The 1,153,433-nt window shown below is 39.5% G+C and overlaps 8 protein-coding genes, 3 long non-coding RNA genes, 3 other non-coding genes and 3 pseudogenes across 27 annotated transcripts; 5 read left to right on the top strand and 12 right to left on the bottom strand.

Moving 5' to 3' along the window:
• Positions 1–3,215: 3,215 nt before the first annotated feature.
• Positions 3,216–142,522, bottom strand: ROCK1 (Rho associated coiled-coil containing protein kinase 1). Its single transcript, XM_045527986.1, has 33 exons — positions 141,485–142,522; positions 105,083–105,164; positions 85,111–85,211; positions 84,413–84,550; positions 81,395–81,570; positions 80,519–80,603; positions 78,828–78,972; positions 78,384–78,522; positions 74,022–74,113; positions 65,515–65,674; positions 64,041–64,101; positions 60,495–60,583; positions 57,207–57,255; positions 48,431–48,566; positions 47,132–47,223; positions 46,779–47,025; positions 37,042–37,148; positions 35,698–35,848; positions 34,024–34,184; positions 31,538–31,722; positions 30,382–30,451; positions 28,449–28,543; positions 21,155–21,320; positions 18,863–18,956; positions 18,346–18,434; positions 17,597–17,785; positions 16,583–16,742; positions 9,937–10,007; positions 9,645–9,733; positions 7,599–7,677; positions 7,169–7,430; positions 5,799–6,006; positions 3,216–4,669 (listed from the first exon to the last, which is right to left on the bottom strand). The coding sequence occupies exons 1-33, from the start codon at positions 141,575–141,577 to the stop codon at positions 4,666–4,668; spliced, it is 4,065 nt and encodes a 1,354-aa protein (XP_045383942.1). The 5' UTR covers positions 141,578–142,522; the 3' UTR covers positions 3,216–4,665.
• Positions 142,523–218,828: 76,306 nt separating this feature from the next.
• Positions 218,829–229,100, bottom strand: LOC123621707 (annotated as a pseudogene).
• A 17,560-nt stretch (positions 229,101–246,660) lies between these two features.
• Positions 246,661–500,493, top strand: GREB1L (GREB1 like retinoic acid receptor coactivator). Of its 5 annotated transcripts, none has more exons than XM_045527987.1 (34): positions 246,661–246,817; positions 366,544–366,654; positions 380,831–380,996; positions 381,544–381,741; positions 392,035–392,211; positions 396,852–397,028; positions 400,404–400,526; positions 426,935–427,063; positions 430,289–430,405; positions 430,942–431,061; positions 432,095–432,232; positions 434,282–434,467; positions 439,001–439,327; positions 440,477–440,605; positions 441,167–441,301; positions 443,798–443,995; positions 458,910–459,090; positions 461,176–461,368; positions 466,788–466,921; positions 469,920–470,259; positions 474,758–474,873; positions 475,825–476,069; positions 479,324–479,895; positions 480,128–480,230; positions 482,538–482,693; positions 482,986–483,125; positions 484,952–485,113; positions 485,225–485,432; positions 490,122–490,287; positions 491,309–491,536; positions 492,489–492,630; positions 493,608–493,808; positions 496,163–496,301; positions 497,797–500,493. In XM_045527987.1, exons 3-34 carry the CDS (start codon positions 380,840–380,842, stop codon positions 497,958–497,960), a joined length of 5,901 nt encoding a protein of 1,966 aa, XP_045383943.1. In that variant the 5' UTR covers positions 246,661–246,817; positions 366,544–366,654; positions 380,831–380,839; the 3' UTR covers positions 497,961–500,493. The 5 variants fall into 5 exon arrangements, with proteins under 5 accessions (XP_045383943.1, XP_045383945.1, XP_045383946.1 ...); XM_045527989.1 differs by having other exon boundaries at positions 485,228–485,432; XM_045527988.1 differs by lacking the exon at positions 246,661–246,817 and adding an exon at positions 277,038–277,080.
• Positions 320,775–321,272, bottom strand: LOC123621909 (annotated as a pseudogene). Its single transcript, XR_006729327.1, has one exon. The product of XR_006729327.1 is annotated as a 60S ribosomal protein L21-like (transcript).
• On the top strand, positions 325,333–325,417 carry LOC123621980. Its single transcript, XR_006729358.1, has one exon. It is a non-coding gene; the product is annotated as a small nucleolar RNA SNORD62 (small nucleolar RNA).
• Positions 500,494–504,068: 3,575 nt separating the features above from the next.
• Positions 504,069–578,279, bottom strand: ESCO1 (establishment of sister chromatid cohesion N-acetyltransferase 1). 4 transcript variants are annotated; one of them, XM_045527993.1, is made up of 12 exons: positions 578,202–578,279; positions 556,415–556,515; positions 551,566–551,668; positions 549,177–551,324; positions 543,550–543,664; positions 542,043–542,103; positions 540,823–540,937; positions 537,105–537,236; positions 515,290–515,379; positions 512,301–512,444; positions 509,587–509,774; positions 504,069–505,250 (listed from the first exon to the last, which is right to left on the bottom strand). In XM_045527993.1, exons 4-12 carry the CDS (start codon positions 550,725–550,727, stop codon positions 505,103–505,105), a joined length of 2,544 nt encoding a protein of 847 aa, XP_045383949.1. In that variant the 5' UTR covers positions 550,728–551,324; positions 551,566–551,668; positions 556,415–556,515; positions 578,202–578,279; the 3' UTR covers positions 504,069–505,102. The 4 variants fall into 4 exon arrangements, 3 of the variants coding, with proteins under 3 accessions (XP_045383949.1, XP_045383950.1, XP_045383951.1); XM_045527994.1 differs by lacking the exon at positions 578,202–578,279 and adding an exon at positions 557,233–557,273; XR_006729328.1 differs by lacking the exons at positions 504,069–505,250; positions 509,587–509,774 and adding an exon at positions 515,939–516,062 and having other exon boundaries at positions 512,357–512,444.
• A 6,255-nt stretch (positions 578,280–584,534) lies between these two features.
• Positions 584,535–597,988, top strand: SNRPD1 (small nuclear ribonucleoprotein D1 polypeptide). 2 transcript variants are annotated; one of them, XM_045527996.1, is made up of 4 exons: positions 584,535–584,705; positions 589,051–589,127; positions 593,303–593,494; positions 597,814–597,988. In XM_045527996.1, the coding sequence occupies exons 1-4, from the start codon at positions 584,692–584,694 to the stop codon at positions 597,888–597,890; spliced, it is 360 nt and encodes a 119-aa protein (XP_045383952.1). In that variant the 5' UTR covers positions 584,535–584,691; the 3' UTR covers positions 597,891–597,988. The 2 variants fall into 2 exon arrangements, with proteins under 2 accessions (XP_045383952.1, XP_045383953.1); XM_045527997.1 differs by having other exon boundaries at positions 584,541–584,705; positions 593,426–593,494.
• Positions 596,919–597,194, bottom strand: LOC123621912 (annotated as a pseudogene).
• An 18,243-nt stretch (positions 597,989–616,231) lies between the features above and the next one.
• On the bottom strand, positions 616,232–660,567 carry ABHD3 (abhydrolase domain containing 3, phospholipase). The gene is made up of 9 exons (XM_045527998.1): positions 660,283–660,567; positions 659,617–659,780; positions 658,377–658,559; positions 644,103–644,148; positions 629,798–629,910; positions 623,288–623,461; positions 621,367–621,415; positions 621,119–621,284; positions 616,232–617,085 (listed from the first exon to the last, which is right to left on the bottom strand). The coding sequence occupies exons 1-9, from the start codon at positions 660,442–660,444 to the stop codon at positions 616,907–616,909; spliced, it is 1,236 nt and encodes a 411-aa protein (XP_045383954.1). The 5' UTR covers positions 660,445–660,567; the 3' UTR covers positions 616,232–616,906.
• Positions 660,568–662,232: 1,665 nt separating this feature from the next.
• LOC123621914 lies at positions 662,233–694,564 on the bottom strand. Of its 4 annotated transcripts, none has more exons than XR_006729329.1 (5): positions 694,475–694,564; positions 694,162–694,260; positions 691,350–691,481; positions 680,206–680,272; positions 662,258–662,270 (listed from the first exon to the last, which is right to left on the bottom strand). It is a non-coding gene; the product is annotated as an uncharacterized LOC123621914 (long non-coding RNA). The 4 variants fall into 4 exon arrangements; XR_006729330.1 differs by lacking the exon at positions 662,258–662,270 and adding an exon at positions 662,388–662,412; XR_006729331.1 differs by lacking the exon at positions 680,206–680,272 and having other exon boundaries at positions 662,233–662,270.
• Positions 694,565–695,298: 734 nt separating this feature from the next.
• On the top strand, positions 695,299–810,697 carry MIB1 (MIB E3 ubiquitin protein ligase 1). Its single transcript, XM_045527999.1, has 21 exons — positions 695,299–695,745; positions 718,242–718,413; positions 720,856–720,985; positions 725,512–725,616; positions 728,361–728,427; positions 729,698–729,902; positions 739,986–740,169; positions 742,474–742,618; positions 744,542–744,675; positions 750,302–750,409; positions 758,799–758,996; positions 762,235–762,386; positions 784,884–785,016; positions 788,655–788,741; positions 790,168–790,329; positions 792,033–792,214; positions 794,300–794,492; positions 798,171–798,249; positions 801,918–802,031; positions 804,022–804,122; positions 809,866–810,697. Exons 1-21 carry the CDS (start codon positions 695,517–695,519, stop codon positions 810,004–810,006), a joined length of 3,021 nt encoding a protein of 1,006 aa, XP_045383955.1. The 5' UTR covers positions 695,299–695,516; the 3' UTR covers positions 810,007–810,697.
• Positions 806,603–807,867, bottom strand: LOC123621917 (glyceraldehyde-3-phosphate dehydrogenase-like). Its single transcript, XM_045528000.1, has one exon. It carries the CDS (start codon positions 807,810–807,812, stop codon positions 806,805–806,807), a length of 1,008 nt encoding a protein of 335 aa, XP_045383956.1. The 5' UTR covers positions 807,813–807,867; the 3' UTR covers positions 806,603–806,804.
• Positions 810,698–891,134: 80,437 nt separating the features above from the next.
• Positions 891,135–891,242, bottom strand: LOC123622031. The gene has a single exon (XR_006729393.1). It is a non-coding gene; the product is annotated as a U6 spliceosomal RNA (small nuclear RNA).
• An 83,674-nt stretch (positions 891,243–974,916) lies between these two features.
• LOC123622025 lies at positions 974,917–975,024 on the bottom strand. The gene has a single exon (XR_006729389.1). It is a non-coding gene; the product is annotated as a U6 spliceosomal RNA (small nuclear RNA).
• Positions 975,025–1,022,439: 47,415 nt separating this feature from the next.
• Positions 1,022,440–1,023,212, bottom strand: LOC123621766. Its single transcript, XR_006729233.1, has 2 exons — positions 1,023,083–1,023,212; positions 1,022,440–1,022,956 (listed from the first exon to the last, which is right to left on the bottom strand). It is a non-coding gene; the product is annotated as an uncharacterized LOC123621766 (long non-coding RNA).
• A 1,741-nt stretch (positions 1,023,213–1,024,953) lies between these two features.
• Positions 1,024,954–1,026,144, bottom strand: LOC123621558. The gene is made up of 2 exons (XR_006729180.1): positions 1,025,813–1,026,144; positions 1,024,954–1,025,343 (listed from the first exon to the last, which is right to left on the bottom strand). It is a non-coding gene; the product is annotated as an uncharacterized LOC123621558 (long non-coding RNA).
• An 886-nt stretch (positions 1,026,145–1,027,030) lies between these two features.
• Positions 1,027,031–1,056,200, top strand: GATA6 (GATA binding protein 6). Of its 2 annotated transcripts, none has more exons than XM_045527381.1 (7): positions 1,027,031–1,027,943; positions 1,028,665–1,029,826; positions 1,034,205–1,034,371; positions 1,038,120–1,038,245; positions 1,039,118–1,039,205; positions 1,039,301–1,039,404; positions 1,054,849–1,056,200. In XM_045527381.1, the coding sequence occupies exons 2-7, from the start codon at positions 1,028,701–1,028,703 to the stop codon at positions 1,055,014–1,055,016; spliced, it is 1,779 nt and encodes a 592-aa protein (XP_045383337.1). In that variant the 5' UTR covers positions 1,027,031–1,027,943; positions 1,028,665–1,028,700; the 3' UTR covers positions 1,055,017–1,056,200. The 2 variants fall into 2 exon arrangements, with proteins under 2 accessions (XP_045383337.1, XP_045383336.1); XM_045527380.1 differs by having other exon boundaries at positions 1,027,031–1,027,286.
• Positions 1,056,201–1,153,433: the final 97,233 nt, after the last annotated feature.

A 1,153,433-nucleotide genomic window follows, 5' to 3' on the forward strand; every position in this document is an offset into this window, starting at 1 on the left:
AATGATATAAATTGTTTCATGATACTCAAAATACAAAAAATATAATTTTTTTCTATATACAGCAACATCTATATAGCCCCCTATTTCTCCTGTTTTCCAATATAGAGAAGACATCCATTACCAATAAGGTGACCATGAGTAACAGTTTATGCTGGTTTTCTTGGTATAATTAACCTGATTTGTCTTCCGAAAGTATCCCACTTTGGATGATACATGTGGTCACTCTAATATATCATTTTTCGGGGCCCCTCCCCATCTCCACTGAATAGTACTGAAGGCAAGGGGCTCAATTCCATCCAGGAAAATGAGAGGGATCTGGAATTTAACCCAAAGTGGTTGTTCCTAATACTGTTAATCCTTCTGTTACCACAGTTTGGATTGAGAACTCCCCTAGAGCCAGGGTTCTCAATGGCCAGTTCTCCTACTCACTCATACATCCCCACCCAAGATCCACATGGGGTCTTGGGCTCTCCCTCCATAGGCTCCCTTTCATTCTCCACCTCTTCCTGCCCAATCTTGGGTTAGTTTAGATCACCTCTGACCTCCCTTAATTTAGAGCACCAATTTCTTTGCTTTGCTTAGAACCATCCAACTGCATTCCCCCCTTAGGGACACAGACCACTCAAAAAAACAAAACAGCCTACTTTGGAAGTAGTGTTCAAGGGGGCCCTGAGACACAAATACCATGCTGCGGGGACATTAATGGCCCAGTAACATACTCTTACATTGTACTAAACTCCCTTATGCATATATATTTTGGTGCAAGGTGTATATAGCTCCAGGGGATCAATCACAGAACCGAAATTCCCTTTCAAAGGCATATATATTTAAAATATTGATAAATACTGCCAAAATAAAATTCTCCCCAAAAATAAATAACCATTTACCCATTTCTTGAAAGTATTGGATACTGTAATAAAAAAAAGAAAAAAAAAATCTATATGTTTAATGGGAAAAAAATTAAGAAATTTTGGTCATCCAATGATACCTTAAGAGTAAAAAAGCAAGAATAGTAGACATAGTGTCATTCACAATCAATTAATTTTTTAAAAGACATTGTCTTTAATTATTCATCCTAATAGCTGCTAATAGTTAACTTTGCTTTCTTTCTAAGCAGAAAGAATTCTAAGTTTCAGAAAATGAAAACAAGCTGGAAAGTCAGACCAGCAACCCAGTAAGAAGGAACAAACTTATGTGATTGGTAAGTTTGGCTATTGCATAATTTCTAGTGATATTAAAAGTAAATGAGAACTTATTTTTATTTATTTTTGAGACAGGTCTTACTCTTGTCGCCAGGCTAGAGTGCCATGGCTTAAGCCTAGCTCACAGCAACCTCAAACTCCTGGGCTCAAGCGATTCTCTTGCCTCAGCATCCAGAGTAGCTGAGATTGTGGGTATGCATCACCATGCCCGGCTAATTTTTCTATTTTTAGTAGAGATGGGGGTCTCACTCTTGCTCAGGCTGGTTTCTAACTCCTGACCTCAAGCGATCCTCCCGCCTTGGGCTTCCAGAGTGCTAGGATTACAGGCGTGAGCCACCGCCCCCAGCCAGACAGGTTATTTTAACTGAAACTTCAAATGATGACTAGTGATCACAGTTGGATTGAGACTGTCAATGAATAATGACAGTGGCTGCTCTTTTTTCTAGCCCACAGTCTGAGTCCCTGGTCTCAGCTGAAGCTTGCAGGTGAGGGTGGAGGGGCTGGCTTAATGTTGAACTTCCTTCCACATTTCTAGCATGTCCTCCTGTAATAAAGTGGAGAGAAAGCTAGAAGCTACGTTCCCCAGACTTTCTTGCAGCTAGGGTTTTGGATGTGGTTTAGTTTTGGCCAAGCAGATGCACCTATAGAAGGCTTAAAGAAATTAAGCAGTTTGCACAAGATCACACAGATGAAGAGGGCTATTGGAATGTAGAAGCTGAGACCTAACACTGATTTGCCTCTTTGCTAATGTCCAAGCGCCTTAAAATCTTCTTAAACTCATCCCTGTTCTTCATTCCCTGCTGTCAGTAAACAAGCCTGTGAGATGCAGGCTGTGCTAAGGCCAGCAAGCAGGGTCATGAATGTGATTTTTCTGAGGCAGTATGCACATATGAGGTTCATAAGTGGAAACAGGAATGGTACAAAGCATCTAGCTGGGTGTGGATTGTAGCAAGTGTGCCAAGTGTTGCAGAGAGCTAGCAGTGACAGTGTGGCTTCCTGATCATGGCACTCTTCAGATCCCCACAATGTTGGTGTACTTTGGGAGTGGGTGGCTTCCTGAACTTAGAAGCAGCAGCAGCTGTCTTGGTTGTGCAACGTGGCACTGAGAGTCATTCTTCAAAGCTCTCTCCGTTCTCAAAAAATTCTAAACTCATATTAATATTTCATTAAAAAAAAAGTCCTCTCTTGCTTAAACTAGGATTAACTCTGTTCTTTGCCACTGGGCCTTAATACATTAGGCAGCAGTGATGGTTCTGAGAAGGCTGTAAGCACGCTGTCAGGAACTACGACGCGTCTGAGATTTTACCCTATTTGCAAGCTACAAGTTAGCCTGTCAGTTTCATGGATCCTAATAGAAGACAAGAGACTCCGGGGTCAGAGTCAAATGACTTTGTTACTCATAGCACAGCAAGTAGCATGAGCTTCATGTTCCCGTCAGTTTCCCTTCCCCCCAAGTCCCATGTGGGCAATGGAGAGTGCCCCAAGTGAGTGCTGAGCACACAGTGGGTTTATATCTCAGGTGAGGACACTCAAGTTCAGGGAACCCAAATCTTTTATAATCTTTTTACCTGGAGGGAGACATTATCTTTATTATACTGGATCGTAAACAAACCTGCCTTCCTCTCAAGGGAGACACTATCTCCCAAGGCTGTTCACTATACAAATATACTAGGAAAAGATTGTCCAGAACAAAAGCTGACAGAGCCTCTGCTCACAGGATGTGTAGACAAAGGCAAGAGACCCATAGAGAATCGTTTCCTAATAGACATCAGCCAACTTTTCATTTAAACTATAGTCACTCTTGCTTTAGAGCCCAAGACCAGGTTTTATCTTTTAAAAATATACTTTAATCTAGTCATTGGAATTTAACAAACATCTGTATACAATTAGAGACTAATTTTTAGTATGCTTTCTATTCATTTCAGCCATGAGAAAACATCATAGCAATCATTATTAAAGATATCCATCCATAAATTACTTTTATTTCTCATTAAATGAGCACAGAGTCATTAGCATATTAATAACAGATATGTTTATTATTACATATCCATCAGTGCGGCTTTTAATACCACTTGAAACATGCATATCATCCTAGAGACGATCAGTTTTCCAGTGCTTCTTATTTGATACACATTACTGCAAAGCCATTATAAATTACTGAGGAGGTATTTGGTTAAAAAAAAAAACAATAAATCATACTGCCATATGAATCAACTCTTGTTATTGAACAAGAGTTTAACAGTATTTATCTGATAATTCCTATGTTAACTGGAAAACATCACGAATGTGTTGCCATAATTTTCTTTTTATATTGGTGCAACCTTCTACATTTTTTGTTGATAGTTTTATAAAGTCATTATAGCAGGTAGTTTGATGTAAAGATTGTACTCAATTTATGAAAGTCCAACAAACTTCTAAATATTTTAAATTAAACCAATTATCAATGAAAACCCACTGACACACATAATTTTTTGAAAATATGTTTTTAGAAATTTCTATACTTACTCATGGCAGTAAAATAATTCTCTCAAATTAAGGCACTAAAAGGGCAATGCAACTCCCATTGAAAGTGTTCTAAGAATAATTTACATTTCAAACAGTGCATACATTTCTTATATGTTTGTTAACTTAATGTCTTTATCACTTAAAACCACAAAGAAATACATTATACAATTACAGAAATGATGTACCCCACAAAATGCTTTTAAACTTGGTTCTTTTGTACAGTTAGTTCCTAATGACTCTAGTAGTAACATAACTCAATATGGCTTGGCAAAAATGCATAGATTAAATGTAATTTTTTTTGTCTTCTCCCCCTCCCCCAACTTGCTGAAACATATACAGTATTTTGTAAAGCATAATGTAAGATATTTAATTTCTCCATCAAGTCCACCATGGGCAATCAACAGTAAGGCTTTTTAATTCTACAGTGAGGGCACTGAAGTTCAAGTGATGTCACTGCTTTCCTAAAATAATTTTGTATAGTCTTGCAAGAGCACAAAAACTTAAGTCATTTAAAAAAACACTTTTTGTCTCATTTTGAGATATTTTCATTACTCCTTCCATGAGCTGATCTTGATAGTGATGGCCATTCCACTTGAAAGTGAAAGTCCCTTCCTCTCACTCATATGAGGAAAACTCTGTTCTATCACGATTGACAGGCATTTTCTTAGAAATTCAAAAAGGCAACACCTTTTTAAAAAAATATATCTACCTAAGCTTCCCCCCAATTGTACTTGCATTACATAGTAATAATTAATCTAATCTACCTGTAGGCAAACCCGCAATTAAAAAAAAAACCCTCAGTGTGTTGTGCCAAAGCAAGGACAGAATAACAGCAATCTTAACCCTGAAGCCTGTGATATTTGTGTCAAAGAAATAGCCTGTCTGCTCTGCATGGTTAAAGAAGCCTGGTTTTTCAGGTAGCGTCCCACACGATTCCACAAGGCACTAGGTCGCATGGTTAACTGTTGGGAGAAGAAAAAGAGAAAAAAACTGTTAATTCAAGAAATGCACTCAGTTAAAAAATATAAGAAACAAAAATGGAAAGGAAAGGTAAATACATGTTACCTTTATATACAATAATTAAAAATTACACAAAATTTATTAAACAGGGAAAAGGAAAAATATACTTAGTATTATCTCTTCTTTGTTTCTACTCTTTTTCAAACACATTTTCTTATTCAGCTATTATCCAATGTTAATTCATTTTAGATCCAGCTTATACCCTACGCCCAGGGGAAGGCTGATACAGCATTCTACACAATTAAATGAGGAGTGAGGTGATAATACACTGGAGTAGTATGGTGGCTGAGGAATACAGAAGAAGGAAAGGATAGGAGTCATTTCCAACAATTAGACTTGGTTACTGACAATAGGGAATGAAAAAAAGGGATAAGTTTAAGATGGTTTTAAGGTGCTTGAAAGATGTGGGTGACGTTAGCAAAGAGGCAAAGTAGTGTTAGGTCTCAGCTTCCACATTCCAATAGCCCCCTTAATCTGTGTGACCCTGTGCAAACTGCTTAATTTCTCTGAGCCTCATTTAATCACATGTAAAATGAGAATTTAATGAGATTTTATAAATTCTCTCCAAGAAAGGGTTTAATTATAATTATGTATCACAGCATATATTTTTGGAAAAAATTCCATCAAAAAGTTAACCCCTCCCCCCAAAAGTAGGACTTAACTAGGCAGTTTATTTGTAATCATATAGTCATTGATAATATAAATAATTTTTGATTTTTCTAGAAAAACTATGCTAACATAGTTAAAGATCAAAGTTAAAAATAAAGTTTTATGAATCTATTTGGATTAAAAAAGATTAACTAAAAGTTGGTTAAAACATTACCAGCTAAATATATGGCATTTATACCAACTTATGACAATAAAATTCAACATTGAACTAAATCAATGTTATATTTATTAGTATTATTAATTTCTAATGGGAATCATTTAAACTGATTTATGAAGTCACATATAAAAACCTAGCTATAAATGATGTCCTCTTTGGTGAAAAGAACAATTAGATTTCTGATTTTAGTAGATGTTATCCAATCATTTTCACATTGTTAATAGGGTTAACAACTCAATCCTTACCTAGTTTTTCCAGATGTATTTTTGACCACTTTCCGGAAAGACTGATTTGCAGTGGATCTTGTAGAAAGAGTTCGAGGGGAGGCACGAACAAAACCAGATGGTGGATTCTTAGGGATTTTCTTTACTAAATGAGTTACCCATTTTTTTTGTTCATCCTGAGAACATGCTAATAGCAGCATATCTCTTGCCGATGTTACATCATAACTTACTATGTTAAGGAAAAAAAAGAGCACAATTTAAGTCATGTAATATTTTAAAAAACTCTATCAAATGTACAATTTTTCAAGTTCTTAAAGTTATAAAAGTTTTATTATGCTTAATTAAGCTTGGATAGTATCTCTTTCCCCTTAACTTAATTAAGGCTGAAATTTAAAAAGAAAACATTAGTCATAAACTAAAAAGAGAAATAAAGAAAAATCAGAAATACAAAAAAATGCACAAGACAGATAAATGTATTTAAAGAACATAAATTTCTTATCCTAAAATAGTACAGTGTGTTCTTCCCTTCAAGTTACCTCTATAAACTAGCAGACATTTTGTCTATGATACAGCATGCTAGTCCAGTTAATGAAAGCAAAAGAAAACGAAAACAGGCAGGAGGTAAAAATTCAAGGGGGGAATATTCTAGAGCTCACCTATAGCTCTTCTCTCCAACTTAGAATAATTTCTTAGTGGCATTTTTTTTTTTTTTTTACAAAGGGATGACTCTCTTTAAAAACATTATGTTCTAAGCTAAATCTGCAGTTGTGAAATAACAGATGCATATTGCTCCACCAAAATAGTGTCAAAATATTACTTCTTTACTTTTTGTTTTTTTTTTAATGAGTAACGGTCTCACTTTGTTGCCCACGCTAGAGTGTAATGGCGTGATCATAGATCACTGTAACCTTAAACTCCTGACCTCAAGTGGTCCTCCCACCTCAGCCTCCCAAATCACTGGGATTACAAGCGAAAGCCACTGCGATGGCCCAAAATATATATGTATTTTTTGAGACAGAGTCTCACTCTGTTGCCTGGGCTAGAGTGCCGTGGCATCAGCCTAGCTCACCTCAAACTCCTGGACTCAAGGATCCTCCTGCCTCAGCCTCCCAAGAACCTGGGACTATAGGCACACACCACCATGCCTGTCTAATTTTTTCTATTTTTAGTACAGATGGGGTCTCACTCTTTCTCAGGCTGGTCTCAAACTCCTGACCTCGAGCAATCCTCCCGCCTCAGCCTCCCAGAGTACTAGGATTACAGCATGAGCCACAGCACCCAGCCCCAAAATATTATTTCTTATAACCTGTTTTCAACTTGGTATAGATGATTACACTTGAAATTATTTCACTGGGACTTAAAACTAAGTTGTAAAAATAATCATTTCTTACCTTTACATGGAGAAATTAAGTCTTCTTTCTTATCTAAGTGATCTCTGTGGCACTTAACATGGCATCTTCGACATTCTAGGGCTGGCGGTGGCTTAAAAACATGCCAGAGAGGTTTGGCACAGGCCTCACAATTGGCGGGAAAGTGGTAAAGGGTAGGGATGAATTCATGGCCTTTGTGATTTTGGAAATTAGTTTTCTCAGCTTGTTGTACTGGTTCCATCTCTGCATCTTTTCTACATTCACCTTCATTTGCATATAGTATCTACATTCAGGAATAGTGAAAGGAAGATAAAAAAGATCTTAAATCTGTATATAAAAATTTCAAATATGAAAAAATTCCAAATATATAAAAGCATTGGTATAGTTTACATTTACTTCACAAAAGCACTTAGTGCTCAGTAAAAAGATCATTTGAAATTATGATTTTTACCTGGAATATTTTAGGAATTTCTTCAGTTTCAGCTCTATACACATCTCCTTGGGTTACAGGTCGAACATGAAACAATTTACTAAAATGAAAATAAGTACAGGCCATTAAGAAAACTCACTTATACCAAAAGATAGACACTTTACTGAAGAGGACATACAGATGGCAAATAGACACAAAAAGATGTTTAATAACACTGACCATTAGAGAAATACAAATCAAAACCACAAGGAGTACTACCATACATCTATCAGATTTAAAAAGTAAAAGTAATAATAACATCAAATGCTGGTGAGGATGCAGAGAAACTAATTCACACATACACTGCTGATGGAAATATAAAATTGCAGAGCCACTCTAGAAAAGAGTATGGTAATTTCTTACAAAACTAAACACACGCTTACCACATGACTCAGCAATTGCATTCTTGGGCTTTTATTCCAAAAAACAAAAATTTACATAAAACTTTATACCTATATAAAAACTTCTACATAAATGTTCATAGCAGCTTTATTCATAATAGCCCAAAACTGGAAATCACCCAAATGAATGGTTAAACAAAGTGTGATTCATCTATAACACAGAATATTACCCCAAAATAAAAATAAATAAATCACAACTTGGATCAATCTCAAGGGAATTTATGTTGAGTAAAAAAAAAAAAAAAGTGATGATCAGCTGGGTGTGGTAGCTCACACCTGTAATCCTAGCTGAGGCTGGAGGATAGCTTGAACTCTCGAGTTCAAGACCAGCCTGGCAACACAGTGAGAACCCATCTCTACAAAAAATACAAAACTTAGCCAGGCATCGTGGTGTGTGCCTGTAGGCCCAGCTACTCGGGAGGCTGAGGCAGGAGGATTCTTTGAGCCCAGGAGTTGGTGGTTACTGTGATGCCGCCACCACTGTACCCTAGCCTGGGTGACAGAGTGAGATTCTGTCTCAAGAAAAAAAAAAAAGCTGATTGCAAAAGATTACACACCAAGTCCATTTATATCATATCTTTGAAATGACAAAATTATAGAAATGGAGAGAGGATTAATGTTGCCACAGATCAGGAAGGAGTGGAAGGAAGGAAGCTGCCTGTGGCTACAAAACGGTAGCACAGGGATCTGTGTGACGAAATTGTTGTGTATTCTGACTGTGGTGGTGGTCATATGAATTTACATATGTGGAAAAAGGCATACATATTGGAAAGAAAGAAGTAACATTATCATCATTTGGCGATGACATTATATACTGTTATGCCTCCGTATCTGTGGGGATTGATTCCAGGAAGCCTAAGGATACCAAAATGCTCAAGTCCCTGACATAAAATGGAACAGTATTTGCATATAACCTGCACACATCCTCCCATATAATTTAAATTGTCTCTAGATTACTTATAATATTTAATACAATGTAAATGCTATGTAAATAGTTGTTATACTATATTGTTTAGGGAATAATGACAAGGAAAAAAAAGTTCCTACATGTTCAGTACAGAGGCAATCATCACAGGCCTAACTACATTTTTTCTTAATAGAGACAGGATCTCTAGCTATTGTCCAGGCAAGAGTACAGTGGTGCAACCGTAGCTGACTGTAACCTTGAATTTGGGGACTCAAGTGATCCTCCCTCAGCAGCCTCCCAAGAACTAGGACTATAGGTACATGCCACTGCTAACAGCTAATTTCTTTATTTTGGTAGAGACAGTGGTCTCACTATGTTGCCCAGGCTAGTCTTGAACTCAGTCCCAAGCCATCCTCTGGCCTTGGCCTTAAGTTAATATTTAAGTTTAAGAAAAACAAAAAAAGCACAGGAGGCTGAGGCAGATCACTTGAGCCCAGGAGTTTGAGGTTGCAGTGAGCTATGATGCTGCCACTGCACCCTAGCCTGGGTGACAGAGTGAGACTCTGTTTCAAAAAAAAAAAAAAAAAAAAAAAAGAAAGAAAAACAGAAAAGTATGTAATGTTATTTAAATAACACAAAATATAAACTAAATTGTAAGTCTAAAAATAATTATCAAAGTTAACACTCAACTACCTTAAAATTGAATCAAAGGCAACTTACTCTATGTCCAACACCATAGACGGATTAGATTGCTCCTTATCTTGTTCATCATTATAGAACAAAATTTTTTTGCTGCTTACCACAACATACTGAAATGAGAAAAAAGGGGAAAGAGGTACAAAAGCACCATTAACTTGGTTTGAAGTGATAAGCATAACATTTGCCATTTATGTTTAGATTATGCTGTATTAAACTAAAATCAATGCTCATAAAAAAGCTGTTAATAATCTATATGTTTTGAAGTAAAATGTATAACAAAATATCAGTTAGAAAAAAATTAGGCATGTGGTACCTGCTTTTTCCAGCCATATCGTTTGATATTTCCTCTATTTGGTACAGAAAGCCAACCTTCAATTCTTGACTCTAGCAGAAAAAGAATTATATAATAGTTAGTTTTAAATTGTAACAACAGGAAAAACTATTACAAGTTGTCTGACAGCATGCAGCAACAAGCAATTGAACACAAATGAAAAAGTGCTATAATTTGCTCTTCCATGCTTCAATCACACAAATAAACTTTATGGCCATACAAATATTGCAGAAAAAAACTCCAAGCCACTTCTCCCATAAAATTAACATTTAGTACTCAATTACGAAAGTACGAAGTAACAATACCCTTAAGAGCCAGGCAAGACTGGAATGGATTGCAGCTTAAATGGGATATGTATGACACAGAGGACTTTAAATATCATTTAACATTCATATAAAAATATTCAGCAAAAAGAAAAGAAAAAAATTATGCAGCAAGTGGAACAAATCAGAGCCATGATTTACACAAGAAAGAGCAAGCAAAAGTACAGAAGTGTCCTATTACTCACAGAAGACAAGAATAGAAGATAAATAAATAAGGAATGCAGGCAGAATCAACTAGATATAAAGAATAAGAGACAAGCATTTTATTTGTTTTCTCAGTACAACATTCTGATCAACTTTTTGGTAAAATAGCCATAACAATTTTAATAAAGTTGTCCAAATTTAGTTAGGGGGGGGCACTTAATTCTAGTGGTTAGTCCAATTACAATTCTTCTCAAACTGAAGGGCAATAAAGCCTTTTAAGTTTATGATACCTTAATTTAATAAACAGTAAAAGAACACAGAAGTCAGCTGGTCAACTGGTAATATCTCAACTAGTTTGTGCATACCAGAAATTCCTTGACTATTTTGATCAAGACATTTTATAATAATTATCATTACTATTTAAATATAACTAATGTTTATTAGAAACTTTAGGGGATAAAGATGACTGCATTAGAAATGGTTATTATATATTAGGTTGGAGATAAGAAAATTCATTCAATTTAAGTGTTTTCTATATCTTATTATATTTGAAACAAAAGAATAGAAGAGTAACTAATTTTAAAGGATGATGCTATAATGTGACAGATTATACTATGGTTCAAATCATGATTTAATGGGAATATGTATTGTTCCTCTTTACATAATTTAAAAGCTATAGAGCTTAGTCTTACAGTAATAGTAACAGGTAATGTTTAGTGAACATTTATTATTTGCCAACTGCTTTACATGTCATATCTCATATTTAACCTATGTATAATCCCACTAATATAGCATATTATATCCCTAGGAATATAGGATAGGTTCTATTATGAAGAGACGGAGGCACAGAAAAGTGAACTAACTTGTGCAAAGGCTACTCTATCTGTGAAAGCTCCAGAATTCAAAGTCAGGTATTCTAATTTCTAAGCTTATGCTTCTATAGCTAAACACTGTTCTGTCCCCAAACAAGCTTTGCAGTTAATTGAATTGGGATATTATTCACTTTTTTTCTATTTCTACCATGTACTTAAACTCTCCACACCTTTGCTTATGTTATTCCTCATCATATAAATTGTAGCTGTTAAAAGAGAGGAAATAATGAGGTAACTTCAGTCCAAAATGACCCTTTTCTTCTCTCAACTTTTTTCTTAATTGCTGCTATTTAGTTCATGACATAATTATTTTGGTTCCTTAGGCAGTTCTTTGGTAAGTTTTGTTAGAGCAGGGATCATATTCTAACACTTGTTTTATATATCTGATGGCAACTGACACACAGATGAGTTACTTGATAGATATGTGGATTATTTTGCAATTCAGGCAGATTTGTATTAAATAACATGCAGAAGGCTGTTGATCATATATTCATCATTCAAATATTTTATCTTAGAAAAGCAAAAAAGTTATTGCTAGGAAATTTCCCCATTATTGTGGCAGAAACTGCAGCTCTTGTTTTAAAGTGTGGTTTGGTTTGGAAAACATAAAGATGAACAATATTTACAATAAATATTATTCGATATCTGATGATACAAGGCTATTTAATATCAGTAATTCCTCACTGAAAACAAAAGATATGACCGGGCAAGGTGGCTCACGCCATAATCCTAGCACTCTGGGAGGCGGAGGCGGGAGGATGGCTCAAGGCCAGGAGTTCAAGACTAGCCTGAGCAAGAGCAAGACCCCGTCTCTACTAAAAATAGAAAGAAATGATTTGGGCAGCCAAAAAGTCTATATAGAAAAAATTAGCCGGGCATGGTGGCACATGCCTATAGTCCCAGCTACTTGGGAGGCTGAGGCAGGAGGATTGCTTGAGCCCAGGAGTTTGAGGTTGCTGTGAGCTAGGCTGACGCCACGGCACTCTAGCCCAGGCAATAGAGTGAGACTCTGTCTCAAAAAAAAAAAAGATAAAAAAGGATATGAAAGCCTTTGAAATCCTGACATTTATACAAAATTGTGTATGCTAAAATACTCCACCTCCATACTTATTTTTTTGTCAGAATGACAAAAACATTCATGTTTTCTGGCTCTAGGTTTGGGTTAACCTGCCACTGTTTTCTAATTTTCAGTAAATTATTACATGTTATGACTTTATCTGTTATTTCAATGCTCCTTTAGAAATTTTATATATCAAGGGCATTTTATGATTCAAATAAGCCCAACTTTTATATTTGCTCATATTTAAATTAAATGAAGAAATACAGAACTGAAATAAAGGTATTGAGGTTAAGGTTTTTGCCAATTTAAAACTATAATGTTATGGGAAAGAATCTTAGTTTTTCCTTCTGTTGAATTCCCTCAGAAAAGCAAGTGAACTAAGCTCAGTGATAACAAATTAAAAAATACATACTAGCTTCTCCTCTGTTTCCTTACTCCTTCCTTAGATACAAGTTAATATACTTACAGTTTTTTAAACATAAAGACCGCTTCTAAAACCAGGACTACTTGTGACTTAAGTGGCGATCTGAAGGTATAACAGCGTAAATTCCATCTTTCACAGTGCAAACAGAGAAATCAGCTTCTCCAAATAAGTAAATGAAACTCATGCCGAGAACTTCTAAGTCTAGATTATCATTAATATGATAAAGAAGTACAAAAACTTGGCTCCAAATTTTATACAACATATTTGTAAGGCAATTTGAACTTACAAAAAATTAGATGTATATTATTGCAATATTAGCAATTGATTCTTTTACTCAAATTAAGAGTCAGACAGCCTAATTATAGTAAATCAATATTCAATACAGCTAGTTTAAACATCAAAGCTAACCTCTGAGGACTACTGAAGTTTACCTGCATAAACCACATACTGCTTAAGAGGTAGGGAACCATTTCAAAATATTTTAATTAACTTCAAAAGTGATATAAAAAAGAAAGTGAAACCAATCAATACTCAAGAATTTAGATGTGTTATCTTCAAATCACTGGTTAGATTTGAGCAAAGTTAGAAACCCTCATATACTCAAATATTTGGAAACACACCATGAAATCTACCATTTTCAGGTTTAATTTGCAAAGCCTGAGACCAAGCTGGATGGAAAAGAGAATGGTGCAGATAATTCGTAAGAGATAATGAATACTAATGAAGTGGTAATACCAAGTCTTTCCCTAATGCTTCATCTACTTCTACATTCTCTCCAGATATCTAGGGTCAACAGTTCCAAAAGAAGGAAATAGGAAGAATGAAGAAAAACTACGGTTATCACGTTAAAGATTTTTGTCATCTAGGCAATAAGCAGTGCATAATCCTAAGAGTAATTGCTAAATTTATACAGTGTGCTAGGCCATAACCTGCCACAGAACCAAAGGGAGGATAAAGACATAAAAGAATTAAGAGAAAGAAAGTGACTTTACGAATGGTAAGTCAGAGAAGGAGTAACTTTTATAAGTAAGATTTTTAGAATTGGGAAATTTAAAGGAGAGACTTAATCTAGTTAATGACATGAGATTTATAGAAGCAGAATTCTAGATGTGTGAGATAATTAAATTAGAAATTTTATACTAACTGATGAAGTCTAACAGAAATATTAAAAGTCACAATATCCATTCATCCAACTACTTAAAAAAATCATTTCATTAAACTAAAAATGACCATATTTCAAAATTCATTTTTTTAACTGTTGAGTGAACTTAATCTATTCCAAGTCCTCCCCTTTTTTAGTCTGTAAATTCATTTACTATTTTTCTAACCTTAAGTAAAAATTAATCACTAATCATTACCTTCAAGAAATCTTTCAGACACTTGAAAGACAGATATATAACTCTCTAATACTGAGTATTAAAATTCTTCAACAATTCCTCCTTGATATAGCTACAAAACCTTAACTTTATTTGCCAGGGACCATTTTTGAGCATCTATTCAATGGTAGCTGTAGTACAGATTTTCAATTTACTAGCAAAAGATCTGACAGAGAGAGGTAAATAATACTGATAAAGATTATACATTAATTTTTACTTACAATATGAAAGTCAAGGTTCAGCACTGTCAAGATTTTGTAAAGTTTTAAGATTGAGAACACAGTAATAGGAAAAGAGATACCTAACTGGCCTCAGTGTATGGGAATGGCCATCTGTACTTTTTTTCTTCTTTCTCATTTGGTTTGGACTTTAAAACCTTAAAAATAAAATCTCTGAAAGTATACTACTCTAAGTAATATACTCAGAATGGTGCCAGTAGAAATATTTTTAAATGTCTTTGCTGAATGATTCCTAAGTCAATTTATTAGGTCAGGATTCTGAAATCTAAATGGATTCCTAATCTAAGTCTGCCAATCAAACCATCTGATGATCCTATGAGTTTAGCCTTCCTGAGTAAGCCAGGATGGCTTATTCTTCATCACCTTCTTCTTTGTTAGAGGTCCCACCAACTCATTTTTCAATTCTTCTAAATAATATTCACCAGTAATGTATCAGTCTCTGAAATGTTTAACCCAATGCAAAGAAAAGCAACATTACGCCGGGAGCGGTGGCTCACGCCTGTAATCCTAGCACTCTGGGAGGCCGAGGCGGGCGGATTGTTTGAGCTCAGGAGTTCGAGACCAGCCTGAGCAAGAGCGAGACCCCGTCTCTACTAAAAATAGAAAGAAATTATATGGACAGCTAAAAATATATATAGAAAAAATTAGCCGGGCATGGTGGCACATGCCTGTAGTCCCAGCTACTTAGGAGGCTTGAGGCAGAAGGATTGCTTGAGTCCAGGAGTTTGAGGTTGCTGTGAGCTAGGCTGATGCCATGGCACTCACTCTAGCCCGGGCAACAAAGTGAGACTCGGTCTCAAAAAAAAAAAAACCCAGGTCAACATTTTTAAGTAACACTAAATATAGTAAAAAAAAATCCCTTTACTAAACAACTCCAGAAGTATCTTGGGGCTAAAGAAGTGGGAATCTAAACTACAATTTCAGTTCAACAATTGAAAGAATGTAGCCAAACACCTCTAAAAGTCCCACTCTTAATACTGATTAAGTCTAACTTTAGAAAGATGTTTAAACAACAGCTGAAGCTAGAGGTTCTTGTTAAATCCAAAGTGATCCTCCAATAATGAATGAATCATGTGTGTACCTATAAGCTTCTCAAGAGGCAGGCAGTCTCAGACAGTCAAAAACAGGAAAACAGAAAGAATTCCTTGGCAGTTAGGATAGGGAATATTCCTTCCCTGTCCTTCCTTTCCCAGATACCTGATTTTGGGCTAGCAAAGCCACAGAAGAATGAGGGCAGGGATCACATGGTATACAAATAAGAGTTGAATTCATTTCCCACTTTGAATTCTACTTTTTTTTTTTTTACCCTCATCCTCTATGTAATGGTGGAGTTCCACTTTCTTGACCAACAAATATAGCATAAAATTTTGTAAGTGGTTTATCAAGTTTCTTATATTAAAATTCTCAAAAATAAGTACCATCTATTAAACCCTGAACTAAGAATGTACAGTACATATAAATGCAAGTTTTAATAATTATAACCTATTTACTTTATTTCTGAATTGAACTTATATATATGTATTTCTTATCTCTGTTAAGACAACACAAATGTACTACAGCTTACACTATGATTAAGGCAAGAATGAGGCTGTGTTTATTTTTTAATTGATTCTCTTACTGTGAAAAAGAAGACATATTAAACTATCTGAAATCCTAGCCACTCACTTTTCCCTTTATTTGATCCCCCGTCCTCTCACTGCATTAACCAACCCCTTTTACCTATTTCTCCAAACTTAACATAAAGCCCAATTAAACCTTATCACTACTCCATTAGACAGGCTTCTGCACACAGCTGCTGTGGTTCTGATTATGAAGTACCATTCTTAGTTTTAGCACAATAATACATAAAACTTTAAACAGCTGCTACTCACAAAAACATAATTTTCTTTAAATAGTGAGAGGTGTAACAGCAGCTTCAACCTTCACCATGGAGTTAGGTTGCTCAAAATAAATTAATAAACCTCTTTAGGTTCCTATTCAGGTAGAGCTTCTCAGGTCTATTTTAATAGCCTAAGATTGCTTATAATACTGCTTTTATTCTATAAAATGCAGTAAGTATACAATCATCATCAGGCCTTGGCTATCAGAAACAAGAATTACTTCTTAAAAATCCATGGACAAAATGACAGAAAAATACACTAATTTTTATGTCATTTTAAACAAATTTGAAAGACATAATAGAATTCTTACCTGGAAGGTTTCCATCAGTTTCATCAGCACTAGGAAAACTAGCAACACTTGTAGAATCCGAAAGGTCCAAAAGTTTAGCACGCAATTGCTCAATATCACTCTCTTTGCTAGCCAACTGCATCTGAAGTTCATTCCTGTGTGTACATTCTTCTACCAATTGCTATTTTTGAAAAATATCAAGATAATATAAATAATCAAGCTCAAATGTTTTCCAACATTAAGCACTAATTGAAATATAAATAAGTAATCTAAATTGCTAATACTAAAAGTTTACTGTAAACTTGGTGAATATTCACCACCACAGATTTTGATACACTATAGAATATAAGTTCTTTCTCAGTAATACATTGCTTAGATAAGCTGCTTTTCTCCTTGCTTTAAAAGAGTTTTTGTTCTTAAACTTAAGGCATCAAAAAAAAAAAAAACAAGTTAAAACCACAGGAAATGCTTTTCTTTCTTCAAATGAAATAGTTGAAAAGGTATAGAAAACTTCTTAGGATGGTAAAACTATAAATGATGGAGTCAAACCTTGGATCTAAGTCTGTTTAATACCAGACACCAGGCTCTCAATTTTGTGCTATTAATAAGCCAGAACGTATCAAAAAATTAGGCTTGATATTTTGATTTCAGAAAATGAGTCTTGACCAGAAAAAATAATCTAGAATACCTCAAAACCTCTACCCGAATTATAATCAATATTATAACAGCCATATCCCAATTTCAGTCTGAAACCAAAGAGACAAAACCTTGGTTGTCTCTGTCAAAGTAGAGCCTCTAATGGCAGCAGCTGCTAATGGGTAAAAATTACTCAAGATATAATAGGTAATAGAACATCTTTTCAGTTTTTACAAGATCATGGTTCACAGTAGAGTAATAATGATCATATTGTGAAGAGTATAAACTAAAATATACATTTTTATACAAGAAAATACAATCTAAACAAGACAGATAACGGGTATATACAGTAATAACAATTTAAGAAAATAATCCTACATGCACATACAAAAATCTTACCGCTTGCATGTCATTCAGTTCCTTCTGATGTTTCACTACCATCTGATTGAATTTTTCTCTTTCTTGGTTGAGTTCCAGTTGCAGCTTTCGATTTTCCTTTTCTTTCTTTCTCAAATCTTGTGTATTAGCTTTCTTTCTATCAATTTTAAAATCTTTTCGGTTCATTATTTCTGCCAGCTTGTTAACAGCCTATTCAAATATTAAAATATTATTAATAAGGATCTATATGGTAATCATCCAATTTAAATCTCTATTAAAAACGTATTTTTTCCTTCAAAATCAGGAAGCAGGACTTTCTGTGTATGTGAAAATTAGGACAACCTAATGAAGGCTGAGATATGATAACTGGTAGCAAAAGTAACTAACATTTATCTTACAATTCAAATATAAGACCTAGGAGCCTCTATTTGGTTAACTTTGCAACCCAGTACCAAATCAGGAGTATGCTAGTCCCACTCTGATGTTAGGTTCTAGTATTAGCAAATAAGGTTTCTATGCCTTGGCCCCACGCCCTTCTTATCTTGTACAACTATACAATATTACCACACAAGTTAGCTTTCTTAATTGAAATTCTATTTCACAAATACATTTTCTATAGTTAATCGAGAAAGAATTTACATTTGTTCTAATAACAAGCTTGAACCTATAAATCTTGGTTTTAGGAAAATGTGCACAAAGAGCAATTATTAACTTTTTGAATATATGATACTCAAGTACAAAAACATGGAAAAGGCTGAAAGCATGTATACCTGTGTTTTAAGGGTTCGTTCGGTATTGATATTCTTTTCAAAGGCAGCCTTAAGAATACTGATCTCCTCTTCCTTCTCCAATTTATATTCTGTCAACAAATTACATAAAATGTTATTTTACGGCTCAGGGGTGGGGAACCTGTGGCCTTGGGGCCCCACGTGGTCTTCTGGATCCTTGAATGCAGCCTTTTGACTGAATCCAAATTTTACACAACAAATCTTCTTAAGAAAGGGATTTGTTCTGTGAAGTTTGGATTCAGTCAAGGGGCCACACTTGGTGATCTGCAGGGCCACATGTGGCCTTAAGGCCACGGGTTCCAATTTCTGCATTCCAAAATAACAATGTCCTTAATTATTCAAATTAGTATATACTACATAGTAACTTTCAGTAACCTCATAGTAATTCTTAAAGCTATTTAACACATGAAAACAGACATTTCAAAAACCTTACAATGTAAATAGCTAAAGATTAATCACCAAATTTGTTTTAACATGATTTTTTTAAAAACCCACATACCTTCCTCTGCCTTCCTCATTTTCTCAGTTAGCTCTTCATTTTCTTTTCTTAATAATTCAACATCCTTGCTTAGCATGCTATTTGTTTCTTCAAGCTAAACAAAGCACACAAAGATTTAAGCTACAGCCTTTTTGCTACCCTCATATTTAAAGCAATAACCTTTAAAATAATACTTCACATTTTCCACAGATGAAGACAGGTAAGAACAGGTAAGACATTGCTGAAAACTATAGAAAATGCCTGGTTTCCAGTTTAAAATATGTGGATATAATTAAGTCCAAAATATTTTAAAAATAATAGCTTCCAGGCCAGGCATGGTGGCTCACACCTGTAATCCTAGCACTCTGGGAGGCCGAGGCAGGAGGATTGCTGGAGGTCAGGAGTTCGAGACCAGCCTGAGCAAGAGCGAGACTCTGTCTCTACTAAAAATAGAAAGAAATTAGCTGGACAACTGAAAATATATATAAAAAAATAGCCAGGCATGGTGGCGCATGCCTGTGGTCCCAGCTACTCAGGAGGCTGAGGCAGAAGGATTGTTTAAGCCCAGGAGTTTGAGGTTGCTGTGAGCTAGGCTGACCCCACGGCGCTCTACCCTGGGGAACAGAGTGAGACTCTGTCTCAAAAAAAAAAAAAAAAATAATAATAATAGCTTCCAAAAACTTTTTCAGTATATACATATACATATATATATGTGATATGTATGAATCAAAGGGGAAAAAGAACTAGACTGGAAACTAGGAAATTTGTATTTAGTTCTAGCTCTGCAATTAACCTACTATATGACTTGAGCAAGTCATAATCCTTCCATCCTCAGTTTCATCATCAGAATAATGATGATGCAAATGACAATAAGATATTTATTGATCAATTACTTTTAGCAATGTATTTATTTATTTATGTTTTTTATTTTTTTTTGAGACAGAGTCTTACTCTGTTGCCCGGGCTAGAGTGAGTGCCATGGCGTCAGCCTCGCTCACAGCAACCTCAAACTCCTGGGCTCAAGCAATCCTACTGCCTCAGCCTCCCGAGTAGCTGGGACTACAGGCATGTGCCGCCATGCCCAGCTAACTTTTTCTATATATATTTTTAGTTGGCCAAATAATTTGTTTCTATTTTTTAGTAGAGACGGGGTCTCGCTCTTGCTCAGGCTGGTCTCGAACTCCTGACCTTGAGCGATCCACCCGCTTCAGCCTCCCAGAGTGCTAGGATTACAGGCGTGAGCCATCGTGCCCAGCCAGCAATGTATTTATTAATCATCCTATCTATATTATTTTATTTAATCCTCATAACAATCATGTGGAATAGATATTATTATTTCTATTTTATAAATATATGTATTTTTTCTTTGTTCTTGAGACAGAGTCTTGCTCTGTTGCCTGGGCTAGAGTGCTGTGGTGTCAGCTTAGCTCACAGCAACCTGAACCTCCTGGGCTCAAGCAATCCTCCTGTCTCAGCCTCCCAAAGTAGCTGGGACTGTAGGCATGTGCCACCATGCCCGGGTAATTTTTTTTTTTTTAATTTTCTTTATTTTTAGTTGCCCGGATAATTTCTTTCTATTTTTAGTAGAGACAGGGTCTCACTCTTGCTCAGGTTGGTCTTGAACTCCTGAGCTCAAGCGATCCTCCCACCTCGGCCTCCCAGAATGCTAGAATTACAGGCGTGAACCACCGCATCCAGCCTTTCTATTAGATGAGAAATCTGAGGCTTAGAAAAGCTGAAGGAACTTTGCCAGGACTATATAACTTCTTAGGGGCAACACTAGCATTTGAACCCAAGCCTGCCTATATAAGAGTACTTGATGGTGGCTTCAAAAGAAAAGTCTCTCTAACTCCGCTTTTTATCCCATGATTCTATATAGACTACAGTATAAACCTCAGATTGGGTAATCATTTGGAGTATTGGTTTTCTTATAATGGATTTGTAGATTATCCAAAGAATTTCTCATCCCAAAATAGTTCCTCTGAATTTCACAGAATTCTGGCCCACAAAATCCATTTCAATGTATTAAGAGAATAAATGAATTTAAGTTAAGCATTTCTTCACATGAAATATTAATATAACTAATACGATTTATAGCCAGAAAGGAAAAAAAGCTCAATGTATTGAATAAGAATTTTAATCATTAAAAATTGTTTTGGATTATATAAACTATTTTATACATGAATACAGAATGACCACTACGTATAAAGCAGAAGTACACACACAGGCACACACACCCTAATACATTAAGATGTGATTTATTTTGATTTAAATCAATTTTAGTTATATAACTTACCTGACCATCACACTTACCCGACTAACAGCGTGATCTTTATCTGTAATCTCTTGTCTATTTCTTGAAGCAGCTTTCTTGCTTTCTTGCGTCAATTCAAAATACTGTTCTTCCAGAAGCCCTCGAGCCAACTGCTCAGACTCGGCTTTTGTTTCTGCAAGATCCAACTGAGTTGCAAGAGTTTCTCTGTAATAGATTTTTAAAAGAAATGGATATAATTTCAGTTCATTCTTCCATATTAATCATATACTTAAAAACACAACTATCTTTAAACGATAAAAAGAACTAGGTATTTTATTGCTTAAACTTTGAATCCATTACCAACTTTCTATAAAAGCAATAAATTTAACGTCTCACACTTTGAAAAATTATATAAATGTAAAAAATTATTTACTCTTCTATATGCTATTGTGCTTAACTAAGAAAAAGTAATAAAGCAATAGCAAACAGTCTATTTTTGAAATGAATTTGTTGTGAATTTGGAATGGAAGGCAGCATGGCACAGTGGAAAAGTCACTGGCTGGTAAATCAGGAGGCCAAAGCTAGACCTTTATCTCTGTTATACCATTAGCTAATTGCCAAGGGACACTGGGCAAGTTCCCAATTTAATCAAATCTGTAAAATGAGAGGGTTAAACTGAATTATCTGTGAGGTCCCTTCTAGCTCTGAAATTCAATGAGATGATGAAAACTTATAAAGAGATTTGCAAACCACTATGAACTATTCTGGGAATGCTCCTTGGAAATTGCGCTTTAAAACTTCTCAGAATTGACTTTCAGACCAGAACAAAATCACTCCAGTCTGCCTGGCTGCCCATAAAGCCTCTTTTGGATAAGCTATCTTATCCAACGGTCACCACTGTATCCCCTGTATACAGTAGGTGCTCAACAAATGTTATGAGTAAGTAACTTCCATCATCTATTTTCTAGTAAGGGAGTATTACAAATAAACTTTTCTTCCTCAAGCCTAAAGAGGGAGACATACAGTTACCACAAGAAGAGAATATTCACTCATTTACCCAACAATTATTTATTTGAATGTTTACTATGTGCCAAACACTGTTCTAGGAATTAAGGAATAGGAAGGCTGTCCGGAAACTATCCAGCTATGTAACTGTTCTTGTTATATTAACAATGGCTGGATATTTTCCCAGCAGTCCTCATAAAACAGTAACAAAGTTCCTGCTCTCAGGGAGCACATATCAGTTGGGCCATATAGACAATTTAAAAAGTGAACAAGTAATATAGAGCATGCCATAGAATAATAAAAGATGAAAGGTGGAAAAAGCCATAAACGTGTGTTTTATTACAGGGTGATCAAGGAGGCCTCTCTGCTAAGATGACATTAGAGAAGAGATATGAAAGAAGTGAGCAATGCAGGTATCTGGGAATACAGTCTTTCAGGCAGACAGAACATCAAATAACAAATGCCCCAAGGACATTCTGAATAAAGCTAATGTGAGTATAGTGAGGGATGGGGGAAAGTTGTAAGAGATGTTTTAAGAAAAGTGAGGAGAGAGAACAACAGACATTGTAAGGCTTTCTAAGACAATACAGGGACTTTGGCTTTTATTCTGGTACTCTGATGTTTAAAAAAGATCATTCTGGCTACTGTACTAAGATCAGACAGCAGGAGGACACTGGCAGAAGCAGGGGCACCGTAGCAGGCTACTGTAATGATAGATTGGAGAGGACGGCAGTTTGGACCAGGTCAGTAAATGGTACAAGTGGTAAGAAGTGATCAGATTCTACATATAATTTTTAGTTAGAGTTGGGAAAATTTGTTGATAGATTGCATGTAAAGTTTTTTTTTTTTTAAAAAGAAGAATCTAAGATGACTCTAAATTTTTTAGTTAAACAACTGGGAATAACAGAATTTCTAATTACTGAAATGGGGAAGACAGGGAAAAGCAAGCTGGCACAGTGAGGGAATTAGGACTTTTTTCCAGACTTGTTAAGTATGAGATACTTATTAAATACTCAAGCAGAGATGTTAAATAGACAGCTGGACACACAAGCCTGGAATTCACGGGAGTATGTACTTGTACTCTGATGCTATTTAAAGCCATGAGGCTGGATGAGAACAAGGAGGGAGTAATCCCTTGGGTCCTCCAAACTCTAAAGGTCTCAGAAATGAGAAGGGAAAAGGAGCAAAGGAGCTTGAGAGAGAGTAGCCAATTCAATAAAAGAAAAATAGTGTTCGGTGTCACAGAAGCCAAGTGAAGAAATTTTGTCAAGAGAGAGTAATCAACTATGTCAAATGCTGCTGTTAAGTAAGGTGAGGACTTAAAACTTCCTATTGTCTTTAATTATTAGGAAAACCACAGTGACCTTGAGAAGAGTTGTTCTGTTACAGCGATGAATGCAAAAGTCTGACTGGAGTAAGCTCAAGAGAGAATGGGAAAAGAGGACACAAGAGACCTGATATGTCACTTTTCAAGTAAGTGTTACACAAAAGGAAGCAGAAAAACAGGATAGTGGCTGGAAGAGGATAGTGTAGTTAAAAGAGGGTTATTTTTTAAGGAGATATCTAACTTTATGTTTATGTAACAATGAGAATGACTACAGAAAAGGAAAAATGATTTAATAAAACAGAGAATTGCTGGAGTCATATTCTTAAGTAGACAAAAAAGGAGGGGGATCAAGAGGCTAGCATTAGATAAGAGCACATTTTGTTCATTTATATCATCAGAAGGAAGAAGGCAGGGTTTATAGGTACAGATGCAGATAGGCTAGTAGCTATGGTGGTGGGAGAGAACAGATATTCTCTTCTGACTTCTAGGAGACAAGGCCATTATGCATATGAGAAGGAGGGAAAGACAGAGATTTGAGTAGAGAGGAGACGTGAAATAGTTGTCTTAGAAGGGCAGAGTTAGTATATTAGGAAAAGATAGGCAATACCACCAATGTGAAGTCTATGATGCTAGGAGTGGTGCTGCTAGCTATTATAATACAGGGCTTCAGATCATGACATTGTTCTTGTCTGGGTTACTGCTTTTCATCAAATTCAGATAAAAGTATCTAAGTTATACTTTGAAATACCAGAAAACCTTTTTATCCCACAATACATTTCTATCCCTGCTTATGCAATTGTGTAAGAGAAAACAAGAAAGAATGAGAAGGATCATTCATTCAAACTTCCTTCACAACTCTCCATAATGAAAGACTTGTCTTTACTAATATTTAAGGCCAATCTCTCACCTTTATTCTCCAATCTCATCAAAGAATTAAAATTATTAATAATTCCATATTCTTATGGAATTGAAATTGTGGTTCTTATAGACTAGAAATTGTGGTTTTGTTCTTGTTCACTGCTAAAATTTTCTGGCCCATAGAAAGTGCTCAGAAATTCTATTTATTTGAATGAATGAATGAACAGATGTGCAACTCTTTCCATTCTGATTTCCTTCCCATGCCCCATTTAAATATGTTCTAGTTTATACTATCATTAAAAATAAAAGGCTCTCCTTCACATTCTCTTCCAGCTACTGTTATATCTCCTTGCCATAACAGCCAAGTCTTTTGAATTTTTAAATTTAACAAATATTTGCAGAGCAACACAATGCTGAAGGTACAATTCTAGGTACCAAGTGTGTAGAAATGAATTAGAGCCAAGAACAAAACATTTGAAAATTCCTTCTGCCATAAAGCTTAAGTTCTAGTGGAAAGACAAAAACAATAAATAAAACAAGTAAGCAAATTCTGTAACATATTAGGAAGAGATAAATAAAACTAAAACATCGAAGGATATATGAACTGGGTAGCAAGACAGTGGAATGGGGTGAGGATGTTTACAATTTTAGAAAGGGTATTCAGGGAAGGCTTCTCTAAGATGATGTTTAGACCTAGACCTACAGAGGGTGAAGGAACAAGCCATGTAGATATTTAGAGGAAAATATTCCAGGCAGAAGGAAGACCAAGTCCAAAGGCCTTGAGGTAGGAAAGTAAGTGAATGGTTTGTGGAACTGTAAGAATGCCAGGAGGCTGTTGGATATCTGTCTCTAGTTCCACCCTTCTCATTCATGTCTCAGTCCTCATTAATCTGGTATTCTCATCTCTACTTAGGAACTATTCTCACGAAGATAATGAACAAGCTTAAATATAAATATGATGGGCAACTTATTTTTTACTTGGCCTTTCTGAATATTTGGTACTTTAAATCATTTTCTTTTCTGAAATATCTACTCCTGTAGCTTTTGTGATACCCTGCTCTGATTTTCTCTTTTATTATTGGTGACTTCTTACTTTCCCTTTCTGTTCCCCTTCCTTAAAAGTACAGGAGCTAGTGGTCTTTCTTCAGTCCTTTTGTCTTCTGATCCTACAGTAGGGGTTACAACTTGCTGCTGGGGAAGACCAAATGAGTCCACAGGTGTCCCCCCACCTCCTGCCAAATATACACACACATTTCAAATAGTTTTGGGTCAACATCTTACAACAATATAGTATGGAGTATATTGGGTGCCTCCTCACAGTGAATTGCACAAACCAGGGATTGTATATTACTCTGTGAATACTACACAAATGGTAGGCAACAGACTATGACTACTGTCACAGAGAATAACCAGGCAAGGTAGCTTTGTGTCTATTTTAGATTCCAATTAAGTATGTTATCTAGCTCTGAAACTTGGTCACCAAATTAATATGTTGATATCTGTTGTGATGCTAAAATTTAAGGTACTATACAGCCCCAAAATAAACTATTGTCAATTTTGTACCTTAAATATTTCCTTTTTATTTGTTTGGTTTTTTTCTGAGATGGGGTCTCACAATGCTGCCCAGGCTGGTCTCGAACTCCTGGGATCAAGCAATCCTTCCCACCTCAGCCTCCAAAAGTGCTGAGATTATAAGTGCAACCCACTGCACCCAGGTGTTTCTTTTTTTAGAGACAAGGTCTCACTCTGTTGCCCAGGCTAGAATGCCTTGGCATCAGCCTAGCTCACGGCAACCTGAACCTCCTGGGCTCAAGCAATCCTCCTACCTCAGCTTCCTGGGACTACAGGCGCTTGCCACCACACCCAGCTAAGTTTTTGTTTCTATTTTTGGTTGCTGGGCTATTTTTTTCTATTTTTAGTAGAGACAGGGTCTCGCTCTTGCTTAGGTTGGTCTCGAACTCCTGACCTCAAGTGATCCTCCCCACCCTCGGCCTCCCAGAATGCTAGGATTATAGGTGTGAGCCACTGTGCCTGGCCTCCCAGGTGTTCCTTAAATATTTTAATCAACTTAATCAATCTGATAAAAGCAATTTAATAACAAAAGAAATGCAATTAATACCAAGGTATTATCATACTTAATTTTTAATCAAGTCAACAAAGTTAAACAGTGAAAAGTCTAACCTAAATTTACTTATAAAACTGTTAAAAATGAATTTAAGGCTGGGCGCAGTGGCTCACACTTATAATCCCAGAACTTTGGGAGGCCGAGGCAGGAGGATTGATTGAGTTCAGGAGTTCAAGACCAGCCTGGGCAACACTGCAAGACCCTGTCTCTACAAAAACTAAAAATTAGCTGGGCGTATGCCTGTAGTTCTAGGAGGCTGAGGTGAAATGATAACTTGTGCTTAGGAGTTCAAGGCTGCAGTGAACTATGATTGCACTACTGCACTCCAGCCTGAGTGACAGAATGAAACCCCGTCTCTTAAAAAAAAAATTTTAAATAAAATTTTTATTTTCCAACAAAAAATGAAGAAAGAACAATAAAAGTGAAATATCTCCATTTTGCCACACCTTATGTATTAAGGATCTGACATTGAGTGTCAATGGCTGTTAACAACTCAAAGAAGCAACCAGACATTACAAGATTATATATGAAGTAGTTTTTTCACTTCTACAAATGAGATTTGAATCTGATTAAGCCACTAGATCAGGAATGTCGAATAAAACTTTCTACGATGATAGAAATGTTCTGTATCTGTGCTATCCAATACGGTAGACACTAACCACATATGACTATTGAGCACCTGAAATATGACTAGTGCATCTAAGGAATTGAAATTTTAATTTTATGTAAATTAATTTAAATTTAAATTCAAATGACTACATGAGGCCAGTGGCTACCATATGGGACAGAGCAACTCTCAATTTAACTACTGATCTGCAGAAAACAGAAGGGGGAAATGTTCAACTAACTATGGAAATGAGATCAGCAAAATCACACCTGAGGGACTCTCTACAGGACAAAAGATCTAGTTCTTCAACAAATAAATGTCAAGACAATGATTACTCTTATGGTGAAGAGGAAAGAAGGCATAATTAGGAAGTGGGATACAGTGGGCTTCTGAAATGCAAAGCAAGGTTCTTCCTTGTTCATGGGTGGTGGTTATAATGATAGCTGTTATATAATTCATAAAACTGTGTTTATTTTCCTCTTTTCTGTATTTGCATCAATAGTTAAAATTTTAAAATTTCTTTCAAAAGTGGTAAAATGAAAAGATCATATAACAATGTCAGAAAACTAATTCCAGTGCCTGTTCTAACACTATGTAGCCCAGCTGTATCAATCTTTGTGGGCCTGGCAGCTCAACTCTAACATGAGGTTGTTAAATTTTTTTTTTTTTTTGAGACAGAGTCTTACTCTGTTGCCCAGGCTAGAGTGTCATGGCGTCAGCCTCACTCACAGCAAGCTCAAACTCCTGGGATCAAGCAATCCTCCTGCCTCAGCCTCCCAAGTAGCTAGGACTATAGGCATACACCACCATGCCCGGCTAATTTTTTCTCTATATATTTTTAGTTGTTCATATAATTTCTTTCTATTTTCAGTATAGACGGAGTCTCACTCTTGCTCAGGCTGGTCTCGAACTCCTGGGCTCAAACAATCCACCCGCCTTGGCCTCCCAGACTGCTAGGATTACAGGCGTGAGCCACCGTGCCCGGCCGAGGTTGTTAAATTTAAATAGCTTTATAAGGTTTTCTCCTTCAAATACCCTAAACACATTTAATGAAAATTAACCAACATGATAATACTAAGAGGAAGACCTTATATACCTTTATCTAATTTAGAAATAATGATTTGTGAATACAACACAAATTACTTATATACAAATTATTTACATACAAATTGATGATTGAAAGACCCTTGAAAACAATTGTCAAACAATTTTTTGACACAGTTTAATAAATCTGTGCCATTGCTAGTGTTGATTTATTGCATTGTTTCTTCACCATAAAGGTAAATATCAGCCTAGTCTTATTTGTTCTGAATTAGCCCAATAAATTGTGCTATATACCATTCCCACCAGAAAAATGGCATGCCTACTCACTATTTTAAACTTAAGAATGCCTGTTGTATTGGTTCCTGTTCTAAAGTAAAATGGACATACTTTTCATTTTGCAGTTCCTGTATTTTCTTTAAATTTTCTCTGTTTTTTTCTTCAATTTCTTCTTTAAGTTCCTTTACCTGGGTTTTATAAAGTGTCTGCAAAACAAATGATAAGAAATAACTGTTTATCATGGGTTAAAAAATGGTTTGGCAGTTTCTTATAAAGTTAAGCAATTAACATATGACCTAACACTTCCACTCCCAAGTATTTACCCATGACAGATGTAAATGTATGTCCACACAGAGTCTTGTATGTGAATTTTCATTATGGCATTATTCACAGCAGGTCCAAATTATAAACAACCCAGATATCCATCAACACATGAGTTAAAAAGCTGTGGTATATCCACACTACTTAGCAATAAAAAGGAATGAACTACTGATAAATACAGCATGATAAATCTAAAAAAATATTATGCTGAGTCAAAGAAACCAGATGCTAAAGAAAAAGTACATACTGTGTGATTCCATGTATATGAAATTCTATAACAAGTGAAAATAATCAATAGTGACAGAAAGCCTATTAGTCACTGTTGGGGACAGAGGGGAGTGGGTAAGATTGACTTCAAAAGGGCACAAGGGAACTTTCTGTGGTGAAGGAAATGTTTTACATGTTGATTGCAGTGGTGGTCACACAGGTGTACACATTTATAAAAACTTACTGACTTTAAAATAGGTACCAATATAATTTATTATATAGAAATTATACCTTAATAAAACATATTATAAATTATATTATTTGGGAAAATATTATAAAGAAACTTGGCAATACTACTAATTTAAAAGTTAGATCAATTCTTGAAATGAACAATGTTAGAAAAATCACTTCCCTTTTGGTAACTGGGATAGAGCAGGTGGTTTAGAGACAGAAGAAATATACACAAGATTTATCAAATATTCTGTTAACATATCAATAATATATACTTATTACAGAACAATGTTTCTTACAAGATTCACTAAGTTTTTGCCAACTCTGTCAACAAATATTTAACAGGTCAGACTAATATTATATTAGCTGCCGAAGTTGTAAACTTTCAGTTCTGATGTCTATTACTTTGTCTTTTTAAACTACTCTTTTTAGTTTAAAAGATAATAATGAAAAAAATAGGAAGGGGCAGCAAATAGCTGTGGAGAACTACTTTTATACTGTACACTTAATCATTTCTCTAAGATACAGCACTTCTCTAGGTGAAAAATAAATTCTGTAGAAATGCAAATGAAGAAAGAGTAAAGACTTGCTCCAGTTTAAGTATTTATAATTTCTACAATTAAATAATCCATTTTGCCTTTAGGACCCAGGTTCTCATCTCTTCTCTTTCACTTCAAATACTGAAATTTATGTAAGTAATCAATGAAGGAATAAAAAGAAAAATAATCTGATATGAAAACTCAGATTAAAGACAAATCTCACATTTGGTTCTCTCACATTTGGTTCTTAACAGCTTATCAAATTAAACACTACGTAACCAAATCCGCACAAGCAATCAACAATCAACTAAGAGGTCAGGTTTTATACAGTATTATTTTCTAGAGGCAAATCAAGAATCCATAGGAACCATCACAAGCATCTGACATCCATCCAAACACCTTGAGGCACTGGATGATTACTTTGTGGAAGCATATGGACAGTAAGTGTATAGGATACTACAGACCACTCTGCAGAAGTTATTAGTATGCACTTTGAATAGTTAAGTGTTAATATACACTCAGGGAAAGATTTTTCAGCTATACCAAAATTTTTTTTAAAATTTAAAAACATATATAAATGATGGCCTAATAAGCCAAGAAAGAAAACAGACAAAAAATAGAAAGTCACCGTGTTTATTAGAAGATGAACAGAGTCATTTGAAAAAGAATCACAGTAGGCATTAAGGGATCTAAATACTTTTAGTCAGGTTTTGAAAGTCTATATGTTAAAAATGATTCTCACTTACCGAGAAATATTGCTCAGCTTCAAGTTGATCTTGTAGTTCTCGCATCTGTCCTTCATTTCCTCTATATTGTCTGCAGATAAAAGGAAAAATAGCAAACCAATGTTCCTGTTTATATTAGACTTCATATTATTCTTAGTTTGTTAAAGTTGCTAAAATAAAAAAGGTTTACTAAAATAATGTTTCTTTTTAAAAAACATACTTCAATAAGAAGGGAAAGCAAGAATAATAAATTAACAAAGGAAGAGGACTGTAAAGAGACATACATAAATATGTATCTAATACACATGTAAACACAACTCACAGAAGAACAAACTCAAAAAGACAGAGAAACACAATGCAACCCAAAGACACAGACTTTCAAGGACTAGTAATTTATCTGCAGCCACTAGGTTTTCAAATTAGATAGTAGTAGCTTTGTATTTTCAGTAACTAAAAAGGCATGTCAAAAAAAAGAGCATGTGGTTGATATAAAGTAGATAACAAACGTCCACTGAATGACGAGTAAGTTATTTTGGGAAAAGAAAAATATAAAAAACATTACTTGGTGAAAATGGTAGCTCTAAAAGGGGAAAAGAATTTCACCAAATATGAATCCAACTTAATCAAAACTAACAATTTTATCCAAGAATCGCTGTTGTAAATGAAGCTGGCAAGTGAAGGTATTAAAAAACAAATTTGGAGGAAATAAAAACCCATCTTTTACATTAAGTTTTTGAAACATGTCCTTGTACAAATTCTGAAAGCAATACTGACACCTTGCTTTGTATTTGTTTCATGTAAGCAGGCATATCACATCTCAAGAGTAATAGAAAAATAAAAAACACACTTTACATTCTGAGATGAACCAAAGAAACAAAACACGGTGTCATCATGTTTTATTTTAGTCTCTTAAAAACAAAACACATCAGGAGCCTTGATAATCTCCTTTTTGTCTCCCTTTAAATATTTGTATTTTTTATTTAGTGAGCTGGTCTTTCCAAAGCCCAAATTCCCTTGCAAACCTTCTTTGCAAGCAAATTCTTTTATGTCTAAATTCTTTTTTCTTTCTTTCACAAACTCTAAGTACATAAATCTGTACACACACAAAATATCATACACATAAGCCACTGCCGAACACAAAAAAGAAAGAAATCACAATGTTATTTTCAAGACTTACTTTGTAAGCTGAGCTAATTCAAATTCTAATAACCTCTTTGCTTCCAATAAAGTATTTATTTCCTGTTTCATCTGCTTTTCTAAACCCTTTAAATTGTCTGCCTCAAATGCTTGAGTCTTCAATTCATTTTGTAACAACAGTCGCTTATTTGATTCCTGCTCCAGTTGCAGGGTTAGATTCTTAACCTATGAATGACAAAAATAATTGGGATCTTAAATCTCTTTAATAATTTATTAGACATTATTTGAAAGAATACTCTTCAAATCACAAGTACATTATAATTCATTATACTAATAGAAAACATTAGTGTTCTAAAGAGTATCTATTATTCTATGTGTTTATTACTGAAGATTTACTATTGAGTCAAATTAATTACCAAATTTCAGACATGAAATCACTTAGGAAAAAAAAAAATCTTGTTTCTTTCTACTCCAACTAGCACGGAAATTTTGGAGTTCATACAAAGTAATCATAAAATCTACTTTTAGCTGGGTGCAGTAGCTTGTGCCTTTTAGTCCCAGCTACTCAGAAGGCTGAGGTGGGAGGATCCCTTGAGGCCAGGAGTTTAAAGCCGCAGTGAGCTATGATCATGCCTATGAATAGCCACTGCATTCCAGGCCTGGGCAACATAGCAAGACTCCATCTCTACGTTAAAAAAAAAAAAAAAAAACAACAACAAAAAACCAGGCACAGTGGCTCATGCCTGTAATCCTAGCACTCCAGGAGGCCGAGGTGGGAGGATCACTTCAGGTCAGGAGTTTGAGACCAGCCTGAGCAAGACGCCCGACCCCTGTCTCTACTAAAAAATAGAAAAAAATTAGCTGGTGGCACTCGCCTGAAGTCCCAGTTACTTGGGAGGCTGGGGCAGGGGGGATCACCCCAGCCCAGGAGTTTCAGGTTGCAATGTGCCACTGCACTCTAGCCCTGGTGACTCTGTCTCAAACAACAAAAAAGAAAAACCAAGAGCCACTTTTTTGGGGAGACACTCCAAAGGGATATTTAAATTTATTTGTTCATTTATAAATGTTTATGTGCTCTAGTCTACAACCCTCCAAAGCTTACATAACAAATTGAATGTATATTTAACTCAATTCAACAAATATTTATCAACAAATATTTATCAAAAGTGTATCAGGATCAACGAACTCAAAGTTCTTATAATGGTTTACAATGCCCTTCATGATCTGCTTTAATCCTGTCATTGTCCATTCTCTAGAATTTGATCATATTCTTCAGATTCTAAATGCAATAAACTCTCCATCACTTCACAGTTCTTGCACAAGCTGTTCCTTCTGTTTTTACCTCTTTATCTATTCATTCTTTAGCTCTTAACTTAAATGTCATACCCTTAGCAAAGCCTTTCCTAACTCCTCCCCAAAGTGATTAGTCATACCCTCCTATAGCATTCTATACTTCCTTTTAATTATTTGTCATGCTTGTAATTATTATTTTATCTTTCTCTCTTGGCTGTCAGTTCCAATAAAGTCAAGACCATACCTATATCTTATTCACTTTAGTAACCCTAACTAGCACAGAGCCAGGCAAATCACAGATAGTCAAAAATTTTGTTTTTAAAATGACCAAATATTATCTTTCAAATTTTCAACATACATTGAAAACTGCATGCTGCTTCTAATAGGTATCTCCAAACTCTCTTCTTTCTAGTACATTCTATATACCACTATCAGACTAATTTCCCTAAAACAATGTTTTCACCTATAGTTCCCATGCAAGTTTTAAAAAGTATCCATACTTTGACCCCTAAGTTTCTGTCTTGACTATTCAACATGTCTCTTCTCTGGTCAGATTAAGTTCTTTTTTGTCCCTTACTTGCCTATCTTCTTACCCACTTAATACCCACTCTTACCCATACCTTTGCTGATAATATTCCCTCTACCAAGATAAGCTCTGAGTCTCAAACTATCACCTTTTGAGGTCTTACTCAACCTTTAAAATCTAGGTAACATCTTACCACCCCTCCTTATGAAGCCTTCTCTACATTCAATCTTAGAAATAATTTTAAAAATACATATAGTAACTACCAAGATATAATGGCATTTTATCTTTTTATTAACTGTTTTATAAATGTGTACCCTATGCTTTCTATCAATCTAAGTCAGTAAACATTGCAGTTTAACACTTTTTTTAAAATCTAAGAGCAATACTCTTTCTCTGGGATTATAGGGCACCTTACAATAAAGAGTTGTTTTTTTTAAAGTAGACGTTCAGTTTCCTCAGGGGAGGAACTATGACACTTCAATACAATTGTACTGTCACAGTGCAAGATAGCATAGACCCTACAGGGTGTTTAATAACTACTGGAAGATGAAAATTCTAGGTGTTAAGATGATCATATAGTAGTGAACATGGATACAAGTGGGTTATTTCAAATCTCCTCCATGGTGTTTAAATTATAAATAACTTCATTCATAAGTTATAATTGTTTCTCTTTTAAAGATAAACAAATTCAGTACTATTTTTCTTACTTCATCCTCCATCCTTTCTTTATTTTCAGTCAAATGCTCTAGCTTCTGCTGAGATTGTTTCAGATCAACATCTAGCATGGAACACTGTTTCTCAATCTGAACAACCCTATTTTCAGCCTTCTCTCGAGCTTCTCTCTCTTCCTTCAGCTTTTTTTCCATCTCTGTGAAAGCAAAAAGTTAGAAAGATACATTTAAAGAAAGACCACTTTAATATATTTCAGTTTACATGGGCTGTAAATTGGTTTCAAATGTCGCTATTGTTTTTATCCTGGGACTCTAACAGAGCTATTAATTATAGAAGTTCTCACATTATTTGAATTATTTGCGTAGTAGGAATTTCTAAAGTAGGGAGTTATAAAATAAAATCTTCTAAATCCAGCCTTTCCCAATGATATAAAGAGATTATTCAGTACATTTTCAGACCAGAAGGTGAAGTGTATAGCTGGAAAGACAGTGGAGTAACAAAGGAGAAAAATGGAGGTAGGTCAGGCAAAAGCAGAAAAATAAGCTTGTGATTATTACACTATAATTTGCATTGTTCCAGAAATTTCAAGAGGCTTCAGGCTATAGTAGAAACTCTAAGCAACTCAGATGAACAGGCTTCCACAGTAGTAGACCTTTTTTAATTATTACCAGGAGGTATTAGTCTACACTGAGGTTCCTTTTCTGAGACACGATAATGAAGGTTCTGAGAGGCTAACTTTTCAGGTGACACATTCAGATTGTAGTAGGTTAAGAGTGAGTAGAAGGTGAAAAAAAGAAAGACTTTTTTTTTTCTTTTTACAAGTTTGGCTATTTTAAAGGGCTGGAATAAAACAGTGGTAATTAGTAAGGATCATAGGTTGCTGCAAGGGTTTGTCTATTTGTTTTTAAGATGGATGAGACCTGTATATGTTTCCAACAAGAAAGAAGACAGTGGAGGAGAAAAGGTTGCAGATAAAGAGGCGAAAGAGAAGTAAGTTAGGGTGAGATAAGAGAATGATTCTGAGTACAGCTAGGATATATTAGCTACGACAGGAAAAGGATCACCCTCCTGTAAGATGACAGGAAAGAAGGGTAAAGATTAGACTGACAAAAGAACTAGATTTTGAGGAGTTCACACCTATGTTTTTATTATTTCTTTGTGAAAAAGTTCACCTAAAACTGGAGAGATAAAGAAATGGCATAGGAAGCTTGAGAAGATAAATAAAAGCCTGGGAGAAGAAACTGATGACATATAAAAAATTTGACAGCCCAACTGAGGTTGGAAATAATGCACCCATCTATTTGAAGTGAAGAAAGTGGCTGGTTGGTCTGAAATAGGGTTGTGTTTTGAGATGTAATATAGTAGAAATACAAAGGAATGAAGAAATTGAGGGTACAAAGCAAGAAAGCAGATGAATTAACAGTGAGGTCTGGAATGGATCAGGGAGAAGAATCAAGGAAAGGGCTGAAAAACTGGGAGAAAACAGATTCTACAAACTTTTATAGGGAATAAAGGGTAGCAGAGTAAGGGAACTAGAAGGTGAAACTGTGATTTAAAACAATAGAAGGCATTAAAAAAAGGCATCTTTTTCCTAGATTGTAATTTCTATGTGCTATATTCCTATAAAATGAAGTTTTGATTAAAAAGAAATTTTTTGTAGTCATTATTTAAAACCAATCTTGTAAAAAAATATTAAATCCAACACTCACCACACATTGCAACAGACTTTGCCTCTTCAATAGATTGATGTTTGTCAGTTAAACGAGCTTTGGTTACTTTGTGCTCATTTACCTCTTGTTCTAACCGTTGTTGTAATGATTTAAGTTTGTAGTTTAAATCTATCTCTAAATTATTCTTTTCCTGTGAAATGGGAATGAGAGTTATGTAATAAACTGCGCAAAAGGCATGTTATTAAATCTTACATGTAATAACCCATGAGAAATAAATGTCCTACTTTTAAAATCATAATTAACACATATAACTCAAAGCAAACTATCACTTTAACTTTACCGCCTTCCCTTCTCATTTGAATCATTAACCAGGGGTTGATGGCAGAGCAAGGTTGTACTGGTGGTTATGTTCAGGACAGTTCACTGGTAGGGTCAGAAATGCACAGGACAATTTTTCAGTTTATTTTATTTTTGCCACAACTTTAAAAAATATTCAACTATTTTTATCCACATTTGCATCTATACCTGCATTTAGTTTGACAAAAAAAACAAAAACAAAAAAAACCAACAAACAAACCCACAAAGCATCCCATGGCAAGTCACTGAGATGGGAGGGAGAACAAGTCAAAATATATTCCATTTCTGTTTGGGTACCTCTTCTATTCTTTCTTCTTTTATCCTATGTCTACGTTTACTCCAGTGAGGCCATCACAAACTATTCTAATTGTCCCAAAACATGTCCAAAGGACAAAATAAGTGGTGGCTTTTTTCATAATTTATCTGCGGTTTTAGTGAACTGCTGACATTTCAGGGAGGCACTGAAAAAGTGAGAGTTAGATCTGTATATTATCTGTTTAGTCCTTTTCCTTAGTAAGGGATGTAACAGAGACCAACCAATGAAATTTTTGCTTGTTAATAAAATTCTAAAAGTAAACGCCAGTCACTTTATGCACTTTTCTATTTTGTAAACTCTTACCAACAAAATAGAACAAGTAGGCATGGTCTACTATATATTGATCCCTTGTTTTCCTTTTCCATAACACCTTATAGTAAGGATCAGCACCTTCATCTTACCCATGTACAAAGAAAATGGAAAAAAAATTCTTTTTGGAAAGGTATTTCCAAAACCAAAGCAATTTGTGACAACCCGTTAACATCAAACATCTAATGCTCTCTAGGGTAAAAACAAACAAAAATAACACAAAACCAAAACCCTAAATAAGATACACATATATCTCCACACACCAACCAACCAAACATAAAAACTTTTAGAAATGTAACTACATAAACATTAAGAATGAATGCTATTTTATAAAACCACCTTGTCATCTTTGGTAACTCAGTAAATATTATCTCATAATTAGTACATGTTAAATCATTTACCTTTTCTGAATGATTAAGCATGTCTTGAGCATCTTTTCTTTCTCCTTCCACTCTTTCAAGATTATGTTTGAGATGCTTCACCTCCTCTTGCAAAGATGTAATTCGAGCTACCAAACAAGAAAAAAGTTAGACTATACAGTCACTGAAAGAAGTCTTTTTGTTTAGTGTGACCATTTAGTTTTTTAAAAAATGTGTTAAATTTCCTGATAAGATAAAATTTATTAAGTGTTTTCTTGGTAGTTTACATAATAAACACAATATGCAGTAATAAAAATGTTAATGCTAATTGTATATCATCTACTGCATGTTTCTTATTTTACAAGTGGCCAAACAGATAAAGTCTCAGCTTGAGCTACAAACCAGATCCAAGTCCTTATTGAGTGCTCTTTCCTACCATGTTAAAGGTGAGACACTTTAATCAATTAAGGCAGGTATTTATTAAGTGCCATGTATGTGCCAGATACTCTGCAAAGTGTTTAATAAAATTACATTTAAACTTAATGGAGCCAAACTCCATTTTTATAGAAAACTAAGTTTTAGTAATTCAAGTCTCTAACAAAGCTCAGTTTTAACTTAAACTGAGGCTCATGCCATGCAACGGCAGCAACTCATATATTTAGTAACTGCCTCCTCATTAAAACATGCATTAACCTTGTAGGTTTTAAACGCATAATTAACAAACATACCAATTCAATACATGTATAATCCAACTTAAATGAATATATTAACAATTATATTGTCTAGCTCAAACTTAAGTCTCTATTTTCATACTTTGTGATCCAAAGTGGCCTAGGATTTTACAGAAAATTGGAGGAAGCACACTGAAAGACCACGAAAAATTCTGTACTACTCAAAGTACAGTTTAACTTATTGTACTTGCCCCAGTCTCAAATGTACTCTACTAACCTCCCACATTTTAGTGTTTCTAAAGCAGTTGTTTAATAAACAAATGAATATTATATCTTTGGCACCTGATAATGCTTATCTGCTAGACCAGTTCTAAAATATAGAGAACAATAAAATAATTTTATTTACACATGACAATGTTATTTTTGTGTTAGAATATGTTCATGTAGGAGAAAGAAACACTTGCCAGTTTCTTTCAAATGAACAAAAATAAAAAGTATGTGTGTGTTTGTATGGAGGGAGATAAAGCAAACGTGCCAAAATGTTTAAATGTTGAAGTGCTATTTAAAAAATTGTTCCTCCTGTATTTATGGTAACAGGTTTTGAAAATCTGTACAAAGACAGTAAATTCAGATTAAGCTTTGAATTTTTCATGTAGAAGAAGCTTAGTATAAACCAACTCCTAAGAAGACAAGGTAATAAAAATACATGTGTTGAATACATTACAGAATCCTAACAACCATATGAAAGACACATTAAGTGTATTTTTCTCATTCATTCTATATCTAAAAAGATATACTGGGAATAAACCATAACTTGTCTATGCAATACATGAAAAAAGAGAAGTTTAATACACAAAAAAATAGAAAAACATAGTGGAAGACATAAGAACCAAAACATGAGGTATCATAACCTAAGTGGATTAAAACAACAAAGCTTCTAAAAGCTAACAGAGAATAATAACTTTGTAATCGAGTCCAAAATTTCAATAGGGCACACTAGACACAGAACTAACAATTAAAGAAAAACCAGGCCACGTCAAATATAGGAAATTAAGACCTCCCATTTATCCAAATCAGCATTAAAGTGTGAAAACGGTTCCACTACACAGTAGGGTGACTACAGTCAGTAACATATTGTATATTTCAAAACAGAGGATTTTGAATGTTCTCTCCACAAAGAAATGGTAAATGTTTGAGGTGATGGATATGCTGATTGTCCTAATTTGATCCTTACATCTTATATACATGTATAAAAACATCACACTATACCTCATAAGTATGTACAATCACTATGTAAAGGAGAAATGTCTAGGATTAGCATAAAAATCTCATATGGACCAATAATAAAAAAGGGAAACTCAATTAAAAAAATGGGCAAAAGACTTGAGGAGCACATTACAAGTAGCCAACAAACAAATAAAAAGTTGCTCAATCTTAGATGTCAGGGAAATGCATATTAATCCACAAGGAAATACTATTACATACCACCAGATTGGCTACATTAAGACTGACAATACTTAGTAAGGATGAATATTATCTTTGATGAGGATGTGGAGCAACTAGAGCTCTCATATGGCTAGTGAATGTAAATTTGTGCAGCTATACCTTGAAATACCTGGAAGTATTTACTAAAGGTAAATACATATATGCCCTATGACCCTGCCACTCCTGGGTACTGGGTATAGACCCAATAGGAAGCACATGTAGGATTATCAAAAAATATGTATAACAAAGTTCATATCAGCAATATTCTAAATAGCCCCCAAATGGAAATAATCAGAATCTCTATTCCCACAGAATGATTGGTAAGTAAATTGCAGTGATTATATACAGTAAATGGAATACTATAAGCAAGGAGAAAGAACTACTGCCATATACAACAATATAGAAGACCCTTGCAAATATGTTGAATGAAATAAGCCAGATACAAAAGAGTGGTTATTACATGATTCCATTTATAAAAAGCTCAGAAACACACAGAACTAATTTATGGTGTAAGAAGTCAGAACAGTGAATATTTAGGAGGGAGAAAAAGGTTAGTGACTGAAAGGAACCCCAGGGGACTTCTGGCTTGCTGGCAATGTTCAGTTTCATGATCTGGATTCTTATTAATATGGTTGTGTTCATGCTGTGAAAATTCCTCCAGACATGTATTTTTGATTTGCTGTATTTTAATATGTGCATATATGTTAAGTTTCAGCAAAAAAAGACAAAAAAAAAAACCCAAAACCAAAAACAATTCACTTAAATCTACGTATGGGCCAGGCACAGTGGCTCACACCTATAATCCTAGCACTTTGGGAAGCTGAGGCTGGAGGAATGCTTGAAGCCAGGAGTTTGAGACCAGCCTGGGCAATAGTAAGACCTTGTCTCTACAAAAAATAAAAAAAAATTAGCCAGGCCTGGTGGTGCATGACTGTAGTCCTAGCTACTCAGGAGGCTGAGGTGGGAGAATCGCATGAGCCCAGAGTTTGAGGTTGCAGTGAACTATGATGATGCCACTGCACTCCAGCCTGGGCAAGAGAGAGATACTGTCTCCAAAAGGAAAAAAAAAAAAAAAATCCAAATATGTTAAAATACCCAAATAAAATAAGAAATCTACAAAAAATCTATAAAAAAGCATAAATGTGAGAACCAACAACAACATATAAACATGAAAAATAAGTTAATGGGCAAGATATAACAAGAAAATGCATATTAAGAAAAAAAATGGCCTGGTACGGTGGCTCACACCTGTAATCCTAGCACTCTGGGAGGCCGAGGCGGGAGGATTGCTTGAGCTCAGGAGTTCAAGACCAGCCTGAGCAAGAGTAAGACCCCGTCTCTACTAAAAATAGAAAGAAATTAGCCCAATGACTAAAAATAGAAAAAATCAGCCGGGCATGGTGGTGTGTGCATATAGTCCCAGCTACTCAGGAGGCTGAGGCAGTAGGATTGCTTGAGTCCAGGAGTTTGAGGTTGCTGTGAGCTAGGCTGATGCCACAGCACTCTAGCCCAGGCAACAGAGTGAGACTGTGTCTCAAAAAAAAAAAAAAAGAGAGAAAAACCTCAAGGTCAAATACATTTAATCACTTACAATGCAAATTCTCATCCGCCAAAAAGATACAGAAGTCATAAAACTTTACCCACCAAAAAACACTGTATTGAAAATATTGAAAAGCCGAGTATTTATGAAATATCACAACCAACATCATACTCAATGAACAATGTGAAAAGAAAATTAAGAAAATTTCATATACAAGAACATCCAAAGAATAAAATATTATCTAGGAAGAAATTTAACCAAGGAGGTATAAGACTTGTATACTGAAAACTACAAAATATTACTGAAATAAATTTTAAGCCTCTAAGTATATCCTGTGTTCACGGATTAGAAGCCTTAATATTGTTAAGATGGCAATACTACCCAAAGCAATCTACAGATTCAACGCAATTGCTACCAAAATTCCAAAGATCTTTTTTGCAGAAATGGAAAATCCAATCCTCAAATTCATATGGAACTGCAAAAGGCCTTGAATAGCTACAACAATAATGAACAACAACAACAAAGTTGGAGGACTCAAACTGCCTGATTTCAAAATTTGCGACAAAGCTATAGTGATCAAAACAATGTGGTATGTACTGACAAACAGACCAAACGAACAGAACTGAAATTGAATCCAGAAATAAATCCACACATCTATAGTCAACTGATTTTCAACAAGGATGCCAAGACCATTTAAAGAGGAAGAATAGTCTCTTCAATAAATGGTGGTAGGACAACTGATTATCAAGCTCAACATCATTAGTCATTAGGAAAATGAAAATTAAAACCACAGTAAGATACCGCTACACACCCGCCAGAGGGGCTATAACCATAAAAAGGAAAATATCAAGTGTTAGCAGAGATCTGAAGAAACCAGAATCCTTGTGCAATGCCGGTAGGAATGTAAAATGGTGAAACCACTGCAGAAAGCAGTTTGGAAGTTTCTCAGAAGTTAAACATAGAATTACCATGTGACCCAGAAATTCCACTTCTAAATATATATCCCAAAGAATTGAAAACAGGTACGCCAACAAATACTTGTACACAAATGTTCAAGCAGCGCTATTCGCAATAGTTGAAAGGTAGAAACAACCTAAACATCCATCAATAGATAAATGCTAAACAATGTGCAGTATCTACATTCAAAAGAATACTGTTCAGTCATAAATGAATGAAGTACTGATACATGCTACAATATGGATGAACCTTAAAAACATTCTGCTAAATGAAAGAAGCCTAATAGAAAAGGTCACATATTGTAAGACACCATTATATATGAAATATCCAGAACAGATAAATTCAGAGACAGAAAGGAGACTGGTGTTTGCCAGGGGCTAGGTAGAGAGGGAAATGGGAAGGAACAGCTTAATGGATACAGGGTTTTCTTTTGTGGTAGTGAATATGTTCTGGGACTAGAGGAGGTAGCTGTACAGCATTTTGAATGTACTAAATGCCACTGAATTGTATACCTTTTTTTTTTTTTGAGACAGGATCTCACTCTGTCAGCCAGGCTGGATTTGCATGGTGCGATCATAGCTCATTGCAGCCTTGAACTCCGGGGCTTAAGCAATCCTCCTACCCCAGCCTCCAAAGTAGCTGGGACCTACAGGCACGTGCCACCACACCAACTAAGTTTTTTATTTTTGTAAAGATGACATCTTGCTTTGTTGCCCAGGCTGGTCTCAAACTCCAGGCCTCAAGCAATCCTTGCACCTTGGCCTTCCAAAGTGCTGGGATTACAGCCATGAGCCACTGCACTCGGCTTGTATCGTACACTTTCAAATGGTTAATTTTTCGTTATATCAATTTCACCTCAATAAAAAAATATAGAAAGGAAAAGCTGGTAGAAATATAAAGGGGGCTATGAGAAAAAAAAACCCACAATCATAATGGGAACTTTAAAAACACACGTTTTAAAATTTGACAGATTAAAAGAGACAAAGAATTACATTAGAAAATTGATCAACTGTTTTTCTTCCAAAAATCCAAAAAGATGTTAAATAAAAAAACCTACACAATTTTCAAATGCCCATGTAACAGTAAAAACAAAATAAAAATGGATTATGAACTAAGCCAGGAAAAAATCATTAAAAAATCCAAAAAGCAGAAATCTTATAATAGTTTCTGATCACAATATAATACAAAATTAGTAATCATGACAAAAAATAATCATTTCCTACCTCTGTCCATTAAAATGATCTACAAACATCGACCGACCCAATAGTAGTGAGTACTGACAGCACCCAGGTTTTAGTCCCTAAATGTCATATACCACAAAAAGGAACTGGGGTTCCTTGGAAAATGGGTGATTGCAGGTATGGGATAAAAATGATCCTGTAAAACCTATGCATACCAAAAAGCAAGGATGCCATCCAAGACTACTATAATAGGGTAGTGCCTAAACTTGAATAGCTTCCTACTAGCCTCAAGTGAGCATCAATAAGAATAGAGCAATGGAATAACACATATTAAATATGTTAAAATTCATGAGTTCATAAATATATTTAAAATATTCACTAGTCACCTTTGGAAGATGCTGGGTAAATAACTCACTGTTCTGAAAATTGATAAAGAATTAAGTATTCAACCTTTCTTTTATAAGCTATACCTCAAGGAAATTATATAATTGATGAGAAAAAGTTTCTCTCTACAGTAGCAGTCTAGTTAACTAATGAAGGAGTAATGATAAAAATAGATGATCACCACTGCAAACTCCTAAAGAAGCAAAAGATCTAGGCAACCATCACCAGTGGCTGCTAACATCACAAAAAGAGACAGCGAGACTCTCTATGCCTGCTGGTGTCTAAACAATATTACTGACAAATACTCTTGCAAAAGTCCTACCTGAAACAGATCAAGCCTCCAGATCTAACTTTCAGTTTTAAGTACTACAAAGGACAGAGCAACATGGTAAACGACATCAGCAGATGAAATCAGCAAAATTCAGAATGGGAAATACTCAAAGGGCAAAACACTTGGTTTCTTCAATCACAAACAAACGTAACAACAAATTACAAAGAACAAAAAAGGGAAGAGGAATATATAGATTAAAAGAAACTTAAGGAACATACTAATGCAATGCAACTTGCATATTTTGGATTCTAATTCACGCAAAATAAATGCAATAACAACAATAAATTATGAGACTACTGGAGGAATTTGAGCACTGACTAGACATTTTACAATATTAAATAACTGTCAACTTTTTTCCATCTTTAATAATGATACTGTGATTATGTTAAAAAGAGTCCTTACCTTTAAGAGATACCAAAATATTTACAAATTATTGCTGTGATGCCTGAGATTTGCTTCAAAATAACTCAATGTCAGAGGACTGGGGAGGGGAGGAGGGAGTATAAAATAAAACAGGACTAGCTATCATCAGATTAAGATTTTTGAAGCTGGATACATAGGAGTCATTGTAGTATGGGTTGAACATTCTTAATCCAAAAATCTAAAATCTGAAATGCTCCAAAATCTGAAACTTTTTGAGCACTGATGTGACACTCAAGAGGAAATGCTCATTGGAGCATTTCAGATTTGAGATACTCAACTAATAAGTATATATAATACAAATATTCCAAAATCCAAAATGTGAAATGCTTCTGGTCCCAAACATTTTGGATCACGGATACTCAACCTATATTCTACTTTGGTATATATCTGAAATTTTCCAAAATAAAATCTTAAAGAAAACCAACAAAACAATAAATAATTTTTTTAAAAAGACTTTTAAAAATGGTTAAATTATAAAATGTGTTCTTTTGCATTTCAATCTGAAGAATCAACAGATAAACTTTCTAGATGAAAAGCTTATCACTTCAGTTAAAATTTTCATTCCTCCATGACATTTTGATCATTTTTGTTAAGCCTCTATGGCCTGAACTTTTGGAAGCTTTCTCTGTAATTGTAGCCTTATTGATACCTAGTCTGGGTGTTGGCAAACTTCAGGCCTGCAGCCTGTTTCTATACAGACCTAAAGCTAAGAATGGTTATTTTCATTGTAAAGGGTTATAAAAAGTAAAAGACTATGCAACAGAGATTATATGTGGCCCATATGTGGCCCAAAATATTTACTACTATTCGATTATGTTTGGAAAGTCATTTCTCATACATATGAAGAAGCTTCTGTCCACTAGTGTACACACAGGATATTCAATTAGGGAGTAACAGTCATGACTCTGTCAGAAGCCCAGCATCCCAAACTAAAAGAAATTTATACTCAAGGGACCTGAAAGTTCTTAAAGACCAGAAAAGATTAATGTAAAAATTATAATTCTTTTTTTTACCACAACATGCCTTTATATGTATGCTGAAGCTCACATAAGTTGTTTGCATTATGTTAGTGCACATGAGCTTTGATTTACATTTAAGTTCAAAACTAAATAAAGGAAGCATTGAAAAGATCAACTGATTAGTAAGAAACCATGCTATAAATTTTCCTTAACTTTCACTGATACCTAAAAATAGATTCAGCTAAGAACCATTGTTGATAAGTACATGGACGATGGTCTCTGCCTTGGAAGCAAGCAGTTTAAACCTTAATCATACACAGAAGATCACAAATTTAAAAGAATTTTAGAACTGGAAAGATTTACAGAAGTAATCTAATCTCCTTGCTCTACAGATAAAGAAGGAAGATGAAGAGACTTTTACACAGCTAATGAGCTGCTTAAACAGGCTTAGAAAAACAATTTAAAGAAATCAAGTATGAGGCTTTCCTGCTTCATATAAAGAGGTTACTTTCTTGGTTATACTAAGATCTATTTTAAGCCTGGTCCCTGAGAAATAAGATTGTGCAACACTCCTCAGCTAAGAACCAACAGGAGATCCTAATTTCTGTTTCCTTAGTCACAAAAACTGACCCTGACCTCTCTCCACAGAATTACAGCTAATCATCAAGCCCCATGGGGCCCAAACTATGTTCCCATCTGTGACTAAGGTTAAAATGGACTCCCCCACTCACCCCCGCCCAATTTTTCCTGAGATATCTGGCGACTTCCATGCATATCTATTTTGATTAGGTAGTATGGATGCTGCTGCTAATAGAAACAGAAAATAGAAAAATATGTGAGAAGTGGGTAAAGCCTGGCATCTTTTTGAAAACAAACTAAATTTTATTATCATTTGAAAATTGCTCCTTTATTCACTGTTATACTCAATCTTCTACCTTTCAGATTCACAAAGACTGTCAATATCTCTAGTCCTAACCTTCGCACATACCTAATTTTTAATTTGTAATGGGATTCTATTTCTGCAACCGAGCTTCTATTTCTCCCAACAATGCATGAGGAATTCCTAGGTTTTAATAGTGATAATCCTCTTTGCCTGGATTAGTCTCACACTTTGAGTAAGACCTTTATGAATTAGGCAAGTTTTTAAATTAAGTTTTCAGTTAATTTAGCTGTAAAATCGAAAGAATATCCACATTACCTACCTCACAGGGATGCCTGTGAGAGTGAAGAATTACAATGTGCTACAAATGTAGGCATTATCCTGAAAGAGAAAGAATGCTAACCATTTCTGGTTTCATCAAAGTCATTTATGAAGGCAATGTGATCAAAAATATATTAACTTATACTTAAAAATAATTAAGATGGTAAATTTTATGTCATTTGGGTTTTTTAACCACAATTAAAAATTAAATTAGAAAAATTACTTTCCATTGACAGATGAGTGGATAAACAAAATGTGGTATACACATACAATGAAACATTGAGCCTTAAAAAGGAAGAAGATTCTGACATATGCTACAACAACATGGATGAACCTTGAAGACATTATGCTAAGTGAAGCAAGTCAGACACAAAAGGACAAACATTGTATGATTTCACTTATATGAGGAACCTAGAGCATTAAGTTCATAGAGGAAGTACAATGGTGGTTATCCAGGACCAGGGGGAGGGGAGAATGAAGAGTTATTGTTTTCAGTTTGGGATGATGAAAAAGTTCCATAGATGGATAGTGGTATGGTTGCATAACAAAGTGAATGTATGTAATGCCACTGAACTATACACTTAAAAATGGTTACAACAGTGAATTTCAAGTGATGTACATTTTACCACAATAAGAAAAAATATTACCTTGAAGGTCTCCAATCATCTCAGAATCATGACCCCTGTCTCTTCGTTCAGCTTCTAATATAGCTTGCAGCTGGTAATAATCCTTGTCCGTTTGTGACTTGGAATTCTCTAAAATTCTATTTCTCTCCTGCAATTCTCTGTTCAGGGACTCTAGCTGACTAATTGACTTGCTCATCTCTGTGTGACTCTTCCTTAATCTTACTGCTGTGTCCGATTCTGTCCTAAGTAAGTCATTGGCTTCTTCTAGCTATTTAAAAAAGAAAGCAAGACAATAGGTTTCTGACCAAGGTACAACCAAACTTGTTTTAATTAACCATAATTTTTAAAAAAGGAACCTCCTTTGGAAAACTTACCTGCTTTTGTAATTGTGCCAGCTTCTCATTAGCAAGCTGTGAATTCTGACTTACTTTCTTTAAGTCTTCCAACTGATCCTTTAATGTAGAAACTAGAAAATGAAATAATAATATGTAGAAATCACAAAGTTTTGTTAGGGGAAATATAAATTCCTTTTAAAAAGTGACATTTGGTGATATATATTAGGTCATTAAAGTCAGCCACATTAGGTCCACTCCCGCAGCCAAATCCCATCTTGGAAGTACTTATATTTTAAATTCATCAAAAAATAGAGCTTCATTTTATAATATGGAGTGCAAAACCAGATTTGTTCTCACTGTTGTTAATACTGTAAATTCTTTTATTCCCTTTATATAAATCTATTAGTGTTGTACTGTAAAGCTACTTTTACTATTATTGATTTTTGAATAGAATTACTTGAATAGTTCAATTTTTTAATCATGATATATAATTTAAAAGGTTCCAAACTGTAGACAGTAGAGAATGAGTCTTCCTCCCTTCATTTTGTCTTCTGGTCCTTCTGTGTCTCCTGCTTAACTAACTCTCCTCCTCACATATATATTTAATTTAAGCATATATAAACAATCACTCTTGTTTTAAACACAAATGATCTGTATTTTGTTTCTGTCATTTAAAGATAACTCTTAGAGATTCTTTTATAACAGTATATAAGGAGATGCTTTATTCTTCTATAAGCCACACAATATTCTACCATCTAGATGTACCAAAATTTATATGATTAATTACATTTATGTTGTTTACACTTTTTGCCATTTAAACAAGGCTACAATGAACAGGCTTGTGTATACATCAGTTTGTATGTATCCAAGTATATATGTAAAATAAACTCCTATAAATGAAATCACTGGATCAAAGGGTGTAGAAAGCTATTTTAAATGTCTTTCTAACACCAGTATTAAAACACATGAAACTCTAGCTTAGTAGTTCTCAAATGTCTCTTCTTAGAAGTGCCTAGGGGGCTTGTAGAAAATACTGATGCCCAGGCCACCCATCTAGACCAATTAAATTAGAATTTGTGGAGTATTCTTTAAAGCTTCCTAGGAGATTCCAATATGCAAACAATGATGACAAGCCCTATTCTAGTTAAACACTACTTACTACTGACTTTAATATGTTATAAATTTAACTTGGGATCTGGGTTATTTAGCTCATAAAGTGTCTTAGAATTGTGGCTTCATACATATATCATGGGCACTACATTTAAGAAAACCTCATAATAAAGAACTCAAGAATAGTGTTAGAAATACCAGCATTTTTCAAAAGAAGTAACAATTTACCTTCATTTTCTACATTTCTCCTCTTCTCATTTTCCTGTTCAGCTTTTCTTTGGTACTCATTAATTCTATGCTGTAGCAACATTTTCTCCTTCTCTATTTGAGACACTGTAGATTCTAGATTTCTTCTTTGATTTCCCTGAAATTATAATGTTAACACCATTGCAATTAATACTCTTGTCATTTATTCAAGGGAGTACTTAGTTCTTAAAAACAAAATCAACAACAAAAAAAAACAGACAAAAACCTAAGATGGATTTTATTTATTTATTTTTTTTGCAAAACTAGACAGTACCTTCTAATAATGACAACTTTCTTTTTTTTATTTTTTTAAGAGATGGGGTCTCACTCTTTCACCCAGGCTGGAGTGTAATGGTACAGTCATAGCTCACTGCAACCTCCTACTCATGTACTTGAATGATCTTCCCACCTCAGCCTCCTGAGTAGTGCACAGCTAATTTAAAAAAATTTTTTGTGGAGACAGGACCTCACGCTGGTTTCTAACTCCTGGCTTCAAGGAAGCTTTGGCCTCCCAAAGTGCTGAGATTATAGGCGTGAGCCACCACGCCTAGCCAACAACTTTTTAATAACAGAAGTTGCTTGCCTTATAAGAGATAGTCAGAATCTCCTTATTTGAACTAGCTATGTAGAATTTTCAGAGCCTTTTGAATCTATGAATTTAAAGTACAACCTATGAAACTTACTTTTTCAAATTAAAAGTTGTTTTCTTAGTTTAAGACAATCATATTGCATTATATTGCCAATACTTTGGTTTATTAACAATCCTAAATTTAAGGTATAAAATATGAAAGGAAGTGATGCAAAGCTCAAGTGGTACCAAATGGTACTGGGTGTGCAGTGAATTTACCAGTTCCTCTGTCTCCCTCAATCCTCTCCCTGTCTCAACAACTTGCTAATCTTTTCTAAGATGTTCTATATATTAATATCTACCCACTAACGTGAATTAAAAAGTAATCAAGGAAATATTTATTTTAGAAAAAGAAACCACAACGGAGAGGAGGGTTAAAATACTCAAATTTTCACAACTTAAAAAAACCTTATCTTCTGTTTCTGTGCTACTACCACCAGCATATCTTGTTTCTGATGCTTCACTTTTATCTTTAAGACTTTACATTGGGAAAACCTTTTTTACAGTGTTTTTTTCTGGGCTCTCCCATCTTTAAACAAAAATTTTGCATGTATCATTCAAGGTATTTCCAATCCTAAGGTTTTATTCTTTTAGCTCATTTTAAAATTTTTACATAATTGTGTATTCACAAAAAGTTGCAAAGATAGTACAAAGAGGTCCTATGTACCCTTCCACTGAGTTTCCAATAGTTACATTATATGTATTAATAATAATAGTATACTAACAAAATCAACAAATTGACATTGGCATGAAGTGTGTATAAGTTGTCATTTTACCACTTGTGTAGATTCACGTAAGCACCGCTACAATCAAGATACAGTACTGTTTCATCACCACAATGATTTCCTTCTAGTCATTACTTATAGCCACTCACCCCTGTTCTCTCACCCATACTCCTGGCAAACAATGGTCCTCCATGTCTAAAATTTGTCTTTTTAAGAATGTTATATAAATGGAACCATACAATATGACTGACTGACCGACTTATTTGTTTGTTCTGGATCTGGGGACTCTTCTATAGATTTTTTTTTTTTTTTTTAAATAGAGACAGGGTCTCACTCTGTTGCCCAGGCTAGAGTACAGCAGCGCAATCATAGTTCACTGCAGCCTCAAACTTCTGTGTCCAAGGGATCCTCCTGCCTCAGCTTCCTGAGTAGCTGGGACTATAGTCGTGCTCTACCATGCCTGGTTAATTTTTCTTATTCTTTTATTTTTTATTTTTTTGTAGAGATGGGGTCTTGCTATTAATATGTTGCCCAGGCTAGTCTCAAACTACTGGCCTCAAGTGATCCTCCTGCCTTGATGTCCCAAAGTGCTGGAATTATAGGAGTGAGCTACTACCCATGGCCCAATTATGACTTTTTTGAGATTGGCTTTTTAAAATTCAGCATAAAGCCCTTAAAATCCATCCAAACTGTTGTATGTATCTATAGTTCATTCCTTCTTGTGGCTGAGTAGTACTCCATGGTACAAATATAGCAAAATTGGTTCAACCATTCACCTATAGTAGGACATTTTGGTTGTTTTCAGTTTTTGCCTGTTACAAATAAAGCTGCTACGAATGATAGTATACAGGTTTTTGTGAGGATATAAGTTTTCATTTTTCTGGGTAAAGACCCAAGAGTGCAATTGCTGAGTAACATGGTGGTTGCATGGTTAGTTTTTCAGAAAATGGCCAAATGGTTTTCCAGAATGTCTACTCCATTTTATGTTTCCATGTGCAATGTACAACTGACCCAGTTTTTCCACATCTTTGACAGTTTTAGTATTGACACAATTTTAAATTTTACTTGTTCTAATGGTTATAGAGTGACATTTCATGGTAGTTCTAATCTGCATTTTCCAAATGGCTAATACTATAAATATCTTTTCACATGCTTGCCATCCATATTCTTTTGGTGAAATCTACGTACATTCACGTCTTTTGTGAATTTTCAAACTGGATTATTTACTGTTGAGCTTTGAGAGTTCTTTAAGTATTCTACATAAGAGTCCTTTGTGAGATGCATAGTTTGCAAATTCCCCCCCACCCATAGCTTGTCATTTCCTCCTCTTAACACGGTCTTTCACAGAGTAACTGTGGTTACTTCTGATTAAGTCAAATTTATTCAATTTTCCTTCATTTCATGGTGTCACGTCTAAGAACTCTTTACCAAGCTGTAGGTCCTAAAGATTTTCCTATTTTTTCTAAAAGTTTTATACTTTTATATTTACATTTTAATCTATGAACCATTTGAATTTTGGCTTAAGGTGTGAGACTTATATTGAGGTTCATATTTTGTCCAATAGATATGTAATTGCTCCAGTACCATTTGCTGGAAGGACTGTCCTTCCTCTACTGAATTACTTTTGCACCTCTGTCAAAAATAAACTGACTGTAAGTGGATGGAGCTATTTCTGTGTTTTCTATTCTGTTCCATTTATCTATATGTCTATCCTTCAGTCAGGATCATGCAGTCTTGATTACTGCAGTTACATAATTTTTCTACTTAAGCCATCATGTCATCTGAACAAAATATCTGGACAGTTTTATTTCTTCTAATCTGTATGCTTTTTATTACTTTCTCTTGCCTTATTGTCCTGGCTACAACTTCTAGTGCTGGTTGAAGAATAGTGGTGAGAGTGGACATCTTTCTTTTGTGACAGGAAAGCATTCACTCTTTCACTGTTAAGTATGAAGAGAGCTGTAGGTTTCGTGTACATACTTTTTATCAAGTTGAGCTTTCTGAGAATTTTAACCATGCGTGCATGTTAAATTTTGTCCAATGCCTTCTCTGCATCAATTGATAGGATGACATGATCTTTCTTAAGCCTGTTAATATGGTGAATCATACTGACTGATTTTCAAGTATTAAATGAGCCTTGCATCTCTGGAATAAACCACAGTTGGGTACAGTATCTTTTTACATATTGCTGAATTCTATTTTGTCAACATTTCATCAAGGATTTTTGTGTTTATATTCATGAGAGATACTGGTCTATAGTTTCCTTTGTAATACTGTCTTTGATTTTGGTATCAGGGTAATATTGGCCTCATAAAACGAACAGGGGAGTTTTCTTGCTTACATTTTCTGGAAGAGATAGTGCAGATTTGGTGTTAGTTTTTCTTAAAAATTACACTTAATAGAATTCTCTAGTGAAACCATCTGTTTGTGGAGATTACATTTTTTGAAGAGTTATACAACTATTGATTCACTTTCCTTAATAGTCACATGGGGCTATTGAAATGATCTATTTCACATTGTGTGAGACGTGGTAGGTTATATTAATATTTTTTGAAGAATCAGTCTATTTCATCTAAATTTCTCAATTGTGTTTAGAATTGTTTGTAATATTCCCTTATGATCCTTTTGATATCTATAGAGTCTGTAGTGATGTGCCCTGTTTCATTCCTGATTTGGTACTTTGTGTCCTTTTTCCTTTGTCAGTCTTGTTAGAGGTTTATCAATCTTGTTTATCTTGTTTCAAACAGCTAGCTTTTTGTTTCACTGATTTTCTCTACAGTTTTTCTGTTTTCTATTTCATTGATCTCTGCTCTTACCTTTACTTTTCCTTCCTTCTGCTTGCTTTGGGTTTATTTTGCTCTTATTTTTCTAGTTTCTTGAGGTAGAAACTTAAAATTATTGATTTCAGATTTTTCTGCTTTTCTAAACAAGCATTTAGTGCTATAAATTTCCCTTTCAGCATGATGTGATAAGTTGCACCTCACAAATTTTGATTAAATCTTTTCAAAGATGAAAGGTCATAACCATTTTAAGATAACAGCTTTAGGAGACATAATTAACATTCCAATGTATTTTTTCATTCTCTTGAGACTTCTTTTATCTACGGATTATTCAGAAGTGTGTTGTTTGGTTTCCACATGTTGCATATTATTTTTTGTTATCTTTCTGTTATACATTCTCTAGTTTGATTACATTTTGGTCAGAAAACACTATGATTTTAATGCTTTTAAATTTGTTTGCTGTATGGTTTAGGATGTGGTCTATCTTGGTATTTGTTCCTTAAGCACTTGAAAAGAATGTGTATTCTACTGTTGTTAAGTGGAGGGTTCTATAAATGTTGAATAGATTCTATTGGTTGATGGAATGGTTGAGTTCTCCTATATGTTTGCTAATTCTCTGCATAGAGAGGGGTGTTAAAAGTCTCCAATGATAATTGTAGATTTGTGCTTTGGCTTCACATATTTTGTAGCTCTGTTGTTTGATGTATACACATTTAGAATTACTATTAGTATTTCTTCTTGGTAGATTGACCCATTTATTATTGTGCAAATGTTCCTTTCTGCCCTTGGTAATTTTCTTTGCTCTGAAGTGTACTTTATTTGGTATTATTAGTACTATTGCCACTGCTGCATTCTTTTCATTACTGGTTATATGCTATCTTTTCCATCCTTTTACTTGCAATTTGGTTATATTATTATATTTGAAGAGTTTCTTGTAGCAGCATAAAGTACAGTATTTTTAAAACATCCATTTTTACAACCTCATTTGATTGGTGTTCCATTTAATTTCCACTTAATGTAATTATTGGTATGTTACGGTTACATCTGCCATTTTTTGGTCTGATCTCTGTTGTTTCTCCATTTTCTTTTTCCTGCCTTTCTGTGGGTTACTTGAACATTTTTAAGAATTCCTTTTTATCTACCTGTGCTGTTTTTGAGTGTATCTCCCTGTATTACTTTACAGTGGCTGCTCTAGGTATTATGTATATACATAGCACATCACAGTCTACTGGTGTTGGCATCTTGCCAGTTTGGGTAAAGTGTAAAAAGCCTTACCTTTCTTTATGACCTATTACCCTATTGTTTGTAACTGTCTTAAATATTTACTCTACATACATGGAGAACCATAACAGACAGTGTTATAAATTCTGCTTCAACTGTCAAATATAAAAAATTCAAGAGAAGGAAAGTGTACTGTCTGTACCCATATTTTACTGTGTTCCTTCTTTTTTCCTGATAATGCAAGATTCCTTCTTTTACCACTTTCGTTCTATTTAGAGAAATAGAACATGCTCTTAGTTTTCCCTCATCTGAGAATGTCATGATTTTCTTTTTAGTTAGGAAGGATGTTTTCACTGAATATAGAATTCTGGATTGATATTTTTGGAGTTTATTTACCACCTGAAAAATGTGCAGCTTCCTTCTGGCCTCCATAGTTTCTGATAAGAAATTTGCTGTCATTTGCAAAGTTCTTTCCCTCAGGTAAGGTTAAGATTTATGTATTTTAAGATTTCTTCTTTGTCATTAGTTTTCAGAAGTCTGACAACTGTGTCTTGGTGTAGATATCTTTGGGTTTATTCTTTTCGTGGTCCACTAAGCTTGTTGGAGGTTTGTGTCTTTTGTCAAACTTGTGGAATTTTCAGTCATCATTTCTTCCCACCCCCCTTTCTTTTCTCCTTCAGCAATTCCTATGACATAATGTTAGAACTTTATTGTTATAGTTCCACAGGTCCCTGAAGCACTGTCATTTTTTTTCTAACCATTTTCTTCCTGTAGTTCAGACTGGGTAATTTCTATGGTTCTATCTTCAAGTTCTCTGATTTTTTTTTCCTCTGCATTGTTCACTCTGCTGCTGAGACCATCCACTGAGATTTTTTTTTTAATTATTGTAATTTTTGGTTGATTCTACGTTATATCATCTACGACTCTGCTAAAACTTTCTATTTCTTTGCTGAGACTTTCTATTTTTTCACTTGTCTCAAATATACTTGTAGTTGTTCACTGAAACATATTTATAATAGTTCCTTTAAATACTTGTCAGATAATTCTCACATCTGTGTTATCTCAGTGTTTGTATCTGTTTATTGTCTTTCCTCATTCTAGTTGAGATTTTCCTAGTAACCTTCTATTCAAATGTGAGTATTCTGCATATTATCTAATATTCTGGATCTTATTTAAATCCTATTTTACCAGGTCTCCTCTGACACTGTTCTGGTGGAACTAAGGGGGTGCTCCCTCATTTCTGCCAGGTAGAGGTAGAAATTCACGTTTTCCACTTAGCCTCTTCAACACCTGAGGTTGGGGGAAGCAGACCCTCATTACTGCTAGGTGGAAGTGGGAGTTCTGGTATCCCACTAGGCCTCCACTGATTATACCAGGGCTGGGGGAGGGGGAGAAGGTACCTTATTACTGCTCCTTATGTGGTCTCAATATATACTGTGTTATGGAGGGGGGCTTGTATTTTCAGTGGTAAAAGTTCTGACTCCTTCCTATGCCTCGTCTGACACCACCCCAGCAGGCAGATTGAGGGGCGCCTCATTACTGTCAGGTGGAAGTGGAAGTCTAGACTCCCTACATGGCCTCTGCTATCCTGTCTGGGGAGAGGGGAGATGTTTGTTACTACCCTAAGGAAATGAAAATCCCTTTACTGGGCCTTCTCTGACACCACCCTGATTGGGGGTTGGGGTGTGTTACAGCATGGCAGAAGAGAAAGCCTAGGCTTTCCACTCAGCTTTTGCTGGTGGGATTGGGCTACATTTTTCCTTCCTTGGTCCTTAGACTACAGAAAGTGGCTTTTCTTGGGGCTTTTGGTGTTTCCAGGTTACAGGCCTCCTCCAACACCCATATATCTCATTTATCTTGGATATATGCAGGGAAAAAAACAAACCAACCCTGAAACCCTTGAGCATTCATTTCTGTGTTGTTTCTCAGGACCCAAGTGCCCTAGCCTGGTCTGCCTTCTTTTGTTCACCTTTCAGAATCTGTTTGTTTTATATTTAATGTCTAGGGTTTTTAGCTGCACTTAGTGGGAAGAATAGGAAAAGTACTTTTACTCTATCTTTCCAGAGGTGGGACCATTCTAATTTTATCACTAAGATCTCTCTCTTTAATTTGAATTTGGAAAGATGAATAAATGAAATCTAGCACACTTGAATTTTATCTGTGTTTTAGAAATGAAATAAAAAGTGTCAGACATGCAAAAAGAATTCCTTCAACACTTAGAGTCAAATATATAGTGCTATGGTTAAGTACATACTGACAAATGGCAAGGTGATAAAACGCTATCTAAATCTTCATGGATGACTATATGCATATCCAAAGCTACAAATGAAAGAAAGCAAACCACTGATGGTACCATTCTTTCAGGGGAAAAAAAAACTAAGACAGCATAAAAACTATCACAGAGATTAAATCTAAAAGGACAAAAGAAGTAATACATTAGAGGAAGACTATAGAGAGTGAGTGTATTTCTTTTCACGGGACTCTTCATACACATGGTAGAAAGATATTTATCTAAGAGGAATGAAAATGTACTTCATGTTTGTAAACATCCATATGAATCATGAAATGTTTACACTATGTTTCCCTGATAATAAAAAATTTGTTAAGATCGGGCACAGTGGCTCACATCTATAATCCTAGCACTCTGGGAGGCCGAGGCAGGAGGATCGCTCAAGGTCAGGAGTTCGAGACCAGCCTGAGCAAGAGCGAGACCCCGTCTCTACTAAAAATAGAAAGAAATTAGCTGGACAACTGAAAATATATAGAAAAAGTTAGCCGGGCATGGTGGCACATGCCTGTAGTCCCAGCTACTCAGGAAGCTGAGGCAGAAGGATTGCCTGAGCCCAAGAGTTTGAGGTTGCTGTGAGCTAGGCTGACGCCACGGCACTCTAGCCTGGGCAACAGAGTGAGACTCTGTCTCAAAAAAAAAAAAAAAAAATGTGTTAAGTAACCATAGAACATATGAATAGTTCTAAAATCAGTATGTTTTCCATTTGATCATGAGATTATGTCAGTGTCAGTCCTTTTAAAATATTTTAAATTGTATTTCCCCCCTTCCCTATTTGTCTGTCAGCTCTTTCCGATATAGTCCCAGATTCAGTTTCTGATCTCTTGCTTCTCTTGTTTCTTTTTCACTTTTCAACTATCAAGAACCACTGAACTGAAGATTATGTACTAAGATTTGAACATGGTTGTAGAATAAAATTATACAAAGGAAACTAAAGTATAAGCTAATCTGCAACACCTGAACCTGCAGCTCCAATGTGAGGCTTTCATCATAATTCGCTGGTTCTGTTTTGTGTTTCAACATATAGAGTTCAAATGCAATTTTCTCAGGAAATAAAATAATTGGAAAGGGGGAAAATCTCAAAAGGGAAAACTTCTGATTAGGAAACAAAAAGTACCTCTTCATCCAATTCTTTCATTATCTTGTCTAGTTTTATGTTTGAAGTTCTGTAAAAACAAAAGTAAGATAGATTAGAAATACGTTTATTTCCTATTGCCCAGAGATGAACACTTACATTCCTTACTTTTTCATTTAACCACTGTTTATTAACCTTTTTGTGTGCCATGGAGCTCTTTGGCAGTCTGGTGAAACCTATGGCCTCTTTTCAGATACTATTTTTAAAAACATAAAAAGATACATATGATTAAAAGAAGCCAATTATATTGAGATACAGTAATAAACTTTTAAAAATATGTATGATTCAGTAAATTTTTTTATTAATATATTAAATCACAAGATCTAGTGGCAGTAATTTCAAAGTAGTGATGAGCATAAATGAGAGAGATAACTAACAACTGTAATATAAGAAAATATCTGTAATTTCTACTGGTAATAAAAAACTCATAACAATTGTTATTAATTATGGGTTGCTGCCTATGCTCAGAATTGAAGGAAATGCTAAATTTCAGTTATAAGTTAGAGAAAATATTTACTTTTTCTCATTCAAGTATAAGGACCTTAAATTCTATCTGTAGACCCTTTGGGGGAGTTTAGGGGTCTCAAGTTAAGGATCCCTAAACTTCCTCATGCAATACTTGCTACAACACAAAAATTAGCCATTTAACCTTAAGTAAGTGAAGGGAAAGGTGGCATACATCAAATCAGTAAATGTACCATTTGGCAACCTGGGCAAAAATTTGAGATGAACTAAAAGTGTATTATCTCCATTACAATTTGTTTTTCTTTGGCCCAAAACATAATTCTGAGCCCCAACCATATATATGCAAAGTCTTCACATGGACATCTCATCAAATACTTCATTCAGCATCTCCAGAAATGAACTTACTCCCTCTGCTCCACAATCCTACCCCCAAGACAAATATGCTTCTTCTCTAGTAAATGACATCACCTAGGAAACATCCTTGACTCATCTTCCTCCTTCACCTCTATTTAGCTGAACAACTGCCAAGTGCTATTAATTTACCAGGAAGTTCTTTTTAAACAGCATATTTTGATAATTTCTTAGCTTGCCCAAAAAAGTCCTCCAAGATCTAGACTCTGTGACCTTCCCAGCCACAATGTGGGCTTTTCTTTCCCTTGCATATTACTGGCCAGTCAAGCTCTTACCTCAAGGCTTTCACAGATACCCACTCCCAGGACCCTAACACTTCCTCCTACTCTTCCCGTAATAATTCTCATTGACCTTCCTGGTTCTAGCTTTTTCTGATCTCTGACAATGTAGTATAGGCATCTCCTGATATATTCCTGTATCATTTTATTCTTCTCTCCAGCTTAATACATACCACACTTAATGACGATTACTTATTTGTCTTTCTCACCAAATTACAAGGTCCATGTGGATAGGGGCTATGTTTCATTTTGTACTATATTGCTGGCAAGAATATTATCTGACACATTAACTGAAATTTTTGTTGAATAAATGAATGTACCTAAAATGATTTGAATACAAAGAATTAGACTAGAATCAGTCCTAACTCAATCTGTATGTGGTGGTGGTGGTGGTGATGAACTTCTACACAAAAATTTGTTTTTAGCCTGCCCACTTATTCCAACCAAATTCTTCCAGCTCTTGCTTGAGGAAGAGGCTACAGGTAGGACAAGGAAAGCCAAATTTTAAAAAACAGAGAGCTCAATTTTCATGGAATAAAGCATCCAAAGTAAGTTCTAGTGCATACGTGAGATATACATTTAAAAAGAATGCGTCAAACATTTGAACTTTCACAAGAAAATAAATGCAAACAAATTAAATAACACTCCACAATCCCTAGCACTAAATTTTTTATTTAAAAACACAATTCACCAATTCAATATACAATTTTAAAAAGTCTCATCTCATTTTATTTCCTTCAGGTTATATATTTTCATATGATTAATAGCCACTTTAGCAATTCTTATTTCTTCCTCAAATTGATCCCCATCACCACCATACCACTAGTTTGTCATCTGCCTTTTAATTTTGTTTAAAATACTTTTTAGATGTAGAAACTTTTCAATATTTATATAATAGTCTCTACTCAGTTCCTCCCTTTATTTCTGTATTTTATACTTAGAAATTCCTTCCAAATCCTAGAATAAGTTAATTATTTGCTTATATTCAAGTTTTTTTAAGTTCGTATTATACACTTAACTATATAATCTATCAGTAATAGTATAAAGTGAGAATTTTTTTTTTTTTTTTTTTTTTTTTTGAGACAGAGTCTCACTTTGTTGCCCGGGCTAGAGTGAGTGCCGTGGCATCAGCCTAGCTCACAGCAACCTCAGACTCCTGGGCTTAAGCGATCCTACTGCCTCAGCCTCCCTAGTAGCTGGGACTACAGGCATGAGCCACCATGCCCGGCTAATTTTTTTGTATATATATTTTTAGTTGGCCAGATAATTTCTTTCTATTTTTAGTAGAGACGGGGTCTCACTCTTGCTCAGGCTGGTCTCGAACTCCTGACCTCGAGCGATCCACCCGCCTCGGCCTCCCAGAGCTAGGATTACAGGCGTGAGCCACCGCGCCCGGCCTAAAGTGAGAATTTTATTTGTTTCCGACCACCCTCTCGACCTGCCCTAGTCACAAAATAACCAGTTTTCCCAGTTCTATTTGTTCAATACTTAATCTCTGTGTTACCTTTGCATTTCAATTATTCAATTCTGTTCACTAAGAATATAATTATAAAAATTAATTGTTTATCATTATGCTAGATTATTTAAAATAATCTTGATTACCTTATATTTCATAAATAAGTATGCTGTTATTGGAATTAGACCCATAAGAAAACTACTGTGAGTTATTGCTCTAGAAAGTCACAGTGGAAATTAGAATGGCTGCAACAAAAATTTAGCAAATTTTAATTTTCGACAACATTTTACATTTCAGAAAGCACCTTATTTAATGTGAAAGAATTTGCCTTTTCAGTTACATAATTAAATGAGGAGAGAAAAAGCAATGAATCAGGCAACTAAGTGAATTAGTGCTATAGTTGTTTTTTTTTTTTTAAGAATAATGACTGCCAAGAGCAAATGTACTTTAAATATTCTGAGGAAAATCTGTCTATGATTAATAACAACATAAATATTACTTGTCAACTCTAGCCAAGATACTCTTCATGAATGTACATTGGTAGTAACCTTTATGTCCTCATCTTCCATCTACTTTCAAGTGTTTGCAGAGTATAAGCTTTAAAATAAGTATTTGCTATATATAACTTTTAATACGAAAAACATGTAATTATAGTCTCACCTGCACTTCTGTTCCATTTCATCTTTTAACTGCATTTCATTATGTAGCTGTTCTTCCAGCTTGTAGATTGTTTTTTGCAAACTTTCCTGCTTTAATTAAAAAAAAAAAAAACAACTCATTCTACTAAGAATATTTGCAGAGAAATTAAAAATAGCAAATTTATGTTACCATCTATACCTTTTTGGAAAATAATTATTTAGTTTAACCTTACCCTTTTCTTTTCTATTTGAAAATTTTAATTATTGATTGAATAAGCATTTTCTGAACATCTACTAATACATCAGGGACTGGGCTAAGCACTAGCAATAAAAAATGAAAAAGATTTTGTCCCTGTTCTCACGAAGCAAACAGTTAAACAGAGGGGGGAAAGGGAAATGGGAGGGTGAAAAGAACCTATAATGTCCCAAAGACATATACACAAAATATTAGAATATAATGTGATAAATGATAATAAAATTATATGGGGTGTTCTGAAGGACAGAAGGGGTCACTTTTAATTCTGCCAAGAATATATAAATGCTTGAGGTGAGACCTACAAGATAAGATAAATTTACCAAGCAGAGAAGGAGGTAGAAGGAAGACATTTTAGCTAGAATGAACGAGTCCAAAAGTAGAGAGATAGAAGAAAATATTAACATAATATATTGGGAAATGGGAAAAAATCAAGTACTACAGCAGAGTATAGAATATAATAGGGAAAACAATTCACATTAAACCTAAAAAAGTAAGTGAAACCATAATCCTTGTAGGCAAAAATAGGAGTTAGGGACTTTAAACTGTAAGCATTTTAAACAGGGAAATGATACAATATTGGCATCTCAGAAACATCACTCCAATAATAATAATGTGACTAGATTAGAGAACAGTGAAATTCTAGGAAAAGCAACCAATTAAAAAGCTATTGAAACAGTTCAGGCAAGAGAGAATATGGATCTGATATAAGGCAGAACTTTGGGAAACAATGAGCAGAAAAAGATCCTGCAAAGAGGACTGAAAAAAAATAAATAAAATTTCTAAAGGAAGAAAGGAAAAAAGAAAGGAAATAATGGGAACATAGAAGAGTTATAACAGCTTAAAGTTCCAAAGAAGAAGAAGTAATCAGCAAAGAAGGAAAATAAGATATGGACTGACAATTATTCATTGTATTTGGCAATTGTAAAGTTGTTATTAGCATCTTTGCTGAAAGGTTTTCAAGGAAGAGTTGAAAATTAAATTAGGTGATTTTTGTACTTAATTCTATGTAAATATAAATACTATACATAATACTAAATATAAATAAATAGTATTTATCCTCCCGTGATCTTATCAGAGCAAAGATAAAATGTAGCTGACAGTGACAGAAACTTATGTCAATCACCACTGAACAAAATCAGTCCAAAGAAAACACAAATTTTTTGAATATTTTTAAAGTCCTAATACACCTCTAATCCTACAGACAATTAATACAGTGAGAGCTGTTACCTTCCATAGGTCAAAGATGCTTTACTTTTAAAGATTTCTGAGCCTTTTTTAGCTATGTAACTTGCCAAACAACTCCACTGGGATGAAAATTTAAAAGAGAAAGATGACCATAACAGCTAAAAGGTACTCAACATAGCTCTTTCCCTCTTTTCTCACTTTTCCTTTCCATCACATGTTCTCTTACATTTAATGGTAAATATATCAAGGAGAAAGAAAGGAATTATATTAGCTTTTAAAAAATGGTTGCTACCTCCTCCTCTCCTCTGTTAAAAATATGTAGTCTATTAGCACACAAACAGTTCAAAGAATCCTCTAAGAATGGACAGATAATTATTCCTGATATTTTTCAGAAAAGTCCTGGTTAGGCCAGGTGCGGTGGCTCATGCCTGTAATCCTAGCACTCTGGGAGGCCGAGGCAGGAGGATTGCTTGAGCTCAGGAGTTCGAGACCAGCCTGAGCAAGAGCAAGACCCCATCTCTACTAAAAATAGAAAGAAATTAGCCAAACAACTAAAAATAGAAAAAATTAGCCGGGCATGGTGGCGTGTGCCTGTAGTCCCAGCTACCCGGGAGGCTAAGGCAGGAGGATCACTTGAGCCCAGGAGTTTGAGGTTGCTGTGAGCTAGGCTGACGCCACTGTACTCTAGTGTAGGCAAGAGAATGAGACTTTGTCTCAAAAAAAAAAAAAAAAAAAAGTCAAGTCCTGGTTAACCCAAAGGATCCTCTCAAACGTTAGCAAGTAAGATTTTTTTTTCGTCTCAAGAACATGAGCTATATAAACAACAGAAAGAACTCACAACTAAAATTTATTTCCTAGAGTAATTTACTTCTCAGTGGACAAATTAGATGATGCTCACTGTAATGCTTATTATCCATTTCCCCACTCCCTTCCAGCCTTGGAGATCCACCCTCTGTTCTTTGCCTTAAAACCTACAGACTGCATTACCTGGGCTCTGTTGCCCTATGATTTTAAGGTTGGTTCCGGTCCACAGGAGATGACAACAGGAAATCGGAAGGTAGAGAAAAGAAATATTCACTCTCCCCACACCCTGCTTGCTTTACTGTGGTTCTGGCAGCGTTCCCTTCACCACTGCACCAAACTGCCTCTACTGTGGTTCTGGAAATGTTCTATGTCCTATGTTCCTTTTCTATGATGCCAGGCCTTCTCTGAGCTACAAGATTTTCCCTCCTTGCCCCTTCAGTATAGGGGCAGTGGCTTCCTACTGTTGTTAAATCAATGGGTGCTTTAGCACCCTTTATTGTTCCCCTTTACTGATGTTTACAATATGCTAATCATCTCCTTATTAAACTCTTTTCATTTAACAAATGCATAAACAAATTGTGGTATGTATGTCCAATGAAGTATTATTCACCCTTAAAAAGAAATGAAATTCTCACACATATTGTAACATGGATGAACCTTGAAGACATGCTAAATGAAATAAGCCAACCACATAGGGACAAACATTATATGATTCCATTTATATGAGGTGCCTAGAATAGTCAAATTCATTGAGACAAAAAGTGAAATAGAATAGTGGCTACCAGGACCTTGGCAGGGATGGTGGTGAAATGAGGAGCTGTTGTTTAATGGGCACAGATTTTTAGTGTGAGATAATGAAAAAGTTCTAGAGATGGATGTCAGTGATGGCTGTATAACTATGTGAAGGTGTTTGAGGGCACTGAACTGTACACTTAAAAATGATTAAAATGGTAAATTTCATGTTATATATACTTTACCAAACACACAGAACTCTTTTCATTTAAATCTTTTAAATGTTATCTGTTTTCCTGTTAAGACTCTTAATGATACATTGATTTACCATATATTCCTAATTACAAAGATTAAAAAGACGACCACTGTCAATCTGTACAGCAATTTAGTTTACCAACTGCCTCCACATATACTATTCCATTTGATATTCAAGCAAAAAATCAGACCGAAGAGGAGACAGTATATAAAAGTGCCATAAAAATCTAAGTTCATTGTCTACACTTTCACAAGCATTACATAAGTTTACTCAATATCATGTATACAAATACATTATCTACAAAACGATTTTTAAAAAACTAAGAAAACACCTACCAAACTTTTATCCACATTGGAACTAGTTCTGTTATCATTAGGATTTGCTGAAGGTAAGTATCTAGAGCAAAGAAAAGTTTAAAAAGAAAACAATCAAAAAACTCTTTAATTATCAATAATAACCAATAACAAATATTACATGCCTATTATACGTTCAGTATTATAGTAGCTCTATTTGTTAAAAATTAAATACAGGTTCATAATTATTTTAGAAACATAATTCAGAGGTTTAAATGAAACCCTCAGTTAGGTTTGAAGCAGCTGCCTATAATCACACTACTTAGTATTCCCACAGCAAAACATATGAATATTCACATCAAATAGGATAAATAAAAGCCACAAATAGTTTCAACATTAGCTACAATAACCTCAAATTTAATAATACTCCAGCAAATTAATTATCTAATACCACTTCAATGGAGTATAGTTTGATTAGAAGTACATATTTTTGAGGTAATTCAAAAATAATAAGTAGATTTACACATCCAATAAGTGTTGCCATATCATTCACTGTATATCGGTCTAGCAATTTCTTTAGATTTCTACTATGTAATACTTACCAACCTATATTGCATAACTTATCCATTTCCTCACTAGGATGTGAGCATCTCAAGAGAAGGTACTATATCTTATTCATCCTTCTCCATGCACCTTGGTGCTTAGTATATACCCGACAAACAGTAAGTTATCAAATATATCTCTTGAATGAATGAATGCTCAGCACACTAAAATAGTTAAATGTTTAACACATCTCAAGTACATTTGAAAAGACTAAACCTAACATTACCTCATAAAGGTAACAATAGCTAACACTGAGTGCTTACTCCATGCAAAGCACTGTTCTAAGTGCTTTACTGTGTTTTGATTTACTTAATTTCACAATAACCCTATGAGGCAAGTATTATTATTATCATCATCCCCATTCCTAGTTGTGAAGAAATGGAGGCATAAAAGGTTAAATTTATTTGTTCAATGTCACAGTATAGGTAACATTACATTTTATAACACATGGTGAATTCATTAAATGGGTTTTGGGAGGAATCATTTAATTCTTCAAGAGCTAAAAATTATAGGACTTTGATGGCATAAATATAATGATGATATAGTGCTACCAAAGTTTATATGTTGTTCCAAAATGTATTATAAACTGTAACTCTTTAGATAACAATATTAACTGAAGTATCAATATTAATAGCATCTTTTGAGCTATTAATTGTTATAACTTGAGGATATATAGTATATAATTTAGCAAAGAATTTTTGAAAAACAATAACCTGAACATGGGTGAATCTGAAAAAAATGAAATATGAAATACTAGAAATATCACACATCACTGAAAAATGGCATTGCCATAAGATATATCTTTATATGCCATTAAACCTACTTTTAAACGATTTTTAGATATCTCTAAGAAAATAATATGAATCCAACAAAATCGGCACCTACTCCTAAAATCACCATTTAGCATACTTACCTACGATTGCTATAATATGTAAATCCTACAAATGGTAGCTGATTGCCAACAAAAGCTTTAGGAATAGGGAATGTTTCTTCATCTCCTTTATCTTCTTCCAAGTCATCAAAATTACTAGTATCAATGTCACTACTTAAATCAGGTACAACTGGTGCTACAGCTAAAAACAGAAACAAAACTAGATTCATTTCAAATTCAATATACAAATAAAATGAAGCAAAAATTCCATACCAACTACTGATGGCTTCTCTCTTACAAATAGCTTGCAAACCACAAATTCCACAGGGGTTGAATCCTATTACACTAAGCTTTACTAGGATTAAAACTTGATTGATATTGATCATTATGTAACTCCAGAAAACAATTATCTTTAAAATCACCTACAATTATCTATACCTCAAGTTTAACTTGTATATTACAGATCAAGTATTATTAAGGTTTGTTTTAGAATGCACAAAAGTATAAAATAAACAAAAGCATTTGGGACTACAGAAAATGACTTTTCAGAAACTACACCATAACAAACTATACTTTAAAAAAGTTGGTTAGTTTCAAATATATTAACAGTATAAAGGCAGTCCCCAGGTTGCCAAGCAGACATGTTTCTGAGAACATCTTTAGGTCAGATTTATATGTAACTAATTTATATGTAACCTGATGAACAGTGTATATATGGCAATGACAATAATAACAATACTATAATGGTTCATATAGTAAGAATAATATGGTATAATACTATAGTAATAATAATACCCCTGTACTGTAATAGTAAGTTACAAAAACTATTGTATTCTTCCTTTAGTTTGAACAAACAGAACATAAAAACAAACTCATACAAAAATTTTAGACAGGAGATAGGAAAAACTTAAAAAAAGAATATTAAAGGTTAACACTCAATGTTACATCAATGCTAGGCTAGTAAGAATGTTATATTTTCATCTTCTAACCAATAATAACCTTTCCATTTCAGTAATTAATCCATTATGCTGCTTAGTTAATAACTGATGCTTTCATTGGAGCACTGCCTTTCACATGTTCCATTATTTCACTTTATCTATTACAACTGCTCTGATACTCCAGCTACTGAAGGCTAATGCTTTCTCAATGAATGATGGCATCTGGCCTTTCTCTGAATGCTTAATTATTTCTACTTTTGTTTCCATTGTAATCACTCACCTAGATTTACAGTGGACTTTCGCTCTGGAGTCATGGTCATAAGAGTAAAGGGTAAACACCAACTCACAAAATCAAATTAAAAAGTTAAGACAAAAGTGATGCTGCACGTAAGTGACCATATAAACAATGAGACTAGCTGCTAGCATAAAGATGCTGTGCCAACGAAACACTTATACCATGCAGGTTTGGTCACATGCGTGGAAGAAACTAGTTTCCAAATTATTAATTTAATTATTTATCATCCTTATGGGGAGCCTTGGGAACCTGTATTGTAAGTACAGAATGTCGTTAAGTTGGGTCACCCATAAGCTGGGGACTGCCTATGGTTTTTTTGTTTGTTAATCTGCTCTACAGCAAGCCAGAAATCAAGGTTACTTCTTAGTTTCCTGGATATAGTAATTTGGTACTGAAATACTTTACTCACTTAGAATGATCAATACTCCTCCCTGCCCCACTTCAACATTCAACATCTCCATAAGATTAAGCCACAAGGAGCAAAGGATTTTGAATTATATTTTCAGACTAGCTACCTCCAAAATCAAGTGATTAGGGATCAATTCAGTGAGGCATTTATGATACAGTTGTTAGGAAAAAAGGGCAGGGATAAAAAACATGGACATAGCATCTTCAAGAATTATAATCTTGATGCAGAAAAAGTCTTATAAATCCTTAATAATATGTGAGAATGCTTAAATATTCATAATACAGGAGAAAATACAATATGATACTAATACTACTAATATCTTCTTTTCGGAGCTTGAATGTGTTACAAGGAGTACATCTAAAATAAATTTTAAGAGAAATGTCTTTATGGAATCTCAAGGGATCCCAAATACTCAAACGATTTTGAAAAAAACGTTTGTTGGAAGACTCAACATTTGTTGATTTCAAAACTTACTACAAAGCTACAGTTATCATAATAGTGTGGTACCGGCATAAGGACAAACATATATATATCAACAGAGAGCCCAGAAATAAACTCTCACATATATGGTCAAATGATTTTCAACACAAGGAGCCAACACCATTCAATGGGGGAAAGGACAGTCTTTTCAACACATGGTGCTCAGAAAACTGGATATCCACATACAAAAGAATGAAATTGGACCCCTACTATATACCACATACAAAAATTAACTCACAATGGGTCAAAGACCTAAATAAATATAATAGCTAAATCTATAAAATTCTTAGAAAAAAACATATGGGAAAAGGCCAAGAAACATATGAAAAATGCTCAACATCTCTAATCATCAGGGAAATGCAGATCAAAACCACAATGAGATATCACTTAACTCCAGTGAGAATGGCTTTCATCAAAAAGTCCCAAAACAAATGTTGGCAAGGATGCGGAGAGATAGGTAACACCCATACACTGCTGGTGGGACTGCAAACTAGTACAACTTCTATGGAAAGTAATACGGAGATACCTCAAAGAACTAAAAGTAGAACTATCATTTGATCCAGCAATCCCACCACTGGGTATTTACCCAAAGGAAAAAAACACCTTCTATAATAAAGACATCTGCACTTGAATGTCCATAGCCACACAATTCACAACTGCAAAGATGTGGAAACAACCCAAGTGTCCATCAATTCATGAGTGGATTAATAAAATGTGGTATATGTATACCATGGAGTACTACTCAGCCATAAAAAATGATGGAACTAATACCTCTTATATTATCTTGGATGGAGCTGGAGCCCATTCTTCTAAGTGAAGTATTCACAAGAATGGAAAAACAAACACCACATGTACTCACCATTAAATTGGTACTAATTGATCAACACTTGTGTGCATATATAGAAGTAACATTCATAGGGTATTGGGCAGGTGGGAGGGCAAAATGGGTAATTTCATATCTAATGGGTGTGGTATGTGATGTCTGGGGGTTGGGCACGCTTATAGCTCTGACTCAGGTGGTACAAAGGCAATATATGTAACCAAAGTGTTTGTACCCCTGTAATATTCTTTAAAAAAAAGAAAGAAAGAAAGAAAGAAAACATAGGGGAAAAGCTTCATGACAATAGATTTGCCAATGATTTCTTGACTATGACACCAAAAGCACAGGCAACAAAAGAAAAAATAAACTGTACTTCATCAAAATTAAAAACTTTTGTGCATCAAAATACTATTAACAGAGTGAAAAGATAAGCCAAAAAATGGAAGAAAATATTTGCAAACCATAAATCTGATAGGAGATTAATACCAGAATATATAAGGAAAGCCTACAACTCAACAACAAAAAACCCAAACAATCCAATTCAAAAATGGTCAAAGGACTTGAATAGAAATTTCTCAAAAGACATACATATGGCCAATAAGCACACAAAAAGATGTTTGGCATCCCCAGTCATTAAGGAAATGCAAATCAACTTCACATCCATTAGGATGGCTAATATATATAAAAAAAAGAAAAAACACAGAAAAGAACAAGTCTTGGGAGAAGATTTGGAGAAATTGGATTCATGTGCATTGCTGGTGGGAATATAAAATGGTGCAGCCACTCTGGATAACAGTATGGTGTCTCTTCCAAAAAATTAAACATAGAATAATCACATGATTCAACAATTCCACTTCTAGGTATATACTCAAATGAATGGAAAATAAGGATATTTATGGAACTATGCCTATATAATATTCATATGGATATAAATATCCATAATATAATTTGGAAAGCAGATATTTGCACAGTAATGTTCATAGAAGCATTATTCACAATAGCTAAAAGATAGAGCTAAGTGTCTAGCAATGGATAAATGGATAAATAAAAATATGTATATACACACAATCGAATAATATTCAGACTTAGAAAGGAGTGAAATTATGATACATGCTACAACATGAATGAACCTTGAATACATTACACTAGGTGATATAAACCAGTTGCAAAAAAGACAAATATGATAGTGCTCTACTTAAATGAGATACCCTGAGTAGTCAAATTCATAGAGATGAAAAGCAAAATAGTGGTTGGTGAGGGCCAGGGGGAGAGGGGAATGAAGAGTTATTATTTCATGTTATCACTTAAAAAAAGTGTTTAAGTTAGGGATGACGAAAAAGTTAGGCATATAGTAGTGGTAATGGTTGTGAAACAACGTGAATATACTTAATGCCATGGAATTGTAAGTTTAAAATGGAAATTTTACGTTATGCATACTTTATTTACCACAACAAAGAGATCATATTTTTAAGTTTATTTAAAAAAAAAAAAGAATCCATTATAATGATGAAAAAGTCTAAACTCCTAAGTTAAAGCATCCTGAAACTTGCTAGGCCTAAATTATTTTTTTATTTTATTTTATTTTATCTTATTTTTGAGACAGGGTCTTGCTCTGTTGCCCAGGCTAGAGTGTAGTGGCATCATCATAGCTCACTGCAACCTCAAACTCCTAGGCTCCAGTAATTCTCTTGCCTCAGCCTCCTGAGTAGCTGGGACTACAGGCGTGCACCAACATGCCAGACTGAGCCCTAAATTCTTTATTCATAAAGCTCACATTGATAATCTCTCCCGTATGAATGTAAAATTTAAAAAGAGAGGGTAGCAGTTGATTAAGCTACAGAACCCAGAAAAATGTATATGTGTATTCAGACAAATGAGTTTTGTTTTTTTGTTTGTTTGTTTATTTTTTTGAGACAGTCTCACTCTGTCACCCAGGCTAGAGTGTCATGGCGTCAGCCTAGCTCACAGCAACCTCAAACTCCTGGGCTTAAGCAATCTTTCTGCCTCAGCTTCCCGAGTAGCTGGGACTACAGGCATATGCCACCATGCCAGGCTAATTTTTTTTGCTATATATTTTTAGTTGTCCAGATCATTTCTTTCTATTTTTAGCAGAGACAGGGGTCTCGCTCTTGCTCAAGCTGGTCTCGAACTCCTGACCTCGAGTGAGCCTCCCACCTCGGCCTCCCAGAGTGCTAGGATTACAGGCGTGAGCCACTGTGCCCGGCCTGAGTTTTGTTTTTAATTATAATTAACTGAAAACTGTATGAGCTGACAGAAGTGTTATCACTGTTAGCATCTTGCCCACAAGCAATAGGTGGATTAAGTAATGCCAATATCTTACTTCAAATGAGATAATAAATGGCAAAGTGTTTTGCAAGTCACTACATTAAACACAATATTACTAATAATGTAGTAAATATGCAATAAATATGTAATAAATGTCATAATTTTCTTTCCCTCCCAAATTTAACTGCCAACAAGAGTCAATTCCTTACATTTCTGATCTGTATAATATTGAACAGGTGAAAATCTTTAAACAGTACACAGTATTCCAAAGATCAAAGGCTTTGGAGTCAAAACAGACTTAGATATGAATCCTGACATAGCCGTTTGCTCACAGTTATGACCTGTAATAAGTTATTTGGGTCTTTTCATTTCTTTTGTCTGCTATCTTTAATCTTACTCATGTCACTCCTTCAATTTTATCTCAAATGAGTGAAGAAGTAATTTTACTATCTTAATATTTTGTGCCTTTAAATTAGGGTGAACAAGAACACGAAGCTCATAGAAATTCTGTCAAAAATCAAGCTATTTTGTATCCTGCTTCCATATTACCAAGGAACATAAGGTGAACATTAATGGCCACTGTAACTTGGAAACATTTAAGTGGTGAAACTACCAAAAAAACTATTGTTTGCATAAGAAAGCAATTTTGCCAAAGAAAATGGAATGTCAAAAAAATTAAAAGGAATTATAACTGTTATATAATTTTTAAAAATTTAGCAGGTCTGAGAGGTCAGTTCTGAATAAAAGAATTCTTGGTATTTTAGGGGTGGGAAGTGAAGAAGGGGTAGGAAGAGGGAAAGAAAAGAACAATAAGTTCTAAGACTTCAATTTTTTTTATTTTTTTTCAATAATCACAAAGCAGAACTATTAGAATTAGGAAAACCCATCAAAATGTTTCTAAGTATGCTAAATCTAAATATACTATAATAAAACCACAGATAACAATGTTAAGAAGATACAGAAATGATAATACTAATAAAATTACATAAGGATGCTCATAGAAAATCCTTAAAATATAAATAAAATTTGTTTGATTTAAATCAATGAAGTAATTCATTTGTTTTTTCCACAAATAAGAGTAGTTACATCAAGGAGGTATGGCAATATAATAAAATGCCATTGATATGGACTCCCCAATTCCTTGAGACTATGAGCTCTTATTATAAGGGTGAAAACTTTTGTTTGATCACTGCTGTTTTCCCAGTGCCTGAAACAGCAAAATGTTCAGCACACAATAGGTGTTCAATAAATATTTGTTACCTCCTCTCCTAATTAATCAGTTTTTCAATGTATTAAAGAAAATATATCCTCTCTACTTTTCAAGGTGATTTACGGTGTGGTTATTCTATGTAATTTATGCATTACCTAGCTTTGTTTGAAAAAGAATTTAAAGCAATACAAAATATACTTTGTATTTTCTTCAATCTCCTTTAAAATTTTTGACATATTTATAATCATATTTGTATGTTTTCAGCCTTCTTAAACTTTACTAAGAATGTACCTTGAATAAAAACACAAAGCTTTTCCACGTAACCTTTTTTTTTTTTTTTGACACAGAGTATCACTCTGTTGCCAGGCTAGAGTGCCGTGGCGTCAGCCTAGCTCACAGCAACCTCAAACTCCTAGGCTCAAGCAATCCTCCTGCCTCAGCCTCCTGAGTAGCTGAGTCTACAGGCGCACTCCACCGCGCCCAGCTAATTAACCATGTAAGCATTTGTCTCACTCCCTGTTCATCTCTTTGTCTTACAATAATTTCTCTTGCAGCATGAAGACAATAATCATGTCACATTTACTTCTGAAGAGGAAGAAGTTCCTTATTTCCTAGTATATAACTGTTAATAAATTCTCCCAAGATCAAGCTGCTCGTCAGACAGTTGGTCATTCAATGACATTCTTTGTTGTGGTATAATTTCTTAATTTCCAGAAGAATTTATTATCCCCTTTCCCTTCTTAGACAATTTATAGCTTAGCACAATGTATGTACTGTACTTGAAGGCAATATAACTGTTCTTTTAAAATATTTGATAACTAGAATGCTTCACCAATTCTAGCAAATCTACATAATCTATTTCACCAGAATTAATAAGACTTTTTCTTTCACAAAAGAAATGTCCGTCACTATCAACTAGATAGTCAGTCCTTAAGACAAATAACTAATTTATAACAGTTTCTAACTTCACAGCTGAGTTCATTTCCATTATTACTGTTCATTGCTATTGCTATGGCAGCAAATTAGGGGCTGGTATACATTATTCTTTTTCTGTCAATTTAACAGGGAAAAAATTCCCGAGACTTCGAGGAGGAAAAGATGAATTTCTTATCTCCTAAGTCCACAAAGATGATGGGGATCTTTGGTGCTATTATAATTTTGATTCAGCTATGTTGTACAAGGTTTTCTATGAATCATCTTGTAATTTTAATTTTTTTAAAAAAATTAGTGTTCTAAACTGACTGCAAATTTACAGTACCTTACAGTATCTTACATACTATTTTTATTTCTGAATTGTATGTTCCAAAAGCCTGATGGAATTGTATACTACAATTTCCTATATCCTCACAAATAGAATTAAATTGAATTTTGGCATTTATTAATAATAGAAGCTCTTCATATTTTAGGTTTTAATAAAAACAACATAATAACCTCTTTTCACAACAAAAATTTTAATTTCATTACTCATTATTTATTGACTCCTCAATAATGAGATAACTAAAGTCTCAAAAAAAAGCAATTCAACAAAGATCAAAAATCAAATTATGACTGCTAAGCCTAAATCCATTACATTTATATTTCATCTTGATATCTTTTTTTTTTTTAGACAGGGTCTTGCTCTGACTTCCAAGCTAGATAGAGCGCAGTGGTGTCGTCACAGCTCACTGCAATCTCAAACTCCTGGTTTCAAGTGATCCTCCCTCCTCAGCCTCCTGAGAAGCAGGGATTATAGGCTTGCGCCACCACGCCTGGCTGATTTTTCTATTTTTTTAGTAGAAACAAGGTCTCGTTCTTGGTCAGCCTAGTCTTGAACTCCTGGCCTTAAGCAATCCTCCTGCCTCGTCCTCTCAGAGCACTAAAATTTCAGATGTGAGCCACCATGCCCGGCCCATCTTGGTATCTTGATTGGGATATAACAGTAGCAGCAGTACATTTTCCCAATATTATCAAATAGTCTCTCTTTAACTAAGTTAGGACAATTCCCATTCAGTATCTGTGTGCTTCCGATTTTCATCAGATATACACAAATATTTAGCAAGGTAATTTCAACAGACTATTTACCACAACTACTTTCAAATATTCACTATAATGTGCAAGAAAAAATAACTTACTGTCTCGAAGTGTTTCCCAAGCCCATTGGTCATTTTTGAAGAAGAGATGTCGTTTGATTTCTTCTACTCCATTTCTCCCTAATCTCACTTCTCTGAATAGAAAGAGAAGGAGAAAAGTAATTAATCATTTAAGATTTTATTATAACTTGTCCAAGGTTTATTTGCAAGCAGAATGCTAAATCTGTACAGGATGACAAATACAGTTCTAAGTCACCTTGAAATTATATTTGTTGTTAGCATTATTTTCAGCTCAAATAGAAAATAAGTTGAAGAGAACATTAAAGAATTTTTTTAAAGAATACTAAAGAAAAAATATATAAAACCATAGATCTGTTGATATGCCATGACTTTTCTATTAACAACGAAAATCCATATGAATCATCACCTTGCTTTACAAGCATAATGAATAAAGTACAAAGTATTTTCTTGACTGTTTTTTTTTTCACAGTGGTAAAGTTATACTTCTTTTTTTTTCCCAATTAATAATTTTACTTTGGTAGCAACACCAGATGTTACCAGAAACTCCAAAAACACATTTTACATTTTAAATTTCCATTTTATAATCTATTAAATATTTCTGACCAATCAAAAACCAGTGACAACTAATTCTTGACATTGCTACAAAATTCAGAGCTTTCTCTGGACAAGTTACTGATCATGGGCCTCTTTTTGGTGAGCACAGAGATAAAGTTTTTAAAAATGTGACTTTAGCTGAATTGGAAAGAGGAACTTTCCTTTTATTCACTAGCAGTGTTTATAAATAATGAGAATACTCTGAATTCTAAATTATTTTTGTAAGTAAAAAGATAAGTTGGTTTAGACAGGTGATACTTTCACTAAGAAGCTTTCATGAACTTTCCCAGACTGGATTAGAAAACCTCTCCATGGTTGTCTGACACACAGTACTTATCTCATGGTAATTATTAGGTCATTAAATATGAAATGTCCAATTTTAAACCAAAAGTTTAGTTTATTATATCTCAAACAAGAAGCAGTACAATTAATCAAAGTATGTACCCAAACTATTGACACAGTTTAGCCATCTTAAGAGTAGCTTGCTAATGCCAGCAGCAAAGAAGCCTGGAGAGCAAGTGGCGATGAAATCACAAAAGGCATTTTCCATAGCTTTTTGAGAACTGAGTATTTTTCTTTGCAAGAAGTGGTCCAAAGCCTGGAAGATGTGGTAGTCAGCTGGGACAAGGTCTGGTGAATACAGTGGATGACAGAGAGTTTCCAAGTCCAGCTTCTGTAAGTTTGTTGTTAAGCAGCGTTGTTTTTGTGACATGTGTTCTTGCAAGAAGATTGGCCTGTCTCTATTGACCAATCTCGGCTGCTTAATTGCAAACATCCTCATCATTTTGTCCAAATGGTTACAGCAGACTGCAGGGAGTTAGCTATGTTTTCCGCAAGAGGTTCGGGTCCCTCAGGCAGGGATCGTCGCAAAGGATGAAAAAATAGTAGGAAACAGAAATAAAAATAATACACAGAACCAAAGATATAGTTTATAAAGATTTATGAAGATAGACAAAGGAGGGTGCCTGGATGGTCACATCTCTTCTTGCAGAAATGTAACAAAGACTGAAGTTTTATATAGGTACTTATAGGGCAGATACAGGTTCTTGGTTGCCAAGGGCAACAGAATTTACATAATGACAGGTTTTTTGGTTTAGGGTCAAAAGTCTTCTAAAAGGCTACTACAGATCCTTTAACTAACTCTATCTAGGTGAACAATGAGTTATAAAATCTTCTTAGGGCAAACTTCTAAGTTTTATGATAAGGCTATTACTTTAGCAAAAACAGAGACATCGTGGCTCTGGTTACTGTGTATTAGAACAGAGATTTTAGAAGTCAACATGAGCTGTGCCTTATGTTATTTACTTTAACCACACGGTTCCATCTGGGCCCCATATCTTATGATCAGCTTTCATCTCTAGAGGCCTGTCTTTGTTGATCAGCTCTGGCATCCCGTGGCTCTAGGCAAGACCTGCTTTGTCTTTTAAAACAGGTGAGAACCATAGACCCAGACTGTAGCCTCGCCTTGGAATGTAGCTGCTACTGACCATTGAGACGCCCTCCTGAGGCGAGGCAGCTTTTGATATGTGAACTAACACGTTTACATTTTCCTTTAAGGCAAAGCCTTGCTTGACGTCTAAAATTATATCTGTCTCTAAAAATATGAGAGACACTTCTATAAATCAACAATTCTTAAGCTCAACAGCAGACATCCACTGTAATCGACTGACTAGATTTCATGAAGCTGTAGTGGATAATACAAGTGCTGGACCACCAAACAGATACCGTTAGCTTTTTTTAATGAATCTTTGGTTTTGGACTGTTTTGGCACTTCATCTTTATCCAACCATTGTGCCGACCTGTGATTGTCAAAAAGAATCCATTTCTCACCACACATGACAATATGTGCAGAACTGGTTCACCTTTATGTCGTGACAGCAAAGAAAGGCAAGTTTTGAACAATTTCTCTTTTGATGCTTGTTTAATTCATGCAGAACCCATCTATCCAGCTTCTTTACCTTGCCCATTTGTTTCCAATGCTCCAAAATTGTTGGAATAGTAACGTCAAACCTTGCTGCTAATTCACACATAGGTTGAGATGAATTTGCTTCCACTATAGCTTTCAGCTCATGATTATCCACCTTGGTTTCAGGTCACCCACATGGCTCATTTTCAAATGAAAATCACTGGAACAGAACTTCTCAAATCATCGATGTCCTGTGCATTCATTATCCACATCCTTCCCAAACACTTCATTGATATCTTAAGCTGTCTGCACTGCATTGGTTCCATAACAGAACTCATATTCAAAAATAACATGAATTTTTGACCATGTTTTCACAAAACTTGCTCAAAAAAAAAATGTGAAAGATAATCACAAGCCAAAATGTGTGCTTGAAAGAATGAGGATGTACTTTCACAATAAAAAAAAAAAAATGAGATGTGTCAAAGTGAAATGTCAGTGGTATCAACTGTCAAACTTAGTACTTGAGGAAATTGGACATTCCATACTTAATAACCTAAATGGTTTTCTGTACTACAAATATCTGATTTGCTTCTCCAGTTGCCCCAAAGAGCTATGAGGTCCTTCAGAAAAGGGGCTGTGTATCTTACTGACTTCTATATTCCTAGCACTAATACACAGCATAGTACAGCTCTGTATATTAAAATGGGAAAGTTTGAAAAATTATACTTCCTTGCAAGCTCTAAACGATATAATGAAGGAAGATAAAGTTAATTTTAATTAAAGTGAATCTCAAATTGAAACATATTTAAAAGTACTAATTAAACAATATATAATCATAAACATTAAATATACTCTTACAAATTCACTAGTTCAGTTTTTAAATTTCAAAAGTAAACCACAAGGGTATACATAATATGCCATTTTTTATTTCAAAAATATATACATGTACATACATTTATAAAAATGCTTGCTGAATCTGGAAGATATAACACCAATGACTATGTCTAGAAGAAAGGAAGTGGGAAATACATACTTTCTTATAGCTTTATACTATTTATTTTAACAAATATACACTGTATATCATCAAATCTAAAATTGCATAAATTAGAAGATGTATCATCATTTTTGTATCACTAAGGAAAAAAAGCTCTCCATTAAATTAATACATACCATTGATTGTGAGATGCACTCTGATTTCAGAGATGTTAACATATTAAAAAAATTTTTTAGGCCGGGCGCAGTGGCTCACACCTGTACTCCTAGCACTCTGGGAAGCCGAGGCGGGCAGATCATTTGAGCTCAGGAGTTCAAGACCAGCCTGAGCAAGAGCAAGACCCCGTCTCTACTAAAAATAGAAAGAAATGATCTGGACAGCTAAAAATACATATATAGAAAAAAATTAGCCAGGCATGGTGACACATGCCTGTAGTCCCAGCTACTCGGGAGGCTGAGGCAGAAGGATTGCTTAAACCCAGGAGTTTGAGGTTGCTGTGAGCTTGACGCCACGGCACTTTAGCCCAGGCAACAGAGCAAGACTCTGTCTTAAAAAAAAAAAAAAAAAATTTTTAGACTTCATGAAATATATTATCATTTTTATAATTAGCCAGGTTAAAAATTTAACAACAAAAGAAAAAAATTATCTGGTTTGACCATCAGCCAGGACTATATATTTGTCCCAATTTCTTTGGTATAATAAGCAAGTCAAGATCCAGAAAAGACATCCAGAATAACACAAAATTATATCAGGTTTAACTGTCATGAATGATTTCTGGAATTATTACATTCTAGTAATTCACATGTAGCTCAGATATGGACCTTAAAAACTGAATGACAAGATGAGAAGTTCTTAGAATTAACAGAAATTCAATGTTAAAATTATTTACCTGTCAGTAAGGAAGGCACAAATAAGATTTTTTGCTTCTTTTGATATGTCATTATCATCAGGGAAGGTAAGTGAATTTTTATGGTTCATAATCTTACTGTAAGTCCCAACCAGAGAATCTGCATAAAAAGGTGTATCACCTGAAAATTTGATAGGGAAAACAAAAGCAAAATAAAATGCATTTGAAAAAAAGCTGTTTCAAAGAAAGTCAAAGATTAAGTATGTGTTAAACTAAAAACATACACTTAACATAAAAAAAGAACACATCACAAAGTTGCTCTAAGCCTCTAAAAAGCTTTTAAAAATACATACAAAGCAGGTTTAAATCATGTTTATTGCCTAAAAAATCAACATTGCTTAATGTAATAAGCATTATATTAGAAGAAGCCAACTAGTGAGTTTTGAGAACAACTATATTAGAGAAATAAAATCCTCCTTTACTCACCTACAAGCATTTCATATAAAAATACCCCAACTGACCACCAGTCACATTCTCTTCCATAATAACCATCACCACCTTGGGATTTTAATACTTCTGGGGAAATATAATCAGGTGTTCCAACTGCTGTATCACATCGTACCATACCTTCCTAAAAAGAGTGGCAGGTCAAGTTCTGAATTAGGATATAAAGTCTCAATTATTTAAAATTTCTTTCTTCTTAATATAATCTGTAGAACTTCAAATCTTTGGGCTATAAATATCACATCATATCAAACCTTAATGGAAACTTGACAAAAGCTAACACAGCTTAATCATATATACATACTATTATACAATATATTCATAATATATACATATATACTATATAATGAGGATCAGTGACTTTTATTTTGTAATAACGGTCACTAGAAAGACATATTGCCACCATTTATTATTCCCCCAGTTGTGTCAATATTATGATCTCATTTTAACTGCAGAAAACCAGTACATAAGCCAAGGCAAATAGATTGAGGGGCTGATAGGATGGGGCATTTTATAACTTATTAATATAAATGTTGACTTCATCTTTTACTAAAATAGCTGTTTGTGAAGAAAACATACAAAAGTTAACTGTACAAAACATAAAATGGGGAAACATGTATGGGAAAAGAACATACTAGTGTTCACACTGAATATCTGTCTGATAACTATTTTATTTTTTAAATTTAGAGACAGGGTCTTGCTCCGTTGCCCAGGTTGGAGTGTAGTAGCATGATAATGGCTCACCACAGCTTCAAACTCCTGGGTTCAAGTGATCCTCCCACCTCAGCCTCCCGAGTAGCTGGGACAACAGGCATGTACCACCATGCCCGGCTAACTTTTTTTTGTAGAGACGGGGTCTTACTATGTTGCTCAGGCTGGTCTCAAACTCCTAGCCTCAAGCAATCCCCCCACCCTGGCCTCCCAAAGTACTGGGATTACAACCACTGTGCCGATCTGATAATGCATTTTAAACCACCTCCTCCCCCTCCAAAATATTTACTTGTTACCTATTTTAGCTGGTATTAATGTAACAGAATTATAATTAAATGTTCACACAAAAGTTCTCATGCAGTACTTCCTTCTAATCAACAAATTTCCTTTTAAAATAATAAATACAGCTTCCTCACTATTGTTCTGTGATAAGTTTCAAAGAATATAAACTGTTTCAACTGAACATAAAGCAACATACTTGCTCCTTCAGCTGTGTATATAAGTTATTATATAAATAGTAAGGACGGGTATCTTTTAAGATTGAATCCTAAAACAAGCAGTAAAATCATTTACATGTTAACAGAAGGTAAGTAAAACACTAAAAAACACACACACGTTACTGAAATTTTCATCCAATTTTTATGAAAGTCTAATTTTAACAGTGGCGTAAGTATTTAGTGACATTTAAGCTAATTCCATTCCTAGTTACCAGTAGTATATATTACAGAGTTGTTATGAAGGATTTAGTAAATCTGGCAATCCACATTTACCCTAAATAGAGAGGAAAAAATAAATCACTAACAAGTTACTAATACAACATTGAAACCATGGCATCTAGTTCAACAAATAAGGTCACATCAATTCTGGACAAGTCCAGATATGGTTAGTAAATTCTTACAGCATTTCTAGAGAAGCATTTATCTTGAATTAACAAAAACTAAATTTGAATCTAATTAATTAACCTTATTCATCTTCATACAAGTACCAAAATCTGCTAACTTCAAATGTCCAGATTTATCCAGCAGCATGTTATCAGGCTTCACATCTCTAAGGGGAAAAAAAAACAGTAGAGTATTTCTGAAACAGATCAGACACTATGAAGATTATGAATCAGTTATTTTATGTATTCTCACCCCATCTAGATATGGCCGCCATTCATCTATACATGCTCTCTCTCTGTATCTATAAATTCAATTTCGTCAAGGAAACTCTTTTGTATGTTAATGCCTCAGAAGAAGACATATATATTTCCTTTTAAGTAGAGTTTGATTCTTCCAGAGGGAAAATCAAATCATTTGAGAGAGAATAACCATCAAATATATAACCCTCAGACATAAAAGGTAATTGAAACATATAAGATAGATAAGTATATAAATAACCCCAGGACATGGTCAAAGTCACTTTCAGTTTGATCCCTGACACGCAGGCACAGCAACTGCATGTAGGATTTAAGCAGTATGTGCAGAACAAATGAAACTATTCTAGTGAATAAATATGACTTACCCACTAATTAAAAGCAAAGTAATCTGTATATGGAAAATTAGAATCAAAGTTTTAACACTCTGGCACATATCTTAGAAAACTATCTTACAACCTTTACTTTTCAGAATACCATATAAAATATATATAATCTGATAAGCAATATTAAAGAATACATTTATATCAACATTAAACTGAAATGCTAAAACTATGAACTTCAAAGTTTTAAATTCTAAAATGATACCATGTCATAGGGGAGGAAAATGGGTACATTTAGAGTGGGAAATGTTAATCAAATAAAGTTATTTTCAGCTGCTCCCTTCAACAAATGAGACAATTTAAAGCATTTTTATTTTTACCTATGAATAAAACCCATGGAATGAATTGCATCCAATGCAAGAACTACTTCTGCAGTATAGAATCGTGCCCATTTTTCGGGTACATCATAGTTGCTCATTAAGTTTACAAGATCTCCACCAGGCATGTATTCCATCACCATATAGAGATAACGATCATCTTGGAATGCATAAAAAAGCTATACAAATACAAAAAACAAACAAATTCATTAAGATTAAATAAAACTGATTCATTTAAAAAGTGGCAAAAATACTAATAAGATTTAAGCAAAATAATCAAATTGCAGAACAGTAGTATTAAGTACATTTTTTTAAAAAAAGGCAAACACAAATGCCATAGAGACACTTATATATGCAAAAGAACCTTAAGCTGGTTATTCTGAAGAGTTAGATGAGGATGTGTTTTTCTTCATCTTTTTATACTATTTGATTTTTTTACACTGAGAATTTTTTTTTTAATTGTAACATCTGCAATAAAGAACATATTGGTTTTTTGTTTTTGCTTTACTGATACAGGGTCTCACTTTGTCATCCAGGCTAGAGTGCAGTGGCATCATCATACCACATTGCAACCTAAAACTGCTGGGCTCAAGTGATCCTCCTGCCTCAGCCTCCTGAGTAGCTGGGATTACAGGCGCATGCCACCACACCCGGCTAATTTTTCTATTTTTTGTAGAGACAGAGTCTGGCTCTTGCTCAGGCTGATCTCGAACTCATGAGGATTACAGGTGTGAGCCACCACACCACCCAGCCAAAATATTGTACTTCTGATTTAACTTGTGCATTAGTGGAGTCTACTCTTAAATTTACATCAACACCACAATTCTCAAGCAGTCTATGATAAATTTTCAGTTGTTCCTTATTAGCTGTGTGATTTTGGCAATTTGCTTAACCTCTCCATGTCCCTGTGACTATAATCGTTTCTAGAAGAGTGTAAGGGACTATACCTTGTTTAACTTTCATACCTGCTAATCAGTCAAGCATACAGATGCCTGGCAGTTAGCAAGTGCTTAATAAATGTTTAAAGAAAAAAATCATGAATTAATCTACAATGTGGAGGTGTATCTAACAGGAATTAACTATCTTTCAGGGTTGTTGAAGATTCTCCAATACAGAAAGCACTTAAAGCAATAGATGCTCAATAAATGACAGCGGCTGGGAGGAGGAGCAGTAACAGCTAACAAGGAAGCAGGAAGAGGGCAGTGGCTAGAGTCCAAGTAGGAAGGGTGAAATCCACTAATATGAAATTGGCAAGAATCTCAGGCATGAATATATTATGTGACCAAGACTGAAGTAAAAACAAGAGAAAATTTACAAAGGAACATTTTAAGTAAATACAAGATGTTTAAAATTAAATTAAGCCCTAGAGAAAATGAATCTATTGCTTGTCTTAAAATCTTCAAGTTCCATTTTTTCAATAGTGTTTAATAATTTTAGTTACAGACTTAGTTACTTTAAATTTAAAAAATATATTTTGAGGGAAGGGGGAAGGATAAGAAACTAAGCAGCATTTCACGACTATCCCAGATTAAAGTGGACAATTTGTCATTTGGGTTCCATAATTAAAAAAACATCGTTAATTTGGTGGCAGTTTACCCTATTAATAGACAATGTATCCAGAGAAACAAAGCTCTGAGTACCTAAATTGTAAATGTTACCTGAAAGTAACAATTATGTCATATATCTTTTAACTATTTAACACTGCACATTCATATTATCAGTGGTTGTTAACCAGAGGTGATACTGTTCCCGGACCGCTACCCCTACCAAAGGACATTGAACGACATCTGAACACACTTTTGGTTGTTAGAACTGGTTTGTGGCGGAGTAGGGAAAGTTGCTAATAGCATCTCCTGGGTAGAGGCCAGGAATGCTACCAAACATCCTAAATAAGCATAACAGTAACTGGAATTATGCATAGGATCCCCTTGACAACAAAGAATTATCTAGCCCCAAATGTTAGTAACACCAAACCTGAGAAACCCTGATGTACACAGTTGATAAAAACAGAGCAAACATTTCAAGTCTAAAAAGTGTTAATACATAAATCTTCAACATTTTCCATATCCTTTTTATTCCAATTACTAGTATGCTTCTTTAGAATAGTCTTCATTATATAATATAAATAAATAAATCACAAAATACATGTTAGAAAATTAGAAATGATCTAGTCAAGTTTACTTCCCCTATATGAAATCTTACATTCAGGACCCCAATATATAAGACAGATAAAAACATGGAGCTGCTCTTGCTAAAGCAGAGGTAGAAAACCCAGAATTATTAATATAATCTACCAAAAATGCTGCTTGACCCCGTGACTTCGCCCAAGGTACCTCCACAATTGAAAATAATCAATCAAAGACAACTTTCACATTTATGAGTGAGCAAACTGTGACCCACAGATGTTAAATAACTTGGCCACAGCTTCATAGATAGGCCCATAACAATCAAGACTAGGACCTACAGCTACTGACTTTCAGTGTATTTTTCTTTCTACTGAAAACCTAAAGCCAACATAGTATTATTTGAAGACCTAGCTTAACTCAATCTCTTCTCACTTTCCCTTCATTTCCTCCACTCCTTCCTCTCCACAAAACAAGAGAGACAAATAGATGAATAGACAAGTAACAGAATCTCATGTTTAGAAAAAACTTAACATTTTAATAAAAATAAAAGTATCTATTTAAAGGTAAAAGTATAATATGTCTTCCCGCAAATCAAAGTTGATTATTTAAATTTTCTATATCTTCTGTATTTAAAATATAGAATTGTAAATTCTATATTTAAATTACATTTTCTATATTTAAATTCTACAGAAACACAATTATTTTGCTTTGGACTTTCTTTCTAGAGATGATTCAATAAAATTAAATTTTATGATTTTAAAAATAATGATATATTAGGCAATTTTGTAATTGCCAATAAATTCTCTATTACTACTCAAAAACAAAAACTAAAGCTTCTCAGATATACTTAGTTACAAACTAATACAGCAATAATGAAATAGCAGCAAAATCATACCTGAACAACCCAAGGACTGTTAGCAAAAGCCATGATGTCTCTTTCTTCCCAGAAAAAAGCAGAATCAGATCTCTTAATCATTTCAAATTTGCTAAGAAGCTTCATAGCATATACCTTCCTGGTGGATTTATGCCTTACCTTTAAAATTGAAAATGGAAAATAATGAACCTTTTGTTAACATTTACAGCTCAATGTTTCACAGAACAATTTACTAAATGATTCTAACACTTGTTAAATAATTTAACATTATTGCTTTAGTTATTTTTATTTCTTATCTTCTGTTAAATTGTTCCAATTAGCTACTGTCAAGGCTTTAATTACTAGAAATAAGTAACATTAGAAAAAAACCTTTTTATTCCCTATATGATAGCATACTTCCCCCCTCCACTCTGCTAGGTATGCTGCTTCCTCTTTATAAAGCCTACTATTCCACAGCATTTTACAAAGTCTAATATTAGGAGTAAAGATTTCTTTTCTGATGCTTGAGACTTCCCATGAATGCCTGGGGAAAACACTTCCCACTATTGCTGGATTTGACCCTAGGCTTTCATACACTTAGGCAAGAATGTCTAGAGCAATTAATTTAAAGTAAGAATTCTATAAAAACAACACTTTCCCAAATAACATGTAAAACACACAAGTAGATTTTTTTTAATTTAATAAAGTTCTTCTTTTTAAATCTCATTAAAATAACCTACCAATTGAACTTCTCCAAATGCACCTCTACCAATCACCTTCACTACTTCATAATCTTCAGCTTTCATTCGTAAATCTCTAATTTTATTTATTGTGTCTTTATCTGTATGAAAAGAAAAGTTTATAATTTTAAATCACTAAAGCATTATAACTAACACTACTTATTTTACATTCAAGTTCTTGAGAAACACAACAAAAAACTTCATTAAGGATTATCTGATATATAGTGAAACCTGAAGTTATAAAATAGAGAAATGTTCAATGTGCTGAGAATTTTTTAAAAGTAAATTCTGGAATGATTTCACTATAGCTAATAAAAGCTTTTATTAAAATCTGACTTAACAGAATACTTTAAAAACAAATATTAGACTATAAACAAAAACTGAGAATAATTAGCTAATTAGTTTTCCTGATATTTTAAGTACACATCAAATCTGAAATTAGGAAACATGGTAGATACTTTAGATTAATAGAATAAAATTTTCTTTTTATCCCATCAGTTTTGATGAACCTTTTAAAAAGATCTAATTAATTTAAGATATCAAAGGCAAATATGCTAAAGAATCACAGTAAATTTTCCAACTGGCAATCCTTTAGTATTTTTATCATTATATTTCTCTATTTGAACCTAGATTTTAAAATGCACAGTGAAAATCACTGCAATTATTTATATAAACCTGTCAAGCTACAAACTACAGTAATTTAAAAATCCCCACTGGATAGATATTCTAATTCCTAATTTGGTCATAGATTAAAATAGGGCTATTTTAATCCACATGGGTCAACATTGGCATGAGATTACATGGAAAAGCTTCACATTTCAGAGTTGCATAAAATACAGAACAGCTATTAAACTTAAGTTCTAGTTCCTAATGAAAGCTGCATTAACATTCTTGTCTCTCTTTTTAAAAACGTACATTTAAACTCCAGTGTTTGTGTACATTTGTGACCAATAAACACATGCAACAGAGAGCAAATTTCCACAAGGGATAACAAAAGTACATTTAACTTTAGTTACATATTCACTGCAAGATGCACCAGAGATATAGACAATAATAAATTAATTCGCTGCACAAATATTTGTGTCTACCACACATCAAGCTATACAGTAATCACTGGAGATACATATAAAGATAACTTTACAACATTGTTTCTGCTCTTAAGTAGTTCAAACTCTAGGAAATCAAACAAAAACAAACAGTGAAAAAAATAATTTAAAAAAATGTAATAAGGGAGATAAGCACAGAGTTTTTGGAGTACTAAGGAGGACACCTAACCCAAGCCTGCCTAGGTGGGAGATGGCTAGAAAGGCTTTCTGGGTATGATAACACCTGAAAAAGTCTAACATGAAGAGTAGCAGTTAGCCAGAGAGAGAATGAAAGAAAAAACATTACAGGCAAATAAATGGACAACATAAAGCACAGTGGAACTATATACAAAAGGTTCTGTACTGCTGGAGTATCAGGTTTGTAGTAAAGATTGGTGAAAGAGGCTGGAGAGCCCCAAACTAGTTAAGGAGCTTGAACTTCACCTGCAGCCCAGAAGTATAAATTATTATTTATCAAAAATCTTTTCACATGAAAGTTTAAAGTAGCTCAATGCGTAAAATAGATCAAAGAAACTGCTCTGCTCTTAAGGGAGGAAGGGGTGGTGCCAAAGGTGTCGGAGAGGGGCTAGAGCCTCATCTACTTTATGGTCTTCCATGATACAGTCCCTGAGAAGCACAATTTGAAAACTACTGCTATGGGCAGGAAGCTATGAAAAGAAATTAAGGCAGATAAAACAACACAGTCAAACTTACATTTTAGCTAAACTACTGTGGGGAACATGTAAATGATGAATTCAACATGGGCAAGACTGGAAGTGGGGAAAATTTTAAGAGTACTGTAATATTCTAGATGAGAGATAAGAAAGTCTGAACCGGGATAATGTGTTGTTATAATAGCTTGTGGGGCTTAGAAAGGATCCTTAGCTCTAGTTATACGAAGTTTAGAGTCATAAATAGGCTGTAAAACCTTGAGGAAGACTGCAGACAAGTCATGTGAAACCCAAAAGATCTTTCTGTGTTCTGCCGCTTTGGATTTAGCTTGCCCTAATATAGGTTTACACACCAGTAAGTGTTAAGTGCCTCTTGTTTTACGCTTTCAGTCAAATTCAGAGTTTCTATGTCTCTAGTTTTCCTAGCTCATCTCACCAAGGGTCCAATCTAGAACTAACCAAGAACTTAACAGTAAAAAGTTTAACCAGTAGACTTTAGTTTAGTTTCCTAAACACACAGGAATATTTATTCATATCCACCCTAATATTAGGATCTTAAAGCTGAAGCTTATTTATTGTAAAGTAGTAATGGAGCAAATCCACTCCTTGGGTATACTATTATAGCCTGATCTTCATAGGCTTATGGCTCCTTTGAGATAGAAAATAATGAATATGGTCAGGCGTGGTGGTTCATGCCTGTAATCCTAGCACTTTGGAAGGTCAAAATGGGAGGACTGCTTGAGGCCAGGAATTCAAGATCAGACTGAGAAACACCGCAAGACTCCCATCTCTACAAAAAATAACAAAAATTAGCTGAGTGGCTTGGTACACACCTGTAGTCCCAGTTACTCAGGAGGCTGAGGCAGGAAGATTGCTTGAGCCCAGCAGTTTGAGGCTGCAGTGAGCTATGATCGGGCCACTGCACACTAGCCTGAGTGACAGAGTGAGACCCTTTCTCAAAACAAAACAAAACAAACAAACAAAAAACCAAGAAAGAAAATGATACACACACTAGATGTTCTCAAATCTATCTTAGATGATTGGATATTACCAGATCTCCATACTCCATATATTGGAAATGTGGACTGGTTCTTAACTGGAATCTCTGGGACAGTCAAGAATATCCATAATAACAGTTCCACTTCCTTTATTTGGCATATGGCCTTCCTAACCTCAGTTCTGTGTTTTATGACATAATTGGTGACAATCCCAGATTAGTCAATTCCTTCCTCATCCCGTAAAGTAATTTCCTACTCCTCCTTCAAATCTGAACAATCTCTGGGACCTCTTATACACATTTAGGCAGTATAGGGCATTCTAAGACATGGTTATGCAATGGTTACTCATTGTTTCATTTTTCATAACCACAATATGCTCAGATTTACAATTAAAATTAATTGTAAATATAAATATTTTATAATCCCAATTAATGTCAAAACTCCAAGACAGGACATAAATAATAAAAGCAATAAGCATTAAGGACAGGAAGATGAGTGATAGCTGTTTTCCAAAATCATTTCCTAGAGGCACTAAGAAAAAAGGAGAGGAAAGGACAAATTTTGGGGGGAAAAACTTAAAAAACAAAAAAAAACTTGTTGAGTGACCATATGTAAGGAAGAAATCAGAATCAAGGATGACATATTTAAAACAAATATCCATTTGGAACCCATTATGTGACAGACAATATTCTGAAAATTGGGGACAAACAGGATCTCTGGTCTTATGGAGATCATATTCTACAGGGAAGAGAAATAATAACTAAATACAAAAATACGTTAATTTCATGCTACGATACACATTCTAAAGAAAATAAGGCCAAGCTTTCCCGAGTCTGTAAGAGACTCAGGAAAGACTATACACAAGCTAACTCTTTAGTCACTTCAAACTGCATTGATTTCACAAATAAACAAGAATCAAGGAAAACAACTCAATATTGTCTTGTTTTATAATTGACTGCTGATGTTGCTCCCAATGTCCTCAATTCTTCGAGCAGTGGTTGTTGCCCAAAGGCTAATAGTCTTAAGCAAGTTTTTATCTCTACACATTTGTTTGGCTGCTGCAATCACATGCCACCAGTGACCAGCTTTCTCTGCTTGGCTAACAAATAAGCCACTCATAAACTTACAGAATATCGCAGCCTCGTTTTCCTTTATTTTTGTGGAGAAATTCTACTGGGATGAGATATTCCATTTTAAATTTTCTATTTTTACAACTGTTGCTATACTGTGAGTTGGGAAGACTATGATGAATGCTTGGTCTGGTAATGTCCAACGTATACTGTACTCTTTTAGTATAGCTATACTGTCAATGCTAACAAAAGCAATGCTGTGCCATCTAACTTCATAAAATAACCCACATTCCACTGTGCCTCAAAAGGACATTTGAAATATACATTTCTTCTCTCATTTTGACACAATGGGTATGCACTGATAATTTAAAAAATAAATGTGTTATGGTGATACACATGGCGCTCAAAACTGTCGAGCTGTAACTGCATCACTGTGATCTATACTGTGCTGAGCAGCAGTGTGAAACAAGAGCAGGTATGATCTCTATTGCAGCTACTCAACTCAGCTGTTGCGGCACAAAAGGCAGCCATAGACAATACATTTTTAAAAGTGTGGCAATGTCCCAATAAAACTTTATGGTGTTGCAATCTGTATGTCATATAATTTCACACGACGTATTATTTTTATTTTGACTTTTTTTTAATCATTAAAAAAATATAAAAACTATTCTTAGCTCATAAAGCCATACAGAAACAGGTAGTGGGGTCAGAATTGGCCTGTGGGCTATAGTTTGCCAACTCCTGCTCTAATAAAACCCAGCTCCCCTCTGAAGACACTGCTTTGCCTGCAGCACTCAAGTGGTGGCCTGGTCTCCCATAGGCCTTAGACTACTGGCCCTGAAAGTGGGATAGGGGTAAACTCCACTGCCATCTCCACATCCACACACGTACATCTGTCAGCTTTGATTTTCACTGTATTAGGTTATATCTCCCACTACCTCTTGTTGTTGCTATAATCTACTGACCCTCAAGTTACCACATCTCACAGCTAGACAATTTTAGTTCCTGGTTTAATGAACTTCTCTCCAATGTTCTCCTGTCTTAATTCTTTTGAGGCAAAGTCTCGCTCTTGTTGCCCGGCTAGAGTGAGTGCCGTGGCGTCAGCCTAGCTCACAGCAACCTCAAACTCCTGGGCTTAAGCGATCCTACTGCCTCAGCCTCCCGAGTAGCTGGGACTACAGGCATGTGCCACCATGCCCAGCTAATTTTTTTTATATATATTTTTTAGTTGGCCAGATAATTTCTTTCTATTTTTAGTAGAGACAGGGTCTCGCTCAGGCTGGTCTCAAACTCCTGACCTCGAGTGATCCACCCGCCTCAGCCTCCCAGAGTGCTAGGATTACAGGCGTGAGCCACCGCGCCCGGTCTTAATTCTTAATAATTTTAATATACACAAAGATAATATTTCCAATACCCCAGCCTCTCCATACCTATACTTCTCTCCTTCAATGATCTTGTCCTCCACCTTATCTCGGCCACTCATTTCCACGGTCACATACTAGACCTTGTTATTACCAGTTATTATAATCTTCCCATAATTTCAATTTCAAACCTTATACCCTGTAAGTACTCCCTTAGCCTTCCTGCTTAGTCTCTCTAATAGCTTAACTCCAACAATCAATCCCCAACCCCACCAGGACCTCCAATCCATTGATCCTACCACATTCATACTGTCCCTCATTGCACCGATAGCCTCTCTTTCCTAACTACTCAGTTTAAATTATACTGTCAATTATTACAATCACTCCCTTGCCTGTATCTTAAATGCCTTGAGCTCTCTTCTGCTTCACTTGAGTTTGACAAAACCACAATGCTAGTTAAATCCAGCACCCATGCAACTGAATATCCCTGAATAAATACATAAAATCGCATTAACCCTATTTTAAATTCATAATCACAAACATCAACCTCGCCCTTAATTCTACTTGGCAATCATATATTTCTAGCCTATTCACTCTCCCACTCTCTTGAAGATCATATTTTACATTTTCTTCTCTCTTCTCATACCTCCCACACTGATCCTCATTTGCAGCTAATGATCTTTTTGGTTATTACACTGAAAGAAATGAAATAATCAGAAGAAAACTGCCACTGACTTATATCACATATACACTCAACTTCCAGCATGTGCATTCATATATTTGGTCTTTTCACCTTTTCTTATAGGAGAATACTCTTAAGTCATTCCCTCCACCTGTGTACTAGATGTCATCCTTTTTCATTACTGTATTTCAAGGATACTGCTGCTCTTGTAATTCTTCCCTCTTTCTCCTATATCACTAAGTTTTCCCTTGCCTAACTGGATCCCATCATGCTGTTTTCTTTCCCATCTTAAACAAAAAAATCTTTTGATCCCATTTCTCTCACTAGCTATTGCCCCATTACTCAACTCCCCACTGCAGCAAAATTCCTCAAAAATTCTCTATACTCTTTGTTCCGACATATTTCCCCCCATTTGCTCTTAAACCCATTTCAGGTGGGCTTTGGTCCATACCTTTCTATAAAAACTACTTGTAAAAGTCACAAATAAGCACCATGTTGCTAAATCCATGACCAATTCTCAGTCTTCATCTTGACATATCAGCAGCTTTGACATAGTTTGATCACTCTCTCCTGGTATACATTCTTTACTTGACTTCCGAGACACCACATTCTTTCAACAATACTGAGGTGTTTTATTTTTTCTCAACTTCAATAGTTATTTCTTAGTTGCCTTTGCTAGTTCCTCCTCTTCTCTCATATTTCTCAACATCGGAGCATCCGAAGGTTCAGTACTTGATGGTGTTTTCTTCTCTATCTACACTTACTTTTTTTTTTTTTTTAAAGAGACAGGGACTTGCTCTATCACCCAGGCTGGAATGCAATGGCGCCATCATTGCTCACTCAAAACTCCTCAAACTCCTGGGCTCAAGCAATCCTCCCACGTCAGCCTCCTGAATAGGTAGGAATGTAGGCACACGCCACCATGTCTAGCTATTTTTTTTTTTTTTAAGAGATGGGACTTGCTATGGTGCCTGGGCTGGACTTGAACTCCTGGCCTCAAGCAATCCTCCTACCTCAGCTTCCCAAAGTGCTGGGATTACAGGCATGAGCCACAGCACCTGGCCAACAATCACATCTTTGGTGGGCTTTAAATATGATCTACACATCAACTCCCAAATTTTTACGTCTAGTCCAGATGTCTCTCTTAAACTGCAGACTTACATACTCAATTGCTTTCAAAATATATCCTCTTGGGTAACAGACATCTCAAACTTAATGTGCCCAAAACTGAAGAGATAGTTTCACCCAAAACCTATACTTATGACTCTCACATTTCAGCTGATGGCTCAATCTTGCTCAGGGCAATAACCTAGGGGGCATTCTTGACTCCCTTTTCTCTTACAATCTACATCCAATCTTTCAGGAAAATATGTTGGCTCCCTCTTTGAAATATACCTGGAATCTGATAACTTCTCACTGGCTACACTACTACCATGCATCTCTTCCTTGGATTACTGAAATAGCCTCTTAACTGATTTCCCTGTGTCTATCTCCTTGGCTCTCTATAGTCTATTATCAACACAGGATGACATTCTCAAAACACAAGTCAGATCATGTCACTTCTCTGCTCAAAAAACTCTCTAATGTTTTGCCTTCTCACCCAGAGCAAAAGCCCAGGATTTTACAATGGCCTACAAGACTCTACATGACCTAGCCTCCCTATTTCTTACCTCTCTGATATCATCCTACAATTCTCTCCCTGGCTTAATCTTCTCCAGCCACACTGGCTTCCTTGCTACCACTCAAACAGGCCAGGTACACTGGCTGCTCCTCTGTATGCCACTCTCTTCCCTCAAACATCGACATGGCTAACTCCCTCAGCTACTTTGACTCTTTTCTCAAATGTCACCTTTAATGAGGCCTACCCTAGCCACCCTGTCTAAAACTGCAAACTTCTCAGAACTTCCAATCTTTCTTATAGTATTCTATCTTTTCCCATAGCAAATATCAACCTCTTTGTTATTCAGAGAATTACTGTTTCATGCAAAATAGTACTTGCAAAATTATAAATTTGAAGCCCTCATTCATTCTAAAACCTCTAAATAGGACTGTATGGCCATCTGGACCCTTTTACCAATTTTCGAATCATCAACTATGTTGAGACAGGTGATGCCCGCAGAAAGCTAAGATTCAGAGAAGTGAGCCATTACTATAAAACATATTAAGCAAGAAATGAAATGAGCAAAATTGAGTCATAAGTAGGCACTATAAGTCTTGACAACCACTAATTAGCTGACCAGTCTTTAAATACTCACAAGTTATCAAAAGGGGCAGTGCTAAAATGCTAAGAATTTATAGTTTCCAGATTACTAAAAATTCAATGATTTATCATACGCGTCTTTTTAAAATTATACTTTATACCTACTAAATTTTACTTTTAGGAATTTTTCCTAAGGAAATTATTATAGATACAATGTGGGACCAAGATTTCTACAATAACATGTTTAAGATTTTAAAGAGTAAATAATTTCATACATATGATGGTATATTAGGCAACATTTAAAATTGTGTTGTTGATTAATTACATAGAATGATGTTCAGCACACAATCTTGAGCAAAGAAATAAGATGCACATAGCATATGAACTCAATTTTCTAAAAACATAAATATATACTGATGTATAGATATGGATAGGCAAAAAGACCACAAGGAAATATGCCAAAAGAATAAATGCAGTCATCTTTGAGTGTGATAGATTTATAGATTATTTTGTCACATTTTCTGTATATTTGAAGTTTTCTACAATGATCGTGTTGCTTTTCTAATGAAAAAAAGATATATTTTGCCCAGCCTAATATCCTACATTATATTAATAAAATGCACCATTATTCTGTGTACCACTATAGAACTGTAAGACACATTCCAATTTCAGAAATGTTAAGAAGAGTTTTTTAAAAAATGTCTTAATAGGCTGGGCATGATGGACCATTCCTGTAATCCCAGCACTCTGGGAGGGCAAGGTGGCAGGATCGCTTAGCCCAGGAGTTCAAGACCAGCCTGGGCAACATAGCAAAATTCTGTCTCTACAAAAAAATAAAAAATTTAGCCAGGAGTGCTGGCACGCACCTGTAATCCCAGCTACTTACAAGGCTGAGGCAGGAGGATCACTGGAGCCTGGAAGTGGGAGGTTATAGTGAGTTATGATCATGTCACTGTACTCCAGCCTGGGCAACAGGGCAGGATCCTGACTCTTAATAAAAAAAAAGTCAGAATAGATAAAATATGGCCAGGTGTGGTGGCTCACACCTGTAATCCTAGCACTCTGAGAGGCCAAGGCGGGAGGATTGCTCAAGGTCAGGAGTTCGAGACCAACCTGAGCAAGAGTGAAACCTTGTCTCTACTAAAAATAAGAAGAAATTATCTGGACAACTAAAACTACGTATAGAAAAAATTAGCTGGGCATGGTGGCACATGCCTGTAGTCCCAGCTACTTGGGAGGCTGAGGCAGAAGGATTGCTTGAGCCCAGGAGTTTGAGGTTGTTGTGAGCTAGGCTGATGCCACGGCACGCTAGCCCGGGCAACAGAGCAAGACTCTGTCTCAAAAAAAAAAAAAAAAGAATAGATAAAATATGGTAATAAAAGTTATGCACCATATACTATTTGATGAAAATACTGCTACTGTGCTTAAAGAAGCCCAGAATACCAAGCATACCATCAGAGTAGTCAAAGCAGCCCTAACAAGCTCTAAAATTATCTAAACTTATCTGAAAAGTTCACAAGAATGTTAATATGATTGTTTTAATGTAAAAAGTTATTTTCTACCCAAATCTTCAAATAAAATCAAGCTCCAGGAAAGGGTGCCATGTTCTGATGGTGCATGGGCATGCACATGCACCTACTCACACACATACACAGAGTAATCCAGTTTGATAAAAAAAACACATCAGCAAAAAAAAAAAAAAGATCCAGAATCCTAAATTCAAATTCCTCAGCATGGCATCAAAGAGCATCTTGATCTTGTTAGTGACTCTTCAATCTTACATTTTTAGTTATTCCTTCCAACAATGCTCTAGCAATGCCTACTTAATTATGATTGCCCACTTAAGTCATACTGTTTCACATCTCTGTGCCTATGCAGATGTTGATCACCAGCGTAAAATGACTTCCTCCACTACCTTATTTGACCAAGTTACTATGAAACAAGATCTAATCTTGCATCTCCTCAGCCATTCCTGATCACCTCAGTAGAGGTAATAACTTCCTCTTCTGGGGGCGCCACTATTTCCCTACATTTCACCTATTGATCTGAACTGGAATTGTTTCTAATATAGGTCTGTTTCTTCTATTAGATTGTACGCCCCCATACTCCTTAAGTATAGAGACTATGAGACTATATTTATACTCAGTGATGCTCCTGAAACATTAAAAACACTTAATGATATTATTTACAAATGGAGACAAACACTTATATGCAGCTCTTATCTATTCAGGAACAAAAGAAAAGCCACATATATTTACTCCAAAGTAATAAAAGTATATATTTAAAAATGAATCTTGAGTGTCTCAAAACATTAAATGTAGAATTACCGTATTATCCAGCAATTCCACTTATAGGTATCTATGTAAGAAAAATGAAAACGTATGTCCACAAAAACACTTCTACACAAATTTTCATAACAGCATTATTCATAACAGCCAAAAAATAGAAACAATTCAAATGTCTATCAACTGATGAGTGGATAAACAAAATGTGGTATATTCATACAATGGAATATTATTAACAATTAAAAAGAATGAAATGCTGGTATATGCTACAACACTGATGAACACTGAACACATTACTCTCAAAGACAAGTCACAAAAGACCATCTATTACATGATTTCATCAATAGGAAATGTCCATATTGGCAAATCGATAGAGACAGAAGATAGATTAGTGGTTGCCTAGGGCTGGGAGTTTGGGGATAAATGGAGACTGACCGTTAATGGGCATGAGCTTACTTTATGAGGTGATGAAAATGTTCTAAAAGTACGCTAACAAGGATTGCACTCTGTAAATATACCCCCCCCCAAAAGCTCACTGAATTGTACACTTTAAATGGATGAATTTGATAGTATGTAAACTTAACAAAGCTGTTTTAAAAAAATCAGTCTTGGGTTTGGCAATGATTCATACATATAACACCAAAAGCACAAATCCATACAGAAATAATTGATAAATTAGACTCTATCAAAATTAAAACTTTTGTTCAGTAAAAAAACACTATTAAGAGAATGAAAACTGACAATAGCAAATGCGGGCAAAGGATGCAGAACAGAAATTCTCATTCATTCTTAGTGGGAATGCAAAATGGAATAGCTACTATGGAAAACAGTTTGTCAGTTTCTTAATAAGTTAAATCTATACTTAGCAAACAACCTAGTAATCCCACTTCTGGGTATTTAGGTATTTACTCAAATGAGTTGAAAACTATGTTCATGCAAAAACCTGTACATAAGTATTTATAGCAGATTTATTCATAATTGCAAAAAACTGGAAATAATGAGTATGTTCCTCAACAGATGAATGGACACACCAAGATATATCCATATAACAGAATACTGCTTTGCAATTACAAAGAAAAGGAACAAGCTACTAATTTGCGAAGTGAAAGACAGACTCAAAAGGCTACGTATCATATGATTCCATTTTATGACATTCTGGAAAGGCAAAACTATAGGGGCAGAAAAACAGATCAGTGTTTCCCAGGAATGAGGGGTTAAGGAACTATTCTGTATGATATTAAAGTGTTGGATACAAAACCATGTATTAATATTTGTTAAGACCCATAGAATTGTTTATACTTTAGAGTATGCAAATAAAAAAATCAGTCAATATGCTGGGGGAACCCAGGATAGAACCCAGACTCTAACAAACGAATCTAACTGAATGACAATATGGCATACCCTCACTGAAGATGGTGGCTAAAAAACAAACTGACCTAAGTAATTTTGGAAAACAGTATTTTGGGTGGAAATTGAAAGGCTAAAGACAAAAAATAATGTTACAAAGACATTGTACTCCAGTTAGTAAATCTATTTCTCACAGGGGGTATGAGTTATTTCATGTGTATGTTACTTAATATATTACAGATAACCTAGGTTTTTCACCATCACCAAGTTACAAATAAGCAAGGGGGAAGGCTAGAATGAACCTGTGATGCTAGATTAGAGCTGGTGATATCAGTATAAACACATTTACTTTAACATGTATATAGATACAGAAATAATTAAAGATATGTACATATATACATGGGTTTAGTACACAGACATATATTTCCTCTGTCAGCTGAGAGGGCCTTGAAGCAGTGAGACCCCAGTAGCAATGAGCATACCCAGCACCAAGATCTTGGTTTCTAAATATCATTCTCCAATAAAAGGGACCAGGGCTCCTCAGAAAAATGGCTGATTTTAGGGCCAGGAAGGAAAATATTAGTACAAGATGAGCTTGGAGTATATTGTAATGTCAAAAAGTAAAGAAGTGCTCTCTCTCTTTTTTTTTTTGAAATGAGGACATGTCAAAAGAACACAGGAGCACAAGGTTCAACCTGAAAGAGCTCCCAAATGGGCAAAACGGAAACAATTTAACCAACAAAATAAATAATGCACTATTAGATTACGACTCAAAGTATAAAATAAGTATATGTAGTCTGTACTGATATAAATCAATGATTGAGTTAATAAATAAGTGGGGGAAAGGGGTCAAATCTTCCATATAGAATTCCAAATGATATACGTAATTAATTCCCCTTCCAGGAAGATAGAGCTTATCTATCGAGCCTGGGCTGGACTAGTAACTTGCTTCCAATAAATAAAATATGGGAAGGGAAAATAGTAACTTTCCAGTAGACAAACCTGGCAGACACAACCTTAAACCAAATGATAAAACTTTACAGCACCAGTGATGTTCCTCAATGTAGGATGGTGTCACATTCTAAAAAACTCATCATAAAGTTGAAAAATTTTAGTCAAACCATCTGAGACCATCTGTACTTTTTAGATCTCTAACATGTCAGCATTTAACCTCTAATACATTTAACAAACATTTATTGAGTACCTAATATGTTGTCAGGTTTGGCAGTAAAAATATAAATGCCCCTACTCTCATGGCATTTAAAATCTACTGACAGGGGAAGAAGGAGAAGAGGAGAAGAGGAATGGATATTGTTTTAGTCTGATTTTCTGCTGCTGTAACAGAATACCACAGATTGGGAAATTTATAAAGAAAAGTTTATTTGGCTCATGGTTTCGGAGGTTGGGAAGTCCAAGAACATGGTGCCGGGGCATCTGGCAAGGGTCATCAAGTGGTGAACAGGAAGAAGGGCAAGAGCATACATGCAAGAGAGATCTTGCTTTTCTAAGTAACCCACTCTGGGCTAATAGCATTAATTCACTCATGAGGATGGAGCCCCATGACCTAATTACTTCTTAAAGGCCCACATCGTAATACATCGGTGATTAAACTTCAAAATCAGTTTTGGTGGGGACATTTAAATCATAGCAGACACTAATCAAATCATCATATAATCTGTGATAAACATACAAGATGCCATGAAAGTACACACTCAGGGAATCAGATCTATGATACCTAGATAACCGAAGAGTTGGGAAAGGAAAGTGAAGGCTTATGTGAAATTTAAAGGGTGACTCCTTCAAGTTGGGTGAGGTTGGAAGGAATTCCAGAAAGAGGAAAACAACATCTAAAAAGTCTTATAGAAAGGATATCATGGTACATAAATGTGAGCTGTGTTCCCAATGTATAAGGAAACAAGGAGGAGAGGCATACAGTTAAGAATGTAACCGGAAAGTACACACAGCACTAACTTTAAAAAATCCACTGAAAGGCGGGGAATAGGGTTTGACTTAAATTTGCAATTAAAAAAGAATCTTTTGGGAGAGGCTTGGTGGCTCATGCCCATAAACCTAGCACTCTGGGGGGCCGAGGCAGGAGGATGGCTTGAGCTCAGGACATCCTTCACTTGGAAGCAGTATTAATAGGACGTATCTTTTCTATAAATTTGATTAAATTTCCTAAGCTTGGAACACATGTCTAACTGTGCCCAGCATTCCTTTTCTTCATTTACATAAATTCCTAGCAATGTGTACAGATATTTTTGGTTGCCATACTTGGGGATAGTGGGTTGAGGTATACTACCACGATTATAAAGAAAGAGGCCAGGGATGCTGCTAAACATCCTACAATGCAAAGAATACCTTCTCAACAAAGTCAAAAGTACAACTCTTGAGCAACGCTGGTCTAAAGTGAACTGAATGCTTCGCCTTGAGGTCTTTGTCACATCCAAATGCTAACCAATTCAGCCTTTTTGATCACAATTAAATCCTGAAAAGTAATTACTCTCATTACTTTCTCAATAAATAATTATATTATTGCCAAAGCAAAAACAAAACAAAACAAAACAAAAAAACCCAACTGTTCTATATGCTTGTATAAGCAGACAGCTGCTGCACCATCACTGCCATACCTATTATGCTACTTCTGTAATCTAAACCATCATAAAATATTTCTGGCTTTATTTTTTTAATTCCAAACAAATGCTCTCTATTGTATTTATACTCTCAGGTTCATGAATTTTCTTCATTCATTCTTCTTCCATTACCTTCTTTTAGACTGTTAAGATTTGTTTGATAAGCATGCTTTTTTATTAACATATTGTAATTATGAATCTTATAGCCCAAAGTTTGTGACATCCATAATGCTTTATAAGCATATACAATCATAATCACTGTATTAAAATTCCCCCTCTCCTCTTTCCAATGCTTCCACTCCCAACATGTTTCTTCAAAACTATGACTAACTCTCACCATGATAGCTTCATTTTATCTGGGTATCTCTCTAACCTCTACTCAAAGTTCACCTTAAAAATGTTTTTATCAGGTATGTAGGGCTGATAAACATTTTCTTTGTAGTCCTCATTATTCAGGTATCATACACAAGAGTTTAGAAAAGCAAATCTTTATATTCAACTATTCAGTCAAATGGTCACAGATTTGCCTTTCCTTTTTAGTTTCCACACAATCCTCAACACAAAGATGAAATTTAACAGGCCAAAATACAGTTAGGCCTAATGATTTAAAATGATATGTGAAGCTTACTTTAGTAAGACTTAAGCTGAATTCTTTTTTTTTTTTTTTTGTGAGACAGTCTTGCTTTGTTGCGCGGGCTAGAGTGAGTGCCGTGGTGTCAGCCTAGCTTACAGCAACCTCAAACTCCTGGGCTTAAGCGATCCTACTGCCTCAGCCTCCCAAGTAGCTGGGACTACAAGCATGCACCACCAGGCCCGGCTAATTTTTTCTATATAGATTTTTAGCTGTCCAAATCATTTCTTTCTATTTTTGGTAGAGACGGGGGTCTCACTCTTGCTCAGGCTGGTCTTGAACTCCTGACCTCGAGCGATCCACCCGTCTTGGCCTCCCAGAGTGCTAGGATTACAGGCGTGAGCCACCGTGCCCGGCCTTAAGCTGAATTCTTTAAAGAGAAAGGATTCAGCCTATATTCCAGGTGCATTCTTAGATTAATATGTCTGATATATGTCAGCAAAAAGTAATTTGAAACAAAACGTTTATCTTTAATAATTTTAATGTACTCACTGATGAAAGCTATGAATATTCATATAAAAGAATTTCAGTAGTATATAAAATACTAATCTTTGAAAATCTATTATTACATAAACATAATATCAGGAAATAAAAGAGAATATTATATTAGAAAAATAAATTTATTTACATTTATAATTCACCTTGATTTTGTTCAAGTTTTCTTATTTTATTATGATTTCATGGTTGATATATATGTAGTCTTCCTTTAAAAGTTTACTTACATAGAACTGGGTTATTTTTTCTCAAAATAACACATTGCTTTAGAATTATGCTGATTACTAAATGAGCATTAAACTTCACGTTTTTTTTAAAGTTCAGTTTATTAACGTACAATTAACAGAGAGCAAATGATCCTTTTTATATGCAGGTTTCAATGAGTTTTGACCAACACATACACTTGTGTAATTACCACCACAAAGAAGTTACAGAATCCCCAAATTTCTTCATGCCCTGTTCTATGCCCTGCACTCTTACCCTAGATGCTGGCAACCTCTTACATGATTTTTATCTCAAAAGTTTTGCATTTCAGAATGTCCTATAAACAGAATCATACAGTATGTAGCCTTCTGTATCTGGCTTCACTTGACAGAATGCTTTTGAGGTTTACTGAAGTTGTTGCACATATTAGTAATTTATTCCTTTTTATTACTGAGTAGCATCCTATTATGTGGCTATACCACAATTCGTTATCCATTGACCAGTTGATGGGCACTTGAGTTGCTTCTAGTTTTCAGCAATTATAAATAAAGCTGCCTTTAACATTTTAATACAGGTCTTTGTGTGGACATACTCTCATTTCTTTTCAATAAATACCTAGGAGTGGGATTTCTGGGTCATATGGTTAAGTGTACGTCTAACTATAAGAAATTGCCAAACTGTTTTCCAAAGAGCCTCACCATTTATTAATATAAACCAACCAGCAATGTATCAGAGTTCCAGCTATTCCACATTTCCATAAATATTTTATATTGTCAGTTTTTAAAATTTTAATCATTCTAATAAAAGTGTAGCAGTATCTTATTTTGGCCATAATTTGCAACTTCCTGATGACTAATCATGTTGAGCAGTTTTTCATGTGCTTATTGGCCATTTCTACATCTTCTTTGGAGAAATGTCTATTCAAATCCTTTACTCGTTTTTAAATTGAGTTGTCTTTTTGAGTTGTAGGACTTCTTTATATATTCTAGATACAACTCCTTTATCAGATATGTGATTTACTAATGTGTTCTCCCATTTTGTGGATTGTCTTTTTATTCTCGATAATGTCCTTTGAAGCACAAATAAGTTTTACATTTTGATGATGTCTAATTTATCTATTTTTCTTTTGTTGCTTGTGTTTTTGGTATTACATCTAAGAAACAATTACCTAATCCAAAGTTACGAAAAGTAAGAGTTTTACAGTTTTAACTCTTACATTCTGAGTTAATTTTTGTATAAATATGAGGTAGGAGTCCACATTCATTCTTTTGCATATGGATATCCAGTTGTCTGAGCACCATGTATTGAAAACACTATTTTTTTCTTTTCACATGCTTTGCAACTATTTTCCCCACCCTATAAGCTTATCTTTTCATTTTCATAAGAGTGTCTTCTGAAGAGGAAAAGTTTTTAATGTTGATGAAATCTAATTCATCATTAAAAAAATTAGTTTGTATTGTGTCCCATCTAAGAAATCCTTGCCTAACCAAATATTTTCTATGTTTTCTTCTGGAAGTGTTATTGTTTTAGCACTTACATTTTAAGTTAATTTTTGTATATAGTGCAAAGTAAGGCTTACATTGAATTACTTTGTCACCTTTGTTGCAAATCAAATTGACCACATACATGCACGTATGGGTCTATCTAGACTCTTTTTTCTGTTCCACTGATTTATGTATTTATTCTTTTTTATTTTGGAAACAGAGTCTTGCTCTTTTGCCCTGGCTAGAGTGCCGTGGCATCAGCCTAGCTCACAGCAACCTCAAACTCCTGGGCTCAAGCAATCCTTCTGCCTCAGCCTCCCAAGTAGCTGGGACTACAGGCATGTGCCACCATGCCCAGCTAACTTTTTCTATATATTTTTAGCTGTCCAGCTAATTTCTTTCTATTTTTAGTAGAGACAGGGTCTCACTCTTGCTCAGGCTGGTCCTGAACTCCTGACCTTGAGCGATCCTCCCGCCTCGACCTCCCAGAGTGCTAGGATTACAGGCGTGAGCCACCACGCATGGCCTATGTATTTATTCTTTCATCAAGACTATACTGTCTTGAATTTGACCTTAGTGCTCCAATTTTGCTCTTATTTTTCAAAATTGATTTGGCTGTTTCAGGACCTTCACATTCCCATACGCATTTGAGAAGTGGTCGCTTCATACAAAAATGCCTGCTAAGGGTTTTGAGAACACAGGAACTCTACATAACAATTAATGTAGGGAATCTTGACAATTAAATATTGAATAGCCCAATCCATGAACATTAAATCTCTTTTGTTTTTAGATCTTCTTTAATTTCTGCCTGCAACACTGTACAGTTTTTAGTATACAGGTCTTACACATATTTTGTCAAATTTAACCCTGAATTTTTCATGCTTTTATTGGTATTGTAAATGGTCCTGTATTTGTTATAATGTCAATTTCTAATTGCTTGTTGGATATTAATTTTCTAACTTGTAACCACGTTGAATGTACTTATTAGTTCTTGCAGCTTTTTTGTAGAAACCTGAGGATTTTTTTATACGGAAAAACATGCTGTCTCAATTAAGAAAGTTTTACTTCTTCTATTTCAATCTATATGGCTTTTTCTTATTTACCATAATACACTGGCTTGAACTTCTAGGACAATGTTGAATAAAAGTGGTGAGAGAGGACAGATTTGCCTTTTCCAATTTTAGAGGAAAAGCATTTAGTTTTACACAATTAAATACAATCTGAACTGTAGGTTTCTTGTAGATTCCCTTTATCAGGGTAAGGAAGTTTCCTTCAGTTTCTAGTTTGAACAAAGATATTTTTAAATTATGACTGGATATTGAATGTTATCAAATGTTTTTTTTGCATCTAAGATACTATGAATTTCCTTTTCTAATATATTAATATGGTAAATTAAACTAATTGATTTTTGAACCTTATACTAACTTTATAATCCTGGCATAAACCCTCCGTGGTCATGATTTTTACCTATTGCTACATTTGATTTGCTAAAATGTTGTTATAATAGTCTCTTTATTTTTCTCCAATTTAAAACTTAAACTACACAAGTTTACAAGTTAAAAGTGTACTTTAGATTTATACTTCCATTTTATTTTATTTATTTCTACTGAAGCTGTCAATGTTCCTATTTACAAAATGTGATATACAGGTGTAGATAATATTAGGAAACCAAAAAAGGGCATAGCAAAAAGAATAATACATTAAAGAAGCATGTGTTTCAATTTTTGCTATCCTACTTTACAAAATCTCTATCTCATGCGCACAAACACACACACACCCAGGTTCCCCTGCCCACCACCCCCGCCAGCCTTTGCACTAATGAGCATTTACCCTTCATCAAAAGAGAAATAGCCAAGTCTCTTCATTTTTTTAGTTCTTTCACTATACTGTCAAGTAGGAAGGCAAGCGAATGTAAACACTAATAAAATTCTGTTGCTATTTCAGTAGGATGTGAGAAATTAACTTTTATACTTAAAAGGTTCTCAATTCTGAATCTGGTGCCATATTCCAAAATAAAATGAAGACTGAATAATTATTTTTTTAAAAAAGAAAAAAACTAAAAGAACATAAAATTGACAAGTAAAATTCTGAGGTAAGATTTCAAAGTGTAGAAAAGATAAAAACAAATTACAAAGTAAAAAGATATGACTTTTAGAAAAACAAAACCTTTCTAATAACATATATGTAACCAAAACTGAAAAATAACACCAAAATCAACCCAATTTAAATGTATCAATATTTATGGTTTAGGAACAGATATAAGTAAAGGGGGTATGGAGGATTTTATAATCTAAATCTTAGTATCAATGCTTTAAGATTAAAAGTGTAAAACTATTTTAATATGTTATTTAATTAAATTTTAGACTATCAGAATCCAAAGAGGAGTTTTTTAAAAAGAACATCTATAAAACTTAAGACAGCTTTCATGGAGAAAAATTCCCATATCTCAGCAGTAGGAAGGCTTTGCATATGCAATCTATTCTTATTTGCTGGTTTCAAAATATAATAGTCAATTCATTTATAAAAGAAAAATAGAAGACAAATACAACAGTATTGAAACTCAACATGCACGTGTATATATGCATATTTTGTGTTAGCTATTTATTTTTCAGCCCTTTCTCTTCAAAATATTTTGTAGATTCTCCTGATAGACATCCAAACTGGCTAATAAAGTTTCTTTCACATTTCCTACTAATTCTATGTAGGAATTACTGATGAAATAACCAAAAAGTAAACAGGGGGGGAAAAAAAGGAAGGGTTTGAAGGATCTAAGTTAAGAGGTAGTCATATGTAGTCTGTTACGAACCTCCATAAAAAATTACTTACATCTGCTTAAAAAGTTGTCAATATTTTTGTTTTTTCTTAAGGCAGGAAAATCCAAATCATATACCAAAGCATCCAATCCATCCTAAAGAAACAAACAGACATAGTTAGTTTTTTCGCTCACATTATGATCACTTTACTTTTTTATGAGTAAAGAATAAAACATGCTTTAATATTTAATTTCCCCTCTCTAACACATCTTATGTACAGTTAACACTTCTCCAAGGTTACCACAGTGGGGAGAGAAGAGTTGTTTTTATTTCATACATAGATTTTTTTAGTTTCTAAATCTTCCAGGCACAGGAGCAGGAAAATTACCACAGATTGGTCAAAAGTGATTTCAATTCACGCACTTTCCCATCATAAAAGCATGAAATTTTATTTCTCATTTCCCCTTACTACTGCATTTATCTTCATTTCACAGATACTCATCCAGAAACTTAGATTTGTGTCTACAGATATTTTACAAGGTAACAGCTAAATAATCGTTAATAAACACGAAGTTTAATATAAAATAAATTCTCCACAGTCACAAATGTTAAGTCATGTACATTTTTAATTATAAAAATGTATTGGTTTTTCATAGGGGTCCTCTTTCTTTCTTTGAGATACTTTCTAGGGCAACCAGTAGTAGTAAAGGATAAACATGAGCTTTTTTGCTTTTAAGTAGATATTTATTATCCCAACAAGTTCAGGGCAATGTCAAGATGTACCAATCAGTGTTGAAGTGGGAAGGCATCTATTCAGACTGTATTTTGCCATATGACAAGAGCAAGAGGAACATTCATGTAATACTAAGCAATCTTCATTACTAAGTGTCACTCTTTTGTAAATACTGTTTCTATCACTGAACAGCACTGCACTATGAAGAAGAATGATTTTTGAGTCATGCTTGATAATATAATAAATTCCAGATGGGTCAAAAGAGTCAACCATGGAAAAAAATCAAGGAAAAGCATTTTTTAAAATAATATATTTACATGTTACTGTCGAGAGGACAAGTCACATAACCTAAGCTTCAGTTTTCTTTTTTGTAAAATGAGGGTAACGACTACCCAGCTATAACTCATAACAGATTTGTGACTATAAAATAAGTTAAGTATGTGAAGGGTTTGGTCCTTAATAGTCCCACTTCCCTCTCTTTCTTATATTTCTGTCACTGACATTTGAAAGCTCTACAAGGTAGTCTCCATATTGATAGGAACAACATAAACAGAAAATAGACATCTTAGTCATGTGGGCATAAAACCGTAAGAGCAATTCTCAGGTAACGATGTTAAACCCTTTCCCAATGCAGGAGTCCCAAGTACATTTTTTTTTTTTTAACATAATGGGCATCTGACTTTTGCATAACTACAGTACTCAATCATGCATTGTGGGCCAAGCACAGTGGTTCACACCTGCAATCCCAATGCTTTGGGACATGGAGGCAGAGAATTGCTTGAGGCCAGGAGTTCAAGACCCCATCTCCACAAAAAATTAAAAAATTAGCTGGGTAGGGTGGCACACGCCTCTGGTCCCAGCTACTCGAGAGGCTGCAGTGGGAGGATCCCTTGAGTACAGGAGTTCAAGGTTATAGTGAGCTATGATAACAACATTGCACTCCAGCCTGGGGGACAGAGGAGACCCCATTTCAAAAAAAAAAAAAAAATTCATTTGTTAATGAAAAACTAGCTGCCTACACTAATTGCATATGGCCACTAGGTGTTTGGACCTGTCAGAATACCCTTTAATTTTACAGTAGCATAGGATGGTGTTTTGCTTTTCAACATCACTTATGAGCCAAAATTGTGTGCCTTTATCAGAGTAATAAAATTGGCAAGAAGGTTACTCTTCTAGCATAATCTAAATTCTAAAGCATATACCAACTGAAGCTAAGGGGAGTCAAGACACTGGGTAGGGGAGAGGGATGCAGGCTTTCATTTTCATTCAGTGGAGAAACTGCACAATGCAAGGAATATGTATATCTAACCATAAACTGGGACAAAGAATTCTGACTTTTATTCCACACTCCAAAGTTCTGCAGAATAATACAGAATAAGGCCTCCTCATTTCCTAAAGCCCATATTCTAGCACTAGGACTCAGAACCTTAATAGAAATTAACATTCCTACGACATGTACTCATCATCAAATTGGTACTAACTGATTAACACTTAGGTGCTCACGTGGAAGTAATATTCATTGGCTGCCAGGCAGGTGGGAGGGCAGTGGAGGGGATCAGTAAATTCATAACTAATGGGTGTGAAGAGCATTGTCTGGGTTTGGGCACGCTTGTAGCTCTGGCTTGGGGGATGAAAAGGCAATATATGTAACCAAAATGTTTGTACCCCCATAATATTCTGAAATTTAAAAACTAAATAAATAAATAAAAGAAATTAACATTCCTCCACGGACAAAAACATTTCACGAGGAATGAACGTCGAAGCATAAAGTCCTACTGTTCCTTCACTTCATTTTATGAGTTATGCATGAAGCAAAGCAACCTTCTACTTTCACATGTCCGTGATATAGCTTAATCATCAATTTAAGAATGTAGAGGAGAGGATATATAAGACAGGGGCCAACTGATGTAAAAAAAAATTACAACAATAAAATTTTTTGCTACTAATAGTTGGAAACTGGTAGACCAGTTGTAGTAGTTATATTTTTAAAGAAGCTAGTCACATTAAGATAAGTATTTTCACATATACACCCAAAGGCAGACATAATTAATTACAAGTGTTAACATTTTATAATAATCTCTAAAGCATGAAAATTTTACATTTCCTGAGAAACACTGATATGGGGGGGGGCAGTTGTGTTACCTCACAAGAGAGGTAAGGCAAAAGAAGTGGAAAAAATTATTCAGCTGAACACTGCTGCAAACTTTAGTTTTCTGGATAGTTCTGAATTACAAAACTAAGAGTTTCATGTAAAACACCACTTAGGATTAAGTCCATTAGTAAGAACACATGTGTTATAAGGTATGAGAATGTAATGGCACTAGGAAAGATGGTACACTATCATAAGAAACATTCATCTTTAGGCAAATTTTCAAAATCTTAAATGGTTACTATTCAAAACCTAATAGAAATATTTTTGGAGAAACTACCAAAAAAAAAAAAATCCATTAAACTGGCAGCAAAACCAGAGCTTCTGAAAACCAAACTACATCTAAAATAGGCTGACCACTGATACTACAAGAATACTGCCAAATTTTGGTAACAGAAGATGTACCATTTAAATAAAATATTTTTAGTATAAGTATCAGAATGTTGTTTTAAATAAATTCCTTCACTAAATAAAGAAGTAAGGAATTTCTCAAAATTAAGCGCTGATATGAAAATGAAAATAGAATTTCCTTAGGGAATTTTAACAACCTAATATTAAATACAATTTAAATCTGCTTAACCAGTGTGAGACCCATGTCAATGCTCCCCAGAACAATTCTAGTCAAAAAATAAATAATGCTCCCCAGAACAATTATAGTCAAAAATTAAATAAACAGGCTGCACGCAGTGGCTTACACCTGTAATGCCACCACTTTGGGAGGCCAAGGTGGGAAGATTGCTTGAGGCCAGCAGTTCAAGACCAGCCTGGGCAACACAGCGAGACCCTGTCCCTACAAAATATAGAAAAATTAGCCAGGAGTGGTGGCACATGCCTGTAGTCCCATCTACTTGGGAGGATGAGGTAGGAGGATCCCTTGAGCCCTGGAGTTCAAGGTTACAGTAAACTATGATCCCACCACTGCACTCCAGCCTTGGCAACAGAACAAAACCCCATTTATGTGTGTATACACATACACATACACACACACACACACACACACACACACACACACACACACACAGTGTTCTAAATAATTTAGTACAACAAACAATAGCTCTTCCCAATCAGTCTCCAAACATACCTTTCCAGCCTCATTTTCTCTACATACATATAGCTAGGCTTGAACCACAGAGTGCTACCAGTCATTTCCCAAATAAGCCATGCTTACTCTACCCCACTGTCTTTATACCTGCTCTATTCTCCAGCTGGAATGTGAACATTTTGATATTCAGACCACCTCAAACGTCCCTTTGTGCTGCCTCGCCCAACCTCCTGAGAGAATGTTAATAGTGACATCCTTTGTGCTTCCCATTATAGAAATCATTGTATTTAATTGCTACATTATAATTACTTATTTATAAATCTCTCTCCTCCTCTGTAAGGGAAAAAAATACTTTCTGTCTCTGGAAGTTCAGAGGTTAATCGATAGAAAAAGTAAATACAAGATACCAAGAGTTATACGTAGGCACTACATAAACAGAGAAAGGACTATTTGGGGCTTCATAGAGGAGATGAAATTTGAGCTGAACCTTAAAGAATAGAATTTAAAAGGAATACAATGGAGACAGGGAAGGCAATCTAGACAGAAAAGCAAGGGGAATTCAGAGAATCAGAACAGAATGCTCCAGACTGGGAAGGGTAAGAAAAAGGAGATACAGGAGACAAAGTTGCAAAGACAGGTTAGGGAACGTTAAAGATATCTTCTGATACCCATTTGGAACCATAGGAATTTGGGGGAGGAAGGAGAATGGCATGACTGGCTTTTATTTTACTGGCCACGATAAAGACAATGAATCAAAAGCAGAAGAGACAGGTGAAAAAGAGAGCAATTAGGAGGATGTATTACTGTGGTAATACAAGCAAAAGAGGATAAAAGACCGAACTAAACAGAGGAAACAAGAATGAGCATTAGAAGCAAAAGGATCTGATGAATAACTGAAAGAGGGCAAGGAAGGGTTAAGAATGATTATATATTCTCTAGTTTATGTGAATAGATAGTAACTTCCAAGGCAGAGAATATACTTTGGAGAGAGAAGATAAATGTTTTAGACATTGTAAATTTGAAGTTCCCGTGGGACATCATTTTATGAATAACTAGATGGCAGCTGAACATACGAGTACAACATAGACTGGGACTGTGATGTAGATCTGGGAGTCATGAGAGCACACTTAAATCCATGAGAACAAATGCAATTACCCAACAAGAAATGAACATAGGGAGAATACAAAAAAAGTAAAGAATAGGACTCTGGGAAACACTGACATTCAAGAGGTAAATAGAGCAAAAATGGTTGATAAGAACACAGAGAAGAGCATCATGAAAGCTGAAGTCACTCTCAGAAGGAACTTAAGAGCATTAATGCCTTAGAAAAAACTTTAAATGCCACAAAGAGGTCATATAGAATGAAGTATGCAAAAGAAGTTAAATCATTTGTAATCAAAACATCATTGATGATGGTTGCACAGCAATGTAATGACTTAATGACTGTGTATGTGAATGATCGAACTGTATGTTTAGAAATAAATGGTAAGTTTTATGTTTTTATATATATGTGTATATATATATATACATTGCCATAATTTTTTTTAAAAGTCACTATCAGATGTCAGCAAACTGGTGGATTAGGAAGCTCCAAGTTCTCCTTCACCCACAGAAACATCAAAAACAATACCAACAACAAGAAGCTATCTAAACAAACTTTGTAGAAGTTCTGAAAAACTAAGGTTTACAGCAAACAAGCAAATGTTCCAATCAAGTGAAAGCCACCTCAAATGGGAGGAAAGTTTTGTAGAAGTTTACTTGCTCTTCTCCCACCCTTCCCCCCAAGGTAAGGACAGTCTTGAGTAGGCAGTGGACTGGTTCCCACTCTCCCACACCTTGAACCCAAGGGAACAGAGTAAGACCATATTGTGTATGTCTATTCTAAACTATCTGGGAGATACCTGAAGGACTAAGGCAAGAACCTTGTCTCTATTTCACATAACTTGGAATACAAGCAGGAAAAGTAGTGGGCACTACTCATAAAAGCTACAACAAAGTTTACAAGATCTACTGACACCTGAGACAAGAGATTAGGGAGGTGAGGGGCTTATAGACACAACACATACAAGAGACCATCCAGGCCCAGAGGAGAAGCTGAGGGGGACTCTTTGGGAAACTAGATCATTCAAAAGCAGCCGTGTATACAGTGAAATTTAAAAGCTACATACAACCCCAGGCCAAAAAACGTGCTAAGAAAAATCCTGAGAAGACCCTAGGCTTTCTTCTCAGACTGATTCTAAAATAAGCCTAGCGAAAGTGGCAAAAGAGTGCCCCAGTACACAGCAAATCTGTTTGAGGAGTTTTTAATGTGTGTGTGAGCATCTGACATTCAATGAAATTGCTGTCCAAACAAACATTAGCTGAACACAAGCTAGAACTGAGACACCAGTAATCACCCACAAAAAGGAACAATCTTTGCAAAAATAATTTGGAAAATCCTCAAAACAAATCAACTACTACAGCCATTAACAAAAAAACAAACAGAAAACCCAGCAAACCCTGGAGAATAGAAAAACCTGATTTCCAAAGTTACCACTCTGTAACAATTAAATGGCCAATTTTCAATAAAGAAATCACAAGATATACAAAGGAACAGAAAAACATGGCTCATTCAGAGGAATAAAACAATGAACAGAAACCATTCCCAAGGAAGCCTAGACACTGGATTTACTAGACAAAGACATTAAAAATTGTCTTAAATATGTTCAAAGAGCTAAAAGAAAACACAGAAAATGAACTACAGGAAACCAGGAAAATCATGTATGAGCAAAGTTAGAATATTAACAAAGAGAAAGAAATTATAGAAAGGAACCAAACAAATTCTGGAGTTAAAATGACTTTAAATATAAATGTATTAAACTCTCCAATCAAAAGACAGAGATTGACAAAATGGATTTTTTCTTTTTAAATCACAGGAAACAACTACATGAAACTATAAGACAACTATAAGAGACTCATTTCAGGCCTAAAGACACAATAGGTTAAAAGTAAAGGGATGGAAAAAAATATTCCATGCAAATAATAAACAAAAAAAACCCCTGAGGTATGTAAACTATTCAGACAAAATAGACTTTAAAACAAAATGGTTAAAAGAGACAAAAAAGGACATTATGTATTGACAAAAGAATTCACCAAGAAGATATAATAATTACAAATGTATACAAATCAAACATATAAGTTTGATATATAAATATATAGGAGCCCCAAGATATGAAGCAAACATTGACAGAATTGGAGAGGGAAATACACAGTTCTACAAATAGTAAGGACTTCAATAACCCACTTTCAATAATGAATAGAACCAGAAAGAAGATTAAAGACGAAACAGGACGTGAAGAACACTATAAACCAACTGGACCTAACAGATATATACAGAAGACTCCACCCAGTAACAGAATACACATTTTTATCAAGGGTGCATGGAACATTCCCTAGAATAGACCATATATTAGACCACAAAACACGTCTTAATAACTTTTAAAAAACTGAAATCAAAGTATCTTTTCCAATCACAATGGAATGAAAGCATTATTCCACAGGATGCAGCAGAATCAGTACTAAGAGGGATATTTACAGCTGTAAATATTTACATTAAAAAAAGAAAAAAAGATGTCAAAATCAATAAAAATAACCTAACTTTACACTATAAGGAACTAGAAAAAGAAAAGCCAACTAAACCCAAAGCTAGAAAAAGGAAAGAATAAAGATTAGAGTGAAGACAAAATAAAATAGTGAATACAAAAACAACAGAGAAAACCAGTGAAACCAAAAGTTGGTCTTTTGAAAATATCAACCACATTGACCTACCTTTAGCTGACTAAGGAAAAAAGAGAGAAGACTCAAATTTCTAATTTCAGAAATGAAAATGATTATACTATTACCAGTTCTACAGGAATTATAAAGAAGACTATTAACATCTGTATACGAAAAAATTGGATAACTTAAATAAAATGGACAAATTCCTAGAAGCAAACAATCTGCCAAAACCTAATCATGAAGAAACAGGAAATCTGAATACATCAATAACTAGCAAGAGGACTGAACTGGTAATGATAAATCTCCTAACAAAGACAATTCCTGAGCCAGATGAATTCTACCAAACATTTAAAGAAGAATTATCACTAGTCCTTTTCAAACTTTTCCAAAAAACTGAAGAAGAGTAATACTTCCTAACTCATTTTATGATGCCAGCAATGTCCTGATATCAAAACCAAAAATATCACAAAAAATTACATATTATAAATTATGAAACATGAATATAGACAATAAAAATGTACCACAAAATACTACCAAACAGAATATAGCTGCATATAAAAAGAATTATACACTAGGAACCAAGTGGATTTATACCAGGATTGCAAGGTTGATTTAATATACAAAGATCTATATGTCTGATAGCGGTTATTACCTAGCATATGTAAAGAGCTCCTAAAACTCACAACAAATAAACAAATAACCCAATTAAAAACCAGGCAAAAACCTGAAGAGACATTTCTCCAAAGATAGAGATGGCTGATAAGCACGTGAAAAGCTGCTCAGTATCATGAATCAGTAGGGAAATGCAAATCAACACCATAATGAAACATCACTTCACACCAAGATAGCTATTATTAAACCAGAAAAGAACAAGTGCTGGAGAAGATGTGGAGAAATTGGAACCCTTGTGCACTGCTGGTGGGAATGTAAAATGGTATAGTTGCTATGGAAAACGGTATTGTCAGTTTCTCAAAACACTAAACAAAGGATTACCACATGATCCAGCAATTCCATTTCTGGGTATGTAACCAAAAGAATGGAAAGCAGGGATTTGAACAGATATTTGTACACCAATGTTCATAGCAGCATTATTCAAAACAGCCAACAGATGGGAACAATGCAAATGGCCACTAACTGATAAATAAACAAAAGGTGATATATACATACAATGGAATATCATTCAGTTTTGTATTTTTTTTTTTTTTTGGTGGAGACAGGGCCTCACTATGTTGCCCAGGCTGTGTCAAACACCGGGTCTCACGCAATCCTCCCGCCTTAAGCCCCCAAAGTGCTAGGAATGCAGGTGTGAGCCACTGCACCAACCTCAGCCTCAAAAAAAGAAATGCTAATACATGCCACAACATAGATGAACCTTGAAAATGTTATGTTAAATGAAATAAGCCAGATACAGAAGAACAAATACTGTATGATTGTACTTATGCACAGTACCTAGAAATGGCAAATTTATAGAAACAGTAAAACAGAGGCTGGGCTGGAGGGACAGGGAATAGGGTGTTACTGTTTAACAGATACACAGTTTGGGATGATGATAAGATCTATGAAAGGACTGTGATGATGATAACACAACACTGCAAATGTACTTAACACTACTTAATTGTACATTTACGAAGGGTTAAAATGGAGCCAGATGTGGTAGCAGGCACCTGTGATTCCAGCTACTTGGGAGGTTGAGGGCGGGAGGACTGCTTGAGCCCATGAGTTCATGACCAGCTTGGGCAACGTATTAATAGCAAAACCTCATCTCAAAAAAAAAAAAAGTTTAGAGTGGCAAATTTCATCAGAGTACAAAGGGCATACACCAGCTTACAGTGGGTAGGAAAGTAAATGGAAAATGAAGAAATAAGAAAAATGCCAAAAGAAACAAGGAAGATTAGAAGCTTTTGTGAATTACAATCTAAACTCAATGAAATATTTTTAGGTAGGAAAAATATTTTTATAGAAGGTAAATGATTGAACAAAATCCCAAAAGATATAAGGGAGAACAAGATCAAGGTACCAAGTTGAGACATTAACCTTGTAAAATGGAAGAATACTTCTGCGTAAATGGTATCCTGTCTCATAATCCAAGCTAGAATACTTAATAGTCATGCGACTTTGAACAAGTTATGTAATCTATCACCACCTCAGTGTTCTCTTTTGTAAAAACAAGGATAATAACAGTAACTATCACATAGAGCTGTTGTAAATAAAAAAATGGCATTCTAATGAGTCATAAAAACATATTCAAAGAGGATTTCCCTCCTATTGCCTTAAAAGTTTACAGGTATAGGTGAACTCAAGCTAGGTTTTCTCCCGGCATGAATAACTCAAGAAGTTCAGATTCTGTTTGGGAAGAGAGTTTGCTGTTTCTCAAATTATTCTTTTAAGTATCTAATTCATTTCTTTGGAGAAAAATAAATAGATGTCATATATTCTTTAGTTTTTAATAGTAGTAGTATAAAAGCAAATTTTAAAAACCCATCTGTTACCTTTTTTAATTTTTTAAAAAATTTTTAGCCTCCTCTCTGCCCCCTCTAATTGTTACCTTCTTAAGATTCTTATACAAATTTTCATATGATCAGATCTTGATCATAGGGGAAAAAATGAAGAGAAGCAGGGACCTCTGGAATCCTAACAAAAGATTTTACATTTCTATCATTGAATGCCCAGAAAACAAATGAGAAAGATAAAGAAAATGTGGCTAAAAAGGACTAAAATAAATAATGGCTAAAAATTTACCAAATTTGGCAAAAGACACAAACCTACAGATTAAAGAAGCTGACATCAAACAGGACATACCCATAGAAATTCATGCCAACAAAAAAACTGTCAAACCAGAATTCTATATCTACTGAAAAAAAATCAAGACATTCTCAGATGATGGAAAACTAAGAGATCTGTTACCAGGAGACCTATCCTAAAATAATGGTTAAAAGAAATTTTCTACACAGAGAGAAAATGATGAAAGAAAGAAACCTGGTATATCAGAAAGGAAGAATAAAGAGAGTAAAAATAGGGAGAAACACATTTTTCTTCTCTTGAAAGTTAAAGCAAAAACCGTAATATTACCCAAATGTTTCTCAAGGCACATATGGAGATATTAAAGATAAATATATAATGAACAAGAAGGGTAAAGTGACATAAAGGTGGTAAAATTTCTACTCTTCACTTCAACTAGTAAAATGTCAACACCAATATAATGTGATGGTTTGTATGTCTAATTTAATATCTACAATAACCCATAAAAAAGCTACACAAAGATATACACACAAAAACACTATATGGATAAATTGAAGTGGAATTATAATAAGTGTTCAGGTATCCCACAGGAAGGTTAAAAAAGGGACACAAATAAAAAACAGACAGGAAAAAACAGAAAACAAAAAATAAAACAGCTTATTTAAACCCTGACATAAAAATAATTACATTAAATGTAAACAATCTAAACAACAATTCAAATTATTAATAAAAGACAGACTGGTGCCAGGTACATTGGCTTGCACCTGTAGTCCCAACTACTCGGAAGACTGAGGCAGGAGGATCACTTGAGCCCAAAAGTTTGATGCTGCAGTGAGCTATGACCATGCCACTGCACTTCAGCCTGGGCAACCAAATGAGACCCCACATCTACCAAAAAAAAAAAAGAGAGAGAGAGAGAGAGGCAGGCAGACAGACAGACAGACAGACAGAATGACCCACCCACAGATAAGAAATTCACATCAAATGTAACAATATAGGTAGGTTGAAAGTAAAAGGATGGGAAATGATATACCATGCAAACATTTTATTTTATTACTATTTTTTAAAGAGACAGGGTTTCCTTCTGTCACCCAGTATGGAGTGTATTGGTGCGATCATAGCTCACTGCAACCTGGAAGTACTGGGATCAAGAAACTTCCCACCTCAGCATCCCAAGTAGCTGAGACTATAGGCATACCACGTCTGGCTAATTTTTAAATTTTTTATAGAGATGGGCTTTCACTATGTTCCCCAAGCTGACCTCAAACTTCTGGCCTCAAGAAATCCCCTCATTTTGGCCTCCCAAAGTGCTGGGATTACAGGAGTGAACCACTGCACCCAGCCCCTATGCAAATACTAATCAAAAGAAAGTTGGAGTAGCTATAGGATCAGACAAAGCAAACTTTAGAGCAAAGAAAACTGTCAGGGACAGAATGGAAAATCACATGATGATAAAATAGTCAATCCACCAAGAAGACACAGCAGTCTTGAATGGGTATGTTTTGAACAACACAACTACCAAACAAGTGAAGCAAAACCTGATGGAAATGAAAAGGGAAATAGACAAATCCACAATTTTAGTTGGCAACTTGAACACTCCTCTCAACAACTGATAGAACTAAGCGAAAAATCAGCAGAGAAGAACTCAACACCATTAATCAACAGGATCTAACCGACATTTATAGAACATTCTACCCAACAATAACAGAATACATGTTCTTTACAAGTGCTCATGGAACAATTACCAAGATAGATCGTACCCTGTGCCATAACTCAAACCTCAGCAAATTTAAAAGAATTAAAAGCATGGACTGTGTTCACTGATCAAACAACATACAAATAACAATAAATAACAGAAAGATAGTAGAGAAATCTCCAAACACTTGGAAACTAAAGAATAATCCATGATTCAAAGAGAAAGTCTCAAGGGAAATAAAAATATACATTGAACTAAATGAATACAACATATCAAAATCTGTGGAATAAAGCTAAATCAGTGCTGAAAGGAAAATGTATAGCAATAAATACTTGTTATTAGAAGAGAGTAATGATTTTGAATCAATAATCTAAATTCCCTTCTCAAGAAACTAGGAAAAAAAACAGTAAAATAAATTTAAAGCAAACATGAGGGGAAACAATAAAGAACAAAAATCAATAAAATTTAACAGGGAAAAAAAGTAACAAAACTCAATGAAGCAAAAGCTGGTCCTTTGACAATATCAATCAAATTGACAAACTTCTAGCAAGATTAACAAAGAAAAAGAGATGACACAAATTACTAATATCAAAAATGAAACAGGTATTATCACTAAAGATCCTGAAAATATACAAACGGTAATAAGAGAATATCATGACAACCTCTACACACAAATTTGATAACTTCAATGAAATAGACAATTCCTTAAAAATTACAAACTAACCCAACTAACCCAACATGAATAAGATAATTTCAACAGTACTATTAATTAATAATGTAAACCCTACCAAAAAAGAAATCTCCAGGGCCAGATGGTTTCTCTAGAGAATTCTACCAAATGTTTAAAGAAGAATTAACACCAATTCTATACAATGTCTACCAGAATATAGAAAGGGCGAAACACGTTTCCAACTCATTTTATGCTGCCAATAATACCCTGATACCAAAGCCAGATAAATTCAGTATAAGAGAAGAAAACTACATACCAGTATCTTTCACGAATATACACAACAAAGCTTCTTAACAAAATATTAGCAAACACAATTCAGCAAAGTATAAAAAGAATTATACACCATAACCAAGTAGGGTTTATTCCAAAGATACAAGATTTTTTCAACATTCAAAAAAATCAACCAACATAATTCACTATATGAACAGGCTAAAGAAGAAAAATCACATGGTCTTATACAGAGAACAGAAAAAGTATTTGACAAAATCCAACACCTATTCATGAGAAAAACTTTCAGAAAACTAGAAGTAAAGGGAAACTTCTTCAACTTCATAAAGAACATCTACAAAAAAATCTATAACAAACTCACTTAAAGATTGAAAGTTTTCCCTCAAAAATCAAGAACAAGGCAAAGATGTCCTTTCTGATTCTTATTCAATACAGTATTGAAACCTATAACCAACTCAGTAAAACAAATAAAATAAAAGGCATACAGATTAGAAAGGAAAAACAAAATTGTCCATATTTGTAGATGATATGACTGTGTAGAAAAATCCCAAAGAAGTTACAAAAACCAAAAACAAACACCTGGAACTATTCAGTGAGTTCAGCAAGATTGTAACATCATAAGATCAACACGCAAAAATCAACTGTATTTCTAAACATTAACAATGAATATGAAGAAATAAAAATTAAAAATACAATGCCATTCACCTTTGCTCAAATAAAAAGGGACTACTTAGGTATAAATTTAACAAAATATATATAGGACTTATGCTGAAAACCACAAAACACTGATGACAGAAATATAAAAGATCTAAATAAGCAAGAGAATAAATATGGTGTTCATGGTTTAGAATACTAAACACACAGTAAATATGTCAATTCTCCCAAAATTGACATATAGGTTTAATGCAGTTCCTATCAAATCCCAGCAAGAGTTTTGCAGAGACAGGAAAGATTATTCTGAAATTCACATGGAAGGCAAAGGAACTCAAATACCAAAAATAAATTTGAAAAATACGAATTACGTGGGAGAAATCACTTTACGCAATTTTAAGACTTATTAAATAGCTATAATAACCAAGTGTGGTATTTATTCATGGAGGGACAGACATATAGATCTACAGAACAGAACAGAGACCAAAAAATAAACCAAAGCAAGTATAGCAGCCAGCCAAACAAATTTTTTTTCAGACAGGGTTTTGTTCTGTCACCCAGGCTGCAGTGCAATATCGTGGTCATAGCTCACTGCAGCTTTGAAGTCTTGGGCTCAAGCGATCCTCCTGCCTCAGCCTTCCAAGTAGCTAGGAATACAGGTGTTGCGCTACCACGCCCAGCTAATTTTTAATTTTTTTTTGTTAGAGATGGGGTCTCACTATGTTGCCCAGGCTGATCTTGAACTCCTGGGCTTGAGGGATCCTCCCGCCTTGGCTTCTCAAAGTGCTGAGATTATAGGCATAAGCCACCATTCCCAGCCATGACAAAAGCAGAAAAGCAATTCAATGGAGGAATGTAGTCTTTTCAACAAATGGTACTGGATCAATTAGATATCCATAGAAATAAAATGAACCCCAATCTAAACCTCATATCTCATACAAACATTAACTCAAAATGGATCATTGATTTAAATGTTAAACATAAAACCTTTATTTAAAAAAACAGAATAAAGGCCAGTCACGTGATGGCTTATGCCTGTAATCCTAGCACTGTGGGAGGCCAAGGCAGGAGGATTACATGAGGTCAGGAGTTCAAGACGAGCATGAGCAAGAGCAAGACCTCATCTTTACTAAAAATAGAAAAAATTAGCCAGGCATAGTGGTGTACACCTGTAGTCCCAGCTACTCAGGAGGCTGAGGCAGGAGGATCACTTGAGCCCAGGAGTTTGAGGTTGCTGTGAGCTAGGCTGATGCCACAGCCCTCTAGCGTGGGCCACAGAACAAGACTCTGTCTCAAAAATAAATAAATAAAAAATAAAATAAAAAATAGAGTAAAATCTTTGAGACTCACAGGTTAGCAAAGACTTCTTAGACATAACACAAAAAGTGTGATCCATAAAAAAAATTGATAAATTGAACTTTATCAAAATAAACTTTGGCTCTGCGAAAGATCCAGTTAAGAGGCTAAAAAGGCAACCCAAATACTATGAAAAAATATTTGCAAACCAAACATGAAGACTCTCAAAACTCAACAATAAAACAAAACCAGATTAGAAGATGGGCAAAAGACATAAACACACGTTTCACCAAAGAGGATAGATTGATGGCAAATAAGCACATAAAAAGATATTCAATGTCTTAGTCATTACAAAAATGCAAACTAAAATCATTATGAGATACCGCTACACACCCATTAGAATACCTAATATGAAAAATAGTTACAATACCAATGCTGATTCCAAAAAGCTGAATCTTTCATACATTACAGGCAGGCATGTAAAATGATCGGGCCAATCTGGAAAATAGTTTTGCAGCAACTAACATAAAAGAAACCTAGCACTGCACTCATAGGCATTTATCTCAGAGAAATAAAAACATTGTCCGTGCAAAATCCTATACATGAATGTTCATAGCAGCTTTATCTGTAAAAGCAAAAAACTGGAAAAACACAAAAATGACCTTCAATAGGGGAATGGCTAGACAAACTGTGATACATCCATACTATGGAATACTCTGAAATAAAAAGAAACAAGCTACTGATACATGCAACAACTTGGATGTATCTCAGGGCTTTATGAGTGAAAAAAGCCAATTTTGAAAGGTCGCATATGGTATGATTTCATTTTAGTAACATTCTTCAAATGACAAAATTATGGAGATGAACAGACTAGTGGTTGCCTGGGGTTAGGGCATGTGGGGGTAGAGTATGACTATATAAGGATAAAATGAGGGAGATCTTTGTGGTAATGAAACAGTTCTGTATCTTGATTTTAGTGGTGGTTATAGGAATTTACACATTAAAAAATGGTACAGAATGATACACACACATTTAATCAAGTGCAACTTGCTGGTTTTGATATTATACAATAATTACATAAGATACAACCACTAGACCTCTGTGCAATACATTTACAACCTTCTGTGAGTCTGCAATTATTTCCAAACAAAGTTAAAAAAAAAACAAACCAACAAAGAACAGATGCCAGTGCCAAAATGATACATGGACTGGAAATATCTGATGAAGATTTTAAAGCAGATATTATTACAATGCTCCAAAGAGTAAGAGCAAACACTCTTGCAATGTATGAAAAGACAGTCTAGGCAATAAATATAAGAACCAAATGGAAAATTTAGAATAGAAAAAGTACAATAACCAAAATACACAGTTGAAAAGCTCAATAGCAGTATGGAGATGAAAGAGAAAAGAGAATACTTGAGGATACAACAATAGAAATTACCCAGTCTTAACAACAAAGAGGAAAAAAAATTTCTTTTAATGAACAGAGCCCCAGGGATGTATGGGAAGATACCAAAAAGGGGAATATTTGTGTTATAAAAGTCTCAGAAGAAAAGGAGAAAGAATATGGTGCTGGAAAAATATTTTTAAAATAAAGGTTGAAAACTTCCTATATTTGTTTAAACACATAAACCTATCGATTAAAGGTACGTTTGGTCTTGGTCTTCCCAGGCTCCAGAACTGTGAGAAAGTAAATTTCTGTTCTTTATAAATTACCCAGTCTCAGGTATTCTGTTACAGCAGCTCAAACAAACTAGGGCAGGGTATTTTTTAAATATTCCCATTACGAGTTGAGGTAGTTGGTACTGATTAAAGAAGCTCAACAAACCCCAAGAGGATAAACCCAAAGAAATCCACCCCTAAACACATCATAATAAAACTGCTAACTAAAGACAAAGAAAATATCTTGAGGACATCCAGAGAGAAATGACATATTACTTACAGATGAAGACTAAATTGAATAACTGCAGATTTCTCATCAGAAACCATGCAAAACTTCTGAAAGACGTGGGATAACATTTTTAAAATGTCAAAAGGAAAAAACTGTCAATCTAGAATTCTATATCTATTAAAAGCAGCAATCCTCAACCTTTTTGGCACCAGGGACCAGCTTCATGGAAGACAATTTTTCCACAGACCTGGGGTGGGGATTTGGGGGGGAGGAATGGTTTCGGGATGATTCAAGCACATTATATTTATTGTACAGTCAAACCCCTCTGCTAATGATAATCTGCATTTGCAGCTGCTCCCCAGTGCTAGCATCGCCCTCTCAGCGCCACCTCAGATCATCAGGCATTAGATTCTCCTAAGGAGCATGCAACCTAGATCCCTTGCATGCACAGTTTACAGTAGGGTTCGCACTCCAATGAGAATCTAGTGCTGCTGCTGATCTGACAGGAGCCAGAGCTTATGGGGTGATGCCAGCCATGGGGAGCAGCTGTAAATACAGAGGAAGCTTCCCTGGCTAGCCTGCTGCTCACCTCCTGCTGTGCGGCCCGGTTCCTAACAGGCCACGGGTATACGGGTATGCAGCCTGGGGATTGGGGACCACAGATCAAAAGTATCCTTCAGGAATGAAGATGAAATAAAAACATTCTAAGATAAAGGAAAACTAAGGATTCATAGGCAGCTGACCTGCTGTAAAAGAACTCCTAAAGGAAGTTCTGTAGACACCAGAGAAATGATAAAAGGAAACTTGGAACATAGGGCAAGAAAGAAGAGCAACAGTATCTGTTCCTTCATTGAGTTATTTAAAATAAGTTTGAAGGTTAAAAGCAAAAATTGTAACATTTTCTGATGGGAAAAAATTTTCGGTATGTGGATGTAATATACAAGACAACTATAACATAAAGGGGAGAATAAAGGGACCCATATAGTGGTAAGGTTACTGAATCTAAGTAGACTGTGAAAAGTACATATATTGAAATCCCTAAAGCAATAGCCGCTAAAACACTACACAAAAGATAGAGTCAAAAACACATTAGATAAATTAAAATGGAACACTAAAAAGTATACAAATATTCAAAAGTAGGAAAGAAGAACCAAGAACAAAAACAAAGGAAAGAAGTACAAAACAAATAAAATAGGAGGCTTAAATCCCAACATATCAATAATTACATTAAATGTGAGTAGTCTTAACATACTGATTAAAAGATCATCAGATTGATTTGCTATGTATGGGTCTGAATGTGTCCCCAAAATTCATGTGTTGGAAACTAAATCCCCATGCAACAGTTTTGGAAGGTGGGGCCTTTTTGAGAGGTATTTAGAGGTCATGAGGGTTCTGCCCTCCTGAATAGATTAAAGCCACTATAAATGGGTTTGATAAGGTCCTTTTTTGCCCTTCCACCTTCTCTCCATGTGAGGACACACCATTCCTCTCCTCTGGAGGATGCAGCTTTGATGCCATTTTGGAAGCAGAGATTGGACTCTCATTAGAGAACCAAATCTGGCGGCACCTTGATCTTGGTCTTCCCAGCCTCCAGAACTGTAAGAAAGTAAATTTCTGTTCTTTATAAATTACCTAGTCTCAGGTATTCTGTTACAGCAGCACAAACAAACTAGGGCAGGGTATTTTTAAAATATTCCCATTATGAGTTGATATTTTTTATCAAAACTTTAACTGGTAAGAAGAATGGCATTACCTTACATTTTTACAAATCTTTTTGGTGTCTAGCTTAATAGACGATGGACTCTCATGTCTACTTCTGCATTTAATCTGTTGCAATATATTATCTTCATTGAAGTATGAAAATACAACTTCACATATGCAATGAATGTACAGATGCTCCAACTTATAATGGGGGAGGTTATGTCCTGATAAATCCATTGTAAGTTGAAAATATTATTAAATTGAAAATGCATTTACTACACCTAATCTACCAAACATCATAGCTTAGCCTAGCCTCTCTCAAATGTGTTGAGAACACTTACATTAGCCTACAGTTGGGCAAAATTATCTATTCTAACACAAAGCCTATTTTATAATAAAGTGTTAAGTATCTCATATAGTTTATTGAATACTGTACTGAAAGTGAAAAACAGAATGGTTTTACTCAAAGTACAGTTTCCACTGTTTATCACTTTCATACCATCATAAAGTTGAGAAATCATAAGGTGAACCATTGTAAGTCTGGGATCATCTATATAGTTGGAAAAGAGAAGAGTATTTTAACAGTCTTTATAAGTAATTGTGGAAATTCTTTGTTACTATACCAAACTTGACAAGTGGTGTTTCTTAAAGGTTAGCTGCAATGTGGAATCTGAAACCATATCAATGAACTTTTGTACTCAGTTTGCAACATTAAAATTTATTGGTCTAGCTTTTCTTTACAGATGATTTTATATCATATAAATTTATATAAAGTAAGATTCAACCTTTTTAGGTTTACAATTCTATGAATTTTTATAAACATATACAGTTGTGTAATCACCACAACAACCCAGGCACAGAATACTTCCATCACCCCAAAAGTTCCCTTATACCTCTTTGTAGTCAATCTCCTCTCCCATTCCTAGATCCTGATAAATGTTCAGTTCTGTTATAGAACAATGAACTCTTCACCAAATACAGGAATATTATTTTAATATCTTACCAAAGTCATCCCATATCTTACCTCATACCAATTGTTACTACTGTCCACTGTTTAAGGATGTGCATGATGCTGCCATTAACATCACCATCCTAACTATTCATTACTATTCTACTTCAGGTCACCATGCTTCATGGCTTAGATTGCTAACCAACACTCACTTTCCAGACATGTCAAATCCAAGAAAGATAGGTTTTAATAGGCAGCTGTTAGAACCTTGCAATACATGGCAGGTTCAGTCACAGATCTGGCTCCCATCCTTTACCTGGACGAGTTCTAGACCACTGCCTCTAAGATAAAATATTACAGGACTTAATTTCCCCCTCCATACTCTGGTTACTAGTATTGCAAAAATAGAAAAAGAAAAAATAATTTCCCCCTCCAACTCAGGCAATAAATATTTATTAAGATCTTTCTCCTACTACTTCATATCTCATCTTCCATACTGCATTCTTTACCAATCCCCATTCTTTTTAGTCAATTTAAATATTCATTTAGTGCATTCCATGTATAAAATACTCTGCTAAGTGCTATGTAAACACGTCACTTTGTGGTGTTATTTACAACTTTGATGCTCTTTCCACCATATTACAGCCTAAAGATAAGAAAGTCTGCCATTTAATGGTTATATGCCTTTAGGCAATTCATTTATCTTTTCGGAGGTTTAATTTTATTTATAAAGTGGGAATAATATCTATCTCACCTAGTCCACAAGATTGTTGAAATAACAAAAATAATAAATGTACAAAGTCTTATAAAAAGGAACATTATTGGCTTTTGGCACTTCATCCAAAATTCAGAGTTATCAGGGGAGGAAAAAAACACCTATAGCTTCACACAGACCTCTTATAGTTTTAAAATGTTATCCCCCAGATACATACAGTTTAGATTTAAACAAATTACTAACTGAACCGTATCTCCTAACATGATGTCAACCATTTCTAGCTTTTGTCACAGAACAAGCAAAAGACATTTTCTAGTAATTCAACAACAACAAATAAATATTTACTGAAAACTTAATGCACCAGGCACTGTACCAAGAACTAGTGATACATCAGTGAACGAGACAATCAGATACCAGTTCTCATGAAGCTTATGTGTAGAACACCAGTATCTCAAAATACAGAAGCCCAAGAGCTATATAAGAAAAATTTGTTTCCATTTAAAAAAATTTTTTAAATCTCATAGGAATAGTAAAATTCCAATCTTTTTAGAATTTGTGGAAACGTTTTTCTATATATAGTTGAGCCTTCAACAAGTTTGAACTGCACAGATCCACTTATAAACGTAGATTTTTTCCAATAAAAATTACACTGAGTGTGCTTGCCTCTCCTGCCTCCCCTTCCGCTTCCTCTACCTCTTCTGCCTCTGCCTCCCTGAGACAACAAAACCAATCCTTCCTCTTCCTCCTTAGCCCACTCAATGTGAAGATGACAAACATGAAGACCTTTATGAGATCACTTCCACTTATCGAAGAGTAAATATATTTTCTCTTCCTTAGGATTTGCTTAACATTTTTTCTCTAGCTTACTTTATTGTAAGAATACAGTATCTTATACATATAACATACAAAATATCTGTTAATTAACTGGGTTTTTTTTCTTTCTTTCTTTCTTTTTTTGAGACAGGGTCTCGCTCTGTTGTCCTGGATAGAGCGCAGTGGCATGATCGTAGCTCACTGCAACATCACCCTCTTGAGATTAAGCGATCCCCCTGTCTCAGCCTCCCAAGAAGCTGGGACTACAGGCGCACACCACCTTGCCCAGCTAACTTTTTATTTTTGGTAGAGACAGGAGTCTCACTCTTGCTTAGGCTGGTCTTAAACTCTTGACCTCAAGTGATCCTCCCGCCTTGGCCTCCTAGAGTGCCAGGATTACAGGTGTGAGCCATTGCACCCAGCCTATCGACTGTTTATCAGTAAGGAAGGCTTCCAATAAACAGTAGGCTACCAGTAGTTAAGTTTTGGGGGAGTCAAAACTTATATGCAGATTTTTGACTGTGAGAGGGGCACCTCTAACCCCTGCCCTGTTCATGAGTCAATCATAATAAATGATTCTTTTATAGCCCCTTCACATTAAAACAATCTTTCTTGATGTTACTAAAGAAAACATCAAGTTCTATTTTTTTGGCAGGTGAAGGAACAACATATTGGAGAGTTACAGCAATGATTGAGGGAATCACTTTATTTACATCTGTTCCCCCTTCCCCTCTAAAAAAATGAGATCAACCAAACAAAATCAGCTTTTTCAGCAAATGTCAGAAAATGCTCATCTTCTTTCAAACAGTCTGGTGTTTTTTTAACCACATTTTTAAAAAGAGAAAAGAATTTCGTAAATGGGAGGCAAGACTTTTTCCATCCACTCCTACTTCAACTTATTTTGTTTTCCCCACAGCGGCTTTGCAAAAAACGAATGCAAGAGGCATAGTGTTTAACTATAAATACCTGGTAACTATACACTCCTTCCCAAACCTGGCTGTGCAATCATCTAAGCCCTGTTAAGAATATAAATTCCAGTATACTACACCTCCCAGCTCCAATTCACATATGGCTGCTGTGGTGAAACACAAAAATCTGCATTTGGTTCTGATATGGTTGATCCATGAACAGGTATTTGGAAATCCTCACTGCATCACCCAAAGACATATCCATCAAAGTAAAGCAGCATACAAGCATCCTTCCTTTAAAGCAGTAGTCCCCAACCTTTTTTGGCACCAGGGACCAGTTTCATGGAAGATAATTTTTACATGGATGGCTGAGGGGGTGGGATGGAGGGCACAGGCTGTGGCCTGGGAGTTGGGGACCGCAGGTTACACCAGTTGGTGCAGCCTATGTTGGCAGTCTTTGGCAAATGGCTGGCAGTATTTATTCTAATGTCAGATAACTTAAAAATGTAGTAAAAAAAGGTCATTTCCAAAAAATAAAGAATAAACTACCATTATTTGGGTTTCTCTTAATGATTAGTCTCCACTTTAGTAGATATTTGTTGTTTGGGACTACCCAGAATGTCATTTCCTTTTCTCTTGGTAAAGGAACTTCAGTTTCTACCTCTCCTTCATGCAACCATAAATCTTGGTATAAGCTGGCTAATCTCCAATTCTGAGATAGGAGCACATGATGGAGGCCTAAACTCGTCAGCACACCATTCTTTTGACCACCATGATTGGTTCCGATATGGGCACATGATCTGAGTTGGTCAAATCAATTAGAAACTCTAATTAAAGGTTAAAAGACTTTTTTCCACTGTACCTGAACAAGTAGTCTTGGAAGCTACTGGCAATCATCTTGCAGCTACAAAGAGCTGTCTATCTGAGAAGGGAAACAATATCAAAGAAGCAGATCTGGAAAACCAGCTGTCAGTCACATCATTTAAAAACTTTTAAGGCCAGGCCAGAAAAACACAGGGCATATTGGTGAAAGGAACCGAGGTGCAGCCACTTATCATCAAGTTACAGTATTGTTTTTGTGAGGTTTCAAATACTGCTTTCTAGATTATCTCATTTAATCTTCATCACTACCTTATGAAGTAGATTATTATTAACTCCATTTTACAGATTGAGGAAACTGTAGTTTAGGAGAGTTTAAGTGACTTACCTAAAGTCAAAGAAAAGAGGAAAAGGCAGTATAATGTACATCTACGGCACTGTCCACCCTGCCCCACTGCCCTCCTTTTCCTGGGAACTGCCTTCTCATTCTCATGGTTCTCATATAACCCTACTCTCCTTATCACAATTGTTTAGTCAAGGAGTGGGCACCGACCTAAGTATACCCAATGAATCTCTTCCTCCAGAGCTCCAGACTTGAGACTCAAAGAATCTGAAGTCAGTGGTTGAGACGGAAGCTATAAAATACAAAGCTCCAGTGCTCTGGGCAGTCAGACTTTCCCTATATGACTAAAAATCAGTCTAACAATCAGAAAGAATGATGCCAACATTAAGGAAAAATAAGAGAATACATAGAGACAGAGCCTTGCCTGCACTTGAGCCCAAGTTCCAGTTCTTACTTAAGTAACCTATAGTGGAACCTTCATTAAGTCTATACCACAAAAAGGTAAAGCAAGGAAAAGAGTAACCATTAACACTTGTATGTAACCATGACACTGCATATAAATTACTTCATTTAATCCTCATAATTAAAACCTATGAAGTATTATCATCATTCTCATTTTGCAGATTAAATATATTTAGGCTTTAAAAGGTTAGGTAGCTTGTTTGAGATCACACAACTAAATAAAAAGCTGGCCTGCAGAGCAGGGAGGTAGATAATAATCCACTTGGTCAGGACAAACCTCATTTCTCCTTATGGCAAATCATGAAGATATACGATGATGACAATGAAGATGATAAAGACAGCTAATGCCTGGAACTCTGCGAAGCACTGACATGCTTTATCACACTTAATATTCCTAACAGCTCTATAAAGGTCTATAATTAATCTTATTTGAAGATGATATGTTTGAGTTTTTAAAAAGTTAAGAACTTTGCCCAAAGTCACAGGGCTAATAAGTGGCTGACCTGGATGGGAATCAAGGATAAGATGAATAAATACCTTTAGGGTGGATGATAAAAATCAGAGAAACATTTTCTTTGTCCTTCTGTTACAGAAGTAGTAAAAGTCAATCAAACATTCAAAGAACAGAAGCATATATCTAAAACAGAATTTCTTGATAAGGTCAAGAATTTAAATAAATTCATATTTAAGGACAAATTTGGAGATGGTTTTGATTAGTGAATTTTGTATTATGCTCCTAAATAAAACCAAGTTTCTTAGAGAGGATATCATCTGTCCAAGGCAATACAATTTTTCAATTTACAGTTTAGAGAGTCAAGAGTAGAATTCAGGGCTTCAGATTCCTAGTTCAGTTTTTCTTTCACTATACCATACCCATACTCCTGGAAGTCAGTGCATACATAATATTAACTATCTATTAGGTTGACAAGTACTTGACAAGGCAGTTCTGCTTAAGTCATTTAATCCTTATAACAACAGTATATAAGGTAGGTATCATGATCCCATTTCAGAGATGGGATAACTGGATATCACTGTGCTTTTAGCAAATTGTCCAAGGACCAAGGGCTAGTAAATACCAATGCCAAGATTGGAAGCTAATTATCCCTGACCAAAACATCCCATGCTCTTCAATGTGACAGTATATGTGCATGGGAGGGTAAGGGTGAAGAATGGCCCTGCTAGATAGTAAAAGCTGAAAAGGTATTATAAAGCCTCTATAATTGACACAGTACATTATTAGCACATGAACAAGCAAGAGAGACCAATGGAACAGAACGGAAAGTTTAGAAATAATCCCATGTACATATGGAAATTTAATATATGAAGAAAGTGGCATCCCAATAAAGATAGGCATTTTAAAATAAATGCTGTGGAGAAACCAGATAGCCATTTGGATAAAGATTAAATTGGAGGTGGGCCCTGTAATCCTAGCACTCTGGAGGTAAAGGTGGAAAGATTGCTTGAGTTCGAGACCGGCCTGAGCGACAGCTAAACCCCATCTCTACTAAAAATAGAAAAATTAGCCATATGGGCATCATGGCACCAGCCTGTAGTCCCAGCTACTTGGGAGGCTGGGGCAGGAGAATCGCTTGAGCCCAGGAGTTTTAGGTTGTAGTGAGCTATGATGACACCAATGCACTTTACACAGGGTGACAGAGTGAGACTCTGTCTCCAAAAAAAAACTTTTTTTTAAACATCTCAAAATATATCATACCATGATAAATTCCAAATGGATCTCAATGTAAAAATTGAAACAACAGAAACATATTAGAGAAAATATGAATGAATCCCTTTATAACCTAGACAATGGGAAAACCTATGACTCAAAATCTTGATACAACAAAAGACTAATAACATGAATATATTTTTCAAAATTTGCATGGCAAAAAAACAAAATGCAGAAGCAAAGTCTAAAACAAATGACAGTCAGGGCATGGTGGCTCATGCCTGTAATCCCAGCACTCTGGGTGACCGGCCAAGGCGGGAGGATCGCTTGAGGTCAGGAGTTCGAGACTAGCCTGAGTAAGAGTGAGACCTTGTCTCTACTAAAAAGAGAAAAATTAGACAAGTGTAGTGGTGTACACCTGTATTCCCAGCTACTCGGAAGGCTGAGGCAGGAAGATTGCTTGGAGCCCAGGAGTTTGAGGTTGCTGTGAGCTAGGCTGACGTCACGGCACTCTAGCCAGGGCGACAGAGCAAGACTCTGTCTCAAAAAAATTAAAAATAAATAAATAAATAAATAAATAAATAAGACAAATGACAAATTACAAAAAGTTTGCATTTTACCACAGAAAAAAGGGCTAAGATCCCTATTGTATAGCTTCTAAAAATTGAGAAGGAAAAAATAGAAAATGGGCAAAAATACAGACAGGCAGTTAGCAGAACAAATTCAAATGGTACTTAAAATATGAAAAGATGCTCAACTTTACTCACAAGAAAAACAGAAATTAAAATTACTCTGAGATACTACTTCTCACCTATTGGACAAAGATTCAAGAGTCTTACAGCATATTGTTGGTGAGAGCAATAGACAAATCTCAAATATTACTAATGGAAATATGAAACAGCACAACTCCTAGGAGAGGGACAATATTGCACAGCAAGCAAAATTATATATATGCATGTATCTTTAACCTAGCAGTCTCATTTCTAGAAATCTACTCCAAAGACATATTGGTAAAAATATGAAATGAGTTATACACAATGTTGCTCACTAATACCAAAAGATTATAAATAATTCAAATGTTCATCCATAGAAGACTGAATAATGTTAGCATCTACAAAATGGAACACTCTGCAGCTGCAAAAAGGAATGATCATACATCAATATAGGCATGATATATGCTATTTTTTGTGTCAGAAAGGGGTGGAAATATGAATATAAACATATATATGCATATATATGTTTGTTTATATTTATAAGAAGAAACACTGGAATATTAAATAAAAAAACAAAACGGGAAAGGGAAAAGAACAGGGTAGAGAAATTATGGATGGAAGTGAGAATCTTCTGAATATATCTTGTAGAGTTTTCACATTTAAGCCATGTAAATGTTTTACATATGCAAAAAGTAGAATTAAATTAAATCAAAAAAGAAAGCAATTCTTAAGTATTAAAACCTGAAATGAAAGAGCCTAATTGATGTCAAGTTGGTGAAATAATCAGTATAAAGTACTTTGTCTTCTTTTCAAAAATAAAATATCATAGCTCTATTCACTAAAAAAGGACAAGAAATAATTTCAACCCAATAGCAACGAGTATTCAGAATATCATTCCCACTAAAAGGAAAGAGTTTCCATAAGGAATGGCTGACTTCCAAGTATGAGGTAAGAACGTACAAGATGAACCTGGGCATCTTATTGTAGCAAAAAACAAGAAAGCTCAATCAAATATTATTAGGGTAATATACAAATAACATGGAGTCAACCTGAAGAGACTTCCATTACCAAAAGATAGGACAAAGACAGTATCAGCAAGGATGACATAAATTGACTGAAACACACCAAAAATAGTTTTTAAATGTTTCCATAATGGTGCCAAAAATAAAAAACAAAAAATAAATACATATATGCTGGCTATATCTTGTTTGCTAACCTTTATGGACTGTATCAACAGACTCTTCTGCATATTAGCTTTTCAAGCAATGGGAGCCCTAGTAGGAGACTATGGGGGGGAGGGAATAAGGGTGGGGCATGTATTGCTTTGGCTCCCTTAATGCCAGATCAGCATGCTCCTCTCTACTTAAAACTATACCCTCTGTCAGATAGCCCTCTCCCAAAGAGCTACCTTCCCCAGCTGCTCTCTTCCCTTGAACCTTCAGGCCTAGAAGTAGTAGCAGCTTCCTTCCTCACTGCTACTGGTCCTAGGGTACTGGACCACCCATCCTTGTTTCCTTAAATATTGTCTATACCTCCATAAATAATCCTTTTCTTAAACTTCCCTCAAATTACCCTGTTTGTACCATGTCTATCATAGTAAGGCTCCAAAATACTCTGTAAAGTGCCAATGAAAGAGAAAGACTGAAGCATTCAATATGTATTTCACACACTGTATTACATGGTCAACAGCCCTAGATGATAAGTGCAAGTTCTACTCTTAACAGAGAAGATTTACAGTTAATAAAAGGAATGATAGAATTAGAAAATCATTATTTTGCTATCCCTAATGAAATAACTGATTCAGCTAAAGATCATCAATGTATGACAGAACCATTGGATGAAAGGTTAATGAGGGATTTTACAAAGGAAGTTATCATGGGCTATTGCCACCTGAACAGAATGGTCAATCTCAGCATCACTAAGGGCCAGACCTTATGTACCTCTTGATGTGATACAAAAGAAAATACACACAATCTATTAAGTACCCACGATTAAAGATCTGAAACAACTACATCAAGCTTTTAGATCTAACTATCCTTTTATAGGAAATATGGAGGATACAAGAAGAAGTTATACATCACAAGCAAACAAAAATAGAAAAATCCAGAATGTGAAGTAAGGGCCTATGTAGCACCACTGACCTAGTTTCTTCAACAAGACATGAAGAGAGAGAAGTTGGGGAAATGGGACATCTCTATATTAAAAAGAGATTTGAAAGATTCTCAAAGGACCTAACAAAATAAAAAAAGCAACATGTGGATTTTGTCTGGTTCCAGATTCTAATAGAATGACTATAAAAAAGACATTATTTTAGATAATCAGGGAAACCTGAATATAAACTAGAAATTAATGATGCCAAAGAGCTTTTCATTTTGTTAAGCATGATAATGGCCATTGTAGTTACGTAAGAAAATGTCCTTTGTGTTTTGTTTCCCCCAGAAATGCTTATTCAATTATGTAAGGGTGAAATGTCAATATCTGGAATTTACTTTAAAATATTTTGGTAAGAAAAAAGATGGCTGATGAATCAAGTAGGACAAAATTTTGAAAATTACAGAATCTGGGTAATAGGGGGTTGCTATCTTATTTTCCCTACTTCTGTGTATATTTGAAATTTATCATTATTAAATTACCAAACAAAACAAAAAATCCATGTTCTTTCCACTATAACTACAGTTTTCAAACTTGAGTATGTCTAAGAATTCACATCTCATGCAGAATCCTAGGACTCATCCCAAAAAATTCTGATTTTGTTTGTCTGGGCATGGGCCCAGATTCTATTTTTAACAAGTTCCTCAAGTGAATCTGATACAGACAATCTACAGACTCATCTGAAAATTATACACTTAGATTGCTTTACTACAAGTAAAGCAAACATTAAAGGAAAGTCATGATCATATCTCTTATCCCTTCAAGCCTTACCCCACACCTGTCTTAGTAGATAGACATTATATTAATCTCTTTCCTGAGACTATAAATTCCATGAAAGCAGGGCCCATGTTTGTTTTTGCTCACCACAGTGTCCCCACTGCATATCAGAGTTCCTAGCAAACAGTACACACCAAATAAACATTAGTTGAATGAATGAATAACAGCAAAGAGAAAAAAGAAGAGTTAAGTGTGGTCCACTGTTTCAATATTAGTCCCAGACAAGAATCTGAGAAAAATTTCAATTTATTGCCAAAAGTCTGGTATAGGAAGTATGGATAAATAATGAAGGGTGTAGGTTAGGTTGCTTTTTAAGATTAATACAAGTGGCCGGCCGTGGTGGCTCACGCCTGTAATCTCAGCACTCTGGGAGGCCAAGGAGGGAGGACTGCTTGAGCTCAGGAGTTCGAGACCAGTCTGAGCAAAAAGTAAGACCCTGTCTCTACTAAAAATAGAAAAAAATAGCCAAGTGTGGCGGCGAGCACCTATAATTCCCAGCTACTTGGGAGGCTGAGGCAGGAGGATCGCTTGAGCCCAAGAGTTTGAGGTTGCTGTGAGCGAGGCTGATGCCATGGCACTCTAGCCCAGACAACAGAGCAAGACTCTGTCTCAAAAAATTAATTAGTTAATTAAGTATAAGATAACCTCTTGCCTCTCTTGAGAAATCAGATTTTGGACATTAATTTGAACATCTGCTTCCTATTAATTGTTTAGGAACTATAATAAAAATGTACTTCATATTTCATAATCCCAAACAGGAAGAGTAGATAGAAAAGTAAACTATACGTATACATTTTAATGGATATACAAATGTGTAATTACCACTTTCTCTGTTCAAAAAGTACAAACCCCTACAGTTATTAACATAAGTCACAAATTCAAAAAATAGTAAGTGTCAAATATAACAATTAAAATTAGTTTAGGAACTAGTTCCAAAAACAACACTTACCAAACATGGTTCCTATTCTTATACTTCTACCCCAACATCACTGAACTGTTTAAATTTTATTTCTTAAATAATAAATCAGTAACAATTTTCTGAAGTTTTTATATAAACTTGAAGTTTATATTTGAAGTATAATAAAAGCAAGTCTCATAGCACTTCTAGAGACACAAAAGACATCAGCAACTACCTGGTCCAAATCTTTGTTGTACAAATAAGGAAAGTGAAGCCCAAATAAGAAAAAGATTTACTTGGATACACAGAGATTTAATAGCAAAACAAGACTATGTCAATGCTCTCAATTTCTAGTCCAGTGTTCTTTTCACTACACCATGTTAACAGCATTATGTTAAAAAATAAATATTTTCCATTGTGAATTGAAATACTATCTGTTAATCTTCTTGTACATATGTGCATGATATCCAACAGCTATGCTATGAACTTCAACTAAATGGATATACTCAATTTTTAGTGGGGATGGGAAGTACAGCTATTAGATTATCTTTAGCAACATATGTAATATTTCCTAATATATGGGTTTTTTGTCATATGTCATAATAGAATCTGTAGTTTTCACCATATATTCATAATACCAAAACTTCATGAAGTAAATCTAAATGAAGTAATCATGAAGTAAAACTAAAGTGTAAAGTTATGCAAAGTCTATTTAAAACTAAGAATTTACTCTTTGTTCAATATAAAATTTTGCATGTGGTTCCTTCTTCTGGATTAGAAATATTTCTGACTCAAGATTAATGAATGACCCAATTCATGTCTCAGCTGTTACTCTGAGCCACCTCTCTATACACCCACAGGCTGAATGTAGTGCAAGAGGCCCTACTTACAGAACATACTGAAAGTATAAAAGATACACACAGAAAGAAACAAGATTACAACTAAATCTCCACAAACTGGCTCCCAATTGCCTTTCCTATCAATCTAAACTCTTGGCACAAAGTAGGTACCATGATGCATTAATAAATCATTACAAAGTGAACAAAGAGTCTTCAAAAGTCTCTCCCCTGTTCTGTTGAATCCACTTTCAGTTATGACTCGCTTGGATGCTTCAATAATGCACAGCTAGATTATGAATTTATGAGCAGCTTGAGGTGCCAAATAAATTACTCTGGAGATAGAGAAGACAATAAATATCAACTTCCAGTCTAAGCACAGTGACTAGCATATAACAGGAATATTATAAATATGACAATAATAAGATACCAATTATCAAATGCTTACTAAATGCCAAAAACTGTAATCATTGCTTTGCCTATATTATTTAATCCTTGCAACAATGTAGTCACTGTTATCCCCACCTATTTTCCAGAAGATGAAACAGGCATTGAGAGGTTAAAATAATTCACCCAAAATCCTTCAGCAAGGACACAGCAGAGCCTAGATTTGAATCCAAGTTAGACCCTGCACAAAGATTTGCTAAATGAATGAATGAATTAGGAGAGTAATTTGTTTTTTTGTTTTTTTTTTTTAAAGTTCCTGCAACATACTAACAGCAAAACAGTCTGGTCCAAACTAACCAGATATGCAACTGATATTGGTAATAGCTATTAACTCACAAATTATGAACACCGGCATAGATATAACTTTAAGGTCCAAAGATTTAATGACCTCAGGTCTCTTCATTCCACCACAGTTAAAAGCTCAAAAGTGATCCATTCAACTGGCAAGGCATACAGAGAGATTATACAGCAATAATCTAGATTCTGAAATGCTACCCAAAATCTGTTGTAATAACCCAATGTGTGGACGGACTAGGACTGTCAAAAAAGTTTGCAACAAAAATTCCAGTTTAGTGACAGGGACGGTAGTGGAGTCAATGACAAAACAGTTAAGTTTATGGGAGGAAAGCCTGTTTTGGGATATGAGGAATTTGAGGGATAAGATGACATCTGATTAGAAATGCCTATAAGGCAGTCAGATATTTAAGATTTGGAAGAAGATAAAAGACTAAAAATAAAGATTTGGGTACCATAAGCATAGAAAAGACAGTAGTTGGAAGCTTTAAGAATGGATAAGTTTTCCAACGGTGTGAAGAGACAGATAAGTATTACAGGCCAAAGATTGAGGTAAGAGAAAAAGAAGTCAGCAATGAAGATAAAAAAGCACTAGGTCAAAGAAGCTGAGGGAAAGAGAATTTAAATTAAGAAAAACTGAAAGACTAACACCAGAAACTTCATTTACATTTGCCTTCCACATTCTGAAAACCTGCCTAATGGAAATGGTAGTAACAAATGTGTCACAAAGTGGAAGCACAGTGTTAGAACTCAGCATGCACTAGTCCATCTTAATACTGGTTCCCTTCCTTCCCTCCCACCCACCGGTTGCTACACCTCCACCAGCTAGAAGAAAAGTGGAAAGAAAGGTCAAGCTCTCAACTGGCATCCTGCAGCAGTGTGCTAATAAACATGCTACAGGCAGGATAGCTGTATTTTCTTTAAATGTATGTCAAACTTCACAACAAATGTATCCTTAACCCACCTACCCACTTTTGTTTTTCTTTATAAATTTACAAATCTTAAGCATTTTTTCCCCTACAAAGATTTAACAGATTTAATTAAACACTATCCCTACTCAAAATCACTGAGAAATTGTTACAAGCCCTAGATAAAATAATTCTAGGGTAAACAAGTCAGAAAAAGGAAAATAGCTCCCGATAATCATTATAGACTGTAACACTGTCAGTAAGAAAGAGAATCATAAAGACACTGAAAAGAATCTGCCTTACAGAAAACCAAGGCTGAGGAACTCGAATGACCTAGGAAACAAGTGAATAGTTATCATAATATACCTACGTATTTCCACACTACCTTAGCATTTATGTTTATAATATGAAAAACTAACTTATTTAGTTCTTGAAATAAATCACAGGTGTTCAAGAAAAGGTTGGATAGCCACTTATCAGGGTTCTTCCAGCTACATTATTTTATAGCCAGTATCCCTTATCTGAAATGCCTGGGACCAGAAGTACTTCAGATTTTGGATTTTTTCAGATTTTAAAATATTTGCATATATATAGAGATATGTTGGGGATAGGACCCAAATCTAAACACAAAATTCATTTATGTTTCATATATACCTTATACCCATAGCCTGAAGGTAATTTTACACAATATTTTTTAATAATTTTGTGCTTGAAACACAGATGTGGAATTTTCCACTTGTGGCATCAAGTCAGCATTCAAAAAGTTACAGATTTTGTAGAATTTCAGATTTCAGATATTCAGATTAGGTTTGCTCAATCTGTAATACTCATCACTAGTGTCTCATCAAAAAAGCTACTTTGTGAGTAAGGTGGTTTAAAAAGACATTTGCCAGCAAACTGTTCAGAAACCAAAAGGTTTGGGAACTTCCATTTCTGAGAGTGAATCTAGTAAAGGAAGTGGAAAATAAATAAGTGACAATCTTATTTTTTGAGATTACAAAAACAATCTAGAACTAGAGTAGTGCATATGGCACATAATACATACTCAATAAGTATCAGTTAAATAAATCAACAAAGGTCAAAATAATAGAGAAAAGCAACCAAGTAAAACAAGTATTGACCCTACAATATATGAGAGGTCCAAAGCCCAGGTCCAGATAGGGGAGAATAAGAACAGGCTCACTTGTTCATTGTAACATTGTTTAAAATATTTTGCATATATATACATATACAATACATATATAAAAGAACAGACTCACTGAAAAAGGTGAAGTCACCTGGAAGGTCATTCTGGACAGTAAAATGAATGAATGAATGAATGCTCAATGATAAACATAAAATATTACACAAAGAAGATGCATGCTAGATACTACAAAACAGGAAAAAGGATTTTTGTCCCCAAAGAAAAATTCCATCTTTACCAAGTTCAGATTGATATGGTAATAAAAAAATTTCAATAGCTATCAATAAATAGCTGTGGAAGTAAACAGAAAAAATGGCCACGATTGTAAGATTACAAGGGGAAAAAATAACCAAATCTGTCTGTTGACTACTCTCTTTTCCAAAATGTTCTTTTAAAAGTCTTGGGCTCCATGATACCTGGCTGTCCTAACTCTCAAGGCCTTGATTGTTTACTTCCTTCACTCTTCCTCTTTGTTCAATCTTCATCTTTCACCCTCAGTTCTCTCTCTACTGTGTCTTCCTTTATGATTTTATCAATTTCAACTTTCACCTTTGTGCAAATCATTTCCAAATCATTATCTGTAATTATGAGCTCAGTGCTATATCTCCAACAGTCTACAGGTCTTTTCTTCACTGTTATCTCACTATTCCCTCAAACACAACAAATCTAAAATTGAATTCATCTGTAGGCCTATTCTTTCCAAGCAATTTCCAAACCTGACTTTGCTATTTTCACCATTCTCCCTATAATCCAGGCTCAACATTTTTTAGAGTCATCTGACTACTGCCTCTCTCTTTGGTTCCCCCTTCTCCTCCCCAAGCCAAGTTCCATCAATTCTTCCTTCCTCATTCTCACACCCCAATTTTGGGCTTCAAACATTTCTGGATCATTACAATCTTAAAAAACTCAACAAAACAAAAACCCTTCTCAAACTCACTCATCCTACCTCCACTCTTTTACTATTTTGCACACAACTACAAGATTCATCTTCTTCATTCACCTTGGCACAGTCTTATTTATAAATATTTCATGGCCACAACACACTAAAGACAATCTAAAGTCCTTTTTAGCCTAGCAAATCAAATTGTCCACAGTCTAACCCCAATCTATCCTTCCAACTTTATCTTCCTCCGTGTTTCCCTAAACATGTCATAGTCCATCATGTCTCCATCCTCTATTCATGTTATCCTTTACTGCCCCTCTGAGTACCCTCCATCTAAATCCTATCCATCCACCTTAAGGTACTTTAGCCCTCTCAACGCACAGTGATTTCGTCCTCTCAATTTCCAAGAGCGTTTATTACCTAAACAATCATTTGGAATTTATAACATTTTCTCAATCTGTCAAGTGTTTTGCTTTGTTTCTGTGTATGTATGTGATTATGTCTTATCTTCCAATAGACTAGACTGTTAAGGAAAGAGTTCATTACTTACATTTCCTTGGACCCTCCACATCTTAATAAATATCTGTTGAGGTTCCCACCAAATGAAGCTACAGTAAGAGGCCAGAAGACAACTAAAGAAAAAAATAAAAGCTACTAAACCCTGCCAGTAACATAACTTCATGGAATAAGGAGATCAAAAAGCAAAATAAAATCAGATATATGGAAACTGTATAAATATTAAAAGATGAATTAGATCTCTTAGAAGTTACAGAAATCCTTACTAAAAAGATGTGTTCTAATTCCTTCCATTAATCTCATTTAATAAAAAGTTTTAAAATGCATTAAGCATCAACTTTCTTTACTGTTTCCCAACATGAGGAGCATCCATAATGTGGGTGAGACATTTCAAACAACCCACAGTACTCTTACTTCATAGCTGGATGCTTAATTTTGAAAGTTTTGGGGAGAGACCTTCCTGTAAAACCCACACATACTGAAAAATGTAAGCAGGTATTTAGAGTTAACTAAAATGCATGTTAATTTTAAACAATCTACATAATTTTCCTCTGACTCAAGATGGGATTTTTGAATGATATTTCTTTGAAGGGCATTATTTTGTTTCCTTAATATTAATCCCCAAAATTGTGTATATCTAACATTACTTCACTGAACACACTGTAAAACCCTATACACATAAATACTCCCTGAAACCTGAAACTTTCAGAGATTATATAGTTTTGTTTGAACTAAAATAGAAATATAACTTTTAGTTGTTCATAAACTGGTTTACAGTTTGCAACCATCAGTGTTAGGGGAAACTGATCAAACTCAAGAACCCCAATTATTTACAGATAATTGTAGACGCTATCAACCACTGAACAATTTTTAAAATAGGACTATAGCTTCTCAAATCATAAAAACCTCTTTAGAATGTTTTAAAAGTGACAATGTTAAGTACAACACCACCAAAAAAGACAGTTATGATATCTGTATGATATTTCTGTAACCAACAATATTGTAAAAGGAGTTAACATTCTGATGACCTATGATCAGTTATCTTGGATTTATACACTAAATAGTTCAGCAAAAAGTTCCTTCAGACTCAAGCCACCTATGACATTTTGGTTCAAAAATCTCTTCCTCAATATCGATTCTCCATTGTCACTTCCAAGTCTAAAAACTAACCCCCTAGGAGCTAAATCGCAGAAAATGCAAAGTAGTCTTTCCAATATTACTGCCAAACCAATCAGGAAGATTAATATTACTACGATCGCCATTCAACAAACTATTTACATAGTAATAACTGTGGCGCGATAACTCATGATGCCTGCAATAGCAGTTTATAAGTATCTTTCGTGTACTGATGAACTGAGTAAGAACTAAGTTCAGAGAGTAGTTAGTACAGAGCCAGTGAAACGGTAAATAATTTGCCCGTGCCATGAGATCTTAAGGGTACGCTAAGATTCTCGGCGAACAGAAACCTGGTGTTTTCCAAGAAGAATATGCACACCTGAGACTTTTCTTCGCAGCTAACTAGGCTGAAAGCAAGAGGAAGGCAATACGTGCAGAACCCCAGACAAGCAAAAGTGCTACTCACCAGCAAACAATCCGAATTCACTTCCGACTTGGGATCCCGCAGCAGGTTGTCGATTTTTTCAAATCGAGTCTCAAAACTGTCCCCAGTCGACATGTTGCTGCTACTGTGACAATACCCTTGTACCAGCACCAGCCCGGAAAGCAATTTTCAACCAACTTCCTCCGCGGTGGGTTCGCAGCCGCGGGGCTGAGGAGCCGGAACCTCAGGGTCGCCAGGTGCGCCCGGTTCCCCCTCCTCCCCCTCACTGAGGGGACCTCCGCTCTCCAGACCCCGGGCCGGGGGCAACAGCGACCCACAGCCGCTCGGACGCCCAAAGTCGCATCCCACCCGGCAGCCCCTCACGATGGCCGACAGCGCCGTCGCCGCTAGCCTCGTCGCTCCGGCGAGGTGCTTCAGCCTAGCGGGCCCCCGCCGCCGTCGCCAAGGAGGGGTCCCCGTCCCGAGATGGGCAGCAGGGGGGAGAGAAGGAGAAGCAGGGTGGAGACTCCCTCGGGGCAGCCGGGGAGGGAGAAGAGGAAAGGCGAAAGCGAAGGGCGGGTGAGGAGCTGTGCCAGCTGCAGCCGCCGCTCGGGCCACGGGCCCGGCCCGCTCCGCTCAGAGGCGCTGGGGGCGGTCTAGCCCCGCATCCCCGGCTCCACTTGGCCCGGCCCGACGCACCGATCCGTCTCGGCCAAGAGCTGGTACCCGCGGGGCAGTCTCACTCTCTCATTTTGTCCCGTCGCTGCTGGGGCTGCTGCTACGGTGTCCGGCGGGGCAGGGCGAGGTCGGTGCCCGATGGAGACTTAGGAGAGGACAGGCTGGAGAGCCGGCGGTGAGGAAGACGACAGCCGGGTCCCGGCGGCTGCTGATGGGGGAGCTTCTGGGAGGGGCAGCGGTCGCGGCTGGGGAAAGGGCGAGTCGCGGCGGCGAATGCCTGGGGGGGGGGTGGGGCGAGGGGGGCCGAGAGAGACTAATATGTCCGCCTTCCTGTTCAAACAAACGGAGACCGCCGGCGCGGACTGCGCATGCGGGGCGCGGACGGTCGGAAGGGGAACCAGCCGGCCCCGCGCGCGCGCACTCTGGCGCCTCCGCAGGGCGGGGTGGGGTCGGGCCGCGCCGGGAGGGGCGGGGCGCGCGGGCTGAGAGGGCCGGCGGCGGGGAGGAGCCAACGGGGTGTGGCGGAGCGCTCGGTCTCGAAGCGGTTTTGGAAATCGGGTCCGAGGCGGAGCTGGGGCTGCTTCTTTCTGCTCCCTGTCCTGGCTGCAGCCCCAGCTCTCTTTCCTCTAGGCTGCAGCCAGTCGGGAGGCTTCTGGCAAGGAAAGAGTGCTTGTTATTCTTGTTATTGTTATTATGGAGATAGGTTCGTTCTTGGCAAAATGCCTTTTCGTCGGCAAGTGCCAGCATTTTAGCACAGTGGAGTTGGGTTTTCAGTGGTGCTCCATCCTCAGCCCTCCGTGAACTCCGCAGCGTTTAACCCGTTTACTATTCAGTGGGAAAATGACGAAGCACTGCAGTACTCAACCCTCCCAAGCCGAGCGTGTGTGTCAGGGGAGCATTAAAACATTGACTTTGGAAGAGAGAGTCAGTAGAAGTCAAGCTCAATTTAATTTTTTTGAAAAAGGAAAATAATCTCCTAAAATTCTTTTTAAGTCATTCCTACTAGTTCTTTCACATCAGTAACACCCTCCCTGCACTTCTCTCCTAGATGCGTAATGCTGCCGTTTCAACTTCAAACATTCAGTGAAACTTAGAATTGTGACTTTATCAGAACTAATGTAGGACATGAGAATAATGGGCATTTCCTCCTAGTTCAGTTGCTTCATTGACTGTGGTGTGAGAGGAGGTGAAAGACTTGTTACTCAACCTGCTGATAAAGTAATGTTCTTCACTGCTTTCGGCAGGAAATCTACCTTAATTTATTTCTAATCAATCTTTATTTTTGCTCAGAGGTCAAATTAAGGATCTCTAGAAATAGAAAACGTGGATATTTTACCCCACACTGGAAAATGCTATAGATGAACCAATTGTCTTTCTATATAAAAAGCATCGTACAATATCTCAGTCCACCAACCTTATGTGAGTCAGAGTTAGGAAAATATTATATTGTTTGAAAAATGTCTATTTCCATTTTATTAGATACAAGAAATATTTAGATATAAAATCCACCATATAAATCAAGATAGGAAGTAAGTCTTCACAAAAATTGTAGCTTAGACAACTAGACAAACTTCAGGTATTTCAATAAATGCCTTTGCAGTGACTTTTCTTGGCTCCAGTATTTTAAGTCATGTGAATTAGATTTATTTTTAAGCATAGGGCTTAAAATAAGTCTGGCAGTTGCTCTAAAATACATTTCCTAAACCCTGCTTGTCCTTTTTTTTATTACCATTTTTAGGTATCCTTAGGAATTTTGTTGTTTCTCAGAGAACTGTGAACATTATGTTGCTTTTAATTTGGACATACATGAAAAAGTACAGGTAGCTAAGACAATACATGAGTGGCATTGATAAATTTACGTGGAAGTGATAACCAACCCCACAGAGCTATTGGAAATACATGTAGGGTCTATATATTTTACTTATCTACAAGACTATTCTGATGATTGTAACTCACCAATAGTTGTCTTTTACGGTAAGATAGATGGAATCTATATCAATTTTTTTTTAAATAAAAAGGTCCTCATCTGTAATAGGGTGGAATCATATAACATTAAAGTTCTCTTCCAGCTTTAAAATTCTATTGTCTAATTGTGACTAACTCTTCGAAAACATTGTGAATATTTGAAATCACTCTTAAAGTATGTTAACATTTTTTTTTTTGAGATGGGGTCTTGATTTGTTGTCCAAGCTGGAGTGCGGGGACAAGATCATAACTCATTGCAACCGCAATCCCCTGGGTTCAAAGTATCCTCCTGCCTCAGCCTCCCAAGTAGCTGAGACTGTAGGTACATGCCACTACACCTGGCTAATTTTTTTATTTTTTATAGAAATGAGGTCTTGCTATGTTGCCCAGGTGAGTCTCAAACTCCTGGGCTCAAGCATTCCTCCCACCTCACCCTCCCCAAGTGCTGGGATTACAGGCATGAGCCACTGCAGCTGGCCAAGAACATAATATTAATTTTACAAAGTGCTTATTACCATATGCTAGGTCCCACTCCATACACTTTGTACATAATATCTCTTTAAAACTACACCATAGATGGGGAAACCGAGGTGCAGAGAGACTACATTACTTGCTCAAGGTCCTGAAAGACACAGATTGGAACAGACTCATAACTACATCACTACTGACTGTACAAACGCTATCTAATCCTAATTCAGTGAAAAGTATTTAACAATTGTATTTTTTGCATTCACACAGATTTAAATGATTCTGTGTAAAAGAGTTATAGAATTTGCAGTGTGATCAGTATGATTACAGCCACTAGGAAAAGATGTGAAATGATTTTAGCAGGTCAGAGTAAAAAGGGCCTGACAATGCTCAGTAACACTGGATTGACTAGAGTTTCTCAAACACTGGGTCCTGGAACCAGTGGCAATCCTTGGTGGGATTTTCATGACTTGCAGCAAAATGAGAGGAATGAAGACATAAGTTTTCATAAAGTAACCAGATCTAATTTAAGACTGTCCTTAAGTCTGCAGTTCTCTTTCCTACTGTTTTAAAAAATTAAACATATTTCCTTTGAGAAGCAAGAGTAATAGAAGATGGCACATTTTTAAGCTTAGTCTGCAGTTAAAAAAATTACAAAGTTGATTCCATGCAAATATATAGACTAAATTAGTTATATCTTAATATTTCTGAATTTTGGAATTCAAACATCTGGAAACATTTAGTTTAGATGAGACTAATGCTAAAATCTAATGAGGAGACTGCAGTGCTGAAAGAATTTGAATGAGGCATATTTGGGAAAGATCATGGAAAAATCAGAAAGATTTGGGTGTAGACTTCTGTATAGTAAAATTGTAAAAGACAATTAAGTTGAACATTCCTTTGCTTTTGGTTATTTGATAGGAAATAGACTCAGTTTAGTGTTTATGGAATTTCTTTCATAAACATTGACTTGGTAACTAGCTTCCAAAGATGGCCCCCAATGAACCATGTCTCCTGGAATTCACACCCTTGTGGAGTTCCCTCCCACGCTGAATCTGGGCTGAGAACTTGTGACCTGCTTTAACCAGTACAGTGCTACAAAAGCGGCACTGTGCCAATGTGAGGTCTAAGCTTTGAGAGTGCCTGGCAATTAACAGTTTTGTGCTCTGGAAAGTCAAATTAAACTGAGTTCACCACAGTGTGAGGAAACCCAAGGTAACTAACCATATGAAGAGACCACATGGGGGACAACTGAGGAATCCAGCAGATCTTGAGAACAGAGACCCCAGACTTATGGCCCATTCCAGCAGCCCCCAGCCTTTGATAGCACATGGGGTAAAAACAGCTTGTCCCTCCAAGCACTGACCATACAGCAGAATCAGGAGCAAAGTATAAAAAGGTTGTTGCTTTGAGCCACTAAGTTTTGGGGTAATTTCTCAGCAATAGATAACAAAAAAGATGGATTTCAGGAAAAGAATTATTCACAAGTAATTATGTAGAGATATAGATTGGGAACACCTTTTATACTTTTTTATGTTACCCATTATACAAGGAAGCTGTCCACAATAGAGCATTGTATTATAAAGGAATGATATGTTAATGTCTTTACTTCAACAGAACTTCTGTCCAAAAGAAATATAAACACTTTTTAAACAAATTAAGGAATATTTTCAGCTTTTAAAAATTATTATGAAGTTATCATATTCTCACATAAACACATTTTACCTATATTTTTATATTTCCTCAGTTTAGAGCATAATCATGTCTATTCGGTCTCAAAAACACAGCAAAAATGCAGGTACAATTGCACATCAATTGTAATTTGGTGCCATAAATTGCATGTTATTTGAAAAATGCATACCACAAATGTGTTAAGAATGTGATATGGCTAAGTTCCTATAGAAATCTTTGCTAACATTTCTAAGAAAGTATGATACTTATTATGTTTAATATAACTTTCCAAAGGGCATTACATTTTTTTAACATAAGGCAACTTCACTTGATTCTGAACAACTTTAGTGAACAGAAAGTTGTGCAAATTTAGGCTCGGTTCTTTTAACAGGTTGGTTTTATATGACTAATGTTTACCCATAAGTAGTTTATATGTACATATTTTTCTAGATCTGAGAAGTGAATAAAGACCATGTTCCTTTACCTAAGAGTACTCCTTCTGAGATCAACCAAGCTTGTCTTTTCTTTTTTTTTTCTTTCCCCCACAGGACATGCAGGCTTGGGAGTAAAATGTATTTTGACATTTTTAGAACTACTACAGCCTTGGTGTTTCCTAGGTAGAGTTAGGGATGCAGGCATCTATCAAGATTGCAGCAAGGAAAAGTGTAGGGCAAGCTGTGAGCAGAGAGTACCCTTACGGCTTCTCCTGACTCACCCTGGAATGCCTTCCTCTAACATCTGTTTTTTATTTCTTAGAAGCTGCTATTCCATTCAACTGCAAAAATACTTGCATTGACCCTAGAAACAGAATGGAGAAATAGAGGGAAACAGATTTTTGTAAAACCATTATTTCTCTGCTTTATGTCATTGCCATCATGGGGACCCTATGGTTACCTCACTCACAAACCCAAGCATGCAAAAAGCTGGGTGTTACAATTTATTCCAGGGGTGGGCTGTTATGTTTGTGGAACCCCTGAGAAGAGATGGTGGGTGTGTGATCATAATAAGAGAAGGAAGCCCAGATCAAGGAGATAATAACAGATACACATAGCTGGTTCCATATCCTTTCTCATTTTTTACAATAGCTTTTTATTCAAAATTCTCCCTCCTTCCCACTGAGTTCCAGGGCCAAGTGTGCTTTCTGACACATTGCTTTTTAGGTTCTTACATCTTCCTCTTTAAGGCTCTTAAATTGGTGAATTGTCTTTTTTGGCAATGACAGTCTCTTCACCCAGTATCTACTTCTGTTTTTTATTTGTCACAATTTTTATCACTCATCTCAGTCCCAACTTTAAGACTTCCATACAAACACTTGGAAACAGAAAAATGTTTCTGACATTTCACCATTTTCCCCTCCCTTCCATCATTCAAATATCCCCTGAAATATAACATCCTCCCTAAAATCTCTATAACTGGAAGAGAGGCACTCATTCCTCATACCCACCCATCCGTATATAAATGTTACCCATATACACTGTATATATTCTTTCTTAATAACCATGATACCTTATGCCCTTTACCCTTTTTTATTTGCAGACAGTGTAAATACTCTGCTAGTTTAATTTATACATTTGTTTTTATTTATGTGTTCCTGTCATTGCTGCCTCATACATTCCCTAGGGCATTGGCTAGGACTTTAAAAGCAATAATCATGTTTTTCTTTTCATTATAAAAATAGCACATGCTTATTTTAAAATTTTTGGAAAATATGGAAAAGTAAGCAGAGAACAAAAATCACCCATATTCCCACCACACAATTACAATCACTGTTGATGTTTTTGGAGTTTTTCTTTTAATCTTTTTTTTTTTTGCCCTCTGCAAACATTTGTTTGTTTTACATGCTATATGTATAATTCCTGTGTACAGTTTTTTTCCTAGGTTACATAATCTTATAAGTATATTTGCCCTAAATGAAACTTTTAAAAACATGCATAATGTTCCATTCCATAAACTTACATTACTTTGTTCATCTGTAAGTAATGTTACTATAAACATCTTTGTGTATAAAGGTTTTTTAAAATTTTAAATTTCCTTAGAAGTGATTCTCAGCTGTGAGTCAAAGCACTTTAAATACTTTTGATATATTTTGCCAATTTTTTTTTCAAAATGGTAATATGAGTTTACACTGCCACTATTAATGTTTGTGTGCCTTTTTATCATCTTTTCCCCAGCACTAGGTGTGTCATTTACGTCTGAGCTCACTGTTGTATTAATTTGCATATCTTTGCTTGTTATGAGGCTGAATAATTTTTATGTTTTTCAACTAGTTGTTTTCTTCTTCTAATGCATTAATTTATGTTCTGTGCCTATTCATTGATTGAATTAGAATTTTTCTTATATATGATACTAACTTTTCTTTTATTAATTGCAAATTTTTACCAATTTTTGATTTACGTTAAAATTTTGTATGTATTTTTGACAACCAAAATGTTTACTTTTTAAACTTCTGTCAAATCTGTTTGCCATTTTTATGTTTAGAAAGTCATTCTACTTTCCAAAAGTTTGAAATATATTTCCTTCTATTTTCTTTTGTCCCCTGCCCCACACCCTCCTTCTATGGCTTGGTTTTCCATATTTTGTTTTCATTATAATTGAAATGATTTTGATATATTGAATAAGATGAGAGTCTCATTGTACTTTTTCAAACCACTGAACAATTCTATTAACACCATCTATTCCTTTTCCTCTTTTTTTTTTTTTTTTTGAGACAGAGTCTTGCTCTGTTGCCTGGGCTAGAGTGAGTGCCATGGCGTCAGCCTAGCTCACAGCAACCTCAAACTCCTGGGCTTCAGTGATCCTCCTGCCTCAGCCTCCCGAGTAGCTGGGACTACAGGCATGCGCCACCATGCCCGGCTAATTTTTTCTATATATATTTTAGTTGGCCAGATAATTTCTTTCTATTTTTAGTAGAGACGGGGTCTCACTATTGCTCAGGCTGGTCTCAAATTCCTGACCTCGAGTGATCCACCCGCCTCAGCCTCCCAGAGTGCTAGGATTACAGGCGTGAGCCACTGCGCCCAGCCTTTTTTTTTTTTAAAAAAAAAGACAAAATCCCACTCTGTCGCCAATGCTGGAGTGCAGTGGCATGATCATAGCTCACTGCAGCTTTGAAATCCAGGGCTAAGCAATCCTCCTGCCTTAGCCTCCCTGTAGCTAGGACTATGAGTGCATGCCACCAAACCCAGCAATTTAAAAAACTATTTTGTACTAATGAGGTCTCACTATGTTACCCAGGCTGCTGGTCACAAAACCAGTTATATGCTTTTTAGAAAAACTTTTCAAGTACCTCCTTACTCTACCTTCATTCCATTGCCATTTTAACTGAAAATGTTTTAAATTTATAACTTAATTTGGAAAGAAATATGTATGGTATTACATCTTCCTAATCTGCAACAAATAACTCTTATTCAAAAATTTAAAAAATATTTCTTAATCAAATTTTATGGATTTTTATCACCTACGCCACACATATTTCTCACTGAGATTGTTTCTGGATATGCTAAGAATTGTGTTGCCATTCCAAATAGCATCTTTTTTTTTTTATTATTTCATGATTATGGATACAAAGGAGTATTATTGATTATGATATATTTAGCATCTTTTACCCAGCCATTTAAAGCCAAACTCCTATTGTATCTATAAAATTCTGTTAAATATTTTGAAATTCTTGCATATATTTAATAACTACCATATTTTATTGAATGTAAGACACCATCAATTGTAAGATACACAATTATTTTGTATACCACCAAAGGAAAAGACACTAACAAACTATGACAAACTATTGATTTTGAGATGTATCTCAATTTCGGAGTTTAAAATATGGAAAAGGGCTAATCTTAGATTTGACAAAATATCATATATATCTAAATAATGATCTGATTTCTTTCTTACCAGTAATCATACCTCACATCTATTTCAGGTCTCAGTGTCTTAGCTAGAGCAATAGAAGTAGACAACAGGTATCCTTGGCTTTTGCCAGTTCTCCTTAGAAATAATTCTAATTTCTTAGAAATAATTAGAAATTATTTCCTTAGAAATAATAAGCATATGTTAACTTTTGATTTAAAATAAGTAATCTTGGCCAGGCACAGTGGCTCACGGCTGTAATCCCAGCACTTTGAGAGGCTGAGGCAGGAGCATCACTTAAGGCCAGGAGTTTAAGACCACCCTAAGGAAGAGTGAGACCCCACTCTACAAAAAATAGAAAAATTAGCCAGACGTGGTGGCACACACCTATAGCCCCAGCTACTTGGGAGGCTGGGGCAGGAGGATTGCTTGAGCCCAGGAGTTTGAGGTGGCAATGAGCTATGATGACACCACTGCACTCTAGCCCAGGCAACAGACTGAGACCCTATATTAAATAATCATCATCATCATCTTTATCATGTCAAGATAGTGTCTTTCTATTCACTGATGTATTGACATCAGTCAAATACTAAAATCGTATCTACTATTAATACATGTGCTTTTATTTCTTTACCATTTTCCCTCAATTTTTAGTGTCATTTTTTAGACTTAAATTTAGTTAAAAAGGAAACTTTATACTATTATGGAAGATGGAAAAACAGAATCACTTTCCATAAATGGAAGGCAACCATAAAAATAAATAACATAAAACAATGTTGTAAAATTCTGTTATTTACTATTACTTGCTTAAGGCCCTGAGCCTAATGGCAACTTTTTGGAGGGGAAAAAAAAGGACATTAGCAGGTGTTAAATATTAGAGCACTATGGCATGCACCTGTAGTCCCACCTACATGAGAGGCTATGGTGGGAGGATCATTGGAGCCCAGGACTTCAAATCCAGCCTGGGCAACATAGTGAGATCCCATCTCTTAAAAATAAATTAATAAATAATAACATTAAATTAAAAAGTAATATTGTAACAGGGTTATCCAAAGCAAAGCAGAAAATTGCATTGGTAACATCAGCCCATGAACAGGACCAAAACCTCCAAGTATCAGAATCAGAAAAGTTGAGATAAATAAAACATTTTTAAAAAATGAAGTATTGAAAATATATATATAGTGTACCAAACTCAAACTTTCTTCTGGTTGTAATTAGACTACAGAAAGAATTGAAATAGAATAATGTTCTCACTATAATTAAAACTCTACTGGGTCTTGTCTAAAATCATCTATCCAATTTGTTTTTGAAACTTTGTTAAGGATGTGTTTAATATTTTATCAATTGCTTATTTTGTATATGTTCAAGTTATTGTATTGCTTTTGTTTTACTTAAGCTAATGACTGATACATGCATCATATAAATAAAATTTCTAATATTATTCCTAATATGTTACCCTTGTAGTTCTAGAGATACACACATGTTCATTCTAATATACAGTTGAATTCTACTTTCTAATAGTTTATTTAGGATTTTCGTATTTGTATTTATAATTGTATTACCAGGTTTTAGGGATTTTGTTGTGTTGTTGCAGGAAACAGAAACCAACTTAAGCCAATTTAAGCAAGAGCAGAAAGTATCGCTGGGCATTATGAGTGATTAAAGCCAGCCACTAAGGATGAACCAAGGATGCTCTGTCAGTCTTTTCAGGCCTAAATCATTCTCACCTTTGCTTCTTGTGAGTCTACTTTATTCTTTTCCCTATGTCCATAAACCAACTTATGCTACTTTTCTCTGCACATAAGCCAAATATAGCAACTTCAGTATGATACACATATAGTGTATTTTAAGTACTAATGGAGGTTTAGAAGTATTTTGTTCCAATCCATATTTTGTAATTTTTTTTCTTTGAAACACGGTCTTGCTCTATCTCCCCAGCTAGCATGCAGATATTTTTTCTTTAGACCTCACCTTTTCCCCCCTATCTTCTCAACTTTGAATTGGAAGAAAAATATCTAGGCCCAGAGTTTAAAACCGGTAAGGTACAGAGTTTTGCTATTTGGTTCCTTCACCATCTAACTTAGGTACTGGTGGACTCTTCTCTAATATTCTGTGATTGGATATGCAGAGACTCTATCCCAGTTTTTGCAGCTTAACAGGCATTTATCTTGTGTAGGTTTTTATAAATGAAAAAACTAACTTCCTGATTCTCTATTAGAAAGAGGACATTTAACCTAGAGAATATCATTGTATTCATCCTTTAATGACATTGAGTGGGGAAAGAAAGCCCTATCCTTTCCCCAGCCTGTACCACCTTTATTGTTCCTCTACCTTTGCCTCACCTGAAATTCTTTACCTTTGAGAGGACTGCATGTCCCAAGATCTCCATTCTCTTTAGCCTAGCCTCATTATGCACTGGGAATTGTAGGAACTGAATTGGCTAAAAGGGGCTGTTAATAACAGGGCTGTTTCTGACCACTCAGAAATCCGTTTTCACACAGTGGAAGCCATGGCCGTCTAGCTTTCTGGTTAACGAAGCTCTGTCTTCCCTAACTATGAGCAGTCAGTAAGGGGAATGATATGACAGGGAATTCTTTCTACTTATTTTCCAGCTGTGTTTTCCTGATCCGAAAGGTGCTGTACACATCAGATATCACTTCTGTTTCTGAATTTGGCACTAGTGAGAGTTTAGTAATAGAAATACTTCCAGGAATCTCCTCTGTGTTTGACTTTTATCCTTTTTTCAGGGGTTGTCGTGCATTTTCATTTTTTCATACTACTTCATGAATATTTATCAAAGGTTGGGAGAAGAATTATTAGGTGTGATTATTACTTAGCCACTCTCCTAACCCTAAAGTGCAGGTCCAAGACTGTTTAACATATTTTATGTAATCTGTGTGTTATAAACTACTCAAGGAAGAGCCTCTTCTACCACTAGCCTAATGCCTTAAATCTAATATTAAAATAATTTCTTTGTATTTAATATTTGCCATTCTCTGGAGCCTCTTATAAAAAGCAAATATTTTCCAAAGGGGTAAAATAAGTCAGTATCATCTTGGCTTGTTAATTTTAGGTCATCAGGCAAAACTGGTTTACTCTGGCAGTGAGGGAGTGAAGCATAAAAGCTGATGGCAGCTAATTTTGCATTTTCTACTATTCAGACAAGCACTTTAAATGCCAGGGAGCAGGAACTCTTTGAGTGCTCCGAAATGTCCCTAGTGTCCCAGGCAATCCCTGAAGAGTCATCACTGCTTCTTATTTTGTGTGTCAGCTGTTTTACAAGCATCAGAGGAGAAGAATTGGAAAATGCAATCACATATTGCTACTGCTGATCTATCCAAGGCCCTTTACTGTAAACTGGTGGCTTTCTTAGATTTGTTTTGTTTTGTTTTGTTTACCAATGTAAACCTTAGTTGTTAATCTTAGTTGAATCGTCTAGTCCAATATGAAAAACAGATAAAAGTGGGCTGCTCTAACTGAAGCAGGGTCTAATAACACAAGTCCACCCATACCCCACTACTGGACTGCCTATAGTTCTGAGTAACATAATTTCTAAATTATGATCCTAGACATCACTGAAGGATGTTTGTGCAAGGCTACTCACTGAAGAAGAGGTTGAGAAAAGATATCAAGACATCTCAACATAACTAGAATGCTTGAGTTCTTACTTTGGTCAGTTATTTTAAGAATACACTTGATTAGTATTGTCTATACCTAGCACTCTTACCCTCTTCCTACCCCAGGCAACCACTGAGAGAGTTCCATTGCATTGTGTGATCTCCAAGACCTCATCCTTCCATCATATTAATTTTTCATATCCTTACAAATATCCTCAAAAAATTTTTTTCTTACATCAAATCTCAAGATGTGACTGACAGTTCTGATCAAGATGGAGTATATCTACCATGGCCTGTCTTTCCTGCTGATTACAAATAAAAACTCTGGACAAAATACAAAAAAAAAAAAAATTACCTGAGGACTCTTAAAAGTTAAAAAAAAAAACCAGGAAAATTGTAGAGTGGAGTCAAAACTTGAAGCAACATATATGAGGATGAGTCTTCTTTTTTTCCCTTTCCCCTGTGGCTTTGCCCCAAGGGCATGCCTCAAGTGCAGAACTTCTCAGCAACAAGGATCCAGGCAGTTAAAACTCTCAAAAGAAACCTCATCTTTCTGCACAGAAGAGCTGGAGAAGGAGGCTTCTGTGTGACAGAGAGTACAAGGAATTCTGAAGAGAAGTGAGTTGGAGAAGTTGATGCCTTAATAATATGTAAGAAACTACACAATATGGAAGAAACTACACAAGTCCTAAGTTTATCCTTGACCTGCATATCCATGGGGCACACCCAAAACAACATAGCAAAGGCTTTGAGAACGGAACTAAGACTTAAAGCACCACTCCAGTCTCGTACTAACTTCTTAGAGAGATATATGTTGAACAGGCCCAAAGCAACTTTGATTAGGCTTTGAAAACTGTACTGAGATTGGAATTACTGCCCATAGAAAGTGATTTTTAAAAATTTGTATTTTGAAGCTGAGTTGATTGCCTGTTAAAATAATAAGATAAAACAAAATAAAGTAATAATAATAATAAAGAATAATGTCCCTTAGAGGATTTTAACAGGACTCATATCCACACAACTTAATATTCAAAAAGTCCAAAGTACAATTCAAAATTACTTGATAAACAAAGAACCAGGAAAGTCTGACTGATTCTCAAGGGAACAGACAATTAATAATGGCCAATTCCAAAGTGACACAGATGGTGAAATTATTAGTCAAAGACTTTAAAGTAGACATAATAACTAAGCTCCCTGAGCTAAAGGTAAACACATGTTAAATAAAATAAATGGAAAGATATAATTTCTCAGCAAAGAAATGAAATTATTAAAAAGGAATAAAATAGAAAATTTAGTATTAAAACATACAATCTCTGAAATTTAAAATTTACTGGATAGGTTCAATAGCAGAATGAAGATGACAGAAGAAATAGTCAGTGGATTTGATAGATGAATAGAAATTATCCAATTTGAAGAATGAAGAGAAAAAAGATTGAAAAAAAACTGAACAAAACTTCAAGGAGTCATACAACTACATCAACTAACATTTGTAACATTGGAGTCCTGTAAAGATGTTGGTACAGGCCAGGTATGGTGGCTCACACCTGTAATCCCAGCACTTTGGGAGGCCAAGGTGGGAGGACCTCTTGAGACCAGGAGTTCCAGACCATCCTGGGCAACATAGCCAGAACCCATCTCTATAAGAAAAATAAAAAAATTAAATGGGTATGGTGGTACATGCCTGTAGTCCCAGCTACTCAGGAGGCTGAGCTGGAAGGATTGCTTGAGCCCAGGAGTTCAAGGTGAGCTATGGTCATACCACTGCATTCCGCCCTGGGCTACAGAGCAAGATCCTGTCTCTAAAAAGAGAGACACAGAGAGAGAGAGAGAGATTGGTACAGAAAAAACATTTGGAGATAATGGCTGAAAACTTCCCAAATTTGACAAAAGACATTAACTTGCAGGTTCAAGAAGTTCAGAGAACCTGAAATTGAATAAACTAAAAGAAAAGCACACTCAAATACATTATAATCAAACTACTGAAAACTAAATGTAAAGAAAAATTTCTTATAAGCAGCTAAGGAAAAATGACACATTACATATAGGAGGAAAATGATGTTAATGATGTTGGATTTCTCATCAGAAACCATGCAGGCCACAGGACAGTGGAACAGCATCTTTAAAATGATGAAAGAACCATCAAACTACCATTCTATATCTAGCAAAAATATCCTTCAAGAATGAATGAGAGGTATAATCAGAGCATAAACTCCAAATCTTGATAAAATTAGTAGCCCTGTTGAGTTTCTAAAAAAAAAAAAAAAAAAAAAGAATGAAGGAGAAACAAAGATAGTCTCAGATGAAGAAAACTAAGAAAACTGATAGCTAACTAAAAGAAATGCTATGGGGAGTTCTTCAGACTGAAGGAAAATAATACTAAGTGAAACCTGGAACTTCAGGAATGAATGAAGAACAACAAAAATAGTAAATTCTGGGTAAGTATAGAAGCCTGTTTGCCTTTTTCTTTCTTTTTGGTTCTTTAAAATTGCTGAAATAAAAACTTTAACATTGATAAAATTTGTAATGCATGTAGATTTAATACATATGACAACCATAACACAAAGGGAGGAGGTTGAGGGACCTATATGGTTGTAAGACATCTACATATTACTTAAATAGTAAAACATTAATCTAAGTAGACCCTGAAATGCTAAGCATTTCATTGTACTACCTACAACAGTTGTTCTTAACTGGGGAGGGAGACATTTTTCACTGCCATAACTGAAGGGAGGGGTGTGACTGGCATCTACCAGGTAGAGGTCAGGAATGTCACTAAACATTGTACATTGCACAACACAAAACAAAGAATGATCTGGTCCAAAACAATCATCTGGCTCAAATTATCACTAGTGTTAAGACTGAGAAACCCTGCCCTAGAACAAGCAGACAGGGGAAGTGGGAGAGAGAACCAAAAAGCAATAGATAAAATAGGGTGAAGTACTAAAGGTATTCAAACAGTCCAAAAGAAGGCAGAAAGGGGAAGGGATAATAGGGAAACAAAAAAGCAGACAAGACAAATAGAAACTACATAATAAAATGATTGACCTAAATCTAGCCACACCAATAATTACATTGAATGTAAATGGTCTAAACATACCAATGAAGAGATCACAATTATTCTATTGGCTTTAAAGAAAGATCTACATGCTGGCCTCAAGAAAGCCTGTTTAATTACAAACACTTAGATAGGTTAAAATTAAAAAGATAGAAAAAGATGTACCATGCAAACAATAATAAAAAAAAATTTGGAGAAGACAGAAACAGTCCTAAATGGACACACACCAAACAACAAAGTTTTGGCTGGATGCAGTGGCTCACGCCCATAATCCTAGGACTCTGGGAGGCCGAGGCAGGAGGATTGCTTGAGCTCAGGAGTTTGAGAACAACCTGAGCAAGAGTGAGACCCTGTCTCTACTAAAAATTGAAAAATTAGGCGGGAGTTACAGCACAGGCCTGTAGTCCCAGATACTTGGGAGGCTGAGGCAGGAGGATTCCTTGAGCCCAGGAGTTTGAGGTTGCAGTGAGCCACGGCGACACCACTGCACTCTACTCAGGGCAACAGAGCAAGACTCTTGTCTCAACAACAACAAAAAAAGGAAAACCAAACAACAAAGTTCTAAAATACATGAAGCACAAAAAACAAATCTTGACTAATTTAAATAAGTTGAAATCATACAAAATACTTTAACTGACCATAATAAAATTATATTAGCAACAAACAACAGAAAGTAGTTCTTTTTTGTTTTTGCATATGGATGTCAAACTGATTGCTAGTTGCTGAAAACTGTCCTTTCAACCTTTAATTTCTCTGGCACCTTTGTTGAAAATCAATTGACCAATTTTATGTAAGTTTATTTCTAGACTCTCTAATCGATTGATCTGTATGTTTGTCTTTTACCAATAGTATGCTGTCTTGATTACTCTTGCCTTATAAAATTTTTGAAATAAAGTAGTATGGTTACTCCAGCTTTGTTTTTGTTTTTGTTTTTCAAAATTGTCTTGGCTATTATAAGTCCTTTGTTTATCCACATTTTATTTTATTTTTTTAATTATTTTTAGAGATGGGGTCTCTCTTTGTTGCCTTGGCTGGAGAGCAGTGACTATTCACAGGTATGGTCATAGCACACTATAGCCTCAAACTTCTGGGTTCAAGCAATCCTCCCACCTCAGCCTCCCAAGTAACTGGACTAAAGACATGTGCCACTGTGCCTGGCCATGTAAATTTTAAAACCATCTTGCTGATTTCTGCAAAATACCCTGATGAGATTTTGATTGAGATTACATTAAATCTATAGATCAATTTGGGAGAATTGACATCCTAATATTATAATATTGAATCTTCTAATCCATGAATACAGTATGTTCTCTATTTATTTAGATCTTCTTTTATTTCTTACATCAATAATTCAGGATTTTTTGCACATATTTTATTATATTATACCTAAATATTTCATATTTTTATACTATTGTAAATAGTAATCTTTTCAAATTTCAATTTCTAATAATTGTTGCTAGTTTATAGAAGTACAATTAATGTTTGTATATTGACCTTAAATCTTGTGACTTTCCTAAATTCACCTATTAGTTCCACTAAATGTTTTATACATTCTTTGGGGTTTTCTATTTAGATGATCATGTTGTCAGCCAGTAGAGACAGAATTATTTATTTATTTATGTATTTTCAATCTGTATTCATTTTATTTCTTTTTCTTGTTTTATTGCACTGGCTCAGCTCTCTAGTACAGTGTTAAATAGAAACGATGACAGTGGACGTCCTTCCCTGCTCCTTGGGCAAAGCATTCAGTCCTTCATCATTATGTTAGCTATATGGTCCTCTATTAAAATGGGGAATTTCCTTCTATTCTTGGTTTAATAAACATTTTAGAAATTCAAGTGTGGATGTTTTTTCTGAATCTATTGATATGATCATATATTTTTTAAAATTCTGTTGATATGGTAAATTATACTGATTTTTAAATGTTGGTTTAAACCAACATTCCATTCCTTGGATAAACCTCCAACTTGTTATGATGAAGTATTATCATTTTTATAAATTGCTGGATTCAATTTGCTAATTTTTTTTTGAGACAAAGTCTCACTCTGTTGCCCCAGGTAGAATGCAATGACATCATTGTAGCTCACTGCTACCTCAAATTCCTGGGCTCAAGCAATCTCCTGCCTCAGCCTCCTGAGTAGCTGGGACTACAGTTCATGCCACCACACCCAGCTAATTTTTCTATTTTTAGTAGAGATGGGGTCTTGCTCTTGCTTAGACTGGTCTTGAACTCCTGACCTCAAGCAATCGTCTCACCTCAGCCTCCAGGAGTCCTAGGATTACAGGCATGAGCCACCCCATCCAGCCCAATTTGCCAATATTTTTAAAAGTTTTTGGTGTCTATGTTCATATTCTCTCTCTCTCTCTCTCTCTCTCTCTCTCTCTCTCTCTCTCTCTCTCTCTCTCTCTCCACCCTCCCCTCCTTTTTTCTTTCCCTTGTCCTTTGGTTTGTTTCACTATCACAGCATTGCTATCCTCATACAATGACTTGGGAGATGTTCCCTCCTCTACTATTCTGGTAGAGTTTGTGTAGAATTGTTATGATATCTTTAAATGTTTGGTATAACTTATTAGTGGAACCTGGAATTTTCTTTTTTGGAATTTTTAAAACATAAATTCATTTTCTTTAATAGATACAGAGTTTTTCGGGTTATCCCTTTCTTCTTGAGGGAGCATTGTTAGTTTGTATTTTTCAAGAAATTGTCTATTTCATCTAAGTTATTGTATTTCTGGGAATAAATTTTTTCATCATATTTACCTATCGTCCATATACTGTCTGAAGTGTCTCCAGTGATGGCCCCTCTTTCATTCCTAATATTGGTAATTTGTCTTACATCTCTCTCGACTTGGTCAGTTTGGCTAAAGGTTATAAACTTTACTAGAGCTTGTCAATGAATCGACTTTTGGTTTCATTGTTTTCTCTATTACTTTCTTTGTTTTCAGTTTCCACTATTCTCTTTATTATTATTTCCTTCCTTCTACTTGTTTTGCATTTATTTGCTCCCCTTTTTCTAGACTCATAAGCTGAAAGCTTAGGCTATTAATTTTATACCTTTGTTTCTTTCTAATATGAACATTCAATTCTGTAAATTTTCCTGTAAATACTGGCCACAATCCACAAATTTTGATATGTTGTGTTTTCATTTTCAGTCAATTGAAAATATTTTCTAATTTCCCTTGAAATTTTTTTTTTGGTACATGGCTTATTTAGAAGTGTGTTGTTTAATTTCCAAATATTTGAGGATTTTCTTGATATATTTCTATTATTTTCTTGTTTAATCCTATTCTGGTCAGATAATATTAGTATATTGTGTATATGCTTTTTTTCCCCGAGTGATTTTGTTTTTTACTTTGGCAAACTATCCATAACATAAAATTTACCATCTTAACCATTTTTAAGTTTACAATTCAGAGGCTTTAAGAGCATTCATAATGTTGTATAACCATCATCACTATCTATTTCCAGAACTTTTTCATCATTCTGAACAGAAGCCCTGTCCCCACTAAACAAGAACTTACCGCTCCCCCCAGCCTCTTGTAACCTCCAGTCTATTTTCTGCCTCTGTGAAATTGCTATTCTGTGCATGCTTTCAATTCCTTAAACTTGTTAATATTTGTTTTATGGCCCACACTGTGGTCTATCTTGGTAAAAGTCCCATGTGCATTTGAAAAGATTGCATGCTCTGTTGATGTTGGGCAGAATATTCTACAAAAGTTAATATGGTCAAGTCAGTTGATAGTATTGTTCTTTTAGGCCCCACTAATTTTTAATTAAATTGTTCTATTGATTTCTGAGAAAGAAATGTTGATGTCTCCATGTATAAATGTGGGTTTCTCTATTTTTCCTTTAGTTCTATAGTTTTTGTTTCATATATTTTGAAGCCCTATTGTGAGGTGTATACATATTTAGGATTCTTAAATCTTTTGGTGAATTACCCATTTATAATTATGTAATGTCACACTTTATACATAATAAAGTTTGAGCATCCCAAGGCCAGGTGCGGTGGCTCACGCCTGTAATCCTAACACTTTGGGAGGCCGGGGGCAGGTGGATCACTTGACCCCAAAAGTTTCAGACTGGCCTGGGCAATAGCGAGACCCTCTCTCTACAAAAAGTTTTTAGAAAGTAGGTGAGTTTGGTGGCGCATGCCTGTTGTTCCACCCACTCGGGAGGCTGAGGCAGGAAGATCACTTGAGCCCAGGAGTTTGAGGTTGGAGTGAGCTATCATGATGCCACTGTACTCTAGCCTGGGTGACAGAGTGAGACCATGTTTCAAAAAAAAGAAAGAAAAAAGCAAGGTTGAGCATCCCTAATCTGACAACCAAAATTCAAAATACTTCAAAATTTGAAATTTGGTGAGTGGTGACCTGATGCTACAAGTGAGAAATTCCACACTTGACTTCATGTGATGGGTTGTAGTCAAAACGTAGTGCACAGCACACATTTATTCAGGATGCCTCCTCATCCCTAGAGGACACACTTCCTGGTCCCTCAACTGCTTATGATGTTTCTTCTCACCTATAAAAATAAAATGCAGTGTACAGTAACCTTTTAGTCAAAACATAGCATCGCAGGTTGAGACTGAAAACCTGCTGTTGTTTCTTGCTGCTGCTGTTTAGCTGCAGATACAGGTATCCTGGTGATGCTACTGTTCTGCTTAGTTACCCTAAACACATTATTTTCCGCTGTGTCAATGTTATGTCATATTTTTTACTATTAGGTACTTATGTGTGAATAAGTGGAAGTAAATGATTGTTTATAGGTAGCATATAAATTCAGAGTCAGGAATGGTGGTCATGTCAAACAACCACACATTGTCTACATGGGTGGCTGGGATAGTGACACCTTTTTCTGATGGTTCAATGTATTTAAATTTTGTTTCATGCACAAAATTACTAAAATTATGTATATAATTGCTTTCAGGCTATGTATATGAGGTGTATATGGAACATAAATGAATTTCATGTTTGGACCTAGGTCCCATGCCCAAAATATCTCATTATGTATATGCAAATATTCCAAATTTTGGATAAAGGGTACTCAACCCGTACTTCTTTTTCCAAAACTCCTACAGTAGGAGATTTAGAAGTACTCCATCTAACATTCCCCAGTCACCTATCTTAATCTAATTTACTCAGAAACTATAGTAGTTTACATGGTTCAAAAAACAAAACTGTTAGACTTACAGAACAACTTAAGAGCTGTGTAGTGACTGAAACATCTAACCTCCAAATACAAGGCAATCTCATATTAGCAAAAGAGAAAAGTTTTAGAAAGTGTTCTATAGTGGCTAGTGGAAATAGTTAATTGAATGAAGTTTGAAATCTTGTATGGAACCCTCTGCTGTGTTTTCCCTTACATTTTGGAACCTCTAGTCTGTTTCCTTGTCTTATATTCCATCGAAACTAATGTTCTCCCAGCCAACATCAGTGGGACTGAGCCTCAGTGTGACCCTAATGCCAGAGCGTACACACTCCCACTCCCTAAATGCCAACCTAAATTCCTGAGGGAGCCAGGATCGACTTGATATCTATTTCTGGATCTCAGAATAGTGGAGAGTTTTGTTAGGTTGTTTTTAGTCCTAACAACGCAGCATAAGCCAGCATAGCTTGCAGTGTAATTGCTGGAGGAAATAGTATCCCTCGCTACCTATTCATGGCTGTTATTTCCCTGGCGTGGGCCTTAAAAAAAAATGCTACAAACCAGACAACACCCTTACTGCTAAAGAAAGGGAACCCTATCTTTGGTGAGATTTGGCAGAAGAGTTACATAATGAAAATGGGGTGTATACTTTCTAAATCCCAAATTTCTCTTCTAGTATATGTGGATTATGATAATGCCTCAGAGGGTTGTTGTGAGCAACAAATAACTGATAAGAAAGAATTTAATAAGCTTTAAAACTCTAAGTAAATGTTAGTTATTAATTTGCTTTTTATATGCTCCAATGTGATTTATCACCTTAATAATTTAGTTTTAATTGGAAAAGTTGATACTTTAGTTTGTATTTCTTTCAAATTCCTTATTTACTTTATGAGAAGAGGCAGATGGTATTTCAGCAAATTATTTTTAAAAGTCCTTTATCCTTTATATTTACTTCTCTGCTTTCTATTTTCAACAAGATGATCAAATCCATCCACGTTATTTTCTATGAAGCCATTTTCATTTGCAAGTATTTTAAGTATACAAAATATTTCCATGAATGTACATAGTACCTCTTATCTTTTAAAGACTAAATTTGAAAAGCTAAAAATCTTTCCTCTGCTATTTCTGAAATATACTGCCCCTGGATACCAATCTTCAAGTTCTCAGAATTCATATCCAATCATCACTACAGCTCAAGATATATATATATATCTTCTGTTGCAGACAAGGCCACTTGCAGATATAGCCTCACTGTTTAATGAGCTCATTAGTCTATGCAAAGCATAGTTTTAAAGTCTGCACACAAGGTATATGTTTTTTTTGAAGTATGTGAGGTTGACAAAAATAATTAAAATATAATAAGTTATATTTTAAATTAATTTCCTTAGCACAAATTATACTGAAATTTTTTTGCATTATTTAGAATAATTTAAAGATTTTAGTATGCTTTAGCATCATCTCTTCAAACATCATGTATCTATATAAACATGACCATTGATAGAAGCTGTATGAAATACTACTGAAAGCACATCCAGCAAAATTTTTTTTTTTTTTTTTTTTTTTTGAGACAAAGTGTCACTTTGTTGCCGGGCTAGAGTGAGTGCCGTGGCGTCAGCCTAGCTCACAGCAACCTCAAACTCCTGGGCTTAAGCGATCCTACTGCCTCAGCCTCCCAAGTAACTGGGACTACAGGCATGTGCCACCATGCCCGGCTAATTTTTTGTATATATATTTTTAGTTGTCCAGATAATTTATTTCTATTTTTAGTAGAGACGGGGTCTCGCCCAGGCTGGTCTCTAACTCCTGACCTCGAGCGATCCACCCGCCTCGGGCTCCCAGAGTGCTAGGATTACAGGCATGAGCCACCGCGCCCGGCCCAGCAAAATTTTTTTTTAAAAAAGTTTTCCAAGTCAGGTTGCCTATTTGGGGTTCATTTTTATCAAAATTTTCTTTGCAAATACGAAATGTAGAAAAGTTTCAGTTTTTGATGGTCTCAGTTGCTTGCGCTCTAAATAAACAGGAGTGTTATGTATTTTGCACTAACCAGGCAATTGGGAGAGGAGGAAATACATTCACAGTGACTAAGAATTGGCACTTGTGAAAGACAAAAACACAGATAAACATTTATAAGTATATGAATTATTCATATTTATAAATATGAGAATTCATATTTCAGTTTCTGAACGAATACGAATATTCATTATTCACTTTCTCACTATTAAAAACTAATGACCAGATGTTTAAATTGAAGCACTCCAAAAGATCAAGAAGTACTAAAAGTACATTTTGTATTTTTTTCATAGTTAAGAGAAAAATACAGGTATTTCACTAAGATATTTATTTTAGACTTCACAACTTAAATGGAATAAAACATCAGAGTGGGCATTGGATGAGCATAATAATGATTAATATTTATAATTTTAATGAGTACGTATTACTCTCATCAATATTTATTAAGCCCTATGTGCCTGTCCAGTTCTGCATTTTGTCTGATTAGCTCATTTTACTCATCATAACCCACTGACATGTCTCCATTCTACAGATAAAGACATTGAGCCTCAGACTATGAATTGATTTGTGACATGTCAGGCCACTAGTATGGGACAGAATGTAATTTTAACCAAGGTCTGTGAATTTGCATGTGTTTATGTGTATTATGCTTGTGTGTGTTAATATACCAGTAAGGACTGTGCTATTTTCCCTTGTATTAGAAGAGGAAGCTAGAAAAATTTCCTTTTCTACTGTCAGGTATAAGGAACTAAAGATTTATATAATTTTTAAGGATTTTCAAAAACATATGGTGTATGTATTCACATTGTGTATCTCATGAGTGTATCCATGGCTTTTTTTTTTTTGCCTCCTTGAGAGAATATGGTTATCTTCTATTTTGATAGAAGTGTGTTATCCTTCTACATGTATCCTTCTATAGTAACTATCATACTACATGATGGAAGTATGAAAAAATTTTGAAAAATCCAAAGCATCTCTGAGTGGCTAAGAAAGCAAGTTTAGACATGCTATAAAACATCCTAAATAACTCACAAAGAGCAGTTTTAAACTTATTTTTGACACTTTAATATTTTATTTTATTTTTTAAAATTTATTTTTAGAGATGGGTCTTGCTGTGTTGCCCAGGCTGGCATGCAGTGGCTGTTCACACGCAGGCGCGATCATCACAGGCTGCAGCCTCAAACTCCTGGCCTTAAGTAATTCATCCTCCTGCCTCAGCATCCAGAGTAGCTGGGACTATAGGCATGCAATACCACATTTGTTAATACTTTATTTTTTATTGAAACTATACATTTACCTGATTTTTAATGTCAAATAGTTTTGCAGGGCTTATAATAAAAAATAGTGGCCTTTAGATCTCTCCTAGTAAGGCCATGAGAGTGTGGCTTTCAGGGATCGTAACTGACAGCCAGCTGTGGGCTCTGAAATCTACTGCTGCATGGACCCTGGGGCCATGCTTCCCACAGGCTGCACCTAACCAACAACTGAGTACCACAGGCAAACTAAGAAAGCCTCATTCCTGGAAGACAGGGCTCCTCTGGCCGGCAGCTTTTGTTCCAGAATTCTGTAGTGGGCTTGCTGAACTTTCCTTAGAATTGCACTGCAGACTATGAATTTTCCCTCCTGCTTTCAGAGAGATTTGCATGGAGGTCTGATGGTTCTCCAAGCCCTACCCAGCTCCCTCTCCATGTTCTCTCACATCTACTCCCTTCTTGGCATCTGCTTCTTAAAGGACCTAGATTAATATACATCCCACGCATAATTTTTGGTTAGAGCAATATATATTATTTTAACTGTGTTAAGTATTACATCTAATTCATATAGCATATTATGATTGCATTTTTCATAATTTTTGTTTATCTCCTAGTTAATTATTGCCTTATTTATTTGTTTAATTTTTTTTTTGTATTCCTATACCATTTCTTACCCAATAAATTCACACACATTGGCTTATTCATCAATTTCAACTTTTTCTTGGAGACATCCCTCTTAAAGTCGGCCATGCTCCTGCTTCTTTTTGGGCTAATTTTCCATTATGCCTGGTGAACTCTAATCAACATCAGCCTGGTGATTTTCTTTGTCTTTTTTTTTATGAGACTTGTACAACCAAAAACGTCTTTATTCTTCCACTTGACTGTTGGTTTGGGTGGGTATAAAATTTGAGTTTAGAAATAATTCTCCCTTAGATTTTTGAGGGCATTGCTCCTTTGTCTTCCAGCATCCAGGGTTACTGTTGAGAGGTCCAGTGCTGTTCTGATCCTTGATCCTTTTGTTTTTTGGATCTCTGAAAGGTTTTAGGATTTCTTATCTTTGTCCTCAGTATTCTAAAATTTAATGATGATATCCCTTGATCTGGATGTTTTGCTTCCCACTGGCCTACTTACATTTTATTTTGCTTCTTGCTTTTTTAATAGACTTTATTTTTTTAAAGCAGTTTTAGGTTTACAAAAAAACTGAGCAGAAAGTACAGAGAGTCCCCATAAATCTCTCCCCTCACCAACACACACAGCCTCCCCCATTGTCAACATCCCACACCACAGTGGCACATTTGTTGCAATCAATCAACACACATTTACACATCGTCACCAAAAGTCCATAGTGTACATATTAGGGCTCACTCTTAATGTTTTATGTTCTATGGGATTTGAAAAATGTATAATGACACATAGCCACCATTATAGTATCATACAGAATAGTTTCACTGCCCTATAAATCCTGCCTGCTCTGCCTGTTCATCCTTCCTTCCCCTCAGACCCTTGGCAATCGCTGATGTTTTTTACTGTCTCCATAGTTCCGTCTTTTCCAGAATGTCATATAATTGGAATCAAACACTATGTAGCCTTTTCAGATTGGCTTCTTTCACTTAGAAATATATATTTAAGTTTCCTTCAAGTCTTTTTTTTGGCTTGATAGTTCATTTCTTTTTATCACTGAGTAATATTCCATTGTCTGGATGTACCACAGTTCATCCATTCACCTACTGAAGGACCTCTTGGTTGCCTCCAGTTTTTGACAATTATAAATAAAGCTGCAATGAACAGCTGTGTGCAAGCTCTGGTGTAGACATAAGTTTTCAGCCCATTTGAGTGAATACCAAGGAGCACAATTACTGGATTGTATGGTAAGACTTTATCTAGTTTTACAAGACACTGCTAAACTTTCTTCCCAACCAGCTGTCCAATTTTGCCTTCCCACCAGCACTGAAGGAGAATTTCTATGCTCCATATTCTCATGAGCATTTAGTGTTGTAAGTGTCTTGGATTTTTGCCCTCTAATAGGTATATAGTGGTTCCTCACTATTGTTCAAAGTTTCAATTCTCTAATGATGTTGAGCACCTTTTAATATATTTATTTGTCATCTGAATACTATTTTTTTGGTGACGTATCCAGGTCTTTTTCACATTTTTTAAAATTGTTTGAAATTTATTTTGTTTTATTAGTTTTAGAGACAAGGTCTCACTTTGTCGCCCAGGCTGGAGTGCAGAGGCATGATCATAGCTCACTGCAGCCTCGAATTCCTAGGCTCAAGTGATTCTCTTGCCTCAGCCTTCCAACTAGATAGGTCTACAAGCACAAACCACCACACCTGGCTAATGTTTAAATTTTTTGCAAAAATGGGGTCTCAAGAGTGGCCGTAGTAGCTCATGCCTATAATCCTAGCACTCTGGGAGGCTGAGGCAGGAGGATCACTTGAGGTTAGGAGTTTGAGACCAGCCTGAGCAAGAGTGAGACCCCATCTCTACCAAAAACAGAAAAAATTAGCCGGGCATGGTAGTGCTCACGTGTAGTCCCAGCTACTCAGGGGGCTGAGGTGAGAGGATCACTGCTTTTGGTATATCTAAGAATCATCATATCAAAGGTCATCTAGATTTTTCCCCTGTTACCTTCTAAGAGTTTTATAATTTTAGTCTTTTACATTTAGGTCTTTGATCCATTTTTAGTTAAGTTTGTGAAAGATGTAGGCTATCCTTTTTTTCCTTCATATGTGGATATTCAGTTTTTTTCAGCACCATTTGTTGAAAAGATTATTCTTTCTTTATTGAATTGCTTTTGCTTCTTTGTCAAAGATAAGCTGAATATATTTATGTGGATTATTTCTAGGCTCTCTATTCTGTTCTGTTGATCTATTTATCTATTCCTTTACCAATACCAAACTGTCCTGATTATTATAGCTCTATGGTAAGTCTTCACTGGTATTTTAGTCCATTTACATTTAATATAATTATTGCTACTTTAGTACTTAAGTTTGCCATTTTATTTTTTGTTGTTTCTTATCTCTGATTTTTGTTTCTCGGTTTTCTTTTTCCTGCTTTCCTATCAGTTACTTGAACATTTTTTACAATTTCATTTTTATTTATTTTTGATGTGTTTGAGTATATTTGGCTTAGGGTGAAGGAAGAGCTTTTTTAAAAAATTAATTAATTTTTTATTGATGCATAATTGTTCATATTTATGAGATACATGTGATATTTTGATATATACATAAAATGTGTAATGGTCAAATCAGGGTATTTAGTATATCTATCACCTCAAACATTTGTCATTTCTTGGGTTGTTTTGTTTGTTTGTTTTTTTAGAGACAGGTTCTTGCTCTGTCACCCATGCTGGAACTCCTGGGCTCAAGCAATCCTCCTGCCTCAGGCTCCTGAGTAGCTAGGACTTCAGGAATGTGCCACCATGACTGGATATTTTTAAATTTTTTTTGGTAGAGATGAGGTCTTGCTATGTTGCCCAGGCTGGTCTCAAACTTCTGACCTCAAAGCAGTCCTTCTGTCTTGGCCTCTCAAAGTGCTGGTATTATAAGTGTGAACTACCTCACCCAGCCTAAATTATCATTAACTAGAGTCACCCTACTGTGTTATTGAACACTAGGACTTACTCTTTCTATATAACTGTATATTTGTACCCATGAATCAACCTCTATTAATTCACCCCTCCACTCTTCCCAGCCTCTAATAATTATCATTCTACTCTCTATCTTCATGAGATCAACATTTTTTTTTAGCTCCCACATATGAGGGAGAACATGCAATATTGTCTTTCTTTTTTCTTTTTTTATTTATTCAGGATATTATGGGGGTATAAACATTTTGGTTTCTGCTCCTGGCTTATTTCACTTAACATAATGACCTCTAGTCCCATCCAAGTTGCTGCAAATTACAGAATTTCATTCTTTTTTATAGCTGAATATTATTCCATTGTGAATATACACCACATTTTCTTTATCTATTCATCCACTGATGGACACTTAGGTTGATTCCATATTTTGGCTATTGTGAACAGTGCTGCAGTAAACATGGGACTCCAGGTGTTCCTTGTATATACTGATTTCCTTTCCTTTGGATAAATGCCCAGTAGTGGGATTGCTGGATCTTATGGTAGTTCTATTTTTAATTTTTTGAGAAAACTTCATAGTGTTTTTCATAATGTTCATTAGCTGTGCTAATTTACATTCCCTTTTCTCTGCATCCTTGCCAGCATTTGTTATTTTTTTGTCTTATTGATAATAGCCATTTTAACTGGGATGAGATGATATTTCATTGTGGTTTTGATTTGCATTTCCTGATGATTAGTTATGTTGAACATTTTTTCATATTCACCTGATGGCCATTTGTATGTCTTCTTTTGAGAAATGTCTATTCATATCCATTGCTCACTTTTTAATCAAATTATTAAATATTTGTTTACTTGCTGTTGAGTTGTTTGACTTTCCTGTATACTCTGGATATTTGTCCCTTGTTAGATAAATAGTTTGCAAATATTTTCTACAGTCAGATAAGTAGTTTGCAAATATTTTCTACTCTTCACTCTGCTGATTGTTCCTTGGCTGTCCAGAAACTTTTATAATAGTTTAATATAGTCTCATTAGTCTATTTTGAAGTGGTTCCCCTATGTTTTCTTCTAGTAGTTTTATAGTTTCGAATTGTAAGCTTAAGTCTTTAATCTATTTAGATTTCTTTAATCCATTTAGATTTGATTTTTTTATATGGTGAGAGTTAGAGGTGTAGTTTCATTTTTCTGCACATGGATATCCAGTTTTTTCAGCACCAGTTTTTTTTTTCTTTTTTGTTGAGAAATGGGGTCTCATTCTGTCACTCAGGCTGGAGTGCAGAGGTGTAATAATAGCTAACTACAGGCTCAGATTCCTTTGCTCAAGCAGTCCTCCCACCTCAGCCTCCTAAGCAGCTGGAACTAAAGGTGTACACCACCGTGCCCAGCTAATTTTTCTTATTTTTTGTAGAGATGAGGTCTTGCCGTGTTACTCAGGCTGGTCTTGAACTCCTGGCCTCAAGTGATCCTCCAGCCTCTCAAAGCACTGGGATTACAGGTGTGAGGCACCACGCCTGGCCAGCCCAGCCCCATTTGTTAAAGAGAGTGTCCTTTCCCCACTGAACATAATTGGCACCTATGTCAAAAATCAGTTGGCTGTAAATGTGTGGCTTTCTTCCTCTGTTGTGTAGTCTGTTATATTGGTCTATATGTCTATTTTTATGTCAGCACCATGCTGATTTGGTTACTATAGCCTTGTAGTATATTTTGAAGTCAGGTAATGTGATGCCTCCAGCTTTTTTCTTTATTTTCTTTCTTTCTTTATGTATTTTTTGAGACAGAGTCTTGCTCTGTTGTACCGAGTACAGTGCAGTGGTGTCATCATAGCTCACTGCAACCTCAAACTCCTGGGCTCAAGTGATCCTCCTGCCTCAGCGTTGGGAAGTAGCTGGGACTACAGGCACATGCCAGGATGCCCACCTAATTTTTCTATTTTTAGTAGAGAGCTAAATTTTTCTATTTAGCTCTTGCTCAGGCTAGTCTTAAACTCCTGAGCTCAAGCAATCCTCCTGCCTCAGCCTCCCAGAGTGTTAGGATTACAGGGATTAGCCCCTGTGCCTGGCCCAGCTGTGTTCTTTTTGCTCAGTATTGCTTGGGATATTCAGGGTATTTTGTGGTTCCATGTGAATTTTAGGATTTTTTTTCTATTTCTATGAAGAATGTCATTGGTATTTTGATAGAGATTGCATTAAACTTGTAGATTGCTTTGGGTAGTATGGTAATTTTAACAATATTAAATCTTCTGATCCATGAGCATGGGATATCTTTCCATTTGTTCGTTTCCTCTTCAACTTCTTCCATCAGTATTTTGTAGTTTTCATTGTAGAGGTCTTTCACCTCCTTGGTTAAGTTTATTCCTAAGTATTTTATTTTTACTGTAGCTATTGTAAATGGGATTGCTTTTTTGTTTTTTTTTTTTTTTGTAGCTAGGTCATTATTGGTGTATAGAAATGCTACTGATTTTTGTATGTTGATTTTGGTTTTTTTTTGTTTTTTTTTGAGACAGAGTCTTGCTCTGTTGCCCGGGTTGGAGTGAGTGCTGTGGCGTCAGCCTAGCTCACAGCAACCTCAAACTCCTGGGCTTAAGCGATCCTACTGCCTCAGCCTCCCAAGTAGCTGGGACTATAGGCATGCGCCACCATGCCCGGCTAATTTTTTTCTATTTATATTTTTAGTTGGCCAGATCATCTCTTTCTATTTTTTTAGTAGAGATGGGGTCTCACTCTTGCTCAGGCTGGTCTCGAACTCCTGACCTCGAGTGATCCACCCGCCTCGGTCTCCCAGAGTGCTAGGATTACAGGCATGAGCCACCGCGCCTGGCCTTGTATGTTGATTTTGTATTCTGAACTTTACTGATTTTTTTTTATCACTTCTAAGAGTTTTTTTAGTGGAGTCTTTAGGTTTTGTTTTGTGTTTGTTTGTTTGTTTGTTTGAGACTGTGTCTTGCTCTGTCACCCGGGCTAGAGTGCCGTGGTGTCAGCCTACCTTGCAGAAACCTCAAATTCCTGGGTTCAAGCAATCCTCCTGCCTCAGCCTCCTGAGTAGCTGGCACTACAGGTGTACACCACCACACCTGGCTAATGTTTTCTATTTTTAATAGAGACTGGGTCTTGGTCTTGTTCAGGCTGGTCTTGAACTCCTGACCTCAAGTGATCCTCCCACCTCGGCCTCCCAGAATGCTAGGATTACAGATGTGAGCCACTGAGCCTGGCCAGGTTTTTCTATATATAACATCATGTCACCTGCAAAGAGGGACAGTTTGACTTCCTCTTTTCTAATTTGGATGTCTTTTATTTCTTTCTCTTGTTTGACTGCTCTCGCTAGGACTTCCAATACTATGTTGAATTAGAGTGGTAAAAGTAAGCATCCTTGTCTTGTTCCAGGTCTTAAAGGAAAGGCTTTCAGCTTTTCTCCATTCAGTATGATTTTAGCTATGGGTTTGTCACATGTGGCCTTTATGTTTAAGTGTGTTCTTTTTATGCCTAATTTATTGAAAGTTTTTATCATGAAGCGATGTTGAATTTTATCAAATGCTTTTCTGTGTCTATCGAGATGATTGTATGGTTTTTGTCCTTTATTCTGTTGATGTGATGTATCACATTTATTGACTTGCATATATTGAATCATGTTTGTATCCCTGGGATAAATCCAAGTTGATCATGGTATATTACCTTTGTGATGTGTTGTTGGATTTGGTTTCTAGTATTTCATTGAGGATTTTTGCATCTATGTTCATCAGGAATATTGGCCTGTAGTTTTCATTTTTTTGTTTTGCCCTTGTCTGGTTTTGGTATCCAGGTAATGCTGGCCTGATTCTTAGGAAGAATTTCTTCCTCTTCAATTTTTTGGGATAGCTTGAGAAAAATTGGTGTTAGTTCTTTATGCCATCTGATCCTAGGTTTTTCTTTGTTGGAAGACTATTTATTTCAATTTCATTACTAATTATTGTTCTGTTCAGGATTTCTATTTCTTCCTGGTTCAATCTTGGTAGGCTGTATATGTCTAGGAATTAATCCATTTCCTCTAGGTTTTCCAATTTATAGCATATAGTTCTTCATGATAGTCTCTAATGATCCTTTCTATTTCTGTGGTATCAGTTATAACATCTCATTTTTCATCTTTTCTTTTATTTATTTGGGTCTTGATATGGTTTGGATGTTTATCCCCTCCAAATCTCATGTTGAAATTTGATCCCCAGTGTTGGAGGTGGGGCCTGGTGGGAGATGTCTGGGTTTGGGGTGGATCCCTCAAGAATGGCTTCGTGCCCTCCCTGCAGTAATAAGTTCTCATTCTATTAGTTTACACAAAAGCTGATTGTTTAAATGAGACTGGCAACTCCTTCTCTCTCTCTTTCTCCCTCTCTTGCCATGTGACACATATACTACCCCTTCGCCTTTAGCCTTGATTGGAAGCTCCCTGAAGCCCTCACCAGAAGCAGATGCAGGTGTCATGCTTCTTGTATAGAACCATTAGCCAAATAAACCTCTTTCTTTATAAATCACCCAGCCTCAGGTATTTCCTTTGTAACATCATGAAATGACTAAGACTAGTCTTCTCTCTTTTTAAAATTTTTTCTTGGTTAATCTAGCAAAAATTTTAGTGATTTTTGCTTATCTTTTCAAAAAAACAAACTTTTCATTTCATTGGTTCTTTCTATTGTTTTTTAGTCTCCAGTTTATTTAGTTCTGCTCTGATCTTTATTATTTATTTCCTTCTACTAATTTTGGGTTTGGTTTGTTCTTGCTATTCTAGTTCCTTGAGGAACATCATTAGGTTGTTTATGTGAAATCTTTCTCCTTTTTTCAAGTAGGGATTTATTGTTATAATTTCCCTCTTAACACTGCTTTTTTTGTATCACATAGGCTTTGATGTGTTATGTTTCCATTTTCATTTGCTTCAGGAAATTTTCTTATTTCCTTCTTAATTTCTTCATTGACCCAATGGTCATTCAGGAGTATGTTGTTTAGTTTCCATGCATTTTTACGGTTTCCAAAGTTACTCTTATCTATTTCCAGTTTTATTCCATTGTAGTCTGAAAAGATACTTGATATAATTTTAATTTTTTAAAATTTGTTGAGACTTGTCTTGTGGCCTAACATATGATCTATTCTGAAAATGTTCCATATGTTGATGAGAAAAATGCATATTCTTTTTTTTTTTTTTTTTTTTGAGACAGAGTCTCTATTGCCCAGGCTAGAGTGCTGTGGCATCAGCCCAGCTCACAGCAACCTCAATCTCCTGGGCTCAAGCAATCCTTCTGCCTCAGCCTCCTGAGTAGCTGGGACTACAGGCATGTGCCACCATGCCCGGCTAATTTTTTCTATATATATTTTTAGCTGTCCATATAATTTCTTCCTATTTTTAGTAGAAACAGGGTATTGCTCTTGCTCAGGCTGGTAAGAATGTATACTCTGAAGCTATTGGATGAAATGTCTTACAAATGTCATTTGGTCCATTGGTCTAAAGTGCAGTTTTAGTCCAATGTTTGTTTGTTGACTTTCTATGTAGATGACCTGTCCAATGCTAAGAATGGGGTGTTGAAGTCCTCAACTGTTATAGTATTGGTATAGTATTGGAGTCTATTTATCTCTTTAGATATAATAATATTTGCTTTATATATCTGACTATGCTGGTGTGGTGTGCATATATATTTAGAATTGTCATAGCCTCTTTCTGAATTGATCACTTTATCATTGCATAATGACCTTATTTGCCTCTTTTTATAGTTTTTGACTTAAAACCTGTTTTTATCTGTTATATGTATACACACACACACACACACACACACACATACATATATATATATAGTTATTCCTGAAGCTTTTGGTTTCTGTTTCTGCATGGAGTACCTTTTTCCATCCCCTCACTTTCAGTCTATATGTGTCTTCATAGGTGAAGTGAGTTTTTTGGAGGCAGCATACGGTTGGGTCACTTTTTAAAACCACTCAGCCAGTCTATATCTTTTAAGTAGGGAATTTAATCCATTTACATTCAAAGTTATTATTAATAGGTAAGGACTTCTACCTGTTAATTTTGTTCATTGTTTTCTGGTTGTTTTGTATACCATTTGAGCCTTTCTTTCTCTTTTATTATTTATCATTGTGGTTTGATAGTTTTCTGTAGTAATAATGTTTGTTTGACTCATTTCTACTTTTCATTTGTGTATCTACTCTACCAATGAGTTTTATACTTGCTTGTGTTTTCATGATGACAGATATCATTCTTTCACTTTCAAATGTAGGACTCCTTTAAACATTTCTTGTAGGGCCAATCTAGAGGTGATGAATTCCCTCAGTTTTTGCTTATCTGAGAAAGACTATATTTCTCCTTCATTTTTGAAAAATAGTTTTTTCTAGATGTAGTATTGTTGGCTGACAGGTTTTTTTCTTTCAGCAATTTGAATATATCATCCCATTCTCTCCTGGCCTGTACGGTTTCTGCTGGGAAATCCACTGTTAGCCTGGTAAGGATTCCCTTCTATATGATTTGCTGCTTTTCTCTTGCTATTTTTGGAATTCTCTCCTTGTCTTTGACTTTTGACAGTTTAAATATAATGTACCTTGGAGAAGACCTTTTGGGACTGAATGTATTTGGAGATCTTTAAGTTTTCTATGCCTGGATGTCTATATCTCTTGAAAGACTTGGGAAGTTTTCAGGTGTTATTTTGTTATTAATAAATAGGTTTTCTCAACCTCTGCCTGTCTCTCTTTTTTTTTTCTGAGACTGCAAAATTCAAATATTTGCTTGCTTTATGGTGTCCCATATGTCGTGTACGCTTTCTTTGCTCTTTTTCATTCTTTATTGTTTTTGATTTTGGGAGGGGTTTTTTGTTTGTTTTTTGTTTTTGGTCTGACTGGTTATTTCAATAGACCTGTCTTCAAATTCAGAAATTCAGTTTTCTGCATGATCTAGTCTGTTGTTGAAGCTCTTGATTGTATTGCTAATTTCAGTCATTGAATTCTTCTATTCCAGGATTTCTGTTTGGTTCTTTTTCATGATATCTATATCCTATACTAGTCTCAGGGCCCAGGAGGGCCAAGGGAATTTCCTGTGGCTAGGATAGTAGGGGTCCATGGTGGGAATTTGGACCACTGGGGATCTCTTGCTTACATTTTTCCCACAATGGAGAGCTCTGAGCCTATTCCAGCTGGGCCAGCTGCTTTGTTTCTCTCTCTTTCCATGGCTCAGAGTTTCCCTGTCACTTCCCTGCTGAATCCCAGTGTTCTCTCTTAGAAGCTCTATTCAATGTGTGGTTATCTGCTCACTGTTTTGGAGGAGGCAAGTGCAAAGCACTGCTAGTTAGCCATCTTGAAACCCCTCACCAGGAATGGCTTTTTAGTGATTACTCTAGGTATTATATTTTATATATGTGCAACTTATCAGTTTACTGGTGTTGACAATTTACTAGTTCAAATAAAGTATAGAAACCATGCTTTCCTCTATCTCTTTAACATCTCTTATTTTAAATGTAATTGTCTTAAGTATTTACTCTACATACATTTAGAAGCATATTAGGCAGTGAGATATCATCCTAGGTGGGCCTGACAAAAACAGAGAGACTTTACGACAAGGTGAAGCATTAGAGAAACCATGTTCTTCATCTGTTGCCTGTGGGGACCCTCTAAGAGCTGAAAGTGGTCCCAGATCAATAGCCAGCAAAAAAACAGGACTTCCATTTCACAACTGCAAGAAAGTTAATGCTGTAAAGTATTCAATAATCTTCGTAGAGGACCCTGAGCCTCAGATGAGAATCATAACCCTGCCCACACCCTGATTTTAACTTGGTGAGGCCCTGAGCAGAGGAACCAAATAACCCATACCCAGACTCCTGACCCACAGGAACTGTGAGATAAATTTTGTGTTGTTTTATGCTGCTAAATTTGTTGCACAGCAATAGAAGACTAATATGTGGTTCTTGCTTTAGAGCTGCGGTCCCCAACCCCCAGGCCGTAGACCGGTACCACTCTGTGGCCTGTTAGGAACTGGGCCTCACAGCAGGAGGTGAGCAGCTGCTCCCCATTGCTTGACATCCCCCTACCCCCACCCTGGTCCGTGGAAAATCTGTCTTCCTTGAAACCGGTCCCTGGTGTCCAAAAGATTGGGGACTGCTGCTTTAGAGCTTTGCTAGATGAGACTAGAGCAGCTTTGAGTCTAGGGCTAATTTCGCCCCACTACTGAAGCAAAATCTTTCTACCCAATACTCTGTAAATCATGAAGTTTTTCACTCTGGCTATGGGAACAGAAACTATTTCCACCAATGTATTTGCTCCAGGGATTATTCCCTCTAATCCTTTTCATTTTTCTTTCCCCAGCCTCAGATGGTTTCTTTACATGCATGTGTTGATCAGCACTCAGCTGAAGACTCCATGGAGAATCTCTTCCGGTCTCTGGAGTTCTTTCTCTTTGTATCCCCAGTACTTTTCCTTGTAGACTCTAGCAACCCTGGCCTCCTCCAGTTCTCAGATCAGGGAGTCTCCTCCACTCAGGGAGACCAATGAGCTGTGCCTGAGTTCTTTCACCTGAGCCCTGGCCTAGAAATTCTCTCTAGGTATGTTGGGACAATCACAGGGCTCATTTACTTGTTTCCCATCTCACACCCATCACTGTCCTTTGTTACCCATGTCTACTATCTTGAAACCATTGTTCCATTTATTTTGTCTGTTTTTTCAGTTGTTTCAGGTGGGAGGATAAATCCAGTTCCTGTTACTCCATCTTGGCTAGAAGCAAAATTCAAATGCTATAGTAGGTACTTTTTTTTTTTTTTTTTAGAGATAGGGTCTTGCTCTGTTACCCAAGCTGGAGTGCAGTGGCCTGATCACTGTTCACTGCAACCTTGAATGCCTGGACTCAGGCAATCCTCCTGCCTCAGCCTCCTGAGTAGCTGAGGCTACAGGCACACACCACCAAGCCTGGCTAATTTTTTAATGTTTTGTAGGGACCTGGTCTCGCTGTGTTGCCCAGGCTGGTCTTGAACTGCTGGCCTTAAACGATCCTCCCACCTCAGCCTCCCGAAGTGCTGGGGTTACAAGTATGAGCCACCATGCCCAGCCTATAGTAGATACATTTAAATCTTCTTGTCTTTGCTCATACTATTCTCTCTTCTAAATTATCCACTTGGTTAACTATTTCTCATGTCCCAAGGCCAGGTCAAATGTTACCCCCTCTATACAGTCTAATCCTAGTCTCCAGGAAAAAACACCCATTCCTTCTTTGTGCTTCCATGGAATTTATTGTATCATGTTTCTACTATAATATGCATCACATTCTATCCAAGTTGTTTGATTAGATGTCTGACTTTCCGGTTGGAATGTGAAAGTAAATGGGTTTTGACTCCATTAACATTTTATAAATTTCAAACCAGACCCATTCTAAGATAGGGGCTATAATGTTGAAAAGATATGTTTTCTATTGTATTAGTCAGGGTTCTTTAAAGAAAGAAAGCTAGTAGGATATGTCTGTATGTGTGTGTCTATATATATCTGTGTGTGTGCATATAAAGAAATTTACTATAAAATATTAGCTCACATGATTATTGGGGCTAAGAAGTCCCAATACCTGCCATTTTCCAGCTGGAGACCCAGGAAAGCCAATGGTATAGTTTAAAGATCCTGAGAGCCAAAGAGCTGGTGGTATATATTCCAGTTCAGGTTTGAAGCCCTGAGAACCAGGAGTGCTAAGAGCAGGAGAAGATCAATGAATGACCTGCTCAATCAGGCAGAGAGCAAATTCGACCTTCCCCTGCCTTTTTGTCCTATTTGGGTCTTCAACAGATTGGGTAATGCCCACTCAAAGGGCCACCTGCTTTACTCACTCCACTTACTCAAATGCTAATCTCCTCCGGATATACCCTCACACACACCCCAAAATAATGTTTAACCAGGTATCTGGGCATCCCATGGCCCAGTCAAGTTGACACAAAATTAACCATCACACCTACATTAAAGGAATTCATAGCCTAGGGAGGGGGCATCCTTTTAGGCCAATAAGCAATCACAATGCCATAAGAGAGCAGTCTGTACAGGATACTGTATGCTTTGTGTAGGAAGAAACATAACGAAATAGAGCAGTCTGCCAAAGTGCCACAGAAGTGTTAGCATTCCATCTGAAACATGAGAGCTAAGCAGGAATCTATAGGCAAAAGCCTAGTTAAAAGAAATTTTACTTGAGTAAACAAAGGGTGGAAATATAGGGAGGTATAGAGAACATGGTATGTCTGGGTAAAGGCAAATAGTTTTAGCCTGGCTGTTTCAATGCTGTTTTTTTTTTACTCATTTTCATTCGTAAATGTTCAGAAAAAGCCACTTCATCCCTCAATATTTGCTGAATGCCTACTCTATGCCATGCTGTGCTAGACTCTTGGGCTGCAATAAAAAGAGGTCCAGTTCTGTTCCTATGTAAATAATTGATGGCCTACATCAATTGTTGAAGGCCTAATATAGATCATACATGTAGAATAAAATAGCATCCAATTATCTTATCAAGGTAGGCCAAGTAAGTTCTTCTGATGCAAGCACATGAGGCAGAAATTCCAGGTGGCATTTTTTTAGCACACTATTAGTCCACTTCTCATCATGAGTGGCTTAGGCATCTGCTCTTTGCTCAGGGAATGCAAACTAATGCTAATATTAGCTTCGTCAACACATAGGAATGAAGGGCAGAAGGAAGGAAGAAAAAGAGGAAGGAAGGCAAAACTGCTGCCCCCAAAGACAATTCAAAATATTTTTGTTCTACCTCCTGTTTTTGTATTACCCATGCTACTCTTGTTATTAGTCCATTATATTTAGCAAAGTTAAATACTAGCCTACAGTCATAGTGAACAGGCAATGTTTACAGGACTCACTTTCTCTTCTATCTTGGACCTGTATTCAAAGAAGAGGGGTTTCTTTTAGGAAATTATTTGCAATTTTGAAAAGCAATCTAATAGCTAAGTCAACCTAAAATAAACACATTTAGAAGAATAAGGGGGGGCGTATATTGGACCCTGCTACTAAATAATTACTGTTCTCTGAGCATTGCCTGTGTATTTCAAATAGCTTTCAGGAGTTTGCCTAGCATTTTTTTATTTTTTTTTATTTATTTATTTATTTTTTTTTTTTTTTGAGACAGAGTCTCACTTTGTTGCCCGGGCTAGAGTGAGTGCCGTGGCATCAGCCTAGCTCACAGCAACCTCAGACTCCTGGGCTTAAGCGATCCTACTGCCTCAGCCTCCCTAGTAGCTGGGACTACAGGCATGAGCCACCATGCCCGGCTAATTTTTTTGTATATATATATTTTTTAGTTGGCCAGATAATTTCTTTCTATTTTTAGTAGAGACGGGGTCTCACTCTTGCTCAGGCTGGTCTCGAACTCCTGACCTCGAGCGATCCACCGCCTCGGCCTCCCAGAGCTAGGATTACAGGCGTGAGCCACCGCGCCCGGCCTGCCTAGCATTTTTTTAAAGGAGAAGAGGGAGAAGAGTTTGAGTCTAACTTTCTGTCCTGATCTCATTTCATTGAGATGCCTTTTTTTTTTTTTTTGCCTAACGTATTCTTCCTCAAAAGGGCAGAATCCGAGCCTGATGCAGTGTGAGAGAAGGGGTTAGTCTGTTCTACAAACTGTTAGAGAGATTTAAAAAATAGGCAATCTAATTGACTCATGCATGGCTCACAGCCATACAAATGCTTGCAAAATTGCTTCCTGCGCAGGAGTAGTGACCACAGAGAAGCAGAAGTAAAATGGAAGCAAGTGAGATGAGAGCTCTTAAAAAATCTTTAGCAGGACTTAAAACTTTTGTTGAACCTTCTGTTTAACCTTGTGGAGAGCTGTCCTTTGGAAAATTAAATGCATTTTCAATAAGCATACCACAAATCAAAATTCACATAATTTGTCTACAAAATAAGACCTCTTTGGTATTAAACTTCATTTCTAGAAATATATTGTCTTTCAGAATCAAATGCTGAAGAAAAACAATTTTTTTTTTCCAAAAAGGACTGTGGCTGCATTGTTACTAGGAGATTTGTAATCGGCTTTAAACATGTTGCTAAAATAGAAGTTGACATAACTACTGAGTTTGCTGTTTACATTTAATTAAAGGCATTGCTTAAAATATATTTGGGAGTTTGAGCTATCAACAATATACACATGTATAACTTTCTTCATATTCCGTTTTAACAAAACCTTTCTTTTGCTATCTTCTTCAAGATTCTGCCTTTGTGTGGATTGGCTCTGTGATCATTTCCTCGTTTCTCCTTGTGCTGTGCCGAAACATGCATCATACAACCACTCAGCATCACTTTTTCCTTCCTTGTCAATCATGCTTGAAAAAAGTCTCCCATCTGTGCTTTTCTTTTACTAATTAATTAAAGTAGTCAGCTGAAGTAGAATACAATTCATTTACAGTTTTGATCTCCAAATTGGTTGGTTGGTCACCAACTTGGAGGTAGGAAATAATTCTCTTCTGTGTAAGACTTCATTCTGAAAGCCTGAGTTGTACACACATCCATAGCAGGAGGAAAAAAATTCATTCTCAATGTACTCTATTCCCTATTTTGAAGATAGATTCTCTTTTAAGGAAATCTCTTTTAGAATAAATTTTATTGAGAATGCATGGAAAAGTTATAGTCTCCCAAATGGCAACACTGAAATTCCCAATATCTAGGCCGGGCACGGTGGCTCACTCCTGTAATCCTAGCACTCTGGGAGGCTGAGACAGGAGGATCACTTGAGGTCAGGAGTTCAAGTTCGAGACGAGACCAATATTGCTAGCTCTCTGAGGACATATCTGATCCAATATTGAACTTATCACCTCTGAATTGAAATTTAGCATTTGCTTACAGGTATCTACTATTTTTGTACATCTCTAGAATTGTAGGGAAACAATAGTGATTGACTATCCTTAAAATAATTTCTAGCATATATTAATGTAGAAAAAATAAGGAAAGGGAAACACAGAGAGAGAAAGGTGTTTATTTATTATTTATTTTTAGAGACAGGGTCTTGGTCTGTTGCCCAGGCTGGAATGCAGTGATGCAATCATAGATCACTGCAGCCTTGAACTCCTGGGTTTAAGCAATCCTCCTGCCTCAGCCTCTGAAGTAGCTGGGACTACAGGCACGTGCCACCACACGTGGCTAATTTTTTAAATTTTTTGTAGAGATAAGGTCTTGCTATGTTGCCCAGGCTGTTCTCAAACTCCTGGGCTTAAGCCATCCTCCTGCCTCAGGCTCCCAAAGTGCTGGGATTACAGGCATGAGCCAACATGGCCAGCCAGGAAGGTGGGTTTTTTTTCTTATTTTTTTAATTAAAGGCAGGGTATTTTCTTCTTTCTTTCTTCTTCTTCTTTTCTACCTCTTCTTCTTCTTCTTTTCTTCTTCCTCTTCTCCTTCTCCTTCTCCTTCTCCTTCTTCTTCTTCTTCTTCCTTTTTTTTTTTTATAGAGACGGGATCTCGCCCTTGCTCAGGCTGGTCTCAAACTCCTGAGCTCAAGTGATCCTCCTGCCTCGGCCTCCCAGAGTGCTAGGATTATTGGTGTGAGCCACAATGCCTGGCCCAGAAAATTTTCTGTATATGCTATGCCATAGTGCAAGATGCTTGCTATTCCAAACTGGGTTCCAATAATTTGAGATTTCCTATGGGTCTCATGAGATATTTTGAACATTTTCCAGATCAAAAATATTCTCAATCATTCTCATATAGAATTTAGGGATTATAATTAAAATATGTGGGCCGGGCAAGGTGGCTCATGCCTGTAATCCTAGCACTCTGGGAGGCTGAGGCAGGAGGATCACATGAGCTCAGGAGTTCCAGACCAGCCTGAGCAAGAGTGAGACCCCATCTCTACCAAAAAGAAAAAAAAAAACCAAAAACATAAAACAACAAAACCCAGCTGGATGTTGTGGCACGTGCCTGTAGTTCCAGCTACCGGAGAAGCTGAGGCAGGATGGGTTACAGCGCAGGAGTTGGAGCTTGTGGTAAGCTACAATGACAGCACTGCACTCTACCCACACAGTGACACTCTGTCTCAACAACAGCAAAAATAAATAAATAAAATAAAATAAGTGGAAGCAGGGAAACTATAACCTTCAAATTACTACCAGGCCGAGGTGGGTGGATCACTCGAGGTCAGGAGTTTGATACCAGCCTGAGCAAGAGCGAAACCCCATCTCTACTAAAAATAGAAAGACATTAGCGGGCTAGCTAAAAATATATAGAAAAAATTAGCCGGGCATGGTGGCTCATGCCTGTAGTCCCAGCTACTCGGGAGGCTGAGGCAGGAGTATCACTTTAGCCCAGGAGTTTGAGGTTGCTGTGAGCGAGGCTGATGCCATGGCACTCTAGCCCGGGCAACAGAGTGAGACTCTGTCTCAAAAAAAAAAAAAAAATTAATTAAAAAAAAATTACAACCAAGATATGTCCAGCCCTTTTCCTTACAGTCTCTGTGGCTTAAAACAAGGGCAAAGGTCAAGTGAAGTTTTGGGAAAATACTGCACTTCTTAACCCAAAGGAGGCAGGGGACGCAGAGCCATAGGTCATGGTATTAGCCACTGCCACTGAATTTTTGATCCTTCCATTAGAAGAGCCAACAAATACAGAAAGAGACCTATTTCTAGCATATCTAGATGAAGAGTAGACGAGTAAATTTAACTCCTACATTGCTATCCTTTGGCTCCCAAATCACTGGCTCCTTGGCAGACTAATTTACCTTTTCTGCTTCCAGATTTACACACGTGAGTGTAGCTTTACTCTGGAGCAGAAAGACTGACACTCAAGTTTTGTGGGTAAACCCTTTACCTGTGTTGACAGAACTCTACAAGGCAGGCCAAATGAATGGCTTGTTGCTAGGACACCAGGCTGTTTCCATGGCAGCCACTGCTATTTGCTACTCTCTTGACTACTAGCACATACACCTGTTTCATAAAAAATATGTTTGTTTTCCTTCATGATAAGGCAAATACTTAGTAGAAAATAACACAACTACATGGCTGCAACTTCTCTGTAGTTTTCCAGGAGAAATATAATACGTCAAATACAATTTGATATGTGGAAAGGAAATTCACATATCCATGAGACACCTAAGTCTTCATATGTAATCAAATATTTTATATGATTGACCAATTCATTGTTACTTTTATAGCCCACCATGCGTTACATAGGATTTGAATCAACAAAGGTATATTGTTCCCGAGGTCATCCTAACATTTGTCCTACATAGGGCCCATGGGGTGACTGTCTTTTCTTGAGTTTTTCAAAGACCTCACGTGATGACTTCCTACGGAACTCACCTTTTTTTTTTTTCTCTCCTACTAGCATCTAGCTATCACCAAAATTGCCACCACTACTGACTATGACTGCTAGCCAGGACCAGGACTAGGGGGGCCTAGGTGCAAAATTTAAGGAGGCCCTCACGTTCAGGGTCATGTCAATGTACTGCTGCCAACATCTACCCAAAGGTAGTAAATACTTGAGCTGAGGGTGCCCTGTCACTAATGAAATCACTAATTCCTAGGGTTCTTAATCTCTCAACTCAGTTGTAACTCACTCTTTTATTGTCTCCCCGGTACCCTAAGACTCAAGCATAAGTGTGTGGGAACTGGGCTGGAGAACAATTTAACCGATGGCCATTGCCATATTCAGAACTATCCCTCATCCCTAATATTGACAGTCCAGGCAGGATCCTTTGACCTCCATGTAAGCAAATTTCTATGGCCCATACATTTTGTTCCTTGAAACATGCCCATATATTCAACTTGGGTTCTAAGGTGAACAAGGTTCAAGTTAAAGACAAGACTTCAACAGCTCATAGTTTCCACCTCATAGTTTACGCCTTCACTTGATTCAGTAGCTACCTAATACGGCATTAAAAGCTGTTCATTATTAGAATATCTAGTGGACAACAGAGAAAGAGATTATATAATCTCTTGTTTTACAAAAAAACAAAAACAAAAATAAAAATCGTACTCAATTATTATTATTATATTTTGAATTTCATCAATAAAAATTTATAAAAATTTGTTTTCTCTCATCATATAAGTACTTACATCATATCCTTGATTTTGTCTCTTGGCCTGCAATGCCTAAAATATTTGCTATTTGCCTCGTTACAGAAAAATTTGTTGACCTCTGCCCAAGCACGTTCAGAATAAACGTCAAGCGCGTTAGCCTGGGTTCCAGAACTTGCCTCCCCTCCCCTCAGCCTCTTTACAGCCTCCCCCTGGACTCCCAACCTTGCCTTTCACTGACCTGTTTATTCCCCATTTTCCTCTGCGATCTGTTGCTGTTCTCTTTTCCCAGAATGTCCTTCCTCTCCCACCTCTTGAGACCGAAGTCCTTCCTTTTCTATAAGGTTTTCCAAGATGTCTGCATCAGATTCAGTATTCCCCTCATCTGTTCTATTGTGCGATGTACCTCAAGTTCTCAGCTACTTAGGACGATAAGACTACACACGAGTGGGGGTGGGGATAATGCAGACTGTCCCAGTCAAACCATGGTTCGAAGTGGACTCCATGTAAGCTTAGTTGGCCGCGATTGCATCCAGCGTACACAGAGCACATTTATTCCTCACCTTTCCAGCAGCCACCCACCCATCTCCTCACTGCAGCTCTGATTTCCATTCTCAGGCCGTGATCCGGTAGGAGCTCTACCCTCAGTGTAAAGTGAGGTACGTGACCTTGGCCTAAGCCAATCAGTGCATTGCATTTCCTTTGCCAAAGTGATCAGCGGTGGACATATGACCTAGGCTGGCCCTGAGTGAATCTTGGAGCCTCTGCTTGGAATACTTTGAAATATAAAGTGGAAATATGCAGCTCCAGGCAGCATCTTTGCACCAGGATGGAGAAACTGTCTAAGAAAGGAGTCAAAATAAAGGCTCCCTTTGCCAGATTGGAAAGAGAAAAATAGAAACATGATAACATCTTTTGGCCTCTATATCCAGCCACGTCTGAAACTAGACCTAACCATAGGCTTTAAGTTTAGTTAGCAATTTAATTCCCATTTTTGTTTAACTAGTTTGGATAGAGGTTTTTGTCACTAGGAACCATAAAATCCTGATAAAAGAACACATTGGTCATTCTATAAGTGTCATTCAAAAGTATGAGAAAAATACAAATACGATGGTCTGTATCATGTAGGATGTTGGCTGTGCTACTCAGCACTTCCTCTGTTCTTTTGCTGCCATTCTCCTCCTCTCTACTAAGCAAACTTGCAATGTCATGCAAGTGGTTACAAAATAAATTTATTTATTTAAAAACGTTTTTTAGTCTTTTGTTGTTGTTTTTAAGGAATGGGGTCTTACTGTGTTGCACAGGCTGAAGTGCAGTGACTATTCACAGGTGCAATCACAGAGCACTACAGCCTTGAACTCCTGGGCTCAAGTGATCCTTCCACCTCAGCATTGTAAGTAACTGGGACTACAGACCTGGTGTGTACTTCCATGCCAGGCCAAATTCATTAATTTTTTAGTTTAAAAACTAATGAATCATCTGATACCCCTACATTCCATGTAAAATCCAAGATAACACTTATCTACATAAGACCAGAAAGGGATAGTTGTTTGTTTGTTTGTTTTTGAGACAAGGTCTCTGTCACCTAGGCTAGAATGCAATTGTGTTATCATAGCTCACTGCAACCTCAAACTCCTGGGTTCAAGTGATCCTCCTGCCTCAGCCTCCCAAAGTGCTAGGATTACAGGTGTGAACCATTGTGCCAGGAGGCACAGTAGCCTCCTGTTACTAGATTGACATAACATGGCAAGCATTGTAGGTCATAGCAATCTATTGAGATTTCACTGATTTATCATCATTTTTATCCATTTTAAATATAGATATACACATAGATCTACATTTACAATGTTTGATTTGACAACTAGTTTAATCCACCACTGAGTTAGTAAGAAGCAATTATATAGAACTGGCCATAGTAGGTGGGACATGAGAATAATAGGAAAATACTTTCAAAACTAGAATTTCTACTTCTAGTCTTAATGGAATAACAGAGATGGGATTTACTCTCCCATCTTAAACAGCTAGAAAACTGGATAAAACATACAAAACAATGGTTTTTAGACACTGGACAGTAGGCAATATGGGACAGTGACCCCTGAGATAAAGGAACAAAAGAGGTGAGAGCCCCAAGATGAATCCAGCCCACAGGCCACAACGCAAGCAAAGCCCAAGAGTCTCCTGGGTTGAGGAGAAAGGGGTGGGAGTTTGGGGAGGCCAAAGCAACTAAAATTTACAGGGCAAAGTATGGGAGAAGAGAGAGCTGCACAGAGGGAGAGTCGCTCTCAGAAGCCCTCTTGCAGAGAGGCCCGCTTCAGTTTTAGGCTGAATGCAAGGAAACTACTAATATTGAGGGGAAAAAAAACACTGGAAAGGAGCAGGAGGAAAGTCCCTAGAGTGTTACTCCCCCAGGCTGGCAATACCGGAGTTCATGTTCCCACCAGCATCGCTAGAGCCCTTGGAAGAGGACTGTCTCAGTAGTGAGATCGAAGTGGCTCTAGACTCAAGGCTGTTCTGTCAAAGCAGATCAATGGCTGCCTGAGGCTCAGACAAGAAGCAGGGGATTTACTGCAAATGGGCACACAAGCGGATTTTTTGTAGTGATGGAAATGTTATAGAACTGGATTGTGGTAATGATTGCACAATTGTATACATTTGCTAAAAATAACTCACATGTATAAGTCCAGTGGTTGTATTTTATCACATATAAATTATATTTCAATAGAGCTGTTAACAAATGACTAACCTTATATCACTAAAGTAATTTTCAAATATCTTGTATACTTTGTGCTGTGATTTGGCTATGCGACTGTATCTCTTTCATCTAACTGTTAAGTTCATCAAAGGTAAGACCTGCATTCTACACACCTTTGTAACTTCTCCAGTGATCAGCTGGGTTCCCTGCACATAAAAAATGTTCCATAAATATTTTTTGAGTGTTTTTTGACATATTTCTTGTTTCCTGGATTTCTAGCTTTGGCTCTTCTTTGCTAGCCAAACTTTGTTGTATCCCATATTCGATCATCACAAATGCTGGAAATATAAAGCATATTATTATTTGCCTATGTATACATCTTTTTTTTACACTGCTCTACTGTAAAGGCCTGCTAGAGATTATTAGGAGGTAAGGTCTGAAGAGGCAGATAAATTGAGTAAGAAAGAAAGTGTGATTTGTACGTCCCATTGCATCAAAAATAATGTAGTGCAAAAGGGGAGGGGAGAAGAGGATGGTGGCATTTAAAGTTTGCTGTGTTTACTCACACTATTCCTTCCCTTTTTCCATAGACTATTTTCACTCAAAAAGGAGAAAAATGTAAGAGGACCTATTCAAACAAGTGATTTATGACATAGAAAAGAAAAAAAATAGTCTTTCCAGAAACCAGAAAATCTACAAATGGCCACACCTTGTTCCAATGTGACATCAAAACAAACATAGAGAAACTCATAAAAACCACTTGAAATATAATATTGCTCTGACCTTAGATTCTCAGGGAAAAATAAAAGCAAGAAAATGATTGTTATATGTAAACTAAATAAAAATGGGGCATAATGGTAGGCAAAAGTCTTTTGAAACAAATAAAATTAGTTCTGCCACCAAAAACAAACAAATGAATTACTCAGTAGATGACTCACATATGCTAACATTGAAATTTACATGGAATATCAATCACCTACCTTGATATCATAATCATGAATTCTTTGGCAATCATCTTTCTCTTTTGTTTGAACTTGGAACAACTTCTAATAAATAACTCTCTGTGTTCTTCCCTTCCTCCTTTTTCCCATCCAAGGATAAACCTGCCTTATTAAAGGCAGAACTTTAAGAATGTTTGTCATCTAATAAAGGTGGAGAGAAGAAATACAAGGAAGGTTGATTAAAAATCTTGGAAGATCCAATTTATGGAAGTTCACCCCAATATATTAATCCTTAGCAATGCTACCCATTGGGACTCATATGTGCCAGGAATCATACTCCCAATACCTCTGTACTCCTGTCTCTGGTATTCAGACTCAGCACACATTTATTACCAATCCCTTACCCTCTGGCAGAATAAACGCAGCTAACATCAGACTCTTTTGCTTTATTTTAGTGCTTGGGTTTCTGGTCTCTTTTGTCCTTACTTTTTTTAAGGAGGGAATTCATAGTAAAATTAGTAAAGTTTTACCAGGATCAAGATTGAAATTAGGAAAAGAATGGCGTGGTTGGGCCTATTCTAGCCCATTTTAATAAAGTTAGTTTGAATTGTATTTTCATTATTTTACTTCTTAGTATTTAATCAACTTTCCCATTTCTATACCAGTACTTAATTATACTGTGAACTGTGACTTAAAATAACGAGGTAAGGAATATGCTATAATTCACTTTCACACCAGTTTGCCTTTACCCCATCTTTCTTGTTGTCTCTCTTGTGCCATAGAATTATTAAGTAAACAAAGTTTTGCTATAAATTTTGCATAACATACATATAAAAAGATTGGAAACAGCTAAAGGGTATCAGTTTCTTTAAAAAATATATTGAATGCAATTTTAAAATAAAAACTATTTTAATGTTGCTCTGCTGATCCCAATGTATGTAGCAACTTAGGCTCTTTGTTCCTGTATATATCTTGATGTCTCACGTCAATTATTCAATGAACTATAATCATGGAATTCTTTGACACATCCCTCATCAGACTGTATCCACATCAGACCATACAGGCAAGAATGCTCTTATGTACAGGTAGGTGATCGTTACTTCATGGTATATATATGGGATTCCAGCAAGTTTAGCCCTTCTTGAGTATGTTTCCTATGTGCTGGCTGGTGCCTGAAATTCCACTTTGGAAATGTAAAGCCGTATCTATCAGTTGGCATGACTTCGTCAATGATGAAGTTCATTTTTGTTTTAACTTTACAGTATCCACTCTGAAAAAATATAAACAACCCTTAGGACAGGAGAGGTAGAATTTGGTCAGCCCAACATTAGATCGATAGTTTCACATTACCAGTATCAGTGATAGATTATTATCATGGATAAAATTCTGCATCAGCAAGAATTTTTGTTTCACATATCAGAAGGCAAACTCCAAGCTTTAATTCGTGAGTGTTGGTTTGAACACTTTAGTTCCTATTCCTTCAGGATTTTGTGCACAAAGCCATCTGTTGGCATGTTCTTGCGGGATTGCTATCTTGCTAGATCCTGTGATAGCCAGTTTACTTATTCTTCAAGATCCAGCTCAGAGAAAAGATGTAAGTAGAAGAATTCTCCTCATGATATTACCTAGCATAACAGAAATTTGGAAATCAACCTATTAATAAATATTCTGCGGTAGAGGATTAATTACATGAGAGATGGCATTTTCTTATTCTGCAATACTATGCAGCCATCTTTTTTGTTTTTGATAGTTAACAATTTGAGAGAAGAGGATTGACTGAAAAGAATATAAAATAAAAATGTATATACAATATGAACTCAGTTCTCACATATATACAAAGAAAGTACTATGGAATGTTAATAGCGGTTTTCACTGGGTGGTGGGGTATTAAGTAATTTTTATTTTTTTAAGAGACTCTTCTGTATTTGTAGAGTTGTCCACAATGAATTTGTTACTTTCACAATGAAAAAGAAAGCCAATAAATTATTTTATAACTTTTAAAAGCTCAAATATTTTCTTTCTGAAGCCTTCACTAACAGGTCCATGTTTACATAACATTCAGTATATATCACCCCTTATTATTCTCCACTGTGAGCCAGAATGATCTTCCTAAAAAGTAAATCTTATGACCCACCAATTTCACTCCTAGGTATATATGCAAGAGAAATGAAAACATATGTCCATCTGAAAACTTGTGCACAAATATTCATAGCAGTATTACAGTATTATTCATAATAGCCAAAAAGTGGACACAACTCAAATATCTATCAACTGATAAATGGATAAATTAAATATGGTGTATCCTTACAATGGGTGGTAGGCAAATCACTGTGTGTCTACATCCTAATCATCAAAATTGTGAATATGATATTACATGGCAAAGGGGCATTAAAGTAGCAGATGGAAGTAAGATTGCTAATCAATTGACCTTAAATTAGGGAGATCATCCTGGATTATCCATATGGCCCCAGTATAATTACAATGGTCCTTAAAAAGTGGAAGAGGGAGGCAGAAGAGAACATTAGAGTGATGCAATGTGAAAAGGACTCAGCCTACTGTTGGCCTGACGGTGGAGGAAGGTGGCTACTAGCCAAGGAATGCAGGCAACCTCTAGAAGATGAAAAAGGTGAGGAAATGGATTCTCTTCTAGAGCTTCCAGAAGGAATGCATCCCTGACAACATCGTGATTTTAGCCCAGTCAGACTGACACCAGATTTCTGACTTACAGAACCGTAAGATAACAAATTTGCATTGCTTTAAGCCACTAAGTTTGCATTAATTTGTTATAGTAGCAATAGAAAACTAATATTATTTGGCAATCAAAAGGAACGAGTGCTGATACATGACACAACATGGATAAACTTTGACAACTTTATGCTAAGTGAATGAATCCAGTCCCAAAAGCCCACATACCATATAATTCCATGTATATGAAATGTCCGGAATAGGCAAATCTGTAGAGATAGAAAGATTAGTGGTTGCCTATGGCTGGAGGTGGAGTGGGGTATGACCTTTAATGGGTACAGAGTTTCTTTCTGGGGTGATGAAATGTTCTAAAATTGATTATGGTGATGGTAGCACAACTCAGTGAATATATTAAAAAACACATGGCATATTAATTATATCTCAATAAAGTATATATGGACACATACACACATTTATGAATATATGTACCTGTATGTGGTTGTATATTCTCTGCTGAAAAACCTTCAATGGTTTGGATAAAGTCCAAACCCTTAGGACTCCACACAAAGCCCTTCGTTATCCAACTTCTATTCATCCCAGCTGCATCTCTTGCCGTTTTCCAACATGTGCCCTAGGATCTGGACATACCAAATGATTTGCAGTTTTCTTCATCTTTATACCTTTGCAAAAGTTGCTTTTCTGCCTAGAACATCCTTATTCCTCTTAGGCCTCTTACTCCCTGTTAGTTTTTCAAAACTTAGTTTAAATTTCACCCATGGGAAGCCTTTCCTGCACCATCCCACAATTTCTTCTGTGTGTCTCTTTTTTCAAACTATAAGCTCTTAAAAGTCTCATGTCTTACTCTTCATAGCTAATATAGGGTTTGGCAATACTGTTCTAAGTTCATTCAAAAAATTTTAATGATTTAATAGCTCAATTATAGTACCCCTTTCATTGTCTTAGAAATTGTTTGTTGATGTCTTTATCTCTTGAATAGATTGAGAGCTCCTCACGCTTATTCATTTCTGTATTCTTCAGGCAACACAATTCCAAGTATATAGTAGATGTTTTACCTCAAACTCCTGGCTTCAAGCAATCCTCCCGCCTCAGCCTCCCAAAGTGCTAGGATTACAGGCGTGAGCCACCGCACCCAGCTCTGATAGATATTTTATAACAGAATGGGTGGACATGATTATGCATAGTCATTTTCAGGCCCCTTAACAAATTTATTGGATGAGACTATGCAGAAAACAGTTAAACTGTGATAATGGCACATTTTTGTATTTATAGGGCACTGACATTTTAATGGCTTTCTAAAACCCCCAAAATGTGTTTTTAAGGAATGACAGTATTTCCTTCAAGTGTGATTTAAATATATAGATATATATCAATAATTTGGTTTATCTAATTCATAAAAAACATTTCATTCTACAGAGAAATATGACCTCAATAATATGCTCAAGTTGTTAAAACTCACACATAGTTAAAGTAATGTAACAATTGAACATCTTTCCTCAACAGACACTAATTCAAAACAATGTTTCTTTGTTTGTAGGATGTGATTGAATCCCCAGCAGCAAATAGAATTCACTGGTCCATTATACCAACACAAAGGCTGTTAGAATGTGCATGCCTAGTGTGTATTAAGCACTGACATTCAGGGGTCAGGTGGAATAGTGTTCTATAAACTCAATCAGTCTTTATTACAGAAGCAATAACAAATACTTTCACAGAAATAATCTCCATGCTCATGATATCACAGAGGGTTTATATAATTTAAATCTGAATAGCTATACTTGAATGATCAAATGTATTTTCTATATAAGATGTAATAAAATCTTAATTTTAAAAGCATTGTAAGATACAGCTGATTCGGGAAGACTTACTAGAAATAATAATGTTATATACCCATCTACAGATGGGGAAACCAGGGCACAGAAGTGCTAAGTTACTTCCTCAAGGTCACATTGGTAAAGAGTGTCAAAGTCCAAGCTAGTATCAATGTGTTCTGACTTTAAATCTAGGATTCTTCCACATGGTATCAAGCTACCTGCATCTTTTCAAAACATGCACTGAATTAGTGAGATTATAAAAAAGGAGGCCAAGGCGGTGGCTCGCACCTATAATCATAGCACTCTAGGAGGCCCAAGTAGGAGGATCACTTGAGCTCAGGGGTTCGAGACCAGCCCGAGCAAGAGTAAGACCCCATTTCTCCTAAAAATATTAAAATAGAAAAATTATCCAGGCATCATGGAGCCCACTTGTAGTCCCAGCTACTTAGGAGGGTGAGGCAGGAGGATGGCTTGAGCCCAGGAGTTTGAGGTTGCAGTGAACTACTATGACACCACTGCACTCTACCCAGGGTGACAGAATGAGATTCTGTCTCAAAAAAATAAAAAATAAAAAAGGAAATGTGGAACTCTGCCCCATTCCTCACCCCACGTCTGTTGATTTAGAGACCAGTTACCATCTAACTTAATCATGTTAGGTGCCAGAGCAAATGAGCATTCCCCATATTTGGGTTTTACAGACATTTCCTCCTGGCCCCATGGACTGAATCAGGCCTGTTTTCCTCCTTGATTGGCAACGGCCCTGCTCCCAGACACTCAGAAGTGAGCAATAGGACTTTAAAGGGAAGTGAGTTAGTCTTGAAAAAAGTTGTTCCTCCTGACTTTTCAAACTGCCTAGATTCATACCAGCTTTCATGGACCATATACTAATTTATTAAGTACTTACTATGGCAAGTCAGTGCACTGTTTTACACATTTTATAATATCTTGTTTCATTTTATCCCCACAATAACTCCCTGAAACACATACCATTCTTATCATCTCATTTTACAGATGATGAAACAACATAAGGGAGGTTAAGTAATTTGCTTACGATCATGAGGTAGCAAGAGTTGGATGTAGCATTCATTCCCAGGGAGGAAGACTCCAGAGCCCAGGCTATTACTCTCTTGCCTTTGAACATAAAAATAATTGAGGCCATTCTGTGTTGAACTCCCATGCCTTTAATCATCAAGCCCCAGCAGTTAAGACCTCCTCAAAGGTTCTGTGTGGTTTAAGACTAATAGGCTACAAAAAAAATACCAGAAGTAAAACATCCACTTTGGACTAAAAAAATAGTCTCTAAGATTTAAAGTGTTCATGGATTGGATTAGAAGACTGAATATTATTCTAAATTCTCCCCACATGGGTCCTCCATGGATTCAATGCAATCCAATCAAAATTCTAGTAGACATTTTTGTAGGTATTGAAAAGCTGATTCTAAAATTGCCTATGATTTATAATGTCCAAAACAATTTTTTAAAAAGTTGGAGCATTCACACAACATGATTTCAACACTAAGTCTAAAGCTATAGTAACGAAGACAGTATGGAATTGATGAAAAAATAGACATATAGATAAATGGAACAGAATAGAGAATATAGAAATAGACCCACAAATAGATAGTCAATTTATTTTTGACAAAGGAGTAAAAGCATTTAGTGAAGAAAGGATAGTCTTTTCAACAAATGTAGCCAAAACAATTGGACATCCATATGCATAAAAAATGAAACTTAATCCACATCTTACAAGATATAAAAAAATTAAATTAAGATGGATCATAGACCTAAATGTAAAATCTAAAACTATAAAGTTTCTGGAAGAAGAAAACAGGGGAAAATGTGATCTTGGGTTAGGCAAAGATTTTTTAGATAAGACACACAAAAATATGAACCACAAAAGAAAAAAAATGATTAATTGGATGTAATAAAATTTAAAAAACCCTTTTGCTCTTTGAAAGACACTGTTAGGAAGTTAAAAGACAATCACCTACTGGATACAATATTTACAAATCATGTATTTGATAAAGGCCTTGTGTCCAGAGTATATAAAGAACTCTCATCCATCAATAATAAGAAAACAAGCAATCCAGTTAATAGGGAAAATATTTGAAAGGACTCTTCACCAAAGAAGATATACGAATGAGAAATAAGCTCATGAAAAGTTGTTCAACAGCATTAGGCATTAAGGAAACACAAATTAAAACCATAATGAGATACCCCACTACCTACCTATTATAATGGTAAAAAGCAACAAAAACTCTAACAATACCAAAGGCTCCCAAGGATGCAGAGCAACTGGAACTCATGCAATGCTGGTGGGAATGACAAATGTACAGCCATTTTGGAAAACAATTTGGTGTTTTCTTATAAAGTTAAACATATATTTACCCTGTGACCCATCAATCCCAATTCTTAGGTATGTACCCAAGGGAAATCAAGACGTGTCCACACAAAGATCTGTATACAAATCTGAAATGAAATGTTTATTTTTGAGACAGAGTCTCACTCTTTTTGCCCTGGCTAGAGTGACATGGCATCAGCCTAGCTCACAGCAACCTCAAACTCCTGGGCTCAAGCAATCCTTCTGCCTCAGCCTCCAAGTAGCTGGGACTACAGGCATGTGCCACCATACCCGGCTAATTTTTTTTATATATATTTTTAGTTGGCCAGATAATTTCTTTCTATTTTTCAGTAAAGAGGGGGTCTCACTCTTGCTCAGTCTGGTCTCAAACTCCTGACCTTGAGCGATCCTCCTGCCTGGGCCTCCCAGAGTGCTAGGATTACAGATGTGAGCCACCACGCCCAGCCTGTATACAAATCTTTATGGTAGCTTTATTCATAATCAACAATAGCTGGAAATACCCAATCTGTCTTTCAACAAGTGAATGGGTAAATACACCATGGTGCATCCATATAATAGAAAATCACACAGCAATAAAAAGGGATGAACTACTTATATGAATGCAAAAAATATGAATGAATCTGAAAAGCATTATGCTAAGTAAAAGAAACCAGATTCAGAAGGCTGTATATATACTGTATGATTCTGTTTACATGACATTCTGGAAAATATCAAACCATAGGACCAAAGCACATCAGTGGTTACTAGGGGCTAGTTATAAAAAAAGAGGTTAACTACAAAACAGCACAAGGCAACTTTTGGAGATGAAAATATTCTGTGTGCATTTGTCAAAATTCTTATGATGTGCACCTAAAAAGGATGAATTTACTGTGCATAAATTATAACTTATGAAATCTGACTATGAAAAAATAAATGAATAAATAGAGTCTCCAAAGTAAGTATTTCTCAAATCGGTGAGATGTAATCCATCAGTGAGCTGTGAACACAATTTAGCAGGTTGTGACTAGCAGTTTTAAAAAGTGAAATAGAATAAAATAGCAAATATCGGAATCATTGCACACAGTAAGAGGAATATTATTAGTGAAACACTTATTTCAGTTTGTATACAAGCATATTGTACTATATTAATGCATTGCAAAAACAGAAACCACCATCACTGTGTTTTCAACAGAAGGAATTTAATACAGGAAACTGGTTACACAAACGATGAAAAGGCTGAGAAGCCCAACAGGGGAAGGTGAGGCAACCAGGGATTAGCAATGGCAGAAACCACTAATACCTTTAGACCTGAGGGACGAAGAGAGGTGGCAGTGTTGCTGAGTCTCAGAGCCGGGGTCAGCTAACAAAGCTGAAGTCACACAAAGCTGGAGCTGGGGCTGGAGAAGAGATTCAGCCACTGTCAGAGATGCACCTCAGGCAGAGACAAACGGGGAGAATCATCCCAGCTTCTCCATTCTTCCCACCCTCCAGTGTTGTGCAGGGCCTCGTATAGTGCAGATCCAGCCAGAAGTCAGTTAACAACCTGGGAGCCTCAGAAATGCAGCCTGTCAGGATCAGCGTCCGTGTGACATAGCAGCAGCAGAGCAAGGAACGGATCTGACAGCAAATAGGTCAGGGGCAGGCACAGCTGTGAAGTAAAACATATTTATGATTAAGGGTCAGATTCTAAAAGGTTAAAGGTCATTACCTTAGAGGGAAGCTACCCTCTCTATATACAGAAAGAATAATATCACACCTTTGATCATTACAGGATGCCAACTTTTGCCCTTTTGATGTGCTCAGATTGGGAGACTAATCCACATCTCTCATTATTTTTGGGGTAGTCTTACAAAGGTCTCCTAAGAGAGAAGATAAAACTATTAGCAGATGTAGGTGAAATTTAGGCTAGAAACAAGTGTAGGAAAGACATATACAAGCAGCAAATCTGTAAGCAAGGAAACCAAATGTTTTTCTCTTTGATAGTGTACAAGGAAAATAACAGTACGTGGTTAAAAATTGGTGAGCTGGCTACCAAATTGCTTCTGTCAGCAGCTGTATGTGTGAGAGTTCTATAAAATCCCCTGGATCCACAAGGAAGCCTGCAGCCAAGATTCATCTACAGCACCCGATCCCTGACTGATCGCTCTCTGTTCCTCCGCTTCCAAAACTTTGATCTTCAATTATTTGGAGTGTGTGATCCCACCCCGGTAAATGGTTCTCAAGTTTCCTTCATTCAATCATCTGCTAGCTCTTCTCCACTTCCCTGATTTGAGACCAAACCTAATGCTGATCCCTCGTGCTTGAAAACATCCTAGCACCCACTTTTGGATGTCTCCACCTATATCGAAGGTGTGGGAACAATGTGTTAATACTTAAATCTGTTTCTTTTCTCTCTGGTCTCCCTTAGTTATCTTCATTTTACTTTATTTATTTATTTATTTATTTATTTATTTATTTATTTATTTATTTATTTATTTATTTATTTATTTTTTGAGACAGAGTCTCACTCTTGCCCGGGCTAGAGTGCCGTGGTGTCAGCTTGGCTCACAGCAACCTCAAACTCCTGGGCTCAAGCGATCCTCCTGCCTCAGTCTCCCAAGTAGCTGGGACTACAGGCATGAGCAACCATGCCCAGCTCATTAATTTCTTTCTATTTTTAGTAGAGATGGGGTCTCGCTCTTGCTCAGGCTGGTCTCGAACTCTTGACCTCGAGCAATCTTCCCACCTCGGCCTCCCAGAGTGCTAGGAGTACAGGTGTGAGCCACCGCGCCTGGCCAGCCCTTAGTTATCTTTAAATATGGTTCTGGTAATATTGTTTTAAACTTAACTGTAAAATTATCAAGAGTTCTTTTTAAAGGCAATGAATATATTTGTTGGATGCATGGATGGATGAAGGCGATGTGAGTCTCAGTTCTAAATTTCAGCCAGGCTAATGGAGAGTCCTCAAGCCAATGTCCTGGCTTTTAGCTGAAAGACCACCAGAATGCCACTGCACTGCCATCTGGTGGTAGCATAACCTACCTGTAGGAAAAGTATTGATACTTGCAAAAAACAAGCTTGAATGCAAAATGAAAGTGAATATTACAATATTTTTTTCAGGTTCTAGCTGCTTAGGATCACCTCTCCTCATTTGGCTATCTTTGATAGCAATCGCATTTCCCCTTGATTGTTTAACACGTGTACAAAGAACACTGGCAGGCAGGATTATGTAAGTAGATGTCACTTGCTCATATGGTGGAACCATACGGTGGAACCATATGGTGGAGTAGGTGGTCCTTAGTGCAATAAGGCCAAAGATCTGTGTGTGTTTTGAGACAGTCGATGGGCCCATGTTTTTTAAAGTGTGATAACCAGCTGTTTTCAAGAGAAAACATGATAACAATTTTATTGCTTCCGTATTTGAGTTTTAATTTGATGACTTCCTCTAAAGAACATATTTGTTTTTCTATACAAACACTGCAGTCTTCATTGGTAAAAACTATTTATCTTATAATCATATAAAAATAAAATAAAGAACTGCAAAGTTTAGGAAACCAGAAGTATAAAATAAAGACTCCGTGTAATGATAAACTGTATCGTATAATAAAGTTCTCTTGGCTGCAGGGAGTTGAGGTTGAGCCAGGCTAGCCCGAGAGATTAGGAAACACCTCCTTTAAGGATCTTATGTTTGCTTTAAGTGGAATGTTTGGGGTCTGTTAAACAAATGCCCGGGCTCAAGAGTCCTGTGGAAAGGGAATTGAACTCTCTTCTCACCTGGACAGGTCTCATAGACTCAGGTGTGGGTGGAGGGGGAACATGACAGGACCCAGATCACGAAGAAGGCAAAAGCCCCCAGGGGCATCGGCATGGGTGCAGAAGAGTCTGGTTGGGGGGTCCAGACTGGGCATCAGTCTGAGTGTTTGGGAACAGTGATTCCAAGTGTGAGGCTATTCTTGAAGCACCTAGAGCATCTGTGGTAGAGACGAAAGAACTGAATAAATAGACCAAGAGACCTGAGGGGGGTCCTCTTCTATAAAAGACAGGGTCACGAGAAGTGGGTTATTGACAATAATACCTGTGACGTCAATAACTCTGAGCTTCCATTGCAGAGTCCTCCTTCCCCTTTTTTGATGAGAATCCCTTAGGTGAATTCCAAATACACTTTAGATCCCACTGTTTAAAATAAGATCTCTTTCTAGTCTGTTTCTAGAGCTTAATAAAACCTGTATTTCAAAACACAATCATTAAAAATAAAATGAAATATTTGAAGAGGTCAGGAAACCAGAAGCGTAAAATGAGTCTGTTAGGTCGGACACGCTGATAAGCTGACACCAGGCAGGTGATATTAGAGGTGCAAGAGATTGATTAGGAGAAACACACACGAAAGGCGAGGGGAGGAAGTGGGTGTAGGCAGGAAGTGCCCGCAGACTGCGGTGCTGGTCTCAGACTGTGGTGCTGTGAGCGCGCAGGGGGAAGGAAGGAAGGTTGAGTAAAAAAGGGCCCAGTTTCAAGAAACTTTTGCCAGGCAGATGGGGAACTCTTAAGCCAAAGTTACGTATTAGAGGAGCATCCTGCAGGAATGAACCTGACTGACCGCGTGCAGTCCTCGGCTGGAGGGCAGCCTGTGGCAATGATGGTGCAACCTGGAAGGGGGTTAGGGAGCAGCAGCTGGGTTCCCTGCCAGCTATCTTGCCCGTATTAGGAATCCAGACAGCACATTTCATGCCCTCTGCACCACCCCACCTCCACCCCCCACCCCGGCCACTGAGAGTCCACGAAATAATATCCTGTAATATATAATAAATTTATCTTGGCTAAATGGAGCTGAGCTGAGGTTCAGCAGGTCATTTGCTAACTGGCCTCCCCTCTTCTGGTAATTCTCTAGAAAGGTGGAGCAAGGAGTGTCTTAAATATAATCGGAGCTGCTGCCTGCGTCTCGGTAGTCACTTTGCTTCATGGCCCACTAACCTTGGCCCTGTTGATCTTTGCCTGCTTCAGGAACTACCTTTCAATCTCTTCAGGACTGTTCTCGGTGCTGCCCGCATGCCACTGCCCACATATTGCCCATTGCATCCTGGGAGTCCAGTCCACAAAGCACGAGGTACTTCTGCCTCTGCCCACCTCCGGATTTCAGCTGCTCGCTTGTCCCTCTTTCTGGGCTATCTCCTTATCAGGGGTACCCATTTTTCTCAGTGTCTTGGTGTCCTTCCATTATACATATGGCATTAATCTATATCTATTTTTTCTTTTTCTACACAAATAATAGTGACTATACCTACTGTTCTGCACCTTTTTTCATTTAACTATTAATACATACTTTGGCAATCTTTCTGTCATTTCATAAAGAGCCTTTTTTTTTATTTCAGCTTATTATGGGGGTACGAAAGTTCAGGTTATATATATTGCCCATGAGCCTCCCATCCCCCCAAGTCAGAGCTTCAAGCGTGTCCATTCCCCAGACAGTGTGCATCACACTCATCATGAAGAGCCTTATTTTTTATGGTCAAATAGTAGTGTTTGCATAGATGTACTATACATTATTGATGGACTCTTACCAATCAAAAGTTGTTACCAATCTGTGACTATTACAAACAATGCTATAATGAAATACCTTGTATGTATGTCATTTCCAACATGTGTGCATTGCTAAAGATAATCAAAGACAGATATTAGTTAAAGTGGTGCAAACGCTTTATTCAGTAGTGAAAGCTGATTTGTGCAAAGGTAACTGGGCTTTTAAAAGGAGAATAAGGGAGAAGGGAAGGGGAGAGAGTGGGTGCTTAAGCAGTCAGGGAAGTGACAAGTTACCGAAAGCAGGTAGAAAGTCGGTCAGTGTAAACATGATTAGGCCAGCCGTGTCTGCCACCTGGCAGTTATTGAAGTTAGGATTCTATTCTCCTACAGAGACTAGAGACAGGTCCTATCCTTCCTAATGGTTATATTTCAAAGGAATGGCTTTCAGGCCTTTGAGAAAACTATTACTAGGTTGTAGGAGATACCTACATACACAGTAAATATCCTCGGGGCATTGGTTCCAGGACCCCCTAGGACACCAAAATGCCCAGATACTCAAGTCCCTGATATAAAATGGTGTGGTATCTGCATATCACCTACATACATCCTCCTGTATCCTTTAAATAATCTCTAGGTTACTTATAATATCCAATATAATATATAGCTATGTTTATAATTGTTGTACTATACTGTTTAGGAAATAATGACAAGAAAAAAGGTCTGGACATGTTTAGTACAGACAATTTATTTTCTGAATATTTTCGATCCTTGGTTGGTTGAATTCACAGATGTGGAGCCCATAGATAAAGAGGGCTGGCCGTATAACTCAAAGGGTTGGAGGAAGGATTTACAACTATAAGCTTTTTAAAACTAAATTCTCTAAGAAAGAGGGGGTCAAAGGCCTATTGTTGGGCGTTGGCTTGAACAAACTGAGCTGGAGCTTTTTCAGACAGGAACTCAAAGGGGAGCTGGGTTGTCCCAGGGGTGCAGCTTTAGGTTGCCAGAAGCCATGCTAGGGTTGGCTAAGTGTGTTAGAGCAGCGTGGTTTTTTTTTTTTTTTTTCTTCCCAGAAGTCCCCAAACATTTGGCAGGAAAGAGGTTTGGATGAGGTCATTATGTGCCAAGAGTTCTTTCGCAGTTCTCAGAATGCAGCTGCAAGATAAATTTTAGAAGTGCAATCACTGGGTCAAATTGTTCTTCTTAGAAATAACGCCAATTTATGCTCCTACCCAGAATACATAAAAATACCTGTTTCTTCACTTTTCCTCATTCCCAGCCAACATCAAATGTTATTTTTTTTTATCATGGTGAATATAATAGGTAAACTATCATATTTCATTATAGTTTCAATTTCACTTATGTAATGAGAGTGAACATCTTTTCATATGATTATTTGTAGTATATTTTCTGTGAACTTCTGATCATATCCTGTGCCTAATTTGAGATTCCATTGTTGATATTTTTTCTTATGATATTTAGTAGTTCTTCATATATTAAGAAAATTATCTCTTTCTTTGTAATATACACATTTTCTAGTTTAAAATTAGTATTTTAGCTTTGTTTATAGTGTTTTCCAGTTACGATAACATTTTATTTTTATGTAACCAAATTTGTCAGTCTTGTTTTTCTTTCTTTTTTGGGAGGGTTGAGTGAGAGAGAGAGAGAGTAGTCTTTGTTTTTGTTTTTGTATCATGGATTTTATGTCACCCTTAAAAAAACATTCTTCATTCTGACATTTTTTTAAATCTCCAGTGGTTTTTATCTAGTGCTTTGATGGCTTAAATTTTTGATTCTTTAGGAATTTGTCCTGATGTAAGATGTAAACTATGAATCTAATTTATTCTTTTTCTAAATAGCCAACCATTTCTCTCATCACCATTATCTATCTATCTATCTATCTATTTATTTTTGAGACAGGGTCTTGCTCTGTCTCCCAGACTGCAGTGGCGTCATCATAGCTCACTGCAACCTCACACTCCTGGGCGCAAGTGATCCTCCTGCCTCAGCCTCCCAAGTAGCTGAGACTACAGGTGTGTGCCTGGCTAATTAAAAAAAAAAATTTTTTTTTCCTAGGGTTGGGTCTCACTATATTGCCCAGACTGGTCTCAAACTCCTGGACTCAAGTGATCTTCCTCCCTCAGCCTCCCAAAGTGCTAGGCTTGCAGCCTGTTTTCTATTTCTTGAAATCCTATTATTAAGATTTTTAGACTCTCTAGTGGACTTTGAACATTCCTGTCTGCTTTTCCCTGAGATGACTGGTACTCCTTGGTTGTTCTCACACCTTCAAGAGTAGGGAACTAAAATGCTGCTTGCAGGCTCTGAGTGGGAAGGGGAGAGGGGGCACTTGTTGAATGTGACCTTCATACTGGGGTGATCTGGCCAGATTGCTTAGTTGGGAAACTCCACTGTCAGTATGTTTAAATCTGTTTTATTGGGCTGGTCGAATTCTTCAAAGAAAACTTTGCATCTCTTTTCTTAAGGAGAGGGTCCTGGGTGCCAGCCTCTAGTCACTGACTAGGGAAAGATGCCCGGGGGGTCTCAGGGTCCAGATGTAAGTTTCCTAACGTCTGCTTTCAGTACTATACGCCCCACTTTCATTCATGCCTTGTGTCCTCCAATCCAGAGTCCTCTGTTTCACTTTCCCCAGAGAATAAACCTCCATGGTCTCACCAGGGTTAGGGAGGGCTAGTGGCCCCGCTGCAGAGTGGGGGAGGAGACCTGGTGTTCCGATTATTTTGAAAGTAGACTTTCAATCAATTGTTCTGTTTTTATCTTCTTCCACTTTGCACCAGTTCCACAAGCACCACCATCTGAGCCTTTTGAAGATCCCGCAGTGTAAACTGGAATAGGTCTCAGCCTTTTCTGCTGCTGACTTAATAAGATTGTGGGGTTTGGGGTGAGTGTGCTCAGCCATTTCTGGTCCTATCTGTTTAATAGCTTTGAAATCTTGCTTCTGTTGCCTCCTTCCCCTTTTCTCTCCATCTGTGTGAGTTTATGCCTTTATGACAAGCACGTCACTGTTGTTCTAGTGCAGTTTTGAGGAGGAACAAACACAGATGCCTGGTGTGTAATCCACTATCTTTGTGCCTTCTGTGAAATCCTAAAAAATAATTCAAGAAATATCTTTTTTTTTTTTTTGAGACAGAGTCTCACTCTGTTGCCCTGGCTAGAGTGAGTGCCATGGCGTCAGCCTAGCTCACAGCAACCTCCAACTCCTGGGCTCAAGCAATCCTCCTGCCTCAGCCTCCTGAGTAGCTGGGACTACAGGCATGCGCCACCATGCCTGGCTAATTTTTTCTATATATATTTTTAGCTGTCCATATAATTTCTTTCTATTTTTAGTAGAGACAGTGTCTTGTTCTTGCTCAGGCTGGTCTCGAACTCCTGAGCTCAAACGATCCACCCGCCTCAGCCTCCCAGAGTGCTAGGATTACAGGCGTGAGCCACTGCGCCCGGCTCAAGAAATATCTTTAAAAAATAATTTCCAGGAATGGTGGATAATGGAGAAAAAAGAAAAAAATAATTTTTATTTATCAAGTTTTAAAAACGTCTTTAAATATTTTTGAAGTACAGAAGTTTAGAGATTTTTTTTTTTGTAGTCAAACACAGTTAACTTCGTGGGTATGATTTTTTACATTGTTTCCAAAGTTAAGAAGTCTTTTTCCTATGTTAAGATTAGATAAATATTTAAACTATCCTGTGCTAAGTAACATTGCCAAATAGGCATGACTTTTTTGGCAACAGCTCTCAGTCTTCTATTGGAGATGTCCACTCCCTCGATGCCATACTATCTCTCCTTCTAGAGTGTCCCTTGTGCCTGCAGAATCCCTATAGTGGCACCTGCTCTCAAATGTCCTCAGGCAAGGCCTTTTCTTTTCCTCCATGGTCGCTCTCTATGCTTCAGACCTTTCCTAAACCCTTTCTTCATAACAAAACTTGCCTTATTTCATGGCACTCTGCTCTTTCTTAGCTAATAAAAGGTACTGAGTCTGTTTCTTTTCTTTGTTTGTTTGTTTTTAATGCTATCCTTCAGAAACAACCAAGGACTGTTTCAAAGGAACTTTACCTTCATTATTGATTTAACCTTTAAACAACATGGTGTGATGGATATAATTAGTCTCTTTACATAGAAGAACAAATTGAGGCTCAATGAGATTAAGCTGCTCTCGTCCAAGATCGCAAGGCCAGTTTGTCGTAGGTACAAAGCACAACATGCTTGTAACCAGTGCAAGCACAGTCTCTTTGTACCAGATGATGTTTACTGCGCTGTCTCACAGAGTAAGGCTTTAAAAATGCTTAGTAGCTACTGAGAGAACACTTTACCCCAAACGGTGAGTCTCATATTGAAATTTTCAAACACAACAAAGGTTTTAGGCAGCTGGACCTTTCATTGCCATTTCGAATTACTTCTCTTCTCTCATCCACCCCCACAGAATGCAGCATCCACTTGGCATTTTATAACATTGTGGTCAGTGATGAAAGAAATAAAGCCATCTATGATCATGTATAGCACTGTGGGAGCTACATTATAATCTATAGCAGTCAGCTGAGAAAGAGGAGCTTTAAGCAGTGTATTTAGATATGTTGGCATGTTATCAGACACATGCTTGAGCCCATTCTCCAATTCACCCTGGTTTTTTTCAATTTAAAGACGGATTTTTATTCTTCATGGAAAATCACAAGGCATTTTCTCTGATTATTTCCATGCAAGGTTATACAAACACATAGTAGTTATGATTTAATACACAGTTCTTATTCTTATTGGGCTCTTAAGTTGGTTTGCAAGAAAGAATAGCCTTTCATGAAAGCCTTTCATGTCGAATCCACTCCTAGTGTTTGCTCTGAGGGGCACTTGCATAACGCAAGTGAAATCAGGAGTGGCTGGACGAAGCAGGCAGTGAGATGACGATCTGGGATTGTCACCTGGCAGGCAAATGGAATACTCTTCTGTTGGCAGGTGGAGCAGACAGAGTCCCTGGGAAAAGGCAGCAGCTCAGTTGCTGCATATTTCACTGATGGTAACCAAGAAAATGTATCAGTAGAGATCAATGTTGTGAAGGGTAAGTTAATATAGACATTTGAAAAATATGGGGGAACATTGCCTACAAAGGCAGTGGAGATGGCTGATTGTTGTGAAACAGTGTCGATGTTCTGCAGAAGGATCATGAAAGACTGAAGACTATTAAAAAATGAGTGACTAAGGGGAGAAGCCATAGATCCTCAGTGACAGCTTACAAAGAAGCCCTTACTTCTGCAGTGGAAGGACGGGCACGGTTGAGTGGCAGGCTGAAGACCTAATTGTTAAAGTTGCAGAACTCCGAAGACATGGGAATGCTCAGCCAAAGCAGGTCTGTTATGTGAAGGTCAGAGGACTGGGGAGGGGGGGAAATCCACGATCTTGAAATACGGGATGGGGAGAGCAGGAGTACAAACTATGGCCCTGAGGACGACTGCAGCAACAGGGGCTAGAGTTTATCACACTAACTTCCTTTTTCTGAGGTTCCCCTCAGGAAGAAAGGCCCACAGGAACCACAAAGGAGCTTCCCCTCAAACCTGTGTGGAAAAGTGACTTTGGGGAGTAAACGTGACAGATGGCAGGAGCCGTGGGAACGGCCTCTCAGATCTCCAGCTTCGGGAAGTATAATTGCTCAAAGGCCACTGGCTACTCTGCTCTGAGACCTATTGCTGCATTTGTATCCGGGGTACGCTTGACACAAGTGAGGGTGGCAGGGAACCAAGGCGAACCTGCTCCTGCTGTTAGACAGGCATCAAATCTGCAGGTGGTGGGCATAGGCCAGGAGGGTGGTTCCTAGGGGCAGAGAAGCTGGGGACCAATCAGGAGAAGGGACTTCAGGAAAACACATAGTTAACGAAAAACCAGGAATCTGAGCTTTTGAGGTTTACACACCTGTGGAGCATAAACGAAGCGAATAATAACACCTGATAATCATTTGGTAATATCTCACACCTCCTGTAAGCCCGCCCCTGACCAGGCCAATAAAAGGCAAACGTCTGGGCATCCTCAATGTCTTTCTCCTCTTATGGAGATTGATCCATTCCTCTCTCTGGAACGTATTTTCACTTTGGGTTAGCTTCCTTCTTTACTTTCACTTTGTATGGTTTCTTTCTTTTCTGCAATAAACCGTTTGGGTGGGATTGCTTTGTATTGATGATCACTCCGTCATCGGCTCAACTCAGTACCAGTACTCACTCTTGCACTGGGAACCGAGGACCAGGGAACATCCAGACAGACCTAACACTGGGAGACGCTGGACTCCCCTGATGACGGACTCTGTCTCAGCGCCTCCTCAGGGCCTTTCCAAACCTCTCTCCTTCCCTTGGGCTCAGACTTGCGTCACACTCGGGTGGCTCACCCAGCCCTCGCCAGCTCCCTCCCCGTCTTCTTGCAAGTGTTTCCACTAATACAATCCTTGCATGTTTCATCCCTTCTTGGTGTCTACTTCTCAGAAGACCCGGATTAACACACTGATCCCGTCTGCTATCATCAGTGATTGTTAAGCCCACCCAGTGAGTGTTTTTATTTCAGCAATTGTACTTTTCAGTTATGAATATATGTTTGGCTCTTTTTTATAGTTTCCATTTCTCTGTTAACATTCCCCATCTATTATTCAGTCATTATTCTAGTACTTTTCATCAGTTCTCTAGTGGAAGAAAAAGCCCAATTTATCATCGAGACAAGCAAGCTTCTCATCTAAAATACAACTGGAAAGGGGCAAATATGTCAAACGTCCTTGACTTTAAGAACCTCAAGATTTAAATTTTTTTTAATTCTAAGGAAATATTATTGTGGTTTTGGGGTTTTTGTTTTGTTTTGTTTTTTAGAGACAGGGTCTCACTTTGTCATGCAGGCTGGAGTACAGCTCGCTGCAACCTCCAACTCCTGAGCTCAGGTGATCCTCCTGCCTCAGCCTCCTGAGTAGCTGGGACTACAGGCATGCGCCACTGTGCCTGGCCCATTATACTGTATACCTTATTTTTTATACCTTATTTTATACTATGTACCTTTCTTGGGGGATGTTAGTCACTCTCATTGTTTCAGCAACCACTTCTATGCTAATGAAAGTAAATTCCTATCTCCTGCTTAGCCCTTGCCTCAAAGCTTCAAGAACTAGATGTTCAGTTGCCTGTTAGCATTGACACATCATTATTTCCCATGCACCTCAAGATTATAACTTGTCAAAACGGAATGAATCATCTTTCCCACTAACTTTAACCTTTTCACTGTAATTTAAAAATATTAATTGATGCAAATATGATCTACCTGAACTCTAAAAGAAGGTAACATCCAGCCATCAGGCCTAATCATTGATTTTGTCTTCCAATTATTTATTAAAGCCATCTTCTTTTCTCCCCATTACTACCCTCATCTACTATAATAATATCCCATTTAGTCTCTAACTCCCCACCCCAAAATGTCCCCCGCATGCTGCGGGGCCTGTATCTGAATTGAAAGCTGTGTCTTTAGTGGTTTCCTTCCCATCATGTAGAAAGTACAAACCCTACTTCATCTCAGCTTTGCCTCCCTCTCCAGCCTCCCTTCCAGACACTCTCTGTCCTCTGCTTCACACTCAAGCAGTTACACTTGTCCCACAATATCATGCTGTCCCTTGATTTCCCACCTTGGCGCATGCTGCTGTCTCCTTTAACAGCAGTGCTCTTCCTGCCCTCGTCTATCACCTGAGACTTTTCCTCCTCCTTTACCAGCTCAGGGGGTTGCTGCTTCAGGATGCCACGCTTTAATTTCTGAGTCCAGATCAGGGGCCCCTCTGAACACTCAGAAATTATGTGCCTATTTTGGATTGCTGTGGCTGCCACAATGGTATTTGTCATTCGTCTTCTCTTAATTGTTTTTATGCTGCATTCAGTATCTTGTAGGTAGGGTAAATTGATGAAAATAGTAGTCAAAGTTACGCTAGTGAACACTAGGTGTCACTCTTATCTTTTGTTTGAGCAAATTAGTTGTCACTAATTCTACCTCAGCTTTTAAAATTGTCCTTTTTATCTGGTTAAATCTTGGGGTTTTTTTTTTTTTTTTTTTTTTTAAAAAGCATTCTTGTCCTGAAGTTTGTGTTTGTCTGTTTGTTTTTTTTTAAGCAACCTTTTTTTTTGAGACATGATTTCTCTCTGTCACCCAGGCTAGAGTACAGTGATGTCATCATAGCTCATTGCAACCTCAATTTCCTGTGCTCAAGGGATCCTCCTGTCTCAGCCTCCTGAGGAGCTACGACTACAGGTGTGCACCACCACACCCAGCTAATTTTCTATTTTTTGTAAAGGTGGGATCTTGCTGTGCCCAGCTGAAACCAAATTTTTATATCTACACAAGTTAAACAAGGAATGGTTCAATACCAAAGCAAAAACTACTCTGTTGCTCGGGTGATAGGTACACTAAAAGCCCTGATTTCACCACTATACAATTCATCTATATATCAAAAAACCACTTGTACACCCTAAATCTATTGAAATAAAAAAATATATATATATTTTTTGAGACAGAGTCTCACTCTGTCACCCAGGCTAGAGTGCCGTGGCATCAGCCTAGCTCACAGCAACCTCAAACTCCTGGGCTCAAGCAATCCTCCTGCCTCAGCCTCCCAAGTAGTTGGGACTACAGGCCTGCACCACCACACCTGGCTGATTTTTTCTATTTTTAGTAGAGATAGGGGTCTCGCTCTTGCTGATGCTGGTCTTGAACTTCTGACCTCAAGCAATCCTCCCGCCTCAGCCTCCCAGAGTGCTAGGATTACAGGTGTGAGCCACCTGTAATATATATATCAAAATATATATATATATATATATTTTTTTTTTAAAACTACTCTGTGGTATAAGTTGGCTTAGCACTGCCAGCCCAACTAGTATTTGCTGAGTACCAAATCAAATTTATTGATTTTAAAAAGCATATAATTAATTCTTTGTTTTTGGTGATGGAACTTGGAGAAAGGGCTGAAAATTGTCTTTTAAAACTTTTTCTATGCCTGATATTTGAGTGAAGGAGAGCAAAAAAAGACTTTTTCTAATCCTTATAAAAGATAAAGTCTTACTCTTTGGGCTGGGCGAGGTGGCTCACGCCTGTAATCCTAGCACTCTGGGAGGCCGAGGCAGGAGGATCACTCAATGTCAGGAGTTTGAGACCAGCCTGAGCAAGAGCGAGACCCCGTCTCTACTAAAAAATAGAAAGAAATTATCTGGACAACTAAAAATATATAGAAAAAATTAGCCAGGCATGGTGGCGCATGCCTGTAGTCCCAGCAACTGGGGAGGCTGAGGCAGAAGGATTGCTTTAAGCCCAGGAATTTGAGGTTGCTGTGAGCTAGGCTGATGCCATGGCACTCAAGGCTGGGCAAAAGAGTGAGACTCTGTCTCCAAAAAAAAAAAAAAAAAAAAGTCTTACTGTTTGGAATAAGTGTGAGTAGTAAATATTTTATGATCTATTATGATTATCTGTAGTACTATGAAGTGTTAAATAGTTTAAAAGGGGTCTAAAGGATACACCAAAAAAAAAAAAAACCCAAAGAAAAAATTTAGAACATGTTTTCAAAAGCAAAGGCTTGATAGTGTTTAATTTTTTTTAAAAAAGAGTGTTTTTTGAGCCAGGCACAGTGGCACATGCCTGTAATCCCAGGGACTCAGGAAGCTTAGGCAGGAGGATCACTTGAGCCCAGGAATTCGAGGCTGCAGTGAGCTATGATTGCACCACTGCCCTCCATCATGGGCAACAGAGCAAGATCCCATCTCTTAAAAAAAAGTGTTGTTTATATTTCTTATACATAGAAAGATTCATATTCACTTTTATTTTTCTTCTTGAACCTAATAATCTTCTGGTTTACTAGCATGGCTTCACTCCATTGAATTATTTTAGCTTAAAACTTTGTGGTCATCCTTGATTTTTCCTTTCCCCTCATCTGCTATATCCAAATCATAAGCAAAATTTATTGGTTCTGCCTCCAAAATGTATCTCTAATGTGTCCATTACTTTTACCTCCCTTGCCCTGGCCCGAGCCACTGCCTCTCACCAACTCCAAAAGTTTTCTGACTGGTCCCCCTGCCCAAGCTGCCCACGCCACTGTGAACTCTTAATTCTATGGGAAAATAAAAGAGGCCAACTCCATTCTAAATCTATGCTACTTAGAATTCTTAAGAAGGAACCTCTCGGATATTCCAGGGCTTTGAGCAGGAAGGGAGCCGGGGGAAAAACAACCTCAAGTAGAAACTCCTCTGAAATTTGAACTAATCTAGGAAAGCTCAGGTACTGAAAAGAACCATGAAACACTTCAAGGTGACTAATCCTGGGAACATTGCGTGGCCATCTCAGCCCCAGTCTTCAAGAACAGAGGATTCGATATTGCTGTCCTTCTATTACAGCAGATGGTACTGACAATGTTTTTTGTTGGATTCTAAAGGATCAGAACTGCCAAAATGGGGTTATTTGTATTAGTGAAAGAACACTGAGTCTTCTGAGGCTTGAAAGTGTTTCTCTTGTGGCAATAATGCTTTTTGTTATAAAGTGAATCCAGCTTCTGCAAATAATAGAGAACTTCTTGTTATTTTAATCAAACAGTCCAGCCTCCTTGCAATTCATTTTGCTGGAGAACGTTTATTTGACAAGCCTTCACTTCCAAGGTAATTTCTGATTAAATTAGAAACAGAGCAACACTTTATTCCTTTTGTTAAAGAGGGGTAATTTCTCCCATAAAACTTACTGGTACAGTATAGGGCAGGCCAATCTATTAAATTTTCCTGGAAATTTATTTTAAACTCCATTCTGCAGATCAACCTCTAGCCTGAGACTAAACAATATGTGTGTTTCATCACCTGATATAACAGAAACTGAGAATCATATTTTAAGGGATTGGAATGAAGTGCTCCTATCATCTTCCAAATTTTTTCTCTCAGGGTCGTCTGATTCTAGTTATTTTTCACCTTTTTTTTTTTTTTTTTGAGACAAAGTCTCACTCTGTTGCCCTGGCTAGAGTGCTGTGGCATCAGCCTAGCTCACAGCAACCTCAAACTCCTGGGCTCAAGCAATCCTTCTGCCTCCACCTCCTGAGTAGCTGGGACTACAGGCATGCACAGACCACCATGCCTGGCTAATTTTTCTATATATATTTTTAGCTGTCCATATAATTTCTTTCTATTTTTAGTAGAGACGGGGTCTCGCTCTTCCTCAGGCTGGTCTCGAACTCCTGACCTTGAGCGATCCTCCCGCCTTGGCCTCTCAGAGTGCTAAGATTACAGGCGTGAGCCACCGCGCCCGGCCTTCACCATGTTTTTTGATTCAATATTTTCCTTCATCCTCAGTTTAGCACAGAGAAGGAAAATGTCTAAAATGCAATCACACATGAAGGACTTAATCTGAACCAAGAGGACAATTTGAGAAAGCACTTGGAAGATTGTTCTTTAAAATTGTATCTTTGGCTGGTGTGGTGGCTCACACCTGTAACCCTAGCACTCTGGGAGGCTGAGGCAGGAGGATCGCTTGAGTTCAGGAGTTCGAGACCAGCCTGAGCAACAGCGAGACCCAGTCTCTAACTAAAAATAGGAAAAAAAATTAGCCAGGTGTGGTGGTGCACACCTGTAGTCCCAGCTACTTGGGAGGCTGAGGCAGGAGGATTGCTTGAGCCCAGGAATTTGAGGTAGCTGTGAGCTAGGCTGATGCCACGGCACTCTAGCCCAGGCAACAGAGTAAGACTCTGGCTCAAAAAAAAAAAAAAAAAAATGCATACTTAGACTTGCAAAACATTTTCCAAAATTAAATTTTTGAGAAATTTGGTACCCCTTTTAGTAATAAAAAAGTCCATGCTATTATCTGTATTCCATATATAATCTATATCTATTATCCATAGCCTATGCCCATGATAGTTGATATAAAAGCCACAATCTTGTAGGGCATTTGATTTTCGTTATAAAGTAGGTAAGAGTCCCATAGATCAATAAGAGCCTAAACAACTCTCAAGTGCTGTTAGTCCTCCACTCAAACTACCAGGGAAAATAATGAAAGTTTAGGCCGATGAATATGCTTTAGGAGCAGCATCTCAAGACACCAACACAGGCTAAATGCTAAAGGACAGACGACCACAAGTGAAGTCAGTGGATCATCTGTTAAGGCCCAGAGAGGTGCTACACTGATTTATGATCAGGTCAGTTTATGACTGTAGCTGTTACCTTAAAAAAAAGGGGGGGGGAAACATAAACATAAATGTAACTAGCAATAGTTAACTTACCATTTTATTCACAGGACTTTCCTCATAATTACTGTTATTCTCTAGGAGGTTTGCTTTATTTATTTAATAAATGTTGGCTATTAGATGAAAATTTCACTGAAGACTGAAAATATTGTCTATTTAAACTATGGTCAGAATTATAGACATGTATAATTTATTTTTCATCCTGTTTTACCCCTGGAAAAATGTTAAAATTAAATTTAGGTTTGATCACCAAATATATCTTTTCTTCCTCGCTACATTTTGGTCCTGAAATAAACTGTAATATTTAGTTATAACAGAAAAAAAAAAGAATTGGAAACTAGGCACCACACAAATTAAAGGCAAATTATAATATTTTGTTCTTATTATAAAAGAACTTAAATTTAGAATATTAAAGTATGCATTCTAAAGGCAAGATCTAAAGAATTTCAATACATATTTAGCACTTCTACTGATAGCAAATTTTAAAAACTTTAAAACCATCTAAGAAAGAAAGAAGTTAGAGAATTTTAAAAGGGAAAATGTATAGGTTTAGAAATAATAGCTGAAACATTAGTAGAGCTGTTGAATGAGGATTTAGGTTTCTCTTCCTCCGCACCCAAGCACAGCAGTGCTATTAAGGGAAGTAACACCTATTTAAAGGATGTTAAGAAAATAAAATTTTGTTTTGTTTCACACCACTAGCCTAACATTGTAGCATGAGGTTGGTCAGATGACACCTTTTGTAATTACGGTGGCAGATGCTGGTCTGTATAGAGTCCCAGGAGAATTCCAGGCTCTGGGCTTAAAATCCTGGTTTCTCTTTGATATGGAGGACTAGAGAGTCCCCCATCTTTCCTAAACACCCTAACCTCACCATTCCTCTTCAAAACTTCAGGTTTAGCAAAAACCCATCAATTTTTTGTTTATTCTCTCCTTTAATCAATGTCTTTCAATCTCACGTTTCTTTATTTTTTCTTCTTTTATAATGTTAGTCTTCTTAACCCATTTTCTCTTTTAGCTTTCTGTTTCCCAGTAATTTTTAGCCAAATTTTAATTGTTTAGTAGTTACAGAATACAAGTTTCGTTTAAAAGAGAACAAGCCATTTCTCATGTATATTACTTTTTAAAAATCAGGTAATAGCTATGTCATCATACCCTATTAAACTTTATCTACAGCTCATTCTTAATCACTAACCACTTTTAAACCTTATTTGCACAGCGCTTAGGTAATTGTTAAAAGTCATTTTACTCCTTTTTTTTTAATGTCTTTCTATATTGCTTTCTCAATGTGTATGGTCTTTTTTAATGTTAAAGTTTATTGATTAAAATTTGTTGTTGTCGCTGTTTTATTTGAAAACAGTTTCAACACACATTTAATTTTCCCAAATGGCAGCCAGCAGGAGCTCTGAACGTGCAGAGAAGATACATCACAGTAACACTTTAAAAAGAGAAAAAGGAACAAGGAAAACAAACCTAAGTACTTAAAGCCACCTGAAGAGGCTTTGATTTGTGGAGATTGAGTGTACATTCAGTTGATTTGAATTTGAAAATGAATCATTCTTTGAACCTGACCCAAGCCTCACAGCCCATCATGCCTTCATACTTGTACAGGGCTTGCTATTCTGGAAGCCTTGGCAGCACAACACCAAGTCTAAGGTACTGACTGGCAATTTCTAGGGTTCCATATGCTGCTAGGACATTTTATTCGGCTATCAACAGTCACTTAGGGAGATAGGTATGGTTATCATGATCTCTCCTTTTCTAGAAATTACAGGTTGTTTATAGAATTCTGTTACAGAATCACTTCATAATTTCTGAGTGGGCGTATGTCCTCGTGAGTTGAGTCCTAGAGACTTTCTTCCATTCATTCCACAAATGTGTCCTGGGATACAGGCACACATAATACAGATGTGAACCAGACGCCACGATCCCTGATTTTACAAAAGCATTTATGGCTGACCCTCTACCCCTGTGACATCCACGAGGGACCCTGCTACTACTGCTACTTTGCTCAAGAATCCAGCCAGACTCATCTTGATTTATGCTTACAAATGTACTGTCAAGTTTTTTTTTTGTTTTTTTTTTTTGAGACAGAGTCTCGCTGTGTTGCCCAGGCTAGAGTGAGTGCCGTGGCATCAGCCTAGCTCACAGCAACCTCAAACTCCTGGGCTCAAGCGATCCTACTGCCTCAGCCTCCCAAGTAGCTGGGACTATAGGCATGTGCTACTATGCCCGGCTAATTTTTTATGTATATATTTTTAGTTGTCCATATAATTTCTTTCTATTTTTAGTAGAGACAGGGTCTCGCTCTTGCTCAGCCTGATCTTGAACTCCTGAGCTCAAATGATCCACCTGCCTCGGCCTCCCAGAGTACTAGGATTACAGGCGTGAGCCACCGTGCCCGGCCCTGTCAAGTTTTTTGACTCTTTGAACCCATTCAGTTCGCTTCTAATCCTGCTTCCACAAACCAAAGACATTTAGATGGTTCACCTTTTCCTTCAAAGAACCTAAAAAATTAATAATAATAGTAATAAAATAAAATAGCTGATAATTAGCACTAACTATATTCCAGGTTATTATACTAAATATTTCACATGCATTTTCTCATTTAATCTTTATAACAACCAACGAGGTATATACACTGTTGTTATTCTCATTTTACTCATAGGGAAACTGAGGCTTGGAGAGAATGTAAAACTTTGCCAAGGTCATGCCTAGTTAAAGTGGTGGAAAATTGAATGTGGATCTCTCTGACTTCAAAGTTTCAATTTTTCTCCTTCTTTTCCTATCCCCCAATTCTCCTTTTTAGCTCAATTTAATTAAAAATGAACACAGATACTTTTTTCATCAGGTAGATCTTTAACAAAATTATTTAATCTGGGATTTTAAAAAATATACTCCCGAGGGATATCACTTTCATTTCTAGCTCTATTCATGCCAAATTGACATAAATTTGTGAATTGGTTTTAATAAACACCTTCAGTTGTTTATCTACCCCACAAATGTGTTGGAAGCATGTAGTGTGCCCTTTTGGTCACAACGCAGCAAATCATATTGCTTCTGTGTTCTGGTGAAATATAATTTGGGTGCTTTTTTCCCTATATTTTTCTCTTGAGATAAGTTATGAATACATGCAAATTGAACTTTTGATTCTAGGTTCTCCCTAGTTAATAAGACAGTTCTCAACAAATTGACATCCGATTTGTTGATGACTTATTTGTACAACTGTGTGTATTTTACTACTCACAGACACCAGGTTCTCTCCACCATTAATCTCCCAGACTTTTCTCATGGTGACAGCCACCTAAGTTACTGTCCAGCTTGGGTCTAGTTTTCTGAGGTGGGGTGGGGACAAGGATTCTAACATCTGAAGAGGAAAGAAATAAAATATTGTTTGCTGCTATAATGGTGAGTAAACAGTAAAGCTAAATCATTGAGTTTTTAAAACCATGGTCATTATAAGTTATTACCAAAGTTGTTTTCTATTTTGAACATTCAACAATGTGAATGTCTTTATTCATGAGATTCTTCAGTGTCTAACAGCACAGGAAACAAGAACAAAATGCTTGATTTAGTTAAGATGCTTTATACCACATGAATCAGTCCTTTTCAAATCTACCTCAAAGACTGAGGAAAATTAATTTGGTAATACTATTGTACTGTAAGTTATGCTTGACATGACTTCCAGTGTTTACATAAGGAGAATAAAAAGATAGCTCTCCACTCTTTGAGATGCCACATTTTGCCCACACATGGTTTTACCATAGTGCTTCAAAAATAAATAGATACAATGTAATAGCACAGGAAAGTGTATCTTATTTAAGTATTTGAAAGAGATTCTATCATGTTCTAAATTAATGGGAGCTAGAACATGTATGGCAGGCATCCACTATTTTTGCCTGCCCAGAATAATCTCCTCTTTGGGCAACAATGTCTGGATTTTTCTTTGGAAAATCATCCCCACACCATTCTTCATCTACATTCTTCCTGTTCAAGGCTTGATCATGTGACCCAGATCTAATTAAGCAGAGCTTCTGTGATTGGTTGAGCAATGAGCATGGGACCCTGTCCTGGTCAATCAGAGTTGGCCATGGGTCTTTTTCTGGAACCATGGAGAAATATATGCATTCTTTCTGCTGAGTTTACTAAACTGTTCATATTTAAGTTGTGAGTTGCTACTGACTACCTTTGCTAATATTTGGGAAGAGTCTGTCTGAGCTCATTCTCTCAGAGGAAAGCAGAGATGGAAAAAGACGATTTGTCATGACAATGTTTAAGCACCCTAGGTTCAAACATGCTTCTATAGCCTCTTCTACCCATTTATTTACATTAGGTAAAATAATCCCCTTTTTGATTAAGGGAATTTGAATTAGGGTTCTGTCACTTGCAATCAAAATAGTCCTAACTAATGCAGAGAGTGAAGGCAGAGGGGGTGAGGGGAAGTACATGATACAGTCAACCTGTTCTCAAGGAAACAGTCTGCTTGGAAAGGAGACACAGCCAACACATATATATAAAAAAAAAAGCAGCTAATTAAATGCCAGCTTATCTGGTCCAGACTCTAAATGCTATATAACTTTGGCAGATGCAGAGATCAACTTTCTTTGAAGTACCCTGGAGAGGAGATAATGGAGAAGGTAGACTCTGAGTCAGTCTTAAAAGGCAAGGAAGAATTTGAATTAGGTAAAGGTTAGGGGGGGCAATTCCTGGTAGGGGAAACCTGAAAGCAAAACACTGAGGTGCAAATGTGCAAGTTGAATGTAGGAAATAATAAAGAGATCAGCCAGACTGGAATGAAGGTGTGGTGTTAGAGGTCACTGAAGGTAAAGTTGCACAGGTGAATGGGACCTTGTCTTGGAGGCCTTGAATGTCAAGCAGAAAATTCGGGGTTTTGCAAGAGCAGGCAATAGGGAATCATTATATAGATTTGAGCGATGATTAAATATTAAACAGGAACATTAATCTGACAATTTTATGAATGATTGGTAGATTGGGAATATGGGAAATATAGTGTGAATAGTGTGTCTAGCTACTTAGCCACTGTGGTGGTTAAACATAATCAATTTAGCCAATTTATGATTTCTTAATTTACTTTAAAATAATTTGGCTCACAAGAATCATGAGATGATGAAAAGTAAAACATAGTTCTTTTTGGTTTTTTTAAAATAACAAATTGTATTACTATTTACTTAGACGTTCAGAATGTCACCAAAACAGCTGCAACTTTTTTTTGCAATTACACAGTGTAATTGCAAAAAAACAACAATTATTTAATATAAGCTGCATCAGAGACAACTGACAGTGAAAAAACTACCATACCACATATAAGTAATTTGTGCTGTGCACCAACAAGAGCCTGCTTTAAATTTCCGTGTCAATTGTACCAGGCAAGGCTAGTGGCTATTGAAAATACCACCAGGACGAGGCTATCTAAAAACACATTTGGTAGTGTGTTAGCAACTATCCAAAAAAAAAAAGACACTGTGCAGCTTAAAAGCAAATCTTTATTTATTTATTTATTTATTTATTTATTTTTTGAGACAGAGTCTCACTCTGTTGCCCGGGCTAGTGTGCTATGGCGTCAGCCTAGCTCACAGCAACCTCAAACTCCTAGGTTTAAGCAATCCTCCTGCCTCAGCCTCCCGAGTAGCTGGGACTACAGGCATGCGCCACCATGCCCGGCTAATTTTTTCTATATATTTTTAGTTGTCCAGTTAATTTCTTTCTATGTTTTTTTTAGTAGAGACGGAGTCTCGCTCTTGTTCAGGCCGGTCTCGAACTCCTGACCTCAAGCGATCCTCCCGCCTCGGCCTCCCAGAGTGCTAGGATTACAGGCGTGAGCCACTGTGCCCAGCCTAAAAACAAATCTTACACAGCCTTACATTCAATTTTTCTCTTTAAAAGGAGTGAGTTGTGTACAGGGGGGTTAAATACTTTATAGACAAGGAAAAAAAAACTGCGGTAGAACCAATTTATTCATCATCATTTCATCTTCCTCATCTTCCTCCTCTTCCTTCTTTTTCTTGCTTTTTTTCAGCTTTGACGAATCCCTTTTTTGCTGCATCAGGTTTCCTTTAGCTCCTTATGCAGCAATATCATTTTCATATTTTGCCTTCAGCTTTGCAGCCTTCTTTTCATATGGCACTTGTCGCCTGCAGCAGTGTCATTGCACATCTCTCCGGGTTTCCTTGCAACATCACCAATGGATAGGCCGGGATGTTCTCCTTTGACTTTAGGGCGATACTCAGAACAGAACAAAAAAACGCCACAAGGAGGCCTCTTGAGTGCATTGGGATCCTTGAACTTCTTTTTGGTTTCCCCTTTAGGAGGGACATAGGTTTTCATTTCTCTTTCATAATGGGCTTTGTTGGCCTTTGCCATGTCTCAGAACTTTCCTTTCTCTTTAGCAGACATGGTCTCCCACCTCTCTGAGCAGTTCTTAGGAAACTCTGAGAAGCTGACTGAAGCATCTGGGTGCTTCTTCTTGTGCTCCTCCCGGCAAGTTTGCACAAAGAATGCGTACGATGACATTTTGCCCCCTGGCTTCTTAGTATCTCGTTTGCCAACGTTTAGTTGTTTTTCCTCAGTGAGGCACAGAGTCACCCAGTGCCCGTCTGACTCTCATTTGCCCTGGTGCCATCTCTATGGAGCTCAATGTACTGCCACACAGTTCTTTTTGAAGTCCCTAGTCAACAATATAGCAACTGACTGAAATGAAATATAATGTTCGCAAATATGAGCACATCGAGCATTTGTACCAAGATCAGAATGTTCTAAGCCTTATTAACTAGTTGGCTTTTTTAAATAGCTACAAATCAGTGTGGTTTACTTGGCTCCTAGCCTCGTTACATCAGCCAATAAAGCCATGGTCCCCATCAAGAATTTCCAACAGAAGAAAAGCAAAAACAAAAATAAATTATTAAAAGCAGGTTTAACTGTTGTCTATGAAATATCTTCTATCCATCCCTTCCTTTCAGTTTCCACCAACCCTGTTCAAGTTCAGACACTCATACCTCTGCTGTGGGTGAACATTTTTTTGGTTTTTTGGGTGAGACAGGGTCTTGCTCTGTCACCCAGGCTGGAGTACAGTGGCCCAGCCATAGCTCACTGTAACCTTGAATTCCTGGGCTCAAATGATCTTCCTGCCTCAGCCTTCTGAATAGCTAGGACTACAGGAACATGCCACCACACCCAGCTAATTGTTTTTATTTTTTGTAAAAATGGGGTCTTGCTATGTTGCCCAGGTTGGTCTTAGACTCCTGACCTCAAGTGATCCTCCACCTTGGCTTCCCAGTGCTTGGATTACTTGGACTGAGCCACCACCCTAGGCCTTGATGTGGGTTATTGAGTTAGATTCTTTCTTATTTCCTTGCTTTCTTTTTTTCTCTATCCTATCCAAGTCATCTATTGCTGCCAGATAATCTTCCTAAATTACGGCTCAGATGCTATCAATTCCCTGTTCCAAAAACCTAACAATATCCCATTGCCTTCCAAAGGCTTTAATGTGGTATTCAAGGTCATTCAAAGGTCTGTTCTCAACCTCCCTCCCCAGCCTTATTTCTCAGTACATCCTGCTTTCACTTCATACTCCAACAAATCAGACCGTGCTTTTCTCTGAGGCAAGAGAAATATTTTTATCTCTAAAGCCTGTGACATCTCTCTCCTCAAGGTTCCCACAGCTTTCTGTTTCAACCTCATAGAGCAGACGTCACACCCACCCTCACCCACCATAGCTGAGTCTCTTTCTTCCCCGATTTGACAAGAAGCAGTCTTAGGGACTGGATCGTGTTCATTTTTTTATTCTCCACAGCTCCAGCATAAACCTCTTTACTTTCACTTTTGTCAAAATTATGCATGCCTATATTTGAAAGAGCCAAATAGTTCCCAAGGCTTATTGGGGAAAATAGCTATCCTCTATCACTTCTCTTATCTAATAACTTTGTTTTGTTTCATTTTATTTATTTATTTATTTTTGGAGATGGGTCTCACTCTGACACCCAGGCGAGAGTGCAGTGGTATCTAACAATTTTGGTATTTACCTCTATCTATCTAAATAACACATTTATACTGCTGTTTTATGGTTTGTCAGTTTTAAACATTATGAATGCAACTCCATTATGGAACACAAAGATCTAGATCTTTTTCATCCTCTCCCACATATTCCCACACATACTTGCATCCTGCCCATGCCCCCTCCTCCCAATACAGTTATATTGTAATTTTTGTCAGATCTGTATTATTTGTGTAGTACGATGGACATAACAAAGATAACTATTATTTATTGTATATTGCTTCTTTTTCTTTTCTTTTCTTTCCTTTCTTTCTTTTTTTTTTTTTTCTTTTTTTTTGTGATGAGGTCTCACTATGTTGCCCAGGATGGACTTGAACCTTTACGTTCAAGGGATCCTCCCACCTCAGCCCCCAAGTAGCTGGGACTGTAGGTGTGTGCCACCGCACCTGGCTTATTACATATTATACAAATAACATGGATCTAACAAAAATTATATATCTCTCTCTATATCTCAAGATACTAGTAAATACTATTCACAGCTGAGCCATGTAGGAAACTATGTGGCTTTTCTGTATGACTCTTTACTTTCTTTAGGAATATCCTACAGTTTCTTTTGTTTCCTTTGTTTTCTGTATATTTTCACTAATTCAACCTCAGAAGCCTCTGGTAATTGTCTAAATCTCTTAACACGTTCACATGCACCAGGTATTTCATCAATTTAATCTTCTTAAGAAGCCTTCCCCATGCTTGCTGGCTTGTTCCAATCTGGACCGATTGGCCTCTATCCCTAGTAGATAGGCAGGATATTTTTTCACCATCATTCTGGGATTCTGTTGGCTTTTCTATTGAGTCCTTTGTTTACTGTATCCCATATCTTGGTTGTTTGTTTACCTCTTTGCTTTAATGAAGCACATTCTCTAGTAGTTTCCTGAGAAAGAATGAATGAAAGATAAAGCTTTGAGACCTTGCATGAGTGAAAATGTCTTTATTTGCCTTTCCTATATGATTGATAGTTTAGCTGGGTCTAGAATTATCACTTGGAAATAATTTTCTTTAAAAATTTGAAGGTATTTCTTCATTGTCTTCTAGATTTCAGTGATCCTTATGAGAAGTGTAAAACTATTCTGATTCTTGATCTTTGCATATAACCTGCTGTTTCACTCTGCTATATCACTTTGCATATAACCTGCTGTTTCACCCTGCTTTGGGATGAGTCTATTTTTATTCACAGTGATGGGTTTTTTCAATTAAAAAATGTGTACCCTTCATTTCTAGAAATTATTCTAGAGTTATTTTTTTGATGATTTCCTTCCTTCCTTCTATTTCTCTGTTTTCCTTTCTGGAACTCCTATTAGTTGTACCTTCCTAGGACTGGTACTCTAATTTTGCTAACTCTTCTATCCAGTTTTCAATTTCTATATTTTTGTTCTATGTTCTAGAAGAGTTTCTCAATTTTATTTTCAAGTTTTTTTAATTTAGATTTTCATTTATCCTATTACATTTTTAATTTTCAAGAGCTCTCATTACATCATCATGTTTTTGTTTTTGTTGTTGAGACAGAGTCTTGCTCTGTTGCCCCGGGTAGAGTACAGTGGCATCATGGTGGCTCACTGCAACCTCCAACTCCTGGGCTCAAACAATCCTCTTGCCTCAGCCTCCTGAGTAGCTGGAACTATAGGCACATGCCACGACACCTGGCTAATTTTTCTGTTTTTAGTAGAGATGGAGTGTTGATCCTACTCAAGCTGGTCTCAAACTCCTGAGCTCAAGCAATCCTCCTGCCTCAGCCTCCCAAAATGCTAGGATTACAGTTGTGAGCCACCGTGCCTGGCCCATCTTGTTCTTTCATATATTTAATATCTTTTTTATTTCTCTAAAGATATTAATTAATTGACATTTTCATCTCTATGCATAGCTTTTTCCAGTTTGTTTTGGTTTTTATCTTCCACGCCAGTGACTTTTCTCCAATATGTGATGATGCTTGGTTATGAGTTCACATTTAAGAGAATAACACTAAAAAGCTGACAGGAGGCCTCCCACCTTGGACTCCCAGAGTGCTAGGATTACAGGCATGAGCCCAGCCATCTTTTTTCTTAGTCTAGCCAAAGATTTGTTGATTTTGTTTATTTTTTAAAAAACTTTTTGTTTCATTGATCTTCTGTATTTTTTTGTCTTAATTTTATTTATTTCTGCTTTGATCTTTCTTGTTTCTTTCCTGCTAATTTTGGGTTTGTTTGTTCTTGCTTTTGTACTTCCTTGAGGTACATTGTTAGGTTGTTTATTTCAAGTCTTTTTACTTTTTTGATATAACCATTTATTGCTATAAACTTCCCTCTTAGTACTGCTTTTTCTGTATCCCATACATTTTTGTATGTTGTAATTTCATTTTTATTTGTTTCAAGACAAATTTTCCTTCCTTAATTTCTTCATTGACCCATTGGTCATTCAGGAGTATGTTGATTATATTTCCATGTGTTTGTGACGTTTCCAAGGTTGCTGTTATTATTGATTTTTAGTTTTATTCCAATGTTGTCAGAAAAGATACTTGAAATGATTTCTACTTTTAAATATGTGTTCAGACTTGTTTTGTGGGCCTAGATATGGTCTATTCTGGAGAATGTTCCATGTGCTGATGAAGGGAATGTATATCCTGCAGCAGTTGGGTGAAGTGTTCTATAAATATAAATTAAGGCCTATGAGGTCTAGTGTGTATTGCAGTCTATCTCTTCCTTTAGATCTATTAACGTTTGCTTTATATACTTGGGAGATCCAGTATTGGGTACATAGATATTTATAATTGTTATATCTTCTTGCTGAATTGACCCATTTGTCATTATATAGTGACCTTCTTTGTCTCTTTTTTCAGTCTTTGATTTATGGTCTATTTTATCTGATATAAATAGAGCTAATTCTGCTCCATTTTTGGTTTCTAGTTACATATAGTATCTTTTTCTACCCCTTCACTTTCAGCCTACAGGTATCTTTATAGGTGAGGTAAGTTTCTTGTAAGCAGCATGTAGGTTGGTCTTGTTTCCTTCTTTATTCAGCCACTGTATGCCTTTTAATTAGAGGATTGAGTACATTTACATTTAGCATTATTATTGATAAGTAAGGACTTACAACTGCCATCTTGTTGCTTGTTTTCTGATTGTTTTGTAACTCCTCTCTTTTCTTCCTTTCTTATTGTCTTTCTTTGTGGCTAAGTGATTTTCTCTGGTAGTACGTTTTAATCAGTTGCCTTTTATTTTCAGCAAATCTATTATATGTTTTTGTGTTGTGGTTACCATGAGGGTTACAAAACCCATCTTATAGATAACATGTTATCTTAAAGAGATGAGAACTTATCACAGATCACAAAGAAAAAAATAGAAACAAAGAAAAAAAGAAAACTTCTACACTTTAACTTCATCCCCCTACATTTTGATTTTTAGTTGTCTCAATTTACACATTTTATATTACCTATATTTTAACATGTTACTGTAGCAATTATTGTTTTTGATAAATTTGTCTTTTGTCCTTCATACTAGAGTTATGAGTAGATTGCACACCACACTTATAGTATTAGAGTATGCTGGGTTTGTCTGTGTACTTATTTTTACCAGTGGTTTTTATATCTTCCAATATTTTTCTCTTCACCTCCCCCCCCCCTTTGGCATGTTAGTGTTTTTTTCTTTTAGGTTGAAGAATTGAAGAGCTCCCTTTAGCATTTCTTGTAAAACTAGTCTGGTAGTGGATAATTCTCTCAGCCTTTGTTTGTCTAGGAAAGACTTTATTTCTCCTTCATATTTGAAGGATAGTTTGGTGAATACAATGTTCTTGGATGGCAGTTTTGTTTTTTCCAGCACTTTGAAAATGTAATTCTACTCTCCTCTGACTTGTATTGGTATCTGTTGAGAAGTCTGGTGTCAGACAAATTGCAGCTCCTTTATATATTACTTGATTCTTTTCTCTTGCTGCTCTTAGGATTCTCTCTTTGTCCTTCATGTTTCAGAGTTTGATTATTATATTCTTTGGGGTAGTCTTATTTGGGTCAAATCTGTTTGGTGTTCTCTGACCTTTCTGTATTTGGATATTTATATTTCTCAAGTTTTGAAAAAATTTCTGTTATTATTTCCCTAAATAAGCTATCTACCACTTGCTCTTGCTCAACTCCGTCTTGAACACAAAGAATTCTCAGATTTGGTCTTTTGAGATAATTTTCTGTATCTTGTAGGTGATCTTTGTTCCTTTTCATTCTTTTTTCTTTTTTCCTCTGTGTATTTTAAATAGCTTGTCTTCCAGCTCACTGATCCTTTCCTCTGCTTGATCCATTCTGCTATTGAGAGCCTCTAATAAATTTTCAATTTTAATTTTAATTTTTTAATTTTTATTTATTTTTTTGAGGTAGGGTCTTGCTCTGTTGCCAGGGCTAGAGTGCAGTGGCATCATCATAGCTCACTGGAGCATCAAACTCCTGGGCCCAAGCGATCCTCCTGCCTCAGTCTCCTGATTAGCTGGGACTATAGGTGCATGCTGCCTTGCCTGTGTAATTTTTCTAATTTTTGTAGAGATGGGGTTTCACCATGTTGCCTAGGCTGATCTCAAACTTCTGGTCTCAAGTGGTCCTCCTGCCTCAATCTTCCAAAGTGCTGGGATTACAGACATGAGCCACCACACCTGGCCCTCTAATAAATTTTTTAGTTCATCAAATGTATTTCTCGGTTCCAGTATTTTTAAAAAATGATTTCAATATTTGAATTAAATTTCTCTGATAAGTTTCTAAATTATTTTTCTGCATTATCTTGATCGCTGAATTTCCTTAAAACTACTATTTTGATCTCTTGGTCAGAGAGCTCACATATTGCTGTCCCATTAGGGTTAGTTATTGCTTCCTTGCTTTGTCTGTTTGAGGATATCATGGCTCCTTATTTGATGTTGTTTCTTGTGGATATACATCTATGTCTTTGCATGGAAGGATTATTTATTCTAGTTTTCTCTGTCTGGCTTGTTTTGGTTTTTATTAGATATACTTGCTGAGAGGTTCTTTACCGCTAGGTCACTGCCTCTTTTTGAGCTCTAGGTGGTGCCTTAAGCCCAGGTTCACCTCTGCTCTGGCAAAGGATGAGTGCTGCTCTTCCTAAATCAGGGGGGTCCCAAAGGGGGTACCCCAGCAGTGTGGGAAGGCTGGCTAAGTGTTCATGCCCAGGGGACCTGTGGGACAAACCTCCTACAGTGTGGTGCTGCTGAAGAGCCACTCTGATTTGGCGTCTCCTTTGGCTGAGTTACCAACCAGAGTTCCCAGGGCTGGAGATGATAGTTTCACCTCTCCCCTTCATCTCTGCCTATTCTAAGGGATATTTTTCCCTTCAGGCACTCATGATGCTTCCCATGGGTTAATAAAGGGACAGGTCTCCTGCCACGGAACCCAAGATGGTGGAGAAGCTGGTTGTCCACCTAAGTTTCACTTTTTCCACTGTAGAAATAGTGAGTTGGGGAGAAATTGTGCTTGGAGTTTTTTCACTTGTCTGTGGCCCTGGGAACTGTCTCATCTTCATATTTGAGTTCTGGGTTATTTCTAGTGATTATCTAGGCACTGTGTGTTTGTTTTTGGTATTTTGTGGTGGAGGGGAGTGAAGTCAGGTTGCTTCTACACAACCATTTTTTCTCTCTTTCACTTTTGAAGGATAATTTTGCAGGGTAACAAATTCCAGGTTGGTGTTTTTTTCCTCTCAACACTCCACTCTTTTCTTCCTTGCATGATTTCTAAGAAGTCAGGTGTAATTCTTTTATTTGCTTCCTGTAAGTGCTATGGTTTGAATGTCTCCTCCAAAACTCACATTGAAACGTAATCCCCAATGGGTCTGTATTAAGAGGTGGGATCTTTAAGAGGTGATTGGATCATGAGGGCTCTACCATTATAAACGGTTTAATCCATTCATGGATTAATGGATTAATGGGTTATCATGGGAGGTGAACTGGTGGCTTTATAAGAAGATGAGAGATCTGAGCTAGCATGTTGGCATGCTCAGCCCCGTTGGCATGTGATACCATGCACCACCTCAGGACCCTTCAGAGAGTCCTCACCAGCAAGAAGGGCCCTACCAGATGCAGCCTCTCAACCTTGGACTTCTCAGCCTCCATAACTGTAAGAAATAAATTTCTTTTTCTTTATAAATTACCCAGTTTCAAGTATTCTGTTATAAGCAACAAAAACAGACTAAAACAATAGATAAGGTATTTTTTTCCTTTGGCTTCTTTCAGAATTTTTTTTCTTTATCTTTGATTATCTGTAGTTTGAAAATGATATGCCTAGGTGCAGTTTTTTGTTTTGTTTTGTTTTTGTTCTTGTCATTTAGTTTGCTTGGTGTTCTCTGAACTTCTTGCATCTGTGGTTTGGCATCTAATATTAGTTTGGGGAAATTCTCAGTCATTATTTTTTCAAATATTTCTTCTGTTCCTTTCTCTCTTTCTTTTCCTTCTAGTATCCTCATTACACATTATGTCACATCTTTTGTAGTTATTCCACAGTTCTTGAATATTCTCCTCTGTTTTTTATGGTCTCCATTCTCTTTGCTTTTCAGTTTTGGAGGTTTCCATTGATACATCCTCAGAGGTCCTTTCCTCAGCCATGTCCAGACTACCAGGAAGCCCATCAAAGGCATTCTTTATTTCTGTTACAGTTATTTAGCATTTCTTTTTGGTTCTTTCTAAGGATTTCCATCTCTCTGCTTACAATACCCACCTGTTCTTGTATCTTGTCTACTTTATCTATTAGAACCCTTAGCATATTAATCATGGTTGTTTTAAATTCCCAATCTAACATTCCTGCAATGTCTAGTTCTGATGTTTATTCTGTCTCTTCACACTGTGTTTTTTGTCTTTTAGTATGCCTTCTTATTTTTTCTTGATAGCCATATATGAAGTACCATGTAAAAGGGATTGCTGTAAATAAGCTTTTAGTAATGTGGTGGTAAGCTGTCAGAGAAGGGGAAGCAGTCTACAGTCCTATGAGTAGGTCACAGTCTTACATTCTAGTGGATAACATTTATGTAGCACTAATTATAGGTCAGGCACCATTCCAGTCCTTTAAACATAGTGTTTTATTTAATCTACCCCTCATTTAAAAAATAGCTGTACTAAAATATAATTTACATACCACACATTTCACCCATTTAAAGTGTACAATTCAATGGCTTTTAATATAGTTACGGAGTTGTGAAGTTCTCATCACAATAAATTTTAGAACATTTTCATCACTCCATTAAAAAACCTGTATTCGTTAGCTGTTACCTCCTAGTCTTCCTATTCCCCTCAGCCCTAGGCAACCAACCATCAATCTACTTTCTGTCTCTATAGGTTTACCTATTCTGGACATTTCATATAAATAAAACCATATAGTATATAGTCCTTTGTGACTGGCTCCTTTCACTTAGCATATTGTTTTCAAAGATCATATATGTTGTAGCACATATCAGTACTTCATTCTTTTTTATTGCCAAATAATATTCCATTGTTTGAATATACCTCATTTTGTTTATCCATTCACCAGTTGATGGATATTTTGGTTGTTTCTACATTTTGGCTATGATTAATAATGCTGCCATGAATGTCAATGTACAGGTTTTTATGTAGATGTATGATTTCATTTCTCTTGAGTATATAGCTAGGAGTGGAATTGCTGGATTATGTGGTAACTCTATGTTTAAGTCTCTTAATCCATTCTGTGTTGCTATAAAGGAAATACCAGAGGCTGGGTAATTTATAAAGAAAAGAAGTTTATTTGAATCACAGTTCTGCAGGCTGTACAAGAAGCATGGCACCAGCATCTGCCTTTGGTGAGGGCCTCAGGAGGGTTGCAATCATGGCAGAAGGCAAAGGGGGAGCAGTTATATCACACAGCAAGAGAAGCAGAAGGGCAAGGAGGAGGGGTGCTGTGCTCTTTTAAATAACCAGCTCTCATGTGAACTAATAGAGGGAAAGCTCACTCATTACTGTGGGGAGGGCAAGAAGCCATTCATGAGGGATCCACCCCCGTGACCAAAACACCTCCCACTAGGCCCTGCTTCCAACATCAGAGAATCAAATTTTAACATGAGATTTAGAAGGGACAAATATCCAAACCATATCAATGTCTAAAGAACTATCAGACTGTTTTCCAAAGCGGTTGCACACTTTTATATTCCCAGCAGCAGTGTACGAGGGTTCCAATTTCTCCATATCCTCACCAACACTTATTATTGTCCATCTTTTTTTATTGTAGGCATATTAGTTGATATGAATTGGCATCTTATTGTAGTTTTAATTTACATTTCCATGATGGCTAATGACGTTGAACATCTTTTCATGTGCTTATTGGCTATGTGCATATCTTCTTTGGAGAAATGTCTGCTCAGATCATTTTTCCATTTTTCAATGGGTTATTTATCTTTTTATTATTGAGTTATAATAATTTTTTAATATATTCTGGATCCAAGTCCCTTATAAGATATTTGATTTGCAAATATTTTCTCCCATTCTGTGGATTTTCTTCACTTTCTTTATTTTGTCTTTTGAAGCACCAAAGTATTTTTGTTGTTATTTTTATTTTGTTTGTTTATTTTTATGTTTTTTCCTTTTTTTCTTTTCTTTTTTTCTTTTTCTTTTCTTTTCTTTTTTTTGAGGCAGAGTCTCGCTTTGTTGCCCAGGCTAGAGTGAGTGCTGTGGCGTCAGCCTAGCTCGCAGCAACCTCAAAGTCCTGGGCTCAAGTGATCCTCCTGCCTCAGCCTCCCGAGTAGCTGGGACTACAGGCATGTGCCACCATGCCTGGCTAATATTTTCTATATATATTTTTAGTTGTCCAGCTAATTTCTTTCTATTTTTAGTAGAGATGGGGTCTCGCTCTTGCTCAGGCTGGTCTCGAACTCCTGACCTCGAGTGATCCTCCAGCCTCGGCCTCCCAGAGTGCTAGGATTACAGGCGTGAGCCACTGCACCTGGCCTGTTTTTGTGTTTTTTAAAAAATGAATTCTCACTATGTTGCCCAGGCTGATATTGAGCTCCTGGGCTCAAGCAATCCTCCTGCCTCAAACTCTTGAGTAGCTGGGACTATAGACATAAGCCAATGCACCCAGCCACCACAGTTTTCAATTTTGATAAATTCCAATTTATCTTTTTTTTCCTTTGTTGCTTGCACCTTGAATATAATCTATCCCCATTTTAAAGGTAGGAAAATTGAGGCTCAAATTTACCTACCTAGTTTAAATTTAGCTGGAATTCAAACCCAGGAAGTCTGGTTCTAAAATTCCATGCACTTAACTACTTCACTATGTTGCCTCTTGGGGGACTTATTTCTCTATTTCATAATTTTAGAGGTAACTATTTTAGCTGGAATTTTAAAGTTCTATTTGTGTCTTGTATATATCTACTGTGTGAAAGGAAGCATAGAAGGAAATAACAAGGCATTTTTGTTTTAAGTTCATCTTCTCAAACTGCTTTTATCATAAGAGAAATTTGATTCTCATTGTAGTTTGTGATAAAAGGATAAAAATTAAATGCCACCACTGCTGAATATTTCAGCTTGGTATAATTTATAATTTATTTATAATATATATTTATAGTATAGATAAATATGACCCGGCTCTACTTATTTGTCTAGGCTTTTCTCATTTTACCTTCCAAGAACACGAACTGTCTTTCTGTTACTAGAATACTCTATTTCTGTCTCCCCTACCTCTTACTCCTATATACTTCCAGTTTCAGCCTAAATTATCAATTTCTCAAGAAATTTTTCACTGCCTTTCCAATCTAAATTCGACTTCCCTGATTTATGCTTTCATAGTTCTATTTTTCTTTGATGACACATACCACATACTATAATTATAATCATGGTGTTCTTCATCTGTCTGTCTCTATCATCACATTTAAACTTAACAGGCATCTTGATTAGTTAGGTACCATTTTATCCCCAGCAGCTAACACAGGGCCTAGCACACTGTAAGCACTTTGTTTTTATTTGCAAATCAGTTTATCCATGTAATTAATAACTCTAAAGCTAATAAGTCAAATTATTGGCCTGACCATACCAAATAGGTAATGGAAAATTGAGTGAATTTATTTATTGGTCACCAAAATAACTATACATTAAAGGTAATTTTTAAAAAGTAATAGCTCAGTTCACTTGGCAAGTGGCCTGCAGTAAAAAAACAGTTTAACAAATATAATATCCCAGTGATTGAAAATGCATTTGTTTATATACCTTCTGCCTTGTAGCAATCAAGAATTGGGGCATCTCAAAGAATTGACAAAATGTTGCCTGAAACTGGAAAGGACAACCTGTCTCCTTTGCCTCAAACCCTGCTCCTCTTTCAGTGTTCAACTCTATTGTATTTTCTTCATGAAGTCTTCTTTTACAACTGAAACACCCAATGGCTTTCCCCTTTCACTAAATTTCTGTTGCAGTGAAAAGTCCAAGGCCCCCAAGTCAGCACTGGATCATGTACACCACTGTTCACAGTTGTTTTCAACAGTAGTCTTATCTAACCTTATTAGATTGCAAATGCCTCAAAGGGAGGAACCAATACCTTTATACATCTCAACCCCACGGTGCCTAAAGCAGTGCTGAGAATGTAGTGCCCACACAGTCAGCACTTAGTGACTTGTTTGTAGGCAAAACAATTAATTAATCTGACAATATTGGTCCATATCTATCGAAGGTGTACATGTAACAACAGCTGTAATTCCTGGGAACAGTGGAACTCACTTTGTGGGTGGTGGGTTTGTTTAAACCTTTTCGGTACAGAGCTTGTTCTCCAACCACATCAGCAATGAGGAGGGACAGGGAGTCTCCTTTCTTCCTCTTCAACTTCTCTAGGGTCTTGTCATGAAAAAAGTAAAACAATAATTAGAACTGTTCCTATTCTGAGATTAGGTTCTCTTTGAGGAGACAGTTTAACTCGGTGTCAAAAAAGCAGCTGCTTTGTACTTTTAGGGAATGTACCTAATTAATCAGAGGCCAAACAAGTAGAAATAAAACCAGGCTTCCATTTTATTATTGAGTAAAGCCTATTGGAGCTCCAAAAAGATTTTGGGCATGACATGTACTTGCCCCGCTGATTTAATGAGCTTCTCACGGACTCACTGGAATTTTGGCAGGATCAGGCAGCATCCCTTGAACAATGGCACCCTACTCTACCATGGACCCCTAGACAAAAGTGCCAAGAGGGTGTTGCCAGACATCCAATCTGAGAGGGAGGGAGAGTTCTGTACTGAAGGTAGAAAGAAATTCTTCATGCTGACCATTTCTCCCTATTTCATTCAATCGGTCATTTGTGAGCCTTTCAAAAGTATTTCTTCAGAATCTACTATGTGTCTAGGATGACTCAAAGGAAAAGTAAGAATTAGTGCTAGCTTTCTAGGAGCTTGCAATCTGCTTCAGAAGATTAGGTACACACACAAGGCAGGTAAGTAACAATAGAAGACAGAATTCGATTACATTTTGATCAGAGAAAAGCAAAATCATTATGAATGGGAGTTATCAGAGAATATTTTCTAGGGTAGTGGAAACTCTACAGAACCTGGAAAGGGTTATTTATAATGATATTTTCATAGCTAGGTCATTAATAGGCAATTTACTCCCCCCAAAATGGTTTAATTTACATCAGATGCTGAGTTATTTGATTTACATAATCCTATTTAAGAGTCATGGAAGACTAGAATATGTACTATTTTTCACCAAAAGTCTAGCTGCAGAAAATAAGGCAAGTCTAGATTGTTTTTGCCTATGATTACTGACAATTTGAAGCAAAGTTTCAATAGGAAGAAAATAATTTTAGTTGATTTTAAAAATACATTTCAGTTTATTTACCTAGGAGTTTCTCTAAGTAAATAAAGGACTATTTCTTTAAACAAATCACTTTATCTCTGTGTCCTCTCTTTCTATAAATATCAGGACATTGGCCTAGAGCAGTGTTTCCCAGAGGTTCTACAAAATATTAATAGATATTATGCAAAAAGGGGGCCTTATGGTCATGCATATTTCACAAACTTTGGGTTAAACAAAGTTATACTGGGTACTTATTGTAGAATTTCTTCTAGCCTTTAATATGATTATTTGAATTGTGGATTTTCAAGATGAGGGTAAAGTATGTGCCATTTTCAAAACTTATTTGATTATAGAATACTGTTTTTGGTAGAGAGAGGGTCTGAATATGTTGCCCAGGCTGGTCTGGAACTCCTGGCCTCAAGTGATCCTCTCACCTCCGCTTCCCAAAATGCTGAGATTACAGATGTGAATGAGCCACTGTGCCTTGCCTAGAATATTTTTTTAATGAAGCATCATGTTGAACTGTGTTCTAATAACTCAACTTGGGTAATATGAATGCATTTTGGGGTTTAAAAATGTTGTGATTCTGCATTTGTACCTTAAATGTATATTTGTAGATCTATGTGAAACCTAATTATTTTGCTAGTGCTGATTTTACTTAGAACTTATAAGAAATATATGATTTTTATACATTCCAAACTTAGAGAATACGTTCATTTTTTTCTTTTAAGTATCCCAAACCAAGTTGCAGTTACAGGTAAATCTGTATTACACTAAAACACTGAAATGGTTCCAAGTACGTAACTGAAACTTAATTCTTTCTTTGGTATTAATTTTATAGTCTTTTGATTCTCTGGTGTTTTCTCCAAAGATACTGCCTTTAGAGACAACTTTTTGTGCTTAAAATTTGCCCATTAAAGGGGGCTCTGTTTGATATAGGGTAGAAAATTACCTAACTGAAACAATAGTTAAGCCTAAAAAAGTTACCTTGTTATTAAACAAGGCCTGGTGCTTTATTTAATTATGATTTTATCACCTAGTAACAGCTGGAGAGCTTTTTCTTTTTTTAAAAAACAGATACTCCTCCTGTCGCTTACCCACAAAAAGATGCCAGGTCACATTTGTTTGTTTGTTTCAAGAATCCGCAAACACTTACTTTTACATTTAAAAAAACCTTACTCTGCATTGAAATGCCAGCCTCTGGGGTTTTATAAGACCCCTGCTGATTGACCCTACCCTTGACCTTAGCTCCAAAGCCCAACTCTTTTCTGGCATGCCCGAGTAGAGAATTTATTTACTTTAACAGTAGGGAGTCTGAATTCCAGGAATATGCTTTTAAAAAGCCTCCAGATACTCAACGCCTGTAATCCTAGCACTCTGGGAGGCCAAGGCGGGCGGATCATTTGAGCTCAGGAGTTCAAGACCAGCCCGAGCAAGAGCGAGACCCCGTCTCTGCTAAAAAATAGAAAGAAATTATATGGACAGCTAAAAAATACATATATAGAAAAATTAGCCGGGCATGGTGGTGCATGCTGTAGTTCCAGCTACTCAGGAGGCTGAGGCAGTTGGATTGCTTGAGCCCAGGAGTTTGAGGTTGTTGTGAGCTAGGCTGATGCCACAGCACTCTAGCCGGGGCAACACAGTGAGACTCTGTCTCAAAAAAAAAAAAAAAAAAAGCCTCCAGATATATTTACCCAATCATCAACTCCACAAACATGGGAGGCTCTACTAACACACACAGTGGATAATAGTGGTTGGTCGCTGTCAAGGGTTCTGCGGAGATGGCTCAGCTCTAAGCAACGGTACCTAGAGGGCTATAAACAGAGTTCCACTAGAAGTGGCCTTTTTGATCATCAAGAAAAAAATAAAAATGATAGTCCTATGGGTACCTCAAAGCAGGGAGGCAGTCTTGGGGCCAATTCTCCATTTTCCCTGCCTGCCTGTGTGCATTGATTCCTATTCACTCTCACATTTCCTGCTAACATTACTATAGGGTTGTAAAGTGCAATACCATGTGCATTTTTTGAAGTCTTTTTTTATTTGAATTGGATAACATGCCCATTAAATATTTATAAAATGCTAAAAAGTACAAAAGGAAAAAAATTACTCATAGCTACTATTACATAGCTATTATTAATAATTTATTAATAGTAAATTTCCTCTAGTTTTGGGGGGGAGCAGAGTCTCTTTTTACACATTTGTAATAATTTTTATATACAATTTTCTCATGCTTTTACAACATATTGCACTCAACAGGCATCTAGGGTGCAAAATTTAGGAAGGCCTTCACTCTCAGGGTTGTGAAAATGCAGGGTTGGCACCTGAGAGGGAGTGTCTCCTTACGTTTTGCTCCCTGTGTGCCTTGCTTGCAACACTTATTAGTGTTTGATTGAATAACTGGATACTGTAACCTAGCTAAATTGACGTAAACTAACCCTCACAGTCACAACCCCAAACTACAATTATGAAACATGCTTGCAAAATGTTGTGAAAACCAGAGGCCAAGGGAAAGAGGGTATTAAGAGTTCACCAGGAGCCTCTTCATACCCTAGGTGAGAATGTCAGTGGCTTGAAAACAAATTCAGATTCCTTTATCACAGTGTGGACTGGTCTCAGTAAAAGCAGAGACTGTTCCTACAGAGACCAAATTGTATACCGGAGTCCCCCATTATCCACGGTTTCGCTTTCTGGGGTTTCAGTTATCCCCAGTCAACTGTGGTCCGAAAATATTAAATGGAAAATTTCAGAAATAAACAATGTGTATGTTTTAAATTGCATGCTCTTCTCAGTAGTGTGATGAAATGTCGTGCTGTCCCACTCTGTCCCACCAAGGGAGATGAATCATCCTTTTGTGCCAGAGTCCATGCTGTACAGGCACACCTCGGAGATACTGTACGTTCAGTTCCAGACCACTGCAATGAGATGAATACCACAGTAAAAGCAAGTCACACAAAGTTTTTGGTTTCCCAGTGCATATAAAAGTTATGTTTACACTATACTGTAGTCAAAGTGTGCAATAGTGTTTTGTCTAAAAAATGTATATGTCTTAATTAAAAAATACTTTATTGCTAAAACATGCTAACGATAATCTGAGCCTTTGGTGACTTGTAATCTTTTTGCTGGTGGAGGGTCTTGCCTTGATGTTGATGGTTGCTGACTGATCAGGGTGGTGGTTGCTAAAAGTTACGGTGGCAATTTCTTTTTTGTTTTATTTTTTAAAATTTTTAAGCTTTTTTTTTTTTTTTTTGAGATGGAGTCTCACTCTGTCACCTGGGCTAAAGTGTTGTGGTGTCAGCCTAGCTTACAGCAACCTCAAACTCCTGGGCTCAAGCAATCCTCCTGCCTCAGCCTCCCGAGTACCTGGGACTACAGGCACATGCCACCACGCCCGGCTAATTTTTCTATTTTTAGTAGAGACGAGGGTCTCACTCTTGCTCATGTTGGTCTCAAACTCCTGAGCTCAAGGGATCCTCCAGCCTTGGCTTCCCAGAGTGCTAGGATTACAGGTGCAAGCCACCGCACCCGGCCAGCAATTTCTTAAAATAAGACAACAATGAAGTTTGCCTCATTGATTCACTCTTCCTTTCACAAAAGATTTCTCTGTAGAATGTGATGTTGTTTGATAGCATTTTACCCACACTTGAATTTGTTTCAAAGTTGAAGGCCATCCTTTCAAACCCTGCTCCTTTATCAATTAAGTTTATGAAATATTCTAGGTCCTTTGTTGTCATCTCAACAATATTCACAGCGCTTCACCAGGAGTAGATTCCATCTCAAGAAACCACTTTCTTTGATCATCCAAAAGAAGCAACTCCTCATCTGTTCAAGTTTTATCATGAGATTGCAGCAATTCAGTCACATCTTCAGGCACCACTCTTAATTCTAGCTCTCTTGCTATTTCCACATCTGCGGTTACTTTCTAGACTGAAGTCTTGAACCCCTCAAAGTCACCCATGAGGGTCAGAATCAGCTTCTTCCAAACTCTTCTTAATGTTGATACTTTGACCTCCTCCCATGAATCATAAATGTTCTTTAATGGCATCTGGAATGCTGAATCTTTTCCAGAGGTTTTCATTTCAATTCACTTTGCCTAGATTCATCAGAGGAATCACTATTTATGTCAGCTATAGCCTTACAAAATGTATTTCTTCAATAATAAGCCTTGAAAGTTGGAATTACTCCTTGATCCACAGGCTGCAGAATGGATGTTGTGTCAGCAGGCATGAAAACAACATTTATCTCCTTGCCATCTCCATCAGAGCTTTTGGGTGATCAGGTGCATTGTCAATGAGCAGTAATATTTTGAAAAGAATCTTTTTTTCTGAGCAGTAGGTCTCAACAGTGGACTTAAAATATTCAGTAAACCATACTATAAACAGATGTGCTGTCATCTAGGCTCTGTTGTTCCATTAATAGAGCACAGGCAGAATAGATTTAACATAATTCTTAAGGGCCTCAGGATTTTCAGAATGGCAAATAAGCATTAGTTTCAACTTAAAGTCACCAGCTGCATTAGCCCCTAATAAGAGAGTTAGCCTTTTAAAGCTTTGAAGCCAGGCATTGATTTCTCCTCTCCAGCTATGAAAGTCCTACAAAGCATCTTCTTGCAATATCAAGCTGTTTTGTCTATTGTTTACATTGAAAATCTGTTGTTTAGTGTAGCCACCTTCATCAGTGATCTTACCTAGATCTGGATATCTTGCTGCAGCTTCCACATCAGCATTTGCTGCTTCACCTTGTACTTTTATGTTATGGAGATGGCTTCCTCCCTTAAACCTCATGAACCTAACTCTGCTAGCTTCCAACTTTTCTTCTGCAGCTTCCTCACCTCTCTGAGCCTTCACAGAATTGGAGAGAGTTAGTCCCTTGCTTTGGATTAGGTTTTGGCTTAAGGGAATATTGTGGCTGATTTGATCTTCTATCCTGACCACTCAAACTTTCTCCATATCAGCAATAAGGCTATTTTACTGTCCTATCATTTGTGTGCTCACTGGAGTAGCATTTTTAATTTTCCTTAAGAACTTTTATTTCCTTTTTTTGCATTCACAACTTGGCTAAGTCCTTGGCACAAGAAGCCTAGCTTTCTGCCTATCTTGGCTTCATAGTGGAGGGTCTCCACCAGCCTTCCTCACTAAGCTTAATCGTTTCTAGCTTTTGATTGAAAGTGAGAGACATGGAAATTTTTCTTTTTACTTGAACACTTAGAGGACATTATAGGGTTATTAACTGGCCTAATTTCAATATTGTTGTGTCTCAGGAAATACGGTTGTCTGAGGAGAGGGAAAGAGACAGGGGAATGGCCAGTAAGTAGAGCAGTCAGAGCTTACACATTTATGGATGAAGTTCACTGTCTTTTATGGGCATAGTTTGTGACACCCCCAAAACAATTACAACAGTAAATTGAAGATCGCTGATCACAAATCATAATAACAGATATAGTAACAATGGAACAGTTTGAAATATTTCAAGAATTACCAAAATGTGACATAGAGACAGGAAGTAAGCACATGCTGCTGGAAAAATGGTGCTGATAGACTTGCTCCATGCAGGGTTTCCACAAACCTTCAATTTGTAAAAAACAAAATATGTGTGAGGTGAATAAAGTGAAGCATAATAAAATGAGATGTGCTCATCTATGCTACTGCCCATTAGTTACTCAGTAGTGGTCTTGGTTATCAGATCAAAAAAAAAGTACAGTATATATAGGGTTTGGTACTACCTGTGGTTTCAGGCATCCACTGGGGGTCTTAGAACTTATCCCCTGTGGATGAGGGAGGGACTACTGCATCACAGAACATCCCAGGGAATTGATAGGAATTGCATAACCATGTCATTTTTATCATTAATAACCCAGCCTCTAGGCCAATGGAGACCGTCAAAAGTAACAAGGAAGGAGGGGAGGCAGTGATTACCAGATCACAGGGAAGAGATGTAGACGCTTTACTGTGTATAACACTGTCTTTTTAAATGTCAAAAACTAAAAGAACACATGTGTATGGGGAAAGAACATATCAAACTTGATGAGGGTGCATTAATGATCAAAAAATGCAAATCATAGCTGGGACTGCCTCAATTTCTTTCTTTTTCTTTTCTCTTCTTCCTTTTTCTCTTTTAACCTTTCCCAATCCCTCCACCCTACACTATTCTTTAGCAGTCAGTTCCAAACAAAGGTAAGCAATTATAATAAGAGAATATCAGCAGGAATGTGTGTAAAAAGTGGAAAAGTAATAAATAAACAAAAAATAGGAAAGAAACATAAGCAAAAAGGTAAAAGAAAAACCCAACTTCTCAGAAGAACTATCCCAGGAAACAGATAAAAAATTCCAGCAGGGCATAATGGCTCACACCTGTAATCCTAGCACTTTGGGAGGCTAAGACAGGAGGATCACTTGAGCTCTGGAGTTTGAGGTTGCAGTGAGCTATGATGATGCCACTGCACTCTAACTCAGGCAACAGAGCAAGACCTTATCTCAAAAAAAAAAAAAAAGAAAGAAAGAAAGAAAAAAAAAAGAAAAAAGAAAGAAAAGAAAAGAAAAAAAGAAATTCCAACAACTAGTTGAGTATAGTCTCAGAGAAATCAGATATTATGACCTCTCTATTAAAAGTATTTACAAAGAGATGCAAGCATTTAAAGAGGAAATTATAACGTCTAGATTTTAAAAGCAAGGTGGCATAATGCCCCTAAGTTTCAACCATCTTGTAGCATGTGTCAGAATTTTCTTCCTTTTTAAAGCTGAATAATTCCCTTGTATGTATTTATCACATTTTATTTATTGATTCATCTGTTGGTGGACACTTGGGTTAATTCTCCTTATTGATGATTGCAAATAATGCTGCTACTCACATGGGTGTACAAATATTACCGGAGACCCTGCTTTCAATTCTTTGGAGTATATACTCCAAAGATTGCTGGATCTTATGGTAGTTCTATTTTTAATTTTTTGAGGAACTGCCATACTGTTTTCCACAGCAGCTGCACCATTTTACATTCCCACCAACAGTGCATAAAGGTTCCAATTTTCCCACATCCTCGCCAACATTTGTTTTTCCTTCCTTCCTTCCTTCATTCCTTTTACCTGCTTACCCATAGTCTTTATTTAACAAAAGACACCACCATCCATTCAGTTGCTAAGACCAAAACTGTACTGCCTGCCTTGATTCTTCATGTTTTTTCACACTCAGCATCAAATCCTTCAGCAAATCCTGTTGAGTCTATCTTCAGAACATATCACTCATCCAATATTTCTCATTTCCCCTACCATTCCCCTCTTAGTCCAAGCCACTATCACTGTCTGACATGAATTCTGTAATAATCACCCAACTCATATCTTCACCTCCACTCTCGCTCCTCACACTCACTGCCCATTCTCAACATCGTAGCCAGAGGGATATTTTTAAATGAAACAAAGCGTTTCACTCTCCTGCTCTCAATCCCTTCAGTGGTTTCCCATGTTCTTACTATAGTAAGAACAAAGTCCAAAATCATTTTCATGCCTGCGTAGTCCTTTACTATGTAGTCTCTGGCTACCTCTTCAGCTTCATTTTTTACACCTTTCCTCTCATTTATTGCACTATTTCAAGCTTTTCTCCTTACTCTTCCTAGAACTTCCTACTCACAGTCTCATTTCAGGAACTTTGCTCTTGCTCTTCCATCTGTCTGGAATTTTTTGCCAGATATTCACATGACTTGCTCCCTCATTTTATTCAGTTTTTGCTCAAACTAGTGTTTTGCCAACACTTATTTTTTGCCTTTTTTTTTTTAAATAGTGGCTATCCTGCTAGGTGTGAGGTGGTATCTCATTGTGATTTTGATTTGCATTTCCCTAGTGATTAGTGATGTTGAGCATCTTTTCATCTGCTTCTTGGACATTTACATATATTCTCTGGAAAAGTTCAAGTTCTTTGCCCATTTTTTGATCTGGTTGGGTTTTGTTGTTGTTGAGTTGCAGGAGTTTTTTTATATATTCTGGATATTAACCCCTTATCAGATATATGATTTGAAAATGTTTTCTGTCATCCTGTAGGTTGCCTTTTCTCTCTGTTGATTGTGTCCTTTGATGCACAGAAATTTTTCATTTTGATGTATTCTGTTTGATCTATTTCTGTTGTCTGTGCTTTTGGTATCATCTTCAGAAATCATTGGGCCAGACAGGGTGGCTCACACCTGTAATCCCAGCACTTTGGGAGGGTGAGGCAGGAGAATGACTTGAGGCCAGGAGTTTGAGACCAGGCTGGGAAACATAGCAAGACCCAGTCTCTACCAAAAAAAATAAAATTAAATTAACCAGGTGTGGTGGCCCGCATCTGTAGTCCTAGCTACTCTAGAGGCAGAGGGTTGACCCCAGGAGTTGGAGGTTACAGTGAGCTATGATTGCACCACTGCACTCCAGCCTGGGTGACAGAGTGAAACCTTGTCTCAAAAAAAAAAAAAGAAAAAAAAGAGAGAAATTGCCAAATATCCAGTGTCATGAACCCCTACGTTTTTAATAAATGTGTGCTCACTGTTCATAATTTTTAACTAATCTATGCTTGCAGCTAATTCTTATTTTTATTTAGAAAAAATTTTAAAAATCATCAAGAAGACTTTAGTTATCTTTTAATAATTAATTTATAGCTTTCTTATGTTAGGGTCAAAAACTATGCCTTAGGCCCTAGATTTCCATTCTTGAAAATTTGATAAGATTTTCTTTGTGTCTTAGAACATTTCCGTGTTTGTTAATACTCTTGGACTTTAGAAAGGAATGCAATTGCATATCCTATGGTTTTAGAGCTCAGAGTTATCTATATGTATTACGTATGTGTTTTGTTCATTATCCAAATCCTCTCTTTTCTATTTATTTTTGGTCCATGTGATCTGTCAAATTCTTAGAGAAATGGGTTAAAAATTTTAAAATAAATTATTTTATTCCCATTAGTTATTTATTTAAATATTTTGGTGCTATGTGTTTGCACTTTAAAATTAGCATATCAGGGTTTGAGTTCCAAGTCCATCTATCACTGTGACACTGAGAACATGGCCTAATCTCCCTAATGCCTAGTTCCTCATCTGCAAAATGAAAGCGTTAACCACAGTCATTCCATAGAGTTTTAAGGATTATTTGAGAAAATGTGTGTAAAGCACACAACTAACTGCCCGGCATGTAGTGAGTGTTCACTATTCTTTTTATTGTACCTTTTGCTAAAGTAAATTGGCCTTGTTGTTCTACCTAATGCTTACTTTTTAATTATGAATTTCTTTTTTTTTTTTTTTTTTTTTTTTTTTTTTTGAGACAGAGTCTCACTTTGTTACCCGGGCTAGAGTGAGTGCCGTGGCATCAGCCTAGCTCACAGCAACCTCAAACTCCTGGGCTTAAGCGATCCTACTGCCTCAGCCTCCCGAGTAGCTGGGACTACAGGCATGAGCCACCATGCCCGGCTAATTTTTTTGTATATATATTTTTAGTTGGCCAGATAATTTCTTTCTATTTTTAGTAGAGACGGGGTCTCACTCTTGCTCAGGCTGGTCTCGAACTCCTGACCTCGAGCGATCCACCCGCCTCGGCCTCCCAGAGCTAGGATTACAGGCGTGAGCCACCGCGCCCGGCCTTAATTATGAATTTCACTTTGATCTTATATTGGTCCTTTTTCTTCTTTTTTCATCCACTTGCTTGTAATTTTGTTGACCATTCATTTATTTTCAATCTTTCTGTGTCATTTTATTTCAGATACTATTCAGGAGAATACAGTTGTATTTTCTTTTGTTTTTTCACTCTGAGGGATTTTTGTCTTTCAATAGGGAAATTTAACTCACTTGATTTATTGTTGTTAATGCCAAGAATGTATTCATACATCTTAAATTATGTTTTCTCTTTATTATGCTTTGTTTTTCCATCTTTTCCTGACTTTTGTGGTATTGGTAGTTTTCTTTGTGTTTTTTTCCCCACATTATTTGAAAGTTCTACAACCAACTGTGGTTACTATCTTTAAATTAAAAAAATTGAACTGATAAATGCTTATAAATATCAAGACAAAAAGGGTATCTATTCCTGATTCCCCATTCTCTCCCCAAACATAATGAGACTTTTAACAGTTAAAATTCTCTCTCTAAGAGCCTATACCTCCCACATTTGTTGAAATAAACTGGAATTTTAATTTTAGATTTTTAATATTTTAATTTTTGCTTTTTCTACGATGTGAATCCTGTCTTAACATTTACATTAGATTGTATAAAAACATCCATAATTATTTAGTTTTTACTAGGTGGTATTTTTTGTATATTTTATTTTCCTCTTTACTGAGTTTTTCAATTAATTGCAAGTAACATCAAACACATTACAGAGAAGCTTAATAGTAAGTAGAATTTGTGCGTGTTTAACTGAGATAGTTCTGAGACAAGTTTCAAGTACAGTTCGATGAGGGCTCCAACTCTTATCTCCAGAACTGTTTTGTTTGTTTTGTGTTTTGATAATAACCATTGTAATGGGTGTGAAGTGGTATCTCATTGTGGTTTTAATTTGCATTTCCCTAGTGGCTAATGATTTGAGCACTTTTTCCATGTGCTTATTGGCCATTTGTGTATCTTCTCTGGAGAAATATCTATTAAACTTATTTGTCCATTTTTCATTTGTATTGTCTCTTTATTGTTAAGTTGTGAATGTTCTTTATATATTCTGGCTAATAGATTTTTTTTTTACCAGATATGCGATTTGCGAATATTTTCTCTCATATCGTGGGTTGTTTTTCCACTTTCCTGATACTATCCTTTGATGTACAAAAGTTTTTAATTTTATGAATCAATTTATCTAGTTTTGCCTTTGTTGCTCATGCCAGAGTGTGGAGCCAAGGGCAAAAGGGTGTTCATGAGAGCACAACCAGGATGCAATCATAGAAATTTCCCCGTTGCTAAAGCAAAGGATAATAAAAAAAGCATCACAATAAACATTCAGAAGGATTCTATCATTTATGTGGGCTCTGGTATGAGTCTCACATTTTTCACTGCACTTGGGGTTTTAATACAGCATATCTACATATAAGCATTTGGGAATCGTTGTTATGGGGCTGAGTGGATGGATTTACAGAAAATAATAATAGTTAACGTGTAATAGTGTTCCAGGCACTAATGCATCCTTTCAATCCACATACTCACTCCCTGAAGTATATATTATTATGATGGAGTCAAGTAGCTTGGTCAAGTTTACACAATAGATTAAGTCTTAGAGCCAGGGTTTAGAATTACGGGGTCTACCTTCAGAGTGTTCACTTTTAACCGTATCATGTTTTATAATCACGGAAGTCTGATGAGGGATATACAAATACCAAAGGAGGAACAAGGCATATACACAAATTCAGGGCAAGAGGGTAATTGATAAAGGTGATATTGAACTATTTCAACCTACCAGAATGTCGACAGATTACTCTCACTAACTTTTAACTTTGTTAGGGACTCGCCTTTTTTTTTTTTTTTTTTTGAGACAGAGTCTCACTCTGTTGCCCGGGCTAGAGTGCCGTGGCATCAGCCTAGCTCACAGCAACCTCAAACTCCTGGGCTTAAGCTGATCCTACTGCCTCAGCCTCCCGAGTAGCTGGGACTACAGGCATGCGCCACCATGCTCGGCTAATTTTTTTCTATGTATATTTTCAGTTGGCCAGATAATTCCTTTCTATCTTTAGTAGAGACAGGTCTCGCTCTTGCTGAGGCCGGTCTCGAACTCCTGACCTCGAGCGATCCACCCGCCTCGGCCTCCCAGAGTGCTAGGATTACAGGCGTGAGCCACCGCGCCCGGCCGGGACTTGCCTTGTTTACTGATGAATCACCAATAACACAGATGCTCTTATGCTATCTGATTCACAGTGGGTGCTTAATAAATGTTTATTGAATGGATGAAGAATGAATACCACAGTCCTGTAATATTACACTAAGGTCCTTGAGTGACTGTGCCATGTTTGCCTTCACATCTCTAGAGTCAGTCTAGTGTGCTCGGCACCCAGCAAATGGTCCTTGAACTAAACTGAGAGAAAGCTGCACTGTGATTTTACCTTAAGGCTGCTCAGTGTTTGCAGTGTCCTTATCTTTAAAATGGAAGGTGTTCCTCCTGTCTCTCCCCAACCCCCCAACTCTACAGACCTCACGAAGAATTGGGTTTTTCAAAAGATTCTCACCTGCTTTAACTTATGAGCTTAGTTTATATTCATCAGGTGAACCTGAAATCTCAGGTTTCTAAAGTACGTAGCGTCTTTTCCGCATATGTGGCCAGTTCTCATGATGAGTTTCCTGAGTGACATTGGATTCCTTTTAGCTACACTGCTAATCATCCGCACCTTTCTATGTTGTAGTTATTTAAAAAAATACTGATTTTATTTACTAAGCCCATGTTGCATGCATGACCCAGGAACTGTGGGAGTACGGCAGTGATTGAGAAAGTAATGTTTTCCAAGTTCAGGCCACTTAAAAATGTTCCTATGTGTTTTTAAAGGCCCAACAATAGGAATTTAATTGTAAAACAACAAAAACATTTCAGCTCCTTAACCCCACAAGGAGCAAAACATGATTAAAAAAAATAAAAATGCGAGTTGAGTATGTCCTCCCAGTGGAGGAGGGAGAGAAGACAAACTGAATGAACCTCTCACTTTTGCTAGTCACAACTGAACTATGCCTTGAGTTATTTTCTGGTGATTCGAGATTTCCAGTTAATTCCCTCTGCATCGACCAAAAGAGAAAAGAAAGAAAAATGTATTTCGCTTCCGGAAAAAAAAAAAAGAGAGAGAGAAGAAGAAGAAAGCAGGAGAAACAAAAATACTGACAGCATCTGAGATCCAGTTTAATTGATACTGTCTTTAAATTACAATTTGCAATTATACGGTAACACTTGACAATGAGTCCAATCCACCCGGGACTGGGCGCCGCTAGCATCCCCCACTCCCACGAAGATGCTGAGCTCTCTGGGGCTACGCTGCCCCCAAAGGCACTAAAAATAGATCACCTTTTCTCTACCTAGATTCTTCCACCACATCCAGCGATCCAGCGTGGAGCTTTTTTCCAAAAGGTGTAGTTACGTATCTGTGGCAACAATTTACAGTTTCAAGAAATGGAGGAGCTACACTTTTAATAACTACAGCCGCCAGCTGTGAAAAGTGGAGCTAAATCTGTCACTATCGGGCCGCAGCATCTCCGGAGAACACTGGCCCCGCAGCAGCCGTCAAGGCCCAGGGCAGGCAGGACGTGGCTGCCCCTGGGGCGGAGCTTCCCCTGCGGTCCCGGGAGGCTCCCGACGAGCCCTGCCGAGCCGGCGGCGTCCCTGAGCCGCTGGCCTGAGCCCCGGGCCGGGGGCCTTGCTCATCTGGGAGGTGCAAAAGTCTGCTCTGGCTCGGTGCTCTGGGGCTTGTTTGGTTTTGTCCGCGGCCTGCCCCTGCCCCTGCCCTACCCCCTTCATGCAAAAGGCCAAGGGTTTTTGACCCACCATTGCCCAGGCCGAGTTCATGCTTAGGGCTCTTTAGCCGCCGTCCAGTGAGCAGAGAAAGCAATCGCGCAATGAGGCGAGAGCACTCTGTGAATGAACGCGGGCTCGGCGGGAAAACAATTTTTCTTCTTGGCCGCCCGCGTCAGCGGCCCTAGGGGGCAATCCTCCTTCCCAGAAGACCCCCTGCACACCCGGGCCTCCGCACCTCACGGTGGCCACATACATGTTTGGCGGAGTTTGGAAATGGAGGCGTGAGGACAGTGCACTGAGGGCTCCACAGTGTGGAGCCGTCTTTGGAAGGGGCGGGTAGGGAAGCGGGCGCCCACTACGCTCGCGGAGGGCCAAGAGCCCTAAAGGCCACTCGCGGGCGCGGAGGCAGCAGGAGGGCGAGAGGCGGGGCAGGGGGAGGAGGCGCGGGAGTCCCCGCCGCGGAGCTTCTGGGCAGGCGGGAGGGGCAGCACCTGAGGAATCCGCCTCCGGCCGCGGCGGCCGCCGCCTCGCTCCGCCCCGGGGAACTGAGCGCGCGGCCCGCGAGCCTGCCACAGAGACGGCAGCCGGCGGCGGCGCTAGCACCTCGGAGGAGGGCGGCCGGAGCGAGCGGAGCGCAGCGCTGGGAACTGGACTGGGGGTGGGGAGACGAGCCCGGCCGAGGCGAGGGCCACCCCGTGGTCCTCTGCCCTCGCGCCCCGCCAGGGCCAGGTGAGCGGCTGCGGGGACGCCAGGGCGCGGGCGTGGGGAGGTGAGAGGTCGCCAGCCGGGCGCGAGCGCACGCCTCTGCTGGGCAGGCGCTGCCCTTTGGCGGGCTGGACACCCTGCCTGCGCCGGGAAGCGCAGCGGCAGACTTTCGGGAGAAATAGGAAGGCGGAGTGGGGGTGTGAGCTCGAGTGCGTTTGTGTGGCGAGGGCAGGCGCCTGTGCCAGCCTGGGGTCCGAAGCCGCTCCCTTCCCGCCGCCTCGCGTCGCCCGCCGAAGGGACCCAGCCGGTGCTCTCCACGCCCAGAGGCCAAAGGCCTGTCACCCCGGGTTCTACTCGCTGCCTTTGTGGCGGGAGCGAGGCAGCCCGAGCGTGGGATGAGGGAGGCTGCGGCGCGCGGCAGCGCAGGGAGCGCAGGGGCAGAGGCGACGAGGGGGCGCGCCCCGACCGGCCTCCCGGAGCCCCAGGGGCGTGAGGGTGTCCCTGGGGCTGGCTGACGGCGGGTACGGAGACGCGGAGGGGACGGGGAGAGGATGGATAGAGCTCCGCTTGGTAAAGTTGAGAGCGTTCAGACGTGGCTGAGCGTTCGCTCAGCGTCCCTGGGTTTCTTTCCTCCACACCAAATGTCACTTCGTCACGAGCGGGCGCTCGTGTCTTCGGCCATCATTTCCATTTTTCTGTGAGTGGCCGAGGACCATTTTTATGCAGAATGAGACACAAAGGGTTGTGTTGACAGCTGACCCTGACACGAGTAGAAAGCGAGGTGAGGTGTGCCTTGGACGGCGGAGGGTGATGATGAGGCGGTTTGTTAAAGTGAATCGATTCCCCCAGCCCCTCTTCCGAGCTCCATTCAGAGGAAATTGTCTGTGGAGATTCGGTGCGTGGGGTTTCGCGGTTACACCGAGCCCAAGGAACGTCCCAGAACACGATTCATCTGCACGGGAGCAGCTGCTGCCTCTAACCGAGGCAGACGGATCCCGGAGAAACTCCCCAGTCTTGCCCCTTTCTTCTTTCTGTGGCCGTGACTGTTCCGAGGTCCTTATCCGACCCACTCTGACCCTCTGTCGCCGGCTGAGAAGATAGAAACCAAATTTTAAATTCTACTTTCACACCAAAAGGTACCCCTCTCCCCCTTGAGACGAGAAGCTCTGTTCAAATCCCATTTTTTAAACCTAGCCATTTAAAGATGGGGGTGAGCTTTTCCTCAAAAGGTGTTTGAACTGAATGCTCCCTTTAAGAACCTCTCGTTCCTCTGTATGTGTTCTTTTTAATTAATTAATTAATTAATTATTGTGTACATGTTCTTATACTTTAAATCCTCGAATTCTGCTTTGAGATTTGTGACTGGGTTGGTTCTTTCGGCAAATTTCTATCGGATTTTACAAATTGCAATACTGAAAACTTGTCTAAAAGGGAAAGAAATTAAGATAATTGTTTCATTGAAAATATTTAGTAATGAAATTACGTGCATATAGGTATGTATTTAAAAGGACAATTTTAATTAATGAATATTGAAAAATAATGTGATAGGGTAAAAATTTCAAATAACAGTGAAGAGTATAGAGTCTTAAGTCCCCTCTCCCCAATTCCATCCTCCCGTGTCCTGTCCTTCTCCCCAGAAGCAACCACTGTTGTAAATTTCCTGTATATCCTACCATAAATCTCCTATTAAAATGAAATTACACTATAGAAATAGAGGATGAAATGAATATAAGACTGAACCATATATTAGTGGTGATGACAGTAATTTGATATCCACTCATGATGACATTAGAATCTTTTATTTGGCCTAAGGTGGACAATTATTACCTTGAAGATTAGTTAGAGTGGTAAAAATCTTAAAACAAGCATTCAGTGGAAAGCAGAACTATTAAACTATTATCCCCTCCCACACACATACCAGTTTCTCCACACCGGTTTTTTATAACATTTGTTGATTTTTTCCTCCATTTTGGAACTCTACGAAGAAGAGAATGAGTACTATAGTTTACTTTGTCTACTGCAGTGTGTGTCTGAAAACACTGAAAGGACATATGTATGCTCCCATTGACATGACATAATATAAAAATGTTTGCATTAAGGGAGAAATATGGAGGCCAGGTTTAAGAGATTTGGTTGCGTCTCTTAGTTTCAGGCCTAGATTTGCCAGAAAGTAGCCACACGAAGTAACTTTCTTGGAAGAGCTTGTATTTCCCCCTCAGTTAAATAAAGAAATTGAACTACATGGTTCTTAAGGGTCCTCCTAACTCCAGAATTCTATGATTAAAATAGTAGTTTTGTAGGTGTTCTAAGACTGGCTAAGAATAATCCAGTTGAATATTAGACAGTGAGGTGACAAAAAAAGATTCCTGAATGGCAGATTCATAAAGAGGAGTTTAGAGATGTTTAAACTATATTCCTGCTCTTATGGGTTTGATACCATTGGAGAACAGCTACTTTAACTTTCCCGTAAAATGTCTGTTTATGTTGCTGAGAGAAGCCAAACCCTAGGCTGAATGGGCCTCTTCGTGTCACCTTGTGTGGCTAAAGAGTGAATTCTCTTCACAGCTCACACTGCCATTTTTAGGGAAACTACTCTTACTAAATCCTTACTTTTTGGTAAAGTGGAAATAAAGTTCATTTGCTTACTTCAAAGAGACTTGACATACTTTAATTAGTAATTCTCAAAAGCATTTAGACTATGAATATATTCCCTACAGTTAAGATATTTTAGTTACCTTTTAAGTATTCACTTAGAGATCATGCTCTTAGGAAACTAATCTCCAAAACACCTACAATCTTTAGGCTAATGATTCCTGGGTGGACACTGGAGTTGAGTGATTGCAAAGTTATGAAAGTAAAAAGAATTAGCTAATTTTAGTTATGTATGATCTAAATTAAGGGATTTCACAAATACACTGTGTATCATAATTGTAAAAATTGTTGATGTTAAGGTATGGATCTCATACTGGAAGCTTCTGAAACACTGAAAAATATTATGTAATTATTTTGAATAAATCTGTGATATAAATAAATTATAGTAAAGATTTAGAAATTATTTGATTGGGATGAACTAGCATAATAGATTTGTAAGGTTGCTTAGAGTAATCTTGATTGACTGAAAAAACTGATAAAAAAAATTAAGTACCCATAGTGAAATTCTTCAAAATGGCAATAGTTTCTGTTTTTTTCCAACTCTCTTCCCAGTCTTGCTATATGAATGTATATTTTTGCTGATGTCTTATCATATTGTAGGTACATTTTTTACTGATTTTTTATAAACATTTTTCTATAGTTTACTATTACGTATAGTAATTTTATAATTGTTTATGCAATGGATGTCTCATCATTTACTTAACCTTCCTATTTTGAGTTTTCCAGTATTTAAAAAAACATATAATGCCCATCTTCGTGAATGTAACTTTATTCTTTTCTTTTTTGACTTCCTTAGGAGAGGCAGTATAGTGTAGTTGCAAATAGGTCAGCTTTAAAATGAGAGGTTCTAGGTTCAAACCTAGCTTCATCACTTATTGGCAATTATTGGGCAAGTAACTTATTTTTTCAGAACTTTAATTTACTAATCTGTAGAATGGCTATAGTAATAGCTTTCTATGAAGTTGTTAAGATAAAAAGCAATAACATGAAACACATATTGACTGTAGCTATTATTTTTATTAGGAAATTTCCAGATTTCTGATAATTTCTAAATTGCTTTCTAAAAGGATTATGTAAATTTATACTGTCATTAGCAATCTATGTGTGTGCTTATGTTATTTTAAAACATTTATATTATTGTTACTAATTTGATGAGTGTGAAATTGTATCCCTTTGTTTTGATTTGGATATGTTTGGTCTTGTACAAAGTGAGGGATAGTTTTTTCAGCAGTATTCTACAGTTTTCTAAATGAAGTGGTGGAAGTTTCATTGCCTTAGTCATTTTGAGCTGGACTATAAGATGGACGTAAGACAGAGGTCAGCTAATGGAGATGGAACCCAATTTTCCAATAGGCTTTTTTAAAATTAATTGTAGTTATATTGTATTTTCAGCCTATAGTAATATTTTTTAGCTCTTACTATTATTTTAAACCTTAGAAAAGTAGCTGTTAAAATTAATAACTAATATCATATGTAAATCCTATTTAAGTAAAAATACCATCTTCTTTTCCTTGAAGGGCTGATTTATAAATAGGAGTACTGTCATCACAATTTGATGGATTTTTACTAGGACTGCTTCTCAAAACTTGAGGAAAAATTGGAGAGAGAAAATTTATGATCTTGAATCATGTTATCTTTTGGCTACAAATGGATAATGAAGCTATGCTCTCTGACTGGAGTTCTTACAGAGTCAAGGTAATTTAGACTACGCAAAAGTAAGTTCTGGAGTTCCAGCAGCCCTGATATTTCTGGCAAACACACACCCAACATGGATAACAGCAGCTCTTTGTGCTTTTGAGCCCCAGGAGGGCTCCCTATTGTGTACTCTTTCTTCCCTCCCATTCTTGACTGACTGGTGATAGCAACTCCCTCAAGTCCAGATGTGAAGTCCCACAGTGACTCCTCTCTTTTGCCCAACTCTGTGTTTACCCCTACCACCCATCCCTTCAGCATGTTTGCTTTTGTTCTGTCTGTGATATAGAGAATTCACTATCTTCAAGGTTGTGGTTTCAGGTTTTATTTTTATTTTACCCTGTGCTCTAGGAGTATCTTCAACAATCCCTATGGTAGAGACTCCAGCCATGATTAGCATAGATTAACACATAATCAGCACTTGATAAATGCTTGTTGCTATGAACCATATCTTGTATTGTCTTCTCTGTCCCTGGTCATGGTTCTATTTTTATGGTATCAGTCTGCAGAAGCAAGTTCAGTTGTGTCCTGTATTACTGTGTTTGCCTATATTACCAAGGTTAGGAGTTGGGAAACCTGCTTGTTCTGGCTCATCTCACTGCTTGTGTGCTTAGGGGAGTTTCTTAATTCCTGTGCCTTACTTCTGTAAAATGGGCTTAACAATTGTTACCCTAATTACCAACCTTCTGCATAGGATTGTGAAGATAAAATGAAATAATGAGTGTAGACATATTTTAGAAAGAAGGTTTTATAAATTCATGTTATGTTGTCAAAGTTACATATTGTCATTAGCCTTCTCAGAGTGTCCATATCTTTGAGAAAACCTCATGTCAGTGTGGACTTGCACTTGGAACTTGGAGTTAAATGCAAATTCTTGGGGCCCACCCTAACCTGTTGAATCAGAAACTCTGGGGATGAGGCCTACCAATCTGCATTTTAACAACCCTTTCAGTGTTCAGATTATAAAGATTCAATAGATTGATAAAATCTAGTGTTGGCAATTGGCTAAAGAAATGGTTATTTTCGGCCGGGCGTGGTGGCTCATGCCTGTAATCCTAGCACTCTGGGAGGCTGAGGCAGGTGGATCGCTCGAGGTCAGGAGTTCGAGACCAGCCTGAGCAAGAGTGAGACCTCGTCTCTACTAAAAAATAGAAACAAATTATCTGGCTGACTAAAAATATATACAGAAAAAATTAGCCAGGCATGGTGGCACATGTCTGTAGTCCCAGCTACTGGGGAGCCTGAGGCAGTAGGATCGCTTAAGCCCAGGAGTTTGAGGTTGCTGTGAGCAAGGCTGACACCACGGCACTCGCTTTAGTCCGGGCAACAGAGCAAGACTCTGTCTCAAAAAAAAAAAAAAAGAAAGAAATGGTTATTCTCATATTAAGAGTGATGGCGAATAATTACAAATTTTCTGGAGAGTAATTTGGCATTATGTATCAAGACTTTAAATACCTGTCCTGTCCAATATGGTAGCTCCTAGCCACATGTAGCTATTTAAATGTAAATTAATTAACAGTATATACAACCAAAGATTCAGTTTCTTAGTTGCTCTGGTCACATTTCAGGTGCTCAGTAGCTGCATGTGGCTGGTGGCTACCATGCGGGTTGTGTAGATATAGAACATTTCCATCACTGGAGAAAGTTCTCTTGGAGAATTCTGGTCTAAACTCTTTGACTCAGAAATTTCTAGGAATTTGTTAAAAAGAAAATTAGATGCACAAAAGCATATAACAGAAATATCACATGAAATGTTATTTATAAGAGTAAAATTTTAGAAACAAACACCATATTAAAAATTGAGTTATAGTAAATACCTATGAAAATAATGTTAAATGTGTTGTGAAAGTATTTCTATTATAGAATGATTTTACTTATTTGGGTAGATAGCTTAGGTACAAGAGGTTTGGGGATCAGTTTTTCTCTTCTGAAAAATGCACATGGGTATGACAGAGCTTTCCCTTCTCAGCCTACAGCTCTTCTCACAGTAGAATAGGATGACTTTCATTTAAAAAAATGAGCAGAGGCACTTGACAGCTCTCTAAATTGCATCAGTATCAGCTGGGTTCTTGTTAGAAATTCACAATCTCAAGCCCCTACCCAAGTCTACTGAATCAGAATGTCTGGCAGGGCCCAGGAATCAGTGTATTAACAACCTGTCCACTTACTAGCTGTATCTGCCTCCTATCACTGAATCACTGAAGTGTCATTTGTTTTATCTTAGCCAAGTTAAATCTCTCTGAACTCTGTCCAGGCACTGTTCTAGGTACTGGAGATGCCGCAGTGAAGAAAAGTGACAAATATCTCTGTCCTCTTGGGAATCAAACAATAAACAAAAGAAAACAGTAAAACATTTTGTTTTAGATAGTGAGAAGTGCTAGAGAGTAAAATAAAGCAGAAAGGGAAGTTAGAAAGGGAGATGGGGTTGTGATTTTTTTGCACTGAGAAGTGACACCTGAGAGAAGACTTGAAAGTGACAAGAGAGTGAGCCATTGCAAAGTTTAGGGGAAAGGGTTCTCGCCTGTTGTTACAGGGGTAACTAGGAGACCAGTGGCCTAAAGAGGAGAGGCAAGTGAGGGAGTGAGTGGGGGATTAGGTCAGAGGGGTAATCTATTAATAGATCTTTTTACTTCAAATTCTTTGTTCTCTCTAGTGTACCACACTCCTCGAATTCTTTACTTAATCAGTTTGTAAAGAGATCAAACATCCTGAAATTTACTGTTTTTCAGCGTGATCTGTCAACTCCTGCCACATTTGCTTGGGGTGCTTGTTAAGTACAGATTATTGGTCACTAGAGCTACTAATAAGAATTTCTGGGGTGGAACCCTCGAATGTGCATTTTAACAATCTTTCCAGGTGATTTTTATGGACACAAAAGTCTTAGAACCACTCTTCAAATTTATCATTTAGTTTTTATAGAGCAGATGCACCTAAAGTTGTCACCTCTGCCTGTATAGGTTGCAATGTGAAGAGAAGATGTAATTGGTATGTCTCATTTACTTTCTGTACTTGTAAACCCAATTAAATGGACAGTACTTATAGTAAGATTATATATATACATATATATATCTCTTTATGGGGGTATTTGGGAAACTGTAAGACTATTATCATAAGTTGTACCCACATCAGAGGATGGGGGAATATTTTTACTGGAGAGTTCTGCCACTCGCCCCCCATATAGTCTGTTCTGTTTTTTGGAAAGGGTAAATTTAAATCTATTTGATTTTTTTCTCATGTTTTCTTTTTCCTTTCTTCTTCCTCTTCCCTTCTTCCTGAAATCTAACCATTCTGAGTCAAACATCATTAATATTTTGGTGGCCATTCTTTTATGCATCTCTATGCATATTTGTGTATATTCACCAACATAAATAATTTTACATAAGTGGGATTATATTATGTTTTTTTAAAAACTGTAGTCACTTTTAAAAAATCAGGGGTGTATTTTTTCCCCTTTACCCTTTATTTTCATGCCAACAATGTCACTAATCTGCCATTTGTGTTGTTACAACTTTTTCCATGATCATGTAACCTTATAAATATTGCATATTTTTCAGTATCTTATATATACTATTTTATTTTATATATATGCACATATATAAAAAATCATCTTTGTTTTTCACTTAATACTTAATAAAATACAAAGGCTATAACTCTAAGTTAACTGGTATATCTTGTATTTATTCTTTTTAATTCCTACATAGTATTCTATGAAAATATTAGACAGTTAAACAGCCATTACTTCATTGCAGGGCGTTTATTTAAGCTAAGCAGGAAACCAGAACTACATAGTAAAAGATAGACATATCTGATTACACAATTCTAAAACATTTTTGTAAACCAAAAAAGAACCATAAATACCATAGACAAATGACAAAGATTGGGGAAAAAAAAGTCTCTACATATACAGATAAAAGATTACCATATGTGGCACGTAAGGAACTCTTACAAAATGATAATAAAATATTTTGTAAAACATAATTTTAAAATATTTTGCAAACACTAGGACTAGCCATTCACAGAATCACTATTCCAAATGGTCAATAAATATGAAAAATGCTTAGCTGTTTGGAAATATAAGTTACAAATAATAATAAGCTATCACTGGATACCTACTTGATATTAACATAGAACTTTAATCTACATTAAAATTTCCAGAACTACTTTGTTTATTCATTAAAAAATCTATATAGAAACTTTTGTTATGTAAGTTATATTAAAGCTCTAAAAGATAATTATTTCCCAGGGCTTCTGATTTGCTCAGAGAATCTGAGGGAGATTGACTTACTTTCTTTCACACTCAGCTCAAAATATATTCTGTTTTAAAACAGAAGATTATTGGATTTTAGGGGCATAGATCAATCTACCCTGAGAAGAAAATAATGTTGCAGGGTTTACTTGACTTGGGCAAGTACTTACTTGGGCAAGTCAAGTAAGATTACCCAGCTAGTCCTGCATGTTTTCTCATTTACCAGATTATTTCACAGTGTCTTCTCATACCTTTAATTGCAACTAATGCAGAGAAGTCATATTTTAGGAATTTTTTCATTTGCAAAAGATATTGAATATGCTATATTTAGAGAAATTATACTTTAATATGTTCAGATTTTAAGTAGAAATAATTGCATATGAGAACAATATAAAAAATCAGAAAAGAAACATTCCAAACAATCCTACCATCCTTACAAAATGAGCTGTTGCTGCAGTTCTGCTTCAAATATTTATCTATATGCATTAATGATTTTACATACTAATAATAGTTCTCTAATATTTCTAAAATCTTTTGGTAACTTTGACTTTCAGGCTTTTTAAGATGGTCTGCTTGACTCTGCCTTATTTTTCTTTCAATCTGTTTTTCATGGATGCCAGTTTTAAACCTTGAACGTTGTTTCATATCATCCAAATGATCAAATGCCTTCAATAGCGATCAGTTTCCTCCTTTAGCATTTCCCAAAGGCTGTCACCCTAATCGTTAGCACCCCAGTCTAATGCTGTCAGCTGCATGTAACAAAACAAAAAAACTAAAGGTGTTAAACAATGATGAGTTCTTTACATCACCAAAATGCCTAGGGAGAAGAAGGAGAAAGGCAATTCCTGGGTTAATTCATGTGCTTAACCACATCATCATGGACCAAGTTCTTTTGTTCTTTCTCTGCCATCCTTAGCTTGTTGATGTTTGTCTTCCAGCTTGTCTCTGCATCATCCCAAGATATTATCAGCACCCCTAAAACTCACATCCTTACACAGGTTTGACTGGACTCAGAAAAAGGCTGTTTTTCTTCAGGCTAAATGCTTTTTAAAGAGTTTACCTACATACATAGATGTTCCAAATCCCCTTGGCCAAAATTCAGCACATGCTCATGCATAAGTCAGTCAGCAACAAGGAAAATGGAATTACCAGGCGGACGTAGAATATTCAAGATTTACCTCAGAGCCTGGGGAAGGGGTTCATTCTTTGAGGTCAGCATGCACAAACTCTGGGGTTATTAATATTGAAGAAGATCAGGAAATAGCTTGATCAGGCAACCAGCAGTGTATGCCATGAAGTTGAATTTCCTCAGTTCCCTTCAAGGCTCTTCATAGTCTGACCCCATGATAATTTAATACAAAACCTGTATTCTAGATAAGCCAATTAGTTGTCTCTCCTGCCTATATATATCTTGCTAATGTGCTTCCCTACGAATGACTTGACTTAAGCTGTTTCTCTTTCTTAGAAAGTTCTCCCTATTCTCTAGAGCTGATGTGGCTATTTCAATTTAAATGAAGTAAAATTTAAAATTTAGTTCCTTAAGCACACTAGTCACATTTCAGGAGCCTAATGGCCACATGTGGCTAGTGGCTACTTTACTGGATCACAGAAAGTTCTGATGGACAGCCCAGCTTTAGAGATTCTTACAGATTGTATCTATTATTTAACACAGTGTTGCCAAACTAAGGACCGCCCATATGAGAATCAATCGGAGGTGCTGTTTAAATGTAGATTCCGAGCTCTAGGAGTAGGCGCTCGGGCCACTTTCATGCCTAATGAAGATGAAGAACACTGCTTTGAAATGTAGTTTAGTTTATTTCTTTTATAGAAATGTACTGAATTTTGGAGTTTTCCTTAATTTTCTCCTACTGTAAACTTCTATAGCATTCATAGTTTGTATGTCAAGTTTTAGCATTTCATTATAGACATTAATATTTTCTAATTGTTTCAGAAAGTACTTTTTCCTGAATATTATAAGCCCCATAAGAGGAGGTACTATGGCATATTATTGCCTGTGTTTTCCAAAATGTCTACTATAATGTTGGGTATATAATAAATATAAGTATTGACTGATGAATTATATTATATAGAACTGACAGTCTACAGTGTATTTAATTGGCAGTTTTTTGAAAAATCATAATACTGTCTACCATATTGAAGATAGAAGATGGATGATAGTAGGAATCTCTTCTTATTGTTTTTCCTCAATTTCATTTGTTGGAAATAAAGCTGAAAATCTTGGTTATATTTCTAACAAGTAGTATATGAGGGTGTTCCCTATAAGGCTTAAATTTTCAGCATTTAAAAAGTGCTCTGATCCCTTGATTCTCTTATAGAACATAAAATAGTCAAACCTCTGGATCCATAGTTGATAAAGAAACTTTCTGTTGCAAATGAACTTCCCACGTGGACCAGGGTTCCTCTCCTGATTAACTAGAGAATCCCAGGTACCTGTTCTGGCTGTTCTGCTTTGATGATTTAATAATGGCCTGAGAATTACTGGAGCAGGAGATTAAAGTCTTGGGAATATTAGAGAATAGCTACTTTTACATCTTTACAAGTTGGAGCACAGTGAATGATCAAGGTAGAATACTAACACTGTGGTCATGAGCAGTGGCATCTCACTTAGGACTAATGTGAGGAATGTTTCTCTTTGTGTATAATTTCACAGATTGCATCATTCCAGGAGATGATGTGAAAAAAAATGAATACATTTCTGTGGTAGGCTCATTACCTTATAATACAACATCAATCTAATCTATCACTCTGTTGCCCGGGCTAGAGTGCCGTGGCGTCAGCCTAGCTTACCGCAACCTCAAACTCCTAGGCTCAAGCAATCCTATTGCCTCAGCCTCCTGAGTAGTTGGGACTACAGGCATGCACCACAACACCTGGCTAATTTTTTCTATATATTTTGAGTTGTCCAGCTAATTTCTTTCTATTTTTTTAGTAGAGACGGGGTCTTGCTCTTGCTCAGGCTGGTCTCAAACTCCTGAGCTCAAACAATCCTCCTGCCTCGGCCTCCCAGAGTGCCAGGATTACAGGCGTGAGCCACCGCGCCCGGCCTAACCTATCACTTAAGAAATAAAATCTGTATTGAACAAGTAACTATTTTTCTCTGAGACTCTTGATATTTTGGACTCAAAGGCAGTTGACACATAATTTAATTACCAAATAGTCACATTTCTGAGATGTGGATCAATGGATCAATGCACCAAGCACAACACTTAGTACAAAATAAACCCTCAGAAAATGCTAGTTCGTTTTCCTCATTAGTCTTGTTGAATTGAATGATAGGTCTCAGACTTTATCAGAGAGTAGCAATTAGTTTTAAGTGTTTTGCCTCCCAATTAAAAATGTTACCAAGTTATTTTCTGGAAAAATTAGATTGTGTAAAAATCTTTCTCCTCCTTCTTCTTATAAATAGAGGAATCAAATACTAGGTGTGGTATTTTTACAATATTTTTGGTCAAAAGTTGTACAGGAGTTGTTTGATTGATAGGTATTAAATGGACCATTTGCATAATCTTCTAAAGCTCTATTGGAGTCTGGAAGTGTATGTCTGGGTTATGGTATTTCAGATATTTGAAATGTTTGAGGTTTTATGCTATCATAAAGGCCCCTGAGCCAGTAGAATGCCTTATCTCAAATTCTGCCTCCAGAAGGGGAACTGTGATGGAACACTGGCATATTTACATATCTGGAATTTCAAAGAGATTGTATGTTAGAGTGTGTGTGTATGCACAGAACATAGCCTTTAATTAAAAAAAAAAAAGCCCCAAAGGTCTTTGTGACCCATTTACTCTTCTTTTAGTCCTCTCCTACTATTTAATAGTTTAATTTATAGCAGGAATTAATAATTTAGTTTAAAAATTTAATTAATAAAAATTAACATACAGTACATCACACATTGTACACACATCATTTCTAATTCTCACAACAGCCCTGTAAAGTAGGCATCATTATTCTTACTTTTATAACTAAGAAAAGTAAGGCCCAGAAGGGTTTAGGTAAATTTCACTAGAGCCCTTGGGTAGTAAGTATAAAGTTAGAATTCAGTTAAGGCTGGCTGATTTCAACACCTTTGTTCTTTCTTCTATGTCATACTCTTGGGTACATGTTTTGTAACTCAACTAGGTTGTAAGATCTGGATGTCTGGAATTGTATCTTAAAATGTTTTATATTATCCAGAAAGTTAACTTATGGCAAATATTGCTGCTCTTGCTCAAGGTGGGGTAGCTAGATGCTAAGAGACATATTATTAATAGCTCTTTTAGACCCCACTAGGGGACCATTTAGTGCCATGTTTTTGGGAAACAGACTGTACAAGGAGGTATTGTGGTTGGTAAGGAATGGTGCCAGAGGGAGTCAAGTCTTGGCTTTACTCACCAAACTTGAATGAAAGCTCCAAGACTGCAAGTGCTTTGTCCCCTTCACTCACAGCTCTATCTCCAGCCCTAGGACAAGCTCGTAGTTGCCTCTCAGTAAACATATGTTGATAAATGAATGAATGACCTCTGTAGGGACCTGTTAGCTTTCTTCCATGGCTGTGTATTCCATCCTTAACCTGTGCCAAACTTCTTTCTGCTTTAAGCCACTGACTCCAAGGGAGGTGGGAAAAGGGAGGGTAGATGGAATAACATAAGCTCTTCACCGCTACTGGAAATACTAAGACAAAGCCCATGCCCTTTGGAAGCTGGCTCAATAGCATTACCTTTTGAATAAAGCATGGTAACAAGGAAAAAGAAATTCAAAACAAATCTGTGGCAAAGGTGAATGGAGATTCATTTAATTTTTCTCTTTGAATTTTATAGAATGATGATGTCTTTGTAATCCTTCATGCATGTTCAATTTATCATCAAATTTACTTATGTAATTTAGGTAATATGGACCTTACACTTGCCAATAAATATCCTAGTTAATAAAAAATAATTGAAGACAAGCAGGGAGCAAGATGGCCAAACAGAAACCTCTGGTGATTGCCTCTCTGCACAAACACCTAATTCAACAACTAGCCACACAAGCAAGAACCTTCAGAAGAACCAAAACTCAGACCATAACGGAGTTTGGAACTATACTGAGAACACCTGAGGAGGCCCCTGCAGCACAGGATCAAGGCCAATGGAAAAGGAGAGAAGTTCTAGTGGATTCCTACAGGGAAGTCCAGGCTATGAACCCAGAAACCAGTCACAATCAATGTCCAGGTTTAAAGGGTGCATGTGTGGAAGCATATGTGAGTTGTTTTTTTCTTGCATGACAGTCTCCTTCTGTCATGCCGAAGCCTTCACTTAACTTTTGTTAAATGCTACATCCTAATCTTGGCTGTGCTGTAATTGGAGAGTCCTGGGGCAGAGAGAAGCAGAGAAAGAGGCATGAGCCCCAGGAAAGCCAGATAAAACATGGCAAGACAGGGTCTCACTCATGATAGTATCATGGTCTGGATGGAGGTTGGATGATGACAAACCCAAGCACAGATTTGTGAAACAAGTGTAGCATTGCCTCAGGATGCTCAGAGGATTTGGGGAGAAGAATCTAAAAAGAAGTGCAGATCTACTTGGGGAAAACTAGAACTATTGTTATTTAGACATTGACAAGAAGAGCAAATAGGTGTTCACACATGTAAAATAACATATAAAGAAGAACATCCACTACCTATGTTTGAAATAAAAATGGATTGAGACAATCTATATATGAATTAAGAGTGAACTTGCTAAATAAGTTCTGGAGTAACCATACAGACTGTAAAGAACAGATGTAAAAACAATGGAACACTCTCTCGGTAGTTAAGGGCAATGTAGAAGCTGAGTCGATGGAAAGCAGGACTGGTAACAAGACTTCCCGTAGATTTTTGTTTAATCATATTTAATATTATGTATTTGAAACATTGAATTAAATGTTTGTTTAAAGTAGGCTAGAAGAAGTTGGGTAACCTGGGCCTCACATCACAGGTATTTTTGCCACATAAATTTAGCAGGCTTACATTAAGTGAATGTAAATTCAAATTATCACCTCATAGACTACCTGTAAATTACAAATAAAAAAGGTACTTTTACAATGGGAAAAAAATCAGTGGACACCCCTTAACCCAGAAATGAAACTGAGCTTCACCAAAGACAAGACAAACTAATGTGATAGGCTCCCAAGTTGCCACAGAAGGAGGTACACAGGCTCATGCATGGAAGTTCTTGCCAAAACAGATAACCTGAATCTAACCATAAGAAAACAACCAGATAATTCTAAATTGTGGGACATTCTACAAGATAATCGGCCTAGACTCTTCAAAAATGCCAGTGTCGGGCTGGGCGTGGTGGCTCATGCCTGTAATCCTAGCACTCTGGGAGACCGAGGCTCAGGAGTTCGAGACTAGCCTGAGCAAGAGTGAGACCCCGTCTCTACTAAAAATAGAAAGAAATTATATGGACAGCTAAAAATATATCTGTAGAAAAATTAGCCAGTCATGGTGGCACATGCCTGAAGTCCCAGGTACTTGGGAGGCTGAGGCAGGAGGATCGCTTGAGCCCAGGAGTTTGAGGTTGCTGTGAGCTAGGCTGATGCCATGGCACTCTAATCCAGGCAAAAGAGTGAGACTCTGTCTCAAAAAAAAAAAAAAAAAAAAATGCCAATGTCATGAAAGTAAAAAAACAAACCTCAGAGGGCCTATTCTAGATAAAAGAAGACCAAAGAGACATGACACCCAGTGCAGTGTGTGGACCTTGACTGGCTAGCAGATTTAATGGGAGGGAAGAGCTACAAAGGACATTTTTAGGAAAACTAGAGAAATTCTAATTTTGGAAAAACCTAGAATTGGATTGCATATGAGATGATTTTAATGTACAACATTAAATTTGGGGGGCATGATAATTTATAGATATGGAGGAGAATGTCCTTTCTCTTAGGAAATGCAGGTTACAGTATTTGAGGTGAAATCATGATGTCTAAATTTATTTTCAAATGACTCAGCAAAAAAAATATGTAAATAGAGTGATAAAGAAGCAAATTTCACAAAATATTAATAATTGGTTAATATCTGAAAAGAAAAATAATCGAAGCCATATGGTATTTCCAGGATAATACTGCAAAGTGGAATAGAACCGTGAAATTTATAGTCTGGAAAAAAGTGTTTTGAAAAATGTGACAAATTTCTTGTACTGTATAAATGTTAAAATTCATATTGCTTATTAGATTTTTAAATTGATAAGACTTCCAAAATAGTATGAGTTTATTTTAGATACTGTTGCATGGGAGGTTACCAAACATCTATATGGTGTTTACCCTTGGGAAGCTAAAGTTCATGTATTGCAAACAGATACCCTAATTCTATCTTAGATTAAGGTTTGTTTAACTGTACTAATTTTTTTAAGGGTTTGAAGTAATAATTGACAATAGTAATTATAATATCAAACTGTCTTTCAGTTTTCATTTGGATGAAAGGTAATGACTTCATCAAATACACTTGTCACTTTCTTAAAAATAATTTTTTTCTTCATAATTTTCCTACTGAGCAAGAGGTTTATATCCAGTAGGGATAATAGAATTCTCCATTGGACAGAAAATTAACAATAAGGATAAGTTAATAAGTCTTTATTAAGCACCTATAATTGGAATGGATGCTGTGGAGAGAAAGAAAGGAAAATAAAGAGCTGTCCCTGCCCTTGGGGAAACCTACAATCTAGTTAAAACACAACACTGTGGTTTGTGGTTTTGTAGATTCAGATCTAATTTTATTCAAACCATGTTCCTCAAACCATTACTAATGTAGTAAAAGATTTATATAACATAATATGTAAAGGTGTTATTTGTTCTGTTCTCCAGTATCAAAATTATAAAAGAATTCAATTGAACGGATATCTAATGAATTTTAATGTTCATTTTTTTAAAACTAGAAATTTTTAACTTGTTCATGAGACAGTGAATGTAAAATTTAAAACAGTGCTGGTGATGTTAAGAAAATCATGGTATGATTCTTAAGTTTTTAGTGATGCTTCACGGATGTTATATACTTTTATAAATAACACCAAAAGTGTGACATGGACTTCTTTTGGTGGGCGGTGGGGTTATGAATTTGACCACTATTCAACTCATATCTTTTTTTTTTTTAGTCTTATAAAGCAGAAACCAATTTAAGTATATATACTCCTTTTGATATGTTCTTTATATAGTTAATAAAGAAATGGTCATTTATAAAGAAAATGAATGAAAGCTCACTTTGACCTTCAGACTATGTTTAAAGCACATTTACAGTTAAGATTATGTAATTAGTATATTACTATTCTGATGCATGTAGATTATACTGAGAAATAATATTCAAAGCATGGATCTTAAAGCATTTTCTTATAAATATAATTCACTTTTAAGAAATTTGGATTTTCTGCAATTTTTCATCAGTGAAAGCTGTGTGTACTCTAATTTGACCCTTGATATGTCTCCCATTAGGTACAATATTAAAAAAATAATAAGATGAAATCAATACCATATTTATGTCATATGTTATCTTTTTAGAAATTTTCTTTTAATTGAATGAAACTAAATTTTCTACCTGATTTGTGGACCACCAGAGAAAGGAAGATAATATTAAAGAAAGAAAAAAAAAAAAAAAAAGAAAAGACTTAAAGGATAATTGGAACTCAATACTTACATAATAATATTTTAGCTTTAAACTCTGTTAGTCCTTTATATTAGGATCCACTAAAGATTATAAGTTATTCTGCTAAATTGTAGCTCATTACATTTATGTAGTCATTTATTTTTGCTGATATTGTTTTATTTATGAAAAAGCTTATGTGCATGGGAAATCTGTTTTGAGTTGGACTTTTGTTAGTAGAATTCTATTTTGACTTAACTGCTTAGAGATACTTTTCCCTTAACTCTTATATTAAGTGAAAGTATTAGCATATAAATCCATTTGAAATGATATATCAAGTTGACTGATTAAAAATAGTTGTGCAGACACAATTTTCTTTCCCCTAAGAATTAGACAGAGATTTAAATCTCTGAAAACATTAGTGTGTGTGGGTGGTTATGATGGTCCAGCTGCCATTGTGTGTGTTTCATTTAAATGTAAATTTATCTTAGGTCTCTAAGATGAGCTCAGAAGGTAGAGAATTTTAATTTGAATAGTCATTTTCTTCTTTTTTTCCCATGAATCCTGAAATCCCTGTTTTACACTAAAGAAAAAAACTTATTAAACAGCCAATACTCAATTATCTTGTTTTAAAGATTCTTAGTGGATTGTCAGTTTTCTCTCATAACAGTTTTTCTATGATTATGTAGTTCTATTAAAATTAATTTATATGTTGTAAAAGCACATATAACAAATAATTCCATTTCCAGTATGATCCTGAGTATTACTTTGTAGTTCTGTGTAAAGGAAAACAGTAGTGTTTTAAAAAGAAATCATGTTGTAGAAATAAATTTCAAATATTTAAATCTGAGATGTGAAAAAAATCTATGGAAGTTAGAAGCACACTGACATATGTGTGACACACATCATATATACTATGTATATGTTTAGACTATCTTCTTAACCACTGATTAAAACATAGTCTGATACTGTAATTATAAATAAATTTCCAAGAACAATTTTTGAGGACAAGTTTTTAAAGAAGTTCCCATTTATCACTATTCTCTTTAAGACAGAAAGTCAACAACATTCGAAGTTCTGTACTTCTTTAAAATTTTATAGTCATGATGTATACATTGTGTCAGCTACCATGAATGTTCTCTTAAGCAAGGTTACCTTCTATTGCCTTTAGCAGCCTTTTCTAGTACTTCCCTACAATAAAACAGGCCATTTGTGTGAGTTACTGTTGATTGCATATTTTGAAGTTATTTTTGTCTTTAGTCATTGCATTACCAGCCTGTGATTACCTTGTGTTAAAAAAACAAACAAGTAGACAAAAAACCTCTTTGATCTACTCTAACCTTTCTATATGTAAATTTTGGAAAAGTGACACTGTGGCATACCAATAAAATGTACTCCTGAATTGACATTTCCAAAGTAATTATAAAAAGGATTATAAAGTTTACTAAAGGAATTGCTATTTGTTGGTTGGCAAAATTTACTTAAGCCACATAAATGTAAATATTTCCTAAGCAACCCCTATAGAGTCAAAGGTTCCCGTCAAAGAAAAGACCTTTGTTTGTTCTAAATATCTTTATTTTGTACAGTTAGGAAAAGTAAAGGAATGTGTTCTGAACATTTTTGAGAGGTATTGAATTTTTATTTATGTCACTGTTAAATATATATATGTTTCCGTAGAGTGCTTGTAAATTTAAGACATAATTCTGCATGTTTTGCTTTAATTAATAGTTACTGTTTAGAATTTAAAACTGAGTTTTACAGTAACCAGTAGGGGTGTGAAATGTGTATTTACAGCAGTACCCTAATTTACAGATTCTATGACATGAAGTCAGACATAGTGGTTTATAATAAAAATCAGTGATTATTTTTCTCCTGTTTTCTCTGTGATTCTAATAGAATATGTGGGGGTGTTTTCCTTGAGAACAAAAATGTTAGTACCATTGTTAGGAGCAATAGCTGTACTCCTCCCCTTAAACAAATCTTTTTTGCTCCTTCTTTAACTTCTAGCCCATTCCTCTAAACTCTAGAGGCTTGGAGAAAGTGAACTCAAAAAACCAGAGTCTTTCTGTATTTTGAATGACAGACCTTGTAGAGGCACTTGTGTGGCTAAGTTTCTCTCATCCCAGATGAAGTAAGTAAATACTTTGTAAAATTCTACACAGTGGTTGCACCTTTACTTTCCCAAATAGTTGCTTCTATTTTTAGACAAATAAAGCTATGTTCTATTTCATTATGTGGATCAAAGCTCCAGTTTAAGACACATATTTTGTAACAAAAATTTTATGTTTCTTAACACCATATAGAAATTAGTATTACTATTTATTAGTTAGTTTTGTTGGTAACTTGTCATTGGTAATTGTAAAAAAAAATATATTTCTAGGTTACAAACCTTTGCAAAGTGGTGGCCCAATGATATCAATGTGTAGAAAAGGACTATGATAAACCAGTTTTCTCTGGGCTCATTTATATTTTGTGTCATGGTATGAAAAAAACAATAGATGAGAGCAAATTAATATGAATATTTTTAATCATTCCACCTGGTAAAACTTAAAGCCATGCCTAAAAAATTGTGGGTTTTCAGAGGTATTTGCCTTTCAATAATTGCTGCACAGCAACTTCCCCACTTTTTATAAAGATTTTCTGTTTTAATAAATTAGATGGTGTTGAGGTGGGGGAATATAGGTAATTCTAAAAGGTTTGTACCCCACAGTAAGGTTATTACCTGGTAACCAAAAATGCTGTCTCAATCTATTTTTAGAGTGCCAGAGAGGGTGGGGGATGGGAAGAATGAAACTTGAATCGGTGACCATCTGGCCCAGATTTGGCTGATTTCCTGTGCACTGCCCTTTGTTTCAGCTAGACAATGGATTGTTCCTTTTAAAGATAAGAACTCTGTTGATGACTTTGTGCTGAATCAGCAGGTTTGGTTTGGGATTGCAAGCATGGAATCATATTGAGGGGTTTTCTGTTGTTCTGAGATAACTATCCTTGTCTTCATCTATTACAAAAATATTCTTAAGGTTCTTTTCTGTAGTTCCATGGAGTGATGGGATTACAGACAAATTGAATAAAATAATTGGGAATGTGGCTTTTTAGATTGGTATTACCTATCTTAAACATTGAGATTTTCCTTGTCTTTAGTTTCCAAAATTAGTATCTCCCTGATTGTGATTTTTGACAAATCTTTATGTAGAATTTTCTCTTATGTCTGAACTTGAATTTTCCATTTGAATCTCTAATGATTTAAATTTAATGTTGTCCTCAATCTGAGTTAGGCTTTTATGATGTGGCTATGTAAATGGTACATTTTCTGTGACATCTGTTGCCATACATCTGCAAATTACATTTCAGGATGTTAGAGCTATTTTCCTTACTTTAAATGCTACCTAATCATGGTGACACTGTTAAAAAATGGTTATTGATTAGAAGTAGGGATCTCTGTCACCTAGCATTCTAAGTCAACCATCAATTTTTGTTGGTTACCTTAAAGAGATCAGAGTGTTGTTAAGTGCTATTTTTCAAAAGACAAGAGCAAACTTCCCTGCTACCATCTTGCTGTGTGGCCAAGATATATAAAAATAATCAGTTTTACTTCTGAAGTTATAGGAGGATTGTTGGCAGATTTTAAGTCAACCTTTTAGTTGACTCACAGTCGAATGGCCATCTAACTCTGTAGTACAGAATTTTCTCTAAAAGACTTTTTCTGAAAGCACTTACAACTTTAAAATCATGCATCTGAACAAAATGGACTGCTTTGAGAGCTAATCTATAATTCTTTTATGTAGATAAAGGTATGTTGTTTAGGTAGAATCAAAGGGCCTAATCGTAAGAAAAAAGCTTAATAGTTAGTTCCTTGGGGATCTAATTATGTAGCAGATGGGACCACACGGCACAGTTCACTGTCATTTGGTGTAATTAATTTTGGGTCCACATCCAGCAAACGTGAATGACAACAAATGACACAAAGTGTCATTAGTTTGCATCCGTATGGGACACTGTCCATTCATATACTGTTCTTCCCCTTCTCTTTGGGATCTCTTTAATCCACTACTTGCTCTATTTGATGGTAATAAGGTCTCAGAATTGTTTGTTTGCTTTAAATGCATGAGTGGTTTTGATATATGGATGTTATGGATGTAATGGATGTTAATTGGAATAGAATATTCAGATTTAGAACATGGGTTAGTTTAATGATAAAATATGGCACAGTTAAAAGCTACAACACCACCACCATCAAGACCAGTTCTATTTTATCCCCCACTAACGCACTTTAATCAGGGACTAGTTCGGGAACTAGTTCGAGGTGGAAGGGAAGGTCTTATCCTTTTCTCCCCCTCCCCCCTCCTGGTCACCCTTCACCCCCCAAACCTCTGACTCTCCTTCAGATCTCACTGAGGAATTATAGTCTCTACAGAGACTTGGTTGCAGATGCCTGGAAAGTTTACACTGCAGAGAGTTGTTTTGTTTGGCATAGCTAATCAGGAGCCAGGCTGGAATTGCTCATAGCTGTCATTCAGGTTTTGTTTCAAAGTCCAAGGACCTGCTGGGAAAAACAAAAAGCTAATGAAAGCTGACTGTATTTAGGCCTCAAATCTGTGGAATCTGAAATGATGTCCTGACAGTGTATTCTTATTCTTCCACATTCTTGCCGTTACTAAGGTAACAGATTTTTAGAGGCTTTCCATCTTCATTGTCAAGTATTTGCTACACTTATTGTTGTTTTTCAGATTAGAGCAATTCAGATTATCTCCTTTTGAGATGAAGGAAAAAGAGAAAATAATGGAAAAAAATGTCTGAATCAATTACCATGAATCAATTACCCTGAATGCTAGTAAGATCATTTTTTTATTAAAAATTCTTAGATTCATAATTCATATTAAAATTTAAGACGAGATCAATTTCCCCAAATTTATGAGTGCTGTATGAAATTCCCATTCTTGTAATGTGAAATAGTATTCATATAGTCACTAAACAATACATCTTATGGGGAAAAGGTATATAGTGAAATACCTTGTATTTATGATCTTCCTTCTTGAATGAAAAACCAAACTATATGAAAAACTGATGTGCTTGAATTCTTATCTGGAAATATTAAAATCAAAGTAGCATGAAAAAATGGACTGTGACAAACTTATTTACTGAAAAAAAAATGGTCTTTTGATATTTGTTTTCACAGGATGGTTTGCGTTGGTAGATTAGCACTCACATATATTAAAATATTATTGTTTTTACAGTCCATTTGGGGCACATATCAAACCTGTGGTTTGATAAGTGATAAACAAAAGATAATTTTGTGGAGACAAGGTATTCTTTAGGGGTTGGCTTTAGATTTGAGAATCCCCAGGATGTTCCTCAATGGTCTTATAACTTTTATGAAACATGTTGGCAAGACGTTGACTCATTGGAAGATGACACAGTTTTTTTTTTTTACACATTTATCAAACATGTTCATCAAATACTCTTTCCCCTGTGGCATTGACTATACTATTGAAATGACCCAGTTTTAGTACTGATCAGATCACATTGCTAATTTGGTCCCAACACAATGAAAGCCTACATTCATTGAGATAAAATCTGGCTTAATTTTCTTCCGAGAAGTAAGTAAGACAGTGGGCAGCTAAGTGGAAAAAAAAAAAAGCCCCTAAAGGTCTGGAGGAAAAGTGCTCAAAATGTATTAGGAGGCCCTTGTTTTAATTTCTGTATCTTTGTTCATGCTAGTTTCCCAGTCTGGAATTTTATCTTCTCTCTTCTCCACCTATCTAAATCCTACGCTTCTCAAGGTCTGGCTCAGGTCCTTCTTTATTCCCTAAGCCCTCTTCAACTGCTGGTGTCCAGATAGTAAGAGAGGCTGCATCCTCAGCTGGTCACAGTATCTAAAGAACTGTGTTCAAATAGGGTTTCAGCATTTTTAGGAGGAGAATGATTAGGATGAGGGAGATATAAAGGGAAAATAACCAAGGGAATAATTTAAAATGGGCAAGTTTAATGCAGAAACAATTTAGAGAGAGACATGATAGCTGTCTCCAAGGACTGGCATGTGCAGCTGGAATTAGATTTCCTCTAATTACCTTTAAAGCAGTGGTTTTCAAATTGAGCTCCACAGAGCTGCAGGGATTTTGTGGTGAGCCTTGGGCTGTGGGGGTGGAAGGGTAGGGGGTAGAGAAGAACCAGGGACTAGGGGACATGCTGAGTGCCCCCTGCAGCTGCCAACAGAAGAGTTCCACTTTTAACTGCTTTATATACTGGGTTTGTGCCTAATATTTCCTTTAAAGACATGCTGTACTGCTTAAAAAATAAAGTTTTAAAAATCACCACTGTATAGAATAATAGATAAAAGTTTTGGTTCAAATTGAGATGTAATGTTCTAGCAATAAGAGACTTTGACTGCTTTGTGAGATGGGAGTTCCACATTAAACCAGAAGGTTAATGACCCTGGCAAGGATGTTGGAAGATATCTGCTTTAAAGGAAAGATTAGGTTGGATACCTCTTAGATTTCCTACAGTTCTAAATTGTTTAGTTGATTTCTTCTCTTGTTGTCAATATCAGATAATTTGGTACTTAGCTGTTCTTAATTGGGTTTTTGGGTAAACCTCACCTCTCCATTAAATCATGAAGTTCCAGAGAGTAGGAACAATGTCTTCACTGCTTTTGGATTTTTTGGATCCCAGCACAGATGTAAGGGCTCAGTAAATGCCTGTTGATACCGAGAAATGGCTGCAAGAAGCATTTGCTTGATTGCCTTATGACCCCATCCAATCATAAATGGTGATAAGGGAAGGTATTTGCAGGATTTTTTTCTCCCATTGCTTTCTGCCCTTCAGGAATAGTAGAAATGAGAAAGGAGATTTAAGATAGACACCCCACCCTACCCCCACAAGCTTATTTTTTTTTTTTTGCCAAGAGGCTAGGCTACTACTGTGTCTAACAAAGGAACATGGAAATCACAAGTCTCCATACAAATTGAGAAAGTGAGGCACAATAGAAGGATGAAGTGAGGAGATTTTCAGGTATTCTGAGAGCAGATAGAAGAATACATTGAAAGAGGATCACATTGGCAGCCTGGACTTCAGGGTCTTTTGCCCTATGATTCAGTTGGTTCTGATTTTATTGAGAACTAGGACTAAAGGGTATGAATTATAGGAAAGTTTTCCAGATGCAAGATTGGAATCTAGTAACTATGGTAGAATTGATGGGACAGGCAGGTGCTTGACGAGCACAGTGGAACCAGAAGCAGCCCTTTCACTCATAGGCCTTTTATATTTTTTGCTTTTGTGCTGTGTGGAAAAGGCCAGAGTGTTTGCCCCAGCTGCTGGCACATTGCCTTCTAGTAGACACTAAAGAAATCCTTATGGAATTCAGCTGAATTTTATTAATGGGACCTTCAGAACCTATTCCCAATTGCAATGTACTGTATGTGGTGATCATAGTCATTCCTGCTTAAAGTCCCCTATACCTCTGCAAACTCGGGTGAGTTTAGTTAACAACAAGTTTCATGATGTCAATATCTTAGAGTTCAAATAGGGTTCACATTCAAAAACACAAATACGCTTGTGAAGATCTCTGTATAAGTTCTTCATTGGTGTTAAATGATAAGAGGACTGTCTGGAGCCCATTATTCCACCATTTAAAAAAAGCCTTGTCAGCTGGGCGTGGTGGCTCACGCCTGTAATCCTAGCACTCTGGGAGGCCGAGGCGGGAGGATCACTTGAGGTTGGGAGTTCGAGACCAGCCTGAGCAAGAGTGAGACCCCCGTCTCTACTAAAAATAGAAAGAAATTAGCTGGACAACTAAAAATATATAGAAAAAATTAGCCGGGCATGGTGGCACATGCCTGTAGTCCCATCTACTCGGGAGGCTGAGGCAGAAGGATTGCTTGAGCCCAGGAGTCTGAGGTTGCTGTGAGCAAGGCTGACGCCATGGCACTCTAGCCTGGGCAACAGATTGAGACTCTGTCTCAAAAAAAAAAAAAAAAAAAAGGCTTGTCATACCCTCAGGAAAAGGGATACTTTTCATAAGGTGAGTAATTATAAACCATAACTATGTATACTGTAATGCTTGAGTACCTTTTCGGGTGAAGATGTCATAAACAGAAAGCTAGACTGGAAAGGGCTCTTAAAATTAATCTAAGACCCATGCCTATTGGGGGCCTAGAGATACTTAAAGAGACAAGATTAGAGCATAGGTTGATTCCCAATATAAATGCCTATTCATAATGGTGAGGGAGGATATCTTTATTTATTCTGTAAAATTTTCATAATATTTAGGAATGGCCTTTCTTCTCAAGGCAGTTTTGTAATTTGGGGATTATGCATAATTTTGGAAATTGCTTATGTATCCTTAAAGCTACTAGCATGTCTTAGGGCTTTATGCAATAAGAGGGCACTTCAGGTGTCAGGAACATCACAAAACTGCTCATATAGTAGACAAGATAACACCATAATGCCTTAGGCAACAAGTGTCTTATGTAAGTAGGAAGAAAATATAAGGTCTGTGGAAAAAAGTTTAAGACAAGTAAGACAACTGATTTGGAAATTATGTATCTGTAAAAGAAGAAAAGAGGATTAAGCATATTAAAGCAAATTATTGGAACAAATTTTTAATTCATTTAAAAGAATATACCTTTAAGGGCTTTAAAAAACCTCAGTTGTATATGTATATTATATGATTCTTAGCGACAGGTTCTTAAAATGTCTATCAATCAGTATATTTGAGTTATTGTAGACAGCTCTAGAGATCAGAAATATGATCAGGATAAAAGTTTCACAGAGAAAGATTTAAGCATATAACAAGAAAGAACTTAAAACATATTTTACTTTCTTATTAAATATGTCATAGAGTCTAATAGTGAAAATTAGGTCATCTTCTACCCCTGCCTTCCAGCTACCCAGATCCCCTAACCAAAGATAACTCCAGCTTCTGGGATATCCTTCCTGAGATGTTCTGTGCATGTACATGCTCGTAGGGAAACATAGCAAACATGTTGTTTGGTACTCTGCATTTTCACTTAGCTGTATTTTGGAGATTGACAAAAACCTTTCTGTGAACTAGTTCTCTTCAGCAGTGCAACAGGCTGACTTGTGATGTAGCTGAGAAGTGGCACTAGAGTGTTCAACAGAGGCTGGAGGATGGGATTCCCATTCTAGGTGAAAGTTGGGAATTGAAGACATTGAAGGTTCCCCTCTCAAATGTTGTGATATATTTAAGTGCCTACTGGGTGCTAAGCCCTGTGGGCACAAAAAAGAAACATAAGGAACTTACATTTTAGTTCAGAAGATAAGATATATGCTTACATGCAAACCATCAGAGTAAATGCAAAAAGATCCATAAGACAAAATTAGTGATATCACAAAGCTGTGTACAAATAGTTGTTGAATGAGCCAGGTAGATGGCAGTAAGTACTATGAGTTAAGCAAAGGGTAGGAAAGTCTACGAAAACATTGCTTAGGAGGTAGGACCATACCTGAGCCTTGAAGAAATGAATTAGGATTAATAGGGAAGAGGTAAGGAGGGCAGTTTATTGTTGTGGAACACTGAAAGTGAATACAGAGACAGTGGGTAGAACAGGATGAAAGTGGAGGAAATAAGAGGTTGATTGGGAGCGAAGCTGTTAGGTTAAGATCATGTAAGAGAATCAGCCAATTCCAGGCTCTGAAGTGCAACTCACATAAAATGAATAACAAATACAATACTTAACACTTAAGGAGCTTGAAATTTAGTGAACTAGTTTGTACCCTGTGGCATATTTTACATACTTCTGATTTAGTGATTTTTTTTTTTGTTTTGGCAAGCAAAAAAATTATTTGCTGATGACAATGTAATGTCCAATATTGAATGATTAGATGTTTCACTGAATGATTGGTCTATATAATTGCTGAGACCGATATGTACAGAAAGAGTGGGGAGCTTTATTTCTTGTTCTCTCCTCCTTGGCCTGGGGTCTCTCCTCAGGGCGCTTTCCTGCTTCTTCAGTCTCAGACCTGCAGTTCTCAGGTCTCAGGAGCTTCTTGTGGGCCGTGTCTGCCAGCAGCTTATGGATGTGTTCCATGAGAATCTTTTACCTTCCAGTAGCAGCTATGATGCATGTGGTGGTCAGTACTCTTAGATTCACAGTAACTTCTGAGCAGCTGGTGCAGAATTCCCATATTTCTCATCCAGGTTACCTTCTCGGCATTTGCACACAGGCAGCTTATTGATGCCTACATGCCTGCCCTTCTGGCAGGCTGAGGTGCTTTTCTGTTAGCCCGGCAATGGACAGTTACAGGCTTAGGGGGACAATCAGCCTATCTATCTTTGATCGTGTTCCAGGTCTGCTGGTGAGAGTTGGCACTGGTGATTCTGTTGGTCTCACTGAGATCCAGCCAGACCTACCCTTTGCCACAGTGGAAGATCTTGGAAATTAGCCTCTTCTAAAGCCGACCATACTCATGGCGGGGGCCTCAGTGCCTAAAGCTGTTTTAACAGTTTTGATGCTGAAATGTAATTATCTGAAGTCTCTATAATATCCCAAGTGAGAAATTATGTAATATTAATACTTTAAGATGAGGAATAAGTTTTATTTGTCCTGAGGAGCTGTTGTGTAACCTCTTCTCTGTTGATAAGACAGCATTGCGTTCCCCTTCTAGCCCTTGTTCTCTAGGAAGGTTAGAGCTAAATTTAATGCTGAACTCTGTATTTACTGGTGAGTATATTTGATTTTCTCTATCTCCTGGACTTGAACTTCCTTTTACTATTCTATTACCTGGTGCATATTTCTTTTCTTTTCTTTCTTTTTCTTTTCTTTTCTTTTTTTTTTTTTGCAACAGAGTCTCGCTCTGTTGCCCGGGTTAGAGTGCTGTGGCATCAGCCTAGCTCACAGCAACCTCAAACTCCTGGGCTCAAGCAATCCTCCTGCCTCAGCCTCCCAAGTAGCTGGGACTACAGGTGTGTGCGACGATGCCTAGATAATTTTTTTTCTTCTATTTTTAGTTGGCCGGCTAATTTTTTAGTAGAGATGGGGTCTCGCTCTTGCTGAGGCTGGTCTTGAACTCTTGACCTCAAGCAATCCTCCCACCTAAGTCTCCCAGAGTGCTAGGATTACAGGCATGAGCCACCATGCCCGTTCACAGTGTATATTTCTTATTGTAAGCCAGGACACATCTTGTTGGGGAAGGCAAAAGGTACAAATGAATTCAATTTATGATAGCCTTTAAACCATTCCTAAAGAGTCAAGAACATGTCCTCTCAGCACATAGAATTAATTCCAACATCATAGTAGGTACTCTAAAAATGTTTTGGAATGGATGAAGTTCAACAGAAGTTCAGAAAAGTCTGAGAGACTATTTGAGTGGGAAAACTAAAAGTGCTATCTTGAAAGAGGAGGCATTTATACTCAACTTTGAGAAATGAATAGGGTTTGACAGGTAGAGATCAGCTGATAGGTTTTTTAGGGAAGGGAATTGCATAAGGAAAAGATGTAGAGGCATAAAGATATGGGTCTTATCCTTGTAAGGTGAATAATCATCTTGGAGAATCATGGGGAAGGTGGATGGAGTGGTAGGAGGGAAACCTGGCCCTCTATGCTCTTAGGATTATCATCTGTGGCTATTACTTGGCTCCTGTCTCCTTATCATCTTGTCTGGAATGAGGCCCCAGAGTCCACAGCCCAGGGCATAAGAGTTCACAGGGACAGGAGAGGGCACACACCCCACTCTCCGAGCGTCCTTTCTCATCTCGCCCTTGACTCTTAGTCATTGACTCTAATCCTTTACTTAAAACAACTTAGCTGTGATGTTATTTTAACCCTGCCTAAAACCCAAGCAGTCCAAAGGCTGTCAGGCAACCTTAATTATTCTTTAGTTTACTCACCAGGAGGCCCTGCGTATAAAGCGCACTTACACATATAGGAAGCAAGGACCCTCTCACAGACAACGGATTGTATCACTACTTGAAGCTGTATGGCTGAAATTTGGAGGTAATAAAAATAAAAGCTTATATTTATCAAGCATTATGTGCCAAGCACTCTACTAAGTACTTTATCTTGATTGTGCCATTTCATCCTCATCACTGTCCTTAGTAATGAGAAAAATGGGCACAAGTTTAGTACCATTTAAGTTTACACAGTAAGTGCCAGAGCTGGGATTTGAATCCAGGCAGTTTGTCTGACTCTAAACCCTGAAATCTTAGCCAGTACATTGTACTGATTTAAAGAAAGCACACTAAGAAAGTGTGAGAGATAAACATATCATTCTGTATTCAATAAATGATGACAAACAATTAAAGGTTAGTGTTAAATTAACAGGCATTTCTATTTCAGATTTCACAAACTGAGCGGCCTTGGGCTCATTGAGGCCTTTGTTTTGTCATTTCAATACCTGAATTAAAAATTATCTTTGAATGCCTTTAGATAGACATTCATTCTTCTTTTCATGCAAGTCCCCTATTAGTCCACAAATTTATGACATTGGTGCACATATGATCAGAATGCATTTATTATGTTTGTTCAGAATGCAGCCTCCACTCATGCAGGTCCCTGTTTAAGGCAAGAAGAGGGAGGAAGGGATGATGGCAGCCATGAAGGCCTCCTTTATTAGGGAAGGAAAAACCTTTCCCAGAAATTCCTGCAGTAGACTTCCCAGTAGGTCTTAGCTGGAACTGGTCAGCATGACCATCCCTCACTGCAGGGGAGGCTAGAAAGGTGAGGAATAGAATGTTTATGATGAGATTAGATCAATCAAAATCCTTCACCTGGAGCTGTGCTCACTGGCATCCCAAACAAAATTGGGGTCCTGTTAGCAAAAAAAAAGGGATGGGTATTTAAAAAGAGACTAAGAATATCTGTCATTATTGTGTTCTTTAAAATTCTGATTGACTGCATACTACCTCACAATGGAATGATTTGTTAGGATAAGCTAACTCCTGTGACAAACATCCTTAAAATTTCAGTTGCTTAATTAATTATTTGCTCACATTGTGATGTGACCTAGTGAGGCTGTTCTCCTTGCTGTTGCTCAGGGATCCAGGGTCCTTTCATCTTGTTCTGCTGCCATCTTCCAATTCTGGACTCCAGGATTGCTGTGGAAGGAAGAGAGAGTATACGGAAGGCAAGCAGCTCTTAAATGTCTCAGCCAACACTTCAGGTACATTCCATTGTGAAGAATAGAAAATGTTTGGCCATGTCTCTAGGGAGAGGAAGTAGGTTTGGTGAGTGTCTAGCCAGCCTCTGCTACACTGTAGTTGAGTGAAATCTAGTTGTCATTGAAGATGATCAGACAAAATGGATAAAGGTGTTCTTTACAAATGTGAAAAGTGACTTTCACAAGAAATTATAAATAAATGGGATAACTATTTTTTAATATTTACTGAAAATATTTCACTTAATATTTCTCTTTATACACAGTTAAAATATGAAGCATATTAAAAATATAAAATGTGCTGCTCTTTAGCTGTAATAACTGGTTGGCTTAAAACTCTCAGAGGGCAAAGACTATGTACAATTTATCTTTCAATCACCAGGGCTTAATGCTGAGAAGATAATCAATAAAGACATAATTAATGACCAAATAGATAAATGCATGAATGAATGTATTGACAATAGTAAAACTTCAATTCAGACTTACAGGATAAAAGACTAGTTTTGAATTCGTGAGAATTTCAATTTATAGAATTTTTATTAAAATGCTTTTCTCTGTAGCAGAAGTGATAATTTGAATTAGGTGCTCACAAATAATTAACTTATGTAGTATTATAATATTTGATAGCATCTAGTTGAATTCAAGTGATTATGAGGTAGGCCGGGTGCGGTGGCTCACGCCTGTAATCCTAGCATTCTGGGAGGCCTAGGTGGGAGGATCGCTCGAGATCAGGAGTTTGAGACCAGCCTGAGCAAGAGCAAGACCCTGTCTCTACTGAAAAAATGGAAAGAAATTATCTGGACAACTAAAAATATATATATGGAAAAAAATTAGCCGGGCATGGTGGCACATGCCTGTAGTCCCAGCTACTCGGGAGGCTGAGGCAGAAGGTTCGCTTGAGCCCAGGAGTTTGAGGTTGCTGTGAGCTAGGCTGACGCCATGGCACTCTAACCGGGGCAATAGAACGAGACTCTGTCTCAAAAAAAAAAAAAAAAAAGTGATTATGAGGTAAAGATCTTGAAATTTTTTCATAAAGAGATTAAACATGCAGTTCAGTTCGAGTTCAAATTTCATATCTGTGGTGAATAAGTTAGTGAAATTTTTATTTCATTAGTAATATTTGTCATACTTACTGTTTTAATTTTCTGTTCATTTAATTCTACCATTCAGTGAGTTCCTTCTCAAACGGAAGACACTAATAAACACACTAGTCTATAATTATTAATATATAACTAGATGATTTTATAATTGGAAAGAGGGCTAGAAAGGGGGAAAAGTAACCAGGAGTATATAATTTACTTTGGAGATTTAAAGAGGTTTTTGAAGAAATGCTGTCTGCGTTGAGATGAAAAGGAAAAGTGAGACAAAGCCAGATGGAGAATTGGGGAAAAGAGCACTTCAGAATGTTTGAAGGTGCTGAGGGGAAGTTCTTGACGGGCGGGAGGAACTGAGAAAGGAGGTCAGGAGAGGTGAGAGGCAGGCACTGGCCAGATCTCATGGGCCTCCTAGGCCATGTTAAGGCATTGGAAATTTGCTTTAATGCACTAGCTCATGTGACATAAAAAAGGAAAAAAGAAGAACTTACTGTTTTAGATGACAACATATAATAAACCTTTTAGCCATCATAAAACATTTTGGAATAAAATACGTAAATACTGTCTTAGTCTGTTTGGGTTGCTATAACAAAATACCATGAACTGGGGGCTTATAAACAACAAACATTTATTTCTCATACTTCTGGAGGCTTGGAAGTCCAAGATTGAAGAGTTGGCAGATTCAGTGTCTGGTGGGGGCCTGTTTCCTGGTTCATAGATGGTGCTTTCTGGCTGTGTCCTCACATGGTGGAAGGGGCATGAGGGAGCTCTCTGGGGTCTCTTTTATAAGGGCACTAATTTCATTCTTGAGGTCTCTACCGTCATGACCTAATTACCTCCCAGAGGCCCCATTCATAAAACCATCACCTTGGGGGTTAGGATTTTAATATGAATTTTGGGGTGACAGACATTCAGACCATAGCAAATACCAATATATAAATATAATAAATACAATTTTTATTTTTAAATTAAACCAACCAGGTATGGTGGCTCACCCCTGTAATCCTAGTACTCTGGGAGGCTGAGGTAGGAGGATTGCTTGAGGTCAGGAGTTTAAGACCAGTCTGAGCAAGAGTGAGACCCCGTCTCTGCAAAAAATAGAAAATTTAGCTGGGCATGGTGGTGCACACCTGTAGTCCCAGCTACTTGGGAGACTGAGGCAGGAGGATTGCTTGAGTCCAAGAGTTTGCAGTTGCATGCACTGTGATGACACCATTGCACTCTAGCCTGGGTGACAGAGTAAGACCTTGTCTCAAAAAAAACAAAAACAAAAACACCCCACACTTGTAGCAGCAATTAAAAAAAGTGAAAATATTGGTTACATTTCATAAAGGAAAGAAAGAAAGCTAAACTACATTGAGAGAAATATGGTGGGAGATATATGTAAATAAGGGGAGAAAATAGAGTTTGATTTCAACCTCACTTTTTAAATCAGAATAATTTCTACGTGAATTAAAGTTACCAACATAATAACTTTTATTTAACTTGTACTATGTGTCAAGCCTAGATTTAAACACTTTGTATCATATTGTCCATATTTTACTCATTTAATCCTTGGAGCAGCCCTATAAATGAGGGGTTATTTTTCTCTCATTTTATAGTTAAGGCAGCAAGGCTTAGAGAGATAATGGGTAGTGCTGCAGGCACTATAAATCTTGGCAGTTTGGCTCCAAAGTCTGTGTTTTTATCTGCCGCACACATACTATCTCAAAGTTCTAGGAAAAAAAGTAAGCGAATATTTGTGTAATATTGGTATGGGGAAGATCATGTTAATTATGATTATAAAGCCAAAGACAAGGGGAAAGGATTGATAGATTTGACTACATGCACATATGTTTATTTTTACACTTTTACATTTTCCCCAAATATCCAAAACAAAAATATAAACAAAAAGAAAAAAGTCTTGGCAGTGTATATAATAGACAAAGTATTAATATTCTCTGTATATAAAGCATTCTTATATTTAAAAAAGAACAAATACCTCAAAAGAAAATGGTCTGGGGCAGAGGTCAACAAAATCATCTTGGACCAAATCTAGTCCACTGTCTTATTTTGAAAATGAGGTTTTATAGGAGTGTGGTCATGCTTATCCATTTGCATTTTGTCTGTGGCTACTTTTGAGCTATGGCAGAGTTGAATGTGACATCCAAGCCAACAATGTTTAATATCTGGCCCCTTACAGGAAAAGTTCCCTGACCTCTGATACAGAGGAGTATCAGCTTTTGGTGGTCTTGAAAGACAATAGAGAATCTCTTCTCTTTGGAGTGGCTTGCAGTGGTCCTGTTGAACAGCAGAATGGACCAGCTGGGCTCTTGAGGTTCCTTCCTCACTTTCATCCTGTTTTATCTTGAACTCATCTTGGGTTGAGTTATTACATATGAATGCCTGTAGGCACCTGTTGTCTCTTATGTCTTTATTCCCACTGGGTCAGTCCTCCTACTAACCTGTCTTTCTACACTTACCTTCTTCTATGGCACTACCTCTTTCATGGTAAACAAACCTCATAGTCCTCAGTGTTTCCAAGATACATTCTTTGACTTTCATCAATACCTGACTCTCCAACCGTCTACCCTTTTCTGCCTTTGCACCTAGGTTGTTGACTTTTGCTGGAGAAATTCACACAACCAGGGCAATTGATGGTACAACTATATTCATGATCTCTAACCTGGTCTGGGAATCCTGTCCTGAAATCTTGCATGATCCCAAATCAGCTGAGAATTACCTCTAAAGGCTGGCCAACCTAACCTTTATTCTCTCACTTTAGCCCTCTTGTCCTACCACTCCCTTCCAGCTCTCTGACGATGAACTCACCTACTTCACAGAGAAAATGGAGGCCTTCATGCAGTAAGTACTGGACCCTAACCTCTTCTCATTCCTCAGAGTCAGGAATCCCTTTGTGATACCTTCTTCCTGCTTTATAATCAACATTTTGCCTCTAAAATGTTTTTTTTTCTATAGCTTATAAACTAGTTCATCTCTAGTCTTTCTATAAAAATGGAAGGAAGAGAAAGAGAAAGAGGGAGACGGGGTGGGGATAAAGAAGGAAAGAAAGCAAAGGAAGAAAGGAAGTTTGTTTGTTTGTTTGTTTGTTTGTTTTGAAACAGAGTCTTGTTCTGTTGTCCTTACTAGAGTGCAGTGGCGTCATCATAGCTCACAGCAACCTCAAACTCCTGGGCTCACATAATCCTCCTGCCTCAGCCTCCTAAGTAGTTGGAACTATAGGTGCATGCCACCACGCCTGGCTAAGTTTTCTATTTTTTGTAGAGACGGGGTCTTGCTCTTGCTCAGGCTGGTCTTGAATTCCTGACCTCAAGTGATCCTCCTGCCTCGGCCTCCCAGAGTGCTAGGATTACAGGCGTGAGCCACCGCACCCAGCCAGGAAGCTCTTTTGATATTTCTTTGGATCCTATACTCCTCATCAGCTGTCCTGCATACCTCTCCTTACCTTCAGCTCAGCGTTTTGATCACAGGCTCTCCACTTGTCACTGGCTCCTCACACAGTGTCATAAGGTTTAGCCTCCTGTGAGGCTTGTGCAGGTGCCCTGGCCAAAGTTGTCATGATAGGTGTGCCCTTCTGTCCCTGTCTTCTTGGACTCATTTGAGCTTGTGATACAGTTGACCGTTGGCTCCTTCTTAAAATTTGCTTCATTTTCTTTGTGGATACCATTCTCTCCTGGTTTTTCTCTTTTATTTTTCCTCAAGTGCTTCGTGTGCTGTTACTCATTTTCCCACCTCTTTAGTAGAATTCCACCCTTAGTCCTCTTTTCTCTCTCTCTTCCTAGACAATCTCATGACTTCTGTACTAATGACTCACAAATGTATTTGCGTCCTAGACCTTTTTGAAGAGTCAGTCCTCCATCAAGTGCCTACTAGGTGAGCCCCATGTCTGGATGTCCTAATTTCGTCTCAAACTGAAAATAGCCAAAATTCAACTCCTCGTCATCCCTGTCATGCCATCTACACCATGCTATGCTGTACCCTGTCATACTGCATGAACCACCAGACCATAATGCTTTGTGACTTATCTGCCTAATTCCCTTTTGAGCTTCTTGAGGGCAGGGACCACATGTTTCATTCCTGTATTTCAGTGTCCAGTACATTGACTTTGCTCAAGAAATCTCTGAGAAGACTGGTCATGGTGTCTCACACCTGTACTCCCAGCATTTTGGAAGGCTGTGGTGGGAGGATCACTTGAGGCCAGGAATTGGAGAGTAGCCTTGGCAACATAGGGAGACCCTGTCTCTACCAAAAAAAAGAAAAAAAATTAGGCACCCATGGTGGTGTGCACCTGTAGGTAGTCCCAGCTACTTGGGAGGCTGAAGGGGGAGGATAGCTTGAGCACAGGAGTTAAAAGCTGCGGTGAACTATGATCATGCTGCTGCATTCCAACTTGGGTGACAGAGCAGGACCCCATCCCTAAAATAAATGAATGAATGAATGAGATAATTGAAGTAAGGAAGAAGAATGAAAGCAAGAAAGGATGAAAATTATTTTGGATTCAAGTGTTACCAGCAGAAATAATGGAAAATCAATCAGTAGATTGTCCTCTGGGATGAACTGATTCTGGGAAATTGGCTGAATGATGAAGTGCCAAAAATATTCTCCTTACTCTAGGACCTGTTGATAAAACACAACAAAAACTCATGAGGCCTTTTGAAATCAGTGTGGCTATGACAAATGACTTTTTATTTAGTGTTGAAACCATCTGGATTGTAGATTGTAGGATAGTAAAGCTACAACAACATCTTCCTTAAAACATGAAGTTTAGTAGTAAGTGTTGAAAATTTTACATTTAGCACTTAGTGCACTTTCACTTAGTACTGGAATGTTTGGTACTTTGTGGACTGAGAACACTCAGTGTAAAAAAATGTTCTGGGTGTAAAACGTTCTGGTATCAAGTGTACTTAGAACATTAAAATCAAAATACTAATCCTCAAACAATTCATAACACCAACTAAAAAATATGCAACAAGGAAAGCAGCAGTCACATTGTATTAGAAAGTGGAAATATTATGGTTCTCAGAGCCCAGATTTAAATTAATAAAGTAGCAATCAGAAATCATAAGGAAACATGTATGCCAAACTCTGCAGAAACCAATTGATTATCTATTTTTAAAATTCAGTTGTCTTGATGTCAATTATAATGTTTCATTTTAAAAAGTCAACTTAAGACTTGGAAATTTGAAATTAATAAACATAAGAATAGTCTAGTAGTTATGAAAAATAGTAACAGTTCCTATATACCTGAACACATGTGCTGTAAAGTAATGTTATCTACAGCTAAGACCGTGTTTCTCTAATTTTCCTGACAAATATATTATTGTAAAAATAAGCATTCAAGGTTTAAATCTTTCATAGGGTAAAAAAATGTCATTAAGATATCCCAAGTCCAATATTTATATTGAAGTCATTCTAAAAATGCAATTTTCCTCATCACTTCAAACTCCTTCCCTGTTTAAAGAAAATATGATAACATTTTGGAGAGTTTGGGAAATAGAGGAAAAGGGCATCTATAATTCTACCAATTTCACACCACTTTTTACAGAAATTTTTTTTCATAATTGTAATTATATAATTTTGTATTCTTTTAAAGTTAGTATTTTTCTCATGAATATTTTTATGTGATATTACTAAATAATTATAAGTTTTTATAGCAGCCTAATTCCATCTGATGATATATTGTAACTTATTTGATCATTTACCCACTGGATAATTTAACTCATTAACTGCCATGTGAGTTGTACTTAACTCATGCTAATTTTGAGCCCAGGGCCTTGTGAAGCATAGGTAACTGCATTTGGTTCATGAAAATCTTACTTGTTGATATTCTTATTGTTACAATTAATATTGACAATTTAGTTGCATATAAATCACAAAAAACAATAAAAAATAACAAATTTTTCATTAAATTAGAAAGGATCATTTTGTTTTCCAGGTTTTTATTGTATTTTCATAATAAAACACTGTGCCCCAAGGAAAAACAATTTTTTTCTAGGGTGACAATCAATGTGTTAAATGAGATCCAATTTTTTACTTGGTACCTACGGATCTCTCCCCACCATACTTTGTATTTTTTTCCTAGGGTAGATTTCCAAAAGTAAAATTGCTCAGTTGAAAGTTATACTTTTAGATATATAGTATATTAATGATTTCCTGAAAGATTCTTCCAATTTACAGTTCCCCTAGAATCTAAGAGTACCAATTTCACTACAAATTTAACAGGGTTGGTTTTTTTTTTTTAAGCAATAGAGATGGGGTCTCATTGCATTTCCCAGGCTAGAGTACAGTGGCTATTTATAGGTACAATCATAGCACAATACAGCTTCGAACTCCTGGACTCAGCCTTGCGAGTAACTGGGACTATGGGTGCACACCACCATGCCCGGCCTAATTAAGCAGGGTTGTTTTTTTTTTTTAATTTCAATTGATTTAGGGGGTACAGGTGGTTTTTTGTTACATGGATAAATTGTGTAGTGGCGAAGGCAGGACTTTTAGTGCACCAAATAGTATATATTATGCCCATGGGTGGTTTGTGGATACCCCATCCCACTGCCACCCTCCCCAGTTCTGAGTCTCAAAAATCCATTATACCACTCTGTATGATCGTGTATACCCATCATTTAGCTTCCTCTGTCAATGAGTACATGCAGTATTTGTTTTTCCATTCCTGAGAGATACTTCTCTTAGGATAATGGCTTCCAATTCCATCCAAGTTGCTGCAAAAGACATTATTTCATCCTTTATGACTCAGTAATATTTCTCTTTATCCACTTATCAGTTGATGGGCACTTAAGTTGATTCCATATCTTTGCAGTTGTGAATTGTGCTGCAATAAACATATGAATGCAGGTGCCTTTTTGATATAATGGATTCTTGTCTTTTGAGGAGATACCCAGTAGTGGGACTGCTGGATTGAATGGTAGGTCTACTTTTAGTTCTTTGAGGAATCTCCATACTATTTTCCATAGAAGTTGTACTAATTTACATTCCCATCAACAGTATATAAATATTTCCTTTTCACCTTATCTGGGCCAACATCTGTTGTTTTTTGACTTTTTAATAATGGCCATTTTGATAGAGGTGAGGTGGTTTCTCACTGTGGTTTTAATTTGCATTTCCCTGATGATTAGTGATGTTGAGCAGTTTTTCGTATGTTTCTTGGCCATTTCCTCTTTTTTTTTATTTTCTTTTTTTGCTTCATTCTCTGGACTGAAAATTTCTACATCTTCTTTTGAAAAATGTCTGTTTATGCCTCTTGCTCACGTTTTTTTTTTTTTTTTTTTTTTTGAGACAGGGTCTCACTCTGTTGCCCAGGGCAGAGTGCAGTGGCATGATGATAGCTCACTCCATCCTTGCACTCTTGGGCTCGAGTGCTCCTCCTGCCTCAGCTGCCCTAGTAGCTGGGACTACAGGCATGCACCATCATGCCCTTGCCTGCTTTTTGATGGGGTTATTTGTTTTTTTTTATTGCTGATTTGAGTTCCTTGTAGATTCTAGGTATTAGTCCTTTGTTGGATGTATAGTTTGGGAATATTTTCTCCTATTCAGTAGGTTGTCTATTTACTTTGTTGATTATTTCTTTTGCTGTGTAGAAATGTTTTCATTTAATTAAGTCTCATTTATTTTTGTTTTTGTTGTATTTGCTTTTAGGGTCTTAGTCATAAATTCTTTTCCTAGGCCAATGTCCAGAAGAGTTTTTCCTAAGTTTTCTTCTAGAATTTTTATGATGTCAGGTCTTACATTTGAGTCTTCAATCCATCTTGAGTTAATTTTTGTATATGATGAAATATAGGCATCCAGTTTTATTCATCTGCATGTGGCTCTCTAATTTTCCAAGCACCATTTATTGAATAGGGCATCCTTTCCCCATTGTATGTTTTTGTCTGCATTGTCAAAGATCAGTTGCTTGTAGATGTATGGTTTTATTTCTGGGTTCTCTATTCTGCTTCATTAATCTATGTGTTTGCTTTCATACCAGTACTATGCTGTTTTGGTTACTATAGCCTTGTAGTATAATTTGAAGTTGGTTAATGTGGTGCTTCCAGATTTGTTCTTTTTGCTTAGGATTACTTTGGCTATTTGGGCTCTTTTTTGATTCCACATGAAATGTAGGATTTTTTTTTTAATTCTGTGAAAGATGATGGTGGTATTTTGATGAGAATTGCATTAAATCTGTAAATCACTTTGGGCAGTATGGACATTTTAACTATTGATTCTTCCAAAGAGTACTTCTCTCATTGTTTTTTGTTTTGATTTGTTTTACGCAATACACTTATTTTTTAGATCAGTTTTAGGTTTACAGAAAAATGAAGCAGGAATTACAGAGGCTCCCATATGCCTCCTTTTGCACACTACAACCTTAGTTTCCCCTATTATTAACATCTTGCATTAATGTGGTACGTTTGTTACAATTGATGAATGAATATTGATACATATTATTAACTAAAGTTCATAGTTTATATTAGGGTTCACTCTTTGTGTTACACATTCTGTGGGTTTTTACAAATGTATAATATCATCTATCTGCCATCTCCATATCATACAGAATAGTTTCACTGCCCTAAAAATCTCTTGTGCTCCACCAGTTCATTACTCTCTCCTACCCTCCAAGTCCTGGATGACCACGTGTCTTTTTACTGTCTCCCTAGTCCTGCCTTTCCCCAGAATGTCATATAGTTGGAATCACACAGTAGGTAGGCTTTTCAGATTGGCTTTTTTCACTAGCAATAGCAATATGATGAGCTATCAAGCCATCATGTCTCTTTGTGGCTTGATAGCTCATTTCTTTTTATCACTGAATAAAAAGATAATATTCCATTGTGTGGATGTCCCGCAGTTTACCCATTCACCTACTGAAGGACATCTTGATTGCTTCTAGTCTGGGTAATTATGAATAAAGCTGCTAAAAACATTTATGTGCAGGTTTTCTTTTTTGTGTGTGTAGACATAGTTTTCAATTCAGTTGAGTAAAGTATATGTTTTTATATTACTTGTTATTTTATGCATGCATTATCTTCTCTCAATATATTAATAGAGTAAATGTTTAAATGATTTTTTCTCCCTGAAAAGCCTGTTTTCTCCAGGTTCCTTTTTGTTTATTGTTTTGAGCTCTATTTTCTGTCTGAGATATTTCTCAGTTGTCTGGTAATCCTGGTTGTCTGCTCTTATTTAAGAGCAGTGCCCCATAAAGCTGATAAGAAGCTCTGATCGCATGATGAGTCTTGCCACCTGTGGGCCATTTCACTGAGAAATGCCCACTGTTGGTATAAGTCCTTCTTCTCAGACCGGCTAGATCCTACAGAGAAAAATTTAACCTCCTGCCTTGATGGTATAGGACTGGTTACCATCTTTCTGGGAGCTGAGATGGAGAAGAGGTCTGGAGATGGGTGGACTTGGCTTTCAATATATACAATATTCATCTAATCCCCCTGTTTGCAGAATGATATTCCCACCCTCAACTGTTCCTGTCCAGCTTTCTGTAGAATGGGGGAGGTGTGGTTGCCTGCTTGGAATTAGGGAAAGGATCTGGGGATTTAACTGATTTTTAAAAGAGAATTTCAATTAATCCTTCTGTTTCCAACCTCACCTTTATTCCTATACCTGGAATCTAACCTAGTACTGCCTTAGGGCTGGGGGAGGGGGGGTGTGGTTTACTGTGTAAGGCTGGTTGTTCCTAAACTTCCCCCATTACTGAGTTGCGATGCAACTTTCTCATTTCTGCAAAGTCAATTTTTACTTGTCCATCTGCTTTTAAATTTACAGATTTTGTTACTGTTTCATTTGCTTCTGTCCTCTTTTGTCCTTTTGATTTCATGCCTTTAAAAAACCCTTTACTTTAAGTTGGGTTTTGCTAGGAAGAGAAAGTAAATACATTAGTGCAATCTGCCATATTTATGTGGAATTTTCATATATCCTTTTTTTAAAGGAAAGTAAAATAAATTTTCTCTATAGGGAAGAGAAGCTAATTGGCTAAGAACTTCAGAAAAATTTTTAAAAATTCAAATTAATATTTTCTATAAATGGACAACTGCATACAATTTTGGTACATGTCCATTCCAACTTTTCTATGTGAGTATGTAAATGTGATTTATTTTAATTTTTTGGGGCACACTTATAACTTTGACTCAAATGGTACAAAAGCAATTTATGTAACCAAAACTTTTGTACCCCCGTAATATTCTGAAATTAAAAAAAAGAAAAAGAAAAAACTGCAATTATGTATATGGAGATAGAAAGTAGATGGGGATTAGCTGCAGACAGGCATGATGGATATTTTGGGGGTGATAAAGATATCCTAAAACTGAATTATGGCGATAGTTGCATAACTGTAAATTTTCATAAAACTATTGAAATATATACCTATAATGGGTATGTTTTATGGTGCATAAATTATAACTCAATAAAATTGTTTTTAAAATTTCCCACTAAACAGCAAAAAACCAATCATTATATCATGCCCATATATCATAAATCTTTGTCCACTTAAAAATTTATTATGAACACATTTCATGAAATGTGTTTAGACCTCTACCTTATAGATCTAAACAAATTTAGACCTATAAAGTAGAAAGCAGTGCTTAATTAACACATTGTATTTTCCCTGACTCTTTTCCCCTCCCCCTACAAAATATATGAAATCTCACTTTCATAATACCTTTTTCTGTTTGCATCTTTTCATTCTCGTTCATGTGCTTACATATTGATGCATAGTTTAAATTATTGTGTATAATTTAGCGTTGTAATTATAAAAATCGCATCCTGTTTTTCCGTATGCTACTTAAGTATTGTTGACAGTTATATAATACTCCACAGAGTACATGTGTCATATATTAATTACCTATGTCTCTGTTTGAGCATTTAGGCTATTTCAAAATTTCTACTGTTAAAAATGATGTATAACTTTATGCATTTAGCTTTTTCTTCTTTTTTGGATTATTTACTCAGAATAAATTCCAAGAAAGCTTCTACTGCTCTTAAACATGAATGAATTCAGAGTAAAACAAACTGGCTTTTATATATTAAATAATTCCTTTTTAATATTCTCCAGAAAATTCCATGTATGTAGAACCTATCTATCATTTGTTGCTACTACCTTTTAAGTTGTACTGCATTATGGCTTCTGATATTTTCCTGAATATTTTTTTTTATCAGATATACTCATTTGAAGAAGTGAAGAAAGGTAGGCATCCTGTGGAAAAACCCTAGATAATGTTTTTTCTTGCTGAAAGGCAGCAGCAACCTCACAGTGTTTTACTCTACTTAAAAATCCCAAATAGAGGGGTGCATAACCCACTTTAGGTAGGACAACCTCAGATTTCTACTGTTTGTTCACTCTATATAATTGTCTGTATTGGGGTATCTCATCACTGATTTGTGGCTGTGCTGTAATGGACACGTGCCAGGAAGCTTTCTTTTTTTTGAGACTGAGTTTCACTCTGTCGCCCAGGCCAAAGTGCAGTGGCGTCATCTTAGCTCTCTGCAATCTCAAACTCCTGAGCTCGAGAGATCCTCTTGCCTAAGTCTCCTGAGTAGCTGGGACTACAGCTGTGCGCCACCATTCCTGGCTAATTTTTCTATTTTTTGTAGAGGTGGGGTCTCGCTCTTGCTCAGGCTGGTCTCCAACTCCTGGCCCCAAACGATCCTCCCACCTTGGCCTCCCAGAGTGCTGGGATTACAAGTGTGAGCCACTGTGCCCAGCCCTAAGAAGCTTTCTTTTAAACCAAAAACTTAGTTTAAAAAATTTTCAATTAGCATGAATGAATCATTACTTGGACAAGTGGGGAAGTGACTGGGCATTCTGGAGAAGGCTCCAGGAGTTCTCAGCATCTAGGAAATCATACACCTTGCCTCTTAAATGAGCAGGTACTCAACTTACTGGAATCAAGGAGTCTGGGGCTTTTGTCCTTCTGAAATGACCAGCCACTTGAAGTCTGTTTTAACCATCTTTAGGATATGAGCACCATGTTCAATGTATAAGTTAGATGGTAAGGGCTCAGGAAGCCCGGGATCAAGTTGATTCCTAAGGAAAAACCTGTGCTTTCCTACAATCTTTCCTGCACTTTCTTCTTCTTCTTTTTTATTTTTTTAACTCGGAAGATGTTGTTGGGTTTTATTTTCCCTACACAGAGTGCAATGACAGCCATATTGTTCAGTTTGGGAATAATTTCTAGGGATTTAATTTTTCAGCTCTATTTGTTGCACTTTACCTACACTTTCTTCTGTGCTAGACCAGGGCATGACAACTGGAGCCTTTTTACCAACAATTTTAAAAGATAATTTTTAAAGGTTGTGCACATTTTAAAGCCAGCTCTCTCCTTGGCAAATACTCCCCTTCTCGATGCTCTTCAGTAACTAGGCAGTCAGGAAACCCAATGTCGGGGGCAGGAAGTGCTCCATTCCACCCTCTTTGTGTGTATGGTACCTGTCAGCCTTTCACATACTCCTACTTCATCCCCCAGTTGATTCAAGGACCTGTTTTTTTTTTTTTTGTTTGTTTGTTTTTTAAAGCTCTATTGAGATATAATTCACACACCATAAAATTCACCTATTTAAAGTATACAATCCAGTGGTTTTTAGTATATTCACAGAGTTGTACAACCATTACCATGATCAATTTTGGAACATTTTCATCACCTAAAAAAAGAAACCCATACCTATTAGCAGTCACCTCCGTTTCCCCTAAAATCCCCCAGCCTTAGGCAATTCCTAATCTTTCTATCTCTATAGATTTGCCTATTCTAGACATTTAATACAAATGGAATCGTATACAATGTGGGCTTTTGTGACTGGCTTCTTTCACTAAGTGTAAATAGTGTTTTCAAGGTTCATCCATGTAGCAATATGTATCAGTACTTCATTTCTTTTTATTACCAGATACTATTCCATTGTATCATTATACCACATTTTGTTTCTTCATCAATTGACAGACATTTGGGCTGTTTCTACCTTTTTTTTTTTTTTGGCTATTGTAAATAGTACTTGATGCTGCTCTGAACATCAACTGCAAATTTCTGTGTGAAGGTATGTTCGTATCTTTTGGGTAGAGTACTGGATTTTCTGGGTCATATGGTAACAGTATGTTTAACATTTTGAAGAACTGCCAAATTGTTGTTCAAAGTGACTGTACGGGTTTATGTTCCCATCAGCAATGTGTGAGGGTTGCACTTTCTCCATATCCTTACCAATGCTTGGTTATGCCTGTCTTTTTTCTTTTAACTGTCCTAGTGGACATGAAGTCATAATAGTATCTCATTGTGGTTTTGATTTGCATGGCTAATGATGTTGAGCACCTTTTCATGTGCTTATTGGCCATTTGTATGTCTGTCTTCGAGAAATATTTTTGTGAAATCCTTTGCCCAGGTTTTGATTGTGTTATTTGCCTTTTTATTGTTGAGTTGTAAGAATTCTTTACATATTCTGAATGCAAGGCGTACATCAGATATAGGATTTACAGTGTTTTCTCTCATTCTGTGGATTGTCTGTTCTTTTTCTTGATCATATCTTTTGAAGCACAAAAGTTTTTAATTTTGATAATATCTAGTTTATCTGTTTTTTGTTTTGTCACGTGTGTTTTGGGGGGTCTTGTCTAAGAAACCATTGCCTAAGCCAGAGTCATAGAGATTTATACCTACGTTTTCTTCTAAGAGTTCTACAGTTTCAGCTCTTACATTTAGGTTTATGATTTGAGTGAATTTTTATACTTTTTCATGTAAAGTATAAGGAAGGGGCCTAACTTCATTCTTTATATGTGGATATCCAGTTGTTTTAGCCCCATTTGTCCAAAATATCTTTTCCCAGTTGAATTATCCTGGTACCCTTATCAAAAATCAGTTGACCATAAGGGTAAGGTTTTTTCTCAGCTCTCAATTACATTCATTCTATTGATCTGAATGTCTGTTTTTATGCCAAGTAATACACAGTCTTGATTACTGTAGCTTTGGATTAAGTTTTGAAATTAGAGGTCTGAGTCCTCTAGCTTTATTCTTCTTTTTGAAGATTGTTTTGGCTATTTTTGGTTTCTTGCATTTCTGAATGAATTTTAGAATGAGCATATCAATTTCTGCTAAAGCCAGCTGGGATTTTGATAGGGATATACTAATTTGTAGATCTCAGGGGCTTGTTTCGTGTGGTTGCCTTGGGTGCCAAAATGGCACCTTATGACTCTGCCTCTCTTGTTCTTCTCCCAGAACACAGAGTTATCAGTGGCCTTAGTACTGAAAGAAAAGGAAGAAAACTATTCATCTAAATGTTAGCAATTGTGTTTTTCCCTTTTCTCAGTTTCCTCTTATGTGAAATGAGGTTAATATGTCATAAGGATATTGTGCAGATTAAATTAGAGAATCTATGTAAAGCATCCAGTAAGCACTCAATAAATGTTATCCATAATCTTTGTATCTTATCTAGAATCTTTGTATCTAGATTGATTCTCCAACTTCTTCCTGTACTGGCCTCATCTCCCACTGCTCTCCCAAATATGACCTGTACTTCAGGAAAACCTACATTTATCTGATTCTCAAAAGCCCATGTTCATTGACAAATGTTTGGTATATTAAAATGTAGAAAAATAAGAACAATATTTGTGATATGTAGCAAAAAGGATATTTTCCATTAAGAAAACCTTAATTGAAAAAGTGTAATTTTTAATTTTTTTTTCTTTTTCAATATTTTTTCTTTTCTTTTTTTTTTCTTTTTCTGAGACAGAGTCTCACTCTGTTGCCCGGGCTAGAGTGCCATGGCATCATCCTAGCTCACAGCAACCTCAAACTCCTGGGCCCAAGCAATCCTTCTGTCTCAGCCTCCCGAGTAGCTGGGACTACAGGCATGCGCCACCATGCCTGGCTAATTTTTTCTGTATATTTTTAGTTGTCCGGCTAAGTTCTATTTTTTTTTTTTTCTTCAGTAGAGACGGGGTCTCACTCTTGCTCAGGCTGATCTTGAACTCCTGACCTTGAGTGATCCACCCTCCTTGTCCTCCCAGAGTTCTAGGATTACAGGCGTGAGCCACCGCACCCGGCCAAAAAAGTGTAATTTTTAAGCTCCAAGGGAATAGAGCGTAAAGAAAGAGCTGTTGGAATATATATTTTTTAAATCCTTAAAAAATTCTCGTTCCTAGTCTTGGTAGTTTCTCTTGACTGGGATGCTCATGCTCTGAAGCCAGTCAGGAGCTAACAAATGAAGGAGAACCTGGGCAGTGTGGGGGGGGGGGGCGGTTCCTCCAAGATTAAGTGTCAGATAGAGGGGATTTTGTGTGTAGGTTTACCTGAATGGCCACATGTTCTCCAGCCTGTAAGGAGAGTCCCCTCTGTTTAATACCCAACTAAGTCTGTGCCCTGGTCCAGGCACCTCCCCAAGTACCTGAGAATTCCTAGGTAATATTTACATACTTAGCATCAGAAATATTTCTGGCTTGTTGCCTCTCGCTCTGTTATGGCTTGTTAACTTCTCACTCTTGAACATAGCTCTGAGCTTCGGCACCTCTGGTCAACCTAGAGAAGTTGATATTAGTAGTTTATGACTAAACAACTTTATTAACATTATAATGTTAATATAATATTATCTTATAAACTGGAGATTTCTTTGCATGTATTGTCCTTTTCCTTACTTTGGAAATCTGGTTTCTTACATTCACATTTTGAATTAACAACCATAAAATACAATACAATCCAGTGGTGAGGGAATAGATTTCCTTAGTGGTTTATAACTTTCACAAATGACACAATATTTTTTGGTACAATAGCCACAGAGTTTAAAGAGGATATTTATGGGCAATAAACTAATGAGTTTGTGTTTGTGTGTGTATAACCTTATGCTCATTTCTTTATTCTCTGTGTAATACTGTTAGCTGTTGATGTCTTATCCATTTTCTTAGCTTCCCTCAAATGTACTTTATTCCATAAAACCTATCCAGACCCTCCCAACTAGATGTCAGATTATCTTCTTTGAACTTCTCCATAAATAGAAGTTTATAAATCTATCACAGTACCTGCTGGATGCTACTTTGTATAGTAGTTATTTGTATATTTGTATCATTTTTCTACTAGGGTAGCTCCAGGCACTATATGTTGTTAATGGTGGTCTACCCTTACCTCCTAGTATGATTCTTTTTACATAGTGAGTGTTTACTAATGTTTGCTAAATTAAACTTCTCACTAAAGATGGAAGGGAATTGGCCAGCCACCCACCCATATGGGTGGCCATTTTCTTGCTCTTGACTAGGGTTAGCTCATCAGGAACCTCCTACAGAAGTTTGCTGTACCTGGCTCTATAATGGGAGCACTGAGGTTTATAATTCATGTAGAAGGCACTGTTAACGTCCTTGTACAAATAAGAAGATAATGTTGATGAATCTACACTACTGATTAAAGAACAAATCAACTAGAACTTCCTCATAATGTTGACCTTGGGGTTCATGCCATGGGAGCACATATTTAAATATTTTTGTTTAAAGCTAATTTCTGACCAAAGCAACCTATTAAAATAGTGAACAAAAACTTACAGACTGCTTGGAAGGAGCCCAAAATGAACCAACACTGTATCAAATTCCATGCCATAGTAAGTTGTTATCTAGCAAAATTCCAGTGAGCAGAATTACATACATGCAGGTAAGTAGATGACTATGTTTGTTCCTGAGGTAGAGTAGGTTCTGTATAGTTTAGTATTGTCTTCAGTGTTCAGATTACTTGGAACCCACCATTTTTATTTTATTTTATTTTATTTGCTTACTTATCGAGACAGAATCTCACTCTGTCGCCCTGGCTATGTAGAATGCAAATGGCATCATCGTAGCTTACTGCAGCCTCAAACTCCTGGGCTCAAGGAATTCTCCTGCCTCAGCCCTCCGAGTAGCTGGGACTACAGGCACACACCGTGATGCCTGGCTGGAACCCACCATTTTAATAGGGGAGACCAGCTGTGCTCTAGGAGCTAAGGGAGATAGCGTTTAATAGAGCAGGGCAGTATGTTAGAGCAGTGCTTCTCAAATTGTCTATGATGAAGACCAGTTTATTTTCTTTGCAATTTGGAGTAGAACAATAATTTTGTAAAATACAATAAACATAAAAACTAGAAAAATGAAATTTAAAAAGACATACAAAGTACAACTCCCAATTTTTCGATATTAGATTCAACAGTTACATTTCTGTTCTGTACTTGTCTGATCAGGGACCATCTCTGGTCAAAGGACCACACTTTGAGTAATACTGGTTTAGAGGATGAACTGTCCTGATAAACTCATTCGGGGGCTTGGATTACTGTACATGGAGTCAATTAGGAGATCTCTTTGACTAGAATGAACTCTCAGGAGTAATAGGAGAAGATGCTGCATCTTTCAAGGGGTCAGGCAAAAAATTAGCTATTCTTCATTCTGCAGGGCGAAAATATTTGAATAGGAAGGAGGAGGATGTAATATGGTGGAAGTGGCACCTTTGGAAATAATTTTCATGTTTAAGATTGATTTTAGGGAGAAAAATGAAACACAGTGAGACTTTCAAAAAACAAATCATGAGGTTCAGGCAAAAGACAAACAGTAAATACAGCCTTGCAGGGGTGGAAAAGCTTTATTAAAAGGATTTGTTCTGTAAAATTTGGATTTGGCTAAAAGACAGCACTCAGTGATCCAGAAGGCCACATGTGGCCCCAAGGCCACAGGTTCCCCACCACCTCAAATCTGTGGCTGAAGAAGTAAAAATGGAGCAGCAGCAGAGATATTTATTGAGTCTCTCTTATGTGCTAATGCTTTGAAGCCAGTCAGGACTTTACCTAATACTTTCTCAATTAATCTTCATAACAACCCCACATGGTAGTATTATAACCTCGTTTTTCAAATGAGGAAATAGGCTCCAAGAAATTGAGTAACTTGCCCCAAGGTCACATCACTTTCAGATGGGTAGAGTATGTTAACCCCAAACTCAGATTTATTAGGTTCTGAAATGAGTGTCTAAATAAAGTGATTTTGGCAAATCTTGCTTAGCATTTGGGCCATGGACTTGAGTGTTATCACTATCCTTTAATACCAAATAGCCTGTTAATTGTTTTTTGTCTTAAGTTTTTAGAGATTTGGCCTTGAATAGAAGAGGTGGAACGGCATAGCAGGCGATAATTCTGAGGGTTGTAGTCATGGCATGAGCAACATAACCCTGTATGGTGAAAATCTAACCTAGGGCCTAGGATGTTAACCTAAGGTAGATGTTTAATATGTAAGTGGCATTTTATAATCTTCTACTTTTTTTTTTTTTTTTGAGACAGAGTCTCACTCCATTGCCCTGAGTAGAGTGCCATGGCATCAGTCTAGATCACAGCAACCTCAAACCCCTGGGCTTAAGTGATCCTCCTGCCTCATCCCTCCTGATATAATCTACTTGTAATCATGTAGTTTCTCTGAACTGCATGTTTAGATTTTTAAAATCATATGTCCCCATTGCATATGATAAAGTGTTTCATCTAGCCTACTTTAAGTCCTATTGGTGCCATGCTTTTCAAAATGAGCTGACCCTCTAATAGATTAATTATATGGAATTTTTTTTTTTGGTGTGAGTTTTTGGTTTGTTTTTTAAAAAAATAGAAAAGAACTAGAAGAGAACATGTAATTAGTCATACATGCTATTTTTTCCCGATACCAAGACTTACACCATGAACTTGTACTCATTGTTCTAAAAAACTGCACACTCTACCACACTATTGGCACTCTGTAAATCATAAATAATAACTCCTTGGAGAGGAGGAAAGGTCTTTTGTTAAAATGGAGTACAACATTCATTGTCCTAATACATTGAGATACATATGCCCTAATAAATAGCCCAAACATTTGCAGTTGTCTGTTATCATACATTCATATTAAACCCTGTCATCTGCTCTTCATTGAAATTATCTATTTTTCTTACATGCTACTGAAACTCAATTTTAATTTAAAACATTTACCCAATATTTTTGTTCCCTGCAGTGGCTGAGTATCTTATGACTCACTCCTACGTGAACAAGAGAAACACTGCCCTTGAATATATTTTTATACCAAGAATGAGAGTTAAAAGTTACCATTTTTTTATTTGGGTAGAGTTGTTGCTCTAGTGAAGTGAAGGGAGTATCTTTAACAGGTGTTTATTTCTTTGTCTGTTTGTTTGAAGAGACAGGATCTCGCTCTGTTGCCCAGGCTGGAGTGCAGTGATGTCATCATAGCTCACTGTAGCTTCAGTCTATTGGGCTCAAGAGATCCTCCTGCTTCAGCCTCCTGAGTAGCTGACTAGAGGCATGTACCACTATGCCCAACTAATTTTTTTCATTTTTTTATAGAGACAGGGTCTCACTATGTTGCCCAGTCTGGTCTGGAACTCCTGAGCTCAAGCAGTCCTACTGCCTTGGACTCCCAAAGTGCTAGTATTAGAGGCATGAGCCACTGTGTCTGGCCTGTAGTAGGTTTTAGCAGCCTTATAATAAGAGGAAAAGAATATCAACATCAACTTAAACCTATCAGCATGAAATAATTTAAAAAATCATTTTTAAACTTATTAAAAGTCAGTTTAATATTATTGCCCTTTCCCCCTCTTTCTTTATTTTGGTGGTAATGGGATGCATAAAACATTTTGGGCTGTGTTAGCTGAAAATAGTCCAAAAAGCTTTTTTACCCAGATGAGCAAGAAGACAACCCAGGAAAAAAAAGGGCTGTGATCTTTCTTCCACTTGGGGAAATGGGTATGTGTCTGTCTGTGCAAGGAGAGGTGCTAGTCCCTCATTTCTGGTGTGAGCACATTTGTGCCACTGCAGGGCTGCAGCCAGATTGCCGCTTTTGGACCAAGGACCATGCCTCTGAGCTGACCCGTCCTCACCAAGTACTAATGAATGATGGTGAAGCTGAGCTTTGAAAAATGCCAAGAGGGTTATTTCTTTTCAACAGTAAATAGAAATGAAAAGGCTATACTTCCGATTAGTTGGATGTTATTGTTTTTGTAGTATGTCTCTTGAGCATACATCCAGGAGATTTTTGAGAGCTGATCTAAAAATATCTGTTTTATATGATAAGCCTAATAACTTTTGTGCAGCTTCAATTTTTAGATAAATTCTGGGGATATGTGAGAAGTTATGATATTTATGAAAAGTAGGGAATTGAAACAGGTGACACAGAACTTGTAAGACCACCATGCTTTCTTTCCCTTTCTTGATCACCCTCCTGACAGCTGAGGACAAGAAGATAAACTCTCTTTCATTAGAGATGGAGCTACCTGACTGTACATTCAAGGGACTCTGATTTGATGAAAGGAAACTAACAGCCATCTCTCTTTCCATCTGTTTCCCAGAACTATAATAATAAAGACTCACTAGAGAGGATCTTCAGTAAAATATGGTTTTTAGTCTTGTCCTTAATATATGTACCTATTTGAATAGAATGTAAATTATCATTTTACTGATATTGGCTTAAATAATTCTTTTGTGTAGGTTGATTCCAGTTTACTTTACATTCAGCCTTGCCCTTGGTTTAGAATAGAAAGGGGAACAATCCATGTTTGTTTGGATGATAAAAGTCCGGTTTCTGTGACAACTTGGATTGTTTTCTGCTTTATCAAGGCAGTTAAATCAGAATTGTCCATGGGTGATATTTGGTGGTGGTATGCCATTACCATAGCAACAGACTGCATTCTTGGTTGCTACTAATTGCCTCCAGAATTAAGAGGACGTGGAGGTTTTTTCTGTTGACAAGACATAGCATTTGTAGCAAAGGCAAAAAGGTCTCTATTAGAGCTACTTTATTCAGAACGAACAGCCTTACTGACTGAAATAGATGGGACTGTTGGAGTTTACCAGTGACTTACTGTGCTGTCTTTGTGACAAATACTATGCTGCTACCTGGCTTCTGGAAGATAGAAAAGGTAAAGTGGACTTTAACCTTGAAATGTTTCTGTGGAAAATGTAATAGCGTGAACACCTGGCTTCCTATCCTATTTTGTCATGCAACTACCAAATGAATCGTTTTAATTACCTTCCAGATGTAGCCAAAACAAGACAATGAGGGGCTTCAATGAATGTTAATGGTAGTACCATATTCCTTTCAATGATAATATAAGTTTTCGAGCCTTTATTTTTCAGGCAGGCTTGCGGTATTTTGTGTGAAATGGATGAGTCATCTTTTGATATCACTGTTTTATTTTGATATCACAATACACTAATATAAATGTTGTGACTTAAAACATACATCTTATATAAATGCTTATCTAATCCTCAACTACTGGGCAGATGGCTCCATTTCACTTTTCTAAATCATGGTTTGGGTATTTTCCCCAAAAAACAAAAAAAGTTCATTTAAGATAGATCATCTCAAGTTTATGGTGAACTTTACTGTAGACTCAAGGCATGTAACACTTAGCCCACCTGTACCAGCTGACATTATTAGCTGTCATTTATATAGTGAGTCTTTCCCTTTTGAAAGTACTTTATAATGAACAACATTTGTATGATTTTTGTCCAGTCAGGCAATTTATTCTCTAAACATAGTTCTATATTCATTCCACTGAAGTCATCAACTAAAAATGGTTTGTAGGCCAATATTCTATCATATTCTTGAGCCAGTTGGTCACACATCATAATCTGGCCCTGTTTCATCTCCTCTCCTCTTGCCCCCAGGCTGTACCCTGGCAACACTGAAGACTTGCCCTATTGTTCCTTAAACCCATGCATTCTCACATCTCAGCGACTTTGTACACACTGTTCCCTCTGCTCACCTGGAATTCTCGCTCTGCCCTTGCTCTGCCCAAACCTGTTTGCCTGAAGAAAGCATGGCTCAGTTCAGCTCCAGAGTTACCTCTTTGGTGAAGCCTTCCATGACTCATTGTCCACCCTCCGTGTTAGAGACACCTGGGGCTTTTCCATGTTGGGCACACATGTCTATTTCATCACTACAGAGTGAGTGCTTTTGCTCCCAACACCTAGTACAGTACTTGGTACTCAATATATGTTAGTTAAATGAATAGAGAGACAGCCCATTCATTTTTTTTTATTCCTTTATACTGCTAAAAGAAGGAGGAAGGGAGGAACCCACATTATTTGAAAATACTGTGAACATGATGGCTGTGTATTAAGCAACATGCTGAAATTGTGAATCCATGCCAACCTTAGACAAAATTGTGAAGTAGGTGGTTTCCAAGGCTTCCCTTATAAGGGTCAATTCATGCATCTTACTGGCCACTAAAACCTTAAAGAAAGAGAAATGGATTGTGGAATTTCTGGGGGCCCTGAAACCGCTACCGCACCCTATATATGCAGGTATCTCTCTGTAATGACACCAAAGACTGAAAAATTTGTTAATAACAAAACCCACCTTGTAGAGTAAGAACTACTAGTCTACATAGTTTACTCTGAATATTTAATAATATGAACTATAAAGCATACAGGATGAGTTTGGATGTTATTTTCAGTTTCTGCCTCTCTGAAAAGCTGGTAATAGCTCTTACTGAGTAGCTAGTGAGCGTTCTCCTTCGTGATCTGCATTGTACTGTCTTCTTTGCATCCCAGAGTGCTGACTTGCAAAGCTTTGGAAAGACCTCAGGAATGCTACTGTAGATAGAGTTAGGTTTATTAACTTGATGAAGCAAAGGAGAGAGCACAGCAGGGGAACTGTGAGGCATCTCAGCAACATAGAGGTCTTTTTGTAGGGTTTGGTCTTGTGCTGACTGATTCTAAGAGGGACAGGTAAGAGAGGATGGATGCTGGATTGGGTGGCATCATGAAGCAGGGCAGTTTAGTAATTGGATATCTTAACAGTCTTTGTTCAGGATGAGAGAGGAGCAAAGGGGCTGGGGAAGTCATTGGCAAGAAAGCAGCAATCACAAAGGGAGTGATTTTGCAGCTCTAGTACAGCCTTGGGAGTAATGCCTTCTGTTTGCTGTGCCGCTGGCCTTGTCTGTGTCTGTAACAGACTTTGCAGAACCGATGTTCTCGCTCTCATGAGGTTACACTGTGAGATTTACAATCTGGTTCTAAGATTAAGGATCAAGTAGACTTGGCAAGACTAGGCAAGTGAAACACAACCAAACTACTAAATAGTACTGACCATTCACTGATTGACGGGGTATCCCTTAGCATAAAAATCTCTTTAATGGTCTCCTGGCAGAGTATGAATTGTAAATTATCAGAAGGTAAGGAGTAGGACTTCTTAAACAACTCATATGATTCAGCAACCTTTATTCATCACTTGCTATGTGGTGACCTTCATGCTAGGTGTTTTGTGTATGTTGTATATATTTTCTCTTGTGGGTTTAAACACTTAATGAATAATCACTTTTCGTGCAGCCAAAAGAGTATGCGTAAACATACCTGTTTGTCAATATAGTCATTCATTTGCAAACTCACTCTAGCTAGAGTTAGGCTCTGGGAAAGAATAAGACATGGTTCCTGCCCAATAGAGTGTAATAGTGCTGTTCAATAGAACATTCTGTGGTAATGGAAATGTTCTGTTCTGCATGGTCCAATATGGTAGTCCTAGCCACATGTGGCTCTTGAACACTTGAAATGTGGCTCATGTGACTGAGAAACTGAATTTTAATTTTAATTTATTTTTAATTTAAATATTAATAGTGGCATGTGGCTAGTGGCTATCATATTAGACAGCACAGCTCTAGAAACTCACAAATGATAGAAACACAGGTGCTCATAATTTAGGGTGTGATGTACACTCCAATACAAGTTCCTATAAAGTACTTTAGAAGCTCAAGAGACAGCCTCTGCTGGTGAAGGGGACAGGAAAAACATCCAGAGGAGAGGAGACAGCATGGAAGTGAGACTTAAAAACAAATTAATAATAATAACAGAAAAGTAAGAGAGGGAGTGGAGAAGGTTCATTCCAGGCAAAAAGCATAGTGTGCAGAACCACTGAGGCATTAAAAACATGTATGCAGGCTCAATATGGTGGCTCATGCCTGTGATCCCAGCACTTTGGGATGCTGAGGTGGGAGGATTGTTTAAGGGCAGGAGTTTGAGTCCAGCCTGAGCAACATAGTGAGACCCCTTCTCTACAAAACATAGAAAAATTATCCAAGCATGGTGGCTCATGCCTGTAGTCCAGCTACTCGGGAGGCTGAAGGTCACTTGAGCCCAGGAGTTCGAGGCTGCAGTGAGCTGTGATCGTGCCACTGCACTCTGGCATGGACAGCCCATCCAGACTCTTTAAAAAACAAAATTAAAAAAAAAAAAGTATGCAAGTTCAGGAAAAGGCATCTGGCTTGGTAGGATCAAAGTGTAGGTTATTGTATTATAACCACTGTACAAAATAACCTTTATGGTAAAGGCTTATTTGTACAGATTAAAAACAAATTTAACACATTTAGCATGTATTGTATAGTACAGTATACATTTAGAAGAACTGCCATACTTATCATTTAAAATAGATGAATAAGTTGTCATTATGATCCTCATTTTGCGGAGAGAAAATTGAGGCCTACAAAGTTAAAGAAGTTTGCCCAAGGATACACAATGAGTAGAGAGAGTCAGGATTTCAGTCCAGACATGTTTGACTTTAGAGATCGATCTCTTCATCAATATATCTTCCAATTTAAATTTTTTCTCAGTTTAGAATTGTGATGAGTTTCCCTGGGTATGTTTTCCTGATTCTTTTCTGACCACTAGAAGTCTTCTATTACTTTTTTGTCTCTGATTTCATATTGAAAATGTTTTCTGGCTAAGAGATAGGTATTATATTAATAAGATAGTCTATTAACAAAGCATTTCATGAACTCAGGTTTTGGAAATAGCTCTATTAACAATGTCCGTTCTTTTTCTGTATATTTATGGCACTAGGAGCCTTTTATATCCTAAAATGGAGTAGTTAAGGAATTAGCTAAATTGGAGGACCCAGTCCATTCATTTCCAAATTTGAATGGGCTCCTGTGGCCACCATGCCCAGAGCATTCTTGCTTCCTGGAGGTAGGGAATGGCTTGTTATTTGAGCCTCTCCACATCTTAACCTAAAGGTCATGACCCTGGGCTCCAACTTCTTTTTTGCTTTTTACCCTTTCCTGAGAGCAAATCTTAGTGGCTGGGTAGAGGATTTGCTTTTCTTAACTGAGAGGAACTGGATCTCTGCACCTGTCTGGCAGGCACGGTCAAGTCCTGAAAGTATCCCTTCCTGGCTGGGAAAGTACTTGTGCTCTGTGAGGACTTTGCATTTTTGTTTTTTTATTTTCAGATGTGAAAGAACTCACTTGCTGTTATTAATATTTGCTGATTTTTTCCTCAAAGTCCATCTCAAAGTCATAGTAAGGTACAGATAACATTTGTACTTGCCAGGCCTGGAGAGTATGGAGAAGTGTAATAAACAACACCTGCTTCAAGGAGCACACACTCCACTGCCAATGCAAGACAGAGATTAAAGAGTGGTACAAGCAGTCCTGGAGGTCTTACAAGGAGAGCAGGACTTAGCTGAGGAGAGAAAGGGCAGTCTATGAATGGAACACATGTGTGGGCAAAGGCATAGGGTAAAGGGAACCAGTAGAATGGTTTGGCTGAAGTAGAAAACGTAGCTTTGGCTGCACATTAGAATCGCCTCTGCAGCTTTGAAAACAACTCCCCTAATGATTTTGGTTTAATTGATCTGGGCATCAGGATGTTAGAGTTTTGCAGGTGATTTTAATGTGCAGCCAAGGTTGGGGACCATTGCTGGAGTCTCTACCCAGGGTGTGGTCCACAGACCAGCAGAGCTGGCCTCACCTGGACGTGTGTTGGAAATGCAGAATCTCAGGCCCAGACCTAGGGAAGCAGCGTTTGCATTTTCACAAGGTCCCAAGTGACCCCTATGCACATTAAAGTTTGAGAACCACTGCTGTAGAGAAAAGATGAGAAATATGGTTCAAGAGGGCCCAATTACCTAACCAGATTTTCTGAGCTCTTGTGCAGGGCTGGGAATGAGTTACAGGTGTGCAGTGATAATGCTTCCCGCTCCAGCCATTAGGGATGCTTGTACTTCTTGTCACTAAGAAGTCTCATGTTAGCTGTGTGTGCTCCACAAATAGTATTGCATTTTCTTTGGGCACCTTGGGGGAAAAAGGCAGGGGTGTACCAGCTACAGCGTCAGACCTGTCAGGGGTAGAGATCCCCTGAAGATTTTTCATCCAAGGATGCTATGTTGTGATGTAGGAAGATTCTCCTGACAGACGTATAGAATGAGGTAGGTGGGGGCTGTTCTGGGGTCTGGAAGACATGTTAGGGAAGAGTTGCAATAATTCACACACAAGGTGAGCAAGGCCAAGACTAAGGAGCATTGTGTTGCTTAGGAACCTGAATAGCACTGAAATACCCATTCCCAAATCTTTAGGGCAAAGCGTGGAAGGAATTAGAACAGAGTCCCTTATATCTTTTTAGAGACACCTTGTAATGTTTTGTTTTGTTTTCATTTATCCTTGTGTGGAGAGTTCTGATGATTAAAATCTGCTTGAGGTAAATAAAGCCATAAACATTTGGCTCTCACTTGGCATCATCTTCTAGTTCTTGGTGGGTGGGATCATCTGACTTGAGGGTTATTGGTGATTTCAAAGGAGAAAGGAAAACAGTGATGGTCATCATTTGGTGATTGGGCAGTGAGGAGGAGTTTCAGGAAATGGAGAGGTTAAAAGTCCAAGTATGAAAGGCTCGCTATCGAGGGGGACTCAGGATGATATTTCTAGTAGGGGCAGCACTCACAGGGAGCCCATACGTTTCAGGAGATTATTTTGTTTGGGACAAAAAACGTTGAAATTATTAGTATGCTAAATTGATTTATCCTTCAAGGCCAAACTAAATTTGTACGTCTTCTGTGAATTCTTTCTTTCCTAGTCATCCCAGTTCCCAGCGCTCCTGGGCTCACTCAAGTGCCTGTGCAGACTCTTTCTTATTTTTTTTCTCTCTCTCACTTCCTAAAATTCTCTTTGATAATTCAACAAGTATTTTTTTAGTCCTAATATTTAAAAGGACGGTGGTACCCTACTTATTTTGTAATAGCTCACTTAGGGTTTATTTAATTTTCTTATTTATGATTGTATCCTATCTCCCAAAATAGTTGGTAAGTACCTCAAGGATGTGGACCATGTCTTATTCTTTATCTCTTCAGGGCTTTGCCTTTTGGTAAATGTGTACAAATAACGATGATTTTCTAAGATGAGTCATTTTGTTGAGGCATTTGTGACTTTATAAAATAGCTGTTTTCAGGGGTACTCAGTTAAAAATAATTTGAGATACACTTTTTCATTTTTCAAGTTTGTTGCTCTTTCTAATGAAAAGAAATGGAGGGGTGGGGAGGGAAGTCTAAAGAATCTTTAAAAATACAGTAAAAAATACAATGTGCATTTAAAACTACATAGTTTAAAAGTAAGCCGAAACAATACTATCAGAATAAATACTGGGATCTTTTTGTGCTCTCAACAGCTTATTTCAAAACAAGTTTTTAAAAATTATAAAAGTATAAAATCTTAGTACAAATCTCTTTTTTCCTAATCTTTTTGTATGGTTCTTATTTTCCTTAGTTGCTTTTCTCATGTTGCCATTTGGGTTTCTTTTACTTTCTTTTTTTCCCCTCCTGTTTGGAAGTGTTACCATTTGTTGTAAGAAGGTAACTCCTGGCCATGTTTGTAGTGAGGAGTGTTACTAGTCATCTGGATGTGACCCGCAAAGACATTTAAACTGTTAAATTGTATTTTTATGGGCAACATATTGAACTTAAATGCTTTAACAATTTTACTTAGTTTCAAATCATGACCTGCTATTTTCATGCCTTTTCTTGGAATTAGGAAACCTAGGAAATATATATGCCAAAATTCAAAAGACATATATATTTTGAAATTTGGGACACTAAAAATTGTCAGTGTCATCTAAATTTTGAAGGGGAAATTATTTTAATTGTAGTCTGCTGTCATATTAGACATTATGGTAGAAGAAATGTATATTACACATGGAATACCAGCTAGAACTTGACCAGAAAGAGTGAAACTACTTTATCAAGATTAAATCAACAACAACAAAAAGGCCTAAGCTGGGGAAAACCTTTTTAAAGAATTCCTTAATGAATCAATCAGTAGTTTATATCCTTAAAGAATTTTTTATGGTAGAGTAATGAACATTTATAACAACAAAAATAAGCCATTTCCTAACATTAGCCTCTCTGCCTACGGAGGTCATAAAAATTGTTAATGCAGATGAGGTTGCCTTCTGTTGTGTGATGCTAATAGGAAATGGATCATTGCGGTTTATGGGGTCCTTAGCCATTTTGGTTCATGATAAATGGCTGACTTCAAGTGACATTCCTTCACGGATTTCCCACTATTCATCACCTGAAAGAATGGAACCCAAACATGAAGTTGATTTTGAAGTTGTCAGGAGTTTCACTGTGGTGTAAATCCATCATAATGCAATGTTTTAATTGATTTAGGAAGAAATCGTATGAGCGAAAACACTCGTAAATGTTTTATGCTCTTATTTTCTTTTGTTCAAAAGCCAGTTTTGTGACTCTCTTATCCTGCTCTAACTTCTGCTGCCTCTTCCCTTCCCCTCCCCCTCTCCAAACATTCTCTTTTGAAAACTCCCTTGATTTTATCTTTGCAGATGCTTTGATGTAATTAAGTTGTTTTGCTCTATAAAAGCCCAAAATAAGCAGAGGGAATGAAACATATTTTCAACTTGTATGTTCATCTATATGACAGGCATTAAACAAAGTAGTATCGAAAACTTCTTCCACTGCTGTGTTCTTGCTATTATCCTGTTTTCTCCCCTTTTTCATTATCTTTTCTTGAAATATTCCCTCCTTACCACCCTTCAACAGGACACACATCATCCCTGAGTGGGGTGGAGGGACTACTGGAATAAGGTCACATTATCTATAGACTCTTGCTCTTACAAAATTATTCCCCAGCTGATTTTCAGGGAAGCCTTGCTGATACTGTTAGACTTATCCAAGATCTAGTCATGCCTGACATATGCCTAAAGGAAGTTCGAGTCTTTCCTGTGTTATCTCTGTGTGGAATGTTTATCTCTGAGGCAGAGCCTGTGTTTAATTCAGTAGCACGATGCTTTCCATGTTACTGGCATTTGAAGAGTGTTCAATATCTGGCAGGATGCTATTGAGAAAAGAAAAAGTAAATGTTCCCACAGAATGTCTTAGAATCATTTAGTGTAATTGAGATAATTTGCCATTTATTTCCTTGCTTCTTAAAGAGATATTTTTTCCCTAACTCCACCTGAACCTGACAGTACTTAAAGGGATTTGAGCCCCCTTATCTATATTCATTGTTGGAGTGAGGGTGACAGTAGGCTATTTTGGTTGCTTTGTAGAACTTAACAGGAGGAAGCCATCCCTTGGCTTTTCTTGAGGTACTGGTATGTTGGAAAGGAAGCTAGCCAAACTCTCCCTCCCAGAGGCTGTCTTTTGACACAGAATATTTTAGTTCCTAGCAGATTCCCCTGAGAGGCTTTCATGGAGCTATTCAGACTGTTGAAACATAGCCATAATTTAATTTTTGGTCTGCATTTGCATGGTACGGCCATTGGTGGCATTGAGGCTGGGGCTGGGAGGAAGTTGCTAAGGGAAAAAAAAGGAGTGAGAGAAGGAGAAAAGGAGGAAACCACAAAAAGAGACTGCGGGCATAGATACCCTGGTTAGACCACACACTTTAACAGCATTTACCATTTTTTAACTCTGGTATAGTAAAGTGAACATTGATGGCCTTTTACTTCCTTCCTTTTTCTGTTTCTTCTTCTCTGCCTTTCCCCATAGATGGGTGTAAATATGTTGAAACTAAGGAAAGGCAGACTGAAATCTAAGGTATGTAAGTTTTTCTGGGAGGGAGGGTGGAAGATTGAAAGAAACACACCTCACCACCCAAAGAATGCCTTCAGAGTGAACAGTAAATAGAATTATGCTTTTTTGGAGGAGGTGGGGGGGGGGGGTTCCGTTTCATAGGGTTTTAATTACTACTGTCAAAATACAAAATTACAACAAATTTAGTTTTGGATAGAATTGGCTTTTATTTGTGATTCATGAATTGGGGCAGCCTCCATTCTACAAAATAGAATGAGAGCTCCCACCGGGCAGTGGCAGAACAGTGGGTTTTGTAAGGTGAAAACAAGGAAACAGAACAATAGGAAAAAAACTGATTAACATCAGGTCACTTCAAGTTACTTTTTCTGTAAGGGTTGAAGCAGAGGGGACTTCCTTATTATGCTGACTCAGGTAGACTGGAATCTCCTGTTTTCAGAAAAAAAAACTGGTCTGTTTTAGGATCTGTTTCCTTAAAGCTTCAGTTTGATTATGTGGCATTTAACATGGGTGACTCCATTTTGGTTTTGTCTGGTCTGTTGGGGCCTCATTGTTGGCTTAGTCTGAACAATGGCGTCCCATACCATCCATCGACATTGCCACACCTTTTGAATGCACTGTGTTCTTGAAGTCTAGGTCTTCACATGAACACTTTTAAGGTGAATCTTGAAGTGTTTCGCATTCATTCTCACTCCCTGGGTGCAAGTTACTGTCATCTGTTAGACTTGCACAGAAACTGCCAAATAATCCCTCAGAATTAAACTAAAAGTTAGGGGGAAAAAAGTCCGTAAGTGGAAAATTATTGTTCTTTTGGAGGTTTTTAAATTCTGAAATTTATTGGAAATAAATTTTTAGAAGAACTAAACTTAATATTAAGCATAAATATAACGTTTTCCTGGGACTTTCTAATTGGTTTTGGAAATTCTCACTAAAGAATTGGTTAGCTGTTAATGATTTTCTCTCTTCACTTACTGATTCAAAGGTGTGATGTTAGTTTTACCCCGTAGGCTGTTACTTTGCTTCTTTGCACTTCAAAAAGATCTAAGGTCCCTCACTGATTATGACTTTGCCACTTCCTGCCCTATTGTCCTCACAAAGGGGTTTGGTGAGTTTAGACCTCACTGTAAAGAAATCAGCCCAAGTAAAAATTCTTGATATTTGCATGTCTATTAAACTCAACACATGTGCTTTTCATTTGAACCTGTTTAACTGTATAATTTATAAGGCAATACTTACTGGGACTTGAGAGTCCTCTTGTGAAAGTTGAAATGCCTTTCACTTACTTCCTTTCATGAGGAATCCTGCAATAAAATAAGAGAGCCAGTCAACTAGAAGCAAAGACTGTGGGGAACAACCAGGTCAGGAGATGTTTACATTTCCATGAAATTCTGTGGACCTACAATCAAAATTTAAAAAGCATTAATGTATTATTAACACCTTTTAGTCAAATGCCCCTCGTAGAATTTGCTCATCTTTTGATGTAGCAGTACTGATAAACCTTTCTGCAATAGTCATGCCTTTTCCTAGATATCATCTGGGAGTGACCATTGTGTTCAGGCTTGAACTAGCAGAGCAATGCATCTGGTTCTGAATCAGGAGAGTATTGCCTTGACTTGCTTTCGAATCTTCATTAGCTAAGCCCATGTTATTTTTCTCCTGGTTGTGGTCATTCTCTGCTACAAGTAATTGTCAGTCATGTGGTTTTTGGTGGGGGAATACTTGAACTAAGTTGGCAAGGGCATCAAGCAAACAAAGATATTTCAGTTTTTGGTTTTATGATTACAACTTTACATCATCCTGTGTTTTTTCAGCACTTTACTATGTGAAGCACAACAGCCTACAGAGTAAATTTAAAGACACAGTCTCCACCTCTCTCGAGCATGTTTCTAATAGTATCTTTCATTTGGATTGTTAAAAAACAGAATATATCTGACCTTTCCACAGAACTCCAGATTCATACATACAACTGCCTACTCTACATCTCCACTTGGATATTAATAGGTATCTAAGGTATAATATGTACAAAATGCAACCCTTGATTCCCCTACATAACCATTCTACCTACCTCAAACCTATTTTTCTCCAATTTCTTCCCCTTTGCAGTTATTGACAATACCTAGCGGCCCAGGTCAAAAACCTAGGAGTTATTTTTTATTTTTTCTCCCCCTACGTATATATCCTGGATTCAATCTGCCCGCAGGCCTATCTCCAGAATAGGTTCCCAGTCTGTCCACTTCTTCCCATGTCTATTTTCCCACTGTAGTTCCAGCCACCATCACCTCTTACTTGAATGACTACAGTGGCCTTTTCTTCCCTACAACCTTTTCTCCATGCAGAGCCAGAGTGATCCTTTTAAATCAGAGGTCAGATCCTCTCTAGCTCAAAACCCTACAGCAACTTCCCATCACTCTTGGAACAAAATCCAAATTCCTTGCCCTGCAAGGGTCTGCATGGTCTGGTATCTCCTTAACTCTACTGTCTTATCTCCTATCATTTTCCTTTCACTTACTGGCCTTCTTACTATTCCTCAAACCTACTCAGCTCATTCCCACCTCAAGGTTTTTATCTTAGCTGATCTTTGTCCTGGAATGCTCTTTCCCCAGATCATCTCATGGCTGACTTCTTGCTGTTCAAGTCTTACCTAAAATGCCAACTCCTCAGAGGGGCTTTCCCTGAGCATCTCATGTAGATTACATCTCTTCTTCCCCTGGTAATCTTCATCCCATTACCTTACTTTATTCCTAGCAAAGATCACTATCTAAAGTTCTTATTTATTTAGGCTACCTATTGTAATTCACCATCCCTCTCCTCTGAATGTATGCTTCTTGAGGGGGTGGGACTTTGTCTTGTTCACAGAGGTATCCCCAGTGCTTATAACACTGCCTGGTATGTACAGTTTGTGCTTAATAAATGTTTACAGTCAAATTAGTCAATGAGAATATTTAGGACTGGGTGCAGTGGCTCACACCTGTAATCCTAGCACTCTGGGAGGCTGAGGCGGGAGGATCGCTTGAGGTCAGGAGTTTGAGACCAGCCTGAGTAACAGTGAGACCCTGTCTCTGCTAAAAATAGAAAAAATTAGCCAGGTGTGGTGGTGCATGCCTATAGTCCCAGCTACTTGGGAGGCCAAAGTGGGAGGATCACTTGAGCCCAGAAATTTGAGGTTACAATGAGCTATGTTGACACCACTGCATTCTAGCCAGGGGGACAGAGTGAGACTCTGCCTAAAACAAACAAACAAAAAACAAAATTAGGCCCATGAGGAATATAAACTGCTGAATCAGTAAAAGTAAGTACAGATTATATTTTAGTGAGAATACTTCTGCCAGATTTTCATGATAAGTAGTTCATAGGCAAAGAAATTCTGGTTATTCTATCAACTTGTGACAAGGAAAAAGAGACTGGCAATCATAGTTACCTTTTTCTCTTGTAGTATCTGTTCATGTAAACTGGTCATCATTTGTCAGTTCACATATCTTTTATTTGCAACTTGATGTGAGTGTTATATGCTTGAACAACAGTACAAAGTGTACTCCTTGCAGATAAGAGTCTGAAATTGTCAGTACTCATTATGATGAGAACAGCTTGCACAGAACACTCGGCCACGCATATGTCTTTCTCAAGAAAGAAAACATCAAATTGCAGACTGAGTGTGGTAAACAACAGTTCATTTAACTGTAAAGTTTCTGAATATATAATGATTTTCCAAGAATTGATGAATATATAGGTAATGAAAACTTACTATTTATTTTGTGATTATAAATCTTTGCAAATCAAGTATAATAAATTGGGTATATGCCTTTGATTAAAGCAGAAAAGTGAAGAAAACGGAAAGATATTTTTCTTTTCCTTGCTGTGGTTTGCTAACAAATGTTCGTAGGCTACAGGTTGCAGACTCATCAAGATTAAAAGATGATAATGATATTTTGTTTTCATCTCTTTTATTTCTGAGACCACTCCAGAATTCTTAGACTCTTCCCAGTATTCCATTGTGTTATTTTCTGTCATTTGAGTGATAATATTTTCCCTCTGCTTTCTTTTTTTTTTAATTTCAGCATATTATGGGGGCACAAATGTTTAGGTTACATACATTGCCTTTGCCCTACCTGAGTCAGAGCTTCAAGCATGTCCATCCCCCAGACGGTGCACACTGTATCCATTAGGTGTGTATATGCCCATCCCCTCCTCCCCTCTCCCTTCTGCTTTCTTAGGAAAAGTAGCAGGCTTTGAAGTTAAGAACTTTTCCCAGTGACACTCTTCATAAATTTCCCAGCCTCAGCTGTCTTTTCTGTGTTCTACTGCCTGGGAGCAGTGTTTGCCTTAGAAGTTTTGGGCACCTTTCCTTCCCCCTATTCCATTGGCAAATCCCCAAATCTGAGTTCTGCTGTATGTTCTCATGCTAAAACTTTTAGTTATATGCAGCAGTCACCATTAATCCTTTGATTGGTTCCCCCACCAGGATTGGTAGATCTGTGGCTCACTGATTCAGGTCAGGCTGAATTAAATCTCACAATTTCTCTGTTCTTTGAATGTAACTTTCTAAATTGGGATGTGATTTTTGTTCTAGATGAAATCCTACTTTTAAATGAAAAGGGCAGTCCTAACAGTCAGGTTTTGACCATCGATACAGAATAAGAGTTTAAAAGTGATTCTTTCTCATTGGACTGTGGGTAGATTGATCATGAATTGGCATCTTGAAGATTTCTAAACATCACTGGTTCAGGGATGGAAATCACCTCTTGTTAAAGATACCTTCCTTTGCCCCTTCTGACTGCCTTTCTGCCCTTGTCAGCTCTGGCTCTCCCTAGCCAGGAGGCTGTCTGTGAGGACTACAGCAACGTGCTGTGCAGGAGACCCAGGGCAGGGAGGAGTGAGGTCAGGCTAATTACTCTTCTGCTCCCTCCTAGTGCGGTTGCCTTGGGCTGCCCGTGCCCCTCGACCTAAGGTCATGGTTCTTTGCTATAAGACTTTCTCCTTTTGGGTTTCTGCAATCAATTCTCCTTCTCATCTCTTTTCCGCCATGAGTGGTAACAGTTCTCCTTGTTGCTGATGCCAGATTATAGCAGTATCCCTTGTAGTACCCCTACACCATGTCCATATCTTTGCAAATTGTCCCTTTCAAATACATTTCCACAAATTATTCTAATTTGAATGTGCCTTTGCCATCTGTTTCCTGTTGAGATCCTGTCTGATACAAATGACTCTTATTGTTTCTTGGATTTTGGATGCTATCAACTATTTTTGACTAAGTAGCTACTATATAGATATCACCTTAACAGAGTCTATGGAGTGGACACAAAATAGTCGCTGCCTTCTTGAGGATCTATCATGTGAGATAGACAGCTTCTCCTTTACCTTTTTCAGTATTCAATCAATGTTCACTGAATAGCTACTGTAAACCAAATGTGGAGTATGGATCTCAGGCAAATAGAAAGCCTAGCACTATTTGGTCTCTGCCGTTATAAATTGTTACCTGTATATTTACAGATCAGTCTAGGTGTTCAGATAATTATAATTCACAGTCCTGAACCAGGCAGACATAAAGTCCCTCCATCCCAGCCTCACACATTTTTCAGGATTGAACAATGGCTAAGAGTATCATCACCACTATCATTGTCATCCTCATCACTGGCCCATAAGAAGCTGATTGGGAGCACATGGAGGGCATGGGCTTTGACTTATTCATCTTTAGAGCTTTAGCACCACACCAGTGCCTTGCCTGAGCCTGCAGAGGTCTTTAACCCTGTGATTTATTTTGTTGGGTCATACCATCAGTTTTGGAAACCTCTCTAATGTCCAGTTTCTGAACTTCTGTCAGTGATTTTTGTGGCTCTGGACTAAGGAGGGAGGTATCAACCTGATTTCTGAGTCCTTACAGCCCAGAGTGCTATAGACCCTCATTAGTCTTCAGTAGTCTCCTGCCTTGAGAGCTTGATAAGAAAGCAGAAAATCATCAGCCTGTCTAGTTGTGCCTGATGCCTGGTCTTGGCCTGGTCTGTTCTTAATCTCCAGCTCTTAGTTCTATACAGAGACCTCTGCAATTCTCAAGTGTGACCATTTCCTGAGCTCTTAACAGGACCTCTTTTGTGCCGTCATCTCTTTGGATGGAAATCTTGCAGAGTGTCAAGGAAACCCTTCTGGGCAGATGGAAGATTTCAGTTGAGGACAAGTCTTCTTTTCTTTATGTTAGCACTGTGTAAAACATATGCCATGTCTATATTTCATAAAAAGGGGCCTATGGTGAAATAGATCTGAGCAATTGTCTTTAAAAAGTTTCTTCACTGTAGGATATCTCTTAAGGCTGTTGGCCACATTTTAGGAAAACCTGCTTTGTATAGTGGAGTTGTATCCTCTAGAATCTCAGGCTGTAGTGACTTTCCTTACACAGCTTTCAATACCTGCTAACCCAGAAGAGCTACTAGAGTCAGAAGATATATTAATAGTATTAGGCAGGTCGGGAAAGATTTGACACTCCCTGTTCTGTGCTAGGGGGAGCAATGTGTGTGAGTGGACCAGCCCAGAGGGTAAGGCCTCATGTTCATCTTTAGCATCGTGATGTGAGGATGTTTTGGCAGCCTTGTACTTCACATTCTCAACAGTAGGCATCATCAATCTACACTACAGCCCAAACTCTCCCTGACAGGTGTGGGGGTGGAGCAGGGGCAGCGTACCTCACCATGACCCTGTTTGCATGATCTAAAGGCCATGGGGGCAGCCAGAATAAAATCTGCTGCACTTTACTGAATGACTAGGACCTGTTATGAAAAAGTAAAAGTTACCCTCTGGCCTCTTTTCCCTACTCTATCTCTTGTAACTGGCTTCAAGTCTCTCTCTCCTCTTTTCTTTCATGACTCATCTTGCCCGTTCTCTGTGAGTGAGCAAAACACAATTCTATAGCTATATGGTTTCATCTACATCAGGGTCTGGCAGTGTCTGAAGACACTTTCAGTTGTCACATGGGGGGAGTGCTACTCGAATCCAGTGGGTAGAGGACAAGGATGCTGCTAAACATCCTACAATACACAATACGCCCTCCCCCTCCACTATGAAGACTTATCCGGCCCAAAATATTAATAGCTCTAAGGTTGAGAAACCCTAATGTATACCTTAATCTGCCCAGTAGAACTTTCTGTGATGATGAAAGTGTTCTATACAGTAATTACTAGTGGTGATGGAGCACTTGAAATGTAGCTAGTGCAACTGAGGAACTGAATTTTTAATTTAATTTTTGTTTAAACGGCCACACTATGGCTAGAAGCTACCATACTAGACAGTGCAAATCTAGACCATGGGTCCTGTCCAAATACCTTGGTTTACAAATGCTTGGCAGAAATGGCTGGTACCTGAGAGATGGGAAGATTGGTGAGAGAATTTAGAGGAAGCTGCAAGGGTAGTGAGTCTTTAAGAAGCTGTGAGACTGAAGGCAGGGTGGTCTCCTATGGAGAAGACAGGAGGTTTTTGTTTTTGTAAGCAACAGACATTTCATTATCGTCAGATTCTGTGGGTTAGAAATTCAAACTGTGCAGAGCAGTGATGACTTTGTCTCTGCCCTACAATATCTGGGGCCTCAGCTGGGGGCGGGAGGGCTAGAATGATTTAAAGTTCTCTCTTAGGGATGACTTGAAGCCTGGGTTCAAATACAGCTGTCAGTGTGGCTTGGGCTTCCTCACAGCATGAAGGTTATTTGGACTTCTTACATGGTGGGACAGGGCTTTAAGAGTAAGTAGACCTAGGAATAAGGTGGAAGCTTCATGGCCTTTTATGATCTAGCCTCTGAAGTCATATTGTATCACTTCTGCCATATTTTATTAGGTTAAGTCATTACAAGCCTGCCATAAATCAGTGGGGCAATACATAGACCTGACCCCTCATCAGAATAAAAAGCAAAGAATCTTTCGCCATATTTTAAAACCATTACCCATTTACCTGAGCCTTTTTTAAAATTTATTTTTTAATTGACAAAGTAAAAATTGTATATATTTATCATGTTCAATGCATTGTTTTGAAATATGTATACATTGTAAAATGGCTAAGTCAAGCTAAATAACAAGTGCCTTACCTCCCATACTTACCATTTTTGTGGTAACACTTAAAATCTACTCTCTTAGCAATTTTCATGAATACAATACATTGCTATTAACTATAGGCACCATGTTGTACAATAGCTCTCTTGAACTTATTCCTCCTGTTTAACTGCAATTTTGTATCCTTTGACCAACTTCTCCCCAATCTCCTCCTCACCCCATTCCTACTCCCTGATAACCACCACTCTCTCTACTTCTGTAAGTTCAACTTTTTTTATACTCCATGGTATTTAGAAGATAGAAGGTTTGGAGGAGCCTTGTCATCAGGAAGTTTATATGAGAGAGCTCAGAAAGCCACCTGGTACCTTATGTTGAAAGTTGAAACTATATATAGTCATACATCACTTAAGGATGGGGATATGTTGTTAGGTGAGAAATGTGTTGTTAGGTGATTTAGTCATTGTGTAAGCATCTTAGAGTGAACTTAACACAAATCTAGCTGGTATAACCTACGACATACCTAGGCTGTGTGGTATAGCCTACTGCTCCTAGGTTGCAAACCTGTACAGCATGTTGCTGTACTGAGTACTGTACACAATTGTAACAGAATGGTAAGTATTTCTGTATCTACACACATCATAGAAAAGGTACAGTAAAAATACACTCTTATGCTCTTATAAGGCCACATTCATATATGCAGTCTGTTGATGACCAGAACATTGTTACGCAGCACATGACTATTTATTTTAGAATGAACAGAGAATCAGATAAACTGTTCAGGAAAAGAGAAAGCTTAAGTTAGTGAACTAAACGCAATGGATATAGAGGGAAGAAATGATGGTGGATTAAGTAATGAGGAAGGTCGATAAAGAAATGTGGAAGGAGAAAAAGGTAACATGATGAGAGAGGGGCTGGAAGAAGAGTGTGGCCAAGACAGGTGGAGGGCTTGCTTCATGGAGGAAAATTAGTTGTCAGCTCTTCTCCTCCTTCTTTCTTCTACTTAGTGTCACTGGGCATTTCTTTTTTTCTGTACCCATGTCTATCAGTCAGGGTCCCAGCAGGGCACACATGACACACTCAAACTGGGATGATTTGGGGAGAATTTTATAAAGCAACTGTTTACAAAGTTGTAGGTAGAACATAGAGCAGCACGTGGGACAGTGCAGGTTCTGTCCTTGCAATGCAGAGGACTCTGAGGAAAAAGCTATCTGGTAGGGGCTGTGACCTTCAGGGGAGGATTCAGGCAGCTGTAGCAGATCTGGCTGGAGGAAAATACTCTGAATTCATTCTCCTCCTTGCTTACAATCTCCCTCCCTTCAGGGTTCCCATAGGTCCACCCCAACTGGAAGCCAGAGCACAGGTACCCTGGGTGGCTGTGATGCACACAGGCCAGCCTCCTGGTGTAGAGCAGGGTCTATCCAACACATCATGACTACTCTTTTTGCTTTCAACCTTCTCCTTCCCCTCTGAATAGCCCTACGTGTAACTTTTTTCTTCCACTGTTAGTCAGCCTTTGTCCTTTACAGTTAAGACTATTTTGACTCCAGCAAGTACATGTATAGTACTGGTATTATAACCCTTTGGGATGATTTCTCAGCATCTGTGCTCTGCCTCTCTAGCAACAGAGACTCTTAGGTGCTCTAACTTCTTAGCTTCCTTTAAAAAAAAAATACCTGGTATTCCAGCTCTCTCATGGACCAACGCCTGCTAATTTGCCTGGCCTGAGGTCACTTTTCTGTGCTGGAAGCAGCCCTTCACCTGTACCCAGGGAGACAGTGAATGACCATATAGCCTTCTCCAAAAGAATTTCCCAAGTATGTTGTATTTACCTGCCAGCAGGAGGCATTAGAAGTCATAAGGGTGTTAAAAGGTGTTGGTTTTCATATCACTGAGAAATTAAACTTGTTGACATCCCTTTGCCCTGATTTAATCATCCAGGGCTAAAGTAAGAAGGGCTAAACTAGGTTGGAAATGGATGGGTGAGATACAAAGGATGTTTCAGAGGTGGAATGTATAGGTCCGAGCATCTAGTTAGACATAGGAGAAATGGAAAAGGAGCAAAAGGTAAAATCACTTCAATAGTCCAACTCTGAGTAATTGGGAGAACTGTGGTATCATTAACCCAGGAAAAGACAACAGAGTGAGCAGCATATTTGCTTGGGAAGTTGAGTTATGTCTGGGGCATGTTGAGCTTGAAATGGTGGTAAGGTAGTCTGTGGAGATGTTGTAGAGGCATTTAAAGATGCATGTCTGGAGCTTAAGGGAGTGATTGAGGCTAGAAACAAAGAAGAGGTGTTTAAGGATGTACAAATGGGTGGGATCCCCAAAGGGGAGAGGATTAGAGGCTTCTCAAAATTAAGATCATCATAAGAGTCACTACTTGATATTAAAAAGTTGACTACACCACCTCTTCCAAAGACTTGCACCTTCAGTAGGTTTGGGCTGATACAGTTGTCCTAGGAATATTCATTTTTAATAAGCACCCCTAAGTGATTCAGATGTACTTTGAGAAGCACTATATTTTAACAGAAGTTTCAGAGACTAAATTAAGGAGGACCAGTGCTCTGTTAGGTTACAGAGAAAGAGGAGAAGTGAAGAATGAGGATTAGATGAGTGGAAGAGGTTTCTGAGTTGTGCTGTGTGAGCCAAGCCATGGACAGGCAGAGCTGGGACATGAAGAGCTGGTAGAGGAGTGGATGGAGTATCGAGAATATAGCAATTAACAGTGTTAAATGCTGCAGAGCAGAGGTTCGCAAATTTTTTGGTCTTAGGAACACTTTACATTCTTAAAAATTATGGAGGATCCCAAGGAACTTTTGTTAAGTGAGTTATATCCAGTGGTGTGCTGGTAAACCAATTCTCCAAAACAAAAGCTCTGATTTGTGGTGTTTTCTGATTTCCATTGTATGAACTCCCACCTACCCATCTCAAACTATGAATAGCTTTCTTGCAAACTGAGGCAAGCCAGCTCCAACACACCACTGGGTAATCTATTGATATTTACCATAATAATATTTACAACTAGGATTTAAAAAGATTTAAAAATAAAAATAATCATTCACTACATGTTAACATTAACACATTCTTAGGAAAAATAACTTTTCTAAAACAAGAAGAAATACAAGGGCAACATTGTTTTATATTTTTTGCAAGTCTCTTTAATATCTGCTTAATAGAAATATAAATGGCTCCTCATCTCTACTTCTGTGTTCAGTATATTGCAATATTATATGTCATATAGCCTCTGGAAAAGTATATTTAGGAGAGAACGAATGGAAAAGATGAATTCCATCTTAGTATTATTATGAAAATAGTTTTGACTTTGCAGATACCCTGAAAGGATCTCAGATACCCCCCGGGTCCTTATACCACACTTTGAGAACTACTACTATACAGAAAGGGGGGTCACAAAATTTTATTGATTTCATATGCTATTAGTAAGAGTTTGAGTAATCATTTCCCCTACTGTATCAATATGCTAAACACATTGTAAAAAAAATACAAAATAAAAAATTTTAAGGTTGAAATTAAAAACATTAGCAAGAGTTTAAGGTTTTTTTTTCTTGTACATCAAGTATTGTCTTGCACAGTACACAGCTCCTTAGAGACCCATGGTTGTAAAGAATGAAGCCTTTGAACATAAGGCCTTTGAGTTTGGTGAGTAGAGGGCCCATATTGTCAACCTTTGAGAAAACAGTATCCGTAAAGTGGTTAATACAGTAGTAATGTGTACAAAGAGTAGAGGGGGTGATAGAGGAGAAGAAGTCGAGATAAACTGCTCTTACGCTTGGTGAGGGACAGAAAGACAATAATTTTCTTGGCCAGGCAAGGACTAGGTACATTTGAATGGAGACACTTTGAAAGAAGCCAAATATCACTGTAAGCATTAGTTATCTTTAACTTCTCTCGCAAGAGCAAAATTAAAAAAATGATAAAATCCTTGGTGGATACTTTGGAGATATTCTGAGAATGATGTTTTTATAACAGAGTCAAGCAATATAGCTAATAGTTGCATGGAGGTTTGTTTATTCTAAGTAGGTCAGAACAAGTCATTCTAATGCTTTTGAACTGGCATCATCAGGCAGGACTGACCTCTCATTTTGCAAATAGGTACTCCTCTTCACAAATAAACATATTTTCACAAATGGGCTACTGGAGTCCTCTGAAAAATGATAAATTATGCCCAAAGTGTCACCATTCACCTCCCTGCTCAATATATCTTTCCCTCCTCTAGGCACATGTACTGTTCAACATGGGAACTTTATTCTAAAGATATTATGCTTTGCTAGATACCACCTAACCCCAGAAAGGGTTCAGTTGTAGTATGTTAAGATGTCAAGCATGCAGAGGTACATGCATTTTTGCTAGCCACTCTCGGTGGCAGGGGATTTCAATAGCCAAAAGAAAATATCTCTGGTAGTAGAATTTTTTTTTTTTTTTTTTTTTGAAACAGAGTCTCACTCTGTTGCCCGGGCTAGAGTGCTGTGGCATCAGCCTAGCTCACAGCAACCTCAAACTCCTGGGCTCGAGCAATCCTACTGTCTCAGCCTCCCAAGTACCTGAGACTATATAGGCATATGCCACCATGCCTGGCTAATTTTTTCTATATATTTTGAGTTGTCCAGCTAATTTCTTTCTTTCTTTCTTTCTTTTTTTTTTTAGAGTCTAGCGGCTTTTATTAGGTTTGTCTCCTATGCCATGAACTCACAGGGGATAGGTTCCAACAAGGCTCAAGGTCCTTTTCTTATGCTTCTTACAAAGTGTGCTATGCACGGATCCGGTCCCAGCACCTCAGGCTCCTCTCCACTGCTTCTCACAAAGTGTGAGACACCTATTATGCCATGAATTCATAGGGAATAGGTTCCAGCAGCTCGGGCTCCTTTCCATTGGTTCTCACAAAGTGTGCTTCTCTGGGTGGAGCAGGCTGGTGCTTCAGTTGAACCCAGGTACCTTTCTCTTTGGCTTCCTTCTTTTTCTGATCATTTTCCTTCACACATTTCAGGAAGCTATCTCGGCTCTTAGAGTGCTTAATGTGCTCAATACCCACATTAATCCTCTTGGCAAGAATCTTGCCCTTAACTTGTTTGTTTACAACAATTCCAACAGCATGCTAGGTAACATTGTAGACTCTTCCAGTTTTACCGTGGTAACACTTGTGGGGCATGCCTTTTTGAACAGTACCCATTCCCTTGATGTCTACAATATCACCTTTCTTGTAGATTTGCATGTATGTGGCCAAAGGAACAACTCCATGTTTTCTAAAAGGCCTAGAGAACATGTATTGGGTACCTCTCCTCTTTCCCTTTGTGTTCGTCATTTTGGCGAATTATTGGAAGAATTCTATTTTTTTAGTAGAGACGGGGTCTTGCGCTTGCTCAGGCTGGTCTTGAACTCCTGAGCTCAACGATCCGCCCACCTCGGCCTCCCAGAGTGCTAGGATGACAGGCGTGAGCCATCGTGCCTGGCCTCTGGTAGTAGAATTTTAATGAGTGTGAAAGAAAAATAGGAGGCAGGAAGGTAATTGCCAAACGAATCCACAGAGGCAACTGTCTCCTCCACCAGCTCTGAAAAATCCATTTTGGGGGCTTTAATACATATTGTACATTATGAAGACAACAAAAATGTATTTTATTCAGTCCTTACTAAATACCAATAACTGTTATGAGCTAACTCATGTTACCTCATTTAAATCCTCAAGACAGCCCAGCAAGGCAAGTGGTATTATCAACATTTTGCAGAAGACAAGGTTCTGAAAGGTGAGGAAACTTACACAAGGTTGCCCAGCTGATGAGAGGCAAAGAAGGAGTGCAAATCCACTGATACAAGACTCCTCTCTTTTACCCCTGTGCTCTGAGATAGCCATAGCAGCAGTGATCCAAAACAACAGAGTGTTCAAGACGTTTGTTTTTGGTTTGTAGTTTTCTAATGTAATTTCATAACAGACTAATCATGCCAACAAAAAGTGAGAAAGTATATGGGTTTTAAATACTTTCTCCCCATGTTTATCTTTCCACTAAAACTCAAAAAAAAAATAAAAAAAAACCCCACTTTCCTCGAACTTGGATCCAAACAACATTTCTTAGAATCCTCTGAAATACTTGGCTCAGATTTATGTCCTCTCCAAAGCCAAATGACTCTGTTATTTCCCCGTCTTTATGAAGAATAAAACAATAGTGACTTCTTTTATTTCTCTTTACTCACCATGTTTGTATGGGCTTTTTTCCTCCTCAACATGAATTTTAATTTTTTAAGTAAACAAAATAATCATTTACCAATCTCTTGCTTATCCTGGTGTCAAAAAGTGGGCAATTCTTTTCTCTGACTGGCTACAGCAGAAACAATAAGGGAATTTCTGCAGAAGGGATTACTTAGTACATAGGAATTGTTTGTCTCACCTGTTTGCCTGCTCTTCCTAAGTCTGCTATCAGTGATTTTTCACCGAGGTAGCATAATTACCAAGTTGCTATGGTAAAGGTGCTTCTATTCTTTGCCACAGTTTCTTTGTAATACTTGCTGTTTACACAACCCATTCTTAGACTCTCAGAGGTGATGGGAGAAAGTCTAGAAAGATTAGAAAGATCCAATTGGCTTTGTGAAAGCTTGGAAACAGACACTTGGAAAACTAGTAAACTCCTCAAGGCCAAAAATGATTAATGATTCTTCTATAAGCCCTTAGCACTTGGAACAAGGTCTGCTTGACACGTAGTAGGCACTAGATAAATGTTTGTTAAACAGGAAATGACGGCAGCTTTAAGATGTCAGTAGGAACACCAAAACAACAAGGTCAGGGCATCTGATTTGTGAAATGGGAAAGATTTATGACTTAAAGATTTATGACGCAGTATTTCCTAATTTTCTATTTCATGGTTTGTGTTTTGTGGATAATTTTAGACCAGTGGTTGGCAAACTTTTTCTCTAAAGGGCCAAATAGTAAATATTTTAGGCTTTGTAAGCCAGCAATGTATGTTCTCTGTTGCAGTTACTCAACTCTGCCCTTGGAATGTGAAAGCAGCTCTAGACAATATGAAAATGAATGAGCATGGCTGTGTTCCAGAAATATTTTATTTATGAAAATAGGCTGCAGGCTGGATTTGGTGGGAGGGTCATGGTTTATCCATTCTTGATTTTAAGGGTTGAAATTTAATGGACTTTGTATTGAAAGATACTTTGTGAGTCAGTTTCCTATCTTAAAACAAAATGACCATATGTAAAAGTCTTTGAATAGGCTTGGGCTTTGTAACCATTAATGTAGGTCAATGGATTTGGCATGTAGGTAGAGGGTAGAGAGGTAGGGATTATATTCATTGAGATCCCCTGTTAATCTCTAACTGTTAAAGATGTTGGTCATTAAGAGTTTATACCTTGGCCGGGTGCAGTGGCTCACGCCTGTAATCCTAGCACTCTGGGAGGCCGAGGCGGGAGGATCACTCGAGGTCTGGAGTTCGAGACCACCCTGAGCAAGAGTGAGACCCCGTCTCTACTAAAAAATAGAAAGAAATTAACCAGACAACTAAAAATATATAATCGGGCATGGTGGCACATGTCTGTAGTCCCAGTTACTCAGGAGGCTGAGGCAGTAGATTGCTTGAGCCCAAGAGTTTGAGGTTGCTGTGAGCTAGGCTGACACCACGGCACTCTAGCCCAGGCAACAGAGTGAGACTCTGTCTAAAAAAAAAAAAAGAAGAAAGTTTATACCTTTTGGCCCAGTAATTTTTCTTCTCAGAGTATGTCATAAAAAATAATCAGCAATGAAGGCAAATATTTATATTATGTTCAACTTATATCATTTTAAATAAAAATTTAGGAACCATTCAAATATTCAACCTTAGAAGAATGGTTAGGTCTATTATGATATATCCATATAAAAATATATATCTGTTACCAGTCTCCCCCCCCAACATTTTTGGGGCCCAAAGCAAGAGGACACAGGGAGGCCCATATAATATGTCTAAATATTTTAAAGTTATAAATCAAGCTAACAGACTGCTAAAGTATGTTCCATCCTCCTACTTTGACAAATATACCTTCTTCTTGATCACCTGGAAGGTCAGCTTTAAATTTAGAATTCTCAAACTCTTTGGAATTCCATGTTGGAATGTGGTGGCTTGGGGAGAAGCAGCCAGTCTCCTACTCCTCTTGGCGCTGTTTCAGCCCTGCAGCAAAAGGGGCCTTACACAACCCTCACATCCGAAATCCATCAATACCCTCTGACCCCTGGCCCCCCAACCTTGGGCCTGGGTGTACACAGTGCTGTGCAGTCTGCCCTCAGGGCATAGGCCTATGGAGGAGAGTCTAAACAGGACCTTTTGGTTATATTTCAGGATTCCCCATACCATGAGAATGAGAAGGATGAGAATGTTCTAGAAGGATGGCTCAAACTCTGTGTGGATATATCATCCTTTTTCTGTGGACCCCTCATCTCCTGGCATGGTATATAACCAGAGAATGGCCAGAGAAGGGTTACTGTAAAATACAGAGTCCAAGGCTCGGGAGCATTTGCTTAGTTTAAGAACACTACTGCCCATTACAATGGTTAGCAAAAGGTTTTAATAACATGAGAAACATTTTCAATATGATTTTATGTGAAAGAGGCTTAGAAGTAAATATGCAGACTGATCTCAATCATGTGAAGGAAAATTACATACAAAAAGAACTGGAAGGAATAAAGCAGAACTCAAAGGAAACATGCCAAAATGTTAAATGCAGTTGCCTCTGAGTGCTGAGATTAGAGTGAGTTTTTTAAGATAATTTAACTTTTTCTTTACTTGCCATATCTGCTATAGTGAGCATGTTTTGCATTGATAATTAGAAGAAAAATAACTTAAAAAACACTTCCTAAAATATTGGCCATGAGTGTTAATAAATGCAGCATGGTCCTAGAATGATTGCTTTTCTTTATCAGAGTTTTCAGGAGGCCTTTTACTCTTCTTTTTGACCTTTAAAATAGCATTTATTGTCTTTTTATTGTAAAAGTCTTAAAATTAAGGATGTTTTGAAAATGTGTAGAGGAAGGCAGTGTGGGACAGTAGGAAGAGAGGGTATATCTTGGTTTGGATCTCATCCCGACTATTTACTAGCTGTGTAACGTTGGGGAAACCTTCCAACTTCTCTAGACTTCAAATTCTTGCTCTGTCACCCAGTTTAGAGTGCAGTGGTATCATCATAGCTCACAGCAACCTCAAACTCCTGGGCTCAAGCGATCCTAATACCTCAGCCACCATGCCCAGCTAATTTTCCTATTTTTTGTAGAGATGGGGTTTCACTCTGGCTCAGGCTGGTCTCAAACTCCTGGTCTCAAGCAATCCTCCCGCTTCTGCCTTGGCCTCCCAGAGGCCAGGATTACAGGCCTGAGCCACCCTGCCGGGCCATCAAATTCCTTTTTTGGTCTCAGTGATATACTTCCAATAGATCCTTCTGACCTCTACTGTGGACTCAATAGCAGGGAGATGAAAAGGACAGGGCCTGGGAGACTGAGGCAGCCCTCAGTTAAAGTAAAATGTCCCCCCCTGAGTGTCTGGGGCAATTGGTGCGTAGTTAGGTGGGAAAGGTAGGCCGGAGCCTGCCTCCCTCCTCCTGGGCCTGGTGCCACCGCCTCCCTGGTTCCCTGTGGTGTGTCCCAGGTGTGTTGTGAGTGGGGCGTGTGGTACAGAAGCTCGAGGAACCAAGCAGCCCCTGCACACATACACCTTCACCCCCACTGAGTCCCCTGGGGAGTGTAGATGTGCAGAATGGCTCCCTAAAGGGACATTCAGAAATAGTGAGACTTAAAAAAAAAAATCATTTTTTGGAAAATGGGGATAATAATGGCTACACCATAAGATGTTTATGGGAAGTCATTATAATTGCATATAAAGACAGCTTGGTACACAATGGGCCATCAGTGTTGCTTTCCTATCTCTATTCTATGACTTGTGAGCTAGGAGTGAGAATGGAGGTGTTCCCTGCCTCTCAGGATGGCTGTAAGTTAATGGGAAAAAATAACACATAAAACACATAATAATCAACTAGAGAGCAAACAAAACATAAGTATAACGAAGATGGGGGTGATTGCTTGTTGTGGGGACCATTGGCAGCTCATTTTTTCTGGGTCTGGTGAGAGTTTCACCCAAATAGGTGAAGTTTATGCATGTATGTTAAAATAACTCAAACCAGATTTAAACCCAGAACTCCCCAGATGCTATGACTGGCGTTCTCATGATCTTAGATATATTTGTTAACTGGATTGAAGGGCAAAAACAATAATCTCTTCAAATTAGAGGCTGGGTGGAGGATGTAGCTATTAATTTTATTGTAGAGTAGTGAGTTCCTAGCTATAGTCTGCTTATTACAGTAAACAAAGGAAACGTGTTTGTGACAAGCAAAAATCAAATCGGCCACTTTAATGCTAGTGTTATTTAAGATATCAGCAAAACTAGGGCATGAGCAATTTCTTTTTGTTCCAGTCTTTGTCTAAGTGGTGGAAGAGAGAGTCTGGCTCAAATTATAGAAAACCAGAAAAGGTGCAATATTATGTTAGAACACTCTTAAGATTACAGCTGAAATTTGTCTCCCAGATCTTTTTGTCTCTACCAAATGGCCATGAGTCATTTTGAAGGTGGCTGAAGGGATGAAGCTAGGATTAATGGGAAGAACATCAGGCACAGAGATTATTATTACTGTTTTATCCACATGTTTTTGTGTTCTTGGGACTTTCGAGAATGCTTTGCATGTTCCCTGGCAGTAAAAACCACCTCCTTGCTACTGGGCTGTTACAAAAGACAGTAGGTAATATTTCCAGAAATTGTTTTAAGTTGTTGAAAAGAAATATCTATATAAATACAAAGTTACACTGCCAGTAATGTTACCATCATTTATTTTACTATGACTTTAAAGAAAATTGACTTTATCATTACTGTTTCTTAGCAATTAGATGTAAGTTTATTGAAATAAGCATCTTCTTTTCTAATATATTTTTTAAAAATCCCTACCCAAGCCAGGTGTGGTGTTGTTGGTGCATACCTGTAGTCCCTGTCACCAGGGAGGCTGAAGCAGGAGGATCACTTAAGCCCACTTGATCAAGACCAGCTTGGGCAACGTGGCAAGACCCTGTCTCAAAAAAGAAAAAATCCCTACCCAAAGTTACATAATGGTTAAAAAAACTGCAAACTCATTATAGAATAATTTTGTAATTGTAAACAAATATTAGTTTATCAAATGTCTTTCATGACTAAGAAGTACGATCTGTTTATGTTCCTCCCAGCTATGAAGTAAAGTCAGTGAGCTAAACTGCAGTCAGTTTGGGCTCTGCTGCTTACATCTGGGTAACCTTGGTTAAGTCCCCAACCCTGCTGATGTGTTTCCTCAGATAGAAAATGGGGCTAAGTCATATCCCTCAGGATTGGTATAAGGGTTAAATGAGATGATACTATGAAAATAGCCATTTCAAATTGTAGTATTTAGTAAATATTCAATACATGTCTAGAGAATCTAAATTTGTTTGATCATACCACAGCAAAAAAAAAAAAGAAGTTAAGGGTAAAAACAGCAAGTAACAGTGTACTAATCCATAAATTCAGATAAGACCCCATAGTCCACAGGGTATCTTAGAGTTGCTTTTGTTTTTTTCCCCCAAGTAGGCATAGACAGCATACTAACTTTAAAGGCTCTACTTTGTCCTTTCTAAGTTCTTTTAATTATGTGCTTCTTAAAAAATTACTGCAGATTCTTCCAAAGAACCAGTGTGACCTTGACAACAAGGCCCATATCAATGGGTCAACACCCAGTCATAACTGGGTTTTGTCTACCTTCCAAGACCTGAATTTTGAAAACTCAAAATAATAATATATATCCAGTAAGTATAAAAGTATAAAACTCAGATACTTTTTCACACATATTCTGTTTTCTACTTTCACGAAGAGGAAGTAAATCATACATAAACATGCCAATGTCAAAAATATATTCCAAAAACAATTTGTGGGATGTGGTCAGATTTGGATTATAATGACAGCTCTTTTGACCTTGTAGAAGTAACCAGGGCTCTCTCTTCCATATGTCAAACATACTCACCAGATGACAGCTGAATGATCCTGGCTATCAGGCTAAAATCTAGTAGTGCAAGCATTTCTCCTTCCAGGAGTTACTTGTGTTTGTTGCTAAATATGTATTTGCCAGTTGTTATTGTAAATGCATATGTTAATTAGACATCAAACAAGCAATGAAATATAAATTATAAAAAAAAGATAGTTATTTTTTCTGTGAAAACTAGATTGAATGATTTGGAAAGACTTGATAAAGGTGAGTTGCCAAAACAATTCCTGTTGAAATAGGTGTGGTAAAAGTGCTGTAAAAGATGTTGACAGGGAGAATCATAAAAATCTAAAAGTATTCTCAACTTATATTGTTTCATAAGCATATTTAAATTCTTATTTCACTCAAAACAAACAGAAACTGGAAATTAGAGATAACACATTATGGATGTGGTTACTCACAGTGACTTCCAAATAGCCAGCTCATACCCAAATCAAAGGCTCTTGTCCTTCATTCAGATTGGCCAATGAATTTATACTTATATGTTTTCTCTCTCTTTTTTTTTTTAGAGTGCCATGGCATCAGCCTTGCTCACAGCAACCTCAAACTCCTGGGCTCCAGAGATCCTTCTGCCTCAGCCTCCCAAATAGCTGGGATTACAGGCATGCGCTACCATGCCTGGCTAATTTTTTCTGTATATACTTTTAGTTGTCCAGCTAATTTCTTTCTATTTTTTAGTAAAGATGAGTTCTCGTTCTTGCTCAGGCTGGTCTCGAACTCCTGAGCTCAAACAATCCGCCCACCTCAGCCTCCCAGAGTGCTAGGATTACAGGCGTGAGCCACCGCGCCTGGCCTATGTTTTAAGTTAAATGAATAAACGGATCTTTTTGTATGTGTGAGTACCCACTTTATCAGTCAGAGTTCAATCAGGGAACAGAGCCACTATAACTATTGTAAGAATAAAGTGGCCAGGCACAGTGGCTCATGGCTGTAATCCTAGCACTGGAGGATTGCTTGAGGCCAGGGGTTCAAGACCAGACTAAGTAAGAGTGAGATACCCCATCTCTGCCAAAAAAATAGAAAAAATTAGCTGGGCATGGTGGTGCATGCCTGTAGTCCCAGCCGCTGGGGAGGCTGAGGCAGGAGGATCACCTGAGCCCAGGAGTTTGAGGTTGCAGTGAGCTATGATGGTGCCACTGCACTCTAGCCAGGGATACAGAGTGAGACCTTGTCAACGACAACAACAACAAAAACCTCATGATGAGAATCAACTAAAAAGCTATTATAAACAATAAGAGAATTCAGAAAGTGGCTGGATATATAATTTAAATGTGAAAATAAGTAGTGTTACGTATACAAACAACTAGCTAGAAGGCATACCAGGGGAAAAGATCCCCTTTAGTTTAACAAGGAAAGGGAAAAAAATTCAAAACAACAAAACACCTGGTATTAAACAGAAGTATGCATGATCTAGATTAGTGGTTTTCAACTCGGGATGGTTTTGCCCCCCAAGGAATATCTGGCAATATCTAGAGACATTTTTGATTGTCCAGTATCAATAGTGCTGAGGTTGTGAAACCCTGATCTAGGTGAAGAGCACTATAAAATGTGACTTAGGACCCCAGGAGAGGGCTAATCTATGTTCTTGGATAAGAATCTCCTAACTGGTAAAATACATAAATTTTTCCTAAAGTAGTATATAAACTCAGTGAGATCTCAGTAAAAAGAAAATGAACCAGAAAAGCTGATTCTAAAGTTCATGTGTAAAATTAAGGAAGAAATTCTAGCAAAATTCTGAATAAGAATAGTAGTGGTATGAAAGACAATCCCTATCAGATATTACAACAAATCATCTAAAACTATGATAAATATAACATTAAATGCATTATAATAGACCCAAATACACACTGGAATTTAGCATGAAATTAAGAAGACCTTTCAGATCAGAAGGAGAAAGATGCATTATTCAGTAAATGGGCTTGTGTTAATTGGATGCAATCTGGAAAAAAATAAAATTAGATCCATGTTCCATATTTTATACCAAAGCAAATAACAAATTAATTAAATATTTAAGTATAAAATTATAGTAAACATGGGATTTTTTTCTTAATCTGAGGATGAACTTTTTAAGTTTGAAAATAAAAGATTGACAAGTTCAATACATAGAAATAAATGTTGTATAACAATATAACTTAAAGTCAGAAGATGAATAATGAGCTGGAATAATACTTATAACTCATATCACAAAAGGCTAAATTCCTTAATTTGTGAAGAGTGCTTTTACATCAACCAACGAAAAATGGGTAAAAAATATGAATAGACATTTCATAGAAAGGCTATAAATGGCTCTTTAACTTGAGAAGATACTTAACCTCACTCAAGAGGAATACAAATTAAAACTTCAGTGAGTTACTGCTTTTGTTCAATTAAATAATCAAAGTTCTAAGCTTGTACATTAGTGTGTATCTGGAGTCCCAGCTACTTAGGAGGTTGAGGCAGGAGGGTCACCTGAGCCCCAGGAGTTAGAGGCTGTAGTGTGCTCTGATCATACCTGTGAATAGCCACTATACTCCAGCCTGGGCAACATAGCAAGGCTCAACCTCTAAAAGAAAAAAAAAAGTGCTAAAAGTTATAATAACATTCCATGGGTAAAAGTATCGTGAAGCAGGCATTCTCATATGTTGTTGGTGGGAGCAGCAGTCCCCAACCTTTTTGGCACTAGGGACCGGTTTCATGGAAGACAATTTTTACACAGACAGGTATGGGGAAGCAGAGCTCAGGTGGTGATGCCACCAATGAGGAGCGTCTGCTGAAATGAAAGCTGGCCCACTGCTCACCTCCTGCTGTGAGCCCTCCCCCGCCCACTCCGTTCCTAAATTTCATACAAGACAGTTTTTCCAGGGATGGGGGTGGGGGGTGGGAGGAGGCGGAGCTCTGTAGCCTGGTCCCTAACAGGCCACTGACCAGTACCAGTCCATGGCCTGGGAACTGGAGACCACAGGGTGGGTGTATAAATTAATATAATTTCTGTAGAGAGCAATTTAGCAATATCTATCAAGATTTTAGATACACATACCCAGCAATTTCATTTGTAGGAATTTATCCTACTGAAGTACACATTTCAAATGGTTGTGATACAGTTTATCATTGCAGCATTCTTAGTAATAGCTGAAGATCAGATACTCACTAGTGAACTGGTTAAATCAATCATGGAATACTAAACAGCCATAAAAAACAATGTGGATACTATAGTCCGATATGTAAAAATCTCCTAGATCTATTATAAAGTGAAAAATGTAAAAAACAGAAGTATGTATAGTATACTACCATTTGTGTTAATATATACATAGATACATATATACACACATATTTATATTATAATTCTATTCCATCTTCCCTCAGACAAATAAACAAAACTGGTTACAATGGTTGTCCCTAGGGAGAGAGATTGAGTGGGAGAAGAGTAATTTTTCATGCTGTTTATGTGTGTGTGTGTGTGTATGTGTATATATGCACATATATACTATGGGTGTATACTGCCTATTAAAATATTAATTTAAAATGTTTTTAAGAGAAATATTATATAGATAGCCCACATCATTGGGGAATAAAGAGTTCCTAATTTTTCCAGAGAATCATAATCTTGAATGTATAGAATTTCTAAGTTGTAAAGGATCTTTAGAACTTATTCTCTTACTCAGATTTTAAAAAGTAATGATTTTATAGAAGTCTTTTAAAACATTATTATAGGTTATTAATTGCTTAATAAGTATACCTCTATCTCGATTATTTAGGTTATATTCAGCAGCTTAGTTTTGGGCCAGGCTGTAGACTAGAGTCATGTACCCTAAACTGAAAGGCTCCAGCTCATTATATATTTTAAGTTCTTTCTCCTTTTAAAAATTATTTTTCCTATCTTCACTCTCAGTGTCAAATTAGAAGCTTTACTGTATATATAGTCATTGTCCTTGCTGCTAGCATGCCACTCCTTTTGATCTGCCAAAAGCTAGGGGTAATATAAGCAAATTTCTTAAAACTATGTCTAAAATGAAAGTAAGTAAGTTTGGGATAGTGCCTGATGGCTTCCCCTGAGTGAAGTGCAAATACCTTTAGAATGTGAACTTTGTGCTATCTGTTGTATCTGTTTATATACTTATTTGCCTACTTTTAGACATTGTTTCCAGTAGTTGAGAATTCTGGGTCAATGACTCATAGAAAACTTGTTACAATATTTGAATTGTTGGAAAAGTTGAGCATGTACTTACTTATGCTTCTTAACTAATAATATTTAATGAAATATCTATGCGTGCTTAGTACATAGATGTCCAATTCATGTTTACTAAACCTAACTGAGGAAGCACTTTATGTCCTGTCATTCTGGAGAAGAATAAAAGCTGAATTTGTAGGAGGTTGATATAGTTGTATCCCTATTTCTATGGTATCATTTGGCTCTTGCGGAAAAGATAAATCTTGATTACATATGAAAGGCAATATTCATAAAATAAAAGGAAATTCTAGGTAACTGGTAATTTCAAAATCAACCAGAAAACAATTTTTGTTTTAATCCTTATTACTGAAAATGTTTCTAAGGAGAATACTCTACTTTTCTGCTCTAGAAGGAGACTGTATAGGCATAAGTTAATTGCTGCGTATGAGGATCCTTACTGGGTTCTAGAGTCACAGTCCTCAGTAGCTGTTCCATAATGGTGTAGTTGTAAATTCTGGTAACTTAATACACAGGACTGACTTCATTGCTGTCAGGACACTCACTGGAATTTCAGAAAGGTTTTAAATAAAATAAGAGTTTGTTTTATTAATCTTTTATTTTATGTCAAGTTTAGACATAATTTTATAGTTTTTGAGCTTCTAAATTATACCAAAGTCTCTTTAGTAGAGAAATCCTACTAAGTCTTAACTATTTCTGTCCAATTAGGCTAGGGAAGTTGCCAGAGAACAATAGTGTTTTTGTGGGAGTAAACTTTGTAGTCTGGAGCCTTTTGCTAAAATGTTAGTTATAATAAGTTTATACAGATTGGCAGCATTACCTATTCTTCTCCGTCTTTGGTGAACAAATAACCAAATATCTGCTAGGTTCCTTCTTATACCTCTCTTCTATGCTCAAATCCAACAGAAATTAAATTGAATGAAATAGTGGCCAGACTGCTCAATACTGTATGACAAAGAATATTTATCATGCTGGCTTGTTGTGAAGGTACAGCTATATAATTTTTGTCCCTGATGTTAGCTAGAAATTATATAAATTGAGGAAGTCCACTGATAAGTAAAATTACTTACTAAATGTCCCCAAACAGGGAATTGGTTGTATAAATGACGGTACATTCATATTGTAGAATTCTAAGAAAGTCTTAAAGATTGTGTCATTGTTTTTTTAGCATAGGAAAATATCATAAATTGATAAATGAAAAGAGCAGTGTACAATATGATACTTTTTTGTGAGAGAAATTACGCATACAGATAAACTAAACTAAAAAGCTAAGATAATATAGGAAAAATGTTAAAAGGAGTTGATTTTTGTCAGGATTAGGTTTGGCAATGTGAACAAAGAGCTAAGAAATCATGGCTTAAATAAAATAGAATTTATTTCTCTCTCACTTTTATGAAGTCCTAAGGGAGACAATCTAGGCCTGAGATGGTGACTCGAGCTGTCAGAGACCCGGAGACCTTTTCCATCTTTGGCTCCATCCTATTCCCACAGATGCCCATGGACCAAGATAGCTGGCTGCTTGAGCTCCAAACATCTTGTCCACAATCCTCCCCCACTCTCAGTAGTAATTTTACATTCTTTTTATAAAAGCGAATGTGATGAATAATCATGCAGTTTAGTAAATAAACAAAGTTGCTTTTCATTAAAATGTCATATTAATTTTGTTTATATTTGTAACACTTTATTGTTAATACAAATCACCTTTTAATCTGATGTAACAGATACATGTAAAACAATAACATAAGAATGAGACTGCTACTACCTTCTAAAAAGGTCTCTTTGACCTGGACCTTCATATATTGAAACCCATCATAAAAGAAGTTCTTTCCATTTAGAAACTTCCTGAGTAGTGAAATAGAGGTATTAACCAGCCTGTTGTTCCTTGCTCTTTCTCTAAACTTGCTCTCATTTCCCATTTGGCATCCCTTTTGGTAGATGTCTGCCCTTTTTTTTTTTTTTTCCATCTGGCTGTCTCAGACTTAAAGACTGGTCTAGCCACAAAATCCATTGAGCCATTCAGTTTATGAAATAAACCGTGAAACTTTGAATTTCTGGGGCAACTTTAAAAATCAGAATTAATAGTGGGTGTCGTAGGATTCCTTTGGAAAAGAAGCAGAAGTAAGAGAATAGCTTGTTAAAAACAAATTGGAAAATGTTATTTTCCTAAGGTTTCAATCTAAGGTTTCTTAAATTCCCTCCTGGAGAGTCCAGGTGTTGGTAATACAGGGGAAACAAGAGGCCCTTACAGGATCACACCGCCACACAGGGCAACACTTCTTTTACTACCTACCCCATCCAAATTAATGGCATGACATTTACTGAAGTGCTCAAACTAGAAAATTCCCAGTTATTCCAGACTTCCCCATCCCTGCTCACATCCCATGTCTAGGGGGTCACTAAACCCTATCGATTCAGCATCCCATGTAAGTCTCAAATAAATGGCATCTCATCTCCACTGTCCTTGCTAGTCTCACTGTCTCTTGTCTAGACCACTTTAGTCATCTCCTTAGGCAAGCGCTCTCTTTTTTGACTATTCCTTATTCTGTTCTTACTCCAGACTGTCTTCCATTTGGTCCCATGAGTTATCTTTTTGGAAAACAAATTTTCTCATGTCACTCTTTTGTCTTTTGCCTACAATTTTCAAGGACTCCCCTTTAATTTGTAAAAGAAAGAAAGAAAGATAGAGAAGAAAAGAAAAAAGAAAAACCCAGTTGCCTTTCTTAACCGAACTCCACTCTCTAGCCTAACTTTTCAGACATACTCAGAAAGCAACACGGACTTCTTTTGCACCTTTGTTCCTTCATATGGAATGTTTTCAACGTCACACTTTCTCTGTCGTGTGAACTCCTGCTCATCTTGGAAGTCTTGACTCTGTGCTACCCTCAGGCCCAGGATTTTTAAGCACTATGTGTGTTCCTCTGTGAGAGCACTAATTACACTGTATGGAATTGTCTGAGCTGTGAACTTCTGGATGGTACAGTCTTATTCACATACATGTTCTCAGCCTCTGTCTCAGTGCTTGGCACCTACAGGAACAAAATAAATATTCATTGAATTGAGTGAGATAAAAGCAAGTACAGAATTTGCTTGGTGTATCCTAGTAAGATCCCAGCCTGAAAATAGTGCCCAGGCAACCAGGAAGCAGGGTGGGGAAGCTGAGCCGTGTGAAGCAGAATGAGGCACACACAGTCTGCAGTCGTTCAAATGTAGTCCTGAGAAATTGTCTGTTTCCAGCCCTCGAATCACTGTGGCCTCCCCTGATCCTCTTTGCTTGCTCTGCCTAACAACTTCATTCTTTTCTCTCAGTTGCTCAGAAAGGTTCATTTGGCTCAATCTGTTGGGCTTGCTCCTTTCTCAGCACCAAAGGCTGCTGTATCTATTATATGTACTTGTGTGTATGTGTCTCAAGATAAACTCCCAGAAATAGAACTGGATGTGCCCACTTAGAGGATTGCATGAATGAGGGGGGATGGGGGGAATAGGGAATGAATAATAATCAGTTGTTATGGACTGAGTGTTTGCCAAATGATAGGGTTTGTATTTAATCCTTATGACCACCCTGTGAAGTGTGTGTGCCATTATTATTATCCCTACTTTACAGCTGTGTTAACTGAGGCAAAGGGAGACTGAATCCCCTTGGGAAGTGGGGATCCAGTCAATGTGTGTCTTAATCCAAAAATCAGTGCTGTAAACACAATTAGTTTCAAAATATTGTAATGTAATGGACCACATTATAGCTGACCCTTGTCTTACAAAGACATCTGTGAAGAGCAAAAGAATGAAATGTTTTTCCCTGAGTTTTTTTGAGCCCTGGTAAGTTTTTCTCATGAAGGACTTACAAAGATCACTATAGACAAGAAGATATTCCTTTTCAACTTGAACATAATCTCAAGGACTTCCAGAGTGTCCAGGAAGATTTGCCTGTCCTTTTCCTGGGTCTTATATACCTGGCCTTAAGAAACACTAATAGCCTGTTGCTCAAGTTCCATTATAACCAGTCAGTAAGTGTTTATTGATATCCTTCTTGACAAGATGCTGTGTGATGCATAATAAGCAAACAAAACCAATGAGGATTGGTTCTTCCCCTCCCCCCCCCCAAGAAACCTACTCCTCACAATCCTGTTGATTTCTGGTCCTTTGCTGGCGAAGGAACACTTCAGAGTCCCCCTTAGGTCTTTATCCTGGATGTAACTCTTTTTTACTAAGTCTTCAAAAGGGTCATCCCTCCTGAATTTAACTTCACAATTTCAGAGAAACCATAACCAAGCCACTCATTGCAGAATAAGTGGATCCTGGCTTTGGGCTAGCTGTCGATTATTCCCCTTAGCTGAAAAAGGCAGGCCAGCTGAAGAAGAAGCCCCACAGTGGCTCAGGCAGTGGCCGTCTGTCCTTCTAACCATACCACAGGGAGCACCAATGAGTGGGGGCCCTGGCCTGAAAGGGCTGGCCTCACTGTTTGGGCATTGGAAGAATAAACAAATATTTTCACAGGGTGCGTCCAGGACTGAGTAGTCAGGGTCACTATGGTGCAAACAGAACTCATGGTGTCAATGTGTCCTGGTGTCTGGGCTCAAGTGCCTTTCTTGGAAGCATCTGTAAAGAACACAGAGCATGCTGTAACCTCTGCTGTTGATACTGGGTGTGCTCTTACCCCAGCTTAGACATCTCTAGATCTGTTTCCATTTTGTGTTGATTGCTTTCAAAGTGGAGCCAGGCTTGCGTTTTCCGTGGATTGGACTTTTGCCCAGTGTGCTTTGCTCCTCCACTTGAAATTGACCTATTTGCTCTGATTTGTTAGTCCCACCCCAGGAAGTAGCAGGTACTCCGAGGAATATGGAATGGCCTTCAATTTTCTTTCACAGATGGGGGTGAGAACATACAGGCATATCTAAATCTCCCTTTGAAAAAACTTTACTGTGATAAGTCTGAAGAAATGTGGGTTTTTTCTTTCTTTCTCTCTTTCTTTCTTTTTTTTTTTTTGAAACAGGATCTTCTTCTGTTTCCCAGGCTAGAGTGCAGTGGCATGATCATTGCTCACTGAAGCTTCAAACTCCTAGGCTCAAACAATTCTCTTGCCTCAGCCTCCCGAGTAGCTGGGACTATAGGCGTGTGCTACCATGCCCAGTGAATTTTTCTTTTTTCTTTTTTTTGTAGAGACAGAGTCTTGCTATGCTGTCCAGGCTGGTCTTGAACTCCTGGTCTTAAGCTATCCTCCTGCCTTGGCCTCCCAAAGTGCTGGAATTACAGGTGTGAAACGACTGTGCCCACTCCGAAAAAAAAATTTTTGAGGGAGTGTCAGTAGTATTTTCTTCTTTGACTCATCTGATTTTTTTTTGGTTGGTAACATATCTAGTCCCTCCCCACCCACCCAGATAGCCACGATGTAGGTAAGAAGTATTGTATGACTGTTCAGATAACAAAGAAAATCACAATATTATACAAGTATTAGACTTTTCTTGTTTTTTAATAGGAAATGTCCATCTACATAACAGTGTAGTATATAACACTTTCTAATATACATGTACTGTTCCATAGCTTTGAGAATTTTCTTTTTTGTAAGCAGACATTGGGCTAATTTATCTGCAGAGTTTTTATCTAGCTTCAAAATCAGTGCCTTGTCATTAGCAAACTTCAGTTACTAGTTTTAGTCAAGTCTGAGCTGCACAATGGTTGAATTGGTGACTATTATATTTGTTTAACTGCTGTAAAGTAAGTTTGCAACAATAGATGCTTGCACTTAAATAGGCCTGCAGAGTGTTAGAGCCCTATCAATCATGCAGAGATTTCCCTCCTGCTGTCTCCTCTGATGGACAATTCTGCTGATGTGGATATTCAAAAAGAAGGGATCAGGAAGAACAGATGATGGATAAAGACAATCTTCTGTCTTGAGAGGAAATCGGAGAAATCCTTTTAAGGAATTTCTTTGTCATGGTGTCAGAAGATTAATTATGCTCGTGTGAGAACAGCTTTCTCATTGGGTGAAAAGAGACATTATCCTTCTGACTTGTGACAGAAGATTTTCAAAGACAGAGAGTTAAAGATTTCAGCTACTCTGAAATCTTCTTATTCTGTTGTCTTCTAAGAATCCTCCAAGACCCTTGGATTACATCCATGACCTTGTGATGTTCAAGGAATAATTAATGAATTGGGAATTTTTGTTTCAAGCAACTCCTCCTCCTGTTCCTCATGCAGCTCTTTAGAAGCCTTAATACCTGAGTTTGTACATCTGCTTTTAAAATAACATAATAATAGTAGAGATGATAACTTATTACAAGCCAAGAGTGGTTTCTTGTTGTAGTGGTATGGCAGAAGAGACATCACAGTACGACAGAAACTTGTACAACAGATCAGTAAACACAATTTTAATACAGCATATAACTCTATAACCAGAAAAGGTATTGTTAAGAAAGTTCAACTCTTAATTGTATGATTTAATCTAGTTATAAGTAGTGATAATATTTAAGATATTAACATTGTTTGCAACCACTCTGAGCAATGAATCAGTATTCAAAAAACCTTTGAAAGTTAAAGACTGGATACATTTTATGAAACATAAGAATAATAAAGTTGTTTCAAATAACTTTATTTTCCAGATGACTAAAACCTTAAAACTCTTTGAAAAAATTATTTCAGTGAAAAATCTTCCTCGTAGACATTAGTTAATACTCTGCCTTTTAAATAATGCACATGAACTGACCTGAGGTCATAAATATAAACGTCTGCTATTGTGCTGTGCTGGAAAACAATGATGTCTTCAGGGACCATTGGGGTATTTAGTGTAGGGTTATTTGCCTCTGCATTGACTGGTTTGAACAGCCATGTTTCTGTTTTACTGTTGCTTTTTATAGAAAGGGAGTCTCTTCCCTTCAGGTGGTTATCGCTCCTTCCTGGAATCTGTGTGTCATGTTGCTCGTAAACTGCTATTTTGCGTTTTACCTGAGGGTGAGCCTATGCCTACATTACAAATAAATTCTATTTCTTTTTTTATTCACTATAAAAATTCATTTTTCTGTTATTTCTGGGTATTTCACTGGTAGGCAGTTGGGTTTCCAGAAGTCTGTTGTCTGGAAGGAGGTATTACTATGCACACACATACACATACACACATGTACATATAACTGGGTTCATTTATTAATTGTATTAAATATTTACACTATGTATAGTATATTATTTTAGTGACTCTATGACTATGGATCACCAGGGCACACTTTTACATTGAAGCCTAAAGAATAGATTTCCAGAGCTGGGCTCAGTGACTCACACCTATGATCCCAGCAGCTCGGGAGGCTGAGGTGGGAGGATCACTTGAGCCCAGGAAATCTAGGCTGCAGTGAGCTATGATCATGCCACTGAGCTCCAGCCTGGGCAACAGAGTGAGATCCCATTCCTTTCTTTTTTTTTTTTTTTTTTTTTGAGACAGAATCTCACTCTGTTTCCTAGGCTAGAGTGCCGTGGCGTCAGCCTAGCTCACAACAACCTCAAACTCCTGGGCTCAAGCAATCCTCCTGCCTCAGCCTCCCTGGTAGCTGGGACTACAGGCATGTGCCACCATGCCTGGCTAATTTTTTCTATATATTTTGAGTTGCCCAGCTAATTTCTTTCTATTTTTTTAGTAGAGACGGGGTCTCGCTCTTGCTCAGGCTGGTCTCGAACTCCTGAGCTCAAATGATCCGCCTGCCTCGGCCTCTCAGAGTGCTAGGATTACAGGTGTGAGCCCAGATCCCATTTCTTAAAAAAAAAAAAAAAAATTAGCTTACCAGTGACTGTATCACTTTAGACATGTCTTCCCTGCCTTTCCTGGGGCCCCAACACTGCTGTTGTGAAGTGGTGGCTACACCTTGGTTTTAAATAAAGATTAACTATTAGATTCTACAGTAAAAATCGTTAAAATGGGCATTAAGTATTACTGATATTAGTAATTGTAAGTTTTACAGTAACTGTAGTAATTGTAGGGTCAGATTTAGATTTTTGTGAGAGTTTGTAGCCAAAACCAGTGAATAAGTCAGTCTTATTTTAATTTACACTTGATAGTGATACTTGGATGAATAGATTAAGTTCAAAATTTAGAATTCTTGAGTTTTAAGCAGGATCTAAACTTCAGTATATTACCAGTTCCATTTCCAGTTTGAGTTTTTAAAGATGATAAACCAAACTGATGATTTTTGTAAAACACACAAAGTGTTTAGGAAACAATTCCAGGAAAATGAACATCCAAAATGGTAAAACCATCCCTTTTCTCCTTCCTTTATGAAGAGGGACCTGATGATTCTGCTGCATTTTATCTTGCTGGATGAAAAAGCATCCCATTATGCTCCTCTTGCATTCTCTTTTAGCAGAATGAGTTAACTTTTGAGAGGGCTTTAATTAAAACTGGAGGTAATTCATCTCGATGACATAGAACTTTTGAGGGAAAAACAGTTTACCAGTTAGTAAAAAATATAGCTAGTTATAGATAATGTTTTTCTCTTTGTTTTTCTGAGCTGGCCATTAAAGGAAAACAATCAATTTATCACCTACTAGCTTCATGAATTCAATGGAAAAGAACTTTGGGGTTTTTCCTTCCTAAACCCTTGCTGAGTTGTTCTGGCAGTACATAAAAGTGGGTCATTTGTACCTAAAATACTTTACCGATGCTCCATTAATCTTAGTGATGGTGTTCTCTCTTTCCCTGTCATAAGCAGGAACAAGGGGTTGTTGTGGGGAAAGAAGAGAAGGTAAGCATGTTTTAAATGGATGTATAAATGTATAGTAGGGGAAGGTCACTTAATATTTTGTAGCCTGGCCTTTCTGATAATGAATACATGATCAAGACACCCATGATAATTTTGTGGTATATTTTATATTACTTAGTAGTAGCATTATCATACCTTCAGCATTAAGAGGAATGCTTCAACAATTTTTGAAAAAGATCATGTGTGTCTTTGGGTATACCAAGGTCTTCATTCTAAAAACAAATGGTTTCTTAGACCAAAATAATGTGAAAAGATAGATGAATCAAGGACAAAGATGTTTTTCTTTGGTTATTTTGTTTTAAATGTAAAAGCTCTATCACTCTGCTTCTAATACACAATGATTAGAAAGGAAAATAACCTGAGAGTTTCTCAGCTGTTGGATGTTTAAACGAACCTTATGAAGACCTTGATTATAGCCTTTGTAATGCGTTTTGCTTTTCTTAAAATAATTCCCTTATTATTCTCCATTCTTTCAGTGAGAGAATACCAGACAAGCAAGGCTGCAGTGACCTTCTCTCTTGGTCTCCTCTGTTATTGGCAGGTTTCAAAGGTTAAACTAGCTACAGATGAAATGTAATTATTAGTGACTTGGTGCCTTTCCAGATCTCTCTGGAAAAACTGTAATAGCCAACTTTGTTCATTGGGAAAGAAAGAAAGAAAAGTCATTCCCTGAGTAGTTTGGAGTGGGAAGAAGCTGCCTTCTTTCTCACTTAAATAAACAAACGAAATGGGAAAACAAACTGCTTCTTCACATCTGGTAGAAAGCTTCCTCTTTTGTTGAAGGTTCACATGTTCCCATTGCTGTGCCTGGTTGTGTGAGAATCGGGTGTCTCCCTTCCTTCTGTAACGTGACTCGTGCAGCTACCGTGAGAGAAGACTGACTGCTTTACCTGTAGTCCAGCAGCATCACTATACAGAAGAAAGAAGCAAAAGAAATCCCTTAGCATTGGAAACAAAATCAGATGACATTCAACTCAGCCTCCCACATACCTGTTAATAGTAAAGCAACAGGACCTTATGAGAATAATGCAGTGATAAAATTTGAATAAGCAAACAAATTCTGCTGGGTCCCTGTAATAGGGAGTCAGATTGTATTTGTTCCTGTGTGTGCACTCTACTTAATGTGACTAATTTTTCAGTTTATACAGTGATTTATTTCCTTCATGACATAAACACGAACTTTGGCAACCAGAGCAAGATGTTACAGGCAGCAGTGCCATGATTTCTGAGGTCCATGGCCATTACTTACCACCAGGGTACTGCTAGTAGTCAAAACATATCATTGCAGATTCCCGGTGTATCTTTCTACCCTCACTTTCACCCTTTATGCCCTTGGACCACTTTATCAGAACTCCCCTCCCCACTGGCATTCCTTCTTTGGTGAAATAACTTTTGTAATTGGTATTCAATAATGTTGTGGTTTTTCTGCTTAGCTTTTCCATGAAACAGCATTGTCAAATATCATTTGCAGCCTCTTTACCTCAGAATTCCACAGACGTGATGCCCCTCATTACATAGTTGAACATTCCATAATGTTCTTTGGTAACACACAACCTTCATGTAATGCAGGAGCAAGTGAATCCTTATGAAAGCTTGGTTAGAAGCCATTTGTGGGGGAAAAGTGGAATACAAAACTTAGAGGAATCTTTTTTCCTTGGGATCCTAAGCATAATGTTTCATCCCAATGATTTTGTGAGGTTTTATGAGGACAATAGTTCTCATGAAGCTGTTGGGATTCTTTTGCTGTTTATTTTTAGTGTTTTGATTTTTTTTAAGTTTTATACTTAAAAACTTAGCTGATAAACAATGTTTAATTATTTTTAATGCTCGTGTTCCCTGCTAGGGGTAGCCTGAGAGGAAAAGGTAAAGGTCATATGCCACAGGCAGAGGGTGGACGTGATGCTCATCCCAGGACCAAGTTGCTGTTGTCATGGCAAAATGGTCTTTCATAACTCTCTGGTGCTCTTAGGCACCTCCTTTGAGGAATTCTGAGCACTTCGTTAACAGAACCGCAGAATGGCAAGGGGCTTAGTGGGCAATGTAACTGATTTATTTCCATTTTCCAAAGGAGGAGATTAAAGCACAAAGCAGTCAGCTCTCCAGTCCTAAAGTCAGACAGTGAGGGGTTTTCTCTATCTTTTTTCCTTTTTTTCTCCTTTCTCTGTAATGTGTTTGGCTAATCTTTACAAATAAGCACCCCATTTACCAAGCGTACACAATTTTGATCTCTCTTTTTTTAAACCAAATAAGTAGTTTTCAAACTAATGTCATAGAATCATCTGAGGTTAGGGCTGCCTATTTGCTAGATGCCCTTTCTGGGACCTTCAAAATACAAATTCTTCAGTCTTTCCCTAGACCCACCGACTCATAAATCTCTGACAGAGAGGAGAAGGAATCTACAGGGTAAAAGTGTTCTTCAGGAGATTTTGAGCCTCTCCCTGAGCTGGCTTTGTGAGAAACACTGCTCTAAATGACTGGATTTAAAGGGTGTCTCACTGGCCATGCTGGCCTCATCAGGAAAAATCAATAGTAATTCCTACCAGGTTTTCTATTTTGCTATATTCAGGTCAAATATAGACCATGCTATAGCAGTTGCTGAAACAAATGGGAACATCCATTCTATTCTTCCTGCAATGGCTCCTGATCTATCATTCAGCACTTTCTACCACCACCATCGCCATCGGACCAGCCGAATGACTTCCAGAGCACGTCTCTGCACCAGGTGTCAAGGCTGACCACCCCACCTCCCTTGCCTATTGATTGTCTCATCCACAGCCGTGATGACTTGTTTCTCCATGCTGTTTCTCCCTAGGATTCTCCTGCATTTCTTCACTTTTTACCCAAAAATAAAAATAAGTTGTCTTCCTACTTAAGCCATCAGCACCTATACCTTTAGGAGGTTCCTTATATTTTGCTTCTCAACAAAGACTTTCCCAGGGCAGGTAATAAAATGAAAGGTAATAAGGGAGAGTGAAGATCATATTCTTGGATGAAAAATTGTCATTCTGGGCTAAATTTTAAATTTATCTTATTGGAAAATTTGAAGTTTGAAAAAGGCACATAGTAAGGTAAGATTTTTTTTCATTGAATAGAATCTTATAAAAGTAGGGTAGAAATTCCATATGCTTTTAGTCTGAATTCTCTAGTAGACCAGGAATAACTTTAAAATTTTTTTTTCAATTCTTTTTTATTTAGATTGACTGTCAGTCTGACCTCAGAAATCTCTAATTAGGGATTTTCACAATTTGTGTAAGTAAACTGATGTTTAACCTACATTCATCAGTTCTCCCTTGAGTTTTACTTAACAAGTTTGATTACAGTTTGCACCATTTCACATACTCTTTTCTGTGACTAGACAGAACACAGTGTGACTTAGATTGAAGAGCACAAGATACGGAGTTTAACGGATGTAAGTTTACATCTCAGCACTGCTAACTTTCTTGAACAAGTCACTCAATCTTTTAGATTCTGTTTTCTCGTGTAGTGAATGCAAAGATATCTATCTCAGAATGTTGTTATAAGGATTAAATGAAGCAACACGTATCAAAGATGCCAGGGTAGTTCTAAGGTTTTATGCAGAAAATTTTGGTTAATTTTGACATTGGTTACATCTAATAATGATTAGGAAACCTCTCTCAACCTTAGACTGAGATATTATCTTAGTAGGTCTGTTATTTTCATAAGTTTTTCTTTGACCAACCAAAAATAATCACATTCTTATAAAGATCTAGAACCTAGGACATTGTAATTGTTTTCACTTTTATTTTCATTGCCTTTTACAGTGGACACTTTACTGATGGACCTCAAGTACAGCTTACCTCTCTAGCAGTTACCCTACTAAGTGGCATGGGTTTGTTTATGTATCTATTTTTTGCTTTATTTGTTTGCTTCTAAGATCCCTTCCAGGTCAGGCCATGTTCCCTGCCCCCACTCACAGGACCTGATGATATGGGAATATAACTGTGGTCCCCACCACTACAACCCCTCACATAGCAACACAATAGAAAAAATATTGGTTCTGGAGTCGGGGGGCATGCATTTGAGTACCAGTTTGGCTACTTATGAGTGTGGTAATCTTATAAAGATTAACTGAGATTAATATATGTGAAAGGACTCTATAAAAGCATGTTCTTCCTATGGTTAGGGATTTATATGAGAAAGGATATTAATATTTATTGCATGCCTAACATGTGCCAGGAGCTCTACATACATTATCTTGTCTACTATAACACTATGAGGTAGGAGATATTATTCCCATTTTACAGATAACTGGTCTCAAACCATGTGATTATAAAGTAGTGAAGCATTGATTCACCACACTGCCTGTCTTCATTGCTTTAGGAGCCACCCAGGTCAGGCCATTCCTGGCTACCTTGAAGAGAAGAAAGGTAGATGAGAAAATGGAAGGAGACACTCTGTGTTGCAGTCAGCAGATAAGGAGTTATCTGAGAAAATACACTAGTCACTGACTGGATAGGATGGATACCTGCCGCTTGTGTATGGAACAACTGAAAGGACCAGAGAGGCCACGGCACTGGCGAGGGTTTCTTCAGTTGAGAGTCTATGGTGGAGGTCGTGCCCCTTGTCTGCAACCATCTTGAACTATGGCTCAGCCATAAGTCCCTTGATCGCTGTACTTCCCTGTCCTCTGTCAGATAAATGTGGTTGGCTTATTATTTTTAAACCTCAAGGGGTGAAACACTCTGGTAAAGGGGTCTAGGGAAAGACTCAGGAATCTGCATTTTGAATACCTGAGAAAGGGTTTCCAGATGTAGCAAATAGGCAGCTCTAACCTCAGATGATTCTATGACATTAGAGTTTGAAAACTACTTATTTGAATGAGAAAAAAAGAGAAAAGATAAAAAATGTGTGGGATTATTAAATGGGATGTTTGCTTGTAAGGATTAGCATTGTAGAGTTCACATTCACTGAACTTTTCCAATGTTTTTCCACTTGAACACAAATGAAGTCAAAGTTTTCACCTGGCCCGAAAGCCCCAGGTGACATCAACCTATTAGGTGTAAATGGTTTCCTTCTGTGTCAGTGCAGCTTTGCTCCTGGCCCTATGAGCGTTTGACAAAACAGTGGGAGTACCTTTCAAAGGGAAGATGGGAGCTGAACTACTTTTGTTGGTGGCGAGGGCTGATGATCATAATCAAACAGAACTGGGGAGGTATGACGAGAAATTGATTTTCTGAAAACAGAAATTACAGGGAAACGTTCTCATTATTATACCTCAACTTTGGCTTTAGGCTTTAAGGACTAGTATTTAAATTATCAGAACCATTTTTGCCTATGTGTTTATGGGGCCTCTAAATAACACTTGTAAAATTTCAGGCTGATTGATGGTCTGTACATCTGAAAATGTTGAGTGGGTGACCATTTGATCTAATATTACACATCTTATAATCACTTACAGTTCAGGAGGTTTGGATTTTTCAGGTTTGTATTTAAAGTAGCACTCTGGAGTAGAATGGGTAAAATTGAAATGATGTGTGCAACAGATTTTAAAGTCATTATAGACCTTTAAAATGTTAGGAAGAGGCCTTCTCTTCCCAGTTCTTCCCGGAGTTGGGAAAAGCTGGGTTGAGAGGGTGAAAAAAAAAAAAAAGTTAGGAAGATTAAAAGAGAAAAAGGCCATCGTGTCTGGATGATGAATTTTGTTCATGAACACGTTATATTAAAGAACCATCCTTAGGTCCTTGTTCTTGTAGGCTTCAGTGCCTCAAGCACAACTTAGGTGGAATTTTTAGTTCTTAATAATTACACTTAAGCACCTGATGATCTAATGAAGACAATTTCTTAATGTGTCAAAATGAGTTCTTCGTATCTTATTTGAATTTTTTTTTTTTTTTTCTTTAAGCTAATCTGCTTTAGGGTTCTCAAATCCAAGCATTTTACAATGCAGACTCTAGCAATGGCATTCATCTGGAATGCTGCCTTTTGTTTACTAGCTTTACCAGACGCTTACTGCTTCCTTTGGTCATCTGGTGTCTTCACTAATGTGATTTGTACTCCTAGGCTCTGCAGGTAGTCATGAGCCTTTATAAGTGGATTTACAATGGGACTCACCACCCTGGCTGCTAATGAAGGCAGCCCCAGGGATTTTGTTTTGTTTTTTCATCTGTCACCCAAAAGAGTGGAGGAAAACTGTGCTCTGCATTTTCTAATTATCCTTGTTTTACATTTACTTTAACTTTTACAATGGATTTATTTATTAACTATGGTGCAAAATATATAAATATTTTTGTTTAGGAGTCAGAATGTTTCATCTGCCAGCCCTTCACGCTAATCACTGGAATTGTTTATTATTGAACCTGGAGAGAACAAAGTAAAGTCTCTGTTTAAACTCAACCAGTTGGCATTTTACCTTCAAGTGTTTCTGTCTTTCAGGAGATTTTTCACCAATTTGGTTGTTTAAAAAAGTACATGGCTGGGAGCCTTGGATTCTGGTACCAGCCTTGCCATTTAGTACTTCTGTAATCTTGAGTAAGTCACAGAAACTCTTTTGGTTTCTCATCTAAAAAAAGGAGTGTGTTAACAAGGTACGTAAGAGATCCAAGATGATGTTTCATATTCTTCCACCTTGCTTCTCTTTTTACTACCAAAGTGAACTAAGGTGTGCCTTCATTGGATTTTTGGGTAAACTTACCACTGAAAAACAAATTTGCATCTAATAAAATATATTAACTAGCAGTCAAAGCAATAATTAAATATAAAATGTTAATACCTTCATTTTAGAAGTGATACACTTTGTAGATTATAACCCAGTTATATAGAGAAAGGGATTTGCCCATTTCCAACAGGGAAACACAGAACACATGTTTTATTATAATTGTGCTTCATAAGGCAATGGATCTCAGGTGTGGTTTAAAGGTCTTCCAAGGGTCATGGAATCTTTGGATTGTAGAACAAGAAGGGACATCAGCCATCATTGGGTCCAAGTTTTACTAATGAGTATTTAGGAGGCCCAGAAATGCTTACTAGCTTGTCTGATTCACAGAATTTATGGAGCTGCCAATAGAGCCTGAACTCCAAAGACAAAATGGGAACATACCAGGGAAGAGGTGTCCTCAGTACCTCTTAATGAAAAACAGAGAGCAAGAGGTTGAGAGGAGGGACTGTTAATTCCAAGTCTGAAATCACTGCTTGATAGTGTTAGTTTCTCCATTGCTGGCTGCCAGATTAAAGTCAATCGAATCCCACAAATGTTTAACGAGACGTTGCTCCTGCAAAGGTGATTAAGCCAGTTTCTCCCTTCTGGGAGGTTACAGTCTTACCTGGAGATAAAACAAGTATGTAAGTAGTTCTGTGCAAGTTGCTGGGAATAAAAATGACAAAAAACCACAAACGGTGACTCTGAGGATTTCAAAGTCCAAAGGGAAGATGGGTTTAAATAAAACATCATAGGCCAAGTGTTTAATAGCAAGTTAAAGGTAAATTCAGGGTGCTCTGGGAACTCACATGCAAGGTCTTAAATCAGACTGAGAAAAGTGAAAGGAAGTAATAAGATAATAAAATGCTGGCAATTGTTCTTATTCTTGAGTTGGTGATTGCTACTGGAGAAAACCCCTCATCCTTGCAGATTGATATCACTATAAACTCATTGTCCCTAATCCTAAATGCTACTTAATTATATCTTTGACTGCTCTTGACTGAGTTCCTCTCCCTTTTTATCTACATCACTTAATGTCAAATCTATTCCACTCTGTTCAAGCCTGTACCCAACTGCCCCTTTCTCAGCAGGCGGCTCCTCTCACTTCTAGGAACCCCTGAAGAGTCCCAGTAATTGCCTTGACTTTAGCTGACCCTAAGTACTAGTGATACCAAGTGCTTTATCTCCAACCCTGGCTTCCCCTTGAACTTCAGACTCATCTATCAAATTACTGCTGTATATCTCCATTTGGATGTTTTATAGCCATCTCAAAACTAATATGTCTAAGAACTGAATGCATCACCTTCCATCCAAAACTTCACCTATTTCCTCAAAGTGCCCTGAATCAGAAAAGGTACTGTCATCCACCTCGATTTGCATTTTTAAAAAACTACTCTGGCTGGACCATCCCACATGCAGAAAGTATGTCCAGGTAGCAGGCTATCATAATACAAGCACTGTATTCCTTGTCATAGTATTTCATACATTGTATGTATCTCATAATTGCATGAAAGAGAGCATCGTCAAGTGATTTAAAACATGGCTTTGGCCGGGTGTGGTGGCTCACACCTGTAATCCTAGCTCTCTGGGAGGCTGAGGCAGGAGGATCGTTTGAGCTCATGAGTTTGAGACCAGCCTGAGCAAGAGCGAGACCATGTCTCTACTAGAAAAAAAAAAAAAGAAAGAAAGAAATTAGCTGCACAACTAAGTGTGTGTATATATATATATATATATATATATAAAATTAGCTGGGCATGGTGGTGCATGCCTGTAGTCGCAGCTACTTGGGAGGCTGAGGCAGTAGGATTGCTTGAGCCCAGGAGTTTGAGGTTGCTGTAAGCTAGGCTGACACCATGGTACTCTAGCCTGGGCAACAGAGTAAGACTCTGTCTCAAAAAAAAAAAAAAAAAAAAACAACAACATGACTTTGCAGTAAGATGGATCTGTGTTGATTCCTGGCACCACCACTTACCAGTTAGCTGTGTGACCCTGGACAAATTATTAAACTTTCTAAGACTGGGTTACTTCATCTGAAAAATGGAGACAATAATAATACTTATACGATGTTCTGGGGATTAGAGATATCACATATGAAGCATTCATCACTGGTGTCCCTAACTAAGATCCATAGGGCAGAGATCATTTCTGACTTGCTCACCTTTGCAGGACCTGACATGAGAAAGGCACTCAATAAATATTTGTTGGATGAATAAATGAGGAGGTGGCATGCCTGGATTAAGCTACTAACAGTGGGCATGGAGAAAAGCAATACAAGGTGGAGACCTAGGCTTCTTCCTGAATTACTTGTTCATGTCATCAGTCACTAATTCCTACCAATTTAATTCCCAAGTATTTCCCAGGCCCATGCCCTCCTCTGAAACCCTACCATAACAGCACCCATACAGGCTATCACGATCTCTCACCAGGACTACAGTAGAAGTTTCTAAACACTCCCCCTGCATCCTGTCCCATTTTACCTCCTTGTGGGCCCCTTCCACACTGCCACTAGGGGAATCTACTGAAAGCTGAAATGGGAACATGTCATTCCTTTGCTTGACACCTTTTCACAGCTACTTTTTGTCTACAGGATCCAGTCGCAGCTCCTCAGACCTGGGCTTCATTTCCATGTTTCTTAGTTACTTCCTTTCTCACAGTTGGGAGTCTAGTAATGCCAGATTGGTCTTGGTCTTGTCTTCTGGACATACTGTGCTATTTCATGTCTTCACACTTTTGAGAGCTTCTTGCTTATTCTTATTCCTCCAACATCCTTCTCTCCTGTGTCAATTAGGTTTACATTTGTTTGCAAATGAAGGAAACCCTAAACAGCAGGTTAGAAGTTTCTTTCTTTCCCTCATAAAGTTTGCAGGTAGCAGTCCAAGGCTGATAAAGCATTTACTATCACCAGGTATGAAGGCTCCTGCACAGTGGCTGTCATCAGCATGTGGCTTCCATCCTTGTTACTCTCTTCTCTACCTGCTCCAGGTCCTTATTCCATTAGTCATCTCCTCTTTTCTGTGTCATCACCTCTCCCTTTCCTTTGAGGGAAGAACTGCCTCTTGTAAGCATCCGTCCTTCTAATGGGTCCTTCCTGCTATTTCCCCTTTGCTACCATTTCCAACCTGTTTCCACCCTACTTCACCATACTTAATTCTTGAAAGAGTAATCATATGCCAGGGCACATTTTCATTCCTGATTCTATGTATTTGACTTCTCCTACCTGTCAAAACTGTCTTGTCCCTTGGCTTTCACACCGTCGTCTGCTCCTGGCTCCCTTCCTACTTCTTTTATTGCTCCTCCATCTGCTCTGCTGATTTGCCTCTTCGTTTGCTTGCCCTTCAAAGGACAGCATTTCTCACGGTTTGCCCCCACCCCCTACCCTGCCCCTCGACCCTCTCTCACTCCACATACTTTCTCTACCTACGCAATCGCTAGGTAACCTCTCCAGTACCCCATCAGCTATCTGTGTGCCTGCTGTCTGTCTCCAGGGCCTGTTTGTTCAGTCCCCACGTCCTGAATTTCTAACTTCCTACTGAAAGAGCTCCTCTTCGCTGTTCCTTCCACGCCTGATTCTGTGCATGCCCCATCACCTCTTCCTAGACTCTTACAAAAACTTTTTACCTGGTCTCTAATCCAATTTTTACACTCCTACCAGAGTTACCTTTTATTTTTTTAAAAAAATCTGGTTAAGTTCTTTTTTTTTTTTTTTTTTGAGACAGAGTCTCACTTTGTTGCCCGGGCTAGAGTGAGTGCCGTGGCATCAGCCTAGCTCACAGCAACCTCAAACTCCTGGGCTTAAGCGATCCTACTGCCTCAGCCTCCCGAGTAGCTGGGATTACAAGCATGCGCCACCATGCCCGGCTAATTTTTTCTATATATATTTTAGTTGGCCAGATAATTTATTTCTATTTTTAGTAGAGACGGGGGTCTCGCTCAGGCTGGTCTCGAACTCCTGACCTCGAGCGATCCACCCGCCTCGGCCTCCCAGAGGGCTAGGATTACAGGCGTGAGCCACCGCGCCCGGCCTGGTTAAGTTCTCTTTTCGAAAACTTCCATTGGCTTTCTCCTGCTTCCAGGATTAAATTCAAATTCCTAATTTGGCATTTAAGGTCCCTTAGAGACTGGCCCCAACCTACTTTTTTATTTTCTTCTCTTGCCACTCAATCTCTCCCACCACCAAGCATGAGTCCAACAATTAACTTTCAGTATTTCTAAAACACCCCATGCCTTTTGACAGTCTGTTCTGTTAACCTGTGAGGTCCTCCTAATCTGTTTGATGAATTCCCACTTTATTCTTTAAAGCCACCCTTAAAAGTCACCTCTTCTCTGATGTTGTCTCCATTTCTACAGAGTTGCTGCATTCTCCAAGCTTTTATAGTACTTTGTTCCTACTTCTAATGAACATTTGTACATTTACAGATCTGTCTTCACCTCTAGATTGGGATCACTTGTAGATTAGGGACTGCCTTTATCATCATTCCTAGCACAGTTCACAATCGTTTCTAGGGGAATAAATGAATAAAATAATAAAATCAGGAAATCAGAATAGATTGTACTTTAATAATAATGTGTTCTGCTTGGGACATTAATTTTGGATATGTTGAATTGACCTACTGAGGTTGGGGGATAGCAGAACACAAAGGTGATATTCGATAGATTTTCCTAATTCGGGAACAGCAACTCAGAAAAGCCTTTGTAGCCAATGATGTAGATGTTGGGAGTTACTAACAAACCTGATAAGAAACAACTGATTGGATCCCATGTTTTTCAGGAATGAACTAAAGAAAACTAGAAGATCTATGAGAAGTAGGGAAAGGGTTGGTAGTGGGATTTGGGGTATGGAAAGAGAAAACCCATATTTGACACTTTTGCCTGGGATCCTGTCCCTCCACACCCCCTACCCTGTACTCCTGATGGCTTCCTCAAACCCATCTTGTCCATTGCCTTTCTCCTCTTCTGCTGTTTGGAGGGTCGTGGCTGGCAGGGGTGAGTTTGGGTTTCTGCCCCTTTTGCAGTAGCAAGAGAGAATGGTTAAGGTAGAAATATGTGTTTTGTTCCCCTCACAAAATAATCAATAAACTGAAAAAGTTTAAGAATTTCTTCTTTAAAATGGAAAAATAGCATTTATTCAGACAGATTTTTTTTTCTTTCTTATATCTTTCCTCCTCTGTTCTACTCCTTTGCTTTCTTAGAGCCTCTAGGAAATAAGACACTGGCTTATACAGATTATTTCATTAAACAGGTAAAGTGAGTTCTGTGTTTCATACAGCTGCTTAATATTTAAAAAAATTGGTTAATTCAATTATATAAAAATTAAAACTGTCTACTTGGAAAAATAGCAATAAACACCATAAGCAAAGTCAAAATGGCAAACTAGGGGAAAATGTCACAACTCACATCATACCCAAAGGACAAAATTCCTTAATATATAAAGAACTTTTATAAATCAAAAATAAAACCAACCAGAAAAAATGGATAAAGATTGGACATTTCAGAGAGGAAAATTCAAGGGCTTTTAATTATTTGAAAAGATAATCTCATTCATAAAAGAGAAATGGAGATTAAAACTACATTGAGTTTCAACATGAGACATTAAATACAAAGAAAAAAAGAAAGCAAAACTACATTGAGATATTGTTTTTCATCTGTCACAGTATTTTACAGTGATCAAGGTATGAGGATGGATAAATTTCTAATGGGAGTATAAATTGGTTCAGCATTTATGAAGGGCAATTTGGCAATTTTTTTTATAGATTTAAAAATTTTCTTTAAAATTTAATTCAGCTTAGTGGTTTCTTGGTATCTTCTAATAATTTGGCAATTTTTAACAAAATTAAAACTGCATATGTCCTTTGACCAACAATTACTTTTAGAAATTTATCCAACAAGTGCAAAATTAGTGTGTACTAATGCTGGCTTGAGTATTACAGTATCTTTGGCTTGAGTAATAACAAAGATTGGAAACTAAGTGTCCATTATTAAGGGACTACTTTAAAATAATTATGGTATATACATGTCAGGGAATTCTCTGAAGCCACAAAAAAAAAATGAGGAAGATTTTTATGTGCTTATATAAAAAGATCTCAAAAATATCTCATAACTTAAAAAAGCAAGGTGCAAAAGAGTATATTTATTTTGTCTTTAGTTATACATGCATTTTAAAAAATATGAAGTATATATATATATATGTATATATATATATTTTTTTTGAGACAGTCTTGCTCTGTTGCCTGGGCTAGAGTGCCATGGCGTCAGCCTAGCTCACAGCAACCTCAAAGTCCTGGGCTCAAGCAATCCTGCTGCCTCAACCTCCCAAGTAGCTGGGACTACAGGCATGCACCACCATGCCCGGCTAATTTTTTTTATATATATATATTTTTAGCTGTCCAGATCATTTCTTTGTATTTTTAGTAGAGACAGGGTCTCGCTCTTGCTCAGGCTGGTCTTGAACTCCTGACCTCCAGCGATCCACCCACCTCGGCCTCTCAGAGTGCTAGGATTACAGGCGTGAGCCACCGCGCCCGGCCTGAAGTATATATTTTTAAAAAACCAATCCAAGTAGTTTCCTGTGAGGGGAGACTGTGGGACAAGAGTTGAAGGGACACGTTTTACTATCTTTTCTATTTCTAGATTTTTAATCACATAAATATATTTTCTATTCAAAAAGTTTAAAAGATTTTTTTAAAATTCTTAAAAGAGAAATATTCTATTTTAAACACTGACAGTGGCACTATTTCCATACTAATTCAATATAGGTAGGTTTTGTTTTGAAAATATTTTAATGATATCTTTTCTTAAGTGTCCATATGCCCTAGAACCATGGTAGGTGATATGGGGGTTAAAAGGAGAAAGATAAATGTGAGCAAAGTAAGACTGGCTGAAGAATTGAGTGAGGGAGTAAGATGGACAAGTTGAACAAAGGCACAGAGGTGGATGTGGGTTTGTTATTTGTGGGAAACAGCAATGAAATCAAATTGATAGGAACAGATATTGTGTACTAGGGTATGATGGGTGATAAGTTTGAATAGGTGCAGGAAGATAATTAACAAAAGTTTTCAAACACTTGGTTGTGAAATTTGTGTTTCATCCTAGGGGTTATGAATTTTGGACTACTTCATATATGATCATGGAAAGTTTTTGCAAAGCTCCATATAAGCAAGCTATTATAAATAAATTTAACAAATGTACTGGCTTATAATAAAAACAATATATGAAGGGGTCTTAAAAAACAAATTGTAGTTACAGTCTTTACGAACATTCATAAATGGTATTTGTCACAGTACTTTTGCCTATAATAAACCTACTCATGTGAAAAGGTATTACTCATCAAATGAGGAAGTCAATGTTTTGCAGTATCAAATGTTCAAAGTCAATAAAGATAGTAATAATGATAATCATAAAAGATACAGGACTTAATTAAGCTTACAATGTGCTTAAAATTTTAAAGTACAAAATTTACTGTAGGAAATTACAAAATGTAAGCATAAAGGGAAAAAATTATATTCTAGAATCACATCACCCATTGTAATGTGATTTATATCACACTGTTTGGACTTATATCTTTATCTTAGCAGGTTACACATGCATTTTTTTCCTTGTAGAAGCATAACATATTTTTCTGTTTTATATACTATATTTCTATATCAAAAATATATTTCTCATAGTATTCCACTTATAGATGGATTTATAAGTGTTAGACAGTGTATGTGAGGTACATGGTAGGTATTCAATAAATGGTAGCAGTTGTTACTGTTACTATAATGTGCTTAACCATTTCTCTATTGATGGAATATTAGTTTATTCTCAGGGGTAGAGGTATTAATGTTTTACATTATCATGTGGATAATAGACTTTACCTCTTTTCATTAGAAACATTTTTTAGCTGGTTGCTTTTTCATTTTATTTGTTTAATATGCAGCAGTTTTATATTAATATTTTCACTAGTCACATCTGTCAGTCTTTCCTTTGTGATCTCTAGGTTTAGAAGGCTAAATTTTCACTATGATACCATATTAAATATTGGTAATGTAGGTGATAAATATCAGTATAATAAATAATTCTGTTTCCTCTTAGTTTTTTTTTTTTTTTTGAGACAGAGTCTCACTCTCTTGCCTGGGCTAGAGTGAGTGCCATGGCATCAGCCTAGCTCACAGCAACCTCAAACTCCTGGGCTCAAGTGATCCTACTGCCTCAGCCTTTCGAGTAGCTGGGACATCAGGCATGCGCCACCATGCCCAGTTAATTTTTCTATATATATATTTTTTTTTTAGTTGGCCAGATAATTTCTTTCTATTTTTAGTAGAGACGGGGGTCTCGCTCTTGCTCAGGCTGGTCTCAAACTCCTGACCTCGAGCAATCCACCCACCTCGGCCTCCCAGAGTGCTAGGATTACAGGAGTGAGCCACCGCGCCTGGCTCCTCTTAGTTTTTATATGGTTTGGTGTGGATGGTCATATAAATGGATTTATGTATAAACGTTTAAATTTAATCTTTTATTCTCTCTGGGTTTTATTTTTAGTGTCTCATGTAAGTTGTTTCTTTACTATTACTTTGTAAATTGTCAATCATTATTTCAGGATCATTGAATGAATAATTTGTCCTTCCCTCTATTATTTTATAATGTCTCAATTATTATATAATAATCTTAGAGATAAGAAAGTCTTTTTGGACCATCACCAGTGAGCTTCTCATTCTTGTTCCAGCCCTGCATATTAAATTATTCAAAAAATATTTTTGAGTGCCCACTATGTTGAAGAGTACTATAGTAGGTGCTGTGATTTCAATAATAGGCAAAAACAGAAAAACAGTTTTGCTTTCATGGAGCTTAGAATATAATAGGGAAGACAGCATTAATTAATCATACAGATTATTACATAGCTCAAAAGTGAGTTACTTGTTAGAAAGGAGATAAGCAAGGTTCTATGAGAGCTTGTAGGAAAGAAGAGTCAGGGATGGCTTCCTTTAGGAGCCATGTTCAAGCTGAAATCTAAAGGATGAAAGGAATTTAAATAGGCAAAAGTAAAAGATAGAGGTAGGTGGTAATACAGGTAGAGGGAATCTGTCTTTAAAGGTTGATCATTGTTGCTGGAGCACAGCGTTGAGGAAGAGAGCAGTGTAAGATAAGGCTGGAGAGATGGGCAGGGCTACTTAGGAAATTGGTTTTTATCCTGAGAGCAATGTAAAACCTTGAAGGCTTTTAGCAAAGAGTTGACATGATACTTGCACTGTAATGCAGATAAGTGATTAGCAGGTGCCAGAGAGGAGGCAAGGAGAACAATTAGGCAAATTGGTACAGGCTTTTGGGAAGAGTGCCTACCCATGAGGGCCGTTCCACAGAGCTGCTTGAGCTTCCTTAAAGCATGGTGACTGCCTTCCCTCACAGCACGTGATCCAAGAGATCAAGGCAGAAGCTGCAGTATCTTTTATGACCTTGGAAATCACACACTGTCTGTTAGTCAATATTTTATTGATCATACAAGTCATCCCTGATTCAATGTGGGAAGGTATTATATAGGAGGTGAGACTCCCTTGGGTCCGTCTTGGAAGATGGCTACCACAGACTAAGCTCTGTGCAATGCCAACATTTAGGAAATTGAGAAGCAGCATATGGATGTAGGAAAACTAGAAAAGCAGTGAGATGAAATCCAGCAGAATGTAAGAAAGTTTGAGAAGTCTACTGAAGGGGCATTTTAGATGAGAATTGAAAAATGTTCATTGGATTTGTGACATGGATTTAATGACCAAAAGCTTTTGTTGTAGTATGGTTTTATGTGGTTCAGACTCGCCTCCCCTTATAACCTTTTTGAAAAGATTTTTTCTTGTCTTTTCCTTAATAATCATCCTTATTAATTTATGGATGTTTCTGTAAAGTTTCACAAAAATTCTACTGATACATTAATTAGAATTGTGTTGTTTATTATTTTGTCTGAGAAATACATATTTTTACAATGATTAGACTTCTCTTAAAGAACCTACTATATTTCTCTGTGTGTAAATTTTCACTTAAATCACCTAATAGTTTGATAATTAAAAAATAACATTATCACCTATCTGTCATTAAGATGGTTCCTAGGCATTATTTTTCACGTTGCTATTGAGAATGGGATCTTTTCCCTGCCCACCCCCAATTAAAAAAAAGTTTTTAATTGACAAATAAAAATTGTATATACATTTATAGTGTACAACATGATGTCTTGAAATATGTATACATTGTGGAATGGCTAAATCAAGCTAACTAACATATCTGTTACCTCATTTATAATTTTTTTGTGGTAAGAACCCTTCAAATCTACTCTCTTAGCAATTTTCAAGTACATATTATTAACTGTAGTCACCACGTTGTACAATAGATCTCTTGTACTTATTCCTTCTATCTAACTAAAATTTTGTGTTCTTTGACCAACATCTACTTCCCTCTCCATCCCAACCCCTGATAACAACCATTCTACTCTCTGCTTCAATGAGTGTGACTTTTGAAATTCCACACATATAATTGAGATCATGCAGTATATGTCTTTCTGTGACTGGCTTATTTCACTTAACATAATGTCCTCTAGGTTCGTCCATGTTGTTCCAAATGACAGGATTTTGTTCATTTTAAAGGCCAAATAATTTTCGATTGTGTATATACACCACATTTTCGTTATGCATTTATCTATGAGGAATACTTAGGTTGATTCCATATCTTGGCTATTATGAATAGTGCTACAATGAACATGGAGGTACAGAAATTTCTTCAGGATGCTGATTTCATTTCCTTTGGATATATACCCAGCGGTGGGAGTGCTGGATCATCTGGTAGTTCTATTTTTAATTTTTTAAGGACCCTTCATACTCTTTTCTATAGTGGCTGTACTAATTTACATTCCCACCAAGAGCATGCAAGCATTCCCTTTTTTCTACATCCTCTCCAACTCTTATCTTTCATCTTTTTGATAGTAGCCATTGTAATAGGTGTGAGGTGATATCTCATTGTGGTTTTAGTTTGCATTCCCCTGGTGATTAGAGGAGTTGAGCATTTTTCGTATACTGTTGGCTGTTTGTAGGTCTTCTTTTGAAAAATGTCTACTCAGGTCCTGTGCCCATTTTTTAAATTGGGGTTTTTTGTTTTCTTGCTATTGAGTTATTCGAGTTACTTACATAGTTTAGATTTTAACCCCTTATTCGATGATGGTTTGCGAATATTTTCATTCATTCTGTAGGTTGTCATGTCACTCTGTTGATTGTTTCCTTGGCTATGCAGATGCTTTTTAATTTGATGTAATCCCATTTGTTTATTTTTGCTTTTGTTGCCTGTGCTTCTGGAGTCATAGCCAAAAAATCATTGCCCAGACCAATGTCATGGAGTTTTTCCCTTTTGTTTTTCTTCTAGTAGTTTTATAGTTTCAGGCATTAATTACATTTAGGTCTTTAATCCATTTTGAGTTGATTTTTATGTATGGTGTGAGATAAGGGTCTAATTTCATTCTTTTGCGCGTAGATATCCAGTTTTCTCAGCACCATTTACTGAAGAGATTACCCTTTACCCACATGTTTTTTTGCCATCTTTGTTAAAAATCAATTGACTGTAAATGCATAGATTTATTTGTGGGCTCTCTATTCTATTCTGTTGATCTATTTTTATGCCAGTGTGTCTGTTTTTACATCTATACCATGCTGTTTTGATAACTAAAGCTTTGTAGTAGATACTGAAATCAGGTAGTGTGATGCCTCCAGCTATGTTCTTTTTGCTCAAGATTGCTTTGGCCTTTTGGGATCTTTTGTGGTTCCATACAAGTTTTAGGATTGTTTTTTCTATTTCTGTGAAAAATATCATCAGAATTTTGATAGGTATTGCATTGAATCTGTAGATTGCTTTGGGAAGTATGGGCATTTTAACAATATTAATTTTTCTAATCCATGAAAACAGGATATCTCTCCATTTACTTGTGTCTTCAATTTCTTTCATCAGTGTTTTATAGTTTTCAGTACATAGATCTTTTACTTCCTTGGTTAAATTTATTTCTAAATATCTTATTTCTAAATATTTTATTTCATTTTGTAGCTATTGTAAATGGGATTTTTTTTTCCATTTCTTTTTTGAATAATTTGTTGTTAGTGTGTAGAAATGCTGATTTTGTATGTTTTGTATCACTTTACTAAATTCGTTTATTAGTTGTACCAGTTTTTTAGTAGAGTCTTAGGTTTTTCTATATATAAGATCATGTCATCTGCAAATATATACAACCGCAGTGTTTTCAATCTAGAAGTGTATTACTTTATCCCCCATTTTATGGATAAGGAGATTGAGGCCCAGAGAAGATAGGTGTCTTGGCCATAGTTACTGAGGGGCAGAGTTGGGAACTGTGCGTTTTGAACATCCAGATTTTATTGTGCTGTATTAATAAGAACTCAAGTTGCATGCCCAAACCTTGTTGGAGCTAATACTCCTTAAGTATCACTTTCTTTGGTATCAGATTTCAGAGTAGTAATATACATTTTACAGTACATTTTCAGTTTTTAGCATTGTCATTTTGAAGTATAGGGCCATGACTTGAGGAAGTGCCTCTTATCTCCATTCAATTCTCCTAAGACATGATTCCTACCAGACAGGAACTATTTCTTCTTTGAGGTCTAAATAGCACCTAACAATCTATTGCACTGAATAAATATTTAATGAAGATTGAATATTTCCTCTGTGGTGCATCAATTACTCTTGTTGATTCTCTGAGGAAAGCTTTTCTTTTTTAATGTCATGTAGTAGGTTAAGAAATTTGTTTTCCTGAATATTGTTATTAATGCCAGTTTGAATTCTTATGTCATCTCAAATATAAATCTGAGACTCAGTGATCTGATAGTATGCAATAAAGTCATTTACTAGGAGAGTTGGTTTTTCTGGAATTTGTGGTATTTAGGACTCTGAAAATGAAATATATTTGCCAATGAGGTATAAGAACATTTTTGGTACGTTTTTTAATTGAAGAAATGTAATTTTTGTTAATAAATACCTCCAAAAACATGAATAATTTTTTCCTTTCAATTGACAAAAATTTCTACTGCTTGTATTTTTAACAGCCATATATTTGCCTTTCTTATTTTTAAGCTTTTCTTAACTGATATTATTAGGTTTAAATGAAATACATTCATCTTTGCCTGTGGAGTCTCCAAATTTATGAAGTGAATGAAATAGCTTGAACATTTTCAACTTGTAAAATTGGATCACTGTAATTGAATCATTTGGTGCAAGTTGTTAATGTGGCATTCAGATGGAATTTATCAGAATCAATTAGAAAAACCAACTCCTCTTATTTAAATAAAACAGAAAAAAATGAATAGGTAGGGGAAAAGATGTATACACTTTTTATTCTCTTTCTACTCTAGAAAGCAAGTGAACAACATTATGAAATAGATCAGTCAGGCCTAGTGACAAAATATCCTCTATTTCTTTTTTTTTTTTTTTTTTTTTTTTTTTTTTTTTTTTTTTTTGAGACAGAGTGTCACTTTGTTGCCCGGGCTAGAGTGAGTGCCGTGGCATCAGCCTAGCTCACAGCAACCTCAGACTCCTGGGCTTAAGCGATCCTACTGCCTCAGCCTCCCGAGTAGCTGGGACTACAGGCATGAGCCACCATGCCCGGCTAATTTTTTTTTTGTATATATATTTTTAGTTGGCCAGATAATTTCTTTCTATTTTTAGTAGAGACGGGGTCTCACTCTTGCTCAGGCTGGTCTCGAACTCCTGACCTCGAGCGATCCACCCGCCTCGGCCTCCCAGAGCTAGGATTACAGGCGTGAGCCACCGCGCCCGGCCAATATCCTCTATTTCTAAGGAATTAACTTCACTGTGTTTCACATTTGATGATTTGGGGGGACATATATTTCAATGTAAATAACTGTTGACATTGTTTGTGTTTATTTTACTAGAGGAAAATTGTGTGTGTGTGATAACAGTTATGGTATATATTTGATAGCAAGGGTAGGATAAATCAGTTGAGTCATAGTGGTCCGATATCTGCTATTAGGTCTTTTTGACCCAGAAGTCTGTGACCTCTGAAATCTTTACTTTTTTGGCTTTGTTAAGACATTTTACAATGTAAGGATTTAACTTTAGATGAACACCGCACTCCAGGAAGTTAGCTAATGTGGTCCAGAACAAAGAATACCAAGATATAATTTGGGAAAAGTTTAAGAAGTTCTGATAACAATTAACATTATGGGAGAAAAAAAGAGGCTACAGTTAAGGAAGTTTCTTTTCTTCCCCAACTTACAACAAAGAGAACCTGAAATTTAACCTGATATTTGCAATGCTCTGATTACTCAGGAGCATTCCATTTTCTGAAATCATTGCCAAGAAAATGTACCCAAATCTTGAGTTACACACTGTTCTTGCATCTGATTGGAAGGGGCATGTTTGTTAGATATTGCAGATCCAAGGCTGCACAGATGAAGGTGGGGACTTGGGGGAGGGTTTCAGTCAGGGAAGGGAAGCTTCCTAGACATTACAGCTCTGTCCAGAGGCCAAATGGGAGATAAATCACTACTGGTCACCTCTCTTATTATTGAAATGGTTCAGCCCTGGGGTTTAACTGAAGGACTAACAGGGTTTTGAAGTGCAAATAGGATGGTGAAGGGTAAACCCTTTTAGGGTTTCATTTTGATGGATTTTTTTCCTGTGTGGATTTCTGGTACTGACTGTGATCTGGAAGAGGCCCTTAAAAAAAAAAAAGTTTTGTTTTGTTTTTGATCAATCAGGCAATAAGAACTTTCCACAGGGGTGTACTTTTCTTGCATGCATATTGATCCTATTGTGTTTAAAAGTAGGTCATTTAATTGGGTTTTTTTTTTTTTTTGCGACTTCTGCAATGGAGCTGTCATTTCAAGGTCACTTCTCTCTTGGTATTAATGCCAAAGTTTGAGAGTGTTGAATGATGTGGTACTTTTGGATTAATGGGTTGTAGGGCATTACTTAAGGCCAGTGTGTGTAAGGCTTTGTTTACAAAGTTTTCTAGATAAAGATCCAGTCCATATTAGAATAAGTCTTTTATATAATGATGAGCATTCCATAATTAATCTTTACTATGTTATGTAATTGTACATATGCATTTTATTATTTTGTATGCATTCTGTTTTGTCAGCCTTAAAAATAAAACCTAAAAATTCTGAGATTGTGGAATACTGTACTTGTTATTTGTAAAGATATACTGAAATGTTTGAGGAAATAAGGGAGACATAAAAATGTTTAAATAAGAGATATGTTGATTTATCAAGTTGAAAAATTTTCTTTACTCCCCACCCCCAAATAATTCAAACACAGGAGATAAAATGAAATATCTTTTAAAATTTATATTACCTTGGAAAATGGGGATGTGAGGAGTCATTTGTGACTCCAAAGAAAAATGACTGTAGCGTAACTTAAAGGCTCTCTGCGCAAAGGTTTTAAGAAATATTAAAATTTTTTCCTAAAGAAATGTCATTATAAATGCTTGCATTTCTTCTTAGAAGTATTGTTGATGGAACTTTCTTTAGCATTTTGGAGCTTTACTTTAGATACAAACTCTTTACTTCAGATACTTTAGATATAAACATAAATATTTGTATGATTTGGCCTTTTTGAGACTAATAATGTATTTAGCTGCAACAGAGGTTTTCCCTTGTGTTGCTTGATATCTATTATAAAAACGGTTGTTAATCTCTGTAATTGACATTGATCACACAAGGTTCTTAATTGACCTCCAGGTTGGTTTTTGTTTTATGCGCTTCAAAAATTTCACTTCATTGTATATATCTAAATATTAGAGATATATTTACTTACTATTGCTGTATGATGATTTTAAATAACATGCTTTAAATAACAACAACACCAATAACAAAACCCCAAAACCCTGGATGGCATCAGGCGGAGTCTCCTGCGTCTGTAGCTTCCCTGTCATTAGTTTGTTGCTGGGAGATGTTAATATGACCTTTCCTTTGTTAGAAAAAGAGATCTGCAGCCTTTCCCAGAATTCTCTGTTAACTGTCTTTTTAACCCAAGTTGGAGGTTGTCTAATGAATCAATGGTGAGCTTTTTTTTTTATGAGCTGCACATATTGTTGACATTGTCACATGTTGCTTTTTAATTTCTAATGTGTTTTTAATTTGCAAAGCATGCATGTGCCTTTCACAGCAGTAGAACTGAGTCAGCATTTCTGAGTTTGCCTTATGCAAACAAGAAGGGTCAGGCTTAAGAATGCGTATCTAGTCTTAGATTTCCTGAAACACACATGTGAATGAATTTCACTTTGAATATTGTTGAATAAAAGAAGATACTTGAGAGAGGCTTTTTCCCCCCAAGAACTTCTCTTGCCTGTTGGTGAGTGAATTGCCCCAATATAAAAGCATTGGGGAGGGGGGGGAAAGTGAGTTACAGAGTGAAAAGGCAATCCACAAATAATCACTCTTTTCTGCCTTTGATTGTGTCAGATTTTTTTGTGTGTGTGGCAATTGTTTTCTTTTTCGCTTAGAAGAGGTTTATGGTCCAATGTCTGTCAAGTCAGCCCCTGTCTTAAGGTTGCAGTTGTATTTCTCTCTGGAGTTCCTGGGGGTGATGTTATCTTTTGTTCACTCAGCAGTGTGGTCGTTCCTGAGAGCATCTGTCACTTTAGGCATTACAAGATGGATGGGTCTCCAGTGAACTGCTGGTTGAAGCAAATGGTGAAAATAAGAAAAGACAAGGGGTTTCAGGGTCTGCAGAGGGGACAGACAACAAGGAAACACTGTTAGAAATCAAGAGTAAGCTGAGCAATAGAGGAAGAGAGAGCAAAGATGGATCAGATGTCATTTTATAAACATCTTGGAAATCAGAATCTTTGGGAGGCTATCATGATCTGAGGGAGACATCTACATCATGGTAAACAATTCTGTGCTTTGGGTTTGCAAAATGTTTTTGAATTATTTAAAAAATCTGTGAAAACTGTTGGGAAATAATAATGACATCAAATATATTATGTGAGGATTTTGCGTTTGGAGAATTAGTAGTCTTATAAAATGTTTTAAAGATTAAATTTAAAATCCAACCTTTAAATTTTTCTTTTTATTTTATTTTCACTTTTTTCTCTCCTCCCTCTGTGTTTTTTTCTTTTTCAGTAAGCAACTGAGCAAGCATAGATATTAAAATGTGTGGAAAGTTTTGGCCACATAACTAACATCCTTATTGTTTACTGAATGCTTTTTGGCATTTTCATAGGGGAATCCTGAAAATTCTATGCTCATGCTAAAGGGAGGCTGGGTGCAGATTTTAAGTTATTTTCAGGAACCTCCAACTTAAGTTGGCTCTTTGATCAAAGAAAGAAATATAATTGTTAATGATCTGTCAGAACAAGTTGGAGATTTGTATTGTATTTAGAAATTCATTTTGTTGGTGAAGGTCAAAATTTGTAAATCCTGGCTAATACAAAGTCCCTCCCATGAAAGACAAGGAACAGCAAGGAGGTTGACCAAAGAAGTGGGGCAGAGTGGAATGCGATTGAAAAAAATGATTTTGTCAAACTTTTTGGCATTTGTCTATGAAGAAGACCATAGGTTGAAAGGCAAAGAAATTAAGATGATTAGAAGCTTTAAGCTATACAAATGGTTGAGTATCTTCCTTCTCTATGGGTGTAAATAATAGATGAAAGAGTAAGAGTGACAACAAAGGATCAGGTCATTTAGGAGAATGTGTGCAGCCTGAATAGGGGTCTGTGGCCCAGGGCCAAAGGTCTTAGCTTTGAGTGTAATTAGAAGAAAATACAAAAATGTCATTACTAACAGGTGAAGTGTGCAGCACGTGGCCAAAAATTAGCAATTTTAGACTCTGAAGCTATTGGAATTGGATTACTGACCTTTTTTTTAAATCATTAAGGTCCTTGTGGAGTAATATAGTTTCATTGGCAGTAATGCAGTTTGACCTTGTTGACCATATGGGGTAATCTTGGTTTGGGATGTAGGTAGCAAGGCTCCTCCTGACTTAGAAAAAGATGTCTATTTGTGTGTGGGTGAGATGCAAAATATGTGAGTTTGAAAATCTGGGTCTTGCATTTTGAATTACTCTTTTGCCTGAGGACATTCTTCTGACAGTTAAGAGAGGTAAGATATTTTTATTTTAAAGTCTAAAATGGTTCTTTCCTCTCTATATAGTTGGCATAAAAGAAAAGCAAAATGAAAAAAAAAACATTTTTTAGACAACCTAAGTTAATTTTACTTCAAATATTTTAGCGCTATAAATATTTATATTGACATTAGTACATTTGTAGGAAAATCCTCGTTTTCTCTTTAGACACACTAACAAAGGGCTAGATGCTTCTAATTTATGTATCAATGATAGTTTTATTTCACTTTATGCTTTACCACTATATTTCCTATTTTTGCATGAAATAGTTTATATTGATCATAATCTAGTAAGCAGAAAGAATAATAGCACACTATAATTTTCAACCAATTATATGTAATTATAATTAGTTTAATATTTTCTAGAAATACACCACTCAAAAGTGTAGGAAACAGTAGCTTTTTTTCTTTTTGCAAGCCTCTTGGAATTTATTCAATCAATGTTAGTTGTGTTTTACATTGTTGATAGTTTTTTGAGTAAATTTTGGCCAACTATCAGGGATTATTATTCTTAAAATCCTTAGAGTAAGAAAATTACCTTACACTAATTTCATTGCTAAAAATAGTCTATGGGCTTTGGCATTATGGTAACACCTGTCATAAATGCAGACTTCACAGACTTAATTCAACTTACATTTAGTGGGTGGAAATTATTTTTGAGTATAAATAATTAGGAGTATTATTTTGGGAGTATTTAGGAAGGGAGAATTTCCATATATTTACCCATTATGATGTATATGGAGTTGTATAAGACTTTGATAATTAATTTCTACTTGTGATTTTTGTGGAATTGTAAATATTTAGATTATTGTATTGTAGAATATAATGCATTTGGAAATTAACTTATGTCTTTATGTACATATTTTTATTTTTTATGTTTTTGCAGGTGCCAAAAAAAGCTTTAAACAAGTTAAAATCTAGGCAACAGACTCCCTGAAGTGTTGACTGCCCAACCTAATCATGAACGTGATTCAAAAATGTTAATAAATAAACCAAGGTATTGTACAATTATATATGCCCCCCTCTACAACTTTCAAGATCAAATTTGTTTTAGGAAGTTGTATTTAGAATTTAAATAAAGCCACTATACATTGTCCTTAAAGTGATTAAGCAATATTCCTTCTCCTTCTATTTCCTCCCCTCCCTGCTTTCCTCTCCCCTTGCCCATCTTCTCTCTCCTCCCCAACAAAACTTATTCTGCAATAAGTTTTTTTCCCTATAACAGCCTGTATACCTAAATTTTTCCTATGTAAATATTTCTTATATACTTAAATTAAGAAAATAAGAATTTAGTTTTTGATTCCCCTTTGTTGATTGAAATTTTATCTTTCAAATTGTCTAATAAAAGGGACTAGATTATTGGCTTCTGCAGAAAAACCCAAACTATATCCAGTGGCCACATATATTTAAAATTTATATCATATAACACTATCCTGAGATGTATGTTATAAAGGTTTTATGAAAGTTTTTTTTTCTATTTTTAGAATGCTTTTAATTTAAAAAAGGAAAAAGAAGATAAAGCCTTTTTTCCCCCTCCCATGTCAAAGAAAATCAAAAGCTGGCTTAGAATTGAAAATTTAGGGCTACTGTTTTAGGTTAACTCTTGTCTATCAGGGAAGGGGTATATCCTAAGACTGTCTCCTTTTAGAATTACAATGTGCTTAATGTGCTTAAATAGCCTGGTATTTCCAAAAGAGGCCAAAGATCTTTTCCTCTTTTATGACCCGTTGTATCCTTTTGAGGCCAAAAAGAACAAGAGGGTCATTGCCACTTCAGCCTGGTCCTGGTTTGTGCCTTCATGGTGACCACGCAGATACTGAAACCCAGTATTAGCTTAACATTTGGGCCTCGAACATCTGGAAAATGGTCAGAGATAGAGTGGAGGAGGCAGAAGAAAGAGGGAGAACTGTTGCATTTTGTTTCACCAGGTGCTAGGAGGAAGCAACATTAGCCTTTTTGATATGGGAGGCACATTCTGTGGACCCTGGAGTTAGACTTCAACAATTGAGGAGGTCAAAGGACAGCTGAGTGGGGTCAGTGAGACACCATGGGGTGTATTTTGTTACTTAGTAAAAGGAGCAGCCTCCTAAAACCTTAAAGGATTCTCTTGAAAATCTGTGTTGTGAAAAGGTTTTATGAGTCTCATGGCAAAAACTCCTGATTTATCTAAGGAATGCTTGCTTTTGTCTAATGGAAGGATAATCCTTACCAAATGTTGGCAACTACTATAAGAGTCAATATAGGTCTGAAAGAACAGTTAGGGTTTAAAGTGTACTTTGCTGTCCAAAATGTTTATCATTTTAAGGTTTCTCTCTCAGTGAAGAATTCTTCACTGTTGAGATATCACCTTTTTCTTTCCACGGAGCAGAAAATGGGGGAAGGGGGTTGGGGATGGAGAGAGAGAGAGAGGTAGGAGTGAACCTACATTAATTTAAAAATTATTCTACAAGCTTTTGACCTTAGCCATAAACAGTATATTATTATTAAACCTTTAAAAATACCAAAACTTGTTAACTCTAAAAAGTTATCTTTGAATTTATTTTTAACTTATAAGGGAAATAGGTGGCACATGAAGTGTAACATTTCTGGATTACAGATTTTTTTAATTTAGTTGTTAGTAGTTGATAGAAGGGGCTATCAGTTGATGAATAACCTTAAACTTTGTGCTTCTCCCTGGACACGTCAAGATGAAAATCAATGTCAGAGTTGAGGATAGAGAATAAGAAAAACGATATAATAGGGAATTTTCTCTTTGAAGGGAAATGGAGAAGGGGGGCAAAATCTACATGTTGTAAAAGCTCTCTTTAGCACAGCCCATGACCTCAAGAGACCACTTGTATGACTGTGGATACCTTTGAGAGGTATTAGCCACCTGGCAGATAGGTTGTGAAAGGGAACTGTTAGAGGAATCTGATAGTATTTTGATATTCCAATTTATACACTATATATTCTAATCTATACATATATATAGAAAGAAAGCATATATGACAATGTATATGGTAAGAGAAAGAAGATAAAATGATGAGAAGTATATAATAGGCCTTGTTAATTTATACATTTACAGTATTTATTACTTGTGTGCGTGATTTTTAAAATCCTTTTCAATAATTAGTCGTGTTAGAGGAACATAGACATAAATCTAAGGCTTAGCATGCAGTGTGCTTTTTTTCTATTTTCTCAAGGTTAAAGCACCTTTCAACAACTAATTTAGAAACCTAAGTGTAGTGACTGATAATTGCTAGAGAAAACCCACAGCTGTTTAAGTAGCATTGAAATTGTGGCAAAACTGACAAATACAATTAGCAATGTTAATAAGACGATGGAAAGACGGGGCAGATGACAGGGGAAAGATGAAGGTAGCAGGAGTAAGAAATGCATAAAAGAACAAAATGAAAAGGTTTTAAAAAAAGAAAAAGAACAGAATGTTTACAGTTGCTTTGAATTTCCAGTGCTTTTTCTTTTAAGCTAAGTCTTCCTCTTTTATTACTTACTCCTCAAGTTAGCAGCAGAACATGTGTTTTCCAGGTTAAATAATTCAAATGCATTTCTTGATCCCCTAACTCACATCTGATTTTGGCAGAAGACAGCTATTTGGCAGTCGTATTTAAGAAACACAATCAAATTTTGCTGATTCTAAGGCACATTTTGATTTGCAGTGCTATTTTAAAGTCAGTTTTAAATACACTTCTGTTTTACTGTAATTACTGTGAGTGGGAATTTCTTTACCCCTCTTTGCACCTTTATAATGCTTAGTAATCCAAGTACATTACAAAGGAGACTCTGTTTCTAGATTTAGTGACCCACCATTATCAAAAACAAAACAAAACCCAAAAAACCTGTAGAAGTCTTTAATGTGTTATTACTAATTATGTTTATCTGGTTAATGTTCATAGCCCACTTTCCAAATAACTTCTTAGGAATATCCAATGGGGCTAGGTAAATAAGAGAAATTAGGTGAGTGTATGTGAAAAATATTTAGTTATTTCCCACTATACTTTTAAAGGATCAGATGAAATTTGGAAAATTACTGTAGTACCTTTTGAAATTCTGTGCATTGGGGAAATTGGCTTTTGCCTCTGGTGTTTTATATAGATTTTAATGATTGTTGTGATATGTCCCCAGAAGTTTGTTCTCTGAAACCATAGAGACTCTGAACTCTGAGTGTGGCAGAGTTGATGGATGTGGTGAGCCACACTTTGGAAGCATTTCTTGTTATTTAATGTTTTCTGTTCTGGATTATTGACTATTCTCCCTGTTGAAAAATTGGTCTCTGGTGACATGGTAGAGGTCACACGTTGCCTATTATTGTTTGTTTCTTTGATCTTACACAGGGATTGCCTCTGGTAATTATACTAGTTTCAGAGAGTCTTGACAGGAGGTGTTTATTTTACAGAAGAATTTCTGGCATTTCAAGGAAGAAAGTAAAGATTTCCAGTAGTAATGTGTACCTCTTTGTTACAAAGGAAAAATAGCATTGTACTTTATCTTGTAATTATGACAGTTTTTAGTCATTATCATAAAATTAGTTGGTATATTACAGTAATTATTTCTATAAGAATTTAATACATATTGCATATCTTGTAAATATATTGCTAAAATGGTAAATTTTAGAATTAACTTACTAGGGCTGGGTTTTTGTTTCAGTATCTAAAATACTTTTGGCTTCAGAAAGTATCAAAAGAGATTCATCCGAATTTAAATGTACAGAAGTATTAAAAGAGGTTGAAAATTTTGTCTTTTAATCTGTTTGCATTTTCTAAAGATTCTCAGCAAGTGGGATGAATAAAAATGAATTAGAACACTTTTGAATGCATGGTTAGCTTTCTGCTTTTTTGGAATGTGCTTGGGAAGAGATGATATCTCTTTAGACCTGTTTAATGTATAACTGGATATGACACAAAAGTGCAATCTATTCTTTTTTTTTAAAACTCCATTCCAGCTTTAAACAAAATATTTGCCCCCCAAAACTCACAATCTATTGGTAAAGTTAAACAAACCCTAGACCCAACTAACTGTAATTGCGAGTGACAAATATCAATTTAAAAGAATAAATCAGCCGGGTGCGGTGGCTCACGCCTTCAATCCTAGCACTCTGGGAGGCCGAGGCGGGCAGATTGTTTGAGCTCAGGAGTTTCAGACCAGCCTGAGCAAGAGCGAGACCCCATCTCTACTAAAAATAGAAAAGAAATTATACGGACAGTTAAAAACATATATATGTAGAAAAAATTAGCCGGGCATGGTGGTACATGCCTGTAGTCCCAGCTACTCAGGAGGTTGAGGCAGGAGGATTGCTCAAGCCCAGGAGTTTGAGGTTGCTGTGAGCTAGGCTGACGCCACGGCACTCACTCTAGCACGGGCAACAGAGTGAGACTCTGTCTCAAAGAAAAAAAAAAAAAAGAATAAATAAAATGCTAAAAAAGCACAAAAGAAAGAGAACTTATATGCTTGTTTTTAATTTTGCATTCTAGACTCTATGAGCACTTGAAAGAATTATGGTTTATTTGTCTAGGAGTTGTACATTATTGCTCTCATCAGTGAATATTTTTAATAGAGAAAGCATGTAAGCAGTAATATAACAAATGATTTTCATATACAAAGTTGAAGAATTTTATCGCTGTTAAGGGACAATCATAATCTACTCTATGCACTCACCTTACAGATGCAGAAACTGAGCTTGAGAGGGGTTAAGTGACTTGTTCAAGGTCACATCACTAGGGACACAGCCAGTCCCCTTAGAACTTCAGAAATCTTTTATCCCTCAGTCATTATGCATACTCTAGAGCAGCAGTCCCCAACATTTTTTTTTTTTTTTTGAGACAGAGTCTCGCTTTGTTGCCTGGGCTAGAGTGAGTGCGGTGGCATCAGCCTAGCTCACAGCAACCTCAAACTCCTGGGCTTAAGCGATCCTACTGCTTCAGCCTCCTGAGTAGCTGGGACTACAGGCTTGCACCACCATGTCCAGCTAATTTTTTCTATATATATTTTAGTTGGCCAGATAATTTCTTTCTATTTTTTAGTAGAGACGGGGTCTCGCTCTTGCTCAGGTTGGTCTCGAACTCCTGAGCTCAGAAGATCCACCTGCCTCGGCCTCCCAGAGTGCTAGGATTACAGGCGTGAGCCACCATGCCCGGCCCCCAACATTTTTGACACCAGGGACTGGTTTCGTGGAAGACAGCTTGTCCATGGACGAGTGTGGGGGGGATTAGGGAGGAGGGGGTCTTGCAGCCTCTCGTGGGGAGCATGCAACCTGGATCCCTTCCATGTGCAGTTTTCAGTGGGGTTCGAGCTCCTATGAGGGTCTGATGCCACAGCTGATCTGACTGGGGCTCCTCAGGCAGTGATGGGAACAGCTGTGGGTGCAGGTGGGGCTTCCCTAGCTCACTAGCTGCTATGCAGCCAGGTGCCTGACATACAGCTGCCTGGGGGTTGAGGACCGCAGCTCTGGGGTTGCACTGTCTAATATGATACCTACTGACCACATGTAGCTATTTAAGTTAATTACAATAAAAAAAATTGACATTTTAGTTCCTCAGTCACACTGGCCACATTTCAAGTGCCAAACTGCCACGTATACCTCATAACTACCCTATTGGACATTGTAGAATGTGAACATTTCCATCATCTCAGAAAATTCTATTGGACAGCACTGCTCTTGGTGTCAGAAGTCATCTCTCATGATTTGTATGTGTGATTGTAAAAAATAGCGTATAGTGACAAATAGAAGCTTTTGGAACTTTTACATTAATGGTCATTGGTCATTTATTCCTAAAACAATGCCCCAGAATCTAATGTAGTGCTCAACTCATACAAGGGAAAAATGCATCTTAATTTTCTTAGTATGCACAGTGCTAAAAAAAAAAAAAAAAAAACAGTCCAAGTGCAGTGGCTCATATCTGAAACCCTAGCACTTTGGGAGGCCAAAGTGGGAGGATCACTTGAGGCCAGGTGTTTGAGACCAGCCTGAGCAACATAGTTAGATCCCATCTCTCCAAAAATAGAAAAATTTAGCCAGGCACGGTGGTATACAACTGTGGTCCCAGCTACTTGGAAGGCTGAGGCAGGAGGACTGCTTGAGCCTAGGAGTTTGAGATTGCAGTGAGCTATGATAACACCACAACATTCTAGCCCAGACAACAGAGCAAGACCCTGTCTACAAAAAACAAACAAACCGCCTACTGTTACTACTGACATTTTCTGCATTCTTATTCTGTGCCAGGCACTGTTCTAAAAACTTTATATACTATATGTAAAATTTCATGTACTCTCACAAAAACCTATGAGTTTGGTAGTATTATCCCCATTTGACAGATGAGAGTTGAAGTAACTTGTCCAGTGTCATACAGGAATTCTGTATGTGAATACAGGATTTGAATTAAGATCATCTTATTCCAGAGCCAATGTAAGGAACTACTTGATAATAGGATTTCTATAAATGCTGGCTGGCCGGGTGAATGATTGTTAAAGTTTAAAAAGTGAGTGACAACATCTGTCAACAAAAAGGTAACAGAAAACTAGGAAGTTACACGAAGTTGTCTTTTTAGTACTGTGCCTGGCACACAGTCAATAAGTTGTGCTTTAAAAAATATTAATCTCAAACCAAAAATAACGCCCCCCCACACACACACACATACACGCCCCACAAACAGGGTGTATCACCTTCCCTCCCACCTTTGTTTCTGTTTCAAACAGCATGTTTTAGTGGGAAAAGCATGGGCTTTTGAGTTTACATTTAAATCCTAGGTCCAACATTTACAAACTTGATGACCTTGGCTTGTTGCAGAAACTAGGTCAGTTGCCCTATAGATCTGTCCCTCATTCTGAATCTGCTTGTTTCCTCGTGGTTTCATTTAACTTGCTCCTTGATTCTATAAATGGAAGTTGCTCTAGAGGGTTGACTAGATTCATTATACCCTTTGGCAGGAATACTTCCTGGGTGGTGTGAGTCTTCATATCAACACTGTGTGCTGGGAAGGCACACAGCGTCTCACTGCCTCACTTTTAATGATGCTCAGCTTGATCACTGTGTTCAGGAGGTGATAGCTTCATCTCTCTTGTTATAAAGTTCCCCATCAACCTTCTGTCTCATGGTTTCACTTATTATCATTGCCTGCATGAATTTTTCATTAGAGGTTGCAAAGTGGTAATTTTATAGTCATCATTCTTTGCACATTTTTTAGCTGGAATTCTTTAAAAAAAAAACAAACTCAATAACCAAGACTATTTGGTTACTTTGAAGTACTGAAAGAGCAGAATAAATGCTTCCCTCTTTTCTTTTCCTCCTAATAGTGTTCAATTAGGTGGTTTGTTTTTGTTTTCTTCTAAGAGGAGCTTTCTCGTTTCCCCTTGAGTAGCAAAATTAATTTGTGAGTTTTTCTGTTTTAAATATGCTTCAGTCATTTGCATTTATTCTGTTTTATGTTCAGTTTCTCTAATCTTTAGCCAATGGGAGCCCTTCAGGTGGTTTCATATGTCTTTTGACATGACCCATTAGTTCTTGATACCTTCTTTACTTTCCAGCTCAGGATGTTTGAGGCTCATCTTCCCTATTTCCTGCCCCAGACTGGGAACTGGTCATTCTTTCAAGGACTCTTGATTCCTTTCAGTGGGGAAGGTATTATGAAACTGCAATCAGGGTACTAGGAAGTGCTTATTAATAGTTAATGAATATTGCTTTTCAGACTTCTCAGTAGACAAAGTTTGGAAATACATGTTTTAAAACTTAAAAAATGAGTTATTACCTAGAATATGTATTTTCCCATCTACCTGTTTCATAGCTTAACTTGCCATTAAAACCAGGCAACCCCAAAGTACTGTCTTAAATACAGTTCTTTTTCTCTTAGCATGTATGTGATTTTTTTTTAAAAAATCAGTGTTTTTCTTATTTTTCCTTGTCACTTCCTTTTTAAATGCTTTTTAAAATTAATGTTTATGGCCGGGCATGGTGGCTCACGCATGTAATCCTAGCACTCTGGGAGGCCGAGGCGGGTGGATCGCTCGAGATCAGGAGTTCGAGACCAGCCTGAGCAAGAGCGAGACCCCGTCTCTACTAAAAATAGAAAGAAATTATCTGGCCAACTAGAATATATATAGAAAAAAATTAGCTGGGCATGGTGGCACATGCCTGTAGTCCCAGCTACTCGGGAGGCTGAGGCAGTAGGATCGCTTAAGCCCAGGAGTCTGAGGTTGCTGTGAGCTAGGCTGATGCCACCGCACTCACTCTAGCCCAGGCAACAAAGTGAGACTCTGTCTCAAAAAAAAAAAAAAAAATTAATGTTTCTATTTCTTCAGATAGTTGGTATTAAAAGACAACTTTTATTAAATGCCAGCTGTAGTACTTGAAAATATTTATACTTAGTCAAAAGAGGAACTTGTTGTGGGAGTATGGTTGGATCAGTACAAATGTATGATCGTACCTGGAGGAAAATAGTTTGGAGTGATTATGCTAGAAGGCAGTAGCAGAAACTCCAGCTCTTAGGGAGAGCTTCACAGCTTAAGCACTGCAGTGAATTTCATTGTCCTTGGAAACTTGAAACACCAGCAAAGGGTGGAGGGAGGTTCACTTTGCAAATTCAGTTGTTCTTACCATATTTTTGAGTAGTAAAATTATTTTTTAAACTACTTTTTCAAGGATAGTCAGAGAGTTGGGATAAGCTCATTGCTATATGATATTTTCCTTTTCATTTATTGTATTATTCTGCAATACTCTTCATTACTTTAAAAATTGGAAGTTACCAATAAAAAAAAGAAAGATAATAATCTGTAAACAATCTGACCATCAATAGATAAACATTATTAACAAGCTATTGTATTACTACTTCCTGGCTTTTTTTCTGCTTACATCAATACTATCTTCACAGGGAAAATTGTGTTTATAAAATTTCTAACAAATTCATATCATATTATTAATATAACAATTTTTTCTTATGACTCCTACCTACCCAAATTAAGTGTTCTGCCAGGAATGGGGAAGGAAATTTAAATTATGTTCACTTTTTTAAGGTAAAGATTGGGCAACATCTCAAATCTAGTATTTCTTTTTAATCTGATGTGAGAAGAAAAATACACTCTCAAATTAATTGCTCTTTATTATTTGAGCTCCAGAAAACTTTCTCTTTTCCTTATAAAATAGAAAATAAAACCTTATTTAGAGAGGAGAAAGATTGAAGGAAAGTATTTTAGGAAGTTGATAAGAATATTTTTAATTTCTAGATTTGCCACAGCAAAGGAAACATGACTGACTCTTCCAAAGTCAGAAGCAATGGGGAGCAAAAGGGTACAGGCAAGAGAATTCCCAAAATCAGCTGGTCGCGCTGCCAATTGGTCTGATGCTTTGAAGTCTAAGGCCAGGCCTGTGCCTCCTTCCCCTGTATGTGTGCATGTAGTTGTTCTTTGTTAGATATTTTACCCTCTGTTCCTCTTTTTCTTTTATCTAATACTTACAGTGAGGAGTTTTTTAACGGAGGGTTACTTTATTTTGTTTTGTTTCTTAAAATTGTTGTTTGGCTTTGTCCCTATTAGCCCATATCTTAAGTTAAAACTCCCTTTTCAGCCTTGTCTTGCAGCTGTGATATGTAGAGATGAGGACACATCAGCAAACAAAAATTTTCTTCCTTGATTTTTTTTTTTTTTTTGGTAGTTGGCAATGTAGTAGTATTTTACAGAGTATCCATTTACGTAACTGGGTCATTTTAGTAGGTGTTTTAATAACTGAATGGCATAAGTGAAAAAGCTAACGTAAGAGAGCTTCCTCTGTAGCCAAACTGATGAAGTTCTGCTCTGTCTTTGTCATTTCCTTGAAGTGTGATCTTGGGCAGGTTCCTTAACTTCCCTAGGCCTCAATTCTCTTAAAAATGTGGGCAGTAATAGTACTTGCCCAGCACTTAGTTAGCACTCCATGTTACTATTATAACTGTCCAAAGAAAAATGCTTCTTTTCACGTTTCTTAACAATGATAACCACCACCACTACCACCATCATCACCACCACCATTATCAGTACTAGTAATAATAATAACAGCAGCTACTATTCTGTCAACTGCCAACAACACCAACAGTGCCTACTGTTGTGATACATGCTTTGCATATAAATTTAAATTAACTTTTTAAAAATATAATCTAATTTGATGCTTTAACTGTAAAAAGTCTTTGAGAGTAAAAGAAGATTTAATCACTGAGGATAATTTTTCTACCCCTCTGCTATGTATTTAATAATTACTGTATAAGTATAATATTAATAACAGTAATTATTAACCATGAAATTTTTAACAAAAAGGAAATAAAAACATTATAGATCAAGGAGTACTCTCTCTGAAAGTGCATTGCTTATCCTTTCCATTTTCAAGAGAAAAAGGAGAATTGAGGAGAGGCTATGGAAGCATTAGCAGGTGCCTCCTTCTCAAACTACCCATTTTTTTCACTTCTGCAGTCCTCCTTCCTGAAGCCACCAGATATAGAAGCTGCCTGTCTACCTCCACCTCCACCCCCCTTCTTTAATAATTGTTTCTGTGGAAAAAGGGAAAAGGCTAGAGCAGAAAGGCCCCAAATCACAATGTCATGGTGGTTTATAGTTGATCCCATCTATATTTTGAGCAATTAGTGATTCAGAAAGAGCCCATATTGTTTACTATCCTTTTCTTAAACATTTCCTTATATCAGTGTCTATTAGTATCTCCATATCAGTGTCTTGTTAGTATCTCAGAGGTCTATAGTGCTATAACAAAATATTTAATAGAGTTTATCCTTTTGTAATTTTACAATAAAAAAAGAAAACATGGAAAAGCAACGTAATGCAGCCTCATAAACTTGATGTCAACCAGATACATAAAATATCTAAGTCCATAAGGAATATCACACATTGGCTTTCCTGTTACCATTTGATTTAATGTGATATTGGGCGTATATTACACAGGCTTCCTCTGAACCACACCTTTCTGTGGCTAGTGTTGGACAATTAAGGCCAGAAGTCCACAGTTACCCTAAAGAAGTGTAGGGTCAGTTCTGTAATCCTTTACATTATCGTTAGCCTTTTTAAAATGTCCAGTTATGTTTTTATTTGGAATAGAGTCAGCTGATTCCTCTTACTTCACCAAGTCTGAATGGGGAATGGATACATCTCCTTGTCTTTATCAGAGTATTGCTAATGCTCTCGTAGGATTATGATATCTTCTGTGATGATGAAATGCCATTGCCCATTTTTATGTTGATTTAATATTTTTATTCAGCACAGTATTTATTGCCTTGTTTATAGGTATCTGTCCTTATGCTCCTTAAACTATAAGGGGAGAGGATTGAGATTATGCGATCTTCCATGTATAATTTGGCACTTCTTTATTAAACTAAAAAGATCTCTTGGAGAATGTAGATTTTCAAGATTTTCCATGATGAAAGGAAGATAACTTGTTGGAGTGGTACTAGATTAAGAAGAGGCAAGATTTCCAGTCATTTGGTGCTCTGGAGAAAGGCTAAAGGTCTACCTTTGAAGTAATTCCATTGTTCACGGATAAGAAATCCCATTATTAACTCTGCTAGTTCCTGGTGGTGTTCTCCTTTTAGCAAAGACGAAAGGTGAAATGGTTGTTGGATTTTGACTTAGATGCTAGTGAAACAGCATATTTATCTTCCAACCCCTGCTTTGATCATGTGTGGTACTGTTGAAAAATAAATTGCTTTTGAGCTTTAGAAATTTTTAATGCTTACCATTGTAGTGGTGGGGAGTCTTAGTTCTTGGCCAAAAACTTGATGTTTCAGGAAAATTTCATTTGACAGACTTTGTTGATTTTCTTCCATTTCAACTTTTAATTGGATATCATATATATATGTATATACTCAACTTTTAATTGGATGTGGTACATTTGGGGTATATACTTTTTGTAAGAAAGGAATGTAGTAATTTAAATCCAAAGCATTTAGTTTTTTCTTACCTATTATGAGAAATGATGCCAAAATAGGATCCTGGCTTTTCCTCCAAATCATAGGAATCTCTAATAAAGTTTTGACAAACCTAGCCACTCTTATGGAAATCACTGTATACTACTTCTACCAGAAATCACATAAGAAGCTTCCTTTGCTACATACAAGTAGCTCAGAGGCACCAAAATCTCCTATGGAGCTCCTGGGCAGAAGTCTGGGAAACTTGAGAGTAGGATATGAATGTGCTATGCCTGGCCCCTTCTCTGCCCATGAGTCGGCAGGCAGGACCATGGCCCCCTTCCTGAGGAGCCAGATGCATACTCAGGGTCCTTCTCAGCCAGTCCTCCCGGGATTCCCTCCAGGAAGTCAGTCAGAGTTGGCATTCCAGATGAAATGCAATATCTATCCCTCTCTTTGATAGGAGAAGTGGGACTAAGATAGTCTCAAAATTACCTGTTTTGAAATGAGATTTACCCAAGTTGAGCCTACACAGTAGAAGTGCAGGCTGTGTCATCCCTTGGCTAGATACTGAGTTCTGGCTCCACCCCTTACAGCTAATTGATAGTGGGCAAGTCACTTAGCTTCTTCAAGCTTCAGTTTTTTGTTTTGTTTTTTAAACTGTGAAGTGGGAAGAAGTCATACCTACTTCAGAATACTGAGGATTAAATGAGATAACCTTTATAAAGTCCTTAGCATACTGTCTAGTCTAACAGTTCTCAACCTGTTTGTCTCAGAACCCTTTTATATACTCTTAAAATTATTGAGGACAGGGCCAGGCGTGGTGGCTCACGCCTGTAATCCTAGCACTCTGGGAGGCCGAGGCAGGTGGATCGCTTGAGGTCAGGAGTTCGAGACCAGCCTGAGCAAGAGCGAGACCTCGTCTCTACTAAATAGAAAGAAATTATCTGGCCAACTAAAAATATATATAGAAAAAATTAGCCGGGCATGGTGGCGCATGCCTGTAGTCCCAGCTACTCGGGAGGCTGAGGCAGTAGGATCGCTTGAGCCCAGGAGTTTGAGATTGCTGTGAGCTAGGCTGACGCCACGGCACTCACTCTAGCCCGGGCAACAAAGCGAGACTCTGTCTCAGAAAAAAAAAAAAAAAAATTATTGAGGACCCTATAGAGTTTTTGTTTATGTAGGCTATATTTATTAAAAATTAAAACTAAGAAACTTATGAAATATTTATTATTTTTTAAAATTAATAATAAACCTACTACATATTAACATAAATAACATATTTTATGAAAAATAACTACATTTTCCAAAGAAAAGTTAGTGAAAAGAGTAGCCTCTCTGCTTCTGCAATCTGTTGTAATGTCACATATCACATAGACTCTGGAAAATTCCACTGTACACATATGAGAGAATGAGAGTGAAAAAGGCAAATAATATTCTAGTAATCATTTGAAAATAGTTTTGACTTCATGGACCACCAAAAGGGTCTTGGGGCCCCTGGACAATACTTTAAGAATCATTGATCTAGCCAATAATTAGCACCCAATAAATTATAGTTATTATGGTTTTACATAGAAGTTTTTGTAACTGGCAAGTACTATATATTAATAAATGCTAGTGATGAGAAGTAAAGGTCATGGCTTCAAAACTTTTTGCTATATAGTTTCTTGAAAAGTCCCAAATAAGATTGTACTTTAGATGAGGCAAAAAAAACAACAGTGTTTCTCAAATAAATACTAATAATACATAAACGAGTTCTTTGAGTTTAAGAAGCTCAAATCCTTTCAGGAATTTGTTAATTAAATATATTATTATAAAGCTTTCATTTTTTTCCAGAGGAGAGCCTTTTTTCCCCCCCTCTAGAGTAATAGATCTTAGTAAAGAGAGAAGTAATTAGATATTTACTCTGAAATCTGTGACAGAGTTGGTGTGGGGTTATGGTTGCCCACCAATTTTAAGGAGGTAGCATGGCCCCATTTTTAACCAGGCTGGGCTTCACAATTGACAGGTCAATCTTGATTTACTGGTTGGAGAGCCTCAACTTAAAGCATTTATTACTATTTGATTCTTAGATACAGAATCCTTTAAAGGGGCTTTTTGAGATGGGGTTGAACTGTAAAGACAAAAAGCAGAAATGATATGATAACAACTTACACAAGTTATCTTAACAAGACATATAGGTAGTTTATATAGTTGACATCTTCAGATATACTGATATAATTTATATTAGCTGTATGTGTACTTTGAGACATACAACCTCTAATTATATCAATTTTCTCCTTTCTTCTTTTTCTTTGGGGTGGGCAGGTGTAGACCATGGGGAATTCATATGCTGGGCAACTGAAATCTGCTCGATTTGAGGAAGCTCTCCACAACTCCATAGAAGCCTCTCTCAGATGTAGTAGTGTAGTACCACGGCCCATTTTTTCCCAACTGTACTTGGATCCTGATCAGCATCCCTTCTCATCTGCAGGTAAGGTTCTCAGTCACACACATTTCTAGACTCCTTTTTAAGTTTTATCATTATTATTATTATTTTGCAGAAGGTGGTGAGGACAGGGGGATAGACTCCTTTTAAAAGAAGTGGAAGGCCGAGGAGGGAGGATCACTTGAGGCCAGGAATTCAAGACCAGCCTGAGCAACATAGCAAGACCTTGTCTCTACGAAACATAGAAAAATTAGGCAGGTGTGGTGATGTGTGCCTGTAGTCCCACCTACTTGGGAGGCTGAGACAGGAGGATTGCTTGAGCCCAGGAGTTTCAAGTTGCAGTGAGCTATGATGACACCACTGCACTCCAGCCTGGGCAACAAGAGAGAGACCCTGTCTCAAAATAAATAAATAAATGAAATATAAATATAAAATAAAATAAGTGGGGATTCCAAATCTTGAGACCTCTGAAATAAATTAGCTAAAAGATAGAAAGTGCTAATCTTCCTTTCTACAAATATGTCTTTCAGAACTAGGAATTTTTCTTAAGTATCTTTTTATTAAATTTGCTATGATTTATTTGCTTACCCAGATGTCAAACCCAAGGTGGAGGATCTGGATAAAGATTTGGTACACCGGTACACACAAAATGGAAGTCTGGATTTTTCTAACAATCTAACAGTTACTGAAATGGAAGATGATGAAGATGATGAAGAAATGTCTGATTCAAACAGCCCACCAATTCCCTATTCACAAAAACCTGCCCCAGAAGGATCTTGCACTACAGATGGTGGGTTTCAGTTTTGCTTCCCTTTTGCTATTTTCCCTCTAATATTTCTAGCCTATTTCCAATCATTACATATGGTGCTCAAGGCTGGAAACCAGTAATTATGGAAAGGAATGAGGAATGATTATGGTCTTATGTTATCTCGTATGACTTCACAGCAGGTGTCTTTAAGAAAGACAGGTCTTATCATCCCATCTTAGAGATGAAGAAGAGACAGATTCACAGTTGAATAACTTCTCTCAGATGGTCTGTGGCAAAGGCAAGTCTAAACCCAGGTCAAGGCTTTTCCAGTATTCCTTGCACTTCCTGCTACTATTTTAAGAACTTTTTTAGTGTTCTTTCTTCTTAACTTTCTATTCTACTTCCCACAAACAATCAGAAAAATATCAGATGTTTCATATTTACCTTTTACATTTATTTTGAACACTCATCCAGTATAGATGATAAAAATGTAATATTAAATGTAATATATAATTATTAAATGTAATATTTCATAAATATTACAAATGTAAAAATTTATCTATAGAGGATAAAAATGTAAATATTTTGATAATCCCATTTTATTTATGAGGGTGAAGCTCCTCTTCCACCAAGGCTTTAACCACACTTTTAATAAGAAAATCTTGGTGTAAAGCATTTTCAGTATTTCATGGTTTTGGTGATATCATAGCTTAAATTACACTTTCTTTCCTCCATTTAGTTGTTTACTGTGCTATTTCATGACGATCCCAGCCTGATTAGTTTATAATACTTTATCCAGGTTAGACAGAATACAATTTTTATACCTAGACTGTCTTGAACCTGGGATGATTTCAGTGCATGCAAATCTTGTGGGGTGGGGTTAGGAGAGGGAAAGAAAAATAATGAAATCTCAGGACATGCCCCTTACAAAGCTTGAAGTGCAAATAATTGGAATAAACTAGAAATTCAAATATGGAAATTCACCAGATAGCACTATTTGGGAGTTTTATTTTCTCTTGACTTTTTCTTTCTTTCTTCTTTCTTTTTTTTCCAATCTGATAAACAGTAAAGGGGTCAAAATCCCCTACTGAGGAGATGAGGAGACCTGAATAATTCTTTAAGTAGCCTATCTGCCTGATTGACTACAGGTGGCCTCTAGCAGTTTTGCCACTGCTCTGAGTGAGGCCTGCCCCTAATCTAGCACATCATTTGTATTTGCTTCCACTTATGATTGTTTTTTTTGCCCAGACTTAATATATGGTGATTTAGTCATTATAGATGTAATACAGGCCTTTAAACCTGTGGAAGTGTGGGAAGTGACTAGCATTATGCTGCTTCTTACTTGTTTTATATCCATCTTCATGTCTTTTATTTAATTCAGCAGTCAACTCATTTATCAGTTAACAAAGTGAAAGTTGAAATCATGTTTAAAATATCGTTGGTTTCCCATTGAGAATCTTGTTATATGTGAGAGTTACATAGAACTAGAATAGAAGCTTTACAGGACATTTTGAAATATCACATTTTATACCAAAAAATAAGGAGAATTCCCCTGTTTTTCCTGTGCCCTAGGTGTGCTTTTAGTTTGCATTGTGGGGAACCCAGCACTGGTGTATTATTTATAACTAAATATGGAGAGCTGTTTAGTACTCACCAAGATATAAAGTCAGTGATCTAGAGTTAGCCAGTATTTCTCAACCTTTAAGACACGAGATTATGAGTACATGGGAAGGGTAATAGTCATTTTAAAGATAAAGGAGGTACAGTTTTTCTGAGAACAAAGAACTACCTCACCCACATTTAAGATTCAAACCCCAAAACACTAAGTCCTCCATTTAGATTTCTACATCAGATACTTTAGGTTCTTACAATTAATGTCCATTATTCATTTTCCCATTTTAATTCACCTGGGGGTGGGCATTTAAAACAAAAAGTTTATAATTTGGTAGTTTACAGTTTACATGTAGCCCTTTCAATATGTCTCATTCTAAGATAGTTCTAAGAATTTGCTTACTCAAAGGGACAACAGCCCTGAAGTTTTCCTTATAAATATGGCAGTGAAATAGGGCAGTATACACCCTGGGCTTGTTTCAGTATACCACCTTCCCTTCATGGGAAATCTTTTATTTACTTAAGGCTGAAAGGAAGGTAAAGCTATTTTTAGAGGCAATTTAGATAAGCAGATACTTAACACCTGGTGGGCTGCTGGGGGTTACCATTCAGATGTAAATTTTGGTTGCTAATTTCTTATGTAAATTATTGGCATAGTGTAGGTTCCCACCCTGCTGGGAGGCAGTTGATTGTCTAAAGGGGTAAAGGGCAACCAAATTTTAGGCCTCCCAATACTGCTTTGATTACTTTAGTTTGTGTTTACAGCTGTTTCAGTAAACTTCCCCTCCCCCTTTAGCTTACTCTGTAACCTTCAAGTTGAAGATAATTGGAGAATGCAAATCTGTTTCTGTGAAGTGAAAACCTTGGCTATTTTCTTAGGGAAATGCAGATGAAGTTTATAAAGAAGGGCCTTCTACCATCATATCTTTTTTTTTAATTAAAATCATTTGCTCTGCAAGAGCCTTGGTTTTAGGGCAACATTTCGGTATTGCTCTCAGAAAATGAAATTATTTCGGGAGGCAAGTTTGTCAAATAAATTATTTGTATGCCCATGTCAGTAACTTACTTCTCTTTCCTTGTGTACAGTAAACAGGCTTAGATCCTTCTTTAGAATACTCTTAACCTGATCTTTCTGTAGCCTCTAGGAGAAAGTTCACATCAGTCTTTTGGAATTATTTCAGATGTAATTCAGAATTACCTTCCGGGAGTACTAAGGTTTCTTTTCATTTAGTTTGAGGTTTTAATTGAGTTTTAATATTTGATCTTTATTAGATTAATAATTTGATATATTTCTGATAGTGGGAAAAAGAACTACCCTGCCACATCGGATATTTGGATTCTATAGATCTTGAAATACAATCACATTTCATAGATTCTTTAGCTCTCCACTGTGTCTTACAGACACACACAGCTTATTTCCTATCTTTAAAAAATTAAATTAAATATTGCTGTTTGTATAATTTTTCTTTCTTGGGGCTCCTTGATGATAATTTTGTGTATAATTAGGTGATCTGAATCCCAACAATGAGGATTTGGAGGAAACAGTCAGAAAAGAGTTATTTACTTTACAACAAAAGGCTGGACCCTTGGCAGGTGAACTTATTTTCAGAGTAACTACAGACTGAATCTAGGAACTTTTCCTTGACTTTACATTGTTGGCCTTGAATTGATTTCTTCCTAACCACATTAGTTAGACTCGGCTCTGCCTTCCCTTTCTCTCCTATTCTCTCTTCTCAGTTAAATTGCCTGTGTGGTTTGTGTTGGCAAGTAACTAGAAGGTAACAAGATAAAATACAGCTATTTTATTTTATAAAATAGACTTTATTTTTTAAGAACAGCTTTAAATTTTTGGAAAAATTGAGAAAAATAGTATGGTTTCCATATATTCTTGCACAGTTTTCCCTGTTACTAACATCTTAGTATAGGGCATTTGTTGCAATTAATGAGTCAGTATTGACACATTTTTACTAATTTTAACAATTAAAGTCCATAGTTTATTTGAGTTCCTTAGTTTTTACTTAATGTCTTTTTTTCTGTTCCAGGATCCCATCCAGGATATGACATTAGATTTAATTGTTATGACTCCTTAGGCTCCTGACAGTTTCTCAGACTTTCCTTGTTTTTGATGACCCTGACAGTTTTAGGAGTACTGGTCAGGTATATTGTAGGAAACCCCTAGTGGAATTTGTCTGATGTTTTTCTCCTGATTAGCCTGGGGTTTTGGGATTTGGGGAGGAAGATCACGGAGGTTAAGTGCCATTTTCATCATATTATATCGGGGGTATATACTATCAACATGATTTATGACTGTTGATGTTGACCTTGGTCACCTAGCTGAGGCAGTGTTATCTCCTCTCCTCCTCCTCCCCATCCTGTGGAAGGAATGCCAGCTCACACCTAAGGAGTGGGGAGTCAGCTCAGCTTCCTTGAGGGCAGAGCATTTACAAACATTATTCAATGTTTTATTTATTTATTTATTTTTTAAAGAGAGGAGTCTCGCTCTGTCTCTGAGGCTGGAATGCAGTAGTGAGATCATAGCTCATTGCAGCCTTAAACTCCTGGGCTCAAGCAATCCTTCCCTGTCTGCCTCCCAAAGTGTGGGATTACAGGTGTGGGCTGCCAGCCCTGCCTTCATAAATTATTTGAAATTCTACTGCATGGGAAGTTTCCTCTTTTCCCACATGCATTGATTTTTTTCAGTCATTTATTTATATCATTATGGACATAAAATAAATATGGATATTTATAATCTAATTTATTTATTGTTGCTCAAATTGTTCCAGTTTTGGACATTGGGAGTTCTCTCAGTGGGTTCTTTTGCCAGTTTTACAAACACTCATCATTGCAGAGTTTTTGGTTTTTTTTGGCAAAAACTAGTACATTTTTTTTTTCATTCGCACAGGTACCTTTTGAAATACTTTTTAAAGAGGAGGTTAGAAAACATGCTTCTCATGGAATCCAACTGTTTGATAATTTTTTACTTTTGACCTCTAGATGTCCTCATATTATCATATGTGAGAAAACCCTAAACTATTTGTGCCTCTTCTTTTGAGTGAACTGTGTAGTTCTCATTTTGCCGTGTAAGTTGCTCCGAAATGACCTCCCTTCCCTAGAAAATGCTGCTTTCTCCAGGCATTCCCCACACTAGCTGTGCCTTCTGGACTCTATCCCTCTTTAGCCCAGAACCAAAATTGTACTTTCCCCCTCCATTGTCCTTTTGCTGCAATGTAGTGTTTGAGAAATCTTATCAGAAATGTCACTCTCTAAGCATGGATTACATTTGTGCCTTGCAAAAACTTGAATTTTAAGGATTCATCAGCAAGGATGAGAGAGGCGGATGCTGACATGGTCCAAGGCTGACAGGGGCTGGTGAATCAAATGACACTCAGAATTAAATCTGAAAAGGGACAGGGAAGTCAGGTGATAGGACCTAGCAAAAACAGGCAAGGAGAGTATCCTACATCACACTAGGGGAAGGTGGAACTTTACACAGGCATGTGCCTCATAACGACAGTTCGGTCAGTGACTGCATATATGACGGAGCTGAAAAACGCCTATCACCTGGTGATGTTGTGGCGTCGTAATGTCGCAGTGCAACGCGTCACTCACGTGTTTGTGGTGATGCTGGTGTAAGCAGACCTACTACTGCCAGTCGTATAAAAATCTGGCACATACAGTTATGTACAATACATGATACTTGATAATAAATGACTGTTATTGGCTTATGTATTTATTATACTATTTATAATTATTTTAGAGTGTACTCCTTCTACTTATTAAAAGAAAGAAAAAGTTAAATGTAAAACACTCTCAAGTCCTTCAGGAGATGTTCCAGAAGAGAGCATCGTTATCATAGATGACAACTCCATGTATGTTATTGCCCCTGAAGACCTTCCAGCGGGCAAGATGTGGAGGTGGGAGATAGTGATATTGATGATCCTGACCCTGTGAAGGCCTGGGCGAATGTGTGTGTTTGTGTCTTTGTTTTTAACAAAAAAGTTTAAAAAGTAAAAAAAAAAAATAAATTTTAATAGAAAAATCTTATAGAACAAGAGTCAAAAAGTTTTAAAAAATTAAAAACTTTATAAAGTAAAAAAGTGACAGTAAGCTAAGGTTAATTTATTATTGAAGAAAGAAAACATTTTTTAATAAATTTGGTGAAGGCTGAGTGTACAGTATGTATAATGTCTATAGATAGTAGTGGACAGTAATTAGGCCTTCACATTCACTCACACTCACTGACTCACCTAGAGCAACTTCCCGGCCTGCAAGCTCCATGGTAAGTACCCTATAGAGGTGTGTCACTTTTTATCTTTTATACTGTATTTTTACTGTACCTTTTCTATGGTTAGATTTGTTTAGCTATACAAATACTTACCATTGTGTTACAGTTGCCTGCAGTGTTCAGTACAGTAACATGCTGTACAGGTTTCTAGCCTAGGAGCCATAGGCTATGCCATATAGCCTAGGTGTGCAGTAGACTATACCGTCTAGATTTGTGCAGATCCACTCTAGGATATTCACACAATGGCAAAGTTGCCTCTCAGAACTGTCCCATAGTTAAGGGAGGCATGACTGTGTATGATTCAGAGAGGTGTTAATTAGGTGAAAGGATCAGCTAATTTGGAGTTAAGAGGCCTGGGTTCTGGTCCCACCATTGCTGGTTGCCTGGTGTTTGACCTTGGGCCATTTTCTTAGCCTTTTTGGGCCCTTTCTTCATTTACATATTAAAGAGATTAAAACAGATTAGTTAGTGTTCCTCAATCTTTGACTCACCAGTCTCTCTTATAGTAATGTATAATCTTTTGAAGTCCTCAGGCATTAAAAAACTAATTTTGTCATTACATAGCATGTGATAAAGACTTGATTTTAAGTAGAAAGTATGTATTTTAGATCAGTATATTAATATATTCTTTGATATTCATGTTATATAAGAACAATTATCTACATTGTACCATTCAATAATTACTATTTAATTTACTTTAAATTGGTATGTAGGAAAAAAAAGTGTTAACAAATTCAAAAATAAAATATTGTACTTCCTTTGGGGGAGAGGAGAGAAGCCAAATGTTTTTAAATGTTTTCTAGCATTAAAAAAAAGTTTTAATACCTAAATTTTGAAATTTCTACATTTTAGTATTGAAAGGATATACTAGTTTATTGTTATAATTTTTGCACTTTTGCTCTATGTGATGAGAAAATTTTAGGCTGTTTGCAAGAAATTGTCTATAAGTAACATGCTGTTGAAAGAGAGAGTGTTTTCCCTGTCATATATGAAAAGCCAAGTTGAATTATAATCACTAAATTTTTACCTTTTTAACATTTGATTTTTGGTATTCTAGAAACATATTGGTGCATTTTACGTAATCTTATAATTTGATGAGTGAGGGTGGGGAATGAATTTTACTTTTGTATCTAGCAAAGAGCATATTTAGGTGCATTTGTAAAATTACTCTTTTTCTGTTTATTAACACAGTATTCCCTGAGCTTCCCATCTTTAACCAACAACCCATTATGTATATGAATTAAGCAACCTATCGATATGTGTGACTGAAAAGAAAAACAAGTAGAAATTGTATAGTCAAAACCACGTAATGATATAGAGTTTGAGTAATGAGTTTACTCAACTGGTTTCCACTAACACTACATGTGTTGGGTGGAAAACTCTCCTAACATTCTGTTTTAAAAATAGGATATTAGGGAGTGGGTAAGGAAAGAATGAAAGAAGGATATTAGAATAGTTGTTTGAAATCAGTAACTATTATCTATTTAAATTTCACTTATAATTCCCAAGTATCTTGGGACATCTGGAAATTTAATAACCACTTATTGAGAAATGCTGTGTTAAATAATCTTGAGTTTCCATATAACATAATTTGCAAATTGGTTCAGACTTGTGGTTCTATCTAGTCCACTCTTTCTAATAGAGAATGAGTCACAGTTGTAGCAAGGGTGCATTGCCATTATTCTTATCAGTGACAGAGAGCGCTCCCCAAGCATCTTGCTTTCCATTAACAGATAATCATGAACTCCTCCCCTCTGAATTTATCTATGCCTTTGGGAAGACATTTTACATGTTCTGCCTTTTTAGAGAAAGTTGTACTTTTAATAAAGGTGCTACTTTTTAGGGGAAATATGTTTCCAGGTTTACTGTCTATGTGCAAATTAGTAATTCTTTGATTAAAAATAAATTAGTGCTCCTTTTAGCAATTTGATGAAAAAGTCTGTGTTAACCCCTCATACTTAGATTATAAAAGTTCTTAGCTTTTCTTTTGCCAAGTTGAATACTGTGCTTTTTGTCTGTTCTTATTATGGCAGACTTCGCTTGTTGTACATCACTGAATATTACTGAACTCATTGTGTAATCCTGGACATGTTCCCTAATCTTTCTGAGCCTCAATATCTCCATCTATGAAAAGGAGAAGGTAGTACCTACTAGAGTTGTTGAAAAAATTAAATAAGATAATCTATACAATGTTTAACATTGTATCTGGATTATGGTAAATGCTTCATAAATTCTAGCTGCCATTATCATCATCAATTCCCAATTTCCAAACCTGTGATCCCTGTCCCTTAGAGGGTGTAGGAACAGCAGATTTTTTTTCAAGGGGTCCCATGTATCCACAGTCTCAAAAAAATGTTTGTAAACTGAATAAGTAATATGACTTACATATGTAAATGACTTTTTAAAATAAATTTAGATGATATTATGAACAATAAAATGTAGATTCATTTAAAATTGTTAAAGATTTCATAGTAACTTTTTAATATTTTTCTTAATTCATGAACTCTAAAAGTTAAATTGACTTTTTTAATGTTAAAGGACAATCCACAAGCTTGTAATGGTTGAGCCCTATTGTCTTTATCTATCTATCTATATATTAATTAGCAACAGGGTCTTTCTCAGTCACCCAGGCTAGAGTGTGGTGATATGATCATAGCTCACTGCAGCTTCGTGTTCCTGGGCTCAAGCAATCCTCCTGCCTCAGCCTCCTAAGTAACTGGGACTACAGGTGCATGCCACTACCCCTGGCTAATTTTTTATTTTTTGTAGGTATGGTCAGGAGTCTCACCATGTTGTCCAGGCTGGTCTTGAACTCCTGGCCTTAAGCTATCCTCCTCCGGTGTTGGCTTCCCAAAGTACTGGGATTACAGGCATTAGCCACTGTGCTTGGCCCATCTTTACCATTTTAGTCTTTCTTCTGTGGACTTCTTCCAATTTTGTTATGTTTGCTTTTGAGGTTTGATGATCCAAATCATATGGTAGATTTAAAATACACCACAACTTCATCCAATGTTTTGATAATATTTTCTTTTTTACTTCTCATATACTAAGTGATGGTATTAAATTATTTGTTGGCATTTGGTTAAAATCATAATATGAACTGATGCTAGAAGCATCTGGCATGGTTTTTCCCTACTTTGTACTGGGCAATGATGATGGTGCTCCTCACTAGATTTGTGTGTGGAGAGGTAGGCGTCTGTCCTCTATGCTTCCAAAATTCCCTGAAATAGCATATGTTATACTTTTATTCAGCTTCTCTTGGTTGCAAGTGACAGAAACCCAACTGAAATTAACTTAGGTAAAATGAAAATATTATTGTAAGAATTTCAAAGCAAAGGGTTTCATGGCCAAACCATGGCAAAGGCAGATACAGCTGGGCTTCAGGGATCCAGACACTGTGGAACAATCTCCCTCAGCCTCCTGTCTCTGCGTACAGACCTTCCTCACAGGTTGAGGAACAGGGCTGCCCCAGAGTAAACCAAGCCATGCTTTCCCCAGAACTGTATACAGAGCTAGGGGAAAAGTTTTGATTGGAAAAGACCTAGGGGAAAAGCTTTGTTTAGGTCAGGTGTCCACCCCTGGATCAATCAACTATGGCCAGAAAGGTGGGATATCAAAGTGGCCCAGCTTGGGTCAGGTACCAGCTGCACATTAATCTGGAGTATCACAACTGTCCAGGGGAATCACATGATTAGAGTACAGAGAGGATCATATCCTAGAAGATGTGCAGCAGAACAGTAGTTGTCCTCTATAATATTGTCTCTGTGATTCTTGGTTCCTTGTACATTCTTCCAATTGACTACCATGTTCTTAGAGGAAGATATCTGTTACAAATGTTTAATAAATTAAGAACTAATGAATTAATATAATACATTATGATATACAAAGTGATTATGTAAGATTTTGTCATGTCAGGTCATATCTAGTGAAGTGACCCAACAGCTCTGCATTCTAGTTCTGGCCTGTTCATTTATGAGTCACCAAACTCTGAGCTTCAGTCTTTTCTCCTGTGAAATGGAGAGTATCTGTATTCTGACAGTCCCCATTTAGAGAAGTGAGGTTGCACTGGAAGTAAAAATTACTAGATTATATGCATGTAAAAATTACTAGATTATATGCACATAAAAATTATGTGCATTTTTCAAGGTTTGCTGTGTATTTATCATTGCCTTACTTGTGGATCAGAAAATACAAGGTTATTTTGGCCAAAGCAGATGGAAATATCTCATTTCAGTGTCTGTTCAACTCTGTTCAGAGGGGGACATACAATAGATTTATCTTCTGGTTGGAGGATATGAACCTTAATTTTAGTATAAAAACATTTTAGTCCTTGACAGTGATTCCCACAGATTAATCTCCTCTCCAAATGGTTGATAAGGAGGTAAAATCTCACTAAACATTTCATTGTGTCCCTTTTTTTCTTTATTACCGGTTTTTAGGTTTTTGTCAAGCAGGCAAGGATTTGCGTTTGGTATCACTGTGTATGGAACAAATCGACATCCCAGCGGGATTCCTCCTGGTGGGGGCCAAGTCTCCCAATCTTCCTGAACACATCCTAGTTTGTGCTGTAGACAAGCGATTTCTACCAGATGATCATGGAAAAAATGCACTTTTAGGTAAGTATTTCATGCCTATAGAATTCCTTTCATGATGAGGGAGTTAAAATACATGTTTATTTAAAATTATCACATAATTTTTAAAAACATATCACAGAATTATTTGGGGATTGTATAGTTTAGTATAATTATGAACAATTTTTTCTTTTAGTAACTTCTTAAAATTTATTTTTTATTCATTCTCAAAACACTTGCCTTAATTAAAAGACTTTTTTGATGAGACATTAAGATAGCATGCAATTTGTCAAAAATTAATATTTTATAAAATAAAATAGAATTTGCTCTCTGTAGAGTCATTGATTTAGATCTGATGTCAACGCTCAATTATTCATCTGTGGATTATCTACTTTGTAACTAATTTGTCATTTTTCCATACCACCCATTATTCCTATCTGTACTTGTTTGATGTGATTTTTATTTTATTTTTAACATTAGTTCACTCAAAATAACTAGGAATAAATACATATGTATACATATATTATGATATAAAATGTATAACTTTATCTCAGAATTGCTTTACTTTCTGGTATTAGAATTTGGGCTTTTTCACAGCATAGCTTCCCTATATTCTGGGAAATAACAAAAAATGGATTTATTTTTGATTATTTTAAATAATTAAAAAGATAAGAGGGGACTTGAGATTTGTTGCTTTTTTTACTGCTATGTTTCTCTACAGTTATTTTATTTATTTATGTACTTTTGGAGACAGTCTCACTCTGTTGCCCAGGCTGGAGTGCAGTGGCATCATCATAGCTCACTGTAACCTCAACACCTGGACTTGAGCAATGCTTCTGCCTCAACCTCGTAAGTAGCTGGGAATACAGGCAAGCACCACCATGCCCAGCTAATTTTTCTATTTTTTTGTAGAGGCTGAGTCTTGCTCTTGCTCAGGTTGAGATCAAACTCCTGGCCTCAAGTGATCCTCCTGCCTTGGCCTCCCAAAGTGCTGAAATTACAGGCGTGAGCCATGACCCCTCAGCCTTGGAGTTGTTTTCATTTCTCAGAATTTTTCTTAGTATAGATGGAATCAGATAGATGTTTTAGGCACAAATATCAGGGAAAAGGAAAGAGAAGAGGGCAAAGAATTCAAATATTGTATTGATCATGAGGTGTATTTGTTTGTTTAGTTTGACACAGTCTTCCCAGTTACAGAGTGTCATCAGAAAGGCTAGAAATACATCGATCGATACTTTGAGTCAGAAAGTGACCCTGCATATGCTTTATAAAGGTTCCTTAAATTATAGTTCAAAGACTTCTCTTGGTTCATAGGAAAAGAAGTGATAATTTTCATTTTTCTTAAGGCTCTCATAAAGAAAAGAATATGTTCATTTTATTTTCTGAATGAAATTTAACAGATGGTTTGATATAGAAGTTTAATAATAAATCTTATATATTGGACTAAATTAGCAAAGAAGTTCTAATTATTCATTTCATTTATTCACGCATTAGTATTTATTCAAAATATACTGTATGATAGAAATCAAGGTAGGCTATAAGGGCAAAAAATTTAGAAGTCTCAGTCCTTTTCCTCACAGAACATACAACCTAGTAGCCTGCAGCAGAATGACTTTAGAAAACCTTTTAGCATTTTAAAAGCTTTGTAATCTCATCTAATGAAATAGTTCAAATGTGGCTCTGACTACAGACATTGAAAATCTCTCATAATGCCTTTTTTTGCTCAATGATTCTTTGTGACTAGAGAATCTTCTGAGACTATGTCATGGAAACGACACAAAAAACACCATCAGAGTAACAGATCTCACAATCCTTTGAAATCAGAAACATGAAACCAAAGACCATAGGCTTTGGAATCAGAACTGGTTTTCAATCCCAGATTTGCTGCTTAGTACTTTAAGAATTTGGGCAAGTGTTTTAAGAACTTGAAATCTCAGAATCTTCATGTGTATGATGGGGCCAATAATGCCTATCTTGCAGTGTTGTAAAGATCAAATGAGATGATGTTTATAAAGCACCCATCCAACACAGTGCCTGGGACATCGTATTTTCACTTCAAATGATAGTTATTTTGCTGTAATACTTAGTAGATACTCTTATAGACTTGGAACTTTGCTTACTTTCTCTAGCCTTGCAAATGGACATAATTTTTCAACAGCCATTGCTCATGTAAAAATATAGTACAGCAACAAAATGGTAGAAGTTTTTTCTTAGATAAGCTCAGTTGAGATTTTTACATGTTCAGTACTCTATTGTCCAAATGCTAATATTCATCCAACATTTCTTACTTATGGTGGATGATTTTAATATGCATTAAGATATAGTGGGAAAATTTTTAAGCTTCAGCTATTTTAGAATCCCTGTGGACTCCAATATCAATCTGTCTAAATTTTTATATAAATTATACAGATTCCAAAGACTGTGGGGGAGTTGATTAAAAAATATATTGATCCAGTTGGCAGTGCATATACCCCAAATCTACCATGCAATTGGAAGACTTGATTGCCAGAAAAACTAGAAAGGTAATTGGGCTGTAAGAGGTGTTATTTTTTGTGTTCAATAATAGCAAGAACTTTGAGCAGATAAATCTCCCTTGAACCAAGGCTAATGTTGAAATCATATGGAGTTTTAAAAATGGACTGTAGGATTCTAACACTTTCATATTGTTAACTTATCATTAGTGTGAAGGTTCTCTTCTTTGCAGATTATCTAGACCCCATTATCTTTTCTTCTTCTTCACATTCTTGCTTTTTACCCCAGAGAACAGACAGAGGAAAAGATTAAAAACTCAGCCTTGGTAGTTTGTTAATTCTAATTTTCACACTAATTTTTTCTGAACTACTTGGGCCTATCAGTTAAGCCTCATTTTTTGGCACTGTTCTTAATTATTTTGGCTGAAAGTTTCTTAAAAGCTTTTAACTGTGTTTTGGGTATGGTATACCTGCCTCACAGGTCAGGCAATTTTTCATCAAGGCATGGTGATCACACCAGAATGTAATTTCCACGAAGGTGGGGGCTTTGTCTCCTTTGTTTAGTGCTAAAAACCTGGTACTTGAAATGGTGCCTAGCACATAGTAGAATACAAGTATTTGTTGGATGGGTGGATAGACAGATGGATGGATGATGACTTCAGCAACTTGATGAATTAGGCAGCCATTGACAACCTATTTTGTTTTGTTTTGTTTTTTTTTTGGCCTAGAACTTTAAGGTATTGGACAAATGTCCAAACGCTCTCAACTACAATCCATCTCTGAATGTATTTAAGTCATTTATAAGATTATAGTAATGTTTACATTTTCTATAAAGTGACAGTAATAAACTATTAATTCTATGTGATTGACCAGAGGTTATGACTATCTTTTCTTCACATTGTTTCTCCAGTGTTTAGCAAAATGCCTGGATATAGGTAGGTGCTCAGTAAATAATTGTTGATTGAATAACAATAAATTGGACTGCCCACTTCTAAATGCTTTGAATTGATTGTTAGCATTTTGAGATTGGGATATTGTGTGAGATATTGTCTTTAATCCTTCTGGCCTTTTTCTTCTTTCCTTATATATCTTTGTTAATTATATAATAGGTTTGTTTAGGGGTTTGGAAAGAGTGTGTCACTTTATCAGTGCATTTATTATATGGAATGCCCTTTATATGCAACTTTTTTGTCCTGTTTATCTCTGTGACAGTGAATGTGTTATGTCCTCGTCAGATATAACCAGAGGAACTCACTTTCTTATTGTCTGCCTTTTACTCTGTGTACCAAGGGGGACTGAAAGGTTGATTTTCAATGAAGCAAGGCATGGCTTCTCATTCTCCCAGCCTTCTCCATTTCTTCTTTCCATGTCCCCTGCTCTAACCAGGTCACTCAACTTTTATTTTGTTTGATTCATCTAAATGAGGACTTGTTTGGGTGTTAGATCTAAAGGAATAATATACTAGTTTGAATAAAGAAGTGTTAAAAGAGGACATGGAAATCTCATGGAACCCGTGTCAGAAAGTATATGTAGATACCACAGAAATGGAAGATGATGAAGCCCTGAATTTGTATATCCTGGCCCATGCTCTGCTCTCCTCTCTGCAGACCAGCTTCCTCTTCACAGTTGTTTCCACACCTTACCGTACATGTGGCTGACATAGCCCCAATTCAAATTCCAATGTTACAAAACCTTATAAATCCAGGGTCCAATACCATCTGATTGACTTTTTGTGTTTATTTCAAAATTCCAAGAGAAAGACTCTGATTGTCCCAGATTAGGTCAGATAATGGTCCACAGCCTCATCACCTGTGGCCATAGAAGCAAGTTCATGTGGTGGGCAGGAAAGAGAACCCGGGCTAGGACCCACAGGTTCTCTAAGAAGGGAATACGTGGGGAAGAAATAATGGACATCTCTAGAATCAAACTTTTTCTTATATCATATATACTATATAAATCCTATTATATGGTACTATCTATTCTATTTCCTTAACCATTATCCTTTTAGAGCAGCATTTAAATTATTTCTAGTCTTTCACTATTATAAAATAACTCTGCTAAAAAACATTTTGGTGCCTGTTTTTTTTTCCCCTTGAATTCCTTGGAATTGAGACATTATTGCATCAAAGAATGTGACGTTTCTATGCCTTTTATATGTAAAAGTATTGTATCAACTTACAAGGCCACCAGTAATGTTAGTTTTCCTGATTTCAGGGTTTTCTGGAAACTGTATTGGCTGTGGAGAAAGAGGATTTCGGTATTTCACGGAATTTTCCAACCACATTAACTTGAAGCTCACCACCCAGCCAAAGAAGCAGAAGCACTTAAAGTACTACCTAGTCAGAAGCTCCCAGGGTGTACTGTCGAAGGGACCTCTCATCTGCTGGAAAGGTAGTCAACTTCAGGAGGGAAAGGGGAGGAAATGAAGATTTTACAATGGTGACAAGTTATCCATATGGGGTTCAGAGTTCAGGTATAATACAGACAAGTATCTCAAGTTCAGAAGGCTATCCAAAAATTTAAAGCCTTCTGATAGGTTATTTGACTTGCTCTGTACTGTTTTTAATGGGGACTATTCCCATATAGGAAAGTTTATGTCTCTGTATTTGTTTCTTGGGAAAGGGGTCCAGCTCTCAGGGAAAAAATGGACTCTCTAGTTATTCCATGATTTAGAGAGGACCGTAGAGTGTCAGTTCCTTTGTCAGATGCTCTTTTTACTCTGTTTAATTTCTTTGGTAATTCTCAAGTAAGCATGTTTAGAATAAACAGTGCTTTCTTCATAATACCTGGGCAAATGCACCATTAAGTTGGCAAAGTTTTGTTTCTTTTACATTAGAAACAACTTATTTGTAGAAATGAATCCAGTTGAAACTTAACATCTTCATGTGTTTGATAGGAATGGCCACAAGTTGTATTCATTGTTCTAATGCAGAGGAGAATCTAATTCCCATTGATCCGTTTCTTAGACGCTGAGATTTTTTTCTCCATATAATAACTATCTTTACTGTTTCTATTTGTTGTCCATACAAAATTTTTTCTTATGAAAAATAGCATAATAAACCCAACTTAGAACCACAGATTTGTCTTTGAGTCCTTTGCCTTAATTTCTCTTGGTTGCATTTGAAGTGGCACAATGTAAAACCTTAAGAAATGGCTACATGTTCCAAGACAGGTATCATCAGAACTTCAAACTTGTGACCACTGAATCATAAGCTGGTGAATTGTAGATAACTGTTTGTCTTAAGAAAGGAGTTTCCTCTAGAAAAATCATTCTGAATGTTATGAATCCTAATAAAAGGGTAAATATAGAATAGATTACCTCCCTACATTTTAACTTCCTTCGTTAGCTTTTGCTTTGGTTGCATAGAATATTTTTGACTTCTCATTTAGTGCTCAATGACAATTCATCTTTCTAATAGAGAATAACATTTGTGAAAGATGCCTCATGTTTATAGCAGTTGCTATTTTGGAATTGGAATTATATATATTTATATATAAAAAATATATATATACACACACACACCTATATGCACACATATCATACACATAATATGGAGATATGCTTTTAGGCCAAAATACAGCAGCTCTTCACAGAAGGTCGTAGCATAGAAGGTTATAGAAAACTGCCTCCAGCCCTTGTATGTACCTGATAAACTTGGAAACTCTCCAAAAGGCCCTCTATAATTAACTTTGTCATATGCAACCATTTATATTCTTTTTTTACATGCTACTTTTTGAGACTAATATAGTGTAATTTAGTTGGAAATTACAGTCTCACAGACTATCATAGTATTCACTATCTTCCTGAATCAGTACAAAGTACTGTTAAAATATTGTACCAGAACCCCATTAATATTGGCTTATTTAGACTGGTGCAAAAGTAATTGCAGTTTTGGACTGTGAATTTTTAAATCATTATAACTAGACTCAAACACATCTTTATTAATCAAAATAGGAACCATCACAATCAACACATTTTTGCCAACGAGAAATAAGTTTGTTTGTTCCTGTAGCGTAAAAATCCATGCTTCGGGACTCAGTGAACTCTTGGAAAGCATTTTCTGCATCCTGCTGATTGTGGAAGTGTTTTCCCTGAAAAAAGTTGTCAAGATGCTTGAAGAAGTGGTAGTTGGTTGGTGAGAGATCAGGTGAATATGGTAGATGAGGCAAAACTTCGTAGCCCAATTTGTTCAACTTTTGAAGCGTTGGTTGTACGCAGTGCGGTCGAGCGTTGTGGAGAATTGGGCCCTTTCTGTTGACCAGTGCTGGCTATAGGCATTGCAGTTTTCAGTGTATCTCAGCATCTCATCATTTGCTGAGCATACTTCTCAGATGGAATGGTTTCCCTGGAATTCAGAAGCTGTAGTGGATCAGACCGGCAGCAGACCACCAAACAGTGACCATGGCCTTTTTTTGATGCAAGTTTGGCTTTGGGAAGTGCTTTGGAGCTTTTTCTCAGTCTAACCACTGAGCTGGTCATCGCCAGTTGTTGTATAAAGTCCACTTTTCATTGCACATCACACTCAGATTGAGAAATTGTTCATTGTTGCATATAATAAGAGAAGATGACACTTTAAAACAACGATTTTTTTTATTTTTGGTCAGCTCACGAGGCACACACTTATTAAGCTTTTTCACTTTTCCAATTTGCTTCAAATGCTGAAGAACCAAAAAATGGTCGACACTGAGTTCTTCGGCAAGTTCTCGTGTAGTTGTAAGAGGATCAGCTTTGATGATTGCTCTCAATTAGTCGTTGTCAACTTCCAATGGCCAGCCACTGTGCTCCTCATCTTCAAGGCTCTCATCTCCTTTGCAAAACTTCCTGAACCATCACTGCACTGTATGTTCGTTAGCAGTTCCTGGGCCAAATGCGCTGTTAATGTTGCGAGTTGTCTCCACTTTTTTATGACCCATTTTGAACTCAAATAAGAAAAACGCTGGAATTTGCTTTTTGTCTAACATCATTTCCATAGTCTAAAATAAATATAAAATAGACAGCAAGTAATAAGTCATTAGCAAAAAAAAGTGAGAAATGTTCATTAAAATGATGTATAACATAACCACATTTTTTAAAGAATATATTCCAATATCAAATGGCAAATTTCAACAATGCTAAAACTGCAATTACTTTTGCACCAACCTAATAAAATGAGCTTGGTATTGCATGATCAGTAATCATGTTGAATATTGTTTATTTATCTCTTTTAACAAAAACTAGGCATGATATTAATTTGAGCATTTCTAATTTTTCTCTACTGCTTATATGTTTTTCTTTGCTTCTGTTTTTGGACATAAATTAAGGTTGAGAAGAGAAGTTTGAAGGCAGCCTAGACAGACCCTACATTACTGCTCTCTACACTTAAGTCAGTCCTGGATAGGAGGTTAACTGGTGTATGGAGAGCTTTTTGGGGTTTTATATATTATTAATATTTTAGCTTCTGTCTTACCCATAAAACTAACATGACTGTGTTGGTTATGAGTATTTCCCCCCTGGAAACTAGTCTGTGGGGAACCAAGGTCTGATCACTCTTTGTAATCCTTTGCATTCCAAACACGACATCTGGCCTTAGGAGAAAGAACTGTGTTCACCAGCCTGGACATTCTGTTGCAGTCAGGATTAGAGGAAGGGGATCTCTGATTAGAAAAGTGGCTGTCACTTAAGGGGAAGCAATCTATTTTAGAAATTGTATGGATCATGTCTCCATCACTTGTTTTGACAAAATATTGGTCTCTTCATATAATGTGATTTTTCTTACTTCTTTCCAGAATGTAGAAGCCGACAATCCTCTGCTTCTTGCCACTCTGTTAAACCAAACTCTTCGGTGTCATCAACTGTGACCCCAGAAAATGGGACAACTAATGGATACAAATCAGGATTCACTCAGACAGGTACGGGGTATTTTCTTTTGGATATTTCAAGCAGCAGATGTATATTTAATAAGGCATTTTTAAGCTTACTGTTGGCTGGTTTGAATAGAGATATTTTAAAATAAAGATATTACTTGAGTTACTGTTAGAATTAGAACTCAGCATTGAGATGGCTTAGTCTGTGGGTGCCCAGGACCCAAGTCTCAACAGTCCTGCCAGCATTAGGCAGGGGATGGAGAAAGGAACTGAAAATTGGTAGGGAATTTAGCTCAAATATAGGATCTGATTCTAGGGGAGACTGACTGACAGCAGGCAATAAGTAGAAATCCATACATGAGGGACATCTACATCGTAGCTATCAGGTGGGGCTGGTATTGGGGACACCGTCATGAAGACTGGAGTCCAGGGTAGGGCTTTAAGCCCACAGAACATTATAGGGGGTCGTGTACCATCTGGGATACAAAGTAAGGTCCAAGGTAGGATTGTGGATCAAAACAGATGAATCCAAGATAGGGTACAAGATAGGGGCTTGGTTACAAATAACCAGATAAAATCTTAGTGCCTGAAACTAGGTTGCAATATCAGGGCAGGATCCACACAATGGCCGACCTGATACTGAGCAGATAAACTACTAGGCTAAGGCTTCTAAAAATTCCTGCAGTAGACAGCACTGGCGCAGGCCCTAAGGTCAGGATGAGACTCCAGGTGGGACCTAATGGTTCCAGGTGGCTGAAGGGCTGGAGGGCTGTAACTGAAAAGATCACTGCAGATAATATTTGAGAAAATTACTCAGAACCAGTCTCAGTTATATCTTAGGCAAGAAGGAAAGTATTTTAAAAGGATTGTTTTCCAGTTCACTTGTTTTTGAGAAGTACCATTTTACCTGTCTGATATGCAAACTGCATAGCATATGTGCTTTCCCAGTGTCCACTCAACCACAAGTTGAAAAGAAGGTCTGCATAGCAGACCTCTTTCAGATTTATGTGCAATTCTCATGAGCTAGTAAATTGTTTCTATTTTTTTCAAGATGGAAGTGATTATTAGAGTATGTTAGCAACAATAGAGATGATAATAAGGCTAAATTTATTTAGGGGCACTTCTTGCCATGTGCCCATACCCAGGTAAGTCCACCTCATCCTGGATAAGAAAAAAGTCTAACTTGTCCAGAAGATTTAGAGAGAGGCTGTGACCTAAGAAGAGACACCATTTCTCTTTAGAATAAATGAGAGATAATCATGTCACTAGGTATTCAAGAAAGAAAAAAGTTGGCAATTTGCTCCTGGCATTGAAAGATTAGCCCTTATTACATTAATGACAAAACTGCATATCTCTCCTAAGATATTATTTTAGTAATTTGATCTATTCCATATTTCTGCCATTAGATCTTGAGACTATGAAATATGATTTTTCAAACTACATTATTAAATATATACTTCATTCTAATAAAAATTTATCAAATGTATTATGTTCTAAGAATTTTGTCAGATGCTATAAGACAGGGTTCCAATGACTGATGACTGCAATATATTAAAAACCACTCATCTAAGGGATTAAAGAATAATAAAATGGTTCCCTTACCTAAAAGGGAGAAGTGGATATATAAATAACCAGTTGTACCTGAAAATAACAAAAAGATACTAAAATGTTAATAAGCAGTAATACAATTTTAATTATGCCAGAAAATGTACTGTGAAAACAAATTTCGCTCTGAAAAAGGAAATCAAGATTCAGGCTTTAGCAAAGGTGCCCAGTTACCATCATGAGACACAGGCAACAGAGGGAGAGGTGCTGACCGATACACAGGGAACACAAGTGATCAAGTGTTATGCCAGTGTTCTTGTGTGTGTCCCTTATGGAAGTGTAAGTGGTAATCTGACCATGAAATTACTTATTAACAAGTTTAGGTGCAATCCAGAGGCTTTGTGTATAAAACTTTCATATTGATGAATTATGTTTACAGATTCTTCCACAATAATTTCTTTCTTCTGACACATATTGAAAGTAATAGGCTGTAAGAATTTCATGTTAGCATTATGATATCATTGCAAACATTAGAGTATGTAGCATCTCCTTAACTGATGGAGATGTGCCTTTCTCTAGATTGCCTTCCGCTTAATCTTAATCTGCAGTTAGTGACTGCCTGTAATCAACATTTCTTAGCCTGAAATGTGGGTACACACATTGCATAATATTTGAAGAAGGGATTAATTTATAATTTACAGAGCTTTGTCTTTTTTTTTTTTTTGAGACAGAGTCTCACTCTGTTGCCATGGGTAGAGTGCAGTGGCATCATCGTACCTCACTGTAACCTCAGACTCCTGGGCTCAAGAGATCTTCCTACCTCAGCCTACCAAGTAGCTGGGACTACTGGCACTAATTTTTCTATTTTTAGTAGAGCTGAGATTTCACCCTTGCTCAGGCTGGTTTCGAACTCCTGACCTGAAGCAACCCTCCTGCCTCGGCCTCCCAGAATGCTAGGATTACAGGCGTGAGCCACTGCTCCCAGCCAACACAGCTTTTTCTTGAATACCACCTGCCAAGCTCTGGATGTTCTGCTCTGGCTGGCTTGCCACTTATCCCTTGCATATTTTCTCTTAACATTTTTATGTCATTAATAATTCACATTTTAGTCACTAATCTCAGTGAAATATTTTATCATTTTTACTGAAGGTGGGTATATCTTTACCTACATTACACACACGGTCTCCCCCACTCCACACATGTATGTATTGTGTTTAATCAGGGCAGGAATTAAAAAATAGATGAAAAAGAAATCTTTGCCTAACCCAAGATCTTGAAAATTTACCTGTTTTCTTCTAAAGGCTTTATTGTTTTAACTCTTGCAATTAAGTTTATGAGCCACTTTGAGTTAATTTTTGTGTATAGTGTGAAATGAGAGTCTAAGTTCATCTTTTTGCATGTGGATATTCAGTTTTCCCAGCACCATTTATTGAACAGACTATCTTCTTGTCAGTGAATTGCATTTCTCAAAAATCAACCAGCTTAAATATAAGGATTTATTTCTGTAAAAACTGATAAAATGAACCTCTAAATCTATAAAATCTAAAACTTTTGTACTTCAAAAGACACCATTAAGGATAAAAATCAGCCGGGTGCGGTGGCTCGCACCTATAATCCTAGCACTCTGGGAGGCAGAGGCAGGTGGATTGTTTGAGCTCAGGAGTTCGAGACCAGCAAGAGTGAGACCCCATCTCTACTAAAAAAGTAGAAGGAAATTAGCTAGACAACTAAAAATATATATAGAAAAAATTAGCCGGGCATGGTGGCGCATGCCTATAGTCCGAGCTACTTGGGAGGCTGAGGCAGTAGGATTACTCGAGCCCAGGAGTTTGAGGTTGCTGTGAGCTAGGCTGATGCCACGGCACTCTAGCCCAGGCAACAGAGTGAGACTCTATCTCAAAAAAAAAAAAAAGAAAAAAAGAAAGAAACTGTAGTATACACAATGGAATACTATTCAGCCATGAAAAAGAATGAAATCCTCTCATTTGCAGAAACATGGATGGAACTGGAAGTCATTATGTTAAGTGAAATATGCCAGGTATATAAAGATAAATATTGTGTGTTCTCAATTATTTGTGAGAGCTAAAAAAAGTTCCTTTCATGGAGGTAGAGTAGAATGATAGTTACCAGAGGTTCAGGGTGGCAAGGTGGTGAAAAGAGATTGGTTAATGGGTATAAACATACAGTTAGATAGAAAGAATAAGTTCTAGTGTTAGCACAGTGTGACCAGAGTTAACAATAATTTATTGTATATTTCAAAATAGCTACCAGAGATTTGAATTATCCCAACACAAAGAAATGATAAATGTTTGAGGTGATGGAATCCAAATTACCCTGATTTGATTATTACACATTGTATGCATGTATCAAAATATCACATGTACCCCATAAATATGTACCAATTATGTATTATTATGCATCAATTTAAAAAGACACATTAACAAAATAAAAAGACAAATAACAGACTATGAAAAAATATTTGCAAAGCACAAATCTAATAAAGAATTAGTATCAGAATTTACAAAAAAACTCTTACAACTCAATAATAAGATGACGAACAACCCAATCAAAACATGGGCAAAGGATTTGGAACAGACATTTTTTCAAAGAATATATACAAATGGCTAACAAGCGCATGAAAAGATGTTCAACATCATTAGTCATTAGGAAAATACAAATCAGAACCATAATGAGATACCACTTTATACCCTCTAGGTAACAACTATTTGTGGATGTAGAGAAATTGTAACCTTTGTACACTGCTGATAGGAATGTGCTGGTAAAATGTGGCAGCCACTTTGGAATACAGTTTGGCAGTTTCTCAAAAAGTTAAACATAAAACTACCATACAACCCAGCAATTCCATTCCCAGGTATCCACCCAAGAGAAGTGAAAACATATGTCCTTACAAAAACTTGCATGCAAATGTTCATAGCAGCATTATTCATTATAGCCAAACACTGGAAAAAACCTAAATGCCAATCAACTTGTGAATGAATAGACAAAAATGTAGTGAATCCATACAATGGAATACCATTCAGCACGAAGAAGGAACAAACTATTGACACATGCTGTATCATGGGTGAATCTTAACACTATGTTAAGTGGAAGAAACCAGACAAAAGAGACCACATATTGTATGATTCCATTAATATGACATGTGCAGAAAAGGCAAATTTCTAGAGACAGGTGGTAGATTAGTGCTTGCCTAGAGCAGGGGGTGGGAATGGAAATTAACAGAAAATGGGCATGAGGGTTCCTATTGGAAGGATGAAAATGTTCTAAAACTGATTTATGGCAATGGTTGCACAACTTGATAAAGTCACTAAAAATCATTGAATTGTATATTGAAATGGGTAAATTTATGATATGTAAAGTATACCTCAGTTAAGCTATAAAAATAGATTAAAAAGCTGCTCTGAGAAAATTGTAATCCTTTGGGGTGGCAGTGTTTCTCTTTCAGTTCAATACAGTCTAATTATTGAATATCTCCTATGTGGTGAGCACTATTTCAGAGCAGAAGGTATATGGCACAGGGCTTGGAATCAGAGTCCCGATATTCAATTACTGCACCTGATTATACTGGCTGAGGATTAGATAAGCTACTCAATTTTTCTACATCTTGGTTTCCTCATTTGTAAAAACTAAAATTAACACCTGTTTTGCAACCTTGTGACAACTGACTTAGCCTTGCTACCATGCTTCTACTTGTGTGACTTTGTTCCTGATTACAATTATTCATTAACCATCTGTATTCTCTATATGCTGGGAGCTTTATGTTCATTTTGTTTATCTCTGTATCTCCTAGTACCTGGAAAATGCCTGGAAATAAATGATATTTGAATTCCAATTTTTTTTTTTTTTGAGACAGGGTCTTACTTCTGTCGCCCAGGCTAGAGTGCTGTTGGTGTCGTGATCATAGCTCACCGTAACCTCAAACTCATGGGCTCATCCTCCCACCTCAGCCTCCCAAAGTGCCAAGATTACAGGCATGAGGGCCGGGTGTGATGGCTCATGCCTGTAATCTTAGCTCTCTGGGAGGCTGAGGCAGGAGAATAGCTTGAGCTCAGGGGTTCAACATCAGCCTGAGCAACAGTAAGACCCTGTCTCTACCAAAGAGAGAGGAAAAACAAAAAGACCAAAAGAAAAAAATAAAAAGTACAGACATGAGCCACCACACCCATCCTGAATTCCATTTTTATTTAAATTTGGAATTAGCATTTGGAGGATTATTAATTTCCTGGTATATACTATTTTTCCAACTGAAGGTGATATGCTCATCCACCATTAGGAGGACACATGTTTTTATCCTCGAGCTTGTAGGGAAGGACCAGGATGAACCACCAAGCTCTGCCCCTGTAACTAATAGTGTAACTTTTAAGAAGACTCTATCATTCAGGGCCACTTTATGACCTTTTTGGGCTCTAGGTACGTTTGCCTATGTGGGCCCTTCCTCCATAGAAAAATATTTAAAATTATTTTTTATGACTATGTTAGTATAAAGATGAATATATTAATATTATATAGGCTGGGCACTGTGGCTCACGCCTGTAATCCTAGCACTTTGGGAGGCCAAGGTGGGAAGATCACTTGAGGCCAGGAGTTTGAGATCACCCTGAGCAAGAGCAAGACCCTGTCTTTGCAAAAATATAGAAAAAAAATTAGCTGAGCATGGTGGTGCATGCCTGTAGTCCTAGCTACTTGGGAGGCTGGGGCAGGAAGAGTGCTCAAGCCTAGGAGTTTGAGGTTGTAGCAAGCTATGATGATGCCACTGCACTCTATCCCAGGCAATAGGGTGAGACCCTGTTTCAAAAAAAAAAAAGAAAAAAGTATATGTTAAAATACTTCCTTTGACCTAAAGTTCATTTTTTTTATTTTAAAATAAATCAAAACATTGTTATGAGCCTCTAAAAGTGTCATAGACCCTATATACTGTGCTTTCTGTGCCTGATGGAGGAGTTGGCCCTGTTATTGAAGATATTGTCCATGAAATGGGATTTTCCTCCTTGTGAACTACAGCAGGCTCAAAGTAACGTAAACTTCTTACTATCTTAGCCTTGTGTTGTAAAGAGGTAAGCACAATAACAAATGAGAGGGCTTTCATCAAGCTCATAAAGCTTTACTAAGAGAGACAGGGTAGAGATGGCACAGAAATAGACAGCAACAGAACAGAGTAGGAAGTCCAAAAGTAGATTCACATAACATATGTATATTTCATACTTAACAGGAGTGACTTGCAGGTCAGTGGGACCTGTAAATAACAACAACAAAAACCATTCATCCAGTTTTAACACCCTCACAGTTGTTCAATGGCAAGGGATCATTACTGAAAATCCATACTACCATGAAAAGGAAGTTGGGAACCAAATTTGTAAGCTCAAAATTGTAGCCATTAATCTAGTAAGCATTCTTAATCCCCTAAACAAATGTTTTTGAGTTTAATTTTCTAACAAAGCCATTCTTATAAATATATTTTATATTTAGTGAAACTAATATCTTAAATATATATTAATAAGAAAAGGAAGAAAAAAGGATAAATAGGTAAAAACAATGAGTATTACAAATTCTATCTCATTGAACAGAAAATTACTATCTGTTTCTATGTCTATCCTAATGCCATACCTTACCTGAGGTACAGTGAATGAGTCATCCTTCATTCCAAGGGTAAGATGGATTGCATCTGCATTTACAGCTGCACAATGAATTGGTTCTTCCATGTTACACCTTGCTATTTATGCATGATCTACTAGGTTCCCTATCCTATAAAATTTAATTTAAAAAAATTAAAAAAGAAGTCACCATAGAGTAAAAAACCAGGCCATAAATTGGGAGATGATATGTGTAATACATGAAACTAACAAAGGGCTAGTATCAAGAACATATGAAAAGTGCCTATAAATTAATAAGAAAAAGACACATCAATGGAAAAAAAATGAGCAAAGACTTCCACAGGCATTTCATAAAAGAAGAAATCCAAGTGTCCAATAAATTCAGGAAAAAGATGATTAACCACTTTGGTAATTACAGAAATTACATTAAAAATACAAGATACCATATACACATACCAGATTGGTACTATTAATAATTTGAAGTATGACAGCAGTAAATGTTGGCAAGGATTTCAAGCAACAGGAAATAATATATACTGACTGCTGGTAGGAGTGTTAATTGTTGCTAGCTCTTTGCAAGTAATTTGCAATACATAGTAAAGTAAAAACTTTGCATATCCTATGGTCTAGCTATTCTGTTCCCTAAAGAAACTTCTATATTTGTGCCTGAAGAGATATGTACAATACTGTTCATAGCAGTGTTTTTCACAATTGTCTTCAAAAATAGAATGGATAGGCTGAGCATAGTGGCTCATGCCTGAAATCTCAGCACTTTGGGAAGCTGAAGTAGGAGAATTGCTTGAAGCCAGGAGTTTGAGACCAGCCTGGGCAACATATTGAGACCCCATTTCTACAAAACATAAGAAAAATTAGCTGGGTATGGGGGCACACGACTGTAGTCTCAGCTACTGGGAAGGCTGAGGTGAGAGGACTGCTTGAGCCCATGAGTTTGAGGTTACAGTGAGCTATAATCATGCCACTGTACTCTAATCTGGGTGACAGAGCAAGACCAAGTCTCTTAAAAAAAAAAAAATATGTTAGGAGTGGTGGCTCACACGTGTAATCCTAGCACTTTAGGAAGCTGAGGCAGGAGGATTGCTTGAGGCCAGCTGTCATGACACCACTGCACTCTAATCCAGGCAAAAGGGAGACCCAGCCTTTCCCTGAAAAAAAGAAAAGAAAAAAGAAATCGGTTTTTATGAAACTACATCATTTAACTGTCCCTAAAAGGTAGCTGTGCTTGTCCTGTTCTTCTTTAGATCTGACCTCCTTTGAGTGCTAAGCTTCCTTCCCTCTCCAGGTACATCCTTGAGGCCAGGGTAATCAAAAGTTCCTCCAGCAAGTTTTTCCAAACTCAGTTCCTCATGAAGATTCAATGCTTCACCAAAACAGTCTCCTTTTTCCAAATATGGTGGGAACCCTTTGGCTACTTCTAACCGATAGTGAGAATGTGTAGGCTTTTCCTTTACACTGCAAACTCCCTGACGGCAGGGATTGTATCTTTGTCTTCCCCTACTGTATCCCCAGAGCTTAGCATAATACCTGGCATACTGAAGAGGCTCAATAAATGAATGGATAAATGGATGGGAGGGAGAAAGAAGAAAGCCAATGATTTCCCCCTCTCTGAGACAGGAAAGGAGGCTGAAGGCCATGGATGTGCTTCTGAGACTTCTCCTGCAAAAGAGAAAATGTAGTGATTCAGCAAGCATGAGAAAGAATGGCACACTTTGTAGAAATGAAGAGACACAATAAAAAGCCATTTTACATTAGCCAGAATATTTAAGTGACAGAATATAGTGCTGGTAAAACTGACACTCTCAGCCAGGCTAGTGAAGGTGAACAGTCTATGACCTTTTAAGAAAGCAATTTGGCAATATGTAAAAAGCACCTTAAAAATATTTATATTCTTTGCACTAATAATCTCACTTCAGAAGGCTTAGCCAAGAAAATAACCCAAAAGAAGAGTCAAGAGGTTCACTGTCCATTTATATTAACTTAAAAGGAGAAGCAACCTTAGTATAGAAACAATTCAGTAAATCATGGCATGCACACATAATGAAGATGCTAAAAAAGATAATCATGAACACTGTGCAGCCACATAGGAAATAATTCTGCTAAGTAAGAAACATAAAATTAAAACTCTAGGGGATTTTTTTGTTACATCACATAGAAAGATAATGTGGATAAAACTTAGAAGGGCATGTACTAAAAGAAAAAAAAATAGTATGAGGAAGAAGTGAGATTTTAGCATGTTTGTTTCTATTTCTGAATTTTCTTTTATGTTATATAGTTAAACACTTAAACATTCTCAGAATTGGCTGGGTGCGGTGGCTCACGTGTGTAATTCTAGCACTCTGGGAGGCCGAGGTGGGAGGATTGCTCGAGGTCAGGAGTTCGAGACCAGCCTGAACAAGAGAGAGACCCCTTCTCTACTAAAAAATAATAGAAATTATAGGGACAGCTAAAAATATGTATAGAAAAAAAATTAGCTGGGCATGGTGGCGCATGCCTGTAGTCCCAGCTACTTGGGAGGCTGAGGCAGGAGGATTGCTTGAACCCAGGAGTTTGAGGTTGCTGTGAGCTAGGCTGACGCCACGGCACTCTAGCCCGGGAAACAGAGCGAGATTCTGTCTCAAAAAAAAAAAAAAAAAAAAAATTCTCAGAATTAAGCTAAATGTATAGGTCAGTGGAAATGTCTACTTTTTACTGATCTGTCTGCAGCATTCTTTGCATGTGTGGAAATAAGGGTTAATACCTAACATAGATAAGTCCAAGATACAGTTAGAAGTTAGAAGGTAACAAAACCGGAATTCAAACTCTCTCTGCTCACTACTGAACAATTAATATATAGGGCAATTTCTGGGTACGAGGAGATGAGGATACAAAGATGATATTGATCTCTAGCTAGAATTTTGTAAAAATGCTGATGTGTCTCAGATTTCAAGAGCAGAGGGGTGGGAGGAACAGGAAAACAAGGAGGGAGCACCAGCATTAAAGAATCAATAGCGTATCAGCTCAACATCTGCTCCTGGCCAAAATGGAGAAAAGGGACTGAATTTACCATCCCAACAACAACAAAAATACCAGACAAAAATATATGAAAAACAATTTTTAATACACTACACATCAAGCAACAAAGAACAGTGATCCCTAAGAAATGGGGAACAATCAATGTGAGTCTTACGTGCCCTAACCTGCTGCCTTCAGAGGCTTCCCAGACCATGATACAGGGAGGGGGAACTGTGATGAAGCCCAGCAGACTCCTTGAGTTGAGTAGAAGGAACTGAGAGTCGGGGGAGACCAAAGCAGCTAGAATTCAGAGTCAAGTACCAGAGAGGAGAGCTGCACCAATAAAGAGAAACCCAAAGATGCTCAGAGGGTCCTCTCAAATATTCAGCATAGTATATTAATTGGTACCTGCACATAAACAAACTATTCAAGGCTGATAAAAAGTACCATCCAAAAGGATTACAGGAAACTGCACAGCATTCACATAGGGCCAAGAACAGTGACTGTTCTGAGCAGCCAGACAGGAAAACCACATAATACATCAGACATTGGATAGAGTGCTAAGGAAGGTCTTCTTCTCTCAGTAATGAAGAATACTTAGCCCTAGACTGAGCACTGCTCCAGTTCTTGCCTAAAAGTATCATAAAAGCAAAACCCCAAAGGATCCCATTATTTAACTGCATACCAGAACAAATCCAAATAATTTAACTGCATACCAAAACAAAGCTCAAGGATATTTACAGAAATGCAAAAATATCCAACACCCAACATAGTAAAATTAACAATGCCTGACATCCATTGAAAGATTATCAGGCATGCAAAGAGGCAGGAAGATACAACTAATATCAAGGAGACTAATCAATCAAAACCCACATAGAAGTGACACAGATGTCAGAATCAGCAAAGAAGGCCATCAAAACAATTGTTATAACTACATTTCATTTGTTCAAAAAGTTAAGACATGAAAGATATTAAAAAAGACCCAAATTAAACCTCTACATATAAAAACTAGAATGTTTAAGATGAAAAATACACTGGATGGGATTAACAAAAGATTAGTCATTGCAGAAGAAAAGATGAGTGACTTCAAAGCATAGTAATAGAAACCACCCTCAATGAAACACAGAGAGAAAAGAAAAAGAAAATTAAAAGAGCATCAGTGAGCTGTGGGACAACTACAAGCAGCCTAATATACTGGTAACTGGAGGGCCTGAAGGGGTGAGAGTGGAGGAGACAGAAATTATATGTGAAGAAATAATAGCCAAAAACTTCCCAAACAATGAAAATTATAAACCCACAGATCAAAAACATTCAATGATCCCAAGCCCCGGAAACATGAAGAAAACATCACAAAAGCACATCATTATAAAATTGCTCAAAACCAACAATAAAAAGAAAATCTTAAAAGCAGCCAGAGTAAAAAGACATGTTATTTACAGGAATAAAAATAAGCATAGCATCAGATTTCTCGTGGGAAGCAATATAAATAAGGAGAGAGTGGAGCAACATCTTTAAAGTGTTGAAAGCAAAGGACAGTCAACCTAGAATTTTTTATTCAGCAAAAATATCTTTCAAAAATAAAGGTGAAACAAAGACACTTTCAGACATACAAAATATGAAAGAGTTCACCGCCAGCAGATTCACACTACAAGAAATGAGAAAGGAAGTCATTCAGATAGGTAATGATACCAGATGAAAATCTGAATCGAACAAAGCATTGAAAACTACTGAAAATAGTTAACTACATGGGTAAATATAAATATAATTTTTTCTTACTTAAATATATTTAAAAGATAATTGACTCTTATACCAATATAATACATTGTTTTATAGTTTATAATTTATAAAAATAAATATATAATAATATATAGTTATATATATAAAATAAATTGCATGACTATAGTATATAGGCCAGGAGAGGAGATATGAAAATTTGCTACTGTAAAGTTCTTATACATGAAGTCTTGCAACATCACTTAGGTTTTACTGTGATAAGTTGAGATATACAGTCATCCCTCAGTATCCACGGGGGGATTGGTTTCAAGATACAACAGAATTTTTTTTCCAGATATAAAATTTGCAGAAGCTCAAGTCCCTTATATAAAATGGCATGGTATTTGCGTATATCTTATGCACATCCTCCCATATACTTTAAATCATCTCTAGATTACCTAAAATACCTAATACAATGTAAATGTTATGTAAATAGTTGCTGTACTGTATTGGTTTTTTTATTTGTATTTTTTATTGTTGCATTGTTATTTTTTATTGGGTTTTTTTTAAAGAATATTTTTGATATGTGGTTGGTTGAACCCACAGATGCAGAACCTGTGGATATGGAGTGGTGGCTGTATACTATAAACTCTAAAGCAACTACTAAAATTACCAAGAGTTTTACTTAGTAAGCAACAAAAGTGATAAAATGGAATAAAAAAAATTTGGTTAATCCAAAAGGAGCCTGAAAGGGTAAACAGGGGACAAAGAATAGATGGGACAACTAGAAAGCAAATAGCAAGATGATAGACCTAACCACATCAAGAATCACATTAAGGCCAGGTGCAGTGGCTCATGGCTGTAATCCCAGCACTTTGGGAGGCTGAGGCGGGAGGATTGTTTGAGGCCAGGAGTTCAAAACCAGCCTGGGCAACGTAGTGAGATCCAGTATCTATAAAAATAAAAAAAAATGAACCAGGCGTGGTGACGCACATCTGTTGTCCCAGCTCCTCAGGAGGCTGAGGGAGGAGGATCGCTTGAGCCCAGGGGTTCAAGGCTGCAGTGAGCTATGATTGCACCATTGTATTCCAGTCTAGGCAACAGAGTGACATTGTCTCAAAAAAAAAAAAGAGAAGAAAAGAAAAGAAGAAGAATCACATTAATTGTAAACAATCTAAATTCCCAATTCAAAGGCACAGATTATCAGACTGGATAAAAAAGTAACACCCAACTCTGTGCTGCCTGCTTAAAATATAATTAAAATATAAAGACACAAATGAGTTAATGATAAAAGTATAAAACACAAGTACAATACTAATGCTATTCAAAATAAAGCTTGAGTGGCTGTCTTAATATCAGGCAAAATACATTTCACAGCAAAAGATACTACTAGAGGTTAAAGAAGTTATTTCAAAATGATAAAGAGGTTAAACAATCAAGAGGACATAAAATCCTACACATTTATGTACCTAATAATAGTGCTTCAAAATACATAAAGCAAACTCTGATAAAATTATTTTGAGAAATATATAAATCCACAGTTATAGTCAGGCATTTCAATACCACTCTCTCAATAATTGATAGAACAGGTAGATAGAAAATCAGTAAGGATATAGAATATTTGAATAACACCATCAACCAACTTGATCTGACTGATTTTTATAGAACACCCAACCCCACAACAGCAGAATACACAATATCCTCAAGTTCACATAGAACATTTACCTAGCGAGGGAAAAAGATATATTATGCACAAACAAAAATAAGCATGACATCATACTTATAGGCCATAAAACAAGTCTTAATACATTTTAAGGGTTCAAATCACATCATACAAAGTATATTCTTTGCCCAAAATGGCATCAAGTTAGAAATCAATAACAAAAAGATCTCTGGAAAAATCCTCAAATATTTGGAAACTAAATAACACACTCCTAAGTAATCTGTAGATGAAGAGAGAAATTTAAAGGAAAATTAGAAATATTTTTAATTGAACAGAAATGAAAAAATAACCTATCAGAATTTGTGGGATGCCACTAAAACAGTATTTAGAGGGACATTTATAACACTAAAACCTATATTAGAAAAGAAAGGTCTCAAATCAATGAATTCAGCTTTCACTAAGAAACTAGGAAAAAAGGTCGGTGCATAATGAGAGGTTGCTGGGTGGGTACAATGTAGCTTCAGTGATGCATGCACTGAAGGCCCTGACTTTACCACAATGCAATATATCAATGTAACAAAATTACACTTAGACTCCATGAATATATACAAATAAAAAATAAATAGAAAAACAAGAAACTAGGAAAAAGAACAAATTAAACCCAAAGTAAGCAAAAAGAAAGGAAATAATAAAGATCAAAGTGGCAATCAGTGAAACAGAAAACAGAAAAATAATAGAAAAAAGATTAATAAAATCAGAAACTGGTTCTTTGAGAAAAATCAATAAAATTGACAAACCAAAAAAAAGAAGATACAAATTGCCAATATTGGGAATAAGAGGGGTGACATCACTACAGATTCTTATGATACTACAAGAATAATAAGGGAATGTTAGGAATAAATTTATGTCAAAAAATTTCATAACTTAGATGAAATGGACAAATTCCTTGAAAGACACAAATTACAAAAGCTTATACAATAAGAAATAGATAACCTGAATAGTCCTATAATCTATTAAATACATTGAAAATGTGTTTAAAAATCTTTCCTCAAAGGAAACTTCAGCCCCAGAAAACTTCATTGATAAATTCCATCAAACATTTACGGAAGAAATGATACCAATTCAAAACAAACTCTTCCAAAAAAATCAAAGGAAATGGATTATCTCCTAACTTACTCTACGAGACCAGCATTACCTTTATAATAAAATCAGACAAAGACATTACAAGAGAAGAAAAATTCAAACTAATATCCCCTATGAAATAAATACAAAATTTCTTTGTTAATAAAATTTTTATATTTTGAATCCAATAATATGTTAAAATGATAATACATCATGACTAAGTGGGGTTTATCCCAGGGATGCATGGAGAATTTAACATTTGAATATTAATCAACATAATTTACCATGTTAACAAACAAAAGGTAAAAACCATATAATTATCACAATAGATGCAGAAAAAAGCATTTGACAAAATCCGACATTTTTTTCCTGATAAAAACTCTTAACAAACTAGGAGAAGAAGGAAACTTCCTCAAACTGATAAAGGGCATCTACAAAAAAACCCACATCTGATTGTACTTAGTGATAAAAGACTGAATACTTTCTCCCTAAGATTGAGAAAAAGACAGGCATGTCCACTCTTACCACTTCCATACTGGAGGTTCTAGCCAGTGCAATAGGCTAGAAAATGAAATAAAAGGTGTGTCCCTATTAGAATAGAAGAAGTACAGTCATATTTCACATAAATGATATTGTCAATGACAGCATACCCAATTATGGTCCCATAAGATTGTACCATATTTTTACTATACATTTTCTATATTTAGATATGTTTTGATATACAAATACTTATCATTGCCTGTAGTATTCAGTACAGTAACATGCTGTACAGGTTTGTAGCCTAGGAGCAGTAGGTTATACCCTGTAGTCTAGATATGTAGTAGGTTTCTAGTTTTGTATAAGTGCACTCTATGATATTCAAGCAAGGACAAAACAACTCACCATACATTTCTCAGAACATATCCCTGTTGTTAAGTGACACATGACTATAAAACTGTCTTTATTCACAGACCACATGATTGTCTTTGTAGAAAATCCAATAAAATCTATTAAAAAGCTGATAGAACTAATAAGTGAGTTTAGCAACATTATAGGATACAAGAACAATAAATATCAATTGTATTTCTATATGCCAGCAATCAACTATCAGAAATTAAAATGTAAAAATAATAGCATTTATAATAGCATAAAAATATGAAATATTTAGGTATAAATCTGAGAAAAGGTATGAAAGAACTCTACCCTGAAAACCAGAAAGCATTGCTGAGAGAAAGTAAAGAAGGCCTAAATAAGAGAGCTCCCTCTTGTTTATGGGTTGGAAGGCTCAATATTGTTAAGATGTCAGTTCACTCCACCTTGACCTGTAGATTGAACACAATCCCATTCAAAATCCCAGAAGCTTTTCTTTGTAGAAATTGACAAGCTAATTCTAAAATTCAAATGGAAATGTAAAGGACTTAAAATAACCAAAACAACTCTGAAAAAGAAAAAAATTGGAAAGCTAACATTATCTCATTTCAAGAATTATGAAGCAACAATAATCAAAATGGCATTGTATTGGTCTAAATATACATAAATAGATCAATGGAGCACAATAGAAAGTCTAGAAATAAACCTATACATGTATGTACAACTGGCTTTTTAACAAAGGCACAAAGACAATGCAGTGAAGAAAGGATGACCTTTTCAACAAATAGTGCTGGAACAACTGGATATCCATATGCAAAAACATGACCTTTGATCTATATCCCACACCACATACAAAAATTAACTCAAATGGGTCATAGATCTAAATGGTAAACCTAAAACTATAAAACTGCTAGAAGAAAACATGAGGAAAATACTTGTGACCTGGGTTAGACAATGATTTCTTAGTTACAACTAACTTTGACCAAAAGTACAATCCATGAAAGAACAAATTGATAAATTAGACTTCATTAAATTAAAATTTTATGCTCCTCAGAGACACTGTTAAGAGAATGAAAAGACAAGCTGCAGCCTGGGAGAAAATCTTTGCAAAGCATATAAAGGAATTGTGTCCAGAATAAAGACCTTCAGGCTGGGTTACATTGGCCTATAATCCTAGTACTTTTCTTTTTTTTTATTTTTGAGACAATATCTCACTCTATTGCCCGGACTACAGTGTGGTGGTATCATCGTATCATCATAGTTCACTGCAACCTCAACCTCCTGGGCTCAAGCCATGCTCCTGCCTCAGCCTCCTAAGTAGCTGGGACTATAGGTATGGGCCACCATGCCTGGCTAATTGTTTTTTAAGTTTTTTAATGTTTTTGTAGAGATGGGAGTATCACTGTGTTGCTCAGGCTGGTCTCAAACTCCTGGCCTCAAGCAATCCTCCCACCTCAGCCTCCCAAAGTGCTAGGATTGCAAGTGTGAGCCACCGTACCTGGCCCCACCTTTAACATGGGAAAAGATATATGGATGGTGATTAAGTACCATGAAAAGATGCTCAACGCCATTAATCATTAGGAAAATGCAAATTTAATAATAATGAGATACCACTACATGCTTAATAGAATGGCTAAAATTGAGACTATACCAAGCATTGGTGAAGATGTTGAGGAAGTAGAACTCTAATACACAACTGAGAACATAAAATAATAAAACTACTTTGGGAAAGAGTTTGGCAGTTTCTTAAAAAGTTAAACGTATATCTACCATGTGGTCTAGCCATTTCATTTCTAGGTATTTACCCAAGAGAAAAGAAAATATATTTCCATACAAACACTTGTACACCAATGTTCATAGCAGCTTTCTTTGTAATAGCCAAAAATTGGAAACAACCCAAATGTCTATAACAGATGAATGGATAAATAAATTGTTATATCCATACAATGTAATACCATTCATCAATACACAGTAATGAGCAATTAATACTCATAACAATGTGAATAAATCACAAAATAAATCTGGTGAGTGAAAGGTGCCAGACCCCCCCCCCAAGTAATACTATATGATTCTATTTATACAAAACTCTAGAAAATGCAAAGTAATCTATAGTGACAGAAAGTAGATCAGTGATTCCTGGGGGTAGGGGAGGAAGGGAGGCACAGGAGGGAGGAATTACAAAGAGGCTCAAGGAAATTTGGGGATGATAAATATGTTCATTATTTTGATTGTGGTGGTGGTTTCATGGGTATGTACATATGTCAAAACTTACCAAACTGTGGACTTTAATATGTGCGGTTTATTGTCAATTATACCTCGGTAAATCTTTTTTAAAAATCAACAGCATAAGAACAGGTTAGGAAGATATATGATTTAACATTAATTTTAGAGGAGAAATGTGTTCATATTTTATGATAATTAAATGCTAGTTAAGTTGAATCAAAAGTAAAATATAGCTGACATAAATAAGTAATGCAGGCTCAGAGTGCAGTGATAGGAATACGATGTCTACATGGGAAAGACATTATTCTAATTGCAGTTTGAATGTGAAACGAGGTCCAGTGTACTTTATTCAGGAAAGAAGCACATTATAGAGTCTACATTTTCGTACAGATGTCAAGGGCAAAAAGAGACTGAAGGCCTTGGTCATCTGGAAAACCCCTAAGATTTAGCAAAACATTTATTGATTATCTACTATGTTCTAGGCACTGTGCTAAATATGTTCGTTGTTACTGTGAGGTTTTTAGCACCATTTTGCAGATTATGAAACAGAGTCTAGGGAGCGTTAGTATTTACTGAAATAAGAGCCTAGTGAGTGGTAAAATCAAGATTGAAACACTTTCTACTCGCTACTTAATTGTCTCCCTTCATTTAGAAAGGTCCCCCCCACCCACCAGTGATTTTGGGCTAACAGTTATTGAACCATTGTATAAAAAGGATGAGGAGATTATTTTGGCATTTTTTTCATTTTATTTCTTTAGCCATGATGTGACAGTCATTGTACCAGGAGCTGGGAATGCCCTCACGGAGCTCATGACCTAGTGGGAGAAACAAGAAGTTACAGAAGTTACTACCACAACATAGAGAGCAGAGCTGTGACTTGCTCAAGGAACTTTCCAAGTTTGTCAATCCTCCAGTGCTTACAAGTTCCTCCTTAAGTGGATATGAAATCACTAGTAGAGAGAATGAGGCCTTGGTGAGATGCAGATGCTGAGCGATCAGCTACTCACTATCTAAGCACCAGGTTCTGCACAGTAGCCTCACAGCCCCGTGGTTCAAATTCGTGTCAGAGCAAGATGACAGGGCATAGCATTTTGGACATTTGGGGCTGCTCCCAAATAATCAAAACCACTAGTGTTAAATGCTAAATATGCAAATGCCACCATGCATGATAAATTCAAGAATTGAAGCATGTGCAAGGTGGCAAAAAGATTAGGGAATGACACAATAGGATTTACATTTTGGAAAGTTCACTGTGATTTTTATCTAACGCTTGTCTATGCTTTCTGATTTTTTCTAATTTATATGTTAATGCAATAGGAAAAATATAGAAATAAATTTTTAAAAATTAAAAATAAAACCATGGAGTCCAATCAGATTGTTTTAAGATAAGTAAAATGGTTTGAAGAACCCCAATACTTTACTTGACAGGAAAGTTTCTACAAGGATAGAACTTGTCTTGTTTACATTTTACTCATAGCTCCTAGCAAGGTTCTTGACACATGGTAAGTGCTCAAAATCTAATTATTGAATAAATAAGTAGATGCAACAGTGGGATTCGGTATGATAAGCACTGAAAAATATTTATTGGATTTGAGATAACTTTGTAGAAGCATTTCCATTGGAATGGAATTACTGTATAAAATCACTATGTGTAATCTAATACTGAAGTAAATGCTCACTTTGTATATTTAAGAAGTATTTCTGACTAGTACAGTGGCTCACGCCAGTAAGCCTAGCACTTTGAGAGGCCAAGGCAGGAGGATCACTTGAGGTCAGCAGTTTAAGACCAGCCTGAGCAAAATAGTGAGACCTCATCTCTACAAAAAATACGAAAAGTTAGCCAGGTGCAGTGGTGCACACCTGTAGTGCCAGCTACTTGGGAGGCTGAGGCAGGATGATCGCTTGAGCCCAGGAGTTTGAGGTTGCTGTGAGCTACGATGATACCACTGCACTCTATCCTGGGCAACAGAGGGAGACCCTGTCTCAAAAAAAAAAAAAAAAAAAAAAAGTACTTCTGATGCCAGTGCCAGTTGTGAATCTAAATGTAACCATATTCTATCCTTTTAAAAAAAATAATTTATTTCCCTGTTGTGAAACATTTACATTTTTCAAAAATACCTATGTGCATTTGTCTATATGTACAGTAAAAAGTTTCTCTTCCATCCACTTCATTTCTACAGGAACTCACCCCTCCAAACAGGTAACCACTGTAATTATTTTCCTATGTCTTTCTAGATTTTTTAGTGTCTATTCAAGCAGGCACAAATTCTTACTTTATACCTTGTTACTCCAGAGGCAGCATTGTATATGCACTTTTCTATACCTCACTTTTTCATATTGTTGTGTCTTAAAGACCTTTCCAAATCAATGGAGAGCTTCCTCATTAATTTTTTACTGCTGCATACTATTATACTATCTGGATATGCCATCATTTACTTACCCTGTCCCCTATTGATGGGCATTTATATTTTTTCCAAAAAATACAGGAATAAATAACCTCAATGATTTATATCATTTCTCACATGCATATTAATGTCCAGGAATTGTTCATTTGTAATTCCCATACATGACATCAAATTACTCTCCAAAAAGGTTATACCCATGCATGCATAGGTATATTTCCACAGAGGCTCACCAACAGAGTTCATTATTGAACTTTTTTAGATTGTCAATCTGATGGGTGAAAAGTAAAATCTGAGTGTCATTTTAATTTGCATTTCCCTTATTGACATTGACCATTTTTGTATTTGTTTAAAAGCTATTTGCATTTTCTTTTCTGTAAACGCTAAGTTGATGTCCTTTACCCTTTAGTTATTGAGTTGCTGTCATAGTTTGGGTTCTGCTAGAATCAAAGCCTAAGGGTAGGACTTGGGTACAGGTTGTTTATGATCCCTGGAAGCAGGAGTAAGCCAACATAAGGGTGTGCTTTCTACATAATTGCTATAAACCAGGAAGACTTGAGTCCACTAGGTCCTCTAAGAAGCATGCAGAATGCCTCAAAGAATTATCCTTCTAAAGAAGAGGAGGCTAGGACATTTATTCTCATGTCCCCCATTGATTGAGGATTGCTCCAGGAGCATTCTACTTCCTTGCACTTCTGGACTATACACAGGGCTGAAAGAGCTTGGTGGCCCTGGAGAAGACCCTGAGACAAATGGCTAAAAGAAGCCAGATGTGAGCTTGAGGTAGGATGCTGTCCCCAGGAGTCTGAGCTCACACTGAACTTTCCGGTGGAGCTCCTGCTGAAATCAAAGGTGGACCAAAAGGACATGAAACAGCATCAAAGTGTCTGATTCAGTAGTCTTCTTTCTTATCGGCTTCTATTGACAGGAGTGCAGTGTAATTATCTATGATATTCATTATAATTTTCCCTGGTTTATAATTTTGTTTATGGTATTTTTAAATAACCACTTTATTAAGATATAATTCATCTGCCATACAATTCACCCATTTAAAATGTACAAGTCAATGGATTTTAGTTTATTTGCAGAATTGTACAATCATTACCACAATAAATTTCAGAATTTTCATCACTCTAAGAAGAAACCCATACCCATTAATAGCCACTGCCTGTTTCACTCCTCTCCTCAATCCCTGACAACCACAAATCTATTTCCTATTTCTATGGATTTGTCTATGCTGGACATTTCATATAAATGTTACATATGGCCTTTTGTGACCAGCTTCTTTCATTTGGCAGAATGTTTTCAAGATCTATCTATATTGTAGCATGTATCAGTGCTTCATTCCTTTTTATTACTGAATAATATCCTATTATATGGATAAACTACAGTTTGTTTATCCATTCATCAGTTGATGAGCATTTGGGTTATTTCCACTTTGGGGCTATTATAAATAATCCTGCTATGAATATTTGTGTACAGGTTTTTGGGTGGATGTGTGTTTTCACTTCTCTCCCATTTTATACCTAGAAGTGGACTTGCTTGGTCAAATGGTAACTCTATGTATAACCATTTGAGGAACTGTTTTCCAAAGTCGCTACACCATTTACATTTCTACCAGAAATGTGTGAGGATTCCAATTTCTCCATATCCTGGTCAACACTTGTTAGTACCTGTCTTTTTTACTATAGCCACCCTAGTGCATATGCCATAGGATCTCATGGTTTGGATTTGCATTTCTGTAGTGGCTAAGATGTTGAGCATCTTTTCATGTGCTTATTGGCCATTTGCATATTTTCTTTGAAGAAGTATCTTTACAAATCAATTCTCAGTTGCCCATCTTTCAGTTGGGTTATTTTTCTTTTTATTACTGATTTATATGAGTTTTTAATGTAAAGTTTATCAGATATATGATTTGCAAAGATTTTCTCCTACTCTGTGGGTTATTTTTTTCACTCTCTTGATCATGTCTTATGAAACAAAATTTCTTCTATTTTGAGGAAGTCCAATCATCTGTAATTTCTTTTGTTGTTTGTGTTTTTGTGTCACATCTAAGAAACTATTGCCTAATCCAAGGTCATGGAAATTGCTCCTGTGTTTTTCTCCTAAGAGTGTTATAGTTTTAGCTATTACATTTAGATGAATAATCCATAGGTTAATTTTTGTATGTGGTATGAGGAAAGAGTTCCAAATTCATTTTTTTGCCTGTGGATATCCAGTTGTTCCTAAACCATTTGTTAAAAAGAATATTTTTTTTAACCCATTGAATTTTCTTGGCACTCTTGTTGAAATTCAATTGCCCATAAAATGCAAAGGTTTGTTTCTGGACTCCTAGTGCTATTCCATTGTTCTATATGTCTACCTGTTTGCCAAAACCATACTGCATAATTATGGTAGCTTTGTATGAAGTTTTGAAATGGGGAAATGTAAGTCCTTTAGCTTTGCTTTTCTTTTTCAAGATTGTTTTGGCTCTTCTGGGTCCCTTGTATTACCATATGAATTTTAGGATTAGCCTGTCAATTTCTGTGAAGAAGCCAGCTGGAATTTTGATGGGGCTTGCCGTGAATCTTTACGACAACTTGAGTAGTGTTGCCAGCTTAGCAATAGTAAGCCTTCTGATTCATGAGCATGAGATATCTTTCCATTTATTTAGGTATTCTTTAGTTCCTTCGACAATGTTTTGTAATTTTCATAGTAAAAGTTTTGTACTTCTTTTGTTCAGTTTATTCCCAAGTATTATTTCGGATGCTATCATAAATGGAAGTATTTTCTTAATTTTATTTTTTGATTTTTTATTGCAATTACATGGAAATACAGTTGATTTTTGTATATTGATCTTCTATCCTAGAACCTTGGTGAACTCATTTATTAGCTCTATTAGTTTTGTAGTGGACTTCCTATATACAAGATCATGTCATCTGTGAAAAGATATGGTTTTACTTCTTCTTTCCAACCTGGATACATTTTATTTTATCTTCCCTCCTAATTACCCTAGATAAAACCTCCTGTACAATGTTAAATAGAAGTGGCAAGAGTGGAAATCCTTATCTTGGTCCAGATCATAATTTGATCTTAGAGAAAAGCATTTAGTTTTTTACCACTAAGTGTGATGATAGCAGTGAGTTTTTCAAAGACGCCCTTTAGCAAGTTGAGGAAGGTTCCTTCTGTTTCCAGTATGTTGAGTATTTTTATCATGAAAATGTGTTGTCAAATGCTTTATCTGTATCTATTGAGATGAGCATGTGGTTTTTGTTCCTTATTCTATTATTAATAATATGATATACAGTATTACATTGATAGATTTTTGCATTAACCAAACCTTGCATTTCTACTATAAGTCTCAATTAGTCATAGTATATGTTTTTTTATATGTTACTAGATTCTACTTGCTAGTATTTTTTTGAGCATTTTTTTTGCCTGTATTCATACATTTCATAAAATATGCTCTGTAGCCAGCTTTTCTTTTGATATCTTTGTCTGATTTTGATATCAGGGTAATATTGGCCTTATAAGATGAGTTGGGAAATGTTTCCTCCTCTTCTATTTTTTGAATGTCTAATTTTTTATATCAACGTTACATCAATTTGCCTGATTAAAATATTCAAATTCTAATAATATCTAAACCTGTTAGTATTTTCCTAGGATCACATTAAATTTATAAATTAACTTAGGTTGATTGGTATCTTTTTGACAATGAATATTCCTGCTCAGAAATATGGTATATCTTCACATTTGTTCAGATCTATTTTCATGATCCTTCTTAAGTATTCTTTTAATTTTTAAAAATATTTAATATAAAATTTTCAAACATATATAAAAATACAGAGATTAGTATAGTAAACTGGCCAGGCATGGTAGCTCACACTTGTAATCCTAACACTCTGGGAGGCTGAGGTAGAAGGATTGCTTGAGATCAGGAATTCAAGACCAAGCTGAGTAAGGATGAGACCCCATTTCTAATAAAAATAGAAAAATGATAGAAAAATTAGCTGGGCATGGTGGTGTATGCCTATAGTCCCAGCTACTCAGGAGGTTGAAGCAGGTTGAAGGATCGCTTGAGCCCAGGAGTTCGAGGTGGCACTGAGGTATGATGATGCCATTTCACTCTACCCAGGGTGACAGAGTAAGACTCTGTCTCAAAAAAAAAAAAAAAAAAAAATCACCACTATGGGCCTGTCAGCCAGGTTTAGTAATTATCAACACATGGTGATTATCATTTAGTCTTCCTCCCTCAATATTTTAAGATAAATCCCAGACATTATGTTTAGAAATATTATAAAGTTTTTTTTATATAGTTGTGATATTTCTTATTGATCTTATTTCTAGGTATTTTATCTAACTATGGGTTGTTTATTCATATGAAGATTTATTTCTATACATTAATTTTGTACCCTTTTATTGTTTTCAAAACACTATAACTATTCTCTACTAATCTGAATTCATTGGTTTGAAAATATAAGATGAATTACCGCCCGTTATCATAGGGATATGCTAAAGTTGTAAGTATAAACTAGTGTAGTAAGTCACTAATCTTGTTCCAAACAATATGATAGTGTCCTGAAACATAATGACCAACCTGTGGAATGGCACAGCAAACTTACCTGGGATCCCTGTCCTGGTAGCTCTCTGTTAAGATGTGAAAAACATGGGCCATCTTCAGTTTCCTGAAACTTTATAATATAGTTGTTTTCATTTTTTTGATCACAGAGTCTCACTGTCGCCTGGTCTAGAGTGCAGTGGTGTCATCATAGCTCATTGCAACCCCAAATGCCTGGGCTCAACTGATCCTCCTGCCTCAACCTCCCTAGTAGCTGGAACTATAGGTGTGTGACACTACGCCCAGCTAATTTTTTCTATTTTTGGTAGAGACGGGCTCTCGCTCTTGCTCAGGCTGGTCTACAAACTCCTGAGCTCAAGCGCTCCTCCTGCCTCAGCCTCCCAGAGTGTTAGGATTACAGGTATGAGCCACCATGCCTGGCCAACTCTGTAATACCGTATGTGCACTTGCTAGCCTGTTATTCCAGTTGACCTTAAAATCACTCGCTGGGCAGGGTATGGTGCCTCACTCCTTTAATCCTAGTTTGAGACCAGCCTGAGCAAGAGCAAGACCCTGTCTCTACCAAAAATAGAAAAAATTAGCCAGGTGTGGTGGTGTGCACCTATAGTCCCAGCTACTTGGGAGGCTGAGGCAGGAGGACCAGTTGAGCCCAGGAGTTTGAAGTTACAGTGAGCTACGATGACGTCACTGCATTCTACCCAGGGTGACAGAGTAAGATTCACTCTCAAAAAATGAATGAATGAATGAATGAATGAATGACTCACTGGCAGTAAGGCAGGCCCTTAGAGGCCCTCAGAGAGACACATTAACTCTTCCAAGCCAGTAGGGGACCATTTCATTCTTTTGAGTTCATATGAGAAACGCTGATTAGATGAATCAGGAATCATGTTGTGATATAATTATTTAGGTAATTTCAAATGTAGCAGTGTCAGTATCCTGTTATTTATAGTACCTTGTTTTTCAGACTCACAGAGAGTTTTAACCATCTTTTTCACACTTTCCTGTGTTAACTGATCTTGCTGTTCTGCCAGAGTAGTAGGGGATTTAGGGTCTCTACTCATTTCAGAAATCTCTGATTGGCTTGAGTCTTTATCTCTCCCATGGTCTGTCTCTGAAACAGCATGTAGTTTTTCTGGGATGAATTATTTTCTGAATCCAAATAGAAGCTTTCATTTGGAGGTACCTGGTATTGTAGTAAATTAATTCTATTTTATTCAAAAAATTACAGCAACTTACTTTCAGGGAAAAGTGCTTTCTCCTAGATTGCAATGAGTTAGTTTCCATGACACTTTAAAAACAAAACTCATCTAGATAGAGAAAAATATATTCTATTAAAATATGGCTTTGAGGGTAACTGTGAAGACCATATTTTTATGAAGCATGATTATATCCTTGATGCCAGGTCATCTGACTTTGACTAAGTTAAATGACTACTACTATAATATTTAAGAAAATAATACTTACCTCACAGGGTCATTATAGGGATTAACTGAATTAATATATTTGAAGTACGTAAAATAGAACCCAGCACATAGTAACTTCTAGTGAGTATTTGTCATATAAATAAAAAATAATCAAACCTAAATACATAGAAATTGACTTTCTTTTTTTTTTTTAGAAATTGACTTTATTAAATGTCAGAATAATTCAAGAAAAGAACTGAAATTCTATAATCTGCATTTTCTCAACTCTTATTGAATTAACTTCCTTGCTGCATATATAAATAGTTGCTAATTTAAACAACCTCTTTCATTTTAAAGATTCGCCGATTCTCAGCCCAGCTAATTCTGCAATCAATTTAAGTGGAGCTCAGGACCTGACCCGGAATAAGAATGTTGTGAAACCACTGGCTTTATCTTTGCAGGTTGTAGGGAAGACTTTTGCTGCAGGTGATGTTTTCCTCACTTATATTTCTTTGGTAAATACATAGTCTATAAAAGACTTGTGTGAAATTTAATGGAAAAATTGATAGAAGAAAACAGAATCTGCTTCTACCTGCCAGTGAAAGACAGATGTGGGGCTGTGGACACCTGGATGGATCATGGTACAAAGCTTTGTGTTCTCTATGTTCCGACCAAAAGAGTCCGGGAATGACATTTGGCACACAGAGGAGACACAGTGGTTCGATTCCATTCAACAAACAGTGATTGGGCACCTGCTATGACTAGGAACTGGGGATAGAAAGAAAAATAAAGCTTAGTTCCTGACCCCTAATGTCCTTGTAATCTAGTGAGAGAGATAGACCCCTGACAAGATATTTTCAGTGTATCACAGCAAATATGACAATATGCTCAGGGAGTATGGAGCAGGGGCTTTAGCCCAACATTTTAGGGAGTAATCAAGAATGAGTTCTTGGAGGAGCTTGGTCTTCCACAATGAGGAGATATTTGCTGTACAGGGGAGTGAAAGGAAAGGCACTTCAGATTCAAGGAACAGCAGGAACAAAGGTTAAAAGGAAAAGAAGAGGAAGGAAAGGGGAAAAGCAGCACAATGTACACAAGAACTTCCAGCAGTTCAGACTTGTTAGAACCATAAAACGTAACTCAGGGAGTAGTGGGACATGAGCAAGTGGTGGTCAAGGAAAAGTCATGGGAGGCCAGGCCAAGAAGCATGAATTTTACTCTGTAACTTAGCAGAGAAATGACATGGTCTGATTTGAACTTGAGCTAGATTATTTTGGCAGTAATGCTTAAGAAGATGACCAGAGGTAGGAAAACTAGTTGGAGGTCATTGTAATAGTCTGGGTGAGACGTGATGAAGTCCTTGGCCAGAGTGATAATAGGCTGAAGAGGAGGGTGCAGATTAGAGGAGTGCTCAGGAAGGAAGATCAGCAGAACTTCAATGATTAATGGGAGCATCAGAGAAAAGGAGTCTCCACTGACTTCCATCGTTCTGGGATGGTGGTGCCATCACCTGAGACAGGGAACACAAAAGGAGGAACAGGTTCTCCAGCAGCAGGAGACTGTGAGCTTGGTTTGGAACATGCCGAGTTTGAGATACCCATAAGACATCCATATGGAGCTATTCAACATTTAATTTATCATGGGGGAGGTCAGAACTCATGGTCTAGAGTTGAGCCACCAACATATGGTTGAAACGATCAGGGTAAATAGGATCAGCCAAGGAAAGATGTAGAGTGAGGCAAGGTTAGAATCCTAGAAAAGTCCGGTGTTTAAGGAGAAGAAATGGTAAGAGAGATGGAAGAAGAATGAGGAGAAAGAGAGCCTATCATTGTTGGAAACTCTTCAACAGTTACACATCATAATTTATGCAGCCCACATTTGTTCTCACTCTAGTCCAACAATTCTTACAGGATCTAACTTCTGGTTAGATTATAGACTTGAACAAACAGAATCAAGTTTTTTACAGCATTAAAAAATAAATCAGGCCAGGTGCAGTGGCTCATGACTAATCCTAGCACTCTGGGAAGCCGAGGCTGGAGGATCACTTGAGGTCAGGAGTTTGAGACCAGCCTGAGCAAGAGCAAGATCCTGTCTTTACTAAAAATAGAAAAAAATAGCCAGGCATGGCGGTGCACCTGTAGTCTCAGCTACTGGGGAGGCTGAAGCAGGAGGATCACTTGAGCCCAGGAGTTTGAGGTTGCTGTGAGCTAGGCTGATGCCACGGCACTCTAGCCCAGGCAACAGAGCAAGACTCTGTCTCAAAAAAATAAATAAATCAATGAAGTAATGGATTAATAATCATGGTTATGAGACCATCAGATGAAAGGATAAATGATTTTATAATGCTAAGGATTAGGCTGACAACTCTCAAACCTGCTAATCAACCCTAACATCACAAGAAGAGAGAAAACTGGCCTTTATTTGCCTCTTGATGGAAGTACTGTACTTAGGATATACTCTTGCCAAAACAAAAAAATTGAACCTGAATTTGACCAAGTATCTATGTCTGACAAGTAGTTTATTAGAAATACAGGGGACAAGGGAATGCTCAATGTCATCATGGGTATCCAATCAGTGAAATCCAGAAAATGGAAAATTCTGCCAGGTTTTCAACAAATTAATTGTCAGAAGAAAAAAGAAAGGAGGAATCCTATAGACTGAAAGAGGGGAGGTATGAGGGACATATCAACTAAATTCAATGTGTGGATCTTTTTTGAATCCTGATTTTAACAAGCCAACTGTAAAAAATCATTTCTGAGATAATCAGGAGAAATTTGAATACTGATGGGATATTTGATGGTATTAAGAAATTATTAATCATTGTTGATTTTAAGTATAATGATGATATTACAATTATTTATTTTAAAGAGTCTTTTTTCTTTTAGAAACATATACAGAAGTATTTATGGATGACATGGTATGATAAATGGGTTTGCTTCAAAATAACCCAGAGCATGTACGTGTGTATGTGGAGAGGAAAGAGGTGTGAGGTATAGATGAAGCAAGATGGGCTATGTGTTGATAAATGTGGAAGCTGGGTGGTGGGTACATAGACGTTTATTGTACTATTCTCTCTCCTTTTGTATATGTTTGCAAGTTTCCATGGTACCACATTAAAAAAAAAAAAAAAAGAATTTTTTTCCCTTCCTTCCACCCACCATCTCCAAAGACTTCATTGACAGTAATTCTAAAAGATCTCTTGGGGGTCCTAGGAAATCATGTTTAGGTGACATTTAATTTTAATGAAGGTACTCCTCTGATAGTTGTAGCTGGTTTTATATAACTGGATTGAGTCCCATCTGTGAGGTGTCTTTGAATTTTAGAGTGTGAGGTTGGCTGGGTGTGGTGGCTCACACCTGTAATCCTAGCATTTTGGGAGGCCAAGACGGGAGGATTGCTTGAGGCTAGGAGTTCAAGACCAGCCTGAGCACGAGTGAGACCTCGTCTCTATGACTGGGCATGGTGGCATGTGCCTGTAGTCCCAGCTGCTCAGGAAGCTGAGGCAGGAGGATCGCTGGAGCCCAGGCATTTGAAGTTGCAGTGAGCTGTGATGATGCCACTGTACTCTAGCCTGGGCAACAGAGCAAGACCCTATCTCAATAAATAGGTAGGTAGGTAGAGTATGAGGTCTATCGGATGGTTGCAGCATCACAGAAAGCAGTATCCTGTTCAGCCTCTGTTCTGAGCGGCTCCTCTCCTCACATTCTACAGATGCTGCTAATGGAAACAGTAGCCATGGAGGGAAGAGCAGTGCATCCAGCTCCACTCCAGCCCGCCCAGGGAACTACTCTTTGTCACCAAGACCTAGCTGTGCAGCAGGAGACCAAGGTACAAACCCATCTTAGAGTTTTGAAATAATGCATTTAGTTAGGTGGAAGTATTATAGATTTTGGAATGACAAATTATCTGACAGCACACTCTGGAGTTTTTCCTTAGCTTTTCATACAGTGTTTTGAAAGTTTATGATTGTTGTGAACAGTATTGATTAAATATCTTGGGATTGTACACAGATGAGACTAACTGGGAAATCATGTTGAAACAGATGTATAAGGAAATGTCTTGAAAACCCACGGGTTCTGCTGACCAGAGTACAGGATTCAAAGTTCTTCTCTGTTATGTGATCCTGGGCAAATCTGAGCCTCTTTTTGTTTATCTACAAAATGAGTGTAACAATAATACTTGTCCTACAACTCCATAAGGTTGTTGATAGAATCAAATGAAATAATCTGAACTTTGTTTTTACCTCCAGCAGAATGGTTTAGACTTTCTGAGAAATAATCAAATTAAAGGTTTTATGTTACTTTGGCATTCTTTCCTTTCTTCCACATGACTGAGGACAAGGCTGTCTTTCTTTTTGTCTTCAGCTACCATGTTCACTTCTGGGCCACCAAAGAAACGACACCGGGGGTGGTATCCCGGGTCACCTGTCCCCCAACCTGGTTTAGTTGTACCTGTTCCCACAGTTCGCCCTCTTTCAAGAACTGGTAAGATTTTAACAGAAGATGGATTTTAAGGTGTTTTTTTTTTTTTCAGTTAGTAGAGATATCTTCTACTCCTGTTCTTTCCCTGAGCCCTTGAAGATAAATTTCCTTAACCAACCATTGTGTTCAACATTATGTGAGGATATTGACGGTAGCTAATATTTTGTCCCCATCACATCTGCCTTTCCTACAAGCACATGTATCATCACAAATGATCTGAATTCAACCTTTGGCTTAGTTGTAGCCTGTGGAATTGACAAGCCATTCATTATCTAGGACACGATGCCACCAACCACCATCACAGGGCACAAATGGACTTGCTGTGCCAGTAGTAGTGTTAGATTTGCCCTCCTGTGATCGATTCCTGTGTGACCCATGCTTGTTATTTCTGGCCTAGACTATTTAATCCATGGCTAGAAACCCAAAAAACCAACTAGTTCTCCTTCTTAATACCCAAACTGTGGCCATTTGGTACCTACAGTTAAATGTTCAAACATCTATCTGCCTTGCTATACAAACACAGACAACTGGAAACACACCAAATCTAAGGCATAGATGGGGTTCGTTAAATGTTTAAGCTTTCTCGAATAAATAGTTTTGAAGACTACATAAAGATCTTATATACCTAAAATATTATCCCAATATGTCACTGTGGTTGCCTCTAGGTAGTACTGACTAATGAGGAGTTTATCCTTCTTCATACTTTTCTGTGCTTTTCAAAATTTATATAATGGTTGGTGGGGGTCTGGGGGAGATAAAATACAAAACAGAATCCAAAAGATTGCATGTGGAAAAAAACTGAAAGGAAAACTACCAAAATGCTAAATAGTAGTTATCTCTAGATGATATGATTATGCTTGTTTTTTTCTTCCTTTTGTTTTTCTCCTAATTTTGTATAATATACACAAATTAATGAAAAAATACCACAAGCCATTAGACTTCTAAAACTTCTATACTAAAACTTCATTGCTTTCCATTGTATATCATTTAGACTTCATGTCTAATCCTTCCTGTCAAACAACTTTTTTTTTTCCAGAGCCCCTCTTATCTGCCCCAGTTCCACAGACCCCATTAACTGGAATTTTACAGCCTCGGCCCATTCCTGCAGGGGAAACTGTAATTGTTCCTGAAAACCTGCTGAGTAACTCAGGAGTTAGACCAGTCATTCTGATAGGTAAGGCAAAGGAATTCCGAGTCACCTGTGCCTTCTGGAATCTCAGACTGTTTTTATTGTTTGTGTGTTTATTCCTGTATTCAAGAAGGGATTCATTTATCCACCTATTGATTCTTTCAGCTTTTATTGGTCAGCTCCTTCATGCTATATTAAACATAGGATTAGAAGTTGAGAATTAGGCAAAGTCTTTTTGCCCTCAGGGAGTACTGTTCAGTGGGGGAGTCTGACCTCGTGGTATCGCTGGGGTTAGTAAATAACTATTACAACACACTGTGATAACCATTACAACACACTGTGATGTGTGAGCAGGTAGAGGTTCATAGCCAAGAGCAACAAGAGCTCAGGGGAGAGAGGGCCTACCTTTGCGGGGGGGTGCGGGGGGTGGTTCTGAGAAGACTTCTGAGAAATGATGTTGAAGCTGCATCCTGGAGGGTTGGTTAGAGTGGACAAGGTGGAGGAGGAGACATTCCAGTCAATAGGAGCCAAAGCACAGGGAAAAGAAACAAGCTAAACCAGCTAACAGACCTTACTCAGGAGAACCAAAAGGCCCCACAGTTGCAGGTCTGAACTGTGGGCAGCATCTGTCAATCAGTATCTTTAAGGAGGCTGAGACCTTCTAGGTGGTCTATTAATGGAGGTTTAGACGTGTAGGGGTCCATAGATTCCTGGACTGACTTAATGCTTTTCATGCCCACATCAAGAGTCCTCTCGGTGTTGGGGCTAGCCTAAGCCAGAAGGAGACTGCCTGCTTTACCTCTAGGACAAGACAGACAGGGGCGGATGGGTGTTCCATTTCCACGGCTCTTTAGTCTGTGTTTGTGTGAGGTGTTATCTGCTTCTTGCATCGGTCTGAGCCCACCTACTTGGATGGTTTTGCTTGGAGCCCTGCCCTTTCCCAGGCTGCGCTGTCCACTGATCCTAGATCTGTAGGCATTGGGGGAATCTCAGTTGTTTAAATTCCATATGGTTTAGGAAGTTCTTTTTTGAACAACAGCATGGTGCAACTAAGCCTTGGAAACATACGTAGTACATGGGGACCCTTTGGTTCTTTGGTGCCTGCCTTTAGAAAGTCTCACAGAGAGATTGTCCTCTCCACCACTACCAAAACAGAGAATATTTTCCACATATTTTTATCCTATCTGCTTCTAAGATAATTTGGGACTATTTACGGACATTTAGGAAGAAAACTTAATAAAAATAGCTAAAATAGAAAAAGGAGTAGGAATCTCCAAGCACCTGCAACTGGTACAATGTTGCTGTTGATCAATGACTTTAGCTTTTTTTTTTTTTTTTTTAGAAAATCTCGGTAAGTGAAACATATATTGTAGTTTGTTCATTTTCTCATTTCTTATCTGGAAAGAAACTTGGTCAGGAACTTTATTGGAAAATATCATTGAAGTTTTACAAAGGATATAGAGGTGTTTTGCAAACTCCTCTAGTCTTCTATGGCAGTGATACAATGTTAACATGTCTCTTCTGTGGGAAACAGAGATAATTAATTTGAGTACAGTCATCCCTTAGTATCCATGGGGTATTGGTTCCAGGCCCCTCCCATACCAAAACCTGTGTATTCTCAAGTCCCCGATATATAAATGACATAGTATTTGCATAGAATCTGCATGCATCCTCCCATGTACTTTAAATCATTTCTAGATTACTTATAATACCTAATACAATGCCTGCACATCCCTTCATTCATGTGGATTCAGTGTAGTACTTGGCAGGTAGCAAAGTCAAGTTTTACTTCTTGGAACTTTGTGGGATTTTTTTCCCCATGAATATTTTCCATCTGCATTTGGTTGAATCCACAAATGTAGATACGAAGGGCCAGCTGTATTTTGCTTCCTGTTTATCTGATTTAATATAAAGATAAAATTTGAAGCATCCAAGTGAATTTCATAGGAATGATATATTTCATCGATTTGGTTGGTAGCCCTCTCACAGGGCAGGGAATTTTATTAAACATCTTTGATCCTAGTTGAGCAAGTGTACCTGGTTGGACCTCAAAAAGAAATGTTGAACTGTATTGACCTGCTTCTATTGGGGCAGGCTATGGCACTTTACCCTATTTCTATGGAAATGTTGGTGACATTGTTGTGAGTCCTCTGCTGGTGAATTGCTACAAGATTCCACAGTTGGAAAACAAAGATTTGGAACAATTAGGGTTGACTGGCAGCCAACTTCTGAGCGTGGAAAACATGATCCTTCTAACGATACAGTATCTTGTGCGGCTGGGTAAGTTATTTTCCATACTCATTCCCTGGTCACTGTTTTTATTCTTTTTTTGTAATGCACTTTTTCTTTTCTTTCTCACATTCATCCACCTGTCTCTTATTTTTCTTCTTTCACTTCTAACATTCTTTTCCTTCCACCTCATTCTCCATGACTTTTCTCTTTCTCTCCTCCTTTTTTGTTTTCTATCCCTTTCCTCTTGGCTTCTTTGGATCCTAGAAGAGATGAATTGCCCCACCTAGTGTCCAGTCTCATGATACTCCAAAGGGCTCCAAATTAGCAATGTGGGCAGAACTGTTAAGGGTTGTGCCATGGGCACCCCTCACCCCCTCCACCCCCAGGAGTCTGGCCAGGCCACCTTTCTGAAAATACAACTACCATCTGGAATACAAACATAGCCACTGTCTTAAACAGTTTTTTCCAGTTTTCCATTTAGCCTTTTTATCTTACTTATCCACTGCCCTATACCAATTTTTTTTCTTCTCCAGCTACACTCCTTTGATGGAGTCCTGTTGTGCTTTCTTTCATTGAGGTAGTAACTGTGGACCTCCCTGGAAGGCTCTCTAGGCTTTAGGGTAAGGAGGATACATAGGTCATGAACCCTTCACTTCCTCTATTTGGTATATCCTCCTGAGCCCCCACAGTGGGAGTATGCAGGTGCCCTGACAAAGCTATAGTGGTTCAGCAGCATTTACATTGAAATGTCCTTTATTTTGCAAACTGCAGTAGGCCATTTAATATGCAGCCTAATTATACACTCACTCCAGGACTTCAAGCCACTGATTTAGGTAGAAGAATGTTTGAGATATAAAATTTTTATATTAATCATAAAAAATTTTGTATGCTCCCAAAGATTGTGGTTTTGTTGCCTTGTAGGAAATTAGTCAGTACTGTATCTGACAACTCTTATTTCAGCATGCCTTTTTCCACTGACCATATAAACCAGATTTCTCATACTCTTGTGGAACTGGCTTTGTCTTTCTGCTAATTCCTGAATGAATGGGTTGAATAAACCTTTGAAATGTGAAAAAAAATAATTTTGTACACATTCATGAATTTTTTTAATATTAGAAAATACTGCAGTGTTAAGAAATAATAAAAACACCGGGCCAAATAGTTTAAAAACCAAAAGCTTCATCTGCCCAGGTTCAGCCTTTGGGGCATCAGTTAGCAACCTGGCCTAGAACTCTTAGTGCCCTGAGGCTGCTTTGACATGGGCTCTGCTTTGACATGGGCTTTTGAAACTTGCAATACTTCAGATTTCCCATGAGAGCTGCTTTCATGATAAACCTAGGACTTACTTAATCATGCTTATCGGTAGGTAATAAAATTATAAAAATTGCCTGAGTCTCCAGCTCATTTGATGTTGTAATTTTAATTGCTACATACTGACATTGGGCTCTGGACTGTGTTCTAAGACCTAAAACCATCTCTAGATGCACCCAGAATCAGTAAAACAAGGCTTCATAGAGCAATGATATTATCACCAATCACTAGAGCATTTTTTTCAATCATAATAACAATTTAAAAAGTCATGAATGACCACATTAATTAAACAAACCAAATGGTCAAAATAAAATGTCTTCCATTAAATTACTAAGAGCTCTTATCTTAAAAAAAATAGAACAATCTCAATTTAATTTTACACAGACTCTTCTCTGCCCCGCAAGATCAATTCTCTCCAGAGTTTTACTTTCAATCAATCAATTAGGTCTCTCGATGTACAGCATGAATAATTATTCCTTTTTTTTAAATCTAAGCTTTCTACATTGGGACTTCTCTGCCCCTAAACAACTGTTCTGGAGTCCTTAAAAAAATTTTTTTGCCTCTGGAGGTTTTGAGAAGGCAGCAAGAATATTTTCACATATGCCACAGAGTATAGACATTTAAAGAAATAAATCCAAACTTCTAAAAGGACAGTTTTAATACTTTGGTAGCTCAGTTACTTGGAGGTAACAGAGAGGAAGAAAAGCAAGATTCTTCAGAAGGAACAGACCTTTCCACTACAGTCACTTTAAAAAAAAAAATCTCAGTTATTTCACAATCTGAAAATCTTTTGAAGTAGATAATGAAATCAGCAAATCCAGAGATTCTTGGAAGGCTCTGACTCTGGTGGAACCTTGTCTTTTCCTATTAAGGTAGCTCTATCCAAAAAGCCCTTAGAACTGATGCCTGGGCTGAACTGAGTTACCGGAGATCAGCACTTGAAGGAAAAAGTTACTATTATCAAGTTTGCAAAAAGTGGAAAAAAGGCTCCTCTGCTTTAACTATAAAGGCTGAGGATGAAAAAGTGAGAGTTGATGCTTGGACACAAGGCATTTCACTGTAAGAAGTCTCTTACCTCATTTAAACTTTAACATTTTTTTCCCCATTTCTCAATTCCTAACAAGAATTCAGTCAAAACACTATAAAAGTATGTTTTAAGACAATAGAGAATGTTGTGAACGTGTTTGATAATTTTGTTTGCCCAGAATACCTTTATATTTGAAGTTAATTATGCTTCCTGATGGAACATGTTACTCAATCCTGTTTCGGAGTAGGTCTTATGGCCACAACTATTAACCAGGCATCTGAGCCTTCAGGTCATCAATAAGGGACAGTAGGGAATTGGAGAGCACCAGGGCCACCTGCTTTGAAGCTGTCACATGTTCTGGTAGAAGAAAACTTTAAGTAGACAACCACCTTCCCTTCATTTGTGACAGTTAGTACAAATCTATCTGCTTTAAGCTCACTGTTAAGTATGTACCTAGCGACCATGACCATGATGCTAATTTGATAAAGCTGAATGAAGATCAGAAGTCTTGGTGGCTCCCAGGTGATTAAAACAACAACAACAAAAGCTGTCATCATAGCACTCTGGGAGCCTGAGGCAGGAGGATCACTTGAGTTCAGGAGTTTGAGACCAGTCTGAGCGAGACTCCATCGCTACAAATAATAGAAAAATTAGCTGGGCATGGTGGCCCACACCTGTAGTCCCAGACTACTTGGGAGGCTGGGGCAGGAGGATCACTTGAGCCCAGGAGTTTGAGGTTGTAGTGAGCTACAATGATGCCACTGCACTCTAGCCCAGGGTGACAGAGTGAGACTCTGTCTCAAAAAATAAAAAAAACCTCCCCCTACCAAGTGATTGGGAAGGACATAAGAAACATAATGTAATCATTACAATGTTCTTGTCCTATTTCCACGTATAAAAGAGAAAAATCTGTCTATGATGTTTCCACTCTCCTACGTTTCCCTGACCCCTAGCCAATCCTGGAAAAACTGTGTTCTCCAATTAAAATAGTTTATTTTTTAAATGTATAATATTGTATTTAATCTTCCTTGTCTGAAAAACATTACTAAAGCCCTCATTTTCTTACTTTCCCAGAAAAGATGGGCAGGGCCAGGGAGGTCACTTAAATTCCTGTTAGACTTGAGCCTAGAAGTTGGGGGCTGTGGTGTGCCGTGATCATGCACTGCACTCCAGCCTGGGCAACAGGAAGGAAGGATTCCTGGCTCACTCGAGGGGCCTCCTTCGCACACAGAAGTCTAGTCTCTCACCCTGTGTTCTTTTATACAGGGGTTTTATCCCTGGGGTCTGGGGCTATTGCTTGGTCTCAGTTCACAGATGCTGAAGTATGTGTTTACTGGAGCCTGAGTTTCAAATCTTGGGTTCACATAGCAAAAGAAATTACTGAATACAAGGAGTGATTATATTCTCACTGGTTTCAATTTAAACTAAATATAGAAATCTTAGTTCATTTGTGTCACTTGGATACCAAACATTGACTTGCTTATTTTGTTCTAAAGACTGGTTGAGTTTCTAAAGAGAATGAGAAACAAAGTCCCCCTAATTCCAGAGGCCACAGGTCAGCAGTATGAGCTTAGCCTTAAGCACGGCTGGGGAAGAGGGCCAAATGCTGTATTTAACAATCCCGAACACTGGGCAGTAACTAGATGATGAAAGCATTCTCTATCTGGGGAAAGTGTGAGGCTGCCTAAAATATAACTTGGGAGTGAAAAATAATTAAACTTAATTTTCCTGTGGATGTTTTTCTCAAAATTAGCTATAGAGGCAATATGTTAAAAATGGTTTTCAAAGTATCTATGAATAAAATGAGAAATGAATGAAACCTAAAACCGATTGTACACCAGCAGATTGGGTTCTTATTTCATTAGTCAGTAACAATTTCCATAATGCCAAGCTTAATAGGTCAAGAAATAAGCCATCTGTGATGACCATCTCCCGAGGCATACAGCAGAACTGATAGTCTCTCTCAGTTCATCCTCTCTTAAAGAGACCAGGGTTAAAATAAAGGAGAACAGAAGCCTGATTAAAAAAAAAAAAAAAAAAAATAGAGGCAAAGAGGAAAAAAGAGAAGGTAATGTCACAACAGGAAGTGGTTAGTATGGGCTCTGTACGTGGGACCACCACAGGAAAAACAGTCTGGTTCCCAGCTGGAGTATGGCAGGCCTAGGAGGACAGCAGGATGGTGTGTGTTCCTCTCTCCTACCTGTAATTTTTTAAAATTCCAGCTGTAATTCTCTTCATTATAGGTCCCGATCAGATACCTCTCAGGGAAGAATTTGAGCAAATCATGCTGAAAGCTATGCAGGAATTTACTCTGAGAGAGAGAGCGCTGCAGATAGGTGCTCAGTGTGTACCTGTGTCGCCAGGACAGCTCCCCTGGCTTGCAAGATTAATTGCCAGCGTATCTCAAGACTTGGTTCATGTGATTGTGACCCAGAACTCTTTGGCAGAGGGCATTTCAGAGACACTGAGGACTCTCAGTGAAATGAGACACTATCAAAGGCTACCAGATTATGTTGTGGCAATTTGTGCATCGAAAATCAGAGGAAATGAATTTTGTGTGGTAGTGTTAGGTGAGTAATTTTGTTTGTTTTTTGTTTATTTAATCCATTCATTCAATCATCTGTCCATTTGAAAAGTATCTGTCGGGTACTTCGGGCATCCATGTCGTCAGTCTCTGATGAATTGCTCCAATTCGAGTTCTTCCTTCTAATTTTAACTTTTCCTTTCCTGCTCAGGTCAGGTTTGTGTAGCCCTCAGTTTGGCTGGTGCCCCTGTCAGCTGGTTGTGGGGCATTATTTCAAAGCTCTCCCTGGTTACAGATACCCTTGTCTCATGTAACTGCTGTCCTTAAAAGGTTCTGGAAATGTTACCACTCTAGCATGTGATAAAGCCAGCACCACAAGTGGCCTAAGCCAGTTAGTCAAATTTGCCAGAAACTTAGCTCATATGTTCTCCTTCTCACTGAAGAGTCTATTTAATATTGTAATGTTGATGCTAAAGAAAAGATTCAGAAAGTTGGCACATTGTCTGCTTGTTTGTTTTTCACTATGTTGTTGTTTTTTTTTTTTAATCAGGCACCATCGTGAATAGCTATTTGGACTAAAGTTTATTTCTCTCCTCTCTGTACTAAATGGCTCTCACCTCTTCCTAGCAAAGAGGTGAAGTCGCCTGACTTTGGCAAAACCTGTCTGCACATCTTTCTGTGCTATGTATATTTTCAGAAAGCTTCCTCAGACAATGTGATACATTAATTTTTATTTGTAAAAGCAACTTAAGTTTATATTTTTAAGGCAAATATTCATAATAACCTTGCATACACAATTTTTATAAGTTTTTTTCATATTCTTTGCTAGTCTTTTTTTCTGCTTATGTCCACTGTCCCTGGGCACTCATTGGCCTCAATGGCCCAGACTGGGGGCAGCCATGGTGTCACGGGGACCTTCCCTGGTCTTTAAACACATGGATGTGTATGTTTTCACAGTTACAATCATAAGGAACATCATTTTTTGACTTCACCTAGCATTATGTTATAAATGTTTTCTGCTTCTGTCTGTAGTCTTCAAATTGACATGCCAAATCTTTTAATGGGCCCTGATTGTCTTAACCCAAGTCCCTGTAGTAACACCCTTTGGTTGTTTCCAGTTGTTGCTATTACAAATAATGTTCCCGTGAACGTTTGTTCTATTGAGGAGTCATCTCTTCTCCCCTCTGTTCTGCAGGCCAGCATCAGTCCCGAGCGCTGGCAGAGAGCATGCTCACCACAAGTGAGTTTTTGAAAGAAATTAGTTATGAGCTCATCACAGGAAAGGTCAGTTTCCTGGCATCACATTTCAAAACCACGTCATTAGGTGAGTGGTTGTAAGATCCAGCAACATTGCCAGCCCCTAGCTGCATGATTTTCTGAATTTAAATCTTAGCCTGTGAGGAGAGGAGTGTGGAGCATAAGCTTGCCAGCAGATATATCATGTAGAGCGGTTTATCCTACATATTTTGTTACTAACATCATAGGAAGCAGCAGGAGGTCTGGGTCGGTACTAGGATCAGAAGCCTCAGCTCAGCCATGACTTTGTTGCGTGACCTTGGGCTGGTCTCTCTCTCCCTGGATCTCAGTTTTCTAAATATGTCAAATGGGGGTAGAATATCCCATTCTGCCAGCTTTTGAATATTACAGAGGTCAAGAGAGAGAACAGCGTGCGAAAGCATGTAAACTGTAAGCACAATACCAGTGAGGGTAGCTCTTGTGATAGAGACGCCCCAGTAGAGATGGCCAAGCTTAAACACCGATGTGAATCACTGGCCAGCCAACAGATCTTGATAAGAACCCAGCCTAATGGCTGAGCTTGGACACTGATAAAAACGATACAAACATATCCTTCCTATAACCTTATTTCCACTTTATTTTGTAATAGGCGATGACCTGGACAAGCTGCTAGAAAAAATGCAACAAAGAAGAGGAGACAGTGTGGTTACCCCCTTCAATGGAGACCTTAACGAATGTGTGTCACCCCAGGAGGCTGCTGCTATGATACCCACGCAAAACCTGGGTAATGTCACCTCAGACCAAGAGGAGGAAATCAGTCCTTGGGACAGACATTATAGAAACTAAGTCATTCTGAGGGTTTTGAGGACTCTTCTTGAAGTCATAGACCACGGCAGCCTTTTCTTCATTGTCTATGTGATAAATGTGGTTCAAATTAAAAATGCCTTACCATTAAAAGTTTTAAAACGCCTTGTTCCTAGTAAAAGTCTCCTACAATGAGAATCAAAGACTGTATCTTAAGTACTCTCTCTTGTTTTCCCTGAAAGATTCTGGGGACCTTGGTGCATTTTCCTTAGCTCTACCAGTTGTGCCCAGAGAGTTGTGCTTGCTGAGGGCTTCAAAGAACTGCTTGAAAGAAAGTCTGGACTATAGGCCTGCAGGGTCCCCCTCGTGCTCCTTCACTTACACTCTGACTCTGATGTCACCTCAGAGTGATAGCAAGGCCTACCTGGCAGATACAGCAGCCCTGCCAACAAGTCATCTGCCCTGCAACAAGCTTCAGGGCTTAGAGGGAGACCGGGGGCCAGAGATGAGGAGTTCTGTCCTTAGACTGGATTCCTTTGGGTTCAGATTCCTGCCCCAATTCTCTGATTGACAGGGACAACAGAGGAGAGGATAGGAAAAAGAGCAGGCGAAAGGATAGATGGGAAACAGACCCACATAAGCTGCTGCTGACAGCCACTTGGCCACCGCTTGATGGGAATGCATCATTTATATATTAGCATTGCCTCAGGCAGTAAAAGCAGTGTGGCTTGGCATCAGCTCAGTTGTGAAAACACATGCAAATACAGGCAATAAACTGTTTTGACTTCTGGATGGTATTTGGTAATAAAGTGATCATCCAGATGATCTAAAATGTGTTTCTATTAACTATTTTGAATTAACACATTTAGAATACATATCCTTGGTTCCCTGTTTAAAAAAACATTGCTTAAAGATATTTGTATGTTTCCTCAAACTTCAAACCTTGCTAAGTTAAATTCTACACATTTATGGATGTGTTTAGTCCCCACCAATCCAACCTGTGAAATGAAGGAACAGCCTAACTATATCAAAAAGACAGACTTATTTTGATCAGTAGTCTTTGTGGTGCAAAAACTATTTGGACTACTATTAAAAGTTGTAGCTTTGGGGCCGGGCGCAATGGCTCATACCTGTAATCACTCTGGGAGGCTGAGACGGGAGGATTGCTTGAGCTCAGGAGTTCAAGACCAGCCTGAGCAAGAGCAAGACCCTGTCTCTACCAAAAATAGAAAAGTCAGTCATGCATTGTGGCAGGCACCTGTAGCCCAGCTACTTGGGAGGCTGAGGCAGGAGGATCACTTGAGCCCAGGAGTTTGAGGTTGCTGTGAGCTACGATGATGCCACTGCACTCTATCCCAGGACAACAGAGCAAGACTCTGTCTCAAAAAAAAAAAAAAAAAATTGCAGCTTTGGGCTTTTCTAGTGGGTTCTCTCAGCCAGTAGGGAGACCACCCATAAAAATCTCCACTCACTATCAGTGTCTGTTGTAGCTGAAGTACTGTGACTGTTGTCTTTGCCTGGACTGCGTTGCAGTTTAATTAGCACAGGTTACTTAGGCTCTTGTGATTCTGTTTTAGTCAAACTGTCACATGTGTTCCTGATAAAAAGCAGATCTTTAAAGGATGGGACGTTGCCTGCTCAGGTGTTTAGCTAACTAAACTTGTTTCTTTCATTGCTTGTGTGTGTGGATATGCACGCACATATAAGAGAGATTGATTGCTTGGTTAAACTTGCAATAAAAAGCTACTGACATGCTTAGAGTATCTGGGCAATGTTTTTGTAATACGTCACCTGCTGAGTGGCCAGCTGGCTATGTCATGAGTCAGGTCTCTTCAGATAGTCCAGGCGTCAGCACTGGAGTTGACCACAACCACCTAGACCTGCCAGGTCACAAACACTGGCAAAGTGGAGCAGAGTGGGAAGAAAGGTGAAGGTCAGGTCTCCATGACCTACGTTATGTAGTCACTGGGAGGGGAATTTCAAACCATGTTGCAGCTGACTTACTGAACAGGAAATGTTTACTGTAGTGCCATCCAGAAAAGCTCAAAGGAACTCAGCATCATTATAGTGACAGCATCACCTCCTTCCCTGAACTGGGTCTGGGCTCGAGCACTGGCCGGTGCTGATATTCCTAAAGAAAACTGGAAACTTTCCCTTTTCCAGAGATGAGTCCTGGCTCCAGCTGCAAGGGTGTAGTCTGTCTCCATGTTTCTGGCTTGGGGTAGGGGGCGTTAAACTAGGCATTTATGAAACAATCAATCGATTTTAATACATTTGTAAAACCACATCCACTCCTGAGCATATCCTCTCAGCCAAGTTTCCAGGGAAAATAGGCAAATCTATTAAAACTCAATAGAGAGTAAGACTAGCATGTGAGAATTCCTTACCGTGTGTGTTATATGTCCTCATATGAATTTATAGTGACCATTGTGGAAGTAAATTAATCTTGTTCTTATGACTTTTTTTTAAATTTTAGATTTAGATAATGAAACCTTCCAAATTTATCAACCGCAGCTTACAGTGGCCAGAAAACTCTTATCCCAGGTGTGTGCTATAGCAGACAGTGGCAGCCAGAGCCTGGACCTCGGTCACTTCAGCAAAGTGGACTTCATCATCATTGTCCCAAGGTCGGAGGTGTTGGTCCAGCAAACTCTTCAACGGATTCGACAATCAGGTAAGAGTGAACTTTTGAAGAGGAGCCTACCTAGATCCAGCTTTAGCTCTCCTCTGCCTCTTTTCTTTTGCTTAATCCAAATGTTTATAGGATACTGAAAACTTTTTTCAGCAATAAAAATCATAAAGGCACTTTAAATGTTTTTTTGAATTTGTAAGTTTTCCCTCAGAGTACTCTGCCCTTTTTCCCTCCAAAGTCAAGGGTAAATTACTTGCATGTTTCCCAGATACTATTAAGTCCATGGCATAATCTGTGGGACTCGAATGTGGTCATTCATTGACGAAGAGAAATTTTCCCCAGACAAGGACAGCTCTGTGTAGGATGATGGAGTCTGTGCCCCCGAACTCCTTCCCTGCTCCGATAGGTCACATTGTCATAGGTGGATTCTTGGACATTTAGCACATCACCAGGACACCTGCAACCTAGAAACCAGAACACCATCCTGCCACATCAGCAATGAGATTGAGATATAAAAACGCAAGGTTAGAATTATTCCTAATAACTTTAAGAGAATGAGTATAGAGGAAGAAATATTTTTCCCACATAATGTTAAAAAGTAGAGAGCAAAACTTTTACAAGTCTTAAAAAAAGGAGCCACTTTAAAGTCTGTGGTAAATAATAACCCTTTTCAAAAATAAAATTTGCTTAGAATTACAAGAAGCCATAAGGAATTTAGAAAATTGAGACAGCTGAAAAGCACTTGCCTTTGTAAACTAGGTTTGAAAAGGAAATTATAAATGTCGAGTTGCTTCTGATTACCTTAGCTGGGGAAAGACACATGCACAAACATGTGCGCACATGCACACACGTGCGCATTTTAGCTGGAGGATGAATCTTTTTGCCACAGTAAATAATCTTATTTTCAATATATTCAAAAACAAGTAGGAAGGAGAAAAATTCAGAAGTGCTTAAAACGTGGTCTGTATGTTCCATATCTATCATACAGTGCCCCTGTTAAAATGCAAATTTCCCTTCAGTGAGTCTGGGGGTTGCTCCAGAGTCTGCATTTCTAACAAGCTTCCAGGAGATGCCAGTGCTGCTGGTCTGAAGACCACACTTTAAATAGCAGGACTCTATAAGAAATCTTGTGGTGTTAGGTCCACGGGCCAAATGAATGGACTAAAAATACATTTTCCCCTCTCTCTTTAACCTCTTCTCGTGGCTGTGACTGATGCAGGTAAAGTCTTGTCCACATCTGGAGGCCCAGGTGCCTGGTCAATAGCGTAGTCTTCTTTTTAGCCTCTCAGTTTCTGAATGACACATTACAAAATGACCTGTTGGAAATATCACCTTGTAGATGATGAGCTGGAGAAGGTAAAATGCCATCTCCCCCAGAAACCAGAGTAAGTTCTATGCTCTCTCAGCTACTGGCCATTTCTGCATTTTTTTTCTTCCCTCTCCTCATTGTGGGAAGTGGACAGGTTTCAGTCACACCAAGCAGTAACTAGATTTTTTGTTATTTCTTATGAATTTTCTGCTTTTATAACATGGATGAAGTGCCTTCTCTTTTGGGTATTTTACTTGTACCAATTGGTATCTGTGGCCTCCCTGAGTTTGTGATCTGATATCCCAAGTTGTGCTTGAGCAAACACAGCATAGCACCTGTGTGAAGTGATAAAGTTGTCTGCAGAAACTTCCTAAAATAACCCCTCGGTGACCTGTACTTTCACCTTTCCCAGTGAATGCAATCCCTGAAGAAAGTGTGTAGATCTTTCCTTTTCCCTTCTCAGTTCCCTCGGATTTTCCCAGAGTATTTTAAGATTGCCACCCCTCAGAAAGGTACCAGAATTTGACTAGTTATATAAGCTTAGAATCTAGAAAAAAAATGTTATAGACAGATTTGGAAAACCCAGAGCAAAGCATATTTTAAAAATTATTCACATCTGGCTTTGGCATACACACTGAAGTTTTTGTTGCAAAAATGATCACTTCTGTATATTTAAAAATAACTTTATTCATTTTTATTATAGAAAAACTTGATTATGGTGTTTTTTAGTTTGAAAAATAAAAGAAAGTAAAAAAATTAAAACATTTATAATCCCACCATTCAAGGATAACTACTGTTAAAGTCTTGGCACTAACTCTTCCCCACCTGTGTCTGTTTTTCATTTGGCATTACAGTGTGCATGCTTTTCCATGTCATGAAAAGCTTTCGTAAGCATCATTCTTATTGCATGTATAGCATTTCATATCATAACTATACCAACATGTATTTGCTTTGATATTTAAATACTTTCACATTCTTGGAGCACATACCAATTGATGGAAGAGAAAAGACGAGTAGCACATTAAAGTGTAAGGAGAAATTGTTCAGGGCAGAGTAAATAGCAGGAGATCATCTAATCAAATAACTCTTAAAAATAATAGCTATTAAAACAGAAAACGTTCTCAAGAAATCATCTGACTCCCTTTCCTCACATTTCTTCATGAGCTTAGTTTGCCTGAGGCCACGGAGGGCAATACCTTGGGAGAAAGGACACTGGAGCCTCTTTTAATGCCCTTCTCAGGCCCGGCCCCAGCAGGTGCTCACTGATGTTTGAATGGAGGGAGGGAAGGGATGGGCAGCAGGAGAAATAACATCCACAGCCTCCACTTCCTGGTCCCAGCTGCCTCCTTTCCTAAGGAAAGATGTCAGCAGCCAGCCTGCCAGGAAAAGCACCAGGCAGGGAGACATGCCAGCCTGTGCAGAAAGGGCACATCCTTGGCAGTGCGTGTGTGGCTGAAAGTAGAAAGATGAAAATAGAAACCATCACGTTGTTGCAGACCCAGCACTAAAGTGAAACATTTGATACCTCAACTCACATTCTGATTAAGAAATGAAGGAAAGACAGGAGGGAGGGGGGGAAAAGAAAACAAATAAAATGTTATGGAAATAATTTGAAGGTTAAAAAAAGAAATGAAATGGGTTAAACATCTTTAAGTTTGCCTGAAGTAGATTTGTCACTGCTGGGGCGATCAGTGGAGAAGGAGCATTTTTAGACTGTAGGCAATGCTGTTGTTTTAGTGTCGTTTTTTTTTTTTTTTTTAATTTGAAGTTCTAACATAATTCTTCGAATTCAGAAGATCCCATATTCTATAAATGAGAATACTAGGGTATTGGGGCAATCAAAATGCAAGCCGCTTTCAATGCAAGGTGGGTGGGATGAACACGGAAGTGTTAGTGCCTGTCTAGATGTTTCCTCTCCCTGCTTTTAGGATGGTGTAGGTGAGAGCCCCAGCACGTAGGAGCCGGTATGGGAGTATCAGTTAAGGAAATGTCATCATGCTTAGGGGAATGACACAAATTTGATGCTTCAACACACGCACAATTATAAAAAAGCCAAAGAGATATATTTGCCTGCTGATATTATATAGGTAGATTACAATAGATGCAAGGAAGTTTTAAGGAAGTGGTAGAGATTGGGAGCAGAACTGAAGAGAGAGTGGAAGGCATTCTCACTTTCTAAAACATGTTTTCTTGGTCTCATCAACTTTATGCCGCCTTGTTTGTTACCAGAACTTTCAACATTAAAAAGACAGTATTTATTGGGCAGAGACAAAGGTGGCAGGGAACAGGATCCTGAGGAAGAAAGTCCTGGGAAACTGCTCTGTCCTGAGGTGGAAGAGAGAAGGACCAGTGACTCCTCTGTGCAGCCTAACTGAGCATATCTGCTCACATCCCAGCGGCCCGGCCCAGCCCCCAGCTCTCAGCACCCTCAGGTCCACATCCTCAAACCCTGTTGCTTCCTGGTATATCCTAGACCTGCTAGATCCTGGAATCATCCATTCAGATGTTCCCAACTTCATACCACAATCTCTTCTTTGCTGCATACTGGACACCGTGTTGGATACTGGGTGGGGGGCGGAGAATCAGGCTTTCCAGTTGATGCCATAATAAATTCTTTTCTTTGTTCCTTAGTTGGTTCTCTCTCTATTCTGCACAGTGGCTATCGCAGACTCCACTTCACTCACCAAACTTCAGACCTCATCCCTCTCTCTTAGTAAATGACCATGCTACCTATTTCTCCCCTTTCCTCCACCCAAAGGAAAACAAAAGCCCAAAACTTCAGATAAAAACTTCTTGCTTTCAAATCTAGAAACCTGACTGTGTGTGCCTCTGTCTTTCCTCTCCCCTCCTTATTGGTGGAGGAGCTGCCCTGCTCTGGTTAAGCCTGACTCTCCCACCTCACCCTAGATACCATCCCAGCCTCATTCTCAGAGACCTTGCACTGCTGATTTTTTCTCACATTGCTTCAACTTCTTTCTCTCCGGGAGCTCATTCCATCAGTTTCAACCCACCGCACTCTCTCAAAGACAACACAAGCCTCTGTTAATCCTACCTGGTCCTGTCTTCCCACCACTGCCAAACCAAGACAGTTGTCCAGAACACGTTGGGCCAGGCACAGTGGCTCATGCCTGTAATCCCAACACTTTGGGAGAAAGAGGTGGGAGGATCACTTGAGCCCAGGAGTCTGAGACCAGCCTGGACAATATAGCAAGACCCTATCTCTACAAAAAATAAGAAAAATTAGCTAGGCATGGTGACGCTACTTGGGAAGCTGAGGCAGGAGGATTGCTTGAGCCCAGGAATTGGAGGCTGCAGTGAGCTGTGATCATACCACTGCTCTCCAGACTGGACAACACAGTGAGACCCTGTCTCCCAAGAGAGTTGTCCAGTGCCACCTCTATCTCCCCATCTCCCAGTCACTCCCCAACACCCTGCAAGCTAGCTCCCACCCGCATAGCACTTTCACCAATATCAACAGTGACCTTATCAGTTCTTATCCTACCTGAGCTTTTGGCAACATTGGGGACCTCCATTCTTTCCAGTTCCTCTGGCTTCCAGGGCACACCCCTTCCCAGCTTTCCTCCCACTGCACGTGCGTGGTGCTCACTCACACCCTGTAGTTCTCTGGTCGTGGCCCTCAGCACACTCTGTGTTATAGTTGCATGTTGATTAAGGATCTCTCTCTTCAGCCAGAAAGCAAAATATTTAGGGAACATATTTGTCTTGCCTACGGCACAGCAGGATTGAATTTTAACTTCAAATCTATTTTGACAGGAAGATGTAGAAGTAATATTTAAGATCTGGTAGACCTCTGGCAAAAACAAATTTGGTTATTAAAACCATGTTCCAGAAATCTACTTTGGCCATGAGTAGAGACATGAATTAATTAATGTGTAGGCGGTAGGCGTGTCTGTCAGTCACGCAGGGCTCTGGAGTTGTGTGCTTAGAATGCTGTTCTCACGCAGGTCTAGTACCGCTTCCTTCCTAGACGCAAACCTAGAGCACAGTGACATACCTGCACAAAGTCTCACCAAACCCAGATTAAAGAATTCTCTCCCAGTGGGAGGACAGAAGGGAGCCAGCTGGGCCACCAGGAGACAAAGGGACTGCTAATTCAATGGGCTCTGAAAGCAATTAGGAGGATTTTACCCAGCTATTTCAATGCCCAGGTTATTTGCTGAAAAGAAATTGCAAGGGTGCAGGAATGCCCATTGTTAAAGTAATGCTTTAAAACTCAGCATGCTCTAATGATTTAGTATTATCTTGATTTTCATATCCTTTTAAGCATTAGAATGGTTTTTTTGTTTTTGTTTTTTTACATACCAAAACTTTAGGAAAATTAATTCAGTCCGTACAGAAGATGAACTACAAAACTGAAAGTAGTTTAATCTTTTTTTGGGACATCTTCATAAGAAGAGCTAGAAATAAAAAAATTTAGAAATCAAATTCTTTATTTAAAAAAATTCAAGGGATAAGAACGTACAAGTGAGAATACATTGTTCACTCCAAATAAACAGGCAGTATGAGGGGGCATTGAGATGAGTACTGGATCAGCTTTAATGATGCTTGGACATTTTGATACTGATCAGTTCCCTGACCAGTATCAGTTTTGCTTGATATTCAGACTGATTAGCTCCTTCCATTAATGGGTTCTGGCCACTCAGATTTTTCACCGTTGTGGCCTTTGACACTGGTACTCACAAGGTATCGTAGACATGGTGCATATGTTCTCGGTTTTATTCCTCTTCAAGGCCCCCGGATAGTAGAAAAATTGCTGCTTCTCCTTTAAAGTTTTTAGAGGAATGGCCTCAGAGAAACATTATGTTGTTTTTCTCTTGAATCCCATGAAGAAGAATACAGATTAGCTCAAGTTTTCCTCAAACACATCTGGATTCTATGACCTTCAGTAAGACTCTAGTCTGGCTGCTTGGAGCCCTTGGCCCTTCAAGAAGCCTCCTCTCTGGGGCCTTTAGTGTTGGGTATTTCTGAGGAGGATGTTTGTGACTGGGATCCCACCCTAATGGCAGCTCCCCAAGGTTCAGACTAATAACCTTTGGGAACATGGTGATTCCCAACCAACACTGGCTCTGTTCTAGAGCTTGATGAGTTGTAAAATGCCATTGAACAAGAATTACTGGTGCCTCTTAAGTTCCGACTTATGTCAAAAGTAAGATTTCGCCTTTAGATAGACATGGCCTTGAATCTCTTAATACCTCCATCAGTAAGTACCCCAGGTGGGCCCTGCTGATATCCATTTTTTATTATGGGATTGGAAAATATGATAAATTTTCTCATACTTTACTGGAAAATAAACTTTTATTTAATCCTATAGAACTGTGAAAAAGCAAGTTCAATTATTAAGAAAACAGAACAAAAGTGACCTTTCTTAGACCAGCCATTTCTCAGCACTTCTGACATTTTTAGATTCTATGCCTCTGTGCTTAGTTTTGAAAAACAACACAAAGCGTGAAGGCTAAGTCAGAAACTAATGAAAAAGTTTATCTATGTGGGGTAGAAGAGATAGGTATAGGATGAGTATAGCTTTTTATATAGTTTTGACTTTTGATCCTTGAAAATGATTTACATATTCAAAAATTAAATTAAAATGATGGGGAAAAGCAAACTTAAAATTGAATACAAACAGAAATAAATGAGCCTAACTGCATATCACCTTGATAACATAACCACACAGCAAAAATAATTAATTCAAGTAATCTTTGAACACATTTTCTTACTGTACACTCTCAGGGTGATATATCCTAAGAGCAAAAAGGTTTCAAAGAAATCTTGAGTATAATTAGTATGCTTGTGGGGAGTGTTACTGATAATTTAAAAACTATTTTGCATTATCATAGGAGAGAGCAGATAGGTAAATATTTTAATGTTTTTGAGAACCAGGGTTCTCCCAGGAGAGAAAGGAATCTCAAATGGGAATAGGAAATAAGAAATTTTTTTATATTTAAATTGGAGATATAAGTATGAATTCATAATTTGAAAAAAATTAAAAATATTCTCTAGCTCTGTCCACTGAAAGGTCTTAAAAACAGTGACATCCTAGTATCAGCAAGCACACTGAGCATCTAGATCTTGGCTTCTAAACGCTACTCCTACTGTCCCAGCCGTGAGGTGGGAAGAGTCTGGAATATTTCGTTGTGCCAGAGAGTGAGAAAGTACTCAAAGATTGATGGGGACATGTCAAAAGGACATAGCAGTGTACTTGAAGAGGATTTTATTGGCCAAATTTGGAAATTTTGAGCATCAAAAGAAAGGATAGCAATGGATTGTAAGCTACTGAAATTTTTTAAAAAACCCCTAAGTCCAGGGTAATACTAAAAAATAAAAGGGCCAGGAGAAGTGAGAGATGGGAAGAAAGCCCTTCTCTACAGAAGAATACCAGTTCATAAATGTAGGAAAAATTATAGAATTAGAAAATCGGTATTTTATACTACCAATAAAATTATTGGTTCTGACAAAGATCATCAATGGTTACTAAAATCACTGGGTAAAATGTCAGATAGTCACAGTCTCAAATTATCATTCCATAGATTAAAAGTTACAAAGAGGAAAAAGTATCTCTGCAAGGGAGAGATCTGGCAGCAGACACTGCCACAACCAAGTAATCAAACTTTGGCATCTCCAGTTATGGGACAAATTGATACTATGTGCAAAGGGAAGTACGTGATGTCACCTATGGGGTATAATTGCCAAAAAGGTTTAACCTGAGTCTAATTACAAGGAAGCTTCCAGACAAATCCACATGGTGTGGCAGTCAACAAAACAATTAGCCTGAAGTTTTAAAAATAGCAATGTCATGAAAGACCACAAAGAAAAAAAAAAAGAGAAAAAGCAGGGAGGCTGATTTGCTCTTTTGTTTTAATTGTGGAGAATAAAAAAAAATGACAACCCAGTGTAATGCTTAACTCTTTCTATTATTTATTTTTAAATTGACAAATAATTATATTTTGATATACAACATGATGTTTCTCTATAGGTAAACATTGTGGAATGGGCTAAATCAAGCTAATGTTAATTTAAAATCTACTCTCAGCAATTTTCAAGCATGAAACACATTGTTATTAACTATAGTCACCATGTTGTACAATAGGTCCCCTGAACTTACTCCTCCTGTCTAGCTGAAATTTTGTGTCCTTTAACAAGCATCTCCCCAATCTCCCCAGCTCCCAAGCCCCACCTTAATCCTTGATTGGATTCGCAACCTAAAAATAAAACATAAAAAACACAGTTTTGAGACAATTACTGAAATTTATTGACGGTGTTTTAGAGAGTATTATACTGATATTAGGTTAATTCCTCAGCTGTAACAATGATATTGTAGTTATGTAGGAGAACGCCTTTATTCTTGGGAAATACATAATGAAGGATTTAGGGGTAAATATTATCATATATGCTACTTATTTCCAAATAAGTTAGCAAAAACAACAGCAAAAAGAGTAATTTTAAAAAAAGCAAATGAAGCAAAATATTACCAGATGGTTAATCTCAATGAAGGGTACACAGGTATTTATTGCACTAATCTTTCAATTTCTGTAATATTCAAAATAGGAAGTGAAGGGAAACTAGTTGCTGTTCATTGCTGATATATCTATCCATCAGACAGAATTTAGTATAGTTATTATTGTCTTCAAATAGGTTTTAAATCATGGATAGATATTTGCATTCTTTTTTAAGAAATTTTAAATTAATTATTGAATAGATCAAATTTATACAATTTGTAAAAGGTATTAAAAGTTCACAATAGAATGAACATTCACTACTCACCAAACTAAAGAACACTGAAGACTCTGGTGTGCCTCCTTGATGCCAATGTGCCTCCCCTTTCACAGTTACCATTATCCCACTTTTGTGGTTATCATTCCCTTGTTGGGTTTTTTTGTGGTTTTTTTTGAGACAGAGTCTCATTCTGTCTCCTGGGATAGAGTGCCGTGGCATCAGCCTAGCTCACTACAACCTCAAACTCCTAGGCTCAAGCAATCCTCCTGCCTCAGTCTCCTGAGTAGCTAGGACTATAGGTACACACCACCATGCCTGGGTAATTTTTTCTATTTTTCGTAGAGACAGGGTCTCACTCTTGCTCAGGCTGGTCTTGAACTCCTGACCTCAAGTGATCCTCCTGCCTCAGCCTCCCAGAGTGCTAGGTTTACAGGCATGAGCTGCAGCACCCGGCCCCCTTGCCTTTATTTATAGTTTATCATAATGCCTTACCTCCTAAACAGTATACTGCTTAATTTCACATACTTTAAACCTTTCTGTGAGTGGAACCACATTCTGTATTCTCCTGTGATTTACTTTTTATCCTCAACATTATATCCTGAAATTGACCCTATTGTGTGTAGCTGTAATTCATTCATTTTGCTGCTTTTTAGTATTCTTTTATATGAATATATCACACATTTTTAAAAAATCGATTCTACCACTGATGGACATTTGAAATGTTTCCAGTTTTTTAACTCTTTAAAACAGTGCTGGTACACATGTATAAAAGTTTCTCTGAGAATAGAATTATTGGGGCACAGATTATGTACATTTTGAACTTTGCCAAATAATGCTAAATTTTTTTCTAACATGGTTATATTTACACTCCCACCTGCAATGTATGTGCTTCAGTTGCAAATATTTGATATGGTCATGCCTCTTTTAAAATCTTTTATTTTAAAATAATTTTAGACACACAGAAAAGCCGCAAAACTAGTATAAGGGATCCAAAAATGAAATTAAGAAAACAATTATATTTACAATAGCATCAAAAACAATAAAATACATAGGAATAAATCTGACAGAAGTACAAAGCTTATACTCTGAAACTATTAATATAAAACATTGCTGAAAGAAATTAAAGGAGACCTAAATAAGTGAAATGACATCCATGTTCATGAATTAGAAGATGTTAATATTTTTAAGAGAGCAATATTCCCCCAAATTGATCTACAGATGCAATGCATTCCCTACCAAAATCTCAGCTGGCTTCTTTGAAGACATTGACAAGCTGATCCTAAAATTCATATGGAAATTTGAGGGACCCAGCATACCCAAACAGGTTTTCAAAAGAACAAAGTTGGAGGACTCTCACTTCCCCCTTTTAAGTAACAGAAGCTACATAGGCTACAGTAATCAACACAGTGTGGTACTGACATAGGACAGACATATAGATCAACAAGATAGAATTGAAAGTCCAGAAATAACCTTTCTATTCACAGTCAATTGAATTTTGACCAAGGTGCCAAGATAATTTAATGAAGAAAAAATACTCTTCAACAAATGGTGCTGGGACTATTGGATATCCACATGCAAAAGAATGAAGTTGGACCCTTACCCTCACATACAAAAAATAAAATGTATCAAAGACCTAAATGTGAGAGCTAAAACTATAAACTTCTTAGGTGAAAACATGTGTACATCTTTGTGATCTTGGATTAATCATTAATTATTTTTTAGATATGACACCAAAAGCACAAACTTTTATAAATAGATAAACTGGACATCATCAAAATTAAAAATATTTGTGCTTTAAAGAACACCATCAAGAAAGTGAAAAGACAATCCACAGAATGGGAGAAACTGGAAATTATATGTCTGATAAAAGACTATATTGACAATATTTAAAGACCTATGACAGCTCAATAATAAAAACAAATAAATAGGGGTGAAGGATCTGAATAGGCATTTATCCAAAGGATATATATGAATAGCCAATAAACACATGAAAAGATGTGCAACAACATTAGCCATTGGAGAAATGCAAATCAAAACCACAAGGAGATACTGCTACACAGCCTACTAGGATGGCTATAATCAAAAGGACAGGTAATAACAATTGTCGAATATGTAGAGAAATTGGAACTTCATACACTGGTGGTGGGAATATAAAATGCTGCAGCGACTTCAGAAAACAGTTTGGCAGTTGCTCAAATGATTAAACATGGAGTTACCATATGATCCAGCAATTTCACTCCAAGGTATGAAATGAGAGAGAAGTGAAAACGTGTGCACACAAAAACCTGTATGCAGATGTTCATAGGAGCATTATTCATAATAGCCCAAAAGTGGCATAACCCAAATGCCCATCAGCTGATGAATGGATAAGTAAATTCTGGTATATCTATACAATGAAATATTAGCAATAAAAAGAAATGAAGAATTGATACATGCTACAACATGGATGACACCTGAAAACATTATTCCAAGTGAAAGAAGCCAATCACACAAGACTGCATATTGTATGATTCTACTTATATGAAATGTCCAGAATAAGCAAATTTATGGAGACAGAAAGTAGATTGTGATTAACTAGGAATGAGAGGCAGAGGGGAGACTGAGGGGTGATGGTTAAAGGGTATGGAGTTTCATTTGGAAGTGATGAAAATGTTCTAAAATTGATTATGCTGGTTGTTGTCCAACGCTGTGACTATACTAAAAGCTATTGAATTGTACACTATAAATGGTTGACTTATATGTGAGCACATACATTTCTCAATAAAGCTGTTAAAAAAATAGTAGAGAGTTCACTATACCTGTCACCCAGCTTCTCTGAAAGTTAACAACTTATATAACCATAGTGTAATTATCAGAGCAGGAAATCAGTGCTGGAAGGATACTTTCAACTAACAGCAGACCTCACCAGTCTTTCTCTTAATGTCCATTTCCTGTTCCAGGTTCCAATCCAGGATCCCCCATTGCATTCAGTTATGTCTTCTTCAGCTCCTCCAATCTGTGACATTTCTTCCGTCCTTGTTGTTCATGTCCTTAAGTGAATACTAGTCAGTTGTTTTAAATAACGCTTCTCAATTTGGGAATGTTTGATGTTTTCTCACAATTAGATTGAGGTTTTGTATTTTGGGCAAGAAAACTACAAAAATGATATTGTGTCCCCAGTTCATCGTGTCAGGAAGTACATGATGCTGGTATGTGTTATTATGGGTGATGTTAACCTTGAATATCTGATTAAGGTGTATCTGCAGGTTTCTCCACTGTAAAGTTACTGTTTTCCTCTTTGTAGCTGATAAAAAAAATCTTGTGAAAATATTTTGAGCTTTGCTAATATCCTGTTTCTCCTCAAACTTTCAAGCACTAATTTTAGCATCCATCAGCAGATCTTGCCTGCAATTTATTGTGGTATTTGCAAAATGGTGATTTTGTATTTCTGTCATTTTTACTACCAGTAGGAGTTTATTAATTGAATTTTGTAGGGAAAAGCTGCTACTTATGTGTATATGCATTTATTTATTTATAAATACAGCTTATGGATTCTTATTTTATTCTATGAGTTATTTCCAACACTATGATTATTTATCTTTCTGCTCAAACTTTCCAGCTTTGGCCATTGGATACTCCTTAGGCAGCCTCATGTTTTTTAACATATCATCCTTTTTCACATACTACTTCCTTACTTTCTGGAACTATAAGACATTCTAGGATTATTTTTTATTTCCCTGCCTCAACCCTGGGATTAACCTCTTTTTCAAGAAAACCTAATTCCTTTTATTGAAAAATGGTATTTAAAGTACCTAGGAATATATTTAACTAAGGAGGTAAAAACCCTCTACAGGGAGAACTATGAAACACTGAGGAAGGAAATTGCAGACCATGTAAACAGGTGGAAAAGCATACCATGCTCATGGATCAGAAGAATCAACATTATTAAAATGTCTATTCTACCCAAAGTGATCTAGAGATTCAATGCAATCCCTATTAAATTACCAACATCATTTTTCACAGATATAGAAAAAACAAGTTTACGCTTTGTATGGAACCAGAGAAGACCCCTTTTAGGAAAAGCAATTTTATGCAACAAGAATAAAATGGGAGGTATTACTTTACCAGACTTTATACTACAAGGCTGTGGTTATTAAATCAGCTTGGTATTGGCATAAGAACAGGGACACAGACCAGTGGAATAGAACTGAGAATCCAGATATAAAACCATCTTCATATAGCCATCTAATCTTTGACAAAGCAGACAAAAACATACACTGGGGAAAAGAATCCTTATTCAATAAATGGTGCTGGAAAAACTGGATAGCCACATGCAGAAGACTGAAACAGGACCCACACCTTTCTCCTCTCACCTCTCACAAAAATCAAATCACGGTGGATAATAGACTTAAGGTGCAAAACTATTAGAATTCTAGAAGAAAATGTGGGAAAAAACTCTTATAGACATTGGCCTAGGCAAAGAATTTATGAAGAAGACCCCAAAGGCAATCACAGCAACAACAAAAATAAATGGGACCTGATTAAATTAAAAGGCTTCTGCACAGCCAGAGAAACTGTCACGAGAGCAAACAGACAACCTACAGAATGGGAAAAAATTTTCGCAGGCTACACATCTGATAAAGGACTGATAACTAGAATCTATTTAGAACTCAGGAAAATCAGCAAGAAAAAAATCAAACAACCCTATCAAAAAGTGGGCAAAGGACATGAATAGAAATTTTTCAAAAGAAGACAGAAGAATGGCCAACAAATATATGAAAAAATGCTCAACATCTCTAATCATCAAGGAAATGCAAATCAAAACCACAATGAGATATCACTTAACTCCAGTGAAAATGGCCTTTATCAAAAAGCCCCAAAACAATAAATGTTGGTGTGGATGTGGAGAGACAGGAACACTCATACACTGCTGGTGGGACTGCAAACTAGTGCAACCTCTGTGGAAAGCAATATGGAGATACCTTAAACAGTTACAAGTAGACCTACCACTTTACAGGCAATCCACTTTCCAAAACATCACAATACTGCCAAATTAAATGTTTAATTCATTGTTCTTAGAAATATTCACAACAAAATTTGACTACATTTGGGTGAAAATTGAAAACAACCTCTGTGTAAAGGCCCCTAATTAAAAGTGTTGAAGGCAAAATTACCTTTGTGTCCACCTTTTCTGGTACAAAGAATTTTTCATATGGTAAAACATTTTTCCTTTTTTCTTTTATGTCTGTATGTAGAAACAATTTTATTATAGACAGAGATAACAGTACTAAAGTTCCACAGTTTCTAACATTTTGAGACTATAGCCATCATAAATAATTCACTTTATTAATTTTGTACATAAATCCAACATTCATTGAGGATTTCCCATACTCTAGATACTGTGCAGTACTGTCACTGTATAAAGATGACTAAAACACTACCTTAAAAAGCTCACAATCTAATGTGGTATCTTTGGACATCATATTATATTTTTTTTCTTAAATATGTTTTCTTATATGCATTTTGTTGCTAAACTTGGGGTAAGGAAGGCTTGTGCTTATATTAATTTGGTCCAGAGCTGTAGCCCAAAGCTTAATTTTTTTCTAAGTGGCCTGTAAAAGCTATTAGCAGCAGCACTTTACATGCAAATAGAATTTAATTAAACAGATGTCTCATACATTCAACTGCTTTTACTTCATGTATCAGAAAGTTCCCAGTTGTTATTTGTGTCAGGTATGGGAAGTGGGTGGGGTGTTATAAAGAAAAGGATATCTGCTATATATGAAAAGGAAAAAATAACTGCTCTATAAATCTCTTTATACAGTTAGTACCCAGTATCAGCTGACAATGAACTTAAGTTTATCTCGTGTGTGCGTGTGTGTGTGTGTGTGTGTGTGTAAAGTGTGTAAAAAGTGATCTCTTTTTTCTTCTTGGCAGGTGTCCTTGTTGACTTGGGTCTGGAGGAGAATGGGACTGCTCATCAGAGAGCGGAGAAATATGTCGTTCGCCTGGACAATGAGATTCAAACCAAGTTTGAAGTTTTTATGAGGAGGGTAAAACAGAACCCATACACGCTGTTTGTGCTAGTTCATGACAACTCCCATGTGGAACTAACGAGGTGATTGCTTCAGAGTGAGCAAATACAGTATTTCTTCTACTGAAGTAGTCATTACATAATGAAATGTTTTAAAGGTGATGATATGATGCCCTAACATTTGGCGTCTTCTTACTGGTAACTTTTTCTTTCCCTTTTCTTGCTTCCTCACCTTTTCTTAATGATGTAATGTTGGTTTCATTCAGCTGTACTGTGGATGACTTTAGAAATTCCTGCTAAAAAATACTGTCTTAAGAGCAATGTGGACCCCAGCTGCTTCAGAAAAAGGAAGTTGAGATGAATGAGCTCCCAAAAGAGAGGCCGGCTTCCCCCTCCACCTCCTCCCCACTTTTCCTGTTTCCTTTGCTTCTCTTCCTTTCTTTCTTGCCATTTCTCCTCCTCCTTGCCTTTCTCTCTTCCTTCTCACCTTTAAAAGCAGTAGAGATGCCATTTCAGTGATCCAAGAGGAGATCTGAAACCTTCCCCAGTTTCCCAGTTTAAACAAGAGAGTATCATGTTTCTTGGGTGAACTTACGAAAGAACAGTAAACGTGGAATGATAGAACCCCTTTTGCTTGCAGATCAAATTATAGGAATTATCTGGTAGGGGGTATCTTTGCTCCTATGGACTAAAAAAGGCAAATAGTTTAAAGAGGGGGGAGGGGATGGTCATGGAATATTATATATCATGGTGTTTGTCTTCACCATGTAGGTGGGAGAGAAATTTCAGGTATCATCAAGCATTTATAGACTTTCTTCTCTCCAGGAGACACTGAACTTGGGAATCTGGAAGTTTTTTGGTTTGTGGTAGAAATGTCAGAATTACAAAAGCACTTGTTCACAAGCCAGCATGTGTCTGATATTTGACAATCTGAAATCTAGAGCCATACACAGGTGTAGATGAGATCATGCATAACTTGTTAGATTTCGAAGGAGGAGGAAAGGGAGAAAGGGAGGGAGAGAAAAGAAATTTTTCCTACATCTGTTCAGTTATTGCTAGTGTTCTATGAGCAGAAATAGCTCACTGACCTTAGACAACTTGTCTTTGAAAGCTTGGGGTACTATTTCTCAGGATACATGTTGGATCTCTCTGTATTTCATTCTCCAGTGCAACAAGATTATTTCCTTGACAAAAAAAATGTACATATATGTGGTTTTGAGGCTGCATGGCAACCTGGTACATCCCAATTGAACAGAACTGAGAAAGGTTCAGAGGTGGAAGTCTTGGTCAGGGAGTGGTGTGGGAGGCCTCCTCAGCCCTCCTCACAGCCTGGCAGGCAGAGGAAAGGAGGAGAGTAGTGTAACACAGAGCGGAGACCTTGCCTCTCTGCATCGCTGCAAGGTTTAAAAACATCATGTTCTCATGGAGAAGCTCCTTCATTCAGGTGATTTTCAAAGTATAGTCATGTGCTGCTTAATGTCTGGGTTAACAACGGACCACATATATGACAGTGGTCCCTTAAGATTATAATACCATAAAAGAATAAAAAGATTATTAATATATTACCGTATTTTTACTGTACCCTTTTTATATTTAGATATGTTTTGATACACAAATACTTACCATTGTGTTACAATTTCCTGAAGTATTCAGGACAATAACATGCTGTATAGGTTTGCAGCCTAGGAGCAGTAGGCTACGCCGTCTAGGTTTGTGTGCGTGTACTCTGTGATGTTCCCACAATGACAAAATCACCTCAGGATGTATTTCTCAGAATGTTTCCTTGTCTTTAAGTGACGTCTGATTGTAAAGTGATCCATCTCAACTACAGATTTAGATATCCTTGGCCTGGATAACTGAGTTTCCACTTTGAGGTATTAGAGAAAAACTGAAAAGGGGAAAAAAAGTGTATATATATATATCATATATACACATACCTGAAATCTGTTTGAATAGAAGGAGCATGATTCTTTTCATGTCTAAATCAAATTTTGGTTGTTTCTACTCCTGCTTCCAACTTACAAGAGCTAGAAAAATAAGGACCAAGACATCCTAACTTAAAAGGACTAAAAAACTAAGAACTAAGACATTATCCCCAAGTTGGTGTCTGATTCTGCATCTAATTATCTAAATAAGGAGGTATTAACATGACTTTCCATATTTCCACAGTGTCATTTCAGGCTCTTTGTCACATGGTGAACCCAGTCATGGATTGGCTGATAGAGTCATTAATTGCAGAGAAGTTCTAGAAGCTTTCAACCTCCTGGTGCTCCAGGTTAGCTCCTTCCCATACACACTACAGACCCAACAGTCCAGAATCAGCTCAGGCAACGAGGTTCACTGGATACAGCTGGACACTCTGGTGAGTCTCTCGCCTGCTCTCTGACACAAGAGTTCTACATCTATCCTGAAAAATATTTTCTACAGCCTACAAAATGTATGCTAAATATGCTACAAAAAAAAAAGGAAAAAAAAGTTTCATAAAAATAATAAAAGATTAGCCATTAAGCAAAGGCTCCTTCATTTAAAAATACTGAACACATTGGCTATTTAAAAATATGGCCGGGCACAGTGGCTCATGCCTGTAATACTAACACTCTGGGAGGCTGAGGTGGGATGATTGCCTGAGGCCAGGAGTTCAAGACCAGCCTGAGCAAGAGTAAGACCCTATCTCTACAAAACATAGAAAAATTAGCCAGGCATGGTGGTGTGCACCTGTAGTCCCAGGTACTTGGAATGCTGAGGCAGGAGGATCACATGAGCACAGGAATCTGAGGTTGCAGTGAGCTATGATGACACCACTGTACTCTAGCCTGGGCAACAGGTGAGACCCTGTCATAAAATAATAAAATTAAGATAAAATAAAATAAAATAAAAATAAAACACATTGGGCTAGACACAATAGCTCATGCCTATAATCCCAACACTTTGGGAGGAAGTGGTGGGAGGATCACTGGAGCCTAGGAGTTGGAGACCAGCCTGGACAACATAGCAAGATTCTATCTCAAAAAAAAAAAAAAAAAGAATAGACAAATTAGCTAAGCATGGTGACCTGTGCCTGTAGTCCCAGCTACTTGGGAGGCTAAGACAGGAGGATTGCTTAAGCCCAGGAATTGGAGGCTGCAGTGAGCTGTGATCAAACCACTACACTCCAGACTGGACAACACAGTGAGACCCTGTCCCAAAAATAAATAAAAATAAACATGTTTAAATTAAAAATACCAGAAATGTCTTACATAAGACTAACATTTATTTATCAACCCAGTGCATTTCATTCTGTCATGAATTAGGTAAGTTTCCCCTTACTTTGAGCTCTTATCTTCAAGCACGGGTTTGTTCTTTGCAGTCAGCAAGCTAAGGTCCTTGCATGGTGTTGGTATCAACAATCCCTCTCTTATGAGAACTATCTCAGTGCATTCACTATCACTAGAGATTACTCTGAGCTTTTGCTTTCTTGGTATCTTCCCCATGCCAGCTCCATCCATTCATTGGGAGGTCAAATTCGGGGTGAGATAACAGCTGCCCCAGTTCCTTTGACACTAAAGTACAAGGTGAGTCTGTGGGCTGCCCAAGTAGCTGCTGGGTTGCTCTGACACAGAATGGGATTGCCAATAGAACAAATGGAAAGAATAATAATTTTTTTAATCCAACAGATAGTTTTCCATTAAATGTTATTAAATGTTAAGTTTCACTATACTATTGAGGTGGAGGGAGAACTATCCTAATTTGTCCAGTTTTTTGTAGAAGGGATCACACTCCAGTGATAGGAAGAATTACTAATAACTTTTGCCCTTTATTTTCTCCTGACATGAAATAATAGAGAAACAGGCTTCAAACAATTTTCCTTAAAAGTCATTCCATGATTATGAATAAGTTTTTAGGTTTAATAATGGTATTGCGGTTATATTTCTAAAAAGATTCTTATCTTAGAGATATCTAGTGAAGTGCTCATGGATTAAAGATACGTTACCAGGGATTTATCCAAAATAACTGAGGGATGGGGAAATATTATACTCTCCCATAGTTAAAGGTTTTTAAAAATCATCCCTACAAAATTGAGATCAACATAGAGAAAAGTAAAAAAATGCTACACCTGATTTACAACAACAACTTTCTATGAGTAGGGGAGAAGCTCCTAACAATTAGTCTCCTTTAGTTATCCTGAAGCCAATGTCCTTCAAGAGGAATAATTGGAAAAAGCAAAGTAATTCAATTAAAAAAAATTACTGAGCACTTGTGGGCTTGTGTTGGATCTTTCAAAGAACATACAGAAAACTGATGGTTTAGAGGAGAAAGCAAAGTACATACCTAATTCACTATTATCCAAAGTAGAATAAGACAATTTCAGAAAATCAAAATGCTCTGGGGTTGAAATGAGGGAGAAGTCACATCCATTTGAGAGGACCAGGAAAAGCTACCTGGAGAGGGCAGCACTGAGGATGATGGTGGACAGAGAAGAAGATGGGGCAGAGACTGGGGGTGGAGGCAGGTGCTCCTGGCAGCAGACAGCATGGGCGAGGGCACAGTGGAGGAAACAGTGGGCATTTTGTAGAGAATACGTAGTAGGATGCAAAAGAAACCTGGTAATATACATCGTATGGAGGCTTTGAGTGCCAGGCTGGCAAAGTTTACACTTATTACACAGGCATTAAGGATTTTGTAGCAAGGGTATAGTAGTATTAGAATATACATATTTCTTTTTTTTTTTTAATATTAACAATGTAAATGCACAGCTGGATAAATTTTCACAAATGGAACACACCCATGGGACCAGCACTGAAAGAAACAGAATATTGCCACCACCTCAGAAGTCCTGTGTGTCTTCCAGGCACCCCTCCTGGCCCCAAGGGTAACACTGTTCTGGCCTCCTATACCCTGGGTTGGTTGTGCTAGCCAGTTTTGACCCTATGTAAATGGAATCATGCAATATGCACTCTGTTGTATCTGGCTTTCTATGCTCCACAGTATGTTTGTGAGATTTGTCTATATTTTGCATGAGTCATAAAACATTCATTCTTATTGCTCTGTATGTGTGTGTCTAAAACATTGTGTGACTCCACCATCATTCATTTGTCCTTCCTATTTCATTTATTTCAAACAGTGAAGCTGTAACATTCTGGCATAGCCCTTGGTAAATGTGTATGTGTTTCTGTTGGGTCTGTATCTGGGACTGAAATTTCTGGGTCATCGGGTGCGCATATGTTCAGCTTTAGTAACTACTGAGGCTGCATTTTAAGGCAGTTTATTCAATCTAGAGGCTAAGTCCAAGCAATTAGAAGGAGGAGATCAGTCACTGTGTTTTCTGATAATTCAAGTTAGAATTAACAAATACCTGAATCAGAATGGTGGTCCTGGCAACACAAAAGATGGAAGACATGGTCAATTTTCTAGGACTTGTTTATTCAGGGAGAGGGAAGAGTCAGAAATATTTTTGAGGTGATGCCTTTAGTTGGGAAAAAAGCTTGAGAGGAAGCGTGATTTGTGGAGGGCAGATGAGACTGACTGAGTTAGGACCGAGGTGAGCGCACCATTGTAAATGCAAAACTGGAGTTCACATCAGGGCTTTACAATGTAGATCTGCAATACTTTTTTACAAACAGTGATTATAGAAGCAGCTGGTGTGGATAAAATTATGGAAGAAAATAATGCAGAGAATTGTTGAGAGGGTGGTGAGGCTAAGGACTGACAAGTCACCACCGCTGGAGTTGGCCTCAGGAGTCCTTGGTGACCTTCCAGGGAACAACGTCAGGGGAACAGAGAGTTTGGCTGGAGCAAAGGGAGAGACGGCAGCCAAAGCACAGGGAGAGTTGCAGGTGCAGGGTCACTGAGAGGCCAGGCCTTCCGGAAGGGAGACGGTTGTTTTTGTTTTTTGTTTTTTAATGAGAAGGGACTTTTTCCCCCAAAGAAATAGTGATTCAATAAGACATATGATTTATGATATTTATAATATATCTTTTTTTCTAACCACTAGATGATATGGGAACAATGTGTAATAGATCTTTACAGTGAAATCATTCAGTTTCATATGTATTTTAAAGGATGGTGCCATTCACTTCCATTATAACTTTTGTAACACTTAAAAACTATAGTTACAGTTTAATGCAAACATAACAGACTGGGGAGATAATTCACTTCTAGTTCTAATTTTTAGTAACTCTGGCTCTCAAAACCCACAGTGGCTCCAATTGATTCCAGGCATCTATTTAACAACCCGCCCTATAATTTTACTAAGAAAAAAGGGAGAGAAATAAAAAATGAGGACAGGTGGATGCATCCTATCCAGCAAATTATAATGATGCGTCAGGAAAGGGAGCAGGCTTGGAATAGGATTTTATTTTCCAGAAGAAACAAGAGCCAAGGGTGAGAGGAAATGTGAAGACCAAATACAAGATAAAGGTTTTCCAAATGACTGTGTGCCTGCGGCCCAGATGGGGAAGGAAATGTAGATAAATGACTTTTTCTTCCCCCCCCCGAAATTACTTATTTGACACAGCTATCCAGAACATGGCTAAACCCAGAAGGAAACAAGCAAAGGCTTCTAAGCCTCTGAAGTAGATGTCGTTCAGTCTGTACTCTAATTTTCTAGTATCTATAAGAACATACTATGGTCCTCTCATAAAGTCTATTTGCTCTCCAATAAAAACCCTGTTCCAATAAGCAGATTTAACTGGTTTTGGGGGGGGCCTCAAAAAAATTAAAAGCTGCCAATTAGATAGTGCTTTATTTTGATCTCATTGACCTTGTATCATGCAATTGCTTCTCCCTTTAGATGGGTTACTGAAAAGCTGAGAACCAAACTTGCAGCCCACGTCTAACAAAGTGTGCAAAAACTTCTGGCATGCATTTTGGGGAGTACTAACTTTGTCCCTGACCCAATCTTATTTCTCTTACCCTTGCTTTTTTTTTTTTTCCTCTGATAGCCTAATTTCCTTTTATCTTAATAGACTTTTTCAAGTAGCCTGTTTCCTTTATGAGTTGGAGAGTGTTTAAAGAAAAATGTCGATACATAATAAATAGCAAATAAAAGTGAGACTACAACATGACAGCAAGAAGAAATTACTGTAAAAAATTAATGTAGAAAAGAGGCCCCAAAAAATCATAAAAAAAAAACAGGTCCATGAACTCAAAAGTCTCTCGTAATAATCTGGGGCTTCTTAGTTTAAGGACAAGCAGCTTGTCCTCTGAGGGCATCCTTGTGTCTCATCCTAAAACAATTACTCATTTTCATAGTGATAACCGAGTCATCAAAAAGGGAGATAGATTAAATGCTGTGTATGCTGTTTAAGAAGGCAGAAAAGTATATATTCCATTTTAAAAATAAATTTTGTTTGTAAAAGGATAAGCTTTTATGAGTTACCATTATTAAATGATGTCCAAAAAAGTTGTTTTCTGTAACAGAGGAGCTGAGTTCTGTGGGTAGCGTGTGTATCAGTATTAGAGAGCTGCTTCCAGCAGGGAGAGAATAGGAATTGAAGCTATCTGACCTTGTGTATCTGAACAAAAGAAAAAGAAAGCAAACCACTGATGTAAAGTTACTATCTGCCTTAGGGAAGTGTGTCAACATTCCACTAATAACATATTAAGTTCATTTGAAGTGAAAGGTTAGAGCTTCAGACAGAGATGATTACAGAGTTGGTGTCAGCTTGCCTAACGAAACACAATTTTTTTTTCCTTACCTGCCAGAAATAACCTCTTACAGGAATTCTTCCAACCCCTGCCCTTGAGAATGGGACACAGTGTATCTTGTCCTCACTGGGTTTTTGCTCTGTCTTTTGAATCAGGAGGACGTGGGCTGCGAGGAGAAGCTGTACTTCGGCTTAAATGAGTACAGCAAGTCTCTGCAGTGGGGGATCACAAGCCCACTTCTGAGATGTGACGAGACTTTTGAAAAAATGGTGAACACACTCTTGGAGAGGTAAATAAGGACTTCTGTCCCTTTCCTCTAGCTGTCCTTGCAGATCTAAAATAGCCAAAAGCCTTTTGTGTCAGTGCCACAGAGAGTTTGATGGAGCCCTTGAAGATGACATGCAAAGGCTGAATTAAAACAGCCTTTCCCAAGATGACCTTCTATTCCTGTGGGTCTTATGATCATCCAAGACCGGTAAAGAAAAGTAGTGACCCAAGCGGAACATAGCACCCACTCTCCATGCTGAGTCATCTCCCAATCATGCTTCATCGCTACCACCAGGAGGTTAAAAGGGCACAGAGGGATTTACTTATTAAAGACCAAGCTACGATCATGCCACTGCACTCTAGCCTGAGTGACAGAGCAAGACCCCATCTCTTACAAATAACAACAACAAAACAACCATTCCTCTGAGCTCGGGCCTCCCTGACCCTACACATCAGACTTTTACATTTTTCCCTCTTTTCTCTTCTTCCACCACAGGCAAATACCCTCAAATGACTTGGCAAAAACTAAACTTTACTAAGAGATTTGGAGTATACACTGGAAAAAAATGAAAGCTCAGATAATTTAAGTGTGTGCAGTTCTAAGGATGCCTCCTCCAGTCCCTGACCTTAGGGATTAAGATCACGACTCTTCTTTTTTCATTCCCCAGTTCCAGATCAAATTCTGGAAGAGTTTTTTCCTCTCTGACCTTAAATCATAGACTCAAAGAGTAGGTAGAGGCATTAGAATTTATCTAACCGAATAGAGGTCCCTCTCTGCCCTCCGCCACAATACTTTGTTTGATCATCCACCAATGGGGGAACGGGGCTGTATTTTGTGAGGCAGATTCTAATTTTTGGAAGCTCTAGTTCTTAAAACTGGCTCCAAATGATCACAAACCATCTGTTTAACAGCTTGCCCTATGATTTTGCTAAGAAAAAAGAAAGAGAAATAAAAATGAGGACATGTGGTCCAATGTATCCTGTACGGCAAGGTATAATGCCACATTGGGAAAGGGAGCAGGCTTGGAGTAGGATTTGATATTTTCACAGCTGTTGGATTTGAGAAGTCTTAGCTGACACTGTGACAGTAATCCTTTCACAGCACATGTGATCTTAAATTTCTAAAATCATCCCCTGAGTCTCTCCCCTGTGTTTCCCACCCGCCCATTTCATCCACCAGCTTGACATGTCTTTTTCCCAGTAACATCAGTCACAGCTTTATAATTTGCATTTTAAAGGATGATCCCATCAACTTCTATTACAACTTATGTGACACTTAGAAAACTATAATTATTTTAATGCAGACATAATAGATTGAGGAAACTATTCACTTCTAACTTCAGAATTACTTCAGAATGTGAAATTTAAATGCCTATATATCAAAGTTACCATTTGTTCTAATTTTGGCTTTCCTACATGGCCCATCAAAAAAACATTAAGCTTTACACCTACTCATTTATGCTTATTTCCTCTAACTCAGTCACCCCAGGCTAGTAACAGATATGACTTATTGAACACCTGAAGGGACCAGCCCAGGATTGCTTGAACTGAAGGATTTCTTCATTTTTCCCCAACCTGCTACATCCTTGCAGTGTGTGAAGACATTGTTAAAGGCCTGATTAAAATCCAGACTCAGCTCTGTCTCTGACTAGCTGTATGACCTGGGACAAGTAGCTGAATTTCTCTCCGCCCCTTAACTCATTTTCTTTCTACGTAAAGGCAGAGTGGTTAGAATATAGGGCATCTATGGCCCTTTCCAGCTCTGAAATACCTCAAAAGTATGCACATATTATTCATTTGATGACCCTAATTGGTATTTGACCCTAGGCTTTTCTGTGCAAGACCGGTGGACCACTGGTTGTATTTTAAATAGAATTAAGAAGTGGAACAAAGGTGAAATCCCCCCTTAGCCCACCCAGCTGTGAGGCGGATGCATGTGCTACCAGCTGGCAGCTAGAAAGAGAGGTAGACTCCGCCCCACTGTGCCAGGCTCCACGAGAGCCTTGGCCAAGCTTGGCCCCGGCCTTGCTTTGCCAGCACTTACTTTCCGGACTAGCACCTCTTCATGCCTGCAAATGGATCCTCTTTGCCCATTTGTCCTCATTTTGTGATCAGGCCTGGCTTTCTGAGGAATAGCACCAAAACGAGAGATTTCTTTTCTGCCTGCTCTGTAATTGTAAGAACTGCCTATTTGAACAAAGTGAGTGTCTCACCTGGCAGTCCAGGCCGTGGGGAGAAAGGGCTGTTGCTCCCAGGCTCAGCTTTGCTCGGCTGCCTGGACTGAGCAGGGTCTCAGGTGATATGAGGCCTCACCACTAGGGGGTGCTATGTCTCCAGTCAGCTCCAAGTTTTCTCCGGCACCAAGGAACAGTTTATGGCAAGATAGTTACTGGGGCTGTGACGATGACTTCAAATTGGTAATAATTACCCTTTTTATGGATGATACTCAACAGATTATTAATGTCTCAGTTTCCTTCACTGTAATTTTAAGTATCAGAGAAGTACACACTGACAACGCTGCCATTCTAAACCCAATGCTGCCAGCAAGAGGTGAGGCTCAAGGATGATCCACTGTGACTGTCAACAGTTTAACCCGACTAGACCAGTGTGTCTCAAAATCTGATGTGCATACAAATCACCTGGAGGTCTTGTTAGCTGCACGTTTTGATTCAGTAAGTCTGGGTGGGGCACGCTGGCATTTCTAACAAGCCGCCAGGTGCCGCTGTGGCCCCTGGATGATGCTGTTGGTCCACAGACCACACTTTGAGGAGTGAAGGTCACTATACCATCTCCAAACCTCTTTAATGTGCTACACTTGTCCCAACAGGTTATGACTCACATGCTTTGGACGCTCAACTTTTCCTGCCAGTGATGTGGGATCCAAGGTCACTCTAGAGCTAAAAGCCCACCAGTGATCAGTAACCCCTTCCTCACCATGCTCGATCACACTCACTGCGCAGGCCTTGCTGTTCCCAGCTGGTCCTGCTGCCTGAGTGCCAGTGCCCTGTGTTCTGTTGAAGGTACCCCAGACTGCACAGCATGGTCGTCCGCTGCTACCTTCTCATCCAGCAGTACTCGGAGGCTCTGATGGCTCTCACCACCATGGCGTCACTGCGAGACCACAGCACACCAGAAACGCTCAGCATTATGGATGACCTCATCAGCTCCCCAGGAAAAAACAAAAGTGGGAGGGGACACATGCTCATTATCAGGGTGCCCTCAGTGCAGCTGGCGATGTTAGCCAAGGAGCGGCTGCAGGAGGTGCGCGACAAGCTGGGTCTGCAGTATCGGTTTGAGATCGTCCTTGGGAACCCGGCCTCTGAACTCAATGTGGCAACGCACTTTGTGGCGCGATTAAAGGTTAGCAATGGACAGACATTTCTCCTTCAAAACACCATTTGTTTCTGTTTTCTAGGGGTTCCACATAGGTGGCTCAGGAGCCTGAGTTTAATAGATGTTTGCACATGTGTGAATTTGATCTTCGTAACAATGTTAAGGCTAAGCTAGGGAACATATTCACTTTCTTAACCGGAGCTAGTGTATAAAGATTCTGTCAAGGCCATTTTTAGCATGTGCATGCAGTTGGTCTTCCATGCTCTCCAACTGCAGGTGCAAAAAATGAGATGACTCAATTTGGCCCCATGTTTATTGACCTTGTTCAAGATGCCTCTAGCCCACGGCCATCTGTTTTCTCAGAAAAAAAGGTAAGTTGTCCTCTTAGACCCCTGTGGGGTAACCCTTTAAGTATCCTCAACTCACTGATTCTCTTCTGTTCATCCAGCCTGTCAGCTCATGTCTAGAGTCGGTAAAGTATCCTGCTTCGTCTTCAGTATTCACAGAGAACTACTTCTAGGCCTCTTGCATGTGGATTCCTCAAAAATTTGTTCTTTGTACTTGCTTTGACCCGCAGCCCCAAGGCTTTGGCTGGACTGTGACTTAGCCAGGTGTCCCCAAGAGGAGTTTCATGCATGACTGAGGCCCTCCCTGCTCCCTCTGCACGGCCAGTGCCTGACTGCTTGTCCCCTACCCCTCCTGTCAGGCATGAGGATGGGGGGAATAGAATTCTCAATCAACTAACCTAACTCCCTACCTTATGCCTGGCTCAGTTTTTTTCTGGGGACTTTTACGATCCAATATGGCTTAGCTATTACAGAGCATTTAGTCAAATACCCACATACATATAGGTATGGAGCTGAGCTAGGCACTGTACGTCCAAGTTAGACCAACATGGTATCTGTACACTAAATACTAAACTATATTGGGTTAAGAAAGATGTAGTTTGGCACAAATTTTAAGGGGGGAAAAAGCACATTGTCTTGGGGAATTTGCATTTTCACCTTGGGCTGCAGTCTCCCATCTGCAAAATGAAAGAGCTGGGCTGTATGATCTCTAAGAACTCTCATTTGGGGGTAATTATTTAGTGTTCAAAAGTCATTCTGCAAATGGAAACCTCTTTATTCTATTAGCTAACCTAAATTGAATAATCCAAAATGCAAACAAAATATCTTAGTTTGATAAGCAACGAGAATAAATAAAATTGTCCAAAAATACAAACTCCTATATTTAGTAGAAGTTGTAACATTTATATTTCATATGTAGACATATATTCACAATTTTAAATTATACTCATAGACTTCATTACAGCAGAATTGCTAGGATGAATGAAACACTTCTTAGAGTATAACTAATTCACTGAGACAAGCGCTTGAGGCCATATTGAATAATGATAACGATGAGGAATTTGGAAAGGCACTGGGATCAGCAACTCTATGCAGATCTCACACACCGACTGCCAGAGAGGATCTAAATGGATGTGAGGCTGCAGGGTCTTCTCTGGGTCCCCACTGACGCTGATTATGTGTAGCTCCTTACAGAGTCTTCGGTCATTGGTTCAGAAGAGCCAGTTACTATGTCAGTATAAATCAGTGGGTCCTAAATAATTTGCCCCTCTGGGCCATTGTTTGAAAACCACAATCAAGGCCTGAGTTTCTTCCCATGGCTGCTAGCTCATCAGAATCACCTGCAGGGATTTTCAAGGAGCCATTGGTCTGTGCAGCCAGGGTTGAGGACCGCTGTGCCATAAACGAAGGAGTTCTCAAGTAGTTACTTCTCAAAGCAGCAATATCTCTCTCAGTTGGTGTGAGTAGCTGCCAGGCACCAACTACACGTAAGAGTCCCATGTTCTCAAAACCACTGGATCACATCAACCCATTCTTTTGATACTCTTTAATTGGGAGAAAAAATATAGATCCTGTTTGGATGGTCACATCCTAAGCAAAACTTCCTTTTGTCAGGTAGATTTTGGTTCACCTATTTCTAAGTTACCAACCCCCTTTACTATTTTCAGGATGGCATGGGTGTGCCTTTTATCTCAAGTCTTAGGTAAAATCCAACACTTTTTCCATTTTGTGATCTCATTTTTGTGCTTAGCCCTAATTATCCTGTTATGTATTGTGGTTAACTTATAAGTGATGATGAGCCCTTTGGAAGGATACAAGGTTTAAATCTAAATAAATCGGTTCCATTGCTTGAGGCCAGGAGTTAGAGACTGGCCTGAGCAACAATATAGTTAAGACCCCATCTCTACAAAAAAATTTTTAAAAATTAGCCAGGCATGTGGTGCATGCCGGTAGTCCCAGCTACTCAGGAGGCTGAGGCAAGAGGATCACTTGAGCCCAGGAGTTTGAGGTTGCAGTGAGCTATGATTGTGCCACTGCACTGTAGCCTGGGCAACAGAGCAAGACCCTGTCAATCAATCAATCAATTTCTCCAGAAGGCATGTAAAGCTTTCATTAGATGTCCTTGGCCTTAAGCCCTGTATTATCCTTAAACTCAATGATTATGTAGTTTTTTGTGTTAAGTTCCTCTGCAGTAAATCCATCTGGGGGGCATGGTCAATCCATGGAAGATCTGCAGCCATCATTCATCAGAAGTAGCAGTGTGATGGAAGAGCATCTTATAGTGGGTTTGGTCTGATTGCTCTGATTGATCAAAAGTGAGATTTGTTTAATAATCTTCTGAAAACAAATCTTCTCATGTATAAGAGTAAGACATTATATCTGTTATCCCATCATTATAACCCAACCTCGTTATTCCTGGTGGAACCATGATCCATAGATAGTTTCTGGGAGACAAAACACATTCACGGAGAATCCCAGTGTCAGGGATATCATGAGTCCCATGTGAAGACTATAAGTAAAATTATTCCTATTCCAGAATAGTTTGCTTTAAATCAGGTAATGTTATGGTTCCCTTTGACATAAAATAGTATGGAAAATTGACTTTTTGTGGAGAATATTTTTTCTATGATTTTAAAAAATCTTTTTGCCAGATTGATTTTTTTTTGAAGACATAGAAAGTCTCTCAAACTTGTAAACAGTTATGTAGATCCACTGATTTCCCGTTGGTATGCGTATATATAAAGTAAAATATTGGGCAACAAGTAAAAGCACAAGAATGGTTAAGGTTCTTCCAGTTTTACAAATTATGGCAATTTCATTTGAAGTAATTTCGAGTATGTTTATTTCTAAAGACTGGTTTTCCTTTATTGAGCCTTTTCTTGACATCAAATCATTAATCAAACCGTATTATATTATCTCTTGCCTGGTGGATTTCTTTTTATCCCATTTTATGCTTAGTAAAGGAAGTACCAGTCTATTTTAAAATAAAATTGTATGCATTACTTAACACCTCACTTCTTAGTCTTTGTTCCCTAAAACATTATCAGTTCATTCTTATAACTCCTCCTAGAAAGCTAATAAAAAGCAGTCAGATGCTACATACTTAAAGTATGTAGCAGAAACCACCTCATCTACTTAAGAGATGGTCTATTTTCTTTCTGTTCTAAAATAGAAAAATATATAAGATCTTTTCACTTTTGAGTATCTTTCAATTTAGAATTTTTTTCAATGATATAGTTCTGTCTTCAAGATTGATGCTCCATGTATTAAAGACATATGTGTGTATACGTATATAGTGTTAATATAGATGAGAAATTGGTGACTAGATTCTTTGGGAAATTATGAGCAAAATGCATTACTCTTCCAAGGAGTAAAATTACTCTTCCAATTTTAAAAAAAGATTTTTTTTTAAATCCTAGAAAAATATTCTCTACAAAAATTCAGTTTTCCATACTATTTCATGTCAAAGGGAACCATAACATTACCTGATTTAAAGCAAACAATTCTGGAATAGAAATAATTTTACTTATAGCCTTCACATTGGACTCCTGGGGCAGGTTTTATTTTTTTTTTTCCTTAATCCAGATCTGGTTATATTTTTAACCTTTTGATGAGAGACTCTTTGGAGTCCCTAAGCCAATAACTGCCAGTTATTTTAAAAATCAATAAAGTAAGAAAGAGGAAGAAAAAACATCAGAAGTGGTTCATTATTTTCTTGGTGAAAATGTCTGTTTTGATGGAGTTCTGAGATTCTTTTGTGAGTCATTCACAACTGAAACTGTCTTCTTTAGTCAACCAATCCCAAGAGTTTGTCCATTATTTGAAGAAAGTATATTTAAGTACCTTGAATCAGGTAGATTAGCCAGGATTTCTATAAGGTTTGCATCACTAGTGGGATTTTTCACATTGTATGTTTTTTTTTTTTTTGGCCTGTGTGGCTAATGCATAAGGTATACCAAGATCTCCCATTTTATCCTGTTGAGATAAAAACTGCAGGCCTCACTCTTATGGATGTGTTTTATGTCTGCTTCTTAGCAGCAATTAAAAGGTGAATATATACACACACACTTAATGGAAATCATTTGGAAGCACAATGTGTTTAAAATCTGTATAGAAAGCTGTAAAAAAGGGGAAACCTAAATGAGTTTTAATTTTGTCATATGCATGTCTTCCCACAGACTTGGAGAGGAAATGAACTAGAAGAGTGGATCCCTCGGACGTACCAAGATTTAGAAGGTCTGCCTTGTATAGTGATATTAACTGGCAAAGATCCTCTTGGAGAAACCTTTCCCAGGTACAGTTTCAATAATTAATTCTACTTTTCATTAGTTGTCCAGCTGAACTGATTATTAAAACTTGGCTGATGCACCGTGACTCCATTTGTTTGGCAGGTAATGAGAAGCGGATTGTTTTATGCAGGGATATAGGAAATATAGTCTTATTTTCTCTTTCAACTTTCCAGAGATACCCAGCATTTCTGGGAATGGGAGAGAGACACATCTGAGAAATGTCTGTGCATCCAAGCAGGGCAAGCAGGGAGGAAAAGCAGGATTTTTTTTTTTCTCTGAGACAGGGTTTCATCCTGTCACCCAAGCTAGAGTGTAGTGTCATGATCATAGCTCCCTGTAGCCTCAAACTCCTGGGCTCAAGCGATCCTCCCGACTCATCCTCCCTAGCAGCTGGGATTATAGGCCCATGCCACCACCCGCCTGATAATTTTTCTGTTTTTTGTAGAGACAGGGATTTCACCCCTGCTCAGGCTGGTCTTGAACTCCTGGCCTCAAGCAATCCTCCTGCCTATGCAAAAAATTGTCCCCAAAGTGGTAGGATTACAGGTGTGAGCCACCATACCTGGCAAGGATTGTTTTTTTTAAGTACTTTTTCTTTGTTATTCTGCTGTTCCCACCCCACCTCAAGGATCTGGGCTCCGTAGCTTGGAAGGCAACAATAACAATAATAAAAGCAATAACTGAATGCTTACGCTGGGTGGCAGGCCATTCATTCCTTACAATAACCATAGGAGCCCAGCACTGTTATTAGCTCTATTTTATACTTGAAGACAGTGAAGCACAAAGCAGTTAAGGTCAGTACAGCTGGGAGGTGGCAGAACTGAGGTTTAAATCAAGGCTCGTCTTACACTGAAACCCGTGCTTTTAACTGCTCCCTGTTGTGTTCAGATCTCCAGGCATATGTAAACACTATGTGTTGGCCAGATGGACTCACCAACATAATTACTTTTGTTCAGGTCTTTGAAGTACTGTGACCTCCGGTTAATTGACTCAAGCTATTTAACTCGCACGGCCTTGGAGCAGGAGGTGGGTCTGGCATGCTGCTATGTCTCAAAAGAGGTGATCCGGGGACCCACTGTTGCCCTGGACCTCAGTGGGAAGGAGCAGGAGAGAGCTGCTGTCAGCGAGAATGACTCCGACGAACTGCTGATCGACCTGGAGCGGCCCCAGAGCAACAGTAGCGCTGTCACCGGAACTTCGGGTCAGTGCTTTCCTTTCTCTTTCCCAGATATGAGGGATGGGAGGGAGGAGGTGGGTAGGAGTGTGGAAGGTAGAGGCTTTTACTGACAACCCCCAAGGCTTCAGAGGAGCCCTTGGTGACTCTGGCATCCTCTCCAGACCTCAGCGATACTTGGAAAACATGACTGTTGAACAGCCACAAAATACTTCTCTGGGTAAACTTTTAATGAAGAGCTTCGTAATAGCCTAAATATAATAAATTTTATCAACCCCAGGCTGAACCATCTTCCCTAGTCTTTCCCACCCTCAATCTTCTCACAGTTATTATACATCTCATGCTTGCACAAGGGCCCTATTTTTCTTCTAGGTCTTAAAGCTGTAAGTTTGTGCTAAGTGGCTTAGTACCTGGCACAAAATATTTGTTTGAATGACTGACTGACTTTTCTAAATACGTAATGGCAAGTGTTTGTATACTGAAGGCTACTCTGGGGCCACTGGTCGATTGTGAAGATCCTCCATGCAGCATGCATGAAAGAGAGGCCCCTCTCTTACGGAATTACTGTATGTCTCATGGCAGCGCCTTGTGTGAATTTTCTTCTGATAAATTGTATTACAGGAAATCCAACATTATTTCAATTTTTTTCTGATTATGAAAGTAATAAAGGCCGGGCACGGTGGCTCATGCCTGTAATCCTAGCACTCTGGGAGGCCGAGGCGGGTGGATCGCTTGAGGTCAGGAGTTCGAGACCAGCCTGAGCAAGAGTGAGACCTCATCTCTACTAAAAATAGAAAGAAATTATCTGGCCAACTAAAAATATATATAGAAAACTTAGCCGGGCATGGTGGCGCATGCCTGTAGTCCCAGCTACTCAGCAGGCTGAGGCAGTAGGATCACTTAAGCCCAGGAGTTTGAGGTTGCTGTGAGCTAGGCTGACGCCACGACACTCCCTCTAGCCCAGGCAACAAAGCAAGACTCTGTCTCAAAAAAAAAAAAAAAAAGAAAGTAATAAAGCTTGGCCAAACATGGCGAGACCCCCATCTTTACAAAAAATTTAAAAATTAGCCAGGTGTAGTGGCATGCACCTGTAGTCCCAGCTACTTAGGAGGCTGAGGCAGGAGGACTGCTTGAGGCAAGGAGTTGGAGATTGCAGTGAGCTATGATTGCACCACTGCACTCCAGCCTGGGCAACAGAGAGAGACCCTGTCTCTTAAAAAATAAAAAAAGTAATAAAGCTTAATGCAGAAAATGGGGAGAATGTAACAAAGTACAAAGAAGAAATTAAAAATGAAACATAATCCCACTACCAGAGGTAACCACCAACAATGTTGGGTCACATGTCCCTCCTTCTTTTCCTTTTTTAAACTATCATTGAGATCATTCTGGATCACGTGGATGACATATACATGCAAACACACACACATTGTTTTCTTTTTTTGAGACAGAGTCTCACTCTGTTGCCCAGGCTAGAGTGCCGTGGCGTCAGCCTAGCTCACAGCAACCTCAAACTCCTGGGCTCAAGCGATCCTACTGCCTCAGCCTCCCAAGTAGCTGGGACTACAGGCACGCGCCACCATGCCTAGCTAATTTTTTTCTATATATTTTTAGTTGTCCAGCTAATTTCTTTCTATTTTTAGTGGAGACAGGGTCTCACTCTTGCTGAGGCTGGTCTCGAACTCCTGAGTTCAAACAATCCACCCACCTCGGCCTCCCAGAGTACTAGGGTTACAGGTGTGAGCCACTGCACCCGGCCAAGACACACACAATTTTGTGTCCAAAAGCACTAGTCTTCCTGTTCATTCTGTCAGCAGCTGTTGGACGGCTCTGTGGGGGCGCTAAAGAGGCAGGGATCTGTGGGGGCTTCTGCCTGTAATGACCCTCAGCCCCAGGAGCCTGAGGACTGCCCTTCCCCTGAATATGCCCAGCTGCTCCCCTCAGCCAAGGGTTGGGGCTACTGTGGTTACCACTCCTCTACCTCCCTCAACCCCACCTCTGCAGGTGCACAGTTTTCTCTCTGAGACTTAAGAGAGATTTCTGAATAGTCAAGAGGCTCAGAGGGTAGTACAGGGTAACGGAAGGGAAGGGGAGCCATCACACCTAGAACCTTTTGCATTCCAGCACCAGGAAGGAACGGTGTGTGTGGGGGGGGGAGTCTGTCTTCCTTCCCGTGGTCCTTTAGTCACACGCCTTCCTCTCCCTTCACTCACAGAGCTGCCCCACAGTTTTCTTGTCCTTGCTCCAATTAACTCGGACACAGGTAATGGTTTGCCTTTGGCTGTGTAGTTTCCCTCCCCACAGGCCACCCAGGGCTGAGGGGAAGGGCAAGGTCTCCTGTAAGAAGGAAAGACACAAAAGCTGGATGAACAGGTGGAGTGACTTGGTTTTAATGACCTCCAGTCAATGGCCATTCATTCAGGATTTCCCAAGGTTGGGATTTGACCTACATGCCTGGACAGCACCAATCTGAGCTCAGAGAGGGCCGTTAGTCCTGAATGTAATGAGCTTCTGTTTGTCCTCAAACCAAAGAGTGGCCGATCTCTTTGAGGAAAAAACATATTTGAAGTTCATCGTCAAATATGCAGGGATACTGTGGGGCAGAGCAACCCCTCATTTGGAGATGTCGCCTTCGCATGGGGACATCCCCAGCCCTGGTTTGGAAGTGGCTACAGCCTCGGATTTTATCCACAGCCAGAGGTGTGAGGCCCTCAGCTTGCAGAAGGAAGCCACTGGAGTAGGACCTGAATATGCAGCCTGTGCTGGGCAGGGTCCCAGAAGGAATCAGACGGCAGATTCAAGTGAGGTCATTTGAGGAGAGTTTAATAAAGTGACTATTACAAAGATAAGGGCTTAGAAAAGGAGCAAGCAGTGGAGTTGAACTGGGGTCTAGTTAATCCCAGGGAGCCCTGCCCACCACTGGGCCTGAAGTGAGGGAAGGGAACAGTTATTGGGAACTGAGCTGAAGCCCTCGGTAGAGAAAGGCGGCCAACCCAGGGTGATCATGCAGGGGGAAGCGGGGAAGAAATAGCCAACTTCCTGCTGGTGTTTCCTATTGGCCAAACCCACCGAGAAGCCAGGGCAAGGGAGCGGGATGGGCCAGGGTGGACAGTGAGGCAAGGGACGATTTTGAGCACAGGATCTGTAGCCGCAGAGCTGAGCGAGGTGTCAGCTGCTTTCCTGGCCTTTGCCTCCCTCCCAGAGGTGCCAGGCGCATGGGAGGAGCACACCTTAGCATCAGTAACAGGGTGGGCACGGGGTGGCTTCTGTCCTTCCTCTTTCAGGTTCCATCATGGAGAACGGGGTGAGCTCTTCCAGCACGGCCGACAAGTCCCTGAAGCAGTCCCTGACCCCCAGCTTCCAGAGCCCAGCCCCCAGTGTAGGGCTGGATGAAGGGGTCTCCACCGGCATAGCCGGAGCTGGGGAGGCCCTAAAGCAGGAGTGCGATTCCCTGGGCCCCCAGCTGGCGAGCAGCACCACCTCCAAGCCTTCCTCATCCTCCTCGGGACCCAGGACCCTTCCGTGGCCAGGACAGCCTATCAGAGGCTGTAGGGGCCTGCATGCAGCCCTGCCGCCGATCGTGATCTTATCCAAAGCAGCCTACAGCCTTCTGGGCTCCCAGAAGGGTGGCAAGCTGCCCTCTTCCTCGTCCCTGCTGCCCCATGCCGATGTGGCCTGGGTGAGCTCCCTGCGGCCTTTCCTGCACAAGGACATGAGCAGCGAGGAGCAGTCCCTCTACTACAGGCAGTGGACCTCTGCCCGGCAGCACCACGCTGACTACAGCAACCAGCCGGACCCGGCCTCTGGCACCCGGACCTTCCACCCCCGGCGGCTGCTGCTGACTGGGCCCCCCCAGGTAGGGACGGGCCAGGCTGGGCCCTGTCGTAGGCTACGGTTGGTGCATCTTCCCCAGGAAGAAAGAAGCCAGGGAACCTCTTGGGGGGTGGGGAGTGGGTGTGCAGAGCAATGAGGACCTCATTCAGGCCTCTGAGAGGCAGAAAGAGACACTGAAGAGCCAAGGTGTGAAATCTCTTTTCTTTTTTCTTCCCCTCCTCCAACCCCTCCCCAATGAAAAATATTTCCATCAGGTGGGAAAGACTGGCTCCTATTTACAGTTCCTTAGGATCCTCTTCCGCATGCTCATCAGGCTCCTGGAGGTGGACGTGTACGACGAGGAGGAGATCAACGCTGGTGAGTTCTGAGCCAGACCCTTGGGGGGCGGTTGAGGGGCAAGATGTGAAGACATCAAACACCAAATCCTGGAGTCTGCTTCTGCCTGCTGGATTTCCACAATACCTAACTTGCAGTGTTATTGTGAGGTTAAAGAAAATATGCCCAGCAAATAGTTCTAAGTAAACTGTGGCCTTTTTTTTTTCCCAGCTCCTTGAGGTCAGGGGTGGAGTATTCTACTTCTGGCCTCCCTCTCTCCACAACATCCAGCAAGGTGCTGGGCACAGAGGCATTTTATAAAGCCCTGTTAGGCAGATTAATTGCCTCGATGGTCACACTGTTATAAAATTCAATGTGTAGTATTCAACTGCTTAAGCATCCAGGGCATATTTATATTCCAGATATTAGTCCTGGGTTGGTTAGCAGGAGTATATCCTGTATTTTAACCACAGGCTCTGAGTGAAGGCATAGGATTACTGTAATGAAATGAAAATGTCTATGCATAGAACCGAATGCTGGCACCACAAACGAAATCCCCTCCCGTGTGCAGTAAGATACAGGGGGAGCCAGTGTGCAGAGCAGGATCCTTCCAGCCATCTGACGCTAGGGAGACACTTCCATTCTGTGGCTAAGAACAGTGGCCTCAAAACTATGGCTTCACACCTGAGAACCACGGCTGGAGGGGAACTGCGGGGAGGCAGCAAGGCTACCAGGTAGAAGTTCTCCTCAGGCCCCTCAAAGATGAGTCCAGAGTAGGGAAAGCCCTCAGCATCACCTGTCGCGTTAGCTCTTGGAGATCTCACCACACTTGTTTTACCTAAATAGTTGGACCTGTTCCCTTAACAGCCCAAGGGACTAGTTTAAATGCAGGCCAAGAGTAAGTAAAATCAGACATATTTAATCATTTTATCATGGCTTCAGCACTGTTTCCATTCGTCATCAATTCCCACCCATGATTTTAGAGACACACACACACACGTGCGCGTGATCTTGTCTTACCACCCGTGTCTCCTTGTGTCCCTAGCTGAGCTGCAGCAACTCCCCAGGTCCCCCCCAGAGGAGAACCAGAGCTCCAGGTTGGCCTCAGAACACCCCAGACCCCTGGAAGGGGGCGGGGCCCAGAAGGGCAGAGGCAGAGCCGAGCAGACCTGGAGTCGGGCCTGGCATTCCTGCCAGCTTTCCCACCAGGCTCCTTGGCACCACGACAGAGTGATGCCTTTGGTTTTATCCTCAGATTATGCTACAGTGACCTTGAATCTCACCCTGTGTCTGTGAGCTGGGAGTCTATTACAGCTCACTGGACAGGAGAACCTGGCCTTTGTAGTGAGACACTATCAGTCTGGCTTTCTTCCTTCGCCCTCATTTCAGTGCAGGTTAATGCAACAGTGTTCTTGAGAGGCACAATGACACCTTTTTAAAAAAACTTGAAACTTTAAATAAAGCACAAACTTTAGCTCAGGGATATAAAAATAAATGGTATTATTCGTGTTAAAAGATAATAGCTGTACTTCCAGGCTTTAGACTTTTTATGAAAGTTTATTTCCTTTATCCCTTTGAAAGTTATCTTAAGCTACTTTTTGATCCTGTAAATTTTCATTATTATTAACAATAATCATCTATTGGATACCTGCCTGTGTGCCTGCCACTGTCTCGGTGCTGTAAATACACCATATCTTATATTAGCAGAATCCAGGGATGCTGAGGGGGAGAGGTGCTGCCTAGGGTGTGGGTGGGAAGGGGCAGGGCCTGCATTCACAGCCCGGTCCCTGGCCTTCAGCCTTGACTGCATGTTGGAACGCACTAAGGAGTCTTAAACAGTATGACGGGTCCTGGGTAGTAGAAGAGAATGATTTAACTGTTCTGGGGTATGTGGCTTGAATGTGGGGAGTCTTACAAGCTCCTGAGGTGATTCTACAACAATAATGTGTGAGAAACATTGGGAATCTTGATCAGTGCATTCTAAAATCTCTTGGATGTCAACATCTTAACACCCCACAGCTAAAATTGTAAAACAATTTAGATCATCAAAATTAATCAAGCTTTTAAGGATATTTGGGGTAGGTGGAAGACTCGGTTGATCTTACAGATGTGGGAGTTTATAAACTGGGTCTGCAGAGACCAATGCTGGGGGGCCAGGGAGGACAAACATTCCTTTCAGCTTGGGTCTGAAGAATTCTGGCTCCTTCTACCCTGGGACAGAGAAGCTCATTTTTCAAAAATGCCTTTGTCCACCCATCTAGGCTTTATGTTTCATAAAACCTCACTCCCTGATGCTTGGGAGGGAGGAAGGTCAGTCTGCCTGCTCTGTGCACTGTCTTCTTGTCCTAGATCACAGTGAAAGCAGCGAAGTGAGCCAGTCAGAGGGAGAGCCCTGGCCTGACATCGAGAGCTTCAGTAAAATGCCTTTCGACGTCAGTGTGCATGATCCCAAGTACAGTCTGATGAGCCTGGTGTATACTGAGAAGCTGGCGGAGGTCAAACAAGGTCAGTGCAACTGGAGCCAAACCCACCTCCTCTGAAGGTCATGGAGAACCTAACTCAGGGCAGGCAGCCTGGGGCAGTTAAATCTTTGAGGGCAGCTTAAATCTGTTTTTCTCTTTTTCTCCCTTACACACAGGCATATCATCTTTTAATTTTCATAGCTGCTTCTCAGAGCATAAATTATCGAATCCTTGGAAAAGTCCTTTTGGGGAGTAGGGGACTTTTTTCCCCAGGCATAGGGGAGACATGTTATCATAAGATTTTTTTATTTTTATTTTTGCCCCTTTATACACAGAAGTAATAAAGGAATCCAAAGTTGAGGAGCCCAGGAAACGAGACACTGTGTCCATGATGCTGACCAAATACGCTGCCTACAACACTTTCCACCACTGCGAGCAGTGCCACCAGTACATGGACTTCACCTCGGCCTCCCAGGTGCAGCTCCCACCTTTGCCCTTGGACCTGTTGCCCAATATGGCTTTTGTATGAAAGGGTCGGGGGTGGAGGGATGACATTTTAGGCCCTAGGTAAAGGATAGCTTATGACAAGGAGCCACTCATTGGTGAGAAAATGCATGAAGCAATGATTAAATCAAATTTGGGCTTATTGAGGTTATTAGGGAGGGGAAGCAGCTTAGTTTTAGTGTCTTAAATTGCTTCACCAAAATGATTACAGGTGTCATGTTTAGGTTAGAAAGTAGTTGAGATGTTTATCTGTGACCCATATATTATGGTATATTTGGTAAAAGGGTCTTCCACACCCCCCATTTGGATCACTGACTGAAATGGCACTGTATCTAACAAATCCATAGGGTGTGCTCTCTGGGCTGTGATTCCAACATGTCTGTTGATTTGCACCAACTCCTGCTTGGAATAGCTTTGTCCAGTGGAGTCAATGTCTGTTTTATGCAGTGTAAACTGAGAGAGATGAACACAGGATGTGAGCCAGTACCCCACAGTATTTGGCTTCTTTTTGGCTAGTACAACTTTAAGATGGGAAAGGCAACAACCGATAGTAGTATCCAGAGCCTGCTTTCCCCTAATTTATCTTCTTGATTTTTATGACTTGGCTCTGAACACCTAGAAACAACTCTTGCTTCTTCCAGGCCATGCTGACGGGAGACGGGACTCCCCCAGACCTGCTTCTGTTCGTCATGACCAGGTCTCCACCCTCTTCCCATATCTCATCCTGAAATACAAATGGGTACTAGAAGGGATGTGCTTAAAACTGATTGAATCATTCTGCCCTTCTAATGCAAGTTACCTTTTATATCCCATTTGTTTTCTTGGTGTTACTGAAAACTTTTGGAGGTCTACTCTGAAATCAGTTCACAAGAATATAAAGAATATAAAAGACCCAAGTCCCTTAGTGTATAGATCATAGGTTTTTTAAAAAGAATCTTTATTAAAACCCCTCTATTCATAGTTTCTGTGTCATTACAATATTAAGTAGTATATTCCCACATTTGTGAAGCAGAATAAACTAGAATTTAAGGAAAGAAGTACAATATTTTTCTATGAAATGTAGTATTTTGGTTAAAAACCATTAAGAAACCCACCTGAATTCTAGTTGCTAATGAAAATTGATGTTATCCTTTCACTAAGCAAAGTATCATCTGCATTGTAAAGCACATAAAAAGACCTATTATATAATTATCCACTGAGATGGGTTACTGAGAGCATGTGAACTTCCCAGCAACTTTAAAAATAGGTTAGATTTATATCTGGCTTCAATGAGTCAAATGGTCGTTCCCTGAAGCCAGAGTTCTGAGCTAAATGACTGTTCAAACCTCTTCAGCTTCCACTGTGAAGAGGGGCCACGGAGGCATTTCAGTGATGTCAGTCCTTATATTCTATTTAGAGAGCTGATATTCAACTCATCTGACCTGACCCACACATGGGTGTTTTCCCCCCATAACCAGGGACCTTTGGGAACACGTCCATAGCAGGACATCCCACAGGTGTATCTGACCTCTGCGTGAGACCGAGCAGTCGTGGCCCTAGGAGCATGAGGAATGCAAAGACAGTGCCAAGCAATGAGTGCTTCTCCTCCCATGGAGAGGCAAGATGCCTGGTTCTCATGTCAGTGGCAGCTACTAAACAATGAAGTGTTTGCCTTCCCAACACTTTAAATGTTGCCAGAAAGTCTGGTGGCATTTATAAGTTCACGTCAGTTCGCCTCTCTTAATAACCTAATGGAGAGGGGTAGAAGTTTAGAAACCATGAGCTTACACTGCCTCCCTTTCTTCTTTGCAAATGTAGATGTCTGACTCCACCCTTCATGCCTTCACATTCTCTTCCTCCATGCTGGGAGAAGAGGTTCAGCTCTATTTCATCATTCCCAAATCCAAAGAGAGTCATTTCGTCTTCAGCAAGCAGGGCAAACACCTGGAGAGCATGCGGCTGCCCCTGGTTTCAGACAAGGTGGGTGAAAGCAACGGGACACAAGGACTGCCAGGCACTAGATCAGGGTCTCTACGCTTCTTATATCTAAGGGCTTTAATTTCCCTTTTTGGTCTGTTTTTATCCTTTCAGCAGAATTTGAATGCAGTCAAGAGCCCTATTTTCACTCCTTCCAGTGGTCGCCATGAGCATGGACTCCTAAACCTTTTCCACGCTATGGAGGGCATCAGCCACCTTCACCTTCTGGTGGTCAAAGAATATGAGATGCCGCTGTACCGCAAGTACTGGCCCAACCACATCATGCTGGTGCTTCCCGGCATGTTCAATAATGCAGGCGTGGGTAAGGGGCCCCCCTGGGATGGGGAGACGGTCTGAGAAGACAAACTGAGTTCCATTTCCCTGGCATGAAACTTTCAAAGGTTCCCCTGCCTCTGGAGAGGCCTGCCCTCCTAACCAAAGGTCTTTTGACTCCTCTTTGAATATGAGTTTTCTTTTCCCCCATATCTGCAGTTTTGTGGCATTTCTGAGGACTAGTACGGAGATGATACATGGAGCACCCTGGGAAGGATTTGGGGTTGCAGGCTGCAAATGTTCCTGGGTTGAGCACTGTGGGGCAGGAATGTAACAGTGAGAAAACAGATGGTCTAAGAGAGGGAGGGAGGGAGAGGAGAGCAAGTGGTTCACCCAGATGGGGGGGGTGGTCCCTGAGTTATCTCATCCTAAAGACACATGGAAAGTTCCCAGGGGGCTGCTGTATAGCCAGGGAATTGTAAGCATCTTTACTGCCTAAGATACAGCGAAAGTGCCTGGAAGAAGTCTTTCCTGCTTTTCCCCATGGGGTTTTAAGAGCAATGAACCGATTTCTCAAATGGGGCTCACAGTTGCTGAATGTATGGCAGCGCTGTGGGGAGGCACTGGAGATGTCTAGAACCTTTTCGTTTTCCTTACTCAGACAGGAAACCTCCACCTAAACCTACAGAGTTTTAGAGCTGTGCTCTTCTGGGCACTTCTTGTACTGTAGTTTGAAACAGTTTTTCCCATCAGATTTTGGAGGTGTCTAACTCAATGCTGAGTAGCAGAAGGATTTGGGATCAAGAGCTGCTAATTCCTATGTTAAAGGGAAGTATTAACACCCAGCTTAGAGCTAGAGTGGAAGGCAGACGAGACCCGAGTAGTTTTCTTGAACCTCCAAGTTTCTTCTCCCCAGAGTCTCCTGCTTTGCCCACGTAGCTTCTGTCTCCTCTGTGCCTGTGCGTCCATCTCCTTCCTGCCTTTATAGGCCTCTTCCCTTCTTGTTCCTTTTCTGCTCCCTTTCATGTCCTTCAGCTTCAAATAGCCTTAATAAGGGACTAAAATATTTTCAAAAGTAGTTTTGTTTTCAATAAAATTTTATTTTCTACATTTATCACTTTTGATATAAAGTGAATTAAGATTTTTATATACTTCTGGTCCATCATCCCCCCCACAAACCACCTATCCTCAAACTAACTTAAGTATTTTTATACGAATATAATAACCCTCTTTTGTACCTAACTGAACCTTAAGAGAAAAAGTTTCCTCATTCCAGATTTGGCTGAATTGTATAGTACCAATTTTGCCATTTTTGCAATAATTTGGGGATAAGGCCAACATATGTGCAAATAAATACAAACGTAAACTATTATTTTTTAATTTGGGCAAAAACACATAAAACTTACCATGTTAACCATTTCCAAGTGTACAGTTCAGAAGTGTTAAGTACATTCACATTGTTGTGAAACACATCCCCAAAACTCTTTTTATCTTGCAGAACTAAAACTATACCAGTTAAACAACTCCCCATGCCCTCCCCTCAGCCTCTGGCAATCATCATTCTAACTTTTTCTAAGTGTCTCATATAAGTGGAATTATACAGTGTCTGTCCTTTTGTGATAGCTTGGCATAATGTCCTCAAGATTCATCCATGTTGCAGCATGTGTCAAAATGTCCTTCCCTTTTAAAGGCTGAGTAATATTCCATCGTATGTATACACCACGTTTTGTTTATCCACTCATCTGTTGATGGACACTTGGGCTTCTTCTACTTTTTGGCTACTGTGAACAATGTTGCTATGAACACAGGTGTACAAATATGTTTTTAAGAACCTTCTAATTCCTTTGGGTATATACACAGAAGTGGAATTTCTGGATCACATGGTAATTCTATTTTTTTGAAGAATCACCGACCATATTGTTTTCTGTAGTGGCTACACCATTTTACATTCCCACCAACAGAGCACAAGGGTTCCAATTTCTCCACATCCTCACCAACACTTTTTTTTTCCTTGAGGTGGTATCTCATTTGTGATTTTGATTTGCATTCCCCTAATGATTAATGATGTTGAGCATCTTTTCACATGCTTCTTAGCCATCTGCATATCATCTGTGGAGAAATGTTTCCAAAGTCCTTTGCTCATTTCTCAGTTGAATTAGGTTTTATCATTGTTGAGTTGTAAGAGTTCTTATAAGGGAGTATACCCTCTGGATATTAACTGCTTATCAGGTATTTATATATATTTCCTCCCATTCCATGGATTTTCTTTTCACTTTATTTGATGAAATCTTGTTTGTCTATTTTTTCTTTTGTTGCCTTTGTTTTTGGTATCACATGCAAGAAATCATTGCCAAATTCAATGTCATGAAGAAGTCTTCCCCCATGTTTTCTTCTAAATGTTTTACAGTTCTAGCTTTTAGGTTTAGGTCCTTGATCCATTTTGGGTTAATTTCTATATGGCCTAAGATAACAGTCCAACCTCATTCTTTGCATGTGGATATCCAGTTTCCCAATACCATTTATTGAAGAGACCTTCTGTTCCCCATTGAAAGCCCTTGGCACCCTTGTCAAAAGTGACTTGACCATATATGAGGGGATTTATTTCTGGGCTTTCTATATGTCTTTCTTCATGCTACTACCACAGTTTTGATTACTATAGCTTTGTGGTAAGTTTTGAAATCAGGTTGTGAGACCTCCAACTTTAGCTTCTTTTTCAAGATTGCACTGGCCACTTGGGGTCCCCTGAGATTCCATATGTGTTTAAGGATGGATTTTTCTATTTCTGCAGTCTTTCAGATTTTGATAGGGACTGCAATCACTTTCGGTAGTACTGACATCTAACAACGTTAAATCTTCTAATTCATGAATGTGGGGTGTCCTTCTGTTTACTAGTGTCTTTAATTTATTTTGGCAGTATTTTGTACTTTTCACTATACAAGTCTTTTGCATCCTTGGTTAAGTTTACTCCTAAGTATTTTATTCTTTTTGATGCTACTGTAAATGGAACTGTTTTCTTTTCTTTTCTTTTCTTTTTTTTTTTTGAGACAGAGTCTCACTTTGTTGCCCGGGCTAGAGTGAGTGCCATGGCGTCAGCCTAGCTCACAGCAACCTCAAACTCCTGGGCTTAAGCGATCCTACTGTCTCAGCCTCCTAAGTCACTGGGACTACAGGCATGCGCCACCATGCCCAGCTGATTTTTTCTATATATATTTTTTAGTTGTCCAGATAATTTATTTCTATTTTTAGTAGAGACGAGGTCTCGCTCAAGCTAGTCTCGAACTCCTGACCTCAAGCAATCCACCCACCTCGGCCTCCCAGAGGGCTAGGATTACAGGCGTGAGCTACCGCGCCCGGCCAATGGAACTGTTTTCTTAATTTCCTTTTTTAGATTACTCAGTGTTGGAATATAGAAATGAAACTGATTTTTGGTGTTGATTTTGCATCTGCAACTCTATTAGTTCTAACGGGTTTTTTTGGCGGGAAACTTTTAGAGTTTTTTTACATATGTTGTCTAGGAACAGAGATAGTTTTATTTTTTCCAATTTGGATGCCTTTTATTTCATTTCTTTTTCTTGCCTAATTTCTTTGGCTAAGACTTCCAGTATTGTATTAATCAGAAGTGGTGAAAGCAGCCATCCTTGTCTTGGTCCTGATCTCAGAGGAAAAGCTTTCCGTCTTTCACCACTAGCTATGATGTTCGCTGTGGGCTTTCACATACAGCCCTTATTATGGTGTTGAGAATGCGGGCTCTTACACACATATTCTTGGAAGATAGATTTTCCTATATCCTGTTTTTACCCCTTAATCCATTCAAACTTCTTTGGGTTCCTCCACAGATTTAATAGTTTGAGCCTCATGATTTCATTATCATCTACATTTTGTTTCATTTTAGGGTGGCCACTCATAAAATTTGGCTAATTCCTGATGCTGATCATCTTAATAATTGCCGACACTCACTGAGTACATACCGTGAGCGAGGCTCTATCCTGAGCACCATACAGTCTATGAGATAGACATTATTGTCTCCTCCTTACCAGTGGAGAAGGCAAGGAACAATGTAGTTAAACCTGTCCAAGGTAACATGGTCAGAAAGTGGTAGAATCGGGATGAAAAATCAGGCAGGTTGGCTCCAGTCTATTCTCTTACTACACCACATTGCCTCTTGCAATAAGCAGATCAAGGGAAGGGGTGCCAGTTTCCATAATCTTCTTCAGAGAAGATGCTGTTGCCAATTTCCTAAAAGTACCTAAAAGCAGGGGACCCATCAGTGGAAGTGGCATACCCACCCACTGCAGCTGTGGTGAACTCTAGGGAGTTCACTAGGGTGCAGGACATGTGAGTAGCTGCTTCCAAGACTGAGTGGGCACACTTAAAAGTAATAGCATTTACTATATGTGGTATCCTCTGACGAACCGGGGAAACTGGATTCTTGCAGTACTCCAAAAGTGTGGTTCATAGATCATCTGCATCATCAAAGGTATCTCTGGTTTCTGGGGCTTCGCCAGACCTACTCAAGTAAATCTCTGGTGATGGGCTCCAGGAATCTACACTTTCAAGTGATTCTCCAGTCACTCTTACATAAACTAGTTTGGGAGCCACTGCTCTGAACACTGGGCTGGCTCCCGCCTGAGTGGTTGCCGCGTGAACGGGCTTGCCTGTGGAGAGACTGTGAGCTGCCTGCTGGCCTTCAGCCAAGCCTGACTGGAAAATGTGTAGATGTGATCATGTTGCCTTCCAGGTGCTGCCAGGTTCCTCATTAAGGAGCTGTCGTATCACAACCTAGAACTGGAGAGGAACCGCCTGGAGGAGCTGGGAGTTAAACGCCAGTGTGTCTGGCCTTTCATTGTTGTGATGGATGACTCGTGTGTCCTGTGGAACATTCACAGTATTCAGGAGCAGACCAGGTAGTGATGCTTCCAAGCAGTTCTGGGAGAGTATGGCACAATGCTATAGGGAAGATACTTTTTTTGGCTGCGGTTACACATGGAAGTATGTAAGACAGAGACAGCTTTCCAGAGCAAAATGGTCAACCACGGTCTACCCTCACTAGCACATTTTGTGATGACTTAAGAATTTTTCATGTAGACATTCACTATGTCATTAAATTCCTGGACCATTTTGACATCATGGTGTTGGTTACCTATAAAAGTCTGTTGAGACACTGATTTATCTGTTGATGTCTGAATCAGGAGCCCTGGTCTGTAGTCCCAGCTCTGCTTCTTGACTATCTGTATGAAAAGGGAAAGTCATTTTACCTCTCTGTATCTCAAGTCCATCACCTGTAAAATTATGGCTGGGCTAAAATCAGTGATTCTCTTCCTGGGGCAGTGCTGCTCTCCTAGGGAGCATTTGGGGATGTCACAATGCCAGGGGGTGGTCCTCAGGGGGGTTGTGAAGACCAGGGAATGCTGAACATTTTAAAGTACTATGCAATAAACAGCCCCTCAAATTCAGTAGTACTCCCCCCTTAAACACTGTGCCAGAGAATCTCTATGCCCCTTCCAGCTTAACTATTGTGATTTTATGTCCTTGTTTCTACTATGGACTTAAAGCCAGTCAAATTTTCAAATGTTTCTTTATTATACATAGTTACCAGAACTGGGAGGTATATTTCTATGTTTCCGACCTCTGGCTACCTCTCTTTGGTAACTCTCTACTCATTATTCACTTTGAAACATGGGCTGGATTTCTTTCTCTGCCCTAAAGTGATAAGCCTCACCCCCAAAGGGCAGTTTATTTAAGTTAACAGTGACAGGCAGTGTGAAAACTGGGCTTGACATTCTCTTCCATTCCAGGCTAATACAAAGTCAATCGGCTGATTACATCCATTATTACTAGGGTATAGTAGTATAGGCCCTTCACAAATGATCCTCTCTTCAGTAATATTTATTGACATCTTACATAAACTAACTTCATATTTCATAGCCAGCCCATGGAAGGAGGAATTTCCAGTAAGAATGTGTCCTTGAAGAGTGTCTTGCAGCATATTGAAGCCACACCAAAAATTGTCCACTACGCACTCTTGGGCATACAGAAATGGAGCAGCAAGCTGACCTGTCAGAGCCTAAAGGCCCCATTTTCTAGGTGCCACGTGCACGATTTCATTCTCCTCAACATAGACTTGACTCAGAATGTGCAGTATGATTTCAACAGGTAAGTTAGGCCTCACAGAACAAGTAAGTAATCCTGGCACCTACTGATTATTTCTGCCCAGCTCTAGCCTCTGTAATGCTTTTATTCCTCTGTCTCTGTGACTTTAACTGAGAAGCTGAGAAACTCTTTATATGGACAAGGAGAAAGGGGATCACAAGTCCTAACATGTGTCCTTTGATCACCCTTCAAACTGACCTAGACCCTTAATAACAGCTGTTACAACATGAAATGCTTAGAAAACACACTTCAGCCATCTGATTGTTCAGTAAGAACTAAAACAGGCACAGAAGCTACTGACTCAATACAAGGCAGTGTGTGGACCCACAGACACGTAAGACGAAACCCTCATTCACCCTTAGCACTCAAAGGAAATCACTTTCCCCAAGTGTTAGTAAGACACAGAGATCTGGATCCCTAGGGAAAGGCAGCAGACAGGGATAAACACACTAGCCCTGGTCTTACCTCCTGAATAAATTACATTCACATTCCTGAAAAATCTGAGAGGACCAAGGAAGAAAGGCAGGGACCATAAAGTCCCTATTATGCCAGCCCTGGACCCTGTGGCTATCAGAATAGCTGCTGCTTTCACTTCTGTGTTTTAACTTTGGCAGATACTTCATCCTGTTAATAGCCAGAATGTTAAAACTAGAAGCACCTCTGCACTGCTGTTCTGCCCAAGTACGCAGAGTAGGAATACAGTCCCGGTTTTGCACAGGGATATCTAAAATCCCGTGGCGTATCTGGGACAAAAATCACCTTACTTCCTCCTTCCTTTGATGCCCAAATCAGGGTTTTACAGAGGCCAGTGTCATGAGGGTGAGCTCCACCATGAAAGCAAGGTTGATTATTTTAGGATCTCTCCCAACATCTGCCATACATATCTCTATGTATAGTTTCATGGTTGAGATGTGACAGGCAGTCAAAGAAACCTATTGTTGTGGTTATGATTTAGGTATTTCTGTGAAGATGTTGACTTTAACCTGAGAACAAACAGTAGTGGCCTGCTCATCTGCCGCTTTAATAACTTCAGTCTCATGAAGAAACATATTCAGGTTGGCGGGCAAAGGGACTTTATCATTAAACCAAAGATCATGGTAAGTTTTACAAGCCTGATTTGAGTGTTGAAAATAAACACAATGCTATCTTATGAATATCTGTGTTATTAGATACTTGCATTAAGCACCTTCCACTTGATTGGAAAGTGAAGTGATAAAGGGAGTTCTTACTGTCAAATCTGCAGTCTCATTTCTGTTACTGAGGACTCCTGTAGCACCAAAACTTAAGTTTTGACAATTCAATGAAATTACTTTAGATTTAAGCCTTAACAATTCCATCAAAGCTTTAGTTTCAAGATGACAAATGTTACATTTTTACATCCTTTATGTCTGCCGTCCCCAACCCCAGGCTGCAGACCAGTACCGGTCCGTGGCCTGTTAGGACCAGCCCGCACAGCAGGAGGTGAGTGGTGGGCAAGCGAGAGAGCGAAGCTTCATCTGTATTTATAGCCGCTCCCCATTGCTCGCCATCTCCTCCCACCGCCCCCCACCCCGTCCATGGAAAAATTGTCTTCCACAAACTGATCCCTGATGCCAAAAAGGTTGGGGACTGCTGCTTTATGTGATACACCAGAGAAATGTGAATCAAGATACTATTCTCGTCTTTTGCCAGAATTTTTTTTTTTTACAGATAGTAATACAGATCAAAACCTGTGAAGAGTGAATTCCAGGGTCTACTCTTTTCTGAGAGATTTACTGGTATCTAATAATTTGCAGCATGTGGAAGCACCACTGTAAAAGGCTGCCTATTAGATCTCACGGTGTACTTGTTAAATGTAGTTAACTTTCAAAAGAGCCTACTTTCCACCTTCTACTGCCCTTGCTGTGTGCAACTTATGTTAAATCCTATTGTACTATTATTCCCAAGAGGAAAAAAAATTTCAGGACCCAAGAACCTACCATCTGTCACTGTGCTACTACTATTATTCTGGGACGGTGAGGATATCATCGTTTTCCTTGCCAGTTTCATCCAGGGACAGACACATTTCCCATGATCATCTTGGCTCTGATTTCAGGTGTCAGAGAGCTTAGCACCCATCTTGCCCCTTCAGTACATCTGTGCTCCTGACAGTGAACACACGCTACTGGCAGCCCCTGCACAGTTTCTCCTGGAGAAATTCCTTCAGCACGCTTCATATAAACTCTTCCCCAAAGCCATCCGTAACTTCAAGAGTCCTGTGCTGGCCATTGACTGCTACCTAAACATTGGACCGGAGGTAAATGGGGTGGTGGTGGTGGTGGTGGTTAGTACTCTGCTTATCCACATCCACCTATTTTTTTCCCATTTTAGCCTTTCAAAACTTAAGTAGACACCAAAAAAAGCCTGAGACATATTCACACATGCAAAGGCGCACACAAGATGTGATGACAACTCTCCCTCCTGCTACCTATTTCATCTCTACGAAACCAGCCAGTGAACACTCATAGCTTAGCTCAGATGTTAGCTCTTCCTAGAAGCCTACCTTGATGACTTAGGGCAGAAGTAGCTGCTTACTCCCACCTGCCTTAACATTTATCAGATTATATTGTAATTATGTGGATTTTCTCCACAAGATTGTCAGTTTTTCAAGGGCACATAGTGTCTCAGCCACTATTTTAGGTGATTACATATATACCACCTGAGACCTTTATGGCTGGTGTTTCTCCACTTCCCACCCTAGACTTCTTTCTCAAGTTCTTTGCACGTTTTAGTTTTTTCAAAAATTGCCATTTGCATCTCCAGGCTCCTGCCACTAAGCTTTCCCTTAGGATTATTCTATTCTAGTCATTAATGTCATATATCCTCCTTGTAAAGAATTTTTTTTAAATACAGGTATAAAGAAGAAAATAAAAGTACCTGTTACAGGAACATAACATTTTGGTATGCTACATTTCCTTCTGGGCTTTTTCTTTGTATGTATTGACAAAAAACACATATACCTATTACACACATTCTTTTAACACTCAAGTCCATCTGTGTTGGAAACTAATTTTTTAAATTTAACAGAGTAAACATTTTACATTCTCATTTTTATGATGTTTCAATAATCTACACTGTGGATTGAGCCACAGATGGTAGAATTTTAGAGAGAGAAGAAACTTTACAAATCATTAGATGTAATAAAACCTTCTGTGGTATCTATTTAAGTTACGTGTCTAACCCACATATCCCAATTCCTCTGCCCTAGAATTCAGGGTCCTACGTATTAGAAAACACAATCTCACTACTACTGATAGCAGCTAACATTTACCCAATACTTACTAAGTGGTTTACATACATTATTTAATTCACCCAACAGTCCTATGAAACAGGTACTATCTCCACAGATGAGGAAACTGAGGTATAGTAAAATGAAGGAGACTGTTCATTCTCACAAGGCTAATAAATGGAGCAATCAGTATTTGAACCCAAGCAGACTGGCCCATGCATTTAACCATTCCACTATTCTAACTCCTAACTATCTTATTGAATTCCCCATAATTTTTGTGAAGTTACCTTTTATGTTCATGGAAGCCAGACAGAGGCAAAAATTTTAATTCATGAACTGTTTTAAGCATCAGTTGAAAATTTAAGTAAATTTAAATGAAAAGCTGATTAAAAATTTATTCTCATCAATAAGGTAATCTAAACATTTAATCTTTCCTAAGTATGCCTTTTGTGGAAGGTAATTTTCTTTTTCTTTTTTTTTTTTTTTTTGAGACAGAGTCTCACTCTGTTGCCGGAGCTAGAGTGCCGTGGCGTCAGCCCAGCTCACAGCAACCTCAAACTCCTGAGCTCAAGCAATCCTTCTGCCTCAGCTTCCCGAGTAGCTGGGACTACAGGCATGTGCCACCATGGCTGGCTAATTTTTTTCTATGTAGATTTTTAGCTGTCCAAATTATTTCTTTCTATTTTTAGTAGAGACGGGGTCTCGCTCTTGCTCAGGCTGGTCTCGAACTCCTGACCTCGAGCGATCCTCCCAGAGTGCTAGGATTACAGGCGTGAACCACCGCGCCTGGCCTCTTTTTCTTTATTTTTTGAGACAGAGTCTTGCTCTGTCACCTGGGCTAGTGCTATGGCATCAGCCTAGCTCACAGGAACCTCTGATTCTTGGGCTCAAGTGATCCTCCTGCCTCAGCCTCCCGAGTAGCTGGGACTATAGGTGCACAGCAGCACATCCAGCTAATTTTTTTCTATTTTTAGTAGGGACAGGGTCTCACTCCTGCTCGGCTGGTCTTGAACACCTGAGCTCAAGAGATTCTCCCACCTCAGCCTCCCAGAGTGCTAGCATTACAGGGGTGAGCCACCACACCTGGCCCTAATTTTTTAATTTTATAAAGACTCTTATTTGGAGGGGCTTGTTTTGTTTCTTACTACTAACTTCTCTCATAACAGTCCTTTATTATGAGAAATAAACGAGAAGCTTTTTGAACAGGTTAAAACTTGACACACTAAATAAAAAAGGTACAAAGCTTAACCTACCCATTGAAGTTAACACTGGAAAAAACTCATCTCCTTTACCTTAGCCTGAAGTAGATAAAGATTCAACTAAACTGCAGACGTTTTGCTTGCTCTTGAAATGCCCACACTCTTTCTGCTTGATGATTTCAGGTGGCCATATGCTACATCAGCTCCAGACCCCACTCCAACAATGTCAATTGTGAAGGGGTGTTTTTCAGTGGACTCCTCTTGTACCTCTGTGACTCTTTTGTAGGTGCTGATCTTCTTAAGAAATTTAAGTTTCTAAAAGGTAAATCAAATTTAGTATCCTGATTATAAATGCTATTGGTTCCCACTGGATGAAATACAGAGGTGAAAGACATATTTTAAAGAAACACTTTTTAACACTGATTTTTGCCAATAATTTCAATATCTTGCTTGTAAACCAGGGCCACTGATTTCCTTAAATGGGGGGGGGGGATCAAGTTATTGACTAAGACTAATGCAGATAAATAGCCAAGTTTATGACCATATTAGATTTTTCAGCATTAATTTAGAAAGGAATGATGTAACGTAAGAATATATACTACTTCTCGGCCGGGCGCGGTGGCTCACGCCTGTAATCCTAGCTCTGGGAGGCCGAGGCGGGTGGATCGCTCAAGGTCAGGAGTTCGAGACCAGCCTGAGCAAGAGTGAGACCCCGTCTCTACTAAAAATAGAAAGAAATTATCTGGCCAACTAAAAAAAAATATGTACAAAAAAATTAGCCGGGCATGGTGGCTCATGCCTGTAGTCCCAGCTACTCGGGAGGCTGAGGCAGTAGGATCGCTTAAGCCCAGGAGTTTGAGGTTGCTGTGAGCTAGGCTGATGCCACGGCACTCACTCTAGCCCGGGTAACAAAGTGAGACTCTGTCTCAAAAAAAAAAAAAAAAAAAAAGAATATATACTACTTCTCATCGAGTTTTAGTAGAAATCAGGTTAATAAGTCTATGTATATAACTATACACATTCTATAGTAATTTGAATATAACATTGCTGGGTCAATATAACATTGCAGGAATCAACTGCAACAAATTTGTTTAACTATAGCCCCAGATATAAATCCCCTTAGTTATGACTCTGATACAGAAACTATAGTTGATTCAATGGGTATAAACCATAGAAAGAGTTAGACTGGCCTAAGAACAAACTACAGATTAAACATCATAAATAATCTTGACAAGATGACCTTTGAGGTCAGTGAAAACAGTGAGGTTCAGAACATTGTGTAGTATGAGAACAGGAGGGAACTGTGCATTTATTTGTATAAAGTACTTCTGGAGTAGTGGTTTCTCATGGGGAGAGGGGCGGCAATTTTGCCCCCCCAGGAGACATTTCACAATGTTTAGAGACATTTTTGGTTGTCACACTGGGGGTTGCTGCTGGCAATATAGTGGACAGAAGCCAAGGATGCTGCTAAACATCCTACAAGACAGAAATCCTCCCCCCCCAAACAAAGAATTACCCAGTCCAGTAGTGCTGAGTTGAAAAACCCCAATCTAGAGGAACACGAGAAACAACGTTGGTTATCACAGGGAAGGGAGACCGTGGTTGGGAGATTTCTCACTTTATAGTCTTTTAAACTACTGAATTTGTAAAACTACTTTTTCGAAACAAATAAAATTAAAAGGAACAATTGATAGGTTACTTACCTATATGTTGGTTCTCAAATGTGTTAGCTTAGGAAGCATAATCAGAGAAATGGTAAGGTTCTTTATAAATTCAATCCCTGAGCCTAAGACACATTTCTGCCTTTTCTCCTGAAGGTGCTACCCTGTGTGTCATCTGCCAAGACAGAAGCTCCTTACGCCAAACAATTGTCCGCTTAGAGCTAGAGGATGAATGGCAGTTCCGCCTCCGGGATGAGTTTCAAACTGCTAACAGCAGTGATGACAAGCCTCTCTACTTTCTTACTGGACGCCATGTATGAGCTTTTGACAGGACCAAAAATAGCAAGCGGATGCCTAGCTGGGGTGGGACAGAAACAATTCTTTGGGATTTTTTTTTTTCCTTTAAAGTACAATCACTGTGGAGCAAAGTGCAACATATTTGTCTATTCTCCAAAGAACTCCCCGAATCTGACCCAGGTCTTTGGGGATATCACTTTCCTTCAGTTCCAGTTACAGGACCTTAAGTTCAGGTAAACTCCACCCTAGGCAGTTATGCAATTACTTAAGATATGATCTGCCCATGGGATCCTAAGGAAGATATACGTATACTTTGGAGAATGAACATGGAGTTTGCATTGTTTTGTCTACTACGCCATGTTAGGAGGAAACCAACTTTCAGCATTAGCTAGTCTGAATGTGTTACATGAGACTCACACCATTGGTGTGGAATTAATTGAAGATTAACATTTGAGGCCTGAACCCTCAGTTTCTCTTCAGATCTGTACTTTGGTACAGTATTACTCAGGGGTCTGAAATGATAGAATGTAGAAGATATTGGTATTTAAAAAAGAAGTAGCTTTGTCTTTCTCTGTGCAGTGTTAGTTTAAGATTTATAATCTTCTATGTATTGAAACTTTTGGCAAAATTTCCACAGGAGTTAAAAGTTTACTATTTAAACTGAACAAACAAACATCAGTAAATGCAGGGCAGGCATTGTGTGCATTTATGCAGCTTCTCCTAGCTTAATTCCTTTGCTTTTCCCATTCTTCAGAAAGGTTTCCAGTCTTTAAGCACATCATGTCCATGAGAATATGGAACAGTAATTAATCCTGTGCAAGAACTGATAAAGTAGTTGAGCCAATTAAAAAGGCAGTTAACCTGCACCCGCCCCATTTGGCTGGAACAGCAAACCTAAATGTCAGGCTGAGGTTCTGTTGTGGATGGAACTAGTTCATTTCCTTTCAGGGACTCAAGCAAAGCTGCCTTTAAAAGACACACTGAATATTAGCCACCTTACACTGACAACAAAACAAATTGCTGAAAAGGGAAATAGAGCCATAGAGAGAAATGTTTTACTTAATCTTACCAGTGACTTCTTTTGTGAGGAGTAAGGAAAATTCTATAAATTTCTACAGATTTCCCACCAATTATTTTAATCAAAAACATTTTTAGAAAATGTTCTAGAACAAACCAAGTCTACGGGAAGTTTACTCTTAAATTACTCCAATTCTCATCATTGAACAATCTCTTGAGATTTTTTTCATTAGCCCATATATACCACTCTAACCCCACTTAAAATGGCCATTTTTACTTGAATCGATCTTGTTTGAGACCTGGAACTACTGAGGGGTCTACTAAGCCTGCATTTACTTAGAACAAATAGTGTTAATTGACCAGCTTTATTATCTTGTGATAACAAGGAGTTTACAGCTAGTGAAATGATGGAATGTATTAGACCGAAAATGGTTTGCAGATCTCTTGTTTTTAATATAGCTACTTATGATGCTTTAAATGTATTTTGAAATGAACAATTCCTTTTAACCCCATTTTTAATTGTCCTTCAAAGACCTGCCTTATATATGCTTTAAAAATACTCCTTAATTTTAGTATAGCAGAATTTTTGGCAAAGAGGTATGTTTTGAAGGAGTTTGGTTTAGATGTGAATGTATTTCACGTGTTCCTGTTTGGCTGACAGGGCCTAATGCAGACACTATCAAGAAACCCACTGTCTGTGCAATATTCCAATACCATTTACTATGTCGGGCAGATGAAATACTTGAAATAGTTCTAAAACAATTATACCTGGGACAGTTGGCCTCTTAGGGTTTCTTCTGGCTTTATGACTTCATGCTTTAAAGAATGTTTTTTTAAAGTAGTTACATCAGATGCAGGTACTCCATGTTAGTTAGGGCTGCACTCTGAAAATTCAAATGATTTTGAGCTCTTAAATACTATTTAAGTCTTTGGAGGAAAAATGCCAGAATAAAGCCAAAAGACCATCACCCCCAATGAGGGAGAAACTGACCTGCCTATTCTTTTCAAAGCCTATCTTACTATGGTTTGGAGCTTTTAAAATCATCAGTATAATTCTTTACAGAATGTTAGGTCCTTCTTTAAGGATAAAATTGCACAAGCACAGGACACCATGATTTGCTAATATGTATCTTGGTGTGTTCAGCTTTAAGCTTTGCTATCCCTTAGAACATTGATGTGGGGTAAACGGATTTGCTAGGCCCACACAGTAACTCACCTATAGACCTGCTGAACCTCGGCATGTATGACAGTTCACACAGGTTAATACTGAATGTAAACTAAAAATTAGAATTGTTGTAGTCAATTTTTTTGGCTGTAATTTATGCAATTGCTTTTTGTGATTTTTAGAAAAGGGGGCACCTGTGTTACTTTATTACTGTAAAATTTTTCTCAACCAAAATTTGGTGAATTTCACTAGTCAGTCTACCTCACATTTTGTTTATGATTCTAAATTGTCTTAAGTTGTGTCTACTGTATGTTCTTGTCCTTTCATTTAATCTGATGAATGTATTAAAATTCTCTCCCACCCCCCTCCAAAAAGTTTTTCTTCTTTAAACCAATTTTTCAGTATGTTAAAAAAATGGAACAAGTTCCCTGACTGTGCCAATGTCCAAGAAAGGTTGGAAGTCCCCATATTATAGGTTGGATGACTCTAAGATTCTAATATTCTGGCATAACAGTGCAAAAAAAAAGTGCTAAATACTTGCTGAATGAAAATCTGTAGCTTTTACAAAGCAGAGATACACAAAATATCTATAGATCATGCCCATTTGAAGATTTCTATATAATTATAGGCAACAGATTTACAAATGACTAAAGAGATGTTAGAAATATTCATAGTACATCTACAATCTTTTATTTTACTGATAGCAATTAGATATGCACTTGGATGTCTTTCTTAGAAACAGAACTTTGGGTTGCTAGAACTGTGTAGTATGAGACAAGGTGTTACTGTTCAATCTCTAATTTATTTCCAAATTCTACCTAAATGTTACTAGCTTTTGAAAAGAAGTAACTTTGTTGGCCCCTCAAAATGGCTTTCAACCCTATTATGTAAAGAGTAGTAAAATAACAGAATTTGACAAAGAACCCATGAAAACACCTCTTCTAGGCCAAAAGCCCCTCGCCATTAACCTCAGGAGAGGCAATAAATATTTGTAAGTATGATAACATGACAGATTTCAGGGAAAAGCAGAGCTTGCCAGTGTTCCACTATGTATTCTAAAGCAAGTGCCTTGAAAAGACTTAATTTTCTGCTGCACTTTCACATTCAACTACCTAGACATGGAACAATATCCAGGGAACAAACATTCATCAGGCTTCTCTATAGACATACAAACTGCCCCTTAAGCTTCCTTGGTGTCTAGGAGACTACTGCTATAACATTCAAACCCTAGCTTCACTGAAAAAAACCATCACCAAAGATGCCTTCAGGAATGGCCTCTAAGGCCAAAGAAAAAGTCATTCAATAATAAATTCCCTGGGCTCCCAAATGTGAAGTACTGAGCTAAAGCATTTAAGTCAGTTACTATGACACAGATGATGTAAGAAAAAAAAAAAAAAGCAACACCAGTAAGTTGTTTTCTCACCACTTCACGCCATGTATTTTTACTAGGAGGGTGGGGGTGGGGGTGGCTACCATAAAATAGAACCTCTCTTTCTCTGCCAAAAAGCTCAGGAGCCATGAAAAAGATAGATGTATGTCTGTAGTCACTACCCCAGGAATCAACTCAGTAATCTTTTTTTTTTTTTTTTTGAGACAGAGTCTTGCTCTGTTGCCCTGGCTAGAGTGAGTGCCGTGGCGTCAGCCTAGCTCACAGCAACCTCACACTCCTGGGCTTAAGCGATCCTACTGCCTCAACCTCCCGAGTAGCTGGGACTACAGGCATGTGCCACCATGCCCGGCTAATTTTTTCTATATATATTTTAGTTGGTCAGATAATTTCTTTCTATTTTTAGTAGAGACGGGGTCTCGCTGTTGCTCAGGCTGGTCTTGAACTCCTGAGCTCAAACGATCCGCCCGCCTCGGCCTCCCAGAGTGCTAGGATTACAGGCGTGAGCCACCGCGCCTGGCCCAACTCAGTAATCCTAACCCCGGGTGAGATGGGGATGGGCAGGCATACAGCTGTGTTCCTATCCAGAGGGATTAGACTCCCTAGCTGGGCAGCCATGCAAAGCAAGCAAGAACATTTAAAATATCACCGCAGGTCTGCTATACTCACTGACTGTCGTCCTTAACAACAGTCATGCTTTTAGTAGAGACACCAGGTTCACTCTTGCATATTATGAATTAGTAAAATATTGCTATGCATAACTCTTGCCAAATAAAACTCATGCATCCAAGCAGATAAGGGCATCATCTATAAAATCTGCCCATATTTGTGGCTCCTATAATGTCTATATGCTAGACATTTTTATAAAGGACCAACAACTATCTAAGGGCTACCAACAAAAAATTAATAGGCACCTTTATATAATCAGCAATTACAGAATCACCCTCTTTTGACGTCTGTGATCATTAGTGTATACTCACTGTGTCCACTGCTGCCTCCACCACTCCACAGAGACTGCTCTTTTTTTAACGTTACTTGGACTGTCTTCAGTCTTCAATTGTGGTATGATAGCATTGACCATCCTTTGATTCTTCAAATTCTTTGTTTGGTTTCTACCACTCTCTTCTGGCTCTTTTACCTTGCTCATGCCTTCCCAGGTTCTCTTTTTTGAGACTCTTAAATGATGGTATTCCTCACAATCTCTCCTACCTTCTCAGTTGACAGACCCCAGGGTGATACCTTTTAAACCTTCAAATAACTAAACTCATAAATTTATTCATTCAGTCCAAACCTCTCTCCAACTCCAGATCCACCTGTCCAATTATATACTAGATAGATATCTCCATTTGGAGACTCTACAACCACCTTAAAATCTTGACCAAAACTGAGCTTATCCTTCCCCATCCAATCCTCCAAGCTAATTAACCTGTATTCCCATCTCAATCAATCCATCTACTCAATTACCCAACCCAAAATTTCCACTTACCCTAGATTCTTTGCCATGCTCTTTTTCTGGTCAGTTATAAACTCCTATCAATTCTTCAATTATATCTTTTCAATATGTATCTGTCTCTCCGTCTTCATCCCCACATCATAGCTATAGTTCAGTGTTTCAACATTTTTCACACAAACTGCTCTTAATTATCTTTTAAGTTCCAGATTCCTCACTTATTTATAAACCCTACCTCCTAGGGTTGTCATGATGATTGCATAAAATAATGTAGCATTAAGCACAGGATCTAACACATAGCAAACATGCAAATGTTAGGTATCACTAATACTATTCTTAGAGAAATACATAAACTGTAACATTTATTTGAGAGGCCATATCTTCAACATAAACATGAAAATAAACTGTTTTCCCAGTAATGGTAACATTTAGTCCACTCAATATAGCCTCTCTACCCCCAGGTCTCCTTGAAACCAAGTCAAAAGTAGTCAAAGTAGTATACTAATGGCTTCTACGAAAACTAGACCTATATTATGAGGTTAACAGTGACTAGAGAGTCTACACTATACCCCAAAATTTCATTCTGTTTTTTAAAAAACCCTAGTACCTCTCAGGCCAGGGTTAATTAGAACAGTCTCAAATCCAAAGGGAAATGATAGTGTCAAAAGCCAAACCATCACGGTGAGTCAGAGGAAATATTTACACTGCCTTACCATTCTACCCATATAAATAGTATAGAATCTTAAACAATTCTATATATTTAAAAAGCACAAATCTATAGGGGAATAAAATGTACACCTAACTGTTAAGACCCTAAATTTTAGCCAGTTTTCAGTGATAAAATGATCATTCAGCTTACAAAACTAATCTTAAGTTGAACCATAGTGGTACTTTATTCTTGGGCTATGGCCCTTTATTTCTTTGAAAGATCAGAAAAGTACCATGTTACTAAAATAATCTTTTGGAAATAAAGTTCAGCTGATTCACTTCTGACCTAATGATCCTGTGGCAAACCGGTGAAAACTACCTTTAGGAAGCCAGTGTTTTAATATTTCAAGGTATCAAACCAAAGAAACTCCCTGAAAAAGCACAAATGACAACACACCATGATCTTAGTACATCTGTCACTTAGAAAAGCTATCAAGTATTTTATTATTTTATTCTACATTATATACAGGTCATAAAAGGCCACAGCAGTTTTTCAACATATAAACCCTTTAAAAGTAGAGGGCACTATGAAGGATAGACAAGTATCAAAATGAAGTCCAGTAATGAGGGCATATACTCAGTGCAGTATTTCTGAGGAATAACAAAGCAGATACCAAGTCATCCATATTCAGTTTGCAACTATTCCATAGCTTTTTATGAACCTCTCTGAGATGTGTTAACAGCCCATGTGTGCCAAGTTGCCATTTATTAAAAAAAGTGAAACCAGAATGAAAGAATAATGAACTTAGAGGGTACTCTTCCTAATTCTAGTCAAGCTTTCCAAGAGGAAAAGCCTCAATTCTCCACTTCTTCCTGCCATTAAAGATAAGAAGGAAAAAAAATGGAAAAGCTCAATATTCCAATTTTTCCTGCTCATTTGGAGCTTTCTTTTTCTGTATGTGTTTCTTCAAAGCATACTTCAGGCCTTTTAAAAATTAGCTTCAAATTCCTAAACCCCTAATATTGCACCCTCCTTGGATAATAACTCAAAAACATTGGTTTCCACTCTGAAAATACAGTCTTTAAACCTATAACTGGTATCAGCAGATCAATATAAAAAATACAGTACCAAGCTACACTGGTATATTTCCATATTAAGAACTTCAAAATATACTTATCACTGAGACCATAGTCCTTGCATTAGTTTTCAGTCCACTATGAACAATTATCTGCTGCATGTAAACATGTCTAAATAACTATAGATAAAATACATCAATCATAAATTTCTGTAAAAGATAATAAAATATCTTCTTTAAAAAACAAAACAATAATAAGCTATTACTGCATTGTTTCCAATTTTATGAAAATGGAACAACCATATGGTTGTTGCCAGTCCTGAGTTCATTGTAACAAAAATGGCCCTAGTTCCTGATTAAAGTCAGCAACCAATCCATTCTCTTCAACAGATGTCTTCTAGTACTGTAGGCAAGAATTTGTTTTAGGTGCTATTCTGTCCATTAATAAAATTATATACCAGAAACTGACCGGTGCCACAGTACTGTGTCGCAAACAGTTTTCCATCAGGCGTAGGATCTGAGAAAGCAATTTCTTCTTTACTCAAATATGAGCCATATATAAAGTTACTCCTATTAAAAAAAGGGGGGAGGGAGAGTGTGGAAGGTTAAATAAAATTAGTATTATTTCTAATCACTAAAACTGGAACAATCTGTCAAATACAATTTCTCCAGAAAGACTTTTTAGGTAATGTATATGCTCAAATTTGTTGAAAATAATTCATCTAAAATATTATCAATAATTTGAGGTTAAAATTTTCTCAATAAAAGCAACAATGTAAAAAACATTTACCCAGCATCACTGCCTCATAAAAACACTCAACAACTAAGAATAGGGCCGGGCATGGTGGCTCACGCCTGTAATCCTAGCACTCTGGGAGGCCGAGGCGGGTGGATCGCTCGAGGTCAGGAGTTCGAGACCAGCCTGACCGAGACCCTGTCTCTACTAAAAATAGAAATAAATTATCTGGACATGGTGGTGCATGCCTGTAGTCCCAGCCACTCGGGAGGCTGAGGCAGTAGGATCACTTAAGCCCAGGAGTTTGAGGTTGCTGTGAGCTAGGCTGATGCCACGGCACTCACTCTAGCCTGGGCAACAAAGTGAGACTCTGTCTCAAAAAAATAAAAAAAAAACCAACTAAGAATAGAAAGAACTTCAATGTGTCCAAGGGGATCAAGGAACTTCAGAGTTAATGGTGAAAGACTGAAAAGTGTTCCTCAAAGATCAGGAACAAGATAAAGCTGCTCTTGCCTCTTCTATTCAACACTGTACTGGAGGTTCTAGCCAAAACAATTAGATGAGGGAAACAAATAAAAAGCATCTAGGTTGGAAAGAAAGAAGTAAAACTATCTATTTCACAGATGATATGACGTACATAGAAAATCCTAAGGAATTCACAACAAAACTTACAAGATTTAATAAATGAGTCTGGCAAGGCTGCATATTCAAGAGTGATATTCAAAAATCAATTGTATTTCTATGCATTTGCAATGAACAATCCAAAAATGAAATTTAGAAAAAATTCCATTTGCAGTAACATTAAAAAATAAAATACTTATGCATAAATTTAACAAAAGTAGTGTAAGATTTGCAAACTGAAAACTATAAAACATTGATGTAAGAAATTAAAGACCTAATAAATAGAAAGATAGTCAATGTTTGTGTATCAGAAGACTTAATATTGTTAAAATGGCATCACTCCACACATTGATCTACAGCTGGGTTCTTTGTAGAAACTGATAAGCTGATTCTGAAATTTACAGGGAAATACAACTGCTGCTGAACAGCCAAAAACAATCTTAAAAAAGAAGAAACAATGTTGGAGGACTCACAATTCCTTATTTCAAAACATACTACAAAGCTACAGTATTCAAAACAGTGTAGTACTGCCATTAAGGACAGACATACAGACCGATGGAAGAGACCGGACATAAACCCTCATATTTATGGGCAATGATTTTTGACAAGCCAAGACCATTCAATGGGAAGGAATAGTCCTTTTAACAAATAGTACTGAGAGAATCAGATATCCACATGTGATACCTACCTTACATCACATATAAAAAATAACTCAAAATGGATCAAAGACTAAGTGTAAGAAGTATAAGAACTAAAACTATAAACTCTTAGAAGAAAACAAGTGTGAATCTTTGTGGCCTTTAGATGAGTAATAGCTTCTTAAATGTAATACCAAAAGCAGAAGTGACAAAAGAAAAAAGAAAAAATATATAGCACTCTGGGAGGCCGAGGTGGGCGGATTGTTTGAGCTCAGGAGTTCGAGACCAGCCTGAGCAAGAGCAAGACCCTATCTCTACTAAAAATAGAAAGAAATTGTATGAACAGCTAAAAATATATATAGAAAAATTAGCCGGGCATGGTGGCACATGCCTGTAGTCCCAGCTACTCAGGAAGCTGAGGCAGTAGGATTGCTTGAGCCCAGGAGTTTGAGGTTGCTGTGAGCTAGGCTGACGCCATGGCACTCTAGCCCGGGCGTCATAGTGAGACTCTGTCTCGGGAAAAAAAAAAAAAAAAAAAAACAGGCCGGGCGCGGTGGCTCACGCCTGTAATCCTAGCACTCTGGGAGGCCGAGGCGGGTGGATCACTCGAGGTCAGGAGTTCGAGACCAGCCTGAGCGAGACCCCGTCTCTACTAAAAAAAAATAGAAATAAACTATCTGGACAACTAAAAATATATATAGAAAAAATTAGCCGGGCATGGTGGCGCATGCCTGTAGTCCCAGCTACTCGGGAGGCTGACGCAGTAGGATCCCTTAACCCCAGGAGTTTGAGGTTGCTGTGAGCAAGGCTGACGCCACGGCACTCACTCTAGCCTGGGCAACAAAGTGACACTCTGTCTCAAAAAAAAAAAAAAAAAAAAAGAAAAACTTTTGTGCTTCAAAGGACAGCATCAAAGAAGATGAAAAGACAACCATGAAATAGTAGGAAATATCTGCAAATCATATGATAAGGGACTTGTTCCAGAATACTTGAAGAGCAACTCAACAAGGAAAAGATGAATAAATCAATTAAAAAATGGGCACAGGATTTGAAGATATTTCTCTAAAGAAGATATATAAATGGCCAATAAACACATGAAAAGATGTTCAACATCATTAGCCATTAGAAGTGCAAATGAAAACCACAGTGAATTATTACTTCACATCCACAAGGATGGCTAAAATAAAAAAAGACAATAACAAGTGTTGGTGATGATGTGGAGAAATCAGAACCCTTATACATGGCCGGTGGGATTGTAAAATAGTGCAGCCATTGTGGGAAACAGTTTGGCAATTCCTCAGAATGTTAAACACACAGCTACCACATGGTCTAGCAATTCTATTCCTAGGTACACACCCAGGAGAAATAAAACTATGTAGTTACACAAAAATTTGTACATGAATGTTCACAACATTACTTATAATAGCCAAAAAGTGGAAGCAACCCAAATGTGCACTAATGAATGGATAGACAAAATGTGCTACCTAGTGTTATACGATTTAGCAGTAAAAAAAAAAAAAAAGGAAACACACTAATACGTGCTACATGGACGATCCTTGAACACATTATGCTAAATGAAAGAAACCAGTCACAAAAAGTCATTATGTTGTAGGATTCCATTTATATGAAATGCTCAGAATAGGCAAATCCATTGAAACAGAAAGTAGATGGGTGGTTTCCAGGGGCTGGGGACAGGGGGACATAGGAGTCACTGTGAATGAGGCTGGGGTTTTTACGGGGAGGTGATGGAAATGTCCTGAAATCAGATATTGATGATGGTTGCACAACCTTCTGAATATACTAAAACTCACTGAACTGCAAACTTTAAAAAGACGAGTTTTATGGTGTATAACTATATATCAGTAAAGCTGTTTTTTTAAAAATGTTTTTAAGCATTTAGCCAGGATATAGCCTACCACATAGAATTTTCATACTGTAATCTTAACAAGGAATTTTGGACACTAGTAATAGAAGATCCATATAAGAAGGAATAATAAATGAAAAAAGTAGAAATTATATGTTTTAACAGGAAGCTTATGGTGGCAATTTTACTACCACACAAAATACAAATTCTATACCGTTTATTTTTTTATAAACTAGACCCATCTTATGGTTGCCACAACATTGAAAGAAGGGGCAATACCTTCCTTTAGGAGTAAAAACAGACCTGCCTCTTGTCATGAAAAGCGTAGATAGATCTGAGCCCTTCTAGATCATTACTCATTAATAAAATAAGGGGAATAGACCAAATACACATTAAGGCTGTAAGATCTTAGAGTTTTAGGATCTCACTTACAATAATAATGGATTATTTTGAAACCTATACCCACAGATAACTGTAGACAAGAATTCTATGAATAAACAAATACAACAGGCTGACCTAAAAGCCTCTTTTGAATGATTATGATTAATTTAACCTTCTCAATTAATCCTTTATCAATGGTACTTCATAGAACAAAAACCAAAACATACAATTTGAGTGTCCCCTCAATACCTCTGATAAACAATGAAGTGATAAAGGAAGAAAAACTAGTAAGAGAGTTTATAAATAATATTCTTAAATTAAGAAAAATTTCCCTAAAAGCTGAACTCCCAAGAAACTTTCCACATTTCTTTGGTTATGTTTAAAATTCTCCAATATGGAACACACCTTGGAATAAGAGGTTATTCTGGTATAATATCATAGTTACAAATAAGTCAAAATGACTTAATAATATTTAACCTATGATATCTTCCTCCTCAGATTAACTTCATATAAAAGTACTTAAAGAGCCAATACACTGATAGTGTTATGCAAAATTTATAATATAAAGGTTATAGACTTATGATTAATTAAATGTCAATCTTTAATTAAAACTCTGCTTAAATCCTAAACTACTGAAAATGATTTGAAGAATTACATTCAAGTTACCTTAGGCATTCAATCATGCGAGAAGCAATTTTCTTCCGACGCATCATGCTGAATACCCATATTCGACTGATTCCACAGATTGCAGGCTCAGGCAATGTTGAGCAGCACCAGGCTTTTTGCCTTTCAAATCTGACTTTTTCTTCCTCTGACCTAATAGCTGGAAGTTTCTCTTCTATAACTCTGTAGCCCTACAGGTATCAAAATTGGAGGGAAAATTTTAGAGTGAGACTATTAATTAACAACTGTCTAGTATTGATCTTCTTTGGAAGATTACCCCATTTGTCTGGCTTCTTAACAAATTATGGGGACCACTTATGCTTTCACTCTCATTTTTAGGAAACAGACAAACCTGGATCTACATTCTGTCCTAATTCACTTATTAGTCAGCCATGATTAGAGAAAATCACTCAGTTTCTCTAAGCTTTGGGTTCTTCACTTATAAATTAGGGATAAGCATCATCTCTCATTTTGAGAGATTAAATAAGGCAGTACACAAAAAGCACCTTGCCATCAGGAGTGGCCCATAATGGCAGCTAAATGTTAGTTCTCCCCACCTCCTGCATTCTAAGGACCAGCAAAAGTACATGTTAAGAACTCAGCAGTAGCCGGGCGAGGTGGCTCATGCCTGTGATCCTAGCACTCTGGGAGGCCAAGGCGGGAGGATGGCTTGAGGTCAGGAGTTCAAGACCAGCCTGGGCAAGAGCGAGACCCTGTCTCTACTAAAAAAAAAAAAAAATTGAAAAAGTTAGCTGGGCAACCAAAAATATAAACAAAAGGCCGGGCGCGGTGGCTCATGCCTGTAATCCTAGCACTCTGGGAGGCCGAGGCAGGTGGATCGCTCAAGGTCAGGAGTTCGAGACCAGCATGAGTGAGACCCCATCTCTACTAAAAATAGAAATAAAAATTGTCTGGCCAACTAAAAATCTATATAAAAAAAATTAGCCGGGCATGGTGGTGAGTGCCTATAGTCCCAGCTACTCGGGATGCTGAGGCAGGAGGATTGCTTGAGCCCAGGAGTTTGAGGTTGCTGTGAGCTAGGCTGATGCCACAGCACTGCAGCAAGACTCTCTCTCCAAAAAAAAAAAAAAAACAACACAATACCACACAAGAAAAACCAAAAAAAAAAAAAAAAACCTCAGCAGTAATAATAGCTATTTCTGATTGCCACCATAGTTCTAGAGTTCATAGTTATGCAAGAACTAGGAATAGGGATGGCAGAGAAATCAAAAATTGAAAAACGCCTTTTAACCATACTCTAATCTTTAAAAAAAGAAAAAAAAATACATCTCCTCTGCCAGTCCAGCTGCCAAACCTGTGACTAGCCTTGTGATGGGACAAGGTACAAAACTTAAAAGCAATTAGGCAACACAGTTAAGAGTTAGCAAAAACAATGCAAACAAACATTACATAGCTATCTTCTAGTCTAAATACTGCTACAAGTATTTTGAACCAGATGGAACAGAAATTAAAAAAACACAATGGTTTGCCCTATGTAAAATTAACTGATTCTCAGTATAGCAAACTTCCATGAGTTAGTCATTTTATATCAAATAAATATCCCCAAACTACCTTATTGGCTATTTATTTAGATCAGTCTTGTTATTATTAATAAGATTCAAAAGAACTATAGAGTTTCAAGTTGACTTTTTATTCATTTATTTTTTAAGAGATGAGATCTCACTATATTGCCCAGGCTGGAGTGCAGTGGCTGTTCACAGGCACAAACATAGTGCACTAAAGCCTTGAACTACTCAGCTCAAGCGATCCTCCTGCCTCAGCTTCCCAGTAGGCCCAGTAGTTGGGACCACAAGTGTGGGGCACCTGGCTGAATTTTTAAAACATGCAGTTTAACATATAGAAACAAATTCATGCAGACTTGCTTTGACTTTTTACTTTATTAGAAAATTTTATGATGAAGCATACATTTGCAGGCAGCTATTAATATACTAAAAGATACCAAATAAACAGTGGTCACATACAATGTATACTGAATTCATAAGCAAGAACTTGGCTGAAAGAGACAGAACTTAGGTATGCCTCAAAGTGATCATGATTAGAGTCTAGAAGCTTCTGTTCTCTTAGGTTGCTCTCAGTTGCTACATAATACTTGTAATGTAAACATATCCCTTACTATGATTCTATTGTTTCTGTATAATTTGGCTTCTGAACACAAGCCAACTACTCATCTACAGTTCCAAAGTAGTCAATTCCAGGTGTGAGCCTTCCTATAAAGGCATAGATAGCGTTGCAGCTCACCTGGTCTCTGTTGCAACTATTCAACTCTGCCTTTCTAGTAGGAAAGGAACCATAAACAAGTATGTGCGCAAATGGGCATGGCTGTGTTATAGTAAAATTTTATTTATAAAAACAGGCCATATTTCGCCCACTCCAGTTTGTCCACCCTTGATTTATTTCAATGCTAGTGGGACTAACCAGGAAAGACATTACATTATTATCCAACATGGAAACTTCCTAAATAAACTTTAACAGTTCTTCTGATTCTATAGAATTTTTACCTTAACTAACTTGAGAAATTAATTCTCATGTAAGATACAATTCCACTGTTGTAAAGAATCACACACAGGAATTTTTGCATTCACACTCTTCCTTACAGAAAATGTAGACAAATTTATCAGGTTTATGTTATTCAAGATTACACAGTAAACTCATTAAACATCAAACTACTTAAGAGCACTCTTTAAAAAATCACTTACCCATTGGATATGTTCTGCAATTAAGCAGCCAACTACTTTTTTGTCATTAGAAATAAAGAGAAGTGTTTTAGTTCTGGAATAGCACATTAGCGGAGCCTGTTGAAAACCTAAATCATTATCAACCATCTCTCTAATCTCGTCAACCTGCCAAATAAAGAACAATTTTTTAACAAGGAAAACACTGCATATATATAAAAACATACTATTTCAGTTCAATAAGCTGAGTAAATTATTCCAAGCAGGACATCCTCTAAAGAGTTCTTTTGAATGACTGTGTTGATCAATAACTGCTTTTTAAACCTTGTGGGCCACTTTGTAAAATGAAGGAAGAACTGGAGACTAATGCCAAGCCCAGTAGACTAGGGAACAAGAGGGGTGAAAACCATTACAATAGGTTAAAAAGAACATTAAGGCTTCGTATTAGAAGCATTCAATTTGTGGAGTGGAGAGAATTTCACTGGAATCTTAGCCAGGCAAGCCACTTTTCTTTACAAGCCTTAATTAGTGCTGTCATCAGTAAAACAGAAGTTAGCATAAAGAAACTCATGTTTATTTCCTATCAACCATTTATGGGCCAGACATTATACAAAGCACTTTATGAATATCATCTGATTTAAATCCCACATTTCTTGGAGGTTTATGGTTCACCTTACATATGGAAGATAAAACTCAAAGGTTAATAATTTTCCCATGTCAGATATTACACATCTAGAAAAATCCAGGAGCAGGGATTTAAACCCAAAATGTTACCAAGGCATCAAACTGTGCTTCCAGTTTATCTCCTAGAACTGATCAAGGTCAAACATGTAAGTTCAAACTTTTACAGTTAAGACCTTTGTAGGCATTCAAACATTAGTCCCTTCCCTAATTAAAAAATACTGCAAATATTCAGTCTAATAAACATTCATTTGTTACAGAGTTTAAAATGCAAATAGCCCCTAAGAGGGTGAGGTATTCATACCTCTGGCATGCAAAACACCACATAGCACACCCCTTATTGAGTGATGAAAACTCGAGTCCTCCTATTCCTGAGACAGTATCCCTAGAACTCCTGATTCAGTTCCTAAAGGCAAATGATTTACAATTCCCTAGATCTTAATTTTTAACCTATAATGGTTTACTAAGTGTAATACACTGAATTATAGATTACCAAAATTTTGCTCTGAGAAACTAAAATGAGAAAATTAGCATTTACTGAGGATTCTTAGTAAGAAAAGCCTGGCTGCCACATATGGTAGTATACCAAAGTTCCCACTGTGCATTTCTGAATAATAATAGCTGAAATCCAAAAATTCCATAGTTTAATTTTCATTTAAGTTGATCTTTGAAAAACACAGGTTTGAACTATGTGGTTCCGCTTATATACAGTTTTTTTCAATACATTGGAAATCTTTTTGGAGATTTGCAGCAATTTGAAAAAACTCGCAGATGAACCATGTAGCCTAGAAATATCAAAAAAAAAATTTTTTAAAGTTAGGTACACCATGAATGCATAAAATATAGGGAGATACTAGTCTATTCATGTGTTAATCAACTGTTTCTATTGTTGTTAAGGCTTCCAATCAACAGAAGGCTATTGGGAAAGTATTTTGGGAGTCAAAGTTATATGCAGATTTGGCCAGGCACAGTGACTCACACCTGTGATCTAGTACTTTGGGAGGCCAAACTGGGAGGAACACTTGATGCCAGGAGTTTAAGACTAGCCTGGGCAACGTAGTGAGACCCCATCTCTACAAAAAAAAATAAATAATTTTTTGAAAAGTTATATGCAGAATTTTGACTTGGGGGGCCAGTACCCCTAACCCCAGCATTGTTCCCAGGCCAACTGTAGTCAATCACTAAGCAACATTAATTCAACACATATTTATTTTTGTGCAAGGATCAATGTTTCAAACACAAGTCAGGCTGGGCATGTTTACATGTCTCTAAAGTCTATAGTATACTACTAGGCAGGGCTTGTTTGGGTATCTAAGACTGTGCTTTCAGATATACATGGTATCTGAAAAGTCAGGAGCCACAAGACAAACTTGTATTTTAAATAGAATGTTGGCTACATTTTCAAATGATAGGTACAAAGTATTTTCCTTCAACCTCATTTTCAGTGAAATATTTCTAAGTTTAAAGAGGTTTCTTTGTTAACCTAAAAAATGTACAGTAAATCAACTATTTTCCTTGTGTTTCAGATATTTTGGACATACTCTAATGTAATTATTCAAGTTTTCCAGACAAACAATTGGAGCCATTGTTCAAATTATGAGGTACTTCTGAAAAAGCAACCAGAGGTTGAAGGAAAATATACTGAATATATTATTGAAAATGTAATTAACATTTTAGTTAAAAGTAAGTTTATCTATGGTTCCTGATGCTTGAGACACCCTAGATGACAAAATGATTCCAGGCTTCATTATCTCTCTGGTTCATTTCTCAACACGGTAAATTCTCTGAATCTTCAAAGTATGGAATGCTAAGCTGGACTAAGATCTGGCTCACACTAGGAAAGATTAACATTTCCTTAAGTTTTCTACATTGTATTTATAAATCGAAATATATCTCTTCATCTCTTAACAATATTATACACATTTAAGTTTAGGTTTACTATGACCTAGTGCTAAATCCCCTTCTTTTATTTAGAAATTTACTCTTAGAATGAAACTTTACATTTTACTTTTAATTTTACAAATTATTATAATTCAACTTTTAATTTTAATTCTGATTCTTGAAATCACTTACCTGGCATTATTCATTAACTAGCATGCCTTCCATTTTATCACTCAAATTACTAATAATATTGGATAGTAATCAATTCATTTAAAATTCATATTCTGGACACACCACAAAGTTTAGAATAAACAATTGGGTTGTGGTCTTTAAATGCTTATTTTTTGTTTTCAGAATTGGTGTTCAAATGTGCTATGCCAGCAAGGTCTTATCCTCTTAAAATTAGCTGCAAAATATTATCCATTTATATGAAATTTCACTGCCAATTTACCTTTTTCAGGGCATACTTTGGGTCTTCAGGAAGAACCATTATTATCCTGCCATCAGGGTATTCAGCCAGAATTCTTTCTTTTTTCCAGCCCTACATATATATTAAAAAAAAAAAGGATAAATTTTATACATATTTTATTCATCATATCCATGTACAAGATAAAAAGTGTATCAACTTGTCTAAAAGTTACAAACATGAAAAAATATATGCTCATGAATGCTTAATAAAGCATGATAAATCAGCTATTTTGTTAAGTATACAATAGGCACAATGCAAGCTAATTTCTCTCTACTACTTATTCAGAGATATATATGTAATACCACAAGAATATTTCTTATCATTTCCCATTTTAAATTAATTTTGAAAACCACACACCAAAAGCAAGCCCCTTAAAGTCAGTGATTCCCAGAACCTAAAGGGTAACTCTCCTGGATTCTTGATAAAAGAATTAAACTCTTAAATTTCCTCGGAACATGGTTACCTCCACAAACACACACTCATAGTTTTATGTCTGGCATGCCAAAGACCTCCAGGAGGTTTTAAATGAACTGATTTGCATGCAGTAGCCCAGTATGAAAGGAATAGTGTTTATGCTTATTGATCAAAACTATGAAAGCCACAAGAAGGAGACTATAAAAAATATAACTACCTTCTAAGAATCTAATAGGGAAGGAGAGGCTACGTTGTGTGTATCTGAAGTTAAACATACTCAAAAAAAGAGAGGTAATAAACTCTTCTTCAGATCCACACTCGTGGTGATTAATGAGCAGAACCTGCATGAAAAAAACAAAACAAAACAAAAGCCACTTAAATCTAGTAAGATGGGACTGAACCAGAGGTTTGAAGTTCAAAATAAGTACAGAAGGAATGAGCTTATAGTTGTTCCAGTTGTCTTACCCAATCAACTTTATTTTAAAAGGCCTTTCCAGAAGCAATTTGTACTTCTAGTAAGCAAAACCATCATCCTTTTTGCTGATATGTGTTTCTTCTAAGAACATGAAAGCTTGATGAAACCAAGAAAATGGCAACTAGATTTTTCTAATATAATATACTATGGCAAGTCTGAAAGGGGGTTAGTTTTCCTTGAACAATGTAGAAAGTTTTTTTTGGAGGGGGCCAGGATCTTAGTTGGGGACAAAAATTCTAGTAACAAGCTTGGTATATATAACAATTTTAATTAAAATATTTGAAATCCAAATTTGTTTACAAAATAGACCATCCAACAGAAAAGTAAAATTCAGATGATTAAAATTAATTACGATTGGTAAAATGTTCTCAAGATTTGAAAACGAGCAGAAATAGTCATAAAAGACCTTTTTTCAAATAAAAAGCTAAATCTGAATCATGTACAGATCTGAATATAGGTAAACAATTTTAAAAGGCATATAAAAGATATCACTTCTTTAAAAACAAATTTATACTAAGTAATGTTACTTTTAGAAAAAGCTTTCAAATGAGTATTTTCCATAAAATGAAAATGGAGACTTTTCACTTTGAAAAATCTAACTACAAATTCAATGAAGAACTAGAAATTTAAGAAATCTCAAGTTATAAGAAAGCCGTACTTCCTGAACTAAATTATCTAAAGATAATTCCATAAACTATTTTCTTATTAATTGCTTTTAATCAGCAATGCTGGTCTCATGTCATTATATTGTACCACAGGCATTACACAAACTATTTTGCTTTACTAACTTTTTAGTACAAAACTTTGTCTTGAAACAACATGAGACTTGCATGTTCATGTGGAAAATTTTACCAAAACTGTATATAATTTACGTGATATAATTTTATGTTTTAAATACTATTCTGTTTTTTCACATACTAAATAAAAGACTTTTACATCTAAGACGCAGGAACTATGAAAGGCAGAATTACTACTGCTTAGGTTTCTTTTTTTTTTTGGAGACAGGGTCTCAATTCTGTTGCCCAAGCTGGAACGCAGTAGCGTTATCATAGCTCACTGCAGCCTAGAATTCCTGGGCTCAAGTGCTCCCCCCACCTCAGCCTCCGACCACAGGTATGCAGCACCACACTAATTTTTTTATTTTTTGTACAGATGGGGTCTCGTCATTATGTTGCTCTGACTGGTCTCCAACTCCTGGCCTCATGTGATCCTCCTGCCTCCCAAAAGTGCTAGGATTACAGGCATGCGTCACTGAGCCCAGCCCTACTGCTTAGATTTCTAACTTTCATGAAGACTGCATATTTTAGTGAAAACTTGTTCATAATTCTAGACTAAAAGTTCAGGTTTAGTTCCAGTCTTGGTAGTTACTAGATGTACGGCCTTAGGAAAACCTGATTCTGTTTCCTGATCTAAGCCATCTATAAAACAGCTACCATCACCTCCAACAATTTAAGAGGGCTGTATTTAAGATGACTGTTCACAGAGTAGCCACTCAGTAACTCTCAGTAACTTCCGTTTTCCCTTCCTAATGGTATCAAACTAAGATCAATATGCACTAGTCTAAAAACACAGTCAACGAATAAAATGTTTCAAAAGTTAAACATAACAATAAATTCAAATCACGGACAAAGCAAAATGAAAGGACAAAGTTGACTAATGTCTGTCAAATAACATACTCAAGACATATATATGCCTTGATTACACTCGACACTTTGCTGGTCTCAATAATCACGTGACTCTCCCAACTTTAGGGAACTTAGAGGATGTGAAGTCCACCTGCTGCTTAAAATTGATCTGGTAGCAGAACAGGATAGGAAAAAAATTTTTAAATAAATTGAGAGGCAGAGATTGAGGGTTCAGGGAAGGGTGCATACAATTTAAAGGTTCTTCAGGTATCTCTATTTTCCCCCTTGCAATATTTGTTGATTTTTTTAAAAATATGGTTGCCAGTTTTATTTCTCCAGGTGTTTTTTCAAATGTGTATTCTCATTCAACCTTTCCCAAAAGCGATTAGTATGATTCTAAAATTGGAGTATAATTTACATACAATTAAATGCACGGATCTGAAGTGTTTGGTTGATGAGTTTTGACAGTTGTATCCATCAGTGTATCCACTACCCAACGCATTTTGTTTTCAACTGTGATTTTTTTTTTGAAAGAAAAGGAGGAGAAATCCCTTTGATTCTTTAGCCTCTAAAGTTTAGAGTAACTACAATAGGAAGAGGAGAAAAGAATGCTCATTGCTTGTTATTAGAAATATAAATTAGGAATATAAAGCTTTCTGCTTTTCAGTAGCCAGATGGATGAATTAAGAAAAAATTGGGTTTCGGAAAATACTGCTTGCTAGCTGAGGGATATGCATAACATATTAGAGTTATATGTGCATGTGTATTACAAGTATGTGTATGTGTGTGCACAGTAATACCTCCTTCCAGACATCACTTCTGGAAACCCCAACTACCTACCAGTGAAATACCCAGAAATAAGAGAAAAATGAATTTTTATAGTGAATAACAAAAGAAATACAATTGGGTTGTAATGCAGGCATAGGGAAACTTCAAATCCTGGTAGAAAATTTGATATTAAGAAAATTGTTTCTTAAAGGTGTGGTTATTTTCTTTAAAGCATTTTTATGTTTTAAAAAAAGTAATCTTCATCTTTAAGATATAGATATTTAGAAATATTGGCTGGGCACGGTGGCTCACACCTGTAATCCTAGCATTTTAGGATGCTGGGGCAGGAGGTTCGCTCGAGCCCAGGAGTTCAAGGTTACAGTGAACTAAGGTCATGCCACTGCACTTTAGCCTTGGTGACAGAGTGAGATCTCATCTCTTAAAAAAAAAAAAAAGAGAGAGAGAAAGAAAGAAAAAGAAATATCTACCAAAGTAATAACATGATGCCTGAGTTTACTTCAAAATAATTGAGAAGGTTAGATGACTGTCCACGAATTGATAATTTTTTCGGGGGTAGGGGTCTGATAATTGTTGACTATGGGTGATAGGTACATGGAGGTCTTCATTACTGTGTATGTGTGTGTGGTTTGTATTAAACTTTTTATTTTGGAAAATTAAAATCACCTATCAAAAAAAATGGCCCAAGGCTTGCTCAAGTACCATTTATTTAGAAGCAAAAAATAAATGCAAAACAAATCTAGTCAGCATAGCAGTTAGACCTGAAGTGGGGAAAAGTAGTAACTGCAACAGGAGCACAAAGGAGCTCTGGGGGTGCCAGTAATGTTGCTTCTAATTACACAGGTGTGTTCACTAGGTGAAAATACATCATTAAGCTGTGTATTCATTATTACTGTACTTTTCTTTACATGTTATATTTCAATAAAAATTTTACTAAAGGAATTTAAAAATAGACATTTTATTTCACTGGCAATTTTACCTGTTATATTGAAATATATTTTAAACACCATCTATTTTTAAAATATTAAGGCTTCAGAAATGAAAGATTAAAATTAACTCATTCTAAATTCAGTGACATGGCTCTATTTAACAATACCCTAGAAAGAAAACATAAAAAACTGTAGAAAAACTGCATAAGAGAAATAAATTATAAACTCTTGAAATAAATAATTTGTTGAAATGGATTTTAAATGTAAATATTTACTTATGCATATTTTAAATCACCAAAATATAAACAGGGGTTATCTGAGTAATGGCATAGTGATTTAAATTTTTTCCCTTTAGCTTATCTGTATTTCCTATTTTTTCTATTTTAATAAAATGGGATAATAAAAATGTTAATATACTTAACTATCCTAAGCAGCTAGTTTTAATTACATTTTTTGGACACTTCTTAGTGAAAGTATTAACAATACTAAAATGATGCGTGTCTAGTCATTATGACCTTACTAAACATTAATGTATTTAAGAAGTCACAGATGGCTGGGCGCGGTGGCTCACGCCTGTAATCCTAGCACTCTGGGAGGCCGAGGCGGGTGGATCGCTCGAGGTCAGGAGTTTGAGGTTGCTGTGAGCTAGGCAGACGCCACGGCACTCACTCTAGCCCGGGCAACAGAGTGAGACTCTGTCTCAAAAAAAAAAAAAAAAGAAGTCACAGATGTTACTATTAGCCTGAAAGTGACAAATGTATGGAAAAATTCAGTCAATTCAAGAAACATGTATTGACCACTTACTATGTGTGCAAACCACTGATCTTGTCAGTACAGAATAGTGGTAAAGAGGGCTTTAAAAATCAGAAAGACCTAGATTCAAATCCAAACTCTGCCACTTGCAAGCTGCATTGCTTTAGGCAAACTGCTTAACCTCTCTAAACCTTGGTTTTCCTCACCTACAAAATGGATGTGAAAACTACAACACAAAACTACCAAGAAGCTAAATGAGAAAACACTATAAAATGTTCATCACAGCACCTAGCACAATAATATGCACTCAATTAAATAAATAACAGCTCCCATTATCACTACAGAACTATGCACTTTTTTGCAGATTGTAAAATTTTCAATACCTGCATGCCTACAAGATCATTCATGATCTGGTCTCCCAGCTACCTCTTCCAGCATCATCTCCTACAGCTTTTCCAATACATGACACAGTCATAAGCCGTAATGAAAGATTTAACATTTTCCAAACCTTTCACATACTGTTCCCCTGGCCTGAGATGCCTTTGTTCCATACCATTTTGAACTCCAGGGCCTCCTTATCCTTTCAGAATCTACTCAGGTATTAACCTAAATGTTCTAATCTTTGTCAGATGTCCTTGCTCTATGCTCATACAGTATCCTATATATATTAAAATGCTAATATACCACTACTATTTGTCATACTATTTAAACGTATTTACTTATCTGTCCCTCACACTGATCTGTGAACCTACATGAAGGAAAGAACTGTATCTTTTGAATAACAATAATTTTTTCTATTTTTTTATTTTATTTTTTGGGGGGGGACAGAGTCTCACTCTGTTGCCCAGGCTAGAGTGCAGTGGCGTCAGCCTAGCTCACAGCAACCTCAAACTCCTGGGCTCAAGCAATCCTTCTGCCTCAGCCTCCCGAGTAGCTGGGACTACAGACATGCACCACCATGCCTGGCTAATTTTTCTATATGTATTTTAGCTGTCCATATAATTTCTTTCTAGTTTTAGTAGAGACGGGGTCTCACTCTTGCTCAGGCTGGTCTTGAACTCCTGAGCTCAAGCGATCCTCCCGCCTCAGCCTCCCAGAGTGCTAGGATTATAGGCATGAGCTACCACACCCAGCCAACAATAATTTTTTAAAAAGAAACCTATAGTCCTGGAACATAGTAAGCAGTTAATAAAAGTTTGAAGAAATAACCCTAGAAAAAACTACCCCATAAGATATTATTGTTTTCATCGCTTACAGATTTAAAAAAAAATTAAAGTTAAAAGAGGTTAATTTAGTATGGTCATATAACTAGTAAGTGGCTAAATAGAAAATCATTTCTTTCTAGTTTAAGCTCATATTCTTTTCTAGTATGCCATACTGACCTCAAGAATCTTACAAATCTAATAAGAGAAACAAATAGTATACAAATGTCTGTAACAAAAGGTGTAATAAAGTGTATGCTTGAAAGGAAGTTTTCCTTGATTCAAACTAAGTCTTTTTTATACTTCAATGTTTCTGAATCCAGAATTAGTCTTACAATCAATGTGTATATTTACTTAATGTAGTTCTTAATTCTCAGAAAGACAGTTATCAGATTTAAGCAGGAACCCAGAATAGAAGGCAAAATAATATAAGCAAAGTATTACAATGGTTTTAAGAGGAGAGGAAAAACCCTTACTGGGTAAGAGAGGAATCAAAAAAATGTTCACAAAAAGACGTTATTTCTCTGGCTTTGAAAGGTGGAGATGAGAACGGGAAGGCATTCCTAATGGTGGGAATGTTATGAACTAAAAAACAGTGGTAGTTTACATTTTGGGATGGGTGGGGAAGAAAAAAAAAAGGCAGAAAATTATAAGCCATGCACAAGACAAAGAGAGCAGTTCAATTTGGCTTAGAAAGAAGATAATTTGTTTTAAAAATTGTGAGAAATACACTTAGAAGAACCATAATGCAGAGGGCCATGAACACCTGGGTGAAATAAGGAGCCATCAAGGAAGGTTTTGACATAACCAAATGACAGTTAAACTTAATGAAGATTAATTTGGCAGCTGTATTTAGATCAGATGTACAATGGCAAAAAAGGCTATAACAAGGTTTTAATTTCCAATCACAAATGTAATAATATTCTAAAACATGCCAAGTGTCACTCAAAACTTATATTGTTAAAAATTGAAAAGAGTACTTAAGAAGACTGTCTGAGAGGGCTTTCGTTTAAAAGTGACTAGGGTCAATTTATTTACATGAGCTAAATCATATTGCATAAACAATATACTTTGCTGAAATTCAAATAAAATAGCAACATCTAATCTATTACTCAAGGCCTCTAGAGCCAACTCCTTTTAGTAGCTAGCTATATGACTTTGGACAAAATACATATGCTTCTTTCTGCCCGTTTCCTCATTTATAAATTAATTGTACCTCTTGTGATTTGCTGAAAGAATTAAAGGCATTTAATAGAGGAAATATGGTTAGGTCAGCCCCTGGTACACAGGAAGTCCTCAATTAATGTCAGCTATTATTATTATTTCCCCTAGATATAAAATAAATGAATTACGAAATTATTTAACATGTGCATGTACCAAAAAAAAAAAAAAACCCTATTCTGCTGGGAATTTAAAAACTATGAATATATTTTATATGTTGATTCATGTTCAGTCAACAAGGCATGATTATCAATCAGCCTATTTAAGCATAATTAAGTACAATGCTATCTACAGTTAACTATCCAATCTGTGAGATATACTTATTATCACTAGAATATTTCTAGATTATAGTTTCCTAATTTGAATGACAACCACTAAAAATGAAACTACTTATTTAATTTTTCATGGTTAAAAAGAATCTATTCAGAAAAAAGTCCTATGGCACAGTGCTTTTTCACTCACTAAGTAAGTGAATTAGGAATCAAAGAACATACAGGATTTTAAGTTTATCTTAGGAGAAAACCTGACTGAATTCTAAAGGTGCTATATGGGCATTTAGGTTTTTAGGTATGCTATGACAGCTGGATCTCCTCCAGAAGCACTCCTTCTGGTTCTCTGCAATATTTAAACTGAATGAACTAAAGCTGTAACTTCCAAAAAACTTCTATTCCTCCAGTAAAACTATCTACTTTGGTAAATCTTGTATGTTAGGACCAATTTTCTTTGAACCAAGGACTATAAATAGCTATAAGGATCTGCAGCTGTAGGATGACTCGGCTGGGTCTAAACTAAACCTAAACTAGGTCTAAAATGAGATATGTTATAGAGACCATAACCTCCAAAAGGACTAAGACTTAATTCAACAGACCACTATATCCCAAGCACATAGTACAGAGCCTGGGGAAAATTAAGTATCCGATAAATACTTACTTTTTAAAGGCTAAAGCGTGCTTGAGGGATCAAAGCCTCTATTTATGAAACCAAGAACTTAACCTCTCTATGCCTTAGTTTCACAATCCATGAAAGTGGAATGAAAACTATTTCACTGGGTTATAGAAGGTTAAATAAGTCAATACAGACAGAACACTTATAACACTTAGTTACAGCTGACAGAAATTAGAAGAGAGTACAAGCATTGATTGGAGAGTCAAATGTCATTTATAAATATTAAAGACAACCAAAAAAACAAAGCGTAAAAAGTAATGAAAACCGGAAAAAAGATTTTATACATATATACACATTTATATATAGCTTGAGATATATATGCTATACATACACAGCTTGATTTACTTAGTTATGTTGGAAACATTAAAACAGACAAAAGTGCTTACCCACTGGAGAAGAGGACTGGAGATATGGTAGGGGGAAAGGAGTCTTTTACTTTTCAATTTTACACAATACTGGTTAAAATTTCATTAACAGATACATACACTGCTTTTATAAATTTTAAAAAGACTTCAGTTGATAAATCAAAACACTGAAGGCCACCCTGTAATACGGCGGTCCCCAACCCGGTACCGGGCCGCAGCCTGTTAGGAAACAGGCCAGGCATCACCACCTCAGCTCCTCACCGCCACCACCACCAGCCCCAGTCCATGGAAAAACTATCTTCCATGAAACTGGTCCCTGGTGCCAAAAAAGGTTGGGGTCTGCTGCTTTCATATAACTAAATTAAAATCTTTTTAAAGAAAGTAATGTTAAAAAAAATTTCTCCGTAAGTTTGAAGAACAAAGGCACTTAAAAAAACATGTTAAAAGAGAAAAATTTCAGTGCTCTCTCTTGCAGGTAACACAAGGGTAATATATAATAAAAACTTTTCAGTAATGCTTTTTCATGATTAAAGACCAAATGATACGGAAATGCAATTTTTAAAAAATTACTTTGGAAGGAACTCAACAATTTAGAGAGCAATGTCTATTTTTTAACAGTTATTTTCCATCCCTCAAACCTGCTGACACGTATGTAGATGTGTGTGTATATACGTATACAAACACACGTATGTATAATTTTTTATGGTAGTTTCCACCGTTCCCTAAGAAAAATCTGAGTCCTGGAGAAATAGCTTCTCATGAGAGGTGCTTAGTATGTTCTGAACAGCAGAACATTTTCATGAATAAAATGGCAGATTCTGATCAAGAGAAGCAAAAATCCAAAAGAAAGTGATAAAACCATGTTTTTATTAAAATAACCCAATTTATTATTAAGAGAAAAAGTCTAGAAATCATTTTGCACTATTAGATATTTTAATATATAGCAATAACTCTCTTAAATGATATCCACATAATTCACTTGCTGGATTAACCAAAGCTCACTTTTCCCTGGGTAAAACACAGAAACTGATGCCTGGAGCACACAAACCAACTCATGACCAGTAAGTTACTTTGGCACTGCACAAATAAGTGACATGATTGTTCATCTGTTTGTTCCTAAACTTGTTGATGCCAATCTACCTATTAATTTAACTATAAAACGCAATCAGATATTATCTAAACTGACAAAACTAGAGGGCAAAATAGTTGTTTTAGGCCAGGCGAGGTGGCTCTCTCCTATAATCCAAGTGCTTTGGGAGGCCAGGTGATCACTTGAGCCCAAGAGTTTGAGACCAGCCTGGGAAACATAGTGAGACCCCTGTCTCTACAAAAATAAAAAATTATCTGGGCACAGTGGCATGCACTTGTAGTCCTAGCTACTCCTAGTTACTCCTGAGCCTTAGGTGGGAGGATTGCTTGAGCCCAGGAGTTCAAGGTTGCAGTGAGCTACGACCAGGCCATTGCACCCGCCCCCCCACCAGGTGACAGAGCAAGACCCTGTCTCTTAAAAAAAAGGGGGGGGGGATTGTTTTAGTGAAAACTAGGTTTACTCCAGAAAAAAATCAAAATATGCCAAGTCTCTAAAAAGTCAGAAATATAACCAAGATTCTGTACCCAGATTCTCAGATTGCTTTGCAATGTCAGTTCTTATATTACTTTTCATGACAGAAAAATAAAACAAGAAATGTCAAAGTGAAATGTCAGAGATACCAGCTGTCAAACTTAGTACTTAAGGAAACCAGACATTTTATACGTAATCACTTAATATATGAACATTTCTTATAAGATATACTTGCATCAGACCTAATGAAAAATCAGATTGGAGGAATTATGAGATTCTTTTCTCCTCTGTCATCTTCAAGTACTAAGCAATACTAAACATCTCTTTATTAGGATTCATAAATTAAGTAAGCACTTTTCAATTGGTAGCAACAATTTCTCAGTACATAAGAAATACTTTATTTGATGTAAATCTCATCTCAAAGGTCATTTGGTATTTAGTGAGCAAACCTATTGAGTTCATCTGTGTTGCTCACAGTTTTAAAAGACTCATAGTCCAAACTCTACTCCACCTCTACACCCAAAATTAAATGCAGCCTCCAAATCTATTACTGAGAAATGTCCTCACAATGTACATCTTTGGGAGTTCTGCTCCCAGTTAGGATAAAGAAGGTCACAAAAGATCACTATCCCTGTTGTACAAAGAAAACATCTAATAAACTAAAAATTAGCACTTTTTTACAAAAGGTATCAAAGCGCTGAAATGTCTAAATGAACCAATTTCCACAAATGAACCAGCCCTTCCCAGCTGAGCAGAGGTGAGCAGCTATTTTCATCCCTAAGATATTAACCAAGTCTGGAAGCATGGGCGATAGAAGCAAGCCTGTAACAGGCAGAGGACAAGAAGAGTCTCCTGCTGGGACAAGGAGAAATCAACTGAAAGTTTAATGGCCATTAAGTGGGCTGGCCTGGCAGTTTAAAATCTGGAGGAGCTCTCAACACAAAGATAATTCTCCACCAATCCTCTGTCACAAGACATCTGCCGAGTTGAGCTGGAAGGTATAGAGAGATCTTGTGTCCTATGGGGCTTAGATTTCCAATCTCTGCTAGAGAGGAACCTAATATAGAAAACAGAAAACTAAAATTTCAACCCAACTCTAACCTGACCCAGCTCAATTCCTAGTTAGATCTAAGAGATCAGCCTCTCATCATAGCTAACTAACAGAAGGGAAAGCTCTGGCAGACAAAGGAAGAGATATTAGCTACTTCAACCTCTATTGTTCTTTCATACACAATGTCCAATGTACAATAAAATCTTAAAAAAACCAAATAGGAAGACTCAATATTGTCAAGAGGTTAGTTCTTCCCGACTTTATCTATAGATTTATTGGAATCCCAATAAAAATCCCAGCAAGTTATTTTGATACTGACAAACTGATTCTAAAGTTGATACGGAGACAGAAAAGACTTTGAATACCCAATATAATATTGAAGGAGAAGAACAAAGTCAGAAGACTAACACTATCCAACTTCAAGACTTACTATAAAGCTACAGTAATCAACACAGTGTGTGGTACTGGTGAAAAAATAAGATAAACAGATCAATGAAAAGGAACAGAAAATCCAAAACTAGACCCACATAAATACAGTCAACTGATCTTTGATACAGGAGCAAAGACAATACAATGGCCAAAAGACAACCTTTCAATAAATGGTGCTGCACTGGACATCTGCAAAAAAAAAAAAAAAAAAAAAAACACCAGAATCTAGATACAGGTCTTATACCTTCCACAAAAATTAACTCAATGGCCAGGCACAGTGGCTCAGACCTGTAATCCCAGCACTTTGGGAGACTGATGTGCAAGGACTGCTCAAGACCAGGAGTTTAAGAAGAACCTGGACAACACAATGATACCCCATCTCTACAAAAACTTAAAAAAACAGCCAGGCATGGTGGCACACACCTATAGTCCTAGCTACTTGGGAGGCTGAGCCAGGAAGATTGCTTGAGCCCAGGATAGCTATGATCGTGCTACTGCACTCCGAGATGGACAATGAAACAAAATTCTGTCTCTAAAAAAAAAATGTTACTCAAAATGGTTCTAAATGTAAAACGCAAAACTATAAAACTCACAGAAGTTTGAACAGAGGAGAGGCCAGGCTCGGTGCCTCATACCTGTGATCCTAACACCTTGGGAGGCTGAGGTGGGAGGACTGCTTGAGCCCAGGAGTTCGAAGACCAGCCTGAGCAAGAGCGAGACCCCACCTCTACTAAAAACAGAAAAACTACCAGTCGTGGTGGCGCATGCCTGTAGCCCCAACTACTAGGCAGGCTCAGGCAGAAGGATCACTTGCACCCAGGAGTTTGAGGTTGCAGTGAGCTATGATGATGCCATTGCACTCTACCTGGGGCAACAGAGAAAGACTCTGTCTCAAAAAAAAAAAAAAAAAAATACATAACATAAGAGAAAATCTAGATGACCTTGGGTATGGCAATAACTTTTTAAGGAAGAACATCAAAGGCACAATCCATAAAAGAAATAACCGATAAGCTGGATAACATTAAAATTTAAAACTTTTGCTGGGCAAAAATTACTGTCAAGAGAATTAGAACACAAGCCACAGAGTGGGAGAAAATATTTACAACAGATACATCTGAAAAAGGACTGTCACCCAAAATATATAAATAACTCTTAAGTTTCAATAAGAAATTAACAACTGGATATAGAAAGGACCTGAACAGAAACCTCACCAAAGACGACATACAAATAGCAAATAAACACATGAAAAGGTGTTGCACATCTTATGTCATTGGGGAAATGCAAATTAATACAATAAGATACCACTACACACCTATTAGAATGGCCAAAATCCAGAACACTGATGACAGTAAATGCTGGCAAGGATGTGGAGCAAGACAGACTCTCATTGGAGAGAATGCAAAATGATGCAGTAACTTTGGAAGACGGTCTAGCAGTTTCTTTCTTTCCTTTTTTTTTTTGAGACAGAGTCTTGCTCTGTCGCCTGGGCTAGAGTGCCGTGGTGTCAGCCTAGCTCACAGCAACCTCAAACTCCTGATTCAAGCAATCCTCTTGCCTCAGCCTCCCCAGCAGCTGGGACTACAGGTGAGCACCACTATGCCCTGCTATTTTTTTCTGTTTTTAGTAGTTCCCAGCTAATTATTTCTATTTTTAGTAGAGACAGGGTCTGGCTCTTGCTTGGGCTGGTCTTGAACTCCTGACCTCAAGCGATCCCCCCACCTCGGCCTCCCAGAGTGCTAGGATTACAGGCGTGAGCCACTGGGCCCGGCCTGGCAGTTTCCTATAAAACTAAACATAATCTGACCATATGACTCAGCAATCGGATTCCTTGGTATTTAACCAAAGAAGTTGAAAACTTTATGTTCACACAAAATACCTATACACAGATGTTTATAGCAGCTTTATTCATAATTGGCAAATTTGGAAGCAACCAAGATGTCCTTCAGTAGGTAAATGGATAAACTGTAATATATACAGACAATGGAATATCATGCAGCACTAAAAAGAAAAGTTATCAAGACATAAAAAGACATGGGGGAAGTTTAAATGCATATTACTAAGTGAAAGAAGCCAATCTGAAAGGCTATATACTGTATGATTCCAATTCTATGACATTCTGGAAAAGGTAAAACTATGGAGATAGTAAAAAGATCAGTGGTTGCCAGAGGTTAAGGGGGAAGGGAGGAATGAATAGGCAGAGCACAGACGATCTAGCACAGTGAAACTACCCTGTACAATACTATAAGGGTAAATATATGTCATTATACATTTGTCAAAACACATAAAATAAACAGCACCTCCAAGAGTGAACTCTAACATAAGATCTGGGTGATGATGTCAATGCAGGTTCATCAACTGTAATCAAAGTACTACTTTGGTGGGGGATTGATAGTGGGGGAGGCTAAACGTGTGGAGTCAGGGAGTACATGGGAACTCTGTACTTTCTGTTCCATTCTGCTACACACTAAAACAGCTCTAAAAAATAAAGTCCACTTAAAACAACAACAACAAAATTTAATGAGACCACACACAGAAATGGGAAATTACAACCACAGATCAGGAAGAAAAAAAGTCAACAAAAAAAGGCCTAGAGATAACCTAGATGTTTGAATTAGCAGAAAAGAACTTTAAAATTGCCATTATTAAGTTTGTTAAAAATTTTAAAGGAAAAGATGGACAAATGATGTGAGAAAAATTTCAGCAAGGAAATTTGAAACTCTAAAAGATGTACATCCTGATACAGGATTATTTTCATATATAGAATAAAATATCTGGCTGGAGGCAGTGGCTCACACATGTAATCCCAGCACTTTGGGAGGCAGAGGCAGGAGCATTGCTTGAGGCCAAGAATTCAAGACCAGCCTGGGCAAAATAGTGAGACCATGTCTCTACAAAAAATTTTAAAAATTCGCCAAGTGTGGTGCCAAGCACCCACCTATAGTCCCAGCTACTCAGGAGGCTGAGGCCAGAGGATCGCTTGAGCCCAGGAGTTCGAGGTTGCAGTGAGCTACTGCACTCTAGCCTGAGCGAGAGAGCAAGACCCAGTCTCTTAAAAAGGAAAAAAAAAAAAAAACCAAAGATATTTATGAGTATATATATATTTTTTATAGGAATTCTTTTTTTTTTTTTTTTTTTTTGAAACAGAGTCTCGCTCTATTGCCCGGGCTAGAGTGAGTGCCGTGGCATCAGCCTAGCTCACAGCAACCTCAGACTCCTGGGCTCAAGCGATCCTACTGCCTCAGCCTCCCTAGTAGCTGGGACTACAGGCATGCGCCACCATGCCCGGCTAATTTTTTGTATATATATATTTTAGTTGGCCAGATAATTTCTTTCTATTTTTTTAGTAGAGACGGGGTCTCACTCTTGCTCAGGCTGGTCTCGAACTCCTGACCTCGAGTGATCCACCCGCCTCGGCCTCCCAGAGCTAGGATTACAGGCGTGAGCCACCGCGCCCGGCCTAGGAATTCTTAAATATAAACTGAACCAAAACCACTGGTATAATGACTTTTTTTTTTTTTGAGACAGAGTCTCGCTTTGTTGCCCAGGCTAGAATGAGTGCCGTGGCGTCAGCCTAGCTCACAGTACCTCAGACTCCTCGGCTTAAGCGATCCTCCTGCCTCAGCCTCCCGAGTAGCTGGGACTACAGGCATGCGCCACTATGCCCGACTAATTTTTTCTATATAGATTTTTAGTTGGCCATATAATTTCTTTCTATTTTTAGTAGAGATGGGGTCTTGTTCTTGCTCAGGCTGGTCTCAAACTCCTGACCTTGAGCGATCCACCCGCCTCGGCCTCCCAGAGTGCTAGGATTACAGGCATGAGCCACAGCGCCCGGCCTAATGACTTCTTACATCTTAATTTTTTAAAAGTTAAATTACTCTATCTTTCTAAATGAAGAACAAATCACTTCAGCCCCTAAATTCAATCATCTGTATAATTTTGTGTGCAAATCTAGTTGATAAACCTCTAACTGCCACAATGAATTCAAATTTGGATTGCTTTAAATATTTTAAGCTATATTACTAATAATTTTATTTTGCCTACTTTGTATCAAATACACATAATTGGTTCCCTGCTCCCCCACCCAAATATTTATACCATCAATTTCCAATGATTTAAAATCAACAAATACTAGAGCTACCGAGGCCCAGAGCAATTTTCTGGTTTGATCTCATTTTTACAAGAAATGACTGAGACTCTCCTCTCATGTTCAGGGGCAAAACAAAGTTTGTTCTTTAATTCAATGTTATCTGTTGAGCCTCTACAGCTCATTGGCAGGCACTCTTTAGCATAATAAACAGACTACCAAGGTCTCTTCTGTGACAAAAATCCTACTCCAGCAGGGGACACACACACAACAAACTTTCAGAGCATGGTAAGTGATCTAAGGAAAATAAAGCCAATATAGAAGAGCTATTTTGTACTGGGTGGTCAGGAGGGCATCCTAAGAGGATGACATATGCTGTAAGACCTGGGCAAATTGTCAGAATTAAAATGGAATCACTCGTGTTAAAAATAAAACAAAATTCAAAACTCTGACAAATAGAGCCAGGATAGGCCATGAGGGAAGGGTTCTCATGCACAAATGCCTGATAACAAGGACTATCACAAAAGACTGCAAAAACCACAACTTTGCACAAAAGTCACTGCAAACTTACACAAAAAATAGTTCTGCAAGGACATCTTCCCCAACAACTGCCTGTCCAACCTCAAACTGATGGCACCTTGTCATTGATCCTTGTAGCCAAGGATAATTATCTCAAAAGAACTATGTAATCCTCTTCAGTTTTTCCTTTAAAAACCTTTTGTCTTCCTTTATCTCCCTGAATATGCACATTGTTTACTATGGCACACATATTCCCACTGCAATGCGGTCTCCTCAAATAAATAGCCTTTTCTTTTGAGAGACCCTATTTGTTATTTAGTTTGACAAACCTAAATGAAAAGAGCCAGTGTGTAAAGATCTGAGACAAGAATAATCTAGGAAAAAATATGTAAGTACAAATACACTAAGAATAGAAAGTGCTTGGACTGTTCTAGGAATAGAAAGAAGAGCTATGAGTGGAGGATAGCAAGTAATGGAAAGAGTGTTAGATGAGATCAGAGAAGGTGGAGTATCTGAGGCCTTGATGCTGTAGTAAGTAGCCTGGATGTTATTCTGAGTGTAATGAGAATTCACTGGAGAATTTTAAATAGAGGAAGACATAATTAATTTAAGATTTTAAATGACCACTGTGGACACCATGGAGAATGGACTCTAGGAAAACAACAATGGAAGCTGTGAGACCAATTAGGAAAGCATCAGTCCAGGGAAGAAATAATGGCAGCTTGGTTTAGAATGGTAGCAATGGAAATGACAGAAGTGGGAGGATTTGGCACCTATTTTGAAGGTGAGATTTATTAACAGATAGAGCATAAGGAGTGCAATAAAAAGAAAACTGAAAGATTATTCCTAAGTTTTCAGTTTGAGGATATAAAGTACATGGTAGAATCATTTCTGGAACAGTGAAAAATAGAAAAGAACAGGTTGGAAAGATTTTTACTTGCCAGTAGATAAATTACAGTTTCTCCTTCCCCTAACCCCAGAGTTTGTGAACTTTTTTTTTTTGAGACAGAATCTTACTTTGTTGCCCTGGCTAGAGTGCTGTGGCGTCAGCCTAGCTAACAGCAACCTCAAACTCCTGGGCTCAAGCAATCCTTCTGCCTCAGCCTCCCAAGTAGCTGGGACTACAGGCATGCGCCACTATGCCCGACTAATTTTTTCTATACATATTTTTAGTTGTCCACATAATTTCTTTCTATTTTTTTTAGTAGAGACGGGGTCTCACTTTTGCTCAGGCTAGTAGGAATAGTATTTTTAATTTCAGCTGGCTTAGTGGCTACTGTATGAGACAGCACAGCTCTGTAGCCAATATGAGATCTGCCAACTCTTTCTTCAAAGTTTGTCTTATCACCAATTTTTTTCCTACTTCCACCATTGTCACAATAATTTAGCACCACACACATTTCACACATGTACTCTATATATGCCACTGAGACATTTCTCTCCCTACACTTCACCAAACTATTATTTTAATGTTATTTAAGTTTATATCATTCACAATGCTCAACACCTAAAAGAAAAAGAATAAAGTTCAAATAGTATCCAAAATCAAAGTATCACCATCTGACTTGACTGTTGTGTTTTTATAGTCTCACCCACAAAAATCCTTATTCAGTCAAAAGGATCTATTCATTATTCCCCACAAAGATGTTAAGCTTTCTCTTGTTTTAGTTGTACCATGTTACCAATAACAGATGATTTATGTCCATTTGTACAAATCAGGTCTTAATTCTTTTCTGTCTAGGAAAACAGACCCCTTCTGATCACTGCTCTATTAAAGTAATAATCACTTCTAAATTGCAAAGCTAATTTATAATTTATTATTATTTAATTAAATACTTTTAAATATTTAAATTTAATTAAATGATTTATTGCTTTAATGGTTACTTAAATCTTTTATTGTTAATTTTTCATTTCTTTGACTTTGTTCCTAAACTTGAAGACAAGGGCATATCATGTAGCCCTAAGAGTAGTGCCCTTCACACTAGCATTTAGTCAGAAGTGAATTAAGTCAAGGAAGAGTAGGAAGGATGATACAGAAAAAAGGGATTAAGTTAGGAGCTTCTCTGAAAAAATTATTCCTCTTCTGCAATACTGAAAGCTCAAAATATAGCTGAATTCCTGGCAGGTTCCTGGCCTGGCTACATAGCTCAATGAACCAGGGGAGAACTGCTGCTTTCTCTTCACACCTTTAAAGAACAGTACTTTTAGTTCCTGAAGGAAACTGAAGTAATTCCTAAGTCTAAACCAGACTCCAGGCTCCCCCTGAAGCAGTGAGAGGCTCCTTCCTAAATAATTTCCAGTAAGTCAGATGAAATTCATGTCCCTGAATGGTGTCAGTGAGGCACATGGGGTAAAATGAAGGAATAAAGAAATTGCCTACTCCCCACTACCCAAACCAAAGAAGAAATAAAAGAGAAGGTAAAGAAATAGCAAGTATTTCTGTCAACAAAAAAATAGGATCTGTGGGCATCAATTTCCACTATGACTATATAATTTAAATATTAGTTTAACCTTTTTAAAAATAGGGCTTTAGCCATTTCTAACCATCATAAAATTATTAGCAGCTTGTCTGGGAAAGATTTTTGCGCTTTGGTGTCTTGTGAAAATCCTGGGACGGTACAGGAAGACTGCCCCCCAAACAGAAGGAACGGAGAGACCAAAGAATGATTAAAAGAAGACCAGCTTGATCAGTTTATTAGAGGTTACTTACTAGGGTGCTTGCTACTGGGGGGACAGGAATTTCTTCCACAGGAGCTTTCTTCCATGCACATCCACATCTGCCCAACTGTGGTGTTGCCTTAAATCCCCTCCCAATGAGTAATACAAAGTTTTTACATTGTGTCTTTGCTTTTTCACAGTGAAGCATATCATGCAGGCGCAGTACCACCAGCATCTGCTGTCATGTAACCCATGTCCCCTTAATGATACTACAATTGTCCACTAGCTGGGGATTTCAGTATTGCAATTTGCTAAAGCGCACACTACAGGACAGCCAAAGCAGCTCTAAAGCACTAAGGGCCAGTTTGAGGTGGCCACTTAAAGATAAGGAAGTGCTGGGTACTTTTCCCTGGCCCAGTAGTTATCTTCCTACTTGCTTAATCTATTTTGTAACAATTTTGTGGAACACTCCAGGCTAGCACAATGTTTCTGTCATGTGGTAGGGAACTTGAATTTTTCCCTAAATACAAAATGTACTCACATTCTAAAGAATGATTAAAATTTAAAAAGTAAAACTCATTGTTTCTAATTTATTCTATTTTTACAGTCTTAAGTAGAAAAAGCTTTATTTATACTTCCTGAACATTGTCCACTTAACATGAATTAAAGCCAGAGCACCAAATGACTTCTATGTTTTTCTCACTAAGAAACAAACATAAAATTGGCATTAAATAAAATTAGATGTTTTCTGCAGCACTTACAAGTGCTTAATGTCCACGCAAGGCACAAAACAAGGGGCTTCCAGGCACTGGGGAGTGCGCAGAGATCTTGGAACCCGTGCAAAGAAACGTTCCCCACCCCCCTCCCCGCAAAAAAACAAAGAAACAAAAAAACAAAAAAGAGGAGCCCAATAAAGGTTTTTAATGTCACAAGTCAAAACATAGAGCTATGATCACAGTAGAACATCTTTAAAATAGGTATGTTTTTATTCTCTTTCACAATATAAAACCACACTATGTTTTGGAGGAGTCTAAACCTTAGACTGTACGTATGCCTATATTTGAAAATAACAAAAGATAAGAATATTGACCTTGATGTTAGCAAACGATGGCCAACTACTAAACTCAATTCCTTCTCTTCACTTTATTTCAAAAATAAATAAAATAACCCATGGCTCTGTCCCATCAAGGAGGGTTGGCTGGAGCAGGAACTAATGTTCCCTACACTGCTATATGTGCTTTGCAAGGTAGTGAGAATTTGTTTATAAGGTGATGACTCTACCTTGTTCCATAAATCCACTTCCCTTGGTATCTTAGAAGAGCAGAGCACATATTTCCTAATTTATTTCTTTATTGTTCCTCTCAGAAATTAAGAATTTTCCTTAAAATGAAGAATTAAGCCTATTAAACCTAAGGTTTTTTATAATTTTATGAAACTAAATGATCACCAAAATTAAATACTGTAAACTGAGTAGAAATAACTTGAACTAACTTCTGCCAGGTTCATGTATGTAAAATAAACTGAAATATTTTTGTCCCAGAAGTATTTAGGTACCTAATAGAACTATTTTATTTCACGATGCAAGGATATTAATATAGTCAAATTGAAAAGGTACAAACTTCAAATGATAAAAACAATATCTAGCTGTATATATTCTACGTCCACACACTTTATATTTTATTTAGTGAAGTGGTAAGAGGGAGTATGTATGGAAAAGGCAGATGAAATAAGGAATATAAAGGATGACCACAGTAGAAAACCAAAAAAGGAAAATCTCACCTATCCTGGGTAGAAATAATTGGATGAATGAAACAATGAATACAAACCCTTCAATAAAAGGTAAGTACAGGTATATGAATCTTAACTGAGGCCAATAAAGACCTTTAAATAATCCAATATCTGGTGCCTATATACAAAGGCCTATATGAAATGAATTGGTGGTCTCAGTTCAGATATCCTGGAGGTCTTATCATGTGAGTGTACAGTACTGAAGGTAACATGTATAAAATAAAAACAGATTCCATTTCAGATACGGGTAGACAGCAATTACATTAAATTACTATTTTCACAAGATATCTGAAATGGTTCAAAATTGCTAAAAATTTTGCTATTTCCAGAAACAAATATTAAATAACACCCATTATGCCTAAAATACACTTATATTAAAAAAACATTTTATACTAAACCATATTTACTTTGTGGGATTTTTTTTTTCCTTTTAGTATACTATAAATCTGAGGTCTTAACCTTCTAGAATTTTTCTTTTTTAATTTTATAAAGAGATACCCTCATGATAGCAAAGGGAAGGTAAAGGAAATTTCTAAACTGCCTACTTCGTATAACATATGTCATTATCAATCCCCAAATACAAAATTGTTATATTCAAATTATATGAATATTAAACAGGTTTATCAACAGTAAATAATTATTAAAACCAAAGGGAATGTTTAAAAAATATACTCCAGGTGAATAGCATTACTTCTTAGAAGTATAGTAACTACTTTAGAAAAATCCAATTTTTTTTTATTTTTTAAGAATCCTGCTACTTGAAGAAAAATACAATTTAAATTAAAAATCCCACAACATAACCCCAACTAAATTAGCTGGTTTGTATGTTTGGCTTTGTTTTAAAATAAGCCAACATACATAATACGTGTGCTTTGTATATTATTCTTTCTTAAAAACAAAAATTTTTCAATTATTTGGTAACTCATTTCACTAAGATCCTGACCTAATTATCTGAGTTTTGCATTTTAGAACTCACAAATTCCACTTACCACATATTTTACAGCACTTATAAACTGGTTGTGGAAAAGCAGATGCTGTGTTTCATCTTCTGGATTTGAAGCTGTGTAAAGCATTCCACAAACATTACAGGAAACCGCTCCAAATCTTTTTTGTCCTGCATCCTATTCATAAAAAATAAACAAAAGGTTTTTTCCTCCCAAAAGAATTATTCCAGAATATCAGCCTCTAAGGATATAATATGAAGATAAAGTGAGAACTGTTTATAACGAATAACATTCAGCATTGATTACAAAAACTAAGATATTAACCTCTGCAATCTGTGTGTAATTTTAAGAAACGTTTTCATTTTAGTAACCTGATGATTTGCTCCACAGCAATTTAAAGGAACTGAGAAATATCTGTAACATCACATACTTAATCCTAAAGCCCCAAATAGTGAATACTCTACAAGTCAGAATATATATTTCACATTTGCATTAATTATACTGATAGAGTCTAGAGAAAATAGTTTTTACAGTCTCCATTTAATACCTTAAAAGTGTTCTCTTAATAATTTTCTGCATAGTTATAGATATTAAAAAGAATATTTTGATGTTACCAGAAACTCTTAAGAAAAGGTGAAATTAATATTTTCTATTATTTTTATTTTAAATAAGCACCAGAAACTGACTACAATCACCTACACTGGAGTAATTCACACTTGTGCCATAGAATAATTGTTTTCCCATGTGTGCATGTGTGTTCTATTCCTGTCCTTATTCAACAAGAAAATTTCAGCAATATGAACTTTAAGATTAATAAGCTAAAAAAAAAAAACATAATCCCTTTACTCTCTCTGCTTTATAACTGTGCAATTTGAACAATTATAAAGCTAACTGCCTACCACTCTGGTAGGCCAAGGCGGGAGGGCTGCTTGAGCTCCGGAGTTCAAGACCAGCCTGAGCAGGAGCAAAAATAGAAAAATTAGCCAGCCATCATGGCGCACACCTGTAGTCCCAGATACTCAGGAGGATGAGGCAAGAGGATCGCTTGAGCCGAGTCTGAGATTGCAGCGGGCTACCATGAGGCCACTGCACTCTACAACCAGGGCGATGAGAGAGAGAGAGAGAGAGAGGAGAGAGAGAGAGAGAGAAAGAGAGAGAGAGAGGAGAGAGAGAGAGAGAGAGAGAGAGAGACTCTATCTCAAAAAAAAAAAAAAAGAAAGAAAAAAGAAAAGAAAGCTAATTGCAGAAAAGAACAGGATTAAGATAACAGTATCTCAAACAGCAAAGAGAAATCAAATGGTATATAAAAGATTATGTATAAAACTAAAGACAAATGCATTCTAAAGGATTCAAATTATTGACAAAATATTACACAAAATTTCAAGCTGTTTTCTAAAAAAGAAAAAACTCGTAACTGTGGTAAAATATACATAATACAAAACTTGCCATCTTGACCATTATTTTTAAGTGCATAGTACAATAGTATTAAGTACATTCACGCTATTTTGCAACCAATCTCCAGTACTCTTCATTTTGCAGAATTGAAACTCAACCCATTAAACAACTCTCGATTCTCCCCTTCCCCCTAGCCTTTGGCAACCACCATTCTACTTTCTGTCTCTGAGTTTGACTACTCTAGGTACCTCATATAAGTGGAGTCATATAGTATAAGACTTTCTGTGACTAGCTTATTTCACTTAGCATAATGTCTTCAAGTTTCATCCATGTTGCAGCATGTGTCAGAATTTCCTTCCTTTTTAAGGCTGAGTAATATTCCATTGTATGTATACTATATTTTGTCTTTCCATTCATCTGTCAATGGACACTTGGCTTGTTTCCACCTTTTGGCAATTATGAATAATGAACATGGGTGTACAAATATCTCTTTGAACAGGCAGTTTTCATAGTAATGAGAAAGCATTTCTGCCTTAGTTTCCTCACAATACATGGAAAATAACAGTAGTACCTGTTTCATACTTTCCTATAAGCCTTAACTTAGTTTTAACATGAGTACAGATCATATAATAATGCTTTCAAAAAGAATTAGCTGCTATCATCATTAACATCATCATCATTGTCTTGACCAGCACTAGCCAATAAAAATGTAATCTACAAATGTAATTTTAAATTTTCTATTAGTCATGTTAAAGAATGCAACAGGTGAAATTAACTAATTTTAATAACATTTTACTTAAACCTATTCCAAATATTTTAATTTCAACATGTATTCAATATAAAAAAAACCTATTAGATACTTTACAGCATATTTCAATTCCAACGAGCCACATTTCAAGTGCTCAACAGCCACCTGTGGCTACCATATTGGACAGTACAGCTCTAGATTCTATTTGCTTAATCCTGATTCAATATCACACTGATTTGACACCAGAAACATTACTAAACAAAATAAAACAAGTTCTCCTCTCACTATTCCTTCGAAAAATTTCTAGACAATTCTTGCAAAGTTATTCTCTGATATTAAAGTTAGAATCCATTGGGAGGCCGAGGTGGGAGGAATGCTTTGGGCCAGGAGTTCAAAACCAGCCTGAGCAAGAGCAAAATCCTATCTCTACAAAAAAAACAGAAAAATTAGCCAGGCAATGGTGGTGCACACCTGTAGTCCCAGCTACTCAGCAGGCTGAGGCAGGAGGATCACTTGAGCTGGATGATGCCACTGCACTCTAGCCTGGGAGACAGAGCAAGACCCTGGATCAAAAAAAAAAAAAAAAATCCATTGCCCAGTCTCAAAAAAGCCTATTGACTGGAACAACATTAAATGTCCCTATTATATTGGTTACCTTGATTTTTTAATTACCTTCACTTATTCAAATTATATTTTTAATCAAAGTATTAATATCGCCCTCTCTTTTCCATTTTGCTACCAAACTGGAGAGTATTCATGCACCATTTCAAATTTACTATTGGTTTTGCATAAACTGTAATTTTAAAATTGTAATATATACAATACAGATACATAAAATCCTTTTATGTATTAAGCTCATGCCATTTTAATATTTAAACCAACTGCTGAAAGAAGGCAGTGATCAAATGACGTATCTAACAAAGTAACAGATGTGAAATAAAGTATCACAACTAGAAATATGAAAACTGAATTATTATTTATTACAGGATGGACTCACTATTTGAGTAGGGGGATCTATAATAACACCAGGAATATTTTCCATAATGAAAATTTATGATGTCAAAAAGTCTCTAGGAATAAATTTATTCTTTAACACTGTGCATAAATGGGACACTGCTATGATTTTGATATGGTTTGGTTTGTCCCCACCAAAACCCATGTTGAAATAAGATCTCCAATGTGGCAGTGTTAGGAGGTGGGGCCTAGTGGGAGATGTTTGGGGTATGGGGACAGATCCTTCACAAACAAGATTAATGCCCTCTAAAGCTCTGCTCTCCCACTGAAGTAAGTGAGTTCTCTCAGGAAAGGATTACTTCCCAGGACAGCAAGTGTTAAAAACAATCTGGCTTCCTTGGTTTCTCTCTCGCTTCCTCCAAAAGAGAAATAGGCTTGTGGTTTCTTCCTACATGAGTTTGCTCTCCACCTTGTTTTCATCCATGAGTCGAAGGGGCCTGAGGTCCTCACCAGTGCAGATGCAAATCCCAGCCTTCAGAACTGTGAGCTAAATAAACTTCTTTTCTATATAAATTACCCAGTCTCAGATATTCTGTTATAGCAACACAAAACAGACTAAGATGCTTTTAACAACACTTCACCAAAAAAGTCATACTGTGTACTTACTATGATCAACTGTTTTTCATCACCTTTCTCTGCTTCTTTTAGTTTCAAGTCCTTTGGAATTGTTATCTCCAAATGGGAATTACACTTAGGCCAAGAATGATTTGGTGGTGTCTCCCTTTAAAAAAAACAAACAAACCAACAAACCACAAACCACACACATAAAAAACCTATTAAATTATTACAGATCTGTACCATTACAAATCACTGTAGGGAAAAAATAACTTATTTGTGACACAACACTGACAAATTCCAATTTCAAGGGGTAAAAAAAACCAGTAAAAATATTAACTTACAATAAACAAAAAATTGCAACACCTACTATAGTCTCAGTATAAGTTTCAAAGTTTTAGCCATCTGAGTCACTCCAGTTTGTCCTAAATATTATTTGTTGGTAATCCTAACAGCAAAATAAGTCAGATTTATCTAATTCTGACATTAGAAAGAAAATAGGCCAGGTGCAGTGGCTCATGCCTGTAATCCCAGGACTTTGGGAGCCCGAGGTGGGAGGATAGCTTGAAATCAGGAGTTCAAGACCAGCCTGGCCAGTACAGCAAGAGTCCATCTCTACAAAGAATAGAAAAATTAGCCAGCTACTTGGAAGGCTAAGGCAGGAAGACTGCTCGAGTCCAGGAGTTTGAGACTTGCAGTGAGCTATGATGACACCACTGCACTCTACCTGGGGTGACAGAGACCCTGTCTCAAAAACAAAAAGGGGGGGGGGAGAAAAAAAGAAAACAAAAAGGTTTTAATCTATTTGGAACACTCTTACATGTTGGTAATACCCCCACAGTATTTCTAGGAGTGTGGGGGAAAAAGCATTCTCAACATGGTTGCTGGGAGTAGAAACAGGCACAAATACTTTGGAGGGAAAGCTATGAATTTATCCTTGAAATACAGTCACACAAGTGGGCAAAGATATATGTGTTTATTGCAGGACTTCCTTTGGGTTTTTTGGAGGGACAGAAATAAACTAGAAACCTCCAAAATGTTCATAAAGTGGAGAACAGTTAAATAAACCACAGAACAGGCACACAATGAAATCTAATACAGAATTTAAAAAATGAGGTAAGAAGGTAAAAAAAGATGGCCACAGTACATTAATGAAAAAAGCTATTAAACACTACGTATAGGCATAAAAATAGTGTAATAAAAAGAGAATTTGTAAGTTCAAACTTGTAAGTATAAAATCCTTAAGTACTTAAATTTAACTAATATCTTACCTGTTATCACTGCTCTTAAATGTTTGGTTATTGAGTATACTGTGCTGTTTGGGAGCTGAACCTGTAATTTAATCAAGATGGGTTATGTATTAAGTTTTGTACTAGCTCTCCATCTAATGGATGAAATCATTATAAATAAAGAAAAAAACTTTCCATGCACTAAATGCTTTATTTGTTAGCAAAGATAATTTGATAAAATTAGAGCCCCCTACCTAGATATTACTCTTCAGAGAAGAGGCAGAAAGGCTGTCCCACCCTTGAACTCAAGAGTTGCAAAGAGATCTCATGGTAGATTAAGTTCACCTCTAATTTCACAAACAATTACTAACACTGAATAATAAAGAAAATTGTTTCAACGCCTGCATAATTATATAATCTCTAAATTGAAATTAATGAAAGCATTTCCTTGTTAAAAAATTACGGTCTCTTGGGCCAGGTGCAGTGGCTCACGCCTATAATCCTAGCACTCTCAGAAGCTAACTAAGGTGAGGGGAGGATCACTTGAGCTCAGGAATTCCAGACCAGCCTGAGCAAGAATGAAACCCTGACTCTACTAAAAAATAGAAAATATTAGCTGGGTGTGGTGGCTCGCTCCTGTAGTCCCAGCTACTCGGGAGGCTGAAGCAGGAGAATCACTTGAGCCCCGGAGTTGTACGTGGCAGCAAGCTATCCATGATGACGACACCACTGCACTCAAGCCAGGGTGACAGAGACCTCTCTCTTTAAAAAAAAGGGGGGGCGGGGTCTCTGGAATTCTAATCACATTAATACACAAATGAAATAATAGATCCATTTTATTTTCTAATGAATAAATGCATTTCTCATATTATATTACATTTCCCCTCCCCCCACTAAGAGAAAAAGTTAAATAAATAAGTAATGGCGATTATCTGACCTCAATATTTTGCTCTGAGTTTAATTTTCTTCTAGCAGAGAGAAACAATAAGGAATCAGAAATTTCTTTTCTATATCCTCTGGTACCCCATCTGATATAGGTGAGCAAATCCCCATACAACAGTTCAAATAATATATTGTAAAAAAATATTCACAAGGTTACAAAAATAAATCTTTTCCATGGTATAGTGGAGAATTTGCAGCATTTATTAAATCCTTAATTCAGACATAGAATCATTGAGATGTCGAACTGAGTGATTAAAGATAACAACCTGAAGTAGTAAAGTACAAATAATAAAGTACTTGACAAATAAGCTGCTACCATTACCTTAAGCAGTTCATTAAGGAATACTTCTCCAGAGAGTCACAAACAAAATGAAAGATTTGAAAACAAAAGAACTTTAAATAGTGAAAAGGCATTACACTTAGATACCTTAAACAAACCAATCAACAGGAGCAATTCTGAAAGAATGGGTGACATTCATGATAATCACACATTTCAAAAACAGCAATGGTTAATTTAGCAGGCCTATTTGGCATATGATAGTGTTTTCTGTAATACTGACAAAAATGTCACTGAACACTGTGAAATCCAGTATTTTCAAAGTATTACCTGGAAATTTACTCTCTTCTGTATCAATTTTTGCCTGACGGAGCAGAGTTGAAACAGAACTAGTATTTTCCACTGGATGGCTTCCCAGCTTGGATTCCAAACACAGGCTGAAATTCTGAACACATATCAATCAAAATTTTCATATCAACTTTGGGTCTTTACCAAATACATTTTGAGTAAATTTTAGCATATATATGAAAGTTAAGATACTTTATATTTGGAGTAATTCACCCAGACATGCATTAAATAAATCTCTCCGTGATCTTGCCACAAGCTACCCCCTCAGCATTAGTGCCCATTATTCCCCTTCAAGCTAAATTTAAAAACAAGCTGGGTACAATGGCTTGCACCTGTAGTCCCACCTACTCAGGAGACAGGTGGGAGAGGATTGCTTGAGCCTAGAAGATCAAAGCCAGCTTGGGCAACATAGCGACACCCTGGCTCAAAAAAAATAAAATGAAATAAATACCTCTCCCATGGGCATATGCTATAGCTGCCTGGCTCTATACCTTTTATCATAAGAGTTCTATCTACCTCTTTAAATTGTACCATCCAACATGGTAGTCACTGCAACATCTGACGCATCTGACTAGTGAACATTTAAAATGTGGTATGATTTGAGATGTGCTGTAAGCATAAATCACACACCAGATTTTGAAAACCTAAGCACACACAAAAAAGAGAGTAAAATATGTCATTAATAATTTTTAGGCCAGGCACAGTAGCTCATGCCTATAATCCTAGCACTTTGGGAGGCAGGGGGATTACTTGTGGTCAGGAGTTTGAGATAAGCCTGAACAAGAGCAAGATCTTTGTCTCTACAAAAAAAAAAAAAAATAGAAAAATTAGCCAGGCATGGTGGCATGGTGCCTGTAGTCACAGCTACTTGGGAGGCTGAGGCAGGGGGACTGCTCAAGTCCAGGAGTTTGAGGTTGTAGTGAACTATGACAACACACTGCACTCTAGCCAGGGCAACAGAGCAAGACCTTGTCTCAAAAAAATAAATAAAACAATTTTAAAAACTGATTACATGTTGATAGTACTTTTATATGACAAGTTAAAATAAAATTTATTTATTTTTATTTTTTTTTATTTTTTTTTTTTTGAGACAGAGTCTCACTTTGTTGCCTGGGCTAGAGTGAGTGCCGTGGCGTCTGCCTAGCTCACAGCAACCTCAAACTCCTGGGCTTAAATGATCCTACTGCCTCAGCCTCCCGAGTAGCTGGGACTACAGGCATGCGCCACCATGCCTGGCTAACTTTTTGTATATATATTTTTAGTTGGCCAGATAATTTATTTCTATTTTTAGTAGAGATGGGGTCTCGCTCAGGCTGGTCTCAAACTCCTGACCTTGAGCAATCCACCCGCCTCGGCCTCCCAGAGGGCTAGGATTACAGGCGTGAGCCACCGCGCCTGGCCAAATTTATTAAAATTAATTTTACCAATTTCTTTTTACTCCATTAATGTGGCTACCAGATAATTTAAAATTATATATGTGGCTGACATTGTACTTCTACTGGATAGTGCTGATCTAGAATACCTTTCCCCCTGTATAAATTCAACTTACTACTCAAATATTAACTTCCTCCATAAAGCCTTCCCCAATCTTCCATAATTATCCTTCATCTACTTTGTCTATACGTCTTTCACGTCCTTCTCATTTCCTACTCTGAATCAGCTATTTGTGTCTGACTTACCTATAAATCTTAAGAGCAAGAACCATGTTATACTTACCTTTTTATTCCCAAAAACCCTTAATTCAGAACCTTGCCAAAGCAGATACTCAATTAGTAACTAACAAAAGAAAATACTTCAAACTCCATAAACAGTGGCTATCACAGGGAAATAGAAATGACGAAGGAAACAATTAATTTTGTGTATCTGTAATGTGACTGTTACAATGAACATGTGACTGTCATATTTTTGAAAAAACTAAACATTTTTGTCATGAAAAACAAAGCAGAAAAATTAAAGAGAAGAGTAACATGTTACTAATTATTCTAATCACCACCAACCAGAAGTTAGTAAGTTTTGTGGGTTTTTATTTTTATTTTTTTCGACACAGAGTCTAGCTCTGTTGCCCAGAGTAGAGTGCTGTGGCGTCAGGCTAGGTCACCGCAGCCTCAAACTCCTGGGCTCAAGTAACCCTCTTGCCTCAGCCTCCTGAGTAGCTGGGACTACAGGCAAGCACCACCACACCCAGCTAATTTTTCTGTTTTTTTGGATAGACAGGGGTCTCGCTCTTGTTCAGGTTGTACTCAAACTCCTGACCTCAAAGGATCCTCCCACCTCAGCCTCCCAGAGTGCTAGGATTACAGGCATGAGCCATCTTGTCTGGCCCAGAATTTAGTTAAGTTATTGGTTTAAAAAACAAATCATAAAATAATTGAGCTTTAAAATTTGTAAAGTCAGAATAATTTAAATTCACCACCAAAGAATTCAGAGAAGTTCTAGATGATTAGTTTTATCAACCACCATCTTTTCTCAGTAGTGCTGAGGCTGACACCATATAATCAAAAGAGCAAAATTATAGTGGCTATAGGAAAAGTTTTCAATGATATAAAAGTTGTAGTTACAGGGAGAGGGTTTTTTTGCTTTTGTTTTTTGCATTCTGTTACCTCCCCTCAGGTATAACTCTGGCTGAGCTTTAAAGCTAGCCAATCTCAGTTTAAATTGTGGCTCCATCACTTAACTGTCACTCAGGTAAGTTACTTTAATATCTAAACCTCACTTTCCTCTCCTGTAATATGTGGATAATAATGGAACTTACAGTGTTGACTGCAGTTAATTATATTAAGTTCTCCTTTACCAAAGAGTCAGTGTTCATCAAACAAAAGCTATTATGATTGTTAAACTAAGCTACCCTCATTTAGTATTTATGGAGTAAAGAAAAATCTCTGACTACTGCAACGTAAATTACTTAAAGGCAGGAAACATATCTTCTGTAACCCTAGCACAGTACCATGAACACAGCAGGCACTCAAATATGTCTTGAACTGATATGGTCACCACCACATTTTCTGATCACTCTGTGATAGTGATCACATTGTTGATGTTGGTGATAAAAACTGGAAATCACCTGAAAGTCTCTGATAGAGGAAAGATAAACTTCTGATATATTCCTTTACAGTTATTAAAATGCCCATGTATCAATAAGAATCAAATATAATGTTGATTGCACAAAACCAAGCTATAGAAAATTTATGTTATCATTTACGTAAAAATTTAAAACATTAACAATATTAAGTATTCTTTATGAATTTATATACACATAACACATAAAATCATAAAAATAAAAAAGATTCACACCAACTCCAGGAGCACATTTAACCCTGGGGAGAAGGGTAGTGAATGGAATGGAGGGGTAGAAGGGTAGTGAATGGAATTAAGAGGGAGGTACAGTCTTCAACAATTTTCGCAATGTACTTTTCTTATTTTAAAGGACCTGAAATAATTCAACAAAATGTTAATTTTTGTCAAATCTTAGTGGCTGATACATGAGGGTAATATTAATCTCTGCTATACTCTAAATGTTTGAAATAGTCAAGAATTTCAAAACATAAATAAAATTCTTAACACAGCAACAAGTTTCACAGGACTGTTTCTTAGAACATTCCACTAAACAGAAGGGCTACATAAATCCAAAGCACCTTTCTGTAAAAGCAATGTTATAAAAGATAGAGATTATATGTTGTAAATAAACATCTCTATTCTAGCATAGTTTAGTCCAAAAGAATGAATTAGATTTCATATCCTTCAATATATTCTCCCTAAACTGTCTGCCTTTTGAATTTTGGCATGCACTTATAAAGCAAGGAATTAGAAGATACACTCCCCAGCTACATGTGGAGAAACAATCCTGAATAAAAAGTCACCCACCCCATCTCTGCAAGAGGCCACAACTTATTACTTGAACTACCACTCCCTACTTACTTCTAATTACTACCACCGACTATTTGGTAAAATCTCTCTGAATAATTATCTTTCAACTGATGCTTTCATTCCTATTTATATAGAAAATAAAATGTTGGCGACTTCTCAGGCCCCTCTCCTCTGGGACCGGAGAACCTCACCCGGGTCCCTCTTTTGGGACTCATAAAAAAAAAAAGAAAAGAAAATGTAAGAGTACCATATGGTGTGTCTGTTCCATTTAAGTTCACTTTGATTTTCAGCCCAGAAGAATAGACACTGATCTACTTTCACAGCTTCTGGAATAAAGCCCAGGCTCTTAACTCATTCAAATTTGCTCCTAGACCAACCGTTTCTAAAGAGAACTTTAAATCACTCTCAAAACTCAACTTTCCTCTCCATTCTTTTTTTTTTTTTTTTTTTGAGACAGAGTCTTGCTTTGTTGCCCGGGCTAGAGTGAGTGCCGTGGCGTCAGCTTAGCTCACAGCAACCTCAGACTCCTGGGCTTAAGTGATCCTCCTGCCTCAGCCTCCCGAGTAGCTGGGACTACAGGCATGCGCCACCATGCCCAGCTAATTTTTTCTATATAGATTTTTAGCTGTCCAAATAATTTCTTTCTATTTTTGGTAGAGACGAGGTCTCACTCTTGCTCAGGCTGGTCTCGAACTCCTGACCTCGAGCGATCCACCTGCCTCAGCCTCCCAGAGTGCTAGGATTACAGGCCTGAGCCACCGCGCCCAGCCTCTTCTCTATTCTTGATACCTTTTTTGCTCAAATGATTTTCTAATGTTCAGAGTATGTTGTAAAAAGAATCTGGGCTAAGAATTAGAACAACTAAATTCTAATCCTATTTGTGCCACCAAACATGAGACCTAAGTCATATTTTGCTCTCAGTTTTCTCATTATACAATTAAATAATACAAATTAATAAGTTTTACCTGTATTAGAGTTCCAGGGTTCTATGCATACAAAATTTCTGCTTATTGGTGTTATACGTTGACATTCTATATACGGGGTTCAGCTGCTTTTTTAAAGTATTAAACTACTTTTTCAGATAATCATTAAAGTTTCTTCCAGACATAAGAGTCTGGTTTTCAATTTACTTTTCCATTTCAAAAACTCTTGGCCACTACAACTTTATTCTTAGACTGAAGACGTAATTATTTATACCTCTCAGATATTTTATTTGCCAACTATTCAAAATGGCCACACAAGTCATCCCCCCTTTAAATATGTTTAACTTTTCAACTTTATTAAATGAAAAAAAAAAAGGTTGGTTAGGCCAGCTGAAATTAATTTAATATCTTGGTCAGAACTAGGCCCAAGTTTAAGTTCTAGATTTTAATCACTAAGAAACATATTTTCTGTTGTTATAATTAATAGAAAAAAAATCAGTACATTAAATTTAAAAGAAAAGTTGGAATTCAACAGGTTTATGCTGTTTTATGTTTAATGTTTATACATTTAAAAAAAATGAACAGTGAAAATGAAGAAACAATGAGAAGCATCTAAGTAAATGTGAGCCATCTAAAGGTGTCACTAAATTTTATCACTACAAGACTGGGTTAATAAAATTCTTCCTAACAGCATAACAGGGTGTCTTACAAATGACTCTTCAACCTCTTATGACTTAATTCTTCAACTAAAGTAGGTTGTAAACACATTTCTTATTAGAAAGTACTTGGGCACCACTACTGTACATAATAAAAATGGATTACCTTATCTGGAGCTGCTGATTCAAAAGAATGTTTCATCTGATTATCCAATGGTGGGTCAGGAGAAGGTTTTATCTGATTATCCAAATGACAATTTTCAGGAGTCCTTTCTGTAGTTTTATTAATTTCAACTGTAATATCATTAATTTTAACTTCTGTAGAATTTATTTCTTTCAGTTTTTCCTGCTGGCATTCTATATTTCTATCATGTGGTTTTATCCCTAAAAATGTACTTTGTGTCACTGGATGATGCATTTCTAAAGCTGGTGGTGAAAAACTGGTTCGTAACAAGCCCAATTTAGGGGAACCTTGAGAATCCAATTTATTTTGCTGCACAGAGTTAAATTTTGACAGTTTAATTTTAGTCCAGTTGGAGTTCTTCTTAGTTGAGCTGTTTATTCCATTTAGTACACACTTCACAGGCTTTGTTTTTCTACTGGGGAAGAAACGATTACATTGCACATCCTGATTCGTTTCCTTCTGATGAAGTATTTGTCTCTCAACATTGGTCTCTTCCAATTTTATTTCTATAGGCTTCTCCTCCTTTATACTCTCCATTTGTAAAGATTCCTTTTTTACCTCTACAGTATCTGACTCAATTTCACCAGCAATTTCTTCACAGAGCTGGAGAATACTACCTCGTTTGCTCTTTCCTTCTTGCTCCAGCTCATTATCTACACTTTTTTCAGGCACTGATGGCTGTGGACTTTTTTGGGATTTTGCGCTAGTATTCACTTGTGTATGAACTGATTTCTTCATCTCACTCTTTTTTGACACCCCTGAAATAGCCACTTTTGATCTTTTTATCTCAGAAGTTATAGGCACAGGTTTTATTTCCTCTTTTCTAGTAGTCTTCTGAAGACACTTTTCAGATCCTTGTATGCACTGAGAACTACAAGTATAAGCTGTCTGATGTTCTACTTTGCGTTTTTTCCCTTTGGGGGAATTTATTACTTCATTAATTACAAGATTTTCATCCTCTTTAGAGTCAGGCTTTATTTCCAGTACTTTTCTTTTCACATGTTTTTGACTTGTTTTAACCATATTACATTTACTTTGAGTATTGCTACAGTGCTCTTTTCTCGTTGGTGGCAAACTCTGTTTAAGTGCTTGAACTTGACCCTGAATTTCTCTACTGCGCAAAGACCTCGAAACCTCTGTTAATTGTTGCAGTCTTTGTGATCTCCGGTTAAGCTGTTCGTTTGCTTTAATTGTTTCATGCACTAATTTTTTCTGAGATAATTTCTCCTTTTTTGTAGATTCTTGTTGTGCATGTTCCTTCACAGTCACCGTATTTTTATTAATGGACAGAGTGGCTTTATTATGGGATGATGCCTTTGCTGACCTTGTAGTCATGCGTATTCCCAATTCAGGCTGATTTATTTTACTTTCACTACTAGAAAATTTAACCAATGATTTTACAGTTTCCTTTGGACCTGATTTTTTTGCTAGATTCTTTTGAGAACCTTGAATTTCTGTTTCTAAAGTCTTATCTTCACTTTTTTTAGTAACTTTGGAGGAATTTTCTTTTGATTTCTCCTGAATGGACATCATTCCTGAGTAACGTCTTCCTTTTCTGAAGAGTTTTTGAGAGGACTTTCGTGTCCTGATAGGTGTGAATGCTGAATAGCTAGTATTCCTAATGAGGAGCAGGTCTTAAAAAATCAACTTTAACTGATGCTGATAAACATTTTCAACAAAAATACTACTTTGCTTCAAGCAAGGTTTCTGTCATTCCTAGGACATGAGAAAAGCTGTCATGAATGCTTAAAGATACTTGCTTTACTTTGGACAAGGCAATAGAAACTTGAGGAAAAATTAATACTAATTCAGTATTTTCAAAAGTTTTTTTACGAAAAGAAATTTAATTCAGATTCAATCTGTTTTGTTAATTTTTAAATTAATTTTGGTTTCAGGCCTAGCCCTATTACTGGAGAAGTTACTTATCACTGACCTGTCTGTTTTGGTAAAATTTTTGAAAACATTTTTCTTCTGAAGTCCACAGTTACTGGATTTTGATTCATTTGAAACATGTCTTATGGCTAACACGTTTCTTTCCTTGTTTGCTGAGTCTGTTGGTTTGCAGTTATCTAGCTTCCTTCGTTTAATAAAATACTCTATTAATATAGGTTTCCTTTTGTGCTGCCATTTCTGAAAAATTAAAAAATAAAAATTAAATTTTGTACAATCCATGAAACATGGCAATGCTAATACTACACAGAAATAACCTTGATTTAAATAAAATCAAACTCCACCTTTTGAAATATTTAGTCAGTACACTTAAGGCTAACAGAATGAATTATCCCAAGTACATTCCTATGAATTATTAATAACTTGTCTTATACAAGCATAGAAATCATTGAAATCCGTTTATGCCAGGAGGTTTACTTACAGTTCTTTTCCCCCAAGACAGAACTGATGTTTCAGCCACCATAACTCATGAAAATTTGACAAAACCATTCCTTATAATATGCTCTTAACTCATTATACAGCACCTAAAAGAAAAAGTTTTTAAATGTTTAAAAGGACAAAGGAAAGACGTAATCATCCATTCACCTCTCATCAAATATAACACTCCAAAATTTTATCCTGTCCTACCATTAATTATTTCTTCAGAGCTCACTTTACACAGAGCACGTAATGGTATTTCTAACTTGCAGTAAACTATGGTACAAGCATCCAATGGGCCAGTATGCACCCATTTTATATTGTAGAAAAAAGTTTTAAAATACAAAAAATGGTTCATAGTATAAGCAAACAATAGGTTAAGCTGGTAAAGTAAAATCCTATTTTGGGGAAAAAATAGTGCACACAGATATGTACACAGAAAAGGAGTGACATACAGTTAGAGAAGGCAGACTTAAGCACGTACATTTACCTCTATTACCATTCAAATCCTACTGAAAAAAAAAAGCAACAGAGGGATTAAAACCAAGCAAGATAAAACCATAAACCCAAAGGATAAATAACAAGAGAGTAATAGGCCAGGCACAGTGGCTCATGCCTGTAATCTCAGCACAAGGCTGAGGCAGGAGAATCACCTGAGCCCAGGAGTTTAAGACCAGCCTGAGCAACATAGACAGACCCCCTCTCTACAAAAAAATAAAAAATAAAAATTAGCTGGGCCTGGTAGCATGCACCTGTAGTCCCAGCTACACAGGAGGCTCAGGCAGGAGGATAGCTTAAGCCCAGGAGTTCAAGGTTACAGTGAGCTATGATGACATCGCTGCACTCTAGCCTGGGTGACAGAGGGAGACCCTGTCTCAAAAAATAAAAAAAAGGCCGGGTGAGGTGGCTCACGCCTGTAATCCTAGCACTCTGGGAGGCCGAGGCGAGTGGATTGCTTGAGCTCAGGAGTTCGAGACCAGCCTGAGCAAGAGCGAGACCCTGTCTCTACCAAAAATAGAAAGAAATTATCTGGCCAACTAAAAAATATATATAGAAAAAATTAGCCGGGCATGGTGGCGCATGCCTGTAGTCCCACCTACTCGGGAGGCTGAGGCAGTAGGATCGTTTAAGCCCAGGAGTTTGAGGTTGCTGTGAGCTAGGCTGACGCCATGGCACTCATTCTAGCCCGGGCAACAAAGCGAGACTCTGTCTCAAAAATAAATAAATAAATAAATAAATAAATAATAAAAAAAATAAAATAAAATAAAAAAAAGACTAAGATGGCAAATAGGAGGAAAAAAGATAAGAAAATTAGAGGACCATCCATGGAGCACCCACAGGCCAATAACTAGAATTTTAGAGAATAGAGGAAAAGCACTGGGAAAAAAAAATATCAAGAAATTTTCCTCAAACTGAAAGACATGAGTTTCTAGATTAAAAGGATCAAGAGCATCTAGCACAATAGAAGAAGATTTTTAAAAGTATATGGTGAAGATAAAAAGATGAGCCTCAAACTTCTAGAGGGGAAAAAGTCTCGACCACATACAGATAATTAAGAATCAGAATTACAACAAATCTCTCAAGAGCAACACTATAAGCAAGATAACAGGCAAATCCTTCAAAATGCTGAAGAAAAGTTATGTCCCAAGTAGAATAAAATGCCCAAACAATTAGGTGTGGAGTCTAGAGTCACTTTATTTTCAGGTATTTAGGGTGTCAAAATTTTACCTCCCACACCTATCTTCCACTAGGAGCCAGTAGAGAACATGTACCACAAAATAAGTGTGTTAAATTGAATTAGGGTCTTCAAAGAGAAGGGAGTGCAGAAGCCAAACAAAAACCAAGAAAGACTGTACATGTATAGCCTTCCTGAGATTAATATGAATAAATATAAGTATAAAGATAACTTAAAAACTTTTTTTAAAGAATTGCTACTGATAATATAGACAGTCACTCTTGATTCTCTAGTCATTCCAATAAAAGGAATGAGCTGACAGTTAAAGCATTGAGGATATTTTCAAATATATCTTAGTATCATCAGCTCTTGCAGCATACAAACCAAAAGCAAGTATCATGCTTTATGGAGTAGCACAAGAAGTCTTCAGTTAAATTCAGCAAGTAAAGCTTTAACAATATAAACAATGAGTCAAAATACATAATAGAAGAAAAATACCACATACCATTTGTAGTAACACACACATGCACAGGTATGTGGACACACACAGATCAACTAAAAAGTAACAGGGTAAAAAAGAAAAAATAATAAAAAACAAAACAAGTAATAGAGTAGACCTGTACTTGCTAATATTAAAACGCATTTAGCTGCGATTATTAACAATTTAGTTTCAACAAATCAATTAACAGAGATTAATGGAACAAAACAGAGACCAAAAATAGGCCTAATGCATGAGGGGACTTAGTACAAATAAAGGTGGTATTAATTTCAAATTAATGAAGAAAGATTACTCAACAATTGGTATTAGGACAACTGGGTAACCATCTGGGTAACCTATTACATGAGTAAGACAATGTCCAGAAAAAAAAATTAATCATTAAAAATAACATAAAATACAGATTAAAGTATGGAAGAATTTTAATATTTATTTCCAGAGTGGAAAAGGCCTTTCAAGCCTTATCCCAAAATTCAGAAGCCAAGTTTGAAGGACAAAACTGGGGAAAAAATACTGACAATAAATAGTAAAAGCTAATCACCATAACAGATTTACAAAGAAAAAAACTATAAATGGCTGGTGTGATAAAAACAGAATTAATATAAATTATAACCAAAACAAATATAATTTTTCACCTATCAGACTGGCCAAGGATCGAGAAGTTTAACAATACAATCTTGGCAAAGGTTTGTACTAAGTACTCTCACATTACTGTAGGTGATTCAATGTCTATGTAGGACACTTTGGAAATATCTATCAAAATTATATATGGTAATTGTCAAACAATTCCATTTCCAGGACTTTATATTACAGCTATACCTGCACAACTGCACAAACATATGTACCTATAAAATTCATTGCAACAATGTATCAATAAAGATTGCATCCCCCCTAACAAACAACCATCACTGTGACCCTATTCATATAATTGATGATACATTGATATAAAAGAATACCATGCCATCATGTCAAAGTAGAGATGAGAGTCAACTCAATTTCAGGCAAAATTCCCACAGGTTTTTGGCTGGGCTAGGTGGCTCACACCTGTAATCCCAGTACTTTGGGAGGCCAAGGCAAGAAGATTTTGAGGCCAGGAGTTCAAGACCAGCCTGGGCAACATAGCAAGACCTCATCTCTACAAAAGATAAAAAAATCAGCCAGGCCCGGTGGCATGCACCTGTAGTCCTAGCTACTCAGAAAGCTGGAAGGCTGAGGCAGAGGATCCCTTGAGCCCAGGAGTTTGAGGTTATAGTAAGCTATGATCATGCCACTGCACTCCAGCCTAGATAACAGAGCAAGAGCCTATCCCTTTAAAAACAAAAAAACAAAACAAAACAAAAAAACCCACAGGCTTTGTATACATAAATTCAGAAACTGAAAGCCCGATTTTAAAACTTATATGGAAATGCAAATGATGTATAATAAATAGCCAAGGCCGGGTGCGGTGGCTCACGCCTGTAATCCTAGCACTCTGGGAGGCCGAGGCGAGTGGATTGCTTGAGGTCAGGAGTTCGAGACCAGCCTGAGCAAGAGCAAGACCCCGTCTCTACTAAAAATAGAAAGAAATTATATGGCCAACTAAAAATCTACATAGAAAAAATTAGCCAGGCATAGTGGCGCACGCCTGTAGTCCTAGCTACTCGGGAGGCTGAGGCAGTAGGATCGCTTAAGCCGAGGAGTCTGAGGTTCTATGAGCTAGGCTGATGCCACGGCACTCATTCTAGCCTGGGCAACAAAGCGAGACTCTGTCTCAAAAAATAAATAAATAAATAGCCAAAATATTTTTTTAAAAAAAGTAAAGTTGAAAAACTGACACTATCTGATTGCAGGACTTATTATAAAAGCTACCGCAATCAAGACAGTGTAATACTGACAATGGGACATAGAGATCTGTGGAATAGAATAGAGAATCCAGAAATAGACACACATTTATGGTCAATTAATTTTTAACAAAAGTGCCAGGCAAGTCAACACAGGAAGAAAGTCTTTTCAACAAATGGTGCTAGAACTACTAGATATCCAAATAGACAAAAAAAAGAACAACAACCCTTACACTTCAGACCACCCACAAAAATAACTTGAGATTAATCACAGACTAAATGTAAAATTATGAAACTTCTAGAAGACAACAAAAGTGAAAATCTTTGAGACAGACAACGTTTTCTAAGGCAGGAATTACAGTCACTGCACACATGTCCATATGAAGACTTACTCTAAATCTTCAAAGCAGCTTTATGCACCATAACCAAAATGTGATAACAATCCAAATGCAGGTAAATGGATAAACAAAATGTAGTGTATCAATACAACAGAAAACCACTCAACAATCAAAAGGAAAAAACTGCTAACACAATATGGACAAACCTCACAAACATCATGCTGAGTGAAAAAGCTAGACACAAGAGTATATACTGTATGATTCCACTTTTTATGAAATTCTAGAAGAAGCAAACTAATTTACAGTAATAATTTCTAGGAAAGCAAACTATAGGACCAAGTGCTAACAGTGTAAGAAACGCTTACTTTTCACTATATACCCACTTAAATGTTTTATTATGTAGACATATAACCTTGTCAAAAATAAAAATGTAAGTTACATTTCCCTGAAAATAAGAAGCATTTTTGGCACAATGACTAAATCATCTTGGAAGATATTAAATTATAAAAGTATAACCCATTTACCTTAGGGAAATGGAAATCATATATCACCTTTTTCTTTAAGTTGACTGATGCTGCTTATAAGGACTGATGCTTCTAATTATTTCCTGTAAGTGTAGGCTAACCTTAAAAACAAACAAAAGAATTCTATAGTTAAAGTAAAACATTGAGGAAAAAATATAAGAATACAAACACAGCATTGTCTATTTACCAATACAGTAAAATAACATAAGCAAAGCTAGACTAAACAATGGCCTAATGATTTTCCACTATACTATTATACATAAAACATTACACAACCACAATATGGTCATCATCTCAACCTTATACCATATAATCAATTTGATTTTTCTTCAAAAATAATTACTACCTCCTACCCCAACCCCTACCTTCATGGAAAAGGTACACTTTCCTTCCCAAAAGATGCTGGGTTTGGCTACATGCCTTATTTTGGCCTCGTGGCGGACAAGGTATACATACTTCCCTGACCCCATAGCCTTGGTCACCTGACTTGATTTGGTCAACGGGATGTTAGCATGTGGATATCCAGTTGTCCCAGCACTTCTTGTTTAAAAAGACTATTCTTTACCCATAGAATTGTCTTGGCACCCTCACTGAAAATAAATTGCCAATAATAGGCTTATTTCTGGGCTGGGCGCAGTGGCTCACACCTATAATCCTAGCACTCTGGGAGGTGGAGGTGGGAGGATCACTAGAGGTCAGGAGTTCGAGACCAACCTGAGCAAGAGTGAGACCCCCCGTCTCTACTAAAAATAGAAAGAAATTATCTGGACAACCAAAAATATATATAGAAAAAATCAGCCAGGCATGGTGGCACATACCTGCAGTCCCAGCTAGTTGGGAGGCTGAAGCAGAAGGATTGCTTGAGCCCGGGAGTTTGAGGTTGCTGTGAGCTAAGCTGACGCCACGGCACTCTAGCCTGGGCAACAGAGTGAGACTCAGTCTCAAAAAAAAAAAAAAAAAAAAGATACATATATCAAATGAATTTCTATAACCTATAATAGCAAGAAAAATTGGAAATCAAAATTTTAAAAAATAACAACTTATAAGAGCAACAAAAACATTAAATACTGGCTGGGCGTGGTGGCTCACGCCTGTAATCTTAGCACTTGGGAGGCCAAGGTGGGTGGATCGTTTGAGCTCAGGAGTTCAAGACCAGCCTGAGCAAGAGCGAGACCCTATCTCTACTAAAAATAGAAAGAAATTGGCCGGGCGCAGTGGCTCATGCCTGTAATCCTAGCACTCTGGGAGGCCGAGGCGGGTGGACTGTTTGAGCTCAGGACTTTGAGACCAGCCTGAGCAAAAGCGAGACCCTGTCTCTACTAAAAATAGAAAGAAATTATATGGACAACTAAAAAAAAAATATATATATAGAAAAAATTAGCCGGGCATGGTGGCGCATGCCTGTAGTCCCAGCTACTCAGGAGGCTGAGGCAGGAAGATTGCTTGAGTCTGGAAGTCTGAGGTTGCTGTGAGCTAGGATGATGCCATGGCACTCACTCTAGCCCAGGCAAGAGAGTGAGACTCTGTCTCACAAAAAAAAAAAAAAAGAAAGAAAGAAAGAAATTATCTGGCCAACTAAAAATATATAGAAAAAATTAGCCGGGCATGGTGGCGCATGCCTGTAGTCCCAGCTACTCGGGAGGCTGAGGCAGTAGGATTGCTCGAGCCCAGGAGTCTGAGGTTGCTGTGAGCTAGGAGAACGCCACGGCACTCTAGCCCAGGCAACAGAGCGAGAGGAACTCTGCCTCAAAAAAAAAAACATTAAATACTTAACATGCACAATATCTCTACACCAAAAACTATAAAAACGTTATTATGAGAAATTAAACACATTCTAAATGAATGGAGAGATATACCATGTTGGGACACTCAATATTCTTAAAATATCCACCCCCCCAAACTATATGGCTCCCCTTGACCTATATATTTAATATATTTCCAATCAAAATTCCAGCAGACTTTGTGGAAGAAATAAAAAACATGAGTCTAAAATTTATATAGAAATGTAAAAGACCTGATAAAAAATCAATTTTGAAATAGAATGACAAAATTGGAAGCTATAATAATTAAAACAGTGTAATATTTGAGAAAGGATTGACAAATCAATGGAATAGAAATAGAGTCCAAAAATAGACACTTTTTATTTTTTTTGAGACAGGGTCTCACTTTGTTGCCCAGGCTCACTGCAGCCTAGAAACTCCTGGGCTCAAGTGAGCCTCCTGTCTCAGCTTCCCGAGTAGCTGGACTACAGGAACAGGCCACATCACCTGGCTAATTTTTCTATCTTTTTTTTGTAGAGATGTGGTCTCACTATGTTGCCCAGGCTGGTCTCCAACTCCTGGCCTCAAATGATCATCCTGCCTCTGCCTCCCAAAATGCTGGATCATAGGTGTGAGCCACCATACCCAGCCCCCAAAATAAACACATTTAGATAAACAATCAAATTTTAAAATGGGCAAAAGACTTGAACACACGCTTCAGAAAAGTTAACTTACAAATGGCCAATAAAGACCCAAGAAAGTGCTCAACATCATTAGTCATCATAAAAATACAAATCAAAAACACAAGATACCACTATAAACCAACCAAAATGGTTACACTTAAAAGACGACAATATTCAGTATTTAATGAGGAAGTGGAAAATGGAACTCATATAACATTGCTGGTGGGATGAAATTAAACAAACACTTTGAAAGTTTGGCAGTTTCTTAAAAGTTAAACATACACCTAACCTGTGGCCCAGAAATTTCACTCTTAATTATTTACCCAAGAAAATAAAAGCATGACCACAAAAAGATGTGTACAAAAATGTCTGTTAGTTTTAAACATAATAGTCAAAACATGGATGCAACTCACAAAACCAAAATGTAGTCTTTTCATGCAATGAAATACTACCCGGGGGAAAAAAACCTATAAACATGTTGTTTATGCAATAATATCAAAGAAATTCAAAACTATTAGGTGAAAGAATTCACACACAAAATAGTACATACTGTATAATTCCATTTACATGTAGTCCTGGAACAGGCAAAACTAATCTATAGCAAAAGAAAACACAACAGTGATTGCCTGGAATGGGGTTAAGAACAGACTTGAATAGGTTTTGAGGGACTTTTGGGGGTGACAGAAATGTCCTTGATTGGAGCGGTAGTTCCATGATCTTTATACATGCCAAAGATCATCAGACTATACAGTGTTAATCTGTGCATGAAATACAAAATACATCTCAAAAAATAATTTTGCAAAAACAATTTGTATAAGTCTTGCAGGGTTAGAGAGATCTCTTTTTCAGAAGTTACAAGCATTAAATTTGGTAAGGCACTCATGGTTTTTAAATATAAATTACTAATAAATAACAAGTTTTTCTCCTCACAAAATGCGAGAAACAACATCTAGCAAGTACAAGCATTTTCACACTAAATATGGTTGTTTCTTTTTTTTTTTTAAATCACACCAGAGGCTGGGCACAGTGGCTCATGCCTGTAATCCCAGCACTTTAGGAGGCTGAAGAGGGAGGATCCCTTTATGCCAAGAGTCTGAGGTCAGCCCAGGCAACAAAGCGAGACCCTGTCTCTACAAAAAATTTTTAAAAGTTAGCAGGCTGTAGTGGCTTGTGCCTGTAGGCCCAGCTACTCAGGAGGAGGCTGAGGCAGGCGAATCACTTGAGCCCAGGAGATGGAGACTGCAGCAAGCTATGATTACATCACTGCACTCAAACCTGGGCAACAGAGCAAGATCCCATCTCAAATAAATAAATCAAACCAGATATGTAAATGTTATCTCCTCAGAAAAGTCATACCAAATTCCTCCAGTGAGAGTTAATAGTGCCTTCTTTTTGTGCTCTCAATAACACTTTATTAATTGTACAAATAATGCCCCCCTAATATAGGACTTAGCAGTTATATAGGAAGTATCTGTTTAAATAACAAATATTCTCCACTATAAATTTCAAATTATCTTTGTACCCCAGTTATCAAACAGTATTTGCCAACTGACAAATGACAGACATGACTACATATAGAACTATGGTATCTTAGAGTTGGCGAGCACCTATTATCTCCTGGCATTAGAATTCTGAAAACCCCAAAAATGCCTCAGGAATGCTCACCCCAAAATCTGTAAAGTGAGCTCAACTCTGAGCCCAGATATGGACATGCTTCCTTGCTTCATCTAAAGTAGAGATGGTAATTTTATAAACATTTTAGCCTTGGAAGCTTATGCAAAATTTAAAAATATAATATCATGTGAAAAAGAAGGAGAAATGAAAGGGAGCAGAAGGAGAGGAGAGAGGAGGATGAGCTGCTGTTGTAACTTTGGCTAAGGTATAGAAGAACACCTGGAGCACCACTTGCTTAAATATACTCCCCACCAAACTCACATACCCGAGTCAACATCTGCCCACTGGAGCAGAGGCCCCTAAGGCTATTCTGCAGAGTTTGAGAAAGAGCGGATTTAGAGCTGTACTGTCCAATGTGATATCCATTAACCACATGTACGTAGTGAGCACTTGAAATGTGGCTAGTCCAAACTGAGATACACTGTGAGCATAAAACACACACCAGATTTCTAAAACCACGAAAAAAAGAATGTAAACTATCTCTTTAACAATTTGTATATTGATTACATGATGACATATTTTTCTTCAGTTAAATGACACTAAAATTAATATCAGTTGTTCCTTTTTATTTCTTAGTGTGGCTACTAAAAAATTTTAAGTTACATATATGGCTCACATTTGTGGCTTGTGTTATATATTTACTGGACAAGCAATGCTAGTGCTGATCCCAGAGAACTAAAACAAAGAAAGTTAGCATTAGTTTAGGTCTGTATCTTCTAGAAAAGATATAACCACCATGGAATTCAGAGGAAAAGACTGAATATGAAATGGATTTATTATAGGAAATAAAAGAAACATGACTGCTCCAGATAATTATTTCCTTTTCCATACTTCTTTTCTCTCTTAAATTTTCTACAATGGATACACACTCTCAGAGATCCATTACCCACACTTCACCCTGCCAACCTACAAAGTGCATGCACTCTGGCTTGTGGATGGATTCCATCTGGGCAACTGGAGGCAGTGGCAGAAGATCAGAGGCTGGGAGCACAGTGGGATAAGAATATTTATTCAGCAGGTTCCCACCCTGCTGGCTTCTACAGGTGGGCTCCTGTTTTTTTGTGACAAGGTGTGTAAGTAAGTGGGAACTGAAGACAAAGGTGCAAGACATTTGGGCAGACACAGAGGAAGCTAAGAATTCTGAATTCCCAAAACCCCTGAATCTTCCTGGCCTGGAAATAAACCCCACACCCAACCAGCTTTCTGCTGTGGAAAAAGCCTTTTAGTTGTACAAATGGGGCAGGTGCCTCAAAACAAAATACCAGTTCTCCTCAGGTATATGAGAATTGTTAATAGATCCCAACACAGTCCAGAGAAATAAGAAACCAGTTCTAGGAAGAAACAGCCTCTGTACTAATCATAGGCAGGAGTATGGGGGAAAAGAGCAGGTTCTGAAGGTAGCAGAACAAGGGAGGTGGAATACAACATTTGATCAGACCAAATGTATTGTCATAAATGGACTCACCTGGTATTCACTTGCTATGAAGGGCCAGATAGTAAATATCTTAGGATTTGTGGGCCAAATACAGCCTCTCACGTGTTCTTTTTTCCTATTTGTTTTTTACAACACTTAAAAAATATAAAAACTGGCCAGGGGTGGTGGTTCACACCTATAATCCCAACACTTTGGGAGGCTGAGGCAGAAGGATCGCTTGAAGCCAGGAACTCAAGATCAGCCTGCGCAACATAGTGAGACTCTGTCTCTACAAAATATTTTTAAACTTAGCTGGGCATGGTGACATGCACCTATAGTCCTAGCTACTTGGGAGGCTGAGGAAGGTGGATCACTTGAGCCTAGGCGTTCGAGGTTACAGTGAGCTGTGATCCTGCCACTGTACTCCAGCCTGGGTGACAGAGCAAGAACCTGTTTCAAAGAAAAAAAAAAAAAACATACACACACGCGCGCGCACACACACACACACACACACACACACACACATATAAAAACCATTTTTAGCTCAAGGAACGGAGGCAGTGGGAATGGGGGAGGGGAGATTGGCCAAATTTGGCCCAAAGGACAAAGTTTACCAACTCCTGCTCTAGAGCATGAGGGAGCTGTATTAAATAGTCTGCTAGGTTGACTAACTGAAGCCTAAACAGTGGCCTAGTCAATGAAGTTGAAATGCCCATACTTCCCAGGTATCTGAAGAAGGAGTTCAAAAGGTTAGGGAAAGTGGATTGTTAGACGGAATCTATAGTACTATATTTGCTCTGTTCAGTCATACCTTAACTCATATTCCTGGGCAGGTTTACAAACACCATTATGGCTCTGACAACTGGATACTGAGACTTTGCCCTGTTCTCTCAAGGTACACTGTGCCAAAAGACAGTGAAGGTGATAGATTCCCAGGCTCCTGATACACAATGAGAGCAAGGACTGTGTCTGGGGCTCAGAGGATTCACTGGAGCACCTCTTATAACTCCATTGTCCAGTACCTTGGTCAATGGACAACAAATACAAGACCACCGGACACTCAGATCCCACAGAATGAATAATCACCAAGTTAAAAACAGTAACTCATCCAGCCCAGTGCTGGCATAAACTAACATGAAATAGCCAGATAAAGAAGGTAACCATTACTATTAATTTAGCTTCATGACCATCAGCATAAGAGAGAACCATAGCTAGCAGTTGTTTTATGTGAATTGTTTCTTTTCTCCCCTCTTCCTCCACTATGCATGAAGGGCGAAGGTGATAAATAATGCTTTAAGTTGCAGATGAAAGCATGACTGAATGGTAGCATTCCCCAATGATATGATGTTTCACACAAAACAATCCAAAGAGAAAAATGAACACAGGACAGTACAAAATGAACAAAAAATAAGACAGATTTAACCCCAAATATATCATAAATTATATGTCCATGGGTTAAAGCCCGTAGGAAAGCAGGACACTGAAACATACTTAGAAAAGGCTACAAAAAGGTGTAAAGGGACTAGAAAGAAATATATAAAAACACTAACCAATAACAACCAAATATACAAACACTAACCAAAAGACAGCTGGTTTAGCTACATTAATAATAAAACAAGAAATTTAAGACAAAAAGCAATATTAGAGATTAAGAGGGTCATATCATAATGGTAAAAGGTTCAATCAACAGGAAGATATAACTTCAAATTGCACACATCTAAAAATACATCATTCCCTAACTGACATACATAATCCCCTGACAGAAATACAAGAAAAAAATATACAAATCCAAAATCGTAATTAGGAACTTTGGACAAACCCCTCTAAGCAACTGATACAAACACAGTAAATATATACAACATAATTAATTTTAAACTTGACCTAATGGAGTTATAAATTTGTACACACACATACACACCCCACCAATTGCAAAACACACTCTTTTTTTTTTTTTTTTTGAGACAGAGTCTCGCTTTGTCGCCCAGGCTAGAGTGAGTGCCGTGGCATCAGCCTAGCTCACAGCAACCTCAAATTCCTGGGCTTAAGCGATCCTACTGCCTCAGCCTCCCGAGTAGCTGGGACTACAGGCATGAGCCACCATGCCCGGCTAATTTTTTCTATATAGATTTTTAGCTGTCCAAATCATTTCTTTCTATTTTTGGTAGAGACGGGGTCTCACTCTTGCTCAGGCTGGTCTCGAACTCCTGACCTCGAGCGATCCACCCGCCTCGGCCTCCCAGAGTGCTAGGATTACAGGCGTGAGCCACCGTGCCCGGCCCAAAACACACTCTTTTAAAGCACATATAGAACATTTCAAAAATGCCCCCAAATATAGGGCCTAAAGCAAGTCTCTACAAACATTCAAGGAATGATATCATGAAATACGTTCTCTGATTACAATGCAATTATACTAAAACTGAATAACCCCAAAACTCTTAAGTGGAAATGTCCAGATGTTTGGAAATTAAGAAAATCTTTCCCATATAAACCATCAGAAATCACACTTAAAAAATGACACGGTGACATCAGGGCCAGTGGCATGTGTCAGCAATCTCAGCTATTCAGGAGGCTCAGGCAGGAGAGCCCAGAAGTTCAAGGCTGTAGTGTGCTATATTGTGCCTGTGAATACATTCCAGCCTGGCCAATGTAGCAAGACCCTATCTCAAAAAAAAAAAAAACAAACCCACAATGTAAGTGGATTTGTCCTACAAAATATCAAGACTTAAGGGTGCTGGTATTTTGAGACAGGAGTCTGCCAACCTTCTCCTTTGCCAGCAAATTAATAAACTTCTCTTTCCACTTGTCCTTGTTCTTCTGATGTGGCCTGGGGAACAAGTGCTGAACTTTCAGTAACAATGCTGATTTCTGGTTTTTTTTCTTCTGTTAGAAAAGCTCTGCTACAGTACTAGCTCCTGGAGTGGGACCTAGCTGTCTAATTAAACTGATTTATTCACAGAACGAAAAAATCTGACTAAAGAAGGTATAGGACGATATGTTTAAATTTTATGGGCTTTTTTAAATTGTTTTTTTTTTTTTGCTTATTATCCCATATTTTTTTTCTCTTTTGTCTATCTCTAAAAACCTCTAACCCAAATTTCTTAAACTATCAGTTTGGCTTTTAGCATGTAAATCTTTTAGTTTAAAACAGACTAAAGAGATTAAAGTGTTCTGCCCCAAGGTGTATTTTTTTAACATATTTTAAAATGACTGCAGCAAAACTGTCTTTTATGAATAAAAAATTAAGACTTTCCACCTTTAAAGGTCTGAGAAGAAACAGACTGTAACCCATAAGGCTTTATTTGCATAGCAAAACCACCTTTTGCTAACTAGTCAAGCCTTTACCCCTCTCTGTCTCTCTCAAAACCTGTCTTCCTGCTTTTCAAGCCTTTGATTTCCTGTTGTCTTCCACTTATGGGAAACACATGAGGCTTTCTGTATGTAAAGGGCTCGGGCATGTATTTATAATATATATATATTTTTTTTTTTTTTTTACTTGTTCCATTCTCAATGACAGACTTATGTGGTTAGTTCTGAGCCTCTAAATTCTGGTATCTGGATAGGTATTCACGATGAAGCCTGGAGACATGTTCTCAGTGCCTAGACCAACAGCTATTAAGATACGATCAAGCCTTATATGGCCCCCTTCTTCCCTCCCCCAGCTTTGCCTATTCTAGGAGGGGTTTAAAAAAAACAAGACATCAAGACTTAAAAGCTTAAAAGCACAATAATGTGTGGTATTGGTTTAAGGAATAGACATATAGACCAATGAAACAGACCAGTGACACAAAATAGAGAGACCAGAATCAGACCACATACATATGATCATTTGGTTTATGATATATAGTACTGTAGCCAGGAAAACAGACTTCTTAAAAAAAATATATTGCTGGGATAACTGGATATCACATGGGGGAAAAAGTGAAATTGGATCCCTAGCTCATACCATATACTAAAGTCAATACCAAATAGATTGACTATAGACATAAAATGTGAAAGGTGAAACACAACTTACAAAGGATTAGTATGCACAGATTATACTATATATGTATGCATCCAACAAATCAATAAAACAGCCAACTGAAGAGAAAAATGAGCAAGAAATTTGAACAAGAGAAAGAAAGAAAGAGGGGGGAAGGGAGGGAGGGAGGAAAGAAAGGAAGAAAGGAAGGAAGGAAGGAAGGAAGGAAGGAAGGAAGGAAGGAAGGGAGAAAAGAAAAAAAGAAAGAGAGAAAAGAAAAAAAGAAAAAGAAAAATCCAAAAGGGCAATGGACATCCACCTAAATTTTAATTTTACCTAAAATTTAAAAAGTTGGAGAATACCAGATGTTAAGTTTCAGGTGACGCTGGTGGGAGTACTAATTGTACCAACACTTTGGAGAATAGGCCAAAAGAACAACCAGTCCACAATGAAATAGGTCAAGGATCCCAAAAGGAACCTTGAGGCTAATGAAGGTGGGATAGGGAAGTGACTGGACCTGATGTTTGAATATATTCATAATATATTTTTGATGTTTGAGTATGAGAAGTATTACCACCAGGCATGTGACATCTGAGGGAAAATACTGGCCTAGCATCTTGAAAAATTAGGCAAATGAAAAGTGAGGCAGATTTTCGGAGGCCAAAAGCGAGTATAAGGCAAACAACATGTTGGCGGTGCTGGCGCCGAGGACATGGCCAGTGGCCCTACTGTGTCCTTCTCCAGCTACAGCTCTTGCCATCAGATATGCATCCAAGAACACAGGCAGCAGCTCTAAAAACCTCGGCACAAAGTCATCAAGGAGACACTATGGTATTAAGAAAATGGAAGGTCACTATGTTCATGCTGGCAACACCCTTGGGACTCAGTGCCAGTTCCGCTGGCACCCAGGTGCCCATGTGGGGCCAGGGAAGAGGAAGTGCTGGTATGCCGTGGAAAAGGGGATAGTCCACTACACTAAGGAGGCCTATGTGCCCAATCCCAGCAACTCGGAAGCTGTGGATCTGGTTACCAGGATACCCAAGGGTGTTGTGCTCTACAAGACTTTTGTCCACCTGGTTCCTGCCAAGCCTCAGGGCACCTTCAAACTTGTGGCTATGCTTTGAGGCCACTGGACAGAGACTGAAGTCCAGGTGACAGAAGTCAAGGGTTGAGGTGATGATAACGCCTCCTGAAGGAAGAGGTCTCTGCAGCAGACTCTATGAAGTGACTGCTGAGAAACCCTTTGGGAGATCGGACCTGGGGCCAAAAGTGAAGTTAGCTGCAGTCATGAGCCTATGCTACCTAGGGACAAAAAAAATTAAAAAAAAAAAAAAAAAAAAAAAAAAACCAGTGAGGAAAATAACTCAAAGAAAAAAGGAGGGATATAGTTTAAGAAGAATACTTAGCTCAGCAGTAAATAGTATTTAATAGTTATAACACCCATTACTGCTTTAACCACTAATTGAAATAAAGTTCTGTTAAGAGGATATGAGGAAGGGAGTAGGAAAGCTAAATTCTCAACTACCAAGGCAGAAAGTCAGTAACATCTGAAATTGACAAGTCAAAATACTTAGCAGTTATTGCACACTACCAAAAATATGAATCTAGATACTAAGGGAAACAGCTAGAAAAGTGAAAGTGAATGCTCTGGAGAAAGGTACTGTGGGACAAGGAAAGGTGAGGAGTGGAATATTTGTCACTGAAAAGCTTTTAGTTCAATTTGACTTTAATAACAATGCATATGTATTACTTTGAAAATTTTGAGAAAGTTCTCCATTTTTACTGCATTTGTGTCAATCTGTCCCAGCATTCATCAAGTCTGCTTTATTGGCATATATATTAACCACTTTTTAAAAACTTAGAGTGCACATATGGTATATTTTAAAATCTTATCAAAATGTAAGTTCTGAAAATAATTACCCCACTGATTCAATAAGTCAAAGAAAATGAGAACAGATAAAATAATCTAGAAATGCAAAGGAATATAATTTATAATAAAGAAAAATTTAAACTCTTAGGAATACTATGCAGGAAGAGATATGCAGGTGCTAATAAGCACCTCAAACTTTAACATGCCCATATGTAAATTCCTAATGTTTCCTCCTAAACCTAATGCTTCCAAAAGATTTTCCCCATCTCAGCAAACTACAATTCATCCTTAAAAATTGTTGAGACACCCTACAGATCAATAAAACAGCCATCCCTGTTGCTGGAATCACCCCTGACCCTTCTTCTTCTTCTTCTTTTTTTCCCTGACTCTTCTCTTGAACTTTATAACCCAAATCAACCCACCCATTTGACAAGTTTTATCTTCAAAATATATCCAGAATCTGACCACCAACATCTCTACCACTACCATCCTGGTCCAAGCCACCATCATCTCTCACTTGAATTTTTACAATAGCTTCCTAAATCATAACCTTGCCTTTCAGCCCTGGTCCCTACTTCAGTTTCTTCTCAACACAGCAGCCAAGACAATACCTTTTTTTTTTTCCCCCCAGACAAGGTCTTGCTCTGTCACCCAGGCTAGAGTGCAGTGGTGTCATCATAGCATACTGCAACCTCAAATTCCTAGGCTCAAGCAATCCTCCTGCTACACCCTCTCCAGTAGCTGGGACTATAGGCATATGTCACCACACTCAGCTAATTTTTTTTACTTTTGTAGAGACAGGGTCTCATTATGTTGCTCAGGCCAGTCTTGAACTCCTGACCTCAAACAGTCCTACCTTGGCCTCCCAAAGTGCTAGGATTATAGGCGTGGGACTCCATGCCTGGCCTCCAAGACAATACTTCTAAATTTTAAGGCTCTGTTTATGTCTCTGCTCAAAACCCTCCCTCCAGTGACTTCTCAGGTAAGAGTAAAAAAGCAAAGGTTTAATGTCAACTTATTTAACTACAGTACTTTCTAATCATTCCCTTGCTCCAATGTCATGCTGGGCCCCCTTGATCTTTCTTGAATACATTAAGCACATTACAACTTGAGATTCATTAAGTGTTCCAGGCAGAGGAAGCAGCTACTACTTTTAAAGAACTGGTAATTTTTCATTCTAGAATGCAGCAAAAGACAAATTATCCAAAATAACATAAAATTACTTTTAATACCAAAATTGGCACATACACAAACACACACCCCTAGTCTTATACAAAAGCAGATATAAAAAGCCTAAAGTAAAATTAGCAAAAACATTTTTAACAGAACATCAGCACAGCCAAATGATCTACCACTACCAAGTAGAATAAATAGAATACAGAGATGATTCAATTTTAGGAATTTCATTAATAGATGACACCAACAAGTCAAATAAAAACAATTACCCTATCACCTCAAAGTAACTACTCTTCCCCTCCAAATCGCTTCTTTAAATTAAGCAGTCTTTTTCTTACACAACCACAGGACTATTTTACCCAACCTCCTCTTGATGTTTCAATCACTGGAATCTTCTAGCCATCTCGAGGTGCAGTTAATTTCATCAGAAAATTTATTGCAGAATCCAGCTCAGTATACCTCTCAATCTCAACATAATTTACTGAAGGAGTTTTTCCTCAAGCCACTACAAAAGCCTCTTCAGTTCCATAAAACACTGGTGCAAATTCAGAAAGCCATCTAAACGGGCGGGAAAATTTCTCTTCTGAGACAACAGAATAACATAACTTCTCAGCAATACTTAGCTTCAACATGGCACAAAGCAAAGACTACAAGGTCTACCAAGAGCATCAAACCTCTCCATACTTAAGGCCTTCAATTTGCCCAGATCCATTCCCAACAAATGCAAATTCCCCCATTAGTTACCTTTTCCCTCATTACTTTTCTCCTAACTCTCCTTCCACTGCCCATCTCCCTCTCAACCTTTTCCACAGGGTCCACATGAACCCTTTTCCTATGCAAATAAGCTTCCTACCTTCCTTCCCTTCACAGAATACAAATTCTACTTTCCAGTCTTAACTGAAAATTGTGTCTTTCCAAATTACCCCCTTTCTCTAAAGCTCTCCAGTAGTGTGCTGAATGGTGCCCCCCCCCCCAAAAAAAAATCCATCTATGTCATAACCCTGTAATGTGATCTTATTTGCAGGGAAAAGGTCTTTGCAGACATAATTAAGGATCTTGAGATGAGATCACCCTGGATTATCAAGGTGTATCCTAAATCCAATAACAAATATCACTGGGAGAGAGTGACACAGAAGGAAACAGACACAGAAAAGAGAAAATAATGTGAAAACCGATGCGGAGGTTAGAGTAATGCGGTCACAGGCCCAGGAATGCCAGAGCAGCCACCAGAAGATGGAAGAGGCAAGGAGCAAATACTCCTGTAGAGCCTTTGTTAACAGTGTGGCCATGCTGACACCTTGATTTCAGACTTCTGGCCTCCAGAACTGTGAGAGAATAAATTTCCTCTGTTTTAAGCCAGTAAGTTTCTGATAATTTGTTACAGCAGACACAGGAAACTAATACCTCTCCTAAGCAGGCTATTTCACATCGAGGGGCCTACAGTTTTTCCAGCACAGCCATTTTGCACAGCCATTTTCCACTTTTCTTTTAAGGCTTACGCCATTCTGCTTTCACACTTTCTTCATTGTTGTAATCCTACTGACCACCAGAAATTCTTCACAGTGTTCTTCTCCAACAAAATAGTTACTACCATCATCAGCTACAAAGTTCACAGGGAGAACCACAAATCCTTAACATCCTTAATGCGAATAACCTACCAATTCTTATTCTATTTAAACTATACAACCTTTTTGCTATGTCAAAGGGACAGGAGAGTCTGAGTCTGGTGGTGGTTTGTCTAGTTTATAACTCCTTTATCTGAAAAACTTACCATGCCCACAGGCACTTGCTTTAAAAAGCCTTAGGCAATTCAAAAATAGTTATATTCTGAACCTCCTGACCCTGCTATGCTCACCATAGCTGACTAGATAAAGGGTGGGTTCCTGACCTAAGAGCTGCCACCATCTAGCCACTATAATGCAGGGTTTTCCAACCTCACCACTATTAACATTTTGAGCCAGATAAAGTCTTTGTTGTGGGGGGCTGTCTTGTGCATGTTTAGCAGCAGCACCATTGGTCCCTATCCACCAGATGCCAGTAGCACCCATTCCCCTAGTCCTGACAATCAAAATATCACCAGACACTTCAAAATGTTCCCAGACAGGCAAAACTCACCCCGAGTTGAGACCTACTGCTGTAATGGCAGACAATTAGATTAGGAATTACAGGATACCTGCTGCTAGAGGAATTAAGACAAGGTAGGACAATTGCTAGAGCTGTACTATTCTCACTAACCTTCTGAGTCCTGAACTACGTTCAGGTTTCTGTGAGGCCCAGTGTGTTATTTTTCAGCAAAGCCTAGTGTTCAGTGATTCATGTTCTTTTCTACTACAAGATCTAGCTCTGTAAATACTCTTCCTTATTTTTCTATGTATCCTTCAGATGAACTTTCAGTATTTAAGGTAATCCAAGTATTTCTCACATCTAAAATACCTGATAGAGATTGGAAATCATTTTAAGGAACATAAAGTTTAAACTAATCACTACTAATTAAAAACATATAAAATGTCTCAACTAAGGCAACAAGAGAACATTAACAGAAAATGCAACAGAAAACACACTCAAACTCACACACGCCCCAAAATAACACAAGGTACTACCCATAATAAATTTTTCCAAACATTCAAAGAATAAATCTGTTACACAAATGGCTCCAAAACATAAGTTGATGGTGTGCTCATCAACTCACATTATGCGGCAATTATGGTTGGGAATCTGGAACTTAATAAGAACAAAACTAAAAAGAAAACTATAAGCCCCAAATTAGTAAGATTTTATCCTGAGGAGTTTATACTGAGAAGCAGAAATATCACTGTAAAAAATAATATACTGGTAGGAAAAATAAATCAAAATTCATATAACATTCTCAGTACACTGATCATAGATATCCAGTAAAACTCAACATTATTAATTAAAACCCTAAAAAAGCTAGACATAGGCCATTTCTTTTTTTTTTTCTTTTTTTTGAGACAGACTCTTGCTCTGTCACCCCAGGTAGAGTGCGGTGTTATCATCATAGCTCACTGCAACCTCAAACTCCTGGGCTCAAGTGCTCCTCCTGCCTCAGCCTCCCAAGTAGCTGGGACTACAGGTGCACATCAATGCACTAGGCTAATTTTTTTTCTATTTTTTTGTAGAGAGGGGGTCTCACTCCTGCTCAGGCTAGTTTCAAACTCCTGACCTCAAGCATTCCTCCCACCTCGGCTTTCCAGAGTGCTAGGATTACAGGAGTGTGCCAATGTGTCTGGTGTAATTTCTTTAATATAATTTTTAAACTCCCTTCATCTACCTGTGTCTTATAAATTAGCATTTCCCAAGGTTTTATCCTCTCCTCATAAAACTCACCAGACCATTTCATCTATACCCATATTTTCAATTACTATCTAAACCCATTAACATACAGATGAATATCCCCAACACTGATATCCACCCCTAGTGCTGCTCAGATGCCCAACATCCTACTGGTCATCTCCATTCTGATGTCTTAAAGGCACCTTAAACTCTGTCAGTCAACTCATGCTGCTAATGTCCTCCTCCACAACTTATTACACTACCATCCACCCATATCAAGAAAATAAAGCCCCCCAAAATTTATATAATGACAGCAATGACAACAGCAGCAGCAAAAATATCCAAACAGCTCAAATGCCCAAAAGAGAAACAATAAAATGCAAAGATACAATTTTGACAGTCATTAGAATAACAGGTACATGAATTGCATAAATATAATTTTGTAAGACAGATATAAACTAACACATCATGTAGGTGTACACAACACAAAGAAAATACACTGAAAGAATACACACTAAAACACTGGGAAGATAAAAGATGGAGAAAGATGAAAGGTATACAAAGAATGAAGGAATATCTCCACATTTTATGCTTCTGCATTGTTTGAAACTTTCACATCAAAAATGAATAATTTAGTTGTGAAATATAAAACAGAATGTATATATATACTATTCATATCTATGTAATATATGAGGAAAGCTCGAAAGTGAATTTGGATATGTCTACACAATAATTTATACACAAATGCTCACAGCGTATTCAATGGACACAACACAAATGTCCATCAACTGATGAATAAACAAAATGTACTATATCCATATGATGGACTATTATATTCAGCCATAAAAAGGAATGAAGTACTGACACATGCTACAGCATGAAACTTATAAACATCATACTAAGTGAAAGAAGCCAGTCACTAAAGGCCAAATATGCTATGATTACATTTATACAAAATGAACAGAATAGACAAATCTATAAAGACAGAAAGTACATACAGAGTTTCTTTTTGGGTGATGAAAACATCCTAAAATTAGACACTGGGCATGGCTGCAAAACTGAATAAACTAAAAACCACTAAGTTATATATTTTAAAGGTGGATTATATTGAAGCTATTACCAAAAAAGTGAATCTGGAAAAAAAGACAAAAAGTGAGTCTGAAATGATACAGATTTTAATATGCATTAGATTTTTAAAAATATAAGTCTAAATTTGTATTCTGAAAATTATCATCTATTTTTGTTTTTGAAGAAATATTTCACCTAGCAACTTGTGGTAACAACAAACTTTCAAATACCAGTTTAACAATTCTATCTCTTGCTACAAAAAGGAAAAAAAAAAAACAAATACTAGTTTAACAAAATAAAACAATAAGTTTCCAATTTCCATGTTGACAAAATTATCTTCTTAAAAACTACTAGTATTTTATTTAATAACTCAATTTTCTGATGGACTAAAATAGTCTAAAACTACAGTGTATATTTCAAACATACAGCGACAGATGTTGAGGATAGGCATACTCCCTATCCTCAGATAGCTTTTAAAGAAATTATCTAGCTGGTATATATCTTCTAAAATTGAACTGTATCTGTGTTATAAAAACTAATACCTGTCAGAAAAACTGTATCATCTGTAGAAGAAAAAAATAAATTATAATACCTTTTAACCATCTCTAAAGATACAACAGAAACTTTTCCTAAAGTCCTTAGAACAACTCCTGACATAAATACTTATTATTAGCTATAATAATATTACTGATATAATTTTTTCGTGAAAAGAGAGGATAAACAGAAAATATTTGCTTACCTACTCCTGGTTCCACTTAACTAGTTGCCAACTCCATTTCCATAGTATCATTATCCCTTTCAGTTTCAATAACCTCACTAATTCTAAACATCCAATTATTTACCGTAAACCAGCAGTGCTCAAGTGTCGTAATGGGGACCCTCAGGATCCCAGAGGTCCTTTCAAGGGATTCCAGAGGTCAAAATCCTACAAGGGTAAAAGTTCAATTAAAAGTACAAAACAGGCTGGGAATGGTGGCTCAGGCCTGTAATCCTAGCACTCCTGGAGGCCAAGACTTGAGGATTGCTTGAGCTCAGGGGTTCCGAGACCTGCCTGAGCAAGTGAGACCCTGTCTCTACTAAAAACAGAAAAATTAGCCAGGTGTCCCTAGTGCATGCCTGTAGTTCCAGCTATTCAGGAGGCTGAGGCAGGAGGGGCACTTGAGCCCAGGAGTTTGAGGTTGCAGTGAGCTATGATGACCCCACTGCTCTCTAGCCAGGGAGACAGAGCAAGACTCTGTCTCAAAGAAAAGTACAAAACAGACCAATGAATTTTAATGCAACAAAGTACAAAAAGTATATAGATATGGTTTCAGATTCCACATTGCAACTAACCTTTAAGAAATCACCACTTGTTGAGTTTTGTTGCAGAATCACAATTATCATAATTATCACAATTATCAAAAAAAGTTATTAAACTACTCCTCCCAGTGTGGTGGCATAAAGCTAGATTTTACTCATATACTTCAACCAGAACACAGAAGCTGATGGAAGAACCCAGCTGTCTTCTATTAGGCCAAATATTAAGAAGACTTACAAAAATGTAATACAGTTGCTATTCTTTGACTAATTATCTTGTTTTGGAATGTAGTTGTTTGCATAAAAATGTTATTTACATTAACCTGGGTGAGTGACTTCCTTCCTGAGGCACGAACATTGCCAGCCTGGGCAACATAGTGAAACTTGGTCTTTGAAACAATTTTTAAAAATTAAAATGTCATTTATATTAAGCTATAATTGTTTTATTAGTTATCCCAACGAATTAATAAATGTATATTAAATTAATTTATTTTTCTTTTTTGGAGACAGCATCTCACCCTGCTGCCTGGGCTAAAGCACTGTGGTGTCACCGTAGCTCCTGCGACCTCAAACTCCAAGACTCAAGCCATCCTCCTTCCTCAGCCTCCAGAGTAGCTGGGACTACAGGCACGTCACCATGCCTGGCTAAGTTTTCTATTTTTTGTAGAGATGAAGTCTCACTATATTGCCCAGGCTGGTCTCCAACTCCTAGCCCCGAGCACTCCTCCCACCTTGGCCTTCCAAAGTGCTGGGATCAAATGCGTAAGCCACCAGCCCAGCCTAAATTAATTTCTAATACCGTAGCTATCAACAGATATAATCCATATAAACAAAAGCTACTTGGAATCCTACATCATTTTTAAGAGTGTAAGGGGATCCTGAAACCAAAAACTTTGAGAACCATTAAAGTAATACTTAATTCCTTTTTATTTACTTTCTGAGTTTTTATCTCTGTAAATCTTACATACGGCGCCATAAATGTTTAAAAGAAGCTGAGAGCATAAGATATAAAAATCTTCCTTTCTTCAAAAGTATTATAATACAATGAAGCAAAAGATATTCTCCCCCCCTGAAAAAAGACAAGATGGCTGGGTTAACAGAATGTTGTATTTGCCAAAGATAACTACAGTAGTATAAGAAAGCTGTAATACAGAACTTATGCAGAAACAGAGCCAAAGAATTTTCACTGAATGATGCACAGAAAAATACAAAAGTTTGGGTTTGAGAAGAATTAACATAGTTCTTAAGTGAATTACTTATTCACTTTTATCCAGTTTTTATTTTACTGTAGTTGGTTTCTAACTATCATTTAAACTTACCACTTTCATTAAAGAATATTCAAAGAATTCTACGTGGAACATAAATCTGATAATAAAAGTCATGAAAAAATACTTAACTATAACAAAAACAATCCATTGTTTTGAATTATGCAACATTGGTCACCATCATTATTAGAATAAATACAATGGGCTCTGCACTATAATGAATTACCAAGCTAAAAAAGGCCATCCAGCTAAGGGAGTTAATAGCATTCATTAATAAGGTTTCTTTTTTAGTTCCTCCGTGAAACATAATTTATCAATTTAAATGCCAGCACAAAACCTTGTATGACGTAGATGTTAAAAAATTACTTGGGCCAGGCGAGGTGGCTCATGCCTGTAATCCTAGCACTCTGGGAGGCCGAGGCGGGAGGATCACTCAAGGTCAGGAGTTAGAGACCAGCCTGAGCAAGAGTGAGACCCTGTCTCTACTAAAAAAAAATAGAAAGAAATGATCTGGACAGCTAAAAATATACACAGAAAAAAAAATTAGCCGGGCATGGTGGCAACACGCCTGTAGTCCCAGCTACTCAGGAGGCTGAGGCAGAAGGATCGCTTAAGCCCAGGAATTTGAGGTTGCTGTGAGCTCGACGCCAGGGCACTCTAGCCAGGGCAACAGAGCGACACTGTCTCAAAAAAAAAAAAAAAAATTACTTGTTCTTACAATGATTGAGCAAGGTGAAATGACAGCATATTTTCCTCAATCGGGAATGATTAAGGTGGGTGCAGAAGCTCATAAGCCAGGGCAAATTTCGTTCCAAGAACTGTGCTTCCAAAGTCACACATCTGACCTAAGAGGCATATTCTGCATTCTGCCTAAAAGGGAAAAGTGGCTCTATTACAGGCCTAGTTTCCTCATTTCCTCACATGCTCTAGACCTGAATTCGCAGCTTCCAAATTAAGCACTTGTAAAGCACTTCTCATCCTACTCTGATATATAATTCCACTGATATCTAGGTGGTGAGAATTTTCGTTTTTCAAAAAAAATTCCATGAGTATTGGTGCTCTCTGTAAACCCGAACCTAAAGACCTGATCAGAAGAGAGAGTGAATATAGCACAGTTCACTGGAATCTGGATGTTCTCAACTGAAATCCGTGTTTTAATCAGTTTTTTAAAAATTAATGTTCAGGTGGGAGGAAAAATCCACCCACATCCTATTTCACTAAGTAGCGCTTTTGTTCTCTGCAAAGGCTATTGAGATATCATTTTGTAATACTAGATACTATGTGCTGCAATTATTCCCTGCTGAAAGAATCCCATTTTCCGTTATCTGTGACTACAGAAAACATGGTTCATAGTACTTCTCAAATCTCAACGCCTAAACTCCTACCTCCTGCTCCTCCTCTTGCCCGAGGCGTCCCCACCCCCCGCGCCCCCGGAAAATACTGCCCGCACCGAGTTTTCAGACGCATCATTTAGGCGGAGGGGGAGGCGCTAATTTTTGGACTTGTTATCCTATTCTGCCTGTGCAAAATAAACCTGTTGTAAAATAATCTCAGGAACAGAGATGAAAATAGAGGACCCAATTCCCTTTTGCTCACATCCGTCTAGCGTTGTAAACTTCCCTACAGCCCTCAATGCACCCATTTCTACTCCAGAGCAGCCCCACCTGTGCCCAGACTTCAATCTCCAACCCGAATCACTCCATGACCTTGGGCCCGGGCCACTGCTCCCTTCCCAAGATATCGACTGCAAAACCCGGATCCCCACACCCCGCCCCGCAGACAGCAGAGGCCTCCGGGTTCAGGCCGGGTCAGCGGGCTGCGGCGGGGGCAAGCGAGCAAACCGCAGGAACCGCAGCTCCGCGACGGCTGGAAAGGCTGGCTCCGGGGCAACGCCGGGAAAAAAGGACGCCAGGGGTGGGGACAGGGCCCGGGGCTACCTGCCGGGCCGGTGCCGACGCAGCCCAGTAGCCGCAATGGCTGCACGCCACCCCGGGGCTCTGGAAGCCCTCGCGGCCGTCTCCGAACTCCGGCCCGGACCCGTTTGCGGTCATGGCCCCTCGTTAACTCTGACCGCCCAGCAAGCAGCGGCAGGTGATGCGGCGACCGGGCAGCCGAGCGTGCGGCTTAGTTGCCTACCTCAGGCGACGGCGTCTCGGAGCCTCCTACCTCCCTCCCGGGGCGCGAGGAGCCGCGAGAGAGTAGGAAGAGGCTTGCGAGGCAACACGCCACAGAGGGTGGGACAGGAAGAAGGGAAATCGTCCGCTCTTCAGAGGAGCTGGCAAAAGGGAGGTGAGAACGCGGGCGGCGGGGACCGTCAGGGACGCTCACGTACCTTCCTTTTTGCCTAGCGGAGGGTCCGGCTGGAGCCAGCAGATCGCCCCACATCCGGGTATCGGGAGACACTCAGCTGCTTCTGCTGCGCCCGCCGCGTCCCCCGCGGCGCAAACACCAAACTTCCGGCGACGACGGCGACGCCTCGCCCGTCAGATGGGAGTTACCTGTGACCGTCTTGGGTGCGCTTGCGCAACGCTCCTCTTCAGCCCTAATGGGCTCAGCTGACGTGCCCAGAAGACGAAGATGGCCGCCACGCTCTCTGCGTGTCACGCAATTTTTCACCCCGACCCGGACGGCTGGGCGTCGGGGAAAGGCAAGCCAGCGTCCATCCTCTGCGCAGGCGCGATGGGAGGCCTCGCGTGCGCGCCTCCGCGGGTGGGTGCCTAGCGGGGAGCCGGCGGCGCCCCCTAGCGGCGGGCGCTTGTCCTTCCTGGGGTCATCTCTTGGAATAAAACCACCCAGGCCCCCAGCGGTGGTGGTTTACCTTACAAATTGGTCGCAAATGGGTCCCCTGTAGGTTTCGGGTACTCCTATGTGAGCCGATGTAAGGGGTGGGGGGATGAATTGATCCTTTTCTCCCTTTCCCCTGCACTGCCCTCCAACGCCTCTAAAAAATGCAAGGCTTCACCCTCTCCTTGCACGTTTTCCTCCTTGTGCATCAGAGTACAAAAACCTATAAGAAACGGTATAGAATGTTCCGCTAGATATAGTCAGGGCAGGAGTTCAGACAAAGCTTTGGCTCTTCCAAGCATCTAAAGATAGAATCCAGGATTCTACCACTAGGATCCGTGGTCCCCACGCTGCTTTTGCACATGCTTTCTGTGCTCTTCCTTCCTTATTTGAAGAACCGTGAGGATGGATAAATTGGTACTTGTGCCTTTCAAAATGGGGAGAGGTGATCTAGGTGAATTCTCCCCTTCCTGCCCTCCTTGTTTGAAGCCAAGTACAACCAAAATGTTTGTCAAGCCTGACATTTTTCCGACAATTCGTTTTCCACAAAACTTTAGGGTCAGTTTGGTCGGGGAGATTTTACGGCTTACAAACCAAAACAAGAGGTGTTGGTGGGAAGTCCGTTCCCCCACAGGTTGTGTTACTTGGCAAAGACTTACCCACTACTGCCCCCTCTCCCAGTCCCCATGTATACTTTTTTTTTGAGACAGAGTCTCACTCTGTTGCCCAGGCTAGAGTGCCATGGCGTCAGCCTAGCTCACAGCAACCTCAAACTCCTGGGCTCAAGCCATCCTCCTGCCTCAGCCTCCCGAGTAGCTGGGACTACAGGCATGCGCCACCATGCCCGGCTAATTTTTTCTAAGTATTTTTAGTTGTCCAGCTAATTTCTTTCTATTTTTTTTTAGTGTGGGGGTGGGGATGGGGGTCTCGCTCTTGCTCAGGCTGGTCTCGAACTCCTGAGCTCAAAGGATCCGCCTGCCTCGCCCTCCCAGAGTGCTAGGATTACAGGCGTGAGCCACCGCGCCTGGCCACCATATATACTTTTACTGACATATGCCAAACGCTCAAATTGGGGAAAAACCTAGGAGTAAACTGCCAACCTGGTTAAAGTTGATTATTTACCAGGGGTGCTGACCCGTGTTCGCTTTAATCTTTAGATTGTCAACAACTGGTGAGATTTCTTTTAGTTGAGTAAACCACTTTGTGTTTAGTAACTCAAATTCTGGCATACCCACAAAGAAACCATTACAAGCTTTCATTCTCACAAAATAGGCCTCTACTTCTGCGTGAATCTCTATTTGTTGTATTGGCCTTGATCAGGAGCATAAGAATCCTCACAAATGTCAGACCATGAGAAATAATATGTACTTTTTTTGGTACTTAGTATTTTCATGTATAATTCATGTCTGCAATTTGTTCTGTATTTCTTTTCTAAAACTATATATAGTCAGTTTCTTAAGCATACTGTGAATGAATAAAAACACTTTGCGTTTATGGGAAAAATAAACTTTCTTGGGTATTATTCCTTATCATTTTAAAGAATATTTTTCACTTATAATTCATTAATACCAATAGTCTCAATTTGTAGTCTGATTAAGTCTTAGTTACTCTGTAATATCATATTTGTTTTCCCTTCCATCAATAGTTTTCTTTTAGAGCAATCTATGTGCTGCTTTGAAATTTGGTTCACTTAATGTGATTGTCCACTAAAAAATAATCATGGTCAATTCTCTTGACTGAGCTTTCAGTCTTTTCCAGGAAAGAATAAAGATTTTGGATTTCACAAATAATGGTCAATGGGAAGCCTAGCATTGAACTGGTGGTGGAGGAGTATAGATCACAATTGAAACAAAGAAAAACAAGTTTTAGTTCAAAAGGGGTCTGTGACTAGCAAGAAAATGTTTTCTCAGATAACTATAGGAAGACATTCAACTTAGAAAAAGAAAGAGGTGTTTCACAATCCAAACAAAATATTAGTTAAGTCTCTTTAGTTTGAAAATGACTGAAATCAAGCTTAAACTAATATAAGCAACAGTTTTTAAAAAGGACTTTATGCTACCATAACTGGGAGCTGTAGGGGAGCAGCTGACCTCAGGCCATCCTGAAATCTGAGGCTCAGATTATGTCAGCAGGACACTCTACAATGCTCAGCTATTCTTTCATCTGTATTAGCTTCATTCTTAAATATGCTCTCCCGACAACTCAGCAAAGATTATGTAAGCTCACAGCAAACTGATTCCAGTAAAAAGAGAGGCCCGGTTCCTGAGAGCTCCTAAGAAAGTCCTGGGGAGGAAAGCTCTGATTCATTCAGCTTTGCCATGTGCCCATGCCAGAAACAAATGCTATTGCCCAGATGACACATCTTGGTTCTCAACATTATGGCTCTATAAATGGTGAAGGTCTTTTTCATACCTCCTACAGCAAGAATTGCAAGACCCTACTCTATGTTCTTTTGCTAAACTGAAAACTGTGAATATAATCTCCTGGACTTGTTTAAATGGCTTGTTTTCCTTACTGACTCCAAACTGCAGAAGGTACTTTTCTGCACTGGCTTATCATTAGGACATCTACTTCTAAAAACTGATAACGGAATAGTTGCATTGTCCCACACATTACATTCTCATTTCCTTGTTCCTTTTCTTTCTTATGACCAATCTATATGCCTGCAACATGTAAAACCTCTGCTAAATCATAGAGGACAAGACAATCTCACTTTCACTGATCCTTCTGCTAGCAGCAAATAAAGGCCTTTATTTTGTTGCTCCACTTTTGTTGACTTTATTTCAGGACTTTTGACAGTTTTAAACTAAGAAAGTAAAAATCCTAAAAAATTTCAAGCTAGAAAACAAAGACAAAGAAAATTATAGCAATTTGATATAAAGCAACTGACAATGACATTTCAATTTGCCATCTGGGAGACTCAACACACACAAGTAATAAGGCTGGCCCCACATGCTTGAGAGGAGATGAGTGATGTTAGCCAGATTAAAGAACTGCATATACAAAAGGCTGGAGAGGAAAGTGAACTTGGTGAGTTGCAAGAACTCAAGTATCCCGGCCGGGCGCAGTGGCTCACGCCTGTAATCCTAGCACTCTGGGAGGCTGAGGCGGGAGGATCGCTCAAGGTCAGGAGTTCGAGACCAGCCTGAGCAAGAGTGAGACCCCGTCTCTACTAAAAATAGAAAGAAATTATCTGGCCAACTAAAATATATATAGAAAAAATTAGCCGGGCATGGTGGCGCATGCCTGTAGTCCCACCTACTTGGGAGGCTGAAGCAGTAGGATCGCTTAAGCCCAGGAGTGTGAGGTTGCCGTGAGCTAGGCTGATGCCACGGCACTCACTCTAGCCCGGGCAACACAGCGAGACTCTGTCTCAAAAAAAAAAAAAAAAAAAAAGTATCCCTACACTATTGAGGGGAAAGGGCATGGATTAAGAAGTAGGCAGAGCCCAAAGTAGGAAGGGCCTTAAGCATAATAGGGAAGAATACCCTGTGCTCAGTACTGGGGATATTGCGGTGAACAATACACATAAGGTTTCCTTCCTCACGGAGCATACATTCTAATGGGGGAGACATTCAGTTATTTCACAAATATTTATTGATGGCACATTACATGCAAGGCACTATTCTAGATCCGGCGATGCTGCAGTGAACAGAACAGACAAAATTCCCGGCTTTCAGACAGTTTACATTCTCCTGTCAGACAATAAATAATTAAATGCTAAGAAGGAAACATGGTAATAAATAAAGCAGCACTATCCAATCAAATTTTCCATGATGATAAAAACATCCTATATCTGCATTATTCAAAAGGGTAGCCATAGCCACACATGAGTACTTGAAATGTGGTTATTGCAACTGAGGAACAGAATTTTTAGTTTTATTTAATGTTAATTTTTTTAAGAAATTGGGTCTCTTGATAGACAACGTTTGCTGTAAAACAAAATAAAGGAGATGAGTTTTGCCCTGTCACCCAGGCTGAAGTGCCGTGGCACTGTCATAGCTCACTGCAGCCTCAAACTCCTGGGCTCAAGTAATCCTCCTGCCTCAGCCTCACAAGTAGCCAGGACTGCAGGTGTGTGCCACCAAGCCCAGCTAATTAAAAAAAAATTTTTTTTAAAGACAGGTCTGACTATGTTGTCCATGCTGGTCTCAAACTTCTGGCCTTAAGCAATGCTCCCTTCTCAGCCTCGCAAAGCACTGGGATTATAGCCACCACACCCAGCTAGTTAATTTTTATTTAAATAGCCACATCCAGGCATTCTTTTTTATCTAGGGGCTCATTTATATCCCATGGGTTTGCGTTTTTTAAAAACTGTTTCCAGGCCAGGCGAGGTGGCTCATGCCTGTAATCCTAGCACTCTGGGAGACCGAGGTGGGCGGATTGTTTGAGCTCAGGAGTTTGACACCAGCCTGAGCAAGAGCAAGACCCTGTCTCTACTAAAAAATAGAAAGAAATTAGCTGGACAAATAAAAATATATAGAAAAAATTAGCCGGGCATGGTGGCGCATGCCTGTAGTCCCAGCTACTTGAGAGGCTGAAGCAGAAGGTTTGCTTGAGCCCAGGAGTTTGAGGTTGCTGTGAGCTAGGCTGATGCCATGGCACTGGAGCCAGAGTGACACAGCGGGACTCTGCTTCAAAAAAAAAAAAAAAAGCTCTGTGCGGAGATTGGTTCTTCTCCCTGTTATAAAGAAGTTCCCAATAGCTCCAGGGACTACTACTTCTCTCTTCAATCCAAAATGAAAGAGCATTCCCTGTAAAGGTCTGATTGGATCAGTTTAGACCCCAAGCCCATTGTGAACAAGTAATGGAATATAATCATTATAAAGGGTAGAGTCAGCTTCCTTCAGACCACAAGGATAACCAGAAGAGTATCAGTAACTGTTGGAAAGATAGGGGGATAGATGCTGAGAAGGCAGCACACAAATGTCCATTGCAGCCTTGCTACTCAAATTGTGTTCTGTAGAGTAGAGGCATCTTCATCAACTGAAGCCTTGTTAGCAATGCAGAATTTCAGGCCCCACAACTCAATCAGAATTTTCATTTTAAAGTTTCCCCAGGTGACAAATAAAAAAACTAAAAATAATTTTAAAAAATAATAAAAAATGTTAAAAAAAAAAAAGAAAAGAAAAGAAAAAGTTTCCCCAGGTGAGTCCTATGCACATTAAACTTTGATGAGTATTGCCTTACAACATCCAAGAGTTCTGGTGATTAGGGATGAAGTCTACACAAGAGATGGAAATTAAAGCCATGTTTTTGGAGATTACCCAGGCTAAAGGAAAAAGGATTCATAAAGAGATTACAGCCAAAGCCCCAAAACACTGCAGCGTGTATTGGCTCTATAGAGAAGGATGAGCCTGCAAGGAGACCCAGAAAGAGTAGTTAATGGGATAGGAAGAAAACCAGGTGTGCTTGGCATTCTGGAAGCCAAGAGAGAAAGTGTTTCAAAAGGGGGATGTCGTGTTAAATTTTGCTGAGATGTTGAGTAAGATGAAAATAGAAAAGTTTGTCCTGGAGATCAGAGTTTAGGTAAAAATAATCAGCTAAATTGTGTGATTTTCTTCAGGCATATTGAGTAATGCTAAGGTTCTTGGTGTTGGGACAGAATTAGCATCATCTTTTAGGTTTCTCTCAGAACTTTTCTTTGTTCACTGAGGAAGTCAGTTGTATCTGGTGTTTCATCAGGCACGGTGCCCTGCTGTGCGGAAGCACAATGGCGACGGTATTACTAATCGGATTTAGCCTCTTCAAATCTCCCTCTTGCAGGAAATTTCCTCCTAGACCAGCCCCCGACGCCCTCCGCAGGCGCACGGCAACCTCCAGCCGCCAGGGGCCGCAGTCGCGCTCTTTGCGGCCGGAAGGGAGCGCGGCCCAGCGCGGCCTCGGCGTTTCCGCCGTGCGTCTGTAGGGCTCCGCGCGCTCTTTACGTCCGGAGCCCCCGCCATAGGCGTTTCCGGCCATTCATACTTCCAGTCGGTCTGTCCTCGGTTGTTGGATTCTGTTGGCTCTCGGACCCGAAGGGTGACGGCGCCGCTAGGATGAAGCTTGTGAGGTGAGGAGGTGACCATGCGGGGTGATGGCTGTGAAGGGAGCTTTTGGACCGAGTCGGGAGGCGAGGCTGCCCCAGTTCCTGGAGGCGGGAAAGCCGCGTGCGCGCGGCCTGCTACCGGCCTCCGGCGCCCGCCGCTTCTGCGCCCATCTTGGCCTCGCCGCGGGTGCTCGAGCCCGGGGTTCAAATGGGGTCGTGCGGGGATCGCGCGTGTCTTCCCAGAGATGAATGTAAGGACCGAGCCGTTTGTTCCCACCTAGTGGCTTAGAGGCCTTCAAAGTGCAGCGCATGGGACGCAGCTCCCTCTTTCGGTTAGTTACCGGTTTTCATTTTGAGTGGAACTCTGGTCGCTCAAGAGTACTTGGAAGCTTCATGAATTTGCATGGAAATAATGAAATCGTTTGCAAAATGAGAAGGGGACTTCTGGCTTCATAAGTTTTGTTTTTTAAGTTCATTTTTGATACTCCCTAGATTTAGAATTGTTTATTCGACCTGTATTTCCCGTTAAGGTAGGCTTTTGATTAGGAAAATCTCCCAATATGGGGCAGAAGTCATCATTTTCCGTAATTGTGGCTGATTATAGGTATTTCTCTTGTTTTATTTCTGTAGATTAGTTGAATCTACTGAAGACTTGTTTAGTGATTTGAATAATCCTGAACTACCTAGAAAGAGATTTGGTTTTGGTGTTTTTCCTTGAGGTTGAGCCTGGAACATAGCAAAGGTTTCCAATAACTAAGCCAGCAACTATAAATATTTAGCTAGTTTCTTTCCTGTTGAGTCAAGGATTGTCAATGTCAACCAGTTACTGGGCGCCTGTTACCTACGTGCGCTGGTAATAGAATTTTTTAAAAGGCGGAGTCCCTGCCTGGTTGGAGCTTTTCTGTTTAGTAGTGAAGACAGACAAGTAGATAACTTCTAATATGTTTGAAATAATACATAAAACTCTAAATATTATATTGAAGTTTAGGCTTTTTTTTTTCCTTTTTTAATTTAAAATTTTATCTTCATTTTGCTTAGTGCTACTTGTCACTGACTTGAATCCTTGTTCCTTTTTATTACTGGATAGTAATCCATTGTATATTTAAAAGTTACATATTTTGTTTAAAACTACTTTAAACTTTGTTGTACAGGTCTTTTGTGGACATAAGCTTTCATTTCTCTTGGGTAAATGCTTACAGTGGAGTTGGTGGACCATAGCATAGATATGTGCTTAGCTTCATAAGAAACTGCCAGACCATTTTCCAAAGTGGTTGTGTCATTTTACACTCCCACTAACGATATGTTAGAATTCCAATCATGCTTGCTCCACATCCTTACCAACATTTGTTGTTTGGTCACTCTTTAATTTTGGTCATTTTAATGTGTGTGTAGTGATATCATTATCTTGTTAGGGTTTTTTGGGTTTTGGATTTTTTTTTTTTTTTTAAAGAGACGAAGCCCCTGTAGCCGAGACTGGAGTTGCAGTGGCACAGCGATAGCTCACTGCAGCCTCTTGAGTAGACTATGACTGATGATGTTGAGTATTTTTCACCTGCTTATTGGCCGTTCATGTATATTCTTTTGTAAAGTGTCTTTTCAGATTGTTTGCTTACTTTGTGTCTTTTCTTTTTATTACTGAGTTGTAGGAATTGTTTCTATTCCTGGATACCAGTTCTTTGTCAGATACATTTTCTCTTAGTTTGTGGTTTGCTTGTTCATTTCCTTAATAGTGTCTCTTAATGAGCATAAGTTTATTTTGAGAAAGTCTTAATTTATTTTTTATGATTCTGGCTCTTTGTTTACTGTTAAAGAAACTTTAGTCTACCTTCAAACCATGAAGATATTCTCCTATGTTTTCTTCTAAATGCTTCATAATTTTAACTTTTATGTTTTGGTCCACGATCTAGCTTGAATTAATTTTGGGAAATGGTGTGAGTTAGTGGTCCAGGTTGATTTTTTTCTATAGGGATTTCCAGTTATTCCAACATCATTTGTTGAAAAGGCTTTCCTTTGCCCATTGGACTTCTTTGGCTCTTTTGCAGAAAATAAACCACATAAACGTGGGTCTATTTTTGGTGCTCAGTATTCTGTTTCGTTGACCTATTTGTTGTTCCTATATCTTTTTGTTGTTGTTGTTGAGACAGTCTCATTCTGTTGCCCAGGCTAGAGTGCCATGGCGTCAGCCTAGTTCACAGCAATCTCAAACTCCTGACCTCAAGCAATCCTCCCGCCTTGGCCTCCCAGAGTGCTAGGATTACAGGCGTGAGCCACTGTGCCCGACCTCTTCTATCCTGATTCTTGTAGTTTTAACCTGTGTATATATCTGTGTATATATTTCTTTAGTCACCTAATTTGTCTTTCTGGAGATTGTATTTTTGTCTCTTGTGTCTAAAATCTTTCTGAATATCTGCCCTAGGTTCTCAAAATATGACTGTGACCCTGGCACACAACTTCATTGATGAAAACCCTTCAGTAGCTCTCTTAGCAGAATTGTTTAACAAAGTGTAGGGCTTTTCCATGAAAGGAACCTAATACTTCCCTACTCACATTTTTGAGCTTAATATTACATCAGTAGTATCTATAATTATTCCGTGCTTTTTGCTGTTTCTTACCACTATGCCTTTACTTTTGCTTCTTTTTGCTACATATTTCCACCTTTTCAAACTTCTTATTAGAAGTCTACTAAGATCCGACTTGCTTCTCCCCATTCTACATTATATTAGTGGGAAAACCTGTCTGTATCTCTGTTGCATTCTACAATTTAGTTATTTTTACATACATTTTTATGTATCTGAGCTTCCTACTAGACTTTGAGCCCTTTGCAATCTTAGTCTTGTTCATATTTAATCTTCATTACCTAGACAAGGACTACCACATAATAGCTAATGATGAATACTATTTATCAAAGAAATATCCTTAGACTTGCTAGAATGTATTTTTAGAGGCCTCTTTGGTTAATTTCTGGTTTTCCTTTTACTTCCATACAGCAGATTACCTGATTACTAAAGTATTTTATTTTTACTTTAATCCTGCCTGCTTCTAAAAATGATTTGTAGAACTTTTATAGTAAAAGTTATTACTGACTGGGACAATCACAATAAAAGATAAAAATAAAAACAAAAACTTTATGGTGGAAGAAAACCATTGGTTCAAAATTCTAGGCACATATAGTTATAATTGATAAATTTAGAGCTGAATTAGATAATTCCTGTTTGGTGAAGTAAAGCAATACTGACTGAAAGAAATTTTTTCTTGACATCATATATGAAAAGAGATTCATGACATGAATCCTTTTAAAGTCTGGGGCTTATTCTATCAAACCCCAAGTAATTTCCCCTTTTGTGATAGCTGTCTGTACCAGTAAAACAAGTGATGTTTTAAGATTGGTTTTCCTTTAATCATTGAAACATTTCAGCCAACATTATGCAATAATCCAGGATTAAATGTAGAGGTCATCCGTGGTTCATACCTGTAATCCTAGCATTTTGGGAGGCCAAGGCAGAAGGATCCCTTAATGCCAGGAGTTCAAAACCAGGCTGGACAATAGCGAGGCCTTGTGTCTACAAAAATTTTTAAAAAATTAGCCAGGCTTGGTGGTGTACACCTGTGATCCCAGCTACTCAGGACACAGACTGGAGGATCGCTTGAGCCCAGGAGTTGGAGGCTGCAGTGAGCTATGATGATGCCACTGTACTCTAGCCCAGTGCAACAGAACGAGACTTTGTCTCAAAAAAAAAAAAAAAAAAGTGATCTAGAAGAATATTCCCACACATGTAAGGGGTTAGAAAGGGAGATTTTTACTTTATTAATACACATTTAATAAGCATGTAGTCTTTCACTACTAACTGTAATTCTTGATTTCTTTTTCATGGCTGATAATAACCCTAAGATCTTATGTGTCTGGTGTTGAGGTTAAGCTACATAATGGTTTAGAAAATCAAAAATGTCCGGGCCGGGCATGATGGCTCACACGTGTAATTCCAGTACTTTGGGAGGCCAAGACGGGGATAACTTAAGGCCAAGAGTTTAAGACCAGCCTGGGCTATTTGGTGAGACCTGTCTCTACAAAAAAAAATTTTTAATTGGCTGGTTATTGGTGGCGTGCACCTATACCCCTGGCTACTCTGGAGGCTGAGGGAGGAGGATCGCTTGAGCTCAGAAATTCAGGGTTACAGTGAGGTATGATTATGCCACTGCATTCCAGCCTGGGTGATAGAGTGGGACCCTGTCTCTTAAAAAATAAAAAGTTCAAATGACAGTTTGTTAGTGTTATTATGTTCCTTCATAAATATTGAGAGAAAGCTGAAATTGTTATGCAGAGTGTTAAAGGTGAAAATTCATAGTTTTATTCTTTTTTTCCTTTTTGTAGATTTTTGATGAAGTTGAGTCATGAAACTGTAACCATTGAATTGAAGAATGGAACACAAGTCCATGGAACAATCACAGGTATGGAGGTTGGACTTCTTTTAAAACACTTTTGGTTTTTTAAATTCTCTCCCACCTGCAAACCAGAATTTTTTTTTGATTGCTTAATGAATTTTTTTGTTTTTTTATGTGTGTTTTTTTGAGACAGAGGCTCACCCTGTTGCCCGGGTTAGAGTGAGTGCCAAGGCGTCAGCCTAGCTCACAGCAACCTCAAACTCCTGGACTCAAGCAATCCTTCTGCCTCAGCCTCCTGAGTAGCTGGGACTACAGGCATGCGCCACCATGCCCGGCTAAGTTTTTCTATATATATTTTTAGTTGTCCATATAATTTCTTTCTATTTTTAGTAGAGATGGGGTCTTGCTCTTGCTCAGGCTGGTCTCGAACTCCTGACCTCAAGCGATTCACCTGCCTCGGCCTCCCAGAGTGCTAGGATTACAGGCATGAGCCACCGCGCCCGGCCTTGATTGCTTAATGAATATTAATTGTATAGATCCTGACTTTTTTTTTGTTGGAATTATTTAATTGATCTTATGTAAGCCGCACCTTAAGTATCTGTGCTACAACCAAACTGAATTCCCCAGGTTATCTTGTTTTACAGCTTTTATGCCTTTGCTTGTGTGTGTTCCTCTGCCTGGCATGTTGCTTCTTCTAAAATACATTTTAAACTTTTTCTTCTATTAAGATTTTATGTTTCCTGTTAGATTGAGGTTAGAGGGTAGAATTTTCATTTCTGATTATCTTGGGTAAAAAATATGGGAAAGGGAGGAGTGGTTCAGGGAACCATAATTTTACTTCACTAAGGCAATCATTGTTTTGTTGTTTTATCATAGCTTCTTTTATTTCTTCTTGATTACCTGGGGATTGGTTTCATTTTTGTTTGTTTTGGTTTTTATGGCAATCACTGTTAGCATAACATTTTGGAGTATTTTCTTAATTTTTAAATCTTTACTTTGATGATATTGTGTATTTAATATTTAAAGTCCACTGCTATTTCCTCATAGTAGGTATTACCAAAAATTGCAAAATTTCAAAAGAATTGATGAGCCAAATGAAAAAAAAAATGGTATCTTAGCATATATTCCCACTGTGAAATATTTAAATTATAAATTTATAAAACAATTTTTTAACATGTAAATCTAATATCTGTGTAAGCAAAGAGAAATGTAAAGTATTAAACATACTATTGGTGGGCATGCTAGGACTTTGCAATACCAGTTGCTGTGGAAGGAAATCAGTACAGTATAAGGTCATGATATAGTCTGTGACCATATCTGAGGAAGTATAATTGCTGTCCTGTTAAAAATTCCATAAACAGTGATTTAGTCTGCTCTCTCCAGAGCACTATTAGATGTGTGGAGGAGCCAGAGTATTGTTCTTGACTTTTAAGAACTCAAAATCTAGTGATGGAAGACACAAACACAAATAATGTAAGCCATGGTTTGCCTAACATATAGAAAGCACTTAATAAATGGATGTCCCAGGAGAAAAGTTGGCAGTAAATTGAGGGAGCAAAATCTAGTGAAAATCCAATTCCCTCCTGTTGAAATAGAAAAACTCAAACTGTTTCCTCTGCTCTCACAACACCACCACCAGCAACCAACACAGCAGGCTTCTGGGACTGAATGTGGGGGTGATTCTCCCCACCACCAAGCAAGCCATCCGTTCTTTTTGAGACAGTCTCACTCTGTCAATCTTGGTAGAGTGCAAGTGGCATCATCATGGCTCACTGCAACCTCAAACTCCTGGGCTCAAGCGATCCTCCTGCCTCAGCCTCCCAAGTAGATGGGACTACAGGCCCACACCACCACACCAGGCTAATTTTTTCTATTTTTGGTAGAGATAGGGTCTCTCAGTCTGGTCTCAAACACCTGAGCTCAAGCAGTCTCCCACCTTGGCCTCCCAGAGTGCTAGGATTACAGGCATGGGCCACTGTGCCAGCCAGACCATCCGTTCTACACTGAACACTAACTGGGTGTCTTTCGATTCAATTCTGACACCGTCCATCTGGAGATAGCATCAGATCCCACAGGTTAAGGGCTCAGTCCCCAAGATTCACTCCCACCCCCACCCTCACACACACCAGTTGCAATTCTGGGCCTCTTACTTCTGACTCACTGGCTTCAAGTTGGGGTTTCATGACCCCTTCTTCGAGTTCGATGAATTTACTAGAGTCGTTTATAGAACTCAGGGAAACATGTTTACTGGCTTATTATAAAGGATGTTACAAAGGATACAGATGAAAAGATGCGTAAGGCAAGGTATGTGGGAAAGGGTGAGGAGCTTCCATGCCCTCCCAGGGCATACCACCCTCCAGGAATCTCCCTCCATGTGTTCAGCTGTCCAGAAGCTCTCTGAACCCCATCCTCTTTGGCATTTTACAAAGACTTCATTGGATAGGGATGATTAACAACCATGTAGAAATGCGATTGGACCAAAAGGGTATGATCTAATACTAATAGATTGGGGAAACCCAGCAAGGCCTATCTGTTCAGTTTCTTCTTGGCTTCTCTGTGCAGCATTCCTTTCTCCAGGGTATGGGGCGAGACCCCCTCTGAATTTGAGGGTCTTATGACCCACAATCAGAAAGGTGAGAGGCCGGGCGCGATGGCTCATGCCTATAATCCTAGCACTCTGGGAGGCTGAGGCAGGTGGATTGTTTGAGCTCAGGAGTTTGAGACCAGCCTGAGCAAGAGCAAGACCGTGTTTCTACTAAAAATAGAAAGAAGTTATATGGACAGCTAAAAGTATATATATAGAAAAAATTAGCCAGGCATGGTGGCACATGCCTGTAGTCCCAGTTACTTGGGAGGCTGAGGCAGGAGGATTGCTTGAGCCCAGGAGTTTGAGATTGGTGTGAGCTAGGCTGACGCCACAGCACTCTACCCTGGGCAACAGAGTGAGACTCTGTCTCAAAAAAAAAAAGGGGGTGGGGGGGAGATCAGAGTCTTGCCTGGGACTGGTGAAAAGAGAACAGGGAAAGGTTAGAGGGAGATTCTGTTTTCTGAGGCCTAAAGTGTCCCAACATTATAACAAAGACTGTGGGAGTTAGGAGCCAGGAAACGTGGATGAAAACTAATCGATGTAAATATATATATATGTGTATATATATCGTAACATCACACCTCCCCACTGACAACCACTATTGCAAATTTCTCCCTTCTTATGTGAATATATAGTATACAAATATGTGAATACATATTCTTTTAGTCTTCACAATGAGGATAATCATACTATCTACCATAGGGATATTGAGGATTAAATTAAAATGACTTAGCATTGATGTTCCTGGAACAGAGAAAGTTCATAAATCTTTCTCTCTCCCTTCATGGATCAAGGTCCCCAAATTAATTTTAGGAAAGAAGAACTCTTTAACTGGGAGGAAGGAGGAAAGGATTAGTAATATGGAAAAATTTGAGATGGATTTTGGAAAAGTTGAGAGAATTCATGTTTTCTGGCCTTAACTTTCAAATGAAAGAAATTAACTAAGTCTTTAGTTATTCCATTTGTTTAAGTATAATTTGGTAAAGGCTTCAATAATCAGGTGTTTCTGTTATAATGCCTTATATTCACCCTGAAAACCTCTGCTTTGTGTTTTGTAAAATCTCATACTAAAAATAATATTTTAATGGGAAAAGCAAGTTATGGCAGACCACTCAAAACCTGTGCAACTTTGAAATCAAAGTAGTAACAAAGATATAAAGCACAATTAAGAAGACATCTTTAATTCCTTGTTATAAGGAAAAATACTGCAGTACATGTAGCGGCTGTACTTTAAGAGCAAAGGTAAGGATAACTTGCTGGAATAGGGGGTGTAAGGAAGTTACAGAGACAGTGGGAGAACCACGCAACACACACCTGCCAAACCTGAGGTAGGAGGAGGAAGGATACAGGACAGTGGGCATAAAACCTGTATACCAATCATGTTCCTCCCTGGCTTGCTGTATTCACTTCTGTAAGCATACCTAACTGTACCTAACATTAGTGTATTAGGAAAAATCTACAGGAAGGAAAGACTGCTGCTGGTTTATACTGACATATTCCCCCCATTTCCCGATTGTATATGTGCTAAATTGTGTTATGGATATTAATTCTGTAGAAAGACGGTATTCTTTTATAAATAAAGTATTTCCTGTGGCTCAGTAATTAGTTGCCTTCCTTATCATGCTAACAGTTGCCCAATTTTTTTCCTCTTTAGGTGTGGATGTCAGCATGAATACACATCTTAAAGCTGTGAAAATGACCCTGAAGAACAGAGAACCTGTACAGCTAGAAACACTGAGTATTCGAGGAAATAACATTCGATATTTTATTCTACCAGACAGTTTACCTCTGGATACACTACTCGTGGATGTTGAACCTAAGGTGAAATCTAAGAAAAGGGAAGCTGGTAAGTTTGAAACATTAGAAACATTTTTGCAAATGGTATATTTATACCCTACTCCACTATTCAAAATATAAACATTTGAGAACAACACAGGTTGGTTTGTTTGAAATTTCCTATAATTGCCATGAGTACATATGGTATTTATTATAGTTCCTGGTGTTGTTATTAAAAAGACTGATGCCTGGCCGGGCGCGGTGGCTCACACCTGTAATCCTAGAACTCTGGGAGGCCGAGGCGGGAGAATAGTTCGAGGTCAGGAATTCGAGACCAGCCTGAGCAAGAGCAAAGACTGGTGCCTGTCCTGTCCAAAGGATTGATTGTTTCCTATACTGTTGTGCACAGCCTTGTCATCCACCCTCCCCACTTTGGAAGATTTGGAGATGGACACTTTATTCCTGATAGTCTGAAATTCCTTAATGACTTGGCATTGGGTACCTCTGCCTCCCATTTTGTAATAATTTCTTCCCTTTTGCTTGCTCCATTCTTCCTGGAATTCTTAATAATTGGGCCTTCTGCTTATCTAATTCTTATCTTTTCTCTCATTTTTCTGTTTGCCTTTTTCTTCTATTTTCTGAGAAATTTTCTTGACCTTCTTCCAGTCGAGCACATACTTAGTTTTCAAGCCTCCTTGTTCTCTGATCATTTTTCATAGAATTCTGTTCTTGTTTTATGGATATAATGTTTTTTTCTTGTCACTGGTAGGATATTTTGCTGTTTGAAGTTTTATTCTGTACTTGGCATTGTTTTCTATGGTTTCTTTTTTTATTTGATCTCTTTATTTGGTCTTTTACATTAAAGGCTATACTTAAGTATCTTGAGACCTTTAGCCATCTATTATTATTTAACAATGACCCTAAAAAGGGAATTTCTGGGGAAGGAATCTGGACTTATTATCTAGGGGGGGCGACTGTAAGGCTGTTCAGAAATGAGTCGGTCTCCTCACTGAGGAGACCCAAAATTTCAGGATCTGGAAGTCTTTTTCTAGAGCTGGTTTTCTCATGAAAAGATTCGCCTACCTTAGGAGACATATATCTGATGGCCAGGAACAGGGCAGGAGAAAAGGTCTGGGTGTTTTGTAGAAGTTCATTTAATATAGTGAGTTTGGAATTTTTTTGCCCTGTACCCACAAGAAATATACTTTGCGTCACGACCACACATACATATAACTGAAAGTCTCAGGAAGAATTGGTGTTAATACATACAAATGCCCTTAAATTTCCTATTCTGTTCTATCTCAGTTAAAAAAAAAAATCTGGCCTTTTTTTATGCCCTTCCTTTTGCTTTCCCTTTACTGCGACAATGGGTCCAGTCCTCATCTGTGGCATATGTATCATGCTCTGTAAACCTATATCTTGCTTTTGCCCTATAATCCTATTTTTGTCTCCTCAGTAAAGCTCATTTTTGTGTTTGCCTTTAAAAAAATCTGGTTGCAACCCATAGGTTAAAAACATTAATATAACCCCTCTCTCCCTTCCCATCAGCCCTGTGCCTTACACTGTTCTCTGCTTTGCTAGTACAGTCCACCCTTGATATCTGCAGGGGATTGGTTCCAGGACCTCCTGCAGATACCAAAATGTACATATGCCCAATTTCCTTTTGTAAGATGGTGTAGAATTTGTACCTCATATAGTGTAAATGCTGTGTAAATAATTGTTTGGGGAATAATATTAATAACAAGGGGAAAAGTCTGTACATGTTCAATATAGGTACAGCCATCCTTCTTCCCCCCTACCCTCCACATATTTTTGATCTGTGGTTGGTTGAAGCCACAGAGACAGAACCCATGTATATGACAGCCTTTCTGCTTCAATGTTTTTAGGTTTACAGTGCCTTTTTTTTTTTTCTTTAAACAGAGTCTTGCTCTGTTGCCCTGGGTAGAGTGCAGTGGTGTCATAATAGCTCACTGCAGCCTCAAACTCCTGGACTTAAACGATCCTCCTGCCTCAGCCTACAAAGTAGCTGGGACTACAGGCACACACCACCATGCCTGGCTAATTTTTTCTGTTTTTAGTAGAGACAGGGTCTCACTCTTGCTCAGGCTTGTCTCGAACTCCTGAGCTCAAGAGATCCTCCAGCCTTGGCCTCCCAGAGTGCTAGGATTACAGGCATGAGCCACAGCGCTCACGCCCTTTTTCTTTCCTCTCTGCCTGTCAGGGAAATAATGATAGGGAGAAGTGGCCGATCTGATCTACACAGGAATTATGAACCATTTTTTCTGTTTTTAGCCACCTGCCTCATATCATCTCCTTGCATCTAAGGTCCTAAATTTTTCAGAAGTTATTCTTCTCCCCCTGCCTTTTTTTTAAAAAAGAAAAGAGATAGGGTTCTTCCTCTCACCAAGGCTGGAGTGCAGTGGCACATTCGTAGCTCCCTGTAACCTCGAACTCCCAGGCTCCAGGGATCCTTCTGCCTCAACCTCTCCCGAATAGCTAGGACTACAGGTGCCTGCCACTATGTCCAGCTGATTTTTCTTTTTCTTTCCTTTCCATTTCCTTTCTTTCTCTCTCTCTCTCTCTCTCTTTCTTTCTGTCTCTCTTTCTTTCTTTCTCTTTTTTTCCTTTCTTTTCTTTCTTCTCCCCTCCCCTCCCCTTTCCTTCTTAAGTGAAGCAATGGGAGTGGAGAAGGAACAAATGAATCTGTAATTGGTTGTGATCAATCAGGCTGTACTCCGCCTAGCCTGATTTTTTGTATTTTTTGTAGAGACAGGGTCTTGCTCTTGCTCAGGCTGGTCTCTGACTCCTGGCCTCAAGCATTCCTCCCACCTTGGCTTCTCAGAGTGCTGGGATTATAGGCATGAGTCACCCTGCCTGGCCCACATGTTGCATTTATAACAGTTGTTATATCTCCTTAGTTTCCTTTAATCTGTGGCAGCTTGCTTCTCAGTCTTTTGTGTTTCACGATCTCGGCACTTTTGAAAAGTACTGACCAGTTATTTTGTGGAATGTCCCTCAATTTGGGTTTTAGGTATACTCTTTATTGCTTTGAATGGTAAGACTAGAATCAATGTGTATAAATTTAGAATGTGACTGACTTCAGTGCCATGTCAGGCTACACTAATATTCATGGCCATCCAAAGCTGACATAAGTTCATTTGGGTGTGATGTTGAGCTAGAGTTAGGATGACCAGGTAACAAGGATATTGATTATGATTCGGTCAAATGACTTTTAAAGGAATGGATTTTGAGAGAAAAAGACATGGGGCAGAATTACGGAGTAGAAACTAAATACAAATGTAAACTGTTTTGCTAATTATTTTATAACCACAGTACATTATTACTACAGAGAATGACCTGTATAAAACACAATAAAGGTTCAAACATTCAGGTGTTCCCTTAGCAAGGCTGAAAATTCAGTGTCTGCTATTTGGAATTTGGGCTGCAGTCCTTGTTTTTGGATGGATCACAAGGTGTGTGCACAGTCCATGCTTTTAACCAGATTTGAGCAGAAGAATTGCCACTTGGCCCAAGTAGAAGTAGATGAAGTGTTTGGTTTCATGTGTCATGTAACTATCAGTGTTCCTCCCCATAATGCAGTGCCAGGTGAGATTGTACTTCTTGTCAAACTCCTTCTAGATATGGGCTGCATTGTCCTTTTCTGTGTTATATTAATGTTTCTCCAGTGCCTGAGCAGCACACTCCACAGAGTTCTGTTGCATCTCTTCTAATATGTCTGCACTTTTGATTGTGGCCTTTCAGTGGCACATGGTTACCATGGAGAAGGGGCTGGTTGACTGCAAGGGTCTCCTGGGTGAGGTGCTAGCACAGCTCAAGTCCGTGAGAGCTGGGGTAGCTACCGACCATTGGCACATCTCCAAATGACCTTTAAGGTTCTGAAGACTTACGAGATTGTTATTTGGTGTAATGTATTTAAACTTTCTTGGTTTTGAAGTAATTGCTTGGATTCTGTTCAGTAACCAAAAATCTGGCACAAGGTGTTTATGTTCTATTCTTATTGATAGATCTCTTCCATCTTGTGAGCGGTTCAAGTCATTTGTGATTCATTTTGTGGTGAATTTGAAACATGATAAAAAGGAAAAATATTTTAAAACTTGACAAATTTCTCACTAAATAAATTTAAATGAAACAAATATGTAATAAAGAATCTCCCTAGGCCAACAGTTCTGGTTCTGCATGATGATGAGTTGGGGGCTGGAGGGAAGCTGAGGTCTAAGATTTGAGGGAAGTTAGTTAAACTTGACTGAAGCTGCTAATGAAGAGCGATAAAGCGGTGGGGGAAGGTGTGTGTGTCAGTGCTGTTTGTACTGGCCAGGTAACATTAGTGCAGGAGAGAATTTAACTTGCTTTATTTTTCTCTTCCCTCAGTTGCAGGAAGAGGCCGAGGTCGAGGCAGAGGAAGAGGACGTGGCCGTGGCAGAGGAAGGGGGGGTCCTAGGCGATAATGTCCGTCAAGATTACTGTTTCAAAGTGATAAGTGATTGGGATATTTTTTGTACAGGTTTTGTTTGTTTGTCAATTTTTAATAAACATAAATGTGGGACAGAGTTGTCTTTTGATTATGTCAAAGTTTGAGTAGCTTCCTGTACATTGATGAAGTTACCACAGTGAGAGCTAAGAATTTCTGCTAGATCTAAGAACATCATTCTTAGATGATCAGGGTTTAATTTTTTTTTTTTTTTTTTTTGAGACAGAGTCTCTGTTGCCCAGGTTGGAGTGAGTGCCATGGCGTCAGCTTAGCTCACAGCAACCTCAAACTCCTGGGCTTAAGCGATCCTACTGCCTCAGCCTCCCAAGTAGCTGGGACTACAGGCATGTGCCACCATGCCTGGCTAATTTTGTCTATATATATTTTTAGTTGGCCAGATCATTTCTTTCTATTTTTAGTAGAGACGGGGTCTCACTCTTGCTCAGGCTGGTCTCGAACTTCTGACCTCGAGCCATCTACCGGACTCGGCCTCCCAGAGTGCTAGGATTACAGGCATGAGCTCCCGCGCCCGGCCAGGGTTTAATTTTTTGAACTAAAATTTTTTTGACTATATATAGAATATAAACCCTTTAACTTGTCATACACTGAGTATTCATTTTTATTGCTTTACTCTGACTTTACTCTGAAACCTATCTACAGGTAAAGTAAGAACTTGGTATTTCAGAAACTAAAATGCTTTTGGAATGGGGTCTAAAATTGATTCTCCTTTTCTGAGTTTTACTCTCTGGAGACTTAGGTTCTTGGTAAAAGATGATAGTCATCTTCTAAATCAGGGGTTATTGTTTTGGAGGATTTTTTGTCTTAATGGAGACAGGGTCTCACTTTGTCACCCAGGCTGGAGTGCAGTGGCATGATCATGATCATGATCATAGCTCACTGCAGCCTCAAACTCCTGGGCCCAAGTGATCCTCCTGCCTCAGCCTCCCAAGTAGATGGGACTACAGGTGCATGTCACCATGCCTGGCTAATTTTTGAAATTATTTTTTTTTTGGCGAAGATAGGGGTCTCTGCCAGTGGAAACCAGGCTGGTCTCAAACTCCTGGTCTCAAGCAATCTTGCCTTGGCCTCCCAAAGTGTTGGGATTACAGGTGTGAGTCACTGTGCCCAGCTCTTTGGCTTTTTTTTGTTTGTTTGTTTGTTTGTATTTTGAGACAGAGTCTTGCTCTGTTGCCTGGTAGAATGCCATGGCATCAGCTTAGCTCACAGCAACCTCAAACTCCTGGGCTGAAGTGATCCTCTTGCCTCAGCCTCCCAACTAGCTGGGACTACAGGCACGCACCACTGCACCCGGCTACTTTTTTTAATATTTTTAGTTGCCCAGCCAAATTTCTTTCTATTTTTAGTAGAGATGGTGTCTTACTCTTGCTCAGGCTGGTCTTGAACTCCTGAGCTCAAACAGTCCTTCCACTTCTGCCTTCCAGAGTGCTAGGATTACAGGCCTGAGCCACCACACCCGGCCCACTTTGGCTTTTTAATAGGTTCTCAATAGAATATAGTTTTTTCTCTTGAGTTGAAACTACAGATAATGTTCACTGGATTATCAGTACGAGCAGTGTTGAAACCTGTTAATGTGGAACGTACCTGTCAGTGGCTCTTTCATCAAGCACTTTTATAAGGGGTCTTTTAAGAACAAAAGGAAAAAGACCTACTTTATTTGACAGAAAAACTATTCTTTCCAATTGTTAGTGAGGATTTTAAAAAATTGTTTTAATTCGTTAAGCTTTAGAGAAAAATACTCTGAGTGCATACAATTCCTCATAAAAGCTTACTACCGTTTGTATGCTAAGGTAAAAAACCTAACTTTGAGGATGTGGAGGGCCTAAATCTATATTTTCACTTCATTATGCATGTAGGTTTTTGTTTGTTTTTTAAATAAGAAGGAAATTTTCTGCAAAGATGGTTAACTTTAAAAAAAAATTAGGTCCTGTAAGAGGGTTGTATAATTTGAGAGATAGCAAGAGGGTGGGAGTGGAGGGTGTGTTTTAAAGAAGTTACTATAAAATTTCTGAACATGTATTTCTAAGTTTCTTTGTCTCATCAAGTAAATTCAAATACTTTTTGATTTTTCCACAATTGATATGTTTCTTCTGTTGCTCATAAGTCATTGAAGTTATCAAGTAGTAATTAGCTAGTTTTTCACAAATTATCCAGCAGTGGTTAAACGGTTTTATCACAAATTCTATGATCCAAAAGGGAGCATGCGTGAAATTCATGATGATTAAAACCTTATATCAGCCTCTTTGCTGTCTTCACAACCACATGAGAGGACCTAGAGGGAATTTCTAATGACTCAGACCCCTTAGGAAACTCAGAAAAAGTCACCACTCATCCCCTTTTTGTGGGGTCTTCTGTTTTCCTCATGATGTCTAAAGAGTCATTCCTCTCAGGTGCAGAGCAGAGATGAGACAAGATCAATCATTCTCCCTACCCTGGGACATCTACGTATTTGATTCTTCCTTAACTCCCTTTTTCTCTTCAAACATTCACCTTAAGTAAAATGTTGATTTTTCTGGGCACTACCTGTTGTCTCACAAGATTGTAACCATTGGCCTCACTGCACACCCCATTCTTCCTTTCTTTCTGTATGCCCTGTCCTCTTCAATACTGAGTTCTCAAATCCCTCTTCAGTGAGCACAGGTCACAGATGCTTCTGTTTTTGCTTTTTCTGGGAGCGTCCTCCGACTTTAGCTTAATAAACCTCCGTGGATTGGGGGGAAAAAAAGCTATGAATATTCTTTGATAATAAATACATTAAAAATTGAGCTGGCATTACAAGATAACAACCAATATGTAATTTTTCTCCATACTTTTTGTAAGTTAAGCTGGGAAATATTTGGATTTCATTCTTTTCCGTATTCTGATCTGTTGGAACTGCTGTTGGTAGGAGCACCAACAGATCAGAATATGCCAAGCAGAAGACAAAAGGACCCCTGTAGTGCAGTGCAGCAAGATAGGAGATTCAGAGAAGACCCTGCATGAGTAGTGAATAAACATGATTTGCTTCTGCCCTCATGGAGCTTATAGACTAAAATGGAAGCAGATACTACGTAAAAATTGGAGCCGGGTACCATTGCACACTTATAGTCCCAGCTACTTGGGAGTATCACTTGGAACCCAGGAGTTCAAGGCTATAGCGTTCTATGATTGCACCTATAGCCCTCCGGCCTGTGTAACATAGTGAGACCTCTCTCTTAAAAAAGCAAATAAAATTTTGGGCCAGGTTCGGAGGTGAACATGCATAATCCCAGCTACTTGTGAGTCTGAGATGGGAGGATTGCATGAGCCCAGGAGTTTTGAGCAGCCTGGGCAACATATTGAGCAGCCTGGGCAGCCCTGTCTCAAAAAATATATAAATAAAATTAAATGAAAATGCCATATAACAAGATTTTTTGTTAATAATAATTTACATTAGTTTATATAAAACAAACTATGTTTTATTTTGAGAGTTTTCATGTCTAGGATGTTTGCAGTGTGAAACCAATCTGGTGACAGTTTAAATATGGGAATAAACCACAGTGGTTACTAGATTGAATTTATTCCACTAGAAGTCATCAATTTTTACATGAAAGGGCTTTATGTGAGCAAAATGCTATTTGAACTAACTGCTATCATTAGCTATAAGGGAAGCAGTGCAGTATGAATAGAAAACAGGTTAGACTTTAATATGCTGCTTTTGACACCCCACCAAAGGCATACAGAATCTTAGCACTGCTGCATTTTGCACACAACTGTTAACATTTAAAGATTGAGATTTAAAAAAAGTTACTATGAGTATAGCTAGAACACCCTAAAGTGAAATAATAGAAAATCAAATTTTACAGTATCTTTTAATCTAGCATAATTATGTTGGGTTATGTAAAGATGTCTTAGTATTTTGAAATGTGTTAATATAGTCAGCAATCAAACAAAATTGTGTATTGCCTATGATAAATGCTACGTAACATTTAGTAACAGCACTTGTTCCTGAAGACCTAACCTAGAAGATACCTCCATATAACATGAAGAATGTCTGTCATAAACCAGTAGTGGACATTTTCTAGAGACATTAAAAGTATGTCTGATATTGGTCTTTATTATTTAATATGAAATTCTTGTGGCTCTACAGAATAAATACTTTTGAAAAGGAAGAGAAATTTTGCAACATTGAGATCTTTTTGTGTGAGAACATGATAGTGCTGTCTTTATCTGAACCAGCTTAGTACAGTTTTAAAGCTTTGTGTATGTATTTCACATATTTTGAGGAAGGTTAGTATATAATGAGTTTCTGTTTACAAAGAAAAGAATAGTGGCAAAGTCTCTAGATGTCCCATGTAATCAATTCTCGCTATTCACAGTAGTTATCTCATGTAAAGTTGCTGTGAATACTGAACCATTGCTCCCAAGCCTTTGGTCACAACATTCTCATCAACCGATCAATACGTAACCTTGTTTTATGTGTTTTTCTGTTTGCATGAACAAAGCTTATCTAGTACGCTTATTTTATCCAAAAGGTACATCACAGCCTTCTTGAATTTAGGAACAGTAGATTGCAGTAAACCTTGGGACCATTTTAAACAATGAACTCTCCAACAAAAATGCAAAAATGTGGCTCTAAATAGACCATGGAAAGGACATTTGTTTACAGCATGAGAACTGAAACCAGAAGGCAGAACACTTCGTCCAGTGTCAGCTGGGAATGTGCATATCCACACATGACTGAAAGTGCTGCAAGTATTGATTTTGGTTGGTGTTACAAATAAATTTTAGCAAGTGGGCAACTCCCAAATACAGAATCCATGAATAATTAGGATCTGCCATATTTAACATAAATTTTGATAAGATTATACGTAAGTATTTTATGTGTTTTGTTACTATTTACACCATTCTGCTTGAATTCTAACTATATTTCATTTATTCTAAGATGGACTTTAATTTAAAAATTTTTCATATCTCTGACATTGGGATGCATCTTAAATAGCATAAATTCAGATTTGGCATTTAAATTAGCAGGCATTTTTTCTTTGTTAGTACATAAAATAACCATGTATCTGAAAATCGATGTCTTAGATTTGATGAACTATGGAAATTCTAGTCTGGTTCATTTAGTCTTAAGTAGAGGTTACTATTATACAACCACTTTGTGCTGAAAGTTTAATATGCATTGTGAATTCGCAAAGAGAGTAAGATTTTCCATGTCTCTAGAACTCTGTAATTTTCCTATCTTGTGGAACAGTGATAAAAATCAGTTTTAGCCTTTTTTAAAAAAAATTCCTGAGTCATAAAACCAAGAACAGTACCATATTCCAGGGTATAGAAGACTGAACAGTATAAAGATACTAGTTCTTTCTATTACTCGATTTTATGTAATTATCCTGGTGAATTTTTAAATAATTTATTGATAGTGTGCAAACTGATGTACTTAATGCTTATTCTATGCTAGGTTTTTTCCATTAATTTGTAGATTATTAATACAGTTGCCATAAAGGGATTTCTTTTAAATTGATAATATTAAATACTCTTATCATTTGACAAATACAGTTGTTTCTCGATACCAGTGAGGGGTTGGTTCCAGGATCCCCTGTAGATACCAAAATCTGTGAATGTTCAGCTGGGCGTGGTGGCTCACACCTGTAATCCCAGCACTTTGGGAGGCCCAGACAGGAGGATCGCTTGAACCTAAGAGTCCAAGACCACCCTGGGCAACATAGCAAGACCCCAACTATATAAAAAATTTTTTTAAATTAGCTGGGCATGATGGCACAAACCTGTAGTACTAGCTACTTGGAGGCTGAGGCAGGAGGATTGCTTGAGCCCAGGAGTTCGAGGATGTAGTGTGCAATGATTGCGCCTGTCAGTAGCCACTGCACTCCAGCCTAGGCGACATAGCAAGACCCCATCTCTGAAAAAGAATCGAAAGATATGCATGAGAATGACTGATGAATTCAGGAAAGCAGTTACCTCTGAGGGATGGAACAAGGAGGGGAATTGTAATAGAAAGGACACTACTGAGTTTTGAGCTAGGTAATGTTCTGTTTCTTAAACTGGATGATGGGCCGTAAGAAATTGCTGATATGTGATTGGCCTATAAAAACAGTTTCATATGGTTCAGCTTACTATTTCTGTGCATTTTATATCTACAATATTACACAATTTTCAAAGCTGTGCTTGAAAATTTGGTTGAAGGACAATAAATAAACAGAGTCTGAGTACTCTCACCCTAGCAATTTTATCCTGGAAAATGACATTGGGAAGTGTGGGCATCAGACATTTGCCATATTTATGTTTGATGAATAAAACTAAAGGTGTTAGGAAAGTTTCAGAGGCCTAGGTATTATTAGCCTGTGGTGCACTAGTAAATATTAATATTTAACAGTTTGTAGCCTTTGCTGACTTTCATACCGTGGTGATTTCAAACTACCAAGATGAAATTTTGAAATTTGGCTCTTGCACGCTGGTATCTGACACTGTGACTATCTCCCGACATTCATAAACGAAACAAACAAGCTGTTTTCTCTCTGTTCTTAATTGAATGATAAACAGCTCATTGTTAAGCTGCAGAATTGGAGGTAGGTTTGGTGTAGTTGGTTGATGCAGGTCCTGGCAGTTAAGAGTGATACATATGAAATCCAATAAAACCCTCTGCTTTGAGTGGTTCACAGGGTCCCCATTTGTAGGCCTTTCTGGCCAATTCTCAACTTTTGACTTTCCTGGACCAAATTGCCTCAAGATTGACTATCTTGGGACAACCTAAATTCTCATCCCCTTAATTCCTCTACAGCTCAGATTTTACTGGCTCTGCTACCTCTGGCTGCCTGTTTTAGCAACAGAAACAAAAGGTGATACCTTTTATTTAACTTTAAGTTAAGTAGACTAAGGTCTGTAATAACATGTCTGTTGAAGCATAGAAAGGCAAGAAAATTTTCCTGTTGATATGTAGATAAACTCGTCATTCATTTAAGAATAGGTCCTATAGATCCAAGAGTGAATGACAATCTTAATAAACACCCATAGGATACAAACCATTAAGTTGTATTTCTTTCTGGTGAATACTCAAGATAAACTTCTTGCAACTGGCATAACTAAATTAGTTTGACTTGGTATAGAGAATATTATTTATGTCAGTCATTGGAAGATACTGTGTAGTTCAAGTTAGTATAACAGAAGAGCTGATTCTAAGTTATTAGAAGTTAGTAAATTTTTCCCCTCTAGATTTAAGCTTTATTTTTTTCTTTTTAATTTACAGAAATTTATTTGGCTCACAATTCTTGAGGTTGGGAAGTCTAAGCCTTATTTTCTATAATTTACTTTTAAATCTTTATGTTTGAATTTTTACTGCCATTTATTTTCTTTTTTTTAACAGCTTTATTGAGATACAATTTACATACCATACAGTTTAGCCATTTTTTTTTTTTCTTTTTTTGAGACAGGGTCTCACTTTGTTGCCTGGGCTAGAGTGAGTGCCGTGGCATCAGCCTAGTTCACAGCAACCTCAAACTCCTGGGCTTAAGCGATCCTACTGCCTCAGCCTCCCGAGTAGCTGGGACTACAGGCATGCGCCACCATGCCCAGCTAATTTTTTCTATATATATTTTTAGTTGTCCAGATAATTTTTATTTCTATTTTTAGTAGAGACGGGGTCTCGCTCAGGCTGGTCTTGAACTCCTGACCTCGAGTGATTCACCTGCCTTGGCCTCCCAGAGTGCTAGGATTACAGGCGTGAGCCACCACGCCCGGCTAGTTTAGCCATTTTTAAAGGGTACATTTCATTTATTCATTCATCAGTTGATAGACTTTTGGGTTATTTCTATACTTTGGCTATTATGGATAATATTCCTGTGAATATTCATGTGCAAGTTTCTGTTGACATATGCTTTCAGTTCTCTTGGGTATACACTTAAGAATGGAATTGCTAGATCATATACTAACTCTATGTTTAATACTTTGAGGGACTGATGAACTATTTTCCAAAGTGGGTGCACCATTTTACATTTCCAACATTAATACATGGGATTTCCCATTTCCACATCCTCACCAACACTTTTTATTATCTGACATTTGAATATTATCCTTTTTTGCTGTACAACAGCAAATGCAATATCCATATTGTGCCAACTTATTGCTTAAAGAGACCAAATAACTTCTGGGTTTGAATAGCAATTTTTTTCTCCAAGATATTGTTGCTTTATAAAACATGATAATCTTACATTAAAACCACTGTAATGAAGATCACATTTCCATCTGTATAAAGTCATGCTCAGGAAAATCAAACACCAATTAGATTTTTACCTGATTCTTCCCTAGGACTTCTAGTAAGGAACACACCATACGAGGTCAGCCTGTCGGGAGAGGAGGTAGGAAACAATCCCATATCTCTTGACTGAAATAGGCTTCCAATAAGCTATGTGCTCTGGAAACAAAATATGTCTATCAGCTCTTGTTCCAAATCACTGCCATATCTCATAATAATTGGCCCTTGTCTACTGGCTGCAGGGGAGCAATAAGTCCTGGAGGAGTGGAACTGCAAGGCAGCTAAGGCCACGATTGTCCTGTGTTCACTAACAAACAGCCTTCATAGTGACAGAGCCGGCCATTTGAGGACACAGCTGGCCCTGAGCCTTTCGCTCTGGGGATTTCTCAGGGATTATTTTGATGCATCTGGAGGGGGAAAAAAATCAACCTTTCAATTCTAGAAGCCAAATAAAATACGGAAAGCAAACTGACAAAAACTAATAAGACTAGAGCTTCAATTTCCTTTGTCTTAATCCATAGTTCATCGAATAGCCATTCAACAGCTACTTTTTTCCAGTAAGAGCCTTCTAAATCAGGGATGAGATTTTGCAATTTCAGTGACAATAAAGGTGCCAGCAGATGTTTCCAATTAAACAAGAGTCACTTCCACATGTGCTCCATTTCACATGCTGATCTACATCAATCACTTCACAGTCTGAACCTGAATTCTATTCTGAAATGTTAAGATTTGAGTCAGGGGCCTGGCATTTGTTTTTATTGGGTACTTCCCCACTGCAGAATTAAAGTATTTGATAATTATTTTTTGTTCTTGCTGGAAATAGTGTACATCATCTGAGGGATTTGGCTACTATGGATTTGAATACACTGGTTGCTGCTATAGTTTGGGTGTTTGTCCTTCCAAATCGCATGTTGAAATTTGATCCCCAGTGTAGGGGGGCGGCTAATGGGAGATTTTTGGGTCTTGGGGATGGATCTCTCACAAGTAGATTAATGTCTCCTTCAAAGGTGAGTTCTCACTCTATTAGTTCCTACGAGCACTGGTTGCTAAAAGGAGCCTGGCACCGCACACTCTGGCTCTTTTGCTTCCTCTTGCCATGTGGTCTCTGCACATACTGGGTTCCCTTCAATTTCTGCCATCAGTGGAAGCAGCTTGTGGCCCTCACCAGAGGCAGGTACTCAGTCTTGAACTTTTCCAGCCTTCAGAATCATTAGCCAAATAAACCTTTTTTTTTTTTTTTTAAGTGACCCAGCCTCAGGTATTCCTTTATAGCAATGCAAACAGACTGGTAGGTAAAAGGAAACCAATAAACTCTTTGGGGGAACTGTATTAGGATTCTCCAGAGGAACAGAACCAATAGGCGATATATAGAAAGAGATTTATTATAAGGAATTGGTTCGTGTGATTATAGAGGCTGAGAGGTCCCATGATCAGCCATCTGCAAGTTAGAGACCGAGGAAAGTGGGTAGTGTGCCCCCGAGATAGTTTTGGGCAGGAAACCAAGGCCTGCCCACCATCACCCCCCCCAACCCCCCTCCCCCGGCCCCCTCCCCCAGACCCTCAGGAACACCTTGAGGCTGTAAAACAAATTCTGAAAGCAGTTTCTGGCAAATGTAAAGAGGAAGATTTACATTTCCTTTCTGTTTCTGTCTTCCAGCTCTTTTTAGATGTTTGTGACAAAGGAACCCTGCAGGGTGCCTGCCAGCCTGGGAGAGAAACAGCAGAGAGCAGGGAGAGCTCATGATTGATCTTCAGGTGTTAGGAAATTGCAGGATTAGATATTTTCCTGTTATTCAGCAAGGCTGCTCTTTCGGCGGAGCGGCTTATTTCTCCCCCCCCCCCCCCCCCCCCCCGCTTCCCTGGCAGTCAGTGGGTTCCCAAGCTGCTGGAGAGCTCGTCTGCCCGCACAAGCCCCAAAGCTGCTGCCACCACCGGTGAACTGGGAGCTTTGTGAGGACGAAGCACTGGGCAGCTGGTGCCCTCGGGGTCACTTCCCGTCGCTGCACTCCAGAGCCCAGATGGCAGGCGCCATATTGTTTCTCCACCCAGCTTGCAGCCTTGTCCTCCCCAGGGAGCCTCAGCCCCTCAGTTTTCTCCTCGCTTGTTCCCACACAAACATTTCCCAACTCCAGCCCAGACCATGGGAGCCACAGGGGGCCGGTGGGTCCCAGGGGATCTGCAGGACCCCAGCGTCTGGACATGCTGGGTGGGCTGCCTTCTGGAGAGAGGGACAGAGAGGACCAGAGTGCTGTCTGTCTTCCACTCCGACTGTTTTCTTCCCCTTGTAGGGGGAGATAACCTTGATCTTTCCTGCCAGAGTGTCAGGAAGTCACACACCTCCGCATACCTTACTGCGCCTAACTTTAAACATTTACTGCACCTACAGCCCCCTACCCTCTCTTCCCTTGCGTCTTAACACCACCCCTTAGCCAGCGGGTGAGAACAAGCCCGGGCGGCGGAAATGGGGCCAGTGGGATGCGACGGAGCCGCAGGTCTGCGTTGGGGATGAAAGGTGAGAAAGCCCCTGCAGCGCGCGCCGGCTGGCTGCCCCCTCCTCATCAGAAGTAAAGGTTTGGCCTTGCCGAGACAATCTGCAGTGTCTGACTACTTTCTTAATGACACCGCGGGTCGTTTCCAACACCCTTCCCCTGCCCTGCCCGTGGCTGCTCAGAGACATTGATCTGGGGCTCACCGGAACTGCTTCTCCTCTCTGTTGGTGCATTTACCACACCCGGCCTTCCAGACAGCGCGGCTCAAACCTTTCCAGAATCTTTTTCTCCCCTTCACCTCTCCCACCTGTGGCTGCCAAGAGAGGCAATAGAGCCAATAGAGCCAATAGAGCCACCACGCCAAGGCTTCCACAGAGAATGGGGCTGAGACCTTTCCTACAGCAGACTGAGGCGTGCTGGGACTATGAGCTCCCTGCCCGCTGGCCGTCCCTGGTGCTGCTTGCCAGGGGACTCCATCAGTGCGGGGCATGCCCTGAGGTGCAGGAATATCCAGCCTGCTTGGGCACCCAGTGGGCAACTTGGGTCCAGCGTGCTTCTCCCTGGCATGGTCAGGGATAGATCTTTGGGGACCCAGGGACAGGCCCACAGGTGAGATCCTCTATCCTCAGGTCTCATCAAATTGCTCAGGGGCAAGGAGGGGAGATTTGTGATTGAGTGAGGCCACCATAGCCCCTTCCTGGCAGCTTTGCCCTGAAGCTGGGAGCAGATCTTTGACCCTTGCTAAAACAGATCCCTTGGGAGCTTTGGTGGAGCCTGGGGACACGCTCACCAACCCAGCCCCACCCAGTTGCACTCCCCGACCTGCCTTTTCTGTGGCAGAGAATAAGGACTCACCTGAAGTTCCAGGGCCCCACCCACCACCTGGGGCAATCAAGTGCTTCTGTGGAGGGACTAGAGCCAGTCACAGGACCCCGAAACAATACTGCAGCTTGTTCCTTCTGGCAGGCTCCACCTACTGACAGGGAGGTCAATTTGCACGCCCTTTATAGCATTTACTGATTCAATCATACAGGGTGTAGTTGAGTCTCAACCACAAGCACCACCTGTCTCCAAGATTAAACTGGGCATGCCATTATCTAATCAAAAGAAAATCCAAAAATAAGAAGCAAAAGCTGCTCCAGATGAGAAGAAATCAGTGAAAGATCTCTGCATACTTGAAAAACATAAGACAATAACACTGTACCAAAGGAAACCAACCAAAATGAGAATATTGAAATGACTCACAAAGAATTTTGAATATAGATTATAAGGAAGCTTAATGAAATACAAGAGAAAATACAAACCTAAGGCATGAAACTATAAGAATTCTAGAAGAAAATGTTCAAAAACTCTTATAGACATGGGCCTAGGGGTAAAATGCACACTATCTGGGTGATGGGCATACTTATAACTTTGACTCAAACTTTATAAAAGCAATTTATGTAATCAAAACGTTTGTACCCCCATAACGCTCTGAAATAAAATTAAAATAAAACAAAAACAAAACTAAAAAACCTGGAAAATTACTTGGGTGCGGTGGTGTGTGCCTGTAGTCCCAGCTACTTGGGAGGCTGAGGATCATTTGAGTCCGAGTTTGAGGTTGCCGTGAGCTATGATGACTCCACTGCACTCTAGCTGGGGTGACAAAGTGAGACTCTGTCTCCAAAAACAAAAAAAGAATGTGGTATTTTTGATTAAAAAAAGGCTTTAATTCCCCCTGTTCAAATTATTGATTAACTTTATTAAGCAAAACATTACATGTGGGCTTTTGTTTCCTAAACTGAGAATCATTTCTCCCTCTGTCAAAATGAGATTGGGCATAATGGGTCTCTAAGAACTTCCAACCCCGAAGGTGAATAGGGGCACTATCTACTATAAGGAAAACATGCTACCCTATAAATTCTCCCAATTTAAGTAGAAGGGGATTAGATTTAAAACCTGCAATTGGGGAGTTTGAAACCCCCATTTGAACCTTTGCTTTTTCTGAGGGAGAGGGTATTTAGTCAAGGTAGGGTGGAGGACTGACGGTGTAGCACCAGTGTGCACAAGGGCTCTAGTGTCTTCTGCATTTATGGATATTTCTATTTCCCCTAAAGCATTTGTTGGAAGTCCCCTCTCTATTCTCTTGGAGCATCTCTATTCTGATTTTAAAGTTCTTTTGGTGACTTTCTATGGGGCCTTCAGCCCCTTTGTGCAAGCACCCATTTAAGTTTCTTGCAATCCTCTTTAAGATGGCCTTTCTTTTTGTAATAGTGGCAAACTGATTCCTCTTTGGCTTGTTGTGATCTTTGGGGGGGAATGAAACCCTTGTGACCTTCCAACTTGGTTACTAAGTTGCTTTAGTTGTAAACTCATAATCTTAGAGGCTGTTTCCTTTTCTTTCTTAATAATCATTTGTGACAATTATTCAGCTATGGGCAGAGAAGCCCAAGCCACATTATTTCTTTTTATCAAGGTCACTAAGTCATCATCTAAGCCTTGTATAAATCCAGAATTTAGCAAAATGTCACTTTTACCATGCTCAAAGTTCTCAGGAGGTATCCCTGAATGTTATTTGAATGCTTTTTCAAACCCAGTGTAAAAATCAGGCATGGTTTCATTTGGGTGTATTTAACATTGTTGTACCTTTGTCCAGTCTTTAACTTTGGGGAATATCTGTAGTAATTCTCACAGAGGTGGTTGCAAAGTTCCCTGCATTTTTTTCCCCCATTTGCATCTATTTTGTCAAAATCATCTAAAGGCTGCTTCCAATCAGCTACCCTAAACCATTCTTCCACTTGGTTTTTGAGGACCAGTAACTCAATTAGCTGATGTATATCAGAAAACCCTGAATCATAGGTCTTAAGTGTTAATTGGAATTCCTTGGCAAACCCAAGGGGGTCTTGACTGGGTCAGGGAATCCAGATACCAGGGCCCTTAACTGTGATTTGGTCTAGGGTGTACACAATATGTTAGGATCCCCTCTTCCGGTGGGTTTTAGTCTAAAAGAAGCAACTACTCTTTCATCTTCTCCTCTAGCTATTTCTGATCCTTTTGCAGTTTAAGGTAAGGGAATAGGGGAAGGAAGAGGAGGAAAAATGAAATCATCTGGACAGGAAAGTTCAGAGAGCAGAGGGTTGGGGGAGCAGAAGGAGAGATGGTTTCTGGTGCCTTCCTGATTTCAGTAGTGGCTTCTGCTAGTTTCTTTAATTCCAAGACAGTCTCATTAACTTCCTGGAAGGAGGCAAGTTCATCATTCCCTCTTCTGGATGATTTCAGGTGCCAGCTATAGTATGACCCCCACTGATTTTCCTTGATTTGGGAGCCTAATTTCTCTAATTTAATGCACAAGAAAACCAATTTGGGAATATCAAAAGTTCTCCATTTTGGAAACCATAGACCTAGGTTATCCTTAGTAAGATTTTCCTATTTACACAAATACTTGCAAGTAGAGGTGCTGTAATTATTAAACATAAAACCAGCTGGGGTGCTCCAGGGGGGCCATTCTCCTTGCCTTCCCTCATTTTGGGAGGATTTGTTTCCCATTTTTCTTTAGAAGAAGGAACTGGACTGTGGCCTGGGGTTATTGTAGTGGATCACAGTGTGCTGATTGTGGGCGGGACTCCACAGTGTTTAACCACTGAATCGTTCCTGCCCTCTTCCATGTCTCAGTTTCTCTTTGGAGGTCTACTACCTCTGAGAGGACTCAAAACACTGAGTGATCAGCTCTTATATGAGTTTCCTAAATGAGCCTTCTTTTAATTAATTTTGTTGGGGGGTTCCCTGTCGGGCCACTTCATGTCTCAAAGAGTCATCCCAGACATTCCCCAGGGGCACCTTTCAGCTGGGAGGAATTAAACCACCCTTTCTCTTTGGAACTGAGGAGCTTAGTTTCCCATTTATCTACCAAAATGACAGTCTGGTCCCTTGCGCAAATGTACAGACAAGCCAATTGAGATTAATTTTGAGATTAATTTTGAGATTAATTAAGAGAAATCTCTTTAGAATGCACCTCCAAATAGAGGTAATAGAAACCCAAACAACAACTTCCTAGGAAAAAAAATGGCAGCTCAGAATAAACCAGGACTGTCAATCTGTGCAGCAGTCCCCAGCCTTTTTGGCACCAGGAACCATTTTCAAGGAAGACAGTTTTTCCATGGAAGTGGGAGGGGGGAGGATGGTTTCAGGATGATTCAGGTGCATTACATTTATTGTGCACTTTATTTCTATTATTATTACATTGTAATATATGATGAAATAATTATACAGCTCACGATAGATTGGGGACCCCTTCATGTAGTGGGAGGTCCAGGGCTCAGGAGAATTTACCAGGTTCTGTCTGAGGAGAGGATTGAAGTGGGGGTGTAGGGCATCAACAGGCCTGTGCTGGTATCTTAGCTCTGGGTTGGGGTGACTCTTTCAGCAGGGGGAGGGGCGGGGGGGTGCAGGATGTGTGTCTTGAGTCTTCTCTGAGCACCACGTTGGAAACCAGGAATTGTGGATGGAAAAACCCAAACTCTAAAGCAATATAAATAGGTTTATTCTGAGCTGAATGTGTGTGACAGTAGCCTGAGGGACATGTTCTCAAGGGGTCTTGAGAAAATGAGCCTGAGGTGGCTGGATTAGTTTGGTTTTATACATTCTTGGGGGCAGGAATTACAGGTAAAATCATAAATCAATACATGGAAGGTATTCAATGGTTGGGCCAGAAAAGGCAGGACATCTCAAAGCAGGGGCTTCCAAGTCACAGGTGGGTTTCAGGGATTCTTTAGTTGGCAATTGGTGCAGGCTTTGTCTGCAGACCTAGAGTCAGTGGAAAGGAATGCCTGAGTTAAGACAGGAGTCAGTTAGGATGCCTAAGTTAAGATCAGGCGGTCGTCTATTTCTCCTGTGATGATGCTATATCAGAATCAAGTTGGAAAGTAAACCACATTATACTGGGTTAATAAAATTCTTTTGGCAAGATTTAGTTCTGTATAGGCATGACTCATCAAGCTTCTTGGGAATCTGGGCAAAAGAAAAAAGGTAAGAGTTCAGATCTTTCTTTCTCTTACAGCTTCAACATCACACTGGTTAGTCCTCATGAGTCTGGAGGGATTAAAAAAGAAAAAGAAAAGAAAAAACTGGTTAGGAAAGCCCAGGGGAGGCATGAGGAAGGGGTAGGCAATTCTTCTGAATGAATGGATTTTTTGTTGTTTTTGCATGCTTAATATAGAAGTGCCTCTTGTTCCTTGGGAGAGCGTGGTCTTTGAATACACATACAACCTTTGAATTGTGCCTACTAATTTATAGCAGGGGACCCTGGCACTCAAAGAATTCTGACTTTCTGGGATTATAATAGAAATTCTCAGCCATACTCTGGACTTTATTTTGCTAACCATAGTGAAGCAACTGTAAATTACTACTGTATTAATTGTTTTAAAGCACTGAGATGGTCCAATTCTAACTTGTAATTATGTTATCTGTTTGAAATAAATTTGTGTCTGAACAGCTAATGAAACTGTCAAATTGTACAGTTAATATTCTTGCCAGCTTTGTACTGTGGAATGTGCTTAATAAAAAAGTTTGACCAAAAAAAAAAAAAAAACCAAAACTGAAAAACTGATGTGTGGTACACATGAACTTAAAACATTATGCTAAGTGAAAGAAGCCAGTCACAAAAGATCGTACATTATATGATTCCATTTACATAAAAAGCCCATAATAGGCAGATCTATAGAAACAGACATTAGTGGTTGCCTAGGGCTGAGGGAGTGGCCGGGCAAGAGGAATGACTATGAACGGGTTGGGGGGTGCGGTCTCTTTTTGAGGTGATGAAATGCTCTAAACTTAGGTTGTAGTGACTGATGGCTGCACAGCTCTGTAAACAAACACCATTGAATTGTGCACTGTAAATGGGTGAATCTTATTATATGTGAATATCTCAGTAAAGAAGTTAAAAATATGATTCAGGCCAGCAAAGTATCCACATATGCCTTTTTTTTTTTTTTTAATGAGACAGAGTCTCGCTCTGTTGCCCGGGCTAGAGTGAGTGCTGTGGCGTCAGCCTAGCTCACAGCAACCTCAAACTCCTGGGCTCAAGAGATCTTCCTGCCTCAGCCTCCTGAGAAGCTGGGATTACAGGCGTGTGGCCACCACACCTGGCTAATTTTTTCTATTTTTTTTTTTAGCAGAGATGGGGTCTTACTCTCACTCAGGCTGGTCTCGAACTCCTGACCTCTAGGGATCCTTCCGCCTCGGCCTCCCAGGGTGCTAGGATTACAGGTGTGAGCCACAGTGCCCGGCCGTATTTTTTTTTCCATATATACCTTAAAATCCAAAATTTTAGCTAGCTATTTACAAAGCATTATGAAAATGTGTTGGGGCATAAAATATGTGAGATGCAGACCCTCTCCTTCAAGGGCTCACAAGAGATCTTTCTCATCTAGTCATAATTTACTCACATACTTCACTCCTAAATGTAGTGGCCAGGACTCTGAGGTGGGACTGAAAGCAGATCAACTAAAAGTGAAAAAAGAAATTTCTTACCTCTTACAACGGGGAAGATCAAGGGTTTTTGACTTGACTAGAAACAGAAGTTGAAATAAAGGCTTTAGGATTCTTCTTTCCTTTTGGCTCCTTGCACATCAGGTGTCCATGGTCTTTACGGTTTTTAATCCCAGAAAAAGACTGTCCTTCACGATAGTCTCCGAAAAAGTCTAGAAGAAAACTCTGAAAAGCAGGATCAGCGCCCCCCTCCCCCCCCATCCATAGACTGAATGTAATTATTACGACCGAATCAGAATACCTGTACAGATGAAAAAGCACCGGTGCTATCAGCGCTATCATCTTAGACACAGTATTGAGAGAGTCTACAAGTACACTATCAGGAATCCCTCAAAAGGTGGCATTTTTTGTAAATAATTTTGTGTTAATGTTTTATACATAGTTTTCTCAACGTGATACCTGAGGCAAAAATATATGTATTTTTTAAATAGATTGAAATAGTAAAAGAGGTGGGAAAAGATGTTGAATGATATGGAAGATATCACTATTGGCTGGTTAGCCCAACAACTGCCAACCCCCTCTCCCTTGCCTACCTCCACTATCATTGGAAAAGTTTGCTTTCCCAGTCTCACTCAATTTGGGTGGCCATGTGACACAGTTCTGGCCAACGGATATAGGTACAAGTGTTCTGGGAAACCTTTCACTTTCCCAAAAGGGCAGACGTGTCTGATCCCCAGGCCTTACCCTTTTTCTTTCTCTGAACACAAATGTGATGTCTGGAATTGCAGCAGCCACCCTGTGTCTAGGAGATAACTGCTAAGGACAGGGTGAAAACAGAGCCTGGGTCTTTGATAACATCAGGTAAGCCACCAGCCCTGGGCCTGCCTGACAGGAGATTTCTTGTGATGCAAGATAATTAAGTGTCATTATTCCTTAAGGCACTGTTAGGTTTCCTGCAGCTGAAAGTATTCACAAATGATGTGAGCCTGATATTCTGGAAACAGTGAAGCAAAACAGTTGTAATGTTTCTTACTAATGCATTCATGAAATTATCATAAATTCCTTTCTAGGGATTACTTTCTGGGCCCCTTCTGGAGATAAAAACTCACAAAGAAACAATTTAAAATGAAAGAATTTATTTTAATATAATGATATATATGTGTGCACATATACTATTTTAAAAATAAGCATGTAAATTATAATCATTATAAAACAAAAACCAGCCCTAATTTATTATCATCAGAGTAAAAGAGCACAAACAGAGGTCAGTCTAACATTGTTGCATTTGCTTTTTAAAGTTAGAACACATAAAATATCGCATTTTATTTTATCTAATTTCGGCTTTCATGTTATCATCAAGTATAAATACCCTTAGGAATGTACCACCTTATAACTTACATTCACATAATCAGTCTCTTAATAGTTATTAAAGTACCATTAAATCACCTAAAATGAGTAATCTAAAAAAATACTAGCCTAAATTAAAACCCTGAGGAATTAAAATTTTTTTACACAATAGTTTTGGTTAAGTGCAATTTCATGTATGTACTACTTTGTTTAAGGTCATACTTGGTAAGGCATAGTAAAAATAAAATCTACATAAATAACAATCTAATATTATTTAATGTCTTGCTACAAAGTTTTGTTTCCCTAAAAAGTAGTTTTTGCATATCATTCTGGACCTCTTCACCCATTTTGCTGGCTTATTTGCTTTACATACAATAGTTAAAATTTGTGCACTAAGCTGAGCTGCCTTTACAATGGTGGTTCACACAAAATGCACCTGAAGAACTACATGTTGGAGAGTTCATGTCCATGCTCAACCATGGCTTGCACAAACTGCTTGAAGACTCGATCCATGTAAGTAGATTGCCTTGGCCAGATTCCCTCCAGAAAACCAATATGGCCTCCATGAGAAGTAAGGACCAAAGCAACATTAGGGTTTTGCTTAGCTGTTTCTATCGGAATAGCTTGAGGAGAAAAAGGAATAGCGGTAAGAGAGAGAAAAATAATCATTAGTTTTCTGTTAGGAAAAGTGTATCCCTTTATCATTTCTAATCAATATAAATAAAAACACCATAAAATAATATTTGTAGAGGATGGCTAAATGGGATGAGTCTGACTGACTTATTTATTTATTTATTTATTTTGAGACAGAGTCTCACTCTGTTGCCTGGGCTAGAGTGCCGTGGTGTCAGCCTAGCTCACAGCAACCTCAAACTCCTGGGCTTAAGCAATTCTTCTGCCTCAGCCTCCTGAGTTGCTGGGACTACAGGCATGTGCCACCCTGCCCGGCTAATTTTTTTCTATTTTTAGTTGTTTGGCTAATTCTTTCTATTTTTAGTAGAGATGGGGTCTCATTCTTGCTCAGGCTGGTTTCGAACTCCTGAGCTCAAACGATCCGCCCACCTCGGCCTCCCAGAGTGCTAGGATTAGAGGCGTGAGCCACTGCACCCAGCCTAGTCTGACTAACTTATATCAAGCATCTATATTCTTATAACAGTTCATATACTGGACCTTTATTTTTGGAAAAATTAAATCTTAATCCGAGATTTAATCATAACAAAAATATAGGCCAAGTCTTGCTTTGAGAAATTAAAGTAAGATAATTCAAGGAATGGTGAATCCTAACATTATGTTCTAAGTTTCCAACTTAGGTGTTGCACCAGGGAAAAAAACTAATTTTAGCACCTTTGTGAGAGTCATAAATTCATTATATATGATGTTGATTAACTTTATATGACATTAGACTCTTAAAGCCAATCAGTGGTTATATTAAGTTTTGAAAGTTATAAATATGATTTATATAGAAAAAACATATATAGATAGCAAACAAAACAAAAAAACGAATAAAATTCTCCCAAACGGTGACAGTGTTTATCTTTGAGTGCTAAAACATGGGATGAATTTTCCTTTTTGTTCCTTCTCTGAATTTTTTATTTGTAGTCAAGAGAAAGGAAAACTTTATTTTGCAAACATAGTTGTGTATTTACTATAATTCACCAGTAATGACTGTCTTTTCATATGCTCTGCAAAATCCACCCTGAGTATAAACTTTAAAGGCTATGAATTAAAGTGTTTTTTTCTTCCTTCCTTGAGTTCAGACAGTGATAATGTTCTGATTTAAGGTCTATAATGGATTGAAACCTGGCATGAGAAGTGTTTTGATTTCAGATACTGCTAAATCTTATCTCCCTAATTAAGATGACGTGGCTGATGCAATAATTAGACCTTCACAACTTGGGCTGAGTTTTAGGGGTAAATGAGTTAATTAAAGGGAAGATCTCCCTACCCCACACCCCTCTAAGGAGACAAAGGAAGCAGACACACTATGAGAGAACGGGGCCCCTTCCCGGATGGTGCTGCTCTCTACAAAAATTGCCTATTTAGACGATGATCTAAAGTTGACCCCTGACAACACTCTGAAGAATAAACTGAGAGACCCTACAGCAAAAGCTCAACAAGCCAAGTTCGCATCCAAAAGGGGTCTTGAACTCACATCTTTAGCTAGCTGCATCCATCTCAAGACAGAATATTTAAAAGTGAACATCTATCTTGGGATCATGTGTGGCAATTTAGGAGGGTAGGGAAAGACTGATACTATTTTTGCTTTACTTTCTTCACCATACATTTAGAGTGCTTCCTTTGCTCTAATGGAATTATTAAGAGCCCCAATTTCACACTCTGGATACACTCAAAAATTTCTAACACTGACCGTTACAGTCATACCAGAAGAACAAAAGGCTGTGCCACATTCGAGTCATGTGAAAGATGCTGGCTGCCTGCTCTCTCAGACTGCAGACAATTGTCCACTATTTCAGTGTGGCAAGACTATTTTAAGGGCTTGGGAAAGAATAGAAGTAATGAGCTTAAACTTCACCCAAGTGGGTCAGGTTAAAATGTTGGGAATTTTTTGTTGGTAGAAAGGTCACTGAAACATAAAAATGGATAGAGAAATACTACTAGACGTCTTTAATTCAACAAAAATACACTAAAAAATCACCATGTAATTCAACTGATATTAAAGTTCAGTTTCATTTTCTGATTTGTGGTCAAAGGCCAAAAGTTCCAGCTACCTAAAATTACTTGTGATTAATCATAAACCACACAATAAAATGGGATCTCTTACAGAAATGACAGGTACTTTAAAAAATATATATATGTGAGGATCTTCTGAAATTTCCATAATACATATGTGTTATATTTGTAGTCAGAATAATTTCTTAAATGAAATACTTGGGTAAAATAGTTTTATTTTTATTTTTATTTTATTTTATTTTGTTTTTTGAGACAGAGTCTCACTCTGTTGCCCGGGCTAGTGTGCCATGGTGTTAGCCTAGCTCACAGCAACCTCAGACTCCTGGGCTTAAGCGATCCTCCTGCCTCAGCCTCCTGAGTAGCTGGGACTACAGGCATGCGCCACCATGCCCGGCTAATTTTTCTATATATATATTTTTTAGCTGTCCATATAATTTCTTTCTATTTTTAGTAGAGACAGGGTCTCGCTCTTGCTCAGGCTGGTCTCAAACTCCTGAGCTCAAACAATCCACCCGCCTCGGCCTCCCAGAGTGCTAGGATTACAGGCGTGAGGCACTGCGCCCAGCATAGATAGTTTTAAAGTATAATATTTAGGGGGAAGTAAGGAGAAAAAGTTTTATAAAATACTTTGAGAAATTTCATTAGAAAAAAATTATAATAGAGGTCAAGTTTATTGATTCTTAAGCTAGTATGATTACTTCTAATCATCTTATATTGCTTCAATATATGAACACATGCATACATAACTTTGTTACCAAATTTCACATTTCTCAATTAAGAAAACAAGAAAGTTAATTTTGGAATAATTTTCTTTTATACGGTATCCAGGGGGAAAACAAAGACTGTTTCTCTTCAAATATGACCTCCTAGTCCAAATATGCTCCACTCATTGAGATTTTCAAGGGCACTGTGTTTGTAAAGTCTCAAGTTCTCTTTCAGGTTAAAAGGGAAGAAAAACTTCAATTTCTTCTGTATAGCAACCTCAGGAAGAATAGGAAGGTGATGACAGTGCTCTCTCTCTCTCTTTTTTTTTTTTTTTGAGAGAGAGTCTCACTCTGTTGCCCGAGCTAGAGTGCCGTGGCGTCAGCCTAGCTCACAGCAACCTCAAACTCTGGGCTCAAAAAATCCTCCTGCCTCAGCCTCCCGAGCAGCTGGGACTACAGGCATGTGCCACCATGCCCGGCTAATTTTTTCTATATATATTTTTAGCTGTCCATATGATTTCTTTCTATTTTTAGTAGAGACGGGGTCTCGCTCTTGCTCAGGCTGGTCTCGAACTCCTGACCTCGAGCGATCCTCCTGCCTTGGCCTCCCAGAATGTTAGGATTACAGGCGTGAGCCACCGAGCCCAGCCTGACAGTGCTCTCTTGAGGCAAAGATACTGTAACATAATCTCCAAAAACCAGTGTATGTGATAAGAAGGAAAGTTATAAAAATGAGAACAAGCAAAATATTGAGTCATGTTTGTTCTGAAGCTCTTACAATGGACCAGATAAGGGTCGGAGAAAATGTTTTAAGAATTGATCTGAAACATTTAGATACTAAGTTATGAATATGCAGGTATTTTTCATTTATCACAGTGGAAAATATTTTATTTATTACTACATTGTCTTAAAAAGAACAATATTGTATTTGTTGGACACAGAGTCTCTCGCTGTTGCCCAGGCTGGAGTGCAGTGGCATGATCACAGATTACTGCAGCCTCGAACTCCTGGGCTCAAGGGATCCTCCCGCTTCAGCCTCCTGAGTAGCTAGGACTATACGCACGTGCTACCACATCTAGTTAATTTACTTTTATTTTTTTGCTCACTATGATGCCCAGGCTGGTCTTGAACTAATTCCTGGCCTCAAGTGATCCTCTCGCTTCAGCCTGTGCTGATTACAGTCGTGAACCACCATGCCTGGCCTAAGAATACTTTTAAAAGTTAATTCATGTCAAAATAGATACAAAAATGTTAATTTTACCATGACTAGGTGAGAAAACATCATCCACAGAATTCAGACACAACACTGGAATTGCTACCGACTTCAGTCTACGATTTGGACTGGCATCGGTATAATAATCATCGATTGTTGGGTATCCAAACATGACTGAAGTGAATCGTTTATCAAACTCTCTGATGGATTTAGCCTGAAAAACAAAACCAAAATTATATCTATTCTTGGAACAAAAAGAAGAAATAAAAGTATTACATAAAGTTTCTCTCTCCTACCTTCATGACATGATCCATATCAATTTGTTTTACAAACATATGCCGGTGCCTGGAACAAAAGAATTTCAGAAGTAAAACTTAAGGTCATTCCTACCTTAATCATACCTAAAATATATATATACAATAGGAGTAGTACATTGATGTTGGTGCTCAAGTTATTTTTTTAAAGGACTTTTATCTTTTTAGAGATAGGGTCTTGCTCTGTGGCCTGGGCTGGAGTACAGTGGCATCGTCATAGCTCCTACAGCCTCAAACTCCTGGGCTCAAGCAACCCTTTTACTTAGTCTTGGGAGTAGCTAGGACTACAGGTGGGTGTCAACATGCCTAATTTTTTTGAGAAATATTTTGTAGAGATGGGGTCTCGCTATTGCCCAGGCTGATCTTGAACTCCTGGCCTGAAGCAATACTCCCGCCTCAGCCTCCCAAAGTGCTAGGATAACAGGCATGAGTCACCATGCCTGGCCAAAAGTACTTTTTTTTGATTGAGGAAGAATGAGCCAATACTGTAATAATAAAAATAAAAATAAGTGTTGTTTCATAACAAATTGTACATACACACTGCTACTAATAAAGCAATTTTGCCAAAAATGCCTTAAGCCAGAATCTTCTAGTTGGATAAATTACCTAATGATATTATTTTAAAAACTGCTATATTAAAAACTAGAATATTTTTGAGTACTTATTTTTTAAATGTTGGTCATTTTTCTTGTACAACTGATATTTTAATTCAAATCACTCTTCACTGTTCTTGCTACTGTCCCCCATTTCAGTGAGCACTTGAATAATTAATGATATGATGATTCTTTGGTATTTTTTAGCAATATTTATAATCGATATCTGTAATATAACAAACAGGTTAAGTTTAATCCAATGTTTAATGTCAACTCAAAAGATAACTATGGTTTTCAATAAGTCGTGTACAAATTATACTTTTTGAGTTTGATTTTTAAGTTTATCAATTCACTTAAAAATTTAAGGTAACATATAATAAAAAATAAATAGAAACATCTCCATGTTCTTTGCTACCATGCCAGTTTAACTGTCAGAAGACACACAGACAATTCCAGAAGAACTAATGCAAAGACAGTATTTTGGTAATAAAAGAACCTTGAAGGCCGGACATCATGGCTCATGCCTGTAATCCTAGCACTTTGGGAGGCCCAGGTGGGAGGATTGCTTGAGGCCAGGAGTTTAAGACCAGCCTACGCAACATAGAGAGACCCCATCTCTAAAAAAATAGAAAAATTAGCTGGGCATGGTAGCACGTGCTTGAGAAGCTGAGGCAGGAGGATCGCTTGAGCCCAGGAGTTTGAGGTTACAGTGAGCTAGCCCAGGCAACACAATGAGACCCTGTCTCAAAAACAAAACAAAACAAAAAAACTTGAAACTGTGAGAACTGAGAATGTCTAAGTGAGCTGCATTCTCCTAGTCTCTCAAACATTCCATGCCCACATGCTTAAGGAGCCATATTATTCAGCACTGAACTCACTTAATACATTACTTACTACCTAGGTAAGAATTAGGTACTGAGAAGATTAGCAACAAGTAGAAAGTCCAAGGAAATAGCTCATAACATTACTTAACTCATTTTATGCTAATGATTTTACTCTTCTAGAATTGAGAGTGATTAGAATAGAGATCTTCAAAGTGGGGCACATACCTTAGGGGTTGTACAAGACAATCAATCCACTGGGATTCAGAAAGAAAACATCACAACTTTTATCTATATTTTTAACTTATACGTATGTTTTTTAATTTCTGTATGCATTTACAACATAGAGAATATTTTGGTACAGTAGTAAATGCACACAATGTATAAATAAATATACGTGTGTCAGTAGTATTATGCTTTACAACTTTTTTACTGTTAGGCCATGTAATCTAAAATATTTGGAGGCAACAAGTTTTAAAGATAACTCACTTATTAACTGAAGACTGGAGACAGGTTGTCAAATAGTAATTAAAAAGCAGCCAGTTCAGGGGTTTCTCCAATGACTCTGAGCAAGCAAAAGTATTCCAGCCAACTGAAAAAGTTGCAGCTGCCATCAAAGGAGTTTTGGGCCCAGTTTTGCCCAGGTAATTTAGCAGCAGCATTCTAAAATGAGGAGAAACAGGAAATTCAGTGATTAATTTGTTATATTTCTCAAACATCCTATTTCTAACTATAGACTTCACATGAACTATGGAGAAGAAAAATATAAACCAGTATTTAAGTCCTCTATCTTGGAAGAGCATGCAAATATCTTCCTTCTTTCTTTACATTCATGTATGTATTTATCTTGCAGTCAGCCATACTGTGAATGGGACAAATCATAGTTATTCCTTACATATGTATCTTATGAAATTAAACATGAGAGAAATCTACCCTAAGAGTGGTTTTCAAGCGTGGTTGCATGCTGGAATCACCTAGGGAGTTTTTAAAACTACTGTTGGTATCTGGGTTTCACCCCCAGAGATTCTGAGTTAATTGGTCCAGGTGGCCATCCTAGTCACCAAGGATCCTTGCACCTCGTATCAACTTTCTAAAGGGCTCTCTAGCCTAGAGTCAGACTTTCTGAGTTGTGGTAGAACAGTTGGCCCCTAAAGTATTTAGTTTATTAAATATGACATGTCTGATTTCAAATCAAAAGATGTAGTTTATTTTATCTCAAACAAGAAGCAGTACAATTGACCAAAGTATGTGCCTATCGATACAGTTTTGCCATCTTAACGGTAGCTTGTTTATGCCAGCAGTGAAGAAGGCTGGAGAGCTAGTGGCAATGCAATTGCAAAAGGCATTTTCCACAGTGTGTTAAGAATTTAATATTTTTTCTTGCAAGAAGTGGTCCAAAGCCTGGAAGAAGTGGTAGTCAGTTGATATAAGGTCTAGTGAATATGGTGGATGACAGTTTCCAAGTCCAGCTGCTGTAGTTTAGGCAGCATATGGTCAAGCGTTGTCTTGCAAGAGGATTGGCCTGTCTCTATTGATCAATCTTGGCTGCTTAATCGCAAGCATCCTCATCATTTCTTCCAACTGGTTGCAGTGGACATCTGCTGCAATCAATTGACCAGGTTTCATGAAGCTGTAGTGGATAATACCAGTGCTGGACCACCAAACAGACACCATTAGCTTTATTTGATGAATATTTGGTTTGGACTGTGTTTCGGCACTTCATCTTTATCCAACCATTGTGCCAAACATTTGCAATTGTCAAAATATAATCCATTTTTCATCACATATAACAATATGTAGAAATGGTTTGTCTTTATTTTGTGACAGCAAAAAAGGCAAGCTTCCAGATGATTTCTCTTTTGATACTGGTTTAATTCATGCAGAATCTGTTTATCCAGTTTTTTTTTACCTTGCCCATTTGTTTCAAATGGTCCAATATTGTTAGAATAGTAATGTCAAACCTTGCTGCTAATTCTTGCATAGGTTGAGATGGATTCGCTTCCACTGCAGCTTTCAGCTCATCATTATCTCCTTGGTCTCAAGTCGCTCATATGGCTCATTTTCAAGATTTTCTTTTTTTTTTTTTGAGACAGAGTCGCACTCTGTTGTCCAGGCTAAAGTGCTGTGGCATCAGCCTAGCTCACAGCAATCTCAAACTCCTGGGCTCAAGCAATCCTCCTGCTCAGCCTCCCGAGTAGCTAGGACTACAGGCATGTGCCACCAGGCCCGGCTAATTTTTTCTATATATTTTTAGTTGTCCACCTAATTTCTTTCTATTTTTTTAGTAGAGATGGGGTCTTGCTCTTGCTCAGGCTGGGCTCGAACTCCTGAGCACAAACGATCTGCCCGCCTCGGCCTCCCAAGTGCTAGGATTACAGGTGTGAGCCACTGTGCCCAGCCATTTTCAAGATTTTTTAAATTTTTGTTTTGTTTTGTTTTGTTTTTTGAGGCAAAGTCTCGCTCTGACACCTGGACTAGAGTGTTGTGGCATCATCCTAGCTCACAGCAACCTCAAACTCCTGAGCTCAAGTGATTCCCCTGCCTCAGCCTCCCGAGTAGCTAGGACTACAGGTGCATGCCACCACACCTGGCTAATTTTTCTATTTTTAGTAGAGACGTGGTCTTGCTCTTGCTCAGGGTGGTCTTGAACTCCTGACCTCAAGTGATCTTCCTGCCTTGGCCTCCCAGAGTGCTAGGATTATAGGCATGGGCCACCGTGCCTGGCCTCATTTCAAGATTAAAATCACTAGAAGAGAATTTCTCAAACCATCAATGTACTGTGTGTTCATTAGCCACATCCTTCCCAAACACTTCATTGATATTTTGAGCTGTCTGCACTGCATTGATTCCACAACGGAACTCAAAATTGAAAATAACACAAATTTGTGACATCCATGGTTTCACAAAAATTGTTCTAAAAAAAATGTGAAAGATAATCACAAGCCAAAAAGTGTGTTTGAAAGGCTGAGGATGTACCTTCACAATAAACATAAGTGTCAAAGTGAAATGTCAGAGGTATCGACTGTCAAACTTAGTACTTAAGGAAATTGGACATTTCATACTTAATGATCTAATAGCTTGTTTTCTCTTCCTATTCCTTCCTGTTATTTGTCTTTATCTCCCATCACATATTTTCTACTTTTCTTTTTGTTCTATTAACTTTCTTAATTCTGTCCTAGTTCTATTTTGGTGAGAGGGACCATAATTGAGTTTAATCTAACAACAGTGTCAAAAATCTGAGTTTAACAGTCCCAACTAAGAGAAAGGATGATATCCTAATTCCATTTCTCAGTAAACTTTCGGTACTTGATTTCTTTAATCGCTCAGGTTCTGACATAGAAGAAACAGGTAAAAATTCTCCTTCATTCTTTTTTCCAATCCAAATGACTTGCAGGGTGACTGTGACAGCAGTTTCAGATCAGCTGCACTGCTTGTATACCCCAGTACTGTGGCTCGCCAGGCCATTAAAGGATAATGCTGACTCCCGCGAAGGATTCATTCCAGGGTCCTAGTTTTGGTGACCCTACTCTTTAGCGGAGGTCAGTAATTGCTAGGAGGGGGGTAAAATGCACAAACTGGAAGGGCTGAAAGGGAAACTCAGGAGTAGGAAGATCCAGGAGTAGACACGACCAAGTAGGTAAGAATAGTTCTTGGTTATTACTTAAGAGCAAAATAATCCCAAGATGTTACACCAAAACAGGGTGTTTTTTTCTTTGACAGGAAAAGGACCCCCTTTTCTCACCAAAATAATAAAAAAAATAAACTACAAGGAAACAGACAGAGATAGAGGAAGAACCCCTGGATTAAGAGACTTAAGAGACATTCCAATTCTAATGCATAGAGCTTATCTAGCTTCTGATTCAAATAAATGTGAAACCAAACAAATGGTCAACTGGGGAAATGTGAACACTGACTGAATATGTGATGACAGTTAAGAATTTTTAATTTTGTTCAGATGTAACAATGGTATCATGGTTTGGGTTTGTTTCTTTGTTTTTTAAGAGAGACTCCACCTTTTAGAGACACCAGTTGGGCCAGGCACAGTGGCTCATGCCCATAATCCTAACATTTTGGGAGGCCGAGGCAGGAGGATCACTTGAGGTCAGGAGTTCAAGACCAGCCTGAGCAAGAGTGAGACCATGTCTCTACTAAAAATAGAAAAAAAGTTAGCTGGGCACGGTGGTGTGCACGTATAGTCTGAGCTACTCGGGAGGCTGAGGCAGGAGGATCACTTGAGCCCAGAGTTTGAGGTTGCTGTGAGCTAGGCTGACGCCACAACACTCTAGCCTGGGTGACAAAGCGAGACTGTCTCAAAAAATAAAAATAAAAAAAAAATAAAGTTAGCCAGGTGTGATGGTATGAGCCTGTGGTCCCAGCTACTTGCAAGGCTGAAGCAGAATGATCGCTTGTGCCCAGAAGTTTGAGAGGTTACAGTGAGCTCTGATCATGCCACAGTACTCTAGCTAGCCTGGGTGACAGAGCAAGACCCTGCTTCAAAAAACAAACAAACAAACAAAATCAATGATATCTGAGATTTGGTTCACAATAATCATGAAACTGACCTTTACAGAATGAATAAAAGGCCACATGGTGGGAACTGTGGTAGGGCCTGAACTCTGTATAGTTGAATATATATATAACCAGCCATTGTTCCCTAGCTTGCTCTCCTATTATTGCTTACTACTCAGGAGTCCTATAGCTGATGGTCATAAAGATTCTTAGCTTTCTTTCTTTTTTTTTCCTGGTCAAGTGAAACAGTGGGAGTGGAGAAGGAACAAAGGAATCTGTAACTGGTTGTGGTCAATTAGTTGTAAACACCACCGCACTTGGACCAACCTCTTAGCTTTCTTCATTGCTCCCATAGATAACATCACCTTGTGAAACCTAAGGCTTGTTTTAGAGATATCTTGTAGGCACTGCATCCCCAGAGGACTGGCTGCCCCACCTGGACCAGTGGTCCATACCAAGGAACTGACTCAACTGGTCTTTCGACCCCCAACGAGGAACTAGCTCAGCACAAGACAGTTTCTACCGTCCCTATGGTTCCACCTGGAACCCAGCCAATCAGCAGACCCAACTGCCTCGCCCTTTGCCTGCCAAACTTCCTTTAAAAATCCTTTCTCCCAAATTCTCGGGGAGACAGATGTGAGAATTTCCTCCCTTCTCCTCGCATGGTGCCTGCGATATCAAACTCTTTCCCCGTGGCAACACCTGTCTCAGGGTATTGGTTTCCTCTTGAGCAGCGGGCAATGAAACTGGATGGGCCATGACAGTCAGAGTTGGGAGATTTGATAATTATTAAGGCTGAATGATGAGTTTATGGGGATACTTCTGTTTTTACTTTTATACATTTTAGAATTTTCTATACATTTTTGAAGCTTATTTACCAGCTTATTAGGAGACTGGGATCTGACTGGGTCTAGAGTGGCGTGGGTTCCTTGACTAGACTCAGTTCTGGCTCAAAGCCCACCCTTGGCCTCAGGCATCACAGGTGTGGGGATCACAGGGGCACTGGGCATAAGGATCTTCACAGACTGCCTTTGTCAGTTGCATCTCCATAAGAAAAAAATGTGTCAAGCTGTAAAACACATCCCCAAGTGGTAAGCCCACTTGGGGCCGTGTTACAGTGCTAGGCAACTAGAAAGGGTGCTTCCTTCAAACAATTTACAAGACATTAATATTCAACCAGTTGTAAAGGCTAATGGTCAAGTTCTGCCTCCAGGCACTGAGGGCTCAAGGCAGCCTGAATAGACATTTCCCAGGAGCTTCTGAATAGAGAATCTGGGCCTGTTTATGTAAGGTCTGGCCTTTTAAAAAGTCAAGAATTTGTATGATTAAGAGAAAAAAGTTCAGCCCTTACCCTGTTCTTTAAGGTCACATTATGGGGCAAAAGAAACAGAAGCTAAATTCTGTCCGTTAAGCACAATTCAGAGATTCTGCCTGGGTTTTTCTGCATTGATTTAGATTTCTTCCTTTAGTAGGTCAAGTCAGAGCTTCCATGCTAATGTAAGAAATGTATTCTTTTCTCTTAGTTTTATGTTTATCAGAAACTAAAAAGCTGTAGTTAAAGCTTATTTTTCAGAGCATATCATTTGTAAAGGCTGCTCATTTTCAAATAAATAAACTATTTTGAAAACTGAAATGACAAATAAATCAATTATTAAATTAAGAAAAAAATACCATTTTCTATTTCAAGTGTTTCCTGATGTTAAAAAGTAGTTTTGGACAATGGTTTAGGGAATCTAAAGCATGGTAACACGCCAGATAATAAAAATTTTGGATTTCCTTAAGCTCACTGCCACTAGAACACCAACCAACAACAATTAGTAGTAGAAATAAGCCTTTATCTAAACATGGCAAATAAAAGTTCCAAATAAGGCCTAAAGTAATGGCAAGCAGCGCAAATTATAATATTCACGTGCTTAAAATAGCAGCTGGAGTAGGGGGTGAACAACCAAATTTCAGTGTCTAGGAGAGCACTCCATAGTAGATCCATTTGCCCAGCAACTGTAAAACAAAACAAAACAAAATACCACCTGGGGAAAAATAATTTTGAAGGCCACTGCAGTTGGAAAGAGCAATAGGTGATTATTTCTGTGACAGGAGGAATGAAAGTCGTGCTACCAGCTCAGCTTCCCAACCAGTGAGAGGGGTGGCTGGGGTGGCTGGGGTGTGTCAGGGAGTCAGGTCAGTGTGGCAACCACTGAGTGATGTGAACCAACCTCATGGGCTTCAGCTGAGCCTCCAAGCTCACAAAACCCAGAGTACTTATGTCCTTTTCACTGCAGTGACTGGTAGTTAGTGGTCCATTAAAATTGTTAAAATTCACCTGAAATTAATTCTTTCCTTCCTTCATTCAACCACATGTGATAAAATATGATAAAAATAATCAGATATTTATTTTAAAATGTCTTTGCAGCTAGCTTATAGTCCTCTGAAAGAGATAGCCAACAAGACTGCTTCCCTCTCAGATAGTATTTTGGAAAAGGAAGATCTTACCCTCCCATTGAAACCCCAGCTGCCAGAAAAGGAGCAGAGGGGAACAGGCTGTGCACATGGTGGATAACTGTCTCCAGGTCTTCAGTGTTAGCACAACAGTAAGTCCTTGGCGTCTGGAAGTAATGACAAGTAAAGCACAAAAATTAAAATGTGAAGTTAATGATTTACATAATGCAGAAATGTTAAATAAGAGCAAGACGTCATAAATATGAGAAAACCACCTTTGCACATACTACAGTAATAATGATTTATCATTTTCATATCTTGCAGTGCACATATATGCCATTTAAAGCCAACACGATTTGAGTTGGCACTAACAAAAAGCCTGTGAACATGCAAGGAAGGCTTGATGCAAACAGGGCACGACCAATACAAATACCTTAAATGAAACAGATACGAAATACCGTATGCAAATGTGTCTCCAACTTAACAAGAGCAGTCGACTTAGGAAGAAAAAGTGGAGAATTATGGTTTTTTTTGTAGAAATAAAACAATCTAAGCCTGAGAAAGCCAAAATAATTCTTTATTAAAAAACAAGCAAGCCAGCAAAAATGGCTTTCCAACTGTGCCGCAAAAATTTTAAATTGTAGCTAATTTCTAACTAGGAAACTGTCTTCTCCACTTTGAGTGCTGTTAGTGAAGGAGTGTGGTTTCCTCGTGCTGCCTTTGCTCTAGATCAAGCAAAATAATTCTGATTTACTAATCAAATGTTTTCTTTTACAACAGTATATATGCATGCACATAGTCCCAGCTGTGTTACACTGCAAAAGACACTTAAAATGTTAAAATATGTAAAGCTGATTATGCCTCAATACATAATGCATTTAAACAAATGGTTTTCATGTGAATTTCATCGATAAGGTTTTGTTTGTAGCTGAAAAGCATCACAGATGTTTCATTTGAGATCTGGAAGGAGGAGGCAATCCTCTCTGTAGAATATATGTGAACATGTATGTATGAATAAAGTATACGTGAGAAAAATAACCAGAAAGTTAATAACAGGGAGATAAATCTGTTAACATCACTCTATTAAAAATATGGACACTAGTCACCTGCACCACCCAATTTTATTATTCCAACAAACCATGATCACTAAGAAGGTTATGTATCACTCGCCGTTCAATCTCTAATAAATAGTCTGAGAAAATTACAGTTTTCAGCAATCCCTCCAATTAAACTCATTCCTGAAACACGGCCTATTGCAACTGTCATTTTTTTTTGAAATCTGCAAATATGTAACTCTCCAAAAGACAAACGTTAACCTGACAGTATTTACAATGGCTCACATTTATAGAATCATTATATTTGTGTCCACAAAACCCTGAGGAAGATCCTGTCATTATATCTATTTTATAAATGAGGAAACTGAATTTAGAGATGTTAAATAACTCCTATTAATATAACATCTTAACAGATAATAAGTGACTATCCTGAGATACTTAAAAAGTACTTTGCAATTAAACGCCCTTGAGGGGCACAAGTTCAATGTAAAATCTACACTAGAACAGTGTCTTCTACCATGCTTATCATACTGACTTCAGAATTTGTCATGAGAATTTAGGTGAAGAAATCCTTACTCAGCATTTTTATTACATTCAAATCTATTCACACTACACAGCTTTAAAATTTCTGAATTATTTATGAATAGTCCTCAACATGTCCTCCTGTTATACAGGCTTTAAGTCAGTGGTCCCCAACCTTTTTGGCACCAGGGATGGGTTTCATGGAACACAATTTTTCCACATACAGATTGGGAGTGGGGGGCAGTGATTTTGGGATGATTCAAGCACATTTATTGTACAGTCGAACCTCTCTGCTAATGATAATCTGTATTTGCAGCTGCTCCCCAGTACTAGCATTGCCCTCTCAGCGCCACCTCAGATCATCAGGCATTAGATTCTCCTACGGAGCATGCAACCTAGATCCCTGGCATGTGCAGTTTACAGTAGGCTTCGAGCTCCTATGAGAATCTAATGGTGCTGCTGACCTAACAGGAGGCAGAGCTTATGCAGTGATACCAGCAATGGGGAGCAGCTGTAAACACAGATGAAGCTTCGCTTGCTCACCTGCCGCTCACCTCCTGCTGTGCAGCCCGGTTCCTAACAGGCCACTGACTGGGCGTTGGGGACCGCAGCGTTAAGTGATGTATGTGTGTATATGTAGGGGCACATGCATACGTACACACTGACACATAGACACACACAGAGTTAGGGCATGAAAAAAATAGCCTATGGAAAATTACTAGGCTCATAGAATTTTAGTGTCAGGAAAAACTACAGAGGTTACCTGGTCCCTTATTTACACACAAGGAAATTAAGGCCCAGTAATACTGAGTAGTTTGCCGAAGATCACAAAGTAGCAGAGCCTGGATTATATGTTCATAGTAAGTGAACTAACTCTTGTTGAGCGCCAGGGTTCCATGAGGTAAATAGTAAATAAATCAATTATCTGGTGCCCTCAGATATAAGGTCTGATTTTTCTCTAAATGTTTTTCTCCAAACAGATTACATTAAGATCAAAACTCATAACATTTCCAGTAAAGGAGTGTTTTTTTGTGGCACTGCCTTCACTCTAGATAAAGCAATATACAGTCTGATATATTAATTAAATATCCTGGTTCTCCCCATGCTGCTAGCTTTCCATTTCTTACCCAGTCTCTGTCATTTTCCCCCCAACCTGAAATGTGGGTACTCATTCCCAAAAATTTTATCTTAGGCTTGTACCTGCTCATTCTCTGGTCAATATCCAATTCCCGAAGGTCTTTTTCACCCCTATATCTTCATCAATTTCTTCTACTCTGTGACCAAACCTAAATACACCCCTATGCTCTTACTTTCATCCTGAGCTCCAGACCCAAATTTCCAAGTTCTAGAAGGCAGCTTCCCTGTAATGTTCTAACAGTACTTCAAACTCAAAATTCCCAAAAGTAAACCCTTTTTTCCTCTTAATCAAAGCTCCTCATAGGCTCCTAACTTCCTATTTTTCTATCAATGGCACCTCTGTTTCCTTAGTTACAGCTGCAGGTGACATTGCCTTCTCTCTCTCCCTTAACCGCACAGCCAATAAACTGCCAAGTCCTGCAGCTTCTTTCTCCTCAGCATCTCTTCAGGAAACACGGAAAACCCTTTCTTTCCACTCTAGTAAAGGCCTGGTCAGTTGGATTTTTCTGAAGAGGGCCCTGAGGTGAGGATGTTGAGGGCAGGCAGTCCATTTGGAAGGTGATGCAAGGAAGCACCAGATTCCCAGCAAGACAAGTCAAGAAAGGTAAGAAGTCAATAAAGAAAATGTTACCAAGCAGTTATGGCAATGGGCAAGTAAGACTCAATCCCCTTGGGGTCCTCCGGGAGACCTTGTTGAACAAAGCTTAAAACTATCCCAGCTGAGTCGCAAGTGAGCCCAGTTATTTATCTGCAAATTCCCTTCAGCCACTGGTGGAAGGCTACCCCTGGAGGACATTAATTCTCTAGCACTTGCAGGTGGCCCTTCAGTGGCTAGGGAAGGCCCCCAGTCAAAGAGATGTAGGTGCTTGCGGTTGACACGCTTGGGCAGGCATGCGTGGGAATGGTGTGTGCCCAGCAGGTGAGGCTCTGAAATCAACTGTCTCTACTCCCAGGCCTTTTTCCTCTCAGTTGGACTGCTGCAATAACCTCTTCGCTGGCTGACTCCCAGTTTTCCTCATAATCGTCTATAATCCTACATCCAATGCACTGTCAGATTTAATCTTCCTAAAGAACACTTCCAGCTCTAAGCATGACAGTCTTTCTGCTTAAAATTCTTCATTATCCTTCCATTGCTTGAATTAAGTACAAATTTCTCTGCCAAGTGTTCAAGGCCCTCTACAATATGATGCCAAGTAACCTTTCCAGCTCTGTATCTTATTATTTCTCCATATGTACAGATTCAGGCCAAGGGGAGACTGCTGTTCTGTTCTTTTTTTTTTTTGAGACAGGGTCTTGCTTTGTCACCCTGGCTAGAGTGCAGTGGCATCATCATAACTCTGTTTTTTTTTGGTTTTTTTTTTTGAGACAGGGTCTTGGTCTGTCACCCTGGCTAGAGTGCAGTGGCATCATCATAACTCATTGCAACCTCAAACTCCTGGGCTCAAGCAATCCTCCTGCCTCAGCCTCCTGAGTAGCTGGGACTACAGGTGTGCAACAACATGCCCAGCTAATTTTTTCTATTTTTCGTAGGGCTCTCAGTCTTCCTCAGGCTGGTTTCGAAATCCTGACCTTGAGCAATACTCCCGCCTTGGCCTCCCACAGTGCTTAGGATTACACATGTGAGCCACCTCATCCGGCCTGCTAGACTGCTTAATATCCTTGCCACCTGAATAAACTTTACCTGCCTGGTGTCCTTTACTGTCAATACTGCCTGTTGACATTGTGTCTTGGATAAATGTCACAGCAGGGAAGACTTGGCCCTGTCCTCTAGGACCTCTCAGCCTTCCCCAATTCTACCCTTAACTGCCCTGTCGAGACTGCTCCCTGCCTCGCTACCCCATGCGAGTCTCTCTCTGTTACTCTCTGACAGTCAGCAACACTTGTCAAATTGACCTGAGACACACAGAACTGAAAGTGAGAAGACCCGGTTAATAAATTCTGATATGCCAAATTATGTGGTTATATCACACAACCTATTGCTATTCGATGGGCTCCAACAGGAAACATCACACGTCTTCTTTCCTCACAGGATCTAAAGTTAGAAACAAGCAGAGCCTACAGAACGTGGGACCCATTGAAGGAAAGATTCACCCACAATACATAGCAAAGACACTTAGGGGGCAAAACACCAAATTGGTAAGGTTTGCAAAAATTGTCTTCAGGCCTGCAGATACAACTAGAAGCTATCTATCAATTTATGAGGTGGGGGTCTCACTCTGTCACCCACACTGGAGTGCAGTGGTGTGATCCACAGCTCACTGCAACCTCGAACTCCTGGGCTCAAGCGATCCTCCCACTCAGCCTCTTTAAAAGATTTGTTGTAGCGACAGAATTTTGCTATGTTGCATACGCTGGTTTCAAACTCCTCTCCTCAAGAGATTCTCCTGCCTGTGCCTCCCAAAGTGCTGGGATTACAGGCTGAAGCCACTGAGCCTGGCTGAGTAGCTTTTTATTTATTATTTATTTTTTACATGATTCCCCAATATTCTGAAACTGAGAACCTTTTTAGACAAAAGACTTCAGTTAATTCTCAGCTACTAGGGCTACTAATACAACCAACAACTATTCTATTGCAGTAATTCCTGTCTTTGTCTATGTTTCCACGACAGAAGTAGGTGAAACCACCTCATCAGAAAAGGGATGAAGGAAGACCTGGCATGGTTCAGCTGTGTGGTTAAAACTCCCAGGTGAGATGAGATGGAAAAAGTATTCTGGAAAAGTGCAGAAAATCGAAAAGATACATAACCTTCCAACAGATGTTTGGACATAATTTGACAATAATTATAAACCAAGATTGCTTAAATTTTTCAACTACAGCTCTGGGCCGGGCGCGGTGGCACACGCCTGTAATCCTAGCACTCTGGGAGGCCAAGGCGGGTGGATTGTTTGAACTCAGGAGTTCGAGAACAGCCTGAGCAAGAGTGAGACCCCGTCTCTACTAAAAATAGAAAGAAATTATATGGACAGGTAAAAATATATATAGAAAACTTAGCCGGGCATGGTGGCGCATGCCTGTAGTCCCAGCTACTCGGGAGGCTGAGGCAGTAGGATCGCTTAAGCCCAGGAGTTTGAGGTTGCTGTGAGCTAGGCTGACGCCACGGCACTCTAGCTCGGGTGACAGAGTGAGACTCTGTCTCAAAAAAAAAAAAAACAAAAAAACTACAGCTATGGTCAGAGAGTAAACAATAGTACTCTGTTTAATGGCTGTTAAAGGTTATTTTTTAAAAAATGTATTGAAGAGAATAATGAAATATAATTAATTCCTAATTATTCATATATAATAGGAAAAGAATAAAGTATATATCTTATATTTATGAACTACATCTAATTTATCCTCCTTAATCAACTAAGGGCTTCTGAAAAGTAGACAAACTGATTTCTCCCTAACCTGAAAGATAATTTTCTTGTCCTGGGTTTAGAATATCTGTTTTAGAATTAAATTTTTAAAAATTTTCATTAAAAATTTTTTTTGATCTAGAAAGAAATTTTAAAATTCACCCTGTTAATCAGGTAGCCTGACTCTCTCTAGCTATTCTTGGAGGAGATTAATTTGCTAATCTGCAGTAGAGAGCAGGACTCAGAATCCCTCTCTCTCAGGGGTGGGGTTACCACACATCCAATACTGAACCAGGCTGCCTAGGATTTTAGTTTTCTGCCTGGCAAAATGAAAACTGAAAAGACACATAAACGTCTTTTTAAAAAATCATTTAAATTTCACATCTACTTTATTGTTAATGTCTGATAAACATTGGGAACTTAGAATATTTTATCAGGAAGCTAGAATGTTTTATTTTACAGTCTTCATCTCTCAAGTATTTCACTATCTGCACTCAAATATTGATAAGATGCTATTACATGAGCTCTGTGATTCTTGTGTGGATGTGGGCTCCATCAAAAGGAATAATCCTTCTCTAATAGAGGACTAATTATGTGCTTAATTGATCTCTACAGGGTGGTTTGTTTTCATCCCACCCATCCCCTGTCCAGTATCTAGTGAACTGCCCAAACTGTCTCTAGGAAAATTCATCTTATTTTTGGAATGAGTTCATTAAGTAAGAAGTCAGAGAAAAGAAAAGTATTCCACATACATAAAACCAGCAATTTAATGAACAATCATTTCACCTAGTCATCCACAGACATAGAAAATGACCAAGTGTCTAAATTTGCCTGGGAGTTTGCTAATTTTTAAAAATAACTAACCACAAAACAAAGGGCCCCAGGAAATTTCCTGGCCAACTCTGAGGCCAAGCTGGCCTCTGTGCGACATTCCTGCTAATGCTCCAGATGGCCGCGGTACATGCTCGTGCAGTCATGCTTACAAGACCAGCCAGCTACACCAATAAATGAGCAGTTTTGCTAGCGGCTTACAGAAGGTCAGCCAGGCAGACAGGAGTTATTTTCAGTCCAGGCTCCTAAGAAGCAAATCTCATGCTCTACCCTGGCTGGGTTTGGAGCCAGACGTGGCTCATCTGGGTCAGGGAGGCTGCTGCATGTAGGACCACTCACCACCTGGCAGGGGTTCACACATTAAACTCACGGAGGAGTGCTGAAAAAAATGACAGACACCTGGACTCCAAATGAATCAAAATCTCTGGGGCATGGGGTTCAGGGATCAGTATTTTTCAAGGCTTCCCAGAGAATTCTAGTGCACAGCCACAGAGGATTCTATGCTCAGAGAATAAAAGAAATGGGGTAAGAGCTAAGCCGAGAGAGGAGGATGCTGACAAGAATGATAAAACCTACCTAGAGTGACTTGGGAGAAGGGACATCTAGTTCTATGGGGGTCCCAATCCCTTGGATTCCTTGCAGCACATGGGGAAGTACTCCCAAACATCTCACACCTTATAGGATCACCTGCTACATATTAAGCATTCAATAAATGGTAGCTAGCTATTAAATTATTATGATGATTTCTAAAACTCTTTAATTATTTAATACTCTTTTTATTTTGAAAAGAATTTTAAATATAGAAAACTGTACAATCAGTTGTGTGCCCACCACTTATAACAGTTGATATTACTGGCCTGGACTCATCAAAGTTAGGAGAAAATTCTCAAGGATTAAGTGTGTTCACACCCACATTCTGGCTGAGACCAACCTTCCCAAGTTGCAAGGTTATGATGTAGGTGAAGGGAAGAGGAAGACGTTATTTTTGGAGCAGTTGGGAAAGGGCTGACTTGGGTGGGACAAAGTGTAGAGCAGGGAGGTATTGAATGTGGGAAAGAGAGTGCCTGAAGGTGCAAGTGTGACAAGGGAATAGTGCCCTGGCTGGCCCTGCCCTCTAAATCCCTCCTTCCTTAGGACATACGGGGAGGTTGGTCCCCTAACCCTCTCTGAACGCCTGCCTCAGAAAACAGCTCAGGAAGGGAAAGAGCTCTAAGTCCCTCCAACCCTATTAGCTTCCATGGAAAAGCTTACTAAGAAACAAGAGCAGATTTTTCTAGATCTGAATCCTTAACCAAGCAAAGAATCTGGGGTTGAGGAGAGAATCCTCTCACAGAAAACACTGCTTCCCTCTACCCTCAGATTTTCAGTCTGACTTGACCGGAAGCCAGTATTGAAAGGTCAAGCCACTGGACTAGACAGGCTGAGTTCCTGCCCTAAGGCCACTAACCAGCTTTATGACTTCACGTCAGTCACCCTACTTCTCCAGGTGTCCTCAGCTGTGGAAGGTTTCTAGCATTTGAGATCCTCTTAAGCAGAGCCACCCGGAGTGCCAGTCCAGGAAGACATAAGCTGTGGCATCAGAATGCGAGTTAGCGAGTTGTTTCTTCATCAGCGAGTTGTTTCTTCATTAAGAAAGGACTGCTGGCCGGGGGCGGTGACTCACACCTGTAATCCTAGCACTCTGGGAGGCCGAGGCAGGTGGATCACTCGAGGTCAGGAGTTCGAGACCAGCCTGAGCAAGAGCAAGACCTCATCTCTATTAAAATAGAAAGAAATTATCTGACCAACTAAAAATATATATAGAAAAATTAGCCGGGCATGGTGGCGCATGCCTGTAGTCCCAGCTACTTGGGAGGCTGAGGCAGGAGGATTGCTTGAGCCCAGGAGTTTGAGGTTGCTGTGAGCTAGACTGACGCCCCGGCACTCACTCTAGCCCGGGCAACAGAGTGAGACTCTGTCTCAAAGAAAAAAAGAAAAGAAAGGACTGCTAAGGGGGGAAGGGAGAGGCAGCTTATCTAAACAGTGTGAGGGGGAACCGAAGTTGGTTTATTCTTTTTTGGGGGGAGGGAGGGAGATATTAACCATTCTTTTTAAAAAATTAATTTCGTTTTTTAAATTGACAAAAATTGTATATATTTATTGTGTACAATATGATGTACTGAAATACGTATACATTGTGGAATGGCCAAATCAAGCTAATTAACATATGCATTAACTCACACAATATTTTTTTTGTGGTGAGAACACTTAAAATATGCTATCAGTGATTTTCTACCCTCTGCTTCTATAATTCATAAACTGGCTTACGTTCTGTCGGAGCCCCTCAGCTTGCCAGGGGCTGCTGTTTGACGGTTTGAGGAGCAGAGGTTGGTCCACAGGCCATACTTTGTGAACAGCACTGCTTTAAAGTGTCTTCCGACTTTCACTTGACCTTGTTGGCTCTCCCTTACCTGCTGAGCTGGCTCTAACTTGAAGTGGAAAGCACCTGAAGGTGGCTTTTCTTTTTATAGCTTTATGAGATATAACTCACACACTATCCAATTTACTCATTTAAAAGTATAAGTCAGCAGGCCAGGCGCAGTGGCTCACGCCTATAATCCTAGCACTCTGGGAGGCTGAGGCGGAAGGATCGCTCAAGGTCAGGAGTTCGAGACCAGCCTGAGCAAGAGTGAGACCCTGTCTCTACTAAAAATAGAAAGAAATTAGCTGAACAACTAAAAATAGAAAAAAATTATCCGGGCATGGTGGCGCATGTCTGTAGTCCCAGCTACCCGGGAGGCTGAGGCAGGAGGATTGCTTGAGCCCAGGAGTTTGAGATTGCTGTGAGCTAGGCTGATGACACGGCACTCAGCCCAGGTAAGAGAGTGAGACTCTGTTGCAAAAAAAAAAAACCAAAAAACCAAAAAAACAAAAAGGCCCATATGTAGCTTTCAACTCAAATGTGGCTAAGTTCTTTGTAAATTATCATCCCTAAAGTACATGAAGTAACATTAGGGAGATTGTGGCTAACTCAGATTCCTGGATTCCCATCCTTGAAAACCAATCTTAGAGAAGAAAAGGTCTCATTTACTCCGAGGGCTCCCAGAACCCTGAAGGAATGTCTGAGGCTCAGCTGTTTCCCACAGTGAACAGCCCCAGAGAGGCAAGGTACAAGCTTCTAATTCCTAGTGATAAAGGTCTTTGGCTTTCCCTCAATCTTGCAATGACTAATGGAAAATGAGGACAATATGGTGGTAGAAATTTCTAGTTCCAGCCAGTTCTCCTCCACAGGGAGAACAAGCCTCTGCTCTGTCTGTGGAGTAGATTTTCTATACTTTCTAAATAAAACTTGCTTTCACTTTAAAAAAGAAAAAAAGAAAATTTCTAGTTCCTAATTCTCCTTTGCAGGAGCCATAGTAATCTCTATAAATTCTAAGTGTATCTCTAACATATTACAGCAAACACTTTACTTTCACAATTGTTCCACTCCCAGGAGAACTGCTACCCTAAATTCCACTTCACCTCTGCTAGTTCCTGTGGGTTAATTTCAGATAGAGACAGTTTCTTTCTGTTTGATCTTTGCTGATTCATCTTTTGTGTTTTTTTTTTTTTTTTTTTTTTTGAGACAGAGTGTCACTTTGTTGCCCGGGCTAGAGTGAGTGCCGTGGCATCAGCCTAGCTCACAGCAACCTCAGACTCCTGGGCTTAAGCGATCCTACTGCCTCAGCCTCCCGAGTAGCTGGGACTACAGGCATGAGCCACCATGCCCGGCTAATTTTTTTGTATATATATTTTTAGTTGGCCAGATAATTTCTTTCTATTTTTAGTAGAGACGGGGTCTCACTCTTGCTCAGGCTGGTCTCGAACTCCTGACCTCGAGCGATCCACCCGCCTCGGCCTCCCAGAGCTAGGATTACAGGCGTGAGCCACCGCGCCCGGCCTTTTGTGTTTTTTTAAGCCTACTCTAAGGTCTTTCTTACTCTGGGTCTGAGCCACACTAAATTCTTTCTGGAACAAAGAGAAGTATAAACAAACATTAAATAAATAAAATAAACAAACATAAGAGTTCCCCTAGTATGAAACAGTAACTGTTCATAGCTCTAGAACAGAAAGGATTATCAAGGGATCTAAATATCAAATTTAGCCCTTACCTGATAATATTGGCATCTTGTTTTTGTGATCCAACTTAAGAAAGAATAAGAATGTAGAATGACCAGAATGTAATTATAATTATATCCTTTTAGAACTACTTTAAAAAAGAAATGTAAGGGAGTGAATTATAATTAAATATATACTTTTTGTGCCCTAATGACCTAAGAGCAGTAGCAATTATGCCTTACATAAAAAAGCTTTGTTTTACAAGATATTTTCATATTCATTATTCCATGTGAACTTCAAACATCCTTGTGAGTTGGCAAGTGCATATTATTATATTATCATTTTCAGATAATGATAAAAAAAAGAGATACAGAAATGACTTTTTCTCTATTGCTTAGGTGGATAGTTGTGAGAACAGAACTTTAACTTGGGGCTTCTTACTGAGTCCAAGGTACTTTCTGCTACACACACCCAAGCTGCTTGCCAGAGGGTAGCTCTAACACCTTAGTTTGCATTCTCCATTTTGACACAGATATCTGCTGCAGTTAGCTCATCAGAATTTAACCCACACACTTTTTAAGACCCCAGAAACCAAGCTACTCCTATCCGCTGGCTTAGAACTCTGTGAATTCTTTAAATATTTTTTTAAAAGTGTATATACTATCCCTTTGTGAGAACTCAAAGTATTGTTAGAGATTTTTCAAAAGTCTAATTAAAGTTTATGGGTGAAAGTTACTGGGTTGCTACGTTCTTTCAATGTAAATTCCTAATTCAGTAAATTCCTTTCAGTAAATTCCTAATTAACTTTAAATGCTAAGGATACAATGTTTTTGAAGCCTCCTCCTCCTCTTTTCTCTACTCTTTCTTATTTATTGTTTTCTAAGATCCCACCCATAGACCTCTCCCCTTTTGCTCTACTCACTATTCCTAAGAAATCTCAACCACTCCTGGGATCCAGCTCCTCCCTGTGCACTGACAACCCTCGTCTCTCTTGCTCACACATCTCTCCTGAGGACCAGTTCAGTATATCCAACTGTTCACTAGAAATTTTACCTGGATGATCTAAAAGCACCCTAAACATCTAAAGCAGAACTTATTATCTTTATTACACCACAATCTTGTACATTTTGCTAAATTTTGTATTTTAGCAAATATCAGCGCCTTTGACGCCTCTCTCTTTACTTCCCACAATACAATTAATACTATTCTTTCTGCCCCATGAATACCACTCATTTTTGTTCTCTCCTCTTCATCCCTCCTACATCTGCTTTCAAGCTCCACATTATGAGTAGGTCTGTAGTTAACTGCTTTCCACCTGTCTCCCAGCCGCCAGCTTCCTCCCCTCTTCACCTCTTTCCTACACATCCCTGACATAGTTCTCCTCCTAAAACTGGAACATGATCACATTATGCCCCCACTTCAAAATGTCAGTGGTTCCATACTAGGTCTCTTAAGATCCTATACATGGTTCTTCACAATCTGGCCTGACCCTTGTAGAAGAATTCCTGTCACTTCCTCAATAGTAAGAGGGAGTAGAGCATAATGGTCAAGAAGGAAGGACATAGTCTGATCCCTTGGGTCTGAATCCTGGCTCTGCCATTTATTGGCAGGGAAAGTTCCTGACCTGCCTGTGTCTCATTTTCCTCATCTGGAAAATGGGGATGATGGCGGCTGTACTTACCCAAATCACTGGGTTTGTTTCTATTGCTGAACATTAAGTATGAAAAGACATGACTGATACATTCCAAAGACTCAACAAATATTAGATAAAAAGACGATGATGATCATTCAGCGACAAGAAAGTAGTTACTATTCCATGCTCTTTAAATGCCTTGTTCTTTAAACTAAGAGAGTCTCTATTCCTCTTCTGGCGGCTTCAAGATCCAACTCAAAATGTTACCTCTAATAGGAAGTTTTCCCACGTCCCTAGGCACATCGTTTTCCTTCCCTCTGTGCTCTGTAGCCTTAATATCTTCCTGTGGTTACAATGAGCACTGCGTTGTGTGTATTTTTATGTACCTGACTCTCTCCCATAACCAAAGTTTGAGCTCCTAAGGATTAGGGTTGTCTCATTAACATACATACTCCTCACCTTATTGTCTTGCACAGTGCCTGATCTAATAGGTACACACCGAAGCTCTGCCAAATGAGTAAATCTTTGTCCCTCACTTTATAGAGACCTAACAGGCTCTGCAGCATATTATTTCCATGAGAGCCTCAGACCATTTCCTCCCCCTTTGTGTCATGGAAGCGCCTAGAGGAACACACAGCAGACAGGAGCTGTTCAAAATGATTTGCTTGGGCCACAGCCACAGTGACAAATTCAAGTCTTTCCCTTTACAGTACCATCTGTCTACAAGATTCCTAAAAGGCTGGACCGAATGAGGGAATGTGAACGTTCACATCTAACTATTTGTTATGAGGCACTTGAGTCAGACCATAAACACTTTATAACTTTTTGCTTTTGAAATCACAGGGATCTTGACTCCCTCCAGAGCCTAAGTCACTTGTAAAGCAAAGTACAAGAGCTCTTTCCAGCACGACTTATTTATAGTCTTAATGTCATTCTCTATAGATGACTCAAAAAAAAGTTTCTTTCAATTCTGGAAGAATTGCCTTTGATGGTTGAGCTGGTAAGGGGCTAAAAGGTAAAAAGCTGCAAGAAAATTTCAGAGAGTGTAATATTATCTTATTGCAACTCACAGATTTAAACAGCGGATAGAGCCGATGATATTCTAAGAGTTGAAAGAAATTCTATCCTAGCAAAAATTCAACATTAGAGGGGGGAAAAAAAAAAGACTTGATTTAAATTGAAAAAGTTTACATAACATTTCTGCTACATGAACTTCATCCAGCAAAAAGACATAACATGAAGTCAGGCCGTTTCATGACAAAAGTAAATTTCACAGGTTAAAAAAAAACTATCACTGTACTAGTTTGTTTTGTACCAGTTAATTTTTAAAGGAAATGTGCTGTGCATTATAAATGATATGGATGAATATCTACTGATGTCAAATTATAGTAAGTACAAAATTTTAGTTATAAAGTAAAATCTTTTTTTTCCCAACCCTCCATAAAATAAAATCTTTAAGTCACAATAGTATCTACGGACATAAAAAAGTAAAATAAAAACATACAATCTTAATTTCTATAAAAGTATATTACATATATTTTATTTATATATAAGATCCGAATGAACATAGACTAAGGGGATTTCCTTGGTTGTATAATTACGGGTCTTACAGATTTCCTTTTTTTGGCTTATCTGTATTTTTCTACAATGAACTTGTATTGCTTACATAAACAAATAGTTATTTTAAATAGAAAGAATATGCTTTTTGTTACGAAACTGGAAATGATTCTTTTAAAAATTAAGACTGTTCTCATTTAAGTTTACTTACCAAGAGATTCTCTCCCGCCATTCCTCTGTTGTTAAAAACCACACATCTAAAAATCAGGAAAGTAATTTTTGTTATTTCTACACATGATATATAATATTAAAATCATCTTACTGATGCTGATTTAGAGCACAATAAGATTTTAAAACTCTGTTCTACAGACATGATAATGTTTGACCATTTCATCTAAATGCACTTAAATAAAATTCCAGTTCTCTAAATTCAACCTGTGGGTTCAAATTAGAAACTGTACATTGAAGTCATGTTAATTTTTCCTACCAAATGAGCAGAATTTTTATACCTTCTTCCTATGCATATATGTGAGCCTCCAATAAGTGTTATTAAAACGATTCTAAACACAAGTCAAATTTAAATGTGTTTGTTTCAAAGAAAAAACATATGTCCTCCACCCATTGTGTCCTCCACCCATTTGTAACATTAATAGGTATCTATTTATATCCTAAGAAATAGCCTTGTTTCCTCAAGGCTCAGCAAACATGGAAGCTGGAATTGTACACAAGGGTAGAGCTGCAAGGAGCCTGGCGCCTGAGACAGTAGGGTGGGCCGGCACTGTGCTACTACATGGGGTTTAGTTGACCTAGGGGAGGAAAGATTATCTTGTGTTTCCTCTGATCCTGCTTGTATCTCCTGGGTAAACGAGTCACATAAATGGCTTAGATCAGTGTTGGCTCAAGGCAAGCATTCACAGAAAGCTAGCTACTAGTAGCATGCTAGCTTTAAAGTTACCTAGGCTGGAGGTGGTGGCTCATGCCTGTAATCCCAGTACTCTGGGATGCCAAGGTGGCAGGATCTCTTGAGGTCAGGAGTTTGAGACCACCCTGAGCAAGAGTGTGACGCTGTCTCTACTAAAAATAGAAAAATTAGCTGGGTGTGGTGGCACATGCCTGTAGTCCCAGCTACTTGAGAGGCTGAGGCAGGAGAATCGCTTGAGCTCAGGAGTTTGAGTTTGCAGTGAGCTAGGCTGACGCCACAGCACTCTAGCCCAGGTGACAGAGACTCCATCTCAAAAAAAAAAAGTAAATAAATTCATTTTGTTTTTTGTCGCTTTACTTATCCAATCAATCAAGGCCATTTAAGATTCAAATTCTCTTCCTTCAGGGTGCTGCTGGCCATTGTACAAGCTCTGTACACAGACCCTGATGAACTGACTGCCCTACAGAACACACACAACTCTGACTCTCTTCTGGCACACCACCTTCATTCAATGTGGTATTCAGGATGTTTTTGCAAAGGAATTCACTCTAGCATCTGAAAAGTCACATAGAGAATTTTATTAGGTCCAGCTGAAAGAAACCTTAGAAATCTGATATGAGGAAAAGCTAGAAATATCACATTTTATTGACTCATTTAAGACAAGCCTCAAATATACTACAAATATATGCATAAAAGATGGAGCAGGCTCAGTTACTTTTTTCTTGCTAAAAAGAATGACAAGACAGACTAGATATAAATAAAATTTAAGTTGGCCACTTGTATTTACTTGCATAAGCACCTTAGTCATACAGGAATCAGTGCTACAGTTAATTGTGACCTTGAACCTTGAAGCTCCTAGCCATTCAGAAAAGAACACTTTCAGAGTGCAAACGTTAAATAAGGATTAAAATGGCTTCTAGGGCAAGATGTCATCATGTGATGCCACTGAGAGGAGGCAATGGAACCAGTGAGGGGAAAGAAAAGGATGATCTATCTGCAAACTCAGGAAAAAACTGCATATACATCTGGGATTTTCTTCCAAACTGCAGACTGGGATATTTGCACTTTCCTTCAGGCAACTTTGGAAAGTGGATCATAACTCTGGCATCTCTTGCTAGAGGCGAAATTGTACTGACCTCTCTCCATAAGCCTTTGTTCCTGACAATGTTTAATCAATTGGCCGCAGTCATCATTGTATACTTCTAGTCTTGGTCATGAGGCAGAGGGGGGAGCAAAGCAGCAATTTTGCCCCTTTCTCCCACTCCAGCTGGTGATAAGCAACCAGCTTCTTTTATTTAACCCATCTTCCACCCTGACAGTTATCAGGGAACACTGTACATATAGAGCTAAAAGAGCTGATTGTGAAACTATTGTTCCTAAGGCACTGATAAGCCTGTTAACTTCTGTAACAATTTCTTTTTAATTATTATGGATACATAATAGTTGTACATATTTATGGGGTACATGTGATATTTTGATAAGGCATACAATGCCTGATGGTTACATCAGGGTAATTGGTGTATCCATCACCTCAAGCAAACAACTTTTACAGTTTATCCCAAACAATTTTAAAGGGTTTGCATATGAGGGAAATTGTTCTGCAAAAGTTATTTTTCTTACATATTTTAACTATTTAAATTTTCTTCCCAAAACAAAAAAAAATTATAAAGAGAAGAAATATCAAATAAAGAATAAATCTGGTATGAAGAACTTTCTGTAACAACAGAATCTATTAACCAGGGAAGCAGCTGAGTTTCCTTTTAACAATGAACGTTAAATAAAAGACAGAGACCACCTATAATACAGAGCTTCTCAATCTTTAGCACTAGGTACATTTCAGACTGAATAATTCTTTGAAGTAGTTCTGTCCTGTACATTATAGGATGCTCAATAGCATCTGTTTTCTACTGTCCAGATGCTAGTAGAAACTAACCTCAATATAACAATCAAAAATGTCTCCAGACATTGCCAAATGTTCCCTGGGGGCAAAAGTGTCCCTTGGTTGAGAACCACTGTTATTGTGAGATGGACCAGAGAGAGCCTTGAATCTGTTCAAGGCCAGGGATCTACCAGAACACATGTTGTGGTCTTAAATACTACATGAGTAGGAGCAGATTCTGAGCTTGGGAACATAAGAAAAGCACTAAGAAGTGCTTGCTTGGGAACAGAGTACCTTTCTAGGCCTACTTTCCAAATCTGCATGATAAAGAGATTTTTATCAGACAGCCTTAAATATTTTTTAGTTCTAAGATTCCCCAAGTCTTTGAGTCTGAGAATAGCAATAATAATCAGCAAAGGGTGGAGTGAGAGGAACATTCAGGGATTAGCTAATCATTCTATACTGATTTCAGGTAATAATAATATAATAACAAGGCCAGGTGAGGTGGCTCACGCCTGTAATCCTAGCACTCCGGGAGGCTGAGGTGGGAGGATCACTTGAGGTCAGGAGTTTGAGATCAGCCTGAACAAGAGTGAGACCCCATCGCTATTAAAAACAGAAAAAATTAGCCAGGTGTGGTGGCATGAGCCTATAGTCCCAGCTACTTGGGAAGCTAAGGCAGGAGAATCACTTGAGCCCAGGAGTTTGAGTCCAGCCTGGGCAATATAGTGAGAACTCCATCTCTAAAAATAAAATAATATAAAAAAATAAGGCCGGACGTGGTGGCTCATGCCTGTAATCCTAGCATTCTGGGAGGCCAAGGCAAGAGAATTGCTGAGCTCAGGAGTTCGAGAACAGCCTGTGCAAGAGTGAGACTCCATCTCTACTAAAAATAGAAAATATCAGCCAGGCATAGTTAGTTGTATGCGCCTGTAGTCCTACCTACTTGGGCATGGTTGTATGCACCTGTAGTCCTAGCTACTCGGGAGGCTTATGTGGGAGGATCACTTGAGCCCAGGAGTTTTAGACTGTAGCGAGCTATGATCATGCCACTGAACTCTAGCCAGGGGCAACAGAGCGAGACTCTGTCTCAAAAAACAAAAAAATAAAAAATAATAAAAATTGTATACCTTAAAGTCACCATAATTGATAATTACATTAAATGTAAATGGACCAAAAATCTCAGTTTAAAGATGGAGATTGTCAGACTGCATAAAAAAGCAAGATCTAGGCCGGGCGCAGTGGCTCCCGCCTGTAATCCTAGCACTCTGGGAGGCCGAGGAGGGTGGATTGCTTGAGATCAGGAGTTCGAGACCAGCCTGAACAAGAGCGAGACCCCATCGCTATTCAAAAAAGAAAAAATTAGCCAGGTGTGGTGGCATGAGCCTATAGTCCCAGCTACTTGGGAGGCTAAGCCAGGAGAATCACTTAAGCCCAGGAGTTTGAGGTTGCTGTGAGCTAGGCTGATGCCACAGCACTCACTCTAGCCCGGGCAACAGATAGAGACTCTGTCTCAACAAAAAAAAAAAAAAAAAAAAAGGCAAGATCTAACTACATGCTATCTACAAGCAATACATTTTAAATATAATGACATAGATACTTTGAAAGTTAAAGTATTAATAAAGATATATCATGCAAACAGTAAACAAAACAAGGCTGAACTGGCTATAATAATATCAGATAAAGTAGACTTCATGACCAGAGATTAAGAAGAACATTTCATAATGATAAAGAGTTAATTCATAGGAAGACTAACAATCATAAGTGTGTATGTAGCTAATAACAGAGCTTCCATATACATGAAAGAAAAAATTAATATAATTAAATGGAGAAATAGAAAATCTAAAATCATATTGGGCTGGGCGTGGTGGCTCAAGCCTGTAATCCTAGCACTCTAGGTGGCCGAGGCGGGAGGATCGCTTGAGCTCAGGAGTTCAAGACCAGCCTGAGCAAGAGCGAGATCCCGTCTCTACTAAAAATAAAAAAAATTAGCCCAGCAACTAAAAATAGAAAGAAAAGATTAGCCAGGCATGGTGGAGAGCGCCTGTAGTCCCAGTTATTTTGGAAGCTAAGGAAGGAGGATCACTTGAGCCCAGGAGTTTGAGGTTGCTGTGAGCTAGGCTGACGCCATGGCACTCTAGCCCAGGCAACAAAGTAAGACTCTGTCTCAAAAAAAAAAAAAAAATCATATTGATTTCAGCACTCTTCCATCAATGAAACAAAAAAATCAGTAAAGATGTAAATAGTCTGAATAACACTATCAACTATATTAATTGAATTTACATTTATGAACACTACATCCAACAGAATACACATTTTTTTAAGAAATGATAATATCTAAACATTTCCAAGCTTACTAAGGTCATAAGAAAGTAAAACAAATGAACATAAGTCATGTATCTTTTTCTAAAATGTACAGCTTCAGAAATCAAACACAATAATTAACAAGAGTATATTATTGACTGTATTACATACCCAACTCATGATTATCATATAGTAATGGAGAACAAAGTCAATTCATAATTCAGGAACCTCATTATCTCTTGTTTCAACTCTTTCCCTACAAAATCTATTCCCTGAGTTGGAAACATGACTTGTTGGTCTGTCATGTCTTGAATTTCTCTGATAAAACAGAATCCTGATAATATCACAGGTATACATTATCCTGGTAGGCAACGATCATGGGATTTGAGGAGCTCGTTGGTCCCAAACTAAGACCCTGAGACATCCAGGGGTGTAAACGGTAGTTAAAAAAAAAGGGTTGGCCGGGTGCAGTGGCTCACGCCTGTAATCCTAGCACTCTGGGAGGCCGAGCCAGGTGGATCGCTTGCTCGAGGTCAGGAGTTCCGAGACCAGCAAGAGCGATACCCCGTCTCTACTAAAAATAGAAAGAAATTATCTGGCCAACTAAAATATATATAGAAAAAAAATTAGCTGGGCATGGTGGCACGTGCCTGTAGTCCCAGCTACTTGGGAGGCTGAGGCAGTAGGATCGCTTAAGCCCAGGAGTTTGAAGTTGCTGTGAGCTAGGCTGACGCCACGGCACTCACTCTAGCCTGGGCAACAAAGCGAGACTCTGTCTCAAAAAAAAAAAAAAAAAAAAAGGGTCTTCAAAAACTATCAGCATTTTAAAAAGCCTAACAGAAATCATACATTTATCTGTAGCAAGACTGTCACACAGTAGCTGTCTAAATTTGATCAAATTACTAACACTGTAATTCTGTTTTATGGTTGGTAAAATGTGGTTAATAATACGTATCTTGGAACTGGGTACATATTAAATAAGATAATCTATACGTAGCACCTAGTATACAGCCTATCGTGTGGCAGGCACTTAGCAAAGCTAAATTTAATTGTAGCAAACCAAAGTGGCAATTCTGATTCTCTTGCTGATCGTAAAGTTCTAAGTGGTTCTATAAGTTAAAAAGAAAAAAAAAAAGACCAGCAAGTTAATATTTAACGCAGTTTATTTTTTAGGTATAATATTTCAAAACCAGTGGTCACAAGGGGAAAAAAGTCAAAGATATCTTTTTTTTTTTTTTTTTTAGAGACAGAGTCTCACTGTCACCCAAGCTGGAGTGCAGTGGCATGATCACAACTCACTGCAAACTGGAAATCCTGGGCTCACGAGATCCTCCTGCCTCAGTCTCCCAAGCAGCTGGGACTACAGGTGTAAGCCACCATGCTCAGCTAATTTTTAAATTTTTTTGTGGAGACAGAGTCTTGCTACATAGCCCAGGCTGGTCTTGAACTTCTGGCTTCAAGAGATCCTCCCACCTCAGCCTCCCAAAGTGTTGCAATTACAGGCTTGAGCCATCACATCCAGCTAAGAAAAGGTATCTTTAATGTGAGAAAGCCAAAAATCTTATGATAAAGCGAGCATAAAAAATTCTCTTTCAGCTAGGCATGGTGGTGGTGTGTCTATAGTCCCAGTTATTTGGGAGGCTGAGGCAGGAGGATCACTTGAGCCCAGGAGTTCAAGTCCAGCCTGGGCAACATAGTGAGACCTGTCTTGAAAAAAAAAAAAAAAGAATTCTCCTTCACAGCCTAGTGGTTAGCATAAAAATTTAAAAAACAGAACAAAAAAAATTCTGTTTCAATGATCTCTTATGCTATTTTATTGGAATCTTCCCCCCGCCCAATAGCTCTGATACTAAAATTTACTCAGCTGCTTCTCATCTTTTATCTTACTCATATGAATTCTAGCTGGTCTCTAATATTTTTGTAGATTTTGTCAACTAAACACCTAGTTTAAGTAGCCAACAGAAAACCCTACTGGGGACAGGTGCAGTGGCTCACGCCTGTAATCCCAGCATTTTGGGAGGCCAAAGAGAGAAGATCACTTGAGGCCAGGAGTTTGAGACCAGCCTGGGTAACATAGTGAGACCCTGTCTTTACAAAAAATACAAAAATTAGCAGGCTGTGGTGGTGCGTGCCTGTAGTCCCAGCTACTCAGGAGGCTGAGACAAGAGGATTGCTTGAGCTCTGGAGTTCGAGCTATGACTGTACTGCTGTACTTTAGCCTACCTAGGCCACAGATTACGATCCTATCTATAAGGAAAAAAAAAAGAGAGAAAACCCTATTTAATAACAAAAGTACTCTACATTCACAGTGCTCAGAACTAACAGGAATTGTTATTCCAGTGTCACAAGTTATTGCTGGAAACCTGATCACATAAAACAGAGTCAGAGCCATGTATTACAGGATAATGTAGATTACAGCAGCCACTCCACCTTGGCAAGGCATTTTCTTCCTTCTCCCCATACAACCCCTAGTCTGGCCAGGCCCACTGCTGCCTCTGGGCCTCCCTGTAATAGTTTCTTCTTGGTACTAGGGCCTATAGACAGTAAATACCTCATTTCCATCTGACCAGACTAGAAGAGTGAGGCTCTTCCCTAAGCTACACAATGGCTCTAATTCACACCTTAAAAGTTTCATAGCTATTACTTTTTAAATGTTTGTTATGGGCCAGGTACTAGTTAATGTTCTTTATTTACATTACATGCAATCCGCACAACCCTACGAGACGTAGGTATTGTTACAGATAAAAAGAACAGAGGTGCAGAGAGATTAAATAATTTGTCCATGGACGGACAGGTAGCATATGACAGAGCTGGGTTCTGGACCCAGGCAGATCTGACTCAAGAATCCACTTAACCACCTCACTAGGCTGCTCAGCATTATCTAAGCTAGTAACATTCAAGTCTTTTTCCAAAGAAGACGGGTGCTCTGAACACAGAGTACCCTTTGAGGGCACGCCAACTCTGATAAAAAGAGCTTTGTCCCTGAAAGTTTGTTAATTGAGGTGCCATTTTATAGCGGAATAGCTAACAATTAGTTCCCTAGAGAATGGGACCACTTGTCAGTATCCAACATAACTTTTTCTAGAATACCATTAAATAAACTAAATTCTTCAGTGATTTCTAATTTGCATTACTCAATCTAGCTAGTCTCATGAATAATCAGTTAACTGCCTTATTCTCAAAATTATAAAAACATTAAGAACAAAAAATGAATTACAAAATATTCTGGTGTGAATTTAAAATGATTTCTTTTCTAAGATACTGCTTTTAGATCAAGGGGAGGTAATCAGAACTCACCCTTTTGTTTCACTGCCTCATTTTCCTTAGTTAGTCCTCCTCCATCCTCCCTCCCTCAGGAAGAGTCTACAGATGACCCCTAAGGCACCTCTAATGATGCAGGAAAAGCTAAATTTCATCTAAAGCTCCTCTAGCTTTAGATTACCAGCTACTTCCCTAGATAAAAAATTCTCAGGCCCAAATCCCAAAGTTGAAAGTAAAGGAACATTTAAAAGCAGTCAAACTTTTTTTTTGAGACAGAGTCTCACTCAGTTGGGCCTGGCTAGAGTGCCGTGGCATCAGCCTCACTCACAGCAACCTCAAACTCCTGGGCTCAAGGGATCCTCCTGCCTCAGCCTTCCTAGTAGCTGGGACTATAGGCGTGCAGGTGTGAGCCACTGTGCCTGGTTGAAAGCAGTCAAATTTTACCTACTTTCAGCATCATCTCCCACTTTGAGTCTCTCTCAAAAATATAAACGATGAATAATTGCATCCTTGCTACCAACAGGTAGACTCTGCAATGTAGAATAAAAGATCTTGATCCTGTTAAACCATACAAAAAAAAAAATCAATGCTTTAAGTAGTCAAAAAAAAAAAAAAGGTGACAAGAATAAGAAATGCCTTGAAACACAAATCTACGCTCTTTTTTTTTTTTGAGACAGAGTCTCACTTTGTTGCCCAGGCTAGAGTGAGTGCCGTGGCGTCAGCCTAGCTCACAGCAACCTCACACTCCTGGGCTTAAGCGATCCTACTGCCTCAGCCTCCCGAGTAGCTGGGACTACAGGCATGTGCCACCATGCCCGGCTAATTTTTTTTGCTATATATATTTTTAGTTGGCCAGATAATTTCTTTCTATTTTTAGTAGAGACGGGGTCTCACTCAGGCTGGTCTCGAACTCCTGACCTCGAGCGATCCACCCGCCTCGGCCTCCCAGAGTGCTAGGATTACAGGCGTGAGCCACCGCGCCCGGCCCAAATCTACACTCTTGAAAAAATCCTTCCCTTTTGCCCTCTTCTAACAACCCTTCTGTTTCTCTCCTTTCTCTGTCAAACTTATCAAATGTGTGATCCACTCCTGCTCTCGTCTCCTGAGGTCATCTTAAACCCCAGCAGTCTGGCTTCCTTCCTCATCACTCCTCTGAGATCTTCTCAAGTTTTGCTTTAATCGTTCTGGTTCTCCTTGCCCTTTCAGTTGCATCCGACACCACTGACCTACTCCTTCCCTCCATAAAATGTCCTTCTTGGTTCTTCTGATATTCCTGAATCTCAGCGCTTCCATCTCTGACCACTCAGTGGCATGGGCCACTAGTCATCTCCTAATAGCCATCCTCTCCTCTTCCTTGGTAACAGAGGCCTCAATTTTAGTTGGTACATGGCTGCCCGAAATAAAGAAGCAACATGATAAAAGAAGCTTATGTTCCTGCCACTATAGAGCATCATATAAGTGGTGATTCACCTTCTTGGATTTTTACATGACAGAAATAAGCTTGTATCTTGTTTAAATCACTACTGTTTTGAGTTTTTTGTCACTTGCAGCCAATTCTAGTTATTTTTTATTTTTTTTGACACAAGGTCTTGCTCTGTTGCCCAGTCCAGAGTACAGTGACATCATCATAGCTCACTGCAGCCTCAAGCTCCTGGGCTCAAGTGATTCTCCTATTGCCTCAGCCTCCCATGCAGCTGGGACTACAGGCATGTGCCACCACACCTAGCTAATTTTCTATTTTTTGTAGAGATAGGGTCTTGCTCTTGTTCAGGCTGGTCTTGAACCCCTGGCCTCAAGCAATCCTCCAACCTTAGCTTCCATGAGTGCTAGGATTACAGGCATGAGCGACTGCACCTGGCTCAATCCTAGTCCTTTTCAATGTTTACTTCCCTACTGCTGTGCACTCTTTGGCACTTCAACTAGACTGTACGTTCCTTGGGAATATAGGTTCTGACATTGTACTGTACAGTACAAAAATACTTAATGACTGACCTAGTTTTCAATAAACTTATTATTATGTAATTCTGGATGGGTCACTTTTTAATATTCATTTAGGGTGGAATATAATGGTAAATGAAGGCTCTCAATTAAAAAAGGTCAAGGTAAAACATGATTCAAGGGCCAGGTGTGGTGGCTCATGCCTGTAATCCCAGCACTCTGGGAGGCCAAGGCAGGAGGATTGCTTGAGCTCAGTAGTTCCAGACCAGCCTGAGCAAGAGCAAGACCTCACCTCTACTAAAAATAAAAAAATTATCTGGGTGTGGTAGCATGAGCCTGTAGTCCCAGCTACTAGAGAGGCTGAGGCAGGAGGATCGCTTGAGCCCGGGAATTGGAGGTTGTAGTAAGCTATGATGATGCCATTGTACTCTATCCAGGGTGACAGAGTGAGACTCTGTCTCAAAAAAAAAAAAAAAGATAATTCATATGTTGTCAAAGTTACTGGTTTTTTTTCCTTGTTTTTGTTGTAGTACTAGAAATTAATTCAGAGAATGAGAAAAAGATTTAAGAAAACAGGATATTATTCAGGTATACAAAATAATACCTATTAGGCTATGGTACTGAACAGAGATTTTTTTTTTTAAGCAATCTTGAATGAATGGATAAGATTTCTAACTACTTTATCAATCATATAGGTGTAAATTAATAGAGGGAACTACCTTTTTCTCCAGTCCTCTGGTTTCCATGCAGGCTTCTCTCTAAACAGACTCCTAGCCTTTCTTACTTTACTCACCCTCCAGGAGGCAGAGGACATAATTGATTGATAAAATTTGGAAGAATTTGCCTGGCTCAGCAATTTTCTTCTCTAGGGTCAGATCTACCCAAGACAGTATATACTGCAATCCACCAATGAACGTGGAGAGGCTATCCTCATATAGGCAGATCACACAGTCCCATCTAGTTCTATTTATCTTTGACTTACTTAGTAAAGCCTTTGCTCACAATTATCTTAAACTTTAGCCTAGTTTTCATCCCACCCATCATTAATTTTGAATTAGTGGACCTTAAAAGTATTGTGTTTTTGTTAGTTTTCAGGTAAAAGAAAAAAATTAACATCAACAATAAACCATTATGTTTCATTTGTCCACATGCTGGGAGTTAGGTTCCCTCTAATGTCTAAATCATAACCCACCAGTAAATTATTGACAGTTCCCTGGTGACCTGACAGAATTTGGGACCTTCCCTAAGCACTTAACGTGTACACAAGATAGTAACTGGGGCAGGGTGGCAAGTAGGGATGTTCATACTGAACACACTGAAACTGTCTTGTAAATAGATGTTTATATTGTATTTCCCAAGAGGTAGGTTTGTTTGTACTTGCTCATCTAAATCATAAAGCATTTTCTACTCTGATCAGGGACTAGAAGATGAGAGAAGGAAGACATAATCATTTTCTAAAGTCTCACTTTGTGCAGGGCACTAAACCATGCACTTTATACATTCTAACCAAACCCCCTGAAATCGGTGAGAAAACTGTGATGGGGAAAGTCAAATTAATTGCCCAGGGTCACTCAGTACTACTTACTGACATTCACAGGCCTGATTCCAAAGCCCACGTACATTCCCTGATATTATATAGCTTTCCACGAGCCCTGCTACCTGCTAGATCCCATGCTATAGTACCAATGACTTAGATCACTTTGCTACCTAAGGACTCAAGCTAGCCTTGTGCCAAACTTCCGGATCTATTTTTTTTACTTCAGTGGTCTTTGAAACTACCTGGCTGTCTGTGGTAGATTGCAAAAATATTTTACAGCTTTTTCTATCAAGAGTTAGAGTCTATTTTCCTGCCCTTTGACTCTGGGATGACCATATGACTTGCTTTGACTAGTAGAATGTGCCAGAATCAACACTGCAGGAGTTCTTGGCCTGGGCTTTAAGAGGCCTTGCAGGTTCTACTTTTGTACTCTTGGAACTCTGCCACCAAATGAACGAGCTCAGGGTGAGCCTGATGGTGGATCAGAGATCACATAGAGCTGAGATGATTACTCTTAGCTCAGGCTCCTTAACCATGTAGCTTTCCTGGACCACAAATGCACAAATGATCTCAGCCAAGACCAGAAGAACCACTCAGCTGAACTCTGCCCAAATTGCCAACCCACAGAATTGTGAGCAGAATGGTGGTTGTTATAAGCCACTAAGTTTTGGGGTGGTCTGTGACACACAAAAAAGCTACCTGATATAGCCTCTCTGACCTAGATCCAGAAACTCTTTACACTTAAAAATAAATGGGGGTAATGCCAGGTACTGTGGCTCATGCCTCTAATCCCAGCACTTTGGGAGGCTGAGTCAGGAGGATCACTGAGGCCAGGAGTTTGAGACCAGCCTGGGCAACATAGTGAGATTCTGTCTCTACAAAAAAATGTTTAAAAATTAGCTGGGCATGGTGGGATGTGCCTGTAGTCCCAGCTACTCGGGAGGCTGAGGCAGAAGGATCACTTGAGCCCAGGAGTGCTAAGTGGGCTAAGCACTTAGCTACAGTAAGCTAAGATCACACGCTACTGCACTCCAGCCTGGGCAACAGAGCAAGACCCCAACTCTTATTTATAACATAACATAAAATAAAAATAAAATAGAATAAAATGGTATAGGCCTAATGCCTAAAACCCATTGAAAAATTACTGATTTATTCATCCATTCTGCTTCCTACAAGACTAGTTTGATTCAATGTCAAAGCTCCCTAAACCCAAACAGGCTGGGTCTTCAAGCAGGTAACAATGAACTGGCTCAGCTTGCTCCTCTCATATGCTGTTGAGGCAAGAACAACTTCTCACAGCTCTTTGTATCTCCTCATAGTACCTAGCACAAAGCCTTCCTTTTATCAGGCATCCTCAATAAAATTTCTGAAACAAGAGAGACAATTTTAACCCCCAGTGAACCTAGAACCTTCCAAGCATACTTTAATGATAGCCTTGGTAATAAAATTTGGCAACTTTTACAAGCGATGGACAAAGCTACATGTGCTGGCAACTCCATAGTTTATGAGACTCAGTCCTTGAGTTTTAACCACATTGTTTTTAAAAGCAGTTTCTAAGTCTTGGGAAATAGCTCAGGCCAAATCTAGAATCAGCAATTTAAAGATGTACAAAAGGCTTTATGATCTTCTGTACTTTCTGAGCATGACTAAGTTTTAGCAAAAAACTTGGAAGCAAGTCTCACATCTAACTGGATGGTGCTTAAACATGGAATGTCACTTTGTGGACAAAATAGGCTATATCTGTAAAAGATCACAGTTAATTTGCTAGAACTGAATTAGCTATTATGGAATTTTTCCCTTTATATCAAAATGTTTTTCTTAAAATAAACTCAACATCAGCTTTTCAAACAAACAAGTATTATAAGTTTAACAAAAGATGTAACTTTAAATACAACTCACAGAGTGTTCTGTTACAATAATTACTATCAGCTAAAAAAAGACTACAGCACAAAAAAGCAGTACCTTTTACAATGACTGTAAGTAAGATTCTAGAGCTGAACCTGAAACTTAAAGTTGCTAAGTCATTTGTAAAAAATTAAATTGTATCTGGTGACTGAGTTGAATAATGGTTACTCAAAAATGCTGTGGCATCATTAACTGGGCACTAGCCATGTACACCTGCAAATTCAGGTGGCCAGAAGAGGCACAGATCACCTTTGGAAAAATAAGGATGACCTACAAGCTGATTCTGAATATTTTTTACACCTGGGATCTGAGCCAGGGAGATAAGATTAGTGAATCCAGGGCCCAAATACAGAGTGTGACATGAAGGCCACGGCGTACTGTCTCAGTTTGTAATTGCTGTTCTCCATAGCACTCCCTCCAATGGGGTCTATTCCTTCTTAGACCTGGGGGTGGGGGGTGGGGGTGGGCAGCTTCTATCAACGCTCAGGTGATTCTAATTTCATTCATTCATTCAACCTACATCCACTGAGTGCCTACTATGCTAAGTGCCACTTCCTGTGAGACGATTCAGCTATGCATCTTCCTGAAAAAGAGGGAAAAGAGGAAGCAGATAAAAATAATAATGGGACTGCTTAATCCATGCAAGAAATACTAAGATTTCTGAAACAAACATGTAGATCTATTTCTACTTCATTTAGAATGAATTAAGTAAAAAATGGAAAAAAAATTTTACTGGTACCTGTATCCTAATTCTTCACTGAGATGGATCATATGAAGGATATATGATTCCTTGCTTGTTCCAGTGAGGCCAGGCAACAATAAAATAGTAGGTCTGGTGCTAGCATCCATGTAACACATACTATTATTGTTATCAAACCAGTCCAGTGAAATCTGTCCTCCATCTGCAGTTTTAATAAGTTCACTGAAAGGAATAATTCAAAAGACATTACTCGTTAAGTGTTTCAAATCATGTCTTAATTTTAATGTTTTAATTCTATAAATATATGACATTATTTGATCATCTCAAAATAACCTTTTTTCAACATTCAATAACACACATATCTGTATCTATATATCACCTTCCTTCAGTATGAGGCTGTTATAAAGATTAGTACCATAAAGTTTTTCCAGCAACCTTACTAAAAGGTAGTATATAAAAATGAACTCCAAAGCACTTCAAACATTTATCTTAATCATTTTCTCATTACTCTAAAATACCCAACATTTAACCCTTATTTGATTGAGGTCACTCAAATAACAGGGAATTACGAATAAGTAAAACGCTGATCTGATCGCTGTTCTAGCTCTTTGCACTCAATAATGCAGTCTCCCAACAGAGTATGTTAGAAAATTTACTTCTTAAATAATTTAAAGTACTTCTCACATAGTATCTATGAACTTACAGAATTTTCCCAAATAGTGCAAGTTCTAGGCAGCAAAAGGAACTCCAGAAGGAGTAGATGACTCAGGGAAATTAATAACAGGCACCATTTTAATCTCCTAGTCACTGACAAATTCTGGACCTTATCTTTAACATCTCAAGGACCATCATCATCAAGAACCCATTTGCTTGCCAAGATGAAGTCATTTGCCAGGAGTCGATCCCCCCAAACCCAAATTAACTGGCATCCTCCCCAGGCCCCTCCAATTCCCAGGATCTGCTACACACCAATGAATTGGTGCACATCGCCAGAGGAGCTAGGTCCTTGGGACAGATGCATGACCAGCTGGAAAGCAGTAACCCCCAGACACTTCTCTCATCCTAGAAATAAACCATTTCCATCGGGGCGGGGAGCTCAGGGAAAGGGAAAGGCAAAGGCTGAGCGGCAGCTGGGTCGGAGCAGGGGACACACCGTCCATTTTCATGCCTTCGTTCTGTTCTACACGCTTCCTAAAGCAGAGATGCTATGAACCAAGAACTGGGAGGCTGCAAAAAACTGTGATTTTGAAGAAATGACTGAAAATGGAAATTTACTTACTTTCTGTATCGCACAAGAGGCTTGACAGTGATGAAAGGTCTCAGCAGCGTCTGTCCTCGACTCTCCCAGCACCAGACCGTCGGGTAGTACGTTTCTGTCACCACCGGACAGTGGTCCCGGAGGAAGCGGCTGAAACTCTCACCCCCCGACACTAACTGCGGTTTCTGAAGGGAAAGCCGTATCAGGGAAGGGTCCAGAACAGAGGAAAGTTTCTGCCAACCGTAAACAGAAACCAGCACAGACTTGTCCCTCACGCGTGCATTTCCTCCGATACCATCTCTGGAAGGCTGACGCAAGTAACTTGACAACCGCCACGGACTGAAACAGTGGTTTGTGAAATCCCTCGAGGGGGAGGCGGGAGTTGAGATAAGGGGAGTCTTTCTCAAAATTGCTACGGCACTGCCGAGTGCGCCGCTGGGTCTAGGGACGGCGACAGGGCAGCGCCGCCGCGCCGAGGTCAGCGGAGTCCGGGCTGCGGTCCGAGGACCGGGCCGGCACCCGCCAGGCAGGCGGCAGCGGCGCGCGCTCAGGGGTCCCCCTCGGGAGCCTCACGCGCGCCGCCCCCCGCGCCTGCCAGCGCCAGCCTCGCGCGTCGCCGGCGCCCTCGCTCCCGGCCAAGCCACCCGCGGGCCTGCGCCTGGGCGCCCACGCCGCCCCCCGGCTCACCTTGGCAATGCTGCTCAGGTAGTAGCAGGCGTACGCGACGCTGAAGCCCAGGATCAGGGATAAGCCCATCCCCGAGCCGAAGAACCCAACCCGGACTTGGTGCTCCAGGTAGACGGAGAGCTCCCGGGAGAGCATCCGCAGGTCCATGGCTAAGGACTGCATGGCCCGGGAGCGCGGCGCGCCGGTCCTGCGGCCGGAGGCGGGGCAGCGGGCACAGTGGGGACAGCGGGCGCGGCGCCGCCGCCCCCCACCAGCGCGCCTCCCGCGGAGCCGAGCGGAGCGCAGCTTCCGCCAACGGGCGCGGCCGAGCGGCCCGGGAGGCGCAGCCCGGCCCCCCGCACGCCGCGGCCCCGCCCCGGCCTCCCGGCGCCGCCCCCGCCGCCAGCCACTCAGGAACCTTCCAGAGGCGCGGTTCCGAGCCCCGCCACCTGGCCGGCGGGTTGGGGTCTCCCGGCCCGGTCGCAGTCGCCTGGGGGGAGCCCCAGGAGTGGGAGAGAGCGTGAGCCGACTTCGGAGAAGGAAACGGGCCTGGCCGCGCTGGTTCAGGGCTTGCGGGCAGGCACCTGCTCCAGTGACCTTGAATGATTCTGCTCAGCCGGCGCGGGTCTCCGTCAACTAGCAGTTTAGGGTGCCCGGGGAATGTGCCTTGGATTAGAGGATTTGGGGAGTTAATGCCAAAGATATGTTAGGTATATTTTGGCACTGTGTGGTGAAAGAATCCTACATCCTCCAGGAGTTTGTGTTGTCCCCTAAGACTATCAAAAGAAAAAACATATTTTCATTCAACAGTGAGGACGTTTATACTCGACTTTAAATCGCTTTGTGAATCTTTTTAGTAGCTAAGTGTGACTTAGAAGGTCAAGAATAGGAACTGGGATTCAATAACCTTGTCTATTTGCGGTTCATTAATGCTCTGAATTTATAGACTTAAGGAAATTCACACCAATTACCTAAGGCACAGACAAGAAACCATTTATGAAGTAGGTTCTCCCAGGCTTATTTATGGCAATGTGACAAAAGTCAGAAGATACTTATAAGCATCTGAAAGGGTTAGAAGATTTAACAATCTGTCATTATGAACTCCTCCCCCCTCCCCAGAGGTACCAAGAGTGGCAAGACTTAAACAGAAAGAAGGCAAAAGAAAGAAGGTAAGGGCCTGCTAGACTGAAAAATCCACAGGATTGCAAATTAATGATTTAATTTAGTGATGGGGAAATGGGATTGGTTGAAAGTGACCAATTTATTTGGCTTTAATTTGGTCATTGCTACTTGATGTTTGCCAGTGCCCAGAATAATTCAATTACCTTCACTGAGCCTATTTTTCAGTCCTTTAAAGAAAGATCTGTAGAAACAGCATGGTGGCTCACACCTGTAATCACAGCACTGTAGGAGGCTTAGGCAGGAGGATTGCTTGAGGTCAGGAGTTTCAGACCAGCCTGGGCAACATAGTGAGACCCCTCTCTCTCCAAAAAATAAATAAAAATAACAAAAAAAAACTTGTAGAATAATAATTTATACTTTATAGAGTTTCTGAGAGTACTAAATGAAATAATGTATGTATTAGAGTTCTCCTGGGCATAAATAATTCTCACTCTTTCACACCTGAGCACACACAGCAAACACAATGCACATGCTGTTTGCCATACTGGACACCTTACATGTGATGTTCTTTATAATGCTGGCACCTGCCTTCTGCTCTGCCTACAAATGAATGCACGTATATTCATTTTGCTTAAGTTTAAAGTGAAAATGTTATAAGATAAAATATTTGCCTTAGCTTGGGCTGCTATAACACAATACCATAGACTGGGTAGCTTAAACAGACATTTATTAGCCAGGTGTGGTGGAGCATGCTTGTAGTTACAGCTACTCGGGAGGCTGAGGTGAGAGGACTGCTGGGGCCAGGGGTTTGAGGTTATAGTGTGCTATCATGGTGCCTGTGAATAGCCATGGCACTCCAGCATGGGCAACATAGTGAGACTCCAACTCTAAAAACAAAAACAAAAAAGCAGACATTTATTTCTCATAGTTCTGGAGATTGAAAGTCCAAGATCAAGGTGCCAGCATGGCTAGGTTTTGGTAAGGGCCCTCTTCTGGCCTTGCAGACGGCTTTCTTCTGGCTGTATCCTCCTGTGGAGAGAGGAGGCGCTGGTATCTCTTACTCTTCTTACTCAGTTACTAATGCCATCACAGGGCCACCACCTCAGGATCTCACCTAAACCTAATCACTTCCTGAGGGCTCCACCTCCTAGTACCTAACTCCTAATTAGGGATTAGGGTTTCAAAATATGAATTGAAGGGGACATAAACATTGAGTCTATAACAATATTTCATAGATGTCAGAGTGTGTAGAATGTGTATTGACTTGGGAGTCCAGAAAAGTTCCATCCCTGCTTGTCTAGTGATTAGAAAAGCAAACAAACAAAAAACCTCCAAACTCATCCACCAAACTTAGGCAAATCATTTACTCTTTCCAGGCCTTCTTTATAAAATAAGATAGCTGGGATGGAAGATAACCAGGTTTCTCTTTCCTGTTAGGAAAATATTCATGATCTTCCTTAAGAACTGTTACTCCCAATATATAGATAAGGAAATGAGAGTTTCGTTCATTCATTCAACCAATTTCTTCTTGGGCGCTTACCAGGTACTGAGGATCCAGTGATAAACAAGACAGATCAAGGACTTTATGGCCTAGCATGGTGACAGAGGAGTAAGCAATGAAATTACAGTAAGTGTGGTGATTGGGGGAGGATGCAGTAGTAACACAGGGTCCTTAGTAGCAAGCAGCAGAAAACCAGTCTGAGTTTATAGTAAACAGAAAGGAAATTTATTACAATGGCATTTGGTAGCTGCTAAAATCTCCAGAAGAGCCAGAGAACCAGGGTTGGAAGTTATATAGGTACTAATCCCATCATAGGGGCTCATGCCTTTAAAAGTTGTAGAGCTGGTTCTATGATGATGACACTTCTGCCCCCTCTGGGCTATACTTGGTGGTTTTTGGCATCCACACCTGCCACCCTGGGCACTGGGCTCTGCTCTGAACCCCTGGCACTGTTGCCTCTGAAAACAGGGTGCTACCACCTCTGACCCCTTGCTGCAGTGAATTTCCCTGTGATCCCTGCTCCATAGCTTCACTGTCTCCTTATTTATTAGAATTTTGTTGTGTAACTAACTAGTGCAGTCAAGGTTCTGTCTCAGCTCCCTCCCTGCTGTAAAGGTAGGAAAACAAGTATCTGGCACATTCAGCCTGTGGTGAAAGATGAATCACCTCCTTGATATGGTGAAGCTCCCCAAACACCAACTAGGGTTCAGAAGCTGAAAAGCCAGTAAGAATGCAAATGTCTACTTTATGCACACAATGAGACAACTGAACAGATGCAACCAACTCTCCAAAATCAGAGGAGACTTCCTGAAAGAGATGTGAGTTAAAGACCTAGGGCAGAAGAGATGAAGGTAAAGAGTTTATATAGGAGGAGAGAACTGCATGTGCAAGGGGCTGAAGATGGAAGGGAATAGGAAGTGAAATAAGTTTCCATAGCAAATGAGTGGGTAGAGTGGGGTTTGAACCCAAAACTGGGTGCCTCCAAAACCTGTTTTGGAAATTACAATACTACACTACAAAATCTTGCTAGCAGGCCAGTGCCGTGGCTTGCGCCTGTAATCCTAGCACTCTGGGTGGCCAAGATGGGAGGATTGCTTGAGCTCAGGGGTTTGAGACCAACTTGAGCAAGAGCGAGACCCAGTCTCTACTAAAAATAGAGAAATTATTTAATAGCTGGGCATGGTGGCACATGCCTGTAGTCCCAGCTACTTGGGAGGCTGAGGCAGGAGAATCACTTGAGCCCAGGAGTTTGAGGTTGCAGTGAGCTATGGTGACACCACTGCACTCTACCCAGTGTGACAGAGTGAGACTCTGTCTCAAAAAAAAAAAAAAAAAATTAAAATCCTGTTAGCTTTGTGATGAAAAAACAGAAAAAGGAAATAGTTCAAAATTTTTCTAGCTGACACATATGCATTGAGAAAGATACAACTATTGGAAAAAAATTTTTTTCAACACATTTGCTGTCTTAGGATGTGTTGATTAAGCCTGTACTTGAAACAACAGACCTGAAGTAATGAAGTCAGCCTTTACAGTTTGGTATAAAATGCTTGTGAGCCCTTTGCCATTTTCCCCCTAATTCCTTTGTTTTTATTTCAAGGGGAAATCAGAATTGAATAGAGAATGTGTGGTGACAGACCATGACGTGACCCCAGTAATCTCTGCTTCCTGGTGTCCTTCCCCTTGAGTGCAGGTAGGACCTGTGACTCCCTTCTAACCAACAGAGCATAGCAAAGGTGATTGGACGTCACCACTCCTTATACTGTCATATAAGACTCCTTCTTAGCAGACAGAGCTAGAGACTATGCTGCCAGCCTTGAGGAAGCCCACAGCCATGGGAACTGCCCTGGAGAGAGACACATAGCAGGCCTCTAGGACCCGTGGGCGGCTTCCAGATGACTACCAGCGAAAAGCTGGTGACCTTAGTCCCACAACTGCAAGGAAGTGAAGTCTGCCAACAACCTGAATGAGCTTGGAAGCAGATTCTTTCCCAGTTTAGTCTCCAGATGATAAACAAAAAGGAAAAAAAGTCTCCAGATGAAAATACAGCCTGGCTAACACCTTAACTTCAGCCTTGTGAGACCCTCAGCAGAGAACCCCTGACCCATGGATACTGTTAGATAATAAATATGGTTTTTTTGTTTGTTTTTAGAGAGGAGGTCTCACTATGTCTCTGAGGCTAGCCTGGAATTCCTGGGCTCAAGTGATTCTCCCATCTCAGCTTCTCAAGTAGATGGAACTACCCAGCTAAGGTGTTGTTTTAAGCTGCTGCTTTTGTGGTACTTTGTTATGCAACAACAGAAAACTAATAGTATAAAAACATCTTACAAAACCATTGAAAGAGTAGTAAATATTAATGACTCATTTTTGCCTACCAATCTATTTATTATACGAACATATTTTTTATATTATTTTATTTCAGAGCCAGGGTCTCGCTCTGAGCCCAGGTTAGAGTGCAGTGGTATCATTATATCTCACTGCAGCCTCAAACTCCTGGGCTCAATCTATCCTCCTACCTCATCCTCCTGAGTAGCTGGGACTACAGGCAAGTGCCACCACACTTGGCTAATTTTTAAATTTTTTGTAGAGACGAGGTCTCACTGTGTTGCCCAGGATGATCTCAAACTCCTGGCCTCAAGCAATCCTCCTGCCTCAGCCTCTCAAAGTGCTGGGATTACAGGCATGAGCCACCATACCTGGCCCATTTATTACTTTTTTAAACAGTAAAAAAGTGATTTAAAAAAAAAAAAACAACACAAAACTGGCCAGGCAAGGTGGCTCATGCCTTAAGCCTAACATTCTGGGAGCCTGAGGTGGGAGGACTGCTTGAACTCGGGAGTTCAAGACCAGCCAGAGCAAGAGCGAGACCCCAACTCCACTAAAAATAGAAAAAATTAGCCGAGTATGGTAGCACACGCCTTTAGTCCCAGCTACTCTGGAGGCTGAGGCAGGAGGATCGCTTGAGCCCAGGAGTTTGGGGTTGCAGTAATCTATGATGACACCACTACATTCTAGCCAGGGTGGCAGAGTGAAACTCTGTCTCCAAAAAGAAACAAAACAAAACAAAACAATCCACAAAACTAATTGTAATGGCATAAATCACATGGAAAGATATATAGTTAAAGGTAAAAAAAGGCCAAAACATTCTAAGATGTAATGGAAGATGAGTTTTAAATAGGAACACATCTCTACAAATTTTGTGTAATAGACCATATTTCATTGAAGTATGTTATATTAAAATGCAGAAAATCTACTGTAAAAAATATGATTAGCTCCCGTAAAATGCAAAAGAAACTGAAACTAATGGTTGCCTCCAGAAAGTGCAAACAGGTTGCTGGATATGAAAAGTAGGAGGAGAATTTACTTTTCAATAAATATCCTTTTGTACCTTTTAAATTTTGTATCATGTTTTTAATATCTTTTAAATTTTGTGTCAAGCTAATATTAATATAGTATCATGCCAAAAAAAAAAGGTAAAAGAACTTTATTAGTTACTGTTGTTTCAGGATAGAAAGCTAGACCACAAAAACAATTTTAGCTTTTATCTTATAAACCTCTGGGGAATATGTCAATTCACTGTGTAGGAGCTGCAACAAGATCCGTGGCAGTAATGGGACATTAGCGGAATTCTCAGGAGCACCCTGTATAAAATATGTTGTGAATAGAATATTGATGAAGTTCCACTGCGGGCCCACCTGTGTGACTTTGCTAATCATCTCACAAGCATCATTTTTTTTCAACATACAGGAAATTCATTAAGTCACATGTCTTACAGGATGGAATTTGGAGGAAATATTTAATGGGAACAAAACCAGAGCTATTATGCAGCTGTGGCCTTGCCTAGAGTAATAGGATGTTGAGTAATGCTTTCCCTCTTGCTCCAAAATTGGTGAATACGTTCCACATCCATGTCAGGTACCAAAAGTTGGGAATCTACACAGATCTCCAGGGTTTAGTAAGAAATGTCTGAGCTGGCCAAATCATCCAAAGCCACCACCCTTGGGACCTCTTCTTCCTCCTAGCCCATATAAACAGAGTAGAGAGGGGGAGATTAGCAGAGTTTTGAATTGTTGGCTTGGGAGTTTCATTGAAAATGTCCTCTTTGTGGAAGGTGCACAATGCTGGCTGCCTTACAGGGGAGTGTATGAGTTTCATACTGGCAGGAGGGGAGAGTGTGGGGGATGGGTAGTGTGGACTAGGTGGGTCTGCCGACCACCCACTGCATAGTTTCTGAAAGACCCACTCTTGCTCAATATCTTCTAATTAGCCCCCTCAGCTCTGTCTCCACAGCTGCTTATTTCTCCAGGAGTCCCCTTGCATAGGGGCCATGGTGGGTAGTTTCCATGTTGGCCTTCAAGTGCACCACAGCTTGGTGGTACTCACACTCTTTTTTTTTTTTTTTAATTTTGAGGCACGGTCTCTCTCTTTTACCCAGCTAGAGTGCAGTGGCATCATCATAGCTCACTGCAACCTCAAACTCCTGGGCTCAAGTGATCCTCCTGCTTCAGCCTCCCAAGTAGCTGGGACTACAGGTACATGCCACCAAGCCCTGCTAATTTTTTCTATTTTTAGTAGAGATGGGATCTCACTCTTGCTTAGGCTGGTCTCGAACTCCTGCCCTCACGTCTTGGCCTCCCAAAGTACTAGGATTACTGGTGTGAGCCACTGTGCCTGGCCCAGTTTTCACACTGTGTTAGTTTCCTCCCATGTTAATCTGGGTTAGGTCTTGTGACCTGCTTTATCACTAAAAGCAGTTGGAAATGCCACTGTGATTTCTGAGGATGAATCATAAAAAGCTTTGCTGTTTCTAAGTTGGCCTTTTGAAGCATGCAGTCTAGGGAGGCCAGCTGCCCTGTAAGAAGTCCTGCTACTTTGTGACCATGCTGTGAGGAAGCCCAAGCCAGCTACGTGGAGAGGCTGCTTATATTGAATTAGCTGATTAGCCCCCAGCTGTTCCTGCCAACCCAGCCGAAGTGCCAGACGTTGAGTAGAGAAGACTTCCTGGATGCTCAGCCTAGTCAAACCTGTAGATGACTCCAGCTCCAGATGTCATCAGACTGTAATCACACAAGAGACACTAAGCAAGAACTGCCCACCTGAGCCCGGTTAACCTACAGAACTCCAAAAGATAATTATACATTGTCATTTAAGTAAGTTTTGGCTGGTTTCTCAGCAGCAATAGTTAATTCAAACTGTGGCCATCTGTCTTGGCTGAGATATGGCAAGACAGTTCAAGTCCAGCCACCTTCCTGGTGTTGGTTAACACAGGACCATGTGGAATCATATAAGTCAGTAATTAATTTTTGTTGTATTTTATAAATACTGGTCCTCAATGGATTGAAAGTATTAATATTTAAAACCTCAAAAATAGACTATTTAATACGGATAGTCTGAGAAGCACTAACTTAAAAATTTCTCATTTCTAATAGGTCTTGGGCCGGGCGCGGTGGTTCACGCCTGTAATCCTAGCACTCTGGGAGGCTGAGACGGGAGGATCGTTTGAGCTCAGGAGTTCAAGACCAGCCTGAGCAAGAGTGAGACCCCGTCTCTACTAAAAAAATTAGAAAGCAATGAGCTGGATAACTAAAAATATATAGAAAAAATTAGCCGGGCATGGTGGCACATGCCTGTAGTCCCAGCTACTTTGGAGGCCGAGGCAGGAGGATTGCTCGAGCCCAGGAGTTTGAGGTTGCTGTGAGCTAGGCTGATGCCATGGCACTCTAGCCTGGGCAACAGAGTGAGACCCGGTCTCAAAAATAAATAAATAAATAAAATAAAATAAAAAATAAAAATTAAAAAAAAAAGCTAATGGGGAAATTTACAGTGGATGGACCTGACAATTCCCCTAATCAACCTAAACATCAAAAACACATAGTCATTCAAAATTAAGTGCATCCTGAAGGGATAAAATAGGAAGTATACAACCTATGAAATACTCTTGCCAAAAGATTAAATTTGATCAAGCCTCTAGATCTAACTACTATTTTATAGAAATACCAGAGGCAGAGGAATATTTTAAACAACACCTCAGGATGTAATCAGAAAATCCCAGAATATGGGAAGTTCTATAGACCAAACAATCTGGTTTATTCAATAAATCATTTTCAAAGGATTTTAAAAAAAGAGGGAAAGAGAAGTGGTGGATTGAGAGATCAGTCAATGCAATGTGTGACTCATATTTGGATCTTGAGTCAAACAAATGAACCTTACAAGAATTACATGAGACAACAAGGAAAATAAGGGAAATTTGAATACATACTGGATATTTGGAGAAATTAAAGAGTTACTGCTATGATAATACTATGTAATAGTATTGTGGTTATTTTTTTTTAAAGAGTACGTATCTTTTAAAGATACTACTAAAAGTATTTACTGATAAAATGATGTCTGAGATATGCTTCAAAATAATCTAGTGAAAAGTGGGTGTAAATTGAGATGAATGAAGATTGTTGAGGAGCTGGGTGCACCTGTAGTCCCAGTTACTTGGGAGGCCAAGACGGGAGGATCACTGGAGCCCAGGAGTTCAAGAACAGCCTGAGCAATAGAGTGAGACTCTGTCTCAAAAAAAAAAAAAAAAAAAGACTGTTGTACCTGAGTGATGGGTACATGGATATTCATTGTACTAGGCTCTCTACACTTGTATATGTTAGAAATTTTATGTAATATAAAGCTTAAAAATGGGTGCGGTGCGATGGTTTGGGGTATGGACATTGCTTGTAGCTCTGACTCTGGAGGGGCAAAGGCAATATATGTAACCTAAATATTTGTACCCCCGTAATATTCTGAAAAAAAAAAACAAAAAAAACTTAAAAGTGATTTTAGCTTAATACTTTGTGACTGTGATAGTAACTGATAGAATTTTGGGGGAAGGAGGAGAGACGTCTGCTAAGGAAATTTCCTTGGGGAAAATATCCAATTGTGAGGGGAGAAATTCAGGAATCTGTGAGAAACAATTATGTATGTATGGCATTATTCATTGTCAAGAGGACTTTGTAATGAAACTATAGGTTGGGGGTAGGGTGGAAAATGCTCTTTCAGAGTATTTTTTTAAAAATATATTTTAAATACATTTTTATCTCAGAATAATTTCACATTTACACAAAAGTTGCTAAGACAGTACAGAGAGTTCCCATATACCTCTCACCTAGTTATCTCCACTGTTAACATCTTATATTACTGTGGTACATTTGTCAAAACTAAGAAACTAACATTGGCACATTACTGTGAACCACACTGCAGACTCGTTTGGATTTCACTAATTTTTTCATTAATGTTCTAAGATGTAATCCAGTGTCTATCATTGTGCTTCGTTGTCTCCTCTTTTTCTTGTTTGTGTGACCTTGAGACTCCCGAAGAAAACTGGTCAGGTATCCTGTAGAAACTCCTGGGCTCAAACACCCCTCCTTCCTTGGCCTCCCAAAGTGCTGGGATTACAGGCGTAAGCCACCACGCCTGGCCTGTCTGATGTTTTTCCTTATGATTAGAGTGGTTATGGATTTTTGGAAGGAATACCTCAAAGGTGAAGTTATCTTGTTATTGCATCCTGTCAGGGGTATATAAAAGCCACATGACATCATTGGGGATATTCACCTTCACTTGGCTAAAGCAGTGTTTGCCAGACTTCTCCACTGTATAGTTACTATTTGGAAGAGAATCACAAGTCTAGCCCACTCTGAAAAGGGCTCTACCTCCTGGAGGAGAGAGTACCTAAATACATTATTTGGAATTCTTCTCTGAGGAATATTTGTCTCTTTTTCCCATTTATTTATTTATTCAATCTTTTATTTATATCAGTATAGGCTCATAAATATTTATTTTATACTTGGATTATAATCCAAAACTATGTTATTTTGTTTTTCAAATTCTTCCAGCCTGGGCCATTAGATGCTCTTTTATGTTGGTTCCTATGTCCCTTGTCCCTTTGGCATGCCCCCATCCTTTTGGTGATTTTTTTTTTTTTTTTTAGCAATTCCTTACTTTCTGGAACTGCAAGATGCTCCAGGCTCATTTTGTATTTTCCCTGTGTCAGGCCTAGAATCAGCCATGTCTCCAAGGAGCCCTGGTTCCTTTTACTGAGGAATGGTATTTAGAAAACAAGTTGTGGGCCAGGTGTGGTGGCTCATGCCTGTAATCCTAGCATTCTGGGAGGCCGAGGCAGGTGGATTGTTTGAGCTTAGGAGTTCGAGACCAGCCTGAGCAAGAGTGAGACCCCGTCTCTACTAAAAATAGAAAGAAATTAGCTGGACAACTAAAAATATATATAGAAAAAATTAGCCAGGCTTGGTGGCACATGTCTCTAGTTCCAGCTACTTGGGAGGCTGAGGCAGGAGGATTGCTTGAGCCCAGGAGTTTGAAGTTGCTGTGAGCTAGGCTGACGCCACGGCACTCTAGCCTGGGCAACAGAGTGAGACTCTGACTCAAAAAAAAAAAAAAACAAAAACAAGTTGTGGGTACTGGATATGCTCATTGCTACTGTGTATCACTGCTTTTAGGCCCTTTCAGTCAATAGAGGTAGGTAATATATGTATGTATAGTAACCGACATATATATATACGTATCTGTAATTGTTTCTCTGTTCATCCATCTCTGTATAGATAGAAGCTAAATGTGAATTCAGAGTATAAATCTTTTATATCAACTCCATCAGAGGTTTTAGTAGGAATTAAACCTCTAGCAATGTTTCTGGGTGTTTTATTTTCATTAATTTTTGGATGAAGCAAAATTCTATCTGTGGCTGGTCTGAGTGCAGTGGTGTTTACAACTAACTGATCACAACTAGTGACAGATTTCCTTGTTCCTTTTTTATTCCCATTGCTTCACTTGACTAGCATTAAAAAAAATTCTATATGTAATAAGATACATCCTATAATCTTACCCTCCTCAAATCTATGTCAAATCAGCAACAGAAATCAGGCAGAATACAGAGTGCTTTACACTTACAGAGAATGCCAAAACTGAAAATCATAAGATATACACTTAATAAGAAAATATTTTAGGTTACATTCAATTAAAAAATATGTTGTACTTCTATATGGATAGTTATAAGAAATTATAAATGTCATCAAATTATTTATTAATAAACCACTGTGACCCCAGCCTTGGTTCTAATACTTATTGCACTAATCAGATCCCTAACTTTAGCACTAACAATCTGATTTCCAATTGACTGATTTCTTTTGGAGGAACTGAGGCTGGAGACTTCAAGATGAGAGGAGTTAAAATATGGAAGGCAAAAAGGCATGTTGGAAAGGAAGAATATATTAATACATGTAGGACCCCCTGTGGAGGCCTAGAGAAGAAACATGTTGAATTTCTTGAAGGCTTAAGAAGTGATCAAGGGAGCAGATGAGTTTGTGGTTCCCATCCCCAACTCCCAGTCTGTACTGTTTAGACTTTTTTTTCTTTCTTTTTTTTTCTTCCTTGACACAAGAAAACAATGTTTAAACTTATCATAGGAGTCTTGAGTAAAAATCTGCCTAAAGCTTCCATGAGCATCAATTTTTGTTTATTAGATTCAGGATATGGCAGTCAAGTTGTAACCATAATAGGGAGAAAAATGATACCTGCTTCCTCCAAGGTAACTAGCTGGAGTCCTTTGAGAATATCTTCCTGCGGAGGGGATTAATTTAAAGACTAACCCAGCTGGAGGAACATAAAGTTAATGCTTCTCCTTCCTCCTTCCCTAGGGGAAAGTCAAAGACAAACTTTGTGTAAGACAGAAAGACATACAGGAATAAAGAGAGAAACAAGAAAGAAAGAAAAGAAAGAAAGAGAGAGAGAAAGGAAGGAAGGAGAGGAAGGAAGAAAAAGAAAAAGAAAAGGAAGGAAGGAAGGAAGGAAGGGAAGAGAAAGAAAAGAAAGGAAGGAAGGAAATAAATATCACATAGGTTCTAACTGTAATGACTGAGATAAAAATTATCTTAATAGAACTTCAACATGATTCCCCTCCCTCTTTCCTCTTCATGCAAAGATGCAGCTTTCTGATCATATGTAGTTGGAAAGAGAAATATTTTTGGCTACCTCGACAACTGTGAAAACACCCTGTCCTGTTAATTCTCAAACAGCTTGTTTACAAGTAAATGTACCCATAATAAATAAGTGCGGAATGGTCACGTGAAACACTTCAAGGATGTGCTAAAATCCGTTCTTAAGCAAGGCAACTCATTTAAGTTGAAAGAAAAAGTGGAAAAGAGAATAGTATGTTCCTGGTTGTATACCTCCAAACTTACACCTTGTGCGACTGGTAGGATATGGTCCTTGAGGAGGTAGGAGGGAATGAGACCCAAAACGCAGGTGAAGACAATGTCCTTTCCTGCCTCTTCAAAGATCACAGCCTGTGGTAGGTAGAATTCCCAGATGCTTCCCACCCCCCATAAGTTTCATCCCCCTGATGTACACAACTTTGTAAAATCCCTTCTCGTTGAGTGTGGGTAGGATGTGTGAACATGACATAATATTGCTCCTATGATGATATTACATTATATGGCAAAGTTGAGGGGATTTTGGAAATGTAATTAAGGTCCCTAATCAGTTGCCTTTGAGTTAATCAAAAAGGAGATTACCCTGGTTAGACTTGATCTAAGCAGGTGAGTCCTTTAAAAGAGTGTCAAGTTCAGAGCAGTGGCTCAGGCCTGTAATCCTAGCACTCTGGGAGGTCGAAGAGGGAGGATCGCTTGAGGTCAGGAGTTTGAGACCAGCCTGAGCAAGAGCCAGAACCCATCTCTACTAAAAATAGAAAAAAATAGCTAGGCGTGGTGGTGCATGCCTGTAGTTCCAGCTACTCAGGAGGCTGAGGTGGGAGGATTGCTTGAGCCCAGGAGTTTGAGGTTGAAAAAAGAGAGCCCAGATGTCAGAGATGGAAGAAATTAGAGACCCTTTTGTTTCCTGGCCTTGAAGAAGCAAGCTCCCATGAGTTCTTGAGATGGAACAGGGACCTCTCTTAGGGGCCTATGAGCCTCCGCAACCACAAACGTGGAAATAAAGAAAAAATCTTGAGTCTTTTCAAGGGAAATTCTAGGAACATAGCTAATCTTGAGAAATAAATGAGCAACCCAATATGCAAGAAGATGGTAATAACTTAAACAATAGTCTCCCAGGCAAGTCAGAGTCACAAGGTGTTTTGGTTCCCTATAGAAACTAAAAAATAACATCTTAACATATGTTCTTGAGTTACTTTTCAGAAACCCGGACCCCTACCAGATAGAAAATGCCTGCTGCTGCCATGTAGACCTCAGATAAGAGGGAACTGAGGATTGGACTCTAACGGCTGTTCTAAATTTCTGGAGACAGTCACACCCACAGGCCAAACTTTAACATTCCTTTCTGATCACCCCAAGTTTTAGACAAAGCCTTGCTTCCTTAACCAACTGTAAAACAAAGAATCTCTGAATCAAACTATGACCTGTAAGCCCCCACTTCAAGATATCCCACCTCGAGGATCGCTTAAGTCTAGGAATTTGAGATCAGCCTGAGAAACATAGCCAGACCTTGTCTCTACAAAAAATAGAAAAATTAGCCAGACATGGTGGGGCACACTTGTAGACCCAGCTACTTAGGAGGCTGAGGAAAAAGGACTGCTTGAGTCCAGGAGTTTGAGGTTGCAGCGAGCTATGACGATGTCATTGTACTCTAGCTGGGGCAGCAGAGCAAGACCTTGTCTCAAAATAAAAATAAAAATATAAAATAAAAAAAGGTAACCTCTTTTTTGGGCCAAACCAATGTATAACCTCCATGTATTGACTTATTTACAATGTTGCCTGTAACTTTGGCTTTTCTGAAATGTACCCCTGCCTTTGAAAACCCTTGCATGTAAGCCATCAGGAAGTTCAAGTCTTAACCATTAACTGCCCGTTTTCCTTGCTTGGTGCCATACAATAAACACCTCACTTTCTCTCATTGCAAATCTCAATGTCAGTGTTTGGCTTTTTCTGTGCACCAGGTGAGTTTTGGCTCAATTTGGTAACATTCTGCGCCTGCAGAAAATGAATTCTGCAAACAGCCACACGAGCTTGGAAGAGGATTCTGAACCTCAGATTAGAGCACAGCCATGGCCAACCCCTTGCTTGCAGCCTTGTGAGACCCTGAGCAGAGACTCAGCTAAGCTGTGTTTGGAGTCCTGAGCCACAGAAAAATCAAGAGATAATAAACAAGTGGAGTAATAAGCCACTAAATTTGTGGTAATTTGTTGGGCAGCAATAGAAAACTGATATACAGGTCATTAGCCATTCCCATTCTCTGGTGCCTTCGACTTTCTTCTCTCTCTTGCCCTCCCCCAGCTCTTATTTATCAGCAATTAAACAAGTTCAAGTCTTTTCCATCTCACAAAGCTATCCCTAATTCCTTGTCTTCCTGCACTAACTGGTCTCTACCTGTCCTCCATATCATAGCCAAGTATTTTGAAAGAGTGATGTGTCAGAGAGAAATAGTTTCCAACTATTACAAATGAACGTTTGTATTCAAAGCTTTGTATGGACATATGAGTATATTTCCTTTCCTTTTGGGTAAATACTGAAGAGTAGAATGGCTGGATCATATGGTAGCGTATGGCTGTGTGATTATAAGGAACTGCCATTCTCTTTTCCAGTGTGGTTGTATAATTTTACATTATCACCAACAGTGTATGAAGGTTTCAATTACTCTACATCTTGACCAACACTTGGTAGGGTTAGTAGTCTTTATAACTATTCTAGTAGGTGGGTAGTGGTATCTCATTGTAATTTGATTTATGTTGGGGCTCAGCAAACACTGTCCCAAAATGAAGGCTTCAGAAGCAAAAGTCTTATTCTGATCTTCTCCTGCCCTCCTGTCTCTCGGTTCCATTCTACCCAAAGGATAGCCATAGAAACTAGAATCCTTATTCCCCAAGGTGGGTCATAAAAAACAAAACCCCTTTCTTCGAAAGCCAGCCATAAAACCTAATAATATTCCATGTAAAATCTGGCCATAAAAAAATTATCTGGGTTGGGTGCAATGGCTCATGCCTGTAATCCCAGCACTTTGGGAGGCTGAGGCAGGAGGGTCACTTGAACCCAGGAGTTTGAGACCAGCCTGGACAATAGCCAGGTCCATCTCTACAAAAAATAGAAAAATTAGCTGGCCATAGTGGTGCACACATGTAGTCTCAACTACTCAGGAGGTTGAGGTAGGAGGATCGCTAGAGCCCACGCATTCGAGGCTGCAGTGAGCTATGATCACATCACTGCACTCTACCTGGGGCAACAGAGCGAAAACCCTGTCTCAAAAAAAGAAAGAAAATTATCTGACTTGCCTTGTTTGACTATAGGTCGTAAGACAAGACAGCTGGCTGGGGAGAGGAACTTTGGGGAGGACTGAGCAGTTTAATGAGAAATTTTACTAACATACCTGTTATGTTGTATAAGTGGGACTTATGTAGTAAAATCAAAAACCAACTTTGTTCTTTTCCCCAGTTGCAGGTTCAAATGTACCAACTATATGGACCGTTGTTTTCTTGCCTGTAGATGAAATTTTCAGCAGACTCCATGACTTGTCTGGCTTCTCTCAAGTAATAAAATGTCTTCTGGTCACTTTTTTATTGAAATATAATTCATGTACCATAAAATTAATTCTGGTCATTTTCAATCAAAAAATATTTTCAATTCAGAGTTCAATGCAAATATTTTTTTGAAAATTTCAAATTTGGTTTAAAGTTAAAATTTCTTCTCGCCTGCAAGCTTTCACTTGTTAGTTAGAAGCCCTGTAGCAGAAGAGAGGGTTTATAGTTCTTGATTTCCTACTTAGTGCTTCTATTCCATGTCCACCATTCACCAGGCCACCTTTGGCTCCTCCTGGGTTGAAATGCGGGAAGAGGAGAGATAAGGGGGAGCAAGGATCTTGTACTGGCCCTTATCTCGCTTGATTTATTTTACCAGTGGTGTGTTTAAAGCTGACTGTCTCATGGGCACTTCCTAGAATTTTTCAGAGACTCTGCCTTCTACCAATATTACATTGATGCAGGCAAATGCATATCCTTTCCTGGTCACTTAAAATTTCCTCTTTGATCCCTAGTTATTTCCAGGATGTTTCTAGTGAGGAATTCTTCTTGCTCCCCCAAGCAGCTGTCTTGGGTGAGATCTAAGACAATGCCCTTCTCCTCCTCCTCTTCCTCCTCCTTCTCCTCTTCCTTCCCCCACCCATTTTGCCATCTGTTTCATAGCAACCTTGAATCATATACCTGCGTTTAGTGAAAGAAAATAAGTCACTTCCTACACCTAGTACTACTCTGTTGCCATAGGCTGCTTCAGTCAGTTTAGTGCCCCTTAGATATCTTAGGTGTATGATCAATCCACTTGGTCCCCTAAACTGTGGGGGTCCATATATTTGATCTCTAAGCTCTTCAAGTGATCTGTCACTAACCCTGAGATCAGGGGAAGTCATCCCCACCTCTTCCTCCCTCCCCTTCCTCATGGGAATTTGGTGTGACTAACAGCAGATCTCTTTCCAAAGAAATCTTCTAATTTCTCTCTTGTTCTCTCAACCTCTTAGCTGTAGGTCAGCCAAGGGTCACAAAACATATTCTTGCCCACCTCCTTTACAAATCCTGCTACAGTAGTTTCATATTCACTTTGGACTGTGGGAGTGGTATTCTTGTCTTGGTGCCTTAGCTGACGTAAAACGTAAATCATTCTCTTATAATAAGTTTTGTGATGTGCATCTTCTTCTCCATTTTCATGAAATTTCAGTGAAATAGCCACTTTTTGCCATGGACTTCCATCTCTTTTGAGAGATAGGATGATACACTGAGTGTGGTCTTTTTTTTTTTTTTTCTTTTTTTTTTTTTGTCACCAGAGCTAGAGTGCAGTGGCATCATCATAGCTCACTGTGACCTCAAACTCCTGGGCTCAAGAGATCTTTTTGCCTCAACCTCCCAAGTAGCTGGAACTACAGGCATGCACCAAGATACCTGGCTAATTTTTCTACTTTTTGTAAAGATGGAGTCTTGCTATGTTGCCCAGACTGGTTTTGAACTCCTGGCCTCAAGCAGTGCTTCTGCCTTGGCCTCCCAAAGTTCTAGGATTATAGGTGTAAGCCACCACACCTGGCCTTGAGTGTGGTCTTCATGTGTGGGTCAAATTATAGTTAGACTATCCTATTTGGGTAATATTTGGTGCAGTGATGACCAGAATATTTAAACTAACATGTAGTATCTGGTAATAACTTGGATCAAATACCACCTTATAAATGAGCCCAAAATGCACTCTTACAATGATGTCAAACTGCAGGATTTGTGTCATAGGGAGTGGGCATTGAGCTGGCGTGAGCTGTGATGGCTCTTGGAATATTTCTGAAGCAAACTGGAAGCTTAGTGAAGATCAGCATTAGAGTTTGGTGAGGGTGCAGTGGGGTGGGGAGAAATGCATGTTCTAGAATGGATATTTCAGATGGAAATCCAGGCATGGTATATGGGAGAAAATCTTTAGACACAACCTCTTATGAAGTTCCATCCTGGGTGAGTTTAACCCAGCCTAAAGGATGCAACTTCTTTAGAAAATATAGTCTTTCATGGCTGGGTGTGGTGGCTCACACCTGTAATCCTAGCATTTTGGGAGACCAAGGCAGGGAGGTCACTTAAGCCCAGGAGTTTGAGGTTACAGTGAGCTATGAGTGTGCCATTTTATTCCAGCCTGGGTGACAGAACAAGACCTTGTCTCTAAAAAAAAAAAAAAAAAGAAAGAAAAAAAAGTCTTTTCTAGGAAGAGAGAGGAGGAAGGATGTGGCAGCCCCTACTACAACTGCTGTGAGAAGATTCCCTAAAGGGTGAATGGCTGTTATAGGCTGGGCAATCAAGCTGGGGGTATGACTACCTGTCAGTGTCACATGCTGCCAGAAACCAGAGACATCTGTGGGGAGTACAGAGCCAGGGATGGGAAAGTAAGAAAGACTTTGAGCTGGGCACCATGGCGTGCACCTGTACTCCCAGCTACTGGGAAGGCTGAGGAGAGAGGATCGATTAAGTCCAGGAGTTGAAGGTTGTAGTGCACTGTGATCACACCTGTGAATAGTCACTGCACTCTTGCCTGAGCAACATAGCAAAACTCTGCCAGAAAGAAAGAAAGAGAGACAGAGAGGAAAGAAAGGAAGAAAGAAAGATTGAATTTGAGCTGTATTAAAATATTCCAGTGAAATGTTATAAGAATGGTAGATCTCAGAGGTAGAGAAATACTAATAACAGAGACAAAGAGAAAGTTTGTGCAGTTTGGCACTAGGAATGTTAATTGCACCCACTGCCAACCCACACCTTTTCTATGAGGCAATGCCTGAGAGCACTCAAAAGGGTACAAGGTAATCTGAGGAGATCCTGGAACTTATGTGTTGAGTATCTGACCACATGCCAACAGGAAGGGAAAAATTGCTCTGTAGAGTCTTCCTGGGGGAAAAAAACAAGACAAAACAAATCTAAGATTTCACTAGCCTTTTTGCATAACTCAAGTTCTCACTGTTGGTGAATCTGTCTAAATACTATTTGCTGGTTGGGACCTGAGGTGCTGGTACAAATTTGTGGGCATGATGCAAGAATGCCACAGCTCCCAAAGACAGATCTTGACCAGCAAGGGGTGGTGGGGGAGGAGGGGGGCAGGGTGCAGTGATATTGTCTCTACTTCTCAGCAGAGTGCCTCCAAGAGCCAATCCAGCACACAGGTCGGAGGTTATCAGATGTTCCCTAATATGCTTTCATTTCTGACAAGTTTGGCCACAGACATGTTTGCTGTGACTCCTCAGGCATGAACCCTTGGCGCTTCTCAAGCCTAAGCATGTTAAGGTAGATGCAAAAATGAACCAAGAACCATTATATGTATAAATATTATTACTATCTTTGTCTTATGTGTGAGGCAACTGGGGACCAGAGAAGTCAGGTGACTTGCTGAAGGTCACAGAGCTAGCAGGCCTGAGCTCTGAGCTAGAATCAAAGTCTCTTGACTTCAGCATTCAGCATTCATTCAACCACATTGCTTCTGTTCAGATGGGTGACACAATCTAAAATGTCAGCTTTCCTCTAAATCTGTTTCAGAATTCAAATAATTTCAGTTTAGGCATTTCGTAATGTGTTTTAACATAAGCATTCATATTCATCTTCCAAAACATTTTTTTCTTAAGTATTTATTCTGTTTTCTTTGGCACTGGTATCCTTGCTTCTACTCTTAGACCAAGTGCTTTAGGTAGAGTTGACATCACACCCAACTTAAAAGTGGACATGAAAGCCAGGCCTATCCTGATCACAGAGTTTAGCTCAAGGATAGGTACAGGACTCATTCAAAGTCATTGTGGCACAATGAGATTTTGACTGGGATTATCAGGAAAAAGGGTACCTTTTTTTCTGCCAGAACTTCTAGCAGTAAGGATGAATGCAACCAGGAACTCGAGGCCACTTGGTGACTACAAAGGAAGCCAAGAAAGTAGAAGGCAGAAATGAGAACTGGAGAAATAATGAATCCTAGAGATGTTTGAGCTCCTAAATCAACACAAACTTTCATCTTCTATTTTTTACAGTTATATGATCCAGTAGATTTCCCTTTTTGGTTAAGCCAATTTGGGTTTCATTTTCTGTCCTTTTTAATTTTATTTTATTTTAATTATTTTATTTTATTTTATTTTATTTTTGAGACAGAGTTTCACTCTGTTGCCCGGGCTAGACTGCCGTGGCGTCAGCCCAGCTCACAGCAACCTCAAACTCCTGGGCTCAAGCAATCCCTCTGCCTCAGCCTCCCGAGTAGCTGGGACTACAGGCATGCACTACTATGCCTGGCTAATTTTTTCTATGTATATTTTTAGCTGTCCAAATCATTTCTTTCTATTTTTAAGTAGAGACGGGGTCTCGCTCTTGCTCAGGCTGGTCTCGAACTCCTGACCTCGAGCAATCCTCCTGCCTCAGCCTCCCAGAGTGCTAGGATTACAGGCGTGAGCCACCGCACCCGGCCTTTCTGTCCTTTTGAAATAAAAAATTCCAACTAATACAATATTGTTTTGATTGTTTAGATATACTAAACAATATACTTTTAGAAAGGAAGAGAATAGAAATCACTAGAGAATAAATTTGTCAAGTAATATATTAACATATCTAATTATGAGTCAATGATTTGAATTAGGATTGTTTTCAGCTTCAAGTTACAAAATACCCATCTATAAACAACTTACACAAGGATAATTATTAGCTCATATTAAAGAAGTCTAGAAGAAGGAAAGCAGGGAAGTACCAGGGTTGGTTAACCCATTAGTACAATAATATCACTGAGGACTCAGAATCTCTTCCATCTAAGAGTTGGGGCAGGCCAGGCGTGGTGGCTCATGACTGTAATCCTAGCATTCTGGGAGGCCAAGGTGGGATGATTGCTTGAGCTCAGGAGTTTCAGACCAGCCTGAGAGCAAGAGTGAGTCCCTGTCTCTACTAAAAATAGAAAAATTAGCTGGGCATCATGTCACACACCTGTAGTCCCAGCCACTTGGTAGGCTAAGGCAGGAGGATCACGGGCCCAGTAGTTTGAGGCTGTAGTGAGGTATGATGATGCCACTGCACTCCAGCCTGGGCAACAGAGTGAGAGTCTGTCTCAAAAAAAAAAAAAAAAAAAAAGAAAGAAAAAAAGAAAGAAAGAAAGAAAGAAAGAAAGAAAGAAAGAAAGAAAGAAAGAAAGAAAGAAAGAAAGAAGGAAAGAAAGAAAGAAAGAAAGAACAAAAGTGAATTCCCTTCTTCACTGACCCCCTTCAAAAAAATATTAAAAGTTGGGGCATTTATTGGGAAAAGGTGGGACCCTGCGACTTAGAAGACTTAGAATAAAGACATCTGACAGACTCAGACAAATCTGAGAAACTTGAATCCCCAAGTCCCCAAAGAGTATTTCTTTCTCTTCCTTTCCTTCTTCTTCATTTAACTAACTTCTTTTTTTTTTTTCCTGGAGACAGAGTCTCACTAGACTAGAGTGCCATGGTGTCAGCCTAGCTCACAGCAACCTTAAACTCCTGGGCTCAAGTGATCCTCCTGCCTCAGCCTTCCCAGTAGCTGGGACTATAGGTGCGTACCACCATGCCCAGCTAATTTTTTTCTATTTTTAGTTGCCCAGCTATTTTTTTTTTCTATTTTTAATAGAGACAGGGTCTGGCTCTTCCTCAGGCTGGTCTCGAAATCCTGACCTCAAGGTATCCTCCCACCTCGGCCTCCCAGAGTGCTAGGATTACAGGCATGGGCCACTGCATGCAGCCCTTAACTAACTTCCTATTTTAAAATAGTTAAGACTCACAGTAAGTTGCAAAAATAGTACAGAGTTCCATGTACCTTTTGCCCAGTTTCTTCCAATGAGGAAACACAGTACCAAAGTACCTTGTAAAAACTAGAAAACTAACCTTGGTACAATATTATTAACTCAGGTACAGACCTTATTCAGATTTTGCTAGTTTTTACATGCACACCTTTTTTTTTTTTTTTTTTGGTGTACAGTTCTATGAAATTTTATGATACCTGTGGATTCAAGTAACTCTTACCACAATCAAGATACAGAACTGTTCAACCTCCACAAAGAAACTTCCTGTGTCACCCCCTAATAGTCATTCTTTCCCCAACTCTAACCCCTGGTGGCCGGGCGCAGTGGCTCACGCCTATAATCCTAGCATTTTGGAAGGCTGAGGAGGGAGGATTGCTTGAGCTCAGGAGTTTGAGACCAGCCTGAGCAAGAGTGAGACCTTGTCTCTACTAAAAATAGAAAAAAAAAAAATTAGCTGGGCAACTAAAAATAGAAAAAATTAGCTGGGCATAGTCGCACATGCCTGAAGTCTCAGCTACTTGGGAGGCTGGGGCAGAAGGATTGCTTGAGCCCAGGAGTTTGAGGTTGCTATGAGCTAGGCTGACACCACAGCACTCTAGCCTGGGCAAAAGAGCAAGACTCTGTCTCAAACAAACAAACAAACAAAAAAACCCCCAAACAACTCTAACCCCTGGCAACCACTGATCCATTCTCTATCACTATAGATTTCTCACTTTAAGAATGTTATATAAATGGAATCATACAACGCGTAACCTTTTGAGTTTATGCCCTTGAAATCTATCCAAAGTGTTTCATGCATTAATACTTTGTTCTTTTTAATTGTAGATTCCATTCCCCTGAGCTTTCTTTTCCAACCCAAAACACTCCTTTTTTCCAATGTCTGAGGAAACTGGCCTGCCTTTGTTTGAAAATCCTGTGCTGAATTCATCTGAAGCAGTTTCTTGTCTGACCTGGGAGAGAACAGATTATAAACCCCTGCCTCCCAAAATGTAGAATTTTGCAAATTTATATTGTCAGAGCCCTGAGAATATGTGTGAGAATGGGTTCTAGAAGGGCTTGACAAAAAATAATAGAACTTAACAGTGGACTGAGCTGAATTGATCAACCAATGTAGGAGCATTTACCAAAGTTTTCAGATACAATATGTAGCTCAAGTAGCAGGTTGGTTGACTGAAAACTGGACTTAAATGCTGGTTTACTTTCAGTAGGTTGAGATGCCAAAACTTCCCTGGTATAATTTCAAGGAAGGAACTCAAAAGCTTAGGGAGCAGGAAAAGTTGTCCCAGAGGACACTCTTCTAAGCAAGACACTGCGAAATACATTGGTGAAGGGAGGGCCAAGTTTTCAAAAGGCTGATTGATGGCTGCAGGCCAGGGATGATGGTGGGTGAGTTCCCCACTGAGATGGGTTCCTTGATTTCAATCCAGAGTAACAGCGGCCAGGTACCAGTGCTTAACCACCAGAGACAAGGTGAATGCAGTTCCTAAAACAGGCAAAAGGGTCAGGGTGGCAATCAGAATGTTTTACCTCAGATAGATCTTTGGTGGTGGCTATTAATTACATAGAATTAAATAGATGGGCACCTAACATAAGTAATTTTTGATCTGTACAATTAGAAAAACTCTAGCTCTGGCAAGCAGAGACCTGACTTGAGTCACCACTGTGGAGAGTCGCTTTTCATCTGGTGTATGGATGTAAGCCATTCCACAGGTCCTTGAATGGAGGGAAGGATGGTCCTCATGAGCAAGGACCCTGTGACACAGCTAAAAATTTATACTACAATTCTTCCTCTTCTTTTCTTTCTCCGAAAAAGGGATCAGGAGCCACTTTCCAGAGTGAATAAGCCCTAAAGAAAGGGAAATTTCTCCTTTTTGGAATTCCTATATACTGGCCCTGACTATGCCAATCCCTGTGGAGCCAAGAATCCCCTGGAGTCCATTGGTCAGAGTGGTAGCTTATGGAAGTCACGTGGTTAATCCAGTTTGGGCTCCAGTACATTACCGTGATTCCAGGTAACTAACTGTGGTTATTTCTCCAGTTTCTGAAAGCATACTTGGAATAGTCATATGGCAAATGGAAGAATATACCTATTAGCTCCCTGACCTGTAGAGTGAGATATTATAGTAAGAGAGTTTAAACAGAAGCCTTATAATTGTCCTTTCCTTCTAAAAGAGCAAATCAAAAGCAATACCACATCCCTGGGGTTATTGCAGAGAGCGCCAACATCAGAGACTTGAAAGATTTAGGGATAATTCCTATCACCTCCCTATTTAACTTGCCTGTTTAGCCTACTAAGAAAGTTGAGTCCTGTGTACTATTATAAACTTAATCATATGGTGATTCAATTGCAGCTGCTGTTCTAGATGTGGCTTATTTTTTTTTAAGTGTACAGCTCTATAATTTTTTTTTAATTTTTATTTCAGGATGTTATGAGAGTACAAGCATTTTGGTTACATTTTATGTCTTTGCCTCACCCAAGCGAGGATTAGAGGCATGCCCTTCCCCTCTACAATGCTCACTGCGTCCATTAGTTGTGAATGTACCCCCGCCCCAACCCCCTAATCCCTGGAGAATATTACTACCGTGTGAGCACCATAGTGTGCCAATTTGATGGTGAGTACATGTAGACTCTATTCTTCCATTCTTGTGATACCTCACTTCGGAGAATGGGCTCAAGCATTATCCAGGAAAATATGAGTTGCTAGATCACTGTCATTTCTTATAATTGAGTAATATTCCATTGTATACATACACCAAATTTTAATAATCCACTCATGAATCGACAGGCACTTGGGTTGTTTCCACATCCTTGCAATAGTGAATTGTGCTGCCTAGATGTGGCTTCTGTACTGAAGCAAATCAATATGCAGCTCCAGCTATTACAGCTGTTGATGTGGCAAATGAGTTTTTCTTAGTATCACTTGACAAGTATCATCCCAAGCATGTTGCTTTCACCTAGCAGGGGCAGCAGCATACCTTCAATGTGTTCCCTCAGGGCTACGCCAAGTCTACTGCTCTCTGTCATAATCTAATTTGCAGAGGATCTGACTTTTCACCATCTCAGAAGACATCATGCTGGTCCATTACAGTGAAGACATCATATTGATTTGATTTTGTGAGCAAGAGTATCAAGAACCCTAGATGCTGGCTGGGCATGGTGGTTCATGCCTGTAATCCTAGCATTCTTGGAGGCTGACGCAGAAGGATTGCTTGAGCTCAGGAGTTCGAGATCAGCCTGAGCAAGAGCAAGACCCTGTCTCAACCAAAAATAGAAAAGATTAGCCAGGAGTGATGGCACATGCCTGTAGTCCCAGCTACTTGGGAGGCTGAGGCAGGAGGATTGCTTGAGGCCAGGACTTTGAGGCTGCAGTGAGCTACTATGACGCTACTATACTCTACCCAGGGCAGCAGAGTCAGACTCAGTCTCAAAAAAAAAAAAAAAAAAAGAACCCTAAATGCCTTAATAAGACAGATGCATGCCAGAGGATGAGAGACAAACTCCAAGCAAATTTAGGTCTTATCACCTTGGTGAAGTTCCTGAGAGTCCAGTGGTATGGGGCATATCAGAATATCCCCTCTACAATAAAAGGCAAGTTGCTGCACATCATGCCCTTAGCTGCTAAGAAAGAGGTAAAACATTTGGGGCTCTTTGGATTTTACAAGCAAGGTACATTACATTTGTATTGCTCTGTCTTATAAACCAGTTTTGAGTAGGTCCCAAAGCAAGAGAAGACTCTGTTGCTGGCCCAGGCTGCAGAGCATTCTTTTGTGCCATGTGAGCTGAGCCATATCATCTAGCACAGCAAATGCTGTTGAAGTATCTAGTGACAGATGGAGATACTATATGGATCCTCTGGGAAATGCTGACAGTAGAATCCCAGCACAAACCTCTAGGGTTTTAGGGCACAGTTATATCATTTTCTGTCAATAAATATTTTCCCTTTGAGAATTAGCTCTTGTTTACTGCTGAGTTGTAGTTGCAACTCAATACCTGACCATGGAACACCAAGTGATGTATATGCTTTGAGCAGGTGACCAATATATGAAACTGTCATAGTCAGAAAAGATAGGTTCATAAATTAAGGGGTTAACATGGCTCTTTTCCCTATTACGTTATTTATTTATTGATTGATTGATTGATAGAGACAGGGTCTCTGTCACCCAGGCTGCAGTGCAGCGGCATGATCATAGTTCATTGCAGCCTCAAACTCCTGGGCTCAAGTGATCCTCCTGTCTCAGCCTCCCAAGTAGCTTGGACTGCAGGTGCACACCACCACACCAAGCTAATTGTTTTTTTTTTTTGTAGAGGCAGGGTCTTGCTATGTTGCCCAGGCTGATCTCAAACTGCTGCCTCAAGCAATCCTCCCACCTTGGCCTCCCAAAGTGCTGAGAATATAGGCATGAGCCACCATGCCCGACCCCTTTTACACTATTATATAATGACCTTGGGAAAATTTTGGTTGCCATTTCCATAATTTTGCTTTTACTGGTTCAAAGGACTTATTTCCTAAGTGGGGAATTTTTCCACCAAGGGATACCATAATATTTCCACTGAATTACAAGTTGGGACTGTCACTTGAACATTTTGGGTTCCTCATGCCACTGAACCAGCAGGCAAAGAAGAGAGTTATTGTATTGGCTGGGTGATTGATCCAAATTATTAGGTGGAAATGTGTTTCTTGCTACAAAAAAGGTTAAGAATGTACTATGTATGGAATCTGGAGATTTTTGGGAGCACATTTTAGTACTGTTAATCTATGGTCTAATAAAAGTTAATGGTAGACTACATGTATTAGGGTTTTCCAGAGAAATAAACCAGTAAGAGGTATATATGCATATACCTCTTACGTATGTATACGTATGTATATGTATTTACAATGTATACATATATAAATAAATGCATATGTATAAATAAATATACATAATAAAGAAATTTATTATAAGGAATTGGCTTATATGATTGTGGAGGCTGAGAGATCCCAAGATCCACATTTGGCAAGCTGGAGACACAGTAGAGCCAAAGTATAGTTCCAGTCTGAGTCCAAAAGCCTGAGAACCAGGAGAGCTGATGGTGTAATTTTTAGCTTAAAAGTAGGTTTGAGACCTAAGAAAAGCCAATGTTTTGAGTCTAAAGGTTAGAAAAGACCAATGTCCCAGCTCAAGCAGTCAGGCAGGAGAAGTTCTTCTTACTCAGCTGTTTTATTCTATTCATGTCTTCAACTGATTAGATTAGGCCCACCCACCTTGGGGAGGGCAATCTGCTTTACTCAGTCTACAGATTCCAATGTTAATCTCATGCAAAACCACGCTCACACACACACCCTTAATTATGACCAGTTGCATGGGCACCCCATGGCTCAGTCAAGTTGGCACATAAAATTAACCCCCACACTACAACAACCCACTAAGGACTGAGAAGGAAATACTTCAGGAATAAAGATTCAGATCCCCTGCTAGCTATGGGACTCTGATCAATTGATGTGCTAGCTGAGGAAAAAGGGGGTATGGTTTGGATAATGGAAGGAGGGCGGTAGAAATATCAGCTATGGCTCTGTAAGCAGGAACAGAAAGGAGGACAGTAATAGCTATGTTTATCTCTTCTCGTATTCATTTCCTAGGACACTAGGAACAACAAATCGCCACCAACATATAACGCTCCCATAGTCAGAAGAGACAGGTTCAGGAATTAAGGGCTGATGGTAGATTAAAACAACAGAAATTTATTTTATGTTATTTTATTTTATTTTTTGAGACAGAGTCTCACTCTGTTGCCTGGGCTTGAGTGCCATGGTGTCAGCCTAGCTCACAGCAACCTCAAACTCCTGGGCTTAAGCAATCCTTTTGCCTTAGCCTCCCGAATAGCTGGGACTACAGGCATGCACCACCATGCCTGACTAATTTTTTCTATATATTTTTAGTTGTCTGGCTAATTTCTTTCTATTTTTAGTAGAGACAGGGTCTTGCTCTTGCTCAGGCTGGTCTTGAACTCCTGAGCTCAAACGATCTTCCTGCCTCGGCCTCCCAGAGTGCTAGGATTACAGGTGTGAGCCACTGCACCTGGCCAACAGAAATTTATTCTTTCACAGTTCTGGAGGCTAGAAACCTGAAATCATGGTGTCAGCAGGGCCATGCTCTTTTTTTGATGGCTCTAGGGAAGAATCTTCCCTTGCCTCTTCCTGGCTTCTGCTGGTTGCTGGCAATCCTTGGCACTTCTTGTCTTAAAGTTGCATTACTCCAGTCTCTGCCTGTGTCATCACATGGCTTTCTTGGTGTGTCTGTGTGTCCAAATCTTCCTCTCCCTTTTCTTATAAGGACACCAGACATTGGATTTAGGGTCCACTCTATTCCAGTATGACCTCATCTTAATGTGATTACATCTGCAAAAGCCCTCTTTCCAAATAAGGTCACATTCACTGGTACCGGGACTTCAGCACATCTTTTTGGGGCACGTGATTTAATCCAAAACACTTGTTATGTATTAAGACCAATTATTTTCCTCCTTTCCCTTTCCTCTTATTTTATATAAGGAATGTTGGTGGTTATTTGAGACTTCTCTTTTTTCTTGGTCAGTCTAGCAAAAGGTCTGTCAGTTTCGTTGGTAGTTTTTAATTTTATAATGTAGGTTACAGAATATCCAGGTGGGATTGTGGCTGAACTAGAAGTGGAATTTTGTCAAAGGGGAAGGTGGAAAAAAAGAAAAAAAAAAAAGACTAAAAAAAAAAAAAAGATAAGAAAAAAAAATAGAAGTGGAATTAATATGTCTCAGATATGAATATGGTAATGGATATGACTTTATGCCTTCTCTTTTTTGGGGAGAGAGAAGGTGAAGGCATCTTCATTTTAAGTGGAATATTTGCATCTTGTTAGGCAAATACATGGTGTTGTTATTCCCTTTTTATATGTTAAGTATGGCAGAATGGTAAAATCGTGCTAAATACCTGAAAGGTGAGAAATGAAAAATAGCTCAGAGCTGTCTGAGCTATTTGAGGTATGCAAAATTTATCAGGCCCAGACAGGAGTATGGGACTTCAGTCACACCCCACACCCACGCCTGGGGGCAATTGTTTAAACGCATTTTGTTCCTGACTTGCTGCCTCACCCTTTATCTTCTTGTTCCTAGAATTTGTGATACAAAGCCAATTAATTGTGATAGCCAATTAATAGCTTGTATTATTTTAATGTAAATTATTAGTAAACAACTTAGGAACTGCCTCTTCTTTTTTTGGTTAAGAATCCACTTGTAACTGCTGTGAATTGGGGTGTATATTCAGGGCAACTCTTGAATCTAGGCTCCCAGGTGGCCATCCACAACCTTTGCACTTGAATAAACTCTCTTTAAACTAAACTCGGATCTTTTTGATTATTTCAGGTTGACAAAGGGCAGGCTATTCTAGTTACTTGTGGGAGACTGATGGGAAACCTACTGAAGAGAGGAGAAACCATTTATTCTTTACTGCTTCTGATGGGGCTTCTGGCAGCTTCTGGGTTCCTACACAGGTAGGACAGTTCAAGAAGGTGCAGGATCAGGGTATGCCCTGCACTCATGGAGCTCTGACTTTGGCATTGGTAGTGACAGTGGTAGGCGACTTTGGGCTCCTAGTGTCCAGTGGCTTCAGTGTGAGTATGTGGGCTCCTTCCTTACTGCAAAACAGCAGCAGTTCAACATCAGTAGAAGTTGCTCCCACCACCTCAATGGCACAGTGATCATGGGTCCTAGGTAACACTGTTTTCTCTTTTGTGCCTCTGGTCCTGGGTGGTAGTGTTTTCCAGTAGTCACTGATCTCTGTAGCCCTTCCAACACTTTTGCAAACAATGTGTTGTATTAAATTTCTTCTGTTTGAATACTTAGAGTGATTTATGTTCTCCTAAGTGGACACTAACTGATATACTTTTCTTCATGGGTACTCAGACTACATTTCTCCTCCCTTTCAAATAGATGTGGCTGAATTCTAGGTGATAAAATGCTATGGAATGATATATGCCATTTTGGGGCCAGGACTTTTGAGGAATTTAGCCCCCTCTACATTACCCCAACCCCTATTTATTTCAGCTAGACACAGATAACCCCTGGGGATGGTGAAACAACAGCATGAGTCCCTGAATCACCATGTGGAGGGAAGTGTTAGGTTATTTTATAATTGGGAAATAAAACTCAATTGTATCTGAGCCTTTATATGTTCTGGGGTCTGTTTGTTACAGTAGATAGTGTTATTCTAACTAGTAAAGTTTCTGTCCAAATATTATACATTTTTGTAGCGTATAAGGCAGCCAGAAATTCATTCATAGTAGAAGAGTAGGTGAATAGCAAAACAACTTCATTTCTGGGGCAAGCATTTATTTTGTCTTACCTATGATTGGAATAAAATTTTATAAGTTTTGAGTAACCCTAAATGATTCTGAACAAATAAACAAATATGTGCACAATCACTGGGTTCTAAACATGACAGACACATGTATGCCACAGTGGTCTCCAAAGTGGGGTTTGTCGATTTTGAAGAATACCAATTTAAACATTGAGGGATACAAGAGATGATCTATGGGAGTAAGGGGAGAAAGTATGGAAACTTTTCTATAAATTTTGTATTTTATAGCCAGGCGCAGTAGCTCATGCCTATAATCCGATCAACAAGGGAGGCTGAGGTAGGTGGATTGCTTGAGGCCAGGAGTTTGAGACTAGCCTGGGTAACACAGTGAGACCCTGTCTCTAAAAACATTATGAAAAAACTAGCCGGGCATGGTGGCATGTGCCTGTGGTCTTAGTGACTGGGGAGGCCGAGGCAGGAGGATCACTTGAGCCCAAGAGTTGGAGGCTGCAGTGAGTTATGATTTATGCCGGTGCACTCCAGCCTAGGCAACAAACAGAATGAGACCCTGTCTCCTAAAAAAAAAAAAAAAAGTATCTTATCCTCTTATAATGTCTACTTTTGAATTTGTTTTATAACATGTATAACATGATAATATATATAAAGTTTATAAATAAGTACATGTCAAAAATTTTGTACTGAAAGGAAGTATGATCAAAACCATTTGGAGACCAATGGCAAACTATTCATTTAAAGGCCTTGAAATAATCTTAGCAATATGGTAGTGTTATATATTCATAATGTGTTTAACAGGGGGATGGATGGATAAGAGAGTATTTATATACAGACAAACAAACCCAATATTAGATGGGTTATAGTCTTAGCACTATCTCTTACCTTCTTCTGTAGTCCTGGACAAGTTACTTAATCAGTCCTGGCCTGATTTTCTTCATGTCAAATATGGAGATTGGGCTAATTTGAGGTTTTCATACTTGTGCTCAGTGGTACTCCAGAGTTTCCCTTGAGTCTCTGCAAAGGTAGGAGGAAGGGGAGACTACAGGTGGGCTCCAGCCTTACTATATTTGCTTCTCGACTTATAACAGGGTTACATCCCAATAAACTCATTGTAAGCTGAAAATATTATAAGTCGAAAATGCATTTTATATGCCTAACCTACAAACATCATAGCTTAGTCTAGCTTACTGTAAATGTGCTCAGAACACTTACATTAACCTATAGTTCATCAAAATCATCTAATACCAAACCTATTTTATAATAAAGTGAATATCTTATGTAATTTATTGATATTACAGTATTATCTTCCTGTACAGTATTATCTTCCTGATTGCTGCCACTGCCCAGCATCACTAGAAAAGTATTGTTCCGCATACCTCTAGCTCTAGAAAAGATCAAAATTCAAAATTTGGCCAGGTTTGGTAGCTCAAGCCTATAATCCTAGTACTTTTGGAAGCCAAGGTAGGAGGATCACTTGAGGCCAGGTGTTAGAGAACAGTCTGGGCAATATAGCAAGACCTCTTCCCTACAAAAGAAATTTAAAAATTAGCCAGGGTTGGTGACATCCACCTGTAGTCTCAGCTACTCGGGAGGCTGAGGTAGGAGGATCACTTGAGCCCGGGAATTAAGGTTACAGTTAGCTATGATGGTACCACTGTACTCCAGCATGGGCAATAGAATGAGACCCTGTCTCTAAAAAAAATTTTAAAAACATTCAGTTCAAAATTCAAAGTACAGTTTCTACTGACGACATATGACTTTTGCATCATCATAAGTTGTAAGTCAAATCATCATAAATCAGGGATCTTCTGTATATAGCTTCATCTATAGTACCTAGCTGCTGGTATAGATCAAATATATAAGGTAGGAACTAAGAGGTTTAGGGGGAGGGGAGGACCATAGAAGAAAAAAGAAAAGTAAAGAAAGCCACTGGGTTAGATCACCTTTTAAGATCCCTTCCCAGTTTAAGGAAGTATAAGTCTTCATTTAAAGGGAAAATAAAATTCTGGCATTAAAAATCTCTGGTATTAAAAACAACAGCTATTTTTTTTTTTTAGACAGGGTCTCACTCTGTTGCCCAGGCTGGAGTGCACTGGTACCATCATAACTACTGAAGCCTGGAAGCCTGGAACTCCTGGGCTCCAGGGATCCTCCTGCCTCAGCCTCCCAAGTAGCTGGCGAGAGCCAATGCACCCAGCTCAACAGCCCATTTTAACAAGACTATGTAAATATAAATATAGTCAATATAAAATTCCTGGGTGAGCCAAATGTTATTGATGTATCTGATGTAAAATGTAAGGCTACACTATTAAGGATCTAACATCTCAGCTGGCTTTTACTTGAATTAAATTTTGTCAATCGCAGGTATAACTCTGTTAACAGTGACTATTTTATTCGAAATATTTTTTTTTTTTTTGAGACAGAGTCTCACTCCGTTGCCCAGGCTAGAGTGAGTGCCATGGCGTCAGCCTTGCTCACAGCAACCTCAAACTCCTGGGCTCAAGCAATCCTTCTGCCTCAGCCCCCCAAGTAGCTGGGACTACAGGCATGAGCCACCATGCCTGGCTAATTTTTTTTTTTTTTTTTTTTGAGACAGAGTGTCACTTTGTTGCCCTGGCTAGAGTGAGTGCCAGCATCAGCCTAGCTCACAGCAACCTCAAACTCCTGGGCTTAAGCGATCCTACTGGCTCAGCCTCCCAAGTAGCTGGGACTACAGGCATGCGCCACCATGCCCGGCTAATTTTTTCTATATATGTTTTAGTTGGCCAGATAATTTCTTTCTATTTTTAGTAGAGACGGGGTGGGGGGGGGTGGGGGAGTGGGGTCTCACTCTTGCTCAGGCTGGTCTCGAACTCCTGACCTCGAGTGATCCACCCGCCTTGGCCTCCCAGAGTGCTAGGATTACAGGCGTGAGCCACCGCGCCTGGCCTGGCTAATTTTTTCTATATATATTTTTAGCTGTCCAAATAATTTCTTTCTATTTTCAGTAGAGACGCGGTCTCGCTCGTGCTCAGGGTGGTCTCGAACTCCTGAGCTCAAACGATCCACCCGCCTCGGCCTCCCATAGTGCTGGGATTACAGGCGTGAGCCACCGTGCCTGGCCGAAATTTTTTTTTTTTCTTTATCCATTTACTAATTCATGTGAGCAGTTTAACTAACTAGTTAACAGAAGGAAACCAGAAAAGATCCCAAAGAGAGCAGGAAGAATTGGTAGAACAGTAAAACTTCACAGTGCCCCTAACTGAATGGTTGCAGTTGAGCAGTTCTGGTAATAACACATTTAAAATTTCCAGTGTGAAATATTTTGAAATACAAATTAGAAATTTGGCTGCCCTATTCTCAGCAAATACTGAAATTCTGTTTAGTCTCTAAAATTAGCTGTATTCGGCCTTTGGGATTCTGTAATTGGTATTTTCTTGTTAGTTGTATTTACATAAAAAATTAAGAACATCTTATTTATTTCACTACATAATAATTCATTGGGTACATTTTACACCGCCTTTCTTGTCTTTCCACTTTATTATTCACTCTGCTGGATTTTCCCTCCTCCCTTGACTTTCCTCAGAAAAGCAACAGCTTATGCTAACAATGCATGCATGCATGCTGGGCTGTGGAAACAATGGTTTTAAACTCTATAAACCATAATGTCATTTAAGTAATGGCAACCAGAAACCACTCTGGTTTCTTCTCTTACCTTCTTCAAGGCTGTATTTTGCAATTAGGTCCTGAATTATGTCGTGAGCGGAGACAGGTATTCATGAGTAAAGTTTGGAGCCTTGCTACCACCCCGACTCTGCATAAAGGAAAGACACACCTTCCAAAAGGCTTTACCGTCGCTCGCAACACTCAATACCATTCTGTTCAGCTTAAAAACCCATCCCTCATCACCCACTCTGGCTTGAAATGTTTTCAGTTTACACGTACAAAGATTCAGGTCACCCTTAATCTGTTTTATTCCTGCCTCCATTAAAAAAGAAGACTAAAACAATATGGAATCCCAAATTCACCTTAGTACACCTAGGAACACTAGAATTGAACGAAAGACTGGCCTCCTCACCGTTCCACAGTTTCAGCCGCCCGGGTCGCATCCCCCTTCTCACTTCCTCCAGCCCCACCTCCAGACAGGCTCCGCCCCTTCCTCACAGCCAATGAGGCGCGCCACACCACAGGGAGACCACTCCAGGGACCCGCCCCTTCATCTCCCTAGGCTGGGGCGGGCCTTCTTCCCCTCTTTTTTTTTTTTGGGGGGGCGCATGCGCACTCTCATTGGGCCCTAGAGAGACGCTTAGGGATCGGTTTTCTCTTCTTTCTTTCCGCGATGGTGCGACTCTCCGAAACCCTTCCCACCCTATTATTGCTGAGGACCCCCGCTCCTAGTCACTGAGAAGGCGCTGCTCCGGCCTTGGGTGCGGCAGTACCCGGATGTGGAGCCGCTCTCGCCCGGCGGGGACTCTGTGGCGGGGCGGAGCGCGGCGGCGTGCGCGGGGGCAGAGAGAAGGGGGCCTGTGGGCCCGGGCGCTCGCCGGACGCCGGGAGGTACCACCGCTGCCCACGGGGGAGGAGGCGGCGCCGGCACTTGGGCGCCCACCCCGGAGCGAGGGGCCGGGGGAGCATAAAGGCCGGCACTTAAGCTTGCTCCCCGCCACCCTCGCCGTCCCCCCCGGGCTGGCCTCCCCTGGCCCCCTGCGCTCCTCGCGCTCCCGGCCGGGGGAGAGCGTGGTTTCCTGGCGGCCGACGCTGTAGCCTGGCCGGGGAGCCCGGAGGAAGCGGGGCAGTCCCCGCCCACGGCCCCCTCCGCTCTGCTCGCTCGACGCCGCCGCCTTCCAGCCGCCGCGAGCCGGGCTCCAGTCCGAGCGGGGGGCGCGGCGGCGACGGCTGGGCAGTGACCGTGGGCTCCGCGCGGACCCTGCAGCCGCCCCCGTGAGTTATTCCCACGTCCCCCGGGGCTCGCTGCCGCCCCCGCCGGCGCCGAGAGTCCGGCCCGGGCCCAACTCCCTCACGGGCCCCCCGGCGGCGGCGGCAGCAGCGGAGCCCACCGCCCGGGGCCCAATGAGTAACTCCCGGAATAACCGGGTGATGGTGGAGGGGGTCGGAGCCCGGGTAGTGCGTGGCCCGGACTGGAAGTGGGGGAAGCAGGACGGCGGCGAGGGCCATGTGGGCACAGTCCGGAGCTTCGAGAGCCCCGAGGAGGTGGTGGTGGTGTGGGACAACGGCACTGCTGCAAACTACCGCTGCTCCGGGGCCTACGACCTGCGTATCCTGGACAGCGCACCCACGGGTAAGCTGTGGCCCCCTGGTCCGGGGCCTGCGCGTGGGGGGCAGGGGCGAGACTGCGGTGGGCTTCGGGGCCGCCTGGCAGAGAGGCCCTCGCTGGGACACCTCGCCCGCTGCGCCCGCCTGCAGGGAGCCTGCAGGGAGCGGAGAGGGGTAAGGGCCAAAGGGAATTTTAGGTTCAGTACGAGTAAACAAAAACTTTGAGAAAAGACCCCCTGCCCTCAAGGGAAACGATGGCAGTACCATCACTAGGGTGCTTTCAAGCCTGGAAGACACAAAGCACCGGGAATACAACCGACACTGTTCCCCTCCTCCTTCTCTAGGGAAGGGGTTGGAGAGGCCTGTCTAATAAACCATTGACATTAATCAGCCACCAAGTGATAACTGTCTGAAGGGAGGCTTGTCTGGCCATATGGTGCCTAGTTGACCGGTTACAATTGCTGAGGGGCAGCTGGTACCTCGGATCTGAGATACCTTTTTTTTCTTGCCTCCCGTAACACAGAATGACTTGGAGCTCAGTAGTGGAATGCTACTTGGGGACCCTGTGGAATGATTTTTCCTCTAAATTGTTTAATTTTATGTCTTAATATGAATAGAGCGAAAACAGCCTGAGCTCTTGAAGCATTTCTTTGTGTTAAATACTTTTTCCAAGTGGCAGATAGGCATGTTCTTTTTTTGTTAACATCCCGTCTCAGTACGGTGATGTCAGAGTCTTACCCATTCACCCAGCAATGAGTCAGTGTCCTCCTTGATTCACTAAATTTTAGGGGTCTGTTTGTTATTGACTCTAGAGTTTTTAAATATGATTAACTGAAGGCTTGCTTTCACAAAGTAAATATCTATTTTAATTCATTTTTGCATAGATATATCCTTGATATTTTTCCTTGATTCAGTAGAAAAATAGTTCAAAGTTAAAACTGGATGCTTTCCAGAATTCCTAAATGAACAGCTTCTAAAACATTATGGTTTGAGTTTGTTAAAGCCTAACAAATCTTGAAATGGGCGTATAGTCGATAGCAGCAATAAAAAGGAAAGTAACTCAAGCCAGCTCAGTTTTTGAACAGATATTTGATAAAATTGTGTCTCTTAGCTAGCTTTTTAAACATTGAAAAGGATGCAAAAAAAAAAAATAATAAAAAGATTCAACAGTACAGAAAGGGGCAACTGTTATCAGTTTCTTGTGTATTCTTAAAGAATACTCTCTGAGGCTGGGCGCGGTGGCTCACGCCTGTAGTCCTAGCACTCTGGGAGGCCGAGGCGGGTGGATCGCTTGAGCTCAGGAGTTCGAGACCAGCCTGAGCAAAAGCGAGACCCTGTCTCTACCAAAAATAGAAAGAAATTATCTGGCCAACTAAAATATATATAGAAAAAATTAGCTGGGCATGGTGGCGCATGCCTGTAGTCCCAGCTACTCGGGAGGCTGAGGCAGTAGGATCGCTTGAGCCCAGGAGTTTGAGGTTGCTGTGAGCTAGGCTGACGCCACGGCACTCACTCTAGCCTGGGCAACAAAGCAAGACTCTGTCTCAAAAAAAAAAAAAAAAAAAAAGAATACTCTCTGCATTGCAAGCATATATGTGAATATACTGTAAATCTACTCTGCTTTTAAAGTACAAGTGATAATAAACTATATTCACTTTTGTGCATTTTTGTTTCTTTCACTTAATAATTCATATTGATGATTGTTCCATTCTTTCATGGCTGCATAGTATTCCAGTGACTGGATGCAGTGATTTATTTAACCAGTACTTTATTGACAAGCATTTGTATTGTTTTAGGTCTTTTTATTTACAGTGATGCAGTGAATAAATCCTTGTACACATATCTTTGTGCATATGTGTTGAGTACTTCTGAAAAAGTGGAATTGCATTAAAGTGTGCACATTTTTAACATTTTAATAAATGTTGACTAATTGCTCTTTTATAATAAAAATGATTAAAAAAAATTTTAAGAGACAATGTCTTGCTGTCACTTAGGCTGTCACTTAGGCACTGGTCCAGCTGTAGCTCACTGTTACCTTAAATTCCTGGGTTCAAGGAATCCTCCTGCCTCAGCCTCCTGAGTAGCTGGGACTATAGGCGCACACCACCACACCTGGCTAACTTTTCTATTTTTTGTAGAGATGGGGTCTCCCTGTGTTGCTCAGGATAGTCTTGAACTCCGGGCCTTAAGCAATCCTTCTGCCTGGGCCTCCCAGCGTGCTGGAATTACAGGCAGGAGCCACTGTGCCCAGCAGACTAATCGCACTCTGAAGACATTTTACCAATTGACACTCCCTGCAACACTGTATGAGGCCTATGCCTGTTTCTGCATACTCTGTTAAAGTTTTGTTACCATGCTAGCTCAAGCTAAAGCCTGACCACAACTCTTGGAGGAGTTCTTGGGATCAGTAATTGTAGGTTTATGGGGAAATTTAAATATCTTTCTAGGCTAAGGAAAAGTATAACAAGTCCTGCACTATAGTGATTTTTTTTTTTTTTTTGAGACAGAATCTCACTCTGTTGCTGGGCTAGAGTGCCGTGGTGTCAGCCTAGCTCACAGCAACCTCAAACTCCTGGGCTCAAGCCATCCTGCTTCAGCCTCCCGAGTAGCTGGGACTACAGGCATGAGCCACCATGCCTGGCTAATTTTTTTTTTCTCTATATATTTTTAGTTGTCCAGTTAATTTCTTTCTATTTTTTAGTAGAGACGGGGTCTCGCTCTTGCTGAGGCTGGTCTCAAACTCCTGACCTCAAACGATCTTCCTGCCTCAGCCTCCCAGAGTGCTAGGATTACAGGTGTGAGCCACCGCGCCAGGCCCACTGTGGTGATTTTTGAAGGGCTTTTATGTCTATATGTTTTGTAGTATGGAGTGTATCCTTCATATTAATAGTTTTATTATCTTAATACAAAAACAGGTTTTTTTTTTTCAGAGAACTGTTTTAGAATCTTAGTTTAATTTAGAAGATAATTTTATGCAGTATTATGTGTAATGGTTCATCTTGTTCATCTGATTCTTTTAATAAACATTTTAAATGCAGGATAGATGCAGGATAGCCAGCCTTTGTGTGGAATGCTTATTGAAATGTATTTTAATTTCTTTAGACATTTTTTAAAAAAGGATTGCATAAATCATGAACTCTTAGATCTTGTTTTGCCCCAAGACTATATACTACTACTTTCAGTGTTTTCTTTTGTCTTCAAAATATTTAATAATTGGTATCCATTAACATTTTGTTATATTCTGATAGATTTATTCAGTATTTATTATATTCAGTACTTTACATAATAGTTAAAATTGAAAAATTTAAGTTTTCATTTTGAAATAATTTCAGGCTTATAAAAAAACTACAAAACTAGTAAGTTCCCATTTACCCTTTACGTGTCTTCTTCAGGTGTTAACATCTTACCAAGTACAGTTATTGAAACCAGAAAATTAGCACTAGTACAATAGTACTGCATTAACTAATCTGTAGGCCTTATTCAGATTTTACCAGTTGTCCTGCAAATGTTTTTTTTTTTTAATCTAACGTCACAGTGCTTTTAGTAGTGTCTTCCAATCTGGGCTAGTTCCTGGGTCTTTGTCTTTCGTGACCTTGACACTGACCAGTAGTCTTGTGCACTGGCCTTCAAATTGAATTTGTCTGCTACCTCCTTATGATTAAAATCAGATTATATATTTCGGGCATGAAAATCATAGAAATGATGTTTTGACCCACATATTAGGAGGTATGTGATATCCATATGTTTCATTAATGATGGTGTTAATGTGGCTAAGTCACCAGCAGTTCTACCCACTATTGCTTTTGCACCATCAGTGCAGTGCTGGCGTGAAAAAGGTAAATAATATGTTACTTACTATTATGAAAATACTTTTGATCTCATGAATCCCCTAGAGGGGTCTTGAGGATTTCCGTAGGGGTTTGAGAACGACACTTTGAAAATCACTGCCTTAGACAGAATTTCTTATTGAGCACATAGAGGATTGTATAAGAGTATTCACAGCAACGTTGTATGTAAAAGCAAAAAATTTGGAAAAAACTTAAATGTGCATCATCAGGAGAATGGATGGATAAATGAACTGTGTGAATTTGTACAGTATAATACTGTATAGAAAAGAAAGTTAATGTTGAGCAAATACATTTGCAAAAGAAAACCTATGGTATGTTGAAGTGCAAAACAACACTGTTTTTTAGGTAGAGTTTCTCAGCCTTGGCATTATTGATATTTTGAACTGGATAGGATAATTCTTTGTTGTAGGGGTGTCCTATGCATTGTAGGCCAGCATCCCTGGTCTCTACCCATTAGATGCAGGCCTCCTACTGGAGGGGATTGCCTCCTTTGAGACTCATTAATTTAGGGATATGTACATGTGTGTTAAATGTATGCCAAAAAGGTAATGATAAATACTGAATTCAAGGGAGTGGATATCTTTATGGTGAAGGGAATGGAGTGCAGTTGGTGGAAGTACACCAGGGGCTTTTTTACTATTTTGGTAATGTTTTATGTCTTAAATTGGGTGGTTGGTGCATAGATATTTGTTATTTTAATCTTTTTGTGTGTTTGACAAATTTCATAGTTAATTGATAAAAAGACAGCCTATGATATCTACCAGAAGGAGAACTGAGGTTGCCCTTTATTGTTCATTCTTTGTTTCCTACTTATAACCACATTGTATGAACAGAAAATTTATTGCAGTATGTTTGGGAATTAAAAAATGGGTAACCTTCAACATAAAATTCTTTGAAACTTTTCAGAGATTTAAGGATTCAGTAGTGGTTGGGTCAGTGTGAATCTTTCTGATATTCCCTCACCACATGTTGGAGATTTTGTCTGGGAGTTGTATGTGGGTCTGTATGCCATATAAGCTTTATTTTTTTCTTTCAGGAGACACATGATATATTTGAATTTATGGTCTAGGATAGTTAAGCCTTGCAAAGAGGAGCATTTAGTATATATTTGAATGATATAACTCCTATCTTGTGTCCACATATTATTTGGCTAATTTGTAGTAAGCAAGAAGATTGTGGAAATACATGGGTTATTATTTAATTCATTTGGAGTTAATTTTATGAAGTCTGTAGTCAAGTAGGTATAGTTGACTTTTTATCGTTTAGGCATTAATTTTATAGGATTTAGGGAGAAATGTGTTTTTAATTATGCTTGTTTTGTGGTCACTTGACTGTAGTGTTGTACTGTTACCAGAGAGAATGGAGAAAATGAATTTGGATTTCCTGTTTAGGTTCTTTCTATCATTCTTGGTATGGATCAAAAAAATTAAGAGGTACAGAAAATCAGCTTTATTCAAAACTGGCTTCTGTCGTAGTTAGTTCAAGCTGTTTTAGGGGTAGTTCAGGCAGTTCTTTGCCCTTTTCTTCCACCCCTAGCAAAGGATGCTTCTTGGGTCACGGGGGAAAAACTCCTCAGATATTTTGTATTCAGTTGAAGGTTTAAAAGTGCTGACCCTGGATTAAAAAACTGAAATGGATTAATAATCCTCAGGTTTTCCTTTTCTGAGGTCCCCTATTCTGATCTGTTTCTAGAACTACAGTAGAAAAGGTTATTGTCAGGGGACAGAGCCTTGGAAAAAAAGTAGGACTTGGGAGAACAGGGTTTTGGGAGTAGGATGCCAGACCTGGAAAGCATGAAATATTATTGCATTATGTTTTTTACTAATATTATCTGCAAGGAAAACTTTATTTTCTTATAGATCCTACCTAAAGACTTCTGTAAAATGTCTTTCTTATTTTATCTCCATCTGCTAAAAGATGTTTTAAATAATGAAAGTGTGTCCAGTTCTTTCTTAATACTCCCTGTGGACTGCAGCTTGGTAGAATCGAGGACTTCAAGAAATCAATTAATAGACTCCTATGTCAGTACTTCTCAACTTTAAGCAGACAGATCATCTGGGGACCTTTAAAAATACAGATTCTGGGCTGGTCCGAAGACAGTGAGTTTTCTCAATTGTTCAGTCAGTTACAGATTGAACTCCTTGTTGTACTCATTCCCACTTCTCACTATTGCATTTGACTAGTCTTAAAAAAAATGCATCTTTGCAATTGTGAATTGTGCTGCTATAAACATTCAGGTGCAGGTGTCTGTTTTATAGAATGACTTTTGTTCTTCTGGGTAGATGCCAAATAATGGGATTGCTGGATCAAATGGTAGGTCTACTTGAATCTGTTTAAGGTATCTCCATATTGTTTTCCATAGGGGTTGCACTAGTTTACAGTCCCACCAGCAGTGTATGAGTGTTCCTGTCTCTCCGCATCCATGTCAACATGTATTGTTTTGGGACTTTTTGATAAAGGCCATTCTCACTGGAGTTAAGTGATATCTCATTGTGGTTTTGATTTGCATTTCCCTGATGATTAGATGTTGAACATTTTTTCACATGTTAGCCATTTTTATATCTTCTTCTGAAAAATTTCTATTCATGTCCTTTGCCCACTTTTTGAAACAACCCAAATGCCCATCAATTCATGAATGGATTAGCAAAATGTGGTATATGTATACCATGGAATATTACTCAGTTATAAGAAATAACGGTGATATGGCATCTCTTTGGTTCTCCTGAAGAGAGTTGGAACCCATTCTATTAAGTGAAGTATCCCAAAAATGGAAAAATAAGCACCGCATGTACTCACCAGCAAACTGGTTTCCCTGATCATCACCTAAGTGCACATTTGGGAATAACAGGAATTGGGTATCGGACAGAGGTGGGGGCTGGGGGGAAGGGATGGGTGTATACCTACTTGATGAGTGCGATGCTCACTGTCTGGGGAATGGACACACTTGAAGTTCTGACTGGGGGGATGGGGGGAGGGGATGGGTGCATACCTACGTGATGAGTGCGATGAGCACTGTCTAGGGAATGGACGCGCTTGAAGCTCAGACTTGGGGGGATGGGTGGGTATGGGCAATGTATATAACCTGAACTTTTGTATCCCCATAATGAGCTGAAATAAAAAAAAATGCAAATTCTGATTCAGTAGGTCTGGGATTCTGTGAGTATTTTATTAGAAATGAAAGCTCCTAGGTGTTGCAGATGTTGCTGGCTCATGGATGCACTTTGAATAGCAGGGTACTAAGTGACTATTTGTCTACCTGAGATGCCCAGGCCCTGTTTTCTTCTCTTCCCCTCAGCAGAGTCCAAGCCTTGGTTGGTTGTTAGTCATACAGTATGTTACCAAAAGTGCGGTACTTTGTCCCTGAAGCAGACTCAGTGAGAAAGAAGAATGAGGACAGGTGATTTGAGGAAAAGGAAAGAGAAGTTTATTAATTTGCCAGCAAATCAGGAGAGTGGCAGACTATCCTCTCGAAAAACCATTTTCTTGCCTTTAAGCAGAAATACAGGGCTTTTTAAAGGGGAATTTTCAGAGGTTGGACTCAGGTCTGTGTGACCAGTGTCACCTGTGGTGGCCTTAGGCTATTGTTTAATTCTAGTTAGTGGTTTTGGTCGACCTTATCTCAGTGAAGATGATCCCATGAGCTCTGGACAGTTCTGTTGAGCCATCTCTCTGGTTTAAGATATTAGAAAACAAAGAACATTTTTTCTGCCCCTTTAATTACTGGCCTCAGGCAGGAAGGAAGGTTTTAATTCCCAAAAAGGGTATGGGGTTTTAAAGAGACAAATTGTAAAACATTTGGCTCTCTTTTAGACCATTACCTTTATTATAATACATGTCTTTAAAACAACATTGATATTATTAGTTGGGGAAAAGGGAAGTGTGTATATAACTTAAATAAAGGAACATGTAATAACACCTTTGAGGCTAGGCATGGTGGCTCATGTCGTGTAATCCTGGTAGTTTGGGAGGTCGAGGAGGGAGGCTCTCTTGAGGCCAGGGGTTCGAGACCAGCCTGAGCACATAGTGAGACCTGTCTCTACAAAAAAAAAAAAAAAAAGAAAGAAAGAAAAATTAGCTGGGTATAGTGGTGTGTGCCTGTAGTCCCAGCTACTCGGGAGGCTGAGGCAGGAGGATCACTTGAGCCCAGGAGTTTGAGGTTGCAGTGAGTGACTTATGACAATGCTGCTGCACTGTAGCCCACGTGACACAGCAGAGAGACCCTGCCTTCAAAAAAATAAATAAATAAATAACTCTTTTTCCGATTTTTGTTTCCTTTTAATGATTTTAGCTGATTGAACTGTTTTTTGTTTGTTTGTTTGTTTTGAGACAGAGTCTCGCTCTGTTGCCTGGGCTAGAATGCTGTGCTGTCTGCCTAGCTCACAGCTACCTCAAACTCCTGGGCTCAAGCAATCCTTCTGCCTCAGCCTCCTGAGTAGCTGGGACTACAAGCATGCACCATCATGCCTTGCTAATTTTTGCTATATATTTTTACTTGTCCAGCTAATTTCTTTCTATTTTTAGTAGAGCCGGGGTCTTGATCTTGCTCAGGCTGGTCTTGAACTCCTGAGCTCAAACAATCCTCCCGCCTCGGTCTCCCAGAGTGCTCAGATTACAGGTGTGAGCCACCATGCCCGGCCTGATTGAACTGTTTTGAAATGTGTTTCTATAATACATATGTTCATGCTAATTTTAAAAAATTTGGAGGTTGTCTGGGAAAGGGGGGAAATTTGAAAGTAACTAAAGAACAAAAAAAGTTTCCTGTAATTATGCTGCCCAGAGACAACTATTTTGATGTATTTTTTTCAGTTTCTTTCCAAAACATTTTTTGCACAGCAGAGGTTTTACTACTACATATAGTTTTGTTTTCATGCTTTTTTCTACTTGACATATATCTTTGTTGTCATTATAAATAATCTAGTATGGTAAAATAAGGTAACATATTTTTATGCCTTAAACTTACTCATAGAGAAGTGTATATGTATTCCTATCTCTCCCTTGTCAAAAGTATACCATATGCACTGTTACTCAGCTTTCTTTTTTCATGTATTTTTGTCATGGACATCTTGCAGTGTCAACACATAAGACTCTGTCTTACTCTTTTTATTAATAGCAGGTACATAGTATTTAATAGTTAAAAATATTTTACTTAACTATTTCTTGATGGACATTTATAGTGTTTCCTTTCTTTGTCATTTGAAACAATGCCACAAGCAAACTTGTATCTATGTATCTTTGTGTACTAATTTTTTAGCTTTTATGCTACTTTGTTATAGGAATTTCTCTTGTAAGTGACATGGGTAAATGTTGTCTTCACTGACTTTGAGAATCTCTTTTTTAAATAGAGGAATTTAACTTGTTTGTATTTATTGTGATAGCTGATACATTTTCAGTGATTACTATTACCATTTTTTATTTTTATGTTTTCTTGTGTATTTTTTCCTGATGAGCTAGAAATTTTATCACCTGTTTTCTTTTTCTTTTCTTTTCTTGCTTTTCTTTTCCTCTTCTTCTTCTTCTTTTTTTTTTTTTTTTTTGAGGCAGTCTCTCTCTGTCTCCCTGGCTAGAGTGCAGTGGTGCCATCATAGCTCACTGAAACCTCAAACTCCTGGGCTCAAGCAATCCTCCTGCCTCAGCCTCCTGAGTAGCTGGGACTATAGGCATGTGCCACCACACCCAGCTATGTTTTCTGTTTTTTACAGAGATGGGTCTCACTCTTGCTTGGGCTGGTCTCAAACTCCTGATCTCAAGTGATCCTCCTGCCTTGACTTCCCAGAGTGCTAGGAATACAGGCGTGAGCCACTGCCTCTGGCCCTATCACCTTTTTTTCTATTCTGCTAGTGGTTACCCTTTAATATTTAACAAACTGATTGAAAAATTAGTTTTCTATATGTGTAGAAAATTAAACAATCTCTTTAATTTCCCCTTCCTCACACTTCTTATCCTTTCTGTCATCCTGGTTTTATGGAAATTATCAGGAAAATTAGTCCCAAATTGTTGTTCACATTGTCCTTGTTCCTTCCACTCTGCTGTACTCTTGTAAATGTATCATTCTTTTTATGTTTTAGAATTTGCTCTTTTTTTTTTTTGAGACAGAGTCTCGCTCTTTTGCCCTGGCTAGAGTGCCGTGGCGTCAGCGTCAGCCTAGCTCACAGCAACCTCAAATTCCTGGGCTTAAGCAATCCTCTTGCTTCAGCCTCCCGAGTAGCTGGGACTACAGGCTTGCGCCACCATGCCTGGCTAATTTTTTTCTATATATTTTTAGTTGTCCAGATAATTTCTTTCTATTTTTTAGTAGAGACGAGATCTCATTCTTGCTCAGGCTGGTCTCAAACTCCTGACCTGGAACGATCCTCCCACCTCGGCCTCCCAGAGTGCTAGGATTACAGGCGTGAGCCACTGTGCCCTGCCAAAGATTTGCTCTTAAAATTGCATTAAGCCAAGTGTGGGAGCATGACCCTGTAATCCCAGCCACTCAGGAGGTGGAAGTGGGAGGATCTCTTGAGCCCAGGAGTTTGAGGCCAGCCTGGGCAACATAGCAAGACCTAGTCTCTTAAAAAAATTTGCATTAAGCTTCACAGTTATATTATTAAGAATTAATTGGGTTTAAAATTTTAGTGCTTTCTTATACTGTATCTCATGTCTTTGTCTTTCTTCACTTCTAATTTTTTGGGGGAAAAAGTCCTTTTTTTTTCTTTTTGACATAGGGTTTTGCTCTGTTGCCCAGGCTAGAGTGCAGTGCAACCTTACTCACAGGTGGTTTCTTGTAATTATACAAATTTAATTATATAGTTATATTTAGCTTCCAGTAAGAAACACATCCATCTTGTAAAAGAGTTTTTGCTGTTAAAGCAAGTAATTGAGCTGCATATGAAGCTGTCAGATTCTCTAGGTTGAGCTGGTTAGCCTTTACTATTATGATAGTACAGGGTCCTTAATCTTTTACATTTTCTTTGTTTGAAACACATCAGCTCAAAGCCACAGTCATCGTATACTCTTGAAGCCAGTCTCTGTCTTTGGCAGATGTGAAATTATGATAATAGTATTCAGTAGTATTCAAAGTACTGAAACCTCACCACTGTTATAAAGTTTGGTGGTTTTTTTTTGTTTTTTTTGCTTTATGAGAAAATTGGCCTATTAATATTTATGTTTGTATGTTTGTGGTCAGGGCAACATAGATAATTACATTATCTGGAATGGGAAAAAGTTTTCAATTAGCAGTTAGAATTGGTTGACTTTTTCCTTTAGCTGTGAAATAAATAGATTAGATAAATTTAAGTATAAATTTTCTCCTAGCTTTGAAAATTTCATTTGCTGTTAATAATAAAGAGCTAATAACTATTCACACAGTTAACTCACAGCTAACCCCCAAAATACAAATTAAACAAAAGATATCTTTTCACCCCAATAAGACTGACAAAAATTAAAAATCAACCGTGGAAGTCAACCATGCCTTGTTCATAGTGCTTGGGACCAAATTTATAAACTTTTAGATTTTAGAACCATTATATAGAATATTTGCCACATAATATGAAGCATGTACTTTGAGGTCCACAACAGTGTTCTGTAATCAAATACATTAATATTTTTGCAGGAAAGCATGTGAATAATTCTTAAGGGGTTAAATGAAGGCTATATGTTGTATATATACAGCCTCTTGTTCAGATGAGGGTTTATCCCTAGGTGAAAACTTTTTTGGATTTGGGTTTTGGCATTTTTTGAAGTTTGCAATTACAGATAGAGAATTGTGGACCGATAAGGGATTTTCTCTTACTCCTGAAAGGATCATCTATATCTCTTGGGTCATACATCTCACTTTGGAAACCATTGTTCTAAGTCACCAAGCAGGAGCTTATACATTTTAAGTATACCTGTAGAAAAATGGCTTTTTTAGAGCATTCCCCCTGATTCTCCTAAACTCATCTTTCTACTCATGTACTTTCATATGTCTTCACAACACTCAGCTTGCCTTTCTTATTTGTCTGAGGATGTGGTGACAGCACTTGAACTGTTTCCTGAGATGGAACTAGAAACATAGCAACAATTTTTATCTTTGTACACCCGTAGATTAGCTCTGTGTAGTATAAACAGGTTCTTGGGAAATAGTCTGGTACCTAAGTTATCTTTAACATTTTTTTTATGATGGAAAATGGGTTCTAAATTCTCAATAGCTGGCTTATAAATGAACTTGTGGGACACAGTTAAGATAAGTAGGATTTAAATTAGTGGATGAGATAATGTCATAAATAATAGAAAACAGCAGATTGTCCAAACGTTCATTTTTGGCTTTGGAATACTTCTTTATACACACACACACACACACACACACACACACACACACACACACACACACACACATATTTTAAGTAGATTTACTTTTGTTGATATTTGTTTGGGGTAGAATTAGTTTATATTCTTAGAAGCATACTTATGAGTATTTGATTTTCTTGAGGAGTGGACTTATCTTTTATTTTTTGTTTTTAAACATTTTTATTTTTTTAACAGACAGGGTCTTCTTGCTCTGTCTCCCAGGCTGGAGTACAGTGTGGTTCACTGCATTTTTGAACTTCTGGGTTCACTGCAGCTTTGAACTTCTGGGTTTAAGAGATCTTCCCACCTTAGCCTGCTGAGTAGCTAAGACTACAAGCATGGGCCACCATACCTCGATAATTTTTATTGTTTGTAGAGATAGGGTCTCACTATGTTGCTCAGGCTGGTCTCAAACTTCAGGCCTCAAGTGGTCCTACAGCCTCAGCCTCCCAAAGCACTGGGATTGTAGGTGGAAGAGTGGATTTATCTTCTTGATGATAATTCTGTTCCTAAAAAAAAGCAGGAAATGGGGTGGAAACTTTTCATAGCAAAAGGAATCATTATTTGATTTCTGTGAGTTTTGCAGGGCTAGTGATAATAAATCATGAGAGCTTGAAATCATAATATTTTACATTATGAATCCTTGCTCATCCCTCTTCCTCTAGTCTCTCTTCAGGTTGTAGTGGAAAATGCAATAGCTTAGGAATCAAGTAATCAAGGTATTTATTCATTCTCCATTTTACCAAGTGAGCCTGTTAACTAGGGGAATGGGTTACCATTTACTGGGCTCCAGTCATGTGTCAGACATTGCTAAGTGTTTCACATATTTTATCTCATTTAATCCTAATAATAATGTTGTTTGGTAGGCTTCATTTTACTGATGAGAAAATAGGCCATGAGAAATGAACTAACTTGCCCAAGACTTCACAAGTAGTAAGTTGATGGTAGAGATACAAAATTCCAGGTCTGTTCTTCCTTTTTTCCACTTTGCCCTTAATTCAACATTTATAAAATGAAATTGGAGTAGGTCAGGGTACACAGGTGTTTTGCTCCTAAAATCAAATGAGTTTTTACCGGTTAGTACGGTTACTTAAAGGAAATAAAATTCTTAAGTTTATGTTTCACCTCATTAATTTTCTACCCCTATGTAACAGATGCTGAAAGTATTAAATACAAGCAAATTGCTGAAATTGCTAATCGTACACCTAGTTTGACAACTTGTTTCTTTCTTTTGGACAGTGTGTGGCATGGTTGTAATTTTATTAGGCATGCTTGTAACAACTGTGAGTAGCAGAGGCTGCAAAAATAGAGGAGAGAATTATTTGTCCAACAGAGTAGATATGAGGGAGTGGTAGATTTTGGGTGAGACACCTTCAAAGACATTTCTTAACACATAATAAGAGTTGGAAGTAGATGGTATGTCATTCTATTGCACTATTGAAATTAACTTGAAAAAAGATAATCTTTTTAATTTTTAAAATGTATCTTTTTGGGATTTATTTGAATATTACAGTAGGATTTAATCACTTATATTTTAAGTCCAGCAGATTGAATGGGGGAACATGATGCCCTAGACATGTAATTATTCTTCAGATAAGATCAGTCCGAAGTGAGGCGGGGAGAAAAACCCCTTTGTAATCAGACCCACATGGGTTTGAATTTGAGCCTGCCACTTACTAATGTTGTGTGACTGAAGACAAGTTACTTCTCTGAGACTCAGTTTCTTCATCTATAAAATGGGGGATAATGATGCTTACTTTTTAAGATTGTTGGGAAGGTTAAGTAAAGCGTGTGTAAAGAGTTGAGCTTGGTACTAATAAATAGTGGCTGGTATTGTTTATAACAACAATTCTATTTTCATTAATCTAGTATTTCTCAAGAGTGAGGAATGTGGATTATGCCAACCAGCTGGCAGGTCACGAAGGTCTTGCCCTCATTAGGAATTTTAATTACAGTTGAGACAATTTCTAAACTAGTTAAGTATTTTGATGGTTCAGGGAAAATAGGATGGATACTTTAGTTGGTTAACCCTCCTTAATCTCTGTACTACTTTTTGTCACATTGATTTGGGCTTAAAGACGAGTGGATCCATAAATTGGAAGTAGAATTTCTTAGTTGGTTGAATGACATCAACTGTTATGACACAGTAAGTAATTATGTTTGAATAATGGTTACTGATATGTATATTCTTTTTTAATGTTAGATGAAATCTTTTAATTTGGGCAAAAATTTAAAGTATTAGCGAGGCACCCTGTCAGTCTACCAGGGTTTTTTTTTCTGTTTTAATAAAGTTTTAAAAATTATTATATAATATTTAAGATATCCAAGTGGATTAATCAGTATTACAGAAATAATCGGATATCCAACTATTCTGGGTAAAAAAGCATTACTAATTAATATATTTGAATACCCTGTGTACTTCTTCTCAGTTACATTCCATTTTTTCCTTTCCTAAAGTAACCAACTATCAGAAATTATTTTTATCATTCCCATGAGTTTCTGTATATTTATGACACATTTTCCTGTGTCTGTAAATAATATATAGTACTTTATTTGCAACACTTTGTTTTCTGTAATTTTTTTAAAAAAATTCAGTATTGTGATCGAAGGATATGTACATGTTGAATTCTGTGGCTGTTGAACCTTCATTTTAGGTATTTCATCGTATATCTAATTAATATATGTATCCATTCTTTTGTTAATGAACAATTATTTACTTTTTTATTTTGCTATTATACAAAGTGATAATTTAGATATTCTTGTTCCATGTTGAAGTACTTCATACATAACTAATTACAGTGAGAACTCTAGTTTGTCATCTTTTCTACCTAGAAGTTTAACATTTTTCTTAAATAGATCAGTGTTTTGTGAATTTGAGCTGTTTTTATTCATTTTCCAAAGAACTTGTGGTTATTGATCTTGAGTAGTATATTTCACTGTTTTTATAGCATTTTCTAACAAAAAGACTTCAGCTATGTAAATTCTCTAAGTTATTGAACTTAGCTGGGATGCCATTAAAACTTAGAGCAGATGGTCATTTGAGTATTAGTAGAATGAGTCAAAAGCTATCATCAGGTGGTTCATTTAATGGTGGCAGATGTCTTCGTAAAGCTTAGCAAAGGAAAAGAGCATTAGCTCTCTAGGGTAATATGGTATTCTATAGCAAGGAGAAAAAGCACTTAATGGGTTTAGTTAGGGAATTAAGTTTTACGAAATAAAAATTTTAAGGAATAACTTGCCAGGGCTAATAGTTTTAGGTGAGATGAATTGGGTGGATATAATAAGGGGAAACAAAAAAGCTACCACGGTACAGTAAAAGATCAGTAAAATGTTGGCCTTGTTTATTTAATACCCTTTCTCTTGCTTTATGTTTTCTTTAAATATCAACTTTCATTTTAAAGTCAACTAATTCTCATTAAAAATTCTGTAGTGCTCATTTTGGTAGTGGAATGGGCTGCTTTGTTTACTTTTTCCAATTCTTAGTGCTAGTCTGTTTCACAGCTGTTCAGTAGCTTTGTTGGCATTTGGACTGTGGGAACCAAGAAAGAGTTTGGATGTGCTTTTTTGTGCATTAATGGTTTTCCTGAAGTATGGGGTTTTTTTTTTAACCATTGGTCATTGTGTGTAATAGTTCCTTTTAAAGAAAGCCTGACACAGATTATGAGCTCATGACTGCTATCATTATACTTTGTGGAAAATGAAAATAGAGATGAAAAATATGTAAATAGGGCAGTAGTTGCAAGCTGGACCTTTTTTTTTCCTGGTGGAGTGGGAAAATCGGAGTACATTTTTCCTGTCTTTCATCAACCAACTCACATTTGAAGAGCTACACAGTTAGTTCAGGATAAATCTCTAAGTGTCCAGTGGATACTGATTTGTTTAGTGCATTTTACTTTTTTGTGATGATGGAACTAAATCAGAGACCTATTTTAGACCTTGTTCAGAAATTTAACTATTGTGTGAACATTTACTGTTACTGGTATTTGATATTCTGATGTTTTTGGTCAGCTTTCTTGTGCTAAGACAGATATAGTTTTTAGACTCTAACTATAAGCATGTGGCCCTGAGGAGTATATTTAGGTAAGTATGTTTTCTTTTCATAATCATGATATAACCCAGTATAAGGATTAAAAGAAATAAAAATGTTTAAGTGGCAGTTATATACCTTATTATTATACTAAAGTAATTCAAATATTTGCTTAGGATCCCTCATGTTTTTGTTTTTAGTTTTAATTTTAAGTGAAATGACATGACATCTCTGATGCTTATACTTCATATTAAATGCTCCTCTTCACCCAGCTGCTTTCTAGAGTTAATACACATTCAGTGTAAAAAACTTGGAAAACCACAAAGCGTAATACTATCAGTACATTTTAGGAATTGTCTTTCTGGTTTTTCTATGCACATGTATTATATATGTATTATGGAATATATTTGTCAAAATATACTTAGTTTCTTGCAAACTACTTTATATAATGATAATATATTTTACCATGTTGGTAATATTTCTTCTATAACATGGTTTAATAACTGCATAGACTTTCCCTTTATGGATTATCATAGTTTACACACGAGTAGCCCCATATTTTCAACATTGGTTATGTTAAATTTTTGTCTTTATCTACTATAAACAATTAAGTATGTTTGGATTTACCTTTTAAGAAATTCCAGGGCAGGATCAAAGTCTTTTAAGAGATTTGAAACATTTTGCAACACTCTATACCACACTTCCGTAGTTTTTCTTTTCCCCTTAGCAGTATCTGACTGGCTTTCTTGGCACATCTTAATGCAGTGGGATAGTATTTTTAAATTTGTGCCAATTTGAGAGGATAAAATTGATATCTCTTGTTTTTTGTTTTCTTTTTAGAATTATAAAATTAATAACATGCTTAAAATAACATGTTAAACAATTTGAAGGCATATTGAACAAAATGTGAAAGTGTGTCTCCCCAACCTGTGCACCCTCAGCTATTGTTAGCAGTTTGGTGTGGGTTTTCAGATTTTTCTGTAGCCACACACTTGTGTATATGTGTGGTCACATGTGTGTGACTTCTGAGGTTTGTTTCATGCTTAGAAAGACTTTCCTCAAATTCGTGAAATATATTGTTCAACTTTTAAGTGGCACTTTTACGGTTTTCTTTTTATCACACTTAGCTCTTTATTTTATCTTGAATTTATTTTGGGGTTGATTGTACAGTAGGGAGCTATGACAAAGTTATTAAATATTTTCAGCTCATTTTGTTCTAATTACTATGGTTATATAACAGATTACCCTAAAATTGAGTGGTGAAAAGTACTTTATATGCTCATGGCTCTTCTGGATCAGAAATTTGGAAATGGCACGGTGAGGAATGGCTTGTATCTGCTCTGCAATGTTTGGGGCCTCAGCTGGGAGAGTCAAATAGCCGTGGGGCTGGGACAGCCAGAGTTCCGTAGGCACTTTTTTATACTTCTCTGTGTTCTCTCCGTGTGGTCTCTCCACTGTGGTGGCTTCAAGATAGCTGGCTCAGAACTCCCGGTGCATGTAAGGTGTGAATCCTGAGGTGGGGAGAGAGTGACAGACAGACATGGACAGACAAGTACCATCTGCCTTGGATTTTATGGCCTAACCTCAGAAGTCACATAGTGTCAATTCTTGTGTACTCTATTGATCATGACAGTTACAAATGTCTAAAGCGGTCCAGTGGGGAGGGAAGTAGACCCCCACCTCTTGATGGTGAATTGTCAGTGTCTCCTAAGAAGAGCACGTGGGATGAAAGGTGGATTGATGTGGACATCTTTGGAAAATACCATCGGGCGCACCTCTCCTCCGTTTTAAATATACATTCAGTTTTCAAGGAATATAACTAGTATATAATGCCTATTTAAAGCAGATATACCTCTATTTCAGTATTAAAATCTGTGAATTAAAATAATCCTCATGTTAAATGTATTGTTATTCTTGACATTTCTCTTTAACAATGGCAGTTGTGTGAAAATTTAAAATTCAGTTTAATAGCCCAGCATCAGACAATTATGACAGTTCTTCAAAATCTTTTTTCTGTTGATAGGTTTCAGAATTTACCTAAGAAATTTATGTTTTGTATGAGCTAGAATAATATTTTACCTAACCTTGTCAACTTTTGGCATTTTTGTTGGAAGTAATATTTAAAAAAATGAGAGAGAGAGAAAGTGCATGCCTGGGCATGGTTCCTCACACCTGTAATCCCAGCACTTTGGGAGGCTGAGGAGAGAGGCTCACTTGAGAACAGGAGTTTGAGACCAACCTGGGCAATGTAGTGAGACCCTGTCTCGAAAAAAAGAAATAATCACAGAATTATTTTTCCAAGATAGACATTAATATAGAATTGACTACATATTAATTTAAAGCAAAAATAGCAAATTCTTACTAACTCCTGGGATGATTAACCAGTTTATGGATTATTTGGGTACCTTGATTGTTTTTTTTTATGCTTTAGGATTTAAGAAAAAAAGCACTTTTCTGTATATTCGCTGTACACAGAAAGGAAGAATAGATGACGGTTGCATTCGGCTCTTTGATGTATATTCTAAAAGACTGAAGCATATAATACTAGTGAATGTTGGTAGTTGAGTTGTGTAAGTATAATTTTGTGGTTTTTTAATTTTAGAATTTTAGTTTACATTCCATTTAGACTAGAGTATAATTTCTTTCTTTTCTTTTCGTTTCTCTCTCTCTCTCTCTCTTTTTTTTTTTTTTTCACTTTGTTGCCTGGACATGAGGGCAGTGGTGTATGATCATAGCTCACTGCAGCCTCAAACCCTTGGGCTGAAGCAATCTTCCTGCCTCAGCCTCCTGAGTAGCTGGGACTGCAGGTGCATACCACCATGCCTGGCTAATTTTTCTTTCTTTCTTTTTTTTTTTGTAGTAGAGATGGGATCTCACTATGTTGCTCAGGCTGATCTTGAACTCTTGATCCTCCTGCCTTGGCCTCCCAAGGTGCTCAGATTACAGGCATGAGCTACCACGCCCGGCCAACTAGACTATAATTTCTTTTGTGCCTGTGGCCAGTGATAAGTTTCATGATTGATGCAGTCAGACTTAATTAGCCATTGGATAGAAAAACATCATTGTTAACTGATGAAAGTGGCAGGTCATCTACTGTCATGTAGTGCTGTCATGGCAATTGTATCCTCTGATGGTGTTCTGGAGTGAAAATTGAAAGGAATTTGGAAGATAGGTACAATCCCTGGGAAGCTATAAGTTTAGGGGAAAAACCTGAGACACAATAGTAATAAGAGAATGGGCATGGAGAAGGTGGGTGATTTGCTAAAATGGGATTAATTCACACATACATGAATAATTGAATATTCTATATATATATGTAATCTCTGAAAATTGAAAACCTTATAAAGCTTTTTGATTTCTGTATAAGTATTGTAGAATTTACCTGAGATATGTGATGATTTTGATTATTAAGTTATTTAAATAGATGACTAATGCATGTAATGATCTATATTAAAATTAAGTGTAGTATAATTCTTTATATTCACATTTTGTTTTAAAACTTTTCAAATGTGTTCACCTATTACTTTAGCCTGACAATGTTTCTTTCCATATGAAAGAGTTTTCTTAATTTATAGATGAGAGTATTGGTCCTAGAGTAGTTTAAGTTGATTTTGAATATTAAGTAGGTAGTAAGTTATAGAACTCGGTTCCCAAATCACATATCCTTGTTTTTACCATTTAATGTAGCAATTTAAATATTGTATCCGGGTTAAAAATCATACCTGATCTTGCCAATTCCTAACTTAACTGTGTAATTTATCTTCAAGTCTCTGACTGTATTTCATGTTCCTGCTAAACAGAGCTGCTCCTGGTTCATTGAACACACACTCTGTACTCTTCTGCCATTTCTTCCTTTCTTTGAAAGGTCTCCTCATCTGTGGTTTCTGTGAAACTTTTCCCAGTTCTTTTTCTGAGTTAGTTTTTTAGATGAGTTTGTATCAATGGAGACATAGGGTTGTATTTTTTAATTAGCATGTTCTTATTTACTTTTTGTTGGTGGCTCTCCTTGTTTTTAAGCAGAACGGTTCTAGATTTCAGTTTATTGTGCTGTTTAATTGCTAAATATTTCCAATACTGTTCTGTCTTGAATAATCTCATTTATACTTTCTTGTTTATACCTCCTACATCTTTTGTCTTCTAACTCACAGCTACCAGGTCCTAAATTTTTCTTGACTCTCTCTCTCTCCGCTTCTACTGTCACACCCTAATTTAAACTATCATGATCTTAACCTGGATTGCTATGAACTTCTTACAACTTGACTCCCTTTCTCTAGCCACTTTTACATTTGTTCTCCATTCTGCCGCAAGAATGATATTTGAAAGCAGCAGAGAGCCTGTCCACAATAGAAATGAAGAAATAGTTCTGAATTAATCAGTAGACATTCATGTCCACTGTCTTCTCTATCCCCATTGTCAAGCATTTGTGTGGTATGAGACTACAGGATTGCATAAAACATATTTGATGTTGGGGTATCATGTTCTTTTGTAGTCCACCCAGCTTCTTTCTAGTATTTGTTTCTTTCTTTCTCTTTCCCTGCTTCCCCCTTTCCTTCTGCCCTACCCTCCCCGCTTTTCTGTAACCTTCTGAGCTCAAACACAGGCTTATACTCAAGTCTGGCCCTTTGTTTTAAATCTTGTTGCTTTGATATAGAAAATCCATATGTTTTTCTCCCCCTTCGTATCTGGAAATAGCAATAGTGTGTTACTTCTTGTAGAATTCAGTAATATTATTACTATTGTACTCTAGTTTATGCACATATAGCACATTCTTATAGAATTTTTAGAACGTACTGTCTCACCTTTAAAGGCTATATTACCTTCTTCAAAGGGGACTGAAGTTCTGAGAAAAAGGGCTCCTTTCTTTAATTATGGACAATTTCTAAACTTAAAATAGAGAATAATGTAATGAACCCCCATGTACCCATTACCCAACTTTGACTAATCTTGTTTTATTTAAATTTCACCTTACTTCTCCTCCGTGGCACCCCCCAGCCCCATTATTTTGAAATAAACACCATTATTTTGTATGTAAATACTGTAGTAAAAATGACCTTTACAAGGACACAAAAATAGCTATTGACAGAGTCAGAACTTGAATTCAGGAGAGAGTCACTAATACACTTATAGCCCTTGCTCGTTCGATATTGAACTGCCACACAAGCCACACATTGTTGAGAAAAAAATCCTAGTTTTAGTTTATTGAACAAGTGACAATATTATAGGATAGTAAAGGAACATTACCTCCAGTTCTATTACCCTAAAATGAAAGTAATTTTTATTACTTTATATTGGTACTTTTTATAGTTCTAATGTCTGTCTCATCTATACCTGTGATTATTTTTAGTGGAGGTAATTTTACCAAGTGCTTGTTTTTTTTTCTTCTAGAGTTTATTACTTCTTGTTCCTTAAGGGGAAAGGACCCTACCACAATGTATTATTTTCCTTTATTTTTTTTATTTTTTATTTTTTTTTTTGTGACAGAGTCTCGCTCTGTTGCCCAGGCTAGAGTGCCGTGGTGTCAGCCTAGTTCACAGCAACCTCAAACTCCTGGGCATAAGTGATCCTCCTGCCTCAGCCTCCTAAGTAGCTGGAACTACAGGCATGAGCCACCATGCCCGGCTAATTTTTTCTATATATGTTTTTAGTTGTCCAGCTAATTTCTTTCTGTTTTTAGTAGAGACGGGGTCTCGCTCTTGCTCGGGCTGGTCTCGAACTCCTGACCTCGAGCGATCCTCTTGCCTCGGCCTCGCCTCCCAGAGTGCTAGGATTATACGTGTGAGCCACCACACCCGGCCCTTATTTTCCTTTAAATAGGGAAACTGTCTTGCAATTATTTTCTAAAGTTTATTGTTAATGGGAAAAAATTATCAATACCTAGGAGTAAATTCTTAATTGATAGTTTGTTTCCATGATATCATAAGGATAAAATTGTCTTTTGTTTTGGAGTATTGTTTAACTAGAGAATAGGTTAAAATTCTTCCAAAGATTTCTGAGGTTTTGTAGTTCAGAACATCTACTTGGTGGTAAAGGATTCTTCTGTTTTTCTCTGCATTGAACCTAAGTTTCAGTTTGTGGATGAGAGCAAAGAAAGAGCTACTCTGAGATACATTCTTGCTTATGAAAAAGGGAGGAGAGAGAAAATGTTTAGTTTATAACTGTACTGATTAAAATATTTGAGATCTATTATCTTGAAGCTGTATGTGGTATATTTGAAATGTTATTTCTTTCCCAGTTTATTAAAATAACCTCTAAAATGCACTGTTCTTATTTCCCCCAGAGAATAATATTTAAATAAATTATATTTGTAATTAACATAAGTATGTATCTTTATTTTAATAGGCATCAAGCATGATGGAACCATGTGTGATACCTGCCGCCAGCAACCAATCATTGGCATTCGATGGAAATGTGCAGAGTGTACAAATTATGATTTGTGCACAGTGTGTTATCATGGAGATAAACATCATTTAAGACATCGCTTTTACAGAATTACCACACCAGGAAGTGAGCGGTAAGGGAAATAATTTTTTTCTTCAGTTGTGATTCCTTGTTTGTATTTGTTTTATACTACTGAGCCTTAAAAATAGGATGAGCAAATAGCTTTTTTTTTTTTTTGAGACAGAGTCTCGCTTTGTTGCCTGGGCTAGAATGAGTGCCGTGGCGTCAGCCTAGCTCACAGCAACCTCAAACTCCTGGGCTCAAGCAATCCTCCTGCCTCAGCCTCCCGAGTAGCTGGGACTACAGGCATGCGCCACCATGCCCAGCTAATTTTTTCTATATATATTTTTAGTTGGCCAGATAATTTCTATTTTTTTTTTTTTTTTTTAGTAGAGACGAGGTCTCACTCTTGCTCAGGCTGGTCTCGAACTCCTGACCTCGAGCGATCCACCCGCCTCAGCCTCCCAGAGTGCTAGGATTACAGGCGTGAGCCACCGCGCCTGGCCTAGCAAATAGCTTTTGACAATTAGTTTAGTATCGGAAGGTAGCAGATAGCAGAGTAGAAGTAGACCAAGCCTGCTGAAGGTGGAACTGTATGTATTTTTCCAGGGTGATCTGGGATATTCTTTCTCTAGCTTAGAAACTTAGCACTACTCTATGTTCCGAAATGCAAAGGCAGCCCAATTATTTTCTTCTCATTATGCTTGCTATTCTGTTAATTGCTACCAGATGAATACTAGGGCCCATTGATTGAGTCGATAGGCATTTATTAAGACTACATGGCAGCTGCTATGTTTGTGGACATTTTTTTTCCCTCTCCCTCCCCCCATAATAGCCTTAAGGTGTTTAAAAGTTAAGGGAAATAATGGATCAGTGATTATCATGTGATGTTTTGGACTGTGGTAGAGATATGTATTAAGTGTCTTAGGAGCAATGAGAGAGTATTCATTATTAATGGGTGCAGAGTTTTAGGTGATGGAATCTTTTCATGTAGATATGGATAATGCATAGGAGCAAGAATCTAGCCAGTCTTAGGGAGACAGCTAGGAGTAGTAGTATTAGCAGATAAATATATTTTAGAGTTAGACTGTATTGGTGAAAATCATGGTCCTGCCATTTATTAACTGAGTAGTTTTGAACAAGTTGCTTATTTTGTCTTTTGCTTATACTTAAAGTTAGGGAATAATAAAGACATTCTGAAAATGAATAGATGAACAATGAGATGAAATTAGAAAAACAAAACCCCCTCAACTTTTCTGATTATATGAATGAGAAGGATATAGAAGAGCAAGCGATAGATGGCGTTGGAGAACCAAACTGGCCCAGATAGTTGAGTGCGGAATATTTTTCAAGGTTCATAATCTTCGGTCAGTATGCAATATTTTGGAGACAGTTTAGTGTAGGTCAAATTCTGGCCACAGATGTATTTTACTAGCATACAGATTACTCTAAATTTTTGAATAATTGTTAACCTTTTAAAATCAAGTGATTTCACACAAAAGTCTAAGTTTATGGATTTTTAAACTCCTGCCAGAAGGCACTCGACACTGGACTTAACGTTCTTTTTTTTTTTTTGAGACAGGGTCTCGCTCTGTTGCCCTGGCTGGAATGCAGTGGCATCATCATAGCTCACTGCAACCTCAAACTCCTGGGCCCAAGCGATCCTCCTGCCTCAGCCTCCCCAGTAGCTGGGACTGCAGGCATAAGCCACTATATATACCCAGCTAATTTTTCTGTTTTTTGTAGAGTGGGGTCTTGCTCTTGATTAGGCTGGTCTTGAACTCCTGACCTCAAGCAATCCTCCCATCCTGGCTTCCCAACATGCTTAGGATTATAGGTGTGAGCCCCCATGCCTGGCCTACATTTGTTCTTAGCAGCAGTTGGCTGAAGCAGAGGAGCAAGCACCTGCGTCCTTTAAAACAGATCATGCTCTTGAGTTGACCTAAGTTCTTGTCACCTCCTATTGTCTTCCTAAGTGTGAGGTCAAGTGCCATCTGCCATTTGTCATTGTAGTACTATTTTTCTTAGGCCCTCATTTATATTACTTGCCTCCAGCTTTAGGAATTTGAGTTTACCACCTCTAAAATAGTAAAAAGTATAGTGATACTCTGAAATGCTTAGACTGGGTTCATATATTGACTCTGTTACTTTTTAACTTTTGTGACTTTGGGCATATTACTTCTGTGAGACTCAGTTTCCTTATTTGTAGAATGGTTAAAATATCAGTACCTTTCTGTTAAGTGTAACACTTTACACTGATATAAGTGCTTTTACGTATATAGTAAAAGCTCTGTAAGTGTTAACTCTTCTATTATTAATGCAACTACTACTGTTGTCATCATCATCTGTGGAATGTACAAGGTATTTCTGTATCATGCTACTAATATTATGGTAATAACCAGAACACTGAAGAATCTCTTCTACTTTCAAAATAACCTTTTTATAATTTTGTTTTAAAAAATAAATTAGTTACCCATTTTCATATAAATTTGAAAATAAATAATTTTATTTTTAGGGTTCTGTTAGAGTCTCGAAGAAAATCTAAGAAGATTACAGCCAGAGGAATCTTTGCAGGTGCCAGAGTGGTACGAGGAGTGGACTGGCAGTGGGAAGATCAGGATGGTGGAAATGGACGTAGGGGAAAGGTACAGTGTTTTTCTTAGTTCGTCATGTATTCTAGAGTACTATACATTCAGAAGATTTTTATTAGTACCACAAATGAATTTCTTGGCCCATTTTTGTCTATGCCAATGACAGTTTTAAAAAATTTTGTTTCTTTTTTTATTTTTCTGGAAGAAAAATGGTGTTCCTGCTCTTTTGTATGCATTGGTGTTTTCCTTGAGAAGGTTGTTAGGTAGGTTTTACCTTTCCACCGTCAGGCTTTTTTTTATATTGTCATTTTTTTTGCCCAGATTGCCTTTCTGAACACCCCGTTTGGGCCATTCATCCCTAAGCAGTATCTCACATTCTTGACTTTCTTACTATTAAAAGTTCATTTGAATTGACTTGTTTTATATTCCATTGCCTTAAAGGCCTGTTTCTGAGGGACAATGAGCACCTATTCTGTTGTTGCCATTCTCAGTTAGTGTGCAGAGCTCAAGAGTTTTATAAGTAGGTCAAAGCAGAATATTTTGTAGGGTGAGATGAGAGACCTCAGCTGATCCAGGTGGCAGGGAATGGGGGGGCAGAAGGGAGAGTGAGTGTCGTCATTACATAGTCCAAATAAGCCAAGTACACTAAGGACGTGAGTCAGGCTCGCTTCAGCAGTATGTCCTCAGATCAATAAAAATGTTACAATGGCAGTGAGGATCTTAGTGATAAGAGTCTTCAACTTGTCTGGCACATGAATCAATGGTTGCAATCTAGATGGGTCACCCTCCATGCCTGGTGCTCAGCAGTTAGCCCGAAAGCTCCCTTTATGTCCTACGATGGATGCCTTTGCCTCTTTCCTGGCTGGATCTCATGTTTTCTGTATTCTTTTTTTTTCCTTTGAGACAGAGTTTTGCTCTGTTGCCTGGGCTAGAGTGCTATGGCATCAGCCTAGCTGACAGTAACCTCAAACTCCTGGGCTCCAAGCAATCCTCCTGTCTCAGCCTCCCAAGTAGCTGGGACTATAGGTGTGCGCCACTACGCCCGGCTAAATTTTTTTTTTTTGTATTTTTTAGTTGCCTGGCTAATTTCTTTCTATTTTTAGTAGAGATGGGGTCTCATTCTTGCTGAGGCTGGTGTTGAACTCCTGAGCTCCTTGGCCTCCCAGTGTGCTAGGATGCAGGCGTGAGCCACCAGACCTGGCCATGTTTTCTATATTCTGTTAATGTCATCTTACTTAACTTACTCTCTCTTTTGGTAGAGCACACATTCTAGTAAGTTCTTTTGAAAGAGTACCTGGGAAGTAAGTTTTAAATACTTTCACTTTGAAAAATGACTTTTTATTTTTCTCCACAATTAATTATATGGTCAGAGGGTTGCAAGTTATTCTTCCATCAGCTTTTAGAGGCAGTTACTGTTAAAGTTTGAAGCCACTTAAATGGAACTTTCTGGGTTTTTGCTATATTGGCACTTTTTGGGGGATAAAAGTAGGCGTTCTTGAGACTTTGAGTCATCTGTATTACATTTTTGGTTTGTTACGATTTAACACATCTTGCATTTTAAGAACATAATGAGGAAAAATAAATGAAGCCATCTTGCACATGTGACTCTGAGTGAGGGAACTTCATATAGTAAATCTTTAGGGTAACATTGTTAAGTACGTGTTTAAGACCAAATGTAATTTTTATTGTCTGACTTACTTTTTTCTGTGTATGTGAATGAAGAACATTAATATCCTCCCTTTCCATTCAATGTTGGCTGCTCTATTCTACTTTTCCACATTAATTGGGTGTAGTATAGTCTTAGAGAGCTTCTTTTTTTTTTTTTTGAGACAGAGTCTTGCTCTGTTGCCCGGGCTAGAGTGAGTGCCGTGGCGTCAGCCTAGCTCACAGCAACCTCAAACTCCTGGGCTCAAGCGATCCTCCTGCCTCAGCCTCCCAAGTAGCTGGGACTACAGGCATGTGCCACCATGCCCGGCTAATTTTTTCTATTATATATTTTTAGTTGGCCAGATAATTTCTTTCTATTTTTTTTTTAGTAGAGACAGGGTCTTGCTCTTGCTCAGGCTGGTCTCGAACTCCGAACTCCTGACCTCGAGCTATCCACCCGCCTCGGCCTCCCAGAGTGCTAGGATTACAGGTGTGAGCCACTGCGCCCGGCCTGAGAGCTTCTTAAGTACTACTACCCATGTTAGTATTTTAAGGCTGTTTTTGTTTCACAAGTACTTCTGAATACATGTGAATTGGGGGTTTCATATAGGTATGCTAGATCATATTTGTTTTTTGTTTTTTTTAAAGTTTTTCTTTATGGAATATTTCAAACATATACCAGAGTAGAAAGAATAGCATAACAAATACCTGTGTACCCATCATTCAACTTCAACAGTCATCAAGTTTTTTTTTTTTTTTTTTGAGACAGGGTCTCCCTCTGTTACCTGGGCTAGAGTGCACTGGAGTATCACAGCTCACTGCAACCTCAAACTCCTGGGCTCCAGCAATCCTCCTAGCTCAGCCTCCCAAGTAGCTGGGACTACAGGCACACGCCACCATGCCTGGCTTATTTTTCTGTTTTTTGTAGAGATGGGGTCTTGCTCTTGCTCAGGCTGGTCTTGAACTCCTGGCCATAAGCAGTCCTCCTGCCTTAGCCTCCCAAAGTTCTAGGATTACAGGCTTAAGGCTTAAGCCACCACACCTGGCCATATTTTACCTTTTGAGTGTTAGAAACTATTTTTTTGTAAGGTTATATGGTGGTTAATTGAGCAGAAATCATAAAGCAAAGCAAAGCAAGGCAATGATGGTCTCAAATTGAGGGTGATGGATACCTCTGTTGGAAGGCAGGAAAATGGGATTGATGAGATGTCTACAGGGGACTTGAAAAGTATGGGTAATATTTGTTTTCCTTAGGTTGGGTAACAGTTACATGGATATTCATTTCATTTTTTTATTTAATTTTTACATATGCTATATTTTTGTAATGTATAGTGTATTTCAAAATTTAAAAGAATAAATGGCCTCATTTATTAACAATTTAAAATATTTCTGAAATGGTTCATTAGATCTTATATATAAAACTCTTTTATTTCCACAAAAGCACCATAATATACGTAGCTTATGAACTATTTCTTTAGTACAAGATAAAAGGGAAATATCACTATCTTTTTTTTTTTTTTTTTAAGAAACAGGATCTTACTGTCGACCAGGCTGGAGTGCAGTGGCGTGATCATAGCTCACTGCAGTCCTGAATTCCTGGGCTCAGGTGATCCTCCCACCTTAGTCTCCTGAGTAGCTAAGACAACAAACACATGCCACACTCAGCTAATTTTTAAATTTTTTATAGAGACGGAGTCTTGCCATGTTTTCCAGGCTGGTGTCAAACTCCTGGGCTTAAGTGATCTTTTTGCCTCGGCCTCCCAAAGTGCTGGGATTACAGGTGTGAGTCACAATGCTCGGCCTCATTTTATATTTTATTTAATGTAATAGTATGTTTTTAAGTCTGTGCCTTAAAAATTATACTTAACATCAGCCTGTCATTCTAAGTCACTATGAAGGGTGGCTGATTTTAAGTGTCAAGATGGAGAAAAGTAATCTGAATTCCATGTGTACAGTTTCCCACTCTTAGCTATAGATTGGTTTACTTGAGAATGCCGAAGTTTAGTGCTCACTGTTTTGTCATTTTTGTGTCCAGCTTGAACATCTCAAATCAGAAAATCTGAAATCTGAAGTGCTCCAAAATCTGAAACTTCTTGAGCACTGACCTTACACTCATAGGAGATGCTTATTGAAGCCTTTTAGATTTCAGATTTTTTGATTTAGGATGCTCTAAGTATAATGCAAATATTCCAGCATCTGAAAATGTCCCAAATCCCAAACTCTGGTCCTGGGCATTTTGAATAAGGAATACTCATCCTGTACTTAATTCTCGGCCCTTAAGCAATAGCAATCCCAGTGCTTTTTTTTTTTTTCAATCCAGTGAATTAAAGAATAAGTCTAGTTGGATATGGGGCCTAGAGATTGTGCTGCGTTTCCATTGTATCCATGCTGTTTTAGCTTAGGTGGTCTGCTTATTTGGGGACAAATGTGGGACCTGCTGGAGGAACAAAAGCAACTCATGTCATCTTTGAGTGTTGCCACCAAGGCTCTTGAAGAACATTGTGCTTCTCAATTTTTAGGTGACTAGAGAGTAGTTTTATCTTGAATAATTTTGGATATTTGGGCAAAGCTTTAAAATTTTGCATTGAGTAATGGTTTAAAAAAATATGCTGTTCTTAAACTCTTTAAGAATACAAAGATTTTAAATTTTGTATCAAATTGTTTATTTTCTGATATTTTATTAGTATAGTCCAATAACCTCCAAATTTAAAATTTCTACAACAGTTTTGGAAAATACCTTATAATTCTGGGAAAATATAGCTCTAACGATAATTTCATTATATGTTAGAAGTGACATATATTTGGCAAGTAAGTATTTTTCATGATCCTGTTACACAGGTTGATAGGTGAAATGATTTTTAAGATATGAAAGTAATAATTAAAAGAACCTTCCTTCTCTTTTAAAAACTTCTTTTCTTAAAAACTTCTATCAGGTAACAGAAATCCAGGACTGGAGTGCCTCAAGCCCACACAGTGCAGCGTATGTTCTCTGGGATAATGGTGCTAAGAACCTTTACAGAGTTGGCTTTGAGGGCATGGTAAGTAGTGAAGAACCACACAGATGAAATGTTGGATGGCTGAATAGCCCTTGTGCTCTTTTATTTTTTTTACCTTTTGCTGTTTCCCTTTGTCAGAATATAGCCATCTGAATTATGAATATGCAACAGGAAGGAAATCTGTAAAGTGTGAATTTAATAAATTTGTGAGACCTTTACATTTTTACTATGTTTGTCTAAATTATTTAATAGTAAATATGATTTTGCCCTCAGTTAATGTTTGGGCACCTTACTATATATTGATTGTGTAGAGCTGATCCATTATGAATGTAAGTCTGGGGGATTTATTTACTAAAATCTATCAAAAAGGATTTAAAGTCGTCTGTAAGACCATTCCTGTAAAACCATGGACCTGGAGGTATTACAATGAGGTTTTATGGTATATTTGTATTCTTTTTTTTTTTTTTTTGAGACAGAGTCTCGCTCTGTTGCCCAGGCTAGAGTGAGTGCCGTGGCATCAGCCTGGCTCACAGCAACCTCAAACTCCTGGGCTTAAGCGATCCTACTGCCTCAGCCTCCCAAGTAGCTGGGACTACAGGCATGCGCCACCATGCCCGGCTAATTTTTTCTATATATATTTTTAGTTGGCCAGATCATTTCTTTCTGTTTTTAGTAGAGACGGGGTCTCACTCTTGCTCAGGCTGGTCTCGAACTCCTGACCTTGAGCGATCCACCCGCCCCGGCCTCCCGGAGTGCTAGGATTACAGGCGTGAGCCACCGCGCCCGGCCGGTATATTTGTATTCTGTGCTCCAGTAGGTGATAAAAGTATAAATTATAATAGGTATTAAAATTATTTTTAAGGAAATTTTTTTCCCCTGTAAGTTTTGAAGTGTAGTGTTGATAATTGAAAATGATTGACCTAGAGACACCTCGAGTTACTTAAGGGTTTAGAAGAATAATGGAGGCTTACTCAATGGATTGCCCTATGATTCTGCATTTTATGCACCATTATTCAGACAGTGATCTTGATATTTATAGAGCATAATGAATGCCAAAATATTAATGCTTTTCATGTCCTTTCCATCTTTAATATGTTCCCCATTCAAAGAATTGTTTCATTTTTGTTTTTTTCCAACTATCTTGTGTCCCTCATTAGGAAGGGAGAAAATATCCCACTGTCCCCTTAATTTATTCCATTTATATATAAAAGCCAACCATGTGAATTTAAACAAATACATTATGTGCCAATTTTTATTATATATAGCATCAGTTACCAGTTTTTCATTATTATCTTCATGCCTCTGCTTGTTTTTAACTTGAATTTTTGTAGGATTCTGAGTGATTATAAATTTCTTTCATATGAATGCTATATGCTATATGTAATTAGGTATTTAATGAGTAGTATATATAGATTGATGGCTGAGTAGTACTGCTTTCTATGGTTACACCATTATTTATTTAATGAGATGTCTGTCAGTGGATATCTGGATTGGGTTTTGTTCCCTCCACCACTGCTGTAGGCAGTGTGTCAGTAAGCATCTTGTTCATATCTTTTTGCACATTATGGGTATATTTCCTTAGGATAGATTCTGGGTTAAAGTATTACTTTAAAACAATTCAACCCCTGTGTCTCTTTGGTCAGAATTGAATGACAGCAAAAGAGGCTTGTAAGAGTTGGGTTCTGTGTGCACCTGTGTGTATGAATGCATGCATGCCTGTGCATAAAGGAGCTCCTTTCCTCAATAAAGAATTAGAAATACTGATCACCTACTATGTATGCTAGGTACTATTAAGCACTTTTTTTTTTTTGAGATAGCATCTTGCTCTGTTGCCCCAGCTAGAGAGAGTGCAGTGGTGTCATCATAGCTTACTGCAACCTCAAATTCCCTGCCTCAAGTGATCCTCCCACCTTAGCCTGCTAAGTAGCTGGGACTATAGGCACTCATCACTACACCTGGCTAATTTTTTTTTATTTTTTGTAGAGATGAGGGTCTCACTATTTCACTGAGACTTGTCTTGTGCTCCTTACCTTAAGCTATCCTCCCTCCTTGGCCTAAGAAAGTGCTAGGATTATAGGTGTGAGCCACTGTGCCTAGCCATATATTAGGCACTTTTACTTAAGTAAATCCACTACTGAATTTTCACAGTACAAGGTTGTTCTAAGTCCACATTTTCTGTAGGTTTTATTATACCACAGCTACCTCCCCATTCAAAGCTCTTTATAATTTGTTTTATTATAAAAGATAAAGGATAAGGAACTTTCGTCAACCAAGTTATGGTGAAATAAGAACTAAAGTTGATGTAAATAGGAAAATTAACTGGACAAGGAATCAAAAGACTGGATTTGGTTCCATCTTTTTCCACTTTGTACTGGCTGTTTAGTCTTGGACAATTTTTAGTTTTTTTCTTTTTTGGTAAAAATAGCTTTCAAATTGAATGTGCTATGCACATTTCAATTACTAGATATTTGTTGTCCTTTTTTAATGTGGTTTTAAAAATATTGTAATTAATATTTATTATAAATATTATAACATCATCTAATAAGATTCAGGCATTTTAATTATGAGCTTTAAAAGAAAGCTAAAATAAATCAAGCATGATCTATATGAAGATTAGGTTTCTAGTTTTTGACAAGGACTTTTGAAAACAATATTTAATGTGTTTGTTAACCCAGAGCTACTTCTGTTGTGGGTATGTTCTGAATGAATATTTGTTCTTATTTCAGGTATTGAGCCACATTTGAAGTTTTCATGTGTGATTTTTTTCTGGTTTCTTTTCTTCTTAGTCTGATCTGAAGTGTGTCCAGGATGCCAAAGGAGGTTCTTTCTACAGAGATCACTGCCCTGTGCTAGGTGAGTTAACAGATTAGAGAAGATTACTAAATAATGGGTCAGAGTTCATGGACTCGGTAAAATGTTTAAATTGGACTTTATAAAAATTAATTACCATTAAAGTTATTTAGAGAAATACTTTTTTGGTTTTAAAGCATTTGTTCCTTTACTAAAATTTATTTAGACTCAAAAGAGTTGTCATGCCTGGAGAATTGATATGCCATTTATGTCATAATATATATTTAAAACTTTAATCTTTTAACTATAAACTTATATCATCGAAAAATTTTGCATTAGATTACATCATTGTTGTATATCATACACTATTGAGAGTAGAATTTGACAAGTTAGTGCTTATAAATTCATTAGAATTTCTATAAAATTGTCTTCTTAATACAAGAGTAGCTCTAAGATTAAGGTAATATAATAAATATGATTTTATGTATCACCACAATAAAAAAGAGGACTAGAAACCAAAACTATCTTTATTTTATGGATTTACTGTTGTAAGGATGAACACTTGTTACTCTCTCCTGATCAAATCTTTAGTCTCTGAATGTTTTCATTTCTCATGTGAACTGTGTGTTCGTCTTTCCAAATCACAGGACTTGCCTTTTTAGCACATATTGCTTTCTTGCAGCATACCTTAATTTTTTTTAAAAAGGAGAATGTAGCAAAAATACCTGTGTTTTGATGAGCTCATCCATTTTTCTTGCTTTCAGAAACTTTCTTACTTTGTATCTTGGTTTCATAGGAAAAATGCAGAGTCAACATGCATTTTGGTTCTCTCGCATAGTTTTTTATGATCATGAATCTTTTATCTCACAGCTAGCTTTGAAAATAATTTAGGGAATAGGCTTTAAAATATTTAAAAATGCTCTTTAGGGCAAAAATCACAAGAACCATTTGTTAAAAAATAGTACTAAGCACTTCAGAGAAAAAAAATAATTCCAGTTTTCTTTCATATTCTCTAGTTATTCATAAAAGTGAATATTTTCAGCACCCAGAACTTTGTGTTCTGACATAAGGTTGGATTTTGTAGATTCTAGCCTTGTTTAGTCTTTGTTGTAAATCATCACATTATTTCAATTATTGAGTGTGATTTTTTTACTTTCTTTAAAGCTAATTCTAGAATTTCATACTTACAGTGAAATCTCCAAGTATTTTAAGATTAGATAGCACCTAAAACTAATATATCTTGCTATTAATTCTTGTTTAAAAATAATGAAGTTGCATGTTGTTGCTGTAATTTTTTTTCCTTTTCTTTTTTCAACTGTGTCTGAATTTGCAGGTGAGCAGAATGGCAACAGGAATCCTGGTGGATTACAGATTGGTGACCTGGTAAATATAGATCTTGACCTAGAAATTGTACAGTCTTTGCAGCATGGTCATGGAGGATGGACTGATGGAATGTTTGAGACTTTAACTACAACTGGAACTGTTTGTGGCATTGATGAAGATCATGACATTGTAGTACAGTATCCAAGTGGCAATAGGTAGGTGATATTTCTCAACTTTTGATGATGGCAAATGAAATTGTTATATAGAGAACTTTAAAGAAAGCAAAAGAAACCAAAGACTCATTAAAGCTAGCTCTTAGATGGTAGATAAAAATTTTGTGTGTGTATGTTTTGCGTATATGTGAATTTATATGACTAGATTTGTGATACAATGTTCTATACACTATTCATTTTTCCTTCTGGAGTAGAATACATTATATCAATATTAGGTCTAAGTGGCTAAAAACTTCTCTGTTGCTGGGTCTGGCACACGCCTGTAATCCCAGCCACTCTGGAGGTTGAGGTTGGAGAATTGCTTGAGCCCAGCAGTTTGAGTCCACTTTGTCTGCCTGTCTCTCTCTCTCTCTCTTTTTTTGAGACAGAGTCTCACTCTGTCTCCCGGGCTAGAGTGCAGTGTGGTGTGATCATAGCTCACTGCAACCTCGAATTCCTAGGCTCAAGTGATGATCTGCCTGTCTCAGCCCTCTGAGTACCTGGGACTATAGGCATGCACCACCATACTCAGCTAATTTTTACATTTTTTATAGAGATGGGGTCTCACATTGCCCAGGCTGGCTGCAAGTTATCCTCCTGCCTTGGCCTCCCAAAGTGGCTAGTATTATAGGTGTTAGCCACCATGCCTAGCCAGCCTCTCTCTTTAAAAAAAAAAAAAAAAAAAGTTCTGTGTTCATAATGGACCATGTCAATCTACCCTGATTGAGAAGGGTTATGTTAAAACTCTTGTGACCCATATCTCCAGGGTCATCTCTCTCTCTCTCTCTCTCTCTCTCTTTTTATTGATACACAATAGTTGTACATATTTTGGGGGTACATATGATATTTTGATATATGCATATAATGTGTACCAATCAAACCAGAGCACTTGGGATATCCATCACCCCAAACATTTACCCCTCTCTATGGTGGGAATGTTTCAATTCGTTTCCTCTACCTATTTTGACCTGTAGAACAAATTATTACTAGCTATAGTCGTCCTACTATACTATCGAACATTAGATCTTATTCCTTCTAACTATAATTTTGTACCCATTAACCAACACTCTTTATCCTGTCCTCGGCTCTCTCCTTTCCTTCCCAGCTTCTGGTAAACACCAGTCAACTCTCTACCTTCATGAAATCCACTTTTTTATTTCCTTCATGAGTGAGAACATTGGGTATTCATCTTTCTGTGCCGGGCTTATTTCACTTAACATAATAACCTCCAGTTCCATCCATGTTGCTGCAGATGACAGAATTTCATTCTTTTTTGTGGCTGAATAATATCCATTGTGTATATATACCACATATTTTTAATCCACATCCACTGATGGATACTTAGGTTGATTCCATATCTTGGCTGTTGTGTATAATGCTGCAATAAACACAGGAACGCAGATATCTCTTCAATATACTGATTTCCTTTCTTTTGAATATATACCCAGCACTGAGATTAGGGAATCATTTGATAGTTCTATTTTTAGTTTTTTGAGGAACCTCCATACTGTTTTCAGTAGTGGCTGTACTAATTTATATTCCCACCAACAGTGTATGAGCATTCTCCTTTCCTCATATCTTCACCAGCATCTGTTATATTTTGTCTTTTTAGTAAAAGCCATTTTAACTAGGGTTAGATGACATCTCATTGTGGTTTTGATTTGCATTTCTTGATGATTACTGATGTTGAGTATTTTTTTCACGTACCTGTTTGCCATGTGTATGACTTATTTTGAGAAATGTCTATTCAGATCTTTTGTTCATTTTTTATTGCATTATTATTTTGTTATTGAGTTGAGTTCTTTATATATTCTGGTTATTAATCCATTGTTGGATGGATAGTTTGCAAATATTTTCTCTCATTCTGTGGGTTGCTTCTTCACTTTTGATTGTTTCCTTTGCTGTGAAGGAGCTTTTTAGCTTGGGCAATTGCATATGTCTATTTTTGCTTTTGTTGCCTGTGTTTTGAGGCAACCTTCGTCCAGATCAATGTCCTGAAGCATTTCCTCAATGTTTTCTTCTAGTAGTTTTATAGTTTTAAGTCTAACATTTGAGTCTTTAATCCATTTTGATTTGATTTTTGTTTGTGGTGAAAGACAGGGGTCTAGTTTCATTCTTCTGCATATGGTTGTCCAGTTTTCCTTGCACCATTTATTGAAGAGACTGTATTTTCCCTGGTGTAATGTTCTTGACACTTTTGTCGAATGTGAGTTGGCTATACGTGCGTGCATTTATTTCTGGGTTCTTTATTCTGTTCCATTGATCTATACGTCTATTTTTATACCAATACCGTGCCATTTTGGTTCTTGAATTCAGATAGTGTGATGCTTCCAGTTTGTTCTTATTGCTGAGGAGTGCTTTGCTTATTTGGGGTCTTGTGCATGGTTCCATTTGCATTTTAAGCTTGTTTTTTCTATTTCTGTGAAGAATATCCTTGGTATTTTGATAGGGATTGCATTGAATATGTAGATTGCTTTGGGTAGTATTAGCATTTTAACGATATTAATTCTTCCAGTTGTTCCATTTATTTGTGTCTTCTTCAGTGTCTTTTATGAGTGTTTTATTGTTTTTCCTTGTAGAGATGTTTCACTTCTTTGGTTAGATTTATTCCTAGGTATTTTATATTTTTGTAGCTATTGTAAATGGGATTGCTTTCTTTATTTCTTTCTCAGATTGGTCACTGTTGACACATATAAATGCTACTGATTTTTTATGTTGATTTTATATTCTGCAACTTTACTGAATGTGTTTATCAGTACTAACAGTTTTTTTTTTTTTGTGGAGTCTTTAGGTTTTACTAAGTATAATATGTCATCTGTGAACAAGGATAATTTGACCTCTTCTTTTGCAATTTGGATGCTCTTTGTTACTCTTGCCTAATTGCTCTGGTTAGGACTTCCAGTACTATGCTGAATATAAGTAGTAAAAATGGACAAACTTGTTTTGTTCCAGATTTGAGAGGAAAGGCTTTCAATTTTTCCGTATTCAGTATGATGTTAGCTGTGGGTTTGCCATTTTGGGCTTTCTTGTGTTGAGGTATTTTCCTTTAATACCCAGTTTGGTGAGAATTTTTATCATAAAGGGATATTGAATTTTGTTGAATACTTATTCAGCATCTCTTGAAAGGATCATATTTTTTTGTTTTGTGTTTTTAGAGACAGGGTCTCACTCTGTTGCTCAGGCTGGAATACAGTGGCATGATCACTACAACCTTGAACTCCTGGGCTCAAGTGATCCTTCTGCCTCAGCCTCTTGAGTAGCTGACACTACAGGCACATGCCACCATGTCTCACTAATTTTAATATTTTTTGTAGAGATGGGTCTTGCTATATTGCCCAGGCTGGTCTCAAACTTCTGGCCTCAAGTAGTCCTCCCACCTGGGCCTCTCAAAGCTGAGATTACAGAGGCATGAGCCACTGTGCCTTGTCTTGATCATATGGTTTTTGTTTTCAGTTGTGTTATGTGATGTGTCACATTTATTGGTTTGTGTATGTTGAAACATCCTTGTATCCCTGGGAAGAATCCCACTTGATCATGGTGAGTGATCTTTTAATGTGGTGTTGTATTTGGTTTGCTAGATTTTTTTGTTGTTGTTGAGACAGAGTCTTGTTCTTTTGCCCAGGCCAGAGTGCAGTGGCATCATCATAGCTCACTGTAACCTCAAATTCCTGGGCTGAAGTGATTCTCCTGTCTCAGCCTCCTGAGCAGCAAGGACTATAGGTGTACCACCATGCCCTGCTAATTTTTCTATTTTTTGTAGAGATTTTGCTTTTGTTCAGGCTAATCTTGAACTGCTGGCCTCAAGCAATGTTCTTGCCTTTTCACTCCCAGAGTGCTAGGAGCCACCGTGCCCGACCTGGTTTGCTAGTATTTTGTTGAAGATTTTTGTAGCTGGAACTACAGATGCATGCCACCATGCCTGGCTGGTCAATTGACTTTTTGAAAAGGGTCCAAGACGCTTTAGTGGGGAAAGAATAGTCTTTTCAACAAATGGTGCTAGGACAGTTGAATATCAAGAAACAAAAGAATGAGGTTGGACCCCTACCATACACCATATGCAAATATTAATGTAACAGCTAAAATTATAAAACTCCTAGAACAAAATACAGGTGTAAATCTTCATGACCTTGTATAAGACATAGGTTTTATAGATATGATCCCCAAAGCAGAAGCATCCAAAGAAGTGGAGACTTTATCAAAATTAAAAACTTTTGTGTTTCAAAGGAAACTATCAAGAAAGTGAAAAGGCAACCCTTGGATGGGAGAAAAAATTTGCAAATTATATGATTAATAAGAGACTTGTATCTAGAACCTATAAAGAACTCTCAAAATTTAACAGTAAAAGACAACCCAGTTGAAAAATGGGTAAAGAATTTGAATAGGATATTTTTTCCAAAGAAGCTATAGAAATAGCTACTAACCCCAGTGTATTATTCGGCTAGGGCTACTGTAACAAAATACCACACACTGCTTGGCTTAAACAACAGAAATTCATTTTCTCACACTTTGGAGGCTAGAAGTTCAAGATTAAATTGTTACCAGGGTTAGTTTCTGGTGAGGCCTTTCTTCCTGGCTTGTAGATGGCCATCTTCTCTCTGTGTACACTCATATGGCCTTTCTTCTATGCACAATTGGAGAGGGAAGAGAGATCTCTGGTGGTGTCTCTTCCTCTTATAAGGACACTATCCTATCAGATTAGGGCCCCCGCTGTATTACCTTATGTAACCTTAATTACGTTAGTAAAGATCCTATCTGTAAATATAGTTACATTACAGGTTAGGGCTTCAACATATGAATTCTAGAGGACATAGATCAGTCCGTAACAGTCATGAAAAGATGCTCGATGTTGTTAGTTATTAGGGAAATGCAAAGCAAAACCACAATGACATATCACTTCACGCACTAGATGGCTGGAATCAAAAAACCAGATGATAACAAGCATTGGTGAGGATGTAGAGAAACTCCAACCTTTGTATATTGCTGGTGGCATTGTAAAATGGTAGAGTTGCTTTAAAAAACAGTGTGGTAGTTCCTCAAAATGTTAAACATAGAGTTACAATATTACCCAACATTTCTACTCCTTAGGTATATACTCAAGAGAATTAAAATGTATGTTCACACGAAAACCTGTACATGAATGTTTATAGAAGCATTATTCATAAGAGCCCCCAAGTAGCATCAATCAAAATGCCCTTCAGCCGATGAATAAACAAAATGTGTTATGTCCATACAGTGGTATATTATTCGTCTACAAAGTGGGATAGAGTACTGACACATACTGCAACACGTATGGATTTTGAATACATTATGCTAAGAGAAAGAAGTCACAAAAGGTCATACATTGTGTGATTTTATTTCTATAAAGTGTTCAAAATAAGCAGATCCATAGAAACAGAAAGTATATTCCTGGTCATTTAGGGACTGGGGAGAGGGCTAAATTTGGAGTGACTAATAATAGTTATGGGGTATCTACTAATAGTTAGGAGATGATAAAAATGAAATTCGAGGCCGGGCGTGGTGGCTCATGCCTGTAATCCTAGCACTCTGGGAGGCGGAGACAGGAGGATTGTTTGAGCTCAGGAGTTCAAGACCAGCCTGAGCAAGAGCGAGACCCCATCTCTACTAAAAATAGAAAGAAATTATATGGACAGCTAAAAATGTATATAGAAAAAATTAGCCGGGCATGGTGGCACATGCCTACAGTCCCTGCTACTCGGGAGACTGAGGCAGAAGGATCGCTTGAGCCCAGGAGTTTGAGGTTGCTGTGAACTAGGCTGATGCCATGGCACTGTAGCTTGGGCAACAGAGCGAGACTCTGTCTCAAAAAAAAAAAAAAAAAAAAAAAGAAATTAGATAGTGGTGATGGTTGTACAACTCTGTCAGTATACTAAAAACCACTGATTGCACACTTTGAATAGGTGAATTGTATGGTATGTGAATTACATCTTAAAATAAGGTTGTTATCAAAAAAAGTAAAAAATGTCCAGCTATCATATATCACAAAAACATTAAAGAAGGAAAAAGGAAAAAAATCTTAAAGATGCAACTTAAGTTCTTTTTTTTTTTTTTTTTTTTTTTTGAGACAGAGTCTCACTCTGTTGCCCAGGCTAGACTGCTGTGGTGTCAGCCTAGCTCACAGCAACCTCAAACTCCTGGGCTCAAGCAATCCTCCTGCCTCAGCCTCCCAGGTAGCTGGGACTACAGGCATGCGCCACCATACCCGGCTCATTTTTTCTATATATGTATTTTTAGCTGTCCAGCTAATTTCTTTCTATTTTTAGTAGAGACGGGGTCTCACTCTCGCTCAGGCTGGTCTCAAACTCCTGAGCTCAAATGATCCACCCACCTTGGCCTCCCAGAGTGCTAGGATTACAGGCGTGAGCCACTGCGCCCGGCCTTAAGTTCTAACTAGTGTGTACTAACATGTTTTGTGTTAAATATTCTCTTGTTTGGGAATGGTAGATTAGCACAAATTAGGATTATTACTTGCAGAATTCTTTCTTGTTCAGAATTCTTTCTTGGGCAGTAGAGTGTTAACAGTAATATGACAGAGTTCTGGAAAATAATCTTTTTTTTGGTTTTTTATTCAAGAACATTTGTTATGCACTTATCTGTATTAGGCTCTAAGATCAGGAGTAGAATTTCAAAGGCAAGACATGGTCTCTTGCTTTGAATGGGTTTGTTAACCCTTTTAGTTTGCATAAACAAAATGGAAAATAACTTTAACAAAATGTTATAAAGGTAATACGATAGGTAAGTATTCAGAGTTTTCTGAGAGCTCAGGAGAACAGTGGTGATTTCTACAGGGCAAATCAGAGAAAACTTCAGAGAGGTATATAATTATACCTGGAGTAAGTCTAAACGATTAGGTTTTACCAGGATGGGGAAGCACTCTAAGCACAGGGAACAACTTTAGTAAATACTGCTGTGTTCAGGCTCTATTGTAAGTGTAGTAAATTTTGGGGTATTGGGAACGAGGTAAAGGGCACTGTTGTTGATAAGACTGAGAAGAAAACTTTGAGTATCTGATTTTTATCCTGAACTGTTCAGAGGCCTTTCTTTCTCTTTGAGGGTTACTTTAGAAAGAAAAGTTTACTTGTGCTGGGCATGGTGGCATGTTCCTGTAGTCCCAGCTACTTAGGAGGCTGAGGCCGGAGGATCACCTGAGCCCAGGAGTTTGAGTCCAGCCTGGGCAACACAGTGAGACCCTTGTCTCTAAAAGGAAAAAACAAAAAAAGAAAAGTTTGCTTTCATGGTTATAGGAGCTTAGTAAATAGGTTTTTATATGATGTGACCACTTAGAATCTTTCATATGCTAATAACAATTTGAATTAAGGAGAAGAGGATATAATATGGCCATAATGTAGAAACTTATTTTATGAGGGAACTTTTTTCCTTGGAGTTCAATGCGGGATTAGGGGAATTATATTATACATTGTGGTACATCTGTTTGATGGAATATTAAGTAGTCATTAAAATGACAGTTCTGAAGATGATAACAGCATGGAAAAATGCTTATATATAATAAAGAAGTCAGTATCCAAATTTGTTTTGATAGAGTGATTACAATTATGTTAAATACCCATGCATGGCAAATTAAAACTAGATACTGTTTTTTGATCCTTGAGATTGGCAATGATAGGGAGAAATGGTATACTCTTTGTAGAGCAGTTTGGCTCTAACTATCAGAATTGTAAGCAAATGTATACTTTCCTAAGGTGGGAGGATGGCTTGAGCCCAGGAGTTAGAGACCAGCCTGGGCAACAAGCAAGATCCTGTCTCTTAAAAAAGTGAATCTGTAGTGAAATACTGACCTCATGTGCACAAAGATATAATTACAGGGATTTTCTTTATGGTATTGTACATAATAGTGAAAATTTGGAAGTATTTTAAATGATAGTCAATAGGAGAGTAGTTAAGTACATTATTGTATATTCAAGGTATGGAATACTCTGTAGCAATTGAATTAAGTAGATCTATATCTGTGACATTGAAAAATCTTCAAAGATGTGTTCTCTGAGAAGAGAAGAAGTGACAGAATAATATATATTATATATCACATTTATGGAAAAGAAAACAATTCTGTACATTATAAATTTTATCAGCATACATATTTTAGATCATTCAATATGAAATGTCTGATTTTGAATCAAAAGTTTCGTTTATCTCAAACAAGAAACAGTACAGTTAATCAAAGTGTGCGCCTAAACTATTGACACAGGTTGCCATCTTAACAGTAGCTTGTTTCTGCCAGCATTGAAGAAGCTTGGAGAGTGAGTGGCAATGAAATTGCAAAAGGTGTTTTCCACAGCTTGTTGAAATTAAATATTTTTCCTTTCAAGAAAATGTCCAAAGCCTGGAAGAAGTGGTAGTCAGTTGGTGCAAAGTCTGGTGAATACAGTGGATGACAGAGAGTTTCCAAGTCCAGCCTCTTTAGTTTGAGCAGTGTTGTTTGTGCAACAAGTTGTCAAGCTTTGTCTTGCAAGAGGATTGGCCTGTCGCTATTGACCAGTCTTGGCTGCTTAATCACAAGCATCCTCATCATTTTGTCCAACTGAATGTAGTAGACATGTGCTGTAATGGATTGACCAGGTTTCATGAAACTGTAGTGGATAGTACCAGTGCTGGACCACCAAACCAACACCATTAGCTTTTCTTAATGAATATTTGGTTTTGGACTGACTGTGTTTTGGCATTTCATCTTTATCCAACCATTGTGTGGAATGCTTGCAATTATCAAAAAGAATCTGTTTTTCATCACATATAACAACATGGAGTAGAAATGTTCACCTTTATGTCATGACAGCAAAGAAAGGCAAGCTTTGAGACAGTTGCTCTTGTGACGCTCGTTTAATTCACACAGTCCTCATCTATCCAGCTTCTTTACCTTGCTGACTTGTTTCAAATGGTCCAATATTATTGGAATAGCAACATCAAACTTTGCTGCTAATTCATGCATAGGTTGAGATGGATTCGCTTCCACTACAGCTTTCAGCTCATCCATATCCAGCTTGGTCTCAGGTCACCGACGTGACTCATTTTCAAGATTAAAATCACCAGAATGGAACTTCTCAAACCATTGACATACTGTGCATTCATTAGCCACATCCTTCCCAAACACTTTGTTGATATTTTGAGCTGTTTGTGCTGTATTGGTTCTATGCAGAACTTGTATTCAAAAATAAGATGAATTTTTGACTTATCTGTGGTTTCACAAAAATTGCTCTAAGAAAATTTGGCAGATAATCACAAGCCAAACCATGCATTTGAAAGAATGAGGTTTTACCTTCACAATAAAAATAAAACAAGAAGTGTCAAAGTGAAATGTCAGAGATATCAACTGTCTAAAACTTAGTACTTCAGGAAATCAGACATTTCATACTTAATAACCTATATTAATAGAAGATGTGTAAGGATACATAATAGTGCAGTAATAGTAGTTTCTAGTGTGATAGGAATGGTGATCTGGGTGTGTTTATGTGAAATGGAACTTTGAATTTTATTTTACATGTTTCTGAAATGCTTGAATTTTTTTTTTCATTATAACAAATCTTCAGTTTATTTGAAGCAATTCAGTTTCAAAAACTTTAAGTTACAGCAGTCACAGAAAAAACAAGAAACAGAAACAATAAAAGAATAATCAAAAGTACTGCATTTTTTTGTTTGTTTTTAACACTGTCATGGCTTTATTCAAAACACAGTTGCACAAAAGTATTAACTTCAAAGTTTTTAAGAAGAGATTCTTAAGGAACTTAACACACTATATGCATACTGCCATACAAAGAGCATGAAATGCTTGAATTTTTAACAATGATTGTGTGTTCATTTTTATAAAAATTTTTTTAAAACATGCAGGAGAGAATAAATCTAGTCAAAAGTATACTAAAATGTTAATAGTTGTATTAGAGTGGTGTGATTGTAGAAGACTCTTTTCCCAAATTTGTGTAATAAAAATTATGAAAAGGAAATACAAATTATTCAGGATGTAATTGCAAAGGATTGCCTTGCTGTTTTGATCTGCTTTAAGAATGTTTTGTGAAAATTAAATAAACCTACCCATTTTGAGTTTTAGCTTTGCTGTTGTAGGTGGACCTTCAATCCTGCTGTTCTCACTAAAGCAAACATTGTCCGAAGTGGGGATGCTGCTCAAGGTGCGGAAGGAGGCGCCTCCCAGTTTCAAGTGGGTGATCTTGTACAAGTTTGTTATGATCTGGAAAGAATTAAACTTCTACAAAGAGGACATGGCGAATGGGCTGAAGCGATGCTTCCAGTAAGTATGTATAGAATAGTTTTAAGGCTAGGAATTACAATATGCTTATTTAGTTTTTGATAGTAAATGAATGTTAGAAACTAAATTGGCATAAGCCTTCCTAGAACTGTAGCCTCCATTGACAGCTAGGCATGCTTGTGCCTTTTGTGTTCTGATGTATTCCAGTTAAATTAGCCTGGGAAGGTATGGAAGAGTAAGTTATATGATTAGAATTATTGGTAATTTGGGGTGAGTTGACAATAAATATTATTGTAGCTATGTTTAAAGAAAGATATTGTTTAGAGGTACATACTGAAATAATACAGGAGGGGAGAATGGGTAGGGGAATAAATGAAACAAGATTGGCCCCAAGCTGTTGATGCAGCTGTATGATGGGTACATATTAAACAACTGTTTGATGGATTCCATATACTATTGTCTACTTTTGGATGTGTTGGAAATTCCTATAGTAAAAAATTAAGGGGGAAAAATACAGAATGTAGCCTTATAGAGTTTGAGATGATGGTAGAAAATTCCAAGTGGAAATGTCTAATGAGAAGTTAAAAATTAGAATTGGTGTGGGTGGGTGAGTGGGGTGAGGGTAATTTTGGCGCTTTTAGGAAAAAGGTAGTAATTGTCAAAGTAGATTGAATTTTTAAGAAAGAAGAGTTAAAACCTAAGGAATAACATTCTGGGAAAATGAACAGATTTAGGGATCTGAGGAAGAAAAAGGAGCTGGTCAGCAGAGAAAGGGAAGGACCTGGCAGAAAGATTAGACTGTCATCCGGAGAATATCTTCAAGAAGTTGGGGTTAAATGCTATAGAGAAGGGAAAAAACATTCCAGGGCTATCAATCTCTCTTCTGTGCTAGGAAGTAGTCAGGTATCATTATTCTTCACCAGTTTTCCAGTATTGTTATTTGCTATTGTATTGTGCTTAAGAGAATGAGTTTTAGACCTGGGTTTGAAATGGGGCTGATAATAGCATTTGTATTTCAGGATTTTATGTATTAGGTGCGTCAATGTTTATTAAGCTGTTAGAACAATATCTTCCACATGATAAGAGCTGCTGCTGATTGTGATCTGCATCTGACTTCCTTTCTCATTCTGTATATTTAAAACACTTGTTATTTCTACACCCATTTCTCTTTTGGAATCAGGGGTGATTCCAAAAAGGATTTAAACATAGATGTAAGCTTGAGCCCTTTTGGGCTCAGGTAGTATTTTGTGTTTTTTTTTAGTTCAGATTTTCTTTTTTCAGGCTGTATTGGTGATGGATTTGGGGCTACTTGAGTTGTAAGTTCTCAAGATATATCTCATGGGATTAAAAAAGGAGGCTTGAATATCACAAAATTTATATGAACTTCTATGAATAAAATAGACTTCTTTTATATTCTTGTGGAAGTATAGTAGTTTTATTTATTAAGATTATTTTAAAAGATACTCTTTAAATTTTGTAACTGTAATAGATAACTTTTTTTTTTTTTTTTTTTTTGGAGACAGAGTCTCGCTCTGTTGCCCTGGCTAGAGTGCTCTGTTGCTTGGGCTAGAGTGCCGTGGCATCAGCCTTGCTCACTACAACCTCAAATTCCTGGGCCCAAGCAATCCTCCTGCCTCAGCCTCCCAAGTAGCTGGGACTATAGGCATGGGCCATCATGCCCGGCTAATTTTTGCTATATATTTTTACTTGTCTGGCTAATTTCTTTCTATTTTTAGTAGAGATGGGGGTCTCTCTTGCTCAGGCTGGTCTGGAACTCCTGACCTTGAGCGATCCTCCCGCCTCAGCCTTGCAGAGTGCTAGGATTACAGGCATGAGCCACTGTGCCCGGCCATAAATAACCCATTTGAAAATGGTTATTCTTTCTTTTTTTTTTTTTCAGACAGTGTCTCGCTCTGTTGCCCAGGCTAGTGTGCCGTGGCATCAGCCTTGCTCACTACAACTTCAAATTCCTGGGTTCAAGCAGTCCTCCTGCCTCAGCCTCCTGTAGCTGGAACTATAGGCATGCACTACCATGTCCGGCTAATTTTTGTATTTTTAGTTGCCCAGCTAATTTTTTTTCCTTTTTTTTTTTTAGTATAAGTGAGGTCTTGCTCTTGCTCAGGCTGGCCTCCAACTCCTGAGTTCCAAAGATTCCTGCTGACTTGACTTCCCAGAGTGCTAGGATCACAGGTGTGAGCCACCAAGCCCGGCCTGAAAATGGTTATTCTTTAAAAGTGTTTTCATTAGGAACAAGTAGAATTGATACTTTAAACATACTAAAAACCAGTGATTGATTTTATGGTATATTCTTAGACTTGGAAACATGAATTTAACATTTTTTTCAAGACTTTAGGTAAAGTTGGTCGAGTACAACAGATATATTCAGACAGTGATTTAAAGGTGGAAGTTTGTGGAACATCTTGGACATATAATCCAGCAGCAGTTTCCAAGGTGGCATCTGCAGGATCAGCCATTAGCAATGCATCTGGTGGTATGTTTTGTACTGTGTTTCTTTAAAGGTAATATGGTTTACATTAAAACCTTTGCTAACTCCCCAGTTCTCATATGCAGATAATATTGTACGTGTGCTTGTTGGCTTTCTCCCAGATTACATAGCCTCACTTGAATGTTGACCATCTTTTAAACATTCACTAAAGGTTCGTATTTTTTTATGTGATGAACAGCTTTTTTCTGGCTGAAGTATCCCCTGGAAAAAGTCCCATGAATATGTGTTTTTTCTTGGGTATATCAAGCAATTCTCCACATCAAATCTGAGATACCTGAAATTAACATTCTGCTCTTTAAAACTTTTGTCCATCGCTTTCTTAGACTGCTTTGTTTTTGCTTTATTGCCAACATTGTTGCTAGTAGATGGCTTTCTTCCTGGATATTTTTACATATCAGATATATCTTTTTTTCTTACCATTTAATAAGAATTATTATAGGCCGGGCGTGGTGGCTCATGCCTGTAATCCTAGCACTCTGGGAGGCCGAGGTGGGTGGATCGTTTGAGCTCAGGAGTTCGAGACCAGCCTGAGCAAGAGCGAGACCTCATCTCTACTAAAAAATAGAAAGAAATTAACTGGACAACTAAAAATATATAGAAAAAATTAGCTGGGCATGGTTGCACATGCCTGTAGTCCCAGCTACTCGGGAGACTGAGGCAGGAGGATTGCTTGAGCCCAGGAGTTTGAGGTTGCTGTGAGCTAGGCTGACGCCGTGGCACTCTAGCCTGGGCAACAGAGTGACACTCTGTCTCAAAAAAAAAAAAAGAATTATTATTTATGTCACAATGAGTAGAAAGCCATGTTAAAATGTGAATATGCTGGATGCTTATGTAGACTCATCCCCAAAGCCTTTCCTTGTTATGCTCCAGCTTTACATACACAGACTCAGTTCATTCTACATGTTACATGTTACTGTATGTAAATTGTTATCATCCAGAAAAGAAGGTGGAACTATACTGTAAATGGTAAGAAACAAAAGGAAAACATTAGGTCACCTCCAGTTTTATTTTTGTACTACTTTCTACTTCCTCTGTTTTTTTGTCTCTTCTGCTTTAATTTGCTAGTGTGTTTAAAGTTTAAGTCAGGTGTTTAGTTTTACCTCAAGGTTAGATGGCATCACAATAAGCTGACTACCTACAAAGTAAAAGAGTGATGAATGGTTAATATTATACTCTAAAATAATGGGGACTTGGCCCACTTTGTGATTTTTCCCTTGCCCTAACTTTGTGATTTTTCTGCTTTCCAATAAGTACCCCAAGAATTAAGGAATAGAACTTGATAGCTTCTATATTGATTGATAACTATTTAGAAAAAGATATCTTATGTTTATCCCTGGTTCATTCTTGTTTTTGTCAAAATCAATCAGTTGACACTTATTAAAGGTATGTTATTGAAACTTAGATGTCCATTTTGAACTGAAAGGATATTAGTTTGTCCCTAAAATATGTCCCCAGATATTACAGAGATTAGTTACTTTTGAATCATAATCATTGATCTGTTGAATTATTCTAAGGTTTGTGGTATTGAGCTCTGAGAATTACTGTGGTATGCTTAAAACTTGAAGTTTGTATCATCGTGGTACTCCCATAGTAGTGTGTTTATTCACAATTTCTTTGGTATGACTTCTAAATTTTGAATTATTAGTATGTAACTCACCACTTTTTCTAAAATTCTAACTTGACATACGTGAATTGGAGAAAACTTAGAGTATTTATGGGCTTGAATTTAATGTAGCTTGATATAGTAGTGTTTATAATTTGCATGGATAGTTATCTGTAGCATAATAGAAAAAACATGAGAGAAATAATAAAAAGGAAAAGATTATAGGAATATGGATGATATCTGTTTTTTAGTAGTTAAGGGGTTGAGATCCTTCTATATTAGCAGCTTTATTTGATGCTTTACAGAAAGACTCTCACAACTCCTGAAGAAATTATTTGAAACTCAAGAATCTGGTGACCTCAATGAAGAATTAGTTAAGGCTGCTGCTAATGGAGATGTTGCTAAAGTGGAAGATTTGCTAAAAAGACCAGATGTGGATGTGAGCATTTTAAAAATTATTTTGAATCATATGGAAAAATAAAATAGTATAATGAACCTTATACCCAACAATTATTTAAGATTTTGCTACACGTGCTTCATTTATTCCTTCTTTCTTGGTTTTCTGAGGTATTTTAAAGCAAACACCAGATATTCCTTAGTGTGCACTTCTAAGAAATAGTGACATTTTCTTATTTAATACTATAACTTTTTTATTTTATGATTGACAAAACTTTAAAATTTAGGTTTTTAAGTGGTTAGGTTTTTTTTGGAAATTCAGTGATTTTTTTTCTCATGTAAATGTCATTTTATGACATCTTTCAAATATATTTTATTAAATTTCATTAGCAGTTGTCTATCTTTTCAAAACATTTAATCTACACCTTTTCTCCAGCCTTCCATGACAGTTTACTGTTTCACAGTTTATAAGGCAAGTGAATTAGAGGTCACGTATTCATATTTTATAACCCTTTCTAGGTTATGCTGTAGTTTTGCCATTCACACAAGCCATATTTTAAGTGGACAATTTTGATTCTAGCTTAGTTGTTGTATTTTGCATTTGTCATTGGTGTCATGCTGGCACCAATATTATGATCAGTGCCAGTCAAGAGATGGTAGTTGGAGTGGCAATTTGAATTATCCTGTGTTGTAAGGGCTTTTGTTGCCTACCTTTGTATGTTTGTTTTTAAGTATGCTATCAGTAGACACTTTGAAGAAGATCAGATTTATAATTATAAGGTATTAATGTCTTATTTCTCCTGTAATCTCCTGTGACATTTTAGCTTCATTAAAGATATCTGCTGCAGCAACACAACACAGCACCTTGATTGGTTGTGAGATATGGTACAAATAATTTGTTTGATATTGAAGTACCAAATATTTTTTCTGTTTGAAAGATAGAATCAAATTTCCTAAATCAGTCAAGCAGATTTAGATCTTATTAGATGTAATATTTTCCTTCATTTAATTACTAACTTATTTTAAAGTTATTTTTAACAGTGTCATACATACTAAAAATTTAAAGGGGAAAATAGTTTGTAAGGTTTATTATGAAAAATAATATCTCTTCCTTCTCACCCCTATTTTCCCATTTTTCAGAGGCAACTTTTCTTGGCTCTTTTAGCTGATGTTCTTCCTATTAACCTGAACACCCTCCGGTAGTATACCTCTGTTGTTGTGTCTCAATTTTTTTTCTTTTTCTTTTTTTAAGGAGTTATCTTTTGGTACCCGTTAGAAGGTGAGGATTCAGCTTTCTTTTACCACCTGCATCCCAGACACATACATACTCTTTCCAGCTTCTTCATGTGGTTATATTATATTGTGATTTTGTTTAGATCAGAATTACTTGTGCATGTTGTATAAATGACATTCATAGTTTAGCTGTGGAGTGTACTAGATTGTATTTTACTACAGAACTTTTTATTTTCATTGGCGTTCATAATTGTCCTTTTTCAAAAATTGAGATATATAATTTTCATACAGTGAAATAAGTGGATTAGCCAGTTTTGACAAGTGAACATGCCCATGTAGTCCACACCTCTGTTAAGATTTAGAACATTGCCTGGCTAAGTAAGAAGTTTGTACCTTTTTATGCTAGTATTAGCATAAGATGCTGTACCATTTACAGATTTTAAATAAGGATGAATATAGTTTTAGAAAGAACAGTAAGAGGTAGTATTGAAAGGTAATAGACTGCAAACACTAATCTTGCATAGTTGTTTAGTATCATACTTCTCTAGATTTAATGTGCATACAAATCACTTTAGGAAACTTGTCAAAATTCAGGTTTTATTCAGGAGATTTGAGGTAGAGCCTGAGATTTTGAATTTCTGAAGAGCTCTCAGGTAATGATAATGCTGCTGGTCTGGGAATTACATATTGGGTAACAAAAATGAAAGTCAGCACAAATAGAAATATAATGCAACCCATATATCTAATTTTATTTTTTTACAAGTCATGTTCAAAAGAAGTAAAAAGAAACCATTGAAATTAATATTAAAAGTAGATTTTATCTAACCCAATATATTTTAAATGTTATTTCAACATGTTACCAATTAAAAGATGATTGATATTAAAAAAAAAAAGATTTAGAACATTTCTTGCATTCCTAAAAGTTGACTTGTGGTCAGTTTTTGGTCTTTCCTAGTCCCTGTTCACCCTATACATAATTTTTAAATTTTTTCATTTGTTAGTAATCTGTATTTTTATAATTAATTTCTTTCTTTCTACATTCCTCTCTAATTGTCTAATCTTGCAAGACATTTAGGCACACCAGGTGTGTATTCATTTCATCTTCTGATAGAAACTTCTCAGGTTGTCCAGTGTGCTCCATCTGGACAGGTTGCCCTCTACACTTGATGCCCATTTGGAATGTCTCCTCACCCATCATCCTGAGGATTTCCTTCTCCTCTCCCCTGTGTTGGATTTCTTGTTTCCTGTATCCCCTGTCTTTCTGTTTCCACATTCGCTCTCTCTTTGGTGAAATACAGTTTTTCATAGTTTCTGAGAAAGGATGTATTAAGTTTTAGATGGGAATAGAATTCTAGGTTAGAAATATTTTCCTTTAGAATAATTCCATAATTGCTGTTGAAAGGACATATATTTTAATTCCTAATCCTACAAGTGAACTGTTTTTTCCCTCAAGCATGAGGATCTTTTATTTTGGTCAATATTCTGAACTTGCACAATGATGTGCCCTGCTGTGGATCTGTTGCTTTAGATGTTTGACCTTTTCAATCTGGAAATCATGTCTTTCATATCTAGAAGTTTTCTATAATTCTTTTAGCAGTGATTTCCTTTCTTCTAATGTCTCTAATTCTGGACTGTTCCTTGAATGTTCTTATTTTTTTTCCTCTATTTTTTTTCTTCTCTACCTCCTTTCTAAGAGGTCTCTTAACTTACTCTTTTAATCCTTTCAAGGTTTTCATTCCATCAGTTTTGAATTTCAGGTTTGTTTTTGGTTCTTTTCACATTCCTTTTTACAGTATCATGTTGGTATTTAAAGAGGCTGCAATATCATCTTTTTCCTTACTGAGTAAGTAGTCTTTTTTCTTATCTTTGCTTAAGTTTTTGTGTCCTCTAAGTTACACTTTTCTGTTTGTTTTGATCTCTGTTTTTCATGTCAAAGGCCATTCCTCAGATGCCTGGTGCTCCTTGGTTGTCTGTTCATCTATAATAATAGATAGTAAAAAGGCTTGCTGGGAACCTCTTGTGTCTGTGAGTGCATTTGTCAACTGTGGACTTTGTGGGGTGATCTGGTTGGATGTTTCTTTGGGTCACTCTTGGCATTAGCCATTAGGTCTTTTCTCTTGGGCTGGTGTGACTCCCCAGAGAGGTTTCTTGATTCTTCTGCTTATGGGGTATAAACCTGGCTGCCAGCCTTTGAATACTAAAGGAAGAGGGCTGGGTTCTTGGTATTCAGCATGTAAAGTTTACATTAAACTTTTCTTTTTGGTATTGTACCTCACCCTTAACAGTGCCTGGTTTCTATAGGCTAGAGACTGTACCATTTCCAGAGAATAAACTTTCAGGTTTCTGTTAATGTATGGGTAGACCACGGATCCAGGGATCTGAATGCTTTTTAGACAGACTTTCAACCAGTGCTTTTGTGTTTAGCACCCACCATCATATTTATCTCCGTATCCAGTCATCAGTTCTGAGCCTTGTGGTGTTCATTGGCAAAAAGATTGCTTCTCGGTTTTTCTTGTGGCAAGCCAAGGTCTGCTAAGTCAGTTCTTGTTTGTCTGCTTTCCAGCTTCCAGTGTGTATGCATGTGTGTGTGTGTGTTCTGTTTTCCTTCTAGCTCCAATTATCTTTGTGAGTTGAGGCATAAAAGAAAAATAACTTTAGTAAGATGTCAAGAGGTAATGAAAATGGATGCAACCTATCCTTTAATTTAAAAATACTGATATAAGAAGGATATGCCTTAAAAAGTCTTATTCTCATAATACCAAAAAACACTGGTTTCTTGACTCATATCTACCCATCTTCCACCTCTTATAATGGAAAATTTTTCACCTTTAGTTTTTCTATTTTTCCTATTATCTTCCTCTGATTTCTACTTTTTAGTCTTTTTTTTTTTTTTTTTTTTTGAGACAAGGTCTCACTCTGTTGCCTGGGCTAGAGTGCAGTGGTGTCATAGCTCTCTCCAACATCAAACTCCTGGACTCAGGAGATCCTCCTGCCTCTGTATCCCCAGTAGCTGGTACTATAGGTACACGCCACCACACCTGGCTAATTTTTAAATTTTTTGTAGAGACAAAGTCTCGCTATGTTGTTTAGGCTGTTCTCAAACTTGTGGCCTCGAGTAATCCTCCTACCTTGGTCTCCCAAAGTGCTAGGATTACAGGCGTGAGCCCCTGTGCCCAGCCTATTTTGTCTTTTTTTGTGTTTGAAGCCTTCCTCAAATCTCTGATCTTTGGTTGTTCATTCATATCTGAATGAGACATCAGAAGCTGATTGGTAGCTCTCTTTACCTGGACAGGACTTATTGACTAATCTTGAATCATGGAGATTGGGTGTATAGAACTTTTGGGGATCTTGAAATGCCATTATGTAGGAATGTGTTCTCCACAGCTGTTCAGCTGTTCAGGACAAAAACCATCCTTTTTCCTGTCCAGGGATGAGATGCAGGCAGCTAGTGCCCTGTCCTTGAGTTTGAGGAGTGGCCTAGAGTGCGGCCATTGCACTTGCACATCAGACTTATACCTGGGGCCCTTCTTGTTAGCCCTGTGATGCGCTTGTGTTTGTAGTTTGTAGGCTTTGTGTTTGTCTGGGGTTCTCTCTGTTCTTTACACGTTGGCTTCCTGTTCCCTGTAAAGTCAATTAACACTTTTCCATCTGTTTTCTCTCTTTCACAAATGTTATTTTTTCTTGTTTTCACGTGTTCTCCCTTTCTCTTTGTCTTCATGGATTTTTATGTTTTACATTATTTTACTATCATTTTAATGTTACTTCAGGTAGATAAAATATAAACGTGTGGCTAGGCTGCCATCTTTTATGGTTTTATGGATGGGAATGAAAGAGGTGGAAATAAAGATTGGAGATGTCCATGGGTAAGTTATGCATGTAGACAACATCTGAAGTGAAGGAAAGGTTGGAAATTACTGCTTTATTGTATATAGCCATCTTGCTAACTCATTTATGTGTTCTTCATGGTAGTTTGCCTATTGTTGGTATCTGGTATATTTGTTGAGTTGCATTTATTTGTGCTTTAACAGCCAGTATCTCTTCAAGTTTTCCATTCACCTCAGTGCTTTTTTCATTGGACTGTGGGCTCCGAGATAATAATAATAATCCCAAAAGAAGTATATATACCCAAAACTAACTTACTTCCTTTCCTCTCTCCCTTCTTTCCCTTCCTTTCTTCTTTCGACTTTGCAGATTGGCTAAACAGTTCTTTTATAGCTCTTCAAACAACGGAACTTTTATTTTTTACAAAAATTCTTGCCTCTTTTCTCTAAAGAGTCTCTAGTTGTCTGTACTGATACATGGAACACCAACCTAAATTATTCTCGTAGAATCATACAGTGTATTAGATTTAAATCTACACTATATATATATCTCCTATATGTCTTGGCTCTTTTGATTTGAGGTGTTCATTCTTTTTTTCTTTTTTTTTTTTTTAGGTAAATGGGCAATGTGCTGGCCATACAGCCATGCAAGCTGCTAGTCAGAATGGACATGTTGACATTTTGAAGTTACTTTTGAAGCAAAACGTGGATGTAGAAGCAGAGGTAACTAAACTTGAAAAATATTTTAAGTGAAAATTAATGTCTTAGAAATAATTTCTATACTACAAGATGGATTTTTTCATTATTTAAATTTAATATTTACCTAAGGCTTTTCTGATTGAAAATAAAAATTTGACAGGGACAGCTTGAAGTATTTCTTGTTTTCGTGTAAATCCCTCAATATTCTAGGCATAGTGCTTAGTGAAGATAGGAGTTGAGTTTCCTGCTGCTGTGGTGGAGCCACCATGTTGTTGGGAGCCAAGTTGGGTTTACCCAGGAATCATCCTAGGGAAGTTGAGGGAAGAGGAATATAGATCTGCTAGGTCTAGGTTTTTCCTGATATGTGTGACATTCAAGAGACCTTTTTTGATTGTTGTTTTGTAGTAACCGAATTAGCATTTTTTTTAAGTCTTACTTTTTGCTTTTTCTTTCACTCTGAGAGACTGAGGAAAAAAAGTCTCATTGTTTTTTGACCTTAATGTGGATCTTTGAAGAGCTTACAGTTCATGTTTATCACTATGCGTGTGTATATATGTTTAATTTAATTAAGGACATATTCTTATATAAGGGAAATAAACATCACTTAGTGTTTGATGGTGTCTCAGTTGGGAATTTATACATGTGATGTGAAGGATGGCTTAGTTTGTCTTAGTTAACTATAAATTCATTACTAAAAATATATTAGAATCATGTTTGTTTTAGTTTAGTTCAGGATTGTTTAGGATAAGTAAAATTCTATCAAGTTTAAATTAGGCAGAATGTTTTAATTTTGTCCAAAAGATACTCCCATCTGTGGGTGATCAATAAGAATCTGAATTTCTGAGGCGTAAATTGATGGATCAGGATGATCTCAAACTCCTGGGCTCAAGTGATCCTACTCCCTCAGCTTCCTGGGGAAGCGAGCCACTATGCCCTGTTTAATAAGTCATCTTTGATGTTGAAGTTTTCTCTTGCCTAGAATGAACTTGAATTTTAAATTAGCATATTAAATATCTGTGAACTATATCATAGTTTTCTTACTGTGATGTCTTTGTGAATGAGATTTATATAATTTGATTTTGTTTTTGCAGTAGTAATTTTTAAGTTGCATCTTTCTTGGTTATGATTTTAGGATCCCAGTTTGTGTTTATAAAGTTTTTTCAGTAATGAAAGAAAGACTTAATTTTAGTATTTTGTAAACGGAAAGTAAAGTAATTATTTTGTTATTGTAGTTTGATTTGGGATAATGGAGTGAAATTCCCTGAGTTGAATGTCTCATTTTTTATTTCATTAATCCAGTTATGACAATGGAAATGACATTGAAAAACCACAGCCCTTCTCCTTATAGCTAATAAGGCAAGAGGCTGAAAAACCAAATTCTTTTTTGCCTAATTTTAATTTTTATTATTTTTTAAAATTTCCATAGATTTAGCAAGTACAAGTGGAATTTTGTTACATAGATGTGTTGTATAGTAGTGAAGTCTGGGCTTTAGGTGTACCCATCACCTGAATAGTGTATTTTGGACCAAATAGGTAATTTTTTATCCCTGATCCTCTCCCAATCTCTTGGTCTCCTCAGCCTCCCAAAGTGCTAGGATTACAGACATGAGCCCCAACACCCAGCCTTCTTTCTTTTCTTTTTTATGGCTGAGTAGTATTCCATGGCGTGTCTGTTGTGTGTGTATATATGCACATCACATTTTCTTTATTTAGTCCTCGATTGTTGGGCACTTAAGTTGAAACCATATCTTTGTGATTGTGAATTGTGTTGTGATAAACAGACAAGTTTAGGCATCTTTTTAGTATAATGATTTCTCTTCCTTTGGATAGATACCCAGTAGTAGGATTGCTGGATTGAATGGTAGGTCTACTTTTAGTTCTTTGAGAAATCTCTGTGCTGATTTCCATAGAGGTTGTACTAATTTACATTCCCACCAACAGTGTATAAGCATTCCCTTTTCACCACATCCCATGCCAACATTTATTGTTTTTTGACTTTTTAATAATGGGCATTCTGACAGGGGTAAGGTGGTATCTCATTGTGGTTTTATTTTGCATTTGTTTGATTAGTGATTTTGAATATTTTTTCATATGTCTGTTGGCCATTTGTATATTTGCTTTTGAAAAATGTCTGTTCATGTTATTTACCCACTTTTTAATGGGATTGTTTGTTTTTTTCTTGCTGTTTGAGTTCCTTGTAGATTCTGGATATTAGTCCTTTGTGAGATGCATAGCTTGTGAACATTTTCTCCATTTCTGTAAGCTGTCTGTTCTGTTGATTATTTCTTTAGCTGTGCAGAAGCTTTTAAGTTTAATTAAATCCCATTTGTTATTTTTGTTTTTGTTATATTTGCTTTTGGAGTCTTAATCATAAATTCTGTGCCTAAGCCAATGCTCAGAAGAGTTTTTCCTAGGTTTTCTTCTAGTATTTTTATAGTTACTTCTTACATTGAAGTCTTTTATCTATCTTGAATTAACTTTTATATGTGGTGAAAGATAGGGAATCCAGTTTCATTCTTCTGCATATGGCCCATTTCCCCAGCACCATTTATTTAGTGGAGTGTCGTTTCCCCAGTGTGTAAGTTTTGTCTGCTTTGTTGAAGATCAGTTGGTTGTAGGCATGTAGTTTTCTTTTTGAGTTCTTTATTTGGTTCTATTGATCCATGTGTCTACTTTTACGCCAGTACCATGCTGTTTTGGTTACAATAGCTTTATAGTAGAATTTGAAGTCAGGCTAGGTTAGGTGATGGCTCCATTTTTGTTCTTTTTGCTTAGAATTGCTTTGGCTATTTGGGCTCATTTTTGGTTCCATATGAATTTTAGGATTGTTTTTTCTAATTCTGTGAAAAATGATATTGGTATTTTGATAGGAATTTTACTGAATCTGTAGATTGCTTTGGGCATTATGATCATTTTGACAATATTGATTTCCAATCCACGAACATGGGATATTTTCCCATTTGTTTGTGTCATCTTTGATTTCTTTAATGAGTGTTTTGTTGTTTTCCTGTTAGAGATCTTTCACCTCTTTGGTTAAATATATTCCTAGGTATTTTATTTTGTTTTTGCCAGTATCATAAATGGGATTGAGTTTTGCTTTGGTTCTCATCTTGGTTGTTATTGGTATATAGAAATGCTATTGATTTGTTTACATTGATTTTTATAACCTTAGACTTTACTGAATTCATTTATCAAATCTAGGAGTCTTTTGGAGGAGTCTTTAGGGTTTTCCAGGTATAAGATCATATTGTCAGCAAACAGATAATTTGATTCCCTTTTTTCCGGTTTGGATATCCTTTGTTTCTTTCTCTTGCTTAAGTATTCTAGCTAGGTCTTCAGTACTCTGTTGACTAGAAATGGTGACAGTGGGCATCCTTGTCTTGTTCCAGTTCTTAGGGGGAATTCTTCAAACTTTTCCCTGTTCAGTATGATGTTTGCTGTGGGTTTGTCATATATGGCTCTTACTATTTTGAGGTATATTCCTTCTATCCCTAGTTTGTTGCCAGTTTTTATCATGAAAGGATGCTGGATTTTATCGAATGCTTTTTCTGCATCTATTGAGATGATCGTATGGTTTTTGTTTTTAATTCTGTTTATGTGATGAATCACATTTATTGACTTGCATATCTAAAGATTGTTGTTCACATGAGAGGCTCTGCAGAATGGGAGTGCAGCTCTGAACTTAGGAATGAAGTTAACACTGTTTTTCAAGAGTAGATTTTCTTTTCTTTTTTCTTAATTGAACTTGAATATAAAACAAATGGTTTGTTTATACCATAAACATAGTAAGATTTGAGTGAGGCTCAGTAGGTTAGGTATTTACAAATAATTTATCTTTCAGTTTGCAATATACCTGTTAACTACAGCAGAGAGTTACATAAGACTTCTACCATAGTTCTCATTTGGATTTACATTCTGTGCATTTTCTGTTTTAAAAACCATTATAGGTAGATGTATTTTGTGGAAGTGTGAAAAAAGAGATATTTACACATCAGGTTAAATTAATAACACAGTTTCCCAATTGGTAAAGGAAAAATTACACTTAAAAATTGGGTTAAAATATAAATACAACTTATGGCCTAAGACTGAAACAAAAATTTTATAATCAAAGTCTCATTTTTCTGGGATATAGGAATTAACACTGTCTCTTAAACAGCAGTATAGTCTGTTTAAAACAGTGGTTCTCAACTGGGGGCATTTTTGTCCCGTGGGGGACATTTGGAAATGTCTGGAGACATTTTTAATTGTTATAACTGGGCGGTGGTGGGGGGTACTACTGATGTGTGTAGGGAGTAGAAGCTAAGAATGCTACTAAACATCCTACAGCACTTAGGACAGTTCTCATGACAGAGAATGATCTGGACTTAATAGTGCTGAAGCTAAGAAAACAGTTAATTTTGCAAATGCACTCATATTTGTTATTCATCATTTGCCAGCTTGTTTATAAAGTGATTTGTTTTTATTAATTTTTTTATTATTGGAAATTTTAAACATTTACAAAAGTAGAATAGTATGAATCCCACATACCCATCACCTCACTTCAATTATTGTTCATGGCCAGTTTTGTTTTATCTGTACCTCTTACCTCCTATTCCCTCCACTGAGTTATTTTAAAGCAGATCCACATATCATATTATTTAATCAGCATTTTAATATGTATCCTAAAAAATAAGGACTTTTAGGAAAACTTTATCATACCTGTATGGTAATAATTAATTAAATTAAAGACATCGGATTTTTAAAAATCTAATTTTCTTAAAGGTTTTGAAGTTTGCTAAAGATTAAAGAGAAATGTATTTTATTCTCTAGTTATCTCATTTGGTAACCTTTCATTTTTACCATTTGCATCAGGAAATGGACTCAAGATATTATCGATCAGGGGTCTGCAAACTATAGCACTGCGGCCAAATCCAGCCCTCCATCTGTATTGTAATGTATTATTGGAACAAAGTGCACCCATTCATTTATGTATTGTTTGTGGCTACTTGTGTGTGACAGCTGCAGAATTAAGTAACTGTGCAGTTTCAACAAGAGGCCATATGGGCTGCAAAAACTAAAATATTTAAATATTTACTTTTTGGCCCTTCACAGAAAAGTTTACTGGCCCCTGGTATAGATGGTTATTGCAGATTTTTTAGTTTATTTACACTGTTAACAAACAAGATTATTTGGTACATATCATACCTTTGGAATATGTAATAAGATTACATTTTTTTCCTCTATTTCTTTTTCTTGGGGAAAACTCAAAGAGCTATTTTGGAAAGTTGGTTTTCTCCATGTATGACCTACTAAATACAATAGGATTGCATTCTCTTTCCTCCTTAATGTATAGGTAAAGGCATCGAAGACTGTGTTAGATCATAGGTTTGTTTATATACATGAGCTAATTTTGGATCTGCCAGGGATTCAGTGTTTTCCCCCCCCACTGATGAAGGTTAGGAAGAACCAAGATTGTTTTAGATTCACTTTGAGGCCCCTTCATAAATTCTTTGAGATAACCTTGTAGAAGTCAGCTTGTTCCTTAAAATTCTCACTTGATACAAGTAACAGAGACAGACTAATGAGCTATGTTTTAGGTTTATTTGGAGTACTTAAGATGGATTCAGAGAAGATAAACAAAACTTGTAAGTTGAGGTGTAGGTGCAACTATCATTTTCTAATGTAGAGGAAAAACTTGAAAATGAATCTAATTGTGATTTTCTAGTCTGTGTATTTTCCATAATCTTTATATTGTTCTTATGTATTTCCTTTTGATGAACATATATGTCAGGGTTTTTAATTTTTCAGTGTTTGTCTTTATGTATATTATTGACAGAACCTGCATAAAAGTGTTACAGTAGTGGTTTTCTAACAACCATTAGTATATGATGTACTTCATAAATAGTTCTTGTTTTTATTTAGTGAGTGTTAGCGGATTGATGCCTCCTATTTTAATGGTAGGTGAACCACAAGATATGGCTAAAAATTGTAACAGAAAAAAATCGAGATTGGAGGTTAGAAAGATCTTTTTAATGCGAAGATTCTGAAATATTTATGTGTGTTACTAGAGAGATTAATTTATATATACATGCATATGTCTCTAGTTTTGTTCTGTTTCTGTAAAACAGAACAAATGTTTCTCTGGGTTGCTTACATATAGTGCTGCTAAGAGGTACAAGAGTAGTTTACTAGTTTCTTTATTCTCAAGATTGATAGGTAGGTAACAAAAACTAATCCGATTCAGCTGAAAATATTAGTAAGGTAAAAGTTTCCAGGCTGGGCGCAGTGGCTCACGCCTGTAATCCTAACACTCTGGGAGGCCAAGGCAGGAGGATGGTTTCAGCTCAGGAGTTCGAGACCAGCCTGAGCAAGAGCCAGACACCATCTCTACTAAAAATAGAAAGAAATTAGCTGGACATCTAAAAATACATATAGAAAAAATTAGCCAGGCATGATGGCACATGCCTGTAGTCCCAGCTACTCAGGAGGCTGAGGCAGGAGGATCGCTTGAGCCCAGGAGTTTGAGGTTGCTGTGAGCTAGGGTGACGTCACGGCACTCTAGCCCAGGCAACAGAGTAAGACTCTGTCTCAAAAAAAAAAAAAAAAAAAAGTAAAAGTTTCCCTGCATTGTAGTTTCCTACCTTTTCAACGATGGTTGTCAAACTGCTGTGGATTTCTACATGAATGATTTTACCTTTGATATAAGTTTGAGAAAATATGCAAAGGCCAAAAACTACTTTGAATTCTGTAACTGTTTTGAATGGGCTATTTATTTTAAATGTATTTGGTCACAATAGTATTTATCTGTGTTACCTTTGAAAAGTAGTTTAAATAATCCTAGGTGCCATATGGATTTTCAAACCCCTTGCAAATACCAGGGAGTCTTAGAACATGCTTACTGGTGCATGTCAAATTTTGGGATATAGTATTGGAATAAAGACAGTACACTAATAGGTAATACCCCTCTCTATCTGCATCTGGCAAGGTAATTAACTGCTTTTCATACTTTTTATTATGAGCTATGTATATTATATTTATGATATAGTTTAGGCATTTTTTCCCCTTTATAAAATAGTTTCTTAAGTTTAAAAAAGTTTAAGCAATTGAATCTTTCCTGTTCTCTCATCTCTTCAGAAATATGTCTGTTATAGGAGGTGAGGCGAATCTATTTGATTCTTCTGAAATAGTTTTGGAATTTTTTGGTGGTTTATGCTTCATTTTTATCTTTTAATGGTGTTACTTAATTTTTTTTCTGTTCTCAAATATATAGAAAAGTATATGCTCACCACTTAGAGATAACCAGTGTTAACATGTTGATATATTTCTTCTTAAAGCTAATTGAGATCACACTGGCATGCTTTTTTTTTAAATCATGCAGTTAACAATAGTGTAATTTTTATGTCATTAAAAAGTCTTTGTAAAATTTTTTTCTTTTTTTTTTTGAGACAGAGTCTCACTCTGTTGCCCAGGCTAGAGTGCCATGGCGTCAGCCTAGCTCACAGCAACCTCAAACTCCTGGGCTCAAGCAATCTTCCTACCTTAGCCTCCCGAGTTGCTGGGACTACAGGCTTGCACCACCATGCCCAGCTAACTTTTTTCTATATATTTTTAGTTGTCCAGTTAATTTCATTCTATTTTTTAGTAGAGACGGGCTCTCACTCTTGCTCAGGCTGATCTTGAACTCCTGACCTCAAGCGATCCTCCCGCCTCGGCCTCCCAGAGTGCTAGGATTACAGGCGTGAGCCACTGTGCCTGGCCATGTAAAATTTTTTAAATGGCAAAAAAATTTATGTAATTGTATAATTTAACATTTTCCTGATATTGGCTTAGCATCATGACCAATAATTGAGGAGCACTGAAGGATTGATGATATAACTATTGGACTGTTGCATATGTATAATATAATGTATTGATCTAAGTCTATCTTTATGTTATGTTATTTTTTGAGACAGAGTCTCACTCTGTTGCCCAGGCTAGAATGCCGTGGCATCAGCCTAGCTCACAGCTACCTCAAACTCCTGGGCTCAAGCAATCCTCCTGCCTCAGCATCCCGAGTAGCTGGGACTACAGGCATGCGCCGCTATGCCTGGCTAATTTTTTCTATATATTTTTAGTTTTCCAGCTAATTTCTTTCTTTCTTTTAGTAGAGATGGGGTCTTGCTCTTGCTCAGTCTGGTCTCGAACTCCTGAGCTCAAATGATCCACCTGCCTCGGCCTCCCAGAGTGTTAGGATTACAGGCGTGAGCCACCGCGCCCGGCCTAGGTCTATCTTTAGAGTTAATCACCGCACTAGTCAGTTTTTAGTTATTTTGTTGGCTCCACCCTGTGTTTCCTTTTCTCAAATTAATCTGGTTCTTGGTGCATTATTATAGCTTTAAGTTTTATTTTTCTTTGTAACATATTCACTAATTCAGATTTAAATGCTGATGTTTAGGATAAAGATGGTGATAGAGCAGTTCACCATGCAGCTTTTGGAGATGAAGGTGCTGTTATAGAAGTACTACACCGAGGCAGTGCTGATTTGAATGCACGCAACAAGCGCCGACAGACGCCACTTCATATTGCTGTCAATAAAGGTCATCTTCAAGTCGTGAAGACTTTATTGGACTTTGGCTGTCATCCCAGTCTCCAGGTAAAACCTTTAAAGAAATATATTCTGCAGGTATTGCTAGGATCCTATTAAAGGGAAGCATTAGGTTCTATGGTATGCATTCCTTTATCAATTCTTTTATTTATTTCAGTATTATTATTTTTTTAGAGACACTCTGTCACTCAGGTTGGAGTGCAGTGGCATGATCATAGCTCATTTCAGCCTCGAATTTCTGGACTCAAGTGATCATTCTACTTCAGCCTCCTGAATAGCTGGGACCATAGGTGCACACCACCATGCCCAGCCAATTTTGTAAAAAAAATTTCTTTTATAAAGACAGGGTCTCATTATGTTGCTCAGGCTGGTGGTCTGCAACTCCTGGCCTCAAGAGATCCTACTGCCTTGGCCTCTCAAAGTGCTGGGATTGCAGGTGTGAGCCACTGCACCCAGCCTCTCAATTCTTTTTTGTACAAATGGTCATATTAAATGATACCAAAGGTATAGAATGTTATAAAATTGGCAGCTATTCCTTCTTTAAAAAGCCCTTTTTAAGAAAATGTCAATAGATTGGGTTTAGATTGAGGAGTGGGAGTGAGGACTATCTTGCAAAAATATCAGCTTATGAATTGATTTAAATTTATTAATCATGACAGTGAGCTTCAGCAGCTTAAAGAGGTATAATAGACTGTATTTCATAATAATTACTTCATAAATATCTAAATTATTTTAATTGTAGCTTAATTTATCTTAGAGTCTTGGAATACTCATTAGTCTAGTGTTGAAAGATTTTCTGTTTTGGAATATATATAGGATTTTAGAGTTGATTTACAGTAGGACCTTATTTTTGAAGCAAGGTGGCCCAAGAAATGATTCTTCCCATCTACAGTTTTAGGAATCAGATGAATTAAACCATGTATGTAAGGGAAATGTAGTGTGTGTCCATTACCTACTTAGTCTGGTTACTAAGTAACCTGCCTTTTATGTACCTGTCATATTAAAATTTGGTATGAATACCTGATAATTTCATAGCAAAATAAAATAGTACATAAACATAATTTGCTAACTTTTGGGTTCCTTAACAGAATAGGCTTAAACTAGCATATTATTATTACTATTATTTTCTAACAACCTATACTGCCTGCAGAAAATAATGTTATTTTTAAATAAAACTGGTCCCTAAAACACTTTGAATATGTAAAACATACTTTGTTTATCTTTCTTTTCTTTTCTTTTTTTTTTTTAGTAGAGACGGGGTCTCGCTCTTGCTCAGGCTGGTCTTGAACTCCTGACCTTGAGCGATCCACCCGCCTCGGCCTCCCAGAGTGCTGGGATTACAGGCGTGAGCCACCACACCCGGCCTATACTTTGTTTAAATCAAAGACTCAATAATGATTTTTAAAAAGGGGAGGGAAGTTTAGAATCTTAAGCTGCTTGTAGTTTAGATAATTCACGCATCCAGGAATTGCTTGCTGGGTTGAATAGATCTCAGAGAAGTAATAAAGAAGAACAGAAGTAGTAGGAGTGGGGCCTTGAGGTGAACTGAAAGAATAGGGAGATTTCGTTCTGCTAGATGGTTATTAGAAAGTAATGTTTCTAAAGTGCAGCCATTTTGGAACTGATGGTGACTAGAATGTGGCCCTATAATAGGAGGGGCGGGATTGGAGGATGAGGGAGGAATTGGGGGTAGTGTTAATCTGTTGAAGGAGAGGGAATTTATACTTGCTGACATTTTTTGGTCTGAAATGGGAGGCAAGGTCATCTGTTGTATGTGTAAGTGGGATGGGGTAGCGGGGTAGGAAAGGGTAATTGAGAAGAAGAATAAAAGTTTGGAATGGCTACTGTGGGGACCAGAAGGCAGAACAGACCAGGGATCTGTAGAAGGGTATTCCAATCATGTGAAGCCCTATTCAAGTTGTGGACTATGAGTTTTTAGTGCCACCAGATATAGGACGATAGAAAGTGAATGGTTGAGTTGAGCTTGTGTTAGGAATTTCTCAGGTAGGTGAATATTCCAGGGATTAGCAAACATTTTCTGTAAAGGGCACAGATAATAGTGTAGGCTTGCATATGGTTTCTATTACAACTATTCAACTCTGTCATTGCAGAATGAAAGCAGCCATAGATATTATAGTAAATAAATGAATGGGTGTGGCCATGTTCAAATAAAACTTAATTTACAAAAACAGGTGGCAAGCTGGATTTGACAACTCTAATATGCGCCATAGGGTAGGCTGTATATGACTTCACTGAGAATAGCATCTATGAAACTATGAAATGAATGAGGTCGAAATTACGTATGTATACAGATGATTGATAATGAATAACAACTTATACCTAAATCAGTTGATTAATGTAAATAGTAAGTCAGCTTGAATAAAAGGTAGACTGAGACTGCTAAATTTTTATTTATAGTTGCTTTTACCTTGAGCTAACTGGCCATTTTCCTACCCTTTGAAAACACTTAGGTTAAGGGTTCTTACTTGTGACTGCACAATATATTCAGCTGGGGAGTTTGAAAAATTACTAATGCTTGGCTGTCACCCCCAGAGATTTAGTGGGGTCACAGGTGAGCAGCCTGGGCCTCAGGTTTTCTAAGAGCTCTCCAGCAGATTCTAATGAGCAGCTAAGGTTGAAAACCTCTTTTTCTTTTTCTTTATAAAGCTTCAGCATGTTTATTGTGTTTTCATCTATGTTTGGGTATGACTTTATTTACTATAATGTGGCTAATGTTTCTTGCGTGCATTTTATTTTTTTTTATTTTATTTAATTTATTTATTTGAGACAGAGTCTCACTCTGTTGCCCGGGCTAGAGTGCCATGGTGTCAGCTTAGCTCACAGCAACCTCAAACTCCTGGGCTCAAGCAATCCTTCTGCCTCAGCCTCCCCAATAGCTGGGACTACAGGCATGCGCCACCATGCCTGGCTAATTTTTCTATATATTTTTAGTTGTCCAGATAATTTCTTTCTTTCTTTTTTTTTTTTTTTTTAGTAGAGACGGAGTCTTGCGCTTGTTCAGGCTGGTCTTGAACTCCTGAGCTCAAACGATCTGCCTGTCTCGGCCTCCCAGAGTGCTAGGATTACTTACAGGCGTGAGCCACCGCCCCCGGCCTTGCCTGCATTTTATATTTAACACACAGCATGCTCTTTTATTGATGTTTGTTGGATATGGCCTTTGTTTCTTTTTGTTTGTTTGGTAGTTCAGTATAAATATTACTATTATATATGATGATTGATTGAAGAAGAACTAATGAAAGTCTCTTTAAACTTTTTAAAAAAAAAGGATTCTGAAGGTGATACCCCTCTTCATGATGCAATAAGTAAGAAACGTGATGATATCCTGGCAGTTCTTTTGGAAGCTGGAGCAGATGTTACCATCACAAACAATAATGGATTTAATGCTCTACATCATGCTGCACTAAGGGGAAATCCCAGGTAAAGATGTCACCCTTTACAATTTTAGGTGCAATTTAAAATATTTTCCTATTGCTGGTTTTCTTTTTCTGATACTGATGAAGAAATAATTTTGGCTTATTTTAGTATTTTAAATCATTTAAAAAATCTATGGGAAATTACACCCTCATTCAATAGATGAGTGTTGTATGATTAATTTGGTTGTGAAACCAATACAAATACTATGAAATGATTATTTAAATATATATTAAATGTGGATATAAAATATCAGGAATACTGGCTTTATCTAAAGTTTAATTAAAATGGATTCCATTTTGAGATTTATGTTTCTTCAAAATAATTCTCAGGATGTCCTCTAATCCATGTTATTTGCATGATAATTATTTTTTTAAATTTGTGGCTAAATAAAGTGTTTTTCCTGGTTAAAGTTTGAAAAGGGCTGCTTTTAGAGAGTCACATTATTTGTAAAGAATCTGCAGAGTCCCACAGAACAGGAAAATGCTTAGCTTTGTTTAACTTAGAAAGTTCTATGAACTCATTTTTTAGAATAACTTTTCTTTGCATTTTAGAAAATTCTGCATTAGATGTCTTCTGTTGCTTGTTGAATCAAACCTATATATCTGGACTATGGAAAATGTTCACTTTGATGTTTATTTTGATAATTTCATCTATTCTGAACCCTTATTCTTGATTCCTTATTGTATTTTTATATGTATGTGGTTTTTTTTTTTTGCCAATGTTTAGCTTCTTAGTATCACCACTAGAGGGTGATCACAGAAAACACAAGAATTTTATTGTTATTGCTTATTGGTACCCATAACAGTGGCTGTATAACACAGGTTGAAATGAAAGACTGTATTTTAGATTATGTCTTGATTTTTCCCCCAAATTGCAAATATTCAAATGGCATTGGGAAGGAGACAGAATATGTTCCCTGCCTTTCAAACAGAAGATGAGGATAGCACTTAACACATGCCAGACCTCTGCTAAGTGTTTTATGTGCATTATCTCACTTAATGCTTTTCAACATTAAGGTTTTTGAGGCAGGTGTCAATATCCTCATTTTATAGATGAAGAATATGAGGCTTACAGAGATGAATTTACTTATTCAGGATCATGTAGCTGATGACTGAAGTAGCTGAAACTTGAGCAAGGTCTGTGTGACTTTAGAATCATAGCTCTTATACCACTTTATATTACTTTTTCTGTATTATGATTTATATATATAAAAAGGCAAGAATGAAACACATCGGCAGTGAGTGATTTAACTAAGAATGTTTCAACACATTGTTCCCTGTGTTACCTCATTGCTTAGGATTGTCTTTGTCTCACTGATTCTCAGCTTCCAATGAGTTCTGAAATTTTATTTATTCTACCAGTCTTTCCTACCTGTTCCATTCTTTCTATTCTCATTGTTGCTGACCTAATTAAGTACTCAACCACATTTACCTAGACTATTACAGTATCTTTGTAATTGTTCTAATTTCAGTCTTATCCCTGATTTAATTTTCATACAATTTCCAAATTATCATTGTAAAAGCATAGATCTAAAAATGGCTCTCCTCTCCTATTCCCAGACTTACATTTGTTTTCTATGTGTACATAGAATAAAATGTATAGCACCTCCTCTTGGCATTCAGACCCATATCTGGTGTGTCCTGAGCCTTTCAACTTTATCTCACACTAATTAAAATCCCTCTGTGTGCCTTACCCTCTAGCTACATTACACTCCTCTCCTTTCCTGAAATATGCTCTCCTCTTTCTTCTTCCATTTTTTTGAGCATTTTCTTTCATCAGAATGCCCTATCCCCCTTCTTCTTTATCTTAATCATCTGTCCCCCAGAGCCTTCTGTTATCTCATTATTGAAATTATTTTCTGTTTGCTCTGTACTTCCTTGTTCTGTATTCTTGTTTAATTGTATTCACTGTATTCTGCTTATTGCTGTCTTTTACTATGTACATTTCTGTGTTTCTTTCTGTTAAAACTGTGGGCGCTCATATTCATCTGTACGTCCTCCACAATGGTCTGACTATAATAGGCACTCAATAAATGTTGGTTTTAATTTGACAGTGAGGACATTGTTAGATATCACAAGATATTATATGATGAATTACAGAATGAATTGTGTAGAGAAACTGTTAGGAGTTCGAACAGCAATTAACTTTAGATTAGAATAGTCGAAAGATTTTATTGAGGGAATTACCTTACAATATTAAGTCATAAAGGTTAATATAAACTGGAAATTGAAGTGTTTAGGAAACAAGTATCTTTTAAATATTGTGAATGGTTTCTTTTTTTCTTGGGAGTAGCCATAGTATATTCAATAATGATCCCATACAAGGAGGAGAAAATTTACTTCTAATTCTTCAACTCTTGCATAAATCTTGAGAATTCCCTTGAAAATTTATGGCAGCAACTTCTCCAACCAGATAATTAGTGTCAGGTGATATTTTTTAAAAGAAAGAAAAAATGCTTTTGCTCTTCACGAAAGTGGTGTTTCAGTTAAAGCTACATGACTTCTTTTTTTTTTTTTTTTTGAGACAGAGTCTCACTTTGTTGCCTCGGCTAGAGTGAGTGCCGTGGCGTCAGCCTAGCTCACAGCAACCTCAAACTCCTGGGCTTAAGCGATCCTATTGCCTCCGCCTCCCGAGTAGCTGGGACTATAGGCATGCGCCACCATGCCCGGCTAATTTTTTCTATATATATTTTTAGTTGTCCAGATAATTTCTTTCTATTTTTAGTAGAGACTGGGGTCTCGCTCAGGCTGGTCTCGAACTCCTGACTTCGAGAGATCCACCCACCTCTGCCTCCCAGAGTGCTAGGATTACAGGCGTGAGCCACCGCGCCCGGCCTACATGACTTCTTTATTCCTACTTTCTTAAGACATTTTAGGTAGTTGTGACTGTGGATTGCCAGATAGAATGTGATTTTAATTGGACGCAGAAGAGTATCAGAAGATGATGTAACTTACATATCAGTTGTAATTACAAGTTGGGATGTTTTGAGTTCTTTTTTCATATTAAATTTCTTATTCTTTAAGATAGTTTTTTCTTTCCCGTACTGATCAAGTGATATCAGAAGACAGAAGGAACTATTTTTAATGTACTTGGAATTTAAAAAATACAAATAAAACTCTTTGGCCTTCAAACTTACTTTAGAAAACCAGATATAACACATTATTTCCAGAACCTGATGAACTTAGCATTTTTGAATGAATTATCTATGATTAACAAATGTGCTAACATTTCCCACTTTCTTGTATGAATTTTATAGTTTGTATAACTTAAAGAATCTATTATTTTGGATTGTAGCATTTCAATTTGTTCTTTGTGATCTTTGTTTTATCCGGTGATTACTTCTTTAGTGTACTTGGCTGAACTGTTGGCTTTCACATACAGTCCATTTTAATTGTAATTCATTGCACTTTAGTTAGTATAATTCTTAGCTAATTTGAGATTTTTTCTTTTATTAGAATGTGTGTGTGTGTGGGTATACACACACACAATTAGAGAGACCTCGTCTCTATAAAAAATTTAAAATCTTAGGCATGGTGATGTGTTATGATTCTAAAGTCACTTAGGCCTTGCTCAAGTTCCAGCTACTTCAGTAATCAGCTGCGTAATCCTGAATAAGTAAATTCATCTCTGTAAGCCTCATATTCGTCACATGAAAACACACACGCGCACGCGCGCACACACACACACACACACACACACACAGTGTATCCCAAAAGTTGACATACATAGAGAAAATGGAAAATTGTAGCTAAATATACCCTTATTTAAGAAATACTCATTACAAAATTCTAAAATTTTAGAATTTTAGAATTTTGTAATAAGACTACAAAGCGTACTCTGGGTGCTCTGTCACCCAGACTGGAGTGCAGTGGTGTGATCACAGTTCACTGTAGCCTCCAGCTCCCAGGCTCATGTGATCCTCCTGGCTTAGCTTCTGAAGTAGCTAGGACTACAGGTGCACACCACCATGATTGACTAATTTTTGTTTGTTTGTTTGTTTTGAGACAGAGTCTCGCTCTGTTGCCCAGGGTAGAGTGCCATGGCGTCAGCCTCGGTCACAGCAACCTCAAACTCCTGGGCTCAAGCAATCCTCCTGCCTCACCCTCCCAAGTGCTGGGACTACAGGCATGTACCACCATGCCCGGCTAATTTTTCTATATATATTTTTAGCTGTCCATATAATTTCTTTCTGTTTTTAGTAGAGACGGAATCTCTCTCTTGCTCGGGCTGGTCTCAAACTCCTGAGCTCAAACCATCCTCCCGCCTCGGCCTCCCAGAGGGCTAGGATTACAGGCGTGAGCCACCGCGCCCGGCCTGATTGACTAATTTTTTAAAATTTTTTGTGGAGATAAGGTCTCACTATGTTGCCCAGGCTGGTCTCGAACTCCTGGCCTCAAGTAATCCTCCTGTCTTGGCCTTCCAAAGTGCTGGAATTACAGGGGTGAGCCACTGTGCCCAGCCATAGAATGTATATATATATTTTTAGAGTGAAGTATTTACATCATTGTGAATATAATCTAATGCCAACACAAATATTTACTTATAAGTATTTCTATTAAGGTTAAAACTATAGAAAAGTTCCCAAAATTTGCATGTGCGTGTGTATACAGGTGGAGTTCAAGTACCTTTTTGTTCCCTGGTTTTGCTTTTGGTTGGTAGTGATGATTTTTCAGCAATGAATCAGTAACGTAATAGAGTTAATAATTATTGGATGTGCTTTTCTAAAAGAAAAAATCATTTTCCTGGTCTTCTATTGTCTAGATGTCTTATTTTTGAAATGTGTCCTTTGAAATATAGATTTCAAAGGTCTAGATCAGTGTAGATTCTAGATTTCAAAGCTGATCTTGATGTTTTCTCATAGTATGACAGTAAATGAAATAAAGATATTAAGAGAAAAAGTTATAAAACCATTTGTGTCTTAGAACTGTGGAAGAGAATATAAGTTTTCACTGTGAGACACAGTACTTTGTCATGCTTTATAAAATTTGGGGTATTGAATAACAGTTACAACATGTTTTAATATTTTAGTTTTGTTTTTTTTTTAAGAAATCTTAATTAAGAACAATGCTACTTGTGTATTCTGATATTTTATATTTGTAGGCATGTTTTCCCCTGGAGTTCAGCCATATCATCTTCTCTTGGTATACAGTAAAATTTCAGATTTAAATCAAGAGCAGAAATTATTTCTGCTGATAAAAATGAAAACTAAATTTCTCTGGATAAGTCATTAATCAGCATGTTATTTAGGTACTTTCTGTTGGAATGCTACATTTTTAACTGCCTTTAAGTTTTTAGATCTCTCTCACAGGCATGAAAATAAATTAGTCAGCAGTATTTATCTGTAGAGCTGGCAAAAACAGTTGATATTATTTTGGGATACTGATAACAATATAATAAAGTTACTTTTATAATGTTATTTATAAAATTTTCTTTAATAGAAATTGAATGTGAAAAGTTACAGTAAAATATGAGTAAACCACCTGGTGTGATATACTCGTTATGCTTTCATGTTAGTACTAAGATAACTTCACAAGTAAAAAGACACATGCTAAATCTTACTGAATATGTGAGCAGCTGATAATCTTCCCTCTATAACATTATGATATCTTTATTTGACTTCTTAAATTCCAAAATATGGTCTGTAAACAAGACTATGTTGAATATAGGAAGGTTTGATAATTTGTACCATATTTTGGTATTTAATGTTTTCCTTTCCTTATAATTCTGAACATGCTGAGTGCTATATACAAAAAATAGCCAAGAGTCTGTTAAATGATAATATACTTACAGTGTGTCCATTTTCTGTAATACATGCTCATGTATCTACTCTCAAACACTGTGTGCCTTGTAATACATCAGTGTATTTACTGTGACTGAAATGAGCAAGAATGTGAATGAAGTGATAAGATTTTCATATCTCTGTCTGTCTGTCTGTCTATGTATCTCTTATTTTGCCCACATTCTTTTAGGGGATGACTTTCACTTTGAAATAGAGGAGTGGTCAGGAATTGAGGATTTCATGAACATCTGGGTTTTTGAATTACTGCTTGCCTTCAGTAACCTTCATTAATTGCTGAAATGTTTCTTTCTGTTAAAGAACATTAAATTATCTATAGTGTTATTGCAGTCATTGAGGAAATTAGGTGGATGTTGGATCACTTGTCATTCTCCCTTGTCTTCAGTTTCTTCCCACGGAGAGAGACTTGTGTGTGTATTTTTGTAAAGGACAAAGACAGTGGAGACAGTCATAGCCTGTTATTAGAAGAGTTCCTTTTACAGCTGAGGAAACAAGTATGGAGAGGTGATATATTTCATGAGTAAAAAGTAGTGATGCTTAGCATTTCCTTTCTTTTTTGAAGATTAAAAACCTTTGGTTCAGGGTCAGAAGTGGATACTTAATGGTTTAAGTCTCTCCACAAGATATCCTACAGTGTCATCTTTTTCACCTTACCTGCTAACATTCAGGTGAACAGTGATCAAATTAAAGGCTAAGTCCATGGAAGATAGTGACTAAACCTTTCTAGAGTGTTATTTTATATAATGTTACAGTTTTCTTTAATTTAAAATATACACATGTCCATGTGAACCACACTGTAGCATTCCCATTATGTTTTCAGGTGGATTTTAGGTAACCTTCCTAGATATTTTCTTCCTTTGAAGGAAGTTTATTTTTTTGTTATTATGAAACAGAGTCTTCATTTTATTACCGTTTCTTTTCTGAAGAGTAAGAAATGTAATACCAAGAGACCATAAGCAAAATTATTTTATTGGAACTCCTTAAGTCATCCACACATTTTTCATAAAGCTTTTTATAAACATCTTTAACCACTATAGCTCTTCCAAGTAGAATTAGCAGTAACAAATTATTTTAACCACAGTCTGAATAATTTAAATAAGTTGAAATTAGTTGACATGTGAGTAATATTCAAAAGTGAAAACGTTGGCTGTCCTGTAGTAATCAATGCATAGCTACAGCTGGTTGAAGGGGACCAAATCCATTGAAGAGGCGATTTGGTTCCATTTTACCAGCTCTAGCAAAGCATTGTAGTGCTGCTAGTTGGGGATCCAAAACAGTTAAATGCTTTTCATTTATAAAATTACAGTCACAGACCTTCTACAAGTGTTAGAAATTCTCATATCAGTGTTTCAGTCACTGAGTTTAAAATTTTCTATTTTGAAGGCAATTTTCTTACTTTTTCCAACTTTGACAGTTTAGAAGTCTTTTCCTTTTGACACAGTGCATTAAGGAATTATCAGTGTATACCTTTGTTTTTAACATTTTAATTCTTAAATGTAGACAGTAAACTGTTTTAAAACCAGTGGCATTTAAAGGAACAAATAGACCTTGATGTGTTTCAGAGTAGTATTTTCTATTATCTCTAGGCAGTAAACCAAATTACTTAAGTAGTTAAGCTAATAGGTTTGGGAAGAGTACTGTTAGTCACGCCTTTCTATCACCATTGCTTATTTATTTATTTATTTATTTTGTATTATAGTTGAGGACTAATAACAAATTGTTGACAAGGGGGTGGAGGAATATGAGTGGACCTAAGAAAGTACCTCTGCCCTTTGGTTTATAAATAGATCACACGTGTATTCAGTGTATTGCTTGGACTTGTGTTGAAAGGAGCTACCATGCATGCCAGCTTTTCTTTGCTTTTTGCTTATGTAGTGTTACTAATCACAGATTAGTAATTTAACCCTTTTAAAAGTCTATTTCCTTGACTAAATTTTCTGTCATTTTGAGTAGAGATTGCCTATTACTTCTCATTATTGACTTAATAATGCATTGACTTGTGGTGGTTAGCTGCAATCCATGAATTTGAGTATTAAAATCTACCATGCAAGCATAATAATACTTTAAAAAATTATCAATAAATTTTTGTTATGTGGTTTCACTAGTGATTTAATATCAGGAGAGGGATGTCTTCTGAAATATACACTTGCATAAAATAAAAGTTTGATAAATTACAGTTTGCCTATAAGGTATGTGCTCAGTGAAATATAGAGTTAAGACATATTCTTTACAGTTATTGTTTTAAAGTACACTGTGAGGTGAACACTAATTCAGGCAATATGCAAACAATTCTTACATTAAGTATATTCTGCATCTGTTGGTTGGTAAGGGTCATACTGCTGGTGAAATTAATGTAACTACAATTCTTTCCATAATGTATTCTAATAGAAGTGAAACAGGTGTTAAACTGCCTGAACTTAAGTGCTGAAGATAGCAATAACACTGACTTCTATTTTTACTGGTTATATGGGAGCTGTTTAGCAGATCCAGTTGCTCAAGTGTGCTTTTGGATGGCAGTTCAGTTTCATATACTGGCCATATCGGGGCAAGGAGAGGCCATGGGAGAAAAATAGTACAGCATTTGATAATGTCAGCATCTGTTATCCCTGTCAGGGAGACAGTTGAAATGTTTGAGTTACACCAGTGTCAGCAGATGCCCAGAGTTTAACGTGTACTCAGTTAAAAATGAACAGCTGATCTAAGTGATGAATGTGACATTTTATAGTGATTGAAAATACTCATAGATGTGTTAAGTTAAACTTGTAAGCACCAGAATCAGTATATAATTTTACTTTTTTAAATGAATGGCCTATCATTTTATTTTCTAAGGATTATATATTAATATTATAGCAAAGAGATTCTTAGTTATTGGGATGCTTAAGAAAAATTATTTTAAAAACTTCTACTTATAATAACCAATATAATTGTTCATTATAAAACATGAATAGAGTAGTACCCTTTGAGTAGTTTTATAGAAGAACCTCTACTTTTGAGGTCTATATTTTCAGTTTTTGATATTAAGGACATGGACAGGTAAACTTAGCAAATGGAACATGAAGCATTGCCGTTCTGTTTTGTGGTTGATCAAAAGGGCTATGCTTAAGTGAGTTAAGCTTTGAACTGAATTATTCTTTGAAATTTAGAATTTTAAAATCTTGTGCTCTTTATACTTTCCAATAAACATGCAGTAACATATATGCTACCATATTAAAGTCATTCTCTCATTCTTTATAATCTACTGATAAAATGAAAATCATCTGTTAACTAGTTATCTTATTAAACAGAGAAAATTAACCATAGTTAAACTTATAGTTATTTCTATTTAATTTCTGATACAAAAAATTTTAAAGTATTACACTTTCTATACATTTGTAAATATTTCAGTTGAAATAAAACTTTTAGTAAGAAATGATTAGAATATATGAATATTAGTATTTTTTCTAACTTTGTCATATAGTAGCTTAAAATATGTACTGTTTATAAATTGTTGCTAAGAGCTATTTGTAATCTTTTATAAAAATACAAAACAAACTGCATAAAATAAGAAAGCATTTTGATATCTCTAACATGCTATAAACAGTGGATCTATCGTGTTTATAAAAATTGAATTGTAATTGCATAGTACCAATAAAAACTGTGTAAAGTCTATCTTTATAAATTGGTTCTTGACTCTAGTGTTTTCATTTTACGTACACTCTTTGGAGAAAGTAAATTCAAAGATAATACAGATAATAAATTAATTTTTTTTAAATATTTGGCAGTCTGTTACCAATATACCTTGTTGACTTACAGCTATGACCCAGAATTTTGTTACTTCTCATGCTTAAATCTTACGTTTTAATTAATTTTAAGTACTAACTTCACATATAAAGTGGAGATTGGGACCTGGTTAACTTGAGAACGACAAGCTCCACTTTCTTTTTAACAGTAGAATTTTACTTAAAAGATAGTATTTTAGAATTTCTAACTACGTCTGTAGCTGTCAGAAAAAGAAAACCTAAAACAACAAAACTTTTGGTTCAGAAATGCCTCTAATATTAATAGATTGTAAATTTACGAAAATATGAAAGTAGTTATAATGTGAATGAAGTTAGCTTTTATTTTTCTTAACAAATCAGTCGGCTCTACTAATATGATTTACTTAAGATCAATTTGTGGAGACATAAAATAGGTTATATGTATCCCTCATTCTTTTGAGCCAGTAATACTGTTTTCCCTTTTGTACTCAAATTTTCATCATGTAGTAAGAGTACTTAATTTAAAAAGTAAGTGTAGTGTGTTTTAAACTTAAATGATTTAAAAGGAGTTGCAGGATAATTTGAAATCTCCTTCTGTAGAACTTCTTTTCCTTCACAAAATAAAAACCTTAGGGATATTTAGTTTCCATCTATAAGTAGTAAGTACATTTTTTTTGGTGTTAATATTGCCAAAGGTCATCTATTTCTTACTAGGTTAATTTACCATGTGAAGGTCATTCATGTAGAAAGAAGCAAGGGCTTCTTTTAGCTGCAGTTTAGTTCTCTCTTGGAGGTTTATTGCCTACCAAAAATACATACTTCTTTACATTCCATAGCATTGTATGTTCATATGGGTACATAAAGAAGTATGTACTCTGAGTAGGTATTACTAAATTATTAGCTGTAAAAACATGAAATATTTTATTTTCCCATTTGTTAGTAAAACATTCAGCTTACTAACGTAGAGCAATAGTAGATCATTTGCAGAGACTATTTTGTCACTGACTACAGTTTATAACAAGTTTACCTGAAACATGGCATTGATGCCATTTGTGGTTCCTTGTTCTTGGTGGACATAGATATTTCTAAACATTTGACCAGTTTATCTGTTGAGCTTTGTCCAGGTTTGGTTCTTTTTGCGAGAGATTCATAGAATCAGTGGAGTTTTACAGTGTATTTCAGAAACTGATGATCAGCCGAGTGTTTCTTCATTGTCTTTAGAGCGAATTTCTTCTTTTTTATAGCTTGCTTCTAGATCCTACAAGTAGATATAGTAATTAATCAGTTCAAATTTTTTTTTTACAAACTAGATATCTTACTCAAAACTTCACTAATTAACCGATTAGTACTTCTGATATTGACTCTAAAGTTGAAACAAGGAGAAAAACCAGGATGATTGTGAATGAAGTGAATCTTTAAAGATGATGAATTTTTATTAGTTTTTAATAAGGTCACAGATAAGAACTCATGATCATTTGAGAATTTATTTGTTGTTTCTTTGTCTTTATTGGTTCCTTACTTGAATCTTGCACTTTGCTGCTTCTGTTTAGGTTGAATACAAATTCAGATAGATGTGGAAATATTTAATTTTGGTAAGTTTAATTGTTTTGATTTATTAATCTTTTTAGTATAAAGGGTAACTACCAGAAAAGTCAACTTTTTAAAAGTATCACTTACAAGGACTGAAAGGTTTTAGCCTGTGAGCACCTGGGTTTTAGCTTGATCATTTACATGAAAAATAGTTGGTGGGTAGCCTTGAATTATTATGGTATTAAAAGGTTTATTTTAAAGAAAACTACAAGAAATTTTCAGATTTGGCAAAGGAAAAAAATAGAGTAGGGATAGTAGAATTTCTGCAGTCTGTGACAAGAAGCTAGTGCAGCTCATAGAGAGCAAATCAGAATGTAGCAGTAGATAGACCAGTACTACAGCAGTTTCAGCAATACAGCATTAGAATTACACCATGCACATTCTGGTTTATTTTTGTGGCCAATTAATAGTAAGCATTAAAAAGTATTTAATGATCTACCAAGTTTCTTGGTTGACTAGACCTTGAAGGAGACAGTTAACCGTTTTTAAAAGGTAGCATACTTTGGGAGCAGGATGTGATTTACCAGGGGTGCAAAAATCATCATTTAATCTGAAACAATAACAATTAAATCTTTAATAATGTAAATCATAGTAATGTATTTTTACATTTTTGAGATCAAGAGTTATCTGCCATATTTGAACAGCATTCCTTTTTATACTACACAAGCTCTCAACTTGAATTGTGAAATCAGGCTATGTCCAGAAAGAATTTAACAATAAGAACATATATTGAGTCAATAATAGGTAAGCATGCAGAAAGTCATAAGCATCCTTAAAAGTACAGGCTGTGTGGTGCTCTGTTACCTGTAAGGTTAGTGTTATGCAGCATTTGCAGGAGGAAGGAAGGTAATGACCTAGAGAATCACAGCAGCAGCAGCCATCTCATCTTGATTGTTCGCTCAGTCTATTCGCTGATTCAGCACTTCTTTCTTGAGCCAGTGAAGTAAGGGGGATGTATCAGTGAACACAGAACCTCACCTTTTAAGATAAATTTGAAAAACAAACAGAACAAACAAAAAACAAATAAGCTTACTTTTCCCTCTCCCTCCCCTTTTCCTTTAAAAAAAAAAACCCTACAATAAAATTGAATCAATGTTGGCCATTTTATTTGGAATGTCATATATACCAGTATTGCACAGATATGTAGGAAAAGTTAAGCAACCAGGGAAGGTTGCTACAACAACCAAGAAATGAACCTAGCTCATTTGCCAGATGAAATGCTTCAGAAGGGGGGGGGGGGAGTTGCAGAGTAAGTTAATTTTATAATCCAAAAAAAGACAAAAAAAACAAAACCCGAAACACTTTACTGCCCCCCAAGTAACTGTAAACATTCAACCTGCTTTTCTTTGCCCACCAGAATACATTGGGTCTTCTGACTTCTCAGGAAATACTCTGCATCTTTCTTGCTTTGAGATTTTTTTGGTTTTTAGTTTCCAGGATTAGATGGTGAAGCTACCTTGTCATATCCAGAGGTCAAGTCTGCAAGCGAGGTCAGCACTTCCACATGGTCACTACAGAGGCTAACTTATATTCTTCCCTCAGTGACCACAGGCTAAACTGTTACAGCTTTATAGGCGGCTAAGCATTTGAAACATGCACTCCCAGGCAAACAGGCTCTCTTGTGCCTCTCTCTTCCCTGACCATATTTAGTCAACCATAGCAAAAAATAGTCTCTCAGCTGTCGATTGTCGATCCCAAAGCTGAGGAAGCCTCAATCTTGCTTTCTGCCTATTGATTGTTCATCCTGTGGTCCAAACACTGCTTTGCCATTTGTCCTGCCCTTTTTTTTTTTTTTTTGTTAAGCACTGCCAAATAAAGCGCTCTCTCATGTTTCCACTTACATTTCCCAGATTTTCACTGAGCTTGCGCTGAGACTAGGAAAGCCTGATGCGCTGTCACTATACTTAGAAGCACTGCAGAGAAAAAAGGAAAGAGGAAAAAAATTACCTTGGCTAGTAGCAAGACAATCTTTAGGCAGATAATGGAACAAGTAAATTACCTCTCCTGCCAAAATACAATTTATAAGCTGATTTTTTTGTTGGTAAAAAATCTTATGGATGGTGCTAAAGGCCCGAAGGGGTTTTGTAGGGTTATCTTTAGAGCTAGTTGTGGCTATACATGCTTTTTAAATTTATTGAGTAGTATTTGAATGGAAAATACATAGAAATGGTAAGTGTAACCTATATATTGATGGTGGAGAAAGATCATTGAGGAAGAAGAGAGTAGTATGTAAATGAAACTGTGGAAATGCTACTTAAAACTTTTAGTTCAGTGTCAGTTTTAATTTTTTATAGTGCTTAGGTGATAAACAGGGTCCAGTATGCTTTTGAGTAATTATGTGCTTTTATAGTGAAACTGTACATGTAGGAAGTATTAAGGTGAATTTTATTATTAATTAAATTCTACTTTATATTCAAATGCATAGTCTTTTTTCTTCCCTTCTATGTTGCCCTGGCTCTGTAATGTTTTGAAATAACCTTTAGGTCTGATCATTACACACTTTACCATAGACTGAAATAGTCATTGACATGTCTGTAATTTTGCTGCAGAGGGTATGTCTCAGGAAAACACTTTTGTTCTAAATTTTAATAGCACATTCCCAATACATTTTGATATTGAAATTTATTTTTCTAACAAAGGGGGAAAAATATTAAAACATCAAATCCAGCAAACCTGTGGAGATACAATTTAAGATCTCACAAACCTAAAAATGCCCAAGAGAAACCAGCTATACCTTGTTCTTAATTTAACTATATCCTCTTAAGTATTGATTCAAGAAAAACCATTGTCAGTTTTGTAAGTTCGTTCTCCCACAGGGGAAATTTATCCTTGACATTCTTTTTGTCTTTAGTGTTTAATATCATAGCAGTTTAATTATTTTTAATGGCTAGATATTTGGCAATTTTAAAGAGCCAGCTTTCCTAGGTAATAAAATGATTTTACACATATTATGAGAAAATGACATATCTCAGAGTGCAAAACAGGTTAATTTTCAGTTTTCTAAATTAGCCCATTTTTGTTAACCATTTTGTAGCAGTGAAAGTATTTATTTATTTTTTAGCAGACCCTTATATGTATGTGCTTGGCATTCTTCTAAACCCTTTATAAATATTAACTCATTTAATTTTCATAACAACTCTGAAGTAGGATTTGTGATTCTTCTCCCATTTCGCAGATGGGGAAACTAAGGCATAGAAGTTAAGTAATCCGCCCAAGTCACTAGCTGTTCTGGCTAGAGCTAGAATTTGAACTCAGATAATTTGACTTCAAAGAAGGAGCTCTTTTCCACAATGCCATGCTGCTGCTCTGGTTTGTATAATAATAATGAGATGAGTTAGGGAATTACTACTCTTGGAGCTCAGCAGTATACCAAAAATATATGTTGCTAATGCCCTTGCCTCACTAGGTTCAGAAAGATGATTGTTCATTTGATTGTTTCTTCTTTTCATTCAACAAAACTTTGAGCTCCATGTACTAGGTATACAAAATATTACATATCTTTTTGAACAAAATGTGTCCCAGTTGTGTAGTAACCTGCTTTTAGCATGCCCAAAAGAACTTCTATTTTCGATTTATCGACTTTCTTAACAAGTTCCTTTATGAGTGCTGACCAATCTGCTTTACCTATTATTTGAGAGATTGTTCATTAATTTAGCAAGCATTTATTGAACGTCTAATATGTGTTAGAGTGCTGTTCTAATGTCTTTTTAGGTAATAATAATGTGTAAGGTCTCCAACAGTTTAGCTACTAGGGTTTGTTTGGGAAAATATTGCCTGCCTCTTAAGAAAGATTGCAAAGCATGGCAGGCCCTAAATATTGACCCAGTGCCATTTGAATACTACATACCAAAGTAGACAGCTGCTTGTCCCCTCTGCTTCTTAGAACTCATTTGTTCATCATTCAGCAAACGTTTGAGTACTATCATGTGCCAGGGATTATGCTAGGCACCATTATTAGTTGTTCTGGAACTTAATGCTGCTTTGGCAGTATTCACAAATGCCTGCTTAACTGGTAGTAAGATCTTATCTTTAAAACATCCATGTCCTTAACCTTTTGGAAAACAACCAGATTGAGAAATAAAGAAGAGTGTTTGAGCATTAGGAACGCTGTCTCCAAATCTCATATACTGTGCTCCATAGGTGAGACTATTGCCTTGGTAAAATTATTGATTTACTGAGCCAGTAACACCCTTATCCCAGTAACTTTGTTAACCTCAGTGCCTGCAGTTGCAGCCTAACAGTCTGCTCAATTAACTAATGTGCTGAAGGGAACAGCCTGCAGCTGGCCTTTGTGGTTGTATTTTGTGTTCCTAAGCTGGCCTGCCCCATGGAAGGAAATGAGATAGGCTGCTCTGGGCTGTTGACACGAGGGTGAGGGGACTTGGGACTCTTTTGCTTAACTTTCCCTTAGCTCACCTTGCAGGCAAGGCCAAAAGATGGACTCTTTTCTTGAGGCCTTGTGTTATTTGTTTTTATTTTTTTGAGGGGACTGGCAATTTCTAATTAAGATGAGAGGGTTATAGGTCTCTGTTAAAACTAATCCACTCCACATCTTCAGTTAGGAGAATTCCAAATAATTTGTGTAAACACTTCCCCCTCAAGGAGGTGGAGTGTAACTGCTCACTCCTTAAATGTGGGCTATGCATAGTGACTGCCTTCCAAAGAGCATAGTTTAGAAATAGGGGGAAAAAGGATAACTTTACAGCGGAGTAAACCTGACAAAATACTGCTTCAGCGAGGTGATTAACATGTAAACTGATAAGGCATGTTGATAGGTTTATACTCTTGGTATGATGAGGTGAAATGGAACTTTTATGAGAAAAACATCAGACAAATTCCTACTTAGGAGCATCCTACAAAATATCCAATTGGTATTCCTCAAAACTGTCAGACTCATCAAAAACAAGGTAAGTCTAGGAAACTGTCACAGCCAAAGGGAGCCTAAGGAGACATGACAACTAAAGGTAATGTGGTATTCTGGAACAGAGAAAGAACATTAAATAAAACTAAGGAAATCTCAGTGAAGTGCGGACTTTAGTTAATAATAATGTGTCCATGTTGGTTTATCAATTGTAACAAATATCCCATGCTAATATAAACTTAATAATAGAGATGTGGGGGCTGGGCACGGTGGCTCATGCCTGTAACTTTAGCAATTTGGAAGGCCGAAGTGGGAGGATTGCTTGAGGCCAGGAGTTTGAGACCAGCCTGGGCAACATAGTGAGACCGCATCTCTACAAAAAATACAAAAATTAGCATGGTGGCGTGCTCCTGTATTCCCAGCTACTTGGGAGGCTGAGGAAGGAGGATTGCTTGAACCCAGGCATCTGAGGTTGCAGTGAGCTGTGATGATGCCACAATTGAGTGAGACCCTGTCTCAAAAAAAAGAAAAGGTGGGATTGTGAAGTATATGGGAACTCTGTACTATCTTTGCAATTTTCTATAAATCTAAAATTATTCTAAAATAACAAGTTTATTTAAAAGCAACAACCAAAAAATTAATCTACCCACTCCTGGCTAGTCGACAGTTGACTCTTACATTAATTTTGACTTGGGACTATCTGCAGTGTTTCTCCACAACGTAAGAGTTGGTTTTGCCATAATTGATTTCGACAAAATATTAATTTGAGTCTTATGTTCTTTTAAAAGCACATTAAAATAGGAAAATATATTTTAGAATAATTTTTGTTGAGACCAGTCTTATATTTTAAAGATTTACTTAAAGGGGAGGCTTTTTAAGGTGAATGTTGATAATTTTGAATTTGCAAAAATTGTTTGTGTGGGGGTGGTCTAGGGGATAGGTTTGGAAGGGTTGCTATTGTAAATGTTCAGAGAAAAGATAATGAAGCCTTATCTGTAGAATCCTGGAGGCCATGGAGAAGAATAGTTGGAGTTTCAAAAGGGAGAATCAAGAGGACAAATTGAATGTGGGAGTAAGAAGACAGGAAAGAGTCTAGAATGATTCTCGGTTTCTGAGTAGGATGGTTGATTAAATGATAATAAGGGTAACCAAGATCAAGAATATAGGAGGAGCATGAGAACGAGAAGGGGGAAAAGGATTTGTACGATGTTGGTTATAGTACATTGTTAGAGTTGTCTTAATAGTACATTGATGAGTTTCAGACCCTGTACTAAAACATTTTTACGTTATCTCATTTAATTCTTACAGCAGCCTTATGGTATTTTTATAAGAGATATCTATAGAAATTTTGGTATTAGATATGAATCATGACCATTGTCGCAGTTAGAGATATTAGCTAGAGATGTTATGGGTAAGAATGCATAGTTAGGGTTCACAGGTCCAGGTTTAGGTATCAGCTTTGTAGGTGATTGGACTTGGAATTGGACTTGGAATTACATTAATTAAACTTGTAAGAGATTGGTGTGTAAGTCAAAATGCTAAATTAGTGTTTACAGAAAAATATTGCTAAGTGAGTTACAGTACTCAAAACAGCTGATCTGTAAATTTTTTTTTCCCCTACTGGGGGAGAAAACAAATCTGTGGAAAGCTGAATTACAATTGGAAATTGATTGGTGAGCAAGAACAATTCGTTGGTTGATCTTAACCAACAGTGTCATTAACCGGTGATAATTTTCCATGTAATGATGTACTGATAATGGTAAAAGCATTCTACTGGAGGGCAAATTAGATAACTGTGGTTGTCTTTCAGGAGACTTTCTCTGTGAGTAATTCTGAGGATACTCTGACAAATACTTTTTCTTACAGTCTTCACATAAACCATTTCTCTCTTTTTAAACTAATTGCTATTTTCCAGACACAGATACATAATTTTCATCTTTTAATTGTAATTTCATACCATTGATTTAAATTTTAGCCCAGCTGGGCTTCTGGATTTCCTCTGCTACAAATCTTTTTCTCTAGTTGTTTCCTGTATGTTTTATTTGCTTACTTAACTGTTGTTTGATGTATTCCCCTCATTTGCCAATTTAACACTGTTTATATGGAAAGTCAGAAATTACCATTTTATTTAAAATACCTTGCTAGTATTGTGATAATGTACTTAATCAGTTTAAAATGAGGCATTTGGATTAAATGATGCCATGCTTCTTTAAATTTTAATTTTTATGGTATATTTAGTATTCTCTCAGTATTACGAGAGGAACAAAGATGGTATTTTAATTATGATTATTTTATAGTATCATTTATGACATTAAGTAGGATTAATTAAAAGAATAGATTTGTTCTGAAAGGAAAACAAGTTCCTTGAAAATCTGAACTGCATTTTAATATTAGGATTTGATTTGCTTTGTAGAAGGTGATTTAGAAGGGACTACGTTTTGTCACTTCCACTCATAGCCTAGAATTACTATCTTTCCCTTGTTTGGACAGTTCAGTTATATGTATCCTACTGAGAGAGGAAAAAGCAGAAAGACACAAAGTAAGAACAGAGTAAAGAGGCAACAGACTTTCAGTAATACCCATCTATTTCTGTTTAAGTGGCTTAATACTTTCTGAGCCATTGGCACTTCTTTCTAGTGACTTCAGCTTTCCCTAGCCTGTTCACTTACGAAATGCAAGACCAGAAGATCCAGTAAATGATGGCTCCATCTCAGCAGACAGCTTATGCCCAGAAGAAGAATTGCTCCCTTTTCGCTTTCCTTTCTTTGAGCTATTGGCAGTGTAATGTGGGAATGTATTTCTGACACTAGAGTGGAAGACAGGGGGACACATGATTCCATAAACCAGCTTCTCAGAAATATCTCTTCAGTTAATCTGACTTTAAAAAATAACTTGATGGGCCAGGTGTGGTGGCTAACACCTGTAATCCCAGCACTTTGGGAGGCCGAGGGAGGATGATCGCTTGAAGCCAAGAGTTCAAGATGAGCCTGGAAAACATAGTGAGACCCTGTCTCTACAAAAAATAAAAAAAATTAGCCTGATGTAGCCCCCACTACTCAGGAGGCTAAGGCAGGAGGATTGCTTGATCCTGGGTATTGGAGTTTACAGTTAGCTACGATTGTGCCACTGTACTCCAATCTGAGCAACAGAGACCTTGTCTCTGAAAAAATGAAATTTAAGCCAGGCTTAGTGGCTCCCGCCTGTAATCCTAGCACTCTGGGAGGCCAAGGTGAGATTACTGCTTGAGGTCATGAGTTGGAGACCAGCCTGAGCAAGAGCAAGACCACGTCTCTACAAAAAATAGAAAAACCTAGCTGGGTGTAGTGGCATGCACCTATAGTCCCAGCTACTTGGGAGGCTGAGGCAGAAGAATTGCTTGAGCCCAGGAGTTTTAGGTTGCTGTGAGCTGTGATGATGCCACTACGTTCTAGCTGGGGTGACAGAGCGAGACTCTCCCTCTAAATAAATAAATAAATAATTTTTTTTTTAAAGCAACTTGATAAAGTCAGCATGAGCCATACCATATTATTTAAAACTTATTATTACATTGGTATATCTTGGCTAAAAGGAATAAGGTGCAAATTAAAAAGATTTTAATGTAGTAAGCCCAAATACTATTTTAGTGTTTTGATTTAAAAAATGTTTTTAATCAAACTAATATATGTAGTTAAGTCAGATACTACTAAAAAGCTTATAATGAAAGATAACTGTCTTTTGCTTCCTCCCTCCTTACCCCTTGTCCCCCAATAACTTATAGCTTATCCTGCAATTTCTTAATTTATCAATTATGGGACATTATCTAGTGATTTCATGTTATGGAAAGTGAAGATTTAAAACTAACATGCTCTATTACTACCAGTCCTTTCAACATAGTTGTGTCACAGTTTTTGTTTAAATCAATAACAAGTATTTACACTGTTATTTTAAAATATTACATTTTGTTTTTAATAAAACCTTTTCACATGATTTAATATTTGTATCTTTTAAACTTTCAAAAGAACTGTAAAACCCCTGTAAATTCTGTTTCTTGCATGGTCAAATATGTAGGGTAATAAACAACATATGGCATTGGCATCAGTATTATCCAGACATTCAGTAGTATAATGTGATACCAGTACATTTCCCCATTAAGAATCTGAGTTACAGTTTACATAATACCTAGTATTTTATTTTAATCCACTGAATGAGGAGGATTAGAATCCTTAATAATGACTGAAAACTAGGTGTGGTAGTGCCTGCCTATAGGCCCAGCTACATGTAAAGCTGAGTCAGGAGGATCATTTGAGCCCAGGAGTTTCAGACCATCCTGGGCAATATAGCAAGACCTTGACTCTAAAAATAAAAGAAAAAATAAAAAAAAAAAGAACTTAAACTAAAGCAGAAAACCTTAGTCTTGTGAGAGGTCCATGGATGAGATTTAGGGGTTTGTAGACTCACCCAAAATTGTAGGTAAAGCTTTTGACATGCATTTCTCCATAGCTTTCCATAGTTTTCCAAAGAATTCTGTCATCTTCAAATAGTGATTGTAACTCAGTAACAACCACTGAATGGGGTCTTTAAGCTGTGATTCTCAGTGTACTTGAGGTCATAAACCTGTTTAAAAGTCTGATAAAAGTAAATTTCCCAATTTGAGTACAATTTTAGAGGTTCTTGGATCCTTCAAAACCTATTCTCAGACTTTTTGAACTTTCTATGTAGGATTCAAATAGAACACTGCTGATAAATACATTGAGTCATGTTAGGCCTTAGGCTCATTATTTCAGAAGTTTATAGTTGCATTTATACACATTCTTTTTTTTTTTTTTTTTTTTTGAGACAGAGTCTCACTCTGTTGCCCGGGCTAGAGTGCCATGGGGTCAGCCTAGCTCACAACAACCTCAAACTCCTGGGCTCAAGCAATCCTCCTGCCTCAGCCTCCCGAGTAGCTAGGACTACAGGCATGCACCACCATGCCTGGCTAATTTTTTCTATATATTTTTAGTTGTCCAGTTAATTTCTTTCTATTTTTTAGTAGAGATGGAGTCTCGCTCTTGCTCAGGCTGGTCTTGAACTCCTGACCCCGAGTGATCCTCCCACCTTGGCCTCCCAGAATGCTAGGATTACAGGCGTGAGCCACTGCACCTGGCCTATACATTCTTATGCTACATCTTCACCCTGTTTCTCTATTTCAATTTTTATCTTTATATATATATATATATATATATATGTATACACACACAATGTATGTATGTATGTGTGTGTGTGTATATATATATATATATATATATATATAAAATCTCCTTAGGAAAAACTATCCCAACATGTATCTTAACTATTATTTCTTACTCTTTTATACTCTATTGGCACAATTTTCAAAGTTTTTTCCTGTTTTTTTTTTTTAAGGAATGAATGCAAATTAAAAAATATATATAACTATATATATAGCTTTTTAGTTCAGTGCTCTAATACATATATCAGTGCTGTATGTGCCAAGTTCAGTCAGTGCTCTTTTGACATGAGTAGTTATCTTAGGCCTTAGTCTTAGAAAAACCAAAACAATTATGTGCCTGTAGTCCCAGCTACTTGGGAGGCTGAGTCGGGAGGATCACTTGAGCCTAGGAGTTCCCCGGGTTGCAGTGAGCTATGATTGTGCCACTGCACAGGTGACAGAGCAAGACCCTTTCTCTTTAAAAAAAAAAAAAAAGAAGGAAAAGGAAAAAAAAAACTGGATAAATATATTAAGGGCATTTTACATTATGAGTTTTCCACATAAAATCTTTCTGTTAAGAAAAGTTACCAGTGTGTTGTAAGAAAAGTTGCCTCTAAGTTTGGGGGGTGGACTAACTTTTTCTATGAGAAGCATTCATGTCTCGATAATTCTTCTCTTTTATGCTTGGAGTTTTAAATGTGTGATGCTCTTTAGGATAACTTTGTCATTTTTGCTTTGGAAATATTTTGTTACCAATTCTTAAATTTTAAATATTAAATTATAATTGCTATTTTGTGTGTTTTGATCTAAACTGGTTTTAGCACTACTAAATGGCATATATCGGATTTTAAGTCTGCAGTTCATGATAATCTGCCAGTTGTGTATGTCTACATACATAGTATCTTAATTATCACAATTTTAGTACTTTTTGGTGTGTGTGGTTGTTGTTACCTGGCTGTCCTTCATTAACTTTTTCATTAATAAATACTATTGAAATTGAACTTGAGAGATTCCACAAAGCCAAAATGATGTCCTCATTAGGGTATATTTCTTTTCTCTTTGGTTTCTTCCTCTTATAATGTTTCCCCTTTGTAGTGCTTCCATTCTGTTTTGATTCTATTCTAAACAGTGATAGTTATTCACCTCTCAAAATGTCAAAAAGCTGCACATTTGAGATTTAGAAAAACTGAATTTGTTTATCTCTAAGAGCATGATTTTTTTAAAAAAGGAATATCTTCATTTGATTTCAGAAGTTTCTTTTGAATATATTTTTCTAAAGAAAATATCAAATCATGTAAAGTAAAAGTAATGTGAATTTAACTTTCAGTGCAATGCGTGTTTTACTATCTAAATTACCACGACCATGGATTGTGGATGAGAAGAAAGATGATGGTTATACTGCCTTGCATCTGGCTGCACTTAATAATCATGTAGAAGTGGCTGAACTGTTGGTACATCAGGTAGGAAAAGCAGTTCAATAATTGTTTTTAACAATTTGAGAACATTACCATTCATTTCTTTATTACTTCATCAACTGCCTACTAGCTTACAGTAAAAACCCCATGATAATAAAAATTCGGTTATAATGCATATATTGTCTTCTGCCTAACATTCGTTCTTAAATGAAGAGGAGTGATGTGTGTGTATGAGAGTGGATCCCTCATTTCCAAGTATTTCCTCTACACTGTCTTCCTTGATTGGTCTGATGAAATAGGCATCAACTAACAGGGATTCCCCGGAATTGGAAATAGCATCAACCACAGCACCAAGAACCATCCATGTTAATGGTATAGCCAAGCCAGGCATAGTGGCATGTGCCTGCAGATTGCTTTTGGCCAGGAGTTCAAGACTAGCCTGAGCAACACAGTGAGACCCCCATCTCTTTAAAAACAAAAACAAACAAACAAAAAACTGGTGTGGCCAGTTGCCATCAGACTGCAGACTGAAGCCAGGATGAAGGGATTGATTCATAACTACTGCTGGACCCCTGGAATTTGTGGCTGGATAGCAGCACAGGCTCACCTTAGTTATTTCATTTGTCTCAGAAGTAAGATGACTCTACATTTTTATGAGATTGGATTTTGGGGGGAACATATTTATTGCAGTTTTATGATGTTTTAGTATATTCAGCAAAATTTTAAAATGCTTCAATAAAGCATGTGCCATATAAATGCACTGAAGTTGCCAAAGAATTATCTGTGAGTCCTGACTTCAAGGAAGTTAAGAAGATGAAACAGAAGAAAAATTTAGCAAATAGTACATTATATGTAAATAGGTACCAGATTATAAGATATACACTCCCCAAACCACAGAAATTTAAAGAAATAGATCAAAAGTTAAACCACATATTCATTCTTAAGTACCTTTTTTGGGATGTTATTATAAATTGTATTGTTTTTCTGTTTCCAATTTCCAATTCTATATTGCTAGTATGTATAAATAAAATTGCTTTTTGTATATTGCCCATGTATCCTATGACCTTGATTAAACTTATTTATTAATTCTAGTAGCTTTTTTGTAGATTGGTTGGTGTTTTCTATGTGTTGATAAGACAGATCAAAAGAATAGAAAATGTCTCAACCAGAAAGTCTGCGTGTGAGAAAAAGCAAAAAAAAAAAAAAAAGAGAGGAAAAAAAAAAGAATAGAAAATGTAGAAGTAGAACCACATATGTATGGTCAATTAATTTTTGATAAGAGGTGCCAAAATAATTTACTGTGGGAAAGTATAGTTTCTCAAAAATAGGACTAGAACAAATAGATATCCATACACCAAAAAAAAAAAAAAGAAAAAGAAAAAAAAGAAACCCAAATCTCCAAAACAAAAAACCTTGACCTTTACGTCACACCTTATATAAAAATTAAATGAGTCATAGATCTGAACATAAAGCTTAAACTATAATGCTTTAGACAGGGAAGAAACAAAAACAAAAAGAACCAAAAAAACATAGAAGTATATCTTCCGATTTAGAGGTACCCAAAGATTTTTAGCAGACAGAAAGTTATAGTCATAAAAGAACAAAAACCTAATAAATTGGACTTCATAAAAAATTAAACTTCTATTCATTAAAAGACATAATTAAGAAAATGAATTGGAAAGGCACACTAGGGAAAACATATTTGACAAAGTACTAGTATCCCAGACATATATATAAAGAACTTTTACAGCTTAATAATAAAAGGACAAATAGCCTTTTTAAAATAGGCAAAAAATTTAAACATCCACTTTACCAAAGGAATTATATAGTTAACAAATAAGCAAGTGGTCGTTAGGGAAACAGACATTACAGCTGCAATTAGATACTACCAATCACCCATTAAAATGGCTAAAATTAGACAAACAAAACCAAGTATTGGTTAGGATGTAGAGCAATTAGAATTCATATACATTGCTGGTGTTTTTTAAAGCAGGCACTTTGAAAATCAATTTTGGTGGTTTCTTACAAAGTTAGACGTGTATTCACTGTATGACCCAGCTGTCCCATTTCTAGGTATGTATCTGAGAACTTCAGACCCATTTCTATGCAAATACAGGTACTAAATGTTCATAGCAGCTTTACTTATAATAGCCTGACACTGGAAGGAAGCCCACTAGTTCATCAGCTAGTGCCTGGATAAACAAATTGTGGTACACCCATACAATGAATAATACTTAGCAAATTCTAAATGATAGAGAAGAGCAGGAAACTTAAAAAGAAAATCCCCCACTGTTCATATTTATATGAGAACAGACATGATAAAAAAAAATTAGCTGAGATCAGGTACTTCATGACCACATTAAAAGAAACATAAACAATAAAAACAAACCGAAAACTCCCATCTTGCAGAATACAGCATAGCATTACTGTAGTTTTAGCTTTACCCAATACCCCAAGCAAGGGCATAGGTGGGTATCAAAGTTGTAATCAGGAGGTGTGAATGGTTTTAAGAACTAAGCAAAATGATAAAAGTTATCTTTCAAATCTTTAGCTTTTTTCCTAATTTCATTTTTTTTTTGTAATTATACCAGACATTGTCCTAGGCAGTTTTACATGTTATTTTTCTTAATCCTAACCTTAGCCCTGTGAAATAGGTTATACTGTTATCATTTTGGAGCTGGGGAAACAGGCATGTGTAATGCTTGCTTAAGTTCATGTAGCCTATAAATGAAAGAGCTTGAATGTAGGTCCTCTAACTTCAAGTGCACTTGTTTTACTCCTCAGTCCCTTTCCCCATTAGGCATCAGCTATTCTCAAAGAGTCCTTTGGCTATCCCAGGACACTGGGTAGGACTTTCTGCTTCCTTTAATAAATATTTTTATGTACTAATTAAGCACTGCCTTCTTCTGACCTCAAGCAAAGTTTCTTCTCACTGAATGAGAAAGAGCTCAAATATATAGCAAGGGGAAGTGAATTTCTCAGGTTATTAAAATAAATCTAAATCCAATATGAAGACTTGTTAACACAACTTTTTGTTTTTTTGAGACAGAGTTTTACTCTGTTGGCCTGGGTGAAGTGCAGTGTGGTCATCGTAGCTCACTGCAACCTCAAACTTCTGGGCTCAAATGATCCTCTTGCCTCAGCCTCCTGAGTAGCTGGGACTAAAGGCATGCGCCACAACGTCCGGCTAATTTTTCTATTTTTTGTAGAAGACAGGGTCTCGCTCTTGCTCGGGCTTATCTCGAACTCCTGAGCTCAAGTGATCCTCCCACCTCGGCCTCCCAGAGGGCTAGGATTACTGTGTGAGCCACAGTGCCTGGCCATTAATACAACTTTTAGGAAATATTTACAGCTCAAAGGAGTCGATTATCTCTATTGCTATATGATGGATATTGAAAGAGAGGTGTGTTTGAACTCCATTCTGTGCTTTGTCCTTTAACTATTCTTAGATGGAATCGCCATAATAAAAATAATTTTTTAAAATGTGCTGTTCTACTTCAGAAAGTTTGCTGCCCTGTCCATTTTTCTTTCTTCAGCAGCAACTATGAGAATAGTGTCACAGCAGCTGAAGAAGAAAGTGGTAACAGAGTTCAGTGTTATTTATTCCTTATGAATTGTTACAGTGTTAGCATTCTTCACTGTTGTCAAATTTTAACCATTTAAAATTTGTTCTTTTTATTCAGGGTAATGCAAACCTGGATATCCAGAATGTGAACCAACAAACTGCCTTACACCTTGCTGTTGAACGACAACATACCCAAATTGTTAGGGTACAGTAAAATTCACATAAATTTTAGCTTACAGTTATTTTAACCAGACAGATTTTTAAGAATCTCTTGCAGACTGAAGTGATACAGTGTTAGATGTCTCAAAAAGCCATAGTAAATGTACAACGTGTGATTTTAGGCTAATATTTTGCATGAGTTAGGTAAAGAGTTTTAATATCTAATAGCAAAAATCTTTAAATTCTGATATTCAAAGTCTTTATAATTTTGTTGCTAGATTTGTGAATTCTCAATATTAAATGAGAAAATTTCAAAGTGACATGAATTCGTTTTAAAAACTATATTCCTTCTTAATTTATGTAATTGAGAGTAAACTACAAATTAAAAGCTTTGGCTGCACAATTGCTGCTGCAAATTCCAAAAAGCCCGAAATATATTTTTTTAGTTTACTAATCTTATGACCCAAACAAAAATATGTGAGAGTATCAGTTTGCATATTTTTATAGAGCAGTGATTCTTAAAGTTTGGAGGCTGAACCAGCAGCATTGGCATCACCTGGGAACTTGGTAAAAAATTCATTCTTGGGCCCTATCTCAGACCAACCAAATCAGAACTTGTAGAGGTGGGAACCAACAATCCTTGGTTTAATGAGCCCTCCGGGTAATTCTGATGGATATCTAAATTTGAGAAATACTACCCTAGAGTGACATTTTATGTAACCTTTTTGGGACAAAGGGGGGGAAAATGCAATTTGCCAAAACAGAGAAGAGATAGAGATTGGTTTCTACAGATGGTATAAAGAGCTTTTCTAAAGTTCTTTGCTAGTATTTGTAGAAGGGATTAGGAAAATTATTAAAGCACGACAAACAAGTCTTAAACTTATTTTTACTGCTTAAGTAATCTATTGAAATATGTCTATTATGCATTTTATCTAAGAGGTTGTAGATTAGCAAACGCTGTTCACATTTATTGTTATTTGCAATTCCTCTCTTGCTCAAAATTCTTCATTTATCCTCCATGACTTTCCTCTTAACCATACATTCAGAGAAAATTGACCAAAAGAGAACGTAATCAATAACTTTGCTTGTTTGTTTAAATAATAGAAGAATTTGAACATTACGATTTGGTCCTGGTGGAAGTGCTTAAAATATCTCAAGTCAAGTTTCTAAAATTAAAAGGAGAAAAAAAGTACAAATTTGCCCCAGTTCCCATCATCTTCGAGTAGGTGAATTAAGCAACATACTGATTCTCATTTCTATTTTCTCTAATTCAGTATATTTGAATAACCAGAGCATATCACTTTCTGTAAGGAGCCACAGGGGTGGAGAATATTAGAAAGCAACGAGATAAAAATTATTAGCTTTAATGGTATCTCCTGTTGGGCCAGGGTGCTCTCACTGTTGCTTTAGATATGTTGTCGTTTCTTATGGATGTGGATACTTTACCAAAATAAAATGTTTTTCTCTTTTAGCTTCTGGTCCGTGCAGGCGCCAAATTAGATATTCAGGATAAGGATGGGGATACTCCTTTGCATGAAGCTCTGAGGCATCATACTTTGTCTCAGCTGCGTCAGCTACAAGATATGCAAGATGTAGGGAAGGTGGATGCTGCTTGGGAGCCATCCAAAAACACAGTGAGTAAAGATAATCTTTCATTCAGTACTAGTGGAAGCATTTTTTAATGCAAGATCTTATATTTGCTGCTAATATAATCTATATCAGATAAAATATTTTATCAGCTACATACTTAGAAATTTAGCTTATGTTCTAAATACTAAGTCAATACTAACTATATTTCTTAACATTTTTACTTAAAAATGTTCAGTTCTTTTTCAATTTAGCCATTCAAATAGGTAGTGATATCTTGTGGTTTTAATTTGCATATCCCTAATGATTACTGATACTGTCTTTTTATTTTCTTGTCACCACATATATTTGATGAAGTGTCTGCTCAAATCTTTTGTTCATTATTTTGTTGAGTCTTTTGTTTTCTTATTGGGTTTTGAGAGTTGTTTATATAATCTGAATATGAATTCTTTATCAGACATGTGATATGTACATATTTTCTCTTTGTGGCTTGTCTTCATTCTTTTAACATTGTTTTTGGAAGAAAAATTGATTTTTTCTTTCATCCTCTGTTTTTTGTGGTCTAAGAAATCTTTGCCAAATGCAAGGTCACTAAGGTTTTCTCTGTTACGTTTTGTACTAGAAGTTTGTAAAATTTTAACTGTTACATTTAGGTCTATGATTCATTTTGAGTTAATTTTTATAAATAGTATGATATATGGATCCAAGTTCATTTTCTTACTTGTGAATATCCAGTTGTTCTGGCACCAATTGTCGAAAAGCCCATCTTTTTCTACTGAACTGCCTGTGTACTTTTATCCAAAATCAGTTAACCGTATATGTGAAAGTCTCTTTCTGGATCCTGTATTCTGTTCTATTGGTCTTTGTTTTTAGTGATGTGATACCAACCCCACTCTCTTACTTACTGTAGTTGTATAATAAGTGTTAAAGTCAGGTAGTGTAAGTCCTCCAGTATTCTTACTGTTTTTTCAAAGTTGTTTGTTTATTCTAAGTCCTTCACATTTCCTTATGTCTCATTTTAAAATAGGGGGAGGGGAGTACCTACCTTCATAAGGTTATTGTAAAGATTATGGAAAGTGCTTAAAGTAATACTTGGTTCTATGAGAAGGGAGAATTGCATTAAAAAAGAAGAAAAATAATACCTGGTCCATTTTAGACGCTCAATAAATGTTAACAGTTATTGTGACTATTTTTGGATACAATGTTTGAATCAGTAGCTCAGATGGTATTATCAGAACCTGATTTGTCTCATTCCCCATTTCTTGGCTCAATTCCTAGGTATTGGTTGTATTCTCAGTTGTCTCTCCTGTCATTATTTCAAGTTAATTGCTAGCAGCTCCAGAGCCAAATTGATTAGAAAAGACTGCTATTTCTTTAATCTCTCAATCTGAAGTCCTGCTCTTGAGTTTTATTGGCCTAAATTGACTTGACTTGGGTTATATGTCCCTCCCTGAACTAGTCATATAGGTCAGATAGATACCTGGTTGGTCTGGGCTATGTTTGGTCCACTTCTGCAACTGGAAAATGGGTCCCTCCTCAGTATAGATCAGAGAAAATTGAGAGTGGGGAGAAAAGGGGGAGGGGACATTAGGACTGAAACTCATAAGCATTCAGCGCACGCACGCACGCACGCACGCACACACGCACACACACGCACACGCACACGCACACACACACACACACACACACGGTGGAAAGAATTGATAGCAGATTCCTAAAGGGAAAATTGACTCTTTTCATTTGATTTCAGTTAATAATGGGACTTGGTACCCAGGGGGCAGAGAAGAAGAGTGCAGCATCTATTGCCTGTTTCTTGGCAGCCAATGGCGCTGACCTTAGCATTCGAAATAAGAAGGGTCAATCGCCACTTGATCTCTGTCCTGATCCAAGTCTCTGCAAAGCACTGGCAAAGTGTCATAAGGAAAAAGTCAGGTTTGTATTATTTATTATCATAAAACTTAATATTCTGTACAGAAAGCATCATGCAGTTTCATAATGGAGGACTTGACTACTTGAAAATGTCTTTGTCTTTGCTCTTTCTGTATCTTTGTGTTGACCCTTTATTCCCTGAAAGTTTTCCTGCAGGCAGCATATCTCTTATTTTATGTTGTGTTCTTCACATTATTAAGTGCAGTGCTTTATGCTTAATAAGTTCCAAGAAACTTTTCTAAACTAGTCTATTCTCCTAGTACTGCTGCGTGTTAGAGAGGAATTTATAAGAAAAAGTCTGACAGTAAAAATACTGTGATTAATGTTATATATATTTAAATTTTTACTTGTTTTTTATTTTATTTATTTAATTTTTTTAGAGATGAATCTTGCTGTGGTGGCCCAGGCTGGACTCAAACTCTTGGGCTTAAGCAATCCTCCCATCTCAGCCTCCCAAGTAGCTGGGACTACATGTGTGTGTGTCACTGCACTCAGCTCTGTATTTAAAGTTTTAATAGAATCTTCCTAAGAGAGGCAGTTTATACTCCATGAACAGGGTATATCTCACACAAATTCTGTAATAATTCTAGCACCCTGCACAGTACCTGACATGCTCAATAAGTATCAACGAAGGATTGACAGAATGAACAAATGAATGAACCAATTCCTGGTGGTGTTTTTTTAAAAAATGATCATTTCACATTTGTCTCTTTTTCTGATAATAAACATGTTAATGATTTAATTATTATTTAAGACATAACTGATTTCCTTATTATGCGGTATTATAGACATACCAACAGGTACGCATCTCATTACTTTTTTGTCTGAGCAGTGCTGTGCAATTATTACTGCCCTTATTACCTGGTTCTTGTCACTGAACGTTTTGGTACCTGTTCCTTGACCTTTGTGTTCTCTTGCCTCTCTTATAATTTATGTGTAGTTTTGGAATTTGTGCATAGAGTTGTATTATAGATGAAATTAATATAATGAGGTATGTACATTTCGTTAAGTGTATCCTTAAAGAGGATAAAATTCTATTACAGGAAACATACAAAAAAGAAAAAGACAATGCATTTATAAAGATACAGATACAGGGCACTATGATTACTGCAAATAACTTTTAACAATGGAGTATAACAGCAGTCCTCAGCCTTTTTGGTACCAGGGACCAGTTTCATGGAAGACAGTTTTTCCACGGCGGGGGTGGGGGGGCGGTGATGAGGAGGAGCTCAGGCCACGATATGAGCAATGTGAGGGAAGTGGCTGTAAATACAGATGAAGCTTTGCTGCTCACCTCTTGCTCTGTACCCCCCAATTTTCCCACTGATGGAGACAGAGAGTGGGGCAGAGCTCTGTGGTCTGGTCCCTAACAGATGGTGGACTGAGGGTGGGGGACTGCAGGGATATAAGATGGAGCCTCTGTGTGTGTGTGTTTGTGTGTTCATGAGTTTCTGAGGATTGTGGTAGAAACTGTATCTTTTTTCTGAAGCTGTAGTTTGGTCGTATGAGCCTTATAGCTATGTATTTATAGATTCATTCTCTTTTTCTATAATAGAACTTTTTATGCTTCTTAAGGACACACTCAAAGAAATGTCAAAACAGCAGCTGAAGTGTCGTATTTTCCAAAGTGCTTTACCTGTTGTGAACTCTGATGATGCCTTTGTTCTATCTTTAGTTAGAATACCTAACATGATTGCAAGTTAGGATTTTTGTTTTATTCCTATGCCTTTCTTTGTCTACTGGTTCTATGTAGCTAGAACAGGTTCTGAGTTAAATTTTGATTATGTTAAATTATTTTTTATGACTGTTTTTGATTTCTTTGTTAAAAGATTCACTCTTTTCCACTGGGTGACGGGTTTTTTCAATTTGAAGTTTGAATTGGGCTAGAAGTACATTAAAGATGCAGAGGTGTATATAAGTAGAAAAATATAGTATACAATGTTTCATACACAGTTGTTAAAGCTTAATTTTTTAACATAAGTAAAATTATTTTTTGTATACTAATGATATTCTAGATGTATTTTAAAACAATGAATTTTTAGTAGAAATACTTTGATAGATTTGATATGAAATATTTTCTTTTATTAGTGGTCAAGTGGGTTCTCGAAGTCCTTCTATGATTAGTAATGATTCTGAAACCTTAGAAGAGTGTATGGTGTGCTCAGATATGAAGAGAGATACTCTTTTTGGCCCATGTGGACATATTGCTACCTGTTCTTTATGTTCTCCACGAGTCAAGAAATGCCTCATCTGTAAAGAACAGGTTCAATCCAGGACAAAGGTAATATGCTTTTAACATAGTATTTTATTATTTTATGAAGTTTTTTGAGACTATAATGAATGATAAATAAGCTTATATGACATCATAAGTCTGTTTAATTTTGTTCTTCCAACCAATGATTTAAATATAGGAATATATAATTTATACATTTATTAAGAGATCAATTCAGAATTTCTGAATTTGTTGCTGGTTTACAGTCTTATTAATGTATTTATTTGCCAAGTTCATTATTATCTGTATTCAATATTACTATTACTTGAAGGAATGTTTTTTTCTAGCCCTTATGTGTTTCCTTCTAAAGTATAATAGCTAAAAATAAAAGTTACCTGTTGTTTTGCTTTCAAAGCCTGCTATAACCGTAGGTACATTTAATTCTATTTTGTATTGTAGTTACTTGTATATCATACTTTTTTTGAGTTTTGTATTCATTTTTGTAAAAACACTAGTTCTTTTTTTTTGTAGAATATCATACATTCTAGATTTGTTTGATTGTTTTATCATAGTGTTCAACTTGTTTCTCTACTCTCACTGTTTCCTATAAACTGGAAGTGTGGTGTAATGGCTTGGTTAGGGTCAGCTTAACATTTTTTGGCAAGAAAACTTTACAGATGGTGCATTGGTACTTCATATTATGTCTCACCTGGAGGCAAATAAAGTTTTGTCCTCCTGTAATTAGTGATGACCAAATTCTTTATCCGCTCTGAACTGTTTATCTCTTCCTGAATCCTTTTGCTTTTTGAGAAGTATTATTCTTTTCTGGGTTTCTGGTTTTATTCTTTTGCAATGTATCTTAGTGCTTTATTATAGCTGTACCATTTTACTCATTTTGGTTTACTGAAATAATTGATTTTTTTTTTTTTAGTTTTTCCTTACTTGTGTGTGTGTGTGTGTGTGTGTGTGTGTGCACGCGTGTGTATAAGTAACATGAGGTTTGATTCTCTTACAAGTGTTTTTCTCAAGGTGAGTAGTTTAAACCGAAGAAATATGTTGAAGTATAAACTTATGAAGTATGTACACTTTTTCCATTCCCTTTTTATTCTCTTCATTTTTCTCTTGGCATTTCATTAGCCATCGTTAATTAGAAAAGAGCTGGTGCTAATTCTCATAATAAATTAGCTGGCAGTGACTTAAAAGGTGTTATCTTGCCCGTGCTTTGTACACTTTCAACCTTCTAAGCCTGGATGGTTTTTATGATCCACATGAATATACCTTTGGTAAAAATTTGGCATAGGAAAAAGCACAAGGAAATTATTTTTGGTAGGAGACACTGGAGTGCTAGTATGTGTGCAGTTAGTTACTTAATTTATAAAGGTAAGGAGGGTGAGCTAACAGCACTTACTTTATGCCAGGCACTATGTTGATATTTCATATGTATTAAAATTGGTATCAGTCCTGCTTAGTAAATTAATGTGGATTAGTCTACTTGGTATTTATAATTTTCTTTAGGTACCTGCTTACAATAAAGTGACAGTTTGGGAAAGAATATGAGAGAATAAAAATTTAAGTCATTCTCTTGTTTTTAGATCGGTCTGTGTTTTCTCCTGTTGTGCTCAAAACTTTTTGTTAGATTAAACCCTATTTCAGCAAACCTTTATTGAGTACCTGTTTCCTAGTCAAGACAAAGATGTATATGATAATTAACTGCTAAAATTTATAATCTGTTGGCAAGCTATGACGTAATTTAAAAGCTACTTTGCTATATAGGATGTTATAGGTGCTTTAAAAGATGTAAACTGAATAGTTCAGCGCCCAGGTTGTCAAAAGCAGAGTCTCAGATATGAAATGGCCCTTATATAAGCTAAAGCTCAAAGAAGTACACTGACAGCTGGTTCTTGAACGCAGGTCTCTAAATTCTTAAGCCCTTGTTCTTTTCTCACTGTGTTGTGATGCACAGATAAAATTAAGAACAATGTCTACAAGGGAGGGTTGATGGAACAGGGAGGTAGAGAGGAAAGAATATGCTGTCATTCTTTTTCAGACCTTCTGAATACAGTTATTCCAAGAATTAATTGGCTTGCAATTTATTTTTTAAATTATGAAAATTTCAAACCTTTAGAAAAGTACAAAAATTAACATACCCACCCACCCAACAGATTTGCCAGGTTGCTTGCTGAGCTTTTGACTATAAAGAAATAGTGACCCCAAGTGGTTAAAGGGTAATGAACGTCTTCATTGAAGAAAAAAAATACAGTATTTGGAGGGTGGGAGAATAAACAAGCTTAGTCTCTTTAGCAATTAGAGAAATACAAATAAAAAATTACATATTAAGATGAACTATTCCTGTCAGATTAGTAAAGGTAAATTTAAAAAAAAAATGCTAGCGAGGAAATTAGGAAACGGGCTTTCCAAACACTGCTGGAAGCTCGGAGACTATCCTGACTATATATATACACACCATTACCACAACGTGACTTGATTTAGTAATTCTACTCCTGGCAGTATCACCTGAGGAGATAATCCAGAAGGAGGAGAACAGTCATGGCCACAAAGTTTTTTTTAATAATAGAGGAATGAATAAGTAGATGATTGTTAGATCAATTTGCTACATTATTTTAACTTCTTTGAAAACAATTCAGGTGCACAAACAAATGCATTGGGAATCATTTAAAAAACCAGCACAACTTGATGCATAATATCTGATTTACTCTTAATCACCCTGTGAAGAATTTTTCTTAGTCATTCAGATAAAAAAACAAACAAACAGTGTCTCAACAATGTTAGATAATTTGTTAGTTTTGGACGTATATTTTGAATCTAGAAACACTAGTCTTGACCAACCATGTTTTACCGCTTTCCACTGTTGCTACGATTATGCAAATTCTATGTACATACTGAAGTATAAGTTGGGGAAGTCCATAGAGAGAGAGCATGCAATATTTGGTTGTTTAGGTGGCATTATAGGTGAGTGGTTGTTGTCATTTTTGGACAGTAATATTACATGATATGAGAGGGCTAAATGTGATTGTGTGTTAGGAGGGGGGAGAACAGGTGAAAGACAGCTGTGAAGCCAAGGGCAAGAGCCAAGATTAATAGTTACATGCTTAAAACTCAGATTAAGTGGAGATGTAGAGGAGGTAAAATTGAGGGAAAATTATGCACAGGTCGTAGAAGACTTGTGGCTTTAGAGTTTAGGGAGAAAGAACAGCCCAAATCTTATGGCTTCAGGCAGCATGGGAATTGACCAGGTACTGAAAAAAGGTGCTTCTATTAATAGGTAGAGTTCTTTAAATGTGTGTAAACAGAAAAATCCCTCTTGGACTTTAGTAATCTGGCTAGATTTTTATTAATATTAGAAATCTGTCTTCTCTTGGTCATTTGAGTTTTCTAACTTTTTTATTTGTTCATTGTCTTTTTAATTCCTTCTCAAAAGTAGTTTTTGGAAAAAAAACTTGAAGTCTAACCTGGTTTCCATGACCTCAGAGGAAATTGAGTTTTTCTGTACTGTTCTTTTAGGACAGGTAGGGAGATTGACGTGGAAATAGTGCCTGTTGTGCTAGGATATATAAAGATGTGAAAATGAGTAACCAGGAGGGTAGAAGACAAGGGAAAAGGGTGCATTAAATTTCTCTGTGCTTAAAGTGTTTCCTTATAGAGCAAATACATTGGATATAAAATCTGTTATACTGACTAGATTTGTAGATGTTCACTCTGTGCTGTAACCTCTTTTACTGTACGTAGATTGAAGAATGTGTGGTATGCTCTGACAAGAAAGCAGCTGTTCTTTTTCAACCCTGCGGACACATGTGTGCTTGTGAGAGTAAGTAGTTTATACAAAACTTCCTGGGTATTATTATAAAAATGGAAACAAAATGAAAGTTATTATCTTTTAGGTTTTGTGTTTGTATTTTTGCTTTTTGGATAATTTACAAACAAAAAAGTTGGTGGGCTCTCTAGTACCTTCCGTTTCTTTCTCTGTACTAGAATGTCAGCTGTTTCCCTTTATGAGCTGAGCATTACAGAAGACTGAATATGCTGTGTTCTGCCACCTTGGATTTTGACTTTAGTTATGTTAGCACAAAATGATCTCTCTTTGCACACAATAGAAATTTATTTCCAAAAATGAATATTTAAACATTTAGTGTAGTCTTTTTTCATATATAAAATTAGCACATCTTCATTAGTCTTCACCTTAATATTGCCTCTCTTGCGTACTTTCCCCACTATGAAGAATCCATGGCAAACATTTAGGGCTGTAAATTCTGGCCTTCCATTAGCCTTTATGTCAAGAGAGCTTATAGAAATCTTTTCTTTATGAGGACATTATTAAAATTTAAGAGATGTTTTAAAATTTCTCTTAAACATATTCTCTTGAAGGCCTTTGCTTTCTATATTTCTCTTGTTCAAGTTCATACACTGTTTAGTATTCTCTTCCCTTTGCTTTTTTTCATTTTGTTGATGAAAGATTTTAAACAAGTTTAACAACTTACACATTTTTTTAAAATGGGCCCAATGTAAAGCACGGTGTTTCCTGTTATTAGATAGTTCAGTCAGTAAGTATTGATCTTTTTTTTTTGTTTTTTTTTTTGAGACAGAGTCTCACTCTGTCCCTCGGACTAGAGTGCCGTGGCATTAGCCTAGCTCACAGCAGCCTCAAACTCCTGGGCTCAAGCAATTGCTTGCCTCAGCTTCCCTAGTAGCTGTGACTACAGGTGCACGCCACCAGGCCTGGCTAATTTTTTCTATTTTTAGTAGAGATGGGGTCTTGCTCTGGCTCAGGCTGGTCTCGAACTCCTCACCTAAAGCAATCCTCCTGCCTTGGCCTCCCAGAGTGCTAGGATTACAGGCATGAGCCATCGTGCCTGGGCTGGTATTAACTTTTAATATATTATCTGGGCCGGGCGCGGTGGCTCACGCCTGTAATCCTAGCACTCTGGGAGGCCGAGGCGGGTGGATCGCTTGAGGTCAGGAGTTTGAGACCAGCCTGAGCAAGAGCGAGACCCCATCTCTACTAAAAATAGAAAGAAATTATCTGGCCAACTAAAATATGCATAGAAAAAAAATTAGCCGGGCATGGTGGCGCATGCCTGTAGTCCCAGCTACTCGGGAGGTTGAGGTAGCAGGATCGCGTAAGCCCAGGAGTTTGAGGTTGCTGTGAGCTAGGCTGACGCCACAGCACTCACTCTAGCCGGGGCAACACAGTGAGACTCTGTCTCAAAAAAAAATAATAATAAAAATAAAAAAAAATATATATATATTATCTGACTAGAATAACATACAAATGATATATGATCATTTAATCTCATTGGCATAGATTTGCTTATAGCTGGTCAGCTAAAGAAAGGGTCAAGATTTTCTGCTGTAGCATTCTGCCCCAAGTAACTATTTTTGTTTAGCTAAGACTGATAAAGTGGCTATTACCAACTATCAAAAGGACACATAGAGAATTCTCTCTGTCTTAGGTAAAAAGGGCTTAGGAACCTTAAGTTTTCATAGGCCAGAGGTTGACAGACTTTCTTAAAAGGTCAAATAGTAAATATTTTTGGTTTTGTAGGCCACATGGTTTCTGTAGTACCCACTTAACTCTTTAACTACTCAACTTGGACACTGTAGTACAAAACCAACCATGGAAAATATGTAAATGAGTGGGCATGACTCTGTTCAAATGAAACCTTATTTATGAAAACAGACTATAGGTCAGATTTGGCCCACAGATGATAGTTTGTTGACCACTATCACTGACCAAAGTGATACCAACATGAGACTTGAAAGATGATTATATTTGCTAGTTGATGATACAGATTTTAAAGCCTTAATGCAATATTTTCCCCAGGAGCTTTCAAAGTTTTTTACACATTTTTTGCCTTAAAATGTAACAAGAGCAATGGCTGACTCTTTTTGAGCTCTTAACACTCCGTACCAGACATTTTAATCTCTTTTTGAATATTTCCTCATTTATCTTCAGGACAATCCTAAGAAGTAGATGGTTTTCTCCATTTTATAGATGTTTCTTAAACATTTATTTGCTGGGGAAGATGAAATTGAAATGGAAAATGTTCCTTTCCCAAGGAGTATACAGAGAGTAGTAGTTAGTCTAGTATCCACATCACAGTAATGTCAGGCAGAATGTTGGAACCTTGAAGAGTTTAAAGTGCCTTGATAGGTCAAAGGAAAGAGAGATTATATTCCTTTTGGAAGAGCTGAAGAAATATTTTATAGAAATAATATGATAACTAAATTTAACAATTATAAGAATTTTAGATAATTGTAGTTATATATTATGTATTTAGGCAATTAAATTAATCCTTTAAATTTAAGAAGAAATCTGCCCTCACATTGAAGACAAATTCTGAACCAGATTTCTGCTAGCATTAGCTCCTACCTAGTGCATCTTACATAACCAAGCATCAGACCCATTTATGTTTATTTAGGCTTTGGCATGAGGTTGGCCTTGATAACCATTCTGTGCTTTGTTAAAGTTTAGCATTTTGTCATAAGTTACCCCTGATATTGTGCCATGGGTTTTCATTATTTTTTCTGTTTTTGAAATGAGCCAAAAAGTGAAAGACTCTTGGTGCATAAGCTAAGGTATTAAGTAGACTTTCATAATAAATGTTAATGTGAAAGGCTATGTTGAATTATTGTGTTATTTTATAATTAATTAACAAGTTTATTTGTAAGGTGGTAGTATTAACAATCCACAAATACAATTGTGCCTAGATATTTCTTTTTGGCATGAGAAAGCACTGTACTGAAATGTTACTGATAGTCTTTTCAAATTAACTGTTAGGTAGTCCATTATGAAAAATTTTAAATATTTTTTCCTGAACTGCTACATTAAAAAAGTAATCACTAAACAATTTCCTTGCATCAGTTACACTGCATCAGTGTGATAGAAGGAGAGGGAAAAGAATTGTTCACCACAGTTGGTCTGAGCGCAGTGGTGTTTACAACTAATTGATCACAACCAGTTACAGATTCCTTTGTTTCTTCTCCACTCCCACTGCTCCACTTGACCAGCCTTTTAAAAAATAAATAGTTAAAAAAAAAAAAAGAATTGTTCACCATATTTTAGGAATTTGAGAGATAAACCATTTACAATAGAAAATATTTTTAGAAAATTATCATTTAAGCAAGCAATTCTAGTATTAGTTGAAATTTGTCAAGCGTTTCTCCCTCCTTTATTCTCAAGCCTTAAGATGTTGAAATATTTATTATGTTACTTATTAAAAAAAAAACAAATTTCACTATTTATTCAACTGCATTAGAAAATGTCATTATTTTCATAATGATGTGCTCTGTGTTCCAGAGGCTACTGATGGAGAACACTCAGGTTGATGACATTTTAAGGAATTTGAATTGTATATTGATATAACTGGTTTAATGTTTATTTCTGTACGAAGTTTAAATCCTAAAATTTAGCAGAGAAAGGCAACACTCTTATTCATGTTCTTTCTTGTAAGAAGTGTATGTGTTACTATTTTGCAGACTGTGCTAGCCTGATGAAAAAGTGTGTGCAATGTCGGGCAGTAGTTGAACGAAGAGTACCTTTCATTATGTGCTGTGGAGGGAAAAGTTCGGAAGATGCCACTGATGATATCTGTAAGTGAATTTTCTTAAGCATTTTCTTTCTTTGCTTTCTTGTTGGGACTTTCATGAACATCTCTTCTTATTTGTAATACACTGTTGCCTTATAAAACTGAGTTGGATGCAGAGACATATGCAACAGGTATGGTTTTTTGGTGCTCTTTTTACCTTACAAGCACCTGAAATATTTTTTCTAGTGTGTGATATGATTATAGAACTTTAAACATTAGTCTTTTGAGAAACCTTTATGTATAGTATAAAGAATATATGTTCTTGGCTGGGTGCGTATGGTGGCTCACGCCTGTAATCCTAGCACTCTGGGAGGCTGAGACAGGAGGATCACTTGCGAGACCAGCCTGAGCAAGAGCGAGACTCCATCTCTACTAAAAATAGAAAGAAATTATCTGGACAGCTAAAAATATATATAGAAAAAAATTAGCCGGGCATGGTGGCATATGCCTGTAGTCCCAGCTACTCGGGAGGCTGAGGCAGAAGGATTGCTTAAGCCCAGGAGTTTGAGGTTGCTGTGAGCTAGGCTGATGCCACGGCACACTAGCCAGGGCAAAAAGAGCGAGACTCTGTCTCAAAAAAAAAAAAAAAAAAAAGAATATATGTTCTGAAAGAAAATTTGCTTTCTCTTTTTAAGATGAGATTTAGTGTATTTTGGGGGGACATCATATTGCTAAATATATTTCAGTTTACAAAAGTATTAACCTTTATGTAGCATGTTTACCTGTTTCATTTAAGTATTTTATGGTATAGTAATTATTTGTGACAGAGTAACTGTAGGTAAACAGAAGTGTAACCCAGTAAGTAAGTGGAAAGATGAAAAATATTTACTTTAAACTTTTTCAGTAGTACAGCTGTTTCAAAATTTTTTTGTCTTTGCAGTAGATATTTCTTTGCACTAGATGGTATCTTTGATTTCTTTGTTTTATGAACATTTTATGAACAGATGAGAAAGAATGTTAGTGTAGCAGCTTCTGCCCAAGGCTTTTGTCTTTGTCACAAGTAGAGCAGAATAAAAATCTCAGGGACAGATTAACTAGAACAAAAATAAAAGACCAAGAATCTAGAGAGTAGGATAAATAAAATAAAAGGTATCTGTCCATTTTTGCAGACTACTGATCATGGCCTTTCTTTTTTTTTTTTTTTTTTTTTTTTTTTTTTTGAGACAGAGTCTCACTTTGTTGCCCAGGCTAGAGTGAGTGCCGTGGCATCAGCCTAGCTCACAGCAACCTCAAACTCCTGGGCTTAAGTGATCCTACTGCCTCAACCTCCCGAGTAGCTGGGACTACAGGCATGCGCCACCATGCCCGGCTAATTTTTTCTATATATATTTTTAGCTGTCCAAATCATTCCTTTCTATTTTTAGTAGAGACGGGGTCTCGCTCAGGCTGGTCTCGAACTCCTGACCTTGAGCGATCCACCCGCCTCGGCCTCCCAGAGTGCTAGGATTACAGGCGTGAGCCACCGCGCCCGGCCTCATGGCCTTTCTTGAGTTCCTCATCTCGGATCAGTAACAACAAGGAAATTTGGGCATAAAGGAAGGAGGCTAGTTTTTTTGTGTGTCCTCAAAAAAATCTTCTTAGAGGCTTTAAGATAATTATTGCTGCCCAAACTGGCCAGAACCCTGCTGGCTACATTTTTGGGTATGTATGACACAGGAGCAGAGAAAACAAGCATAAAATGTATTTGTGAGCTTTCCAAAGGAAGCAAGTGGAACCTTGCAAAACCCAAAAGTCTGTGTGTGAATTATGCTCTAGCTGAGTTCAAGTATAATTAGAAATTAACATGCAAACGTATTTCTTTTTGAGGATTATAGATGAAAGAGTATACCATGAATGTCACTACTATATCTGTTGTTGTCCAAGTGTGAAAAACTGTTTTGACGAGGATTCTGATAATAGTTTTGTGTTTTTAATAAAAGAGTAATAATTTTAGAAATAAAAAGTCATTATGTCAAAACTGTAATAACGGAAAAATTTTTTTTCTATGATTATAGCTAGTGGGAATATTCCAGTCTTACAAAAAGACAAGGATAATACCAATGTCAATGCAGATGTGCAGAAGTTACAGCAGCAGTTACAAGACATTAAAGAGCAGGTAATAATGATTTCATGTTAAACGTTGATTGCACTCAATATTTTTCTGTGAAACTACTATTTTTCTAGAAAACACTATTAGTGGGCCGGGCGAGGGGGCTCATGCCTGTAATCCTAGCACTCTGGGAGGCCGAAGCAGGTGGATTGTTGGAGCTCAGGAGTTCGAGACCAGCCTGAGCAAGAATGAGACCCTGTCTCTACTAAAAATAGAAAGAAATTATATGGACACCTAAAAATATATATAGAAAAAATTAGCTGGGCATGATGGCACATGCCTGTAGTCCCAGCTACTCGGGAGGCTGAGGCAGGAGGATTGCTTGAGCCCAGGAGTTTGAGGTTGCTGTGAGCTAGGCTGACGCCACGGCACTCTAGCCTGGGCAATAGAGTGAGACTCTGTCTCAAAAAACAAACAAACAAAAAAAACACTATTAGTGTTTTCTGTATCAAGTGTGGTTTATCTTAATGTATCACTTATATTACTTGAATATTTGCAATGACTAATATCTGATTAGAAGGTTTAATCAAGTACTTTCCAAAATAGGTAACACACATGACCAGTAAATAGGAGAAAAATGCTCAGCCATATTAGTGATCAGGACATGAAAATTGAAACCACAATGAAGTGCCTTTTCAAACCTACTAGATTGAGGAAAATGTTAAAGACTGTTGGTATCAAGTATTAGGCAAAATATTTAGCAGCCATAACTCATACACTGCTGATGGTAAATATATATTAGTAAAAACACTTTGGAAAATAGTTTGCTATTATCTAATAAAACTAAAGCAGGATATTGCTTGGGAACACAAACTTAGAAAAATACCATAGAGATGGTGTTAAGAGTCAAAGATAGAGGTATTCTTGACAGGGATGGCTGGAAAGAGAGACAAAGAAGTTTCTAGAGTGTTAATGCTCCATTTCTTGATATGAGGACCAGTTACATGAGTTTGATCAGTTTGTGAACTTTTATTAAACTGTATACTTATGATTTGTGCATATTTCTATATATGTGTGGCACTTTAATAGAAAGGAAAAATCTGTGTGACACCCCCCCCATATAAAGCAAGAGAAAGATAATGCAAAATTCGCAATAGTGATTATCAGTGGGGGCTAGGGAGAAGGGCTTGGGGAGGATTTACTTAACGGGCTTCAAAAATAAGAGTAGCATTCCATACTTTAAACTGGGTATTGGTTATGTTCTTTACATCCTATGTCAAAAAAAGTAATCCTTTCTATCTACTCAATATTTGATAAAAGCAACAAGATAAATTAGATAAACTTGTAGGTATTAATATATGTTAAATAAGAAAGCGAGTCTTAGCTGGGTGCAGGTGGCTCATGCCTGTAATCCTAGCACTCTGGGAGGCTGATGGGGGAGGATGGCTTGAGGTCAGGAGTTCAAGACCAGCCTGAGCAAGAGCAAGACCCTGTCTCTACTAAAAATAGAAAAACTAGCCGGGCATGGTAGTGTACGCCTGTAGTCCCAGCTATTTGGGAGTCTGAGAGAGGAGGATTGCTTGAGCCTGGGAGTTTGAGGTTGCTGTGAGCTAGGCCGACCCCATGGCACTCTAACCCGGGCAAGAGTGAGCCTCTGTCTCAAAAAAAAAAAAAAAGAATTTTTTTTTTTTGCCATACCTTACCACTTTGACCCTGTGACTAAATCTGATTCAAAGGTCTCAGCAGTAGGGGTGTCATTTCTTTAGCTTGACAATCACATCAGTAAAAGAGTTATCACTCCTGTGTTTTCTATCTGAATTTATAAGAAAATAACATAGCCAATAGATAGTGACCCAGGGTAACTAATAACCCCTGTGATAACTAATTTCGAATTGAATATATGTGTATGTATTTGTTAGGCATTTAAATACCCATCTGAAAAGATGGAGACTCCATGATTAGGCCAGTTTTTCTTTTTTTTTTCCCCCTCCCTCTTAGGCCAGTTTTTCTTTTGAAATCTAGCACCTAGCAATATGTGTTACAGAGTGAATAAGTAAATATGAATTTAAAGGTTCTTAATGTAGCTGGGAACATTTTGGGCTCATTCTAATATAAAATAAAATGTTTTTAAAATTTTGAAGCTCTTAGCATTTTGGTTCCTTTCCCATAAGACAATTATAGAAAGATAAATCTGATTTTTTAACATATCTTTTGTGAAAAGCATTTTATCTCCTAATTATAAATTTAAATTGTTCTTATAATAAATGATGACACTTATTGGACCCTATTATAGGTCCTAAAAGAATAATTCAGCTCTATTATAGCCAAAGTTTAGCATTCCAGAAAAGTTTATTCTTCCTTAAATAACCCTCATCACCGTATTCTATCACTAAAAAGTCATTTTCCGAGGTATGATGGGATTTCTTGTAGGGACCTCCTTCAAGGTTATCAAGAAAACCAGAGAAAACATCTGAATAACTCTCTTCATTTAAATCTCCAATCTGTTACCACAATGTTTCTTTCTTTTTTTTTTTTTTTTTTTTGCCGAGTACAGGGAACTTTATTGATGGTACATGACAAGGTGGGGCTCCCTAGGCCCCTCCCATGCTTCAGGGGCTCTGGCGTGGAAGCTGTGTCTTGAGGAGGGGAGATTCTCAGTGAGGTGGGGACTGAGCAGGCAGGGACACCCCAGCAGCTGAGGCCTCTCTCTTCCTCTGTGCTCTGGCTGGGGCTGGTGATCCAGGGCTCTTACTCCTTGGTGGCCATGTGGGCCATGAGGTCCACCACCCTGTTGCTGTAGCCAAATTCATTGTCATACCAAGCAATGAGCTTTACAAAGTGGTCGTTGAGGGCGATGCCAGCCCCAGCATCAAAGGTGGAAGAGTGGGTGTCACTGTTGAAGTCGGAGGAGACAACCTGGTGCTCAGTGTAGCCCAGGATGCCCTTGAGGGGGCCATCCGCCGCCTGCTTCACCACCTTCTTGATGTCGTCATACCTGGCTGGCTTCTCCGGACGGCAGGTCAGGTCCACCACCGACACGTTGGCAGTGGGGATGCAGAAGGCCATGCCAGTGAGCTTCCCGTTCAGCTCAGGGATGACCTTGCCCACAGCCATGGCCGCACCAGTCAACGCAGGGATGATGTTCTGGAGAGCCCCACGGCCATCACACCACATTTTCCCAGAGGGGCCATCCGCGGTCTTCTGGGTGGCGGTGACGGCATGGACTGTGGTCATAAGTCCCTCCACTATGCCAGAGTTGTCATGGATGACCTTGGCCAGGGGAGCTAAGCAGTTGGTGGTGCAGGAGGCATTGCTGACGATGGTGAGGTTGTTTTGGTACTTGTCCTGGTTCACGCCCATCACAAACATGGGGGCGTCAGCAGAGGGGGCAGAGATGATGACCCTTTTGGCACCCCCATCTAGGTGAGCCCCGGCCTTCTCCAGGGTGGTGAAGACGCCAGTGGACTCCACAATGTAATCAGCACCCGCTTCACCCCATTTGATTTTGGTGGGATCTCGCTCCTGGAAGATGGTTATGGGATGGCCATTGATGACAAGCTTCCCGTTCTCTGCCTTGACCATGCCATGGAACTTGCCGTGGGTGGAGTCGTACTGGAACATGTAGACCATGTAGTTGAGGTCAATGAAGGGGTCATTGATGGCGACAATATCCACTTTGCCAGAGTTCAAAGCAGCCCTGGTGACCAGGCGCCCAATACGGCCAAAGCCGTTTATTCCGGCCTTCACTTTTACCATGGTGTTTCGGAGACGGTGCTGGCGCTGCGCAAGATGTGGCTGTCTGTAGAGCGGGAGGACCAGAGAGCACCACAATGTTTCTTTAACAAATTAATTTCATTTGCTAATTAGGATTTATTAATCTCAAAGTAATTTAACACAGAGTGCACAGATGTGTTTACTTTTTGAAATAAGAGTTATTAATTACATGGACATTGAAAATGTATTAAAAACAAAGGTATTTTAATGGCACTAAAAAGCTGGTTTGGCTTTTTTTCTTTTTTTTTTGAGACAGAATCTTGCTCTGTTGCCCGGGCTAGAGTGCCGTGGCATCAGCCTAGCTCACAGCAACCTCCAACTCCTGGGCTCAAGCAATCCTCCTGCCTCAGCCTCCCGAGCAGCTGGGACTACAGGCATGCACCACCATGCCCGGCTAATTTTTTCTATATATAATTTTAGTTGTCCAGCTAATTTTCTTTTTATTTTTAGTAGAGACGGGGTCTTGCTCTTGCTCAGGCTGGTCTCGAACTGAGCTCCAGCAATCCGCCCGCCTCGGCCTCCCAGAGTGCTAGGATTACAGGCGTGAGGCACCGCGCCCGGCCTGGCTTTTTAAAAATCCAAAAAGGCATGATTTTCTACAGCTTTGCTTCTCAAAACTTTAAGATATATAAATATGACAGTTCACTCTGGAGGAGTGAGGTTAACAATTTAGAACACAATTTCTTTTTTTTTTAAACAATGATCTCTGGTATTGTCAAGGTCAGTAACTACATTGTCAAATAAGCTTCAGGCCTAGTTTATTAATCTAGACATTCCTGTTTATTCCATCTTATTTGGGAAAGATATAATTCAGATGAAGTATTATGATGTATTAAGGCAAAATATGTTTTTATAAAATGTGTTTTGTGAAGAAATATGATTTCCTAGGGTGTTTCCACAGAAGTACACCTAACATATTTCTAAATTCTTCTGAGTTCATGAAATTTACATTTATTAATGCGTAACAGAAGCTAATTGGTTTTAACTCAGGAAATCTACATTGATATTGATGCAGTGTATCACAATGTCTAAGAGAAGAGGTCTGGGGCCACACAACCCAAGTTCTCAGTATGGCTTGCCTTGAGGAAGGTTTTAAACCCCACTAAGCCTCGGTTTCCTCATTTTCCAAGTGGGAATGATAATAGGACTGAGACTGTATCATATCAGGCATAGTGCCTGGCATGTGTTCTTAACTACATCTCTGCACTGCTCCCCCACCCCCAATATGCTGATACATCATGTTCTTTTCATACAAGAACATCCGTGGCTGGGCGAGGTGGCTCATGCCTGTAATCCTAGCACTCTGGGAGGCTGAGGCTGAGGTGGGGGCGGGGGGTGGGGTGGGGTGGATCACTCGAGCTCAGGAGTTCGAGGCCAGCCTGATTGAGAGTGAGACCCCGTCTCTACTAAAAATAGAAAGAGATTATATGGACAGCTAAAAATATATATATAGAAAAAATTATCTGGGCATGGTGGCACATGCCTGTAGTCCCAGCTACTCGGGAGGCTGAGGCAGGAGGATTACTTGAGCCCAGGAGTTGGAGATTGCTGTGAGCTTGGCTGACACCACGGCACTCTACCCTGGGCAACAGAGCGAGACTCTGTCTCAAAAAAACAAAAAGAACAGTGAATACCTAAAGAATCTGAATCAACTGAATGGGGCTATTTTTATCCATTTCCTATTATGTTTTGGTGTTTTTATCTTTGGTTTTATATAGCTTTTTTTATTTAGTACCTTTCCTACTATCCTGACAGTACCAGTATTTCTATTTTATAGAGATGGCATTTTACTTATTTAAACATTTTTAAAAATTATTTTCAAAAGCATCAAAATAAATGGCTTTGCATTTAGCTTATTTTCTAGATTCAAAAGAAAACTTGTTTAACTTGAATCAAATTGCCAGTTTCTGATTTGTACACATCAATTGACTAAGACAACAGAAGAAAAATAATGATATAACAGAATCATCAGGTTATGTCACTTTCAAAATATAAAGTGCCTGAGCATTTATCACTTTGTTATCTCACATTACAGACAATGTGCCCTGTGTGTTTGGATCGTCTGAAGAATATGATTTTCCTCTGTGGCCACGGAACATGCCAGCTTTGTGGAGACCGCATGAGCGAATGTCCTATTTGTCGCAAGGCTATTGAACGAAGGATTCTTTTGTATTAACTAGGAAACACAGTGTGTTTTGTTAGCTAAAATATCTAGTCATGAGATCTTAGTAAGCTTTTCAGCTAGTTGGAAGTTCTAATGAATTAATTTCTAATATGATAGTTTCTTTACTAGAATGTAATTAGACTGTAAATGTACTAGAACAAAAACTCTACAGAAATGTTTGAAATTGTGTTTTTTGGGGTTTTCTTTTTTCTTTTAAATTTAGAAAATCAAATCTGTGTAATTCATATGTAATTTACTTTTAGCTTCTAAGGGAAACCATTAAGGATCTCCTGATTATTTTTGTTTTTATTGTATTTTCTCTTACAGTTTATAAATTTGTAGGACCTCAAAAGAGACACACTTGCCTATGATCAGTTATCCTTCAGTTTATCATGGTCTTACACAGTGAGTCGATGCAGGTACTCTGAAAAGTCATGCATCAAATGAAAGGGGCAAGTCAAACCTTATGTCATACATGGTAAACAATAATGCTACTACTCACTCTGCATAGTTTAAGGGAATATCGAAGGGAAGATTCTCGTTTTGAGATAACAGAAAGTTATCCACATGATTGTTTCTCAATTTTTAGAGTAAATGGATGCATAAAGTAAGAGTATAATGGCTTTGCATTTAGCTTATTTTCTAGATTCAAAAGGAAACTTGTTTAACTTGAATCAAATTACCAGTTTCTGATTTGTACACATCAATTTTAAAAGAAAAATAAATTACCAGTTTCAAAATTACTGATAGACATGAAAAGGGAAAATAAGCAATCGTGGGCAACTGAAGGGAAAAAGAAAACAATAAAAGAGTACCTGTTAACTGACCATGTAACTGTTAATGGTCAGTGATATTAATATTAACTGATAACTGTTTTGTTCAGCCAGCATTTTAAAAAGTATCTGTGAAAAGTGTTCACTTTTCCCTGTGATTACTTACCTAGGCTTGATCTCACCAGTGAAATGACCTTACTCTGCTTGGACCTCTGAGATTCTATTTAGCTTTTCTAGTGTGCTGATCTGCAAAGGATAATGCATTGTCCAAAGACAGCGATCTTTTTTTCTCTGTATCAATTAATTCTGACAGTGTTACTGATTCTGCCTTCATTATAGGCCTTACTTCCACTTTTTCTCAGATAGTAAGTCTTACTATAAAGAAAACAGTCTCTCTTTATACCTAGAGATGAGGATATTATTTAAACTGCCAACAGTACCCAAGACATAGTAATTAACCTCATAATATAGAAAGTGTGACCAGGACATGCACAGAAATATGTCTGATTACCTGTAGATTTTTTTTTTTTTTGACACCAACTTTAGAATACCTAATCATTTTCTCTCCTCTGAATGAGTAATCTTGTTGCCTCTGGGGTAAATATACACATAAATAAGTGTTTTGCTGCTAGATTATAAAAATATCAGCTGTTTATAATAGCATCTACTATATACTGTTTATAAACTTACTAGTAAAAATAGTTATCTTCTTTTGTAGTTTTTTTCTCCTTTAAATCTGGTTAGCTTTTCTTATTTCAGTTTTTCTACTATAATACAACAACTAAATTTAAGGTAACAGTGTCTTCAGCCCTTATAACAAACACTGTGTTCTTTCTGGCTGCTTAATTGCTGCTGCCTTTGGAAGTCCTGCTTAAAGCCATGGGGAGTTTTGCTGGCTGATTTTGTCATCTTGACAATTCCATATCAGTGTTTAGCTGAGTAACTTACCATTTAGAACAGAAATTTTTTTATAAATTTCAAATTTGAAAATTTATATTAACTCTATTCAGTTATCTAATGAGGGGCCACTGAGGCTATATTTTTAAAACTATTTTAAAGTTGTAAAAAGGCAGAACCATCTGATAGATGATGTTCACATAAAGACACAAACAAGACTATCTTCTTGCAGATTTGAAAACAGCGCAAGTCAGGTTTTCCCTTTTCTTCCATGCCATAGGCCACCCATCTCTTTTCCACTAGATCCCCTGGTGAGGAGGGAGCCACCTGGCTGACTCTCGCGGAGTTTGGCCAATCAGAGTATTGTGTAGTCTACAGCTCTACTTTAAACAAATGCTTTTCATTTATCTTCTGAGCCGCAGTGCTAAAACTCATAACCCTAATTGGTAATATCATCTTCTAGACTAGTTTTATTATTTCCTTCATAATAGAAGTATAATAACATAAAATTCTATTATAGAAATCATAAAGTCACTATAATTTTAGTGCTAAACACTTGTGGATTTCCTGTATTTGTATCACTTTAAAATTTGTTTCATGAATAGAAAATACTTCTCTATTCATGTTTCCAAGTACCTAAAAGTTATTTTACATTTATTTTAGGTTTGTGAGAGAGAATAAATTAAGAACTTAATCATTTAAGTGACTTTCCTCCAACTCTCTGAATGCTACCTCTTAATATATGTCTCTTAGCAGTACTTTTCCAATTAGGTGTGTTTCTTCCTCATTATCTAAACCTCTTTATCCTGTGCCTCAAAAGAGCTTTTACTATTCCTAGAATCATTAAAAAACTGACATGCATGTATTTATTGGGCTGCAGGGGCGAGATACACAACACTGAAAAAAATAGTCAAAGCCAAGTGTGGTAGCTCATTCCTGTAATCCCAGCACTTTGAGAGGCTGAGGCAGGAGGATTGCTTGAGACCAGCCTGGGCAAGATAGTGAGACCCTGTCTCTGCAAAAAAGAAAAGAAAAAACATCTTGGCACACTCAAAATTTATTGTGAAGCAGCATGAATTTAAAGTAATCTATAGTCAAAAGGAAGGGATTCAAAGGTACAAAACATTTCCTAATGTTTCAGAAGAATTGTCATTGAGTTGCATTTGGATTCCCTCTCTCTACCCCCTCACCTTACCACATTTTTATTATTCTAAGATTGTTAGCTTTGTTATGCAAAACACACACAACTTACCAGATGGTGCTATTCTAATAGTGTTTGTCCACATAATTTAACATTCTTACTGCTTATACTATATACATATTTAATTTTGTTGGGAGCAAGAAGGTTTTCAAGAGAAGATAATTTTGTATTAGTATAGGAATATTACATTATACAAGTGTTTAGTTTAGCTGGCCAAAATATGCTTAAAATATTTGTAACTTTAAACATTGCAAATTGACCAGCTAACTACTAAGGCATAAATTTAATTGATAAAGTTGGAAATAACTTTCTTAAATTTATATTTTTGATGGCTTTAGCCTGTAAGAGCATTTTAGCATATTGAAATGCATGCTGCTTAAGGTTTGTCCAGTTCAAATTTCAAAGTTTGCTGGGTCATTTTCACATGGTAGAAACATACTGCCAAGTTATGTGTTGGCCAGTTGCCTTTCTTTGATTATTCTGAACTCTGGACCCTTTTTGGAGTAGAAAGAATTGTTAAATTTATGAACTAAGAGAATTAGGGAGGAGGTTAGATAGGGTCAGGACAGTGAGGTTGTTTCAGATAGGAAAGATAAAGATCATGTAGATTCCATTAAAGCATTAGTGGAGAGAATATATTTAATTAAGTAATAAAAAGGGTCTTTCAGCCAATCATTTCTTAGTGTAGTTTAATAATTGCTTTGTAAATTATAGGCTTTAATGCAGCTTGCTTTTTTTTAATCCAAAAGGAAAAACACTTATCCTCTCTGAGTGTCTGAAATGTTTTACAGTAGAAATTTGTGTAAAAATTGAATTTGAGGATAGACATTTTTTGCATTTTTATTATGGTAGAAAACACATAACATAAAATTTACCATCTTAACTGTTTCTCAGTGTACAGTTCAGTAGTGTTAAGTACTTTCACATGGTTGTGAAACAGATCCCCAGAACTTGTTCATCTTACAAATCTGAAACTCTATACCCAATACCCCTTTTCCTCCTCCCCCAGTGGAATAGAATTTTTGACTGTGTGTAAATCAGGAAACACCTGAATATTTAGTAGGTTCTTTGTGTTTGCAAGATCTAAAATCACGGTAAACATCAAGTTCTTAGAGTTTAGGGGAGGGGCAGCATTTCTCTCTCTCTTCTTCCAATTGTTAACAATCATAATTGAGTAGGTTTAAAATGTCTGTTAATTGGAAGAGTTTGTTATTTGGAACCAGAGAAGAGAGATACATTTTAAGTATTAGAATTAGGTTAGCTTTGAATTTGTACTAAATTGGAAAGGTAATAGATTTTCACAAATTATGTGTGCCTTGTTGAAAATGTCATTTGTCTTTACATCTACTTGTAAAAGTTTCAAAATATGTTTTTCTCTCCAAAAGGCAACCTAATTTCATTTGCCTGAATATTATGATAGGAATGCTTACTGATATTACTTGATAATCATATAGCCTTGGAACTTTAACATATATATATATATAACTATAGCAGTATTAATAATTATAGTTGTATTTCTTTATAACATTAAATTTGAGGAAATTTTAATGCTGTCTCATGTGTACATTGCTTTACTACAGTGAGGGGGCAAATCCTTTATATTGAGCTCGATTTAGTGATATGTAGTAGTGAGTGAAACTACAGTATAAAAATAGGAACTAGATAGTGGAGCTGATGAATTAAAACTGTAAGTTGCTACATTGGCATTTTCTACCTCCTTTTCTGTCAGAGTATTACTTTTTCCAGCATTTATTCCTATTTGTGAGTAAAGAGGAAATGGGAACCTGAGGTTAAAATTGAGATTTTTTTGTTGTTGAGAATTTAAGCAGTACGTACAGAAGGGATTTGTCATATTAATTTGGTGCCTAAATCCGTAACTACAAGTTATAATTGACATGTACAAATTGTCTAAGAAAAATAATATTGCTGAATATTTTACTTTTCATGTATAGTCCACTTGATTTTGTTTCATAAACATGACTTCTTCCCTCCAAAAAGCAAAATGGTCTTGTAATTTTTTTTTTATAAAATAAACAAACATGTGCCATTATGTCTGAGATCTATAATTTCAGGAAGCTATTGAAAGTTCTGACTCAGGGCTTTTTAACAGTCTAAGCAATTGTTAATTATATTTTGGAAACTCCATCTACATAATTCTTCAGTGCCTTGAAAGAATTATTAACTTGGCAACACTATTAAAACTTTTTAGAAGGTGGTCTTTAGTGCACGTGTATCATTATACACACGGTTTTATGTCATATTGCTTAGCTTATGTAATAGCGATACTGCATGTGTGCTGGGTTTGGGTAATTCTTTAAAGGAAGTTTTCTAGATTTGCACTTGTTTGTTTTTAAGAAACTGATTATTTATGACCATGACACTGTTACCAGAAAAATAATTCCATGTTAAGTCATTATGCAAAGTCATCTATAAGTAGCATCTGAAAAGAGGAGATAGAGCTCACACAGTTTGCTATTTTAGTATGAAAGGAGGATCTGTTTGGGAAATACAGATTGTCTTCCAGTCAAATGAGGGGGGGAAGACCTTTTGTTGCAATGATTCAATTAAAAAAATTTTTTGAAGGAAGTCATGAATTGCATGTCATTCTTAATGCTAGTCTTACAGACTAAATCCATAAAATTGTGGGTTTTTTTTTTTTTTGTTAAATTCAGTGCTTGTGTCATTCTCATGCAATATATTCAATGAAAGAAAGCAATTTAATTGACTCAGCAGTGTTTTGCTTTGTATTTTTTCTAGTTTTTTAGCTTTCAGTGTTGGTTTAAATTTAAAGTCCTGTTTGTGAATATAGTTTATGGCAAATGATTCTTATTAGCTTGTGTTAAAAATGCTTAGTAAGAGTTAAGCTTTTAAAAATAAATGGAAACATTTACCATTAATAAAATCTATGGTGTAATATCATAATATGCTTTTCTCTGATCTTTTGAAAACTATTCCTTAGAGTAGTATACATGAATTTTGATTTTCAAGGCATTTAAAAACAAATCTCAGTACATCAAAAAACCTATTATTGTTTATTGTTGGAAAGGAAGTTACCATGTCTTTTAGAAACAAGGACTTAACATCTCCAATGCAGTATAAGAAATAAGCATCCACATCTAGAAGGCTCTCATTGCGATTGTTTACATTTAAGGTACCTCTATCTACAGAGCCAAAGAAGCTTTTCATATTTTAACACCTCATACTCTTTCAGGATTAAAATATATCGTGAAAATAGTCTGAGTTAGGATATACTTTAGAAAGTAACCAGTCAGGAAGACTAAACTTTTTCTATAAAAACCATATTCCTCTTCACAACTCAGATGTAGACTTCATTTTCAAGAAGTAGACTTCCCCCCTCCGCCAGCTGACACCTTGATTTCAAGAGGTAGACATTTTAAAGCAGTGATTTCTTTGGCTTCTTTAATGTTTTGTGACTAAATCAGTAATTGAATGGGGCTTATATTATTTTTTGAAGCATTTATTTGTGACATTGAGAGGTTGTCTAGTTCCAATTCAAAAGATTATATATGTTCTGAGATGTTTCAGAGGAAAACCATTTGAAATAAAATCTTCTATGTACTGAAAAAAGCATATGTTCTCCAATTTTAAAATTGTGAATTTATTTTGGGTAACCTCTAATCTATATATTTTTTGGTTTATTTCTGTTGCTGTATAATTAGATATGACAATATTTTTTATTAAATTGGAACTGTATAGGTTTTAAAAATAAAGACATTTTAGAAAATCTGTCTTATATTTTTTTATCATTGACAGTTATTCATCCTTCACAGAGATTAAAATTATTTGATAGTCTTCTAGCACAGCATTTTCTAAATGCATTGGCAGTGAAAATGTTTAAAGGGTACATTACATTGCAGAGCAGTGATAGGACTTTATAATAATAAGTGCATGGATTAAAACACCAAAAATCTCTCAGATAAATTAATTGCTGAAGAATGATCATTTGGCTAATTGTTTTTTTTAACAAGACTCTTTTTATAAACTCATTAAGAACAAAAAAGTGACAAACATAATATGAAGGTATAAGACTAGACCTGAAACAGAGACCCATCAGTCACCGAGTGGATTACATGTGAATCAGACTGTCGGGCAGCGCTGCTTTTGCATGGTGCTCTGATTAGATGTAAAGATGAAATGCATTCATACTGTAGGTGCCCCTTCGTGCCAGATCCTCGCATTCACAGATGCGGCAACTTTCTGAAAGGCAGATTTTCAAGACAATATATTCATTATTTTTCATCTATTTAAGAGTATTGCCCTCCCTTCCTCTCTCCTTTCTTTCCACAAAACACCAATTAATATCTTGAGCGCAACATTGACAAACAGTTTGGGAAATGCATTTATAGGTGAGATTAACTCTTAATAGGGAAGTGGAGAAACAACGAGAGAGCATTTGCCTGTTAACCATGGTCAGAGGGCAAACCACTGCTCCAAATATTACATACACAGGTAGGTGGGTATAAAACATCACAGCTTACTGGAGCAGACGCCGAGGAGCAAGAACTACTGCTGGAACCAGTGTCAGGGTAGGAAAACCTAAACTGTAATTGATGAATTATTAGGGCATCAGTGTGGACAAATTGAGAATTAAAAACTCAAGGTGAGGAGAGGCACACTTTGGTGAGTTTTACCTCTAGGAGGCCTAACAAATTCTCAGAGTGAAGATCAGAAAAAAATCCCCTGTTGCTTCTGGCAGAAGGAGGGGGAAAGTAGCCATTTTGAAATATGCTTAGAGTTCTCCATTCTCCTTAACAAGGCCTGTCCTCAAGGGAAACAACTTTACCAGAGCTTAACTGACAAAATACCTAATTCCAGCCCTTTCTAGGCTTCTATTTGAGGAAAGACAGATGCCCAACTCCAGCCCCCTGTAGCCCTCCTTGCTCACTTAACGAGGGCTGGGAGAGGACTAAGGAGCACGTGTGAAGGTCACAGCTTAGGAACACAGGCTCACTGAAAGACCAAGACGTAATCATATGACTATAGAACACTTCCCCGTGCCATCTTGCCACCACATAGATGGTACCACTGCTCGTGCATAATAATGGGATTTCAACTGAACAGCATGTCTCAGGTGTTATTTAGTAAAAAGTCTCTAGGGAAACCCAAAGGCAATACAGGAAACAAAAACAAGGATACCTGAGGAAATTTTAGTTTTTGACTCAGCCACAGCAAAGGGTATAAACAAAGCCTAACTCCTAAGAAGATAAACAAAACTTCTCAAAGGCTTATTTACATCAGTTCTTTTTACCCAGTACATTATGTCAAGCTTTCAACAAAAATTACAAGGCATACTAAAAGATTAAACAAACAAACAAACAAAATAGCTTGAAGAGACATACAGAGCATGAGCACCAGACTCAGATATATGGCAGAGATTTTGGAATTATCAGACCTGGACATTTTTTCTACTTTTTTTTTTTTTTGGTTTGTTTTTATTTTTTATGGAAACCTGGTTCTTCTGAATCAGACCAGGAATTTAAAACAACTATGATTAATTTGCTATGGGCTGTAATGGAAAAAGTAGACAACTGTGCTGGCTCATGCCTGTAATACTAGCACTCTGGGAGGCTGAGGCGGGTGGATCATTTAAGCTCAGGAGTTTGAGACCAGCCTGAGCAAGAGTGAGACCCTGTCTCTACTAAAAATAGAAAGAAATGATCTGAACAGCTAAAAATATATAGAAAAAATTAGCCAGGCATGATGGCGCATGCCTGTAGTCCCAGGTACTTGGGAGGCAGAGGCAGGAGGATTGCTTTAGCCCAGGAGTTTGAGGTTGCTATGAGCTAGGCTGACGCCAGAGCACACTAGCCTGGGCAACAGAGTGAGACTCTGTCTAGAAAAAAAAAAAAAAAAAAAATTATGGCAGCTTGGATGATGGTGGTAGCAGTGGAGTTGGAAAGCAGTGAATGCATTCAGGGTATGTTTTTTCAGTGGAGTAGATAAGACTTGCTGATGAATTAGATGGACAGAGTATAAGGAGGAATCAATGATGACTTGAGCAACTGGGTAAACGATGGTGTCACTTACTAAAATAGTGAATGAGAGAGGAATACGTTTGGAGAAGTGGTTGAAGAGGATAGGGAAGAAAATAACCATGAATTCTATTTGGTTATATTTGGTTTGAGATGCCTCTTATTTTCCAAATGATCCAAGTAGGAGATGGATTTCAGATCCTGAAATTCAGAGGAGATATCTGGACAAATATGTTTAGAAGTCACTTTGGGGCCAGGCATGGTGGCTCATGTCTGTAATCCTAGCATGCTGGGAGGCAGAGGGGGGAGAATTGCTTGAGGTCGGAAGTTTGAGACCAGCCTGAGCAACAGCAAGACCCTACCTCTACTAAAAATAGAAAATACTAGCTGGGCAACTAAAAATAGAAAAACTTATCTGGGTGTGGTGGCACGTGCCTGTAGTCCCAGCTACTTGGGAGGCAGAGGCAGGAGGATTGCTTTAGCCCAGGAGTTTGAGGTTGCTGTGAGCTAGGCTGTCACCATGGCACTCTAGCCCAGGCAACAGAGTGAGACTCTGTCTCAAAAAAAAAAAAAAAAAAAAAAAAAAGTCACTTTGGTACAACCAGGAGTCATCCAGGTTTTGAGGCATTTGAAACATACAGTTTTGGGAGCCTCCTTGAAAAACATAAATTACGAATATAAATTTAATACAAAAATAAACATTTAGAATGAGAAAACTAACCACAAAATAATTACATAAACCTTAGAAATTAAGGTTCTTTCTTCTGAAATCTGTTTAGGCAATTGACCAGAAATGCTTTCTAATTGCCACTTGGCTAACCATCCCTCCCTAGAACATTCTGCCAGCAGCTCACTGGAGCTGCTCACTACTCACAGGAGCCTACACAGGTGAGGATCCCTGAAGCTTAATATTCATTAATGTCATGATAATCTTGTAAATCTTCCTCTGTCTACAATTATTTTGGAAAACAACTTTGCATTATATATTAAAGTTGGAGATATGACTACCCTAAGACTCAAAAATTTCATTCTTAGATATCTAACAGAAGTAAGTATACATGTGTACCAGGAGGCATGTACAAGAACTTTATAGCAGCATTATTTGTAATAGCCAAATATTTACAATAAAACAACTCAAATATCCCTCAGCAATTAAATACCTTTAAATGATTGTAAACTCATATAATGGAATACTAATCAACAATGAAAATGAATGAATTACAGTGATATGTCTCAGAAGAAGAGAAAGGAGCAAAAAGAAAAAAATATTTGATGACAATATTAATCTACACATACAATAATATCTATGTAATAATTCAAGGAGAATAAACTCAAAAGAGATGCACATCTAGACACATAATTAAACTATTGAAAGCCAAAGAAAAGAGAGAATCTTGAAAACAGGAAGACAGACATTACATATCATCTGCAAGGGACTCTTACTAAGATTAACAGCTGATTTCTCATCAGAAACCATGGGGGCCAGAAGGCAGTAGGATGATAAAGTATTGAAAGGGGGGAAAACAAACAAACAAACAAACAAACAAACAAACAAACAAAAAAAAAAAAAAACCCCTGTCAACCAAGAATGCTGTATCCAGCAAAACTATGCTTCAAAAATTAAGGAGAGGCCAGGCGTGGTGGCTCATGCCTGTAATCCTAGCACTCTGGGAGGCCAAGGCGGGTGGATCGTTTGAGCTCAGGAGTTTGAGACCAGCCTGAACAAGAGTGAGATCCTGTATCTACTAAAAAAAATAGAAAGAAATTAGCTGGACAACTAAAAATATATATGAAAAATTAGCTGGGCATGGTGGAGCATGCCTGTAGTCCCAGCAACTCGGGAGGCTGAGGCAGGAGGATCGCTTGAGCCGAGGAGTTTGAGGTTGCTGTGAGCTAGGATGATGCCAGGGCACTCTAGCCCAGGCAATAGAGTGAGACTCTGTCTCAAAAAAAAAAAAAAAAAAAAAAAAAGGAATTAAGGAGATATTAAGACATTTACAGATGAATAAAAACCGAACTCTATTATATGGATATGCTACATTTTATTTATGAATTCATTGGTTCATGGAAATAGGGTTGTTTTCACTGACCAATTCTCTGACATCAGCTGAGTGTTCTACAATTCAATTCAATTCTGACACTGTCTAGCTGGAGTTAGTGTCAGATCCTACCAGTTAAAGGCTTCCAAAAGACTGCCTCTACTTCAGATGCTAATCATAAATCTTGGCCTCCCAATAGTTTTGACCAACTGGCTATAAACTGGGGGTTCCCATGACCCCTCCTCCATGGGTTTGATAATTTCCCAGAATGGCTTACAGAACTCAGGGAAACACTTTACTTATATTTACCAGTTTATTATAAAGGGTACAGAGAAATAGCCAGATGAAGAGGTACATCAGGAAAGGCCTGGAAGCATCCTGAGCCCAGTTTCTGTCCCCATGGAGGTGAGGTACTTCCCTCTCCGAGTACCCGGATGCATTCACCAACCTGGAAGCTCATTGAATCTCATTGTTCAAGCGTTTTTTTTTGTTTTTTCTTTTTTTGAGACAGAGTCTCACTTTGTTGCCTGGGCTAGAGTGAGTGCCGTGGCGTCAGCCTAGCTCACAGCAACCTCAAACTCCTGGGCTCAAGCCATCCTCCTGTGTAAGAGCAAAGGTAACTCCATGACAGGCTAGGCTTCCTGGAATAGGCCTACGTTTCGGTTTCCCGGCAAGGGCCCTCCCCTTCCCCGAAGTGACACGGATGACCACCGGAGGGAGGATCCCGAGACTTGGAGCCGACCAATCAGGAGTTAACGCGACCATGGAACTGACCAATGAGGAGTCGACACTGTCAGCCAGTCTTGAGGGAACAAATGAACTGAGGGAGGGAGGGGGGATGGTGTGCACAGCGTATGTAACCTACTGAAAAGTATAAAAGCTTAGTTTTACCCCAGGGCAGGGTCCTAGTTCGTGGAGAGGCCACTGCATTGGTGCTCTGGGACTTGGACCCTAGCTCGAGCTAGTCAATAAACTCCTTTGCCTTTGCCTTTTGCAGCCTCGGTGACTCTGCCTCTCTGTTCCTGGGGCCGAGGGAAACCGGTTCTAACACCAGCCTCAGCCTCCCAAGTAGCTGGGACTACAGGCATGCGCCACCATGCCCGGCTAATTTTTTCCACATATATTTTAGTTGTCCATATAATTTCTTTCTATTTTTAGTAGAGACGGGGTCTCGCTCTTGCTCAGGCTGGTCTCGAACTCCTGAGCTCAAACAATCCACCTGCCTCAGCCTCCCAGAGTGCTAGGATTACAGGCGTGAGCCGCTGTCCTCTCAAGCATTTTTATATTGCTGTTTTATGATTGTCTCACAATAAAAAAAAAAATCCAAAAAAAAAAAGATTTTATAGAGCTTAATCTCCAGCCCTGCCCCCCTCCTCAGAAGTTGGTGGGTGGGGCTGAAAGTTCCAACCCTGTACTCACTTGGACTTCCTAGTTACCAGCCCCATCCTGAGGCTATCTAGGGGACCACTGTAAGTCATGTCCTTAGCATAAATTCAGGTGTGATCAAAAGAGGCTCATTATGAATAACAAAAGCTACTCTTATGACTCAGGAAATTCCAAGGGCTTTTGGAGCTCAGTGCTAGGAACTGAGGACAAAGACCAAACATATTTCTTATTGTCCTGCAGTTTCCAATAACCTAAGGCCTAGAACCAGGAGTGGAACTGTTGGGTCACACGGTAACTCTACATTTAGCCTCTTGAGAAAATGCTAGACACAAAAGGCCACATACCATATGATTTCATTTATATGAAATGTCCAGAATAGGCAAATCCCTAGAGACAGAAAGTAGTTTCCGTGATTGCCAGTGGCTTAGGGGAGGGGCAAATGGGTAATGACTGCTAACGGGTACAAGGTTTGTTTTGAGGGGTCTTGAATTCCTGGCCTTAAGCAATCCTGCAAACTCAGCCTCCCAGAATGCTAGGATTACTGGTGTGAGCCACCATACCTGGCACAGAAGTTTAATTTGACTTGTGGATATTAAGAATTGTTGTTTTTTTTTTTTTTTTGAGACAGTCTCATTCTGTTGCCCAGGCTAGAGTGCGGTGGTGTAGGAATTGTTTTATTAACTCATTTATTAATTTCATTTTAAATTATGTAACATATATACATTGTTCCAGAGTATATTAAAAAAAGTCTATCTTCTATTCCTGTTCCTTTCAATCAGCTCCCCCTGTCAGATTGATTTTGTCTGTTCTCGGTTCTTGGTGTGCTCTTGGCCAAAAAGTCACCAGACATACCAAAAGCAAGGCAAGCATGAAATGAAGTTTATTGCGGAAGGACAAGGTACATTTACAGAGCAAGAGCAAGTTATGTTCACCACAGAATGACAATGGACTCCTTCGTAACAAAAGGGGCTCCAATTATGGTCTGAAGTCCTGTTTTATAGTGTCTTGATTGGACCCTCCTCGTGGTTCATACATCACCACTGAACCACTTTGATGGACAGGTAACAACATGATAATTAGGTTACTCTCTAGGTCACTTTCCAAATCCTACTGTGCCTGGGCTGCCTGGCACTAGGGCTAGGGATTCCCTGCATGCTTTTGCAGATTTGCAGAGGCTCCTCCTTCCCCCAGGTGTGACAGTTGCTTGGGGCAGCATTCAGGTGGAGCAGCACCAAGGTGGCGCAGCATCAAGATGGGTAGTCCTTTTCTTTCCTCTCAATTGCTCAAGGCAGCACCAAGGCAAAGCACCCACTTTTATCCCTAGGAGAGTCTCGGAGGTCTCTTGCTATCTATCTAACACCCCCATTCTCCAATAAACAATATTATGGCTTATTAACTCTCTATAGTTTTTATTTTAACATTAGGAAATATACACATGTATATATTGGTAGCCCCCTTCTTTTTAAAAACACAAAAACCATAGTATCCATGATGTCACCAACAAACTTCTCACATTTTAATAATAATGACTTTTAATATCTTACCATATGGAAAAACATATTTTTTTCCTAGTGGTGTGCAGTGGGAGACTAGGGAAGGAAAAGTAGATGTTTCCAGAGTGCGGGGACTTCGGAGGGAGGCCTACGGGGCTGTGATCCCGGGCTGCCCTGGCTTGATGATTTGGGAGGTCAGGGTACCTTGGGAAGGTGCGAGATCCATTCCAGGGGTCTGGCCAAGTTGTACCAAGCCGGGCAGTTTGGTTTCCTCTAACCCAGTCCCTTGGTTTAGTTCAGTGTATGTTCTCCTCACCCCCACCTCCCCTCCTCTGGGAAGAAGGGGAAGAAGAGTGAAGAGGTGTCACCCGGTCCCCCGTTACCTGCTGTTGAGGGGAAACAAGTCAGGCTTGTGTGATCACCTAGCACCCTCCCCTCCATCTTACCTCGGGTCTGGGAAGGGGTAGCCCACCTTCCTGGAGAGCTGAGGGCTTCTTATGCCAGGACATTAGGGGGTTGAGAAAACAGGAATTGTCTCCCTCCAGCCGCAGCAAAGACTATTTACTTCTGAGTAGGATCCTAGGCATTTCCTATAGGGAGATAAGTGAAGACACACACCAGAGCCCAGGCTGTCCTGCAGGTTCTCTTTGGGAAGGCGGGTGGTGTGCTCTGTGCCTCCTCCCCCAAACCCCTTCTGGAATTCTGCTTGCACAAGGGAAACCAAGCTTCCTGGACAAGAAGCGTTTTCCATCGATGTGTATTGTCCGAGACTGCAGCAAACCTGATCTCAGCTGAGGAAAGTGTTCATTTAAAAGAAATGTCTGTTTTTTTCCTCTTTCTTTTAAAAGATGTTCTATATAGTGGTGTGAATTAATGAGTATATGATACTGAGTAAACATCACCATGTTTAGTGATAGCAACGTGAACACTTACGTAGCACCTCTTTGCACCATGCGCTGGCACTTTATATACATCACCTGATTCAGTCATTGACACTGAGTTTCATTTTACCTCTGAGGACAGGGAGGCCGGAGATAGTAAACAGATGGCTACAGTCTTTCATTTGTCAGTAGCTGAGCGAACATCCCAACATCCCAAATTGGTGTTTTTTTTCTTATCTGTCCTCCCTCCCTGCCTACTTCCCTCTCTTCCTGCTTTCCTTCCTTTCTTCGGTTTTTTTTTTTCTCATTTTTATGTTTTTTTAACATCCAAAGTCCATATTCCTGACATCACACCCCTCCTGCCTTTGATGAGAGCTCTGAAGTGTGCCAAGAAAGAGGTTGATCTGAAAAACAACTGTAAATAAGACTTTCAAGCTGAATGGGGAGAACCCGGGCAGTTGGTAACCTACCTTACCTTTTGCTCCTTGCATTCTTCCGGGAAAGGACGGTAGGAAAACACCCCCCAAACGTGGGCTCTGGAGTGGGTGCACCAACCACTTTCTCCCACAAGGGGTCAGTCAAATCCTCCGGGTTAAAGTCCTGCTCCTGGTTCTGCTCTGGGGCAATGAGGATGGTTCCATTGGGGAAAGGACCTCCGACAGTCACCCGTCTCTTCTCCAGCACCCTCCTTTATTCAAGCTGAATCCATCCGGCACCTGCACGCCATCCTCAGGCTACCATGTTGTGGGAAACAAATGGACACAGAGTTCCAATTCATTCTTTCCTTTTACTTTAGAGTGATATTTTAGTTAAAAATTGGTGTACAGCAAAATATAGCTACAAATAATTTCTCAAAATTCTATATCTTGCAACTGTTGTATCTGAGCAAGGAATTAGAACAAGGCGTGGCATGTCTAAGGCAATAATGTAGTGAACGCTTATGAAGTAAGCACCTCCTGAGTGGCAGGTGCTGAGTGAAGGTGGCATTGGAGCTCTGGGAGTCTGGCCCCAGGGTCGCTCCCCCGAGCACTGTCACACACTGCCTTTCTACCAGAGAAACAAGAATCACTGTCTTCTGTGGTCCTGGCAAGGGTGATTGTCAGTTATATAAGCTAATATGAGAATTTAGGAAGTGGATCGAGATTTTTGTAAGGCCTAGAGCTTATAATAATCTGGGTACCCTATTTAGGAAAATAATAGAAAATACAATACATACGGTACAGATGTAGATATGAAAATAATTTTTTATTTAGAATGAGATAATAAATGACAATAAATCACAATTAGAAAAAGACTATAAACATCTCTAAATCCAGAAAAAAGCATATGTGTATTACTGAACTCCCCGACATAGTTAATGCTCCTCCGCCCCCTTTATCTTTAGCTTTATACTCTTTGATTATCTTTCAATGTGTGGGCAGTTCTGTAAAGTCTTTTTTTAATAGAAAAAGTAGAAAGATAATTCAGCTCTTTTTAGTAAAGTTGCTTGATAATTATCATTGATAACTGGGATGTAGAACGCATGGGATCTCACACGTAGACATGACTTGCTATTTGTAATGCTGCTACAGTTTTATCCCATACAAATACAGGAATTCTGAAAATCATATTTTGTGACATCCTATTCAAAAAGAAAAAAAATGTGTTCATAGTTGTGTATGCCGTATTATCAAGTATATTCTTGATGGGAGAGAGCTTCCGCTTTGACTAGGTGTTAGTGGAATCTTTGGCTTACCATTCTACATGTTTGACTGTTGGAAGAATTTTTCACAGACTAAATTCTGGTTTCATTCATTCAAACCTCCTTTCTCCTCCACAACTTGCATACTTCCAGTGCCCGAACTGTAGGACATAAGCATGTTGGGATGCCCCCAGCCCTTTCCGTTACAACACCGGGGAAGGAGAAAGATGAGGGTGTGCCTAGAAGTCCTTTCTATACCAGCACGGCTTAGCAATAACTTAAGCATACACAGAAGTATTAACAACTGCAAGCCACATAAATGGATCCAACTAAACCCCAAATAAACGTATCCTCAATGCACACTCATCTATCTGCCTCTTCTCAGCAATGCCCGTGGCTACTCTATTGCCACGTGAGACAGGGAATGCGTGGAGAAAGGAAAGTGGGAGTAGAAAGAAAAAGTGGCCTTAATTGACTGCAGTTAAATATATTATTTTTGCCTATTTTAGTGTGATCATGTGACCACACCTCTGGACCCTTCCCAGGCCTTGAGAGGAGTCCGTGCCAATGAGGGGCCCTGCAGCGTAAGCTTTGTTAGCTCTGGGGTAAATCCCCTGTGTGGTGCATGCTAAGAGAGCTAACAGCCCCCGGCCTGAGACAGACTCAATGGGACCGCCAGCTGGCAGCGAGAAATGATCACGCACTCGCTACCAACAAGGACTGCTGTCCACCCACCGGCAGGACTTCTCCCCCTGCAGGCGGGCAAGTCCCAGGATTTCCTGATATCCTCTAATGCTGCAGACTCTGCTTTGAACAAAATGCATCGTTTTTTTGCTATGGGTCACTTCATTGTACCAGTAAGAAAGGTCAGAGGACATTTATCGCACAAGAGCGAGTGTTCAAATGGGACCTAAGAATATGCAGCTTTCTTGCGTCACAAGTCTCTACTTATTCCAGGTTCAGGCATGATAAAAACTTTGCTCTTACTTTTCTCTTGGCCTAAAATCTTCCCCATCCAGCACACACCCTGCTTCTGCCCCCCGCCATGAAGCCTTCCCCAGGACTCCAAGGCCCACAGAGCTCTCTTCTGTCTGAGCTCCTACAAGTTTTAAAAAACAATTTCTGCAACAAATATTTGCTAAGTACTCATTCTGGGCTAGCCTGTGGTTAAACCTTACTGAATTGCTTACAAAGCATTTTATGCGAATAGATCTCTGTTTAGTCAGATTATAAACAAATTGGTGACAGGGACCAGAATTTCTTGCTGGCCTCACACAGTTCTGGGCATGTCAGCACTGAATAAATATGTATGTGATTGATGTAGTTCTGTCTCCTCTCTGAGGACCAAACCTCTTGGCAGCTTCCTCCTAAGTAGGCTGGAGACTCCCTAGGTGGGTGGAGAAGGCAGGGTTATCTCCTGCAGAGATGCGAAGGCAGCCCCCATATCTTGCTAATGGGCTCTAGGACATATTCTGCAGCCTGTATTTGAAGGAACTTTTCTCCTTTAGTAAATTGGTTAGAAATTTCAATTTTTTTTTTTTTTTTGAGACAGAGTCTCACTCTTTTGCCCGGGCTAGAGTGAGTGCCATGGCGTCAGCCTAGCTCACAGCAACCTCAGACTCCTGGGCTCAAGGGATCCTCCTGCCTCAGCCTCCCAGGTAGCTGGGACTACAGGCATGTGCCACCATGGTGGGCTAATTTTTTTTTTCTATTTTTAGTTGTTTTGGCTAATTTTTTTCTATTTACAGGAGAGACGGGGTCTCGCTCTTGGCTCAGGCTGGTCTTAAATTCCTGAGCTCAAGCAATCCTCCCGCCTCGGCCTCCCAGAGTGCTCTGGCTGATTTTTATATTTAAAATTTTTTTGTAGAGATAGAGTCTCACTATGTTGCCCAGGCTGGTCTCAAATTCCTGACCTCAAGCGATCCTCTTGCCTCGGTCTCCCAAAGGACTAGGATTACAGGCGTGCTCTACCATGCCTGGCCAGAAATTTCAATTTTTAACAAGATGGGAGTCCAAATCTAGTTACTGACACTGTCTCCCCCTCCCCCAACTTCCTTACTTTGTGAGGCAGAAAGGTTTGGTCGAACTGAGTTTCCCATCATGCACGTAGGCAGGTGGCCTCCTGGTTCATTGACCGCCCCCTGCTGTCCCAGGGGGGAAGTGCAGGGAAGGGGGAACTGCAGACTCCTGACCCGGATTCACTGCTGGCTGTGCCCTCCCAGGCTGTGTGGACCTTGGCCAAGCCGTGTTATCTCTCCCAGCCTTGCTTTCCTCCGCTGGAAACAGGGCACGTTAACAGAGCCTCCCACATGAAGTGGCTGTGCGGTCCACGTGTGTAAGGATTCTGGAAGACAGGGGTGCAGGGGATGAGTTTGCTCCCTGTTGGTGCAGGTTCTCTGGCTCCCAGATCTGGTAGGTGTCTCCTTCCCACCAAACCCTTGCAGCAAATGCAGACATTGCTCCTACCCCAAGCCTCAGAGCTGCTAAAGTTTCTTCTCTCTCACCCTAACTCTGGGGCTTCTGTAGCAGGTACGGGGCTACCAGTAGCAGGTCCGGTGTTTTCAGGATGGATCTCTCTGAATTCCTTTTCTGTGATGACTGAGTGGCCCTGTGAGGAGAAGCAGAGGTGCCGACACTTCCAGGAAGTTACCTTCCTTCCCGGCACAGGGCTGGGCATCTAACAGCAAGGAGTAGCTTCAGAAAAAAAAGTAGCATTAACTGATTTTTATAAAACTTAAAGATATTTATTTACTTTGCTAATTTAATTAAAGTCTGAGTTTGGCCTCGCTATTTACCTTGCTTTTGGGAGGCTGCTCAGGAAGTTTTTCCTGGGTCCTTATGTATATCTTAAGCCAGCAAGGATCCCCCTGCCTGGGGCTAGTTGGGCAGCCTCTGTGTCTCATCTTCCTCATCTGTAAAATGGGCACATTAGTGATACCTGCCCGACATGGGAGTATTGAGTAAATGTCTCACCATCTAGGTAAATGGCAATCTGCCCTTCCTGCTGCTAGCCCCAAAAGCTTGGCATGATCATTATTTCTCTCCTTTTCTCCTCTAAATTTAGCCCCTCAGCAAATCCTGTTGACTCTACCTTGAAGATCTATCTAGAATCTGACCACTTCTTACTGCATCCACTACAATCCTGGACTAAGTTACCCTCTTTCCTGGATCATGGCGATGACATCCTAGAGTGGTGCTTTTACAATGGAAATCAGATACAATCTCTGTGTTCAGGACCCCACAAAGGCTTTGCATCGCAGAAAGGAAAACGAAATCCTGTCATGATCCAGCCCCACAGCCTCCTCCCTCTCCAATCTCTCACTCATCCTTCCCCTTTCTTTAAAACAGGCCAAGCCCTTCCTACCTCAGGGCCTTTGCATTTGCTGGATTGCCTTTCTCGTGGGCAGCCACAGGCTCATTCTCTCAGTTGTTTCAGGCATCTGCTCAAATGTCCATCTGTCCCCCGGGTCTCCACAAACAATAGCAAGTCCCCCTTCCTGCCTACCCTGATCTCCTCCTCCTACCGTATTTTCTTGTTTCTTATTTCTGTCCCTCAACTAGAACCTAAACTCTGGGAGGACAGGGGCTTGGTCTCTCTTGTTCACTGTGTATTCTCAGTGATCAGAACAGCGTCTGGTACATCATAGTAGGCATTTGTTGAATAGGTGTTGAAATGCTGGATTAAGTGACTAGCATGTGAAATTTGTGAAATTTTCATCACCAATGAAAGGGAACATATAGAAGTGAGTTGTCACCAGTGCAACAACAGCTATTAATAACCAGCATTACTAATGGTTTACTACGGCTGATCACTGTGTAAAGGGTGTACCCTACGGTATTATGTCACTGAATCCTCACAAGAGCAAGTGAGAGATATTATTACTTATTATTTTATCTACTGTTATCTGTTATTTTTAGTATTGTCTTATTAATTGAGGTCCGATGAGAAAGACGGGAAATTGAGTTAGTTGGTTAAAATGTTCCAAGCCCACACCTGGAGTGACTTGTCATTTTTTTTGTTTTTTAAACTTGGTATTGTGGTGTTAGCCTTGTTTCTGTTTCTCCAAACCCACTTCTATGAACAAGGCAGGGCTGGGCACAAGGACAAGACATTGTGTAACATGAACGGTCCCCTTGCAAATACACTGGCCTCTCGTTCACTTGTCTTTCTCTTGTCCTAATCTTCTAATAAATTTATTATTGGGAAAAAGGCCAACTAGGGAAAGCCCCACCGGAAGCCTGAGAATTCTTGATCTGAAGTGGCCTTCAAGATCATCTGGCCTTCTCCCTCCTTTGGACACGGGAGGAAATTCAGCCCTCAGAAAGGCAGTCTCCAGATGAGATGATGTTTCTTTAATGAACCAAACTCCTTGTCCAAAGTAAGAGGAACCACACATTTCATCTATGTAACTTGAACTTCTTAAGCTACTTGATGATTTTAAAGGACAAGGGGCCATGCTTGCTCTATTCTTGCTGACTTCTTCCTGCAAAGCTGACCCCAGGTGTTTTACTTGGATTGTTTTAAAAAATATCAGGAATCCTATTATCCTCTTGAGCGATCAATGGGCGTCTGTTCTGCTGACAGCAAAATAACAGTATACTTGGTTAAATGAAGTGCTGGAGTTTCATTGTACAGTATAGCGGCACCTCTTCCAAAAACCTACTGCCAGACTCTATCATCACAGATTTGAAATCCCAGGCTAGCGTGGAAAATATTCTTGAAAAGATTTGTAAGCAGCAGGCAAGATAACTTTGTTCAGAAGAGTGGTAAAGAATTTTCTTCGTTCTCATTTGTGAATTATATGCAAGAAAGGCAAAGAGGAAAAGAGTGAAGGGAAAGTTCTAAAATTAATTTCTTTTTCCTCCTTCATTTTTATTAGCTCAAGAAATACTGTTTCATTTCAAAATATGTGCCTGCTATTGTTTTTGCTGAATAAGTGAAAGCAATTATAGGACGTATTCTATGTCTTTCCAGCGTTCTTTCTGATTGTCAGAAACAGGAAAATATCATAATTTCCCATGAAATGCCGGTATCAGCATAACATATTAGTACCATGCAGTGCCACTCCGTTTTGCATTTCCCGGGCCTTTCGCTAAAATATTGTTTTAAAAAGACATTCAGAATGCTTCTGCAGCCAAGGAGGTGCTGCCTGGATACTTCGTGACGATGATCGACTGTCTTCTAAGTGCTGCGTGTGCCGAGTTTAAGAAACATGACACCACCGCACGTAAAATCCCGTGCCAGGTCTCACACGGCCGCCAAAGCACATCGGCCCTATCTCTCCGGATGATCCTTCCCCAAAACCGAGGCCTGGCGCCTTGCCCTGAACCTCAGCCAGCCGGACATTAGCAGACCGGGATGGAGAGAGAAATCCAGTTATGTTCCCCTATAAATCTCCCCCAAAGCCAAGGCTTGCTTGTCCATGTGTTTGTGGGCAGTGGAGGAAAGGTGCCGTGAGTAAGTGGAACTTGCAGACAAACTCAAATCTTATTTTACACAATTGGAGAAAAAAATACATAGTTTCCAAATTCTCTGCTTTGGGAAACACCGATGAAAGGGGCTAATATGTAACAATGATCGTACGCTGAGTCGTTCCAATCTTACCAGCTCGCTTTCTGGGCAAGGTACCAATGGGAGGTGAAATGGTACCAATTAGAGTTGGAAAAGCAGAAAGGGCTGAGGAGCTCCCAGATGGGAAAAACGCATCCTGGAATAATTGAGAGTTAACTATTGCACTGGTTTCTTTTGTAATTACCCCAGAGTTAGCTTCTGTGCAAAGGGTGCAAGCCAACTGCAGAGAGGAAATTCTTATCTGGAGGTTCAAATTAATATTAATATTTAAGTATCTCAAGTTAAATACCTGAATCTTTAAGTAAGGAATTGTATATTTAAATATTTATTTATTTATGTATTTATTTATTTATTTTTAGAGACAGGGACTTGTTCTGTCACCCAGGCTGGATTGCAGTGATAAGATCATGGCTCACCGCAACCTTGAACTCCTTGGCTCAAGTGATCCTTCTGCCTCAGCCTCCAGAGTAGCTGGGACTACAGGCATGCACCACTGTGCCTGGCTAATTTTTCTTATTTTTTGTAGAGATAGAGTCTCACTATGTTGCCCAGGCTGGTCTTGAACTCCTGGGCTCAAGTGATCCTCCTACCTTCACCTTCCAAAGTGCTGGGATTACAGGCGTGAGCCACCATGCCCAGCCAGGAACTGGATATTTAAAAGTCAGATACTATATACAGACATGCAAGTAAATGCCCAGAACATGGCCCAGCAAGATACACACCGAACAGCTAACAGGAGTTATATCCAGGGCCGGCGGGGAATAAGAGGGTGGGGAGAAGGGGCAAAAGGGAGGGCTTTAAAAACTTTTTGGTTTAAATTTTCAAATGAGAAAATATTCATGTGAGAAAGGTAAAATATTCATTATGAAAGTAGTAAGGTGTCGAATTGAAACTTCTAGAGGGCAGGGGTGTCTTCTGTATCCCCACGTCCCTGGCGCATCACTGTATCTTAGCTGACCTATCCTGAAAGGACTCTTCGGAAGTTTCTTTTTGTAATTATATTTGTCTAGCTGGGGTGATTTTATTTGCTGAGAAATGAATCATTTGCAGTGTCATTTGTGATTTGACATTTGTGGAATTCTTATATTACGATCGTGCTTTAAGGTTACTTCCTGTTTTAGCAGTCTTGAAACATGGGTGTCTTAGGCCTTGCTCTTTTTCATGAGTGACGAATTGTGACAAAAAGATGAAAAGTACCTTTTTGAGGTCTTATAACAGCAAATATTTAGCAAAGGGTAGAAATTATTGTTTATGCTTTTAGCTTTTTCATGGTGTATTTGTTTCTGATGTGACTCAGGAACGATGGTTGTAGTGTCTGGTTGGATCTCCGGAAGTCTTTTGCTTCCTAAGTGTTCTGGAATCTTAAAGTAAAATCTCTTCACTAGTAAGGGCTGGAGCGCATGAGTAGGGAAGTGGGTCCTTCCTTTCTTCCAGTGCCTTTCGAGAGAGTTCCTCCTCTGGGGACTGACTCAGGGCCTCGCTGTGCGTGCGACCATCAGGGTGACGTTTGGGACTGAGGTGCGTGTTGGCAGTTCTGTGGGTGACAGAGGGTGACAGTGTGCAGGGAAATGCCTTCTACTGTGGGAAATCTTAGAGAGAACCTGTTGAATTTTTGGAGGGGGCAAATTGATATGTCTCATTTCTTGACAACATAAACATTGCTGCTTCTCTCTCTCTCACCCAGCTGGAACTTCATAAATTCTGGGAAAGGCCAATAACTCTTACAAAGTTGGAGGAAACTGAGTTGCCATGTTTACCCCTCAATTAAACAGTCTATATATTTTTTTGTTATGTATTAGAATTTGGAATAATATAACAGTAATCATAATATGCAGAAGAGATTATTATGTAGTCAAATGAAGAAGATACATATTTTTTTCTTCTTTCTTTCTTTCTTTTTTTTTTTTTTTGCTGGTCCATTGGAGAAGAGGAGAAAATCTCAGTGGAGAGAGGCTTTGACAGGTACAGTATAACTTATCAGGCTTTAAAGTAACTAGCTGAGGTTAGCCTTAGTTCAGATATGTCAGAGCTGTCAGAGGCCGGCCCTGAAATCTGCAAGACATTACAGATTGGAAACCCAGCAAGGACGGCTGGGGTCTCAGTGGGAATTCCAACACACACATGAGTCTGGAGTGTCTCCACGCTTCCGCCTGACCCTTGATAATACTTGGAGTTTGCTTTTTGTTGTTGTTGCAGGATCACTGGGTTTTTGTTCTTTGGCTCCTGAATTTGATCCATTGCACTCCTAGGATAATCCACCATTGTGTCTGGAGGGGTGAGGATCACCGCTGCGGATGGCCCACCCCTGGGCAGCTCGAGGGTTGTTCCTTAGCGAGTGCAGCCGGCACAGTTCTCCGTATCAGCAGGAGAGAGGATGGACACGTGCAAGCGGAGGTGAAGTTTTCAGGTGCTTTAAATTGTTAGTACTGATGGTAGCGATGTCGACACAAGCAAACAAAGGGGAACAAAACAATCTTTTCGAAATGTGGCTTGTTTATCTTGCGCGCCCTAAGGTGAGTGAGAGAATGAATTACCCCCCAAAGAGGCAGAATAAAATACTTTAGTGGAAGGAAATGGGATTTAGAATTGGAACTTTGAGCAAATTTACCACTGGCCTTCAGTAATCTGCTTAATCTCTTTGTCCCTCGGTCTTCCTACTTGGTGGTAATGGGAATGGTTCAATCTCGAGGTAGCTGCGAGGCCCCAGTGAGATCAGGTGTAGACATTGTATCTATGCAGTGAAATTCCACTGTTAGTTATCAGTAGAGACTTCGGGGTGATCTATGAATTAGTACAGACTGCATAATAAATGAGCAATTATCTTACTAGTGGCTTTCCCTGAGTACTTTAATCAAGGTGAGAGGGTAGAAAAAAGTTCAGACTGCGAATGAGGACATTAGAAAATGCAAATCCCTGACTGAAAGAGTGTCATCTGGCAGGGCATATGTCAGTCCTCCACCCCTTGCCTTGAATAGGGTCTTACACATTGTCAGAGCCTGGAAAACAGTGGTCTAACAGATCAAGAAATGCCTACCTGTCCAATCCAGCCTTGTGGGGGGGGGGGTGAGGAGGGAGGTTTGGGTTTCCCTAGAATATCAATTCTCCTCAATGAAGAATTTTTATCTTAAAAAAGAAAAGAAAAGAAAATCCTTTGGTGTGACATGGTGAGTTTTTTTGTGCCTGTGCAATCTTGGCTCTCTCACAGTTGTTCTAGTTCTAACTGACACCCCAGTTCATGCAACTTCTCCTGGAGAGACAGCCTGCATTGCATGAAGCCATGTTTTTATTTTATGTTTTAAATTTAAAATCCAGTAATATCTGTTTCTGTCTCGTTGTGTCTCTTTCTTTCTCTTTCTGCCTCTCTGTCTCTTTCTCTCTGATTGTTGTTCTTTTATTCTTGTTTATCCAAAAGTCAAATTTAAGATTCCAAAGTGCTGCTTCCAGGCTGGCCCCTGAGAACGCGCTGCTGGTTTTGTAGGGAACACAGCAGAGGTCAGGCGATAGGAAGGGCAGAGTGGAAGGAATTTGCTCAGAGCTACTCTGGTTTTGTTTTCCATGGCGTTTCACTGTGGCTTGTGTTATGAATATAGTCAGTTACACAAAGCCCCATGAAGTGAGAATGCAGGTTGGCTTGCTTGTTTGTGCCTAAGAAGCCATATATTTTGTAGTTTAAAATAAAAGTTTCCTCCTGTTTGGATGAATATAGGTTTTTCAGTAATACCTACAAGGCTACAGAGGATGTGTGAACTACACATAAAATAAAAACAATTTGTTTTACTTCCAAAAGTTAATTGTTCATTCTTCTACTTGTCTGCAACCCAAAAATGGACACTCCACTTCTGGGACTGACATTTTTTCCTTTGCATCGTGGAAAGCCCACTTTCTTTCTCTCTGTCTTAATTCCACCATCCTTCACAGTCCTAGCTCAAGTTCTTCCTCCAAGAAACTATCCCGGACCAAAACAGCTCGTGGAGCTCTTGGTACAATACCTGGCCCATAGTAAGCACTCAAGCAAGCTCAGCTGTTGCTCTATTACTGAGTACTGAAAAGGACACACAGCTTATTCACGGACCATCCACTGGCATATGAAACGCTTCTTTTACCAATGTTCTGTGTTATTTACCCCTAGAAACTCCCATTTAGTAGGTAAGTGGTAAGGCCCCTGTATTTTTTTTTTAAGTTTCTATATAATTTGAATGTGTAGTCAGGATTACTAAGCACTGATGTTTTAGAAGCACTCATGTGGTTCTTTTCATTTTCAACTGTGAATGTCTTCCCTCCTCCCTGTTCACTGTAAAATTCCCACGAGGCAGAGATTTACATCGTTCATGCTTCTCTGTGTCTTCCCTAGTGTCCTGTACCCGGTGGCCACTGAGTGAGCTGCATGGACAAGGTGAGTGTTCTGTGGACGGACCTACACCTGCGGGGAGAAAAATCACTGCACGTGAAACGGGTAAGTCGGAAACGGCTGTTGCTGATTACGGTAACACACAGCACTTGCACAAACCGACTCCTTTAATCCTCACGACAATCCTATGCTGTCGTGACTGTGCATCCCCCTTGGGTGGATCGGGAAAGTTGAAGCTCAGAGAAGCTCAGTGCTGCACTCAGGGTGAAGCCAGAATGCTGATCCCACTCTGCTGCCCGCAAGCTCCTTGAGGGGACCACAGATAACACGGTGCCTGCCACATCGCCACTCCATAAATATTTGCTGAAGGGGAGAATGAATAAAAATTATAATAGTCCAGACCTGGACATATTGAATTTTCATAGACAAGAGGCAAATCTGGAAAAATAATTCTAGGCTGACTTGTGTGTGGAACATGGCTTCTGAGGGACGGGAATGAATGTTATAGGGTCCTTCAGGTGTGTACATAGGTTGACCAGATGTTCCGATTGCCTGGGCCAGTCCCAGTTGACGCCTGCAGCAATTATGAATAGAGTCCTCTTCTTCTATGCCCTGTTTGGATGATAAATTATATGGTCACCTCGAGGCCAGAAACAGTGCAGAAAGAGGCAGGTCTCTGAGTGCAAAGGGAACACAAGGAAATACTAGATTCACTGGTACTTCCCTAAGGTCACATCTTGCCCTTCACTGTGCATGAATATTATGATGGTTCAGTGCTGTGCGAAGACATGTTCTCTGACCTCTCAGCTCTGCAGAATGGACCCAGGGGTTATTTTTCTCCTGGGAGCTTCCCAGGGGCTCCGGTAGGTTTGGTGACTACATGGGACTGTCCCAGGCAGTTGGGGTTCCAGCTATCGGTCTCATCACCCTCAAAAGCACACTCATGGTCGTCGTCACATCTCCTGCTGGTTTTGGGTTTGAAAATGCACACAGCATACAGACGTGTGTAACGTCACGTATAAAACTAGAATTGTTGCTTTAGTACTTACTAGTTTTGGCAGTTTTCTTGCTCTGTCTGTGCACAAAATCCCTTTTTCATAAAAAAAAAATTGCAAATAATATCAACCTTAGTGTTGCTGTAGGGATGTAGGTTATGGTAAAGTGGTGGGAAACCACTTTTCAAATACCGTCCCATGTAAATGTTCAAGGGAAATTGCTGGCCCGGAGCGTGCGCCGAGTACAGCTCAACAGTCGGGTTATTATCCCAAAGCCTAGTTTCCCTAGAGATGACCTTGCTTCCCATGCACCTCCGGGGGCGAAAGAGCTTGAGTTCTTTTGCAAACTCATCTGAAGAGATGAGTCCCCAAGCACCACCAAGGCCAGGTGTTTTCCACAGAACGGTGGAATTTCCCAGCTGTAAAACTTCCTTCCACTATTGTTCTGCCAGAGCTCTATGTGCCTGACCTTCGGGAAGACATCTTGCGGGTCTGACTTTGCTCTCATTGGCATGTCCAAGGTGGGGAGCAGGGGGAGAAGAGGGGAATTTTATCATATCCATGTGTCAGAGGTTATTGTGAAAACCTGTAGTTTATCGATGTAGGAAATGGCGTGCTGTGTACTTCGTCTTGACCTGTAAGATAACCCACTGTGATAACATCAAATTTTATCAAAAAATTGGGGGGACAGGGATCCTAGGAGAATATGAAAATCACTTTCAGTAGAATCATTTGACTTAATTTATAATAATTAAAAAATTTTACATATTTAAGGTGTACGACATGATGTTTTGATAGCCATCGTTAAATGGCTACAATAGTCAAAACAATTTTATATATCCATCATCTCACCCAGTCACCATTTTAAAAAACTCATTTAATTTTAGACCTGAAAGACATCTGGAAGATCCTTCACTCCAGCTGTCTCTTCTCTCAGTTGAAGAAACTGAGGTCCAGGGAGGTCCTGTGCCCGAGGACTGCCAGTTAGTTGGGGACGGCTGGGCTGGAGCCAGGTGCTCGGAGCCTTCTCCACCGCAGCGGGGGAAGGGGTCTTCAGGCGGCCTCCCCTAGGAATGTCCTCTTTCCCTGGACCTGGCTGCTGAGGCCAACCTGCCCCTGCTTCTTGGAATCACAGCCGCTCCCATCAGCGACTCTGGCCACCGTGGCCTGCGGGGGCTGCTGTGGGCTCTGCCCTGGGATGCAGGATGGGGTTTGCAAGTAGCAAAGGCGATGGGACACATAGCACCCCGGGGCGTGCTGAGCAGAACTAGCAGAGGGCTGAGAGGAACCAGACTGAAAGCTTATTGAAAAAAGCCCATCTCTCCCTTTTCTCTTTCGATGTCTGTCCCTTTCACTCATTTATGATGCCGGTGAAAAGAAAAACAGAGCTGGCCGTTCCAAACCCTTTTACAACTGCCCCTCCTGAGTCCTCCCTTTGCAGATGGAAATGCTACAGGTCGCTAGGGTTTAAAGCGTCCCTTTCCCTCCAGCGACTTCTCACCCCCAGGGCCCGAGCTGGTCCTGAAGAAAGTGTTCTGAGAGACCTCAAGCGAACCCGGGGAAGGGGCTGCCCCAACCTGTCCACCGCCCCATCCTCGCCCCAAATAAACCAGCTGCCCAGAGCTGTGGGCTGTTTGCAGCTCCCTGTGCCTAGCGGGCCTGCACTTCGGGTTTTGGGGAGGCCTCTGTTCCAGCCGGTTGCTAGGGCTGGCGCTGCCCCCAGCCTGTTATCAGGAGGACAGTTTAAACAGGCCTTATCACTGTGTATTCAATCAAGGTTTATGAGGGCTGATAAAGATGTCACCTAGTTGCTTTGTGTGTTCATTAAACCTCTATTCCCTGGTGGGTGGAAATGCAAAGGTGTTTGTTTGCATTTTTGTAACAAAGTTTTGGGAATCAATACCTGTTGTTCTTTTGTTAGAGGTGGCACTTGTGGCCAAATCCATCTGCGTGGCCAAAGGCACTTGTGCCGGCAAAAGGGGTGAGGCCACTCTCCTGAGAACCGCGTCTTAGGCCTTCAGCTTTGCTGACAATGACACTGTCCTTAATATCACAGGTTATCATAATTGCTTATTTAATAATTCAATAAACAGCACTGCCCTTGGCTTAGGCGCAGCCATAAGCCATTGTGTGCTTTTCATTTTGTGTCCTTTTATATTACTGGATCAGTACAACAAAAAGATATTTGCTTTTGTCTTTTTATTTTAATAAAAGATTTTCAGCTAAATGAGTGGGACATAGTCCCTCTTTCTATGAGGTTTTCCTCTTCCTATTGGTAAGAAAGAACAAACCAGGCCATACACCTTTATTAACAGCAAGTGTGTATCTATTGCATAATTGGGGCTGCAGGGAACATGAACCAAGCATGAGAAACAGGCCCTGCTCCGAACAGCTTTTGTGTTCTGTGAGCCTAACCACTGTTTATGGCAAGAAGTGACGTGGGCTGAGAGCTGGCACGTAGAATTAATATATTTTCTCTTTATTATTACTAAGACAGAATTGCAGAATAGAAGGCAAGAAATGTTTGAACTTTTCAGGGTTTCTCCCTCGCCCCCCACCTCCAGCTCAAAAGGCACCATTGCTTCTTGGTGTCTGTCGCTGCACCCGAGAACGCCACTACCTGACCAGGTAAGATCGGTTTGCTAGCAGGTCGCACGCAGACTTGTCCCGCCTTCTGAGACATTCTGAACATCTTGGATGTATGTTGGCCATTAAATATAAGTGTGTTGGGGGATCAAATTACTTGTTTGTATAATATTATTTAATTAAATGTAATGTGGCTTTTTGGGAAACTTGTGGACACACCTCCTCTCCACCACAGGGGGTCAGGCTCAGTACAGAGAATTTCTGGCCATCGAATCCTGCAGTGGGTTCTCGGGTTGGGGCAGAGCTTGCTGAGGAGGGAAGGGAAGTGGGGGTGGGGTGAGAGGAGCGGAGAAGCTGAGGAGTGAAAGGGGGGACTGAGGAGAACGGGGACTGTGGGGAGAGGTTGGCAGGAGTCGGCATTCAGGCTCACACCCGGGGAAGGAGGGACCTCAGGCTGAGGGGAGGGTGCTCATGCCAAGTGCTCCAAGTCCTCGTGCTCTCTTAGGTTGCGTCTCCCCAGAAGCAGGCACTGGAAAAAGGATTCGAGTGCAGGTAGTCTATCTGGGAGGCGATGTCAAGAGTATCAGTAAGAGAGTGCAGAAGGGACACGGGGACGAGAAGGAAGCCTGTCGAGGATGTGTTTTCGAGCAGGCCACTGTCCAGGCGACTGGGCCTCAGGCCCCCTGGGAGATTCTCGGAGACAAGGAAGAGCCAGCTTCGTCCGGAGTTCCTTCCTTAAGGGTGAGGAACCTGAGCTGTTTGTCCTCTAACTCCCTCTAATTTGTCCTTGTCGCTGGCTGACAGCTACTCCCAGGGGTAGCAGCAGTCCAGACATTTTGCCTTGGCCTGTGAGCGGGCGATGATCGACTGTGGGATGCGGCAGGAGTGCGGGGACTGTGGGTGTGGCACCAACAGTACCTGCAGCACCCACGCAAATTCCCCCCGAGTGCTTTTGAAAAGGTGCATTATTATTTATTAATGTTATTTATTATTAATATTTTACTGTATTCATCAATTCTAGGATGCCCCCTCCTAACCCTTCTAAAATTAGAATGCCTCTTATAATCCACGGGGCATCTTTTAATGGCTCTTGGCCAGCTGGTGGCTGTGACGGAGTTTTCCTTGCCTGTGTATGAATGACCTTGGGTGTCATCCTTGGTGGCATGACTGGTCAGCTGCAACCTCTTCACGTGTCCAGGCAGAAAGGTATTTAAGAGCCATTTGTAGACGTAATATCCTGGTCACGGCCTTAAAAAAACTTTCAATTGATATCTACTGGGGAGAACAAGGAAGCACTAGGATCAAAACTTGCAGAATGGGTATCAGCAGCTTGGAAGAAAATTCTGAAGATAATGAAAGACCAATCATCTTTTTAGGTTGAACCATATGAAATTGCCATCCTTTGGTCAAAAACAGTCAAATGAGCAATTTCATTTGGTTGCGCTTATAAGAAAAGTTGCATCTCTAACATTCTTGATGAGGACCATGTACAGAAACATGGGTATTGATGAGTCTGAATTAAAAAGTAATCCAGAAGAGTTGGATTCTGAATATAAAAAAGTTTCAGGACTACCTTAACCAATTTATTTTACTTACATAATTTTCCTTCTTTTCGTATAAGACAAGAATAATTTTTTTCCCTTTAGATGCAGGGTTTCACTCTGTTGCCTAGGCTGCTGGAGTGCAGTGGTGCTATCATACAGAGCTCACTGCAGTCTCCGACTCCCGGGCTCCAGGGATCCTCCTGGCTTAGCCTCCCAAGTAGCTAGGACTATAAGCGTATGCCACCACGCCCACCTAGTGTTTATTTATGAGTGAGATGGGGTCTTGCTATGTTGCCCAGGCTGATCTCCAGCTCCTGGCCTCAAGTGATCCTCCCTCCTTGACCTCCCCAAAGTGCTGGGATTATAGGTGTGAGCCACTGTGCCTGGCAGAGAATAATATTTTTTAAAAAATCCTTCCAAGTAAGTGTAAAAGCACTTGCAGAGCCAGGTATAGTTTTTTTACCCCATGGCTCACGGATGCAGAAGGGTGTTAATCATAATTCTTGGTTCATGTCACATTTCTTCAACGGTTTGTGCTAGACCTGTCTCTTATCTGATTTTCCTTTTTCTCCCCATTCCCCACTTCTTTATCTCACCCATATTTACAGATATGTATCCCTTATTGGTTGTAGACGTTGCAAATATCTTCTCCCATTTTATCTTTTTTTTTTTTAACTTTGTCTATAGTATCTTTTGTTGAATGGAAATTCCTAATTTTGATGTAATTAAGTGGAGTTTTTTGTTGTTGCCTGAGAGCTCATGTTTTTGAAGTTTTGTTTAAGGAGCCCTCTGCCTCTAGGTCACAAAGATTTTTCTCCAACATTTTCTTCTGTTGACTTTATAGTTTTACCTTTCTTTCTAGGTTTGTAATCCATCTTGAGTCCAGCTTTGTTTGTGGTGTTAGGCGGGGATTGAGTTTTGTTTTCTGCATTAGTGAGTGTTTTCCCCAGGCATCTACTAAACATCAGACTTTCTACTGTTGACTTGTGGTACCACTTTTATCATATGCTAAATTTCCACCTGTGTGGGTCTATCTCTGAAGTCTCTTTCTTTTCCATTTGTCAGTTTGTCTGTTCATGAATATATTATCACCCTGCTTTTATTATTACAGCTTATTTTTTTTTTTTTTGAGACATAGTCTCACTCCGTTGCCCTGGCTAGAGTGCCATGGCGTCAGCCTAGCTCACAGCAACCTCAAACTACTGGGCTCAAGTAATTCTTCTGCCTCAGCCTCCCGAGTAGCTGGGACTACAGGCATGCGCCACCATGCCTGGCTAATTTTTTCTGTATATTTTTAGTTGTCCAGATAATTTCTTTCTATTTTTAGTAGAGACGGGGGTTTCGCTCTTGCTCAGCCTGGTCTCGAACTCCTGACCTTGCGCAATCCAAACGCCTGGGCCTCCCAGAGTGCTAGGATGACAGGAGTGAGCCACCACGCCCGGCCCCTCTCTTTTAATTCTTACCCCTTACTTTTTTTTCTTTTTTTTTAAAGCCAGTCAAAGTTAGCAGGAGGGGGTTGTACACCACTTTAGTGACACTAATGTTAGTAAGTTCTGATCACCCACTACCATCGGACCAGCCTTTTCTTTTTTCTTGTAAGGTTGGCCAGGACCTCTACTGTAATGTTCAGCAGACACAGGACAGTGGGCGTCCTTATCTTGTTCTTATCTTAAAGGGAATACATCTAAAGTTTCTTTCTTAACTGTAATGTCGACTGAAGGCTTTGGTGTATTACCTTTACAAAGTTAAGAAAGTTTTCTTCTATTTCTAGTTTGCTATGGAGTTTTAAAAAATCATAATTAAGTGGTGAATTTTATCTGAAACCTCTTCTTCATCATTTGAGCTAATGCAGTTTACCTCTTGTAGCTTACTAATGAGGTGAATGAATTTGATAATCAAATTAATTCATAGATTTTCATATATTGAACCATCCTTGCATTTTGCTATAAATTTCATTAGATCAGGATTCAATTAGCTATTGTTTTAAGATTTTGACATCTACATTTGTAAGTGAAAGAGGCCTATAATTTTCTTTTCTTGTCATGTTCTTATCTGATAGTGAAATCAAGCTTTCTCCTGGTTCATATTTACTTAGTGTTTAGCCATTCTTTATATTTCAATGTTACTATATCTTTTTAAGTATCTCTCTTGCAGCCAACATAGTTTTTGATCTTATTTTTCAAATCCAATCTTATAGTCTCTGTCTTTGAACTGGTAAGTTAATTTAAAAAATTCTGGGATATTTTTCTTCATAATTTGCTCACATATTCCCTTATTTTCATTAAAAAAAATCTCTCCTTCTGGGACTCTTATTAGATATTGACATGTTTTCTGCCCTTCAAATCTTTTAACTTTTAAAGACATTTTAATGTGCTTTTGTCCTTTCCTGTTGCCCACTGGAGAGTTCTTTTATCTAATTTTGCTATTTCTTTCTTCTGTTTTTTTTAATCTATTGTGTTCTTTATTTCAGTTTTTACGTATTTCATATTCAACTTTTCATCTCATGATTTTTAATTCTTATTTTTTGGTCCTAAAATATGTAACCCATTATTTCCTTATGTCTGTGTATAGTATTTATTTAAAATTCTTGGTCCATCTGTTTCAAGTTTGCTTTAGACGTTATATGTTGTTTAGCTTACTGTTTGTGTACTAGAGGGAAGTTCTCAGGTATCTACTTATCTAAACTCCTGTTCACCCGGCAATAACAGCTACTCTTTCTGGTAATGTGTTTGAGGGAAGGAATGAAGGCCAAGGCCTGGCCAAATCCCTGTGAGTATTAGGGAGAGGGCAGTAGGAAGCCCCAATGCAGAGTGTTCTAGGCACCATAGAATTACTGTTAATTATTCATTTTCAGGAATGATCTCTACCAGGCAACGCTGCTTCAGAAATTCTTTAAACTTTTGGAAATAAGCCACCTTGGAAGAAGCCAATTTCCTCAGTAGGTAGTACCCTAGCCATGGGGGATTGGGGTGTGTGTATGGGGTGGGGTCATCAGTCCAGGCCTATTTTTATCAGTACCTCACTCCAGCAGGACTTTTGTGCTGCCCCGATATTGCCATTCTGGGGCTGGGGATTATTTCTCTGGAGATAGATCAAATATAAACTTTTATTTTGTTCATTTATTTTTTTTTGAGACAGGATCTCACTCTGTTGCCTGGGCTAGAGTGCAGTGGCATCATCATAGTTCACTGTAGCCTCAAACTCCTGGGCTCAAGGAATCTTTTGGCCTCAGCTGGGACTATAGGCACACGCCACCATGCCCATGCCCAGCTAATTTTTTTTTTGTAGAGATGGGATCTTGCTGTTACCCAGGCTGGCCTCAAACAATCCTCCCACCTTGGCCTCTTAAAGTGCTAGTATTACAGGTGTGAGCCACCATGCCTGGCCAAATTTTTATTTTAATTTGAATTTCTTGATAATGAATGAGGTGGAGATGTTTATACATATGTTGCATATGTGTATGAATATATATATCTATATATAATATAAATAAAATTTGTCACTAGTATTTCCTTTGTGAATTGCTAATTCATAACCTTTGCCTATTTAATCATTCATTTATTTGTATTTTCATTATTGATCTCTCTGCATATAAGAAATATTGTTTCTTATATATCCTTCATATTCCCTCAATGATTTGTCTTTTGCGACTTTATTTATGATTATTTCTTTGCTAAACAGCATTCTTAATTTTTATATACCTAGATATGTCTTTTTTTGTTTTTTTTTTTGAGAGATAGAGTCTCTGTTGTCCAGGTGTGGTAGCCTGTGTCTGTAGTCCCAACTACTCAGGAGGCTGAGGCAGGATGATCCATTGAGCTTAGGAGTTCGAGGGTGCATGATCATACCTCACTGCAGCCTCGGACTCCTGAGGTCAAGTGATCCTCCAGCCTCAGTCTCCCAAAGTGCTGGGATTACAGGTGTGAGCCACTGCATCTGGTCTAATATGTCTTTTATTTTTCACTTATGGCCTCTGGATTTTATGCCTCTACTTTATTTTAGTGGTGCAAATAACAAAGCTTCTGACACACAGACAAATAAGGATTTTAAACAAATTTGTTATTGGATTTTTAAATTTAAAAAGTTCACAGTTGCTTATTTCAACAAATTAAGCAATTTAGAGGCCTATAAATATTCTTCCCCTCCCCCACCGTCAATCTCTGAAATAATTGATGTAAACATTTTTCTCAAAAATATGTATACTTATAGAAGTTTCTGTCTCTCATATCAACTCTGTAAGTTGTTTTTAAAAAGAAAACAGATGCAGGGCATGGTGGCTCACGCTTGTAATCCCAGTATTTTGGGAGGCCGAGGCAGGAGGATGGCTGGAGGCCAGTAGTTCAAGACCAGCCTGGGCAATACAACAAGACCCTCCTCTGCAAAAATGAAAAAAACGTTATTGGGTGTGGTAGCATGGGCTTGTAGTCCCAGCTACTCAGGAGGCTGAACCAGGAGGATCTCTTAAGTCTAGGAGTTTGAGGTTGCAGTGAGCTACAATTGTGCTAATGTACTCCAGCCTGGGTGACAGCAAGATCCTGTCTAAATAAATAAATAAATAAATAAATAAATAAGTAGCAAACAGAGTAGCTATCCACTAGACCAATATTTATAAATTAATTCACTCTTTTTTCTAAGTAAATAATATTTTGTGATATGGATGTTCCATAATTTATTTACCCATTCTCTTACTGATAGATATGCTAGTTTTTTTTCCAGTTCTTGTGAATATAAATAATCTGCGACAAATGGATAGAGTCCAGAAACAGTTCAAAGAATGTATAGCATTTTGATATGCCATAAAAATAATGTTTAAATTCAGTGGGAAAAAGGTGATTTGTTTAATAAATAATGCTGACATATCTAACAATTTCTACATGGAACAAAAATTATACTTCTTTCTTATACCATGGATAGATATAAGCTCCAGATATCATAAGATTTAAATGTAAAAAAGTTAAAATATTAAGAGAAGATTTAGGCCGGGCGCGGTGGCTCACGCCTGTAATCCTAGCTCTGGGAGGCCGAGGCGGGTGGATTGCTCAAGGTCAGGAGTTCGAGACCAGCCTGAGCAAGAGTGAGACCCCGTCTCTACTAAAGATAGAAAGAAATTATCTGGCCAACTAAAAAATATATATACAAAAAAATTAGCCGGGCATGGTGGCTCATGCCTGTAGTCCCAGCTACTCGGGAGGCTGAGGCAGTAGGATCGCTTAAGCCCAGGAGTCTGAGGTTGCTGTGAGCCAGGCTGATGCCACGGCACTCACTCTAGCCCGGGCAACAGAGCGAGACTCTGTCTCAAAAAAAAAAAAAAAGAGAAGATTTAGTAGACTATATAATTTCAGAGTTGGATTTTTTTTTTTTTTAGAAATTTTGGAAACCTGGAAATCATGAAAGAAAAACACATGAACAGATTTGAATGTGTATAGAAATGTAATGTTTTATGTCCCCATCTGACACAGATAGCTCTAAAAGTTTCTCTGCATGTTGTTTTAAGGACAAATAAATGTTTAGATTCTGGATTTTGTCAGATGAGGACTGGGGAAATCTTATTACTACACAGTCTACATAATTCTATCTGTATATCACTATACATCGATACTTATGTAACTATATCTGATTTGTTGTAATGGGATTTTGTTCTAATGATCATCCCTCTCAAATTACATCGCTAAGATCTGGAAATTTAATAAACTCAATAAAATAATTTTTATTGGGGATTATTATGAGAAAAAGAGTGACACAGTTTGTACCACTCCTAGTTCTAAAGAGTTTATGTGTGTGTGTGTGTGTGTGTGTGTGTGTGTGTGTGTGTGTGTGTGTGTTGAAGTTTCTTTTAGAGAGGATTTTGGACATTTCATTAAGTGGCAGAGATGGTATGATGGGTAACTAGAGTTCTTTTGTTTGGCTTTTAGATAGCAAAAAGTTTAGTTGTGACTGACATAAAAATATACAATTGTGGATATTTCTTTCAAAAAGGTGACTTTATTAACAGATGCCAGCTTTTTTTTTTCTTTGTTCTGGATGATGAGTTGTAAATGGATCAACAAAAGTATTGATTTGCCCCGCTGGCACAATAAACGAACATTCACTCTTTAGAAAGACATTTATTGCCCTAATCACTAAAATCAGTGGTTATAAATTAGGATGTTTCCTCCTAAGTTAGGTTTATAACCAGATTCTTGTTTAACCAGGAACCCTAAAGATGATCTACTTTTAGTCCAATCTCATCTTTCAATTGAGGACACTGGGGCCAGAGGGATTAACTTCTCAGAGTTAATGAAGAGCAAAGCCTGGACTAGAACTTCTCCACTGTGTTAAGCATTCTTGATGGGGAACCAGGGCTGCCAACAAAAGGTGGCAGAAAAAGATTAGTGCCAAAGGCATTGTCTTAAAGGCTCTTAAATTGGGAATATAATATGTCTCCCTAAAGATTTCCTACCGTTATAGCATACTGTATTTTATGGACAATATCCACTTCCGGACACTTTCTGTTGCTTTCTTGGCAAGGGCACTGAAAGCAGATGTCTGTAAGGCAGCATCCTGGCTGCATATGCCCTGAGTCCCATGCTTGCATGCATGTAAACCATTTCTGAGTGAGCAGAGAGGGGCAGGGAGAAGTGACTTCTAGGACCTGATTGGGCAGCATAAAAAGATGGGATTGCTTGTTTCATACATTCATGTTGAATCCATCCTAAATGTATCATTATATTATTGACTTAATTTCAGTAATATGATTATCTTAGTAGAGAATATACTTGGGCTTCTGATGCAAGGAAAATTGTGATTTTGTTCACACATAAGTTGAAAAGGCATAAAATGGAGGTGCGAGAGTGGACACGTTCAGAAAAGAGACTGGGTGTGATATCTGGTGGGGGGATAATCAGGAAGAGGTGTGGGCTTGCGTGGGGGCTGGGAGGAAGCATTTTATGGTGCACACTGGGTTCCCCACAAATTGCTCTGTTCCTTCTAGTAATGATGTGTACTGGTCGGAGGTTTTTAAGTTCACATGATGGTTGGGACAAAATGATATCCTGTTGACTCATTAAAATCTCTTTTATCAGTAACTTGCTTTCTTTTCCTGCTACTACATCTGGGTTGTAGCCATTCATCATCTCTTGCTTGGAAATTGTCATTGGCCTCCTCATTAGTCTCACTGCCAGGGTCACTCCTCTTTCTAGCCATTTTCTGTGCTACTTGCAGTCTGACCTTTCAAAAAAATGCAGATTTTATTCCATTACTTCCTTGTTTGAAACTCAACTGTCTGTAGGGTAAAGTTTAAAATTCTTAGCCTGGCAGTTAACGTCTAGACTCTGCCTTCTTCTCTACCTGTCTATCCCATTGCACTTCTCCTGTTGCTCCTACATTTCATTCAATCATTCGTTCAGTAAGTCTTTATTGAATGTCTACTATGTGCCAGGGAATGTGCTAGAATATAATGGGAGCAAGATAGTGCCTCCAAAGGAGGAGAACAACTTGCCATGACCATATGCATTGACCAACTCTTCTGGTCTCTGTCATAAATTTAGTAGAGCAAACTCAAACCACACACCCTTATATGATGCTATTGTTCACCCCGTATCATAACTTAGTATAGTCTGAAGTAAAAAGATCGTTGTTTAACACAGCTAAGAGAATAAAAAGACAAGCCATAATTGGGAAAAATATTTGCAAATCACATGTCTGATAAAAAACTGTTATCCAGAATATGTAAGAGTCTCAAAACTCAATGATAAGAAAACAAACAAAGGAATTAACAAATGGGCAAATGATTTGAACAGACTTCACCAAAGAAGACATATGACTGACAAATGGACAAATGAAAAGATGTTCATCATCGTTAGGCATTAGAGAAATGCCAATTAAAGCTAAAATTAGAAAACCAAACCAAACCAAAAATCATTATAGTACCAATTGCTGGTGAGGATGAAAATCAGCTGAACATTGCCTTTCTACACGGCTGAGGGGAATGCAAAACAGCGCAGTCCTTCGGAAAACAATTCTAAGGTTTCTTACAAAGTGAAACTTATATTTACCGTACCACTATATAATCACACCTCTAGATATTTACCCAAGTGAAGTAAAAACTTATGTTCACGCAGAAACATTTATGCAAATGTTTAAACAGCTTGATTCAGGACTGCCCTGTCTTAGTCCATTTGTGTTGCTATAAAGGAGTACCAGAGGCTGAGTAATTTATAAAGAAAAGAGATTTATTTGGCTCATGGTTCTGTAGGCTGTACAAGAACCATGGTGCCAGCATCTGCGTCTGGTGAGGGCCTCAGCAAGCTTTTACTCATGGGGCAAGGCAAAGGGGCAGCAGGTGTGTCACATGGTGAGAGAAGGAGCAAGAGAGAGAGGAGGGAGTGGCAGGCTTTTTTATTAATAAATAATCAGCTTTTTCTCTTGGCCAGGCGTGGTGGCTCATGCTTGTAATCCTAGCACTCTGGGAGGCCAAGGTGGGAGGATTGCTTGAGCTCAGGAGTTCGAGACCAGCTGGAGCAAGAACGAGACCCCATCTCTACTATAAATAGAAGGATATTAGCCAAACAACTAAAAATAGAAAAAAATTAGCTGGGCATGGTGGCGCATGCCTGTAGTCCCAGCTACTAGGGAGGCTGAGGCAGGAGGATCGCTTGAGCCCAGGAGTTTGAGGTTGTTGTGAGCTAGGCTGACACCATGGCACTCTATTCCGGGCAACAGAGTGAGACTCTGTCTCAAAAATAATAATAATAATAATGATAATCAGCTCTCATGGAAACTCATTACTGCCAAGATGGCACCAACCTATTCATTAGGAATCCACTTCCATGACCAAAATATGTCCAATCAGGCCCCACCTCCAACACTGGGCATCAAATTTCAACATGAGGCTTGGAGGATCAAGTATTCAAACTACAGCATACCACAAACCAGAAATAACCCAAAGGTTCTTCAACCAGTTAATGGTCATACAAACTATGGTACATCCATGACATGAAATGCTACTCAGCAATAAAAAGAAGTGAACTTCTAATCCCCAGAATAACATGGATGAATCTCAAGTGCATTATGCTAAGTGAAAAACACCAGGTTCTAAAAGCCATGTACCGTATGATTCCATTTTTATGACTTTCTGAAAGAGGTAAAAACTGTAGGAACAGAAAAGAGATCAGTGGTTGTCAGGGGCTGGATGGGGGCAGAGGAGTCATTGATTACAAAGGAAATATTTGGGGTTGATGGAACTGTTCTGTATTTCAGCTATGGGAATGGTTACATGACTATGTCCATTTGTCAAAAGGCACAGACTTGCACACTGGGAAGGGTAAATTTTAGTGTATGTAAATTATATCTCAATGCAAAATAAATCCTTGTTTAGGTATAAGAACCAATGAGATGTACCTGTGGAGTTTCAGCTTCTTGTAGTTCTTCTGCCTGTCGTTCTGCCTGGGGCTGCGCCATAGAGTTGGGGACATCTTTGGCTGTGGGTGTGCTGTGGCTTCTAATCCTCTCTTTCCCTGGGGAGCAGCACATTTTGTCAGCTGAGAGAGTCACATGGAGCCACATATTCCTATCCAACTTTTTATCCACCGACCCCTGCCTCTTTCAAATTCAGGAGCCTCTTGAGTCATCTGATGGTTCATTTATTAAATATGAATTGTAAATTAATTGGTCATTTAAAAAAATTCCATGAAGTTAGTAACTCAGTCGCATTCTAGAGATTACACTGGCTTTCACATACAAATAGATCCTCCAAGGGCAATGCGTTAGCTTCTCCAGGCCCTTGGCTTAGAACATCCTTCATTGCGCTTGCTGGGCTGCCTTTCTCTACCCTGCTATTTCTGGTCGCTACTGCAGATTCCAGGGAAGAGCCCTCACTGACAGGAAAATGACGCATTTACTCTTCTGTCCCACTGTCAGGCTGTGGTTTCTGATTTTTGCTTCAGGAAATGTGACCACCCTAAATACAGCCCCCAGAAGCCGTAGGGCCTAGTGATGCTTCCGAGGATATCTTGATTCCAGAGCAGGCAGCTGATATGCTTCTTCCTTGACTTCCTGTTTTCTGGCAACAGGTTTGAATATACTGGGTGTCCAGAACCCAGTAAGAAATGAATGAAAATATAATTACAGTTTAATGAACTGTATTGATAAAACAGCATTTCCCCAATTTCCCAGCCTCTTTCTTGATTATGATGAAGTGAGAAGGGGACTTGTTCTTGAATTCTAAATTATGATTATTTTTGGTTTTAATTTTCTTGCTTTAATCAAGTAGAATGTTCATCCATTTTCTCCGAGCTGAATTTTAGAAGTTTCCAGGATGCATCTGGATTCAGTTCTGTTGGAACAAAATATTTCCAATCTTGATTCTTTCTACATTAAAATAGGACCAAGATTTCTCTGTGTGAGTAAACAAGAGTGCCCACTGTCCCCAGCAGGAGAGAAGAGAAAGCAGAGAGGTCCCCTTCCCGACCCTCTGCTTTAATGACGTGGCAGAGGGGGAGGGGTGGGGCAGAGGCCAAGATGCAGCATTTCCTGGAGCCCCAAGACCTCGTTGGAGCCTCCCGCGAGCACTTTCTCTTCCTGCAGCGAAGGCCAGCATTCTTGCACAATTCCACACTGACCCCGCTGCACACATTAATTTATTTTTCCTGAATCCATCTTGTCAAAAAATTCCAAGGCCAGAACCCTCACTATTTCCAAGCCAACCTTTCACCCCAGTGTTTCCCAGTGATGTTCTTAAGGAAGAGAGAAATTTGGTGGGTTTCTTATCAACTGATTAAACTGACCCAGGACAGGTCACAGGTAATTCTGCAACTGCTGCCTTCGTGGGCCACAGCGTGATCCAAAGTTTTTTCAACTAAGCCAGTGAGATGGCAGCTTGAAAGGAATCCCCCAAGTGCCCACCTGAACATTCTCCTTGCTCCCCTATTGTGTCAGGGTCTCAAGGCTACCTGCATCCCATCTTTGCCAAGAAGGTTTCTCCAAGCACTAAGTTTTCATGGTTCATGGCGTATTTCCCCTATAAGGTTTAAGCTCCTAGTTCTATTTCTTTGGCGACCTCCCACGGTGCCCAATATGATACCTCGTGTGTACAATTGCTTACAGTGCTTGGGACTGTTCTGCAGTCTGCCTGGGGCTTGGAGCCTGTTTCACCTTTTTTAGAGCATAGATCTAATTGTGGGCAAGTAGGCATCTTTCAGCCTTAGGGGCTCTAACCTCTCTGTGAGGCTTGGCAGGGTGTTTCTAGATGTTCACTCCCACTAATGGTGTATTTTCTTGCCTACCTGTATCTGTCTCTGACTCCCCCAGTTTTATACTATTTAGTGGTATTGACAGTGATAATGATTATGGCCACAGGAGAACTGAGAAGCAGTACAGCACAGTGTGCACTCTGCAGGAAGACTATCTGGGGCCACATTCCTTCGCTGCTGCTTAGTAGTTGTGTGACCTTGGGCAAGTTGCCTGACCTCTCTGCGCCTCTGTTTCTCATCTGTAAAACGGGGATAATAATCTCTATTTCATAAAGTTATCATGAATTAGAAGTGAGTCAATGTATGTAAAGTTCTTAAAACTTCATATGTCATCTATTATTATTATTATTATTATTATTATTGGTGGTATAGCTACCATTTTTTGCATGCTTACTGTCGGGCAACAGTAAGAGTACCTCACATAGTTATTTTGAGATGAGTATTCTTATACCTACTTATAGGTAAGGACACTAAGGCTTAGGAACTCACTTAAATCATTCCACTAATAAGTGGTAGAACCAGGATTCAAACCCAGGGCCGCCTGCATCTGAAGCCTTGCTCCTCACCAGTTTGCTAATACACCTTTTCATATTAATGTGGCTAAACAACAAATATGGTACATATGGTATATAAGTACAGTTCTTATAGCTAACTTTCTTTTTAATCTGGATTTGGAGAGAAATTCAGAGATCCCATTTTTTTCTCTTCTTCCATGATCTCTTTTCCCCCCTTATGGTTGGCAAAAATATCCTGCCAACATCTTGGAGTGAATGAAAGCTGAGGCAACCATGTCAATCACAGCTTTTGAGGTCTTTGGGATGGCTGGATTCCTCAGGGGGTCGGGCATTTGTGAAGGCTGAGCTACCCCAAGTTGGGGGAAACTTTGGGTGGCAGAAGAGGCTTGGTGGTTACACTTTTGTCTTTATTTCCAAATTGCTTTTGTGACCAGTTGATCAAGTTGTCTTGATTTCGAGGTTGCAGCCATATCTGATGCCCACGTCTATAATCTAATTAGCTTGTGGTATCTGGCATAGGTTAGATAGATCTAGGATTAAATGTTTCTTTCTGCTCTTACTGGGCAAGCCTAGAAAGTCATTTAACTTCTTCGAAGTTCTCTGAAAAGAAAGAATAACACTCGATTTATCAGGCTTGGAGGGAATTAAAAAGTACATGTGAAAGCTTGAAGTAGGCACTCAAGAAGTGTTTGCTTCTCTGGTTCCAGTCCATAGCCACAAATGTCAGCAAGACTTTTACAATAAATAGCAGAAGGATTTTTTATGTATCAGACTTAACCATTATCACCAAGTAAGAAACATTCAGACCTGCATCATGATAATCGAGTGATGGCCAAACCCTATGCTAGATGAATTAAATACTTATTGATCTTTGTAGCTACCGTGTAAGATGGGGATTTCCTCCATTTTGCATATGAGGAAACTGAGGTTCAGAGAAATAAAATTTGCCCAAGTTCACATAGCGAGTTAGTAGCAGAGTCAAGATTGAGCCATCTGACTAAAGCAGTGCCACCCTTGTATAAAAGAGATAGAACACACATCATTCATTTGTCAAATGTTTGTTAATCATTTGATATGCGTTTGGCAGTTTTAGGTGTTATGTGTATAATGCAAAGAAATATACATGAGAACTTATACTCTAGTTGAAAAAACAATCGCCCAAATATTGCAAACTTAATAGCCCAAACTCTCCCCTTCTCTCACCACTTGAAAATTCTGGATAAGATATAACAGAAATATTTTAAATTGTATAACTGAGCTCATAAAAATGTAAAGGAAATACCCAAAGTCCCAAAGAAGAAGAGGACACTGAAGAACAAAGTGATAAACTTTTAAGCTGATGTTGGGGCTGTTTTGGGGACAGGGGGCTGTTTTCTCCTAACCCGGAAGGGGGTTGTAATCCCAAGGAATGGAGGGTTCTGAGACCTGTGTAAATCTGGCACATTCTCAGTGAAAGGATGGAATTGAGGAGAGGAGATTAATCCTTTAGCAAAGTAAGACAACAAGGGAACTTGACCTAGGATCTGGGTGGAATAAGATGTGTTTTATGAAAATCCATAACAATGAATCCCTCACACGGGTGTGGGGTTTAAATTGTTGTCACCCATGTGGTCCAGGAGCCCACAAAGTCAACTCTTGAATGCAAAAACAGTGTGTTGATGACATTACCCCTGGAGTACCTGGTAGAAGCAAATGTGAAATTGAGCTGGAGGAATATACTGTCAGTCCAGGCTGCACAGGAGCCATATAGATAAAGCCCCACAGAGTATGAGCTCACAATGCCAATTTGGAACACACACACACAACGTCCCGTGAGCCATCAACAACACACATGGTGGTTGTGGAAGATGTCATGGAGACTCTGGTTTGAACTTTAAAGGCCGAAGTGATCTGGAGTTGGCTGCAAGTGGACGAGCGGCATTCTTGGTGTCAACAACGACAGGGCGGTATGTCTTTACAAGTCACGCTTAAAGATGGCTAGTGGTTAAGATGAGCGGGAGGTGAAAGTTTTGTCCAGGGGTCGGTGAGGGGTAAAACTGAAATATTAAATCGAGGCCCAGTTGTGAAGGACTTTGCATGTCTTGCCAAAGCATGGAGTGGTGACATGGTGAAAGTTTGGAAAGTCTTTCCAGATGTCTGGGAATGCTTAGACAATGCAAGGAAGGTTTTAGGAAGACCGGGATCGATATCTGGTGGGATGTGTGGCATGTAGGGAAAATGGACAGGTGAGGGAATAGCCCAGCTTGGAGCTCGAGCTGGAAGAACGCATGTAGATCCCCTTTAATCCAGAAGTTTCCAACTGTGTCCTGCAGAACTGGAGCCCTCCTCTGAGATGCCCTGGGGTGGGCGTGGGGCAATGTGAGAGAACGGTTTGCTTATTGTATTTCACACAATTTGACTTTGAATAACCTTCCATTAGAAAAACTAATTTTGTAGCTTTGAAAAAAATAGAAAAGCTTTTTTTAAAGACAGGCTTTATATTTTAGAGCCATTTTAGGTTCACAGCTAAACTGAGAGGAGGGCACAGAGTTCCCATCCCCCCCAATCCTGCACACGCACAGCCTCCCCAAGACCACTGTCCCCCCCCCCCAGCGGGACATGTGTTACCACTGACAAACATACATTGAAGAGCAGAGATTTAAAAAAAATTATTTCATTTTATTTTTTGAGGCAGAGTCTCACTCTGTTGCTCAGACTAGAGTGCCATGGCGTCAGCCTAGCTCACAGCAACCTCAGACTCCTGGGCTCAAGCAATCCTTTTGCCTCAGCCTCCTGAGTAGCTGGGACTACAGGCATGTGCCACTATGCCTGGCTAATTTTTTCTATATATTTTTAGTTGTTCAGCTAATTTCTTTCTATTTTTAGTAGAGGCGGGGTCTCACTCTTGCTCAGGCTGGTCTCGAACTCCTGAGCTCAAACTATCGTCCCGCCTCGGCCTCCCAGCGTGCTAGGATTATAACTGTGAGCCACCATGTCTGGCCTCATTTCATTTATTAAAGCAAAGGAGTAAGCTAAAGCCTTAGCTAAAACATCCCAGGTGAGAAGGTATTGGGATGGAGTATTATTATGGTTCTCCCTGCAGAGAATCCTGTACAAGGTGCTTAATACATAATCTTCTTTTGATAACCAGGGCTCCACCCCTCTAGAGAACTCTGTCCAGCATATTGTCAGCTTTGTGAGGCCATCTCCACCCCTCTCAGACCAGCCATAACCATGCCAACAGCTAAAGGAAACCCCAGGCGTGGTGCGACCTGTCCAACCACCCGAGGACAGATTGGCATCAAAACTAGAACTCTATTTATTCCACAAATATCGAATGAGTGCAGAGTTTTGTTAGAAATGGCATGTTTACAGGTGAGAACGGGTCCCTTTGTCTGGGTGAACCATCTTTTCTCCGCTGTGCTAGGGCTATAATTTCTGTTCTGCAGCCAGGAGACAGCCGAGGAGCTTGAACCGGAACAGAATAAAAGCCGGGAGGATTTGCATGCGTTTCATGTTGGATGTGCTCGGACCCAGCTTTGCTACGTCCTTGGCAGAGGAGGTAAAATGAGCAGCAGGGACGTGGGGGAATTGGGGCCTCTGAGCTGGGTCGAAACTGCTAGAAGATGCAAATTGATAAATAAACACTAAAACAAGGAGGCTCTGCTAATCCTCTGACAAAGGACAAATTGCTGATCTCACCTCACCGCCAGGAAGGCTGCCTCGGTTGAACAAAGGCAGCATTTATGGCTTATGTTTTATTTGTAAACTGGCAGCGCTGGTCAGTTAAATGGATTTACTCTCACCTGCCTCCGAGGGGGAGGACGGTGCCAGCTAATCCTTTCTTTCTCTAAACGTCGCAGGGAAACGGTCACCTGATCTCACCAGGAAAGGCCTTGGAGGATGTGCCAAATTTTAGCCACTTTGTAGTAACTGCCACGGTGCTCGTGGACAATAGGGCCAGTGTACGGAGGGGAAGGGCTGGGAGCTGCGAGCATTTCCAGCTCGGGATTTGTGACAGGCCTCGGGTTTCCCGGCCTCTCCCCAGCTCCCTCTTCCAGGGCTGGAGGCCTTCTCTGGGGAAAGGTGGTTGTCAGCGCTCCTTGGCACCAGTAGTTCTCGGACAAAGTGCCTGTCACCCGGTCCTTGCTAGCGGACCCAGCCTGCCTCCCCGTGGGCTCTCTGTCCTCCCCCACTTCCTCCTGGAGGGCTGTCACCCTAGCCCAAGGTGTCAGCTCATTCATTATTGCAGCCGACCTGCAGAGGAGAGTCTGGCACTGAGATGACATCTACATGGACAGTGTTGGCCCAAAGCTAATCGCCTGGGGGATCTCAGATAAGTCCCAGTCTCCAGGGGCCTCTGGCCTCCCTCCCCCTCTCCTGGGCTCTGCCTCCTGTCAGCCGATTTCCTCCACCGCAAGCATCGAGGTGCTCAGGCCAGGCTGAAGTGCAGCTCCCCAAGGGAGGGAAGGGCTGTTTCTGGAGTCACTGGCTCTCTTTAGACACACCCTGCTGCAACGGCACACACAGGAGTTTTGCTCATGGGTGCATGGCCTGGGTTAAGGTGTTAGCATTGTGACACGTCTTCACACTCCCAGGACTGAGGAACAGGGAAATGATTTTGGGGAAATCGTTTCCGGAGATTGAACAAGACGTGGTTCCAAACACGGACTCAGAATTAACGGAGAATGAGTGGGACTTTGCCCAGACAGGGCCTTGGAGAGGGGGCCTGGGAGGAGGGCACCTGCCGCCGTAGGAGACTTCTGTGTGAGACTCAGGACACAGACGCTTGGTTCCCTGACCATGTGACCGACGCATCAACACTCGTGAAGGCTTTTCTGTCTGTGCAGACTCGGTGCCTGCTGGGCAGCCCCGCTGGGCAGCCCCGGGGTGGAGGCTGGGACGAGTGCACAGGGCTGAGCTGATGTAGATATTTCTTGGTTTGGGTCTGAGGTGCAGCTCATGGAGCCTGCTGTCCTCTGTGAGGGACAGTCCCCTTGCTCCTGCTGGCTTTGTGCAGCGTCTACACCTACTCTGAAGTATGCCCTCTAATGCCTTTCCTGACAACGATAGTAACACCGTTCTGTGTCCGCAACACCCTGAAACTGCTCTTGTCCAGGTCCTCCTACATGTCTGTGTGGCCACATCCACTTTCCAGTCTCTGTCTCAGTGGCAGTGTTTGGCAGGCTGGCCTCTGGCCCTTTGACCTCTCTCCTGGGCTTCTCTCCGGCACTCTGCTGCCTCCTGCTCCTCCCAGGCGGAGCTGCCTCAGAGGTACCTGAAGCCTCTTCACCCACCCTGGCCCCAAATAAGTTCCCTCTTGTCCACTCTCATTGCACCCTGCTCTTTCCCTCCATAGATCCTCAATTTGTAACAAGCTTATACTTACATAGGTTTACTGTCTGACTCCCCCTTCCAGACTAAGCTCCCTGATGAGATCGTGTCTGTGTCGTTTAGATGATATACCAGTGCCTAGCACAGGGCTTGGCACACAGTAGGTACTCAATAGATATTTGTGAATGAGTGAACAGATGGATGAGTGCATGCTTACAATGTACTGAGTATGATGCTAAGCAGTTCTATATATTATCTCATTTAATCCTCATGTAGATCAATGAAGCAAGTATTATGGTCATTTTGCAGATGAGGAAACCAAGGCTCAGAGAAGTTCAGTGAATTGCTTAGAGTCGCAGTTGATGTCAGTGCTGAGATTAGAACTCAAAACTGTCTGACTCCAGCCCTAGACTCTTTCATCTCTTACGACTACACTGGGGCAGGTGGGGTTGCCCTCCTCCAACATTGTTTTTATACTATCTGTTTCTTACCAAGAACCTTGGTGGTTCCTGATGACCCACTGTATCTGTACCCAACTCTGCCTGGCCCTCAGGGCTCGAAACTGACCGCTATTTACTCTTTAACACAGACTTTAAACTTCAGATAAGCAGATCAAGGACAGTTTCTATTTTCTCTTTGTTTCTTCTTGTTTGCTTAGGCAGCTAAGCAGGCAGTTTCTAGATCAGTCAGTCTGGGTTCAAATTCTGGCTTCATCATACCTGTAATCCTCTCTCTTTTTTCTTAGTTTGAATTTGACAGGCTCTGTAAAACTAACATTTACTTCATCCTGGGCAAAAAATGTAGCTTAAGAATGTAATGCAAATTGTAGTAGAAATGCAGGTAGATAACTGGCATTTCTTAAAGCCCCCTCTCCTAATTCTCTTTTCCAGAGGCTGATTTTACTCTTTTCAATTTTTATATAATTATAGTTAGGTAGGATCACCAGGGAAATGCCAATCAAAACCAAAACAGGTACCACTTTGCATCCATTAGATGACTATTATCTATCAAAAAAACAGCAACAATAACAAACAAACAGAAAATAACAAGTGTTGGTGAGGATGTGAAAAATTGGAACACTTGTGCATTGCTGATAGGAATGTAAAATGGTGCAGCCACTGTGGAAAACTGTATTTTTTGGTTCCTCAAAAAATTAAACATAGAATTAGCACATGATCCAGCAATCTGAGTATATACCCAAAATAATTGAAATCGGGGACCCAAAGAGATATTTATATATCCATGTCCCTAAGAAGCACTAGCCAAAAGGTAAGAACGAGCATGAGCAAGAATGAGACCCTGCCTCTAAAAAAAAAAAAAATTTAAAAAATTTAAAAGATAAGAACAATGCAAGTGCCCCTCAACAGATGAATGAATATCACATCACAAAATGTAATATATACACACAATGGAATATTACTCAGCCTTAAAAAGGAATGAAATTCTGATAGATGCTATCCATGGATGAACCTCAAAAAGATTATGCTAAGTGAAATAGCCAGTCACAAGGACAAATATTGTTTGATTCCACTATTATCAAGCAAATGGGCTCACATAGAAGCCAATACTATGGCACTGGCTATTAAGAAAGGCTTTACTACAGCACTGGTTAGCTAGGAGACAGGAGGCAGGCTCAAATCTGTCTTTTTGATTTAGGGTCTGGGGCAAGTTTATGGGATCAGAGGGCAAGGGAAAGGATTTAGGAGGGCTTGGCAGGGTCTGATTGGATGGCTTTAAATTTGCCCATTTACAGTAAGGTATGTGGAGCTGGATTTCAGCCTTGGTTCTTCTGAGCCAACAGTCCCCTTGCTTCTTAAAGAGTTTCAGTGTCCAGGTTTCGGTCACTTCCTGGTCTTCTCGGTTCCGAGCAGAAGAATCGTTGGTCCCGGATGTAATTAGAGGTCAAAGTTTTTTTATTGCATATGCCTGGGCTACATGACTTGCACTTTTTGGATCTGCTTTACCTACAAAGTAACTCGACATTTTGTATCAACAGAGTAGGCCCAGTCTGGGCTGGTCCTGTGGTTATATCACTTATATGAGATACCTAGAGTAGACAAGTTCATAGAGACAGAAAGTAAAATAGAGGTTTCCAGGGACTGAGGGGAGGGGACACAGGCAGTTAACTGTTTGATGGGTAGAGAGTTTCTGTTAGAGATGATAAAAACGTTCTGAAGATGGATGGTGGTGAAGGTCACACAATGTGAATGTACTTAATGCTACTGAATTGTACACTTGAAAGTGGCTAAAATGGCAAATTTGATGTTATGCATATTTTACCACAACAAAAAAGAATCAATATAAAAAAATTACTACATGCCAGACACTAAGTACTTTATTTATATTAACTCATTTAATTTTTAAAACGTTCTAGGCTAATAATAATTAGCCATAATAATTAGCATATTATTCCTGTGTATAAAATTAAACAGCTGGGTAATCATAGGATAAATGCTATTTGGATATAATAATCTATAATGTAATATACTGCTTTAATTTGATTTTCTAAGACTTCATTTAGAATTTTCTTGTCTCCAGCAGAGTGATCTTTCTAATATGTAAATGTGAGCAAATCATTTCAGGGTTCACATTTATGTTGTTTCCTGGATTTCATCTATACCGCATAAACTGGAACCTACTCTTTTAACTGTATTTAACTCTTCTTTTACCAACTGTACTCTATGCTTAAACCATACTAATTTGCCCCTGGCTCTCTGAGTATGTTATCTTCTTTCATACTAACATGCTTTAGAAAAGGCTGTTTTTTTGTCTACGGCCACACCACCCTGAACGGGCGCCCAATCTAGTCTGATCTTGGAACCTAAGCAGGGTCGGGCCTGGTTAGTACTTGAATGGGAGAAAAGGCTGTTTTCTTTGCCTGAAAAGCATCCTCTGTCCCCAAGTCTTGAAAGAGTCTTGCTCATTCTTCGAGCCTCACGCAGAGCTCACCAGCTCTGTGTAGCCTTTCTTCTCCTTCCCAGTAGTGCTCCTCACTCCCTCTCTGTGCTCTTTCAACATCCTGTGGGCAGCGCTTATCTGTACTCAAATTATTTGCTGCCAGGTCTGTCTTATCTGCCAGTCCTATGGCTTCCAAAGTGGGGCTTGAGTGTTCCAGGGGTTATTCAAGAGGGTTCATTGGTGGGGTGGGGGGGGACTGGATTTTATAAATTCTATTTATGTTGTGTATCTCTTCTTTTTCAATATATTTTATTTATGTATGTGTGATGTGTATAAGTATTCTTATATAAATATAAGCACATCTTATTATATAGATGTGTGTATATACAATAAATCACTATTATTTATGATAGATTATATGATTAATAAATAAATAAATTTACATATAAGGGGGTATATGCTCAATTTTCTTTTCTTTTACTTATGGGACAAATAATAAAATACAGTTGGAGACTACTGTGCTAGACAATGAGATTCTTGAAGGTAGGGTCCTGTTTTAGCCTCAATTTATATCCTTCACCACTATTACTGTAGCTGAGACAAGATATATTCTCAATACATATTTGAAATTAGCTGGGCATGGTGGCAGATGCCTGTAGTCCCAGCTACTTGGGAGGCTTAGGCAAAGGATTGCTTAAGCCCAGGAGTTTGAGTTTGCTGTGAGCTAGGCTGACGCCACGGCACTCTAGCCTGGACAACAGAGAGAGACTCTGCCTCAAAAAAAAAAAATGTTTATTATACAATATAAAAAAATAAGAAAGAATACATATTTGAAAGATTGAATGAAAGGGTCTGGGAAAAGTAGGCACTTAATACACTTCATTTTTGTGCTAGAATTTCTTTAATATAAGGGTAATAAATAGTAAATTATATACTGATCCAACTCAAGCGATGGTTTCTAAGGTTGATTTTGTTTTTACAAGAATAAGAGTCTCTGAAGGGAGAGGAAATGAACCACTGTGAACATGGGCTTCTCCATATGGCTGGGTGTCCATTTTAGCAATGGGGGCAGGTTCTGCAGCAGGCAGCAGGTGCTCTCATGTCAGTGTCTCTGCCCAAGGTCTGTGGGTTTGTGCCACACCCCTCGTTTCTCTGTCCTCCACACCCTGACCTCACTGTTCACTTCCCCACTTCCCATTCCTGCTTCCACCGGGATGGTGACACTGGCTAAATAGTAGGGTTGCCAGATAAGATACAGGATGCCCAGTGAAATGTGAATTTCAGGTTAACAGTGAATAATATTTTAGTGTAAGTATGTCCCAAATATTGCATGGGATATACTTATACTAAAAAGTTATTGCTTGTTATCTGAATTCAAATTTTATTTGATTTCCTGTATTTTTATTTGCTAAATCTGGCAACCCTACTCAACAGCCACAGGGGTGCTCTCCAAGATAGTTAATAATAGCTATCATTTGTTGAGTCTTCCTCTCTGTGCCAGGGATAGTCGCTATGTACTTTGTACACAATATCTCTTTTAAACCTTATATTAATGGCCTGAGATATTATCATCTCCATTTTTATAGCTAGGGAGGCTGGGGCTTGGAGGGGTTAAGCCACAGCCCAAGCTCACCCAGTAGGAACTGTTGGAACAATCATTTGAGCTCAGGTGTGTCCACCTCCAAAACCTATTTCTTCTGGGGATATAGATTTGAGTTCAACATCTAGGGCACTTTGGACCAGATACAAATGCCTGAATAGGGATTGGACATCATGAAATATGGTGGCATTTTTTAGCACTGGACTGAAGTTTGGATCAATGTCTTTTCTGTCTAGGCAGAAAAACTCACTGATTATTGTTTAAGGAATTATACATACAGGTGTGTATTTTGCAATGGAACTTTTTTCTTTATTTGCTTTCCCATTGGGAACTCTAGCTTCACAATCACAGGCAGAATGAGCTACCTGGAAGTGGTGTCACATCACGAATGTGGTATTATTGTACAGTCTAGTGTTACGAAGACCAAGCCCTTAGCGTCTGGGTAGGTTATTTTTCTGAAAGTCTGATCCTACTCATAAACCTTTCTGAGTATGAAGTAGATTCATGTCATTAACTATCAACTTTCAAGTGGGAAAAACCTAAAATGCCAATAAGAGTTCTTTAAGATCTTTACAAAGGGCCTCTTGCAGTGAGGGATATATTGCAATTTTTTGATAGTGATTCATCAACACTTGCAAGAAATACCCAACTGCTCAAACAGGATAGCACATATGCAGCTTGTATGACAATAGGAACTACTGTAGAATTATTGCAGAGAGTAGTGTGGGGGGATCTCCCCCAAGCACTGCATCCACGGGTACTATAGCAGGTATTCCCACAGAACATGGCGGGATGCAGAGACTGCAGGACTGGGCAGACCTGAGACCACATCCTGGCTCCACCACTTACCAGCAGTTTGAACTTGGACAGGACATACGACCTCTGTCAGCCTCTCCAGTAAAAAGGGGATGATAAAACCTCCACCTTCACTGGGCTGTGGTGAAGACTAAATGAGACAGAATGTGTGAAGACCCCTAACACAGTGCCTAACGCATAGTGGTTACATCAGTTAAGATGCAGTCAGCCAGTAGAAAGCAGCAAAAAGCCCAACACACACCAGCTTAAATAACAAGGGAATTTATTGCTTCATGTCATTGAAAATCCAGAGGGCAGACTTCAGGGTTGTTTTAATCTAGCTGACTAACTACATCACCAAGGCCCTTCGAGGTGCTGGCCACATTCCAGACTGCCTCCCCTACCTTCCTGCAAGGTGAGTTACCTTGCTGTGCAGGACTGCATGCTTCCTCGCCAATGTCAGAAAGAGAGACTGTCTCTCCCTCCTCCTGGGCTTCCTTCTGAGCGAGCTCTATTTGGTCATGTGCTGTCCTCCCCTGAACCAGTGGCTGTGAAATACCAAGTGTTGGTTGGCTCAGGTCTTGGATGAATCCTTGTGGCCAGGAGTATAAAATAACTAATTGTCTTGAAATAATCAGGGCTTACACCTTGATCTGAGGGGCAAGTAAGTCCCTTCCAAACTTCATACCAGGAAGAGAGTGGGATTCATTCATTCATTCAAGACAACCACAGACCTGCTGTAGCAGGTACCCAATAAATATTGTTATTGTTCTTATCAATAACAAAATTCTACATTCTGGAGAATAAATTTCATTAGGGCGATATTGAGTATTACCCCCTGCTATAATCTCTATGTCAGTGTCCCCCACCTCCCAATTCGTAAGTTGGAAACTAATACTCAGTGTGATCGTGTTAAGAGGTGGGGCCTTTGGGAAGTGATTAAGTCATGGGGGCCCCACCTTCATGATCAGGATTAGTGCCTCTATATATAAAGTAGGAAATGAGCCTTCACCAGACACTGAACCTGACGGTGTCTTGATCTTGGATTTCCCAGCCTCCAAAACTGTCAGCAACAAATTTCTATTGTTTATAAATTACCCAGTCTAAGGTATTTTAGTATAGCAGCCCACATGAGCTAAGACACCCCCTTTAAATAGTAACTATTGTCTTTTGGATTCTAAAAAATATTCAGGCCTATCCCCTAGTCATAGATGCACGTTCTTCAAGTGTTTCTTCAAATGAATTTTAAGTGATTTCTTAGGTCTTTGCTGGCTTAGATCCAAAGTTTTTTCTTCTACGAAGGTGGTGATAGTGATGGTATCCTCATTCATCTGAAGCTAGAGAAAGCTGGAAAAAATTTTTATAGGCTGTCGGTTATTTGAACCTGCCACCCAGCCTGCTATTGGGTCTTTTAGTGCTTGGAGTTATACATTGCAGACTAGCTCCGTGAAGTGAACACACTACACACATTAGATGAGAAGCATATTTGGGGCTTTGAAAGAGGACACACTTGAAGCAAAGCCACGTGCAGACATTTCAGCTGATGAACGAGGTGCAGATGGACAGGTGCTTCTAGTTATAGCTGAGCTCTGGGAACCAGGCAGGGAGGAGGCATAGAACGGAGGGCAACTTTTAAACATCTCAGTCTTGCAGCTCCCAGCTGAAGCTGATAACACTGCCAGTGGGGATAAAAAGAAATCTATTGGCTTTGCATTCTGTGTATCTTGCTCAGTGTCTGTGAAGGGCAGCGATCTCTTACATTTTTATAAGACTTTCAAGTCCTGTCCGTCATGTACATTTATCTAACAAGAGTTAGTGCGCAGCATCCCTCTGGATATGCATGTGACACAGATCCTGGGTTTTTCACACCTCACAGGACGACACAACTTTGCCAGTTTATTGGAGCATTTTTATAATAGCTGCTTTAAAGTCTCTGTCAGGTGATTCCAACATCTGTGTCATCTCAGCACGCAAGTGGAGATTTTCCTAGTTCTTCATGTGGTGAGGAATTTTGCATTGTATTCTGATCATTTTGAATATTATGAGTCTCTAGGTCTTGTTTAAATTTCTATGGACAATGTTGCTTTTTTTTTTTTTTTTTCAATTTCAGTGGGGAGTAGACCCAGTTGTGTTCAGGCTGCAAGTTCTGATGAGCTTCTGTGGGCTGTGGTTTCCGTGTTAGTTCTACTTTCAAAATCTATGTGATGCTATTCAGGTGTGTCCTGCATGTGCACCACCTGGTGGCCAGTCTGGGAGCTGGGGGATGGTTCATCTCAAGGTTTATAGTTTAATGGCAAAGCTTTTGGTAGGCTGCTTAGGGCCAGATTCATGAACGTGCCACTTGGGAGTGAGCCCAGGGATTCATAAACAACATTGTTGGGTCACCTTCACAAACACCTTTCTGTCTATAATGTCCCTAGTACTTTCTGGTCTCTGGGCTCTCCTTGTCAGTCCTCCAGCCAGAAGAAAAACAAAAGAGAAAACGGGATTTCCCTCACTTTCTTTGAGCATTAGGACACTTCTGTCCTTGAGCGAGAACCAGAGGGTTTCTACTGGACCTCTCCCAGTTCATGCAGATGCTCACTTCCAGGTTTCACGCTTATATCTAGACTGGACAACACTGAAGCTAAAAATACAGTAAACTGAGGCCAGGTGTGGTGATTCATGCCTGTAATCTCAGTACTTTGGGAGGCCAAGGTGGGAGGATTACTTCAGGCAGGAGGGTCACTTGAGCCCAGCAGTTTGAGGTTGCAGTGAGCTGTGATGATAGCACCGCACTCCTTACTCCATCCTCCCCTCCTCCAAACCCCCTCTTCCCGTCGGATGTCGCATTTTATTTCATATCGTCACCATCCACCAGACTCCCAAGTAAGACGCCTCAGAGCTGGCCTGAACTCAGCTCCTGAATCTCTTGCATGTGTGCTCCTCTTCACCCTGCCACTGCTAACTCAGAAATGTCTTCAAATGTGGCCTCATCTCTATTCCTTTCTTTCTTTTTTTCCCCCTTCTCTTGTGATAATGTTGGCACCAATCTATTCCTTTCAATCAAGCCCATCTTGCATAGCAGTGCCATTGGCTTCCTTCTCACTGCTCTGTCTTGCCAAACGCTCGCACTGCTGCCGGGGGATCTTCGTAAAAGAATTTCATCATGTCACTTCCCTTGTAAAACCTCCCTAGCACCTCCTGGCCCCCAGTATAGAGGTTAAACTAAACACAAGGCCTGCCATACCCCGCCTGGACTTCTCCTAACTCCTCTGTCATCACTTGTGTTGTCTGCTCCACACACCCCACAGACACACAGACATTCCTGAAGTACTCCTGGCCCTGTCACACCGTCTCATTGTTGCTCCTACTGCAGTGCTCGCCCCTTACTTTGATGCCTGGCCATCGCCTTCTCAACCTTTAGGAACTAACAGAGGCCGGGCATGGTGGCTCACACCTGTAGTCCCAGCACTTTGAGAGGCCAAAGTGGGAGGATCACTTCAGGCCAGGAGTTTCAGACCAGCCTGGGCAACATAGTGAGACCCTGTCTCCCCCAAAAAGTAAATTTTTAAAAAAGAACCAATGGAAATGTTAACCATTCACCAATGCCTCCAAGCTGATGTCATTGCTGGAGGCTCTGTGTTTCTCCAGCGTTGGCCCTAAGTGTATTATCGTGGTCACAAAACTCCACCAAAATTAGCTGTTTGCGTGACTGTCTTTCCCACTAGACTGGGAGCACCTTGAGGGTGGGAACTTGTTAATATTTGTCTTTCTGACTCAGAGCAGACCCTCAATGGGTTTTCAAACAAATGAATGACTGTATAGCGGATGGAGGCCAAGGAAACAGCTTTGTGAGATTAGAGAAGTAAAAAGAAAGAGGAGGAAATGTAGGTATTAAAAAACTGCAAGAATGTTTGCGAAGTGGAATGAGATCGCCCAAGTTTCTAAGCTAAAACAAAGCAGGCGTTTCTGGTTTAGGTCAAGGTATTGATACTATTTTGAAACCAGCCTGGATGTTTCCTTATCTGAAGGAAAAGGAGATGCCAGGGAAATACAATGAGCTTGTAAAACAGGTATAAGCCCAAACTCTAGGGAACTGAGGAAACGCCTTTGATCTGGGAAACAGCATCACTGGCCAAACTTGAATTTAATTCCCAGCTTACCACTTGCTGCTGGGGGAACTTGGGCAAGTTACTTTACCTCTTTGCATCTCGATTTTCTCATCCGTATAATGGGCACAATATTTCCTACCCCATAGGATTGTGTTGAGGATTGAATGAGTTAATTCACATTTCTGGCATATAGTTAAGGGACCAATAAATAGTAAGTGTTATTTGTATTTTCTCATGATTTAGGGAATGAGTTGGCAGAAGTAGATGAAAAGAGGCATGTGTATATGTCAGTTGGGATTTTTTTTTTTTTTTAATTGTCTACAGCTCCTTAGAGGAGAGAGCTTTTGGATTCCTAAGTCCTGAAGTCCAGCAATGGGCTGACAGGCCAGCCTTCCTCCTCTGGCTTTTGGCCACAGCTCTTGGTCCAGTGAGACCCGTCAGAATGCCACGGAGCTGACAGGGAGCCAGCGTCATTCCTCCCGCAGAGAAGTGCTTCGTTTCTCATCGGAGCGTCCTTGACTCCTGAAATAATAGGGCAATATTTTAACATGCTATACCTGGACAGGCCCTATTTGCCAAGGACATTCTAAAAATATACTGTTGGCATTAAAAAAAAAAAAAAAACCCAACTCCTGCTGATTTTAAAGATCTCTGGAAGTGCTACCTTCTAAATTTATGTCAACAGAAATAGCCAGACCTTGAGACATCTAGTCAAGGTACATGAGGGCGCAGGGGTACCTGCCTGTAGTCCCAGCTACTCAGTAGCTGAAGCCCGAGGATCACTTGAGCCCAGGAGTTTGAGGCCAGCCTAGACAACATAGAGAGATCTCTGTCTCCAAAAAAGAAAAAAAAAAAAAAAAACACCAAAAAGGTACAGAAAACATTCAGTCACAAAAATCACTAGCATATATTTTTGGTATACAGATTAATTATATTATTTTTGTTCCTTCTTCTACTTGTATTTTTTTAATAGTGTCCACTGTTCACCACTTGTGGTTATTATGTTCTGTGATAACTGTCAAAGATGCTGAGTGGCTAAATAAAACAAGCAAAGCAATCAGTGTCCCTGAAGACGGTCTCATTGTATCTGTCCGTCTGTAATCTCCCTCTTACCGGGCACGTGAAAGGAACCTCCTCTTGCCAGCATTGTGCATGGAAAACAACTCAGTGTCGATAGGAGAGGGAAGAAGGTTGGAAGGAAAGAAAGAAAATCAGCACTGACTGAGACCCTACCATATGCAGGGCATTTTCTACATCTTCTTATTTAATCCTTGAAAAAATCCAACCAGAAAAGTTTCATTATTGCCATTCTGACAGGTAAGTGGAAACTCAGGTTAAATGGATTGCCCAGGTTCCCACAAGCTACAAAGCTGAGATTTGCGTCTAAACCACCCCACCCTCCAACCACCGTTCAGTCCAGTCCCAGGCAGCAGAAGCAGGCAGCTACTTCATTTTCACGTGCTTCTCATTTCCCCCTCTCCAGCCCTCCTCCTCCACCCCCATCTTCCCCGCCCCTGTCCCCCTCTACAAGCTTCTCCGTGACTGTCCACCGTGTGGTGATTCCCCAACCACCAGGCAGCAGTACGTCCTTAGGAATTAATGGAGGACAGACTTGGTAATGCATGTTGTCAACGCCACTTGCACGTACATGGGAGCGTGTGTGTGCCCGGAGGGGCGGAAGGGAGGCGCACGTATCTCTCAAATGAGCAAGTCGGTCACGAGTTACATCTCCATGCCAGGGACGTTGTTAGACAGCCAGACACGCAGATAATCAAGGCTCGGATTAGCTGGATCTGACTGCGCAGTCATTTCAAGCTCTCAGCTTCCGCGGGCAGTCCGCGTGGCGAAGCATTCCTCGGGCATGCGGTCCGCTGTAGGGGAAGCTTGCGGCGAGAGGTGCGGGTCCCCGCCAGACGCGCGGGGACATGTGGTTGACATCAGAGCGCGCACTTGACTCTCGGATCCACTGGACTCGGCAGGTTTTCTCTCCCTTTCCCAGCACCGTCTCATGACAAGCTTCTCTGCATTGAAGAAAAATAAAATCTCAACCCATGGGGCTCTGAGAATGGTAACCATTTGATAGAATTTTCGACAAATTAAACTGTTGAATTAAACCGTAGCAAAGTGCTTTAGATGGGGAGCAAGGAGGCTGGATTCTCTTCCCCCCAAGTTGCCTTGGACAAGCCGCACTGTCCCCCTCAAGAGGAGGAAATAGATATTGTTTTATCTGTTGTTTTTTATTTCTAAAAACATTTTTCTTTTTTTTTCAAAGTTTTTATTAAGTTTTTTCAATTTTTATTTTTTATTTTTCTTTTATTTTTTTTGAGACAGGGTCTCACTCTATTGCCTGGGCTAGAGTGCTGTGGTGTCAGCCTAGCTCACAGCAACCTCAAACTCCTGGGCTCAAGCTATCCTACTGCCTCAGCCTCCCCAGTAGCTGGGACTACTGGCGTGTGCCACGACCCCAGGTAAGTTTTTCTATTTTTAGCTGCCCGGCTAATTTCTTTCTATTTTTAGTAGAGACGGGGTCTTGCTCTTACTCAGGCTGGTCTCGAACTCCTGATCTCAAGCGATCCTCCTCCCTCGGCCTCCCAGAGTGCTGGGATTATAGGTGTCAGCCACTGCATCTGGCCTCAATTTTAATTTAATTTTTTTGAAATAGATATCTTGTGAAGAATCACCACCAGCTCTGAAATGCATCAATTCTAATCATTAGGAGCAAAAAGGGAAAAGCTCCCTGGACTAGGGTTTTGAATTCCAGGCTCTTCCCCAACCTCAGCTACTGATGTTTGATCTCCCCAAGGAGACAGAGGCCACCAAGCAAACCCTCTGACTCCTTCACCTCTCCACATGCCTTTCCTATAGCCCTTCTCCCATCCTTCTTCGAAATCTCTAACACATGTCCTCCATCCTCTCGAAAATTGGTCCAGCTTAACCCACCCAGGGACATGATTTAAATGCACATTCTGATGCAGGTGACCTGGAGCGGGGCCTGAGATGTCCATTCGTAATAAGCTCCCAGGCAGTGTTAATGCTGCAGGCCCAGGAAGCGCCCTGGGAGCAGTGTGCTGGTCAGCTAGGGCTACCGCGGCAGAATACCACAGACTGGGTGGCTTCAACAATGAAATCTTATTTTCTCACAGTTATGAAGTTTGGAAGTCCAAGATCAAGGTGTTGGTAGTGTTGGTTTCTGGTGAGGCCTGTCTCATGTGGCCTTTCCTCTGTGCACAGGCATCCCTGGTGTCTCCTTCTTTTCTTAAAAGGACAGTAGTTCTATGAGGTTAGAACCCCACCCTCATGTCCTTAATTACCTCTTTAAAGGCGCTGTCACCACATACAGTCACACTAGGCGTTGGGGCTTCATCATGGGAATTTTGGTGGCACACGTTCAGTCCATAACAGGTAGCAAGGGTCTTTGAGAGCTCTGGCCATAGAAAGAGTGTGCAAGTTACATATTTAATTAAAAAATTTCCAGTAGCCGCATTAAAAAAAGTAAGAAAGCAACAGGAAAAATTAATTTTGATACTCTATTTTATTTTACCCGATCTACCTAAAATGTTATCATTTCAGCATATAATTGATATGAAAATTATTGAGCTATTTTACATTCTTTTCTTATACTGAGCCTTTGAAATCTGGGGTGGATGTTACACATAGTGTGCATCTCAGTTTGCACTGGCCACATGTCCATGCTCACTGGCCACATGTGGCCGGTGGCTACCGTATTAGATGGCACAGGTCTAGAGCTTATTATCTCTTTCTATCTCATGATGTACCTGGCGTGCGGCCTAGGAGGAGACACACACGCCTGAGGGAGATTCTAAGAAAGGATATTTGCTGATTACAGAAGACCCACTTTCACCCACTTCACAGAGTGGTCACAGATCTACCCCTGTTCATTCCTGACCTCCTCTCCCACTGACTTTCCCCTTGTCCACTCCACACTGGGCTGCTCCAGACACACCAGGCCAGAGCTGCTTCAAGGCCTTTGTCTTTGCTGTTTCTTTCACCCAGAATGCTCTCCCCTCAGATGACAGGTGCTCTGCAAATGCTTCTGACTGAGTGGGTGAGTGTCAGAACAATGTCATGGGTCAAAGGACAGCTGGAGTTTGGGTCCTCTGCTGTAGCACCTGCCACCACGTCTGGGGAAGTGGTGTGTTATCAGGTGAAGAGAAGGTACTGTGGTCTCAGTGCTTGTGGGAGCCTGTCTTGAAGGCAATGTTTGGAGAATTAAGAAGGACAGAAGTGACATCTACAAACAAGACACTGGGAAAGGTTCCAAAAATTGTAAAAAAGAAAGTGATAAGTTGGAAAGGACTAACATATAAACCTCTAGCAAATGTATTAAGTAAAATGCTTATTGATCTCAAGAGCCAACTTCAAAGGTGCTGCTAAAATTATCTTTCTCAACTGCTGCATTCACTTCCCAACAATTCTCTAAGTTTTCTGTCTAGAACAGTGTCATGTTAAATTTTATGTGTCGACTTGTCTGGGCTCCGGTGCCCAGTTGTTTGGTCAAACACCAGTCTAGATGTTGCTGTGAAGATTTTTTTTAAGATACGATTAACATTTAAATCAGCAGACTTTGAATAAAGCAGATTACCCTCCACCATATGGATGAGCTTCATCCAATCAGTTGAAGGCCTTAAAAGATTGAGTTCTTCAGAAGAAGAAAGAATTCTGTCTCCACACTCACTGCCTTTGGACTCAAGACTGCAACATCGACCTTTCTGGAGTCTCCAGCCTGCTCGCTAGTCCTGCAGATTTCACGCTTGCCTGTCCCCCCATCACATGAGCCAATTCCTGAAAATAGATCTCTCTGTGTATGAATATACACATCCTATCGGTTCTGTTTCTCTGGAGAATCCCGATTAATATAAAAGGCGCTTCTCAAATGTTAATGTAAACATGCATCACCTGGGGATTTTATTAAATTGGAGGTTCTGATTCAGCTGTTCTGGGGTAAGAGCTGAGATTCTGCATTTCTGGGTTCCCAGATGATGGTGATGCTGTGGGTCTGTAGGGGGCACTTTGAGTAGCAAGCGCATCTTCCCCGAGTTCTCAGAGCATTTGGGCTTCCTGAAAGGAGAAGAGCCAAGTCCTAGCAGAATCTTCTGAAATTTAGTGAAGCCATAGTTCTTTCCTTCCTCTACAACAGAGGTCAGCAAACATTTTCTGTAAAGGGCTGAATAGTAAATATTTGAGGCTTATGGGTCGTATGGATTTTTTTTTGAAACTACTCAATCCTGCCATTGGAGCATGAAAGCAATCTCAGATAATACATAAACTAATGCCAGTGGCTGTGTTCCAATAAAACTTTATTTATAAAAACAAGCTGTGAGCTGGATTTGGCCTTATGGGCCACAGTTTGCCAACCCTGGCTTATAGAATCACTTGACAGTGAGCTTCCTCAGGAAAAGTTCTAATTCCTTTGGGCAGCTTTGGGACCTCATGCATACAAGGCACTTAATAGATGCTTAATGAAGAAAAATGAATATACTGAACAAGGTCATTAAGATTTGGCTGCCCATAGTCTGCAAAGTGCAGATTCTCAGTTACCAAGTAACTATCTTTTATTGTCTTTTCAGTTTCCGGTTCAGATAGTGAAATGTGTCATAATTTTTGTATGAACGAACTCTCTGGCACCTGGTTGCTACCTTCTGGTGCCCTGTTCTGCAGGCCAGAGAAGTATAGATAGAATTCACAAGAAAATTTAGAGTATGAAATGGAAATGTGTAATAAAATATCACGGCCTGCAAATGAAAAAATGACAGCGCAAGTATAACGAATGCGTGCATTCTCAAATTTATTGTGAAATATCTTGCACATATAAAATGCATAACACAATATATTAATACATGGTATAAAAATTGGCACGTGACTATAGTCCCAGCTACTCTGGAGGCTGAAGTAGGAGGATAGCTTGAGTGCAGGAGTTCAAGGTCAGCCTAGGCAACATAACAAGACCCTGTATCAAAAAAATAAAAAGTTAATATGATGACTACCGATGCAAGTGATTTTATGTTAAAAATGATTTCAAACAAAATGTATTTCATTTTATATATAACACACACTTATTTTCGAAAATGGAATTTTAAAAATCTGTATAGTCCCACATGCCAAGGATCAGTGAAAAGGCTGTGAAAGTTGAAGTTTGGAGTGAGATTTGGAAGCCCCATATGTTGGCCTGATTGGATAAGAGAATGGTGGGGTGAGGTTCTTGAGACAGAAAGCTCAGGGATTATTATATCACCTGGGCTCACCTGCTTGAGATCAGCTGCTACAGGCTGGGTCATGGCCCTCACTGTCCCTCTGACTACTTTCAAGCTCTAAGCTCAAGGGAGATTTGGGGACAACATGGGGAGGAGTGAGAGCAGGCCCATGGCTCTTAATGCTGTCCTTTTGGATGGTGAGTTCTTAATGCCAGGGTCAGTTACAGTAGGCTACATGCCAGCCTCAGGACTAAGGCTTCACTTATAAAAGAGCAAATTTGACATTTACACTTAGCTAAATTGAAACATTATTTCCCATAAGCAAAGTAAGTTTGGTTACTATGGTTGCACCCACATTTGCATATAAAATTGGCTGCCTCCCTATCCAAATGGTTCATTTCCACATAATTGGGTGATGGTTTCTGATGATGGCAAAGACCTGTGAGTAAATGATTATAAAGTACTTGGCTAATAAAGATGAGAGCTAAATAACCCTTTGATAAGGCCGGGCCATGGCAGGCATTGATAACCCTGGTCTCGGTGGCCCTCGAGCTCTTTGTGAGGTCTGGCCTCCGCAGGCACCGCGTGGTGCTGGTTGCCTCTGTGTCCCCAGCACTCCCTGTTGATCGGTGCACCCTGGGTGCTGAGCTCTGTGCAAACTGCAGAACCTGGGAAGTGTATGGTCCCTGCCTCCCGTCTTAAGACTAATCTCACTGTAATGGGGTGACCTAGCTGGTGGCCAGTTTTTATCAGCTTTTCACATACGCCCAGGGCAGTTTGTGTATTGTAGGAAAACATAATTTTAAATGTTTTAAAACAGTACTAGGCTGGGCGCGGTGGCTCACACCTGTCATCCTAGCACTCTGGGAGGCTGAGGCGGGCGGATCGTTTGAGCTCAGGAGTTTGAGACCAGCCTGAGCAAGAGCAAGACCCCGTCTCTACTAAAAATAGAAAGAAATTATCTGGACAACTAAAAATATATAGAAAAAATGAGCCGGGCATGGTGGCGCATGCCTGTAGTCCCAGCTACTTGGGAGGCTGAGGCAGGAGGATTGCTTGAGCCCAGGAGTTTGAGGTTACTATGAGCTAGGCTGACGCCACGGCACTCTAGCCCAGACAACTCTGTCTCAAAAACAAAAACAAAAACAAAAACAAAAACAAGCCACTACTAAATAGATACTTGGATGCCTGTATTCATAGCTGCATTATTCAAAATAGCCAAAAGGTGGAAACAACTCAAATGTCTGTCAACAGATGAATGGATAAACAAGATGTGGTCCATACACACAGTGGAGTACTGGCCTTAGAAAGGAATGAGATTCAGATATATGGTACAACATGGATGAATCTGGAAAACATTTTGCTAAGTGAAGTAAGTCAGACACAAAGGGACAAATGCTGTATGATTCCACTTATGTGAGGTGCCTGGAGTAATCACGTTCTGGAAAACATTTTGCTAAGTGAAGTAAGTCAGACACAAAGGGACAAATGCTGTATGATTCCACTTATGTGAGGTGCCTGGAATAATCACGTTCGTAGAGCCAGAAGTAGAATGGTGGTTGCCAGGGATTGGGGGGAGGGAGGAATGGGGAGCTAGTGTTTCATGGGTACAGAATTCCAGTTTGGGAAGATAAAAATGTTCTAAAGATTGATAGTGGTGATGGTTGCACAACATGGTAACTGTACTTGTTGCCCTGAATGTATACCTGAAAAAGGTTAAAATGGTAAATTAGGCTGGGTGTGGTGGCGCATGCCTGTAATCCCTGCACTTTGGGAGGCCGAGGCAGGAAGATTGCTTGAGGTCAGTCTCAGGTCCGGCCTCTTAGTGGACTGCTGTCCTGGTTCGTTGGCTCCTTGCTTGGAAAATTCACAAGCAGGGCCAGTGCGACAGAGTGACCACAGACAGGAAGCAATTCCACACAAACAGATTTTATTGCAGCAAAGAAGGGAGCTATACAAAGCAAGAATACTCCTAAGTGGTTTCCTTTTACTGGCGTGGTCTAGGTGAGGGGTTACGGGAGGTATGGGATGTTACCGGATGATTGATATACATGACTGACAGGTGTCCTTATAGCAAAGTTGCAGCTCCACAGGTGTGTATGCCTCAAACCTCAAGTTCCTGCCCTTTGCTGTTGTTAGCTGTGTTGTCCTGCAGTCCCTTTTCTGGCTTCTTCGCCTCTAGGAACTGCCCTCCTGGCCTGGATCTGCCACCTGCAGATTGGTTCCCTGCCTAACAGTCAGGAGTTCAAGACCATCCTGGGCAATATAGCAAGCAAGACCCTATCTCTACAAAACAGAAAAAACAGAAAAATTAACCAGGCATGGTGGCTCATGCCTGTAGTCCCAGCTACTTGGGAGGCTGAGGCAGGAGGATTGCTGGAGCCCAGGAGTTCAAGGCTGCAGTGAGCTATGATTGGACTACTGCACTCCAGCCTGGGTGACAAAGCGAGACCTTATCCCTGTTTAAAAGAAAAGAAAAGAAACCTCTGGAAATTCAAATTCAACTTTTCCTAATAACTGGAGCTGCAGTTATTGTTTCAGTTGCCAAATGGGTAGAAATCTGAACTTGCTGTTCTGCTCTTACCGGAAGCAACACCAAACATTTAGGTGCTGAGGGCTCCTGGCAGGGTGCTGTGGAAAGTGCAGGAAAGCACCTGGCACAGGGACCTGGGGATGTGCCGCTGCTGTGGATGAGGCAGGAAAGGGGAAGAAGTTGACATACTTAATTTTCCAGCTTCCCATAGGCCCCTGGTGTCTCTGACCGCTTAGGATTGCATGCTAGACCTCTGCTGAACTCCCTGTATCCAAACCAACATGTTAGAATTTTGTCTGTCCCTCCGGTCCTGTCTCTTGACAGGTAAAAATAAATTGGGTTTAAAAATGTTTCCCTCGTTTGTATACTGGTGAGTAAAAAAAAAAAGGTTTCCCCCTCACTTGGGCATGCTGGCACACACCTGTAATTCCAGCTAGTTGGGAGTCTGAGATGGGAGGAAAGTTTGAGCCTAAGAGTTTGAGACCAGCCTGGGCAACATAGCAAGACCCTGTCTGTAAAAAAAAAAAAAGTTCCTTCTGGAATTTCTATTTCAGGACCACTAAGACTTACTTAGACCACAAACAACCCAAGACAAGCATATACAAAATACACAAAAATTCATAGAAAATACATGGGACCAATATATGTACAAAGAGATACCCAGTATTATCAATAGTCATCAAAATACAAATCAAGTCTCCGGTGACAAATCAATTTGCATCTGTTTGATTGGCAAAAATCAAAAAGTCTGACAATACCAAATGTTGGGGAGGATGCAGATCTAAAGGACATTTTACACGTGCTAATGACAGTGTAATTTGGTACGACCACATTGAAAAGCTAATTGGCCTTATTTCCTAAAGTAGAATATTTACAGGCTTTACGACTGAGCAGCTTCACTCCATGATATATAGCAAAGAGCAAACCCTGCATGATGACCATCGTAATAACAATAACAATAAAAGGCATATATAAGAATGATCAATGGCACTGTGCAAAAAGAGCAAAAAACCTAAAAACATCAAGACAGTGGACGAATAAATACTATACAGCTGTCAAAACATATGAACTGAGCAATATATAACAATGTGAATGAATCTTAGCATAGATTAAGTGAAGAAATAAGTCCCAAAAGATTATGAATAGCATGATATTGCTTTTTATAATTAAAAACAACTAAGAAAGAAGTATATACTTTTAAAAAATAAATATAGATTCAGTACAACCATTTGCAAAGGAAAGCCAGGGTGGGATGAACAGGAGCTTCAGGTAAGCAGGAGGGGGGCAGGATGGGGCCAGATGGTTGGATCAGGATTATTAGTATCATCCAGGTCCTTGCTTTTATTTTTGGTCATGGGTTTGAGGATGCTTATTACATTATTAAAAATAACCAAAGAACAGCAGGTGCATGAGCCAATGAAGAGAGAAGAACCAGGATTGATTCATTCATAATCTGAAACTACACTCCTGAGATTCCCTAGTCTCCCTCTCTGCCCCCCAAAAACACAAACTCAAGAAGTCTCACTTAGGAGTCAGCAGAACAGGGGTTCCCTCCACTGTGTGGTTTCTGCATCATAGAGGAGATCTGATCCCACAAAATTGTAAAATGTCTGCCTGAGGGTGTCTGCAAATTCCACTCTTCAAGATGCCTTTCTCTTTGCTTCAGGTGTCTTTGCCGTCTATGAACATGCACGTGGTGTGACTGCAGGAGTAGCAGAATGGGATTTTCATGTCTTGAATATGTATTTTTAGAATAATCTCAACTATTTCTTCATGGCTCTGCACAGAGTTTTGTTTCATTCCTTTTAACGACTGCATAGATTTAACTGCACCCTCATGTATTTAATGACTCTTTTATTGATGGGCATTTAGATTATTTCTAGTTTTTGCTTTTATAAAAAGATGCTATGGTAAAGAAATATTCTTCTACACTTGAGTAAGGATGCCGGTGGAATGAATTTCTAGAAGAATTGCTGAGTCCAAAGAAACATATTTACATTTTGGTAGACATTGCCAAATTGCCTCCAAAATGGTTATACCTCTTTGCAGCCCCACCAACAACATGTCATGGTAGGTGTGATGGGCTATGTTAGAAAGCCACAAGTTTACGGCTTCCTTTGTTTTCGCTGAGCTGGCAGGGGCAGGCTGGGGTGGGAGGAATGGTTCTATGATCAGGGGCCAGGGGACAGGCAGTGCTCATCTCCTGACCTTTACGCTCTCCCCTGTGTCCCGGTTGCTCATGGGCAGGGGCGTGGTGCTTCCTCTTGGCACAGGCAGGGCCACTGTGTCCTCTCTGCCTCTAGCACTTCCCTTGCAGTCAGTGCACGGGCCGGGCGTGCCTTCATCGCTGGGAACCGGTGAGAGCACTTCTCCTCACCTGCCTCAGGGGGATGCTCTTAGGATTTGTGAAAATCCCTTTGGGATGAAAGATGCAAACATATCTAAGTCCAAACTTAAAAGCACGACCCCATAAATAATGGGACTGGGGAAATGCCAAAATATAATGTTACAATGTCAACAAAAGCCTTGTAGTCGCTTAATCAGAAACTTGACATTTCTTCTTTTGGATTCAGACTTTGCAAGGTTTGTTTTCAAGCTGACTACAACTTTCCATCCAAAGCTCACGTTCATTTGTTCTGCCGTGTTTGCAGTATGTGGCAGAAGAGAAAAGAAAATCTTTTCCCTTTGCTCTACCTTTTATCAGTTTCATCAAGGAAGGTCCATTTATCATGCTTAGCACAGGGTTGTGTCTGTCTTTAGGGGAATATTTTAACAAGACTTTGGGTCGAACATCCTAAATGCTGTCTAACTGCAGCCCAGTCAGTGGTCCCCAATAAACTGACTCCACACGGACCTTGCTGAGGTCCTGAGTCCTTGTGGTCCTGCGGGACATGAGCCACAAGGGGGCTATTTTAGAGACTAACTACAGAGCCGGGGTATGAGGATCACTTCTCTAAGCCTGGAGGCCAGTGCAGCTGCTGACGTGATGTAAGGGGCTTGTTAAATTCAGTCCCTAGTGGACTCAGATCTTCAGCTTCTTTAACTGTAAAACAGTGTCTAGAATTGATCTGGCCTCAGGCATGATGAGGGCCTGATGCATGAAGACTTTGAGTGGCGTGGAAGAGCAGCGAGTATTCTTTGGTATCACCTTTCATTTGTGAGTATAAAGACCAAACATGATGCTGGAAGAATCCCCTAGAGTAGCACCAATTTAGGATAGCATTAAGAATGTCAGCTTGAAAAGATATTTATATTTATGTTAAAAATTATAAGTGTACAACTATGACATTATGTCATTATAGTTTAAAGGTTATGGCTTACAAGCATATGCAGTCCACCCTTGAACAACACGGGTTTGAATCGTGTGGATCCACTTCATGGAGATTTTCTTCTGCCTCTGCCACCCCAGAGACAGCAAGACAAAGCCCTCTTCTTCCTCCTCCTCCTCCGTCTACTCAAGAACTTTATGATGATCCGCTTTCACTTAATGAATAGCAAATGTATTTTCTCCTCCTTGTGATTATCTTAATAACATTTTCTTTTCTCTAGCTTATTTTATTGTAAGAATATAGCATATAATACATATACAAAATATATGTTAATCAACTGTTTATGTCATTGGTAAGGCTTTGTCAACAGGAGGCTGTCAGTAGCTGTTTTGGGAGTCAAAAGTGGGTTTTCGACTGCTCGGGGAGTTGGGGCCCCTAAAGCCCCTGAGTTGTTCAAGGGTCAACTGTACTATAATACTAAATGATTTTCTATGCCCTTGGTACAAAAGGGCTTAATATATATTAATTAATTTAATCCACAAAAAGTCCTATGAGATAGGCAATAAAATTTACTCACTTTTACACATTATGTACATAGTCATAAATATAAGGTCAATAAATATAAGTACATTAATAATAATATAAATTACATTTATTTAGTGATTATTATATTCAGGGAGCTAAGCACCTTTACATATATTATTTAATTTATTCCTCCTAATCCCATGAGGTATAGAGATTATTATCCCTGTGATGTAGATGAGGAAACTTAAGATAGAACATACCTAAGGCCACTGAACTATTAAAAGGCCGGGCTGGGATTTGAAACATGCCAATATACAGGATAAAGCAAAAGCCATATTGTAGTTAAGCAGTAGGAAGCCTAATTTTTCTGTGAAGTGAAAAGAAAGATAATTTTGTTTCAATTTCCGTTGTATTCATAAATACATATGGCAAAAACACCCTGCAATTGAACGTTTTATGTTCACGGGAGCTACTCCATGTCATAAAGTGACCTGTTATAAAACAGATCATATTTTCCCATAGGAGCAATGTTGTATAATAATAACGGGCCTTGTTCTTGGCTGAGAATTTCATGTCCGATAAATCAACAATATGCTAGAAAAGTAGAACCAAACAATAAAATCATACTTCAAAGTCAAAGGAGTTTAGAGCTTAAAGGGACCTCAGAGACCGTATAACAAGTAGCTTTAAAACTGATTTGTTTGTTTTCTTAAATACATAATTTGTAATTTATCAAAATGAAAACCTTTTTGCTTCAAAGAAAATCATTAACAAAGTGAAAAGACAATATACAAAATGGAAAAGAATGTTTGAAATCACATATCTGTTAAGGGACTTGTATCTAGAATATATAAGAAATCTTACAACACAATAGTAAAAATACAAGGAACACATTTTTTGAAATGAGCAAATGATCTGAATAGACATTGCTCCCAGAAAGATATACAAATGGCCAAAAAATATATAAAAAGATGCTCAACATCATTAGTCTTCAGGGGAACGCAAACCCTAACCACAAAGATGTACTTCACTCACACCAGGACGACAGAATACAAAGTGGTGAGGATGCAGAGAAATTGGATCATAAGGATACCGTAGTTAAATTTTATGATATCTCAGGTATAATTCTTATTTGAGCCCATATAGATTAAGAACATGGAGGTTTCCCAATTAATGCATTTCAACAGATGTTGAAGTTAGTTCAAAACCTAATTTGAAGAGATATAAAACACAATCAGCACTCATTTAAGCTTTTATTTTGTATATTATCCTGGTAATCTGGGTGACTAATTGGGTCAAATTGTGAAGCTTTGTTTAGCAATTAACAAAGACTTTTGGCCAGGCGCCTGGTGGCTCACGCCTGTAATCCTAACACTATGGGAGGCCGAGGCAGGCGGATTGTTTGATCTCAGGAGTATGAGACCAGCCTGAGCAAGAGCGAGACCCTGTCTCTACTAAAAATAGAAAGAAATTATATGGACAGCTAAAAATATATATATAGAAAAAATTAGCCAGGCATGGTGGTGCATGCGTGTAGTCTCAGCTACTCGGGAGGCTGAGGCAGGAGGATTGCTTGAGCCCAGGAGTTTGAGGTTGTTGTGAGCTAGGCTGATGCCACGGCACTCTAGCCTGAGCAACAGAGTGAGTTTCTGTCTCAAAACAAACAAACAAACAAACAAAAAAACAAAGACTTTCAAATCACCAATTAATAACAGAAGAATTAAACAACTACGTAAAAATTAAACTTACATATTAGAAATACACTTCAATTCACCATAGATTCAACACACTTTTAAATGGATATAAAAAAATTTTATTAACTGATTTAAGAAAAAAGCACTATTTATTAAATTCATGTACTACTGCTTAACACGTATCTACAGAATTTCCACCTCAATGTTTCCTTGCAAAAGAAGTGAAAATCCATAATGCAGAGACTCTCTTTAATCATAAGCCACTGATAAAGGCAATAGATTCATAACTTGTATAACATTTCATTCATGTGCATTTTTTCAAGCATTACACAATAATTTCAAAGCAGAGAAACTGCTTCTTTAGCAAGATGGTATTAGCTCATATAGGAAACAGCTAAAGGCCGGGCGCAGTGGCTCACACCTGTCATCCTAGCACTCTGGGAGGCCGAAGGGTGAGGGATCACTTGAGCGCAGGAGTTTGAGACCAGCCTGAGCAAGAGCAAGACCCTGTCTCTACTAAAAATAGAAAGAAATTAGCCAGACAACTAAAAATATGTATAGAAAAAATTAGCCGGGCATGGTGGTGCATGCCTGTAGTCCTAGCTACTTGGGAGGCTGAGGCAGGAGGATTGCTTGAGCCCAAGAGTTTGAGGTTGCTGTGAGCTAGGCTGATGCCAGGGCACTCTAGCCCTGGCAACAGAGTGAGACTCTGTCTCAAAAAAAAAAAAAAAGAAAGAAAGAAAACAACTAAAAAAAGAAGCCATAGCATTTGTACAAGAAGGGAGATTTTATGGTAATCGATATTGTGTTGTCTAGAGTAATTCTCAGGGATTGCAAGAAAATGGTGTCAGGCGCAGAAGAACTGGAGGATTGTGACCAGGGGTGAAGGGGCCCTTCCACGTCACTCTAGGCCCTTCGGAGTGTTTGGATTTTTAAACACTGCCACACACAAATATATCAAATGAAGTTGCCTTGCTGGGGTGCACTTCCCCTTCCCCACTCCCTCTCCTACTTCTCCAGGGCTGCACTGGCCCTGGGAACCGTGGTGTGATTGGAACCCTTGGGAGCTTCCTCTTTCCTGCCATTGCCCAGCGTGTGCCACAGCACAGTCGTTAACTTCACAGGACCTTCACTTTCCCATCTGAAAAATGAAGATACAAAACTCATATATTTGTTGGGAAGATTAAAGAGAAACTGCCTATAACAATAGACATAGAATGGGAGCCACAAATGAGTTGTAAATGTAATCTAAAATTTCTTTTGTAGATGCTTTAAAAAAAGAAACAGGTGAAATTCATTTGATGAATATATTTTATTGAACCCAGAATGTCCCACATATCACCATTTCAACATGCAATCCATATAAAAATTATTACTGAGATTTTCTGCATTATTTTTTTCCTACTAAGTCATTGAAACCATCTGTGTGTTTTACTGAGAATGGCACATCTCAGTTCAGACCATCCTCATTTCAAGCGTCCCACGAATGGCCACCTGTGGCTGGTGGCTGCAGTGCAGGTGTACAGCACCCTAGGTGTACTGACTGCACTTAGTACACACTTAATGAGCGCTAGCTGTCATGAATTTTCTACCTTCGCTCCTGCTGTTACACCTACCCTTCCTCTGCTGAATTCTTGCTCATACCTCAAGATGCGGCTGTGCTTTCTCGACACATCCTATTCTGACTTCCTCCCACTCTTTGCTCCCTGAATGGCTGTCTCCATTGTAGGTGTGTCATTTGTCTATCTCCACAGAGTTCAAGTGCCAAAGAGTTGTAACCCACTTTTGGATCTTAAAACCCTGAGGCATAACTCAGAGCCTGGCCCTCAGGAGGGGCTGAAAACATGTCATGCAAATGAATAAAGGGACAGAATGAATAAAGGCTGCATATGCATTTGCTTTGGTGGGGGCACTGCTTGTTTGTTTCTCTTTCTTTTTGTTATTTAATTTTTAAATACTAGTTGGCAGACCCAGCTCCCTCTTCCTTCTTAAACTACCTCTCAAGGTCATTTCCCCAAGCTGGGCTTTGCCTTAGAAAAGTCATGATAAGAAAAGCAAATGTCTTCGTCAAACACTGGGCCCCCGGGGAAATCACGAAATGTAAGCAGCAGCGCCCAAATACACAAGTGATAGGTTTCCTGTGCTCTCTTACTTAGATATCATAAACCTTTGTGGAGTGCAAAGAGAGACTGCTCAACCTCCATTGCTTTCAGGGATTCGAGCCCGGGAGTAAGGAGTCCAGGGGACGAGAGTGCTAGGAGGACAGGGAGCACATTCACTGAGAGGTTCTCTCTGGGGAGCAGGAGGGCGCCTGGGGACACCAGGACAGGAGGGGCCATGGGGACACCAGGACAGGAGGGGCCATGTCTCCCAGCAGCAGCTGCTAAGGAGAAGTGTTACTGTGTCCTTTGCTCATGTTCTCTTTAGCCCAATCCTCAGAGTGCCCATTTTCCCTCCTGGTTTCTGCCCCTCCACGTGGAGTTGGGGGTGAGGGTGGAGGCGCTGAGGCATTTTTTACCCAGGGCTCATTTTTCACCTTCCGTCAAAGCTGTGTGTCAAGTTTGGTGGAGCCCGGCCCTAGCTCATTCCCTGTCTCCTGTAACTTTAAGGAACTGCGGAGTTTCTGTGTTTGATGTGTCTTCACTTTAACACAAAGCACACCAGGGCTGGTTAATGATCATGAACTGTCATGGCAGCCACTCTGCAAAGGTGACATTGATGGATGGGGCTGCCGCTTGGGGGGAGGTGGGTGGGTGCAGGGGCAGGAGGTTTATTTAAGCCAAAGCTGATAATAGAGGGGCCTTGTGAGTCACTGGCCAGCAGGACTTTAATGGGAGAAAGAGAGGAGGAAAGTCCCCCTTTCTGCACTGCCCTCTGAAGGGGCAGCTCTCGCCCTCCTCATCCTGTCTACGGAATTAAAGCATTCCTTGAAGACTCAGACCTATTTTAAATCTTCTGCTGGGAGGGTGGAATAAAAGCCCACTTCTGTAATCCACCTCGCCATCTTTCTTGGTTTGGCCTCGTTTATTTCGTAGTTCCTGTTTGCCTTGCTCAGCCATTTGAAATAGACATCCGTGAACACATTGTGTAGGGATGGATCTAAGTGAGAATGACTTCAGTCTTCTGAATAGGCTTGATCCCTGTGGGATTACCACTAAAACGTGCCTAGGAGTCCAAGTGGAGTTCCCTAAGTGATTGTATCTGGGAAAATAAAATCTACTTTAAAAAATAATTCAGCAAAATTCTGATTTCCATCTTGTGGGATAGTATCTGTCTCTTTAGGTAAATATCAGGATATCACTATCACTTGTAAGCCATGCTGGTGGTATTATCAGACGAGCCACTTTCCAATATGATACACCCAGGGTTAGAAGCTAAAGTTTCTCCCTGCCCTCAGATGTAGCTGTGCCACTAGAGTTTCAAAATGAGCTCTCGGGGAAATGGCCTGACCACAGACCCCCTCCTTTGGATGGAGATGTCAAATTTGGATCTTCTGGGGACCTTTAATCTCCGAGGACTGAGGCAGAGAGACGTGCTATCAGGGTCCCCTGATAATTCTGTGGGCATGAGCGCTAATGCCGGCTGGAGAGGTCTAGTTGGCTCCCTGCTTACTAAATGCAGCAGCCCATGGCCCCTATGCGTTGCTGGACAGCGTAAACATCAGGTTCTGGTAAATAAACTCAGGCTATCATGCAACTGTCCGACATGCACTTAAGCTGTGACTGACAGCTCTCTGGGGCGGACTTAGAGTCTAGGGCCGAAGCTTTTGGATGCAGAGGCTCCCAGGTTCCAAGATAAACAAATCTGTCGGTGAGAGTGACCAGAGTGTTAGGTCAGTCCAAGGGTCACTTATAGGTCATCCTGCTGGGAGCTTGGTCTCTGCTTTGTGTTTATCCTGGGGAGAAGAGCAGGAGGAGCCAGGCCAGAGGGTTGGGGCTCCCCTGGGAAAACATGCCTGGCCTGCTCAGAAGAGCCTTTGGAAGTGGGTCAGCACCCATTTGCTCTTAGTATCCAGGAAAGGTTATGGGTGCAGTATGATATTTTTTACGAGTTGATGACCAAGTCCTTTTGGAAATACAGATTATAGGATTATAGGATGTGCCAGCTCACCTGGGCTGCAGAATCAACCCAAGGCCTAGAGTGAGTTAATAGATTACTGTGAAGAACTGGTGGCAGTCGGCTTTGGAAAAGACAGTTGAGGGAATGGGAAACTCTCATTGTCCCTGTCCCTCTTCTGGATCTTATCAATTTTCCTTCAAAATATTTCCCCAGGTTTACATTCCTTCCTAGCTATGAGCTTTTTAGAGAGTGATCCTAAACTTGCTTTTTTTGGTGTGGGCTTGGCTCTTCAAGATTGATAGAGAGGTGAAAGTAGGGGTATGTTTTATGGTCCTCCTTATGGACCTCTCTGTGTGGCCATCTCTCAATTCTTGCTCATTTAGAAGACACTCTGGGACAGGAAGAAGATGTGACATCAAAGGAAGAGCTTATGGCACTTTTTGTTTCAAGATTGAAGATGAAAAAGACTTTTTTTTCCCTTAGAGACAGGGTCTCACTGTGTTGTCCAGGCTGGTCTTAAACTCCTGGACTCAAGCCATCCTCCTGCCTCAGCCTCCCAAAGTGCTGAGATTACCAGTGTGAGCCACCTCATCTGGCCAAAAAAGACTTTTAATCCAAGATTCAATTGCTTTCTCTGAAAATATCCCTATTTAATAAATGAAAGGTCTAAAGGAGCTAGTGTCTTCAGATAAGCCAGAAGATGGAAGTACTCACAAATAAGCCCTCAGGGATATTGGTAGCCTACTTTAAGTAAACCCAATTTAGAAAACATATGATACATTAAACATGCATTTAAAGATATGTGTAAAGATGCATTTAATGACATATGTAGAGATACATATAAAGATAGGATTAAAAGAATTGAAATCATACTGAATGTCTGTGACCACAATAGAATGAAACTAGGAATTAATACCAGAAGGATAACAGGGGGGACTCTCTAAACACTTGGAAATTAAACATAAAGAGGAAATCTTTTTTTTTTTTTAGAAGTGTCAAGGGAAACAAAAAATATTGAGCTGAATTAAAATGTAAATGTAACATATTAAGATTTGTGGGATACAGTTAAAGCAGTGCTGAGAGGCAAATTTATAGCATTAAAATGCTTACATTAGAAAAGAGGGGGGAAAAAAAACCTATGCCAATCAGAAGGAAGGAAGCAATACAGACAAAAGCAGAAACCAATGAAGTTGAAAACAGAAAAACAGTAGAGGAGCCCGAGCAACATAGTAAAACCCCATCTCTACAAAAAATAGAAAAATTAGCTGGATGTGATGATGGGCACCAGTAGTCCCAGCTCCTTAGGAGGCTGAGGCAGGAGGATCTCTTGAGGCCAGGAGTTTAAGGCTGCAGTGAGCTATGATAACACCCACTGCATTCTAGCCCAGGCAACAGAACCAGACCCTGTCTTAAACAAAACAAAATAAAAACAAACAAAGAAAAGAAAAATAATAGAGGAAACTAAGGAAATAAACATTGATTGTTTTAAAAGAGGAGTAAAATTGACAAATCTCTAGCAAAGAAAAAAAAGAAGACAAAGAAAAGAAGAGACAAGACACAATTACCACTCTCAGAAGTGAAACAAATACCCTGAAGGCATCACAAAGACAATTAGAGAACGTTGCAAACAACTCTATACCCATAAACTTAGATCTGTGACAACTTAGATAAAATGTACCAATTCCTCAAAAAACACAGACTACCACAACTCATCTAGTATGAAATAGATAATGTAACTAGCCCTATAATTATTAAGGAAATGGAACTAATAATGAATCCCTCCCACACACATAAAAAGAAATCTTTAGGCCCAGAGAATCTCACCAGAGAATTCTATCAAATGTTTAAACAAGAATTAACACCAATTCTATGCAATTTTACACCAGAAAACAGAAGAGGGAATACTTCTCAATTCATTTTATGAAGCTAGTATTACCCTGATACCAAAACCAGACAAAAAAGAAAATTACAGAATAATATCCTTTGTGAATATAATTTCAAAAATTCTAAATGAAATATTAGGAAATAGAATTCAGCAATATATGAAAATAATTATATAGCAAGACCAAGTGGTATTTATTCTAGGAATACAAGATTGGCTCAAAATTTGAAAAATCAATGAATCGATATAATCTACCACATCAGTGGGCTAAAGAAGAAAAATGACATTATATTAATGGATGCAGTTGACAAATTCTACATCATTCTTCTTCCTTCCTTCCTCCCCCTTTCCTTCCCTTCCTTTCCCTCCCCTCCCCCTTCCCTTCCCTCCCCCTTCCCTTCCCCTGCCTTCCCTTCCCTTCCCTCACTGCAGCCTTCAACTCCTGGGCTCAAGCTATCCTCTTGTCTCCGCTTTCCAAGTAGCTGGGACTACAGGCGCGTGCTACCACATCCGACTGTTATTTTGTAGAGGTGGTGTCTGGCTATGTTGCTGAGGATGGTCTCAAATTTTTGGCCTCAAGAACTCCTTTTGCTTCAGCCTCCCAAAGTGTTGGGATTATAGGTGTGAACTGTCACACCTGGCCTTCAATATCCATTCTTGATAAAAACTTTCAGAAAAATAGGAATAGAGGAGAACTTTCTCAATTTGGTAAAGAACATCTATAGGCCTGGGGCTGAGGCAAGAGGATTGCTTGGGCCCAGAAGTTGAAGGCTGCAGTGGGCTGTGTTGGCTGTTGGCACAAGTACACTCCAGTCTGGATGACAGAGTGAGACCCTGTCTGAACAATAACAAAAACCAAAAAAACCAAAAAAGAACATCTGTAAAATACCTACAGTTAACATCATACTTGACAATGAAAGGAGATAAGGATGTTTGCTGTCACTACTCACATTGAACATAGTGCTTGAAGTTCTACCCAGTACAATAGGGCAAGAGAAAAAAATAGAAAACATATAAATTTAAAAGAAAAAATAAAACTGTTCTTATTCATAGATAATATGATTGTCTACATAGAAAATCCTAAGGAATCTTTAAAAAAAAACCTTCTAGAACTAATAAGTCAGTTTAACAAGGTCACAGGATACAAGATAAACACATGAAAATCAACTGCATTACTATATCCTCAACAAAAATGTCTGTATATGGAAACATCAACAACAAATACTATGCCATTTATAACAGCTCAGAAAAGGAGAAATAGGTATACGTCTGACAAAACACACATAGGACTTGTATATTGATAGCTACAAAATGCTGATGAAAGAAACCAGACAAGATCTAAATAAATTGAGAGGTATACCACACTTATGGACTGGAAGACTCATTGTAGTAAAGGTCAATTTTCCCCACATTGAAATACAGGTTTAATGCAATTCCTATCAAAATTCCAGCAAGACTTTGAGTATTCTAAAACTTATATGAAGAGGCAAAGGACCTAGAATAGCTAAAACAATTTTGAAAAAGAAGACTAAAATGGGAAGAATCAACCTACTTGATTTTAAGACTTATATCTATTATATTATATATTCATAGTAATCAAGATTGTGTGGTATTATAGGCAGAGACATAGGTACATAGATTAATGAAACAGAGTAGAGAGTCCAGAAATGAACTCATGTGAATATACTGAACTATTTTTAATAAATGTGAAAAAGCCATTTAATGGAGGAAAGATAGCCCTTTGTAAATGGTGCTGGGAAAATTGGACATCCATAGGCAAAAAAAAAAAAAAAAGAAAAAGAAAGAAAGAAAGAAAGGAAGGAAGAAAGAAAGAAAGAAAAAGAAAAATGACTTCAACTTAAGTCTCACACCTCACACAAAAATTAAGTCAAAATTGATCATAGACTTAAAAAATAAAAATTGTAGGAAAAAAAATCACAGAAAATCTTTAGGACCTAGGGCTAGGCAAAGAATTTTTAGACTTGACACAAAGAGCATGATTGCTTTCTTTAAAATGTTAATAAACTATCCTTCATTAGAATTAAAACCTTTTAATCTCTAAAAGACCATGTGAAAAGGATGAAAAAACAAGTTAGAAACTGGGACAAAATATTTGCAAACCACATATCGGACAAAGAACTAGTATCTAGATTACATAAAGAACCCTCAAAACTCAATAATAAAAACACCAAACAATGCAATTAGAAAATGGTCAAAGGATGAGGAGACATTTCACTGAGGAGGAATATAGGTGGTAAATAATAAACACATGAAAAGCTGTTCAACACCATCAGCCATTAGGGAAATGCAAATGGAAACCACAATGAAATATCGCTATCCACCTAGTAGAATGACTAAACAAAAAGGTGTGACAACGTTCTTGTGAAGATGTGCAGCAGACCAGCATATGTTGCCGGTGAGAATGTAAAATGGATCAGCCACTCTGGAAAGCAGTTTGTCAGGTTTATTAAAAGAACTAAGTATGCAGCTATGATGTGACCCAATGATTACACTCCCGGGCATTTGTCCCAGGGAAATGAAAACTTATGTTCACACAAAAACTTGAACGTGGATGTTCATAGCACCTTTATTCTTAATAGCAAAACTGGAAACAACCAAGATGTCCTTCAACAGGTGAGTGGTTAAGCAAACCATGGCTCATCCACACCACAGAATCACACTCAGTAATAAAGAGAAACAGACGACGGATACTCACAACTTGGATGGATCTCAAGGGTATCATGCTGAGTGAAAAAAAGCCAATCTCAGAATGATTCCATTTCTATAATGTTCTTGAGAAGACACAATGATAGAAGTGAAGAGCAGATTAGTAATTGCCAGGCATTAAGGAGGTGGTGGGGATGGAAGGGCAGTGGGCTCTGCAAGGACAACACGAGTTATCCTTGCGGTGCTGGGACTCTTCTCTGTTTTCTCTGTGATGCTGCCAACATCCTGGTTGGGATATTATGCTGTAGTTTTGCAAGATGCACCGGGGGCCTATGCCATTTTGATTATTCCAAAATATACACGGACAAGACAAGGAACTTGAATAGCCAAAACAATTTTGAAAAAAGAATAAAGTGGGAAGAATCAGTACCCAAGAAATTGGGTAGATGGTACTCAAGGTCTCTTTGTATTATTTCTATTTTTTTTTTCTTTAAACTTGTCCTCCTTGCACAGGGGCCATGCTAATCTTCTCTGTATTGTTCCAATTTTAGTATATGTGCTGCCGAAGCGAGCACTCTTTGTATTATTTCTTACGACTGCATCTGAGTTTACAACTATCTCAAAATTTTAAAAATATTTTTCAGAGATATCAGGATTTGTAGTCTAATACCTTTAAATTATGATCTTGTCTGGCAATATATGTTTTAGGTAGCTAATCAAATTAATCTTTAAGATATCTATTTTATCTACACAAAAGTGTTTTGGAATGAACTATAGTATAAAGTAACCTACATTTTTACTGTCACCAAAACCCCGTGTATATCTGTCCCATTTGTTCTGTCATAAAACTTCTCATCCACTCCCTCAATCATTGATTTATTCATTCAAATGAGATGTGTGGTGCACAAACCATCAGCAAGGCTCAGAGACACACACTGTCCCACCTTTGTGGAGCGCCATTAAGTCAGACTCTCCACCTGTGCTCAGGGCTCTGGGATATAGTAGAAGAGAAATGCTGAAGTCATTGAAGTCTCATATCTACGTCCTAATCTAAAGGATTTAGATTCCTTTGTGCAACCACTTTCAGAGTGTCAGTTTTTTGGCTTTTGAAAAGCCTCCTTTAGAATTTATAATCGAAAGGGGGTACAAAAGATCAACCTAACTGTCTATCAATGGATGAATGTATAAAGAAAATATGGGCCGGGCATGGTGGCTCACGCCTGTAATCCTAGCACTCTGGGAGGCCGAGGCAGGAGGATTGCTCGAGGTCAGGAGTTCGAGACCAACCTGAGCAAGAGCTAGACCCCATCTCTACTAAAAATAGAAAGAAATGATCTGAACAGCTAAAATGTATATATAGAAAAAATTAGCCGGGCATGGTGGTGCATGCCTGTAGTCCCAGCTACTCGGGAGGCTGAGGCAGAAGGATTGCTTGAGTCCAGGAGTTTGAAGTTGCTGTGAGCTAGGCTGATGCCACGGCACTCACTCTAGCCCAGGCAACAGAGTGAGACTTCATCTCAAAAAAAAAAAAAAAACAAAAGCAAAAAAAAAGGGAAAAGAAAATATACATAATACTATTCAGCCATTAAAAAAATGAAATCTTGTCATTTGCAACAATATAGATGGGACCAGAGGACATTATGTTAAGTGAAATAAGCCAGGCACAGAAAGATAAATTTTGTATGTTCTCACCTGTGGGAGCTAAAAATGAAAACAATTGAATTCATGGAGGTAGAGAGTAGAATGATGGTCACTGGAGGGAAAGGGTAGTGGGGAGTGAGGGGGATAAAGTAGGGATGGTTAATGGGTGCAAAAGTAGAATTAGAAAAAAAAAGTAGAGTTAGATAGACGTAAATAAGATATATATATATATATATACATATATATATATACATACATTTTTTTTTTCTTTCTTTAGGAACTGGGTCTTGTTCTGTTGCCCTGGCTAGAGTGCAAGAAGTGGTGTGATCATAGCTCTCTGCAGCTTCAAACTCCTCCTGGGCTCAAGGGAAGATCTAGTATTTGACAGCACAACAGGGTGACTGTCATCAATAATAATTTATTGGCCAGGCGTGGTGGCTCACGCCTGTAATCCTAGCACTCTGGGAGGCCGAGGCGGGTGGATCGTTTGAGCCCAGGAGTTCGAGACCAGCCTGAGCAAGAGCGAGACCCTGTCTCTACTAAAAATAGAAAGAAATTATCCAGCCAACTAAAATATATATATATAGAAAAAATTAGCTGGGCATGGTGGCGCATGCCTGTAGTCCCAGCTACTCGGGAGGCTGAGGCAGTAGGATCGCTTAAGCCCAGGAGTTTGAGGTTGCTGTGAGCTAGGCTGATGCCACGGCACTCACTCTAGCCAGGGCAACAGAGCAAGACTCTGTCTCAAAAAAAATAAAAATAAAAATAATAATAATTTATTGTAAATTTTAAAATAACTAAAAGAGTAGAATTGGAATGTTCCTAGCACAAAGAAATGATAAATACTTGAGGTGCTGAATACCCCAATTACCCTGATTCAATCTTTAAACAGTGTACACCTGTATCAAAATATCACGTGTACTCCATAAATGTATATACCTATTATGTACCCATAATAATTAAAAATAAAACAATTAAAAAACAAAACAAAGAAGGTACAAAAGTCTCTCTGGTTTCTCCCAAGTTGTCACTCTTCAGATCAGTGGGCTTTTCAAATGACACAGAAACTAAAGAAGCCCTTTCTTTCCTTCTTTAGGGTTTCATAAACCAAATATATTATTTAATTTAAAAAATATGAATGAAGGGGAGGGGAGGAGGAAAAAAACATGAATAAAAATGTAAAGAATAAGTAGAGAGAGATTTTGTTTTTCTCTCGATTTTTCTATAAAAAGTGGGTCTGCCAACATTTGATCCCAAGAATTCTTAACTGGAGATCTCCGGATAAATGTAGGCAGTGGCTAAGATCGTACGCCCTATTTTTGCATATATACATTCTTCTGGGAAGGGAGTCCACAGTTTTCAAGAGATTCTCCACATCTATGACCCAGAAAATATTAATATAAGAATATCTGTTTTAATAGCTGAAGGATCTGGAGAAGGAGAAGAACCAGATACATGGAGAAGAGCTTGTCTCTAGCCAGGTGCCGAGCTGGGTTCCTCTCCACTCACCCAGTCTCTCAAGGGCTGACTCAAACACCCCCCCCCCTGCGAAGCTTTCTCTGGTCAGCACCACTCAGCCAGAAGGCATCTCTTGTCTGAACTCCCCACGCCTTTGTTTGCTCCTCTCTTAAGACACTAACCACTTTCTATCATATGTGAGTCTGGGCTTCACCCCTGTTCCCCACCCCTGTACCATCCTGGACTCGGTCTGAGTAGATAATGTATAAATATTTGCTAGGCAAGTGATGGTACCCATCAAAGTGTCAGTGGGCCCTCAGGGGTTACAAGGCAGCCTTTGCAGAAATGGCCTGGAGAGATCCAGAGGTGGGAATGGTAGGTTCTTTCTCTTTTCAACATGGCAACAGGAAATGTAAGGTGTTCACATGATGTGAGCTGCCCAGTGGGGAAGGTATAGTCAGGCCTTCTGCAGGGACTGAATGCCTGCTCAGCGAGAAACTGTGTCTCTTGCATCTCCTAGATCCAACTCAGCTGAAGAATTGAAAATTGCACTCTACCTTGTCCCAGCTGTCTTACTTGGGAAATACTTTAAAAACTCCACCAACCTCCTCATCTCACCTTTTCTTTAGGGTAAATCTATTCTTTTAAGGAGGGGTGGGGAGTGGAGAGAGGGGCTCAAGTATTCCTTGTTCCAGTGGAATTTGTCCCAACCTCCCACAGCACTGCCTCCAGCTGCTGTCTTGCATTCTTGGCTTTTGAAGAGGGGAGGCAAGCCCCCGCTTATCTGGGATTGCCTGCTTAAACAAACGCAGTGGTGTGGAGGTATTGTCCTTTGGAAACTTGGCCTGGGACACTTTACCAAGTGTCTGCAAACATTTAGACACGGAAAACTACCCACTGTTAACCCGGAGCCCATTGTCTCTGCTCCGGCTGCTCTCCCCTGAAAGTGGCTTGTGGTTGGGGGTGGAGGTGGTGAGAGTCGGCCCAAGGGAACCCCTCAGCTGGGGCTCTGGGCTGGGGAATTGTGCTGCTGTTTGTTTAAACAACCTGAGTGTAATTGGATTGTTTGAGATGCCCAAGATGTTTGGGAAGGCCGAGGGGGGAAGGGAGGCAGCTTGCTGGGGCAGAGAGTCACCAGCAGGGACTTTGACGGGTGGCTGGCTGGGTGGTTGTCAGCCCCCAGATTGCAAAGCCAGTGGGAAGGATGGCCCTTCCGGCTTGACCGTGGGCACACCAGGACCTAGGTCAATAGGTCGGACCCCAGAGTCTATAAAATATTAAAGCTCATACTTAGAGGTGGATCAGCACGTGAGGAATATTTAACTTAAAATCAATTATCCCTTTTTAACCATAACAACCCAAGGATGGCACAAATGAATAGATAATTGTTTGCTTCTTTTTTAAAACCTTATTTTTTTTAAGTCCCACAAAAACAGTTGTCATGACCGACCCAGGTTTCCCCAGTAAGAACGCTAGGCGCTGGGGAGGAATTGCTCACGTCATTTCCTCGGGACAGACGCAGCCAGGGGGCATTCAGCAGGCCTACGGAAAAAGTAAGGCTGTGTTTTATTGTAGATATCATACGCTTTCATTTGACCTGGGGAAAAGGACAAAAATGAGAAGAATTTGGGAATAGCAGAAGGAATCTTTGCAATGCTGGGCCTGGCCAGCGCCACCCTGAGCCATCAGGCCTCACGTGCACCATGCCCACGTCACCTGAGGTGCGCAGGTAACAGGGAGACTCCACAGACCAGGTGGGATTAATTATTAGGGGTGCTTATCACTTAGGAAAGGAACAGAAAAAAGTGTGGGGCTCCCGTTATGTGGCAGGCCCCAACATATGTGATTTTACCTAATCGCCACTGACACCTGTGACCTAGGTTAGTAGAAAAACAGACCCTGGCTCCGAGGGTTGAAATGAACTTGCGCTGACCACAGACTGAATTTGCATGAAGATCCTTCTGTTTTCAAAACAGTTCTTCTTTCCACGACAGCATACTCAAAATACCCGCTTCCCCCTCAAAAAGAAAAAGAATGAAAATGTAAAATTCATCACTGCATAGGTTAAACAACAATAACCCTCTTTTGATATGCTAATAGCACATCACACCCATAGGCCTTCAGCTAAATAAACGATCCATTAAGGAAAGGATAGAAATGTTAATATTGGTAGAACCTACTGGTCTTCTGATTGGGTACAGATTTTAGATTATGTGAGGAGGGAATGCTTGTCATCTTCATTTTAAGATGGCTATCAGTTTTTGAAGCTGGTCCTTTTCCTTGGTTAAAATAAAGTTATAGTCAAGTATCTTGTAACTGATTTAATAGAGCAGTACCTGACTGGGTACATTTGCGCTTTCACTGTTAACAGGAGCAACTCTGTAACGTTAAAAACCGTTTTGTAAGGTTTAAAAGACTCATAACAGGTTTTTGATGAACACTTTAAACATTGCTGTCAGAGAAAAGGGCTTTCTATACTTCCTGGGTAGCTCAGTGTCGCACAGGCTTTGGGCGGCAGCTGCCTCTGTTGCTCTCGCCGGTGGGTATCATTGCATGGGCACGGTGAACCACGGAGCAAACAGTGGCGTCACAGACAGCCCAGAACAATCAGTGTTTTTATGCCATTTGGCAACTCCATTCTGCTAGGCTCTGAGGGCTTCTTAAGGTAAGAGCCAGAGGACTTTTCAAAATCAGACCATGACCACACTTGCTTCGTGGGAGCTGGTAGCTTCTTTTAGCACTCCAGGTCTTTGGCACCGGAAGGCTGCCTGGCTCCAAACACTTTAAGATGAAAGGTCTCAGCTAAGCAGAGGGGATATTTACAACATGGAGAGAAGGAAACACGGCAAGGCTGGTGGTGCAGCGTTCGAGAGTCGGACACTGCCTTTTCATCCAATGCAGTTCGTAGAGGATGCAGAGGGTGAGTGCTGGGGGCGGCAGAGGGCTGAGCCGCTGCAGAGCTGCCGCAGGGGTGGACACTGCTGGCCTTGATCATGCCCAGATCACACGGACTCTGGGAATGCACTTCCCATTGGCCAAACTGAGGATCTCAGCTGCCGTGGGTCAATTTTAAAATAATAACTGTTCTTTTTTTTTTTTTTTTGCATTTTGCTGCCCTCATGAAGTGTACATGAATTGTTCAAGGTTGGGAAGTTTGTTCTTCAATTATTAAACAGATGGAGGTTCCTTCCATACTCTTTTGAAGAATGACGCCTCCTTCTCCAACCCCCATCCTGACTCCCCAAGTTCTAAACTCCCAACGCTTGAAAGGTTTCAACCTTATTGGTTTTAATGATGGCAGTCTACAATTAACAAATATGTTGGTCATGGGTGTTCTTTCCTGTAGGTTTGTTTAGAAGTGAAAACAATGTGGCCAGTCATAAAAGTTTCTATTTATTTTAGGCTGGCTAGCTCATGTGTTTGGAGGAGCGCTGTCGTGCTCCTTAGCGTGATGTGTATTAACGTGTTTCATGGCTAAAGACCAGAGGCTAATGTCTGTTGCTCAGGAAGAATAATCACCGTGCTAATGGATTCAAATTCTGTTGCACAGAATAATCACAGGTTAGTTGAAATAAGACTCTGGCTGTTTTGTAATTATCATTACAAGGAAATGTACTGAGTCAAGATGACTTAGATATTCGGTTAGAGACACTGGGTAGATGGTGATGTTAGTTCCCATGGAAAGGCCCTGGGACAAGTTTATTTGCCATGTTTATTTCCTGTCTTGATTATTTCCAACGTGATCAAGGCAGGAAATAGGGAGAACAGGTTGGGTGTGTATGGGTATTCAATTCAGTGCTTAAACCCACTCGCTCTGGAATCAGAGTTCATGGGTTCAAATCTCTGTTTCACCATTTACTACTTCTGTGATCTTGGGCAAGTGAGCTTATCTTTCTGTGTTTCAGGATCCTAATATCTAAAATAGGTATAATTATAGGGTTAAATAAGATCATATATATTTATATATATATAAATAAATGCATATGCTGAACACACAGTGGATGCTCGATAAATGAAAGCCATCTTTCTTAGTAGAAGTGGTGGTAGCAGTAATATTTCCCCTTGGGAACAGCAAGGGAGCAGTCCAAAGAGGTCGTGTTGGGTGTGTAGTGACAGGCAAACACAGCAGGAAGGAACAGGTTAGCACCATTTCCCAAACTATGAAAAATAGAGGCAAGAAAGCCTCGATTTATAAAACTCCCTGAAGTCTCAAGGCAAGCCCCTATAGGGAAGAGGCCAGGGTGGCGTCCTGGGAAAAACAGTGGGCTGGGAATGAATGAGACCGAGGGTTGAATTCTGGAGCTGGGGCTCACCAGCTCTGAAACTTGGAGCAAATCCTCTGAGCCTTAATGTCTTCATTTATAAAATGGGGATTAAAAATACGTAAATGACAGGGTTGTTGTAATGATAAATAGTGTCATTATGCAGAAGTGTCCCACTTGGATGGGTATTCAGGAAATGTTTGTTTTCCAAATAGAATCTGACTTCTTAGCGAATAATGAATCCTTGAAGGCATACAGTCCTCTGAGCAAGAGGCCAAAGCAGCCTTTGAAAGCCCCCTGGAAGGAGCAGGCCTGAGCAGCTGCTGGTCACTGCCAGGCGGCCACAGACCTTTCACCCAGGCGGCCCTTGGTCCTTGTGCTTCAGGGGTCAGGAACCCCAGACTCAGGTGCTTTCCGCGCCAGCCCTTTCTGGGGCTCATTGTTCTGAGACCTTGTGCTATTTGTTCACATACTCTATTAGCAAAAAGGCAAACTGAATATCCTTCACTTGGACCCCAGGCTCATGTCCCACAAAGAAGGGAAGTGAACTGCCTGTGGTGGCCCGTGGCTCTCCGTCCTTGTTCCTCGTTGGCCTTTCTGGAAGGCCCTGGGCAGGCAGAGGGCCTGGTGTCTCTGCCTCTTCAGGCCTGTTTGGACCTGGTTCCTGTTCTCTGATGCCAGGAAAGGCCCTAGGACAAGTTTGTCACTGGAGAAGCCACCTCCAGCAAATCCCTAGCCCATTCCACTTCCCTCTCCTCAAATTACCCCTGCCCTTTAGGGAAAGATATACTGAACATGAGGCAACTGACGGGAACGTCCCCTTGACCAGCTCTGGGACCAGGATGTGAGTCACCAAATTACAAATGACCAGTGTGGCAGGGCCAGGCAGGCACCAGCTGCCCATCACCCCAGCCCTCCTCTGCACCCCCAGCCTCCCCTTCACCTAGTCCTTTTTATAAGTTATTATTTTAAACTAGGGCCTGTAGAAAGAGCACCATGAGAAATACTTGTCATGCCCAAGTTACAGATGGAAGTATCTGAGGTCCAAACAGGTGTGATCCTTCCCATTTTGGACCTATTATGCGGCCAAGCCAGGGTCCAAAGCCACTTTTTCTGAGTGTAGTTGGCCTGTCTGCTACTTACTCCCCTGCATGCCACCTCCTCTAAGTCACTCCCTGACTGTGTGATGGCCAAACTCTCTGACCTGGCTTGCAAAGACCCCCTGACTTGCAAAGACCCCCAGGTAAACCGCCCACCCAGATTGCTCTGCCCTGTCTGGTAGGCAGGGATAGCCCCGTCCCTGCCTCCGCCCCACCCTGAGAATACCCTGGAACACTCCCCATTCCTTGGGCCTTTGTCTGGTGGCCTGTGTCTTCTACCTGGAGCTCCATTATCTCCAAATTCCATTCTTCCTTCAAGTCTGGGCTAAAGTCCTGCCACCTCGTGATACCTTCTCTCCCACCCAGCTCCTGAAGTGCCAGTCTCCACGCACAGAAGTGCTGCCGGTAATCATCTTTTGTGTATTTGCTGCTCTATCACGTGCGTTTTATGTTTAATTTATGTCTTCCTGTTCCTCCCTCCCACCCCATACACATATTCCAACAAGAGTAGATTACAGGGCCCCTAAAAGGCAGCCGGGCTCGGACTAGCTTATGGCTGCTGTGGAGGAGTTTCCCCCTTAGAGAAGCAAAGGCTACCTCCTTTTTTTGCTGACTTAACAATGTCCTGTTGCTACTTTGTAAGGTGGCAGTGACTCACCGTTAATGGCTCCTATTATCTACACCCTTACTTTCATAGTTCAAATTAATTATGACATCCATATCTGTGGGGTCCTCTATGGGACTGAATTGCTAGAGAAAAAAAAACGTGTTAGCGTCAGTACGTTTAATCAGTAACCGAAGCGTAGAGTGCCAAGGAAAAGCTTCAGGAAAGGCTTTCTCGGGGCTGCTCAAGCAACAGGCTTCCCAAGCAACAGGTCCTGCTCACTCCTGCAGACTGAGATATTAAGTGCTGACAACAGGCAGGATTGAAAGTTTTCTCTGGGCATTTACCAGGGTTCATGCTATAAAAATGAATAAACAATTAAATATCCTTGTTATCATACACACACATCTATATGTATGTATATTTACATATATGTATATTTACATATATATATATTTTTTCTTTTCTTTTTTGTTGTATGGAGACTGAGATGGGGGGTGGGGGGAGGGGATGGGTGTATGCCTACATGATGAGTGTGATGCGCACTGTCTGGGGAATGGTCATGCTTGAAGGTGCTGACTCGGGGAGGTGGGGGGGGGAGGGGATGGAGGTATGACTACATGGTGAGTGCCAGGCGCACTGTCTGGAGAATGGACACGCCTGAGGCTCTGACTCAGGGGGATGGGCGGGACATGGACAATGTATATAACCTGAGCTTTTGTACCCCCATGATGAGCTGAAATAAAAAAAAAGAAAGAAAGAAAGAAAGATTTAGCTGGGTTCACACCCCAGCATTGCTACTCACTGGCTGTGGGACGTTGGGTACAGCTCTTGCCCATTTCTTAGCTATAAAATGTGAGCAATATGCCTTCCTTGCAGGGGTGTTGGGAGGTCTAACTGAGATAAATTGTCTGGGATAGGCAGGATCCAGAAAGCTTGCAGAAATGCAGAGTCTCGGGCCTCACCCTGGAGCCACCTAATCAGAACATGCATTTGACCAGGTCCCCGGGTGATTTGCGTGTGTGTTGAACACTCAAGAATTCCTGTCCTCAAGGAACAAATAATCAGTGTATGGATCTCTACGGAGAGGACAGCAGCTATAGCTTACATTTGTAGAGTTCTTTTTAGCCTTTTTTGGAATTGGGTCTTGATAATGTTTGGAGAAATAGCCGTGAGGCCTTGGTGGCAGATGGAATGTGCCTGGGATCTGGATGTAGGGGTGGCAGGGGCTGGGGACAGGTTGTGGACACTGTTGAAAGAAGGGGGAAGTTAGAAAGGTAAGAGGGATATGAGAGGGAGATGGGGTCCTGAGATGGAGGAAGAGCTCTTTGAAGGCTTTGGGAGAATAGAGATGACAGACAGAGAGAGAAATGAGTCTATTTACATAGAATTTGGTAGAGCAAAGTCTTATATAAAAGTCACAACAGCTTTATACATTACACTCCACCCAAATATAATATATTCACATATACGGCAGATGGAAATAAAGCAAAACTATTACTAATTTAAAATAATAGATGATGCTGCTGGAAGGGAACCTTAGAGATCATTATTGGTCTAATCCTTTTGGTCCCTGAAGCCCACCTAGTTTAGGGACCTCTCTCATGTCCCACTTACCGTGTGATCTAGGTTAAGCGACCTCCTCTCACTAAACCTTTTTTCTTGGCTGTGAAATGGGAAAATGAAAGTGAGTTCATAGGTTGTGAGAATTCAGTGAGATAATGCACGGAAAGTACCTAGCACAGGGCCTGGCCCCAATTAAGTAATAACACATACTATTATCACATTGCTAATGACCCACAGGAGGTAGAGAGGGGAAATTTTTTATCAATACTACTACTATTATTAATAAAGATTAAGAGAGTAAGTCTGAGATTCAAGGAGTTAAACAAATTTTGTATTGTGCCCAATTTGGATAATGGTGATAACATGTTACAATAGCAACAAAACCAATAATAATCACAACAATAATTATAATATAATAAATATTAACCATAGCTGGCCGGGCATGGTGGCTCACGCCTGTAATCCTAGCACTCTGGGAGGCCAAGGCGGGCAGATGGTTTGAGCTCAGGAGTTTGAGACCAGCCTGAGCAAGAGCGAGACCCCGTCTCTACTAAAAATAGAAAGAAATGATTTGGACAGCTAAAAATATATATAGAAAAATTAGCTGGGCATGGGGGCACATGCCTGTAGTCCCAGCTACTCAGGAGGCTGAGGCAGGAGGATTGCTTGAGCCCAGGAGTTTGAGGTTGCTGTGAGCTAGGCTGATGCCACGGCACTCTAGCCTGGGCAACAGAGTGAGACTCTGTCTCAAAAAAAAAAGAAAAGAAAAAAGAAAAATTAACCATAGTTAACATTACTTGGGTGCTTAATACACGCCAAGCACTAAATAAAGCACCTCACTTGGATTATTTCATTCAGTTCTTCAAACATACATGATGTTTACAATACTGTGCCCAGTTTGCAGATGTAGAAACTGAGGCCTAGAGAGATTATTAGGTAATTGGCCTAAGGCCCAGAGCTTGTCAGTGGAGAAGGAATTTGAATCCAGACTGACCGGCTCCATAAACTGCTCTCTTAACCACTGTATTAGTTCCCATGCTAAAAAAACCAGTGAACAAAATGCTGTTTCCATTGGTGGCTATTCACTTTCTGACCTGTCTGATATATTTTAAAGAAAATACGTGGCTGCAGGCTGAAAAAGAGGGAGTAGCTTGAAAACAGAAGAAAGGACAGGAAAATCCATTAACCCCCGGTGTGCTGTGCTAGGTGCGGTCACATGCATGAACTCAGTAACACTCTGTGGATGTGTCCTGCATATTCACGGAGGGCAAAACCAAGGCTCAGAGAGGTTGAGCCGCCTGCCCAGTGTACAAGCTAGAAAGTGAAGGGGCTGGGATTTGAGCCTGAGCCCCAAACCCAAGCTAGCTCAGAGAAGACCTGGAGTTTTGACTTGTGTTTTTACCTGAAGGAAAATTATACCCCTCCAAATTTCCCAAAGTCCCTAAAACCTGGTTCTACTTCTGAACTCCTCCATTACAAAGTTTTCAAACGGCTTGAAGAAACTTCCCCTAGAATTGTTTGAAATCCCATCCTGGAAAGGCATATAAATCTCCTTTCTAGAAGTATTTTACTTTTGACATATGGTTCAACTCTTTCTAATATGAATTTCAAGTAGCTTACAGAGGCACAACTGTGCCACAAGAAAATGAAAAAATTGAGGCAGGAAAGAGAAGTTCAGGCTAGGAATAAGGTTAGTTGCCAAAATATATGCCAAAGGGCCCTGAATCCGGTGACGTGGCTGTGTGGCATTTTTAATTGGAGTGGAATACTGTATTTATTACTCCCAGAGGGGCCATAGGCAGCAAAAGCCAAGTAACTTCCAGTGGGATCTCAAAAATCCACATGTCATGTGAATGACTATAGAAAACGGGAGATATTTCAAGGCTTGGTCTGGCCTTAAAGCTAAAATTTAGGTTGGGTGACAGCCCTTCCTTAGTCTGCAGGCCCCCTGGTGAGAAAAGGGTTTGGCGGAAGACTCATAGGCCTTCTGTTCTGTAGCAATTCTCAAGTTCCTAGTGCCTTTTCTCTGTGGTACCAGTGGGATGTGATAGTTCACAAAAACTCCTTTTCTTTGACATGCTCTCTCTCGCACGTCGTTCTGCTGGAGGGGACAGCCCAGCTCTTCCCAGGATGCGGAGAGCCTCCCTCCCAGAAAGCTGGAACTCCCGAGCTCGGGGCCAGGGGACTTGCAGTGCTTCTCTCATTTATGGCTATCAGAGAAATAGGGCAGGAATCGGCCTGCAGCAGCAGCCCCCACCCTGTGTCAACAGCCCTCTCCAACAATGCCCGGCCGCCTGCTTTTACACCGCCTGGTACAGTACACGGGACGGCTCACACTCCGCAGAAAGGAAAACAAGCTCCAGCCCTGTTCCGTGCCGCGATAACGCGGGCCGGGCCGGGCACTGTGTTCTCTCCCCGACGCTGCCCGGCAGACCTGTGTTTGAGCTGGGGCTGTCAGACCCATTACTCACGGGGAGGACGTGGACTTGCTTTGGGAAGGGCGAACTCTGGGTTAAGGAGGAGGTGAGAGTAACAGTGATTTATGATTGACTAAGCGACTCTACCGTCAGGTTGGTCTCACTGCTGGAGTCACGGCCACTTTGTGTAGCTGGCGTGTGTCTCCACCCAGGTGTGAGTTGAGACTGACCACAGAGAAAGGCAGGCAAGAAACGAACACGTCGTGGGCATCGGGACAGCCCTGCCTGGTGCCACGTGGAGGGGGAGAGGGGACCTTGCTTTCCAGGGGCCCATTAAACACATCTTATTTTTTTCTCTGTTTTTGAGACAGAGTCTCGCTCTGTTGCCTGGGCTAGAGTGAGTGCCGTGGCATCAGCCTAGCTCACAGCAACCTCAAACTCCTGGGCTCAAGCAATCCTCCTGCCTCAGCCTCCCGAGTAGCTGGGACTTACAGGTGTGCCACCATGCCCAGCTAATTTTTTCTATTTTTAGTTGTATGGCTAATTTCTTTCTATTTTTAGGAGAGACCAGGTCTCGCTCTTGCTCAGGCTGGTCTCGAACTCCGGACCTCAAGCAATCCTCTCGCCTCGGCCTCCCAAAACACATCTAATACCTGAATGGGTACAACTGGCTTAGATCCTGTATGTGTCGTTGTTGATGTGGGGAAACTTGTTTGTAAAAGTGTGTGAGTGAGAGTAACATTCTGCTTAACTCTCTCCACAATCAAAACTTTGGGCTCCATTATGAACTTCAAGGAGTTAGTGAAGAAGAAACAAGAAATACAGTGTTTTTCCTGGTCCCCGCTGGCTTTAGGCAACAAGGTGTGGGAGTGGGCAGAGGCGTGGTGGGCGGACATGGGAGTTGCCAAGTACCTGAGGGCATTACTTATTTCCCTCTGTTTTGGCCTCCTGGAGGGTGTTAAACTCCACACAGTTTTTTTTGCCTGAATTGGCAGGAGAGTAAAATGTGTGAATGTGTTTAAAAAAGTAAAGTATTACACAGAAAGAAGACAGTATTATTGTTTCATTTAGTGCTCACCATGACTCCATGAGGATGACACATCAGAAGTTACCATCCTCATTTTTTTTTTTTTAGAGTTGGGGTCTTGCTATGTTGCCCAGACTGGAGTGCAGTGGCTACTCACAGGCCTGAGCCTAGTGCACTGTAGCCTCCAACTCCTGGGCACAAGTAATCCCCCTGCCTCAGACTCCTGAGCAGCTGCGACTACAGGCGTGTGCCACCGAGCCACCAGGGCCATTCCCATTTTTAATTTGAGTAAGTTAAGGACTAGGTAAGTGAGGTTACGAGTCCAAAGTCACACAGCTGGGAAGGAGCTGAGCCAGGGGCGGAACCAGCTTGCTCTGCTGCCTTTCTGCTGGAAGGGCCGGCTGGTGTGGCAACAGTGTAAGATTTAAGCCTTAGGAGGAAATGCAGTAGGAAAGATATACATTTGACTTAACATTTCTCTTACCATTTAAAAAATTAAATAGGCTTTTGTCCAAATTAAAAATCTCTGATACGGAAACACATCCTGCACATGAGAACCACCAGTCTTACTCTCCCACTAGAGTCCCCCAGAAAAAAAATACTCCCTGAACAGGTATGTTCTGAGGCAGCATGTGTGTGTGTGTGTGTGTGTGTGCATGTGTGTGTGTGTGTGTGTGTGTGTGTGTATAGTATGTGTATTTTGTGACTTTCTCCCAAGTTGCACGTTCTAAGGTGGAATTAAAACACCTTTTGCCCTGAAAACACTGTAACAAGCTAATTTCCCATGGTAGCCTTTGTAATTTCATTATACTTCAAGTACAATCCACCATTAAAACACCATAATTTGCCAAAAAATCATTTCTAATATTCTATGTTTTTCATTGCAAATGTACACATGATATTTAGGAATTTTATTAAATAGGCTTTTTGAGCTAGCACAGGGGCCCAATCTCCATTAGTAACACTATTTCTATTATAAGGCATCATAGATTCCAAAAAGCCAACTTATACATTTTAAGAACAATTGTTGATAGAGGCCTGTCATTGACTGTCCTGATAACTGGTCTGTGAAGACTAATGTTCTTTATTACAAATTTCTCTGGTACGTGAAGATATTATCAGGCCAAAATGTATGCCAAAAGATGGGCAACAGGAAAACACATCAAATGTAAAAACAAATGAAAGATTCCAAACTTTCTAAAGCCTTGTTCCTGATTATTCTAACATAGCCTCTTGTTTTCTGTGCTCTTGGCACCCTCTCTTCTAACCTGCCAGCACTTTAGATAGCAACCCCAAGCCCTTTCTGGTCTGTGGTGCTGACTGCCCTGAAAGTGAAGAGAAGAAAGGGAGTTCTGAAAAGGCGTGCATGTGTAGGAACCTCAGAGCGACAGGGGCCAGAAGCCATCTTGCCAGGGCAGACTCTGGGCCGCGCCTCCCCCTCTGGGTGAACTCCCCCAAGCCCTGCCCATGCTCAGCTCTTGTTCTGCAGCAATCTGGCACTCACAAAATATTAACTCATGGACATTTGTCTGTATTTTTGAAACCTATCAACATTGTCGTCTTCTCAGATTTTGTTGTGTAGACTGGATTACAAACACAGGAATCAAATGTATGGGGTTGTTCCCATCTGATGTGAACAAATAAATAAAGTTTTGAGTTATTGCTCAGTCAGCTGACTTGAGACCTGGACCCATCTTCCCATCATAATTTTCCCTTCTGCTTTCTTTGTGAGCCCCCTCCCCCGCCGAGATCCCTGTCTTCCTTTCATTGTTGCAAACATTTTTATTCTTACTTGTGGGCCAAGAGCCTATCAATTAGGAGCTGGTCTGTAGGCCCCGGTGGGAGCTTGTTTGGACGCTGCTTGGCGAAGCTTTCTCGCTCGTGTTGATTCACGATGGGGCTGGAGGCCAACGGCTCGGTCTGCTGTAGCCCCGCCACGAAGGAGACCAGGCCTGGGGCTGGGGAGCACGCCTGGCTTTTGGCTCTGCTGGACCTTCCTAATGTGTTTGTAAATCTTTTGAGCCCTGTAAGTAGCCAAGCTCGCTAGATAGCTTAAGCACAGACCTGGAAATCTGCCACTCTCAAGTTCTAATTCTAATATTTCTCATCCAGGCTTGAGTGTCCCCGTTTATACAATGGCTATTAATATTCCTTCCTTCCAAGCTCTCTAATCAGGCATTTTCACATGGAGTCACTCTTTGGGGCCCATTCTTGTGTGGAGTAACTTTACTTCTCATACATCTGGCATTTCAGGGTCTCCCTAATCTGATTCCCACCCAGAGTCATGGTTTTATATTTTTCATGCTTTTATATTTTCATGCTTTTATATCTTGTTCTGGCTGAAAGGGACTTCCCACTATTTCTTGAGACTGCTCTTCTTTCTGGCTCAAAATCTTGACTCTCTGGGATCTGGACCTTCTGACATACTTTCTAGGAAGTATGTCCAGTGTCCTTCTAGAGCCACAGGCTGTTAGAGATGGCAGGAGCCTCGAGGACCAGAAAAGGGCTCTGTGACAGAGAGATCACACTTTTCTGATCGCTCTCTGCTCTTTGAAGCTTTTCTTAGGACAGAACCACAAACTCTTTGGGGTGTTCTATTGTGAGTGACTCTGTTTTCATCCTTTGGGTACATGTCTTGTTTCCCTGCCATTGTGCTATAAGAGTTAAGACATGCTATGCTTCTATTTTAAAATAGTGGCTCTTAAAAGAAAAATATTTTCTCTCCAGAAATGGCCACATCTTTTAAAAGTATGAATGAAGTGAATGTGATATTTATAAAACCTTTTGGGATGAAGGGCCTTTAAGCAAACACTTAAGAATGGAAAAATCAATGGAAATGTTCTTAGAAAAAGCAACGGGCCAATCTGTCTTTGTGGGTGTCACATTTCTTTGCTTGAACACCTGATAGTTGCAGGGTCTCCCTGGAAAATTTAACAGTAAGATGGCAGAACAATTAATGGTTTTTCAGCTTTGTCAGCCACTTGTTTTATCTGTCAGCAGATTTCCAAGCTACTATGTTTTCTTGTTTTTTTTTGAGACAGAGTCTCGCTCTGTTGCCCGGGCTAGAGTGCCATGGCGTCAACCTAGTTCACAGCAACCTCAAACTCCTGGGCTCAAGCAATCCTCCTGCCTCAGCCTCCCCAGTAGCTGGGACTACAGGCATGTGCCACCATGCCTGGCTAATTTTTTTCTATATATATTTTTATCTGTCCAGATCCTACTATGTTTTTGATGATTATCATTAAGTATCATTAAGTTAATTTTTACTAATGAGCATTTTAGAGAGTGATCCCATAAATAGTGAATTGCTTGTTAGTTACTGTTCATTGGGAATATTATTAATACTTCACCAGGCCCCTACACAATAGTGTCAGATGTAGCTCATGAACAAGGTCAAAGACAAAAAAAAGGTGCAGGTGCACAGAAGGTGTAAAATGCACTTAAAATGTCATTAAACCAGATTGAGTGTCTGAGAGCAACTTTATTGCAACTGCAGCCCTTGTACACTGGCACCATTAATCTCTCACTCTGGCTTTAGTTTTGGCTGATATCACACCCAGTTGACAATGAGCACCAATTACAAAGACATCTACTCTTGTGCAACACTATTCTTTGTAGGACTATATAAAACAGCAACTTTCAAAATAATCTAAATGTCCATCAATAAAGGTCTAGTTTAACAGATCATAGTACGTCGACACAGTGGAATACTATGCAGTTGGTAAAGAAAAAAAAGGCAGATCTTTATTTATTCATATGGAAAAATTTCCAAGACATACTGTTTAGTTAAAAAAAAAGCAAGATGTTGAGCAGCAGGTATGGTATGTGGTCTTTAATGTAAAATAAAGCAATTTCTGAATATTTGTGTACACCTGTGTGCGCATAGACTATTTCAAGAAGAAAACACAAAACACTGGTATTGATAATGGGTTGTTTGGGGGCAGGGAAACTGAGAAACTAAGGTGGGAGGGAGACATTTTCAGTGTGAATCTTTTTGCATGGGTGGCAGGTTTACAGTGTGTCAACTTGGCTAGGCTGAACTACATTTCCCAGAATTCCCTTTCCTGCGTGTTTCCATTTAGAATAGGCCCCCAAAGAGATAACTGTGTGAGCTTTGGAGGGTGGAAGTGAAGCAGAAGCTGTTTTGTAACTCACACATTTTCACTTATCTGTTGGCTGCCCTGGTTGGAGTGGGCAGCCACCAGGCCCACAACGGCTCCATCTTCCCTTGGATCCTTTCTCAGCTTTTCAGACTTCTGGGCCCTCCTGTGTTTAGCTGCAGGATGAGGGCACCAGCTTCTTCTGCAGGACACCAAGGTCAGAGGCGGCAAGAATTGACACTTTTCAGTCCATGCTCCTGGCACGCTTGTGGGCTCCGGCTTGTCCTTGTTCTCCCCTACTTTACCTGTATCTTCTTCTGGACTTGAAACTCCAGCATTAGGTGTCAGAACAATCCCCTTGCCTAGACTGCTTAACTAGCTCCTGCAATTGCATAAGTGTGTGTACCAAATCCCCTACTGTGTGTGTGTGTAATAATCTCTTAATTGTTCTGTTTCTCTGACCAAAACCTAATATAGAATTGTTAGTTTTTTTAGCATGTTCATGCATTACCTATTCAAATATTAAATAAAAATTTAATTAATTAATCAATTAATTAATTAATTTGAGACAAGGTCTTCCTTGGTTGCCCAGGCTGGAGTGCAGTGGTCTGATTATATTCATTGCAGCCTTGAACTCCTGGGTTTAAGTAATCCTCCTGCCTCAGCCTCCACACCTGGCCCTAAATAAAATTTTAAAATAGAGATTCAAAAGTCAGAGACTGGCCAGGAGTGGTAGGAGGCCTCTTGGGGTCAAGCGATCCTCCTGCCTCAGCCTCCGGAGTAGCTAGGGCGTGCACCGTGACGCCCAACTAATTTTTCTATTTTTAGTAGAGACGGGGTCTCACTCTTGCACAGGCTGGTCTCAAATTCCTTAGCTCAAGCAATCCACCCGGCTCGGCCTCCCAGAGTGCTAGGATTACAGGTGTGAGCCACTGTGCCCAGCCTACAGGGCAGTTCTGTTGGTTTCACACAGACTCACTTCTCAGAGGCAATCACTTTCTACTATTTATGCTCTTTCTATTGGTAATTATATCATATTTCCATATTTTGTATCTATCTTATAAACCACATACAGTTGGTCTTGTTTTTTATCCAGTTTGTCAATTTATTTGCCTTTTGTTTGGAGTATCCAATCTATTTACATTTAATGTAATTATTAATTTGATTGGATTTAAGGCTAACATCTTGCTATTTGTTTTCAATTGTCCCATTTATTCTTTATTATTTTCTTCCTTTCCTGACTTCTGGAATAATCAAGTATATTTTAAAACTCCATTTTGTCTCCTCCATTGGATTTGTAGCTATAAACTTTTAAGTTTTTAGCAGTTGTTATGTATCCTTAACTTATCATAATCCACCTTGAATATTGTACCTCTTTATGTATTAATATAATGTAAGAATCTTACATAGTCGTAGATTTTCTTTACCCTCCTCCCAACATTTGCTATTTATTATATATTTACAACACATAATGACATATGCTTTACTTCTATATATGCTATAAACTCATAACACATTGTTATTATTTTTGCATTAAATAGCCAATTGTCTTTTAAAGAAATTTTTAAATAAGGGTAAAAAGTATTTTGTGTTTATCTACATAAAAATATTACATATTCACTATATCCAGAGCACTTCATTCCTCTATCCAGATCTGTTTCCATCTGGTATCATTTCCTTTCAAATTGAAGAAGTTTTTATGTATATGTCTTGTAGTGTAAGTCTGCTGATCATGAATATCCTCAGATTTTTTCTGAAAATGTCTTTATTTTACCTATAATTTTAAAGGATATTTTCTCTAGATATAAAATTCTGGGTTGTCAGACTTTGTCTTTCAGTGCTTTATGCCATGCCATTGTCTTTTGGCTCACCTTATTTTTTATGAACAATTGTTCCCTTGCTACCATGTATCATTTTGCCCTCCCATCCTAGCTGTTTTTTTTTTTTTTTTTTTTTGAGACAGAGTCTCACTCTGTTGCCTGGGCTAGTTGCCATGGTGTCAGCCTAGCTCACAGCAACTTCCAACTCCTGGGCTCAAGTTATCCTTCTGCCTCAGCCTCCCAAGTAGCTGGGACTACAGGCATGTGCCACCATGCCCGACTAATTTTTTCTCTATATATTTTTAGTTGTCCAGATAATTTCTTTCTATTTTTAGTGGAGGCAGGTGAGAGCTACCACGCCCAGCCCCATCCTAGCTGCTTTTAAAATTTTCTCTTTATCTTTAGTTTTCAGCAAATTGACCATGATGTGTCTAGGTATGATTTTCTTTGTTTTTATACTGGCTAGGTTTATAGAAATTCTTGGATATATCCAGCTGACATTTTCATCAAATTTAGAAAATTTTTGGCCATTCCATATTCAATTGTTTTTCTCTTCTGATCTTTCTTCTATAGCTGAGACTCTAATTAACTGTATATTAGATCACTTTATATTGTCCCACAGGTCATTTAACTTTTGTTCACATTTTTTTAGTCTTTTTTTCTCTGTCTTGTATTGATAGTTTCTATTGACCTATCATCCAGTCACTAATGCTTTACTCTGTAGTTTCCAATATGTTCTTAAGCCCATCCAGTGAAATTTTTATTTCAGAATTGATATTAATTTCTTTTCAGTTCTAGAATTTGTTTGATTATTTTTTATAGGTTTCATTTTTTATGCTACAATTCCACCCATCTGTTCACTCATTGTGTCAATCTTTTTGTTTATAATCTTTAAACATATTTATAATAGCTGTTTTAAAAGAACTTGCCTGCCAATTCCACCATCTGTGTCATCTCTAAGTTTGTTTCTATATTTCCCCCAGGTTGTATGTCATACTTTCTTACTTTTCACATGCCTAATAATTTTTGATAATTTACTGGACATCATGGACTCTACTTATTGATAGTTTGGATTTGTTGTTGGAAATTTTTTGTGGGTTGAATTTTGTTCTGGAAGAAAGTTAGTTTTTTGATGAATCAATCTGGTTGTATCAAGGCTTAGTTTAAGTTTTTGTTAGGCTTTACTCTAAGGCTGGATTAGCTATTTTTTCCATTGGCTTTCTGGAGTCTCAACTGAACACTTGGGATTTCAGTGAAATCTCTCCAGTCTGACTGATTAGAACTACAATTCTTCCAGTACAGTTCAATCTCCAGAATCTCTCTGTTTAGCTCACACAACCCCAGAACTGTTCCTGCCATACCTTGCAGAATCTTGTTCTCTGCATATATTCAGCTGAAGACACAAGGAGACCCCTATGCAGACTTATGGAACTTCTCTGCACAGTTACCTCCTCTCTGTTATCCTTCCAAGCAAATTCTGGCTGCTGCCCTGGCAACCCTATACTGCATTCTGTTTCCTTCACCCAGAAAGATGGTTGCTTTCTATTTGGTTCTGCTTCCCTTTGCCTTGGTTTGGGAAGTATTCTCAGGCAGAAAACTGGGGTGAATGTGGGTCTCACCTTGTGTATTTCCCTTCTCTCAAGGACCACATCCTGTACTATTGTCTGTATGATGCCTAAAAAGAGTTACATCATATATTTTGTTTATTTTTATAGTTACTTAGGGTGATAGAGTAAGTCCAAAACTTATTATTCAATTGTGACAGAACTGGAAGTCTGTCTCCTACATTCATATTTCTAAATAATATGGATATTCTTTTTATTTTATTTATTTATTTATTTATTTATTTATTTATTTATTTATTTATTTATTTATTTTGAGACAGAGTCTCACTCTGTTACCCAGGCTAGAGTGCCATGGTGTTGGCCTAGGTCACAGCAACCTCAAACTCCTGGGCTCAAGCAATCCTCCTGCCTTAGCCTCCCAAGTAGCTGGGACTACAGGCATGCGCCACCATGCCTGGCTAATTTTTCTATATATATTTTTAGCTGTCCAGATAATTTCTTTCTATTTTTAGTAGAGATGGGGTCTAGCTCTTGCTCAGGGTGATCTTGAACTCCTGAGCTCAAACAATCCGCCCGCCTCCCAGAGTGCTAGGATTACAGGCGTGAGCCACCGCACCCGGCCCTCAAAGTCTCTTTAAACATCTAAAATATGTCTTTATATTACTCTCACACTTGGTTAATGGTTGGCTGTATATAAATTCCAGGTAGAAAATAATTCATACTCAGAATTTTGAGGATATTACTTATCCTTTAGCATCCAATGACACTATTCAAAATTTTGATTCCATTTTCACACATGATCCCTTAAATATTACCTATATTTTCTCTCTAAAAGTTTTTAGAAACTTTTATTCATTTATTTGTGAAATTTGATGATGATTTGTCTTGACGTGGGTCTTTCTTCATTCTTTGTGTTTGCCACTGGATTTTTCAATCCAGAGACTCATGTCCTTCAGATTTTCTTATATTATTTCTTTGATAATTTCCTCTCACCGATTATCTTTTTTATCTATTTCTGGAATTCCTTGTATTTGGAAGTAGAACTTCCTGGATAGAGTTCTTTTATTGAGGTTCTCCAGGGAACAAATCTCTAGTTTCATCCTGCAGAGTTATGGGGTAGAGGAAAGGCGAGGGTGAGGGGTGTTTGCCTGACTCCAGTGTAGAGGTGGGGACCTGACTGCTTCTTACACAAACTTTCAAACAATACCTCTGTTTCTATCACCACTCTCTTACACCTACCTTCTACATTAATTGCTGCCTCCAATACTTGAGCATTTCTGAGATTCTGCATGATAAATGCATTGCTTCCCATCTGGTATATCATACCCTGCAAATACTTTGGTTGATTTTCCTCCTCTGTGCTGAGTCATTTATCATTTCTCCATCAGCTTTTGTTCTTCCTATATTTTGAGGGAGGAGGGTTTCAGATCTTTTCGTTTCACTGAATTTCTAATTTTGTGTTTAATTCCTTGTTTTCATTGTTTGGAATTTTATTTATTTATTAATATTTTGAGAAGAGAAGCAAATGGAACTGTCTTTACTCTGTCACCTTGGAGTCCAATTTTTAAAATCTATGGATTTCTCCCTCCACCTCCCTCCTTTCCCTTCCTTCCCTCCAGGGTTTCAAATGGTGGAGATCAAATTATTCATATTCCACAGCTCTTCAGTGTTAGTACAAAGCCTCTGTCTTCACATGGGTGAAGCAGATGGTAGAGACAAAAACAAACAAAAAAACCAAACCCCAAACCAAATTAACAAACAAATAAATATCTAATTACAGAAACTAACACAACTAAGAAAATGAACAGATGCTGTGAAAGAGAGTAAGTGGAGGGGCGGGCTGGGGAGGTATTTAGATAGGGCGGCCAGGGCAGGCCTCTCTAAAAAAACGCCATTGAGGCTCAGACTTGAAAAGGAGTTGACCCTTTGAAGAGGAAGAAGGGGTGTTTGAAGAACTGAAAGGAAGCCGGTGAGGCTGGAGTGTGGTTGACAAGGAGGAGCGGTGGCTCCGGATGAGATTGTGGGGGTGGGCAGGGGCCCAGTCGCATAGGTCTTTTGAGCCTGCTAAGAACTTGAGATTTTATCTGAAGTGCAGTGGGGAGCCACTGGCACTGTGGTGGGGGTGAAGCAGGAGAGTGACATAGTTTCTGCAGTCGTCGTTTTTAAAGTATCACTGTATGTGCTGCATGTAAGACACACTGGGTGGTGGAGGCAAGAGTCAATGTTGGAGTCGGGGGACAATCAGGGGGCTCTTTCAGCAGTTCAGGTAGGAGATGATGGTGGCTTTGACGGGGTGGGGGCACAGAAGTGGAGAAGAAGAGAAATGGATGGAGTCTGGATTTATTCCGGAGGTTGTCTAGGCATGTTCTGTGCGGGACTGGTTGTGAGGTGTGGGGAAGAATGCAGGGGTTTACAGACAGCAGGCAGGTGAGCCTGGAGTCACCTCCCCCTGCCCCCCGCAACTAACACTGGAGATACTGGTGCCTTTGTACCATACTCTGACACGCCGTCTTAGGAGAAGTCCACCTGCCTCTGTGCTGACGGAGTAGGAGCTCTCTGAAGTTCTTAGACAGGAAGTAGGATTTTTGAAAAGAAATCTATGCTTATTTCAGGGCATGGCTCCCAGGTTGTGGGGAAAGGTGACAGTAGTTAAAATGATGATAATTAATAATAATAGCTAGCACTTGTTGAGGCCTTATTATGAGCCAGGTGCACACAACCACCTGATGAGAGATCAAGCATCTTGCCCTAAGTCACACAGGAAGCAGGGGAAAAGGCAGGACATGCCCCCAGGCAGCCGGGCCCTAGAATCTATTGTCTTTACCACTGGGCTATGGAATCAGCTCTGAAAGTAGGCAGATGAATCTTGTTAGAAAATGCCATCAAGCACCTTTTTTGGATGTGGGACTAGCAAGGTCAAGTTCAAGTACAACAAGTACTTGAGAAAGAGCTTAGAATTTTAGAACCAAAATTGAAAACAACCACCACAACTAACACCACCAACAACCAGCAATAAAAACCTGAAAATGTGACAAAGGGCTTACTTTGGCCAGCCTCAGAAGCAAGGATCCCTGTTGGAAGCCCGAGATTGCCACTGGCTCTTCCTGAGCTGGTTAGGTCACTTACCTCATCAGGGTGACTTTGGCTCAGGCGCTCCTCCTGCCTGGGGACCAGGATGAGTCAGCTCCCAAACCTCCTCCCTGGGAGCTAATAATTAACTGGCCCCATTTCTGCCCCATCCTGGGCCCTACTTTCCACCCCACCTGGGACCAGGACAGATTGGGGCACCACCAACCTTGGAGATGGCAAGGCTATAGGTTTTTAATTACCAGGAGATGCCCTTATCTCTGGCCGGTCCTTTCCTCCATTAATTTGCACCTCCTCTTATCTTTCCATCTATTGTGTCCCTGCCAGGAGCCTCTGTCCACGCCTGCGCCTGTACTGTCACCGCATCTGCAAGCAGGCGCCCTGTCCCCCTGCTGACCCCTCGGGAGCCTCATTTATCTCCCTGCCGGCCGTCCTCATGCCTGACCCTGTCCAGGCTCCCTTTGATCTGGCCTTGCTCCCTCTGCCTTCACCTAGCCTTCTCCTTTCTCCGGTTCAGGCGGCGTCCCTGCCCATTCCAGGAATTCTCCTGACTCCAGGAGACGGTGTTTCTGGGAGCTGGGCCCCTTTGTCCCTCCAAAAGGACAGGAAGGGGAGAAGGGGAAGTGGCCATTTGTGCAGCCAGAGGAATGGGACTTTAGAAAACAGACGGGGTGGGTCTCCTGGGTCCCTACTCAAAAGCAAAGGGGGTTGGAGCAGGGAGGCCGGAAGTGAGGGGCTCTGGGGGACAGGCACGTAGGGGGCGCCTACTGTGTGCAGGGTGCTGTGTGATGGGGCTGAGACACATTACCGGGAAGACCTGGTCTGGCTGCTGGCCGGCCCCTCCCTAGCCCGGGGGGTCGCTTAGTGGGGAGGCAGAGGCAGGAGCTTGGCCTTGGTGGGCAGAAGCTGCTGGCGCCCAGGTATCGGCCCCTCGTGGGGTGGCTGGGGCGGCAGCAGGCTGGCCTGTGAAGGGGCCCAGTGCCAGATGCCCGGCTCGGATTGGGGCAGACGTTCTCCCAGCCGGCTTTGTTTTGGCCTGAGCTGGCCCTCGATGCTCCCGTTCCCCTGCCTGCTTTCAGCCTGCTTGTACAGGCCGCTGTCGAAACCGGCAGGGGTTTCATGCCTCCCTTTTTCTCTAGGTGTCTCTTCAGTCCGGAATTTCTCCCCAAAATGCCAGCACTGGGCCGGTCCTGGGCATTCTGCCACCCACAGCAAACAGAAAAAGAAAATGTGTCCTTACTGTCGCCACCAATGTTTGCTGTGGCCTTTGGGGGAGGGGCAGGCCCTGGCGGCTGGCACACCTGCTGCGTGCAGGGAGGAGCCCAGGGCCGAGGTGGGGGCCGTGCAGGTGGCAGGGAGAGGCCAAGCGCCAGACCCCTGTGCTGGTGCGTGAGGAAAGCCAGGCACTGCCGGGGCCTCTGAGGGATGGCAGGAAGCTCTGTGCAGCATCTCAGTGCTCATTTGCAGGGAGAAAGCTTGACATTAAAAAAATGAAAACAAAAACTGAACTCTGGAAAGATACATATACAACTGTCACCAGCAGGTGCCCTGGAGTGGCTGGAAAGGAGGGGTGACGGAGTGGGTGGGGAGGGGCAGGCCTTCAGAAGGACTTCGGCTTTTGTTTTGCATGAGCTGGGGGGCCTGGGAAGGTTTTGGGCAGAGGGGTGATGCAGTCCGGCTTAACTTTTAAAGGAGCTACTCTGGCTATTGTTGGAGAATAGATTGGGGGGCTGTTGGGGCAGGGGAGGCATTGCCATAACGTGGGAGGGTGAGGATGGTGTGGGCCAGGTGGTGCCCATGGAGGCGATGGGGAGGGCTCGGATTCTGGGTATGTTTGTAGGGCCGACAGGTGTTTCTGATGGGTGGGTCAGATGTGGCACACGAGAGAAAGAGAGAGAAGAGTTGGGGATGATGCCAAGGGCTTTGGCCTGAACAGCCAGAAGAATGGAGTTGCCAGTTGCTGAGAAGGCGACGATATAACATCAACCCCTTCGCCCAGCCCGTGTCCCCTTCCGACTCCACGAGAACGGACGCGTGGAAGGGAAGGAAGCTGACGCTGGCGACCGGCGTCGGGCCTCCCACATTGTCAATAAGCAGTGTGGAAGGAATGGAAAAACAGTGAAAAAGAAAAGGAGATCAAATATTTGCCTAAAGATATCTGAGCAGACCGTGGGCTTCCGGGGACCAAGTGGTCCCTGCAGTTTGGGACAATGGGTCGGTCGAAGAATTGTTGGGGTCAGCCTGAGCGCCCACGATTCTTGTGAATTCTCATTTGGCGTTTGGTTTTAAAGCTGTAAAACTGTTATAATAATGCCTACTAACAGGAGTGTGTCACAGAGACGCTGTAAAATACATACGAGCCTTTAAATTATGTTTCTGAACAGATCCTAGGACAGGTGCTGCACAAGGGCAAGATACTATTCTAGAGGAAGATAGGACAGTAGTGATCCAGCTTCCCTTTCTCAGCAGTCTTAGCTATTGGAACTATTCTGGAGGACAAGGAAGTCAGCAAAGAAAAGATGCCCATTAAAGCTCTGAGACTTTACTAACCGGAGAGCTTCATAGATCCTCACCTGGAGCATAGGAGCTCTTAGTTCAGAAATGTGTAACTGAGTTTGATTGTCTGGTAGACCTGGCTGGAGTAGGACCTGTACCGCACAGTGGTCAATGGCATGAGCTCCGAACTTGCACAGCAGAGCTTCTCCTCCTGCCTCCAGCTGTGTGAACAAGGGCAAGTTAATTTCTCTCTCTGAGCTTCCACGTCCTCATCTGTAAATATGGACACGTACTGCTTTATAGAGAATGTGTAAGGACTAAATGAAGAAATAGTCATGAAGTGCTTAGTACAGTGCCAAGTATGTGGTAACTGCCTAATGAATAACTATTAATATTATTATTATCAATATCAGCAGCAAAATATGTGCTATAAATTGGAATATGGAAAGAAATTTTTAAATGTTGTAGCCTAACTTGAGGAAAAGAGGCAAAAAAAAAATTATAAAAAAGAAGCATAACATTTTTTAAAAGCCCGTAATATATTCAGTGTCAGTGTAAAGGAAAATAGCTCAACGAATTTCAATAGCATTTGGAGGCAAATGTGCAATGTTGATGTACAATCATTATTAAATTAATAATACCCTGAATCATCAAGAAAATGTTCAGCACACTCTTTGAAAAGACAGAGAAGTGTATAATACATATTTTAGTTAAAACAAAGTTTTTATGTAGGCACTTGTGTAGAATAGATTGTAAACCAGTAATACCAAGTAAGTAAAACTGTCTTGCTTGAAAATTTCCAAGGATTTCTCCCATTGATGACTTGAAAATTATTTACATGGGGATATGATTGTTTTTGAAAAAATGCACATAATGTACATCAATCTCCTTACATATCAGCCAATGAAGTTATCTCATGTTTTAAATATGTCAGGTACAGAGCCCTTAAAACTACACATCCACAGCAGGCCTCCAACTAGATGGATAGAAGTAGTGGGCGTGTGTGGTACAGAAACTTCTCAGGGTGCAAGTCAGAGGTAGAAATGGTTAGAGACAGTAGATTTTCTTTCTTTCTTTTTTTTTTCCCCACTCCTCCACACCTATTTTCAAGCATATTAACACGCACACCTTGTCACATGACATTCAGTTCAGGAAAATATATTTTCAAACCAAAAATTAGGATAGATAGTATGGTGCACAGTTGGAAGTAAAACACAATGGAAATCAAACAGGTGGTGGGGGGAGGAGGGGATGGGTGAAATCACATCTAATGGGTACAATGTACCCTATCTGGGTGATGGGCACACTTATAACTTTGACTCAGGCGGCACAAAAGCAATCCAAGTAACCAAAACATTTGTATCCCTGTAATTTCCAGGGGTGGGGGGAAAGGATGGAACATATGAGAAATGCAAACTGCCTTAGGGAACAATGGAGTAGAATCTGACTCTCCTGGCCCGTCCACATTCTCCCCTGGCTGTGATTCTTTCCCCTCCCTGTTTCTGAGCAGATCTTGGGCCCCTGAAGGCCAAATGGCCACTACAGTTTGGGACCTTGGGCCCATTTCCTGATCTTAGCCTATTCCAGTAACTCCCTTCTGGGCCCTGGGTAGGTTCCCTGTTGGGCTCTGTCAACCAGAACGATCACCAGTGGGTTCTTCAGTGGGGACAGGTCTTACTCCTCTTCAAAGCCCCAGGCCTTAGTGTAGGGTTTGATCCACAACAGGCACTCAATAAATATTTGTGGAACGGGATTGGATCAGCACGGGTGAGAATTAGCAGCTCTCTTCCTTGTTGAGCCACCTGGATCAATACCTCCTGGAGGGCTTCGGCCCAGACAGCCAGGCTGGCCCTGCAGACGGCCTCAGCCTCTGTCCCTGTGGGTGCCAGGCTGGCTGCCTCCCTCCCCACGTGGATGTGGGCCTGGCTTTGGGGAGCGTCCAGCTGGGCTCTGCTTGAAGGTCGCGGATCCACTGAGCACATGTGGATTGCCCTGAAGCAGCATTTTCCCAAGGTTTGGCTGTGCTAATTATTTCTTCCCCTCCTGCTGTTAAAACCTTGGACTAGAAAATGAAATCAAGGGAGGGGCTGTGGAAGGGCAGAGGGGAAGGAAAGGAGTTAATAAGCAGAACAAGGTCACCCATCTGCTGCTGCTTTCCACGCTCCCTTATCTGTGATGCCACCAGCCCCAAGGTCCCCTCGTTTCATTAAAACAGTTGAATCTCCCAAAATGATAAAATTAACTAAATTCTGGCCTTCTGTCTTAGACAAAACAGAGCTTGCCTTGATACTGAGGCTGTCCTGATGAGAGGAGCTTCTCTCCTCCTTGCAGCCCTGAAGTAGGGGCAGGAACGCAGCTGCTGGTGGAGAGGCCACTGGGGCAGGTGGGCCCCAGGTCTCCCACCTGGGCAGGCAGACAGTGTGTGTCTCCTGTGCAGGTGAGAGACGGACCTGCCAACTCCTGCTTTCTGACATGTCTGTGGCAATACCTTGTCATTCCACAGCTCTGCAGGGGTGCAGGGATGAACTGGCCAGGCTCCCTCAAAGCCAGAAAGCCGGAGTTCCTCAAAGGCCACGCCGCCTCTGTGCAGTGCCACAGCATGTCTGCATACCAAGAGGGGACACGGAAATGCAATGGCAAACCCTGCCCTTGACAGAGGTGCTGGGCTGGAAGGGTAAGGGCATGTTACGCTGGGTCAGGTAGACTCTAGGAGTTGTGAGACCCTGAACAAGTCATCAAGTCTCATTTTCTTTGACTGTGAAATAGGACTAGTAATCACTGTGTCACAGGGAGAAAGGAAATAGCATATTAGGTTCTAGCACCTGCTTGGCATATAGTGGGCGCTCAACTAATGTTTGTTCAATTATTCCTAAACGGATCCACTGTATAAATCTTAATGCAACCACCAAGACGACAGCAAAGAAACCAAAACAAAAAGTAAAAGCAAGGGAAAAGGCTAATATAGTATATAAACTCCTTCCGGATATTTTAAAAAACACAAGTGGAAGCATCATAAATGCACTTTCCATTTTTCTATCTAGTGATACATTTTGGAGATCATTTTAAATCAGTACTGGAGATCTGTCTCCTCCTTTTAAAAAATGACTACGCATGATAGTCTATTACATGAGCATACCAGGCCTCTATTAATTGACAGGTGCATATAATCTTCTGATGTGCTCGACATTGTGAGCACAAATATCCTTGTACATACTTCTTGGAGCACCTGTGTCAGCAGACCTTCTAACACCTTAATCAGCAACCTGGGTGACAATATAGAAGGCACAGTTTTCAATTTTGCTGAAAAGGAGAACTAGTACAATTGGTGGGCAGAATTCCATGCCCATCTCCATTAGCCTATCATTTATATGGTCTCGTATATATATATATATATATAAATTATAGGTATCACTTATATATCGAGTACCCATTATGGACCAGATGCTGTTGCAGGCACTCGGAATGCATCAGTGAACAAAACCAACAAAGATGCCTGCTTCACGGAGGTGATAAACTAGCAGGGAAGACAGATAGACAATAAACTTAATAAATGAGGAAATCACATAATATGTTAGAAAGAGAGAAGTGTTGAGGAAAATAGGGATGGCAGAGCAGGGTATAGGGAATCTAGAGTCCTGGGCAGGGGACGAACTTCTGTAATATAGAGTGTGGCACAAGATGGCCAAAGACACATTTCAGTTGGATTGAAAGGAATTTGAATGAATTAGATGTTCTTTGCCTGGCTAGGTTTGCAGATCCTCACGCTCTTGGCCACCCTCCTCTGGGAAAACTCCAGAATGCCAACATTCTACTTCCAATGTGTCACCTACAGAGCGGGATGAGGCAGTTGCTGTTTGTGTGGATGATGATGTCACACTGTTGTCACATATTGAATTTACAGTTGTCAGAAGTCCCTGGGGTAATTGTGTTGCTTATTTTCCAGGAATTTAGCCAAGTTATCCTTATTCTGTTCTGCTTAAGCTTTTATTTTTCAACCTTAATGCAGGGCATTTGTGAGTCTTTTCCTCTAACCATTTCCTTTCTTAGTTTCAATCTGTGTTTACACTCTGTTATGATGCTGAATCTTGATTCTGAGTAAGCACAGTTGTTGTTGGGTCCTGGAGGACAATTTTTTTTTTTTTGGCCAAACTAAGGAGTCTGGACTTGACTCTGAGGGCAATAGGGAGCAACTGAAGGGCTTTGAGCAGGGTAGCAACAAAACCAGATTTGCCTTCTAGAAACATCACCCAGGGAGCAGGGCCAGGAACTGATTAGAGGAATGCAAGATACCAGGTAGCGACACCAGGATCGATGGTTGGAGGAGACTTGGTGAGAGCCTCCACCAGGGCATCGGGGAGGGCAAGGCTTTGTGGGGAAGGAAAGGGGAGTGGAGCTACCATGGATGCCCCCCAGGGGAGACTAGATGAAGCCTTTTACCAAAGTAAAGAACATGGGGAAGAAGCACATTCTAGGAGGAGGTTGATGAGCCTGACCTTGGACATGGCGATGATGAGGAGCCTGGCTGAGACCCAGATGAAGCTGTCTCCTGGGGCCCGGGAGACAGGTCGAGCCTGGGGACCTGTCTACTGACTGAGGGAATGAGGAAGATCACATGCATCAAAGAAGATTCCAAGGGCTGCCATGTGGAGGAGGACTTGGGTGTGCCCTGTGCAGTTCCTGAGGCCAAAACTAGGATGGAGGGTGGACGCTATAAGGATGTGGCTTTCAGGGCAATAACAGAAGAACTTTCCAATAGGATGGTGACAGTCCTGTCGCAGGCAGCAGGGGACACCAACTTGGCACCATGTGGGAGGGATTGTCTACTGTATGGCTAGAGGTGACAATAACAGTCTCTGCTCACAAGGAGTTCATAATCATGTAGGGAATTTTAGAAGGGAAATAACCAGTGATTAGACTGTATGTCCACTAGGAGCTCAGAAAAATGAGAGATTATCACAAACTAGAAGGGACAAATTGATAACTTCAGCTGGAAGGGTGATGAAGAGGGGGATCTCCTACATCTCTGGGGCTGGAGGAATGGGGACCAGAATAAGGTCAGTTTACAGCCCAATCAGGGCAGGTGACACTCTGCTTAGATCCCTCTAAAGGCTTCTCATGTCACTTAACATAAAAACTGAAGCCTTTCAGTGGCCTGCCAGGCCCCACAGGGTCTGTCTCGGTCTGATCTCATCTCCTATCAGGTCCCCCTGGCCCACGCTGTGCCTGTACACATTCCTCCTTGATGTCCCTTGGCAGGCCAAGCACTCTTCTGCCTCAGGCCTGTGCAACTATTTCTGGTGCCTGAATGTCCTTCCCAAAGATTTGCACGTCTTGCTCCCACACACATTCTCGATTTCTGCTCAAATATCGCCTTCTCACAGGGAGCCCTGACTAAAACAGGAAACCCTACCCCCTTCTCTTTGTTTCATTGATCTTGACAGCACTTATCGCCACCTTACATATTATATTATAGTATTTATGTGGTTATGGTCTTTCTCCCCCAGCTAGAATGTAAATTCCATAAGGGCAAGGACTTTATCTGTTTTGCTCACGGCTGTGTCTCTGTGCCTAGAACTGTGCCTGGCACAAAGTAAGCACCCTGTAAATATCTGTTGAGTGAATAAATGAATGAATAAACAAATGAATAAAATAAACTCATGGTCCACACTGAGGGTTATAGAAGAGGACACTAAGTAAGTACAGTTGTCCAGCTATGGGAGCTCTAGGTCTGGCATGGAAGTTTGGACTAATACAGTTCAAAATATGGAGTCTCTTTGTCTTTTTTCCTAGAGAGAAAAAAATGAAAATTTTGGTTTGGGAGGAGAAATCTAGCAAGAAAAAGAAAGCAGTTCCGTTGGGTGCAGTGGCTTATGTCTGTGATCCTAGCACTCTGGGAGGCCGAGGCAGGAGGATTGCTTGAGGTCAGGGGTTCGAGACCACCCTGAGCAAGACTGAGACCCCGTCTCTACTAAATTTTTCTATTTTTAGTTGCCCAGCTAATTTTGGTGGTGTGTGCCTGTAGTCCCAGCTACTTAGGAGGCTGAGGCAGGAGGATTGCTTGAGCCCAGGAATTTGAGGTTGCTGTGAGCTAGGCTGATGCTACAGCACTCTAGCCCAGGCAACAGAGCAAGATTTTGTCTAAAATAAATAAATAAATAAATAAATACATATTTAAAAAAAAATCTTAAAAAAAAAAAAAAAGAAAGCAGTTCTCCAGGGGGAACTGGATTAGACAACCCCCGGTCTTGGAATAGCCAATATATTTACCAGCTCTATTTCTCTGGTACATTTTCTTCCAACAGCTGCTTAGATTCAGTTACATTTTCTAAAGGCCTCCTGTGCTTCAAACCTTGCTATTTTGTGGGATGCCCTAGAACATAAAGGAGCAGTATGAACCCTTCAGGAGCTGTGGGCACAGCACGTGACCCGCTGCCCCCCCCACCCAACCAGAGAGCCTGGACAACTGTGGACATTTAATCCTGCTTGTTAAAGGAATGAACCAATGAACGAACTTGTGATTTTGTTGTGAAGACAAAGCAAACTGCGTCTAAAGGAATTTATTAACTCACAAAGCAACAAATGGAATATAAATTAATATTGTGCTTCAGAGGAATAAGGATAAATTTTGCAGTAGTACCTTCAAAGACAGAAGTGGTTAAGAGCATAAACTCTGAAGCCAGACAGCCTGCATTTAACTGTGACTCTGCTGGTATTAGCTGTGTGACCTCGGCCATTTAACCTCTCTTCCTCAGTTTACTAATCTATAAAATGGGGATAATAATAGTACTTCTATCACAGGGTTCTCGCAAAGATTAAAGGAGGACAGCCAAAGCATTTAACGAGTGCCTAGCACCTAATAATTGCTACATGAATGTGAACTATTTTTGCCACTAGACTTGGGTGGGTTTGAGTCCTGGCTTCAGAGTCTGTAATTAGACAATTTTTCTACCCTCTGTGAGTTTCAGTTTTCTCATCTGTTAAACAGCAATAAGCCTAACTTGCAGGACTGATGTAGAATTCAATTAAAATTCCTTGCTTCGGTGCATGGCATATAACGTGTGCTAGATAAATGTGTATTGAATGAATGACATTTTGAATCACTACCTATAGTGAATTTGGAGTGAGTGAGCCTTCAAGGAATGTAAGCAATGAAGTGATTGAAGTGTTTGCTGAGAGTGAACACTGAGTGAGATTTTGAAGGAAGAATGGCTTACAGGTCAGTGGAAAGAAGAGAAAAGGCATTCTAGGTAGATGAAATAGCGTGTGGAAAATCTGCTAGGAAAGGGTATCTATTTGCTGAAAGGAGAATAAAAAATAGAGTTAATAAGATGGGAACGTGTTTTCTAACATGTTGAAGATCAAGAATTCTCTTTAGTCCTTAGAGCCCGCAAATGAATATTCCCAAGGCTGTGATTTGTCTCCTGTCCTAGCCAATTAGATCATAAAATGAATCTGTCACCAGCATATGCCAGTTAGGGTTGGGAAGATGGACCTCTCAGATGGTTAGGATATCCATGAGCAAGGTGTTAGTTGAAAAAAAAAAAAAAGATGGTTAGGGTAATTCCACTAACACTTCCTAAAGTCAGCTGAAGGTTTTCAGAATACTTTTTGGGGTAAGGAAAACCACCTTAAAATTGTGGAAAAACTTCCTGTGATTCTGGGAATATGTTTTTCATACAGGTCAAAATTCCATGAGAAATACTAAATCTAGGGTAGGCAACGAGACCTTTCCTAGCAGCAGCGATGCTGCCGGGGAGTCTGGAACACCTTTAAAAAAATTCCCCAGTCTTTCAACATGAACGTAGGCACTTGGCCGGGAAGTTAGTACCAGATGTGGCCAGCTCTGGAGAATGCCCGTGGAAGGTGATGGTGTGAGAAAGCTTAGTCAGAAAATGGAAGAACCCTTCCTGCAACTGAATCGAGCAGGGTCACCCCCACCCTACCCCTGATGCTCCTGCCCTAGGTTTCTGCATGTCACCTCCAAGGTGCTGCTGGGGGACAGGAAGGTGTTAGAACTAGTCTCCCTTCCTTTATTCCTGTCATCTCTACCTGTGGGTGCCTGCGCCCTTTGACAACTGAGGAACATGGGGGCCCCCACTTCCAGGCAGATCTCCAGGCCGCACCTGCACACTTTGCCAGCAATGCCTGCAGGTCACAGACTGGGGACCCTCCCTTGGCCTCAGTTAAAAACCCACTGTGACAGCAGTTTCCTCTATCTTATATTGTTGTTTATATGTTTGTCTGCACAATGGATTGCGAATTTTTTGACAGTGGACACCAGGTTTTAAATTATCTTGGTATTCTTCCTGCCCTGACATAGTTTCTGGCACATTCTAGAAGCTCCTTAAATATTTGTTGCCTTGAATTGCCACCTTAGCAACAAGGCCAATGGCTTTCTTTTTGACATAATGAAACTGGATGTTTTTTTCCCAAGTGGAAGTAGTATACTTCAAAGGGAGAAAAATACAGGTCTGCAGTGGAAAATCTCATGCCTGCAGTGGGGACATGCACAACAATGACACTTTGGCTACTGACCTTCCAGATCCAGGCTCAGTACCAGGAAATACAGTACCTCGGAACTACAACAAGGTGCTCTTTAGTTTTCTTTTTTTTTTTTTTTTTGCCCTAACCCTGCTCTGCCATACTTGAACAATCCTGGCTTCCGGAGAACAGACTACTGTAATGATAATCCAGGAAGTAAGTTGCCCTTTGAAAAGCAAGGAAGAAACCAATCGACTAAGTATTTATTTATATTCTATGCTCCAGGGCTTCTGTTTCCAGCTTTGAAGAATTCCTGGCAAATGCTTTTTGAAGTCATTAATCCTAGGGGCAAATCCAAATGTCTTGCAGGGCTGCTCCTGGCCCCTGGAGCCTGGCATGCGTTTAGAACCCGTGGCCTTTCCAGAAAGACCGGACACAGATGGCACTAAAACAGGCAGGTGCAATCAGAGAATGAGGAGCTGCTCTGCTTTGAATCTTTGGTTGGAAACGAATTCTCCAGAATGGATTGGTTTGGTTTTATTGGATGGGGTGACCTGCCCACCTCCTTTCTTCTACCCTTAAGCTGGGCCCGCGCCCCTTGACCCTTGGCTCCTGTTTTCCTCCAGCTCACGTCTGGGGCTGCCATTTGAGCGACATTAGCTCTGGTCCACTCCAAGGGGACTGGCTCCAAAACACCTACATTTTTTTTTCTTGTAATGTGCAAGGAATTTTTGTTTGTGGTAGAAAAATTAATAAAAAGAAAAGAAATTCTACATGATTCCCTCTCTTAAAGATAATCATGCTTCCCCCATTTTATTTACACACCCACACACATAAACAAAAAAGTGTTACTCTATGCATATTATTTTAATAGCCTCTTTTCCTCACTTTTATAATATTTTATTAGGGATCAGTAAATACATACTAAGAACATCGTTTTTTTTTTTTTGAGACAGAGTCTCACTCTGTTGCCTGGGCTAGAGTGCTGTGACATCAGCCTAGCTCACAGCAACCTCAAACTCTTGGGCTCAAGCGATCCTTCTGCCTCAGCCTCCCGAGTAGGTGGGACTACAGGCATGCGCCACCATGCCCAGCTAATATTTTTAGTTGTCTGGTTAATTTCTTTCTATTTTTAGTAGAGATGGGGGTCTCACTCTTGCTCAGGCTGGTCTCAAACTCCTGACCTTGAGTGATCCTCCCGCCTCGGCCTCCCAGAGTGCTAGGATTACAGGCGTGGGCCACCGTGCCCGACCAAGAGCATCATTTTTAATAGCTGTATATAGTATTTCATCATATAATTGTACCAAAATGTGTTTAACCAATTGCCGTACTTGGTGATTTAATAGCTGTGTTGCTTTGCTAGGGCTGTCGTAACAAGGTACCACGGACTGGGTGGCTCAAACAACAGACATTTATTTCTTCACAATCTGGAGGTTGGAGGTTCAAGTTCTCAGGTGTCGGCAGGTTTGGATTTTCCTGCGGCCTCTCTCCTGGGCTTGCAGGTGGCTGTTGTCTCCAGTGTCCTCACAGGGTCTTCTCTGTGCCTGTCTGTATCCCAACCTCCTCGTCTTGTAAGGACACCTGACCTCAATTTAATGTAATTACCTCTTTAAAGACCCAGCTTCAAATACAGTCACGTTGTGGGGGCTAAGGGTCAGACTTCAACATAGGAGTTTTGGGGGCAGGGTGGGGAGAAGACACAATTGAGCCCATAACAATAGCTAATATGTTTAAAAATTTTACTGTGGGCCAGGAACTGTGCTGATTGCTTTACATAAGTCATTTTTTTTTTTTTTTTTTTACAGAGACAAGGTCTTGCTTTGTCACCCAGGCTGGAGTGCGGTGGTGTGATCACAGTTCACTGTAACCATGAACTCCCGGGCTCAAATGATCCTCCCATCTTAGCTTCCCGAGTAGCTCAGACTACAGGCACACACCACCATGCCTGGCTAATTAAAACATTTTTTTTTTTTTTTTTTTACAGATGGAGTCTTATTATGTTGCCCAGGCTGGTCTCAAACACGTGGGCTCAAGTGATCCTCCCACCCCTGGCCTCCCAAAGTGTTGGAATTACAGGCATGAGCCACTGTGCCTGGCTTATGTAATCTTTTGAGTCTAGTTTCTTTCACTTAGCACAAGGCATCTGAGATTCACCCATCTTATTGCCTGCATCAGTAGTTTGTTCCTTTTTATTGCTAAGTAGTATTCCACTGTGTGGATATATCACAGTTTACCTGTTTGCTAGTTGAATGGATTCTTAGCACCTTTTTACTACCATAAATGAAGCCACTATAAACATTCTTATACAAGTTTTTGTGTGAACACATGCTTTCATTAATCTCAGGTATAGGGTCTGTGCCTAAAAGTGTGATTATGAGGTCGTACGGTTAAGCATATGTTTAACATTATAAGAAAATGACACTCTATTTCCCAAAGTGGCTGGGCCATTTTGCATTTCCACCATCAATGTATGGCGTTCCAGTTGCTTTACATTGCATTCTTACCAGCACTTGCTATTGGCACGGTTGTTTTTTTTTTTTTTTTTTTCTTTTCCTGTTCTTTTTTTTTCTTGGTTTAGTCATTCAAATAGGTATGAAGGGGTATCTCACTGTGTTTTTTATTTGCATTTCTCTAATGACACTGATGGGGAACATCTTTTTATGTGCTCATTTGCTACTCATGTATTTTCCTTGGTGAAGTGTCTATTCAAATATTTACCCATTTTTAATTGGGTTGTTTATTATTGAGTTGTGAGGGGTTTTTTAAATACATTTTGGGTACTAGTCATCTATCAGCTACAGCTTTTGAAAATATTCTATCTCACTCTGTGCCTTGTATTTTTGTTTTCTTAACTGCATCTTTGAAAGCCCAGATGTTTAAAATTTCGATAAAGTACAATTTATGAACTTTTAAAAATGGTTTGTGCTTTTGTGTCCTACCTAAGAAGTTTACGCCTAATCCAAGATCACAAAGATTTTCTCCTAGGTTTTCTTTCAGACTTTTGGTAGTTTTAGGCTTTAAGTTTAGGTTTGTGATCCTTTTCAAGTTAATTTTTGTATTTGGTGCAAGGTATGGGTCAAGGTTCATTTAAAAACCTTTTTTTTTCATATGGTTATTCAATTGTTCGGCACTGTCAGTTGAAACATGATGGCATCCTAAAACTTCTACTACTTAATAAATCAGTAAAGAATGTGAGTTATTTCTGTGGGAGTCTGGGAGGGAATGAGGCCTGGACATGGCTGCTCAGAGCCTCTTGCTCCGCAGAAGTTGTCCTGAGGGGCCGCCCCACGCCGCTTGCTAAATGGTGCCCACCGGAGGCTGCTGAAAGGACCCCACCACACACCTTTCAGGGACTCAAGGTTTAGCTCATTAAAGATGGCACCTGAAAGTGAAGGGATTCAGTGATGACATCAGGGCTGACTGGGAACCAACCACTTGGGCATCCTTATTGACCAGTTATCTCAGTCCCACTTTGGGGACCTGGGAATGAGCGTTTGCAGCTCCTTTTTTGTGGAAGATATGGTTGAAGGTTTTGGGACTGGGACCCTCTCGCACGTGATGGAGACCTCAGGCGTAAGCACTCACCAGCGCCCACTGGGTTCCGTGCTCCCTACGTCAGACACCAAACTGCTCCTCCATTTTTCAGACGAAGGCTCTGAGCCGGAGAGAGGCTGAGATGCTTGCTCAGGGTGGTGCAGCAAGTCACTCTCCCTCGCCCCCGTTTTGTTTCCTGCCGGCTTGAATGTCCAGCTGCCTCCCTGGTCTTCCCTGAATATGACTCTCTGCTCCTCAAATTCATTATGTCCACATCGGAATTCATTCTTCCTCCTGCCCTTCATCCCCCTCTCCACCTCGAACTACTTTTCCTCTTGGATCTCCTCTCTTGTAATATTTCACACACTGCCCAGCTGCCCACGCCAGGAGCCAGGGGAGCATCTCAGCGTGACCCTCTCCTGCACCTCCCAGATCAGATCGGTCCCTGAGCTTGACTAAGTCCTCCTTCCAAATACCTCTTGCATCCGTGCCTTGCCTTCTGTCCTCTCCTGGTACTCTCTCAGTTCAGAAAGTCCACGTCTATTACCTGGGTGTTTCAAATGTCCTCCCAGCTGGTCTACCTTCTCCCAAATTTTGTTTTACTAAGCTATTGCCTACACGGCTGCCAGAGTGATCTTTCCAGAATACGGCCTTGGTAATGTCACTCCTCAGCTTGACACTCTTCAGAGGCTCCACGTTGCCTTCCAGATAAAGGTCAGACTCCCTGGCTTGGCACTCGGTGTCCCCGTTGGCTTGGGCCACATGCACCTTTGCCCTTTGTACTTTAGCAATAAAGAGCTCTTATTATGTGTCTGGCTTTTTCTCCTCTGTGGCAGTAACCTCACTGTTACGGTTTGTTTACACACCTGCCTTCCTCACTAGACTGGGAGGCACTTGAGGGCAGGGACCGTGTCTTGCTCGGTGCAGCCTATCGTGCAGGGCCTGGCATGATAAAGTCAGGACAGTCACTCACTGGATAAACATTTGCTGAGTATCTGTCATCATGTGTCAGATATCTAGCATACATTAAAATGTCATGTTGTCCCTTTGCCAGCATCTCTTAATAATTTTATTTTATATTTTATTATTTTTATTTTTATTTTAGAGACAGGGTCTTGCTAGGTTGCCTGGGCTGGAGTGCAGTGGCATCATCATAGCTCGCTGCAACCTCAAGCTCCTGGGCTCAAGCAGTCTTCCCACCTCAGCCTCCCAAGTAGCTGGGACTACAGGTGCGTGACAACATGCCTGGCAAAGTTTTAAATTTTTGTAGAGACAGAATCTTGCTATGTTGTTCAGGCTGGTCTAGAACTCCTGGCTTCAAGCGATCCTCCTGCCTTGGCCTCCCGAAGTGCTGGGATTATAGGCATGACTCACCATGCCTGGCCTCTTAATAATTCTAAATTGAAGATTAGGACTGCCACATTTTAGGACAGCACTGAATGCTGACCACTTTCCAAAGTGAAGAGTGGCTGTAAATTAAAATGCTGGCATCTGAAAGTCTCACGTGAGAATAATCCTGTTTCACTTGTCCATTTTGCTCTTGGAACATGATAGATCACGTGACAGGACTTTGGGGGTGGGGTCTTTTAGGCTCCTGTGGGAGAAGGATAAAGAGATTGGTGGTGAGAAGAAAAGAGTGTCCAAAACAGAACCCGTGGCTTTGCCACCATCTCCCCAACCCATCCTGCTGCTTCACCTGTGGACCCGTTGCCAGTTAATGGTGTCACGGGACAGCCAGTCTCCTCTGGCTTTCTCCCCTCACACCCCAAGGGCCAGTCTCACAACTTTTCTGAATTCCTGAGAGTGTCCCCTTGATTTCGGGGGTTCTGCCTTTATCTTTGCTGTGTGAGCGCACATGCACGTGTGTGTGTGCGTGTGTGTGTGTCTGTGAGGGTGTTTTTACCCTCCTTGATCCTGCTCAGATGTTTCCTCATCCATGGAATTTTCCCACCTCCTCCAGGAAGCATTAGTCCATTGTCACTGCACCTCGTTTAGACAATTCCTGTCATTGGATTATTTGTCTTTGTGCTTCCTTGTGTGGACTGTGGGTTCCCGCAGCACAGGGACTATGTTTTCTTCTTCTTCACAGTGCTTGGCACAGAATATGCCTTAATCAATATATAAATGTTAGTGTTAAAGCCATTCATTCATTCACTCCATTCATTACTTCAATTGGCCACTTCCAGGCTGGTATCCATTGTTCCTGCTGTCCCTCCCAACAGGGGACAAGAACTCTACAGACAGAAACCACTCCTGTCCTGTGCCAGGAAAAGTCTTTTCCCTCCTTGCTTACCATCAAGACCCCCATGTTCCTTCCTGAACAGGAAGGTTGTTTCTTCCTCCCCTTTCCTTCTTTAGAATACCCTTGTCTCTTTTTCTATTCAGATTTCCCCTGCGTAGAAATCTGGTGTGCTCTGGAGGGGTGCTCATTTGGAGCATCATCGAAACTTTCCAAGATAAGTCTCCCAATAGCATCCAAGGCTATGGTTTCCACGTTAGGAAAAAATCTCATTGGCTGTATCCTTTCTACAGCAATACTATCTATTCCTCAAAAGTGGGTAAGCAGTCATTGGAAAAAGAGGTTGGAGAAAATCTGGGGCAGAGTGAGGCTAAGTTGAGAAGCAGGAGAAAAGGAGATGCTAAGGCCACACGTAGGGAGAACTGGCCAGTGCTGGCCACCCAGAGGACACCAGGGCTGAGATTCAGTAGCTCTCATGGAGGTCCCAGTCCTGGTTGTCGTCATCAATTCTCGTCTACCCCAATTTTGTTAATCCTGCTGTCCCATTTCTCGGGATAGCACCTTCCCCTTGCCCCTTGCCACTGTCTCCTACATCCTGCCTGTCATCCATGCTGCCTTTTTCTTCTTCAAAATGTCTCGAAGACCCACCTTTCTTTTTTGCTCTCCATCACTTTCCCTCCCAGAGCTGCTCTCTCTCCTCTGCAGTCAGTTCTGTGTATAGTCCTGCGTGGGCCAGTCTTCCCAACGTGCCCCTTTAGTGATGCCCCTCCTTGGTTAGGGAGGTGGGAGCAACTTCAAGACCCTGCAGGGAATGCTTTCTCCTCATTCTGGATTTTGTTCCTCATTCTACATTAAAAGAAATCCTTCAATGCAATTTATGGAGCTGTCTCCAGCCTCAGGCGGCCTCTTCCTGACCCTGCATCCCCCCATGGACAGAGACCCCCTTTTCTCCTCTCCACTTCACCTGCATCTGCCGTCCATGGAAGGAGCTACTCTGACCCATGCTGATGTCTCCTTCTTTGCTTGCATAGTGAACGTGCCTGCCCTTGCTGAGAACGTCACCATTCTCTCACAGGTTAAAACACCAACCAAACACCTTTGCAAAATTCACAGAGTCATGTGATCTGTCACATGCAGTGCAGAAAGCAAAACGGGACAAAGCTAAAGCAAATTTCTAAGTGTAGCGATAGTTTAGCATAGGGTTGTTTTCAAATGACCCCATAGATGTTAGTTTTGTCCCCCCAGTTTGCTGCTGCTGTGGGAGGGGGTGTCTCTGAATATTTCACAGAGTGTCACTTGGGGCTGGGCTCACTGGGGGTAGGGAGTGATGCCCACTAAACAGATATTAGTTGGTTTATTGAGTTAGTCATTTGGTCTTTGACAAACATTTATTTACTGCCTACAGAGAAAACTCAAGTAGACTTTTACTTCTCTGCCCAAACTATACCAAAATTCACTGAGAGCCACCTAACGCCTGAAAGAGCACTTTGAGAAACGAAAGCAACCTGGGAACAGGTTTCGCTGCCTTCAGCTCACCTTGAGCACTGGCCAAGCCCAGCGTGCTGGGAACGTGCACTGAAAGCACACTTGCTGCGTGCTGTTTGTTCAGCAAGAGCCTTCCTGAAGCAGGCCCTGTCGGTGAGAACTCGGCCTTACAAAGTCAACAGAAGGCTTCTGGCTGGTTCTCCAGGACACTGTGCTGCCGATGCCCTTAACGCAGACCCAGAACTTCTTGTCCCCTGGGTTAGCAGTGTCCCAGCACAGGGAATCCTGCTTGGCCTCTCCCTCTCGTAGGCCTATAGTCAGGGCTTGGTGTTAACCGTAGGGACCTCCTTAAGGGAAGGCGTTTGTAAACCCACTGCTATAAGCAACCCCTTCCAGCTGCTGCATTGGGGCTGGTTCTCGCCCCTCTGGGGCTGTAGCTCCCTGGGGTCAAACCCAGAGGCCACAGAGACAAGCGGACAAGTGGACTCTGAGGGTGAAAGGTTGCTACTGAGGCAAACTAAGGGACCAGTGGGAATATTTATTGGCAACAGAAATGCAAATGTACCTTCAGCTCAGGTGTTAAAGCCTAGTCAATGATTTACATATTTTTATTATTTACCTAGTAAAAATTCTCTAAAAAGAGAGAGAGTAGCTTGATTTCCCTCCTAAATTTTAGAGTCCGTTCGGTGTTTTTGTGGCCATGTGGGTACTTCTGGGACCTCTGGCTTTGGGGCTGAGCTCGGGGGAAGGCAATCCCGTGAGAGGCCTAAACCTTGCTGGCCTTGGCCCGAGAGAGAGTCTGCTTAAAGCAGAAAGGACCGAGCCACAGGGAGGTTGCAGCCCAACAAGGTAATTCTCCCAGCCTCCAGATGACAAAGGTTGCATTTACACCTGGCCAGGAGGTTTAATCATCTACCATTTCCAAACACAGCAGGCTAACAACCGGCTGGGCTGAAAATCATAAATTAAAAAAAATCACCAACAAGAGACAGCACGAGAAGGAGGGAAGAAGTGGGTCAGTGTCTGCTCTAGAGAGTAGGGGGCCCTCAGTGAGGACCTGGAGTGTGGGGGGCCTTGGGTGGGGGCCGTGGGTGAGGGACCATGGGAGAGGGAGCCGGGTGAGGGACCTTTAATGGGGGCCCTGGGTTGCGGGCCCTGGGTGAGGGACCCTTGCTGAGAGGCTGAGTTCGGTGTGCCCCAGAGAAGCATGGACAGCCCAGTTGCCATGGGTTCAGATCTCAGCTCTATCACTTACACGTGGCTTTGGGCAAACAGCCTGAGCTCTCTATGCCTGCGGGTCCCAACCTCTGGTCCTCGGCCCGGTCCCTGTCTGAGGCCTGTTAGGGATGGGGCCACAGAGCTCCACCGCCCCGCCTCTCCAGAAAAACTGTCTTCCATGAAACTTAGGAAGTGGGGTGGGGGTGGGGAGGAGGGTCCTGCACAGCAGGAAGTGAGTGGCAGGTGAGCAAGGGAAGCTTCATCTGCATTTACAGCCGCTCCCCACTGCTCGCATCACCCCATAAGCTCCCCCTTCACTGCCTTGTCTGTGGAAAAATTGTCTTCCATGGAATCAGTCCCTGGTGCCAAAAAGGTTGGGGGCTGCTGCCTATGCCTGGGTTTTCCCATCTATAAAATGGGGATGGTAATAGTTCCTGCCTTATAGAATATTGTCAGGGTTAAATGAGATCATGTGCTGTTGTTACTTCACTGGAAAATGCAATTCAGAGGACCAATGGATAACTGTAGCTGTAGGTTGATGGTGTCTGAGCTTGATGTATGTGACCCAAAATGGTGATGAAGTTATGTGTAGGAAGGGCTTGGAGGTGCTGGGTGTCCGCAGGACAGTGGCTGCGTGTTCAGTTTTCACATGTTGATCTGATGACACTGCAAAAGCCATAGAACCCCATCCGCAAATAGGATCTTCACAATGAAGCTTTTATTGCAGAGGAAAAATCAATCTTTTAGGTAATTAGCAATAAATATTATCCAATGTCTGCTCTATGCAAGACACTCTGGTCAGTGCAAGGGACGTAGCAGAATTGGATCCAGGCCCTCCTCCCTCAATAAATTTACCACATTGATAGGGGGATGAGACATACATGTAAATAGATAACTAACAACTCAAGATAACATATGTCAAATGCCAAATGAGTTGTATTGTAAAACAAATGTATTTGTGTCTTATCTCTTCTGCTCACACCCTGAGGACAGAAACCACATCTGTCTTCCTCCAGGATGAGCCTTCTGCTCACATCTGCGTTCTCGCTAGACTCGCTACACTTACCATGGCCCAGGCACCATTCTTAGTTCTGTATGGGCATTGCCTCTTTTAAGCTTATAACATAGGCTATAATGTACGTACTGTTACCAACCCATTTTCAAGATGGGAAAAGTGGGGGACAGAGAAATGAAAAACCTGTCACCACTATGCAATGTTGGGCACATGCTGGGAACTCTTTTCCCTGCTGCCTTCTCCAGAGCCTGGTGCTATGCCTGGCACAAGGGTTGGGAAAATGCACTTATGGGGACCACCACCGTTCCAGACTCTGTGAGGCACGGTATGTGGACTAGCGCACTTCATCATCACAAATGCCATTGAGGTGGGTGTCATGATGTTCCTGTGACAAGAGGAAGGGGGCTGAGAGAGACCCAGGACATGCACAGGTTGCAGGCTGACAAGGGACGCTGCTTGAATGAATTCACAAACCAATGGACTGACCTGGACTGGGACAGGTTTGGGGTTTGGAAGACTGGGGTGCTGAAGGTCTTCTCTAAGAAGCACGTGTCCACTGGATTCTGGAGGAATCAGGTTTGGATAAGCAGGAAATGTGGGAGACAGATGGAAATGGGTTGGGAAGTCTACGCAGGAGCCTTGGCAGTGGGCTCACACCAGCAGGCTGGCTGGAGCAAGTGATCTGTGCAAACAGGCAGTGGCTGGAACAATGGGAAAGGTAGATCGGGGACAGATAATCAAAGGCCTTAAGTACCAGACAAAGGAGGGGAGACACTGAAGGAATAGACTCCACGGAAACAAGCTGGCCCCATCTTGGGTGCTTAATGTTTCGGGCTCTTTAGCTGAGTCCAAACATTTGATAACCCTAGTATGGCCTTTAATTTCTTCATGCTACAGTTATAATGAATTACATAACACCTTTAATCAGTGCCGCTGGAAAATTACACAGAACATTTGTAACCCTATGGCACGGGAAAGTTTAAAAGCCTTGCAGAAAAATGCCAATGTCTTCTCTCCCTCCCTCCCATCTTTTGTACTTCTGAGTTTTAGGGACACTGAAGGTGCACTGCCTTATCACTGAGGAAACAGAGCAGGCAATGGACCAAGGCATTGCCCTGTTGTAATCCAACCGGAGAGCTTGATGCGGCTGAACCACTCATGTCAGTGCCAGGTGCCCTGGTGCGCCAGATCCACAGCTACCTGTACCACCGCCCCTGGTTTGGGTTTCCGGCTGTGTGTGTGTGACCTTTGACCTACCTTCCTACCACTCTGCTTTTTGTTTTTCCACCTGTGGAAAGGAGGATCATAACGGTTCTACTTCCTTTGCTCACCTGGGTATGGTGATGAATACGGTGGTGTTTGCTGAGGGCCAGTGGGAACCTAGACATCACATGAGCACCTGTGTTACGACTCTGGGTGGCACCCAGATGGTGGTGGTTTCTGTGTTTGCTCGTGTTACAAAGGCAGGAGCTCATTCAACACCCAGACCCCTCACTTGGTCCTATTGTAATGAAGCCAGGATTAGGGATGGAGGTGGGAGGGCGATGGTGGCCTGGCAGAGGAAATAAAGCCACCAAGACTGTTGCTTGTTTTTTGGTGGTGTTTCATATTTTGTTTGCTGTGCTTGCTGGACATATGGAAAGTTTAAAGAATTTTTGTAACTTCGGTATCTTGCAACTTATACTTCAATTAAAGGTATATAAACTTTGCCAAAGTTAAAAGTTGGAAGATGAAGGCACTTGTATTTAGTGCTCTAACTTGGTGTCCAACTCTTTTAGTATGTAACTCTTTTTTTTGCTCATTCATTTTGGGAAAACACACTGGCTTTTTTCTTTTAAGGAGAAAACACAAAAATAGATCCTTAAACTACTAAAAAGTATTTGTTAAAATGTTCTTTGTAGCTATTGTAGAATCTTCTCTAATTTGTTCTAAAGCCTCAAAAAAGTAAAATCTGGTGCATACACGGTGTTCATTGTGGGTTACGGGGAACTTAGCGGGGAGGAGCAGACCCCTCAGGAAATATGTTTGGGATTTTCCTCAAAACTCCATGCATTTTCCAAATGGATGTTTGAAAACCTTTGATTAGGCGAGCCAGCCCTCTTGTTTTCCTGTCCTCTATCAAGATGCAAACTAAGCTGGCCACCCACTGATACGAATCTGTAAATAGACTAAATCCTCCCTTTGAACATGCTGGTCCCTAACTTGCTATCTTATGAAAATGTTTGGGAGATGACAACATCAGAGGGCTCAGCGGAGACTAGCGTGTCTGCCCTTTGCTAGGGAGACTTGGGAGGCTGCAGGTCTTTGGAGAGGAGAGGGATGGCCAGGGAGTTGGAGGACAGAAAAGCCGCCTGCACGGAATCCAGCTGCCTGGCCCCTGCCTGCGCTCTGTGTGAGTGCTGGGGTGCTGGCGCTGACTCCCCGGATCCGCACAGCTTTTCCATTTAGCCTCCTGCCTTGTGGTGGGCGGGGGAAATGTGGAGCACAGAGTTTTTAGAAATATGTGTTTTCATTGTCTCATTTCTAAAGCCTGATTCTTCTGCTTCCTTCTCTGACCTTCTAGTATTCTATTAATTCTAGTATTCTATTTCTCTCATTTCTTTCTTTCTTTTTTTTTTTTTTTTTGAGACACAGTCTCACTCTGTTGCCTGGGCTAGAGTGAGTGCCATGGCATCAGCCTAGCTCACAGCAACCTCAAACTCCTGGGCTCAAGCAATCCTACTGCCTCAGCCTCCCAAGTAGCTGGGACTACAGGCATGCGCCACCATGCCTGGCTAATTTTTTCTATATATATATATATATATATATATATTTTAGTTGTCCAGGTAATTTTTATTTCTATTTTTAGTAGAGACGGGGTCTCGCTCAGGCTGGTCTCGAACTCCTGACCTCGAGAGATCCACCCGCCTCCGCCTCCCAGAGGGCTAGGATTACAGGCGTGAGCCACCGCGCCCGGCCTCTCTCGTTTCTTTATTTTGCTTTTTTCTTTAAATGAATCCTTTCTGCTTTTATCTTCTTTAACTTTTTAATGTCATCTCCTTTTTGTCTATTTCCTAATTTTAATTTTTTCCCTATTTCTCTTCATTCTACTATTAACCTTCCTCCCTCCTGTGTCCATTTCTGTCTTGCTGCTCTCCCCAGGGGCTGTAAGTCAGGGAACTTGAACTTGAACCACAGCTCAGCTGGAAGCATCAATTATACTCTATATCACATTTCTTTAAAATAAAGCTTGCCAAGGCTAGTCGCGGTGGCTTATGCCGGTAATCCCAGAGCTTTGGGAGGCCGAGGTGGGAGGATCACTTGAGGTCAGGAGTTTGAGACCAGCCTGGGCAACATAGCAAGACCGTATCTCTACAAAAATTAAAAGACAGCCAAATGCATTGATGCGTGCCTGTAGTCCCAGCTACTCAGGAGGCTGAGGCAGGAGGATCGCTTGAGCCCAGGAGTTTGAGGTTGCAGTGAGCTATGATGACACCACTGCACTCTACCCTGGGTGAAAAATTGAGACTCTTTCTCAAAAAAATAAAAAATAATAATAAAAAGAAAAGAAAAGAAAAATACTTATGCCCCAAAAGCTCATCCATTAGGGCACCAGGCTCGAAGTCCAGGATGTGGCCATTAAAATTAGGTCCAGACCTGGATGAGGCTCTTCTGGTAAATCATAAAAAGCTCCATAGTAGGTTTAGGGAGCAGAATGGTGCCGAGAACTTGTATGTTTAGTTTATAGGGATCGGTATCATTCTGCCCCTAACATACCACAGTGAGTGAGGGACCAGACGACCACTGCAGATATTCCCATGCAGAAAGGGGAGGAACCGAGACACATAGCAGTCACTGGTCCATGACAATTCTGAAACCCAACTGGGCACGTGTTTTCGGGTCCCTCTACTCTAAGGGCAGGGAATTCCTTGATCAGGGCCCAGTTTTGCTCCCTGGAAATGGTTCGATATCCATTGCCCTCTGTGACTCTTGGTGCTGTCATCTGGGCTCTTGGCTCCACCATCTGAGATGCTGTATCATTTTCTCTAGGAATTGCCCAAGTGGCAGCTAACTAGCTTTCTCAGCCTGTTTCGTTGTCCCAGCAACCTCTTTTCATTTTGACTAAGTCTGTCCCTTTCAGTCCAATATAGTATAACTCCTTAAAAACTGTGCAGATTTCTACTATATCAGAGTATACTCCACTCCAGTAGACAGACCCCTCCTTACTTCGGGCAGTGACCCCTCTCTGAGGGTCACTCATATGACTGCAGCAATAGCAAAATGCCTTTAAGATTTATAGAGGTCTTTCATCCTGCCGAGAAGCTCTACTAGGCTTTCTGAGGTATTGACAGATGGTTTTAAAAACCACACCTTTAGTTTTATATTTTCCTGAAGCCATTTCTTTTTCCAGAATATTTTACCAACTAGAGAGGCTTGGCTATGAAAAATGGCTGTGAAAAATGGTTTTATTTTTCAATCAAGCACATGCTGGGCATTCTATAGTCCCTCTAAATTCGGCTTGCAAACTGAGTAGTCCCTTCTTTAGCTTCTCTTTCTCTCTTCAAAACAGAAATCTCCTTACTCAGTTCCATAGTTCATTAGGTCCATCTTCTATTTTCCAAGTTACTGCTGGCAACGTTTTGCCAATTGTTCTGTGGCTACATAAAACAGATTGCCTTTTCCTATGCAGTTTTCTCACTGCGTTTTCAGCTTACACTAACAATTTACTTACCATTTCTCCAGTTACGCCCTCCACCTGGTCCTAAAGCCAATGCCACTTGTTTTAGGTTATTCACAGCAACACCCTTCTTCTAGTGCCAATTTCTATGTCAGTTGTCTATTGCTGCATAGCAAACCTTCCTGAAATGTAGTGGCTTTAAATAATAACCATTTAGGCCGGGCGCGGTGGCTCACGCCTGTAATCCTAGCACTCTGGGAGACTGAGTTGGAAGGATCACTTGAGGTCATGACTTTGAGACCAGCCTAAGAAAGAGAGAGACTCCATCTCTACTGAACACAGAAAAAATTAGCCTGGTGTAGTGGCATGTGCCTGTAGCCCCAGCTACTCAAGAGGCTGAGAAAGGAGGATTGCTGGAGCCCAGGAGTTTGAGGTTGCTGTGAGCTAGGCTGACGCCACGGCATTCTACTCAGGGCAACAGAGCAAGACTCTGTCTCAAAAAAATTAAAAAAAATACCCATTTATCTGTGGCTCATGCCAGTAATCCTGGCTACTCAGGAGACTGGCGCGGGAGGATCCCTTGAGCCCAGGAATTCAAGACCAACCTGAGCAACATAGTGAGACCTTGTCTCTAAAAATAGATAAACAAATAAAATGATAACCATTTATTTGCTTACAATTCTCTGGGTCAGCACTTGGGGCTGGTCTCAGTTGGCCAGTTCTGTTGGTTTCACCTGGGGTCACTCATGTGACTGCAGTCAGGTGGCAGCAAGGCTGGGACTGGCTGACTTATGGCCTCACTCATGTGCCTGGGATAGTGGTGGCCGTCAGTGGAATCCCTCTCTCCACGTACTCTGTCAAAGAGGCTGTCCTGGGCTTCTTTAGAAGGGCAACATTGCAAGAGGGCAAGAGTGGCATCTGAAGTCATCTTGAGACCTACGCTCAGAAGTCGTACAATGTCATTTTTGCTGTATTCTACTGATCAAAGTAAGTCCCAAGGCCGGCCCAGATTCAAGGATAGGGAAATACACATGACTTCTCAATGGGAGGAGTGGCAGAGTCGCATTACAAAGGGGCGTAAGAGCAGGGATGGGAGGAGTTATCTCAGCATTTTTGCAAGTGGTCTACCACAAAGTCTTGAACGTAATGATCAAAGCCCACCTATTGCCCCACAATTCTATACATCACAGAAAATATTATTCCTCCTCATATTCTTCCAATTTTTTATTGCAGTAAGGTAAACATAATATTTATCATACTGCCTCATATTTATTAACCGGTTCATAGATCATTAGTGCAATTAGTGTACGCCCTTGGTGTAATGGCTGATAAGCCATTGTCAGAGCTTCTTCCGTGGCACCTCCTTATTCGGTTAACCCTTGCTTGCCTGAGCTGGAAGCATTCAGGCACTGACTTAAAGCCAAAACCTCTCTGGATCTCTCCCTATTCCACACCTTTCTCATGAAAAGCCAATAAAGTGAGGCCTGGCTGTAGTAAATTCTCTCGTAGATACTCCTGTCTGTTTTTTCATAAGATTCTACACACACAAGTCACTGTTTAACTTCCCAGGATATTTTACCATCTGATGTCTTAGTCATTTCCAGCAGCCTGGGAATAAAGTTGAGAATAGGTAAGAATTATTATCCCTGACATACCCCGGGGTCTGTGGCTTAGTTATAAAGAAAACCAGCCAGTCCTCTCTCCTGTTGTGTTTCCCAGTTGAGTTAGAATGTGAATAAAATGTGGTATTTAAGAATTGCTTCAACATTTCATGGGTATCCTGATAATTACAAAGTTGCTCCCCCAAACGATTTTCAGTACAGCAGGTTTACCCTGAGCAGCCATTTTCTTAAAGTGTAAAAATAATCATGATAATTGAAAATAGTTATAAGAAAATCTTCTTTCATAAAGCTTAAATAACTTCAAACCTTAGAAGGGATCAGACTTCAGCTGGGACACTTGGAGCATTACAAGGGAACAATGAAAAAGTTGTCTCATTTGACTATAAAGTATTTTGCAATTTTCCTCTTAAAAACAAACAAAAACAAACAACAACAAAACCCCCCAAATAGTTTCCACCCAAAATAGCCTCAGTAATGCTTTTTTTCTGTGCACCCTGACTGTCCTTGGTCCACATTCCCAGCTGCTTTTTATGATCCAAATGTCTGTTTACTCCCAGAAGAAACAAGCAAAAGGAAACACTGAAGGGCACCTCTCTCGACGTTGACCTTCATGCACATTTTAGCTCATTTACTTTTTTGTCTTTTCTTTATTAAGAACCTACCAGATACCCAAACTCTAAAAGGGGCTCTGGAGGAGGCAACAGGAGTGAGAACAATCTGGAAATAGCCCTTGTGCCACTTTTTACAGGCAGTCTCATAACTGTACGAAGCAAAGCAACTTTATTCTCAATAGGCGTTGAGCTAGTGTGGAGCATCCCGGCAGCAGTACAATGGGGGTGCATGGGTAAAGTCTGGACGCAGGAGCCCAACTGCTTGGGTTTGAATCTGGCATCACTACTTCCTAGCTGTGCAACTTGGGGCAAGTTGCCTAACTTCTCTGTGTCTCAGTTTCTTCATTTGTAAAATGGGACTACTAATAGTGCCTTCCTCTTTGGGTTATTGTGAGGATTAAACAATTAGAAGCATGCTTGGTACTCAAAAATGTTATATGTGTTTAAGAAATTAAGAATAAGAAGAAACAAATGTCTTTGGTTGATCTGTAGATACAAAGGGAACATTAGCACATTAAAATAGCCCAGGAACTTGAAGAGGTGTTGTGAAGAGGGGCTTTGTCTCCAGGTGGGTGTCCTTGCTGAGAAAAATCCCTCTGTTGTCTGAGGCTTAAGATGGGACTCTATAATTATTATAGTATTACCTATACTACATGGTGTTTTAGGACCCTCGTTGAAGAAAGAGCCCCTGCTACCCCTCTGCCTTGAGCAGTTCTCTGTTACCCCCACACCTGCACGGAGCCGGCTTCATTTAGTGTTTGAGCACATGGGCTTTGGAAGGAGGTAAAGCTCTGTGACCACCTTTGAGTGGGTTTCAGTTTCCTCATCTTTAAAATGGGTGTAGGGGCTCAGAACAGACCAACAAGTAAAACATTTAGCACTTGTATCAATAAAAATTATTATTTCTATTCTTATTATTAGGAATATTTCCCCTAATCCCAGATTGTGTTATGAAGACTGAGGCTCTATGAAAATGGAGACTTTATCTAGCTCTCAGTTTCCTGGTCATTTACGACAATGGGCAAGTGATGGTTGTTGATAATATAATAGTTATTGACACTAGAATTTCTAGAAGTTTTTTGGAGGACCAAAGAAGTAACAAGAAAAATCCTGGCCTGGAACAGTCTGGAAGGTCCATTCTGAGGCCGCAAAAGAGAAGTAGAGGCAGCCTGAGCTTCCATATCCCAAAACTTCTTTGGTTAAGAGTCCCATTTTTGGCTTTGCCACTGAATTGCTGGTAAAATCACCTGTCTTCTTTTGGGTCCTGGATTCCTCATTTTAAAATAGACAGGTTACCTTGAAGGTCTTTCCCTCTGAGATGCTCACGGAAGACCCCCAGGTGTCAGATGGAACTGGTTCCAGCCAGATCATCCATCCATCCACTCACTACTAGAAAGGAATCCAAACAGCCAAGATAAGACATTCCCTTTCAACATATATCTTATTATTTTGCTGATTTTCAGCCACTTAATCAGTCCGAAAGCAAATCCCATCTCAGTGGCATTTATAAAAGGATTAGGAAGTGCAGAAAACAGAGGCACGATAGCAAACCCACGTGATTTAATTTAAGCCCATTTCCCTTCATCCTTCACTATTTTCTAAACTAACCAAAGTGGGTGGAGAACACACACAATTCACTGGCCCTCGAGCCTGTATTTCGTTTTCACTACTCCCCGATGGCTATAGAACTGACCTGCTTTTAAGGAACTCATTCTTCAGCCACGATATGGAAGGGACACAAAGAATCTTTGGGAGTGGCCCGGAGAGGAGCAGCAACAAGAAAAGCCTATGTTAGGATAGGACATGCGGACTCTTTCAGTTTCAATCCAGAAAAAGGACATGTGTCTCTTTGACTGGCAGTGGTAGATGCGGACTTGGTACCTAAAGCCATTTCTGCTTAGTCTCTTGTTTTATTGTTGTTGATGACAGCAAGTTTCAAATAGTTACGCTGTGTCGAATGCAATTCCACTCAATCTGATTAGCATTTAGCCCAGTTCATATGACTTCTGTCCTCATGGCTTGAGTAGATTAAATACATTAAACAGAGCTGCTGTCAATGTATCAAATGTCAGCCACGTCCAAATCTCCTCCCTCAGGTCTGGCCCAACTCTAGGTCAAGTTCTCCTGTACAAAAGTAAGGCACTTTGAAAAGGACGATGTGATGTCTAGGTTTTCCTCTTCAATGCTTTGTTTTAACCTTAGGGAATGCAAGAAGATAGGGAGTTAATTCATTATACAATGGTACAGATATTCGTGTAGCCCTTCATGGTTGGAAGCACCTTCACACGCACAAAATAAATGTATCCTAATGACAGCTGTCTGCAGTATGTCCTGTCAGCATACTTCTTTTTCTGATAACTTATTTGTGCATGCTGTATAATTTTTAATTTTTTTTTTTTTTTTGAGAGAAAGTCTCACTCTGTTGCCTGGGCTAGAGTGCCATGGCGTCAGCCTAGCTCACAGCAACCTCAAACTCCTGGGCTCAAGCAATCCTCCTGCCTCAGCCTCCCAAGTAGCTGGGACTACAGGCATGAGCCACTATGCCCGGCTAATTTTTTCTATATATATTTCTTTAGCTGTCCATAGTTTCTTTCTACTTTTAGTAGAGACGGGGTCTCCGTCTTGCTCAGGCTGGTCTCGAACTCCTGAGCTCAAACAATCCGCCCGCCTCAGCCTCCCAAAGTGCTAGGATTACAGGTGTGAGCCACTGTGCCTGGCCTGTATGATTTTTAAACTAGAAATTTTAATTCTCCCAGCAAATTTGTAATTTTGGTGTTACCATCACTATTTTCAAATGAGTAAATGGAGTTTGGAAGTTTTGGGGGCTGCCCTGAGGTTTCCTGCTCCTTAGGGTCAGTCCACTGTGGACTCGTCACTTGGTCCCAGGTCCCAGGATGACTCTAAGTCGTTCTGCTGCCACACAGTGTCACGTCTGCTGGGGATCTGCTCCTGAGCCTCAGAACTGCCATTCCACTCCCTGCTGAGAATCCCCTGACACCCTCATGAAAGAGCTCCCCTTGCAATATTTCAACTGCCTGCCCACCTGCCAGTCTCATCTCTAAGTTTGTGGACTTGAGGGCGGGGACTATCTCCATCTTTGTTTCTTTAATGCCCAAAATAGTGTCTGACACACACGGGCACTTGATGAGTGTTTGTCGATGAACAAATAAGCAAATAAACTCATCTCAGTAGGTGGACTCAAAACCTTATAAAATATTTTACAGACACTGCAGTTTTTGCATTGAAGTATTTCCGTGTAAATTAGAATTTGGACTATTCCTGATAAGGAGAATGAAGGGGTTTTGTATAAAAAAAACTATTCATTTTTCCTTAGACAAGTGTTGTCCATTCACTCCCATCTAAGTTTCAGAATCTCATCAACCAACAAATATTTGAGTATCTACTACATACAAGGCACTGTGCTAGGCTCTGTAGACAAATGAAAGAAATACAGGAGGTGAACCCTTCTCTCCAGGGATTTATAGCTTTGTGGCAGGCAATGTGTCTACTCAAAGGTCTTTCTGTGGAGTTTATAGTACAAACAATAGTCGTAGGTGTGGGAAGAACCATGGCAGAGTGGACAGGAAGCTTTTCAGAAAGCCATCAAATTGCCCATTTAGAGTCTTATATTTCAAGACCCTCAGCTATGGCTGGTTAGGGAGATGAGCGTATCCTTTAGAAGTTAATGCTCCCGATAAATAAAAGGGACACTGCAGAAGCCTTCGTGTTACAAAATGCAGGAGACAGAGAAGTGTGGGGAATAGTAACCCTTTCATCTTCAAGGCGACAAAAAATATTGCATGGTCCAGGACAAACAAGCCATAAATTGCCAGCTTCAGCCCCACCAGAGCTGCCTCCTAAACACGGCCCAAACCAAGGCTGTCACCCAACATGAAAGAGGAGTAGATCTCTGCAGCCAGCGGCAGCTCTCGAGCTCCCAAGGGCTGGTCCTGTCTCTTGCGAATCCAGTTTAAACTTTCAAGGGCTCAGTGTCGGGACGTGACAGCGTGGAAAACCAGTGGCGGCAGCCAAGACCACCTTACAGCCCAGGAGCAACAACAGGGTCCTCCTGGAGCCAGAACTGTTAGTTGTAAAACTCTCAGAGCCAGACAGATGCGAGGGAGCAGATTTCTTTGGGGTTCTGTTGTTTATACTTAAGTGTTTGGTCTTAGCAAACCAAAATGGGCCTGTAACAGCCTTGTCATTAGAGATTACAAAGAGAATTACTCTGGTATAGCCAGACACATCTTCTGTTTCTCTTTATTTTCTTTTTAATATCTTGACTTTTCTATTTGAACAGTATCAGAAATTACATATATGGTTCTGTAGGATCTATACAGCCACTATATGTATTTTAAACAGCGAGAGCCAATGTTCATTAAATGCTTACTACTGCCACAAGAACTGTTCTAAAGGCAGCAACCCTGTGAGGTGGGAACTATTATTATTTCCATTCCCATTTTACAGATGTTCCCATCTGTAAAATGAGGCACTGGGACGCTGCGCAATTGAGTGCAGCTGGTAAGTGGTAAAGCTGGGATTTGAACCCAGGCCCTGTGTCTCCAGAATCTGCCCACGTAACCACTACGTGATAGGGGCACTCAATAGGTTGGATGGGGCAGATTTATATGCATAAAAAAGGGACAACCAAACCATGCCGTAGAAATCCTTTCTGAAAGTGTACTTGGAGACTCAGATTCTGAGGGCACAAAGCTAAAAGGGAGTAGTGGTCCAGTTCTTACCCTGCCTGTTGCAGTCCAAGGTGTGGAGGGAAGAGGGCAGGCTGCTCTCCTGGCCTCACCTCCCCAGGTGCAGCTTGCCTGACGTGCTCATGCAGAAATGCAGCCTGCCCCAGAGGGCCCGAAAGGACACTGGGGTGTGGGCCGTGGTGTGCGGTAGTGGGGAGCAGAGGCACTTGAGGTGTCAAACACTAACTAGGGGAAGAAATAACTCAATGTTGTTGAGTATAAACTATGGAGTTCTGTCCAGAATTTAGAAGCCAGGAATTTGATATCGATACACCAGCATTTATTCAAAAAGCATAGTGTTGGTTTAAACAATGAGAAACGGAACAAGGTCTGTTGTCTCTGTATCATTAAGGTAGATTAAAAATATGAAAGCAAAACAGCACAACGTACTTTGCAAGGATGTATCCGTATTTTTGGGGGGCAGCGGGTACCTATGGAGGGAAAAGGAATGGGAACAAGGATCTGAAAAAAGTTAATAAAATAAGAGAGATGAAAAACACAGTCTGGAAGCGACATAGTTCCCACTGGGAATGGGGATGGTATAGTGTTAGATGTCACGTGCCATTCATTCACTCGTTCACCTAACAAACTCAATGTTACACTGCCAAGGGGCTGAGGCGGGAGGTGGCCGGGAAAGCGCAAAGGCTCCGGGACCAGGCAGGCTGGCGCTCCTGTCTCGGGTCCACACATTGCTGGGCAGCCTTGGGCAGCCTCTCTAAGGCTGAAGTGGGAATAACATCTAATTCATAGGGCTGCCGTGAATAACGTATGCAAAGCTGCTCACCCACGGTGGTAGAACACGCCCTTAGTAAACAGTAGCTGCTGTCTCTGCTATACTGATGATCAAAACCAAAAAAGTCCCTGCCTTCTGACGGAAGACTAACCTTAAACAAATGCGTGTATAAAAAAGTTTAATTATTGAAATTAGTGCTACAAAGGGAAAAGGGTGCTATGAGAGCACTTAAAAAATTTGAGCTTATTCTGGGGACTTTTGAGATGTTAAGATTCTGCAAAACCGAAGGTCAGTTTAAGGAGCCCAGCTACGAACACTGATGTAACAGCGGCGTCCTTAGCGCTGCTGAGAGCGAGGACCCAGGCAGCACATGCACACCGAGGGCCTCGGGGCTGAGGTCTCAGAGAGCTGGTGGAGGTGGCCGGAGCTGGGGTCGCCTGTGGGCTGGTGGAAGCGGGGGAGGCTGGAGTGAGCCCGAGACAGGTCTGTGCTGCACCCAGCCCCCTTCAACCCACGCCCCCTTTGGATAACCGTGAGGGTCTCATGCCCTCCCCCTACACACACAATGCGGGGGCTTCCCATCTACTCCCCCAGTTGGGCTGGCCCTGGGTTATTTTGCGTGGATCTCCATTAGCCGAGATGTTATCGAGCTTTTCTTTCTGTAATTTATATTGGACCTCCATAGGCACTTGTTTTCATTTCCCGCATACAAAATGATTGCACTCTGCTTTTCAAACTACAGCCACTGCTCCCCGGAAATTCTGAGCCTTCCCCTCCCCACTATTGCCTAATCTCAGCTGCAGGCCCTGATTTCCCCAAACCATTGGTTGCAAAATAAGTAGTGCCTGAGGGTGGGTGGGGGAGATAAGATCCTCTGGAAGTTAGGTCAGGGTGAGATAATAGAGGGCCTTAAATGTTGCCATGCTAACCGCCCCCATCTGAGGCACACATTCTTCTCGAGTGAGGTGGGCCAAGGGGGCCCATTGAGGGCACACAGGAGCAAAGCCAGCACACCTCTCTGGGACCCTCTTCAGCTTGGTTCTCGTTGGGTGGGGAGACGGTGGCTTGATATATAAAAAATGATTTGGTCAACCTCAAATCAGAGGTTGGAGAGCTGGGTTTTCCATGAGATCTGTCTCTGAGCCCACTAGCTTTCCTTATCACAGAAAACCAGGAGAAAAAGATTTTCCCATTCTGCAAGCTCCCTAGACCTCACTCATTTAGGAGGAGCTCAATATATCGTCTTTAGTTCTAACTTGGGATCTCTAGATAATACTGGGGGGACAGGGGTGGGGGCGGTTCTCTAAGCCATTTTAATATTACAAGTAGCAAAACAAAATTAATGCATTGACCCGAAGTAAGGATGCACAAGTTAAAGAAACTCAGGTCCTTTGGGCTCAAATTGGATCTACCCAATGTAGTGACACTGGTCATCTCTACAGATTTCAAAGATGTATTACTTAATAAATGCAATGTGTTTGGTAGACAGGATCTTTCAGTACAGGAATTCCATGGAATAATAACAATGATAGGTAGTGTTAAGCAAAGATAGAGTCTGTGTTGTAAAATGTTTGTTGGAATAATGGAGAGAAGAATCAAGTTCCTCCAAGTTCTACCAAGTTCTACCAAGTAAGAGGGAATGATGACGTGAGAGTGGCACAATCATGGCAAAGCTTCCTCCTACCCGGGGAAGAGTCTTGGTCAAGACCACAGAGCCCTGGAGAAAAGGAGGTGAGGCAGAGCTGCTCTGTCGCTCTTTGCTACTTGTCCTTGAGTGGCGGGCGTCAGTTGCAATCAACCTTCTGAGTCTCCCTCAGGCTTCCTGTCTAAATTTGACACTGGCTGGTACCTACTTGTTGATGCACTAGTGGCAGCGGTACCATGTTTGCAAAGAGCTTTAAACCCACCTCCCTACCCCTGCCCCCCGCACCCCTTTCCCAACTCAGAGAAGCCTTCAGCTTAGCCCCAGGCAGGGGCTTTTCATTAAGACTTTCTTCATCCACCCACTTTCCCATTCATTCATTCAACACATGTCCTTGGTCAAAGCAAGATATTGTGGGGGATGTGTGGGCCTCCATCTCTGAGCCCAAGGTCTGTGAAGTGATGATAGCAATCTCAGCTCAACAAGAGTGCTGGCGATGATGACTCTGACAATATTACCACTTCAGCAACGACGAACTGTACTTAGCCAGCTTGGGGCCTGCTGGTTAGAAGCCTCCTAAGCCTGCAGGCAGGGAGAGGAGCCAGGCAGGGGGGCCAGGCAGCTGTGGTGCCCAGAGGAGGCGAAGCCCGAGCAGGGCTGTAACTAGGACTAGACTGAAGCAGCAATGTGGGCAAGATCAGCTGAGACACTGGTCTCTCCAATGGGTGTATCTCCCTATACTTCTGCTTATGCGTCTGGACGTGGGCGTCCTCCCACCCCTGTTTCAAGAAGTGCATCAGGCATAGATGGGGAGTGCATAGCATCCTTACACGTGATGTTTTTCTGAGCTGCGGGTGCCATACTTAGGGGACCAGAGGTCCTTCAACATTTAGCTTTCACCCCCCAAACCCCCAAGGTTTGGGAAGTCGAGCTCCTGACAGGTGCTGGGGGCCAACGGAGCAGTTGCCAGGGGGCTGGGAGGGTCAGAGGCGGGCTTCCTGGTGTCGGCTAACCCCAGCGCTTTCCAAAAGGCGGTGAGCGAAAGTCGGTGCACTTGACTGAGCACAAGTCCCGGGATTCTCTCAGCCTTCGCCAACCAGAGGCCAATAGAAATGTCGCTTCTGGGCAAGGCGGCAGGAAACAGGAGCCCCATTGAGCATCTACCAGGCTTGCTCCCACTTTGGCACCTAAAATGGTCAATTTTAGCTGATCGAGTTCATTTCGCAACTCGGTTATGTGATTCCCAAGCATTACCTCTTATCTCAAAACAGAGGTGTGAAAACAGAACCGCCTTGGCACAGGCTGGCCGCCTGAAGGAGGGTCTTTGTGTGAGGCTCAAGGTCCGTGGGGTGGAAAAGAACACACGGTGCCGCCCCACAGCCGCCCCCCCCACTTCATCTATTTTTGCTTCCCTTCGTTCAACGGAGACCACACCCTGGTCTATCTGCCTTAAAATATTCCTGGCCCCTGTAGAGAGGAGAGATAACACCCGTGACATTAGGTGGGGTTTTTGCCTCTGCCTGGGGTGAACCTGCAGCCCCAAATGAACTACTCAAATAGCTCGTGGACGTTTCCCAAACGTGTAATGAGGCTTATGCACAAATATGCAGCCGGCACTGTTCCCTGCCCTCCTGGGAGGGAGAAGCAAGATGGCGCCGTGCCAGCAGCCACACAAAGTGGCGTTGTTAACTCTCCTTTAGATGTTCCTGTGTGGCTTCATCAGAGCAGAGGAGGATCTGTTTACACCGACGGGCTCATATTGATCCTCTCGGGGGAGGGGAATGACAATGCTGGCCTCTGTTAGTCTCTGGAGTGCACTGAAGTGCTTGGCCCATGCTGGAGGGTGTCCTGTGATCCTTCTTGGTTGGTGTGATACTGAATTACACCCCTGGAGTGTGAGTTCATTCCCGGGCTCAGACAAGTGTCTGACTAGGTTGGGGGCAGAGGAAAAACTTCAGGTGTGGGGTTCTCTGAGAAGCCCATTGTGTCCTTGAACTGAGTTGTGGGCACTGTTTTTCAGAGTTGGGTCCTGGAAAAGTGGGCGTCTACAGGTTCCTTTAAAATATATGGAACAGTGAAATCTGTGGGGCTTAAACACATCTTTCACCCAAATCCCTTAAGTCATTGGTCCCCAACCTTTTTGGCACCAGGGACAGGTTTCATGGAAGACAATTTTTTCACAGACTCAGGGCAGGGGGGGGATGTCGAGTGATGGGAGCAGCTGTAAATACAGAAGAAGCTTCGCTCACCCACTGCTCACCTCCTGCTGTGTGGCCCAGTTCCTAACAGGCCACGAACCAGTACCTGTCCTCAGCCCGGGGGTTGGGGACCACAGCCTTAAGTCATAGTCATGGTCTCTTATATTGGAAAACTTCAGCTGTCATTTTGCTGTAGTTTTTGTTTCCAGAAAGGTTGTGGGCATTTCAGGCCCCCTGTCCTGCTAAAGAGATGACAGACTGAGTAAAGGGAGGCAGAGAGGGCCATCTGCTAGAGCGACACATAGGGCCCAGGTCAGAGAGGACCTCAGGAGCCCCAGGCCAGTGCCCTCCCAGGGCCCGAATTGCCAAGTCAGACTTATGTCTCCCGCAGGGACCGTCCTCACCCCAAGGCGGTGCCCTAAGATGTACTCCCTGTCACATTCTCTTAAGACTTTCTTTTTTGCTGACTGCGGGATCTACTATACCTCCTTCCTGACCTGGCTTCACTAGTCCACAGCATTAGTAAAGTCAGTCTATTCCCCAGTGACCTTCAGAAACTCCTACCTCTTACATCTCTACCCCCTGAGCTCCGATCTCCCAGTGGAATAAGGCACAAAATCCATCCTGTACTTCTGCCTTGAAAGCTCTCCAATTAGGCTACAGGGACCCTTGCCATGTCCCTATATGCAGAACTCGGGGACATCTCAGCTCATTTTCTCATTTCTAGGCAGCCTCCTTTCAATCCATTCTCCACCCTGTAGCCAGAGGGAGTTTTCTAAAATGAAATCTGCATGTCATTCTCCAGCTTTTGAGAGTTTCCTATAGTTTATGGGAAAAGGTATAAAAAGCTCTTATATGGCATTTAGAGTCCTTAAGGATCTTCCACCTTTCTTCCCTCTCTCTTTCCTTGTCCCATGCACCTAAATTTCTTCATGCTGGGCCTGCTCCACATCGCTAGCTGTCTTTATCTGCCTCCAGCCCCTGCACCACTGTCCTACAGTGACTGGACTCGGCCTTTTCTTCCAGTCCGTGAACAACCAAGGACAAGGACTGTGTCTCCTTTGTTTTTCTATCCCCAGCACTTTACAGAGGTGGCAAAATACAGGAGCTCAGTAATTGCTGCTGAGTCATTTTTTATAAAAGTCTTTCCTAATATGTGTTAGGTGTCTTCTTAAACAAAGTGATTTCAACGAAATGTAATCGTCTTTGGCTGGCTCAGTTGTTTTCCTGAATAGGCTGCGCTAGATCACAGCTGTATCTGGGTACCCTGGAGTCCTTGTGTTCCAGACTGAGAAGGAAAGGAAACCATGTCTGCAGGGCAATTTGTACTAACTAACGGCTTTTACAGAGTTGGACCAAATATCTCACAAAATAATATTATACAAGATGGTATCCGGGAAATGTAGTTTTTGAGATCAAAATGTTGGAGTTGATAGTTAAAATACCCAGAGACACCGATGCCACAGAAGACGGTTCGGCTGTTAATAAGAAGGGAGGACGTTTGTGTTTCTGACAAGGAGGACGTCCATGGTATCAAGTGAAGAAAGTGAACTGGAGAAAAATGTGAACAGTATCGTCCTCAAACATCTGCATGTAAATGTTTTGTATGTACAGAGAAAGGTCTGGAAGGATACACACCAAGTGGAAGACCATGCCCATTCCTGGGCATGGGATGTAGAAAAGAGTGAGGTGAATTGTTGATTTTTATGTTGTATTTTCTAGAGTGGCTCGAGTGTTGAATTACACCGAGGTCCAACGGGGGAAGTATATGGTTAGAATCAGTGATCTCAAAGTTCTGCCATTATTAGCACTGACATGGTTTAATTTTCCCTGCCTTCTGCCTGTTTTCTGTCTGCCAAAGTCAATGTCCTGCTTCAACAGATCCTTCTCAGGGTTGCTTGTCTTGTACTTAAATAGAGGATTCTGGAAGGTGGGAAAGGTTTTCCAAGAATCAAGGTCATGGTTTGCCAATGGAGAAGGTGATGGGGAAGGAGACCCGTCTAGTCAGGGGACTTCCTGAAATCACCCATGGAGGTGGCCAGCAGGGTCTGAGTCTAAACAGCTCCTGGGTCAGGTGTGGTGGACGCTGTGCTGCACTAAGTTCTTGCCAGTTGTGCTGTCGGAGAGAAAGTCTGGGTTCAGGTTCACGAGCAGGTGTGTGACAGGGTGGAGGTGGCGGACAATATAGATGCTAATAACCACCATTTCCTGAGAGTTTATTGTATCAGCAATGGGCAGAATGCTTTATAAACATTCTTCCATGTGACCCTATGATTAAATTATCTCTATGTAATCTATGGATTTTTTTTATTCTCTTCATTTTTCCCCCATGTGAAAATAAAAACTCACAGGTAATAAGTGACAAGGGCAGGATTTGAACCCACGTCTGACCGAATCCCAGTTTCATGCATGTGACACGACGCGGCCTGTCCAGGCTGAGGGACGTGGCTTAATCCCGGCTCTGTGGCTTGGTAGCAACCCGGGCAAGTGGCTTCTCTGAGCTTCCATTCTATCCTCTATCAGGTGGAATAATAACCCCTCTCTCACAGAGCTGTGGTGAAGAATAAAGGAGCTGGTGTGTGTCAAGTACAAAGCCCTACCTGGCACTCGGAGAGCCGCTGGCGGTGTGGATGTGGATGGACTTCATGCTCTAATAACTAGGAGCACTGCAGTTACCAGGCCCTCAGCGAGCATTATCTCCTCCGACCCTGCAGTTAACCACCAAGCTGTCTCTCCAATCCCTTTAATTGGCCCGCCCCTCGCTTCCATTTACACCTCAAACCACTGGAATCTGGCTCGAATCCACCCATATCGTGGGCCAAGGTCTGGCCAAGGTCACCTCTCATTTGCTCCAGGCAAAATTGAGCACGGGAGCCGTTCAATCCCTGTCTTACCGGACTTCACATTTGAGCACTGCGCCCTTGGCCTCTGGTGCTTACTTTCTCCTGGTTTTCTTCCTGCTTCTCCAGGTGCTGCTTCCCTTCCTCTTTCCCCCGCTTCTCACCCTCTGTGGTGCCTTCCTGGTTGTTTCTTGGTGTCTGTCCTAGACTCAACTCTGATCAGGTCTAGTTCCTTAATATTTCTGAAACCCACTGAGTTCTCTTCGCTCAGCAGCTAGAGAAATCAGATGTGACCCCTGCTCCATGGCACCTGCCCTTTGCTCTCAGGATAAAGACCACGTGGCCCGAGGTCCTGCCCATCTGGCTCTGCCTCCTCTTGCGGCGGACTCTTGCCCACTCGCCCCTTTCATCCCGGGCCACGCTGCTGTGCCGGCCTCTGAAGTACAAAGCCCCTTCCCTAGTCGTTTGCGCTTGTGCTTTGTTTGCGGCAACACCCTCCTGCGCCACCTCACCCTTCTGCTCCCGTGGGCACAACACCCCAGCACCTTTGCCAGACCAACTTCTGGTCCGAGTCTGCGTATCGCTTTCTCAGCACCCCGCACCAGCCTAGGTCCCCTGGTTATCTGTTTCCTGGCACACTGTGCCTCTTCTTCTTGGCATTAATCATGGTTGTAGTTAATTATTTGTATAACCATTTGTTTAATATTTTTGAATCATTTTTCCTGAACGTGGTCCCCGCTGCTCTTACTCACCCCTCAATCCCTAATGAACCCAGTGCCTGGAAACGCTCGATAACCAATTTCTGTTGGTCAGATGAATGGATCTGTGTGGATCTGTGTGGATCTGCCGGATCTGCCCGGATCTGCCCGCTGTCTCCTCCCTGGCCGGCCGCTGTTCTCCTGCCTCCAGTCGCGATCCTCAGCCATCTGTCCCCCATACCCCAGAGTTATCTTTCCACAACACAAACCTCGACCTCTGATGGCTTCCCACTGGCTAAGATGAAGCTGACACTCTGCTTCTTTCTCTAGTTTCATTTTTAAAAGAAGCTCATCCTTGGCATTCCAAGTTCTCACATGTGACTGAACTGCTTCTCGTTCTCGGAATAGGTCACTCCTCTGTCCTCTCTCAGGTTTCCTACGCCTTGGGTCTTGTGGCCCCCTCTGCCTGGAATGAATGCCACCCCACTCGCCCCCCGCCATTTGTCTGGCTGCTTGGCTGTCCTGGTGTGGTGGGGGTGTCCCTCCTCTGTGCCTCAGCCACAGTCCTTGTACTGTGAGAAAGTAAATGTCTGTGTCCCCCACTGGATGTCCTTGGGAGCAGGGCCGAGACACTCAGCCCTGGGTGCTCGAGCCCCTAAAACAGTGCCCGGGCACACGGAACAGTCTGTGACTTACAAGTTAAGCCTGATATGATTCGAATGGTTGGTCTTTAATATCAGAGAAATGCATGGATTCCTCTAGGTCGTATATTGAGGAACAGCCACTCCAAAGAGAGCATACACACTCTGTTATGCATTATTTATTTGGTGGTGGTAGTCGGGGGAGGTTGGGTAAGAGAGGAAAGAGTACTTTTTTTTTTTTTTTTGAGACAGAATCTCACTCTCTTGCCTGGGCTAGAGTGCCGTGTCGTCAGCCTAGCTCACAGCAACCTCAAACTCCTGGGCTCAAGCAATCCTCCTGCCTCAGCCTCCTGGGTAGCTGGGACTATAGGTGTGCACCACCATGCCCGGCTAATTTTTTCTATTTTTAGTTGTTTGGCTTATTTCTTTCTATTTTTAGTAGAGACAGGGTCTCACTCTTGCTCAGGCTGGTCTCAAACTCCTGAGCTCAAGCAATCCTCCTGCCTTGGCCTCCCAGAGTGCTAGGATTACAGATGTGAGCCACTGCGCCCAGCCAAGAGGACTTTTTAAGATACCCATCTCTCTAGCTTTCCTCTAATTCATGCTATTTCTCCTTTTGCTAAGATAAAAATGAAGTCTCTTTCTGCATTCTCTCTACTCTCCTTATTAGCTGTGAGTGCTGGTGGTGAAATATGCCATGCGATTCCAACATAGGTTTGAGATGTGTAAGACAGCTTCTGTTTTTCTGTTATGTCCTAACCAGTAGGGAAGAGATCTATCTAAGGAGAAGAATGCCTTCAATACTTTGATATTGAACCATAGGCACCAAGGCCTGCTAACCCCAAGATGTCCCCAAGTTTGCAGGTTTTGCCCCACCCTGCTCACCTCCTATGCCCCAAATTTCCAAACAGTACAGCCCACTCCTCCCCCAAAGCCCCCAGCCTGCTCCTGCCCCATGGAAGTGGTTACCACCCTAGGCTGTGCGTTAGAATCACAGGGGAGCTTTTGAGAAATATGGATGCCCAGGGCCTTCCCTAAATCATGTGAATAAGAATTTCTGGGTTGGGATTTGGTGTGAGTAGGTTTGAAAATCTCCCCAGGTGATTCCAATGGGCCGGCCAGCATGGACACCACCCCCCCTCCAGGCCTTTGTGCGTCTTCCTGCCAGGTCTGTCTCTGCCTGTCCCAGGCGCCTTTGTAACTTCTTTCTCAAGACACCCATACTCCATGTGACCTCTCCTGTGACCCTGCAGGGCATGCTGTTTGGACTACTCTTATGATAGCTCTTCATGGTTGTTGGTGGGGTGTGTCTCCTGCTAGATTGTCAGCCTCTGGAGGCCAAAATACCCACAGCAATGTGGGTTCTTTATTTTTAATTTTTAAATATTTTTTTCTTTTTTCTATTTAAAAAACTTTTTTTTCCATTTTTTAAATTCTTTTTTTTTTTTTTTTTTTTTTTGAGACAGGGTCTTGCTCTGTCACCCAGGCTAGAGTGCAGTGGTGTCATCGTAGCTCACAGCAGCCTTGAACTTCTGGGCTCTAGTGATTCTCCTGCCTCAGCCTCCAAAGTAGCTGAGACTATAGGCACGTGCCACAACGCCCGGATAATTTTTCGGTGTTTTGCAGACACGGGGTCTTGCTCTTGCTTGGGCTGGTCTTGAACTTCTGACCTCGAGCAATTCTCCCGCCTTGGCCTCCCAGAGTGCTAGGATTACAGGTGTGAGCCACTGCGCCCAGCCCAGTGATGTGAGTTCTTAATAACTATAATATTAGTTAGATTGAATTCAGCAGAAACCTCAGGGGCTTTTGGATTTCCATGGGTTGTTGAGGAGTTGAATCTTCCCTTTCCTTCTCCATGCTGGGCCAAGAGGCTGCACTCTTTTCTCTTTTGCCTTGATAATTCACCCTTCATGAGGTAGGCCACGCTGATGGCAGTCAGTCCAGTTTGGCTCAAACATTAATTCCAAGGTTGTTTTGAGGGCTGTGGGATGCACTTGGGGTGGTTCTGGCCAACACAGGTGAGGATACCAAAGCCACAAACTGAACACTGCTTTGCAAATAGGTTGATCAATTGATGGACTTCATTGACTTTATCCTAAAAAATAAAAAAGTCCCCCCAAGTTCCAACTGCTTTTGCATCTGGAACTTCCTTTTTCAAACCCAAAGCTGCTTGTCATAACCCCAACCAGTTCCTACTATTCCTCTTTAAATATTCTATCCCAACAGACCACCGACCATTTTGCTATAAACTTGCACATTCTAAGTCCCTACTCTTTCCTTACATTCTTTGTGACCTAGAGTGGATTTCTTGCTATTACTGAAAAAACTCATAAATTCAAAAAATCAAATTCAAATGTCAACTCCTGGGTGTCCCCAGTTAGAAATGATCCCCTTCTCATTTGAGCTTCTAAGATACATATTTTCTTACCATTTGATTATTTTTCATTCAGTAAGCATTTATTGAACATCAAATACGTGCCAGATTCATTTATCCACCATCTCACTCTATACACTGTTGTAACTATTCGTGTCTTATATGCAGGCCATGGCTGAATCTTGTTCCTCTTTTCTAAGAGCAGTGCTTTCCATATGGTCACATGAAAAAACATGGTTCCCTGAATTGGGTCTTGAAGATGGTCCTGGCAGTGTGAACTGCACATGAATTTTTTCTGGATGTGGGTAAAGGTATTTATTTTGACCTATTGAGGCTCTGTAAGGCATGACATCTACAGTTTGGGAAGAGACTTCAGAATGAAAAGAAGCTTGCAGTAAAGGCACGCCACGTAGGGCTGCCCTCCAAATTCTTCCAACTGCCCTGGTAATGGATGTGTGGCTTCCTTAGACGCAAAGATCTGAGTTGACAACTGAGTTATGATGACTTCACCATTATCCTGCCTCTGCTGTCTCCGGTCTCCGAGTGAACACGTGTCAGCTGACGTTCAGATCCAAATTGCTGGACGGTTCCCCACTCGGCTCGTGCGAGTGTGTGTGGAGCACAGGTTCAGATCTCCACAAATCTGTTCCCAGGACGGCTGAAATTCTTCTGAACCCTCTTGCCAGATGTCTCCCTTTGGTTTCCCCTGCTTGTCTTTCACTTGACCTTCTGCTGGTCCTCAAAGGCTTCTCTGGCAAGGAGTTTGCTTTCCCAGTGACCAAGTGAAAGCTGCTATTTGGTTTCTTAAGAACTAGATTAGGATTTTTTTAAATTTTAGAAAGGCCTACTAAGCCCGTTTTTCAGAAAAGCTAAAAATAAACACCATGCTTACATGGATTACAAATTCCAAGCACAGCAAACTCCCAAGCTCCATATCCTTTACAAGGTCTGTCTCAGGTTTACAAGGACAGGTTCTGTCTTTCTTCTTCCCAACTCAGAGAGTGCTGTCAGCTCTAGCAAGGACTTGTCAAGGTGAAGAGATTGAAGGGTGGAGGGAGAGACGTAGCACAAACTATAACAAAAGCTGGGAGAAATGAAATGTCGCTGAATGGAAGGTGGCTTTGTGCAAAATGTAATTTCTGTGGGAAACAGCTCTTACAAAGTCAAGATGAATTGGTGTGTTAGTACAGAGATTTTTTTTTCTTCTACAAATGATCAAGGAAAATGGATTTTTAAAATGTAAACATTCTCTCGTAGTATTTACAGCTTCTCTAATATAGGAGGACAAAGGTCTCGGAGCTTAAAGTAAAAATGCAGGAACAGGGAGATAACAGTTCTTTTACAGTTTGATTGTAATCTAAATATAACAAGAAAATCACTCTATACATAAAGCACCATGATGAATAAATATCTGGGTGAGGCGAGTATTGCGTCTTTTCCCCTTTTTCCTTACTTTTTCTTTCCTAGTAAGTTTTCTTTCTTTGAAAAAGGCCTTTGGTGATGAAGATAAATAGTGATTAAAGGAAAAGCCAATGTTGGGCTTTGCTGATAGAGGGCTCGGGGGAAATGATTTGTCAGGGCAGAGAGGCTAACAGATTAAATGTGAAACCTCAGAGATCACCCGCTGCAATCCTTCAGTCTGCACATGAGGGTACTGAGCCCAGGAGGTGTATGATGTGGCGAGGCACAAAGTCTCATCTCATGACATTTCAGGACTCGCCTATGCCCCATAAGATACATAGGGAATACCCTCATTTTTCTATCAAACTGATGGTCTAATGAAAAGCTTCCTAGGAAAGAAATCCTTAAGATATCTCCATTAATAGACCTCTATTCTCTTTAACAGCGAAGTCACTCACCAATAAATAGTTGTTATTTGGGGAAAGTCACGAATGCCCTGGGCATCTAGTTTAGTGTTCACTGAATTTTGGCTATGCTGGTTCTCACTCTATTCTTGGTCCTCGAGAAGTTTCTGTATCTATGGATTTTGCCCTCTGCCCCCTACTTGCCTGTCTTAGTCCATTTGGGCTGCTATGACAGAGCTATACTGTACACTGGGTGGCTTATAAACAACAGAAATTTATTTCTCACAGTTCTGGAAGCCGGGAAATCTGAGATCAAGGTGGCAGCAGATTCAGTGTCTGGTTCACATCTGGCCATCTTCTTGTTGTGTCCTCATGGGCAGAAAGTACTCTCTGGGGACACTTTATAAGGGCACTAGTCCTACTCATGAGGGCTCCACTCTTATGTCCTAATTACCTCCCAAAGTCCCCCCCTACTATGAGAAGGGTGGGCCCCTGCGGGCCCAGGAGACCTGGTGGCAAATTGAGCTGAGTTCTCCTTCCAGAGAGAGGTGGCCCAGCCATTCTTTCCACTCCCTGCGTGGACTTAATGTAGATCCTCTTTCATAGCTGCTCACCAGTCTGCCTCCCCACACAGAGCTCTTGCGGGCAGTGACCTTGTCTCATTTGTTTCTGCATCCCAGTATTTAACCCCCAGGGTGAGTTTTTACACATTAACTGTCGTGTGAGTTGTAGTTAACTCATGCTAGTTTTGAGCCCGGGGCCTCGTGAAGCATATGTGACTCTCACATGTCTCTTTACCTTGGGAGCCGCATGGGGTGCAAGCAACTCACACTGCCAGGCTGTAGCCTACACGTTACGTGCTGGGTGGCCCCCTGGGCAAAACCTTGTAGTTGGTTTGAAGTTCTTATTGTTACAATTAAAACTCACACACAGAAAACTACAAAAAATAACAATTTTTTATTAAATTAGAAAGAATTGTTTTGTTTTCAAAGTTTTTATTCCATTTTCGTAATAAAACACCGAGGTCCCCAAGGAAAAAAATTTTTTTCTAGTGTGGCAGTCAATGTGTTAATAGATGTTTGTTGCATGAAGAGATGCTAAAGGGTCCTTCAAGTGTGAAAAAACAAAACAGAACTGTGCTTTGCCTTTTATTGCAATCACTTATTCATGAAGCAGTCATTGAGCCCATCCTGTGGGTTGGTGCCAGAGTAGTACTGGAAATACAGTCCCTGCTTCCAAAGGACTGCCAGATAACTAATGTGACAAAAGGAATTGAATAACCCAATCAAAATGTGCTCACCAGCGGCTCCACGCTGGGGACTAGACCCTCATCTTCATCAGAGGGGCATTGGGAAAAAGCCAATGACATCAGAGTGATTTGGGACACTGTTGTGGCCACTGATAAAGTAGGGTTGGCATTAGGTGAGGTGTAGGAGAAAAGTAATGGTTGGTCTAGTCGTTCACCACCCAATCGTGTGTACATGCTGAGTATCAAGACTCAGAGCTCTCAAATCCAATAGGTTGGTATCTCGGGCACTTTTCCAAGATCTTCTCTTGGTTATGAAGACAACTTCTAGTCTTCTGAGTCCTTTTCTATTAACAGTTTTTAAGAAATTGTCTGAATGAGTCACCTGGGACTTGGGGGTGAGTCTATGTGCTCCCGAACAGACAAGAGACACATTGTGTGATACTAGCAGCTGAACTTGTAAAACGTGTTCTAAGCCCCAAATGTATCATGTTTTACCTGCATTTGAAAATAAGCAAATCATATGAAATATGTTTTGGAAAATGCACCCCACTGCCTCTGCAAAATATTACTGAGTGGACAGCAAATTCTGCCTGTGCCTTGCTCGGTTGCAGGGAGGGCGACACAGGCGGGGGGAGCTTTGTTTGCTCAGCATCTCACACCAGGCCACGCTTGTGACAGTCTGAAACGCGACTGTGAATAGCAAGTATATCACAAGGGTTCTCAAATATGAAAGTGCAGTTGGAACAAAGAGCAGGCACCAGTCAGACTTCCTCTGTTAAAGATTATCCAGTGTGTCACCTGGGTGCCAACATTCCCATAAATCCCAGCAGCTATAAGCAGCTCTATCTCACCTAGTGTAACTTAACGGCTTTGAAACCCTGCCTGGGACCTCATAGCATTCCACGAAACAACCTCATCACAGGGGAATGAACTTTATCTTGAAGACTGTAAGTGTGTTTGCTTTAAAGATGATTTACCATGCTCAACAATGACCAAATTTCCTAAATTAAACCTGATCTCTTGTTATAATTATGTATCTCACAAGCTCATCGAGAGGAATATGTCAGCTAGGGAAGTGTAAATTTCTCTGGATTGGCCTTTAAATGAATCCCAAGGCTGATTCCCAGTTGGGCGGAAGCAAAGGTAGTATGGTTTCTCCCGTGGGGAAGGCAGAACCAGTTCCCCTCGGAGAGACCGCTTGGGAGAAGCTCCTTCCCAAACTCTGCCCCATGTTCCTCCTTCTGGGTCCTAACTCTGTCTCTTGGTCTTTGGGGAAGTGAGGCTCTCAGGGCTCACGGTCTGCGACAGAGGTCAGCCAGGAGGAGAGACCAGTTGCTGTGAGCAGTGACTGCTCGGGCCAGAGCCCGCCCCAGGCTTCAGTATGCTCGTTTGTTCTGTCCCCTCTGGCTTCCAGACACACAGCCTGGTTCTGAGAGAGGAATGGCCCATAGCCCTTGCTGAAATTTGTTGCCTTTGCTCTAATTGTCACAGGGCACTTACAGTCCAGTTAAAGGATAAGGGCTAATCCATGAAAACCATTTGGGAACAAACATAAGACAACAGAAATTCAAAGGAGAGCAGGTAGCCCGTGGGTGCTGGCATGTTGAAAGACCTTGTAGACAGGGTGATCCTTGAGTCCCCAAGAGTGAGTAGGGTTTGGACAGGCAAGGAAAGGGCTTTCTAGGTGGGGGGCAGGTCATGCCATAGGTAGATGGCAGGTACAGGCTCATTTTATTTTATTTTGTTTTGTTTTGAGACAGGGTCTTGCTCTTTCAGCCAGGCTGGAGTGCAGTGGTCCAATCAGAGCTCACTGTAGCCTTGAACTTCTGGGTTCAAGAGGTCCTCCCACCTCAGCCTCCTGAGTGGTTGCGCCTGAGGGACTACAGGCGTGTGACACCATGCCACACCTGACTAATTTTTAAATTTTTTGTAGAGACAGGATCTTGCTATATTTCCCAGACTTGTCTTGAACTCCTAGCCTCAAGCAATCCTCCTGCCTCAGCTTCCCAAAGCGCTGGGATCACAGGTGTGAGCCAGTGAGCCTGGTCATCCTTTGTGTACTTTTGTAGAAACTTGTAGCAGAGCTGGGTGGTTTCAAAAGTAGAACCAAAGCCCTGGGCAGCAGGTCTCAGGTAGGAGCTGGATCAGAGGAACACAGAGGTGCTTTCCAGCTCTGGGGCAGATGGTCCCTCCACACACATACGCGTGAGTGGACACCGAGTGTCCGATGGCCATTCTGCTGACCTGAGGTCACTTGCCTTTCTTAGAGGACGAAGCTGCTTATTGCAGGGGGCAGCAAGGAAATTCTGGCTTTACTCTTGCAAGCCTGTGCTATTTTGGGCACGTGACTGACCTCAGTGCTTTACAAAATGGGAGTAATGATGCCCTCTTTCCAGAGCTAATCTGCAGGAAAATATGAGGTAATATGCCAGGGGCTCGTAAATGCTGGTTTCCTTTTCTCTTCCTGTGTCGCTCTTCTGGACGGATTTTTCTCCTCCTCTTAACTTTTATTTCGCCTTGCTGGAACTTCCTTTCCCACTTCCCCCACCCACCCCAAATCGTCCCTGGGCTCCATGTGAAGGACCCAAGTGTGTGTACGGAAAGATTAAGCTGTCTGTTTTATAAAGGAGCAATGTATTCAAAATGGGGCACATCAAAAGTAAATGTAGGTGACAAATGTTTATATTTGGAAAGTGTTTCTGCTTTGATCCTGGTTTCTATTTTTTGAGAGCTTGACAAATGTGCCCTCTGGGCCTTGGCTTCAAACCTCTTCAGTCAGCAGAGCACTTTACTTGCCGTGAAACTCATTTGATCATGCACTTGCTGTTCCTCCTAATCCGGGAGATTCGAAGTCACAGAATAGGCCTCCCCTTGTACCCTGTGTGCCGCCCAGAGCCGGCGTGCCCGGGGTCTCTGAAGTCTGGCTCTTAGGACTACAATTGCCACAGGCCGATGGAGGCCTTCCCTGGCTCCTTTCCCTGGCTCGGTCACCACGAACGGTTCCCTGACACCCTCCACCTTCCTTCCTTCTCCATGAGCTCACACGGAGCCTTTTCTGAACTACCTCTGACCCAGCTACTTGGGAAGGTGCCAAAGGTGATTTCCCCAGGGGGAATTTCTTCAGGGACGGTTGTGTGGCATTGAACTCTGACGAAAGTCTCCATACAGTTGGCTACAGAATGGATTTTTCCAGGGTTTCTTAGACGTCTTGGAAGAAAAATCTTGACAGGTTTAAAAAAAATGGTCAGCCACCACGTCTTGCCCCATCCTTGCAGGTAGGTTATAAAGAGTCCCCAAGTGTGCGGTGACTCAGCATGACAACGGTGTTCTGCAGCCTCGTGTGGGTTTGAACGCTCCAGTCATGAGAAAGCCTCAGCCAGCTGCCAGGCGGATTTTCACTGGAAGGCCACCTTGTCCACAAAGCGGTTTCTTTCAGTCTGAACCAATTTCTTTCCACTTTTGGACCTTTGAGCTGAAAACAGGACAGAAGGTCACTGGGATGGTAGCCACTATTCCTGCCAGGGTCAGCGTCCGACCAGGGAAACAGGATCCGCTCTGAGCATTCCCAGTAGAGGGACTGCAATGCCAGGAGTGAGTTCTGCAGGTGGAGGAACCAAACAGGGGACAGTGACACAGCCGAGAGGTTAGCTCCAGCAGGAAGCCACTGCCACCCCAGGCTGGAAGGACAGGAGGAGGAGGTGGTATTACTTGAGTGTCGAGGCTGAGGTCACTTGGCAGAAGTGGGGGCCACAGTGGGTCCATCTTGCAGGAGCTGGAGCCGCAGACAAGATGCATCCTCTACTAGCAGGGAGGAAGGGGGAGAAATGCTCTTTCTCCTCCACCCTTTCCCCACCCCCAGCTGGACCCTTTCGTTGGTCATTGCTGAACCCAGAAAGAAGCCACTGACACAGATCCTGGGCAGGTTCAGCCAGCAGCTCCCTGCCCTTGGGTTAGGGGGCAGAGCAGGGAACAGTGAGAAGGTTCTCTGGCCCCTGGAGTGAGAAGCCTGCTCTGGGACTTCTCCCGTCTCAGAAAACTGGAAAGCAGTAGGAGGAGGGGAGACAGCCAGCATTCTGGAAATGGAAAGGCATGAAAGCCGCCAAGCCTGTGCTCAGTGCAGACAGAGCCACCTCCCTCCCGTGCGGGGGGTGGGGTGGGGGATGCTCCTCAGGCTCCAAGATCTCACAGCCACTCGCATCCCTAAATAACTTTTGGGCCTCACTCACCAATGACTGTGACACACTGCTGGCTAAGAACTCAGAACCGCTGGCTTAGGCAGGTGGCATTTCCAAGAATGCTCTGGGCTGGGTTTAGCAGGTTATGAACTCCCCCGGGGGTCAATGAGAAATGTGACTCTTACGTGCCTTGATAACCAAGAGGCACCATTGTTTGGCCTCTTTTGCTAAATGCTGGGTTGTGGAGATGTTCTAGGTATGAGGACACGGGTGACTCTGGGAATCTGCAGCCCGGGTCACATCTCTTACGCGATTACTCTCCTACAGCTTTACAGACACTGCCTGCTTATCTCCATGCGTCCTGTGTGTGACGTGCGGGAATATAGTTTTTGAGAGTTGGGGGTTGCTAAGCAACTCTCTGGAGGTGCAGGGCTGCAGATTCTACCCTGCTGGGTCACCTTGGGAAAGACAAGCCACTGCCTGGGCCATGGTTCTCTCTGGGAGTTATAGAAGCTTCAGAATGTAACATATTACCCAAATACACACTTTCTGGTGGTGTTTAACAATAGCACATTTTTTTTTCTTATTTGCAAATATATGTTTGTTGTAGAAGATTTGGAAAACGCAGAAATATTTAAAGAAGAAAATAAAAAGTGCCTATGATTTCATAATCCCAAAATAAACATTACTAGTAATTTTGTGAATTTACCTTCAGTTTTTTTTAAATTGAGTATATATTTTAAATTGAGGTTGTACTCTATATATAATTATATACTTTTCTATCTAATATTAGGTGGAAAGGCATATGAGTATTTTACTTTTATAAAAACATGTTTTTCATCAATAAGTAACATCCCAGCCAGATGGATACACTGCATTTTGTTTAGTTATTCCTTATTATAGGATGTTTATAGTGTTTCCAATTATTTTCCTCTAAACATTCTCTCCCATAAATTTAGAACTTAGTACATCTAAAAAGATAAATACAATTAAGAGGTGTTACACTCTAAAGAAGAAAATATTTGCAGAAAAAAGACAGAGGCTCCATGTTCTTAATATATGAAGAGATCTTTTAAATCAATAGGAAAATCACTGTTGCGCTAATAGAAAAATGCACAGAGAAACTGAAGAATTATCCAGTATGATTAATGTTCAAAGTCACTGGTAGATAGTCGAGAAACACAAATTCCTTGTTTTTGCCTCTAAAATTATTGGCAAAGATAAAAGCAAACCAAAAGCCAGAAAATGTAATCCTGGTGGTAGTGACAGTGCAGAAGAGACAGAGATTATGTTCATACTATTACTAGTGGAAAGGAAAATTGATAGATCCTCTTTGTTTTTAGAGATTTTTTTATTCATTTATTTAGTTAATAATTATCAAGTCCCTATTGTGTCCAAAGATATTTTTAGGTGCTAAGGATAATATGAATATATATAGGATATAGCTCTCATTCATATGGAAGTTGTGATCAGGTAAGAGAAATCACAGATATCCGAATAAAGACAATGCAAGGTACAGTGGATTGACAGTTGGAACACTGGATTTGGAATAGGAAGACTTGGGTTCTGACCTTGGCTTTGGTCTCTTACTAGCTGTGCAACTTTGGAAAAATCACTTTACAATCTTCACCTGCAAAATGGATTGTAGGAGGGTTAAATGAGACCACAGATTGAAAAATATTTTGTAAATTGCTCATGCTTTTCACACCTAAAGCTAGTGTCTTTGTGATTGCAAAGGAAGAAATTATCACTTCCTATTGGCAGACTCAGAAGGCTGATGGAGAAGAAGAAATATCTAAAGCTTTTATGGGAGAGGATTGACAATAGGAGACGAGAAAGGAGAGTCATCCAGGTGGCAGGAATTGGAGGCAGGAGAGGGTAAGGGAGGTTTAGGACCCTGTAAGTATAAGATGTTGGGGGGCATACCAACAATTGAGGAGATACCCTGGGAAAGGTGGATTGGGAACAAACCGTAAGAGAATCCGATGTAAGGCCAAAGAATCTGGACTTTATTTTGTGGGCAATCAGAGCTATAGATATTTTTAAACAGAGAAGGTACTGAAAGTTAAGGTTGATATCTAAAGGAGGAAGAAAATGATAGCTGAACTCAGCACTCAGATCTTGGTTTCTAATACAGGTTGAATATCCTTTCTCTGAAATCCTTGGGACCAGAAGTGTTCTGGATTTCACATGTTTTCAGATTTTGGAATATTTGCATTCTACTTACTGCTAATTGAGTATCCCAGATCCAAAAATCTGAAATCTGAAATGCTCCAATGAGCATTTCTATTGAGCATCATGTTGGCGCTCGAAAAGTTTTGGATTTTGGATTGTCATATTTGAGAGACTCAACGTGTATCTTTCTCTAGTGAAAGGAACAAGAACTCCTTGAAGGAATGGCAGATGCTGAGGCTGGGGCCTGGAAATGCAAAATCAGCAGGAAGATCTAGTAGTACCTGAAAGTGAGGAAGGCTAAAACTAAACAAAAAACAAAACAAAGGGATGGGGTATATCAAAGGGACACAAAGAGCCAATCAGAAAGAGTTCCCAGTAGCCAAAGCTGAAATGATTTGGGCAACAAAATAAGTAATGTAGTACTGGATTTTAACCAAAGGTATAAAATAAATATCTATGAATCCACAATGATATCAATAAATGAGGGGAGAACAGGCAAATCTTCCTTTTAGAAATCCACATAATGTACGCAGATACTCCCCCTGCCAGGAAGTGGAGCTAAGTTCCAGACCAGCCCCTCCTCTCTCCCCCCCACCCAGTGTGGGCTGTGGTTAGTGACTTGATTCCAAAGCGTAGAGTGTGGAAAGGTGGGGGAGGGGAGTGACTTTATAGAGGAGAAACTCGGCAAATACTACCCTGGCCTAGTGATCAACCCTAACATCATCAACAATAAATCATGTGGGTCGCACCCTTGATGTGTTGATGGTACCTTTGATGTACTGTGATGTAAGGAGGAGGCCAATTCACCTCTATGGTGTTCTTACTCATAACTGCAGTATAACCATAAGAAAAATACCAGGTAGACTCAAATTGAAGGGCATTCTACAAAATACTTCCACCAGTATTTCTCAAAATAGTCAAGGTCATACACAAACGAGACAAATCTGATGGACTACCACAGACCAGAGGAGACTGAAGAGACATGATGACTAATGTGACATGATATCCTCGGTGGGGTCCTGGAACAGAAAAAGGGTATTAATGGAAAAACAGATGAAGTCAGAATAAAGTGGAGAGTTTAGTTAAAGAGTAATAAACCGACATTAGTTTCTCTGTTGTAAAGAAGGTCCCATGATGACAGGATAACAATAGGGGAAACTGGATGAGGAATATACAGGAACTCTCTGCACTACCTCTGCAACTTTATTATGGTCTAGAGCTATGTTAAAGTAAAAAGTTTTATTTACAAAAAATTTTAGAGTCAGGAGTGAGGTTTCTGAGAATGTGGGGTGCTTGGCGGGTCAGGGCTTTCTCTCTCTGACTGGAGGAACATCCACTGCACCTAGTTCCGGTCCCTCGTGAGGTTGGAGGTTTGCCAGGAAGAACAAGCCATAAATCAGACTGTATTGTTCAAGGAGATGAACTCTTTTTACCAAGGTAAAAAGTGTGGTCTGATCCATTTGGCAGGAAACGGGAAGGCTGTCCCCTACTCTGGGTATAAAAGATTCTGCATCGAGGACATTGTCACCTCGCCATAGAATGATGGCTGGAGAAGAAAATTCTGTAATGCCCTAAATAAGAGTACTTACTTGAGATAAAAGACTATGCACACAGATTAATATTCCATTTCTTAAGTATCAAAAGAATTCTGGAACAAATGATAGCATTAGAGAGGTTTTCATGGTTTGGTTGACACCCAGCCGTGCTGGGAGGAGATCTGCTTAGTACTCTGTCTTTCCCGCTTGCTCGCCAAATTGTGATATGAACACAAGCAACCTGCGGGCTTGAGAAGGCCCAGGTCTACTTGAGAAGGTGCATTTTGCCATTTTCCAAATAAGAGATTTCAGTGAAGCACCACCATGCTGAGCTGCCTCACAGGGCTCTTTGAAAATGTTCAGGCTGATAAAGCTCTTTGAGGACAAGGTACTTTGTGCTGCTAAGGAATAAACAGTTCCATTTAGACATCTCTTGTTGAAGATTGCTCCGTATTGGAAAGCAAATAAATAAGAAGCAAGTCAAACCAGATGGGTACACGCACATAGTAGAAATCAACGGTGAATTAACAGAAGTGAACGTTATATATTCAAATGATTTATTTTTATTTCACAATGCAGTGTTAAAATTTTTGTAGATCTTTTTTTGTAAACTAATTAAGTTATAGTACCAAGAAACACTATTTGGCCAGATTCTATCTGAAAAAAAATTTTTTTAAAGATAAATGAATGATGCAAAATTCCTTGTAGAAGGTGATGACAAATTCTATGGCGACTTTGATGGGAGGCACTCGATGGGGACAGGTGTAAGGAATGAGCTGTCTGGATAAAATTTACACTGTGCCACCCACCAATTGGACACCCATCTGCCTTACAGTTATTGAAGGCTGGGTTTTTCCTGTAGCTTAGAAAGTCAACCTGGAAACTCACAAAGACACACACACACACTCATACACACACAATGTCTTACAAAATTCCTTCAGACGTATCAGTTAATTTTTCCTTGTAACACTTGAAGACTTCTTTGATAATCATTGAAGATATAATCAGCCTGATTTTCCTGGACCCTCATATCTGTAACCATCTTTTCTATTTTTGGACCTGCAAGGATGAAATATGACAGAAAGTTTTCATAGGCTTGATTAACTCCACAGTCCATTTTAGATTACCTTGTATTTATGTTCTCCTTGGAAGCTGTGATTCTCTCACTGAAATGTCTATTTGTCATTAAATTAAGAATTTTTTTAAAAAATTAAGTTAAAAAAACTTTCCCCTTTATCCCACTCTTAGCAGCACAATGTTTAAATGTCTTTCTGCCAATGAACCTCTAAGTCGAACCCAAGTGTCACAGGCATCCTAGAATGTGTGCTCTCCGCACCTCACCCCCCATTCCTCCAAAGAGAGAAGACTCGTTTTTCCCCTAATGTGCATTTGCAAGTATCTCCAGCTTAGAAGTTGGTCCATGCTGGATGTTAACTTGGGGCCATTCTTCCTGTCGAAATCATTATTTGGTAAGCACACTTTGGTTTTGCCTTTGCATTTTCTTGAGCCTGAGAGATAGGACTGATTACGTGATTTGCAGGACCCAGTGCAAACTGAAAGTGCTGGGGCCCTTGTTCAGAATTTATTAAGAATTTCAAGAGAGTGACAGCAGAGCACTGAACCAAGTATGGGGTCCCTCTAAGTACCAGGTTGGCACAGGTCGAATGCCTATGAAGGGGACTTCAGGTTATGGAGCTTCTCAGTATGCCCCGACCACCTAACCCCAGAAGAAAAGGGAGGAGGAACTTTAGACCCTGTTGTCTACCATTCATTCAGAGAGGCCAGTAGGAGGCAGAGAATGGGGAACCTGATGCCCTCTGTTCAGCAGGTCAGCCTAGTCCTTGTGATGAGACAGTCAGGGGACTATGTAGGAGGGGGAGGGGCAGGATGGTCTGAAGTCAGATTTCTGTAGTCAGGTGACAGCACCTTCTTCATAACACCAGTGAAGGGAGGATGAACCTCACCTGCACACCAAGACCTCCTCCTGCTCCTCCAGAGTGAAGTGGAGGGGTCAGAAACCCCCTAAATGCCTCGAGGACCACCTGATGCTGGGCCTCCCAAGGTGTGGACCTTAGTTCAGGTGAACAGTTTTTGAGCAGTTACCTAACATCTGGCACAGAGCTAGAAGCTAGAGGTAAATATAAATGAATAAATAAATGAATGAATGAATAAAGTACCTTCCCTCAAAGAGATAATCTAGTGGGGGAGGCAAATATGTAAATCGATAATAGCAGAATAAATATGTCAGATTTTTTTTTTTTTTGAGACAGGGTCTTGCTGTGTTGCCCCTGGTAGAGTGCAGTGGCATCATCACAGCTCACTGCAACCTCAGACTCCTGGACTCAAGCAATCCTCCTGCCTCAGCCTCCCGAGTAGCTGGGACTACAGGCGAGAGACACCACTGGCTGGCTAATTTTTCTATGTTTTGTACAGAGGGGGTCTCACTCTTGCTCAGGCTGGTCTCGAACTCCTGAGCTCATGTGATCCTCCCACCTCGGCCTCCCAGAGTGCTAGGATTACAGGCATGAGCCACCTCACCCGACCTATGTCAGATGTTTTTAAAGGCCTCCTTATCCTGCCTTGGTATTGGAGACTTGGTATTGCAAGTCTCTTGGCCTGATGAAACTAAAGTGACCGAGGCTCTCTGCGTGTCCATGTTCAATCCTGGATGTGGCAGGTAAGAGGAGCTGTGTGTCCCAAACACCAGCAGCAGAAGGCTTCTCGTCTGGGTGCACACAGCAGTGTCCCCCAGCGAAAGACCCTGGTGTGTGGCTGTTTTATTTAAGTTCTGTCTAAATACATTTTCAAGGCTCTAGGTACATATATGACTCATAACCTAGCAAATGCCAAAGTTTTCAATGGATTAGATTTATTTTTAACTTCACCAGTTGAGATGATTAAAGAGTTTATTGCTTTTTTAGATAGCGATAAGAGTCCCATCATTATGTGAAAAAAATCATCCATGAGTCTCTTTTGCAACTTTAAATGACCTTTTACAGTGTTTTCTCAAAATCAAATACTTTTCTGAAGCAAATAGGTTGACATTTCGCATCATATGATAGGTTGGGGCTATAAAAAGGAGCTGGTAGATGATTCCACATCACTTGTTATAAATTCAGTTTGCACACGAAGGTGACAATTGCTATACATTCAGTTTGCTTACAGAGGGGTCTGAATCCCCAACAGATCAGATCAGCCATCTGTCAGGCTGTAGTACCTGTGTTTTCCCAACCCCAAATTGATAAAGATGATTTTTTATTTGCTAATCATTTGGCAATAACTAGCACACTCCTAAAAACAGCAATTCAGAGGGTTTAAAGCTAGAATTGTTGCTCACAAACAGAACTTCTGCCTTGGTAGCTGGGGTCACTTGAGATATTCACCTCTGTCCTTCCCTATAGCTGGCCCTGTGCATTTTTCTGATCTGATTACGACCCATCAATGACACAGCAAGGCTCCAAGCCCCATCCCCATGCCAGGATAGGTGTGTACGTGTTAGGTCCACATGAATTGCTGATTGAATGAGTACATTAGTGATTTCCATTTCTTTCTTGCAAACAGCTTTGCAAACACTATTCTATTAATCTTGCCATGGCCCTGAGTTGTGGTAAGCAGAAGGAAAGTTCATTTTTGCATGAAGAAACAGAAACCTTACTAAGCTAAATGAACTGCCCAAAGTGACACAGCAAGTTGAGATGAGAGCCAGGCTGCAGACTCAGTCTCCTCGCCTGTTGAGCAGAGCCACTGTCTCTTGTTAAATAACCAAAGTAACAAATGTTGGCTATAAATCCGCCTGATACAATTGGTTAATGATGGAACTTGCTAACTAAGAGTAGCATCAAAAGTATTTGACGATTTACTGTTAACCTTTCTTGGGAGCTCATTTTTGGAAACCAGATGTCAAAACCTTCCATGAGCTAGAGAAGAGAAAAACCAGCTGACAATCTGTGCTTAGGTATGAAAGCTTCTCTGATACTGGTCCCCCTCCACTTTTTTTTTTTTTTTTTGTAAATGCATAAATACCAGGAACAGTATGTCTAGGATTAGTAACTCAATTTTCTATGATTTAAGAAGCATTGAAAAAAACCTAGAAGATAGTTGGAGGGAATAAAAATGTTAATTTCATGATGAAAGAGGTTGACGGTAGCTCCCGGCCTCTACAAAAGGGGAACTAACACATCCTTGTTGTATGGAAAAGTAAAAGGAGAACTGAGTTGAGCCTGTGCTACAGAGGGCAGCAGAAAGGCCAGAGCTTATAAAAAAGAGTGAGCCGAATAAACTACTCTTCTTGGAAAATTGTGCTGGGGGAAAAAGAGAGAGAAAAGAGAAAAGAATAAAAATCTGGTGCTGGAAATTTTTTTTTTTTGGAAATGAAATGTATAAGTAGTGTTAATATATATCTGAAATTTTTTCTTTGTTTTGTGGTGGGAAAGTAAGTAGCAGTAGAAAGATCCACACGGAGGAATGACCCAGAATTTGGAAAGAATCGAGTGGCATCCCCACCTCTGGCTGACACTGGCTAACCAGTTGCCTAGGATGGTCGAGTTGTTTGTTTGCTCAACAGCCATATCAGACTGTTCTGTCCAATCCTGGGAGTGGATGGTATGATTCCAAGGGGCAACCAGCGGCCATGTGACCGTGGGGACACCATCACTGTTTACCTTTTTATTACCAGGTAACATTATGGTCTCCATTTCACAATTGGGTTTGGTTGTCAGATCTAATGATTGTGCATTTTTGGAAAAATTTTTAACATCTTTTTATGAGTGGGCCTGTGACATGAACTTTCAACATAAGGACTGAAATACAGAAAGGCCAGTAAGCTTTGCTGCGTAGTTTTGAGGGTAAACCTGTCACTTGTGCCCTTAAGTCTGATCTTTTTCTTTTCTCTCAGAAGTTCTACTGCCTGAGAAGATTCAAACCCCCTAGTCAGGCAGGTCACTGCCCGGTCACCTGGGCATAAGGGACAGCAGTTTGCAGAGAGGGTCACTCGTGGCTATCCAAGGATAGCAGGCCCGATGCTTCCCTCTCCCTTAGCAGCTTGGAGCTGCATCTGGGGTGGATGTGAACACTTTTCTCATTGCGGTTGGGTTGGGGACAAATTTGCTCCTCCTCACCTTCCTGCCCCCTTCCCCACAGCAGGTTCGCTGGCAGGGGCAGCCTCTACACTCAACACGGTTCTCAGGAAATGAAGCTCAGCTCCAAGCCTGTATTTTGCAACTAAGACCTATTTCCATCCTAACTGCATGTCCCTTCTCAGAGGGCCTGAGGCCTGTTGATGCCTCTCTGCGTGTTTGTGCCTTGGAATGTGAATGGAGGGCCAGATGGCACTGTGGGGGCCAGGGAAGCGTCTTCAGGCTTGAGTCACTCTTGGTTCAGGGGACTTCCTATAGTGAGGACACCATTGCTCTACTTTCTTTTTCTTTTTTTTCTTAATATGGAACGCTTCACAAAATTGCGTGTCATCCTTGCGCAGGGGCCATGCTAATCTTCTCTGTATCGTTCCAGTTTTTAGTATATGTGCTGCCGAAGTGAGCACTGCTCTACTTTCTGATACAAGCTGGAGAAGGCTGCAGAGGATGAGGCTTCCCTTGTGATTAAGAGTCTGGAAACTTTGACAGGCACAACCCTGTACAATCTTTCTTTGACTCCCATGAGCTGTTGTAAGAGTCCCTTTAAACAAAACCATCTGCAACACGGTAGGCTGATACATAGGTAGATGCCACTGATTTGACCCTGGGCAGCTTATGCTGGAATCTGACATTCCCGAATGAAAACTGAAAAATGAAGGTTCATCGTATTCTTCCAACCCAATGGGGAGAATTGGCTTCTTTTCTTGAGCTATTTTTTAATTTTCTTTTTGCATTTGAAGGTATGAAGTATCTTGTGTGAAATTCAGTTCTGATGAGAGATGCTATCCAATTTTTGAAAAGCACAGATGTCTTTCTTATAGAATGTCTTTTGTTCTTTTCAGTAGATGCCCAATAAAGGGATTGCTGGATCGAATGGTAGGTCTACTTGTATCTGTTTAAGGTATCTCCATATTGCTTTCCACAGGGGTTGCACTAGTTTGCAGTCCCACCAGCAGTGCATGAGTGTTCCTGTCTCTCCACATCCACGCCAACATTTATTGTTTTGTGATTTTTTGATAAAGGCCATTCTCACCGGGGTTAAGTGAATCTCATTGTGGTTTTGATTTGCATTGCCCTCATGATTAGAGATGTTGAGCATTTTTTCATATGTTTGTTGGCCATTCTTCTGTCTTCTTTTGAAAAATTTCTATTCATGTCCTTTGCCCACTTTTTGATTGGGTTGTTTGATTTTTTTCTTGCTGATTTTCCTGAGTTCTAAATAGATTCTAGTCATCAGTCCTTTATCGGATGTGTAGCATGCGAAAATTTTTTCCCATTCTGTAGGTTGTCAGTTTGCTCTCGTGACAGTTTCTCTGGCTGTGCAGAAGCTTTTTTTTAGCACCTCTTGTATTTTCCTGGATAGAACTGAACCCATTCTAGTAAGTGAAGTATCCCAAGAATGGAAAAATAAGCACCACATGTACTCACCATCAAATTGGTTTCACTGATCATCACCAAAGAGCACATTTAGGAATAACATTAATCGGGTGTCAGGCAGATGTGGGGGGGAGGGGATGGGTGTATACATACATAATGAGTGCGATGCGCACTGTCTTGGGGATGGACACTCTCGAAGCTTTGATTCATGGGGGAGGGGGAGCAAGGGCAATATATGTAACCTACACTTTTGTACCCCCATAATATGCTGAAATTAAAAAAAAAGCCAGAGGTAATGTTAGGAATCCTCTCATTTCTATAATTATTTTTGGCCAAGTCTTTTCGAACTTTCCAGACTTCCAAAAAACCAAATGCCACAAGAAAAAGACACCTATGAACCTCTTGCTTCTTAACATTGAAACTTGCTATCTCCTTGGGGTAATTCGTATTGCGATTGAACAGTCTGATTCAGAGCCTGGTTTCCTCTGGGTCTCGTGGCACACCGTGAATGGGGCGATTGAAACACACGTGCCAAAGCACAATGGTCAAGTTGGGTGAGAGAAGCTCTGGAGCAGAAAATCCTGAGAACCACCCCCCACCAAAAAAACCCCTAGAGAGTTTAATCCTCTTCTTGTCATGGGATGGGGAGGGTGGGTGGGAGGAGAAGAGGTAAAATGGTGGGGAATGAACAGTGATCCCAGGTGTAAGTTTAATTTAACTTTTTGGAATTGATTAACTTGTTATTAGGTTGAAGTTCTAACCTGAGATCTAAGAGTCTTCTTCATTAAGATGCATGATTTCAGGGTGGGTGGGCTGGGAGGTGCCTTAGTCATCAGATTCAGTTATCATAAAGGCTCAGGTTGGGCAAGGAACTGTACGTAAGTGTCTTCTGCTATCTGTCCGTTTGATGTTCAGACTTTCCATTGTTCTCCTTGTGAGATTACAACTTCTCACCCACCCCAGGCACCTTTTAAGTTGCTCTGTTCTCAAATTCCTCTGAAATAAGGTTCCCAGAGGGGCAGGCCGGCCGCTACGGTGGCCAGCTTGCCTCCACGGTCGCCCAGCCAGAAGGTGGGAGAGATAAGGGTAGTGGCCGCCCGCCCAGCCCTGCCCTGTGGAGCCGACCAGACTTTGTTGGCTGAGGGGACAGCTGGCCAGTGTCGGGCAAGAACAATAAGGAAGAGGTAGATCCATTAGGTCATGCAAGCTCTGACCTGTGGGACTCTTTTGCTCAATTCTTCCCTTTCTCCCACTCCAAGGGACAAAAAGTCAATGCTTTTTGTTACAAAATTCCCCTCCAGTGGATGGGTCCCATCCCCAGGTGTCCCCGACTCCCCAAACTGCAGCTGTGGGGTCTCAGTGAAGACCTGGAGGGGGAAGAGGATGTTCCCTCTGGTTTGCAAATTCTCTGACTTTTCTGGGGACTATAGAGGCTGTCTCCCTTTTTGGCCAATCTAGAACCCATGCTGTGAGGAGGTGAGGGGCAAGGATAACAAACAGAACCAGGGAGGGTTCCCCAGAGCCCTGGGAAATGGCAGCTCAGTGAAGGAGGCAGTTGCTGACAAAAGTAAGAACTGTTTCCTCCGGAGCCTTGTGAAGGGCCTGGGCATTTGCCAGATGAGAGGTGCAATGTTTAAAAGGGATTTCACCTTTAAGTAGAAAGCATTTAGCAGCCGTCTGACCGATCATTTGGAGGAGGGGGAGCTATTATGCCAGTTCAGTCAAGACAATGGCATCTTGTTCCCCTAGCAGTGAGCCCTGATAAAATTGCCTGTCCAGGGGAAGGAAAGTATTTCATTATTGTAGTTTTGAAAAAGGATAATCCTTTCTGTATTTCCTCTCTGGGGGGAGGGTAGCCTTTGTTCTTGTGCCTCTGACCCACAGCTACTTCTCACATTCAGTTTCAGGGGAAGGAACTTGGAATTTTTTTTTTTTTTAAACGTGTGTGATTAAATGACTGAGCTGTTAGACCGATCTCAGGGATTCTGTAATTGATGAACCAGTGGTGATACTATGGAGATCTCACAAAATTCTCATTCCAGGCTGGCGTTGCTGACACTCTGGGAGCCCCCTCCATCCCTGAGGGATTCCGGGGTGGGCTCGTCACACTGCCGCGTGCAGGGCAGGCCTATTGACCATGGGTGGATGTGCAACTCTGGAGACGACCTTTCAGATTCAAGAGGCCACCAGCTACCGATCTGGTGACCTCACTGCAGGACAGAAAGTATAACCAGGAAAGTAGTTGCTTTCACGAAATCACCAAACCTGGAAGTTGGCAAAAATCTTAAAGCTCATCAAGGCCGATGTCTAACGTGCTTTGTAGCTCACCATGGTGCAGCCTGTACATTACAGGCCCCAGGAATGTTAGAAAACAAAAGAGAACATTAGAAACCCTGCCCAACAGAGTTCCCCAGGTCATTGTGTTCTTAGCACGCTCAGGAAGTTTTTTCAGTCTTCAAAGTTGTTTTAATCATGAAGTATCTCTCACTGAGGGACGCGAGCCTTCCGGTGTACTAGTGAGGGATGTCTGTTTCTCAGTGTCTTCCTTCTCTGAAGTGACCTTTTCTTTTTTCAGGCGAAGTGCAAAGACCTCACCTTTTCTTAAAAGGCTCAATGACTTGACTTTGGTCATCACCTTGTTACGGTCTCACCTTCAAAGAAGTGATGGCAATTGGGTCTCAGGATTCTCTGCTGGCCACAGGTTCTCCTCTCATCAAGTCTGGCTATTGGGGGCAGGAGAACAAGGGCCTGATGCCACCTCTGGGACCTGCCTGCCCAGGTTGTCAAGCGTGAGCAGGAGAAAGCCAGTCCTCATCCCACCAGAGGGGGGCCCTTTCTGGGAACATACTGGGTATTTTTTAGGATAGTCACTAATTGATTTTTTGGGGGGAGCAGCGGCTTTCCTGGAGACCTGACTACAGGCATCGGTGCCAGCCCGCGCTGTCGTGTGAATGTGCAGTGAGGTTGTTTTTTGAATATGCAGTAGGTGGAGGGGGGTGGTATTAATACTAGTGAGGCTGCAGTGTGTGTGCATGCGTGTGTGTGTGTGTGTGTGTACTCTCGAGTGTGTGGGGTAGGGAGGGGGAAGGAGATACTGCCCTGGTCCTAGACTAAGCCTTTTGGGCAGGACATGTATTGGAAATAGTAATGGCACGAGGGTGGAGCTTATAGAATTACCTAACAGCAGAATTTCTTTGAGCCAGCAAGACTCAGAAATCAAGTCCTCAGGGCTACGCCACTCGACCCTCAGTGCTTTAGTCGTGGCATGCCTGCTGCCAGGGTTTGGAGAATGATTTAAACCCTCCTAGAGCATCTGTCTACTTTGTGTGATTCTGTCTGGCAGTACACACTCATGCATATCCTTGTCTCGGGTCCCCTTGCTCTTTTTCTGGGATGAAAGGGGATAAGAGAATTGTTAGGTAGGGAAGACTTTCCCACCTTTTGTTCGTTACTATCCTCTCTCATAAAAAAACAAAACCAGGCCCAGCGCAGTGGCTCACGCCTGTAATCCTAGCACTCTGGAAGGCCGAGGTAGAAGGATCATCTGAGCTCAGAGTTCAAAACCAGCCCGAGCAAGAGTGAGACACCGTCTCTACTAAAAATAGAAAGAAATTATCTGGACAGCTAAAAACATATATATATATATATATATATATACATATATATATATATATAGAAAAAAAATTAGCCGGGCATGGTGGCATATACCTGTTGTCCCAGCTACTCAAGAGGCTGAGGCAAGAGGATTGCTTGAGCCCAAGAGTTTGAGGTTGCTGTGAGCTAGGCTGACAGCACAGCACTCTATCCCGGGCAACAGAGTGAGACTCTGTCTCGAAAAAAACAGAAACAAAAACAAAACAAAACAAAAAAAGACCAAACCCAAAAAACAAAACAAAACCAAGAACCAAAAAACAAACAAACAAACAAACAGGGTAAAATGTCTGAGATCCTAGTTGTACTTTTGCTTGGAATTAAAAATAATTTTGATACTTTTGACATTAAGCAAATAGTGAATCCGGGCATGGTGACTCACACCTGTAATCCCAGGTGCTGGGGAGGCCGAGGTGGGAGGATCGCTTGAGCCCAGGAGTTCATGACCAGCCTGGGCAACATAGTGAGACCCTGTCTCTATAAAAAAATAAAAATAGAAAATGAAAAATAGAGCAGAGGGACCCCAGACAAGGCAATGCGTGAGTGTGCTCTAGCTCTGCCAGATGGAGTCACAGGGCTGGAAGGAACACGTGCTAGTCTGTCCACTCATTGTCCTAGTTTTGACCTCTTCATTCCTCAGACTTCTCCAGAATGGAAAACAGCAGTACTGGGAGGGGCAAGGGCATTCGGTGGGGGAGCTGGGAAAGGGGTTATTAGGGTTATTTCTTGGCCACTTCCAGCACAGACAGGGGCAGGAACCCCAACCCGCTCTGAATTACGGACCTGCTGTTACCACTCAATAGAGGCCTGAGTAGGCTCCAAATCGCCTAACTGGAGTGGATCACTTTTCTGGCAGGTAGTTGATTGCTTTTCCCATTTTCTGAAAGTTATTGAATTTCAGTTGCCTTAAACTGCTAGAAAAAGCTGCTTTAAAACCCCAGCACATCAGTGCAGGGCACCACCATCCTCACCATCGTAAACCCTCTGCCCTCCGGCACGTGACCAGCCTGCATTGCGAGAGGTGAAAGATCGGCCTTTTATTGTTTGTGAAAGCACTCAGCAACCCAGAAATAAACATGGACGCTGATGTTGATCTGAGAACTAAAGGATATCTTTCAAGTTTAATAAATGTGATAAAAATAAACAGTATCCTTTCATAAATTGAATGGAGCATGGCTCTGTGTTTACCTTGTGTCATGTACTTAAGATTACCCCATTGGAAGAAGAAAACACTTGATTAATGCAGGGAGTCTATTTTGTAATCTGCAGTGGTTGGAAAATATTTTCCACTTCCTACCATGCCCTTCTTTTTTTTTTCACTTCTCTAAGGAAGTTATTGATGTTATACTTTACAGTCATGAGAGTGCAGCAACTTCTAATGAGAAATCCAACAGATTCCCAAACTGCAGCCACCTCCTCTTTGGTAGTTGCCTAGAAAGAATTCCATGTTCTTCTTTCTTCCATTCTGTGGCTGAGGAATTTTACTTTGGGTGTTGTGACATCTGAGACTAATAACAACAGTAATAACAATCTCTAGCACTTATTGAAGTACTCAGCAAAGCACTTTCTATAAATTATTTAGCCACGCAATCCTATGAGGTAAGAACTTTTTCATTCCCACTTTATTGATGACAACCTAAGATTCTGGGGTTAAGTGTCTTGTTCAATTGTCATACAGCCAATACATGGTGGAAGATGGGATTTAAGACCACCTCTGTTCTCACTTGAATGGATACATTAGTCGTGACATTGAAGGAAGGGCATCCATCTTATTCATTCATTTACCGAGCTTGAGTATGATTAGAGCATCGTCTGGGCATCAGGCCTTGGTCTAAGCACTGGAGATACTGGACCAAAGGGACAAAATCCCTGCCCTGGTGGAGCTTACATTCTAGTGAGGTCTAGTGAGATGAGATCTGAAATCAATAAAATAAATGATCAAATATGTACTAGTTGAATGGTGACAGATGATACAGAGAAAAATAAATCAAGAAGTGAATATAGAGGATATGAGGGCAGGGGTTGCAATTTTAAGCAGGCAGTCAGGGAAGTCTTCATTGAGAAGGTCGAGGTTCCAAGGAAAAGCTGAGGGAGGTGAGGAAGTGAACCATGTGCTCTGTGGGGGCAGAGCAAACATGCAAAGGCCCTGAGGCAGGGCTGTGCTTGGCGTGTTTGAGGAACCATGAGACCAGGGTGGCTGCAGAAGTGCCAAGCAAGGGGGAGGCCAATAGGGGAGCTGAGGGAGGTACAGGGAGGCGGGATGGAGTAGAACCTCGCAGGCCACACGGGGATGGCTTCTTTTACTCACAGTAAGGTGGGGAGCCATTGGAGGGTTGTGAGCAGAGAAGTGACATGATCTGACTTAAGTTCTAAAAGGATCCCTCTGGCTGCCGTGTGGGGATAGACTCGAGGACAGAGTAGAAGCCAGGACCCCAGTTGGGAGACTCCTGCAGTCAACCAGGTGGGAGATGGTGGTGGCTCGGACCAGGGCAGGAGCCCTGGCAGGGATGAGCAGTGGGTGGGTTCTGAAGATAAATGGAAGCGAACCAGAATCTGCTGAAGGACTGGGAGACCTGAGAAGGAGAGGAGTGTCATGATGCCTCTGAGGTTTTCATCTGGGGTGAATTCATGAGAGGGGTTAGGAAGAGTGACTTAAAATCATTTTACTGCAGAAGAGGGTTGAGAAGGGGAAAGGTGAGAGAGAGTGCCCACACTTCTATTTCTAACTGGTCTGAAAACAGGCTTTTAAAAAATTTCCAACACAAAGAAAAGACAAATGTTTGAGCTGATGCATATCCCAGTTACCCTGATTTGATCATTACACATTGGATGCAAGTATCAAAAAAAGAACAAAAAGAAATCTAAGGCTTTTGTGGCTGACTTTTACCCCGTGCAATCAGCTCCCCGAAAAGCAGGAGCCACAGACAGGGGACATCCAACTTGGTGGATGCAAATTGACAAAAGCTTATCCTGCGCAAAAGAAAATTCTACAAAAACAAGGCCTTTCTCCAGGCTGTTTTCTTCCAGAGAAAATCTTTTCTAACCCAGCGTGAGGGACATTTGTCATAGACCATCACTGCACAGGAACCTACCATTGTGACCAAACGAGGACAGGCCAGTTAGTGGATTATAGAGGTGAATATTCTGAGGGTGAGGGTGGGTCCTGAGATATGCAAAGTCTGACTTCTGATGCAGATATGCTTATCAGACCGGAATCTTGCAGGTTTCCAGAGGAAGTAGGAATAAGGGATAAGGGAAGGTTTAGCATAGCTGAAGGGAGGCCTAATCTAGGGGCCACTGATTTGACACCAGAGAAGAAGTCTCTAAAAACCAAGGCAAGGGGTGAGGGAAGGAGGGAGGGGAAGCATCCCATGGACCAAGGTCATGGGGGATTAGGAAACTCAATCACGTTAGAATTTCCAGGAAATGCTCTTCTTCTACCCCACCCCCACCTTCACCTACCAAAGTGCTCTAGACTGCGGTATCAATGTCATAATGAAATTTATTTCTTTGAGGGCATTGGAAGAATTTCTTGGCACTTTGTTAGGATAATCGGAATACTCCAGGGTTTGGAAAACTCTGGGAAGACCAGTGGTCTATGGGGTAGTGATGACAAGAACGTACCTTTACAGATGCTTGTCATTGGCTGGGCTCTGTGGTAGGTAATAAAAGTGCATTTTCTAATTGAATCCTCACACAATCTTAGGATACAGGTACTATTACTATCATCCATATTTTGCAAATGAAGAAACAGAGACTTGGAGAATCAGGTAGTTTGCTCAATGCTTGAGACAGGTCTGAGAGGTTGACCTCTGTCCAGCTGACCCCACAGCTGTCCTCTCAGCCAGGGTGGACACCAGGCAGGGGACACAAAAGGGGAAACTGAAGGGCCTTTTTGGGAGGGGGAATTTCTGTGCCCTACATTTTCAGAATTGAACCACAAAGGGCTGAAAGCCAGTTAACCTTGATTTCAAATTAAGGAGTCAGTTTTCTCAACGTCTGACTCAGAAAGAAACACCTACATTCTTCCTTCTTGAAGTAATTTAATTTTCACATTATACTTTAAGGGATATCCTCTATTTACCTAATGTTTTCCTGTTCAGTCTTTTCAGACTATGAATTTTGTATATTTTATACACAAAGGTGACTTTTCCTTCCTTTAATGACCAACGCTTATCAGCACAAGCAACTGATACTGAGCTCATAAATATGTCACTCCGGGTTCAGTCGTGGCCCTTCCCTTCTCTAAGAGCAATTCTTGCATTACAGTTTTTCTCCCCCTTTCTTTTCCTAACCCTGTGAAGACCGCACTTGTGCCCCAGGAACACCCTTGAACTATGTTTTGGTTTCACTCCCCATTGGCAAATATAAATAAATGAGTGACTGGTGCTCACACACCAAGATCATTTCAGCAGGAGCCTGCAGACAATATATAACAAGGCCCATGGAGCCAGCGCCTTCCGATTCCAATTAAATATTTCCTGTAAGTCAGTGCCAATTGTGCATCTTGTAAGAACATTTGAAAGCAGAAATTTGAACTCACAGGGACCCTGTTGCCTTAAAAACCTGTTTCCTGTTTGACAAGACTTTACTAGTAGGAGCAAAGTAGCACATTCAGCAACAAAAGTCATTGTCAGTGGTTCAGATGGGCAAAGGTGGTCGTTTCCTCTCTGAGTGCCCACAGCTTCTTTCAGTTGTAGATGTTTCTATTCCAGATAGTCTCTCGGAACTTCAGAACTCTAATTCTAAGGGCCCTAATGACATTTCCAGGGTTACAGGAAATGTTTGCTTATCTCCCTATCAGTAGCTCCTACCTTATGCTATCTTGTAAAGTTGCAAAAGCTCTTTGAGACAACCCTGTAGATAGTATCTCCATTTTACGGCGGAGGAAACTGAGGCTCGGGGTTCATAGCGTGTTGAGTTCTGTCTAGAGCACGGTAGGTCGTCAGGGACTAGGGTTCAAGGGTCCACTCTGCCTGCTGTCATGACTTTGCACAAGTTACTGAAATGACTGCTTTTCTCAGTGTCTCGATCCATAAAGGGGTGCAAGTTCCAACAGGAGATTGACATCGCAGACATGAAATGCCTTTACTTTACGTCGGTCATAACAAAGGCGCTGTACCGCGACAACACTGGTGAACCTGGGGGACATTATGCTAAGTGAAACAAGCCAAGCACAGAAAGACACATACTGTGTGCTCTTATTTCTATGCAGAATCTAAAAAAGTTGAACTCGTGGAAGCAGAGAGTAGATGGTGGTCGCCAGGGGAGGGAAAATGGAGAGATGTTGGTCAAAGGGTACAAAGTTTCTGTTACGCACGATGAACACGTTCTGGAGACCTAACGTACAGCATGGTGACTATAGCTAATAACACCGTATGGTATACTTGAAATTTGCTAAGACAGTGGATCTTAAATGTTATCGCCACACGGATACAAAAAAATAAAATGAAAATTATGTGGTGATGGATATGCTAATTAGATTGTGGTGACCATGGTGACCAATGTATACATATATCAAAACATCATGTTGTACACCTTAAATATATAGTTGTCCCTCAGTATCCACAGGGGATTGGTTCCAGGACCCCCCTCAGATACTAAAATCCATGGGTGTTCAAGTCCCTGATATAAAATGATGCATATAAGTTATGCACATCCTCTCCTATACTTGAGATCATCCCTAGATTACTTATATCACCTAATACGACGTAAATGCTGTGTAAATAGTTTTTATGCTGTATTGTTTAGGGAATAATGATAAGAACAAAAGATTTGTACATGTTCAGTACAGATGCAATTTTTTTCTCTGATATTTTTGATTTCAGTTGGTTGAATCCGTGGATGCAGAGCCCACAGATACAGAGGGCTGACTGTATTGAATTTTTATTTGCCAGTTATACAACATACGGCTGAAATAAATCAGTATTATAATTTAGTATTAGTAATCATCACAAATTAGCATTATTATTAGAGTATCATTATCGTTATTTAAAAAAAAACATTATCTTAGGAGTGAAACTCAAAGTACTCCATGAGGCCGGGCAAGGTGGCTCACGCCGGTAATCCTAGCACTTTGGGAGGCCGAGGCAGGAGGATTGCTTGAGGCCAGGAGACCTGTCTGAGCAAGAGCAAGACCCATCTCTACAAGAAACAGAAAAATTAGCTGGACATGATGGCACGTGCCTGTAGTCCCTGCTACTCAGGAGGCTGAGGCAGGGAGATCACTTGAGCCCAGGAGTTTGAGGCTTCTGTGAGCTATGATGATGCCACTGCACTCCAGCCTGGGCAAAAGAGTGAGATCCTGTCCAAAAAAAAAAAAGTACTCTGTGATCTGGTTGTAGTCTACCAGTCATTTTTCCAGCTACAACTTCCTCCTTCCACTCCATCACACACACACACACACACACACACACACACACACACACACACACACACACACACACACACACATCATCTTTCTCTTTGAACTTTTTCCTCTGGATCTTTGTCCACATACTCCCTTCTACCTGGGACACACAATCCTCCCTATTTGGCCTCACACCTCCATGAGGCCCTCCCAGACTGGGGTAATAAAGGGCATTGGTATCAAAATCAGAAAGGGCTGGTGTGTACTCTCAGTGTGATTTAGCCAAGTGACTTCACTGCCCTGAGAGGTGTACTCACCTCTAAGATGGGCTAACACTCTTTTTTGTTTTGGGGATTTTTTTTGGAGACAGGATCTTGCTTTGTTGCCAGGGTATGAGGACAGTGGCCCAATTATAGCTCACAGCAACCCCAAACCCCTGGGCTCAAGTGATCCTCCTGCCTCAGCCTCCGGAGTAGCTAGGACTACAGGCATGCACCACCACGCCGGATACTTTTTCTGTGTTTTTGTAGAGATGAGGTCTTGCTCTTGCTCAGGCTGGTCTTGAACTCCTGACCTTAATCAATCCCCGCTTTGGCCTCCCAAAGTGCTAGGATTACAAGTGTGAGCCACCGCACTCAGTCAGGCTAACACTCTTTATCTCCCAATATTATGGGGACAAAATGAGACAACCTGTGTGAAATACATGGCCCAGGATGGGCACAGAACACACCTGAGTCTGGCTGCCATGCCCACAAATAAAAATCATCTCTCACTCCCTTGTGCTGTGAATGTCCTTTGCTTGCACCTCTATTATAACATTCACCAAATTCTAGCTTGTGTTATTGTCCCTTGTCTATGTCTCTGCTGCCCTCATGAAACTGTGAGCTCTTTGAGAGCCAAGAAATGCCTGATCTATTTTCATGTACACCATTGTCCTTGCCTCATAGTTAGTCCTCGGTGTGGGTGTTTTTTGCTAGAACTCTAGGAATGTTATCAGCTGGCTCTCTAGTACCTGATTGCCTTGTGGGCTGGGCTGGTGATTAATACTCAGGCTAATTTGTAGAGCCTTGGAAGCTGAGCTATAGACTGGCTACATGAGTCAGCAGTGAGGCCCAGACATTCCAGAACCCACCCTGTAGCTCTGCCCCAAACTGCATTCTCTTACCTGGTCAGCTTTGCACAAATTTATTTGAGTGAACTTTTGCATGACCATGTGAGTATAATTTGATAAAGTGAGGTTCAAGTATTCAATTAACAAACCAGTACCACTAATGCTACTAGTGAATAGGTACTACACTCTAGGCAGGGTGTTGGGCCCCTTACTCATATGATATTAATCTCATAAAAATCCTGAGAGGCGGTATTGTTTTTTTTCCATTTTACAGCAAAATGATGCTTAAATAGTACTTGCAATATCCTGTGCTAAGTTCTAGAGGTATCCATTAGCAAACACCAAGCTCCTGGTTGTTAAGATCACAGTGTAGTAGCAGAGACAGACAGGCAAACAAATCATTAAATGCATCACGAGGCCCATATATTAAGTTAAAAAGTGGGGTCACAGAGGCGTAGAATAATTAATGTTATTGGGAATGAGAAATTATTATCATGAAAGGGGGTAATATTTGAACAGAAGCCTAAAGGATGAGGGATCAAAGAACAGATAAAAGGAGAAAGGGCAACTCTAGCAATAAGGAAGAGTGTGTTCAAGGTTACAGAGGAAAGAACAGGGCCTGTTTCAGTCGTGGTAGAAAAAGGAGGCAAAATTCAGGTTGGGGAAGGACTATGTGTATACCCAGCCAAAGAGCTTGGTACTTTTTCTGTAGGCAAAGGGAAGCCATTGAGAGTTCTACACAGGGAAATTACTTTGGTGTGTTGGAACAATCACGTTGATGGCCTTGAAGTGGCAAGAGACAATGACGACGCCCCGAGCATATTAGCTGTAAAGTTGTGTCAACACTGAAAGTCATTCCAATGGAAATATGAATGGGTTCTGTCGTCATCCCTGGACATTGGCAAAATTAAACTTCTTCCCCTTCAAGGATTGTTTTTTCTTTGGTTAAAATTAGGAGGAGATAGGCTGTGTTTTCAAAACACTTCTTTTCAGGAACTTTCAGAGAAAGTTTACTTTGTAAGATGTTTAGTATGGTAGTTTTAAATCTTTTGAGTGACTATTGCTTTCATTAGTGGAAATACAGTTTGTCTCTGGTGCGATGACTCTGGCAACATCCCTCAGGATCCTGGGCTCAACTGATCCTCCTGCCTCAGCCTCCCCAGTAGCTGGGACTACGGATGCATACCACCATGCCCAGCTAATTTTATATACATATATTTTTTTTGGTGGAGACAGAGTCTCGCTATGTTGCTCAGGCTGGTCTCGAACTCCTGGCCTCAAGAAATGCTGCCACCCATCTTGGCCTCCCAAAATGCTGGGATTACAGGCATGAGCCATCGTGCCTGGATTATTTATATATTTTTTAAATGGGGGTGGAGAAGAGTATGTAGAATACTGGAGAAAGAGAATTCAGGAACTTTAATTGAACCCAGAGTTTCCAAAGATCTCCCTGGTGCTGGCGGCCCTGCTCCTGCCAAGCAAGGCCCTGGGCTGCGGAGGACCCTGGTGTCCATAGGTCGTGCACCCCTCTGTTGGGCCTCGTTGGCTGGGTTCTTGCTCCTGCCATTGCCCTGTGGTTGTCTCACGTGATGAACCCTGCATAGGCAATGACCTTGAACAGTGTTTCTTTTCTTTTCAAACATCCAATTAATCCCTTGGATGTGAAGTGAGCTCACCAACAGATGGTGCTGCTGGGACCCATCCCCATACAGGCTGCCTCCTTGCCCTAGGAGGGGCTGGCTCCTCCCTTGCTCCATGCCAGGCTTGTAACATCCCTCCAGTTTGTAAGCTACTGAGCATCTGCGTCCTCTGCAGCTGGCCCAGCAGGGAAGCATCCGTCATCTGCATGGTGTTAGGGCGGGAACTCCCAGGGGCAAGGGGACTTTCCTGGAGTCACTTTGGTAGGCTCAATCCTCCCCGTGGCTCCTGTCCATACCCCAAGTGTGGCCTGAACAAACCATGATAAAGTTCTAGAGACTTCTTCCAAGGACACCAGACATTGGCTCTGGGTCAGAAGAGTTTCCAGAACCTCTAATTCTGCCCCCTGGCCTGGTGTCCAGAGCATTGTAGGTGGGCTCTGGGGCAGGCCTGACAGTGTCTCCACGTGGTCAGGAAGGCCTCTGGGGCGGCTGAGCACCGGGCCGGCCATGGCCCTGGGTGCGGTTGCTGTGAGGTGGGAAGAGGGCTCCTGGGAAGTGGTGAGTAATCCTCGGATGGCTGGCCTGCTGTTGTGTGTTTGCCACCTTTGGAGGCAGCTTACTTCCTCCTGCAATGGAGACACAGAAGCCCTGTGCCTTTTGTCAGCCACCACTACCATCAGGAATTACTCAGGGAAGAGAGGAAGGAAAAGGAAAAGGACAAGTGTGCCATTGCATTGGGGTCCGGGACCACTGAAGGAAGAACAGAGATGGGTGAAAGTTGCCCTAAGGAGAGAAGTCCAGGCTCTGTGCACTGGGTGGAGGGAGGTGGCGTGGCTGCGAGCACGTCAGTGCCAGGCAGACTGAGGTTGGGATCCTGGCCTTTCTAACAAGCCCTGTGGCCTTGGCAACTTGCTTCAGCTCTCTGAGCCTTAGTTTCCTTATCTGTACAGTGAGAGTTACAGTATTTTCCTCACTGATGTGCTGTGACAATGAAATGCAATGCTGGGTTGTGCGCGGTAGCTCATGCCTGTAATCCTAGCACTTTGGGAAGCTGAGGCAGGAGGATTGCTTGAGCTCAGGAGTTTGAGACCAGCCTAAGCAAAGCCAGGAGTGGTGGCGTGTGCCTGTAGTCCCAGCTAGTTGGGAGGCTGAGGCAGAATTGCTCGAGCCTAGGAGTTTGAGGTTGCAGTGAGCTATGATGACACCACTGCACTCTAGCCAGAGTGACAGAGTGAGACCCTGTCTCTAAAAAAACCAAAAACAAACAAAAAAATCCTCATTGGATAAAAAATCTAGAGGATAATGAAAATAAAAGAGTGAACTACAGAAAGTAAGACACTCCTATTTTTTAAGTACTTACTGTTAGCACTTACTAGTTGTCAAGCACTTTAAATGATCTTATTTAAGCCTTGTAAGACCCTGAAATGTGGGCTTGCTCATCTCCATTTTACAGACATAAGATGTCCAGTCCAGGACTCAGAGAGTTTAAGTAATCTGCATGAAGACAGTGTGTCGAGGGGCAGGATTTGAATTCAGGTTGGCCCAACTCTGAGGACTGTGCTGCCAACTTTGCATCTCCGCTCACCAGGCAGGACGCAGACAAAAGCCACGGGCGGCGGGTGTACTTGGGGACACAGGCATTTCTTTGGCCCTTAATGTCCTCAAATGGGGTTGAATTGAATACCCCTTAAAATGTTTGCAAGACATAAAACTTTGTCTACGTAGGTCCTCAATAGACATTGACTGAACGACATCGTATGATATATATCCAAAATCATATAAGTGACATTAGTTGAGATGGACATGGCCCATCAGGGAAAGGAAATAATATAATGTTGTGACTACACAGACTCGCATTTAAAGAGTCCATTCACGTGCATCTTAGCCATAAATTAAGTGTCAATCTTAATATATATTTGGTCATTTTAAGAACAGCAAGTAGAATTTTGGCAAACTAGAGTTTTGGCATATTTTAGAAAAGTGGAGCTTTGGCATGTATATTTTTCTATAAACAAATATGGCTGGGTCCCTTGTTATACTTTTCAATATATGCTTGGGGTTGACATTATAAATCAAATTGATTTCTCCTCGGGTGTATATTTTCAATAGTTTCTATTTCCACTGAGGATTTAAAGTTCCCTTGGCTAGTGTTGACCTGTTGTTTAGCAGTCTGGATGTATAGACACCTGCTTTATGAATACGCTGGGAACTCCCCGAATGTCTGAGACCCGTGGCTGCTCTGTGGGAGCGTTTCCTACACTGTGCCATGGCTTACTTTGTATGAACTGCTGCCGCCCGTGTTTTATCTAGAGTTATCTGCAACACTTGGGCCTCCTTGATTTATGTGAGTGAATGAAAGAAAACTATTAACATAGCTAAACAATAAAAAGATAGCAGGTGAGATTGCTGAGCCCAGCAGTGAGGAGACTAGATTCCTGCAGAGTTTCCTGCCTGTCATGTATACCCTGGAGGTGGCCCTGTGCCAGCATGGCCTGTGTAAGCCTTGGGTCATCCGTCCGGAGTGCTCTGGGCATGCAGCCTGATGTTAGGGAAGCTGCTTCCAGCAGAGAAGCGCTGAGAGGCACGTGGCTTCGGGTGACGTGGTAGTTTTACTCTCCCTGGCTTCCCTAGGATCTAAAGATCTCATAATTATCTGGAGTTTGGCATTAAGCTCAAGGGGGAAAAATATGCCAAAGAAAATGGGAGTGAAATTCTGAGGTTTCTCTTTCTGTATCTGAATTCCCACCCAGGAAGCAGCCCAGAAAGGGAAAATTATGTGGCTCCAACTAATAGGTTCTTTGTAAAAGACCCACGAACTGTACACACGGAGTCATCCTGCAGTGATCAGCCCCTTGGTCCAGGGGGTTGAGGACAGGGGACAAATGCCCTTCCTTCCTTCAAACCTCTCTGCCTTGGTGTAGTTTTTCTGACACATCTCTCCTCCCTTTTGGCCAGGGTTCACTCGCAGCATATTCAAGGGAAGGAGGGAGGTGGGTGCTCAGCCCTGCACCAGCGACAGCTGCTTCTCCAACACACTGGCTCCAAGCTTCGGAGTGAGTTTCCAGATAGAAGCTATCTGAATAAATAAAAGCATATGGACTTACTTAGTGCTCTTTCATCAAGTATCTATAAAAGCATTATTAATAAATAGATTTATTCCTATTTGGTAGATGTTGACCAACGGTTCTCAATTCTGCCTGTTAGAACCATCTGGAGAGCTCAAAATCACAGAGATTTTATAGTTCCTTTGATGAATTGAAAACAGAGAAAAAGATGATTCTAACAGAATATTACTTTTTGAAACCAAAGGGCAACCAGTGCCTTGCTTGCTCTTCATTAACTTTACTGGAGTTGACCCAAATGAAAAAAAAAAATGTATCTCATCTCATCCACCTTCCCTGCCACCCACCCAGCAAAGAAACTGAAGGTGTTTGGAAGCAGAACTTGGCATCCTGCATGCCTGGAGATACGTAAACTAATGTGGGATGCTCTGACACACCAGGGACAGCCCTTCCTTCAGCACTGGGGGTTCTTACTGCAGGGTCTGTGGCACCAGCATTTCTAACCCAACACTTCTCTCGATCTGTGCACCTGCTTCCAATCTCTTCTTTGGAAAGAGGTCAAGAGCAGGGAGACAGTCCCTTTCCTTTGCACAAGGCATCTTAGTGGCTGAAGTGTGATCGCCTAAATGCCCTTCTGTTACTTAGCAATAAAGAAAAAACAGCCACAACAACAAAAAATGTTAGCTAAGAAGGAATCTCCAGGTATGGACCATTGGAGAATTAGAAATAAAGAGAGCTGGGGGCTTGTTCTTCCTGATGGCTAATTTTTAATGTTCCTTTTAGGTTGATTTTAATGTTTAATGTTCCTGATGGTTTGTGTTTCTGTAGAGCAAGATATAAGAAAAAAGAAGAGGAGGGACAAATAGATCTTGAGAGAACTAAAGTCTCAAGCAATTACTTTTTTGATGCTACAGGTTGTATCTTTTACGATTGGTCCATAAAAGAAGACGAGGGAATTTACATCCTTACACCTCTGGTTTTCTGAATGGACTAGTTTGAGTGGAGATTTAAGTGCCTGGGAAGGTCAAGCCCAGAGAGAATACGTAGGAAAACTCTCTTTTGGGTGGCACTGTGATTCCTGTGTTTTCCTCACTCCAAAACTTACCTGTTGTCATCCCTCCAAGTAACTAGTCTGATAGCAGTTTTGGTGGTTGTGTTGTAAAGCAAAACCTGAGAGACAAACTGTTTGGCATGACTGCTGCCAAGCATTCATGTGACTTCGAATGTAGGACATTAAGGAAAATCTTAGTTTAAGCCACAGAGAGCAAAGTTTTATACTTTATCCTCTAGGGCTGACTGAGCCGGATTATTGACAAGGATTGATTTCCAACCATTCGCAAAGGTACTGTAACAAAACACAATAAAACAAATTAAAAACAAAAACAAAACAAATTTCAGAGTGGACTTCTATTAGGAATGTAGAAGGGTTGCAGAGGCAACCAGAGAGTCACTATGCAAAGTCAGGTGACTTTGCAGCTCCTGAAGTCTATGCTTTGTGAATAGAATATTTAGGTAGGAAGGAAGGGTTTGGTCAGGCTGGCGGAGAGAAGAGAGAAAGGAAAGGGGCAGGGGAGCTGCCCCTTGTCCTGGGAACAGAGGAGGGGAACGTGGCCAACAGCCCCCAGGCTGGAACAGGGGAGCAGAGACAAGATCCAGGTGCAGGCGCAGGTGTTTGTATTCCTGAAACACCTGTACAGCACTCCTAGGTAGGGCGTTCTCCCTCTTAAATGTGTCAAGCAGGATCAGAAGGTTTGCTAGAAGATGCGGGAGACCCTCGCCCCTTGGAGCTGCCCCGGTAACCTGGATCTTTCTCAAACATTTTCCAAGTTCAAAAATGAATACTTTCAAAGATGCATGAACATAACTTGAGGGACAAAATTGAACTTTGCTTTAATCTTTTAAACCTGGAAACTTTAAGGAATGTATTACTGTGATCACAGATGCAGAGGGAAGGGAGCCTTAAGAATCTTCATGAATTGTCCAAACAAAATGGTGTCTTGCTCCTTCCTTTGCAGTGGGAAACTCTGTAGATTTAGATGATTAGAAGATATTAAATAAGAACCCATGAACCTCCTTAAGTGTTTAAGGAGGGAAAACAGAACAAAACAGAATTACTATGTTTCTTAGAAGTTAGCAGCGTAGTTTCCAAAAGTGTCATATCATATTGTCATATCAAAAAAAAAAAAAAAGATTTTCGGGGTCAAAAATATATTTCTAGAGTTATAAAGTAATGAAGGAAAATAATTGTGTTCCCACAAAATGACTCCATTCCAAAGAAGAAGTAAAATACCCTTTAGGAATGGCACAGGAAGGAAGCTGTGCCTTGTGTCCAAGCATAAACGGGCAAGATTAGCATTATTAAAACTCACTCCTAGTGCAACAGTGTGGTGTACCACTCACCAAAAGAGTTTCCATTTCCACTGGTTTCCTCCTGAATAATCAGACTTTCTAATTCCTTTCAGAAAAGAAAACTGAAAGTAGATGTTGCACCTCAATTCTTTTAAAAGCATGGCCCCACGTTCAACTGAGAGCTCTAATACAGAACATAATGAATGGGTTTGTCCTGTGTTCTTTTTTTTTTTTTTCTTTTTTTCATGGCAAGATCTCATCATGACGTCCTGTGCCCTGAGACAGGAGGGCTCTCCCCCACTGGCTTGCCCCTCCAGATGCAATTTGTTTTAGGTTCTTCTGGTCTCAAGAAGGAAACAGTAGCTCTCAGGCTTCCCAAAGCACCTGATTGTCATGTCACATGAGTGATGCCAAAATGTGCCTCCCCTTTAGGGAAAAAGGAGGAAGCCAGGAGCACAGCAATCCCCTCAGACAGGTGCCATTTTTCTTTAGAGATTGTCTATTCCAGTACATGTTATTATCTCCTGAAAACTTTTCAGTGAAGTTTTAGTGATGCTCTATTTTAATTTTTGTTTTGTTTTCTTTTTTTGTTTTTGAGACAGAATCTCACTCTGTTTCCTGGGCTAGAGTGCCGTGGTGTCAGCCTAGCTCACAGCAACCTCAAACTCCTGAGCTCAAGCGATTCTTCTGCCTCGGCCTCCTGAGTTGCTGGGACTACAGGTATGCGCCACCATGCCCGGCTAATTTTTTCTGTATATATTTTTAGTTGGCCAGATAATTTCTTTCTAGTTTTAGTAGAGACAGGGTCTCGCTCTCGCTCTTGCTCAGGCTGATCTCGAACTCCTGAGCTCGAGTAATCCACCTGCCTCAGCCTCCTAGAGTGCTAGGATTACAGGCGTGAGCCACCGCGCCCGGCCTTAATTTTTGTTTTCTAATAAGAATAGAAAGTCCTTTTTCATTTCAAATGATAAAATCAAATTTCATTCTTGGATTTTTTTTCCTTCTAATATATCATCACTAACATTTAAGGATTTAGCACCAGTCTAAAATAATAATTAGTTTAAACATAAATTTTATTATTTTATAATAAGAAATTAAAATTTAGGAAAATAGGAAATAAAAGTAAGAAGAAATACCACACGTATTTCCACCAATTAAAATATGGAAAGGGAGGCTGACATGAGAGACTTGCTTGAGCCCAGGAGTTGGATGCCAGCCTGGGCAACATAGTAATATCCCATCTCTAAAATAATAATACTAATAAATAAATAAAAATTTTTAAAGTCACCAAAAGTAAGTAACATTTTTTTTTTAAATCAAAAAATAATATCTGGGCCAGGCTCGGTGGCTCACGCCTGTAATCCTAGCACTCTGGGAGGCTGAGGTGGGAGGATTGCTCGAGGTCAGGAGTTCGAGACCAGCCTGAGCAAGAGCGAGACCTTATCTCTACTAAAACTAGAAAGAAATGATCTAGGCAGCTAAAAATATATAGAAAAAATTAGCCGGGCATGGTGGCACATGCCTGTAGTCCCAGCTACTCGGAAGGCTGAGGCAGGAGGATCGCTTGAGCCCAAGAGTTTGAGGTTGCTGTGAGCTAGGCTGACGCCACGGCACTCACTCTAGCCCAGGCAATAGAGTGAGACTCTGTCTCAAAAAAAAAAAAAAAAAAAAAGATATCTGGAAGTTATTTATGCTGTATTTTTTCCCACATAATGATTATCAAAACCCCAATGTGTACTATGGAGTCCTACTCAGCCACAAAAAACAATGGTGACCTAGTACCTCTTGTATTTTTCTGGGTAGAACTGGAACCCATAGTGAAGTATCACAAGAATGGAAAAACAAGCACCACATGTACTCACCATCAAATTGGTATTAATTTATCAACACTTATGTGCACATATAGTAGTAACATTCATCTGGTGTCAGGCAGGTGGGGGGGAGGGGATGGGTATAGTCACACTTAATGGGTACAGTGTGCACTATCTGGGGGATGGACACGCTTGAAGCTGTTACTTGGGCAGGGCAAAGGCAATATATGTAACCTAAACATTTGTACCCCCTCCATAATATGCTGAAATGAAAAAAAAACAATGTAGATGTAATATGGAGAGTGAAAAGGAGACGCAGACACTCTTTTTCTTTTTTACTGATACACAATAGTTGTACATATTTATGTGATATTTTCATATGTTTACACAATGTGTAATGATCAAGTCAGGGTAATTAGGATTCCAACTCTTCAAACATTTATCATTTCTTTGTGTTGGGAATATTTCAAATCTTTTCCTCTACCTATTTTGCTTTATTTTTTTATTTTTATTTTTCTTGAGACAGAGTCTTGCTCTGTCACTTGGGCTAGAGTGCCATGGTGTCAGCCTAGCTCACACCAAGCTCAAACTCCTGGGCTCAGGCGATCTTCCTGCCTCAGCCTCCCGAGTAGCTGGAACTACAGGCACATGCCCCCAGGCCTGGCTAATTTTTTCTATTTTCAGTTGTCCGGCTAATTTCTTTCTATTTTCAGTAGAGATGGGGTCTCACTCTTGCTGAGGCTCGTCTTGAATTCCTAACCTCAAGCAGTCCTCCCAGAGTGCTAGGATTACAGGTGTGAGCCCCCATGTCCAGTCATAGTTATTTTCAAATATACAATAAATTATTATCAACTATAGTCACCCTACTGTGCTACTGAACGCTTACTGCTTCTAACTCTATGTTAGTACCCATTGACCAACCTCTCTTCATCTCCACCCCCCCACCCATCCCAGACTCTGATAACCATCATTCTATTCTCTACCTTTGTAAAATCGACTTTATGAGTTCTCACATTCGCATACTGTGATATCTGTCTTCCTATGCCTGGCTAATTTAACTTCACATAACAACCTCCAGTTCCATCCACGATGCTGGCAAATGACAGGATTTCATTCTGATTTATAGCTAACTAGTTTTCCATTGTGTATATATACTACATTTTCTTTATCCATTCATCTGTTGATGGACACTTAGAATGATTCTATATCTTGGCTATTGTGAATAGTGCTGCAATAAACATGGGGGTGCAGATATCTCTTTTGATATACAGGTTTCCTTTCCTTTGGATAAATAGCCAATAGTAGATTGCTTGCTTGTAAGGTATTCTAATTTTAGTTTCTTGAGAAACCTCCATACTATTTTCTGTAATGGCTGTACTAATTTACATTCCCACTAACAATATATGAGTTCCCTGTTCTCTGCACCCTTGCCAGCACTTGTTATTTTTTGTCTTTCTGATAACAAAAAGTTATTGGCTATTAGCTATTTTAACTGAGGAGAGATGGTATCTCATTGTGATTTTGATTTGCATTTCCCTGATGATTAGGGATGTTGAGTATTTTTTCACATACCTCTTGGCCATTTGTATGTCTTCTTTTGAGAAATGTTTATTCAGACCTTTTGCCCACTTTTTAATTGGATTATTTGTGTTTTTGCTTTGGGGTTGTTTGAGTTCCTTGCATATTCTGGATATTAGTCACTTGTCAGATGAATACTTTGCAAATATTTTCTGCCATGCTACAGATTATCTCTTCACTCTGTTGACTATTTCTTTGGCTGTGCAGGAGCTTTTTCATTTGGTATAGTCTCATTTGTGTACTTTCGTTTTCATTGCCTGTGATTTTGAAGTCTTAGCTATAAAATCTTTGCCTAGACCAATGTCCTGAAGCATTTCCCCTATTTTTTTTCCTAGTAGTTTTATAACTTTGGGCCTTGTGTTTAAGCTTTAATCCATTTTGGATTAATTTTTGTATATGATGAGAAATAAGGTTCTAGTTTATTTTTTGGCAGATTAATATCCAGTTTTCTAAGCACCATTTATTGAAGGTGTCCTTTCACCAATGTATGTTCTTTATGCCTTTGTTGAAAATCAGTTGGCTGTAAGTATGTAAATTTATTTCTTAGTTCTCTATTCTGTCCTATTGGTCTATGTATCATCTGTTTTTGATACCAATACCATGACATTTTGGTTACTTTAGCATTGTATAGTGTATATACACACGTGTGTGTGTATGTGTATGTATGTGTGTATATATATAAATATTGTTTTGACAACATAGATGAAGCTGGATGTATAGTATATATTTTTTCTTTTTTCTTTCTTTTTTTTTCACCCAACCCCATGTATAGTATATTTTGAAGTGAGATTATGTGATGCCTCCAGCTTCATTCTTTATGCTCAGTATTTCTTTGGCTAATTGGGGTCTTTTGTGGTTCCATACGAATTTTGAGATTGTTCTTTTTATTTTAATGAAGAATGTTATTCGTATTTTGATAAGGGTTGTACTGAATCTGTAGATTACTTTGGGCAATGTGGTACTTTTGACAATATTAGTTCTTCTAATCCATGAGCGTGAGATGTCTTTCCATTGGTTTGTGTCCTCTTCAATTTCTTTTGTTGGTGTTTTGTAGTTTTCATGTAGAGGTATGTGATTTTGTATCCTGCAACTTTTCTGAATTTGTTTATCAGTTCTGAGAGTCATTTGGTGATCTTTAGGTTTTACCATATATAAGATCATTTCAGGCCAGGCGCGGTAGCTCACACCTATAATCCTAGCACTCTGGGAGGCCCAGGACAGAGGATCATTTGAGCTCAGGAGTTTGAGACCAGCCTGAGCAAGAGCGAGACCCCGTCTCTACTAAAAATAGAAAGAAATTAACTGTACAACTAAAAATATATATAGAAAAAAATTAGCCAGGCATGGTGGTGCATGCCTGTAGTCCCAGCTACTCAGGAGGCTGAGGCAGGAGGATTGTTTGAGCCCAGGAGTTTGAGGTTGCTGTGAGCTGGGCTGTTGCCATGGCACTCTAGCCTGGGCAACAGAGTGAAACTCTGTCTCAAAAAAAAAAAAGTATATTTGAATGGCCAATAAATACATGAAAAAGTGCTTAACCTCATTAATCATAATGAAAATGCAAATTAAAACCACAAAAACATACCACTACACACCTACCAGAATGAGAAAAATTAAAATGACTGACAACACCAAGTGTTGGTAGAAATGTGGAGCAACTGGAACTCTCATATACTTCTCATGAAAGTTTAAATTGGCACAGCTCTTTGGAAAACTTTTAGTTAGGATTTACTAAAAAGGAGCAAACATAGACCCGACATTCAATGATTTCTCTTGTAGGCATATACCAAACAGAAATGTGTATATCTGTGGAAAAACAGATGCATAAAAGAATGCTCACTAAAGCACCATTTGTAGTAGTCAAAACTGGAAATGACAAAGTATCTATCAACAATAGAATACATAAATATGCTGTATTTATGCAATGGAATATTATACAGCAATAAGAAACCCGCTAACTGCAACAATATGTATGACTCTCACAAACCTAACATTAAACAAATGACAAACACAAAGAAGTACATTTTGTATGCTTCCATTTATAATCTTCAAAATTAAAAGATTTATTTATGGTGATGGAAGTTAGGATAATGGTTACTTTTTGTGGGCAGCAACTATGAGGGGACACGAGGGAGCTTTTGGGGTGGTAGCAATGTTTGATTTCCGTCTCTGAGTACTGCATACATGGCTGTATTCACTTAGTGAAGATTTATGGAGCAATAAACCCATGATTTTATACTCTTCTGCATGTATAAATATCAAGAAAAGTCCAGTCTAAAAATTATCATTTAACTAGGAAGATGATGTTTTCATGATGCTTGTGAAGAGTTTATTTTTTTTTCTTAAAATGAGTGGGGAAAAAGTAACATTTCTAAATTGCCATATTCTTTTTTATGTGATTTTAAATGTAGAACAAAATTAAAATTAAATATTATAAGTAAAAGCATATAGTTGTAAACCTTGTAAAAATATTGCATCCACTTTATTTTACTTAACATAAAAAGCACATTTTATGTTACTAAAAATTCATCATAAATATAATTTCTGTTGTCTAACGTAAAATCAAAATTTGTAAACCCTTCTCCTGAGAGACTGAGTAATTTTAAATTTAACGATATTATTAAAAATGCTGCAGTAAATATCTTGGTGCATAATTTTTTTCTATAGTTCAAATTATTTCCAGATGTGGAATTACTGGGTTAGAGAGTATAGAGATTTTTTTAACTCTTAATATATATTATCAAATTGCTCTCCTAAAGGGCTCCTCCAGTATATGCTCCTACCAGCAATGCCTGATTGTACTTCCTGAAATTTCACCAACACTGTTGTTTTTGTGTGTTTTTTTAATCTTTGATGATTTCACTTGTGAAAAAATGGTGTCTCACTGTGAGGATAACACTCCAAAAATACTGCATTTGCTGAAAATGTCTTGTTTGCATTTGTCTGCAGAAGAGTTTGCTTTGTTTTGCTTTGTTTGAGAGAGTGTCTCGCTCTGTCACCCTGGCTAGAGTACAATGTTGTCATCATAGCTCACTGCAACCTCAAACTCCTGGGCTCAGGCGATCCTCCTGCCTCAGTCTCTTGAGTAGCTGGGAGTACAGGCACATGCCACTATGCCTGGCTAATTTTTGTATTTTTTGTAAAGATGAGGGTCTCACTATGTTGTCTAGGCTGATCTTGAACTCCTGGTCTCAAGTGATCCTCCTGTCTTGACCGCCCTAAGTGCTGGGATTATAGGCTTGAGCCACTACGCACAACCAGAATAGATTTATTAGCCATATAAGAATGGTTTTTACTCAAATGACGTTGACTAGTTTTAAAAATGCCTATGTTGACCAGACATTTGAAGAGTCATTTCAACCCTTTTTGTTTCCAGTTGTATCTTTTTTTTTTTTTTTTTTTAAGACAGAGTCTCACTCTGTTGCCCGGGCTAGAGTGAGTGCCATGGCGTCAGCCTAGCTCACAGCAACCTCAAACTCCTGGGCTCAAGCGATCCTTCTGCCTCAGCCTCCTGAGTAGTTGGAACTACAGGCATGTGCCACCATGCCCGGCTAATTTTTTCTATGTATATTTTAGTTGTACAGCTAATTTTTTTCTTTTTTTTTTTTTGTTTTTTGAGACAGAGTCTCACTCTGTTGCCCGGGCTAGAGTGAGTGCCGTGTAGTCAGCCTAGCTCACAGCAACCTCAAACTCCTGGGCTTAAGCGATCCTCCTGCCTCAGCCTCCCGAGTAGCTGGGACTACAGGCACGCGCCACCATGCCCGTCTAATTTTTTTCTATATATATTTTTAATTGGCCAGATAATTTCTTTCTTTCTTTCTTTTTTTTTTTTTTTAGTAGAGACGGGGTCTCACTCTTGCTCAGGCTGGTCTCAAACTCCCGACCTCGAACAATCCACCTGCCTCGGCCTCCCAGAGTGCTAGGATTACAGGAGTGAGCCACCGTGCCCAGCTGATTTCTTTCTATTTTTAGTAGAGACAGGGTCTTGCTCTTGCTCAGCCTGGTCTCAAAGTCCTGACCTTGAGCTATCCTCCTGCCTCGGCCTCCCGGAGTGCTAGGTCCAGTTGTATCTTAGAAATAAAATTATTTGTAAATATTTCGATACGTATCCTAAAAGAACTCTTTTTAAAAAACACCTTAATCACACCTTAAAAAGCTAATTATTTAATTTCATTAAATACCTTGTCAACATTCATTTTTCCCCAATTTTCATATAAATGTGAGTATTTTTTCCACTTGTGTTTTTTTTTTAATTCAGATCTAAATAAGTCTTGATTTATTGTTGTGGATGATGCTGAAAAAAAAGTGATTGTTAATCCTGTAGAGTTCCTATAGCCTGGTGTACATGTTCACATATGCCCTTTTTCCCTATAACTTGACAGATCTTGAGAAAATTCAGATTTTTTAAAAGTCAAGACAGCTTCATAAGTAGTTGTGTATACTGCCCTCAGGAGGTGCATAATGTCTGGCTGTCTCTGTTTTTATGTTTGTAGCTGTTGGTGCTCATTGTCTGGATAATGAACTCATTAGGGCTTGCAGAACAGTGATGAATGGCATCATTGATTCTTCCTTTGTTAACTGGAATACCTGGATGAAGAGATTTTTCCTCCTCAATTCTTAATCTGTGATAGTGTTACTATACGAAAGGCAGATTAAATGCCATCTCTACCAGTTTTCAAAATAATAGCTTACTCCCCTTGTATTTCCACAAGTGAATATGAATTTTGTTTTTGAGCATCGTCAGGATTTCAAAGATTTAAACGTATTTGATGTGTTTCAATCCAATGCAGTTACTTTTCTTTTTGATGTGGAAATCATCACATTTTTGGTGATTGGCCACATTTTGGCAATTGGTCCCTTGTCCAGGGACCTCTTCAAAGTGGCTCTTATGTCTTTTTGAGATGAGCCCTAACATTTGTTGACAGCATTTTTACTTTCAGGTATGACAGGATGTTCCAGGCTCTTTACATTTTTTTTAAATTGAATTTACCCTTAAAGGATGAATACAGTATTTGCAACCATTGAACATACTCAGAAAGAGAACCTTGTAATTTGAATATGATTCTCCAATTGGAATCCCCTAAAATATTCTAAGCAATGGCAGCTTCCTTCAGGAGATAGAATAGGTGTATACGTGAATGGTACAGCCTTTATCAATTCTTAAGTTCCAGCGTACATGTTTTAAAAACCATTTACTTTCCTTTGTAATTATAGTCATGGACAATGTATGTGTTGGGTTCCTGCTAGTCTGTATTCTGAGAGCAAAAATCTTATCTTCCTTTACTTATTCCTGGTACAGAGCTTCCTAGTGTCGTGCTTGTCACTTAGTAAGTACTTTGGAAGTATACTTTTTCATTGTTTACTTTAGAATTAATATAAATAAATTGAGAAGAGCTATATAGTATGGCTAAGCATAAGTGAGAGAAACAAACCCCTACATTCCCAGATGCTACACAATCTCTGTTACTGTGTCCCATGTCTATCTGAGTGACGTGCTATTGCACACATAAATATAAGTTTAGGTTTTGGATTAATATAACCTGTGGTTTAATAATGTCTATATACATATTTAAAGAGCTATACAATTATTTTTAGTCTTAAAAATTGTTATATTTGTTATTGGTTTTTAATCCTCCAAATGACTAGCACAATGCATAACACGCGTAGAGAAGGCCATTTGTAAGCAGGGGCTAAGGAGTAGAAAGATCAAATGATTTAGCTGAGGTCACAGAGGAAATGTCAGAGCTTAGAGGAGACCTTGAATTATCTTGTTCTCAAATCTCCTAGTGGTTCTTATGCCCAGAGCCTTGGGGGCAAAGAGGCTGGGATTACCCGTGACCCTTGCTGGAAGCATTTGATAGTCCTGAGGTGTAGGGGCAGCAGGACCAGCCTAACCCCTTTAGGGCAGTATTAACATCACAAGAAAAGGAATAAAATGTGGAGTTTTTGAAAGAACAGAAATGTCACCCTTTAGAAGGCTAAATCTTGCCCACTTTTCAACACTATTTTAGAGCTCAGATTAACTCATTCCACTTCAGGAGTGGAAAATCCGAGAATTCAGTGGGCTCTGAATCGGAGAAAATTGTCCCTGGAGACCTACGGAGACCCACATATGGAGCCAGGTGCCATATTTGATGTCACCAGCTGCCACTTCCCAGGGGTGGGATTTGAACACCTGCTAGCAGTGTATAGAGCTATTGAGTGGGAAGAGTCCTGGATCTCAGGTTTTCGCCCTCCATTGTACTCATTTCAGGCTTCCCTGGGCAGACAGGCCAGCAGGCAAAGGTGCAGAGAGCAGACCCGAGGCTTGGGAAGGACCCCTTCCCCCATGACGGAAGCTGGGATGTTGCGCTCCGGTAATCCTGCCCTGTCAGCCCCCTCATGCACACTCACATGTCTCAGGACCCCTTTCAACACCTCAAGGGGCTTTAGATCCTGGTAGGACTGCCGCCCTTTGGGAAGGACTAAACTCACCAGACGCAACATCCTAGGTACTGTGGCTCACACCTGTAATCCCAGCACTCTGGCTGGGAGGCCGAGCCTGGAGGATTGCTTGAAGACAGAAGTTTGAGTCCAGCCTGAACAAGAGTGGGACCCCATCTCTACAAAAAATAGAAAAATTATCCAGGTGTGGTAGCATGTGCCTATAGTCCCAGATACTTGGGAGGCTGAGAAAACAGGATCACTTAAACCCAGGAGTTTGAGGCTGCACTGAGCTATGATGACACCATGGTACTCTAGCCCTGAGCAATAGAGTGAGACTCTTGTCTCAAAAAAAAAAAAAAAAAATCATCAAATAGTATAATACATAAAGCCTGTGAAGACAGGTCTGGAATATATACACCAAACTGTTCAGTTCTGGGGAAGAGACCAGGAATGGGTGTGGGGGGATATGGCAGAGGTCAGTTGGCTTTGATCATGTTCATGTATTGCTTGTACCCTCAGTGTTGTGTTTAAGAAGGAGCTCTCCTCACCCCAAGCACACCTTATAGGGTGTGTCAATTTCCATCATGTAAATACTTGCATTGTGGCTGATTTCCAGCAACCATTGGTAAGGTCATTACAGTGGTAAAGACAAGTAGCTCAAAAATTCTTGGAAATTTAACAGTTTAAGCACTTACTATGTGCCAAGCTCCAAGTCAAGTTCTGGGGAAGATAGAGAAAAGATTATGATGCAGTCCTCATCTGTCTGACAACAGAAATATAGGGAAGCTAAAAGAGGAACTGGAGGAAAAAGAAGTTGACTTTGGGGACGTGTGGGGATGGGGAGAATCAGGGAAGGTCCTCTGAAAGAAAGGATGATGGTTATGTAGATGGAGAATGGGAAAGGCCCCAAGGCAGGGAAGCGCATCATTCACTCGGGAATTGCAAGTTGCTCTCTTTGCCCAAGATTATTGGCACAACGCAGAGAAGGAGGCCAGAAAAGAGGGCTGGGACCATATTCTCAAAGGTGTTACATTTCGCTGTGCAGCAACGAGAGCTACTGACAGGGCCTGAGAAGCATCAGGCAGTAACTCTGGTGGCAGTATGGAGGTAAACTGAGACAGAGACCTGTGAAGGAGACCAGGTAATGTTTCCAGAAGGACATAATAAGCGCTTCCGTTGAGGCAATGCAGTAGAGACAGAAATGGGCAGATCCAGGAAGCACTCGGGGAGGGAGAATGGATAGGGCAATGAATAGGCTGGGATGAGTGGGAGGGACACGATGCTCTCAGATAATACCTAGGACTTTGCAGAGTGATCACCCTGCCTCCTGTGGGGGTGAACGGCTTTATCAGAAAATAAAGGAAGCATTTTTAGAGGCTACAAAGTTTAGGACTCGGGAGCTCACTTGGTTATTTTCCTTGCATCTCACTATGGACATTTGTTGAGTTTGAAAGAGGGAAGGACTGAGACAGGAGTGGCAGGCCATCCAGATGTCTTGTTTTATTGAATTTGGAATTATGGATTGAAATGATGGCTTTTTGGTTTGGGATGGAGGGCATCTCACAACACTGGGAAATAATAATTCACCTAGGGGTTTACTGGATAAATAACAATTTTTCATGGAGCTTAAAAAGAGAATAAGAGAAAGGGAGGAAAACAGCCAGGTAAACTTGTGACCCAGCTATTCGGAAGAGTAATAGGCATAATGTAGAAAGAAGAATAAGGTATTGGGAGGTGCCTGGGGATTCACATGAGAAAACAGTTGGGAAGGAGGCCACAAACAATGCTCAGGGACTTAGGTGTCTATGTACAAACACACAGGGCACAGGTAACAAGTAAAGTCAACTTGGGATTATAACACCAGGTGGTAAACATGACTGGTCTCATTGAAACCTCGTGGGATAGGACCTGAGACTGACATTCAGTTAGGAAATCAAATATCTACATCCTGCTTAAAAGAAGCTTACCTATGAGGTGGGGAAGGAGATTGGTGTGTGTTGTAGAGGAATAAGTGGAAGCTCATTGAAGAGCATAAAGATGAATGTTTAGAAGGAGATTTAACGACAGAACATTAAAGCAAGGCCGGGGGCGGTGGCTCACACCTGTAATCCTAGCACTCTGGGAGGCCGAGGCAGGAGGATTGCTTGAGCTCAGGAGTTCCAGACCAGCCTGAGCAAGAGCGAGACCCTGTCTGTACTATAAAGAGAAAAAATTAGCTGGGGTCATGGTGAGCACCTGTAGTCCCAGCCACTCACAAGGCAGAGGCAGGAGGATTGCTTTAGTCCAGGAGTTTGAGGCTACAGTGAGCTATGATGACGCCACTGCACTCTAGCCAGGGCGACAGAGTGAGACCTTGTTTTAAAAAAAACAAAAACAAACAAACAAACAAAAACCCGAAACAAAACACACACACACACAACACATGGGGACAGCCAAAGGTGAGCTGCCCAGACAAATGTGTGGAGATAAAAGAACATCTTCATGTAATCTGTGTTAACACCTGATTTTCTGAGTCTTCCTCAGCTAACTATAGATCATTCTGCCAAAGAATTGGAGGCATTTTTAGATATATTATCCTTAAATCCTCACTTTAAAGGAATAAGGAGGTAGCACTTGCCACTTCCATTCTACAGATGAGAAAAATAAAACCCTGAGGTGTAGAAGCACCACACCATACCAGTTAGGGGCACAGCTGGGACTAGTTTCCAGAACATGGAGAGTTTTAATTCCTGAGACCTCTGTAAAAATTACATTACTTCTATTTGTATATGGATAACATAGCACATCTTTAAGAAAAGACATTTGCTTTTAAACAAAATCATTATCAATAGGACTACCATTCTTTTGGCTAATTATTAGGTACATTTCACCCATTATAATCCAATCTATTATTTGCAAACAGCAATAGTTATATAAATAGAATCTTCTTGAAGATATAAATTACAGAAATTACTTTTACCTCAAGCTGAATTCTTAATGGCAATCTTAATTCTAAATACAATTTTGAAGTGATGGGCCTTACAAAAATTAGAAAATAAAAAATAAAAATACATACTGAATCTTCCATTCTTCCAGAACAGTGATGAGTTTCTGTTAATTGAACATTATCATATATAGCAGGATCACCACTCTTCAAAGAATCCCAGCACGAAGCTGCAGGGAAAATATTTACTTCTTTAACATTGGACAGTGTCTCACATCAGTATGAACAGCAACTCTCATTTCGTAGTCCCATTTTAAAAGGATGTAGAACAGCTGAATTTCTGTAAATCCATCCCTTATGTTACCTTGTTTTCTAGTAATTTATCTTCTTTTTTTCCTAACATGACATGAAGGTGAAAATTTTTAAATTATTTGGACTTTCTGGTGACTGGTATCTTGGATTTTAAAAAGTTACTAACATATGTGTTGTTAAACTAGCTTCTTGTCCTTAGGACACGAGTCTAAAGGGGACAGAAAGCATGGACCATAGAAACACAATCAAAACTCACTTTGAACTCTAAGTGCCTCAGTGAGGCAGCCCTTCCTGGTCGTGGCTGTTTTGTTTTAGTTTTAAGTCATTTGTGTTCCCAGTGTTTGTCCCCACGCCTGGCACAACGTAGGCACTGGATAAATATTTGCCGACTGACCTGCTGACCCACTGACAGCCAGACTGACTTCACACCCAGGGCGAGGGCCCCGCTTGGGCCTTCCTGAATGCCTGGAATTTTTTTTTTCTTATTTTAAATAACAATACATGCTCATTATAGAAACTTGTAAAATAGAGAAAAATCATATGTACAAAAAAGAGAAAATAAAGCTCTCCATATCTTACCAGCCATAGAGATGATTATACCATAAAGATAAGCATTTTCCCGTTCATTAAATATTCTGTAAAACCATGTTTTTAATGGCATTACAATGATCCATTGTGTGGACATGCCATATTTAACTATTATTATGTTGTGGAACATAAATTCTTTGCGATTTGTCGCCATTGGAAATAATGTCGTAATGTTACACCATAAACCCCCTGACTATTAAAGCTGATGATCAAGTTACTTTACAAAAAGATTATATCCATTTAAATCCACTTGCTAGTGTCACATATATTTGAAATGTTGACAGTTGAGACCAGGGGTTAGAAACAACCTCTCTCTATTTAAGCAGCCTTCATCCAGTATAAGGAGAGTGAACTTGCCTTTTCCTCCAGACATAACCCTGGGCCCCTGGGAAGGGTGGAGTAAATCACAGGTGAGTACATAATTTGGAAAACATGCCTTGAAATCTCAACCTGAATTTAGGAGAGAGCATTAGCCAGAAAGCATTCACCCTTTTTAAAAAGCTTGTGAGATGAAGCCAGGGAGCATTATAAGGACACGCCAAACTAGAACTTCATGGTCCCAAGAGTCAATACCCAGAACTGAGCTATTAATAACACAAAACAAAAACTAATATCTTTATGTTGATTGTTGTCAGTTTATTTGTGACTCCAAATTAAAAACCATTTTTTTTCCAGGCTGGGCACCATGGAAAAAATCCCAGCACTTTGGAAAGCCAAGGTGAGGGGATAGCCTGAGGTGAGGGGTTCGAGACTAGCCTGGGCAACATAGTAAGACCCATCTCTACAAAAAATTAAAAAAGAAAAGAACCACTTTTTCTTTACAGAAGGTAAAATCATGTTAGTTAAAAGGATCAAATGTTTGGGAGAGGAACCAGTTAAAAGGAGAGAGTACTTAAAAAAAAATTTCCATTCATTTCTACTCTGAGGAACATATCTGTTTCATTGTGAAACCAAACTCCATTTTTTAAAATAATATATAATAAAAGCCAAAACTTTAAAAAATTACTTGCCATTATTATAAAAAAATTCTATGTTGGCAGTTGTCTTTTTCTACCAGTGTATTCCACCTCAGAGACTGGTAGACTGGATGTCAGAATGGAAGCTCCGCTCAGTACCTACCACAAGTACCCTGCTTTACTTCAGCCCCTAAATACAGCATGTACACGTCTCTTTATTTAGTCAGAATTTAAAATCACTATAAGCCATTATAAACATCTAAAATAGTAGTATTATAGCCATAGAATGCCTTGATTCTTTTAAATTTAACCCTTAATAGGACAATTTATTTTCAAGCTTCCAGTCATGTAAAGGCGGTTCTACTTGAAACCCTGTGGAAAGTTCTAGAGATAGAGAGCCCTGGGCTCTGAGCCAGTCAGTTGGTGGGAAACAACCATTTTAGAAAGTGGGATTTTCAGAGTAGAGTGTGAGTGAGATTGAAAGCAGTCTTTATGTGGGACAATTTTACTGAGAAACCTGAATAATTGACCCTCTCTTTATTTTACTTTCGTATTGTGATTGATTTTCATGCATTTAATTCCAGCTTAATTTCTAATCACAGGTCTATTTATTACCTTTTACAGCTTGGTGGCTCGTGAATGAACACTGTAACCATCCTTAGTTAAAAAGAGAAGGATACTCTGTAGAGAGTGGGATAAATTTACTTTTGTTGATACGAGGGTACTTGGGATAGCAGGATTGATCCATCCCACTTTCTCTGTACATTTCTTTAGATAACCTTATGGTTAACCTTGTAAATTCTTAGTGGATGATTGACTGAAGTCAGACCATCAAAAAGTGGCTTTGAAGCCATGATAGTTTCTTCCCAAAGCATTCTGGGAAGTCAATGAGCACCAGAGCTACTTTGTCAGGGGACAAAGAATGAGTTATATTTCTAGCACCCTTATGTTTCTCTGGGACAAGGAAGTGGAGTTGAGAGGAAGATGGAAGACATGTAGACACATGATGATGCAGGAAAAGACATAAATTTCTACTGATATTTTCCTTTCTGGTGGTGGTGGCAGATCCTAAAGTTTTAAGCTGGAGTGAAGGTCTGTGTAGCTGGATCTGAGACAGAGAGTGGGTGTCTGTGTATGGTCTGGGGATTCGAGAGGATGGGGGTAGAGTGTATTCTAGGGTAGGGTGAGCGGAAGTAGAATCCTTCCATTTCCTTCCTCTGCTCACCACATGTGTGCCTGCCTAGATAATCCAGCTCCCTTGGCTTTGCCACATAACACCTTCCCATGGTTGTTGAGTGGGGACAATGGGAAGAGGTGGCTTAGGGGACATAGTTGGTTATCTATCCATTTCTCCCCTTCACTCATCTCACAGTTTACGTCATCACCCAAGTACTTGGAGGGGAGAAGACCTCAACTTTCATACTTCGTTGGCTAAACCAATCAGCTTCTTGCATTCCCTGCCTGAGGTCATTGGCTCAGGGGTAGGCATGTGACTTATGCATTCCAATCAAGGTGAATCTCAGGACTCCTGCTCCGGATCCTGTGACAGCAGTTTTACCTCTGTCCTCTGGATGCCAGGGTGTGCAGGAACCAGCACAGTCCCTTTGCCACCTGAAAAAAGCTACTTAAAGGTGAAGTCAAAAATGGGAGAGGCACATGCAAGGGAATGGCAGAGAAACCGGAGATCCTGGTTGAACTGACTCTAAAGCCTATTCTTCTCTGAACTTCCCACTACATGAACACATGAATGCCCTCACTATTCAACCAGTTAGAGTTTCTGTGTCATAGACTGAAAAACACTCTAACATTTTACAGAGGGTTGGAGGTGGCTCTACTCACCCATCTCTGGGGTTTGTATCTTCCCTCTGGCACGATGTTATGGATGGTAGTCGATTGCTTATGTTCATCTCAAGTGTAGATTAAATGTGCACACTTGCAGTGAGCAATGGTAGAAAACAGTACTGTTCAAGTACACAGCACTGTTTAGCGAGGGGGAGAAGGGCAGCATTTGGGGCTCTAAACATCGTTTCTCACATTGTTTCTATGGAGAAATCTGTTCCAAGTCCCACATAAGCAACTTACAAATAAAAACGTGGGGACTCTCTGGGTCTCAGGTTTCTCATGAGGGTGTCATATTAGAGGAAGTTTAAGGTATCTTCTAGCTGTCGCAGCCTATGATTCTTTGTTACTGGTTCATTTTAAGTAAGTTTTCAGGGAATTCCTGACATAGGGCAGCACTCTTGAGTAATATGGCATTTGAAGAGTGTTCATTCCACATTCAGCAAGCTGTATCTTGTTTGTTTTCACAGCAGTTGGGGATTTACCATCTTTATTTTAACCATTTTTGAAATTCTACCATAGCGCTCACATCTTGCCACTGAATATTTATACACAGAATTCCTTATTTGTTACAGCAAACTCGTCATTTTGATTTGTCAGCTTTATGGAAACCTGAGAGATCCAAACACGCTCACATTTCTAAGCAAAAGCAAATAGCAATTTCCTCCTTTCCCACCCAGGGGTTAGTCAAAGCAGGGACTTTTTCTAAGAGTAGAGATAGTGGCCGTCTTTAGATGGCCTCAACACAAAAATGTAAAGGTTCATAATACTTTTAGTTCAATATTTAAGTTATAGATTGGAAAACAAGTGATCCAGTAAGTGCAGAGAGTGCCTTGAAATAAGAAGATTCATGTTTGGAGTCAGAATTAGGCAAAACCTACTTTACCTGTAAGTGTGGCAGGTGATTGCCTACCTGGTAAGGAATTATAATAAATATTTCTAAGAGACTCCCTCCAAAAACTCTCTCCCACTAGACTGCCAAGGAATCTGAAATTCTACCACTCACTCCTTTAAAAAACTGTATCAAGCAATAATAGTATATCGCCTCTGGCAGGCTATTTTTTAACCCTGTCACTCCAAGCAGCACACTAGCTGAGACCAGCCCGATGGCCACCTGTTTGGGAGTGAGTGCTGGGAGAGAGAACAAGGGAAGGACAGAATCTGGGGAAGCCTAATGAGAGTCCCTGTTGGGTACACAGCACTGGGTGTGCGGGCAGGGGACCAAAGACAATTTGATCCGTTTCACAGCTTTACCTTTCCCTATACATCGCAACTCAAATGAAGTCAACGGATGTCATTCTCCTTTTTGAGTCTCAGAGGGTTCAGATTGGAATATCTCTTCTTTCTACCTCATTCCTGTTCTTTGCCCTGTTGTCGCTCATTGTCTGGTCACCTACAAATAAGTCTTACTGGGAACCCAGTGCCTGGCAGTTGTTCTTTAGGCAGAAGAACAGCTGTTTGGATGCTGCTTCTGCCTGGATTGACTTACAGAGGGTTATGTCCAGAAATACTGCCTCTTCAGGGAGCCCTCAATTTGGTACATAGAGGGAGGAAGTGAGAGACAATTCTTTTGCTTCTTCCTCATTTCCAGCCCATACTCCCAGTATCAGTGTTAGAGATGAAGCAAGCAAGAGAAAATATGATGCTGACGTTTGCTCTTGACATTGTGGAAGAGAAGTACAGGGGAACTGTTGTGAGTCTGTCTGTGCTATGTGTCTAGTTGGGGTGCATCTGATTAGGTAGGGTATTATATGGTGACAGTTTTTAACAAGGGATACTGTAGGCCAGGAACCTTATCTACGGTGTGCTTGTAAGGGCTCCACCGTTAGTTCCCCGTGTCCCCTGTATTTGGGGATGAAGAGAGATGGCACGGTGAAGGGATCAGCCTCTTGGGCTAGTCAGGCAGGGACCTGGGCTGGATACTTGGTGTGACCAGCTCTGTGGTTAAGCTTCTGAACTCTTTGGGCCTCAGTTTCCTCATCTGAACCTCAGGATAATAAGAGTACCTAGCTCACAGTGCTGTTACGAGCATGACATTGAGATAATCCAAGTGAAGAGCTTGGCTCATAGAACGAGCTGGAGAAATGTTATCTGCGGTTCCCACTACTGTTAGTGCTATCCCTAAGTGTCTGGAAAAATATTTCCATATTTGAACATTTGTCATTGTGAAGACAGCCCATTGGAAGGAAGATAAAATGTTTTTACTTTCAAATCAGAAGTTTTGACATCACGGAGTTCCTGTCAAATGCTGAGCCAACATTTTGGTTCGCATCTATGATTGAAAGATGGCAAAGAGTGTGGCCCTCATTATTTAAAGATTCCATTATTGCAAATTCGTCTACTCACTAAAATGTGTCAGTAACCCCCAAATCAATTCTTGGGTGCTTTCCTGATCATTCTCAGACACGTGCAGAGAAGCAAACAATTTGAGTTGTATGATATGCTTGTTCCTAGCTGAGATCGAACAGGGCAACTCTCTGCCTTGTTTCAGCTCTCAGACTATAAACGAGCGTCCTTTCAAAGTCGCTGTAGTGCCACATTTTTCCCATTTGTGTGCCTTTTGTTAGCGAGTTTGTTGTTTGATATGGCCTCCAAATATAGTACGGAGGTGCTGTTAGTGTTCCTAAGGGCAAGGAGGCTGTGATGTGCCTTACAGAGAAAATACATGTGTGAGAGAAGCTTCATTCAGGTATGAATTATGGTGCTGTTGACTGTGAGTTCAATGTTAATTAATCAACACTATATATGAAATTAGGTGTCTTTAAACAGAAACACACATAAAACAAGGTTGTGGTTAGAGGTTCAAAGAAACTTAACCCTGTATTTCCCCTAGGAGCAATCATTCAGTGGTCACTATTCAGTGTTTGTGGCAACTTTATAGAACACAGCTACCATGAATAATGATTAACCATATGTATATATGTACGTGTATATGTGTGTATAAAGGTATGTGTGCATAGATATATGCATGTATACATATGTATATATTTTTGTTTTTACAAAATCACTGATAAATTTGTCAGAGAATGAATGAGTGGGGCTCCTTTGAATTGAGGGTCAACTGTATGAGTTGGGCCAGCTTATTGGAACAAAGCCAGGATGCTGGGGTGGGGGGGTGGAATCATATTTATAAAGAGATTGTTTTGAATTGTACGTTAAGTAAAGAATTTTAAAGCTAGCTCCTCTTTGAGCGGTTGCAGGAAGAGGATGTGGATCTTGTCCTAGTCCCTATTTGGAGAGATTGGTTTTTAAAGCCTCTCACTACTGTAAGTAAAATTCTAGATCCAACAGATGGACTGGCTGAAGTGTCTGAATGGGTTTCAGCTGCCGACGGGAAAGAAGAATCCGCAGCGTGACTGTGAAAGATACGACAGGACCTGGACTCTGGAGCCAGGTTGCTCGTATTTGAAGTTAATCTCTGCCACTTCACTAGCTGAGTGACCTTAGGCAATTTTCTTAACCTCTCTGTGCCTCCCCTGTAAGATGAGTACCTGCCTCATAGAGTCATGCAGACAAGTTGTAAAAGCTCTCAGAACAATGTCTGGCCCTTGGCATGTTCTCATCAAATATTATCTCTTATTAGCATTACTACTCTCCAAGCTTCCCTCGAGCTCAGTCACAGCACCACTCACATTCTCACCGGACACTGAGCATGTTCTACATGTCAGCAACGTGATAAGCTAACAGCTGACTAGAGACGTGAGGTTATAGATACATAGATGTTTTAAATTCTCCTTTGCAGTGACTCCAGGGAAGATACTGTCAACAACAGAATACAGTTTCTCATTTTTCGCTTTGTCAGGGAGCCAGAGGTGAATGACATTGGTGAAGGCAGTCAGGCCACCCGCTGTGGGAGTGAAGGAAAGCCTGGGCAGCACGGAGCCAGGAGGAGGCTCCCAGCCGGGGGGTGTAGGGTGCCAGTGATTCCGTGCAGGAGCGGGAAGAGCCCTCTCTTGGGGGTTCTGAGTCCTGGACTGAAGGAAGGGCAGACTGAGACCTTGAGAGACTATGGTAATATTACCATCCCCACCAGCAAAAACACTTACTAAATGCTGATGTGCCCCGTGCCACATGCTGCCCACCAGACTCTGAGCTGTCTATCTGAAAAAAAAAAAAAAAACCAAACCAAAAATACTTGATGGTCTTGATTGCCACTGGCTGTGGGGATCACAAGGGGGAAATGATCAGAGAGAAGCACACAGGGACTTCGGTACTTCAAAAATGTTGGTAATATCTTACTGCTTAACCTGGATGATGCCTACACCAGTTTTTGTTTCAGTATTGTCTTACAGACCAGACACGTATGTTAGATATACTCTTATATGTATATGTTTATTAGTATATAATTTTGCATCTTCTGTCTCATCATCCAATATGACTGCTGTAGTGCCTGCTGTCACGTCTAAGTTCCAGCCAACAGTTTGAGAAAAACGTATGGGAAAAGCGTATTTCTTTCCTTGTAAGGGCAAGATCCAGAAGTTGTGCTTCTCTATTAATATCTTGCAACCCACTGTCTAGAACCTAGTTTCTCAGCCCCTCCTTAGTTGCAAGGAAACTTGGGAAATGTAGTCTTTAGCTGGGCAGCAAATTATATAGTTAAGCATCTTTTGCTATATAAGAAAGAGCAAACTTGGAGGGCAAAGAGCAGCCTTTGCCACAAATATATATAAATACCTATGTGATTAATTTAAAGAGCTGCAGGTAAAAACTACACTTCCGAATGCATTAACTATGAACTTATTTATTTAAAAATTATAGGGCCTTGAAAGAGAGTCAATAGGGAACAGAGAAACTTAAACCTTAAACATTGGAAGTTACTGCCAATTGATAACCAGTTTGAAACGAGCAGTTAAAAACTGCAGTGTAAATCAACCAGAAAGTGATTTGAATTTTTTTCTTCACCTCAGGGTGGCCTTGAATGATTGAGAAACATAACTAGCACTTACAGCAAGGGAGACCTCTTGTATATTGGAGCATTAATTGAGTATTGGTGCCGTGGAAGTGAAGTGATTATGTAGGAACCAAGGCAGGAGCCCACCGACCCTCTTCTCATTTGCCAGGTGAGATGTCCCGAAGGAGGTAGACTATGAGGGATCTGTGGAATAGCAAAGCAGGGAGCTTGAGGGGTAATTCTGCCCTAGGGCACAGCTTTAGAGAAGGCTTGGGGAGGATGAGCAGCCATAGGTGGGACAGTGAGGAGGGTGGGGTGAGGTGCAGGTGCAGGGGAGATCCAGGGAAGGACTTGGGAAGCAGAGGATGAAGACAAGTGGGTGGAGAGTACGCAGGCCAGGTAGGGAATTCACTTAGGCTCCCATGCCAGGGGCCAGCCCTCGAGCACCTGTTTTCCAAGAGGCCTGCAATAGTCTACGTTAGAGGTGAACAGGGCCTGCAGGGAGTGTGCCACAGGCCTGAAGACAGTGGAGGTATTGTCAGTGACAGTGAACAACCATGTCCTGGCATTTGGCACTGGTTTGGGTGTGCACAGCTAGTGCTGCCGGTGAGTGGGGATTATTATTCAGTGGCATATTTAGGAGGCTGGCGCTCTCACATCTGTGTGTCAGAGAAGTGAGTGTGAGCTTCTGCGGAGCGCACTGTTTTCACATCGTGCACACGTGTCTTCATTCAGTGGATGTGTTTTGCATTTCTACCACGTGCCAGGCCCCACTCTGCACTCTGGGGAAACAGTGGTGAACAGCACAGACAAAAATTCTAGCTTCGTTGAGCTTACACTCTAGTGTTCCACCCTAATTTTATCATTTTGGATTCCACTTTAATGCCCCAAATCTCACTCTAGTTTACTTTCAGAGATTCAGTCATAACTTGGCCTTCATAACACACAACAGTGATCTCTCTGTCTGAAGAGATTTTCGTTCTTGAGGCCAATTTTCCAATGAATACACTTAGGGATTTGATCATTTCTTCCTCATTGACACTTCTTATCTTTTGTTCTAAAAGGCCCGTTTTTGCACTACAGTTGTGGTACAATAAATTTTATAGTTAAATGACCTTCCGATGCATCAGAATCCTGTCACTTTCTTGCTGGCACTTCACACTAGGGCCCTGGTTAGTTCTCTTTGCTTTCTCCCACTTCCTAAGCCTTGTCTGGTTAACTCATTCCTCAAAATTTAGTCGAGTGACACCTCCTCCAGGAAGCCTTCCCTGGCTGCACTCCAACAGTCCCTGACTTCTCTCTGCCAGGGCACTTGCCACCTGGTGTGGTGGTTTTCTGTAACCTTGTCTGCTTCTCCTGCTTGAGGGCAGAGTTGTGTCTTTCATCGCTGCACCTGGAATGCCAACCATGGCGTTTGTCTTGCAGCAGGCATTTGATCAAGGATTCTGAATGAGTAAATAAAAAAACAACACAAACTTTCTTGCACTATCAGTTATGTTCAGGCAGGATGAGTTTACGATCTCAATTCCTAGTAGGAAGTGTCTGATATTCTTAATGGTTTTTCCCCGTGTCTTTCCTTTATGGTTTTTTTTCTTTTCTTTTTTTTTTTTTTTTTGAGAAAGAGTCTTGCTCTGTTGCCGAGGTTAGAGTGCAGTGCCATCATCACAGCTCACTGCAACCTCAAAGTCCTGGGCTCAAGCGATCCTTCTGCCTCAGCCTCCCGAGTAGCTGAGACAACAGGCACACACCACCACGTCTGCCTAATTTTTCTATTTTTTGTAGAGACAGGGTCTTGCTCCTTCTCAGGCTGGTCTCAAAGTCCTGACCTCAAGTGATCCTCCCGCCTCGGCCTCCCAGAGTGCTAGGATTACAGGCGTGAGCCACCGCGCCCGGCCTCTTTCATGTTTTTGATCACCTTCCTACCTCACTTCTTTGAGTCCTTGGTACCTCTTCCCTTCCCTTCACCTCCCTTCCCCATAAGAAGTGGCCTGAAATAGATATTTGTGTTTCTGCTTATTTATCAGACATTTCAAATAGCCTGCCTGTTGAGCCAGACACTCTTCTAATCATTTTATAGATATTAACTCATTTAGTCTTCATGACAATCATACCAGGTGGCTACTGTTTTTACCACCCCCTTTTTACAGATGAAGAAAAGGAGAAGTAGAGATATTACAGAATTTGCACAAGGACACACAGCTAGAGAGAGTCAGTGAGCTGCATAGCTGGGATTTGAACCTATACCTCTATGCCTTCAACCTCCATCATGGGTGCTTAACCTAGTGCCAGGTGCAGCGGTGCAGCTGGCTTCTGCTTCTTGTCCAAAGAGCTAGTAGGCTCTTTCCTGTTCACCCGACTTTTACCCAAAGCAGACTGAGCTCTTGACAGAAAGATGCCTTTGAAAAGCAAAGGTTGACAGCTTTATTTTGTGGATCCACACTGTGGTTTTTGGCTACAGTTTGCTAGGTACTGGCTATGTGGTAGTCAATCTTTAAAAATGGTATAATATGCACACACTGTTTTTGCTGGATAATTGGATACCTTTAATTTGTGGTATTGCAAACAGAGCAGTAATCTGGCTCAGGAGTAGCCAGAAAAAGTTATTTGATATACATTAGGTCAAGGTTCTGTCTTTATTCACCTCTGCAGATGTGAATATGTGGCCAGGAAAAAGCAACATTGTAATATACTCTACTGGTGTCTTTTGACTAGATAGGTAAAATACAAAATAGAATAAAAAATAAAGTCTTCTGACGAAGGTAGGCAACAACTCTGCTTTCTTCTCTAATAGGTTAACACAATTTCTCCCTTAGGTATTATGACAATTTAGCACTCTTTAGGATATGAATGTTAAAGGGGGGAAAATTACATCTTTTTAGTTTGTAGACTTGGAACAGTAATTTTTTTTAAAAAAAAGACCTACTTAAAACTGCTGCTACCTAAGATGTTTACCCTAATCAGAAAATTCTGATGGTTCAAGATAAATGAAAACATTAACTCACGCAAAAGAATTATCTATTCGGTAAATATGAAGTCCCCATACAGTAACCATGTTGAGAATAACAGTGTCCGTCCTCAGTGATGGCTTTTGTTCAGTGTTCTGTGGTTTAGTGGAGATTAACAGACACAGAAGAGATTATTTAGATAGTATCTTCCATCAGAAGACACTTCAGTGGTTTGAAAACTTGAGTCTAAGTTAACTGTTCAGCTTTTGGAGATGAATTGTCCCTTTTGTTTAGCCCACTGGTGTAGTATTTAGATTAACAGGTAAGTTTGTGCTTAACCTGACGGAAAGCAAAGAGCCAGATGAGACACATGCTAGCAGTCTTCTTGGAGCTCTCGCAGAGGTACATGCAGGAAGGAGGACCTAAGTCATTCGTTTGTGATTAATGTTCGTAGGAAGTAATATTTCTACCATTTTATGCATGAAGCAACTGAGGCACCAAGAGGTTAAGTGTCTTGCTCTTGATCACAAGGCTACTTAGGAAAATCCAGCACTCACACGCATGAACTGTGATTTTGCACCCAATTTGCACCAATTCTAAGTTTTGCAGCAAGTTACAGTTCCTATATGTACCCACAGGCAGGTTACAGACTGGAAGTTAGAAGTAAAACAAGAGGATGTTGATAAGCACTTTGTAGGGGCAGGAAGCTACCAGCGTTTGCTGCGGATAACTGAGCTGACACAGGGTTGACGTTCCCTGTGGGCCAGACCCTCTTGGACCCGCTGGCTCTGTGCTGATCCCCGATGGCTTCTGTCCATGAGGATTCAATCAGCCTCGGGCCGGCTGGCCGGGGTGGGGGGCAGGAGGACTGTAAATCTGGGAGAACTGCAAGTATTCAGGGTCTTGAACTTTATCAGGTTTGAATGTGTGATTGTGAAAGTAAAGAGCAGAGAAATGACAGCACTCAGTAAATCAAATGTAGAGAAGATCAGAACTGTCAAAGACAAGAGAAAAACAGGCTCTGGGCACAAACCTGGCTGAAAAATCTCTGGGAGGGGAAGACTTTTATGTTCCCTCCAGACTTTGCTTTCTGAAAAACAAATCTCTTTCCCTGTCATTTTATCTAGAGAACAGTGTTCTTTGTTATGTCCCATGGATTTCTTTTTTTAAGTTTTTATTATTGGGGTTTAGATCTTGTTTTAGAAGACAGAATACTATAAGAAAAAAATAAAAAGCAAAACAAAACAAAATCTGTTGAAAAATATCTGGAGTGGTTTATCAATAATGATGTTGCTAATTTTCTAATCAATAATGTATTCCATAGCTTCTCAGAAATTTTTTTTCTTCCTTCAAAAAAGTGTCATTAAAGTAGAATAAGTCTCCTGCATATACAGCAATACCAAACTGAAAGGTAAAATGCACAAGTATAAAGTTAGATGATCAGGTCAATTTAATTAGTTCTGTTTTTCCTCGTAATATCTAATGCCAGTCCTCAAGGTTGCCCTCCTTAATGGCCTGTCTATTAATTCACTCCTGTCTACTGCCAGAAAGAAGTTCCCAGGGAGAGGTGCCGCTGTGGACTGGGATTCTTTTGTTGGAGCAGAGGAGGAGCCTCAAGATTACTATCTTTGTCCTATAGAAGATGTTGGAGTCTGCTGTGGGCATTTGCAAGGGGAGCAACAAGGAATGTTTCCTCTTCAAAGGAACCAAAAGCAAGTAAAGGACCTATGTTTGTCTCACCCCTCACCTCCTTTCCTACCATAATGCAATAAATAAAGTCCTCGCTGCTGGCACACAGAAAAGCCTTGAGATCTCTGGTGAGTGGCGGGTCCCAAAGTTGAATGGTGGCTGCTCAAAGAAGTTCTCTCCTAGGAATTAAGTTCATCCCGGAGGACAGTTGGGTCACACAAGAATTTGAAATTTGGTGTAGTATATGCAAGTCTATTACAGCATGGATATTAGTAATACCAGTTCACACTTACATAGTGCTTTCTATGTGCCAGGTACTATTAGCTAGCAGTTTACACATAAGAAATCTTTTAATCCTCTCAGCAATCCTGTAAGGGAGGTACTTTTATTATCCCCATTTTACAGATGAAGAAACTGTGGCACAGAGAGTTTTGAGCTACTTGCCCGGTCACACAGCAAGTGCTTGTTGCATCAAGATTCAAACCCAGGCAGGCTGGCTCAGAGTTCTGTGTGCTGTGCAGGCCCAGCGGCTCCTAGAAATTTCCTCAGTGTGAGAGCTAGAGTGACTCCTTTTCTTTTCTTTTCTTATTTATTTATTTAATTTATTTATTTAGACAGGGTCTCACTCTGTTTCCAGGGCTAGAGTGCAGTGCAGTGGTGACATCATAGCTCACTGCAACCTCCAACTGCTGGGCTCAAGTGATCCTCCTGCCTCAGCTTCCCAAATAGCTGGGACTATAGGAGTGTGCCACCATGCCTAGTTAATTTTTCTATTTTCTGTAGAGATGAGGTCTCGCTCTTGCTCAGGCTGGTTTAGAACTCCTGGCCTCAAGTGATGCTCCCACTTCAGCCTTCCAGAATGCTAGGAATTCCTTTCTTTTCAAGCTCACTGGAAAGCCTAGAGGACAAACTGAACTTGAGTACTTTTCTAGAGAAAGGAAAAAGACTTAGTCATCTCCTTCCATCTTGAAAGTTGTCTGAGGGACTTTTCCTAACTGCCTTTACAGAGGTGCCAACCTTCTAGACTGCAAACACTTCAAAACTAGGAGCTAACTCTTCTATTTCTTCTTCATGCAGTGCATACTCGGTATGTGTTGGGCAAGTGGCAAGAAACACTACATATTGGTAGACAATCCTTTGGTTCTAATTCTCTGCATATCTGCAACATAGCTGAATGGAAAGGTCATATCTCTGGGTGGTGAATGTATTATTTTAGGGGCTTCCCCGCCTTTAATTGACTCCAGAGGGGCGTTCATAATTTAGCAAATCGCTGAAAGCTTCTCTTTAGCAATCCCGCCCATCTCTTCAAACAACAAACAAACAAACCACCCAACAGTCAGAAAGGTCTCCGAGCTGAGAGACAGCTCTGGAGCAGCAGTATCTGAGCGCCAGCCCTACAATTGGCATGGCCTGCACACCTAGTGATACCAGAGAAATCTAGGAAGAGCCAGGTCCTGCCTGTCCAGTGGGTTGGAAATTTCTGCATCCGTCTCATCTCTCACCTTCTTTGAAGCAGAAATGATCCCTTTTCCTCTATTGCTTTGATCTTTCCCATCCCCAGAGACTGGGTTAGGGGCAAAAATTAGATAAGTAGATGATTTTGGAGTTTACCTTATTTAGAGGGGGACAACAAAAAAAGAGAAACCTCTTTAACTTCTGGGCCCAGTGTGAGGTGACAGACAGAAGACCCTGGATTGCCTTTGCATTGAGAGTCCTGTCTGCAACATCTGCCAGAGAACACATTGTGGAAGACTTGGGAAAAAGCCCTACTGCTGGGAAGCCAAGGAGGTCTCATCTCCCTGCCCTCCTCCCCCACCCACAAGCTTCTAGACCCGTCCTATCTCAAAGTGGTAGAAAAAGCTTGTGCTGGGCTGGAATAGGGAGGAATGCTCCATCTGCTTAAGCGGAGGAGAAAACTTCAGAAACATCAGCATCTGACTCTGCAAGCCACTTCAGAGTCCTGGATCAGGAAACTGGTTATTCCCTGCTTCACTCTTTAGCGAAAGGCAAGGGATCACTCCAGGGGCAGGGCCTCCGCCCAGCTGGCAGCCCTTAGCTTTGTGTAGTGATGCCAGTAGCAATTAATAATGATAATAAATACCGCACTTCATAACCAAACCCTACCTGAGGATGACTGCATGACTGGACCTCTGCCTCCCACCTGCGGGCTGTTAGTCTGCGAGTCCACACCCTCCCAGCTAGCCGCAGTCTAGCCCAGCTGCCCGGTCGTACCAACCACCTTCTTCTGCCTGGGGTTCAAAGGAGGGTCCGACCATAGGTGTGGAGCATTACGTTGTCCCTTAGAAAAAGCGAGTGGGGTCCCGGAGGTGGGGGTTTGGCTTTGTCTTTATTATATTTAGTACCGTAAAATAATCAAAATGGGATCGTCATGTAGGCCCTTTGAGTTCGGTTTTTCTGCGACATGCAGGGGGGCCGTTTTAGGACCCCCAGCTCCGACCTGGGGTTCCACAGTTCCCGGGAACCCCGGTATCTGCCTCGGCCCCCAGGACCCGGCGCTCCCAGGCCCCGCAGCCCCGGGACACCCACATTCCGCGGGCAGCGGCCACAGGTCCGAGATCTGCGGCCGCCGAAGGCGGGATCTCAGGGTGTCAGGGCGCAACCAGGCCGCGAGGAGGGAGGCCGGCGCCGGTGTGGAATTTCTTTATCGGGATTTGTGAGCCGCAAGCTTCTCCTTCGCTTCTTTAAGCGGTCACCGAAAGACACCTTTCGATCTTTTGTCAGACATCTTGGCCCTTAATAGCTCGATTTATTTGGTTTAAAGCGGCCATGGGAGAAACAGGGAGGGAAAATCTTTCGTCGGTCATTGGGTGGCCTAGATAACAAGCTTTAAGAGAGAGAGGGAAGAAGAAAGTAAAAAGGTTAATGGATGAGGGGAGGGCTAGGGGCGCCCAGCGTGGGGCTTTTACAGCGACCCTCCCCCGGCCGCCCCCTTATCGCGGCCCTGACTTACCCGCGGCGCATGAAGTACATTAAGTCACGTAAACAGCGCACGCAGAGGAATGCCACTGCGGTGACCTTTCGTGCGCCGCCGCCGCGAGCCCACCTCCGCGCCGTGCTGGCGGCCGCCGGCGGCGCGCGGGGGTCGGCCCGGGGCTGCGCCGGGCGAGGGGCCGGGCTGGGCAGGGCCTGCAGCCGCCGCGCTGCGCCCGGCCGGCCCCGCGCTCCCGGGCCTCCACTGCGAGCGCCCTGGGGACCCCGGCGCCGGCCCCGCGAGTGCCTCACCAATGTGGCTGGCGGCGGGGAGCCGGGGCAGGGGGGTTGGGAGAGCTTCGCGTTTCCGCCCCGATCACCTGACATTGCTAAAGAGTACTTTTGTTGTTTTGAGAATTACATGTAACAGAAAGAAAGTCACCATCAGGCCTCTGGTCAATGGCCTGCGTTGGACTGACGGCCGCTGACTGTGGGGGGACACGCCACCCAGACCCGGCTACTGGGCCTGGACGCTGGCGGCGATGGGGGACGCTGAAGTGACCCGGTGTCCTTGGGTAATAGCGTCGCCGGGACAGGAAGAAATACGGTATAAGCGAGAAGGCCTCATAAATCTGGTTTTAAAAAACCTAACGTTAAAACTATATTTTAAGTCAGAAATAGCGTTCTTTTTCTTTCTGAAACGTCGCTGGAGCAGCCAGGAGCCTTGTGAACTAAGTTACTGAGCTTGAGTTTGCGGGGCTAGAGGGGTACGGTGGGTGACGCGGGTCCTCGCTCGGGTCTCGCCGCTCCTCCGGAAGCAGCACACCGATGGGTCCCTGAACACCCGTCCCGTTTGGCAGCAAAGCCCCCGCCCCCTGCCCAATTGGCTGCTGTGTTCTGGCTGGATTCGAATCGCGAATAGTGGTGTGGCGCGGCCCAAATAAATCAACCCTGGGGACAGGCCGCGCCCCGGAGCCAGCCCTCTCTGAGGGCGAGGAGGACGGCTTGCTCCGGAGTGGCCGCTCTTTGGGTCTAAATAGTCCGGAGAGAAACAGTTTCGTTCAAGATTAGCAAATCCCAAAAGAGGAGACAGGCGGGGGTGAAAAAAAGAAGAAAAGGAAGGAAAACAAGAACATCTAAGAGCCTGTCTACCTGGGGCACTGTGGGCTCTTCTGTCCAGTTCTTGGGTTTCTCCCTAGTTTGGGGTGCACCTTACCCCCTATTCTGCCGGCCTTCCAGACCAGCTGGGGCGCGCCAAGGAAGCTCAGCTCACGGGGCCTGGGGTTCATGAAGGTGGCTTTGAAAACATTCCTCTCCCCCACGGTGGTGTTCCCAGCGCCAAGGCCAACGCATTGGGAAAAAGGCAGACTGGGGGGTCAGGCAGCCTGGGTTTCTGTCTGAATCAACTCTACGAGTTAAACAGGTTTTTTTAAATTTTTAAATTAACTGACATTAAAAAAAAAACCCCACACCATTTCACTACCCATTCCCCCGTTTGGTTGGAAAACCAGTCTAAAAAATAAATACAATGCGTGACCCTGAAAAAAAGCAGTTACCTATTTTTCTCCTTTGTTTTGGGCACTATTAAAAAAGAGATAGAGGATCCGGAGGGTAAAATGCCAGGTCCCTTTTCGAGCCCTTAGAGCCCGAACGTTGTCGAATCGGTCAATGTCCGTCCTGCTGCCCACTTCTGTCCCAGCGGCGCCAGGGCTAGCGCGCCCTCCCAGCGCGGCTGTGGCGCTGTGGGAAAAGCAGGTCCCTGGGGGTTAGCTATTGTCCCTGGAAATCCACACAGGCATCCTCCTACTTGCAAGTATAAAGAAACACACCGGACAGGAATCAGGCTCGCGCCGGGGCTCGATCTATTTGGGGCTCGGGCTTGGAGGCCGTTCACAGCCTAGACGCGAATTTAGCCAAATAGTTTATTTTTAGCAAATAAGATATGAACTTTTTCTTCTTTAAATCGCTTTTAATACCAAACTTGAGAAACATTATTTCAAAACAGTGGGCTCAAAATAAATCAAACGTCCACAACATTTCCGTAACTGCTTACAAACGAACTTCTGCAAAAACCCAATCCACTTAAAAATTTGGCCAGAACTCACGAAAGAACCAAAAACAAGGCATTCGAAGTCCTGGTGGAAGTTGAGCGGCTGCCGGACGCCGGGCTACCTCTTCTGGTCGTCGCATTCGATCGAACTCAGGTTAAAATTTAAAGCCCCTGGATCCTGCTCCAGTCGCCAGTCTCTCCATTCCAGAGTTTTCTACCTTCAGCCTTTTAGAAATTCGGCCACGCTGAAACTGGGAGCCGCCGCAGTGATTGGGGGAGGCAAAGAGGAATGTAATAAAAGTGACTAAATAGTACGAAAACGGTTTATGGACCTTCTCGGTAGCAATTCAAAATTCAGAAGTGTTTAGCAGCAATTTACAACGAAGAATGAAAAAAGAAGGATTCTTGCCAACTTCCTGATACCGCGCCCCCTCCCTCGCACAGCCAAGCCCTGTCCCTTCTGGCCCCTCAGGACCCACAGGTTCACAACTCACAATTATATCGAAAGGAAACATACACTTAGCGACGAGGTCTCACAATCTCTCGAAACCGTATTTTACAGTGCACCTACCTACCCTGGCTCAACTCTGCTTAGGCACCTTCTCCTTTCCCTAACTGGAAAAAAGCAAAAATAAAAAACAAAACAAAACAAAACAAAAAAACAGAGCCCAAACGCTTTCAGAGACACTGACCTTTAGAAAATCATTTACTTCGATTTACCTGGGGAAAAAGTGTAAAAATTCCATTCTCACAAAACAACTCCTCCGCCCTAGTTAAATTCTCTCAGCAGCCTTCTGGGGGCACATCTGTCGGAAGAAATCCTTTTTGTGAGCGAAAGGGAGCGAGACATATATCACGGCTCCTGCCGCGGACCAGCCTGCAGCCGCGCGACTCACTGCTGACAGATCGGCGCTGATAACCCCGCGATGTTCATTTCCAGTCCCTCTGCCCGCTGAGGACGGTATCAGTTTGTACACAGACGTGATAACCGTTTGGAGGGAGCGGAGAAGGGGTGTGTACATTAGGGTAGGGGTGGGGAAGCGCTGGGTAAGGGTAGGTGACCCCCCCGCCACCCCCCCCCCCGCGCCCCGCTTTGCTACCACTCATCTACAACTAACCTGCAGTTGTCCAGGGGAAGCTCAGAGCAAACGGGACATTGGAACTCGGAGAGCGTCCCCGGACGTGACTGACATGGAAGTCCTTTTCCATCCTGCACACCCCATAGACTAACCTTTCTGTACACGACGACCCGAGTTAAAAGTTCCCAAAGGTTAGCTGGGGAATGTCGTTGTGAAGTTCCCGAAACTTCCCAGGAATTTAGTATATATTTTAAGAGCAGGGGAGATAGGAGCTGGGCACCTGGGTTCCCTGTGTCCCAGATTGGAGGAACCCCAATCCCCGACGGCCACCGTGACCTGAGCCCTAGCATCCCGAGACAGGGTCGGGGAAAGTTGAAGGTCACACACAACTGCAGAGCAAAAAGCTCATGGGGGGAGGGCGACAAAGCACTTTTTCCCCCCATCCTGGGGGCGCGCTGACCCAGGAGCTGGCGCGCCCCTCTCGCCGCGACGGCAGCGCACGGCTGTGCACAGCCAACTCCTCCCGCGCCAAGGTTCCCTCCTTTTTCTGACTGTGAGTGTGTGTGTGCAACTGGGGGCGCCGGAGGGTGCTCCGAGGCTGGATGGGTGTGGGTCGCCGGCCAGGTCAGTCGTCCTGTCTCCTCCACCCCTCTCCCGGCGTCCCTGGGCTCGGCGCCCCCAGGGTGGACTCGCCCCCACTCCGGGGACAGTACTCGCCGCTCAGCCCACGCCCGCAGGCTGCGCAGCGCTCATTGTCTGCCAGGGCGGCGCTCCCCTCCCCCAGCCGTCTCCTCCCCACCCTTTTTTCTCCCCTCCCCTCGATCCCTCCTCCTTCTCTTCACCTCCAGCGCCCAGCAGCTCGCAGAGCGCAGTTCCGACCCACAGCCTGGCACCCTTCGGCGAGCGCTGTTTGTTTAGGGCTCGGTGAGTCCAATCAGGAGAGCAGGCTGCAGTTTTCCGGCAGAGCAGTAAGAGGCGCCTCCTCTCTCCTTTTTATTCACCAGCAGCGCCGCGCAGACCCCGGACTCGCGCTCGCCCGCTGGCGCCCTCGGCCTCTCTCGCGCACCGGAGCACCCTCCGCCGCCGCCGTTCTCCGTGCGCAGCGCCCGCTCGAGGTTCGGCCGCTTCCTCCCTAGCTCGCTCCCGGCTTTCCTCCCCTCCACCCCTGCTCGTCTCGGGCCTCTAGGCCTCCGGCTCTCTGTCCCGATCGGCTCCGAAGTGTCTGCCTCCTCCCCTCCAGGAGGGCTGTAGCGGCTCCCAGGTTCCCGGGACACCGCGGACAAACTTCTGGTGTCTTTCTCTCTCCGTGGCGCTTATCTGCGCGCAGCTTATCTCCGAGTTATCTCGGCGCAAAGGGGCGGGAGCCGGTAGTCAGGCGGGCAGAGAAACTTCTTGCTATCTAGCCCAGGTCTGTGTATGTGTGGGCATTAATTTTAGCGTGGTAATCTCCGATGAGCCAAAGCGATTTGGAAAAGCAGCCCGAGGAGACCAGCCCTGCTGCATTTCGCCTCCCTCCCCCACTCCCTCCGCGTCTCCCTGTCATTCTTCCTGCTCTCCCCTTTGGGGTGGCCTTGGCTCGGGGCGGTCTCACTACCCCCCCACCCCGCCCTGCGTTTTCCCCTCCTTTTCTCTGCGCTCCGCTCCACCCCGCTACGTCCGATTCCGGAACCGTCTGGCTTTTCCGCGGCTGAGGATGACCGCGGGTTGGGCCAGGGTAGCCCGGCCGGCGTGAGCGCGCGCGCTGGTGTCTGCAGGCGTGGGCCCTGCGTAAGGTGTGTGGCGCCGCGGGCTCCCAGCACTGCCAAGGCCGGGAAGGTCCCGGGCTGCGGTCTCCGCCCCGGAGTCCCGCTTTCCCTGGGTTGAGCGGCATTTCTCTCTGGGGCTTGCGTTCGGTCTGGTCAGCGCAGCCGGGGAAACTCTGGGAGAGCCAGTGGGGGAGAACGCTGCGGTTTCGTTTTCGTAGACAGGTTGCCTCCCTTGCGCTAATGATTTTCCCGCGGGGAACCCTCGCACCGAGGAATTACGAGAGACGGCATCCACCAGGAGGCGGGAGGCGGGAGGCGGCAGAGCCGACACGCACAGCTACTTAAACTCTTTTGTGTGTCATCAGCCCGGAGGGACACTTTGGGGCGGAAGGAAAACCTAGGCTAGCTTCGCCGAGATCACTCCTGGGATCTGGCGCACGAAGAGGAAGGATGCTGCCGAGGGGTGGGCGGGGAGGGCGAGGGGACCCCAGCCGTGCGAGTGACTGAGGGCGGGTCTCCCAGTCCTTTGAGGACCTTGTGGCGGCTGCGCAGGCTCCATTCCCCGCTCCCTCCCCAATCCCCACGCCCTGGGCAGAAATGGGATCTTTGAGGAGTCTTAAAGGTCCCATTTGACTTAGATCTCATTTGATCTAGGAAAGGGAGTGGAGGTTAGGTGGTGTGCAGCCTACGCTTTTGGTAACCCCTCTTTATTTCTTCTCCCGTCTCCGTTTCCTCCACCCCGCCTCAGGAGCTAGAAGTCAGCTTGGAGCGGCGAGGACCGTGGATGGCCTTGACTGACGGCGGCTGGTGCCTGCCGAAGCGCTTCGGGGCCGCGGCTACAGACGCCGGCAACTCCGGGGCCTTGCCAGCGCCGGAGCCCTCCACGCCACCTTCCCCCATCTCTTCCTCGTCCTCCTCCTGCTGCTCTCGGGGCGGGGAGCGCGGCCCCGGCGGCGCCAGCAACTGCAGGACGCCGCAGCTCGACTCCGAGGCGGCTGCCGGACTCCCGGCCCGCTCGCTGCTGCTCAGCCCCTACGCTTCGCATCCCTTCGGGGCTCCCCACGGACCTTCGGCGCCCGGGGTCGCTGGCCCCGGGAGCGCCCTGCCGAGCTGGGAGGACCTGCTGCTCTTCACTGACCTCGACCAGGCCGCGACCGCCAGCAAGCTGCTGTGGTCCAGCCGCGGCGCCAAGCTGAGCCCCTTCTCACCTGAGCAGCCAGAGGAGATGTACCAGACCCTCGCCGCCCTCTCCAGCCAGGGGCCAGCCGCTTACGACGGCGCGCCCGGCGGTTTCGTGCATTCTGCGGCCGCAGCAGCAGCGGCCGCGGCGGCGGCCAGCTCCCCAGTCTACGTGCCCACCACCCGCGTGGGTTCCATGCTGCCCGGCCTGCCCTACCTGCAGGGGGCGGGCAGCGGGCCCGCCAACCACGTGGGCGGCGCGGGCGCGCACCCCGGCTGGCCCCAGGCCTCGGCCGACAGTCCTCCGTACGGCAGCGGAGGTGGCGCGGCGGGCAGCGGGGCCGCTGGGCCCGGCAGTTCCAGCTCGGCCGCGGCGCACGTGTCGGCGCGCTTTCCCTACTCTCCCAGCTCTCCCATGGCCAACGGCGCGGCGCGAGAGCCGGGGGGCTACGCGGCTGCGGGCAGCGGGGCCGCGGGCGGCGTGAGCAGCGGCGGCGGCAGCCTGGCGGCCATGGGCGGCCGCGAGCACCAGTACAGCTCGCTGTCGGCGGCCCGGCCACTGAACGGGACGTACCACCATCACCACCATCACCACCCGAACCCTTACTCTCCCTACGTGGGCGCGCCACTGACGCCCGCCTGGCCCGCTGGACCCTTCGAGACCCCGGTGCTACACAGCCTGCAGAGTCGCGCCGGAGCCCCGCTCCCCGTGCCGCGGGGCCCCAGCGCAGGTAAGGGTAGCGCCGCAGTGTGGGGGTGCGGGGCCTTGATTTGGGCCAGGATTTCAGGACTTTCCTGTCCCCTCTGCACAGAGGTCGGCCTGGCTCCGGAAAGGATTGGCAGGCCTGTGTCAGGATGACCAAAGTCTGGTAGCGCTGACGGGATTCTGTTGTGCGGACTGCCTGAGTTCCTTTACGAGGAAGAGACTAAGTGCACATCTCCACCTCAGTGCCAGAGAGAAACTCGCGGGGGCGTGATGAATAGCTAACTGGGTCGGCCATTGCGGAAAAGTGAGGTTGGGAGAGAACTGACAGGGCCTGAGCCTACTTTGGGTGCGTGGAACAGTGAGATTCCATGGTGGGGGTAAGTTTGGGGGTGTGTTGGGCATTTGATCCACCCTCTCCCGCAAACACACACATGCACTTGCAGTCTCACCCAATCTAACTCTCCAAAGGTGAGGAGTTGTGTGTGTTTTCCTGGAGGAGGGTATTTTTAAAAAGAGCACAACAGAAGGACCTAAGAGCTTAGGGAAGCTAGTTGGCATCTGCCTCTCCCCAGGGGAGAGAGAGAAAGAAAAGGTGAAAGCACACCTGGACTCTGGGCAGCCTTGTCACTGTCCTGAAGGAAAGCTCATGCCTAAGGCTTGGCATCAGCTGGGCCTGGCTCTGTGGCCAGGCTGTGACCCTCAGATCCTGGAGCTGGGGCACCTATGCTTCCTTCAGAGCTTAGCCCACCAATTTTTCTGCTTCCAGTTCTACTCATACTCTAACTCTTGTGTCTGGGGACCACTTGGAAGTAAACTGGGAAAACATAATTGTCAAAAATACCTAGAAATACCTCATTTTGAAAAATGTTCTGTTCTGATCCAGCAGGGAGGTTGTGAGCCCTGGTGTTTGGGTTCTTTCTCAGCCACATCAGCCGCAGCACTTGCGTCCTTGTTGCTTTCACTGGTCTCTCTTACTTTATATTTCACCTGTTCGATAACCTTTGGTTTACGGAGAGACAAAACCTTTTTTATTGTTACTGTTTGTTTGAGGGGAGCTGTGGGGAGGCTTTTAAGTCACATGGGTGGCAAGGAGAAGGGAGACCCACCAGTCCAAACTGTCCCACTCCAGTGTCTTGTGTACCCCAGGTCTGGGCTTTTTATGGGAGCCTCGGTGCCACCTTTAGGGACAGCAAGTCCTTTTACGGACCCTGATTCATTAAGATGAAGTGGAGCATTGCTTATCTTTTGTTCAAAAGACATAACTGGAAATACTAGTGGCCTGAAAGTGAAGGGACTGATTTGAACAGCTCCCCACTAGGAAAATTGAGAGGGGCAAGAAACTTCTTGGTAACAAGCCCTTCTTCTTTTCTCCCAAGGGCTCCAAGACTTTGGTCACAAAATTCCCTCTTCCTTCTCCTGCAAAGCTGGTTCTGGAGACCATCTTTACCATCTGTGTGTGGAATGGGGTTGGGGGACCCTGTTGAAATTCGCCCTGTTAGGTTGGGATTTAAGAGAGCAGAGGGCTGTCACCATTCTGGCTGTATAGGGACCCATATTTGGCTCCCAAGAGCAAAGAGACTGCGAGACTCAGAGACTAGGAATCTTCAAAGGATGGGGAAGAGGGTGGTGGGTGAGTGTGAAGTTTCTTTTGCTAGTCATGGAGTCTCATAGGGAATCTAAAAGGGTATGTGAGTTGGGTGCAGTTTGAGCATGATCCTGGAGCTCTGCCTGTTTCTTGACACACCTTAACTTGGTCTCTGGATTCCTTTCCCTCATCTTCCAGCATTTCACATGACTGAAAGTGAGCTAGTCCAAAGGCTGATAATCAGAGTCCTCAGATGTTTACAGTAACTGGTTCTGTATGAGAAACCCTTTTAGGAGCTGTATGGCACAGTTACAGGCGAGTTGTAAGTTTCTTTTTGTTCTAAACTGAGCCTGTCTTTTCCCTGATTTTTTTCACCTCCTGGGCATGACATCACAGTTAAAAAAATCTTCTGTAGACCCAGAGTACATTTTAAAAGAAAATGGGAAGGGATTTGGAAACACTTAATTTTGCATGAAAAGTCTGTTAAGAAAGCAGGAAGCCCCTGGGACCAAGCCAGTATTTGGGGTGGGTGACCCTAACTTTGTCTGTCCTCTCAGGTGTTCTGATGCCAGCTTCCTAGCTAGATTTCCTGTTTCTTCACTTCGATTTAAAAAAAAACAAACAAACCATTTTTTGAAGGCAGACTCTTTAATTAATTTGAGCAAACACCAGGGCTAAAACCCAAGTGCTAAGTGTTATCAACCTGCACAGTTTGGAGGTTTCTGGAAACCCACTTCATAATACCTCTCCCTGACTGGGGGTGGGTGGGGTGTGCTCATCCTGGGGTGAGCTCAGGGTCCTCACAGCTCTTTATTCCCTGGGTCCTGCACCCTCCTAGCTGCCGCCCAAACTGTCACTCTGCAGCAGCACTCCAGCAGCCATGTTAGGAGAGGGATGATGAGTTGAATCAGGGGAACTTGGTGAACAAGCTTTCAGCACAGATTTTATAATTTCTATAAACCATTTTTCCCCCATTTTAGTCAGTTATAGAATTGTAGCTGCCTGGTGGGTGTGGGAGCGAGGTAGGGAAGGAATGAGACAGATTATCTTTAATTAGAAATAAGCAAACTTCCTAGATTTTGTTTATCCAAAGCGGACTTTAAATGAAATTTTGTCTTTGGGTTTTCAGATGAATAAAGAGTTCTACCTGGGGGTTCACACCGTCTTCTCCTGGGCGTCTGTCTTTATTGTTCCCAGAAGAGAGGAAGGGAGACCAGGCTTAGGGCTGGGTTTTCCAGGGAACGCCCCACTCCTCTATCCAGAGGGGCTCTGATAGGTAACATTTTAAAGTCAACAACAAAGACGAATACCTTGTTTAACTTCAGCGTCCTTGAAGTCCTGAGCATTTTACTGATTACCGTAGTCAATAGTGGCTTTTAGGGCGGAGAAGAATAAATCTTTGTGATGTGTTGTAAGTTGCAATATCCCCATGACAACTTTGAACTCGGTTGTGTAGGATGCTAGTTTCTTTTAAACTTAAGACATAACTCAAGGAATCAGGAGAAAGGAGACTTGTTTTGAAGGCTAAATAGTATTGATGGAGTTAAAGAGTTTTTATGCTAAAGTCATATTTAAATATCTTTACCACACAGCTGATGGTAGACACAAGCTATAAATTGCAGGGGAATGTGAGGGAATAGAAAGGTTTGCTAGTACACATAATCTTTAAATAAAAACTCTAAAGTGCAATGTTTACTTTAAAAAGTAGTTCAGAAATTCTTCTTCAAGAATGCTAAACTAGAACATTTACACCCTCTAAACAGTAGGAAACCCTAAGCAGTAGGAAACATTTTTTAAAAAAAAGTCAACATAAGAACCTATCTCATTTTAGAGAATAGATATTTATTCTTATTTAACCTTTTTGAGAAGTAATAAATGTTAGAACCATGTACTCTTAAGATTTGTTTTTATTAGCAGGTTTACGTTAGTTGTGAATTCTAAAAACTTACCAAATAATAAAAATGACGTAAAATAGACACATTTTAAATAGATTGCATAAATTGAAATTTTAGTGTAGGAAACTGGAAGACAGTTTTATTTATCATTGGGAAGGTCTCGGTAATGTTCTCAGTAAAGTATCAACCTTTTGTAAAACCTTTGCAGTTAGAAGCAATTGGACCCACTTCTCAATCAGAATTATTTAGTGTTTGATCCTGTGGCAAGAAAGTAAAACTTAAACTCTGTGCTTAATAATGTTAGTGCTTTTTTTTTCCCCTGAGAAGACCTGAGTAATTTTCCCATTTATAATTTCTAATTATCCTAAATGCCCAAGAACAGTACTTTTAATTTCACTTGACTATTTTAAATTGGAGAAAAGGTGAGTAAGGAAGGGTGGCAGATACAGAAAATACCTTTAAAAAATTACTTGATGAAAGTAAATAAGGCAACCTCACTGTGTCCCCAGGATATTTGTGGGTTGCAGAGGGGGTCAGTGATCAGCGTTAATAGTGTGTGGCTCAGAGTTGGCAAGTGGCATGTTGTAATTATGATGGATTTCAGTTTTAAAAAGCTCTGGGGAAGCCTGAGAGTAGGGGTCAGGGGACCCAAGCCGTTCTCTGAGGTCCTCTGCTTCCAGCACGGACTCCGACCTTCCCAAGGTTTCTCCTGGGGCGCCCAGGGGGTGCAGAAGTATCGGACAAATGGTCAGCAGGTCAGTAGCGACGAAATCAAAACCCCGGCTCCGGGCGTCGCGGCCAGGGCGCGGGCGGGGAAGCCGGGCAGGCGCCTCCGGCCCCGGGATTCTTCGCCTGGGGCGTTGGGGTGCCGTGGGGAGGGGCGGCCCCGCGCGGCCTCACCCGGTCCCCCGCTCTCGCCGCAGACCTGCTGGAGGACCTGCCAGAGAGTCGCGAGTGCGTGAACTGCGGCTCCATCCAGACGCCGCTGTGGCGGCGAGACGGCACGGGCCACTACCTGTGTAACGCCTGCGGCCTCTACAGCAAGATGAACGGCCTCAGCCGGCCCCTCATCAAGCCGCAGAAGCGCGTGGTGAGTGTGACCGCCGCCCTGCCCCGCGGCCAGCCCCGGGCGCCCCCGCGGGGACAGGTGCGTCCGCCGCTGTCCAGTCGGTCCCCGGCGCTCACCCGCTGGCGCCCGAGCAGAGGTCACCCTGAAACCCGAGGCTGGGACGCCAAGACAGCCTTGCCCGATATTTACGCATAGGGAAGGACGTCCCTAAATGACAAAAAAGGAAAAGGCAGCGTGCTACCATTTTTTTTAAAAATTTCAAAAATCTGTATTTACACATCTCTTGATGTACTTGCCTATGCAAGTAATTCTGGAAGAGCACACAAGAAATTGGTAATGGTGGTAACCTCTGGGGAGAAAAGCTGAGTAGACCCACCGAGGCCAGGTGAAGGAAGATTTTTTTCACTGTGTACTCTTTGGTCTGGTTTGGATTTTATCCTTGAAACACCAGGCTCGTTTACAACATTCCCCTCAAATAGAATATGGTAGAAACACACCCACCCGCCCTGCGCTCCTCACAGCCTCATTCTGGGCGCCTTTCACTTTGTCCCTTCTACTTCTTGCTCCCTTCTACCTCTTACTCCCCCGCGAAGAGGGACAGGTTTAGCCCCAAATTCCATATGTCGTTTGGATTGCCCTTGAGTCTGAAAATTTACTCTAGTCTTTGTTATTTTGAAATCTGGCTGTTGAGAGAACTGCATAAACTTGAGAAACTGTAATCTCTGTGCTCTCAAGTTGAGAATTTTCACCAATTTGGACACATTTTACCATGTTTGCTCGTATGGGAATTCTGATTTTCTTCTAGAAAGTAATCTATTGTCATTGTTAAGTGTGCTTATTAGCAGGAGAGGGTATTTACCACTGTGGTGATTAGAGAAAATAAAGTTTTAACAAACCCCATTGTAAGGCTAACATTTGTTTAGCCAAGTACTCATAATCTAATAACCTTTTAAAGCTAAATATTTTACAGTTAGATGCCACACGTCTTAAGTATCCCAGTAATTTATTTAATTGTTATACTCTAATTAGCAGGAACAAATGCTACACATGTTGTTTGTGTTAAATAGATTAGAGCGAAATTGCATCACAATGTAAGTCTGACACCTTAAAGAGAAGCAATTAGTTTTATGGTTGTTTTGTTTTTAATGCATTTAAAATAAAGTGGCCAAGGTTAATTTAATGAGTGTATGTGCCTTAAGCTTGTTACAACCTCCCACAGCTTAAAATTTCCTTTAAAGGGCACCCTGAACTTCATTGTGTGACTCTGTATGGTTTTCATTTTTCTTAAATGCATCATTATTAAGGAAGAAAAAGTAGTCACTGGAAAATATTCCACAGAACTTCCTTGTTTCCATGTATTAGAGAATGCATGAACAATGAAATTGATTATTACTATTTTTGGGGGAAAGCAACATTGAGCTGGGTACTGGCTGAGCTCTAAAAGGTAACATTTTTCTTGAGATGAGCAAAATCTGGTATTTGGAATAATAGCCGTTTAGGTTCTAGTTGCATTGTAAATTTGACCTAATAACATCCATATTTAGGTAGTGCCATTTGTTTTGTACACTTACCCGTAAAAATAACTTCCCAGAAAGAAAACGGTTTTTAACATTTCTGAACCCATTAGTTTTCTCTCTGTGGGGCAGGTGTCTTGGCAGTAACCAAGGTCAGCCAATATGCTTTGTAAATGGGTTATAAATGATACCAATTGAAGGGTGTGTCGCTATCAATTAGTTCTCCTTGTGGGCTTCTTATTTATGGTTTTGATGGATCTAGCTTAGTTCTCAGAAACAGAATGTTGAACTCAAGTTTGTTTAGCTAGCAGTACAGAACCAATCACTGTGAATCTGAACTTGCAATACATTGCAAAATAAGAGATTTATGGTGTAACTTGAATTCCTTGTCAGTGAGGAATATAACTGAGATCACTTGTTACAAGGAACTTTTATAACCCATTCACCTGCATTTCACATGTTTATGAGGACTAGCTTCACTTATGATCTGCAGTTGACAGTCATAAAGTTCTTTGTTATAATGGCAAATTCTGATAACAAGTTTGCTTCACATTGGCTCTAAATTCCACTGGAAACTGTCATAAATGACCTGTTTATAAAATGAACCTTCCTGTCCATTACCTAGAAAATTATTTTATTTTAGCCAGAAGGAGAAAAAAGAAAAGCCTTGATGTGTAAGGTTTTGTTAATGTTTTCATCATTTAGCAAAGCAATTTCCCAAGTAGTTCTTCTGTCAACCAAGCATATTCATTTCAACCAAAAGAAAAATTGATTCTTAGCACTGACTTCTTAGAAATGTTGTAGTGCTAAAAGGTTACCAGTGTCTCTTTGTTTTTTAATTTGAACATAAAGAGTGATGCTAAAGTAATGCAACAGGAAATGAACTGTAAATGCAAGATTCAATTTCATCTTTCAAATTTGCTAGCAAAGATTTTGGAAATCTCTGTCCTATAATCTGAATGTTCAGTACATGCTCAGTTTACATTTTTGTTCTCTATTCTTTACAATTTCTTTTATTGACTTCCTAAGTTTTGTGATTTTCAACTTGCTTCGGTCCCTGAGTTTTCCCCATAACATTTTTTACTGAGGTTGCAGCACAATTTTTATAGTGATTTAAAAGAAATTTTAAAAAAGAAATTTAGATTTGATAATTTTAAAACAAATTTTGTATTTTGCCATTTGGGGTAGGAAATTATACACTAGCTTAAATTTTCACCCTTTATAATTCACATGTAGTAATTTAGAGAAAACATTCCTTTTAAGGGTGTTATGGACATAAAGAAAACATAGAAATGGGAATGATAGTGCCAGGCAGGTGGCTTTTCCTGGTAATGACAATTAACCCTTAGTTAGAACAAAAGTTGAGTATAACCGATGGAGCACATAAAATATATTAGTGTCACTGTATATAAGACAATGCCAGTGTTAAAGCAATACTGTGAAATTTGCTTGTACCTTTTGTGAAATGTATAAAACAAAAATTCAGGAAGCAGGCAATCATAATAATTACAGAATGTACTAAAATATTTTTCTTTACAAAAATTTTATACCTTTTCTTAGGTCCATTTCCATTAATGTATATAGACCTTGTAACATTTCTGGTTTATTCCTCTACACCTATCTAAGAAATCTGATTATCTCCAGTTTTCAGGGGAATTGGAGACTGCCCAAAGCCATTTAGTACATTGGCAGGTGGCTTGTGATTGCATTGCATGACTTATAGCTCAGATGTGTGACAACAGTGCACTGCCAACTGCTATGCGTGGATGGGGTCAGGGGCTCTAATGTGAGAGTCTGGTTGTAGTCTGGTATGTTTCAGAATGTAACTATTCAGGCAACTTTTAGAAAGTCTTTTAATTCTCCTTAAAAAAAGTAACAGTAGTAACTGGGAAACAGAATTCTGGGAGAAGAAATCATGGGTGAGGCTCTCCATGTTACAGTGCTGGTAAAAGCTTTGCATGGAGTATGGGCCAACTGTGTGACTGCTTTCCAGTTATTCTAGAATCTGTGGTGATGTTCTGGAAGAGCAAATCAAATGTATGGTATCAAGCACACTTTGCAAACCTCGAGTTTCTCGGTCCAGGAAGTTCAACCTAATTACACTTGAAATTTTTTTTTGCCCAAGAAACATTTCATTTATAATAAAGCAGGTACATGCTTGTTGATGACAGGGCCATGATACATCAATGTATGAATGTAGAGTATACATAAAAATCATTTATGTTTTTCTACTTACATTCTTGTGCTGTTTCTAGCCTTCGTCACGGCGGCTTGGATTGTCCTGCGCCAACTGTCACACCACAACCACTACCTTATGGCGCAGAAACGCCGAGGGTGAACCTGTGTGCAATGCTTGTGGACTCTACATGAAGCTGCATGGGGTGCGCCAATTATTCTGCTCACTCGTGTATACATTTAGTATCTGGTTTGTTCATGGTTTCAGCTTAAAAATTTTGACAAATGAAAGGGTATAAGATTGAAAAATTTGAATGTATATGTTATTGAATATACTCAATACATTCAATATATATGGAATATCCACTTTATTGAATCTATGATGCTATTAATTGTAATATAAACTCTTATGCACCAGTAAGAAACAAAAAATGCTGCCAATTAGACTATGAGAAACATCCATGGTAAAACACATTCCAATTTTAGAAATGTGAAAATGTGCATTTTAGAATTGATAACATGGTAGTAACCAATTTTTAAAACCTGAACAGTTAAAGAAATCAACTAGGCGAGCAATAACTAGAAGTAATCAAAGACATTTGTGCAAAGGAGTAATACATTTGATAGTTAATTTGGAAGATTTCATTTCTGTTTTTCAAAGACTCTATTTCCAAATAATCATACTTCATTTTAAAAGGTTGCACAAAATATTATAAACACCTGAATCTTAAAAAGAAAAATAACCTTCAGCTGTCAGAGGAACAGAATGTATGATCTCTTTAAAAATACTTATACAATAAATATTTATAATTGAAATAATTTTAAGCAATAAACGTTAAGTTGAGGAAATTAAATTCTCCTTGGCAAATCACTCCATTTTCCCTGAAGGAATCTCTGCATTTGATGGGAAAAGTAGTCTTTGTGCACTTGGAATCTATTGAGTGTGTATAAAAATTGGATTGAAACATATGCCAAGTTCTTTTAAATGGGGGCTTTCAGTACCAGTGTTAAATCTTGAGTTTGGTTTTTCTTCAATATAATATTGATTAAGCTTATAGCCTATGTGAAATTTTTTTAGGTGCCTCGACCTCTTGCTATGAAAAAAGAGGGAATTCAAACCAGGAAACGAAAACCTAAGAACATAAATAAGTCAAAGACTTGCTCTGGTAAATATAATAAAATGCCATTTGATTGTAAAGTATTTGCCTATCTTAACAGTAGAGTATATGTATATTTATCAAGTTACTTTTGACTGTTGCAGGTAATAGCAATAATTCCATTCCTATGACTCCAACTTCCACCTCTTCTAACTCAGATGATTGCAGCAAAAATACTTCCCCTACAACACAACCTACAGCCTCAGGGGTAAGTGTTGAAACAATATAGACTCCTAAGTTAGTGGGTTGCTCTCTAGTAAATTATCTCAAATTTTATCTTATCTGGTAGTACAATAATCTAAACCAACAGTTCAGTTTAGTTAGTTGATACCCAAGAATAGTTTTTAGAGGAAATTACATTTAAATGTCAACAAAATGACAAACTGAAGTACTTTACAAACCTCTTAATTAAGATCTATATCATTTTTTATGGTTAAGTTAACCCATGTAAAAACAAGAAGTTTTGGTTTTAAAGAGCTTTAAATCGTTTCATTTCCAAGTTTTTATTAGAGTTGCTATATATCCGTGTATATGTGTATTTCTAATATAGATCAGAAAAGCTACGAGTCCAGTGGTTTCACAGATTCCAGTGCCCATGATGTTGTTTTTGCTTATGGCATCAACTCCAGCTTTCTTTTTTCTTTTTCTTTCCATGTATCCAAAGCAAAACTCACTAAGTGTTGTGTGTTGCAGTATTCAGTGATTTTTCTTCTCCCGACTGTGCTCTTGCTGGGGGACCTTCTCATCTTCCGATGCAATTGTCCTGGGGTTTCTTTTCAGCCACATGACAAACCTGGGAGCGATTTGTGCCACTGAAGATGGGAGATGCCAGGGTCTTGTGAAGATCACAGTTTTGGTAAAGCTGTGATTGAAACTCAGTTTGCCTCACCTAAAGAGCATTTTCCCACCCTAATGTTTCCCAAATTTACCTGGAATGCTCTTGAAAAAAATTGCAGGGACCTTAGACCTCGGTGAGCCTAGGGCAGGGCCCCGGGGAAGCAGGACTTTAAAAATGTGCCCTGGTGATTTTTAGGTTTATATTGAGACTAGCCTAGGACTAAACACCAGCATTTATATCCCTATTTACTTACTTAGTAATTGTTTTCTACATTTAGTTTTGCATTGGAATCATTTGGGGTACTTTAAAATACTACAGATTCCTGGGCCCCACCCTGGGTTTTCTGAGTCAGAGTCTCTGAGGGTGGGACTTGCAAATTAGTATTTTTGAACAAGCGCCGCAGGTGAAATTGAAACTGCTGCCCTGGAGGTGTTTGGGAACCACAGACCTGATTTCTTTGCATTGTATTTTTACTGGTTTTAACAAACAAAATATTTGAAGTGTGCTTCAAATTATATTTGATACATCTCTTTGTCCTCCGACCAAATTCTTTTCCACTTTTTCTGTAATGAAACAAGAAGTCTTTTCAGAGTTTCACAAAGGAAAAAGCCATTTGGTTGTTTTTGTTTGTTACAGAAAGACGTTAAAGAATGTTTCTAGTCTTTCTAAAGTTGGACTCTGGTATATGATTTTTTTCTTACAGGTGGGTGGGATGTAACTTTAAGGATCTAAAGCGGTAAATAGAATGTGTTGCATGTGGGGAAATGAAAAGATCAAAATTATTTTAAGATATTCTTTAATCATGCCCTAGTCCTTAGAAGCAATTGTGTAGCTAAATGAGCCAGAACAGGGTCTTGGTTTTCCAGAGCACTAGGGAGCAGCCAGGTTTTTGGCCTCAGAGCCCACATCTCTCCTAGCTGAAATGAGGATTGCTGCCCACTCCACGTTGCATTTTTGGTGATAGGTCCAACTTAAGTGTGGCAAAAACCTAATTTGAATGATAAATGGCACTGAAGTAGAGATACTTGCCCAATAATGGGCTTTGTGACTTGGAAATTTTGTGGGTGGAGTTAGTTTTGCTCTAGTGGTTTTGTTATGTAAATTGGCTATTAGCAAGTCCTATCAGTTGCCCTCCAGGTAAAGAAGAGTAAAAGGGCAGTGGAAAGGGCCCAGGTCTGGCCTGACGGGGCGCCTGGGAGTTCTACTGATGGTCCTAGGCTTGCCGGTTGGTGACCAGGAGCCAGTTGTGGCTGGTGTGTGTGCTGCAGCCGGGGGCAGCTCTTGGTGACGAGGCTGGGCTCCCTTTTCCAGGGTAGGGGTGGGGTTGCTGGTCTACTTGCCGTCCTCCCCTCCATCCCAGGGGCCCACTCCTCCTGGCCTCTCTCTGAGGGCGCACGGCTGGCACCTGGCCTTGCAGGTTTCTGCCCCCCCCCCGTGGTAACCCTGTCATGGATGTGTCCATACCATCATGGATGTCTCCATAAGGCCCTACCTGACGTGGGTGTTGGGGAGTCAGGCCTTCTTAGCAGAAGCCCATCTGCTGGCTTCCTTTGGAAACTCTCACACTCTAAGAATGATTGTAGTAGACCTGAGTGGTTTCCACAGGTTGTTACCAGGGAGTGCCTGTGTATGCCCCTGGGTCCTTTTAGCACTTTCCAGTGTCTTCTCTGGGTAGGCTGAGCCTTCATGCATGTGGCATGGCCAAAGTGGCAGCTGAGTAGCCGTGAAGAGTCTGCTGGCGGAGCCATCTGTGAGCAGCTGGCAGAAGCATTTTTAAAAGGTAGCTATGTTGACAAAGGTGCGTCATTTTCCCATTTTGGTCACAGTGCATGATGTTGGTGGGCAGCTGGCTTTGTAACTGATTGCCTACAGGGTTTTGTGAAATGCTGTAGGGGAAGAAAATATCAGATCCACATAGCAAGGTTGCGTCTGGTGTTTAGAAATTGTATGTATTACACAGCACCTTCCTTAGCGTGGAGTTTAAGCCTCCTAAGATAATGTATCCACCCCAGTGATCTCCAGTGCTCCCCATTGCTGACTGGTAGAAATTAGCAGTGCAAGGCTACTCTTGTTTAACAGTGCAGCTGAGCTACAAAACAAAGGACAATCTCAGGCACGCTCTGAGTTGAAGAGTGAGGCCACGCATTCCTCCAGTTAGAAATGTAAGTAGCCTTGCTTTAATGATTGTGAGTTAGAGCAGGGAAGTTCCAAACTGTTTCAGAGGTTCATATCAAACTTGATCTTTATTTTAATTCCCTGTAGAAAAGTCAGTTACTGTAGGTGACCAACCACCAGTAGGCATTCCCAGCAGGCTTTTTAAAAGTCCTACCGCATGACAGGAGCAGTGTTTCTACTTGGTGGCACCAGGACCCTGGCATGGCTGGCACCAGATTTCTGAGCTCTGTTGGTTGGTGGGGGTTCAGGGGGCCACAGGAGCTGAGTGTTCTGGAAGGGGCTGTCCTAGTGTGCTGCTGGGCTGGGGGTGGGGTTTCCTGGGCTCCCCTCCCCAGCAGGAATGGAGGTGTGGGCAGGATTCCTGGTACACAGCATTCTTCCAGGATAAGTGTCAAAGTGCCACGAAAACCATCCCTGCCCTACTATGAAGCCTCATTTCTTTGACTTTTTGAGTGTCTTAGCTTTGTATACTTGTTAATTTGTGCTTTCGTAAGACCTGCCTGGTTAAAAAGGAGACCTTCCTTCTGATGAGAGTCATCATGTGGATGACCTGGCCTCCCCAGGACACCATCTTGGTCGTGGGCTGTGTGCGTGTGGAAGGTGGTGGGAGGGCAGTGAGTTTCTGTCTGAAATCAGCAAGATTTCCGGCCATGCGACATGCAGCCCGGAATAAAAATATTGCCTATTTTGTTCCTTTGGAATTCTTTGTGTTTATTAAAAAATATGTTGAACTTAATTTTTGATAGACAGTTGGTTAATTTCTGTGACAAAAATAGCCTTTCATTCTGGCTAAAAATTTTCTTATACGTGTAGATTTACTGACCCAAATTTTCTTTGGCATTTATTCTCTATGGATTGTAAGAATATTAAAATATTTTTCTTGAATTCCATTTATTGACTGAGTTACATTTTTTTTATAATTTTTATTTCAAAATTAGAGAAGATTGAATTATATTTTTTAAGGTTTTTTTTTTTTGTTATTGTTACTTTGGGGAGAAACACGGTAACATGTTCTATTTCAGCAATTCCCAAGTAAGATTTAATAAGTCCATAAATGGTCCTATTCCTCCTGTAACTCCTCCTATAACTCAAAAATCACAAAACTGGGGGATACTTTATGTAGCTCAAGTCCCAAATTTTATAGATATAAAGATTTTTGTTTTTAAATTTTCTTTTGGATAGGAGAGATTAATGTGGGGATGAAATTAGAAAAAGACAATGTCTGAGAATAAGGAATCATTGAACATATTTTGCCTGTCTTAAAGTAGTTTCTGTAAATAATTACTTAAAAATTAATACTGTTTTTTTGAAACAAGAGTCTCACTCTTGCCCCAGCTAGAATGCAGGGTGCAGTGGCATCATCATAGCTCACTGTAACCTCAAACTCCTGGGCTCATGCAATCCTCTGCCTTAGCCTCCCACAACGCCTGGCTAATTTTTCTATTTTTTATAGAGACAGTGTCTTGCTCTTGTTCAGGCTGGTCTCGAAGTCCTGACCTCAAGCAATCCTCCTGCCTTGGTCTCCCAGAGTGCTAGGATTACAGGCTTGAGCCACCTCGCCTGGCCCCCAAATTAATGCTATTAATTATTAATTAATTAATACTTAAGTAAATATTAAAACTGCCAATATAATGTTGAAGTTATCATTAACCATAAAATATGGAAGTAAATGGAGATGAACTGTACCTGACTAGCCCTTGCTTTGCTGGTGGCTGTTGCATTTAAGCAGCATTGCTCCATGGCAGGAGCTGTTTATAGTTGAGCAAAACAAGGTCCCAGACTTGAAATTGTTCAAAATGTGGTAGTGGTGGTGGGGCAGGTATCGACATGGATGTTACATTTTCAGATTTCAAAATGTTTTAAATGAGTGATAAGTAGAGTTGGAAACGGCTTCATAGGGTGGAGGATATTTGAACTGGTGGGTAGGATTTTTGCAGGGGAAAAATTGGGAAACAACAGGGGAATCTCTGGTACTGAAGGGAAACCCGAGTTCAGTGTGGCCAGAGCGTAGGGGCGTAAGAAGCCAACGGCAGTAAATGAGGCTGGTAAAATGGGTGGAAAGTAGATGTTCACAAATATTTCAAATCAATATTGAGTCAGCCTTAAGCAGGGCACAGACGACGGGATGGACTTTATCTAACTCCTTCTTCAGTGACAAATGTGTTTTCTGTCTGTTTGCTCGAGTCCAACAATTAAAACATTCTTAATTGGGAGTGTTGCATTTTGGTAATTGATGTAAACAAATGCTAGCAGGCTCCTGCCTGTCCATTTTACAAGCAAGGTTTCCTCCTTACAATTAGTAAGGAAAAAAATATCTCCTTGGACCTGATATATGTGCTGACCATAGGCCCTTACGGCCTGCACTGTGGTTTCTCTTTCTCCATGGCTTCTTGGGGCAGGCTGGCTGGGGTGGCTGCCAGGTGACTTCTCCTATATGGTGTGTTAGTGATAGGAAATAAGTTTCCTCACCTTCGTGGGTTCACTGTTGGTGATACACAACTTCCACAAAGAGGGAGGCAGACATTCTTAGTCTGAGATAGACTTAATCTCAGAGTCAACACTGGCTGGGCTGTGCCTTTGTGGGTGGTGGGCCTTAACCACTCTTCGGTCAGTTTCTCGCTATTAAATTGGTGTGACCGTTCTTGTTCTGTGTGTGCTTCTGGGACACTCTGTGCCTAGCGAGGCCTTTCCCTACTATAAGCACTCCTGAGCTTTGTGGTGGTTTGAAAGAGTTACTGCACACCCCTAAGTACTTACAGCCAGCAGCAGTGATCTAGGGACCGACACTTGTTAGGATCAACAATGTGCCTTATAAAGCTTTCTGGGTCACTGGTGGTGCGGGCGTGTAGTCCCAGGTACTCAGGAGGCTGAAGTGGGTGGAGTGCGAATCTATCCTGGGCAACATATCGAGAACTTGTCTCTAAAAAAAAAATTAAAAAATTATTAAAAAACTTATAAGGCTTTCAGAAGAAAGCTTAGGCAGGTCAATATTTAAAATTCTTTTCATGGATTTTATTTTTTGTATACGATTTACATCCTATCGTGAGAATTGAAAAACACCACTTTAGTCCTGCAAGCTTGCTATGCATTTTTCAGTCGAGGGGACTTCTTTATTAGCAGATATATACTCCACTGTGTTTTCCTCCTATTAAAAAACTGAGGTACATTCATGAGGGACTTATGTTGTGCTTACAGTGTAAGTTGCTTTCACTCAGAGAAGCTTGACTATGCAGGGACGCTGTCTTGCAAGAGGCTGCCGGAACGGGGGCAGAAAATTCCTGCTTCACTGTTTGTTACCTTGAATGTTCCATGAGAGCCTTTAGAGTATTGAGAGCCAAACAATGCTGGATGGGTCTTGCGTTTTATTGTCGGGCTCTTGCATTTGGGACGTTTCCTCCCTTTCCCATTCTTTCTTTCTTATAAGATAGTAGACATAGGAAGGCAGGAAACTAGTAGCTTCTATCAAGTACATTTTATGTGCCAGATGCTTCAGGCACATTTTCTTTTTTAATCCTCCATAGTGGGACAAACAAGGTAAGGAACAGGCCCAGTGTCATGTGTCAAATTAAGAGGCAGGGCTTCGAGTTGGCCCCAGTTCCGGCTGACGCAGCGTGAGTGTTGTTACTACCACAGCATGCTAGATTAGTGTGTGATATTAGTTCATCTCTTTGAAATCTTTAGAGAGGAAATAATGTTTTCTTATCTTGATTAGTGATTTCAGCATCAAATATCCTCCCACTGAAACAGGTGGAAAAACAGTGCTGGAGAAGTGACTTGTTCATGACAAAGTATATATGTAAGGCACTTAATGCAAATTTTCTTATCAATATTATACTTAGAAAAAATATATTGTAGTACTAAGAGTATGGCAGTTGGGTAATATTAGGTAGGAAAAATAACAGTAAAAAATTACCGTTGATGTATCTAATGTGTTTATAACATTGTAGATGCTGCATTTAAAAACCCTTCATATTTGCAGGGTTTTTAAAAAATATTGAGTACAAGATCACAGTACTAAAATCCCCCTAATGGTGTGATTTGAACCCATACCCAAGTGAGTGCTAAGTTTTGGAACTTTTCAGAATCTTTGAATTGCTTTCTATTCATTTTTATGAAATATTAAAAAAGCATTTCTTAATAGGCAAGGGCCCATTTTTTTTCAGAGTCTATCGTCCAAAACGCTCTTTTCTAAATGAGTAAAAAAAAAGAGTTAAAAAAATCATTAATCTCCCACAAGGGCCTGTGAGAGAATTGCGGTTAGGTATTATTATTGCCTCATTTATAAACCGGGGTCCGGAGTGACTCCGTAAGGTCACAAAACAAGCCAGCGTTGAAGCCGAGACTGGAACCGACGTCTCCTGCCTCCCAGTCCAGGCTGTTACCACTCCCAGGGAGTGGACCAATCATCACAGATATTAATATCCCACTTGCCACATGCTACAAGCCACGAACATAAATATTTTGTTGGCATTTTATCTTCACGCTCCCTGTGTGCCAGGCTCCCTTTCTTTCTTTGTTCACAGCCCCTTCTAATAACTCACGTTCCTGTCTGACCACATTGGCCTTCGAGTGAAAGTCACACGTCACCCCGGCACGCAACGTTCAAGCATGCGGAGTTTGCATACTTTCATTTTGATTTCAAGGCTTTTTCAAGACTTCCCTTTTTTTTTTTTCCGTGTGTGTGTGTGTGTGTGTGTGTGTGTGTGTGTGAGAGTGTGAGTGAGAGAGAGAGAGATACAGAGAGAGATTGGAGGATGGTAAAGAGTAGTTAGAAAATACATTATGCTACATTAATATCTAATGGTTTTGTATGTATATTAGGAAAGAGTAAAACTGCATTGCTCTTGAAATAGTTTGTAACATATACATCCACCCCATTTATCACAGAACTGTGGTTTATTAATAAGTGACTCATTATTACAATCTGATAGCCCTCTGGCTATCAGAGTACTGGGTAAAGAATAAGTGTAAGCAGAAGCTTGTTGGCCTCCAAACACCATTTCATACGGCCTCATCCCAGAATACAACTTCTCTTTGCAAATTACAGATTTTTTTTTTGCAGTTTTTTTTCCCTCTGCCTCTATAAGAATATACAAAAATTGTCAAAAAACATGAAATAATGTTATGGGAAAACAAGGCCAAATTTAAGAAATCTGGCTTACAATGCTCTGAAAGGTTATTGCTAAATGAATCTTCGAAGAAAACAAATTCCTTTACTGGAACAAAAGTAATTTATTATGCATTTCATGGGTGTCTGCCAAAAGAGTTACTAGCAATATGAAGATTCAATGGATATGAATTAAATACAATTTGTTAGCTCTGTTCATGTTTAGACCTACCTGTTAATTTTCTCTGAAATTTTAAGAATTTATAAGAGCAGCTCCAAAGGCAGGTGTTGGCAACGTGACAGTTTGTAGTTTAGCTGCCTGTCAACATCAGGTTTGATCAAAGCCAAGTACTCAGAATTGGTGAGAATGAGCAAAAAAGAGATTATTTTATTGGCCTCAGATTTTAAGAATGATTTGAACAAATGCATAATGAGGCATTGATTTTAATGTCCTGTTAGGGCCTTGTGAGTAAATAGAATTCCAAGTCAGTATCTGTTTAAGTGCCGATTCACTTGATGGTACGCCGCTGTTCTGCTTGGTGGCCTGGCACGGTTTCAGCAGAGCTGGGGCACATGCTCCAGAATCATATTTTTATTTTATTAAACACAAACATTTTACATTTAAAGCTCTCATTAAATTTGGTGGCTTGATTCGTGGTGAAGTCTGAATATGGTCAAAAGTTTATTCTGGGGGTTCACAGATTAGCAGCTGGAAGGAAACAGATTCAGGCATCCAGGCGCTAGCACGGCTCTGTCTGTGTGAGTATCGTGAGCTGCCAAGGTTTTGTAAAGCCTCTGTTTACCTCCTTCTGCTAAGGGGGAAAAGTAATTCCCTACCATCTGGTCCTTAGGAGTATTGTGTAGCATTAAGTGGGAGATGCCTGGAGACCTCTTTGAGTTCCAGAAGAATAGCACTACTTAAATATAATCTTGGAAGGTAATAGTGATGCACTTTATTTGCGTGGCATTTTTTTTTTCTTCCTGAGACATTAGAAATAGATCCTTAATTTCCTAATGCGGAAATTTAGAGATGTAGAGTCATTGTGTTAAGAAAGTAACCATAGTTTAAAGATTTTAATTTCTCGGATAGCAACAGTTTTTTATTCCTTCTGATGCACAGTACTTTAATAATACTTTCTGCGGTTTTAAGGACGTTATAAATGCTGCTTGGTTCTTTGACCATGGGATGCCTTCTCTAATTGAGGCAGAGAAATTAAGATGCTCTATCCAACTCCTAAAAGAGCCAATTTTGTTATAAAAATTAAGATCATTATTCACCAGGTTTTAAATCTTGCCTCAGGATCCTTTACCACTTAATTTGAAGATTAGAATAGAGCAATCCATTGTGATTCATTTCAGAAGATAAGCTTTTTCTTTAGTGTGCTCATTGACTTCAAGTTGTAGGACAAACCCTCCCCCTTGCAATTTATATTTGTACATCGGTATTTTACTGATAATCCCAGAGTACTTAGAGACTTCGAGGGATGCCTTTCTTCACCGTAACATGCTTGCTGTTTGAGTGTGCACAGATGCATAAAACAATTTGCTCCTTTGCCCAGAATAGATTGTGTATATAGAGTTGTTTTCCTCTCTTTGAAAAGAGCAGCATCTCTTGGTGTGGATATAACTGGCCTCAGGTCCTCAAGAAGCCAGAGGGGCAGGGGTTGCTGCAGGGGTCGGGGAGCAGCCAGTGAAATTCCCAGTAAGAAATTTGTTTGCTAAATTAAAAAAAAACAACAAAGCTATTCTACTAAAAACTGAGTTAGGGCATCATTTGAGGGAACGACGACTCTCCCATGGGCGAGAAGGTGTTTGTGTTCTCTTGTTTTGTGAAGGTGTTATGGGAGTATTCGAGGGTTTCGTTGTGATTGATTTTCACGTGCCCTGGTGGAGACAGAATCTATGTGTGGTCATTTATCATCTTTCATGTGTCACTTTCTTAACTATTATTGAGTCACTTCTGTGTCTGGTCCTATGTTACCTCCGTCTAAACTGAAGTGAGCACAGTTTTTATAGTGGAAGTTAAGATTTGCGTGAAAGTGGTTTCCCTTTGTTAGAATTTATGCATGGTTTTAAATTTTTCTTTGGAGGAAGGCAGCTATAAAGCACCACAGGAGTCTAACCTAGAGGTTACAAAAGCAGAGAGGAGCTTTGGCAGTGGGGGCCGGCTGGCTTCCCCTCACACAAGAAAAAGCCGTAACCACAGACTCTCTGAGATGTGTAGGAAGGACAGATCAGAGGCTGTGGAAGCCGACAGTCTGACTTGGAGTTAAGGAGACATTATGATCACCATCAAAGTCTTACACTCTCGGAATGATCACACACTCACCCTTCAACCTGCCTAGGGTGCAGTGTATTCTTTCTTCAGATCAGGACTGCATGAAGGGAGACTATAGCACAGAGGATTGAGTGCTGTAAAGCCAAACTCTTTTTTCTTTTTTGGTTTTCTTACTCAAAAATGAAATTTATGCATATCATTCACAAGCCAGAGAACCCATGTTGTTCTCCTGAAAAGGCTGTGCCCTTTATTCTGTCACCTTTCTGGAGCTGTCTTCGTGGGCATCCCCCATCAGAGGCTGTCTCTAGCCCTCCCCATTGTGGGACATGTGAAATGAAGGAAAAGAAAGAGAAAGAAGCATGTTGTTGGGTAGCCCACTCTAAGCCGGACGCTCTGCTGGGCGTTTGTCTACATGAATTTGTCCAATCAGAAATCTTTGACTTTTCGGATATGTGTCCAAAAATAAGCAAAGGCTTCTTCTCACAGGAAAAAAAAAAATCTGGGTGATGTAAGGATGGACTGGGCCCACTTCATATCCTGGTGGATGTTTTCCGAGTCCCAATCTGCAGCAGCCCCAGTTTTCCCTGAAGTCATCTATTCCTTTAGGGGGGAGCTTTCCAGCCCGGCTACCCTGCCCGTCTCCCACCTAGCCTGGCCTGCTTTCAGTGCTAAGCCGGGGCTGGGTCTGGCGCTGATAACACATTCTTTCAACAGGAAGTGCCTCCATTTTCAGTTGTCTGTGGGAGGGTGGAGGGCAGATAAGCCGTGAATGGAAACACAGAGCAGATTTCTGCTCCACCCTCAAATTGCACTTTGATCAGAGAGAGAGCAAGGACCTCCGCCTGGCCCCAGCTGCCTGCCGAAAGGAGGAAGGATGGTTAAGCTGTGGGCATTCGGCAGCTCTCTCCTCCACTTTTGTTCAGGAACATTTGTTTAGGTTGGTTTAGCTTCGTGAAGGGCCTGCTTTTGCTGTGTTGAGATACCTGCTATCCGAACTGAAGTCTTTTGAAGGATTGAGTTAGATGTGGGAGAACATATGAACCAACTGAAATTTATTCTTACGTTTTTTGTATGTCCGTTGGGTCCAGGATCATCATAAATTTTCTCTGATTTTTTTCCCCCAAATTATACTGATTCTCAATAGGTAGCTCTTGAATATCACCAGTAGGGAAAAGGGACTTAAGGTGAACCATGGTATGACAAGCCAGGTTTCTTAAGCAGGGGGTTGGTGCCAATTCTAAACTCCTCTATGGTTAGAGTACCAGTTTTGAGAGCTTAAGTTACCCTGATGCATTGAGGTAATGTGTTCAGCGTTTAAATTTGTATAGAGCAGTGTGTTTTACATGTGCGTGGCTGGCCAGGCCCCAGCCTATACCAGGTGGCAGGGAGATCATTTCAGGAGTGCCTGGGGGCTTCTCTCACCCTCCCCCTTGATTCCTCCCTATTCTTTCAAGCTACTCTTTGATCCCATCCAGGCCGGCTCCTCTCTCAAGTGCTTGTGCCCCGTGTGTGTTTCTGGTACTAACGTTTTCTGTTCATCCCCAAAGTTAGATTTTACTGTGCCATTCAATTGAAGTATTCACAGAAAAATATCCAAAGAAAGGTATAGTTGGCTAATAGGCTTGCCCTGTTGGTTGGTCCTCTGTCTCCCACCCCCTCCTGGGGGCTTTTGCATGTGCATGGATAAATCGTAATTATGACATAGAATTTATGTCTCGGTGTTTTTCACTTAACATTGTATTACAGGATTTTTTCCATTTTGCTACATAATCTTGTTATTTTTAATAATTGCATAATAATTCATTGAGCGGATGTGCCCTCCTTTTCCAAGCCATTCCCGTATTAGTAGGCATGAGATTGTTTCCATGGTTTCCACTATTATCAAGGAACCCTGCAATGGATGGCTTCCTTTGTGGAGCCTTTCCCTTCTTTTGAATTATTTCCTTATAATACATTTCCAAAAGTGAAATTATAGGGCTAAGCAGGCTCTAGACACAATGGCTTGACTGCCTTTTGGAAGGCATGTGTACCAGAATGTAGCTACACCAGTTGTGGGTGAAGGGACCGGTGTTACCACTTAAGGACAGCCTTTTGTAGTATCACACATTTTTTTCTTTGCAGTATTTCTGTTTAAATATTATTCTATCCCCATGTAAAAATCAGGCTGTTAAGGCTGTCCCATTTTATTCTGACAGACTTGACCAGTTTGAATTGCAAATGAGCTGGTATGTTTCAGGAGCCCACCACTCCTGTCATTTGGGGTTTGTCTGCCCTTTGACAGATAGTAGGACTCTTGGCCTGCCATGTAGCTGAACATTTTGAATGAAAAAAGAAGACAGGAGTTATTTCAACCAATGGCTCTTGGGATTATTGCTCAGGTGTAAGAATAATATTCAAGGTATTGAGATTTCTTTAATGTGGCTTGTTTGGAAAAGGGCCAGTGAGCCTTTTGAATGGCTGTTGGAAGTGTCTTGATTTCTCTCTATGAAGAGCTGTCAGTGACAGCTTCAAAGGGGTCATCCTGGAGGCAGTTGTCACTTAGCTTAGTCTGAAGAATGGGCTGAAGAATGAATGGAGGAGAATAAAATGGATCCTGGCATCTAAACCTTAACAACAATAATAAATTAACAAGAGTAGCTCACACTTATGAAGTCTTTATTCTCAAACACTGTTACAAGGGCTTTACATATATTAGCTAATTTGATTCTTGCAACAACCTTATGACATAGGTGCCTCTTTTTATTTCCATTTTATAGGTGAGGAAACTGAGGCACATGGTTTTATGCCAGGCCTTCTAGTTTACCTCCCCCACACGGTCTTTCTTCACTCCTTTGCTTAATAATCTTCCGTTTCGACCAGTGTTTCTTCTGAACAGGCCGGGTCCCCGGCTCTCCACGTCCTGCGTGCCTGCCTCTCATTTTGAACACCCTTTTCTCGCCAATAACAATAGCTTCCCTTTCTGGAATGTTTCACATGGCAAGGCATTGTGCCGACGCTTCTGCAAACATTAGCTCATTTATGTCACAATCATACCTGAGGTAGGTAATGTGATGAGCGTGCACAGAGGAGGAGACTCAGGTGACTGAGGACTGAAGAGCCCAAGCTCGTCCCCACCATGCACGCTACCTTGCGCCCGTGCCCAGGAATCCTTGCCCTTTTGCAATTCCTTTTCTGACTCTTGCTCATTGACCCGGTCTCATTCGCAATGGGCAGCTGAACATCCTACTTTCCAGCAGGTGTGTGTCCTGGCTCCCCACCTACCCGGGAGCTCCTCAGGGGCACTGATGAGCTCAGGCTCCTAGCTCTGGTCTCCGGCTCTCAGTTGCTGCTTTGCTAATGTTTGTTGTTGTTGGTGGTTGTGACAGATCCTTTTGCTGTCTCAGCACCTCCTGGCCATTTGAGGTGGCTGCTTCCTGAGCCAGCCTGGGCACCCTCTGCATTTCAGAAAATGACACTTGCCTGTGGCGAAGTCGCATTTAGTCAGATACATGCAGATGTGCCTTTTTTTGGAGTAGGCAGATCCATGCAAAGTTGGCTGACATAAATCGTTATAAGGGAACTCACTCTTCCAATTGTATAATAGTTCCTTTCTAAAACAAACAATTTGCCCTTTCGTTTATTTCTTTGAGGGTTAAATCTGGATCCACACTGGATTTGCTTATAGTGGAGGTTCTGGCATTAAGGGCTAAAGTTAATCACCATGTTTATAAGTATGACCAAATCTATAGCATTCTGTTGGCTTGACAGGATTATTTCAGCTATTTCAAGATTTTCACAAGAATCCATTTTCAACTTGAGACATCTCAATGCCTTTGTGAAATTTGCTTTTTTGTGCACTGAAAGCCTTCAGTTTCAGCCTTTATGTTTGTGTTATTTAAACAAAAGTTTGAGGCTGCTGTTGTTGCTGGATTTTCAGAAACCCTCATGTTTGCCAGGAAAGGGAAGGACTGGCTGCCTGTCGGGGGGTGAGGCTTGGGCTGCCCAGCTGGGGAGAAGTGGATGGGTGATCAGATCTGCGAGGTTTGCCCTCCTGAAGCTCTGCCTCCCAGCTTCACGCCATTGTTGTGCGGGTTAAGAGCACAGCAGATCTTGTTGGGAAAAGGAATCGGGTAGGACCACATTCACCCCAGGCCAGGGGGCTCAGCACGTCCATTGGGTGCCGTGTGCCATCTTCACGGCCAGATAAATGGCTGCATTAAGGATTTAATGGTATTGTGAAGAACAAAAGAAGTTCCTTGAAAAATACAAAATGTTCTCTCTCTGTGAAATAACAAGAATTCAGTAATTTATGGAATGGAACCCTGAAAGCCTGGGAGAAATAAGGGAGATTCCGAGCTTTCAGAAGGAAAAAGGGGATGAAAAGGTACACGATTATGGCTAGACTTTTCAGAACGTCTTTCAAAAGCAAATGGTTTCCCAAACTGTAGTCTAAACAGATTTTAGTTATTTTGGTTTGATTCTACTAAATTATGTAATGTTTTGTATTTGGCCTTTTTTGTTTGGATGGAAGGAATGAATGAAACAGGGGAAAGGTGAACTTGTGCTTCCAGAAATATTAATGAGTGCCACAATCCTGACAGATAGAGGATGTTAGCATTTTCTTTATAATGTGGTCTGTTTCAAACACAGCCTGTTCTTGTAAAGAATTAAGGTAAATTAGGGTAGATACTAAAACCGGTATATGCATGGGTTTATTTTCCATGAAGTCAGCGCTCAAAAATTTCATTTATCAGGGAACGTTGAACTGTGTAGCTTTCCTTTTTAGACTTTGACATCATCGCTAAGCCTGATGGCTGTGTTGTGTGTGTGAGTGAGCGCATGTGTATGCAGTGCTCTGCATTTTCTCTTTCGAAATGATTAGATTGTGGATGCGTTATTAAGGCCCGTTTACCTACGAGGTGTGGCTTGTTTCACTGTCAGAGATCTTAGAGTTTGGGCACTTTTTTCCAAAGAGGATTCCTCCGGTTCCCCTTTCCTTTGACCAGCTCTGCATCTGCCGGTGGTTACTGCCATGAGTTCTAAAGTTTCTGAGGGTGTAAGTGGCCAGGCCAGGTCAGTGGCACTGTGCAAGCCAGGGAACAGCTCCTGCTTGCTGGGCCCGGGGAGCAGTAACGCTGACTTCGCTTCTTTTTCACTGGGGACTCCCGGAAGCAGCTTGGCCCTTGCTGCACTGATCATTTGTTCCCTTGTGTTTACCTAGCAGAACTGTAACGATCTTTCCCTTCTCTTCTCTCTGCCCCTATTTTTCTGCCAGGCGGGTGCCCCGGTGATGTCTGGTGCGGGAGAGAGCACCAACCCCGAGAACAGTGAGCTCAAGTATTCAGGTCAAGACGGGCTCTACATAGGCGTCAGTCTGGCCTCGCCGGCCGAAGTCACATCCTCTGTGCGACAGGATTCCTGGTGCGCCCTGGCCCTGGCCTGAGCCCACCTTGCCAGGAGGCGGCGAGGGCTCCGCCGAGGGCCTCGCTGCCCTTGGGTCTGATTTTGTCCAGCGGTCCAGACAGTGGCGACTGTGCTGACAGAACATGATTTTTGTGCCTTTATTTTGAAAGAGATGTATTTCCCAAGTGGCTTGCTGAACAGCAAGAGAAGATGGAGCTGTTCCCCGGAAGGGCCAGAGAAACAGCATGTCGCCTCCTCCCTCCAGCCGGGGCCACCTCCAGCCAGCCTGCCTCTGGGTCACCCTGGGGCCACTTCCAGAAACCTGGACAAGGACCAGGGCCTTGCCTGCTAAGGATATTGAGAGAGATTTTTTTAAAAAAGGTTTTATGTGTATTGCCCCAAATCATGTGCTTCTTCTGATCGATGTTGGTTATTCCAGAATTTCTTCATACCTTTTCCACATCCAAATTTCACATGCGTTCACGGAGAAGATCGTTTGAGGCCATTTGGTACACATCTCTGGAGGCTACGTCTGTGGATGAGGTCTCTTGTCAAGAATATCACTCAGTTTGTGAGACTGCATCGTAACTGAAACGTACACTGTGCCTGAGGTTTCTCGAAGTTCATGTCGGGTGACGGATCTGAAGCCAGTCGGGATTTGTAAACAGGGTAGCAAGCGAGATATTTTTCTTCCATGTATACAATAATTTTTTTAAAAAGTGCAATTTGCGTTGCAGCAATCAGTGTTAAATCATTTGCATAAGATTTAACAGCATTTTTTATAATGAATGTAAACATTTAACTTAATGGTACTTAAAATAATTTAAAAGAAAAATGTTAACTTAGACATTCTTATTGCTTCTTTTACAACTACATCCCATTTCTATATTTCCAATTGTTAAAGAAAAATATTTCAAGAACAAATCTTCTCTCAGGAAAATTGCCTTTCTCCATTTGTTAAGAATTTTTATACAAGAACACCAATATACCCCCTTTATTTTACTGTGGAATACATGCTGGAAAAATTGCAACAAAACTTTACTACCTATCAGATAGCATTTGTAAATACTCTAGGCATCTGTAAACACTCTGATGAAGTCTGTACAGTATGACTAACCCACAGGCAGGTTGGTTTACATTAATTTTTTTTAAAATGGGATGTCATATGGAAACCTATTTCACCAGAGTTTTAAAAATAAAAAGGGTATTGTTTTGTCTTCTGTACAGTGAGTTCCTTCCCTTTTGGCTTCATTTTGATTCTGTATGTGGCTATAGATATTCACTTAAGACAAGTGCATGTGAGTTTACAAATTGCTTCCGTCCAAAGCATTGCCCTCTGAGAGCTGTTTTATACCTTTTATATCTTGGTTTATTTGAAGTTGGTACAAGGAGTTAGTTATCACTTTCCATTTGCATTGGGGACAATTTTTATAAGTGAAAAGGAACCAGTGTTAAATGACATTATCAGAGATTATAAGCATTCTGTTTAGGATCAAAACATTTTAGAAAATCCAGATTTTCTTTTCTTGTGAATGAAATACACTCTGCGGCCCAAGAACAGAATGGTTTCCTTTCTAGTTCCTTCCTTTAGCAAAGGGCCATGAAGTCTAAAAACTCATCTGAGGCTGCAGACCCAACGTTGCCCAGAAGATATGTAGAAATGATTTGAACAGCCCAGCCTCTTTGTGTTCTCTTCCTTGTTGGGTGGATTTCAGGAAATCAGGAGGCTGTTTCGCAACACGAAATGGGGGCGTTTAACTCTGGCTCCCTGAGCGTGCAGCATGATTGTTTCTTTTCATGTACGTGTTAGCCCCATTCTATGGGGAGTTCAGTCTGAGTGTTTCAGGAGGAGAGACGTCTTCCTCAGTGGTGCCGGATGCCTCTCTGTGAATGGGCGGTGTCGGTTGCCGGACTCAGGGCTAGTGCGTGTCTGTGTCTGGGGAATTTGGTGACGCCCACATGCATCTGATAGCGAATGTTGGGCTAGAACAGTGGTTAAGAGTGCTGGGTGTGCAATGGGACCACTGGGCTTGGAGTCCCTACTTGGCCATGGATGAGCTCTGTGACCTTGGCAAGTTGTCCAACACTCATTCTCCTAATCTGTAAAATAAGGCAAATAGCATATAACTCATAGGCTTAAATGAGACAATCCGTACAAAGTGCTTGGCACAGAGTAAGCATTAAGTGTTAACTTGACTTTAAAAGAGTGTGTCATGAGCTCTTACAACACGGGTGCTTTGGATAACGTCTTGGTCCCCACACTGTCAGAAGATTGTGGTCTGTAAGAGTCTGGTGTCCCTTGGTCACCTGTGCTTCCTGAACAAGGCTGAGGAGGGTGAAATAAGTGACTCTCCCCACCCCAGAGGGTGGCAGAGCTGGAGGGAGGATGCGTGAAAGGTACCAGTCTGATTTGGGCTAATCGTATTATAGAACAGGGCTGCTCTGACAGCAAAAGAAAATTATGATCACCTTAATTTTACAGTTCTCATTAATTTGAGTGCTTTCTGGTTGGTTGGGAGTTGTTAAAGTTAATATGCTTTGATTGAAAAGTGAATTTTTCTTATTGGAGCTTCCAAATGATCTTTTTTCTGGGGATGGTCTCAGATATTGATCCTTCCAATCCTAAAATGTCACTAGGTTGCCAAAGCTCCCCATCTATTTTTTAGATCCCAAAGTGGAAAGGTTTCTAGTTTTCATGAAATAAATTATGAGGCAGAAGGGGCTTCTTGTAGCCTGTCCTAATACAACAAACTCCACTAATCTGGGCCTTTTAACACACTGTCATGTGAGTTGTATTTAACTCATGCTAGTTTTGAGCCCAGGGCCTTGTGAAGCATATGTAACTCACACGTCTCTTCACCTTGGGAGCCGCGAGAACTATTTTTCAAGTTGCATATAACTCACACAGAAAACAATAAGAAATAACACATTTCTCATTAAATTAGAAAGGATCATTTTGTTTTCAAAGTTTTTATTCTATTTTTGTAGAATAAAATTTTTTTTAGTGTGGCAGTCAATGTGCTAAATGATTATTTTCTTACCTATGATTCATAAAGCAGAAATTTGACAATTTGTTCCAAATACACAATCTCAGCACCCCTCCCCCAAAGTATGACATACAAAACCAAAAAACAACCAAGTCATTTCTTATTTATTTATTTATTCTTAGCTAGTCAAATTTAGCAGAGGGGGTTGTATACCCAATTTAGTAACACTAATGTTAATGAGTTCTGATGACCCACTACCTTCGGACCAGCCCAAGTCATTTCTTAATAGGGAATGCATTTAAATAGATGCTGCACTTCACCGTAAAGAATCCGCAGACCTGTTACCGTGGGTTGCAGAATTTATGTCCTCTGTCACCCATGGCTGATTTTAGGTGATCTTATGTAAGTGAAGGCTCTGTCTGGGATCTCTCTTCAGGGTCACTTACTGTTGTTTCCTGGTGCCTGTGGGAGGGTCAGGAAAGCAAAGGGAACCATTCATTTCCCTGTGCAAATAAATTAACTTTTTGCTCATGGGAAATGTTTTCTCCAGTCCTTGGAAATTTGATGTAATTTCAGATTATAGATAAATTAGCTGCTGGGAGGGCAGCACAGCACAGCAAGTCTTCACTGCCAAATTCCAGACCAGTTTCAATTTGTAGTGTGGTGGCTTCGTTGTCCACGGGATCTGTGGATTCCTGTGACTCTGAGATGGAAATAACCGGTGTGTGGAGAGCAAGGCGGGAGGCAGAGAGCAAACATTTATTCAGAATCAGGCAGCTCTGGCTAATTAAAATGCATTTTGTTTCTAGGTTGAAATAATAGCAAGTCAGTTTGGCAATACTAGTTATCTTCCGTTGCTTGGGAGCTCTAATTGGCAGTCAGATATTTTTTGATTATTTTAAATGGGAAACAAATAATAACATTTGCTAGGCCAAATCTTTTGAGGGTGGGTCTGCCTCGGGGTGGCTTCTGTGTGGCTGGATTCTGAGCAAGCTGCTTCCCCGGTGATCTTTGGTTCGGGAGGATCAGGCACAAGAAGGTGATGGGCGTCTGTAGGACGTGCAGGGGAGAAGAACACAGGGTGTTCTCAGTTGATGCAAATCCAAGATATAGGTAGGCTGAAAGCCTATGCAAGTTCATTGCAACTTTAGATAAATAAATTACGGTTGATAGTTCTAACAGGAAAGTTAGGATATTGCAGGTGTGTGTCAAACCCCTAAGACTCAATGTCAGACTGAGCATTGACGCTTCCCCAAATCTGCACCAGGCACCTGGAGTGATGGCAACCAGTGCTTCACTGTTCTTCCTGCTCAGTAACTGTCACAGGGAAGTGACTGTTACACACTTGATGTCGCTATTTTCGTTCCAGAGATACTTATTTTGCTTGGTGGCCTTCTTTTAAAGTAATGGACATTTTTAAAATGGCTAAAATAGAGTGATTAAGGAATGTTTGTTTATTAGAAGTGCTTATATTTCAGTTTTTAGCGGTCCCATCTGTCAAGATAATCACCTAGATACCCTATGGCTTTTGGATTCACTCTCCCTGGATCTTGGGCTCAAGCGATGTGGGCCGGGAGGTCCCTTCCGTCTGCATGTGCGTCCCACAGTCCCAAGGGCAGGCTCTATGCAGGGTGATTGATGATGAGTCTGTGGCCTGGTCTGGGTTTCCCGAGAGGAGCCTCCTAGGGCCCCTCCAGGCCTAGGGAGGCTGCTGGAATTGGAATCTCCTCTATCCGCTTCCGGTCTCATCTGTGTGGAGGCCTCACGTAGCTTCAGGTCGCAAAGAGTGAGAGTCCTGGTCATAGTCAAGAACGCAGGGGCTTAGTAAGAGCTGCCACCATCCCCAACACTGAATCCCCTTGCTCTGGGGCCCCCATATAAAACATATACGATAAAGACCCAGACCGGAAAATGGAAAAGTCTGGCAGCTGAGCAGTCCGCAGAACAAGGAAAAAACAGCTTTGCTTTGCTTGGCCCATCGCTTCAATATCTTGTAGTTGGTTTTTTATTTCTTGGAAACAACCAACTTTTCATTGTTATTTGCCTTCTGTGTCTTCTCTTTAGCTATTATAGAGTTTCCCTCCCTGTCTCTCCACTCCTTCCAAGGTTTTTACCCTTATTTTTGTGAATTCGGTTCCTTTAACACTCCAAGACTGGTCTGAGTTAGTAACAGTAAATATTTATATAGCACCATGTGTCAGTTTCTATACCAAGTGCTTCACATATATTTGTGTAATCCTCATACCAAGTAAACGAGGTGGTACTATCTGCATTTTACAGATGTTTCAGTAGACATAGAGGCAACAGAGAGGTTAAGTAACTTGCCCAAGGTTGCACAGTGGCAGAGCTAGGCTTTGAGCCCCGGTAGTATGGTTCTGGAGCACAAGCTCTTCAGTACATCATGTTGTCTTTTCATTTTGATTTAAAGGTGAAGAAATGGAAGAACGCAGAAGGGAAGCCAACACTGTCTGAGATTTGAGGCTTTTTTTTCTCCCCTAGCTCTCAGAAATACGCAATTATGATTTGCAACACAAATATGCCTAGATTGCAGAAACCTAGTAAGCGTGTACGTTTCTTCCAGTTAGGTATTTCTTTAGAATGTACGAGGTGGTGCGTGATGGTTAGCTGGAAAGTGGTGAGTTTGGAGGCATCGTGCTGTCTTTGGAACGAGTCCCTTCCCCTTTTCATGTAACTTCAAGTACGGCTTGTTATGCTCTTACCTAGCTGAAAAGATTAGGGGAAAGCATTTCGCAAAGTATAAAAGGCTGGTGAAATTATTAATAGTGGTTTTACTGAACACCAGAGAGAATAACGAATACCTCCTTGTGTAAGATCTTTCTAGGCTTAGTTGTGCCAAAGACCTTTTTTTTTTTTTTTCCTCAGGAAAACTTGCACAAGATTTTGGCAGTGGTATCCTGGGCTTTATCTTTTTCAGTAAGTGCTCATTACTGCTGACATCATTGTTGCTATTATTATTTTGATAAGTGAGCATTACCAGTGATGCTGTGTGTCAGGGGTTCTCCAGCTCCCATGTGCCCGAGAATCACGTATTACAGGGCTTGTTAAAACTGCAGAGTCCTTAACTCCTTCCCCAGAGAATCTGATTCTGTGGGTCCTATGAAGGTGGAGGAAGCTGCAGGTTTTGGCCTTTGCATTAATTTCTTGACTAATATAAAATTCAGAAGTTATAAATTAGAATACAGTGAAAAATAATTGTCCTTCTCACCTGTCTTCCTCAGTCACTGTTTCTCTCCCAGATGTAATTTCTTATTTCTTGCATAGATTAAATGCATTGACTGGAGATACATACATAAAGGTATAAAAGTATCTATGTTCCAGTTTTTTACACATGGGATAGCATACTATATACATTGCTTTGCATTTTGCTTTCTAAAGTTAGTGTATCTGGGTAGTTCATTATTTAATTAGCGCCCTATTGACATTTGTTTCCAGTCTTTTGCTAGTCAAGCAATACAATTAATATCCTATATCTATCATTTCACGCATGTGCAGCTACACCTAGAAGATGAATTTCTAAAAGTGACTCAATACTGAGTCAAGGATATCTACTTTTTATTTTGATAGATTTTGCCTCTCACCGAGGTTGTACCAATTTGTACTCCCACCAGCAACGTACAGGAGTGTCTGTTTTTTCTTAGTCATGTGAGTCTGGTATCAAACATTCTGATTGTTGTTAATCTTGATTCTCTGAGTTTTATTTTACATTTTTCTTATTTTGAATGAGGTTGAACATCTTCTCCTGTAATTAAGAGCCACTTGTAGTTCCTTTTATGTGACCTCTTTGCACATCTCTGTACATATTCTTTACCTATTTTTTCAACTGGGTTATTGGTCTCACTGATTTGAGAGCTTTTTGCATATTAAGGAAAGTAGCCCTTTGTCTGCGATATACTTTACATGTATATATTCCTAGGTTTTTGTTTGACTTTGTTTATACTTTAAAAAGAATCATGGTGGTTTTTTCTTTTATAAGGTAATTCAATTTGTTGATAATTTCTCTTATGGCTTTGGAGTTTTGTATAATATTTAGGAAAGCCTTCCCCACGGTTAAGATTCTTTTTTCTTTTTAATGGAACATAAGGCAATGTTTCTTTTCTTTTTTTTTAACTCCACAATTAAGATTATTTTTTAAAAATCCCATGTTTTCTAGTATTTTTATGATTTTACTTTTGAGGTTTTCATTTTTTTCCCATCGAAATTTTTATTGTTGGTTGTTGTGACATGTAGAGTATATATTCAACCTTATGTTTTTTCAAATGGCAACCTAATTGTCCCAGCATCATTTCCTAAATAATCCATCTCTCTCCCACTGATTCAAAATGGGAATTAAAAAATATATAAATTCTCATATGTATATGTATTCTTGTATAAATTCTTATGTGGATATATGTTTAATACACATTTTTATATATATTTTGGTCTATTTCTGGATTTTTCTATTCTGCACCAAAGGTATGTTTACGCTTCAGTCTCATACGTATTAGTTTTATTATTATACAAGCATGCCTTGCTTAATGACAGGAATACTTTGTGAGAAATATATCAGGCAATTTTGTCCTGGTGCAAACATCACAGAGTGTACTTACACAGACCTACGTAGTATAGCCTACCACATACCTAGGCTATATGGTACAGTCTGTTGCTCCTAGGCTAAAAATCTGTACAGCATGTTAACTATACTAAGTACTGTAGGCAGTTGTAACACAATGGTATTTGTGTATCTAAACATCTAAACATAGAAAAGGTACAGTGAAAAATACAGTATTATAATCTTATGGGACCACCAGTCTGTCATTGGCCAAAATGTTGTGTGGTACATGACTATACTTTGCAATGTGTTTTAATATTTAAGTTATTAGCTTCTTCTCATTAAGAGAATTTGATCACTATTTTTTAAAACAATTTGATCACTATTCTTGCATATTTATTTTCCCATACAAACTTTAGGAACAGCTTGCTCAGTTAAAAAAAATCCTGTTGGTATTTTTAATGGAATAATATTAAAATTTTAGATTAGCTTAGGGAGAATTAGTATCTTCATTTTGTTAAGTCTTACTATCCATGATGAAGTACATCTTTTCATTTGTTTAAATCTTTTTCCTGTGTCTCTTATTAGCATTTTAAACTTCTCTTCATATAGATTTTGTGGATGTTTCTCCTTAAGTATATTCCTAAGTGTTCAATACTTTTTGATGTTAGTATAACTTTTCTAATTGGTTTTTATGTTGATTAAGAATATAATAAGCTTCTTTCCCAGAATAATTCTGAATTCTCCTATCTTTTTTTTTTTTTTTTTCAGTTGATTCTCTTGTGTTTTCTGAGGGAATATGCAGTTTTTGTTTGCACTGCTGGTGGTTCAGGTGCTGGTCGAAACCCTGTTCTTAGTGTTGTCTGATTAAGGAAATATACATACCTCATAATGCATGTATTCACTTAAATCATGGATTCATGTAACTGTAGAGATGGAAGAGACCTTGCTGAGGTCCATCTGAGAAAACTGAGTCTCAGACAGGTAAGTCCTAGCTAGTCAGAACAGAACCCGGGTTTGCAGACTTGTGGCTCAATGACCTTGGCTCTGGGCTAAGCTAAGTCACTGAATGAAACTCCAGAACCAGACACTGTGAGCAAAAGCTTGGACTTTGGCAGAGGCTGGTAACGTCTTACTATTCTGAGCAATGATTCATTAATCAGTGTAGGAATTAGCAAGATACTGACACTTGTGCTAATATGGGTTTTCAAAGATCACATATGTCTCCAAACACCAGCTATGTGTTACCTCCAGGGAGTAGCACAAATGACCATTGGTCTCCAGTGAGTCATCAGCCTGCATTTGCTGGAATAAATGAAAGCATTGTGAGAGCAGGAAGTAGGGACAAAAACCTACACTGCTAACCCAAACAGCTTCCCTTTCTGAACCCCTGGAGATCAGTTATCACCAAATGGACAGATAGGCTCTGCAAAGTTTTTGCAGGCTTCACAGCTTGTAAATAAGAGGCTGCATTCTTCATGCTCTCCTCTCATTGAATCTGGCAGAGGAAAGAGCTCTGACTCCAATCAGCTGGGTGATGACTGGGAGCTCGGCTGGCTGGGAGAGAGTGATGACTCCATTTGAATAAACTTTGTAAACCCCACTATTCTTAATTCAGAGGACCCTATCTATTGAGAACACAAGGCATCTTATTCATGGAAAATCATGTCGGGAACAACTGATGCATATTACTTATAATTTATAAAGCCATACCAAATGCAAATTGGTCTGTGTTGAATACATTGGCATAGATTACACAATATTTAACATTTCTGTAACTCATCATTCCTTTAATTCTTTCTATACTCTTATTATTCTTTGTAATTTTACCAGGACTTCCTTTCTGTAGCTTTGTTTATTCTATTCTTCCATTTACATTTTCTCAATTATTTGAGTCTCCAACAAAAAATTTCTGACTCTTTGATACTGCTAGATTCAGTGCTGTAATTTCCAGTTGGGTCCTTCCAGGAAAAATTCCAGAAGATGCCGCCTCTTTTTTGTTTGTTTGTTTTTTGCAAGTGGATTTTATTTTGGAACTGACCACAGGAAGCGTTTGGTTGGTGTTTATACCTTGAATCAGGGCAGCAGAGAGAGCTTACCAGCGCCTCACGTTCGACCTCTATTCCTTGGCCTCTTTGAAGCATTCGCCATTGTGGCCCTCTCCACCTTTGACTCTCAGGATGTTACAGATAAATCAGGGTGTGGTGAAGTAGCAACAGCGGGACTTTGGAACCATGCAAATATGGGTTTGAATCTTGGCTCCACTCATCAGCTCTGAGGCTGAACTTCAAGTTCAAGTTCTTAAACCTCTCCAGGCTGCAGTGCTCTCACCTCAGAAAGGAAAGCTACATTACCCTCCTCATAGGCCAGTCATCAGCCTTGAAGCCTTACTCAACTTTAGTTTTGTTGGGGTAGGGGAAACATTTGTGACCCTGGGCATGATGCTAACACATTGCCTTCCGCAAGATAGTCAGATAGGCACTCACTGATTTAGCTGCTTTCTACTTCCCGTGGCGGCCTAAAGTGACATCCTTCATCTGTGCTTTGTGTGTTAGGGTTCTCCAAAGAAACACAGCCAATAGGAGATATATATACACCATACATATACATACACGTGTGCGTGTGTGTGTGTGTGTGTGTGTGTGTATATATATATATATATATATATATAGAGAGAGAGAGAGAGAGAGAGAGAGAGAGAGATACAGATAAAGAGTGAGACAGTGAGAGAAACTTATTTTAAGGAATTGGTTTATGCAACTGTGGGGGCTGTCAAATCTAAAATCTGCAGGGCAGGCTGGCAGGCTGGCGACTTGGGTAAGATATGATACTGGAGTGTGGATTCTGCAGGACGGTAGGCTGGAAACTCAGGCAGGATTTCTATGTTTCAGTCTTGAAAGGAATTTCTTCTTTGGGAAACCTCAGCCTTTTGCTCTTAAGGCCTCCCACTGGTTGGAGGAGCCCACTCACATTATGTTAATAGTCTGCTTTACTCAAAGTTTACTGTTTTCAATGTTAATCTCATCTAAAAAAATACCTTCACAGCAATATCTAGGCTGGTGTTTGATCAAACAACTGGGCATCGCAGCTTTGCCAAGTTGACACATAACATTAACTATCATCTTCTGGAAGCTTGGCCACCAACCCTTAGCAACTAGGCCTCCATCCAAAGTCAGAGGGCTTAATCGAAGGGGACATTCAGACTTGATATGCCTTCAGGTCCCGTCTCACTTTCTAACACTGTGTTTCTCTGCTCCTCTTGTTTTAGTATTAGATTTGTAGAGACTTGTTAGGAATTTACAGCTTGGGATTGCTTCACTTTTTTTGAAATGGCTCTATATTTTCAAATAGCATTAACTTTAAGAATGGACATCACATGTTTATTGACCAGAAAAGTGATGCCTTTTTATCACTGTGATGTGATGATGTCATTTAGCTAGTGAGTGCTTGATACGTTTTTTGGATTAAAGAATATTAAAACAAATTTATATATCATTAAAAAAGACATTCACTACAGAAGCTCCTGGGTGATGATAGTTAGACCCACCCTCTGCACTAGCTATCATGTATTAATAGTTTAGGGAACTTCAAAGTGTATTGGAAAGAACCAAGGCTTTGTGATAAGACAGATCTGGACTTCAATCCTGGCTTTCCCACTTACCAGTTGTGTGATCTTTTTCCACTTATCAGTTGTGTGATCTTTTCCCACTTATCAGTTGTGTGATCCTAGTCAGAATTTTTAAAATTTCTCTGAGCTTCAGTTTATTCCTCTGTAAAATGGAAGCAGTGGGGCATCTCACAGGGTTGTTGTGAAATTAAAAGAAATGGCGTATGTGAACTGCCAGGCATAATGCTTGGCACAGAGTAAACTCAAAATAAAAAGGAATTCCTTTCTCTTCCCTTGGATTGTTTGTGGAGTTCTGGAGCACTAGAATGCCACTGTAAGCCCGAGGTGAGAGGCTCACTTCCAGAGGTGTCAGGGAACTTATCTGCCTTTTTTCTTTTAAACCACATCAGGGTGTGGTCCCCATCTGAGGGTGTCCCATCTGAAAGGGGAGGGTTAGGCCGTGAAGTGCTTTGCTTTATTTTTAAAACAGTCAGTCCGTACTCTAGGAATCTGCAGTTCTTCCCTTCCAGGAAGAGTGATGAATCATTACAGGAAATAGTGTTTTTTTCTTTTTTTTCCCCTCAAATATCTTACCAATGAAAGTCATTAAAAATAGAACCTCCAGTTGAGAACAATTTTGGGAGGAGTCAGAGCAGAGACAAGTTTACCAGGGTTGAAGTCAACATCTTAGAGCGAGTTAATCCGGGTTTTCATCCCCATCCCCGTCTCTCCAAGGTCTCGAGAGACTTGGATATTGAAAAACAATTAATTAAAATACTACTTGATAGCAAAAGACATAGAATACCATCAGTGATAGACATATTGTAAATAATTTCCAAATAACTAATTAAAAACAGGTCTCTTGGTGCTGGAGAAAGTTCCTCTAGCTGTAGAAGACAGCGCGGTACAGCGTGGGTGCTGATCTGATGTGTGTTGACTCATTTGATTGTAGTTATCATTACACAGTGTACATGTACACCAAATTGGCACATTGTACATCTTGAATGTATTCAATTTTTATTTGTCAATTAAATATTTTTAACTTAAAAAAAATGATGACAGCACGGGAGGAAGCTGTGTTGCCGGGAGGTGGGGTGGCCCACGCTGCCCTCTAGCAGGGGGAGCCCGAGGGTCTGACCATGCTTTTTACAGCACATTTGTGCTGGAGCAGGATGGACTCACCTGTCTCTCCACCAGGTTTCATCTAAACCCTAAGTGGGGCCAGGCGCGGTGGCTCACACCTGTAACCTAGCACTCTGGGAGGCCGAGGCGGGAGGATTGCTTGAGCTCAGGAGTTCAAGACCAGCCTGAGCAAAAGCGAGATCCCCGTCTTTACTAAAAAAATAGAAAGAAATTATATGGACAACTAAAAATATATATAGAAAAAATGAGCCGGGCATGGTGGCACATGCCTGTAGTCCCAGCTACTCAGGAGGCTGAGGCAGGAGAGTCACTTGAGACCAGGAGTTGGAGGTTGCTGTGAGCTAGGCTGACGCCACGGCACTGTAGCCCGGGCAACAGAGTGAGACTCTTGTCTCAAAAAAAAAAAAAAAAAAAAAGCCTAAGTGGTAGTTAATTACCATTAACCAGTTTCTTTCAGCTATTTGGCTCTTCGGAGACAATGGGATCTAACTTATTCTTTCTTTCAACTGTGGCTGGCTGGAGGTCACTTTACTACATTCTGAATGCTCTTTTCATTGACACCCTGCAAATGCCTGCAGCTGGGGCTTGGTGGCATGCATGCCCTAGACTCGCCTCCTCCTCTGGGTTGGTTTCGCCAAGCCAGCCGAGCTCACGCTCCGCTTAGCCATGGCGTCTACAAAGCTGTTTCCGACAGGGCTCATTTTAACCAAGGGCCCAGGGCCTTGGGCTCCTGCTGTTTCCCAGAGTGGGAAGCAAGCACCTTTCCCGCCTTGCTCTGGGCCTTTCCCTGTATTGAACACTTACTTCCCTGCCTCTCAAGCCCAAGCAGCTCTTTCAGAGCGGATCGCTGACATTTATGGGGTGAGAGAAAGACAGAATGAGAGAGAGAGAGAGAGAGAGGGAGAGAGAGAAAGCGCCCAGGAGAGCTTGAGCAGGCTATTTCTGGAGGGGCTGCTCCTCGCCACGCCTCATACTGCTGCGTGCTGCTGGAAGAGACTGAGCTCTTTAAATGGAGTCAAACAGCTTCTTGTCCTGGGTCTTGTCTGACCCAGGCCTGGGGGTAACTGGCCTTCAGGAGGGACGTCCCTTCTCTGCTCACTGGACCTGTCTCTCTTCGGGGAGTGGAGGGAAGGGGGTGTCTGCGGCCAGCCTCCCTCCTGAGCACCAGGCCCGGGTCCTGCAGGCAGAGCAGAGCTGCTCACACATTCTGTTCTTGGAGGTTTGCTGCTCACATTCCAGCAGGGGCAGGAAACAGGAAGCCAAACAAAGGAAAGAAGCACAGAGGAAGAGACCTAGAAAGACAGACAAGAAAAGATACACTTTCAAATCCGATCCAGTAGGCTCAGGCTTCTAACTTTGAGTAGAGTTGGTGACAGGAGTAGAGAATTTTTTGATTCAATATTTTTGTTTTAATGAGATATACAAACAAAACAGAAGACATATCTTACATATTACAGTTTAAAGACTAATAATGCAAATACTCAGGTCCCTACCACCCAGTTTAAGAATAGAGCACCACTGGAATCTTTGAACCCCTGTGGGGTTTTCAGGTACCTAAGTCTATTTAATCTGCTGCCAAAAGTCTGAATCTACCATACATTTACATTTAAATATGTCAAATTATCACCTCTTGTGGTGTTCTCGAGATAAGAATTGGTTTTAATTAGATAAGAATTGGTTTTAATTACTTGAAGGAGTCCCGACTTCCCCAAAGCCTTCTCAGTAGCCTCCCCCTCAGCCCCAGACACCACTAAGAATTTTCCTCAGCTTTTGTCTGCAAAAGAAGGATTAGTAGCGCACATAGGGAGACCTATTCCTGTTAATACCTGTTTAGCGACCCCTTTCTTTCTAAATTCTGTGGCTATCAGAGCCAGGAATCTTTAACAGACTTAAGGAAGCAGCAGCTGCCTCCATTTGCAGCACAGATAAGGTAGTCTACGCTGCATGTCAAGGGGTGTGGTGGGGAAGGAGTAGGTAGGTTACAAGTCTGATTTTCCTCTCTATAATATGCAGGCATTGAAGCTTGCAACAAAGATCTTTCTTTCTTCCGTCTCTGGCTTTTTCCAGGGGGACATTGTGGGATGATTTTATATGCCGCGTGTGGCCACCTTGGGGACCACAAGTTGGGTGGTGGCTGGCTGGTGCAGGCAGGGATAGATTGGGACCGTCTTAGACAGACGCTGCGGAGGAGCCTTTCTGAGCATCCACCTGCAGCGGAAGGTCAGGAAGCATCTTACCATTGCTCATCACTTGAAAGCAGGCTGCGATGATGTTGTCATCCACATATGTCGTGCTTTGTGTATACCTGCCAACCCATCCTTTTCTGGATGTCACTGCGCTGTTTTTGCAAGATTTTTAGGTACTGAGGTGTTAGGAACCAGGCTGCACAGCAGGATGTGAGCAAAGCTTCATCTGTATTTGCAGCCACTCCCCATCGCTCACATCACCACATAAGATCTGCCTCCTGTCAGATCAGCAGCCACACTAGATTCTCATAGGAGTGCAAAACTACTGAAAACTGCGCATGCGAGGGATCTAGGTTGCATGTCCCTTATGAGAACCTAATGCCTGATGATCTGAGGTGGAGCTGAGGCAGTGATGCTAGTGCTGGGGAGAGGCTGCAAATACAGATTATCATTAGCGGAGACGTTTGACTGCACAGTAAATGTAAGGCGCTTGAATCATCCCTAAACCACACCCTCCCTAAACCTCCTATCCGTGGAAAAATTGTCTTCCATGAAACTGGTCCCTGGTGCCAAAAAGGTTGGGGACCACTAATCTACCCCATTCCTATATCATCTCCCACTGGGCTGGACCTGGACCAGCTTTCAGCTCACCTACCCTCTCCTGCTTCTTTGGCAGGACCTGGAGAGGAACCCGGTGGAGGTGAACTGTCTTCCTTGGTCTGGTTTTGGAGCCGCCCCTCTCTCTTCCCAGTCTTCTTGTCCAGAATTCCCATGATCTGACACCACCAGGTGGAGCTTTTTGGTCCTGGGCCCAAAAGAACTGCTGGGCTTGGGGCTTTGAGGGGATCTTTTTGGATTTGGCAATATCACTGATGGTTAGGGTCTGGGCAAAAGGAGAAGCTCCTTCTCATTTCTGTTTGTGACAGTTTGTGCCACTTTACAGAAAGTGTGTCTGGAGAGCCTCAGGGCTGGAGGGGAGTATGAGGCCTTGTTCTGAGTCTTTTATAGCTTATAGAGGACCTCAGAGCCATCAACCGTGACCAGAGGGTGAAGTCTTCGGTCATTGACAGAGGCTAAGTCCTCAGCGAACAGCAGGTGATCTTGACCCGGGGCCTGCAAATGTGCGGACTGACTTGTGAAATTTTGTATGCATGTAGGTCTGTGCATTTTTTCTGGGGAAGGGTGCATAGTTTTCATCAGATTCTTGTCAAGGCCACATGTGACTCAAAGTAGGTTAAGAACCAGTGATCATTTCTGATTACTGGTTTGTAATAAAATGAGAAAAATAAGGAGATATAACTGAGTTTTTCATAAACCTAAATTGTAAGAATGCCTTTTATCCTGGGATTATATCCATTCTCTCTTTTTGTTATTAAAATATTCTTTCCTTTTATGGGATGATGGTGCTAGTGAATTGTGATAACAAAAAAAGCTTCTCTCTTGACAAAGTCAAAAGTGAGTAACATCTCCAATTGCAATTTTTTTTTCTGGCTTTTGAAATCCCAAATTCTGGGAACCACTAATCCTGATGGTTGCCTTTATATGTGTACATGATTTAGGAGTGTGCTGTTGTGCATCATTCCTCCTCCCTGTACATGAGAGCTGTCTTTGATCATGTGCAAAGCGCTCTTAAAGTGATGTAAACCCAGCTTCTCCTGGTTCCAAGAAAACGTAACTGTCACATTGAGCAAATCACCTAATCTTCCCGGGCCTTCATTTTCTTATTAAAATGAGGAAGTTGGGCTGGGACCTCTCAAGGTTCTGTCCAAATCTAACATTCTATGATTGAAGTGATACATGAGAGACAGGAAAGGCTGAAGTGTAAGTCAGGGCCTTGAGGTGAGAGGTCAAGGGCAGAGGGAGAATCCTGTCTCCTGATTTGCCTCAAAAGCAGAGTGAAAGAAAAATTTTGTAATTTATTTAGAATTCTGAGCTGTACGATCCTATTAACTCATCTGCAAATTAGGTTTTATGAGATGTTCTGAGTGAGATGAAATGTAAAATTTTTGCAAAAATATATGGCTTTTGTCCAAAAGTAGACAATATGCTTTTTATACAAAGATCTGTAAAGAAGAAACTGACCAAATCAGATATAAGGATCATGCTAAGAATAGCAACAAAAAGAACAACAATAGAGGTAGTTACTGCTCAGCCCACTGAGTGCCAGCTCTCTCGACTGAACTTTGCATTCATTGTCCTGTTGAGTCCGGCAAGGTAGGTTTGATCATTCCTTTTATAGCTTCAATCATTGGCAGAGCTATGATTTGACCTAAATTCACTTACCTCAAAAGCTCCTACTCCTGTGGCCACTCCTTTAAAACAGAACCTTACTTCTCCAGGTGTGGCCTGATGACCAGCTGTGTGGGCACCACCTGGGAGCTTGCTGGAGCATCTAGGGCCGCACTCCAGCCTGTTCAAGCCAAGGCTAGATTTAACAGGACTCTCAAGGGTTGACATTCACGCGAAGGCTTGAGAGCACTGGTTTAGATGACTGTTTTTCAAAAAAACTTGTCCTCCATGTTAATTCGTAGCAAGTGTTCCCTTGCTTTATGGTTGAAGAGGAAAAGCACCACACTGAGGATGGAGAGAACGATGTTCTGGTTGGGGAGGGTGGACCCCTTGTTCTCTTTTTAGGGTATGAATTTCTGACCCCCTCTTCCCCGTTTCCTTTCTTGAAAACTGAATCTGTCGGAATGTACTGCACCGAGGGTGAACCCTAATGTAAACTATGGACTTTGGGCGATGATGATGTGTCAATGGAAGTTCATCGATTGTAACAAATGGACCCTTCTGGTGCCCTCTGTGGGGACGTTGACAGCAGGGGAGGCTGTGCCTGCGTGGGGACAGGGGATGTTTGAGAACTCTTTGTATTTTCTGCTCAGTTTTGCTGTAAATCTAAAACTGCTCTAAAAAATAAAGTCTATTCAAAATTGAGTATGTGAGCTGTGGGCCTTGCCAGAGATAGGACTGCCAGTAAGATAATGCTAATGCCTGTTAAATTCTTTTCTTAAAAAAAATCATTTGGATAAAAGGTGCTTTTGAAAGAGAGGGTTTTGTCAAGTGCCATGATCTCATGCCCTGGCAGCACCGGTGGGAGAGGAGTCCAAGGGAAACCCAGGGCGTTGACATGTGGGTGACTCAGGTGCCAGCCCTGCCGGCTGCGAGCGGCCAAGCTGATCAGTCACCGGGGCCTGCAGGCAAAGGCTGTGCTCTCCTGCCTGCCCTCGGAAGCGCAGTGTCCTCACTGTTTTGGCTTCTCTCTGGTTTTCTGGGCTGTGTTTCCCCCTTTGTCCTTAAATAGGTGGTCCGGACCTGTGGTGGCTCCTTCAATGGCTCTGCCGACATGGGGCGGCCCTGCACCTCGGGTTATAAGGACTCTGTGTCCTCGCTGTCAGTCCCCGGGGCAGGTGACCTGCCTGAAACACCCTCTTACCCCCTCGTACGTATTTTATTTGTTTTGGTTTATTTAATAATATTCCCTAACATATGTATTAAGCTTTTCTTTCTTTTTTTTTGTAACTTTGTATTCCTGCCATTTCATTTCATTCTCAAGACAGCTCTGGTCCATGGGTGGATGATAGTATTCGGAAGGCAGGCTGGGTGTTATTTATCCTACAGATAACACAGAAACAGAGGTTGAAAGGGTGAAGTGACCTGCCTAAGGTCACACAGCTCCGTGCTGGTGGGCGATGTGGGCTGAGGCTCCCGGGACTGTCCTCACAAATCCCAAGATACCTGGGGTCTCACGGTGCTGCTTAAGTACTAACCTGGTCAGCAAAATGAGTGATGCTTTGCTTGTTAGCCATGGAGGGAGAACATTTATGGGATTCTTCCAAGGTCAGCCCTTTCACTGGGGGTTTGGGATCAGGGTGGAAACCAATGTGGTCATTTTTCTTGGTGGGCTGTGCTGTCGCTGAGCACCTAAATAAGCCATTCTTATGTTTATCCATGGTGCTGAGTTTTAGGAAACAAAATACCCGGGAAAATAAGGCCGAGAAAAATAGTTAATCTTGGCTTAGCAATGCCAAGCTCGGGTCTCATCCGCTTAATGAGGAAACCTGGTGAAAGCACAGTGCTCTCAGCAAGCCCAGGCCTTTGCTGACAAGATGAATTGTCAGAATTTGAGGCAAATGGTCCCAGTAGCTGTTTAGTGTCTTTGGCTTTCACGGCTTCCATTCCAAGCCAATAATGCACTTCTGGGTCCCCCAAGTGACCTGTGTTCTAGCAATTTCCCCCCCAGGTGGCTTATTCATTAGCAAATGTGAGAAATTACTAATTAGCACCCCTGTACCGTGTTAAAGCAGTCTAGATTATTTGGGTGTTTAAAAAGGAAAAAAAACGTGTCCTTTCATCCTCTTCCCTTCTGAGATACTTGGATGAACACAGAAAGGATGTGTCCATTAATGAAACCACCATAGCAGATTTTTTTTTTTTTTTTTTAGAGACAGAGTCTCACTCTGTGGCGCAGGCTGGAGTGCAGTGGTATGAACACAGCTGAATGTGGCCTCAAACTCCTGGGATCAAGCGATCCTCCTGTCTCAGCCTCCTTAGTAGCTGGGACTACAGGTGTGTGCCACCACACCTGGCTAATTTTTACATTTTTTTGTAGAGATGAAGTCTCTCTATTTTTCTCAAGCTGGTCTGGAACTCTAGCCTCAAGCTATCCTCCTGCCTTGGCTTCCCAAAGTGTTGGGATTACAGGCATGAGCCACCATGCCTCGAATTAAGACTTTTTAAATTAAAAATATGGATGTAGAAAGAGTATTAAAAAAGTATGAAAAAATTTTTTAAAACTCTCAATACTACCATCCTAATATGATCAAAATATTTTTATATTTGTATTTTCTAGTCTTTGTGCACAAATAAATACACATTTATTTGGCACTGTGGCAAGCTCTCATTGTAACATACCCATTTAATGTCATCCTTTTTAAACTTAATATTATATCTATATAATATACATATTTCCTTATGTTTATGCATTGTCTTTATAATGATCATTTTCAGTGTCTGCATAATATTTATTATGCCGACATCGTGAATGCACTAACCAATCTCTGTTTTTTAAAAAATTTAGGCCAGGCCTGGTGGCTCACACCCGCAGTCCTAGCACTCTGGGAGGCTGAGGTGGGAGGATCACTTGAGGTCAGGAGTTCGAGACCAGCCTCAGCAACAGCAAGGCCCCATCTCTACTAAAAGCAGAAAAAATTAGCTGGGTGTGGTGGTGAGTGCCTATAGTCCCAGCTATTTGGGAGGCTGAGGCATGAGGATGGCTTGAGCCCAGGAGTCTGAGGTTGCTGTGAGCTTGGCTGACGCCACAGCACTCTAGCCCGGGTGACAGAATGAGACTCTGTCTCAAAAAAAAAAAAAAAAAAAAAAAAATTGAACACAATATTTATTGTAATTCATATTTAAACAATATAAAATATTTGCTAAAGATGAGAAGACATACAAAATTAAATATAAAGTTAGAGAACGGTGCTGTGTATTCTTTCTCTTTTTAAAACTTTTATGGTATATATTTAAGGTATATAACATGATGTTTTGATATGCTTGTCTTGATATATGTAATGAAGTGGTTGCTACAGTCAAGCACATTAACATACCCATCATCCCGCATGGTTACCTGTTTTCTTTTCATGTGTGTGGTAAGAGTACCTGAAATCCACTCTCACGGCACAATTACCTACATATGATATTCATACAATATTACTAACTCTAGTCCTCAAGTTGTACATTAGATCTCTTAAACTTCTTTATCCTATATAACTGCATCATTGTACCCTTTGACCAGAGGAAATGAAATCACTACCTTGTAAAGACATCTGCTCTCCCGTGTTCGCTGCGGCATTATTCACAATAGCCAAGACATGGGACCAGCCAAAGTGTCCATCCGCAGATGAATGGAAAAAGAAATTGTGGTGTGTGTTTATACACACACACACACACACATATGTATAAACACACACACATTGAGACGTTATTCAGCCTTAAAAAAGAAGGAATTTTGTCATTTGAGACCATATGAATGAACCTATGGGACATTATGCTAAGTGAAATAAGTCAGGCACAGAAAGAAAAGTACTGTATAGTGTTATTTATACATGGAATCCAAAAAACATATAAAAGGAATACAGGAGGTGGGGTGGGGCAGGAAATGGGAAGATGCAGGTATAGGTCTAACCACAATTCCTTTTTTTTTTTTTTTTTAGAGATAGGGTCTCACTGTGTCACCCAGGCTGGAGTGCAGTGGCCCGATCACAGCTCACTGCATCCTCAAACTCCCAGGCTCAAGCAATCTTCCTGCCTCAGCCTTCTGAGTAGCTGGGACTACACACTACACACATGAGCCACCATGCCCAGCTAATTTTTTCCATTTTTTGTTAAGACAGGATCTGGCTACGTTACCCAGGCTGGTCTCGAACTCCTGGCCTCAATCAATCCTCCTGCCTTGGCCTCCCAAAGTGCTGGGATTACAGACGTGAGCCACAGAGTCCACTACCGATTCCTTTGATGGACATTTTGATTGTTTCTAGATTTTCTGTTACTGATGTGGCCAGGAATATTTTTGCATGTACATACTTTGAAATTGTTTTCTTGAGAAAATCTCAGCAGTGACAACTGAAAAAAGGAATTAAGGAGAGGGAGTTGGTGCCACTCTTCTCCCTCTGTCCCCTCTGGAGGGAGAGGCACAGTGCTTTCAAGGTAGCTCATGGGGCTGTTTGCTGAGATTCTCAGTCCCTTTAAAATACTCCTCCCCTGCTCCTTCTGCTTCTGCCCTCATTCCCTCCTGCTCTCTTTCTCACTAACTCTCCTCCTCACTCTCTCTCATAGGCCCAGAACTGCTCCCTGAACTCTTCCATCCCCCAACCCTTGAAAGGCTCTCTCATCTGAATGAGCCAACTTTTCTCTCCTGGCTCCTTTTGAAGATCTGCCCCCAAAGGGAGGGGGAGGGGAACAACACACTTGAATCTTATCAGCCTTCTGATCTGGTGTCTCATCTGAACATTATTTCTTGTCCTACTTACATCACAAGCCCTTAAGGCACGGGCCATGCCTTTACATGTGCCACCGAGAACAGAGAGGGCTGTTGGCACTCAGCAAATGTGTGATGTTGTTATTGTAAGGTGTAAATAATTGGAAGAGGTGAGTAGATGTTCTGGGGAGGTAAAACTAGTGCTTAGAAATGGGAGGGGGCTAGGAATGGGCTTCCTGGGAAGACCATTAAGGAAAGAGTCTTCCCCAGAAGGGAGTGATTCTGAACTTTCACCCATGTCTTCGGAAGAGTGCCCAGGGTGCTGCTAGTGGGAGATGTGGCATCTAGTGGGTGCTTGAGTGGCGTGCTGTCCACTGGAACAAATGTCCAGGACTCATGGAGCATTTGAGTCCTGTGAAGTTAAATTTAGGGCCACAGACAAGGCAGTGACAGGCAAACACCTCTGGAATCATCCTTCAGTGACGTTGGGTAATGAGACTGGAACTCCTTGACAATTTCTACATTTTAATATTTTAGTGTGGGAACGGAGGGTTAACTTTAGACAGGATTTTTCAAGTACAAAAACGTCATGTTGGGTCAAGCCTGTGGGATGAATCATTCATTCTTCATGCCTTCAACGAAGGGTATAGAATTTGTTCTTTTTGACTTTATCCTAAGATATTAGTGATACATACCTAATCTCCTGTAATAACTCAGGGAGGTTATTAAGGTTACGAAGATCTTTAGGTAGAAATCACATCAAGTAAGATAGGAACAAAATCCTGTCTGGTAAGGTCCTCTGGCGTCAGGTTTTAAAGCAATTTAGATGAGTGGGATGTTTCTATAAATGGGTTCTTCCTATTGCTGAATATGTTTTTGTATTTGAAATGTGTTGATGCTTATTTACTACTATTTTCATACAAATTGCGTATGAGGGTTACCTATAACTGTTTACGTATTGTCCTTAACAAGTGCTTTACCAAACATTTTCTCTTTGGTCTCACAAGGGTTTGCTTCGGTTTTACAAAGGAAGGTACTGAGGCAAAGGAGGTTCAGTGATTCAGGCAGTGAGTTGTTGAGTCAGAGTTTAAACGCAACATCAGATACTTGTCCAGTGTTGTAACTGTCTCTCTGATATGGGAAATGATGGTGGTTTCGGCCTTTCTTTGGTCTTTGTGAGGATTCTGCGATTTGCTCCCGTTGGTTTTTTTCTTACTGTCTTTCTGCCTGTCTCGTGGGTATCATTCTTGTGTTGTTAAAATTCCAGAGAAACCACTGGACTTTGAAATAGTCAATAAATAAAGTGCAGAAATGGCAGCCTCAGGTATTGTCATGAGACACAGATCTGGAAGAGGGGAGGGAAGGGTGGTCCGTCAGCTGACAGCACCCACTGGATGCCACGTGAAGCCCATGTGACATTTACGTGGAGATGTTCTGTCGGGCAGGTTGAGGGAGAATTGATGCTTTTAGGCTCTTTCTGGAAGGCTCTGCCTGCACCAGAATGCCGAAAAGCTGAAGTGATGCTGCCGCCTTGAGTCTCCCGTAGATTCAGGCTCTCCTTGATACGTTTTGGTGCCCCAGGAGGACAGAGAGACACTGATTATTTTTGTAAACAGCCAACAGATAAATATAAGCATTCATTTTTGTTTTAATTCAATTATGTAAATTGCTTATCTGTGTCTTTAGGGTTCCTTGCTACACCCACTATTACCACTGTGTGACTTGGGTAGGTGATGTCATCTCTCAGCGCCTCAGTTTCCTCATTTATGAAATGGACATAACACTCATATGTACCACATAGGGTCATTACACGGATAGAATATGTTTAAACCAGAGCCCTGTTGAGGGCTCAGTAAATGTTAACTATCATTATTATTATTATAAAGGCTAACTTGTTCTCTGATGTGTTATGTAGATGCTAGATTTGCTCTTTTACTGGCAATGAATACATTTCTTTTTTCATTTTTGCTTTGTTTTGGTAAAATATACACACAGGGCGAGGCTCCGAGTCTGGGGCAGCACAGGGAGTGAGTGGCGCGTGGCCACCAGAGGAGAGCCACGCAACAGTCGCCCGGCTGTCCTGCGAGCAGCTGACTCTAACGTTTACATCGTGTCATCTCTCTACTTGTTTGTGTTCACTTCGCGACTTCCTTCAGCGCCATCAGTTCTTTGTCCCTGGGAAGCAAAGGCCTGGGCTCTTACCATTTTGTTGACGTCATTCCCTTGAGATATCAGCAGATCAGCCGCTGAGAGAACCATTTGAAAGTCCTTGGTACCGCGATCTGAGGTTCATGACTCAGGTCTTCTGGGCCGTCTGGATTACTCGTGGACCTCAGGTCAGTGGTTTTATTGCATTCCTCGAAATGGGTAAGGTTGGAAGTTTCAAAGGTCAGTTTCTAAAAGTCATAAGGAGGTGAGAACAAACAGACTGCAATAAAAATGGACCGTCTACCCCCTCAGCTCTCTGAGATGAGCTCTCTTCAGGCTGTTGGTGGCACTTGTCATTAATGGTGCTATCACCATGAAGCTGGTAAGCAAGAGAATAGCTGGACAAGTGACTGACCCGTTGCTTGGCCCCTGTGTGTGCAAATTCAGTCTCAGAGAGATGGTTTGAAATTCCTTTATTCCTTCATTAACAGACATGTATTGAGTATGGGCCAGAACTTGCAGCGGTCACTGGAGAATGACATCCTTCCCCAGAGAAGGTTTATTGTAAGACGTTTCTAATGTGTAACTTTTCAGGCAAATGCCTGTTATCTCTAAATATGAATTTTTTATGTAACTCTTCTGGTCCTATTTAGCTTGCAGGTGCCAAACAGACACAGGCTTTTAAATCTGTTTGAAAGATCTTGGGCTGGCTTACTATTAAACATCAAAGGGTATCAGCTGTCTTCAAGGTGCTGCTTCAGTAGTTACTTAGAACTTGTAAACTATTGGCAGCCTAGGGGTTTCAGCCAGCCACACATAGATGCAACCACCTGGGTGCCAGAGATTTTATGTAGCCACCCACCCATCATTTATCCATCCACCCAACAGTCACTGAATATCCTCACAGGCATTGGGAATTTTACAGGAGGAGAATCATATGTAGCATCTCCCAGTCTAGTCAACGATGGAACCCCATGTATTCTGTGGAACAAAGTTTTAGAAACACTAAAAGGTAGTGTGTGCAATACTCTTACATTCTCTTTAGGACCCTCCCCCAAAACCTCACCTCACTAGCCTTTATAGCTCCTGGGGTGTTTTTGTTTTTTAATAGGCACAGAGCCAGTGCATCTCCTGGGGTATTCTGGAAAGAATAAGATTTTGGTAAGCCATAACTAGAATATGTTATATCCGTGAGATGTTTGAAAGTCTACATTTCTCTAATGCTTTGAGGAGTTGATGAAAAGCCTACAGAAACAGGTATTTCGAGTGTTCTAGCCCTCTTCTCCTGCATCTTCTAGACAAACAAAACCGCCACCTTTTTTTAACCCGGCCACCTGGCTTCCGGCCTCACACCTGGGATGTTTCATCTCAGGTAAGCTCTAAGTATCTGATTGACTTGCCTTTCTACTCTGCCTCCCACTCCCAACTGGAATGCAGGGACTTGTGAATGTACGTGTTTGGAAGAAGGCAGGAATCGCACTACCACCTGGAGGCTGGGCAGGCACACCCCTGCCATGTTTGTGTTTGTGTGACAGTGGCCAGGTCCTGGCTGGAATCCCATGTCTTGGGTTGGCTTTAACATGCTGGCAATGCCTGGGGAAATCAATCCCCTTTATTGCTGGGTCCCCGGCTTTCATCTCCTCCCTGAAGTCACTTCTCTTGTCCTACCCTAACTGGGGTAGCCGGGTCGTGGGGGAGGGGATGAGGAAGGACATGTCCCTTTTTGTGTTCCTTGAGGATCGAAGAGTCATAAAGGTTTCCTCTGCTGAGGAACACTGCTTCCTGACATGTTGCTGGCCTTGCTATCTGGTTTCTTAGCAGGAAGAAATACCTTCTTCTCTCCCACGAACAGGGTATGGAGATGTTCTTAGCACATAGAGCTATTAACATGTAATAGAAAATAAAATGAGAATGGCTTCAAGTCCCTGTCTGCCTATCTGGGGGAAGTAGAAGAGTGAACCTACACACAAAAACAGTAGTTTCCCTATATTTGTGAAAATTGCGTTTAAAAAAATACAAATGGAGTAATGGCCCTGTGTAATAACTTGCTGAGTGGCACACTTACAGCACCACTGGGATTGCAAGGTTTTATTGTCATGCACGTGTATCATCATTATCAAAATAAGATAATATATGTGAGAGTGCTTTGTAAACAGTAAAAGAAGTGAGCCCATGAAAGTGATGGTGGTTGTTTTTGCCCTGGTACTAAAAACATCTATTAAAGCTCTGCTTTTTGTGGAGTACCAATGCAGTTCTTTCCTAAGGCCGGCTTTACCACGTAAGCAATGTAAGCAGACGCCCATGTGGTGCAACCCTGCAGGCTCCGACAGCCAGAACATCTATCTTTGTCTTGTTGCCTTAATTCCCAGTATTTGTCCTGCTTTTATGTCAACTGGGTGGGAAAACATAGCTAGACATGCTAATTATCATGTAGCTTATTTGGAAATGTAGCAGAGAGCAGAGCTTTGAGGTGCCGGGCCAAAGGACAGGTGTATTTTGAAATAGGGAAGAGAAGCAGGTGGCAGAGGCCGGGGGATTCTACAGCACCAGAAGCCGGAAAAGCAACTCACCAAAATAAAGATGAAGGAATGATGAAACTCTCACTTATTTCTCTGTTGTTCAGTTTCAGTCTGACCAGGTCCTTGCTCTTTGGAAGGTTATGATTAATCTTATGATAAAGATACAGGTAAACATATTAAAGATGTTAACAATTACTTATGTTAAAGTATTTTCATTATGGTCAACATAGTCTGTGGGGTGTTGAGTGATGGGGAATTCAGTGAAGTTCGTTTTCAGATTGGGTGCCTGAGGGTTTCCTTGTCTCCCAGGGAATCAGGGACCGCTTCGTGGAAGCGGTGAATTCCAGGAGCCCCTGGAATGACAGCACGGAGACATTCTCGATGAGAGGCAGGGGATTCCAGGTACAGGGTGACGCCCAAGAGAGGGCTTGGAGCTCGGAATAGAAATGTGTAGGTTGATCACTGACACAGAGGGAAATCTTACGTACATTGCCAAGACACCGTCCTGGGTTCACACAGGAGAAGTGTCATGTGTTGTAAGAAAGCCTAGTAAGTATATCACACGTCCCCTAAAATCAGCACAAATGCCAGCTCTGTCAGTGCACTTACAGTCTCACTGAAGGCCTCAGGAGGAAGTGTGTGACTTCTGAGCAGGCTTTCCACGCAAGGGACAATGTATTTGTTAAAGATTGAAGCCATCGAGTCTGGTTTGAGTTGACACAGTGTTGCTCTGTGCTGTGATTTTGGCAAAAACTCTGGACGCCTCTGAAGATTTTGTCTGCTGTACAGTTCCTGAACCAACGCAGTCTACACCCCGCGGGGAGGAGCTGCCATTCACCAGCAGGCCGCTTGCTTAAGCTAGTTTTTATTTTTCTCTTGGATTTTGAAGAATTTTTAGCTGAATTTACCTTGAAAGGACTATTTCTTTAAAGTACATGAATATGTTCGTTAAAAGCTATTTCCAGATTCAATAACACATTTACTAAAAACCACCAAGATTCTACAAATTCTGGGGTCTGGCAGGATCCTGCCTGTGAGGAAGTTGATTCTTAGGAATATGGAGGAGGAGATAGAGAAGAATGTTCAAATTCTGAGGCTTAGAGTTGTAATTTATTTATTTATTTTATTTTACTTTATTTTATTTTTTTTGAGACAGAGTCTCGCTGTGTTGCCCAGGCTAGAGTGCCGTGGCATCAGCCTAGCTCACAGCAACCTCAAACTCCTGGGCTCAAGCAATCCTCCTGCCTCAGCCTCCCAAGTAGCTGGGACTACAGGCATGAGCCACCATACCCGGTTCATTTTTTCTCTATATATTTTTTAGTTGGCCAGATCATTTCTATTTTTAGTAGAGATGGGGTCTCGCTCTTGCTCAGGCTGGTCTTGAACAATCCTCCCTCCTCGGCCTCCCAGAGTGCTAGGATTACAGGTGTGAGCCACTGCGACCCGCCAGAGTTGTAATTTATAGTTGTGACTCCCAAATGGTTAACATTTCAGAATATCCAAGGCCATTATTTTCATTAACAAATAATTGTTTATTAATGGGTATCTGGGGTCAAACCGACACTTCAGGGTGAATGCACATAAGCTAAGGAAGACCCAGCCCCTCACTTCAAGGGTCTTATCATAACAGATCAGCCCAATGTTGAATACTCATTGAATTCCTGCCATATATACAGTATTGCACCACGTGCTGTGGGAAATATGAAAGAAAGCTAAGTCCCTATTCTCTAAGAATTTGTGGTCTAGTTGCATATTAGGAACAGGACATAGGAAACAATGGGGCCTATATCAGCTAGAATGCTTTGGACTGCAGGAAACAAAAATCTTAACTGAAACAACCTTAAACAAGCAGCTGGTCAAGTACTGTAATTAGACCTCAGAGGTAGGACTAGTTTTAAGCTGGTAGGTCCAGAGGTTCAAAAACATTATCTAAGACCCAAGTTCTTACAGTCCTTTCTCTTCTGCCAATCCCAAGGCTGCTTCACTTCAGATTGTAAGATGGCACCATGAGACATCACAGCTGGGACTCCATCTTCAGGTCCAGTGGGAGAGAACTGGCATCCCATAGCTCTTCTAGTAAAGCGAGGAAATTCCTTTCCCAGAAACTCTCAGTAAATCTGTCACTTTTCAGTGGCTCTGATTAGTTACATACTCATTCCTGACCTAAGCATTTTGGCGAAGGCAATGGGAGAGCTCTGGCTGGAGTTGGGATAAGGGTCAGCTTCCTTTGAAGTGCAGGAGTTCACGGGGGAGGGTAGAATATGGGTGCAATTGAAGAAGGGTAAGTGGATGCCAGGTCGACAAACGAGTACATGTATTATGGGATCCAAACAAGATGTTTTGATGTCATGGGGAAAATTTCGCCATCCATAACTACAGCTGCCTTCTAGCCTTGATAGATGTGGTTAGATGGACTTGACTTCCTGCTGGTGCCATCTTGGGAAATGTACCAGTTTTGGAGTATGCAGAAGTGGGGCCTGAGCAGCCCTACACCGTGGAGGCAAGAAGACTTCTAAGTTGGGGGCTGGAAGAGGAAAAGCGCAACAGAGAAAGAGAGCAGCCAGCAGGACCCGGCATTTCATGGAGCAGGAGCCAGGACAGAAATGCCTGGCGAGGTGGAGGGGGAGTGTCTGATGAGAAGGTTGCAGAGAAATGTCCAATAACGACTTTGAGAGTTGCTGTAGGCAAGTGCCCTGGAAACTCATCCTCTGAGTCCTTTGAGATGCGATGTAAAGTCTACATTGTTCAATGATCCTTTCATAAGGGTGGGTTCTTGGGCAAGTCTGAGCAGATGCTTAGTGTTATGTCTGGATTGACACACATCAGAGACCACTGGTGTTAGAGGACAATAATTTTGGAGATGGAGTAGGTGAAATGAAAAGATTTAAACAACCTCATCTTTGCATGTGCCTACGTAGTGGAGTCGAGGGATATTCTGCAATTAAGCACTCACTCTCCAGCCTGCCTTTTTGTCTCTTTTTTTGGTCATTTTTTTCCCCCCTCCCAAACAGGCTCTGCCCTGGGGAGACCTAGAAAGAGCTATTGCCCATGCTCTCCAGACCTAACCTCTGGGCTTCTCTCCTCCAGAGGGACAGGCAGTGGCTTGGGGGGATGTCCCACAGAGGGGCACCTCCCATCAGCAGAGGTCATCTCTGATGTCTCGGACCTGCTGATGGCTTTGGATGAGTGAGGGCTGTGATCTCACCGTGGTGTATTGGGGCTACAAAGTTTGCTGGGCTGGCCTGGACTGTGGGTACAGTATGACACATCTTTATGCCAAGGTCCATGGCAACACATTGTAGGCCATGGAGTATTGAGAGAAAGGTGGCAGGAGGGAGAGCAGCTCCCCCCACCGCAGGCACCTTGCACAGCCAGGCACGTGGTTTATTAGACATGGAACAAGGAATGCACTTGTGAATGAATGACATGCCTTTTCAGAAAATAGGCAACGGCCAATTGCACCCTGAACCCGATAGACTGCTGATGTTTCAGAAGTCATTGCTATCTTCTCAGGTTTGCTCAGAAATTTTAACTATCCAGAAGTTTGGCATGCCGTAAATCAAAGATCAAAATGAGTGATCTCTTATTATATAGCCTTATCGGTCATAGTTTTTCACTTACATTATCTCCTTTATGTTTTGAAATTATATGACATAGTCTAAATAGTAAACAACCAATTCCTTTCCTTTTTCTTACTTCGTATGACCAAATTCAATTTCCTTTAATTGACTTATATTAGCAGATTCAAAGAAGCCTTAAGGAGGCTAGAACATATATGAATTCAAATTGTTTCCTACTCGATCTTCTCCTGCTTGACACCTGGGCAGCTTTATGCTGGCAATAAAATCTCCCTCTTTTCTGAAATGAGGGATAGCTCGATAACCAACAGGGCTCATGTGTCCTTGTATCTTTCTTTCGTTTAATCCAAATATTGACACATTCTCTCTTAAATATTTAAGATGCCTGGTAGAAAACCAAACAGTATTACTCAAATTCCCTCAATCAATGATTAAAGATTTTTAATCTCGTCTTTCAAACACCACACTGACAGTGTAACCTGTGAGAATGGCTGCCAAACCTAGTGTAGACATGAGTTGTAGAGTAATGAAAAAAAATCTTTTCACCAAAAACTGAGTTAAGTCTCGCCTGAGGTCGATGCACAATAGATATATCCATTTAATCTCTGTTGTTACTTAAAATATGACTTATAGTATAAAACTATTCTGAAGTCAGTTATTTTTTATTTTTGAATTTACGTATTTATTGACCTGATAGGGAATCACAAGAATTTAGTGCTGTCCAAGACTTAGGAAACCTGTGGTTTATCTCAGGTCTAAAACTTGGAGATCCAAAGGGATCAAATAACTTCTCCGTAATTTCAGAGGTCATTAAGTGATGGAGCCAGGAATGGAACCCAATTTTCCTTACCCCATCCAAGGGATTTCCCTCCACTAACGTGGCAGTTGGCCCACTCCCAGCCATGGCTGCAACACACCTTCTGAAGAAACAAGTCTCAGGCTGCACCATTGGTGAGGGTCGGGCCAGACAGGCTGAGGCTGCCTGCAGAAGCCACTGCTGCCCGAGTGCTCCTCTGAGGGTGATTTTCTTAACTGTGGACTAGTTTAAGAAAAGGAAAAACTTCCTCCCCACAATGTAAAACCCATTCATTCTACAGTAGGGACTGATGGTTTATTTCCAAAATATCTATCGTAACCGTCATCATCTTTAGTAGTAATAAAAATATTTTACAATTTATAGGATTAACTCATCATAGCCCTTTCTCATGCACTATTTTACCTCTGTTGCACTTTTGAGTGGCAGGTGTTAGTGTTCCCTTATTACCGATGAGGAATTTGAAGTCCAGTGTGTTGTTTGCTAAAGGTCACATAACCAGTAGATATGAGTAGATGGGAGCTATGAGCTCTCACCAGAACTCAGGTCTTTAATGTCCCTCCTTTACCCATTCGTTTGTATGACAATGTTCGTTACTAACAACTAGTTCTGTGACTGTGAGGGGGGAAATGAAATCTCCTGTAATTTATGTTAAAAAATCTTGGATTATGTAATTCCTGCTGGCCACTCTCTTTGGCCTCTGCGTGTTTGGACAGTTCTCACTGGAGGTATTTGCTGTGTGGCTGGGACAGTGCCGGGGCCCACTGTGGCTTAGGTCCCCAGGCTATGCTGGTGATTGTCCTTTAACTCCCAGAAGGCATTACTGCTGGCAACACCCCAAATTGCCACCAAGACACCTGCCTCTGATATTCTCATGCACATTTTCCAAATCCCCAAATCTGTGGGTTTCCAGAAGTTTCTCTGAAGAGCTCAGAGACTAGTTCTAATGGTTACAAATGGCTGGTTGGGCCAATTTCCTTAGGGCATGACCTGTCTCTTTGGGAGAATTCTGTACCCACAAATCATGGATGGAACAAGGAAGTATTTTTATTCGTGTGCCTTGCATTCCCTTTCTTTCTTTTGAGTCGTCTACCAAAGGCTTCAGGGTTCCCTCTCTCGCCTGTTCCTCGCCTCCAATGTAAACAAACCATAAATTCTGCAGTAAAGCAGTGCAAAGGTTTTAAAGACTGTTTACAACCAGGCTTGATCTCTAAAAACTGAACTTTACTCAAGATAGAGAAAAATCCGAGGAAGAAAGAGAAGACAGAGATAGCCCGCATTGCACAAGCCTCTCTCTTTGCCTCAGCGTCCTCCAACCTGAGAGACACATTCCTTGTACTGGGAACCTGGTGTTCCCACCTCTCAGCATCTGCCATACAAGTTATGGCAGCTGGGTGTTTGTATGGGGTGCTGCCCACAAAACCTGTTCCTTGGGATTCATGATCAGTTGGTTAAGTGTTTCAGATCTACAGGACAGCTTCTGTGGATGGGAGAGAATACTGTGAGCTTCAGACATGTTTGTTCTTTGAAGAAGTCTGTCCAGGACTCAAAAAGGCCCACTCAGGACTGATGGTGACTCTTGAGGCTCTACCCCCAGGGCTCATGGCTCATATGGGGTACCTGGTCCTGCAGCTGCTGACGGTGGAGTTGGTCCACCATTGGGTCCATTTGCCAAAACCTCCAAAAGCCTGTCTTCCTGCTTCCATTCTTGACAGAAAGATCTTCGTGGAGACAGGCAAGCAGAGGCTATTAGCAGTCCCTGGAAAGGATGGAGGGCAGATCCTGGGAATGGGGGGCACCTCAACCTTTCAGACTCCTTGGGGAGGTGCCACCAATTAAAAAAAATTAAGATGGTTCCCTATGACCACTTTAATCATCTATCTTGGCAAGACGATCTGAAATGACATTTGCCTTTACCTTTGTTTTCAATTAGCAGAGAGTGGCAGCGAAAGTTGTGTCTGGTGATCCTCCCCCGGCCAGACGTCTTCCTAGGAGACCCAGCTGGCCCCATCCCTGCGCTCACCGGGGCATGCCCTGGCCACCCGGGACTGCACAGCTGTGATTAGTTATAGACCCTGTTTGGGTGCTGTTTGCCTTTACTTCTCACGTGGGTTTGCCTTGTCTCCTGGTTTTGATTGCAGTTTGGGATTGTAAGAGTCTTAGGACAGACGGAATCACACCTAATAGCACAGTAAAGGCACAGGGACTGACTGTCATTGATTGAAATCTGAGTCTAGAGGTCTCTGAATTTGAGCTGGCCAGACAGGGTTGGGCTGGCATGAGAGTCTGCTCTGTGTCAGGTGCTGAGCTGAGGACAGTGGCCGCACCCAAAGGGGGATTCATCACTTGCTGTAGTGTCCGACAGTCCCAGCTAAAGCTACCCAGTGATAACCTCAATAAATAGCTTTGAATCTGGACAGTTGCTGGTTTTTAATTCTGTGTGAAGTCCTAAAGGAACATTATTATTTTTATTGAACTTGCCTCAGAAGTGTGCTTGCTATAAAAACACTCCTTTCAAACAAGTTCCTTAGTTCTCCCCTTTTAACCTTATCCTCTCCTGTATAGAAATTCTGACCCCACCGCTGGCTACATCGCTGTGGGTTACCACGAAGGGAGCCGAGGGGCTCACACTGTCAGGAAACTGACAAGGTCAATACTGGTCGATGCTGAAACCCCACTGCAAGGCCAGCCAGTGTCAGAAACAGACATTTTATTTGAAATGTAATAAATTTCAGGGTGTAATAAATAGAGGGGCTGTGACTGATGATCACTTGTTTCAGAAGTGGATGGGGGTAATTTTGCTGTGCACATTCTGCCAAGCTCAGGGTAAATAAATAATGCTCAGCAAGTTACGAATTTGTTTAAACAGTGGGTGTCTCACTGGGTGTCAGAATCATAAAGGCTCCTGAGGTCACTTTCCTACCATTCTCTGGATATAATAATCCCGATCCCTAATTGCAACAGGTTTTTTGAGATTGCTTGGAATACAAACTGCCAAGGGACAAACTCTCGAGTGAAGTTAAGCTTTCAGTATTCAAAAACTCACGAATGCACAATGTAAGGCCTAAATTTTGAGCTTTTGGTGAGAAACCTGCTTCAATAACTTATCCCACGTGGTCTGCACCTAGATGATCCAGGTGCTGTCTGTAAGCGATCTTTCCCATCTTCATAACGACCTGTGAGATGTGTGTTTGTTCCATTTTGCATGTAAGAAAACTGAAGCTCAGGAGCGGGGTAAGGTGCCCAGAGCACAAAGCTGTCAGGGCCACAGCAGTGTCTGGACCCAGGTCCCTCCAGCAGCAAATCTCGTGCTCTTTCTACCGCACAGTAATTAATGCATAGAGTAGGGTTTGGCATTCAAGGGAACCAGCTGGAATTATAGTTCAGATATATTTCAACCCGTTTTTTTTTTTTTAAAGGTACAAAAGGGAGAAGGTTATAAATTGCTTTATTGATCTCTTGTCTTTACCTCTTATTTCCTTGGCGTTTTTTCCCCCCATTCCAATTCCTCTTGGTCATCTCAAGTCCTGTCTAGATCCTATGTTTAAGAAATAATTTATTTTTAAATAATTTTTAACTTGCTGAAGTTGAAAGAACCTTCTCCCAAATTTTCCAGTTGTTAATATTTTAAGGGTCCAGGCTCTCTCTCTCTCTCCATATAAACTATAAACTACATACATAGTTTAATTATATGTATTTTACATATGTAAATAATTAATACACAGTCTTTTTCTGAACTATCAGAGAACAGGCAGCTGACATACAGCTCCACCACCCCTAGTTATTCTGGTGTGTGTTTCCCCAGCTGAGGACACTCTCCTACATGACCATAATGCCACCACTCAGGTCACCTTCACACATCATCATGTCATCCAGCGTCTCCATTTACACTTCGCCAACTACCCCCAAAATATCATTTCTTTCTTTTTCTCTTGCCCAGGATACAGTTCAGGGTCATGTGCTGCATTTAGTTGTCAAGTCTCGACAGTCTTTTCATCTGGAATGGTTCTTCGGTCTTTCCTTATTTTTCAGGACCTTGCCTGGAGAGTACTGGCCTTTCATTCAGCAGGGTGGCCCACACCTGGGTCAGTCTGACATTCTCTCTGCATCCTTGGCAGGAATACTACAGAAATGATGCCACGTGCTGACGAAGTCCATGTTGTGAACCGTCTCCCCTCTGGTGATGTTAGGGGAGCCTCTCTCCACCCCGTGTCTCCACCATACACTTTCCATTTTCCCCTTCACAGCTGCTGCATTTTGTGAGGAACGCACACCAATATCCTGTTCCTCGTTAAATCTCCACCCACCAGTCTAAATCTCCACTTCTGAATCAGCCGCACTACGATGGTTCTCAGATAATGGTTTTCTTTTTTCAATCATTCCTTCTGCCTCCCACTGACATTCTACCACAAGCAAAATTTTCCCTTTTCCATTCATTTGCATATATATATGAATGGATACATTGATTCCCATTATTCAATAGGCTGTTTACTACTACCATTATTTATTCTGAGACTCAAAGTGATCTACATTGGACCAGTGGAAACCCCTTCAAACTGACTCCTGCCATGTCCCCATCATTCTTTCAGCTTTTCTTGACTTTCTAGTGCAACAAGATGTCCCAGGCTCATCATGCCAGTCTAGGAATCAGCCGTTCCTGTAAGGAGTATTGAGAAACCAAAGATCTGGTTCATACACAGACATGCACACACCTACATCATCTATTTCTGCATATGTATTTGTGAAACCATGAGTTCACACTGATGCATCCATCTCCAATTCCTTTGTAGTTTTCCCTCTTTCAGTATTTGTAAATTCCTTCTTTGCTGCTGAGAAGCACACCCCCACCACCCTCAATATACTGATTTGCTCACCCCGCTGCGTGTGCTCAATCTCCCTACTGCTCCAGCCACCTCCTTGGCAGGCTGCCTCTGTAGCCCCTGTTGCTCCCTGACTGCCTCCTGCCTGACCCCTGGGCACGCCCCCACCTCTAGTGTTCCTTCCCCGTAGCTGCCATCCCCTAGGCACACTCCAGCCTCCATACCTGTCCCCTCCTGTCCCCAGCCACCGGGCACTCTGCACAGGGAAGATAAGGGCCTCAGGTCCTATTGTGTATACCCCCAATTTGAGCCCCAAACAAAGGTATGTAATAAGGGCAGCAAGCTTGACAAATAAAATGGAGCTTCGTTTTCCTCATTATCTTTTTTATTTGAGATGAGCCGTGCTCAGTATTTCTGACAATAGCACTGTGCTGTTGTTAAAATATATTAATAACCACCTAATAAACTAGTGAACGAGACTACTCTCCAGTTAATGAAGCAAACAGAGGGACTGATTTTAACCTGTTTTAAGAAGAATTTTAGCTTTTTTTAAAATATGCGTCTGTGTGGTACTCTTTCTTAATTAGACCCACAATATGTTTTCAGCTTGGTTGTATAAAGTAGATACCATTTCCTGATGGCCAGAAAAGCTTAGCATTCACCTTTTTTCCCCCTCACTTTTTATAAGTGTACAAGGAATGTTTCATAAAAATCCCCACCTGGCCTACTTGGGAGGGCAGAGGGAAAGAAGAAGGTAAAACTCATATATAACTAGGGAAGAAGTGGAAGTTATAAAGTTGTAAAGTTTAAGTGAAGTCAAACATAAGACCTCAGACCTGTTTTCTACCTGTGCCTTTTTAGGTGAGTGTGGGAGAGAGGGTGGAAATCTATGATCTTAAAACAACTGTTTTTAACACTCTCCTGGCCCCTATGAATTTGCTTAAGATTTTAGTAAAATGTATCTTTTTGCTTTGCAATCTGCTTAGAACATTCTGGTTATTTTGAGGGTTGTGCCGTTCAGAGCAATCAGTGAAGAGTTTTGAGCAAGTGTGACCTTCAAGTTTGCAGAGTGGGCACAGGAGGGGTGCAGAGATCTAGAATCATGGCCAACCATGCACGCAGCAAGGGAAGTGGGCAAAGCACCTCGTCTCACAGAGTCTCATCACCTGACCTATAAAATGCAGGTTGTTCCAGGGAAGGAGAAGAAAGAGAGAATGGGCACAGTGCTGGCACATTGTGAGGGGCCGGTAAGTGGCAGCCATGATTACGGTGAGGTCTGATGCCTGGCCTCTGACCTAGCTTGCTCATGGTCCAGTTTAGTCAATGAGATATGAGGACATGAGAGTCAAATCGCCATCCTGTTAGCTCACATCTCCCAGGGTTGCTGCCCCTCCCAAGGCACAAAGGAACTTGGGTATTTTAGGAAATTAAAAAAAAACTAAAAGGCAACCATGTTGCTTGCCTTCGCAGTGTGCCAAGAGCATTCCTCCGGCCCCCAACTCGCCTGTCTGAGGTGACGTTCCCAAGAAACAGGCTCTCAGAGAAGGACTTGTGTGCGAGAGCCAGGTAAGGGAGGAGGAGAGGCAGGAGGGAAGGAGAGGAAGCCACCAAGCAGGGAGTGGCTTCACAATCAGTCCCCCCAGAGGGTAGCTTCAGGCTGATTTTCCAGAAGAGCCCTGAAATGTAGGGGATGACTCAGAATTATCTCAGCACCTGCTGCCACTGGACCTGCCCTGGGGAAGAATTCTCAGGCCCTCTGGCTCTCTGCTTGTTGGACAAAGAGGCTCCAGAAACCCGAGGGCAGTCCTCCAGAGAAGCCTCGAGTGCTGGCTGTGGGGATCGAGAGTACACTGAAGTAGGGGAGGGGAAACACCGAGATTTCTGCCATTAGACCCACTCTTTGCACAGGGATCCAGAGGACTGACGAGGGCAGAGACAGTCCATGGCAGCTGAAGCTGTCGCACACGCTGCCCCGTCTCTCTCCCATCGACAGGAAGGCAATGAAAAGGCCCTGGGGTCTCTGACCTGAGTCCCCTCTTTCTGGTCAGGCTGGATATGACTTCTGTACAAAACTTGACTCCTGTCCTGCCAGTCCACTTCTCTTGCCACCTTGTAAGCCCCAGGTTCTTCTCATTCCAGTTATTACTAGCAGATGTAAGCATCATGGAAATCACAGCAAGAGAAGAGTCATGTCTTGCAAGAGGGGCACCATGAATTGCCAGAGAAGTAGTCAATATAATAGCAGGACTGAAAACGCAGAAGAGAGAGCGGTCTTGGATGGGGTGGTTAGTAAAATACGAAGGTCACTGAGCCTTAGGCTGGTCTTGATTGCAGCCTCCAAATTGGTGGCTGAGAGGGGAAGTCCTGCCAGCAATTGGAATCGTAAGGGCAAAAGTGCAAGGTATTTAGGGTGAACCATGAATCGCCCCACTTGTCAGTGGTGCCCAGTGGGGAGAGGAGGGAGGAGCTGGTAGAGGTGAGGCCAAGAGGGGCTGAGCAGCAGCCTGTCCCCCGGAGCCTGGGTTAGGGTGGGGACTGTGGGAACAGAAAGGACATTCTTCTGGGACTCCTGAAAATTTTAGCCAACTTTTTTTTTTTTTCTGAGACAGAGTCTTACTCTGTCATCCTGGCTGGAGTGCAGTGGCATCATCATAGCTCACAGCAACCTCAAACTCCCAGGCTCAAGCAGTCCTCCTGCCTCAGCCTCCGGAGTAGCTGGGACTACAGGCGTGTGCCACCACACCTGGTTAACTTTTTAAATTTTTTGTAGAGATGCAGTCTTGCTATATTGCTTAGGCTGGAGTTTTGGCCAATTTTTGGAAAAAATATTTTAGAGCTGTTATTTTAGGAGCAACACATAAAACATGTAGACAAATTGTAGATTTATACATAAAATTGTTACTTTGTCCACAGGCAGGGAATTTTTGACAGAATGAACACTCTACCTACTATCTGTGGTTTGAAGGGAGTAGAGTTAAAAAGAAACATTCCATCAGATTGTATTACTCTGATTTTTAAAGAATGGGCCTCAATGTCTGTGATCTTGACACATTTAAGAGGCAAATGGGGGTGGGAACCGGCAGTCCCTGCACCGAGTAGGCACTCAGCAAATGATTCTTGAGTGATTAGGATAATTCGCTGAGAGCCAGTGGTGCAGTAGTTTGATTTCAGTCCAGTCTCAATATTGTTTTGCGCAGGGCGGGGCCGCTGGGATGGGTGTCACAGCGTGATGACTGCCTCGAGAATAGGGACAGGATTGTGTTCTGGTCCTTTGAAGGGGTGTTTTAGTGGGTGCCGGCGAGCACTAGCTCCCGAGAAAACAGTGTTCTACAATGAGGACGTGTGTCGTGTGTTGAAGAAAATAAAACACGTGGCTTTCCAATTCCTCTTAGGCTTTTAATCTTATTTTTGACATGGTCTAGTCTAATAAGGAGGTTCTTTACTGGCAAAATTAAAATAATGAATTTAAAAAATTTGACCATGTATATGGTACAAAAATTTGAAATATGCAAAGTATAACACCATGTTGATGACATTTCCCCATTGGTGAATTCCTTAGCTCCCCGTTTTCCCTCTACTGAGGGGACCCATGATGCCAGTTCTTTTGCACATACAGCCTTTCAGAGAGTTCTCATGGGCAAGTTTCCCACGCAAATGTCTGCATAATATATTGTGTAGGCTATTTGTTCCTCACTTTTTTACCTAACACTGTATCTAAGAGATCATTACTGATGAGTACATATAAAATTCTCTCATTTTTAAGTTTATATTATTAATTCCTAAGCAACCAGACATTATAAAGCCTTTAAACGATACAGAAATATACAGAATAAAAAGTGAAAGCTCCATAACTATGTCCCCTCCCATAATTTTTTTTCATATCCTAACATACATAGACATACGCATGTGGGGTATTTTTAAAAGCATAGATGGTATCATACTGTATATATTATGTGTGACTTCTTTTTCATTTTAAATATACAATTGATATCTGTTTAATTCTGAAGATATAGATCTCCCTTATTCTTTTAACTTAATTTTTTTAGTAATAAAAACAAAATTTACTAATTTTTGGGAATAGGTAATACATATACAGGGTGAAAAATGTAAAAAGTAGAAAAGGGGACAGAGTGAGAAGAAAGCCCCCAGCCTCCCATTTCTCCTTTCAGATGCAGCCATTGTGACAATTTATGCTTTATCCTTCCAGAGGTAGCTTATGAATTTAAAAACATACATTTAAAAACAATTTTATCTACAAAAATGGAAGCATGCTATCCCTGCGTTTTGTCCCTAGCTTTTGTTTTCTTCACGTAAAGTAGATCTTAGGTATTTTCATATCCATGTGTATACAGATGTCTCATGTTTTTAAACAGTCACATAATATTTTATTTCCTAACATGGATATATGGTCATTTATAGGATCTGTTTATCAGTAATTTTACAGGGTTGGAGGGTAAGTTCCTAGAATACAGAGACTGTTCCTTCATCTTTTCTTATCAGTCTATCCATTCATTCATTCATTCACTCGCTCACTCATTTGTTTATTTACTAATTTGTTCGACTCCAAAGCCTGTCATGTGCTGCAGATGATTCTAAGTTACTGACTAATTTAAACCTGGCTTTTTTCTTTTTAACATAGTATTATTTTGCAAATAGACAAAGTCTTGTTCAACTAGATGAGAATATTAAAGGCCTTTCTCTTCCCTACTTTTTGCCTGGACTGCCCCTCAGTATCCCAATCAGCTGAGAGGGTGTAAAATCCTACAGAGGAACATATCCGAATGCCTCTGAGCGCTTGGTTTAATCGCCCAGCCGTCCTCTGGGGGCCCTTGCTGTAGGGCCCCACCCAGACCCCATCCCTCCGCCTTGCCCATGAATAAGTTTGCAGTGCCTGGGAAGCCGGAGGATTGTGTTCCAAGTGCCAGGTGAGTAGGAGAGAGGTCTCATCTCAGCCAGCCGGTAGGTAAGAATTAGTCACACAGGGGCACAAACAAGTCTCTAAAACCACATTTAGCCAGCTGTGGCCAGCGATGTGCCATGGTTGGCTGCCTACAGACACCTCTGTACTACATTAAGAAAGAGTTCCCACTTATTGCGGCAACAGAGCCAGCTGCTGGGAATTAGGTGGTGGAGATCAGAGGGAGGGGGCGGCCGCAGGAACTGAAAGGGAAGGCGAGCCGCTCCCTGCACAAACAGTTCCTTGTGCCTCTCCTCCAAACAGGAGTTGGCACCAGGAAAGGAGGTGGGTCAAAGGAAAGGAAGGCAGCTCTCCACACCCTGCCACTTCTTCAATGAAAAGAGGGATGATCCCGAGGGTGGAAATGGGGCCCCAGCAGGAGAGACCGGGTGAGGTGGAAGGGCCACTGCCGATATCAAAAATTCTCTTCTCTTGCATGTGAGAAGGAAGAGGATTTTCTAACATCTTGGCTCCAGTTCTCACCAGAAACCACTAGATCAGAAATACTGGCTGGGCACAGAGGCTCATGCCTGTAATCCTAGCACTTTGGGAGGCCTTGGCTAGAGGATCACTTGAGGCCAGGAGTTCCAGGCCAGCCTGGACAACATAGCAAGACCCCCATCTCTAAAAAAATTTAAAAAATTAGCTGGGCATGGTGGTGCATGCCTGTAGTCTCAGCGCCTCAGGAGGCTGAGGCAGGAGGATCACTTGAGCCCAGGAGTTTGAGGTTGCTGTGAGCTATGATTGTGCCACTGCACTCCAGCCTGGGGACAGAGCCAGATGCTGTCTCTAAAAACAAATGAACAAACAAAAAAGAAATACTGTGCACTATTTCTCACCAAAATTCTGGGCTTTAAGGGTGAAAGAGTTATTTCTACCAACCAGAATAAGTTAAAAGTATTTTTTCCTTGCTTTGAGTGTGATTTTTAAATTTAAATCTCAGAGTACAATCTTTATTTAATTTCCAGTTTTTAGGAAGTGAATTACTGTATCCCCTACAAAAAGATACTACCTTAGGAAATACTCCCAGAGTGGATGAATATTTCCAAAGCATCTATAGAATAAAGGCCATGCTTTCACCTTGAAAGACATGTCCACGGTTCTCACATCTTTCATTTATCCACTTACGTATTGATTTAATAATCTATTAAGTAAACACTTATTTAGTGCTTATTGTGTGCCAAGCTTAGCTCTCTTATATGCCTTATCTTACTTCCTCTTGCAATAATTCCTCTAGAATGAAAGCTCCATGAGAGTAGGGACTTTGCTTCTTTCGCTCATTGTTTGTCTTCAGTACCTAAAATTGTGCATGGCATATAAATATGTGTTGAAAAAAATGAATGAGGTAAGTAATATTATTATGGACCTTTGACAGTTGATAAAACTGAGCCTTAGATAGGTTAAGGAACTTGCTTAAAGTTTCAAAGCTGATAAGAGGGCAGAATAGAGTTTAATTTCATCTGACACCGAGGGCAACATGTGTTCAAATGGAAAGGCGGTGATTTTGACGGGGAAACCACAGGGGTCTCCAGGAGGATGCAGCATTTGGACGTGGGCCTTGAGAGATGAACTTCCATGTTGGATTTAAGATGTTCATTGTTGGCAAAATGAGGTTAAACCAAGCCCTGATTTAATGGCGAAAAAAATGCAGCAACCTGTTTCCGATTGCCCTACTTACAGCAAGACTTCTTTCATGTAAATTCCTACCTGAGAACATTCCATATCTGGTTGTGTGTGGTATCCTCTGTCTGTGTGGGTTTGACAGGAAGCATTTTCTTAATGTCTCCTTTCTGAGACATGTTCCTAAATAGTTCTTCATAGCTTTCTTCCCCTCGCCCCCCTTTTTAAAGTTGGCGTCTTGCTATGTTGCCCAGGCTGGTCTCGAACTTCTGGGCTCAAGTGATCCTCCTGGCATAGCCTCCTGAGCATCTGGGACTACAGGTGTGCACCAACATGCCCAGCTTGCCTTTCATAGCTTTCTAAATCTTGGGGCTTATATTTGCTTTCCAGAAGTCAGTATTAAGTTACTCTGCTTAGCTAATGCCTGTAAAAATTCCCATTCATTACTAACGGTGGAAAACAGCTCTGACAGCATGCCTTCCCCTTCACCCCAGCCTGCCCCATCCTTAATAACTGGAAGGGGAGATTGAATATTCTTTGCTTTTGATCAAGACTTGTCTCCTGCCAGGAGCGAGGAAGGATGTGTAGAAGGGCATGTCTCCGATAATAACAATAACAAGAGTAATGAGTAAAAGTTTTCGGCAGGATCTTGGGCAACTAAGTTACTCAGGCCATTTATGCATGTTTATAGTGTGAGTGTTTTTTTCTCCAGTTAACAATGGTTCCCAAATGCCTTCCTTCCCTCGGCCCCCTCCCAAACATGTTGAATGGTCCTGTCTGAGCCATAGAGGAACAGCTTTCAAAACGAGACCTTTTTTCCTGCTCGGTGCTGGCAGTGCGTAAATCTTAGCCGGGTGTCGTTAGCCTTCGGTGATGGGAGGGCAAGGCTCTCACGGTGCCTGGTTTCTGGATTTTGTGGCTGAGAGCGTCACGGGGCCTCCTGGAGCCAACGGCAGGGCCCGTGATGCAGCCGCTGGTCCAAGAGATTGAGGAAACCTTTCCTTCAACTTCCCTCCTCTCTCCCAGCTTGAATGTAATCGGAGTTGCGATCCCCATGTTTAAGAAACACGCTGTGACTTCAACAACAATGAACTTACTTCCTACACATCCCTCCGAACCACCTCTTGGGTGATTTAAAAGAGGAAACAAGATTTCCTCCTCCCTGGCTCGGTGGACAGAGCCGCCTCCCGCGTGGGTCCGCCGGCCGGGCCGCGGCGGCAGGAAGTCTCTCATCCTCCTCCCGGGCTGGCATCCTGCACCGGGAGGATGAGCGGGAAGTGGAAAGTGTCAGGCAGAGTCTTTCAAGCTCACAGTCGGCTCCGGGCAGCGCGTGGGCCTTTAGGAAAACAATACGAAACTTTCCGAATGGTTCTGCTAATGGCTCTCTGCGAACACTTGACACTGTTGTGTTTGAAACTGTCAGTCACGAAAGGCTCCGGGTTATTATTTATTTATTTATTTATTTATTTTCTTTCCGTTTTGCCGGGAAGAAAAACAGTCAAGGTTGAGTGCTGTTCTCAGTAACTCTCTTCCTGGTTGTTTGGAATACCTTTGACAGCGGACGCTCCGGCCACCCCCAGGCCTCTTCTCCCAGGCAGCAGCCAGCCCAGGGCAGCTCTCTGCTCAGCGTCAGGAAGATTGATGTGCCCAAATTGATGCTTTAAATGTGGGAGCATGCCCCCCCATACACCAGGGCCAGCTGCCAGCTGTTCTGAACCTTCGGGCAGGCCACATCACTGTTTCCATGGCCTCCTTTGTCAACTGAAGTGACCCAGGTGGAATGACTGCAGTCAGTGAGCCCCAGACCAGCCCCGTACAGAGACCCTCTGCAGCCTCGAGGGGCAGTAACCTCAGGTGCCCTCCAAGTCCCTTCTGCAGAGGGTACTTCTCTACATCTTCCATCCTTCCCCTTCTTTGCACGGAGGCTTCTTGTTGCTGGATTGACCTCCCGAAATGTTCTACAGCAAATCCCCGCCGGTGTGGCATAAGGCATGATCTGTTAAACTGAGCTTTCACGCAGCAGCCTGCCAGAGTCTTCAGCAGGGGGATTATTTTAATTTTAGCCCTAGAATCGGGGCCCAAAGATGGCACCTGCTTGTAAAATCTTTGCTTTGCCATCAACTCCTTTGTTTAAGTACTCTAGTCCTTGCTGTGTCAGTACAGCCCAAAGCCCAGTTTGAAAAAACTCTGGGGTGCTCCTCCCTGCCCTCCCCTACTGCCCATCCTTTTTCTTCTTTGGCCATTGAGGTGGTAATAGGAAAAAGGAACTCTGTTTTATTAGGAGGTTGGCATTTACCAAAAATAACAATTGCCCTGACTAATTTCTAGATACTGTCCATCAGCTACCTTGAAATGTCAATAATTTTGAAATACAGACAGTCCTAAGTCTTGATCAAATAAAAGCAACTTCCACACTTGGAGATCTAAGGGCAGTTCCACTTTGACTCGGTAGGAGACGGGCATTCGAAATCTCCACGTGAGATGCGAAAACCCAACTGCTTCTGATTCCAAGTGACAAGCAGTGATACCTGGCACAGTTACTTCTACACTGGGCCTCCCTAAATTTGGGAAATAATGGACCATAAACAGAGAAAGTATCAAAATGAAACTCAAACTGGTCTTTCAGGAGTTATCTTTCTCAATTGCTAGCGAAGACGTTGATCTTTTGCTTTAAATGAGATAGATGATGCGAAGGGCCTGTGTGAAGTATCCGGCACAAAATAGGAACCCAGTTAACAGGAGCACCTTTTACGTGTCAGACCACGGGTGGAGGCTCCTGTTCAGAGTTAGCACCTAAAGGGCTGGGAGGATGGAGGGAGAGGAAGAGGAGGCTCTTATCTGCTGGTTGAGATCCTGCCCCTCTCCAGAATAGAATCGGACAGAAGAAATAGGGCTCAATGGATGTCTAGGGCATCCTTGAGGGAGAAGGGGTCGCCTGAGGGACGTCTTTGACGGGAGCAGACTGGACCTGCCTGATTTGCTCTGGTGCCTGAAAGACTTTACATATGTGTAGAGTCCCAGGTCCTTTTAAAAGCCTCAATTGGCTAAATTGTCCCCTTCATCCCCTGCAACTGCCTTCCTGAGTCACGTATCTCGAGGGCTTGCCCAAGTGCAAAGCACAGCCAAGTCACAGAGTCCTTGAGAGGTTACAGGAGGCCCGGGGCTCTGGGATTCCATGATTTAGAGGCCTGCTGGGAACCAGTGCCTGTGAGAGTGGAGGCCTGGAAGTTCGCCTGTGGGCAGTTGTGGTCGAGGCATTAAAGTCAGGCTGAGATGGTGACTAATTCCACTACAAACGGTTTCCCCTTTAACAGCACTGCGACAGGAGCCTGCCACTCTGAAGTTTGGAAACGCAGATTGAGAAGTACCCAAACTAAACCAGAGAACGTTGACGAGGCTACAAAAGAGTGAGGTGTGGTGTTTCCGTCACTCAAGGAAGTGAGAGACCGGACAGCTCTTGCAGTTCTGGTTCTCTCATGTCACCTCCTCCTTGGCTCACACGTGTGTCCTGGCTGAGCTTGATCTTCTTCCGTCACCGTCACACGGTTAGAATCAGGTCGGCTGCAAGGGGACGTGTGTCAATTTCTCCCATGAGAACAGCTTTCTACCCTCATCGCTGCTGCTCTTCTGCTGCGGCTGCTTTTAACTGCATCAGCGCATTTCTGATTTTGACGCATTTCTCTCTTTTAGGGGAGACATCTCTCTCTCTCTCTCCGTTCAGGCACGCTGTGCTCTGGTTACATTCTCAGATCTCTAAGAAGCCCTCTCCCTGGCTCTGTGGCTGGTCACCATCCCATGCTGACCACCTCAGCCAGGCCCTCAGGGGTGGCAGAGTAGCCTCCACGGCCTCCCTCTGATTGGACTCTATGCTCCATCCAACAGTCTTTGGTCTCCACTGCCTTTGGTGCCAACGAGTTCTCTGGCTGCCTTTTCACAATCAGGAAAAGGCTGCTCATCCTGCCTCCTGGTTGGGATGTGAAGTGGTTGCTTCTAAGCAAAGTCTGTCTTCTAGGCCCAGTAAGCCAAACGTAGATTTGCTGCACACCAGCCCTGCGGTGGGCACTCAGGGGCACTGAGGATCCAGAGAAGAAGGATGAACTCTGCTGTGGGAAGCTGTCAGTCCTGGGGAGAGTGAGACGCGGACATATTTCAAAACAGCGTGGCCCATGGAGGAGTAGAAAGAGTGGGGACTGAAAGTCACTCGGAATGCCTGGTTCAGCCGAATCTGGTACTTCTTCCCAACTTCATCCTTACTGGGCTGCTGTTCTGATTGCACGGTGCCCAGACAGAACTCATGTGCCAATATTTAAATTTATTTTTTATTTTTTCATTTCAAAATATTAAGGGGGTACAAATGTTTTTGTTACATGGACACCTTTTATAATGCTTAAGTCGGGCTTTTAGTGTGCCCATCACATTGTACCCAATCAGTAAGCTTTTACCCCTCCCCCCTTCTTGATTTCCAATGTCCCGTACGTCTCTTTGTGCCCATGTGTGCCCATTGTTTAACTCCCACTTGGAGTGAGAATGTGTTGTTTTTCCATTCCTGAGATACTTCACTTGGGCTAATGGTCTCCTGTTCCATCCAAGTTGCTGCAAAAGACATTATTTTGTTCCTTTTTATGGCTGAGTAGTACTCCATGGTATGTATATACCACATTTTCTTAATCCACTCATGAACTGATGGACACTTGGTTCATTCCACATCTTTGCAGTTGTGAATTGTGCTGCAATAAACATTCGAGTGCAGGATTTGTTTGTTTGTTTGTTTTGATAAAATGACTTCTTTTCCTTTGGGTAGATACCTAGTAGTGTGACTGCTGGATTGAATGGCAAGTCTACACTTATTTCTTTGAGGAATCTCCATACTGTTTTCCATAGAGGTTGTACTAACTTGCAGTCCGACAAGGGTGCCCAGTGTCACCACTTCTATTCAACATAGTACTGGAAGTCCTAGCCAAAGCCATCAGGCAAGAGAAGGAAATATCATTAATAAAGGGTATTCAAATCAGAAAGAGGAGTTGAAACTGTGCCTTTTAACTGATGGTATGATCTTGTATCTAGAAAATCCTAAAGACTCCACGAAAAGGCTCCTAGAATTGATGAATAAATTCAGCAAAGTCTCAGGTTACAAAATCAATGTACACAAATCAGTAGCATTTTTATATACTAGTAATAGTCAAGCTGAGAGTCAAATCAAAGGCTCAATACCTTTCACAATAGCTACAAAGAAAATAAAACACTTAGGAATATACTTAACCAAGGAGGTGAAAGATCTCTTCAAGGAGAACCACAAAACACTGGCATTTCAATGCTTTTAATGTCCCCTGACAGAAGCAAGCAGAGCACTAAAGAGGAAACTTAGCTCAAGCCTGGGACAGGGAGGGTAGGCACCTCAGATCTGCGTTACTTAGTTGATGACTTGAAAGAGGAGGAAGGATGAGGTGAAGAAGGAGGAAAAGAGTGTGCCAGGCAGTGGCGTCGACATCAGCCACACAGGAGTAAGTGTGAAGAGGCCAGGTGTGCACAGGTATCCCTGCATGTCTGAGTCCAGGGTGGTGATAGAGTACCGTGGGAGGCAAGGTGCCCTGTTAATGGTGGGTAAGAGACTTGATCAGATTTTTCAAAAGTATATCTGGTGGCCAAGAGGAGGAGGGGATAGAGGAAGGCGAGACTAGAGAAGGGAGTCTAGCCAGGGACCTACTGCAACTGCCTGGGAAACAGGCGGCCCACTCCTCTGGGGTGTCCCTGCACTCCCCTTGCAGGCATGGTTCCCTCCTCTTCCGTCGCTTTAAGGCAAGTGACTGAAGAGACATCCCCTTCCTCTTCCTCCTCCTCTTCCTCTTTCTCTTCCTCCTTCATTTCCAGTTCCTTCTCTTTCTTCTTCTTTCTCCTCTTGTTTTGTCCATTTTATTTTGAAATGATTCCTACAGATGCATGAGAAGTTGCATAAGTATTAATAACTACAGAGCCCTCTTTAACTTTCATACAGCTTCGCCTGAGACTATCGTCTCTCCTAACCTTAAATACAATGTCAAAAGCAAGAAACTGACATCAGCACAAAACTGTTAACCAGGCTACAGGCTTATTGAGATTTTACCAGTTTCTATGTGGACTTCCATGTGTAGTTGTATGCAATTTTATCACATGTGTAGAGTTGGGCAACCACCAACCTAATCAAGATACAGAACTGTGGCATCACCACACCCTGGCTAAGCTCATGGATACAAACTGCTGCTGATTCAGAAAGACAAAAAAGACCTTTCTTGGCTCATTGAAACCTTTGATTTTTTTCTTCCTCACTCCGTATGGGTCATGCATGTTTTGGTGGACCCTGGGCTTTGGCTGGAAGCAGGATGTGTCGTTAATCCTGCGGAGGGACTCAAAGTCCTGCCCAAACACCCCTGAGTCTGAGGACAGCTGATGTTCTTGCCTGAGCTGAACCCTTTCTTTAAAGTACCTCTGTAAGCCGGGTGCGGTGGCTCACGCCTGTAATCCTAGCACTCTGGGAGGCCGAGGTGGGTGGATCGTTGAGCTTAGGAGTTTGAAACCAGCCTGAGCAAGAGCGAGACCCCGTCTCTACTAAAAAACAGAAAAATTATCTGGACAACTAAAAATATACAGAAAAAATTAGCTGGGCATCCTGGCACATGCCTGTAGTCCCAGCTACTCGGGAGGCTGAGGCAGAAAGATTGCTTGAGCCCAGGAGTTTGAGGTTGCTGTGAGCTAGGCTGATGCCATGGCACTCTAGCCAGGGTGACAGAGTGGGACTCTGCCTCAAAAAAAAAAAAAGTACCTCTGTCATGAGATCTTTCAAATTATACAGGACAGAACTGAGGGTTAGTCAAATGGATATGATGATTTTAAACATATAATAGAGGTACACAGGTAGCAAATATAATGTGGCCTAATACATGTTTATTTTACAGACTTTATCATTCTACTCTTTCTTTGAAAGGCCCATTCTTTCCCAAATGATGAACGATTTGTTCAATAACAGCCTCTCATCTTCTCTCAGTCTATTGTGTACTTGAAGTTTGTAAATATCACGAATATGCAGACTGACCTCACCATCAGTGCATTTCTGGAATTTATATATAAAGTAGATATCTCAGTATTCAACAATAAATGTAGTGAGTCAAAGCAATTGTAATTTTGGGTATGTTGATAGTAGCTTAGCTTTGGAATAGTCTTGTATATTATCTGGTATAGTCTTTTTGCTTTTTATAGGAATCATCTCTCCAAAGCTCTTATGTCCCTGACGTCCAGGAGTAGGAGCTCAGGATTCTCAGGGCCACAGACCACCCCACGTTAGTGAATCTGAATCATTGGCTAGTTTTCCTTTTCTTGTTTTTTAAGAGGTGGGGTCTTCCTCTTGCTCAGGCTGGTCTTGAACTCTTGAGCTCAAGCAATCCTTACGCCTCGGCCTCCCAGAGTGCTAGGATTACAGATGTGAACCACTGCACCTGGCCTAGTTTTCCTTTTCTTAAATCCAAAATCCTTCATCGTATGAATTTTACTTATTCGTTATAGTCTGTCCTTTTGAACCACTCAGAATAAGTGAAGTCCCTTTGCCACATACTGTCACATTGGCTGTGTGAAAGCTGTCCTTGTGTTTCCTTGAAGCATTTTCTTTCTAGTGTAAACACCATCACTTCCTTTTGCTGGTTTGTCCCCTGCTCCCCAGACACTCTGCCACCCCGTCACTTCCTCAGGATGTGCTCTGGTTACCCCATGTCACTCTTAAAATGTGACATCCACATTTTCTCTGTTATCACAGACAGAAAGACAACAACAAAGTTCGACTGACCTAACTATATAAACCACATGTAGGATATTAAATACTCTAAACAGTATCCTGCTTTTGTGATGGAAAATCTCTGCATTTCATTCTCCCTATGGTTCCTGTAAGAAACGTTAGTCACATGACCATTTTATCCACTTAGTAAGCGCTTTATAAAGGTTCGCTTTTATCTAATTTAAAACAACTAGAATACTATGTATTTAAAAAAACAGCACAAGTCATTCCTCCAGTGGGAAGAGGGGCAAAGTCAGGCATTAAAGGGAACGGGTGCAGGGAAAAGGGAACAAACCAGAACAACAAGGCAGTTTCCCACATCTCAGCTTTAGTCGTGCTAAGGTCAAACCTTCCTGACTCATTAAAGAGGCTCTGCCCTTTGAGTGATAAATGGTACAAATCCATTCACTATTGACATGCATGGGCGACAATTTTATTTCTTTGCATTCCTAAGATAAAGCCTAACTGAGCGTGGTTTTTTATTATTATTTTTTAAGACAAAGAGGAGTCAAGTCCTGTTCCTGCATTTTAGGAATAATTTTTAGGTTAGAAGACAAATGTTTTCTTGTTCAATGAAGAAATATTGGTATCAAGAATCAGCCATTCCTGCTGGAAGCGAAATGAGATCATATTAACAAACATAATTAAATTCCTATTTCTAGTTTAAATGGTTTATTCTGAAATAATTTAAAAGTTACAGAGAAGTTATAAGAACAGTACAAGGAACTCTCATATCTCCCCAACCAGAATCCCTGACTGTTAATATTTCACTGCAAGTGTGTTTTCTCTCTCTCTCTCCCAATGATTATGAACCATTTGAGAATGTTTTGCAGACGTAATACCCCATAACTCCTAAATATTCTAGGGTGTATTTCTCCAAAACTTTTCTGTACATTCACTAAGTGACTTTCCATCTAAGCATTGAAATCAATATTGATACAGTAGCAATCAGTATTAATACAGCAGAAATCCATACTGATACGACACGACCGCACTGTCCATAGGCCTCATTCAGATCTGGCCAGCTGCCCCATGAATGTCTCTTTTCCGTCTCTGGTCTAGAATCCCATCTGGAAATGCATTTAGTTGTCACGTCTTCCCCATCTCTGTCATCTGGAACGATTCCTTCGTCTTTCCCTCTTTTTAGTTTCCCACCTTGGGCAATTTTAACGAGGACAGGTCTACATTCTTCAGGACTATTTTCTTTTCATTTATTCTCTCTTTGGTCGTGTTGAGATGAGTTTATTCCATTGATTTGTTATTATACTAGTGGCTTCATTGTTCCTTTCCAAGATTTTCATTATTTATATCCACTTGTTCATTTTTATTTATATTTATTTATTGTTTTAGTCTCATAATTTCTTCTATTTTATTTTATTTTTTTATTTGAGACAGGGTCTTGCTCTGTCACTTGGCTGGCCTATAGTGTAGTGGCATGACCATAGCTCACTGCAACCTCAAACTCCTGGGCTCAAGCGATCCTCCTGGCTCAGTCCTGAGTAGCTGGGCCTATAGGTGTGTCCTGGCTAAGTTTTTAAAAATATTTTTATAGAGACAGGGTCTTGTTATGTTGCTTCTATTTTAAAAATGAAAGTTATTCCATTATTTGAACATCATACTATATATATTAATATTATGTAATATATATATTTTATAAAATTAATTTAGTTTGGCCTGAATTTTATTCTGATGGTTGATTTTGTTGGCTTTTCTTTCATTGAATTAGTCTTTCTCCCCCTGGCCTCCTCCTTGGCCCCCCAGTGCTTTTGATGTTTCTTCCACCAGTTCTCTGTGCCCCACTTCGGGCCCAGCTCATGTGGCTTTTCAGAATTTAGGTCCTGCTGAGGTTTGAGGCCATCACAGATGCAGTCACAGAGCTGGCAGGCAGCTTGGCTCCGCTCCTGGTATCTGGGTCCTTTTGTCCTGGAGGCCTGTCGTTTGCTAAAAGCTTTAGCCCCAGGCAGTAGTAGGTATGATTTTTTTTCCCTCCTCTATTCCTTTCACTAGCAGAGTGGCCTCAGCCCAGCCCCAGGCTCAGCAACCTGGAGCACGGCCACCGGACTCCGCCTGGCTGTCTTGCAGACCTAGCCTGTTGCTTCAGCCCTGCTCACTCCTTCGCACTTCTGACACATTTCCGTAATAGTTGCAGTGATGTTTAATGTGTTTTTGAGAGTAGTCGATGCCTTTCGGCTTTCTATTCTTTTATCTTACTTGTTGCGTTATGCTTGGGCCATGGGCACTGCATGACAGGCTGCACGCTGACCACCGCCCCAGGCCCGCCTGCCATGTTTACGCTCTGGACTTGCTGTAAGAGCTGCCTTACGAAGTCCCTGATTTATATTCACCTCTACAATCCGTTTTCCATCCAAAGTACTCATGAAAAAATGATATCCCTGTCTGACTTAAAATCCTCCTGGATCCTCTGGCTGTAAAGTGCAAAATCTTTTAGCACGGTTTACAAGGTCCCGTGGGATCTGGCCCTACCTCCGTTCCAGATTTCTCTGTGCCACTTGCGCCCGGTTTATGAACCTCCGCTCTCTGGCCATGATGGTTCCTGGAGCCACGGGTCTCCCACGCCCCAGAGCCTGCACGCAGGCTTCCCCTCTGCTGGCACCCCTCTCTCCTCATCCCGGACCCCTGGATAAATCCCATTTACCCGATAGATGTTAGCTGGGCTGTCTTGTCCTCAGGAGACATTTCTCACGCCCCCTTCACTCCCCAGCTCGGGTGACATTGTTATATGCCCTCCAGAGGCCCTGCACTTTTTGTTCAAATATCTTAAGGTATTTATTGCTGTAACTCATTTGCATTTGTTTATGTGGTTATTTGTTGATGTCCGAGGAGTTTGTTCACCCTTCTATCCCAGCACATGTGGATTTTCACAGCTCACTCCAGATTTCATGAGGGAAGAGTGAACTTTCTACCACCTCACATGGTCTCAGCCCTGCTTCCCCCGACCTCCCTCCTACCATTCCCCCTTCGATGCCCACTTCCTGGGACCCCCACGGGCCTACTTGCTTTCCCCAGACCCCGCAGGTGTGCTCCTGCAGCCAGGCCTTTGTGGTTTCTGTCCTGCTTGAAATGCTCTTTGCCAAGAGATCCCTGCAGCTCACTCCCTTTAGAGTGCTCACGCCACTTCCTCCCTGAGGCTTTCCTTGACTGTGCCCTTGAAAATGGTAGCCCGTTTGCTTCCTGCGTCACCCTCCTGCACAGGACTTGGCACCATGCAGTATTCTAGACACTTCACTGTCTGTCATCTGCCTGCCCCACAAGAAGGAAGCGCCGTGAGGGCCGAGAGTTCTCCTGTGTGGCTCACTGATGGCTCCTCAGCACATAGAACATGCCTGGCACATGGCAGGTACCAAACAGGTATTTGTTAAGGGAAGGAACGAGCTGGGGCTGCCCCCTCCTTTTACAAAAATTTTGTGGACTAAAATAAAGAAGAATATTATTTAGTATTTTCTTTGCTCTGACCGATGAGGAAAGAAGGTCTGGTTACACCTGCTCTTCTCCTAAGGTTTTTTTTATTCCTCTTTTACTTCGTGATGTCAAAATATTCTTGTTCATTTTTATCCCTTGAAGCCTAACAGACATTTCATCTGAGTATGTGTTTGGTTTTATGTTCCTGAGACATTCCTCTGGAGAAAACACACGTTGCTGTTTCTCTCATTACGTGTCTGAAAATGGTAATAAAGAGATCTGAGGGGTGTCCCAGCAGAGATACCACTCACTTCCTGGAGAAGTGTCCCATTGCAGGTGACAGATGACATTCTTGAGGTGGGGTTCCTTGTGGCTGTAGATACTTAGTTAGAAAAAATAATAAAGGGGGCAGGAAGACATCCTGCCACCTAGCAGCATTTGCAGTCGGAGCCACTGCCGTGCTCCAGGCTCGCTTCTCAGTGCCAGCGCGTCAGCCCCGGGCCTGCTGTGCCCCCTCCCTCCCACACGGCTCGGATGGTGACAGCCGCTCATGCTCCAGGCTCTGGCAGGTCCAGGTGGGAGAGTCTGTTTTCACAGGTGCACCCTGCAGCCTGGGGTTGAAATCTGGCTCAGAGCATGTCCCTGAATATAAAAGCTAAATTTCTTTAGTAATGAGTAATAATATGAAAAATCTCCTCCCAGACACCCAAGGCAAGTGGCAGGGGCCAACAGGGTACTGGCTGGAGGAGGCATCTCTCTTTCCAGTCTCCTTTCAATGATTTGGACCCATCATTACCCCTGCCTCCTCCCCATGAGCTTGTCTGCAGAGTGGCCCGGAGTTCATTGTATGGAAAATATTTCTCATCACCCAAAATACTGAAACAAGTTGCAAAGCCTCGGACACCTTTGGACCCAGAGGTGATCATGCCTTCTACTGTTACCAGGACATTTTCTTCCTGCTCCAGACAGAAACTGATGATGATAATCACTTCTGAAATCTATGGCAGAGTTTGAAACATTTAGGGGTTGAGGGGGAAAAAAAAAACCTGTTTTCTCCCCTACCAAACTTCCTTTTAGAGGAGTTCCCATTCTTTGCCTTTTAATCTTTAGAAAGAGATCAGCTGCATAAATGATCCAACCTGGACTGGCAGGGAAGGGTCTGCCTTTGTTTTATCATATATTTTTGTCCATTCTAAAACCTGCATCACTCCCAGCAACTGTAGCCCTCAAGTCTTAGAAGAGCTGATGGGTGAAGAGATTCCTGATTGCTGAGACCTTTATCCACAGGGGGATGCAGCAGTGTGTGAGGGGGAAAACCCTTCTGGAGTCAGGGTGGCGGTCTACATTTTTAATTAATGTTACAAACATTTACATGCTTCTAACTATGTGCCAGACATTTGGAAAAAGTTTAAAACGTTAATATTAATTCGTTTAGTCCTTATAATAATTCTACACACTATTGTTAATATTGACCTCACCTCCTTGTACTGAAATAGGGATCTTTTAGGGGTCCTGCCCAAGGTGCCCTGTTAAGAAGTGGCAGGATTAGGATTCAAACTCAGGCAGCCCAGCCTTGAACCTGGCTGTTCACCACATTGCTTGGCTGCCTCAAAATCCCTTCCAGGCTTGTGGTTGGTGGTCTCGGGTCATGTACATTCTTCCCCCTTTGTAGGAAGCTGAGCTTGGACACCGCACCCTAACTCCTGACAGTGGCAAAAGAGCTTGGCCACTTTCCCCTCCCCTCTGGCACTTGTCACATGCTTGAGGGAAAAGGAGCTGCTCCTTTCTCAGCCGTTCCAGATTGGCTGGAAGTCCTGTGCGTTTCGGGGTCCTGGTGCGGTCCTCCCCCACCCACACACGTTACGCTGGAATGCCTGTTCGCTTGGTCCAATGTTTGCGAATGTCCCTCACTTGGGATCAAAGGCAAGACTCCTACCTTTTACCTGGTTGGTAATCCTGGTGCCAGTGAATGCAGGAGCCATGGAGTACAGTAGGTGTTGGGAACTGGCACTCCAGAAAAGCATCCCTTTGTGTTGCGGACAGATAAAGTGAGGTCATCCCCTGGCATCCAAAACAGAACAGGCTGTACTTTTGAGAATAGCATCCACCTCTTAATCAGTTATTTTAGGGTCTGTGTACCATGAGCTGTCACCAGGAACCTCCTGAACTTCTGGGGTGACTGAAGGTGTCCGGCAAGGGGACGTCATCCCTTCCGTGCTCTCAGCACACAGGGTCAGGTGGCTGGGAGGCTCTCAGAGGCCGGGCAGCCTATCAGGGTCCCTAAATAGCACGAGGCAGACTCGTGTTCTCTTCCTTTCATGTGCTTTGGCCTTTCTAATCAGCTCAGAAGAGGATGAGACATATTCTCCAAGCAGTGAACCCCAGGCCACTCTGGAGACAAGCTCATGGGGGTTTTTATGATGGGTCCAAATCATAAAAGCCAGGAGAATGGAGGAAGAGTGATGGGCACAGGGAGAGCATTTGAGACCTTGGCCTTGGGTAGATCTCTGTGCTCTCCACTGTGCTGTGGGGACGAAGGTTCCTCTGTGGCTTAGACACCCAGCCAGGCACACTGGCTTAATCGTCACAGCAGCCTCCCCTGCCAGCCTCACGTGTCAAATGAGGTGATGCTTATGGAAGCACAGGAGAAGCCACAAAGCAATACTCACATGCACATGGGAGGTGTTGTCAATATTATTTATTTAGTTAGCTGAGTTTAGGGTTATTCTCTCCCTATTTTGCCAATGTCTTCCTGGCTTATTGCCAAGACACTTCATTTCCTTACTGGAAGATAAATATGACCATGCATGTTCCCCCTCGCTCAAAGGAGAATCCACTCATGATTTGCTCTTTTCCTTCATTCATTCACATATTCATCAGATTTGCTTGTGACAATGGCAGCTTCTGAGAGTGGTAGGGTCTTAGAAGTTTTTGTCATTCAACGGGGAGGAATATAAACATTATTAAAATATAAAGTGAGCAATGTTATAGTGGAGTTGTGTACAAAATGCCACAGGACACAAATAACTTATGCACAGCTGGTCACAGTAGCATTATTCATAATAGTCAAAAAGTGGAAACAACCCAAATATCCATCAACTGATGAGGGGATAAACAAAATGTGGTGCATCCATACAGTGGAATATTATTCAGCGATTAAAATGAATGAAGTAGTGACACATGTATTACTTGGATAAACCTTAAAAACATGCTAAATGAAAGAAGCCAGTCACAAGACCACATAATGTATGATTCCATTTACACGAACTATCCACAACAGACAAGTCTATAGAGACAGAAAGGGGATTAGTGGTGGCCTAGGGCTGCGGCAGAGGGAGGAGAAGTGACTGCTAATGAGTAGAAGGAGTTTTTTAGGGGTAATGCAAATGTTTTCAAATTAGATTGTAGTAATAGTTGCACATTCTGTGAATATACTGAAAACTCTTCAGTGGGTGAATTTATGATATGTGAATTATATCTCATTAAATCTGTTAAAAATGCCATGGGAATACCGAGAAGGAAAGAGAAATTTTGATCCATATATCAGAAATCTCAAGTTAGAGGCAATGTTTGAATCAGCTCTTTTTTTGTTTGTTTTTTTAAGACAGGGTCTTGCTATGTTGCCCAGGCTGGAGTGCAGTGAATATCCACTGGCATAATCATAGAGCACTACAACTTTGAATTCCTGGGCTCACATGATCCTCCTGCCTCAGCCTCTGAATAACTGGGACCACATGCATGTGCCACCACACCTGGCTTTGAATCAGCTCTTGAGAGGCAAATTTGCCAAGTGGAAAAGTGTGGGACAGAGGTGACATGGTTTGCAAAGGCATGGAGGGATGCAGAGGACCAGTGCATCTGAGGAAGAGCAGGAAGGTCGGTGTGGTGGGAGAGTGGGTGCACGGTGGTGAGGGGCAGCGGAGGAGGCTGAAGGGTAGGAGAGGGCTAGACTGTGAGAGGCACTTGTGTGTGCCGAGGAGGTGGGCACTGTCTTGTCAGAGTAGAAAGTCACTCACAGGCTTTAGTCCCTGGAGAGAGTGTGGTGATCAGATTTAAGTGGTAGAATGGAATAAAGAGGATGGTTTGTAGAGGGTTGGAAATAGAAACAGGTTATGTGGCTTTCCCTATTGTCCAGGTAGAAAATAATCAAGTCTTGGACTAAAACAATGTGAGTGAGATGGATTGAAAACATCTTGGGGAGACAGCACAGTTAAGACGTAATGACCAATCCTTTTGGAGTGAGGAGGAGGAGGAGGACTGTGGTATTGTAGCGTGAGTGATCGGGTAGGTGGTAATATCGTTAGATAAAAGCAGAATACAGCAGAGAGGGGACAGATTTGGGAACATAGACCAATAGTTTAGTTTCAGAGATGTTGATTTTGAGAATCTTCTGAGACATCTTGACACAAATGCTCAGAAGGCAGCTGGGGATGATCACAATTGTGACAAATCACAACAGTGACAAAGTTTGTCCACTGTGTATCAGCCACTATGCTAGGTACTTTATACAAATATTTCTGATCTTTACAAGCAGCCTTTACAGAAATATATAGAACATGATCTTCATTTCATAAATAAACTAAGAAATAGGTGCTCTAGAAAGAACTTCAGAAACATGTAGATTTGTTTTCCAAAGACTTAGGGAAGAATCCACCATTAAAAAACTGTTTCCAAGAGCATCAGTGAGAGCCTGTCACGGGGGGGGGGGGGGGGGGGGGGCGGTAATTAACCTGAGCGGGAGACCATGGGGGGCATTGGTGTGACATTGCTCTTTTTGCCAGGACTCTAATTCCATCCCCACCGAATGTTTAGCCCCACTGGACCAGCAAAAGAAAGCAATTTGCAAGTCTGTTTAACACATATTGAGTTGGTTGTCTTGGGTGGCTGTGTCCCTGAGACAGAAGGGAGAAGAGACATGGGACAGCTAGAAATATAAAACCTTTCCTTCTGTTTTTGGATCAGTATCCAAAAGAGCTTAGTTAAATGAAAAGCTCGTTCTTTCATTTGGCTAGATCTTTACATAGGCAGGTTTTTCTTTTCCAAGGCTACCTGTGTGGACAAGTACAGCCCACCACTCGGTTGCAGACTTTTGGAGGACAGACTCGTTGTTTAATTTTTGTGACCTTCACAGCACACAGCCTGGTGCCGAGGTAGAGAAGTGCTCCGGAGGGTGTGTGCGGTGGGTGGGTTGCCCAGACTTTGACACTTGGGGTTTTGCGCTGCAGTTTGCTGGGGTCCACGGCAGTGCGCCTCCTGTACAGTGGCTTTGCTGCCCGATTGGCCTGGGTGCTGCTACTGGGGACACAGGCTCTGTAATATTCTTGCCAAAGTCTCAATCCAATTAGGTGATTGTATTTTAATCATCTGTGCCAAGATTCCCTGCTGTGGGTGAATCCATTAGTAGCAGTGCCTGGCACATGTAGGAGGCCCTCAATAAATGTTTGTTGGATTGAAATGAAAGCTTGAATATCCTTGAGGAGTAAGTTAAATCCTTGGCTGACCTCAGCTAGTAAAAGTCCTTGGATGAAATATAGAAGAGCGAAGATGGAATTTTAAATTTCACGATGCCCCTTGAAACCTTCCATTATCCTCCTGTGCGTCAACTTTATTTCAAAAAAAGAAAAGAAATAGACTCCGGCCAAGATTCTTTTCTTAGAGGCAGTCACGATACCTAGAAAAGAAATATTACTTTGGGGGAACATTGTTCTTGAAGGGCTTACTCTCCTTTCTGAAGCCCCATCTTTCCCTTGACGTTGAATCAATTTGAAATAAAGTATCCAAAAAACTGATAGAAAAAGGGAAACATTTGTAGAACAAACTGAGGAATGAGCCAATGGGTGAGAGGACGAGAGCCGTGGGAGAGGCTCCTGGACCTAGAGCCCGGGGGAGGTGCGCTCTGCATCCTACCTGGGACGCCCCTCGTGGTCCACCTGCCCCCGACCTGTCACACCTGGCAGAACTTTCAGACCTTTGAACATCTGGTTCCCATTGGTCAAGAGCAGGAAAAACCCACTACTGTATTTGGAAAGAGAAAAATTCTCTCGTTTTCAGAGATTGGAAGGGACTTGTCTAGCTACCTCTTAGTTCCCGGAAGCTCTGAATTGACCAACCCAGGACTTGCAAAAGCACTAAGTGGCTATTTAGAGAGTTCCAGCCTGAAACCTCATCCACCCTGGCTCTTTCCGCTCCACAGTCTGCCCTGATTTTTTTCTTTTTCCCTTTCTGTCTTTGTGTGATATCACAATTCATCTTTGCCAACTGTGTATGTTTCTGTTGCTGCCGTAACAAATCAGCACCCACTTGGAGGCTTAAAATCATACCCATTTATCATCCCACAGTTCTGCCGGCCAGGAGTTGCAGCGCACTCTGCCGGGCTTTGCTCCCGTGCCCCGGGCTGGCTGCGCCATGACCTGGGGGCTCTGGGCAATAATCTGCGTTTAAGCTCCTTCAAACTGCTGGCAGAATTCAGTTCGTGTGGTCATAGGACTGAGGTCCCTGGGCTGCTCTCTGCTCTTAGAGGCTGCCTGTCTTCCTTCTCACGTGGGCGCCTTTCTTCTCACATGGGCACCTTCTCACGTGAGCACCTTCTCACGTGGGCACCTTCCCTCTCACGTGGGCTCCTTCTCACGTGAGCACCTTCTCACGTGAGCACTTTCCCACTCACGTGAGCTCCTTCCCTCTCACGTGAGCACCTTCCCTCTCACGTGAGCTCCTTCCCTCTCACGTGAGCACCTTCTCACGTGGGCACCTTCCCTCTCACGTGAGCACCTTCTCACGTGAGCACTTTCCCTCTCACGTGAGCTCCTTCCCTCTCACGTGAGCACTTTCCCTCTCACGTGAGCACCTTCCCTCTCACGTGGGCACCTTCCCTCTCACGTGAGCACCTTCTCACGTGAGCACTTTCCCTCTCACGTGAGCACCTTCCCTCTCACGTGGGCTCCTTCCCTCTCACGTGGGCTCCTTCCCTCTCACGTGGGCACCTTCCCTCTCACCTGAGCTCCTTCCCTCTCACGTGGGCTCCTTCCCTCTCACGTGGGCTCCTTCCCTCTCACGTGAGCACTTTCCCTCTCACGTGAGCTCCTTCCCTCTCACGTGGGCTCCTTCCCTCTCACGTGGGCTCCTTCCCTCTCACGTGAGCACTTTCCCTCTCACGTGAGCACCTTCCCTCTCACGTGAGCTCCTTCCCTCTCACGTGGACTCCTTCCCTCTCACGTGGGCTCCTTCCCTCTCACGTGGGCTCCTTCCCTCTCACGTGAGCACTTTCCCTCTCACGTGAGCACTTTCCCTCTCAGGTGAGCTCCTTCCCTCTCACGTGAGCACCTTCCCTCTCACGTGGGCTCCTTCCTTGTCAGGTGGGCTCCTTCATCTTCAAGTCAGCAATGGTGTTTCAAGTCCTTCTCATGCTTTTGTCCTTCTGACTTCTTCCACCTTCCTCTTCTGCCACTAGCTGGAGAAAGTTCTCTGCTTTATGGGCCCATGTGACTCGATTAGATTGCCCTTTTCAAGGTCAGCCGTGCTATGTAAAATAACATGATGTGCTATTTCATCACATTGCCGGGTTCCTGGCCCTGGGGTGTGGAATCTTGGGGGCTGTTCCTAGAAATCCTTCCCACTCCCCCAACCAGCAGATGCGACACTAGGTGAAAGGAGCCAGGCAGAGCTGCTTGGGGAGGGAAGTCATTGGAGCCGCAGCCATTACCAAGCAAACACCGGAATCATCTGTGTGCATTTGGTGGCCGAGTTGAACTGTTTACCTTATCACAGGGCTCCATTTTAAGTACTTGCTTAATTTAGCAATTTCAGGAAAGTTTGGTAGTTTTTTCAAACTTTAAAAAAAAGGTGGTTGGCACAGAGGTGGATTTTCCTTCGTCCTGGATTATTTACTTACCTATTTGTTTGCTTTACATGAAACCTGCAGCTTCCATTTTACCCTCATTTTTGCTAAAAAAACTTTGTTTTTTACGTTGTTTTTGCTCAGTGTTAGTAATATTATAGAAAGTTAATTATTTTTAGTCAATCAGTATGGAACCTGGCAGTAAAATATACAGGAAAAGGGCATGTTTTAAAACTCATGGCCTTGTCTAAGTGTCAATAAATAGCTTCCAAAGCAGGTGGAAAACGATTTGCCTGGCAATGGACAGTAGAGCCTGGTGCACTTGCAGAGGGCTGTGGACATCTTGGCTCTACAGTCACATCATGTTAATGCCTCATTAGACCCAACTATTCAAGCCCTTGTCCCTACATGTTATGTGCTTGGTGAAGGGAGAGACAGATACCAGTTTCCCAAGAGGGAGAAAAAAAAACAGCTGGAAAAAAGGAAATGGCAGATTGTCAATGAGATAGCTTTTGTTTCAATTTTCCCTCCTTTGTTTTCATTTGGAGCCTGTGTGAATTACCGTACTTTCCCTTTTGGTATTTTGGGCCATAGATCTGTGCATTAACCTGAACTCCTTGTTTTGTGTTTTTCCCCCTTAATTCTCATCTGGAAAATACCCCCACACTTGACTGTGTGGGCAGGAGAGATCCACCGTCCACTTGTGGACTGTTTGCCGGGGAGAGCGGCAGGATCCGTGGCTGGGGGCCCAGACTGGACGCCAGGAAAGCCGGGCCCTGTTCCCAGGCCCGTCCACCCCGCCTCTGCAGTGACGCGAGGTCTCCGTTACACTGCGCTGGGCCTCGGTGTGCTCATGTGATAAGTGGAAAGAATAAGAGGCCAGCCTTTGTGGCACTGGAATTCCAGCTCTGCCGTGACCTTGCCGAGTGCCCGCAGCGCCGTCAGTATTCCTGTCTCTGAGCCTCAGTTCTCTCTTCTGTGCTCTGGGGCAAAGGATATGCACCTCCTCGTGTGAGAACCCAGCAGGTGGCAAAGATTATACGAAAAGTTGCATTTCAGCCTTGGTCGGCCTCTGAGGACAGGCAGGACGTGACCGGCAACCTTCTGAGACTGGGAGGGCTGGGCAGGGGTGGAAACCGGCCAAGTCGTGGTGTCAAGGATGAGCTGTCGTGCTCCGTTTCTGTTTCCTATGGTTCTGGGCAATGCAGGGAGACCCTGTGTGCAGCCATGTGTTTCCTGACACCAGCAGGTCTGCAAAGGAGAGTGGCTGTCGGGCAGAAAGGAGTGACGCCCACAGCCCGGGCAGGAGGAAAATGCTCATTTACAGCAGCACTGCTACTGGGGGTTTCAGTGGGACAGTGAGTCACCCTGTCTTGGTACTTTCTCAAGTTTCATCTATGCAGTTTTACTTCTATCACTAGTGGCTGAGACAAAAATATATATGTATGTATACACACACACACACACACACACACACACACTGTGAGATAAAAGAGCACTGGACTTGGAATCAGACCAACTGGATCCTAGATTTGAGTTTTGATTTTACCAGTTCTATGACCTTGGCTAATTGACTTACCTTCTGTGCCTCAGTTTCCTCATCTGTAAAAGGAACATAGCAACATCTGCCTTGATGACCTCTCTGGTTTGCTGTGAAGAGCACATAAATTGCAATACTGGGGTGTATTTTGTAGGCCTTAAAGTGCGTGTTATCATAATTTGGCTTTTGTTTTCTTGTAGGGGATTTTAAGGACAGGCTAAATGAAAGTGGCCATTGCACCTGGACATACGTGGATCCCTGGCTCTCTGTCCGGTGGGGACAAGGTCACGTGAGAGGGGAGCTGAGCCCCAGGAGAGCTCTACGGGGGCCACCCCTCCTGCTTTCCTCACACTAGTGACCATTTATGTGTCCACTCCAAATTCTCATTCGCTTGTCAGGTACGTGGCCAAGGTACCAAAATAGCACTTGTGTAGGACTGAAACGATGACTGCTCAGTCGTCTCTGGGCTTTATTTTTTTCGCCCAGCTCCGCCACCCTCAGAGTATCTGCGGACGTGTCGAGGACGTGAGGCAGGCTGGGTGACGGTGCTCAGGAATGGTCCAAACATTACACAGCGGGACGAGAATTTGAGAGGGTGGGCACGAGCCCTGACTTCCCTGGCACGCTGGTCACCCAGCGCCAGCGGCATCTGCGGGGGCCGGAGCATTCCCTGAGTGCTGCGGTTACCAGCGTGTGCAGGAAAGGGAGGTCAAGAGGACAGACGTGCAGCTTTAGTGAAGAATCGAGAATACAACTCTGTACATGCAAATGCACATCAGCGTTCAGCAGTTTGAAATTTGTCACACTCACTGGCAAATTATTTTTCATAAATATGCAGGGGTTTTCTAATAGACGTGGTCATTGAGTTTCATGTTTTTGGCAACAACTGCGTCAAAATAACACTGGACACACTGAAAATGTCACTTTGAGAAGGCACAGCCCTGCAGGACAGGCACAGACTTTAGGGCCAACCCTTCTGCCCCTGCCTGTCATTTCCAGTTGTGGGGCCCTCAGCAAATCCAGTAGCCTGCTCAGGCCCAGGCTCCTCATCTTCAAATCGGGAGAAATGATACTGACCTTCTGGGGCTACTGCGAAGTTATGATAGTGTGTGAATAAGGGCTGGGCCCAGGTCCCGATGGTGTAGGAATTCCAAACCTGGAATCTTTTGTTATTAAAAATGTAAAACAGTAAACCTGGTGTTTATGCTCTAGCATTTTCCCACTTCCTATATGGAGTATGATGGACAGATTTGGTAGCACTTCCATAAATGTGCTTATTGGGCATTGTAGCTGATTTCCCCTTAGAAATTAAGCATAGAAATAAAGATGATAGAATTTGTGTTATGTGCCAGGAAGTGGGCTGCAGATTCTACACATGTAAACAATTAATATTCCAAGCGACTTGAGGCAGTGGGCACCATTATTGTCCCTACTTTGTAGATGAGAAAACTGGATCTGGAAGGGTTTGGGTCATTTGGCCAAGGCCACGTGGCAACTGAGGGGATTTGGGTTGAAGTTTTCAGGATACTGGAGGCCATGTTCTTAGTCACTGCAGTACACTGAGTTTGCTCAAAAGCAGCTTGTTGCTGAAGCCTCATACTCAAAGTGGTCGTAAGGTTGTCATTGTTACACAGGGCACAGGGGAGAAGGTTGGGGAGGTGACTGGAGGAGTGGGAGCTGTTTGTTTTGTGGGGTGTAACTGTGGGCATTTTGCTGTTCATCTCTTGATGCCCAGTTGCCACCAACCTCTGCAGGTGCCCTGTCCTTAGACCACTCCCCTCCCATTTATTGCACGTCCATCTCCAAACCCACTGTCTTTGGGTCACTTTTGCTGTGCCATCTTGCTCCTTGAGCCTGAGTGACCTCCAATTATCTTGGCGCCAAGTCCAAGAGTCTCTGTAGGGTATATGCAGGGCCCTCCTCTCCCCCGTCCCCTCTCATCTTCCCTCAGTCCCTCTCAAGTGTACCCCCTTGGTCCCCTCCATGGACCGACTCAGCCCATTCCAACCTGTGTGCCCTCTTCCGACAGCACTTGCTCTGCTCCTGACTGTGGCCGGCCCAGACAGCCACGGGGGAAACAACCTGGCCATTCTGGGGGCAGGTTCTCAGGACACAGCCGCATGGTAGCCGGGTGCCGGCTCAGGGAACAGCGCTGCACGCTGGAAGAGCCCTGGGCTTTTTCTTCACTCATGTTATTTATTCATCTGTTCAACAGTTTTTTACTTTTAATTGAATACCAGGTATTGAGAAGACAGCCAATAATCAGACACACCCCTGTCCTGGGGAACTTAGAGTTTGCTGGAGGAGTAGACTCAGGAAGAATTAGAATTCGGTGACCCGGCGGCATTCCCTGAGCATCCTGCACGTGTCCACGGGAGGTGAGGACGGGGAGCAGTGGGGAGCGGGTTTCAGGAGGAGGGGGGACCATGTACAAAGGTCCGGAGGCAACAGGGAGCTGGTGCTTTCACAGACACACACAGGAAACACACAGTGTATTCCACATGACTGAACACGCTGTGTGGGGGGAGAGACGGCAAAACCCCACTCAGTCCGACAGAACAGCCAGGCCTCCCATAGACATGGGCACAGTTGAAAGAAGCCAGTAAGGGTTGGGGACACACCCTGGGGCCCGCAGGAGTAGAAAGGAGGAGCTGTTGCCACTCTGGCCCTGAAGGGGCCAGAGGAAGGGACAGTTATTAACATCCTAAGAAGGCTGTAGCTCCAAGCGGAGGTGAAGGCTGCCGGGTAGGAGTTGGGACTTCGGTAGAAGCACACGGCCACTGCCAACCCCCAGCCTGGCAGGAGCGCCCGAGCAGGTGGGGAAGGGAGAAGAGTGTGCCCGGAGGGAAGCAGACAGTACCCAGCATGGCAGACGCCCTCGTTCAACCCCAGCTCCTGCTGCTCATCTGTGTCACCGACCACAAATCTCATTCTACGAGGGACCGCGACAGTGTGTAGCTAAGATACACAATGCAGAAGTAACTACAAATCCAGAATAGAATTCAGACCACAGAAAACATAAGCTAAAGGTCAGTAGGGGGAAGGGGAGAAGAAGGCTGGACAATAAAACAAAAACGTGAAATCAACTTACACAGTTGCCATTATTGAGCCAGAAATACGATGCTGAGCTTCCTGGTGGCCAGGTTTTAAAGTTGAAAAGATGATGTCAGTTAGATAGCTTTCCTCGTCAAAGGAGTAAAAGCATACCAGTTTGTATTGGAAGCTGAACTTTTCCTAGACCTTAGCATGAAGAGGAATTTTCTCCATGGGGCAGCGTCATTTAAACAGACTGTGACCCTAAGAAAATTCCTTCAGCAAATTCAGGTCTAGGCCACACACCTGGCTGGTATCTGTGTTGTTCACTGGTAGTGTTCCCTGACTGTCCACACCCTGCCTCTCTCCCATGACTGTGTGTTCCTCAAATCACCATGCTTTTCTACCTAGGCGTGTCTTGTCTACCTCCCATTACCATACTATTTTGAAATTGAATCTGGTGAAAATATTTTGGTGTCAGTTTTTTCCTGGCATTGTGGAAATAATTTCTTATGGAGTGTGAACAATAATTAGTCTGAGGCCATGGCTCACACCTGTAATCCCAGCACTTTGGGAGACCGAGGTGGGAAGATCACTTGAAGCCAGGAGTTCAAGACCAGCCTGAGCAATACAGCAAGACCCCATCTCTAAAACGAAAACAAAAACAAAAACAAAAACAAAGCACTTAGCTGGGTGTGGTGGTACACACCTATAGTCCCAGCTACTCAGGAAGCTGAGGCAGGAGGATCGCTTGAGCCCAGGAGTTTGAGGTTGCTGTGAGCTATGATGATGTCACTGCACCGTAGCCAGGGTGACAGAGCAAGACTTTGTCTCAAAAACAACCAACCAAACAAACAAAAACAAAAGCCAAGCACAGCTGCATCGATCATCCCCTGAATATGTGTGGGGTGAGTGCCCACGTGGGAGATGTTTCCGAGGGCTGTGGTGTCCTCCTGGAACTGGGTGCTAAGATGAAAGGGAGCAATGACAATTCACCCCAGTTCTCAGTCCAACCTTAGTAAAATATAGTTTATACCAGGGATGTTTAGCCTTTGGAGGTCCAGGAGCCCCTCAAAGAGATGATACAAACTAAGGATTCCTTCCCCAGAAAAAGGCAAAAGCACAAAATTTTGGTGTCAGTTTCAGGTGGTTTGCACCTTTCTCAGAGCCCAGCCATGGACTTGGTAAAGGCCCACGGACACCAGTTAGCATCCTGGTTGAGCCTATGGGCCTCACAACGTTTTGTAGGAGAGATTTTGCTTCTGGATGCTCTGTGGTCCCATTAACCATGGAAACAAAGTTAACATTGCAGGTATCAGGTTCATCCCTTCGGGGTTGAGGGGACTAGGAAAATTACAAAAATCTTACTCCGCTCACTTCACACAAGTATTAATATTTTACAGATAGGACAAAGTTAGTATGACACGTGGAATATTATTCAGCTGGAAAAAGAAAGGGCATTTGGACACATGCCACAGCAGGGATGAACTTCGAGGACATTATGCCAAGTGAACTAAGCCAGTTACAAGAAGACAAATACTGTGTGATTCCACTTATATGAGGTACCTAGAGAAGTCCAACTCATAGAGACAGAAAGTAGAGTGGTGGTTGCCAGGGCTAGAAGGGAGAAGGGAATTAGGAATTATTGTTTCATGGGTACAGAGTTCCAGTTTTGCAAAACAAAAAGAGCCCTGGAGATTGCACAACAAGTGAATTTAATTAATGTCACTGAACTGTATATTTAAAAATGATTAAGATGGTACATTTTATGTTATGTGTATTTTGTCATAATTAATGCACACACACATGCACAGACCCACAAGAGTTTAAAACAAGGAAGCCTGAAGCATGCAGCACGCCCACTGAGGAGTGTGTCGGGTGGGGGCGAGGTCCCTTCTGCAGCTTGGGTGGATCCTGGCCTGGCCTGAACACAGCGAGCCTCGGGCAGACTCTCTGCGCTAGGATGAGTGGCAGTGGCCTTGAGACCCAGCACCAGGGGCTTGGGATGGCCCATCTGGGGTCTCTGGGCTTGTCCTTGGAGAATTTTCCATTTCTGACCTCAGTCTTCTTATTGACATGGACTTTTCCTCTAAGAGAGTGGCTTGTGACCATTTTCTAGGGCTCTACATGATTTTCAAGGGAAAACTGTGGCCTCATACATGATTCATCATGCACGAACTCTTCATTTGCTAGGACCCATCTTTTTTTATAACAGGAAGTAAATATGTGTTGCTAAGCTACTATGTCCACTAAAAAAAAAATCATATGGTAGATTCCATTGTACTCCTTTTGTCCTGTGATGATTCTTCTATGTTAATTCAGCCCTTTTGTTCTTGACCTCCTTTATGTAAAGTTAATTAGAGTTTGGTCATAATGTACTTGGTGTAAACAGAAAAGAAAAAAAAAAAGACCTGAATCATAATTTCCCACGAGAAAACAGTGGGCTTCCTTAAAGTTTCTCAAAGGAATTTAAAAAGCATTTAGTGGCCCATAGTTTTAGTTCTGCATCTGTCCATCTATCTGTCTTCTATCTATCTATGGCCCAAGGACCTTGCAAACATCTGATTTAATCTAATTATTGCAAAGGAAAGAACGACAGTCTGCACAGATAAGTTTTAGGAGTTGCAAGTACCTATTTTGACCTGCTGGGGTTGGGGTACCAGTTCTCCGCCTCTGAGAAGAACAGGGCAGGTAGAGACCATTTTAAGGTGCAACTTAAGAGATTTAAGTCAGAGGAAAGGCAGAACTGCGTGTCAGTTACACCATTTCCCCAAGAGACAGATCTCAAAATAAAAATAGATATTATTGCCAGTATCAGATGTCCTGACCCTCAGGGCAATGTGAGGGCCCTGATGCAATGGACTCATTCTGTCAGCATATTTAATTTACATGCCCTCAGACATGCACACACGAGTGAGGAGGGAGCCGTTGAAGTGGAGCTGGCAGTCAGGCCTGCCACTCAACCTAGGGTCCCACTAGAAGATGGGATGAGGGTCCATGACTCTGCTGTTCCTGCAGCTGGGCTTTTTCACATGCTGCCAGTGTACTCTCACCCTGCTGAGTGTGATTCTAGCAATTTCTATTCCATGAAGCATGACTGCCACATGCAAGTCATATATTCATCCAATGCTCAGTGGTTAGTTTCATCTCTAGCAGGAGCTGGCTGTGCTGAGCTTCCTGGGAGATGAAAGGTCAATTTCCAACGTGGCTCACAGGTAAGGGCTTGATCAGTCTAGCAGGGGTCGTAACGATTTGAGAGAGAAAACAATCACGAAGCTGTGCCAATCATTAGGTACTAAAATGACCACTACGGAGACAAGTCAAATATGTATAAGATTTTAGAAAAGACTGAAATGGCTTTTGACTTGTGCCTGGAGGACTTGGACTATGAATATGTGCCTAACATTTTAATGTGTTCTGACTTCCTGCCAAAGAAGTACAGATTTCTGATGAAAAGGTATTTCCCAAACTAATTTCAACTCCACATGCTTTCACCAATATGCTACCCTCTGACTCCCGTGGAAATTAGAATGGTTAAGAGCATAAACTTTGGGTCAGATGTCAGATTCCAAATCCCAGCTCCACCGACAACTAACATGATTAATTCTACTAAACCTCACTTTCCTCAAATATAATAGTTCTCACCCAATAGGGCAGTCCTGTGGATTAAATGAGATAATCCATGTGTAGCACTTAGCACCTGCATTTAATAAGTAATGCAATAGATGTTTACTCTGATTATTCAGGAAGCAGAAGCAATCCAATGCATTGGCTCTACGCCACTGATTTGTGGGAAGAACAAAGGACTGGTTCTGTGCTCTGGATCCAAAGCAATGAAAAAGTTTTGAAAACATATTTGGTTTTTTTTCTACTTGTTCATATGTTATGTTTTATGTACCTGACTTTAAAACTATTGAAATATACATGTTACATATGCAACTATTACTTCCATGTATTTGGTGAATATTTGTTGAGCATCTGCTATGCGCCAAGCCAGGTGCAGGTGCTGCAGAAGCAAGACACAGTCCCTGAACAGTGGGAGGAGACAGACACACAAACGACAGTTACAAGCCAGCGTAGAGAATAGAATGACAGTGGCACTTGAAATAACTTAGGTGCAGAAAGCAGGGACTGGCTGGGGGAGGGCCTCTGGCAAGAGAAAGGCACAGAGGTGAGAAGGAACAGGGGCACTGGGCAGCCACAGGGGAGTCAGGTTGCAGGGATGGGAAATGCAAATCCGGGCATGTCGGGCCAAGAGGCTAGAAAGAGGATGATTGATCATGGGGCCTTTGACCTTCAGTCTGAAGGCTGATGGGGGTTGTTGTTTGAATATGTATTTCCATTGGAGGAGAAAAGAGTTGTAGGTTAACTCAGTGGGACCTGTGATTGCTAGGGGTAGAACCTGAGGGGAAGGGAGGCATCCAAGGTGACTTCCAGGCACCTGGGTTAGGCAGCTGAGTGGCTGTTGGTGCCACCAACTGAGATTTCTCTAGAATAAAAGAGGAAGGGCAGGGGTTGAGGGTGGAAGACGATTTGCTCCTTTTGAAAAACTTTTAGTTAGATACAGAATTTATAATCTAGGAAGATGATTTAAATGTGCTCCTCTTTCATTACATCTGGAATTCAGTAATCAAAGAAATTATTTGTAATAACTGAATCCTCAGAAACCACGTCTAAACAGGAAGTTGTACAAACATTCTAGCCAGGAACAGGCAATATCTAAGTCCAGATTATTTTCATAATTTCAGATAGGGAGGAGGAGAATTTTAACAGCTTGAGAAAGGAAGACTGGATAAAGGAAAAACACTAACATAATAATGCTAATAAAAATAATTTAAAAAACACCACTGCCTTCAGATGCCAGTTTGTGTGTCTTCCCTGACATTTATTAATTAACTGCATTTCAATCCCTGTTTTCCCACTACCCTCTGATGGAGATTTCAGAATAAGTGGTGAATAGCAAAAAAATTTAAGCCCATAGAAGGAAGAAGGAGGAATAGGAACATGGACCCTCCACAAACTGGTGATTCACCCACTTAAGTCAGACAGGGCTTGGAGTATAAGTAGGCAAGACTGGGAGAAATGAAGAACAAAGTTGGAGATGTATCTGCAGGATTAGTGAATCGTGAACTTCAAATCTTTATGCCTGTTTGCATGGGTTAACAGCATAAAATGCCTACTTGTTTTTTGAGTGTCATTGCTTTTAGATTTAGTCATCTTATTTTGCAGGGTTCTGGGTCATAGTGAGAAGTGGTGTTTAGTTTCTACTCCAAATCTAACTAAATAAGAAATTGAAAGTGGGCAGGGGAAGATGCATATATTTTTCTTTGCTGAAAATGGATCCGTAGTACCATCCCAGCACACAAAGGGCTTCTCAGAGTTATCATTTGACAAAGTGCCCAGGGAGAGGGCTGATGTCATCGGGGAGAGAGCCGTGGGCGGGTGTCCCCCGGCTGACTTCCTCTCTTTCCTCTCCCTGCCAGGGCTCCATCGTCCAAACCTGTAATCCCCGCCCAGGCAATTCCAGTTCTGGGTGTTTCTTAAGCAAATAGAGCGAATCATGCCAGCATTTGGGGTTGCCACCTTTTAGAAGCTGTTTTCCAGGGCAAGTACCCATGACTTCTCATGACTCAGTCTCACCAACCTCTTCTATGCCTTTGATTTCGTCTCCTTATAGTTCCTTAAATACTTACATCTCTATGTACAATTGCATCTATATGTACGAATAGCACTTATAACATTCCATTGTGTTTCCTAAGGGACTGCTTTTTTGAAGTGTAGCACTTTCTTATGGACTGTCACATTCTTCAGTTGTTTCTCAGGTCTATATCTTACTGCCCCACCATACGCAAAGCTTCTGGTGATTGGGGAGAAACCTGTCAGTTGCTTCCAGAATAAGCATCTTCCCCACCTTCTTCTCGCAGCTCCAGCACACAGCAGGCAGATGTTCAACAAATGCTTATGGGCCAGGTGTGTTGGCTCACGCCTGTAATCCTAGCACTCTGGGAGGCCAAGGTGAGAGGATCAGGAGCTCAGGAGTTGAGACTAGCCAGAGGAAGAGCAAGACCCCGTCTCTACTAAAAATAAAAAAAATTAGCCAGGTGTCGTGGTGTGCACCTGTAGGCACTTGGGAGGCTGAGGCAGGAGGATTGCTTGAGCCCAGGAGTCTGACGTTGCTGTGGGCTAGGTTGAAGCCACGACACTCTAGCCTGGGCAAGAGAGCGAGATTCTGTCTAAACAAACAAAACTAAACTAAACTATACTAAACAAAAAAGAAAAACAAGCCAAAAAAACCCCTCCAAAAACCAAATACTTATGGATTGTGAAGCAATGCCTTCAATATGGACATGTGCGAGGTAAAGAAAGAAAAACTGTGAATCTTAAAGTCAGCTGATTGAAAAAAAAAAAAAAAAAGAAAAATCATATGTGAAAGTGCAGCAGATAAACTTTCTACACAAAATGAAAGCAAGTACCTGTCCCTTAAAGGAGGCCACCCCCATATCCATAGAAAGGATAATGGAAGTGTCTCTTGTTAAGCATCTACTATGTGTCAGGCACTGTTCTAGGCACTTTACATGCATCGTATTTGATGCTCACAGTAGTCCTTTGCTTACTATTAATCTTCATTTTACAGATGAGGGAACTGAGGCACAGAAAGGCTAAATAACTTGCCCAAGTTTGGCATCAGATTTCATACGGAGGCAGATTGACTCAGAATGTACACTCTTTACCTTTGTGTTCCATTTAAATGCATTTTTACCTACAAAGTCATTTTCCTACGCTTTTCTTCTAGAAGCTGTATTGATTTGTTGTACATTTAGATCTGTACCGTAAGGAATAGATTTTTGTGGCTGCTACGAGGTCAAAATTAATTTTTCCCTTTTGGATCCCCTGTTGACAGTATTCCATTTATTGAAAACAAGCATGTTTACTGTGCTATAGTGTCACCTTTGTCATAAGTCAGGTGACCTTATATATATGAGTGTTGGAATCTCTATTCAGTTCTATTGCTCTTTTTATCTTTGTGCCAAAATTATGTTGTCTTAATTACTATTACTTTATAACATTTCTTGATATCTACAAGTATCTTCCAACTTTTTTCTTCATTTTTCTTCATTTTCAAGATTGAATGACCACCGTTGGCCCTTTGTATTTTCATAAAAATTTTAGAATCATCTTGCCAATTTGCGCACACACACACACACACACACAGACACACACAAAATTCTGCTGAGATTTTGATTGGGATTATATTGAATCTATAGATGAATTTGGAAAGACCTGACATCTTAACTATTGGGTCCATGGACATGGTGTATTGCTCTGATTTTTGAGGTCTTTATTAATGTCTCATAATAATGTATATAGTTTTCTGTGTAGATGTCTTGTTCATGTTTGTGAGATTTGTTTTAGGTATTTAGTTTTTTGAATGAGATTGTAAATGTTATTGTTGAAAAACTTTCATTTTCTATTGTTTGTTATGGCATATAGGATTTTTTTTTTCTTTTACCTGCTGCTCCATGTGTTGGAGGTATATAGGATTTTTGTATATTGATCTTATAAGTAGAGACCTTGCTTTTCACTTATTAATTCTAATTGTGGAGGGTTTTAGATTTCCTATGTATACAATCTGTTCTTTACAAATACTGAGTTTTATTTCATTTTTCCATTAACTATAACTTTTACTTCTTTTTCTTGATTTATAGGCATTCTAGAACAGTGTTGATTAGAAATAATGATGGTGGCCATTCTTATTTTTTTCCCAGTCTTAGGGAGGAAAATTTCAATATTTTGCTCTTAAGTGTTATATTTGCTGCAGGTATTTTTTTTTTTTTTTGGAAGGTAGTCTGTTTAGTTAAGGAAGTTCCCTTCTATTCCTAATAAACTAAGAATTTTTTAAAAAATTGCAAATAAGTGTTGAGTTTTACCAAATGACTTTTTATATCTATTAAAATGATCACTACATTTCTTTTTTATTCTGTTATTACATATGAATGTAATTATAATGTGAATTATGTTGGTTGATTTTTTTGTATAACTTTTTTATTTTGGTAAAATACACCTCGTATGAAAAATTTACCATTTTAACCATTTTTAGATGTATGATTTATTAGTGGCATTAAGTACATTCCCATTATTGTGCAACTATCACCATGATCCATTTCCAGAACATTTTATCATCTCAAACAGATATTCTGTACTCATTAAACAATAAACTCCTGTTTTCACCTCTCCAGGGCCTGGTAACCTCTGGCATACTTTTTTCTCTATGAATTTTACTATTCTAGTTATCTCATCTAAGTGAAATCTACAATATTTTTTTCTGGCTTATTTCACTTAGCATAATGTCTTCAAGGTGCATCCATGTTGTTGCATGTATCAGAACCTCATTCTTTTTAATTGATGAATAATAACATTTCATTGTATGTATATACCACATTTTGTTTATCCATTCATCTGTTTTTGGACATTTGAGTTGTTTCCACCTTTTGGCTATTGTGAATAATGCTGGAATGAACATTGGTGTACAAGTGTTTTAGTCTGTTTTGAGCTGCTATAACAGAAAACCTGAGTCTGGGTAATTTATAAAGAACAGAAATTTCTGGAGGTTGTGAAGTCCAAGGTCAAGGCACCAGCATCTGCTGTGGACCTTTTTACTGTGTCCTTAGGGGGTGGAAGGCAGAAGGGCAAGAGAGAGCAAACCTACTCCCATAAACCCATTTTTTAGTGGCATTAATCCATTCATCAGGGTGGAGCTCTCGTGATTTAAACATTTGCCACTTCCTACAACCTCCCAACACTGTCGTATTTTGAAGGGGACAAAAAATATTCAAACTGTAGCAACAAGTATCTGTTTGAGTCCCTGCTTCCAATTCTCTTGGATATAGACCAGAAGTGAAATTCCTGGATCATATGGTAATTTCATATTTAACTTTTTGTGAAATTGTAAAACTGTTTTCCCACAGTGGCTGCACCATTTCACATTCCCACCAGTGATAGTCAAGGGTTCCAGTTTCTCCACATCCTTGCCAACATTTGTAATTTTCTGTTTCTTTTTATAGTAGCCATCTTGATGGGTATGAGGTGGTATCTCATGGTTTTGAACTGCATTTCCTAATGTTTAGTGATGTTGAGCATCTTTTCATGTGCTTATTGTCCGTTTGTGTATTTTATTTGGAGAAATGTCTATTTAAGTCCTTTGTCTATTTTAAAATTGGGTTGTTGGTTTTCTTACTGTTGAGTTGTAGGAGTTGTTATATATTCTGGATATTAACCTCTAATCAATATATGATTTGCAAATCCAGACATACCTCATTTTATTGCGCTTCACTTTATCATGCTTCACAGATAATGTTTTTTTACAAATTGAAGGTTTATGGCAACCCTGTGTCCAGCAAGTCTATCAGCAACATTTTTCCAACAGCATGTGCTCACTTAGTGTCTCTGTGTCACATTTTGGTGATTCTCTCAATATCTGAAACATTTTCATTATTGTATCTGTTATGGTGATCTGTGATCAGTGATCAATTGCTTTGGGGTGCCATGAATTGTACCTATATAAACTTAATTGATAAATGTTGTGTGTTCTGGCTGCTCCAACAACCAGCTGTTCTCTTGTCTGATTCCCTCTCCTGAGACACAGCAACATTGAAACTAGGTCAATTAATGACCCTACAATGACTTTTAAGTGTTCCAGTGAAAGGAAAGGTTGCATGTCTCTCACTTTAAATCTAAAGCTAGAAATGATTAAGCTTCATAAGGAAGGCATGTTGAAAGCTGAGACAGGCCAAGAGTTAGGCCTCCTGTACCCAGCTGTGAACGCAAAGGAAAAGTTCTTGAAGGAAATTAGAAGTGCTACTCCAGTGAACATACAAATGATTAGAAAATAAACAGCTTTATTGCTGATATGGAGAAAGTTTGAGTGGTCCGGATAGAAGATCAGACTAGCCACAACATTCCCTTAAGCCAAAGCCTAATCCACAGACAGACCCTAACTCTATTCAACTCTATGAAGGCTGAGAGAGGTGAGGAAGCTGCAGAAGAAAAATCTGAAGCTAGTAGAGGTTGGTTAATGAGGGTTAATGAAAGAAACCACCTCCATAACATAAAAGTGCAAGGTGAAGCAGCAAGTGCAGATACAGAAGCTGCAGCAAGTTATGTAGACCAGCTAGCTAAGATCATTGATGAAGGTGGCTACACTAAACAACAGATTTTAAATGTAGATAAAAGAGCCTTATATTGGAAGAAGATGCCATCTAAGACATTCATAGCTAGAGAGAAGCTTTGCCTGGCCTCAAAGCTTCAAAGGACAGGCTGACTCTCTTGTTAGGGGCTGATGTAGCTAGTGACTTTAAGTTGTAGCCAGTGCTCACTTACCATTCCAAAAATCCCATGGCCCTTCAGAATTATGCTAAATCTACTCTGTTTGTGCTTTATCAGTGGAAAAACAAAGCCTGGATGACAGCACATCTGGTTTATAGCAGATTTACTGAGTATTTTAAGCCTACTATTGGGATGTACTGCTTGGGAAAAAAGCTTCCTTTTAAAATGTTACTGCTCATTGACAATGCACCTGGTCACCCAAGAGCTTTGATGAAGATGTAAAAGGAGGCCGGGTGTGGTGGCTCACGCCTGTAATCCTAGCACTCTGGGAGGCCGAGGTGGGAGGATTGCTTGAGGTCAGGAGTTCGAGACCAGCCTGAGCAAGAGTGAGACCCCATCTCTACTAAAAATAGAAAGAAATGATTTGGACAGCTAAATATATATATAGAAAAAAAATTAGCCAGGCATGGTGGCACATGCCTGTAGCCCCAGCTACTTGGGAGGCTGAGGCAGAAGGATTGCTTAAGCCCAGGAGTTTGAGGTTGCTGTGAGCTAAGCTGATGCCATGGTACCCTACCCTGGGCAACAGAGCAAGACTCTGTCTCAAAAAAAAAAAAAAAGAAAAGAAGAAGATGTACAAGGAGATGAATGTTTTCATGCCTGCTAACACAACATCCATTCTTCATCCCATGAACACGGGGTAATTTCAACTTCCAAGTCTTACTATTTAAGAAATACATTTCATAAGGGTATAGTTGCCATATATAGTGATTTCCCTGGTAGATCTATGCAAAGTAAATTGAAAACTTTCTGGAAAAGATTCATCATTCTAGATGCCATTGAGAACATTCATGATTCACAGGAAGAGGTCAAAATATCAACATTAACAGAATTATGAAAAAAGTTGATTCCAGCCCTCATGGATGACTTTGAGGGGTTCAAGACTTCAGTGGAAGAAGTAACTGCAGATGTGATTGATGGACAGCAAGAGAACTAGAGTTAGAAGTGAAGGCTGAAGATGTGACTGAATTGCTGCAATCTCATGATCAAACTTAAATGGATGAGGAGTTGCTTCTTATGGAACAAAGAAGCAAAGAAAGTGATTTCTTGACGTAGAATCTAGTCCTGGTGCAGATGCTGTGAACATTGTTGAAATGACAACCAAGGATTTAGAAGATCACATAAACTTAGTTGATAAAGCAGTGGCAGGGTTTAAGAGGATTAACTCCAATTTTGAAAAAAGTTCTACTGTGCGTAAAATGCTATCAAATAGCTTCGCATGCTACAGAGAAATCTTTCATGAAAGGAAGAGTCAATTGATGCAACAAACTTCATTGTTGTGTTACTTTAAGACATTGCCACAGTCACCCCAACCTTCAGCACTCACTACCTTGATCAGTCAACAGCCATCGACAACGACCACCAGACCCTCCACCAGCAAAAAGATCACAGGTAATCATTAGTATTTTTAGCAATAAAATATTTTTAATTAAGGTATATATATATTGTTTTTTAGATATAATGCTATTTCACACTTAATAGACTACAGAATAGTGTAAATATAACTTTTATATGCACTGGGAAACAAAAAAATTCATATGACTAGCTTTACTGTGGTATTTACTTGAATGTAGAAGTCTGAAACCAAATCCAAAATATTTCTGAGGCAGCCTTGTATTTTCTCCCATTCTGTGGGTTGTCTTTTCACTCTCTTGATAGTTTCCTTTGATGCACAAAAGTTTTCAATTTTGATGAAATCTAATCTATCTAATTTTTTTTACTGCTGCCTATTCTTTTGGAGTCATATCGAAGAACTCATTGTCAAATCCAATGTTATGAATCTTTCTCTCTCTGTTTTCTTCTAGCAGATTTATAGTTTAGCTCTTACATTTAGGTCTTTGATTTTGAGTTAATTTTTGTATATGGTGTAAGGTAAAGGTCCAAACTTATTCTTTTGCATGTGGATATCCAACTGTTCCAGCACCATTTGTTATAATGACTGTCTTTTCCTCATTGAATCATCCTGGCACCCTCTCTTACTTTTTAAAATATTTAAAAAATTGGGGGGGCTTAAACAACAGAACATTTATTTTTTTTCCACAGTTTTGGAGGCCTGAAGTCTAAGGTCAAGGTGTTGGTAGGTTTGGTTTCTCTGAAGGCCTCTCTCCTTGGCTTGCAGATGGCCACCCTCTCTTCCAGCCTCTTTCCACATGGTTGTTCCCCTGCGAGCATGCATTCCTGATGTTTATTCTTCTTATAAGGGCACTGGTTATATTGGATTAGGGCCTCATCTGAGCACCCTCATTTTGATTTAGTCATCTCTTTAAAGACCTTATTTAAATATGGTTACATTAGGAGATGCAAGGGGTTGGGACTTTAGTGTATGAATTTTGAGGGGAGGCAGACAGAATCCAGGCTATAATACCCATCCCAGCTGATGGAGTTCTCATCCCTTCAGCTACTGGGACCAAAAGTCCTGGGGTCATTCCCAACTCCTCTCTTTCCCTCCCTCATGCACAATATCCAAAAATCTGCTTGGCCTTTCTTAAAAAATGAACCCAGAATCCAAGCGCTTCTCCCTCCCACAAGACCACCACCGTGGCCCATCACCACACCTGGACTACTGCAGGAGCCTCCTCCTGGGCTCCTTAACTCCTCTGCCCCCGCAGTCTGTTTCCACTCCGCAGCCAGGTGGAGCCTCTTTGGAGCTGGGTAGGACCACTCACTCCCCTGACTCAAGCCTCTATTCCCTCCAACAGATGCCACCTTCTCACACAGCCATTGCAGACCTGACCTTATCCCGCCGTTCTCTGTTCTCACCTGACGGAGAGACCTGCGGTCTCCTGGGCATGCCCAGCTCAGCTTTACCTCTAATAATTTACACATCCTGATACCAGTTTCTGGGATAACCTTTCACACCTGTTTCCATTGATTGCCAGAAATCGGAACCCTTGCATACAACCCTTGGCCTGGACTCCAGACCCTGAGCTTGGAGCATTTCCAGGCTCCCCAGACCCAAGGACTGGGAAAATAACAGGTGTCTCAGGACACCACAGTCCCAGAGACCATGTGGGTGGGGTCAGGAGGGACCAGAGAGGGACTGGGACACCCTCCACTTCCCCGAGTTCCATAAGTGCATCTCCTGGCATCGGAACCTGTAGAAAGAGATAGATGACAGGGCCAGGTTCCGTGGGCTGGCTCAGGCCTCCGCTGTACTCCTGCCCAGCCCTGGAGCCAGAGGACCATGGGCTAACTGACTGGCCTCTGTAATTCAGCCCTCAATGCTGCCTCTTATCAGCTCTGTGATTTTGACAAGGAATCACCCTCCCTGTGCCTCAATGTCCCCATCACACCCACCCCAGTCTGTGCTGGTGACTCCACCCCACACTCTGTTCCCTGCAGACACAGAGTTTTTGGAATTTTGCTGGCTCAGTTCCACCTCCAGGCCTTTACACATGGTGGTCCCTCTGCCCGTGACACTGTCCCACTTCCCACCACTCTGGCTGTCACAAATAGGGACACTGCCCAGGGGCACCTCACTAGCCTGGACACAGGGGCCTGGGCTGCCATGACATGAGCTGGCACGTCTTACTCAGGGGCTTAGGATTTGGGTGGGGTAAAGGCTGGTGAGGGCCGGGAGGATGCAGCATTCACCTGAGCCGTGTCCCTTAGCGCAGAGGCAGCCAAGGGAGTTTGTGGGTAGAGCAGGGCAGCTGTCCCCATCCCAGCCCTGGTAGCTTCAGACCTGCACCTGCATAGTGGGGACAGCGACTCCTCTCCAGCCTTATTGGTCCCATCACCTCGGTCCCCATCTGGCAACCTGGAGCTTCTAATCAGATGTCTTATTATTTTTTAATGTCTGTAGAATCTGTAGTGAGGTTTCCTTTTTATTCCATTCTTGATATTGCTGATTTTTGCCTTCTTTTTTTCTTGATTAGTCTTGCTAGATGTTTATTATAATTATTGTTTCAAAGAACCCACTTTGTTGATTTTTCTCTCATGTACATTTATTTTCTATTTTATTAATTTATGTTTTTATTTGTTCTTCATATTTTTATTTTATTTTTTTTTTACTTTGGTATTAATTTGCTGTTTTTGTACTAACTTCTTGAAATGGATAGATAGTTAAATAATTGATTTCAGCCTTTTCCTTTTGCATTTAATGTTATATATTTTCTTTTTTTTTTTCTTTTTTTTAAAAATAGGGTTGGGGTCTCACTCTTGCTCAGGCTGGTCTACATCTCCTGAGCTCAAGGGATCCTCCCTGCTTTGGCCTCCCAGAGTGCTAGGATTAAAGGTGTGAGCCACTGTGCCCGGCTGCTATATATTTTCTTTTAGCCACGATTCACGCCACTTTCCACAAGTTGATATCATATTTTTATTATTGTATAATTCAAAATGTTTTCTAATTTTCATTGTGATTTATTCTTTGACTCAGAGTGGGTTTTTTAAAATAGTTTACTTTTTAAAGGCCAGTTGTTTAATTTTCAGACATTTGGGTGTATCACTGTAGTCAGCAAGTATGCTCTGAATGATTTTAATAATTTAAAATTTGTTGATTATTTATGGACAGCATAAGATCAACTTTGTAAATGTTCCATGTGCCCTAAGAATGATGCATACTCGTTCATTGGTGGGTGGAGTTCTACATATGTCAAATAAGTCAAATTTGTTTATAAATAAATCAAATTTGCTATTGTATCTCTTATATCCTTACTGATTTTTTGGCCTAGTTTTCCCCTCATATTCTAAAGGAGGTTTATTAAAATTTCTCCTATAGTTAGGAGATTAAAATCTCCTTCAGTTCTTCAATTTTGGAGCTGTTAATATGTTGTTACATGTATACATCTTTAGAATTATTATGTTTTCTTGGTAGATTTAGATTTTTATCATTATGAATGTCCTTTTTACCTTTAATAATTTTTTTGCCTGAAAGTTCACTTTGCTTGACATTAATATAGGTATAAACATTTTTGTTAGCATGCCCATGGTTTATCTTTTTCCATCTTTTACTTTCAGTCTCTCCATGTTTTATATGAGGGCACGTATCTTGTGAACTGCATAGTTGCTTTGATTTGTTGTTCTTGTGTTCGTTATACAGACTGATGATATTTGTCTTTTAATGGGAACTTTTATTCAGCATTCTTTTATTTAGTGCAATTACTGAGATAATGGGGTTTATATCTGTTACGTTAGAGATTACAGTACCATTCCTTGACTTATTTGCATCTAATGTAATGTATACTCCTACCATTTCCTAAGCAATGCCTCCCAGGCAACAGGGTTTGACTCTTTTCCTCTTCTTGCCTATTTTTGTTATTGTTGGTATGCACTTTAATTTTACATACATTTAACCCTACATTTTTATTGTTGCTTGATATAGTCAAAATTAATATGTCGTGCATTTACCCTTTCCATTCCTGCATATTCCCTTTCCATTCCTGCATATTCCCTTTCCATTCCTGCATTTCCATTTTTACCTGGTATTATTTTCCATATGTAAGAATTTCCATTAATATATATATATATTTTTTTTTTGAGACAGAGTCTTGCTCTGTTGCCCAGGCTAGAGTGCAGTGGCGTCAGCCTAGCTCACAGCAACCTCAAACTCCTAGGCTCAAGTGATCCTTTTGCCTCAGCCTCCCAAGTAGCTGGGACTACAGGCGTGCGTTACCATGCCCGGCTAATGTTTTGTATATATTTTAGTTGTTTGGCTAATTTCTTCCTTTTTTTTTTTTTCCAGTAGAGATGGGGTCTCCCTCTTGCTCAGGCTGGTCTCGAACTCCTGAGCTCACAATCCACCAGCCTCAGCCTCCCAGAGTGCTAGGATTACAGGCGTGAGCCACCACACCTGGCCCATTAATATTTTCTTTAATGGGAGTCTGCTGGCAATGAATTATCTGTTTTTATTTACCTGAAAAAGTCTTTATCTCATTTTTAAAGGATATTTTCAATAGCTAGAGAATTTTAGGTTGGCACTTACTTTCTTTCAGAACTTTAAAGATGTCATTCATTCCTTTGTTGTTTGTTTTTCCAGGCTTCCACTGTTTCTGTCAAGAAGTAAGCTATCGGTCTTTGGCTTATTGGTGCTCCTCTGAAAATAATGTGTCTGTTTTCTCCGGCTGCTTTTAAGATTTTTTATTTATCTTTGGTTTTGGCAGCTTTATGGTGATATACTGAGATGTGGTTTCTTTGTGTTTATGCTGCTTAAGTTCTAGAACATTTTGAAGTTTTTCTTGATGGCTTTTGTGAGTTTTTGAAATATCTAGGATGTTATCTTGTTACATATTGTTTTTGTCCCATTCTGTGTCATTCTCCCCTTTTGAATCTCTACTTACCTGAAACTTGGGTCCTTCCAACATTCTGATTAAATGAATCTTAGATCTTTCCCCATGTCTTATATATCCTTTCTGCTATTTTCACAAAAAAAAAACTATTCATTTTTAATTTCTATGTTTCCATCAACTTGTTTTCCAGATCACTAAATTGGCTTCTTGATAATGCCCCTCTATTGATCTGATGTTGGTTGGACCTCTAGGGTCCTGTGGAATAATTCTAATCCTTTATTCTAAGCTGTCTATTTCAAATATTTGAAGGTAGTCCTCCCTGGAAAAAGCACCAGATGAGGATTCAGAAGCCTTGAATTGTAATCCCAATTCTATTACTAGCCATTACTAGTGATGTTATGTATACAGTTTTCCCTTGGTATCTGTCGGGGATTGGTTCCAGAACCTCCCACAGATAACAAAATCCACAGATGCTTAAGTACCTGATATGAAATGTTGTAGTATTTGCATATCATCTATGCAATCCTCCTGTATATGTTAAATCATTTCTAGATTACTTATAGTACATAACAATGTAAAGGCTACATAAATAGTTGTTATACTGTATCATTTAGGGAATAATGACAAGAAAACAGTCTGTACATGTTCAGTACACATGGAATATTTTTCAAACATTTTTGGTCCACAGTTGGTTGAGTCCATGGATGTGGAAGGCTGGCTATACTCATTTTATAGGGTAGGAATTTGAGTCTTTAAAAGTTAGCAAATTGCTCAAGATCACAAAGCTACTAAGTGGTGGACGTGGCTATGGGCCCAGCTTTGCTGATGCTGAAGCTCCAGCTCTTATCCATTATGAAACAGAGCATCTGTGCCCTATTGCATGGATGCGGGTTTATACTGAACTTGTGGTCAATTGAACTCCAGTCTTTTGCCCCATAAATTTTGGTCATCACATTTTTCCCATTTGAAATTTGTGTGATTCTATCTTATCACCTAACAATTTATTAATCAATCTACCTACCTACCTATCTGTTACCTACCATCTCTTTTCACTTTAATGTATAACTTTTCTCTGTTAAATATATAATTGAGGGCTTGACCATTATTTAAGTCTGTCAAAATGATTCTTGGTTTTTATTATTTAACTTTACTATTTATTTATCCACAAATTTGACAATTTTAAAAGTTTTAAAAAATTTGCATAAATTTATAAGGTACAAGTGTAATTTTGTTAAATGCATAGATTGTGTAGTGGTGAAGTCAGGGCTTTTAGGGTACCCATCTCTGAATTAACATACATTTTACCCATTAAACAATTTCTCATCATCCAGCTCCCTCCCACCCCTTCACCCTTCCAAGTTTCCCTTGTTTATTATTCCATACTTTACATCTATGTGTACACATGAGAGTGTTTGTCTTTCTGTGTCTGACTTGTTTCACTTAAGATAATGGCCTCCAGTTCCATCTCTATTGCTGCAAAAGGCATGATTCCATTCTTTTTTATGGGTGAATAATAGTCCATACACCACATTTTCTTTATCCAATCTTCCATTGATGGACACTTAGTTGATTCCGTATCTTTGCTATTGTGAATAGCGTTGCAAGAAACATATGAGTGCAGGTATCTTTTTGATATAATGACTTCTTTTCCTTTGGGTAGATACTCAGTAGTGGGATTGCTGGATCGAACAGTAGTTCTATTTTTAGTTCTTTGGGAAATCTCCATACTGTTTTCCATAGAAGTTGTACTAATTTACATTCCTACCAATAGTGTATAAGAGTTCCCTTTTCTCTGCATCCTTGCCAAAATCTGTTATTATTATTTTTTTTAATAATAGCCATTCTGACTGGTATAAGATAATATCTCATTGTGGTTTTAATTTGTGTTTCTTTGATAATTAGTGATGTTGAGCATTTTTTCATATGCCTGTTGGTCATTTGTGTTTCTTCTTTGGAAAAATGTCTATTCATATCCTTTGCCCACTTTTTAAAGAGATTATTTGGCACATTTTTGTTGAGTTGTTTGAGTCTTTTGTAAATTCTGGATATTAGTCCTCCTGTTGTATGCATAGTTTGCAAATATTTTCTCCCATTCTACAGGTTGTTTGTTCACTCTGTTGATTATTTATTTTGCTGTGCAGAGCTTTTTAGTTTAATTATGTCTTATTTATCTATTTTTGTTTTGTTACCTATCCTTTTGGGGTCTTGGTCCTGAATTCTTTGCCTAGATCAATGTCCAGAAGAGTTTTTCCTATGTTTTCTTCTAGTATTTTTATGGTTTCAGGTCTTACATTTAAGTCTTTAGTCCATCTTGAGTTGATTTTTATATTTGGTGAGCTAGGGGTCCAGTTTCATTATTATGCATATGACAATCCAGTTTTCCCAGCACCATTTATTGAAAAGGGTGTCCTTTCCCCAGTGTATGTTCTTGTTGACTTTATCAAAGATCAGTTGGCTGAAAATATGTGGCTTTGTTCCTGGGTTCTCTATTGTGTTCCATTGATCTATGTGTTTATTTTTATATCAGTACCATGCTGTTTTGGTTACTATAGCCTTGTAGAATAATTTGCAGTCAAGTAATGTGATGCCTCCAGGTTTTCTCTTTTTGCTTAGGATTGCTTTGGCTATTTGGGCCCTTTTTTGGGTTTCATATGAATTTTAGGATTGTTTTTTCTAATTCTGTGAAAAAACGATGTTGGTATTTTGATAGGGATTGCATTGAATCTGTAGATTGCTTTGGGCAGTATGGTCATTTTAATGATAGTAATTCTTCCAATCCAAGAGCATAGGATGTCTTCCCATCTACAGTATCTTTCATCAGGGTTTTGTAGTTTTCCTTGTAGAGATTTTTCACCTCCTTAAATATATTCCTTAGTTTTTTTTGTGTTTTTGTTTTTTTGTAGCTATTGTAAATGGGATTGCCTTCTTGATTTTGCTCTCAGTTGGATTGTTATTGGTGTATAGAAATATTACTGGTTTTTGTACATTGATTTTTATATCCTGAAACTTTACTGAATTCATTTATCGAATCTAAGAGTTTTTTGACCATTGGTAACTTTAACCAGTTGTGAACATATACAACTGTCCCATTATCTAAATCACATATTTTGAAATTTCCCACAATGATATCCCAATAGACAACCTCATTTTCTAGTGAATATATTTGATGGTTTGATGTGGCATGGCCTTAGTGACCCCATTGGTTCCATGTGATCATAACATTCTTTTCTAAGTGGTTCACAAACCATCTGTTTAGTAATTTGCAATTTATTCTAGAATTTTGCCAAGGGTTGACATCAAGAATTTGCTTTGACTAGATTACAGTTCCCAGAATTTAGGCCTTCTTGAATTTCACAATCGAAAACTATTTTCCAGTCTTCTGGCACCTCTTCGTTCTTCATGTCCACCATTCCACCGACCCCCACAAAGATTGCCAACAGTTGTTGCATAATTACATCTCTTAGTACTTTGGGTTATGATCTGTCTGGGCTGGAAGGTGTGATCTCATTTGAAGTGTGATATAGTAGAAAGAGAAGTGAACCTAGAGTTATAGACCTAAATGCTTGTCTTGATGCATCACTCGCTAGTTGTGTGACCTGTGGTAAGTTACTTAGTCTCTGTAGCCTCTGTTTCCTCATCTGTAAATGAGGGTGAGACCTCAAAGGGACTTTGAAATGCTTAAATGAATTAACAGCTGTGAAGTGTCTGGAGTTAACATAAGCTTCAAAAATCACAATTTCTCTTAATGATTTGTCTGTCTTGGATTTCAATTTATTCTTTATATTTAAAAATGTCTTTAGAATTTATGGAAAATTTCTTTTGCTGGAGAAGACAGAGGAAACAAGAACTCTTTGGCGATGCAATATGGTGTGGGTGAGTATCACCAGACATTACTTCTCATGGGTATGTCCCATTAAACTCACTATGTAACCTTGAACAAGTCATGTAATTACTATGGGTTTTATTTTCATCTATAAAATAAGGGAGGAGAACTGGGTGATTTTGCAGTTCTAGTTTTTATTTCTAAGTTGTATATTCTCTGAATCTAATTTTGCCCTTTACCATGACCTTGAACTATATAACCCTCTTCCTGTGGAGGGGTCTGTCCATTTAGCCAGTTCTTGATTCACTTTGTGAATAAATCTCAGAAATTAAAAAATCCTGAGCAGACACCTTGCCACACAAAATGCTCTGAGCTGAGCCTCTGTCATCAGTATATTGATATGGACTCTTAGTCCAAAATAGCTCAAATTAGGGTGATAAGCCTGCTGTCCCCCACTCTACTTATTATTCATTGTTTTGGATTATCTAAGATTTGATTCTATCACTAGCCTAATGATTGAGAGTTAATGGCATAATACTACTATGTAAACATACAGAGATTCTATGGAAATAATGGAAATGATTATGTAACACTTTCCAAACTAAACTTTTTTTTATAAATGAGAATGGATTTCAGATGTAAAATACAGCAGTTACTCTTTGCCCTTGAATGATGAAAGAAGCCTTTGAATTTACACAGGAAGTAGCTATTCATCAGTTGTGATTAACTTGGAAAAAAATCACATTCCTTGTCTCTAAAATATTAATAATAACAATTTTGTTTTTATTGTGCTTATTTTCCACTCTGGAGACATTTACCAAAATTTACAGGAAGTGTTTTCTAATCTAATGGTAATTAAATACATAGATATCTTTGCTCTTCTTTTCAGGGATAGATTTTATCTGACAAATTTCATTCATTCATTTATACTATGTATACATTAATTTATCACAAAAAGTATTTCAAACACTTGTTTTTGCTATGCCACACATAAGCTCAGAAAAGAACTGAGGGGGTGATCTGTGCCTATAGAGTAGCCTTAATCCATTAGGAGAGATCCGCTAAGGCTAACAGAAGACAATGTGGTAATGGCCATTAGACAGTGGGTTCTGGGTCCCAGACCTTTCAGGAGCCTTCTCAGGAGCATTGTTCTGTCTGTTAGTGTCTCTCTTTCTCTCTCTCTCCATTATTAACCTCTTGGCTTTATCATCTGAATACTCTCTGTGTCTTGCATTTTAAAAATAAACATGAAACATTCCCTAACTCATCATGTCTCTCCAGGATACCCTGCTTTTCCATTCCCCATGGAAGAGCTGTCTGCATATGCTGCCTTTACCTCCCATTCATCCTTCAACTTGCTCTGGCTCAGCTTCTCCGCTTCACCAAAACTACTCTGGATAAGCTCACTAATGACTTTCAGGTTACTAAATCCAATGGATATGTTAAAATTCTTATCTTACTTGGCCTCTCAGCAGCATTTGAACCAATTCATATTCCCTCCTGAAATACTTTTTTCCTTTGGAAATTGCACTGTCTGTTTTTGCCTTTCTTCTATGGCCAGTCCTTTTCATTCCCCTTTGCTGGTTCCTCTTCCTCTGTGCAGCCTCTAAATGCTCATATTCCTCATGGCTTATTGTGAGGCCCTCTTCTTTCCTCCCCTTTCCTTTCTTCTCCTCTTTTCTTGTCTTCTGACCTCTCCTTTGCTCTTCCTTCCTTTCCTCTTCTCCTTTTCTTTCTTCTCTCTCTCTCCTGCAAGTAACCTCATCTTTCCCCATAATTTAAATGCTGCCTGTACATTGTAGAGTCTCAAATTTATATCTTCAGCCTAGCTCATTCTTCTGAGCTCCAGATGTAAGTACTGAACTGTCTACTTGATAGTGTTATTTGAATGTCTCAAAATCTGAACTCTCAATCTCCCTCCACAAATCTCTCCTTCTACAGGATTCTCCATCTCAGGGCATTATATCTTCTTATGCATAAGTGCTCAAGGATGTCTCTGGCCAACTCTTTGAACTCTAGTGTCACAGGTACCACAAGCATCTCAAACTCAATATGTCTAAAACCAGTGTATTGATTTCTGTCCTTTCCACCATCACTCTGCTCTCAAGAATCTTTGAAACAAAACAAATTGTAAAATATACATACACAAAAGAAAGCAAAGAAGGAAAGGAAGGAAGGAAGGAAGGAAGGAAGAAAGGGAAAAAGGAAGGAAGAATAGAAGTGAGGAAGAAACAAAAATAAACCCAAAGTCATCTGGTTCTGTCTTACGACCATCTACTGTGCTACTTAAGTTAGAGAGCCAGGTGAGTTTTGACCTCTTCCTTTCCTTTGTCCTTTATATCAGATTTATGCAAGAAAAAGTCACTTCCACTTCTGGTCATGATAGAATAATGGAGTAGATTCACCATTCCATCTTCCACACTGAAAAACTAGGCAAAATACATGAAATGACTTTGAGAGGATTGGACAACTGGTTGATTGGACAACAGGTGGTTCCGGACAGCAATCTCTGAAAGAAGGGAAACAATTAATGTGAGCCCTGCAATTGATTTCCCAAGCTCTTCCAGAGCACATTAATATTTTACCTATTTGTGTGCCCATCTCTTGTCTCCACTAGAATATGAACTCCAGGATGGGCATGGACTTGGTTGACTAGTTGAACACCTAGCCCAGTGCCTACCCCATTGTTAGCACTCAATAAATTCTCTGGATGGAATAAATAAATGACTGAATCCTTGAGCACTTCTGTTTCATCCCTACCCAAGTCCTGTCTATTCCACCTTTAAATGACATCTCAAGTCCATCCACTTCTCTCTACCTCTCTTGCTATCACCCTGGTCCCCAACATCACTGTATCGCCTCTGGACAAATGTTATAACATCCTACGCGATCTTCTAAAACTTCTACTCTTGCCTTTTCCAATCACTTCACTCCAATTGGTTCTTTAAAATGCAAACTTCATCCTGTCATTCTATAGTGAAATGCATAGAAGGCTTCTGCACTTTGAATCCAAGCTCCTTACAAGGGGACAGCTAGCTAAGCCTGTTTCTTCAGCCTCCTCACACCTCCAGCTGCCTATTCCAGCAGCCCCTTGGGTCTGCGGGACACAATTTAAAACCCCTTGAGTTAGATGATTGCTAATGTCCTTTCAGCCCTCAGGTGCTATGCTATGATAATTAGACTTATTTGCCACAATCTAAGTTACCCATTACAATGAAATTGATAAAAATCACCTATAAGTTTGACGATCTAAGCATGGTGACAAGTACACATTGAACAAGAATGTCTTTCTTTGACGATGGGAAAAATGAGGATTGGGCTGTAAGAATTTATCAGTGTCACTTTGCCACCCTCAAGGAAGAGGGATCTTATTTTAAGTCTGGGTCTGATTCTTAAGCATAGCAGTCATGAAAGGCAAATTCTCAGTCTCCCAGAGCTTTCTAGAAATATTATGTCTCAACACACAAACACCTTTGCTTTCGTTCTGCGTTGCCAAGGCAATGCTTTGCTTTGTTGTTTGGCTTCTAGTGTGGACTCGCCCCATACACAGCGTCCTGTTCACATTCACATCCTTGCTTTCCAGGCCAGTTTTATCTTTCTCTGTAATTTAACACGTTGTTCTCTCAGTTTATGAATCAGCCTCTGTGGGTTTAATTAGTGTGAATTAACTTACCAAACCATTGGATCATACAGAATAAATAGATAAAATGCATTTTGTGGTCCTGCAAATTTGAGGACCAGACTAATATATAAACATCTCAGCGAAGCACAGGTGCCTTTTGATGGAGAAATAATGTCAGGGCGGAATAGGGTCAAACACAGTGAGCTACAGTGTTGGCTCCGGAAAGTGCAAAGGAGGCACAAGGCCCAGGCCATGACCTCTGAGATGGAATGGAGAGAGGGAGAAGGGAGAAATTATAATAATAGCCAATTGCTGTAGCCCATTTTACATACATGGAGGGACAAATAAAACTGCATTTCACATATTTTTGAAATTATTAATAATGCCTTCTCTACTGCACACATGGCTAGAGAAGGAGGAAATCCAGTCTTTCTGTCTTCGCCCTTCCTTCCCCTTAACTATGGGGTCTTATCTGTGCCTGTTTCCTCATGCCGGGCTGGGAACTCAGGTGCCCCCTTGAGGCTGGAGGAACCCTGTTGCGGAGTTCCAAGAACACTTCGTTGTTGCTGGCTTTGTTCAAAGAGATGAGCTGTGCCTGGGTCCCTGTTCTGGGCCACGGCTGCAGGCATGCAGTTGTTTTTTGAAGGGTAAAGGGGTTTGACATGTTCTTTATCTGCCCTGAACAACGCTGCCCCCCACCCAAGACACACACACCAATTCCCACCCAAACTGGCCGGCTCCCAACACCAGCACGTTTAAAATGCACTCCCTTGTAGCCGATTCCCTGGGTGCTGGTGATCTTGGGAGGGCAGGCTTGGGACAGGCTCTGGCACCCACTGCCACGTGGACCCAGAGTGGCCACCACCCTGAGGTCATCAGCTTGCTCCCTTCCCACACCGAGAAGACACATTCTTACTTCCACTTTTAGAGTCACTTCAGGAAGCAAATTTCTGGAAAGATGTCAAATACACTTTGTCTCTAATTTCACCCTCCAGTGTTCAGAAATATTCAGATCTAGTCTCACATCACCCCACTATACACTCAAAACCTGTGTTTTAAGTAATTTTTAAAAAGTAATGTTTGTGGTCCTGTTTATGTATTTGCTTGCTTGTTTAACCTTCCTAGGCAAGAAGCTAAAGTGCTGACTTTTAAGTGCTTTAAGTGCTGGACACCCCACACTGTGTGGAGGAAAGATGGTGGCGTGTGAGTTTGCGTGAGTGTGAGAGTGAGCGTGTGAGTGTGTGAGTGTGTGTGAGAGTGAATGGACAGGTTTCCGCACAGACACAGGCAGGGAGAAGCTGCTAGAGGAATCCACGCAGGTCCAGGTACTGGGTGAGAGGGGGTGAGGGGGAGAGAGACTAGGAGCCGTGCAGAGGTGCCATCCACAGAGACAGAAACTGAGGAAGGGAGGCCCCGTGGGGAGAGACGAGAGGCCGTGTGGTGTGGGTTCTGGAACCAGACTAGAGACCAGGGGTGGAAACCTGTCCTGCCACTTGAGCTGTGTGACCTCAGCTTCCTCGTATGAAAAAAGGGAATGGTGATGATGATGATGATGATGATGATAGTAATAATAATAGAAATATTCAGGAGTTACACATACAGCATCTGTAAATGCTGCTGTTACCGTCATCACTTTTTTCCATCTGTGCAAAGACAGAACAATGTTTCAGTTTTTTTCTGAAACACTTTCTATGTTACATGGCTGGGTGAGAACTGTAAGTGGTTAGTGTTTTCTCGAAATGAGGGGCCTTTTCTCTTGCTCTGAATGTCACTGAGCGAGCTTTTGCGTCTGGGTGGGTGATGGGGGTGAGGTGGGGAGTGTGTGGAGAGGGAGGGGAAAGAGCTGAGAGGGCCACCCCCACAAGCAGAGAGGGAGGCTTTGAGGGAGGGAGGAAGCACAGCCTCAGGGAGAAGAACTTTGAGAAGAGAGATATTTAAAAAATTTTGGCACTTTGCTATACGCTGTGCGACGCAGCATCTTTCTTGCATATCGTCAAGAAATCATCAAGAAAAACCTACATTGTTCTCTAAGGCCTGAGTCAGATCTGAGTATTGTTTTGTTTTTCAAAACAGGCCCAGTTATATTTCAGGTACCCATATAAAGAACTTTGAGACTCTAAATAAATGTCCACTAATTCCCCTTGTTTTCACGTTTATTTCTCTCCTAAAATACTAGATTACTTTAGCACGATCTCCCCCATCTTGCCACATTTAAAAAACATGGGGGCTTTCTGCTTGATTTATCTTCTACTTTACCTGTTGTGTAAGTGAAGCTCAAGTTCAGTTTGCACATTTTCTCGAAGATTCTCATGTGCATGAGATTCTTACTTGACAATCTGACAGTCACGTTGATATTATGGCTCCAGAGCTTTGGAAGATGTTTCCTTCAGAACTCCCGAGTGCCTGCTCTCTGGCTCTCTTCTTCCATCAGCCATGTCTAGAACATTCTGGGCATCTACTGCTGTTTGTTCTACTGTATCTCCAATCCGTGTACTTCCAAACAATTTGGGAGGCAAAATTTCCCTAAAATCTTTGTTTAGTCTTTCTTTTTTCCTTCCATCTGCTATCAAATCTTTTGCACCATGATCAAAGGAGGTCGCACAGACTTCCCACCAAACCTCCTCATTCTCTTTGAAGCTCCTTAGCTGGCCTGCATCCTTTTGCTGCCTGGTCCCTGGTTTATACCTGTCCTTCAAACTCTATGTGTCTCCCTGTTCCTGTGTGTCTCAGTTGGTCAAACTTTTTTTTTTTTTTTTTGAGACAGAGTCTTGCTCTATTGCCCAGGCTAGAGTGCCGTGGCATTAGCCTCACTCACAGCAACCTCAAACTCCTGGACTCAAGCAATCCTCCTACCTCAGCCTCCCAAGTAGCTGGGACTGCAGGCATGTGCCACCATGCCCAGCTAATTTCTCTATTTTTAGTAGAGATGGGGTCTTGTTCTTGTTCAGGCTGGTCTCGAACTCCTACCTCATGTAACCCTCCTGCCTTGGCTTCCCAGAGGGCGAGGATTACAAGCGTGAGGCACTGCACCCGGCCTACTTGGTCAATCTTTACATTTAAGAAAGGAAAAAAAATGTATTCCTCCTAAAGTACAGGTAGTTTTTTGTTTGTTTTTAACCGTTAGTGATCATATAGATTTTTTTTTAAAGAATCAGATCTTTTTTTTATTGCTGGCAAATACTTTCCCGGGGCTTCTCCCCTACTGTTTAAGCAATAACCTGGCTTCTGGCTTTCTTAATTAATTTCTCTTTATAGGATTCCTTGTAATGTGTGTTGTTGTTTTCCCCGATTTACTGCTTGTGAGTTAGTCACAGTTCCCTTTTTAAAGTTGGGTAATGGCATAATGGATTTTTTGAGTTTTCTGCCAGAATGTGGAACTAAATTGTGTTGTAACCACTATTACATAGTGGTTCCTATGAAAATACTTTCTCTATAAATTCTTATCTGGCACTCAAAGCCAGACCATGATATTTCCTTTCTTTGCGAACTCTAAAGAGCAATCATTTGTTCGATCCCCAGACCATGCCTCCCACCCTATCCAACTGTATTTCATCTACTTGTATGATAAAACTAGCTACCTAGCTTGATTGTGAGGTTTCTTCACTTTCGTCTAATATTCTTAGTTTCTTCTCACAGATTTTTGGCCTCTAGTAAAACCCCATCGTCACATATTCCTGATTTAACTGTGAAATTTCTGCCTAAAAAAATTCTACCGTACTTTTTTAGCTTTGCAAAAATTTTCTGAGGTTGTTGTTGATTTTGTTCCTTACAATGCGCCTCTTTTCTGGGCAACACCCTCCATTGTCTCCCATGTTTGTAACTGGGCAGCTCTTGGCCCATTGCTGACTAATGATTGCTATGTAAAGCCCCTCACTTTCAGCCCGAGAGCCTAATCCCCCTTTTCTGTTTTGTGTGTTTCTAGCAGAAAGTGCTGTGTATGTTGGCTTCACTTTCCCCAAGCCCCACCTTGTCAGTTGTCTAATTAGGTAGATACTTTATTTTCGTTTTTTCCTCACTGTCAAGCTAAAATTCATGTTCATTCATATTGATCAGACTTGTCCTAGTATTTGCTTTGAAAGCAGCCTTCTGCTTTTTAGCGCAAGAAGCTGCATACCAGTTTGGTCTGGGTCAACCCTGTCCTGCCTAAGCTCTGGGAATCCTAAAGGTAACTTTATTAGTTAGGTAATTGTCAGGGTCTCTACCAAGAGAGAAGTTTACCTCACGTTCGAGTAAACATTATCAGTGGTTGGTATGATGTCTCCCTTGTTATCAGGGACTCAGGCTACTATGTTCTTGCTCCACCATCCTCAACATGTGACTTTCATGCTGTGGTCTGAGATGGCTTTTCTAGCCTCTGACATCACACTTAAGTTTTAGTGAGCCGGAAGGGAAAATGCACACGAACAGGGCATACTCCCTGAAATTGCACACACCATTTCCTCTTATAATCCACTGACCTGAACTTTGTCATACGGATTTACCTCGACTGCTAAGAAAGCTAGTCTTTATTTTAGGCAGCCATGTGCCCTGCTAGCACTTCCTGTTGCTGAGCAAGAAGGGAAGATTAGATACTGGAGGTCAGTTAGAAATCTCCTATACATACCTTAATTCCAAATAAATCCCCAACTTCCTCCTATAATCCCATTTATGGATCTAAATTTTGGGAACATTTAATTCTACAGTCTTGCCTTTGGGAACAGCATGGCAGAGACCCTGAACACCAGTCTTCTAGTGAAGAACTCATCCATGTTCTCACCAGCTCTCTTCTACCCTCCACAGCATGGTGACAGTTCTGCCACTTTTGCGCAGGCACTGAAAGTGGCACTTTCCTAGTCAACTGGAAGCTCAAGGATCTGAGAAAAGATTGTACCTCTGACAATGTCAAGGGCTAGAGCCTCTCTGCTAAATATTTGATTTGATTTGATTTTGTGCTAATTCATCCATTTCCATTTTACTTCTATTTACCACAACTTTCTCTCTTCTAAATCCTCTGCTCGTGGGTGGGGTGTTTTTGCTCTTTATTTTGCCTTTCCCATTTGCTCCTGGCAGAGCTTCATGTTTACATTCATTTCACATACAGACATTTCTCTCTTCCTGAAATTTGCATGCTTTGTTTCTCACCAGGTTTTTTTTTTTTTTAAACATCTTTCCTGGTGGTGTCTACCTTACTCTGGGTTGAGTGTCTATTTTTCTTTGGATTTTGACATCAGTTGGGCCTCTTTCTATTTGCTGCAAAAGTAAACTCTAAAAAAGAACAGAAAATGTCAGGTAAAAAAAAAATCACATGATACTTAAACGATCAATTAGCTATCTTATACCAGCTCTACTTATCCAAGAACCATTTTGATCTCCAGCTCTGATTGCCTCTCCTAGTAAAATATGTTTTGATTACATGTAGCACTGTTCAGCTATTCTGTTAAAGATTAAAACATGACCTGGCAACTATATAATATTTTGATGTGTATTCTCAATCCCCCCAACCTTGTAAATTTCAAAGTTATATGAAACTAAAGCCAACAAGAATATTAACCTTAATCTTAACTATGTGTCTTAGAATTAGAAATTAAAAACAAATATTCCGTGTATGACTAACTCACTAATATATGTTACAAAATTTAACCTGAAAAAATGGATCAGATACTCGATACATTCCTCTTGTCTTCATTGCCACCACTGCCGTTCAGGTCCCCAGGGTTTTCATTCCCTGTTTTCCTCTCTTGCACTCCTTGTATCCAAATCCAATCATTCACAAGCATCTTTCCTTTCTCTGCAGAGCCTCTTGGATTTGTCCCTGGATCTCAGTTTCAGCTGTCACCTCTCAGAGCCAAGTCCCTATCAAGTCCCATATAAATTTCTGCAACAGCCTCTTTACTGGTATCCTCACTTTCAATTTATCCTCCAGACTGCTGCCAGATTCATCATCGCTTTCATCATCTCTCTCCCCTGATTAAGACCCTGCACTATTTCCTTATTTCTGATTACTTCAAGTCTGGACTCCTTAGCCTGGTAACAATGAGCCTTGCTCAATGTTTCCCAACTCTGTCTCACAGAGCATCCCACAATGCATGCCTGACTTCAGTCATGCAGTTTTCTGTGTGTTCTCTTCTTTTCCCATATTATTTACATCTTCATCTTCACATCTTTGCTTCTGCTCTGCTCTCCCTGGAGAACTTCTCCTCCTTTTCCTCCACCCACACAATGCCTTTCCTATCCTATCCAAAAGACTTAGTTGCTCTTCTCAGCCCATTCCACAGTAATCTGTCTTTTGTAGGTAATATTTCTGACTACGGTCTGCACTTGTCAAATTACTTCAAACAAATTGAAGATTGCATTAAAGTTGTTATAGAGTTGTTCTACTTGTGTACACCTTCTCCCTTCAACTATTTTGTCTGATTTCTGTTCTTCGGTATGTCTAGCTAGATGTAATATTTTTATTGACCAAATCAATAAATGAGAACCATATAAGAGTCAACACATTTATTTCGTGTATTTTGCCATAATGCCTCACGCTTGTTCCTGGAGTTTGGACCGTATCATTTTATTCATACAATTCCACACTGTTCTGAAATGTACCTTTGTTTTTTGTCTTGATGACCTTATAATTTCCATTTAATTACTTAAGTGAAACAACTGCAAGATGCAGATCACAGACTAAGCCCAAGGCAAATGATATTAAATCAAGAAGGGAGAGGGGAAAGTGAAAACTTCCTTCTGGAATCTGTGGCTCACCCTTGTTGGATTTAATTCTTAGCAAATGTGAAAATATTTAGATCTGCTCCTTTAGAACAAGGGTACAGCTGTCTATTTGAATTTGTTCCCCCTCGGCCGAGCTATTGATAATTGATTCATGTAGGCTGCTTTCCATGATATTGAACAAGATCTTGTACAGCAAGACAGAAATAAATTAAATCTAAAAAGAGCTAAAAGGAAGAAATCACCAGTAAAAGCATAAAACTGTGGCTCTTAACATTCAGTTGTCTTAGCAAGAAACTAGGCCTTGAAACTCAAGAGGTTCAAGTTAGCTGTTGAAGACCGTTAAGTTTGGGCTGGTCTTATAGCTAGAATTGGGACCCAAATACTGTATTTCTAGGAATGCCAAAAACCATTAAGGCACAAGCTGAGGGGGTTAGGATTGTTCTGGCAGAGTTTCATGTCCATCTGCTCTGCAAGGGCCAGGAACCACTGCCTTTTGGTCTTCCCTAGCTGCTGAGGTTGATCCTCCACTTTCTGTAAACCCCAACTACCTACAAGGTGATGATCAGACTTGGTCATGAGGCAGACACCTGGAAGTCACGGCGCTCTATGCAGAACGTGGATGGTGTAGCAGAGACTGCAGGGATGCTTGCCAGGCCTGGTCCCTCCTCCTGGGCAGCCCCATCCTCTCTTACAGTTAAGTTGGAAACATATGATTAGTTCCCATCAATGGAATGTGGGTAAAAGTATTATCTTTCACTTCCAGACCCAATCTCCGTGGAGATTTTAGCTTTCTTTCTCTTTGCATGCTGTCTAGGCAGTGGGGGCTTTGAAGGGTATGGTAGAGCCACAGGTGGAAGGAACCAGGCTCCTGGAACCCCTGTTTGCAGTGCTGCCCATATATTAAATAACTCCTTCATCCAACAGTGAAATGAGTGCAAAATAGATTTTTTTTTGGTTTAAGACCCTGAGTTTCTGGTGTTGTTTGCTACCATTAGCTAGTCTGACTAATATAAATAATGATACCTTTAATTTATTCCAAGATTTGGAATAGTTTTGCTTAAAAAAAAGATACTCACCAGCCAGACATGGTGGTGTATACCTGTAGCCCCAGGTACTCCAGAGGCTGAGGTGAGAGGATCCCTTAAGCCCAAGAGTTCAAGACCAGCCTGGGCAACATAGCAAGACCTTGTCTCTAAAAATAATAAAAAAAGAAAAACAAAACAAAAAAAATTACTTGCCCACGAAAAAAATTTAAAAGCTACTAAATTCAATTAAATTTAATCAATAGTTGATAAATAACTACCCATGTTCAAATAATAATAACAATGCCATATTAATATATTGTATGAGTAATGTGTATATATATGGAGAACAAGACAGATATTTTTTACTGGGGATGACAAGTTAAAAAAATATACATGTGAATAAATAGTTTGCCTGTACATGCTATGGAGCAAATAAGGTACAATAATCTGAAAGAGAATGACGGGGTGGGGTCTCATTTAGATGGGGGGCCAGGGAGAGCCTCTATCTGAGGTGACATTTCGGTTGAAACTTGGGCAGGCCCCAGTCGTGTGGCTGTCTGGGGGAGAGCTTTCTGTGCAGCAGATGCAGCATGTGTGAAATCACCGAGGCAGGAACAAACCCGGTGTACTTGAGGCATAGGAGGAAGAAGAGTGGCTGAGGCTTCAGGAGCAAGGAGGAGAGATTGAGAGATGGGACAGGTTCTCAGGCCCAGACCACACACAGCCTTTATACCAGGGTTCAAAGTTTGCACTTGATTCAAAGAACACTGGGAACCCTTCGTGCATTTTGGGCAAGGGGTCTGATTTGCGTGTTAAATCACTGGCTGCTGTTTGGAGCATGGATTTTAGAGAGAAAATAGGGAGGCTGGTCAGGAAGCTGGCAACATAGGATGGTGGCTTCAACTAGGATAGAGCTGGATGGATTCGCAAGTGAGATGAAAGGATGATTTTTCAGATGGATTGAACATGAGGATCAGGGGAAAAGAAGAATAGAGATTTATTAATTTGTTCAACAACTATTGATTTAGCACCTACAATGGGCCAGGGGCTCTGAGGATAGAGCAGTGGACAAAACAGATCAAGCCCCTGCTCTAGAGACCTTATGCTGTCGCTGAGAGAGACAGATAATAAATAATGTATTATTATGTCAGG

Source organism: Lemur catta, chromosome 16, assembly GCF_020740605.2.
Source record: "Lemur catta isolate mLemCat1 chromosome 16, mLemCat1.pri, whole genome shotgun sequence".
In the NCBI taxonomy this organism is placed as follows: Eukaryota; Metazoa; Chordata; class Mammalia; order Primates; family Lemuridae; genus Lemur; species Lemur catta.

Excerpts from the sequence above, each read along its gene's own strand:
- MIB1 (XM_045527999.1), top strand. The coding sequence starts at position 695,517 with ATGAGTAACTCCCGGAATAACCGGGTGATGGTGGAGGGGGTCGGAGCC. Across the intron at positions 744,676-750,301 it reads TAAAAAGACCAGATGTGGAT|GTAAATGGGCAATGTGCTGG; the intron begins GTGAGCATTTTA and ends TTTTTTTTTTAG. Across the intron at positions 794,493-798,170 it reads AGGTTCAATCCAGGACAAAG|ATTGAAGAATGTGTGGTATG; the intron begins GTAATATGCTTT and ends TACTGTACGTAG.
- SNRPD1 (XM_045527996.1), top strand. Across the intron at positions 589,128-593,302 it reads AGTCCATGGAACAATCACAG|GTGTGGATGTCAGCATGAAT; the intron begins GTATGGAGGTTG and ends TTTCCTCTTTAG. Across the intron at positions 593,495-597,813 it reads ATCTAAGAAAAGGGAAGCTG|TTGCAGGAAGAGGCCGAGGT; the intron begins GTAAGTTTGAAA and ends CTCTTCCCTCAG.
- GATA6 (XM_045527381.1), top strand. The coding sequence starts at position 1,028,701 with ATGGCCTTGACTGACGGCGGCTGGTGCCTGCCGAAGCGCTTCGGGGCC. Across the intron at positions 1,029,827-1,034,204 it reads GCCGCGGGGCCCCAGCGCAG|ACCTGCTGGAGGACCTGCCA; the intron begins GTAAGGGTAGCG and ends CTCTCGCCGCAG. Across the intron at positions 1,039,405-1,054,848 it reads CACAACCTACAGCCTCAGGG|GCGGGTGCCCCGGTGATGTC; the intron begins GTAAGTGTTGAA and ends TTTTTCTGCCAG.
- ESCO1 (XM_045527993.1), bottom strand. The coding sequence starts at position 550,727 with ATGATGTCCATTCAGGAGAAATCAAAAGAAAATTCCTCCAAAGTTACT. Across the intron at positions 540,938-542,042 it reads TTTAAGAGCAGTGATAACAG|GGAGACACCACCAAATCATT; the intron begins GTAAGATATTAG and ends TTTTTTTTAAAG. Across the intron at positions 512,445-515,289 it reads CAAAGTATGCCCTGAAAAAG|GTTGACGAGATTAGAGAGAT; the intron begins GTAAATTGGCAG and ends TTTATTTGGCAG.
- ABHD3 (XM_045527998.1), bottom strand. The coding sequence starts at position 660,444 with ATGCAGTCCTTAGCCATGGACCTGCGGATGCTCTCCCGGGAGCTCTCC. Across the intron at positions 644,149-658,376 it reads AGTGAAGAATTAGGATACAG|ATGTGTGGTTTTTAACAACA; the intron begins GTACCAGTAAAA and ends CCTGATTTTTAG. Across the intron at positions 621,416-623,287 it reads CTCCAGTCTTCAGTTAATAA|GCACCGGCATATGTTTGTAA; the intron begins GTGAGTTATCTT and ends CTTTTGTTCCAG.
- LOC123621917 (XM_045528000.1), bottom strand. The coding sequence starts at position 807,812 with ATGGTAAAAGTGAAGGCCGGAATAAACGGCTTTGGCCGTATTGGGCGC.
- GREB1L (XM_045527987.1), top strand. The coding sequence starts at position 380,840 with ATGGGGAATTCATATGCTGGGCAACTGAAATCTGCTCGATTTGAGGAA. Across the intron at positions 430,406-430,941 it reads CTGTGCAGCAGGAGACCAAG|CTACCATGTTCACTTCTGGG; the intron begins GTACAAACCCAT and ends TTTTGTCTTCAG. Across the intron at positions 459,091-461,175 it reads TCCCATGTGGAACTAACGAG|TGTCATTTCAGGCTCTTTGT; the intron begins GTGATTGCTTCA and ends ATATTTCCACAG.
- ROCK1 (XM_045527986.1), bottom strand. The coding sequence starts at position 141,577 with ATGTCGACTGGGGACAGTTTTGAGACTCGATTTGAAAAAATCGACAAC. Across the intron at positions 85,212-105,082 it reads TGACAACTTTTTAAGCAGAT|ATAAAGACACAATAAATAAA; the intron begins GTAAGTAATTTT and ends CTTTTCATACAG. Across the intron at positions 34,185-35,697 it reads AAAGTCTGTTGCAATGTGTG|AGATGGAAAAAAAGCTGAAG; the intron begins GTGAGTGTTGGA and ends TTGCTTTCACAG.